This window comes from Platalea leucorodia, assembly GCF_965183815.1.
Source record: "Platalea leucorodia genome assembly, chromosome: 12".
Classification (NCBI taxonomy): Eukaryota; Metazoa; Chordata; class Aves; order Pelecaniformes; family Threskiornithidae; genus Platalea; species Platalea leucorodia.
Window position 1 is genome coordinate 7,000,196 of NC_138834.1, and position 1,087,723 is coordinate 8,087,918.

At 45.0% G+C, this 1,087,723-nt stretch overlaps 38 protein-coding genes and 1 long non-coding RNA gene across 95 annotated transcripts; 17 read left to right on the forward strand and 22 right to left on the reverse strand.

Moving 5' to 3' along the window:
• Positions 1–874: 874 nt before the first annotated feature.
• Positions 875–49,998, reverse strand: ATP2A2 (ATPase sarcoplasmic/endoplasmic reticulum Ca2+ transporting 2). 2 transcript variants are annotated; one of them, XM_082325471.1, is made up of 21 exons: positions 49,786–49,998; positions 48,676–48,693; positions 48,501–48,583; positions 40,250–40,354; positions 37,029–37,167; positions 24,878–24,958; positions 22,950–23,035; positions 21,512–21,976; positions 18,857–18,945; positions 15,374–15,476; positions 14,711–14,842; positions 14,489–14,611; positions 14,081–14,299; positions 12,498–12,833; positions 12,013–12,233; positions 10,736–10,938; positions 9,376–9,461; positions 8,836–8,969; positions 7,649–7,766; positions 7,411–7,531; positions 875–1,935 (listed from the first exon to the last, which is right to left on the reverse strand). In XM_082325471.1, the coding sequence occupies exons 1-21, from the start codon at positions 49,901–49,903 to the stop codon at positions 1,922–1,924; spliced, it is 2,994 nt and encodes a 997-aa protein (XP_082181597.1). In that variant the 5' UTR covers positions 49,904–49,998; the 3' UTR covers positions 875–1,921. The 2 variants fall into 2 exon arrangements, with proteins under 2 accessions (XP_082181597.1, XP_082181596.1); XM_082325470.1 differs by having other exon boundaries at positions 875–7,531.
• A 34,611-nt stretch (positions 49,999–84,609) lies between these two features.
• Positions 84,610–128,099, reverse strand: IFT81 (intraflagellar transport 81). 2 transcript variants are annotated; one of them, XM_082324691.1, is made up of 18 exons: positions 127,756–128,099; positions 126,702–126,805; positions 125,877–126,057; positions 122,850–122,939; positions 121,709–121,774; positions 121,280–121,390; positions 119,937–120,021; positions 111,509–111,672; positions 108,728–108,823; positions 106,588–106,734; positions 97,948–98,097; positions 95,860–95,988; positions 94,640–94,729; positions 93,529–93,615; positions 91,872–91,943; positions 91,693–91,778; positions 86,837–86,882; positions 84,610–85,905 (listed from the first exon to the last, which is right to left on the reverse strand). In XM_082324691.1, the coding sequence occupies exons 1-18, from the start codon at positions 127,897–127,899 to the stop codon at positions 85,723–85,725; spliced, it is 2,031 nt and encodes a 676-aa protein (XP_082180817.1). In that variant the 5' UTR covers positions 127,900–128,099; the 3' UTR covers positions 84,610–85,722. The 2 variants fall into 2 exon arrangements, with proteins under 2 accessions (XP_082180817.1, XP_082180818.1); XM_082324692.1 differs by lacking the exons at positions 119,937–120,021; positions 121,280–121,390; positions 121,709–121,774; ... (2 more) ...; positions 126,702–126,805; positions 127,756–128,099 and adding an exon at positions 112,184–112,296.
• Positions 128,100–150,761: 22,662 nt separating this feature from the next.
• P2RX4 (purinergic receptor P2X 4) lies at positions 150,762–157,538 on the forward strand (the record flags this gene model as incomplete). Of its 2 annotated transcripts, XM_082325122.1 has the most annotated exons (12): positions 150,762–150,892; positions 152,078–152,225; positions 153,241–153,312; positions 153,407–153,479; positions 153,967–154,063; positions 154,247–154,327; positions 154,434–154,575; positions 154,902–155,038; positions 156,342–156,435; positions 156,522–156,587; positions 156,678–156,773; positions 157,493–157,538. In XM_082325122.1, 12 exons carry the CDS (start codon positions 150,762–150,764, stop codon positions 157,523–157,525), a joined length of 1,170 nt encoding a protein of 389 aa, XP_082181248.1. The 2 variants fall into 2 exon arrangements, with proteins under 2 accessions (XP_082181248.1, XP_082181247.1); XM_082325121.1 differs by lacking the exon at positions 157,493–157,538 and having other exon boundaries at positions 156,678–156,839.
• A 1,590-nt stretch (positions 157,539–159,128) lies between these two features.
• On the reverse strand, positions 159,129–176,857 carry CAMKK2 (calcium/calmodulin dependent protein kinase kinase 2). 5 transcript variants are annotated; one of them, XM_082324939.1, is made up of 18 exons: positions 176,763–176,857; positions 172,188–172,314; positions 171,242–171,725; positions 170,434–170,481; positions 169,963–170,016; positions 169,746–169,797; positions 169,520–169,653; positions 168,858–168,894; positions 168,014–168,035; positions 167,664–167,752; positions 167,224–167,423; positions 167,082–167,135; positions 166,553–166,626; positions 165,897–165,984; positions 165,557–165,652; positions 164,873–165,001; positions 162,813–162,913; positions 159,129–162,426 (listed from the first exon to the last, which is right to left on the reverse strand). In XM_082324939.1, exons 3-18 carry the CDS (start codon positions 171,674–171,676, stop codon positions 162,354–162,356), a joined length of 1,686 nt encoding a protein of 561 aa, XP_082181065.1. In that variant the 5' UTR covers positions 171,677–171,725; positions 172,188–172,314; positions 176,763–176,857; the 3' UTR covers positions 159,129–162,353. The 5 variants fall into 5 exon arrangements, 4 of the variants coding, with proteins under 4 accessions (XP_082181065.1, XP_082181064.1, XP_082181067.1 ...); XM_082324938.1 differs by having other exon boundaries at positions 159,129–162,429; XM_082324941.1 differs by lacking the exon at positions 165,557–165,652.
• A 2,244-nt stretch (positions 176,858–179,101) lies between these two features.
• On the reverse strand, positions 179,102–194,376 carry ANAPC5 (anaphase promoting complex subunit 5). 3 transcript variants are annotated; one of them, XM_082325511.1, is made up of 17 exons: positions 194,140–194,376; positions 193,960–194,039; positions 193,016–193,125; positions 192,425–192,620; positions 191,119–191,185; positions 189,226–189,327; positions 187,864–188,054; positions 186,840–186,921; positions 186,012–186,101; positions 184,878–185,059; positions 184,264–184,399; positions 183,958–184,032; positions 183,049–183,170; positions 181,787–181,894; positions 181,113–181,260; positions 179,768–179,930; positions 179,102–179,365 (listed from the first exon to the last, which is right to left on the reverse strand). In XM_082325511.1, the coding sequence occupies exons 1-17, from the start codon at positions 194,341–194,343 to the stop codon at positions 179,151–179,153; spliced, it is 2,271 nt and encodes a 756-aa protein (XP_082181637.1). In that variant the 5' UTR covers positions 194,344–194,376; the 3' UTR covers positions 179,102–179,150. The 3 variants fall into 3 exon arrangements, with proteins under 3 accessions (XP_082181637.1, XP_082181639.1, XP_082181638.1); XM_082325513.1 differs by having other exon boundaries at positions 193,681–194,039; positions 194,140–194,205; XM_082325512.1 differs by lacking the exon at positions 186,012–186,101.
• A 3,774-nt stretch (positions 194,377–198,150) lies between these two features.
• Positions 198,151–208,157, forward strand: RNF34 (ring finger protein 34). 2 transcript variants are annotated; one of them, XM_082324670.1, is made up of 6 exons: positions 198,151–198,265; positions 201,964–202,182; positions 203,558–203,947; positions 204,264–204,320; positions 204,568–204,769; positions 206,209–208,156. In XM_082324670.1, the coding sequence occupies exons 1-6, from the start codon at positions 198,260–198,262 to the stop codon at positions 206,394–206,396; spliced, it is 1,062 nt and encodes a 353-aa protein (XP_082180796.1). In that variant the 5' UTR covers positions 198,151–198,259; the 3' UTR covers positions 206,397–208,156. The 2 variants fall into 2 exon arrangements, with proteins under 2 accessions (XP_082180796.1, XP_082180797.1); XM_082324671.1 differs by lacking the exon at positions 198,151–198,265 and adding an exon at positions 198,389–198,645 and having other exon boundaries at positions 206,209–208,157.
• A 1,307-nt stretch (positions 208,158–209,464) lies between these two features.
• KDM2B (lysine demethylase 2B) lies at positions 209,465–272,560 on the reverse strand. Its single transcript, XM_082325096.1, has 15 exons — positions 272,452–272,560; positions 265,914–266,040; positions 257,405–257,859; positions 249,196–249,282; positions 226,086–226,310; positions 222,300–222,443; positions 217,435–217,521; positions 216,627–216,887; positions 215,585–215,623; positions 213,237–213,910; positions 211,595–211,758; positions 210,963–211,124; positions 210,595–210,696; positions 210,052–210,270; positions 209,465–209,654 (listed from the first exon to the last, which is right to left on the reverse strand). The coding sequence occupies exons 1-15, from the start codon at positions 272,488–272,490 to the stop codon at positions 209,473–209,475; spliced, it is 2,967 nt and encodes a 988-aa protein (XP_082181222.1). The 5' UTR covers positions 272,491–272,560; the 3' UTR covers positions 209,465–209,472.
• A 62,518-nt stretch (positions 272,561–335,078) lies between these two features.
• LOC309596679 (calcium release-activated calcium channel protein 1) lies at positions 335,079–350,602 on the forward strand. Its single transcript, XM_082325227.1, has 2 exons — positions 335,079–335,314; positions 347,327–350,602. Exons 1-2 carry the CDS (start codon positions 335,201–335,203, stop codon positions 347,891–347,893), a joined length of 681 nt encoding a protein of 226 aa, XP_082181353.1. The 5' UTR covers positions 335,079–335,200; the 3' UTR covers positions 347,894–350,602.
• A 1,229-nt stretch (positions 350,603–351,831) lies between these two features.
• MORN3 (MORN repeat containing 3) lies at positions 351,832–360,863 on the reverse strand (the record flags this gene model as incomplete). The annotated part of the gene is made up of 6 exons (XM_082324690.1): positions 360,767–360,863; positions 360,385–360,540; positions 359,529–359,686; positions 357,247–357,406; positions 354,403–354,587; positions 351,832–351,900 (listed from the first exon to the last, which is right to left on the reverse strand). The coding sequence occupies exons 2-6, from the start codon at positions 360,527–360,529 to the stop codon at positions 351,832–351,834; spliced, it is 717 nt and encodes a 238-aa protein (XP_082180816.1). The 5' UTR covers positions 360,530–360,540; positions 360,767–360,863.
• An 11,623-nt stretch (positions 360,864–372,486) lies between these two features.
• On the forward strand, positions 372,487–386,195 carry TMEM120B (transmembrane protein 120B; the record flags this gene model as incomplete). 3 transcript variants are annotated; one of them, XM_082325224.1, is made up of 12 exons in its annotated part: positions 372,487–372,555; positions 376,875–376,993; positions 377,967–378,083; positions 378,852–378,911; positions 379,492–379,587; positions 380,644–380,733; positions 382,879–382,944; positions 383,908–383,969; positions 384,224–384,316; positions 384,716–384,780; positions 384,963–385,031; positions 386,016–386,195. In XM_082325224.1, the coding sequence occupies 12 exons, from the start codon at positions 372,487–372,489 to the stop codon at positions 386,127–386,129; spliced, it is 1,020 nt and encodes a 339-aa protein (XP_082181350.1). In that variant the 3' UTR covers positions 386,130–386,195. The 3 variants fall into 3 exon arrangements, with proteins under 3 accessions (XP_082181350.1, XP_082181351.1, XP_082181352.1); XM_082325225.1 differs by having other exon boundaries at positions 384,719–384,780; XM_082325226.1 differs by having other exon boundaries at positions 384,963–385,035; positions 386,016–386,124.
• Positions 386,196–388,045: 1,850 nt separating this feature from the next.
• Positions 388,046–399,683, reverse strand: RHOF (ras homolog family member F, filopodia associated). Its single transcript, XM_082325228.1, has 5 exons — positions 399,504–399,683; positions 399,283–399,370; positions 392,171–392,280; positions 391,288–391,422; positions 388,046–389,139 (listed from the first exon to the last, which is right to left on the reverse strand). Exons 1-5 carry the CDS (start codon positions 399,666–399,668, stop codon positions 388,975–388,977), a joined length of 663 nt encoding a protein of 220 aa, XP_082181354.1. The 5' UTR covers positions 399,669–399,683; the 3' UTR covers positions 388,046–388,974.
• Positions 399,684–417,674: 17,991 nt separating this feature from the next.
• On the forward strand, positions 417,675–472,792 carry SETD1B (SET domain containing 1B, histone lysine methyltransferase). Its single transcript, XM_082325140.1, has 18 exons — positions 417,675–418,002; positions 418,330–418,484; positions 418,924–419,022; positions 419,526–419,796; positions 422,965–423,077; positions 425,844–427,019; positions 449,446–450,216; positions 455,483–455,653; positions 456,619–456,706; positions 457,617–457,834; positions 458,084–458,228; positions 458,956–459,417; positions 461,232–462,788; positions 465,190–465,356; positions 465,642–465,773; positions 466,433–466,552; positions 466,930–467,067; positions 467,812–472,792. The coding sequence occupies exons 1-18, from the start codon at positions 417,930–417,932 to the stop codon at positions 467,983–467,985; spliced, it is 6,030 nt and encodes a 2,009-aa protein (XP_082181266.1). The 5' UTR covers positions 417,675–417,929; the 3' UTR covers positions 467,986–472,792.
• Positions 472,793–474,938: 2,146 nt separating this feature from the next.
• Positions 474,939–477,974, reverse strand: HPD (4-hydroxyphenylpyruvate dioxygenase; the record flags this gene model as incomplete). The annotated part of the gene is made up of 9 exons (XM_082325463.1): positions 477,729–477,974; positions 477,509–477,598; positions 477,278–477,381; positions 477,037–477,114; positions 476,709–476,871; positions 476,315–476,386; positions 475,469–475,591; positions 475,207–475,323; positions 474,939–475,049 (listed from the first exon to the last, which is right to left on the reverse strand). The coding sequence occupies exons 1-9, from the start codon at positions 477,807–477,809 to the stop codon at positions 474,939–474,941; spliced, it is 939 nt and encodes a 312-aa protein (XP_082181589.1). The 5' UTR covers positions 477,810–477,974.
• A 3,370-nt stretch (positions 477,975–481,344) lies between these two features.
• PSMD9 (proteasome 26S subunit, non-ATPase 9) lies at positions 481,345–485,153 on the forward strand. Its single transcript, XM_082325453.1, has 6 exons — positions 481,345–481,523; positions 481,619–481,721; positions 482,548–482,741; positions 483,227–483,328; positions 483,854–483,942; positions 484,299–485,153. The coding sequence occupies exons 1-6, from the start codon at positions 481,410–481,412 to the stop codon at positions 484,324–484,326; spliced, it is 630 nt and encodes a 209-aa protein (XP_082181579.1). The 5' UTR covers positions 481,345–481,409; the 3' UTR covers positions 484,327–485,153.
• A 4,376-nt stretch (positions 485,154–489,529) lies between these two features.
• On the forward strand, positions 489,530–507,805 carry CFAP251 (cilia and flagella associated protein 251; the record flags this gene model as incomplete). Its single annotated transcript, XM_082324783.1, has 19 exons — positions 489,530–490,033; positions 490,182–490,322; positions 490,785–490,894; positions 491,360–491,468; positions 492,465–492,542; positions 493,070–493,114; positions 493,456–493,673; positions 494,245–494,439; positions 496,282–496,529; positions 496,622–496,770; positions 497,562–497,735; positions 497,990–498,174; positions 498,691–498,805; positions 499,016–499,179; positions 502,046–502,136; positions 502,346–502,489; positions 505,182–505,410; positions 506,643–506,744; positions 507,684–507,805. The coding sequence occupies 19 exons, from the start codon at positions 489,530–489,532 to the stop codon at positions 507,803–507,805; spliced, it is 3,123 nt and encodes a 1,040-aa protein (XP_082180909.1).
• A 1,899-nt stretch (positions 507,806–509,704) lies between these two features.
• On the forward strand, positions 509,705–529,413 carry BCL7A (BAF chromatin remodeling complex subunit BCL7A). Of its 3 annotated transcripts, none has more exons than XM_082324944.1 (6): positions 509,705–509,884; positions 517,868–517,949; positions 521,379–521,475; positions 523,459–523,626; positions 526,603–526,724; positions 527,683–529,413. In XM_082324944.1, the coding sequence occupies exons 1-6, from the start codon at positions 509,793–509,795 to the stop codon at positions 527,752–527,754; spliced, it is 633 nt and encodes a 210-aa protein (XP_082181070.1). In that variant the 5' UTR covers positions 509,705–509,792; the 3' UTR covers positions 527,755–529,413. The 3 variants fall into 3 exon arrangements, with proteins under 3 accessions (XP_082181070.1, XP_082181068.1, XP_082181069.1); XM_082324943.1 differs by adding an exon at positions 514,135–514,243 and having other exon boundaries at positions 509,797–509,884; positions 526,603–529,413; XM_082324942.1 differs by having other exon boundaries at positions 526,603–529,413.
• A 5,851-nt stretch (positions 529,414–535,264) lies between these two features.
• MLXIP (MLX interacting protein) lies at positions 535,265–589,685 on the forward strand. 13 transcript variants are annotated; one of them, XR_014229548.1, is made up of 19 exons: positions 535,265–535,647; positions 562,704–562,810; positions 563,149–563,234; positions 564,527–564,616; positions 564,891–564,932; positions 565,484–565,561; positions 566,220–566,391; positions 567,383–567,472; positions 568,904–568,995; positions 569,146–569,809; positions 573,201–573,322; positions 574,044–574,230; positions 575,046–575,170; positions 577,140–577,238; positions 579,110–579,237; positions 580,321–580,444; positions 581,407–581,618; positions 582,543–582,891; positions 583,305–583,406. XR_014229548.1 is itself a non-coding variant. In XM_082324873.1 (18 exons), exons 1-18 carry the CDS (start codon positions 535,277–535,279, stop codon positions 584,255–584,257), a joined length of 2,829 nt encoding a protein of 942 aa, XP_082180999.1. In that variant the 5' UTR covers positions 535,265–535,276; the 3' UTR covers positions 584,258–589,685. The 13 variants fall into 13 exon arrangements, 8 of the variants coding, with proteins under 8 accessions (XP_082180999.1, XP_082181002.1, XP_082181004.1 ...); XR_014229547.1 differs by having other exon boundaries at positions 581,407–582,891; XM_082324873.1 differs by lacking the exons at positions 581,407–581,618; positions 582,543–582,891 and adding an exon at positions 584,136–589,685 and having other exon boundaries at positions 583,305–583,434.
• An 11,103-nt stretch (positions 589,686–600,788) lies between these two features.
• LRRC43 (leucine rich repeat containing 43) lies at positions 600,789–609,457 on the forward strand (the record flags this gene model as incomplete). The annotated part of the gene is made up of 13 exons (XM_082324784.1): positions 600,789–600,884; positions 600,966–601,241; positions 601,521–601,631; positions 601,770–601,909; positions 602,518–602,756; positions 603,527–603,705; positions 604,101–604,224; positions 604,444–604,583; positions 604,743–604,832; positions 605,121–605,327; positions 605,852–605,939; positions 608,221–608,399; positions 609,372–609,457. 12 exons carry the CDS (start codon positions 600,789–600,791, stop codon positions 608,379–608,381), a joined length of 1,851 nt encoding a protein of 616 aa, XP_082180910.1. The 3' UTR covers positions 608,382–608,399; positions 609,372–609,457.
• Positions 609,399–610,517, forward strand: B3GNT4 (UDP-GlcNAc:betaGal beta-1,3-N-acetylglucosaminyltransferase 4; the record flags this gene model as incomplete). Its single annotated transcript, XM_082324785.1, has 1 exon — positions 609,399–610,517. One exon carries the CDS (start codon positions 609,399–609,401, stop codon positions 610,515–610,517), a length of 1,119 nt encoding a protein of 372 aa, XP_082180911.1.
• Positions 610,518–614,068: 3,551 nt separating this feature from the next.
• DIABLO (diablo IAP-binding mitochondrial protein) lies at positions 614,069–618,402 on the reverse strand. Of its 3 annotated transcripts, none has more exons than XM_082324851.1 (6): positions 618,345–618,402; positions 617,287–617,407; positions 616,797–616,945; positions 615,960–616,070; positions 615,708–615,804; positions 614,069–614,722 (listed from the first exon to the last, which is right to left on the reverse strand). In XM_082324851.1, the coding sequence occupies exons 2-6, from the start codon at positions 617,345–617,347 to the stop codon at positions 614,508–614,510; spliced, it is 633 nt and encodes a 210-aa protein (XP_082180977.1). In that variant the 5' UTR covers positions 617,348–617,407; positions 618,345–618,402; the 3' UTR covers positions 614,069–614,507. The 3 variants fall into 3 exon arrangements, with proteins under 3 accessions (XP_082180977.1, XP_082180976.1, XP_082180978.1); XM_082324850.1 differs by having other exon boundaries at positions 616,797–616,928; positions 618,345–618,396; XM_082324852.1 differs by lacking the exon at positions 618,345–618,402 and adding an exon at positions 618,028–618,073.
• A 1,278-nt stretch (positions 618,403–619,680) lies between these two features.
• LOC309596610 (uncharacterized protein) lies at positions 619,681–619,918 on the reverse strand. The gene has a single exon (XM_082325045.1). It carries the CDS (start codon positions 619,892–619,894, stop codon positions 619,760–619,762), a length of 135 nt encoding a protein of 44 aa, XP_082181171.1. The 5' UTR covers positions 619,895–619,918; the 3' UTR covers positions 619,681–619,759.
• Positions 619,919–622,382: 2,464 nt separating this feature from the next.
• Positions 622,383–633,501, reverse strand: VPS33A (VPS33A core subunit of CORVET and HOPS complexes). Of its 2 annotated transcripts, none has more exons than XM_082325044.1 (13): positions 633,378–633,501; positions 633,231–633,296; positions 633,020–633,147; positions 632,282–632,471; positions 631,321–631,437; positions 630,451–630,625; positions 629,538–629,731; positions 627,596–627,722; positions 627,343–627,410; positions 626,599–626,736; positions 626,089–626,226; positions 625,755–625,923; positions 622,383–625,178 (listed from the first exon to the last, which is right to left on the reverse strand). In XM_082325044.1, exons 1-13 carry the CDS (start codon positions 633,477–633,479, stop codon positions 624,985–624,987), a joined length of 1,806 nt encoding a protein of 601 aa, XP_082181170.1. In that variant the 5' UTR covers positions 633,480–633,501; the 3' UTR covers positions 622,383–624,984. The 2 variants fall into 2 exon arrangements, 1 of the variants encoding a protein (XP_082181170.1); XR_014229570.1 differs by having other exon boundaries at positions 625,054–625,178; positions 625,755–625,970.
• Positions 633,502–633,848: 347 nt separating this feature from the next.
• On the reverse strand, positions 633,849–708,695 carry CLIP1 (CAP-Gly domain containing linker protein 1). Its single transcript, XM_082325069.1, has 28 exons — positions 708,643–708,695; positions 694,848–695,043; positions 693,800–694,371; positions 679,514–679,638; positions 678,199–678,415; positions 674,803–675,000; positions 674,318–674,421; positions 672,042–672,102; positions 670,840–670,872; positions 666,504–666,608; positions 664,046–664,990; positions 662,588–662,704; positions 661,519–661,576; positions 661,198–661,281; positions 660,014–660,170; positions 659,191–659,356; positions 658,884–659,099; positions 655,535–657,820; positions 654,139–654,276; positions 652,278–652,384; positions 648,987–649,107; positions 643,838–643,890; positions 641,297–641,317; positions 638,234–638,351; positions 637,824–637,983; positions 636,996–637,045; positions 635,448–635,572; positions 633,849–634,830 (listed from the first exon to the last, which is right to left on the reverse strand). Exons 2-28 carry the CDS (start codon positions 694,939–694,941, stop codon positions 634,608–634,610), a joined length of 6,654 nt encoding a protein of 2,217 aa, XP_082181195.1. The 5' UTR covers positions 694,942–695,043; positions 708,643–708,695; the 3' UTR covers positions 633,849–634,607.
• A 5,929-nt stretch (positions 708,696–714,624) lies between these two features.
• ZCCHC8 (zinc finger CCHC-type containing 8) lies at positions 714,625–730,928 on the reverse strand. Of its 4 annotated transcripts, XM_082325070.1 has the most exons (16): positions 730,657–730,928; positions 729,552–729,592; positions 728,857–728,931; positions 728,230–728,335; positions 727,395–727,472; positions 726,975–727,078; positions 725,128–725,193; positions 723,289–723,352; positions 722,678–722,820; positions 721,772–721,914; positions 720,876–720,991; positions 719,679–719,762; positions 718,728–718,842; positions 717,239–717,973; positions 715,637–715,754; positions 714,625–715,173 (listed from the first exon to the last, which is right to left on the reverse strand). In XM_082325070.1, the coding sequence occupies exons 1-16, from the start codon at positions 730,840–730,842 to the stop codon at positions 715,035–715,037; spliced, it is 2,313 nt and encodes a 770-aa protein (XP_082181196.1). In that variant the 5' UTR covers positions 730,843–730,928; the 3' UTR covers positions 714,625–715,034. The 4 variants fall into 4 exon arrangements, with proteins under 4 accessions (XP_082181196.1, XP_082181199.1, XP_082181198.1 ...); XM_082325073.1 differs by lacking the exon at positions 714,625–715,173 and having other exon boundaries at positions 715,648–715,754; positions 717,555–717,973; XM_082325072.1 differs by lacking the exons at positions 714,625–715,173; positions 715,637–715,754 and having other exon boundaries at positions 716,451–717,973; positions 723,289–723,349.
• Positions 730,929–731,683: 755 nt separating this feature from the next.
• RSRC2 (arginine and serine rich coiled-coil 2) lies at positions 731,684–747,809 on the reverse strand. 4 transcript variants are annotated; one of them, XM_082325436.1, is made up of 10 exons: positions 747,691–747,809; positions 744,442–744,598; positions 743,799–743,842; positions 740,965–741,155; positions 739,819–739,962; positions 735,945–736,067; positions 735,765–735,844; positions 734,779–735,008; positions 732,879–732,968; positions 731,684–732,329 (listed from the first exon to the last, which is right to left on the reverse strand). In XM_082325436.1, exons 1-10 carry the CDS (start codon positions 747,694–747,696, stop codon positions 732,150–732,152), a joined length of 1,245 nt encoding a protein of 414 aa, XP_082181562.1. In that variant the 5' UTR covers positions 747,697–747,809; the 3' UTR covers positions 731,684–732,149. The 4 variants fall into 4 exon arrangements, with proteins under 4 accessions (XP_082181562.1, XP_082181561.1, XP_082181563.1 ...); XM_082325435.1 differs by having other exon boundaries at positions 734,779–735,011; XM_082325437.1 differs by having other exon boundaries at positions 734,779–735,011; positions 740,965–741,177.
• Positions 747,810–747,877: 68 nt separating this feature from the next.
• KNTC1 (kinetochore associated 1) lies at positions 747,878–788,920 on the forward strand. 8 transcript variants are annotated; one of them, XM_082325392.1, is made up of 64 exons: positions 747,878–747,926; positions 748,394–748,531; positions 748,643–748,763; positions 749,175–749,290; positions 749,622–749,694; positions 750,315–750,392; positions 750,906–750,940; positions 751,155–751,265; positions 752,149–752,242; positions 752,594–752,646; positions 752,932–753,044; positions 753,757–753,811; positions 754,505–754,603; positions 755,718–755,761; positions 755,875–755,940; positions 756,041–756,116; positions 756,785–756,910; positions 757,003–757,092; positions 757,646–757,711; positions 758,164–758,225; positions 758,656–758,767; positions 759,521–759,664; positions 759,896–759,952; positions 760,035–760,136; positions 761,283–761,399; positions 761,872–762,015; positions 762,308–762,406; positions 762,855–762,958; positions 763,121–763,226; positions 763,910–764,044; positions 765,134–765,253; positions 766,045–766,114; positions 766,190–766,257; positions 766,636–766,928; positions 767,610–767,782; positions 767,976–768,073; positions 769,061–769,202; positions 770,137–770,193; positions 770,703–770,866; positions 771,404–771,508; positions 772,380–772,508; positions 773,243–773,359; positions 773,760–773,869; positions 774,121–774,331; positions 775,204–775,293; positions 775,637–775,808; positions 776,238–776,296; positions 776,437–776,653; positions 777,183–777,256; positions 778,187–778,397; positions 778,505–778,614; positions 779,283–779,332; positions 779,704–779,782; positions 780,461–780,579; positions 781,447–781,582; positions 782,448–782,543; positions 783,447–783,503; positions 783,972–784,026; positions 784,106–784,169; positions 785,248–785,377; positions 786,403–786,492; positions 787,088–787,233; positions 788,124–788,214; positions 788,477–788,920. In XM_082325392.1, the coding sequence occupies exons 2-64, from the start codon at positions 748,400–748,402 to the stop codon at positions 788,534–788,536; spliced, it is 6,693 nt and encodes a 2,230-aa protein (XP_082181518.1). In that variant the 5' UTR covers positions 747,878–747,926; positions 748,394–748,399; the 3' UTR covers positions 788,537–788,920. The 8 variants fall into 8 exon arrangements, 5 of the variants coding, with proteins under 5 accessions (XP_082181518.1, XP_082181515.1, XP_082181516.1 ...); XM_082325389.1 differs by having other exon boundaries at positions 747,899–748,049; XM_082325390.1 differs by having other exon boundaries at positions 747,899–748,023.
• Positions 788,921–789,919: 999 nt separating this feature from the next.
• On the reverse strand, positions 789,920–794,337 carry VPS29 (VPS29 retromer complex component). 2 transcript variants are annotated; one of them, XM_082324960.1, is made up of 4 exons: positions 794,239–794,337; positions 791,502–791,693; positions 790,779–791,014; positions 789,920–790,472 (listed from the first exon to the last, which is right to left on the reverse strand). In XM_082324960.1, the coding sequence occupies exons 1-4, from the start codon at positions 794,239–794,241 to the stop codon at positions 790,355–790,357; spliced, it is 549 nt and encodes a 182-aa protein (XP_082181086.1). In that variant the 5' UTR covers positions 794,242–794,337; the 3' UTR covers positions 789,920–790,354. The 2 variants fall into 2 exon arrangements, with proteins under 2 accessions (XP_082181086.1, XP_082181085.1); XM_082324959.1 differs by lacking the exon at positions 794,239–794,337 and adding an exon at positions 792,128–792,198.
• Positions 794,338–794,486: 149 nt separating this feature from the next.
• On the forward strand, positions 794,487–803,764 carry RAD9B (RAD9 checkpoint clamp component B; the record flags this gene model as incomplete). Its single annotated transcript, XM_082324786.1, has 11 exons — positions 794,487–794,520; positions 795,415–795,485; positions 796,416–796,565; positions 797,095–797,209; positions 798,176–798,275; positions 799,210–799,316; positions 801,285–801,391; positions 801,871–801,935; positions 802,507–802,629; positions 803,048–803,309; positions 803,633–803,764. The coding sequence occupies 11 exons, from the start codon at positions 794,487–794,489 to the stop codon at positions 803,762–803,764; spliced, it is 1,266 nt and encodes a 421-aa protein (XP_082180912.1).
• Positions 803,765–804,693: 929 nt separating this feature from the next.
• Positions 804,694–827,493, reverse strand: PPTC7 (protein phosphatase targeting COQ7). Of its 2 annotated transcripts, XR_014229617.1 has the most exons (7): positions 827,143–827,459; positions 817,179–817,358; positions 814,188–814,386; positions 811,738–811,861; positions 809,596–809,725; positions 807,802–808,211; positions 804,694–807,189 (listed from the first exon to the last, which is right to left on the reverse strand). XR_014229617.1 is itself a non-coding variant. In XM_082325288.1 (6 exons), exons 1-6 carry the CDS (start codon positions 827,342–827,344, stop codon positions 808,153–808,155), a joined length of 894 nt encoding a protein of 297 aa, XP_082181414.1. In that variant the 5' UTR covers positions 827,345–827,493; the 3' UTR covers positions 804,694–808,152. The 2 variants fall into 2 exon arrangements, 1 of the variants encoding a protein (XP_082181414.1); XM_082325288.1 differs by having other exon boundaries at positions 804,694–808,211; positions 827,143–827,493.
• Positions 827,494–834,356: 6,863 nt separating this feature from the next.
• On the reverse strand, positions 834,357–836,017 carry LOC309596417. The gene is made up of 3 exons (XR_014229511.1): positions 835,728–836,017; positions 835,317–835,380; positions 834,357–834,897 (listed from the first exon to the last, which is right to left on the reverse strand). It is a non-coding gene; the product is annotated as an uncharacterized lncRNA (long non-coding RNA).
• Positions 836,018–836,187: 170 nt separating this feature from the next.
• On the forward strand, positions 836,188–851,779 carry TCTN1 (tectonic family member 1; the record flags this gene model as incomplete). Its single annotated transcript, XM_082324787.1, has 15 exons — positions 836,188–836,338; positions 838,066–838,186; positions 840,236–840,366; positions 841,158–841,324; positions 841,725–841,812; positions 842,702–842,811; positions 845,775–845,795; positions 846,231–846,356; positions 847,364–847,489; positions 847,876–848,001; positions 848,323–848,447; positions 848,722–848,878; positions 849,933–850,058; positions 850,401–850,545; positions 851,443–851,779. 14 exons carry the CDS (start codon positions 836,188–836,190, stop codon positions 850,542–850,544), a joined length of 1,719 nt encoding a protein of 572 aa, XP_082180913.1. The 3' UTR covers position 850,545; positions 851,443–851,779.
• A 302-nt stretch (positions 851,780–852,081) lies between these two features.
• On the reverse strand, positions 852,082–858,212 carry HVCN1 (hydrogen voltage gated channel 1). Its single transcript, XM_082325465.1, has 6 exons — positions 858,187–858,212; positions 856,202–856,443; positions 855,535–855,639; positions 854,818–855,049; positions 852,597–852,709; positions 852,082–852,250 (listed from the first exon to the last, which is right to left on the reverse strand). Exons 2-6 carry the CDS (start codon positions 856,406–856,408, stop codon positions 852,185–852,187), a joined length of 723 nt encoding a protein of 240 aa, XP_082181591.1. The 5' UTR covers positions 856,409–856,443; positions 858,187–858,212; the 3' UTR covers positions 852,082–852,184.
• A 4,485-nt stretch (positions 858,213–862,697) lies between these two features.
• On the reverse strand, positions 862,698–879,221 carry PPP1CC (protein phosphatase 1 catalytic subunit gamma). The gene is made up of 7 exons (XM_082325519.1): positions 879,036–879,221; positions 869,413–869,544; positions 867,954–868,184; positions 866,251–866,355; positions 865,022–865,245; positions 864,399–864,533; positions 862,698–863,948 (listed from the first exon to the last, which is right to left on the reverse strand). Exons 1-7 carry the CDS (start codon positions 879,088–879,090, stop codon positions 863,859–863,861), a joined length of 972 nt encoding a protein of 323 aa, XP_082181645.1. The 5' UTR covers positions 879,091–879,221; the 3' UTR covers positions 862,698–863,858.
• A 20,227-nt stretch (positions 879,222–899,448) lies between these two features.
• Positions 899,449–905,920, forward strand: CCDC63 (coiled-coil domain containing 63; the record flags this gene model as incomplete). Its single annotated transcript, XM_082324788.1, has 10 exons — positions 899,449–899,469; positions 900,054–900,217; positions 900,370–900,559; positions 902,279–902,460; positions 903,000–903,181; positions 903,685–903,905; positions 904,370–904,444; positions 904,842–905,034; positions 905,416–905,613; positions 905,805–905,920. The coding sequence occupies 10 exons, from the start codon at positions 899,449–899,451 to the stop codon at positions 905,918–905,920; spliced, it is 1,542 nt and encodes a 513-aa protein (XP_082180914.1).
• Positions 905,921–906,747: 827 nt separating this feature from the next.
• MYL2 (myosin light chain 2) lies at positions 906,748–911,307 on the reverse strand (the record flags this gene model as incomplete). 2 transcript variants are annotated; one of them, XM_082324684.1, is made up of 7 exons in its annotated part: positions 906,748–906,846; positions 906,974–907,022; positions 907,104–907,179; positions 908,407–908,511; positions 909,423–909,498; positions 910,197–910,286; positions 911,194–911,307. In XM_082324684.1, 7 exons carry the CDS (start codon positions 911,305–911,307, stop codon positions 906,748–906,750), a joined length of 609 nt encoding a protein of 202 aa, XP_082180810.1. The 2 variants fall into 2 exon arrangements, with proteins under 2 accessions (XP_082180810.1, XP_082180811.1); XM_082324685.1 differs by lacking the exons at positions 909,423–909,498; positions 911,194–911,307 and having other exon boundaries at positions 908,407–908,546; positions 910,189–910,280.
• An 8,717-nt stretch (positions 911,308–920,024) lies between these two features.
• Positions 920,025–985,704, forward strand: CUX2 (cut like homeobox 2; the record flags this gene model as incomplete). Its single annotated transcript, XM_082324840.1, has 20 exons — positions 920,025–920,066; positions 969,169–969,247; positions 974,080–974,217; positions 974,401–974,527; positions 975,360–975,436; positions 975,517–975,583; positions 975,847–975,895; positions 976,664–976,768; positions 977,299–977,490; positions 977,599–977,657; positions 977,817–977,865; positions 977,974–978,073; positions 978,321–978,960; positions 979,913–980,010; positions 980,927–981,702; positions 982,165–982,324; positions 982,895–983,164; positions 983,400–983,588; positions 983,696–983,969; positions 985,044–985,704. The coding sequence occupies 20 exons, from the start codon at positions 920,025–920,027 to the stop codon at positions 985,702–985,704; spliced, it is 4,152 nt and encodes a 1,383-aa protein (XP_082180966.1).
• A 3,295-nt stretch (positions 985,705–988,999) lies between these two features.
• Positions 989,000–992,166, reverse strand: PHETA1 (PH domain containing endocytic trafficking adaptor 1). 2 transcript variants are annotated; one of them, XM_082325528.1, is made up of 3 exons: positions 992,133–992,166; positions 991,628–991,816; positions 989,000–991,106 (listed from the first exon to the last, which is right to left on the reverse strand). In XM_082325528.1, exon 3 carries the CDS (start codon positions 991,093–991,095, stop codon positions 990,316–990,318), a length of 780 nt encoding a protein of 259 aa, XP_082181654.1. In that variant the 5' UTR covers positions 991,096–991,106; positions 991,628–991,816; positions 992,133–992,166; the 3' UTR covers positions 989,000–990,315. The 2 variants fall into 2 exon arrangements, with proteins under 2 accessions (XP_082181654.1, XP_082181653.1); XM_082325527.1 differs by lacking the exon at positions 992,133–992,166 and having other exon boundaries at positions 991,628–992,027.
• A 3,366-nt stretch (positions 992,167–995,532) lies between these two features.
• Positions 995,533–1,020,932, forward strand: SH2B3 (SH2B adaptor protein 3). 5 transcript variants are annotated; one of them, XM_082325413.1, is made up of 8 exons: positions 995,533–995,659; positions 1,004,451–1,005,236; positions 1,018,490–1,018,591; positions 1,018,854–1,018,945; positions 1,019,063–1,019,148; positions 1,019,347–1,019,561; positions 1,019,904–1,020,075; positions 1,020,432–1,020,932. In XM_082325413.1, exons 2-8 carry the CDS (start codon positions 1,004,478–1,004,480, stop codon positions 1,020,725–1,020,727), a joined length of 1,722 nt encoding a protein of 573 aa, XP_082181539.1. In that variant the 5' UTR covers positions 995,533–995,659; positions 1,004,451–1,004,477; the 3' UTR covers positions 1,020,728–1,020,932. The 5 variants fall into 5 exon arrangements, with proteins under 5 accessions (XP_082181539.1, XP_082181540.1, XP_082181536.1 ...); XM_082325414.1 differs by lacking the exon at positions 995,533–995,659 and adding an exon at positions 996,297–996,413; XM_082325410.1 differs by lacking the exon at positions 995,533–995,659 and adding an exon at positions 997,432–997,567.
• Positions 1,020,933–1,023,614: 2,682 nt separating this feature from the next.
• Positions 1,023,615–1,078,525, reverse strand: ATXN2 (ataxin 2). 7 transcript variants are annotated; one of them, XM_082325402.1, is made up of 24 exons: positions 1,078,304–1,078,525; positions 1,071,298–1,071,334; positions 1,069,558–1,069,617; positions 1,068,753–1,068,824; positions 1,068,367–1,068,517; positions 1,060,405–1,060,529; positions 1,059,002–1,059,093; positions 1,056,025–1,056,222; positions 1,055,318–1,055,496; positions 1,053,587–1,053,796; positions 1,051,317–1,051,499; positions 1,049,596–1,049,784; positions 1,048,760–1,048,867; positions 1,047,714–1,047,784; positions 1,046,700–1,047,007; positions 1,046,147–1,046,210; positions 1,045,892–1,046,044; positions 1,045,155–1,045,215; positions 1,042,939–1,043,123; positions 1,042,192–1,042,324; positions 1,032,261–1,032,406; positions 1,031,142–1,031,369; positions 1,027,548–1,027,716; positions 1,023,615–1,026,657 (listed from the first exon to the last, which is right to left on the reverse strand). In XM_082325402.1, the coding sequence occupies exons 1-24, from the start codon at positions 1,078,426–1,078,428 to the stop codon at positions 1,026,629–1,026,631; spliced, it is 3,276 nt and encodes a 1,091-aa protein (XP_082181528.1). In that variant the 5' UTR covers positions 1,078,429–1,078,525; the 3' UTR covers positions 1,023,615–1,026,628. The 7 variants fall into 7 exon arrangements, with proteins under 7 accessions (XP_082181528.1, XP_082181526.1, XP_082181530.1 ...); XM_082325400.1 differs by having other exon boundaries at positions 1,045,149–1,045,215; XM_082325404.1 differs by having other exon boundaries at positions 1,023,615–1,027,716; positions 1,045,149–1,045,215; positions 1,051,440–1,051,499.
• Between the last annotated feature and the right edge of the window lie 9,198 nt (positions 1,078,526–1,087,723).

Genomic DNA, 1,087,723 nt, shown 5'->3' on the forward strand with positions numbered 1-1,087,723 from the left:
CTGGAAGAATTATTTTAATCATTTAGCTCAGGTGTCTGCATAAAAGGTTAACGGGGCACCTGCCGCTGCCTGCGGGTGTACTGGGGGCAGCGGAGCCGCTGGGAAGGTTCGTGGTGACAGTGCTGGTGGTGTCTGCTGAAGACAGGCTATAAATAAGGCGGTGGGAAGAGCTGCAGTGGCAGATAACGGAGTGCGGAGCGCGGTTCTGCCAGCCTCAGCCCAGCGGTGCCGAGCGGAGCTCAGCTCGCTCAGAACAACACTACCATAGTAGGAAGCAGGCAGGAGCTGTTCGGCCCTATGTATTAGTGCATCCTCCGCCATCTTACAGTTCAGCTGAACAATGGCATTCAACCCTCGTATTTTTAAACCTCACGCTGTTGCGTTTGAAGGGTCTCAGACATGTCACCTCATTTGGATAACACTGTTTGCTGGCAGCGTGCTGGTTATCGCGGGCTGGAGGTTAAGAAGCTTTACATTTCATTTAAAACACATTACTGAAGTTGGCTGAAGTTGCTCCCCCTCCTCTCCCTCCAAGCAAAATTTAGTTTATGGACTCCAGAGCATTACAGGACAGTTGGAGAATCCAGCTTTTACCCTTGGAGTGCTTTAGTCTGGCCTAATGCTTGACACAGCCTCCTCGTGGCAGAACAGCCCGTGTTTTGGGGAACGGGACAAGCCGTGACGGAGAGAAGCGCTGCCAGCAGGCTGCTCCTTTGTAGCCAACACCTTTGGCCGATCGTCCTTTTGCCTACGGGAAGAGACGAGCAGCTACTTCAGGCTGGGGCAATTTAGAAAATAGAAAAGGACAAAAAATAAAGATGTAGTTGGGAAAGAAATGTTTATTTTAAGTTTCTCAGAGGGATCTTACAAACAATGGAGCATTTTAAAAAAATTGAGTGATCAAAGTAGTTGACAGTGTCCCTTAAACACACACACAAGCCCCTGGACAGAGGAAATCACACCAGCGAGGAGGTCAATACTGCTGGAAGAGCAGCTGGCATCTGCATAGTTCTAGGAGGAAAGATTGCAATGGTGTTGGTGCTAGTAAGTGTCATCCTGGCATGAATGTAAGAGCGCGCTGAAGTATGTACGCATGTACCTGCAGAAAACAAAGTGCATAAAATAACACGCAAAGTACGTATTGTAGAATAAATTTATTTACCTGATACAAATGAAACTAGGTGTGATGCTTCTTACTGTCAGCATGTAAATAGACGACTGATCTTATTTACAACTCCTAGAGGTCATACATGCAGCTGTGGTAACTGGCTAAGTCGGCTGTTGTTTTTTCGATAAATGCATCACAAGATTTTGTATTGCACCAACATCTGTCTTACTGCCTTAGATTTAAATAAGTTACATTACAGTGCAAAATAGGTTGATTTGCACACATGATAAAAAATCCAAAGTTATGAACTGGAGGCTTACGGTTTAACATTCATCTGTTAATCTTTTCAATGAATTTTATAAATAGGATAGCATTGTACATAAGCTGTTATAGAGTAGTATGTTTGGATGATACAATACAGAGAAAGATTTGTCTACAACCGAAGGCATGCATTATTTTGATATTGTACATGGTATAAACTGACATTTTACATACAGAAATGTGGAAAATCGGCTGACAGCTCCACGCTTCTTGTTCAAGGATAAACAAACTCTTCTCCATGCAGCACAGAACCCAAACTTCTCTGGAGAGAGTTTCCAACTCGGTAAGCTATATTGCACGTTTGTACATCTGTATAATGAAGTCCTAATGGTACCACACATTTCTTCCACAGAGAACACAATGAGTTTTGTTTTAGGGAAAGCAAAGAATCTTTACACATGATACATGCAGAAGTTTTGGTAGATGTGTTGCTAAAAACACATGCACGCAACAAAACAACCTTACATTTCTGCAAAATTGTTTAGGAAGCGATTACTCCAGTATTGCTGAAAAGGAAAGAAAGAAAAGGCATCAGTTAATGAAAGGATGAATGCTAAGTACCATCATACAAGCAAGACTAAGATCAACAGTGACAGAAGAAAGAATGTTAAGTTTGGTAACTGGCTGCTCTGTCATTGAAGGGACACTCTCAGGTTACTTTGTCCTTAAAGCCTAGAACCTGCTGGATTGCGGCTCGGCTCCTCCGAAGGCGGCAGAGCTCCCTTAGCAGCAAAGCCAGCGCTTCCTACGGAAGACTGCAGTGACGAAGAATTAAGACACCTTTAGACAGCTTTTGCCTTTCTTGGATGACTCGTGGCCATAGAGAGGTCTCGCTCATTTGTAATTTTTACTTTCAAGTTCCATACTAAACAGTTTGAGCTCAAGTTTTTCAGAGCTTTAAGGGTTTTTTTCCTAATCAAGGCATTATATCGCAAGGTTGGCCCCGAAGTGACCTAACAATGTCCCTTTTCCAAGTTACGCAGCTTATTCTGGGAAGCAGTAGGAAAGCTTTGAAGAAGTCATTAAACTACACAGATTAACGCGTAGGCAAAGGGTAGAGTACAACGTAATAAAGCTACTACTGTACTTTACCCCTAAAATAGAGCGTAAGGTTAGCCTTGCGTCTAGGAGAGAAGAACAGTGTACTCAGATTCCCTAGAACTTGATGGCGGCTCTTCAAAACACTGCTTCAACACTATAAAATTTAGGCTCTCCTGCTAAGATTTGAAAATGCATTATTAATGTAATTAAGGATGTAATTAGCAGAGATTAGGGAAACAGTTAATGGTTAGAAGTGCAAAAAAGTAAACAAGACAGGTGCAAGAGACAGACAACTTTGTATCAGTTTTACCTCCCTTCATCTCAGCAAATTCAACCGTCTTTAAGCTGTTTACCATGTATATTCTGTGCATCAGCTGTGTTCTTGGAACAGTGACAGAGGACTGCTGTACTGCATTTTATCATCAGATTAAAAACTCATTTTCTTACCATTAGCCCTCTCCAAAAGAGCCTCCCTACAAACATAAGCCTCGTAGCATTTTGACAGACTGGTATATATTTTTCTGCAGCCTCTTTCATACTTATTTGTTTGCAATAATACTTTGGGAAACCAAATATGAACTATTTTTATTGCTTGGATGCCAGCAAAAAGGAGCAGCTCGTTGTGTAGCTCACAAACAGTACTTTGCATCACTCCCATTTGAAAGCAGAGGGCCCGAGGCACTATGAAGATAAAAGCCCCTGTCTCAATATTCGTCCTATGCCTGCAGCTGCCTCACCAGTTTCTTTGCTCTGCTTTGGGCCAGGCTAGAGAACACTGAATTCAGGAGGAGCTGCTCTCATACCAAACCCCACGGGTTTCCCAGCACAAGCCAATACCCTTCCTGGTGTTCCTGGCATAAGGTAGCATCAATCACCTGATCAATGCTGGTCTTACACACCTCTCTCGCACTAGAAAATAAGTAGCAATATGTGAGGACACTAAGGAATCCAGAAAACAGCAGAGATGAAAAAGCTCAGTGAACTGAGCGCAAAAGGAAACAAAAAAATATGAAGTTATTTTCTAAAAATGGGGTGGGAGATAAAGCCTGGGTAACTTTGAGTTATTTCTGCTTAAATAAGTGCTTCCATTTATATATTCACAGGGCTAACCCATCAAAACAGGAGTTACCTACATCTATCCCCAGATGACCCTAGTCCAGTGAGGAGCCTGGAGAGGAAATATGTAGGGAACAAAGAAATTAAGCAAGAGTTGCAACTCTGAGATGCTGGCAAGTCTGTTCTAAATCAAAGTCCTCCCTTCCCGGCTTCTCTAGATGAAAGGACTGACAGCTAAATAATGACAGGACCTACACAATGAAGGGTAGGCGTTTTAGTTAACGCATTTTCTTGCGATGCATTAATAACCTTGGACTGTGTTTCTGTAGTTTCTAGAATTGAAAAGCCAAGCCATCAGCTGCCTTACGCTGTTTAATGCCAGAAGCACTCCCGAGCAACCTCCCACAGCCTACTCAACTGGGAAGGGCTAAGACCAGGCCCACAGCACTCCAGCTCCAAGATCACAAGGAAGCTGGCAGCAGACAGCGATTTCGGGGCAGGGTGCTCCACTGCCTGGAAGGAAGCTCATGGTAGGTCTTAACATTGGGCCAGTCCAGGCCACGCAAGGTATCATTCACCAGGTAGCAGCAACGCTTGGAAAACAGAAGTACTGGAAGCATAGCAACAGCTGCCATTGAACCCGCGATAAGTAAGTGCTGATCTTAGGGAACCCTATTGCTTCATTTCTACAGGAAAATTTGGACAGCAAGACTGGGAGAAATAAAAGAAAAACACGGTAGATAAAGACCCCAAGCTATCTTAAGGTGCACCCTATAAAACCTGACTGTTCCCATAACCTCGGGAGCCTGTAGGGATGAGTGCCACTCCGTTTACCCACCAGTCATCCAGCTTTCAAAGGCAAAAACTCCAAGGAACACGAGGCCCTAATCCAAGTGTCCCCAAGACATGCAATTGAGTGAGCTCTCAGCTGTCACTATGGAAATCCGTGACACAAGCAGTAAGATTCATCTTCAACACAGACAGAGATCCAACAAAGAAGTTGTTGAAGACTGAATTCTACTTATCAACAGTCATTTTCCCCTTCAGCTTCTCAGAGACAGGGAAAAAGGGAGTGTGCAGCAGGATTATTTGGCATAAGACAGGAACAGGATTGTACAAGAAGCAGAATCGTTCATGCTGGCAGTTAGACATGTGGCTTTAAAAAGCCCACCACCATGGTGCTCTGGAGGTTCACACAGAACCAGTGTTCAGAGATTCAGTGGCGTTCCTGCCCTGGAAAGTGTCTGTCAATAACGCTGGGAGCGCACAGAACTAACTTGCTAGTATTTGTTGCCAACAAATACCATACTTGTATGTATTTTGATCTCAAGGAATCCTAGATCACATGACCTATTATTTTTCTCTTTCAAGAAAGAGGGACAAGTCTCATATTGCTCATTTATTATTGATACGGCAGATGGCCAGTGCTGGCCATTGGTTTTGTGGCACGCAAAACCTTTGTTTGGCAAAGACAGCTTCTTCCACACTAAAGAGGGCATTCAAGGGGATTTAAATGCTTACAGTTCGGCAACACACCTACTACATCAGCAGGTCCAGCTCCTCTGAGTCACTTCAGCATCAACTTAAACAAGTCAAAGTCTATACAAACAGTGAGTATTCACAATGCAGCAGTTTCAGATAGCGTCTGTGTATTTTGCGGTTAGCATCAATATTTGAAAGCTTGAAACCTAGAGAATTATCTGTGCTTGCTGGATTCCAGCTGGCACCAACAGAACATAGCTTTTAACTATCATTTTCCTCTATGAGGAATCAGAAAGCTGTTTGAATTTGGTTACTAAAGCAGACTGAGCCAGCAGAAGATAACACTATGTCTACAAAGACATAGTGACCCCAGTACACTTTTCAAAGACTATCCTGTTAAGCTGGGACTTGTTCTTTTTGTCTTTTCATATGACCACTGTACAAAGTGTTTCCGCTTACTGGAAGCGGCAAGCTGTTTTTGCAAAGAGGAGCACTGCAGATAGCAGAGACTCGGGAAGGGTGGTCAGCTCGGAGGGGCATCCCCTATTTCAGAGCAGGAAAAAGCTTTGGAGTAAACCAGCACCTGACCACAAGTACCAGAGTGTTTTGGACACTAAACATTCATGTGAACAGCTGTCACTGTCTTAAGTTACAGATTTGTCCAATTTTATCTCAAACTTAAGACCACAAGCTGTAAGATCTCGGGGCACTAAGGCTCCTGGGTGCTATAAAACAAGACCTAAAATACACTAAACCAAAAGCAAGTGCTTTGCCTTTGGAATCGGTAATTTGAGCTTCAGACCACAAAACAAAGAGTCTAAAGTGGTGATAATAATGTAGCACAGCAGAGTTTGACAAAACACAGCATGGGAATGAAGGTAATTACTATTTATTCTTCAACATGTATACAGCATATGCTATTTTACAGCAAGTCACCACTGGCATGGTGAAATGGAAGAGAAATACTCACTTTAGTCGATGAAAGTTGGAAGGCATTGGAGAAAAACACCACAGTTAGGACTGTTAATGACTTACACATTGTTGATACAGGACTGAATCTGAAAACATGCTTTAACATTTACCGTAGTAATGAAGGTGGTTAGTGCCACATTAAAATAAAAATAGTTCTATACAATATGTTCAATTTGGTCATGTGCTATTTACAGATTTTACATAAAACACACACGAGCTTGTTACTTCAAGTCAGGCTAACAACAGGCCAGCAGAGTAACTCCATGTATACAACTGGTCATTAGTGCCCTAGGTGTAGGAAATCCAATTTCTAGCTATGCAGTGCAAGTTATTTTTCCAGGTCTCATTACAAGTTTTGATCTTAAGGGGGGTGGGGTGAGGGAGGGAGGGGGAGAGAAGGGATCTGACACATGTAAATAAGGTATTAAAACCCAACTTAAACCCTCTTTTGAATTAAAACAGATTGTGTTTGTTAAAAAGGCTTGGTTTAGATTTAAGTAGACAGAAGTAGCTCTCCCTATCCCTGCATAATGGGCAACACTGGCAAAATAAGGTCTGTTACAATAAAATACAATAGACACTTAAATAAATAATCTTAAAAAAACAACCCTATATGTGTGTTGAGCGTATGGAAGAACCCCAGCAGGCTGCACCTGGAATGATATTTTCTGCACGAGCAAGATTAGGCATACCTCATACAGAAACTGGTGTAAACAAGGACAGTCAAGAACCAAGAGTGAGGGAACAGGAAGAGGGAAAACCAAGAAGAAATCCTGACGAGGTAGCAGTACTCTCTACCCAGTGCAGAAAGTTCTGCTTATGAATAAAACCTGACTTTATGACAAATTAAGTTTGGATGATCATGCAGAAGACAAACAGTTACATGCTTTTTTAGTTTTAGACGACACACATTCATTCCCTAAAATCTGCTGCCAATTTAGTTTGATAGTGTCCGCTGGCTCAAAAAAAATTTACTTTTTTTACATGATGAATAGACTATTGAACAGAACACTGTACATGCTTTTCATCTACAAAAAATATTTGCATAAAATAGTGTTAGTTCTCTGTACATGTCAATGGACACTTTAACTGTGTATAAAAGAGGAATATATTGCCCCCACTGAAGTCAGAAAAAGCAAAAAACCAAAATCTAGATTATGAAACCTCCATCACCGGCAAATACGTTCATGTGAAAATTCAGCAGAAATAGACAGTTGCTCTAAACAATAAAAAAATTAAGTTAAACTTTTTCTTTGAATGTAAAACTTGTCACCATGTCAGTCAAGACCAGAACATATCACTAAAGTTAGTGTCTGTGCTGTAAAGCCAGATAACCAAGGGCATAGTAATGAACACAAACGGCCAGGAAACTCCTTCGGTGCATGCTGACAAAGAACACGGTTTGGTGGCAGGCCGCACACTATCTTTACCAGGTTCCAGGTAGTTACGGGCCACATATTTAAGTGTTTCATCCAGCAGAATGACAGGTAGTGAGATTTTCAATACCATCAGCCATTGCGTCACATTCAAAGGCGTGATCTGGAAGATAATCTGAAAGAAAAGCCAAGCGTTACACCTTTTCTCCCCCTCCATCCCTTGCCTTAAGCTCCAGATAAGTTTTTGCTCTATCTCCAAGCTCAGGGATGGGTGTAAGATATGTGCACTTACTGGCAGCGGTTCCACATAAAGGATAAGGAAGTGGAGTGACATGGACAAGCAAATAGCGCCCACGAGCCAGATATTTTCCCACGGGGGCATCCTCATCAAGGATTGATTTTCTGATAGACTGCAATTGAAACATGGTACATATGTGTACATAAGACATGAATAGGAAATTCCATAAATCAGAAAACCAGCTAGAAAGAAAAGCAGCATGGCAAGTCACAATTATCCCAGCCATGAAGGAAAGGAAGACACCAAGATATGGTTTATTTATATTGCAACTTTAAACTACCTTGGAAATCTGCTTAGCAAGGCAGTCACAGTTCAGCCACACATTTATTTTTGAAAGCTTTTGTGTGTTCTGCTCCTTCCTGATCTAGTCTACCTTTTCTCTAAGACCCCAACATCCTCTCCATGGGAGGGGTACGCAAAAGATGGGCACGACAGCGTAAGACAGAATCCTCCCCAGTCTACTGTATGCCTGGGGACCTCGTGCACCCACTTCTTCTGAAGCTCATTTAATGACTGGGGGTTAAATACAGAGGGTCAAGTACTTGCACCTTCTTAATCTTTGTTCCTTAATTCTGCTCTTCAGATACAATCTGCACTTAGGCTATGCTGCAGAAGAGGCGGAGATCCAGAACATCAGATGTAGAGCAATATCTTACTATGTAGGACTACCGCAGTACACTTGTATTTAAAGTTTATTTGTTTTTAAATTAACTGACCTCTAAGCTATTTGAAGAAAAATACCCTTGACATTGTGCTATTTAGTGGTTTCCATTTATAATCTAATATTAATTGGCTAAACCCACATTCCCTTAGGGCAGGAAAAACTATTTTCCATATCTTCAGCATTCTTATTTTAGTTCTCCTTGATATCACTTTATACCAACATAGGAGAGATAATCTGATTGATTAAGCTTAGATTAGAAATAATGGAAAACATTTCAGTTGCTCATGCTTAGTAAAATACCAGAGTGAATTGGCAGACTTAAAAATATACCTTATGATAAGAGATCTCCAATGTTATCTAAGAGAGTCATTTTGTTTGCACTACCAGGATTCAGAAAGGAAATATGACTCATTCTTCATTAGCTGAGCTGTCCATACGCTAAGAATCAAACTGCACAAAAGGCAGGATTTTGGATAAGCTGTGCAGAAACTTTGCTTTCCCATCTGGACATACGAACCTGTTGAGAGCATTGCACATCTCTATGGTGACCAGTACAGAAAGAGCCATTGTCATTGGATATGGAGACTCAAAAACCACACAGTCGACACCAAAGAAGTCTGGATTGTCCTCTTTGCACTGCAGAAAATGGCTCTAGAACAGAACAATGTGAACTCACTTCCACAGCTTGTTAAACTTTTACAATATAAAATAGGCAATTAAGAAATAAGCAGTGAGTATTATGAAAGCAAAACTTTCTAATATGACTCCTATAAGCGCTGGTTTTAAACTTTTGCCAGCTTTAGAAAAATCCCCGTTAGTCTTTTACTTACAAGACAACAATCAGTCCTTCAAATTGTTTAGAAGCTCAGGTATCCCACCTTTGAGCTTTAGTATTAAGACTAATTAATCATGATCAAGTTTTACAGGAACAAGTCTGAAAACATCTCATTATGTAGATTCCTGTAACCTACTGTGTTTCGACAGTCATTTCAAGTAACAAGTAAGAAAGAAGCATGCACCTCCCTTCTCCCCCCAGAATATTAAACTGAGCAAATACCAGCTGATAAAAGGTAACTCTTGGACCACCATCAGCAGCGATAAACCACCAAGCAGCAGCACCCACTGTGGCAGCACCAACATAACCTTAAAGAAAACAAAGTGCTTTTTTCAGTGTTGTGAACTGTATGCAAGAGAAGATCTCACTTGCCACACTTGAACTTCTACCTCAAGACCTCCAGTACCGTAAAAAAAATAGATTGTAATTCCTCTATCTCCTGTGCAAGAAATCTGCTCCACCAGTTGTAACTTAAATAACCATTAAATACTTTACTAATAGCAGCTTATGGAAGCCGACAGCTAGAACTTAAGGCAAACAAGGATATCACTTGGAGTAATCAACCTGCAATTTTTCTTTTGTCCTCTCAGAACCCAATGTGTCTGTACTTACATGAACTAATACTGAGCTTTACTTACTCTAAGATCTAAGAAGTCAGTTAGGAAAATTAAGGTCACAACTTCTGGCATGAAGACAGTGTGCATTAAGTATCCACGTAGGTACTTACTCTAGCTTTACAGTACGACACCTATATTTAAGGTTTAAATCTACACCCATTGATTTCACAAATTGATACTCCTTTATTTTCCCAGATTACAGCCATGCCAGCAAACCTGGTGTGTTCTTCTACTTGAGCACAAAAGTGGTAGGTTTGTATCTAACCTACAGTTGTCATTTTCAGATTTAGAAGTAGTTCTGTGTATGACCTCAGTGGCTAAGGCAGGTGCATATTCACTAATTGCTGGTCTTGGTTCTTCAATCCCAATCCCACAACATGCTCATCTTCCTAAGCTTGTCCATGCAATAACGGTCAGCCTACAATCTGCTGTCTCAATGCTTTGAGCTAAAAGTCTTTTAGCCTGGAATGAGCCAAATGCGAAAAGGCAAGTAGGTGGCTGCTTGAGAACAGAAGCCAGACTTGGCCCCGAGTTCATCCATTCCTGAAGGGCTTCTTTCTTTACGAGGACTGTAACACCATCCACTATCAGACAATTTTGAAGGTCTAATCTAGTATGGCATTATATAAAATTTCTAATGGTTTCCTAGTTGTCAAAATCAAAATATTCTGATGAAGTGGTGAATGTTATGCTACTAAGGCTTTGGTTGCTACCAAGGGGGGGGGCGGGGGGGATCACAACTTTACTGTCCCGATCACAGCACTGCCTGCAAATGTGCAAAACAAAGTATGAATCTTGAAGCAAAATAAAAGGAAGAATACCAGTTCACATAACATCTATTGCTAGCTTTCAAGATTTCAGCATACAAGATTAGACAAACTGCTTTCAAGTGGATCTCAAAAAAACCCAATTTACCTGCCTAAGTTTAGTTAAAAAAAAAAAATAGAAAAGCTATTACTACTTACATCCAATAGCTAGGTAACGGAAGAAGAGCCATCCACTGATCAATGGCTCTTTAGGGTTGCGTGGTGGCTTATTCATGATATCAAGATCAGGAGGATTAAAGCCCAGAGCAGTAGCAGGGAGACCATCCGTCACAAGGTTTACCCATAACAGTTGGACAGGAATTAGAGCTTCAGGAAAACCCAGGGCAGCAGTCAAGAAGATACTACAAGAAAACCCACCAGTTATAAGCTTATTCTTGTGCATGTAAAGAAGTCCTTTTAATGCCTAAGCCTGTAACATCGCTTCCGTTCTCTTGTACGGAGTTACCCGTTCAGTATCACAAGCTGAATATTCATATTCAGAAAACTAAAAACATATCCAGTAGCAAACACTTCTAACCACTGGCATGTAAGTTCTGAAGCATTATCTTCTTCTGGTAACTTCAGGAATCAAACAGTTTCTGCTTTAGCCTTGTCCTACACTCTACTTGTCCATATAGGTATATATATACACATACATACACGCATAAAGGCTTGCAAGCCACTTTCTAAAAGACACTAAAACTTTTGCAGACATAATAGCATTTTAGCTCAAATGACTAAGCTTCATTTAGCGAGATTACTGCTAGTGCCCACAAAAATTTGATGAGCGTGTAGCTTTCATGGCTCCAAGCCTGTGTGAATAAAGAGAACAGAAACAGGGGCTGCAGCGAGAGCCATATGAAGGACAGCTTTAAAGTTTACAAGAAACAAGCAAGACAATTGCTGTCTTATATTCCACTCCGGGAGAAAGTATGCTTTGATATAAGCAACTGTTAGGAGATTAATATTTACATTCTGTTACCAGAAATGCATTCTGTGGCATTGGGTCACCATTCCTTCCAAAGACAGAGAAGACACATTCTTCTGTAACTTGAGGTTAAGCAAACATCTAACTTATATCTGTGGCTAAGTTATCTGAAATATCAGATCTTGTAATATTTGATTAAGGTTTTTATTTTCCTATTCTAGAGAATTATTCCAATCAGAAATAACTGTAAAGCTTTAGCCACCTACTGAGATAGAATGTTATATGCAATGTAAATCTTGTTGTGGTGTGCTGAAATTCTCCAGTAAAGACTAGGCTAGAAGTATGCAGACTTCCACACAATCACAATGATCAATTACCTGAGAACCTGTTTCTCTGGTTTTAGTGAGAAATACTGGAAGTAAATAAATAACCAAAAGACTCCATCATCACTGCTCTGGTTCAAAGGAAAAAAAAAAAAAAAACAAACCGAGCAAAACTTTAAACCTACCAAACAACTTCTCCAACATTGGAAGAGATCAAGTAGCGAATGAACTGTTTCATGTTGTTATAAATTGCACGTCCTTCTTCCACAGCAGCTACAATAGTTGAGAAATTATCATCTGCTAAAACCATTTCAGAAGCAGTTTTAGCCACTGCAGTACCAGAACCCATGGCAATTCCAATTTCTGCTTTCTTCAGTGCAGGGGCATCATTGACACCATCACCAGTCTAAAACAAGAATTTAAAGTCGGGGGGGGGGAAAAAAAAAAAATAATAAGCTGGGCACTTACATATAGGACTAGAAAGGAATTTTGCACTGGGTGTGGTTTTGAATCTTTAAAAATCACTTAAGTGCAGAACTATTCTGAGGCTTTGAGTTCAGGAAAACATGGAAGAAGCGTTTTCCAGAATGAGGCATTAGTCTGACAAGACATAGTTTGGGTGTAAACACAGAGTCTGCCTTTCAAACCAAGTAAAAGTCCAGTTACTCACCATAGCTGTAATCTCATCAAAAGACTGAAGAAACTCAACAATTTTAGATTTGTGGGAAGGCTCTACACGAGCAAAGCAACGGGCATGGTGGCAAGCATCTCTTTGGGCAGCGAGCGAGAGTTCATCAAATTCACGTCCAGTAAAGGCTTTTGTAGAAACATCTTCATCTTCCACAAAGATACCAATGCGACGGCAAATAGCTACTGCTGTGCCTTTGTTATCACCAGTAATCATAATAACTCTAATACCAGCTTGTTTGCACAACTTTATAGATGAAGCTACTTCAATTCTTGGGGGATCCAGCATACCCACGCAGCCGACAAAGGTCAAGTTGGTCTGAAACAAGACAGCACCACATTTTAGTGCAAGATCTGTAGACGTCTCATCTGACATTAGCGAAACAATCATTTTGCTTGCATGTAAACATCTCTCAGCATAGCAGCATTTGTTTTTACTCCTTGTCCACAATATTCTGTGGTTCTACATTGAGCAATTAAGACATTGAGGCCTATGTCATCCTGCCATTTGGTCAAAACCAGTATATTACGCATGACATACTTGCTCTTATGTCAGGTTTTTTTCCTGAAAGGGCTACTTCAGAGGTGTTGCCTGTTTCACCATACAAAGTCTTTACAGCACTAGCTCTGACACTGAATTCAGGCAGCTAGAGAAGAACTGGAAGGTCACAAATCTACACGCACATTAACAAGTAAGAGGAGGTAAATGAGAATTTTTAATGCTTTTGGAATCACAATGCTACATGGTATCATCTACATGATACGCATATGGGAGGACACAGTTAATTGCCAGAGCATGTCCATACTCTGAAATGGGATCCTACCTTTCCAAACATATCTTGCTTCAAATGCACTCATTTTATTAGTTAAGATGTGCTCTAGTTGTCAGCCTTGCAAATTCAACCTGCAAGCAGTCAAGTCTCTCTTTTTCATAATCAGTGCCAGGAGCACAGTGCACAAGCCAAACACGCTCACACAACTGCTGTCATTTCCCCACCTCTAAATCCTAGATCCAGATTTCACCGAAAAATTAGAGAGTAGCTAAGAGGATAATCATGGACAGAGCTTTTGCAGCTGACAGTATGGAAGAAGGGAAGTGAACTTGACCCTCGGAGCACAAAATGGCAGGTATGTTCCATCACAAAAATCCCCAAAGAGGTCTTGCAGTTGAGCAATGTCAAACTGAAAACCATTAAAGCTGAAACCACAATGCAATTTTCGGAATATTTTTCAGAGTCAGTCTCTGAGAACAGTTTAAGGTGCTATGATCCCGAGGACCTTATGTATCTATCTAAAATAATACAATTTGCAGGTGGCTGTTTAACCGATTTCTTCTCATGCTTTTAGCCAGGCAGCAGCATGTATACCAGCCATCAAGAACACAGTTTCTTCAAAGACACATATAGTCTCTTCTTAAACTGAGTGTTCCCTCCACACATGTGGCTATTGTGTCCGACATCAAAAATACCCAGAAAGAGAAAATTCTCAGATATAACTTCCTCAAGGAAGAAGCAAAACATAAGGAGTCACCATTCTCCAGTTTGGGAGATATTTTACTAAACTTACCTCATAGTTAATGAAATTTGAGGAGTCCTCAAGATTCATTTCCTCTTTTCTGGGTGGATTGTCATGGGTCGCCAGAGCCAAGCAACGCAATGTGTCTCTACCAGTTCCCCATTCTCTAATGACAGACATTATTTTCTGCTTGATTCCTGAGGTTAATGGTATTTTAGCATTTCCAACACGGACATGTGTACATCTGTCAATTACACCTTCAGGAGCACCCTGCCGAGGCAAAAAAAAAAAAAAAAAAAAAAGTAATTTAGCTTAATAAACCCCTTTTCATTACAACATTTGCTCAAATTACAAAGTCCTTTCTTCACCCTCAAGCTGCAGTCAGTTGTGCCGTAATTTAAGTATTGTGCTACTTTTGCAGCCATTCTATAACTACACTTTCTCAAGTGAGGAACTGACCTTAACAAACATCTTACTCATGGACGTGCGGCTTGGTTTGTTCGGTGTACAATAGACAGACATAGACTTTCTGTCTCTTGAGAATTCCAGAGTGAATTCTTTCTTCATGAGTTGTTTTATCACCTTATAAAAAAAAAAAAAGGCAATAGCACAGAAACGCATTTAGATAATACATACTACAAAACACACTCCCCAATGAATTCCAGATAAAAGAGTACTGACCGAGTTGCAAGCGTTTGCACGTTCAATTCTAGAAAGTCCTTTCAAGTCTGTATCAAATACATTCATCTTTTCAACCAGACAGGTAAGCGCCGTTTCGGTGGCTTCACCAACTTTTTCATATACTCCCTTAGCCTTTAGTTAACACAAAGCAAACAAAAACACAGGAGTTTACTTTAAACCTCACCTGGAACCTACCAGAGACAAAAGCTGAAGTTTCACAATGGAAAAAAGCTTAACAAGACTTACTATGGCTTATGAAACAAGCAAAACTATTTTTAAAAAGTAACTCTGAAGAATATGATTTGTAGGAAATTTCAAGACTTTATTCTCAAGACCAGCAGAGAAGGATGTCAGTACTTTATCATCAAGCATTTATGTCATTATGGGATGTAGCAACCTTAAGGAGGCGAGGCAAAGCAAGAAAGTAGCAGTGCATTCTACACACCAAGAGATCTCAAAGTTCCAGATTACACTTGCTGCCTGGCTTTAGTTTTCTCAGTGTTCAACAAACAAGTAATTCCCAGAATTAATACTTAAGAGGACGTAAATACTCTCCCCCTTGACTAGAAGGGGATTTAGCACTGAAAGGTATTACATAGACAGATGAGAACAAACATTTATCCTCATTTTCACACTCTCCTCTGTTCTAGGATATGTACTTACTTCATTGTAATCCAAAGAGGAATCATTACAGAGCGCACAGATCGTTGCAAGTTCCACAAGGCCATCATACTGGCTACATTTAATAAGTTTGTCATCTTTATGCCTTTCCAAAGGAAGAAAAGGGGGAGATTCAAGTTAAGTTAGTTATTTAGTATTAGCATCTCACCTTTTTCCCTTCTATAATCCCTTTACTGTATTTCCATTTAGTACAATGCTTATTAGTTATGGACTTGGAACTACAGAACCAGAAATTGTTGAGAACAGCAGGTTTGATGAAGGTGAGTTCTGAAGTTTAGATCAAACAGTAATGAACAGAATGACATGATTATCAATGAAATTACTACCTGAATTACAAAACCTCGTTTCCGCCAGTGACAGTCATACAGCAACACAGAAGAGAAGTAAAGAGCTCAGTGAAGAGGTATATGAAAGCAGCATTAGAGTATGCGCAGGACTTGGAGAGGAGTTCCAAGTAAGACGGGGATATTGTTGGATACCTTAGGAGCTTAGCTTCCTTAGTCTTACTGCATATTCTGCAGATTTACTGCCATGCATGAAATGCATGCACTGGGCAGGCATAAAAGCAGATTTGGCCTCACTAATTTATTAAAAATTAATCTGTACTATATGTGACCCTCCTAAACCAATGAAGAGCTAAGTCATTTCGCAATAGAAATTGCACTAGAAAAGAAATACTCTACTACACAAATTCCACCAGAAATACTCTTTTCTAGTAGTCGTATACACTTAATGATGAATATCTGAAGTCTTTAGAAAGAGGGAAGGTACATTTTCCTAGTGTAATGCACCATTTAGACATCACAAATAAGCAGCAACTTCTTTGCTTTCACGTTTGGAAATAGACAGTAAATGAATTATTTTTCTGGAACATTAGCATATTCCTAGAGTAAGCATAAAAGAACCAACACTGTTATCGCCCCTGTCCCCCCCAAATCGGCAAGACTTAACTCATATATAACATCTTTCATTAAAGCTCTCAAGGAGGAAAAAAAAAAGGTCTGGTGGTAGAAAGACATGGATCGCTACTCCATAAGAATTCATAACGGACTATGATATGTCTGATTATGTAAGCTTTTGTTCAGTCTCTTGTAGTACTGCAAACAAATTTCAGTGTTGTATAACACAGCATGTAAACAAAATGCATCTTAAAGAAAACAAGTATGTTTTTAAAGTTTCATTTTGCATATAATTCTACAGCCATAAGCAGTGGCTTTAAACTCTCAACTCTTTAAAGTTCCCGGCAGCTCTGTTTGTCACCTCATGTATCTCAGCTAATGCTGCCTGTTTTCACCTGCTCCGAACTTGAAGAAAACTAGTGTACTTGAATATCCATAACTTCTTATACCAGCATTTTTTTTTCCTCTTGCCTGTTTTTCCTTATCAACAATTTCTGAAGAAGGGCAAGTGCACACAGAGTCTAAATTGCTGGAATCAGCTCTGGATAAAGGTGGTTTGTTGTTTTTTTGTTTTGTTTTGTTTTTTGTTTTTTGTTTTTTTTTTCCCTCCTTAAAACTCCAGGCTTTTCGATTAGCTAAAGATGAACTCATTTGAAGGTCAAATGCAATCTGCTAGCTTTTGCCACAGTTCTTAATTGCTGTTAGTTTTATGCTCTCAGTTTGCAAGTGAGCATGCACATTGCGTGTGCCGAGACCTGACAAAGCTATTTCAAACTGTTTGACAATCTCCTAACATCCCTGGGAAATCAGTCAGTATGCAATTTTATTTTTCAGTAAGAAACATTTTTAATTTTATATTCTGAATGCATCTTACGGGAAAGTTATGTATTAAATACTTTAAGAGTAAGTGAAAAATTATCGATCTATTGCAAAAAATGCTTACTGGTTATTAAATAGAGTAGGCTGCCTATGCAGCTGTGGAAGACAATAGTATCTGAAGTTAAGTACAAAGAAACATCTGTCAGGAATGGTTCAGATCTAGAGCAGGTCCTGCTTTGGGGCAGTGCAATGGACTAGACTGCCTCTTAACGTCTCCATCAAACTTTGTTTTCAGTGACAGTTGTCAATCCAAGGTGAAGTCAGTCACCTTACTTTAAAGTCACCAATTTAAAAAAAAAAAAAATCCATAAATGCAGAAATAAATCAGCCCTAAAGGTTTGATAATTTAGCTATTTGTTTCCTTATGCTCCAATAACAGCCTTTCTGTGGTAATTTCCCTTTCACAGAATGTTCTTTATGTACGTGAATGCAGTGCGATTAACATGCTTATTCACATTTCCCCCATTTCAGCAAGTAAAAATAGAACATTAACATACATTGATGACTGCCTTATTATACTCGACATCTGTCACCACACTATATTTTATTATTTTGTTTATCTAGAGCTCTTGTGAGACCAGCTAAAGCATAATAGCTGGATGCTTTACAAGATAGAGAATGTCACCTTGCCTAAGTAAATGCCGTCTCCTGAAATGAAAGCATAAGCTTTTGACAGCAATTAGCTTCGAAACAAAAGAGAATTGGGGTATTAGGATTACCAGCTGCTGAGAACACTATGGTCTTAACTGCTATGAAAATTAAACAGAGATCGGTGAAGATTGCAGGGAGTCAGAGGCATGCAGATGAAACTCCACAAGGTTGAGATGTTTACAATAACTGAATCTCAATTCTACTTCATACATAGTAGAATTCTATTCTGCAAGTAAAACTGAAGTGGTAAGATTAAAAACACATGAAAGACCGGCCAAGTAAAAGGAGCTGTAACAACCCAGTAAGAAGAGGCTCTCCTTCTGGAAGCAGGACCCTAAGAATTCCTAAAGCCAGGATGAACTACCTAGACCACTAGTAGAGACTTGCAACTGATTAAAGTAAACGAAGCGTATCATTCCTTTCCTAAGGGAGTGGGTTTAACACTAGCTCAAATATCAAAGGCTGAGACAAAAACACATATCTATTCAAGTACAGATGCACCGAGTCCAATAAACTACTGAGGCTAGGGGACAGGAATCTACAGTAAATTTAAGAATTTAAGAATTAACTCCAACACATTCGTAAGATGCTTTAGAAAAAATCTCCTACCTTCTCTGAGGCAGGGGAATTGGAAACATTGAGTTCACAGATTAAGAGAGGCTCACCTCTTCAGATTTATGCTGTCTTTTAAAATAAAAAAGTACACCTCATTTTGAAGCACTGGGATAGCTAATCTTAGTCCAGTAAGATTTCAGTAAATTAAATCCTCTCAACCTAGCTCTAATTTATTTTTAGATTATCACAGGAACACCACAATACTGGAGACTGTATTAAGTTTCATGAAGGTTCACTTTTCTAGAATTTAACTTCCTTTTACTGTTCATTACTTTCCCCCCAGACCACCAGTTTGCATTCTCAACGGTTGAGCTTTCATTTATTAACAATCACTATTGAATATTACATGCATCACTTTTCAAGCCTAAAGTAATAGTCAATGCATGAACAGGCAAATATTTAACTTCAACAGAACACTTACACTTCTCCCATGGGAGCATATGTTGAACCAGTTACAGTAAATTCATTCAGAGAACAGCTATCTCCTTCTACTCTGTCCAGGACAAACATCTGAAATTAGAGTTAGAAGTGTTACTACCTTTGAACAATAATTAATGCAAGAGATTTAAACAGGCCTTAAGCAAGCAGGTATAAGAGGCAAGTTCAGGTCGAACAAACAAACGAGACAAAACCAGATATGATACTCTAAACTTCAATCCCATATATGTTTGAACAGCTCCCTATACTGAAGCATGAAGCACAGAAAACAGCACTTCTACTTAACAGATCTCATTTGAAAATTGAATTGGGGCACAAGCATATCAAAGAGTTGAAAAACACATAAACTACATACACTTAACTTCAGCTGTGAAGACTACTCATGCATCCACTCAACAATCCTGACTATATCCAAGCTCTTCCTAGGCTTCAGACTTGTGAAAGTGTTTCCTGTCCTGGTTTTCCAGTTATAAGTCACTTTGCCATCCAGTACACTGGTAGCTTAGAAACATTCAGACAGCTCAAGTGCCCTACTAGCACAGGCCAAAAATCTTATTTTCAAATAAAGACACCAATTGGAAGGGTGCAGTTGTACCCCGTAAGACACCTGCATCTCAGTCTTTCCTTAGTTTCTGTTTCCTTTCTAGGACAGCTGCGGGCAGCACCAAATTTGGGAAGATGGAGATAAAAACCATAGTGCCTGAAGCTGTCATACTCTTACCATGACTTGCTGGACTGGTAGCAAAGAAGAAAATTTCTCACTGACTGATAATATATCTTAATGAAATTTCTTACCCATTGGTTAGTACAAGCCATTTTGCCATACCACATTTTAGCAATGTCTTAATTTCCCCTCATTGTGCTGCTTTATGTTTTAGACAAGCATCTTCACAAAATACAGCCTAATAATTAGGTGTTCAGCAACTGATCTGCATCAATGTCTGGAGACCTTGTAATCTGCAAAGTGATTTTAAAGATCAAAAAGCCAGACAAGCTGATAAATTAAAAGCCCACAAAGCAGAGTAAGTGCATTCTCTGCAGGAGGACATCAAAACAATCCCTCAAGTCTCCTCCTAAATCAGTGTTTCATTTCTGAATGAAACATTTTAGTATAGGGTTCCTTTGGACACTCAGGAGTTACTACTTAACATGAAAACTAAAACTACAAATGGAATTACTGTTGTAAAGCCAGACTTCTTAAAAAGCTAAGCAATCTCTCTGCTTAGAGTGAAACCAAGAATAAGCGTATTGTTTACAGGTATTAGGATTTTGCTATGTTTTGCAAAGTCTTGCAATGAAGGTTATTCTGTAGCTGTCAGAGGTTAACAAGGAACCAAGTAAGTTGTACTGCACAAGATCTAAAACATTTATCCCTCTAAGTACAAGGAGTAGAGCATTTTGAGCTTTTAAATAAACACAACTTAAATGATGAGTTAACCAGGAAGCCTTCTGCTTTTGGCATCTGCATGATGAAAAAAATCCCTGCAAAGACTAGGGCAGTTATGCAACTCTACTGCAAGTAACCTCCTCTGGAATACTGATGAGCAGCTGCTTTGTGTCTCTTAGGTATAAATACTACAATACTTAAGGAAGTAGAACAAGTCAACCACCAATTAAAAAGAAAAAGCCATCAATCACATGAGAATAAAGTGCTTAAGGCTTATAAACTTTTGCCAAAAAATACTGGTGTGTAGTGCTCAGCATTTATACATTTGGAATTCTAACCCAATGAAATGAGCCTGAACATTTGATGTCATAGAGTTGCTATGCCACTGAACATCTACAATTATTAAACAGAAGACCTTAATGTTTTCTCCATAAAATTCCTACACAGAATTATCAAGTATACGGGAAGCACAAAGAACTGGCAACTGAACATGCATTATGTTAAGTGACTAGCTATAAAAGTCACAAATTAATCAACACCAGAAAGAATACTGGGGGGAGGGACGAGGGGCACATAACTTACACTAACCTAAAAACGCCCCACACATTGAAGACGACCCTGGCAATGCTGGTGACAGGGTCAACTGCACCTCCAAGTTGCCAGATTAGTCATACGATATTGCACGCTGAAAACACTACAGTGATCTACATCAGACCAATAGCAGCTATTGAAGATAAGGTAACCAAATAAAGGTGGAACCACTCAGTAGTGAAAATACCTTAGACTACCCAAGTTATTGTAATAAACCTTCCACCTTTTTCTCACTGCTAAGTTTCTCCACCGTCATCTTGCTAAATTAAAGATGTGTTTTACACTTACACACATTGTGTTTCTACAGTCTAACTATCCTACCTTTCTGAAACAGGGGATAAATGACACTAAATAATTACCAGTAGACTGAATGGCTTACAGACAAGTCAATGGAAAGCTGCTTGCAAACAACCTTCTCTTCCATCAAGTACGGGTACAGCTATTTTTGGCCATGACTAAATAAGGGAAGAGATAAAAGCCTTAAACACTACACAGTGGAAAACTGAATTAAAAGTGGAAGCTTATCTTAGGAAAATAAAGCATGATTTTGAGGATGTGAGAACCAAAAGACGTGCAATCAAAAGAATTCAAGCAACGCTGACTACTCAAACAGAGTGGCTGAGGAGAAAAAGAAAAATAGAAGAAGCTAGTTCAACATACCCTGCAGACTGACATCTGATTCGTGGTCAGAGTACCCGTCTTGTCAGAACAAATAACTGAGGTGCAACCCAAGGTTTCCACAGAGGGAAGACTTCTAACAATAGCGTTCTTCTTGGCCATTCTCCGGGTCCCAAGAGCCAAGCAGGTGGTAATGACAGCAGGCAGACCCTCAGGAATAGCAGCAACAGCAAGAGCAACAGCAATTTTAAAGTAATAGATAGCACCTCGAATCCAGGAGCCACCGTGAACTGGATCATTGAAGTGACCAATGTTTATTATCCAAACAGCGATGCAGATAAGCGAGATGACTTTAGACAGCTGCTCTCCAAACTCATCCAGTTTCTGTTGGAGCGGGGTTCTCTCTTGTTCAGTAGCCACCATCTCATCACGAATTTTGCCAATTTCAGTGTTTACTCCTGTTGCAATAACCACTCCCATAGCTTTACCAGCAGCAATATTAGTACCCTAATGTAAATAAGGAAAAGGGAAGATAAAACTTACAGTCAATCTATAAACATGTTTTGGTGGTGGGGTTTTTGTTTGAGTTTGTTGTGTTTTTAAAAAAAAAAAAAAAAAAAAAAGAAAAAAGCCAAAAAACCACAACACCTTATAGAAGCCCAGACTGTGTTTCCGCTAGGATATGGAAAAAGGTGAAGAGGAAGAGAATGACATTCCCCCAGTATCTGTAAGAGATTACTCCAGCGCAGAATGGGCACAAAATGGATCAGTATTGCTCTATTATAAACAGCAGAGTCAAACTCAGCTGCTGAGTAAGCAGTATGTATTTCAGCTGGAACCTTAAGTGTGTTTTTCCTTTCTTTTCTTATTAGGATTGTATTTTGCCAGATTTAACGTTATTTACTACAAGCAATAGATGTGTTCTGTGGGGCGCCCTGTGTGAACATACTTAACATGAGAAAGAACAGTTAGATTTTCTACAAGGAGCCTACCAGCAATAAGAGAATTGTTACTTTGTTATCTGAAAGGCATCTGATGCTTCCTTTAAACAAATTTGAATAAATGGTTTCATTCCTACATGGAAAGCGAGTTCTCAATTTTAGCCGCACAATACCACAATTTGTGTGGGCATTTTTATCAGTCTTAAGAATTATTACTTCAGAAAAGTAGTACAGAAGCACTTTAAAAGTGTGTGTGCTCCAGCCTTCAAGACTTTCTTGTGAAGGACAAAAATCAGTTTCCTCATATAAAATGGTTTCAACAAGCATCTTCCCTGAGGACAGCTTTTATTAAAAGCTACTTCTAATTTTTAATTCATTTAGTTAGGCGTACATGGAGACACACATACAGATGCATATAGAGAATACAGCAAAGAAGTCATACAGCTTTTAGGTGAAGATCTTAAGTTCTGCACATTTTTGTTTATCAGCTTCAGTATTATTTTATAAAAGTTTTGAAAGTTTCGAAACAAATAACTTACAGAAAAAAGCATGTTCTTCTTGTCTTGGTTTACAGCACGAGGATCAGGCACAGGGTCAGTGTGCTTAATAACAGACACAGATTCACCTAAAATAAAGATAATGGTCTTAAGAAGAGATTATACATATATCATCTTGAGTCCTGTAGGGAATCGAAGTTATAATCCTCAGTCCTAAAATTTAAGACGCCAAGCTTCTTTTCTCAAATGATCTTGCTTAAGTGAAACAGGAACTATTTCAGCTGGCCAAAAAAACTGAATGGCTGGGTTTTAATGAAAATAGGAAAGGATTTAAGTAAACATTTTATGTAGTTACATTTAAATGAAGCATACACCATGTCTTTTAAGAAACTTGAAGAGTGGTCAAATAAGCAGCTGGTACTGCACTCCCCCTTTTAATGTAGCAAGACCTACTGCATGAATTAGATATTTTGTGTGCTTCTCATGCAGTAACGAGCATTTCTGGTCTCTATGCACTCTAAGAGGTACGTTCTCATTTAAATAATTAGATGCTACCACAGTTATGTATCCGTGGTGATACACATCACAGTTATACTGGTAGACCTTAAAACAACAACAACAACAAAATTAAGTGTCATGCAGCCATCTGTTAGTTAACTCCTTTAGTTGGAAGTCTTCAGAGAACTCTTCCATAAAAACCTTAAAATATATCAATTTCTATAAACATGTCACACAGGTGTAGAAAGGTTTCTGTTCTATAAAACCAGATGTTAATTCCTACATCAGATTTCACATGGTGGTAACTCGGTGACTGAAGCTAAGAGCTCACTAGTTTTTCTAGCTCAAGAGAGCCAAAGCTTCCTACTTCTAAAAGCTTTGTTAAGTAGCATCTTAGACTACAGTCCTACTTTATTAGTTAGGAGACCAAAGCATCAACTTAAAATAGGCTGAAAATAAAAAAAGGTTTCCTTTAAAGAAATAAATCTGTTATTTAAACAAAGTCAAGGAATTATTCCCTTTATATAGACTTATGGTAGATTTCTTCTACTTTATTTCAGTTCTGATAGCTTGACAAACATGGAGTGCCTTCATTTTCTAATACTAAACTTAAGTAAGCTTGATCAGTTCTGTGCTATTCAGGATCTGTACTGAGAAACTTTGGGGCATGTTTCAAGACAGATTTGAGGATCGAGAATAGGTTTCTTATGAATACTTTACTGTTCTAAAATTCAGGGCTAGTTAACATTAATTTATGCTACCAAAACAGGCAGATAGATCTTCATGTTCCAGCTGAGAGAAAAACGTTACAGCATGCTTGGTTGATTCCTAGCTTCTTTCTTATATTCAGAAGTACTGCTACTTTGTTTTGTTTCCAACAAATCTGAGAAGTGCTCTAAATATAGCTCCTGCACTTGAGAGCCAGTACCAGAAAACACATGAATGTACATGCACAGAATTTCAGCAAACAAGGCTTTAGTATACTGAGTCTTTAGTAACAGCAGCTTAAAAGCTGCCTGTACTTAAAAAATTATTCTCTTGTGAGAGAAAATGGATAACTGTTAGAGAAGATGTTTAGCAAGATTTCCATACTTCCATGTTTGAGCAGTGACAAGATGTTCAAGCCTAGAAGACTGCATAAACTGGATTAGAAATCCTTTATTTTTTTATTTTAGTTTCCCACAAGTTACTAGTGTGTGTTGCTTGGGCGGGTGGGGGGAGAAAGACCAAAAATGCATGACAAGTCTCAGTAAGAATGTTTGTCCCACTAAAGCAAACATGTAAAGCCAATGATGAAGCAATGCATTCAGCCGCTCTAAGAGTTAAGTTACTAGATCAGAAATTTACTGCTCTTGAATGCAACATAGCACTTGAATAGCTACAGGCTTGTTTCTAATGAATTATTCTAAACACATGGTGAAGAGGCACTTTCAATTATGCACATAATTATCCAAAATTCACAGAAATTATACCTGTGAGAATTGACTGGTCTACCCTTAGAGTTGTAGATTTGATAGAAGTAATTCTTATATCAGCAGGAACCTTGTCTCCAACTACAAAGAAATGAACAAGACAAAGTTAGAATTTTGTTATTTGAGAGATTTCTAACCAAGCGTACTATTACCTCTATCAGCCAGGACAACGATTTTCCAGGAACTGTTCAGATGACTAAGATTACTAACAGCTTACTACTGCTTTTGTGGTTTGCAATACTCCAATTTTCTGAGTATCCAATATATTTTGGCAATTTAGATTTGCCTTCAAGATCTCTACCCCTGCCTAACCTCAAAGAAAGAAGTTGTAAATCACTGGATTGTTTTTCTCATCACATGACTACTACTTGACAGCAAAGGGAAAACATTCTCAAGAGAAAGGTATCAATTTCAGAATACGTATTTATAAACAACCAAAACACTTAGCTAAGGTGAATCAAGTTTTCTTTTCAGAACAACTGTCCTGGGAAGTCTTCTGGTTGTTTTCTCTACGCCCGAAGTCAGTCTTCTGTTCTCCAACGATCAGAATGTTATCCACATTTATTTATTTAGAAACTAAAAGAAGTTGTACTTTCCTTTTCTTTGGCACCAATTGTGAGAATAACATGCTTCTGCAAATCTGCTCTTTTGATGTTATACTTTGAATACTGCCAGATGTTTCAGAGCTGGAAGTTAATTTCAGATCATACACTAGCTTTGGTTTTCTGTAATGCTACTCTATTAAATATACCACAATCCATATTCCAGTTAAAGTTTTCACAGAACTCCACGCTATGTTTATCTTGTCATTCTACTTTGTGGAAGGCAACATGAGTAAAACAAAAAAACAACCCACAAACAAACCAAAACACCTCCACTAGCAAGTGTCTGAGACACCAAGGCAGCAGACAATAAAAGAAGTTAACAGCACACTCCTAAAGACAACAGAAAATAACGAAGTCGGGTGCCAGAGCTGTGTGGCCAGTTTTGCTCCAGCATCTCTATCATCACAGAATTAATTCTTCCACCTCCCTACTTTATCTAGCTTTTCTTAGTTTTTAAGAAAAGAATTAAAGCTCCATCATTTTTTGACTACTGCAAATAAATGGCTGCAAGCAAATTAACTTGCTAAAGCATATTAACGAGAGTCACGTTTCTGACTCTCATGGGGGGGGTTCTACATTCTACATGTCAATATTACTAATGAATGCAGATCAAACTTATTCGTAACGCAATTTAACACCGCAAGCATTCAAGCATCAACTTCCTTTTTAGTATAAAACAATGCAAAGAAACAAAGAAGGGAGAATAACCAGCTAAAAAGAGCTGATCTTCTCAGCAGATGGACTCTGTGTCCCTGCAGTAACATTAAAACAAGCTGCAATTCCTGCAGGAACTGCTTATGCAACTAACAGCAATAATGCACATTAACAAATAATACCATGAAAAACTCCGCAGTGGCGTTACAGCCTTACAACGTATAACCGCTCACACAGGAAAACTATGGAACCAAATGCTAAAGAGGAGAATGAAGTGCTACTTCAAACATTAAGTAAACTTGCACCATGTGACTTTTCGTAAGGTCAAAGAAATCCCAACCATTAAAACCAGCAAAAGATTGCGTAGTTTTGCTCGTAGACTTAGGAGTGTGTTTTTGTAAGCATATGTATGTGAAGGGAACCAATAAATAGCCACAAATTCCCTTTTTATAGCATTATAGCATGTGAAAACTAATTTAAGCCACAATGCCCTTGAGCAGCAAGAGAAAATAGCATTAGACAAACAGTGACCTAGGCCAAAAATGGCAAAACTATTCAATATGCTCTCCTGATGTCATGAGGAGGTTTATATGCAGACATGGAATAGCAGCTGGTTTTCAGATATCACTGAACAGCAGGCTAATACCTCAGTGCAATGTGGTATAACGCCTGTCAATCTGCATAACATTTTCGAAGTACTTAAAGCAGCTGGAAAACTACAGCCAACTCAAATACACTACCACATTTGATAACACTCTTAAAAGACTTAATCACTCCATAACACACAAAAAAGAAGCTGCTAAAAAAAAAAATCTTAAAACATTCAAGTAACTGGACAGAACATATGGCAAAGTTTACAAGTAATTTTCCAACCTACTTCTTCTGCACAGCTCTAAGTTATTCAAACTCCAACACAATATTCACAAGATCTGAAGTCCTAGGAGAGACCCCTGCTCTAGCAGACTATTGACATTCGAGCATCGGTATTTCCATGCAAACTACTACTATCATTATCAATTGCCCGAATCACCAGAACCGAAGTGTTAAATTTATTATGACACTGCAGCTTTCTAAGTTTATCTCAACAATTTAAGATAAGACACATTATTCACTCGCCATCTCCGTTTGAGAAGGCTGTAGTAAAATATTCAAGGCATTTCCAATAGGCATGAAAGCTGTACGTCAGGGTCAATTACAGAACTATTTTAAGCAGCTCCTTGCAAAATAACAGCTATGACACTAAGTAATTTATAGTCTTGAATATACTTTCATGAGCATAACTGAAACTGAATATAGATAGGAAATCATCCTATGATAGATAGGAACCCACAGGAAATTTTTAGTGAGCAGTCTAGTGCAGATCTCATCTACAAGTTTTTTTTTTTTTTTTTTTCCATATACTTTAACACAGAAAAGAAATTGGTTTTTTTTGTTGTTGTTGCCTTTTTGGGGGGCTTTTAAAATTCAATTACATTTCAGTCCACAGAACCAGTAAAAGTATTACCCAAGGCTTGGAATACAAGAAATTAGAAGGTGAATATGTATTTGTGTTGCTCAGTACAGAGCTGCTACAGTCTAAATGGATATAACCCCATAGTTTTAAGTCTAAAATAACAAGTCAGTTGCAGAAGTGTTTTCATCCATTATTTTAACCGAAGTTTTTAATCCTTAAATAGTCACTTGATTTCTACAACAGCTCTGAAGCAATCAAATAAGTTGCTTTCAAAACTGCCCAGATACATGTTCCTAAAGCATTGTTTAGCCAAATACTTAACTACTGATTAAAAGAGCCCTTCTAAGTATAAAATTGACTGCTTCTTGGAAGAGTGAGAGCAGGATTTGGTTCAAATCATTACGGCTTTATTCATAGAGTCCTTTTATTCATGCACAGAATATTAATTTAGAATTTTAATACTGAACTTCAGCACACAATAAAGGAATCTATTTAAAAACAACCTGGGCCCCTGTAAGGGGGGAGGGGGGGCGGAGATCAATTTTCTTCAGCTGTGCATGAGTCTATACCGAAGCAGACAATTTACAGTTTCCATTCCTTGATAGAAACTGGAATGACATTTAGTTGCGATAGAAATGTGAAGTTTATGTCAATTGTTTTAAACAAGCCATATGCCTTCACTGAAAATACAGACAATTTAACATCTGAAAATACCTGGGTTCTGCAGCTACCTGTAAGTAACTAGCAATGTTATCTTGCCAAGATTCCCACCGATTACACCTAACACTCTAGCCTTTCTCCTCAAGTTCAAAGCTCCACACATTTTATCTTACACCTCCCAGCGTTATGGCAACGTTATAGGTCAATTGCCACTCTCTGTGTACAGTCATTTACATATATGTTCGCCTTTAAGCTCAGTACAACCCTACTTATCAACAGAGCACGTCCAGTAACACAGGTGTGCATTGGCAGAAATGATTGCAGTTCCCCACAAAGGGGCTTCCTCATGAACAAAATTCTACAAGGGACAATCCAGCATGCAGACTGCCCCATTCAATTTGCAAAGTTACCTTGAAAGACAAGATGAATCAAGTCTCTAAATCGACTTCAAATATAGAGTATATTAAGCAATGCTAGTCCCAATGTAATACTTGGCGGCGAACAAGTCCTGGACTGAAATGATCAACTTATTATCTAGATATTTCATTTGCACACTGATATCCCTTTTACTTTACCAGTTTCCCCCCTTTCCTTTAGCAGTAATGCTAAACATTTATCTTCAGAATACAGCTTGAGACACTCACTGAGAGACCTCTGCAGCCAAAACGCACTATTAGCATGCTGTATGCTAGATCAGCCTGTGATTTAAGCAGCCTAGGAAGATGGGCAGAAGTGATGGGGCACATGTTCTACGAACAATGAAGCAGGAGGGAAAATAAACTACTAAAACTGTGTGGATTTCAGTCCCTGTTCTATTTTCAGATATACCTGGTTATCAATAAAGAACTTTAGACTGCAACAGGACTATACTTATCTATATCTCAAATGATATTCTAGATCATCTAATCAAAACTGCTGGTGAGAGCAGGCTCAGGAAGCAATATTAACTTTACCCCCAAAAAGCCACTGTGATATACAAGAGTCCTCAAACCAACTACTTTGAATGTGTACTTTGAACACCGTTATCAGCTCTGGTAACTGCCTCTGATCCCTCCCACAACTGAAGACTTGCTAAGAGGTTTACAGTCAGGTACATTATAAAAAATGAAAAGTTCTGCTTCCTTTGTATGTTAATGTAAGTGTTACAAGAACAATTCCTTTTCTTAGCAAAAAAAGTGATCTCTTTGCAAAAAGCCCATCTGAGTGATCACAGTAAATGAATGTAATTTTTCCTGTAGAAGTCAGAATGGTTTTTTCATATACAACATGTACCTAACACTTTCTTATTTATGTTTATCATTAACCAAAGCTAGTGTCAACCTATATCTGCTATCAGCTGGTTGGGGCTGGAACAGGACTTTTGCAATAAAGATTATCAGTACAGCTCTAAACCATTCTGCCACTGTAGTCCGATTTTGTAACATTTTTTTTTAGGCAAGTTCTGAAGAACTGGGATACTATTTCAACATATGGTTGAACAATTCGGGAACACAAACAACAGTTCTTAAAAGTGAGTAAACACATCCCCAAAACAACTTCCATAAAACACCAAATGAAGCGGGGGGGGAAGGCATAAAATTACATAATTTCCCCCCTTTTAAGTATCTTAATAGATTAAGATTAATTGTTGAAACATTCCATGTATTTTGATTTTTAGGACATTATGGTCTTTCTCCTGGTTTACTAGGATGCTCTTGATTTCATCAGGCTAGGGTAGAAATACTACCAAATTCAGCTTACCACACTGCTATTAAAACATCTCTGTAATAGTTAAAACTTACACCTGAACAGAATGGACTGCTTCTATTTAGAAGGATAGCTGTTGCAGCACAAATGTTTTTTATATTAAACACAAGCTCAGCTTAGCTCTTCTCCCCCCCCTTGCATGCATACAATCTAGTCTTCCTGTTGTGTTTGATTTCCTTAGACCATCAGAAACTTAATTTTTCTTCCATAATAACAGGTTTTAAGTATTTCACACTTCCTGTACAGGGTATAATAAAATGCTACCAAAAATCAGAAGCTCTACAAAACAGGAAGATTGAGTCCATCTACGCTTTCATACAAGGCCGAACGTCAAATTGTCAAGTTTAGAAGAGTGACTATGAAATATCTTTTAAGTCCGAGTTTCCACTCCAAGCCAGTAAGATAGATTTATTTTCCACTAAGGCAGAGATTATAATTGCACTGGTCCATACTAGTAAAACAGTATTTGCTTTTACTGCCAAGGTGACAGAACAAAACATTTGAATACATTCATCCTTTGCATTTAGGATGCATGCTACGAATTGGACAACGTTCATGAAATACGTTTCTCTATCATATGCCGTTCTGCATTCTGGACAGACAGAAAAATATTCATGAAGCTTACTGTGCAGTGTATGCACAAGTGTCATTATCCTAAGCTAAGAACTATTAGAGGTAGAAGTTAAAAAATTTTCAGACAAAACCCTTATACATATTGCATTCTTATCAATGAAACCCCAAAATAGAGAAAAAGCTTAGCTTTCTGGAAGCAAAGTATTTTAAGGTTGGAACTGAGGGTTATATTGAGAAAAAAATTATGTACTGTATTAAAAAGCACATAAGACTCAAATTATTCCTATTTCATTTCTTCTCGTTATGTAAAAACATACTTCTAAGTGTCACTCCCTCTGAAGAGGGCACCAGAACATTAAATAAGATGTGCCAATGGATAGGTACCCTGTCTATACATCTGCACTTATTTCTAATCTGAATTTGTCTAGCTTTAGCTTTTCATCAGTGCATCTATTTATATCACTATCTTCTAGATTGACAACTCTTGTGATCAGCCTATAAGAGTATCTACTAGCAGAAAGAACAAACTGGTAAGCTAAGCTTCAACTTTTGCCAGATCAGGTAGAGAACAACGACATCTTCACACCAACTTCTGTTTTCCAAGCTAGGCTGCATTTGGGTAACGCAGGAACAAACACTAAGAAATCTGCAAGTGCAGCATAACTCCAAGTGCAGGTTTTTCTTAGTCTTAAAAAATGCTTGCTTTGCCAGAGTGATATGATATTAACAGAATATTATCTTGATGTTCAAGCATTTTGTTCAGTACTATTTGTGCTTATAATAAAAGCTCACTGCAGTATCAGTTCTTATCAGAGTATAGAACATTGGGTATGTTCTGAATTCAAACAATTAGAATTAGTTTCACTATTTTTACTTAACAGTTTGGCAACTCTGGCGGAAAATGCAACAAGAATTGGGAAAAAATTGGAGATATGTTTCATAAAAGTTTTCAAATGTGTGCTGAATGTGACAGAAGTTTAGGCTGTGCCCTGACTTGAACCTCACATAACTCCAGACTTCAGTGGAGTATGGAATGGAATTTGGACTGTGTCCGGTTATCTCAAAACTGCCTCTGATGTGTTAAGAGTTTGACAGCCAAAATGCCCACTGAAGCCCACAGATTTCTGCACTACTCATATGTGTATTTATTAACCACTGATCTTACTTCCATATTTTTTCTGGTTCAAAAGCAGTACTTTATGGAAAAAGCAAAATACATGCTTAACCTTTAAAAACCAAACCTGACAACTTGCACGAGTGTCCTGCTTTCCGCTGGGATAGAGTTAATTTTCTTCCTAGTAGCTGGTATAGTGCTGTGTTTTGGATTTAGTATGAGAATAATGTTGATAACACACTGATGTTTTAGTTTGTTGCTAGGTAGTGTTTATACCGGTCAAGGACTTTTCAGCTTCCCGTGCTCTGCCCGGTGCACAAGAAGCTGGGAGGGGGCACAGCCAGGACAGCTGACCCAAACTGGCCAAAGGGCAGTTCCACACCATATGATGTCATGCCCAGTATATAAACTGGGGGAGTTGCCCAGGGGGCAGCAATCGCTGCTCGGGGACAGGATGGGAATTGGCCAGCAGGTGGTGAGCAACTGCATTGTGCATCACTTGTTTTGTATATTCTTTTATCATCATTATTATTTGTTTCTTCTGCTGCTGCCCTATTAAACTATCCTTATCTCAACCTGCGGGTTTTACTTTTTTTCCCCCCTGATTCTCCCCCCATCCCACAGGGGCAGGGGGAACAATCAGCTGCGTGGTGCTTAGTTGCCAACTGGGGTTAAACCAGAACAACTAGGTAAGAAAAAAAAAAATAGTTGCAGTCAACTTTTTTCCATATCAAGAGATGCTCTCAGCAGTTTCCTTTACGACAGTAGGTCAACATTCCGGACCTCAGTCTTACTCCATCCTTTTCATTTTTTTTTTTTCCCAATCTCAATACTTTTTCCAAAAAAAGTAAACCTGCATCTCTAGCACTGAGTCTGAAAATCACTTCTAGTTATTAGAAAAGTAACACAGGTGCAAGGACCCAGATGTTTTGGAGCAAGATCTGCAACATCAATGTTTGTTGCTTACACTATCAGGGAGAACCTGTAGCTCTTCATAACCACATTGGAGTGTGACATAATTCACCTTAAGAATCTTCCTTCCCAATCTCCTTCACCCCCAAATTTATCTTGCCTTAATTATGAGGCACCTATGCTTTAGGAAGAGTCTTAAAGTGCTCTGCAGTTAGCCTCAGAAAGTAGTTCTTGCATACTTTATGCCAGGTATAAACGGAAAACTAGGTCTTCTGGAATACACACTAATTTAATAAGCAACAGCTTCTGGGAACTCTGTATCTTTAAGCTGTTGAGTACTTACAAATATAATAACGGATGACAAAAACCATCTTTCAGCACTTCAGGGAAAAGAGGAACTACTGTGACCCCAGTTTGGTCACTTACAGATTGCAACAAATGAACATTCATTTATTAAATTACAGAAAGTCAGATATGCTGTATCTAAAATATAACATTTTAGACAGGAAAATACAACGGAAGTGAACAAAGCTCATCTCTGTTCCCAAATGTGCTTCTTTAAAAATAAATTATTTGCGACCAGTTTATCCAATTTGTCAGACTGGACTTCATACAACACTTCTAAGAACTAAGGCCATGCTGTTTCTCTTTAAAATGCCACTTTAACAAAGGCAAACAAAACCTGAACTAAAACAAAGGATATCTTTAATCTATTAAGATAGCCACTAGTTACCAATTTAGAGTGCATCCTTGAGTAAACTTAAGCTTTTATAGCAGCGCGATAATCCATTTTAAGACAGGCAAACTGAAAAGCCATTTGAGGACAGCATCTGGATTTTTTTCAGTTCATCAATTCTAAGAAACAAACAGTGCAGCTTAGTAACCCTTATACACTACAGTTCTGAGAAGCATGCCCACCTGCAAGCAAATTTAAGGCATACATCCCAAACCTGTAATCCCAACTTCATCCCAAAGAGTTCCTGTTGATTGTACAGTATCTTTTCCACCATCTCTGCTTAAGTGGACAGGGAAGGAAGTCTTCTTAACATATAGAGTTAAGAAATTCACATCTGCACAGTCTTGAGCAAGCTACAGTCTCTGCAAGTACACCTGCAAAATTTTAGTGTAGCATTTATGTTGCATTTGTTAGCTACGAGGCATAAGGACCAGTAATTGCTCATCAAGTGTTCTGCAGCATCTGTAGGCACACTGATCCCCAAGAGACACGTAAGACAGTAGGCTATCTACCGCTTGAGGGATAAGCTAATTCGGGTTACTCCCTATTTACTGCGAGGTGACAATGCAGACCTGAAGTTTCCCCCTATTACTTCAAGTCAAATCAACCAGCATCCGTTTCCCCTGTTGACAGATCAGTTAAAGAAAATATCTTTCAGGAGCTGTATTTTAGAAGGCTATGAGGCAGACTGAATAGTCTATATAATGAATGCAGTCAAACTCTACAAACAGCCTAAGGAGCCAGAATAAAAATTAATTAATATAAACCATTATTGCACTGTCTTTGGGTTACGCTAAGCCAACCAGGTTATCTTTAATGGGTTCAAAACTACTGAAAATACCAAATGATTTCGGAAATGGATTAATGCTACTTATTCTCAGGGAACTCTTGCAATGTAAAGAGGCAAATATATTCCCCCCGCTTCCCCTGAACTGCAATACCAATCTACCGATTCCTAAAACAAAGAGTTATCTCTGCATCAGACCCACATACAGCTACTTCAAATTAACAAAGCTGTTATAGCATTAAATACAAGTATTTTGTAATGGAAGCCCTGTAGAAAGTTGTTCAAAATCAGGTATCAGCATAGGGGAGAAACCTATCACCTGGTTATTTATGCCACTCGGTTGAAAGATATTTGCCTGGACACACAAATGTCATTGGCACTTTGCCTAGAATTCCATAGCCAGATATGTATCCTAGTATGAAGTGCTCTGTCACTTCCCTACATGGTCATCTTTTTGCAAACACCATGTCAAAGGCCATCGCAGTACTCTTACACTTGAGGCACAGGCATGCACACAGTCTCTCTCACCTCCAGGTCTTGACACTAACACTGGTACACAGTGTATTGCTCTTCTCTACTTGGTCAGTAGCTTTTCCGAGTTTGATTACAATTAAAATTTCATTATTGTCTACTGTTAGAATTTATTGTTTCAGTATCAGAGTTCATATTACACTGAAGCACTTATTTCTGTATTAAACATCCACATGACTTACACTTAGTTACCTTCACGTGAAGCTGCAGTTGATTATATTTGCCAATGTAAGAAAAATATGATGAGTGCTTAAGACTAGCTTGGGACTGTTTGACCCACCAGTTTAACTGAATATTTTAACTAGCATGAGCTTCTACAGTCAGTCAACAAGGTAGACCACCTGTCTTAAATGCAATAGTAACCCTATGAAAAATAGGATACTATGTTTAAGACCACCTAGTGTTATAGGCATGCTAGTCAGCAGTTTATTTCCAATTCATTTCTCGCCTTCAGACACAGGCCCCTTAAAGAGATGGCACAAGTAATTGATTTTATTGATACCAACAATATATAGCAAGGTAAGTACAAGCTCACACATCCCCAGCTGTTTCACATACAAATTTAGCTTTGTCTTTTTCTGTAAGATGAAAATGCAATCTCCACCTCTTCTGAAATAGCAAAGAATCAAGCAGAAATTTTCTGTGCTCTAGACACCTGGCAAAGCAGCGAACACCAGCATTTTTCCTTAGTGAGATATCCCAAACCAGTACAAAATACAGTCATCAACTTGCAATTCTACCAATACTACTTTGAAGTACCAAAAAACACAACCCCAATGTATTCCCATGATATAAACTGCTTCCAAAACTACCATTCTATTGCTGACACTTAAAAAGAGGATCAAGATTTGGACTAGACATCCACTGCAGAATCTGTAATTTATACAGTTCTGTTTGCCTCAAAAGGATGCAGAAAACCTCAGCTGCTTAAATGAAATCTCATTGCAGAACTCACGGATTTAACTGTACAGTGCAGTAACAGTGAGTCAAAACAGCAGAGTAAGTGACAAGGTATCACAATTCACCCTTTATTTCAGCTATCAGCACTTTGTATTTGCACTTGTTCTTCACCAACAGATGCTAAGAGGAAACTAGCTTCAGCCTTCATGAGATTCACACTCTGAATTACCCCAGCCAGGGCTGCTGCAGCTGAATCATCCTATGCACAAAACAGAGGCTCTAAACAGGGCTCAGCAAATGTTAAAGTTTCTCAAGGAATGAGAGCTGGGCAGACAGCCAACACCAACTTCATTTTGAGTGCATACTCTCTGCCTGCTAATTAAAATAGGAGGATAGTCAAATTTAAGGGTATATATTTATCTCCTCTTGAGACGGCTACCACCTCTAAAAGCAAAGTGACACTAGTGGAACAAAAAGTTTGATGTACACCCTAAATTGTTCCCAAAGGAACAAATCACTCAGTTAACAGTTGATAATGACCTAAAAATACGAGTATGCAATCACTCCTGACACTGAACAAGAACCACCTAGTTTTATCTGGGAAGGAATCAGAAACGATAAAGTCACTGACAAGCCCAGTTTAAAGAAGGTATTGGTATGGCATTATCACCAAAATGAAGGAGTTTTAGCTATAAGTATACGATACTTCTATTTTTGCACTCCTTCCAAATAAAGATACACCTTTTAGAGCAAATCTGAATTATTAGAAAGCTTGATGCAAAAGTCCAATCTTTTAAGACTGGTACTTCAAATGCTTACACCAGAGAAAAAGGAAGCTCTGCTTTGTATAGTTCTCTATTTGCGGTCTTATACGCATCAAAAGGCAAAAGAAGCAATAAAGATTTATGAAAGAAGAGAAACCAATGATGTCACATGCCAGTCATACTAGCTGAGAGGACAAAGGAAGACATTTGTGAAGAGAAGTTGAAAGGCACTGCTACTACAATTGTAAGTTGGAAAAAACCTTCAGATGAAGTTATCTTTCCTTAAGGAACAGAGTGTGACTAAAAAAAAAAAAAAAAATCTCTGCATTCCAGAACCTAAGGAAACTGAACCCATTTAAAAGCAAGGAAAAGAGAGTATTTTGTGATAGAAAACAGACAAGTTATAAGACACTCGGAAAACAGACTTTAGAAAATAAAATTTGAGAGTCCTGACAAGTGTTAAAACCTGTACTCCAATTAAGATGCTTTTAGACCTACCAATTAAACTAAGTGGCAATTTGAAAAACAATCCCCTCAGTGCAAATGCACATTTAAGATAATTACAGATGAACAGAAGCAAGATTGTTCGTAAGTGATGCATATACTTAGGCATCTTTGAAACTCCCCCCAGGGCCTCAAATCATTAAGATAAGGCCCCCACAACAACTTTATAATAGTGTGCTAATACATGTATGTACTACATAAATGAGTCTTACCTGCCACTTCTACAATATCACCTGGGACAATGTCTCTTGCTTTAATCCTCTGTACACTTTTTCGGTCTTGTCGATATACTTTGCCCATTTCTGGTTCATATTCTTTAAGAGCTTCAATAGCATTTTCAGCATTTCTTTCCTAAAAGACAGCAAAAAAATGTGTAACTTTAAAAGCCCTCAAGTAAAAAATACGTATGTCAGATCCGATTTTTCAAACGCATTATCATATGAATACTACTGACTCAGCTCAGCTACACTTATTAATACAGAAAATTATGTGACCCCTCCCCTTATGAGGTTGCTGACTGGAAATCATTACAACGTAATTCAGATATTAGTGGGCATTTAGAACCTAGAAGTTGTTTATTCAAACGCTGCAGTGTTCCCCATCAAGAATAGCCACTGTGTCTTGTTACAGGCAGGCCACACAGAGTTCTATGTAACATGGATGCTTTTTGACATAAAAAAAGGCACGAAGCAGAATTAAGACTCACGGATACAGTCTTAATTCTGTACCTTACCAGCTGGAGCAGCTTAGACTCAGACTGGAGTGGACTAGTGCTACTGAATTTCATTTACTAATAGAAATCAAGCGTGAAGTTAAGACAAAGCTCAAACAGCGTATTATCAACTTCGTTTCAGCAAATCAAGTCACACTAAAGTGAAATTAAAGCATACAGACTAGAAGCTTCCCCAGAGTCTCTTAACAGTTTACAAACTTAGATGAATCCCCACACATGACAACCTTTTTATTTCCACTAACACTAGCACAATAGCTTTCCTGTCTCAAGCACAGTTCTCTCAGCTAAGCACTACCAGAGATCGATATCAACATCGTGATGCCACCTAGATAAAGGACAACATAAGAAACCAACAGCTATCAGTACTCCTTCTCTAGCTCTTTGAGAAGTAACTTATTTTCCAGCCTATTGACGAGACAAACGTCATATAGTCCTGATTATTATAGATAATGTAAGGGCGCACATAGTTTTTAGAATGTCTGCACTTCAAATATATACCAGCCTTTCCAGGTAATAAAAACTTCCTCCTGCACGTGTCAGAGCAGAAACCTAATCGTTAGAAATTCAAAGACTGAGGTACTAGGTACTTCTACATAACAATGAAGCTGAAAACCAGCATTACCAAAACCATCTTGAAGGACTAATGTTTACATGGCACAGCTCAGTGTCAGGCAGCGCAGCAGCGATACCAGCGCAGACCTATAAAGCTATAATTAATACTAGCCTCATATTCCACCAGGTAAATTAATTCTGCTCCTCAGCACAATAATGCTGATATTGCTTTTCTGTGGATTAACCGAGTTAACATTAGGCAAAACCTCAAAGGTACAAAAGAAAGCCCCGCAACTGGAAGGTCAGTTAAACAGAACTTTTCCTTCAAAAAGGAGAAACAAGAAAGAATTAAACAAGACTCAGCTAGGACAGCCAGCTCAGTGTGTTGACTCTATCTTTTTGTTCCCAGTTTCCTTGAAGTTATGGTAGTTAGACTATCTTGCCAACCAATGAAGCACTAGCAGATGGCACTTTGGGAAAAGGGCACGTGAGAGGAAAGGTTGAGGAGGGCAGAGCTAAGGCAATGACTCAGTTGCTCACATCTAGTACCTGTAGAAACAGATACATTTATGGGTGGAGACTACGTACTGTGACTTATTTTCCATGCCCATTAAAACAAGGGAATGAGTCATTTGATCTGTACAGCCATTCTGTTTCACAATTAAGTTCACTGCACGTAGAGAGAGAGAGATAAGTATTCTTTGCACACTATCATGTCCGAAAAAAATTGGTTATTTCCTACAACAGGGTATACAACTACACAAGAAAATACCCGAACTATACAGATTGCTTTACATTTCATACTTACAATTACTACACGCAAAATTCTAACTCAAAGTTTCAAGTTAAAGATTAATTCTTGCGCAATTGTTTTATGCAGATTTAAATAGAAAATTACACTTAAGGGGGCAATGCCATCATCCCTTGATCGACATTACCTCTTTGCACCATACCGGCTCTAGCAGTTGCACAGCAAGCTGGATACTGCTAAAAACTGATTTTTTTGAGGGTTAGTCTTCAACCAGCTTATTTGCGCTAGCACAAAACAGAATGTGCAGCAATGCCACGCCTGGTGGCTTCCAGTGCATAGGCTCCTCTCTAATGTGTTTAATAGGGCTCCTCCTCTTAATTTTTCTTGTTATTTTGGACAGTTTTGGGGCTTGTGCTTCGGGTTTGTTTGGGTTTGGTTGGTTGGTTGGTTTTTTGTGTTTTTTGTTTGTTTTTTTTGTGTTTTTTGTTTGGTTGGTTTTTTTAGAAGCATGAAACCTGACTTGCTAAGATAGCAAGTAACTGTCACATTAACACCACCCCTTTAAAAAAAAAACAAAACAAAACAAAAAAACCCACTCAAAACCAACCTTACAAAGAACCTTAAGTTACCCTGAAAATCCTAGAATACTTTTTATCTGCAGAAAAACAATTCTAATAAAACATGCTGTCTGAAGTGATCAAATTAGTAAACTAAAGTTATATGAACAATTTTGTTTTGGCATCTCAAGAAGTCTTAGAACATGCTACTGCTGATACGATTTATAAAAAGCCATCTAATTAATCTCACAACTGATAATGTAGGAAAAATTTCATGGTATTTAGATGTTGTTTTCAGAAGAAACTTCTGCCTTTTGACAGACATGCAGTCTTTAGCTGTACACTTAATAGGTACTATAGTAATTGAATAGAAAGAATTAATACTGTATCAAACATATTAATAATAGCATTTGTCTCAAGAGGAAACAGACAAGAAACTAGATTACAAGCATTCCACCTTTGGTTCCTTAGTTGGGACAAACCCCTTTTTTTTGCAAGCCGATCCAATTAATTGTTTCTTAGCTTTGCAAGATTTGATTTATTTCCTGATTTCAGGCCTTCATTCCGGACTGCCTAGTTCACGTGTTCAACGGTGTGTGGCCAAACACACTGACGGGCACTTCGCCTTTTTGGCAATACTTCTGAAGCTTTCATTTTACCTTAAAGTCAACGCTTTCTGTCCAGAAGTTTTATGGTATGCTGACTCTCAGGAATCTAAAGTTAGCGACACATATTACTTACATTGTATTAAGGACCTGACGCTACACTGCACAGTCTTTCCTCTTAAGCCAAAAAAACCCAAAACATTTGTGATTTGATGTTGTAAAAATATCTGCATACCTGCCACACTCCCACAATTGCATTGGCTACTAATATAAGTAAGATTACAAAAGGCTCTACAAATGCTGTGATTGTTTCTTCACCTTCTTCAAACCAGGCCAGGACCTGTAAGACAAACATGATTCAAATTAGCGATTTACACAGACACCTCGCAAACTTACGACCCAGTAAATTTCAGCTTGAGGTTCGACTGCTTAGACTTGAGCAATTTTTGAAACCCCTCAATCTTCCAAGATGTAGTTTTGTAGTTCATGAATGAGTTGGCAATATGCAGTGAAAAAGGAGAAAAAGAATCCTTACTAAAGTAGTACGAAGTTCATTTCCAAGGCTGCTCTTCTTTTAAAGGAGCAAGCTATTTATTTGGGAAACCTATTGCTACTTTTGCTTCACAAATTAAAGCAGAAGTTGTGACAACAAGCTACGGCAATTAAAAGTTTCAAAAAATTTTTCATTACTGTCTAAAACAGGATGCAGACAGATTAGTTTGTCTACTTAGAACACTAAAATTTTGCCAGAATCTGAGTTTTAACCAAGTTAATTGTTCCTTACGAATAACTTAAGACACACAAATGGAAACAGCTTTACAAGTTTTCAGTAAGTAGAAATGAAAAATAAGCATCTACTTATTTAAATACAGGTAGTGTCTTATTGAAGCATCTAAGTGAATTGTATAGTTACATCTGAAGTTGAATTCTGAGCTGAGTAGCTGATAAAACTCAAATTAAAACTGGATTTTTAAAAGTAAAGCAGCTTGAGGACTTGCATAAAAGGCTCCACATAGACTTTAATTCATTTGCTTTAGAATTACTCTCTAGTTTTAGGCTTCTGCCATTCACTTGACTTGAATGGGTATATGTCAGGGGCTCTGCAGAGTTCTGTAGTTACCAAAGAAAAGTCAAGCTAACATGACCAGAGAGGAAGAGCTTTTTCGTCAACATGTTGAGCAACAGGAAGCCTGGAAAGCAACAGTAAATAGGAACAACGTGTTGAGATAATTAGGGCTAGTAGTCAGGCAACAGCACGCTGAATCACTAGAAGACTGCAGCGAGCAAACCGTTACTAAAGCAAGCGCCATAATTCCACCAACATGCTGCTCAGAGCTATTGCTCAATTGTGAAACACTCCAGGATGTTAAAAGGAAGGAGCAGCAGCATGAAAGCCTCAAGCAGAAAACAGACTGTCAAGCAAATTCAATACAACAACAAATTTTATTGCAAAAGGATGAACTTATAAGATCCAGGTTATGATTAGTAAGACTGAAACATTCCAACTGGCAACACAACATTTTGAGGGTCTGTGTAATCCCTCTGGAGAAGAGATTTAGTTAGGATCTCTTACGCTCTCTACATCTCAGTATTTCTTCGCTCCTCCCACACCACTAATCTCCAATCCCCAGTAACAACTTCTGCCATTTGACCTGCTAGAGCAGTCAACAGTCGACATCGTAGTCTTCGCTCCATGCATTACCCCTTATATCACGGACAGCTTCTATTCTGCACCAGCACTGCTGCCTCCAGTGGAGCTACAGAAATGGCTAACGGTACATTTCCAGTTTTCTTGGCATATACAAGGTCACACGCTGCCATCAGAAAAGCTGCTTAGTATCTGTTTCTTCCCTCCTTTTCTTTATTGGAATTCTGTAGAGCCCATTTTGTTTCCAACAAAGCAAGTAAATTCGATCATTTTATGATGTTCTGAACAGAGCAGGCACCTACAAGGTTAACTGGAATAAAACATCTGCTTTACACAATGCTAAACCATAATCTTTTCAGACTGAAGACCACGTGTGTTGTAAAATAACATTGAGAAAGCCTGCAACTTTAAGAGCTAAGGAAAGCAGCTACGAGGACAGCAAGATCCAAGTATGTCAAGGAGAACCAAAATTAAGTTTTCAAGGCATCTTTTCTTTCAATAAGCCATTATTTCAAAAAGAGCAGATGAACTCAGATTAGAGATCCTGACAGTACGGATCCAATTTTTAGATCTTCACTGGTTTTTGTTTTGCCAAAATTATCAATCTGTGACCAGATTAAAATTAAGTATCTAGTTAATCCTGGAAGCCAGCAACACACATTTCTCCCCCAAAAAGTTTCCACACAATTATGAACAGTGGAACAATCTAAGCTCTAGTTCTAGAATGTTTTAGTGAATATACAAATAACAGCATACATTGTGAGGTCTTGGTTCTGTTATAGCAGCCTACAGCTATATTAACACTCCCTTTAGGACACTTGTGATACACAACACATATTGCTGTAACAGATCATGTTTATTATTTCACAGTAGCCTGAAGTAAAAACAAACCCACAGTAAAAACCAAAGAGAAAGCAGAACAAGGGATACAAGTATTTAACTAGGTGTTTTTAGTAACATCGGATCATATGCTGAAGCCTGGTAGAGACCAGACAATTCTTGTCCAAGGCACTGAGTCCTTGTCATGAAGTTTCCACTAGCACACTTTTAAGACCCTGGAGAGGTTTACAATGAGAGATCTTTTATTTGACTACTACTCAGAAGGGCCCCACCATATTTCAGCCCTAATCACTTTAAGACTCACATGTAGAACAGATTAATTTCCAGGTCATTGATCTCCAATGTACTGTTCAGGCAATACAATCCGTAAGTAGCGTTACCGTGTATTTAAGAAGCTTAGAAGAGCAGGCAAAAGAGAGTAAGATAATTGCTCAAGAGAAATGCAAGTCTGAAAATATAAGGGAAATTAATAGCAAGACATAAAAGTCCCATATCAACAGCCGACGCAAGCAGCTTAAAGGACAACTTTCATTCAGCATATTTGCTTTAGGGCTGCTAGAGCCGTGGCTTGCAGAAGCCTGTTTCAATCAAAGCCTAATGGGGGGGACCTGCAGTACACTAAGCCAAAAAATACACAGTGATGGGCAAATAGCACTTAGTTTTCATGGATATTTGTGAAAAGGGGCAGAGGGACAATGCAGAAGTCAGCCAGCAATAAAGTGGCTACTGATGAAAACAGCTAGAAGAGCAGAAGTGTCCTTACAGCTTTTCGCATTTCTACAAGTTAAGTATCTCTGTATTGTAAGATAAGTTATGGAGGCAAGTTGTCTCAGCTGACTATTTATCATTAATTAACAAAACCAGAATTCGAGTAAAGAATGGTTCTTTCAAGATAGAATTCTGTTGCCCAGCAGGCTGTACCCGCTTACCACTAACAGAGGAAAAGCAAACAGTTTGTTGTCAGCAACCTAACAAGTTTTTTCGTTTGTTTTTCATTTTGACAATGGAAACTTAGAAGCAAGCTGGGACAGTAAGATCTCATCCTAACGAAAAGCCCTGGACTAATTGAAGCAGGTCATGTAAAACCATGGACTGCTTTTAAGAGAGCTTTCTTCTCACAGGATGCTGTGAATTAAGACTTAGTATATTTTGGACAGAGTACTAACGACAGCTCAGAAAACCCTCTTTTAGTGATTTTTCTTTTCAATACAAATTAGCTTAAAATTAAGCAGATGCAAACTATTTTTTTGTAGTCCTGATACTTGTTCCATGTCAGTTATACTGAACACCAGGAAATACTAAAGAAAAACCTCCCCATTTTAGTTCCATTATTCAGTAGAGATTTTTTTTTTTTTTATTTGCTACCCAAGGCGGGGGGGGGGGGCTTGACCACAAATATAAGTACAAAACTAAGAAATTTACTGGGTTAGCAGATTGTAAGCACCCATCAGATATGCTATTCCGTATTTCTGAAAATAAATACATTCCTGTGATCAGCGTAGCAATAAGGGAAAAAATAAAGATACATAGCACCCACAGTTTAATTTCTACAAAGTAAAACGGAATTGCAATTGCTTCTCACAGTTTATTCACCCTAACCATCAGTTGGTATCTCAGGTGCTATTGAGTAATCAGAGTTTAGCTAAAAGCGTGCCAGTGTAATGTACTACAGCAATCCTTATCTTATGCCACATACTCACTGCTACTGACCTTAACAGGTAGCTTTTGGGGTGATTTCAGGGCAAAGCCTGCAACATTTTTACTGACACATCTCACTCCAAGAGTAGCTTTGTTCACCTTTTAACGCAGGTTAGGCTGTACTCATGCTAATTTACAGGCTATAATAAGTTCTGGACTAAATCACGATATATTGTTTTAATCTAAACATGGATATCTGCTAGTAGAAAACATTCCCAGAACATTGACTTCTAAGTCAGCTTAGGAATCAAAGAAATAATCGGGGAAAAAAAAAAAAAACGAAAAGAAAAAAAGAGGAATGCTCTTCGGATGCTGTATTTAACCATCTTTTTAATACTTAATTTTTTGGTAGAGTTTATAGTCTACGCTGCATCTTGCAGAAGAAAATTCACTGTAAGTGTGATGCAAAGACAAGACTGCATGGTTAAGCATACATCACTGTTTAAAGCATATATATACTTTACCAAATAATTATTCTACATCAGATACACAGGTAACATCTTGCAACTTGTCATTTACACAGCAAAGAAAGCTGTTCTTTTATGTAAATACTGTAGATTTGAGTACATGCTCCAGAAGTAGCAAGAATTAAAAGCCATAGTGCATGGAAAATTAAACATCCCCTTACTTGCACCAAGAAAGTCAGGCTATGAAGGGCCTTGAACTGCTGAGATACACTCTACAGGTTTATTTCTGCATAGGCTTCACAGATTCGACACACCACCAAGATAAGGGCCAAGCCTATGCGTAGATCCATTTATTCACCACCAGAAATTATTTATATTGTTTCTCTTCAAAAGCCATACTTAAGGCCAATAAAAATACTAAAGAAACAATAGTGTAAGAATTTAAGCTGTTACTAACTAGGCACATCTGTAACAGCAATTCCAACTTGGAATGTAGGACATAGTATCTACAGCCAACAAACAGGCAGCATATGACCCCTACAATCAGCCAGGGTGACACAGATTCAGCTGTTAGTCTGATTTATTTTACTGACACATACCTGACAGGGGGTGTGGGAGTAGAGGACACAAAAGGCACTTTGAACACAGAAGTTTATACTGCATGTAAGAGAGGATGTTTTTGCACAAAAATCTAATGCCGATCTCAATGTTAAAGATGGCTGTTTCAGTGCAGTCAGTCATAATTGTAAGAATCTAATATGATTTATGATCACAACACAATTCCCAGAAAAGCTTCCGCAACACAAAACAATGATCTATATACCCTGAGATCCTCTCTCTCTCATACCTGAATCTTCAATGTTTTTTTTAATTGATGATGTACAGCTGGTGAAGAACACTGCTACATTCACTGCCCTACCAGCACCTATGCCTTTCCTGAAAGCACACGTAAATCTGCTGCCTCTACCACAAAGTACATACTCTATTCGATTGTCAGAAAAACCAAATTCAAATTAGACTAAGTTTTCAGTGACACACTTAAAAAAAAAACAACACCCTTAAAAAATGAAATGAAGTCGGTGCTGTATCTTCATGCCCAATTCCAACACCCAGCCCCCCCCCCCCCCCAGTAACTCAAAAGACTTGGGGGCTTTTGGGGTCATGTGTTCTTAAGTCCTTGGTAAGCCACCTTTTTCCATCCCTTGTCATTCAACGGAAACTACTTATTTGAGCATCTTGACAAAAAATCCCTTTGGGACATACACCAGGCCTTGAAGTCTTCAGTTGAAAGTTATTTCAAACAGGAGCCATTATCCAACCTTACTTCTGTTGGTACGCTCTACAATTTCCTACTTTCTACTCAAGTGCTACTGTTTACGGTCTATCAAACAATAAATCATAGTAAAAAGCAGTCATTGAAGTGAGAATCAGCACTTCACTAAGTTCTACAGTACGATTCTGTGGGATCTGACGCTGCCCCCAAGAAAGCCAGAAGTCTTGACTCATTAAAGAGCCGCTCTCAACAGTATTACTCAACATCCAAAACCAACGCAAATTTAACTGACTCCATTTTAAGTCTAATTATCCATTTCAAGATCTCTAAGGCACTGGGAGTTTTGCATGCCTTGCAACAGTACGAACGGAAAACCTGAATTTCTAAGGCTTGTAAAAGATAGCATAATAAACATGCTGAAGTTAATCTCTAGCATTAAGTTGTTCTATCAGAAGAATGACTTAGCATAATTTGTAATCTCAGCACTATGTATAAATCCAGTTTTTAATGTAATATTTTCAAGTGTTCTCATGGAACAATTACTGTTCACAAGCCTAACGCAGCTATGTACTCCATTCAAACATTTCCAGAACACCAGAATTCAGGTGATATTACATCCAATTTTTGCAGCAATACAGTCTTTATATCAACATTCTCAACAGTTCTTTACAGCTACTACAGAAGTCTCTAACATGCTTTCATCAAGAAAAAGTGTTAGAACCTAAGAAAAACAGACAACAGATGATCACCTTCTGAGCAAGGAGAAAGCCAGAAACAAACACAAAGGGGAAGTGCTTTTAAAGTACCAGAATTATAACAGATCTGTTTTTTTCTTTTACATTTCATCAAAAAGAGAAAATCTTTACTACTAATGTCAATTTAGAGTGGATATCTGTAACTCTTAAATAGGAGACAGAAAAGGCAGAGCAGTAGCCCAAGGTCACATACAATGCCAGTTACACAGAACCAGGGAACCCAGGTCTATCTGACATTCCATTAGACTACAGTCTCCTCTTTAATTAGATAGGAAAATTAAGCATACTGAAAAAAAACTGAATCCAGTTACTAATCGAATTTTCAAAGCAGGCTTGGCAGTGTATGTTGTATGACCTCTGTCAGTCTGGTACCATACTTACTCAGATTCATCAACGAAAGCTTAAACTTTGGTGAATTTGATTTTTCATTTACTTGGTTATAATAAAAACAAATGGTGTACCTTGGCATCAAAGGCTAACAAACTTCTGTACTGTCATCTCTCTCATGAGATGAGAAAAACATTCCTGACTTTTCAGGAACAAAAATGCATCCCCTTCTCACCCTCCGGGAGGGGAAAATGGGAAAGAAGAGAAAAAAAAAAAAATCTTTTGAATGACCTGTTTACTCAATTTTCTATAGCCGGTCTGGTTTCCTCACCAGGAAACAGAAGAATGAGTAAGGCACATTTGTCTCCATGGTCAAGATCAATGCCGCCAATCACTGCTCAGCTGGTAATGGTATATGCATACCAAAACCCAAAGCGCTTTGCAGGGGTGTCAGTGTGGGCACAGCCAAAGCCTCTCTTGGTGGAGGAGCAGCAGCACAACATATACTGCAGCACCCACAACAGGGCAACCCTTCCCCCATCAAACAGAACAGCTTCACAGTACATTCTCCTCTGCCCATCCTAATTAGCTTGCCCTTAGCTAAAGAGTCACCACAATTTCCACTCCCCCCAAGAGCTGCAGCATTTCTTTTTTTTTTTTTTTTTAAAGTAGTTAATTACAATTCCAGGGCAAAGTCTACTATAAACTTTTACTCCTACCTAAACAATTTAATATTCTGCACACTTTTCTTTCTATTGTCCAACTCCCCAAGACATACAGCCTTCATCTTTCTTCTATACTTAGCCTTTGCTCAGTTCGCCAGTTTTTCCAGCAAACGCATACCACCCTTTACACGTTATATAGAAAGATTGCCTAAACATGCTTTAAAAAAAAAAAAAGTTAAAAGTGTTCTTGTTCTTTTAATCCTGTATGCAAAGCAAGATGTCCATTTAATGACTGGACTATCCAAAGGTCAGTTACCAAATTTGGTCAACAATGGTGCCATCACAGCCGTCATCATTCTTGTCACTGTCAAAAGCAACAACTGTCACCTTGCTATTATCAGGAAGGGAAGGCAACTGGAATATTCGCCATGTAAATTCTATTTACAGTCTGCACTGCATCCAAAAATGTCTTCCAATGATTATACATTGAGCTTGATAACGATTAACTCAAAGGCAAGAAGAATGTCCAGTTAAACGCTTACTCAAGGTTAGTTTTCAAAGCCAACAAAAGCATTGGGAAATCCCACCTCAAATAAGCAAACTGGGTTGAATGAGAAGCACTTTTAAAAATACCTGCCTAGTGTAGTTACGTACTTATGACTCATGCAATAAAAGATTCCCTGAAATTTTCTTTTCCAGCATACAGAAGCCTCTTCGCAAGGCAACTAATTTAAGAGATAGCTGTTTACTTCACATCTTACACTTCTACCTTTTGAGAAAGAGAGTAACTTCACTATGTACAGTTCCTATACATCGGAACATCTGTCATTCTGCAATACGGAAGCCTACGAAATAAAAAAAATTCATACTTACAAAAGATATGCAAGCTGCCAGCAACAAAATTCTAACTAGTAAGTCTTCAAATTGTTCAATCACAAGCTCGAGTAAGGTTTTTCCTGCAATATGTAACAAAGCCATTTAGTTATGCCCATTAAAAAAAAATGATGACTTATCAAGAAGAATTAGCAGATTTCATGAACACGCTTACCTTCCTCAGCCGGTAACTCTGTCAGTGGAAGATTTTTCCAGGAAGCATGTCAAAGAAAAGAAATCATTGAAGAAACACATTAGAGCATTGTAAGGCATCCACCAGATACTGTTCCTGAATTGCACACTCAACTGGGTTGGATTTGACAGACATACTGAAAGCCCCATTAGGGTGGCTCTTTTCATTAGAGCATCTCAATGGGCCCGATAGTTTTGCATTTTAAGACACATACAGGTTAGCCGGAATGTGCTAAGGGTTATAATTCAGCCAAGTCATCACTCCAGCCAGCTGTGGGACTTCTGCTGTTGCTGCACACAAAGGGTCAAAGGCTCAAAATGCTTTTCAAACGCTTTCTGACAAAAGGTTTTCCTCCACATTCACTTAAAAAAAGGCAAGCCAACAAACTCGGTTCAAAATACTTCGAATTCTTTCCTCCATTTTAAGGATATTTTCTTATTTCTGCTCTCCCTTTTATCTCCCCGCAACTAGATTTAGTAATTCAAGAGGCACAAAAGCAGTGTTAAAGCTAAAAAAAAACCCCACCGTATAATCTTCTCATAGCTTTTCATTTTTACACAACGGCATAAGAGTTCAAAAGGGACTAGAGGAAGGCCAAGCAATAAGGATTAAAAAAAAGAAACACCTTATCGGCTGAATTCTGTGCCCCGACTCGAGAGAAGAATGTAAAATAAGGGACAGAAAGGCACTGAAAAGCAGGGAAAAATGAAGGTCAAGACGGACAAAAAAAAAAAACAAAAAAACCACAGCGCTTCATTTCAGAATGGAAGAAGATTTCCCACCGTTAAGGTGAAAGGAAACGGAGGTGACATCCTCCTTCCCAAAGCAGCCCTGTGAGCTTGGGGTATGAAAGAAACCCACGAGGTGGAGTTCAAGTCAGCCATCTTCTCTCCCTCGCTCCTATTCCGGGTCCTGTAAGAGATGCCGGCTTTGCAAATACACACACGATAGGCCTCGAAACAGGGCCCCGAGAAGGATGAGCGAAAAAGAGAAAGGGGTGGAAAAGGGAGCAGAGGGGGGAAAGACGACGAGTGCCAGCGACAGCATCCCCGCGGCGGAGGGAGGCGGGCGGCGTGGGGCCGGTTCACCTACCGTTGGAGCCCCATTTCTCCTTCAGCTTCTTGACTTGCTCCAGGCTGAGCCCGGTGCTTTCGTTGACGCCGAAATATGCCAAAACTTCCTCCACAGTCTTTGTGTGCGCGTTCTCCATGGCTGGGGCAGGGAGCAGCAAATGGTGCCTCGCCTCTTCTTCTTCTTCTTCCTCCTCCTCCTCAGCGGCGGCGGGCGCGGCGGCGAGCCCCCTCCTCAGCCCCTCGCTCTCTCCCCCACCGCCCCCGTCCTATCACCATAGACCCCCTCCCGCAACAGAGAGGGGCCCCCGAGCCCACCTCACGGCCTCACTCTTGCCGAAGGAGGCCGGAGGGGGAGGAAAAAAAAATTAAAAAAAAAAAAAAAGGAAAAAAAGGCAGGGAAAGCCGCCAGAAAAAAAAAGAAAAAAGCCCCCGCCCCCCTCCCGCCCCACACGCCCTCCGAGGGAGCCGAGCCGCCTCTCCGGCGGGGATGAGCGGGGCTTCAGGCGGCCCCCGGCCCCGGGCAGGCGGCTGAGGAGAGGGAGCAGAGAGGCGCGGGCCCCCGGGGCCGCTGTCGCCTCAGGGGCGCGGGAGGGCGTGCGGGGGGCTCGGCGGCTGCCTGCGCGGGGATGGGCCGCGTCCCGGTGGCCGAGCGGCCTCTCCGTTCGCTTGACTAGGCTCCGAGCCGCCCCCGCGGAGGGCGATAACGGCACGCCTCACCCCGCTCGCCTCCAGAGGTGAGGGGGGGAAGAAAAAGGCGCAGTTGCCCCGCTGCCCGCCTCGTCGGGAAGGGTCGGAATCGCCGCCCCCCGCCTCTAGCAGCCCGATCCTCCCCTCGCCGGCCCAGGCCGCTGTCGCCGTCACGGCTCGGGCTCGCTCGCCCGCCCCCCGCGCCCGGCCTCGGCGCTGTGCTCCCGCTCGCTCCGGTCGCGCACCGGCGGCGGCTGCTCTAATGTAACTTATGGGAGCTGGGCCGCCCGGGCCCCTCTCGCCGCCGCGGCATGTGGACGCCGCTCATTGGCGGGGCGCGCTGCGCGGGGCGGGGGGAAGGCGCGGCCCCGCCCGCGGCGCTGAGGCGGTGGCGGCGGCGCCTGGCGCGGCCCTGCGCAGCGCGGCCGCCCGCCCGCCCGCCCTCGGGAGGAGGCGGAGGCGGAGGCGGGTGATGCAGGCCTCATGCGGCGGCGGGAGCGCTTCCGCTCCGCCGTGGGAGAGGCCTGCAGGTGGGGTGGCCGCTTTCCCGCCCCCCTGCCCCGGCGTGACCCGCCGCGGCCGCCCTCTGTCCCGGCCTCAACCCGCGGCTGGTGGCTGAGGGGGAGCGGGGCTGCCCCGGCGGCAGCGCGCGGCGGCTGAGGGGAGCCGATAGGCGCCTCAGCGCGGAGGGTTGGCGCGGAGCTGCCCCGGCGCATATCGTGACAGGAGTGTCAGCCTGCCTGTGGGGGCTGCCCTCAATTCTGTCGTGACGGGAGCCTCATCCAGCCAAAGGGTGAGTGTGGGGCTGCCCCCACCTCTGTCGTGACAGGAGCGTCATCCAGCCGAGAGAGCGCCAGAGGTGAGAGACGGGCGGGCTGCGTGCCTCCATGCTGGCACTGAAGGGGTTCGTTCCCCCGCCGTCCTGCCCCCGCGCTGAGGCCTGCGCTGACACCGAGCAATGCCTTTTGCACAGCTTCCCTAATTCCCGTCGCAGCCATCGCAGGCTGCCCCGCCAGCCCAGCAGTGACACGCACGCTCAGCCCTGGCGTGCACAGAGATAACGTAAGGAGGTATAAACTGCACAGTGTGATTTCAGCAGCCTGTGTGGTGTGAGGTACCAGCTTTCCTCAGCACAGTGTCTTGATAACTGACACAGACTCACAAACCAATATAGAACACAGCAAACTGACTGATACAGCCATCCCACCCAATAATTCACAGAAACTTGAATGGAGACAATACAAACTGAGAGAGACCAGCACCGACTGACATTAATGACACCTGCAATACATACGGAGCACACAGCAAGCAATTCAGTACACAATATAAATACCTTCCCTTAAAATCACTTGGTGCCAAGCGATGTTCTTGTATATGCTTGTGCAAATATAAAAGCTGATCTCTACATGTGTGCTGGCTTACATAAATGCAGATCCTACATACAATCTGCATATCCATCACTGTTACAAACCACCCACAGTACCACGCTATGAGAAACTGTATGTCTGATCTGGAAGGAAAATATCTTCGTTTTACCTCTGTATTAGCAAAAGGAGAAAGGAGAGGGGACAGCCAATATGAAATTAGAATGTTCTAGGGTATGTGCGGCCCTATATTCTTTCTAGCAAAAGTACAACTGCCCTAAAAGATTCCTCTGTAACTAGCCAATGTCCAGATAAGGATAACTTGACAGCATGTCTACACTTGACAGGGCAGTTCTGAATAAAAATTCATGAGTTAGATCTGATGATGTAGTTCAGGTATGACAATTACTTGTTCATGCCTTGCCTGTATTAATTTTATCTTGCTTATCAGCAGGATTAATCAGCATGGCCAAATGTTGCTTGAATACAGTTACGTTGTTTCTTATACCACTACCTCACACTGCATGTATATAGACATACCCTAACTGTTACAAGGTAAAGAATGTCAACATGACAGTTTTATATAGTTCATATAGTTTACCGTACATTTCTTAGCTAGTTTTAATACTTTTCTTGATATTGTATGAACACATGATCCCATCATCCCCAAAACATAACTGAAGTCACAAGGTGCACATGCATCTGAAATTAATACTCTTACAAGACAATATGTCTTTGAAAATGGACACTCAGTGCCAACAAAGCTGCTGATCGATGCCTGTCACAGGCCCACCTAACCCACACCGGAGTTTTCAATATCCTCTAACACACAAGTATGTACATACGCACCTCTGTCTTCAGACACCTCTGCATGATAGACGCAATGTCAGTCCCCATATTATGTGCATATGCAACATTAAAAAATACATGATTTGTGCAATCATTATATACGGAATAACGCCAGCTACTTGAATTAACATATTTCACTGACTGACAGCACAGTACATCTATATGAGTAGTTTCTTCCCTTCTACCACGTTAACACAGCCTGCATTATATGTAAGCTTTTCATAAAAATACATTTACCACAGCAATGTTTTTACACAGAAGCATATTTTACTAGCCTTCATATACAAGAGCACCTGTAAAGGACTTGGAAGTCCTGCATTTCATTTTCTTACTATTTTTAAATATTACTTTTCAATGTTGTAAAAGAGCAATACAATTAAACGTCTGTAGCAATTTTCAAAACAAACAGGTATTAGATAGAAACCCGGGTCATATTTCATATTATTTCCCCCTGTGATATACTTTGTATGTCATTGTTGGTTTCCTCTTTGTGCCTGTTTCCAAAAAGGCTTATGGAAAATTATTTTAAGCATACCAGAACCATGGCATGTGCAGTTAGAGCTTGGCAGAGTGTATAATAAAGTAGATATGGTGTCCTTTCAGTCTTAACTTGTTAACAGGCGGAAATGCTGCTAGGAAAGCAAACAGAGTTTGCATTCTAGCGAATCCTGGGGAACTCTTGGCATTCTCTGGGATTCAGCTACAGTTTGACAACTCCACTTCCATTGTTTCTTTCTCATCCATTAAGAAGAGAGGACTTGATTCTTACCCTTTTCTTCCATCTTTTGAACATAGACTCTACATAAAATCTGGAAAGAACCTGAAAGCAGAGTCTCCTGCCTGCGTTTATTTCTGTCCCATGTTCTGTTATGGCTCAGTGAATTCTGAGAGACTGAATTAAGGACTGTTCTACAGGTCTTTCTCTTCCGGAGCAGAATAAACTCTGCATTTCCTTCACGATTGCTTCCCTATCCTTCTACAGATGCGCAAGACCAATGCTAGCTGACCAGTGAGACTTTCTTTGCAGGTCATACCCTCCAAATCGTTAAAGATCTTCTGACAGCTGCACATTTGAAAGACATTTGCAGATACAATGCTTGGTCTAGACAGCATAGTGCAGAATGAACTACAAATACCCATGTAGATACTGCAGCAGAAGCCGTACCTGCTAATTTTGGCATCACTTGGTATCATACAAATTTAGAATTGTGAATTGAAATCAGTGTTATTTCCTATCGCTAGGCAAGGATTCATAAAGTTTCCTATGAAATTTCTCTTGTCTCTTAAAGAAGATGGTTATCTTGGCCCAAATCAGAATGATGGCACCTCAGCTCTGCCTTAAGCAATGTGAGCCCATGAAAGCTTCCAGGCAATTAATACTTCCAGCAGGTGCAGATAGCTTTACATTCTGCATCTTTAAGGAAGAAGGAAACCTATTTATTTTGCTGCTGCAAAGTGAAGTTGCAGTTTGTTTTTAGAGTGGGACCCCTTGGAGTGGTATCTTGGAAAGAAACATGACAAAATGGGCCAGCTTTGGCTTTGATGAAATTCCATTCACATAATGGAAGTATACCATTCATACATTTGGCCTACTATCTTTTTTCACTGTAATATATTAGAAGAAGCAGCCAACACATCAGGCAGCAGCATTAAAATGGTTCCTGTAATGCTTACTAATTGAAGTAAATGGGAATTTGGCCTGAGAGAGGACTGCAGGATGCTTTCCTTCAAATTGCAATAACATTAAGTCACCTCTGTTGCTGCAAAGCAGATTCACAGTAGAGTTACTGGTCATGATGTGAATTGTCTCTTGCTGTACACAAAAACATATGTTTTGTAGCTCAATTTTCAAAGACAATTAATAGTTTTTACTGGAGCTAAACGCAGCACAGAAGGGCACTACACAAAATGCCAGTTTGTTGAGCCAATGTACCTGAATGCTGACCTGCAATAGCCTTCCTATTTCAGGCCTGGATCTCTTTCAGTGGACATAGACAAAGTTATGCTATTCTGCTTAACTGTGCCAAATTATGTCATGATTTTTGCAGACTGGCTAATTGCCTAATGGGGCTTAGGTTGAGACCACCGAGCTCATTGCTCTTATTACCCCAGCTGATTTCAAATACACGTCTTCATGAGTGACAAATGGGGGCATTGCTTCTTCCTCCTACGGTACTATTTTATTCCTCTTAAATTACGGTTATTAAAATGTTTCAGCCACTTGAAATCTACTAAGACATATTAAAATACTGCAAAAGTGCTGTATCAAAGTGGAAAGGTTTTAAAACTGCAGTTCTGTCATAGGATAATGCAGTTTAAATATAGTAACTGTTTTTTCCAGTCATCTTGCTCTTTGATTTCATGGTATTATGTCAAGGGTTTTTTTTTCCCCTCTCCCCCTTTAAGAAGCTTATAGCTTAAACAGCAAAATGCAAAAAATACTGAGATGAAACAGTTACACAAACCCAGTAGAGAAATCAGTGATAAAACATTTGAATTTTGATAATTAAGATAATCTGAGTTTATTCTCAATAATTCTTATTCCTAGGCAATGTATGTTCCTGTATCAGCAGCAGGTAGAATTTGACTTCCACTGAGACTGAGAGACTGTGAATACAAAGGATAGTGTTGCTGCTGGGAGATTTCTAGAACTGGATCACTGTTCCTGCACAAAGCAGCTGCTCGCTGCCTTGGTAGTGTAAAAGAGACAGGGAGGCAGATTCTGATCTCAGTGACAGTAACTATAAGAGATCACAGTTTGGTTTGGTAGATTTCTTCTTTTATTTCTGTATCGTATTGATAGTCGCTTGGTTTGTCACCGAAGGCTCCATCGGAGTATTTGCCACAGTAATCTCCATTTCCCTGTTTGGAAAAATCTTTATGTCTACCCCATGCTGACGTCAATAGGAGATCTAGAAGTATGGGAGAGAACAACATTATATCAGACCCAAGATCCAGCATGCATATCAAAAAAATAATTTATCCTTATTTGATGGCCAAGTAATTTCTCTTAAAGGGAAATCAGCTTGACTACTATCTTAAAAATGCACAACAACTTTAGAAATAAAGCACTGGTTGGTGCCCATGAGATTTGAATTCTTATCTCATCCTGACCTGAATTTTCCATCTAATTAAGGTCTAATTCTGATTAATTTGGCAGCTAGCTGCCATTTTTTCCTGTGTAAATATCCCTTGTGTGCTTCTGGATCTCAGTTTTGCTCTCTGCAGGGGCTAGGGATACCACCAAGCTTGTAGGGGGCTGTGTGGCCAGGCACAATAGTTATAAAATGGCAGAGTTCGTTGCTTGTGAGGTGTTATAAAATTGCCCTGCCTTTTTATATCTGTAAGAAGTTGATGGCTAATCGGGATGTCATAGCTGTGATCATACTAGTAGTTACCTGTAGAAATTAATAGTTGTCGTGGTTTAACCCCAGCTGGCAACTAAGCACCACACAGCCGCTCGCTCACTCCCCCCGCCCCAGTGGGATGGGGAGAGAATTGCAAGGGTGAAAGTCAGAAAACTCGTGGGTTGAGATGCAAACAGTTTAATAATTGAAGTAAAATGAAATAGAATAGTAGTAATAACAATAACAATAACATAATACAATAATAATATACAAAGCAAGTGCTAGACGATACAATTGCTCACCACCCACCAACCAATGCCCAGCCCATTCCCAAGCAGCAATCGCTGCCCCCCAGCCAACTCGCCCCAGTTTATATACTGGGCATGACATCATACGGTATGGAACAGCCCTTGGGCCAGTCGGCGTCAGCTGTCCTGGCTGTGCCCCCTCCCAGCGTCTTGTGCACCAGGCAGAGCATGGGAAGCTGAAAAGTCCGTGACTGGTGTAAGCACTGCTTAGCAACAACTAAAACATCAGTGTGTTATCAACGTTATTCTCATACTAAATCCAAAACACAGCACTATACCAGCTACTAGGAAGTAAAAATCAACTCTATCCCAGCTGAAACCAGGACATAGTGCAATGAAAGTTGAATTGCTTTGCTATAGGACATGGGCCACCACTTCCTGAGCAAAGAATTTGTTTCGGTTTTGAGGCTATCAGTCTATAGTCTCTGGCATTCAGGAGAACAGTAGCAATTCCAAGTTGGACACATAAACACACAACGCAGCCTCGTTTCTTACAGTGTTAAAACTTCGGTTAATTATTCTGGATGGTTTCTTTTTGTGATTCCTGAGCGTGTTAGAAACAGAAATGCTAACATGGAATTTGGAGTTTAGCTTGCACTCTCTTCAACATGTAATGCCCACTGTTTTATATTAGTCAGGTTCAAGTGAGCTAGCCTGGTACTTAGCAGGCTAATGACAAGTCCTAGAAACTACCAGCCACAAGGTAGGGCAATAATTACTGTAGATAAATAGTACCATTGCATCCATCTCTAGGGGCACTATAAATTCAGGTTCCTTTCCTGCTTCATAGATGTTTATGGGGACAGAAAGAAAGCCTTGTCCACTGAAAGCAAAACAGAGTGGAGAGTACTCATCCACAGTGCTTTGCATGATCCTGTCTGTGATAGAATGGATGAAGGACAAGATGTCCAAGAAAAGTATACAAACAGCTACACTTTTCATATGTTTGCATGAGTCTGTACATATCGATGTTTATATTCATCTGAGAGCAGCAATGACAACCAGAATGTAGCTCAGTCATGCCAGTTGTTCATCTTTTCACCTTCTGTTTACTCAGGCTTTGTACAGTAAGACTCTCTGATTAAAGAGAACCATCTGAATTACTTGGTTTTAAAACTTTTTTTTCTTTTTCATCTTTTGACCCCATCAGAAGCTGTAATCAATGTATAAACAGTATTTGGTATAAACAATATATGTTTCCTTTTTTTCAGTGTTATAGTACTGTACTATCAACAGTACCACCATGCAGCGAGTGGCTGTCATTTCATATATTTACTGAATCGCAAGGCAAAGTCGCACTCTCTCTGACTTTTCAAGACTGAAAGGAAGACATCAAGATGCACACCATGTAGGTGAGTAGCGATAATGTAAGATTGAAAAGCTTTCCTTAGTCATGGAGATTACTTCATTTTCAGCCATTGTTTGGGACTAATGGCACATGACTACCACTTTTATTAGACTTGTGACATTTTGTGAAGTTACTTTCTGTGTTTCTTGTGGAGGATTTCCTGCAAACTCATAGATAGTTATTAGTAACATAGTGAAGTAACACACTTCAGTATTCAGACATCAATAAAATTACCGTATACCGTAAAACAAGCTCTTTTGTTGGTTATGTGGTATATTAAATAGAATTTTAGAAATACTATTTAATATAAAATTCTTTTATGTTGAATTTTTTTCTCCCTCATGAAATAAGACAAAATGAGGGATTGAAACCAAATGCTCTGTTTGGTTTTCCAGTTAAATTCTTCCAGTCTGAACGATCAGAAATCTGTGTAACCCACAATCCGCATGGGTTTTGTTTTTTAAAAGGGAATATTTCTGTGGTAAGATTAATGGGTGCAGTTATACTGTGTCTGTCACCTTTCCCTACCTTTCTTAAGGTCTTCACACCTGCTTCCTAACATGGGCTGTTCAGGAGGAAAAAAGAAAATGCTAGACTGCCTTTATTCTCTGTTAATGTGACTCTAACCAAATCTGAACACATTTTTCATTAGTGGTATAAATGCTATATTGATCTTCCATGTTTCTGCTTCCTCACCTCATTTCTACCATTCAATACAATCTATATAGGTATTTCACAAAAATGATAGATTTTCAAAGGGGCTTTAATGTCCCAAATTACCCCTGGTAGTTTTTGGTCACTCACAGAACAAGAATTCTTACAATTAATCTGTCAGAGCTCAAGGCTTCCAGTATAAGATACCTGGTTTTCTCTGTTGTTTATGCATAGATTTCTTATATGTCAGTGGTGGTGCATGTGAACTCAAATTATCCTGACCTACAATACTTGTTCTATTTCAAGGTTCTGGGTTTCTAAAAGGTTGTTTGACTCCTGGGTGTTGTTTTTTTTTTCCCCCCCAGTTCTGCTAGAAAGAGAAAACCTCTCCTGAGTCATCTTTTAAAAATACTGTTAAGCTCTTAAAGCTGCTTCTGCTCTGATGTCAGAAAGCATTAGTGAAAAGATACTAATTTTTACCACCTACAATTGCTCAGATGGAGAACTTCAAGAATTCTTTTCCACTCTCATGTTGAAACTATGCTGGCAGCATTCTTGTTCCTAGAAGTGCACTACAATGATCTTCCTGCTATGTGCAGGTTGGGCTTTTTATGAGAACAATGCTATCGAGCTTATAATTTAGTATTAATAACATTAACAAACATTATTATTATTATTAACAGTAGTGCTGATACTGTGATTATTATTACTTGATTAATAATTTGCATTTGCAACTTCTTCTAATCAAGGATCTCAAGCATTTCATAAACCTTAATGAAAATTATATTATACAATATCCCTGAGAGAACATGAAATATTGTCATCCCCGTTTCACAAAAATGGGAGCTGAGGTTCAAAGTCATAGTCACACAGTCTATGGCAGAACTAGAAATAGAAATAGTCTCCTGGCTCCCAGTCCTGTTTCTTCTCCAGTCACCCTAAATAGTTTCTAGTGTAGTTTTGTAAGACATTTATCACATGATTTTCAAAAATCTTGTCCTCTTTGTTAAGGAAAACTAAAAAACTAAAAAATAAAAAAGTAATTTAAAAGTGATAAAAAAAGAGTACTACCTAATTTTTGAATGAGGTTGCTGAAATGATTCTAGCTGTTTCACGGGCAATGCCATCCAAGTTTCATGAGTTAATCCTGACCCTAAGTACACCTAAAATAGATATCTTTGCCTCCAGCTAATCAACAGGCTTACTAAGATTGCCTAAATAATTTATGTATAACCAACTAGTGGAAACTAGATCTTCTGTGATTTCCCTAGATACATATTCTGCATGTATCATGTATATCCTTGCCTATTTTGGATATTCATTTGAAATTCAGTTGGGACATTTCAGAACACTTTTGTACTCCAGCTGTATAGCTCTAAGAAAAAGCCAGCTGGAGACATAATACCGTATCTTTGAACTGGGCAAAAGAATGTTTTAAATCCAAGTGCATAGTAGATGAAGATTCTCAATTTTCTGTTAACGAAGAGTGGATTAGAATTAAAAAAACCACAGTTCTAACTCTAACGCTGGCCCATGTTGATAAGCATTTTCGCTCTCTGTGCCCTATTTGTACAATAAAAATAATGGCATTTAGCAACAACATTCAAAGACAATATAAAGACAGATAAATATGAGGCATGAGAGGATGATTAAATAAAACAAAAAATGAAATAATCGAATTTTCTTGTTTATAGCACAGAAAATGTGAAGAACATACAGTACCGAATTGTGCTTTTTGAACACATTTGTGTAATGTTGCCTTCAATGGAGTAGTGAAATGAAGCTTGGAATAAAACTTGCTGCACTGTGGAGAAAACAGATTTTCTTTTCCAGTGTCTGCAAACAGAAAGCAAAAGCATTAGCAGACACTGTCCTACCTTGTTCTGACTGCAAATTCAAGAATCTGTTTCACGTCTGTAGCTGAAATGGAAGGTACAGTACAAACTGTCTATCTGGAGTTCATAACTTTTATCCAGAATTCATAACATAAATATATTCTGTCTCTTTTGGATAGCAACTGCTAAAAGACAATTCTTGCTCATGTCTGCTCCACTGTGCCAGGAATGCTTTGGACTGTTTACTGTACTTGTTGAGACTAGCTGCAAAATTAGGGCCAGGTTGTAGCTTCAATCAGCCATGCAGGAGGTGCAGGAGGAGCACCAGGTACTCCAGGAATAATTTAGGTGTGACAGCCAGAAATTTTGCAGCAGTGTCTGGAAGAATACAGCAAACACTGTTGCTACCCCACATTGGCTCAGCTGTACTGGTTGGTGCTGCCTTCATCTGGGGAGTTTATGGCAGCACTGAACTAGAACAACGCTTGTGTAGCTCTTTATACCTGTGCAAAAGGAGTGTGAAGCACTATTGTTCCAAATCATATCATTTTACAGGCACCTCTACCTCCCCATGCTATTTTTATCAATCCATTAATGCCCACCTATTCTTACAGTTAGCAATGTTCCTCGTATTTCTGTCTTCACATATTCCATCTCTGCACAGTTGAAATTCCTTCAGGCCTAAGCCTCGGGGCAGTATGTTGAGTTCACGTACCATTCCCAAATGTGAACTTGATTACCTTGCACGTACAAGAGTTTTCACATTTCAAATGTCACAGAAAAGACCAAGAAGACAGACGAATGAAAATCTCATTGAGAATGGTAAAGACAGACATGAATTGTTTCTGGCCTGTATTCATATAGCACCTGTTTATGACAACTGTAGGAAGGGCTAAGCAGATTTGCTAATTCGTGTTTGCTGTGCAGAACTCCATGCTGCTCTGCAAAGCTGGAAGATCTCCACTGCTCAGACTGACCTTTAAAGCCAAGTACCACTTTTTTCCACACTCACCGAGCCACGGTAATCGGACAGGTATGCTCATCGTCCATAAGAAAACTTGGAGCATTCAATATCCCTGTATGTTGAGACAAGCTTAGAGTGGTTCTACATTGTGACAGCGGTTAAGGCCTCAAATTATTAAAACTGGTCATTTCATAACTATTTTGTGCTGAATACGATGTGCTGGAGCCATTATCTTCTTCTATTGCTCCTATGTTTTTTCTTTCTGTACAGACATCTTGCCTGATGAGAAAGACCTGTATCTTTCCACGTGGCTAGGGATGTATGCAACTCATCTCAACTGTTGCTAAGTGCTATGTCCAACTTTCTGATTAAAGCCCTTATCTCCTATACATTTACAATGTTTGCTTGGAAAGCTGTGGTCGCCACCTGAAACCATGACTTTCCAGTTAATCCTTTTGTTTGATCCTGGTTGACACAGACAAGATTGTAAATTGTTACTCTTCCTGTACATCTTAATTCCTCCTGAATCATCCAAAAAAGAGGGCTGAAGAGCATGGTAAACCAAAGCAGTACCAGTAGTTTACTTTTCTGTTGTTTTGGCTCAAAGAAGAATCAATTCAATTATTCTGATTAGGAAAGAGGCTCAGTTAAATTCATTCTCACTTCAGTTTGGTGAGAGGACATTCTTCCTTTCCTGAGTATGATGAAATAAAAAGCAGACATTGAAGGTTTTTTTTTATGAAGGGAATATAAAAATCTCAGGCTATAAATTCACCGTGACAGTAAAAATATGTATCAGATTTTTTGATGGCTTGGCTTTGTACCAGTCAGCAGTCTTTACGCTAGATCATGTGTTGTCTACATGAACCTTTTTTACTTTATGCTGCTATCATCTTTATGTGTCTGTCCTCTCACAAGCTGAATAAATGTCATGTAGTTCATTCTGTCACATTTGTCACAAGTGCTATTGTGTGTCTACCCTGGATCCATATTGGATTAGTATTGATGAGAGATCCCAGGTACTTTATACAAAGAGAGTATCAAGGAGGAGGTATAGAAAATACAGATACAAAAACAAAGCCCAAGTGCTCACTTTTAGAAGCAGCTGCATTAAAACAGTTTGCTGAAACGTATTTGGAAGGCCATTCTCTTATTTCAGAGTTGTTTGGGAGAGGTTTGACATTTTTGTTAGTAATTGTTTATTCTTTGAGGTGTAAACCAGCTGTTGTGGCTTTCACATGACTGAATATCTGAGATAAAACTTATAAGTAATATACTTTCAGAATATTCTAGAAAAAGCTGTACTATACATAGAAATGCCACAGTCTCAGATCCTCCCAGACCAAAAAGTAAATGATACCTAACTGGCAAGATAGGAATCTCCCTTTTCTGAAGCATAAAGTTTCCACTTTTAGCTCTGGAGTTTCCTGGCCTTCCACCTGCCACTGGGCCAGAATGATGACCATTTGTTGGCTTGCAGGGCAGTGTCATTTCAGAAAGAAATTCCACTTGAAATGGAGAAAGTGAACGTTTTTGTGAGGTACATATTCCGTTACTTACGTGACAGCTGTTTGAAGAAAGAAGCCAAGCACTTACAAGAATTATTTTAGATAGGCAGAAATTCTCAACAAGCCATTCAACTTTCTTCTAACTGGATGCATACAGAAACAGCAAATAATTAATTGAGGCCAAAATACATGTCATACCGAGTTTGCATTAGCTGGAGGGTTTGGAAATAATTAAGAGCAAAACTGTTAATACTCCATTTAAATAGCTGCTGCCTATCTGTCCAGTACGAAAGCTCAATCTGTTGTATTCAATCAGCTTTCAGCTGCTACTTGCCAGCAGCCTAATTCCCCAGTCTTGTCTCTGTGCTGTGCTTGTGCATTCCACTACCTGCTAAGTTAAACCCTGCTGTCCTGGTTCTGCATGGAGATTTCTAGTGCTATTCAAACTATCCGCCCTGGTTCAGAATATAGCCCCCAAATCTGAGGGCTGTGTTGAGTATCCATACAAACATGCCCGGTTTCAGTGGAGTACCGCATGGGTGAAAAGGGGAGTCAGCAGCTGTGTAGTTTAGCTCACAGGATTAGGACTGTGTTCATTCATACCATTCTCTGCATTTATGCAGTTTTGATAAGCTGTTGACCTGCAATATTTCCACCTTAGGTCCTCTTTTTTAAGTGATGCAATTGACAATGCAAAGTAAGTTGCGCATCCAAACTGCTATTAACCATGGCCACAGTTCAGATGATAGCGTATCTCAGTCTTCCTAAATCTCTTTGCATTTGTGTTTCATGTTCAATACATTGGCTAATCATTTATATTGCAAGAGGATTCAAAAAAATCAGTAACTCAACTCCTTATGTGCTTAGCTTGCGCTAGGTTCTGTGCAAATTGTGACGGAACACTACAGGGAAATCCTTGCTTAGGTCTGACAGTTGTAAAGCTGTATGGGTAGTGTTAGAAATACATTGCGATGAAAGGTGTTTTCAGGTTGAGAGGCACTCTAAGCCTCAAACCTGTACCACCAGTTCTTTGCTGAGAAACCTCTATTAGAAATGGCAAAGTTCATTGCACAGGCATTTGGAAGGAACTAAAGAGTAATTCACTGACCTTTGCAGATTAAGTAATGCATATTGTCATAAGGAAGTGATATTTGAGTAACAAACAGCAAATGTACACTATTATCTTTTATTAACCTCTCAATGGAGGCAATCAGGATTTCCTGATCCTAACCCATTTAGTGTTCTTGGCATCTTGAATATATGTTTTCTCTGGTCTGTGGACACATTAGTTCTCTAAGCATGTCAGAGGATGCTTAGTGCATTGCCTGCCTTTTTTTTTTCCTGAAAGTGTACATGTACAGGAAAGAAGGAAGAAGGCTAAGGAATGGGCGTGCAGATGGAATACTGAAGGCTCTGTGCTCTGCTCTCAGATTTAACAGAAGCCTCAATGCCTGACTCTCTGCGCCTGAGTTTTCACTGAATTAAATGGGACTGAAGTGGTTGCGTAATACACAGAGAAACTTAGTTCCACTTAAAGTGCTTTGAGATAATGAACAGTAACAGAGCAACAAAGAGCAGTTTCGCTGCTTTTGCAGAACATTTATATTACAGAAAGAGGACATGAAGGGAAGTGAACCATGTGTATAATTCAAAATTTGAATGCAATAAAAGTTAAATGTGTTGGTTTTTTTTTTATAATTTATTAACTCAAAGGATTTTTTAAAAATTTATGGGAAAAAAATTATAGGAAACTTTTTTTTGCTTTATTCTGGAGAACGAAATAATTGTTCAAGTGCAAATGAATATGTCACATTCTTACATGATTTGCAAGAAGATGAATTAGTGGGTCTCCTTCTCCAGTCTTTCTTCCACTTTTCTAATTCTACATGAAGATTATTTTCAGATTCACTGTGTTGTTTTTTCTTTATGTGGCTTGTTGCACACTGAAATAAATTGGCCACACTCTTGCTAAAGCAGTGTTTTTAAAACTACTTCTTTTATTTAGAAATTCTTGGTACAGTGTTACCCATTTTTGAAAAATTAAATTAGCGAAATAGAGAAAAAAATCCTGTTCATCAGTCTTAACACTTGAGCTCATAATTGTGTGGCAGATGAAGCAAAAAAAAAAAAAAATCAGAGCAATCCAGAGCCCCTGGACAAGAGAATCACTTTACCTCAGGACATTGAGATAATTTATCTGGGTGGCTTAGAAAAAATGCTAGATAAGACTGAAATTTGGAGAGGCTGAGCATGTCCAGGCTCGGCCTTTGGCTTATCAAGCAGCAAATAAATCCAGCAACTGGCATCTGAATATATTAATGCTGTAGATTCTAGCATGGAAACAGGAAACTGTATTTAAGAGGCACAAATATATCAGAGATTAATTCAGTTCTATATATAATATATACAATTTACATATACAAAATCTTTGCCAAAATATGAATAATTTGCAAGCACAGTGAAGTTAGAAAATGCCAGAAGAAAGGTTGCCTTTCCATGTATATGCCCTAAAGTAATCTCTAATTACATGATTCCTGGCTTCTTTTTCTAAGCCTGAAATTTTCTGATTTCAGTGGGTGCTTGATTTTGCAGTCTTAATACTTTCTCTTTTAAATAAAGACTTTTGGGATGTATTTCCCCAGGTTTTCAAAAAAGCATTTCAGAACGATGATATTCCATCCTACTAACATCCAGATGGGTCATCATCGGATTGTAACCTTTATCTGTCATCCTAGGAGAGTCCTGAGCGGCTATAACTGATGTTGGTGTGATGCTGAAGTCTGAGCAATGATGCCGTGTGTCTTCTGTCATGTGACATGAAGCTATAGGTGTCGGACAAGAGGACTGTAAGGTAAGGGAGCACCTGAACAGAGTTTTAAATAAGTTACTTATTATTACTCTCTCTCATCCTTTTCTATTCATTAATGCTGTGTTGTGCAACCATTAACAACCTTGCTTAGACAGCAGTCACGTAAACTTCATTGACCCGATTCTGTACTGCCTTGTACCATATGCACGGTCATTTCTACTCATGGAAAATGAATGTAAAATGTTGATTTCTGATTTGCTAACATTTTAAAACTACTTTGCACTTAGTTTATGCAGCTGTGAATGGTAGCACATAATGATACAGCATGCAAATCCAGGGCCCATATGCTGAGGAGGGTGACACTTTAAGCTGATTTTTTCACTGTGGTTGTAAGTCAGAGTAGTCACACTGACAGCACAGAAGTTGGATCCAGTGTGTAAATCATTATTCCTTGTCTACTTCTTTCTGTTGTGGATTGAAGAGTTTTGATCAATAGTGGCAGCATGCAAAGCCTCATAAAAAATGTTAGTTTCCTAAAATCTATTTCCATGCTGAGGCATTTAGTCTTTTGTATTGACAACTGAGAGGGTAATATTTCAAATCTCTCTCTGTGCACAACACAAATGCTCCAAAACTAGCATTCGCCTCTGCTGCACTGAAAAGACTCTGCAGTCCCAAATCCTCAATTGTCACAGAAGAGGTGCTTTCAGGACTCAGGAACCTGACTCTAATGAGATAGCTTAGAGGTAGAAAAAGATCGTACCCCGTGAAGACTCAGACAGGGTGTGAGAGGGTTAAGTACTTCCTGTGTGTTACTTTTTAGTTGATTAATTTAAGCCAGGACTATGCACCTGGTACTGAAACTGCAAACTGAAAGTTCTCTGTAAGATCTGGAAACAGCAACAGGTTGGCTTCCATAAATAATACTGGAAGTTAAACAGTGATTTCACAAGGTCCAGGACATAGTATAAATAAGAAAGCAGAAAAATCCAGGAAATCCTTAGTTAACAAATGTTTTGTTTTAAACATTATATGCTTTTCTTGATCTCTGAGAATCATCTTCACTGGAGACACTAAACTGAGTGAAGTAAAAAAAAAAAAATTTCTGACTTGAGCAAGATATTTTGACATACTGAAAGCATAGTTTGTTCTCAAGCTTTCCAGAGTTAATCCAAAAGCTCACAGACCTGGCAAAAAGTAAGAAACCAATGAAATACTCTATTAACAAGAGACCAAGCTTGTGTCAAAAAATCTAAAATGCCACATACTGACACCAAACGCTACAGCATTTGGCAACTACAGGACATTGGATTAGTGCAATATTTTGAATTGAACAATCCCAAAGGATGTTCTAGGCATGTTGGGCCAAATTCATCCAGGAGGTAACTGTATCGATTTTACTGGATTCATACACAGAGGAATTTGGTCCTTTTTGTTGTGGCCAAAATGCAACGCTCAGGTTAAATTGAGCAGCTGTACAAAAGTTGTGACTTCTTTTTTAAAGAGGTAATTTTAAAAGTCATCCAGTTATTTCAGGTAAGCACAGGTACTACTTCAGATAATTGATTCTGCTGTTTTCACCTTTGGCTTCTGGAGAAAACTGCGTTGCTGAAAAGTGAAAAGGAGGGAAATGGGAGCAATTTTGAGACAGTTTTTCCACTTATGGTGTACACTGATATTTGCTGTTTTTATGCCCCGATTATCCTCAGTCCAGCCCATTCTAGATTCAGGACCTGTTTAGGTCACAAGTGTTCCCGTTCTGTCTAAAGCATCATCTCTGTCTGGTATTTATTACATCGTCCAGTGAACTGAACGACCTGTGAGCGGGCCAAATGCCAGAGGAAAACATACGCAGGCTGGAGGCAGCCAAAAAGCTACTGGACAGTCATTGAGAAGCTATGAGGGATTTTGTCCTGTTTTGCTTTGTTTATGTTTTTTTGTATCTATGCGATTTTTGAAAACCACAAACTCTAGTCTGGAAAATACATATTTTGGCTTTGTACAGGTTTCTATATTCTGTTCAGCCCACTCAGTAGTATATTAACTTTTGTCATATGATTTGTTTTTTCTCTTACCGTCTCCATGGGAAAAAAGTGTTGGAACTGTAGTCCTTGTTGTGTGGTGTTTAGGTTTTTTATTTCTATGTTTGCATTACATGCAAATGAGGAACTGCATCTTGCTTTGGAGGGAAAGGGAGCCATTAGTTCCTGAGCAAGTTCAGGAAACCTGGTGCTTGTACATAGCTGATGGAAAAAGTGTGGCAGTGGGTAACCGTTCTGTATCAAAGGGAAGGATTTTCCTTATCCTGTCTCAGAGCAGTAGGGAGGCATTTCAGCAGCCATTACAATAATTTCTGTATCTCAGGAGGCACGGAGTTGCTGTAGCAACCTTTTGCTAGATAGGAATTTGGCTGGTGAAGCCCCACAGGAATCTGCTCCCACTCTCGACTAACCTCTCACATCACCGGTCTCAACTGCCAGGGAGAAACCCCAGCTGCGAATCGGGCGGGGTGAGGGACCTCTTTCCACAGGTTCCTCACAAAACCTTCCCCTAATAACCAGGATCAGATGCTTTTTGGCAGTTTTCCATGAAGACAGAGCTTTGCTATGTGTACAGAGTTCTCCCGCCTGAACCCAAATTGTAAAAATGGTCATAGTAAATTTTGTGCATACAAACAAGCCCTTATTCCTGCACTTGCAGATACAGAAACTGAACACGCAAAAGCAGGGAGTGCAGTTTTAGAGACCAGTGTGGGAAGTTTGACTGGGAGGCAGCAGTAGTTCTGGTGACACAAAAGAAGTATTATAAAGTCACTGAGGGGATCAGGCAGATGGGAACAGACTTGAGTAGGAAGGAATACAGACAAGATCCCCAAAGCCTGTTACTTAGATTTGGACAAAAAATGAAGTGTGAAGTTGGTCAGAGCGTGAGGGGATGCATCACTGCTAAACCAGTTCCTTCAAAAGTGTGAAGTAGTTTCTAGAGTAATGAAAGACAGTTTTTTGGCCTTCCAAGCTGCTGTATGGTTGAGAATAATATTTGGAAGATTTTTATTTATAGCTAATATTGCCTGATGGTTACAGAGAAAAGACAGTTGTTTTGGACTCCTGGCTTTTATTTCTAATTCTACAGATGACTGGCATTGTCAAACCACGAGATCCTGTATGTAAAGCCTAGAAAACAATAAGTAATATGATAATTAAACAAGACTTTGACATAATACATACCTCAACAAATAACTTAAGCTGCCCCAAATCTGGTCCTTCTGCCAAAAGAAGAAGTCGTGCTCCCACCTTAGACCTTGCTGCTGGTTTCCATCCCTGTATCCTCCCTCATTGTATGGGTACAGGCACTGGAAAGTTATCCAGGGAAGAAAAAGCTGATTTTAACCAGGTAGATTCAGTGTTCAGCCCTACAAGCAATTTTACCAGCACAGCTGACAGACAGGTCAGTCACACTGTGAACTGAATGCTGAACGAGGCTGGCTGAACTTTTTATCCCTGCGTTACTTTTCAGGTGAACAGCTCTGTGATGTGGCTTGCAGTTCCGCTGCATGAGCACTGGTGCCAACATGACTGAGGGATGGCTCAGCTGCGCAGGGGCAGCAGGAGCAGGGAAGTGACTGCAGTGCCTTAAGCCCAGACTGAGATTTCAGAACGCCAGCTAGAGCCTCAGTCTTCGGACGGTTCACTTAAGCGAGCATGCTCAGAGCTTATCTGACAGCTGTCAGATAAGACTGAGTCTTCCTAGGACTGTGTGCTGCCTTCTGTTGTAACTCTGTTGGAGGAGGAGATGGCATAACTATTGTTTTCCGTTTATATATTGCGTAGTGATTATTGCTTTGGAATCAGGACATGTAGGGCCAGTTCCTTCCCTGGTTTCAAGTTCCTACTCCCAGGTCTGCTTCTGTAATTCATTAATAGTCTGCTTACACTAAAATATCAAACAGTCACAGAGCAGGTACCAAAATCAGTGGTGGTTTGAATTAATATGCTAAACTTCAGAACTAAATGGCTGAGAAGCCAGCCCACACTAATTTTTCCCAACTGTGTTGTGAGGCAGCTGCTTCTGGCAAGCGGACAGCTAGGGAACTTAAATTTAAGTTGCCCAATGAGGATCACCAAAGCTTACCCTGAAGCACTCTGAGGCTCTTTCTAGACTAGAGATATACCAGCTTAACAAAATGGATTGTGAGTCTATGAGGTTAAACCAGGCCGAATCCTTAATGCTAATGCAAGATTTAACTCTTGCAGATATTATTTTAAGTTGTACAGACAGGTCACTAAATACAACAAACTGTGAAAAATATAGTTAAACAAATTTTGATTTGTGTATGGAATGATTTTCACTGGTTTAAAGCACAGGTAAAGCAGGGTGAATTCCAGAAGACAATCTCTGTGTTGTGGGTTTTTTTAAAACTAAATACCTTACAGTCCGAAGCACTTTTTAATCATGCAAGGAAGAAAACAATCTATACCGACAGGTTTCCTAGGCTGCAGACAGATGTTAGGTCTCAAACAGAAAGTGGGCCCATGTATGGTTACAGTCAGCTAAATGTGTCGCTGAGTGGCTGTAAGAAAGGCGAGTGGGCTTTGGAAAGCTGACTGATCTCTGTGCACTAGCAAAGTAATCAAAACTGAATATGGACTGTGCCCTAGTTAGGCTTATTCTAACTATTCAAAGCTGTGTGTCATTTCATGCAATTTGGGATACAGCCTGGGCTCTGTTTCGGGGGTGTGTGTGTGTATGTTTTTTACTGTATATTTTTAAAAAGAGCACCCAGTTCTGAGGAATCTATTCCCAGCTAAAGCACACAAGCTCTGGAAAGGTCAGAGAGAGGCATCTCTAGCTTTGGTAAATAAACAAATCTCTTCTCTGTGGCTGGGATGTTGTATTAATAGCAGTAGATTTGGTTTCGCATTGTGGAGCTCCTCCTGTTTCATTGCTATTGAAGATAAGAGAACACAAAATGTTCTGTCACCCTCCCCATGAGAAAACAAGCCAACAGGCAGAGACTATTATGTTTAAAGATATTACTGAGGCAAAGAGTTAGAGAACGCGAACACTCAGGTTTATATTCAGTAACTACTGGATACCATAGCTGGCACACCAGTAACTCGACATTATTTAATGTCTTACATGAAAGAGTTTGCATGACAAAATCACTACAGTAGAAATAACCTAAAAATAAGGGTTGAGCCTTAAGCAGACGGAAGTTGATTTTTTTCCTTTTGCATTTTTCTTAATGATTCAGTTGCAGCAAAAAGTAACAGGTCTTTTCTGCTTCTTAACCTATTCACCGGTCTGCTACAATCTGTTTTGCTTCAGTTTGCAACCTGGAGTTAGTCAGACCTTCATTACAGGATACTAGGATTGGAAAAGTTTCTCCAAACAGTTCCTGAAAGGAAAAGATTTCTTGTGAAATTGTAAAGTCCTCTAACTTGGCAGTAAGCATGTGTAAAATAAATTAACCAAACTGTACCCTAGAGCTTCTCTACATGAGTTATTTGGGAATAATGAATTCTGAAATTCCACATGTGGAATATCTTAGTTTGGAATATGTACTCCTGAGTGTAAGGCAGATTTAACCTAATGTTAGTTAGTGGATAAGAAGCGTGATGGGAAGAAATGAAGAATTTATCCTTAACTAGTTAACATATATGACACACACAATTGCCTTTACAACACTAGGCGCCTATTACATTAGCTAATACATGCTTAAGACATACCTCTTGTCCTTAGTAGCACCTCTGCTCCAGAGCGGGCATCAGTCCAAAAAGGAGACAGTCTTCTCTTCTAAGCATCTTCTGTTGGAGAGCAGATTGCTAGATATAAGTAAAAATAAACACGAACCAAATCAGATAATTCTCCTCTGAACAGTTGTTTTCCTTGCCCTGGAAATGTCATCAGCTAGACATTTATTTCTTTCCCCGATGCTCAGGTAGAGAATCTGTTCAGAGGGGCGTTCGTCCTGCATGCAGAAGGCATTTTGTAAAACTACACCTCTACATAGGATACATAAACAAACCAAATGACTCAACAGAAAAAAAGAGTTACATGCAGTGAGATCTTTTCCTCTAGGGATATTTTTACCACGAGAAATAAAAATATTGGCAGAAGACAAAGACAGTGAAATCACCGAAATTGTTCTCTCCCCAGTCCAAGTCTGACCAGTCTGGAATTTAATTTTTGGATGTGGTGCCTGATGCGGCCCTAGGGTAGCAGTCCACCTTTCTGTCTGTCATGGGAAAAAGAGAGTCTCAGCTGAGGTTAAGATGCTGCTTACATGTAAGTGTTTGTAAGTGTCACTTACACTTAGTATGTCACTTCCCATCTGCTATACTCATTGCATTTTACAAAAAAAAAAGATTAATTATTTCTTCTAGATCAGTACATATGCAAGTTCCTCTGAAAAATTCATAAGAAATTCTGGGCAGAGACAATGGACTTATTTGACGGCTACCGATGACTCTTTAAGAGGATATAAACGTTCAGAGAAAGTAGCAGTCTTTGTAGTTAGGAGTAAAAAAACCTGTAATTGTTCCATATTGTAGCTTCCTTACCATTTGAGAACAAACCCAAATTTAATTCTGCCATCACAGGAATTTTGGCTGAGTTAAATGTGAGAAAAGATTTCGAGCATGAAATTTCTTTTAACTGTGATTTCTGATACAACATATGCCATAGAAATGAGGAAAAAAACCCTGCAGTTAGTATGAGGGCCTTCTGATCTTTCTGAGGGATCCTATGTGCCTCAGTATGTCAGTGCTTGAAAGGATTTAATGTAGGTGTTTTTGGAAAGATATGTGCTTTATTTGTATGTGATACCAATAAGGTTTTCTTTTTCAAACAGATTTAATAGTCATCAGAGCTGTGCTGTGAGCAAGATATTCTAAATAAAAGTAAAATTTTTGCACATAACATTTTTAATTTAGTTACATCATAAGCTACTAAAATTGAAATATTTATTTTTACTTTAAGAGATATCATTATGAAATTTCAAAGCCATATGTAACCCACTAGATTTATGTACTGACCACTGGAAGAGTAGCGCTAGAAACAGAGTGTACCAATTAATTCCAAGAATATCATGTTCTTAAAAGGCAAGAGACATTAAATACCCAATACATGAAAATAATATGGAAATTCATTCTTTTATAACTTCAGTATTGATCCAGTTTTGGGGCTTTCTAAGAATGGATTTATGTAAAAAATGTCTTTGCAGCTGAACTTTTGTGCAGTGATTTTGGCAGATTGAACCTGATACTAAGAACTTAAATCTATTTAAACAGCCCCTGACTTTTCCCGCAAGGTATAATAAAAGGCAGAAAGCAGACCTCCAATTATATATGCAATAATATAATTGTTGTTCTACTTGACAAGGTCATAACCTGATTTCTGATTGTATATTAACATCAACAAATTAACGTACTTCCAAGAAGATGGATACCCAACATCATTATTTTAGTATTCCACGTGTCTTTTAAAAATTTCTCTTTTCTTTCAAGAATGAAGTGTGTTCTCTGAGTTGCAGCTCGAGAATGAGGGCAGCTCAGGCCACCCCAAATCTCAGGAGATCAATAGTGTTAGCAGTTGATGATCTAATTATGGATAATTTGGGTCGGACTCTTTTCTCCTAGCTAGGTGTGACTTGATTGACTCAAAAGAGGTTAGTTCATTCAGTTCATAGGGATTATAGCATGAGTGAATCATTCCCCTAGTAATTGCCATCGTATTAATCATAAGGAGAGTCTAACATCTCCTATAAGCAGACATTTTGATCTTACAAGACATTTTTTATGCGTATAAATGATATTGCACGAATTGCTGGCAGTTACGTATGTTATTATTACATTTGTATTAGTTACGTATACTTCTCATAAAGCTCAGGATGAAAGCATTTACTCAGAAAAATACTGTTACAAATGTTTCCTTTGCAACGTATCATCTCTCTTAATTTTGCAAAGGCACATATACAAAACAGGCTGTCATAGTGCGTAATCGTTCATGCACTCATACCTTAAGCCGACCATAAACAAGATACATGATGATGTAGGGTTTATTACATATTTTAAATTTTCATTGCTTAAGAGATTGAAAAATATTGTCTACTTGAATTACCTAATAACCCCTAACTGGATTCCAGTATTTTGGAGTTTGCCACAGTTTCTTGCATAAGCATTTTTATAATCTCCCTATTGTTGTGTTTTACCTCATATCAGCTATCATCAGCCTTACAGAACATGTACAATGTGTCTGGGCATTAATGGAGCACTCAATAAAACTCATTAAGTCCTGCATAAGGCAGGACGAGCAAGGCTCAATGTAAATGATGGGGTACACTAAATAGGGCAGTCTATTTTCTATTTGGTTGTTCCAAAATCCTGTTAAGGAAATCAGAAGGGATCTGTCCAAGGCATTACATCAGGAAAGCAGCTTAGGCTGATTTATATCATAATGTAGGCAGACAGATTTCCAGAACTTTATGTTCTAGTTTAATAGATGCATATGTTCTGTGAGGGGAGGACAATGAGTTTATGGAGGGAGAAGCATTCCCTGGAAAATCAAAAGTCCAGGTGATCATTTTGCAGCTTTGTATTTCATTTTTTGAGAATCACACAAAGGAGAGGAGCGTGACACCTCTGACAAAGCTAATCAGAAGTTATGAGTATTAATTTCCTGCCTTCCAACACTGACCGCCTGGTAAGCACTTCTCAAATGATAAAATGTTTCTGTCTTGTTTTTTGTTATTTAATTCTGCGATCATTCAACATCCCGTTAGGGGAGGAGGTTTTGATGAAGGGGAGATTTCACCTTTGCTTATGAGCTTTTTAATAAAACAGTTGTTATTTTTCTAATTTGTCTTCAGGCTGTCTTGAGCTGATCACTGAAGCACATCAAGGACAATAGGAACTGCAGACATAGGTGCACTTCTGCAAAACATTTTCCTTGATGGCGAAGGCAGTTTAGGAAGCTCCAGACCCTTGTTCTCTGTGTCCCTGCCCGCTCGCTCCCAGCTCCTTGCCTGCTGCTCTCTACCCCGTCAGTTGTGCTTTTACAATTATTTGTGGCTAGAAACTGAGTAACTGAGTTCATCATCATCATCTTTCACCAAGAGACTGTGATAAGCTTGACCGTGCAGCCCCACAAAGAGTTGTGCCAGCACAACTGAAAAAACATTTTCACAATAATCGCAAGCTGGTTTAGACTCCGGTCCCAGAGAGCAGGGCAGTCCCACCTCTTCTCTCAGGCTACCGGTTGGTTTTTCCTAACTATTCAGTAACATGTGTCACTGCATGCTCGTGTAATCCATCAATGAGTATACTAATGTAGAATTTTTTCAGTCATCTGGGCTAAGATTCTTTTGAATGCAAGGCTGCTGTCTTTCATAGGCTTTCTATCTGGGCAGTCTGGGTTTTCTTTACAGCTGTTTTGCTCCGCAGGTGCTGTAAGTGGGAGTGAGTGTGCTCTGCCCATGACCTACCTTCTTTCATGTTCTTTACCTAGCCCACTCATCTTAGCGTAGACCCTTCTAGCTTGTTGACAGCACTTAAAATAATAATTTATTTTTAAAAAATTATGCAAACAGTGCGAGCCTGCGTATAGGATCCTATAGATACTGCATTTGTGGACTTGTGTCCACGATGTGTGGCTGCAAACAGGCCTTGAAAAAGGCGTTTCGGATGGGTCGGTTCTCCAAAACTCTTAGCACACAGTCAGTCATACAAGCAGTTTGCTGATGAAGCACAAGGCGGTTACAACTGGAGGAACATGGGTGCGGGGAATGATTTTTTTTACCATTAGTGCAGTAATGGCTATGAAACAGCAGTCCTATGGGAAAATAAAATCTTCTATGTAGAACATGTTTTCTGATGGCTCTGCTTTGGGCAGGTTGGCTGGGATTACTGCTGGCTCTGGTCTAATGGCGGGAGGTGCTTGCGTGTGTGGAATGCATGTAGGTGCAGTTTCTCTTTTGAAACAGCATTTTGTGAATTTTGGTTTACTATTTGTGCCTTGTAAAGATAAATTGAACAGAATGTATTAGTATATACCAGATAATGATTTCAGTTAAAAGCAGAGTTCTCACTACTATTTTACTGGAGGGATTTTGGTTTTGAAGAAGCTTTGGCTTAAGTTCCATACAGTCTATGCAGCACCCTGCAATTTAAGAAGCTCCATCTAATTTTTTTTGGCCTTCTTTTAGATTATTTTTAGATTATTGCAAATTATTGCTGGATTTAATCTCCTGGAAACCTACATCCTCACTGTTTTCAGGGAGCAACCACAGTATGTGCAGTAAGAGGGCAGGCTTAATCCATGCTTACTTACTGTGTGCTTTATCTCCGGCCAATAATCACCCCCAACTTAATTAGCTAATGTTGTGTTTAGGTATTCAATATTTATGCATCAGTGAAGCAATAACATTGCAAACCACTCTATTTGTTCAATGCCCTTTTATAAAAACTGGATGTACCCGTATAGATTGTTTCAAACAAAGATAAATTGCACCAGCACTATGTATTTTGTAGGTAAAACTGGCTCTGATGCAGCTACTGTATCAAAGAAACATTCCCTTATTACCAGACTCCAGTACCCATGCCTTTCCGTGGAGAATATAATACTGTAAGCATTGCTGAGCCTGCTGTGAGGAGTTCATCTGATTCTAATGGAACTACACAGTAACAGGCTGTACATCTTGTAAGTAAGGAGAACATTTCCATCAAAGCTATTTGAGTTGGGTTTATTTTTTTGTATTGACTAAAGAACCTTTTTTTTGTCCTTTTCTTCAAAAAGTATAAGTTTTCTTTTGAAAGTCTTAACCTTGCATTAAAAAGTTGTGGGTTTTTTTAAACATGATTTTTCAGTTTTTTTCAAGAAATGATATGAACATTTAATTTTTTTGTTCTGTCGAGAATGAAATTTTTCATGGGGAAAATGGTTTTACTCCCCCGTGGTATATGCTTGCATCAACAAAAGTTCAGTTTTTGTTTAAGGCCAAATTTATCAGACTAAACAGGAGCTATCACCATTGACCGGGTTATTCATTAACTGAGGTTACCCTGGATTTGTTCTCACATATAAAAGCAAAATTTAGTGCTCCAGTGATACATCTGCTGCCTTTCTATTTGAGGTCTAATTCCAACCGATTCCATGCCAGTACACTGAGGAGTAGACCAGACAAGCAGAAGCTGCAGCTTTGACCACAGCTGCCTGGGGCAATAAACCAGAAGCCCAAAGTCTCTCATCCCCTACCATGTCCTAAGCCAGCCAGTTTTTCTCTTGTAGCACTTTCACATTCATGCATCTTCACATTTTTTGAAGACAATATTGAATAATATTCAAAATATCTTCATTTCCTCTAGATGTTTAAGAAAAAGTAGAATTTCCTGTTATTTCTGCACTAGGTTATATAATTAATGTTTCAGTTACAGCGCAAAGTAGACACTTGTAAAAAACTGAAAATGCGCACAGAATAGGCACACAAATAAAAAGTTGCCCCAGAGTGCTGTATACTGGTTTATAACTGAGAGAGCTGATCGTTGTTTGCATGCATGCACATGCACACACACGGTGTTTCTGTTGAGGACTGCTTCTGCTGATATTTATCTCTCTGGGATTAAAAAAAGATCTCAGGGTAAGAGAACACCTCACATTTAGTTTTGTTGACTCCATTAGCTCAATGAAGGTAGCTGTGATGCTTTTTATGTTTGAAATTCCTTGTTACGACTTAATTAAAAACTCCTTCAGGAAACGGCTTTACGTTTGTCCGTATCGTATTTGTTTATCTGTATCTGTTATGACTTTCCCCTTACACATCCCAATGAATTATCACATTGGAAATGTACAGACATTTTACTTCTGAATCCCTTTTTAGGGAGCGGCAGGGGTCAGATGAGGATACTCAAAGCTAGGACACTGACTACTGCACTGAGAAATTTTGTGATGTTTGCTGTATCATTCCTTTATGTTCAAATAAACCAAACCTCGGGCTAGGATGAGGGTTCTGAACAAGCATGCTCAGGACAAGACTCAGGAGGTTTCTCAGGGAGCTCAGGTTGGGAATTCTGGGCGTGCCCTGAGACCGCAGCCCAGAGACAAGGACTAGATTCCTAGTTTTGCTTCTGTTTCGTCCCAAACTGTGGTTTGTTCATCTAGAAAATAAATAAATAGCAGCAACTTCTTTATCTGGCTATACAGTCAACAGACTTTGCTAAGAGTTGTTTGTAAATTATTTTGAGATTCTGTGATGGAAGTTGCTACACCAAATAGTTTATTTTAATGTGACTTGTGCATATGCTAATGAAGTCATGCTCACATACGTACAGGTTCACAGGATCAGAGTTGCTTCTCTTAAGCTGTCCACAAATACTTTACATGACAATGCCATAAAATCAGGGAACTGGATATTCTAGAGTTAGAACTTGAGCCATCAGTCATAGTAAGTATATAATAGAGCTATAAAAATATGCATTGACACTAAGTGTGGTCACATAAATATAAACAATCTACTCCCAAGTAGTATATTTACATCTGCATTTGCATAGACCACTTAGGTCAGATAGATTCCCCTGGCATGTCTAGATTTAGTTTCCCTATTATACTTTGTGTTTGATCATTAGGTAACACCAGACAACATTATTATTGAAGAGAGTAAATATTGTACAGGATAAATGACAAGAATACTGTACTCTGTCCATTCTGGTTTTATTCACAGCAGTGAAACTGCATTATCATTGCAACAAACTAATTCCATTTTGTTACGGAGGGCAGTATGCCTATAACAGAGAGTAATACAAATGAATTAAAATATATTGATTATATAGAAAATTAAGTGATTAGATGTAATAAGATTTTACAGATACAATTGCACAGCTGGCAAACCAAAGTCAGAAGAAAACAATCACCCCACTCTAGATGTACGGGGAACCTGGCTCATAACCTTGGCTTTTAAACTTGAAGCTTGACAAACAATATTTCTCCTGTGATCGGGACAGGTGGCAGGCCCATCATAGAGCATTCGCCAGCATTACCACTCTCCTCATTTAGACTTTACATCAAGTCTGTGTGAGCTCTGGCTTGAAATCAGATTCTTCATGGCTATAAGCAAAGACAGAGGCTAACGCTTATTTATTAACACTAGTTCTAAAGAAGCAAAGGTACTACATAAAGGACCACTGTTCATTTAGATTACACAGTACATGTAAGGGACGTGTGTTACATCAGAGGACTATTTATACGTATGTCGGAAAGTAATTGTTGATTACCTAAAATAATTCTTACCCTAAACAGATCAACACTGCTAAGAAGGTGCAGAAAAACAATTCTACAAGAGCATAAAATAAAACTGTCTTGTTTGTGGGTACACAAAAGGATTATAGAGTATAATTTTACTCTCTTAGACCAAATGAAGTCCTAAATTGGAAAAGCAGCTCCATCCAAGGTCGCCTCTGTTGTTTCCAAAAATATCTTGAAACAAACGCAAGAGGGGCACTTTGTTGGGTGTTATCTAGACATATATAGTTTCAATCAAATTCTTCAAGAAGTGTCAGAATAAAAGTCGAACATTTGTTTGACACTGCCAAGTCACTAGCAAGTGAATCCCTTCAAACATTGAAAATAACTTTGATAACAGAATTAAGAATTATGGGATGTTTTCTTTACACTTAAGGAAAAAGCCACATTAATTTGGGATGGAATTGTAAACGCTTTTTAGACATTTCATAAAAGGAGCGTATAATTCTTTCCGCTACACGGGGTGAAGTGTTACAAGGTTGTGTTAATGATCCCAGGAAAATATTTATAGTGCTTTTTCCAGTATATGAGTTCTCTCTTTCCCTCTCATTGCATTTTACGATCAACCTTCACTTCATTCAATTAGATCAACGAGCAGAAAAAAACCTTCAGCGTATATAGATTTTAAAAAGTGATGCATTTCACATACGAATGGTTGAAGTACAGCGTAGTAAATAAAAAATCCAAAAGGAACAGTAAGCACAACAGTAACAACCCATTATGAAGTATGCCACTCCACCTCTTTGTTAGAAGAATTCAGATTGCTTTCTAGTTATTAGCTGTGGGAGACATTTTCCTAAGGACACTTAATTTCAAGATGATGTTGTCATTGCCCATGAAATAATAAATGCCCAGTTTTCATTACGGAACATTAACTAGATCTCTCACTGTTTCCTGGCTCACTCATGCAGATACCTGAGCAGTCTAATCAGCCTACGTAAAATGAAAATGAAGCAGAGAAATCCTTTAGGACAAAAGATGCAACACGAATGTAAAATATTAGTGGAACAGGTTGTCTGTGGGTGACTTTCAACGTTCTGATACAGCTCTGTTTTCTTTTTAATATGCTATAAAAACATGGCAAGCTTTAAAGCACGGAATAAGGGAGATGGGTACAATGTTTTATAAATACTTAAAAAAATTCAAACGTTTTTGAATGCTGCAGGCCACAGAATGCAGTCTTGGAGCAATGCATCATTTAACTAGCAGTTGATAAGCAAAATGCATCATTTTCATGTGATTTTTAATTTTTGAATTTTCAGCTTTTAGAATCCCAAATTAATCAGCCCTTTTTGCTTTCGGTAATGCTTCACTAATGGCTCTGAGATTTCTGTGATAACTGCAAAGAAATGCCTAAACACTAGTTTACTTGCCAGAAGATGCTGCAATAGTGTAAACTAAGTAAACTGCTGAATTATTCATATTTTATAACCTTAGAGTTTCAACTGCTATTTAAAAAACAGTAATCCAGTTTAAAAAAAAGCATTAAAACCCTACAAATTTTAATTGCAGAAAATCTTAAGAATTTTGTGGGTAGGGTTTTTTTTCCGTATGAACCAGTTGTAAAATTCATAAAGAAGAAACTCTGAGATTAATTCCTTCATTATTTCCCTTACATGGTTATTATTTGTACATGATGTATGCCTTTATGGTTTTGTTGTTGTTGCTCCCTAAGTGCCAGGCATATTTTCTATTCCATTCCAGGGAAAAGAAGTAGGGAGAAAGGAATTTATCTTTGACAATTGGTAAGATCCCATTTTCCATACTCCTATCAACTGCATTTTTTTCTGGTATTAGCAAAACGTGCAGGATTTGGCTTTATCCTATTTCAAGAGTAGACCTAATTAACTGCTTATTGTATAAATGAGTGGGTTTAAAACTTGAGCAGTTGCAATACAATTTAGAAGCTTGAAAATGACACGTTATTAGCTTGAGTAGATCCGTTTGCAGGAAAAGAACTCTACTTCTTGGCATTCAGCAAATGCTGGTTGTGTTTGCAAAAACATACTTTTTTTCAAAACTGTGAGAAATGGAAATGCAAAAAAAAGGTAAAAATATACTTTTTAAAAAATAATAAATATAAGTAATGCCTTTAAGTACAAGCTAATGCATAAAGTTGTATTTCAGTGATAAACACTATAAATACTCCAGCGCTACATTTGTGCGAGAGAGCCTCTCATAGATGCTGAATAAAAATTGAACCTTATTGCTAAGGACTTGTGTATTTTGATTGCTTGTGCTGAGAAAAAGTTCCACAAACATTTATTTTTTGTTATAAATTAGACTGCGTCTAATGGAGCATTGATTTGTGTTGGATGAAAGTTGTTATTTTAGATAATTACGGTTCTATTTTATTCTCTGTGTCTTCTAAATCTGATGCTGGCCCTTTAATTCCTGCTTGTTCTGTCAGGAGGAAGAATACAGCGCTAAATCCAGCAGACCTTATTTTGGCAAAACTCCCGCTGAAGTCAGTGAGGGTTTCGTGAAAGTAAGGACTGCGTGATTTGTCTCGCAGTTCCTGCTGATTATTTGGAGTATGTTTGCTCCCCCCCTCAAACAGCAGAGCTCCTCGTCGAGTTTAACATCACCACGGCGCAGTGGCTTACAGCGGTTTTTTGTCTGTAAACTAGAATCATGAAAATCAGTGTAATCCAATTGCGAAAAATACCCTTTTCATCCAATGACCTTGGAATAAAACGGATTGCCTTGGGAGTTCGGAGACTGCTACTATGGAACTAAGCTACAGAAACAGGGACACTGAGAATTTGGAGAACCCATTTTAAATTCATGCTGAGAATTTAAAGAACTCTTTAAACAAGCTGGAAATAGGTCAAATTCTGATTGTTAAAAAACAGCTACCCAATTGGGTGTTGCCCAGACAGGTGGTACTTTGTGATAAAATTGTTGATTCGTGTAATACTTCCTCACTGGAACACTGGCATGTCCATGAAAATTTCAATTCTGTTTCCATTACAGATTGCAGTAGAGAAAGGCAGCGGAAGAGTTAACAGCGTTCCTTCAGCAGGAAACCTACTGCTACAAACGATAACGCAGAGCACACGTTCGGATTCAGTTCTTTGGTTTTTTCACTTAAGTCTGGGCAAATACAGGGCCAACGAGAGAAACCAGATCTGCAAGCATCAGCGCTCTCCTCATCCACAGACAAGATGACGGAGTCACAGCTTCCCACACTCCGCTGTGTCAACGTGTCATGACCTTTCTCCCAAGGGGACACCTTTCGGGTGACAGCACTTCAGTCTCCGTGGTCTTTCAGTCATACATCTGTCTGCCTTCATGTGGAAGCTGGCTCCAGGCTGGCCAAACACTGCCAGAGTGGTGATTTAGGAATCGGACTGATACTGCCAAACGGCTCTCGCAGATCACTTGCTGAGGGCAGCCACCAGGTAGTTAGCAGTGAGCTTTCAGCCGCTGTTCATCTGGGCCAGACATGAAATAGTGATCTAAGGAGAAGCAGCTTTGTGCTTCATTTCCAGTTCCTGAACCAGCAAGTCACTCGGCGAACAGATTTTATATTGCTGATTGGGGACTCTACTATCCATGCTTATTAATCAGAACATCTCATTGTGAGGACATTTTCTAGGCACTGAACTGGTGCTAAATACTTCTGCCGTATTGTAGTTTGTAACAGTGAGCAGCATCGTACTGCTGCATCAAGAAAGCTCTGGAAATCAGTATATTTAAACATAATAAATACAATCGCAGGGCCTAACTTTTATGATTGTGGCCAACTATATGCATATGACTTCATTAGTAGTAATATCCGTGTGAGTAAAGATACACAAATAAGTAATCCTAGATTTGGGTTACTTAGGGAAGTCTAAGAACATTTCTTTTATCTATTGTAGTTCAAATGGAAGTAAAATGGTATCACTAATATAAACAAAATAATCTGATACCCAGATGGTAAAATGGCTGTCATATAACTCGGTAGATGTACTGTTTTCTCATGCCTATTTGTGATGCCTGTAACTATTTCATCTCTTAGGTCCATGTGGAACTTGCCTGTAGCTCTAAGGACAGCTGAAGTCAACATGACTAAATAATGCAAAACTGCAGAATACTATAGTAGATTTATAGCTGGAATACTTCCTCATCCAGTTCTGGGTAAAGATAAGGAGAAGCCTTTTGAAACAAAGTAAGCTGCTGCTCATGAGTGACTGCTCAGATCAGTGTTACAACTGGAAGAAATTTGGTAAGTGCTGGAGCCCCAAATTTAGCTATGCACGTTTTTGATTTATTTGGACCTTCACAAGGGAAAGGCAGGTATTTTTCCATATGGTTATGTTTAATCTTATTAGTTAACTGGCTAGACTGTTAATAATAACAAAGTAAAAAAATTACAAGTAAGCTTTTTGTTGCAAGTAAAGATAAAAACTGTGAAATTCAAAGATTTTTGAACACTCCCATCAAATCATGAACTAGGTGGAAAAGCCAGTGAACAGAATCCATTAAAGTTGCATTTATTAAATGTCCACTTATATAAAAAGCTAAAAATAGCATTTGAGTTTTTCCAGTTTTCTTTTCGCAACAGTTATGATTTTCTGCTTCATCTCAGAAAGTCATTTTGCTGCTGCTGTAGTGTATAATCTGTGTGCCCTTTCTTGGTGCAGTACAAATGACAGAACACTAATCAGATCAGAACAACAATCACGTCATCTTTGAGTAACTAGCAATAAACTGTTTTTACAAGGAAGAAAGATGAACTATTTTTAGGGTAACTCTGAACAGAAAAACAGAAAATGATTATACTCAATCTTACTCTACATCATTGCCCATGAATTTCAAAAGCATTGCTTTTTCCTGGGCAGCAGGCTAATCCCTGTAATACGTCTTTGCATAAATGGTCTCGTCAAATAGGGTTTTTCAGGTTTTGTTAAAAGCTTTGACTTGAAGTATATAAACTCCCCTTTCTCCCTGCCCTGTCTGGTGACTCTGAACCATAGGCTGATTCCTAAGTAACCTAAATGCCCATGTTTGGCGATTATCCTGTTTTCAGCATGTCTCGCATCTCGTTGTCTGTGTTATTTTACTATTGCTGGCAAGTATTCAGCAAAACCCTCCTTTAGAAGTCCGGGTATATGACTACCATGACTTTCTTCAGATCAACAGGCCCTACGGTGCAACGCAGGTGAAGTATGGCAACAACGGTACAGGGCTAGCAGGGAGAACATGTATAGGTGTCTGGAGATGGCTGTGCCCACACTATATAGACTGCATATGCCCTCCTCCTGAGCTTCTCCCTTCCCATCGGTATGGTCTCCCTTCAGTGCCTTACCAAAGCCCGCTCTCCTGCCGTGTAATCAGCTCGTGGAAGCAGTGGGTGGTGGCAGCGCCGCACATTCTCCCCACCCCGGCCAGCGCTACCTGTGCCTGTGTCCTACACAACCGCCTGCCTTCCACACTCACTGAAAATGTGCGTAGGGGAAAATGTGCTGCTTCTCCTTGCCCTGGGAAAGATCAGCGTGCAGCTGTTGAGAAAGACTATCTTCAGCTATTCAGCAGTGTGGGAGGGCTTACATGAGGATGTCCTGTGAATCTGGATCTGAGACCCACTCCTTACACACGCCCCGCAGTTTTGAACCCTTTGGGGGGCATCTGAAATAAATTTCATTAAATGACCCATTCAAACCTTTTTTGCCTGTGGCCCAGCAAGCTACTTCTCACTAACAATTTATCTTCTTTCAGCTAAGAAATGTAAAAAAAAAGAATACCATACAGTAAAAACTTAGTCATCAGATTTTATTTTAGTTCTGTTAACAAATATATTTAATGCAAAGGCAAACTAGGAACTATATAATTACCATACTCTCTCTTGATATACCAAACAGCAGAAGATCTCATAGTTATGTACCAGAGAAAGCGAAATTATTTTTTATGTCCTGAAAAGACATTTTACTTCAGGCAGGAAAAACTAAAAAAAAAACCAAACCCCACTCTCTAGATATTCAGTAAGCCAAGAGACTAAAGAAGAACAGCAGGAGTTCTGGTCCCGCAGACTTATCTCTCTGCTTCTGATCTTTGATTGTGGCTAAGAGGTGCTCATCCGAAACGATGAAGCGTGAAGGACAGTTTCAAGCCTCACCTACGTTCCTCTTACCCTGGGTCAGCTGTGGGTCTCATGATGCAATTTGAAGGCAGTGACAGTTGCCTATAGCTCACAGGTCAAAGCCAGAGTACATGGCAGCCTTGCCTATCAACCTGTTTTGCATACCCTAACACATGCAAGAGCCACTGTGCCATATTTACGTCCATCAGTAACCCTCCATCCCTGGGATGACCCTAAATAGAAGAAGAAAAAATACAACAAAAAACAACAACGGAAGATAATGGAAAAAACTCAGAATCCAAGTAATTGTTCTCAGAACCTACGCCTGACGCTGTAGCAATGAACTGTCTCCTGGAAGCACAATCGGTTTAATTCAACCGTGCAAGGAAAGTATGACTAGGAGTGTGCAGGCAAGGTCCGTGCAGCTCAGAGCGAAAATGGCTCCATTCTTGCCAGTCACACTAGATGAATAAAGACAATAGGGAAGGAGAGGGCCAAGCCAGGAGGGCCACAATTATACAATATCAAGTCCCAGGCCTTGCAAAAACGTAACCTAAGTGATAGAGAATAAGGAGCAGAGCAATTACGTAAGTTTTCTGTGACCCTGGAGAAGGATTTCTTTTACTTTGATCTCTCTGCAGATGCATGCCATTCCCAGCCTCATAAAACAAAGATTTACGATGAGGTTCACCCTAGCGCAGCTCTCATAACAGATCTTCCTAACCACGTTATGTTGTCACTTAAACAATGGAGGAAAAGCTTTGTAGAGCACTTAGTTGCTCTCTTTGTTTATCCACCACAACCAAATAATGTACAACAAATGTATGTAGAAGTGATGAAAGCAACAATATTTAGTAAGAGGTTACCTTCAGGAAGCCAACACACTGTCGTCCTCCTTTATGTTGGTATCAAGAAGGAAGAATTCATAATACAAGCCTATCTTTACCTCCTTCCTGAATGACTTGACCAATGGCCGTTTGATTTTGTTGTTTCAGAAAACATTCTCTCTTACATTCCATTAACTGCTGAAAATCCTGCCACATTTTAATTTGCTTCATATTTGGCCCGTGACTTTCCCGTACAACTTTCTGCTTCTCTCGTAATTTCTGTTAAAAATACAAAAATATTAGATTTTTGGAACAGTTCTATGCCACAAAAATTGCTCACATAGGCAGCCTGGAATGACAAAGATTTTTATATGCTACTGAAATATTATTTTGTTCAAGTTGATAACACTCCTTGCAAGTGATAAATGCATTAACACCTGGGGCTTGGGTATCGGCTTTGTACCGATTGACAATTATTCCAATGTTTTCAAACTGCCTAAATAATGGTCTGTTGTATTTGAGAAGTTATGCTAAAATTCTGAGCTCTTGCAGTATCAAGTTGCAAGCTGCAAAGGATTCATATCATGATATTATAAACATGAAATTAATGTTTTACAATGAAACCTGCTCCCAATTATTAATAGTGGGAGCCCAAACCTGTAGACATCACTCACAGACTTTCAGAAAAAGGAAACTAATAAAAGAAAGACGTTTAGTGTGAATTGGTAAGCCTAACCTCGTCCATGCTGATCTGAGCCTCATGCAAGATTAAAAATGGACAACTGCTTTTGTTTAACACTGCCGCGCTGATGATCCCCTGGCCTTTAATAACAGTGATAAGGCTGACAGGCTCAAAATTTATTGTCTTCAACAGGTTGCTTTATATACAACATAAAATTTGAGCTGGCACAGTTTGTTATGCCCATGTTTCAGTTTCTTATCCCAATGGTTTTCAGGGAATGTGCTGTCACGTTAAGCTGTTTGACTATCTTTTACAAGCGGCTCATGCTACACTCTGCAGGAAATCAAGCCCTGCAGAGTGAGCGTGATCTCTTTTCAGGGTATTAGTTACCAATGCCAGCAGTAATGGAATTTTCTTTGTAGGCTGCAATATGCTTTTTATAAAAGACTGACCACAGCCTTTGGTAATAAGCCCCACAAAAAAAATGAACTGTACAATGTTTTTACAAGGTAAAAACCTCATTCTTACCTTCCCAAGGTTTTCTTGTTCAAGGATCATTCGTGTATACTGTTCTCTAAAGGAAATATAAAATCATTTTATTACGATTTTATTTAGTTCTATGTAATAGGACAGAATAACGATGCAAGCATCGAAAATTATGAAAGGATTGGGAGGGTCATAAATGAGATAGAGGAGGAAGCATGAAGAAACCTTTTTGTCATTGGACAACGCATCCCTCGACATCAAGGATCAGATCTCTCTGATTCTCTCAGTTTTGCAGTTGGGAAAAGTGATACTGGATAAGATCTCTTACAATTTTGAAGCAGGCATGATTACCGCTCCTTCCAGCTTGAAGACAACAGCAAGATCACTTAGATAAGATATACTTGATCCCTTTTTAATAGTGCATTTATCCTGGTGATATTCTGAGGTTAGCCAGCGGCCTCACTTGTGCAAGCGTCAGAGGTTACAAACCCACAGCCCTTAACTGCTGTGAACGTAGCGTTAGAATGAGTGGGAAAATACAGGAATGAAGGGGAATAGTATTTCACCCCAGGTTCGACAAATCCAATGACTGCAATGGAACCGCTGTGCGTTCCTCGCTTTCAGAAAACAGCCGTCACATTTAGGTGCCTAAATATAGGCTTAGAAGCATAACTGTTGACATTCATTATTAAAAATCTTGGCTGTACACCTTTGTCTGTAACAAGTGGCTGGATCACTTTCTGACATATGCAAACTTGATACATGAAATCTGACAATATAATATGCAAACCGTAACAGCACGATTCAGATACATTACTGTCTACTTATTTTAAAATTTACTGAAATGTGACAATAAAAAAACGCTTCACTGATTCACTTGGAAAAAAAAAAAAAATCAATGATTCTATTCTGTGTGTAACAGGTACACTTAGAGGTTGAGAGTTTGCTCGTGGAATACAAAATAACCCGGCTCATCTAAAGAACTTCCCAAATCGCTCAGGGTAGAAGAACATCGCATAGAGAAATCCTAATTTCCAGAAAGAAATATCCGCCTTCATGATACCAGAGTGTGAAGGCTTGCTAGCGCGTGGTGAGCAGCCGTGTAGAACCAAGGCATTGCGTTTCTTATATTCCTTCCATTTCTAAGTACTCCAGGCTTTTGACTGGAGCACTTGGGGCCCCTGGCCACCTGGTCCTGCCTGCCACGCTCCCCGCAGAACGGACGTGCAAGGAATGAAGCGGGATCATTTTATGATCTCTCACTCTTGGACAATTCTAGCCCGAACAAATGAGAGCCGTCTTGAGGCTGCTCCAAGGGCTGCGCTGCACAGCTGATCCCTAGCAATCCTCACCAAATCAAAGAGATGGAAAGCCACGCTGAATCTTATTTCCACTGGCACACAGCATATGTTCACACACATTTGGCCTCAAGAACATAATTTCTTTTTTTAAGTAGAGTTTTCAAAGTAATCATCAGAAGATTAGATGTCTTTCCTACTAAGTTTTCCTTTACTATTTATAAGGATGACTGGAAAGAATGCAACTTAATAACTTCATTTAAAAACACCCAACTTTCTATTTTTAGAAAAGAAAATTAACTTTTCACATTCCTAAGAAGTGACTCCACGGAACAGAGAGTTTATATTCAATAAAGAGGGTCGGAATTAAGACATTTTTTGTTCAATACGTTGTTAGGAAAGTGCTGTTCTATTTATGGTTCATTTTTACTCCGTTTACATTCCAGTGCCTGCTGAAAAATACATTCACATTCTAAAAGGATGTCTAGAAAAAAATTTTACCGTCTCATTTTATATTTTGCAAAGATCTCTATATTGTACCTTGTTGTAATTCATTTAAATGCGACAGGTCTGCGACCTCTTACAGAAGGTCAAAAATGTGTATAGTCACGGCGAGCGGGATAATTTCCCTAGCTTCTGTGCCCACAGTTAGCAAGTGAAACAGGGACAGCGGAGAAAGTGGTAATGCTCCCTTCGCATTCTCCTCACCATACCCGGAATTACATAGTTGGACTCACGCTTAATTCCAGCATTTGGCTTTGATGGCTTGTCTGTGTGAATGCTCACATTGTGGATGTTCATTTCACAAGTGTTTCAGCTGGAGCATTTTTTGCTTAGCATCTGTGAATAAACTCAGACCCTCCCCTTCCCTGCGAGGCCATAAAAGGAGAGCGCCTGCTGTTTGACCCGCATTTCCTCTCAGCTGCTTGGCTGAGCTGTCTTGCCTTTCATACTAATGAATATTCACACGATCACTACGATTTTTCTCACAGCCACATCTCTTTTCAGCCTTCTGCTTAATTTTGCTGTTTCATCATCTTTCATTAGGCAAATCTTTTATTCCCTACAGCCTTCCATTATTTTGTGGGATGGAATAAGAAGCTTCTTACCCTCCACTCACATTCTATCTCCTCCTCCTTTTCTTCTCCCACCCTAACGTTCGTAATTTTGATTCTTTTCTTACTCTTATTTTTCCAACGTTGTTTGCTACCTAGTGCTTAAACATTTTCATGCCTCAGATCCTTGCAGAAGGTCTCTGTGATGGATATTCATCTAGCCCTTCATTTCCTAGTGACCTCTGCCTTGTGTTCTAGAACCGCAGGAGATGCGGCTCCACGGGTACCAGTGCAAGGTGCACCGGGACGGCTTCTGTCATGAAGGATCTGATAAAGGAAGAGGACCTCATCTCTCAGTGTCTCCTGAGGGGATCCCTGGAGTTTTCTCACTCAGTTTGACACGTCGCTATCCCTCTCAATGGCCCCATTCCAGAGCCCATAAAATCTTAGTGGGCAGCTACTGCCTTTTTTCACTCTATGAGCGAAGAAATTGCCTCTGGCGGTACTGAATGACATTTGATTACGTATGCTACCAACTAACGGTGCTTCCCTCGTTGCCACCACTACAACAGAAAGGTCCAGAAATTATTCCGAAAGGTAAAAAGTCCTAAGAGGACAGATATCTTGGGAAATTAATTTATTCTTCCACCTCCTTTGAGAAGTGACAGATAACTACTGTTTGTCTTTTCCCATTGTGATGTCAGCATGTTGGACGGTCTGAAGCTTTCAAATGGAATGTAGAATGATTATTAATTATCTAATTAAGCAGTTCTATCTTTGCTTTGCCACTCAGTCGTGTTCTTAAATTGTTTTGTGAATGGGACAATTCTGTGAAGCATTTTGGCACATTGTACAGAAGACTGTACGCGAAGCACAGCTCTGACATGACAGATTACACAGATCTCAAGCAACAATCTGTCCTGTCTCTGAAATACAAATGCAAAAACCTAAGAAAAGGCCTCGCATCAAGGAACTCTATTGCTGTGGCTTTTTAAAGCCTGAGCAATAAAGCAATCTGGAGGAATGCTGATTGATGCAGACTGTGAGATGGAGAGGTACAAGGCAGAGCTGATGCCCCCTCTGCTCTGACCTAAAATGATAAACTCTATGGAGATTCCTTGGTGCGGTAATGACTACACCTTTAAGGAGACCCAATCCTACTTTCAAAACATCAGAGTGTTTTTCACTCATTCCATTCACTAAAAAATTAAACAAAAAGACCCTTGATCAAACCCAGCAAACATGAATTTTAAAACTACTGTTCTGATAATTATTTTCATGACTGAGAAATACTATGGTGTGAAAGCCAAGGACCACTTTGTAAAACTAGTGACAACAGTTTAAGCTTGTTTATTTTGTTGACAGCTAGGATCTAAGAAATTTTTTGGGGGTCAAAGATAAAACTAGCTGGAAAACAGAATTTCTATGTCATGCAAAATTCTGGAATTTTGAAAAAGCAATTATGAAGAATAAAAAACAGAATAAATTTTTGACACTTTTACCAAATGAAAGTTATAAATGTTTTGGTTTGGATTTTCCTGATGTTTAATTTTGATGGAGCTGAACCTGCTTGTTGACTTTATTGCCTGAATTTTGTTTCGACTTTTATATTGCATTAAAAGATTGAACATAGCCAAAATTTTAAACTGAGTATTTAAAAAAAAAATATTTAGTATGCAGTAAAGTGCAAAAAAATCTATATGACATGGTAACGTTTAGACTTCTTAGCACAGATAACTAATTCAAAATATCTCGTTCTCAGAAAACATTTCAATCTTTGGCAGGACTGCATCATTTAAAATAGAAAACTACGCCAAAAAAAATCCTCAGCTCAATTCATAACCTTTTCTGCTTCTCTCCCTACCAGGCAAAGGCAAGGCGTCCTGAAAAAACTCCCAGGATGAAGCAACTTGTCTATATTTACATTCAATTAAATTGAATGTAAAGATGAAGGCTAGTGTGATGCTGCAGAACAGTATTCATTCTACCTCAAGTAAGAACGGCAAATAGGAGCAAACCAAAATCCATTTAGGATGAGTATATGCAGTCCCCTGTTCCTGTCCCAGTGATGGCGACCGCTATTATACCTGAAAGGAGGGTAGAAGATTTGCAAGAAATGGCCAGAATCCAAGGGCAGCATATGGTTGCTCTCTGAGAGGTGGTAGACCTTCTACTCCTGCACGCTGGAGTCTCAGGGGGAAACTTGGCAGCGGCATTATGTCTGGTAGAGCCACACTTCCTGCAGGACCCAGCTGAAGCACAGCTTCTCTGAGCTTGTGCCAACAGGGGCTGCAAGTTAAAACCGCTATCTGGGGCCTATAATCTCCAGCAGGAAGGGAAAATCTTTTGGTATGTCTGAGAGAACTCGTAGGTTTACAGCAGTATATACTGGAATTCGAGATGCTTATTTTTAGATTATTATAGTGTTTCTAAATTTATCAGGTGAACTCCTCCAGTTCAAATGCCACTGAGAAAATTCCTAACTTCAACCTCAGTTCATGAACATCCTCAAGTTAACACAAAGGAAACATGTTAATATACTTACCGAATTGCCTTTCGTCGCTCCTGTGGGTCTGGGGAGACGTATGCCTTCATTTCTTCTTTAGCACGCTGCAGCTGTATTTCTAGGTTCTATAAAGAAATACATAATTTTAAAATATATATATATATTATAATTCCTATTTCACTTCACAATGAACAATTTGGTCCCTCTTGCGATCTTACCTTTTTCATGCAGTTAATATAACGGTAGTTGCTTTCTTCCTGAGCACACTCCTCCAGAAGTCCTTTCACTTCCTGTAGTACAAGAATAAGATTTCAAAGGACATCGTAACCGAAAGTCCACAGGAGATGCCCTGTGTTGCTATATAACCCTATAAACCACGAGAGTCCGTAACAGAAACAAGCATAATACTGAATTGATATTTTCTTAAATGGTTATAAAAGGCTTCTGTAAAGCACAAATTATAAAGTGAAAGACAATGGACTTTTTTTAGATTTGCAGTTTCAGTCACAGTTAGAGATGCTAAATGATTGTTAATAGGTGTTTATTAACATGACTGACTTCTAACAGACGCTTTCCAAGTGCTGCCAAGACTCTTGTTCCTAAGCACATCTTAAGTGCGAAATACAGTTGTGAATAAGCATTTCCTGGAACACATCTGCAAAATGTACGTTAGAAGCTACAGACATGTTAATAGTATGTTAATTAGCAATCAATAATTACGTTGAGGAGTATGGAGATAGCAGGTTAGTCCCATCCCTAAATGGTCCATACCAAAAAACCCCTAATAATCCAAACGGAATTCATGTACTCCAGGTTGCACAGCAGTTGTCTACTCCAAAGCTCTGCCACTGTCTGATTTTGAGACCATCAGCTGGAAAGCTGAATTCTACTGTTCAGCTGCGAGAGTTTGCTGACAGCCATGTCCAGCTTAATCAGTGGATGTGATTGTCATCGTGTGTCAGAAAACGACTAAGATTTGTCTGCCAAGAAAAAAAAGCCTTGATTGCTATTGTAAAATAGTTCTTATGGAAGGTCTACTTCATAGTAGGTTCATCTGTGGATTCTTTTCTTTTGCTTGGATTAAGCCATACAAAGGTACTTTTAGTGCAGGAAAAGAATTATCTACATATTCACGCACACTTTAAATGTACGCCTTTTTTATTTTGAAATATATCCCTCGTGTGGGCAAGCCCTTGAAAAATCAAGTCCAGATAAAATTCACAGGAGGAGACCTAGCGAGACAAAGCAGATTCATATAAACATATTAATATTGGTGCGTCTGTCCCCACCTTAAAGGATCGCGGTGGTCCCTAGAAGTGCTATAGTTCAAGCAATGCATAAACTACATACACCCAGGCTCTTAGATATACCCATTTGGTTGTATTTTTAAAAAACTATTGTATGCAAGAATGCAAGACAGTCACATTTAATGAAGTATCTTTGCCATCAATTTCAGTACATTAATCATCCATTGGACTGGTTGCTAACTTAATGAATCTGCTAAATCCATATAAAGATTTGTCTCGATAAATTAATCCTTATTTTACGATCAAATTGTTTCCTAAGAGATGCTATCTAGGTCAGCAGGATTTCTGGCAGATGCATCTTCTTTTACGATATCCTTGCTAATCAAAGCTGGACGCCGGTGGATGGACCGATGTACCGGAGTTCATTTGTTGCTATTCGGAACAGGAGATGTGTGCGACTGTAGCTAGTCCACAGCAGCTTCAGGCATGATTTGCAGAGTTGTGGATCACCATTGCCTCATTTCCACCTGAAGTGGATTGGTACTTTCCATATCCAGAGGGAAGGCGGGGGAAATATTGTACCACAGTGAATAACACATTGCACCGCGTTTATTAACCACCATCTTACCTGTTCCAGCGCAGAGCGATTGCTCTCTAACCCCGCTGCACAACTGTCGTATTGGATTTTTTTTTCATCGCATTCTTGAGTTAATTCCTTATGTGAAAAGGGCAAAAGGGTGCATAAATGAAATCTTCAATTGACTGACATGTGACATTCAGGCAGACTGTGTTCCTGTCGGTCTCACACATCAACCTCAGCTATTGGCACGCTCACAGACACTTACATAAACCTAGCAGGCACATGGGTGTCATTACACACGGGGAAGCCACGAGCCTCCGCTCGCATACTGGAGGATCAGCTGCATACACCACAACACGGCATGCAAATTTCCTCTCCCAGCCACATCCATAGCTGTAATGCGGTAGGTTAGAAGGGCAGGGTTTGCAAGAAGAAAGGAAAAATAATTATAAAAATAGAGATTAGGAAAGGATTAATATACTTGCTACCTGTGAAAAGTCAGCTTTCTAGTTGTACACAACAAACACCTTAGCTGGATTTAATTTGCTGATGCTTTTAATAGAACCATTAAAAGTAAGTTTTCTGGAAATTCGGTTGATAGATCAATGGATAGCTCTATTTACTTCTGTGGCAATGAGCCAACTTAGAGCAGCTGTGGACCTGAATGACTTTTTTCCAGCTCTCTATAAAATTCTGAAAACAAATGGATAAATCTGTCATTCCTACAGACTAATACAGGACTTAGATCAATGTATTCAACTATTTGGATGAGACATTATTTGCAATCCACTTAAAAAGGAGAGCGTTAGTTGAGATCATTAGTGATGAGATGCAGAAAAAGTTTTGAAACCAATTTGAAAACTAACTTTCCTATGGTTTTGAACCATGATTTTTAAATTTTCCCCTGGTGTAGTAATTTTTTTAAATTGCTATAAAGGACAAAATTTTCAACCTGATTTTGTGCCTGCCCTGCCAGCTTTTATGAATTCCAGTCTTTTAACATGTTGCCTGTTGCAAATCACTGTTGACCCACTCTGCTATTTCCAGCTTTCCTTCAGTGTTGATTATGTCCTTATACAGCACTACAGAGATCTGAAAATTAGACTTATTTGTGATTCTGACTTTATTTACACAGAACGAGAGAAGTGTTTCTACTAACTTGGCACTTTTGACGCAACTGTCTCAGTTCTTTGATAACAGGAGCTAGGCTTGCCTTCTTCTCTGCCACCATAGCATTCAGTTTTTTTACCTGACGGAGGGACAAAACAATATACATTAACAACATGATACTAATAGTACATTTATATAATGAGGAATGTGAAAATGAAGAGAAGAAAACCGAAATATGGAGAGAAAAAATGTGCAATGAAGACTGAACTATATATAAAATAACATATGTTCAGGCCTAATTAACAAAGGGAAAGAGCCCATCTTGCAGCGGGGTCATTACCACAAATGAGACAAATTCTGCTCCAATTGTTTCAACTAAAAACACGAGAGAGAATTCAAGAAGACGCCCGTGTGCCAGACACCTAAAGAGCTCAAGGAGTAGGGGAGAATGAAGGAGTTGCATAGAGATGGACTGAGAGAAAGGAAGAAATCCTTATGAAAACAAGCACACAAAAAAACCTGCCTGCATAGGTTAAATAAAGTTTGAAAATGCTAAAACAGAGTCTCTTTAAAATATTTATACTGAAAATTCAAATTCAATCCAGCTTTCCATTTGGGAGTCGTTCTGTTTCAATTACACCACTTTATTTTAAAAGTGCCCTAATGATTTCAAAGAATGCTATTTTGCTTTTTGCTCTTATATAATATTTTCAAATTAGAAATTCAAGTTCTGTCTTGCTTCTAGGGCTATGTGGGAAGTTGAATTAAAACACGACAGATCTAAGGGCAATTGAAAATTAGCCTATAGAGAACAAGACATTTAGCTCTTTAGGCATATTAAGTGTTTTTTGAACAAATGCTTAACTCCAATGATTTACAAACATTTTAGAAAAATATTTTGTTACAGATTCAAACCATTCATCTCTTTCAAATAATGTGCAAATATGAAACCACTTCTGAAATCACAAAGAAGTCAAAAACCAAAGATGACAAGACTTGATATCCCTAATGTTTCTGAAGGGGAGGAAAGCAGGATTTTTTTTTTTTTTATAATTCTAAATTTCTTGTTCGTACATTAAAAGAAATGCACATTTTAGTAAACTTTTTCAAGATTACCTTTGTAGATGTATACTGTTTGAAAATATATTTTTATATATATAAATATAGATTAAAATAAAATTGAAAATCCAAACAAAAATATTAAACTTGGTTTTATATGCTGAGGAACCTGATATTCAAATAGAGGAAGTACTATAAGACAAAAATCACCATTTCTGACATGTTATCTAGTGTCCGGCCTTTCATTTCATCCATTTCACTCTTTACTGCAGATACTCTTTCCAGCTCCTCCTGGGTGTAACTGTATCCAGAAATACCTTTCTTGTCTTCAATAGCTTGCTGTAGGCACAAAAAGTAAATGCTGAACGTGAGTCCATTCATCAAGTAACACAGCAAATTCCTTCAGAGAGCCAAAATATTGTAAGAAAATGGAAAAGGTAAGTACTGTAATCAATTGATTTTAAAAGTGATTAATAATCTAGGTGCCTCAACAACTACCTTTTTGTCTAGTGCCTGCATAGTAGGATAATAACAACTTTCTGTAAATACACTGTTTGGTCATCCAGTGCCCAAGGAAATTAACAGAAAGTTTCCACAAAGTAAAGTGGGCTTTAGGTCAGGCTCTGAAGAAGTTCAATACGTAAAATCCAGATGCTTAATCTGAAGATGTAGCTAATTGTTTTTTAAACAACTGTCAAGCAAAACTACGTAAGTATTGTATTCATTATAGTGATTCTAATACCATCTTACCAAATCCTGGCATTGCATTACATAAACTTTACATTTAACTATATGTTGATGTAATGGTCTTTAGCAATGCTTGCTCCTGAAGTATGTAAGGAGGGTATTTTCTGTAATCTGAAAGCTAAGTGTTGATTAATGCATCCACAATTTGTTAAAAAGCAAAACATTCATTCTTAAAAGCGCCACGTATCTATGATCTCCAAGTCCGTTATCCTCAAAATCCTTTTGCAACCCTATGTTTAAGAAAAGACTTGCCTCTACCAGTGGCTACTGCTGCCATGACGGGAGCATTTTGCAGGCTGTAACAGCAGTGTGTTGTCTGACAGGGCTCGAAAAGCTACATTTGATTCTACGGGGAAAAAGTGTGCACCGGTCATCTGGTGGTAAGAGCTTCCTGAAGCCAAAGCTCTGTACTTTTACTATACGGTAGCTTAGAAAAGGTCAGACCTGCATGAGAATATACTGTTGACCATGTGTAGCCACTTCACGGAAAAACTAGTGCTTTGTCTCTGCTGTGGTTTTCCTGTGGGATGGCTAGCGTGCGATAGTTATCCTGCTGTGAAAAGTGAAAAGACGCATCCACACAGCTTCCTTCCAGCTGAGTAGCAATCACGAGAAAAAGCTCTGATCCGACTGCTTCGGTGCTGCTTTCTACCCAGGTAGCGGTTCTGGTTTTATTTTTAATTAAACCATGAATACCCTGTTGAGATAGTAGGACGCCATCCACTGCATCTATGTGAGTCTCTTTCCAAAGTCTATCCTATGTATTTTCATGCTTTCAATTTTCTTGTAAGACGGCAAATGCTTTTATGTTTAAAAATCCAAAATATGTACATATAACAAAACAGATGTAAGTACAAACAAAATATTCTGATAACAAAAATACTGGTATTAGAAGAAAATACTACAGCAGTAGATTTTTGAGAACTAAAAAGGGAACGTCTTTGCATTTGGGATGCGTGTATGTTCCTTGGACGCTTACAGTTATGCATAGCAGAAATCCTTCTCCTGCTATTCTGGCTTAGAAAAAGCATTCATCCAGTTTTAAATTTTTCACTTGCTGTGAAAGGCATTTTCTTCTAAATATTCCGGGGTTAGAATGTTTCTTTCCTGCTCCCTCTTTTTTTAAATACTATGCCTGTATATTTTGCAGCAGCAACTTGAAGCCTACTTGCCGTTGATAATTTTCAAAGCCCTTACTATCTATGTGGATACCAAAAACTAATTTAAGAATCCAGCCTTGCTCTGGCTGGAGTTAGTGAAGATTTACCATTGACTTTAAAAAGCAGGGTCAAGCCCCTCAGTCTAAAAAGAAACTGCAGAACAGGCATGACTGCCTGTAAGAAACAGTTGCTGAACAGAAAGTACAGCCGCTTAGCATAGTCAACAGACAAAAATAAATGTTATACCCTAATGACTCTTTCACTAACGACAGCAGGAGAGCTGAGGAGGATCTGCATTAAAAACTTAACAGAACAACATCCATCTTATGATATAGCTGTTATCAGGGAAGGAAGGGTGACGGGCTGCGGTAGCAGTAAATGCTTGTGTTACCAACTGCTGCTGAAGAGCCTCGTGGCGCTGTTTTAGAAGTTCTTCTGTCCTCTGGAGGATACCATACTCAGCTGTAATTTCTGCTATTTCCAGTCGCTTCTTTTTATAAAATGTGTTTTTGCTCCGGAGCTTATTAACATAGAGTTTAAACTGGAATGAGAGAGAATAGAAATACCATTTAACTTAAAGCAAAAAAGGGCCTTATCGCAGACTGTTGCTATATAAAATGTAATTATTCTATTTGGACTGCGTATTGAAGATTAAGTGTTTAGAACAGAGGACTGGAATTCAGGATTCCCAGGGCCTATTTATTTTCAGCTCTGCATTTGTTCACTGAGTGAGATCAAAAAAAGCAACTCTCGCTTTCAGTTCCAGCTCACTCATTTGTAATAGTGAGATCATTGGGTTCTGCTCACCACCATTTGACAGTCGGAAAAGTAATTACTCTTTGCAAAATGTTGTGAAAATCATGAATAATAAAACAGTTAATGTAATAGTAATTTGCACTTCTAACAAGCACCAGATCAGCAGTTCGTAGCCCCAAAGAGCTCTGCAGAGCAAGAAACATTATGAGAAAGTGCAGAAAAACTGGAAGGGAAGAGGGCATGGGAAAAGACTAGCTTTTTTTTTTTTCAATGCTAGTTCTCGATAGATAAAATTTGTTGTTCTGTTTCCTTGACTCTTGCAGACCTAAGTTTTTAAAAATAGGAAAATAAAAGCAGTGTCCTTGCGTAGAAGCAGAGAAATGCAATATATATTTCACTCAAAATCCAAAGTAATGGAGAATTTATATTTTAATTAAAGACTAAGCAAAATAACACATATCCTTACATATCAACAGCCTTAGCCAATTTACATCTGAATCTGTGCGTGCTCAATTTGTAACACACATGAAATACCAGGTGTTGAAACAAACATGTAATGTTTTTCTTTGCCTTAATGTTTTCCATCTGTCAAACAGGCTTAGCTCTTATTCTTATATTTAATGTGAGAGCTGTGAGGCAAATGCCAGTCGCAGCTCAAAAATGCATTCAGATCCAGAGACGGAAAGCAAATAAAATTTATCAGAGCAAATGATGTAAGAACAGGCTTCAGAATGATCCTTGGTGAGTAGGGGCTCAGCATGTGCAGAATGAGCATAAACCAGGCAGCCCCAAGGAGGAAACCAGAGTCCCGCTATCACTGATACAAGTTTAAAACTCAAACATAAAAGAACTTAGCTTTTGAAATTTACATTAGTTTTTTCTTTTTGCAGAATTATGCCTCTCCCTTCTAAAGAATACATCCAAAAAACCAATGTGACCACAGCCTAAGAGCCCCCAGAGTAACTGTATGTTCTATAAAAAGTGTCCTGGGCAAAATGCCCAAAATGAAATCAACCCTGTTCATCTGCCATCCTGTGCAATATCTAGGCCAAAGCTGCTTCTCTCTTGCTATGCTCCAGAACTATTTTTAAAGCCAAAAGCTATAAACGTTTTTGGTGAAAGAACAAACCCACAAATTACTCAATGTGCTCTATGCAGATTGGACTATGTGTGGCTTTGGGATACCATTTTACATTGTGCGTACTACCTAGGACAAGGATAGACAAGGTCACCTAAGCCACAGCACTGCGCAGCGGAGGCAGCTCTGTTACAGTCAAACTGTCTTTGTTATATTATTGGCACGCTTAATAGAGTGTTACCAGAATGAATTCTTTTTCATAGCAAATTCAAGTATATCCTCTTAGTTAATACAAAAGACTTTTTTTTATTGCTTAGACTATACCGAGTTTTCTGTGATTTTCAAGAGATTATAAAAGTATAAATACAATCTCTCCAACTAACTGAGGAAAACCTAAGGGAAGCAGAGTCATCTGTCTCGATCGAGTAGTTCCAGAGATATTTCATTTGACCAGTGGAATATAGTAAAGAATGATGTAAAGGATTAAACTTACTTAAACTTAATATGTGACCACATACAGCTATCAAATCTAAACGATTTTCTGTCAGTTTATGCCAGGATGAAAAGCAAACTATTATTCTCTTCACTTCTATAGCTACTTTTAAGGTCTCGAAAATAGCTCGAGTGGGAGGCAGAGTATTTGCATATTCAATATTCAACGCATAATGCATTTTACAATGGAAGTCAAAGGATCTTGTTGATTAAAGAACTGATTCCACCAGTGTTCTATTATTAGTTGATTAAGTTAGGACTGTATAATAAAAATTTCATCCAAAACGAGCTACAGTTGCTCACGTTGACAAGCGAAACCTATTCATTTTAGGAGATGGATGTCTATCTTTCATCGCAATCTCTGGCTTTTTAGAAGCAAACTTAACCTTTCACATAGCTTTTATTGCAGCAAACAAGGTAAAACAAGATATGAACCACGGTAGCAAAGTGATAATATCTGTAGAAAATCAATCAATAGTTTGGCAGAATTTTCAAAAGACTTCACCTACTCCCAACGCGGCAGAGATTACCCCCTCAAAATCTCACTAACTGAAGGCTTCTTTAGATCCAGGGCCAAATTCAGAGCTGGAGTTATTAGCTCTGAGTCCACGTAAATCAGCAGCTTGTAGGGATCTTATGGCAAAATTAGGTTTCCTCAGCCTAAAGGCTGAGAATCATTCCGTAGGTTTCCAAAAATTAAAAATAAGCTTCTTGTAAAATACCAGCGCTTTCATTTGTGTAAGCATTACTTCTGAAGCTTTACACATCTCATGCTCCCATCTATATGTAGATGAAAAATCAAGCCCTTAAAATGCTATAAAACATTGTATTTTACTGCGGTAAAAGGTCTTTTAAATAATTTGAATAGTTCACAAAAGAATAACATTGTCTAACCATATCACTTTCCAGTTAACCAACCAAAAGGAATCCATTTCTGAGCCGCAGCATTTTCCCATAGACCAGGTCAACTGCTCCCTGCGTAGACACTCAGCAGGCTCAACCTACAGAGTTCCCATGGATCTGTCTGCCCGCAGTGATGTGCCGTTCAAGGCTATGTCCACCAGTAAGCTTTTCTTTCTCAAGCAACTTAACACAAATAGTTATTTAAGCTTCAAAGATTAAATGACTGGACAAGAACCAAATGCTGGCACTGAGTTAGCAGTTAAAGTAAACAAGGCTGGAGACCCGTGTTTGCTAGCCGAGTCGGAGCCCCCTGAGGTATAAAAACTATCCAAACGAAAGCAAAGCAAGATTCTGCTTTTTCACTTGGCTATTTTTATGGGTGACTGTAACATAACAAGCGTGGAATCTAGATTATGAAACAGAGTGAATGAAAACTGGACTTTGATCTCTCATATCGCGTCCTGCAGCACGCAGGTATCTAGCATCCCTGGGCAGATCTCCTGTGTTACCTTCCATTGTTATTGAAAGAATCCGGCAATGCCAGTACTTTATGCTTCTCCACTTATTACAGGCTGAAAGCGATTGCTATCAACAGATTAAGTCTTACCACACTTTTGTGAAGTAATTGGGTATTACGCCAATTCTAAATATGACAAAATCGAATCACGGCTATTAAAATGGCTTCTCCCGGACCAGACAGAGTCTGGCAGGTTACCCCGCTCCAGGAAAGCGCATAAGCACATTGAGCACATGCTGCGGTGCGTTGCTGAATTGGGATCAAAGCCCAGCTCCTCTAATGCTTACTCGTACGCTTTCACTGTAAGCCCATCATTTCGTCTCCTTAAAACTAACGTTTGGCCCATGTGAAGTTTTCACAAGGTTCTTATTCCAAGATTAGCATTAAAGGAGAAAATGGATAAGTTTCTTTTCAGACAAGAACAAATCCCAGATTAATCCCTCGCTTTCAAGTCAAATCTTCAAAAATGGTATTTGCTGGATTACTGTATCCATTTGATTGCGTTATAGTAATCAAAATAGTCTTCGTACGAAAGTACTACAGAAAATAAAGTATTAATTGTAAAAAAAAAAAAAGATTTCTTTCTGAAATGCATAATCTAAAAAAGGTTCCAAATAAACAGTTTTGTTAATAAAATTATTTGCATAAGCTCAATAATTGCAGAAAATCTTGGCAATCTCTATTTTTATTAAGACTTGAGGAACAGATGTTTTAATTTTCTAACTAGACCAATTAACGGGACACAGACTGTCCAAAGTATTAAAATTCAGTTAGGAAAAGTTCCTGATCATGACAGATTTTCCGCGTTTTTTCCTAAGAGGCTCTAAATATAAGCTAGTACAGCCACTGTTGGATACAGTTAATACCTCATACATAGAAGGTCAAAATTCTAAATGATACGAGCAGTATTACTTCAATCTATTAAAATGAAAGTATCCTACAGCCTGCTCATTAGGCAGATCAATCGGGAAAATTCTTCATTAGCATTAAGAAGGATATCTCTTCTAGGACTGCTTGCTTCTGGTCAGGGAAGAAGTATTAAAGTAGCCACTACTAATAATTTGGATCAATCAGAGTGTTTTTAATGAAAAACCATTTTCAGTTATCACTGAAAATGCACAGATCAATAAAACTGATGATTTATTCATGCCAGTGGGTGCTGAAAGAGCATTCAGTTCAGTGCAGATTTGTCTGAATCACTGCATACATTTGGCTTAAATGACGGTTAACTTCTTACGGCAAAAAGCTTCTGGCTCCTGGAAGAATCCTACGGATTTGCCGCTTTTGTTCCCACAACTTGAGTACCAGCTACTCTCCCGTTTTCATGCGTAAGGAGCCTCTGACAGACAGGGACACCACTGTACCCAGAACCTTAGTGAAAAGTTAAGAGAAAGGCAGCAAACTGACAGGATGATATATCCCGGGTCCTGGCTTAAACCATTTCATGTTCGAGTTGTGATGCTCCTTTATAGCTACTCTCTTAAAAATCCCTCCACCTAGTTTGGACCTAGATCACTGTTTGTGGTGGATTATTCAGATGGACCGGACGGTGTTAGAGGAAAAGTGACAAGATCTCTGGCCCAAGACTGACCGTTCTCTCTGTTTGCAAGCTGAAACATTTTTTCTACTGTTTTACCGGGGGGCAGGTAGGCATGGACGAGCACTTGTATGAAAAAAATGAAAATCCTTGTGTAAATGAATATGCAAACCTCACATGTCTGTTAACAAACTGATAGGACTTTCTATGCCCCATTCTCAAAACCACATTCATTTCAACTACTGTAGCTAAGCACAGCTATGATACTATTCTATTCTGATACCCTGGGAAAGTCTGGGTTCTTGGGGCCTTATGCTGAACTCTGAAAAGTACGATGCGTTGTGTAAAGCGCTAAAAATATCACAGCTTCACCTAGGATCACTTGTAACTGAGCCATCCAGCCTTCTCTAAGCGTCAACATTTGATTCCCTAATTTTCAGGATCTGACAGCTGCAGCTAGGAGCCTGCCAACTTTGCCCCATGCTCATCGTACTTTGTTTGAAGTACTTAAAAAGATTTCATAATCCCTGAAGCAGACAATTTATTCCTACCTTTTTGTGTTTGATGTAAATGAATTGGCTGTTCCCTGCCGTTTCTTCTATCTAGCCGTACAACCTCGCCGACCAACTGGAATGCTGTAACATTCTTTTTTATGCTCACAGAAGAAAGCCAAACACTAGCACCTAAAAACATAAGCCAGGGTTGACCTTTTGGTGAATGAAGTGCTAAGAAGACCTCATCTGGAGGTCCAAATGCTGGTATGGGAGTGCAAGCTAGAAAGGTACCGATTCTTCGATTGCCAAGTCTTGTGAGTGCCGTGATATCAGAGGATACAGCAAAGTGAGACAAAGAGAAGATGAGAAATACTGGGTATAGGAGAAAAAGAATTCTTGGATTTAACTGTAGCATTTAGGTAGGTTAAACGTGGCAGGATTAAAAGCCTGTTTTAAACTTAAGGCAGCCAAACTATTTGTTAAAAAGCCCTCTTTCTTCCTTTTTGAAAATGGAGGCACTAAATGTAAAATGTGTGACTGCAACAAGAAAGCATAAGGAAGCTCTTGGCTGTCAGAGAGCGCAAAGTGAAGGGTGAACGCACCACCTTTCTGTGCCCACTGAATGTATGTATTGCAACAGTGACTCACCGCTCCTGCATTAATCAAGACTTCCTTCGGTACTGGCTCAAAGCTGGAGTAACAGAGCACTGAACCAGAAAATACAAATTTAAAAGCATAACGTATCAGAAACGAATCTAGAGCAAAAGGCTGTCTGGTGAGTGATGAACCGAGGCTTCTACTGATGAGAGATAACCTGCTCACTTCATTTTTGCTTCATCACCTCTTCCCTGCCAACTTACTTGTCTCATCTATCAGTCCTGTCTTCTCACAACCTAGACTGAAGCAGGACTATTTCTGTAACGTGTTTGCAGCGTACTTTAAGGAGATACGAAGTCTCGAGTACCAAGCTCCTATGCAGCGTTCCTGGCAGCAGACATTTACAAAAGAATTAAATGTCACTATCTCAGTTTCCCAGATGCGACCTTTGAAAAAGAAGCTATCAAAATCATCAAGAATTCAAATCCTTTCCTAGCTTTTAGCCAGAGGAAACACTCTTTTTACTGCTTAACCCTGGTGCCTGTGAGTACCGCCACGGTATACCTAATGAAGTAATAAACGAGAACAGGAGAGGGATTATCTCACACTGCCTTCCCTGGGCCAACGGGCAGAACGTATTTTACAAAAGAGGAAATGCTGCTTATGAAAAGACAAACACTTCTTGTGCTAAGCTGATGGTTTTGTCCAAAGTGCTCTGTCAATTATTCTTCACTCCTCAAAATGAAGACTTGAAAAGATTTTAAAAGTCAAAAGCAGACCATATTTTAACAAAAGGAATGCAAGTTATGTTCAAAACAGGTCTTGTCTTTTTTCTGTCTTGAGCTTCTTCCTTGTGTAACACAAGTAACTTGAATTTTTCATTATTAAGCCTCTTACGAGGTTCTGTAACCGTGTTTCCCTCCTACCGCGCTCTCCTTGAATTTCTATGGATCAGAGTATGTTGTCCCTCTCACAACATGAATTATATCTTACCTTACAGTGCACTTACAGATAATGTAAAACGTATGTTGCTGTCTTGGTAATGCATTCTTGTTGATTAATTAAACACTTCTTTCCCATCGCATGTCACGAAACACAGACTGTCTGCTTTCTGGTTTTATTTTTACTTAAAAAGTTGTCAAAGACTTTAGCAACATGCCCACTGGGGCTGAAAACCTTGTAGTGGAGAGAAATCTCCTGCAGGGGTCTTATTATGGCTGCCTGTGGACACCTATGGAAGGCGTGGAGTACGTCATGGTAAGAGAAAGCGGCATCTTAATACTTCAAAGTCTCCGGGCCTTTGCTTCCACCCATAGTTTGCATCTCGATTTACAGAAGGGGAGAAAGGCAAGAAGGCACAAGTGAAATACGCATGGATTCCATATTGCACAAGAAGCCTTTATGCATGCGTGTACACGTACGCGGTTCCATACTCGATTCACTCTTTAAAGCTCCTTCAAAAGAAAACTGACTTTTGTGGAGCAGGCATGTCCTATGGGATCAGGAAGGGAGTTCCTTCTACAAAGGGCGTTCCCTGGTTTGAGTAGTATGTAAAAAAAGCACAGAAACAGACAAAGACAAAGAAAGCGAAGAGTGTACTCTTGATAAATGATGGCAGTGCAAATGAAGACAATATATGAGGGAATGAAAAGATACATTAAGTCAGAGAATGATGCAGCTAAAATACTCTGCTTTAGTGATTCTGCCTTAGCAGGCTTTTTCCAAGCTGAAAAAAATCATTGTCTTAAGAAAAGTCAATTCATTTTGCTGACAAACCACTATGCAGCTGCAGCAGCCTTATTCTTTGCAAACTTTTGAAGACGAAAAAGCTGCTTTGATAAGTACAGCTTCAAATATAACTTTGCCTGAGCTCTGCTGATTGTGCCAGTCAAAGTCAGTATTGCAGATAAATTTCAGGAGGGTCTGGGAAAATTTTTTTAAGTAAAAAGTTTGTGGGTAATAAATACAACAGGACTAACTGCATTTCTGATAATTGCTGGTATTACGCTTTATGATCGTATATCATATAGAGAATGGATAGTAACGCAGCTTTTTATTATACATCAGATAACAAAATTAATCTACACGACTTATCACTTGAACTCCTAATCCTAAGACAACAAGAGGAATTCATTCGTCTTGTTGACTTCTGTAATTAGTTATTTACCATACCATTAGTTATTTACCATCATACCATTGTGATGATATTGACGTTCTTTTCACTCAGAGTCTGGAACGTTAAGACAGCCCAACATTAAGTCCTCATATACCTTTCAATCTATTAGGTACAATGTGAATAATTGAAATGAATAATTTGAAAATAGCTACAAATCAAGCACTGCTGCAGTATAAATATTGGAAAGCATTTGAAAGCACTGGGCACAGCATTGTACTATCTGCACATTAAAAAAAAAAAAAAAAAGTCTTCAAATATGTTAATTTTGGAATTTGATGACAAAAAACGTGCATTGAAAAAACCAGAGGCCGATCCGTTGCAATGCTGAGGCCATGGAGTTTGACAACATGCTATGACAATGGCTAAGATACTGTAGAAGCAGTTATTGCAATGTAAAGTTAAAAGGAAATTGTGAGTTAACAAAAATGGATCCATCTCTTACAGATTTCCTCTTCCTTATATCCACTGTTACATGGCATACCTCATCCCCTTTCAGAACTTCAGAGCCTTCTAACTCATGGGCCTGGTTGGTCTTCAGTAGCATCTGCCTCTCAGTGCTGGACATCTCTTCCTTAGCAGCCTGAAGTTCTTCTGCCTTGGCTTCCTTTTTCCGGGCAATTATAGACGCCTGCAGGATCATGAAAAATGCATATGGACAAGCAGAGTTAAAATTGCCTTGTTTAATCATTAGTAAAACGTAATCAATTACATTTCAGGCATTGCACCACTGAAACCCCATTTTAACTGTCAGAAACTGATTTTCACTAGGAAACGTGAGCACGACTCTTTGCAAAGAAGAAAGCATTGCTTACGCCTTACATACAGGGGGTTAAACCACGACCCCAGTGAAGCTGATTGCAGACTCCCAACTTCCTCCGTACGGCCGAGATTTCGAGCATACCCTTTTCTCCCGGATTCATGTTGATACATTTTACATTTACATTTCTTCACCTCATTTTTTCCTCTTCATTGAAGAAAAAGGCAGGCATTTTAGCTGCTCCATTTCTTCTACTTAGTCCCTTTTTGTGCATATGTAAGATACACCAACATGGCTTAACTGGAAAGTTATCCAAGCTTTCACAAATGTCATAATACAGATTTTTATAACTCCAACCTACTCCAACCTACAGAAATATGTTATACTCACAGCAGAACCGAGCCACTAAATCTTGGCAAATAGCTACAAGACGATGAATAAAGCAATACGGTACAGAAATAGTGTAGATTACAGGTTATTCTTTTTTTTTTTTTTTGAGTCTAGAAGATAAAGCATTTAAAAAATATTATTTCATACAAGGCAGAATATTTAAGAGTACCTAACATTTGACCAGAAGCTAACAGATTTGGGAACATAAGTATACATTAGTTCAGGGGGAAAAAAAAGCATTTTTATCTTGCCAAAGTGTGCTATTTAAAAATATTTTAAAATAACACAACACATTAATTTAGATGCATGCGCATGAATTTGGAGGCATGGCTGGTTTCTTCATATGAAAGGGAAAACTTAAGAAAAAATGAAGCAAAATACACACTGACTAGGTTAAAAGGACCAGCTTTATTTCTAAAAATATATCCAACAGAATTCTGCTGGGGTAGTATCTCAGCTCTTTGCTTCACGAGGTATCTGCAGTGACAAATTGTGGTACAATATATATGACGCTTTTGTGAAAGAGAAGCCAGTCCTGAACAGAACAAAGCAAAGACCACCACGTGCTTTCACCTCACAGCAGCAACCTCAGCTCCTGGAGTGGTTCCTCCACTGAACGTAATTATATCACAAGCAGTTGGTCTTTGGCACCAGCACGTCCTGTAGCGGGCTCTTCTTTCAGGAAGAAGAGCGTCTCTTACAAAACAAAATGGTGCATTTCATACTGCATTTGTGATTGAACTGCAGGATCCATTTTATCACAATTTTTTTTCCTCTCGCTGACACATTTTACTTAAGCCTTTTTATTTTTTAAACCGCCACCATAAGCATCATCATGAAAATCTTCAATAAAAGTAGCAGCGGTACAGGTTGCCTGGAAAAGAAATCACTTACATTTCTGCATAAGCTCTGAAAATCTCAGAGTTCATAAAACCTTTTTATAACTTGTGAATTTACTAAGACTAGACCAGACAGCCTGTTTTATAGAAAGACTGTTTTACAGCCTCAGGATGAAAAATCAAAGAATACCTTCTTAATAGATGTAACGGGAAAAATAGCATGTGGTCAAACACAAGCAAGGGACATAACTGAAAGCAAGCCTTGCATCCCGGCCTGACTGCAGCAGCCAGCCCCCATGCTGCCGTGTAAGAATCTGCCCACAGCTGGAGCCTTACCAAAATAGCTCCTCCAAAATGATCCTTCCAGAATTACTGTGATCCAGCTGAAGGGCAACACCTAAGAGCTTAAGGACAGCGGTCAATACAAACTCACTATCATGACTGAAAGCAATTGTCCGACTCAGCCCTAAGCATACCTATGTTCAACAGCTATTTATTTTCTTTTTGTCCTCCATCACTATGTCTTTCTACTGATTATTGCTAAATAAATTAAAGAAAAAACCCAGTATGTCAAAGAATCAGTGACTGAAATGGCTCTAGTGCTTCTGCTTAAAAAATGTTTTGTTCCTTCTTACCTGTTGGCGATACATGGAAAATTTACTATCAATTGGCTCATACTTCATCATTCTTTTCTCAATAAGCTGATTCATTTGTGCGTTTACTTCATTTATCTGCAAGACAGAGTAGAAAACTAAGGAAATGGAGATTTATTTCTCTGTCTTCTCCAAGAATTAAAAGCTTTGCAAACCAGATTTACAATCCAGTTAGTTCCATTTTTAAAACAGAGAAACAAACCCAAAAAACTCAATGAGTCATTAAGCGTTGGCCAGGAAGAGGCCATGGTTTTGGATTTCCAGTTCTGTGCCTTTATGATAAGGCAGAAGCATGACGTTGGCCCCGAAAATGAAGTAAACTGGTGTACGTGGAGAGCAAATGCATGTGAATTGGTACAGACAGAGAAACGACTGATGTTGTCACATACTAGGTGAAAAATGTAACTTTATCAATATTAACTAAAATTCCTTTTCACTCAACCATTTATCAGAAGTTTAAAGGGGAGCAAATAAAGACTCAGTGATATCAAATTCCATCGATACTTTGAAGAGTCACAGGCCATCACATTCCAGCTCTGTGGTACCTTCTTTCCACTGCCACAAAACGCACTTGTTTGTCCATAGTCTCAAATCGTTGGTCTTCATTCGAGCTGAAGCTTTAGAGCCTACTGCATCTGGAAACTCATAAACAGCTACGCCAGCGCACCGACTGCAGCTTTTCCAGTCCCGACTTAATGCGACACTGGGACTCTCATCAGCCATGGAAACCACAGCCCTAGCAACCTTCCTCTAATTCTCTGCTAACGAGATGAGTGCTGATAAGGAAGCAGTGTAAATATGTGCTGAAATCCAACGAAGTCAAAATGTAACGCAGGTACGGCGCTGGGCTTTACGCTAACATTTCTATGAGCAATATCTGTGTGCTTTGAAAGCTAAGTATTTAAAATAAAGTGCTCAATAGGACTAAAAATACTCCCAACACCTGAAAAACAAATCTCCTGTAAATTCTATTCCTTTACAAAAGGTGGAACAGGCCTGAATTTGAAGACAGCATAAGAATTCCCTTCTGTGAATACATTCCTGTTTTATATCTTATAAAATGCATGACAGTAGCATGCTTAGTGCAACTCAGCTCCTTTTTAAGACATAATAGGAGGCTGACTTTAAAAAAAAAAAAATGCTGTCTCAGGCCATGCTGTGATAACAGCCAAGTATATGACATGCTTTTATTATCTATTACGGAGAACATACTTCCAAAATATAACAAATTAAAAGGTTACCTCACGGAGAAAGAGGAAAAAAAAAACTTGAAGCTTTTTAAAATATTGCCAAAACCCCAACTCTTGGAAAAGAAAGGTGCAAAACAGGGCTTCAACTATGCTGAAAAGAAAGAACTGCAACCACAAATATCGTTTTGATCAGAAGAAATAAACTAGGAAAGCAGAGGCTGAATCACAGAGCTAGTTTAATATTTCAGACCTAATCTACAGTTTAATAACGCTGTCATCCTTAAAAGCGTAACGATCAGGACCCAAAATGGCATTGGGCTGTCACTGATTTTACTTTTACAAAAACTAGTCTTAACCTTCAAATAGAATGTATTCTTGATGACATTTGACTGCTGATTCTCGTCTGATCCAAAAAACCTGTAGGCATTTCTCTCTCACGTTACTTTGGCATGTTCTGTCTGTGAATGCGCAGGCTACTGCGATGCTGAGGTAGCTGCTGAACCTCCCTCTGCTTCAAGACCCAAGAAGAGTGGTGGATGGCAGCCCTCACGCCCACGGGTAAACCGTTCTCTGATCTACTACAAGTACTCTCTTTCCTCATTATCCATATTTCACAGCAAAGCCAGAGTTGGAGATCCTGGGAATATTAAAAACCTGATAAGAACTGATAAAAACTGATAAGAGAAGCCATTTAGACTGAAGAGCATACCTAGCAGTATGTAGGACCAGTCTTCCTACCATAGCTAACGCTGTAACTTTTCATCATCATCAACAGAAATACTAATAACTAGCATTCCTCTAAATTCTTCTAGAACATAATATTACATATCTAATCTTTCATTTAGGATTATGCAAATATGAAAGCTTCATTGAGTGAAATATATAAATGTACTTCCATGGCAACAAATCCCTCTGCATATTTTGGATACATAGTACAAATAAGGATTTTTGCTCATTCTAACACCATTTGCTTTTAACTTCTGAAAAAATCTGGAAAGGTAGATCAAGTATTTGATCCCCAAATTTCCTTTGGTCCTACCAACAAACGATACAGACCTATTCCAAACACTAAGGGGTTCTCAGCCACTGCACATTGATTAAGACAATTAATTAATATTGCTGGAGATGTTATCCGTCAGAGAATGCTGTTCACCACTCCATAAACACTCTCTATATGTTGGTATAAACTCCTTGATGTCAGCGAGAGTTTAAAACAAGGGAAAACTGAAGAGAGGAAAAATCAAACCTTTCGTACTAAATTAACATCTCTGCTCATAGCATTGCAAACTGCTAACACGATTTTCTAAATAGCATTTAAGGATAGGGTTGGGTTTGGGGTTTGGTTTGAGGTTTTTGGTTTGGTTTTGTTTGTTTTGTGGGTTTTTTTTAAACTTATCTGAGAGTTTGCATTTAGTGATTAACACATCTTCTTTTCTTTTACAACTGAAGGGATGTTCCTTTGGGAATGAAACATTTTCTCAAGGATATACAGTAGGGATAAGAAAACTACAGCGTACAAGAACCTTGGACTATGCTACGGAACACAAATTAAGTGTGACCTTGGTCAGCTTACCTTGATTTCAAGTACATTGAGATCAGATTGACTCATAGCTGGCTCTGCAAGCACCTTTTGTAAGAAATATGCTGAATTCTTCTTACTTTCAAGCTCTCTAGGTATTTTTTCAGTAACAAGATACGAACTGAAATTTATCTCCTCTTCTAGTTTCTTCATTAAACCTTAAAAACGAATCAAATCAGTGTGTGTCTATAAAAGTAATGTAGCGGATAATTAAGTTTGATTTCACCAACACGTTAAAGTATTTAGCAGCAGATTACAATAACAACAGCGTAACATTTGAGTCTTCTTTTCAACGCTCGAATAAACAGGTAGTTACTTGATTTAGGTTTTTAATCTGGGTGTTAAACAATATAATACGTATTATTATCCATCTGTATCTCTAACATACGACTATTAACTCCTTGACAGATTCTTTTCATCAATAAAAGAGTAAAACCCTTCTTATATGAAGCTGTAGCCGATTCAGATGCAAAATTCAACAGGCAGCTTTGATACAGAAAGCCATAAACCCTCTGTGTGCCTCACACACAGCAAGATATCGGATTCTACGTCACTTTTTTTGTGTTGTGAATTATATTCTTCTGAAATTTTAAAAGTTAAGAGCTGGACTTTGGTTGCTTATGCGCATGCAAGACGAGGGGCAGCAAAGCACGTCACAGCTATGCTGACCTGCTCAGAGCTTTTTCGAAGCTCGTGTCCCTTGGAACTCCCCTGGCTGGAGCAGGGGAGCATCCTGAAGTTGCTCCTACTCACAGATCGCGTCCGTCATTGTTTCGTGTGAATTACTTCGTCTATAGGCAGAAAATATCTCGGTGTGAATCCTTTATCTGTACCAAGATCATAATTTGGCCTAGCTCATGCATAGATTTGTTCCATCCTTGGAAATTCTCCCTTAAAAGAAAACTTTAATCTGGCACCTAAAAAGGCCTTAAAATGAAGCAGAATTTACTGTATGCCTACTTTAAGGGTCTTTTACATTGCTGGAACACTTATAAATTGCCTCTCTGTAAATAGCAGGCTATTTTTTCTTGCAAGAACAAGAGTTTCATCTCAGGACAGTACCTAGACTGAGAATGCTGAAAATAATAATAAAATAGAAAAACCAACAATGAATTCCTGAGTAATGTCAAAAATTCTGTTGAGAAAAGCAACCCCGTTTATAAGTTTTGCTCTACACGAGCCTGATGCACGCTGCACGTTACCATGCTTAGGATGACTTGGCTCTTGCTAGGGAGAGTGATTTAGCCTCCTTAACAGATAATTTATAAATAGACACAGGTACATAGAGATAAGAACAATACACAGCTAGCAAAATGAGACAGAATAAAATAAAGCATCTATTTAAATTACATTACACAGTCTTCCGCTGACAACAGGCAGTTTAGTGCAATTCCTCCTTCAAGACACCTGTGCCAAGGACTACAGTAAGATTTGGAAGTTATGTGTCAGATGAGAGTGGCAATCGGTATTTCAGAACCTTTTTCATGATCTCGATGACTAAAAGGTAAGTATCCTAGGTACTTTTGAGAACTACTTGCTAGAGTTGGTATTTTGGGGGGGGGTGGTGTATCCGTATTTGGGAGAATATGGAAATGCCATGAAATGCCAAGAAAAATAAGAAACTCACAACCTCCATCTCTTTCATCCACTGCACAAGCAGAGGAAAGCTTGAGTACACAGATACACTGGTTGGACTCGATGATCTTAAGGGTCTTTTCCAACCTTAACCATTCTATGATTCTGTGATTCTAGTACAGCTGATGTTGCTGAGAGATGGGAAAGGATGTAGGTGAAAGCAGAGCTTTTGTTTCTCAGGCTACAAAGCCTGCCGACCCTGCCACTACCTGACAAAAGGAGAAGGTCGGAACAAAGCGAAATACAAGCCTAGGGAAAGGGGCCCCCGCTATTCTGCCGCTATTTACCTCTAGAAACACCGTACTGATAGATCCTCCTCACCCGCGGCTCTCGGCTCAGACTGAAAGGAGAGCTGCTTGGTTTAGCTGCCAGAGGGAAATAAGCTCTTAGTTCTTGAGAAAGCCTCAAGAACGAGAAGAAGGAAGACAGGCCCTAGTTAGCGTTGCTAACTAAGTCAACACAAACTAAAAATGAGTGGGAATTCCTCTTTTCCAGCAGTTTCGTTTGTTGATTTCTGTGTTCATGAAAAGCAACACTACCACACCATCTTTTCCCCAAGACGTCATTTATCTTGTGCAAAACAAACAGCATTTAGATATTAGGAAAAATTTCTTCCCGGAGAGAGTGGTCAGGCCCTGGCCCACGCTGCCCAGGGCAGGGGTGCAATCACAGTCCCTGGAAGTGTTCAAAAACCGTGTGGATGTGGTGCTTAGGGACAGGGTTTAGAGGTGGCCTGGCAGTTAGGGTAACGGTTGGATTCGGTGATCTCAGAGGTCCTTTCCAGCCTTAACGATTCTATGACTCTAAGACTGGTTTCAGAAGGGTAAGCGGAGTTACTCCATGTGTGCAATAGCCATTATCTACTTGGCACTACAGCTACACCCTGAGAAACACGCTTGGACTTACTGAGAGAGAATTCCCACTGCTTTCTTCCAGAAAAACTTGATTCCAGTCTTCCTCAGCCCACGACAGAGCTGGGCAGGAGGGACCACATTTTAATGTCTCACTAGAAATCTACCACCTCTGCAAATGCAGCAAAGCCTCCCACGTACACCGTGAGCTGAATTATCATCTCAGAACTGACTAGGAACGCAACTCCCAATTTGATATTTATAACCAAGATCTTTGGTGTCGAAATCAAAGTGAGATCAATTAAATTATTCGGACATTAAATATTAATATTTTTATTTCATCAAACTAATTTCTAGTTTTCCTCTTAGCAGCAAAAAAATCTGCATATATACCCTATACTTTATTTTTTGTGCTACTCCAGTTTTATTATAAAAATGCACATGCCTAAATAATTTATTGTAGATATGAGACAAAACTCAGGAAATATCCATGCCTAAACAATTGCTTTCATAAGAGCGGGGACCTACTGACTTCACAGGGCACAACCTTGATCACGACCTCGATTTATTTCTCAGCTTAGCCGAGAGCAATTACCGACTGCTTCTAAACACCGCCTGCCTCTGCATCGTGCTCACTCTTGATGGCGCAACAAGCAATGAAGCAAGTTAAAACTTGACATCTCAATGGGGAAAGACATGATGATGTCAACATCCCTTATGACTAATGTAGTTCCTTTCCTAAATACTTTAGATATATTTTTCCTCCTGTACAATTCAACATATGGAGGAGTAACTACCTAAGAAGTATTTTTGCTCTTACCAGAACCTTAAAACCCAAAACATAGGGCAGCTCTTGTTTTAATTTTTTTTTCAGTGAAGAACATTCAAATTCCCAGGCTAGAGGAAAGAAAAGCAAGCATACTTTAAATCTTTCCATTACACATATAAAATCTGTTTTTAATGTTTTAACATTGACTTATGGTTACAAAATCTACATACGTAAGCTGCACAGAAAGCCTGGCTCTGTGCCCTAAGGTTATTTTAGCAAGGTTCTGCCAACCACATATTTACATGTGGAGAGCTATTAACAGCAACTCCTCATGTTTTCCATTCAAATTTTTTTATTATAATTATTATTACAAAGAGAGGGATGGGAGAAAGAGTTTCTTACTGCTTGCTCCGTCATGTAGGAAAGAGGCAAGTTTTCCTCCAGAATTCTGCTAATGGATCTAAAACTTGATTCACCTTGCGCTCGGATTCCTACTTCTTTTCCCTCTACAGGCTAGCAATTGTGCGCCCCATACCAAAACCATTTGCAACAATAACTGATTTTTTTTAAAAAGGGGAAAAAAAAAAAAGAAGGAAAAGAAAGAGGAGCGCTCATTTTATAGACTTATCTGCCAAGACTTGGTTTGATATCACCTAGGAAGGCCATGACAAAGGCAGGTCTAGAACAGACGTCCACATGGCATTCACTTACATCAAAGCCTCCACTTCCCTTTCTGCAATCATCCCCAATAAGAGCGTACTGAAATTATTCCATCCGCAGCTTCCAATGATAACACTTCCAATTTCCCTGTATTAAACAGAGGCCTGGGACATGCAAGCACTGACAGATTATGATCAAATCATCCTTTTGAGATCTCCCTGAAAAACTGAAAAGCTTCCCAAATTTGCCATTGTAAGTTACGCTTTCCATGTCTATCATTATTATCGATGCTCTTTGAAATCTCTCTGACCTTTCAACGTTCTTCTTGAATTCTGGTCAAAGGACACAGTGTTGCGATGATGGACATACCACAGCTAAAAAGAGAGGTAATACCACTCTCCTATTCCTTTTTCTTCCATAAATAAATGCATGGATAGCATCAAATCTTTGACACTGGGAGCTCCAGTTCTACCAGTTTTACACCATGACCCACAAGTCCTTTTCAGAGTCATTCCTTGGAGAGAGTCCCACATGCTATAACTCCATTGCGTATACGTTATCCCCAGAGGAATACCGTGGCATTTGGCTGTGCCTTAAAATATATACTGTTGGCATGGGCTTGGCTGCCTAAGTGATTAAGGTCACTTTGAATCAACAGTCTGCTCTCCGCATTCTTCAGTCATTTCCCCAATTCTTATTTCACCTGACAATTTCACCAGTGATCATTTGCTACCTTCTTTCAGGTATCTGATGTAAATACTGAACAAAAAAGAGCCAGACATTGATTTCTGCATGTCCCGATGAGAAACACATCCACTCGGTGATGATTCCCTGATTAATTTCCTCTCTAAAACTTTCAATAAACTCCTTTTAATCCTTTTAACACAGGTCACGTTGAATTTTTGCTGCCTTGTTTGTTCTTCAAAATAGGGTGCAAGTTAAGAGCCAACGGTCTTAAAAAAGTCAACCACAGCAGTACTATTAACCTTACCAACCAGATTTGTATTCGCAAAGATATCGAGTTATCTTAGAAGTGCTTTACCCCTGACCTTGCATCCATTGACAGTGACTTTATAATAAATAAAATCATTTAAAGATGGAAATAAAGTTCCACCTAAGCCATTCTCCTTTACCAAATACATCTATAGCTTTAATTGTAATGTCCTCTGCAGTGTTGGTGGAGATCATTTAAACTTGCAATTTTATGGAAAGACAGTTCTGTGGAAAGGAAAAATGTTAATGTTTTCATTGAAATGGAATATTTAAATAAGAGCATCCTAAATTTCTATTTTTCATCAACTGTTCAGAATGACATTAAATAGACATCTGTACAAAGCAATTCCTCTTTGACCGGTATCTTTGATGTTCTCAGTGCTCCAAATCTATTACGACATGAAGTATATAAATTACACATTTTACTGTTTATCAACAACAATCATCTTAACACATTCTTTTAATCAATATTTTCAAGCTAGTCATCCACTTCTTCATATTTCTGCCAATAAAGTGAACAATAATGTTCTGTAAAATGGACAGAGATCAAGAATTTCAGTAATTCAGTTCGCTTCTTGGCATTAACAATTTGCGTTTGTGCCAGCAGAGATATTCAAAGCAAAAAGATGGCAATCTTGCTGAGAAAGCATGAACTAGGTTATTCAAACTAGTGGTCAGTGTTAATATAAAAACTATTCATATCTGGAAAAACAACAGCAACAAAATCCCAGAAACTGGAAATTCATGTTACTTAGTGCTACCAGCAGCAACGGCCTCTCTGCAGTTAAACAACATACTGAGTAGTACTGAGGGTAATAAACGGGGAAGAACCGCACTGTGGAAACCAGTACGATCAATTTTAGTCTACAAAACATCTCATAACAATCAACTGGTTTTCATGATACAATACAAAGTCTTCTAAATAGTATATTTCTAAGAGTTAAAAACCCACTAACCATAAGCTGTATTTTCCTGGCGCAGCTAAAGCAGACTGATGCTAATTGCCTGTTAACGATACTCGTGAATACGTGCTGGTTGCATTCCTTGAAGAGTTCCTTTACATTTCTTTAAAGTACTTCATCTTAACTGAATTATAAGATGAAGTAATCACAGCAGCATGTGTCCGTAAGACAAAAAAGCTTCTACTCATTAACAACAACTTTTATCATTGTATCTTGCTTTGAAAGTAAAAACACCTGAAGTATTAAAAATGGAAGAAAATGATTTTAAAGGAAAGCATCTACCTTCCGGTGAAAATCCACACCTACCAACCAGCCGTTGAATTGCCAGCATACAAGCTATACTGATATGAGTAGGCACCTGAGGTACCAAACTGCAGCCAAAGGGAATTTTTGAAATAAAATAAATTGTGCTAACTGTAGACCAACAAAGCTTTTAAAATAAATGGAATCCTATTCAGCGCACTGTGGTCACCTAATTTCAATTATTTAAAAAACACAGTTGGCACTCTGTAATCGCTACTACAGGCAGTGTCTTTGTAACTACTGTGGGGGAAAGCACTTAGGAAGCTAAGTCCTGAAGTCTTTGTTTGGGCAAAATTTCAACACAAGTTTTCTTAAGTAATGACTCCAAGTTTTTCTTCAGAACATCTAAAGACTTTTTTTTGCCCTGCAAGCAGGACTCAAGATAAGGAAATTAAATATGTTAACTTTATCTTTATTTTCATCTCAATGATTAAATGACATATTTACTGGCTTTTTATTATGTTACCTTTGCTTCTGTGAACTGAACCCATCAAGTTTCCATTGGCCTTAAAAAAACCCAGGAACTGAAACAGAAATGTTGACACAGCTTTGCTGTATAAACTTTCTGATAGCTACTGCAAAAATGGAACAGTTACAAAATCCACTGCAGGTCCCTTTGAGTAAAGAAGATAGTTCAGATACTCTTTTAGTTCCATTTGTGGCTCAGTGGCTGATGAGCATCATAAAAAAATTAAAGTAAAATTACAAAGTAATAACAATGCAACGTGGTGGTCACTGAAAAAAAATCTCTAACTCCCAACAGCTGCCAAAGCAATTACGTGATGCAACTGGTATATTAAATGTACTTGAAAGAACAGGATAATGACTTACTTTACTAAGTTTAGATTAATAAAGAGTCAGATTCTATCATTTTGGAAGTAATTTATACATATAATAAAGCTTTCTATGGCATTTTTTTTTTACCGCAGCAACTTAGAATGCAACTGGAAAAGCCCTGTGAAAAGGACCACTCTGAGTCTTATACCTTCACACTACTTTACAGAAAGTATTTCCCCATAAATAACGCCAATGCCTGTATGAACAGCACGTAAAACCTCTGTCAGTCCCGTGATGTGTTCTTAATAACCAAGTGCAAGAGACAAACTGGAAAGGGTTAAGCGATCTGCCAGAGATCACGTACATCTGAAACACTGAACCCTAAACTGACTCCCAGTTCTGTTGTCAAACTGCCAGGTTAATCCTTGTTACGCTGCCTTCAGAGTGACTAAATCATCAGAAACCTAGAGGTTGTAAAATTGTAGCCTTTGGAGACAGTTAGTTATGCATTTATCTAGTAACTGCAATTCCTTCCCACCTGCTATTTTTATAAATCATCATAGACTACTAACTTACTCCACAAGTAGTATGATTTATTTTGCTGAGGTTATTTGCAGGCTGAGATATCACTGAAAATGAGGAGAAGCAATCGTGCTGTTAGTAATGTAATACTGCTGTATTGTAATAGTAATGTAATACTGCTGTAACATACAACTCAACCAGCTACAGTCGTATCACGAGAACAAAGTATTTTCATATGTAAACAAATATATTCATATATATATATATTTATAATCATATATAAGAGTGTGTGTGTGTATATATATATATATAATCCATGATCTATAAAAAACGCTTAATTAGGAAGTAGCTTTATTTTTGGTCCCATACAAAACTAGAACACAAAATTGCACTACAACAAGAAACAGGCCTTAAAGCTGTTCCAACAAATATTTTGTGGAAGGTAACTAGAACAACAAGTCTACACTGAATAAAACATAGTATTCAATGCATTTGTACATTCATTGAGAACATTTTTTAAGAAGCAGTATTTCACCAATGCCCAATTACAAACACAAAAAAGACATAAAACCTTACTAAACCAGAAGTTTGTCTTTTCTAAGAGCTTTCTGCTTTTTCCAACCCTTTGTAGTTCCAGCTGGTTTTTTTCTTGCAGAGTATTATGGTTAGTATTCAGTATTGAACTGTTTTAAGATTTTTAAAAAGTGGACCTCAAAAACATGACTGATACCATCTTCCCTTGTCCTTGTCTCCCTGGCTTTTTGTGGTAAGGCACATTCAGGCTTAGGATCTCCAGCATGTGCCTTCACAACACAAGTTATTTCTTTCTTTAGGTTCTCCTAAGTTCCTATATGCTTTTTGGCACTACCATATTACTGACAGCCATCCAGTTTTGATTTCGTTTCTATCCGAGAAGCGTAAACCCCCAGCCCTTACAGATTACTACTTACTTTCAGGTTTCGAATCCACTACTGCGTGATGCATCTCTTTCAGCTGGAGCTGTGCTCTTTGCAGTCTCTGCTCTGCATGGAACAACTTTTGAGAGAGAATTGGACATGCATAAGCTCGTTCCTTTGAAATGCATATTGAAACAACTAAAACAAAAGAGTATCAAAAAGAAGCCCAAATATAAAAAATGGTAGCTATAAGCATCTGGCGATTATCTGTTTCACGAGGGAACGTGCCAAAACAAATTTTCAACAATTGGCCTGGATTTATTTGATATTCTCAAGTGTTAATTAAGGAAAGTATTCTTGTACTCCCAAGTGATATTTTCTCTATGGCAGAAATTCATTAAACAATTTTCAACCAAAAATATGAGTGGCTTGAACATTAGAACAACAAAAAAAAAGACAGCGAGAATCAGGATTGCAGCAGGTAACTGTCCTTATACTGCAGTTCTTCAAGGCAGCTGAGTTGTCACAGCAATCCACTGTCCAACTCGAGAGCACACTGGAAAGCCCGTTGCCAAACACCACCCAGTCGATTAGCATTTTTGTGATTTAGAGAGATGTGTACTAAGAACTGGAATTAGCTAGACATCACATTCGTTTTACTTGTGATCTCACTCGGGTTTAAGCAAAGACCCAACAGCCTGAAAGCCTGCTGATTCAGATTGATTCCACACCCAGATGCAGACTGCAATACGAGAAATCCGGGGGGTTTTCCCCTTTTCATACAGTGTCGAAGTTCACGTTACAGAATTTGGTGAGATGATATAACAATATGGCACTGGATTTTATTAAAGTATCTTGTTTTGACAACATAGCTCAGGAATAAAAGCCACCCTTATATTCGGATGTCAACTTGCTTCCAGTGCTTCCTAGGACATCATCTTTGTCAAACTCGGGGGCCAAAATCCCAAGGTTGCTCCTGAATACATATTCCCCCCCCCCAGTGAAAAGCTGAGGTACTTGCTGTGCTACTCAGCCCCTGAAATCTTCATGCAGATGCACAGAGATACAAATCAAACTAAGGAAACGGTTGCTCACTACCATAAATACAAAGAATTCTCTTTGGGTGCTACAACAGTAAGTCATGGAACATTTCCTGGGACTGCTAAATGATGATGTCAGTGGCAGCTGAGGCAGCCGAGTACCTTGAACAAGGTGTTCAAAACTTGCAGGGTCAAGCCTCTTCCCTTAAAATGTACATAAATATCTCTATTTTAAATGGGATTTAATTTTCTGATGTTGGGAGAAACTCTGTACTGTTGTTCCTGATGTACTTTTTTAAATGCATGACCAAATGTCAACAACTATTTATTTTAATAGGTATGCTTTTATGTCAGTACCTGATTTTTTTGTTCTTGTTTCTGTTGAGCCAAAGATTCTTCTCTCTCTTTTTCTAAGCGAAGCTGTCTTGCTATTTCAAGCATTCGTTGATGATTTTGTACTGTCTCCACCTACAGCAAGTGGATAAATAGTGCATGTTACTGTCAGATAGTTGAGAAATACATTAAAGAGATCATATGTCTCACAAGCCCACTTAGCGCTTCCTTCCCATACATGTTACTACTCAGAAATGACAGCGAAGTACTGGACTCAAGATTCTTAAAAGCTCTGGACTAACGCCTAGGGAGATTCCCTGTGGGTCAATTAGTTATTCGATTCCTTCCTAGACATACAGTATGTTTATCTTAATCCTTGTTTGCATTCCAAAATCAGAGTTGCAAGCCAAGGATTATGACACTGAAATGTAACAGCGTTACTTCTCTTATTACCCTCTTCTTAAGACGCTCTACTCTTTTGATGAGTTGATCTTTCTCCTCTTCCATTGCACTGATGTCCTAAAAAGCAGAAAAAATAGATAAAGAAATGTTCATTTATTTACAATATCATATGGATCGGACTAAATTCTGTTCAAATTAATATGAAAATCAGAATTCTTCTCGGAATACACTGAAGCAGTTATAATTTTATTGATCTATGATCAGAACATCCAGGATTCCAATCTCTCTCTTCTCTTCTTACTTCCCCCCCAGCTCCTACTCTCTTTATGCTAACGTTCCTTCATCTGCATCCTTGAGTATTAGTGTGAACACTTAAAATAAAAGCAGGTGGGTTTCTCTAAAATAAAACCAAACAAACAGAAACAGCCAAGCAAAAATCAGCATGAATTCAACATCTGATGCAGTCAAACATGTTCTTAATGTTACCGTCATTACCCACTTCCTGGCAGACAATTTTGCATGAAGATGCATACGAGTGATGTTTGCTGCCACTTTTTGTATTAAAATTGTGTTAAAAGAAACACTTTCTAGTGCTAAAACATGTATCTGATTATTATTCTCCTTTAATCCTATCTTACAACAGCAGGATTCCAGAGATTGGTAGTAATGACAGAAAGGGAAATAAATTCTTCCAATTTAGGCCTTATCTCAACATTTGCTTAATTGTCCATGTGTCTTACTGGAAAGCTGTACCTCTGCTTAAATATTTTACTGAAACAGGGCACATAGCTTTACTTAACACCTTAGCCACACAGGATCATCATTTTTGTTGACTTAAGCTCTTCATTCATTCTTCACTCTCTGAAATTATTACCCTAAATCAGCAAAGCAAAAGGCTTTGTATCAGTTTGCATTCGCAGGAAAGGGAGTTCTAATATTTGAAAATCATGCTGAAGAGAGTCTTGGCAGCCTTGTTTCCCCATCTGCTTCAGAAAGCTCAGTTCTAAGCACGAGCGAGGACATTCTAATCTGTTTGCCAACAGAGAACAGTTTCAAAAAGGCAGCTGCAGTGTCTACCAGCTCTGACCTCTACAACTTATACGCTGCAGTGAGCCCACAGAACCAACAAAAACAGAACCAACATTCAAAAAAATCTAAACAAAAGTTGTGCGATTTTGTCAGATTTTTTTACCCTTCTTATTTCAGCAGTAGATAAACCAGATGTTTTGAGCTGCTCACACTCCTTATGCAGGTTTTTAAACGCTTCCATCAGTTCTTCATACTGTAAAATGAAATAAAAACCATGCAGAGTGAGCTCTGTGTCTAAGGATTTTCAGATCGACATGTTGCATTACTACTAAGACAGTAAATATAGAAATAGAAATATGGTGAGAACAAGAACTAAAGGCATTTTTTCATCACAAAACCTTGTCAACTTATAAAGCAAAAATGAAAAATCACAGTGAATTATCTTCCATTTGAAGGTACGCTCAGAAGTTTCACAATTTCTTCCGTATTTTCACCTCTTCCCTTGGAATACATGGTGTATTTTCCAAACAGGAAGATAAGATATTATCTGAAAGGGACAATGCTATGTTAACAAATTATTCTCTCTTACTATAAATCTGTTTATATCACATACCTAAATTTATCAGCCCAAAAAGGAAGAGCTTGATCTAACAACATGCTTGATCGAAGCAATGGGGCTTGAATTTATAGAGCACTGAGCTTCAATCCAGCAAAGCGGTCCAAGCGCACACCTGACTTATGTGAGAAACAGTTTTGACACATTGCATAATCATGCCCTCGGTATAATATAGAGATTGATATATGTAGTGTGGTAGTTAGAAAGAAGTAGACAGTGTGCTACTTCCACACCAGTACGTTGCCCACCAGTAATCTTAAACTGAGAGGCAGTGTGAAAGTCTGTGTGGGTAGAGAAATAACAGGGGACAGAAAGAGTTTAGAAATATGGATAGGAAATAAATTTAGATTCCACTTGGAGAAATGCAAGCTGAGATATAAGGAAAGATAATCTCCACAGAAACAGCCATTCAACAAGATGGAAAAATCTAAAAAGAGAATATCAAGTCATTTTTTATTTCCTGGAAAGAGCGATTGATATGAATGTTGAGCACAAAACGGCAACGGCAAAGGCCAGTTCAAACAAAGGCGTCGTATCCCTGAGCAGTGAAGCAGCAATTCCATTCTATAAAACCCTGGGGAACCAGCATCTAGAATGCTCTGTTCGTTTCTGGTTGTTCCAATATCAGGCACACACTGACAAGCTGGAATGAATTCAAAAAAAAAGCAATAAAATGGCTACTGAGAAAAAGATAAAGTAATAGCGAAAATTCTTGATTAAATGGCAAATAAAGGTATGATAAGGCGTGCACATGCTGGACGATGAAGAACAAGTTACAGAAAAGTAGGAGTAAAACCACAACTGGCCTGCATTATATCACTTATGCATTATAGAAGTACTTTAACAAATCATGAGATAGCAGGTAGTCTGTGAGCAACTCTATTCACGATGCTGATGTCCAACAGCTTTCCCTTCTGTGGATTCTCTACCTCTTTTCAAAGGGGCGTTTAGTAAGGCTTTTCCTTATTGGGACACAAAATTTCAAGACTAATGGTGAGATTCAAACAAAGGCATAGCACAGTTTGCCAGCTCATAACGAAGGGAAGGTTTCTCACTTTCACCGAATAAAAGCTGCAGCTACCCCACGTGCACCCAAAGTAAGTGACACGCTCAAGTGACCGAAGAACACCCAGGCTCCTACAGCGGAAAGAAAGATTCCTGGCACCTGAGAGCGACTCACCAAAGACCGGGCACCTAGATTTATGCCTGAAGTTGCTTACTTTTTAAATTCTACACCGCAGCCAATCTGATGTCCAAATCACTACACAGTTGGGAAGGTAGCAAGTACTCTATCTTGTTTAAATAACTTACAAAAGGACACTTGAGCTTGATTCTATACACCCATAAAACTGGACCATGTTCTAAGATTTCCAGGCTCTCATGTTTGAAATGTTTCTCTTAAAAGACACTATTGCAAGCCTGTCTATCTAAATACTTTAGCCTAAATTCTTTAATCCATTAGTATCTAAATATTTGCACGGTAATGTTAAATTACATGAAGGCACTGTATTACCCCAGCTTCTGTTTTGAATTAATCAGCAGGGCATTAGTTTAATAAGATGGTTATATTACTGTAATCCCAAAAAAGAACACATCTTACGTAATGGAAATAATGGCGTTGGATATTTATACATATTAAGACTGTGACATACTGAAAAAACATACAATCTGTATTCCTTTCTCTCTTTGCTACTTCTGCTTAGTTATTCCAAGTTATAAATCCAATATTGTTAGTGGTAACAAAAAAATAAAACGCTTAGTCCAGTCAGACCATACAGCTTTGCTGGTGCAGAGTTAATAAATCGAGTTACCTGATACAAACATTCAAAACCACTGTGATTTTGCAAGTCACTATACATAACAAAAGGCACACAAAACTGGATAAAAATGAGGTAAATATGTACCGCAGATAATACAGATCTCGAAACATAACTTTGGTTCACTTTAAGCTTTACATTTCAAACCCACCCACTCTGACGATCTAAAACCAACACTTAATGCTCACAAAAGAAGTGGGAACATAATGAGTAGGAACGTCAGCCCGGGAAAAAGATATTTTTTACTTATTCACAAAAAAATAAATGGTTGAAGCAGAAGTGGGATAAGGCTAATACAAATATTAGGCGCTAAATACTATACAATAAGTTAACAATTAGGAGACATTGGCTTTTGGTCATAACATTTTCTGGACTAGTTTGAAGTGGTAATTTATATAGTTAAAAATACCCATGTCGTAGTTCATAGGAAAAAAAAAAAGTGTTTAAAAATTAAGAAATAAAAATCTGTCTTGGCCAACACGGGTCTGAACATTATTTAGTACCCAGTACTTAATGGGCTTAAAACCTTTTAATTCAATGCTACCTATTAATATACAATTTCGGGGTTATTGGAAGAAAGCTGGTCAAGACACGTATTTCTTCTTATGAACCTTTGCTCACCCTAGATTCCAACATGCTCTCAACACAACTCACTTGAACACGTATCTCAACAGTAACTCCCCGATTCATTTATCCCTCCTCCCATGGGCCCTTTACTTAATTAACGTAAAACGTTGGCATTCATGAAAAATGGTACCTGTTTGTTGATGTCAGCCACAGTATCATCCTGTAGGAACTCCGCTGGCACTTCCAATTTTACTAAGAAACGTGCCAGGTAAGCTCTTTTCTTGAGTTCATTGGTCCTCTGAAGAAGCCAATGTAAGACAGGATGAATTACAGGTTTGCTTCCAGTAACTAACCCTTGGCGAAATGCACTCCTATACAAAAACAACAAAAGGAAAATACCAATAAATCTCAAACTAAAGAACACTGGCTTGGAACAAACAATTTGCAGTATTTTGACATTCCCTCTCCACTTGCCTAATGATTTTCTTAATGCTGTTAAAAGAGAAAACACTCATGATGCCAGTTTGCTATTTATGATCCCGATTCTGCTACCTTGAGACAGATAAAAACCCCATAACACATCAAAAGGCTAAAGCCAGCCACAGCGACTCTTCCTTTGCTGCGATGTTCTTCGGGAATAAAGGCAATGTGGGAAGAGTGTGGGTTTTCTAGGTCATAACCTGGCGCAGGAGGGTGCAATCCAGCCTCGGGCGGCTGCTCTGAAAGGGATGGGGAAGGGACTGACCCTGCCAGTCATGCGGCACCCTCTCCTGGCTGACTCCGCAATAGCAGCCGCTGCAGCAGGGCCGAGGGGCAGCCGACACCGGCGGGAGCCTTCTGCGGGCATCCCCTACCCCATACCCTATAGCGACAAGGGAGGAGCTGTCTTCCAGGCGTTACACACACCCACTGGGATAGTCGAGGTCAAAAATACACACAACTACTGAATTAAAGGTCGTTACCGTATAAGCTGTAAAACAGTTTTACCGTGATTTGTAGACAAAAAGATACTTACAAGTCTGATATACTTCCTGGAGGTTTGTATTTAAGGATACTGAGAAGACTCAACATTCTTTTAGCTGTTTGTTCTGGCAGCTCCTCTCTAATGTCAACAGCATGCTAAATAGTAAAAAAAAAAAATTAATTATCCACTGTTTGTCCAAGTCACGTTAATTAACTAGCAATGCTAAAAGAACTGGCCAGGTTGGGTGGGGCTTTGAGCAGCCTGGTCTAGTGCAAGGTGTCCCTGCCCATGGCAGGGGGGTTGGAACCAGATGATCTTTAAGGTCCCTTCCAACCCAAACCGCTCTATGATTCCATGAAGAATTGACTTTATCCATTTATCACATGATATGTCAATGAAGTGAGATGTTCCATACAGAACATCCTTTTTATCACCAAGCTTCAATTCTCTTCTAATGGATTTTTCTCCAACACGCGTATTCACATAAATTTATTCTAGGTATACATTTTCCCTGCTCATGGGCCCTCATCTATGCAGACAAACTGATTACTTCCCCTAAGGAAGTCAGATATCCCAGCACACCAAGGCACATGTATCTGCGCCCCAGATGCATGAATAATCCCTTCTGATCTTACACACGCTTCTGGTAGCCTCAGAGGAGAGGGATTCAGCATCTATTGCAACAGCTAAGTCACGAGGTTCAGTTCTTGATCAGTTCCTGCCCTGTGTATGCGTGCAAGACACAGCCTGACTTTTGACTTAAGAACACGGTGGTTGTCAAGATCTGTGTCCCAAGAAAAAAACATACAGTCATCAGTCTCTGGAGGACAGGGATCCAGTATCCCTGGCCCAAGAAACATTTGCTGGTTTGCCAAAAGCACACAGATGTATAGACAGAAAGGATTCTTGCCAGGCACATTTATTTCCAGGAAGACTCATATAAGCTCTTTTGGTACACCAAACACACCACAAGATTATACAGAGCCAGACCTAAATAAAAGCAAATTTCTGTGTCAAGCCCATTTAAGATGTTCGCCATGTCCAACCTTAACGATTCTATGATTCTAATTACGCAGGTCTGAGCACCTCTGCTTGCCTTCCTTACCTTTGGGTCAATCTCCCCCAGAACATCATTGAGCAGCTGCAACAGCTGCATTGACTCTAAGGAGTCAAACGTGATTAAATTGTAGTTCTTCCTGAAGGGCTCCTGATTGAGCTTCTCAACAATGAACTGGATTTGATCACTCATACTCGTGTCCTGGAAAAAACTCTGCAGAAAAGACAGAAGAGATGTCAGGAGGCCTCGGCGGGGAGAGGGAGCCGGGGGCTGCCGGGAAGGCACCACCTCGGCGGGGCCCTCGGCAGCCCGGAGGCGGTGAGCTGGCCCCGGGCTCGGCGGGGCCCAGCCCGGCCGCCCCCTCAGCCCCGCGGCCTGCGAAGGAAGGTCCGGCCCCTCACAGAGACCGCGGGGGGAGGCAGCCGGGCCCGCACCGCCAGCGGCAGCGCCCTGAGGCGGCGGGGCGGCCTCGGCCTCTCCCGCCCCGGCCCTCCCGCGCGCGCCTCCTGGTTACCCCGGTGACGGTTGCCAGGCCGGGGCGATGGCGTCACTTCCGCGCTTCTGCCAACGCGCCGGAGCGGCTGGAAACGGGCGGGGGGGGGGGGGGCGGCCGCGCGTGCGCAGAGCGGCGGCGGGGGGGCGGGGGGGGGCACGGCCGCCCCGGCGGGGCGGGACGGGACGGGACGGGACGGACGGAGGGGTTCTCCCGGCGGAGGGCGGATCCCCGCCCGCTCCTCGCTTGTTTCGCTGCCCTCGCAGCCGGCAGCGGCCTGAGGGAAGGCAAGGCGGAGCAGGCCGCAGCGGGAGACCTCCCGGCGGCGTCGCGGCCCGCCGCGGGCAGCCCTTCCCGCCGCGCCGGTGGGGCTGTGGGAACCTCAGTCTCCCCCCTTTCTGCCCCGAATCGGGCAGGAATTGGGATTTTTATCCCCAGCCCCTGAGCACCCCGCGCCGTGAGGCAGCCGGGGTGGGCACGGCGTCATGGCCAGACGTCAGACGGGCGCAGCGGCGGGGCAGGGCCGACGCGGCCCGGCTGTGTGGGAAGCGGGGCCGCGGTCGCTGGAGGTGATGCTGGGGCGGGCGCCCTCCGTAGGCCGAGTCTGCTGGGGCTTCTTCACAGCGCAAGTGCTCTTGATGCGAGGAACGGCAGAAATAGGTTTGAGAGTCACCCTGTGGAGTATATACTTAGCTCTGCGGCTTCTTAAGAGGGAGGCTGTTGCCGCATGTGTAGGAGATGTACAAACAGATTGATGCAGTTCCCCAATTAAGATTTCTGGCAGTCTTTGACAGCATCAAGAGATGTCAAGTGTGGCTGAGGTACGCAGCGGGTGAATGGTTACTTAATTTCTTTGAAATGGAAAAAGGGCACAGGGGGATCCTTGTGAAACGGGAATGCCAGTCCTGTGCCCAGGCTTCATCAGGGGCAAATGGCAAATTTCTGTCCTCAGGGTTGAACGTGAGTTGCCAGCGTGCCTCAGAGTAGCAATAAATACGTAGTGCTAGCTGTGCTAGATCTGAAACAAGGACAGGGGCTTCAAAAATACCAAACAATCAAAAATAGACTAAATAGTGAAGTGAAACTCGTTCATGAAATGGGTATCTCTCGATCTGCAAGTTTTTTTGTTGCAGATCCTTAAAAAAAAACGCGTTTAGACCTTAAATAGGTGGATTTTGGATCCTCTGCTATTGCAATTAGCTTCTTGGATAGTCTTAGAATCCCATGTGAGTCCACAGATGATGGATTAAAATATGCAGTGAGTCATATTAAATTGGTGCCAATTGAAACGCACAGGTTGTAAATCACTGCAGAATTTGACTCAGTAAATAGCAATCATAAATGTAATACTTTGCAATTCTAAGCACTGCGTCTATCTTAGATTAGCTCCTTTCTTCTTTCTGAGGAACAGAAAACTCTTCATAAAATACTAATTTACTGATCTTCACGGGAAGCCTGAAAAGTGACACTGCATTGGTGTCCTAGCTTTTAACTGGCTAAACTAAGTTACAGAGGGGATGGATGGGTTGCTTGTGATTGTGCATGAAAGCTGTGGTAGAGCCAGGAACATAATCCAAGTCTCCTGACTCCTGGATTTGAACTTTAAAACCAGATCATGTTTCCTTTGTGCTTTCAGTCTGTATACTGACCTTTAGGAATCGTATTTACCTACAAGTTCCCAGAAGAGATCTACTTTCCCTTGACATGCTTTCCTGGTATCAATTACGCTTTTCTTCTGATGAGTATTTTGAGCATAAAGAATACACAGAGAGAGCAAATGGAAACGGTATCTCCTGTGGAGGTGCTGGGGGCCCGGTCTGCTCCCTGTAGACCGCATTAATAGGTAATAGAAAGTGGTGGATGTGGGTCCACCACTTAATGCTAGAGAGACACTGTTTCTATAAATACTGATACACATCCTTTCTTCAGGCCTTGGTGCAGAAGAGAGAGCTATTGTGCCCACAGTGCTGAGGATGGAGAGGGATCTGTGCGGGGTACAGTGGGAGGGCGCTGCTCTGAGAGTCTCCTTTACATCAGACTATTTCAGTTCCTGCACCTTCCAAGAAGCAAAGGACTGTTGCCCTCTTCTCGTCTCTCTGTAACATTAAAGAGGCAACAGATAAAGAAGAGGAAGGATGTCTGAAAACTTTAGAAAATGCCAAGATAAGAAGTAAAAAAGATGGTGAGATTGTTTCACTCTGTCGTGGTTGCAAGCCATGAAATCTGATTGTTCTGGCTCTTGGGGAAGGAGACCTCCATGACCAGACGTCGTTAGAACTGGACTGGCTGAGCTCCAGCTTGCTGGCCTGTTTGAAAGCTCAATTGATTGAAGGCAGGAGCAAAATCATACATCGGAGCCCAGTTCTGTGGGACTCCCCAACTTGGGGAAAGCGTGGGGGATCCTGTGTCGTCCTTAAAGTTGTATGTTTTCAGATCATGATCCTTTCTTCTAGCAGTTTTGTGCTATTTGTACATGCAGCCCAAAGTAGCCATGCTGCTACCCCAAGCTGCCCGCCTGCTGCTGGATATTAACAGTCTGTAGTGGCGTCTGAATTTTCAAACTTACTGCTTAAAAAAAGTTAAGGTTTAGCTCAGTGCCTTGACCTCTGTATCACAACAGAATCTTCACAGACATAAAAGAGATGATAGCTTTCAGTGCAGCCTTGGGTAAATATTACAGGAAGCAGCTGAGATATTTCTTTGACGCTTAACTTGTCTTAAGTTATCTAAGTCGGGGTGATGTGGTATCTGGATCAAGTCTTACAGAATCAAAGGCCAGTGTTTCTATATATTTGTTGTATAATTCTGGGGGCATTTTCCAAATTCCCGAGTTAGTTTGCATGGAGAGTGATACAGGGTTTCAAGCGAAGTTTCCTAATGACATGAGAGTTGTTAGAACAGTTCAGCCCTGTAGTTCCATCCAGGTCTCTGGGTAGGGCTTATGTTTTATATTGCTTGGGAAAGGCTTATGGAAGCTGCTTATTGAAAAGGCATCATGCAGAGGCAACGTGCGGAAGAAAGAGAATGGAGCCTGCAAATAAACTATCCAGAGCTCTTTAGATCTGCAGGCTCGGCTTCATTACTCCCTCCTGACTTTCTCCTCCCTTTATAGCTACTGCTGTGTGGATGACTGCCTTGCAAAACTGAGAGAGAGCTCGACCATAGAGGCCAGCAAATCAGAGTGGAACGAAACCTGAGCAAATCAAAATCGTGCTCCATGGGCGAAGAGAGATCACCTTATATGGGAACATCATGGGCAAGAAGATGAATACGTCTGGCTGAGCTGCTGAGGTCAGATCCCAAACAGATGGAAGACGTTAACATGAAAACAAGAGCATTTAGGAAGAGAAGACAACACTTGCTTCTGCTTTGCTTATGCAATCCGAGTCCTCCTGTTTGTCTCTTTTATTATAAATATTGTGTTATGTGTATGTACACATAGATCTGTCTGTGTTGTATTAAAAATCAATTTCTTTGTTGCTATTCTAGCACCTAAACAGGTCCCAGGTCTGTTTCTGGTTCCCTCTTGCAGCTTTTTCAGTTGTTATTAAGTAGCAGGATTTTGCTTGCTGAAATGTCACTAATACCAATGATAGCAGTCTGGAGTGTGGTCAGCAAAAGCCTAAGGAGTGATCACTGACGTCTCAAAAAATTAAGCCTGTTTGTGCAGAATGTAACTTGTTCCTGTGTGCTACAGCATTTAAGACAACACTGACAGCCAAGAAGCCTGTCTGGTTCTGAATGTTTTGTCATGACTACAGCCGGAGGTAGCATCCTAGGTGATTTAAAATACTAAAGGATTGGAAGAAAAACATTAGATCTGTGTTGTAGGGTTTGTATATTTTGTGCCTCTGTGTGGGTGTTATGTTGCAAGAGAGAGAGGACCCTGGTCCTTTTAATCTGGGTCTAATGGATTCCGATCCAAACTTCCCATCTTTCAGACTCTGAGCCTCAGATTTACAGGTCCCACCTTGACAGCTCCGTATCTTTACAGCTCCACCTCCTGTGCTGATGGTGTCGGATGGTGGCCTCGCACCGGCTCCTTGACCCCCTGGGCTGGATGCAAAGAGTCGGCTTGCAGCACACTGACCAGCTCTGGCTTGTGCCTGGTTCTGTGGAGTAGGAGAGGCTGCAGCCAAAGTATGTGCCACATTGGCTCTGCTGAGAGGAGTAGTGACTTTGTCACTCCCTTTTAATCCCATGACCTAATACAAAAAACAGTCTAAGACCAAATAGGATGGTGTCCCATGCAATGTGAAATAAGAAGCTGGAGATCTCTGTGGCCACTGATGACCCAAAAGCTTGCTTTACCATTGCCCTGTGCCTTGCATGGCCATTGCCACCCCTGCAAAGTGGGTGTTGCGTGCATCCGCCCGGTCCAGAAATGCACCACACCACCTTTGCGCTGGTGCGAAGTGTTGGGTGGTGGAGAGTCAGGCCCAGAAGGTCAGCGTGATGCTAGCTTCCATCCGTTTAGCCTCATCTCTACAGTTGTCCCAGCGTTACTTCGGACTGGCAAAGTCTGGTAGTACTGAGAAGAGATGGTGCCATCAGCAGAAGGTGACAAGAACGGTGCTGAGCAATCAGCTCTGGAGCTCCAGGGTGAAATTTGGTGCTTTTTCTGTGAACAAACCAAAGGACGTGGCTCTTCAGGCAGTTCTCGATTCCGTCAACTGCCGTTGCTTAAAAGGCCTGTGGTAGCATTCTCATACAGGTTTCTGACTGTGCCTTTATAGTGGGGTGGCCTGGGAAGGATGCAGGGGTGGAAGAAGACCACGTTGGGCAGCTGTGGTTTTCAAAACTGCTTTTTTCTGTCAGTTCTCAGAAAGTGCTCGCAATGAGTGTACATGGCTGGCTGGAGTGCCTGACTCAGTACGACTCTCCAAAATACATAGGCATTCAGAGTGTTACATCTGGATTTGTGAAGTGTTTCCTTTATATAACTGTTGCTCTGTCTGTTTGGTGACGGGATGCTGCGTTGTACGTGAGCAAATATTTCTTGTATTGGGGGTCGTCTGGTTGCAACTTGGCTTTCAGTGCTCTGAGTTTTGTGGCAGCAAACAAGATCATTGATCTGGCGTTGGACCATTCTTGGAGGATGGACGTGGTTGTGAGAACTTTGTGGTGGGAGAGTGGCATAGGATGTTATCTAACAAGGTGGAGTTGCTTGGACAGAGTTAACTAAACTTCCTCCAAAAAACACTTGCAATTTCATTTCTTGCCATGCTGTCTGGTTTTGTTTCTTGCCTGAAAAATCCAAAATAACTCCACCGAATAATCTCAGATTTACACCAGTGTTTCTGAGATTAGAGCCTGCTCCGTAGAGTCTCCTGTTCAGGGTCAGGTGAAATGGCGAGTCACCCCTTGCAGCAGATTTCAAGAACAATAAGATGTTTTAGGAATATGCAATAATTGATTGCCTCTAAAGGGCAGATTTTCCTCTTTGCTGCCAAACTAAGGCTGTTCTCGGTGATAAGTGTTTGCTGAACAAAGTCTGCCGAAGTTCATAAAGTTGGTTTCGTTCTCATGGGAGGGCAGCAAGCCAGGACATTGAGCACACTGATCCCAATCTCACAAAGAATCAAGTCTGCAGGAAATTCAAGTTGCCTTACTAAGGTACTGTACCCACCTACTGCTACTCAGAGCTGGGTTCCCACTGCCAGTTTCCAACAACATGGTTATCCCAAAGCACTGTTCTCCAGAAGGAAAAGGCTGAAATGCTCTTATAATAGATGCTACAAATAAAGGAACATTGATCGGTTGCTTTGTATTTCTGTTCTTCAGACACTATTTTATCCCTCCCCAGAACAGTCTGTTGTTAAACTGAAATGGTGCTAGCTCTTGTGGCTTGTTTTTCAAAGCGAACCTTTTATATCACTTTTATGTAGTGTAGAAAGTATCATCTTCTGAACATACAATAGTTTTTCAAAGTTGACGCTGCTTTTATGGGTTAGATGAGCTAGATGACTTTCCTGTCAGCTTAGAAACAGAGGTGTCCTTCCTCCTTTCATTAGCACATCCAGTTCATGAGAAAGTGAAAACATTAGGCCAAGGTTTTTGAAGCAACCAGCATGAGGCACAAAAATAGTCACTTTGGAAAGTTAAAGACTAAGTATTTTAAGCTCTCTTAAAAAAAAAAAAAGTAGAGAGGACACTACTGTTTGTGACAGAAAAAGTCAAAGTCTAGGTACATAGCAACGCAGCGTGGATGAAAGTTTTTGAATGACATCAAGCCCTGTTGCAGTTAATTGGTGTTTCACAAATGGCATCTGAAGGGCCAGGATGTCACCTCATGTTGCCTGTATCATTTAGGATGGGAAAATAGAAATTCTCTTACTTGCATATATCAGTTCATTTCTGACAAAGCCAAAAGTTGTGGAAGTGAAAGCAAGGCAGACTTTGGTCTGGCCGATGCATGTCTCTCATGCAAAAAGGCTCTCAATTACTTGAAAATGTCCATCTGACTTTTATCTTGCAGTGCATTTTGTCCAAGAATGATACAAAGAAGCTGACCCATTTTATTCTTATGGGCTTATTTGTCCTTTCTGTTTTATCTGGCCAGTTGTGTAGTTATCGCTTACAGACTCTGTCAGGAGACGGATGAAGTTAACAGCTCAGTTCGCACTAGTGTGAAGGGAGTGGCTTACACAAACGACAGGATCGGCGATACAGCAGAATACACTATATCAATGCAGGCAAGTCTTAATTTAATGTCGGTCCAGTATTCAACTTCCATTGATACATCTGGTTGCTTTCCTGACATGTCTCTATGCTACCATTCAATGTGATTGCTTTACATTGGAGACAGCAATGTTTAAAGCCAAATCTTCCCTTTCTCCCTTAATGTAAGGAAAAAAATTATTCTCTTTTATGAGATTTCTGTGGTGCTCTTTGTTACACAATTTTTACATAATCAATTTAGTATTTTGGTAATAGTAAACCTAGGAACAGATTCAATCCAGTATAGCTGTACTAAACAGAGTAGTGTTATTACCAATTAATGCTAGCATATCTTTTTCAGTTGTAATGCCAGTTTAAAAAAAATCAGTGCCTTCTTGCCTCTGGCTGCTCATTCCTGCCCTGATGATGTCCCTGGCTTTTCCTGTTTGAGCTGGGTAGAATCTGAATGTCTGTCAGGGGGAGGTGGAGCAAGAACAGCCTTGTTGTCCTTCTCAGTAACGTTCTGGAATGACTGAGGTCTGAATCAAGTATGCGAAATTTCAGTCAGATTCATATTCTTTCCTCCTTGTAGGTGATAAACTCTTTTTTTTGTGATGACCAACGTCATTAAGCCAGAGAATCAGCTTGAGCAGAGGTGCCCTGAGGTAAATATGTTTTGTGATTTATACCTAGGATGCATCAAATGCATGTTGATGTAAAAAAGTGGACTGTCCTTGGAGCAGTCCGGTACAAGCAAATACTGTTGCTTTTTATGTCTGTATCTCAGCAGATAACATGCAAGATCTAGTTTTAATTGTTTCTTTTCTTTCTCAGGGAATCAGCTGGCAGTTGTGACTTTGCCTTGCACCAACGACCTTGCAGCCAAACCTATCTGCATCACTTTCAGGAGCTGATGACATTCGGGCCAGTGATTGCTGTCCAGCTTCTCTGGCATTGCTGCTGCTCTTGAGGAAAACCTGAAGGAACGATGGAGCTACAGAATTGCTGTCAGCTTCTCTGCTAATCTGGTGCTCTTACTATTACTGTTGCTCATTCCTACGTGCCCCCTTCCTTCCTTTCTGTAGGTCAGACCTCATCGTCAGCTGCAGCTCTCCGCTTCATTTGGCCAGCCTAGAGGGGGGACTTTGCAGAGTAGTTCCCAAATACGAGTTTGCTTTCACTGGCAAAAGTATATGGGACTGCTAGTAAACAAAGAATTAAATAGTCCAGTATTAAATTTATTGTGCTTAGTAGTATACGAGAGAGTGTGAAAAACAGGAAAATACGTAAATAATAAAGGAAAATGTTATCGTAAGCAAGGAAAGGGATTTTTTCTGTTTTTGCAGCTAGCTCAGCCTTTATCTCCTATAAGCCAGATAATTAGTAAGGGTTATATCTGTTTTGCATTGTTATTGTCTCTTATTATTTTATATTTTTACATTGAAGCTGAGTAAGACTTTTTACATAGGTGTGGAGAGAGAGAGATTTATATTGCTCTTTTATGTAATTTTTTCTTCCAGTATCCCTTCACCAAAGCTATCTGCTCTTCAGACAAGTCCTGTGAAAAAGAGAGTGTAGATATCCACAGTCATGGTACGTAAACAGCATTTTCAGATCAAAATATTTTTTTGTGGGTGCTGTCTTCTGTTGCATTATGGACCAGTGCAGCATGTGCAAGATCCAGCTTGGAGAACTGCAGTAGAACAGTACAGAATCCTAAGAGAAATCTGAGAACATATTTTCAAAACCACAAAACTGAGTTCTTATCGGCTTGTGTGTGCCCTTACTAAAAGGAGAAACAGTGAGAGGGAGCAGAGGAAGGGGAGATGTGAAGAAAAGTACAGACTGGTGTGAATGAGGGCAGATTTCACAGTCACTCCCATTGAAGCCCGTGGCTGCTTAGCGTGTTTGAAGGGTCTGTAACACCCCTATGACGGTTAGGTAGTTCTCAGAATAAGTCAGGGGACTTGTGTCCTTTATTTGGGACCAGTTGTCGAGAAGGCATCATACTGTTTTCATCAGCTATGTGAGTTCTTCATAGTGCTGAGATTCCCTGAGTTTGGGCTGCTGGTTGGATTATCACTGTCCCTGGTAAAGACTAAATGCTCACAGAAAATGCCGACTTTCCAGGAGTGCAGAAAGAATTAAGGTTTTCTCCCCACCTTTATATCCTTGTTTAATTTGCTCATGTTGTTGAATTAAACTTCTGACTGAAACAGTTGGTTTCTCAATTTATCCCAAGACTCAGATATGTAACTGCATATAAAACTATGAAGGAAATTACTTCACCCTCAGCCCAAACAATGACAAGTACTGTTGACCCAAGCAAACGGCTAAATAAGGATTGATGAGGTGTGGCAGGACCATGGTTTGTGTAGTTCTTCCTACAGCTTCCTCCTATAGAAAGCTGCAACAATCTGAAATGTCAAGCTCCCTATCTTACATCTGAGGAGGAATCACTGACATGTTGAAACTAATTGGTGAAATTAGTTGGTCTCTAATTGGTGAAAAACGCTTGTCTTTTTGCTAAGTAAGAGCCTGTTTCTCTACAGGAATTCAAAGAGGAAGATGTGTGAATTATAATGCAACTGTTAAAACCTGTGAGGTCAGGGCATGGTGCCTTGTCGAATCCATGGAAAAAGACCCTGAGGAAGTGAAAGAGATATCTGCATTTTTTTTAATGTCAAAAGAAGGATTTACTTTGACAAAGTCATGAAATTTTAGGATAATCCCTTTGCCTAGGCACATATAGATCTCATGTATGTAAACCAGCTATTTCCTTCGTAGCCATACTGTTAACACTCATTATAATATCTAAATAACTTCTAACAACCTGTCCTGCTGTATGATTCTGCAGTGAAGTCATAGACTCCAGTTTGTATCATCATGCAGCTGCCATAGAAACAGTTTTAGATGTCACAGGCTCATCTTGAATTCACTAGAGGCATTTGGCTCATTAATTCAAATGTCAGGGAAAATGCATCAACATAAGATAGGTTTAATCAGTGACAGAAATAAAAAGTTTCCTAACTTGGGGTTTTCTTCTGCAAGGCTTAGGGCTCTGTGGTGTACAAGTTCTTTGTGGGTTCATTTATCACAGTGAGGTTGCTTCCACCTCCCAGAACAGTAGGGGTAGATTGGTTGTCTGTACATTGTGCTGCAAGCTAGTCTTTGGGGATCCGCCTCAGACTGAAGAACAGTCTCTCCATCCTTTCTAGGTAGATGGTGAAAACCTCCGTGGTGGCAATCTGTCATAGTGAGCTGAAGAAAACTCTAGGAAAAAGACTCCACGGAACAACGCTGCTGTGACCTAGAGAGTAGGATGGAGGGGCCTCGTAGCCATCTTTTTTTGTAACCCCGTGACTGTACAGTGTTGCAAGATGAAAATGGTCTATTTCTATTCTGTATCAGCCAAAGCATGAAAAAATTTTAGAAAAGATTTGTTTTCAACTGAAATGATGGAAATTAAATTCTAAGAGAGCAAATAATAATCAATTTTAGCTCCTCTCAACCAGCTTTGAAATGTATGTGTAAGAAACTAGGTCAATTATCACTTTTATTAACTCATTGCTTTTAGAAGATACAAGCCTGTTTCTATGTACATATCCCATCTTTTCCCTAATTCGGGGTTTTCTGCAGAGACTGAGCAATTTTTCCACTGCCAGGTCCGCTTCAGAGCCCACAATGCCTCCTACAGCTCCTTCTGCTGAGTTTTTTTCAGCTCTTTAAAGGAATTTCCATGCCCTTCTCCTGCGGACAAAGTTGTGATCTGAAAAAGGCTTTGTCCAACAACAGGAAGGCTGTAATTGTTCATACAGCATCCGGGAAAGATATGCATGAGCTTCCTGAGTTAATGAAATCCTAGGGGTTTTTTATAAAGTTTCAGTGACTGCCAGTCATTTTTAAATGTCACACTGCGTAGGCTCACTGCTGCATACGTTACAGAGGGAATTTTGCTTTTCATTACATCGCACAGTTGACACATTCTGTCTTGTTTCCTAACCTTCCTCTAAAGTGCCAGTAGTCGGTCACTACCAGGGACCAAAAATAATGGATGAGAGGTTTGATCCAAACCTCCGATGTATAAAGTTCCTTCACAACTTCCATTGGCAAAGAAAAAATGAGGAATCACTAAAAAGCAAAGCTGAGTGTTTTATTTTCTACCAGAACGATACATAAGACCAAGGTCAGAGCCCAGGAAGCTTTGCCATCTGGTTGAGATACTGAGGTAGCAATGTTGGGCTTTGGTTACACCCATGATTGTCTTTATTGTCCAAATTCCTTTGAAAGGTAAGTTTCATGAACTATACAGGAGGCCTCCTTTTCCTTCCCGTTAGTTATGGCAGGAGCTGAACAAAGCCCTTGCATGTTGGCAAGAAGATTCTTTTATTTTTGATTGTTCGTTTCTGCCTGAGGCAGGGCACAGTTGTCAGATTAGCTGGCTGAAGGACAGGTGTTTACACCACCTTTTTCAGAAGAACTTTGGAACAGATTCCAGGTGCTTCCCAGTGGATGAATTATGGAGTTTCACATTATAGGTTAATTCATTTTTAGTTCTTTAAAAACTAACATACATTATTAATGTCTTGACTGTTATACACTGAAACTCATCAGTGACTTTTGTGTCCAGGTAGCATCCACAAATATTAATTTGATTTGCAATGAAGTCTCATTTGTTGATTTGGTTTAGAAGACACTCATGAGAAGTCCCTCATGGAAGCTGCATGTCATCCAGCTAATGTGCTTCTCGTCATTACAGATCTCTGATGCAGAGGCATTGCTCAAAATACAATGATAGGAAAAATATTCCCTGCTTAGAAGCACTGTCCTTTATGTGGATGACTGCTTTGAAGACTGGGTTTCCCCCTTGGAATGGCTGTCATGATGGAAATTAAAATATTCCTGCCTCATTCTTAAAATGGAACAATGCCAATATTCCAGTTCAGCATAGTCCCTATGCTAGACAAACAATGCTAAAAATCGTATCTCTTACTTTCCTATAGCCCTGGCAAGTCCTGGGGTGTAGCAGAGGTTGTCTCCCGCAGTCCAGGCCAAGGTTACCCAGCTGGCAACTTGTCGGAAAATTCCTTCTTTCCTGCCACATTAGCTTCAGAGAAATCGCTCTTTTGAGGAAGGGTCAGACTGGCGGCCTGCTTTCCATTGTGGTTGCATTCCACCTACATATTTAGTGACACAACCACTGCAGGTTTGGTCCCCAAGGCAGTATCTGCTCGGAAGGCAGGACAACCTTTGGTGATGTGATTGACACCTGACTTCCAGAGACATCCTCTAGGATCGAGCGCACGACTCCTTCTTATACTCCTACTAGCCGTGCAGCTCTGGTGTAAAAGGCCACCTGTCTGTGGGGACCAGCAATGAAACTGCCAATTCATTGTGCAGAAATCATCAGCTGTCAAACAGTGTAATTCCTTACTACTATTCTATAGCAAGATTTATATGAGAAGTCCCCTGAGATCATATTTCAGCTGCATGTAGAGACTCCGGTTAGGCTTGGCCCCCACAAACAACTGCAATAGAGAGAGAACAATTTATACCTAAAACTAAGAAAACCACCTATATCTTTCTTGATCCCCTGAGCCACCTAACTCCCTGCATTTCACTCTGTTATTCTTAGCAACATATTCCTCCTACTGACAGCTTTCCAGGTAATAGTAAAGTAGCATAACATTAACTGATGTATTTAAGTAAAAGAAGTTAGTTAATTTGATGTTTCTTTTTTAGGCCTGCTGTTCTGTGGAGTTCTGAAGACTTCACTGTGCTAACAAAGAACAACATTCACTTCCCAAAATTTCATTACACCACGTAAGTGCAAACATTCCTCAATGCTTTCTGAAGAGTGAGTAGTTGTGCTCTGAAAAAAAGGTTGTATAAATTGGCACCTTCTCTACTCAAAAAGGCTGTGCATTCTGGGCTGTATCTGCCGGAGTGAAAAATACCAAGTTTCTGTAATTCTTTAGCCCTATTAATCCTTCAGGAACCAAGAGAAATAAGGAGAACTTGGAAACAGAGCCTCCCAGTATAATTCTATTTCTCTCATGCACTGGACAACAGAATTGTTCATTCAGATATACTGGTCTCTGTTAGGGTAAAATCACCAAAATAAAGCACAACAGACGTGCGATTCAAATTATAAGGTGAAAGTGTTTAGTTTACACAGGTAGAATTTTGCTGGTGATTATATCCAAAGAGTAAAGAATTCATCTGGATTCCCAGATCCCAGTTAGAGATACATAGAGCTGGTAGCTACAAAACCAAAAGCTCGTATACTTACAAACCGAGCACATTTAACACAGATTCTAGTAAGTGTGAGGTCCCTTACCTGTATCTGTAGCTGCTCCAGCTTGTTTTTAAATTTAAACAATTGTGTATGTTCTTCACAGACTAAATATTCCACCAAATTTAAATACTTCTTGCACATACAGCAAGATAACTTCCCTGCTCTGTCTAATTTTCCATCTGGGAGATATCCTTCAGGAAGCAAAAAAGAATTTTTCTGAAGCGGCAGTAAGGGTCTATGATATTTTTTTTTATGCTCAGTGTTAAAACATTTTCTTGATTCTCTTCCTGCATGTTTTGCTGTCTGCCATAGAATGGAATTGTTCTAGGCTTAGAAACTGATTGTGTGAGAAGCAAAGTAACCCCAACTTTCAAGAATTAAATGTGCTTAACATCTCCCGGGATGGGACCGATGTTGACAGAGTTGGTATTATTTTGTTAGTATTGTAGCAGGTAGAGGCCCTTTTACAAAGCACAGTGCATTTAAAGTGGTCCTATACAAGGCTGTCACTCATGGTCATCTTTTGATTCTACTCAAGCAGATCCCAAATCATGTTGCTGGGGGAATCATCCAAAAGTCAGACTGGCACAAATGGCAGCTTATATTCAGAGTCAAAAAGCACTTATTTTTGCCATTACCTTTTCACTCTGTTCTTTAGGGTATTGAGCCAAATGCCCTTGACACGGTATCCAGCCATACCTCTAGAAAGTAAATATTAACAGATGGGTAGAATAGAAGTAGAGACAAAGTGTCCTGCCCAGTCATCAACTGAGTCACATTTATTGATTCTCAGCCTGGCACAGTGCATTCAAGATGAAACATTTGGATTGGGTGCCTATAAAACTTAGGCTTGCACTCAGGCTTTTGGGTTGAGCCTCTACGTAGTTTAAAGCAACAAAACGACGGTCACAGTATATTGGCTACATCCACATTTGTGCTGCTAAGATGAAGAGACGTAGACAGAATGTAGGAAAGGCCTGACGGAATGGTAGCTTCTAGCTCACGTAACTAAGTCACTTCCATAGAAGACTGCTTGATTGGCAAATGTTGCTTATGAGTTAGCGTGTCTATAGAGATGTGTCCCTGCCAATGGCATCCCTCAAGTCTCCGCTGACTTTAACAGCAGTTTAGCACAGGCAGCAGTCACAGCGCTAGTCCCTGAGCTTACTGCTTCTGTTTCTAGGGAGGAATCATCGCCATTGAGATTAACTGGGACTGTAACTTGGACAGCTGGTTTTACGACTGCAGTCCAAAGTATGGTTCCCGCCGCCTTGATGACAAAAAAATAAAGCTGGATTCCACTTCAGGTAAAAAATGTTATATGAAGCAAGTAGCATGTTTTCTGCGTTGAAGCAAAGATGTGATGAGGTGTGGGGAATGATAACTTGGAGTGACAAGATGTTTGATTCTTCTTCTTCACTCTTGTAGTTATGTCCTTAACCTGCAGTTACTACAGTTGTATAGACGTATCATCATGGTCATCTTCCAAATGAGCACGCTTGTATTGCAGGAGATTTTATTTCTGCATCGTAAGGCCTAGAAATTTCCAAAGAGTATTCTGGGAGCTAACACAGAGAATAGTTTGGGCAGATTCCACCATATGGCAATTGAGGCTTGAAACTACCTAAACTTGTGAGATTCCCAAGGCAATTAACACAAATAAAATCACAAAGTGTTTTTCTTCCATCTGGGTAACCCCACAGTTCACTGAATCAAGATTTATTCAAGAGCAAATTAGAGCTTTTGATTCTGTGTGCATATAGCAGATTTATGAGAAGTTTTGACAAAAAATCTTGACATGACTCCAGTTCTAAATAGTTACACAAAGCATTTATCAAATGCTTATCAACATGTTTAAAACTAAAGTTGTCCCTCAGATGTAGGTCAAAACTCTTGTGCAACAACACTCTTTTTTTGACTCACGGCATGATTATTATTACATTATGGGTTTTCATACATTTCTGATGCTAACATGAGTGCTATAACTGTCTAGGAGCTGCCAGCGTATTCCAAAGCTGCATCGTGCCGGAGCTGTGCCAATAAAGGCCAACTAGGTGTTCCCTCTGACCCGGCAACCACGGACAGGAGGTGGGGGAGATCACAAGGAAAAAGCAAAACAGTGCTGTGAGGCTGAGGCCAGCAGCCTTTCTGTTGAATACATTTTTGTAGGCGAAGCAGTTTCTGAGAAGGCTTTTGGAAGAAGACGGTGGAGTAGTTTTGAGGATGCTTAGTGTCAGAATAACACCTGGGGTCAAAATGCCAAGAATGGGTTTGCCCAAAATTTATTATCTTTTAGGCATCAAAATACCAGTCTGTAGCAAAATTATTTTGCTGCAGTTCAGCTGAAATCTCTGCTGCAGGAAGCAAGCCTGGTCTGAGAACACAGGCTGCCGCGAGAGCGTGCATGATGCCAGACCACATCCTGGTGGCCTGACTCTCTTATCTGTTAATCAGGGGGTTTATTCACAAAGAAATGTCATTCTTTAATGTCTCCAAAATTAAAAAAGAGGAGCAGAGTGGTTCAGTGCAGCCATTTAAAAAGCAAAGACAGTGAAAGTTGAAGAGCAGTGAATAGATTGAGCATAATACTGTTTAAAACAAGCATGGATGTTTTGGCGAAGAACGTGCACAAACCCTGCCACACTGTTGAGCAAGCGTTTGCCAACTTGTACAAACAGAGCTGCTGGTTTCAGTAGAACTACCCATGGGAGTAAGGGGAGGGGAGAGATAGAAATGATCGTACAATTAATATATTTCAAGAAGACTTTTTTGACATCAGTGACATGTCATAAGAATGTAAAATATTACTATATCAGAGGTCCATCCAGCCCAGTGTCCTAAAGCTAACAAAGATCAATAGCAGGAGAAAATTTTGGGAAAGAGCATAAGAAACAGGGCGTGTATAGAATGCTGCTTCCCCTGCAGTCGAGCTGTCCTAGAAGTCAGCAAAGCTGCTTTCGGCAGCTTATAACCTCTGTCTGCATGGAGCCCTATTGATTTCATCTCAGTTCCAAAGGGAATTTTGTGACAGATTTAAATGGAAGCAGGCTTTAGCCTTCCAAAAGAAGAGAACTGCTTGAGGTGCAAGGGAGCAAAGCTTCAGCCAGTGATCAAGAAAGCTTTTAACAGGTCAGCTCTGAGCACAAAGGTGTTACAGAGGAGAAGGCTTCTATGCCGTCAAGAGTCAGATGTGAAATAACCTCTACCCTGAGGGCTAGACACAAGCTCTGATCCTGGAAAGAGCTAGGAAAACTTTCAAATAAAACCTAACTGACCTGCAGGCTTCAGAGGCTAAGAGCCGGCCAATAAAACATGTCTTGGCCACAGACTGTGGAACTGTTCAGCCCAGGAAAAAGCACGTTTCATGTCTGTGCAAGCAGGGAGAAAGCAGAACACATTACAGTGTCTTTTTCTGAGTGACTCACTGCCTTCAGAGAATACAAATCAGATCGTGGTGAATGGGAAGCAAATGATCGCATGATCTAGGGAACTCTGATTAAAAGCACTCTGAAAGTCTGCCAAACTTAGCTTGCAGTAGGATGTGCAGGAGAGAGGAATCAAGTAAAAGCTTGCTCTGGGCTGGTTTGTTAGCATCAAGATGGCAAAGCAGAGCAGCAGACTGAACCCAAAGAGAAAGGAAAGGAGGAAAATGTGGTTTTGTTTAGATGTCTCTATCATCTGAATGAGTACCTGGAGATGCTAGAAAGCAGAGGGCTGAGCTGATGGCATTTACACCAGACATATCCTCTTAAACAGCTTACTCTTTCAGTACTTGAACAGGCAACCAACTATAAACCAAAATTTGATTAGCAATGACAGTGATCTGTGAGCATCTGCCACCCCTGGAACTGACCTTCTGTCCCTTTGGCTAAGCAAATTCCCATTCAGATTATTTATCTAAATGAAGGAGATCACTCAAGTAAACCAGTCAAGAACAATACAGCACTTTGAGTCCTGAAAGCATATCTGAGGCAGAAGACATATGAGTGTTGTTATCAGAGGTCTGACATTAGTACCATTGTGTGTTTTAGTATGTCTTTCAGTTTAATGTAATGATTTTGTCTGTACTGCCAGCTTTTCATTGTCAGATTTAAAAAGATCTCTTTGTTCCATGCTCTGTGACTGCTTACTGATCCATAAGCTGATGTGAGCTGTGCATCAGGAGGGTCATGTTCTTGATAGAATAAGAAACTGCAAGTTAGTAAAGGCTCACATGATTTTTGCCACTCTCTACTGACCGAAGAATGGAAAATGGCTGCTATCCAGCATGCTGAAGTATGCTCAGGGGTTCAGAGTTGGTCTTGGATAACATGATATTAAAGCTTTCAGAGCATGGGCGCTCTTGTCATTGCCAGCTCCTCACATATCCTTGCTGGGGTTTTCTATCATCTGCTTTACCTGTGATTGAACTTCTTTCTGCAGCTTCAGGTTCCAATTTGAATTGAGACAGCAAAACACTTGTTGGACATAAGTTGGATTTTTAATTTGTGTGAATCTCTATATATGTATTAATTTAGTTTAGACTGCCAGGTCGGATGCTGGGCAAAATACTGTTCATCAAGCTGGCCTCAGCGGCTTCATTTCAGAAGGCTGAAAGGGCTGGAGGAAGGGAGAAGAAACTACGCCTCTTTTTGTGTTCTGCAGCCTCATGGCATTTTGTCCCCGGGGAAGCTGCACAGATCTTCGTTTACTCTCTTGCAGATACGCAAGGTACTACAAGCTACCACATGGGAAGGAGCAGAGAACCCTTTTCAAAGTCTATGGAATACGGTTTGATGTCCTTGTCTTTGGCATAGTAAATGCAATTATTTTTCCTTGTGGAGGGAGAAGAAAGCTTGCGATTTCCTTAGCCCCACTTCTGCCATATACCCCTCTCCTCTCTCCTGTCCACCATTCTGGGATGGAAGTCATGTCAGATGAGTAGATCTAAAGTGAGCTGGCAAGCATAGGAGAGCAAAGCTGAGGATGAAATGGCAGGGCGGGAATAAAGGCAGGATTGTTGTCGAAGACTGAGACAATAACAGGTACCATCATGATGTGATGTTATTGTCATGAACCCCGTGTGTCACCACTATTTCCCTCTCAAGTTGTTGATTCTCCCCTGCAAAGTGTCTGAGGTGGTCTGTGAAATTTTGGGATTGACTGAATTGTAAAGGGACAAAGGTACATTGTGAAGAGACAAAAAAAGAAAAGCCATTAAGCTGCATGAATGGTAACAGATCTTGCCTCCCAGTTATTCTTTTCTGCTTTCTTTAAGGTTAGAAAATATAATGGCATTGAACTCGTTAAAAACATTGGGTCCATGATTTCCTATTTTGGTTTGGTGAGAGACTTATTTTTTGTGTTGATAAAACCAGTTCTGGAGATACAGTCTCATTATGAAAGTGGAATCACTACTTGCTTTTTTTTCACGTGCAGGTTGTGAGTGCCATTGAAATTGCTATTTGTGTCGGTCATTGCTCCAGCTGCAGCAAATCACCACTCTACAAAATTTACAACAGGGAAAAGTATGAGACTGTGCTGAATCCAGGACAGGTAAAGAATGTAAATTCCTGCTCTGTGGGTACAAAAATGCAGCTGATCCAGGAAGCTTCCATGGAGCTGTGCACGGCGTGCACTGCGTGAGTGCAGTGTGCTCTACACACAACCTTGCATGGCAGAGTCACGCCAGCTCTATCAGGGAAACCTGCAGGGAATCCTTCAAAAGGATGATCCTTCAAAACAAAAAAAATCCTAGTGATCCTTCAAAACAGCAGAAGGATGTCATGAAAGGGTTGTCCATGAAGAGGGCATTGCTCAAAGCCTCTTCCCTGCCAACTTCAGTTGCCTCTTCCTCTTTTTCAAGATATTAATGGTTATTTCTTTAGGGTACCTCTACTAATCCCCCAGCATTTTAGACATGTATTTTTAAAGAAGAGTGAAGAAGAGAGTACCTAAAGGCCCTGCACAACCACACTCCTACAGTCAGTTCCATACCGTCTCTTCCTGTTGCCTCAGTCCCTGCAGCTCCCCATCTCCTTGCTATCCCGGATACTGGAAATAGGGGCCCTTGCAACATGCAGTTGCAGGGGATTGTTACTGGAGTACAGACGGCAGAACCCAAGCCCTGAGGTCAGATCTATGCTGTGTTTAGCCCCGGTTCTCCAACTACCCCAGCTGACAATGCTCATTTCTTCTGCTGCACAGGTGATGTATGTGTCCTATGTTGATGAGCCACGTGTTACCTTGATAAAGAAGCCTCTGAAAACAAGCTTGCTGCATGCTCAAGGCAGCATTGTTGAAGTAAAGACACGCTTCACCTTTGGGATCCTCCCTTCAGAAGGGAGAACTGAGGAATGTCATTCCAAACTGATTTGGCTTTCCGCCACCCTCCCCTCCCATATTTCCAGATTATATTCTGAGAGGCTAAAACTAGATCTATTGTCCGCTATTGTCTGCTTCGACTTAATAGGTCCTGTGACCAGAGGATGTATTTTCTAGAGTCAGCTAAAAATTGCTGCTTTCCTGTGGTGGGTATGTACCAGCGGGAGTACGTTGGTGTTGAAACAACTTGTGAGGTGTCGATTCGATTTCGCTAGGGTGGGCGTTGGCAACACAGAAAGACAATCCTCCTCCAGATCTGCTGATCTATCGTCATTATCCCTATTGTGCTGTGTCAAATGAAAAACCCAATGGTGAGGATCACTGTTGTAAATTCCCTCTGTGGTTGGATGAAGCAGCAAATGCTGTTTTCTTCTCTAATTTATGTTGGGATTGTTGTTGCAGAGCCACCCTGTGAAATTCTGTGATGTTGGCAGCTGCTGCACCAGCGAGTCCAACGAGAACATGATAATGAAGAATCTGAGCCGATGCGCACCAGTGAGTCCAACGAGAACCATGATACTGAAGAATCCGAGCTGGGGCAACCTGTCAGACAAGGGGCCTCTTCCCCAGACTGCCAAAAGTGGTGCAGCTGTGGCAAATGCCAGCCAACACAGAAGTACCATGTGCAGCTCTGCTGCCGAAGAAGAAAAGGGCAGTGCATCACAGCCTCCCATTGGTTTCAGCAGCTGGTGCTGTGCAGTCACACGCTGAAGAAAGCCCTTCTCTACAAAGACCCCTTTCTGGACTTGACGGATGGCAATGTCAACAACCAGCCCACCTTGCTTACAAGCGATACATTCGCTGGTGCTTTGGCTCTTCTGATCTCGAAGACAGAGCCATCATCCCAAGCTGCTGCAGGTGGAAAATTAGAGATGCTTATCCCAAAGCAGCCAACAATTTTACTGGTTTTAAGGTGGAATAAGGATGTAGCACAACTTGAGCTCACACCATGACTCACCTTGGACATTTAACCTTTGTTTTCTTTCACAGACCTTTTAAAAAAAAGAGAAGCGTATGACTTCCCAAAATCTTCTGTAATACAGCTGAATTCTTGTATACTGTCTTTGGAGAGGCACAGTTGCCTGCTGCTTAGCACAGAGGAACAGACACCTTGAATTAAAGTGCTTGCTTCTGCCTGTGCTTGTTTCTGTGAGTCACCCCACATGGCTTGGAAATGTAGGCTCTGGGGTGAATTCTTAGGGCTACATTTTAGTGGGAGCTTCCAGGCCTCCTGCCTTTGCATTGGTGCATGCCAGAATCCCAGCTGAGCCAGGAGACAACCAGCACCCTGAAAATAAGATGGAGCCAAGAGTCTTCTCCAGGCATGACCCCTGAAGGAATGAAGTCCAAAAGAGATATCACTTGAAAGTGTGGTCCTGAGCATTTTTCTCCCGCAGCCTCCTTTCCCTGGATCAAGAGGCTCCAGAAAGAGGCCACTGAGCGTGTAGTTTCATAACTCGCTGTTGAAGGCCTCACGGTCCGTCCAGATTAAACAGGCTTATTTTAGATTATTTCAGTGACACAGACAAAGCATTTTCTGAAAAGCCCAGCTGTTCTCTTTGTATTACTCCTTTTAGCTCGAACTCAGGAATTACAATGAAAAGTACTTTTACCGTCTTTGTGTAATATTTTCGGGCATTTCATTCATACTCATTGAAATTGTAATGTTGGACTTTGGCCTCCTGTTTGCTCTTAGCTTCAGACAGGCCTTGCTTCCTACACCTCCTACTGAACTTGGCACAGTGCAAGTTGCTTTGTGCTGTGATGCGTAAGGCCAGAGTACAGCTGAGGAGCAGCAAATTCAAGGTAGATTAATCCGTGTTCCAACACCCTTTCAGTTCTTTCTTGTTTTTATACCTGGACATGTTCTATTTTTGTAGAAACAAGGTGAGCAGGACTGTAACATGTATATTCTGCACTCCTTTCAACTAAACTTTGTTCTTTCTGAACTAACCGAGCAGTTCGCCATTTCAATTTCCCACATATATTTTAAGATATATTGCTAGCAGATTATGCCGGCTGTATTTATATCTTCAGTTGTAACACGCATTAATTGTATTAACATTCATATTGCGGCATCTTATATATTTAGAGTGGGAAAATATTACAGTTGGCATTAACGCATTCCTGTTCTGACACATGAACCGACTCACCTTTTGGAAAGAATTACACTGAATATTCACTTAAGACTGTGATTTTAATCTCCTTTCACATTTGTATATATGTTCTTCATTATCCTCTCCCCCCTTTTTTGGTCCTTTCAGTTTTTACTGTTTTTCTAATAAATAGAGCATTTTACTGATCTGTAGCTGACTCAAAGTCTCTTTAATAGTTTCGTACTATCTGAAATTGCCAGTTTGTCAGTTCATTTCATCTCTTTCTAATGATCTGCCTGCTATTATGAGGGTTACGGTGATGTTTCTGAAATGAGCACTGTGCTGGGCAGCTCAGCATCAGGTGGAAGGTGCGTGAATTAGGTGGTGCAGGTCTCTGCTTTTATAGCAAAGGTTAATTCTGCAAGAGGATAAATGAAGGATTTGTTCATTGTGGATGGGAGGGTGACAGTCTGATATATGCTTCTGCTGTCTTTTGCAGACAGGTTCTCTGTCCTTGCCCTGCGCTGGCTGCAAGTTACGTCTCGGTGTTAGGGTGGCCCTTGCCTGAGGCCATCTGTCCAGCTTCTTTGTGAGACTTAGCAGCCCAGACTCGGCATAGGACTGACAGCAGCAGACTTCCAGGTAACGGCTGACTCACATCTGGCCAGTATGGAGGTGAAAAACTCCCCGTAAACTTGCTAACAATGAGTAGCATGGAAACAAACCTCCCAGATTTAGCAACTAGGGTGAGAGCATCCTCCTGAGGATGACCCACCACCCGCGCCTCCCGTGTCCACGCACGGCAGAGCTACGGCCGCGGGAGGCCTCGGGGCAGAGCCCTGCCCTGCTGCCGAGCCCCGCGTTATCCCGGGCAGCCCCAAAGGGCGCAGGGCGGCGGTGAACCCCTCTTCCCTGCCGAGAGCAGCCCGGGAGAGGCTGCGGCGACTCCGGGCAGGGCCGGCAGCCGGCAGGCAGCCCGCAGCTGGCGGGGTGGGGGCCGGCAATCAGGAGCCGGAGCCGGTACAAGCCCCGGGGCTGCGGGAGCGCTCTCCGGGCTGCTCGGGGCGCTGTGGCTCCGCGGGGCTGCCGCAGCCGCGGTCCGGCGTGTGGCGGCTCCCACCCGCCCTTCCCGGCCGCCGCCAACATGGTGTCGTGTGGGGCTTTCCGCAGCTTCCTCTTCGAGTACGACACCCCCCGCATCGTGCTGATCCGGAGCCGCAAAGTGGGGCTCATCAACCGCGGGGTGCAGCTCGCCATCCTCGCCTACGTGATCGGGTGAGTCCCGCCGCCGGGCTGCGTCCCCTCCCCGCCGGGCTGCGCTGGGGGGGAAGCCCGCAGCCCCGCCGCGGCTGTAGCCGGGGAGGGGGGGCGGCTCTCGGGGCGGCTGCCGTGAGGGAAGAAGGGCAGCTTCTCGCTGGGAGCCCCCGGGGCCGTGGGGCTGAGGGGCAGGAGCCGGCCGCCTCCCTCAGGGTAGGCGGGGAGGCAGCTGCCGGGACCCCCTTTTCTGTCAGGGAGGCGCGGGCTGGGCTGGGGTGGCGGGAAGCGGCGGCCGCGGGGCTGAGGGGAGGCCGGAGCTCGCCCGCGGTAGCCGTCGTGGGTGCCAACACCAAGGGCTGATAGGCAGGTGGTGGGACGGCTTAACTGGGCGGCCTGAACTGGGATTGTAGGGCTGAGCTTAACTGGGCGGCCTGAACTGGGATTGTAGGGCTGAGTTTAACTGAGCGGCCTGAACTGGGATTGTAGGGCTGAGCTTAACTGGGCGGCCTGAACTGGGATTGTAGGGCTGAGCTTAACTGAGCGGCCTGAACTGGGATTGTAGGGCTGAGCTTAACTGAGCGGCCTGAACTGGGATTGTAGGGCTGAGCTTAACTGAGCGGCCTGAACTGGGATTGTAGGGCTGAGCAGCCTGAACTGGGATTGTAGGGCTGAGCTTAACTGAGCGGCCTAAACTGGGATTGTAGGGCTGAGCTTAACTGGGCGGCCTGAACTGGGATTGTAGGGTTGAGCTTAACTGAGCGGCCTGAACTGGGATTGTAGGGCTGAGCTTAACTGGGCGGCCTGAACTGGGATTGTAGGGCTGAGCTTAACTGAGCGGCCTGAACTGGGATTGTAGGGCTGAGCTTAACTGGGCGGCCTGAACTGGGATTGTAGGGCTGCTTAGAGGCAGCTGCAGACAGGAGAGGACCCCTCAGGAGCTGAGGCCGTCTCAGAGGGTGATGGTCATTCACCCGGCGGGGTGTGTGCATAAAAGCAATAATTACACCCTGCCAAACCACTCTGAAAAAATAAAATCAGAAGGGAGGTTGCTAGTCCTGTGACCCTTTTGTAGGGAAACGCTATGAAACTATCTGGACCGGCCCTTTCAGGTGACACATGAAAAAAGAATTTCCCACTACCTGTGCTGTTTCATGGTGTTTATCTGTTTTTTGTTGTTTCTTTCTTGCAATCCTTCTCTTCCAGCTGGGTCTTTTTGTGGGAGAAGGGCTACCAGGAAACAGACTCTGTGGTCAGTTCTGTAACCACAAAGGTGAAAGGAGTAACGCTGACAAACACATCCACCTTGGGAGCCAGGGTCTGGGATGTCGCTGACTATGTCGTCCCTCCTCAGGTATCAATCACTTTCACGTGCAGAGGGAGGGTTTTCTAACAAACAGCTACAGCTCTGCTGAAGTCCACTGAGGTCTGGAGCGGCTTCGGCTCCAGCATGGCCTTGATACGAGAGAATGAAGCAGCTTTGCTTTGTTGCAGATCATGCTGAGCACCTGCATCACTAGCCCTGGGGAAGCTTGTTTCAAGAAAAGTGTGTCTGTGTGTGTGTGCTTGTATAGGAGGGAGAATTTTGCAGGCTTCAGGGAAAAGTTGCAACAATAACCACGTCGTCTTACTGCTTTCTAAAGCAAACAACTCAAAGTTAACTTGTTGGCAGAAACCCTGGGAATAGCCAGCAAGTCACTTGATCCGGAACTGAACAGGAGGTATTGCTGGAGTTACTGATTGACTAGGTCTGTGCGAATCTGCGCTGTGTGGGCAATCTATGTCGGGGTTGGCAGGCATGGCCAAGCTGCTAGTCGTGGGTCACTCTGTCTGCATGAGATGTGGTGCAGAAAAAAGTGACAGATTTAGCCAGATTTTGGCTGAGTGATCATATTTACCTATCAGTGGAGCAGAGGCAAACAACAGATCCCGAATTGTACAGATCTGAAAATAATGTAAGTGGTGCTCCCTGGAGAAACAAACCAGGACTGGTCAAATTTCTAACAGACACATTGAAAAAAAGAAAGAGTGGGGGTTGTGCTCAGACTTGCAGCTGGAGCTTTATTTCTGCTCCCGCCTTGCGACTTCCCTGAGGAGCTGTGTGATCTCCGTTTTCATAATGTGAATGAGGAAATTTGGGCCAAGTGGGAGGACGGAAGGGGTTGCTAGTCCCACAGTCCTTCCTCTGCCTAAAGGCAGAGGCATCAGGCGATACATGTGGGAATCCGCTCCTTCAGTGCTACACCAGTGCTGTCCAAAGCCCCCTGCGGGGCCACCTGGGCTCTGTCAGCAAAGACATTTGGGGCGGTGCCTTGGATATTCTTTGCAGACTGTCAGTCTTAAATTTCCTTCTTGTTTTGCGTGTTCAGGAGGAGAACACTGTGTTTATCATGACCAATGTGATACTCACACTGAACCAGCGCCAAGGCCACTGCCCAGAGGTAGGTACAGGATCTGCTTTAATCCTGCCTTGTGTGGGTGGGAGTGCGGGGGAGAGAGTTTGTAGAGTTTAGTGTAATTATTGTTCCTCTCCAGCTTCCAGATGATAGAACAGTGTGCAAGGTGAAGAACAACTGTGTTCCAGGATATGTCAGCACCCACAGCAATGGTAAGAAGCCTGCTGCAAGGGCTCCTTTCAGTCTGTGTTGTGATACCTCTGTGCTGTGCCTTGCCTCCTGCGAAGGAAGCAGCATTTCACTTCAGTCTTTGTGTTCTCATTCTCTCACACCCAAGAGAACTGAAAGGGAAGCTCAGATTTTTCTTCTGGGGGAGAGCAGATGGGCTTAGACTGTTTTGGGTGGATGCTGGATAGATGTGTGCTTTGGTGAGTTAGCAAACAGCGTGAGGGCTTTTTCAAGACCTTGAGTCCATGAAGCACTGTTTCGCATAGATGAGGATTTGACTTGGAAAAAGGACCTGATGCTTCTTTCTCTGAAATTGCACTGCAAATTACAATGGAAGATAGTGGGGGTCGTCTTACTAGCACTTCACCTCTGAGCAGATTGCTTTCACCTTATGGAGTGAGGAGATATCACGGGGCAAATACTGCCTCTGTATTTTTGCTTGGTGGTACCTCCATTCACATGTCTTTCCAGGCATCCAGACTGGGGAGTGTGTACCGTACAACAGCAGCATTAAGACCTGTGAAGTCTTTGCATGGTGCCCTGTGGAGGATGACTATCATATACCCAAGTGAGTGCTCTGTCTTCCTACTCTGCGGTGGCCCTCCTGAGAGGAGACTAGCAGTATGCAGCTGATGTTTCTCCCTATGAGGTACTATTGGGAAAAGCTGAAGAGGTGATCACCAAGGACCCTGCAGAGTCCTGTTTGTGAAAATAGAACTGAAACTTATTTGCCTTTCCTATTGTTTTGTAGGCCAGCGTTCCTGCAAGAAGCTGAGAACTTCACCATTCTGGTGAAGAACAACATTTGGTACCCCAAGTTCAACTTCAGCAAGTAAATAGTGTGGGGGGCGTTGCGCTGTCTGGTCTCTTGGACAGTAAAGAGGAGCTGGAGGAGTGGAAGAAGATGCAACAGATCTTTTCTCTCTGTTCCCTTGTAGGCGAAACATCCTCCCCACAATCAACTCCACCTACCTCAAGAACTGCATCTATGACTCCCAGACAGATCCCTTCTGCCCTATCTTTCGCTTAGGGAAAATAGTTGAAGCTGCAGGACAGAACTTCCAGGAAATGGCTGTGGAGGTATTTGGCAGACCCTTCTCTCGGGCCTCAGCTGTGTAGAAGAGGAGCGGTAGGTGGTTGTCCCCCTCTGCCTTGTGGCATGAGCCATGGGACACAGAGTAGCTGCAGAATGGAGAGCTGCTCTGGCCAGAGGGACTGGAGTCAATTCTACTTAACAAATATTTGGCCTTGGCTTGTTTGGGTGGGGTTGCAAGGCCCTTCTGTAGCAGGGGGAAAGAGTGTTTGGGACAAGGGCCAGCAAATCAGGGTCCTGGTCAGCAGAGAGCCTAGCGCTGGGCTGGCCGGGCACTTGGGCTGCTCACCGTCTCCTCCCCTCCACTTGGCAGGGTGGAGTCATGGCGCTGCAGATCAACTGGGACTGCAACCTTGACAGAGCTGCTTCCCACTGCGTGCCAAAGTACTCCTTCCGGCGCCTCGACAACAAGGACTCTGCCCACACCGTCTCGCCTGGCTACAACTTCAGGTAACGTGGCTATGGAGGGCATCTGGTGTCCCTGCGGCTCAGTCTACCACTGGCACAGTGTTAGGGGCTGCCTGCGCTCCTCGGGCAGTTGCGGGTAGTCCTTAGCCTTCTGATGGTACTGTAAAACATAGAGCAGGTCGGATCCTCACTGGGTGCAAACCACAGCAGAGGGGGAAGGTCGGTGAAGGTCCGCTGATTCCGTCAGTGTCTGAGTCATATTTACATCAGCATTTGGAGACCGTTTGGGCCAGCCTCCCGTGGCATGGCAATGTGAGAACTGACTGTTTCAGGGTGTGCTGACAGGGCAGCGTTTGAAGGGGCTGGGGGGTGGGGATATGGTGCATTCTGGCCAGTACGGATGGGTCCAGCACCTCCAGTAAAACTCCCAGTGCAGATCCAGGTAGCTGGTTGTATCCAGGCTCAGAGCTACAATGATACGGATTGGCCACCTTGCCAAGATCCTTGCAGCAGTCCTGCTCGTGAGGAAACACGGCTCAGGGCTGTGCTTTTTTCTAGAGTCACAAACTCTCGCTTAGTGCAGGGGCTGTCTTGTGGTGGAACTTGCGTGAATTCACTGGGAAGCTGCTGTCATGCAGACAGGACAAGCGTGTGTGTGGGAGGTGCCAGGCCTGCAGGTATTGGGGTGTCAGGTGAGACCGGCTGGAGGATATCGCAGCCCGGCTGGTGCAGGTTCTGAAGTGCTCTTGCTAATTCCAGACCGTGGTGCAACCCCTTACCAATCCTTCTTCTCTTCCACCCTCTTCTCTGCTTCCTCCTGGTTTAGTCAACCACGTGGCGGAGTAAGTCTGATGTCATTTATTTGTTCTGTTTTCCCTATCATTTGCCTGCGAGTCACGTTGTGTGGGACAAGGAACAGCCTTTGTGTGCCAGGCTGAGCCGTGCTGCCTCCCTCCTGCCTGCTCCCAGCCCTGCCCTCTCGTGGCTGCCTGCACTCCTGCAGCCTCCTGCTTGCCTCTGGCTGAGGGGGCTGATTCTCATGTGTAGCTGAATTTCTTCCTGTCTGTCCTTCTGCTCCCCTACTAAAGCTAACTTCCTCCCCTTCCTATGCTTTGCAAGTTTCCTGATTTGGCTTGTGCTAACTGCTGTCTTAAATTCGCCTTTTCTGGGCTTTTCTCCTATATGTGCTTGCCTGCATGAAATCTCCCTCCATCATTTGGGGCATGTCTCTGGAAGTAGCAACGTTCAGCCCATCCTCTTGGGATGGGGGACACACATGGATGTTACATGATCACATAAGCAACCTCAAAACTTCCAGCTGAGCTCTGATCTATCTTTTCTCCAGGTTTGCAAAATACTACAAGGAGAGTAATGGCACTGAATCACGGACGCTTGTCAAAGCTTATGGCATCCGCTTTGATATCATAGTGTTCGGAAAGGTAGGGTGGCTTAATTCCTGGAGGTCTTGTGGCGAAGGCTTTCAGAGATGCTGAAAAACATCTTCACCTTTGTAACTGTCTTCTAGGCAGGAAAATTTGACGTAATTCCTACAATGATTAACATCGGCTCTGGCTTAGCGCTGTTTGGCGTGGTAAGTGACACTGTCTCCGCTTGGACTCAATGCTGGATTAGTGCCTCAGTTCTGAGGATCATTGTCTTAAACTCTTTCGATCTCCACTAGGCAACAGTGCTGTGTGACATTGTTGTTCTGTATTGCATGAAGAAGAAATACTACTATCGGGAGAAGAAATACAAATATGTGGAGGATTATGAACTGGTAAGCATCAGTGAAGGCAGGGTGAAGTCCAAGTTGCTTCCTCCTCTGACTCTGGAGAGATTCTGAAACAGGATTTAGAAAGTCCGCATCAAACAGGGATTTTTGAACCACAGCTCTGAGGAAACTTTGTCTTCCTCAGAGAAGCTCATTTTTACCTCAAAGCTGTTGCAGGGAGGAGCACTAGAAACAAATATTGTCATGTTTCCTGGGCAACCACTATTGGAGAGGGGAATGTATGTTCAAGAACTTGTCATGCTCCCACTGCACCTCTTTTTTGGGTTGCAGTCCTTGGCAGTTGCCTTCGGAGAGCTGCAGACGGCAGCTCTGTCCCCACCGAATCCTTCCTTCTTGGCTCTTGGGGGTTCCTGCTGCTGTGAACAAACCCATTCCATGGGTTGGTATTTTCTGAGACCAGATGCTGACAGCCACAGCTACGCCTCCCTTCAGGTTCCAAATGATCCGTTTGGCCAGGAGAAGGATTTAGTGGGGTAGTGGGGTTGCTTGACTGGTGCTGAGGGTGGAGCTCAGCCCTGCAGCCCTGTGCTTGGTGGGAAGTGTTGCTGCAGAGGGTGGATTTGTAAATCAAAAGACCTTGTGGCACTGGAAATGCAAAGTCTGAGTAGCGGAGAGTGGCTTGCCTGTGCAGAGGGTTTTATGTGAGAGGATGGGGGAGAAAGAAGAGTTTTCTGGCAGAGAACTGTAACCTCTGATCCTTGCAGGGAGTCAGTGAGACATACGGAACAAACTCCTGACCTCCTGCTGCTACAGCACCAACTGCTGCTGTGAATGTTCCTCTGACCCTGCCGTGAGACCCACCCCCTCTTCGTTGGAAGGAAGCGGGGAACAAACCTGAGAAAGGGACCTTCTTCACTACTCTTCACTACTTTTGCTGGCTGGAGCTAACCCCAGAGAGAAGAACTGGGTCTGCTCCTTGTCTTTCCAGGTTAATTGCGCTAAGCGCAGAGGGAGAACTGTGCTTTCATGCCGGGCCTCTGCACCAGGTAAGCCTGGGACAGGGACTGCTCCGACGTCATTTTGACAGTCCTCCTTTCCCTGAGCTCACCGCTAGCAGAGAGCACAGGGTAACCGGCGCAGATTCTTCCTTACAGTGACTGTGGCCCCTGCCAGGTGTTGCCTAACCTTGGGAGAGCAGCTCCTTGCTGTTCTCACATCGCTTTTCCTTGCCCTGAAGGACGGTGATGCTTAGCTGGGCCTGTGCCTACTGTTTAATCGTGTCTCCAAGCTCCAGTGGCCACAGACTGCGACAAAGCAGTGTCTTGTGCCATTGTGCTATGGTAAATGGCTTACTGGTTACAGAAATTTTTTTCTATTTTGTCTATTTTTTATGGTACTACTTTAAAATTTACTTTCTTTTTAATAAAATATTCTCTCTCTCAGCCCTCTTGGAGTCCTGCAAGCTGGGTTTTGCTGGTTTATTTTTCCCCAGGGCCTGTGAAGGTTAGGGTCACTGAACTGTCTTCATTTTACACAGATTGCAACTGTTACTGGAGAGCCAGCGCTGCTTTCTGCTTTGCCTCTGAATTCTCTCAGCAAGAGCGCTGCTGCAACTACAGCTTCTGCTCCACCTTGGGTCTTGTAACGCCTTGCCTGGGCCTGTTGCGTTAAAACTCTGTCCAAGGGAAAAGACTTGAAAGTTCGAGGCCAGGGTGTGTTAGCCTCGCATGGCCTTAGCCGAACGCCAGTACCAACCGGCCAGAAGAACAGAGCTTTTATTCCCTGGCACGCCTCCTGTGCTTTTCACCACCACCCCTGGGCTCCCTATCCGGGCTGCTGCCTTTAATGGGTTTACACAATTTAAGTGAATTTGTTGGCTTTTATCTTCACATGGCCTTGAGCATCTCTGGTGCTCACGCTGGCACGCAAGGTACAGCTCTTCCCTCTCTCTGAACCTTTTCTCGTGTTACAGAGCCCTGGGACCTATTCCCTACCTCCAGCATCCTGGGGGTAGGCTGGGGCTTTGCCGCCTTTCTCCAGCAGCGCGGGGGGGTTGCTGCAGCATTATTGTTTCATTTTATTCTTTATTTGCCGGCTGCTGAGCACTAAGCTGAGTGTCGCAACTGGAACGGTGCCTTTCCAACAGTCGGCGCTCTAGTCTGTGCGCGTGAGCGGCTCGATTTGGATTACGCAGGGGCCAGAGCCGCTGTGGTCTCATCCTAGCCCAAGATCCCCAGTCGTGGCTGAGCACCAGACTTCACTAACACAGGAAGGGGCTTTCAGCCTCCTCTTCCAACAAGCAAACTCTCATAGCTTGATAAAGAGCAGTCAAACAGGATCACGGTTCCACTTGATCAACTTACTCTGGGTTTGGTTGCATGTCATTTATTTCAACTTGTACAGAGAAGCTTGAACAGCTGTGTGGAAAAACACTTAGTTGGTTTTTTTTTTTCTTTCTTCTTAGGTAATATAATTTAAAAGTGGTAAATACACAGTATTTAAACTTGATACACCTGATAAAGTTAAATGCATAATAAAGGGGTAGGAATGAAACACAAGCCTCAGTCATTAAACAAACAGTATAAAAATCAGCAATAGTTCAGGACCTTAGAAAAGAAACAGATCAATCGCCTGATCGGTAAGAGGGGACCACCGAGAAAAACTACTCAAGACAAGAGGCCTGGTTTCCCCTTAGCACTTTCCTGTGTGCTTTCAGAGCCAAAAAGGCTTAGTACCCAGCATTAAACCGACAGTCAGCACTGGGCTTGCTTGAAAGGAAGGGAGTTGGGGAAATCAAGCTACAGCCCAGTTCCAAGGCACAAGCAAAATGTTTACTTCACTGTCAGAAAAAAAGCTAGCTCTACTACTAAGGAACAGCAGCGAGGGAACTGAGCGGATTTATATACACAGTACAGCTTCTCTAACAGGTCATGCATTTAGCTAGATCTTCCTCAGACAGCCACGCTTTGTGCTTTCGACAGAACTAACCAACAAGAAAAACCTACATCGAGTTTCTTTCAGCAATGTGCATTTGGCTGCAGCCCTACCGGAGCTGGCACCGAGAGACAATCGTTTTGGAGAGCGCCTTAGGGAGGCGCCGAGCTTTAGGCTGCTGACGAACCAAGCCTGCGCTAGCCGTAAGACGCTGATCTACGGTAACATCTGAGGCCCAGTAACTGTGGCTGGGCATCGAGCAACTGGTACAGCTTACGCTGTGCTGAAGCTGTGTTGCTCCTGGCAAGCCTGCTTGGTAAGTGTAAACTGTCTCGCTAGGCGCCTGACAAATCACACGCCAGAGATGATGGACAGGCAGCACAGAGCATCTCTACAGCTCACCTTTAACAAAACACACCGCACACATTGCTACGCACCAGCTATAAATAATCAGATCCCCCCCCCTTTTGTTTTTTTTTGGCAGAACAAGTCCACGTACAGGGTTACAGAACCAGGCTGCCCACTCACACGCTTTTCCGCAATGAAAAGCCCTGTTCAGAACGGGGGAGCAGGCAGCTGTAGTAGTGCTGGCACCCCGGTTACCTGTTTGGTTTTTCCCATAGCTGAAGCTGCAGGGCTTTGGCATAGCCTCGGACTAAAGTGGGAGGAAAACAGTGCATGTCTTATGGCTCCAAACTCCGTAGTACTGCTCCTAAACCACGAACCATCGTCCCTGGCTTTGGAGAGAGGCCAGCAGCACAATGTTTCAGTAATAAATTGCGATTTAGGGGGAGCATTGCTTCAAGTGATCAAAAGATGTAAGGGACAGTTTGCGTAGGCACCTGCGCACTTGCTAATGCTACAGCGGCTTTAACAAAGACCCGTCCTAACCAGGAATTACCGGGCCAGGTCTGACTGCAGCAGGGCCAAGGACCTCAGTGCTTTGCTGCTTGCAGTGCCCAAGATCAAGGAAGACAAGGGGCCAGTCACTTCCTAAAGGCAGGCACCAGGGTTAGCAGGCAGAGATCTTGCCGTTAACCAAAATACTTGGGTCTCTCCTGGTGCCTTCTTCCTCGGGGCAAAGGATTCGGCCTTAGCCGTCCCTTACATGCTGGGGACATTCGAATCCTCCCCCTCTTTCAGGCACACCAGCATTTTAAATGCCCTGTTCAAGGTCACACAACCACACCAGAGCGAGAAGAGAAGCCAGCCCTTTCCCCCGCAGCCCCACGCCGTACTTACCGTGACCCCTTTCCCCAAGCAAGCCCTGACTCTTCTCCAGCTCACCCGCGCTCCGCCATTCTCCAGCTTTGTCCGAGCATGGAGAACTCGGGAAAGTGAGTCTGGCCATCAGAATCTCTCCCACCACACGATAGATTCTTTTTTGTTTTTTGTTTTTTTTTTTTTTTTACAAGCACCACAAAATATTCAGAGTAATCTGACTGAAGGTGAAAGAGCTCTTCATAAGAAACAATCCATGAATTAGGTATACACTTAATTTACTAACAAGCCTCTGATCCACAGGCATTCACAAATTACTGGTAACGAACTTGCAAAAAATACATAGCATTGGCCCCAAAATCCAGATTAAGAGTTTGGAAAACAAAAGTTTCTTTGAAAATTACTAGCTAATCTAAGTATTTCATCAAGATCTTAAATTCTAAGCAAGCCCTAAGTCTATACTTAAAAAATAGCATAAGTTGTATTATTTTTAATTGTAGTAAACCATGTAATGTACATGGAAGTGAAGGATTTTACCCTGAATTTTATATTTAATTATATATGTACCTAGATCAAGTAAAAGATTTAGAAATAAAACTTGTTAGTGCTTCCTCTGCTGTTCAAAACAAACATTCGGCTAAACACCACCTTTCACTCATACGTCTGCAGCAAAAATAGTTCAGACTGAACTTAAGCCCTTAGATACCTTTTCCTTTCATACCCTGAATACTCAACTTACCAAGTCCTAGTCACACCAAGACCTTAGGAAAGGCGTTAATTACCTTTGGCGGTAATTAAGCTCACTTTCCGAACATCCCAAAGATGCTGTTTAATACAACGTGGCTCACAAAGGTAGGCATTCTTTAAAAAGCTGAAAAGGTGGGTTTTTGCTTTGTTCCCATGCAGTTAAAAAGGTGTCAATTAAAAACAAACCAGAACGACGAGAAATAGATGCAACAACATTTCCGGTAGGTCGTGAACTCTCAAAGTGCGCACGTGTAGTCGGACTGTCGTGGATGCCACTCGGCAAACGCTTCACCCTTCTCTGCGTGCCCACCAACTACGCGATGGGCATACAACACCCCTGGGACACTGCCGTTAGTCCCCGGAAATTATTTGGCATTAAAACCAGGTAAAAGCGGTTCCAAATGCATTTTTGTTTGACTGCCTTTTTTTTTTTTGCAAAGCACTGTTGCTGCTCAACACGATAGCTCACCTCTCTGCTATCAGCCAGCACCTTTCTCACAAGAAGTCAGCAGTCCAAGCGATCGGAGATGTTCAATGTTTATGACAAGCAGTCGGATGTCTTATAACATGCTGCTATGTAAGCTCTACATCCAGCATTATACTGAAATAGCGCCACGTCATGCTGTGTTTGGTGTAGGCTCTGTTAATGTCGCTCATCCTCAGCTGCACGCTTTAATAACGCGCCCCAGACCAAGTGGCTCAACAGAACCGTAAAGTCGATGTTCATGAAAGAAGTTCCTCCTCTCCCACGTTGGGCAAATCATTGCATTTCAGATTATCTTCACTGCCTTGTTTCCTGCTTTAAAAGGAAATAAAACAGTTGCTGAGCGACTCGGAAAAAGGCAAAGCAGACAATGAGACCCCAGCATCTGCCCCTTCCCCGCCACGGGACCTTTGGGCCCCTGAGCATGTGTCGTCTCCCCCCAGCTCCCTTGTAACAGGCTGGAAGCACCATAAAAAGATGCTTTTCAGCCCATCGGAGGGGCAGGATATGCCATGTCACAAAAATCATCCCACAAAGTGGTTATGGGTCAGACAGAGGGTGTGTGAACAGCCCAGTCGTGGCCCCACACGAAAGATTCAAAGCCCAACTCCTCAAATTCTCCTCCTGTGCTTTGCAGAGATTTCCAGAGCACAAAACAAGCTGCAAAAGTCCTGTCGGGCCGAGGCGGTGACACTTACGGCAGCAGGTTCCCGGGGGCAGACAATGACCGCTCCTCCCTCCTGCTCCCCTCGAACGGGTTCCCAAAGGATCGCTTCCGGATCATCGTTTTAACCAAGATCTGCAAGACCAGATTGGAGTTCGTCAGGGACGTTTTCCTTTCATTCAAGAGCAACAGGAACATCCAACCCTCATGCCCAAGTAATTAAGAAAACTAGTGAAAGTAAGTAAAAATTCTTAAAAAAAACCCAAAAAAAACAAAACAAACAAAAAAACCAGAGGAAGCATGTTTACAAGTCTCCAACTGCTTAAGACGTGGGCTGTATCCTCATCCGAAACCCACGGTGCAACAACTGAACATGCAGATGAGAGCCACGCTAGGAGTCAGAGGCTGAAAAGGAGAGCAAAGCCAAGTCTGGGAAGATTTTCTCCTCCTAAAAGCAGGTTTTATTGATTACTGCATCCAGTACCTGCAAATTCCCAGTTCCCCGTGACTACCTGGCAGAAGAATTCATTGGAAAGGGAGAGGGGAAGGAAGGAACCGGCACAATTTTGCCTTAACCTTTACCAAAACCTAGTCTAGCTTGGCTGCAAAACACAAAGTCACCCAGCATCAGCTGCAATCGGAGACTGCTGGGAACACAGCAAGTGTCGGGGTTCTTCCCAGGCATCCTCCAACTTCTTTTGCTGGTGGGAGCAGAGAACAACATGAGCAGCACAGGACCCTGCCTCAGCATGTGCATCCTGCTCTGGGAACCCCTGGCTTCATTCGATATTGCTTCTCGTCCCTCTGTGCCTTATTTATCTGCTCACCACGGTGCCCTCAGAGCCCCTACACCTCTGAAACACGTGTGCCAGCAGGGTCCCGCAGGGGAAGGCAGTTTATGAGAGAGTCAAAGCCACGTGAATCTCGTACTAGAATCTTGTACTCAAGCGTTAATGCCTGCAGTTGGATGCGCAGAGATCAGGCACCGGAGGGTAATTTTGAAGAACAAATGCAAATGGCAAAATACAAGATCTGCCTGGAGGCGGTGCGTTATTTAAGAGGCAAGAGTCAGAGTAAAAGCTCATTTGCCCTGAGCTGTGCTAAACACACCCGGATTTTCAACAGGGCCAGGAGCACTGAGCCATCCCCTGCTGCATCGCAGCAAGTCACCTCCGAACAGGAGAAAGGGGAAAACCCCCTCATCAATGGTGATCTCTTTAGAGCAAGATCCGCTTTTTCAGCTTGAGCAGCACAAGGCACATTTGCATATTAACGTACCTGCGGTTGCAGAGACTTCTGCAGGGTACCGAAGTGGGAGAGAGCTCCAGAAATGGAGCCAGATGTGGGCACAGCCACAAGATGGAAAAGGGGCTTCAAAGGGAGACCTGTACTTCAAAGAATCACAGCCTGGGTGTCTACAGGCAGATAACGTCACACCAGGGAACTGCGCATGGTCGCTCGCTGTTTCTCCTAGCATAAGGGCTAGCGGGCACCCAAAGAAATCATTAGGTTCAAAACCCAGAAGGATTTCACTTTCCACACAGGGCAGGGTTACGCTGTGGTTCTCACCACCACAGCGGGTTGCAGAGAATAAAAATATGAACTTGAAAAGAGATGAGATGAATTCACCGAGAATAGCTCCAGGCGGGGGCTGGCACACACCGTGGCCCAGATAAAATCTCCATCCTGGGAAGCTCCTGCAGCCCCTACGGCCGGACAGGCACAGCAGGGCAGGAGCTCCTCGTGTCTGGCCAAAACACCCACTCCCAGCTGCGGGCAGGTCCTGGACCAGATGCTTTTCTGCCCTGAGCAAATACAGCGATATTTAGGCAGCCAGCTGAAGCGTGGAGACTGGCAACCCACTGATGGGTCCCTTCGGGACCGCTGTGAACTATTCCCCTGCACCTCAGGGTACGGCCACCTCCAGTGAGATGCTAAGACCGCATCTTGCAGCACTTTTTTCCGAGGGAGGGAAGGTCTTTGCTCTAATCCTGCCCAACACTTTTGCAGCAACCTCCAGCTGCTTGGGACCGCCCCGGGAGGCAGCGTGGACGCCGGTGTGGGCCCGCAGACCATCGCCTCCCTCGTACTCACCACGGTGGCCAGGCTGGGGATGTGCTTGACCGAATTCTCCACCTCCTCCTCCGTCACCTCGACAAGGGTGCAGTTCTCATCCTCCGTGGGCAGCAGCTCCGCTCCGTTCTTGGTGACCCAAGGGTGCAACTTCAATTAATAACACAGCCTGTCAGGAACGATTTCCTCTTTTTCGTAACTCAAACAACACAAGCCTGGCAAACGCATCTCCTCGCCCAAGCTATGGGCCCTATGTGCTCCTGAAATACCAGGGAGCAGGGGAGAGATATGCCATCTCACTGCTGAGCCAGCTCACGCTGGAGCCACCAGGAATGGCTCAGCCCCGAGCAGAAAATGCCGCAGTGCGGCTCATCTGGAGCCAGCGCTGGCCCCATCTACGCAATTGAGCAATAACCTTGGTGACCTACAGCACTGGGCATCTCAGCGGATTTTAGGGAAGAAGACTTATTTTCACATTCATCTTATGGATGAGACAGCGCCAAGAGGCAGGAGCGATTTACTCCAGCCCATATGTATGAGCAGTAGTGACGGGGAGACCCGCCGAGCCCTAGTCTTGGACCTGAATTAATCCACGACAGAAGGCAGAAACCCCTCTTTCACCTTGCCCACACACTTGGTGTCTTGGATGGCTGCAGGAGGAGCACAACACGGTTCAGCAATTCCCCCGCAGTCCTTTCCCCCTACCTTAGTCTCCATTTTCTCAGCTTCTCGCCCCTTCCAGGCTCCCGCAGGGGCAGAGGACCAGAAATCTCCTGCGAAATGCTGTTGCACAGTACTTTCCTGGTAGCAGAGGAAATACTGTACTCAGGGGATTTCCTTTTGCCTGACTTCTGTAGGCACCAAAGGTCCCAAAGCTGAGCAGGTCCCGGAGCAGGGGAAGGAGCTGGGACTTACCTGCCCAGGGGCCCTGGGCACAGGGGGAGGACCTAGCCTGGCGCGATCAAACTGACTCCCAAAAAAAGCCGAGCAAGGAGAACCCAACAGAAGTGAAGCCACAGCCAACACCAAGGGGTTGGGTCAGTACCTTGATTTCTGGGACCGAAATCCTAGATTCAGGATTTTTATCCAGCATCCGTGTAATCAAGTCCTTCAAGAAGTCTGTAACTTCTGGCCTGGGGAAAGGAGAGGGGAGAGACGAGATGGGGAAGGGGATGGATGCTGCCTCCCTTCTTCACCCCCCCAGTGCCAGCCACTGTGGGCCTTCCCGGGCAGATTGGGGCTGGACCCCAGCCCTGGCAGGGATGCAGCTCCGGGTACTCATGCACCCAAGTGCCACACAGCCCCTCCTCTCCAAACCCCTCAGGGAAGCCAAATATCCCCTTTTTGGGCAATCTGAAGCATGATCCCACGTGTAGGGGGCTGGGAGAGCCCGACACCAACTCCACCCAGGCTAAAACCCAACAGGCAGCAACTGCAAGGGTTAATCCATTCCCTCAAACGCCTCTGCAACTTCAATCGCTCCTTCTTTGGCAACTGCAAACCAGGAGATGTTGCCTTCATGTTTAATGCAAAGGAAGTTTTCCAGGGCCAAGGGCCAAAAGAAGGGCTCAGAGCCCGAGTTTTGCAAAACCACAGCGGAGCAGGGCCAGCCCCACCCGGGCAGTGCCTGAGAAATGACTCAAACGAGCTTTAAAATAAAGGCTGAGGGTTGGTTTTGTTGGTTTTTTTTTGAGTACTTACTGGTCTGGAAACTCCAGCGTTTGGGTCTTGATTTTATTGTGTAAACTCAGGATCCTTTCATCCATAAAAGGGCACTACAGTGAAGAAAAAGAGCAATGAGAAAAGCAACAACCTCGGTTAAGAAGCGGCAGTGGGGCAGCCAGTCGAGTATTGGGATCTCATAGGGTTTGAAGGAGAGCAATTTATAGGAAAATACCAGAAGAGTTCCTATTATATCAATGTCTTCTTTTAAATGCAATGAAAATAACATTTGACTAAAAGAATGACTGAATTACTACAACAGCTCCTTTCCTAAAAAATCTGGCCAGGCACAGAATTTTTCCCCCAGGGAAAAAAGAGAAACACGGCCCATCCCACGGACAGGCAGAGATTTCCCATTTCCACCCACACATCCCCGTCTCCCCTCAGCAACACCCGACTGCTCAAGCGGGGGTGCAGGGTGCAAATCCCACCGCGTACCTGGCACATGGGAGGCACACGCCAAACCCTCCCCGGGCCACCAACAGCGCTGAAAAATCAATCTCGTTACCTGCCCAAACACGAAGCAGTACAGTGTGATCCCCATGGCCCAGACATCCAAAGCCTGCAGAGCAAAGAAAGCACAGTTAGATCTGCAACAGAGCGTGTACAACGAAGATTAGCTCAAAACTCCTCAAATGGCTATTAAATACCTTTCCAGAGAAGATTTTCCTGGTTTCTGAGAGCGTCTCCGGGGCCATGAAGGCGGGGGTGCCCACCGTGTTGGTTAAGAGGGCATCGGCTCCCTTGAACTCGTTGCTCACTCCGAAGTCAGCGATCTTGACGTGCCCGTCTTCCCCCACGAGGAGGTTGGAAGGTTTAATATCCCGGTGGATTATCTTTTGATAGTGCACTGCAGCCAATGGAAAAACACGCGATTCAGCAGCAGCACCGGTCTGCAGCAAAGGAGCCACGAAGCCCCTGCACGGCTGTAAGCCTTTTGCTAACACCACGACCAGCCCCAGCTTCAAAAACCCCTGCTCAGTAGCATGAGCCACCAGAAATGGCACCGTACACCAGCAGAAAGTCCAGCCCCAGGTGTTTAGAGAAAAATAAAAATAAGAAATCCCATCCGTTTTGCACAGACACTCACAGTATTCAATGCCCTTGATCAGATCCTGGAAGTAGAACCGAGCCTGGTCCTCGCTGAGAGGTTTCAGGGTTGGGATTTCCATCACGGGGCTGCAAAGGCAACAGAGAATGGAGCTCGTTCCCCATCCCGATGCACTGAAACAGGTCCCGGAGGCAACAGCACGCGGCCCCAAACACAGGCACAACTGTAACTGGGTTGGGGAGATGCTACCCAAACCCGCAGGGGACCCACCATGAACCTCCCCATCGCCTCTGCGTCCCGCACCCGCCTCAGGCGGCTGAGCTGTGGCACCCGCCAACCCGCCTCACGTTCATGCTTTAGTAGGTTGAAATCTGGAATTCAATACTCACCCTTGCTTCACCAGTTCAAACACTGAAACGCAAAAGAGAAGGTGATTAGGGATCACTTACAGGCTAGAGCTCCTGTGAGCACAGTCTCAGCACAAAAGCAACTATTTTAATAATAAAAATTCTAAAAATAATATATTTTTTTAAAAAGGGAGATGCCATCTTATGCAAGGCACGTGGCATTCTGGTTGCTTCCATTTTCAATTAAAGGAATGCTGCCAACTGCCTTCTCAGTGCTGCAGCTTCAGCATCATGAAGTGTCCTCCACATGGCACACCGAAACCCTCAGTTTGCCTGCAAAACCACGGCTGAGCCCACGCCCCGAGCAAACCTCTGCGCTGGGCCATGAAGGCATCGCACGCTCCTCCGCTAGCAGGCTGAACAGAAATGATGGAAAAGAAATGCCCCCTCCAAAAGTGTGTGTATTTACATCAAGCAAACCACTGCGGTCTGCAAGACAGGTTGGGAAGGAGCTCATTTGTACCACGGATAATTAACACGTGCCTCGTTCTCGAAGCCGAAGAAACAAAGCTCCTTTCTAGCAGCCCAGCTTCAGAGCTGAGAACATAAATGCTGGTACCTCTCATGGCAAAGCATGCCCTGATGTCGAATTAAAGCCTATAAAGTGCTATAAAGCACTCCTGTCCCCTTTCTGAACACAGAGTGGATCCCATTTGCTCCGACTGTTAGAGGGGATTTGCTCCTCCAGCACATCCAGGCCACAGCCGCTCCGAGGAGAGACCCAACCTCGCACTCAGCTGCCCCAAAACACGGGGGGGAACCCTTTGCCCCAGCAAACCCCAATCCCCTGACACCCCGCGAGCGCTGCAGAGCGGTGGGCAGTTACCCATGTACAGGTGGTCCTCGCTGGGGTCATCCAGGACCTGCCGAAAGAAGCAGAAAGGAAATTAAACAGCACCAAAAAACCTTGCAAATGAAACACTGTGATTTATTTAGAGGCCATCTCAATTCTGCACCATCTGCACCATTAGCATCGTCTGCTAATCACCAAGCTTCTACCCACAAGGCGTGGGGGAAAGAAAAAAAGAGGACAGAGATATAGCTGTACTTCAGGAAAGTAAATATTTAAAACACACAGGAAGCATCATCTGACTCATGAGCCAAATAAACTCCAGCCTGCACATCCTTAATTCTTGATTTTTGGACTATTTCATACAGTCAGTGGGCAGAGGGCAGGCCAGCTGCACCGCAGAACCCGCAGAAACACCGGTTCCTCCCCAAAACCCATCTGAGCCCTTGTTTCTTCCAAGGAAGCAACGTTTTTCTGCATTTCTCTTTCTCGGCAGGGAAGAAAAAAATCCTCTTTTGGAAGGTAGGAATAAAAAAACCTTTTAAACCAAGGAAAACATGAGTCTCCCATAGGCAGGACCTGCCACAGCCATCCCAGCCTCTCTGCGGTCACTCCCCTCCACCCAAGCCAACGTGTAGCCCATCCCCGCAGCATCCAGGCTCAGGGTGGGTTTCGGGAAGGGGCTGGCCGGCGCTCACCTCCACCAGCTTCACCACGTTGGGGTGGTCCAGCTTCTTCAGGATGGCGATCTCCTGGTAGACCTGTTCGATGGGCCCTTTGGGCTGCAGGCAGCCCTCGGAGGCAGCCTTGGCCCCGCGGGGCGGTGGGCGACCTGCGGGAAAGGCAAAGATGGGGTGTCCGGTTGGGAACGAGCCCCCGGTGTCCCCAGGTCATCTCCCACCCTAAAGCTTTTGCGCCACTTACGGGGGAAGCCCGCCTGTCTCATCAGCTTCTTTTTGGAGAGAACCTTCATTGCCTGCAAGAGGGGAAAAAAATGTGGGATTTAGGGCAAATCAAGGACAAAACAGGGCCAGCGGGAGAGGGCCGGCACGGAGCTGGGCAGGGAGTCAGCAGAGAGGATCCGTCCCCGTCCCCCATCCCACCCGCCCCACTGCGGGGTCTGGGGACGTGCGCTACTCACATAGTAGGTGTTATCGTCCTCGTTGTAGGCCAGCTTCACCACCCCGTAGGAGCCCTAGAGAGGGGCACAGCCACGGGGACCAGTTAGGGGCAGTCCAAAAAAAAACCCACAGCACCAAACCGGGCTCCGGGCTCCTCCGCAAACCCGGCCCCACTGGGATCACGGAGCTGGCGGGTGATGCCGGGGGTAGTGGGACGCATGGGCTGGCATCACACCGCTGGCAAAGAAAAGCTTCAAATGCCCCGTTTCGTGGGAGGGAGAGGAAATGGGGAAAATTAATAATAATTAAAAAAAAATATATACAATTCAATCGGCACCACCCAGAAGAGACCGGCTTCACAGCGAGGAGCTGGCTGAGTTGCCGTGGTGAGCAACTGAAATTGCCATCTCACCGGCTCGACAGCAAAAGCAAGCCCAGCACCTTCCCATCCCGAATTCCCCCGTCCCACCCCAAACCCGGCCAATATTCACCTTCCCGATCTCATCCTTCAGCTTGTACTGGTTGAGCTGCACACAGTCCTGCGAGGAGAGAGAGGGGGGGTCCAACACGAGCCACGAAACCGCTCGCGTTTGCTCTCCTCCTGTTAAATCTCCAGCAAAACTTTCTCTGCAAACTCACGCCCTGTCCTGCTCTGCCCGGGCACCCGCTCAGGGCTGGGCAGCTTTGATTCATGAGCCATAAACGCCAGCCGCCCAGCCACGCGTCGGCGTGTTTATAGACGGCTAATTGCAAATGTTAACGGCCGGGCAGGCAATATTGTCTGCTCGTGTGGAACAAGAGCGCACGACAGGCAGGCGGTGGTGGCGATCAGCAGCCGGGAGAGCCCCGGGGGGTTTAACACCGGCGACCTGGCGCCAAGCATTTTTATTCCTTATGGGCAAAGCAGCCCCTTGCTGCCTGTTTTCTGTCAGCGCTGGCAGGCTGGGGGCAGGCAGGGCCATTTTCTCTGTAGATCTCAGCAGATCTCTCTTTTTTTTTTTTTTTTAATTTTTAAGGGAGAGAAAAAGAAAATCACAGCATGTTGCCGGCTCCCCCAAAACGTAGCCATGAGAGCTGGCAGCATCTGCAAAAGGCACAAAACGCAGCGAGCTGCTGGGTCCCACCTCCCTGAGGGCTGTCCCCATGGCCCAGGGTGGCCCAGGACATCCCACTGTCTCCCATCTGCGGACATAGCCTGGGGTTTTATCCCGAGAAACCAAGTGAGGAGCAATGCCGCGGGGGGAAAACCACGAGGACAGAGGCAGGAGAGCCGCGGGAGCAGCTTTTGTCCCCGCTCACCTGCAGTCCCGTGATGGACACGCGGTTCGACTCCACCGTCGGCCGCCGTGGCAGCCGTGGGGAGGAATGCGGGGACGTCACCGGAGAGTAAGGGAGGGACGGGTAGATGAAGCGTTCGTTGGCGGCGTCGCTGCTCCCAGGCGAGCGAGCAGGCTGTGACCGCTCCTGCAGGGAGAGCTTTCGGCCGGAGAGGTGCAGCTTCGCCCTCGGCTCCCGGCCATCCCCAAAACCCTCGCCACCGGCTGCGTTCATCTCCTCCTCGCTCGCGCTCCCCGTCGCGTCGTACTCGGTCACCACGATGAGCGAGGCCATGCCGCGACGGCGGGGGCTCAGCGGCGGGGGGTCCCGCGGTGCCCCAGGCACTTGGCGGCCGCAGCCTCCGTCACGGCAGAGGGGCCACAGGGTGGGCGAGCTGCCGGGGACGCATGATGGCATGGTGCGGCCGATGGCCTCATCGCAGCCACGTTGCAACGGGGAGGCACACCTGAAAACACAGGGCGGCTCAGCCGGGCTCCCCTGCAAAGCTGGATTTCCTCCTGCCGGTCATTACTCTACAGATAATTTATTCATCCCATAGGGCATGGTAAAGCCAAGGGCAGGGGTGCAGGATGGCACCAGGACCATGCACCCGCCCTGCCACGCGGCGGACCCCAGGCAGGGGCCAGCCTCAGCTCCAGGCTGCTCCTTCCACCCCCTTTATTTAAACACCTCCAGGAAATACCAACCCCACCATCTCCACTACAGAAATACATGGAATTTTATGTATTTTACATGTATTTTATGTATTTTACATGTATTTTACAGGGGTAGGATCAGGCCCTGCACTATGCCGGCATAAACACCACTCGGTTCCTTGCTTTACTGCTTGGTCCCGTGGTCGGAGCAGGCAAATCTCTGCCAAACACCCCCCGAAGGAAGCAGTTCAAGGGCACAGGGCCCTGCTTACCAAGTGTGGGGTGCAGGATCAGCCCCCCTGGCTCACTGCCTCCTCCTGCAGCCCGTCATTGCCAGCGATTTCTCTTCCTCACCCCGGGTTCCCTACGGCCTTCTGTGCAAAAATCAGGTTCCTGAAGCTTGGGATAAATGAGAAAACAATTCTGTTAGCAACAAAGAATTAAAAAAATACATATATATATATATAAAATTAAATAATAATTTAAAAAGGGGAGAAAACGGTGTCATTCACACATGCCGGGTGCCCCGCAGCAGCCGGGGCAGTTCAATGGTTGGTTGTAAACCATCGCTCTTCCCTGCTGCGACGCTGGTGCTGTTTTTAATTTCTAGGTTAACGAGTTGCTGCAGAAGCAAGTGAAAAAAAATATCCAGAAACAAACAGCCCAGAAGCAGGAACAAGGTTTGAGGCGTTTTTCTGCCTGGTTCCCACACCTCAGCGAGGCGGACGGTTAAAATTAGCTCCGCTCATCTCCATTGAAGTTTCCGTGATGCACCCACAGCACAACCACTCTGAATCAGCCCAGCAGAAATTACGGGTCAAGTACAGAAATCAAATCGTCTCCCCCTTCCTCGAGGCTTCACAATGGCCTAATTGCTGTTTTCAACACCAATCTATAAACCGGAGCTTTTTTTGCCCGAGTGGGATCAGCCTGGAGCTAAAGCCGACCTGGTGCCGCTTGCTGCTTCAAGGCACAGAGAAACACAGGGGATGCGAAGGCTATAAATAAGCCGATGAACAGCAACAAGGACAAACTATTTCAGAAACTCTGCATTTCGCGGGGCTGAATCCACTCCCTGGATGGGGCTTCGCTGGGCAGGAGAGCCGGGAGCCGCCAGCCAAGCCAAGATGGGGCTCCACATCTCGGGCATCGTGGCTGCAAAATTCCCCCCCGGTGCTGCTGGCGGCCACGACAGCGTGTTTTAATACACTCCCAAAGTGGATTAAAATAAACAGGCAGCCCCCCCCCATTCATCCCGAACCCGCGGGGATGCATCTCAAGGCCGGTTGCCATTTGCCTGGCTTGCTTTGGGCACCCCGCCAGCAGGCACATATAAATAGCCAGAGCCGATCCCAAATGCCGTGCCCTCTACCCTCACTGTGCACCGCGGCCGCACCAAAAAAGGCAGCTCATCGGGGTGGCCCCGGGATGAAGCCACCCCAGGAGCATCGCCGCCTGCAGCACCGGTCCCCGGCAGTGGCACGGCACGGCCAGGCATCCCGTCCTGCCCCCAGAGCATCGCCTGCATCTGAATTTCCAAGGGTTCATGCTAAACTTTGATGGGCTAGAGCAAAATTGAATCATGCAGTCTTTGCCACACTTGAGAGCAGAGCGTGCCCTGGCCGGTGGGAGTTAATTGGCTTGACCAGGATAAACATATCAAGGCTGATTAATTCAAGCAGCCTTCCCCAGGCTCTGTAAACAGGCTAAAAGTCATCCAAGCACCATCGTAACATTGGCTAGTGTGGAAAATCGAAGGGGTTTTTCCCTCTGCGTCTGTGCAAAGGCACCAAGCACAGGGTTTTGCAGAAATGGCCCTTTGAGATGATACCTTCCCCGAGAGAAACCCAAAAGTGGGATCCCGCTGTTGAACACAGCCCCGCGGGACGTGGGACAACTGCTAACAACGGCGCAGCCAGTTCTCCTTAACAAGCACAGGGGGAGGCTGAGGAGGAAGAGGAGAACAGCCGTATTCCCAGCCAGAGGGAAAACTAAAATAGCTGGAATGGGGGGAATAAACCCAAAGGGAGAAATACAGCCTGGGGGCTTTGGCTTCACCAACCCACCCAAGTCCTTGCCCGGGGAAAAGCGGCACATTCTAGTATGAATTCCAGCAGATCCTTATGTAAAAGCGAGCAGCACATGCCCGCAAAATCCTCAGGAAATATAACAGCCTGGTGTATAGGAATGATTTATCGGCACGGCTTTTGGCTGCAATCCATATATAACCCATAGCGGCTGCGGCAGGATTATCGAAGCAATCAGTCTCGCATCTAATTCAGCAAGGAGAGGGATATTAAAATGAAAAGAGGTCTGTGAAACCCTGGCAGCAGCTCTCCCTCTTGCTCAGCGTCCACGTGGCTTTAGTGGAAACGAATGGGAGCGAAATCGGCCCCCGTGAGGGTGAAGTGATTTTTACAGCCCCCTCCTGCCGCCCCAGCTCTGCTGTGAGCGTGTGGGCCCTGCCTGGTCCCCGCTGGGATGCAGCCACCTCCGGATGGGAACACGCCGACCGATTTTGGGGGGCGCAGAGGATGCCACCTTGCAGCCAGCACTGGCTGCACAGATTTAAATTGGAGCATACGGACGCATCGGCCTGTCCTTCCCTCCCTGGAGCTCTTTCTCTACCCGGGCACAGGGCGGGCGATGGGACGGTGTCCCCAGCTCCCGCCGGCTTCCACGCGCTCGCCTTCCCCCCGCGCGCTTCCCTCCGGCAAGGCCAGACGCGGTGTCAGGGTCAGACCCTCCCAAGCGAGTGAGACTTGGTGGCAGCTCCGGCAGCGCCACCTCCATCCAACCTTCCATGGGGATCAGCTCGTGCACTGCAAAAAAAGCTGTTCATAACAAAATTGAACACAAACCACCTAAAACAAGGCTGATTTTACTCGCAGAGGATCCTCCCTCCCTGGAGCTCTTTCTCTACCCAGGCACAGGTACCGCCGAACGTCTGCAGTTAAAAGTTAACCAGGGCCAGTGCACGGGGCAGTTATGGGCTCTCGCTGGGCAGAGTCCAGTGGCTATTTTGCTTTCCCCGGTCACTGTCAGCGGTGGAAGCGGCAGTGCCAAGAGCGGTGTCATCTGCAGCAACGGGGGCATCAATCACAGTTTCCCTTCCTATGGGCGAGCGCAGACCTTGCCAGAAATATATTAGTCACTCTAGTATACAAAGACCATATGCATCCCCGCCTGACTTTCAATGGAAAAAAATCTCTCAGCAGCTTCTCTGGAAGTCAGAGGACACCCCAAATAACGAGATACTGGAAACAGGCACCCAGCCCCCATCTGCGTCAGGTCCCTGTGCCCGAGCAGCGAAGCTTTTCATCGCCCCTGGGGCGAACAGAAGAGCGTCCCGCGCTGCCTGGCCCATCCAACACAGGGTGGAAAGTATTGGGGAAAAAAATACAAAGCTGGGCTGGCAGCATCGTAACAGCACGAAACCCAGTGGCAGGTTTCAATAGGAATCCAAAAACATCTTTAACAGGATTTTTTTTATAATCTTGATGATACCACCTAATACTGCTTAAGCAATATATAATGAGCATCTCAAAACAAGAGTGTAACCTCCGGACCTGGCGTTGAGCATAGGCCGGGATGAGCTCAGGGCACCATCATCGCCTCGTCCAGCGCTGCCGAGCGGCTCCCGGCTCTCCTGGAAACAACAGCTCCAGCCCGCCATGCCCACAAGAGAGGAAACGAGAGCGGCTCTGCACTTTGTGAACACCACTTAAAAGACATTAGGGCTGAGATGAAAGCAAAGCCTCCTCTAAATTACTGCCCCAATCTGATAACAGCTGCCTTCCCCGGAATGGCGCTGGTGGATCAGACACCCCTCGCAGCGCTCTCAGGGATGGGCTCTTGGGTTTTCTTGGCTGTTTTTCCCAAAACAAAGTGCTCAGGGAGAGGGGCCAGGAGAAGGATGGGGCTCCTTCCCCTGGGCGAGGGGCTGCATCCCTGGTCAGCGGCCACGAAGGCAGCTCCAGCCACCACACATCCCCTCCCCAGCACGGTCCCTGGCCCTGAGGACAACCCGGTCCTGTCCCCAGAGATGGCTTCTGGTCCTGTAGCATCGCACAGCCGCACGCTCAGCCCACGGCTCCATCGCACCAGCTTCCTGCGCTCATCCCGCCGCTGCTTTTGGTCTTTACCATTACTTCATGCTCCTGATGCTCCGTGCTGTGCACGTGGCCGCCGGGCTGCGTCCCACCTCCTAACCACGCTCGGTCACTCGCAGCAACCCAACCTGTGGCTTCTCCTAATGAGACCTGTCCCCTCTACACCATCCTCCACCAGCTCCGTCCCCTCCATCTTCTCCTGGCCTCTCACTTGCCCCTTCACCTTAAAAATCCCCTCCGTTTCCCAGCCCCACGGCCTAACTCTGCCCAGTCCCCCCGCTCCGAGCCCTCGCCTCCCCGGGCAGGAGCCCCATGGGGTCCGCGGGACGCCTGCTGCCGCGGGGACGGCCACCACCCGGTCACATCCCCAAGCCTGGGATGCTGCCAGCCCATCGGCTACCACCGGCACGCGTCGGGGCCGGTGGGTGGCCGAAGGCGAGCGGGAGCGGGGTCCCTGCCGGGCCCGGGCGGCCACAGCGCCGCTCCCCGAGATGCAACGGGGAAATGACAGCCCCGATCCCCCACCGCCAAAATACCCGCCCGGGCCGGCTGCGAGCCCCGCGGGAAAGCCCCGTGTGACGGCGATGCCGGTTTCTGCTCGGAGGGCATCCCCGGCCCGGCCCCCGCCGCCGCCGCGGGTCCCTCCGGGCGCGGCTTTGTCTCCGCCGCCGCGGGGCGAATCCCCCGGCCGGGCCCGCCCGGCCTCGCTCCCCGCCCGCCCCCGCAGCCACCGACCTGGCGGGAGGGAGGCGCCGCTCCGCCGGGGGCAGGGCGCGGCCCCCGCGGCCCCCGCAGCCCCCGCAGCCGCCCGCGGGGCCGGAGCGCGGCCGCCCGGCGCCGCCTTCGCTTTCGGTTCCGCTCCGGCGGCGGCAGCGAGGGAAGGAGGGAGGGAGGGAGGGAAGGAGGGAGGGAGGCCCCGCTCCGCCCCGGGGAAGGGGAGGTTTTCCCCCGGGCAGCCGCATCCTCCCCGCCCACCCCTATAAGCCGTTCCTTGGAGTGGTTTTTTTTTTGGTTTGGTTTGGGTTTTTTAATATTTTATTTCCCCCTCCGGCCGCGGGGCTGCGCGGCCCCGCCTTACCTCGCAGCGCAGCCGCGGGATGCAGCCGGGGCGCCCCGGGCGGTGCCGCTCCCCCGCCGCGGGCACCCCGCGTCCCGCAGGGCCACGAACCGCGGCGGCCTCCCGCCGCTGCCCGCCCCGCCGCTCGGCCGCCGCCTCCTCCCCTCTGCCCTTGGGCGAACGCAGGGTTTCCAGCGTGAGCTCGACTGGGTCCAGATTGGGTCACCTGCATCGGCTCCCCCGCGCCTTCGCTAAGCGGTTGCCCAACGCTGCTGAAATCATCACCTAAAGGGGGTTTTAGAGACCAGGTGTTCGGAAATGTCACAGCGGCCACCGCCAGGCCATCGCCGCCACCGAGCACAGCTCCCGCTCGGGTTGCGGCTCTGCAGCGCCGGGACGGAGGCAACGCTGCGGCAAGGGCACAGCCTTTAACTCCCCGGCTGGCACCAGCCCTTTGTAAACATCCCCTTGCTTTGTCCGTGCTAGTTATTTGGGTTTTCTTATCGAGCCCATTCCCACCAAGCGCCATTCTTGTGCTGAGCTCACCTGCGGTTTTCTGATCAACTCTTCTTTTCGTGAAGCCAGACGTGAACACCTCGGCTGGCCCAAACCGTCTTCCTCATTTTGCTTTGAGACCCATTTGTGGGCACCGCCTCAACATTGTAAAGCCATGCTTCCATGCGAGCTTTATGGATAAACGCTGCTATTTTGACCAGGATCTTGAAAGCCACTCTAGAAATCAGGTTTACGCACTTACTGTAAAACAGTCGGTGCTCCGAATGTTTTCTGGGTTGAATTCCTCGCCGCTGATCCATGGAGGTCTGATAACGGAGCTGAGGGAGCGAGCCACCAAACCCAGCGCTCCCGTGAAGCCCAGGTGGGAACCTGGGTTACTTTGCGCTGTCGGAAATAGAGCTGTTGTTTTAAAGTTAGGCACTGATTATCTGCCAGCCGCCACGCTGCAACGCTAATTAACGAGACACGTAAACTAGCACTGGACTACCCTCCTTTCAACCGCATCTTGGAGCTTCTTTTTGCCTTACCTGGCAGGGCTCCGCCGAGCCAGGTTTAGGTCTGGTCTTGCTTTCTCGTCGCTAACAATGCCACAGCTTAATCTAGCGCTTCCTGGCAGGGTGTCTCCAAGGGTTTACACTGATGATGTTCAGGTTTATACAGTCACAAGGTGAAAGGACAGGCACCCCCGTCCCCAAGGGTCACCCACAAAAGGTTTACACTCACAAAAGTGGAACCCCATCTGCCCTGAAATCCCGCACTACATCTGAAATGAAATTTTCTTCCAAAACGAGGATCTCGTTGCTAGAGGTCAATGGCAGCATACCGGATATTGAGTTTGGTGTGGTCTTCATTTATTCACCCGTAAAACCAGAGCAGGTAAATTATATGCAGCACCTATGGGAGAACACGTACAATAAAAACATTTCAGCCGAGCTGGGGCTCTTGTTTAGCACTCTTTACTTCCCTCGGCCGCTCTTTGCACGCACAAGGACACATGGAACAACAATGCCGGGACTTTGCACCATTAGACCTCTCCAATTGAATCCTGTTTTTTTCCCTTCTGCCAGCACCATCTGTTTCTACAGAGTAAACAGCGATTGTAGACAGGTTAAACGCAAGGACATGTTTTAAATGAGACTCCCCGTTCTATACCACTTAAAATGAGCACAAAGGAGCTGCGCCTACATTTTCCACTATTTTTTGTACCCCAGCGTTCATAAAGCCAGCATTGATTCTGAAAATGTCACTACTAAGAACAGATATTCTTTCATCGTGCCTGTGCTACTCCCCTCAGTGTGTTTATAACGCAGTCAAGAGAGTCTTGTCTGTTTTTCCCCATTCAATACTTATTCTTAATTTCAAGTACAGAATAAAAGTGAAATGGGTGGAAACCTATGTTTTCCCTTAAGTCATTACAAACAAAACGCAAGTTTGTTCAATAGAAGACCATGATTTATTGGCAGTTATTTTGAAACACGGATGACTGAATATAATAAAAAGAAATTTGTAAAAAAAACCAGGAAAACAAACAAATCTCATGTTTAAATGCATCACTTGAAGGCATTGATTAAGGGGACACCATGTGCCGGCAGCTCCTGGTGCAACTGACGGAACAACATGGCACATTTGTTCCTTTCCTGGGTCTTGCCTAGGGTGTGGAACAGCCGGGCTTGGAAGTAGAGAACGTCTCTGAGCTGCTCTTTGCAGTCCACTTTGGCAAAGTAAGCCTTGGCTTCATTTAGATTCAAGATAGCAGATTCCAAAGCTGTGGAAAAAAAGGGGGACAGTCATATTTAAGATAGTATCACAATAACAACACCAAGCGATACAGCTCAATTCTAAGGAGCCCAATTACAAATTCCTCCGCTTTTCTAAACAATTTGTGTCTTAGCAACATGGTCTTTCAGCTAGTTTCTGGTTTTCAGCCTTTGCTGCAAAATACGGTTGTGAAAGTATGCAGATAAACAAGATTCCATTATAAACACTGCATCTGTGGAATAAGTAATTCCGAATTAGTTCTGCTATCCGATAACTAGGTAACACGCTGTGCTGTATCACTGAAACTTTTTTAACAGTGATCGTGTAGCAGGACTCCAATATACACACTGGTTTGCGCTTCTCAACTTCTGAGCGCGGTTTCAGTGAGGAGCGTTACTCTTCACACTACCTTCAGCCTTCTTCTGTGGAGTGTAGGAAGCTGCAGAAGCCACCTGACATTTGGCCACCAAGAACATGGCACAGCCTTTGTCCAGGACAGCTCCGTGGGCCAAGACAGGTTCTATGGCCATGTGCAGAATATTCAGGGCTTGTTCAGGAATGCCAAGGATCAGCTGAAAGAGAAATACTTGTTGGTCTAATACTGGAATCCACTGGTAAGAGCAGCTTCTTCAGAGAAGACCAACATAAGCCACATCTGTTTCTAATAACACAATGCACTACAGACAAGGATGTAAATTTTTTCCACATAATCTTCTTTTAAATCAAAACTTATTAGCAGAAATGAGCTACTATCTGAAATGATTAGGCATGGCTTCTCCACTGCAGTCGGTGCTGACAACCACGTCTCTGCCAGCTCAGAATAAACAACATAACTGAACTCCATTACAAGCTGTCGTGGTTTAACCCCAGCTGGCAACCCAGCACCTCACAGCCGCTCGCTCACACACCCCGCCACGGCGGGATGGGGAGAGAATCAGAAGGACAAAAGTAAGAAAACGCGTGAGTTAAGAACAGTTTAATAGTAGAAGTAAAATAAAATTATAATAATGATGATGATAATAATAATGAAAACAACAACAACAAAAAAAAGAGGAACAAAACCCAGGAAAAACAAGTGATGCAACTGCTCACCGCCCGCCGACCAACGCCCAGCCCGTCCCCGAGCAGCGATCGCTGCCCCCCCGGCCAGCTCCCCCCAGTTTATATATTGAGCATGACATCATACGGTATGGAACAGCCCTGGGGCCAGCCTGGGCCAGCTGTCCTGGCTGTGCCCCCTCCCAGCTTCTTGTGCACCGGGCAGAGCATGGGAAGCTGAAAAGTCCTTGACCAGTGTAAGCACTGCTTAGCAACAAGGAAAACATCAGTGCATTATCAACATTATTCTCATACTAAATCCAAAACACAGCACTATACCAGCTACTAGGAAGAAAATTAACTCTATCCCAGCTGAAACCAGGACACAAGCATTATTTTTAATTCAAACACATGCCAAACTGTGCTACTAGGAAGCCAAAATACTAGCAAAAGAAATAACCGAAGAAACAAAGGCAGGACCAATTTATGCTTTCCCGCTTAATTACATGCAGTAACTACACATCTTAGTGATACACATGAAACTCAACTTTTATTAACTTCCTCAAAAGGTTTTACATTTAGAACATACTTCTTCAGAATCAATAATTTAATTCCAACAAGGTTGCGTTCTTAAATCTCACAGGAGTAAAACCAGTATCCAGATCCCCAGAATAAACATTGCCCTACAGCCCTGTGACAACACAAATCAGACGCACCTGGGAGAAAGCCAAGTTCAGCACAGTTTCAGAAGCCAAGTACTGTAGGCTATATTCTCGAGAGAGGGCGAGAGCCTGCAGCAGGACCGGCAGCGCTATGGTATGACAGGAAGATCTCCAGTAGAGCTCTGCTATTGACAGCAGTACACTAACCAAAACAGGGGGAAAGAATTACAAACATTTTCTTTTGAGAAACGAGTGGACATTTTTCATCAAACAATTATTCCATCCATAATGGTATTGATTTTATCATGAATTACATTACTGCATATACAATAAACTTCAATTACACCCTTAAGAGGAGGTGCCACCGACATACAAAAGATTAAATAACACGGTAACTCCTCTGAAGGTTAGCACAAAGGTACAATTACACACATACGTTTCTGTCTCCTATTGATTTGGATGCAGCGTTCCCTTCTTCCCTAAGTCTTCATGGAGCTTTAAAATAAGTTTACTACCTTTTAGTTTACATATTAAAGACGACTAGGTTTCAATTCCACAATATTTTGAGGATTCCGTCATACCATGATTAATAAATGAAATTATTTTGTAATCTCCAAATCATAGTAGGTAATCTGAAGACTAGTGAAGTCTGAACACAGACAAATTGAAATGGCTGATTCTAATCACTGCAAAGTGGCTTTAATACTCTGAAAATGAAACATTCTTACCTAATCACCATCTCAGTGTTCTTGATTTTCTGGCAGTGGATCAACAATTTCTGCAAAAGTTTGTGCGCTTCTGACATTTGATTTTGGGCTTTCAATACAATGGCTTTTCTGCCGTGGTAGAAAGAAAACATCACTGATCATAATTTTGTATTTTAGATACAACTCTGCTCTTCAGAACACAGTAAAATAGGTCTCTGTTTTGTGACCTCTGTTTCTTTTAACTGCAGAATGGCATGCTGACAAAGTGTACGTATACTATACACACCGGCAGGGGGAAAAACAGATATCTCCGATTCCAACTGGACAACTCACAGGCAGAAAGGATCAAACTCATAAAACAGCTCTAGACAGAAAACAGTGATTGCCAAAAACAAAGGCCAAACAGGCAGCAGAAGAGGGAAGGCATGCAAGCTAGAAAGCACAAGTCATTATTTGCAAGAAAAACAGGTATGAGATAAAGTAGCTAAAATTGGCTTGAGCTAACAAGGATATGGAGCAATAGGGAAAGAGCAAGAAGAAGGAAATAAAACCCAAATACACAGCAGTAGGGGATGTGTACAAACTCCCTGAACCCAGACACTGAGTAGAATATTTAAAGCTCAGGGAAATCACACACAGTCCAATTCCAGAAGGACAAGCATCAGGTCCCACAGCTTGAACACTGATCTTCCGGCTTACTGGCACTGGCTATGTTTTTAGGTGTTCTGCCTCGTTGAAAAATCAACAAGAAATTGCTTTTAACAATAAGTTGCTTTTCATACTCACCAAATAACAAGTTTTAACCCTACGTATTTCTAACATGTCATTCTCGTTTAGAAACAAGAACCCATTAAGGTGAGAGAAAAATCATATTGTTCCATTTTGTAGATGTGGAAACCAGGACACAGATGAAGACACTCAAGCTCAGCCTAGGCCTGAGATCCCTAGCTATCCGACATAAAATTCTGCTTTGTGCTTAGGTTTGAGTATAGTTACCACTGCAGATTTTGAAGAAGTATTTTGTGTTCTCACAACAGATCTACAGACCTAGAATAACACCAACTTCAGCAGTGCGATTCCAGTTCTTAAAATGTCCAGAGAAACAACTAGAAATTATTATTGCAGGACACGCTCTAATGGAATAAGCACTACAGGTCAGACAACAGGACCGTAATTAGTTCTGGAAAGGGAAGAACATGTAACTGCCAGCAATCATTTTGCTACATTTCTCATTATCTTCATGGGACACACCTGCAAGTGTACGCAGATTCATGATTCCTTACCTGTATACGCCTTCAATGCTATTAAGTGCTGTAATTCCTGCTACAAGAGAATCTGCTACGTGATATCTGCCGTCATTCATGGCTCTCTCAAACTGTATTTTCTGATCGAACAGCATCCAAAGCTAAACAAAGAACATCCAGGAACAAGTTTTAGAAGCTGTGCTTGCTCATTTTCTAATCCCGAGTTAGAACTTACTTTTTATTTTCCCCTGTGGATATTTATGTCTAGACACAACTAACTCCACTGTCCAATTACTGGATTTACTCAATTACTGTCCTCAATGGAAATGCTCAGGTCTGGATTAATGTTTCAATACCAAAGCTCACCTATCTGACTGCATTTTAAGTAAAAAAGCTCTTTTAAATCAATACTAATGCTTTGAAACAGTAGACTTGTCCTGTAGTGAAAAGAGAAGGACCAAACTATATTTAATGGAATCTTGAACACTTCAATGTAAATACTATCTTATAGACTCACGTGTTAATGTGTTTCCCAGAGTCACAGAAAAACCGGCCTATTCTCTCAGTTATTTCTGGATTGTAGTATATCAAAATAAGTAGCACTAATTAAACAGAACTTTGAAGCTCCGAATCAATGCAGAGCATTTAATTCCTATATGTGCTCATGAAGGAGATGTATATTCCTCTGTCAACGACATTTCTGTTTAAACAGCTTTTTCTTAGGAGGCTATGGTGAGATAAATCTCACCAGTCTTAAAACAAGAGGCATCTTTTTCATGCTTTTGTAGAAAAGTTTATGCCACACAGCTTCCCGTGAGGTCAAGAGCCAAGCGAAATTAGCAAACGTATAGCCCAAGGCATACAGAGGAAAGAATTCAGACGCAATGGAATTCAGATCCTATTGTATAATAGTTACATAATTTACAGGTTAAATGATAAATATTCTACCTGTGCATGCTGACTGTTGGGAGGGAATCTTTCCTTTAGGTGTTTCAATATTTCAGAAGCAGCTGCAAAGTATCCCTGTAACACAGAAACAGCACTCTGGTTAACGTACACTGGGGCAAGTACCACTCCCCTCGATTTCAACGCGACCTTCATCGAAAGAACTTGCCAAACCCTGTATTTTCTTTGCCCCCAATGCAAACATTAAAGGCAGAACAAAACACGAGTTAAGTCTCGCACTCTCTGTCAGTAACACCCACACGTCCTCTCACCCAAACGACATTTTGTGCAACTAGCCATAAAACTCACCTGCTCTGCATGTAGCTCAGCCAGGTGACACAATACTACAGCAAAGGACTCTGTGTTATTCTGCTGAACGCCCACGTTCACAGCCTCCAGACTGTTCATGCTCAGCAATGTTTGGGCTTGTTGAAGTGCCATGGTGCTTGTGCAAGAGAAACGTCTTTTAGCTTTCAAGCAGCAAACAACCACCATTTTTAGTCTACGGTCTTGTTATGACAATAGTCTACATTTTCTAGTAAGCCAGGGGCCGGGGGGAGAATGAAAACCTATAAAACAACCGCTATCCAGGAACTCTGGACTATGCAGGCACATCAAGTACTACATACCAAAAGCTGTGCACAGTCTAAGCACAGATATCCGGAAAATGGGGGCACAGGAACAACTTGTGATCTGTTTGCCACTACTAAACGGAAACTCAATCTCTTCTCCAGTATGAGTTTTAAAGGAACACGAGAATGGAAATAATTGCACTCAGCCTGTACTGAATCACAGTCTGATTGTTTTATTTTTGTGCACTGGAGAGACACAGTCACTTGTTACACCTATATAAATAACGCAAAATGCATTATGTGCTAACAAGTACAGTGAGCTAACCCAAGAGTTCAAAAGAAACAAAATACCTGCGGCCATATAATCTCCAAATGGCAGTCTTCTGTGCTATACTAATATCAATAAGCTCTGACAAGCTGTGTTTCCAGTGCAACAGATCAGAATCTTTTAAGGCATCCATTAGTTTGTTGGCAGCCTTTCCTGCAAAAGCTCTTTGCTGAACCAAGGACTGTATTCCCAGGGAAGCAAGGTACTGGGAAGCAGAAAAAAAAAAATATGAACAGCATTGAAAGACAATAGACTACACTACGCTTGCAAATTACACCGGAGCAAGAGTTCTAAACTAAGAAAAAAATCCCAGAGAAAAAGAGGTGATGTTTTTCAGCACAGACAAAGGAACACTGCTCCAGGCATTTCTTTAAATACCCACTTATGCACACCCACACATATGTGAATGCCATTTTGTTAGATGTGAAAGGTAATTTCCACTCCCCCACACAGAAGTCTTAAAGAGGATGACAGGACTTGTACCTGGATTTCTCCAATGATGAAACAGCTGTGAAAACACAGAACCTTCCCTCCCCTTCCCCACCAAGCAGCCATGTCTGCTCTCATCTCCCAACATCAGCAGTTTAGTTCCTTTTAGAACAATTCTCTTAACAAAGAGATTGCAGATCTTGGGGAAGACAGAACTAAACATTCACAGCCAACAGATTCAGGGCACAGAACTATCTAAGGGGAGGGCTGCCTTGCAAAATTTCACAGCTGGGACAGAGCCATACAAGTAAACATGTGTTTAAAGCCCTGCCAGAGGCGTCAGCACTGAGTTTCAGGGGAGGTGGAGGCATAAGAACCTCCCCTGAGCACCAGCACATTGTGCTATGGGCCTACGGCTGAAATGGCGCGTGGGGCCAGGCTAGTAGCCACAGAGTGTTTTTCTGCCGGAAAAATAAACAAGTCAGAAGAAAAAACAGTGAGCCTTGCAATAACGCACCAGCATTAAAGCAACTGAACTCTGGTTTGTTAATATGAAGAGTAAAGACAATAGAAACAGCTAGATTTTGGAGTGTTAAAATAGATTTGTTTCAATTCAGTTACATATTTTGAACAGAGCAACCACAAAACCCAAAACCCTATCATGCATGCTCCCCTCACCACATGTGCTTGTCCTGGAATAAAGTTAAGGATAAATGAAATGGGCTCACCGGCAAACCAAAATGTAAAGATTTGTTTACAGAGTGCTCCAGCAGAACACAGCTATCAAATATCTTCTGCTCCAAGATGTACAACCAGCTCTAGCAAGGAAAAAAAGTTAAAATCTCATTGCAAATAGCTAATGGCTGCAGCACTGTTAACTCTTCTTGCTCTTTGCACAGAATGCACAAAAACTCACTGGAAAGACAAACCACTCTTCACAATTAATAGATACTAAGGAAGCTTCTATTAAATGCTGCACAGCAAAATATATCACAAGAGGCTGGGACACTGGCTTGACAGCAGTCAACGCTGGAGGTTCAGAGTAATGCACAGAACCCCCATTATACAGTTAACTGTGGAAAGCAGTATCTCAGGAGTTTGATGCCAATTCATTATAACAATAATGTTAATTACAGAACAAAATACAGAGAGATCTAACTCTTTCCCTCCTCCTTTTTGTTTGCTCAAGAGAAGGCTGATTACTAGCTTACAGACGGTAAGGAGGAAGTTGATGAAATACTTTGTCTCTTTAAAACATGTAAGACTAAACTTCGAGCTTAGTGCTGAGATCTTAGTACTCTGGGATCACAACTCCTGTTTAAGAAAGTAATCCTGAGTTGCAACACCACCATCCCATGATCTCCCTACAGTTTGTTGCTCTGGGTGACCCATCTACCAGAAGCAAGGTCACCCCACCGTTGGACAGTCACATTTAAATTGCTGATGCGTTTGAGGAGGTACTACTGCAAGAATAGTTCTGCAACGGTTCACTGAGCAAAGGCTCAGATAACACCGACAAAGGTGACTTAACCTCCATTTCAACACAGTTATCTTACCAGGCAGTGCTGCAAGCAAACATGGTCATTAGACTCCTGTGCGATTCGGATGGCTTCCTGAAGTGCAAGTTCAGCCTGTTGGCTATCCGCAAACAAAAAGGGAGAGCATATTAGTATTCCCACAGTGCTTAAAATACAGCATTACGATACAGAGGAATATTGATCTAAATTATGTATATCGCACTCAGAAGATAACTCTGATTTAATAGACTGCTGAGAAAGCCTCTATTTTTCTCCTAGCACTTCAGCAATATATTCTAGTCTTGCGGATAATAAGCAAGACGGCATCTGCAAGCCACTACAAAAATGCAACTGTAACCCCTAAGCGGGCTTTCAAAGCCTGTACATGCCAACGTGCCAGGTTATTGCTTGAAGAGGGGCAACGTTAAGTATCTGCCTGTGTAGAAAGAGTCGTTGCTCTCAATTTTGCAGATGTCCTTCCCATCGCCAGTCCTTTTACATGATGCATCCAGGCAGCAGTCAATAAATGCAAACCATACATGGAGATGGGTAAGCCAGCTTTATCAATAAAGTAACACCCACCCCTATGGCATTTTAAAATTAAAAAAGCTCAGATGGCTTTTTTTTTTTTTAAATTATTCTTTTTCCAGTTCATCAGCTCTATGTTGATTTGAATGTTAACAGAAAACCAACCACACTTTCTTGAGAATATAGCTGAAAAGAGGCATTCGTGTCCACTGACCTTTCTGAGGTCATGGAAATGTAGCAATTGAGAACTTAAAAACCTAGGAAACAGTTGCAACTGGACACAGATAAATGTCAACTCTTAGCCTACTGTAGAAGGCTCAGTTATTATGGAAACCAAATAAATGTCAAAATAAAAACAAACCAAAACAAGTCAAGATTCCAAGAAAATTCCAACCCAACCCAGGTTAATGTTATCACATTAGAGAAAGCCCCTTCTCCTGAACAGATTTTCAGAATGAACAAAAGATCTATCTATCAGCACTTACGAGATGCAACAAGATGAATTTTAGTTGTGTGGTCCAATATATTAACTTACTAATGGCCAAACCGACAGTGCAGTGCAGCTAGATTCAGAGCAGCGTATCTCAAACTCCGACCGTAACCTTCATCCCCGTTGCTTTTGCTTTCTGCTCCAGTGAGAATTAAACGGTCAAAATAATGAAGGAGGCTGTGTGTTGAACTGAAGACATCTTGCACTCTGAGACTATTTAAGTAGCTTAAATAATGCTAAAAATTGAAGCAAAATCAGCTTTAACTATATAGAACTATTATTTTTTTTTTTTATAATTACTACATATCTTCTCACTGAGAAAGGTTGCCTAACAAGTGCAACCCTGAAATACCACATGGCCAGGAAAGTGCTTGATCAGAAGTTGCAGTGATACTCATACTACCTGTGCAGAATTTCTGTAAATCTTAGGTAAAATTGGTTGTTTTCCCTAACAGGATCTTCCAAATGGTGTCCCATAGGCCAAGATCTGGCTGTCAGAATTATCCCACCCAGTCCAAGACCTCTACATAAGTAGAATCCCTGTATTTATGTGCTAAGTGAGAATGGGAATGAAGGCATGACTCCCACTGTGTCTGCACTCAGGAAGATAATCAGAAGCATGAGCACTGCTTCCAAATGCCATGCAGACAGAAAGCGAATGTATTTTCTTCTTGGCACCGAGACCTGGGCAGGATAACCCTTCATGTCGACAAACAGAACACTGGAGAGGACTTCTGGAGTTGTGAAGTCCAGCCCCTGTTATGGCAGCCCTTTTCAGGGATATGTCTCCAAATGGGAGCAAGGAAAATCCTGTCTGCCTCAGCCCAGGGCTGCTGGGAGGAAGAGCTAGAAAATAAGGCAGGAAACAGTTGACTGGGAACTCATGGAACTTGCTCAAGAATAAGTTGTCGAGGAACAAGGCAAATGGTTTCCATACAGCACAGGTGTGGAACCAGCTCTCAGTGTGAGTTGTCTATTGCTTTCAGTATAAATTGCTATTAAGCACCAGAAGTAAAGTGAACATCAGTAAGCAAAATCAACAGATATCGCACTTAATACTGATTTTTAAACTATGGGAGTATGAGGCCTGAAATTTCTTAGGAAAACATATGTAAAAAGAAATAAGTTTTAGGTTTAGTTCAACAAGAATGCACTCCCATAGTCCCACCAAAATTAAGAGGATTATATCTGTGCATAAAGCTAGACATGTGGTTAAGTACTTTGCTTAATTAAGGTTTCTGTACCTTCAGGGGTTTCAGTCTGAATTACTAAACATTTACATGCAACTTGCTCACATTTTTATCATCTGCTTATATTTCAATATAGAATAAATTACTCCCAAATAATCCCATCCTAGAGATAAGAAATCCCTTTACAACCATTTTGGATGAAGAAAAAGATACTTACTGCTTCAGCAAAGTCTGGATTAAATTTTAACAGGTTGTTCAATTCCTTTTGTAAAGACGCTGGAGTAAGAGCCTTTGTTTCATCATTCTTCAATAAAGAAGCCTGGGATAAAAAATTGAAAAGTAGAAGTAAGATACGTAACTCAAACTGGAGGGTTACAAATATATTTTGATACATGCTTGTCAGTTTGTTATCTGCTTGGAGAGAACATTAAAGAAGATTTTGTAACAGCTCTGTCTACTATGACACTGAAACGTCAGTGGCAGTTTTACTCTATACAATATTATAGCATTCACTTTCCAGAGATCAGAGAGACCAAGTAAAACAAAAGCGGATTCAAAGGACTGTTTAAAGGTACTTAAAGAATTCTGTTTAAGTTTCTCTTCGAAGAGTAATACAATGGATCGCTCGCTGGAATTACATGTATCTTCTCACAAAAAAATTCAGGAAACTAAATAAAAATAAATTCATGGTTTGCTTCGGCAAGTAGATCAATTAATAAAAAAATACAATAATCTAGTTACTAGAATAAGCATTACTGAGTACTGAATAATAAAAAGACTTCAAATTTCAGAACCCTCCTAAACATCCCGATTCCTCCCTAATACTCTAATTAGGAGGAAAAAAAAATGTATACACACCGGTAACAGATACCCCACATAAACCACACCTGCTAAAAAACACAGCGTAACAGAACGTCACTGCAGTTAAAATCCACACCTTGCGCCAGGTCACTGCAGTCTGTCTTGTCTTCTCATTAAACCCTGTTTCTAACTGTGCTCCTGGATAAGGGGTTCCCTATTGTGCATGCGTGTAGGGAGGCTGAAGTGCCAGCAACTGGAGCTAGATCACAGGGGTCGGCGTGCCTGCGGTGCCAGCAACGGGAGTGGGGACCACAGGTCGCAGAGGCCCGTGTGTCTGTGGTGCCCGCAACTGGAGCAAGTGAGAGTGTGCGTGTCAGTGGGTGACCGCTGGTGAACATCAAGCCGGACGAGGCAGAAAGTAGGATAAGCAGCTTGAGAGCCAAGTATTGAAACAGCCCCAAGACTGGGCCAGCTATGTTTCTCTGAACAAGACAACTGGAGGAAGTCCAGGCCAACCAGGAGGTCCCAAGCCAACTGATGGAGAGACTGCGGGGCCTTTGGGTCAACTGCGAGATGCATTTGTATGTGTGTCGTGTCTTTCTGCTGGAGATGAGACAATCCAGGGGCCAGTTACTTGATAAACTGAGAGTATAAGCCCAGTTACTGGTACAATCAAGAGAGAGCACGCAAGCGCACCCAAGAGCGTACATGTGTATGTATTTCACACTCATGGACCTTCACCCTCATCAGCCAGAGGGGAACAGGATAACAGACAGCATGCCCAGCCTCACCACTGGCTGCGCTGGGGGTCATGGAGTTGCAGGAGCCTTGCTGCAATCAAGCTACTGGATTCAACAACCCCTAACAGTAAAGATCCTAATGGGACTGAGAAGTTACTCTGACCTTTTAAAATGTATATGAAACATCACGTATTATACGTATTTTATTTTTTTAGCAAGCTATTATAAGCATGCAGCGCATTTACTGACATTTGTGCCCATGTGTATTTCTACTCCATTTTGTATTTACCAGCTGGAATAATCAACAAAACGGCACATTTAGCAGACATCAAATCTGAGGCAAGTAGTCAGAACGGAAGTGACCTTCTCAGAGTCAAATATCATCATATGGTGTAGATGTCTAGATAAAACACTTTCAGCCCCACGTGGTCATACTGAGCAACTACATGTAAGATAGCAACAAATCTTTAACAGATCTAAGAAAACATCATGTCTGACACTGTGGATGAAATTGAATGTGAAATTAATGTTATGGATCATTTACTCAGCTTTATTCAGAATTAACATACCTGCTGAGAAAGAAAATACTCTGCTTGTTTCTGGGAAAGAGGCCCACTGCAAGATATCTCTTCTTCCCTGAGAAGAAGCACTCTGGTTAGAAACAAGGGCAATGAAATAGAATACAAGGAAATACATTTTATCAGACACTCCACACCTCTGCTTTATAAAGTTTTATGAGATATTAGAGCTCAACAGCATGAAAGGAAACTAAAAGGAGAAAACTTAATAAAGAATAAAATCTACTACATCGAAGCTAGCAATCCAAATGATTTCACACAGTTTAGCTCTAATCTTCAACCTGCAGAGACCGTGGTCAACATGAATGTTACTCTAAATACACGTGAAAACCCAAAGAAAAACAGCAGATAGGAGATTTGGGGTTGACATATTCAAATGGCTTTGCTCTGTTTTTCCTTTCTCCTGAAGACAGTCACAATGAAATGAACTGGCACTTTGGCCACATACATCACTCCAGAAAACAGCTGTTCTGCAAGAGCAGACAGAAGTTTATTCCATTGAAAGACAGCAACTACAGCACACAGCCAGACCCCAAAAGCTGTTCCCTGACTCATGCTGTAGCAGAGCATGCGCAAGCACAAGTTTATATAAAGATAGTTTAGAAAGTACATTTCAAATATATGGATACACAAAATGCTTTTAGGATTATTCTTACAGTGGAGCACCTCTTTAGCGGGTGAAAAGTCTCAATATTTGTTTCTCATTTTTGACATAAATAGACGTGAGTTCTTTTATTTGGAGAAGGACGAGAAGAGAAACCAAAAACATTAAGCTTAACTTTTCCTTAGTGAGCAATCTTTCCTTGCTGGAAGAAGTGACCTCTCCAACAGCTTTATCACGTCACGCACTAGCACAACCAGAGAAGCCAGTCAGCAGCGGGCTGTACAGAAGGGAACTGTGGCCAGCATCTGGCCTTCAGCTTGCGATTCCCTAAGGGAGCATGAGAACGGGGTACCGCCATCTTCTATGAGACACGGAGCAGAACCGTTGCCATTTACAAGTGTTACCACATGGTGGCACCGAGGAAACGGAGAGGCCACCCAGCTCCGCCAGCGTGCGTGAGGCTTTAAAAAACCCACAGGACTACAGTACGCCACATCTCAATATCGCAGCTGAAGGCGCTAGTGACAGGACATGCACAGGGCCTAGAGGAGCATTTCTGGAGTTTGGAATGTTTAACAGGAGTAGCATCTTGGGCGGGACAAAGCTTCAGTTTACTCTGATGTGTACAGAGGTAACCTGAAATAAGACTAATTCTCTTAAGAAGTGGGAAAGACTGTAATATTAATGTATCACCTTAAAGGTACATCAAGTTCTTCCTTCTCCATTTTCCCCTCCAGTTCCTCTGTATTTGTCAGTTCCATATCACTCTCATCAATTCCATTCTTTTTCTCATCATTTTGGAAGTATTGTTGAAGTGCAGTGTAAAGTTTATAGACCTGACTAAAAGAAAGCTTATTGTATGCCAAGATCATATGGCGGAGAAACAGACCTGCAAAGGAAAACATCTGTTATGACAACTGTCTGTAAGGTTGCTGCTTCAGAGAGAAGACTAGAAATCATAATAACCAGAAGATTAAATTGCATTATTTAATTTTGCTTAAGTGTCTCAGCCTACCAATTGATAAAACTCAGTTTTGCAGGGTGTAAATCTGGTATTAATTTAGTGGCAAATCTCACAGACTATCTGATCACAGAAAAATTAAGATCAGTAAGAACTGCACAATATGCAAAATTATTGGTTAATATGAAACATCTGAGCAAGAGAAAAATCATATTATGCCATCTTTATACCTCCCCAAAAAGAAAACCAAAGCTGTATCCTGAGTGAATTACATCAATGATAGATATCACATCAAATGTAGCTTATGGATAACAATGAATTACCTACTACACTTGTTTTATGAACTTCTGGCTCTGTTCCTGTAAATGAATCTGAAAGGTCATCAAAAAATTGTTCCATATCTTTCAGTTCTCCTTCTGCCATAAGTTTTAACCTAAACAGGGAAAGACAACCACATTTTTTAGGGTATTAATAATATGTATCAAATAAAATATTCTTCTATTTCAGGTATAGATGAGTAAACACAAACAGAACCAAGTGGTAGCTAATTCATTAGGCTAAGAAGGTTTTTATACGCATAAGCCAAATCAAAACATACTAAATATTAATAATAAACCAAATAATAATCAGTTAGGGGTTTTTTTCCCTTTTTAAACAGTTCTTCTAATAAAGGGAACAATTAGAAAAAGATCGTTATTCTTCTAACAAAACACTTAGGAACCCAAAATAGACTGATTGTTAAAACTGTTGCTGTTAAGCGAGTTAGGTAATGTCAAAACAGATCTTCTGCATCATAGAAACTTTAAAAGAGATGGCTTCGATGTTTGGTTTGTGTGCCTGTCAGAACTTATTTATGAGAACTAAGAAAACTGGAGAAGTGCATTTTTGCTCCAAATGTATTTTAACTATACATTTACACCTCTCAGAGCACTTCTTAATAGATATCAGAGTAGATATAGATAATAGAGAGCACACGTAACGGCTTTACCAAGTTTCACAGAATTATTAATTGTAGCGGCAGTGTTTTCACGTTTCCAACACAACACGCAGGAACTACAAGAGGGAAGGAAGGAACCACCCAAGGCGAGCAGCTGCTTAGCCTCCAGCGGCAGGGAACCCTGGCTCGGAACAGCTTCGTGCCTCCCTCCGCCACGGGCGGCGGCGGGGGCCGGTGCCCGGCCCGCAGCAGCTCCCCCCCGATGGCAGGGACCCGGTTTAAGGCTTCCTGAAGGCGGGCGGGGAGGGGAGGCGCGGCCCCGGCGCCCACCTGATGTGCACGGAGCTGGCCAGCTGCGGGCAGGACTCCTCGATGGCCTTGCGCAGTCGCGACAGCGGCATGTCAGGGCCCTGGGGAGGAGAGGGACATGTCGCGACAGGTCACAACGCAAGCAGGCCCTTGGGGTCGCCCTCCCTCCCCCTGAGGGCCAGGCCCAGGCCCGTCCCTGACCTGCAGCAGCGGCAGCAGCAGCCGGTTGAGCCGCCGCCGCTCCAGCAGGCCGAGCTGCGCGCCGGCGCGGCCCAGCTCGCTCAGGAGCACCATCAGCGCCATCTTGTAGGGGGTGACCCAGTCCTTGATGCCGAAGACGTTGGCATGCACCACGCCGTTCGTCATCATCGGGTTGAAGTAGAGGCTCTCGTGCACGCTCGCCATGGCGGCACCCGGCCGCCACCGGCCGCCCGCCCCGTCGCCCGGGAAACCGGCCTCGCCCGCCGGCCAATCGCCGCCGCCGTCGGCATCACGCGGGTCGCGCCGCGGCCAATCAGAGGCGGAGCTGTGCGCCGCCACCGCGGGGCCGGCTGGCGGCCCGAGCCCAAGAGGAGACGTTCCGGGGAGAGAAGGACCCGCGCGGTGCCGCCGCGAGGGAAGCGGGCGAGCGGCGGGGGGAGCCGCGCAGCGCGGCCGGGCATCGCCCGGGGTCTCCTCCGAGCTGCCGCCGCGCCGCAGGCGTTCGGCCAGGCTGCGGACTGTGGCGAGCTACGGCCAGCGTCCGCGTGGGTTGGCCGCAGGCCGTTGTCACCCACAGCCCAGCAGCTGCTCACGTCTCCTCCGTTGACACGGGCCTCCATGGCGGGGCCTGCGGGGACCGGGGTGGGCAGCGCGGTGGGGCCAGCACCCGAACCACGGCCCCGTGAGGTCCTGGGGATCCTCACGGCCCTTCGTGGACGCGCCACCGCCCTCTGAGGAAGGCGAGGCGTGACCGCCACCCGCGTGTCCCGGCGAGGAGAGCCATGCCGGGGAGACCGTGCGGCCGTGGCTTGGCGAGGACACGGCGCTCCTCCACAGCCGGTCAGGGAAGAGGCCACGAGCAGATTCGCTGGGCCACGTGGGGAGACTGATCCCCATCCGAAGAACACCACGGAGTGAATTCGCTCCTGTTGGACTGGATTTCTTGCAGATTAACGGTGATGCAATAAAGATATTTCCACACATAAGTTTTTATTTTCTCAAACATTTGTTAAAGTACTTCATTAAGACATCATGTTCCGAAAGAAAATACTGCAATTATTATAATAGGTCTCATTTTTGTAAGCGAGAGCACAACAAAACTCAATGTTGTTATACATCTGCATGTCCCCGGGGATTTCAGTTGCGTTGCTCCTGATTCACGCCTGGGGGAGGTAAGAGGAGGAGGAGGCGAATCAAGCGTGGAGTAATTTTCTATAATACATTTACATGTAAGAAACTTAACGTTGTAGTTAGTTGTTGCTGGCATGATTAATGATAGCTTCCTAGACATCAATGAACTAATACTCACTGAGCTATATCTGAATATAAACCCCAGGAAATAACTACAGCTATTATGTTATAAAGGTCAATTTACTGACGTTTCCTGAAAATAAAGTACGACGGCTTGGGCGGAAACGCTGAAATGGTGGAGTGGCTTGGCAGGGAGGGGCGGGAGATGAGATAAAGGCCGGGCTGCAGCCAGCGCGTGCAGAACTTGGAGGAAAAAGGAAATGACACGCATCTGGTTCTGACATTTCTCTGCGATGCTCTGAAGCCAACGTGCGAACGCTGCTGACAATCCCTCAGCGTGTGGTGCAGAGAACATGCAGAATACGCTTTTTCAGCCTATTTAAATGAACTCGCACGCCTAAAAACCAGCCCTCCAAATAAGCAGCAAGAGATTATTTTGGTCGTATTACATTCAAGATTAGGTAACGCAATTGAAAAAGTCATCTTTTATCTTACCTAAAATAGGCTGGTGCCCCTCAGTAACGTGCCTGAGCTCATGAAGGATGAAATAGCCACCCTCTGGCTTTGGGGATATTTAGTGCAACGCCGAAGCTGTTGAACCAAGTCTCAGTAACCCCAAAACTTTATCAAAAGTTAATTCAAAAGTACTGTGTGTCTCTGGTATAAAAAGTGAATATTCTGATGATTCTTTCCATCGGTACTAATATCCAATCCGACATTCCCAAATAAAGCCCAGCGACTAACTTCTTTTTTAACTTTACTATAAAATTTGGCAAATTGTTCCATTAAAACCAAATGAATATTCCTGGTAAGAATCACTTCTCTACCTCGCTCTCTCGTGATGTGTAAAACCTTGGGGGATTACTGAGCTGCAGCGAGTCATCATCACTTGTTATTTCATGGCAGAAGTAAATGCGACATCGAGCATTAATAGATTTAAATCTTTTAATGCTTCTTTGGCACAATCCCGAAGGCTCAGTGAGGGCAAGTCTTTTATTAACAGAACCTCTGCAAATGCCACTTTTCAGCCACGGAGTAGCCGCTGGAGTTAAAGATCCTCATTTAAAAACAATCTACGTGGTTACAATTTAGACACGCTAATGCATTAAAAGTGATCTCAAATCACATGTTACGAAGATGATTCATCAAGATCTGCCCAAATTCAGGCGGGAATGGCAACTGCAGCTGCCAGCACAGTCACCAGATCTCAGCTCTGTCAGGCCCACGTTACTCCCTAAAACATCTGTGTTTGGGAGGATTTCTTGCTGGCAAGCCCTTAACAGAGCTAAAGGGAAAATTTTAGGTTTTGCTTGGTTTGGATCATGTGTGGGACAGAGTTTTTACCCCGCTTACAGCGACTGCATGAGGAGCTCTTATGTTTCAAAGTAAGATTATTAAAAAAAAAACTGTATAATTTGGTACTTCAGGGATGACTCTCTAAATTGACAGAATTTAGGTGACATAGAAGTTTTTAAAAACCAAACTGTACTGATATTTCTTAAGGTGTCTTAAAGCGGTCTCTTGCATGAGAAATCTGGGAAATGTGCCATTGCTTGTTCCAACACAAGGCTTTTCTACCAGCTTTTCAGTTGCTTTGGCTAAAATTGCAAGCTATTGGCGAAAAAAACCCCAAAACCTAATGTGACATTTTAAATTAAATTACGCGTAAAAGTTCATAGCGTATCAAAAGCTTGTCGAGGAGCATAAGCATTTCCAAAAAGAGCTGACCTGATTTTGAATTGAGATGTGGTGTCAGTGCAAATCCAGAAGTTGGACTGCACGAAGTATGGGCTCTTGATGCGAAAGCTGCCAAGACGGTGCCATTCTCGTGGCAATTACATACCGATTTTTTTTTTTTGACTCAGTTCTTGTATCTGACTTGCTCCAAAAATAGATCCAGCCTGCAGAAATTATTAAAGATTGCATGCAACCTTTTGTACAGGTACGTTTGATTTGTGGTCAAAACTTATTTCCAGCCACTTTTGTCTGTACCTCTTTTTGGCAAAGGCCTCCTTAGTTCTTGGCCCTGTGTGCTTTTATGTAAAGCTTTCCTGAAGACTTGGTTGGGTTTGTATTGTTGGGGTTTCTTTAATGTTATCTTCTGGTTAAAAGCTTTCAGTTCTTACAACTTATGATTATTATTTTTTATACGTATCCCATTCATAGCATAGGGAAAATAATAACGGCATCTAGAAGCTAGCTGGAAGTGGGTTTTTAAATAATAAACCTTCTTTTCTATTATTTAAAGATTACCACCAAAGGGCTTGGTAGAATAATCAGCACCTTGGCCTTTTTCCTACAGCACCGCGGCTTTTAATTCTATTTGTGACAATGTGTGGGACTGCCGGATTCCCCCCCGCCCAGCGCCGGGCCCCTCGCTCCCCACGCCCAGGAGGAGCTCGCTCGGCGGCTCACAGCCACCCTCACCCGGGAGGACAGGCAGCGTCCGTGTACACCTGCTCCAGGACACAGGAAAAAACCAAACCCACCCAAAACCATGAGGTAAAAGTTCCCTTTTATTTCAGTGACATCACTATTTACGCACTTACATCTGCCAGTGGCCTCTTTTTTCCGTGTTTGAGAGGTATTTTCGCGCCCCCCCCCCCCCCCCGCGCCCGCGGAACCTCCGCGCCCGCCCTCGCCAACACACAGGCGCTTCCTCTCCTCCCATTGGCTCCGCCCGCTCGCTGTCGGCGGCGGGGCAACCAATGGCGTGCGGCGCGGCTGGAAGGCCCGCCCTCCGTGAGGCGGCCCGCTGGAGCGCCGCGCAGGGCGGGGGCCCGCTCGCCGGGGGTCGCCGCGGCGGACGGCGCCCGGTTGAGGCGGCAGCGGACGGTGCTGGAGCGCGAGTGGCGGCGGTGGAGCGGCCATGAAGGTGACGGGGGGGGTTCCTCTGGCCGGGAGAGTGTCTTTTCCCCTCGCCGCGGGGAGGGAGGAGGGGGGCGAACCGGCGGGTGACGGGGCCGGGACCCTGGTGGGACGGGCCGTGCCGCCCCTCCCTCCTCGCCTCAGGCCGCCCCGCCCGGCCGCTGTCGCTCCCCGGGCCTGTCCCGTTACCGAGGGATGCCGGGGTGGGGGCCGCCTTGCCGAGGAGCCCCGGCGCCCTCCACTGACTCAGCAGCCGGGCAAGGCCTGGTGCCGCCGCCTGAGGCGAGCCCCCGCCCCCGTCTCCACACACCCTCCGCGGTCGATCCCCGCCGGCGGCGGCCGAAGGATTAGCGGGGCTGCGAACGGGACGGAGCCGGGCTCGGGGCGGTGCGTGGGGGCCGGGCCTGTGCGGGGGCGGCGGTGGGGAGCCAGCCGGTGTGCGGGGGGCACGGCGGGGAGGGCCGGCTCCGGCCGGCCGCGGGCTTCGCTCCCCAAAGGCGCTTCTCCGCGTCCGAGGTTGCCGTTGTGCCTTCAGGTCGGGGCTGAGGGTTGTGGTGAGCGGGGATCTCTCAGTTCGGCAGGTTCCGAGGGGTGCTCGATCCCTGGAAAAGCTTTGCTTGATCTCAGGGTGGGTGTTAAAGACGAAATTTCAGCTAAAAAAGAATAAAAATCCCTTCTGCTGCTCTGCTTTTCGTCTGCTGGCTTTGATCCTGCTCGCACAGATGCGTAAGAAGCAGCATGCAGCCTCCCAGCTTCTTGGGGTGGGTGTCTTTCTGAGGTGATATTCTCATCAGGTTACTAACTGCCCTTAAAGCCAAAAACAAGAGCAGGGAAGTTCAAACGCACTATTTTGCCCTTATAGGATGCACGTAAGGTATGGAGAGAGAAGATAGCTGATGGCAGCTTGTGAGAAGAGAATATGGAAGCAGTGACTGATGTAGTTGGAAAGGCTTTTGGTGCAGAAATTAGCAAAATTTTAACTAATTCTCAAGGGAAGGAGTTTTTGTTTTAGTGCGTGTCATTAGTGTCTTGTATTGGTGCTTTTCAGCATGGTCTAATTTCTTTTACAGAATAATATGAAGAGTCTAGACACTGTGTAATTCAATTATTGGTTAATGACACTAGTGCATAGAAGGAATCCACAGCTGACTTAGGTTAAGGAGAAGATGAATGATGCTCATGTTGCCTTACTTTTCACCTTAAATGGCTGAGTGCTTGGCCATAAACGTAAAGAGATTTTGTTTGACAACATTCGTGTATCAAAAATGGGTAACAAAAACTTCCTAAGTATATATTTATTTAGTGTCGACAGTGATGTCTGAGCAGTTGTTGCAGGCTCTTGAGTAAAATAAGTCGAAGAAGCAGGTGTTAAACTGTCAGGCAAGGGTTGTGGTAGCGACTATGTTATGTCCTTTTAGTCGTTGTGTGTCCTGCTGCTGCCGTGGCCCCCTGAAAAAGACCACAGTCATATAATGAAGCAAGTTGAATCCTGACAGACCCTTTTGGTTCATTGTTTTATTTTTCAGTTATTTGTGTGCCGCTGTTTTAAAATCTTTTAAATATAAAGCTAGCTCGTCAGTTTTTAAGACTACGTGAAGAATTAATGTTTCTGCAACTGACAACTTCCCCTTAAGACGAGAAAAAAAACTTTTTAAAAGCCCCAAGTTTTAAAACTTGGAGCTCTCTTGGATTAAGTCATTGGTTTTCAGAACGTATTTGTGAAAAGTTAATTAGTCTTGCCTAATAAACTAGGATAATTGTGCCTAACTTGTTTTGTACAGGAAAAATTAGTATTGATCTGTTTCCACTCTTTATTATTGAAAAGCAGAAATCAAGTCTTAGTGTGATGATAGCTTAATGATTGTCACGAAAGTCTGATGCCACTTCAGACAGGCTCCAAGTGCGCGGCGTATCCGCGAGCGCAGCCACGTGCTGAGGCTACCTGTGTCTTGGCTGGAGGTCAGGGAAGAGCCACTGGAGTTCATCCCCCTTGAACTCCGTTCGCAGGAAGCTTAGGAAGATTTTCTCCTATGCGTGGGGAGCCCACAGCATGGAGGTTTCTTGTTATGCCTAGGATGAATTTTGCTCTTGAAAGACCGGTAAAATTAGACTAGTGAATTTAATTTGTTGCATGTATATTTGATGTTATTACTGCACACAGTGTTATGTGTTGTACAGCTTAGAAGCAGAAGGACCGCCTGTGTTTGATATTTCGCTGTATTGCAACACTTTTAATGTCAGCTTACAACAGTAAAAGTGAAGTACCAGGTTTGTGTGGGTTGGAGAGATGCTTTTGATGTTCCATACTTAAGGCACTTACACAAAGGTGGTGTTGTAGAACATGTTTGGTCCTATGGCATTGTTTTTGTCAGCTTCTCTTTAAACCAGAGTGAGGACTCTTTTCTTCCCTTTTGTGCTCAGTGGTTTGAAAGATGTTCTGGTGTATCCCCAGTTATTGTGTTAAGTTCACATAAATGTAACAGGACTGTTCAGTTCAGGGGAAATGTGCAATTTAATATAGAAATTAGTCTAGTTACTAAAGGAATTAAAGCACCATCATTACTGAGCTGAAGTGCATGTTCTGGTTTTACAGCAAGAACTACAAGTCTCAAAAGCAATTATTTTATGTCTTCATTCTTTGGAAAAAAAAGATGCCACCCTGGAATGAAAAACAGAACAGCTCTGACCAGCATAGTTAAGAAAAAAAGTATGGGAAGAAAAAACAAACAAACAAACAAACCAACCAACCAACCAAAAATGTTTAAAGGAAGTTATACCACTCAGCTTCCTTTCAGAAAGAACCTGATGCGATTCTGTTTGCCTTTTTTTTTTTTTTTTTAGTAGGTTTCAGTGAGCCACATGACAGTGATTAAACATGTGACCCAAACAACTTGGAGTCCAAATTCCAGCGTTAAGTAGAATATGTACTTTCGATAAAGAATCTAGTGCGAAAGGCTTTCAAGGATAAAAAGTAGCAATTTATTTTTGCATTTAGAATTTTTTGTAGTGTTTTAAGATTAAATTGTATGACTCAAAACTGAAATTCAATCAATATAGAATAAGTTCATTTAGAGTTATTTTAATTTTTGTTAGACATTTTGTAAGACAACAAAGCAGCAAGTTCAGAGAGGTCTTGATAAACATTTCCCTCTCAGAGAAACTAGACCATAACTGGTTTCTAATGAAGATTGGTTTGTTACTTTGAAGATCCAGCAACATTTTTTACAGAGACTTTTATTGTGAGTCATATAAGAGCTGGATTAGTTCTGGAGAAGATCCTGCAGGGGACAGCTCTGCACTAATCATGATAAATTGTTGTGTTGCTGCATCATTTCGGGTTTTGCCCCTCACCTATGACTGGCTATTAGGCTCTTCCTTCTTTGCTCTGCTATTGCGTTACCTCCTCAAATTCCTTACCCTTTTCGTGTGGAACTCTGCTAGAAAAGGAGTTATGAAAGCGAGCTCCTTGTGCCTGCGTGAGCCTCTCGGAAGCAAATCTTGCCTACTTTGGTTTGCAGCTGGGAGGTGGAGATTATTGGGCTGTTATAGACGTTAGTGTGCTGAATTCCCGGTGCTCTGGGAATTCACACCACATGCTTTTGGGATGATGACAGATGGAGTGAAGTCGCTCTTCAGTAGTAAGTCGCATCTGATGTGGGCTTTCAGCTATTAATTTTCTTTTTTTTGCTTTGTGAATGTTTTCAGGCGGGAGCTACTTCCATGTGGGCTTCCTGCTGTGGATTGCTGAATGAAGTCATGGGTACTGGAGCTGTCCGTGGCCAGCAGGCTGGCTTTGGGGGAGGCGCTGGCCCATTCAGATTTGCACCAAATACAGACTTCTCGGCATATCCACCTCCAGCTGCGGCGGGTGCTAACATAGTTTGCAAAGCCTGTGGACTTTCCTTTTCAGTTTTTAGGAAAAAAGTGAGTATATTTCCTGTTACATAATATTTTTACTCGTATGAACTAATCTGTAGGCATACTGGGAGATGAACGTGTGTTTTGCCTTAGGTAAGGAAACCCGAGGCAGATAGCCAGGAAGGGAGTAAGTGCCTTATTCTGAGGTCACAGGAAATTAATGTCAGACAGGATTAGAAGTCAGGAGGTCTGATGTTCATTAATCGGTGACACATTGGATCTGGTCTGACCTAAAAATTAGTGGATTCTAATTTGTAAGATGTCTTTTAGCTTCAGAATCTTAAACACTAAACCACATCTAGTTTTGAAGATGATACCAAACATAGTGGTTGGGTACCGGAATGAACAAACTGGGTGATGGAAAAGCTAAAAACTCACAATTTAGTATAACAGCTACTTTCTGTGAAATACTCGTGTAATTCTGTTTGTTTTCTAACCACATTTAGTTCTGTTAAATGCTATTGCACTCCAACACCCTCTTCCTTCGTTTGGAGGCAGGCTGGTGGGTTAATGCAGATAAATGAAAATGAGACTGTTAGTATTATTTCTGTGTATCATGACTGTCCAGCATCATTATTTTGTCCACTCAGTGACCTAATTCTCTGCAGCTCTTTTAGATAAACATGAAGCCTCTTTCCTCAGTTTGTGTGTTCCGTTTCCCCTTCGGTTCCCCCTTCCTTGCATGGCAAACACTTCGTTGAATTAAGTGTTGTGTAGGGACGTTTCCTGAAGCTATATTAATTTACTAAAATCCTGAAAAAATCGAAGAGTTTGGATTTGTTCACAGCAGATGAGATGACCATTTAAAATCACTTTGCCTAAAGTCTTGCCTGTTCTAGCTTTTGTGTATTGTAGTGGGTCTTTTGAACAAAGCTCTCTTCAGAAATGACATCTGTGCATCTGGGGAGTATTTACCTACCATGTGATTCATCACATTTATGGCCTACTTTGAATTCTTTGAATCAATGGAGGAAGAAATATGTTCTGTAAAGTTTGGGGATCACACTGTTTTCACACATGTGGAAAGAGCCGTGACAGTATACTCAAAAGTATTTTAACATACCATAAAATTGACTGGCTTTCAAGTTCGTTTATTGTGTAAACTACAACTTGAGTACTTTATTGTTTATTCATAATGTTTTATTCATTGAAACCTCAAATCAGCTGACAGTAGTGCTACAAACGCAGCGGACTGCTTTGGAACACCTGCAAAACTATTTGACAGGGCAGTTTTCTAGACTTTCATCCTAAAAATGATGTATGTCAAAACTGACGATTAAGACACTAATAGTAGATTACGTAGCCTGGGGAAAGAGCGAGCGGGGTCTAGATCTGTGTTCTGTGACATACAGCTGAACGGTTATTTTCTCTTTCTACTCAGCATGTGTGTTGTGACTGCAAGAAGGATTTTTGCTCAGTTTGTTCGGTCTTACAAGAGAACCTCAGAAGATGTTCCACTTGTCACTTGCTGCAAGAAACAGCCTTTCAGCGACCTCAGCTAATGCGATTGAAAGTAAAGGATCTGCGTCAGTATCTGATTCTCCGAAACATACCAACGGATACTTGCAGAGAGAAAGAAGACTTGGTGGATCTTGTGCTGTGCCATCATGGATTAGGTTCGGAGGAGGATATGGACGCTAGTAGCTTGCATTCGTCACGGTCACAGACTTCGGGGTTTTTTGCTCATCCATTTTCTATGTCTGTATCGGTGTCGTCTCAAGGAGAACTTGCAAACAGAAGGGGAAGCACAGGAAATGGAACACCTTTACGGGTACAATAATTAACATGTGTTTTATGGTATAGCGTAGCTTTTTGTTTTTTAATAGTTATGCATCGCTTTAAAATAAAACGCCATTTGGTGCAGTTCAGGGTGGCAGGAAAAATGCCTTTTGTATCTCTCGCCTGAAAACAGAAGATTACTAGATAAGATTACGAGGTTAGATGGTAGAGGTGACTTAATTTGATAATGATTGGTAGCAATTGAAACTTCAACATGTCCTTGTCATCTGCGATCAGTTTGGTACAAAGGAAAATATTTTATAAGGGATAATGTGCTTTTATCCTGATTAGTTTCATTTTGTACACAGGGACAAACGGAAACATCTTCTATAACTAATGAAGAAGAAGAAAGTGCAGAAGAGCAGGTGAGATATGCACTATCCAAAAAAAGAATTTTTGGCACGTGACACCATAAAGCGTTGAGGTCTCTGTCAGCATTTACTGTCACACTCTAGTTCTTTCAGGGTTCGCTGTGTTTAGCAATGCATGTCTGCAAATACTTGTTTTAAAAAGAATACAACTTTAGCCAAGCTGCTGCAGCTTAATGTAGCACCAGATCTGGTGCTCTGAACTTACCGGGACAGTTAAAAACATACAATTGATGTGTTTCAGACCCCTGGATTGTCCAGAAAGCGAGCGAGGGCATCTTTGTCCGATATTTCAAGTCTGGAAGACATTGAAGGGTTGAGTGTTCGGCAGCTGAAGGAAATACTTGCGTGTAATTTTGTCAACTACTCAGGATGCTGTGAAAAATGGGAACTTGTGGAAAAAGTGAGCAGACTGTACAGAGAGAGTGAGGAAAACCACAAGACACGTAGGTTTACATTTAATTCTCACTTTCTTAAGACTCCTTATTATCTGATTTCCAGTAGCTGGTTCTGCCAACAGAAGGACCTGGTAGCGAACTTGGTCTGCTCAGCCGGAACAACTGGGAAGTGTGTTTTAACAACTCAGCTGCATCTAGAGTAGTTGAACATGGGTCTAGTGAGTAAATGAAGCTTTCCAGGATTGTGCTGGTTTTTTGAGACTGCTTTCCAAAGCTCAGAGAGCTCAGCTTTCAGGGTGAAGGTGAAATTGCACAACTGAGAACCGTGAAACTTGGCACCTCCGCGTCCTTTATTAGCTTTCCCAAGGTATGAGCCAGAGAGCTGCTCAGTAGCTGTCAACAGACCAAAGCAATTCAGGTCCTTCGCTGTGGTGGAGAATTGAAAGCTACCGTGGCAGAAGTCCAAGTTCAAGTGGTTTGGTCTCAGTCCGTGTTTTCATGACAAGGTGGTTCTGTGGCTGCAGCGCCGTGACGGGTGTTGTTCTGCCCTCTGTTACGTTCAACAATTGGAGTCTTTCATTTGTGTGATCGTAGTATATCCGCAGACCGATTCACAAAGCATAATCTGAGGAGCAACTTTTTGATGTCCTTGCTCGCCTGGCTCGTCATTCCTGCGTCCAGCAGTCAGTCAGGCTGTAAAGAACAGGGGGCTGCGGTGACTGGAAAACTTATTAGCCCTGGGCCACTTCACAGGCAGATTGTACCAGCACATAGGCTGCAGGGCCGGTGATAATCAGGTGTGAAATAGCCAGCTAATTGGGGTGGAGAAGGAGTGTGAAGGTGGGGGACTGTTAGTAAATGTCAGAACATGGCTTACGCGAGACCTGCAGTTCGGTCATAAACTAGAATTGAAAACCTGCCTGAAATCAAGCTTTAAACTCACAATTTTATTTTTTTTTCACCATGGTCTGATGGAACATTTGGTTATTGATAGGGGATGTTGTCTGTTTGCAATGAAACTTGACAGGTTCTGTTCAGTTCTGCCATCTTTACGGCCTACTTAAGGCTTCCACTTCCTACTCTGCTTTATTATTATTGTGTTTAATCTTCTGGGGAAAGTGTTCTGCCAAATGAAGTAAGCTCAGAGATGGAAAACCAACATGCTCTGAATTTTAATCCAGCACATTATTTCAGTGTCATTATGTTCTGCATTGAAAACGGTCTCTGAGTTTAAAGAACAAAGACAAATATTGGATGTTCACTTAGGGACTTTCTAGTTCTTGTTTCTTTGGTGGATTTTTTTTGTTTGTTTGTTTGTTTTTTTGAAGGAATATAGAGTAATTCTTAGCTGTGGGTTAGAAAAACTATTGTGAACAGGGAGCAGCACTACAAATTAGCTGTCTGTGTATTTTAGCGGTTGCCTGAGCTAAACTTAACTGGTTTTGCAGGGCCTGAGTGCCATGACCTCCCTCTCTGCTGTGTTTCAGAGGGCGAGAAGATGCAGCTGAACGACAACGACGATAACCTGTGTCGGATCTGCATGGACGCGGTGATCGACTGCGTCCTGCTGGAGTGCGGCCACATGGTCACTTGCACCAAGTGCGGCAAGAGGATGAGCGAGTGCCCCATCTGCCGCCAGTACGTTGTACGGGCTGTGCACGTGTTCAAATCTTAAACCAAGACCAAAAAACGGATTTTCTAGTCACCCTTCCAGCATTTCTGTGGGCGGGAGTGCCGAACCTTGGGGCGTATGTCAGCTTTTTAGTTCTTGATAAACGCAACATTTGGACCATCAGGATCTAGAAGTTTATGAAATGTTTTTCTACAGCATATGGAATCCTGCGGTTGGGCGGCACAACAGGATGCCTGCGCGTGCAGTAACAGCGCTGCCCGACTTACCTTAAACCCCACAAACTGTTCGAGTCAAACTGTTTACAGCAGTTCTTGCTCTCTTCTGAAGAATAGCACCTCTGACTAGCGCATCCAGTACTCAGCAAGCGGTACCTTCGCTCGACCGTATTAGCGTGTTACGTTGTCTAGTGCATTAGAAGCGAGGAATGTATCAGTTGAATATTCAGCTTTTACGTAATTGTAGAATGTAACTGTTCCGACGCTGCCCCTGCGACAGCGTTAACAGTAGAACATACGACTGTAGAAAGCGCTGCCATTAACCGTACCTGCACAGAAGCCCTTAAGCAATCTCTCTATGCCGATTGCTTCGTTCAGAATGTCTGCCATTACCCGTGTGCTGTCCTGGCCCTCCTCCGTCAACGTACAAAAAGCTCCGTCACTTCGCAGGGCTCAGTCGTTTCGCAGGGCTCTGCCACGTGGTATCCAAATACCGATGACTGAGTGTTTTCTAGTTTAGGAATAAAATATTTTTTTAAAAAGGGGTATAGTAAACCGTATTACTGGGGTCCTTAATCCACTCATGCCTATTGTAACTATTAATCTTACGTGTGATGATTGTACGCCGTGTGCCGACAGCCTGATGTTACTGTGAATACTAATCAGGGTCATGAAACTACTTGCTGCTAACATGTGGAATGTACAGCGTTGTTAACCTGAGACGGGGAGGGGTTTATTACGGATAAGGGAAAGGAAACATGGTATTTGCTTAAAACCTCATGCTCACAGACTTTTAGCCAAGGCCAAGTTGCTATTAGCCACGCTTCCCATTGGCTGCCAAGTGACCAGCACTGCTGTCAGCCCTTGGCCCGGTTTCTAGCTGGGCTCTGTGCCAGCGGCAGGGGTAAGGGTCCCCTGGGAGCACGAGTTCTTGTAGGGTATCTGTGACAGAGGACCTGGGGACACTAACGGCAAGAACAGCTCGTTCTGGGGACAGGCTGCCAGACCGAGTCTGGGTAAGAAAGGCGACTGTTAAAAAGGAGAGGCGAGGAAGGCCCTGGTCTCTCCCGGCTGTCAGCAGGGTTGATCAATGAAGCTGCAGCTTCTCCTTTTAATTTCCCATGCGCTCGCAAAGTAACAGAGAGCTCTTAGCTCTGCTACGCTGTCACGCCTGCTCTTGTCTTTTATGTAAAAAACTAATCTGGCTTGAGAAAGTAGCTCCTCCTCAAAATAAACCACACAGCTTCGAGACATGGCTGGTTATTTTTCAGAAGGGAGCAAACCTCTCAATGGCTTTATTTTTTAGAAGTAACTTTTTAATGATACTTAATTCCTGGAGTCTCTGCTCAGTGGGTAAGCTAACAAAGAACATACCTATATGTTATTTCCATGCTGATCATTAGCCACACAAAAATAATAAAGATTTGTGATGGGCTTTCTCAGCCTCGGTCTCTTTTCTTAACCAGCTCTGGGAGGGCCGGTGGCTGCTCAGCTCGGGCTTTGACGTTCTGCTTGAGCTGCCACAGTGTTCCTCCAGCTGGAGGAAGGCACCTGTGTGCATTTTATTCCTTCCTCAGGAAAAATGTACTGAACACGCCACCTGAAAGGCACAGGACGAAGACCAAGTCCCTGGAGCACGACAGGCAGAGGGGCTGCTGCCCTTCCTCCTGGCTTTCACAAGGCTGGAGGCCAGCCCTGCTCCGCGCTCCAGCCCAGCGGTAACCGCGGGGGCTCGCCGCGGTCGCTCCCCGAGCCCCGACAGCTTCCCGCCAAACCAACCCCGCGGTGGAACAGAAACCCGCGGAGCCAGCGCCTGTTTTTGTACAATTGTTTATACAAATTCAACAAAGGTAAAACTGCATCAGGAAGGTCTACGAAAACAACACCGTACAACAATGGCACTTATGAATGCAGAGTTTTACAATCAGGAAATAACCATGTTATAAACCTTAAATGAGAACTCAACTCACACTTCAAAGAAAGAGAGACTACGTTTGACCATTTATTCTACGGCTGGACTCACTGTATAAATTAATTTTATATTGAGTACAAGAGCTCATGCTACAGAGTGAAACCCTCCTATGTGCAAAAGCTGAAATTGGAATTTTTTAAAATTTTGAGAAAAAGGTGATTTCTATACAGATAAAACTTGGCAAAGTGTTTTACTTCAACTATAATTTACACCTTATTTCCACAACATGCTTATGTCACTTCTGAAGTATACAAAGCAGGATATAAACTTCCATTAAAACATGCTTGAAGTTGAAAGTATTAACCTACTTTTCCTGACCTGGGCACGTTTGTAGATAGATACTGTCTACGAAGTATAGGTTAAGTTCTCGCCTACCATAAGTAAAGATAAAAATTGGCAATCAAAACCAAAACACTGGTAATGCATTCAAACATTGCATAAATAATTTTTAAACAATTTTTGTACAAAAATAGTTCTGCATAATGTAAGATGTAACAAAACAAAACGTGTTAAGAAGGCAGAAATGCAGTGCGTGGTCCACTTTAATGACACCAACTTTTTGTTGTTGTTGTTGTTGTTTTAAGAAATGAAAAGCAGAAATCAAATTTACACTACCAAGCACATGCTGTGGTACTTTAAATAACAGTATTTCTTGGAGATCAGTCGTCTTCCGGGTGTGAGCAATTCTCGCCAATAACAGTCGCCTTATGAATTTGCATAAGAGCCAGTGCAGGACATCCCAGGTAGACTGAATTAGTGGCACGGGTTGAAATTCTTAACATGGGTAGTTTCACGTCGTTCTCTCCTCGACAAGAGTTGTAAAATCCAATCGCGGTATTTTTCCAATATTCCAAGTTCCCAATTGAAAATAAAATCCCTACGTGTTCTTAGTCCCTTCCCCCCCGCCCCAGTATTTACACGTGTCCTTTAACTAACTCAGTTTTTGCAGGAGTTTTTCTTCCACTTGCCCAAACTGAACACTTACGGACATTTCCGCTATGAACTGCTCGCAGCCTTCTTTTGTCACTTGCTTGCAGTACCTCAGGTCGATCTGGCAGATGTTTCCGCAACGTTTGAAGTAAGACAGGCACTGATCAGTCACCTTATTGCAGTCTGCCGGGGAGGAAAAAAGAAACACAAAGGGGGAGAAACTTAGCAGCGTGGCTCCGTTTGTTCTCCAGCGCGAGGACGGTTTATCCCGGCTGCGGTAGCGACAGCAAAAGGGCCCAGCCGGCCCCGTCGCCGCTCTCCGACCCCCGCGGCTCTGCCGTGTAACCGACGCGATCCAGCAAAGCGCGCCGGACGCGCGGAGTGGCGGCCCTTGGCAAATGCCCCGTGGGGGATGAGCGAGGTGCAACGCGCGGCTCGGAGGCGGCAGCCCCTCGGCTGTGGGGTGCCCGGAGCTGCGCGGAGCCGGGCAGAACCACCGCCACCGACGAGCGTTTCGCACAAGTCCAACGCCAACAGGCCGCTCCCGTCCTCCCCTCTCCCTTGCGCTTGCGTTGCTTACCTGATAAATTAATTTCCGTTAATGAATCCCGCGTGGTGGTTCCAACCGCGGTCAGCAGGTTAATAGACTGATCCGTCACATGATTACAGTAACTGAGATTGAGTTTGGAGAGCAGAGGCATGTGCCTTATGATCAGCCGCAAAGAAGCATCTGTAATATCCAGGCCAGCCAAACGCAGCTCGACTATGTTCCGTAGTTTGCTCCGGTTGTCGATCTGACCTGGAAAGCGGAGGCAGCAGGTCACTCCCAAAGCCTCACCCCGCGCTGCAAACAGCTGCAGATCTATATGAAATGCACTGTGACACACAACACTGCTGCCCTACGTCCACTTCAGACGCTTTTGCCTGTCTGGAGCTTTGGAGGGGACATCAGCAGGAACACTTGTCCGTTTTTGGAACAGGCACGTGGACAAAGCCACCTCCTGATTTCAAAACAAAAGGGATGAAAGTAACTGCAGGGGCCCAGCGGAATTACAAGTCGGGAATAAGCAGTAGGCTGTGCAGTGCATGCCAGAAAGCAGATCTGATTTGCTCAAAATTTCACCTGAGCTGATATCCGGGCGAATGTGGCATGACCCACAGAACTGCTCCTTCCCTGAACTGGAAGAAAGTGTTTCCATACTCTCTAAAGTACACCCGTTGCAGCCTGAAGAGAAGAAAGTCAGACAGAAAACCAGCACAGTGGCTCAGATGACTGTTCAGCAGCCAGAGAACATCACTCGTTACCCAGCGGCTTCCAGCGAGGAGGTGTTGCAAGTCACTACTTTGAACACCTCGCGCGTCAGCGAAGCCCAGAACCCCGCGGGTGCTAGCTGCGGGGGTTTCTGCCCGTTTCCTCCAAGGGGGACTAGCAGCAGAACGTGCCACAGAGCGGCTGGGACAGGTCTCCCGCGTGCTGCTCCCGCCTGTTACCTGGCCGGTTATCTGTGGGTGGCGACAAGAGGTCTCTCATTTGTGCGTCCTTCAGGCCTTCTGCCCACTGCACGTCCAGAGTTCGGAGCAAAGGACAACTGGAACTACAAAGTGCCGACACTGCTATCCATGAGCACCCTGATAACAGCAGGTCTCGAAGACCTGCAGATACAGAAGAAGTTGGAGCACGTGGCCTACCCAGAGAGACGCCCGCGGCCATCTCTGCTACCGTGCACGGGTCGGGTGAAGCCCAGGGCCGCTCTGACGAACGATCCCAGCACTCCAGGGCAAGCAGGGCCCCCGTAAGCCTTCTCCTGCCCAGCTCGCCATCTCTCCCACCATCTGGAACTCCGTTACTGCGGGTGAGAGCAGACCCCCCCCGCCCCCTCCGCTAATCACGTCAGCACAGGCGCTTTCCACAGCAACGTCACCTGTTGACGAAGACCTGCCTCAAATTAGTTTACCTAGCGTGTCAAGTAGTCACAACATAACCAGTTTGGGGCCTAGTTTAACCCGCCGATGCTTCATTCCTACGTATCCACTCCTCTCCTAGGATACCCTAGACATTCCTCAGAGATCGGATACAAACTGGTTTGCTAAATTCAGAGAAGTGGTCAAAAAACATCACTTACCTGGCAGTCTGTTGATAAGCCAACTCAGCTGCTTTTTAGATATATTTGTCCAGCTAAGATCAAGGGTTACAGGCTGTCTCCTAATAATGCCACTAAGCATAAGTGGAGTGATGGATTTACAATGGTTTAAATCTATTTTGGTCCATAATCTTTTGTCACAGCACCTACCCAAAAAGAAAGAAGCCAACAGCACTTAATTTGGCACTTGTTTTGATTTCTGCAAGATTTTAAAAAGTGTCATTAAGCAGTGGGGCAAACTACAGCATTGAACTGAAAACAGCAAAACCCAGGCTGAGTGATACTAAGGTAAGCACGCCACCGCACAACGTTACGTAGGTTTGAAGTTTCTCCATCAAATACCTCACGCAATAAAGCATGGAATTATTTCCACAGATTTACAAAAGTGTCAACAACTTTGGATCCCGTGCTAAGTCATCACAGCACTTACTAAAATCCATTTTCTAGCCTGACGACAAGCCACACCCTTCTTGCTTACCTTTTGAATATAAAGGCTGTTTTTATATATTACTGTCCCAATTTCCCCTGTGCTTTCCTTACTTAAAACCAGTGAATTTTGTAAAACAGATCCTCCCCTCTCCTGTTCTGTGTTTCTGTGTTATTCCTGTCTACGTGGCTCAGGCGTTTTTACACTCTCTTTGTGGTTCTTTAAGGGCAACAAGCAAGAAGTCCTAACGAGTGTGCAAGATTCTGCATTTTGTCATTTTTTCCATTAGAAAATACTGCACTTACGTGGAAAAGGCATTTACCAGCTTTCTGTGACAGCGAGGAGCCCACGGAGGAGGCACTCCACACACATCATCTCGCACCGAATTATCAACCTCTCAACCTTTCTGCCATTCACCCAGTTTGTTACTAGACTGTGCTAGAAAGGAGTCTCTGTTACAATTTGCCCATCTGTGTGCACATTGCAGCAGAATCCGAGATGACAGCCAACAAGAGACTTTACTACAAGTTCAGTGAAACGTATAAATCTGTCCACTAATGCTTCCCGCTGCCGTACAGTCACCGGCTGTGTTAACGTTCGCACTCCGGTACCCTGGGCACCGAACGGAGTAAATATGATCATGAAGGATTCCTCCATCAGCTCTGCCGGTACAGAACACAGCGAACGGGAGCGCTCTCCACACACCCTCTACAGGGAAACAATCCCCACGGACCTTCGGAGGAGAACACCGAGGGCTCTGGGAGATCTCCACTATATCTCAATAGATATTTAATAGCTGAACTGAACAAACAACTGCATTAGCAGTCAGCGAGTCCTGGGGGCAGAATGACACCAAGACTTAGCATGACCTAGACTGCCTGTTCCAGCAGGCAAGAACATTGTGGTGTCTGCTACAGAACAGGCTGCTCTGGAGCGTTGCGGCCCCGGCAGGCTGACGCCGATGCTGACACACACAATTCCCATCAGAAATGCTGGGAACTGCTGTTCCTGAGAAAGCACCAGCAGACATGCTACTTCTCTAGAGGCTGCTGGTCACCCCTTCTCCTTGGGCTCAACAGAGCTTCAGTGACCACCTGCACACCTCTTCTAGGAGCCATTAGTGCCTCCGTCACCCACTTCCCTTTCGAGTCCATCCCGCTACACATGAGACCTAGCTCGGCTTCCCGCCCTCCTTACCATCTGTTCCAGGTCTTGCAAACTCTCATACAGATGCACAAGTCTCTATGACTGAGGTAGCTAAAGACAGCCATCCAGACTTCCCTCTGCATCACGTGGGCTGCCCCGTCATCCAGGGGGAGCGAGTCCGGAGGGGGGCTGATGGGAGGTGGCCGGATAACGTGCCGTTCCATCTGAATGCATTTGGGAGGAGAGAGCGAAGGCGGTGGCCGGGTAATTCCCCGAGGTGTGCTTCGAAGGCTGGGGATGAGCTGGTGCCTCAGCTCCCGGGGAGTCCCGTTTAACCCTTTGCTGAACCTATGGAGTCTCTCGCTGTTGTTCAAAGCACGCTTAGGTTCCTCATTCTCACTCTCAGGTTCAGATTTGATGGGTTGGTGATTCTCATTGGCAAGGCTGTTCTCGGTTTTTTGGATCTCCTGGTTGAGCTCCTTGCTGAGCTCCTTGCTCAGTTCCTTATTGGGAAGCCGCCTTTTCCGCCTCATCTTGAACTTCTTCTTGTCCCTGGGCTCGGCACCCTCCGTGCTGGGACCTGCAGTGGGCGAGCTGGACCGTGACTGGTCACTATCCTTGGACCTGGGAGGTGCTTCTGGCAGGTCATCCTCTGGCTCCTGCTTGAGGCGCCGCAGGGGTTTGATCATGGCAGTTCGGTCATCTGGAGCCTTCCATGATCGCCGCTGAAAAGGAAGAGACAAGGGCTGACTATTCGAGCAAGAACGTACTCGGCAGTACTTCACATGCGGATGCTCTACACAGGCAGCCCTGCCCGGGGGGGTCGGGCTGCCTGCCAGCACTGGGCCCCACCCGTCCGAGCACAAGGGTACATTCACGGCCAAAGGTATCAAGTTCAAGCGCCATCATGGATGAGGAGTCCAGCTATTGGCTCTCCAGACTCCAAGAGAGTGAGAAATGCATTTATTCACCATGCATAATCCTGCAGATTTAAGGGCCTTACTCATTACGCAGCAGACAATTCACATACAGAAGATACGCAGCACACTATAGACAGCTTTTTCCCCAGCAGGCCAGAAGAAACCAGGCTTGGGACACATTCACTGGGCACCCACTTTAAACACTGGCCGACATGCGTTCGTGCCCAACGGCCAGAAGGTCGATTTCTGAAACCTCCTGAATGGCAATCACCAACTCGCACTGTGGCTGTGCTGTTCTGGCCCTTATTGCTGGATACTCACAGCCTCTTTTAATTACACTTAGCTGCTCCTTTCCATCCTGCTAAACTCTGCTCGCCTTCTCAAGCTTCCCCCACCTCCGGTGCATGCAGAACGGGGAATCTGACTGACGGGTCTGACACACTGTTAGCCTGCCAAGACCTCACGCTGACACGATCTCCAACGCAACGCAGGCTGACAGGGGTGAGCTGGCACCTTCTTCCCTGCCCCGGTCACTGTTCATAACAGCAAACGGCGCTGCACTTGCTCACATTAATCAAATCTCTCTTTGATGCACACCAGATAGAAACGTAAGAGACATACGAACTAGGACCAGGGACGACTTCAAGTCTAATTTGATCACTGCAAGCAAGAAAGAAGCCACCAACTGTTAAAATGAAATAGCTCTAATAAGAAGAGACCTGGACTGGCAAGAAAAGGTGAACTGCTGTGAACACACTTGTTATATCAGAAGGTCTACGCTTTCGCAACAAACTAATTGGATCAAGTCAGTGGATGTGCTCCTGTGCTTCAGACTGTGGCGCACAGCAGAGAAAGCTGATCACTCTGTCTTTAAATTAACATATTGTAAAGGGAGAGGTCACAGTAAGTTAATGACAGGTTAGAATAAAAAAAAAAAAAAATTACACCACCAGACTACTGTCAGCTTGCAGCATCCTTCACACAGGGTACTGACGAGTGCTTAGTTTAAAAGCATCGGACTTCTGTTACCGTGCCAGATTGTGAGATGTAATCAGTACCTGTGTGCCAGGTCGCCCCGGCTCCCTGGGGCGTCAGCGGGGGACTCCAGGGATGTGCTGTGGTACAGACTGCCGAGGGGCTGTGCGGCAGGGGCAAGATTGAACCACACAGGAAGAGCGAAACATCAGTATGGAAACAGAACTTTATTCCTTGGGTCATCAAAAAACAGCTTGCTGCTGTATTTTAATATGGGACAAGAGAACAGAAAATATAAACCCAGACACTACAGCTAAACTACCCTGGAGAGTAAAGGTTTCCATGAGAGAGATATTCTGCAACTTCAAGACGTAAATGCGATAATAAAAATGCCTGCAGTGACACAAGGACATGACTGATAGAGGAACCGGCTCACCATTCAGCTCACATGAAGAAAGGGGATTAAAAGGGATTGAGAACACATCTATTAAAAAAGCAAAGTACCTTCTTCCTGAAGAGTTTCTCTTCTTTTCCAAGTTTTAGCTGTTGGAAGAAAGAAAAGTAAAAACCCCAAAACATGACATTTGTTGTGCTGTCTGATGAAGGTTTGGTGATCCACGGTGCCTTCCTCACGCACTGGGGGGCTTCCATGGAGCAATTCAAGCCATCCATAAACACTGCAGTGAGTCCATAGGGATGGGAAAGGGAAAGCATGGCCAGAAAGCAGATATGCATAAACTGGTATCGTGAATTCTGCGCTCTCATTCTACCAAAGCAACCCCAATCCCTGCGTTTACTGTACTGTAGCGTTCCCGCCAGCAAGCCTCACGGGGTGGACTGACTGCCACTCCTCATGAACTACACATGCAATACAAAACCAGCCACTGATTCCGATTTTAAAGCCATCAGCCATTTACTCGTGAGATACGTTAAATCTAAGGCCTCGTTTTCTGCCTCCGCAAACCAGCATTTCTGTATATCCCAAGTACTGTATTTCGCAATCCACAAGACAATTCAGAGTGTCCCTGCCTGGCCCAAGAGCTCTGACTGTTCAATTCAGGGAAAAGCTGTCTACATCGCTGTCACAAGCAGTTCCTCCTCTCTGCAGGCTACAGAAGGTGTCATTTCTAAAGGTCCTCCGATGGGTTATGAGTATTGTTCATCCCTGAATCAGCCACAAAACAAGCTGCCATGCGCCACCAAGTGGAGAAAGATGAAAAAGTTGCCATTAAAAATTGATTTTCACCTTGTTCCTACTCCAAGCACCTTGTAAAAGCTTTTCAGTTAAAGTGGGCTTTCTAGTATTTTGAATAAAAAAACAGCCACAGCCCAGTGTTTTCGGCCTCTGAACGTCAACCCGAGTGTCGCTGTTTGGACTACTGTCCTGTCAGAGTAGCAGTTTTCAGAAAGGAAGGTAAAACATCGCAGTTTCTTTTGTAACAATCTGGGATTTCAAGATGAGCTATAAGCCAGAAGGCAAGAGACATCAGCCCCAACCAGCCCACGCGCATCTGTGTAAGTACATGAAAAGAGTGTTTTGTCATACCCGCTTTCTCATAGTGGGTTCCTGGGGTTTCTCAAATTTCCTTTTCCTCCACAGATGCACTTCGTCTGACTTTCTCCTCAGTATTGAGTCAACTTGAGTCTTTTTGGAATGTTCCTCCGATTTCCGCCTGGGAGTTTCTTCACAATCCCCTTTCCGTTTTGCAGCATCTGTTACTTCCTTATTGTCTCTATTCATTTTCTGTTCCTTCAGCAACGAGCCTGGGAGATTTGATGCGTATTTGAATCCTGGTCCGCGCTTTTGCTTGTACGCCAAAGAGACACAAAACACAAACAAACTTTATATCTTATGCCTTTCTCAGCTCTTTACCTAAGTCGCCTCCAAAACTGGTGGGTTGATCACTTTGTAACAGACAAAATGATTAGCAAGGACTCAGAGTAAAGTAGTTTCAACCTTCATAAAGTTATTTTTTTAACTACACACTTGCAGTGTCTGTCTCAGTTTGCAAAGAAATAATGTTTCACTAATTCCAACAAGACACTTCAGGTTTTGCATAACTGCTTCTGGATTTTTTTTTTTTTTTTTAAAGCATTTTCATCTTAGAAATTAACATGCAGCAGTGCACAGAACTAACCTACCTATTCCCCAGGTTTTGGGTGAAGTGTTGGTACGTGGAACGAGAATACATCGGTTACTAAAGAATAGAAAGCCATCAGCCTATTTCCTTCAACTCAACGGAATTAATCACAAAATCAAAAGCTGGTATTGGGCAAAATTATATCTACAAGCCAGAGGGAATGTTTGAGATTTTCTATGTCATTCCAGCACCACTTATTCCCATTAAACTCACTTTTCCAGTTTTCCCTGCATGGTTGCACTTTGGACACTCCCAGCAGTTCGGCAGCTCATCGTTAACCACACCATCCGATTCCTTCACCTGGTGGAAGAGAGGCACAACTCCATTCACAACTGTGCTGCAAAAAGCTGCAAAAGTCTACAGGTAGATCATTTACAGGCACTTTGTACAGCTCATAATTTTCTCTGATCAACTGCTGCCCTCCCGATGGCTGCAGAAAAGAAACCCGGATCACCGCAGGTGCCGCACCATCCTGCTGGTGCTGAGCAAGCCCTCGGTCCTGCACAATTACCCTGCTGCTGATGGCAACAGGGGAGGAAAGCATGCTGGCCAAATTGGTATTTGACAAAGGGTTCAGGTCTGGGCTTTTTATGAAGGTCAATGACAATCCCAAGTAACACAGGGCACATTCTGCTCTCGCAGAAAACCAAAACAACACAAAACACCCCAACAACCCAAACCAAAACCCCGGGACTGTAATCACTCCATCTCCAAGTGTCCTCCCACACCACTTATTTGAAAAGCTCAGTCCTGTCTCGTCCCCCCCTGCCCCCCGGAGTGAGGCACAGTCTGATCTTTTAATAGGAAGGGATTTTTTCCCATACACACATTCTCACATACATTAATACTGTTCGGCATTTTTAGAAGCAAAGCGCCCTGCACTGTAATCAAGTGTTCCTTAAAATATTTTTCTTTATGGATCAGAACTAGCAGTCCCATGCCTCGAGCCCATGTGCCAATAAAAATGATGGTTGCCAAGTCAGCTAGAGAACAGGCACTTTTATTCAGAAGACTGGACGCATGAAGGCATTTTTAAGGTTTCTCACACCCACAGTCACCCAGCTCGTCTAAGGAAGAGAAATGCTTCCTACTTCACCAGCTCTGAGAGACTGTGACATTTTGCTTTTTGAAAGAGAAGATGCACACTCAGTGTTGTTACACTGCAATAAAAGCACAGTCCTGCCCTACGCAGCTGAAAAGCTGCTGGTTTCTGAATTCCCATGCAGGAGCCCACATTACTTTCCAAACAGGAGATAGGTGTTTCTGAAAAGGCATTTCTGTGAATGAAACCGAGGATGAAAACTAGAGCTAAGGTAAAAAAAACTCCACACAAACACATACACTCACTGATGGCACGTTCACATTTAAGGATTTAGTTAGGTACTCCGAAATAAGCCTTGGGGAAAAAAAAAAAAGATTAATTTATTACTATTATAGACAACAAAAATATGCTACTCTCAAGACAAATAGCTAGGCATTGGCAGCAGCAGCACAGTAGCAGGAGACTGCTGCTGAAACAGGCAGGGGCAAAGATCTGCAGATTTTTCACGTTTCTGAAACATTTCCTCCTCTCCTCCCAGCTCAGCGAAAGCACGCTGGCTGTGCAGGATCAAGCCCTGGTTTTAGGGGATCTGCTTCCTCAAGTCCCTGAGCCAGACAGCAGCCATTCTAGTTTCACCATCTAGCGAGAGTGATGAGACGTCAGTCTCTCTCAGCAAGTCTTCTGGAGTTAATAAATGAGTAAATGAAGTGGGCAGAATTTAAATACTGGTTTTATCACAACTGTGTGCCTTTGAACCTTCTTTCCCATGGTAGGTGTAAGATACTCCAGGAGTTGTTGTATACATCTCTGCCTCAGGGGAACAATTCCTGGCCAAAGCCCAAGTTGGGAACAAGTTATTTCCCGCACTGAATATAGAACAAATACTACTGAAGGGAAAGCATTACAGCTCTGTCCCTTCTGTGAAGTTTAAGGAACTGAACAGATGTGAGGAACTGTAAGCAAACTAATTAGACACACACAAACCTGCCACTGAATCTGTCCCAAGCCTTTCAGGCTGGGTGGGAGCCAGTTCTGAGTGTTTGCTACAAACAGCAGGTGGGCGTCTGAGCCACAGCGTGAGGCATCTTCAGAAACGTACCTGCAGCATGAGCTCAGCAATTCAGAAAGCCTAAACATGAGACTACGCTACTGTGAAGTCTTCTTGTTAGGGAATATGGAGAGCCCAGGATGCTGATCTGACACCACGGAGTGAGAGCCATGAATTCTGGCAGTGCCAAGACTGAAACAACAGCGGCAGCGAGACGCACCTGGGCCGAACCCATGGCAGCAGTGCAGCTGTGCTGGAAGAGGTCTTTGTACTTCTGCTGCTCTGACAAGGCACCTAAATATTCACCTTTTTCATCATTATCACTATATCCACCTAAGATGAAACAGAACAGGCTCCTACTGGGGAAAACAAAGCCCTTCTTAAGGAAACAGCATCAGATACCGCACTCACTCACATGTGTAACCAGCATTACTAGCAATTTGACACGTAGCAAGAAAAATTCATCAGTATCAGTTCAACTCAAACACTCTGTAACAACGAAAGGCAATATTCCTCCAAAAATCTCACTAGCTCCCTCTGGAAACAACGCTGTGCTTGCAAAATGCTCACCAAGATTGTTTTCGTAAGAAACTCTTCAGCAAAACGAGCGTTTGTGTTGCTATTGTATTTTCAAGGAAAGAAGCATGGCAGAAACCTCCCGTGAGACTTCTCAGTACGTGCAACATCCTGGCTGTCCTTAGCGTGGTGTCAACGCAAGCACCTAACGTGCTCTGGTACCCAGGGCTCCCCCAGCAAGAGGCACCCACAGGAGTCCCTCAAGGCTGCAAGCGTGTCAGAGCGCAGATGCACCTGAGCTACCCTTCATCTCCTCAGAGGTCATCCTCCGATGCTATTTTTTCATGGAGAAAACGCACCACAAACATGTACAGCCAAATCGGGAAGCTGGAAGAGGACGGACTTCAAACCAGAACAACCTGCCCTGGAGTACAAATTAGCCAGGGCATGTCCCAGACTACTCCACAAGCTTTGGAGATGCGTCTTGGAGGGAATTCACTCCACATGGGAATAAGCCAGGAAAGGACGCTCCTCCCTTCGCTGATCCAGTTTATTCCAGTCTCCCCCAGAAGTACATTTGCCAGACATTTCGTTGGAGATGACCAACAGTTCACCTGTACTACTGCCTCTTTACCGAGCAGGACAGGAAGGGACTTGCTCTTGGGGGAGAGACAAGCAGCTGCCCTGGGGCTGCATCTGCATTCAAACGTGCTTCCCACAAGGACTATTTATGGGCTCCATCCTCTGGGCTTAAGCCCATGTCGAGGGCTCAAGCAACACGTAAACATGGCAACAGATTTTTGTTTCGCAGAAAATCATGGAACCTGGGCATAAAGAGCAAGGAGGGAACCAAGGAAGAGGCTCCATTTTCCTTTTGCTGTTCTCCGGTGCATAGTCTCATCTCGCCTTCCAAAACGATTCTGAAATCCTACCAGTGCCCTTTTATCTCAGTAAATAAACTGTACCAGTTATCCCACTATTCCAGCTCAACAGAAGCACTGAGCAATTAAAATACAAGACACACAAGGCACACTGTAAATCTCCCACTGCTTAATTTTCAGAAACACCCGAAGCAACATTGTTCCTAGTTACCAAAACAGCACTCAGAACACCACACATGCATAAAAGAACAAACAGCACTTGGTGATTTCACAGATCTGACCCACATCCTGTGCAACTAGTCCCAAACGTGGCATGGGGAGAGGAAACCGTACTTGAACTGCCACCAGATGACAACTGTGTCCTCTGGACGTGGCCATGAAGTGTCACTGACACTGCAAAGCGAGAGGTGGGGGAGCGCAGGGCACTTTCAGGAAGGACTGGAATAGCAAAGCAGCAGCTAGAAGCCAAAATTGAGGTACCTCTGCAAATGAGCAGCTCCCTCCCTTGCTTCATCAGCCCCCGAAGCCTTGTTTTAAGCAGAGCCAAGCAAGCAAAGCTCCCTTTCAGAGCCCATCTGTGGCAGGAGCTGCGAGCACCCATTTCATGAATCAGGGAGACAGCCACGGTTCTGGTTTGCCAGCTACCTACTTTCTGCTCTAATAAATGACATGCACATAGCTTGATGCAATACCATGTACAGCGCAAGAAAAATAAAAAGCCAGGAGAGCATCACCCCGGGCCTGCATAAGGAACATACCTCTCCTCCCAGAGATCCCAGAAGGGCCAAAAGCTGCTTTCTGGGGCATGGCGTGTCAGAATACATTTGCTTTGGCAAATCATTTTAACCATAAACAAATCAGCAACAGGAAACAGCCGATCAGCTGAAACAAACCAGCTCTGGAGAAAGGAGCCTTCTAAATGCTAATACACTAAGATATGCCCAAAATGACACTTTTGTTACCAGCAAAGAATATAGCTGCTCACAGGACTCAAGTCAGCCAAGGGTGAGCACTCCCGCAGCCTGAAACTTGCTCAGTTTGCTCTCTAGAGCTGCAGTCTTCCTACTGCAACATTTGCTCGTAACATCTTTAAAGCCAGCTGCCACTGAAAGCACATCTGTGCCGGGACAAACATGAACAGCAAACTACTCGTTTGTACTTTGTGGGGCACAGGAAGGAGCCACCAATACGGGGATTGTGATTAACTCATCCAAAAGTACAGGCAGATTTCTCTGTTCTCTTGAGCTTCCCATCCCAACTGAAACTCCTCACTTCCTTAAACAAGGGGTGAAAAAGAAAAACAAAACAAAAAAAAGCCCCAGAAGACATTTGCATGCACACGCATTTCGGAGGCGGTCCAAAGCAAGAGTCTCTGCTTACAGAGGATGCTGGTTACATGAGAGGATCCTCGCCTGCCAGTCAGGACTGCGTGTGCACGGCTGCCACCCTGCTTCTCACACCAACTCTTTGCTCACTTAAGTTTCCAAAGACAAAAATGTGAAAGCTTCCTAATTTCTGCACACTACCTTTATATTAAGGTAACAACTAATCCAGTTTTTGTTTCCAACGTGTCTCACATCTTTGTACTCACCTTAAGGCATCCTGGGTGTATTATTTCATTACAAATGGAGCATTCCATTAGCATGAGATTAAACTTGCTCTCCTCCTCTTCCACAGTGTCCTCTTTCCCAGCTTCTCCACACACCAGACACACGGCAGTATGAGGCAACACCGGCTGTTTACACATATCAGAAAGAAGTCTCGATCAGGACATGGAAGACGTATGGAAACAAGAACTCAACGTGCATTTACAGTATCCTCATTTCAAAGAGGAGATAAATAGGGATTAATTTTGCAAACTGCTGAAGGCTCCAGCCCAGCAGAGCAACAAAGGCAAGAAAAACTGGTAACAACTGGGGCTGGGTACCCAGAGCAAGCATCACAGGACGTGTTTCATGGAATTAAAGTGCTCTCCCTGTAGCAACAGATTCACGGGGCATCCCAGGGGTGGATGAAAATGCTTTTTTGGCGGGTCCCTCGAATCTGTGAGCTGACACAGACATTGGCATACAAGTCACTTCAGTAGTGTACAATGGGAGGGCAAAGAAGCAACCTAGAACATCACTATTCACATCCATTAAGCTTCACAATCTGACTAGCAATTTGGCAGCTCCCCTATTTTACAAGCAGGGCAGACAGATGTTATGGGACCCAATCCAGGTCTCACAGCAAGCCCACAACAGAACCAAGAACAGACCTTTTCCTGACTAAAAATCTATTATCTAGGGCCCTGCTCCCAACCTGAGTATTGCAAGAAGCACTACACAGACACTTAAAAGAGAATTCCTCTCCTGCAAGTGTCACGAGTGAGAAGCACACTGATTTTTTTTTTTTTTCCTGTCTTTTGCTGAGGCAGAAAGGCAACTGCAGCATCTCGCATATCTGTCACCCATGTCAAAGCACTGAATGCCAGTCTAATTAAAAAGCCACCTTTGTGCTAATGAGGAACAAACTTCTGGTTTGCAGCAATAAGGTATGAGCCTCATTACAAGAAAGAAAAGGAAGATCCTCATAAGAAGCTGGCTGTAATGTGAAATGCAATCGATTAGGTTGCAAATCCTTAACTATTAAGTAGCCAGAGATGTGGCTTTTCACTGTAAGGATTTCTCATAGATGGAGTGAACAAAATCCGTAAGCGGATACTTGCACACCTGAACCAAAGCTATGGAGCAACAGTGCATCCCTTCAGCAAGTTTCAGATAGGGAAAAACCTAGCTATGGTAAGCCATTACAGAGTACACCGTGCTGCCCCACACACCAACGTCTGATACATTAGCTACAGCAACACCTTCCTGCTTTCTCATGCCAGTACTTACCCACGCTCCATTTTAAAAGCATTTTTTTATTTTTTGTTATTTAATTCCCACCCTTCCTCGAGGCACAAAATAGGAATCCCCAGGATCCCGGTCCACTAGCAGGTAAACTAGACTAAAACTAAGTTGTCCAGAGCCATAAGAGCTCCGTCCACTTGTTTTGTCCTGTCTCCCACACAACAAGTATTTATAGCCACACACAAGAACAAACATCCCAGGAGGAGCACAATTCTTCTTGCTGGGAGCAGGGGTGTCTACGGGATCTCCTCTGTGCCCCAACTAGCCCTGTCCCACTGACGGGTTGGAACAGCGGCCATGCTGTCACAACTCGTCCTCCCACACTCCCTCCAGACCTGCTCAATGCAGCATGAAGTGTCCCAGGCACTCCTGTTTCCGTTCTTGATTGAACTAGCGATGCAGAGGAGCTTCCTGTTCTCTGAACAGCAGTACAGGCTCTCTTAAGGCTTTTGAGTTTAATGAAAGTCTGTGTCTAGTTAATATTGTCAATGTTATTAACCAGAGGAAAGCACAATCCCAGAACTGTAGGGATCATTACTTCCACAGAGCCTGGCTTCGGTGTTTTGGAGTTTTTTTGTTTGGCTGGAAGCTGTTGGATAGGTACCACAATATATTACTACTGCAATTGTTAGAGAACATAATGAACAAGAGTAAAGACAATAGTATTCCTTATAGAAATGTAAAGCACCATTAAAAGCTACAACAGTTCAAGTTGTTAATTATCTGTGCTTTTGCTGCTCTAAGAAAGTTTGTAATACTCCCCCTGCTATTCACACCAAAGGGAACCTACAAAGGGCAGAGAGGTCTTCTTCAGTGCATGCAAGGGTGGGACAAGGAATCAGAGTACACTGGCTACCAAGCCCTGTACTCTGACCACAGCACCTGGAAATAAAACTGCAGAGACCAAGAAGAAAAATACTTCTTGCATTAGAAGAAAGGGGATGAGAGGATGACTACACTCAGCCAGAAGAGAACCCAGTTCATCTCCAAAAGGCTCAGCCTGTGTATCAAGAGTGAAACAGCTTAGCATGAAAGCTTCCTTCATCAGTCAGGACAAGAAAGCACACTGCAGCCCTAATTTAATCCCTCCACTAAAAAGGCAGCACGATTTCACTATTTCTTGCCCCTGGAGAATAATAAATTCTTCATCCATGCTGTTCAATTCATGCCACACTCCAGGAAATCAAGTGTTCAAAGAAAAGACACTTGAGCTGCAAAAGCACTCTGTGGAAAGGTAGATATTCTATGTACTTTACTGACAGATCCAGCAGAGCTGAATCCAATCCTCTATGTCAAGAACAGCGCGTGGCTTAGAACAGGACATGGAGTGAGCTACCAGGAGCAACTACTGGAAACCTTAAGCGCTTATCAGTTTTTTATCTGTGTCAGACCAAGTCATTTAATGCCTCCACTTCAGTTTCCTCATCAGAATTAAAAGAAAAAAATGACCTAAGTGAAAGCAACTATAACAACAGTTATAGAGAAATCAGTATCGATGCGGTGATATTTCAGTTCTGAATAAACAACATTCCTTTCCTTAAAAAATATAATAGAAAACAACACCCTTAATCAAGACCTTCCAAAGAATTAAGAGAAAAGCTAAAGCTAATTTTTACCCTTGAATGGGGGCACTGTGGACATGAGACCTGAGGAGAAGCTTCGCCACAGTCAGTATGAAAGCAACAGATTTAAGAGGTGCTTGGACAACTTAATGGAAGATTAATCTGTCAATATTTGTTAAATACAAAGCTATCACTTATGATCCAGGAAGCTTCTAAGCAACGTATCACAGGAGCGCAGGAAACTGTCTGACTGCCTGCTTGCCCTGTTCTGATCCTCATCCCGTGACAGCCATTTCCAGTCCCTGAGGAAGACAAGTCCCTGGCTTGATGGCTCTTTGGCTCATCTGGATCAGATCCCTCCTATATGCCTAGGTAATAACAAAGAAATTGAAATTAAGGTCTCAAGTAGCCTGGGGCTGGGATCACCAACGGCAAAATCTTGGACAATGCCAGTCAAAGATTTCTCCATATCTTAAGTTGGTTAAGTAGTTAAGATGGTAGAGACAGTTGAAAGGCAGCTTTTCTCAGGAAATTCAGAGATCCAAACCAAACAGGCCTCTTTTCCCTTTGAATGAGAACTTCCTGCTCTTCCCCTTCTCCCCCAAATTCGAGAATTTCAGTGTGATTTGAGTGCCAATTTCTGGTGTACTGATAATCTCCACATCTACCTTCTATACTACTGAGAATGCAAGCCGTGCTATTAAGTTTTAGGAGCATTCTGGTTTAAGATTGGGGGTGGTGGCGGTGCAGGGGGTGAAAGGCGATGGGAAGAAGAGCTCTGAACTGAGAGGGCAGGGATTACGCTGTTTTGCCTGATAGGCTTTAGAGACTATTCAGAGCAGAGTTCTCAGTTCCACATCTTGTCACCAGGAGACAGATACAGAAAGAAATCTCCAAACAAGCTGTAGCAACAGGTACACTTACTGCAATACACTGCCTCATAATGCAGGACTGTTTCATCCTGCCAGGTCCCCCAAATTTCTTCATGTCTTTGCAGAAGTGACACTCGCCGCACTCTGTCCGCAGACACGCCTCGCACTTGCGGCATCGCGTCCTCCTCCGACGTGCTCCAGCAGTTGTCCGATTAGCTGCGAGCTTTACCGCAGAAGCAGTGCCCAGTTTCCCTTTGGGCCGTCCGACTGCCCTGTTCTGAAAGAGCCAGACACACAAGGTTAATCGCACATCCCACTGTACCATCTAAACTACAGAACTTCCTTGGACAGGAGCGGTATACATCTTGCATGTAAAACTGACAGCTGTATCAGAATTATACACAGATGGGTAATACTCAGCAGCTGCATACGATCACTCTTATAGCTAAAGGAGTTCCACCACCTTGTCAAGAAAAGATGCATTGTAAAAAGACAAAGAAACAAAGGCAAAAATGAAAGATCCCAAACCTAAATGAGAGATCCCAAACCTATAGCAAGCCCACTTCAACAGGAGGTCAGGGAGAATCAATTTGCGCACAGCTCAATACAGGACCAAGTCCCAGGTGATGTGCTTGGCTTAGGTCAAGAGATGATCTGTGCCATTGCTGAGCTCTGGGCTAGGGAGCTCTTAAGACTGTGCTCAGGTTAAGCCAGGAGGTCTACTTTCCTCCGCTGGAAGTGGAAGAATCCAAGGAGGCAGCAAAAGTAATTTTGAGGTTAGGTACAGCAGAGAAACACTCAGCAGCAATGGCTCAAGCCACAGCAATCTCCCTCAAAAAACAGGAGAGTATGAACTACTGCCAAGTGATAAAGTAGGAAATAAAACACAAATACTACAAAACCCTTCCAAAGTAGCTGCCCTCATATCCAATACCAGCAAGTGCTCAAAAATAGAACACTAACTGATGCTGTGCGAAGGCTGAAAAGGGCATCCCAGGTCTAGATTTCCATGACCTTTAAGACAGAAGCTAAAGGACCATGAAAGGATTTTTAAATGATTAGGTTAACTGCAACATATTCACTCTGGATATCTAAATTTCACGTTCTCATCAGAAACTCCCTGTTATACACAAGAACTTACAGCTCAAGCCAAACATCGCTAAATACCATGTAATTGTATGGGGCTAATTACGCAAGAATTGGCTTGGCTCATTCTTACCACTGACAGCTTTCTCCATAAAGATAATAATAGGACTGCAAAGCTCATCTGGTTTAGTATTTATACAATTTTTCCACTTTCTGCACATCTCGGCATATGCCCAACAGACCAGCCAGTTTCACTTTCTGTTCCTGCTGAATTCTGGGCAATCACCAAGGCACAGGCAGGTTGGCTATAGAAAGCCATGCAGAATTTCCACTGCAGTTTTTAAAAGAAAGGGTACGGAAACATTCTGTTTGGTACTACAAAAGCTTCCCTAAGCATCCTACTATACAGCCCTGAAGAAAAGCCACATTGCCAAGTATTTGAACTTCCTCCCAGCTGACTTAGCAAAGCTCCAGTGACTTCCTTAAGATGCAGAAGAGTTCTGGTATTTTAACAGTCTCCATCCCAGGAACCTCAGTGCTGGGAGAGCAAATAACCCGGGAGCTAGACCTCTTCGCTTTCTCTCCCACAGACCCACTATCGTAACTGAGATAGGAGAAAACATTGCTGAGTCGATGAGGCTACACAGATTTCAGCAAGTTTTTAATTATGCTCCTCCAGAACAGTTTTTGTTCTGCTTGCAGGTTGAATCGCACTGTGCTGTGTGAACACAGACAAGTGTAGCTTCCTTCCCATCGGCAACCACGCCAGACACCTGGATTTCAGATCAATTTCAGACACTCTAGAGAATAAATATTTACCTTTTAGACCAACTTTTCAGCCTCTCAAGGATAAAGTCAGCTCTGGCAGGACTGGCTTAGAAGCAACCTAGATAAGAGATAATTTCCTTCCTCAGCATGAATCACTCCTCCGTTCTCTCTATCAGAGTCTCTTTCCACTAGCAAGGGAAGCAAGAGACAAGGACCAAAGGCTAGATATCAGTGGGAACAAGTTAAACCAAAATACGTACAACAACCTGGGCACTTTTCCCCTCTGCCAACAGCACACGGAAGATTCTGCGTGAGCATCTGACTCCTTCCCACTAGGTTTGAACACGATTAAGTTTTTTAAGAACAGAAACAACAGTTGCGACACCATCAGAATGGTCTTTTTAAAATGCAATCTCTTTCAAGGAAAAAATCAAACTTGGTACTTTTCCAGCTGAAAGACAACTCCTGATTCTGCCACAGTAATATGAGACAAGTCCTAATTCTGAGGACAGTGTCTTAAGCACCAGGACACCGCAAAGATGCGAGCAGTAAAAAGGCATTGCTTGAACACAGAATTTGCGAATCCTTAAAAAAAAAAAAAAAAGAAAAAAAAGGCAGGAAGGTGAAGGTACAAGAACAAGTCTGAAGCCAGACCACAGCACGCAACTCAGATTTCCTTACAAATCACCACCGCGCAGCAGACGGCAGAGGTGCAGACCTCTGATCTCGCTGTATGTAACATTTTTTACCTACCCAGACCTCTTCACTGCTTGTTAGGAAATTCAAGCGATTGTACTAGCTGGGTTTGTACTAATTTACCAACTGACTCCTCAATCCAAGCCACGTTTTCACTCCAGGATGTCGCAGCCAGCAAGGCCAGAGAGGCCTTGCAGGAATTCCCACTAGTATCTAGTTTCAAGGGGCTCCAAAGTGGTCGCTTAAAAACCTCCACAGAAGAAAATCTGGCCTGTGGGTTGCTATCCCAGAAAGGGGCTGGGATTCAAGGGGGTAGAAGGAGCCTCCAACATGACTTGGGGTTTATTTAGCACATGGCAGACAGCCAGATAAATTCCAGGTCGATGTTAGTGAAGAGATGCTGCAGGATTTCCAGCTCAGAGTGCAGTTTTACAATGTACCTGCCCTGGTAGAGAAACTAGGCAAAGGTTTCCTTCCTGGCTCCTGCTCCCACCTCTGCACTGCAATTTGCCACCCTCCTCACAGCACAACTCCGTGGAGCTGTCTTGTAAATAGTGAGGAACTGGTAGGGAATGGCAGGATTCCTCAGCCTGGGTTTACCACGGTGGCCAGCAAACAGCAGCTCCGTGGCCTTAAGCTCAGGACTGGGTGACACTAAGCCCTAAACTAGGTTCTGGACCAATGTAGTCTCCCACCTGTGTAGCAGATCCTATCATCTCCTTTCCAAGGAGATGAGCCGAGACCCTCAGGCACAGCCTGTGTCTGCTGACTCTGTAGTCCCCAGCAGCCACCTCTGAGAACTGTCAAGGAAAGAAAGATTATACCAAACTTGAAGAGACTTTTTTCTTAAATCTTACAACAACGAGGGCGTTAAGACAGGGCCTGCCTGAAATACTGTCGCAAGCAATCCCCTATGTTCTCCAGCACCTCCACAGAAACTGCGCCCATACTTCTCTGGCCACAGCAAGAGTCTTCAAAAGAGAGGCAGGAGGATGCTGAAGTGATGACAACCACTCTCCCAAGCCCCTAACGAAGGCTGTGCAGGCAGCTGCTGAAACATATTAGGATTAATACACTAAATACCTACCTCTATTATACTGAAACCTAGAAAGCTGGCGGACTTGCATGGCCCTCTAAAACAAGACATGCTAACAGGACATCCTGCTAGTTTTCTCTCTCTCTCTTTTTTGTCGTATGTGCGTCCCCCTGACTACTGCTATGCAACACACAAAGGTAACCTACTCCTGCCCCTGAAGCAGACGCAGCATGGCCTCTACAGCACCTAGGTACTGGGAGCAAACTTAGGCCATCAAATGTAATACACTATGAACTACAAAGCCATTTACAAATCATGAATTGGGGATCACCCTCCCACGCCACAGTGGTTAAACACGTCCCCTCTTCAGACAGGAAAGGGCACGAATTTGCAAACTGATTTTCAGAAGTGCTCAGCTCCTACAAACCTCACCGAACTCAACAGCACTCCAGGTGGGCAACGGTTCGAGGACTGGGTGGGGTGGTCATCAGCAATTCAAGCCTCCCAACAGGGCTGCGTAGATCCGGGAATAAGCCCAGGTATGACACTTCCAACTCTAAACAAACCCCTCGGAAATGCTACCTGGAAGAGTCGCTACTCAGGACATTAGTTTATCTTGGCTACGGACAAACATTTGGCTGCTGGGAAGTTTTCACTGCTGGCTTACAGGTACCTTTAACACGCTTTCACCATCTGTCATTTCCCTGCTCTGCAGTCACCGAGATGCCACCCACCATCACCAGGGTCAGGAGCAGCAGAGGCACTAAGGGCCTCTGCCCTGAGCACAACTCTGACAACAACAGAAACACAACTTTGATGTTTACAGCAACAGATTTCTAACTTTCACAGTTGCAAAGAATAACTCAAAAGACCTCAGGTAAACAAAAATACCAAGAGCATCAAGCTTTGGAGACAACACTTCAAGAGCTATCAGCAGTTAAATGCATCACTAAGTAGGTGCTGATGTTCCCCAACTGCTATCCCAACACCAACGGGCTCTGTTGGAGTTGTCACCAGGCAACTTCACATACAAACTCCTCTGCTCTGGAGAGGAAGATCAGTTGACACTGCGACCTAGTCCAGGAGGAAGGAGGTCCTGGTCCTAAAAGCAAGTCTGACAAAGCCTGCAGCCTAGAAACAAGCTCTTCTGCAAGTGGCCTTTACCTGGGCATGGGTCTTATTCCACCACTCAGCTTCAGAGACCTGCTTAAAACTGCTGCCAGCGGCACCGTACCATTATTTCAGACTCAACATCTCCGAGAAAAAGCCAGGGACATGTGTGGTGCCCTTCTGAAGGGCTTATCACGTGGCCGGCTCAGCGAGACCCTGAAGCACTTCCTAACCAAGTACAATCTGAACAGCTTATGTATCCACTGCATAAATCTCTCCAAGACAAGACATCTTACATGCGTAGTGCTCATTGCTTCAAGGTGCTCTGCCACATAAATACATCCCTTCCATTTGCAAGACGGGGTGATTTCCTTCTGTAACACGTGGACAGATTCCGACTATTCTGATTTGCTGTAGTCTGACCAAGTCCACGCAACCATATCGGCACCAAAAGAAAGATGAGGACACAGGACTTCCCAGGTGCCAGTCCTGCGCTTAGACCTTTATGTGGCACTGCAGCCCAATACAATTGTTTTAACAGAATTAGAACAGACAAATTTAATTACCAGTTGTTTCCTTATAACATCTGATAAATAAACACTAGGGGAAAAAAAAAAGCCACACACATTAACCCACAATTCATAACTGTTGTCAGCTAAACCACCAGCCTAAACGTGCTGGGTCATGGACTGATAGTGGGCACTGGAGAAGCCCATGGGGTGCCACAGCAAAGGCTTCTGGTCCATTATTTCCTTGCCTCTTCTCGTAGCAGAGGTGGGCAGACGCAGAGGTGCTTTTTTCAGTTCAAACAGGGTGGAAGTTCTGGAGGACAAGGCTCCCTGCTTGCTGCCCAGGGCCAGCGAGCAGCACTGGCCTCTACTGCTCCAGTGACACGTCCCTCTCCTAGTCTCCTAGGCATGTAGTTTTGGCCTTCCTGCTATGAAAACCAGTCACACTGACAGTTACCAGCAGTGGTGTAGACCAGCAACACACATACCAATGCACTGGACTGAGATCCACCAAAGTCATTTTACCAGAGGTCTCTGAAACAGACCCTGTCATTAACTCTACGTTAACCCTGAAATACGGGGACTGGCATTAAACTGCCTGGCAGGCTGACAGCCCGTTACACACGCACTGGCTTGCGCCAGATAATCACAACCAAGTCAACAGTTCTTCAGCATTAAACCCTCACATCTCTTCAGCCATTAACAGAAGCCCTCGTCAAAGGAAGAACTTAGAGGAAGAAGGAAGAAAGGACAGGATGACGTGACTGCAGGAATTCAGCGGGGACGAGAAAGAAGCTAGTTTAAGACAGCAAAAATCAGACTGATGCCAATAACATCCTTAAAAGCTGTATTAACTGAAGAGCACAAGCCAACACCACAGATCTAACTTGTCTGACCAAAGTGTATCTGCCCAAAAGTCTACATGTGCGAACTCCCGGAGAGCTGTTTTCCTCTAGCAGCGACGGCTTACAAGAGTCGCATCACCCATCATCGGCATATGCCAGGGTGGAGGCGCCCTGCAAGACAAGTCCAAGGTCCCCCATGAAGCAAGCAGCATCAGGGGGAAGGGGGTGGAACTTTTTCAAGCCCAGCCACCCCCAAACAGGATTAATCCTCTCCACATGCTCACTGCCACCTTCTCCTCCAATTCATACCTGCCGACTTTCTCGTCCTCTCCTGCAAAAAGCAATGTAGCTCCTAGTGACCACTGCCAGGTGACCACACAGTGCTCCACTACTCAACAAACGGATCAATTCCCCACAAGTAAATAGAAAAGTTTATACCTCGCAGGTTCACCTGGGCATTACTGACACTCCAGCAGCTTTTCTACCAACACAGCTATGTTGTTTAGGGTGTGATAAACTGGCACGTCAGTGCCAATGCAAGTGCCCTCGTTTATTTTCCTCTGGTGGTGAGGAGGTAGAAGTTAGGCCTGGAGAACGGAATAAGATATATTGGCAAAAATATGCTTTTGTAGATAAGCTGCATCCAAAGCAGGAGGCCTTAACAAGAAAGACACCAGTAAGTTATACAGACTTGGGGCACCTTGTGCAAATGTAGCTTTTCTTCTTACCGCTACTTCAGGACAAATCCCCTTACCCTCACCCAGGCGCATTTTTCTCAGTCTGTTTACACACGCTGAAGTTAAGCGTCACAGTCAGAAATCGAATTTCTTCCTACTCCAAGCAACCAAGCAAGGCTGGTGGGCTGCAGCAGGGTGCTGCCCTGCCCACGGCCAGCACCGGGCAGGACACGTGCCCCGGCACCCACCCGCTTCCAAGCCCCCAGTGCTGACTGCAGCTACTACAAGTGCAGTAAATCCTATCTGTTCTCGTGCTGGGAAACCTGACAGTCTTTTTGCCTTCTTAGTTTAGGAAGAAGAAACTTCGAGTGACAAACACTCCTACCCAAGTGCCGAAGTTGTGCTGTTCAACTACACCTGTGGAGCTGAAGCCTTTCACCTGTTACATACCAGGGACTATCGCAGCAGAAAAAGCTACACGTCCCATGTAGAAAAATATAGTAACTACAGGTGTTAAAGCAAGCTTGTATGAAAATACAGTTGGATCCACGCAAGGCGTTTTACCACTGGAACGGTTTTGAACAAAAAGAAAAACACTCCACAGGCCTTTGCTACGTAGGTCACAGCGTTATACTTTAGGATCAGTCCAAGCCTTTTAAGAAATCCCACAAGAAAGGATCTCCACTTTCCTGCATTAATTTTTGTTTTAAGCTATTAAGATATAAAAACGCTATCAAGACCTCGGGTTTTAGAAGAGCTGAAGAATCCCAGAACGTAACCAACTTTCCAAATTCATCCAGCAAGAACTAGCACCTCCAGTAGCGGTTTCACAGCTGGTACAAATGCAGCTGAGGCCAATCTGCTCCCCTAACGATTAGCTCTTTTAAAAAAGCCTACAGTAATCACACCAAAACGGAGAAGCAATTGGCAAAGTCCTGGTGTGGGACAAAGTTTAAGAAAAGAAAGGGGGCCTGGACATTTTAACTACCAGCTCTGGGAGCTGAGCAGTGAATCGAGCAGCAGCACAGGCCTGCACGTTCACACAACCCACAGAACTAAGTAACGGCTTAATGAAGTTACTCGTCCCAGACCCGGCTTAGGTTCTCGGGACTGACACCACCCCAGGCCAGGGCAGCACATTAACATCTCTCTTAAGGTTTCCGCACCAGAACTGCCACCCCGGGGAGCACCCAAGGCAGACCACCACCGCCAGTCCAAACTCTTTCTCAGCCCTGCTTTCTTGGCTCAATTATGAACCAAAACACAGTAAAAGTTATTAGAAACGAGATGGGGTTTGGAGGATGGACTCAACACCTAGCCTATGTACAAACTCATCTCTAAAAGCAAATTATTAGGCCATTTTAAAGGGCAAAACACCTTGAGTTATTCACAAAGCTATCAAGTTTGTGTTTGAATTGCATACACATGTTTAAATTTATTCCTGGTGCATTTTTAATTGCTTAGGCAGTTCTTAGAGAGTAAAATATGCAATCTAGAACATATGTTCTGGATTATTTTTCACAGATTACTTCATAAATTTAAAAAGTTTATTCTCCTTCCCCCACAAGAAAAAAAAAAAACCAAACAAAATCAAACCTTCAGAGAATAAACCCTGGAAGTATTAATAAAAGTTCTCTTTTCATTTTTGCACACATCCTTCTCTTGATTCTACATCCCTCGACCCTGGGAAGGGAAAGGAGGTTTTGGCTGTAAATCAGCCCCAGACAAGGTAGCCAGGCTCAGCATCAGACTCCCTCCCGAAGTCCTGCAGCCCCCCTCAGCTATTTGAGGAATCCTACCAGAAAAAAAAAATAATAATAATTCCGGAGGCGGCAGGGAAACCCCCCGAGAGGAACAATCGCAGGCTCCAGGCGCATTCGCCCCCGAAGCGGCGCGGGGCCCTCGGCGGTGCCGAACTCCCGGTGCCCCCGGGCGCCCGCGGCGGGCGAGGCCGTGCGCCCCGGGCCGGCCCCCGCGGGAGGCTCCGCGCCCCGCTCCGCGGACACGCCCGCAGCCGCGGCGCCGGCGGGCGCAGCCCCGCGGCGGGCGGCGCTGCCCCGGGCCGGGCCGGGCCCGCTCCCGACCCCACATTGTTCCCCGTCCCCGCTGCCGGCGCGGCTCGGCTCGGCGCGGCGCGGCGCTGCCCGGCCCGGCCTCCTCCCCTCCCTTCCTGCTGCAAACTTCGCCGCCCGCCCCGGACCTGCTCCGGCCCCAGCTCGGGCCCCGGCCCCGGCTCGGGCTCCGGCTCCGACTCGTAGTCCTCCTCGTCGGCGCTCGCAGACATGGCCATGGCTCATGGTGGGCCCAGGCGGAGCCGAGCTGACATGGCTGGAGCGGCGCTGCTGGCGGAGCCCCGCTCCCCGCACACACACACACACATGCAGGAGGAGGAGGAGGAGGAGGAGGAAGGGGGGCCGTGCATATTCATGCCAGGCAGCCAGGAAGGGGCTGGCCCTGCCGGCACGGCCAATCGCGGCCCGCTTGCACAAAGCCGGCCTGCGGGGACAGCGGGGACAGCGCGGCCGCTCGGCCGGGGCAGCGCCGGCCGCCCCGCCGCAGCCGAGCCCGGCCGGGGCAGGCGGTGGTGGCGGGGGACTTTAACGCCCCGCTGGCAATTAGCCCCCTGCTGGTAATTAGCCCCGCCAGCTGCCGAGGGGGCCGGCGGGGGCGGGCCGACGCTGGGCCTGCCTGGGTGTGCCGAGCGGGGCTGGGAGGGGAGGGGATGCGCGGCGCCGGGATGCGCGGCCGCCCGCAGGGTGCACGGCGCTGCACGGGCTGCTGGAGACAAAGGAGAGGCGCGCAGACAGACAGACAGACGCACACACCCTCCTCTGCCTCGCTACCTGCCAGGATCGGGACGGGAGGAGGGAACCTCCATCCCTCGGGAGGAGGAAGGCGTCGAGCAAACTTCGGGATTTCAAGCGATGCCCCCGCCGCGGCAGAACCAGCGCTGGGATACGATGGGATACGATGGGATAGAAGGCGACCCGGCTGGCAGAGCTGCTCGCATCTGGCCTCACGCTGCTCCCCGTGCGGGCACCCCCCTTTTTTGCTTGCTCCTGAGGAACCATTTCCAGCCCTACTCTGAACGTCCTGACCCACTACTGGGGTTTTACAATAAAATATCCTCCCTGCAGTATGAAATGTTACACACCGGGGACCTGTTCTGGATCCGAAGGTCACAGTAGGGCCAGCACCTGAACACGGATGCTGCCTTCACCCTCGAGAGCTTACGGCTGAGGGTCAAGACACACAGGCCTGAATCTGAGCGCTGAGAATGAAATTTCCCCTTGGATTTATGGGCCTGCTTTCAGGGGAAATCCCGATTCCATTCAAGTTGTTAGGATTTCGCCTCTGGCTCCTACGCCCACAACACAGAATTAAACAGGAGATTAAATATTTGCATGTGCTGAGCAACCAAGAAGCCATAAAGAAGCACGTCTAATGGTCCTTGCATCAGGATTTTTGCCAAACAAGTTTCAGCTCCATTCCCTGGTCTGAATTACCACACGGCCACACAAACACTTTGGTAGCCCAGGCTCAGAGGCAGCAACAGGCAGGAGGTGGCACGGGAGCAAGCAGCAATGCTGCCTTACGCCCGCTCACAGCCCTTGTGACACCATAATCTACACAAAGCCTGGTCACTCAAGTTTAAGTAACAAAAATACAGTCAAACTTTAAACATATATTTATAGGCGACTGCTGATAAAGCCAAGTGAATCATGTAATTATGCCCCTTACTTATTCTGAATACCTTAAATATCCATTTCTTGTTTGTACTTCTGTCCTCTCACCAACTCAAGCTCAAATTATGGGTACGTGATGGTATTCTCCCAGTCCCGCTCATCCGCGATGCCAGGAGCGAAGCGCTTCCTTGCAGCGCACGATGGGGCTCTCCAGAAGACGACGGGGTAGTTCAGCCTGTCTCCTCAGGTTTCTCACTTCCCCCATTGTGTTCGTACACAACCGAGAGCAGGAGCAGATGAAAGCTGAGGCACGAAAGGCATGTGCCTAAGGCCTTGGCTTTCAGAATCACAAGGTAATATCAGAATCCAATGTTTTCTGGAGGAGAGAGGAAGGGGGGGATGCATTTCTCACTATAGGCCTACAAAGGAGAGCTTTCAACCACGAAGCAAGGATAGCTGACACGATTACAGCAGTGTTTGTGGTTCGATTATACAGCTGGCCTCTAGCAGAGGCAGGAGAACAAACGACAGCCCGAAGGAGACGCCTGGTCCCACACCTGCCCGTGGGCAGACCACGTCCCCGCTAGCCCGCGCCGATTCCACGCGAGGCTCCGCGTAACCTGGCTCGCGCTTGTTCACCCCTCCAGCCTTTTGGCTCCGTAATCCAGGCGGGAGAAAAAAATAACTTGTGACATCCCCCAAGGACAATCCACCAGTCACCCCACGGTGAAATGTCATTCACAGCAAATTAAATCATGACATAGATCACCCTACTCCTCTCATCTGCAACGCATACTAGCAACTCTTGATATTTACATTAACCTATCCAGGCTGCAGCAGGTCACCAAGCGTAACCCACATCAAACCTCGCTCCTCAGCCAGCCCTGCCACGGGAGAGCGTGTTCCAGTCTGCTGCTTACAACAGCAACACAATTGACAAATGAGCTCTAATTACGAGGCCTGCGTTAGGAGTGAAGACACACATGCCAAGAAGATCTCAGAATGATTTCCAAATGCTAGGTAAACTTTGCCGAGCTGGCATTTAAAAAAATAGGGTAGGATATGGTATAAAATAGCAAATTTGGAATCAGTGGGGGGAAAACAACACAATAAAATAAACTTTTCTGATTATAATTGCTCTCCAAAAATCTCATCTTGTACAAGAGCAGCTAACCGTTCAAGGAAATATTTAATACACAGAGAGAACTATTAAGAGAGCATTTTCCAGCTCAATTCTTTCCGCTTGTCTACACTAGAGAACACTAAATTACAACAAATAGTGAGCAACCCTTGTGTGAACAGCGTGTATCTGACTAGCCTGGTGCAGTTTACATCAGCTTAGAAAACCAAATAAGCAGCGCTGACCCTAGTCATGCCTGTACGGGCATAACTGTGTCCATACTTCAGCTTTGCATGATATAATATCAGTAATAAATAACATCCTTAATTAAACTGCTGAATGAGCCTTAGTGAAAACTGCATGAAAACAGACAGTACCTTCTATTCTGAACTGTCGCTTTGATTGCGCCTCACCTGAAGTCATATATATAAGTCTCATCAATATCATAATCTTCTCCACAGAAACCAATTATGTTGTCACAAACTGAGACAATAACCTCAAGCGAAGAATAAACAGCAGGAGCAGATGAGTGCCAAAGAACTAGATTTTATTCTCATGCAAATATCCTGAAGTAGTAAAATCAAGATGGGGGGCAGGGGGGGGGAAGACTACAACCCCTGTGCTGTACTCACTTGCTCCCAAGCATCTCCAGTACCAACAGATTTCAGCCGCTGCTACCAGTGCTAAACAGGATCCGTGTTTTCATATTAGACACCAAAGTTTATGATTCTGTGATTCTCAACATGAAGTGAAATAAAGATTTTAACGTGGCACCTTTGACTTAACCTTCCCTTGCAACTTTTTACACATTTTATAGAATATTATATTTAGCTGATACTAGAAAAAATATTTACATAGAAACAACTGGAAAAAACAACCCCAAACTGGTTTATATACAAGTCCCTGACAACAGATCTTGTGATTTGAGCTGCTACTGCTTTCTGGAGGCCAGCACATATGTTTTTGAAAAGGAAACCCACTGAGATGTTTATGAATCACAATTCTTGACCCGTATCAGAATAAGAGAGTTACCCAATAGCTTTCTAACGTTCATTGTTTTGGTGTAAGTGTCCATTCACGTGAAATATGATCTTAACTGTTGGGCCTGGGTGAATTTCATGACACTTTTCTCAAGAGTTCTAGCCAATATTTCAGTCATATTCTCAACACTAGCAGTGACATTCTGACAACCTAAATAGCCATCTAGCATCATGATCTTACTACTTCCTACTATCTATTTTATCTGAACTATGACATGAGTAGTCATCAGATGCACGGAGTATCCATCACAATCTCTTTAATAAACAGCCTGATTGATCAACCTTAGATCAAATAAAGTAACTCAAGACGAAATAATATATTGATCGCTCCCTCCATGTAATACCTACTGCACATGCTTTCCCTAACCAGTATCCAACACAGGAGAAGCAAAGGCACCAAGGGTTGTATGACTGTCTCTTGAAGGCTGACAACCATCGACTATTACCGTGCAGTAGAGGAGCAGCACACAAAACAGCAAGAGCCCAGACAGAACGTGCTGGTAGTAACTCACTCGCTCCATCTCTCTCATAAGCCTTAAAACCAAAACAAGCACCCCAAAACCCCCAACACCCTGTCATCTTAAAAATATAATAAATAAGACTGCAGAGTAGTGAAACATCAAGCTCATCTACCACACAAGACACGAGCACTGCATCTTGGGAACCTACTGATAAATAACAGGTCTTCTACCTTCACAGCCTCAGATTTGTGGAAACGGAGAGGTACCAACAAACGCAACAGTTCATGAGATCTGGATCTACAAGTTTACTTCTCTACAGGAGGAGCCGTGGCATGATTGGGACGATCCACTGGGAAATGAGGGAAATCCCACCATGCTTCCTTCTTCCACAGGTCCCTATGCCACAGAGTGCTTCCACAGCACAGTTTGTGTCTCCAAGAGCCACATTCTGTCAGTAAATGCAAAAAGTAGTGAAACAGGCTCCTAAGAACATAAGAAATGACTGCCACGCTGTGGAGGAACATGCAAATAGATGTGGCTGCTAGCTGAAAGAGTGGATTAACCAGAATATGTAACCTGCTTTCCTGTAACTCTTGACACACAGCACGGAATGCTCTATGACAGTCAGTTGTGTCCAACATGTGGGTAGCAGCTTTAAAATCTGGAGACCAAACCCAAACATTTAGAGGCAAACAAATGGTAAGCAAAGGAAAAGCTGAAGTACGGTTTGCCTCAGGAGAGCTCAGGTGTTCTGCTGTCACCCAAAACCTGACTTGGATTTGTAGGGAAACATCCAGGACATAAACAACCAAACCACGCCAGGCTAAGTCTCAAAGCGGCTTTGCTTTTATCAGAATTTATCCGTATCTTTTGTTGTATTTGCTAATTTTCAAAAAGAAGAGCACTTCTGTACCTCTACTAGTGCCTGCAGGAAAGTCATAAAGTTGAAACAAGACCTCATTTATATTCTCAGCAGACTTTAATTTCAATGTGCTATGGAACTAAAAGGAAGCCATCTTCTCAGGGACAGAACATACAATTCAATTTTGTTCTGAAAAGTGCACGCAGGATTAATGTCCATAATTGCACAGCACGTACTGTGGAATGACAAACGCCTTCCCCATTGCTCTGCCAATGTGCTTCGATCCAGAAACAAAACTATTAAATCTCAGATACGTAACTCAAAGCTTGAATAGTTTTAATGTCGGGGTGGGGGAGAGCACAAGGATGCTGGAATACAGGTTCAAAGCTTGGCTTTTCGTTTGGTTTTGTTGGCCAACTCAGCAATGAATGTAGTCAAGCTCCTGGTGATAAAATTTGAGACCTGTCAACTCATTTCACATATACTGTCTAAGAAAAAGGTCTTAAGACTAAAGTAGTTTTCATCAGCACTTTTACTGTCATGATATAAAGAGAAAGCTGCTGTCTTGAAAAATGGCAGTCAAGACGTAGCTGGGAAAAATTCATGTTACTGAATATTCATGCTTATGGTACAAGAATGACAATGGGGAAGAAAACATACATCTTCTCGTATGATACTTGGAGCACAACAGTTTTAAAATAGAGATGTCTGTTCATTTTTTCCAATCCATTCAAATTTCTACTCAGTCAAAACGGCTCTAATTTACCTGTTTGATGTATAAATCACATAAAGCTATTGGTCAGATTTCAAAGCAAGCGGCTGAGAGTTGATAAGAAGGGAAAATATTAAGTCAAAGATGGAAGATTAAGAAGGTGCTCATTCAAGTCCTTGCTATTTATAATTACTCCCTGAAGGGACACAATATTTCAAGTACAGCCTCTTGAGGTGAGAAATAATCTGTCAAGTCACCAGGCAAAGCTTTTAGAAAAATACTGAGGCAATACCCAGTGAAGCTCTTTGGGCATGTTATGTATGATACACGTACACCAAACCCTGAAACTCCTCTGGCCTGCATGGAGTTACCACAGAAATGAATTTGTCTTGAGGACTAATCTTTGTAAGAGACTGAAGTAGTGCTCAGAAAAATAAACAAGTCAGGCAAGGAGGTGCCTTCCTCAGCAATGCTGCCCCAGGAAAGCAGACGCTTGACAGAAACTCCCAGTAGCTTCAGCAGCTCTTACTCCTTTGCACAGTACCCAAAGAAGTCTCTGGTTCTGGCGCATCAGTTTTTTTTCCTGCTCCCCAGTTTAGTTAGCAGGGAAAGGGCTTAGTTTTGTACGCATACAGCTACTGTGGGAAGCCCCCTGGAAAAAAAAAAAAAAAAAAAAAAATCCCCCAAACCTCAACTACGTGGTTTTGTTTCTTAATAGATTTGTCAGGAGCCAGAACTGGGATATCTTTCTGAATAAATTTCAGCTCTCTCCTACCACATGGCATCTACTATCCTACAGTGTAAAAGAACAGAAATTATTCAAAATTATTTAAATCACTGATTCCAATCACAATTTAAATCAGTAAAGAGAAAAACAAGTTTAAATTGATTTTAATCCTCATTTTCTTTTGTATTTAAGTTATTTTCTGGAAGCGAAATTAATTATTAGCATCTGATAACTATCAAGAAATGTCTGATTTGCAGTAGATTATGGACTTTATAATCAGGACTTTTTATCAACAAAAAGGATTCACAATACACACATATTTGTATATGCAAATCTTCTTGCAGACTCTTGGCATTTAAAATTGTTGTTGACACCAAGCAGAGTTCAGGCAGTGTTATGCGAGATCACTTCAAACACCTTTAAGCTGGTGCCTGGCAAGGACAAAATGTGACAGTTTAAATCCTCTTCTTGCTGCTGCGCCACTTGGAATGACTGATGTAAAAACTTATTTGAATCTCAACCAGAAAAATACAACAATTTACACAGAATTCTTTTGCTGTCTTTCTGCCTTCCCCACCCCTTCCCAGTTATTTTCCTACACTAGGAGAACTCAATTTTTACTGTAATTCTTAAGTGCTTGTTTTTAATTGTTAGTATTTGCTTTCTAATACATCCATATCCCCGCAGGAAGCATCCTGAATAGATCTCCAAGGACTGGTCTGTCTTAGGGAATTTGGCAGAGTTTTCCCCCTGCTACTATGAGGAATGTTGCTTTCCTGGTGGTAGCCCCTGGGCAGGCTCCTGCAACTGATGCTGTTTTGATGTTGTGCCATTTATACGTGCTCAGATCTGTTTTAGACACCACTCTGGTTAAAACACTAATTGCGGTAACTAGTACCTCACTGCTCTTGCTTCTATGGGTGGAGCTGGCCTAGCGATAGCTATGGTAGGAATTCTTGGTAAGCAAGCAAGTAAAAACTGGAAGTATTTATTCAAAGGTTTTCAGGAATGTTCTTTGTCCATCTAGCACCTCTCCCCTTGAATTTAAAGAAAACCTGATGTAAAACAATGCTCAAAGCTTCTGAAAAATCACATTGGTTTCAAGTTGAAGTTTATCAAAACACTCGAATTTATGCTTTTACCCCGTAATTTCTGCATACAATCGAATTTATTGTGTCCACTGATTCTTAGTCATTTACTTACTCGATGATCTTAAAGGTCTTTTCCAACCTTGACAATTCTATGATTCTATTTCTTAAGTTTGATCAAACACATAATGTTGCATATATGTTCATAAAATTGGAGCCGTACATAAAGGAGCTCTGTTATTAAAAACTGGCAGATCTTCTTCCCTTCCCAACGTTTTTAATGTGAAATACCATTAAAAGGGAAACAGGTTCCTTGCTGGAAAATGGCAGCAGACACATGAATGTGCCCAAGGATGTCTATGGGCTCCAGATCTAGAGATGGTGACTAATACCACTGCCTTGTATTATGTAAAATACAAGTTATTTCTAAGAATCTAACACCCTTTTCACCACAGCTGTCTACTGTTTTTCTTGTTTGGTGTTTAGTTCAGACTACGAACAATGATCAGAAATCTTATTTCCAGCCTAAATCTATTTATGGTATGTTTATACTCCTATTTATGGTATGTTTATACTCACTTGTTCTCATGCCAACATTGCCCATTAGCTTAAATAACTCTTCTCCTCCCCTGGTGCTTATACTCCCTGAAGTACTTACAGAACAATCATCTCCTCCTTCAACTTTGTTGTGCCATGCTGAACAAGACATGTTCTTCTAGTCTCCACTCTTAAACATCAAATCTTGAATACTATATGTGGAGCCCCATATCCACCCTCATCTCAAAACTACCTATAGTGGAACTAGAGTAGAGTGAGAAAAATGATCAAACATATGGTACGGTTTGTGTACCAGAAAAGATTGAACTAGCGTTTTTAGCTTGGGGGTGGGGGAGACTAAGAAGCAGTAACAGGTACATTTAAAAAAAAAAAAAAAAAAAAATCATTGACAGCACAGAGAAGGTGAACAGAGACCTCATTCAAATTTCTCTAAATGCATGATACAGAGGGCATGAAGTGTATTTACGATATTAAGGGACAGATCTGAAACAACCTAAGGAAGTACTTATCTACGCAGAGCTTCATTAAACTGTGGGGGACACTGCCACGGGATGCTATGGAGATCGAAAAGATCAACAGGTTCCACAAATTATTAGGTAAATTCACAGAGGAAAAAAAATTCTACCAGGGGACACTAAACACAAAAGACGAAGATACAATCTTCTAGCTTAACTGGGAAGATAAGCAAAGGAAAGATCGCTGTATGTTTGCTTTGTTCTTACAACTCTTTTAATAGCTGTGACTGGGCACCATCAGAAACAGGACACCACGCTACGAGGACTGCCTGGTCTGATGAGGTAGGACTAGCTCAACCTTTCCTCAATCATACTCATCAGCCTTTTGCTCTGCCTCTCGCAGATTAGTTCTTACGAGTTAATCCTTCTTTTTTCAGATACATGGATGGATCTGCAGAATTTTGCAAAAAGATTTCTAGTAAAAATGATGGGATAAAAAATAAACTGCTGTGAGACAGAACTAACTCGCTAATGACTGGAATCAGATGCTGCCCATGGTAACAGGAGAGTCAAAACCCCAGAAGGTCCCTTTCAACCCAGTGCCCACCCACCACCAACCCACAAAAAAAAAAAAAAAAAAAGGCAAAAAAACCAGCCTGAGAGATGTCTTTCCTCCTTTTTTCTTTTTCTTTCCTTTTTTTGTTTTTTAAATTATCGCTTTTTCTTCCTGGTTCTCATGCACTGATATATAGCTATGAACATTATTTGCATTGCCAATTGCAGGGAAGGTTGTTTTTTGAAAAAAACATAATCCAATTAAAATTTCAGTTTGTGGCCTTTACTAATTAATAGTGCTCCTTTAAATAAGAACATCACCATTTCCTTATACTTCTCAAGTATCTTCTCTTAAAATCAGCAGGTAAAAATTACATGCAAAAAGCATACGAACGGGCATCAGAAAAACAGCCACTTATTGCAGCACTGTTAACCAGCTACTGAAAATTACAGCTTCATCTCCTGCTCACAGCCAGACCTAGATATATTTGGACACTTACTATCATTACAAATGCAGTGGCTTTAGGTTTGTGCCAGGTAAGAGAGATGAGAATCTGGCTCACAGTCTGCATTTCTAACTCTTCACAGAACAAGAGAGTCCAAACATATTTTAGTTCTTTATAGCTGCTCTTCATAGACAACTAAAGATCTTTATCACAATAAAAACAGAAGGCACTGCCATAGAGTGTAATTACATGCTACTATAGTTGACTGTTGTCTTCCAGATATAGGAAACTGTTTGAAAAATGCATGGTTTCTGCTTGGGCCATACTCCGAGTTCCTTAAATAAAATGCTACCCCTAATCCCTGTGCAGATAAAACGGGAACTCTGGTACTGCAGGGCCGAGCAAATCTTGAGAGCAGGCTTCAAGATTTGGCTTGACAGTAGCCAGCTTTCTGCACCAGTAATTAGCAATGTGTCGCCACAGTGGAAAATCAGGTTTAGGCCCCGCTCTCTTTTCACACCACCCAGAAGTTCATGTCCCAGGGATGGGGAAGGAGTTGGTTTGTTAGGATTATTTCTCACTCCTCTCCAGTCACTCAAGAACCCAGAATTTCAAGGCAGCATACCCTATGGAATTCTTCCTTTCAGACAGCAGACTACCATTGCAAAAACACCCACAGATAACACTCCGTCCCGCACCAAGCAAGGACAACTTACTGTTGCACACCCCACGGCAAAGGAACGGGGATGGGGTTTACATATCCACAGCTGCATCCGTGCTCAGCAGCCAGCTGGGAAAAATGTGCTGTCTAGTCTGAAGGTCCGTAAGCTGTCAGTCAGCCATCAGGACAAGTAGGTTTCAAATATCCACTCGGTCCCACATTCCTGATTCCTTGAAGAGGCCTAAATTAGGATTGTTGTACATATCCTAGGACCCCTGGCAAAGTCAAACATTTTGGTAAATGAATCATTATCAGCCAGAGACTTCTTTTGAAAGTGGACTGTTTTCTCTTACTCTATAGCTAAAAGAAAAAGGCAGGCTCTTGCTTCTTCTGAAAGAGTATTTGTAAAAAAAAAAAAAAAAAAAAAAAAAAAAAAAAAAAAAGTGCCTACTGGAGTGTAATTATTGTGCTACATAATTATAAATAAATTATAAAAAGTACAAAAGACTCAAAAAAGCTCCATAAAGATGAGTAAATATGATCTGGAAGAGGTGCCTATGAATCACACACCATTTCTCTATTACCATAAAATAATAACGGTTCATACATTTTACTACGAAATCTTCTGCTGAAGATGTCACAGATCTTTATAAACATTAATTTCACCTCACAACCTCCCAGGATGGGAAGCACCATCTCCACGTAATACAGAAAAGCTCAGGAAGCAGAAAAGTGCCATTCACCTCATGCAACACAAGGAGGCTGCAGCAGAGCTGGGAACAGAACACAGACCCTTGCCTCCCATTTTGTACACTAACCACAAGATCATCAAATGTCACCTATTTATTTTATCTCCTCACAAAAACATTTTTGATCATGACTTCTGTTTCTTTTCTCAGCAAGGAATTTTTTGGAGAGCGAGCTGCAGTAAAACTGACAGCCCCAAATGCTTTTAGAAAAGGTAGCCAGGAGCGATGCAGCACGAGGGGGCCACAACATACGGATGGGTCTTCCACGTACTTAGTTAAGCATCTTGTCCACTCCACCTTATCCACTGTGAACTGTGATTTAAGGTGACTGAGCACGTTTCTTCCCTAAACCCCAGAATTTCAGTCTTTGAGCAACTGTTCTGCAGTGCAGAACCGTGCACGCTGTTGGCACATCACACTAACAACACGTAAAAGGAACTGTGGCTCAATTTTAAAGGGAAATATTATTTGCTGCTTCGAAAATCATTCAGATTATTAAAGGTGTGTTCTTTCAAAGGCAAGTCAACATAAGCAAGCCCGCCCCTCCACAACTTGGGTTATTCACCTGGTTTAAGTAATTCCCTGTCCAGGGATCTTTGACTTTAGTACGAGTTCTCTCCCTCTGCTCTACATTTTCCCCACTCCATCCCTTTTCAGTACTTGCCTCTCATCCTGCTCTCTTGCTGTTTCTAGTCTCTTCCCCTCCTTTCTTTACAGTCATTTCCATTTTCTTTGAAATGTTTTGGCATTTAATGCTGGCTTTATTCTTCCTTCTCCATCTGCTGCTCTTGTCTTTCTAAATCCCTTCTAGAGCCTTCTCTTGGGAGAAAGCAAGAGCTACGTTTTCCATTTACTGCCTCCTCTTTCTGGATTTCAGTTTGCTTCTTTTACTTTAAGGACTTGGGATCAGACAATCCTCCCCTCCCTGGAAGCTGATACACCAGCTATGATGTCTTCTTACCAGCCCCACAATAGCCGGTACCATGCTGTATCCTATCTGCTGTTCCCTTTGAACACAAGTATCTCAGGAAAGACACTGTAAACATTTGGCATTTCTCCTATATGCTACAAGAGCGATACTATAGAAAGCAAAATTACTGGTAGGTTTTACTCTCCCGCCTTGTGCTCAAGATTTGTGGAATCTTCTGGCCATGCAGAATTGCTCCACCAGCTACCATCCCATTTTAAAGGGACTTTCCCCCCTCTCTAAGGGTTTTCTCTCTGTAGAATCTTCTATTTATATATCAGGACTTACAGGGAACAAAGGAGAAATAACCAAGCTTAACTACTAACACTGCCTTTATACAAATCTCCCCTATATTGTCTTTCCAACATATTTTAATTTGGGACTCCAAGGCTCAACTCTAAGACGTGTCTTCCTGGCCCCTTCACTTGGCCTCTGTTCCCAGACAGGGGCAATAGCTGTACCGTGTAAGACGATAGGGACATTTGCCAACCACAAGCGCAACAACAAACTCCTTTTGGGAAGCATTCAGCCATATCTGCATGCGTACCTTTTAACTAAAACAGAAGACATAATACAAACTGATCAGAGATTAAGCAAAGTAAATCTGAAGAGAATGGTGAAAGGATTTCTTCTGTTATAAATTTTTGTTTATTGCTAAACTTCAATCTAAAGCCCGACTTTCTGTGGAAGTTCTCCTCATATCTGTTACTAGCTGGTGTGTTTAATTGCTTGTTATTGTACCTTAGCACTGGGAATGATGTCTTCTAAAAGTTTTTGTTTTCAGAAAGGCTAAAGGAAAATAAGCACCCGAAAGTTTAAAAAACCCCTTGCAGCCAGCAAGATGGATTTTGCAAAGAGGAATGATTTAAGTCACAAAAAATACAAATCTTTTACAGTTATGTTGCCAGTATACAGAAATAAAATATAAGAAATGAACCATTTATCAAGGATTCCAAAATAAAATAAACAAGAATACTAGCGAACACCAAAGCTTATAAAAGCCTCAAAACATTAAGATCCTCACTTCTACCACAAGCTCAGAAGATACAGCACCAGAGTCAGTTGATTCTTAGTTTTGTTTTATACGCTTCACACGCCGGTTTTCCTCTGGTCACAGAGATTTTGCTTTATTCAATGCCTAGAATATACTTGACTGATGAATGAACAGCAGCTATCAAAGCAGTGGAGAATCCGACACCTATTCCTCTCAAGGTTTTCCCCTGTTGTTCTTAAACAAATCAATGTTTTAAACACAAAGCACATTCCCATGGGTTTATTACAATCTAAAAGGGAAATACGTATTTAACAAGATATAACTTATCTGAAGTGTGCTCAGCTAAAGCCCAAAAAGAAACCAAGAAGGAACATGATAGGCTCATTCTGCCCCCCTCTCCTCTGCCAGTTTGATGTTTATGGTCTCCTACTTCCCATCTGAAAACAGCAAATTCTCGTGGCTACGCGTGATTACATGCAAAGCCATGACAAGTGCACCAGCACAAAAAGTGAGAACAGGGAAAATAATTCACTCAGTTAATTATTTGAAAGTTATTTACAATGATAACGACAACAACAGATTTTCAGACAGAAGCCTGATTTAAGCTGACCGACCCTTTCAGCGTTTCTAAAGAAATTATTTATTATAAAACTAATTCAGTGAAAAATGAAAGCAAAAATAGAAGCGATGAGACATCTTCTAAATAAGCAAAGCTGCTTTTACAGCATGCTGAATAACTGGAGTGTGGTAAACATACCACTGTTATAAATAACATCCAGCCTTTTGACATTATTCTTCAGTTAATTATTTCAAATTCTTTATAAGCATTAATGAAGCAAGCCTCACGGTTCTCCTGCAAAGCGAATTACTCCTATATATAGGAGGAAAAATGAAGATACAGGGACAGAAAACAACCCTCCAAAGTTACAGTGGCACACTTGTACAGAGAATTCAGGAGGTCTGATAGTATAAGAGAAAAAGCATCCTCTCATCCAGATGAGAGCACTTACTAAGTGACCAGTTTGTAGGATTTACGCATCATTTAATTTTACACAAAATGTTGCATCAACATTTTTAAATTTAACCATGACTAGTAAATGACCAAGACACAAAGTTTTATACTGGTAAGTAAGGCGCAAACAAATTCTTTTAAAATGGAAACTCCAATTTCTCCCTACTGAGGCACTTCTATGTTCTGCGTCAACACCTAATCATAAAACCATTAAAAATAACATTTCATGTTAAAAATGCTAGCAGCTGCCAAAGTATCGTATACAGCACTTTGTCAGATTACAGAAAAATAAACACCAAGACCTAGCACAACAATGATTAGTAAGTAATTGTGTCTCATTACCTTTGTGGTCTTCTTGGGCCAGCTGACCACAGGGACACCCGAAATGGCAAGATTTTGGTCATCGTCAGCATGTTCCTTCAGTATGTTCTGTTGCAAATGAAAAGGCCTTTATTAAGCAGAGAAATATTTCTCCAGCTGAAGAGTGCAGAGACTTAGAGAAGACAATGCTCCACTCTGTTGAAAGATAGAGTGACAAGATCTCTACTGACTTGTTACATCTCTGCAAGTTACTTTTGCTTCCAAACTTCCAATTCACACTGAAGCTCTCACACCTGTCATTAAGATCCAAGATGTGAAGTTTCTTGCAAAACAGACAGCAAAATCAGCCATGAATCACCTCAAATATTATAGACTTCTTTAAAGTTGGCATGTCCAAAGAGACAGGTGTTTTTGCACTGGTACCAGTCTAATACCAGTATCACCTCTCCCTTTAAACTCCAGCTCGCTAAATCCCAAACGACCCCCACCAGTCACCACAACCAACACCTTCTCTCCTAATCAAGTCTACAAAGGACCCTGGAAGCATCACGGCTCTGCCACCATTATTTCTGCAGTCACAGGGCATCAAGCGTGTAGTTTAGAGCAATCCTCAGATGCCTGAACATACAGAAGCGTGCGTTGAAACTTTTCACCTTTACACACATGTCAATTCAAGAGCACCGTCATTTCCATTGGCCTTCCTTCCACACTGATGGGCAGGCCAGAGCTGCTGTACTCTAGTTCACTTTATGTGATCAAGGTAAGGCATTCAGGTTCTTGAGTGTTCACTAGGAAAGGATCTGACTCTGGATAGTACCATATTAAGGAAAAAGGTTGGTCTCCCCTCCCTTCCACCCCCACCAAATCCTTTTGCTTTGATGCACTGTCCTAGAAATCTCATGAGTGGGTTGTGCTGGCTTACACAGCTTCTACCGCTGTGAATCACTCCCATGACGGTATAACTCAACACAGAGGTGGGGAAGAACTCTTTCTAAGCGTACTCAATTGCCCAGTTGGGAATAGTCCATGCTCGCTTCCCTTCACTCTCTATGTACTTACTAACCTAGCTACAAAGCTCTTCATTGGGAGTTCAGGTAGCTGAAAAAGACAACAAATGAAAACAAAAAACGAGTCGGAAGGAGGATTCTGCTGCACTGCCGAAAACTGAAGCTCAAATAAACACTAACAGGTTAAGGAGGAAAAAATGCTCCCATAAAACAAACAAGAACTGCAGGTTGGAAATTACCTTGTAAGAGAATTTAGGAGATAACCCTAAACAATTAAGTTCAACAACGTTGCTCCCAAGTATACCGACTTCTTGAAAAAAGCTTAATTAGACAACAATAGGCACCAGGCTCTCTCAGTCCCCAGTGTAGAGCTTTAATAATTAGAAATTTCACACACTGTACAAAAAGAGCTTAAAATACAGTAATTGTTTTAATAGGAAGTGCACTTGGAATTCCTCTGTAATCATCCAGCTAAAGCTGGGAGTACGATGGCATGTTCCAGGCCCCAAGAGCCCGGGCAGGCAGGCTAGCATCTGAACTAGAGTTTGGACGAGCGTCCCTGGGGCTGGCTTTCTCTCCCTGGAGCTCAGGCAACCTGCCGGATTCAGCTCAATTCCCCAGCCTGTGCTTAAATGAGAGATGCTTTACTAATAGACACTACAGCACCAGCACAGCGCTGCTTTTTCAGATACGATCATACCAGTAAGGCTGTTCTTGATACTGGTTAGTCCGAAAGCAGCGCCAATGACCAAAATAAGCAATACCAGTACAAGCCCAGTTTCGTCAGCCTGGCACTGCGGCTGCACTCAGGAGCTTGCACAGGCACAGCCTGGCTGGTTAGGAGTAAAACCCAGCTTGCCCAAGCCTGACTCTGATGTGGAGCCTGTAGCATACCTTCCACTGAATACTCTCGAGTGAAACGGCTAACAGCTTTTACACACGGACTAGTCATTGGCAAATTAACTCTTGCCTGAGCTGAGGTTAAGCGAGCACCTCTTTTCTCACGTCCTTTTTATTTTGAAACAGTGATCACTGCATTAACCAAACTGGGACCACATTCTGAAAGTTAGTTTTCAATTCTAAAAATGGAGAGGTCATTTGTATTCCCATAGCAAAGCCAAAATTCTCCAGAACAAGGCGGCAGCTTGAGAGCCATATAAACAAAGAACAAATTAATCCCTCTTTACTTCGCTACTCTTAGATTTGAAAGCTTGTAAGACAGAAAACCTTAACATTTCCACTAATGACTGTCAGAGACTCCAAGTTCAATAGAAAGCAAAGTATATTCCAAGAACTTGGCAGGATAACGAAGGTTTCTTGTTATCATATGTATCACGTGAAAATATTACCCAAGAAGAAATTTAAAACTATGGCAGTTTATCCTCTCAGCCAGCTGAAAACAATGGATGTCTGAGCAGCAGAACCATAACCAAGCCAGATTTGCACTGACTAGGGTCAAATGTCAGCACACGACAGGCTGGAGGAGGCAGACTTTTGTTCACCTGCTAAAAAAAAAAAAAAAAAAAAAAGATAAAGAAAAGCCGTGGGGCTCCGGTTAGACAAACAACGCGATGCTCATCCAGCACAAGGCTGCCTGATTCATTACATTTGAAGGCTGTGGTGACAACAGCAGGTATGAAGGAAAGAAACTGATTAAGTATGTAAGAATTCAGCTTAGCCATTAATTTCAAAAGCACAGCAAGGAATGACTCCCCTGAAATGCATTCAGTAGAGGGAGGTTTTTTCCTGTCATCAAAATGAGAAGGGGGTAAGGTTTCTTGGCAAGGAAAAAGTAAGAACATATTTCTGTAGATATCATCTGTCTTGCACAAGAATCTTCTCCTGCTGCCAAGGAGTTGCGGATATTTGACAAACTCTCTTCTTCAAACTGATTTCTTCTGCCCTAATGGACTTCCACAGTCCCTCCTGAAGAACAACAGCATTTTTGCTTTGAAGTGGGGAAGGTCTGTGGCATTATTATGAAGCAGATCTCACAATCCTCTTTCCCCAACAGCAGCAAAGGAACTACCATCCTGCTGGTAACAGAACAGAAATGTTGTGTGCTGAAATCAGAGGCTGCATACAGGCAAGTATCACTGGCAGAGCGTTTAATGTGGGATGCAGACCGTCACAAAGGTCTGCTCAGCTTTACCTGTCCTGTGATGTGGGATGCAAACTACACCAAGGAGTAAGATGGTTACCTCTCTATTCTCTTCTTCATGCACAAGTCCACCCCAATCCTATCTTTAGTAGGCTGGCATACTATTTGGTAGCTAAATATGAAGTAGAGGAGCCACACAATGAAACTCTTCCAATCCCCAAGGCCACCATCTAAGAAAAATTACTTCTCAGTGATTTTTTTCCTCCTTTTCTTCCTCATCAGTGTAGATACTTTTCCAACAGTTCAGCTGCTACTTAGTTTTCAAATTGCTGGAGTTGTTGCACTGTTTCATATTCATCTCAGGGCACGCGTGTATGGAAAACAAGGTAGGACTGCAGGCTGCGTGTGCCTCCAACAGTAACACCAACAGCAAGGGTGTGGGGGCAACGGCTGCAGTGTCTGGCTGCTCACCCTGCCAACAGCTACACTGCCAAGCCTTCTGTCCTTCTGCAGCTCGGGTCAGCTGAGCGCTCTCAGGGAGGGTATGTTTATCTGTACAACAATTTCCCTTCACTTTTGCTGTACATACAGCTCTCGGAGCCCAGCCGCAGACATTTGGATACAGAGAGTATTCCATCTCCTTGGCCGACTGTTCAGATGCCATCTGCTATGGAGTGAACGCTGCTGTCAGTAATCGCTGTTTGGAGGCCTCCGAGAAGCTCCTTTGGTGGTGAACACAGGTCTCGTGTGATACCGTGTCCATACAGCAGAGCTGCAGCCGACAAGAATTTAATTCCTTGTTTGAGCCGAGGGAAGAACTAACCCGCTCCCCAAGCGAGGCCCATGTTATGCTCCGCAAATAAGCCTCCCTTGTGCTGCTGCACTCCATCGATCATGGTGATAAATGGGTTCTCAATCTGCAGAGGCATTAGCCTGGCAATTCTGGATTGCCATGTCCCCACTAGATAGTCGCAGTTAGTTAGGAGCTTAGATGACATGTAAGGAATTTACACAGGCTTAGTTTAGTTTTCAGTCTCCCTTCTCATAAGGAAAATAAATTACTTTACTTCAGAGAGTCTCACCTACCTGACATTAAATAGCTGTAGTTGTATTTACCACTCAGAGCGGTAATTCAGTCGCCCATCCTTTACTGTAGTCTTGCTCAGATGGGAAAGCACAGATTCTCTGCAAGTTAGCCAAATTTGTTCTGTGAAACTTCACATCACTAAATAACAGTTTCCTTTCTCCAGTTTTAACTACCCATATCCTGTTTTCTGAAAACATTAATTATCTTACTGAAGCACAAAGACAGACTTGAATGTCATACAGGAAAGTTCCTGAGTGTATTTCATTAAGAAATAAAACTGCTACAATAAACATGGTTTTATTTCCTTCAGGAAGAAACTTCTTTAAGACTTTCCAAGCAGAGGAAGAGCTTTCAGACTTTCTGTCAGAGCATGTTCTTGCTATGCATTTGTTAAAAAATAAAATTCAAATGGGTGCACTAAGAGGGTACTTTTTATAGGCTGTATTATTAAGACATCGCATGCCCCGAAGTCAGGTTGCCCATGAAATAAACCTTGTGAATATAGCCGAATACAGTCACAGCACATATGAGCTGCACAGCTGCTTCTGCAGGATTTCTGCCTCCATTCAGTCACACAGATGACTGGTGCTCTGGATATTCATCAGGGTGAGGTAAAGGTGCCAGGCTTCTGCTCACTCTACTGCTAACGCTATCAGCGAAATCCCCACATTATTTTCTGTACAAGCTGGAAAACTAGGAGCAAAGTAAGAAGGAATATGATTTAGTGGTCCAGGAGATAAATACCATTCTGGAAAAACAGACTGTATTTCTTCTTCTGCCATTATGTCTCTGTGTGACACAGGGCAAATTTTTTAAATCGAGTTTCCACAGGCAGTCCTGAATTGTATATTCCTACTCTTCCTCACACCTGGCTTGGGATCTGGATGCTAAAGGTCAGGACTTTTGCTCTGCAGGAATGTTAAGCATTGCAGTTTCAATACCATTAAAGTTATCTTTTGCACATATCATTCTTAAATAATGCTAACTTTTCTGACAATCGCATCCGTGGCATGTGAAATCAGTATCCAAAATTATGGTCACTTTTGTCTTAATCTGTTTGCACCTTAGCTCCCTACCTGTGAACCAGAGATAACAACAGCTCATCAACTACCGCTTGTGAAGCGCATGACTACGGTAGTGATGAGTATCACTGGGAGCCCCAAGGGAACGTTCCTATCACCGTGCCCAGCCAAGGTTCTGAACAGCACGACGTACCTAACACACACTGAGGAGCAAGGACGGAACAAAATACTGAACAGCTGCATTCTGCACACCAAGCAACACAGGGCTCCTGCAAGGACCATTATGCTAGATGTATGCTCAAGGGGCTGAAATCAGTCACTTGGCAACTTTTCCAGCAGCATGCTCTATTCTTTGAAGGCAGAAGCCCTAAACATTTACTGATATGCTCGTTTCTGATTTTTTTTTTTTTTTTTTTTTTTAAAGCCAAACTGAATAAAACAAACTTCATACTTTGGTACAACATGGGTTACAAGGAGATAGGATGCTTTGGCTCCACTGCTTCTACCATATCAACGAACACAGCATCAGAAAGGAGTAACGGGTTGTTGTCCAGCGTCCCAACGCTAGATGGGAATGGGATACCTCTGGTCAGTGGCTGCCTCAGACAAGTTGCTGATGGGCAAAGGGAAGGCCTGTGTTGGGAGTCCTGGGCTCCACTCCTGACTTGAGGGGGAAGCGTACTCAAGCAACCACTGATGTGAGCTCAACTCCCCCTAACTGCTCCGAGTCCTTCGGAGCACCTAGCAAGCAGATTATGCAACCGTAGGGAGTTACGGAGGAAGCAGACTATATGGGGTTTAATTAATTTACTATGCTGTACTCACTCCCATTCTCTGAAAATTGAGGGCTGCCTTATATGTGGGCCAATATCGTAAAAAAGATGAGTAAGAAAGTTCTTTAACAGTTCTTTAGACACTGTTCAAGAAAACGTTTGAGTTGACATCCTTTTAAAAGGTCTTACTCTGACTAATCAGTCACAGGCTCGCCAAACATACAGAGGTGATTCCAGAGAAAACAATTCGGCAGCATGCATGATGTTTAGATGTGGTCATGGGCTCTGTAACCAGCAGGGAACCATAAATATCCAGATGTTGGGCTACATCCTGATGGTTACAGTGTGTGCTGGCAAGGAGAGAAAGTTTAGAAGCAGGCAGTTATCAAAGGAGACGGAACATCAAGACTGCAACTCTGCAAGATGCACAAAATAAACTGGCTGATGCCCATTTAATACCAGTTAAAGCACACTATCACCAAAAAGGGCAGGACTTGGGCCTTTTTCTTAAACGTCCGTGTGCAGTTCTCCATCTCTGTAGCCAGTGAATCCACTCCTCTGAAGAGGAATAAGAAAGGATATACTCCTACATGGTGCTTTAAACCGGATTCACATATGGTATCTTACCGTGTTCCAGTAACATGTCTCACAGTGCACTGGAGTATGTCATCAAAAGAGCATGCATGATCATATTCTGAACATCTGCACCATTTATTACATGTTGTACCCCTTTCTGGGATTTCAAGAAGGGGCAGCTTATTCTTAAGGAAACTTAGTCTGTGCATCAAGCTCGGAAAAGTGACGCTACCATTCTCTCTCCTTCGCCACAAATTCAGCTCCTGGTCTTGAAGCTTCATTTTGATTTCTGATTAGAAGATGACCGATCACAAAGCAAGCCAGTGAATCTACAGCCATGACTTTGGGCACGTGCATCCACTTTCATATACAAAGTGCCTGATTTTGCAAGAAGAGACTTTCTGAGCTCTTGTGGTTTACCAAAATGAGTGCCGTGTATCACACTTCCAGGCTCCAAGATTGTGTAATATGGTTCCACTGCACACTGTGTATGTTCAGCCCTCTTTAACTGGCTTTGAAGCCTTTTCTAAGCAGCTGTTACAGCACTTGCACTAAAAGAGTACAGGCTCCCCTTCTACCATATAAACACGTATTTTTTTCCCTCGGATTATGGCTTACATAGCTCTTGTGTATAGAACATACGTAGCTGAAGAACCATACTGTACACAGAAACAGCACAAAACTAGCAGTCCAAACACAAGACCGAGAATCAATACTCATAATTCCAAATCAGGCCAGATTGCCATGGCACTGGATGTGCGGAGGACAGGCTGATAATTTTAGCCTTATTTGACAAGTCTCAGCAAAATTACAAGAGTATGCTGCTCTCAGCTTTGTTAAAAAAAAACAAAAAACCAAAAAAACCCAAACCAAAACAAAACAAAAACAACCAAAGAACGCCCAGCCTATTTTATCCAATGTGAAAACAAGACACAGAAAAGCTAACTACGTAGTCCAAAGGGATGCCACAGATCAGAGGCAGGGCTGGGACAAGAAGCAGCAAGGCCATGCTGGTCTTCAGGAGGAATTTATCCCCAAGTCAGATGGGGTACCACTTCCAGTATACTAAAAAACCTAAAGAGAAGTTCTGTCACTAGTGAGCATTCACTCCTCACACCATCTCCAAAAACAGTATATTGTACCAGTGGAGAATAATTATCAACCTATAGAGGGCAATGGAGGAAAAGAAAATGAAAAAGGTGAAAGAAAAAAAAGCAACTGAAAATGTCAGACAATATATCTTCTGAATTACAATAAAGTATTTACATGTTTTATGTCAGTTAATCAGATATACTCCAGAAAAACACTAGACAAAAAAGGGCAGATTAAGAGTATAAATATAAACAGAGTTTTTGAGGTATAATATTTACACATGGGACATAACAAGTGCTGAACTATGAGAGGATCTAAACTTTTGGCCGCTGCTGCGACAGTCAGAAAGGACTGCATCAATTAAATCGGACTGCAAACAGCCATCTCCCCAGAGCAGAGATGGCTTTTCTTAGAGGCATAATTTCCCTCTCTGCAGCATAGCAGGCTGATAGGAGCTGGTCACTACACACAAGCTGCCATCCCTCTGCTGCAGAACTTTGCTTTCTGATCTCCTGGTGTCTTCTATGCCCACAGAATACAGTTTGTGTGGATCAGCAAGCTATCACACCCACCTTCATGTCCTCTAGGAGAGCCTGCGGATCTTCGATGCCTTCTGGAACACACTTCTTGTTCTCAGGGAGAGATTCAAGCTTTTCCACCAAGGCTTTTAAACCCTTCAGTTCAAATTCTGTGAGGTGAGTCCATTTGGTTGAAACTTCTGTAGCTGGAGACCCCGTTGGTGTTTTGGGATAGTCCGTGGGGGTCGTTGACTTTACGCTGTCATCTGACTCATTAGACAAAGTTCTTTTTAGGTATCTCATTACTGTGGCTTTTTGTTTTCTTCCTGCACCCTCCTTCCCTTCTGAGTGTGTGCTGTTGGGTGAGGAAGAGCCATCCACCAAGGATTTGGAGTTCTTATCCAAGCTGTCATCCTTCTCCTCCTGGATATGGGCATCACAAGATTCTTCATCCATGTCTAACCACGAATCTGATGAATAGCTGTCTGTGCTGCGTTTTCTTTTTGCATCTGAAAGTTAGAAAAAGAATGCTGAAATTTTACCCGATGCAATTCGTAGCTTAAACACTTCTCTACCACTGGGGCTAGGCGTTGCCTATTTAGAAGGGCACTGGATAATGCCTAGTAAGTATGTGACAGGAATGGGCTCTATTCAGCTGATTTTTATTTTGGGGGGTGTATGTGTGTGTGTGTTTGTTTGTTTTAATGCTGGTTTTCATTAACGTCTACTCAGTTCAAATGACTGGGAAACATTTAGGGAAAAATTATGCTTTCTTCAAAGCTTCAGTCCTCTATGCCTTCAATTAAGAGTAGGCAGAGCTCTTAAGTCACACACAATTAATTTTCCCACAAATCCAAGAGAGCAGATTCAGCAGCCTTACAGCTTTAAGAGGAGAGTTAGCACAGAAAGAGGAGGGGGAAAATGATGGGAGAAAGCGTGTTAAAATGCTGTACATCATCAATCTTCTAGGAACTTTGCACAGCACAAAATCAACTTCTCAATACTTCTCTTTGCAAGCAACTGTTGGTAAAACAGGAACCCCCAGTTGTTACTGCATGAATACTCATTGCTCTTCTGAGACAGAGGATTACAATTATGCTTATTTTACAGACAAGAAGCCTAAACACACTGAGAAATGCAAGCACTGTCAGAGAGTTACACCACAGTGTTTTTCTTAATGCTGTCCCTGATACATTCTAGGTACTTCTCAGGAAAATTTAAAGGCAAGTTTCTGAGTCTAAAGAACTATTAATGTTAGTTTTATACTAAGTTTACTCCTAAAAATCCCAACTGTTACCCAACTCCATGCAATCAAGCAGTGAAAGCAATGTAGCAAACTAGTGGCCAAGGTTCCCTAAAGCACACATCTTTTCTTATTTATTAGACACAATTTCCTTTAAGTGAACAACATTGAATGCAGGCTAGCAACAGCAGGAATTTCTGTGGAAAATACAGTTAACACTGGCAACACCCAGTTAAGTCAATGTGAATTTTAATCATGGCTCAAACGGGTATGAGATCAAGCTGCAAACAAGAACACTCTGCAAAGGAAACAGAAGTCATACAGAAAAAGTGAGTGAACAATTAATGAAAAGTTCCTTTCACAGCTTTCATGCTTTGCAATGCAGTAGCTTTGGATTAGGACAATGTGAATCATGCTTAAGGAAGGATTAAATAGACATTAAAGAAAAAGCTCAACATGCAGTTGTTTAACAGCGAGACTCAAAACAAACGCCAAAGCTCAGTTCCAAGCTGGCAAATTCATCCTTATCACAGAGAAGCTCCTTGTCTCTTCCATCTCTATACCATCTTCTCGCAAAATATATGTGTTACTTGTCAGCTGGGTAACGAAGATGCAACAGGCAGTGGCAGAGCAGCTGTCCGAGGGCAGCTAGCCTAGCTGCTTCGCTTTGCAGTTTCAAATAAAAACTCTGTAAGGCCAGGTGCACCTCTGTGTGTTAGTGCCCAAGAGATAAGAGTTGGCCACTTTATACTGCTCAGGGCAAACGTGCTGTTGCTACAGTGTCTGCAAAAATCAAGCATCTCTGTCCAGTCTAATCCTTCAGTCATGTTTGCATTTTTCCTCAGAACCAAAATGGCCATAAAATTACTCCCGAAAGGCACGTTTAAGCTGAAATGCCTGTGAAAAGATGGCAGTCACAAAAACTACCAGCTCCCAGCAAGGCTGGTCACAGCCAAATCCAGCTCCGACCACAGCGCAGGCTAACTTCCTCCCTGCATCCCTCCAAAAAAGCTTCACCATGAAGAAGTACTGCACAGCTGATTTTGTGTGCTGAGGTGGTGGCATGCAACACTCCAAATCAGCTCCTCCTCTCTGGTCTGTGCTAATACACCCCCATGCTTCTCTTACAAAAATAAAGAGGATTAGAAAATATCTTAACCAGAACATTTAAAAACCACTAGGTTATCCAACTTTCATTCAACGCTGTTTTTTTCCTTTGTCCACCATAGCTAGCACACTTACCCACCTCAAAGGGCTATATAATCAGCTTATGTCATTCTCCCATTTTACAGCTGAGGAAAGAGATGCTTGGGAGAAAGCACGATTTGCGCATTGTCACACATCAAATCTAGGGCAAAACCAGGAATCAGAATCCAGGCTCTTGGATCCAGGGCTGGAGCCCCCTTCTCTAAGCCACACTGCCTTGGTGAGCTCTTTCACAATTGACTGAAGCACAAAAGCACAGTCTAGATGGGAGAAGATGCCAGTGACAAAACAGGAGGAGGTGAAAGCAGATACACATCCCTATGCTACCAGTACAGCATCATTAACAGAAATTGGTATAAATCCATACAAAGAAAATTATGTTTCTGTCTTCCTATGCCGTGGCTCTGCTGAACAGGAACTAATGGCTATAACTGAGGCAAATTGTGAGTGTAGATAAGGCCTAAAGAAAGAGAGGGAGATCACGTCATGGAGGTGTGAATAACTGACTCCAAGGAATGCTCTGGTGCTAAGAGAAAACAGCCTTCAAGGGAGATCTCCACTTTTTGTCTCTTGCTCTAATCTAGGGAAACAAAAGGCAAGCGAGGAGTGGAACACCACAGCATACTGGGGGCCTATTCCCGTCAGAGGCAAGCACACAGGGAGGGGGGCCAGCAACTCCATTCTGCCAGCTGCCACCGCATCCCTGCCACCGGCCGTCTGCGCAAGCCAGGCCCTGCTGTGCCAGCTACACCTGGGTCTGGACAGACAAAAAATAATCCAAATCCAACCTCAAAATGAACCATCACCAAACAAGCACCCTGTGGCCTGTTCTCTGCAAGCCTGGCAGTTACATGATGCCTTGCCTAACTTTACCTTTGGGGACAGGGCTTGCTATTAACCTGAAGTGCAGTAGTCTATTCTGGAGCGCTAGGGGATTACAGTACTGTTGCACCATCAGATTAAGAGTGAACTGCTTTCAAAAGCCAACAACTGCTGCTAATTAAAAAAAGCCAAAGGAATCAATAACGGAAGGAAAACTTCAATGTCAGGAGGGTTCAGTTTTGTGTTTTCAAGTGTTTTGTTGTAATGCAACATGCCGTGATTTTTATTTATTCATTCTAATGAAAATAGTATCTGAGTGAAAGTTGCTATGCTGGGAGCTGAGGCCCTACATAAGCATAATCTGCATTTACTTTGTCAAAAAGTGCATTTTAAGCGCTGTATTACCAGGGTTCCAATGACTTGGAGGTTTTGGGTTTATAAAGTCCCTCCACGGAAAAGGAGCGCCTGCTAAGTGCAATGATGGTTTCTTCTTCTGAGTCAATGCACCAGCCAACACCCGGTTAGATCTCCAGTTTCAGAATGGTTATCCAGTCTGGGCTCCCATACGACTTAGTGCAAAAAGACCTTCACCCCTCTCCATCTCAAAGCAAGTAAAACCAGCTTATACAAACCAGTCAGTGATATAACTCAGTGAAGAGGAGGAGCAGCACAGGCTTGACCACAGGACAGAGAGCTAGAAATACCTTTTTTTCTATAGTAGTTCACTTCCCTGTGGTTCTGGGCAAATCACTTAACTTTCCCCACAGTTATCCCCTTGTACAAGAAGGATAATTACACACAGTTTCTTTCCTTGCTGAAAGGCAACTTGCTGTATTACAGAATTTAAAAGAAAGGGAGAGGGGTGAGGTATAATTATGAAATATTTCTGAACTCTTTAGAACAGTCCAGCGTGTAGTATCTACCTTGCCATTCCCAGCTCCAAACCCTGACACTGTGACTTGGGAGCAGCAGTTCCTCTTGGTCTGCTAAAGACAGCAATGACATTTTCATTAGCAGAAAAAAACCTGAGCATACTGGAAGTGTATCACTGCATGGAGCACCCCACACAGAAATCACTCAATATAGTCCAGTACCTGTCTATCATAAGCTAATCTATCCTACCCCTGAAAAGGGGGAGGAAAAAAAGACACATGGCTCCTTCACCATGCCAGAGGGCATATTTTCTTCATCCATCAGGCTTAATATACAGTTAGAGCCACCCTGTTAAAATTTTAGCAACGGGAACCTTAAAAGCTGCAGGCTACAGAGAAAGTGCATTTTTGCTAGCCCAGTATCTTCTCCCAATTACTCTTTGTCAGCTCACTCTCAAGATCCATATCTCACTGAAGGTCAACTGTGGTTGAAAACATCCAGTACAGACTCATTCATTATAAGAGTAAAAATAATGAAGACATGTCCATCCCAAAACAGTACATGTTCAAATCTAGTAGGAAACCCAAATAGGAGTCCTTTCTGATTTCAGCCGGCAGGACAAATGTCACAGTTGAGAGGGACAAGGAAAAGAAAAAAGAGAGAGAAAGAGAGATTGCGTGCTTTTACAGCAGCCTGTGATTGCTGTCATGTCATCGTTCCCCTGAGTGTTTGCCCTTCTGCGGAAGAGATCTGAAAAAGAACAGTCTCACACACTAACTAGGAGGCAACTGCCTGAACACTCATCCTGGGCCTGAAGAATGAGAAAGGAAGCCACAGTCATTATCTTGCAACTCATTTAGAAGGGCAGACATTTTTATTTAGGGAGTGGGAGCACTCAAGGATTTAGCCTTGCCTACACTGAGGTTTTTTTTTCCTCCTGTCTGAAGTTTTGTGAGTCGAGACATTTAGAAAACAGAAATACAAAGAACAATATAAGTTGCTATACTAGCATACGACTATCGGGACAGAGGTATCACAACACAATCACAGCAATACATTTTCATGAGTAGGCAACGTCTTGAAAGAGTCACTCTGAATTTAGCAACCTTCATGTCAAAGCAAATAAATACTATGTAATGAAAACATAGTATGAAACATCTAAGATATCCTTAAAATACAATTGCTGATGAACTCGGTTTTCTGTGTTCTCTATCACCACAGTAATCCTCTCTTTTTCACACAGGAGAACAGGATCTCTAGCAATTCTATGAAAACTAGCAACTTGGGAATCCCAGAGACGATAGGCAGCATCCCACGCTCTCTCTGGGGGATGTTCTCCTCAACTCATAATCAACTGTTGCTTCTTAGCTTCTGAGGTCCAGTAAGACCACTGTATCAGAAGATATATAAGAAAAGAAAGCAGCACAACTCAAGGGTGAAGAACAGCAAGTTCTAGCACCCAAAAGGAAAGGTAGAAAGTAGACATTTAGAACAAATTATGTCAAGGAAATTATTAAAAAAAAAAACCAAAAAACCACACAACACAAAAAAACACAGGAGGAATATTAAGATTGTTCAAGAGAAATTCCTGAAAACGAATACAAGTATGTGAAGAATTTTTTCTTAAACCCAGAAGACAAATCTATCGAGGGGTCTGCAGAGAAGTTAAGTACTTTGTTTCATTACTCTTTAAGGAGAATAATGGGAAATTCTTCGTCAAGGGATACTCTCTCATGGGAAATCAAGAAATTGCTTGCAGATAAGAGAGTCTCTAAGGAAGAGAGAATTTAAGGACCTTAGCAGTTCTGAAGAAAAGCTTAAAAACAAAGTGGTGGGGTTTTGGAACACTGACCTCATTTGGATCTCCTATCCCACAGCAGGTGAATGATACTAAGATATAGACACCACAGGACAAGCAAGCATAATTCAAGGATTACAGTTCGTAGAGATTTATTTGAGTCAAGAGGCTGGACACTGAGACCAGTTAAAAGAAAAGACAAGCAAGTATTTGAAACAGTATTACTCGTGCAGAACAAAGCGGCACGGCTTTGTAAAGGTAAATAATGTACCTTTACTCCTTTGAATTTGACAAATGCCAAAGTGAAAGATCCAGTAGATATGAGCTTTTCTGATCTGGGCTTTTGAACCACAACCCCCAGTTAAATAATTATTTTAAGGTTAAGATTCTGCCAAGAAATAAAAAGCATGTTTCTGACAAAAAAAAGTACACATCTCTCTCTCCTGGAGAGAAAGGCCCTGGATGTCAATGTCAGAGATTTTATCAGCATGCTAATACTCTGAAGTCAAGAGATAGCAGGCAGGTGGATGAACTACATGCTGTCAGTAGATACCACTTCGGTAAGCTGAAAGTACCAATCCGTTCAAGAAAGTAACAACAACTCAACATCTGCCCAGCCAGACACTCCCAGCACCCACCTCGACTCAGCACCCGCAGCCATGCATCAGGGCTGCAAGTCAGATCAGCTCATCAATCCTACTGATAACAAATACATTCATTTTTTGGTAGGGATAATTTTCAGTCAGATCATTGAACTGATTCAGCTCACAGGGCAGCCACACAGGCTCTAGAGATCATGAAACAGAATAGTCTTGTGAGAGCAGCACATTTCTCACAGTAGCTTGAAATGGCCAAACAGCAGCAAAACAGTTTAATATTCACTTTCCAGTAGGCCAACAACAGAAGCCACCACAGGAGACAACAAGGCCCAGACAATGCTGCCACCAAACCATTTTCCAAATAGCCAGGCTCCTTTTCCTGATGCCTTTGCAGTTGGCACTCTTTGGGCATGCAAAACAATCCTTTTCCCTCTAGACAGTGGACATCTACGGTTACCAGCGAGCTTTTATATGATTCGAATATCTCTCAGCTAGTAACTGGACCAAGGCACGTTTCGTGGGGATCACCAAACCATTATCAGTAATTACTGAGCTGGGCTGGAATTCACACTGGCGATTTAGCTGAAAAAGGTCCCATCTCAATATCCTGAACCATCCACTCTCCACATCTAATTTGTTCTGAAATTACACCTCGGCGATCTGGCACCCCCACCCTGCCTGCAAGACAAGCCTCTTTCCATGCCAGTGGTTTAGACAACAGGAGGTTGTTCCTTATTTTCCAGGGAATGCAGTTATCAGAGTTTTGTCACTGCTTTTTCAAGAGCTGATCCAAGGGGCTAATTCATCCTTTCCTCTAGGATGATCTTATATAAAGAGAAAAATTCCTCCACATAGAGCTCCTACTTAACTAAGCCTTCTGATCAGCGCCTCACAGAGCAAAGAAGAGACACAAAATCTGAAGCAACCAAATTCCTAGGGATTCCAAGAAAATTCCCTTGTCTATCTACACAGACTATTAGCTCCCTCAAGTTATTCTTGGTCAGTAGAACTCACTGGAGAGTGATGTCTGCCCATAACTTCTTAAATTCCTTCTACTAAGAATTATGCTAGTAGGCGATCGTTTCCCTCCTCCTCTGTCCAGAACCCGGGGCAGTTCCAACCACACCAGGTTCACTCCAAGTGGCATCTCAGGGAGCAGAAGGCACAGAAATACCTCAGTTTTCCTCCACACTTCACACATATCAGTTAAGATTTAGCTGGTGCTTGTGATACCTTCACCCATTCTGTGCTTAAAAGCAGGGAGGCAATATGGCCCACCATCTCATTCCGTTAAAGGGAGGAAAAAGAGGGCAGTTCAGCAACTGGAATTGTCACACATTGATGTAAAGCTCACATCAGTGCCAAGGTAATGCCTTCCTGCTTCAGGCACATCTATCTGTCTCTGCTATGGCCCATTTTCAGCTATTGTTGTAAAGGTTTCTTTGACCTCCCTGCACTTAGGTTATAGATCATGTAGATTTGTGTAGGTGTTTTCTTGGTTTTGTTATTCTGCAGAACCAGAAGTCAGCCACCAAATAGAGAAAACTACAGTAGAGATTAAAGAAAAGAGAAGAGAAAGAAGCCAGGTTTAGTGACCATAACACATTCTATAGAAGAGACGCTCTATAAAAGGACTAAATATCCATCCTACCAGAGCACATTTGCAGTGCACACATTTCTGGCTACTAAGGTACTGTGCCAAACATGGCAGTAAATCCTCAACTGTTTGGCAGATCATCTCAACACAAACATTACTGAAACCAAGGAACAAACGCATCCAAAAATTATTTTTCTGGGATCCACTTGCTAAGGGAATGCTCAATAAATATAATTTGAAGTAGATCGGTACTTCATGCAAATGCTTAAGAGTCAAAATCTTCCCCACCCCAAAATAAAGAAATAGTTCATGAGAATTCCTACAGTTCTCAATTCAATTTATAATCTGCTTTGCAGAAACCAAAGCAGTAACTAGCCTAAGGTGGTAGCATCAGTTCTGAATATGCACTCAAAGGATTCACTCACCAATTAACATTGATTCTTTCTGGTACTCTTTGCTGAGGTGGCAGCGCTGGGTCACACAGGACACGTATCTCTCCAGAACATACCAGCACATTTCATAGTAGAAAGGATAACGGAATTTGGCATGCACCTGAAAGCAAGATCGAGACTGTCAGTCCACGGGGAAGGGAGAGAAGTTTGCAGCACAAGGGCCAGTCATCATTCTCATCATGTTATCAAGAGCACAAACAGTATGCAGGAGGGGGAGGGGAGAGAGGGTGGGAGCCAAGTGAGATGTATGCCTTCAGCATACCAAATGAGGAGACTGCCTGCCTGCCTGCCATGATAGCATCATTTCTTGGTTCACTAATTTGTATCCTCTTGGGGTGGTGGGAGAGGAAAGGGTTTGTGTTCTTGTGAAATCATGAAACTGATGGATGGCCCCTACAATATTATTTACCTACTGTATAAACATAGGGTGGTCACATACAGATGTTAGTCACTAAAATTCAAGTTAAAATAAAGGTGTTTTTTTTTTTTTAATTTCCTAAACACTATCACATCATTTTTATCAAAATGGCAGCACTACCTAAACGAGTCAAGCAGGAAATGTATCTTTTTCAATTATGGTCTTCACAACAATTTGATTAAACATATGATCACACAAATTCTTGATTACCAATAATTACACATTAAAAGTAAAAATCCCTTATGTGGTTTACACTTAATATTTTGGTAGCAAGTTAGCTTTTGCCACAAAAAGAAAAGCAAAGCAGGATTTTGACAAAAGATCCTGTCAAGCTGTGCACTTTTCCTTACATCTCAGACCTGTTGTTCTCACACAGAAAGCTTATTCTCCAACACTATGTATTTGTGAGATTATTTCAGATTCAAAAGAAAACAGAGTGGGTTTCCTTCCTTCCCAACATAAGTTTTTTATCTATGGGAGGTCACTGTACCAAGGAAGAATCTGGGAAGCTCCTAAAATGCAAGAACATATGTATATTTATTGCGATTTGTTAAACATGGATGCCATGCATCTTGCATGCACTTGTACTTACACTGTACACTTCTTTCTCCTGGTGGCACAGAAATTTGCATTTTGCGGGCTTGCATGCATGTATTGCACTGGGATTATAGGAACTGCTTTAAGATATTCTATGCATATTAACTGCTCACCTAGCCAAGAGGTGTCCACCCACCTTTAATGAAAAGCTGGACTGCACCAGAAAAGAGCATTATCTTAGAAAGCCCTTTTCAAAAAAAACAAAACCAAAACACCACCCCACCCCAGATCACCGAAAAAATAGTGAAGTCTAAACAGAACCACCAACCCAGCACCTGGAAACTCAGATTCAGCTCTGCAAAGCAGGCACTGTCAAAACATCTGCGTGGTGATAGCATTGAGCACACCAATGACTTACTAGAATGCCCATATTTGAAAACTGTCCCCAAGGTGGACAGTCAAAGAACTTGCCTCTGCTCCCAGGGCACAGGAAATGCAAACACTTTTAGCAGTAAACCAAAATGTAACGAAGGGAAAATATACTGTATTGTCCCACTAAATGTATCGCAGTGTAGGATTTAAATACTCTATGGCAATTCCCAAAAGTGAAGATCTCTTAAATTCAACACAAACGTAGCTGGCAAATCTGAACTGCACATTGCTACGGGTCATGCATCCAGCAATGCTGCACCTTTTCAAATGTTCCCTTCTGTTGTTTGTTACAAAGCATATGTACCAAAAAAAAGGAGGGGAAAAAAAAACCCCAAAAACCAGCAAAAACCAACCAACCAACATCCCCTTAAACGTGAGAACATTTAACCTCAGGGCCTTTTTACATGGGAGAATATTTTTCCTTTGGTTTAGTTATTTGTCATAAAGAAGAGATCAAGTCACTTATCACTATTATGGAACACAGGGGAAATTAGCCATGCTAAAATATATGCTAATAAAGGAACTCAAATTTTTCCAGGAGAGCACTGCAGGAAACAAAATTTGCAAAGAATTGACTTACAAACAGGAAGCCGCCTTCCACCCCTCAGCCTTCAAAAGGTTTTCAGCCACATGCCTGGGAATATTAAAGACATCATTGCTCAACATTTGTTGACAGATTCTGAGCGTCACCAAATTTAGTTGTTACCAATGTTAATTCAATGTGAAAGACAAGGCAGTAATGCATGCAGTGCTCCCATTATGTATATCAATCTTTAATATTCAATTTGAGTTCCTAATTGCCTCACTATCAATGTTCCAACCCACAGCAAATCCCTCCATGCCTCTGTAATTCACTGTTTGCCCAAGAAGGCTCGGCTTTTACAAACCTTCAGAAGTAAGAGCTACCATATGCAGCAAGAGATACTGTGCAAAGATCTACAGTGCCTTTTGCCAGTAAACCAAGTCTAACAGTGCTTTAAAAATCTTTTAAACTTTGCCTTATGGAGAAGTGTAGAGGAGTACGCTCTTTACGATATCCTTGGACATTTATTAATTATAACGGATGTGAACTGCATTATGTACATGTCCATACTTTTTCCATTGTACACTTACGGTCAAATGAACTCTTACAGGGAGGGGAGGAGGAATGAAAGAAAGAAAGAAAGAAATTAAAAAATGTTCTGTGATGAAAGTGTAATATCTGATACAGACACTGCCAGAGGACTAAAACCCCCACCAGCAGGGAAATGCACTAGATCATCTAATAGGCATTTCCAGCTCTAACTTCTGTGATTAATAATTTACAATCCACTGAATAAATTTTTTAATTATTCCTGTACAGTGAGAAAAATCCTCTCTGGAATATGATCCATTTCTTCAGTTCAAAGTGAAATTATTTGAGAGACTTCTATCCCCCTCCAAAAATAAAACAAAAAGCCCTAAACAAGTAAGGCACACATTTTCCTTTAGAAAGTATTCGTCTCTTCCACAATGTCCATTAAAATCATTGCAAACTCCACTTGTGTTTAATCAATCTAATCACAAAATTGAAAAACAATTTATGGTTATTTACAAAACAATTAATCTATCCACTTAAAACATTATCTTACATTCCAGAAAACAAAATCAGTAGCAAACACCATCATCTGTGAGTGACCACCTTACGTATATATTTTGAGTGCTTTTGTCCCTATCCATGTTCAAATATTTTAACGCAGTTAAATTTAGATGAGTTGGGAGTAAGTTTGACACATTCTTCCTCTTCAGTAATACAGAGCTGTAACACCCCTATGCCAAGATGATGAATCTCTGCATGGCAGCCTGCTTTGCAGTTATTCAAGCTGGTCTAGCAGAGAGCTAAACAGCTTGGCCTATTTGACTAGCTGTTAATTGGCCTCTAGGAAAGCCAGACTGCAAAATGAGAGTCTCTACAAACTGTAAGGCTAGAGAATATTTGTTTACCTCAATTGCACATTAGGAGCTGTTTCCAACAATAGACATGTTTTTTATTACTCCTTAAAACTATTTTTAAATGGCTATAACCCTCTTAAAAAGTCTCCCAGGGATATGAGAAATTAAGCTAGAATAAGCATGACAAGTATATAAACTAGGCAATTTTATCAGGCTGTAAATCAGCATTACCGTTTCAACCATGTATTTATTCTTGTCTTAGCTGCTAAAACAATAACAACTACACCTAGCATAAAAACGACTTTGAGTATCAGCAATCAAAGATGATTAAGCATTATATAGCAGGTTTAAACACAGTGAAACCTCCATAAAATTGCTCTGTGCAAAACGAAGAGGGGAAACACACCTGTATTACACTTTGATTTCAGTGTGGCAAATTACTTTGTCAATCACATCATGTAATTTACTTCTATGCTATACACAACGGAAAGATCAATACTGATGAGAAACTCATTTGCAGTATGTTCACACTGGCAAATTTGTGCGAACTACATACTGTACTGAGTCTGCTGTACTAGCCAGTGTATGAATAGAATTATTTGAACAAAGAAATTAAAAAATTTGATTGGCAAAGCAAATGAAGTCGTACACGCTAGAATCCTATTTTGAAAACATTTACCCCTTCAAGATTCCTGGATGATATTTTTAGGTTGGGGGGGTGTTATTATTTCTAAAGAACAGCATTGATTTTCCTGCCTTTTATCAAACTTCTGTATGCCTTAGTTACACGGCTTATATTTTGCTTCTGTCTAGAAATTCTTGCTATTCTTCAACTGTTCACACAGCTTTGTTATTATACGGCTGCCTACGAGCACAAGTTTGTGAACGCAGGTACAGGCTGTGCATAACACATTGCTAGCGCACAGCAACATACAAGCGCTGAAATTGTTTCTATGAAGTTGTGGAAATTCTGGGCTGTTGGCTTTCATTAGTCTTTTTTAAAGCACTTACGTATTTTTCGAGAGAAAATGATAAAAGAACTACACAGACTTTGAAGAAAATCTAAGCCAAAACTGAGAAGAGTAAAGGTCTGATTTGGGATTTCCAGATGTTGCAGTATCCCTTTCCAAAAAACTCTGACAGACATTTTCAAAGAGGCAGATATCCAACTCGCAGAACCTCCCCACAGGATCAAGGTGCTAGTGACTTTTCAAAGGCATTTCAGTGTAACTGGCTGGTAAGTTCCTAGAAGTTACCAAAATACTTGACTGTTATGGGGAAAACCTGCTTCCTGGTATAAAAGCCCAGGCGATCAAAGCTGCACCCAGCTTCCCAAGGAGAAGGGCCTGACGTGAAGCACTGCCGAGCACTTACAACCCAAGGTGTGTGATCTTGGGTTGCCCAAGTCCTGTGGGAACAAAATGGCAGCTCTTCTACTACTTCATGAAAAAGAGCGTTTGCTTCCCATCTTCCCCATAGACATCAACAGAAATAACTTGTTTCTGGCATTGATCCCTCCTCCCGGTCCTCACTTCATTCTCCATGCAAGCTGTGTGTGCTAGCATCCTTCCTGGCAACAACACACCCTCCTCTTGAGCACCTGCAACATATATATCCAGCATATATTGCTATTTTTTTATTTACAGTCACTCTGAAAACCTTCCTGTGCCTAGCACCTCTGTCTAGCTACAGTGAGCCCTTTCCTGCTTCTGCCATCGTAACTTTTTCCTATCCAAGTCCTTTTACTCTTTTTTAAGACACTTGACATTCTTGCCTTGGGACATCTATTCAAAAGCCAAGCTGAACTCCACTCTGGTCTCTATCTCCACTTCTGCTCTCTGCTACATTCCCTGTGTTCTAATTCCCCCGAATTTCAGCTTTTGTCTTCATCTCTCTTTCACTAAGAATTCATTTTTCTGCTTAATACTCCTTCTCTTCATTAACTTCACTCCAGGAAACCAACTGCTCCCACCACTGTTTTGCAATGTGAAGATTACCAGGCCTTGTACCCCCTGCAAAGTAAGGGAGCAGTCCTTTCCTAACACAACACTGGCAGCTAGAGGCCGGGGGGAGGACACCCTTCCTCTCGCCGAGTCAAAGATGCATTTCGAAACAATACGTATTTGCTTCAGGCCTATGCACTTTCACTGTAAAGAGAGCCATTTGGGGTAAAAGCCCACTTGGAGCCAGAATGGTGCCCTCTTGCAGAGGTGAACAACAGCGATCTGTACTGATGTCCAAGACATTTTAAGACTTTTTAGTGAAGAAGAATTGCAACTTCCTGCCATTTTGCCAGCCCCAATTGCTATTAACACCACAGCTGGCACCTGTGCCAGTGGTTTACCAGCACTGTTTCAGTGCAATGCCTCCAAAACAGTCAGCCACAAAAAGTCCCCATCTGAATTTGCACAGACCACTGGTCCATTTTTTGCATCAGAATGCTACAATTGCCTTGCACAGCTTATTTAATAGCCTACTGAAACAGTGGCATTTCCTTCAGATTCTGCTACTTTATGAAACTGCGAAGTATATGATGACTACGTGTCCTGTTTATTAATCAAGGATAAAATTTTCACTCCCAAAGAGGCCGCACAGTAACCTCCTCCAAGATGCAACACTCTTTCCATCAGGTAGATGCTACAGCCAGATGAGTATCACAATGTTCAGATTAACATCCCACCCCAGACTCTCTTTGTTCCAAGAAATCCTTGCATAGTATTGCCTCATTATAGAAGAAAATCCTGCAAAGTATAGAAGGCGTCGTTTCATACGCAACTTCTGTGCAGCTTTGTCAATTCAGCTGTGGACAGTAGAACCATCCTAGTCCCATTAGTTCTCCAGGGTCAGGTATCCATTCCAGGTGTGCACAGAGAGATGATAAGCAGGGGGTTACCAGAAGTACTGGTACAAAGGTCTGCAAAGCGCAATGTGTTTTTGTGCAAAAGGGAGGGTGTTTATGAAAGTTTAACAGGCAGACAAAAGACGCAGAAGGGACACGTCTGTGGGAAGTAGGGAAAAAACAGATGAGTAAATCCCACTAAAAATAGGCAACATTTGAAAGTCTCGTTACTTCACGTTTACCTCTTGTTTCAATGACTCTGACATGGAGATCCCGCCAGTTCTTGTTTGTCAGAAGGGAATAGGAGAGAGAGACTATGACAGATCATAGTCACAAAGAACTGTTTGGTTAAAAAGAGAATCAAGTATCCTTACCCTTGTTCTGTCCTCAATTTCATAGATGCGAAGCTGCATGGGAACATTAAAGCTATGCAGGATATTTCCACCAAACACCAGAGAATCTACTGGAGTATAAACCGCGTGTATCCACCCTAGAGAGGGAAAGCAAAGAACTGAGAATGCCTCATGCTATGTATTATTACAGAGCAATTTATAATCAAATTTTAACAACCCTGTGAACCCCATTCCAAAGGGGATGAGAGGTCAAAGCAGCGAAAGGTTAAATGGTATGCTCGTAGCCACACTTTAAGACTAGTCATAGCAGAAGAACAGCATCTTATGATGTACAGTCTTACAACCCTCTGTAAATTGGGTTCTTCTATTTATTCACAGAACAGTTACAGTGCTTACTGAGAACACACAAGCTTGTGACTCAACCACATCCATGACTAAGAAGTAAATTCAGTCTGTTCAATACACTTGGCTCTCGGATGTATCTACTGGCACCTCCAGTAGGGCTGCAAATCATGTTAGCAGTGGTGGTGGGCTAGGGCTGTGGAAGCGGACTGAGTCACATCAAACTTCTTTCACACCAACACCAGAGCATACATCATCAGATGTCAACAATTTCAAATTATTACCAGCCCTCCTTCAGAGGTGAAAGTTTCAGATCCTATTATCAACTTCCTGAAGCAACAGAAAAATCTTTTTCACTGCAAGCCCTAAGTCAAGGGATTGACCATTTCTAGTACTGGAGCTGATGAGACTGTTCTGACCCAATCCTGCAAGGGACTGAATTCATTTCACAGGCTCCGAAGCAAGGGAAAAATTTTCTATCACAACAAAAACCCAGGCATAGCAATTCAGGCAGCCACACACCAGCTCTCTGCTTCTGCATTGTTTGCTTGGTACGTCAGCAGCTGAAGGACTGACTATGCAAGACTGTAGCCTCTGATCTCTGCAGTGAAAAAGGAATTGATCCTGTTAATGATCAGGGACCCACAGAGACCTGACACTTTTTTTTTTTTTCCCCTTCTTTTTTAATGAAAAGCATTACAATTTATAAACCAGCAGACAGAAAACCAACACAGGGGGCAGTCAATTTTCTCCTAACTGTGCAGTACTTTCCATCAGCTAGCAGCCATGAAAACTCTCCTCCGCAACAATCTTTAGACCGTAAAGGCCTGCAAAGCTACGTCTGAGAAGTCCTTGAGCCACAGCAGATGGCAGAACTGGGGCTTTCATTTAAGGGCATACTGGTAGGAGAGAGACGGGAAGGAAAATAAATCAGCGCTAGAATTTTCTCCCTGGAAACACAAGCTCATCGCTCCGGATACATTTTTCTGAATTTCACAATCACAGAATGGTTGAGGTTGGAAGAGATCTCTGGAGGTCCAACTCCCCTGCTTGAGCAGGGCCAGCTAGACCCAGCTGCCCAAAACAATGTCCAGATGGCTTTTCAGTATCTCCTAGGATGGAGACTCCACAACCCCTCTGGGCAACCTGTTCCAGTGCTCAGTCAATTTACAGGTCTGATTCCACATGATAAATGTGACACACATAAAAAAAGCAGGTGGCTCATAGCTCTGGCAGCTCTCGGTATTATTGCATCTTTCCCGCTCCAGTTAGTATAATTTCAGTCACAGATTTGCTCACAATGATCCAGCCTGTTTATTACTTCCAAATCAAGAACAACCAACTAGAGAGGATTTTTTTCTTTTTTTTATGTAAGGGTAGCATGGCAACTACATACATCAATACTATAAAAACTCTTCACAGTTGAAGTAGTTCACCACCTCACATGAAATACATCAGTCTGTACTAAGAGCAAATGACGGGAAAAATAAGTGATCTTCCCGATCCTAGTCTTTGGGAAGGGAGAAAGATCCAAGGTCAGAGAAGTTGGGGCCGCTGCTTCCAATAGGTAAATCAAAGATTTACGTGGTTGAGGGAAAGAACGGAAACCACGTGCTGAAGCAAATCTGTTGCTGGGTCCCCAAAGCCAACTTATTAGATAGGTGCTGAAACACAGGGTCAATTTGCGTGACAATTCACCTTGTCAGTTTTAGAGATGAGTAAACTGAAGCTCAGAAGAGTGGAATGACTTGTCTGTGGCCACACACCTGAGTGGTGGCAGAAGACAGGTCAGAAACAGCCAATGATCAGCAGAACGCTGAAGAGTCCTCACTACTTCCCACTGCAGTTCTCCCAGCACAGATCAGTCAATGCACAAACATATTGGAGATGGCAGGCCCAACAAGTTGTTTTAATGGAATGATCAACATCATTCTAAATACAACGTTATCAAATATTTACAACTTAGGTAAAAGGAGTAACTGAGCTGAAACCTGGCTTTCTAGTCCTATATGAAAGGTAGAAAGGAGATATCCAAGGTAGAAAGGAGATATCCTTCATTTTATAAGAAATAAAATCAAATCACATCAATGCAGTTGTTCCTCAAGTGTATGCTTTTACTACAACCACGCAGTAGCTGCCTCCTAAAAATTATATTTCCTCAGTAAAAATTTCACACTGGAGTGCAGTTGGTTTCATTGTTTCTTGCTCTTTGGGTTTCAGTCTCATCACACCTTCCCTGACCTCTCGACTCTGTCCCCACTAGATGCCAAGGGTCTTTGTGTTAATAACCGCTGGACTTGCTCAGTAATATTTTTGGGAGAAATGCGAAAGGGTCTATCACTGGCTTGAGCCAATGCTCCAACAGATGGTGTCCCAGACATGACAAACCCTCAACAGAAAGATTAACGAACATGAATATAGTTTCGATCCTATATTGTTGAAGAGCTGGTAGAGGTGCAAACTGAAAGTCTTCCATGAAGTATCTGAGACAACCTCTGTTTCTGCAGATAATATATTTAATTCCGTACTTACATTTATAATCCAGGTCTAAACTCATCTTAAAAACAATTAGTACCTTCACCTCCTAACTCCTGAACTAACTAAACACTAGGTCCTTCAAGATGCACATATTTCTAATAACAAGACTGAAAATACCGCTTTTTATGACACAGTTCTCAATAACGAAACCCTGTAATAACGAAGCACTAAAATCCATCAGTGTTGGGAAAATAAAAATAAACAAGAGACCAAGCAACAAACAGAAAGTCATTAACTGTAAAGTCCTTGGAAGTAAAGTTCCTACCCCTAGCCAAAGGAAGGGATAGGATGATTTCCAGGTGTAGCTCAGAGATGGGCAAGGACGATGCCCGTGGGTACCATCCCTTCACTGTTGAACAGCGCTGAGCTAGGCACACAGCTCCGTCCTGGGGAATGCCCAGATCTCCAGCAGTTCATGTGCTCTCGCATGCAGGATCCAGCTCACAGCCCCTCTGCCAGCTACAGGACACAGCCCTGTCAGAGGAGCCACCTGCTCATAAGATAGAGTTGGCCACTCAGCTGTATAGTGATTTTCAGTCATACTGCATCCCAAAATAGTTTTGACTTGCCTGAGGAATGTACATGCAATATTGAAACTGCAGAGACACAAGCACCAAGAGGAGTATTCCAGGGACGTAGGACACTATGGGCAAGATTAGACAAAAAAAAGATGGATAATTGACAAGGTAGAAAAGCACAGGAAGATTGGCACAGGCATCACAAAGGAAAAAAAAAAAAAAAAAAATCTCCTGTTCTAATATTAACAAGGCTGTGTACGGAGAAAAACTGAAGAGGCCAGCACCAGAAAAGTAGAAGTAGGAAGAAACGGGGACAAGCAGAAAACAAGAAACAGTTTCCATGAGGGTAATATATTGTGGAAATGCGCTCTGAGAAGATAAGCTTGGATGGCACATTCAATTCATTCCCACAGCTTAGATACAAGCACCACTCAAATAAACTGAGGAGGACAAATGTTCATTGTGACCATTGCAAACAAGAACACCCATCTTCCATCTTCCAAGCTTCCCAATTAGAAAGGTTTTTACAGAGGAAGATAGACCTCCAGAACAGGAGCAAGCTGCACGTAAGCACAAGACAAGAAGGACGGCCAAGGGGATCGCTTTAATATCATCCACACCAATACATCCCGCCTGTCTCACCTTCAGCTATGCCGTTACTTTTCGGCAGATGAATTGACAGGTCTGTTGACATGTATGATCACGTCACTCTATGCTGGACAGCCTGTCGTGTCTGCTCATGTATGTCTGCATCTTTCAGCTCTCACAGCAAAAACTTGCCACACAGCCTCCGATACAGACACCTCTGAAGCGAGTGCCATCAATTCTCTCCTCAGTGACTGCTTTCTACTGTTTACAGAAACCCTGGTACTACTGCACAACCCTCTATGTTTCATGGGTTACTGCAAGCCAGGAGATAACATCTCTCCGCTTGGTAATACTCTCAAAAACTGTAATATTCTCAAAAAAAAAGGAAAGCAACACAGAATAAAATGCCACAAATCTAATTTTATCCTTAATGCTAAAAAAAGCACTGGAGTAATATCAGAACAAATGGATTAAGGACTGAAAAAGTCAAAAGTCAGTGGAATAAGATACTGTTCATTTTTTGGCTGAAAGACACGAACAAAAGCACCTGCTAAACATTATCTAAGGCTACAATTAAATCCTATAGATGAAAGACACAAACTGTGCGGCTTCAAGGATTAGTCATGAATTAGAAAACTCTTCCTTATGAGTGACCAGTTTCAAACCAGCCCGGGTTGACAGTGGCAACAACTGAGTGAGCGTGGAACCAGCCTGTCCTTCCTTCGCGGGCTGGTCCGACAGCTTGCGGCTGCTGCACGCTCTCCGTGGCGGAGCGGCTCCCGCACGGCCGCTGCACAGCCCTGCCCTGTCAGCAGAGCACTTCGGGCCACGCACCAGCCACGCCAGCGACGAGCTCAGCTAAATGGGGATAGGTGGCTTTGGGAGTACAGACGCCGCAGAGTCACCGTTCACAACCCTCATTTCAAGCCTTAGCAAGAAGGCTGTCCACTTACGGTTTTTCTGAAGTTGATCTTTTTTATTTCAGTTCTTGGTGATTAATGAGTATTTTTTCCTTCCCAAAACAATCCTAGTTTATGAAGCCAAGCCAACATTGAGCAGGAATTCTATTCAGGAGCCTCAGAAATACTCTCAGCTGATGTACAGTTACGAATTATTCCACCACTCCTAAGATACACTTGAACATTTAGATGTTATCACCTCTAGTAAATCAAGAAGGTAAAATCAACAGTAACAAAAGCTTTTCTCAACAGTTAAAAGATACGATCTCATTATCTTTTGAATTTTATAAAACAAGTATTATTAAACATTGCAAACTTGTTAGAAGATTTCAGAGGCCTGCAAATTCCTACTGTATCTTCAAGGATGCAATCATCCATCTGAGAATAATAAAAAAGAATATTAACTTATAAAGCTATAGGGCAAACAGACTACAAGCTCCAAGCCAAACCCATGGTGCATCTGTTTCCATTAGTAACTGAACAGATATTTTGCTTTGTAATATAGAGGGCATACATATTTTCCTGCAGTTCTACAGCAACTTTGGGTGGAAAAGATTAAATATGTCTCTCAAAAATAAAAAGTGACTAAGGAGATAACCTTACAGTGGGCATTGCTAGCAGATGAGACATTATTTCTCTCATCTCTAAAGAAGAATGATTGCATCATAATAGTGCCCGCAACCAAAATGATCAAGGAAACATCACGTTTACATTTCAAAAGTAAAAAAAGTAATAATTTTACCCCAGTAGTACAAGTAATACAGCAACTCTCAATCTTGCATCATTGGGTGAGAATCAGGTAAAGCACTGCAGAGGAACAGAACTAAAAATCCAACATTATGCTGTCACCCTCTATCTGAAAGCAGACACTCGAGGCAAAACCTCTCTTCTCTGATCCTCTCCACTGATCTTTGTCACTTGGTCCCTAAAGGTTCCAGGCAAGGAGCTTCCATTAATGTCAGTGGAAGCTCCTGAAATGGGAAAAGCAAACAGCAACCAAAAATAGCCAGGCAGCTATGCAGCCCTAGCACAACTCCCTGCAAAAAATTTACCAGTCAGATTTTAATAGCCTGTCATTCTCCTTGATATAAAGACTATATGCTACCCTCTGGCTCCATTACATAATAATTCATCAAATGCTGACTGGCATAGTGGAGGTGACCTAAGACCGCACACTTGTAATAGGCAGAATCCTATTGATAACCACTGATACAGTATTTGAAGCACTTTGAATCCTTGCAAATAGCTGCCTAGAGTCTAGCACAGAACATCCCTTTCCATCCACTTTCCTTCCCAAAAACATTAATCTGAGAAAAAAGTCATTATTTCTGCATTTGACTGGAAACAAGAACTTTGGAGCACTCTCATGTTACCATAATAATCACCACAGACCAACAAGAATATTTTGTTAAGACTATGACTCATTCTTCAGCTCTCAAAAAATTAAGAGAGATTATAATAGCATGTTTCCATGTCAAAGGCCCCAAAGTGCATTATAAAAAACATAAGAAAAATAAAGTAAAACAAACAGCTAACTCCTCAGTGGAACACCGCCAACTCCAAGGTGAAACAACTGGGGGTCGGTCTCTTCTCCCTAGTAACAAGTGATAGGATGAGAGGAAACGGCCTCAAGCTGCATCAGGGGAGGTTTAGGTTAGACATTAGGAAAAACTTCTTCACCAAAAGGGTGGTCAAGCATTGGCACAGGCTGCCCAGGGAAGTGGTTGAGTCTCCATCCCTGGAGGTATTTAAAGAACGGATAGATGTGGTGCTCGAGGACGTGGTATAGATGGACTTGGCAGTGATAGGTTAACGGTTGGACTCGATGATCTTAAGGGTCTTTTCCAACCTTGACAATTCTATGATTCTATTGCAAAATAGCATGCAGCAACACTTGTGAGAAGTTTGAAGAGGAATCAGAAAGGAACACCATGTCCAGTTGATAGTAAGTTAACCTGTCTGGATTTTGATCGTAGGAATGTCTAATAAATTGGCACTGCAAAAGTCTTCTACAATATCTAATGGTAGTCCATTATTCGATTTTCAGAAATAAAAAATGCACAGTAACTTCTTGGACCATTATTTTTTGGACCATGTAGTGGTATATTACTGGAACCATTACTGTCAGATTTAAAGAATAGACAAAAGTCACCCAAAATGGCCCGGCTGCTTGAGGATTTGTGCTCCCCCACAAACATAGCTCTCTAAACTACCAGTTCACACACATCACATCATCTCATCTCTTCAGTGTAGTCACATTAAAGCTACATATTTGGAAAGCCTACAGCAAGAACACCCATGCAGAGTCAACCCAAAAGCATACCTGCTCATGAGTCTACTGCCCCTGACCAGCAGCAGAGGCTCAGAAAGAGACTGTAAGAAAGAGGGTATGATTAGAGTAACCCTTGGTAGTATTAGCCATCTCCTCCCAAAGGAGCCAAAACCAGTAATTTTGCAGACTTCCATAAACCAATCACATTGCAAACCCTGGAATCAAACTGTATCCGCAGCAAGTGTGGCAACTTCCTTGGAAGACAATGAAACTGGTCTTGACAAAAAGAGAAGACAATCCAAGTTTATCCATATTCTGGCAGACTACATTATCAGTAACAATCCAGAACTGGCTCGAGTTCACCTGTTCAAGACACATAATGATTATACTCTTACTTCACAATATTAACAACAACAGAGACAAATACTGCAAGAAAAATTTTCCACAAGAGACTACTAGTTGGCCTGCTTTTGTATGTCCCAGTTTTGCACATGCAAACTCCCTTGAATTTCAAGTGCAAATGTCTACACCAAGCATATCTACACATGCATGGAAGAAAAGGTCATTTTTTTGAAAGAGAAGTCTGGCAGGAAATTGAGGAAAAAAAGCAAACAAGCTTAACATATTTCAAACTATTGCAAGATCTTGTTTGTAGAGGACAACACTGAAGGAGGGGAAGTACAATATCCATGTCAGAGCTCCGTCACTTACCATCAAAATGACATATTCAGCAAGACTAAAAGACTCAAAAGAGCGAGCGGATTGAAAAAGGATGAATTTTTCATTTTGTGTATGCTTAGTTTTGAGCTTGGGTTTAGGTAACAGCAGTGATGTTTAGGAGCACACAAGAGAAACTAATGTGGTGTTCAGAGAATCAAGACAGAAGGGAATTCGATGCATAACATGCCACTTGCAAAAAACAAGTGTAAGGATAGAAGTAAAAGATAGTTTACCGAGCATAAAGACTGGAGTGGCAGGTGAAGGGAGAGAGGAGGAGAGAGAAAAGGTTCCAGTGAAGTTATGCAGTGATGTAAAAGGAGAAAAATACTTAAAGGGAGAAGCACTAAAGATATTAAAAAGCCAGGTAACACATTGACATTAACTTACTGAGCAGTATTTCAAACAGGCTGTAGGGGAGCAATCAGGACGTAACAGAACAAGTGACTGTATACAAGCCAGAAACATGTGTCTACAGTAATCCTGAGCTGTAGAAATCTGAGGGATGCTGCCCAAACACTGGTTCTGCGTGTCCCTAGCACGGTGAGGAGAGATACCTAAACTGCTTCTCCGTAGCACCACCGCAACGGACTTCAAACACTTCACACATCATCCCTGCAAGTCATCACTGGACACACACATGGTACAAAAGAAAGCTACAGCACAAATAATACTAGACAAGCTCTAGATTTGATTGTGACTGATAAAATTTTGCTGTTTCCCTACAGAGACAATAACTGAGCACTGAGATTACGCTTTTCCTCTTCCAGATCATCAGTTTATACCTGAAAAGCAAAGCACACTCTATAAAGAATTTCCTTTCTATTTGGCAGGTGGGTCAGATATGCAGCATCCACTGTCCACTATACCAGAGGAAGATGTGTTACCTTGACCAAATTTCATGTGTTGAACACTTAACCATATGAAAGATTAAACATTGCTCATGGTAACACACACAGTGCAAACACCCTAGGGCTGTAGTATTCTCTACTAATGTCTTCCTGTATAAGGACAAGTTCTCTCCCATCCTGGGAAAACAGTCAGATTTCTACCAAAAAAATAATCATTCACTGACACTGGTAGTGACTATAGCTTCCTCCCCTCTTGAGCCTTCAGCTGTTTTAACATCTCAAATCTACATCTAGCCATTAACCTCAGCATGGCACAACGTGGTGTATTTCTCAATCAACAATTATGCTCGCATCAGTTTAGACAATTCTATTAAAGGAAAGGCCAGGTTCCTAGTTGATTTTATCACTTTACCACAGACTTTACCAGAGTTGATCATCCTTGACTCATCAGTGGGAACCGGTAAAGTGGGAGGTGAGAACTTGTAACGGTGCGTCGCTTGTTTGGAGAAGTCCTATGGGGTCATCAGGAGTACAGCTTGACTCCTACGCAAGGCCCCAGACACAGTATCCCTCAGAATCCCAGCTTTCTTCCTCCCACCCCGTACTTAGGAGGGACTCCTGAAATGCTGCAAGATGTACCTTGGCCCATAACAACTCACTATGCTGACAATACTTTGCTCAATTTCTCCTTGATACCACAGCTGTGATCGTGCCTCTCGCTGCTTTGCAGGGTTAGAAGCCCAGGTAGACATTAACTGGTTTAAACTTAATCCTGAAAGGATAACGGCAGTGATGGAGAGGAAAACACCCTGAGGCCCTGGTGAGCCCTATAATTATGCCTTCTGCAAGAATAATTCCCATTCTTGTCCAAGTGGTTTGTAATTTCAGGGATTTACTGGATCTACTGCTGATCCTAAATTCTCAGAGAAACCTTCCATCTCCCACAAGCCTATGATCTCACTCCCTCGTGTGTCTTGTTACAGCCTTCTCTACCTACTTCATCCTTACGCTGCTACAGTATAATAGCATTTCTAGGACCACCCCCAAAAATGACTTGAAAACAGGAGCAGAGCAGGATATTTGAAGGAAACGGTTCTTTGCCGAAATGTTCTCCATTCACAGCCCAGCTGAGCACTAGCTATATCACTCTATGCTTTCTGTGACCAGATCTGTAATTAAAAGGTATTTTCCTCATCGGTGTTGAGACTGGTCAAGAGTTTATCAGGCTCAGTTGAAAGTATGGGACACACTGGTTTTACAGGCATCCGTTATCAGACCCTAAACACCTATAAAGTACATAGAAAACACATTCAAATGTTAACTGATGCGATACGCACGCAAACCAGAGCAAAAAGGTTGTAGGAATTGACCTGTTTTTACACAGCTATGCTTAATTTGCTGACCTAGAACAGCCTTTAATTAGGCATCTCCATACTCTTAAAACAAACATAGAAATAATGCCCTTTCACATAAAAAAAAAGATTTGCAATTAAGTTCTCAGAACAGAATACAGCACAGCAAAAACCCTTGAATCCATGAGGTGCTTAGAGAGATACTATTCATATATGCCTTTCAAATATGGCATGGAGCCTAAAATGTCTGAGCTACTGGCATTTCTGTACTTTGGGCTTTCCTACAAAAACAGAAACTACAGTCAAAACCCACATTCGGAATCACTTCACTTCAGCCACCACGTTACAGTTGTGTCCTGTACAAGCTCCCACAACTTGCTGTACTCCAGCTGCTGAGCATGACTAAACTAACATACAGAAAGTCTTATTCGTAGGAGGCTGTTCACAGGGGAATGAAGATAAATACGAAGATGCAGTAACGGGATCTGAGCAAACAGCACAGGCACACTCAAAACCCCAGTTCAAACAGTAACAGCACATTCTCACCTGTTTCAAGGGAAGACCTAATTCCTTTAAAGGATTAACTCCTCCAGCCTCAAAGTCATTTTGCCTGTCACCTCCTAGGCCGGTTCTTACCAAATACTTACAAATGTGCAAATTTGTGGCCTTCAACTGATACTAATAATGCTCCCTAGCTGGCAAGAATATTGTTGCTGTCTTCACATGACCTGCATTCTCTCTGAATCCAGGATTAAAAAATAATAATCCTATCTCCACAGAGTAATTCTAGAGCTGAAGAACGACCAATCTGTCTTTCTGTCATGTAGAAAGGCTACCTGTATTTATTTCCCTGGTAAGATCCACTAGACAGAGGCAATGTGTTATATCATTATAAACAAACTTACGGTCCCACAATAGTCAAAGAGAGCAAAGCCTAACATCATCTTAAATGAGAAGTGCTACAGATTGCACCATCCTTAATCCAATTTAGGCAGGAGCAGAAAGGGCTGAAGTCACCAGCCTTCAAAGCAGCAACTATGCGGTTGCTTTGCAAGAGCAGCCTGAATCATGCGACGCAGCTACTGAGGTGGGCAGTAGTGTAAAAATTAACTGTGGCTGGGCTACTGGAAGATGTCCAGATTGAGCACAATCTCCATCAGCAGAAGTTCTGAAGAGTTATGACAATAAAATAAAGTTGTTTCCCCAAGAAGCAACCCTAAGGAAGCACAGCAACTGCCCTTCCACGTACTAGAATCTCCACCGAGCTCCATCAGGGAATCAAGACCCACCTCTGGCTACAGACAGAGGCAAAGAAGTAGGTTACTGAACTGCAGGTGAAACCTACCAGAAGAGATCATAAAACCAGAAAAGTATTTTTCCAGGAAAGCTAACAATAGCAGAAGTCAGTATGACTCTGGCAAGAAGTGGTAGACTAACAGCCCTAGAGACCCAAGTCCTCTCTCCTTTTCCCCAGTACAGCACAAGCAATCACTGCACACACTTCCTCACAGTACATTTTTCACGAGTCTGGATGGGACAATTTCTGGAAAATTAAGTGCATTCAGTCCCTACCCTTTACTTTGCCACAGCGAATAAAAAGGTCAATACTGGGTTTAGCTGTGAAGGACTGTTTTACAGAGAACTGTTAGTCAAACACAATTCCAGTGATCCCAAAAAGACTTAGTTAACAAGTGATACCTGAAGGAATGAAGAACGTATAGCCCTGTTTCAGTTCAATTCTTTGGCATCGTTCCACCCTGTCTCCCAGAAAGATATCACTTTGCTTTCCTGAAAGAACCCATTCTTCATAAAGTTCTAGATTCTGCAGAGTAGGCGGAATCAGCCAGAAGATCTAAAAATAAAACAAAGATTTAACTGTTACCAACAGTCAACAAAAATAAATAGCTGAGAAATTCCAACAAGGTTATCGTGTGTTAGACAAATGAACGTGCAACACCAAGCCTGCTTTCTGCATAAAGCACGTGTTTTCCAGGTGTTGTACACAGAGGCACACAGCAGCAGCAATTAGTCCATGTGCTGGAAGTGGCAAGATAACTGTCAGTTGTCATCTCTCTTCCATGAAACATCTTACTCAGAAGATGCCTGCACAGTCTACTTTCAGTTCAAAACAATGCGTCGGTATAGTACAACTTCATTGGACTATATAGATGTATCTGTACCACAGATGTTCAATCTGCTGTATTTATTTCAGTTCCCACCATACGCTGTCTATATTAGAATTGGGAAAAGCAACCTAAAACAGTAAAGATGTGAATGAAGCCATACATGCTGTATATTTTAAAGGTTCCGTATCCTGTAATATTCCCATTCAGGCATAGTGTGCATCTGCACGCTAAAGGAACAGGGAATCTCTAAAAGGAAACAGAAGCTCTAGCTACAGAAGGAGACTTGTGAGGGCACTCTGACCCAACAAGGGTACACACAGCCACGTACTCACTGCAGGACACTTCTAAAACCATGCAGCAATAACAAGCCTAAAAGCACTACCACCAACAAATAAAACATTTGATATTTCAAATAAATCACTCGTTTGGTTCATAAAGGTGAATGGTGTCCTTCTAGTTCAGCACACTGCGTACATCAACAAAGCTAGGTGAAATAGATTGATCACTGGCTAGCTGCCCCCCCCCCCCCCCCAAAGAGGGGGAAAAAAAAAAAAGAAAAATACATGAAAGCAACCCCTCCCCTCCATAAGAGGCACAGAGAAATAAAAACAAATATCAAACAACAAGGTTCACCTACCTTCCCCCCACGGAAAACGTGATACCACACTGAAGTGCCACCAAAATCAATATGAAAATCAGTGAAGCATCCTTTCACACTCATCAAACAGTACCTGTAAGCAGAGTGAAGGACAAAAATGAATCAGTCTGAAACAGTATTTTTCACATCTTAATTTGGAGAGGTTAACTGCATGTGCAATACTGTTTCCACCAATTAAATTTCCGCATTTATAGTAGGGTTTGTCTCATGAAGTAACAATAACTAGGTTTCTGCTGAAAAATGCGTTTCTCCAAAGCTGAGTTTGCTATTCATACAACTGGAACGAAAGCTTTCAGAGTTAAGGAATGAAAAAAGATTAGAAGTTATGCTGTTCAGAAATATTTCTTATGCCACTGCCAGTCCCCAGGGTGATCTGTTTAATGCTCTCCCTTCGCTGCTTGAGACGTAACCTTCTCCAAAAGTTGTACACAAATTGCTTCAAAGAGCAAAGTTTTGAAAAATCTAATTTGCTTATAAATCTTCCTCAATGTTCTTTACCTACTTGCCACTAATGCCATTTTTGCAAGGACTGGGGAACAGAAACCTCATTTGGCAAATTAACTCCTTTTTGTTCACGTTTCTAGGCATTTCTGCATCAAAATACATAAAGCAGCCAGCTGGCCGCATCGCTAAGTATCAAATCCACTATTTTATAATGCCGTCTTGATTCAGGTTTTCAAAGCAGTTTAAAGTCGGCATCACTGGAAAGAGATACAAGAGTTCTCATCTCGCTGCATGAATCTCAAGCCTCCAGCCACCATCTGTAACTAATGGCCGAATTACAGCCGCCCTTCTCACTATAGGCACCTTTGCAAACGCAGGAAACACACACCACTTAACCCACTAACCTCTTTTCCTTGTTCCGGTCTCCGTTTCATGCCCCCCCCCCCTTTTTTTTTTTTTTTTTTTTGAGGGGGATTATGGAAACAGTACCAGAATGGGATTTGTCAAAAAAAAGAAAAAAGGTTTCATTTAACTGTGTCTTTTTCTCATCACATTCAGGTAGAGAGAATCTCAGCAGTATGCAGAAGGCGTGCAAAAGTCCCTCTAGATGATAGGCTGGAAAGGACCTTACCATGTGTCTGCAGAAGGCTGGCAAATCAGAGAGACTATAGGTACATAAGAGCCCGCTGCCTAGCAACCACATCCCGAGCCGGAGTTCACAGAATGATACGCAATGCTGTCATGAAGACAGTCAATTTGTGGGCTTCAAAAAAGGTCCTACGCCTTCATCTCACAATTAAAACCTCTCCTTGTGCAATTACATGTCTCTCCTCTTGCCCACTCTGGAATTTTTTTTTTTTTTTTTTTTTTAATCCTTCAGAAGCAGGAAGAGAGCTTTTTCTGCCCCTGGGGTATTTCAGATGCTTCAAAAATCACAGCTAGCCAAGAAGCTGTCTAGACTCTCAATATGCTCCATTTCAAAATATGAGTCCTTCCCTCCCAAATACAATTTTTTTTTTTAATTTCTCCTTTTATGTTTTCTCTACCAAGATGTTGTTGATTACAAGTCAGATAGAATTTAAAAACAATAAAAGAAGCCCAGAAAGGAAGTTGCCTTTCTTCCAGCCAAACTGCAAAAAGTCACAGATTGAATAATTGCTCATAAAACAAAAAAAAAAAACCAAGATGGAAATTCTCAGTTTGTGGGCAGCGTTGAGTATTAGAGGTTCATGTTGTTTTAAAGCAAAAAATTCAAATCCTTACGAAATCAATTATTTTCAGTTTCCAAAAGGTCAGATGTAAAAATACATCACACTAACAAAAATTTTCTAAGACAGTGCTACCTACCAACAGTTACCTGTTCATATTAAGATATTCGGAAAGAACATAAATGGCCTAGGCATTAGCCAGTTTTATTTATTCCTCAGTAGCCAATAATCGAAACTTGAAGCTGTCTGTTTGTATTCAGAGAGGAAATAACAGGATTGAATTCTCTGTCAAATCAAAGTGCTTAAAATTTAGTTTTGGGAGAAAACACCAAGGCAGATATAACTGTGAACACACAACTCTTTTTCCCTTGTTTTTCCCCATTTTCCCTCTGCTTTCTTGAAACTCCTCTAAACACGACAATTTCCATTCCAGTAAAGGTGGTTTTAGTGAAAGAGCCACATATGGTGATTAATAAAAACCTACAAAGCATTTGGAAAAAAAACCCATTTTTTCTTTCCATCCACAAACGAGCCATTCCCTATTTAATTTCTGCTGTTAATCTTACAGGGCTGCTTTTGTCCAACCCGAAGAGCTACCGAAAGGCACAGGAGCCTGAAAAAGCGATCTTCCGCCATATAGCAATCTCCCTTGTTGCCAGAGTCTGGCACAATGCCTTTGCATTGACCTCTACAGCTTCCTCTTCCAATGTACACCGCAGTCACATGGTCCCAGCACAGCTCCATGCCACAGCTAATCTTATACACCGCTCGGCTCCAACCTCAGCAAGCGGCTTCTCATCACTAACAGCTGCTAATTTGGGGAACAACTCAACTTTTCAGGTTCTTCCATAACAAAACAAAACCAAAAAAAAGAGAGAGAGAGAGAGACAGGGGGAAAAAAGCCATAACACAGCATCCATGTTGAAAGAAATCTAGAAACTACATCCCACTACGTGCTCTGGTCGCAGCTCTCTGCCTTCAGCGCTCTGGGCCGGAGCAGGTAAAGTGGGTTACAGGAACACAATCCCACACAGGGCACGGGGAGACAATCTGACCAGTTACACCCTGAAAAAACAGGCGATGCAAAAGATGCCCCAACTTTAATTTTTTTCACAACTGCTACCACATCCAATCCCTGCATACTCCACTTTATCTCCCTGCACAGCCTCAGTTAGGGTTTTAAAACATGCAGCTGCTTGTAATCTGTTGTGGGGGAGCTTCCCTTCCCCACTGAAGAGTTTGTTTTATGCTCTCCACAAGGCTGAAATTGTTCAAGTTAATGTATTGTTATTTTGGAGGAAGGATTTGTGGTGCGGGGGAAAGGGGAACTTTCCCCCCAAAAATCTGGGGAAATTTGTTAGAGAAATGATGCGAAGAAACATGGAGTAACCTGCAAACTCACAGGGAAGAACAAACACAGAGATGCCCAAAAAAAAAAGAGAGGGAGACAATACAAACGAAGCTAAACCACTAAGCAAACACAGAGAGCTGGGAACACAGAAACAACACAGACACCGCTCCATAAGCCAGCGCAGATACCACACTCCCAGGCAAACCCACAATGCACTCGCCACGCATAGCTACGAACCCGCAAGCAAACAGAGAAACAAAGGCAGCGACAGACACGCCGGGATGCGAACGCACACAGGCGCGGGCACACGGAGACAGGCAGGGGAACGCAGAGGCGCAACGTACATGCACATGAACTCGGGGGAGACGCGCGAGCACACGCAGAGGCAGCATTACCCTGAGCTTAGCTCCTTTTCTCTCGCAATAGGTACAGCGCACCATACGGCTCTATTCCCTCTGGCATTGCAAGGGCTCCCCTGCCACTGAGCTCAGCCCATAAACCACTCCCAAACCCCAGCAGAGGCTTCTGTTTTTTGTTCGGGCCAATGAGAAAAGTATAGCTCACTCTTCCTTCCTCCCAGGAGCAGCGCCGGCTGGTTGAAATCCCTAAGCCTGAAACCGAATACCACAAACCCATGAGCCAACTGCAAGTGCCAAAGCGGGGAAAAGGAGCAGGCCCCGCTCCGTGCGTTCGCTCGCTCCTCTCCCCCAGGCGGGAGAGGTGCTCCCAGGCGTCGGAGGAGGGAGGCTGCGGCGGCCCCCGGCGGCATCCCGGGGTCCCCTTCTCCCAGGCCTCGCCTCACAGCATCTGGAAGCGGGAGATGGAGGGGAGACGGCGGGAAACAATAGCTACCTTTGGGCGACTCCTCACGCTAACGGCCTGACCCGCACTGAGCAACACTCCCACACTGGGGCCCTGTAACTGAAAGCCACAAATTACGCCGCAAGACAAAAGAAACCATTGTCACCCGGGAGACACGGGGCCAGCCAGCCCGCCCGGCCCGGCCGCCGCCCCACCCCCGCCGCAGCGGACCCCCGCCGGCGGCTCCCCGCAGGGAGAGGGCTTCTCCTCAGGGAGGGCCCGGCTCCCCCCGCGGGGAAGAGCCCGGGCTTCTCCTCAGGGAGGGCCCCGGCAGCACCCACCCCCGGCCGCCAGCCCTGCCCATGGAAGGGGCCCTGCGGAGCCCAGGCCGGGGTGGGATGGGTGCCCGCGGCCCCGCCGGGGAGCCACCAGCCCCGCAGCTTTCCCGCAGGCGCGAACGCACCGGGCCCCGTTCCCCCAGTCGGGAGCGGGGCAGCCCGGCTGTGGCAACCGGCGCTTCCAGGCTGAAGTGGAAGCGAACCACCACCTATCAAGGCCGAACAGTAACTAATCATTAAACACGGTGGGTGCACCAGGCACTTCAAAAGCACATGAAAGACCCGGTTCCTGCCCTGAGGGGGTTACGATCTGAGTCAGTCAGACAGAAACAACACCCGAGATAAGAGAAAGGCTATTTTCTGCGATGCACCTCAGTCTGCACCAGAGATTTTGTGAAGCGACCGCAAGTTACGCTCCCAGATCACGCTGGGACCAAAGTGGCGACACTTGAGGCGTCCCAGCCTTGCCCCAGTCCCACCCGAGGTGGGACACCCAGCTCCGGCGTGCGCGGGGTGGGTTCACACCCCAGCGTGCCGCTGCCGCCAGCGGGGACTTCGCAGGGAAAGCGTTATTTACCTTCCAGCCGTCGGATTTTGGCATGAACAGCCCGCGTAGAGGATCAGCAGAACGGCACCCAGCTCCCGCCTCGGGCTGCCTGCAAACCTCGTCGCTGCGGTGTATGTTCAGCTAGCGCTGGGAAGGCTACCTTTGAACTGTAAGAATGAAGAGGCCTTTTTTTTTTTTTCTTTTTAATTGGAAGTTTAAATTTCTGAGAAGGTGCCGGCCGCCGCAAGGAAATGAACCAAGCTGCCAATTCAGAGCGAGCCGGGCCCGTCTGCCCCGGAACGGTATTTTGGTATTGGTGAGAACACGGCTCATTTCTCCATCCGTGTGACATGGCTGTTCAGCTCCAGGCTCACCACAAACCATCTTAAACGCCGGTGCTTATTTCAGTTACGCAGGTGACGCTGCAAGTCCTCCGAGCTCTACACAAAGGAGGATTTGAGACCAACACACTGACCTGAAGACATAAAATTTTATTTACTTTGCTAGCTTGGAAAGTTTTAATGAGAACTTGCGCTTACTGGTCTAATTTTCTTGTACTTAATTCTATTTATAGAGCGGTTTCGTATCAAAAGCAATTCGCAAATGACATACAAAGTGCATATGAGTATCTCACATGCATAAAACAGTGCCAGGTTGCGTTGCGGGACCTGCGAGCTCGCTCAATTCAAAGGGCAGCCTCTGTCTCCAGAGGCACACCCTCGGCTTCTAATTAGACCACAGCTCAGCAGAGCATTTTAGCATCTGTTTAAATCCATCCCTACTTAGTAAAGGAATGAATAGAAAGGAATGGATGGCTGAATAACAGCCTAGGAGAGAGAAAATAGGGCTGACTGAGTACATGGTAACAGAGCAGCATCCTTTTGTGAACAGGTAGACGTTTCATACAAGATACCCCATCCTTAACTGAAGAATAACAGCAATATAAATACTATAGCAGTGCTTAGATATTTTAAGTAATAGGAAGAATTTTAAAGGCAAAAAGAGTGTTGTAATGACCGAGGCTTTCATTTTCATTTGTTCCACAGCACAAACTTGATAAAGTTGTTAGAAGTGCCTGTTACTATTTCTACTACAGCCACCATGTCCTGGCACACTTGCTATTTCACTGCCACTGTTTTGCAAATAGTCTTGCAAGGCTACAAACACAAAACCTAATAAACAGAGAGGATAATAATTTCAGCAGGGCTATCTGTTTTGATAAATGAGAAATCAAATTAGTACATTTTTTTGGTTTGGTTCAGGCTCAGCTGTATCCAGATGCTTCAGTCCTGGTTGAGTTTAAACAGAGAACTAAATCTGAGCTTGTTTTGAGCTACCCAAAAATGGTTATGGTGCACCATGACAAAAGGAAGCAGTTCTGAGCCCAGTTCGGTTTCCTTTTGTCACAGTTTCCTACCCTTAGGATTTGCAGTACCACAGACATCTGAGGCGATACAACAAGCTTCTGCCCCTAAAAGCTGATGTTACAACAGTGCTGCCTTTTCCTCCTGCCCTGGCTGCTGGTGGCACAGCACGCTGCCCTCCCGCAGTCAGGCTCCCGTCTTTGTGAGGCTCCTCGCAGGAATTTGCACCCAGGGATGTGAAAGAGGGGAGGCAGGAGCAGGCTTCCTCGGTAGCAACGAGCGGCTCGCTCTGCTCACCCCCTGCACCTTGCACGAAATGCAGAAAGGGTTTGTCGATGATCCCACTGCTGTGGTTTTTTTTCCCCACACTTCTTCACTACCCTTCAGCTGGCGCAAGCATTTATGCAGCCATGTGGTGGTTTGGATGGCCTGAAAAGTAACCAATTTTTCTTCTTTATTTCCGAGTCGGTTTTCCGCCAGACCAGTCCCCAGTCCAGTTTACTCTGCAGCTGCACAATGGCGTGTTCTAGCAATGAGGATGGGACAATGTGGGCATGGGACTGTTTTTTCAGGGGCAATGCCAACTTATATCAGTTTGAAGTTTGTCACACTACAATCTCAGTGAGCCATCCCCTTAATTTCTCATGTTATCTTACTGCTTAAGAGGTAGTACTTGGAAAGTTTTACGTATTTTTGACATAAACCACTTCCCCACTTAATTTAGTCCTGTAAGACTCCTATTAGGTAAGTAGTCATTTACTTACAGACAGAAAAATAACCTCATTACCCAGAATTTTTTAAAAAAGTTAATGGTGCAAGTCCAAGGGAAAGCCAGGGCGGTCTCCAGCGCGCGTAGTGCTCCTGGTAACCGAAGCAGCGCAGCAGATGGAGCGTTCTCTAACTTCACTCCCAGCACGGAACTTGACGTGCAGGAGCCAAGACAGACATTTGTGTCTGGTAATGCCATCTGTGTCTGCAAAACCGCAACGCTTTCGCTGGAGTGCTTTTTGTTTGTAGGGAACACGTTAATGGTGGGTATCGCATACTGCAAACTCTTAGTATTACGAGAATGCTACGAACAAGAATGAAATGAAACAATCCCATTTCTGAGCAACAACAGTCATTAATAAAGCATATCAATATTGACAATTCGCATAAAAGAATGGGCAGCATGAAACAAGCGACAGCACTGACATTTCGCTCCACAACTGAACATGATCTCTTTAATAATGGCTTATACCCTCTGGGTACTCGCTGCAATAGCTGGGACTAGTATCTGTACAGGAAAGGGTCAATCTGAATTTCCAAAGATGGAAAAAGCTAATCCCTTGAGGAGTTCATATTTAAAATGGACAAGGTCATGGAAGAGAAATCTCTTGAGAGTCACTAAGCACACAGAAACAACTTCCACCTCAGGACAGCCCCTGCCTGCACTGCAGACAGTGGAAGTTCAGAAGATTATTTTATGGGGCGGCATCATTTTATGCTCAGGCTGTTCCTGCACTCCTCCCAGGGCATTTATGACAGCAGCCAACAGCAGCCAGGTTACTGAACACCACGGATTTTTGTCCTGATCCAGCACAACTTCTCTTGTGCTCCTAGACTACCAATGTTTGTTATTGCTTTTATTTTTGTTGCTTCTTCAGACTGATGAGGGGTTTGTGCCAACAGTGCTGTAAATCAGCTTTCTCTAGTCTTCATGCTAGATGATGCTCACTAGCAACATCCTCATCACTCCAGCCACACCACCCTTGCCTTTAACTCTCGTGCATGGTAACTCCTTTTCCCCACCCTATTGTCACATTTCAAGTGCTTACAGTCTTTCACTGTTTAGCTTCCCTCTACCTATCACATCTCCTAGTTTATCAAGCTGTCAACCTCCACCTTCACTTTGCCAGTGACACCAACCTCAGTGGCTCTGTGTCTGCTCCTTCATCAGGCATCTCCTTCCTCTCTACCAGGCCATCCCCCACACATGGGAAAAGCTCCATGTCAAAATCTGTTGAATTGCTACTTCTCTAAAATCCCTCTTTGAAACCCACCATCTGGCATTTCATGATGCAAGTAGTGAACTGCAAGAATATACTCTGCGTTTTCTGCTAAATTCTGTTAGTCACGTTGCTACCTTATCCTTTAACCATCTCTGCCTTGTTTTGTTTACTTGCTAAGTTTTTTTTCCAGCATCTGGAGTGTGCCTGCTCTAGGAAAGGGATCCTTTTCTTAACTTCTTACCTTGTACAATCCATGAATCCTGAAGCCCTGAATCATGATTCAGTTTCTTAGCTGCAGCAGATTACAAATAATGTTATTTAGTAGACTAACCACTTGGGAAGCAAGTTGCCTGGGTTCTATTTTCTACTCTTGCCACTGGCTTATTGTGTGACCTTAGGCAAATCCCTTAGGACATTTCGAAATGCGTAGGTGAAATTTGGCACTCCTATCCATATCTACTTACCCTAACAAGCAGCTTACTCTTTTCAGAATGATAGAGTATCTTCAGCTTCCACTGAAATCAATGGTGCTGAAATCATAGGACCAGGCTTCCCCATGATGCCTGCCACAGAGGCTCTTCTATTACGGAGACCTTACTTTCCAAAATGTCTATTTTTACAGAATGAGAGTAAATGCTGCGTATCACTTTCTGACTGCACACTCCTTCATATATATTAGTACCAATCTATTTCAGACATTACAGTTTGGAAAGAGTTCTGAGCGATTTGCAAAACGCTAGAGGTCAGTTCAACAGCAGAGCCTGGGATGCTGCCAGCATTAGGTCTGGCCAATAGAAAATGCCTCTAAAACAGAAACAGCAGTGAAGGGCTTCCAGGTTTATATGGTGTTCATCAGCCATACAGGTCAATAAGCTATTATATCATTAACAGTAACACCTATTTCAGTTGTACTAATTCCTACAAAACTTACAGTGCACGTTTTCAGGCCCTCAAAGTAGTTTCTTTTTCCAATCATCACATAAAAACAGCTTCAAGGAAGACATTCAAACAGAAAAAAAACAGCGAGGTGAGGTTATACTATCACAACTTGCCCAAAAACTAGAGCCGAGAAAGGCAGAAGCAGGACAAACTGCTCTTCTGTTCAGTCTCAAACCTGCCCTGAGTGGGCCCTCTGAAACAAGAAACGCAGCCTATATCCTCAGTCCAATATTTGATCTTGCTGTTCAAGAAAAGTCAACAGAAAAGTGAACTGGCACAAAGGGCAGCGACAGACTTTTTGGGGAGACACACACCTATTAGAAACGGACTTCAAGCTCATTTCACAAAACACCTCTCATCTAATAACTTTTCAGCCATTAGTTTAGAACCTGGGAAGGATCTGAACCCGGCCTACAGAAGCACCTTGACCATACTGTGTGAACTGTACGACATATCTGTATCCTGGGAAGTGATTTCTTTGGGCGGCGCTTTTGGAGAATTTACTATTTAAGGTCAGTCTGCCATTTTCAAAACAGAGTTGCTCAAAACTGAAAAATAAAAATGCACTTTTCAAAGGGATTTGATTAAAGATTGTATTCAGCAAACTGTAGATTATTTCTCAATTAAAAATATTTAGAATGTGTTGAAAACATCTAAATATTAATATTTCGAACTGAATAATCCTCTCTTAAAGACTGTAACCACAGGCTTTAAGAACATGAGATATCCATAAAGTTCTCAAATACAAAATTGTTCTCCTTAAAAGCTGGTACAGTCCATCAGTAGGTATTACACAGCTCAAGCAGGTCAGCCACAGCAACCCCCCTTCCTGCTCACTGAAAAATAAGTAAATCATTATTTCCTCTGCCTACCAGCTTTGGAGTTCAAAAGGAATTAATCAAGGAGGTCAAGAGTAGAGCTTTTTAAAGACTTAAACAAACTTACTTTTTCACTTTGGGGTATTTCATCTCTGAAATAGCATTGGTAGCATCCGTCTGTTTCTCCTTCAAATGCTGCGGCCACATATTATCCACCCAGTCAACTAAGTCCACCTGAAAGCCCCACCAAAATCAACTGTTAGTTGTGAACACATGGAAGGATATACTCCTGTTGGCTCAAACTCTAACAATGACAGCAGCAGACCAACAGATGCTCACAGACAGCAAGAACCTTGCTGTTCAGCAAAAGTCCTCTGGACCCAACTCGTTAAGGTGCAGCCCTTCACCACCACAGTTCAGCCCTTTGCAACCCAGGGTAAGGAGAGCTTTGCAGTCAATTTAACTGAGTGCAAATTCTGACCTAAGGGCACCTGTGAGCACCTTCTCTTGCAGCATCACCTGCTGCCTGTATTCAAATGTATTTTTGCAGCCAATAGCCTAGAAATTACATTTATGAACATTAAGATACAAATGTATAAGAGATTATACTATTCCAGTACCTTACATTTCAAGGAACATTAACACCATTGTTCTGGCCAAATTCTGATTTGAGGAATTACATTATCGCCTACTGTGCATTTCCTTCATTGTTCCACTTGGGTATAAATTCACCAAAGTTCTTGTCCAAAAGCCAAACTTTTAGGAAGTGTGGGCAGGAGAAAACAGTGAAAGCTGAGCAATTGGAAACATACTGCCAGCAAGGTGAGGAAGAGAGAGAAACCGAAGATTGTTCAGGGACGTTGTAACACAGCTCCTGCGCTGGGTGCCAGAGCACGAACTGCAATCTGTCCATCACAGCCACAGCAAGGATGAGCCTGTGACTCATTCGTTGGTCTGTTTTAAGATGGAGCCTGTGCTAGATACCCAGAACACTCCCTTCTGGTTATGCAAGCGGCTCACATGTGCCAGGTTTCAAAACAGGGGAACACACCAGTCAACTTGGGAAGTCCAAGAAGGCGAGCTGTAGTGCTGCGTTTGGCCACAGCGTGGCTGTACATCCTGACCCAGCTCAAAAAATCGTGACGTGAATGAAGCTCCACTTTTGGGACCATAAGGAGTGCAAGGCCTATCCTAGGCGTTGGTGACACAGCTGTCCTCTGACTGTGTGCAGCAAGAACGGAGAAGTCCAATTCAGTCACGGGTAGCACCCCACTTAGCCTCCTGACTGCTAAATCTTTTTAAAGGCCCACCCAAGAATGTTATTTGTATGAGTCAACTCGACTGTATCCCCAGAGGATTTTCATAATATGGCAATTAGCACATGAAACTCTTGCAGACTGGGGCTGGCCCCTATCTATTTCTCCATCTGCACCAGGCACTGTTGATAACACACAGTACTTTGAGAAGAGGCAAAGGGAGATAATGCAGCCGGTAGAAATAGTACCAAATCCATGAATATCACAGTTGTATGTGAAAACAAAATTGATGGTTACTGCCCTGATTCTGAAATAATTCCCACATCCTGATACTGCAACCTACAGTCTTTACACAACAGGGAACATGAATCAAGTATTTCTGCCTTACGTGGGCTCAAAGAGCTCTGCAGAATTCAAGGGATCCACTTACACAAATATAGTATTCAACTAGTAACTGACTTCATGTACTGGACTTCCACTGAGCCCCCAGCACCTCCTCTTCTATTCCCAAATACCTAATGGGAATGCAAATCTCTCTTTCAGTGAGATCTAAATATTCCTGGTTTTACAAACAACCGAGCACTCAGGCCGTACTAAAGAGATATGAAGTATTCATTTATGTGTGGTAACAGGTACCTAATTGCATTTTTCAGTCCTGAGCACCCAGGAAATTTGTGCAGATGTTTTAAAAGCTCACCAAGCATGATGTGCTTGGGAAAACTGGCATCAACTGAACATCAGAAACTCCCCAGAGCACTTCCAAACTGCCCACAAGCGTCTGAATGACAGCAAAAACCTGCACAAAGATCTAAATATGTGCTTAATATTCAGTTTGTGGTATGTGCGTAACAGAACACAAAAGCCTACTTAAGAATTACTTCTACAAATCAGCAATGAGAGCTGCCATCTATTTTTGACCTCTTCGGGCCTAAGTGTGGTGTTTATATTCTCTACATAGGCAAGAGATGTCCCCAGTGAAAAAACTACTGGTATAACAAGAATAGCATGTACAAATGAGAAGGAGAAAAGTGTCTGAAAACAAAACATCACAGAGCTATGGTTTCACACCCAGCAGTGCCTTGAGCATCCAGTGCCACGAGCAGATAGAGAGGGAACAAGCAGCACACGCATTCTGCTTTGAGAAGTCCCTTTGTTCCCTGATCAACCAGGACCGATGCCCAAACTCTCTGCCGAGTGTCCTGAGGAGATGCTCTGATCTGAAACCTCCAATGCCATTTCCTCCATCCCTGCGTATTACTGAATTGATGCTCTAATCCTCACCCACACATGGCTACATTTTAGAGATAAATGAAATCATCTTTATTAACAAGGTCACAGTTTCACTGCTGGTGACTCCATGGGGAAACAAAATCACAAGAGCCCTCTACCTTTAAAAAATGTGCATAAATCTACCCCCTTCCTCTGACACTGCCAATTCTGACATAGCAGTAATTATGCTGATTTAATTATGTATAAATTTCTATATTTAATACACGTGTTGTCAACTTTTTTGCTTTGGAGCCCGCTGAACATTTTTTAGTTAATAGGATGGTTCATATATAAGCAATTTGAGCTTCCTGATAATAGCTTTAAATTTCCTCCTCCTTAGAGGAGGAAAAACAATAGACAGGTATTTAATTTTGGATGGAATGTCCCCTAAATACCTTGAGAGGAACTGGGTATCCATGCAAATTGCATGATTAAGAGCTCATCAGGTACCTAATTCCTGTAAATTAAGTTCCCTGTCAAGGAGGCCAGCTTTCTACTTGGGTAAAAATGAGATCCTAACACTAAATGGACAGGAGTTACAGGTACTCCATGTCACCTTGTTTAAACTCCTTGCTTTTTTTCTTACAAAGCAACCGATGACTGGGAAGAAGCTAAAAATAAACACCATCACCACAGGATCCCTTACCACATTGGGGCGCTTGACAATGTTCTCCAGCTTCGTGTGACTGAACTCCAGGCTGATGACATTGTAGAGTTTTTCACGCTGGGCCTCTGGTGTTTCATAGTATCTCACAAATTGAGACATGCTCATTTCAACACCTTTCTGCGTGTTCACATCCATCACGTCCACTATCCGTCGGCTTCCTGCAAACACACAGAGGCACTCTCAAAACATTTATCTTTGCTTTGGTTTTATATATATTTTTTTTAAATTATATATATATTATTTTATATATGTATAAATTCTCAACGACTGCAGGGAAACTGTTATTAGAGGATGAGGAACCAGCATCAGTCCCTCCACGGGTCCTGAGCAGCTCCAACAGTGAGCAGGGAACTATCTTGGAAGTGGACTTTGTGCCCAGTATGACAGTGAACAAGTCACTTGGTGTCTCTCCGCTTCAGAGGGATGGAGAGTTTCCTCCTCTACATCAATTGACATGAGCAGAAATACATTAAAAACTATGAAGAAGCGATATAATATGGTAGCAGGGGGCATGCAAGACAAATAGCTCTCCAAATCATACTCTGCAATTTTCTAAACATCCATATGCCTCTCAAGATGCTTTTACTCATGTACAGAAATTATCCATAAAGAGCAAACCGCCTTGCATCACCGGATGCTATAAACTGCTGAACACCTTACACAGATTGCTGAGCATTCTCAATTCCAGTCATCGCCAGTGGAGATGAAAGCACTAAATGCCATAGAAGAGTGAGCCCCCACTTTGGATCTCTCAACAAAAACTACAGGACATACTTTCAGCTTCTCGAGTGGCAGACATACAAGTCTCATTAGCACCAGAATGTTGAACAGCAGTTTTAGTCGAGCCTTCAGCTTTACACAGATTAATCCACAATCTTCTCTTCGGCCAACTGGAAGGTTTCACCTCGCCCAGCAATTTCATCATCCTAATTAGCAGTTCATTTGTGTGTGAGCGAACGGGAGCCCATGAGAGACATGCCTCATTTCCAGGAGAGAAGGATTCCAGCAAACAAACTCGCAACGCTTCCAAAAAATCACTCCAAAACCATTTTCACTGCCGAAGAAATAACTCGAAATAAATTGCATTAAAACAAAATGGACGGCCGATATATGCCATCAGAGGGAATTATTAATAATTACAGCACCTGGCCTATTGTGTGCTTGGGAGCAGTATTTCAGCAAGAATGATAGTTTGGATTGCATCACTCCATTAAAAACATCCTTAGCCACTGATAGCAATGACAATGACAGATGTGATAATGATTCTGGAAAGGAACTCAAGACTATAAAGCTTTGTAATCAAAAAGAAAAATTTATGCAGTGTAAGTCTGGAATAGTCGCGCTGGCCCGCGTCAGTCAAACTCTTCACTGCAAGGCCGGTGAACAGGTTTTCATCCTTAGTCTGAGCTCAGGACTGTACATAGTGTTGCCACCTTGAGGCAGGATGGGGAGAAAGTTTACTTATGTGTGAAAAAGCACGAGAGTCCTTAAATTTGGTATTTGCACGTTTGAAACAACATACATAAAATCTAGCTTTGGGTTGGGTTTTTTGTTGTTGTTTTTTGAACTGTTAACTTTACTATCTAGGGGGAATAGTCTTTTTTCAACTCCACAGGTTAGCAACTGGGGTGAAGTCCTGTTAAACAGCCCCTGGATAAAAGCCAGCCTGATTTCTGGCTTCCAGTGCCTGGGGATTAAAGCAGTGGCTACAGCCCAGAAGGGTTAAGTACACAGATACTGAAAAATTACATCCGAAGGATTGCGTGGCAGAGTCTGGGATCTGCCATATTATAGTCTAGGTTTGATCTTAGCTTTGCTGGAAGCGACCTTGTACAGCCTCTCAATTATCCTTTCTGAAAGAAAAATCAGCAGTTACCTGATGAATTAAAAATATGAGGCCCAGTTCAATAGCAGGTTTGTTAAATGTACACGATTATCAATTACGGGCAGAAGAGCTAAGATTTGAATTGATAGTCTCTTGACTTCCAAATTAAAGAGTAATTTGAGAGGCTGTTTTTCTCTTAAACCCCAGTACTATCAAATAAGCCTGTACATAATGATTCCTGGAGTACCGCTCGCAAAATTTGAGATATATAATTACAGGTTAACAGCCTCGTGCTTGCTGCCCACTTCCTAGCGGTTCTGGCTTTCTGCCAACTTTATCTCTTCTTTCCTGAAAAGATTCAGCTCTTTCTTCTATTTCCTGCCCCTAGGAGAAGGTTAAAAAATATCATCCAGAAGGGGAGACAGGTAAAGAACAAGGGAAAGCAGCACACAGAGGCTCCAAAAAGTGGTGACAGGCTGAGAGATCTCAGGTCAGGCTGGATTTCTGAACATCTCCGACATGCATTTTCCTTGAAGTACCATTTCTGTTAACCATTTCCTAGATATCCTCTTGTCCTGTCCCCTAAGAAGGGACCCCACTCAATCAAGCCCGATGGAGCGCACCGAGTCCCAGCAGAATCTCGGCGACCCTGGCAGCCTCTTGCCCACATGGACCATATCCCTCGCTTCAGCTCATCGCTCGCTGTGCGTGGATTAACATATACCTGGATCCCTAGCTGGCAAAGAGCATCTCTTACTGCTGACATGGGAAGCTGCAGTGCACTGTGCATCACCTCATCCTTGGCTTCCCAGGATTTTCTTCCAATATAACTCTAGACTGGACAATGCCTGGATGGTGCAGGATTAAGAGGCGTTGTTTCCTCTCCTGCAGCAGATGTGACTCAGAGGCAAAGTGGTGATGCTAGGGTTCACTGGAGGGGATTTTACAGCCTAAAGAAGAAATGTCTTCCTCCTCTACTGCTGCTTACTCATCAAGCACAAGCGAATCCCCAAAGGATCACAAAGACAGTAACTAAGAAACAAGCTAGCGCCATGTTTGACAAGAGGAACAGACAGAAGCAAGAAGGAGAGGGAAGAATCAGTTGCAGAGAGGTAAGCTGGAAAATCAAATCAATCAGGAAAAGCTACTTTAGAACTATGCTTCATTTGAAACCTTAAAAAAAAAAAATCAAGTTACTCCAGCCCAGATATTAGTAAAATCCACAGTAAAATTAAAGGGGGGCATAGCATACATAATATCCGTTCCTTTTATTTAGAGGCGTAGTGACCAAGTTGCTGTGAAGATTTTAACAGATTACATCCTACAGCATTGCTATATGCTGCAATATCATTATTTTTTACACAGAAATTAAAACCTGGAGGAAAAATGACTTCTGCAGAGTCCCTGCCTCCCGCTGCCCACCCTGTACATGTAGGTTTGGTATGGAGATTTGCTCCTCTCTCTTCTGGGCTTCTCAGCAACAATATTTTGAGAGCAACAGGGAGGCAAACCTTGTCCTCTAGACAGAAAGACAACTGCACTTCATGAAAGCAAGTGACACAGGCACCTTCCCTGCATCAGCAAACGCCTTCAGAAATCACAGCTTCACCAAGTCCACCCCAGAGAGAGACTTCAGGAGTGATGGGCTCCAGCTCCGAAGTCATTGAGCAAAGCTCTCATCGATCTCCCCTGCAGAATTTGCACCCACGCTTTGCTTCGCATATAGGATATTGTAACTATTTGCCAGAGAGGGAACAGTGAATGGGAAATTCTGGGACTATAATAATCTCCTCTGGGGTCCAACAGTTGCCATTTCCCATTTCTAAAAAGGTGAAGCACTGCCTTCCCCTGCCTTGACCTGAAACAGCTTCAGACTTGCATTATCCAGGCTACCCGACTCCAGTCTTCAGAATAGCCAGTCCTTTCCCCTGACATGGATTTAGCATTGATATTAGGAGCAGTGGAAGCAACAGGTGGTCCATAAGCAAAGCAAACATGAAGCACGCAGTAGAACATGAGAAATGCACAGGAGGTGTGAATCAGAGGTGAAAACTACACCAGTGTTTTCTAGGCTGCTGTCTCTTCCCCAGCGCACCACCGGCAGGAAAAGGTGCAACTCTCCCACCGCAGAGGAAAGATGAAATGCCCTTTCTGTAAGAATGGTTATCAAGCCCCATCCATTAAGAGGATAAAGCTACCGTGGGGAATTATTTTAACCCTTTGTGACTGAAGTAAGATCTGTGCCCAAGGTACAATATAGCATCCACAACCAGAAACCAACCTCAAATGCCAAGGGACAGGCCTGCTGGTCCTTTCTAATCTTTATGCTTCCTACTGGGAAAAAAATCCTTGGTTTGTAAAGCAGGATTTTTGGCAGAGCCTTAGGAAATCTGCTAGCTTCACTAGCAGGTTAATTGTACCTACAGACTGAGGCTTTGACTTGCATCCCGGTTAATCCCTCCGGAGCTCCTGGAGCTGGAGAGCACGTATTCTTCTGCTACCCACAGGAGACTATTATGGTATCCCATACTAACTGTGAGGGACATGAATCAGAGCAGAAAGTCCTTGCTCAAGTGGAGCTATTCACGACATTCCCTGCATTTCAGACTCAGGATAAGAAGAACTTAAGAGAGACATGTATCAATACCATCGCTCCCAGATCCACCAGAGGGCACAGAAGAACAAAGGGAAATAAGAGTCCAGCTCGGACACTTGCACACATCGCTCCCCCGTGCCTCCCAGTCAGTTTTCTTACCCAGCCTTTTCCCCAGCACAGCCTGGTCCACCATGAAACAAGCATCCCCAAGCCATCCAGCTCCCCCTTTGCAGCGCTCCCTGCCTTTCCTCTTTACGCTCCCTCGCCCAGGTATCTGCCCCCCGCCCCAGCTCACCCCACCTCCAGAGCAGGAGCCTTTTCAGTGGGGCTAAATTATTCCCTTCTTATGGAGATGTAAAGCTAGGAGGACCTGACACGTACCTTCCCCCTCCTTCCCCTCTTTGGTGTCTGCAGCTTTATCATTTGGTATAAAACTGCCAAATTGCAATAACCCGTGTTATTAGTTTTTTTCACGCAACAAAAGGTAAGGTATTTAGAGCATGTCCACAGGAAGAGCTTAAGCCAGCAAAAGTCTTAAGCCTTAATGCTACAGGACTAGATTAAAGAAAGAGGCTCATGGCAAATAATATGTTTTAGTGGCATTATATAGAATCAATTAGTATCCTTACATCTACCCAAAACATAAACTGTAATTTTCAGTGATTCTTTGAAACTTCAGCCAGTGAAAACCACATGGAAAAAAAAAAATCCATATACAAAGAAACATTTTACTTTTTATACAGTATCCAAATGCATTAACCTATAGTATAAGCATACTCCAGGTAGCTGAAAAGACAGAGCTAGCACACAAAGAACAATTACAGAAAGGAAAATACCACAAGTTCTAAGGAAAGCAGGAAGGGATATAACTTTGTTGAAATCTTATCTTTTATTTATCTACCGAATCTATTTTAAGACCATTGATTGTTTCCTAAAATGTCTCAACATAAAACATATTTAACAGTAACAGATAAAATATAGGAAAAATGTTATAAAAATTAAATAATTGCATATTAATAGCATTTTGTAGTATCATTGGATTCTACACTATCAAAGGCATCTTTGCGTACTAGGAATCCTACAGAAATGAAATTATTTCATTAAGTGACATGTTAATCTGGCAATAGCAGAGTTCTTTATTTTCTGAGAGACAAGTACAAAGGAGCATTGATTGGATCAGTGCAATCTATTCTCCTTTTATTTGTAGGAAAGCTGCCTCTGACGCAGAACCACACCCCAACAAGGAAAGGACAATTTCAGTTTTCATGGTCTTATTTACATTGTAAATTCCAACTACACTTTCTTGTGATCTGCTCCACCAGTAACATTAATGGTGGGAAGAAGAGCGTAGCTGTGCCCCAGGCATCTGGTAACCCTCCCAAAGCCCAGCCCGCAACTCAGCTTCCAGCTCGGAGGGGTGGAGCACGCCTCTCCATCAAGGAGAGGTTTTGGGAGACGGATGAGATGATTCACAAGCTCCCTGAGCCTTGAAGGTCTCACCTGTCCTGGCTGTGCAGCCCTGACCTTCTCTCCCTTTGACCCTGGCACTCTGCTGACTTTGGGGCAAGCAAATGGGAGATTACTGAAGTATCAGGAAAATATTTTCCTTTTCTGGTTTCCTAGTTTTCTGCTGATAGTGTGAACTGGATCAGCTCACTGAGGGGTTAGACGTGCACCAAAGCTGGACCAGGAGAAGGACCTTGGGATCAAGAGTCAGCACGGCACAAGCAGGGGTGGAACGGCCAGAATGGGGAGGGAAAGGCTGCCTCTTCCCTTAGATTGCGTTTTCTGCCTCCTGGAATCTCATCATCAGCCCATAATGAGACACATTATAGCCTTGATTTCCTGATACTTGGCAATTAGGAAATGGAAGAAGACCTTGCAGCTCTACTTTGGCCTAGATTGATATTTAAAGGTGTCCCGTCAAAGGGTTGGCAACAACACCACACGTCTAGTATCCACACTTCAGTGAGGACACCTTAAGATGTATATAGCTGTGATTACATCAGACTTCCAGAACATGCTGATATTAATATATGTATTTAGGTAAAGGCATAGCTACACTTGAAGGTCATTTTGGACTAAGGTAGATTATGACACTAAAGCATAACAACTACCATGAAATATTTAGGATTTCGGGTGCTATTCCTCCAGAATAAGACAGCTCTTTTCTAGTTTGGATGAGCTAAAGCAAAGGATGCTTATTGCGGAAGAACAGTGTGACTACGGAGAGTTATTCTAAAATAGCTATTCTGGTTAATTTTCCCCCATGGACAACTCATTTTTAAATCCACTTGTAGACAGAGGCTTTGAGATGACCGTGACCACATCAACACATCAGATCAATTTCACTTTCATGTTTTGACATCATGGAAATACATTCTTTTGAGAGGTTTTATTTTTATTATAATGTTCATTCAAAGTAGATTTACTGCTGTTTATATCCGGACATGAACATGACTGTTTTTAGCAAAACTGTCCCAGTTTAACTAAGATTTTTTTAAAGAGTTTGACTGTGTTAGGCCAAACTCAAAGAGAGCTCAAACAGGAAGCTCAGCTTTAAAAATAGAAATGGTTCTACTTCCAAAATGGCAAGTCAGCGGACATGCTAAACATAGGCAAGCAAGTGCTGTAATATTTCTAAGAGCCAAAAAAAAAAGCATAAAGAGGGAGCATCAACTACCTTCTTTTTATTTATTTTATCGCACAGAAGCCCTAATCGTGGATCAAGGCTCACTCATCAGGCACTCTTCTGATGCACAGCTCCCCAGTGGAAACTCACAACATCATGTCTTAGCCCAGCATTGGTTAGTGCTGAGAGCTTAACAAGCATTAAAAAAAAAAAAAAATATATATATATATATTTCTCCCCCTCTCTGCAAAGGAGGAAGACAGTGTGAGTTTTCTGCCAGTTCAACTTTCTGAACCACCTCACTGCAAGAAAGAGCAAAGCCCGTGCCAGCACACAGGACGGGGATAGGAGAGCAATGCCAGAAGTGGGGAGAGAAGGAAGAGAATGAGCAGGGCACCAATTTAGACTTGCTTAATTGGTATGGCAAAATACCAAGTTGTTGGATGCAGTGGGTAGCACAAAGAATAGAGACACTATACCAGGGCACATAATAGGCAGCAATAGTGAAAACTAGATGGCAGTTTAGATGACAAAAAGATGGTCTGGCATCAGAGCACGGTACTGGAATTAGAGGGACAAGTTTCTATTTCCAGTCTATCAGGAACACCGGGTAAGTTTTAATCTCTCTCTGCCCCAGGTCCTGGTTTCATGATACAAACTGTTCACCAGTACTCAAGAAACTGATGAGGCTTAAATAATTTTTTAAGCAGGGTCAGCTCCCTGCCTGCTTCACAGCACAGTGCCACAAACATCAGGGTAAGGGATGTGCATCGAGCACCAGCGCTGGCGGCTGCTGTGGGAAATCATACAGTGACACCGAACCATAGCCCCGGTAACCCTTCTGATATTACAGACTGGAGCTTTTCTTCTTAAACGATAAGCTATTTAAGAGGCACAAAACCAGTGCGTGTTAAACGAAGCAATGTCCTCTGAAAGTCTGCAATACGCCACTTTAATATAGAGAGATTTCCACTTTATACGTGCACTGCTCCACCTTAGTATCGGTGGATGCCAAAGTCCCAAAGGGTTGCTTCAGAGCTGCTACAAACCGCTTCAATTTTCAACAAATTAGGTAGAGTCCTCAGACTGTAGGAAAATCACTAATGTAACTTTCACTTGGAAAAAAAAAATCAGAAACTCTGAAGTCTAGTTTCTAATTTTAATTCTGCCCAGGAGAGAACACAGCGCAGCTCCACGACTTTGTAATTCTTCCTAGACCTGAGCAAACAGGGAGCAGAGAGAGGAACAGTTCAGAAATTGCATTACGTTGTCTGATCAACATACAGGACTGCTGGTGTCCCACAAGGAACTCATAGATCCCATGATAAACAAACAAAAACCCACCTGTCAAGTCCTACTGGTCCTGCTTACAGCAAAGTATGTTGATCTCTCTATCATTACTGGTTCATGGTTGGTACGAGTATCCTAATAGCACTTGCTCAAGCCTGGAAGGATTTATCTGTACTTCTTCACAAGCTACTATGAGATTAGGGGGTAAAATTAGTTCTGTACAGTACAGTAGCCTCATCGAAGAAAGAGGGATACAAAGAAAACAGGAGAGGTCGCTCAAGGGAAAAGAAAGAAAAAAAGACAAAGACAAAAGGATGAGCCAGTAAGTCTTCAGTGCTGTACTTGGAAAAGAAACCTGCTAGACAGAATTGGAATGGATTGCTTCAATAAAACAGCGCCTTTTTTTTTTTTTTTTTAATTGTCCAGCTGTTTCCTCTTTGTAGTTCTCACATTTAAAGAGAAATGGCTAGAAGCCTGGCCAGTTCACACCAACAGCACTTGTAAACCCCTTTGTTGATAGACCATTGGTTTGACTCCATCCTAGCTTACAGGCACTTGGAAGTTATCATTTTCAGCGGTAACATTTATTTGCTGATTTTAGTTGAGGTCTGACTTAGCAGATTTCCCAATTACAGAGAAGTTTCAGAGCATGAAGCACGTTGGCAGTCCCAACAGCATGACTGTGAGGACATTTGGAACTTGATTTTAAAAACAAAGTGTTTTTAAAAAATAGTGGGAGATTTTAAAACAAGTTTTGGCCACAAAACAATATGATGGAGGAACTGTTTCTTTTTATAAAGACTGGATCTCAAACATATGTTGCTGTAATACTGCAAATAGCCTTATAACATCTGAGACAAATCACTGGCCTTGACATACACTGCTTTCCAATTTTCCATTTTTTCCCCTTGAAAAAGTTTATAGCCAGGTACATAACTCAGCTCTCTTAAAGCACAGGTTTTGGGTTTGGATCCTCAGATCAAAGGGAATAGCACTGACATGCAATTATTTTACAGTCACTTGTGAGGAACATCCAAGCTCAGCCTCATCCTGCAAGGAGTCATCCTTATCTCCTGTCTTCAAAGTGCTCTTGGATCCCCCTGCTCCTCTCAGCTATCGGAGAGATGTACTGTCTCCTGTGGATCTGAGTCCCTTGATGAATTTAGGGTGTGACTTGCAGGACCCAGAGACTGAGGTACCCTCAATCTGAATCCTCACAGACTGAAGAGCATGTTCACAAGTTGTTTTTTTTATAAAACTACACAGACATTGGCCTTCCAAACCACGAGAACAATGAGGATGCTTTCATTAACTCAGTTTTGGTTAATCCTCCAACAGTCCCACTTACATGAAAAGGATAAAAGGAGAACCCAGAGAGCAAGCCAGGCACAGATCACACCATGGGGCACAAAAACCCCCCCATGAGCAACAAGAGGAGAAATCTTACACTGAATGGAAGTATTTCATACAAGTACCTCCCCTCCCATGAGATCAGTGTTGACTCCTCTCCCCTAGAAGAGCCTGGTCCACTGCGTTTTGAAAAATGCATGATTTGGACACCAGGAACAGAGCAAAGACCTCACTGCTTCCTCCTTATCCCTCCACACAAGACTCCTGGAGATACAGCAGCTAATGACTCCTGACTCAGCTCTTCTGCTCTTCCAAACGCGGCGCTCCCATTCACAGGACAAATCCCTGCACAGGGGGAGAACCATACATCTTAATCAAGACTTAGATGCAAGTCTGAGGGCAGACTTTTGCACTTCCTTTCAACAGCCCGTTTCATTTTGGGAAGCACTCCTTACAACAAAGTTTCTCTAACGAGCCTCCCTCCTAACTCCTCTCGGTCTCCAATTTCACAACTTCCTTGAAACAAATGGAGCGTTGCTCTGTAGAAAAAGCAGCACTAGGTCCCTATTCAGCAAAAATGATGGAAAGTTTTCTGAACTGCAGTGTGCGGCTGCTTTGTCCTTCTTTTGTATCTGCATGGCTAATTTTCTTTCACGGGATAGAGAACTGTACATTGATTAAGACAAAATTTCCCCTCCTTGCCTGCAGACCACACTACAAGCCTCTCGACTTGCTTTGTAGTTCAATGTGAATTCAACCATGATACAATTTTCAGAACAGATCAATTTGAGAGGGGGAGCAAACATGCAGGAGGAATGAACCAAAAAATCACTAGGAAGTAGTTACTCAGAGACAGTTATCTGGTTTGCTTTCAGCTTTTTTGAGTAGCTACTCACAAAAAGCTGAACACATTCGCACAGCCAACTTGGGAACTATTGTGCTAACGCACCAGAAGAAACGTATGCTAACGCAAAAGAAATGTTTTACGTGGTCTCTGCCCTCCCTCCTGCCTTTACCCACCTGATCTGCAGTCACCACAATTTTCTCTTCTGTGGAGACACCACTTATGATCCTCAATTGAGTACTGAATGAAATTTATACATATGTATATGTATTCATCTATAAATGTGTGTATGGTTTTTAACATATAGGTAAAAATCACATTTTATAAACCCAGAATAATCATTACCTACAATGGTTGCATCTCTTTCCATTCCCCTTTCATTATCACCTACTTCCAGAAGTATGGATTAGGGGGGTTCTTGTCTTTCTGTGAAGTACCTGGCATGTATATGCTCGTTTTAGCTGGAGTTCCTGGGGACTACAGCGGCATATGTATTTAACAGATACAGAGCCTCACATAGCTTATGGCTGTTACGTACACTTGACAGGCAGTAATCCTTTCTGTCCCAACTGTATTTAAATTATTTAAATCAGCCTGCTTACATTACCTAGTAAGGGAACTTGTTGCACCCCATCGCAGTCCCCTGCACAGAAGAGGCCGTGGCTCACCACATTCAGTACATCATTTACAGTTTACAGGAAAACTAGAAACTGAGACTTCCTAAATTCATTTTCCAGCACCGCACTGAACAGGCACCTGAGCAGATCATTTCATCTTTCAGCCCAGTTTCCACCCGGGAAAAAAAAGACCACACTATTTACTGTGCACCGTTACACCGTGGAATTGCAGTCACTCCTACAATAAGCAAAATGTTGCAATGCCAAACTTCAGAAAACTTACTGAGGTCTCTCCCCTGTGAAAAAACATTAACAGCCAGTGCAATACTCCACTGCAGGGTCCACTGATGTTAAAGAAAGCTCAGTTGCTCACTTCAGTGCAGTACGATGAAGTCCTTAACATCTTATTCAGTTAGTGAATAAACCATGAGCAGATGTATGACGGCACACAGCATCTCCTCCAGAACCAATACTTGTCAGCAGCACAAGGGAAGGCTGACCTGCACTTGCAGGGCCAAACCTCCTTATTTATAGGGCTTTTCCCTTGCAAATGTCTGGCATTTAATGATGTAATTTATTCTATTATCTTTCTCCACTGACACCATGATTATAAACTCAAAGTTGAGACAGAGACCTTCACACATATTTCTTTAAACACTCAATTTGCAGCTGAAATTTTTGGCTCAGCTCCTGTTCTTTTGGTGTTTCTAATGAGAAGGCAAACCCCAGCAATAATCAGGTATCTCTTCAGCTACTCCCAGCAAAGAAAGCAACAGCATATGTAGAGTCTTTGTTTTCCTTTCACCCTTTGTCTTGGAGATCAAAGCCTGCCACCAGGTCTTTAAAGATTTGACAGAATCACAGAAATCAAATATTGCAATGATCTATTAGGCCCCATCTTGTCCATCATCTCCTTGGGCCAGATGAAGATTGCTCTCTGCAACAGTTTTTGGAGCTTTGTCACGTTTGCTTTTTACTGCCATACCTCAATGCACAAATTTTATCACAATTAAAAGCTTTGCTGCTTTCAACTTTACTTGGATTCTTTATACAGACAAAACCACCAAAGCCTTTCAACACAGTTTGTGAACACAGCAACTAAATGAAGGGAACCAAACATTCTCTATCCATGTAAGCATTATGGCCTGGTCCAGTCGGCAGCATGAGATTTTAATAGCAAAATACACAACTGATGATACATTCTTCACTGCTCCTACACTTATTTTTTTAATTCTATAAATAAACTCACAGTGAGTTAGTTAAATAAAATCAATCAGTAAGTTGATGTCAGTTGTTAGACCACCCCATGAATAGTATAAGTCCTGTACTTGCACTGTTCCCACTGATACAATGCCTGGCTGGGCACGGTGAATTCCATACAACAATGCTGCTGATCCTACAGAAGTGACCGCTGTGGTCACAACTTTAACCTCTTCAGCCCAGGGATCACAATAACTGAAAGTCTCTTTTCTTTCTGACAATCCTCAGCATGTTTTGAAATCGCCCCTTTTGCCACTAGCCGGGATTGCAAGCTCGACATTGCGGGGGTGTAATGCATACCCTGGCACACAAAGCTACACCAGCCTGTAGAGTGAGGAGGCAATGCATGTTACAAACCCAGCAGCACCACTTACTTAGGTTTATTTAATGGTTTATTTAGTTTATTTGGGCATGTAAAAGCTGGGATTCAATGGCAATCGACCACTAGCCTGCGGCATGCAAACTAAAGAGAGGTCAGCTAAACATAAAAAATAAAAGCAAATACATCTAGACTAGACCTTACTGTTCAGATACAGACACGATGCTTGTGCAGGGACTCCACACCTACCCAGGGAGCTCCTGGGCAGCCTGTGGCAACCCAGGCAGACAAAGGCAGTGCAGACATCAATTACAAGTCAAAGGGTGAGACACTGCAGATGCCACAGAAAAGCAGATACTCTTTTAAACTCATCAGTGCTGACCCAAGCAAACCACTAAAGAAAGAAAAAAAAAAAGGTAATCAAAGAAAGAGAAAGGAGCTCAGATTGATGCATACATTCATGTATGCTTCCTCTTTCTCTCTTCTTTACGTGGTTCATAGCTTCCAAAACTACTCAGTGCTCTACTCTTCAGACTGTAGGATGTCCATGAAGAATAATATAAAGACAAAAATCAAACAAATGAAAAAATGGAACACTTTGGCTTTCTGACATCAAAGACTAAAGCAAATTATTGCATTCAGTTCTTGAATTCAGGAGTAGCAAAGGCTAGAGATGGTCAACAGTGACCACGGAAGCCCTGGCTTTCAAACAGCTTGCTGAATACCTTTCTCCTTGCCCAGTCTTAGGCTAATCTTGGCAAGAGTACTTCATTTGTTCTTCAGTGTAATTAGCATAAAGCAGTCACACAGGTATGTGTGTATGGAGATTCAAGCAGACACATCTGGGAAAACACACTTTGTCTTTTCTGCCCATCTATGGCAGACACCTCTCCACGCTGGGGCCCAGAAACACCACCGGGGGAAGAAGCCAACAGAAGAGGCCTGGAAAACATAAATTATTCTGTATAGCTGCCTCTTCCGGGCATGAATAATAGGTCACTCAGAATCGCGCAGTCTGAGGAAAAATTAATAATAGCTATTGTGCTGTCCCAACACTTACCACTTCACATACCTGTTACTCCCCATAATCAGTTCTTCAGCTAACTTGACACACCCCCCCTTTTTTTTTTCCTTTTTTTTGGTAAAGACACTTCTGGAGAGTTTCTAGAGAGCTTTTTGTGACTTACATTTACATGGCTAGCAGCCAGGGAAAAAGAACAGTGTCCGAGAGTCTCGCAGTAGCCCTGGCTGGGAGTATCCTTGAGATACACTGTTTACCGGCTGAAAGACTGACTCTAGTTACAGAGAAGAAATGGACAATGGGGATAAGTTCTCTGAACTTCTGGGAGCCCTTAAAACAAGGGAGTGGGAGAATATGAAAGAAAGAAAAAAGGACATAAACGAAGATACTATACAAATCTAAAGACAACAATTGCAAACGTGCAAAGTTTTGGAATAAAACCAAGCCCCAATACTTACTAGCTAATGCTGTGCAGTTGTTTTTTAAGTAGTCCATATGCACTTACTAACACCACCAATACACCAGCATGGCATGCCAAGAGTGAAAAATAAGGAGCCTGCAGAAATAACACTCATCAGACTTGTAGTGCAGAAGTGGCAGATGTTTGAGGAGATGTCAAGAGGGCCAATGACCCTCTTTGTCAAATTTTAAATCAACTTATGAAGAGATGACAGTGACATTCTGTCCTTCAGAATTAGCAATCAAATCTACCTTGGACAATGAAATTGCAAAGCTTAATAGTCATTAAATTACAGCAGAGTTTTTCTTCTTTCAAGAGTTGTCTCAAGTTCCTAAGCAGGCCAGTAATTCCTCTCCTCTCCTCCATTTGTATGCTTGGCTCACAGCCATTTCAGAGATCAGACAAATTCCAACTGCTGAAATTAATCCACTGTCTCAGGTTTAGAGAATCTCCAGGATAACTTTCATACGGAGGTAGGAGTCTAGTTATAACCGTTATTCCAACCATGCACTTTAAAGTGTTTGTTCTTTAAAGTAAAGCTACTGTATGGGAAGAGTGTTTCATCCACACACATTACACATAGGTGCACATTCATGCACACTAACGTTCAAGTCATAAACAATAGGTCATAAACATTACCAAACTAAATTACAGCTGGTATCTGCGTTTTGTAGACAATGAAAACAAAAAAATCCAACAAGCAATGGCAATGTTTCTTTGGAAGTCTGTTGAAATGTTAAAAAAAATAGACACGTAAGCCCAAGTAACCACAAAGGACGATCAAAAAACCCACCTTTTTTTTTCTCCTTATTATTGCCACAGACTGGAGTTTTCAAAGGGAAATTAAAAAAGCTAGGCTACCAATTGTTGTTATTTGCTTGTGACTTATAGGTACCCAAATACAGAGATGATACAACAATCACGTTAGAAACAGAAGGTAAGATTTCAGCACAATTTGAGACCAAAGGCTCAGTAACTTCCTATGGAATTTATGTGCTTTGGAAAAACCCAGCCCCATCTCTTTAAAATGTTCTGTAACAAATGTGTTTCCCCTGATTCAAAGAAGAAAAGAGAACAAATGATAGGTTTAAACAGCACCAGCATACTATAATGACGAGCACTTAAAAAACCAACAAGTTTACACAGAACACAACATTTTTCAAGCTATGTTCTCTATCAACTCCCACACACATTCAGGTGCAGAGAGTTATGATGATTCCATTTCACATTCGCAAAACATCATTCCCTTCTCAGGTTCAGCAAGGCATTGAATAAGTTTTGAAAACACTGCGCTTCAGAAACACAGATACTTGGAGGTTCAGGCAAGATCTGAGGAGTCTGCTAAAAAAATGCAGGGACAATCACGGGAGATATTAATAAAACAAGAATTTTTATCTGCTTTATTTGAACCTTAGATTGTGAGTGTAACATATATATTAAGCTAAAAATAGAAAAAATTATCAGCAATGATACGCAACATGAAAATTGCTCACCAGTTTCCTGAAGTCATTAGTAGATAATTTAGAAATTTGGCATGGAGACAGGAATTGCCCCCATGTGCTCTCAGAGTCAATGTGGCTGTTATATATGGCACAAATTCCACAGCGACAGAAACGATTTGCCATAAGAACCATGATTTTTCAGGTATAACTTACAGTCTGTTTCCCAAATATTTCAGATCTCGTGAATCAAAGTTTCCACCTGCGATGCCAGAAGTCATCAACCGTATTAAAAAAAGACAGCAGGTGACAATGTTCTTGACTGAATTACAGGTTCAGTACAACGACTCCAAAGGGAGTTTGTCCAAACACAATAAAAAAAAAGACCCATGACGTGCAGTATGGGGCCAACAGCATATACACGGATTGCTGAACCAGCTGTGAGAAACCGCACGCTTGTACATTAAAGTTAATCTCAACATTAACTATGATTGTTATTTCTGCTCCATTGTTTTATAAATCTAATCTTATTTATAAATATCCTCCTGCTTTCCTGGCCGTGTACACAGGAATCTCCACCCCCTAATACTTCAAGGGACATCAATCTTGAGGAAATGCAACTCCCACACTTTGACTGTTACACAGGAAAAACAATGTTGTTATGCAACACTACGCTGTTCCAAAACAGCCCAAAGTCAGACCCTCAGCTTCAGCACTTTCAGAGACAGAAATGGCAGTTTATCAGCTATGGCACAAACTCACAGAAAACTGCAAATAGGGTCCAGATAATTACAAAGTTTATGCACGAGGCTCCGCCGCAGCAAAAAGAGGTATTCCGTACCTACAAATGTGCACATGCAGGTATTTAGGAAGTCCATAAAATTTAGGACTTCCAAATACCCTCATATTATTTCCTAATTTAACTGCAGATTGACCAACAGAAATGCTACCAAATAGGACTTCCCACACCACTTATCTAACATTTTCTGCCAAAGAGGTTTGGGGCTTTTTTTCCCCCCAAACTTATAAATGGTCATAAATTAAGCAACATTGCCAAGTTTTGTTTGTGAAGGAAGGTTATCAGAGATAACCCCTCTCTCACAGATAACCCCAACTGAACAGAAATGAGGCACAAGTTCCTCTTCCTTGTTTTTCTTAACTACGTCTTTTCCAGAGTTGCTATTCCTATTGATTATTAAACTCAAGAGTAATTTTCAAATATTCGTCTTTCAAAATGCAGCAATTTGGCTAATTTAAAAGATTAACTCCTGCCACAACATAGGTAATTAAAACCAGTAAATTCTAAATAGCAAGAATGCAGTTAAACGTCTTCGTGAAGGACTGCAGCTAACACATCCAAAACTTAGCTAGCTCCACAGCAACGACTTCACAGAGTGCAGTATCACTATTCAGTAATAATTTCAGATAAACAATAAATAACACATCCATCCTCAGTAAAAGCGGATTTCAAAGAAACATACAGCATAATCTCCTACTCAAAACGTAGCTTTCCTTAGAGTTAAAAAAAATTCTTTTGCAAAAATTGCTAGGAAACATTTGATCATTACAGTCACCACTTCTCTGGTTTGTGTCTTATCAAAAAGACAGCTTGCAGAGCTTTGTGCTCAGTCTCTCTTAGCAACCTTCCTCAAAGCACTAACCTGGCCTGACACTGATAAAGACTGTGGGGAGAGCACAGGCAAAAGGTGATACGGCTCCATCATACCTTTTACAAACAGATACGCTACAACAGACTAAAAAAGAGTAGAACCTTGATCAATAGAGCTACAGCTTTCCAGGATCACAAAACTGTATGTAGGACACCTGTTAAGAGCAAAAGCATTCACTCTCTTTCAAATGGCCAATTATCCGGCATGAGATCAGAGTCCGGTCAGCACAGCTACTAATTAGGGTTCTCCCAGCCTTTTTAATTTACAAATTGCTGCTCCATGCCTTCTCCCAGATTCTGAGAGTTATCACAAATGTCTACAAACACAACCGGACAAGTATTTCAAAGCAATTCTGTTCTGTATAGAGTTAATCCAGTGCATTCAAAATAACTTACCCACTAATAGCTTCACATCTCTGACGGTGAAATCCGGGTCAGGCATCCTATAATTAGCAAAGAAAGCAACGTTAAATACTATCAAGATAAGTATGGGTACACTTTTGTTACCATAATAGAAGAGAAATACATGTATAGTGCTCTTTGTCCATAACGTAGTAGGTGGAATCGAGCAAGGCCCCTCTGAAGTGTGGACAGTGCAAGTTTTAATGACATCCCTAACATCTTTGCATTGGCAAGTGTACAAAAGTTTCTCTACTCGTAATGAAAGAGGAGAAGAGGTGTCTTTTCAAGCACTCTCTAGCAGCACTGGAGTGGGAGGGAAGGGGTTGGGGGTGATTTCAGTAAAATCCTAAACCTTTATAGCTCGTTCCTGCTAAGCAACTCGCAGCGCTTTGCAACTGGTGGTGCCTCTCATATATTCCCCGAGGTGAGCATTATCACATTTGCCAGTGGATACAAATCGAGGCATAGAGCAGTAAACCAATTTGTTCAAAGTCACATCATCATAGGCTGGATTCACTGCTTGGAAATAAAATATAAAAAATAATTAATTAAAGCCCTTTTCTCTTAATGACCATTCCAAACCTCCTTGTCTGGCAGAAGACAACCTGGCTGTGTTTCGTGGGTAGGGAAATTGTTGTTCAATTCAATTTGGGCTAATTCAGAGCTAAATTAAATGGTAGCATAATTGGTTCACCGATGTCGATGCATTTATACAACCACTTCTAACACAGGCAATGTTCTAGGGTCTAATGTAATTAGACAACAGCCTAGTACATCAAGTGCATGAGTTTTACGTGTCAGGAGAGAGTAAAATTCTGCAACATATAGACTGGACAGAAAAAGAAAACAAAAACAGTAGTGGGGTTTTAAAGCTGATTGACTTCACCTTAATGACAGTATTTCACACTTCACATCGCACAAAAACTGACTAAGGAATGGTAATGGAAACAGCCCTGTGGGACCTGCCAGCCAGGTGCTCTGTCCAATTTGTACTGCCCTGCGTTGAAGATAAACAGCTTATTTCTGGTCATAAAGGACTTTTGACAAAAAATTCAGATAGAAATCAGAACGATCCAGCCCATAGGCAAACTTTTAGAGCAATAGATTTTACTATTAAGAAAACACTGACAGGTAAAGTTAAAAAATGCATTTACTGTCATGCATGTATCTTGAGAACTATTTGCCAAACTCCGTTTGTCCACTTTATTTTACCCTTATCACCTTCCTCTGGTGGATGCGGAGGCTGGACAATATCTTTTGTTAGTTCTCCACCAACCCTCACATCTTTGCATTTAGCTGCGAGGGCCCCACAGCTTTGGAATTCACTCCCTCGCCCGAATGAAATGGCCTGAATTTACTGACCTTCAGGGTTCATTCAGAACTCATCTTTTTTTCCAAGCAATAGAAAGTCAGAAGTAGGGGAAGAAGGAACTATTTGTGGGTGACAAGAACATGGAAGGCTTATATTCAAATGCCACAGCTTGCCTGTATTTTATGTCAGACACATAGAACAATTAGATGGGCAATCTTTTTCACATTTGTATAAATGAAAATAAAAATCAACCACCAAGATAGGTAACAACCCTAACCCAGATGAATATAAGCAAATCCAGTCTTTCTGAGAGCTCTAGCAGCAGCCGACAATAAACATTACTCAAACTGGAAGAATACAATCCTCCCTAACAATAAAATTGCACGTTTAGCTCTTTGGAGAGCACACCTGGCATATCCTTGGGTTTTTCTCCGCAGTCTCGGGATGTATGATATATTAGAGAAACAGTACACTAAGGGAAGAATTTCAGGCTTGAACACAGCAGGTTTCAAGTACAGGAACCCATTTTGTAGTTGGGTTGCCTTGGGAGGTCCAGCTTTAATTCAAACCCGTTCTGCTGGCTGCTGAGACCATAAATGACTGCACTTCTTCTCCAGCCCCACCCAGCATAACTGCCACACTCGGCTCTTACACAATTAAGGCTGGTTTGCTACAGCACTATGATGGCCAAAAAAAAATACTGTTTTCTTGAATGTCTCCAGTCCTAAACTAATCAGTAAGCGTTGGTTCATTTGTTTTTCTGCATATAAATGCAGAACACCAACAATGCAAGAACTGAGCAGAGATTTTTTTTTCTTTTCCCCTCACTGTTATGCAATTTTCAGGCAAATGCATCTTGCATAAAAACACTATGAATACTTCCAAAGATTTCATATATCATAAAAAATAGGTGAATAGTATAGCGGGGTGACTTAACACCAAAATATGACAGACTACATTTGTTTGAGATGTTCAGCGTTCTGTTATATACAAATCATGTTGCCTCAAACAGAAAAGAAATGCAAACACCTTTGTGTGCACTGATGCAAACTTGCATTTTAGTAAATATTTAAAGATTTGCTAAAGAAGTCTCCTATTCGAGTCCTAACACGGATGAGCTCTGGCTAGCATACATATCTGATTAACCACAATACAATGCAAGACGACCGCTGTTCAGATAAAAAAGACAACATCTCTCCAAACAGCATTCTCTCTCCAAGTTACAATCCTGGAAACAGCCAAACAACCCTCGGAGGAAAACAGCTCCTCTTCTGCTAAGAGATCACAGGTGGACCTTCTAGTTTCTAGCCATAAAAGTAACAGCTCATGATGGTCAGAAATATACAGGAAAGCAATTTTCAAGGTTGCATTATAATAATTTTTCCTCATTCGTCTCATTCCTTGCCATTTCGGAGTACCTCCAAGCACAGTAACCAAACTGTTCAGCTATGCTTTGTACATCTGCCAGGCACAGACAGGCAAGCTGACTGCTTAACAGCAAACAGAAGCGGAAGCACGTATCATCAGTTACTCAAAATGCCAGAAGTCGAAAAATCATCTTATATCATATATTTTATAGACCACTGTATCTCCAAAGTCACCCTACATATATGCGGATCACCTAATCTACCATATCATGATACACACAGCCTCCTCTGGACAAGAGACAGTAGTGCTAGAAAAGACCCAGTAAAGCATAATTTCCTCCAGAGCCTGAACTGGAACGTAAGGTTCCCGAGTTTCATCAGCAAATGACTCGGATCCAAAGGCAAACTGTCCGGTCTCACTCTAGTGATGGAAGACGGCAGGCTATGACACTCACTATTTCAAGCAGTAAATGTCAGGATGATGAGACTAAAGGTTCTCAACGCTTCGCATCAGTTAGGCAGGTGTCAATACTACGTTGATCTTGCTGGAATACAATGCACGCAGCATCTATGTATCTACGCATCCACAAAACTCCTATATTGCATGCCAGCTACTTTTGATAGATACACGTAAGAAGTGGAAATGTAAATAAAATCAAATCATGTTATCCTGCAGAGCGCCAAATAGGAAAGTTTGCTCATGCATTTCACTTCTGTCTTTTAAGATACACATAAACAGTGTTTCCAACCTTCTCTCACTCTAGTGACATTTATGCCCAAGTGTGTACAACTCCTTTACAACATCATTTCAAACTAATAAGTCGTGCTCATTTAAATAAAAAATATTAGAATGCTGAATGTCCTATAAGAGATTACTGATCTACAAATTCTAGCATTTTAATCCCCCAGAGCAGTCAGTATTCAATGATTTAGCAGAGAATGGAAACATAAAAACAATTCACCCAACTAACTGTGAAATGGAGAATTCAGCTGATTCCGTGCAGGAACCATCCATAGCTCACATATCAGATTAAATTTGCTCTTACTTTTGTCAGCATACTAATTCATCAAAAATATGCTCAAAAGAAAAAAAAAAAAAAAGCTTCAGTATTTTTACTCTCTTCTCTGACAGTGAACTCCAGCTAGAGGAAGAAGTTGCACATGACGTGTGGATGGTTCACAAAAGGGAGAAAGGAAAACAGCCCTAGGAAGGAGGAAAGATGTCAGAACAGTATTAGAATGATACCGGCAGTCGGTAGGAAACTGAAAAGCTGGCTAGTCAACCCTCAGCTGGCTGCTGAGACTATTTTAATCTCATCACAGCAAACTGAAACACGTATTTCTCCTTCACTATCCAAAGCATTAGTGTATGACAGAGAGCTGAGTAAGTGACTCCAGAACTCTTGCTGTGGATTAGCATTTGCTCCTCTTCCACCTCTTCGCAATCCAGTTCAGAATTCAAAAGATGCATTATCCTAACTGCCAGAGCCACAGAACTCCAACTGAAAATGAAGGCATGCAGCATTCAGTCCCGCTACTTCTTCACTTCCAACGTATGTTCCAAACCTGCTATTTATTTGACTGCTTTGATAATGCTTACAAAGAAAGGTACCTGACTTTCAATGGTCTTCTTTGCGGCGTGGACATGCATATGTGGATTCACGCTGTGTACGTGTGCATACACATAAGCATTTGAGGCCAGGTCTTTTTTTTTGCCTCAGCAAAACACAGAGGTACATCTATGACCTGGCCTGTCTGTACACATAGCACATAACCATAGAAGGGGCAGGTACACGGCCAAAGCCTTCCCTTCTTCAAGGTCTTAACAAACATTACTGGTGGCTTCCAGGAAGGAAGAGGAATAGGAGGGCTGACTGCGAAAGCATCTGAAAACAACACATCTTGAAGAAAAACAAGCCAACACATGACACAGAAAACCAGATTACTCTTTAAATGATCCCATTAGCTTGGGGAGTCTCTGAACCCCTGAATCAAGAAAGACCGAAGACCACTCTCCAAACGCAATATCACACCAGGAGGCTTCAGTGAAAGCACACAGCTAACCGAAAGTGGAGGGGAGTGCCAGGTGGCAGCTCTCCAGATTTCGGGCACGGGAACAATAGGGAAGCCAAGGATGATCTGTGAGCTGAGATGTGAGTGTTGAAATGTCTACGGTGAAATTGCCTCATTACAGAATCCTGAATAATGAGCTACCAAGAAGAAACAGATATTACATCTTGTGGTTACGGACACCAAGAAACAAGGTATCTTTGTGAAGGATCTTGTGCAAGATCTACAGCACATCAGGCAGCCGGAGCTCTGGAGGCACCGCTGTCTGGTACAGGCAGCCATGGGAAACGCTGGTCCCAGGCTGGGGTACTCATCATCCATCTCTGGTAACGCCCTGCCATTTGCAGCTGGGGATCTGAAGCCCAGTCATGTTTGTGTCTGCGGGATGAGCTCTCACTTCTGCACTTCTCTGCTGATGGAGCCCTAGCTGAACAGGTACCCTTGGCACAGTAGGAGCTGAAACATCTCCCCAGTTTTCTTCTTGTACTGTGGGGAACTTGTGAGCTTCCTCATACACAGGAGGAAGATCTGGCTGCTAGGAAGGTGCAGTACTATCTCTGGCTCCTAAGCACTCCCCGGTTTCACAGAACAGTTAATGGCTTCTTCCAGAAGAAATTCTTGAAGCTTTTATCACTTGCCCTTTAGAAGTGGCAGTTTAAAACAAATGCATATGGAGAGAGCATTTCTCTCAGATGATTTTCCATTTTACACAGTAGATACATCCTTAACAGTTGACTCCTCCAAGGGAAGCATCTCTTGAAGAAATAAACTGAACAAAAAAGTAGCAACAACCTTCAACAAAAAAAAAAGCCTCCCTGCCAAGTTGAGCAGAGAAGCCAAAAGGAGGGTCAGAAAAACAGATGCTCTAATGCAGCAGGAAAAATCATTCTAGGAGGGAAAGTTCCTGTATTTGGAGGCTGAGAGGAAGCAGGGAACTGGGATGCCAGGTTGGGTGAGTACAGTGGAGAGCACAACCCTTAAGGGAGCAGGAATTTCCTGTAAATAATAAAGCTCCTGCTGAAGCAAAGATGATTCAGCTTCAGGTGATGGTTACATATGCACATACAGTGTAAATGTGCATTCGGACAGGCACTCAATGGGGATGTCATTGGCTCTCTGGGAACTAGGCTGGCCAACAGTGTCATGAGTGAATGTACAACAAACTTAAGTACTTAAGGAAACTCGGCTGAGAAGATAAAAAAGAAGATGATTCATCGGGAAAGATGATACTATAGTCATGTAATAAATAAGCTAAGATTAAGAGGTGGCTTCTGCAGGTGAAGCATAATTAAGCTATGAACATGGAAGACTTCTCTCTGCTTCTCAGGTTTTCATATGAAGGTTATAAGGAAGGCTGTAGACTTCAGGAATATCAGCACAGATGCTTTGGTATCCCCTCTTCTGCACAAACCTTAAGGATCAATGCTTTCCACCTGACCACACTTCTCTCAAATAATACAACAGAAAAATTAGGTTATTTTTCTGTGACACCAAATAGGAGCATAGAACTGTTTAGAAACTATAAGAAGTGACCAGCCTTTCTCACTTAATAGCTAGGTTTTCTACCTATTTTCTAAAACATTACAGAATACGTGCATGTTTTCATCAGAAAATTAGGATACAATCTAGGAAAGGCTTTGCACAAACAAATAAAATGATGGTATCTTGGCGTTTGCTTTTTTTTTTTTTAAACAAGAAACTAGACTGTGCATCCAGGGCTAAGTGGAGAAATAGCTGGGCTTAATAGCCAAATCAAGAAATATTCCAATACAACATAATGGCGCAACAAAATAAACACTACTGTAATTACTACTGAGTACCTCTTAAGCGCTTCTTGTTCAGAGTTCAACATATAAAACTATTTTACAACATCATGAGAAGCATCACAGCAGCTCCTATTCACTCTTATAGTAAAAGGACGTATGCTTGTCAAATACCCCAAACACTATTTCTTCTCTTTCTCTCCTTAAGTTATATTGCAGTGGCTTGATTTTTTTTAATTAAATAATTGGGACTCCTCAGTTCCCTAAACTTTGAGGTGATCCAGCTGAAACTGAGCAAAGTAATTATGCTTTCAGAAAATTAATTTTCGGTCTTTCAGATATAATCAGTTACACAGTCCTAATTTCCAAAAGTATCACGGAACATTTATCTAAACTATGGATTATGTGGCTGATAAAGTATATCATTTTAATATTTCTCTCTTAAACACTGTCACTCTTACAAAGAAACTTCCAGGATTCTCTTATTAAAATACCAAATCCTTTATGACTGGATATTAACTAAATGCAACCTCAAAAAGACTCTAATAATACCACATTTTGACTAGACATTATTAAATATTTACGAAGCTATAACATTCTGAAGAGATACAATTATAATGGAAAATGACAGGCATCATTACACATTCCACCTGTAACGCAGAAAACAATTGAGAAATCAAAAATTGAAGGGAGGTTGTTCTGTCGTGACAGCATGGATTGGATGCAAGAACCTTTGAATTTTATTCCTAACTTTCATCACTGACTTATTTTTGACTGCGTAGTACCATGCTGTATGCACTTAACTTTTATAGACCTCATTATCTGCTTGTTTATAAGTGGAAAATAATCATTCCTCTTCTCAAGGGTGCTGACGGTCTTGCTAATTGCAATACATTTTGAGATCATCAAAAGAAAGATCACATACAAGTGGAAAGCATAATGGTTATTTTATAAAAGCATTTATTAATCATCAAGATTTGGTTGTAACTTACTTAATTCCCAGTCCATCCTTATTTCTGAAGATAAGGGGAACTCTGAGAGCTTCTCTTTGCACATACTCAAAAGTAAAATCTGTTTGAATAATGAATAAAAAAAATCCAAAATCAATTACAATGGCATTAGCACCTCACATTACATTTTCTCAAAACGCTCCCATTTCCCTTTTCTCACCAAAGAACTCCACTATCACTTGAAGAAAAATAGAGAGAGAATGCATATTTTAGGTCCAAACCGGAAACCAAATGACAGACAATGCTCTCCCAGCTGCTCTCTATTTTTCCTGTTCACTGATGCACATAAAACAGAATCCAGTCAGAGTTTGTCAATTAAGGTCTGGGTTGAAACACCCAGGCTGTAATGAAGTACCAAATTAATAGTTAAAAGGTAATCCTAACTAAATTACTGCAAATCAGCCTAACACTTTTGGGGCAAATGTGTAGTTTAAACTGTATGTTTAAGTTTACAGATTTTAAGCTATACATTTCTACTTAGGAAAAAACGTGTTTTCCTGTGAGCATTATCTGAGTATAGCAGAGAAAGCCCTGATTCTGTGAACACATCATTTTCTTTTTATGTGAGGGTTACTTTTAATTTCAACAGAGTACTCTTTTTTTTTTTTTTTTAATTAATCAGAAACATAACTGCAGGAGCTGATAGACAGAAATCTTATACAGCTCCTGGCACTTAGGGAGATGATAGTGAAAAAGGAATAGTTTTTGCGTGGGAGTCACAGTATGACACACAAGCAAACTGAAAATTCAACCTAAGAAGTTTGTTATGTTAGCACTGACCAGTATCACCTTGTTGCTTCACTCTGAGGATTACGCAGAAGTGGCCTTCCCTGGGGATTTCTTTATGCAATGGTCTGGCACAATAGCAGTGATTTGGGGATTAGAGAGAAAGTTACAAGGCAGCGATTTGGGTGAGCTGTGCCTACAAAACTCTGGAGCCTTCTGCCACAGAGAGAAGAGGAATTCCTGCAGTGCCCACATACTGTTTCTATGGCTCTGCTATCCCCCCTTTCTTACAGGAAAAAAAAAAAAATTACTTCTATATAGCATCCATATGCTACCTTAAACTGTAAAACATTGTTTGACTCTTCAGCACTACAAAATACACTACACACTGCCAAATACACTGTACACTTTATGGATTATATTCAGGTACACGCAAGAGGTTTAACTTCTCCAAGATTCAGCCAGCAATGTACATGCTTCCTGGGAGAGCATGAGAACCTCAGACTCGAGCTGCTATCCGTGATGTTTCTCTGCCATAAAAACCCACACTGGAAGAAACAGGGGAGACAGAGGCTAAGCTCCCACGCCTGCAGATCTACCTCCCTCTATTTTTACAACTTTTTCCTTGCTGTAGTCAGTTAGTAATTATGACAAGTAGAGAGATAATATTCCTACTTGAAGTTACCAAATCAGAGCACAGTAATTACCCATTTACAAAAACATTATAATTACAGAAACTTTATTGCTACTAGTCTCAAAATAAGTGTAATAAATAGCCCAATTAACTAAGGTTACCAAATAAATATTTCTGTACTAGAGAAATCTTCCCTTCTCATAGGCATTCCCATTGAAACTGTTCTGGCTTTAGGTAAGCAAATAAATAAACCACCGGTATTTTTTTAATGACACTCTCACCCAAGACAAAAAGTCAACAAACATCAAGAATAATATCGGTGGGAGAAGCAGGGGCAGATCTATGGCCTAGCAGACTAGAGAACAAGTAGCTATGACAAACTGCATTCAAGCCCCAAATCACACCACTGCCTTGCAGCATCTCAAGGAAAACCTCCAACCCACATTCCTAGCCAAAAAAAAAAAAAAAATCAAAGTAGTTATCATTAAAAACAAGGACACGGGAAATAAAAATAAATATATCGCTCAACCAATTCCATGTGTTCCTATAAACTGACTTTTTTATTCTTACTAACCACTGTCATTGTTTTGCCTAGATTCAATTCAACTCTTGGATTTATAGAAAAAATAAACCAATAGTAAAAATAAAACCAGAGCAAATAGGAAGGCAGACCCTTTCTTCCTAATGCCCCAACAAAGCTTTAAATCCCTTATGGGGTTGAACAAAGCAGACGCAGACCACAACAAAATAACAAAAGACACTAATTTATTTTCAAGTTCCCTGGAAGGGGGAAAGCTACCCCAAGATTTTAGAGCTGCTGAGCTAGGGAAGCTGCGGATTGTGTTATAGTTAGCATGTAGCAATGGCAACCACTGGAGTATTTGGAAGATGAGGGTAGAATGCAATCATTTTCTGGAAAATTAATTAACATTTTCCAGCTAAAAAATAGGTGTTTGTGTTTTGTTTGGAGGAAGAGGGGTCAGGGTTGAGCTTATCTCCTAAACAAATACCTTCCTAAATAAGATAGGCATTTAATTTCTCCACCACATTAACTTTTCTAAAAGGAGCTTAAAATGCTCGTGCAAAACTAAGCCTAGGGGAGAAAAGGAAATTTTCTAAACTAGATTAGAGGCTTCATAGTTACAGCCATTTCAGGAGGATTACAGCCAAAACTACTCTTTCCTGAGAAAGCCGGCTTAGACGGGGACTCCCCGAAGAGGCCGGGTTTTGGTGATGGCTATCTGGGATTCAGGATCCGTTTCAACAATGCTGCAGTAAATAAAGGTGACTCGCAACCCCCCGGCCCGTCTGATTCCCGGGCAAACCTCTCCCATTTTCCTTCCTGCCGGGCTGGGCTGTCTGGCTTTGCTTACCACTTCGTAATTTAAGTCACCTAAGCAAACCAAATAACCACGGGGAGGGGAGCGTTGTAATTTAATACGTGATATAAACACAAAGAAGTTATTGACTTTAAAGTCTCCGACCCTGGCGAAGAGGCTCATCAATCGCATCCTTTTGCAACAGGGGTCCTGGATTCAACAGGGGGCGGAGGGGGAGCAGGAATCCCCTCCGGCTACGTGGGGGCTGGGGTTCCTGCCTCTCCTTCGCCGGGACCCCATTCCCGAACACCGCGCTCGGTGCGCTGGGGGCACGGCAGCGGAGCGCGGCGGGGGCCCCGCGCCGCCTCCCCGGCACCGGGCCGGGGCAAAGCCCTCCCTGCTGCTCCGGGGGGTTCGGGGCAGCCCCCCGCCGCCGTGCGGGCTGCAGGGCCCCGCCGCCGCCCCCCGCCGCCGCTCGGCCCGGCGGCGTCACCGGATCCCCGGGCAGGGGGACGCGGGCGCGAAATACGAACCGGGGCGCGGGGCTACACGTGGAGGCTGGGCAGCGGGGGGGGCCGGGCCGGGCCGGGCAGGCGGCCCCCGCCCCCGGCAGTTACCTTTCCCGTCCATGGCATGGACGAAATCCCCGTGATACATTTTACTCTTTAATTTCTCTTCCAAATTGAAACTCCTGATGCTGACAATTTCCTCCACGTCGGAGAGGTCCTCGTTCTCATCGTATCGCCTTCGGCCGATAGATCGCTAGAAAACAAAACAAAACAAACCACGTTGTCCGGGGGGGGAGGAAAAGAAAAAAATCGGGGTGGGTGGGGAGGAAAGCAGGGATTGTGCAGGACGGTTTGATAAACAGATTCTGGGGGAAATAATTGAGATGGCAAGACACGAGCTGAACAAAACCTGAACCCAAACAAGCTACGACACAGCTGCATGCACCACCTTTTCCATCCCGTGACACGGAACTAGGCGAGAATAACAGGTGCTTGGCTGCAGGAACGCTCAAACTTGGGCTGCTGTGCCCGAGCCGCCGCTTAAAGGCGAGCGGGAGCCGGCCGTAACTCGCCGAAAAGCCACGAGCTACAGCACCGATGCGCTTTGCAACCCGGTGAAAAGACGTGAACGGCGGCCAACGCTCGTTAGCAACCGGATCATTTTTATTATGATGATTATTTTTGCACGTGAATAGAAGATAATTCCCCGGGGAAGGGGAAGGGGGGGGGGAACCCCAGCCGGTGCCCAGCATCCAGGTCTCGGGATTTACATAATCCCAGTGTTTCCATAGCCACACCGGAAGCCGCGGTTTAAAAAACAGCTCGCTTTATGTAACGCCGCCAGGGATGCGCAGCCCCCGCCCCGGGAGCGCGGGGGTCCGGAAGGGGTTAAACCCGGGGGGGCGGGGGGGGAGGCCCGGGGGAGGCCGGCGCCGCTCCCCCGGGAGGCTGCGGAGCCCCGCGGTGCTGCCCGGCCGCAGGCCGCCGCGCACAAAGGTAGGTTCCGCCGGTGCGGGGCGGGGGGGGGGGACCCCGCTGCACCGGCCGCCTCCGGCCGCTCTGCCCCTCTCCCGGCAGATCGCTGCCCTGCAAAATCCGCCCCGGCAGCCGGCCCTGCACATACGCGCGGTGGATCAGCACAAACCCTTACCCACCGGAGAGGAAAAAAAAAATAAATTTTATATATATATATATTATCGTCCCACCCTCTCCTTCCCCTCGGTTAAATTCCACCCCCTTCCCCAGTGCCTAAGCTGCTCTCTTGCAAACTAAGTCGCTCTGCTGCCTACGTTTTACATGCATTTCTCCCTTTGCAAACAATTAAGCAACATCAATTAAAAGGCACAAATAGGAAATAGACAGAAGCCAGCTACACACCAATCTTCTTCCAGAGTCTTTCTCTGCCTCCATTTTTTTGGAGAGTTTCATCACTTAATTGTCAACAGTTCCTGTCCTGCATTTTTGGCCCAAATGGGGAGGAGGAAAAACCAAAGCCATCCAGGTCTCTCTAAAGTTTTGCAATTTTGCACCAGCACTTTTTTTTTGGGGGGGGGGGGTGGTGGTGGGAGGGGGAGGGAAGAGGAGGGGGGCGGCGGCGGCGATGCGTTTTGCAAAGTCCTAAGGAACCATTTCCAGGCACTGCGTGCGGAGCGGGGGCGCAGGCGTCGCGGTGCCCGGAACGTAAACAGTGCCGGGGGGGGGGGGGGGTGACCGGGGGTGGTTTGGGGGGGGGGCGGGGTGGCCGGGGGCAGGGGCACGGCACGGTACCGGCGCTGCGCCGGCCGCCGGCCCCGCCGCGGCGGTGGCGGGTCACGAGTGGCGGCGGGCGCGGCACGCAGGCGCTGAGCGGCGGCGGGGCAGCGCGGCGCCCCGCGGGGGGGGGGCAGCACAAAGGCGGGGGGTCCCTGCCCGAAAAGTTGAGCGGTTTCGCTTGGGGGGGGGTCGGGTTCAGCGGCGGCCGCCCCGCCGCGCGTTGTAAACCCGTCCCGGTGCCGCGGGGGGCTCCTGCGCAGCGCGGCGGGTTGGCGGAGCGGAGCCTGGGCAGCCGAGCCCCCCGCGGCACCGGGACGGGTTCAGTCCTGCGTGCGGCGGGGCGCCCCGCTTGGCCCAGCCCCGCCGGAGGCAAACGCGGGCCGGCGGGCGAAGCGCTGCAACGTTGGCACCTACGTTTGTCCTGGGAGAACGGGCTCTGCTATCTATTCGCTGTTAAATAAAGAAAAATCGCCTTTGTAACATGCGTGTACAACAGGTAGTTGGAAATCGCATGGAAAAGTAGGTAAAAATTAACATAAAGTAGCTGCTGATACAAAAAATCTTAAGTATAGAGATGCTGCGAAGACTATCGGAGGGTCTCGTTTCTAGAACACCAATGCACATCTACCCCAAACTGATGCCGAGCCAGTATCGGGACCATCTGATGGCAATGGCAGGGTCGGGGCGCGGGTTCTGAGCAGCCTCCGGGTCCCAAAGCGCGGCTCCTCTGGGAAGTGACCTCCTTTACCTCCCCTCCGCGCCCCCCAAGAAAGGGGACATCAGAGCCTACCTAAACCCGGGGGCTGATGGCTTTGACAGCGCTCCTCCCGTTTGCTTTTTGCAAATTTTTTGAGATGGACGTTGAGAATAAACGTGTTTCTGCCTTCAGTATGGTACTTGTTCGCTGCCGTCTCTCCTGGGCCAGCAAAAATCGGGAGTGCTCTGATCTAACCAGTACAAATCTCAGAAGTAAATCTCAAACTGTCTTTCTGTGGCTTTAATTCTCAGATCAGTTAAACGGAGACTGAAACTTTTCTTAAAATAGGGCATTTTTCTTTACTATTCCTGTCTGCTTCTACCAGCAGAAACATATTCCCATAGCATCCACTTACCCTTTGCACACCTGACCAATCACATTCCAGGGACTATAGGAAACATTAAATATTACGCAAAAGATAAAACACAGTAAAATTCAACTTTGCGGGCCTCACCGGTCATCCCTTTGGAGAGATCCCTATTTTAATGAATCATGACATGTGAATAAAGGCGGGAAGGGCTAGAGTTCTGACTTAGGATTTAAGGCAGTGAGCTGCTCCTTCTGCATCTGCCAGTAACTGTTTGCAGAATCCTGAAAAATCATGTAATCTTTCTCTAACATCTCCCTATTTGCAGATGATTGAACTTTATTATCATATAGAAGTGTTGTATGGGCTATATATTGAAGTATGGATTCCAGATGTCTTTTATAGCAAGTGCATTATTAATCCATAATCCTGAGAAGATGTATGCATATGTTGACCTTTCAGCCAAGATGATTACTCAATCTCAAAATTAAATGCATGTGTACATCTGTAGGATTGAGGCCAGAGTACCCGTACAAGATAAATGGATGTTACTAGAGAATCATCAGGCAAAAAACACATAATCCATCCATTCTACAAAAGTCCCCCAAAAAAGACAGAACAGAGACATAAAAGAAAATCAACTCATTTTTCTAAATTTTTTTTTCTTTTGGATGTGCGCAATCTGAGACTCTTGGTGACTCAAGCAAACCCACCAAAGACTATTAATCACATACACCTAGAAACACCAGAGCACGTTATTGAAGTATGGACGTAAATATGTTTCAGAAATATCACAGTTTTAATCTACAGATCTCCAAAAATAGAAAACACATTTTAACCTTGTTTTAAGACAGAAATTATTCTTACTGAACTACAGTTTTACCATTGAAATAATACTGTAATCTGTGTAGTAATAACAAAAACCCTGTCTCAAACTTGAAAGAATTGGGAAAAAAAAGAGGGGGCAGTAGGATGGGGATGATGAGAATATCCACAGCTGCGTTAGATAGGATAAAAACATTTAGAAGCGATATTAAATCTACGTGCCTCAGGACCCGGGTTAGGCGCTGGCAGATGAGGGTTAGGGCTCGTTTCCCCTCCGAGCGGGTCAGGCCACAGGTTTCCAGCAGTGGCCGGAGCTGGGCCCTGCCAGGCAGCGCTGGGGACCGGGCAGCCCAGGGCTGCCACAAGGCTGGCTTTCTTCGCAGTCAAAAATACGGGAAAAAACACTGCATGTATTAATACAGTGAAAAGGGAGCAGTGATAATTCAGAAAGGGGCTAGTCTGAACTGTACTTAAAAAAAAAAAAGCAAAACTTTTGCTGGATGCTAATGTAACTTAATTTAAGATCTAGTCATGACAATGTGCTGGATCCTGACCTTGTTAGCTTGAAACTAGGAGCTGTCATTTAATTAAACTTGTACGGCGGGGCTCATGCTAAAATAAGAACTATAGCACTGTGCTTGGGAAGGCTGTATGAAGAAATGGGTTCATTTCACCCCTACTGAGCTTTTATACATAGTTATTTCCCATTGGATAGAATAGACCGAAATAATCTTTTAAACATCTAAAAAAGTATCTTTCATCACATAAGACCTGTACATTACCTTGGGTTAAGATGAAAGGCTAGATATTTAACCATTTCATTGTTTTATGGAGGAAGCTAAAAATGATTATGTTTTTTCTAGACATGATGGATCAAAATCTTTCCTCTGTAGAAATTCCACCAACTAAACTTTAAGCTCTACTTTAGATGAGATTTGCAGAGATGCTTGCCTTAACCTCCTTGCTGCTTGGGACTGCTGACAAACCTTTATTTGCCTTTTGCAACTGCTACTTCTAATGTGTTGTTTTTAATGCAGATCGAACATAATTTCCATTTTGTGGTAACCTGATTTGGTTTTGGTACAATAACAGGAACAAATGGAAGCGATGATTTGCACGTGAAGCTGGAAATATGTTTAAGAAAAACTGCCATGCAGAGGGGAGCACCTTTGCATGCTCAGCACCGTATCACATTAATCATGTGGTACTCAGCAAGCCTATTCTTATTCAGTCCTCCTACAGAAAATACAGAAGTACATTTTTAGCAGAAAAAAAATATGAGTATCCTTGTGATGGAGTACAGATTTCTCAGGGCCTTCTGGAAAGAAACTTGGACTTTTGCCACCTGCTCCGATTGTGTTCATGCATAAATGATCCAGAGAATGGGTTGACATTACCTCTCATTAGGGGTAATAACAGCCTGCTGCTGAAAGAGCCAGTTCCCTTTCTCTTGCGTGTACGTCCCTCATTTCGCCTGCATTAGGGTGTAGTGCTCATGCAGCCACAGGGTAAGTCAGTTCAGTGACCGGATCCAGCAGAAAACTCACCCGTTAAAAAAAAAAAAAAGGTTATTTTTTTCACTAGGCCGATTCACTGAAGCTCTGTAGCCATTTGATGGGTGTAATCTACAGGCTGGAGAGGAGAGCGGGGTGAGATGAAGGAAGGGTGCAGGACTACACCCTTTTGGTGGCCTTCCGCAATTGCACTGATCAGAGGTAACACCAAACCACAGCTTTGAACTCCAGCACGATTTCAGAACAACTCCCTGAAGCATTTCTAAGAGTTAATTAGGCATGACTGACTTTTTTTGTTTCAGCTAACTCTAGAGTGGCAGTACAGAGGTGTGTAATAATGAGTAATTAGAGTTGGAAGTAAAATAATTTATCCTGTTTAGTTTGTACCTCAGAATGGAGCTGTAAAATGGAATGTAAAGGAGAAAAAGGGTACACTGCTACAGTCCTAATGTTTTCATGGCGGAAGAAGGCTTGGTCCTTAATTTATGTCTTCCTATTTAACAAACCGATTTTTTATTTCTGATAGGAAAGGAAATGATGCTTATTTCAAAGCTACAGTGGTGGCACTTGGAAGCTTCAAATTACACATGGGTTTGGTTTGGAAAAGTGGATGGGATGAGATGAGACTTCTGTACTGATTCAGCAGGTCCTTTTCTGTACTGCTTGCTTGAATGGAATATGAACTCAACAGTACATCAGTGTGTGATACTGTTATATCTTTCAAAGCCCTTCCCGATAAACAGGAATAGGAGTGAGGGACAGAAGAACAGAGAAACAGTGAGTTCAAAGAGTCTATTTTAATGCAATTATTTAGAAAGACACTTGGAAGTCCTTCTCAGCTGTGTGTCTCTTGCAGGTTTTTTTTTTTAGAGAAATCCGATTTTAGGGAACAGGTCGAGACCTAGGTGTTATTTGTGTGGTAGTACTCACCCATGATGTTACAATTCAACCGTAATTATGCGCAGAAATCAGAAGAAATAGTGAACAATCAATCCTGGTTACGTACGTGTACATGAACATTTTTCATAGCTTATGAGCAGCGATACAAAATATTTTTAAATGTATGATTCCACAGAAACTAAATGACAGAGATTTAAATGTTTGCTTGAGATGTGGAGGAGATTTTACATTACTGTTTTTTGATGGCTACCATTTCTCCCAAGTAAAATGTGGTAATGAAATCACAATATGGTTGTTACTCATTGCTTTGCAATGTGGTGCTCAGACTTAGCCTAAGGCATCAGTGGGAGACACAGCAAATGCTGATTGTGGCGATGAGGTCGTCTGGTTTTGGTTTGTTGGTTTTGTTTTGTTTTTTGTTTTGTTTTGTTGGTTTTTTTTAAGAATTATAGCACACTGAACAAAGAGTAGTATTTTATAATGCTAACTTATGCTGGACTTTCACTCAGATGGATCCTATACAGTAGTACTGTCACCCATAAAAGAGAAAGAAAGCAGCAAACGCTCCGTGGAGTCATTTATAGAACAGCAAAGGCTTTTTTGGAAAGACTGTAAGTCAAACTCATTCTTCTACAGAGGTGTTTTAATGCCCCTGGAGATAAAAATCTAACCAAAAGTTGTTTATAACAGGAAGAAGACTCCATTTATTTCCTGAGAAGGGAATGAGATCAAATCTAAGTGGTAAGAAACAGTAGTTTCAGTGAATGCCTCTGAAGACTTCAAGTCGTTAAGATTTTTTTTCTTAGATGCTTCAACTATGTCTTTTAAAAAGAATGCCATGCAAATGAAAAGCATTAAGTGACCGATGTTGGTATAGATTGTCATGACCTTTGCTGTGCATAAGTAAATGAACGACCTTGCAAATCAGAGAAAGGTGTGAAGAGAAGAACAAAGCCAAAACGTTAAAGACAATGTGCTGCATTTTTCCTACTTGTAAATAAGGTGGAAAATTCCAACAAATCACCAGTGCTTTTGATTTCTAATGGAACTAGCATTGCAGTGATTCAGCTTGTATGTGACCATCCATGGGACTGTAAATAGTAAAAGCATCCTTGTCCAGTATTACGTCTATTGTTAAAATCGTATTTTTCTTACTAGAAATCGATAGCAACAGGCTTACACGTCCCTTAATTCTCCAGACCCACAAGTTTGACGTGGCACAAGCACTGTATTAAGTCTCACCTTTTCAGAAATCATCTTCAGAACTGTGCCATGTATTTGCTATGGAGTTCTGCTATATGCCTCATTTTTCCCTCTGTAAAACACAGAAAAAATAAATTATCGTTTAAAGGGTAATAAAAAAAAAGTAATTAAAAAAAAATCTTTCAACACTGGCATACGTATCTGTTGAAATGTTCTGCTTAGGCAACTTTATCAACTGCTTGCTGATAAAAACCGACTTTATCAGGAGCTCTGGGCGTACAAAATGGTTATGAAAACTTTTAACTACGTGACAAACGGTGAGGCGTTATCAGTTTTAATTGGAAGCGAGGGTGGGTGCTCAGGCTGGGTTAGATCCACAGGACAGCTGTGGATTAAATGTTTAAGCTTTTTAGGAGGGGAGGCTGACGAAGGGAGTAGTTGAGGAACGGCTTTGTGGTTGTGTTTTGAGGGAAGGCAGCGAGGAGCGGGCACGGAGGAGGGGGACGCCTCATCCCTTTCTGCCCTGAGCGGAGGGGCACCCGCCGCCGGGCAGGGGCGTAGCGAAACTGACTGAGAAACTACGGATTCCCGTCAACTCCGCTCCAACCTGAGCCTCCTCGCCCGCCCCGCTGCCGCAGCCCCCCGGAGGCCGCGCCCCGGGCTCCAGCCGGGCCTTGCTGCGGGGCTCGGCCCTCCACAGACCCGCTGAGGGGGGCGGCGGGGCCGCGCCTCCCTCCGGGGCAGGCCCCGCTCACGGCTCCCGACCGGCGGCAGCGAGGAGGCCGCGCCCCCCTCAGCGCGCAGCTCCCCCTCACCACAGCGGCGGCGGCGGCGGCGGGAAGCGGCCTCTGGGGCGCGACGCCCGCCCGCCCTCGGGCTCCCTCGCGGGCTGCCGGGAAGCGGGCGGGGAGGAGCGGGGCCGGGGGCCGGGCCGGGCCGGGCCGGGCCGCCCAATGAGGCGGCGGCGGGGCGGTGCCCGGCGGGCGGCGGCGCGCAGGCTCGCAGCGCCGCGGCGGCAGGCGCGGCCCCAGCAGCGGCAGGAGCTGCCGCCGGGCGCCATGGGGTGTTAGCGCAGCTGGTGCCCTCGCTCTGCCGCCGGAAGGAGCCGCCGTTGCCGCCGTGTGCCTCTCGCTCCGCTCCGTTCCGTTCCTCCGCCCGGAGCCCATGAGCCTGAACGAGCACTCGATGCAGGCGCTGTCCTGGCGGAAGCTCTACCTGAGCCGCGCCAAGCTGAAAGCCTCCAGCCGCACCTCCGCGCTGCTCTCCGGCTTCGCCATGGTGAGCGGCCGGCCTCGCCCGGCGGGCAGGGGGCCCTGGCAGGCGGCCCGCGGCCTCCCCGGCAGCAGGGAGCCGGGTGCGGGGAGCCGCGCCGCCGCTTCTCCTTTTCCTGACGGGGGAACTCGCTGCCTCCCCTCGGGCTGGCGGCTGCAGCGGGACGGGGCGGGGGGGGGACGGGGACGGCGGGAAGCGGGGCGGGCCCTGGCGCCTCGTCCCCGGAGCGCCCCGGCCTCCAGCCCTCCGGGCAACCGGGGTCAGCGCACCCGGGCCGGAGGAGGAGGAGGCGGCGCGGGGGCCGGCCCGGGAGCAGCGGGACAGGGGCTGGTGGAGCCATCGGTAGCTCGTTTTCTGTGGAGAGCTGTCCCGCCACAAGTCAAAAGCCGCCTCACGGCTTTTATCTCCGCTCGGATACCTCGTGCGGGATTTTTCGTGCTCGTTTTTCCTGCGGAGGATGCTCAGCATGCCAAAAATCGCACCGGCGGGACGGTCCTGCCGCTGCTCCCCTAGGAAACACGGTTGCTCTTCCAGGGCTGCGGTACTTCGCGTCCCGCTCTGCTTCCAGACCGCAGCCGCACGCGTTGTGCCAACGGATGCAAACTTCAGCTATTTTTAGATAAATTAAGAAAAACAACTGATTAAGGTTGGCGGTGTCCCCCCGACTCATTACATCCACCATTCGTCATCTGTTGCGATGGTTCTAATTTTATTTTTTTTTTGAAATCTTGGGTGTTGCTTAGTTTGGAGTTTTGTGCATGTTTTAGAAACGTCTTTCTTGTTAGTATGTTTATTTTGCTTTCGGGTTTGATAGAGAAACGTAGTCCAGTAATCTTAATTTTCTCAAATGAAAGCTGTACACAAATTGAAATACGGTAATTTCCAGGCTTCGTCATATGTCCGGTCCTCTTAAGGTACTAAACTGCTGACTCTGCAGTTAACACAGAACCGAGTTAAATGTGCTTCGTAGTTGTAAATACCGAATTGTACAGCTCTGATTTGTTTTGCTTTGATTTTTGCCCCGCTTTTAACAAGGTATTTTCAGCCGTAAGATAGATTCCCCTTAAGAGCCATTTTTCTAATTAGAGGATGCCGTCTGAAAACATAGCAGCCGGTCTGCAGCAGCCTTCTGACGGTCAAATAAATGTCACTGTCCTCCTTCAATGGCTAAAAACAGACTACAACTCTTCAGGGGTGGTGGTGGACTGCTGTTCGTTTGACTGACAGGCGGCTGTGTTAGTGCAGCGGCATATTTGAGTTGGTTCTCCTTGGGTAACACGCATCAGGCTGGTAGCTCATGCTCCGCTGCTGCTAATGAGTTTTCCTTATTGCACGCCCGTTCTCCTGTGCCAGAGCAGTTTGTCGGGGTGGTTTCTTGAGTCGGGCTTTTATGCTGAGAGAGAGAACATGGGGAAAAAAAAATGTAGATTGTTGGGTTTTCCAAATTTTCATCGAAGGGAGGTTGCATCTGCATTAATGAAAATGCTATTATTTAAAAGTCATACTTAATCCCTTAAATCCCTTTGGCTTTTCCCTAAATATATGCTATGTGGACTCTGAAAATCCCATGGATGTATGAGGTGAGGCTTCTTCTATTTCTTTCTTGATTCTCTAGAAGAGTTCAGTGTCCTGCAGTTGAAAACTGCTGCTTTTGAATTTATGTTGTTTAGAGTGTTTCGGGGAAAAAGCCACTTTGTTCCAGTTAGCAAAATCTCTGGTTGCCAGGAATGTTAGATGTGAACATTCATTGTATTTTAATTTTCCAGAAGTTACCCCTCTCAGAAAATTCTGCTTTTTTTTCTTCCTTTAGCAAGATCACCCTGGGAATTGACTTGTAGCCTTGTTGGTTCTGCTCTGACAGGTAGTCTTCTAGCTGAGACTTCCTCATCTATTTTCAGAAGAGCTGACTTAACTTTCAAGTATTTTTAGATTTCTTTTGAATAACTTTGCCTATCTTTTAAAGTTGTCCTTCTGCCTTGAAAAGCAGGGCCTTCTTTCTGCTGTCACCCCTATGCACCGTTTACTAAATTCAGCAGATTCTTTGGCACCTGGTGTTTGAACAAAATGCTGGTAAAGTACAATCTAGTCTGGGATCTAAAGCTTACAACAGCAATTAAGCGTCATTGTTCCTCTGTTTTCCCTATCGGCACTAGGAAGAAAGAGCCTAAAAGACACATCCAGGACCACCTGGCAAATTGATGGGAATTGTCAGGAGCGGAATGTGCTCGTTTCCGTGCCAGCCCCATTGATCCTTGCTCTTTAATTAAACGGTACTTGCATCTCCTAGTATGAGCTAAGTTTATCCCCGCTAAACTGTTACTTTATTTTGGACTAATTTTGTGTATAAATGCAGCCATTTTGCAAAGGTTATTCCCTCGAGATGGGTTACACATACCCCGGTTAAATGATGCGTGCCAAAGTCGAGAGATTGCCTGGCTCACTGATGTGTAGAGTATGAAATGCTTAGCCGGGTTTCAAACTTAGAAGTGTTATGCTTCCACGGAGAAGACTGATTAAAAACCTGTTTTACAATTAGTTTTGTTTTAGAGCTCCACATCAGGGTTTGCCACTGTGTGTTAGCTTTGGCAACAGTTGCAGGGTCTGGTGGTTGCAAGCTGGTATTAAAGCTAAGCTCCCACCAGTAAACCTGAGCATTTACCTTGTGCGGTTTCCATGCGTGCTATCATCCAGTGCCATACCTCCAAGAGGAAATCTATGAAGCCTATAATCTTGCGTTTAGTACGCTTTTCCAATTTATGGGGCCAGCGAGTAATATCAATCCCCCAGATCGTTAAAGAAGGAAATTGTAGGTTGTAGGGGATGTGTAGTCCATGAGAGAACGGAGGGTTCCGTCCATGCACCAGGGGAGGCATCGAGTATTTTTCACTTCTGTATTATATCCCAGATATTGATGTATGATTTTTCCCCCCCCCCCCTCCACACCTGTCTGTCTTTCTTAATCCAGTTTATCTCCATGCTGGGAATATTTTGCAGATTGTATCCAATATTGCAAGCACCAGCTCATCCACACCTACAGTAGCAGTAAGAGCTCCAGTGTAGACAGGCTGCTGCTGGGTTATTTTTGTTTGAACAACTAAGTTGACTTCTTAGCATCATTTTGTCACCAGGGATGCATCATGCAGTAGTATGACAACGTCATGATACCGGAGTCGCAAATGTCATAGGGAAGTTGTTAGATCCCAACAGTCGTAAACTGGAAAACTCAAACATCGCCTCTCATCCACCGATTAACAGCTCTGTGAAAATACCTGAGCCTAAATTAGGGATTTAAGTTATACGACCACTGTCGTTGACTTAGTTATATGTAGGATTTGGAGGACATTAGTTACTAGACAGCACGCTTTTCTTGTAAATACCTCTGATATTTCAAGCTGGCTAGACTGTTGTCTAGATGGTAATATATACGCTTCAAATGTTGAATATCATCAAAGAACTGTCAACTCTTGCCTTTGAAATATAGCCAATACCGTCTTCTGAAGACAGCTTCAGTCATGTTCGGTAAAAGACTGACTGCACTGATAAATATTTATGGAACTGATTTCCATAATAACAGTTGATAGTGAAGTAACGCTAGGTAGGACTCGGACCCCGCTGCTGTCAGTGCTGTACAGATACTCTGGAGGTTGTTTTACCTGTATTTAACTGGATTGCTGGTAGAATAACAGCTGCATTTTGTAACCTGCAGCAAAGCGTTACAGGCCCAGTTTCATGGCTTCTGCCGCCACGTACCTTTTATATCGCCGTTGCACTTACAGGTTAGCCCTGTGCTCGGAAGAATCTCCCCCCATATAAAAGGTTTCTTCTGTTCCAGTCATGAAAGCAATGTTTTGTTGCTGCTTTGAGCATCTCTGTCTCAAGATTGTAGACGAGCAAGGCAGGCAGCGTGGAGTACTTGGGGCTCTTACCGTTCTCTGTCTTACAGCAGCTGCGAGTGGCTGCTGTGGTTTGGAGGATGGAAAGGTGATACTGAGCCGCTGTTTCTTCTCCCTGCTGTGCTGTCTAATCTGACCTTGTACTTATCAAATAGATTAATTGTAAGTAACACTGTGTAGAGATACTACCTTCTCATTTACTCCGAGTATAAGAGTATTGCCTACCTATGTTTACTAGCAAAATAAAATTAAATCCCGTATTTGTATTCTGGTGTTAGCTTTCACAAATATTCATGTGTTTCACCATTCTGCAACATACAATAATCCATGGAGTCAAGATTCTAGACTAACAGATAAACGATGCTTACATTCTCTTCTGTATAAAACCAGTAATAAGATCATTATTTTGACTTTTTTAATTTCCGGTGACTGATTCTGGCTCATACAGAGTCTTTCTGTGAGTTGTTTATAACTCTTAATGAATGGCGCCGACACTCTGTGAGAGCCTGGCTCTGCGCCTCTGTCTCTGGGAGTTAACAGTACTGTCAGGAAAACAGAGACCGACCGACTCGGGAGCTGAGGAGACAGCCAGAGGAGTGCTGATTTCCAGTGGTGCCATGACACCCATCTCGTTCTCGACTTCCCCCTGTGGTCCCACGCATAGACAAGCAATGGGGTGGAAGATGGAGTTTGTTATTCACATAACTTCGTGATGTGAACCTGAAGACTCGGAGAAACCACTTCTATGTGTGTGGAGTTTTCTTCCTGCTAAGAGCAGTGTGTGCTATGAAGAGTCACTTGCACGTGTAACTGTATGGCTAACTAGATGTAGTCAAGTCTAGTCCTAGCTGCAACAAGTGACGGTAAGAAAATATTTCTGCAGATAGGTGTTGACTAAAATATTTTAGTGATCACTGTGTGCAATTTTGCCTTGGTGTGTATTGGCCTAGCGAGGTGAAAGTGTTGTAGCACTGATACAGGTAAGATTTGCATCCTCCTCTCACCTTGCAGATGGACCCTTACAAAATGCAGCCGTGATGTTTGATCAAGACGGCTTTCTTTTAAGCCATTCCTGACATAGACTGTATAAAAATTGTCTGGGCCTTTTAATCAGTTTCTTATTCAGGAATGGTAGCTGTGGCCAGGGAAGAGGAGGTGAGAACAATCTTTTGAGGGTATACAGATAACTCTAGACTGGTGTTCGTTGAGAGGTGGTTGGTGTCTTTAGTAAGACTGATGCTTGAAGCTGACATTGTCCTTTCTGAAGGGGTTTTGCTCGTTACAGTCTGCAAGGCAGCTAACTGCATGAGCAGTAGACATAGTAAGAATGTGGTCATACCGAGAGCCAGCGCTTCTTGAAGTATTCCATTAAATGGGTCATTATGAGATTGTCCGTATTTAAACCTAGTAACTTTTAATAAGATTGGTTTCTTGCTCTGTGATTCTTGTCTGAATGTGTCAGATCCAAAGGACAGAAGAGCACTTGTGGCTGGAGCTCTAGGCTGGTCAGATAGCGTCTTGTGAGGTACAGGAGAGACATCTACAGCCATCCCATTGCAGGGCCGTCAGTAGTTGTTGACTGCAGCCCCTTGGTTACAGAAGGTATTTAGCTAAAATGGGGCATCTGGCGGAGAAGCGGCGAGGAGTTTGAATGAGTTGTGGCTCTGTCCATTTTGAAACTGTCTCTCCATGCCATGCTGATCTCAGTCGTGCCTCGCAGCTGTGTGTTAACGCTAGTATTCGATACCATGAGAGATAGTGTGGCAGTTACAGCGCAGGCTCCCAGCCCGTGTTATTTTCCTGCTGACCAGAGCTCAGAGTTGTCTTTGCGGGGAAGGGGAGGAGAGGAAATAATCTATAAATAGCTCATAGATAATACAGTTTTACTTGAGATAAGGCATTTTATATCCTTTTCTCTACAGCAGGGGCTACTGATTCTGAAAAAGGTGTAAACCTGTGATTAAGTCAGAAGGCTCTCAGATACTCTGCTCACTGCTGTTGCTATTACACATGGTAACAAAGAGCAGTTATCTTTTTTGCGTGTTAGAAGTCTTGAGTGTCAATATGACCTGCTGCATGGGTGGCTCTTACTACAGTAAGTTTTCCTTCTCATCGTTGTCTGTAATGTTTTATTTTCCCTGGATACTTATTTCAGAAACCCCTATCTTAAAGCAGGAATTGAATTTGAAGCTTGCATTATGCTGGACTTAAAGCCAACATACTTTCTCGTAGCTTATAAGACTGGAGAGCAATGCTAAAATTTGAAGTCATTAGTTTGTGTCCTGCTGCTGTGGTAAAAATGAACAAGTGACAAACCAGGACAGTTGCTTATCCTGCGTTTCAGTAGCAATATGAGCTTCATTTGCAGCTATGTAAGTGACTGGTTCTTTCTAGTAATTGTTATTGCTGGTGAAAATTGTTTTATTAGCTCACTTCTTGCAGAGTGGTGGAGTCAATATTAGTCAGAGGCACTGTGTAAGTGCTCTTGTATGGATAGAAACCTTCAGAGCATTCAGGATTTTCATTTTCATTTAAAGCAGGAGCTTCTCTTAAGCCACTCTGGTCTAATAAGACATGGAAGCATTATACGCAAGTAAGTGAAATGAACTTATTTCAGGATATTAAATGTTAAATAAAATTGAAATGTGATTCTTCTAGAGGGCAAGTTGTTAAATTTCTTGCAGGATGGTAGTATGCAGGCTGCTGTGACTCTGAAATCCAGAGCTGTCAGAAGCCTTAACGTGATTGTGTGCCCAAATTCAGTTGTCTTTGAAAGCATCTGAATGCCCACCTTCTTTAGGCTTATGAGAACTCCAGTCCTGCATCCTAACATCACGAGAGTCCTTTAATTTTGTCAAGAAGCTGTAGTTCAGATTTACAGCTTTGTCAAGGGCTGTAGTAAATCTGTCAGTCATATCTGTAGGATGATCTGAAGTTAAAGTTAGCTCTTCTTTGAGCCAGGGATTAGACCAGATGACCTCTTGAGGTGTCTTCCAACCTACGTTATTCTGTGATTATGCAGCAAGGCAGGACGCTTGCAGCTTGGTAGCTGCACAGTAGAAAATCATGCGGCAAGCGTGCAAAGAAGCTTTGAAAGTGGTGAAGGAGAAGGTGCTGAAACATGTTGCATTGGATACTGTGCAGGCTTCAATGACGGTTCCTGCCCTGAGGGGCCTGTCTTCTGAACCAGCGTAGAAACCTAATAGAGGACACAGGAAAACATCCTCCTGCGTGGAATGTCAGCACGTACCTCTGAGTTCAGGCGTTGTACGGATTTGGATCGTACCGGGTGAGCTCACCAGGGCCCTGTTTTTTCAAGTGTTACCTTACAAGAGCAGTTGTGGTCTGTGCATTTTGAAACCACAGCACAAGCAAAGGAGAGAAGAACTTCTGATGCTTTGCATCACTGTTTGAAAACAGGCACGGGGCCTCATAATGAAAAATGGAGCTTTTTGTTTTAGGTGCCTGGCTCAAGCTTGGCCCAGGAAGTAAAAAACAGAGACTTGCAGTTGAAAAGAGTTGGCAGTTTTTCTGCTAGTTTACAGTGAAAGGGTTCCCAAATTAGCTTCCTTGACAGTTCGAGGAGACAGAAAACATGAACTGATTTTTCACTTATGGGTCAAGCTGGAGTTACTCTGCCAGGCGTGAACACAAGGAGGCTTTGCTGTGTCCCCCTGCAGACTTTCCATCAACTTCAGTAGACTTTGAAATCCTTCAGGCATTCTACATCCCACAGCCTCCCCAAAAGTCTCCATTTGAAGTGAGTTCTGAAGTATCTGTTCATCCTGAATGAATGGGAAAGAGATGTGTTTTCTTGCTTCCTTCTCTCCTGCTTTTAGGGTGTTTCTAACACCAGTGTCAGTTACAACTGCAACTTAATGCATTTTCTCTTTGCTTACGGGTGTCTCTGTCCAGCTAGTTAGCTTCAGTATAATTTTTTCCTGTCCTGTCTGTGAACCCATGAAAAGCTCTCTTGTGTCTTTTGTTTCTTATGCACATACCCTCTAGCTTCTATCCCACTTCGTCACGGCTCGATTTTAGAAAAACATCAGGCTCCCTTGCTGGAGAACTTGTGGTCTGCAAAGAGTTGTAAGTGTGTTGTGGAGCTGCACCTACTGTGTCTGTCTTGTACGTATACCCTGAGTGTTTGAAGTGGTGGTCTCTTACACTCATCCTTTGGAGGGCTGTGATCTCTTCAGAATCAGAAGTATTTTTCCAGCCACTGTAGTCTCCCAGGCAGGTAAATTGCGATGCTTTCCCTCAAAGCAAGTGGATATTGTCTGCCCTTTAGCATTTCTGTTACTCACTTTGGTGTAGGATCTTTCCTGGCCCAGCAGTTGGTACAGCTAGTACTCTTCCCTTTGGTTCCAGCCATGGAGAGGAGGTCGTATTGCTTGTTGGCAGGATAGCCAAGTATGACTTAACTTCCAGTGTCGTTCCTAACGCCGGGCTCCCTTGGTGTTTAGCATCGGGGCTGTGCTGGCATGAAAACTACTGTGGGAGGGACTGAGTTGGAAGAAGATGCTGAAACTGGCCCAGGCATGCACTCCCCCGTGGGATGTCCTGGTCTTTTCTAGCAGCCTCCTTCGGGAGCTTGCCCTCTCCTTGGTGCTTTGCGGTACGTGGCCTCTCTCCAACAGCTTTCAGCCATGTGAAGATGTACACGAGGCTTCGAGGTTGGGATGGCCGACTGCCCTGCTTCTGCCATATTCACGCCTTGTTAGCATCCCAAACTGGGAATAATTGGCAGTGTGTATGGCTGCTCAGCTGCCAGCTTATTTTGCATGTGTTAGAAGACTAGTACTTAGGCTACTTTTCAAGTGATGTTGATGCTACCCACAATTATTCTTATAGAGAGAGTACACTTGGAATTACAGTAAGTAATTGCATGGTATGATTTGAGCCGAAGGAAGTTACACCCTTCCTGCTCATGGGGTAAGTTGTGACAAGTCTTAAGTAACAGCTAAAGCCTTGCTGGATTTCAGAAAATTTTTCTTCTGAGAGATGATTTGGGGCCTACCTACCCAACAAGCTTCCTGTGCAAAGCAGGTCTGGGTTAATGTGTTTGTCAGCCATATAAACTGAAGCCTTGCTAGCGTAGCTCAAACTTGGGTTTAAGCTGTCCCATCGGTGTATAATGGTTGTAGGTACTCCTGGGGTCACTTTTTTAGGCAAACACCCAGCAATGTTAAAATGAAGTCTTTTTAACCCAGGAAAATTTGGATTCCTGGTCTGGACGTCTCCTTTTAATAGTTAGTTGTGCCTATGATTCTGTCAGTGGTTATCATGGCGCAGAGCTATCTGAGTATCTGAATGCTGCTTAAATTAAGCTAGTTTCTTGCAAGATTTTGTTTTGATCATGCATATAATTATAGCCAAATCAGAAACAGGTACATTTAAATTAAATGTAGGGCTAGGCTAAGAAGAGGAAGAAAAGATTTCTTCTTGATGCTCTGTTGAAATGGGAAGAGTAGCTCCAGGACAGCTGGTGCATTGGAATTAAGAGAGTCTGACTGAACTTCAAAATCAAATGCTTGATCTCATTATTACATGGAGACATTGATTAATGGGAATATAAAATCTCTTCAGTGTTTGGTGAACTAAATACATCAGTTCTTAGAAGAAAATAAAGTCTTTGTCTTATGAAGCTCTTTAGCGTCATGGTTATGTTAACATAATAAGTACTAGGATGAAGGATTAAAATGTCTTGCCATGCTGGATGGTTTTGAGTCTAGACATACACCAGAAAATTTACAAGAAAAAACTTTAAGTATTAAAATGAATCCTTGGTGGTTAAGGATTGCAATTGTTCTGTGAAAAACACGGGAAGCCCAACATCCCACAAGTACATTGGGACTTAACAAGCAATTGTGCAGAAGAGAGACCTGACGACCAAATGTTATCCTCTCAAATGTGAAGTTTCCCACGGTTGAGAAATGGTATTTTTAAATCTTCAAGGAAGAATTGTGTATGCATTAATACAATTTCTGGTTGAGTTTCTTGTAACACTTGGAAACTGTGTGCTAGTTGGCTGGGTGGTTAGGCTTATGACGATAAAAGCTTTCAATAAAGGAATTAAAATATTGGCAAATGGCCTTGAATGCCTGTTGAAACATGTCTGAGCAAAACCCTTGGTTGGCTTAATGTATTTGTTGCATTAGCAGTTAAGAGTTCTGGTGTCTTGGAACATGCTGGTTCTGGGAGCGTAAGAAGATGGGATCCTGGACTAGGTGTAGCTTGGCTCAGGTCCTGCAAAATAGTGAGGTTTGAATGTTCTTACTGTTTTTGCAACTGTCTCTGGGTCCTAGTTTCTATGTCTCCCTGCATCCATGTTACCCATACTTCCTGAAATTTTCTTCATATCGGCATGATGAGAGTTGAAGTGTTTGAAATGTATGCTGCAGGCCGCGTACTGTCGAAACCATTAATAATGGCATGTGGTAATGGGCTGAACCTGTATTGGTGGGACTCAAAAGAGCTGATTTGTTTCAGGCACTGTTGTATGAACCAGTTTCGTGGTCTCTTTGAGGGCAAACTGGCATGTTACAGAAGAGCTAGGCTCATAGCTTAGAGCTAACCAAGAGCCTGAGGTCCTGGTACAAGTGCTTCCTCCTCAGTGACACGGGCCTGTGCCAGCTTCGTTGTTCATCGGAGGCATTGCAGAAACAGCGCAGCTCGCTAAGCTAGCAGAAGATCACCGCTTCTTAACCAGGTTAGCTTTTGCTGGGCTAGCAAGTTGAGTCATTTCCACGAAGGATCGAGAGTGGGCAGCCAAGGTGCAGAAAGGGCTGGTGTGGAGCAGTCTGAACTGTGCTGAATGGCAGCCTCTGCGTCTTCCTTATATGGCGTACATGTGTTTATATTTAAGATTCCCGTTAGATTTTTTTCTCTGCATTTTAAACATATTTTGTCTATTTAATGAGATCCTTTGAGAAAGAGCACTAAACAGAGACCTTGTTGCATTATTCCCTCTTTGGAACTGTGCTTTGTCTGAAAGGCAAATTTATCAGGAAAGATTATTTTTTGAGAGAGCTTCTGGGATTAATGTCACTCATCGATTGCACATGCATAAAACCACCTGACAGTTTTAAAAACTGTTAAAAGGCGTTCTAGTTCATTTTCTTTATAAAAAATATTGGAGCTGGGTTTATGAGTTTCCTAGTGCTGTCATTTAATGCTAATTTCTGCTCCTTAAGCACAGGCATACTTGGAGATCCAAGTTTATAAAAGGGCACGGCTGCATACGATAGTGGAGGACTGGACCTCGGAGCATTTTGTTGCGATAGCGCTGCTCGCCCAGAGATGAGGCTAGACCTAGCTTCCAGGGTAAGAGTAGCTGGTGATGTCTGGGAGCACTCTATTCTCTTTTCTGGGAGACTATTGCTTGTCTTTCCTCCAGCCTCTAACAGGCCTGCTTGGCTGCCATGGACATTGTGGAGACTTTAATGTTTTGAATCTGTGTTCTGGAGTCTGCTTAAATACTTGTTTTGAGTGAAAGAATATAGCTGAGAGCCCCATGGAAAGGTGATCTTTCTGATGAAAGGCTCCTGCTCTTCAGAACTTAAAAACAAATATCCAAGGAGAAAGGACCACCAAGATTGTGACGGGCAGTCCGCTGCCTTCGCAGGCTTTCATGTTATAGATGCTTACTTCAAAAGACTTCATACGGTATTCATTCTACGTATGTGTGGGACACACAACATTTCCTAATACCCAGCAAAATTTATGATCTATAGTGAAAGATCAAAAGCTGCCTCTACAATATAACACAGGAAAGAAGAAATGTTTCACTCTGAGTCCAAGTATGTTGATCACAAAGTTCAGCTGTTTTTCTGGGATGAGCTGGAGGTGGCAAGGTGGTTGTGCTGTTAATAGCTTTTGTACATACTGATGGTTTGTGCTGCAACAGAACGGTAAGTTTGAAAACGGTGGCCTTGGCTTGATAGCTCAGACCTAAATTTGGACCTGATGAAAAGGCTGCAGATTGACATGAAGAGAAACGTAAATGCAGGCTATTATTTTGTTTGGATCAGGTGATCTTCCGGAAACGTGATTTAAACTTAAAGTAATCTATGGTCAAATAATATGTAACGTAGGTAATTGCATCTCTCTGTTTCCTTTTCAGGTGGCTATGGTAGAAGTTCAGCTGGACTCGGAAAACGACTACCCTCAAGGTCTCTTGATAGCCTTCAGTGCCTGCACTACTGTCCTTGTTGCAGTTCACCTTTTTGCACTCATGATAAGTACCTGCATTCTTCCAAACATAGAGGCTGTTAGCAATGTGCATAATCTCAACTCTGTCAAGGAATCTCCTCATGAGCGTATGCATCGGCACATTGAGCTTGCGTGGGCATTTTCTACTGTCATTGGGACTTTGCTCTTTCTTGCAGAGGTGGTGCTACTGTGTTGGGTGAAGTTTCTTCCTTTAAAGAAGACATCTGATAATCCACTCCAGACCAACAGTTCTACCATCACATCTGGACAGGCAGCAGCCATTGCATCAACGTCTATTATGGTTCCCTTTGGATTGATTTTCATTGTGTTTGCAGTCCACTTCTACAGGTCACTGGTGAGCCATAAAACAGACAGGCAATTTCAAGAACTGAATGAACTTGCTGAATTTGCACGGCTCCAGGATCAGCTGGATCACAGAGGTGATACTATCTCCTCAGCTGTTACCCATTTTGCGTAAACCTGTACTTAGAAAATAAACCCACTATTCTGCTTCTGCCTTATGTTGACTCCCCTGTGGATGAACTGGTCAAACTGTTGATTACCGTTTAAAGAGAGATTATAAATGTTGTTCTAACCCTTTAGAAAGAAAAAAAATGTCGTTCCTTTCATAAAATTTTGTCTGAAAGAGTGGATGGTGGGGTATGCTTGCACTGCACGTGCATCCCTCCTCTTGTGCGCACTGTCTGGATTGCTTCTTGTTAACGCTGAACTGTGGCTGTATAAATAGATGGAAAATAACATTGTAAATTTGGGTGTTTGTTAGGGATGGATAGAGAAGCTTTTTTTTCTCCCTTTATTTGATGTTGGCATTTACTAGAAGATACTGCTTGTCCGATCCATATTGCATGGCGTGATACAAATTACTTGGGATATGCAGCAATTAGCACTTGGTTTCAGTGCTAGCGCTGTTCTCTCTAGAAAGCCTGACAGATGGTAGAAGCGAAAGCTTTCCCACCACTTTCCCCAGTATGTTTTGCTGCCAAGTAATTATTACTTTACTGATTTCTCCAGCGCCTTTTTCCCATGGCAGTTACACATTTTATAACTCGCTAAACACCCATGCCTAGTCTTACTGCGATGTGGTATGGCCACATGAGTAGGAATGAGACTCGACTCTACTCTTCTTTGGAAGAAAATAAAAGCAATAACTGTTTTAAAGTTCTCACGAGCCGGCAGATATTATCTGGAGAGATAGATTTGCCTGTTTCCCATTTAGGAATCTTTTTATAAAAAGAAGGAACTAGATGGAAATGATCACTGGATAATTTTTTTTGCTTGAAAATCAGAACCACTGCTGTGTTTTGTTTTTTTTTTTCCAAGCCAAAGTAGTAATTATTTTGTACTTTTATATTAAAAATATATTTTTAATAAATCCTCAGATATAAGCAGCAAAAGGTGCATTCTCTGCGTTGGATTCCCAAGTAATTAGCTATGCCTTGGTCTTCCTTGTTTAGAAAAAGTCTTCTCCTCGCTGAAGTGTTGTATTTAATAATTTGTTATACATTTTTTGCTTCCAAAGGATCTGGAAGAGTACTTTTCTCTATGTAGATTTATTTATGAAAGTAGATTATTTGTAATTAATATTGCTGCTTACTTTCAGACACACACGTCTGTCACAGTGAGGCTACTGTGTCATTTTTTTATTTCCTCTTTAAGCAAAAACTTCCGTTTGGTCTCTTAGATAAGAGGTTTGTCCCAGAAAGATTGCAGCAGTTGTCCTGGGCTGCTTCAGTAATTCTAGCTATGTCTAGAAGTGGAATTTTTCGGAATGCAGTTCTTCTGTGAGCAGCTTTGGGCTTTAATGGGTAAAAGCTGTTCTTTGAACACAAACCGAGACAGGTTTCAAGTCTAATGGAACAAAACTTGACCTCCCTACCGTAGCTAACACTGTGGAATAGAAACCTGGGATTTTGAAATTAGACAGGAGCGAACGTGACAATACAGTGGAGCTGCATCTGACTGAGCCTGAACGTGGCCTCTTACACGCAGCCTCCATCTCAGGGTGTCCCGACACATTTACAAACTGTGGGACGTGTCTGCAGAGTTAGGGTGGCAGAGCGCGGTTACTGCTGAAGCAGCCTCATGAAGCGGATGGGACCGATTTCGCATGTCAGCACGACCGCAGTGGAAAGTGTTGACGAGGTTACCCGTGGTGTGTTTGTATTGTGAAAAATAACCATAAAAAAACCTGCTGGGCTTTTTTTTTCAGCAGCATTCTTGGTTTACAAGCAGAAAACAGCTTTCCGCTTGCCATTTTCACAAGTCCTTCTGGCATACAGATGCCAAACTGGATTTTCTCTAGCTCTGCCATTACATTATGCTTCAAGTATATTCTATTACTGATGTAAATCTGCCGATGGTGCGAATTGCGACTACCGTCCCACAGGCCTTCGTTCATGGAGCACTGGAAGGATTCTGTTAGTAAAGGCATTCATGAAGCAGCATTCTGAAACACGAAATCTTGGTAGTAGGCACAAAATGTATTTTCCCATCCTTTATTGGAATACGAGTCCTGTCTTGGGGGAAAAAAAGGACTCTTTAAAACCCTTAGTAAAGGAAGAAAACCTGACTCAATATTCACACTAGAGCGAATGGTTGAAAGGGTGCTGTCAGGCTTAAAAATTGCACTTCTGTCGGTAAATTGCGTATTTAAAAGTTAAAATGTTATTTTAAAAGGAAGTCTAGAAAATATATTTTCCAAGTTTACTGTCCTGGATAAGTAGCTGAATTTCTCTTTATTTTGTGGATCTTTTACAAAGTGACAGAGAAGTGTGGATTTTTTTTTTTTTTTTTGTTTAAGAAATACAGAATTAGAAGGTAGTGGGACAATCTTATTTTTAACTTTCTCAAGCTAGTAGGTTCTGAGCTAACGGCACTGTTATTACAGCTGCTTTTCTGACTATTTTCTGCACTTTAAGCCATGATATTGAGTATGTTTCTCTCATTTTTCAGCTGTGGAAATGGTCGTGAAAGTTACACCTTGGGTACAGTCTCGTAACTGTGTGCCAGAGGCAGTAACCAGACCCAAACACATGGATCTAAACATTAAGAGTGCACTTAGAATTTGTTTTTTATCCCTTATTTATACTAACGGTATTACGCATTTACCTCAAGCATTTTAAACATTGGTTATTGTATATCACTTGTTTAGATATAAAATCCTTTAATGAAATAAAATATACTCGATTGTTGCTGATTATTTGTTATCTAGAGGCCTAAAATGTGCTTCTTTTCTCTATATCCCTTATCTCTTCAGCTATGTTGCGCTAATCCTAACTGCGTATTTCTGAGGATCTCTTAAACGTATTCAGTTACTCATTTCAGTCATAATACGAAGATAAGATTTCCTGTTCACGCAGGCTCCGTGAAGGCTATGCTTAAAGATAACGTAGTTGACATGCTTTTCCTCCTGTCAGCACTGCTTAAATCTTGGGACTGAGCATGTTGTATTGCTGTTATTCTCTCTGAGTGCTTAAATAGAAAAGTAGGTTATCTTTCAGCCTAGAAAACATGAAGAGTCGAGGGAGGAAGCACGGTATTAATCAGGTGAACTGATGACCCACTCTCCCACAGTTTGCTTTTCACCAGCCAGCTGCAGCGCTGCCTTCCTTCGGTCTTGTGGGTGACGCTCAGCAGCGCCTCGCGGATCAGAAGCGCCGCAGCTTTGTGTTGCTGCTGTGTGGCTCTTGCATCCGGTAGAGACGGAGCAGCCGGCGCAGTGCCGTTGAGTGCCGGGGGTCCGGCGCGTGGGCTGGCCGCGGAGCAGAGCCGGGGTGAGATCTGGTGCTCTGCATTCCCGGGGGTGAGGGAGCAGAACCAGCGTCACGTTACAGAACATGCACAGAGAGAGCAAGTAGAGTTGCATTAATAAAAATGGTAATTGAAACATGATCTGTTGTAACTTGAAAAGCCATCTTGGGTCACAGGTATGGATTGGGCTCAGTTTGGGGGGAGTGGGAGGGGACAATGATTTGACCGTACTTTTCCAGGGCTTTGCTTTTATAGCATATAATGGCAAACCTGCTGCTTCTCTAAGGCAATGTGAAAGACCTTGAAACCAACAGGAGTGCTATTTCTTTACAGGAGGAATAAGTCAGAGGAGCTGGGCAAAGAGTCAGTCTGCCTCTCTTCCTGCGTTTTGCTGCTTGTGGTTCTTTTTTTTTTTTTCTTCTTCTTTTTTTCCTTTCTTTTCCAAAATAATGGGGGGCGGGAGGAGGCTTCTGAGCAAAGCCACCTGCACAGCGAAGCATACATGGGCAGCCTTGGGGGAAAAGTGAGGCAGACCATGACACGATACACCAGTGTGGATTTGAGACTCAAATGAATAAGTAACCCAGGATCGTGTTCTTATCTTGCATCTTTTTTTTTTTTTTTTTTTTCTTCAGCATCCGGTTATTAATTTTGGCTGTCATCAAACATCGCCTGGGCCTCTGCTAAAACACCATCTGGATCAGCTAGTTCGATCTAAATAAAAAAGAATACAAATCAGTTACGCAGTGTAATTGAAGAAGCTTAAGGTTTTATAGATCTTGATTACTCGAGCATTAACGGAGAATCTCCCATGTCTCAGGACTTTAGCTTATATTGCAGCCTCTCAGTTACTGTGTCAGAAGTATTGCTACACTTCCCTAATTTTATCAGCACGTTGAACATCGCTTCACGTCCTTGAAATCACTGTGCGTGGAGCGGGCTGATTCTCCTTTAACAAAACACAGTCTTAGACAACACTGGCTTTGGTGTGTAGCCTGTTGGGTCTCACCTATAGTTTTAAAAGGTGAGTAATTGCAGAGTCACCCAAGCGAGCATCAAAGGTCACACAAAAGCAGGAGTCTGGAGTCACGTAACCTGCGTGCCACTGGATGCAGATCCTTGAGAGGGAAGCGCCCGAGCCCTGCCAGGAATTTGTCATCTCACTCTGCCCTGCTTTATGTCCCGATGCTTTCTGGGGCGTTCACATGTGTGGTGTTCTTCCAGGCAGAAGACGTCCAGTCTTTTTCTCATTTATTTTGTTACGCTTTCTGAAGCCTTGGCTTCAGCGATTATAACAGCAAAGTCCACCATGTTGTGTCTTTCCCCATCTCTGCAGTTATGTTCAAATTCTGCCTTGATGCAACCCCATCATCTACATACTGGATTCCTTCAAAGCGTGTAACAATCACTCACTAGTTTTCAGCCGTTTTCTGTCCTGTGCATCCCCACCGCTTATTCTTTTTACCTGCTAATGAAGACCCACAGTGATGCTTCTCCCGTGCAGAAGCTCAGATCCTCACTGTCAGCCTCTTGCCAAGCAAAAGCTGACTATTTAGTCCATCTCTGGTTTTGGCAGTTTCTAATGCTCAGCCGTCATCTACTTTTCTCTAACAGCTGCTTGCGACAGTACTTTGACAAATGGTTTATGAAAATCTGGAGTCAATTTTTCTCCCTTTATCTGTTCCTTCCTTCATATTCTGAGAGCAATAAATCTCTTCCAATGGAAAGCACAATAACAGCAGTGAAAGTTGATGCTTTTTGCTCATAGAGCAGAAGAAAATTGGGTCATAACGTGGTCTTCAGGGAGTTAAATAAACAGCCAGGCTTAAACATCCTGCCTTAGCGAAATGGCAGTTCATCCCAGGCTGCTGGGCTGGGTGGCTGAGGAGGCTGTTCTCAGGTGACCTTTGACAAGCCTTGTGAAGTAAATATTTTTGGCTACAGAAGTACTGCTCCTTTCACTCTTTTTGCGAAACCGAGATTGTTTTTCCCTGGTGAGTATTTGGTGTTTGTTATTCTGCACTGCCGTGGGTGTGCCTAGTACTTACAGGATTAACTGACTTGTCAAAAACGCTTGTGCTCAAAGGGCCCCTGCTATAGAAACCGGATTTGAAAAAACAAGGGAAGCAAAGATGTAACAGCTGTGAGCTTTGGTAGCTGCATGTGCCCAATATCATTTGCAACAACCTTGTCCCTGGAGCAGAGGAGCAAGGTAGGTAGGTTTACCTGCCAGCGGGCCGTGCTATTCCCTGCATTACTGGAATAAAGCCGTGTGCTCTGGTTACCCAGTGCGGTTCTGCCTGGCTCTAAGCAAAGGGGAGCTTCCCCACCTATATCAGGCAGTAACCCTCCCTTGGAAACGCGATGCCTTTGTATTTCATGTGTGGCATGCCGATCACGGGGATTCAAGCTGAGGCTCTTTTGGCTGGCTGTGTCACTTGGAGCCACGTCTGTTCCCCACTGCTCCCCGTGCCCTGTCCTTCTCCGAGGGCACGGAGCGGGGGACAAGCTCTCCCGTCCTCCAGCTCCCCCACCAAAGTGACATGCAAGGACCCGGCAGCTGCCAGGCTGATGGCCTGGGGTGTCCACGTGCCCCATCGTGCATCTCGCTGAGTCTTGGCGACGGGGACAGGGACAGGGACTGGCTCTTCCTCCGCAGCCTGTGTCAGTCATAAGGGAAAAGGGAAGCAGAGCACGTCAGCTCTCAGACACCCATCTGCCCGCCTCGGGGAAGCTACGCGCACCCCTCTGCCCGCAGGGCTGCTGGACATGGACGAGGCCCTGACTCGGGGTGCCCGCGTAGCGGAAATAGCTGATATCAGCGCTGCAGCTGCTCAGGTTTTGGTAAGGTCTAGTCAGCTTTAGCAGTGTGGCTTGGTGAAATCATTTGGTTTTGACGCAAATCCCACTATTGTCTCTGTCTCTATTGTCCCCGTTTCCTTTGTGCTGCTTCAGGTCTCTAAGCAGTTTTGGTGCATGATAACTGCATTTTTTCAGATGTAGGTGATTAGGAGGCTCCAGCGGTGGCTGGACAGGCCGTTTGTCCCTGTGGGGCCGTTAAGGACACTGCTGGCCAAAAGACTCTGAGCACACGCCCCACGAGCTGGAAGCCCCATGGGGGGAATCACTTGAAGAGTGAAATACTACCTGGAGAGCTGCCCCGAGCGCTGATGAATGCAAGCATCACTAGTAAAAATGAAATTTCCAAGCAATTACCTTTGGGATTGGATACTGGGTAGGGGCAGGAGCTTCGTCTCTGCCAAAGTCAATCAGAGTTCCACATTTTGGTATATCTGCTGCCCAGATACCTTCAAACAACTGTCCCTTATCCAAGTAGAAAAACTTCCCTGGGCCATGCTTCCTTCCATCTTTCCAACCTCCTTCGTACCGATTTTCATTAGCTGCAATTAAATACATGAACAGACCATGAAATTTGCACCATTTCATTAAGGGGCTACAAACGAAACCAATCAACACAGCAAAACAACAGAAGAGGAAATCATCTGTTTGGATCCTCCTAGTAATTTCAAGGGGGCTGAGGCACGGTGTGTCGTTCTGCTTTCGTGGTGCTCCGTTTGCTGTGCCACAGAGGGAGAAAAGGCTGCGGAAGAAGCCCACGTTTGCCTGCTTGGAACAAGAATTGCATTCACCTGCTTTGTTCTTCTCCCAGTGATATTCATTTTTTGCTGATATGCGGAGCGAGTGAGTTCAAGGTAAGGCTAGTTGCTGAGTCACTCTTCACAACATGAAAAGTTATAGGACAGAAGTTTCGGATTTGTCACTGCAACAATCACGCAGGATCTCTGGCTTGAAGAGGTTTGCCTGTCCGGGCAAGGAACAGCAGCACTGTCTGATTGTTGTCCAGTCAAAATAATCTTGATTTCAAATAATACTTGTAGTGATGTTTTTCCTCAATGAATTACAGAGCAAGAATTGCTGTGAGTGTCTGAACGGTTCAGGCAATCAGTTACAGACTGTTTTTCCAGCTGTACTGCATCTCTTGGCGTTTTTCTGCAAGTTGAGAGAGGTTTTTTTTGTCTCTGTGCTGCTCTCCAGGAATCCATCCATCCATCCATCACCACCAGGGAAAGCAGAGCTGCCAGGGGAAGAGGGCAGCCTTGTCCAGGGATGCTGGCTGAGAAGGGGCATCATACCCACGGTGATGCTGGGGCTGGGATACATCCCGGCCGCCCTGCTCTCACTAGGAGACTCCTCTGCTGTCCCCTTTTCCCAGATACAGTGTTTCTAAGCCAAAAACAACAGGAATTTCTGACCAAGTTACTTAGTGGGAATATCTTTGGGTCTCAGCTGAACTCCGCCATTCTTCGTGGCAAGAGGTGGCTGAAATACCAGGGCACCCAGCATGGTGCCGCAGAGGTAGCTGGGGATTGCTGGAACATTGTAAGGCAAGAGGGAAAAACCAAAAATGCTTCTGGAGAGCGTGGCTGCTGGGCTATTCAGGCACGTTCTGGTTTACAGGTTGGAGCTGTGGCGGTGGTTATCTTCAGCTTGCATCTGGTGGTGTGCTTATCTGCAGCACCGACCTGCCCTGCCCACTGGTGGGTGCAGCTCAGCTTCTGTTCTCCAGCCACCAACAACTCAGAAATCACTGAAATCACAGACCCAGCTGTGATGGAGGGGCCACTGAATGCCCTGGCTGCACTGCAGCACCCAGCTGCTCGCATCCGCTATCCTCCCAGAGCATCTCGGAGGCTGCGTTGCTCACAGCCGAGACCTCCTCTGCAGACATGCAATGCTCTGGTTTAAAAGCCATTCGGCAACGGGCTGTAGCAGAGGCGGCAAATGATCGCGGTGCTCCCAGCCAAGCTCACCCTCGCTGGGCGCACTGCCACTACAAGCAATTTAATCTTGAGCTGCGGCTCATCGTGACCTCCACTGAAGAACTCCTTTTCTTTCACCCTCGCAAAGCTGCCGGCACATGGGCACACTTCCAGCGGCTGAGCTGAATACATTAAGCTTGTGGGTATGAAATAATTGCTCTGGCTAATTTTAACCAAAAGGAATCCAGCTCACAATCGGTTGCAGGCTACACTGGAGGCAACCAGGCTCTGAAATGGTGCATCAGCCACAGCTCAGCCCCGAGGGGCCGTCAGTTTATAATGCTGAGGGTGACTTTGACGGGAGCGAAGCAGATCAGTGGAAGGAGTTACCCCTGGAAGCGGGTGCTGATTTCATCCGGATGAGCCACCAGTCCAAAGTGACTTTACAGTCATCAGAGAGAGGACAGTCGTGCATGTGATGTGCAGCGAAGGTCGTGCTCGTTCCTCCTAGCTGCTTTGCTTAGCTAATTACTAGCCTTCAGATTACTTTCAAGCAAAAAAAATAGAATAGATGAATAATAATACGGAGATAATATTTCTTCAAATGTTCCTGGAACACAGCGCTTTGTATTGCAAAGGATTGGGATTCTTGGCTTCAGGGAAAAATGTGTTAAACTCCAAGCAAAATAAGGGGAAAAAATTTTCCAAATTTCTATTTTTATGCTAAGATTGCCCCCAACATTCCCAATCTGTGATGTGCTTGGTGTTATTTCTGGGAAGGGATTGTGTACTAATGAAACCCCTGTGTTCACTCAATGTGAGCCAGTGTCGGAAGTAAGAGAGAGGATGGAGTGAACTCAAAAAGAAAACTTCTCTCTTTTTCTTTTTTCTGTGCTGGAAACTGGACTCCTCTTTGGTATGCAGCAGTTAGAAAGTATGTTTGGCAAAGTGCCTGGCTTGAAAAGAGAGATTTGCTCTTCTCTGACCCAACAGTATATTATCTCTAACCCTAACCATCCCAGTCATTTAAATGTAAATCACAGCAAAAATAAGCTTTCATGCGTGTGGGCTTGAGCAGCACAACGCCGGCCCTTGCACAGCCTGTGCTGCCTCCAGCCCCAAACCAGGACGGGAAGGATGACACAGGGGAGCAGCTGCAACCCTGACACAGGGCTGCAGCAGGAGATGCGATGTAGCATCCAGAAATCTGGATGGCAGAGGCACCTGGAGAGCAGCACGACACCAAATCCCTTGAAGGGGGCAGGTGGCCGGTACTTACGCAGCCGCAGCATCCCCTGCCCGCTAGGCCGATCCGCCAGCCACTGCCCCTCGTAGATGGATCCGTCCCGGTAGTACATCCGTCCCCAGCCGCTCCGCAGCCCACCGCTCCACTCGCCCTCGTAGCGCTCGTTGCTGGGGTAAAACGTCACCCCGTAGCCCTGGAGGGCAGCACAGAGATGGCCGGTTAGGAGCCTCTGTATCGAAAGGCATCAGTGTTCAATTTTGGGATATTACTTTTTTGATACGCTACTCCTTTGCTTAGTACTCTTAGACATGGCTGCTGGCAGCCCAGCTCAGCGGCCATTCTTGTGTTGAAGGAAACGAGAGGTGATGGTATGGGATTTTTTTTCTGGCAAATGATTTTATTCCCACAACAAAATCTCAGGTTTGTATCTCAGTGTGTTATCATTGGCAGGATCACTGCTAATATTTAGCTAAAAGCGGGTTTTACTAGTATATAAACCTGCCTGTGGATATGCAGCATAAAAAAGACCTGTCTCTCAATGCAGGGATTTTATGCCTTTCAATCCTGACGATGCTTCCTACAGCCCAGCGTGTCCCAGGCTGGGCAACTCCTTCCCTTGCCCCTGGGCAGACCAAAGGTCTCTAAGTGATGCTAACCATGGCAATGGTTTCGCTTTCTCCTCCATCCATACCCCCGAAGAGGTAATGTCCTAAACAGCCCCTTGCCTTGCTTCTTTCCTCCTTCACAAGAAACTAAAGGCAGCCCTGAAGGCTACCTGTGGTGAGACAGGCAGGCACAGGCAGCGACGCCACACGTGCCTCCCCGCAGCTGGGCGCCGGGCCAGGCTCCCGGGGCGGCAGGCGTCACCCCGGCGGGGCAGGCAAGCTCTGACGTTGAGCAGTCGCTGCTCTTTGCTTTCTCTCCTCAGGCTCGATGCCACTGGCAGGTTTGGTTGGTGAAGCTCTGAATTAAGACCACTGGGTGTGTGCAAGCTGGGGACCCCAGGAGATGTTTGTCTTACATGTTTGTTTGCCATGAAGAGAAATCCAGAGGTACTCCCTATACCAGGGAGTGATACCAGTAAGAAATATTTACATACTACTAATGAGTTTTCCCATAGGAATAAAGTGTTAATTTATCTCTGAACAAAAAATAAAATCAGTTCTGGAAATAACTGATTTTTCTGAGCATTAATTTTATCAAACTGCATGGATGTAAAGGGGAGGCTTTTGTAGAAGAAAAAAACAACCCTAGTGATATTTGGATGCCATTATAAATCTCTCACCAAAGCTCAATCATGCAAAATATATCCTCAAAGAACAGGAGAGGAAGCTCCCTCCAAGAGACTGGAGCCATAGAGCTGCACACCAATTAGAAGCATAAGAGGCTATTAATTTAATTTAAGAGCAGACACAAAGGCGAACACAAGGCTTCCATTGGTAGATCAGAAAAAGTTCCTACAAGGATTTTTGCACATGAGATTGCAGTCATTTTTACCAGATGACTTCCTCATTATGTTCCCTTTAGAAAAACCAGTGATTTATGTGACAGGCTTAATTTCCAAAGGAACTCATGTTATTTGTCTAATATGCTGTAAAACTCCCAGAAGAAGGTACATTTTCCTGCAGTGCTTATAATACAGGTTCCTCTGACTGCTTCAAGGATGAGAGGAATGAAAGGGATGAGGGGGGAGGATTAAGACATGAGATACAAAACCTCTCGTCCCGCTTGGCCGAGCTGCAGGTGAGTCCAAGCAGCGATCGCTGCTCTGTGGCAGCTGGTGGGAGGTCAGGGCTGTAGCCCGGTGACCAGTGGATGGGTGGGATGGGTCTGTCTCCAGAGGGGAGACGGTGGGCGACAGGGCACTCTTGGCCACGCTTGGCTTTTTATGAATGATGGAGTTCACTCTTGAAGCTTCCTGGGCTTTCTGCAGGTTCAGACTAATATTTAAAGAGAGCCCAAGCCTGCAGGAAGGTTTGTTCCTGTAGCTTCTGCCCAGAGTCATGCTGCTGCTTCCCTGTTGCTGGCTGTGGAAACACAGTGCAGCTCCTGATGTGGATGTGATGTGGAGAAGTGAGTAACGCCAGGAGCAGTGAGGCTGGGGAGGGCAGGGAGAGAGGGCTTAAATACCAGAGCTTTTGCTCCTGCTTTCATTTTCTTGTTCTACATATTCATTTCCCCAAAACCCTTCAATGCAGCTCAGTATTTGAAAATTCAGTATTTTAAGTGATCTTTTTGCATGTGTGCACCCAACTCTTCCCCGTGTTTTGGTGAACACTGTCTCGTTAATGGCAGGCGCAGGAAATCTCACTTACGCATTTTCGGTCGTTTTTCCACCAGCCTGTATACACCTTCTTGTATTCCTTGGTTATGGGGTCAGGAATGCTGTATGAGCCATAACCATCCCGCTTCCCAAACTTCCAGTCACCACTATAAATAGCTCCAGTGCGTTTCCATACCTGGATGCCTCTACCTGTTTAACAAACAAGAGGAATGACAGGGAGACCATCGCGGTTGTTAGGAGAAGGGATTACAGGGCTGCCTTCCTATAGCTCCATCCCAGGCAAGGCGGCGCTGCCTGCACCGAGGCAGGTTTATGTCTGGGATTCAGTTTACCTTCCCGAGTCGGATGCATCGTTAATCTTGATCAGGAGCTTCCTGTGTGGCCTTTGCTGAATGCACTTAAATCTTTCCAAACCTCAGTTTACTGCTTGTAAACAAGCCTGTCCTGCTCTGGCTGCTCAGGGCTCAGTCAGGGTCTCCTTCCCCTGCTCTATCTCCTGCAGCACCTGCCACGACTCGACGATAAATTAATATTCCTGAAGCCAAGTCAGGAGCCGAGAGAGCTCCAGAGACTGTGCAGCCAGGGCACATTCTGGCGTGTGGAGCTGACTGCAGTTTGCTCTGTTTGCAGAGGATTTTTAAACATCTATTATCTAGATATTTCGGGTAATTGCCCCAGAGTGCATGCAAAAGCTCTTCAAGTTACCTATTAGAAATATTTCTGAGTACATTTTTGCATGTCATATATTAAAGACATAGAGAGAGAGAGAGTCATACATGAATGAATGGTCTTCCAGGAGCATATACAACCGCGGATGGCTCCCTTCCCCTAGGAACTTTTGTAAAGACATCTAAATTGGTACTTTTTCTCAAAATGATCTGTCTTACCGTGTTTCAAGTTGTCCAGCCATTCTCCGGTGTACTGATCCCCATTTACAGCATAGACCGTGTGTCTTAATCCACATTTCTGTGCTTTCCCATCCCATTCACGCCAGAGAGGCTCTGTAGCCCTCGGGTATTTTACAATAGGCATATTGTTCGTGGCTGGAGAGGAAAACAAATGATTGTCGGCAATAAATTAGAGAGAAATTACTAAGGCAGGTACGGGCAGAACAGTCTATTTGTGAGCTATGTTTTAATATGCACCCGAGTCAGTAATTGATGTCTGGCTTTGGAGGGGTAAAATAGAGCTATAACAAACAGAAGGTATGTAAAAATACTGAAGTACAAACCAGCACTATCTGAAAACAGGCTCACAGCATAGCCTGACCTGTAAATAAGTCTCAGCAGGTTGGGTCTGTGGTGGGCATCGGTCTCTGTGCCTGCCAGAGGTCTTGGGGAGCACAGGGAAAGGCAGCCCCTTCTCCGTACAGCTGAAACCCTGCCAGGATCCTTCCCACAGCCACTTGGCTGCCAGCTCTGTGTGAGGCAGGAGCAGTCGTTTAAGCAAATTAGAAAAGTATTTGTTTGCTAGGAAATATCTCAGGACATTGGAAAACGTTCACAAGATGGAGCGGGTCAGGGAGTTGGCCGGTGTCCCTGAGGCCCACCAGGAGCTGGGACACTTCATACACCCAGGAGTAACATAGCTCAGGCTCCTTTACGGCTAAAAATATCAGTCCTGCAGGTGTCTGGTTAAAAGGGGTCGAAACCACAATGTTTCTATCTACCAGGAGGCTGTGGACTTGCCCCGGGCAGGACAAGTGCTCGTCAGTCAAGCAAGCTGCCAAGGAGGTGGCTTCTGAAGTGACGTGGGTTTTAAAGCATGAACAGCAGGCAGGAGATGATGGGCACGGCGGGGGGGTGATTCGGGTGTCAGAGGTCTGGAGGGAAAGGATCAGCGTGGGGGAGGAGACGGGAGAAGAGGCTGTTTTGGCCCGTCAATACAGAGAGGACAACAGCAGAGTATGGCGCGGTGGTGATTTCTGGGCATTGCCAGTGGAACAGCTTGCTGTTCAGTGCAGTGGGAATGCCGGCACGGACTCAGAGGTGAGAGTGATCTCCTATAAACCATAAATAAACGCCAAGAGGTGGCTGTAGAAACGAAAACCAAGTTTCTCTGAATGCTGTCAACATCCAGAGCTTGGCTGGAGCCCAGCAGTGTGGGATGCTCTCTGATTTTGTCTCCTGGGCTCCCCCTTCTGTCCTGATTCGCTGGACTGAGCCATATCTAGTGATTTTTCTGCACCTCTCCCTTCTTGGATGTGAGCAGAGCTTCCACTCCTGCTGCATCGCGGGTGCTGGGGAGCCCAGCATGGGGGAAAGCTTGGAGGAGAGGGGAAAGGACAGTGCTTCAGGTCATTGCTAGGGAATGAAAGCTAGAAATTATATGTAAGAAAATATAGCTAGCATTCATCCTCAGTTCTCCATGTAGCTGTGGGAAATGGCCATTCAACAGCTATTTGGGGGATATAATTGCTAAAAAAAAGTATTTCCGGGTCCATGATGAGCCTTCCTCCCCCAAACACAGCTGTGTTGGGTAGTGCATGTCCGCATGTCCCACATGGCCCCTTACCGTGGGGCTGGGGGGGGCACGGGCAGGGGTGGGGGAGTGCAGGCAGGGCCAGGGGAGCACAGGCAGGGCTGGGGGACCCGCCCAGGCACTGCATTGTGAGCTCGCACCCGGGGAGGGGTACGGGTTCCTGCCAGGCTGTGGCAATAGGAGAGGAGCCAGAGAATGGGTTCCTGGCTGGTCACTCCCCCTTCAGCTGTTGAACGCAGGTACCTCCTCCACCCACCTCAAGGAGAGGGGGGAAGGTGAAGACCACTATGTTGCAAAGCAGATATTTTGGGGACAGGGTTGCCTGTGATGGCAGAGGAGGATTTGGCCACCCCAGCTGGAGTCCCCTACCCATGCGACTCACCTGGGAGCGCCTTGCTTTGAGGACATCGAGGGCAGGATCCGTCCCTTGGTACGATGGAGTCACAGCCCGCTGCAGACGATGTTTTTTCTGCAATGCAAACACAAGATACACCACAGCTGTTAAGTTCCTCCCTCACCTTTGGGTGCCACAGCCCCTGGAAGGGGGGCTCTTGCTAACATTTGCCAAGGGCTGGCGGTTTGTGGGACGTAGAGCCGCACGTTGCTGGCTCACGTCTGTCCTCCCCTTGCTGGGGGAGCAGAAGAGCCGAGCTACAGCTATGTGCACCCACCCCAACACTGGCTATGACCTCCAAGCAGCTCACGGCCATGAGGAGAGGTCTCCTCACTGCCCCCGCCACATGGGAGCATCACCATCCCATTACCGCATCTGACCACTTCTTTAGCTCAAAGCTTGGGATTTAAAAACCCCAGGGACGATTCCCAGCTGTGGGGGCAGCCCCAGCACCCCGCTGTTTTCTTGCCATGCCCGCCGAGGCACAGCCCATGCGGAGCAACCAGGGTAACACAGGCTGCCGGGAGCCACCTTTATTTCCTGAATTCCCTTCCAAATTTACGACAGCAGTGCCAGGTTTGCGTAAGTGTTAATGTAGTTGGTAATCACCACCCTGGATGTTTTTAGCCACCTACTACAAGGGTGTAGGGAGGCTGGCAGCAAGAGGCAGGTGGTGCAGAGCTGCTCCGGCTGCAGCCTCCCAACAGCGGCTGCAGCTCTTGGCGCTCACGGCTAGAGGCTGCTGCTCCCATGCGTCTCTGCTGCTGTGTTTGGGGATGCGGATCTTACAGAGTCCCGCGTCCTCCTCCAGACGCTGCTCTGTGCTCTCACTTCGGAGCTTTGTCAGGTCTCTGGTAAAACGCAGCTTTAGTTTGCACGGCCCTACAGGAAGCCCAGTTTTTCCCCCTGGCCCTTCACTGGACTTCAGAGCAATGCAATTTAGCTACAACTACACTTTTTTTCAGTCTTACATCTTAATGAAGAGCACGGTGAAAAATACACCCAGCTGCAGAGAAGGGGCTGCTGGCTGTCCCTGGCAGCACCCTGCCTGCCACCGCACTGCATCCTGCTGTGTGACCTCTCTGCCTGTGCAGAAGCACCCTGCCTGACCGTCGCCCAGCCCCGAGGATGCCCTGGGTGAGTTCACCCCTTGCATTGACCCCCGCCCCACGGCACTGCCCTATGCTGGGGTCCCTTTGCCAGCACCCTCTGGAGGAGCTGAGCCGCCCCCCATCCTTCCTTGCCCCCATGGTGGTGCCTCTGAGCGAGAGGCTCGGAGTGCCTTTTGCTGCTCCTCCCCAGCAAGACCAGGGTGCCAGAGCAGCAATGGGAGCGGACGATGGGGAAAGCCCACGTGCTCGGTTTGCAAAGGACCCTCAAGTTTGGCCCACGCTCTCCTGCTGCCCCCCACCCCGAGAGCCACCCCACAGACACCAACCTGCGCTCGGTGCTGGCTGGGTGCCGCCGGCTGCATTGGCGGGGTCGTCATAGCAACTCTGCCAAACTCCTGCGCGAAGGGTCACGGGAGCGGCCGGGAGAGCAGCGGGAGAGCCGGAGGACCGAGCAGCTGCGGGCAGAGAGAGATGCTGGTAGGACACGGCCTGACCCTGCGTGCCCCACAGTGAGCACGAGGGATGGAGCCAGAGCCGCCGAGCACACACCACTTTGTGGAGCTACATGTCTTTGAGTTAAGGATTATCCAGCAGAACATAAAATGCTGATAAGCAATGAGCGTTTCACCTCTGGTTGTTTTTTTTATATGCACAGCAGCAGAAGGCTGGAAATGAAAGCACTGATTACAGTACCGATGGGTAACAAATAAATCAGCCTTGCAAATGTCAGAAGAAAAAGGAGAAACCCCCTGAAAATGCACATCAGAGGTCTTAAAAGAGAAATCTGAATAAACCTGACACTAATTCCCTCATCCATTACATTTATTCCACAGCCATGGTGAGCAGGGATTGCCATTATGGCCTTGTGGGCGTCTGTAATAATCTTCCCTAACAGGTACTTAACCATGCACATTTCAAGCATAAAAACAAAGTTCTCATATCAATCCCATGAGCCAAACACATTTGTTTATTCTCATCCTTTTACCACTTTTTTTGTGCGGAACACTGCAGGCTGAATGGTATAAATTTCAAGGTAGGTGGGGAACCTTGGGTTGAAACAAAGCGCCCACCTCTGCAGAGGCGAGATACAGCTCAGTCTTCCCTGTGTGTGCTCGTCTGCCATCTTCAATGTTGGTAGCATTGAAGGCAGCTTAAACGCTGTGTCCATGCTCGGGTAGGACAGAGGGTGCGCGGGAGGGGATGGTGACTATCGGGGTAATGTGCAATTTTTGACTGTGGGGAAGGATCTTTTAGGTTTGATGGTGAGTAACAGTGAGTAACAGGCAATATAGCGAATGGTGAAACCGTAAGGTTGTTTCACCCAGGACTGTCTCTGCTGCAGTCAGTATGGGCAGGGGAGGAAAAAACCCTCCGCCTTGGACTTATTCCAAGTGTGAGCACGACAGAAGGCCAATACTTCATTTCCCAGACACGCGTGAGTGTCACTGAGCGGGAGGAGACAACGCCGCTCCCTGGGAAATCAGATGGAGAAGGAAAATGAGCTGGAGGGAGGGAAATGGTGCTCCACATCCAACAGACGTGGAAATGATGGAGGGAGATCCGTGCCGTGGGAAAATACGAACATGGAGTTTCTGGTGCTGGATTAGATGAATTGGGAGGATGGCGGCTGCTGGTGAGCAGGTGCCAGCTAAACTAATTATTAAACTAATTATTAAACACTATTTCTAAAATATATTTAATTTATTTAATTATTATTATTATTATTAGTTATTATTGTTATTATTGTTATTGTTGTGTTGTTGTTGTTGTTGTTGTTGTTGTTGTTATTATTAAATAACAACTCCCTGGCTGCAGGGGATGTGCCAACACAGCTGGGTGGCTCTGCATCTCCCTAAATCCAGGGAGCCAGGAGAGGTGGATCTTACAGACTCTTCTTTAAGCAGGAAAACCAGACAGAAAACTATGGAAGTTGACCAGGTTAGGAAATACTTATGGAAGAGAAAATATTTCCTGTTATTAAAAATGAGATTAAGATGTTCAGGAAGGATTTATTCACACTCGTTCATGTAAACGCGTTCTGATTCTGGGCAGAGCCTAAGAATTGCAAAAAAAACAATCGTTCCTGTGTTTTACTGTGGCCAGTTGTACGGGGCTGGAGCGGGGGACAGGGGTTTGCGGAGGGAATGAGAGAAACCCCTGAGGGAGAAGAAAAAATGCTTACTGCAGCCCAAAAATTAAAGCCTTAAATTACAACCAGAAATAGCCCCTTCTGGAAAAGTATTCATTATTTTGAATATTTCAGCCCCTATATTGCACTGCACTTAACTGAGAATTTGTCAATTAAAATAATTAGCTAATCCAGACAATTTAACTTGTTTTTAAACAGCACAGGCCGTCCAAGGTTTTTGAATTGCAAATCCAAACTAGCTATCACCTAACCACAGCTTTTGCTAACCAGAAGTTATATACATATTTGAAACTCAATATATATTTGAAACCATTTTAGATGCAATAAAGACCTTAAAAGGACTAAAATAATTAAGCAACAAATTAAAATTCACAAATTGGGACCGAAAACTGCCTCTGTGAAAACGTCTATATCTGGATGCGATGGAGGGAAAGACTTGGTGATGCCTCCGTTTCTGGGTCGCTTATCTTAAATCCTTCTGCTCCCGGTCTCTGTGCATTTGTTATTTTACCTCTGTGGTCCCAGAGAGGGTTATCAGCACCGGCTGCCCACGCAGACCCTCCTGGCCCCACCATGGCCTCTTCCCAAATACATGCAGAGCCATTTATTTGGGAAGAGGCCGTGCGTGATTCCCATCTACAGTTTTCTTAGTCCAGGTACAAACATCTGAATTATACTTAATTATTTTGTTACTCGTTATTATCATTCTGTACCTTTTGGTACTCCAAGGGTACAGAGCAGATAAATGTACATGTACTCTTCTCACAAAAAAAGGTGAAATTAGACCATCTTGAAAAGAAGCTGGCAATATTTGCAGCTTTATCAGAAAGTTTTTTTGAGTTACTGAAATGTGACTTAAAAAATGTCATTCCATTATGAGAGAAGGAACACCGTTAATAAGTAAGCAGTGTGGAGAATTTTTGTAAAGGTTGTCAGATATGTAGAATACATATTTCAGCCAAAGTGTGAGATATAAACCCAAATTGACCCAGAAATGCCCTAACCAAATCCTCTTTCTCTCCCGAGAGCAGTCATTTCAAGGCACAACGCTGAGGCCACTATGAAAAGTAGGGTGAAAAGCCAGGTTACCATGGGCTAGGAGGAAAACTTGGTTTTCCCTTGATGCAATTCCCCTTGTTCTGGCCTTTCCAGCCAAAATTTGGCCCCAAATCTCCTTCTTGGTTGTTCTATTTTTTTAAATTGGTTTCTTGTTTTACTTTCACAGACATTGGTCACTGCCATCGAGGAGCACCAGCAAAGCCTCCTCCACCGGGGAGTGATGGGGCTTCACTTGTGTTGCTGTTCGTACCATTGTTGCTTCAGTTGTCTGGCATTTGATTAAACCTTACGTTTATTAAGACTGAAAGGAAGCTGTTAAATCAGTCAGCGTAAATTATCCTTTAATTCAGCCCATTATACTGCCAATACAATGGGTTGCAATGGACTTTTAGCTCTCCACTTTCTTCCAGTTTGGACACACTGAAGAGCAAACCAAGCAAGGGGAGGATGCGTGGGGAAAATGCCCAGAAACACGCCATTTGTGGAGCAAGGTCCCATGGCATATGATATGCCTTAATTTTTTTCAGTTTAAAGAGTAAGATTTTTTTTTTTTAATTAAATAAACCCAAAGGACCTCAGTATTCTTCATCTGAAACCGATCATTTTCGCAATGAAAGGAGACAGCTGCTCCGAGCTGAGTTTGCTCTCACAAAGCTTGGGGAATCACCCAAGTGAAATGCCCAAACCAACTGAAAACTGTCAGAATCAATAATTTAAGTCTATTCTGGGAACTTTGTAGAATAAATAGAGAAAAAATATTTAGAGAAACATATGTTGGAATTCTTTAAAGGTGAAGAATGTGACAACAACATACTGTGGAAGTAGGATGCTCAGATGTGTGTTTTATTGCTGCTACATTCAAAAGAAAAGCCACAGGAAGCGGTGGGAGGGTCTTGGACTCCAACCAAGCCTGTGTCAGGTTTAGCCGGATGAGCAGAGTGGGTGCAGCACTGAAGGAGCTTCTCCACCGCTCTGTTTTTAAGAATTATTATTAGCAGCATTTAGGAGGGATTGAAGTGAAAGGTTTGAGGCGTGAACTTCACTGGTTGACTTTCGCTTAAGAGGTGGCCTTGCAGGAAAGCATTTCTTTAAAACTCTTCCCTCCTTTTTGCGGGGAGCAGCTCTCTCAAGATAAACACCATGTTGGTTTTACATCAAAACAACCTAAAGTAAGAACCAGGCGTTATCTGAAATGTTCAAGCACTTACATATTCATGCAAGTGAAACGTTGAAGTTGTTGAAGCTGATGCTTATGAGTTACCCTCTCCCCATGAGTATCTTTTGCCACAGATTTACAGCCAGTTCTCTACTTAACTACGTGCAACAAGACTGCTCAAACGTAGGGTTGTGTTAATTAGTGAAGTTACCCAAAGCTGAGAATCATTTACTGCATAACTGTAGAGTGCTTTGCGGGACCCTCGATATTGTTTTAAAACAAGCAGATCACAGCAGGAAGATGGAGGCAGATAAATTTGGCCACACTTGAGCTAATGCCTCACTTCAAGTCCTTAACTGAGGAATTAATCCAGATTACAAGATGAATCTGCAGTACCAATTTCCAGTTGAACCATGTGCCGAGTGTTTTATTTATCACGGTTTATTGTCGCCTGATGTTAGAATGGGGACGTACCCACATTTATATTTTGTTCTTTCTAGTTTGCACTGTGCTGGAAAGAATTGGTATTTCTAGGACAGAGGAAAAGCATCTAAGGAAACAGCCTCAATTATCATAAAAGAAAAGAATGAATGGAATCTGTGTTCAGCAATAGTCTGGAGGGCGAAGGAAAGGTGCTCACGTGTGACTGTATATATATATAACTACATGTACTTGAGCAAAATTTAACACCAAAAGAACAAACAGTCACAATTTCGCTGTGATCCTTAACCTGATTTATTAATTTCTTTGATACGTTTTCTGGCAGTGAATGGTTGATGAATTGGGGATTAATTAAGGTAAAGGCAAAACAGAGATTTCGTATTTGTAGATTTGCTGTGCAAAGGCCTTAGATCATCTCTGGCAGCAAAAGCCAGCCATTCAAAAGCTGGAAGGTTAGATCTGCAAGGTACCTAAAAAAATGTTCTTGAGATATTCAAATTCAGAGGAAAGGCACCATTCATCATGTCTTGACACAAGTGGAAGATATTCTTTTATAGTCTTAAATCTAGAGCAGCTGTCTGCTCCAGAACTCCAGAGTGCTACAACGATGCTGGGAAACAGGGAAGGAGCCCTCCTCCAGGCCAGCCTTCTGCTCGGGCGCAGGATGGAGAAGACCAACTGACCAACGTCATGCTCAAAAGCAGATGAAGAAGGAAGAGCCTGTGCAACGCTCTTGGCCCAGGTAACACCGGTAAGACAGCGCGGTGCTGTTGCATGAAGGCACTGGTGTCTTTCTGGACATTTTAACTTTTTGGATAAGTTGTGTTTAAGGCACCTACTTCAAGGAAGCCATAAACCCTCTTTTAAGAAGCCTCTCATTGCTCAAACCTGCACAGTAGCATTTCTTGCCTCTGTAAAATGATAAACTGAATCAAAATCTCATCTAAGCTGTGGGAGCAGAGGGAGGGATGGGGACGGAGCCAGACAGGGCAAGTGCCCAGGCTTTGTTTGCTACGGCAGGTAGGGAAGCATCCTGGACATCGAATATGAAAACTGTACATGACCAGGTTAATTAGCTGTTGACTGAAGAGCATATGTGGTTTGTTTAGCAGCTGCAAGGAAAGATATGCAGAAAGAATGGAGGCTCTCCTGAAATAAGCCAGGCTCCAGAAAATAACACAGGGCTGTGACAGCCCCATCCCGGGGTATGCGCTCGGAGGAATTTACCCCGCACTCCAGCTGAGCTGCAGAACCTGCTCCTAGTGCAGGGCAGGACAGGCGAGGTGCAGGAAGCCAGGAGCGCCGGCTGCACAGAGCCCCTCTTGCCGCCTGGGGCCAAGGGGTGGGAAGCTGACAGGGCTCTTCTGGGCTCTTAAAATTCCCTCTCTAAATCCTTAATCCAGGATTAATCCTTCCCAGGGAGCAGGAAGATCTGACTTGGGTCTACAATTTTCCACAGGTATCACTGGGGAGGCTTTCTGGATTAGTGTACACCCTGTTATTTTTTGCAGAATCCGTATTAAGGAGGCCACCAATTTGAAAACTCAGGACAAAGTTAAATGGATGAACGTTTAGAAAGATTTTTGAGTCTCTTCCTTCAAGAAATCTAGTTTCGGAGCACGTTTTAGCTGTAGAAATAAAAATTGCAAAAAGCCTGAAAAGAGAAGTTGATAGTCAAATAAAACCAATGCCGAGAATGTGGATATGGAAACTTAAGTCACTCAGGACAATAAGACTGTGATATGTATTATGTGGTTTTTTAATTTTACGACTCCTAATTTAGAAATTTGAGTCCTTTTAAAATTGACAGATCTAATGAAAATCTGCAGTTTCCATTCTTAGCGAGTAAAATTATATACACTATAAAACCCAAATTCTCTAGTTCTAGTTAAAAAAAATCACTGTTATCCTACCTTGCTTTGGTTTTATTCACAAAGATGTGATTGAAATAATGAGATTATACAAACAGCCATCGTCTCCCAGGAGGTGGAAAGAGATTACAGGCAATTCTGAAATCTTTTGTAATGGCACAACATTAAATACTGTTTGAACCAGTTCTACGGCCAGCCGTGCTACACTCACACTATTTGTGTTTAATGAAATTCTTTTGTGTTTTCTGTTTTAAAGAAAATACAGACCTCTTGAATGAATATTAATAATTAGCATGTCTTAGTCTTTTAGACCTTGAAAGAAATCTTTTGAGGTTAAAATTATACACAGCTTCAATATGCATAAGAATTATTCCTTGTCAAGAGGTGTAGGGAAGAGGTAGAAAAGCTTTGAATAAAGGTCTGGTGATCCCTCGGTGCGAGGCTGTTCCAGGAGAGCTCCGGGGCCAGCATGGCTCCGACTGGGAAATGCACATTTCCTGCCTTTGAATGCACAGTGCCTGCAGAAACACAGACCATAGCCCTAACGAACATGTCATCAGGCTGCAGAACTACGGCCCAGGGCAAATATCCACGAGTGATATTAAGAGCTTTCTTCTGCTGAGACTTATATCTCAGGAGTGAAATGAACAGTTTTCAGGGTTATTTACAATTTACGATGTATTCTAAAAGTACCTCTTCTTGAATGTTAGGATTGACACAAGCAGTCCTACAGATGTTGAAGTGTCTTTACTTAAATGTTTTTACTTAAAGGAAATAAGGGGACATCCACAGAACCACCTGCTCTTAAACTGACCAGCTACAGTTACATCTTAGGAGTGGCTCTGTGATAAACTGAGCTGAGACAACAGAGTAACTGCAAAAGTGGAGGGCTTATTTTCATGTGGGAAGGGAAAATAATTTTGCTAGTAGGGAGTACTCCAACCTTGTGGTGAACTGGAAAGTTTCAGCACGTATCCAGTGCAGAATTAGAGCTGTGATCCGAGATGCGATTCTTGCTCTGTAATCCAAAATCCTGCAGGCTTCCTGTAACATAAGGTCCCGTTACACAGGACTGGGGACAAATGCTAGAATCTGGGGAAAATTTAATACAGACGTAACAAACTCCTGTGATGTTTATTAGTTTATTACTTCAAGATTATCGAGGCTTGCCACAACACATGTATCTGATCTCTGGACAATCATGGACCTCACTGGAGGAGCTGAAGGGACAATGCAACGTCCTTGTGGTTGGTGGCTGTTAAATCAGCAGAAATCCCCAACCACCGCAAGTTCTGAGCAGGTTTCTTTGGAAACCAAGCAGAGAGGCACACAGCAGGTCATTGACTGCATTTCAGGTGTCTACCCACACATGTATGAAAGGAACATACAAAAAGGGAATAAAACAGGCAGACAGCACTAGTTATAAACCTAGAAAAGGACCAGGGACAGCAAGCACACTGAGCAGGGTCTCTACACCACACGTTTTCAGTTGTTTGTGCCGAATCCAAGGAAATGGGATCCTACAGATACTCTGTGAAAAGACAGCACTGCACTCAAGTTTTTACTTTGGCTTCACACCCCGTCCCGTACCTTTTTTTTAATTGCTACTTTTCCCTTCCTTTTTCTTCCACTTTGCCTATTTCCACCCTTTTACAGCAACCCACCCTCCAAGAAGCGCGGTACCAACGTGAGGTTCACAGCCTTCGCACCTCCTGTGCATCACCCCCTGCCCCGTGCGCTGTGCCGCCGCCAGCTCCCTGGAGCAGGGCTGCGCGCTAGGGCACTTGTACGGCCCAGAGGCCACCAGGCCCCGCTCCCAGTTTGCCTGGCCTGCCGCCAAGCGGGTTATTATAACAATAAAAAAGATCAGGAATCGTCTCGTCATTTTCTCTTTCTGATATTAACGACCCGCTGCGCCCTGGCCCCAGGCAGACGCTCGGCTGGGCCGCCTCAGCCGAGCTGTGCGCTCACCTCAGGGAGCAGGTCCCTCTGAGGGGGCACGGCGGCTCCGCCAGCGCCACGCGGGGGCTCTACTTCCCCCCGCGGCCCCACGGAGCGCCTCAGGCTCTGCCACAGCACGAAGGGACCCGGGAGAGGCGGAGGTGACCGGTACCGGGCGGGCGGCGGCCGAGGGGAGCCCTCGCCTCAGGCGGGCGGGGAACGGGGCGGGGCGGGGGCTGGCGCGCGCCGCTACGCCGCCGCGCCCAGCCCCGCGCGATGACGTCAGGGGCGCACGTGGCCCGCGGGCCCGGCTGCGGGCTCGCGCCGCCGCCGCCGGCAGAGCTCGCGCCGCCGGGTTGCGCTGCAGCGCGCAGGCAACCGCGCCATGAGGGTGCAGCTGGAGCGGTGCCGGGGCGAGTGGCGGGAGCTGGAGGAGGAGTTCCGGCAGCTGCAGGTGAGGCGGGGGGCGGCGGGCTCCGCGCCGGTGCGGTGCAGCGCTCCGCGGCAGCGCCGTGCCTCGCCCGGCTTCGCCTTCAGCGCCGCGCTGCCCGGCTTCGCGTCCGCCGCTTCTCTCGCGCTGCCCTGCCCCGCATTGCGCTGCCTTCCCCGGCTTCGCTTCGCATCGCTTTGCGCCGCGCGGGGCGGCGCCGGGCTGGGAGGGGGTGCGCACCCCCGGGGGTCCCCACCGCTGGCCGCTTCCCCGTGGGGCGGCCTCAGCAAGGAGCTTGCAGGGGTGCGGAGGGGCTCAGCCCCTCCTGGCTGCGCCCGGCAGGGCCACGCGTGCGCGACGCCTTCGCCACAGGCCCGGGGTGCGTGCACGAAGCACAGTGTGTGCATGGGTGCACGTGCTTGCACAGCACCCCAGAAATACCGCTGTACCCCCAGGCAGGCGCTACGTGCGCACGGGACATCCCAGAGCAAACCACGGCCGTGCACCGGGTACCTCTGATGGGGCACCCGAGGGGCTGCGGTGCCGCGGTTCCCGCTGCTGGAGCCGGGCTGGAGAAGGGGGACCTGGCGTTTTCGTGCACCCGTAGCACGGCACAAGGAGCGACGCAAGTAACGCCTGTGCTGCGAGCAGCGCCTGGCCGGAGTTTAATTTCCTGTGGTGGGATATGAGGGGCTCAAGTGCTGCTTTTCCATCTCGTAAAAGTGCATTGAGGGACGGAAAGACCTCAGAGCAGGGGCTGAGAGCTGTTTCTGCAAAGTGCTTTTGCCTCCAGAAACCTTCCCTTCCCTGTATGTCATCAATGCTGCGCCTATCCACGTGCTTTAAATCTTTGAGCCAGTTTTAAAACATGACTGGCTGTTCTCTCCTGCGTGGCTGTTAGCCTCTTTTAGGCTGTTAAACAGAACGTGCACTGCAAAAAAAAAAAAAGTGCTATTTCCAGATTTAGCTCGTTGTCTTAATTAAAAGTCAGTTCAGGTTGTACGCTTGTTAACAGAAGGAAAGGTGGCGGTTGGGCGTTGGGGGGGAGCACCAGCTGGCATGGTTTTGTTGATCACTTGTTTGCTGTGTGCGCCGACCAGACTTCTGGCCGAGTGTGCTGCTTAAGTCTGACCTAAACCACAGCCAAAATGTCAATGACTTATCCCTGCCTCGGTTTCCCCAGCCGTAAGAGGAAAGTAGAAATGCTTCTAGATGGGCTGTCAGCTGCTGGTGGCATGAGGTATCATTGCCCAGTGGTTAGTACTGTAGAGGTGAAAAGTTGGAATAACATCCATTATCTGAGAGCTTCGGGGCTCACAAGTAGAGTTTATATCTGAAGGTGGCATTGCAGAAGAGCGGAACACGGCACTGTCTTGAGGACACGACTCTGCTCCAGCTCCATGAGATGCTGGTTGTGCTTCAGTGTGCTTTGGAGGAAGGCTCTGTGCTCCCCAGCTGGATTCGAGTCAAACCATGATGTGTTGGGGTAGAAAACCCAACTAACTCTTCAGTAAGAAAGTACTTCGATGTGGGTGTCTGCTCATGCTTACCTTGCACGTGGCTTTTTGGACACACTCGCAGCATCTCTTGCTCTTGAGGAGCTTGGTTTTCGCAGCAGCGGCTCGACCCTCCTTCATACCTGTATCACCCCCCCTTCAGTGCCCCTTTTGCCTGGCCTGACTCTTGTCTCCGGCTGGGAATGCTGGTCTGGGGCTGTGTGGGAGCTGCTCATGCTCGGAAGGAGCTCCCCGTTGGCATTTTCCAAGGTACTTTGGTCACTGCCACTAAAAGGTCTCTTGTGCAATGCCAGCAGGGAAAAAAATTGATGGTGGGCAGATCTTTTGTGTGTCGAGAGCAGTGCTGGCCCCATGGGGCAAAACAATCTCCGTTTCATTGCACTGCTGCCCTGTCTCACGTTTTGTAATTGCGTTCTAAGTTCTGGGTCAGGGGCTGCGTCTTCCTTCTGCAGAGGAGGACCTTGGACTCTGGTCGTAGCTCCTGCCCCTGACGTGCTGGGTGGCTGGCGCGGGGCACTTGGGGCTACGCGTGTTTTTGGGGAGCTCCAACTTGGGGGGCTTCAAAGGGGCTGATGCTGCTGCGCAGCAGCACCGAGCATCCCCTCAGGGCATCGGGAACAATCTGTGAGATGGAGCTGGGGGACGTCCAGGTTTGCAAAGCACTTCTAACCAGCCACATCTGCAGATTTTTGTTTGGGTAACAAAAAACCAATTTTTTGTTGGTTTTGTTAGGGCAGCGCCTGGTCTCTGGAGCAGCAGCCTGAGAAAGAGCTCAGGGCTGCGGGGCATTGCGGTTTTGGGGCAGGGACGTGGGAAAATGCAAGTTTCCCTGTGACAGCTTACTAATTTAAACCCTGCATATGAACATGTAAACCAGATTTTGATTAGGAAAAAGCCCTGCAAGTGTTCCCCATGAATGTTGTTTAAGTCCTGCAGATGAACAAGTGCTGACCACAAGCAGGGCTGTTGCAAGTGCAACGGAAAATAGACTTTGGGGTGCCTACAGAAAACATCAAGCAGTTGCAGTGTGGGGCCGCCGTATGCAACTGCTGCCTGCTCTTAGTCTGCGGGCAAATTGGGCAGCGTGATTTCCACTTGCAAACTGGGCAGTCACGGCCCCGGCACTGTAAAGCTTGTAAACTTGGGTGCAGAGACAACTCTGACATCTCTGCTGGGAGCTCTTCAGCTCAGGGCAAAAGTACTCCTCTCCCTGGTGCATGGGTCCTTTGGTTTTCGGCGCGTGTTGTTTCCTACATGGAGAGAGAGCTGTGGCCAAACCTGAGCCTCCGGGCAGGTATTTGGCCTGTGGGTTATATGTGGTAACGTAAAGGCAGCGCTGAGCTCCCTGGGCTGCCGGTGGGTCCTCTTTGTAAGCAATCGCCTTTCTTGATGAATACATAACTTCACTACTAGCAAATGTTATGTTCTTCTAAATACCAGTGTCATTTTGAAATCATTATCCTGATGTTTTTGGCTAGCAGTAGAATTTACCAGCTCTCAACTTGCCTGTTTGTGTTTCAAATAAATACTTTAACAGTTTTTTGGCAAAGAGCTTCTTGCACCCTTTGAACCAGCCTTTGAAAAGACGCTGTTGCGTGACATCTAGAGAAGCAGTAGGAGTTACTGTGCAATCCAGCGAGCCCCGAAGTCCTGCCTGTGCTAAGCAAAGCCAAACCAATGCTGAAATGATGAGAGCTGCGGTGCCTGGATGTAGTTAGTTTGGTTATTAAGGCTTTTAAATCAGACACCGGAGCTTGTTTTGCATTGCTCCTGTAAATAATGAATAGCTAACAGCCAGGTCCTAACAAGGAGGGGAGCAAAGATTTGGTTTGTGTGGTTTTACCACTATGTTTATGCTCTGGGAAAACCGGTGGTAATTTTCTGTGGTTGTTGATGTGCGGGTAGATAAAGCAGCCGTGCAAATAGCCATTTAACTCGCGCCTTCTCTTGGCGCAAACTGTTTTCTAAGTTATTATAGATCTTAAAATTTGCCCAGAGGGCGTTGCTTGGTGTCTGGTTAGCCCTTCCTGAGGTCTCCCTGCACTTGGGAAGGTGGTGAAATCATTGCAAAGGGCAGAAAAGGAGAGCATGTTTATTCCCGAGCAGAGAGAAGGGTGTGAGAGCAGAGGCACCTCTCAGTGGGCTTGCAGTTGGTTAGCACGTCCTTGTTACCACCAAACACTAATTCAGGGCTTCAGAAGATCAATGGGCTGTGATAAAGAAGTTCCTCTTGAGGAGCATCTAATGCCGCAGGGAGGGGACAGGTTAAGCTCTTAAACCGGAGTATGGGGCGGTAGGTTGCTTGAACATACATGGGGTCGAGATGGCAGTGGTGGCCAGGAGGCGTCTAAACCTCCAGGCGTGGATCTGTGGCTGGCTTTGTGTCTCCCCCCCCCCCCCCCCCCCCCCCGCCCCGGGTCCTCATCTTTGTTCTTTTTTCCCCAGATTTAGTCTGGCTGTGAAATCAGAGCTCCTGCTCTGTGATTTAGCTACCCGTTTGATGGGGACAGATTGGGATCAAGCAGAGGATTAGGGGCTTTGTTACAGGATGGGACGGGAACGAGGAGCTCCTGAGTGGGAAAGCTCCTTAGGAAGAGGAAATGAGATGAGCGTAGAGAGGATGCCCTTCCTTTTGCAGGAGTTTCATTAGTATCCATTCAAGCCGTGTTGGATCTGTGCTGGTTTGGCGTCGCCCCCTTGCTTGTTTGCAGGGGTGCCTGTTGACTCCCAAAAAACCAGGGTTTTGCTTCCTTCAGAAGTGAGGACCAAATGCAATGTGTAACCTAGAAGGGCTCTTCCTACCAATCATCTCCTCTTCTCCTGCAGGAAACACATAAAGTTTACAGGCAGAAACTGGAAGAAGTCACCAGCTTGCAGACAGCCTGCAGCAGCTCCATACACCGGCAGAAGAAGACACTAAGGGATCTGAAGCACAGCCTGCAACGGTAATGGGAGGGTGAAGGAGGCAGGGATGGGATGTTTCTCCGTCCCAAAGGGCTGAAATGTTTGGATTTTTAGCATTTTAATACACAATCTGTGTCGTGGCGCTAATTTTGCTCCATATTATTCTTGAGTCACCTCCATCTATCACAGCCAGGTAAAATGTTCGCAACCCCATGAGAGATGGAGTCCTGTAAATAAAGAAGATCTTTGAGGGAGCCTGTGTGGGTTTGCATCCTTGCAGTATGTGCTGTACGCTGCGGGACCGTACAGCTTTTGGTCCGCGTGTTTTGATAGGTGAGCAAGGCTTTGCTCCGTAAGCTGTGCTAGAAGAGCAGCATCAATCCTTGAACCTGAAGGTATAACTCGCTCCTGGGTGGATTTTCGGGAGGGAACTGTCTTTGGCTGCTCGGCTGATCTCAGGAGCCACGGGCTAAATTCCTTACATGCAGCTCTGAAAGCACCACCTCCAACACCACAGGTTGCTAACGCCGTTAGGCTCTGCTCTCTGTTTTACATTAATTGGTAAAACTGCAGTTTGTCAGTAAATCATCAGCTGTGAGTTTTGTTAGATCCTGAAATATTTCGTGCCTGAAGAGCTGCAGCCTCTGCAAGGGCAGTGCCTGAAACAGCGCATAAAGTTCCCAAAGTGGAAGGAGTTCCTGCAAAAAAGCACAATATTCCCTAAGTGCTCTGCTAGGGAGGAAGTATGGGATCCTGTCACTGAGCTAAGATAAAAAGAGAAGCTGATTTGTAAACCAGCTGGTTGAAATAACCTACAACAGCATAAACCAGGCAGTAAAATAACATCATGGTAAGCCAAATGGTGCTGCAGAAATACAGGAGCAAAGTGTGCAATGGCATCAGCTCACGCAGTTAGCTTTTTAACAGCATGGATTTTATGATAACATTATTTTCCTTTAAATAAAAAGGAGGTAAACACATGATCAGGAATATCTTGTTTCTGTGTTCTTTCAGGTGCAAGCCCCGAGCGAGTCCTGAAGAGTTTGCTCTCATTCAGGAGATCAGCACCCAGATCAAGGAGAGGCAAAATGCCTTCTTCGACATGGAAGCCTACTTGCCGAAGAAGAATGGGTACGTGCTTCACCAGGGAGGCAAGCGCTCCGGGAGAGCAGATTTTTTAAGTGTTCACAGCAGTGTTGTTCCCGAAGGATAATGTGCATGTTGAAGAAATACACGTAAAACTGGATTAGTCATAAATCTCTTGCTGAGCTGCTGTGTTAGTTGTACACAGAATTCATTAGCTGGAAGTGTATATAAATGTACTGCGTGTAGGCAGTGCAGGTTTTCTTGTTAAAATAAAAGTAACCCTGTATTGGCGAGAGATCGTGCAAGTCACTGTTTCACACTGATGTTTTCCTGTGCTAATTTTTTTAAGACTAAACCAGCACAAGAATTTTCTGTCTTTTTTTCTTGTTGTTTTTGAGCAACTTTAAATTTATACTTTGCTTCGAGGGGGGTTGCTAGGACAGATTTCTTTCAGTTGTCAAGGGCCATGCGATGCTGCAGCCCCTTGGAAGTTTTGATCAGAAACTTTTCTTCCAATTTCTCCTCGTTATTTTTGGTTTTGGACAGTGCACACTGCATATCTTGCCCTTAGACTGTGGTGCAGAAAAGGGAGCAGGAAAATAAACCTTTTCTCTAAATTCTTGGAAAGGCTGACCAATCTTTCCATGTTTAAATCCTCTTTTGTAGTCTCTCTCTCCAGTTTCCCTTAATTAAAAACCTACAGCAAACGTGGCTTTGGCAGATACACCGGTCTCTTCAGCTCTGATCTGGGTCATCCTGCGGTGTTTAAACAAAATGACTTACTTGGGTCTGCTCTTGATTTTTGTCTTCCAGCTTGTACTTAAATCTGGTGCTGGGAAATGTGAATGTAACTCTCCTGAGTAACCAAGCAAAGTGAGTGAGTGTTTCCACATGTGTGAATTTGGGTTTCTCTGGGGCCAGCTGTGGATATGGACTGAAGTCCAGAGACGGGAATGGGTTTCTCTTAGATCTGACAAAAGATGAAATGTTGAGGGTGGGCAAATCAGACCGTGACATGGGGCCAAGCTAATGCTTTGTGTAGCTGCAATGGATTCTGTCCTTCACTTGCTTTTAAGCCCAGCCCAGCCTTTTGCCTTAATTGTAAGTTGGGTTGTTTTTTTTTTTTCCAATGAAATATGGCATTGCGACTTCTAGGCATACAGTGCTCCAGAAAATGGAGATTTTTTTTTTTTTAAAGTCTTTTCATGCCAACCCAGAAACCAGCTCTTGTGGACTTAAGCTGTTGTCTTGCAGCGTAATGGCCGCGCAGCCTAGACAGACCCTGCAGGCAGAAGGCTGCCTTTCACCGCTGTCCGCTGGTTTTCTAAATGTTTCAAGCAAACCCTCTGTCTCTGGGCTTGGCATGTAGATTTGTATCTGGTTTGAAAAAAGTGAAGCCACGTTCTGGTAAAATACCCATTTGTCCCCGTAAAGAGCGGCTGTTCCCTTCCAGGTTTGCCTACAAGGACGAGTATGAGAAGTTCAAACTTTATCTGACGATAATCTTGTTACTCGGGGCCGTCGCCTGCAGGTTTATTCTCCACTATAGGTAAGCTGTGTTTTTACTTTTAATCAAGTCTTTTGAATAAAAATGTGCTGAGTTTGAACTAACTTATGTTCTGTTAAGGACAGTGAGATGGGCTTTGGCAGTGTTTAGGCTTTGAGCAGTTGGACAGCAGGACAGCTTCTGCACCTCTTCTTCATCACTGGCAGAACCTGTATTTTAGCTACTTGCTTTTCCTTGTTTAACTTTTTTTTTTTTTTTTGAGTCTCTTGTAACTGAGAGAAGTGCAACATTGTGTTTCCTGATCTGTTGTTTTTCTGGCATAGTGATGGGCTTGGGAACAAGCACTTGGTTTTGCTCACAAGTTGTCCCAGGCAGGGACCAGCACCGTGCTGCAGCTCTGGGCTTGCAAACACAACAAGAGAGGATTTGCATGAAATGATCAGACCTGAAACGTTATCTCTAGGTCGTGATAAAGTATCTGAGCACCAACAAGCTTCCACTATTCAGTTTTGATCAAAAAAACAGGAAGGTGTTGGAGCCAGGCACTTCCACTGAGGTCTCTCTTGGTCTGGGGTGAATGCAGGACCGTATCAAAGAAGGATGCTGCCATATACAGGGGCTGCCCCGAATCCCCTTGGCTTCAGGAGGGGTTTGCAAATGGCAAAATAAAGGCCCAGAGTGTAATGCTCTTCTGCTCTTTTAGTTGATTGGATTTATATAGATCTCATGGAATCTCCTCATTGAATTAGCCTGGAAATGCTTCTCTAAATTGGATCATCCGTTGCTTCCATGGTGCTTTCTCTCCTTCAGAAGGAATTAATGTCATCTCTGCGTACCTGCTTATCGGCTCAAGATCTGCAGTGTTATATCACGGGGCACTTCCCAGAGGAAAGGACTCTGAGCCCAGTGGTGCTGCCGATGCTTGCAGCTCTGCATATGGATTAGAGATGTTCAGGACTGGGGCTTTGTGTCCATGGCTCACTTGGGCAGGTTTTCATTTGCCCAAGGGGAGGGAGGAAAAATAGGGATTTTTTTGAATGTGTCTTTATAATGAACAGGATTTTTTTTTTTTTACTGTGTGTGTTTTCTGTTTAACAGGGTGACAGATGAAGTGTTTAACTTTCTGTTAGTATGGTATTACTGCACACTGACGATACGGGAAAGCATTCTCATTAGCAATGGATCAAGGTATCGTGCCACCTGCAAAAACTATTTAAAGCATGAAATGTCCTTAAAAGGAAAACAAGCAACAAAAGGGGATTCAGCTTCACACTGAAGCCCAGGAAATCCGAGATGCTGATGCATCTCTGCAGGGTCTGTTGTCTCTGTCCCCCTCCCTGGTCACTTCCAAGGGCAGGTGTGGCCACCCGAGGTTTGGGGAGGGAGAAGGTGCAGTTTGTAAAAGTCCATAAGCTCTTTGTCCAAAGTGTTGGATGTTCTTGGTAGCTGCAGGTTAGTCGTAGATGTGGTCTGGAGTCTAAGTGTGTGTGCGTTTTGGGCGAAAGGACCAACCCAAGGTACTGGCTCTACGCCCTGCGGTTAGCGTGGCCACCCTGCGGGTCACTGCCGCATCTCCTGAAGGGTTTGACTAAATTACAGTCGTGTCGAGGGAAAGTTGGCAGTTAGGAGATAATTGTATAAAGAGCTGGGAACACAAGTAAAACCCTGGGAGAAGTTAACTGAAGGATGATCCTTACTCCAAGCCCTTGTTTCTTTATGGCACCTTTAGTATCCTAAGGCAGGGTGGTGAGGTCCCGCTGGTGTTATCGCTCCTGGAGCATCTCCATTAGGTCTGGGTCAAGAATTTGCTCGAGTTTGCACTTGTGTAACTTAACCTGGAGTCTGGTGTTAGATCTTAGCAATAACCTGATGGTTGCATGTCCCCAGTTTTCATCATCCAGATAGGCTGGCACAGGGAAACTGCAGCAATTGCTATGTCTCTTCCCAGGCATGTCGGTTTGCGGCTGGGTCAGTGGCTGCTGCTGCTGCAATATTTGCAGCTCCCTGTTGCATTAATTAATTGGGCTTCTAATGTGTCTCGTTTGCCACCTTTCGTGCAGCCAGCATCGCATTAGCCCAGCTTCAGGCACTTATTCCTGCTCTGAACACTGCACAGAGAACTTGTATGCTCCCTTTTAGTGGTGCTTATACAGGGGTGGGCCAGCACTTGCATTAGTGGCAGGAGTCAGTGTTGCCCTGATTAAGGGGCAATGCATAATGATCAGCTGAGGGCAGCTCATGGCTCCTTGTTTCAGCCAGTCTCTTCCCTCTCTGAAGCCGGTTGCTTCCACGATCTCCTCAAAATGGAGATGGGCGGGAGCATTTCTGGGAGTCTTGTCTCGGCATTGTTGGGATGCTTGTGGTCCCCACTCCCGATGCAAGAAGAGTTTTGTGCCTGGGGGCAGACACGGGTGTGGCATGTGCGGTGGGAAAATCAGGGCCCTCCTGCTTTGCCTGGGGGCAAAATCTTAAAAATGTGCTGGTTTCTGGGAGCTGCTTGAGGGCACTGACTGTGGGCAGCAGGGATGAAGCAGTCTCTTCTGCAAGCATGGCTGTACCTAGGCCTGCTGCAGGTGGGATGTCTTGTTTTGAGGTGCTTTCCAGAGAGGGGAGGGATCGCTGTGGGGCCAGAGATGCAGAGGAAAAAAACAAGCACGGCAAGTAAAGTCATTTGCCCAAGGCCAGCAGAGAAACCTCTGAGCCTGGGCTCGCTGCATCTACATAGGTGGGTCACAGTGGCTCAGTGCTGTCTTGTGTTAGAGGTTGCACGGCTTTGGTTGGAAATGCCCCAAATTAACCCATTGTGTTGGCTTAGTTTCCAAAGCAGTGCCATCCCTGGGGCAGCTCTTCACTTCTTGATTCTACCTCACTATAGCCTTTGCTCACTTTACTGTAATTTTCTGAGCTTTCTGCAGCATTTGTGTCTGAAAGAAACAGCCACCTCATAGGAAGGACTTGGAAATGTCACTTATTTGCATGGCACGGGGGGAAAAAAAAGGATGTGTGGGCTGAAACTTGTGCATCATTAGTCACCGTGGTATCTCATGCTGTGGGCACCGCTGCTTCTGGCTGTGCTGGAGAGCTCGTGGGAGCACGCGAGATGTGCCCTGGTCCTCAGCCTCCCTCCAGCAGTCGTGGATTTGTGCCCCCAACTAAGCCGTATGGTCAGGACCGTGCTCCACAGCAGCCCTTTTGCTTGAGTTGGGCCATCTATTTTCTTCCCTGCCTCCCCTCCTCCCCCAAGTCAGGATCATTTGTTTTTTCCTTTAAAGCCAGACTTATAATGCTAAAATCCATGTTTCTCATCTAACTGCCATGTTTTTTTCTGTTCAGGATCAAAGGCTGGTGGGTGTCTCATCACTATGTCTCCACATTCCTGTCTGGAGTAATGTTAACGTGGTGAGTCCGCTCTTGCCTGCTAGAGGTGCTTCAAGCCTGTTGGAAAGTGTTTGCATCATCTAGGCGTTTAAATCCAGTGTGACCGTGAAGCTGTGGCCACACAGGCACATGGCAAAGCGTCAGACTTAATATTTGTCTGATGTTACAGATGTTTTCAATGATAAATACAACACTGCAAGTTCATATTTACATTGCTGATTAAAAAAAGAAGAAAAAAAACCCAAACCCTAAGCCATAGTTGTGCTGATGGTAGCAAAATATCTGCAAGTCTCCCGATTTCTGTCTCTGTGTAACTAAGCAAACAAGCAGCACTTTGCTTTAGAGGGAGGACACCACAAAATGAATCTGTGTGGTGCCTTTACAGAACCCAGATTACAAGCAGAGTATAAAGCCAAAAATGCAAGTTACCTTCCAGCGGGTGGTGGTGTTGGTCAAACAGTGCAGCAATGCACCCTGTGTACGGCCCCTGTGCAACCTGTCTCAACTTTGACATGAACTGATTAGTTAATAATTAAAAATTGGTTTAAAACAACAAATGTCTCTGCTCCTGAATCTGTAATGGGATGACACAGCAGCTGGAGCAGAAGGTCCCCTGTCCTCTGTCTATGCTGAACTACCCTTAGGATAAGGAGCACAGCCATTCCCTGCTCCACCGCTTGGATTCTTGATGCAGACGCTGCTGAATGGCTTCGATTGCTGTCTAGAGAAAACCGTGATAAGCAAATGAATAAGAGGGGGCAGCATTCATACACATTTGAGAGGGGAAACCTAATCAATTAGAGCATTTCCTACATGCCAGAGTTGTGATGTGTGGCTGTAGCACCCTCTCTGGGCTCCCCATGGGCTGGATACCAGCTGCTTGCTTCGTTTGCTAATGGGATCTGGCTTGGCGGAGAAGGGGAAGGGCACTGCATCGTATGCTTTTTATCAAACAAATAGACCTCCTTTGTATTTTGCTTTCAGGCCAGATGGACTCATGTATCAAATGTTTCGCAGTCAATTTTTAGCATTTTCAATATTTCAGAGTGAGTATACCTTACTTTACTAATTCACGGTATTAAAATAGTTTTGTATCTTGTGTGCTTAGAAGAAAACACTTTTGCTTGGTAAATACTGGAGTATTAAACTGTACAAATATAAACCATACCATGCCAATATACAATGTACAAATATAGAAAATAATTAAATGCCGTTGGATTAAACATTATTAAAATAGTTTGTTACGTTTATGATACTTCTGAAGAGCCAATGCAATGATGTTTTCTCTCTCCTTCTCCAGGTTGCGTTCAGTTCCTACAGTATTATTATCAAAGGGGCTGCCTTTATAGACTCCGTGCTTTGGGGGAGAGAAACCACTTGGACCTTACAGTAGGTGAGGTTTTCTGCAATACTTGGTTTGCAAAGTTTTTGCACAGGTTTTAGATGCAGTGATAGGGAGGGGGCTGTGTGGCCTTCCGAGAGCGAGCTTTGCAGAGCTGCCGCCCCCCTGCCCTGCTGCCCGTGTCCTGTGGCGGGAAGGGGAGCGAGGCTTTTATCCCTCTACTTGGGTCTTGTGGCTCGGGAGCACAGGGCTCTGATCTTGAGTGGGTTAAGATGGAGGTCTCGGTCACCCCTGTCTTTATCCTCCTCCCATTACCACACCTTCAAGTATATATTTTAAATGTGTTGGTTATTGCAAAGCCCTTACGGGGTGGTCTGGGTGGGGAGGGCTGCGACTCCGGTCCTGGCTCTTCTGTGCTCACTCTCTGCCTCTTCTGTTAACCTTTTCCAGAAGGATTTCAGTCCTGGATGTGGCGGGGGCTGACGTTTCTCCTTCCCTTCTTGTTCTTTGGGCACGTAAGTCAGGCAATCCCGTTCTTCCCTCTGTGGCGTGGGGCCTCGGGAGGGTCTGCTGCTGTGCTTGCAGCACTGTAAAAAGGTGCTTTGGATCACATGTACCCATGGCAAATGTTTCTAAGGTTGTGGGTTTTTTTTTTTTTTCCCTCGTAATGAAATTGCTTTTTTGTTTTTCTTTTTAGTTCTGGCAGCTATATAACGCAATCACGCTTTTTGGATTGTCAAGGCATAAGGAGTGCAAAGAATGGCAGGTGGGTGTTGGTTCTGCTCAGAAAAAGCACAGAGCAGGGGGAGAGGGGGTGTTTAACCACATCCTTGAAGATATTTGGGCATCTGACCCCCATCTAAATATCTCGGGATGATGTGGCACAGAGGCTGTACAAGAGAACTCGAAATAAATGTGAGTTACTGTGTAGGAACTTGCACCCACGGGTGACCACACAACCCAAAAGGCAGAGGGTGTAGGGGGAAGAAAATACACGTGGGTAAATCTCTCTCTGTACTGTTCATGTATACGGGCATGTAATAGCAATGGCTGCTGGGTTGCTGGTGGTTCTTTATGGCTGATCCATGGGTTACATATACAAAAATATGATGACAAAAAAACGATGGCAATGAATCACTTTAAGAACATATCTTCTGTATTGCCCCACTTTTAGGGATCCTTCCACTTGTTTTCTCAGTTGCCGTCGCCCATCAAACACGTCTATCCATTTTCCAGCTATGCAGTTGCTCCTGTAGATCCAGATTGGACCACGTCACGCACACGGTGGTGCAGATCATCTGATGGTCTTTATTTTGGTCAGACCTTGCTGTAGCTGGGGTGCTCACTTTGTTCACTGGCTTAACAGGAGGAGCACAGCTTCCCGCAGAAACGTGTCATTCCCCCGCACCTGTGCCACTGGTGTTGGATGAAAGTGCTTGTAGCATAATGTTAATCCATTAGATCGGACTTAATGATTTGATTTTACTGTCTGGTAGAGTCCAGCAATGTTGAATATAATCCATGTTGTAATATTAAAAAGCCGTAAATGCTACTTAAATAATCATGATAAAAATATATTTCTTGTTAACCCACACGTCTGGATGCATGGGTGTATATTTGGCTACAATCTTCTCTTGTGTGCCAACGGATCCCTGGACTTGCCAGCCGGGCCCCCTCAGAGCTCGCTTAAATGTGGCCAGAGCAGTACCCTCAGCTCTCACCTTTTTTTCTCCTTCTTCTCCCCTCTCAGGTTTTTGTGTTGGCGTTCACGTTTCTGCTGCTCTTTCTTGGGAACTTCCTCACTACTCTCAAAGTGGTGCACACTAAACTCCAGAAAAACAAAGACAAAATGAAGAAGCTGTGACCCCCCCCCGCCCCGGTGTGCTGGCTGCTGTCCCTCTGCAGGCGCTGGCTTTGGGACGGATCCTGCTATAAACCCCAGCTATGCCGTGGAGGGGCTTGGAAGGACTCCCCCATCCCCGTGTTTGGCGAAGAATACGGACTCTGCCAGCACAGACTCAGTATTATGCAAGCATGGCTCTCCAGTCTGCAGTCCTGCTATTTATGTCTATTTAATACAAGATGTGTTTGCTTTTGGGTTTTTTTTTCTGTATATACAGCAGCATGCACCTGCCCAGCGAAGCGCCAGCATTGGGAGAATGTGGGATCTACTGTAATTCCAATTCTGGAATGATATTTAACACTTTCCACTTTTTATTATTTAAATTCTGGGTTTTGGATTTGCAAAGGTTTATGAACACTCCAGGTTGATCAGTAATACAGACTGAATGCTGTTTTTTAAAGGCATTTGTTTAAGGCATATTTTCAGTGGCAATACTAACCTGTGTGTACTGTGAAAAAAAAATGCCCATCTTTGTACCATACTGCTGCTATATACACTTTTAAAAAGCTATTTAAAGAAGAGAAATCCTCTTTTGACAACAAAAACAAGCAAGCAAAACTAGTTGTTAAATGGCAGGGAAGTCTGCTAGCCCTCTTCCAGGGAGACCAGGTCATCTGTCCAGGCCTGGAAAAGACCTAAAATAAACTGTTCAATATGCAGCTGCTTCAGCCCCTTTTTAAGAACAACTACACTGCCCTTCGGGTCATTTTGTCGAGACACCGTTTTTCGTTAAAACAGCCTTGATCAGTGGCAATAAGTGCAGTGCACTTTGGTTTCTGTTTTCAGTATTTTTTGCTCTCGGTGCTGTTCTGGAAAGGCGAGGACAGGCTCAGCAGAAATATTAAATACGTTCTTTAGATGCTGCGCTTGTACCAATAATTAAGAGAATGTAAACACTAATTCAGGAGGACACAGAGGACAAATACTGACTGCCCTCCTGCTTAACTCCTTGTGCTGCCTGAACTTACACCTACTCATTCAAATAAGCTTGTTCTGGGTGCCGTAACATCTGTACCTCCTGAGGGCAGCTGCAGTTTTGTGAGCTGCTTTAGGCAGTGTCTTTCCCAAGGGTGAAGGCTTCCTTTGAGCTAGCCCAAAGCCCAAATTGGGCATACGCTTTGGCAGAGTGTGATCTGAAAATTATGCCCTTCTCACAGTAAGTGTGCTCATGAAAAAATATATATGCACTACAGACTTGAAATGGTTTCATCAGTTCTTCTGTTGCTGCGAGGCTACCAAAATTACCGTTACAGTGTCAGTGTCCTGTGGGCATGAACAATAAATTGCAGTTTGCATACTTTGAACAGCTTTCACACTAGCTGGGCTGCATCTTGCTACATTAACTTTTGACTTCTGCACACCCTGTGAGGTTGTATTTTTTTTATCCTTTGAACTCTCCATTTATGAAATTTAAACTGTTTTATTTTGAGAGCAATGCTGGAACCTGCTGGATCTGAGCAGCGGACCTGGTTCTCCAGGGGTGGGGAGCTCTGCACGTGGTGAGTAACTTGAGTTCTGCAGCATGAGAAACTCAGACTAAAAAAGCAAGAAAGATTCCTGCTGTGGAGCTGAGGGTGAACGTGGTAACTTCCTGCGCGTTGATGTTTCAGTTTCGTACTGGGTAAGGTGATGGGTGGTTCTGTCTTTTACTGACAAATGTCTTCTCGTGGAGAAAGGGCTGCACAAGTCTTCAAGATTTTTCTATAGTCAAAGATGTGCACAAACTTGTCTTTTTTTTTTTTTTTATCTTCCATTTTAAACTCGTAGGGATTCACAAACCTTAATAAAATCAAAACAAGTTAGGGGAAGAAAAGAAAAAATAGTAGTAAAATTTCAAGGATCAAGATCTCTTTACCCTGTATGTAAAATAATAACAATGGCTTGCTCCAAAACAGAAGTTTTTCACCAGCTGGTCATGTAACCGGCAGAGGATAAAGCTGCACGAACTCTCTGTGATGTACAGTTACCAGGCTCCATGTGCAATGTTTGTCTAATAGACTCCTGGCATGCACTGCTTTGACTTTTTGGTAAAAGGTTGTGTCTTGTTACCATTACGCAAGTCCTATGTATTCTCCCTTAGGATGGGCTGTAGTTTGCCTTATACAGAAAGCTTTCAGCAACACCTGTACTGCAGAAACCTTCCCCTTCAAGGGTCTGGTTTATGATGGCTACAAACCAGTGATTGCTCCTGGAATCAGATCTCACCACATGAGGACGTGCAGAAGAACTAGGAGACTTGAGGCACGCGCACTAGGTTGTGCAGTGGGAGCGTCCATCATCCTTAAACAGACAACTGACATCTTAATAACAAAAGGGGAAACTTTAATTTATAGCAGTAGAGATTATTTCATCAGTTAATGAATATGAGTTAAGTATTTCCCCTAGCATGCATCACTTCTAAAAGAGATGGCTTTTCTGCTTGAAAAAGACAGTAAATTGTAGCTAGAGCATGCCATAGTTATTTTGCAGAGGAAAAAAACCCTACTAATTAAGTCATATAGTAGCAGTCACTGTTCATTGCAATTTAAATAGTGAGTCCAAGACCTGACCGGTGGTCGTTTGCAGTTAGGAGCAAAAGCCAGATGGACAAAGGCACGCAGCATTGGTTCTTGATAAAGATCTTTGAAAATTTTGTGAGAGCAGTGCAACAAAAGTGCAAAAATACTAAAAATAATTAAAATTTGAAAACAAAAATTGTTCTAGGCATACAAACATGTAATGGAAAATAACGGTCTTTAAAGTTAGACTGTTTTTGAAATCTGAATCGCTTTGCTCTTGTGTAGTCAATGCTCTCTTGCAGTCCAGATCATAACACTGAGCACACTCTCCGTTTCTTTTGGCGCTTGGCTTTTTTCATGGCATTCAGTGCAATGGTTGTTGCTTCCTTAAAAACATTTTCTATGTTTTCACGACATTTTGCTGAGCACTCCAGATAAACTTCTGCATTAATCTGCTGACAAGCTGCTTCACCCTGGAAAGAACAAAAGGTAAGGAAAGATGTAAACCCGATGTATGAGAGAAGGAAGGTGAGATGGGAAAGGAAGGGAATTATTTTGTACGTCTTTGAATCTCAAGGTCAGGAAGAAAGAAGCTGCCTCTGAGTATAGTGCTAGAGCGTACGTGGCATTGTTAATAAACTGAGGCACTGTTAAATAATAGGTTTTTTTCTTCTATGCCTGGCCTAACAGTTCAGTGCATTACAGACTCTAAGATGCAGACTGCTGATAGCATAAAAATATTCTCGGTATTAACTTTGTTTAAAAGAAATGCTGAGGTAGATACTCAAGTGAGGATTACATGTCCACACGGGGATATTTTTTTCAGGCTTGACCTTAACTAGTATACGATATCACCTTTAGTATTGAATGTCACATGCAGGAGCAGAATCTGGACCAATGTCTTGTTGGTGCACATGCAGGAACCCGAACTTTTGCTTTGGAGCATCGCAATGGCTCAGCTGAAATCCTCGTATATACAAATGGATGTCTACGTTTCTCAGCCTCACCCAAATGCATGCAATGGGAACAGACTAGAATCTAAAACATTTGCATGCAATCCTGGTTGCGTGAAATCACTACAGACAAAACACAGTGATTTCTTACTTTGCTCGTGATCCTTTTACTGCCATTGCAGAGTCAGCCCCCAGCTCTGAATGCTTGTGAGCCCTGGAGTGTGAATTCCAGATCTGCAACCCACAGCTCACAAACTCTGCATTTATTCATTATAAGCCCTGGGAGTGGGGTCACTTGAGCGCTCGGGCTTCTAGAGGGGGATTTTTCTTCAGCATATTTAAGCGAGGTTTGTCTCCTTCCAGTTGTTTGCAAGCTGCAGTGCTGGCAGATATTGTTCAGCTCCTCTGTGCCTGGCATTGGAAGCATCACGTCGCATGACTCAAGATGCCATCAACTGTAAGAGACTCAGGTAGCGTATATTTAAGGGGAGAAAAAACAAGTGGGAGGGCCTAGGTAGGAGACAAAGTTTGTACATCATGCAGGCCCTGGAATTTAGTTGTGTGAGGCCTCAGCAAGCTTGCCAAAAGTGTCTGTTGCTTGCCCTGAACCTCCTGTGTGAGGGTGATGAAGGGAGTTATTAATGCAAATGAGGGACAATCTGCAGCTGTTCACAAAGCAACAGGACGGGCATCTCATCTCGTGCACAAGGAAGACAAGCTACAAGTCCCAGCGTGGTTTAGTGGTGATGCAGTTGTAGTTCCTTTTCATGCCGTTTAGAAAAAGGAGCGATTCACTTGAGGTCTTAGTGCACTTAACCTTGTTCACTGGACTTGTGTCTCAATTTGAAAGCTGCTGTTCTTGCTCGGAGATAAGAAGGATGGCTTTGTAGTTTAAGAAAAAGGAAGTGTGAGACCAGAGCAGAAAGGTCTCGTGCGACATGGGACAAGCTGTGGCACCACTGACTGTTTCTCCTGTACCTAGGACAGCTATGTTGGTGTTGTAACACTAGTTGTAAGTCTCACTGCTTTGTAATACTTAAACTGACAACATTTGATAATATGTAGATCTTTTTTAAGATTACTTTAGAGACTTCAAAGAAAAGTCTGTTATGTTAGAGAAGCCTTGCAGATGTTTTTGCTATTGTCCTTGAAAGGATTTATTTTTAAATAGGGTTTGCAAAACAATTTTTTCCAGAACAGTTAGTATTTTTAATCCTGTAACGTGTATCCTAGCATCTCCAGCCTTTGTCACAATGCTGATCAAAGTGTCAGTGATAGGATCAATGTATCCTGATAAAAATTATGAGGGGAGTCCAACAAACTTGTTAAGGCTTACAAATTTGTAACAGTGATAACCCAGCTGTGAAGGGAAACAAGAATGAGACGTAATGAGCCTAGACGATGTAGGTAGTAGTTTCCTTTCAGACACCTCAAGACAGGCAAAACACTCTTCAAATTTCTCTTTACTTTGGAACTAAGAATGGGTGGTGATTTGGCCACTTCCAAAAAGGACTTACAGAAACCTCTGTCAATAATTTCTTTATCTGGACACTGGCATCACCTACTTCTGGAGTATCTGCGATTGCACTTGTGAGCAATGATGCCATTGAAGTAAGCGTGCTTTATCTCTTGCAAAGAGGACACCACTTTAAATGCACTTGTATTTACCTGGTTGTAAGTAATGGGCTCCTGCTTAGAAGACCTGAGCTTGCGCAACTGTTCTTTGTCTTTCCGAAGGTCTGTCTTGCAGCCGATCAGTACGAGCGGGACACCTCGGCAGAAGTGATTCACTTCAGGATACCACTGATGGTAGAAAAACAAAACTTTTACATCTGGCTTTTTTTTTTTCCCTGAAATCAAAACAATAAAGCCAAGGAACAGAACCACCATTTAATATATCCTGCAATTTCAGCATTTTGAAAGTCATTAATGTAGTGGTAGGGGCCCAACACGCACTATTTACATACAGAAACATTTAAGTCCTACCCAAAGTCAGTTGCTTTATAACATCTGCCGCTATGCCAAAGCGCTTACTTAACATCTGTTTAAATTCGGAAGAGCTCCTCTAAAGACATATTTAAGAGCAGAATGTGGACCAAGTCTTGCTTTGTTTTGCTGGTGCTATGTACAGGATTGCTAACTTCTGCTTTGGAGCGTTACAGAAATCCTAGTACAGACAAGCAGCTGCTTACATGTTTCTCCCCTGTAGTTAAATACGCGTGTGATGGAAGTCAACTTGAATCTTAAATGCCTGTGTGCAGTCTTGGTCGTGTAACATCGCTACAGATAAAGCAGCAATTTCACTGCTGGTTTGTGATCTTTTTAGCGTGCTGCAGAGTCGACCCCAGTTCTGAGCACTTAGGAGCCGCAGAGAGGTGAGCTCCAGGTCTAAGGTCTGTGACCTGCAGCTCAGCGCATGAGTGATCTGTGCATCTACACACCCAGGCTACAGGACACTAAAAGCATTGACTTTTTTGAATCTGACATCCTGCCATATATCAGGCATATGTAATTCATTTAAAAGGTTGAAGCAATTATGAAAGCCTCTTACCTTAGCTGAGACATTATCATAGCTAGTGGGGTTCATGACATCGTAACAAATTAACACGACGTTTGTGTTCTGGTAAGAAAGTGGTCGTAGCCGATCGTAGTCCTCCTGCCCTGAAACACAGAGAATGTTTTGGATAAAAGAAATCTCTGTCTTTAACAAGCAGTATGATGGGAATATGTAAAGATACATACTTGAGATCAAGAGCAACACTACTATAATTGCATAGACTGAAAGTTTTCCATAATTGTAAAATTCCTTCCCTTAAATGCAGGAGATCCCTCTTCACTGACAAAACCCGACGCTTTAGAATATAAAACACTTCCTTGGCAAGTTTTAATAAAAAGCCTGTTTTGTCCGACTGCTAAGTACTTAGAAGCAGTTCTAATCGCTGATTGCCAAGTTGCTGCTCACAAGCAAAATCAGCAAGAGGAATTTGACAGTTATCGATTAAAACATTTGCAATTTGGCAGTGGTTCCATTCTCCCAAATACATTTGCACATGCAATGCTGTGAGGAGAAGAAACACAGTTATTTGCTAGATGCAAGTGCTGAAGTAAAAATCTTAGTGGCAAACTTGCTTTTCCCAGCCCAGCGAGCTGAGAAGAAGCAACGATTAGCACACCGCACCTTTAGCACCGCTGCTCACCGTAGCAGCACGCACATGATTTTACAAGACATGCTGCAACATGAGCCAGGCTTAAGTGGTCTTTGAAGCAGGACTACGCAGCAGATCTTAGGGATGCTGCTGAATTCTGGAAAAGCAGGGGATTTGTCATACTTCTGATTAGGGATGTTCTAGCATGTGATCTGACAAGAGGAAGCTAATTTGCTTCAGACCTGTACCTTCCCCTTGCTGTACATATGACTTAGCAATAATCACCGTGCTGGTGTCTGAAGGTGTCTTGCTTTGAGAGATGAAGTTCAAGAAAGCAGTAATTACCAGAAATAGTTGGCAGCTCAGGGGAAAAAAACCCTATCTTTTTCATTTGAGATTTTTTTCAGAGATTTAATAAGGAAGAAACCGTGATTGAAGCAGTCTGTAGAAGATCTATTTGCCACCTGAATGCTGCCCCTGGAATCAGGTACAACTCTGTGATGCACCGAATTTCCAAAACAAGAACTGGGAATGCCATTCCTTCCCATGATCGCCACAATGTACACACAGCCCGGAAACTGCCCTACAGGGAAGTTACACATCTCAAATCTTTGTATTGATATTTCAAATGAAAGGATGCTGAAAATTTCAGTGTGCCCTAACTTTATACCAGTTATTCCTGCCCTGGCACCTGGCTCAGTCCCAAGCCACATACTCATCACTCTAGCCAATATGCTTGTCTCCAGCTGCAATCTGAAGAATTGCAGGTACCAGAAGGCAAATAATTCTACAATACTTTGCCCCCCTCCTTAATTTAAACAATGTGTTGAGATACAGGTTATTAAAAGGCAATCCCTACTGGATAAGTCATTACTCAGTTTGTCCGAGATGTCTGTAAAATGGGAATCTTAGGTTTGGACCACTCTGTATTTGAGCTCCCGTGAGAGCAGCGTGCTCCGTTGGGTGAGGTGCAGAACAAAGAAGGATGGATCCCTCAATGTTTAATCCAGAAATAATAGACAATTGACAAAATTATGCATGTTGTATAAACGTTCAGAGCAAAGACTGTACTGTTTACCCCTTCTTATTCTCCCAAATCCACCTACTTGTTTGCAACCGATTTACTATTTTGTTGCTGAGATAATCCTCTAAATGCATTAAACACATCAGGTGCCAGACTTTCCTCCCCCCCGCTCTGAACTTCCTCTAGTGTTATGTGCTTTGTATGATTTCCCCTATTCAAGTTCACGCCTCTGAGCTTCTACCAACGTAGCTTGTAAAATCAAAAGGTCCTCCAAGTTATTGCTGGCAGTTTGTGAGGCAGACAGGACTGTCCCCTTGGAAGAAACACATTCATTTGCTTGCAATCGGAACATACAGCTAAAACCATACTCTCTTGGATGGGATAACAGAAGAGGCATCTTCAATGATGTGACACAAATATGCTGTATTGCAAGTCAAAAACTATAGATACGCCCTAGTGAACTGCACCTTCATCTTCAAAACCAGCTGTGCAGTTATGTTTTTTTAAGCAAACTGAGAAAATAGATGCATGAGAAAATGTTGCTGTATAAAATGCGGCTTCATGCAGGTTTGGAATTTCAAATAGAGAGCACAGAACGAGGTATATAGCGCAGAGACCACAGGGGGAAGGTTAGAAGGTAATTGCTTAACTTGTATTATGGTCAGATGATTGCAGCACTTACTTGGAGAGAGGAAGCTATTCTTTAAGAGCACAGACACAGTTCTTCAGTTGCTGAGGATGTAACAGACCCAGATCAAGCTGTGTCTAAACATCGACATCCCTCTCACTAGCAACAATCCCTTTCACCCCATCCTTAAGTGCTGCTGATGAAATGCAAGAAAGGGCCTGGGAGACTTTTTCTCTGTAAAGCTGCTCAGTCTGTGGTCAGAGCTAATCTGGCACAGATTTAGGTCTTCTAGTAGAAGAGTTTTAAAATGAAGGAACAGGGCTGAACGTAAGCAGTAACTGAATGTATATGCAAAGTCCTTGAGTGTGCTTCCTCAAGCACAGGTAGCTGTTTTCTTTCCCCAGTTAACAAAAAAATCATGCTGTGGAAGAATCGGTCAAATATACGCTTACGTGTGAACGTATCTGTGACTCTCCTCTGCCTTCCTCAATTCATTGTAGCATCAGAGATGCTGCTTGGTTGTTTTAAAGAAAAACTCCATCCAGCTGAATTCACCTAAAATGTGCTAATTCTCTGCAAAGATCACACTCCTGCATGCCTCTGTGACATGCTGCATAACCCACATCACTGCAGTCGGGCCCTACGATGGGGTGGGACCTCAGGTGGTGGTTGAGGGTGAACGGGGGAAGAAGTGAAACCACAGGGCTCGGTCTCGCATGCACGTTCACCTCTGTCTGCTCTTCCTCACCCATTCACCAATTCACCACCAAGGAAGTGCCGGCCTGTGCGGTGCTCAGTCCGTAAAGGAGCTCAGCACCCATTGACAGGAGAGGGTAAACGACAGAGTCAAGACTTGCCAGCCTAGGAGTCTACCAGGACGTGCTGTCCTAATGTACAGCAGCGCTGTCCATTGCCACCAACCGCCAGCGGGTAAGGAAGAATGTAATATCCTGCAACCCGGTCCAGACCAGCCGACCACTTCCTACGTACGGCCACGCGTTGTCTGTAATACTCCTCACTCGTGGTTTAGGATCAACATGGAACCGTGCGATGGCGAGCCCTCACAGGCACACAGAAATGCACCCAGTTCTCTTTGATTTGTTATTCTGCAGGCTCCAGGGGAACACCATGGTTATTAGTTTGCCAGCTATGTTTTTTCACTACTCAGTTTAAAAAAAATTGCTAGGAATAAAACCAGTAGAAGGGGACACGCTTCAATTAAAAAGTTGGGGGTTTTTTTGTCTTCCTCAGGCACGCCCTCCCTTTCAAAGTTATGAAAAATTATTCTTGCGTATACCAGCTTTTAAAATTTCTCTTAAGGCCTCAGACTGCTGTGCATCTCTCATTACAGACCTGAAAAACCCCGCTGGAGGCTTTGCGTGTGCTTCCTGCCAGTCAGAGCGGGCGCCCGCAATGATGAGGCATTACTTCCTCCCCAGCCTTCCCCAGCCCGGCACAGCTCTGCTCTTTGGTCTGAGAAAGTCCTGCGCTGAACAGCATCAGAAATTGAACCTTGTGTCTGAGCTGCAGCTAAAGCATCAACACTGCTCCCTTAGTATGTAAAAAAATCAGAGTTAATTTACCTCTCGATGCCTTTGCCTCTATCGAGCACAGCAAGAAATGGAAACTTTTAATTGAATAAGCAGCTGCAAAGCCTGTTTGCAGACGAGACAAGTGATATTACAAAGCCTTTATGCATTGCGTATGTATACCACCAACTTCCTGCAACAGCAAGAGGTGTTTCTGATGAGGAAGACAGAGTAGCATTGCACGAAAGTCACAAAAAATTGTTACTCTAGCATATTTTAGAATAACGCATTAACTTCATTACCAAAATTCTTGTCAGGAAAAAAAAAAAACAAAACACAACTTTTGTAGCTTGAAATGTTTGATTCTTAGGCACTTTGTTTGTGTCCTTCTCCTTCAGTAAGTAGGACAAGCTCAAAGTCTCAAGCTGCACAGGACTTGACAATACAAAGAATCCTTCTAACTTTAAACAGCCCACGGAGCTGAACCTGTCCTTTGCCTTCCCATGACGCTGAAGTACACGCAGCTCTATATAGTGTTGCTCTTAGCAAGATCCTAAAAATACCAAAGTCCTTGCTGCTTTGGGTGCATCATGAAGATCCAGCGACACTTTTCAGAAGAACAGCTTTGCCTCTCCTTCCCTACACTGCTACATGGCACTTAGCTGAAGCCCTTCACCTCAGAAATGGTTTTACATCCTTTTGAATCCATTGAAATGATTTTATGATAATCTGAATGATTTGGGAACCTTTCAGACTGAGAAGCAAATCACAAGCATAAAGCTGTCTTAGGATTTTGGAGAAAAGCAAGACCAACTCAAGCAGTTCAGTACGTCAGAAGATGATTCATAAAATACAGCCAATATGCTGTGCTGTACTTCCAGTAATAAGTTGTATGTTTAGACTCTTCTTTAAGCTGCAATTGCTGCTGTACACCCTCCCCAGAGCATCATCACCCAGCTGAGAGAGGAATTTAATGAGCTGCTGCTGCATGATACGACAGAAGCAAGTCAACATAGTGAAAAAACGGTTCCAAAACTGCATCTCCCGTGGTGCATCCACATGGCAAAGGGACAGGAGCCCTCTTGTCTCCTGAACTGGGCACTCCCCTTGCTCTTCTCTTACTGTGCTATTTGAACGTAGAGGACAGGATGCAACTCTTGGTCCTAGTCTAACCCTTAAGGAACCATCAGTTTTGTATTATTAAAAACAGGATGGGATTAAAATGTGTGCTCAAGTGAGTTCTTCCTCTAGCGTAACTTCCAGCTTCAGAAAGAGGATGAAAAGCTGCTTGAATTACAGAGTATGACACAGATCTGTAACATAAAACTGTGTAACCAGCTTCAAAACAGAACCAAAACTCAAGTCTTTCCCCCTCCCGAGCAAATGCTTTAACCAAGGCAGCAATGTCCCCCCTTTCTTTGCACCTCATAATCTGGATGTGTCTCATGCAAAGCAAAAGAAATTTAACAGGAAGGGAGGAGACAAGTGTCAGAAGCCTCTGGTAATTTGTAGCCTGGTGGTCATGACACTGTTTTGGGAGGTGAAACATGTTGGGTTTCAAGGTTTCCAGACGAGATATGGAAAGCAATTGCTCTTTCATGGCAAAGAGCTCTGCCAACTAGGCAACAATGGCATCTCCACTTCCCAAAGTGTCTTACGAGACATAAAATACGCCCCACTCTGTTCTTCAGGGGGGCACTGCTTTGGTCCAAGACAGTGTTTATAACTGTGAACTAAACGTGGAAAGGTAGACACTTTCTGCTAAAGTTACATGCCTGAACAAGGCAACAAGGTAAGAGAAGCCACCAGCACCGGGTTCAGCGAGCATCCTCCGGGCTGCTGGTGGCTGTAGGTCTTGCACAGAGCTGAACTCCCTCCATGACGCAAGGAGCTGGGCACTTATGTCAGGCTTGTGAGAGCTCAGTGCTGCAATACTGAACTTGCCCTGCCTACCACCGTTTCTGGATCCAGCCCGTGTTCCTTAAAGTCTGGAAGAGACTCCAAAGGCAAACGTTGGAAGCTGCAGCATGGTGATTTTAAATGAGAGCTGGCAAAGTATCAAGAACTGTGTGACAGGCAAAAATTCCACACTGACAGCAAACAAACATAAAAACTCGACAGGTTCGCTGTGGCAAGTTCTTTGTGCCAACACACAATATGAAGGAAAGCCCTCTTTGGATGCTCACACTAGACTTCAGTCCTTCTCTTTTCCTTTAAGACTTAAACACAAAAGCCTTGGCATTCAGTAGAAGCTACATTATCCAAATCACTGGACTCGAGAACAGTAACATCGACACACAAAGATGTCTTGGCAAATTGGGTGCTCAGGATCTTACTATACTGCAGTAACGATTAGCCATAAAATTAACTTTTAGATTAAAAACCTTTAAAATTATCTATTCAGATATCACGTACTGTATGCAAGAAGGTAAGTGTGTTTTATTACTATTAAAAAATGAATATAGACTGCATTCGGTTCTTATTTGTCTTAGTGTAAATTTGGAACAACTCCACAGGCTTGAACTGAAACAGATGATTTACACTGAGCTGAAACAGAGCACGTGTCAATTTTAGGGTTCATTTAGGAACGCAGCTGGATAACAGAGCCTGGGAACTTTGAATGAAGTTGAACACAAACCATTTCACAAGTTCCTGAAATGAACCCGAACAAACTACCAGCGTTTTCAAATAACTTTTACTGCTACGGCCTTTTCATTTTGAACACAAACCAGCCTTTTTCTCCTTCGCTATTTGATCACACATGGCAGGAGATTAAAATATTTTCCTGGTTGATTGTATTATGCTTTGCATCTGGGAACTGGGTTTTAATACCTTCAGATATGTTTGCTATTTGATGTGATTTTCTTAATAAACTGGGTTGTTAAGATAATGAACGAGTCCACGGCTAGAACTGCCATTAGGCAAGCGACCCTTTTTTTTTTCTGGAAGGCACATTTATGCATGCAACAGGTAACGGTTGTGGTTTTGTTTGTACTTTAATCTCTAGCAGTCTTAACTGTGATAATATGCTCGAAGTATGCTAGTAGAAAAGCAATTTGAAAATATGTCCAGCTTTACAGTCTTCAAGTATCAGTCTGGATACAAAAGCTGCTGGAACAGAAATACGGGCACGTCCACAGGAGCAGCATTTTACACCAGTAAAAGCAGTTTCTGCTTGTTTGTCTGAAATTACGAAAACCCGGGGGCTGGGTTTGGGCTCAGGCCCAGGCCGATGCCCCAGCGCGCTCCCATCCCAGCGGGCGCACGGAAACCGCCTCTCGCGGTTTTGGGATCGGGAAAAGGGAAAGTCTGCGTGGAAGAAAACCAAACCCTTACCTGCGGTATCGTACAAATTCAGGGTGACCTCCTTTTTGCCCACCGTAACGCTGGTAGTATATTTCTCGAAGACGGACGGCGCGTATTGCTGCAGAGGGAGGAGAAGCAGCGCTAGCCAAGGGACGCGCAGCTCGCAGCCCGCCCCGGCCGCTGTGCCGGGCGGTCCCCAGCCCCTCCGCGCCCCGGCCGGGCCGGGCCCGGCGGCGGGACAGCCCGCTCACCTCGGGGAAGGAGCCCTTGGCGTACACCATCAGCAGCGACGTCTTCCCGCAGCCGCCGTCCCCCACGATCACGACCTTCACCTCCTTCTTGCCCGACGGGGCGGCCGCGCTGCCGCGGGAGCCCCCCGCCGCGCCCTCGGGCAGGGCCCCGTTGGCCGCCTCCATGGAGCGGAGCGCGGCCGGGCAGGGAGCGAGGCCGGGCAGGGCGCAGCGCCGCCGGGACGCGGCTCCCCGCAGCCGCCGGCGCCCTCCCGGAGCCCCGGGGCGGGCAGGCACCGCCCGCGCCCCGCCGGGGATTGGCCGCGCCGCGGGCGCCGGCGCCTCAGGTACCTCAGGGCCCCGCCCGCGGCCGCGCCGCCGCCTCACGCCCGGGGCGGTGGCGGATGCCGTTCCCGACGCCCTGAGCCCCCGCGCGGGTCTGGGGCGCCCACGGCGTCGGCTCCTCACGGGCGTGCGGCTGCCCAGGGTCACCCGCGGGGCCCCAGCGCTGAGGTGGACGCAGCCCCGGTGGGCACCGCAGGAGGCCCCTCCGCACCCCGTCAGGCCTCCGCCCCCGAGCCCCGCAGGGGCTGCGCAGCCCTGTCCTCCTGCCGAGCCTCCAAGGCCTCCATCCACCTGGGGCCGTCGGGCCCTGTCCCCTTTGCCCTTCCCATCGACCCGCCATCTTACCCACGCTTGGGTGCTCGTCCCCGTCCAGCAACCGTGGCACCAGCGTCCTCCGCCCCAGGCCTCATTTATTCCTCCAGGGAGCCCCTCTGGACCTCAAGTGCCGTGTTGGTTTACCCCGCGTCGCCAGCAGCTGAGGGGATGTTTTCCAGTTCAACCTCAATGTCTGCAGCGGCGGATCCCGGTCCTGACGGCCGAGGGGAGAGCGTGCAGCGGGTGCAGTGCCAGCCAGGCTAGGGGGAAGCAGAGACCCCCTGAGGTACCCCCAAAACACGTCTTGTTGCTGGCACTGGGAGTGGCGGTGACTTGCTGCTTGTTTTCTGCTGTATTTATTGCTCAAGTTGGGACCGACAGCTATGCTCATTGCTTATTCACGCAGTCCCAGCCATCCAAGGTGAGCTGCGATGAAAATAAACCGGAATTCTACATTTTAATTGCAGAAACGTGGTGGCCCCAGCACCTACCTGGCATTGTTGTGTACCATGGAAGTCAGGGGATCACAACAGCCCGATACGTTTGGCTCCGCTACACAGGTCAGGGGAGTGACGCTGTGTTCATGACAGAGCCGCTCAGGTGCCAATCTACCACCATTCTGCGCAAAAAAATGGTGTCTTTCCTAGCAGGGATTAACAGCATGCTCCCTCTCAAATAAACCCCACCAGTTCTTAAGAAATCAAAATTGACTCTAAAAGTTTTGAAATACCACTTATGGGAATAGCAACAAACCCCCAAGGGCATGCTTGAGTGTAGCAAGATCATTTCATTCAACTAGGAAAAAAAATCAAAGAACTCAAACAGGGTTTTGCATTTTCTCCTGCACGGTTGTGTCACTAGATGGCCTTCCAGACCAAATACAAACACGACGGCACTCTGCATCTCTTACAAGGAAGACCCTGCGTTGTGCAGAGGGCAAACAAAAAGCTAGAAAAGGCTCTTTCGGCGATGGGGAGGAGGAGGGATGTGTAAAAACCCGACGAAGTGTCACATAATTCAGATTATTATATTATTATTATAAGCAGCAGCTAAATTCACACCTGTTTAAAGCTAACCTTTTTACTCAGGAAAAGGTTGATGCAAGCATGTAGAATACACAAGTTGTCAAAAAGATGCTTTGTGAACTACAATCTTATTTATCGTATCTGGGACAGGGTAAAAGCCATCAGCTCCTGTCAACTGTAACGGCTGAGGGCATTCCAGTATCGCACAGGAATGAATGGCCCAGGAAAGACTTGTTTTACCCTGAAGAGATTTATTTGGACCTGGCTCAAAACCAGCATCACACTATGTATGATATGATCAGCAGATTTAGTAGTCTTCCTGTAACTGAGTATTATAATTCAAGGGTTTTTTTCAAGTCAATTATTGCCATAAAAGTTTGGGGGGGGGATAAAAGTATCATTTTGTGGGTCATTGTTAGGTTAGGCTTTTTGCCTTTTTTTTTTTTTTTTTTTGCATGTCTCACAAAACAATCTTTGCATTTCTCACAGCTTTGTCTCCTTTTACATTTTATAGTTAAGGAAACTTTTTAGATTTGTACACCCTTAGATTCAGGACGAAACAATATAAAATGACTACAGTTTACAGTTTATATTTATATTTATTATAAAATCAACTGTAAACACTCCAAAACTTGTTTTTAAATAATGGATGTTCTATTTGTAGTGAGTTAACTTAGTATTGACAAAATATAGCATTTCGGTGTCTCAGTTGTTACTTATTTTTAATTAACAGGTATGCAGTGCTTTAGGCATATAACGTCCTATGCAAAAGCTAAGCATATTTTGCTGACTCCGAAAAAGTAAAATCTAATATGGAAATCTGCCATTGATTTAAATGGAAGAAGATTCAACCCTCTATTAGTAAAATTCAAATCTAATCATTATTAATTGCAAGTGTCCTTCCTCTACTTTTGTTTTGGCCTGTATGTTGATTTTGGCACGAGTTCTGTTTCATCAAAAGCTTACACATCTGCAGCTCAAGAGTCAATATGCGTATAGAGATTTACAGTGAGCGTACCGAAGTCAAGACTTTAATGGGGTATGGTAAATCTCTGTGTTCCAATCTTGTTACCAATTTGTCGCTTCACGATTGCCAAGGAAAATAATAGAAAGGAGTGAAAGGTTAGCACACTGCCTAGGAAAACTGCTGGAAGCATACGATTTTTAAAAGATGCTTTAACACTTTAGATGGTATTGATGGGTAATTCAGGTTAGTTATGAGGACACCCAAAAAAGACTCACAGATTAGGTTTAATATTGAAGCTATGACTTTTTTACAATACCGGGTGATGAGATAAGCTGACACTCCCATTTCTCAAAATACCAAGCCTGGGGAAAAGTGCTTGCAACCTCCTGGACAGTTCTGGTACGATGGAAGAACCTCAAGGCATATCCTTAGCCTAACCTCCTAAGGAAACAACACCAACGGGCTTGTGCTGCCTCTCTCTCTTTCCCTTGTGATATGCTTGGAAAAGACAAGGAAACTGAGATTTAATAATATTAAAAGCCCCTGAGTTTTGTGGCTATAGAGAGTCAAGTGGGGGAAGAGAGGCATAATTGTAATTTTTTCTGCTCAAAAAATACTGTTTTAAATAGTAAATATGTTAACAGATTTGACAGAATATTCTGGTTAGCTATGTTCTTCCATTTGGAGGAGCTCCGAATACTGTCAAAGTTTTACGTTTCCGATCACTTAAGCTCTATCATAGTGCGTGCCCTTAGGCTAATAAGCATGACTTGGAATAATATTTCTAATGGAAAATACAACTATTTTAGCTAACCAGCAAGGTCTCAGACTACTGGTACTTCCTTGTAGCCACAATTGCAGAGAGGAGTAACAGCAGACGCCATCTGCTGTATACTCATATTATGAGTTTATATGGTAATACAAACTAGACAAGAAAGGGGACATGTTCTTCCTAAATGTCTTCAGAACTACATTTTTGAAATACACTTAAGAATTTCCTTCTTGCTAATACAGATGCCAGCTTTACAAAGACTTAAACAGAAAATTAACAATAAAAACAAGTAGCCCCATTTATGTCAAAGGAAATATCCATAAACTTAGTTAAGAATGTGCATAACAAGACAGAGCCTTAAATATTTATTTTTGAACGTTACCAGTGGTATTAATTATTTGTGTTTTCAGCGATGAATTCCCACTACAGCATGTACATACAGAGTAAGAGACAACGCCCTGAAGAGTTTACAATAGGAAAGACAGACCCTAAAGAATGGGACTTATCATGTAAGTAGAGTGAATTTCTGATAAATTTCAGATGTTACACAAGGGCAACAATTGTTTGTCATGCGCACAGACCCTTACTGAAGAACAATCTCTGCCCCATGGAATTTCGCATGAACTGGCAGAGCAGACAGGGAAGGGGAAACTGTAATGTAGGAGAGCTGAACTGTACCGTGCACGCACAAAGAAGTTATGGGTGACAGTATCAGTGTAAGAGGAGAAGCCTATGACAAAGCTCGGTATATACTCAAGGTAATTCAATTTATTTACAGAACAACTGTACAATTTTCTTTTCACAGTTGTGTTTTTGCTCACAATCCCAAGCCTCGTTCGACCCGCGCTCAACCCTGCAAATATCTTTTTTCAAAATCAAAGCTCTGTCTCCTTGACTTTCAGCTGCTTCTCGGTATCCATTTCTGTAGTGTTTCTTGCTGTTTCTCTTGCACATGCAGAGCTCCACCATCTGGTCCTCATGGCCTGATATTTTACACACACGCCCCCACCCCGAAAAATCCCTTGGGCCACATGATTCACCATCTATTCAGACCTTGCCATGTGCCTGTTTTTTGTGTAGTAGCCCCTACTGATGTAAATCCCTTGTTTCATAAGGGCTCTCAATTGCCTTTTTCACTGAAGGCAAGGTGGCTGTGACACCTGCCAGTTTCTAAGACGTTTAACGCAACCTAAAACATTATTACATTGTTGTTTGGCTGAGTAGGAACCGTATTTTTTTTTTTCCCAGTGGGAAGTGCTGCCAGAAAGGTATTAACTTTCTAGACTATTAAGTAATGTGGAAAAATTATATTTCAATAAGAAAATTTCCTTTCTGCCTTTTCATGCCTTAGGAATATAGTTCCTGTTTCGCTTGGCTGAAGTAGCCCAGGCACTAAATCAGTGCAAAAATCTTTCAATAAACTCTATATAAAATCTGTCCAAATGCTACCATAGAGTTCAGAGGGCTATGAAAGAAAACAGGACAACGGTCTGCAACAGGAGGTGTTAGCGAAATTAGACACACAACTCAGCAATATCAGGCAGTGAATATTCAGGCACTTTGATGTAGTTTGGACAGATTTTGTTCATAAACCACACACTGACAGCTACCTAGAGAGCAGCTGTTTATAGGGAACACATACTGTTTCTTGGGTTATTTTCTCTGGTATGCTTTAAATCAGGGGTGCCAACTATGTGGGCCAAATATGGCCTACCTGCTATATGCATGGCCAACGTGCCGTATTTTGAATCTCACCTTTCATTAGAAACTGAGTTCTTGGCTTTGCAGTTGTGGGGGAAAAAACCCTCCACTTTTACAAATTTGAAGAGTGTGTAAATCAACGTGGTAGCGCCTCAGCCTGACACAGTAGGTGCTTAGGGGCAGTTTTAAGTTTCTGTTCCTCACTGAAGTGTGAATTCTCAAGCCAAGTTCTCTTGTAAAAAATGGGTAACACAAGGTTAAGATCATCCTATGCTTTTCTGGAACAACAAACACAATGACTGATCTCTGAAAAGCATGAAATGAACAAGCAAGCGCCTGCCAACATCACCATAACTCTGCCCCCGCGGATCTGGGCGATATGTGTGTCTCCCAGATGTGCTGGCACAGCTTCACTGAGCGATGGGGAGGAATTTGTCAACACAGGCTGGCAGAGCTATCCCACTGGTGCTGGATCTCATCCTCTACCTCTGTGCTCGACAGTGAATCTGGAGATTCGCCGGAGAGAGAGGGATGCAAAATGCCTCGTTTCAGGCGAGATCTGCAGGTTGTGTTTGTGTTGGTAGCTGAGGTTCGTTTTACCAGGGGAACAGTCAGAAGCAGTGAGTTCAGGAGTGATGCGCAGCGAGAGCTGAATGAGCGCACAGGGCTCTGCTACAGATCTGCATGAAATTCATCAGCATGAGATGCTTTTCTGCATCCAGATCTGCAGCAGAGAATAATCCCATCAGGAAGTAATTTTGGGAAATGCAGGGAAAGAGGCTGTAAATAGCTTTCCTTGCAACACAATGCGTCTTTACCCAATATCCAATGCCTCTCTCTAGTATACACCCCTAAAATCCCTCTGGCTTATGCCTTCCTGTGTTTCCATTACCCAACACTCCACCTGACCTAGCAGGCACCGAGATGTTATTTTTTTCAAAATCAGAGTGCCCTCTGCAGTATCTGCTTTCTTCAGCTTATTTTTCCCTTCTTCTCCCATTCCCAAAGTAGGTAATTCCTGGTAAATAGAGATTTTATTTTAATGTACTTGCTGGTTTAGAGACAAGGGAGGACTGAGACCAATAGGAGTGTATGTTAATTAGGATGACCGCAGCACCAGAGCAGGAGTTGCGTTCAGCTTCTTTAGTTTACGCAGCAGGGGTAAGGATGGAGTAGGTGAGGCCACTGTGGATGGCCAAATCTGGGTTACGGTCCCCAGAAGTTGGTTAGTAGATTCCATTAATCCTGAAATGTGTGGAGTTGTACTTTTTTGTGAGGCTTTGGAGAAGCTCAAGTTTAGATGATCCCAGGTTTGGCTTGCTAAATATGCTTTCCACGATGTGAGCTACAATGCAACCTAAAAAAGCATGTGTTTTTCAGAGCCATTAGAAGAGTCAGGCTTTGCATGGCTGCGTTGGCTATGCAATAGCCATCGCTCTTGCACCTGGCCCAGGCAGGAAGCTCTCAAACCTTTTGGACAAGAATGTGGGGAAAGTGGGAATATTCATAGGAGGAGAAAAAAGGATGGAAAAGTAGGCTCTAAGAGAAAGGACTGTGGATGAAATAGGGGCAGGCTTTTGCTGAGTAATGTATGGCACCGGCATTAAAGGGCAGTTAACGTGTGAAGGTCGCGTCTTCCCCTCCGATATTTATGCAAACTTCCTACAGGAAGGCAGCAACTGCAGACTGAAGAGATGATAAAATCCCCTGTTTATATACCTACGGGAGACACTGTAATTCCTGCCTGGGTTTTGTTGAGTGCTAGATGTACGGGGAGAGCTAAGCAGGAAGTACTTGCTCTGTCGTCGTCTGGCTGGGAAGAAGCTCATACATAGGGATGGAGGTTTGGCAGGAGCCAGAGAGGTTTGCGGCTTGTCGGAGCATCCCTAGACAAAGGACAGGCCCAGACTCAGTTTCTCTCAGACCTGAGAGTAGCCATTAACCTGGCCAGAGCAAACCCTGTGAAGAAACAGCGACGCTCAGAGCTGGCTAATTAATAACTTGAGGCTCTGGAAATAAACTCAATTGTAATTGTGTCATGTTTGCTCTAGAGCTGTGATTTTTGGCCTGTGCCACGCTTGTGGGAGCTGGACGAGTTGACAGTGCAGAGTGGCCTGGCTGGAGGTCCTCGCTGCGAGCCACCGGAGCGGGTCGGGAAGGTGTTTGAGCAATCGCGGTGGTGGCGTGGTCTGGTGTGCGCAGGCACGCAGAGGGCAGCAACCTGCCAGTGCTGCTCCAGCCCACGGGTCATCAAACGTGGACTGGCATGCTGCCCTGCGTGAGCTCGACACCGCTGTCCTTGATGGCATGTTTCCTGTGCGTTTCTCCCTTCCTACACACGTTTCACCCTTCCTGACTCTCGCTGTAACAACGGGCACACTGTCAAGTTCCCAGTTGCTTACTGGGATTAACATAGTAGCTCTCATTTCTTAAGGCGGAGAGATTTCCCGGTTAAAACCACTGTAATTAAACTTACATCTCTCATAATGCTAAAAATGCCCCTATGTGAAAGGCAGCTGCATCTGCTTGTAAAATACCAGCGCCCCTAGACCTTTAGTGGTCTTAGGAGTCTAACAATATTATAGACAGTGCCTGTTCAAAGATACAGGACTCCAGACAAATGGAAGAAGGAAGCAAATATAGCATCCCTCTGAATCAAGACATCTCAGACGAAAATCTTCGAAGTATGAAACACATCTGGCTGCGTATTTGTCAAGTTTTTTATTGGCTTGAAATACACACAGACACAGAGCCCATAGCAAGTCCCTTCCACTGTAGATCTGGGTGGGCACCTCCGTATTCCTTTTAGGACTCATTTTTGGACCTGGGGAGAAGTGTTCTCAGTCAACAGGCCTCCGAGCAAGCCGGAGCTGGCCATGGAGGAGGGCAACAGCTGCACGAGCTTTAATTCCTCTCCCCACCCTCCTGTGCAAATGTGCCCCTCAATCCTCTGTCTGGAGGAGCCGGAGAGAGGAACATATAGCTCCCCCGCTTCCCTGCCAGCTCTACTGGCATTTCCTATTACGCAGCCAATTGCCTGTTAGGTGCCGAGACCATAAAGTATTTTTTCATGGTGGTGATCCCTTTTGGTCACAACCCCCCACAGATGTTCGTGACACTTTTTTACCCCCCTTATGCACCACGTCAGACGTTTGTGATAATTTACTGCCACAGGAACCACTTTCTGCACGCCGGTAGCTGCAAGTCTTCCCGGACTGCTGGCAGGCATTGCGCAGGGAAAAGGAAAGACAATGTGCAGGGGAAGGTGTCAGAAGTAAAGGGAACCCTGTCCTCCATCAGCAGCTCCCAGAAGAGAGAAGGGGAGAAAAGCAGCGATGGCTTTGTGGATTTAGTGGAAACTAACTTCAGCTAGGAATCAGAATGGCCTGCCCTCTTGAAGGTTAAAACAATTGAAGTACCTGGAAAAGGTATTTTAAGACTTGACTTACCTTCAAAAAACAAAAAAGCTAAAGCAAGTACGAAAATAAATTAGAAACTAGGCAAAGATAAGAACAGAGCCTGCAGGAATCGAGTCTAAACAAAAGGCAGGGGCTATGCAGCGAGAAAACCACAAATGGCAGGGGTTGAAATGTAAAACCTACAGTTCACTGTGAAACATGAAAGATGCTGTTGTATTCCACACCTCCTCTTCCCGGGTGTAGCTGTCTCCACAAGGTGAAGGGCAGTAATGAATCAAGCTCCTTCCCTCTCTTCCTGTATTTTCTATTCAATTATTCGCAGGCTGTGCAAGTTCTGCTTTATTTCCCCTCTCCATATGCCGCACTCTCCTCCTGGGGTTTTTTTTATTCCGAACTGTGCATTTGGCCTCTCTCCCATTTCTTTCTCCTCGGTGCGTGCCCCCCGCTCTGCTAAGATCTGCCGTCTTTGTAACCTCCGCTGTGCACATATGCTGGCTCGCTCTCTCCCCTCCCCGCCACCCCCTGCTCCTGGGCCATCAAGCGTCCCTTCGCTTCACTCCAGCGTTTCTGCCAGGGGGCCCATCAGCCAGCCAGAAAAGGAACAATTTTGCTATGGCCACTGCTCCCGTTTTCATGCTGCCGGCTCCTCTCCACCGATCAAGGGGAACCCATGTTGCTCCCGTAGTACAGCTGATTGGTAGCGAAGGCAAAGACGGCTCTGCAGCTGCTTAGCAACTGGGAGCTGCTGTTATGCCGCAGCGCAGAAAGGCGATGGATGGCACAGCATTCGCTAATTCTGCGCGTTCTGGCCCACTCGGCTGAAAACCGTGGCTTAGTGGGCCAGCTGGGGCACTCCCAACTGTCCTGTCAAAAAATAAATCAAGATGGGGATCCTTAACTGCAGATTTGAGAGCAATGGTGACAATATCCAGGCCAGAACTGTCTTGGTCTTGTGTTGTATGTTGTCTGCATCACACCAGTTAGAAGAAACTGCTCCGATTTGTAAGCTAAACTCATTCCATTTGATCTTTGTCATCACTTTTCTGGCTGCAACATTTTATACTCCATCACTTATAATCAGAATGTTCCCTGTATGCACTGCATTCGTTAAAAAGGCTCACAGGTCTCCAGCTACCATCGCACCCAGACTGTTTAATGATAGGCGTCCAGATACACAAGTATTTTAATGCATAAATATCCCCCTAGGTTACTTATCTGAATCTTCATTTCCTTTTGATGCAAGGTCTGTGAGTGCCCGAATTCTTTAAATGGTACATTCTTTTCATTCTTTTTTTTTTTTTTTTTGGTAAAAGTCTACTGTTTAGGCCATGAAGCACTGAACTGAAATGCTCAGTAATTTGATGGTTTTAGAATGTTGATTAGAGTTGCCAACCTTCTTGATTTATTTCACGATTTTTGTAAGCTTGAAAGTATTCTAAAAAATAACTGTTTGCACATTCTGATGGGATCATAGCGTTTCAATAGCAGCTGCCTTTCAATAGGTAAGAAGCAACAGAGAACATTCTGCAAGTCAGGCGTTGAAACAGCTTCTTTATTCCTTTATCGCTCAAGAATGATTAGATCTCGGAAAGCACTCACTACCTATCTTACAGAGGTGGCTTTGTCATACTACTAGCAGAAATAAAATGAACAGATACAGTTTAAAAAGAAACCAAAAAACCCAGCCCTGGCAAATATCCAACATGTCCATCAAAAGTTATACGGCTCTTAAGCAAAATAAATGTTTGTTCCACTGCTGGGTATCACCATACATCTCTTTGCACCCAGGCAGCCAAACAACAGAGCAGACTAGTGATTCCCTGTCATTGTTCAATGCTTACATCCCATGCATCCTCAGAGCATGCTGCGACACGGGTGATATCTGTCAGGAGGTTGCTTATTTTGGCGGAGAAATTCCCTAGACAGATCATCTGCTGTTCTTAGGAAGAAATGAAAAATTTCATGGCAAAAAAAACTGAACGGGCAAATACCCTGTCCATATTCCTACTCAACATTCCTTTGATATTCTTAGCCTGGTTTCCTAAAAATAAGAGAGTCTAATGTGACCGTGTTGTTCTATGTCATTTTTCCTCTCCTTCCTCCAATCTCAATCAAATTCGGCACTGGGGAAGAAGTCCCAAACGTATTTAGGTCCCGAATGAACAGCTGAGTAGGGTAGGTAGTAGAGGCACCACCTCGGTCTCAGGGAAAAGCAGGCAGAACTCAGCCCTTGCCCACACCAAGGGGCAGCACCGCTGCCCGGCTGGCCCCGGGGGGCTCCCGGCCAGCACGTTACCCCTTGCTCAGCCACACAGGGCAAGCAAGTCCGGGAAAGAGCTGGAAGATTTGTCAGGGGGTATTTATGGACACAAATCCATGGGAGACAAAGCTTCATGAGTTTAGCTGCTGAGAGAGAAACTGCTTTAGGAAACTGCAAGGTTCGGTAGTAAATGGTAAGAGCACTAGTAGGAGGTTTCTGCAAGAGGGCTGATGTGCCATACTTCAACCCCTGTGAAGCATTTACGTGATTATGAGTAGGAGAATTAAGAGCAAGAAGGCATAATCAAATGGATTAGAATCTGTCTAGCAGGAAGGTCTCAAAATGCAGTTGTAACCACTGTGTCCTAGAGCTGTCACCCTTCTTTTATGGGTCGGGCAACTACCTGGTTTGGGCCCTACATTATTTAATGGCTATGTTATAGACACCAGGGCAGCAAATGCTGCAGTGTGCCTCCTGGCTCCCCTCCAGCTCCTGAACTGGGCTTTCTTCCCATGAAACTGGGGTGTGGCAAGAGGATGGTGTACATCCAGACCTCCTCCTGACACAATATTGACAGGACTGAGGTGTGCACACACCCGAAACCAGGAAACTCCTACAGTGGAGACAGAAGCAGTTGTTTATCTGGAAGAAAATGTAAAATCATTACCAATCAAGTTTGGAGGTGACAACAGTAGCAGGAGGGGGTATTAAAAAAGAAAAACCCATTGCAAGCAACAATGCTGTCTAAGGACTTCTCCTTTTCAAGAGGGCCAAGTGTAAAGCCATACACACAGAACAACGAGCACAAACCAACAGGACGGGATGCCGTCCCAAGAAGGAGCAGATCTGAGAGTATTTTAGGAGCCGTGCTGGGACACCAGCTGAACATGGGCTGGTGTAATCCCCGGATGCCTAACAGAGACATCGCAGCCAGGAGGGCTGCTGGCACGGGTACGATCACCGCTGATCGCTCTGTCCCCTTCTGCCCAGATCAAAATGGTGAAGAACTGGAGTGTTCACAGGGAACCGCGACAGGAACGGTTACAGGATCGTGAGATGGACCTGAGGGGGAGCTCTGCATGTCTGCAACGGGAGTGTTAAATGCTCAGTTGATCAGCCCGTACACAGCTACACGGGGATGGAAATCTGGTAATGGAGCATTCCTCCGTCAAGCGGACTGAGATACAGCAACATCCAGAAACTGAAAGCAGAAACTAGACAAGTTTAAAAAGGTATTTTGATTTCTAGTCTGTCAGGTAGAATTTGATGGAAACAATTTACTAACTCTTATTTTGCTCTCTCTCACAGCCCATTTTAAAATGAAAATCTGATGTTTTTCTAAGATGCAGGTATGCTGTAGTTAAATTCTTTCAAATGAGAAAAAGCAACAAAGTCACAAAAATCTTACCACCTGCATAATGCAGGAAGTTGAACCAGATGAACCCAGGTCTCTTTTGTCCTTTATAATCTATTAATCTAGTTTCCTTGCACAAGCAGTGAATTGTGACATGAAAACCTTCAATATAAAGGATTCTGTGTACAAGCCAGTCTAAAACAAAATGTTGTAAACAGTCACGATCATTGTTTGGCAGAACAGCTGCATATTTTTTATTTCACTTTGCCTCTCAATCTAATTTGCTCTTGTTGCAACACTTTGCCAAAGAAATTAAATCACTTCTTATTGATAACAGACAGTGAAATAATTAGCATGAGTTTTCCACTCAACAATGCAGGGGAGGGACGCTGTGGGCAAGAACAAACCCCTTTGCTTCAAGAATGTGTGTAGAGTCACCACAAGCTGTTCAAAGAAAAAAAAAAATCTTTTTTTTTCCCCCTTTCCCCTGAAAGATCTCTTTCTTTCTCTAAAGAGTCTCACGCAGTAAACCAGGGTCACTCTAACTGAAGTATGAAAGTCTGGTTTGACCTTTCTGGGATTTAAACACGCTGTACCAGAACATTTAGCTTTTCAGATACGAGGTTCAGCCATGAAACCACCCACTCTGGGAGTGCAACCGGTCTCAACTGCCTTGGTGACTTTTAAACTACATTGAACGCGATAGTCATTTAGAAACTCTAAAAACGGAAATAAATTTTCAGCTCAGACTTACAAAAACAATTTCCAGAAGTGCTGAGGACCCACAGCACTCGCTGGGTCCGCACGGCGGGCTCGCGGTACAACGCCTGCTGCCCCAGCAGTTTCTGGCCCTGGTTCGCACGTACGCGGCGCCAGGCGCACGCTTTAGGACCTCTCCCAGCTGGAGCAGTTCATGGATTCTGCCATCGGGAACGGCCGTCCTGAACAATGATTAACTGCAGACAAAGATCATAGTCCTGGAAAAATGCGCAGAGCGGTGCAAGTACGGACAAAGCTGCCTAAGCTCCCACAGTATTATGGTCTGGCTGAATCGTCTCAAAGCCTGTGTTAGGCAGAGCTGGCTTGCTTCAGGGTTAAACAGACCAACGTTAAGGTTTAAATGCAGAGATTACCAATATCCAAATATCTATTTAAACAGAGATTTTTAAATCCCAAGAAAGCTAATAGCCGATGCTGTTTAAATCTGCTCTTTTTTTTAATCACTTCACGTGCTGACTTAACTCATTCTGATGCGAGCTGCAGAAACGCTTTCATCACCGCTCAAACAACCCCTGCAAACCCAGAACAGATCTGCGCCGGACTTTGATCTCCACGTCGCCGGTTTCGGCCATTTCCAGGAAGCTAAAATGCTTTTCACCGAGACACAGCAGAGGAGCATTTTAATGGCGTTTAGCTAAGAATAACGTCACCGACTCTTCCAGGTTTATTAGCAGATTATTATTTAAAGCAGGGGCAGGCAGGCGGGCTGCCGGAGCAGCAGGGCCCGGCGCAGGAGGGTCTGGCCGGGCAAGGCGCGGCTCGCAGGGACCGAGCGGGGTCTGGCGGCCGCGCACCGCCGTGGCTCCAGGCGCCGCACGCAGCGCAGAGCCAGCGTTTTAAAGCCAGCCTGGCAGTGCGGAAAACGTTTTTGTTGGTTTTGGTTTTTTTTTTTTTTTTCTTCTTCTTCTTCCCCCCTCCCTCCATGGAAGCGTGTTCTGTTTTGTGCGGACGGTTTGTCGCTTGTTCTCGACAGAGCCTGACCCGGGGAGGACGGGGAGGGGGGGGACAAGGAATGAAGAGATGAGCCTCAGCCCTCGCGTCGTTGCGAAAGGCGCAGGCTGCGGTGCCTCCTTCGCGGCAGCAGCCTGCTCCCTCGCAGGAAAACACCCCTGAGCCTCGGCACATACCGCAGCACGGGTGTTACAAACCCACGGAGCGGCTGGTCCTGAGCCGCAGGAACGGGCGGGCAGGGCGCACCCTGCCCCGCACATGCCGCTCCCGCAGGCAGCCTCTGCCAAGCAGCCACTTACCTTCTCCCTCCCACAGGGTCCGCAGGGTCCTGCTCTAGCCTTACCAGGGAGGCCACCTCTCTACAAGTGTTTGCTTTTCCTCCCTGTCCTGCCCTCTGAAGTGGTTGCTCAAGCCAGGCTTTCCTAGCTCACCTAATGTGGGTCTGCAGGGGAGCCCAAGGTACAACTCCCCGCAGAGCACAGCGAGGCTTGTGAGGCGCCGAAATAACCCCCGCGCCTCCACCCAGAGCGAGCTGCAGGAAAATCTGCTCGGGGGAAAAAAAAAAATGAAAAAAGAAACCAAAAAAAAAAAAAAACCGGCACATGTAACACCTCAGACGGCCATGGCGGCTCGCACTGCAGCACGGCAGCCGGCTCCGCGCCAGCCCAGCCCCGGCTGCGGGCCCGGGGAGCTCGGCGCTGCAGGCCGGCCGGGCCGGGCCGGGCCGGGCCATCCCTCCCCGGCTGCGGGCGGGAGGAGGCAGGGCAGCGGCTGCCCCCGCCGAGCGGCCGGGCGATGGCGGAGGGGGGGAAAGCCCGGGAGGGGCAGGAGAAGGAAAACAACAAAGAGCCATGTGACGAGCGGCGGGGAGCGGCGGCCGCGCTCCCCCCGGCGCGTTGGCGGGGCGCAGCGCAGCCCGCTCCGGGCGGGGAGGCTGGCGACGCCGCCCTGCTCCTCCCGCGGCCAGCGCTGGCTGCTCATTTGCCTGGCGTCCCCCCCTCCATCCCCCACAACTGCCTGTTCGTTCTTTTTTTTTTTTTTGGGGGGGGGGGGAGGGCGTTGTTTGTTCCTCTTCATTTTTTTTCCCCTCTGCATTAGGCTACTTTCATCTTTTGGTATTTATAAAAGCAAGCGAGCGGGAGGCTGCGGCGGGGGGAAGGGAGGAAGGCGAGGGGCGGGCGGCGTTATTTATAGGCACCCAGGGCTTCGCCTCCATTATGCGAGCTGCCTTTGTCCTCCCCGCCTGGCCGGGCCTCCCCCCCCCGCCCCGGCCGGGCTGGAGCGCCGCCAGCCCCGCCGCCCGCAGCGCTGCCTCCCGCTGCTGCAGGGCGCTCCCCGGCGCGGCCATGTTGTGCGCGGCAGCCGCGGGGAGAAAAAGCCGCCAGGCGCCCAGCTCCCTCCTCGGCTTCGCCTTCCACAACCCCTCACAAAGCGGTGGGGGAAGGGGGGGGCGGGAAAGGGGAGAGGGAAAAAAAAAAAAAGACAAAAAAAGGCCATTTCCCTCCAGTGATCGGGACGCGAAGCGCCGCCAGGCAGTGGGGGAGAGCCCGCCTCGCCGCCGCCCCAGCCCTGAGGAGAACGCGGCGCCGAAGGAGAAGCCATGATGGCGGCTGCTTTCACACAACATGAAGCGCGACCGGGAGCGCCCTGCCCGCCGCCAGCCGCCCTTCCCGGCGCCCGGGACACGGTGCTTCCGCAGGCTTTCACATAATAAAACCACCAGACTTCGGCGGGGAGGCCGTTTCATGGGCTGGGTGGCTGCACTAAAGCACAACTGCTGTGAATATCAACTGCGTCACGGCTCTCCAACTGTAAAACTCAGGCTGCAAAGGGTCCCTCACTTGGAAGGAAACTCCCTCATTTTGGATTTACTTCCAGACCTCCTTTTTTCCCCCCTCTCTCCAAGTCACTGCCTCTCGGTATGAAGGATTTTACAGAGCTTTTTAGTGAGACATCCGCCATTAAGACTCACCGTCTTGAAAAACACCTCCCCCCCCCCATTTTGTTGCCTTTTTTTTTTCCGAGCTTCTGTAATTAGACGGATAAAACATGTAAGGGATCCCTACCACCACCACCACCGCCTTTTCGCCTTTTTTAAAATCAACCTCAGTAACATCTGACTGTTTGCAGGCAGATTTCTTTTTTTTTGTGTGTGTGTGTGTGTGTGTTCAATTTAACAGCCACGTAACGCCTGCAATGGATTCACGGCGTCTCTCCGCAGGAAAAAAAAAAACCAAACACACAGGGCTGCGGACGACCAAGCATTTTTGTGCAGAAAAAAAGAAATCCCTCCCTGAAAAATAGACGTTTCAGAGACGCTGTTAGATGTATCTGAGGAGAAGGAGATCGCCACCGCTCCTAGAGACGACCATTAGGATCTTGCCGCCCAGGACAATAACATTAGCCGCACAGGCCTGGTCTATATGTTTCTCTGCAAGGGCAAAAGGGTTTACTTACCCGCGCACCATAGTTGAATGCAGCTCTGAAGGTGAAGTTGTTACGCTTTTTTAAAATAACGGCTATAAATATATATGTTCTGGATCACCACTTCTCTCGTAAGTTTGCAAGTCAAAGCGGATCTTGTTAAGATAGTTACGGATCTTTGTATGGCAGTGGTCTAGCATCAAAAAAAAAAAACGGGGGGGGGGGGGGAAGCTATAGAAAAAGTTGTCCAGCTATGTTGACTGACCGTACGCAGCGAGGACTCCTACTCGAGGCTTAAATCTACCTTCCTGTGGCAGATTTACTCTGTACGTAAAAGGACATTCAGTGTTTTTCCACGGAGCACGCAGACACTAAAAATGTTCTCCTAAATAGTTTTAGGCTGTACATGTTAGTGTGAAAACACCTGGTTAACATTTACTGGTTGCAAACAACTTTTAAGCATCTCTTAGCCAGGTATTTTGCTTTATAAGTAAAATATTTCAAAAAGCATAAATTGGTTTAGATAAACAGACAAAAACATAAGACATGCAAATGAAGGCTTAGCAATAAGGACCACTTCAGTAATATTAACATGAAAACTACACTTAGCAAGGACAGAACGGATTGGGTACTTACAACGTAAGAGGAAAGAAAGAAAAAAAGCTTATCATAGTAAAATTGCCTCTTTTTTTTTTTGCCAGAATTCACTATTCCTATGCCTATATTTAAAACGTTACCTTACAAGCACCAAAGGAGTTAATAAAAATGGCCAGGAAGCAAGTGTTTAATAAAGGAAATACTCTCTAAAATTTATTGTTCAGTCATTAGAGAGCTCTGTAAAGCTTAAAAACCCCCAAAACAAGAACAACAAAAAATTAATGTATTTACTTTTGGCATTCGAAATTGTTAACTGCTGACATAGGGTGTGCCGTGACCTAGTTACACAAGACAAAGATGGATCCCGAATCATGAGGGAAAAAAAAAAAAAAAAAATCCGCATTTTTTTTTTAAGGTTTGGTTTTTGTTTGGTTTTTTTTTTTTTTTTTAAATCTTCCTTCTTCAGTGAGTCCTCTAGCACGGTGCCAGACATTGACACCACCCCGAGCGCTCCCCGCAAGCGGACGGTGTGGATTCACATGGCGGATCCCCCTTTTGGAACAAAGGAAAAGCCCAGTTGGCCATTTCGCTCCATTGCAGAAAAATGGCTGCCTGATCTGTTGGCCTCTCCTTAGCTGTCTGCTGAAGGATGTTTTTACACCGCCGTCTAATAACTCAAGCCCCATGGAAGCTGCTCGCCCATTGGCTGCGGCCGCCCCGCTGCCTTTAACCAGCCAATGGCCCGACCGCGGCCGAGCTGCCGCGGCCCCGCGGCCCCAGCGCAGCCGCGCCATGCGCCCGCCGCGCTCCGCCCGGCTCCGCGCCCCGGCGAGCGGCGGGGGGACCGCGCCGCCCGGCCTTTAATACCTAAAACAAAATGGAAGCTCCCCGCTGATTGGCTGCCGCCGGCCCCGGACCTTTAATAAGCAAAACTGCTCCCCTCCTCACCCCCCCCCCCGGCCGTGTGTCGCCGAACGGCGGCGTCCCCCGCCGCCGCCGCCCCCCTCGCCGCAGCAGGGCGGCGGGCTCCGCTCTCCGCCCGCCCGGTCCGGGCTCGCCGAAGTCTCCCACCCCCCCCCAAAAAAAAAAAAAAAAAGCCCAACCAAACTTGTCCCACCTATAGGTCCATCTTGTTTAGAAACAGTTTGCGCTAAGGTAAATGCAGCGGGCAGATTCCACTCGCCCCCCCGCATGCCGTTAACCCCGGGGCGGGGAGGAAAAAAAAATAAACCCACCCCGGCGGCGGCCCATGCGGCGGCGCTCGGCGGCGGCGGGGCGGCGGCGGGCGGCCGCGGGCCGGGGGCTGCGCGGCGCGGCCGCCGTGAATGTGCAGGCGGCGGAGGGCGGTTAGGCGTTCGCGGCGCTCGCAGCGGTGAATTGTGGGAGGCCGCCGCCGCCAGCAGCGAGCACACACAATATGTGGTGGCTCGCGAAAACGGGAGGCAGGAGCCTGGCGGCCAGCCCGCGCCGGTAACCGGCCCCATGTGAGACGGGAGCTCGCCTTTCGCCGCCCGGAGACGATCGGCCGCCGAGCGCGATGTCTTTCCGAGAGATCAAGGCGGGGGAAAAAGCCAAGCACCCTGAAGATCATGGCAAAAAGCAGAGTTCAAGTGAGATTGGGTCTTTTTTTTTTTTTTCCCCCTTTTTTTTTTTCCTCCTCCTCTCCTCCTCCTCCCTCTCTGCCTCTTGTCTGGCCGGGGTGGAGGGGGGACCCGGCTGGCAATTCCCCCATTTTAGGGCTCGCTTGGCGGTGGATTTCCTCCCTGCCTGGGTGTGTAGAGCGGGCGGCTCGTTTAAAAAAAAAAAAAAAAAAAAAAAAGAAGGGGTCTTTGTTGAATATTTTTTTAACTTCATGGTTTTCCGTGTGTGTTTTTTTTTTTTTTTTTCTTTTTCCCTTCCCCCTTCCTCTCACCCCCCCCCCCCCCCTCCCCGTCCAGGTTGGATCAACGGAATGGAGAACAGCACGCAAGCCAGCACTTCTGTCGAGAAAAGAAATCACCATTGGAGAAGTTACAAGTTGATTATTGACCCGGCTCTGAAAAAAGGACAGCACAAACTCTACCGTTACGATGGGCAACATTTCAGCATGCCTGTGAGTGGGGGGGTCGTGGGTTTCCCCCATTGTGTTGTGCCCCCCCCCCCCCCCCCCCCCCCGCCTCCGTCTTACCGGCGTTTTGGGGGCCGGGGGTCCCTCCGGGTCGTGGTAATCCCCGCCGTAGCACATGTGTGTGGGAGGGGGGTCCGGGGGGGACACGCACAGCCACCAAAGTTACCGCCACCTGACACTGTGTATTCAACTGTCAGGAGCCCAAACCTGCGGCTTTATTTCTGTGTTTCCAATCTGTGTGCATTTCCCAGCAGTATTGCAATTTGACACGTGTGTGTGTGTGTGTGTGTGTGTGTGCGCTTTCCCCTTCCCTTGAGACAGCCCGTGCTTCCTTGGGGTTTATTTTTTCTTTTATTTGAGTCTTAAATTTCAAGCCCTGTTATCGCTGGTTTTGTGCTTTTTCTCCTCCTCCTCCTCCTCACAGAACTCGGGAATCGCTCCTGTGGATTGTGTCAGGGATCCCAGAATAGGGCGAATATGGACCAAAACTAAGGAGTTGGAGCTGTCTGTCCCCAAATTCAAGGTACCGCCCCCGACTTTTGGGTTTAGCTCTGTATTCTTGTTTATCCGGGAGTGAAGCTTCAGTTCCGAATAGTTTAATGGACCGTTTAAATGACAGTCATATTCCTATTAACATTATTATTTGGCAAACTGTTTAACAATAATCGTCTTCTCTAAAGCTAACGAGAAATCAATGCATCTGTCTAACGAGATCACTTGAAGGTTTTGGAGCTGTGTCTTGGGGGCTCCTGGGGCGGGGGGCAGCGGAGGGGGCTCTCTGCTGACAGTACTGCTCAAAATACATATTTGAGCCCAGGAAGGAGCCGGTTTCCATGAGTGGCTGCAGCGGCAGAGGCTCTGCTCAGCTCCGGGGTTCATCCCACAGCCTTGGAGGCAGTTTTCTTTCCCCAAAGTTTGCAGGATGCTTTAACCCTCTCCCTCCCGTGCCATCCTGACGCCCTCCCCCACGCTCGTTAACGCTGACGATTATTTTTTATCGCCCCCCCACCTTGTGCCCGTTTCCAGATTGATGAATTTTACGTGGGGCCAGTGCCTCCCAAGCAGGTCACCTTTGCCAAGCTGAATGACAACATCCGTGAAAACTTTTTGACCGACATGTGCAAGAAATACGGCGAAGTGGAAGAGGTGGAGATTCTCTACAACCCCAAGAACAAGAAGCACCTGGGCATCGCCAAAGTGATCTTTGCCACTGTCAAGGGTGCCCGGGAGGCCGTCCAGCACCTTCACAACACCTCCGTCATGGGCAACATCATCCACGTGGAGCTGGATACGAAAGGTGAGGGGGCACATTTCGGCCTCACGCGTTTGTGGTTTGCAGTGCCCCTGCCCGTCCCTCTCCTAAAACGCCAGGCTTTTAAAAATACGGCGATTAAAAATACGAAGGGAGTGCTGCTGTCCCCCTGCGAGCGGGTCTGGTTTCTGGGGCCTTTGCAAGTCACGTGGAGCCAAATGTGTTGTCTGTTGCTAGGAGACAGCCCTGTAATTTGCAAAATGCTGCCGTCCTGCCCGTCCCCTGCCTGTACCCTGCCCGTCCCCTGCCCTCCGAGGCCTCCCGTGCCCCCCATCTCCCTGTCCCCGGCTGGCCCTGCTCGGCCACCTCCCGGGGCTGCCGGACCCCGTGGCACCTGGCTTTGGCAAACTTGGGATTTCGGAGCAAACCTTGGGGTTCCTGGGAGCCAAATCTCTGGATTCTGATGGCGGCAGCGGGGCTGGGTGCTCTCCTCTTCGTGCCTGGCATTTCATTGATACTTAGCAGCAAACTCGAGGTTGGCAGCAAAAGAGTGCACACGCAGCACTTGTCAGTGTGTGTGCGAGTGTGTAAGTGTGAGACTGTCTCTTAAAGCGACAGGAGCTCCGAGTCCTGGAGGTAACCGACTCTCAGCCCCAGAGCCCAGCCCTGGGGAGCCCAATAAAGTTTCTGGAAATATGAAAGCATTGCATTTCACTGCTTTGTCTTTTCTCTTTCCTCCGAGCGTGTTAGTGAAGGGCTTTGCTAAAATGTGCCCAGATTTTAGAAAATGTCTAAAGCTGAGGAGGTGTAGATCAGTTGCCGCTTGTACTTCTTCGTTGCAAACACGGCATTCCTAGTTTAAAACTGACTTACTGCACTCTTTCTTGGGAAGAGGACATTGCTAACACCATTTTCTTAAAAATGCTGTTATTTTTGTTCTGGGTTAAAGGGTTTCAACAATTTAGTGCGCAACGTATACTGCAGTCGGTGTGCCACATGTGGTAAAAGGGTATAGTAGGACGTTTACTGATATTACTGATCACCGTTAGAAGAAACATCACAGTAGTAGTAGTATATTTTCTATTGTGAGCTAAGCTTGACCTTACATATGTATACTTTGAAATTCTGGTATCATTAATTTCTACAGACAGGCTCCTTCCACTGCTTACTTTGAAATTTGAAGGTAAAAGTTACATTTAAAAACAACTTAACTATTTGTAGATTTAATAATGTAAGCTAAAGCAGGCTTGTAAGTGGTGAACATCTTAATGAGAGGCATTTTAAACAAGCTGATTGTACTGCATTCCTCCTTGTTCTTCTCCGTTTATAAACTACTCTGCAAGTCTTGAACAGACAGCTGTTCAAGAAAGTTAGCTGCGCGTCAGGGAAATGAGGGGGTTTTATGCCTCTGTTTCTTGGGAGAAAAGATTGAAGTCTTAGTTTCAAATTGCATTTTTGTTTTGTTTGCCAGCTGTATGCTTCTAAGGTATTTTTTTCCACAGTTGCATCTCTTTCATTCTAAAAGAGTAAGACTGTCAGTATGCCATAATCTGTCAGAATCAATTAAAAATGTTATTCCTAAAATAGCATTAGCAGGTTAGGACATTCTTAAAATATATATGTATCATTTTCAACATTTCCATCTAGTATTCAGCTTTGCAAGAGAATGAAAGGTTGGTTAACTTGATTTTCATAGTCTAGCAAAATAAATATTAGGAGCAAAAGTGTCGGTTTATCTGTCTGGCTAGAGCAGAGGCCTGGGAATCTGGAACTAATAAATCCAGTCTCCTCATGTAAGACAGGGTAGTTTAAAGCAACTTCTCTGCCTCAGTTTATCCATCTACAGAATGGACATGCTTAATAATTACCTGTCATTAGAGAAGTAGATAGGAATTGTTTCACATTCATAAACCTCTTTGAAAATGAAATTGTAACTTTTACTGCATTATATTGGGGATCTAGGAAGCATTATGAAACTTTCTAACAATTGCTTTGTATTTATTTAAAAGCAAGTTTTAAAGTAAGCCTAACACTTCCACATCCATGGTGTTGTAGTCTCATGGGGGGGCAACGTGTGTTAATATTTCAAGCATGTCTTCAAGCTCTTGTCTTGAAGGGTTCTATTTTATCATGACTTTAGTTGAACTAAAACAGTTTACATAGTTGAGGATGTGGCTCAAGACTTTGTGAAATGAGATTTGATAACCAAATAACCTCATCTGTAGCATTTATTCAAGATAAATGAGTTATTCCAGTATGCAGAATCGTGCTAAGGGATGCTTTGCTTTCAAATTGCACGGTGTGATTCCCAGGGAGTTTGGGGTTTGATTCTGCAGGACTTCCTCATGAAAGTAGTCCTGTTTCAGGGAAGATCTTGCCTGAATTAATTTCCTGGGCGCAGGTGCTGGGTCTGTCCATTTTTCTATGTACTCTTTATCTTTCAGAGCAAAATTCAGACAGTTTCGGGGTCTGATTCTGTTGCCTTTGAAGCTGATGACAGATTTCTTACAGACTGCAAAATAAGTAGGATGGGGTTTTTGTAGTAATGAAAAATCCAGTATTAAGAAGCTAGGTCTTTGTAGAATTTAGGAATGAAAAGGCTAAGGCTCAGTAACAATATATGGGACAGTTTGCTTCTCTGGCTTTTATTCTTCGAAGGATGCCACTGAGCACACCTTAAACCAAGGGGAAAAAAAAAGGCTTAGTCGGTGTCCTTTTGGAAAAGCAGCATTAACGGTTTTGTCCTTGGCATTCCCATGCATCATGTTTGCATTAATAACAGCCAGTTTCTACTAGCAAGGTGTGTTGGGAGAGCTTTCTGAAGTGGCTCTGGGTGTTGGCAGAGGCTTGTCCCTTGGGTGAGAGTTTCACTTCTCAAATCTGCAAGCTATTTGCTTGGCGCTTTGGAGAGAAGGGAAACTGCTGCTCTCCAGAAAGCATGGTAAAGAGCAGAGCTGCCAAGCCAGCTGGGAAGAGGAAGAAGGATTTAGAAACCTCCTTCTCTTGGCTGGAGAAGGGAGTGCCTGACTTCGCTTGCCCCGCAGATCATTTAAAAATGATCCCTACGAGCCTCAGAGGTGATACCTGCTCCTCTGTCGCACGGATGCAGCAGGCTGGGAGTGGTAGCAGGGTCATGCGGGTGTCAAGAATATGTATTTTTATATAGGCTATGTTATTTCTGTTTAATCAACTCTTCCATTGTGGTCTGCGCAGGTGAAACACGCATGCGATTCTATGAACTGCTCGTTAATGGTCTTTACACTCCTCAGACCCTTCCCGTAGGCACCGAACAGGATGTATCGCCAACTGTGAATGAAACTCTCCAGGTATGTTTGCTGGGCTTCTTTTTTTTAAGAATAACTTCTAGAAGATTCCAAACAAATGCATCATTAGTGTTATGAGTTTAGCTTTTCTTTTTTTTTTTGTCTTGCCATAGTTTCAATGGATGTTACTAATTCACATTTAAATATAACTTGCTCATAATTGCCGTAGCAAATGTAACTCTCTGTGAATGCAGTGCATGTGGCTAATCTGTATGCCAGTATCTGCATAGCGTGGTAAGTGCTTTTTGTCTTTCGGAATGAAAAATACCTACAGAACCGGCAGTATGTGCCCTATTAATGTTAGAAATTCCTGCAGTTAAGAGGACTGGATCAGATCTGTCCCTGAGATGAGATTATTCCCTTGAAGTCAGGGGGAATGATTTACAATGGTACATTTGGCCTAGCGTCTGCAGTATGTAATCCTTAGCGCATACGTTCTTCAGACTTGCTTAAAAGCTGAAAGAGGGAAGATGTCAAATCTTGAATAGTAGCATCAATTTTCTAGAATCTTGATTAGTCACCGGAATCAGTTGTTAATAAAAGCAGCGGACAGAATTTCAGAGGGCTTCCAGGGGTCCCTCGATATTTAGGGTATGATTCTGTAAATGGCCTTGTACAGTTACCTGCTCCCCTGCGAACCCCACTGGGATGAGAGGACGAGGGGGAAGTGAAGCCTGTTTGTGTGAAGTCATCGGCCCCCTTGGCTTGTCTAAACATACTTTGGCTCCTGATTGTGGCTTAGGAACCCACTTCAAGGCATCAAATTCGAAAAAGATTTGGAAGGGATTTTTTTTTTTTTTTTCTTCTCTCTACGTCTCTGCACTCTTATGACTTCTTAAAATGCCATATTTTCATTAATTCTGTGATCAGATGTTTTCAGGACAGGTAAGAGCTGTACATTGAATGTGAAAATCCCATTGATCTGGAAAAATAAAATTCTCCTCCCACCAACCACCTCAACAGCAACAACGCAAAACCCCAGTATCCTCGTAACAAAATCGTAACGAGGCTGATTCTTCCTTACCTCCCAGCAAGGCAATCGTAACGAGGCTGATTCTTCCTTACCTCCCAGCAAGGTGTTTTTAAAGGCGGGAGGGAGGCAAGTAATGATTTTGCTGGGAATCCGCTATAAGCAGGGCCTGGCTTTTAATTTCTGCTGGTTACAGCACATCTCAAATGGACAGATTTGTTCTTACTCCTTTTTCAGGGTTAACAGCAAAACACTTAATTGATGGTATCCCCCAAAGTAGTCCCTGCTGTAATTATCTTTAAGAGTGTTTCTCTAGATATTGTGTTCGTGTATTATATTATTATTCTGAATTGATTTTTTTCCCCAATTACCACGTAAGTTATTGCTTTGTGGGTAACTTTATCTGTTTGCATCATGTTCTTGTCACTAGAACCTGCCAACAAGCTTGTTTGCTGTTCTGGTTTAGTAAAATACTGACATTTGCTTTCCCCCTTATGGAGAACAGCAAAGACATGACAGTTCTGTGAGCCACAATCCCTGCCTCCAGGCCATATCCAAACCCCACCGAAAAACAATCCACATCACATCTACACCAAAGGCGCAGAGATGTGGATTTTAGCAGGAAGCACGTGGCTGGTTCCTGACCCTTTCTGTGGGTTTTAGAAAGGTTGAGGAAGAAACTTCCCTGATGTCCATGTGGTCATGGTCTCTAGGGGTCACACCAAGAGCGAGTCCACACTATTGAGTGGGTGAGCCGTGTGTGAGTGTAGCAGGCAGGTGAGAGCTCAGCCTGGCTTTGATGGTGCTGGCATGTTACAAACAGGTGGTTTTAAGTGTCTCTTTACCTACTTGTGCTTGGGAGAGTAGCAGCCAGCCTGTAGTCTCACCAGTTAGCTATCCCGGTGGGCTTTTGGGGAGTTGGAGCTCAGTCCTGCCTCTTTTGCTACCAGGGGGATTCTCACTGAGCTCTTGCTTTGCATTATGGAAAATTGATTCTGGCGCTGATGATTAGCGTGGCACTGTTATGACTCAGCAGAGTCTGAGTTGGAGCTGGGCTGCTCCTAGGAACCCCCTGAATGTGCCTGTGAAGCGAGTTGCAGAGCAATTACTTGGCTGCTCTGTAGGCTTGTAGCATTTCACTTTCAAATGCCATAATGAGTAGTGCTCTACCGCAGCATTTGTCTTTGGGAAGGGGTTTAAAATGTGTTTTTAGCAGTTGAGAACTTTTTGTGCTTTTTATACCTGTAGCCTTCTCCCTTGTTACAGGTGAATGGGTGGTAGAGAGGGTGGTGGGTCAGCTCCCTCAGCTGGACCAACACAAAGCCGCGCAGCATAGGTTTGGTTGCAGGCTGGCAGTTTGCCGATTTGTATGTTTTGATTTGTTCGCAAAAAAAGTTAAATTGGTAATTTCATATCTCAGAATTTTCTTAATTATCTTTCCTATTTGCAATTTAGACAAGCTTTACATAGTTGATAGAAACTGAAACTCTTGTAGCTAGAAGTATTGTGCAAGTTCCTGTTCACCTGATGCTCTTGGATGTAGCTTGTAAGGAATGCTGTTGTATCTGCTTTCTTCTTCCTCCTCTTATAAGCATGTTCCTCTTTGCTTGCCTTTCGCTTTTAAATCAAAGGGAACTGTTAGTAATGGATAATGGCTTGTGTTTTCAGGGATGCTGTAACCTATTTTCTTTTTTTTTGCCATTGAAATCAGTGCAAACTCCTCTGAAAACCAAACGGATTAGACAAATATCTTTTAAAAAGTGTGTGTTTAGGTGCTTTTCTCTCTTCTGTTTTCATAGTTGACGGATTCCCTGAAGCGCCTGAAAGACAGTAACCTTTCTTCTGCGGGATCATCTGTTACCCCAAACAGTAGCACGCCGTTTTCCCATGACACAGCCTATTCCAGCTGTCGGCAAGACACCCCAAACTCGTACAGCCAATTTACCCCACAGTCCCAAGGAACGCCTCACACCCCACGGTTAGGGACGCCGTTTTCCCAGGATTCCACCTATTCTAGTCGTCAGACAACGCCCGTGTACCATTTTGGGCAGGACAGTGGGTACAAACCCAGGAGACATGAAACAAAATTTACAGATGCCTACAACCGTCGACCGGGACATCACTATGTTCATAACTCGGCAGGTGTTTACCGAGGGACGGAGCATCAGTTTAGTACGTACAAATCCCATCAGCAGGAGCCAGTTCAGTTCTCTCACACTCCTCCCCTGAGCCACTCTAGTTCTTCGAGCTACAAATCTGCCTTCTCTCCCTACCAAGCACCAGCTGTATTTCCCCAATCCGATGAGCAGCAGTTTCCCCAAACTTCCAGGGAAACAGAGTACCGAAGACCTGCGCCACCTCCCACTGAGATGGTTGTGGAAAGCAGCGCTGCGGCTAACATCGATTTTGTCCCGGTGAAGGAGAAACAGGAGGAGCTTCCACCCTTGCCCGATTCAAACTCTGTTCCTGAACCGAGCACAACGTCCTTCTCTCAGACTCCAGAGAGGAGCGAGACCCCCGGCACCCCCACCATGGAGTCAGAAATGCAGCATAACAGTTTAGACTCAAGGATTGAGATGCTCTTAAAAGAGCAGAGAACAAAGTTACCCTTTCTTAACGAGCATGACTCGGATAATGAGGTCCGAATGGAAGGTAGCCCTATCTCCTCTTCTTCTTCCCAGCTCTCTCCCATCCCAATGTACGGTTCGAACTCTCAGCCCGGTTACAGAGGTCAGACGCCTTCCTCGCGCCCTTCCAGCACAGGCTTGGAGGACATTAGCCCAACGCCATTACCTGACTCTGACGATGACGAGCCCATCCCTGGGACGGCTTCTCTGAGTCAGAACTCCCGGGGGACGTCGGAGGCCAGCATGACTCCCATTGATCAGCTGAGCAGGACCTCCAAAATTGAGACCTCGGAGGCTAAAGAAATGGTGCCTGGTGACCAGACTCCAACGTCAGAAAAAATGGACGAGGTAAGTGAGCTGGAACTGAGTTATGAAGCTCCGTGCGTATCCCCAGAGCCAGACAGGGCAGGGAGTCACTCTTTTCTTTTAGTGTCATTGGAGCATAGGGTTTCTGGTGGCTTTTTCTTTTACTCAGGGCAGCTGGAAATGAGTTAGATGTGACACAAAGTGATGGTCTTAATCAACTTGCCAGTCTCCAGCTTTCCTTGTTTATAATAGCAGCCTGCTGCAATTTATAGCTTCAGGAGAGCTCAAGGACTGCACAAGCCCTGGAAGTTTGGCCAGTGCTCATGCTGTGTGAATGTCCTGAGTGTCGACAGACACTTAAGCCACTAGAGGAGTTAATCGAGCACTTTCTGCCATTGCTTTGGTCCCTGAGCGTGGGTGTGTATGTATGCACACACTTGCTTAACGGGGCTTTCATGTTACGCCGAAGTATTGAATGTATACTTTGTTTGATAGCTCTCCAGCTATTTATGCCATCTGGTTTGAACGGGAGACAGTTGCTGGGTTTTAGTACTCGCTTTGCTCAGTTGAAAGGGGGAGGTAGTAGGCTTGTGGGGGATGTGCTCCACTGAGTCTTCCAATAATAGAGCGGAGCTTGCTGCCTCTGCTGGGGCATTTGTGGCTGAAGGGACAGCGAGAGCTTAACGGTGTGGAATGGTGCCAGCAGACAGAGAAATTACGTTGCATGGCTTGCCTGTTTGGGAGGTCTGTTGCAACAAATGTGAGTATCGCTGCAGTGGACGTGTTGGTGCTATTCTGCTGTGTCAAAGAACGATGAAAATACAGATCTTTGCCAGACCCTTTCTCCTCCGTGTTTGTAATAGCCATGCAAGCAAATGAAACTGCTGTCCCTGGTGTGCGAGAACTCTGCAGTAAGGAGACCTCAACCATCCAAGAGGGCTGGTCTTGTGGAAATGTCCCGAGTGTGGTAGATTAATTTATTCATGAAAGTTTGCTGGGGTTAAGCTGGCAGAATGGATTTCCCTCCAGTGGTCTGCAGTTGTGAGGTTTCACCCAAGAAGTGGCTGCGTTTCAGGAGAGAGGGAGCTGCTCCTGTCGGCATAGGCTTTGCAGAGTGCTTAACTGGAGGAAGAGCGCTGCAGCAATAACATAGTGCAGGCCTCAGTGCTAAATAGAAAAAAAAATTGTAACTGTAGTGGATATTTTGTTTTTTTTCTACGTGCCTTTCCAAACCTGCTTGTCCTTGCAGTTGCCAGTTTAGCCTTTGAAACAATTCAGCTGCTTGAGGTCTCATTCATCATCTAGGCTGGCCCAGGCTCCCCTCTTGGGAGGGAAGTCCCTGGCCAGTGGGACCTGTTGATGTATTAATTGGGAATGGAGTTTTGATTCCTTGAGCTTGGTCTGGTAGGCTTAAGAGGGGACACTCTTAGTTTGTCTAAAAAAGTGAGGAAGGCATCCCTCATCTCCTTGCCATTCTGGGCTTGTGTCTGCTGTCCTTACTCTCGTGCAAGTGGGTTGCAGCCAATTCTGAGCATGTTTAGAAAGATGGATGAATGCCAGTGTGGTATGTGGGGTCAGGCACTTTCTGTAGCTGAGATCGGCGTTGGGGGACTGGCTGGGATGTTATATTTGTAGGTTGTGATATGGGGCAGTGGTGTGCTGACGTTGAAGCCCATGTTAAGTCTTTGTCTCCCCTTAATGAGATGCTGGTGTCAGAAGTTCACGTCGATGGTTCTGTGATACAAAATGATATAAACGCCTCGATCCTCTGCAGAAGTCAGAAAGGTGGTAGCAGGGTCTCCGTGCAGGTCATTGCTGCCTTAATTGTCTCCTTCCCCCAAAAAGGTTTGATGTTTGTTGTTGGAGCTGTTTATTCAACCCTCCTCTTGGTTACAAATTACACTAAGCTATTCTGGCATGTTTGAAAAGTTGCCTGCGCCTTTCATTGCTCCTTCTGATGCACAAAAAACGATCTCCATGTGTTTTTGCTTCCTTCCCCCGCCCTTCTCCCCCCTCAGTTTTTTGCTTTAGAAAAAGGCTCTCCTGGCTTCCCTCTCTTCTGCTGAAGGAGCAGAGCTGAACAGTGACTTAACATAGGCTGAAATTTGAGCTGCAGCTTTCCAACTGAGTTAGAGAGGGGCATTGAGTCTGTCTAAGGGCTGGAAAGCTGAACCTCAGGCTTCAGCCTATTGTGATACCACTATTCAACTTTCAGTCCTTCAGAGAATCCTCCAGCAAAACAGAGGGAAGGCAGACCCGAATATTTCTAGTGACTGTGTGGCGTGGGGAGCAGAGCAGAAATGATATATTAGCATAGGGAGGGCTCATTAAGTATCATAAGGAAGCAATAAAGGGCAGAGAGTTTGAACTTCTTATTTACTTCATATTTGGCTCTTCAAGGGTCGGAGCAGCCCCAGGCCAGCTCTCTTTGGGCGGGTGCTCCAGCTGGGAAAATCTCAGGATTCATAAGGATGCCAGCAAAGTTGCAGGGAAGTTTTTCCTGAGACAATAGGTGCTTTTCAAGGACCTACTCCTGTTTCTCATCAAAACAAGCACGAGTTTTGTCAACGATTGCTAATACGGTAACATTTGTTCTATAGGTGAAGCGCTGTCAAATCGTCAGGCAAGTTAGCCACCTCAGGCTTGCCATAAGTAAAGGAGGTACAGCCAAGCCCCAGCAATTGCTCTGATTTATCATGCAAGACCCCGGAGTTTGATTTCAAGATCCGGTATGATACTCCTAAGCCAGAGCTTGGCAAGGAGTTTGGGTGTGGGAGAGGAAGGGCTGTGCATCTGTCTGCAACACCTAACTCCAACTAATCTCAGAGCAGTGATTATGGTCTGCAGAGAAAGTCCTGCTAAGCTTAGCCAAGGGACAAGTGCTGAGAGGTGGAACAGAGTGGGATGTGGGCAGTACGAGGTAAGAGGAGAAAAGGGATCCTTTACAAACAGCACAACCTGCCAGCCAGGAAGACAAGGCAGAGAGGGCTTTTTCAAGAAACTAGAAGATGGCAAGGAAAGGAAACAGCCGAGCCGCATTGTTAATTCAGGAAAATTTTTGAGGGCAGCAATGTACAAACTTTCCTTCCTATGTTCCTGAGAGATAACAAGGAAAGAAGTGTAATAATTTCTTTTTCACAGGATCTTTGCTGTTTCAAAAGTGCAAAGGTTAAGTAAGTACAGTTTGACGTTTTGACATCCCATTTGAGCCAGGTCTTGTTTTTGCTTGGCTTGTTACAGGAAGAGGCCCTGCCTGTGTGCGCTGGGGAGGGTGACAGGATTACAACAAGTCACTTCGTTGTATATTGATGATGCCTTTCATGTTTCAGCTTATGAATGTATTAGTTTGTGTGCATAGCCAGCGTGTAATAGGAAGACCGTAGGACTGACAATGGTATTTTTCCAGATTTATAAATACAAAAGTACTTTTTAATTGAGGGATCAACAGACTCCTGTCTTCCTAGTAATTTGGCTAGGCATCTAGTTCCTGTGGTGGGAGGGGTGCCTTAAAAATGCCAAAGATAATCATAAAAATAAAGATCTTGAAACATGAATGAGATGAGAGCAGTTCTCGCGCTGCTTGCTGTGAATTTAAGCGAATGGTTTGGGGAGCAAACTGGAAGTCGCACAGTGCACAGCAGCCCTAGGACCCCGAAAGCCACTGCTGTCACCAGCACCCCTCAGTGTCTCACTCGGTTGTTGTGAATGTTTTTAAATGCCGTGCTGGATGCTGAGGTGCCTCTTACAGGACAGCATCGACATCCCTGTGGCAAGCCGTGCATATGCAGCAGATCCTCTTGCAGTTACCCGGGGAGAATTTCTGAGCTGCGCTTACACATAGATGAGGTGGGTCAGGCTCAGCCCTACAGCGAGCTCTGCTCAAGTCCCTGAGGTTACATCTGGGCTGAATTTGCACTTCTCATTGAAATATCTTCGGGTTCTTGTGTGGTCGCAGCCAGAACTGGAAGAAATTTACGTTGAAGTGTCACATTGTCCCTCCGGAGCCTTAGCAGGATGTGATGACATTCTCCACAAGACACTGCATCGTGTCTTGTGCCGCTCCACGCCGCTGCATCCCTATTCAGACCGGGCTGTGTTTCAGTAGCTGGTAAATGATTCCCCTTTTCTACCGAGCCAAGTTCAACCTTTAGTTGTCATGAGCACCTGTGAGAGAAAGCAGTGTCCTGATCTGTCCAGGCAGCAAGAGGAGCTGCAGGGGTTTCTCTGCCAGCAGCAGTACCTGCAGCGGTTGCCCCAGGAGCGGTCGATGCCCCTTGGAGCTGTGCTGTGCAGGAGCGAGTCAGTCTCTGCCTGCAGAAGGATGCTCTCTCCTCCTGTACCCTGCTCCCATCTGCGGGTTGTGCGGGGTCGGAGGCAGCACTGTGTTCCCGGGACGTTGATGGCGGGTTAGATGGAGCCTCCTAAAGATGAACCCAAATGCACTCTCCTAAGGGATGTTTCTGGGCTGGAGAGTGCAGAAGTGATTTACTCAAGGTAAATGCACATTAAGGTTGAGAAGGTAGGGTCTTAAGAGCCAGGAAATTTGATACCTTGGTTTCCACAGTAACTGTGCAAGAGCCCTTATGCCCATAAGTAGCTGTTATGTATCTATAATATATATGGGTACACCTGGGATCCAATTTACAGCTAGAGTGGGATTCATCATTTCTGGAGGGAGATGGGGGGAGTAGATGTGGGGAATGGTTGCTCTGAATGTATTTTTTTAATTGAAGAAGGGAGAAAAACCTGAGAGCTGTGATTTATGCCCAGTCTCATAAACACTTTTTCAAATTTTCCTGCCTCCTGAGCTCTTGCGAATGCGATCATGCCTGACAGAACTGGTTCCTAATGGAAACTCAAAAAATAGGTATATGTTATGACCATGAATTTCCAGATATGCAGCCAGCCAATGCCCAGGCAGCAAAGATTTGGATGACTGCTCTGGTTTTACATGTGAATTACACCAGCCATGCTAAACCTGTGAACTTAAAATGAGAGCGAGCTGCTTAGACTGTGGGTTCAGTTCTGCCCTCCCTGACCCATGCACGGCAGCAGTGAGAAGCCACAGGGACTTCAGGGGATCTTGCAGAGTTTAAGCTTGTTCAGAAAAGAAAGGTAGCACACAAATCCCTCGAAAGGTGATTTAAATATGGCACTACACTGGACCCTTTGGAGAGCTCAGAGATCTGTTCAGCCTCCGCGTCCAGAGGAGGGAGCACGCTGGGGCAGGACTGCAGCCCTCCATCCTCCTGGGGATGCTTGGGGCTGAGGGTCAGTTCCCATATAACATGGCCAAGGTAGGGATGTCCTGGGTCCCGAAGCAGTGGAAATGCAGGGTATTGTTATCTCTACGTTTTTTTTCGGAGCTGATATTCGAAGACCACAGGCAGGGACTGCTTCCTTGTACATCTGATTCATTTACCACATGACAACCTGCTGCTCCTACAAAAATTTATGTGAAGTAGAGAAGTCTCTTTGTGTTTCTAAGTTGTATTTCACTTTTGACTTTTTGTATTCGGCTCCGGTTTGATTCTTGGAGCGCTCGCAAGGCTCGTGGTTAGCAGAGCAGAGGGCTTGACCAGCCAAATGTGTTCCATATAGGAAGCAGCGAGAGGTAACAAGCCCCGTGTCAGTTTTTACAGTCACTTTTTCAGAGCAGAATTGCATAGGATTCACCTGGTGTTCCTGGTGATGCACCCTTTCATACGTGTATGCTCGTGGGGGGGGGGGGAACCTAAATGGAGAAATATTTGACTGTTTATGGTTTGGGTTTTTTGGATACCTAACAACTTCAGTAGAATGAGAGAACATGTCTCTTGTTGATAACAGAGCTAGAAATGGTGAAGTGCTCTGGAGTGTAACTGAAAAATAGAAAGCAGGCTGTGGTTGGGAGGCTGAGTGGTTCTTTCACTCTCTCGTACCGGGCCAAGACTTTGAGGCTTTTGCATTTTGCATACCTAATAGAAATGACATTGCCATCCCTTTTTATAAATCACTGTTGCTGATTATACTCTTGCCACTAGCTCGGTTCATTCTCTGTTTTGCCACCAGTGACTTTCTGTAAATTTTCAGTTCCTGGTGGACTGGGTATGTATAATTGAATTGCTTGTTAATAGGTAGAGCGCTGCTTATTTTGTGTTTATGTAATCTATAGATGCTCTGCTGCGCTGGAAGCTTAGATCCAAATGACAGTGTTTAACCATAGCATATAGCTTATGGCGGAATAATATTTGCAAGTCTGAGCTCTGCAGACCATTTAGAGAGCCCTTGGCCTCTTCCTTTTGCTGCTTACAGAGTTCTTCCTATTCTTTTCAACACTCACATTTTACCAGTGATGATATTGAATGTTCAGATGTTATAAACGCAGGCTGTGAAGCCTCACATTGAAGTGACACGTTTTCCTCGCAGTTTCTCCAACCCATTATCATTCTAGTTGCGTTTCGCATCTGATGGCTGTGAAAAGTGACCAAGGGAATGCAGGCAAGTTACTGGATGGCAGCGTGAGTTGCAACATGCAGTGACACTGAGAAAATGTGCCAGTGTGTTAGGTAATCAGTAGAAATATTGAGAAAATAATTGCTGTTAACATATTGTGCTGGCAGCCGCCAGAACAGCACTAATTTCTGGGTCTGATTTTGAAGAAGATGGAGCAGCCGCTGTGTTCTATATGTGTCTGTGTCTGACACAGAGCAGTGAACAGACGAGTGCTTATTCAAATTTCTGCTGGCTGTTGCCTTTCCTGGAGTCCTCTAAATAGATACAGTTCATCAGTAGAACGTTTTTTCCGTGTGCATCAGTTTTGAGTCCCATGACTTTGCCTCCCCCCTTCTATTAATTTTAGTTTTCAGCTTGGGGGACTTGTTTGTACCTAGTGAAGATGGGGCAAAACTCAAAATGAAACCCCTGAGTTCGTTAACTCCGCACATCACGTACCTGCCTACGAGGGCTCCTTTGACCCAGACGTTACTGCTGTCTCGGGCTTTATTATGAAAGTGCAGTGCTTGCTTTTGGAAATGCCTATTCATCATGAGAAAAAGGTGGTTCAAATTTTTCAGCTCCTAAAACCAAAGTATTTTAAAAAAAAAGTTTTAAAAAAAGTCTTTTAAAATGCATGGTATTTGCTTAGTGCTTAAATAAAGCCAGTGGCTGCTTTCACAAGGTTCCAGCGGTGCAGACAGGCCTGATGAGGTCAAGATGCGTATAAAATAGTAAGACGGCACGTTGGGGTTTCTAATTTCTCCCCAGGTTGGAATAGGTTCCCTCCTCCGGGCGTTGCAAAAGTGTTGCTTCAGGAGCAGTTTGAGTAAAGGAAGTTGTTCGTGGCTTGGGCTTCGGCAATCGCTCTTTGCATAGAGGGCACTGTGAGCGCCGCGCAGGCACGGCGCGGGGAGGAAACGAAACTGCTGCTTGAACTCGAAGCTGGCAGCAGTTCTTATGATTTGGAGGTTTGGTTGCAAAAGGGTCAGACAGCTGTAGCAGAACTTCCAGTTTTCTCTCATTGGGACTTGAGTGTTTTGACTTAGGCCCTTTTTAGTGGCATTTGGATTTGCTGGCTGCTCTGAACATGTGTGTTTTGTGGAGTATCTATTTATGTGGAGTTGATAACTGTGTACTAAGTGCAATTTATCATGCACCTTTGACCAGCGCAATTGCATTTTGCCCGGTATCTGTCTCTCCATATCAGGCAGTAAGTCAGGGAGATAGGAGAAAGGCTCTGGAAATGGTGGGGAGGGGAGGAAGAGGAGTAGCAAAGATGGTCTTGGTAGGATCCAGTCCTTCCCCTCTTTCCTCCTTGCCTGCACCTTCAAGCATTCAAGGTGGGATGTCCTCAGGCTCACTACTGCCCAAATTCCCTGTATCAATGAGTGCAATGGCATGGAGCCTTACAAAGGAGAGGGCTGTGGATGGTGCAGGTTGGGTGTCGTGAAGGAAGGACTGGGTTTTGTTTTTCCTGGGTTTGAAACAGCCCTTTGCTGGCCTGGTCAAGGAATCGGATGTCTGCTGCTTTCATGGATGGTGTGGAGCGAGAGTCACTTTCTTATATCCATTTTTTTTTTTTCCCAAAAAGAGCTGTGTTTCACAGTGAGCAGTGTAGTTTTGTGCTGATGTCCAAGTGGTGTGTCCTCCTCCTGCTGTACAGGATTAACATGCGTTGCACACGTCAGGGAGACGTTCCCTCTGGAACCTGGGGAGGGATCGCTGAAGTAGGCGGCTTCTTTCCAGGTTTCCCTTCTCCCAAAGGAGCTTGTTATTTCTGGTGCCTTGTGTGTCCCAGGCAAAACAAAATGTGTGTATATATATATATGTATATATATACTTCAGGTGATAGCAGTGTTATTGGGTGGAAGCAGGAGCTGGTTTAATGTTGGCGCATCGCTCTGGGGACAGTTTCCCAATCCAGTCCTGGTTGCTAAGCAGTTGCCAAACGTGGCATTTTGGTTAGCAGATGTGGCTGGGAGTTTTCAGTGCAGATAATTGAAATATTGTCTTTGAAGGATGCAGATAAATGTGAGCAACTGTTATCATGGTGCTACAAGCATTTTGGTATTGTCCAGGAAAAAAATTACTTGGAAAATATGAAAATCCTTAGTACTGCATAAAATTATTCAAATTACAGTAAAACATAAAGGGCAATCTACTGGTTGAATATATGCCATGGAGATGTGTGCAAAAGGATGTGTTTTGACAAGGGAATCTCAATGAATTTATTGCTTGTTAATACAATGACAGGTGGGACGTATCTCCCAAATTACACCAGAAAAGTGGTAACAGCAGATGGTTTTGCAAACCTGAGGCGTATTCCAGGTCAGTGAGAAGCAGGCAGGAAGGTGGTGAGGGTTTGGTGGTGAAGGGCCGCCCGGCCCCAGCAGAGCCCTGATGGAGGCCTGATGTTGGGATTGCTTTTAAATTCCCCGGGAGCTGGCATCACGCAGGGAGCATCCAGCCTGCCTGCAGGACACCAGAAGTAAGCTCTGATCCCTGCTGGGTTGGATGCTCAGGCTTCAGCTTGAGGAAATCTTGCATGACTTTGTCTTGGCTCGTTGCTGGGATGCACGTGCCACGAAAGGGCTGTGGCACAAGGCTGCAGTCAGGGAAGTGCCTTTTGGCATGGCTGCTGCAGGTGCACGGCCCTTTGTGGGGACCCTGGGCGGCTTTTGCAGCCCGGCTCAGCTGGCTGTGTATCGCTGTGGGGTTATGGAGATGGGGGAAGCAGACAAGGCAGACACAAGGGACTGCACAGGTGGGTTTGCACTGGTTTTTGGGGAGTCAACCATTGTGCAGTAGGTGTAGCTTCCACATGGCCTCCGTCTTTGCTCTGAAAAGGTTTGTGTGGATCTGCTTTCAGTGTCCAAGCTGAAAAAAACCCTGAGCTTTAGATAGTACCATGCCTTTAAAAAAAAATCAGAAGGTCAGCTCATAGTACTCTCTAGACTTCTGAACTGGGATGGAGATTGTGTTAGGACTAGATGTACAAACTGAGTTGTAAGAAGGATGAATGTTGGACCCTTGTTATGACCTAGTTTTTGCAGTGTTTTCATTATTTTAGCTTTGGTATCAAGAGTATTGCACAGTGTAACTCTGTTCTAGTGAGGCACGACGTTAGTATCACATCTAGTAAGTGAGATGTGCTGATTATGCTGTGTGGTACAAGAAGTACCATGCAGCTCTGGTGCTTCAAAAGGTGCTGAGGCTAAACCATCCTAAGTAAAAAAACTAGTATGTGCAAACCACCGAGCCAGCTGTTCCTGCACAACTGCTGGGGGGGAAAAAAAAAAAAAGATGCCTGTGCCTTCCAGCAGGTCACCTGAATCGGTGAGCAGTGCATGGAGTGCATGAGCACAGAGCCGTGTTCGGCTGTTTTTGTGCTTTTCTCACAACTGTTTCACATAGCTCTTTAAATGAGTAACCTGCCTTTGCAAGAGTTCATATGTAACTTCAAACTAATGAAGCAATCTAATGGGAAAGCTGCTTTAAAAAATAAAAATAAGAGCTGTGTGATTGACAGTGGTTTAGATAGGTCTGCTCAAGTATAGGCTGTAGAGATGCTGTACTACCTTGTGCTTCTGCAGGGCTTTGCACTCATCTTGATCATTTTAGCAAAGCTCTTTAAAGCAAATATTAAAGAAGTGAGTAAAATAAATGTCACCACATGGTGAGGCCTGAAAGAGCCTGAGGGCTGGGGTGGTCGGTCTGAGGAGCAGAGCATGGGTCGCCTGGCACTGGCTGCTGCTGAACAGCTCTGCACGTGTGCACGCAGCCCTTCCTCTGGAGCGGTCATCTGTGGTGGAGCTTGATTATGGCTTTGCTACAAGAGAGAACAGAAAGGAGACTTTGGACTTGCTGTGAGTAAGCAAGGAAAAGGCACGTCTTTACCTTTCCTTGGTTGTCTGTGTTGTTGGGGTTATTTCCTCTAGGTAACTGAAGGATCTTCAGTGGGAGGTCAGAGCAGTTCGTGTCATGCAAAAACCCCATCAGCAGCAGGGCTGTATGAGGTGGTGCTCCCCCGGGGTCCCTCTGCTACTCATGACCAGCAGATTAGGATGTGGTCTTGTTCAGTAGTTGCTGGTGGACCCATCTTCCACAAACATCTAATCCATTTATCCATCTGCACTTCTGAGTCTTTGCAGTATCCTGTGGCAGTGAGGTGCACAGCTGAATTTTGCTCTAGGTGAAAAGTGTTCCCATGTGTTTGTTTTAAACCTCCTACTTGCTAATTAGGGGACAGGTGAGGAAATGAGCATACTTCACCTCTTGTCTCTTTTTTGAATATTTTATGTCTGCACAAATGGTGGTGGGAATGCAGCCCAGCTGTGGGGTATTTCCACTCTGGTAATTTAGAACGGTTGCGGTTACACAATTTATTTTGCATATAGCGCGGATAGTTTAATAGTAAAAATTTGGTATCTTCTAGAAGGCCATGAGAAATGTCATGTCCTGCACAGAGATTATTTTTGTTAAGGGATCAGTCAAAAGTTGGCAGCCACAAGAGTTATGTTTCCGTCACCCAAGAGGAGTGGTATGGGGAAAAAGTTGCCTTTCCCTCACTGAGCAGGTTTTGGAGAGGGACAACTTGAAGTTATTTCTGGCTGGATATTGCTTTAGGCTTTGTTTTAGGATGAGGAAGATTTTTAATGTTCTAATTAATATGTTATGTACCTCAGCTGATGTGCTTGATTCTCTCCTCTCTGACTGCACTTAGTTAAATCAGTACAGCAAGAGAAGGAAAATCTAAGCAGGAAATAGAACAGTGAAAAATTCAAGATGCCTCCAGAGGGAAGAGCCGTAAGAGAAGAGAAATGTTACCAAAGGGGAACTGTTTCTTGCTGGCCTCACCCTTACTTTTGAGGAAGAACATCTCTACTCAGTCTCTTTAGCTGCTTGAAATAGGCTCCTTGGAGTGAAGCATCTCCTGCCATCTAGCTGGGTTTTAACGCGTCTACGGCACTTTGCTGGGAAAGACTTGGTAGCTTGTGTTGTAATGCTCAGAAAATGAGTGGAGCCTGCTAAGTTCATTAAGGGTGCCAGTCATCATTTGTGGTCACTGCTGCAAAGGGCTCGCAGCCTGGCCACAGCAAGTTAGAGAGTTTTTGTCTCGTGAGCCTCTCGTTCCCCAGGGTCGTTCTCTGCTGCGACGTTCCAGCAGGCCTGGAGCGCTTGTACCGCCTGCCGTGGGGGCTTCATCCAAAGTAGTTTTAAGTGCTTTTTGTCAAGATCAGGTGGACTGGCTGAACGGTCTTGTCTGCAGCAGTTTTGTTGGGAATTTCAGAAGCACAGCAGACGTCCTGTTTGTCCTGTCTTCGGATGATGGCAGTGGCTATCTCCAGAACAGAAGGCCGCAAGTTTTCTTATTTGAAACCATACTGTGTTCCCACTGACCGCGGTCAAGATGATAACAAGGTCCTAAAGACTTTATTAACAGTACATTCCCTCTTTCATGCTTTTATTTCTTCTCAAATAGTCAGTACTGGGTGAGAAGAGAGCTGCTGGGAGGAGAGTAGTGCTAAGTCTGTGTGACCTCCCAGGCCAGCAGTAGAGGGGTTCATGAAATCTCAGCAAAAGTGTTCAGGAAGGGGAAAGGTTCACATAAAAATCAGGCCTTTAACTCCTTCCCCTTGCTTGTTCCACAATTTTTGGAGAGTAAAGGCTGTACTTGTTTGGAAAGGGCTGTTCTGGGCTACCTCCATCAGCTGTGGATTCAGGCTCCTGGGTTTTCTTGCAGGTGCCAAAAACAGTTGGGCCTCTTTGCTTCCCAGCCACGTTAACAGATCAGGACTGCACCCTAGAAATTCAGGGCAAGACTAGCTCCAGCTCTTGGAGAGCAGAGGGAGAAGCCAGGCTCATCATTTGGGATGCCTCTTGAGAAGGAAGGCAAGTGTCTGAACTGCTGCCTCGGGATATACTTAATGGCACCTAGGTCTGAGAGCAGACGGCAGCGAGCAGAAGAGCATTAAAAGATGGTATTGATGAATGATCTAACAAAAGCTCCTCTTTTTTTTTTTTTCTTTTCTTTTTTTTTTTTCTTTTGCCCATTGTTCTTCAAGACCTCGGTTCCTTGGTTTCTGCCCTCCCTTCTGAGGAGACTCAACATTGCACAGGTTGCATTGCGGACGTCCAGGTCTTGCAAATGAAACTGCTGTTGCTATTAACACTGAAAATGCAAAGAGCACTGAGCAGAGCACTGAAAATGCTGCCATAACTGTAATAGCCACGTGATTTCAGATACTCGAGGGTATAGTAGTAGTACGTAAAAGAGGAAGAATATCAAACTGGCCTAGTTCTGCTGATTAGAACTTGTTTAAATACAGGATGTGTACAACCTATTCATCAGTAGGCTGGTATCAGCTGGGAAGCTAGACTGTTTGCCAAGCTTGCCTGCTTTCTTATTGCCCTCTTGGTAGCAAGATTTGAATTCATGGCTCCATTTGACCTAAGGTTTAAGTATGAGGGTAAGTTCAGGGGATGGCATGTGAACTCCTGCCTGGCACTGAACTGTAAGGTACCTGTGTACTCTACACATGCAGTTATTGCACCTTTCCTTTTTTTAACTTATAGGCGGACTCCCAATTCCTTTTACCTTTGATTGTAAAGTACCTTCTGTTCTCTAGAAATGTGGGTGCATTTCCGCACACCAGTGTGAGGAACAAAACGGAGCATTTCAGAATCATTTGGAAAATGAGTTCTCCGTATACCATGTGATTTCTGCTAAATTCCTTGCTTTTCTTTGCATCTTTAGAGAGGGAGATGCTGCCTCAAACGCTGCATCTTCTGTGTGTGGACAAACCTTAGAATAAAATCTACTGGTAATAGCTGAGATGGCAGAAAATGACAGAGAAGCCTATTGCATGCCTACCGCTGCCTTTCTCTTTTTCAGAGAGACTGTTTAGTTCATCTGTTGGATTTGGCAGGTTTGTTCCCAGGACTCTGCATCACTGAACCTGGTGTCTAAAAAGGGCTTTACCTGGGTAAAGCCAGTCTGGCTGTATGAAAGTCTTTGGGAGAAGCAGAGAACATTCCCTGACTAATTTATCTGTAGGGGGTATTTTCTTGCCACTCTACCATCCTTTTATGCATGACTTAGCTTCCCAGCCGACTAAAGCCTTTGAAGTTAGATTGCAAATAGCTCTTCAGCTATCCCTTCCCCCCATCTAAAATAGGGAAACCAGAACAACCATTGCTGTGGAAAGAGCCTGCCTTGTTACATGGCTCCCCAATGTTAACACCCCTCTCTCTTTTGCTCTTTCCTTTTCCCTACCTCCTCCTCCCCCCCATAAAGAAACCTTTTTTTCCCCTTAATAAGATCTACTTAAGACTTGAGGGAAAAGGCCATGGTTCCATGAGATGGTAAATCCAATTTTAGGGTGTTTCATATGTGATGAAAAACACTATGGCTGCATGACGCAGCCCCTGAATTGGCACACATTCGCCCTGCCAGTTCGGATTTGTTCATATAATGCAGAAGGGGCGACTGTCCAGGCAAGCTTCACATCGGGGCATGCACGGGCTGCCCAGGCGTCCTTGATCTCGGGCTGGGGGCCAGTGACTCCCCGTCTTGTACTGTCACTGTATTTTGTGATCTGCCTAGTTGTATGATCACGCTTATCTTGGCTCAAATCCGTGCAGTCAGGGGGTCTGGAAGCTTCCAGTCTCAGTGTTGGTGAATGTGGACCCAAAGGATGTTACGTTAACCTGCATTCTGCCTAGAGCTGTCCCTGCAGACACTGGAGAGTCTCTTGTGCACGCTGGAAGCCCAGGGGCAATGCCTGACTTCTCCAAATATCCCTTCTTCGGTGATCTTGCCAACAGGAATGATATAACCACATCATATGCTGTGAAGGTTGCAGTTCAGAGTCTCCTTTCCCTTATTGAAGGGAGAAAGACCTGAATTAAACAACCCCTTTTCTGGAAGGTAACGCACTCAACAGAGCAAACGCTTCGGCAAGTTATTGCCCTCTTTGCCAATTCATCTCTTTAGGCTTTCTGCCGAGGCAAATCTGGACCACTAATCACACTGCATTTGCTTCCCATCTCTGTCCTCTTTGCTTCACGTAGAGTTGTCTGTCCTTCCCTCGATCTCTTGTTAGATAAAAGAAGTTTTTAACATCATGGAGATGCTTAGAGGCTGCATAAATGGGTGTTTCTTCCTCCAGGATCCATCTCATCTTTTGGAAAAAAGAATCCATGCAGCTTCTACAGCCACTGGAGCTTCTATTTACAGTCAAGTAAAAATAGAATTAATCCCTCATGTTTGATTGTTGCATTTCTTTTCTCCTATTTTTCGTTTATTTTTGTGGACCACTGTTTCATGCCCTGTGTCACATCAGTAGTCCTTGGGCTTTGCTTTGGGAAATACTGACTTAAGCTACTGCTCCATTCCTTTCCTTGGAGGCATGGATGTTATTTCGCTGCGCTGTGGGGAGAAGGCAGAGGATAATCCCCTCGGGAGTCTGAAAAGGTGCCTCGAAGTGTTGAAGCCCATCTCAGATGCTTGAGCCATCATCCGACGGCCTGCAGGAGACCGGTGGTGCAGATTTGCATGAGTCTGGGATCCTCTCTTTGGCACGTCTGTCATTTTAGCTCATTTTATGATCTTAATTCACTAGATTTTCTAATGATGGCATGGACCAGTGGGCAGCCTTCCAGCTCTCTCGCTGTCCTTAAAACACAAGTCTATTTACTTATGTTTCTAGTGTCAGGAAACACTGGAAGTGAGTGAGGAGATGTTTTCCCTTTGTAAGCATTCGCTTCATGTGCTTTCCCTCCTTGAGAGCCCCTCCTGCCGTGCACTGAAAGCCCAGGTGAGCTCCTTCTTCGCATGCTTCCAAATCCCAACTTGTGGCATCTCCCCATGTGCAGGACAGTCTAATTAGGGACAGCACCTGAGGCAGCACATTGTGAGACACAAACAAGCACTGCGGTGGCTTTTCCTCACCCCCGTCCCCCTGTTCTGGGACCGACGGGGACTTCTGAGGAATTCTCCCTCTATCCTTCTGTGGTTTGAGGTATCATCTTAAAGTTCCCTCTTGGCATTAGAAGAAAAAAAGAAAGTGGCATAAGTTAGGCTGGTGTTTACAGTGCTGTTTGTTTACAATGAGCACTTGAATATTATTGTCACTTGTTTTACTCGTTGCGCAGCCCTGTAGGTGTGGGGAGGATAGTCTGTGCCAAAGAAGCGCTGCAAATACATACCAGACCAAAACACAAGCTGAGCCAAGACAGTGTATGTGTCAGGTAGGATATTGTCATCTCATAGAGCTTGAATTCTCTTTTTTCAAGTAGTGAGAGATACTTTTGCAAGCAATAATAAAGAAACCAAAACACCCAAGTAACTTCTCTCCTCCTGCAAGAAATCCCTGCTCTGTTGCGGCCTTTTTGGTGCCTGTTTTTTGTAGGACATGGTGATGAGTCCATAGCCCTGATCTGTCTGTGTTCTGCTCTGCTTCATTTGCAACCTTTGCCTGTGAGTTAGATCTGCAAAGTGCTGTATAAATATATAGCTATATAAAAATCTTGCAATCTTCTGTTCTTGAGATAGAAATACATATTGCTGAAGATATTTATAATCACTGATCTATAATGTGTTAATCTTGCCATTTGCCTGTTCCTGAGCTGGGCATTTTATTATAGTGCAAATACACCTGAAAGCTGTTTTTGTCCCAATTAAAAGCTGCTGTGATTGTAATCGCATGCTCTGACAGCAGCAGGAGGACGGGTGCTCTCTTAGGTGCCCAAAGGAGGTTGAAAGACGTGACTAACCAACCCAGGGCGTCCGGGGAGGAGGCAGTAAACAACCTTCAGTGTAGATCCAGGCTGCAGTGGTGGTATGCTGGCCGACGTGAGCCACCACGGGCGCTGGTGATGGCACAGTTCTCTGAACAGGGTGCAGGCAGCGGTTTGCTCTGTGTTTTTTTGCTGCTGTAGCTAAACTGCTGACAGATCATCTTGGGTAGCTCTGCCCTCCCGTGTTCCACTTCTGCAACACCAGCGAAGTACCACCCTTGTGTGTGTTCCTTCAGAGGCAGAGCTATAATTATAGTTAGCAAAGTAAAAAATATTTGTACCTATTGTAAATACGGTACCGAGTCTGCCTTGTTCACGCCTGACACCATGAGGTGTGAATGCTTAGCACGGTCCCTCTGCCATGTCATCGTGCCCGGGTGTTGCACTCCCAGTAAGCAAAGAGGGCAGTTCGGAGACACAGCTCCTCTTTACGTGCTTTGCCAAGAACGTGTGGAACCTGCAAGCTCTTCTCTAGCTAAAAGCAGATTAAAAATGAACAAAGCAATACTCTCTGAAGCCCTCACTGTGCTCCAGTATGCAGCAAGAGGTATTTCACTCTTAGCGAAGTGAATGGTGGGATTCTCTGGGCCAAACTTGAACGGGCTTGAAGGAGTTTTTCATTGAAATTGTGTCTTTGAGGAAGAGTTACAGGTGGCTGGTTTGCATCCTCCGGCTTCCCTTTTGTTCTGGACGATGTTGTAAGAAACGTGGCAGGTACGAAATGTCTTGTTCTCTTTAATGTGCTCTGCTGAAGGAGTCTGGGAAGAGAGAGTTGTGTGTCAGAGAACATGGGCTATTTCCACCCTGGGATTGCAGCATATCGCACTAGGGACGCTTCCCTTGTCAAAGGCAGAGCGTGAGCAGCGAGGAGCACGGCGTGAGCTCGGCGCGGGGAGGCAGCCAGAGCTGGGGAGTCGGCTGTCGGAGGCACCCGGAGTCCGTTCTGGAGTCCGTCAGCGACTTGCTGTGCAGCCTTGTTCGGTCTGTTGTCCTTTCCCCGTCACCTCTGGAGGTTTTTCTTTCCCCAGTTCTTCGTAAGGATAAAGGGTGAATTTTTTAGATGCTTGAGTGGACTTAATCCAAAACCAAGTGATGACTGGTTGACCAGGTTATGAAAACATTTTGCCCAAGAGCCACTTCTGATTTTAGTTCTAGCTTTATTGAAAAGCTTCTTCTTAGCGTTTTAAATGGCAAAGATTGTCAGTATTTAAATATGGAGTTTTCCAAGTTTTAGGGAGTGAATTTTTTTGTTCTGTTTGGTTTCTGTGAGAGCAAGTTGCAGCAGGCTTAAAGTTTTGCTATTTCTTGCAAGCATGGGATGCTTCTCTCCATTAAAGCTAATGACCTCACATTGTGCTGAATGCCATTGATCCTCTATTTCATTATTCTGATGCACCAGAGATCAGCCAGGCTATGTCAAGAGTAGTTGCTATGTTCAAAGATACAGGTTCCCTATATCAAATATAAGTAACTTGGTACCCAGCAGAATATTTAAATGAAATTAACTCTGAGCTGACGGTATTCAAAATGCATTCTGAAATTCTGAGTAAATTCTTTATCAGATGGCCTTTTTAAAAGGAAATGAAAGCATGTGAAGTTCCTCTGCCCATAGGAAAGGTACCGAATGGCACGTACGATGAAGCTCCCAACCGCTGCCGCAGTGTCAGTGCTCCTCTGGTTCGGGGAGAGAACAGCCTCTTCACATCTGGAAACTGCCAGTTCTGCATGCAAATATTAGGATGTAGTTTCTTTTTTCCGCAGGTATGAACATTTGCTTGCTAAATGCTGGGTATTGCTCTGAGGTAAGACCGATACCCTGCATTCAGTGGCTCTCTGCCCCGTCACTATTCAGGCTGATCCAGGAGTGAGATCTCAGGATGTTCCCTTCACTTAACTCAAGGCTCTGCCTGTGCTAAAACGCACTGTACCGATATTAAAGGCGGCAGTTAGCATTTTGGGTGAACAATGAATGAGGCCATTTATAACCAGTTACACTGACATGAATCTCTCCCAACAAATTTGCATCATTAAAACACCTGTGGTAAAATGTGTCATGCGTATAATTAAATACCTGTTTTGCTAACTCTTAATTAATGCAAAGTAAAGATGGCAACAGAAATTAATTTAGTTGGAAATGGCTTTTCTCTCAGTGGGCTGAAGGGAGGTTTTTTGGAGGCATTGTACCAGATGCCCTCAGAAATGTGCAGGTGAACTCCAGGACGGATTGACACAGTTTTTTGACAGTGATGGCCATGACATCCTCATAGCAGTACGTATGCCACATATCAGCTCACTTTTTTCCCCTCGTGAGAGGGAAGAGGGAGGCCAGCTAGAAGGCGGTTTGTTTGGGAGGACAGCGTAGCTACTTTTCAGCTCTACCCTTAGAGGTATTTGGTAGCAACCACAGTAAATCCAGGATCAGACAGGTTAATGAAAAGAAATTCATATAATGAAAGATCTTTCTATATCTCCCCTTGGTTTTTCCTTCTGTACCTTGATGTCTCTCACTCAGTTGGCACCCATGTTTTTCCCCCTTAGATACAACTTCCGTGTAACTGCTCATCCGCTTTAAATATTCATTCCTCTTAACTTTCTTTAAAGACTTCCTTGTAGATGATCCTCTTTTGTTTTGACCTCTTTCCTAACCTTGTGTATTCTTCCCTCCCACCCCCGCCTTTTAGATCTGTTTCTCCTTGATGCTTAATCTCTTTCTCTTTCCATCTTGCTTGGGATAAAACTGGAGCACAGACTGTGTTCACTGTGCAAGTGCAGGTGAGTTGTCAGCCCAGCATTTTAGGAAGCAGGGAGTCTGTTGTTGCTCCCTGCAGAACCATCCGAGGACCAAAAGAACCGAAAAAACAAACAATCTTTCAGTCTTCCAAAAATGCTAGTTATTGCTTTAGCAATTCTCATTTCAGCTTAAGTAAAAATAAACGCATGTATGAATGAAGAAAGCTGCTGTGCACTACAACTTGGAGTCTGACTCGTCCTGCCACCTCTCTGCAATTTCAGGATCGGCTTTTTCTATCTGATATTTCCTTCAAAAGGGAAAACCAACCTCATTTATCAGGCAGGATTCTTTAGTACTGAGACTGAGTAAAGGGCTGGTGCGGATAGGAGTGGGGTCTGGGTGATGGGCAGATGAGCACGTGGGTCTCCTACGGCAGGACCGGCTGAGATGGGCTGCTCTGCACTGGTGGTGCTCCAGGAAGGGAGGACGCGTTGGCTCGGGCAGGCTCTTTGGGACTGCTGGTGTGTGCTCAGCAGAGACTGATGTTGAGCGGTGACTCAGGCTGGTGTTGGGTGGCACGGGGAAGGTGCAGGATCCTGCAGGAGGGACTGGGGATCCAGGAGAATTTGTGGCTTGGAGCTTCCCGTGGCACTGTTTGGTGCTGGTGCTCCACTGGGGCTTTGTGGGGTGACTTTCCTCCATACCCCATCAGATGAGATGAATGCGAATATGAAGCTAATTTTGTCTGTAGCCTGAACCCTCCTGGCTTCCTATCCAACGCTGACCCTTAGCATCATCCAGCTTTTGCAATTGGAGCCAGTGCTTTTAACAGTGCCTTTTGTGTTTGCTTACGGAAAAACAGGGTCTGTTTTGCAGGAAACTTGTTTACACCTGCCACAGCCCTCATCTTTGCTCTTCCTTTGCCCCTTTCACTGGAGCTGCGGTAGTTGAAACTGCAGAACGTCCTTTCAATCCCCAGCATCCTCGATGTGGGATATGACTGCAGTAGAGCAGCTGGGAGGATGCAGGGTGTGAGACCCACTTAGAAATGTTCGCCAGATGTGGAGAGCTCAAGGAGGAGATGATACAATTTGGCTTTGGAAAGACTCAAGTGTAATGGGTTATTATTTCTACTTCTCCTTTTTTTAACTGTTCATTTTAGGGTTTACAAAACAGCCATCGGAGTACCTCCCTGCACGTACAGATGCACTAAAGCAACTCGGCGACTATGGGAGAGTCTCATCTCCGTTCATGCTAGCAGGGGATCAATAGCACTCGCTGCAGGGTTTGCCAGGCTCGTGCTTTCAGCCCTTCTGCAGGGGTAAATGGTGGTCTCCTTGTTGAGCTGAGGGGTTGGGCATTTTCAGACCACTAAAACTGTGAGTGGCTTTTTGGGGGTGACCCATGCGGTCCGTGAGCTGGTGGGTTCATGCTGCAGCAGAAGAATGCGGGGAAGCCAGGGCGAGGGGAGGTGCTAGGACAGGAGGATTTGCAAAGCTGCTGTTGCAAGCGTTGTGCTCAGCCTGCTCTCTGGTGGTAGCTGCTGTAGCAGAGATGACCTTTGATAAAACGTGAAGCATTTGGTTTGATTTGGATAGTTGTGGTTGCTCAGCTTCATATAGCTACAGTTCATAGCAGAGTTGTCAACTCAGCTGCTCTTGCTTTTGTTCCCTTGCCCCTGTGCAAAATTCACAGGTTAAAAATCAAATCACAGCAGCTTCAGGATGAGAACTGCCAACAAAGCCTGCTTCCCAGCAGCTCTCCCCAGCGCAGGTCTCCACTGTCTGATAAGGGCTGAGCTTTATTGCTCTTTTCTTTCAGACTGGGGAGACTCGTAAGGAGAGCAGACAGAAGAGGCACCTGCTGGCACAAAACGTGGAAGAAATAAACATCTTTGGGATCTTCAGTCAAATTTGGCTGAAAACAGCCAGCAGGTTCCAAAACTCTTGCCAGTATAGAGACACAGAGAGGCACTTAAAGACCACTTGATCGTGCTCCCTTACTGCCTCAGCCGGGCTAGAGCCCGCAGCATCCAGGGCAGGCAGGAGAGCTCCGGGCGAGGTGGGGCATCACTGCTGTGCTCTGCTCTGTGCTGGTGAACATGGGGATGCTCTTTATTTAGATCAGCTGGTGGCAACATGCAAACTGCTTGTCTGGCTTTTTTGTGTGAAGCTGTTTTGAGGAAGGAAGTGCGTGGTAAGTCATTGGAAGGAGGCAGGCTGGTCATGCCTGTAGAGAGCCTAGGAGAGAAGGTCGTGATGAGTGCTTCTGCTTTTCAATCCTGAAAATAGCTGAGGGGTGTTTGCTGTCACAAGAGTGGTGAGGTTTGATGATTTTGGCCGGAAAAAAAGGAAGAATGGGAGAAATAGTTTTGGAGAAGGTTGTTGGGACACTGTCCTGTCTTTGCTGACATCCCACTAGTAAAAGGTCAACTCCATTTGCGTTTCCTAGATCAGTGTGTTTCCTCGTCAGTGTGTTGGATGTGTCTTCCAGCAATATTTGGTTGCTGTATTTCTTATCAGGATTTGTTTTAACAATAGCTAAGGGATGTGACCGTCATACCCGTGGTTTCTTTGTGCTGGAGACACCTTCAGGACTGAAGTGACTGTAGGACATAGCGTGCAGGTGTGACCATTTGCTATTGAGGATAGAGCTAGCTCGTGAGGCTTGTTTGTTGTACCTAATCAGGCAGCTTTGAGACTGCAGAGCAAGCAGGCACCCTCTGTTTTAATCCAGTTTCCATCCCTTTGACAGTGGAGGTGGGACATTGTTTTAGCATTTTATGTAACTGTATTTCTTGTGGCTAGTAAAGTATTCATTTTGCCTAAGAACATGATATATGCTATGTCTGAATCCCAGCATTTATGAATCTGATGTTTAAAGGCAATTTAAGCAGATTTGGGGTTATTTTTTTCCATGTGAATTGCTGTGATCTAGTCAAGACAACTTTTAGTAGCAGCAACCATGTGGAAGTATTGTCTTCCCACAGTGAGAGGTTAAGAGTTTACAGGAAATGAACCAGGGATTATAATTAAAAAACAGACTAATTTTTGTACATGGTGAAAACTAAGGAATCAAAACTCATGGTGTAATGCACCTGTCAGATGCAAATAACAGATAATGTATTTTGCAGTGAAAGACATTTGGATTGTGTGTATTTCGCCGAGCACGGGAGCAATTCCTCCTATTCCATAGAAGCTGAGGTTTTTGTTCAGTTGGTACTGCTGCTCTTTTAGAAAGCTTTTACTTCTCTGCTTCCTGAGGTCTGACATGGAAGAGAAAAGCTTCAATAGGCACCAGCTGCTCAGTGGGCCCTGTCTCTTCAGAGCATCGCTTGCTTTTCTCCATTCCCAATTAAAACGTGTGTTAAACTTAGCTTTTGTTTGAAGCACCCAGTGCTGCGGTATTCAATGTAAAAGGAATGTGCTCCTCACCTTTTCTCTCTCTCTTTTGTCGCAGGGTCAGCATTCTTCAGGGGAGGACATGGAAATCTCTGACGACGAGACCAATCCTGCGCCCATCACCAGTGCAGAATGTGCCAAAACCATTGTGGTGAACTCCTCCGTCAGCAACACAGCTGTGATGGCCCCATCGATTCCCCCCATGCCACCACCGGGATTCCCTCCTCTTCCTCCTCCGCCGCCTCCACAGCCAGGCTTCCCGATGCCTCCGCCGCTACCTCCGCCACCTCCACCCACTCACCCTGCCGTCACCGTCCCCCCGCCTCCGCTCCCTGCCCCCCCTGGGGTCCCTCCGCCTCATATTTTGCCTCCACTTCCTCCGTTCCATCCTGGCATGTTCCCTGTCATGCAAGTGGATATGATAAGTGTCTTGGGCAACCAGTGGGGTGGCATGCCAATGTCCTTCCAGATGCAAACTCAGATGCTGAGCCGCATGATGCAGGCACAAAACACGTACCAGTATCCACCTTTCATGACGGGCCGGATGCAGTTTGTGAATCTTCCGCCCTACCGCCCTTTCTCGATGGGAGCAGCTCTTGGTCGTGGACAGCAGTGGCCACCACTGCCCAAGTTTGACCCCTCGGTTCCACCACCGGGTTATGAGCCGAAGAAGGAAGATCCCCACAAAGCCACTGTGGATGGAGTCCTCCTGGTCATAGTGAAGGAACTAAAGGCTATCATGAAAAGGGACCTGAACCGAAAGATGGTTGAAGTGGTAGCGTTTCGGGCATTTGATGACTGGTGGGACAAGAAGGAACGTCTGGCAAAGGTAGGCTTTCACATACTCTGTGCTGGGTCCCAGGGAGAGCTGTTTATAGTGCTTGTGGCCAGGGCATGGGTAAGCAGGGATCTGGAACTGACTTTAAAAAAAAACCCCACAACCCTAAAATTTTATGGTAACCAAAACAGAAGCAAAAAATAAAGCCGTGGAATAGCTTTGCTGTGAGAAACCACATTGCCTGAGGCTGCTGAAATTAAATGGGAGGCATGCATGTCCCTGTCCCTCACGTGCCTCCACATGGGGCTGGTCTTCATGCTGAGGCAGGTGGCAAGAGTGTGTCCTGGGAGCAGCAGACCTCAGCCCGCAAATATCTGGAAGGTGCTCCATCCCTGCAGGCACCTGCCTTGGGACAAGTTAGCACCTGGGTATTAAACCTGGCTTAGTTCCATGATGTCACTCCGTACATGCAGGCATTTCATGCTGTTTTGCCATCAGAACAAACATGGGCTGGGAATTTTAGTCCTTTCTAGTCATTGATGAAGGTACCCTGTGCAGAGTTATCTCTGAACATGTGTGGAGCCATAAGTGCTCACCTAGGAGTGAACTGCTGCGCTGCCTCACACCGTCCCGCTGATTCGAATGTGGGCCTGAAGAAGAAGTGTTTAGTTCTCAGTGTCATCCCTCTGCTTTGGGGTGGATCTCTTCTTTCTCATCCGCTCCAGCTTTGGGGCCACCTCAGGGCAGCCCTTTCTGTGCGAGGAACTAAGCGGAGCTCATGCCTTGTGAGGGTCTCGGACAGCACGTTCATCTTTGGCAGCGCGTTGCCCAAGCCAGCCTGCATGGCTGCTCCGCTTGTCTCAGCAGGATGCACCGGTCATGCTGGGGCATGATCCAGGAGGGATCTGCCCTCCGACTGTGTTTTGGAGGGCTGTAATGTCCTTACACAGGCGTCTCTGAGGAAAGGCATTGCTGCAGCTGCTGCTGCCCCAAGGCAGGGTCACAGACTAGGTGACCTCCTGAGTGTCACTGCAGCCCCGTGGTGCGTGTTTGCAGACTTTTCCTGCCAGGTGGGGCTTGCACGCTCCTATTAAAGCTGAAGTCCGATGAGCAGTAGTTATAGGACAAGGCTAGCTGCTCCTACAGACAGAGCACGTACACATGGGAAGGTCCTCTCCACTGTGCTCCTTTCGGGAAGGCTGTCAAGAACGCCCCAAAGTGCCTTACACCCCAAATGCCCAAGGTTATTCACTTCCCCTCCCCAGTCTCCTTTCCCTTTTCCCTCTCAGTGCAGTAGTTCCAGGACCTGAAATTTGAAGTTTAGCTGATTTTTTTTTTTTTTTTTTTTCCCTGATGGTCTGTGGCACTGCTGCCTCCAGGAAGGGGTTTGCAGGAGGAAATGACCCCAAGATCAGGAGACAAATGTGCAAGGGCTTCTCGCATCTAAGAGGAAGCTAACTTTAGCTACAAAAAACTAAAGTCAGATGCAACAGGAGTGTTTGAAACAACCAAGCCACTATTTTGTGTTCCCCACTTTGTGTGATGAGATCTGTGGGTATTTCCAGTTCTCCACACTCTGCCTGCCTCTCCAGTGCATGTATGCAACAGCAATTAACTCAAAAGCTGAACATTGGCCAAATACACAAGGAGTTCCAGGGATTAGTTAAGAAAAAAGCTTTGCATGAGTCGTCAGATCCTTTCTCAGCCAATTTAAAGTGTACCTCGGCCAGCAAGCAGCTCTGTGATCTAATATGTGGTGAATTTCTCTCTACTAAAGAAAAGCGAACACTATAGAAAGGTTCATGCAAACCTCAAAATTACTATTACAGTGAGTTATTGTAAAAAAAAAAAACCCAAAACAAAACCAACCAAAAAAGCCAAACCCAAAACACCAAAAAAAACCCCAACACCACAACCTGCAGCTACATCTTCTGTTTCAGATGCCAGTTTTCAGAGCAATATCGTCACCACCTGCTTTTGTAAGCCAGTTGCATGTTAACTCTAGCGCCTGGGAGAGCTCCTTGGCCTTCCAGAGAGATTGGTAGTGCTGCTGCTTAACAGCTGTTTTATGACAGTGTAATTTGCTCTGGCTTAGAGCTGGCTGGCGTGACGTGCGGCGAGAAATCCGGTCCCTCTCCTCCTGACTAATGCTCAGAGCTTCTGCCTCCTACCAGTGAGCGTGTGCTGACAATTTTGGAGAAGGCCCCTGAGTTTCCAGGGCAGTGAGAGAAACAGATCCAGCCAGCACTTGCAAAAGCAGCAACTGCAGTACCCAAGAAATTGTTTTAAACCAGACATCCACAGTGAAGTAGCAGAAGCAAGTCGAGGCAGGTCTTCAGCGGCTGCTTGGGCTCTTTTATATCCTGAACTATGGTTGGATTTAGCATGTTCCTCCCTCACCTGGAATTTGCAACCCACTTTGGGAAGGGAAGCTGACTGTACTGCAGCAGCTTGCCCCAGTCCTTGCCACAGGTTATGTTGGATGTGAGCAGTCTAATTGAAAATATGAAATTGCTGCATGGAAAAACACTTGTGCTTTCTGTCCAGGAACAGAAATGCCAGAACCATTGCTGCTTCAGGGCACCGCCTGGAGAAGTTTCTGCCAGGCCATGTGTTACTGTTGCGTGCAGAAAAATCACACAGAATTCAGAGCCTCCTTTCTGCTAGGCCTGGGCACCCCCTGACATTGGTGCAGGACAGGATTCCTTCTCAGTCATAAGCTGCCTGCTTTTGCCAAAGGAAAACAAAATACGAGTATTCAGCTTAAACTGTACCTTCCTATTGCTGTTGTCTTTTTGCACACGTGAGGATGGGCCATCTGGGCTCCTTGGTGGCAGCTGGATGTCAGTGTCCCACGTACTTTGCCATCACACTGGTTTTTCTAGAGTAGACCAAGACCTCCAGGCACTGTTTGAGCTGAAATGACCCTCCAAAACAGGCCCTGCATCCCCATTTCCTCCCTCCTAACGGTTTTAATTGGAGCTCCTCATATTTTTCTGTACTGATTGACAGTAGTGAAAGAAACTCTATTATTTTCAGAGGTTTGGAAGTATAAATAAGACAGCATATGTGCTTGTTTACATCTCTTTTTCTTTAGAAATAAAGGAGGCAGATTTGTAGGGAGAGATAATATCTTTTAATATCTCCTATCCTTGGACCATCAGCTGCAGCAGCCCTCCTGTTATTTCACAGGGGAGATCAAAGCTCATCTTGGAAGCGCATGAGCTCCACCGTATGCCAAGTGCTACAGTAGTTGTGTCCCTCTTTGGTCAGAGGCTTTGCGGGTCCGCTGTCTCCCTGACCTTACGCAAGTATAAAAGCAGGAAGCCTCGTAGGTTTCTTTTTTCCCCTGACTGACCGACAATGGTCAAGTTTAGTAGGACAGCAAATATCATGTACACAATGCTGCTGGCAGCCCCTGAACCTTAGAAGGCAACACACTTGACACCTGTGCCTCAGTTTCTCTCTTTTCTCTCTGTTTTTTGGCTGCTATATTCCATCAAAGGAGTCGACTTGGGCAGCTGATTGACTGCCAAGAAGTATCGTGCCATAGGTACAAGGTGGGAAAGCTCAAGGGTAAAGCTGGTGTCCTAGGTCAGGCGGGATGGAAAATGTATGGGGTGAAAGCTGCTAAGGAGCATGTTGCTAGAGAAGGCAGCACATATCATGGACTTTGTCCACCTGAGCTAGCAGAAAACTCTTCCCTGTTCCCGAATCTAGTGATGGGTGTAGGTTTGAAAGGCTGAGTAAGATGCGTTAAGCAGAGTGCCAGGAATAACCAGCCATCCCTGGCCACGGAGTGCTGCTGCCTGGATTCTCTGCTTGATATTCCCATTAGTCTTGTCCCTTATTAGCAGGAGAGCTGAGCTTACGCTTCCTCTTTGGTGATTACAGCCAGCTTCGGCAAATTAGCTCTGTTAATGTCTGTAAGAGAAACCAATCTTTAGACGGTGTTATGCCGCTGGCTGATGGGAGTGAACGTTACCTCCGGTGCCCTTTGCTCAAGAAGAGCGTGGCATGCCACCGTGCGTGACGCTTTCCCCTGCTCATCTGCCTCTCCACAGCTGCGGAGGTTTGAATTCCCGCTTTTCCTTCACACCTCAGCTCTGGCGAAAAGGGGTTTGTCGTGGCTGAGCAGAGATGAGGCTGCGTGCCTAGTTACCAAGTTTTGCAGACCCTTAGGTGTTTCACCTAAATATCTTGATTTTCCTGTTTCCCAGGACTGGAGTCTTCTGACAGTTTTTCTGGACTTGGGCTGTGGTTGCTAAGTGAACATGGGGCAGGGGGTGGGTGCGATTTTTGCCTGATTATACTGTGCCTTACACTAAAAAGAAGAAAAGTCTTCCCAACTAGAAGGTCTGAAGTTGCTTTCAGTTACGTGGGTTAGCAAATGAAGGTAGATAACACAGTGTTAGGCTAACTTGCCTAAAGCATGCTTGAGTTATTTGTAAGAGGTATATGTGCAGCTCTATTTCTCACGCAGCTGTGACCAGACCAGATAGGCTCCTGCGGTGTTTGAGAGTTCAGGGGTGGTGGTGTATGAGGATGGTGGTGTATCCCAGCTCCATAGCTTCCCTTCAGAGTTCAGGACACTTGTACAGTAGCTGCTCCTTAGCACTAGGTAGCTCCTGCCTGGATGGAGGAATGTGTTCCCTCAGACTTCGAGTCCTGGATTCGTGTTTGTGCCTTTTCTTCCCCTTTCATCTGTCCTTTTTACGGTCTTTGCTTTTAGCATCTGTGTTGGATTCTGGCTGTTCTGAAGGTGGTCACTGTGGTCCCCTCACCAGGACTGGGGAGACCTGAAATGAGCTATGGGGGCTAATGGGTCTATTAATTTCCCTTGTCCTCTCTTGTGAAGTACTTTGGCCCGTGTTAAGCTGCATGTGAAGGAAATTGAGATCATGTTTTGAAACACTCAGTGAAGAAAGCAAGAGTGTCTACTCTGCCACCTGACAGCGTGATGGCTCCAAATGCAACATCACTTGGTGTCCTATGCCAAGCCACTGCTCTGGGAGTCGCCAGCAGGTTCGTCTCCAGCAGTTTTAGTGCCCTGGGCAGAGTAAATAACTTCTTAAAATGCAAAGGGGAGAAGGCTTCTCAGAGATGGAAAGGTCTTGTTATCAAGAAGAGCTCCTGCACCTTCTCCCTTTCAAGTGTGTGTGGTCATATGGTTCGTCTTTAAATGCCCTTGCATTCAGAGAAACTGATGCCTGGGCAAGGCAGTGGTATTTCACAAACCTCAACTGTCTAAATGGTTTCCAGAGTTTGTGGGCTCCCCAGGAAACTCTCCCTCTCAAGTGTGCTTTCTCTGTTGCAGGCGTCTCTCACTCCAGTGAAGTCTGGAGGAGAACTGGAGGAAAAACCAAAGCCGAAGGATCGAATCACATCTTGTCTTTTGGAGAACTGGAACAAAGGAGAAGGCCTGGGATATGAGGGAATTGGCTTGGGCATTGGGTTACGAGGGGCCATCCGGCTGCCATCCTTCAAGGTAAAACCAAAGACCTTTCTTCATTATGCTAACATTCCCTAAAGGAGCATTAGGAGGACAGACCTCTCTAGGTTTGTGCCCCAAAGCCCTGCAGGCTGGTTAACCACGCTGTGTTCACTTACGGGGTTGCTTCAAACAGCATCACTTGTAACCCACCAGTACATTGTAAGAGCAAGGATCCTCTTTCCCAGCCGTAGCTTTTCATCTACCACTTGTGTGAATTGCCTGTAAAGGATCTCCCTGCTCTGCAAGGTAAATGGGACATTTGCCTGTGTTTAGGACACAGCGTTTCAGCATGATTGTAAAAATATATACTTATGCTCATAGTGCTTTACACAGTTATTTCTTTGCTTAGAATGTCTTGCAGTTTGGCAGCTGAGTCTCACCTGAAGTTTGGTTAAAAGTGTTCTCTGCCTCATGTGAGTTTACAGAATCAGACTTGCAAGCATAGAGTCACCTATTTTAAAGAGCATTTGCATAAAAAATGAAAAGTATCTTAAAAAAAATAGGGGGGGGTGTAGAGGACTTCCCTGAAATTAGGATTTTGAATGCACGGAAGGTACAAGTAAAGGTTTGGGATGAGAGATTCTGCAGTCTTCATTTAGAATAAAACTTACTTTGAGGTTCTTTAAGATGTCATAGGCTCGGGCTCGGGCTCTCTTTCTGTTCCTCTACGTCTCAGACACATGCCTTTGTCAAGAGTTTTCTCTGTCATCTTCAAAGTACCTGGTGATGACATGCACCATGCTGGTACCCAGAGTGTTTTGATGCAAACTGAAAGGATAGAATTTCATTCACAGTGAAATTCTGTTTGCAAGCAAATAAAGGGATCAAGAGCTGGGGAAGTGGCCCTTGGTTTCTGGGTGTAAGTCACCGTGGCAAAGTAAAGCAGTAGCAATTTGCTTAAGAAGTTGATTTCTGCTGTTTCTAAACGTTTAGAAATGCTAATTGTGTCTTTTGTTCAGGTGAAAAGAAAGGAGCCACCTGAAGCTGCCTCAGCAGGAGATCAGAAAAGAATCCGGCCTTCTACTTCTGTCGATGATGAAGATGAAGGTTTGCAAAGCACATTTGTTTGAAACACAAGAGCAGATGCAAACCACATGCAAGCTGAATTCTTTTAAACTTCGCAGCAGTGTGCTCACTTGCAGTTAGACACAGAGTCAAGGATCTGAGCCAAAACCCTGCTTCTCACAAAAGTCTGATCAGCTGGGAGATGTCTCCTCTGGATTCAGTTATCTTAAATTCACTGGTGGGAAATTTAAGACCCACATTTTATGAATAACTCATAACCTATTTTAGTTCTGCTGAAGCAGAGCTGGTCACCCAGTAGAGGGAGCTGAGATGAGTTCATGGACTGTTCCAGGGGCATGCTTGCAGCTCACTGGGTACGTTGTGGGAGAAAGCACGTAAGAGAGTTTGCCCTGCATTTGATTTAAAAAAACCCCCAAAGTTATTTGCCAGAAAAATCTATTTGAAAATATTTTAACATTTTGTCCTGGAAGCAGGGAAGAGTAGAGATAAGACAAAACTTTGAATACCATTTGTTTTCCATAAAAAAAGTGCATTCAGATTAGTTGTGCCATGAAGTTGATTCAGACTAACAACTGGTTTCGAAGCCGAAGTACAGAAGCAGGGTATCGTAAAGCACTTAAATAAAGCAAAAAGGCATTAAATTTGGCTTACCTCAGTCATGCCATGTCTCCTAGCTGCTCTACCTATAGCTTGTCAGCTTTGGCCACCCACATTTTGCCATCCTTGGCATTTCAACACTCTGTACCCAGTCTCGCCCTCACTTGCACTGTGAAATTAGTAAGCTCCTGTAAGCCCGGGGACTCACACACCACATGGGCACATTGCTCTTAACTTTGATCTTCCCAAAGAAAAGGTTTCCATTACGTAGTCAACTCTTTCCCTCCTTTGCAAGGTATTTGATGGCAATTTCCTTCTTGTTTTTGCTCACCAGAGTCGGAGAGGGACAGGGATGCTTCCGATACAACATCTGACCTATCAAAGAAGGACGCGGAAGCAGTGGGGCTGAGGCGGCGACCAGCACGGCCGCTGGAGCTCGACAGTGAGGGAGAAGAGGGAGATGAGACATCAGGGAAAGAGGAAGAGTCCTCCTCAGAGAAGGAAGAGGAGCCGGAAGAAGAGGGAGGCTTGGTGAAAGCAGCACCTGGCAAGGTGTGTTGGTTTGTGATTGCGGTTTTGAATGCTGTCATTAAAAGGGGGCCTAGTAATTCCAGATGCCAAAGTTACCTTCTCTAGAAGATGGATGCTCTTATTAGGGTCTGTCCTAAGAGAACCTCTGTAAGAGTATTCCCTCTTCAGGTTCTCTGATCAGCGTCCCTGAGAGTCGCTGGTGGTTACTATAGGGACAGCCAGGTCTCAGAGTCAGACACTGTTCATTTTTGGCAATGCTTTCTTGCAAAGGAGGAAGAGGAGGATGAGGAGGAGGATGAAGATGATGAGGAGGATGAAGATGAGGATGAAGACGATGATGAGGATGAAGATGATGAGGAAGAGGAGACAGGCATAGACACAAGTGATAAGGAGGAGGAGCAGGACTCCGAGGAGGGTAAGCAGTTCCAGTGAAAGCAGCAAGCATGGCTGTTGGGTCAGGTGCTGTCTCCCTTTTGCACTTGTGAGCTGATTTTTTTATTTGTGCACCTTCTTTCACTGAAGGGCGGTTTTATACAAGATAATGCATACAGGTATTTTTAATTGTTACCTGTGAGGCTTCCATGATCCCTCAGTCTGTGGGTCCCTTTGCAATAGCTCTCCAGCCCCTGAATGATCTCAGCCCAACTTGACAGAGGGGCAGAGGTCTTAAAGCCAGCTAAATTTGTGCTTGTTTTATGAAACGTGTGGCTGGGAGGAGAAGGGACCGCATTTCAAACAGGGGTAATTTAGCTGCTAATAACTTTCTGTCCTATCAGTCAGTTCCTGCTCAGGAAGGTGGTAGTTTCCCCATTTTAAAGCTGTGTGTGAAGGCAGCAGAAAATCTTAGTACAACTCCAGTAAAGAGTCAATCCACCAAGAGACCCACGTGAGCAGGGTGTCAGGCAGCGCTAGCTCTGCTGCTCACAGAACTGCCTGTTGCATGGTGATTGTTGTAAGCATCCAAATATGTGGTTTATAAGTCTGTGCAAAAATAAATAAATTGGGAGGCAACTCCTTCAGACCCTCACACTGCTGTTGATGCTGTTTCCACGCTGTAACAGTGTGGAAGTGATGTTTGCTTCTGTAGTAGACCCTGATCGTGTAATGAAGTCAGAACTAATGGTAATTTGTTCTTCTTGTAGATGTAGCAAGTCCCTCGTCTTCCAAGGCTGAAGTTGAATCATCTGATGAAAGTGAGGACTCCTCTGAATTCGAGTCGAGTTCAGACTCAGATGATGAAGATGAGGACGATGATGATGAAGATGAGGAGGAGGAGGAAGAGGAAGAGGAGGTGGCTGAAGATCAAGACAGAGAAGCCATGGTTGCTGAGACAGAGCATGAACCTGCTGGTCATGAGCTTCCTGACGATGAGAGGGAGACTATTTTGGAGCTGTATCCTGTGGATGACTACATGGATGCAACAGGCTTGGGACTCGCAGAGCCATCTTTGGTAGTGAAAGATGAAGGCATGGAAGAAATCAAGCCAGGGGAAAGTGAATGTGGTGAAGTCCCAGAGGCATCTATTGCTGCTGAAACACTGAAACACTTGGTTATGGAAAGAGACCAGGAGACAAAGCTTGCGCTGTCTCCCATCTGTAGGCCAGGTATGCCCTTCCATGTGGTTTGGCATTTTTTACCACACTTCCAAGTACAGTGTTCTCACAGCATCCGATATGTATGGGTTTTGTATTTTCCTTGTTTTCTTTCTTCCTCCAGTCTTGGCTCTAGGCTAGGGGTTATCTGTACAGGGAAAGAGGCCTGTGCTGAACTTTCCTTCCTAGCAAGGAGCTCTACACAAACTATCTGCTACTAAAAATACTGTGGTTATTGTATCCAGAATCTTATCCTGGGCCCATTTAGTTAGTGTCCTACAGGAACTGAACAGTTGTCATCGTCCGAGGGTGACTGATTGGATGGTGTGGTGGCTGAAGCTCAAGATAGAAAAGCCATGGCTGCTAAAACAGAACAGGAATCTGTGCTTAATGAGTCACTATTGGCTCTTTTTTGTTTTAATACCAAAGCAGTATGTGACTGGGAAGCTATATGGGGCATATGAATGGAGTCTCAGAATTATATCTGGTTCCTGATATTATTATTTGTGGGGTTTTTTTACTTAGTCTTTTCAAATGAGTGATACTCCCTGGTTTTCTGGAAGAAGGAAATTTTCTTCATTCAATACAGAGTTGTATTTAACCCAAGGAAATTAGAAACCTTTTACTAAAACAAGAGTGAGATGCTTAAAGGTTGACAAATTCTGCAGCTAGGGGGGAATTAAAAAGTTAAAAACTGGAGCCAGCAGGGAGAGCACATCTAGTGTGGCCTGCAGTGTGAGCCTTGGACTGGACTGGCGTCTGAGGACTGGGCAGTATTTTGCCACTTGGAGAGCTGGAAATCCAGTCCCTGCACAGGCTATCGCTCCTTGGCTGCCATAAAATCTGAAAGCTGTAAAGAGGCAATGTTAAACTGGGCAGGGCAAAGAAGAAACTGTTTTGCACAGATCCTTTCTAGAACAGGTTGGTGTCCAGAAAGGACATAAATCTGGGGAGACCTGCATTTGGGCACGTTGACATGTGGAATGAGATTTACAGGTAAACTGTGGGAACAAGCTCAAGCTGCAGTTTTCTTCTTGTGCAGCCCACCCTGGTTGTACAGGAGTTACAGGGATCAGAGCCTTCTCCAGTGACACTTCGGTTCATTCGGCACAAATGGGGAAGGCTTCCCTTCCAATTGTCCAGGCATTTTCACCTCCTTTTGCTCTCCCACTTGAAAATGTTATTTTGAGCTGCCTAACAAGATTCACTGTTGATTCCTTTTGGCCCTGGCCCTAAGGAGGTAAATAAACTCCAGACAAATGAGCCTGCTGCAGAGAGAGCAGCATATAAATTGCCTCATTGATACCATCTGAGTGCCTCCTCATTCATTACAAGGGCTTCCCGTTTCCTTCATGTGTTGTTCAAGAGTGTTACGCTCCTCCCTTCACGGCTCCTTCCTTGGAGAGCTGAGGGTGCTTCTTGGCCTTGCAATTAGTTTACCTTCCCACATTAGAAAAGCTGATAGCTCGGGGCTCTGACAGCTCTCCTCCAAAGCCCTCACCCCACAATCCACTACTTCTTTTTATGTCTTTACAAAAGGTGGTCAGGGGTTTTGAAGGCAGAAAACCTTCGTTCTGGCCTGTGTCGTAGCTAATCCTCAAATTAATAGTGCATTTTTTTAATGGTCCATTAGGGATGTCTGTGGGTAGCGTCTAATTACTCCACACTCTGTGCCTCCAAAACGTAAAGCATTGAAGTTTTTAAAGCCTCCCAGTGGAATTGTGCTGTTCTGTAATTGCGGCATCTTAAACATGCCTTTACTGGCAAGTGGCGAGTAACCGAGTGGAAGCAAAGCTCCTGATTCTCCTCTCTTTTCCCCCTTTCAGAAGAAGAGTCCGAATCCGCTGCCATGCTGGAGCCAGAGGTACAGGAAGGTCCAAAGCCTGAGTCTCAAAATGAGGAGGAGGCACTCTGTCTCTCGACTCCAGTGGGAGTTTTTGGAGAACCTCTGCCCAACAAAAGCAGCTTCTTTAGCAAGTCTGACGACAGCAGCTTAGAAGCTCGTCTTAAAACAAAACTGCCCTTGGCAGCAGAGGAGGACGACCGGCTGCCTCGCACACCTGGACGGGAGGTGATGATCCATTCAGAGACTGATACTCTTTTGCTTCCAGTCCACAAGGTGCCATCCTCCATCGTTCCCTTACCATCGACTCCTGGTAAAGAAGAATCTTTAGTCCCTCCAGAAAAGTTCCCCGAACAATTAATGGTGACCAAAACGTCCGTGGAAGAGGAGATTCCTAGGACTCCTGGGCGGGACATTTTGGCCAAGTCTTCACACCCCCTTGCGAAGTCACAGAGCACGGACACTGTTCCAGCCACGCCAGGAAGCGATGCTCCCCTTACGGGAAGCAGCTTGACCCTTAGTTCTCCTCAAGTCCCAGGGAGCCCCTTTTCCTACCCATCCCAGTCTCCTGGCATTAACAGTGGCATTCCTCGGACTCCTGGGAGAGATTTCAATTTCACACCTACTTTCCCAGAGGCTGGTGCTACCATTCCTTGCCTTCTGTCTGGCAAGAAACAGTCAGAGGATGAGCTAGATGAGAAACCTTTTAAAGAGCCTCTTGGTGCTTCCCTTATGATCAGTATGAACAGTGTTCCTTCCCCTATCCCCTTTGCCAGCCCCCCACAAGCAGATTTCCACACGGACATGGGTTTGCCACCTGATGAGCCAATACCTGTAGCAGCCCTGCCCTGCATGCATGGAGATGGAAGAATGCCCATTGAGGAATGCAAGGCAGAAGTAAAATCTCTTTTGCTCTCACCAGAAGTACCCACTGGTGCTTCTATTCTTCCTCCCCCACCACCACCTTCTGTTCTTCCCAAAAGGAGGCCAGGTCGGCCAAAACGGTCACCACCTTCTGTCCTCTCGTTGGATGTGTACTCGGGCAAAACCATAGAACCTCCTCCTGTGCCTGTGGCCTTGGTGGAAAGTGCTGTGGGCAAAGAGCTGTTGAGTGGACATCCTGATGCTTTCTATGGACTGAAAGACCCTGAAGCCGTCACCCTGGACTTCAGGAATGACGGTTTCCACGAGAAAATAGCAGCTGAGACAGTTGCAGAGAAACTGCCATTTAAGGAACTGGAGAACCAGTGGAATGAAGACTTCAAGGAAGAAGAAGCTCACGTGAAACCTAAAAGGCAGTGGAGAAGGCAGAAAAAGACACCTGAGGACCTCCCAGTGATTCCTTCCCCTGAGTATTCCCCACCCCGACCTCAGTTCAGGCCACGCTCCGAGTTTGAGGAGATGACCATTTTGTATGATATTTGGAATGGAGGCATAGATGAGGAAGATATCAAATTCATGTGTATCACATATGACCGCTTGTTACAGCAGGACAATGGTATGGACTGGCTCAATGACACCCTGTGGGTATTCCATCCTTATATCCTTTCTCACTGGCGCTCTGTGTTGCACAACACGTGCAAGATGCACTAGATGGTCATTGTGTAGGATGTAAAATGTAGAAGTCTAAGTTTGTTGGTGGAAAAAGCATTTGCTTACTAGAATAGTAATTGCTTATATCAGCAGGGAATTTTAGACTGTTTTATTCCCTGAAGCTGCAATACAAAAATACTGCAGAAGTGGCTGTTCTTGCTGCATTGTCAATCGAGGACTGCAGGGAAAATCTGTATGCACCTCTTCTGGGGAGATTTCCTTGCTAGTTTGAGAAGCTTCTGTCTGCATTTAAACCAGACTTTTTTTTCAGCTTGCCTGTAGAATTTCTAGTCTGCACATACAGAGCTTTAACTTGGGACTAAAACTTGCTGTAAAAATAATCTCACCATCTGTGCCCAAAATGATGAGTTAGGGTGCTAGCAGCTTTAACTTGCTTTGAGTTTGAAATACTAATAAAAGCAATGGTTTCTAAGCGGCACATCAGGGACAGACGCGGCCCCGGGCTGGATGGGGGAAGGTACGGCTAGTGCTGCAGCGAGGAGCGTGCCTAGCACTGGCTGGTGCTGGTGGGGCAGAGTCTGGCCCCATCCCCTCCCTCCCTGCCCGTGATCTGGTAGTCAGCAGCACAGGCTGTAGCTTTGAATCTTTGAGAGCATTTTTGGGACACACAACCTGTCTCAGAACAAGGCTCCATATGTGTACAGCCACCAGTAGTGATCTCCAGAACGGAGCCTAAAAGGCTCTTCTCATAACCTAAGAACTCTCTAGTAACGTTTTTGGGAAGGATATATGGATTTATGTGTTAAAGAAGACAAATGCACCACCTCATGTGTTGCTAGAGATTGTGTGGAGTTAAAATCTCATCCCTTACTCCCTGCAAGATATGAAAGTAAAAGCAAAAAAGCCCAAACCACTTAAAATAGTCAGTGACATGATACTAAGAAAAAGCAGGTGGAGCTCAGTGCTGAGCTGTGCATTTTTATCCTTTCTTTCTCTGCATCTCAAAGGGCAACGTGTAAGATTAAATTTACAATTTTCTACCTTTTCATACCAGCGCAATAGTCTTAAAATAGATTTATTTAATTGTTTAAAGGAAATATTCTAAAAGGATGATGAAATGCATCATCCCCAGTAATTCTCGGTCTGTGTCTGCCCCGTTTGGGGAAGCAGTTCCAAAACCAAACCAATTTCAAGGCAGGAGTAATTGGGCCCGCAGTGGTGAGGGACCACAGCCAGCGAAAGGCAGAACGGGATGGCTGAGGGTAGGGCTTGCCTGTGACCATGCGCTTAAATGTGTTTGCGTTTGGCAGTTTACATAGTGGAAGTATTTGAAATCTGTTTCCCTGTTGATAAGGATTATTGTAACAGCAAATTTACAGTCACTTTTTAAACCATTTAAAAATCATCTGCAGCCGCTTGGCCTTGTTCATCCTGTGCTACACTGCATGATGGGTGTGAAAGTACCTGCAGGGTTCACCTGCTTTGCAGCAAGCTCACACCTCAGCACTCTGATTTCAAGGCCATCACTTCTTGCTTTTTATGGTCCCTGTGCTTCAATTTTCTGGTGTTAAGGATATGTTATGACTCACGGAGAACATTTTTGGGTAGATCTCAATCGTCATAGGCTTCATGGCTGTGTTTTCGGGGTGACCTGCCAGTAGTACAGCTCCACTGTCCTTCCAGAAGCCAAAGACGTGAAGGTGCCTTCGCCTGCTCAATGCAGTGAGTCCTTGCCAGGCCAGCTGCAGGTTTTCTTGACTGATCAGGACAGTGGGGTTTGAAACATCTGCGCAGGGTCTTACCCTCCCCATCAGGGTCTGAAGGAGCTGATTTACCAAGGCTGATGAGAGCAGCGTCTCACTCCAAGCCCTTTGGGCTGAGGAGTGTCTCTTGCCCATCTGTGCTGCTTCTAGCCTTAGTCGGTGGGGATGATTGCTGCTGTGAGAGATCAGCGCGGTGTCTTCAGGGCTTGGGGTGGCTGCAGGGAGTTTCTGGAGGTAGAACAAAAGTGTGTCACTCAAAGCAGAGAAAATGGTACATCCAGATGGCTGGGCAGCTGCTGTCTGTGTATGTAGTGGGTGCTGTGGGGAAATCCTTTCTCAAACAGGTTTCTCTTGACAGCTTAACCTTTTTATGTTTAGATTTTCATCATCTCTTTACTTTAGTTTCCCAAAGCATGCAGCTAAGAAGGAAAGACCATGCTTGGTTTTCCTGTAGGCATGTGGGCTTCAGTGAAGGTTTTTTTATTTTTCAATACTATTGTTATTTTTTTCAACCCCCCCCAAACCTTCCTAATTTTCCAAGCTGCCGGTGTTAGCTCCATGTAGCAGTAGCAAGTTTTGTGTGATATCCACGGGTGGCTGTGTTTCTCCTTAACTTCTTTCCACCTACTAGCTTTTCTACCCCCAAGAAAAAGAAGCGGGATGATGGGATGCGGGAGCACGTGACAGGCTGTGCACGAAGTGAAGGCTATTACAAAATTGATAAGAAGGACAAACTTAAATACCTCAACAATAGCCGAGCTTTTGCGGAGGAGCCTCCAGCTGACACGCAGGTGAGGACGTGTCCTTTGCTGACTGCCAGGGTGTGAATGGGATTTGGTTTTCCACGGTGTCACGCACGGTGGATGCTTTCTGCCTTTTGGCAAGGAGGGAGGTGAAGCTGTTGCTATGCCTGTGTTGAGTTGGTCATCCAGGAGCTGCTAGGGGGGTGTTAGTGTTTGATGTGGGATGTTTTAGGAGGCCATGCATTTTGCGGTGATGTGTTGTAGCACAAGGGATTGCTCACAGGGAGGCTGCAGGGTGTTGGGTCAGCTTTGATCACCCATTTGTCCTCTCAGGGTATGAGCATCCCTGCCCAACCTCATGCTTCCACCCGGGCTGGCTCCGAGAGGCGGTCAGAGCAACGCAGGCTCCTCTCCTCCTTCACTGGTAGCTGTGACAGTGACCTGCTCAAGTTCAACCAGCTCAAGGTAGGTCACCCTGGGGATTGCTGCTTTGCATAGGGGCTGGTTGGGAGCAGGCTGAGGCCAGGACGGGGCCTTCTGCCAGTTTGGTCTCACCTTGGTGATGGCCATCTCAGCATTGGGCACCACTGTGTGTGCCAGAAGAATGGTACCTGGCTCTGCTGTACTTCCATGTAATCCAACTTGATACAACAGTACAACTTAATACAACGTGTAATACAAATAACTTACCTAAAGAAATAGGAATGGAGCAGTCACAGGGAAAAGATGACATTTAGTCCGCTGTGCTCGCTTGTGAGAAGTAGAGACATGAGCTGGCTGATAAATGGCTATAAATAAGTATATGGTGATTACAGAGCTTGAGCCCTAGTCAAAACCATCATCAGGTTTATGCACAACAGAGACCGATGGCCTCAGAGGGTCTGTTCTCCCCGGTGTGTGGTCAGTGGTAAAAACCCAAGTACTGCAACTCTGTGGGACCTCCCATGACCTCTGTCCTGCCTTTCCTGCCACCGCAAGACAGAAGGAAACTAAACGGGGTTAAAGTACCCCAGCACTGCTTGTGGCTTGGAGCATGCTGTGGATGCTGGACCCAGGGAAGGCCTTTCCCTCTCTGTGCTGTGGCTAATTTGGGGTTGGGGTTTTGGGGTGTTTTCTTCATGCAGTTCCGGAAGAAAAAACTAAAATTCTGTAAGAGCCACATTCATGACTGGGGCCTTTTTGCTATGGAGCCCATTGCAGCTGATGAGATGGTGATTGAATACGTGGGTCAGAACATCAGGCAGGTAAGCTGGGCTGTGGGTGAAATCTGAGCGGAAAACATCTCTGAAAGAAGTGCTCGAGTATGACAGCTGGGGTTGGAGTCCCTCCTGTAAGGCATTAACTACATGAGCTAGGCAGAGGTTGGCATATGGTTTGGAGGTACAAGGGTGGGATTTTCAACAACCCACAGAAACTAATCACTCAAATCGTTAGGAGATAAGCTCTCAAGAAGCCCATCCTGAACTTCTGTGTTTTCAGCTAGGTCTGTGTTCTCTGGGGGTGTTTGGGATCATATATCTGTTGAGTGGCACAAGCACAGCTCAGGTGAGCGTTGTGTAGATCTCTGCTCACAAATCACTTCTGTGGCATGTCCTGACACAACACATGGGGTTTTCTGTAGGTCATTGCTGACATGCGTGAAAAGCGATACGAGGATGAAGGCATTGGAAGCAGTTACATGTTCAGAGTCGATCATGACACCATCATCGATGCCACGAAATGCGGAAACTTTGCCAGGTTTATTAATCACAGCTGCAATGTAAGTATCATGTTTTTTGCATATAATTGTACTCTGACATACTGATAAACCCATTGAGTCCTTGCTAACTTTGATTGGGGCCGTGTTCAGAAGTAGCAGGGGGTCACAGGGTTATGATTAAACGTTAATGAGCTGCAGCAGATCAAAGCAGAGTCTAAACTAGCATAAAGAGATTTGAGAGACCTGAGAAATGAAACACGCAGCGAGACAGAGTGCACTCAGAATCCTCCTGACTGTGTTAGGGGACCCTGACGGACACTGTTCAAACATATCTAACAAATATTTCCTTAAACCAAATTTTAGCATTGTTATTCTGTGGGAACAGTCTCCTTCTAGTGTCCACATGGGAAAAGTATTCTCTGCCCCGGCAGGTAGAGAAGCTGCTTTCCCCTCTGCTCTGTGCTGCAGTCTACACTTAAAGACTTGGCTGCCTGACCAAATTATTATGCATTAGCTGAGCTGCTCTTAGCCTGTGACAAACTTGGTGGAGCATCACCCAGGCTCTTTTGCACCACAAATGACCAGAATGTGGATATTTTGGAGGAGCACAAGGAGGGCTGCTCTGTTTTCTGGCTTCACGCCGCCTTCTCTCAGCTTCCCCTGGGTCCAGGCTCTGGAAGCATGGCTGAGGCTATCTAGGGAAAGGTCTGCCCTGCTGTATTTTAGCTTGGAATAATTGTGTGGAGGCTGGGAAGCCATGGCCATCAGGAGCCTAAATCATTGCCTGTTCTGTCACCCTTGCAGCCAAATTGTTATGCTAAAGTGATCACGGTGGAGTCTCAAAAGAAGATCGTCATCTACTCCAAACAGCACATCAATGTGAATGAGGAAATTACCTATGACTACAAGTTTCCAATTGAGGATGTAAAAATCCCATGTCTATGTGGCTCTGAGAACTGCAGGGGAACCCTGAACTGAACTCGAGGTTTCTCGTCACACTTGCACCTTCGGCCATGTCAAAACTGTGGTAACCAGGTGTGGTTGCACTTTGCCAAAAAAAGAGGAAAAAAAAAAAAAAGGAAAAAAAAAGGAAGAAAAAAAATTTAAAAAGGAAAAAAAAATTTAAAAAAAAAAAGAGGGAAAAAAGAGAAGAAAAAAACCAAGCAAGTTTCGCACTTCTGCCAGGATCATGAATGAAAGCAAAAAGCGCACATGCTTACGAGGACTGTTCATGTTTCAGGTGCTCTTTCCTTTTCAGATCCAACACGCACACAAAAAGGTGACTACCGTTTTGTGGCATGGTCTATCCAAACACTAGCTTCTCTGTTCAGTCCCTACATTAATGCTCCGTAATGGGATAATGGTACCTTTTTTTAATTGTTGTTATAAACCTTCATCTTTTCATAAATGCTGCTACCTTTTTCTCATCAGTTTTGTTGGTTGAAAAAGACATTCAACGTTTAAATGTGAAGCAGAGACTGAAAATGCCATATAGGGTTTGTTGGGAGCTTGATTGGCTGAAATTGCACAGATTTCTCAGAGTAAGCTGTAAATAAATGTAAGGTTGATGTTACAGAGCAAGCCAGAGGCTTGAGGGTGTGTGAATGGGTGTGTGCGTGTGCTTGGGTGCGTGTATGTATGGAGATGTGTCTGCAACGAGACTATAGGTGAACTGTCCTGCCTTTTCGTTAGGGATGAGCCTGAACAAGTCCCTTAAGCCAGACACCCCGGGGAAGAGTCAGGTCAGCCACAGACCTCAACTTAGCGCCTTGGGCTCGTCTCTAATTTTCATATGCCATGCTGGTATATTGGGGGATCAAAACCTCTGCACCTGTACGTGAAAAATATTTGGATACCGCAATCACTAGTAAGAAGACGAGTCAGTTGTGTAGCTGTAGCATCGTGGCACAGTGTGCAGCCTTTGGGGATGCCCGTTTCTTGGAGATCGGTTTGTCTTGCATGCAAAAAAGGCTGAGGCTGAAATTAAGTGGACAATTCAGCCCATGTTTACGCTGTAGAAATCTTACCCTCCTTGTAAGCATACACTACAGCCCACGTTTATAACAGGATTTTCTTCCTGTAGATGGGAAACAGGCTGATGTGTGTCTTGTATTAATTTTTCTCATTTTCGTCTGCATTTCCCTGCCCTTCCGGCATTTTACGTGGAGTATTTGCTCTGTCCTGGAATGTGGGAGATGCTTTCTGTGATAGGAGCGAGCTGTGCCCTGCTGCTCTCCTCCCTCTGTTACTCAGTAACTTGCCCTGGGGTGGTCCCATCCCTCCAGTAACAACATGGTAAAAGCGTACCCGAGAGCAGGCTGCAGGAGCAATCCTGTCCTCACCCATCTACAGCATGAAAGTGAATGCTTCTTTAAATTTGGAAGGCATATTTTGAAATGATTTTTCGATATATTTTGTCCTTGTAGATGTGCTGAGGTGAAGGTTGCAGTTCTTCAAGAGGTTCCATTTAGAAATGGGGCAAAACACCAAAGAAATACTTCTTTGGATGTGATCTGGAAATGTTACATGACCGTTCAGGTATAGACAGGATCAGTTTTTCAACTTGCATTGAATTTCTCCTGCTTTGAAAGTAGAGATTAGTTGTACTAAAACCTTTTTAATTGGCTTATAAGGGGAAGTTGCAATGTCGTCATGAAATGGGAAGATTATCTGAATAACTAAACATCTCCCCACAGAGCAAATTGCACAGCTGTATTCTTGTAGCCTTTTAAAATCAGTGATAATTGCTGTGTGACCACAGCTCCATGATCAGAGGTTACAACCTTGCAAAAGAGTTTCCTGGAATTTTTCTTCAGCTGTTATGTGCAATTGCCAGGCCCGCACTGCGGAGTAGAGCTTGTAATGTAGGTTAGATCTCTGCATCTGAATTTCTTCTTCAGACAAAAGGCCTGAAAGAACAGGAACACACAGACTTGTACCTACAAGCTGCCTTAATACCGCCTGTATTTCTGTCTGAGGGCGAGGAAATCGTTGCTGAGATTGGACAGTCCATAGTCTCATCTCTGTTTTTGTTTTGTTTTTGTTTTGTTGTTTCCCCCCCTCTTTATAAATCGCTCCAGCAATTGGGTAATGGTGACCCAGAACCTAAAATTCTGAGAAGCACAACTAGTTTCTGTCATTGAACGCTGATTGTAACTGCAGCGATGGCAGGAGCATTTGGGAGTTAAACCAGCTGCTCAATTTATTTTATTTTTTTTAAAATAAGGTTCATCTTGTTGTGTTGACGCTCCAATTGGCACCTCTACAGCTTGGCCTTTTACTTTCAAATCTTTGGAAATGCACGGAAGTTTCCTGTGTCTCAGAACTGAAGCCCCTGCATGCGGCAGTTCTGCTGATGTCCTTGGCCTTCTTCCTCTCTGGTCCATCAAACCAGTGCATTAACGGTGGTTTTGTGGGGGTGAAGACACCCCAAATGGCCCAGCCCCTAAATACCTGCTGACAGCTTTGTATTTCCCAGTTTATCTGTGTGCTCTGGACAGGATTAGCCCCTGCAGTTTGCCTTAATCTTTGTTGAGGAGAGGTGGGGAGGCAGGTCATGGTCTGAAGTGAGACCTACAGGTTGGGTTCCTTCACGGCATTTTTAGTGGCACCAAAGGGATTTGGATGCCAAAGACCATGAGCACCTAAATCGCTTGGGTACTTCTGAAACTGCCCATAACCCACCCCTTTTTAGGATCCCAGACAAATAACGTGAGTTTTTGGAAGAGCTGAGCTCCCAGTAGCACCCCAGGAGGAAACAGAGCTGTTGGACCCGCAGCACTTCTGAAAAATAACGTTAGTCTGGTCTCAGAGCCAAACCTGAGGCTTCTCTTTTCTTCCCCATAAATCTTGGTTTTCAGAGTCCTCCCTGTGCAGCTGCTGTCTCAAGCTCCAGAACTGCCACGTCCCCCAGAACAGCACATTTTACGGTGAGGATTATAAGCCTGGTTTAGTGATTTCCATGAGCTGCTGCAGTTGCCTGTGGCTGCCCTGTCCCTGCAAGCCAGCGGGGTCTGATCGGGGCCGGAGAGCCCTGCAGCCACGGACGCGCTTTTGGAAGGCAGCCCCGTGGAGATGCCTTTGTAATCCCTCCCAGGTACTTTGGCTTGTACTTAAAGGGGTGAGATGAGAGGAGAAGGGCAGAAGGCGTGCGATTAACACGCCAGCCTGGATCGGACCCAGCGTTCGCCTCCTGTGGTCAGCACAGGCGCCCCGGCACCCCATGGAAATAGTGGCAAGGGCTAAAAAGAAACCTCACCAGTGCATGCTGCTTTACAGAGAAATTTACTGGAGTGTTTTTTGTTTGCTGAAAAGCCTGTCCCCAATTTATTTTCACTTAAATTGAAACCTAAGACAAAAAAAGAGAGAGACGTTAGACTGTGCTCCCTGCAAAATTGTATCTCGTGAGGTGAAATGACCCAAGAGAATAGTGCACAAGTTTTGGAAATATAACTTAAATCTTTAGTTTCCCAACATGAAGCCTGCTTGAGTTCAGGGTGCAGATGCCTCTGCGGTTGGGGTTTCTAGGAAGCACGCAAATCCCGCCTGCCGCTGCCCAACACCTTCATTTATCCGTTTGGTTCACACCCCTGTTTGCAATTCCAGGTTGGTCCCAATAAGTGGTCTGTGACTATCGGGGTCCGGGAGGGGAAGGGGCTCATCTCGCAGATATTTATATTGTATAGAGCAGCTTATTTCTACAAGAAAAAAAAAAAAAACAAAACATTTTTAAACTCCAAGGAAGTATACAGTAGTTTCAGTTCTGGTTTTTGTGACCTTTTTCAGGGATCATTTCAGTGCATTTCTGTATAAAATAAAAATTTAAGGAAAAAAGGATTTTGAAGTATAAAAAAAAATGCATCTTCTGTACATAGGCAAACTCAAGAATCTTCTCTTCGAACACTGTTTCTTGTAGAAACATGTTGAAATTTTTTTGCTGATTTCTTTGTACTTCAAGAGCATGTAAATAATTTATTAAAAGTGACTATTGTAATTTGGAGTTCTTTTTAAACAGATTCCAGCTCTAAATCATGTCGAGGAGATGGGGAGGAAGAAGGACTAAGTATAGCAAAGGAGCTGGTGACATTTACAGCTTGTGTCAAGCTTTGTATAATGTAAATTCTGTATAAATATGTTTTTTGTCAAATAAATAGATGGAATTAGAAGCATTAAGAAACTGAAGACAAAAAATTGCCAAGTCAAGGCTTCTTCTTTCCCCCCCCGCCCCCAGTCTGAAACCTAATGTGCAAAATCTATTTATTTCAAGCGAGGAAATGTGTACAGTCTAATAGACAACCTAAAATGTATTTATCGAGTTTGCAACTGGATTTTTTTTTTTTCAATTAATTATTTGTTTTGTTTTTATGAGTTTCCTCCTTAATTGCCACTGTAGTATTTGTCCAAGTGAAAAGAAACACATCATAACGGACACTCTAAAACAAATGGGCAGTTTTAAAAGCAAAATGGAAGAACACCCGGCTCCCAATCCTTGCAGTTTTCTGGTTCTATAAACAGGTTGTTTTAATTCACAGTGTGAAAATAAAGGGCCTCCTTTAAAAGGGGGCAGGTAAAATGGTTTGCAATAAATGGGAAAAAAAAAAAATTTTTTTTTTTTTTTTAAGTTCCTTAAAAAAACAACTCTGCTTTGAAGATTTAGGATTTCTGCTTTTTCTTTCGTTAAGCAAATTTATAAATTTAGGGATGTTTTGTGCATATAGAATCTGTCACCAGTATGTATCTTGTTTTGAAGAAAGTGTTTTTGTTGTGGATGTGTCATGCTGTATATATTTGTTCATATTTTTGTGAATTGAATACTATGTACCATTGTATTATAGTAACTTTTATAAAGCAAACCATAAATATACTGACTTTTCTTACAGAAAAATTATGTTGTGCTTAATGTATAGCCAGGGCAGCTTTTTGCTCTCAGAGCCGTGCTGGGAACCATGAGAGCTCAAAGAACCAGATCCAGAAAAAGAGCACTCCAAAGAACTGCTTTTCAGCAAAGTTTGCTGAAAATATTAATTCTGGTGAGCAGGAAATTACTTTAAGCAGCATTATATTGCATGAAAGAAATACGTGAGTGATTTAAGTTTATGAACTTCGAGAAAATTTTCTTCGTATTAAAAATCCTTCCACCCCTTAAGAGCTGAAGCACAGCCAGGCGCTGGCCCCTTGCCACCGCGGGGCCGGGTGTCCCTCACCCACCCGACCTCAGTGGTGCTGCTGGGGCAGGTGAGGTGTCCCTGCTTCGGCAGCCTCTGCCCTGGATTTTTCAGAGTTCACATCTTTTTTTTATTTTTATTTTTATTTTTATTAACTTTATGGAGGCGAAAGCCCTTAACCTACAAAGCAAGGTGTTAGCGTTGCTGGTTTGGGTGATGCTGTAAGGCTGTTGGGGCCAGAGGCCCTTTGGTTTCTTTTTTTTTTAATCATTTTATCCAAATGGGAAGTGAATTCTGTTACCTGCGCTTCACAGGAGCGGGGAGCCAGGATTGCTGCTGAGCATTGATGCAGATGAAAGCGCAGCCGGGAGCCGGCCCTGTGCCCCCCGCCCGCCCTCGCTGCGGGCTGCTGCTGCTGGGAATGCGGTGGTGGTCAAAGCGGCTTCTCTGAGCTTTAGAAAAAGAGATACCCGAGCAGAGGCGGATGGGGTGGCTGATGGAGGAGACAGGGGAGAGCCTGGGCTGTAGGTGACTTCCCAGCTCAGTTCTCGGCTTCTATAGCTGACCACGGCGGCTGAAGGGATGGGGGTGCAGGACGGCCAAACCTCGCAGGGCTGGTGTGGGGCAGAAGGCAGCAAGGCTCAGCCTGGAGGGTGGACGGATGGGGCAGGGGCTTGGGCTGGTGGAAGGACTCGTGTCCGAGGAGCCTGTCCTGAGCCGGGGGCTTGGCAGGGGCTTTGGCTGCTTGGGGTTTGAGCAGCTTCAATGCTGGGAAACTTGGGGAGCAGCGGTGGGTGCACCGGGGCTTTGGAGGGCAGATGTGCAACAGTGGGGAGACCTGGGGACACCAGAGACCCTGAGATTTTCTTCAGCAGTCGTGTACTGAGGTCTGCGGACTCCTCGGGATCGTTAGACCTGCAGCCACAGTGAACGTGGGGTAGAGGGGCTCCAGCCCTGACACGTTAACTTACCAGGCACTCAAGCTGTGACAGAAAAGGGTTTTATTGTGTTGGAGGGGAAAGTCCCCTTGCAAAGGACAGTGACAACACCAGAGCGATGCCCGGAGGGGACTTTGCGTGTGCAGCTGGGATCTGAGCCAAGGAATCGCTGCCAATGCCAGCAATTACTTCTTGAAGCACAGGAGAAACCCCAACCCTTGTCAATTCAGGAATTTACAGGTATGAGAGCAGACTGCATTGCCTTGGGAAGGCTGAAATAGGTAAATTCGATTAAGTCTCATTCCAAAATGTTGTAGCTACCCTAAAACCATGTGTTTAATCTCAGCAAATTCAAATTCAAGATTGAGTCTAAAAGCAATTAAAATAAAATCTTACAAAATGAGACGCACAGAGAGGCAAACGCCTCCGTGCTTTCCTCTCCCAGCCTCCTGCGTAGCTAAAATTAACAGAAAACTTTGGATAGGATAAATTTAAGCACTCCCAGTTGTTTCTTCTGTCTTCCTCCATAGCTGCGTGTCTTTGGCACATGCCTTAAATCTGCCCTTTGTTAAGAATTCGGTGGTTTGGATCAGATTAAACTGCTTTTTAAGAGCGTTTGCTATTTCCCACGCTCCCTCTCCCAGGAAGTCACTGGAGGGCAGCGCCGGGGCTGGGTCAGGGTAGGTGTTGAGTCCTTTTACATCTCCAACTTGGCAGCAGCTTCCCTGGGTTTATGACACTTAAGTCTGGGCTATTTACCAAAACATGGGCCGTTTCCCGGTTCGTGAATCAGCTCATTAGGGGCAAGGGTGGCATTTTCTGCCATCCTCTAGATGTGCTTGGTCTCCCCGTTGGGCTCCAGGACGGTCAGGTTTCCTCTCGCGTCTTGATCCATTTCTATTGCTTCAAACAGAGACTTGAAGTTCCCAGCGCCAAAGCCCTGCGGAGACAACAACGTTACAGACCACGGGGACAGGCAGCGGGTTCGTCAGCTCGGAAGCGGCTGGGAAAGAGCAGCACCGAGAGCGGGCTGGGTGACGGTACTTGATGGCCCTGAGGTCTCGAAGCCAAGATCATCGTGAAATCCTCAAACCAACCTGGTGGTTATGCCGCTGGATAACCTCCAGGAAGACTGTGGGTCTGTCTTGAACTGGTTTGGTGAAGATCTGGAGCAAGTAGCCTTTCTCATCAAAATCCACCAGGATTTTCAGTTCCTGGAGAAAAGAAACAGGGTGACAGCTTGAAAACCCACAGAGGAGCAAGGGGATCCCTCTGCATCACCCTCATCCCTGCAAAACACTTTGGGGAGCCGATCCAGCCCTGGGCAAACCTTTTCCCTCTCAGGCCGGTCTGACTTACCGCCAGCTTGTCGATGTTCTCCTTCACTTTGATTTTGGCAGTTTTCAGCCTCTCCCGCAGCATCTGGTAGTAGCTGGATGGCACATCCATGAACTGCGTGCCCCGCTGCTTCAGGTTGGTGATCTGCAAGGCGGGGGAGACCCTGGTGTGGGTTGGGCTTGGGGCTCGTTTGTGGAGTGGTTTGTGCCGAGAGGATGGCCCGGGACGGACGGTGTCGGGAGGCAGAGTGATACTTTCCCATGATATTGGCCAACATCGTGCACAGGAACCTGTCCCCCCATCTCGCTTTGAGCACCAGGAATGGGAGGGCCCAAGATGCCCTCTCCAGGCAATGCAGAGAGTTGGCCACCGTGCAAAGATGCTTCATCCCACCCTGACCCCCCAATACCTCTGGAGGCCCTTTGGTCCAGAGAGGAGCCCAAAACCAAGTGCTCAACAGCAGCTGGGCTCAATCCAGACCAGCATCTGCCCCAGGCAAAGGTGGGTGATGTGCCACGGTGGCTCAGCCCAGCAGCCCGGGCTGCCCGAGCTCCCCACCAGCCACCCTCCAAGGACAGCACGTGCCGTCAGGGTCCCTGCAGACACCAATTGCTTTAAGCTGGAGGGACAGGCATCTGCCAGCAGCTTGCAGGTGCAGGCAGGTCCCCTTCCAGTGACTTGCTGGGCAGTTAATCCTGGTTGTAAGACAACCACAGCACTAAGCCCGCTCAGCCTGCCCGTGTCCTCATACCCCGATGGGGGTCATAGTCCACCACCGCCCTGTGACGAGGAGCGGGCCGGGGCGGAGGCAGAGCGGTGGCAGGGCAGGACGGGCCGGGGCAGGGAGCTGCCCGGGGCTGCACTCACCGCCGAGATGATGTCGGAGGTGTTCAGTGCGATGTGCTGGACTCCAGCCCCTCCGTAGTAGTCGATATATTCCTACAGGGAAAAAAATGTCACCACGTGCAGTGCAAAAGGCTGGATGTGGGCTTAAAAACATGAAAGCAAAATCAGCTCAGAAACACATGAAAAAAAGACACTATCGGTGAGATCAGGGGTAAACAGGCGCTGTCCCAGCAGCTCCCCCAGGGTTTGGCAGCCCTTGGCAGACCCAAGCAGAGCCAGAGCTGCTTTCTAGCAGCCACCTTAGCACAGCACGGCTGCCGGCTCCCAATCACTGACCCCTTGGTCCCTTTTCCTTCAGCAAAGCCCCGCTCGAGGCAGCGGCAGCCTGATGGATCAGCCACTGGCGTCCACTCACCTGAATCTGGGATTTCTTCTTGCCGAGCGCCGGCTCGTTGATGGGCATCTTAATGGTTTCTTCGTAATTGGTGACCACAATGGAGCGCAGGGCGCTGAACTCGGTGTGCAGCTGCTTGTCATCCACCGACCAGAAGCGGTGGAAGAGCAGGTTCTTCTGGTACCTGCCCAGGCCACAAAGGGCATGATCAAGTCCCTCGCTCCATCCCCGCACTAACGAAGTTCTGCTCTGGCTTAATTAGCCTCAGCCACCACCACTGGAAACAGTGAGACCAGCAGAGCAGTGCTGCTACTCCATCCCACCTCCTGCCAGCCCTCCCCACTCTTACCAGTCCGCCACTGGGACCATCTGGAGGTCGGGCTGGTTCCCCACAACGTGGTCAATGAAGTTGAGTTTGGCGCTTGGTCTGTGGGGAGAAGCCGGGGGTGGCTCTCAGCTGGGCTCAGGGGCACCCCACAGCGCGAGGGGCTCCGGGGTGAGGCAGCGGGGACCTGTCGGGCTCCTCGGTGGGACATCCCACCGGCGCACGGTGGCAAAGAGCTGGGTGGGACCCTCTGGAAAGTACTCACAGCTTCGGCAGCAGGGGGTCCTTGAAGAGGGGCGGGTGGTACCCGGGCAGGAAGAGGCCCTTGTAGTTGAGCTTTTCTATCAAGGTGTGGGTGGTGTCACCATACTACAAGAGGGGGGGAAAGCGGTTGCATGGTGGCCCCATTTTTTCGGGGACCTCCCGGGTCCAGCCTACTCCCATGGACCCCGCTCCGGTGTGGGGGCTCAGCCTCCGCAGCTGCCCTGCCGCTTACCGTCTGGATCACCGCGAACTTCACCTTCCCGAATTTGTCCTCCTCCACCCAGGGCTCCTTCACCACCACAGCTCCACGCTCCTTGGCTTTCTGGGCAGAAGGAGAGAGACCCCCTCCTGCTGCAGCTCCCCCGGGCGGGAGGGAGACATTCCCAGACCCTTCCCCGCCTCCCCTTGCCATTTTGGGGTGCCGTGCAGGAGGGAGCAGAGGGGCTGCCTACCTGCACGATGAAGTCGCAATCCTCCACTTCGAAGGCGATGTCCTTCACCCCATCACCGTGCTTCACCAGGTGCTCCCCCATCTCTGCCCAGAGCAAGAGCAGCCGTGGGCACGAGCAGAGGTGCTTTGCTCTGCCACGGCCCTCTCCCACTCTGTCTCCTGCCACAGCCCCCCCTGGTACCTACCCTCATTCCCTGGGTTGAGAGCAGATGAGAGAACGAACACGATCTGGCGAGGAAGAGGAGGACAGGTGAGGGATGGAGATGTGGTGGTGCCCCCAGGCTGGGGCAGATGCACTGCAGGCGTGGGGTTTAATGGTGCAAACAGGTTTTGGCAGCACCCGCACGCCCGACACTGCCTCATCTCTCCCCAACCTCCACCTGGGCAGTAGCACCTCTGCAAGGCGCTTCAGCCCCCTTACCTTGTCCTGCTTGATGGCGTGTGAGACCACCTCCCTGCTGCCGGTCTCCAGCCCCCGGTACGCCAACTCCTCGAACCCCAGCTTGTTGCAGTAGTAGGATGCAGCCTGCGGGCACGCGAGAGCCGCCCCGGGTGAAGCTGCGGTGCCGGTGGCCCCCAGTCCCAGCGGGGCTCCCCCCAGCCAGGGCAGCACCAACAGCCCGTGGGGACCGGCCACTGCGGCGTGTGCAAGTCACACGTGTGTGTGAGTGTGCACACGCGTGTGTGTGCGCAGGGAGCAGCCGAGCTTGTCTGCTTCCTCCAGCAGCCCAGGAGGAGCAAGCAGAGGTGAGAAAGGTCCATATTGGGGAAAAAACCCCAAACTCAGTGGGAAGCGCTGCCTCCGGAGCCCTCCCGCACCCAATGCGGCCAGGGACAGGCAGGGCGCAGTGGGTGCAGGGTGGGTGCACGGCCGGGCAGCCCGAAGGGAGCCACCGCTGATGGGGGAAACATTTCTGCCCGTCTCCTGTTCATCTGCCAGGCTGTGCGAAAAGCAGACCAGGTTTGAAGCAGAGGGATTTTTAACACGCCAGCAGCCTTTTAGCAGTGAATGATGGAGAGCGGCTACCATGACGCCCTATCGCTCTGCAGGCTGGTGACCACGGCTCGAGCCATGCCACGTGTGCCGGTTTGCATTTTACGGGCCCTCCCGCGCACACCCCCGGGCAGCCGCCCCTCTCCTTGCGCAAGGGCCCCCAGGGCCGTCGGCCAAGGCCGTGGCAGTGGGCACAGGCACTGGGCCAGGGATGGGCTCAGGGGACGCTGGCACAGCCCCGACCCGGTGGGCTGCCGGGACAAACCGCCCCCCCAGCAGCCAATAACCAGAGCGGTCGCCCTGTCCCGGCACGGCGGGCGCCCACCCGGCTGGCCGCAGCCTCTCACCTGCTTGGCATTGCCGACCCAGAAGGTGATGGAATGGAAATGGATGAAGCGGCCTCGCAGGGGCTAAAGGGAAGGGGAAAACAGAGCTGAGAGCCACTGCCGCAACCTTTCCCACAGCGCTGCTCATCTCTGGAGCAGGGAGAAGCGGTGGCTGTGACCCTGCAAATGCCTCTCCTGCAACTGCATCCGAATGAACTGGGTGAAACCCCAGCTGCTGCCCTGAAACAGCGATTTTCCAAAGTGCTTTTACAGTCAGGTGCCACAGGATCCCACTCTGCGGGGTGGAAGGTGCAAAGCCCTGGCTCGCCTGGGGCCGCGTTGGTCCTGGTGTTCCCAGTGCTCCCCGCAAGCGGCCCCCCCCGGCGCTGGGGCTGCCCGGGCACCGCGGCCAGGGCACGACACCCACCCATGAACCTTGCTGCGTTAAAGATTAATTCTCCCCCCTCAAACACTCTTACACAACCTCCAGCGCCGGGACAAATCCCCCTTTGCTCCGTTCCCCACCGCCATCCTGCCGGGGCTGGCTGGAGCCAGGCACGATCCCGCCCAGCCTGCGGCACCGGGCGCCCGGCCACGATGTGCACCGGCAGCTTTGGGAGCACTTTATGGGGGAAAAAGGTGACGAATAGGTGCAGCAGTTGGAAATAAATGTGGCAGCAAATGAGGATTCTGTTTCGGCATCGAGGTTGGCTGGGAAACACCCATCGTCTCCCATTTGTCGCTCTCCTCCCAAACCAGAAAGAAAAAGGAAAAGAAAAAATTGCCATCATTAGTGGTGCTTTACAACAAGGAACCACGTCCTGTGTGGCCCAGCCAGAGAGCCGGTTTACTTCTGATTTTACCAGGTAATCAAGGAGTAAGGAATGAATATTATTTGCATTAACACAGCTGGTCTTTCACACCAGGCAATGGGGCAGGACCGTGGACACGAAACGGCTCTTACCTTTTCTCCCTTGTCTGTGTAAGACGTCTAAAAGAGAGAATCAGAAAAGAGAGATGTTAGCAGTTCAGGAAGGTACCTCGGCCCCCAGAGAGCTCGAGTCCAAAGGTCAGTGCATGAGGAACAGCTCTTCTGCACGACTTCCAGCACAGCCACTGAAAAGTCCGAATTCAAGCAGAGATTAAACCCAGTAAATGGGCAGCGCCAGGATGCTGAGATGTCCCATTTAATCCCGAGATGTCCCATGCCGTCGAGCCCCAGCCATTAATTTAATTCCCATCCGCTGCCCCTCACCATTTTTGTGACCTGGCGATGTGACAGCGGCAAAGAGAGCGGGAGTCCAGGAGGACATGTAATATAGTGGTGGGACGGGGGAAGCTCCTCCTCGGCTCCACCTTCTCCCACCCCCAACCCGAAGCGTTCACGACCCAGAGATGTGTTTGGTTTGGGCTGGGAACTGCCAGCATCGTCCCGTGGGTGGCTTTCCGCGGCCATGCCACGGGGTGCTTTGCAGCCCTGGCTGTGGCACAGCAGGGTTAAACGTGGAGGATGGTGAGCGTGCAGGCGTGCGAGGCTCGGTGGCGCGGGAGCCTGCTAACCCCACAGCAAACCCTCCCGGGCCCGTGCAGGGGCCGTGGCGGGGTGATGCAACCATGGCAGCACATTTTCCCCAGCCCTCCCGCCTGTCCCCGGGGACGTTCACCCCCTCGCGGGGATGTGTCCTGTCCCGGCCAACGTTGAGCCAGGACATTCTGGCTGCATGCAGAGTCCAGCCGTGCGTGCGGTGTCTGGGCCTGGGGCCAAGCGGTGCCGCCTTCAGCTCCGGTGAGCCCAGCGCCGCAGGGGTCCACGAAAAGTGGGAGCAGCAGGGGGAGGGGGCGGGAGGCAGCCCTGCCGCGGGGGACGCCGCTGCCCAAACACCCCGTGGGAGGACGAGCGCGGGGGGCTCGGGTGGGTGGCAGCGGCGCAGGGCTCTGGCGGTGGGGGTGTCCCCCCTGCTGCCGCGCACCCCGGGGACGCAGCGCGCTGCCGCCACTGCGCTGGGGCAGGGGCTGGAGCGGGGCCAGCAGCGGGGCCAGGGTCACCCCGTGGCGGCGTCACAGCTGCTCTGACCCTGCGGCAGTGACGCTGCCGTGCCACCACGTGTCACCGTCACGGCTGTGTCGCCCCACGTCATTGCCACCGCGCTGTCACCCCACGCCGGCGCTGTCCGCCTCGGCCCCGCCCCCGCGGCGCCGACCCCGCCCCCGCGGCGCTGACCCCGCCCCCGCGGCGCTGCCCCCGCCCAATCCCCGCCCTGTGGGCGGTGCTCCCGCCGCCGGCCCCGCCCCTCCGCCCGTGACGCCTTTTTGTCCGCCGCCGGCCCCGGTAGCGGCCGTGGCGGCGCGGCCGGTGGCGGCCATGGCGGAGCCCGGCGGGAGCCGCCCCGTCACCGTCAGCGACGTGCAGCAGCTGGTGAAGAGGAAGGACGAGATCGAGGCGCAGATCAAGGCCTGCTACGAGCTGCTGGAGGGCGTCAGTGCGGCGGGGCGGGCGGGCGGGGGGTGGCGGGGCGCGGGGCCGGCCCGCAGCGCCGGCTCGCAGCCCCACGGCCGCCTCTTCCCTCGCAGCAAAAGGGCGTCGGGATGAACGAGCCGCTGGTTGACGCCGAGGGCTTTCCCCGCGACGACATCGACCTCTACCAAGTGCGCAGCGCCCGGCACAACATCATCTGTGAGCGGGGCGGGCGGCGGGGCGGGCGGCGGGCGGGGGCCCCTCCGCTGGGCCGGGACCCTTCGCCCCCGGCGGGAAGGAACCGGCGCCGTCAGGGCCGCGCCGAGCCCCGCAGGCCGCTGCGGCTGGAGCAAGCGCCCCTGTCCGTCGCTGGGCGAGCTCTGAGTAACCCCAGCGCCGCATCGGTCTGCCCGTTCCTTGCAATTCTTCAAAAACTGAAAACCAGGGCTGCGCCGAGTTTGTCTTTCGGTTATTTTGCCCCGCTGATGCGGATCGGCTTCGTCAGTAAAACTCTTTTGTCTGCATGTTGTTGCAGCGGCATTGAAATTGTGCTTGGGCTGCGGAGCCATTTGGGACGCGTGAAATACAGCGAAGTGTTTTTGTGGTGTTTGTAGAACAAGCTTTGGGTAAAAAAAAACAGCTGGGCGTTTATTTCTTCCCAGGCTTACCCCCGGCCCTGTCCTTGGGGCGGGCTTTTGCTCTGTGCTAGTGACAGTCTGTGACTTGATGGAAAAAAGACTTCAGCCGCTCAGCGATTTCGAGGTGATCGTGGGCCTCAGCCCTGCCTCCTCGTGTTTACCAGCATTTGTAGGGTGGTTTTCTCTGTGTCTGACTTCTACCGATAAACATCTGCCAGGCTGTGTGAGCAGGGCTGGCACCAGGACCCAGCAGATACACCAGCAGAAGGTTATTGCTAGCCGCAGCTGGGATCCAGGACACCCAGAATACCAGTTTTTGCACGGTTGCAGAGGAGAGGGTGTGCCAAGAAAGAACCCTTAGATGTAACTCACTCCTGCTCCCTGTGCGCTAATGGTGTCACCCACAGGTTTGCAGAACGATCACAAGGCCCTGATGAAGCAGGTGGAGGAAGCTCTTCACCAGTTGCACGCCCGAGAGAAGGAGAAGCACGCCAAGGATGAGGCGGAGGCGTTGGCCGAGGCAATGAGCCAGAACCAGAGCCTGCCACAGGCTTTTGCCAAAGTGAACGCGGTGACTCCAGGATCTCCTGCAAGTATCTCGGTAAGGTGGTGGGGTCTGACAGCTTGTGGGGAAGGCTTCTTCTGGACCCAGAGAGAAAACATAGCAGATGCCTTTCTCTGTCTCTTGTTAATAAGTGGGAATAACTTGGGGGTTTGATTAGGTTTGTTTATTTTTTTTTTTTTTTTTTTTTGTCACACTGGGATGTCCTGTGAATAGACTAGTCACTGTACAGGAATGAGATGAGTACGTACTTCTCAGCTGTATTAATGCACCACATAGCTCATTCCAGGCCTCACTGACTATTCTAGCCTCAGTATCTCTCCTCCCATAAAGTCGGACTGAGGAATGAGTACTTACTCGTTTCTAAGGACGTGGAGAGGGTGTAATGCTGTTCAGTTGCCTGAATGGTGAGAGTAGTGCTGTGGCACATCTCTCTGCATATGGCTGGGTGAAGGGTGATGCTCCTGTGATATTACCTGTCTTTGGAGAAGGCAGATGCTCATTTCTCTTCTCTCTCTGGCCAGGGACTTCAGGTCGATGATGAGATTGTGGAGTTTGGTTCTGTCAACGTAAACAACTTCCAGAACCTGCAGAACATCGCCACAGTGGTGCAGCACAGCGAAGGGGTGAGCTCATTTCTGCTGTAACTGCATTCTCTTGCCTGTTTCTGTTAGCCACAGCTTTTTCTACAGAACTTAGATCTCTGGGATCATCATTTCCGTGTCAGAAACAGTGTCAGATTCAGTCTGTGCTGTTGCAGGCTTGTTCTCTCACAGCATTGGGCTAATTCCTGCTGGATAGAAGAGAGCTAAGCGGTGTGTGCTCTTTGCAGGGAGCATCATATCGTCTGTTCTCCCCTGGGGACTCCCTGCAGCAGCAGGCTGCATTGCTGTGCCACCCTTGTGGACTGGCCAAAGAAGCTGCCAGAGTCATCAAGCACTTTATTGTGGAAGCAACAGATCGCCTGGAGATGTCTCCCCACCAAATGCTCTCTTCTTTCACATCTAGCTGCAGGGATGGGAATGGGCACTGCTGAAGAAGAGCTCCCCTGGGCCTGATGTTCTTCGGGTGCTTCAGCACAAGAAGGAAGAAGAGGGTTGACTTGGTGATGGAAAGTTGCCATCTTTTTAATTTTTTCTTCTCCCTGTCAGAGACCCCTGAGTGTGACTGTGATCCGCAGCGGCAAGAAAGTGCACCTGGGGCTGACTCCGAAGCGCTGGGCTGGGAAGGGCCTCCTGGGGTAAGCTGCTATTTCGTTTGCTAGAAGGGGATGAGGCTTTCACCCAGCTCGGAGCACGTTTCCTGCAGCAGGGCCAGCTCTGTGCTTTGCTCTCGGTGTGTGTTGCTGCCTGCTCTGAGGGACTTCACCTGCAGGTACCAGCTGAGAGCTGGAGGCTGACAGTTTTGCACAGTGATATGGGGAGGGGAGTTGTATCAAAGATGAGGACAGGGAGGAAGATCTCAGTTGCTGGTTTGTCCGGTAGAGGAAACCAGTGGAGGAGGGTTGTGGTGGGTCTGATTCATGCCATGTCAGATCTTCCGTGCCTGCTTGAGAACTGAGACTTTAATGTTTCCTTTTACCCTCTTCTTTTTCAGCTGCAATATCATTCCCTTACAAAGATGACCGTTGCTTGGAAAACAATAAAGCTGAAGTTTGCGCCTGCTTTCTGGACTCTGATCTGGTTTGAAAACTTCCCTACGTGTTTTTGCTGAAACAAATGTTTCGGAGGCTGTGACCTGTCGGTGCCTGACTCGCAGTCTGAAGAGGTTCTGATAGAGCAGGGCCTGCCTGCAATTCAGAGTTTCAGAGTTGCACTGGCTCATCAGGAGTAGCTTGCAGAGCTGCAAGATGTGGCTTCTCATCTCTTACACCTTGTATCAGTTTGGAATGAGGCTATAGAGAGACCCAAACTTCACTTGATACAGGCTCTAAAGAGCATGAAATGCTCTTACTTGGTGATAACAGAGCATTCCTTTGTTTTGTTTTGTTTTGGTTTTTTTGGTTTTTTTTCCCCTCCTCCCCATAAAATTCCTCACTGAACATCTTGTAATATACGCTAAAAAGTCCCAGAGCACTTTTTGGTGTCTTTAATAGTAGATCACAGCCAAGAAATAATGCAAGTTTGGTACTTTATCTTTCCCATGTTACCACAACTTTTGAAGTCACTGAACATGATGAAAGAATCTTTGGAATGCTTAAATATTTTAAGTTAACGAGATAAGGAATAGGGGTTATAGTTCTACTTTGATTTACTTTTACTGATTTGTATAGTCATGATAAAAATATTCCTAATTTGGCTTCTTTTTTTTTAATTTGTTTATTTGCAGTAGTTGTTTTTAGGGTGTATAAACTCTTTGAGGGGATTTCGGGGATGATTGGTTTGTCGTAAGCTTGTTTCCAGTTGAACTTCAAAGTACTCTCCCAAAACAATAAAACTGAGTAACACCTCTCTCCGTTCTTGTAGAAGTTATTATTTTGGGCAATAATTGTGGGCCAAGTTGGGTGGGCTAAAGGCAGACCTGCACGGACACAAAAGCGTGACCCCCGGCCTTCCAGAGCCGAAGCCCAGGTAAGGCGCAAGTCTTCCATTAGCGCTTCGTAAGCAGGTTGTGGGCATAAGTAATGCATCACACCTAATGAGTGATTTTGAGATTATAAAGATTAATAACCAGACCTGAAACAGACTGAAAAAGTGGGCTAAAACCCTCGCTTTTAAATCATTCACCCAGGGCTCTGGGTTAAATTGAGTAAATTTATCCTTTTGACGTTTCAAGCATTTGTCTCTTGGCGTACAGTCCAACAGAGCAGATTCTCACTGAAATGGTAAAGCTTCAAAGCGAAGCTCCTTGCTCGGTGGTTCCTGCAGGCTTCGCAGCGCTACGGAGGAAGCGTTGCCGCAGCAGCCCATGGCAGCGTTCCTTGGATGAGATTGTATCTAGATAATCCCCATCAAACGCAGTCTCACCCTGGTCTTTCGAGGAATTTTAAAAGGGCTGAAACATGGCACTGTTGTGCTCCATCTCTTTTCTTGAATAACTGAGAAGGGGAGGTGTTTTGGGACCCTCTGTCGCATGTGCATCCTGCCTCGCTTTACCGGAGCAGTTCTGAGGCTGAGCCTGCGCTGCTGACCTTCACCAGGCGCTGTGACCCACAAAGGCCGCTCCATCTCCTAAATCCACTGTGAAATCCCACTGGACAGCAGGGTGAGGTCCCTCTCTGTAGTGACAAGGTAAGCACCCCTGGGGGGTTGTTCTGTAGGAGGGCTGGGGCTCTGCATAGGACCGCAGTGTCAAAAGGCTTGTGTAAAACGAGGATTTTTAAATACACATTGTATCAGGTTTGGGAGCCTTGTTTTTTGCAGAAGAGGGGTTTTTATATTTGTAGGTTCTGCTGCAGTTTCTAAACATGTGACTGTCCACAAGCTGCCCCAATCTTCTGTCCCTGTGAAATGGAAATGTAGGTGTAATATGTGGATAAATGGGGTATCAATTGGCAGCTGAAATGTCAGACTGTCAAGGGGCTGGCCTTGGCCCTGTGTACTTGGGATACGTGTATAGGTATCCCAGCTGTGGCTAGCTTTTACCCGAGCTGCAGATCAATCTGGGTCTAGATACCAATCCAGGAGAAGAAAAGCTCATGGGACGCATCCTTCCCAGCCTTCGCATTTGTGCCTCCCAGGATAAAATGATCTAGAAAATCCCAGCTTTCTGTACTGCTCTTGAAATAAGGTTAGGGGGTCGGTCCAGTCCCGCCAGCCAGGTAATCCCTGCTCGCGGGGAGCTCGTTTCCCTTGCAGCGTGGAGGGTCTGCGCACGCTTCAGAGGGCTCTCAGCTCTGCAAGGCTTTTGTAGAAGCGCATCCCCTAAGCCTGCGGCCTAACCCCTGCGTCCCTGGCCCCTTTGGTTTTGTGTGCTGACTACAGCGGGTTGAACGATCCCAGCAAGTGTAATTAACACAGATTATGTTGCAAAACCTGCTGTGGATAGGTAAGGTTTGAGCTTAGACCACACTCAAACCTCTGCTGTAGGACCAGAGCAGAAGAGGAGATGCTCTTAGTCGGAATACATAGGATTTTCATGCTGGAGAGCAGAGATGACTCCCTGTATCCTATCTGATCAGGGAACGTGGACTGGATGCTGCCGGGTGGGAAGAAAAGCACCGTGTCTGAACAAGGTTGATGCGCAGGTGCTGATGCACTGAACAAGGCTGCCTTGCACCTAGCAGAGATGGGGCTTAAGGACCAAATCCCCGCTCCTGAAGCCACAAAACTCCCCCCGTTTGAAACGGCGGGTTCTGCCACAGACGAGGAGCTGAGAGCAGCTGCCTTTTGATGACCGCCTCTGCGCGGCAGCCTCTTAGGTCGAGGAGATAATGTGAGCTGATAACAAAACTCCTTTCCTCTCCCAGCAGGGAACGAGGCTCTTGCTGGGCAGAAAGAAAAACAAATTAGATTTAGAAATTGTTATTATTTGAGCTTAACAGCGAGGCTGAAGGCAACAGTTGGGAGCACTTAGAGCTGATTATCTGTGGTGGTGAGGGCGATAGCTTGGAGTGATCCCTGGGAATGGGGTCCCCTGTGCAAGTGCCATCCTGGCAGAGAGCTGGGGACGGCGGGGGGACCTGCCAGTGGTTGGAGGCTGATTTTTCTCGCTTTGACTCTGCTTGTCCTGCTCAGGGGTGCCAAGGGAGCAGAAGCTGCCTACAACTCTCTGAGGGGGGGCATCTGGTAAAGATCCCTCGTCCCCTTCCCGGGGCAGGGCGAGGGTTTGGTGCCAAAGGGGTCTGGCGATGCCAAGAGGGGCTTTGTTACAGCCAGGAGCAGGATTTAGGTTTGGGCAGGGTGAAGGGCTGAACGTCCCCCTCGTGCCACCAGGTTCCCAATTTGGGCAGGGGGACAGCGCTGCCTCTCCATGGCAGCTGGTGGGGATGAGGAGGGTCCCCCCTTCTCTCCCCATACAGCCCCCCTCTCTCCCCTGGTGCTTTCTGGGCTGTCGCTGGTGGCGGCCGGTGCAGGCGTTGGTGCAGCCGGTGCAGCCGTTGCCTGGGAACGGCAGTCGGAGGCAAACAGAAGCAGGGACCGGTTGGATGGTGAGCGGTGGGGTCCCCAGGGGGGTCCCTTGGGGCAGTGGGAGTGTGGGGCAGCTGGGGAGGCCCCAAAACCTGGAGGGGGCTCAGGAACGGCTCTGCGGTGGCCCTGGTGAGACCTGTGGGGCCACAGCCATCCCCAAGCACCCGTTCTGCCTGTCAGGGCCAGAGGGAGGGTTTTTCCCGGGGCCCCCTTCCCACTCCTGTGAAAGCTTTCTGTGCACAAGGTTTTGGTGTTGGCTCAAATCCACACCCGTGGAGCCAGAGGTGAACCAGCTGCTGCCCAGCAGTAGCCCTGCTGCTTACGGGGACGGTGACAAAACCTCATCTGAGGGGAAATGTCCGTGCCCAGCATGGTGTGCAGGCAGACGGGGAGGGAGCCTGATCGCAGCTGGAGTAACCGGGGCTGTGCTGGGCTGGCTTGCGCTCGTCAGGAGTGTTACTGGAGCTGAAAATGGGCTCTGGGACCCGTTTCCCAGCTTCAGAGGTGCCCTTTCCTCAGGCTGTGCCAAATTCCAGGTCATTGTGCAGTGAAACCCGGGAGGGGGGTAGTATTTCAGGGCATCTCCACGCCCCAGCTCCCTGGAAGGAGGGTGAAGGTGAGGATGGATGGGTCATGTGAAGTTATACCAGAGGAGCCAACTGGGGGAAGAACAGGAGTAAGCAGCGAGCCCATGGAGATGTCCCAGGATGGACAGACAGGTCAGGAGATGGCCATGCTGCCCGAGCAGGTGAGGGCAGCCCCACCACAAGCTCTGCCTGACACAGGGTCTGTGGGCAGGTCCTGGTGGAAGCAGAGCCCCCAGGACCAGGGGGTAGTGTCTCCCAGACGTGGTTTCTCCCGAGATGTCCCCGGGAAGGCGAGCAGGGACCCCGCCAGTGAGGCTCGGCAGATGCAGCATCTCTGCATAGTCTTGGTCCAGCCATTAATATTTGCTGAGCACTTGAGCTGCCCGAGAGTTACATGAGCAGGAGGGAACCTGGCCTCAACCTGCGCTGAATGAAATGTTATCTTACCTCCCTCGGAAGCAGAAACAGTGTCTATACCTTGTATGAGAGCTTACTATAGGAAATCAAGTAGCCCCATGGGGAGAGGCAAAAGCTGATGTGGATCCCAAGAACAAGATTAAGTGGCCAGTGCTCAGACTGGGGAAAGCCTGTCTGAGGGCTGCTGTGAGCTCTGACACCCCGGGGCTATTTAATACGTTTATTAACAGGCTGATGAGGGGTGGTGGTGGGATTTTTACCTTCGCTTTCCATCTGCTTGCCAGGCAGCACGGTGAGAGGCACTAGTAGTAGAGCAGGGATTGCTGCAGAGCCCTTCACAGCCATCTCGGCCCCAGTCCCAGGACCCGATTCCCCTGTTTTTAACCTCAGTTTGCCACCGCTCCCTCTCCAGCCTGCGCCTATGTGCCCTGTTGTGGCAATCAATAATATGGGGGGAATAGTCAGGGGATGGACAGCAAAGAGGCCAGACTTTTTGCCTTCAGAGGACCTCTAGGTTAGTTCTGGAGCAGAAACTTGGGCATCTTAGCCCAGGTGATAGGAGCTGCCTGGAAGAGATGCTGGTGTGAGACACGGGATGCTGTGAAGGTGCAAAGAGGGCAAGACTAGATGTGCAGAAAGAGAAGAAGTGACTGGTGGGAAACTTTTCCCTGGTACAAATCCATAGGCAGTTTAGGAGCAGAGGAATATCCTGATATTGGAAGCTGTCCTGAAAGTGATGTAGGTTGGATCTGAGATGTGCTGGGGTGTGTTCCCACTAGCTGTGGACCAGCCCAGGAGCCAGCATGCACTGAAACCTCTCTCCCTTTCCAAGGACCCCCTTGCTGCTGCCAAGGAGAAGGAAGGAGCGCCGGAGGATGCTGCCAAGAAGGAAGGAGCACCGGAGGATGCTGGAGCAGACGCGCTGTTGGGTCCCCTGTGGTCTTCTTCAGGGATGGCAATCCGAGGCATCCTGCCCAGCACCTGGGCTGGGAGGCAAGACACGACTGCCTTGAGGACTGCCCTGGGAGAAGACACTGCTGGGACAACACACCCGGAGGGTGCCGGACCCCCTGGACCACCCGCAGCACTGCTTGAACCTAAGGGGGCCATTTCCAGCCCTCGCTCAGGCTGCAGGGAGCAGGAAACCCAGCAGAGGAGCGGGGAGGACGATGGGCGCGATGGCTCTGCCAGCGTGGTGTGGGAGGCCATGCCGGGGATGCTCTTCCAGGAGGACAAGCAGACCAAACTTCATCCCCTTGTGAGTATCAGCGGGTATGGTGCCACCGTGATGGCCCACACAGCAGCCAGCACTCCTGCCCAGCTCTCTCCCATCACCCCAGAGGCATTTTGTGGCTTTTTTGTCCCAGCCGCTAAGCGCCAGCGACAAAATTGCCTCTTCCCCACAGAGCCTGTCCTGGGTGTTGGGCTACAACAGCAGCCTGGCCGTGCACAGCCTGATGGACAGGGAGGACCGGCTGCTCCTGTACGTCTCCTCCCACACGGTGGTCATCCACGATGTCCTGGGGAACAAGCAGTACCACCTGCAGGTCTGGCACGCAGCCCGTGCGCCTTCCTCCCCTTCTGAACTCCCTCTCTCTGGCTCTTTTCCCGGTGCCCAGTGCTTAGGGGTCACCTGTAACTGCATCAAGGAGCAGACCGTGCAAAGGAGTGCGTCGTTTTGTTCGCACGCCTGTTGCAATTCCCAACACCTGTTGGTGGAAGGCGCTTTGTGTTGGATTGCAGTCGTGACTGCACGTGCAGCATGGCCCCCTCCTCGCCACTGCTTCTTGGCTCAGGGAGCCGCAGCCAGCGCAAGGCACGGGGATGGGGTGACAGGCTCAGAAGAGCCTGTGAAAAATGGGATGCAAAATTTGGGCTGGAAGGATGAGAGCAGAGGACCCTTGGGAGAGGAGACAAGGAGATCTCATCAGCAAAGCAGTTTAATGAGTGCTTTAAATAATCACCTAGTCTGGAGTCTCTGATGCACTTTGCTGCTTCTTTTACCCCAGGGACACACGAATGCCATTTCTTGCCTGTGTGTGAGTGAAGACAGGCGCTGGGTTGCAACTGCTGACCAAGGGCCAGATGCTCTGATCATCGTGTGGGACTCCTTCTCTGGGTAAGCTCCCGGGAACCTCCTCTTTAGAAACCTCCTGTGTCTATTAAATTGCTTAGGACTGACTCCAGCCTCAGCTGAGTGGAATGGGAGAAACATGGGGACGGGGTAAAGCAGCAAAGGAGCCAAAACCAAACCGAGAGCTTCATCGTCCTTGTATCACCCACACCCATGGGACACTGAGATGGGGCTGAGCTCCCCCAGATTAAGTGCATCATGTCTCCAAGCTGTAGTATTTTCTTAAAAGATCACTGGTGAGTTGTTTCCCAGAGCCATTTACTTGGGAGGAAGGGATGGAGGGGACGTTGAGCATCAGCCGTGGTGCTGGCTGCTGCCACGGCAGCACCGGTGTTTGCAGACTCCCTCCCCACCACGCAGAGCGGGGTGGGCTGTGCCACAGGCTTTGCCAAGCAAGTGCCTTGAACCCGCTGTGTTGCCGTGAACGACCACGAGGACTTTGCTTCGTAGGATACCAGTGCGCACCATCTTTGAGAGTCACCCAGAGGATGGGGTCAGTGCTATTGCTGTTTCCCAGGATGCGAAGTATTTGGCAACCATTAGTGCTGCTACAGTGCAGGTAAAGCAAATATCTCCTCTTCAGTAGTTTTGTGGGATAGGTCCCGCGAAGTTTTTCCCAGCGCAGCCAAGGGGGACGGGGAGAGCAGAAGAGAGGTGGAGCAGGTTTGCAGAGTGATGGCTTGTTTTTGCTGAGCCATTGGAAGACACACCTGGATTTCATTAAAGTGAACACTGTGAGGTTGAGAAAATGGATCTCAAGTTGGGATAAAAGCTTCTGACTCCAATGAGCTTTCATTGAAGAAATTTCTAGCATTGTTCCCTGAAATTAAGCTCTGCTGTCGGGCCATGCTGGGTTTATCCTGCTCCAGTGTTTTATGCCCCACTATCCCCTGCTGCTGGAGGGAATGGGGTTCATCAGGTTCCCCCAAGCTCCCAGAAAGCACAAATGTCCCTTGGTTTTCCCTCCTCTGCCAGAGAGTTTGTGTTTGGAATTGGACTTCGCCCACAGAGAAACCCATGTGCAGCACAGAGCTGAGGCCTGAGTTTGGGTATCAGGTGAGTGACCGTGGCCGAGGGGCGCAGAGAAGCGTGACTGGGCTGGACTGGGCAGCCCCGTCCTCACCTGCTCCCTCCTGCACTCTGTGCCCCCATCTGCTGCGGGGCTGCTGGTGGATGCTGGCTGGAGGTGGGAGGCAGGATCACAGCCCATCCCTGCTGCACCCCAATGCAGCGGAGCATCTCGGGGCCATTATCGCTGCTCCTCTGCTGTCTGACAGCCATGGGACGCGGAGGGGACCCTGGTGCGATGTCCTCCGCCGCAGCCCTGGCACCAGCCAGGGCTCATAGCAGGAAAAGCTGACGGCCCTGCCGATTTGTCCCCGCTCGCAGAGGAGAGAGCACAACTCTGGTGTTTCACCAGGAATTTGGCCTCTGTTTTCAGTTCAGTGCAGGTGGTGAAGTGGGTTTTGGATAAAAGCAGATGTTTTGCATGAAAGAATAAGCAGAAAGCGTTGCTCGGCTTGGTGTTTATGCGATTCTCGCCTTTTAATTTCAGGATTATGTCATTTTTAACCCTCAAAATCCCTATGAGTTTGTCAGCAACAGCAAAACCCAGGTGATATTTTACCTGTGGGTAAGTAGGGACATGGGAATTTGTATTTCTGGTGCCAGACCAGGTCGGGAGGCGGCGCTGGGGGCTGTACACTGGTGAGGCAGCATGGGCTGCGGGGCCAGATGTCTGCCCACGACTGGGGTCACGCTTTGCTTTGCAGATCTGCCCCTGCCCTCGCCGCCCTCGCCCCTCCCCACTCCCTGCCCTTGCTAGACACAAAGGTGGTCTGGGCAGAGCATCACTCTCTCTCTGCTCCTGTGCTGGGCTGGTCCCAGCTGTGGCAGCGATGCTCTCCATCTTTCCCACCCATACTTTCCTGTGGGCCCGGTTTGTTCCTCGTGCTGGTCAGCAGCTTTTGGGAGAGGAGCAGGTGGAGGGAGAGGGTGTTTTGTGCTCTCTGGAAGGTCTTGGAGCCCTTCTGCCCCAGGAGCCCTGCTTTGGTCACCACGGTGCAGGGTCAGTGGCCAGACGATGGGCAAGGGACACGCTGGCACTGCAGAGCACAGTTACAAAATGCTTGTCCTGGACATTTTTTCCACTTTTCCCAGGGCAATGCCGGTTTGCAGTATGGTGCGCCGCTCCTGAACAGCCAGGTGAGCATGGGGGGACCACAGCATGTCACCCTCTTGGCTTTCCTCCTGGCAGAAGCACTGTCCCTTCCCATCCCCTTAAGCAAAAACAGTGGCCATGTCCCCATCCTGGCCCCCTTGGTCTCCTGAAGGGACACGCCAGGATGGCCTGAGCTGAGGTCAAGAGGGGCTCTGTCTCCCAGAGATGCCCCACTGCATCTCCTCCTGGGGCTCTTGCCTCTGATGGCCCTGCCATGGGACAGGGAGGGAATGGCACATGGAGGGACCAAGCAGGAACATCTCTGCTTGGGGAGGGAAGAGCCAGCACCCAGGGTGAACGTACGGCCTCGCTGCTCTCTCTGCAGACCTTCAACAGCGTGGTGGGACACTTCAGCCAGTCGGTTTTTCATTTTAACAACTCGCAAGCTCTGACAGGCACCTCGGCCGGGAAGCTGGTGGTGTGGGACACGGTCAGTCCCCACACCCCCTCCAAGGAACTGCAGGTCAAGCCGCACAGCATGAAGGCCACCAAACTGGTGCCTATGCAGAAGGACAGCCTTACCGTGCTCATGGTATTTGAGAGGTAATGAGATGGCAGTTTTCAGTAGCCATAAGTACAGTCCTTAGACATTTCAGCCACAGAGCTAATGTTGATGAACTATGGCCAAGTGTTGCAGTTTTAAGTCACTTGGCAGCGTGCGAGGACCAGGCAAATTCATGCAGGAAAGTGCTGCTGATTTATGAGTCATTGCTCCGGCTTTTTCCAGGCTGGGGAATTTGGCTGGGGAAAAAAAAAGAGGTTGAAAACTCCTGGTAATGTGATTCCAGCTCTGCTGGGGTAGCTCAGATGCTGGGCTGCCATGGTCACAGGGGATCGTGGATGAGTCTTGCTCAACCTCCTGGCCTTTACCGGCAGAGGGAGCAGACAGCCACCAAACGCCTTGACAGCCTTGGGGACACGGCAGGGTCACAGCAGAACCTGGTGGGTGTCTGCACAGGCCTGGGCTTTCCCCCTGCACATCTGTATGGGGCTCTTCTCATGCACTTGTGCAGAGAAAAGGGGAAAGGATTTGCTTCTGCCCAAGGATGCTATCTGAGAAATATTTGGGAGTTCTCAATCAGCGTGTTGATTAAAAGCTTTCCCTTCCTTGCAGCTGCATAGTAACAGGTGATGTGAAAGGTGAGGTTAAATTCTACAATGGAGAGCTGCAGCTCCTCACCTGCTACAGCCACAGCAAAGTGGGTCCCATTCGGTCCATCTCCTTCTCCAAAACCCCTCCTGATCCTCTTGGTGCCTCCCCAGCCTGCTCCACCTCCTGCACCTCCAGCAGCCAGCCCTTTGTTGCCAGGTGAGTGCCCCTTTATAAACCCAGGTCCTCTCCTGAATTTGCCCTGCAGCTTGAAAGCTGGGGAGATGGTCAGCTGAAAGCTGCTCCACAGGCTTCTGCTTTGGCTGGAGCAGGTTTCAACCCTGTACCCAGCCTTCTGAGCAGGACAGGGACAGGGAGGCAATGTGCCCCTTTATTCCCCTTCTCCACAGACTTTCATCTTGGGTATTTGTCCTACCTGCCCACCAGAGAGGAGCAGGGGGGGGTGTCTCCTGGGCAGCCCCTCTCTGCCTACAGCCCCCAGGCATCTCCCAGGGGCTGCTAAAACCCAGGCGGGCTCCAGCCCATCCTAAATTTTGAATCTGATGTGATGCCTTGGCGCAGACAAGAGAAGCATTAACGCAGGCACAGAGATGATCAGCTGGTGCCGGGGTGCGCAGCATCTCTGTCACGTACCGGGCACACCAGGCAGTGCTAATGCCGAGCCTCCAGCTCCCGCTGGGCCCCTTAATCCCCTCCCTTAAACCCCTCCCGTGGATGCCTATTTCCAGTTAGATTTTATCGTGGCTGGGCAAGCTAATCGGGCCAGAGGCGGGGCAGAGACCGCCCCAGCATCGATGGCACCAGTGCTGGGTCGCACCACATGGACTCAGGAGCTTGGGACAGCCCCGGCCTGGTCGCCAGCCCCTCTCTGCCCCTCTGCGTGACGTAGCTGTGTCTGAGGATTTATAGAAAGCCTGCAGGCCAGATGAAGCTGTTCTGTGGCTCCATCCAGCCTGCAAACCATATGTCTGTCACTCCTGTTAAGGCTCTCCTGGCAATGTCTGTCCTTAGCCGCACGTGTTTTCCAAAGAGCCATATGGGACAGATTCCTCTCCAGCCTGGAGCAGCGCCCTGGGGAACGGTTTGGTTTTCCCTGTCGGTCTCAGTTGTCTTGTCCCTCTTTCTGGGTCGCTGCTGCAGCTCCTGCTGCTTGCAGCTGCTCTGGGCAGCACAAAAGGCAGAAAACCAAAAGGGAAGCCTTGAGCCTGCTCATCTCACCAGGCTGGTGGGATCAGGTATTGCTGAAGAGCCCAGCGAAGGCAAGCAAGAGGCACAGCATCCTTCAGTGCCCAGGCCAGATGTGCATAAACCGGTGCCTGTCATGGGCCAGATAGCAAAAGAGGCTGCCGTTTCCCCACTCATGCTGCCTGTGTGATGCAGCCATGCACATCTGTCTGTGCAGCTCTTGGATCTCTGTGTGGTCCCCTCTTGACCCTCTGCTCTCCGTCCAGACTCTGAGTCCTCAGGCGGATTGACGACTATACATATTTGTTCTGTAATGTCCATAATTATTCAGACGTCTGCTTTACACATCACCAATTATGCAGAGGGACCCTCTTTGCTGCGTTACGGTCGACGTGGCTGAGCGAACAGATAGGCAACCGCTCTGTCTGCGGCGCGGGTCTGAAACTGTCCTCTGACCTTGTCCGTGGTGGCGCGGTCAACATGGAGCTGCTGACAATGGTGGCGTGGAGACATGTGAAAAGACTATTCAGAGTATCTTCAATTGCTCATTTGTTCGTCTCACACACCAGTGACTTGCAAATGGCAAAAGCTACGCAGATGTCATTCATCTTCTGGCTTGCCTACCCAAGTAGAAAATGGAACCGGCTTCAGTGGTTTCCCGTGGAGATTTACCAGGTCATGAATATAAAGTGCCACCTGCCTTCCAGGTCAAGAAGTGTTTGCATGTTGCATATCGTAAAATATAAGTGATCATACAACTAAGTTGCCAAAAAGAGACTAATGTGTAATATAGCTTGGAGGGACATGAGCCAGCTAGTCTGATTCATCAAATTCTGTTTCTCTCACACTAAACAGGAACTTTATCCTTTCAACCTCTGATGCAACCGTGCTCCATGTTGCAACAGACAGCACAAACTTTGAAAAAGTCATGGAAGAGGCGAAGAAAGCTGTGAATGCCATTGCCTGTCACCCCCGGCAGGCACTCATTGCTGTGGGGAGTCACTGTGGGCTGCTGAAGGTGTGGGATTACCAGCAGACCAAGTACCTCGTTAGCAGGATATTCACGGAGGCCGGCATCCAGTGCTTGTCCTACGATACTGAAGGTATCCTGGTCTCATGACCTCTCCACGTGCCAAGCACTGGGCTTCCCGGGAGCAGCAATAGTGTCGTGAGCGTTTTTTGGCATGCTTTTCAGGTTATTTTCTGGCTGCTGGTTTTACTGATGGAAGCATTTACATCCTTGATGCTATTTCCCTTCAGTCCAGCTGCAAAGAGTTCAAGTTCTCACGTGGTCCTGTGACTCATATTAGCTTCTCTCATGATTTGGAGTACCTCGCAACTGCTGTAAGCTTGTTTTTTCCTCTCGGTGATTTACGTGCGCTGATTGTGGCACAGTTTTTGGTGGGACTGGGAATTGCCGGCCATCCTGCGAGGCACGGCAGAGCGAGCCGTGTGGAGGGCTGTCCCTCCCCAGGGGCTTCATGATTCTGAAATGCTTTTCCTGGCTTGAAGAGTCACTCTGTAAAAATGTCACCAGTCACAGCCGCTCCACAGACCTGCTGCTGGCAGCGTCCCATCGCTAACTTTAGTGACAAGCCTTAGCTCTGCATCCATCTGTAGAAAGGGCTGGAGCAGGGATTTCCTCCTGGCTGGTGCAGCACAAGGGGGGTTGCTCCCTTGGTCCCATGTCTCTGTGCAGAAGTGTTGAGGCAGCGTTTGAAACAGTTTGGCACAGAGGTTGTAGCAACTGGTGATGATCTGTACAAAGAAAAAGACTCCCCCTTCATGCACGGATGCCAGGGCACAGCAGTGGGAAGCATCTTCCTTCTGATTTCTGGGGAGTCACTGAACTCGATTTGCTGCCCCTCTGCTGTGAGAGCACAGCGGGGAATGCCCTCCACTGGGTAGGATTCTCCGGCCAGGCTGAGGACCGCTGCGGTTATACCCTTGGGAGCAGCTGCCCAAATCTGTCTGAGCCGGTGCTTCATCCTGGCTGTGACTCTCACCCTCCTGCTGGGACTCACAAAACTGAAAGGGCTGAGCTAAGCCCGGAGGGGGCATGCAGAGCTGCCCACTGCCAGCCAGGGGATGTGCATGGGGATCGTGGCTTATTGACCTTTGCGCTCTTGTTCCAGGATGAGAACTACTCGGTGACTGTTTACAAGAGAGTCCTGCAAAATGGGAGCAGATGCTGGGAACACCTAGCAGGGCTGTGCTCCCACTACAAACCCATCCGGAGCATCCTCTTTGGGGTCCAGTTAGACAGCAACAAGCCCAGGCTCCTGAGCCTTGGGGAGGACCGGCAGCTGGTAAGTCGATGTGAAAGTTTAAAGGGCGGCGGAGCTTTGCCGTTAAAGTGGAGGGCTGGACAAGAGCATCGAGGGAGGCTCAGTCTCTGGTTCTGCAGCTCCTAACCTCTCCCCGCCAGCTCTCTTCCAGGGGGTTGTTTGTCAGCCTGGTCTCAGGGCAGGTCTGCAACAGATGATAGATCTAGTTAATCCGCAAGGTCCATGGTGCTGGCAGACCACAGGGGAGTTGCTGTGTTTCCTTGTCTTCCCTCCAGGTTGAATATGACCTGAACAGCAGCAGCAAGGACCACCTGGTGGTCTTGCACAGGGACCAGGTAGAGCAGGTTGCTGTGCCCCTGTGCTTGGCCTGGTACCCACAGCTCAGCGCTGAGTCCTTTATCCTTACTGCCAACAACTGCTACAAAATGAAGCTCTACAACACAACGACCAAAATGTGCAGGTAGAGGAGAGATTCAGGCCCTACATTGCCTGGGAGCCCCATCCTGACTCTATGTTTTCCTCTGTCTAATGTCCACCCTACTCCCACCCATGAGCAAGTGTTTGCCCATCCATGATGCAGATCTTGGGATGACTTGAGGGCCCCCAGGTTGCTCCATCCTTGTGTCCACTCTGCTGTTCACTAATGTGTCATCTAGCTGTGGCTGCAGGTGGGTCTCAGTCTGCCCAGCATGTTGGCCTTGAGATGCAGTGGTTGGACATCAGGTAAAGAGACAGGAGCCCACACGAGCAAAGCATGAGGACTGAATGATCCTTGAGCACTAAATTCCTGTCTTAGCCCCAGTGTGGTCCCTTCTAGCCAGTGACCCTGTCCTATCCTGTCCTCTCAGCCAGTAGTACAAGACCTTGGCACCCACCACACCTCTCCATATCTACCCATCCTTCTGCACAGCAGCTGTTCAGAGAGGAAAAATGTTTTGTGAGCCCTAGAATGGATGAAAATGTTGTTTGCCTTTAGAAAGACCCTTCTGGGACCAACCTATGGCTCCCCATTGGAGAAGATACAAATCCTCCCAACAACAGACACTATGGACCCCCAGAAACGCTATCTGGCATACATTACAAAGGACAAGGTATGGAGCCCTATCCGCCCCAGCTGTACAAGAGCCCCCATGTGTAGAGGTGGTGGTCCTTGGGGGAATTTTGCTGCAGACAAAACCATGTGTAGGCTGGTCCTGCCAAAGAGCTTAGCGAGCTCCCGGGAGGAGGATGCAGCGCTGTCTCAGCATGCAGCCCTCCCGTAGGACCCCCAGCATTCCCAGACTGCCTCTTTCCTTATACAGGTGGGCTTACAGATTTTGCCTGTTGATGGCAACCCCCACAAGTCCTCAGCTTTCATTTGCCACCCAGATGGTGTCTCCGACCTTGCTAGCTCCTACGACGGACGCTACGTCTTTACAGCGGGGGGACAGGACTGCACTGTTATGAAATGGGAGGTCAACCTAAAGTGAGTACCACAGGAAGGAGAAAGGAGTCTTGTTACGGCTTTCCACAGCTGCTTGGCCAACACAGCTGAAGCAAATGTTCCTCAGCTTTTACACTGAGAATGGGGCTTTTGTCCTAAAAGGTCTCTGTTTGCATCCAGAGAAGTTAAAGCCAGGTCTCCCAGCTATTTCTGCACTTATCCCGGTGTAGAGAGTGGTGCTGCACCGATGGGGCAATGCAGCAGGGTGCTGCATGGGGAGCATTTCTTTGCAGGGCTCTCTTGAGCATGGGTCCTTTTGGGGCAGGTGACAAGCCCTGCAGCTTCACTCTCCTTCCACAACACCATACCTAAGACCAGGCCAACAAACGGCATCTGGCAAGGGGGTTCAGGGGGTGGAGGACAGGTCCCAGCACTTGTGCGAGCAGGAGACCCACCGCCTGCTACGGGAGTGTGAGTTGAGGCTGGTAGCATCTCTGGACACCTGGCCTGCGACCAGGTTTATTAATAGTGGAGCCTAACACCCTGCATTCACACCGGCTCTCCAAAAGCCCTAGCTCAGCACCTACAGACAGCTCAGCGTGGTGGGCACGTGCCACGCTGGGGATGGTGACATGGCAGTCGGGTCAGCCTAGATTGCAATGGCCTCTCAGGCCCCCAGTAGCTCTGTGGGGTGGCAGCTGAAACAGGAGGGACACTTTTGGGGGGGGCTTTGCTCCCCTCCACATGATGTAGCCATATAGTCCATATGGGGGACTAAACCAGCAAACCTTGAAGGCAGCAGCCATAGCATCTATCCAATACTCCAGTTTGGGAATCAGTACCCAAATGTAAGAAGTTGAGCAGAGGATCTTCTGGTCCTTGTGCGGGCCCGGCGGGTGTGATGGGGGATTGTCGGGGTTAGGCAGGGGATCAGAGGAGCGGCACTGGCTGCAGGAGGAGAATACGGGGCGGCTGCTGATACAGAAGTGTCCGCTCTCCAAATGGGATAGGCCAGCATTTGCTAGGAAATCCCCCCTGCATTTGAAGACTGGATTTAGGACAAGCCACCTTAATCCTATAAAGCTTTGCTTACATGAGTAAATGGACGGCAGTAAATGGGGTGGCTGGAGGAAGGAAGGCTGCTTTTGCAAACAAGGATTTCCAGGCTTTGGCCCGGAGCGCCAGTGATAAACTCTGCCAGGTTTCTTCTGCTTTCTCTGGAAGTGTGCAGTTCCCCTCTGCCAGCTCCCCAGGGCAGCTGTGCCAGACACGTGCTCCCATGCGGCAGGCGGGTAACGTGGCAAAGGCAGGATATATATTTTGGTTTCTTTGCGTGTCAGGGACCAAAGCTGCTCATTGCAATGCGCATGCAGGGCAGAGAGGGCTCTCCCCTCACGAGCGTGGCTGCAGATGCCTGGTAGATACACGTGTATATCAAAACTGAGCAGGCAGCTGCGAATGAGCTGAAAACTGCCAGGCCAGCGTGGAGCAACTTCACGCTTCAAGGACTGGAAAGGGAGCTTAGCCTGTGTGGGAGCTAGAGAAGATAGATAGCGCGGCATGTTCCCTGTCCGTCTGTGGCTGGATTTTTTTTATCCTGCATGTCACCCTACTAGCACAGAACACGTCTCCTGGTTCTGGTAAATCAACCCCACGGGAGCTGGCTTTTAGCCCTCGTTCCTATTTTTGTCTTTTGGAGTGCACCTGTGAAACACCGTTGCCCCTCACCTTCCTAGGACAAAGGCTTTGTGGTTAAGACACGTGCTGGCCCTGTGGAAAACATTTCTTGCAGGTATTGCTCGCTCAGAGGAAAGCCCAAAGGGTGCTGAGCCAGCTCACCTTCATGTGCCAGAACAAAGGAAACCTGGGTGGGAAAGCAATGGGCTTATTTATTTTCTTTTCCACTTTGTGTGGCTTAAGCAGTTGGGGGTCAGAACAAGCGACATTTTAAGGAAGGCAATAGAATATAAATGATCCTTCTTTATAATGGTTGGCCGGGGTCCAGCCAACATTGAATTTCTATGTAATTTGTTTTCAGAGCGAAGCTCTTGATGAGCTAATTATCATTTTATTGCTGCTTCTGGCATCTCGTGCATCTCCACTGTGTTTAATACCCAAATAACTTAATTATGAAAAAAGCACGAAGCTTGCAAAAAACCCAATGGAAGCAGCACTACAGAGGTGTGTATGAAAGCTGCAGCCTTGCTGCCAGGCGTGGGGTATTATGGGGCAATGCTACGCCGCGATTGCGCTACCAGGCTGGGTTTCCTTTTTCATCTGCACAAGCTGAACGGATTCTTTTGGCTCCAACTGCCTATGAAATTGAAACAAAGAGGTGGCACTCAGATGCTTTCAGTTTAATGTAGACTGCACCTGCGACACAGTCACCCGTTACAGCAGAGGAAGTAGCGTAATGGATTGCACTGAGTTACTGGGGAAGAATGTGTGAGATCAAGGAACAGGGAGCTTAGGTTTGTGTGGTTTATTGCAAACACCAAGCCCCAGCCCTCTCTGCATGTTCAAAATGCTGATCTAGCTAATTCATCTCCCTCAATGTCTCTATAAGGAAGCAGAAAAGCTAAATGCCAGACACCAAGCTCAAGTCCATGGAAAAGCTCCTGGCTCCCAGCCCTGTGCTCATTCCACTAGACAAGAGGACCATTCAGTAATAATTAATTCCCACACTGTGCTATTGTATGTAAAACCTGGGTATGAAATATGCTGTAAAAGTGCAGGCTGATGATAAAATAGTACACGGTTCAGGGCAATGCTTTCCTTTCCTGAATTCTGAGGCCTAGGGATTTTATTTATTTATTGAAAGTGTCTGTGAAGAATGACTAGAAAGGGAAACATGAAATCTCTCCTCACATGAACCCTTCCTGTACCTTCTTTTCTCTGTTTCTGCCAGTGCCTTGGATGCTGCTGCTTCCCTGGGTGGGAAGGACTTGATCCCATTCTACAATCTACTGGATGGCGGCAGAGAAGGCGAATTCTTCAGGGTAATTATGCTCACCGTGAACACTGTCTGGCAACATCTGGTTGGAGTTTAAGGTTCATTTATACAGGCCTGACATTTCTTTATTTTTTGTCCAGCTCGCCTTTAACAGCAATCTCATTGATATGCCTGTTAGTAAATCTTGAAAGAAGTCTTATCTTCCGTGCCTGTTGGTAACTGAACTTCACAGTATCTTGTTTGAATCCCTCGCAGGAACTGGAAGACTATTTTTACTACGCACAGCTGCACAGCCATGGTATCGATACACTGGAGACCAGACAGGTGTCAACGCATATTCCCTTGGAGGAAATTCCTTCTGTAATGAGAGCAATGGGATTTTATCCATCAGAGGAGGAGGTCAGTCAGTTGTTTTTATTGTTGTTGTTAAAAGAAAAAAAGGGCAAGACCGATCGCATTTACCAAGTGTCCCAAGGGCCAGATTCTGACCATTGTCATGCTGGATGGCTCCAGAGTATATTTGCTGGTTTTCAATGTATTTAACCTGGTCTGCATCAATATAGTAGTGGTCAGAATCTGGCAGCAAATTCCTCAAAAAGTCATGATTCCTCATGAGTGAGCTGGGCAACCGCAGGGGGAGGCTGAGCAAACCTGGAGTCTGATGGTTCAGAAGTGTTTGACAAAAGATGACCTCAGGGTCTTCTGGAGGTTGAGTGCTCTGCCACCACCGCAGAGGTGGCTTTCTTCACAAGGTGAACTGAGAAAGTTGAGGAATGAATCTTCCTTCGGCTCCCAAGGGCAGCAGCCTCCAACTTTCCAAAGTCTATGGGCTAAAGTACCTTGTGTGCAGGCAGCGATGTGCTTTGGTCTCTGTGACTTCTACTAGTGGCTGAGCTGCTTTACAGGCAGCATGTGGTTGGTGGGCCATGGGCTGAGTCCCTCCAGCTGAGACGGAGACTCAACCAGAGCATCCTATACGTGTCACCAGTGTGGGTGGGAATGTCCAGCTCCATGCAAGCACTCATTTGGACATTGACAGAGCCTCTTTTTCTTGTTTTGCCTGGGACTGATGAAAGAATGATTTTAGATGGAGACAGGAGCTTTTATTCTCACAGAACTTAAAGCTCTTTCATAACTGATAAACTCTGCAGAAGCTCTCTCTGAGCTTGCCTTTCAGGTTGCAGCAGCGGAGCTTCCTATCAAACATTTCTCAAGAGCCTTTTAGCTTTAAATTTTACAGCAGACAAAGACAACTGATTTAATAAGGGTGCTGCTTCTTCCCCTTTTGTGGCTGTTTCTACAAGGCAGTTTATATTGTATACAAACCCCATTTGTAATGTTGTAACCTGGCAAAAGGGTAATTAAAGCACATACTAAAAAAATTACTGTCTGATGCAAAGAGATTTAAATAACGACCTCTTTGCACCAGCTACAGCGCTTCAACGCAGGAGGGGTTCTCCCAAGGGAAGCAGTACATCGCTGTGCTCCCTTCATCTTTCTGCGGGGGAGGCTGCGTTCATCTCTGCCATTGCACAGGAACCCCACTGGCTGCTGAGATGGTGCTGTGAGTCAGTGCCACCCCATCTGCCCGGGCATACTCTCTGCCAGGAGAGCCAGCAGATGGGAAGCAGGACTTTTGTCACAGCCACCACCTAACAGACTTGCTTTGGAGCCCCCGCAACCAGCAAATGTTCGTCTGAGCCAGGACTGCTTTGCCCTTGTGTCAAGCTGTGGTGTTATCCCCTCGTACTTTGTTAGATCTTTTTCTTGGGTTATTACATTTTCCCCTCTTGGGGACAGAGCGAACATATTCCCCTGGGAAATGTCTCTGGAAGAATAACTGTTAACCCCCGCCCCCTTCCCCAAATCAAAATGAAAACAGCATTTCAGGCATGGAAACAGAGGTGCTAAGCTGTTGTGAAACCAGGCAACCTACAATCTGCTTCTCAAAGCAGGCAGGACAGTATTAAAATCCAGAGAGAAAGTTCACCTCTCTCTAGAGTGTTTTAATAAAGGAAAAGCAGAAGGGAGAAAAGGCAGCTTGGGCTGACTTTTGGGAATTGGTGTTTTTCTTTTGTAGTTCAGTGGGGCTGATATAAAACCTAATCCCAGATCAGCCAGAGCTGAGTGAAAATGACTGTTCTTGCCTGGTGTGACATTTGCTACAGGAAAAATATAAGGCTGAGATTTCCCTCTTGCCCGGGCTTTATTCAGTGGAAAAACTTGTGACACAAGGACAAAGGCCCAAGGCTGAATGCAAAGTCCTCCCCAGGGAGAGCTTGCATCAGCTTCCCTTCCCGGGGAGTAGCAGGCTTGGTACGTGTTGGCACGGGGAATTCTCCCGGCGTTTCTCTGCTGCCCGTGTATCTCCAAAGAGGCTGCCTCTTGGAGCACAAGTACAATGAAGGCATGGAGCAGATCGTGCCTTTCGGACACACATCTGCACAGCTGCCAACTGGGCTGACTCAGAGGACCAGACTTCAGGAAAACCACCAGTATCCAGCACGGCCAGCGCTTGCCCGTTTGCCTGAGAGAAGAGAGAGTGATCCAGCTGTGCAGGATGAGCAAATTTCAGATTTGGCTTGTGCAGTGGCAGAACTGCACCAGATGCATATCGGGGAGGGGGGAAGATGGCTGATGCCGGCCAGGGTGTGTATATACTGTGTGCAGCCTGGTTACGTTGGGACTTTTCATGCATGTACTTTTGTAGCGGGGTGGTATATTTACTGGTTTGTGGTTTGTTGTTTGCCTGCCCGCTGTCCCCAGAGTGGAGACACAGCTGTGGCAAAGGTACCAGTAACAGCTGCAAAGTCACCAAGCGCTTATCATAAGCAAACAGAGGAAATCCAAAATGACTATATATCTGCTACCCCTGTCTTTACCTAATATTGTCGTAACAACAAGCGCGTAACTGTTAGCCATGTCCGTCCTCAGCTGCTGAGCGCTAGCTTATCATTGAGACATGGTCATGGCATCTGTGGTACCAGTATGTGCGTGATTGTGGTACATATTGGCATTCATGAGATCGCAAACTGGCCCGATGCTCTTCAAAAAGAAAACATGTAACAATCTGTCTTGCCTTGATCTTTAGATTGAAGAAATGATAAATGAAGTAAAATTCAGCAAGTATGTGGATACTGGAGAAGAAGTGACAAAAATAAATTTAGGGGATTTTATCAAACTTTATATAAATCATCGACCTGTGTTTGGCTTGTCAATGAAAAAAATACAACGAGCGTTTCAGGTTCTTGGTTATGATAATGAGAATGGAGACAAAGTTATCGACAGAGGAGACTTACTGTTGCTGCTTCAGTGCAGAGGTGAGTTATTTCTTCTCTAATATTAGTTTTAGGCTTGCTAGTTCTGCCTTCAATTTCAGCACGTATTCACTGCAGCAAAAAATTAATCTGGAACTACAGCTTGGTAACCAGGGCAGGCGTGCGGAGCCACCTGTCTTAGGATTTTAAATTGAATAATCACATCTATTGTCTCAGCTGCACTTCTTTTACTGCTCTGGGAATCTCTGCTGGCCTGAAGTATCTTGTCTGTCAAATGATGAGTATGGAACTTGGCAAATTGTGTCCTTCCTCCAGTATACCCTTATCGGAATCATTGTTCTCTCTTCCAGTCACACAGTCTCCAGAAAGGTAGTATAAATCTGAAAAAGAGGGGGACAAGAAAGGAGGGATGAAATTGGTCAGTCCTGGACTGAATCTATGTGTGAAAGACTGGAAAGAAGGGATGGTTTAGTTCATCTGCATCAGAGGGAACTCTGTAAAGGCACGTATAAATACGCTTACGGCCAATGCTGTAGAGAGGTAAATAATGAACCTCTATTGCCTTGCTCCTGTTGTAAAAGCAGGGAGCATTTAGTGCAGCTAAGCATTAAAACAGGTAAAGGGAAATGCTGTTTTACTCAGTACATCACCTGGTAAAACTCCTTGCCACAAAGATCCTTGGAAACCAAGGATTTGACCAGTGTGAGAAAGGTTCGTTATTTATATGGATGGTGTGAACATCCATAAATAGACACATTGGATAGAACGGTTTCATAACAGATCCATAACCTTATGCTTCAGGGCATGAGCCAGCCACTAACTGGGAACAAGTGCTATGTCCAGGTTATTCCAGGAGACTAGATCAAGACTTTCCTGCACCTTCCTCTTCCTCCTCTGTGTGGAAATGGCTACAGCCATGGACACGGGGCAACATGGCCTGTGATCTGTCCTATGCCAGAAATTCTTCAGTGGGAATAGAAGCTCAAGCCCCTGCAAGTGGTAGCTGAACGAGCCACCTGCATTAGAATTTCTCCCTTTGATAAATATTTTTGCCCAAAATGCAATATGCAAGAATGATTTTCCTTAGGATCAACATTTTCCTGTGCTGGGATCACGTTTTGATTGGCGACGTGTATCTCTCTATCTCGGAAAAGCTGAATCCTCTTTCAAACTGTCCTGTTTCATTTGTACGCCATTCTTGTTCGAGTTGCCTTCGAGTCTTTGTGCTGACAACGCCGTAACCCAAGAGGTTGGTTTTGCTTTGTTGTGTACAGGAGAGCACATGACAGAGGACGAGCTGGCACGGTGTCTGACCACCCTGCTGGGCAAGCGTCCTGGGGGAGGAGGATCTGAACCGGACACCTACGATCCCTCAGGTACAGGATTAGCATTCCACACAGCACAGAAGCAGGATCGCTTCAATTCCCAAACAGAAGAATTTAAATTGAAAACCCATTACCCTGTTAGGCCGAGAGCTGTCAAAAATGCTCAGATGGGGTTGCAAAAATAGACATAGAGCCATAGATTGCCCTTCATCCATGCAGCAATTGCATGGGTGTATCTAAAAATAAATGAACAATGAAATATAACTGGGACCTGACAAGATTACATTGCTGTTTATCTGCTGGCTTGGAACTGAAATGAGAAACACACAGTGGAAGGTTTACACGCCAAAGTCCCCAGGCAAAAAGGAATCCTACAATATGCAAATTATAGTGTTGATTTCAACCAGACGGCAATGGCCATTGTAAGGGAGCTGTTGATAACTACTACATTTGTCTACAATTTATGTCCCAGTCTACACCAGTCTAGAACAGCAAATTACAGCGTCGATTTCAGCCAAGTGGCATTGCCCATTGTAATTGGAACTGCTGGTAAGTGCCACGTTTTTGTACAATTCATGTCCCAGTCCACACCAGTCCAGAACAGCATCTGGTTAGGGCCGTTGGCTGCATGCAGCGAAGGTGCAGCTCCTGAAGGGAACTGCCTAGCGCCGCAAAGCAACTTTGAAATCCTTGGATTCCTTGGGATCCTAAAATCACATCAAATCGCCGGAGTGGAAAAGTTGGCCCCTTGACCCTTCTGAGGCAGGGACCTATTGCAAGGTGAGACTCGCAGCCTCGTGGATTCGACAGATTCAATCCCTGATACGAACGCATCAAGTATGAAGCTACTAAACCAATACTTTTTCATGATTACTTTGACAATCTTTAAAAGCATTCCATCCACTTACTGCTGCTTATAAATTTTACTGATCTGGAAAGCCATTTTTACATTGCTATGGTGTGTTTTGTGTTGTTGTTACTGTTCTCCAGGTGCAGCAGCTTTGACTGAAGAAGAAATTCCAGAGGAAATCACAGCAGAGATATTCGCTGCTGACATTCTTGGCTTACCTATTGCTGAACCAGAAAAAAAGAACAGAAGAAAAAAGAGCTGAATCTTTGGTCTACGAAGACACAGCATGGCTGCCACAAAGTTTTCTACTCGTTCCTGCTTTCCAATCTCCTCTCCTCAAACATCTTCAAAATTTGTATTTTGTGTTTATTAAAAAGTAAAGATCGCATAGTTTTATATTCATCAGACTCTAGCACAACCCCCCAGTTTAGCACCTGCCACAAACTTATGGGATCAAACCTGTGTAGGGAAACACCGAGGTGGCTGTGAAGAGTGTAGTAGCTGCCGCGTTGTCTTCTTGCATTGACCACCCCTGCCCTTGGCTGGAACCTTCCTAGAATTCATTTCAGGTGGGTTTAGGCCAGATGCAGTCTATTTTCATTACGTTAAGACAGTATTTATTTGTAAAACCTGACAGCAAAAGAGCTATGTAAAAGTATTGTATTGATTAAATACATTGATAAATGTAGTGTACAAAATGCTTGGATAGGTTAGAATGGATTTGTAATTATGAATCCAATGGACCTCGGTAAAGAAAGGAATGCTGTGATATACATTAAAACCAGGTTTCCATTTTGGCCTTTAAAACTTACTTTTTCTTTCTGAAAGTAGTAGTTCCAATTAGTAGTGTAATACCAATGGGACGGCATCTGACTGTGTTGTATAAACAGCATAATGAGGCTGATATAAGTTGCTGTAAAAAGATCAGTGAAGTGCTGTTGAACACGCTTCCTTCTTTACATCATCCTCAGCATCAATTTGAATAATAATGTAGGCCCTTAAACAGCATTCCTTTCAGTGGCAATGTTTTTTAAACAGGGATCGCTGTTATGTACTCTGAAAGTATCTGTGATTGTACAATTAGTACAAGCAGCAAGGTATGCAGTAGATGCAAGTTAATGAAGGAGTCCAGCAGCACCAGGACCGGAGTACACCGGGTACGCGACAGGAGAAATTTTCTGCAGAGCATTGCTTTGCACGTAACTCTGCCCAATTACTGGTATGTTCATGTACTTCCATGAATCTGTGTCGGGGCAGTTCCTCTGCTACTTAAAACCAGCCCGATTCCACGGAAATTACTGGAATTATTTTAGGCGGCTAGAAACCTTATAAGCACTGCAAAAAAAAAAAAAAAATCTGCATATTATGGATTTATTAAGTATCCAGTTTAACAAGGCAGATGTTTTGCTTAACGGGAAGCATCGCAATCCCCACGCTCGAGGTGTGCAATCCTGTCACAGCGACTTGCACAAGGGCCGGACGGGGTTGTCACCCCTCCTGAGCCGGCTGCCCGGGAGCGGGGCTCTGCTCCGGCATCCCCGCGCCCAGCTCCGCGCCGAGGCCCAGCGGGTCGGACGTCCGTCACCGGCGGAGACCCCGGAGCTGCTCCGCGCCACGCAACGCCGGGGAGCCGGGCTCGCACAGCCCTGGCGGTGCCGGGGCGGGGGGCAAGAGGGAGCCGCGGGGCCTCTCGCTCCGGCAGCTCCCGCGGCGGCGGCGGCGGCTCCTCCACAGGCCGCCGCCGGTTTGTCCCGGCGGTTCCAGGGGCGGCTGAGGGGGCGCAGCGGCCCCTCAGCGCCGGGGACAGCCTCGGAGCCAGGCGTCCGGTTCCCCCCGCGCCCCGGTCCCTTTCTCAGCCTGTTCCTCTCCCCTGGCTCTACCCCCTCGACGCCGGCGACGGGACCCGGGCGCCCGGGCCGCCGCTGCCGCCCGCCGTCCCCTCGCGGCGCCCGCCGTCCCCTCACGGCGCCCGTCCCGCGCGCCGGCCCCTCCCCCCCCGGCCCCGCGCGCGCGGGCTGCCGGCGGCGGCGCGGGGCGCCTGCGCAGTGCGCGGGCCCCGGCGGGCGGGCGGAGCCGAAGCCGCGCCGAGCCCAGCCGAGCCGCGCCGCGCCGCGCCGAGCGCAGGGAGCATTGTGCGGGCGGGCGGGCGGGCTGAGGACGGACGGGCGGACCGACGGACGCACGCACGCCGCGAGCAGCGCCGAATTCCCCGCTGAGGCCGCCGCCGCCGCCCCCCCCCCCCAGCAGCTATGTCGGGCCGGTCGGTGCGGGCCGAGACCCGGAGCCGGGCGAAGGACGATATCAAACGGGTGATGGCGGCCATCGAGAAAGTGCGCAAATGGTGAGCGGGCCGCGCCGCGCCGGGACCCCGCGCCCACCGCCGCCCTCCCTCGCCCCCCCGCCGCCCCCCCGCCCTCCGCGCCGTCCCCTCACGGGGCCGGAGCCCGCCGGGCGGCCGCGGGGGGCGGGGAGCCGGCGGCACCCAGAAGCCATTTCGCTCCAGCGAGTCACATGAAGGCGGCGGCGGCGTGTGAGGACGGGAGGCGGCTCCATTGTGCGGCCGAGCCCCCTCCCCGCCGACCCCCGCCGCTCCCCGCCGTCCCCCGGCCCCCCGTACCGCGGATCCCGGGCGGCGACGGGGGCGGGCGGCGACGGGGGCGGGCGGCGGGTCGGGCCCGGCTCCTCCCGCCGCCGTCCCCTACAAAGGGCCCCGAGGAGCGGGCCTGGGGGGGCTGCGCCGCCGGGTCTGTGTAGAACTAGAACTCCAAGAAGTATTTAAAAAAAAAAAAAAAAAGCATTAAAAACACCCCTGTGAAGCGCCCAAGAGTTTATTTTTTTTTTATTATTACACACGTATTTATTCTACCTTTCAGGTTCCCGAGGTGTGCACGTAAGGGCAGCAAACCCGAGCGGGATCCTCTCCCACAAATGCTCCGGCGGGTGTAAATCCCGAGCCGAGCGGGAGAGAGCGCGTAATTGCCGCTGGAATTTGTTTTAAATTATATAATTAAAGGTTGTACCCCTAGCGAAATAATTCCCTTTTGTTAGGCCTTAAACGTGTTTTGGCATTCTCCCGCTTTTGTCTTTTTCTGCTTTTGTTAGGAAAATCAACGTGAGGTGTTTAAACAATACAGTAAAACAGTCACTGCAAGGTTCTGCGCGGTCGGTCCGGGGTTCTTGGGTGGGATAAAGAGCAGTGCCAGCGTGACTCGAGAGGGAATCTCTTTCTTCCAGCAAGTTGACTGACTGTTCAGTAGTCTTTGTGCATGTATCTTAAAATACTTCCTTTCTTTCAACGTTTGAAATCCATGGGGAAGTCCCTTGGGTTAGTATTAATCTGCATAACTCAGCTTTTTTGAACCTGGTAAAATAAGGGGGCACTTTTATTGCAGTCCACAGCTCACGCTTCGCTTTCGTTGAAAGAAAAGCGGACTACAGAATTAAACGTGTGTTATTCGGGTGAAACGGATTGTTGCGTTTTAAATGGCCTCGAGCAGATGAATGGGCCCGTTGGCTTGAGCCGGACAAAGAATCGGGACGTGTGTCCAATAACGCAGGGCACGAGATGGGGATTTCAAAGAATCCGGCCATTGTGTAGGGAGCCGGAGCAGCCCGAGCACCACAGTTCGGTTGGTTTCAGGAACTCTCTTCTACTCCGGTGGTGTTTTTAAGTGCTGTTTGCTGACTGGTGGGCCAGCTTTGAAGGGTCGGAACAATGTATAGCGATGTGACAGGACTTTTGTTTAAACAGGAGCCTTGTTGGATGTGTGGGACTATTTTGTCTGTAGGTATTTCATTCATGAGCACAGCATACTTCCTTTGAATCCTCGTTTGCAGATTTCATAGAGGAGTAGAGGCAGAAGCTTGGTCATTCAACAAAATGTCTAATTTTTTTTTTTTTCTTGGCAAGGGCTCTCTGCCATCATGTCAGTTGCTATGGCTTCCTCTATAAAACAGAAATCTTACAGTATAAATAGATTTTGTATGTTTTAACCCTCGTGAGAGACAACTTGCTTTAAAGTGTTCCTGTACAGGATCATGCAATGTTTCTTTTGATTATTGTCAGAAGTATTCATATGGCTTTTTGTGTGTGCATCTCACAAGTATTTACATAAACCATTTTTCTTGTTTGTAAAGGAATCACAATTTGAACATGAATCTCATGATTCCCCCCTACTTGCAGTCAAGTACAGTGGGAAATTAGCAAGAGAGATTCTGTGTTTTGTGGTCTAAATGTTTTGAGAAGACTTGGCTTGTTAAATTGAACTTTACACGCTAGCGATTCCTGCATCTTCAGAAGAGTCACATAGGCAATTTCCAAGTGTGCAGTTTCATTTGCATAATAGGAGCAATTTGTTGCCATCCACAGCTCTTCTGTGGAAATGCAGCCGCTGAAGATTAAAATACCTTGCATCCAACATTTCGTAGAACAGAGTTTTCTGAGACTCGTGTGCTCGGAGCGCTGCGTGCCGAGGAGGAGTAGAGAGGCAGACCGAGCTACGAACTCTTCTGAGCGGACAGTGGCTCTGGTGCGTGCTGACCAAAGCTTTATCGGTCTGGGAAGGTGTGCGGCAGCCTTGCTGTGCAATATTACCGAATGCCTGTACTGCCACGGCTGTGAACGTGCCTCTTGGAAAGCAGTTTCCATCAGTGCAGACTTTGTTCCTTAGAAAGTATGTGTTCTTTCTTAGACAGTGAGCCCTTTGATGCAGGTACCCTATCTTTATGTGTGTTTGTAGAGCGCCTAGCACTTCTGGTGTTACTGGAACTTAGTAGTAAACAGTGAAGTTGTTACGTTTTTATCTTGAGATTAATGTAACCGTACCTCCTTTGTTTAAACTGCTCTCATGAATGAGCATCTATTTTAGAAAACACATAGCACGTGTCTTACGGAATACATGGTTGTGTCGTATTTGTATGGCAAAAACGTTAAATTTCCATGGCTAAGAGGGTAGTTCTTTTTTTTAACAGTACTTAACATTTTTTCTTTCAGTCTATTTAAAAAAATGCTCTGAGATAAATTTATCTCAATGAATTGTGAAAGGTACAGGGTTGTTTTTTGTCTTTAAAGAGTGATGGGTATGTGTAGCTTCTAAATGGGTTCTCAAGGAGAGAGAGGCAAAAACTATTGTGCCCTCAATCGGCATTAGAAAAATAATGGAAACACTCTTCTTTTATAAAAGTTTGATTTATTAAGTGAAAGAAAATGCATCCATTTACTAAAAGACAAGTAATGGGCAGGAGGCGAGCATAAGTGGTAGGGCGTCTTGGGAGGCAGTGAAATAATTTGCACGGGTACGTAGCACCGCTGAGCTTTTGGACAACTCTGCGACTGTTTAAGGATGGAGCTATGGTGTGGTTGGCAGAGATGGGTACCCTGATTTAGAGAATGCCCCAGGAATGAGGAAATCCCATTGCGTTGCCTTGTCTTTGAATTGCAGTATCTTTGCAGAAGTCGTTTGACCTTTTTCTGACCCATCGAAGCTGCAATCAAAGAATAGTGATAGCACCTTACGAAGAAGAGGTGCTGAATATTTATTATGGCAGGGAATTGGCTGTAGAGCCAGACGTGACTTGGGATGTAGCTTAATACAAAGCACGCTGTGTAAAAGTGGAGGAGCAAAGTCACAACGGGCAGCGAGATCATGTTACCTGGTGCCGTTGGTGGGGATCGCTAGCTGTGGCTAGTTAGAGTAGGATTTCTAGACAACGCTGCTGTAGCTTTTCTGTTCACTGTCTCCATTCGGACTTGCTAAAATATTTTTGTGTGGTATGTAATGCTCTGAGATTGAGCTTCTACAGGTTTTGCTGCTCGTGCTTCCTTCTTAAAAGAGGCTTTCGCTCTGAAAAGTAGTTATGACATAGAACTACTTAACACGATGTCTTTGGAAAAGACTGTTTGCTACTACCAGATTGCCACCCTAGTTTAGTCTGGCTATGTTGGCTGTGTTTGGTTTCCTGCTAAGATTGTAGTTCATGTAGTGGCAGTTGAGGTAAAAATACCCCATGTATGTGCAGGAACTGTACTGAAGTACTGTAGTGGCTCAAACACGCTGTTATCATGCTTGAATTATGATACATTTTTTCTGGCTCATGATTATTTCTTTTTGAGCCAGGATATGCTCTCTGACTTCAGTGGAAGTTGGATGTATGCTAAAGGTAGAGTTTTGTCACGCATAAGCCATGCTTCCCTTTACTGTAAGAAGAGGTGCTTATTGCAACGCGGAACATAGCAGAACCTTCTGAAAAACATGCTGGCCTGTGTAAGTTAAAGGGGGCTCTTATAATGCACCATATTTAGATAAACTCGGAGAGAAGGTGTCCGTAACCATTAGTCTTTGTCCACTCATGCTGCGTGGTATTTTAGTGTATTTGCAGCGTGGTCAAGAAACACCATGTATATTTGGAGCTACTTCACCTTAGTCGCTAGGCAAATATCTACATAGCAATAGGCATGCTCTGACAAGCAAGCCTACGTTTAAAAACAAAAATCTTTTTTTTTTTTTTTTTTTGTGCATCTTACAGCACCTTTTGTGTATAATAATGGCATTTTCTTTCCCATTCCCCTCTCTCCTTTGCTTGATCCCACAGGGAGGTCATAATTCTGTGATTTTCACCAAACTCTGTTGCAATGCAAGTGAGTGTGATGTGATAAATTCAGCATTATGACGTCACTTCGTGATCATCAACAGAAGACGGGGTATGTGGGAGCAAATCCTTGTGTAAATACAGATCACTATGATAAATGATAGTCACAGTAAAAAGCCAAACAAGTGTGAAAGCCTTTTCTTGAATGATAATATATTGGCAGTAAAGGCTTTCTGCTTCTGTGCCATCAAATGTTTCTAGCACTCATTGCTGCTGCAGAAGCTGCCTTGACACTTTATGTATAAGTGTAATATACACTGTTGTGTTTGCTCACCGGTATATTACTTTTATACATGGAATTTGGTATTCATCTTTGGAGCTTTAGTGTTAATATACAAAATATAAATATATTTAAGAGTCTTGGGCTATTTAGAATGGGGAATTGAGTATATAATTATGTAAGTTCTAGGATATTAGTATGCCTCAGGCATAAGCACTAAAGAAGTGTTGATACCAATGCTTACCCTACGTATCCTTGACTGTCCTTTAAATGCTGTGCAGATACGGTTCAGAATTTAACAATGCTTCAACACAGTTTCAGATAAATGTGAGGGTTTGTTTCTGTTGCATTGATTAGTTTCTAAATTTACTATAGCTAAAATATTTTTCAGTGTGGAAGATTAAAAGAAAAAATATTATTGTATATATTTTAAGTTTTGCCATTTTCCAGTGCTGTTACTCCTGAGTCATTCATGGAGGAACAGGAGAGGTATGAAACCAGAAAAAATGGTTTTTTTGTAAAGCTATGGAGTTTGTCAGCTAGACATGGGCAAGTAAAGTTGATAATTGCCATATTTGTAGCCTGATAAACTCTCAGGTTGGTGGTGTTCCATCAACGACCTTTTCTAGTCCACCAGTCAGTATAGAGATCAACCTATATAGTATAACAGGGGACATAACAGTATAACATAATAAAAAATATGGCCTAGTGCTTAACAAAGGAGGAATAGTTATGGGGGTAGAATTCTGGTCAGGGTCTAAGGACGAGTGGGTTCAGCAGCAGATCCATTTTACAGACAGGAAAACAGGTGGAGAAACTACTTAAGGTTTCACAGTGGAATGGGCACAAGAGTTCATTAATTCCTTGTTCCTACCCAGGCATTTGGTCAGTGAGAATATTTTGTAGATTGTGCAGCACTTAGTAAGCTTATTGTTATGGGCAGCATCAGTAAATTGTCAATTCTAACTAAATGAAAAGGAAAGTCCCTGATCAGCAGGTTGGGATGGTTGGTGTCTTTGCACAAAAGATAAAAAGTGAGTTCAGAGTAGAGCTGGTTTTGGGGGTTTGGGGTTTTTTTTGTTTGGTTTGGTTTTTGGGTTTTGTTTTGAAATGGGAAGGCAGTAATTATTACAGATACTACTCAAAGCTTTATTTGCCATAAACATCTTAAATCCTGAAGTTATTTTGCCCTGTTGATCTTAAACGCCTGAAAGACATTACATTTCTTTGTTAACAAATTTGTGTTTATGCTGCCAATGATTTTATTAAGTTTTAGGGGAGGTTGTCTTCTTTTTTCTTATTAATATTTTTATGGTCTTAAACCTTCAATACTGTAAATGCTTACACATGTAAAATATTTGAATAATAGCAGTGTGATGTTGGGTTTTCTTTTTAGCCATAAGTGTTTGCAGGACTGGGATGTTGGTGTACTTCCATCACAAAATATCCTTATGCCCGTTGTTTGAATTATTGTGTATTGAATTCAGTAAAAAAATCCCTATAGCTGAGGGTTGTCAAAACTTAAAGTGGTACTTAAGAAGCTCAAAAGAATTAAAATGTCAGGGCTAACTTTAATACTAGAAGGAAAAAGTTACTAATATAGGTTTCCTCCTGTGTTCTACAGTCTGTCCAGTGAAGATGCTGTGTGAGGCTGCTTTGAGATGCTAACAGGTATCTTGAACTTTTGGTTTTCCAGTGCAGCATCTCTAAGTAATATTTTGCTGTAGGAAAAGACTAAAATCTTGGGGTTTTTTTTAAAGCATTTATTCACCTCTCCCTACACCCAAAACACAGCCCCAGCTGGTTTTATTCCCATAATTTCAAAGGTTTTCCTAAGTAGAAATAAGTTTAGTTTGTCTTGTATCCTTAAAAAAAAATATATATATATCATGATCATCTCTTCACAATTAAGTATGCTCTCATTATTGACATGACCTCATCTCCACTGTCATTTTTATCACATCTAGCAGTAGAGCTCCAAATTAGCGTAAAATTGGGTTTTGACATACTTTACCCATCTAACGTACCCAAATGGATGTATCTAAACACATTGAGGAAAAACTGTGCTCCAGGAAGAGCAGTGGGAAAGAAATGAATCTGGAATGTTTTTGTACTTTAATGAAAATATCCTTGTGGACTGATCTAAAATTTACCAAATTGTAATATATAGCTTTTTTTTTTTTTTTTTTTTTAAAAAAAACAGGAAAGTGTCTCCTCTAAAGGGAAAACAAATAAGATTGGCTTTAGTAGCTAAAACAAATAGTCAGGAGGATGTTTGTGGCATTTGTACAATGTGGCTGCTTTTGATTCTGGAAGCCCTTTCTAAAAATGGAGCTATCACATATATATTTGGAGTCACATCCAGCTTCTCCCATCCTGCAAAGAACATTTTAAAAAAATTTTTTAAATCTATAACTGGATCCCAAATCTATTACTTAAATGTGTTTTTTTAAAAAAAATGCTTGAGATCTCATGCCAAATTAATTTCAGATGTTCCTGAATATTTAATGGAATTGGTCTTTGTTGTTAACTTTTAATCGATCCATTTGCAGAGCTATATTACAAACCCAGGAACCAGCAGTGGTAATCTGTGACCTGAAAACTGATCACAGAAATGTGATGAAATTTCTCTGGCATTGTGGACCTTTAATATTCTGATGTAAAGAGCTCAAGGAATTCATCCCTTAACTAAGCGTTCAGCATCCTTCCCGTCTCCGCACTCTGTGGCTGCGTGACCCCCTAACGTAGTGATGCCCTCCAGCCAGATTTCCTTCACAATTTGTCAATGTCACGACTTCACGGCTGGCTGGCAGGGGTCTGCACAGAGTGCTGTAGGTTATGCTTTTTCCCTCTCCGATAGCCTTCTCAGCCTTCGCTGTCCAAGAGAGCTAGGCTCTCCAGAGTCTGAATTCTGCATCACAGCACATATTGCTACCAATAAGGCTGTTGGTTCTAAGGCTAGAATTTCAGAGCTGTCTGACAGGAGTGTTGAGTGAATGTTAAATTGCTAGCAGCAAATTTCTACCCAGAAATAAACCTCAGATGGTCAAAATGCATTTAGATTTCTAATACCATTAAACAGCTTCATGACAATCAAACCACACTGGTCGGTCTAAAACCTCTTCTGCTCTCTAGAAACTTAAGTGGAAATTGTAGGCATTAAATCTGCATTTTCAATAGCTGTTCTTCTTAGCCGTATCTTTAATCCAGATCTTATTACTGCTACTGCAGTTACTCACCTAGTCAAGTAACAGCCCTGAGAAATCTGGAGGGTAGCAGTGCTCTAACAAGTTTGCGAAATGCAAAGAACAATTTGCACAATGCAGTACTAAAGACGATGTAATAGAATCATCCTACTTAATAGCCTATTTAAATCCTTGACAACTTACAATAGTAGATCACTTTCTTTTGAATCCGAAGTTTAACTTTAACTTCTCCTGCATTGTAATTTTGTAGGGAGAAGAAGTGGGTGACAGTTGGCGACACATCCCTAAGGATTTACAAATGGGTACCAGTAACAGAGCCTAAAGTCGATGATGTAAGTATCCTGCAGATGTCTTGCTTTTTTCAACATGTAGACACTCATGTTTAGGGAAAGTCGAAAGAAATATGCTCGCTATTCTTTGAGCCTTTAAACTAAGACTGGTGTGGGTCTTGCAAGCATTTGAATAGAAGAGCTCTAGGGAAATGCAGATCTCTACAGAAAGTGATTTTGATGGTTCAGTGGGTGGCAGTCTTCCCGCAGTCAACTTGGATCAGTTCTCAGATAACTTAAACGTTCGGCTTGAAACTGATTTTTGAAACCTTTCTCTAACGTAATAATTGGGAGGTGGGGAGGGAAGGCTAAGACGTTGATTACTCTTCCCCTCTTTCTGCCTGATGCTTTAAAGGAGAGTAGCTGGTTTGGAACTGTGCGGAGAATGTATTCTATCTGTGCATCACTGCTGTTTTGCTCAAAAATAGGTGAAAAACACTGAAATAAGGGTAGGAAAATCCTGTGGAACTGAGATCACTTGTATTAAGATGTCCAGCCCAAGCAATACAGCAGACATGCTTCTCTTGTAATGTGTGTTTTCTCTTGATAAATGTTTTGTGCGTGCATCATGTTTATGTTCTTAGTGTGCGCTGTTCATGTGCCGTGATACAATCACGTGGCATAAAAATAAGTGTAAAAATCAAAGTTGATAGGGTTTACAAATTGCTTTTCAAAATTAACATTGCTCTCATTTTATAAATTGATATATTGTTATAGAGAGAAAACTAATCCATGGTACCACAGCAAATTAATGATACAATAGAATATATATCCTAAGTTTGGTGTTCCTTCCTTGGGCTGTCATGTGCTTTTACTTTATTTGAAATATGAGTTAAGACCTGTCTGGAAGAAAACTGTTAATAAATGTGTGAAATGATGATTTTTCAGACAAGACAGTGTCATGATTTTGTCTTAGTCAGGGTCCAAATTCAAGACCTATTTTTGATGAGCGTTGTTTTAACTGAGTTTGTTTCTTTCTGTACCTTTGGTTGTACCACAGATTTCTTTGACTCAGAGTTGTGGTAAGCCTCTTGCGTTCTTCCAGTGCTTGAGCAGCATCTCTGTGAAGTAACCCCTTGTGAACTGGGAAGCCTTTCCTGGTTTCTTTGCAGAATCTTGTTCATTCTTTCTAGTTGTCAAATGTTTGGTCTTGATTTTATTATTTGTAATACATAGGGGGGGAAAAGCTGTGCTAGCTCTGTGAGAGAGAGGGTGATTTAGGATATTTAGGCTCATGGCTTCTGAAGACTGTTTTCCCACAGTTAAGGTATGCCCGCATGATGGGTACCATGGAACTTTGAAACAGAATTTCTAGTGAGTTTCTGGATAAATTTTCAAGGTGACTGGTACCTGAAGTCAGATTCTCTGTTAAGAAGAACGAGTTTATATAACGGTCTCTATGCGCAGAATTTAATTGTATTTTTTGAGCCATCATCTTTACATTTAGGCTCCAGATTTGCTGAAATTGGGACACTTTTTCAAGACCAGTTACTTCAGTGTCCTACAGTCACGTTCTGTTCATTACAAGTAGAGGCCATTGTACAGCTGCAGTTGTTGCAGGCTTGATGTCATCAGGTTTCTGTCTTTTTGCTCTGGAAGTTCTCACAATTAAAACAAGTGCATATATTTAAAAAATAAATATCAGGTAGGAGTCATCTTAGATATTTAATTTTGTTGTGGACATCCTTTTATATCCGATTTCATCTACCTGTGAAGGAGCAGACAGTATACTTGCTTTTTACTAGAATAGAAGAACGGGATCTTTTTTACTGCTTTGTGTTTCAAAGGGAAGCTGTCTTTGATTTTAGTGAACACAGATTAGATTACTTCCCCCCCTCACATGTTGTTCCTAAGACACTTTGACATTTCTTTGAACTAGAATTAGCTAGGCTCTTTCCTCCTACTAGTTTTGGAAGGGTGTTATAGAACCTCACCGCCTTGATGGTTAAACCTTTTTAAAAAAATACTTTTCAGCCTAAATTGGTGGCAGTCATTTTTCAATATTTCCCTTGTGGCAAAAGTGTCCTTTTTACCTTGAAACAAACCAAACCAAACCAAACCTGAGAGAGATTATGTCCCCTCTGAACTTTCATTTTGCAAAGGTAAAGAAGTCCACGTGCTTTCACCTCTGTTTCACATATTAGGGAATAAAATCTGGCTTCTCTGAAGTAAAAATACAATTTAAAAATAAGCCTAATAATCTATTTAAAATAGAGGGAGAAGTCCTCCCAGATATCACTTGTTGAATTTCTTCTGCAGTCTTAGACAATATTTGATTGTGGTTTTAGTTCCTTCCCTCGTTGGAGGACACTGTCTTATCCGAATGGATGGGTTGCCGAGCATTCTTCCTAGAGTCAGGCTTTTAATTGTCTTCTCAGCAGGCACGCAGGATCCTCCAAAAGCAGTGCAGCTGGCTCTTTCTCCTATGAGACTGATTACGTCACCTCTTAATTGAAAATGCTGCATCCCTTAGCAGACGCAGATTTTCCACGTGATGGATGCCACTGTCTCTTCCTTTGTTTTAATGCTTGCAGTCCATACTGTTGTTCGGTCATGAGCATGTTGTGACCTATTGTTCATGTAGGACTGTCTTGCTTATGCTCTTTGTTTTAGGCCAATCTGATTTTTCTTAATCCATCTTTTAGTTTTAATGAAGAAACAGCATTAGTTGTAGAGAAGGAGGAGGTCTCTGCAGTGTTGGTCATTGAGAAAGAGGTAAAAAGCTGTCTCTTCAGTGTTAAAATTCTAGCTCTGTTATCATTCCTGTTCTGCATGCATGCATATTGTCTAGGTGTATTCTACAAGCTTTCTGATATGAAAGGGAGAATGTGCTGAGTTTTGTAGCAGTGTGTTGATATGCATAAACCATACCGTGAGCAGAGTTACGAGCTCAGGAATCAGGTGGTTTCATGAATCTTAGCCCTGCCTCTGATCAGCGATGTTCTTCCCTTTTGCTGGCGTAGCAGAGATTCTTTTGACCTTGCTTTTGTAGCTCTTTGGACAAAGTTAGCAGCCAGCACCTCCCAAGTTCTCCGACTCAGTTTCAGCAAGCCATTCGATCATTGTGCCTCAGATTCCCTGTTTGTAGAATGAGGGGTATTATTGAGAACTTTAGTACTTTTCACAAAAATTGTGCAGTTGATTGAAGATGGAAAACATGTTTAAGTCCTAACCTTTACTAGAATTTCTGGATAAAAACTTATATATCATAGTGTATTGTGTCATGAAGAATACAATTAGAAAAACAGCCCTGCGGTTATTGGGACTAATGTGTTATTGATAATGTCAGTTGTTATTACGTTGGCTTTATTTCTCAGTTGAAGTTAAGAGAGATGCTTGCAGAAGTAATGGGTGGGCAGGGGTTTATATTGCAACATGGATTTCTCTTCATGGTGATAGTCTCATTTGTTTGTGGTACCTTTTGTTTTTCAGAAAAATAAGAATAAGAAAAAAGGAAAAGATGAAAAATGTGGCTCTGAAGTGACCACTCCAGAGAACAGCTCCTCTCCAGGGATGATGGACATGCATGGTGAGTGGGAGAAGGTCAGCCCTAATCACCCTATTACGCTGCTATGAAAGTATAACCTAACAGTGTCAAATTCTCTGTTGCTCAGATGTATGCACAACATGATTGAGTCAAAGTGAAAACAGCATCAGATACTCATTTGGTACCTTGGACTTCTCTTCCGTGGATGTACTAACAGTTCTTTAAATGCCATTTTTATTTGGGCTGTGTGTGTGGGGAAAAAAAACTGTCAGTAGAGCTAAATATGAAAATAAAATAGAAATTGCTACCATTCAAAATACTACACTCGGGTGAAGTAGTAATTCTGTCGAGTTTGTTGCTTGAAGAACCAAAAGACCCCCGAAGCCTCAGTGGCACCTACTATAATATATGCAGGTTTTGTACTTTTTACCTTTATAGGCGAGCCAGGTCAAAAAGAATTCTGTAAGAGCCAGGAGAGCAAGCTCTTGTTCTGTGGTGTTTTCCTTCTGCTTCAGCCTGATGAAATTAACTGATGAAGAAAACTTTCTTTTTTTGCTTTCCAGTCAGGCACTATTAGGTCAATTTCTTTATTTATTTAGAAGTGTGAGCTCTTGAGTCTTAACCTGATATTTATTACAGAGGAGCTTGCACAGCTCAGCTCTGTTTCAATTTTTTACCTTGTAGGTGTTTGGAAAACAGTCATGGCTGAGAATGCAGCACTGATGAGCTGATAAGAGGGGATCACTTTTTAGTGGGTTGCAAATTTTTCATTTCAGTTTTATTTGCATTTGTATTGTCTCCTGGTTGGTTTTTGCAGTGTTCACAGTGAGTATGGTCTGGAAATTAAAGGATTGAGCAGGATTTTCATGGATCTGGATTAATTTTTCTTTTGTTTCAAGCTTCTTAGCTTTTGCCTTGGTCAGATCATTTAATTTTCTTAAGTCTTTTTTCTCTCATCCATGAGGTTAATATACTACTTGCTTTTTTATCATATATCACTTGTGTTTTTAAGCCATACTGTACAATTTCATGATAAACTTAATCTGATCTGACTTCAAGCTGCTCTGAAAAGAGATGGTCCCGTCACCAGCTATGTGTTTCTGAAGTCCTTTGGATGTTAGGATTGTACAGATGCAGAAGGAGGTGGATTGACTTAGCATGCTAGTAATTTAACTAATAATGTTTTGCTGGGTTAGTTTTCTTTAGGAAGCGGGAGCTTCCCTCTTGGTTACCCATGGTTGTTAGACTGGCTTAAAGATTACATGAACTTGCCCCCCACTGCTATCCACAAAGTATTAGCTGAGATACTTGAACGCTGTCATTGGTTTTCACAGGAAGAGGGTACAGGCAGAACATTTCCTGTTAACTACAGAGACACGATCTGTGCGCAGAAACTTCCTGTGATCCAAGTTTTTGGAGGCTAGAGAATATTCTGGACAATTATCACTTAGAAACTATTGATATTGGGACTGGATGTTACATTTTACCTTGATGGGGTTTTGTTGTTTTGGTTTGGTTTTGGTTTTTGGTTTTGTTTTTTAACCTTCAAGACACACTTCAAAAACTGTGTGTTCATCTGAACATTGTAGTGGTGGGTATTTGTAAATCTGCAGCATGAACACATAATTAGCCCTGTGTTAGATGAACTATAAAACGAGACTGTCACTGCAATTGATCTGTTTTACTCATATTACGAAATTGGGGGTTCTTTTGGAACAGATCTGAGTAAAACACTCTTGGTTTTATTGTATAATATTAGTTAGAGCACCTATTTTGAAGTTTTCTGATTTTTTAGTAACTGCTAGAAAACTCTTGTATTATAGCATAGGTTGGAAGAGCAAAAATTGTTGTGGTGTGGGAAAAAGTTAGATGTAGCATTAGTCTAAATGCTTGGACTTCATCCCAAACAAGCTAGACTATATCATGTGTTATCAGGGAATAATACAGGAAAAGTATGGAAAAATTAAGGTGTGCTTTTTATCTTGTCAAATTAGACTTTCTTGTTTTTAACTCTTTTGTTAACAGATGACAATAGCAACCAGAGTTCAATAGCTGATGCTTCTCCAATAAAACAAGAAAACAGTAGTAATTCAAGTCCAGCACCAGAACAGAACTTGGCAACACAAGCAGACGGCACTGAAGTAAAGTCTGATGAAACTCAGACAGAAGCAAAGGAGCAGCCTGGTTCAGAAGGTGAGCTGAAAAGACCATCTTCAAAGCCAAACAAAAAAATGTTACCCTTTAGTGTATCATTTATTTGCTTATCCATTTTAAGAACTGAATAATAACAATTTGAAAGAAATGGTTTCTGAATTATGTGAAAATGGGCCATAATCTCTCTGGCCTACCGGTCATCCTTCCATACAACTGGAAAGGTCAGATTGACATTCAGGGACTTTTCAGAGAGGAAACAAATTACTTGGTTTATTGTTCTCATAATCTCAGTCTTGAAAGAAGTAGTAATTTTAAATCATCTTTAAAATGGCTGCTACCATGTAATCACAGAAATCCTGGAAAGTATTACTTTTGTAGATCCGTGAAGGTTCGTTATCTAGTGTGAAAGTCACATAGAGGTGAGATGCTTTGAAATTATTTTTTTAATTGTGTAAACTTTAATGTAAGCTTTCTTTTTTCTTAACCCTGCTAGTTATCTGTTAAAAAGTTAGCTCTCAATTCTGTCCTAATTTTCTAAAAGGGTTACAATGTTGTACTGCAGTTGTGCACAGATTAAAAATACATGTGGGTTAAGAGATTGTTCTGAACCTCACGCTTTAAATGGTGTTTTGGGTAATTGAAACATGCTCTGTATTTATATTCGGAAGATAACTTTCTTCGTCCTATTATAACAGATAAAAGATGTCCTTAACACCATTCTAATGATTTGGTTGTGGAATTCTTCCCATAGCAAAGCAATTAAATTATGCCCTCCTGATATAGTTCTTAGCTCAGTAGATCCACTAACCAATTTAAATTTAGAGCTTTTATCTCGGTAATAGCAGAATGGTTAAGTATGTTAAATGTTGTCATTGTTAATTGGGGCTAAAATTTGACAACTGAACGGTCACCAAATTGAAATAAATCAGAAAGCCATATCCTTCAGAGAAAATGTCAACTGGCATATTTGGTCACAGTAAACGGTAAGGATTTACTCCTAGGTCTGATATTGTCTGAACCTGCTTGTGTGAAGTTGTTACATAGCATACATGCTCCTCTGACTAAATTTAGGTTCAGGGAAAATCATACCAAGTTCTCTGGAGTAGTTCCAGAGCTAGTTACTGTAAAATGAAAGGGAGAAGTAATGGCAAAAAATACCCGTTATTAATGTGGTTTTTTTCTATTGGTTATGTGCCGTGTTTAAAAATTTATTAAATAATGATTTATCTACTGAAGTGTTGTGATCACTCAAACACCTGGAATTGTGACATTATTCAACTGGATAGGGATAATGACCTTGTACGTCTATCTCATGCTACTACACTGAAATCAGGGAGGTTCCTTAAAGCTAGGGGACAGCTTGGGTGGTCAGAAATGCCTAATGTGGACTTCTCAAAGAGAGCAGGTGCATTCAAAACATTTTGCTGTGTAAACAAGTCATTGCAGGCATAGGAAGAGCTTGGAGCTTGGCAGTTTAAAAATACAGATTCCCTTGCCCAAAGTCCCGCAACAGCGTGAGTGATAGCTGTCAGTAGCAGCTGGAAGAGAACGCAGCAGCTATGAGCTGTCGGTTGTGGAACTTGCTCTTCGGTGTGTTTTTGTCACGGGGAGGTGCGCACATCACAGAGTGCTCCTTAGCTCGAGTTGCAGTGTATGCTCAGACACACACGACAGAAACTGAAATCCCTTCTGACCCCTGGGACTTGTTTCTTTATCAGTATGAACATGTTTTTCTGGTGAAACATGGAAAGGAAGATGATTCTGTCCAAGTTTGCTGAATATGATCTTTGAGACTGCTCATCATAGGCGTTACTTTATGTGGAGTTCAGTCAGAGAAACTTTCAGAAATGCTTGTGATGCTTTTTATACAGTACACCACAAAAATATCCATTACTCACTGGTTATGTCATCTTCGTTAACCAAAGTTGTCCAAAAAGTTTTTTGATCTTGCATTTCTCTTCATCTAGAATAAATGTATATGTTTCTTGGGTGAGGGACCTGTGGAGGGATCACTTCATAAAACTTGACTCCATGCATACTTCTGAGAATTCATTCAAGTCAAAAAGGATTTTTAAATGAGGTGAAGGAAAGAATGGGTTCCAGTCCTTACACTGTTCTTGATGTGGGTACTGAAAGAAATACAACTGAACTTCTGCAGTCAAAGGGGTTTGGTTTTGGTTTTTTGTTGTTCTTGTTGTTGAGTCTCTGCTTCTGGACATACTATGTTAAACTTCCAGGGATCTTTAACCTGTAAAGACATTTTAAGTGTCCCTGTCCCCTCTTCGAGTGAATAAGTGCTTTAACCCCGAGTCCTCTGTAAGTCTTGCTTTGAGAGAGAAGGGTTCAAAAAAAAAGAAAACAAAAACCAAACATGCAAATCGGAAGCAGGTAAGAGCTATAACAAGCTGGAAGACTTCTCCATAAGTATACACCAGAATTAAAAATTCTACAACCTTAGTGGTTAAGCTAGCTAGCTAGCTAGCTGAATTTCTAAATTTTATCTTAAAAGTCGTATCAAGCAAAAAAGTGGATTTTAAATATATGGCCGAATTTTGATTCAGATAACTTTATTCTCTATCCTTAGCTACACAGTTTTAGATCCATTAGTTATCACAATTCAGCCCTTTTTGTAGCTGCCTTTTGCTTCTGGTTTGAACCAAGTTTCCTTGCGGTCAGTCCCGTTGCAAAGTTTATGTTGAAACTTGTTTGTGAATAGCCTTGACATCGTCCTGTGTTAAAGGGTGTGCAGGAGCTTAGCTCCCTCTAGGGACTGATTCCAGCAATGGTGTACTGCCGGCAGCGTGAAGGCGAAGGTCTTCTGGCAGGAGCCAGTGGTTGTGGTCCTGGAGTTTGAGCTTAATTCATTATATTCATACAGTTGTTATGTATGTTATCATTAATGGTTACACCTGGGTGAAATTTATGCGTTTGTGATGCTGCTAATGAGAAGACATCCTAAAAGCTCCTGCTGAATGCTTTCATTTGTTTGTTTACAATTATTTCTTGAAATTTCAGATACCTCTGATGAACAGAATTCACAGTCTTCAATGGAAAATTCCATGAATAGTTCAGAGAAAGCAGAAATTCAGTCCTCTGGAGAAAATGATATAATTACAGAGGCATCTAAAAACTCTCAGGTAACTTTAAGTGCAGAAGCCCAATTACTTGGAATTTGGAAAAGAGTATTTTTACCAAAAAGCAAATGTAAGGAGGCCAGTTGTGTATTTCGACTAATTTCCAAAGGCGAGGACAGTCAAGCAGCTGTACAGTATTAAATGTATCTGGTTTTGTGGTTAATTTGATTGGCTTCTTGCATTTCACATAACCTGAACAGTAAGGCTAGATTGGTCTGATTTACTTTTCAGTTTCCTAAACCAGTCTGTGTTAGTTTTGTAAGGGAATATTAAAATTTAATGTTAATAAATTGCTCGGACCTAACCTACTGGACAGGCCCCTTTGAGGACCATCCAGAAGTAAAATAACTTCTATAAAAGTAAATGCATATAGCAGTAGGAAAGTTAATTTTTGTAGATTTCAGTGGACAGGATGTTTGGATTTTTACTCACTGGTATACTGAAAAATTCTGAGCGAGTGGGAGAAAGAAGTTACTCTTGCAGTTGTCCCCCTCACACCGAGGTCCTCAGGCCAAGCACTGCTCAGTCCATCGGTTTTCCTTGTGGGTGGTTGGCTTGTTTCAGTGCACACTTGGCGCTTTCCAAACCTCGCGTGTTCTGTCCCGTAGAGATTGCTCTGGCTACAGCAGGAGAAAATTCGTGTGCACTTGGTGTGGGTTGTGCTCGAGTGTGGAGCTGAGGGAAGTCTGGTTATAACCATGCGTCAAGGCTGTTGCCTGTGTTTTTTAGCCCGGAACGAGAATTTTGCCCTTTTTCAGTAGAAGCCAAGTGTAGAGATGTTTAGGTAAGATGTAAGTAGAGGAGTGATTTCAGGAAGCAAATGCGCTTGATCATGTCATTCTCATTTTTATTTTACAAATGAGACACCAGGGAATTTGTTCATGCTTTTTGTTTGATGTTTATGGCATCTGAAATTCAGTGCAATGATAACGTGGTTGTTTTTCTTTTTCCCCTCGTTAAGGACTCTGAAGGAGTGCCACCTTCTAAAAAGATGAAAGTAGAGGCTTCCCAACAAAATGTTGAAGAGATTTAGACTATAGATTTTTCTGGTCAGTTTTTATGTAAGGTACATCAGTGGGCTTAATTCTAGAACAACCTTACTTAAGCATCTTCTCTTGGATGAGGACAGAACTCCTAACTTTTCAAGTTACCAAGCAAAAATCCAAGAAAGCCTAACAAAGGTTTAACTTCTCAGACACTGAAAACTTTTTCCTGTGAAACAAACATTGAGAACTTTTAAGTTACTGTCTCTGAAATGGTTGGAGTAAACAACTCAGGAGGGGTCTACGCACTGTTTCTAAAGTCAAAATTACAATTATGTTGCTGCTGTATTTTTTTTTTTTTCATTTCTCTATTTAACATTGTAAGATATTTAAGGATGGTACAGGTCAGGTATTAGCTTTCATGTGAAGTTCATTGTTCTGGCGTGATGTCTGCTTTTGTTTTGTGCCTTGTGTTCTGAAAACAGTGCTAACTTTTAAAAGTTGGTTTGCAACTGTCTCCTTTGCAAAGTGGCCTATGTTTGTATAATGCCATGTAGTAAGGCTTTTTTTTTTTTTTTTTTCTCCTTCCAATTTTTTCTTCTTTTTTGTTTGGGGTTTTTGTTTTGTTACTGATTTTTAAATCCCTGGTGCTTAAATTTTTAACAAATACGGATCAGGAAGCCATTTTCACTCTTGGAGTCCAAGGAGAAAAAGGAGCTTGATATTTTATTTTAGCAGCTATAGTGGAGATCTTTTATTGAATGCATGGCATTCGCAACTGTAAATTTGGTCTTCTAAATACTTAACTTCATCAGAAGTTAACATGATCTGTCTACCATTTATAGTCCAGATCTGAATATATACTATAACACAGCAGTTAAAATACTTACGTATTAGGTCCAGATCTCTGTACTGGGTACAACTTGCTTTACAGAAAAGTTCCACTATGTACATAAATAGGATCAAAGGGATTGATGCACAGTGAATTTATTTTCGATTGGTCTTTTTTGATACCATGTTTTCACTGAACTGGATTTCATTGTACTGTTTCTTTATAAGATGTTTACTTCTCTGTTCCACGTTAATACTGTATTTGGGATTTCTTTTTCTCTTTCAGCAAGTCTTGTAAATAAGCCTTGTTGTTTCCGTAGTCCCTACGTCATCGTTAAAAATTTTCCTTCTTTTTCAATTATGTTGAAGTGTGCTTATGCTAAACTTGATTGAAAGGCACTAGGTAGGTGCAACTCCCTTCAAATTCGTGGCACGTAGAAGCGCAGAACCACCTGCATCAGGTCACAAGGGCCCGATCCCACAGCGGGCTTTGTACTTCCAGGGTGAGCTCCCAGTTACAACGACCTGGTGTCGGTGGGCACCGCTTGTTTCTCACTTCAGTACACACACGCGCGCGGGTACGTACGTATGTATGTACATACGTATGGCGGGGTCGGGCCCTTAGTCTGTCCTCACTTGGTGTGGGAGATAGAACTTGTAATTTAAAATATGATCTCACAGCTATGAAAATGGTTGCATATAGTTTGTAAGCTAAGAACTGTAAATACTTTTTTAAATGAAAAAAATTGCTTCCAGTTGATACATTTTCATAATTAGCTCTTCATTAAGCTTATTTATTTCTGAATTCTCCAATAGTGAAAATGGCTTGCACTTCGACTACTGCATTGCGTTCGCAATTACCACTTTATTATGAAAACCAGTGGGGAAGTGGGGGGAGGGAATAGAGGGAGGGCGGAGTGGGGAGCCAATACTGACCTTCCATAAGATGTTTGTAGGATTGAACTCCAAATACCATATGACACTCAGTTTCGGAACTTTTCCTTTATGTTGAAATAAAATTTTTTGGATTTTAACTGAATAAAATTTGATTGCAAATCATTCATTAAAACAGTGTGCTCCCTAATAAGTTTTTGGGATTTCTGGTCTGATCATGAAGTCCATTAACATTCTGAAAATAAGGAAATGAGGAGCCAAAAACTATATTTGCACAATATATGCAATGAAACGGTAGAATTCTCTCTTGAATTGTGTGTATGCCTAAAATGTGGATAACTGGTCAATGACGATTGATTTGTATGTATATTACATTCAGATTTAAGTGATATTTTGTGAGAAGTTCTATTGATATATTAAATGGGCAAATCTAGAAAGATTCAAACTTAAAAATATTTTTGATTTACTAACTTTTTGTTGTTTTTGATGCTAAAACAAAACAAATCTGATGCCACCTTTGACAAGTAGTCATGTTTACTAATCCCTATCTTCAGGTGCATCGCAGCAAGTTTTTAATTTTAATTTTGTAGACGTTTCCAAGGGAGTAAATAGACTTTTCGTTTAGAAACTAATTCCTGTACTTTAGGAAGAAATAAAATATATAAATAGCACTAAAAATACCTCAAATTTTTCATTAGATAGAAGCATTTATTGGCATTATTGACATCAACAGGTTTAATTATAAACTTCCTTTTCTCTCCTATGGCTTCTGCTCAGAACTGTTCATTGTTCTGTGGCTTACAAGACAAGGCATCATAACCATATTCCTAGAGGCTTTATTTCTAAAGTAGTAATGCTTTATTTACAGCTTATACAGAATACATTCAGAACTTTTTTTTTTAACCAGAGATTCTAGTGACAACAGACAACTGAACAAGCAGATAGATTTGGGTTCCTTAGACCTGTTATTGTCAGTCTCTGAGGGAAGAGACTTTGACATTATCTGGTATGAAGAAATCCAAAATAGTGTATAAGACTGTTATTAGTCTTTTTTTGAAGTGCCTGATAACATTTATGGGCCAACGGATGTGATTAAACACATTTTAATGCCAGAAAGTACAGATGGGACCAAACCAGAATATCGAATTCAAATCGACCTGAGGTTTGAAACCAGATCTAAATCCAGCTTTTTTTGGCTTGGACCTATCTCTACCAGAAACTTGTTTTATGAACTCACTGTAAAAGGGTTTATCGAAAGCATTGAGACGTGGAGCAGAAGGAGAGATGTAATTTTCTTCAAAATGACTGAAAGTTCTCATACAGCTAATGTTTTAGAAATAGTGCAAATATCAAGAAGTGCTTCCTTGCTACAATGCTGAATGTTGGAGCTTCAGTTACAAATAAATACAAAAAAAAGAAAGAAAAAAAAAAAAAGGAAAAAAAAGAAACTAGAAGCAAGCAAGTAAATTAGCTGAGTTTGTGGAACATGTGGGAAGGCCTTCCGAATAAGCGATTTACTCAGCCAAACATTTTATAGCAGAACTATTCCTTGGAATTTTTATGCTTGGGAAAGTAGTTGTTAAACATTCCAAAAAGTGCTGGCACTTACAAAACAACAAAAAATAATCAACAAGGCAGTATAAAATATTGGTTTTGGGTGGCTATCTTCATACATAAACATTGTCATGTTTTGGAATGTTCTTTATATCTAAGGGCCTGTTAGAAGGTGTAAAGAATTTTGTTTTCTTCAATACCTAATCGTTTTCCATCTTATGATTTGTGTGTGTGTGTGTTGTACAGCAGTATAATTTTTCACTTATTTATTCCATCGGTAGTTATGGTTTGTACAATGTACAATGGTTTCATTTCAAAAATAAAATAAAAAATCACAACATGAATGCTGTGTGAATAATTTTTATCAAGAAACTTAATCTCAGTTTGTTTTTTTTTAAATTACAATAAATTTCTGTTTTTATAAATGGTATTTTAAAATGTGCATTCTATGGTGTTGTCTCATTTGGTAACATGAAAAATGATTCACCTTTGAGCGGACCAAAGGTGTCTTCATATTGTAGCAGGACACTGGGCGGGGCGGGGGCAGTTTGTTGTTGTAACAACAACAAACAAATAAATATGGCCAATGTAATTACAGCAACCTGCGGAATAACTTGGTAATTTAAGGTGCTTACCGTTGGCTTGGTACTCGGCTAATGTGTTGTGGTAACTTAAATTGGAGGGAGGAGGACAGTGTGTGGAAACATGCTTCAGTTTGGAAACGTGCTCGAGTCGGATGCTAGCAAGGGTAAAACTCCTTAAGAGTTTTGGAAAGATTCTTTACGTTCAAGATGGATATAAAGTGTCCAGCTTATTTTTAGTGTTCTATGTGCTCTGTTCCAAAGTAGCCTGCCGTTTCACAGACAGCTGAACTGGTCTGCTGGCTCACTGCAACCAGAAGGGCGAGCCACAGCCAGCTCGCCTGCTCCCAGCTTGGTTTTGTTGCCTCCCTTGCATTTACTGGGGTGTTCATAGCCTCCTCTCATCAACCACTTAAATTCACTAATCTGGAAGAAAACTACCCGTTTTAGTTAGGTTTTTTTCCTTCTCTGGTTTAGTGAATGAAATCAGCACTTACATAAAGGTAGTATATATAGGGTGGAACTGGAGAGAGAGAAAAGAACAGGTAGAAACAAGGATGTAATTCAAGATGGGTCCCAGAAGGAAAGGCCTCCGAACAGGTAAGGCTCGTGCCGGTGAAGGGTGAAGGAGTGAGGCACAGCCTAGCCGAGAGGCAGGGTGCGGAGCTGGAGGTTGGCCCTGTGGTTTGCCTGGGAGCGGGACGGGCAGAGGAGCCAGCGGAGCGGTAACGGGATGGCTGGACTCCCGGCGCCTGCAGTCAGCCCCACAGTCAGGCTGTGAGTAAGATTCCTTGAGCTCTTGCGCCTCATCAAAATGGGAATGCTTATCTTCCTGTCTGTAGATTTAAGGGGATAATCTCTTAACCACTAAGTATTGTGGAGTACGCTGTGGGTATATTTTTAAACAGCTTGAATGTCTCTGTTCAGTGCGTATTACAGTTGAATTCTAAGTTGGTAAATGTCTGTCTCCTCCTGTGCTAAAAGCCTGCGCTGTTGAAGGCACATCATCAGAAGATGATGGTCTACGTTTCACCTTGCCCTGTGCTAAAAAGAAACAGTAAGAAAAAGCATACTCAAAAGAAGCTGCCCCTTAGTGTTCCCCTGTGCCTCCTGGAATTCCTTACTGCGGAGGAGGAGAGGATAACTGGGAGTCTTCACCTGTTACTGATCACCTAAATGCTGACCTTAAAAAGGCAAACCAAGAGACCTGTCTCCAAAATAACTGGATTTATTTTAAAGGATGCGTTTTTCCTTGCCTCTGTGATATTTACACCGAGGACAACTAGAGGAGAAAACTCTGAACTGCATCAAATGTTAGTCATAGCTTAAGACTGCTACCCCTATTTTAAATGATGGTTTGGTGTACTGCTAACTCTTCTTAGAAAATTACATTGCTACCCGGCAGCTTTAGTTTGACAAGTTACCCTTCCTTGCACACAGGGAGAAGCAAGTGTGGCTTGCTTATAAATTCGTGAGGTAAATGTATAGGCTGTTGTCATGGAAGTACTGTATGCAGTGCTGGTATTGATGGGTGGTTGTGGGTTTTAATTTTTGTTTAGTTCAGGTGCTCTTAACAAACTACATGTCAGACTTAAAATACACATTGTAAAACTATGAATGTTGTTTTGAAATGTTTACATTTTTTGCACTTGGAGTACTCCCAATCAGAATGCCTTGCTGGGAGATAGCATTGCTTTTTTCTTTAAAAAACCAAACAAACAAACTTTAAGGTAACAATAACCAGCTTTGAAGCCAAATTATGACTGTGGCCTTTTCTGAACAATTTTATTCATATGCGATGCTGACTAAGAGCTGAATGTTAACCCTGATTTTTAAAGATTTCTAACAGAGCCCTCACATGGTGTGATGATGCCTTACTGCTCCTTTCATGTGGGGAAGTATTTGACCCTACCATTCCTCCCCTAAACACTGAGCCGTCTTGATTTCATGCTCTCTAGTGGAGAATATTAGATCACTGCAAGGGCATAATTGCGATACTGCAGGAATGCCTCTTCCTTCCGTGCCCAAGACTTGCTCTCTCTGTCCCTTGAGTTTCCCTTGATCTTATTTCTGGTTTTACAAAGCAGAAAAAGTAGCATGTGGCAATTTAAGTTTTGATGGGTTTTTTTCCCCTCCTGAGGATGACTATGTAGAAGAGGCTGGTTTTTTTTTCTTTGGAGTACGAGGTCCTAGAACTGAGAGAATATAAGCAATTTAGTATAAATGCTTAGGAGTATGCCATCTAGAATACAATTGCTCTCCTGGTGATGGAGGTTTGCTCTATAGGGCAAGCTAGAGATCTTTTCTCTTGACTTTGTATATACATACATAGGTATATGGGTTTTTGTGCTGTAAGCTGCTGTTCTCTCCCCAGACTAGTACATCTACTGGCCCTACTGCTGTGCTTTCATCTTGACCTACAGGATCCATTGCTTCCTTTATGCTTTTGAGAAGGATGAAATCCGATCTTTACTTCCCCTGGAACAATTGTGCTTACTTTACAGCGCCGCTGAGCAGGGACGTGGGTTAGGTGCGAGCCACCAGGCTGGCAGCAGAAGCTCCATGTCCCGAGCTTTTCTCTGCCATTCCAGGCTGATCGCTCCAGCCGTGTTTGCAGCCTGTCTGCCGCAGGTCTCCAGCTACTTCTGTGGCTGCCCTGGCTTCTCGCAGACTGCTTCTGGAAAATAATACGCGATTTACTTTATTAAAGATAGTTTAAATCCATGGAATATTTCTAGCCCAATGACTCTCATCAGCATTCTTCAGCCAGTTCTGGGCTGTCGTCTGCATCTTCTCATGTTCGTAAGAGTCCCCTAAGCTCAGGGGTGTTTTTCTGAGGAAGTGTATTACCAAAGACATGCAGTTAGCTCCTTGTGATGGTTCTGTTCGAGTGGCCACAGCCTCCCCAGGCCTCTTCTCAGTCTCAAGGCTGGAGGTGGTTAGGTATTTTTGGTCGAGGCTTCCCCACGCACCACCTCACGCCCTACAACCTTGTCCTGCTGGGTGGAAGCGCCGTGCCGGATCGTTAAAACCGCTGCGGGAGGAGCGGGGACGGGACAGCAGTAGTGTGACACCACAGCCTTGCGGCAGCGATGCCTTCCGCCTTCTTGGTGAGGCTGGTGGTGATGCAGGGATGTTTCATCGTCGACAGTGGTGTAAGGGGAAGGGTAAAACATGGTGGGGGTGTGGGAGGAGGCGGGATGGTCCTGCCTTTTCCTCTGAAGGAGCTCTCTTCTTGTAACTAAAGGGCAGCGGGGTGAGGGAAAGCGGCCCCGGGGGCTGCCTTGAGGGAAAGCAGCCTCCAGGGCGATGGCGGGCTGCAGCGTTCACTGAGGGAAAACACCCCCTGGGGTGTTCTCCAGTGGCCTTCGGGGTGGCTGATGGCGGCCTGGGGCTCTCCCTGAGGGGACGTTGCCTCAGGGGCTGCCGAGGGAAAGCGGCCTCGGGGGTGGCCGTGGCGGGACGGGCCCTTTGCTGAGGGACGGGGGCCGAGGGGTGGCCGGGGGTCCGGCGGCCCGGGCTCGCTGCCGCCGGGGGCGGCGGTGAGGCGGGAGCGGGAGGGCGCAGGCCGCAGGGGAGGGGCGGCGGTGGGGGCGCTCCGGCTCCTTTAAGGGGGGCGGCGCGGCGCGGCGGGGCCGGCCCGGGGCGGAGCGGGGCGGTGGCGGCGCAGAGCGGGCGGCGGGCTCGGCCGGCGGCTGGCGGCAGCGGGGCCATGGCCGCCGACGTGTTCATGCGGCCGGCGCGGCTCCTCGGGGCGGCGGGGCCGCTGTCCCCCCGCACGGAGCCCGACGAGGACTCGTCGGACACGGACGATGGGGGCGCCTCGCCGGGCGGAGGGCGGCGGTGCGGGCCGCGGCGGGGGCAGCCCCCGGGCCCCCAGATCATCCACTCGGGCCACTTCATGGTCTCGTCGCCGCACAGCGAGCACCCGCCCAAGAAGGGCTACGACTTCGACACGGTCAACGAGCAGACCTGCCAGACCTACCAGTTCGGGGCGGCCCGCGGCGGCGGCGGGGCCGGCGGGCGCCTCAGCATCGACGCCTCCCTCACCAAGCTCTTCGAGTGCATGTCCCTGGCCTACAGGTACCGGCCGCCGCCCTTGGGCCGCGGGGCGGGGGCCGGGGGCGCGGGGCAGGGCGGGCCGGGGGCCGGCGGCGGCGCGGAGGGGCCGAGCGGCGCCCGGAGTGAGTCAGGGCCGCGGGGAAAGCCCCGGCCGGGCGAACCGGGCCGGGGACCCGAGGGCGCGGTGAGGGGCGGGGGCGAGGCCTGAGGCGATCGGCCGGGGCACCCCCGGGGGCCTGGGGACACCGAGCGTCGCCTTTCGGCGGTGATACCCTTCCCCCTCCCCCACGCGTGGGTGTTCGCGTCGCTTTTGTTTTCAATGAACTTTAGGATCCTTGCAGGCACTTTCCGTAGGCCTGAGGCCACGGCGGCAAAGCGTCGCCCCAGCCCTGGCCGCGGATGGTTTCGGGTGAGCCGAGAGGCTGTCATCGCCTTTTCAGCGGGGCCGGGAGGGGAGAAGGGAGCTGGGGCTGAGCCTGAGGCGAAGCGGGACCTGGTCCCCGGCGTGGGAGAGCGCGCTGCCTCTGCAGCCTCTTCGTGGCAACAGAAAATGCCCAGCATCTCACGGTCAGGCTGGAAGTTGGTGGAAACATCTAGTGCTGACGAGTCTCGGGAGAAATCCCTACAGGGCCAAGTAAACGTTTGTGCCCCGGTCTGTGTGAAAGCCGGCCAATTTTTCTTCTTCTTTTTTTTTTTTTTTTTCCCCCCCCTCCAATTTTATTTTTATAACAAATTCAAGAAAGTGGGATCTGTCATTGTTTCCTTTGTTCCGGTGGCTGCAGTTGGTGGTAGCACTTCCTGGGTTTATCTGCGCCTTTTGCTCAGGCTTCAGTTTTGCTTTTCATCTATTTAATAAGGCATTATATTCACATTTACTCCCTTTGTCTGTCATCCAAAATGGAGGCAGAGCTATGGAATAGAAGTGTTTTGAAAAGATGTATGCCTGCTCTTTTGTTCCATGTGATATAGCAGAAATTGGATCCAATCTGATGTTCTCTATTGAGCATATTTTGGAAGTTGATTAAAAGGAGTGATGGAAAACACGTCTGAGCATATCAATGGAAATATATATTTTCATTTATAGGAACCATACTAGCTTGCTAAAAGAAAATTAATTTTGCCCACCCCAAATTCCTCTATTGTAAGTATTGCTCAATGAAGAGGAAACAATAGAACTATCCGTTCTGTACAGTTAGCGAGAAAACATAATGCAAGTAATCTCATTTTGATAATTTTTACCAAGCAAGTTATTAGTTACTGGCAAGAGAGTGAATCTTAGATAAGGTGCATACAACAACGGACATAAATTCTTTGTGTTTACAAAAGAAATAAAATTTAAAACTTAACTAAAAATTAACTAGTCTGCCTTTATTGTACAAGCTGAGAGGAACGTGCAAAGGAACCACAAGTATTACGAGGGACAGAAGGAGACTTCTAATGTGTATCTTCTCGTTGTCCTCTATCAGCTTTATTTTATGTTGTGCTTCCACTAGTGTATCCTTGGGATTTTGAAACTGAGGATCACATCTAATGCCAAGGAATAATTCTGTGATACTAATTTGATAATACTGAACTCTGATGTAGATGCATAAATTGAGCACCAAATCTATTTTAGCAGAAATGATTTTATCCTGCTTGTTGGTGGTAATATGAGGCAAGGTGCAGAAAATATCATCTTAGAGGCTACCAAAGAAAAGCATATTCTTAATACTTCTGTACTTGGATACCTTAAGGTTTGCTTAGTTGCAACCATGAAGCATCCTGCCCAGATTCAGCCTGCTTACTCGATGGCTTTGTGATAAAGTTTTTAAATCTGCCTAACAAACCAATTGTAAACTTGGGTCTAAAACCGATTAAAATAATTTTGGAAAGTCTAATTTGGGGTGTTGAATGCAGGTATGAAATGAGGAATCATCGCTGTTTAACAAATGATTGATTAAGTATGTAGGTTGAACCTTTCTACCTTAGAAGCGGTCTCCCTGTCCATATCCTCCCGAGGGAACATACAACGCTTGGATAAACAGCAACTGCCTTTTGTGCTATGCTTCAAGTTTGATTTGAACTTGGTTGGCTCGTGGGGATGTTTTCATTGCTGTTGCCTCAGCTGTATCTTTCCCATTATTGTCTATCTGATTTAGCACTGACAAAACACGCAGATTCTGTGTTTATGCTTTTTATACTGCCTTTGCTGGATAGAAATTCACTCTAGAAAAGAACTGGGGGGGGGGGGCGTGGAAACCAACACCAAAAACTGTAAAACAAAAAGGTGAAGAAGTGTGGTTTTTGCTTTGTGGCTGTTGCAGAACCAGCAACGAGGGGCATGAGCTAAGTCATCGTGTTTCTAGAGCTGGGGTAATGCGGCTATGTTAAATACAAAAACAAGGAAGTTGCTGTAACAGAGCTCTGTGTGTAATATTTATTTACACTTGACACCCATTGCTAGTATTTCAGTGTTTAAAGTTTTAAAAAGAAGCACTAAACTGCGTGGTAGCCATTAGCTTTACCAATGAGCTAGAAAGCAAAGTTTTTCTAGATTACCTAGGTCATTACCTAGGATGGTTTATGTTTGAAAGTGACCCAATTTGTGCTGAATCATGTTCTCAATGGGATGCACAGTGTAGCCTCGGCTCTTTTAATTGTGCTGTGAAAAACGTTTTTTTAATATGGCTTTGTGCTGTTAACTGTCAAACTTTTTATGGTAAAAAAGCTATTTCTGAACGTGAGGGAAGTGATTCCCTCATGCCTTTGAGCAGTACAAGCTAACCTGATTTTTAATTTTCATCACAGCTGTTTCAGTCACGTATCCAGTTACGCAGATTGGAAAACCCTCATTTCAGATGAGCCATTTCACAGGGGAAAATATGGCCATAGCATACTCCCCTGTACAGTTAGGAGGTTAAAACAATCTTCTAAATCAATAAGTTACTTATAAACACTAGGGTTTACAACAGGTATCACGCGGGCTGTACTTTATCTAAATGTCACCCGGTTTTCTCATGAGATTGATTGTGGAAACTATGCCGCATTGACGAAGGTAAAAGAACCCTCGTTTTCCTCTTGTAGCCCCTTCATCTTAGCCCTTTAAAACAACGTGACCTTGTAGATCTTGATGTGTGTAGGTAGCTATAATTGACCTGTGGCAGGCAGGACGCTTTAAATGCAAAAAGATTTAAAAAAAAAAAATGTGCTTTCCAAAATGAAGTGACCTTTGATGCTGTTCATGGTTATGTGGCCTACAATGGTTATTAAGCAGAATTAAAGCTAATGGTACATAATCTTGACGTTTAATTTAGTAAAGCCCTTTAATGACTTTACAATTATCCAAATAATTATGTTACCCAAAAGTAACTTCCCAAAACTGAACTGTATTATGAATTGTTCTGACCACAGGATATCATGAAGTTTTTTTCCGAGATTGGGACACAGGAATTTTTTCTCTTCATTTTGGAGAGCTGTTGTCTTCAGCAGAAGACTCATGTTCAGCTCCTTGTAGAATGCAGGCTGAAGGCTTCTGTGAAGTCAAAAATTGTACTTTAAGAAAGGGTACTGTAAACCACTTATTGCCCTAACCGGCTGGAATATGGGGACGTTAGACTTCCCTGTGGAAAGCTCTGCTTTGGGAACAATGGCGTATAGTTTGTTTAAGGTCCAAAACCTGAAATATGCACTTGGAAATGCAGATCTGCATATACTGAACTCTGCATGAGGAGCTCTGAAAAACGTGCAGTAGGAATCAGTGGCATTGTGTTAGTTTATCTCTAGGGTCTTGATGCTGAGGTGGTAGAGAGGTAAATCATGCTGGAATAACTAATGTAATCATTGCAGGGAGTGGGAAATACAATATATTACTCCTGGAAAAAGTAGATTTAAGTTGATTCTTTAGTTACTTTCTCTAGGTGTAAAATGGATAAGTGACAGTGCAGACTTCTGTTAGTACTCGCCCAGCATGTCTTATCCGTGCCCTGTAAGGAAATAAGAGGTTGATGAGGCTCTGGGACCATGTAAGTCATTCATTTTCTTCGTGAAGGTTCCCTTCTTGCAGTGCTGGGGAGATCATCTCGGCAGTTGAGAGAACAGGCTACTAGTCAGTTGTGTGTGGTCACGTACATTATGTAAATAAAGCACAGGCTTTATTTTAGGAATTATTAAAGATACTACTCACACTCAGTGTAGGGGGTGGTCTTTTTAAACTTCTGTTACATATTACGGTGTCAGTTGATGGCCATCTTAGTTAGAGGCAGGGTATGATAGGGTAAATGAAGATGACTTTGTGGGCTCATTTATTATTAAGTAGCCTTAGAGTTCTCTCACCTTCTAATAAGAGCTTAAGGAACATGCCAGGTGTTGTACTTTAGGTAAGAGTGTTAACATTGGCATCAGATAGTTGTCTAAACCCTTCCGGATCCTGCTTGTTAAAGTTGCCCGGAACAGGCGAGTGGGGTCTGGGAACTGTGACGAAGGCCACCTTTTGAAAAACTTGCCAGGTCATTTCTGGATCTCATTTCTTCTCTTTAGCAATATGACCCCTTCACTTCATGTGGATGTAAGCCAAAAATATTCCCTTCATCGGTGGACTGACATTAGGGATCAGCTTGTTTCCAAAGCACCTTTGCCACATATTCTTTGTTAATGCAGCATGTGTTTTGGGAAGTTCTTAGCAATGGTGATAGCAGGTTTGAGATTAAAAGCTTCCAGCGTTTAGTTACATATTTTCTATGCTGCTTGTAGAAGTTACTCTGATAAAAACACCTATATTCATCCCGTGAATTGAGCCTAACTTGAGCAGAGTTGCTGTGTTGTAAGGACTCATGGTGAAGGGTCATTTCAAAGCAAGGACGCTATATTCGGAGCGCAATATGAATCAGGACATTGTTACTGAGCCTCTTACCTTGCTTATGTCAAATGCTTGATATAGTCACAAGCTTTTAAGCTCTATGTAAGATGCACTTTTAAATTCCACCTTGACAACCTTGAACCTCAGAAAGATTTGCAGAAAGATTGCTGAGCTGTTCTCATTTCAAAGATGCATTTCTTTTGCCAAAGTAAACATTTAATAGTGCTAGTGTGAAAAGGCCTTGGTTGAAATTAAGGTTTTGGTGTCTTCAGGGCTACACATGACTTACAGGAAGAAAAGACAAATTCTGTAGACAGAGATTTAGATACAGGGACAAATTTTTTTGTTTTGCTCTTGGCTATTTTGGTGGCTCTGCAGGTCGCAAGCTTTTAGTGGTTTCTGTGGACTTGGCTGTGTAGTGTGTTACTACAGAGGTGTGGTGCACAGTAGTCACATTTTCATAAAAAAAGCACATTGTTGATATCTTTTTAATTTACCATTGAATCTACATGTTTTGTTGTAGTTCTCTTGTGTTTTCACACAGTAAACAGATCTTATTTTCTGGCTTAAATACAACATGGATTTCGTAATCATAATTTTTGGTGGGTTGCTGAAATAGGGAAGAGGGAACTAGTTTGTCCTCAGATTGCCAGTTCTCAATAACTTTTGCGTGGTCTGAAGAAAGCTTGGCTGAACTGTGAGATTTGGAATTACTTCTAGTGAAGACTGTGTTGCGTGATTATGATGTGCTTTGAATGAAGTGGAGTTTGATGGCAACAGAAATTAACACATTGATTTCCAGTTCTCTCCCCCTTACCACGTTTCATTTCTTTCTGCTGCATGGCAAGAGGAATTAAAGCCAAGAAACCCGAAATTCAAGTCTTTGCTTTACTCATGTTTTTCCACATGCTCCTTTAGTAGGTCACTGAATCATTCTTATTTGTTACTCTCCCATGCGGGGGAAAAAAAAATTCCCTTCTTTTGGAAGACAGAGTTGATATACAGTCACTTCAGCAGCTGCTTATCTGTCTGTGTATCCTTAAGCTATGATTAGTCTTAATCAAACGAAGGGTTATCTAGTGGTGCAGCAAGCTGGAAAGTGGTGGGGAGGAATAAAGGGAGCTTTGTGGCCATACTGAGCTGATGGCTGGGCATTTCTGAGATGTCAGAGAGGCATTTTAAATTTCAAGCCTGTCAATTTCTGTGCAAGTACAGAGTGAACTCTCTGAGTTGTTGTGTGCGAGTGGAATTTTTCCCCTAATAACAGTACTCAGAGATGTGTTGCAAAGAAGGAAGAGTTGAGAGGGCCAAGAGTGAGGCCAGAAGCTCACTGAGATTTGGAGTAAAATTAAGAGGGTCTTTGAGGAATGCATTGAATGAATTAGAAGGGCCAAGATAAAGCCACGCAGTGGGGTGGATGGTGTTGATAGATCACAGGGATGGAAACAGGAAGGAAAAAAAAAAAGACACTGTAAAGTTCAAGTCAAACAAATGACCTTTCAAGTGACTGGGTGGGTTTGAGCCCGGGTTACAAATTCACTGAACATGTGAGAGCAAGGAAACAATCAGCAGCAGGGTTGGACGGAATGGCAGCAAGGAAAGGGAAGTCTCTGAGGATGATAGGGACGTTGTGGCGAAGAAAAGAGATTGGAGTTGTACTCGGAGGAGATGTGGTAAAAAGGACAAAGGTGAATGGATAATGATAAGTTGGGGAGAAAAGAGGATGACGGCATAGTGCTGTTCAGGGCAGGAGAAATAGGTACGAAAAGGAAAATGATACGGAAAGTAAGGGTAGCTGATTGAAGGTGTGGCTGGAGTCAGAGAAGTCCAGCCTTTCTTCCCTGTGCTTTGATCTGCGATGGGAGAGTTAGATAGGGAGCACTTCATGAGGGTGTGCCTGATAAAGGGAGAGAGTGAGCTAGATGGACCCAGATATGGGAGTCATGGATGATCATGCAGTAAAATGGGGGCAGGAGAGCTGGGGCTCCTGATTTGGCTCTTCTAATGCTGACTTGCTTCGTTTTTCTCCTAGAGAGAAAGGTTTGCCTTTTTAAAACAAACCAAAACAAAACAGCAACAACAACAAACCTTATCAGTTTAGAAACTTGGATCAGTTTGGGTTTAATCTGGTATTTCACTTTTAATTAACAGACTTCAGGCTATATGCTTGCTACTTCCTTTCCTTTGTATGCAGAAATTAATTGCATTTACAGTTTTCCTCATCTGTCCTTTGATATTTTAACATCACTGGCACAAGCAGTCTCTTTAAAGACAAAACTTCTAAGCTACTTCTGAGGAAAAAGACAAGCTTTCTAAACTCTTTGATGGCTATTGAAAGATTTTACAGCTTTCATACAATTTTCCTTTCACTCTGGGAAGGAAACCTTTAACGTGTCTATAAAACAGTTATGAAGACGATTAGGAAAAGTACTTGTTTCAGTTGCCTCCAAAGAAAATAGAGTTGGTTCTTTGTGTTTCAGACAGTGATGGAAAAACCTGAATCTGATTGTTTTTAGTGCAAGTTACAGTTACACTATTGTCACAGTTTCTGAAGCAGGAAGGCTTGAAAAATGGGGTTAGGAAAAGCTAGGTTTTCCAGAAATCGCTTCTAATAGTTTTACTACTAGAATAGAAATTCGAAACATGGTCTCTTCAAAATAATTTTTTGTTTGTTTGCTCAAATGGGAGCTGGAAGGTCATTTTTGGTTGTTTGTTTTGAACGTAAAACATGCTGTCTTGGTGCCATTCATAATATAATTAATATAGACATCTCTTTGTAAGTAAAGCTGTAATTGCCATCGGAAATGTTCTAGTGTGCGTTTGCCACAGCTTATTTACTTTGTGACACAAGCACAAAGCTTTTCACCAGCCCTTAGTTTCTTGGCTTGTTGATCTTAGATAAATCAGTTAACTGCTTTTTCCTCCCTTTCTCCCTTCTAAAAATGACCAAAACAGTCTCAACCCTTCCGAGACCCAGATGCGTGTACTAGTCTGTTTGAAAGGGGGAAACAAAGGCATGAAGTTTAGAAGTGAGCTAACACAGGAGTCTAAAAGGAAGCCGTATCAAAGATGACACTTCAGCTACAAACTTAGATAATAAAGGAAAGAAGACAAATGGAAGAAAGATTTAGGAGGCGAAGAGGAAGAAGATGTGCAGCTTACTGACACGTCTGTTAGAAAAGGTACTGGCTGTTGTAACTGATGAGGAACCCTACAGATGCAAATTACAGGGTAATAAAACCAGGCTGGTATTTTAATGGTAATCATAGTGCTTCTGGAAGGCAGTGTTCTGCTGACCACCTTTGGCGTTCACGGAACTGCCTGTGAAAAGCACCTGCTCCCTGCCGTGACTGGTAGCTGTGGTTCGGAGAGGCATCATCGCTCTCCTCATGAAAGGGCTGTGCTTCGCAGTCACCAAGGACGCTTGTGTATCTGGAGCATCAGGTCTGGATTCCTGGGTTTGTTGCCGATGATGGCCTTCTGGAGAATCTAGAAAACCCTCTTGCTTTTAGAACAATGGGAGCTGTATTTTTCATAGAGGAGTATGGATTTTTCACCTGTGTAGAGCTGTTTGATTGGGCTTGGAAGTCTAAATGGTGTGAGACTCCTTGAGCTGTCAAACAACTAATTGCCGTGTGAGGTATGACCCCTTCCTGCAAGAGAGATTTGTTCAGAAGGTGAAGGTGCCACTCCTGTTTGCCGAAGGACCCTGCTCTTAGGGAACCGTCTTTGCTCTGCAGGCACAAATGACGAGGGCTCCTTGTCTGCTTTCCTCCCTTGGCTTGATGTGCTGCAGTCACTGGACTCTGCATCGCTGTGTTAAATGCAGTGTTGGATGGAGCAGATGTTTGTCTATTTGAACTCCTGTGGGGATAGCGTTTATCTTGCTGTCATTCTCATACACGTGGTGATCTCTTACAGGTCTCTTACAGGCTTAACGCCTCTGAGGAAGGGGTGTTAAAGGAGAATCTGAATGACACCTTGGCTCTTCTGTTGCGGTGTGAATGATTGGGTGCAGGGTAGTCGCAATTCCCTCTCTGTTAAGTAGGTTCTGGTTTGTACCTTAAGGTGTTCAAACTTGGGGTGCTACTTAAGAGCAAGCTCAGCAGCAGTTACCTTTGTGAGACACTAGTATTTTTAAAGCTGGGCTGTCCAGCTGTGCCATCAGATGGATAATAGAAAGTGGGATTGGAGAGGACCATAGGAAGCCATCTAGGCCCACGGCACAGTGAAATGATTCCTTCCCTTGGCCAGTTATCTGGACCATGGCCACTTGGAAGGTACCTTAGAGGTACAAAGCCCAGGGTGTTAGGAGTGGCTCTCAGAGCTGCTTTGCCTCTCTGAGACTGTAAAACAAAAGGTGACAGGCCAGACGGGAAGGGCCTGCAGGCCACCACTTGGATTATCATATAGCAGGGTATTAGTGAAAGAATCTGATTCTCTTTAATTAGTGATACGTGTTTAGGCCAGACCACTGCTGACCTACAGATAACCTGCTTGACATGATACGTTTTGTGATGTGCCGTGATGCTAGGAGAAAAGGCTTCAATTGTTTAAGTAGCTGAGCATGCTGCTTAATGAATTGAACAGTTTTTCTGAAAAGCACAGAAAGGTTTTAATGACTTGTTAGACAGCTTTTTTGATCCTTGATTTTGTGTTCACAGCATAACATTATCTACAACAGTAATGCAAAGTTGGAGACTTTCTCATCTCTCTGCTTCTAGTTTAGCTGATGGCGTAGTGCAAGGAAGCAGTAGATGCAGTCCTTTTTGCTATATTTAATGCCTTTTCTTACTTGATTTTTTTTATATGTGGGAATGTCTTGCTTCATACAGAGAGAAAGAATTTTTTTTAATTTAGTGGGCAATTTCTGGATTTCCAGAGGTATTTTTATTGCTTGTTTATACCACACCGGAGCAAACAGAGGATATCTTTATGGGTAGGGTACATATGTGTTGTTTGTGCTTCTCTTTAATTGCAGTTTAACAGTATTTCCCTATGCATTTTCTGAGTGATTTGGGAAACAAAGGACAGAATTGGGGGGGGGACGGACAGTTCAGAGCAGAAGTAGAAGAGCTGAGGCTGCTTTCAGCTGAAGGAGCAAAGGAAGAAAGCTCGGGAGATCCACCCCCTTTAGTCCATAAAGAGTTGTCCTTATACAACTACAGGGATCTGATGCTGGCTACAGCTTTGTTTCTGCATGAGCATGGAAAGGCTTCTTCCATCTCAGTTGGGAGGTGAAAGAGTGGTCTTGTCTTTGCTGGTGTTAAGTGAGGTTTGCTTGTACTAGGGTTGGCTTGTGAATAAGAAAAGGAATTGAAGAGTTGAGCCTTAAGGGTGACCGAGGGGGTAAGGAGAAGATCTAAATAGCCTTGCTCTTGTGTAATAGGTTCACCCTTCTTGAGAAAGAGGATTGTCATTATTAGTTTTGAAAGTGAGACAGCAGCTGCGTTGTTTATACTTGGGTCTTGCAAATCTGGGGGGGAGGTGGCAGCTTGCAGGTCTGCCCCAGTCTGAACCCTCTGTGTGGTATACGTGTGGTGCTCTGCCCTGCTTGCCTCCTGTGCCCTATCTACCCTGGTATTCTTCCAAATGAGTACTGCTTATGTGCACGCTTCAGAGGTAACTGTGTCGAGAGCTTGTGTGAACACCAGAGCCTTACTGCCGTTAGAATAGTTGTGGTAGATACAGGAGCTTGGTCCTGGGGCTGTGCGCTGCCCGGCCGGGTGCAAGAGGCGTACAAGACTGTTCTGTCCTGAAGAGTTTGTGTTGCATCTTGTACTACTGCTTAGAACAGATCCTCGGGAGCATACATAAACAGGATGAGGCCTTTTCTTTTCACTGATCCATCCAACAGTGAAGCCTGTTAGTCCTCATATATCAGCGGTGTTGTTTTTTTTTTTTTTTTTATGTGATATGTCTGCGTAACAAGAGCCAAGCAAACACTGCAGAGGCACGATGGACGCTTTTGCTGCTGGGATCTGTCAAGTTCATTGTTTTCAGAACTCTCTAGCGTGGGATGTTTACTCGAAATCCTGGCCTCCATTTCCCTCTGCCACTTTGTTTACCCTCCCTTCCCTCAAGGTCCCATAGTAACGGGTGCTCTGCCTGCAGCAGTTCAAGAACACGTCAACTGAAGTGACCTTGGCCAGCATGGCTATGAGACCTCTAGCAGGGCTGCAGCAAACGCAGCGACTTCTCTGTCCAACAGCCAGGCCGCTTTCCCAGCCCACGTGAGCTAATTGTCCAAAACACTCCTCTTGTCCGTGTCACCCTGTCTGTGTCAGGGGCTTTGTCGCCTTGGCTGAATTCTTACCCAGTGAAATTCTAATGCAGGGCAAGGGTTAGACTCAGACCATCAAACCAGGAGTGATGATACAGAGCCCAGGCCCCTGTGATGGTGTTGCTGTGTCTTTAGAGCAGCTGGAAAGAAGTGACATCAGGGTTTCACAATAGACCTAAAAATAACTCGGGCCCACTGCATTTAGTTACCATCTAGCAACTCTATATTCGTGTGAATGTGCGTGTGAGCCATCACAGGCCGTTCTGCTGAATTGTGCTTGCTGCGTCTTGCATCCAGATTTCAGGCTGCTGTTAAATTTATTCACCGTTTGCCTTCACTGCTGACACCATTCCCAAAAGGACAGGGACCAAATGGAGCACGAACTGTGGAAGAGCTTCTCAGTTCTTTGTGAATCTTCTTTGAAGTCCATGACTGCTCTTCTTTATCTTCTTATGCAGACTTTTGCTTTTGGTGCTGTGGTATGAAACTTGATGTAGCCTGTGTTAGTTATTGAAAACTATTACTTTGCAGTGTGTCAGAGACAGAAGTGATCAACAAGGTAAAAAAGGAAAGGCATGCATGTAAAAAGGAAAATGGAAAAAAAAAAAAAAGGTAAAAAAGGAAATACCTGGGCTGTGGGCCTGGCAGCTGTCAGAGAAGAAGTGCCAAACAGAAGAGGACAATGGAAGATCTTATTGCGTTCCCGATCTGCCAGTCAATGGATATGGATATTATCAGCTGCCACATTTCTCAGAGCAAAGAATGATATAATTTGTTATTTTCTAGGATGGTTGGTCTCTGCTCGTTCTAATGAATTTCTGAATGTTTGTATAGAAGCTGTAGCAGTGTGAGTAAGCTTATCCATGGCAAGTCAAGCTCTGCTAATAATATTTACAGTGACAACTGCCTGCCTCAGGAGAACTCGCCATATTTGAGTGAGCGGCAGCATAATGAAGTCCTGGTTCTGCTAAGCTGCATGGTGGATTCAGGAATGGGCTCTGACATTTACTTGTCTATTAGCAGCACATAAAGGTCTGGATATTACATATCATACCTCTCATGTTAGCTCATTCTGTACAGTGTCCAGAGAAGGTATCAATGTTTCCCTGTATACATTCAAACTCCTGCATGTTGGTATCTGCACAGATACTTCACCTTAGTCCAGCTTTCTGTTTGCTTGGTAAACATCTGTCCCTGACAGGATGGAGGTTGAGAGAACTTGAATAGAAATGGTGGTGGCATGCCAGATGTGGGAAAGCATGAAGCAGTGAAAGGGAACAATCTACTTACTTTTGCTCTTTATAACACAGCTTTTGAGAAGGAAAATTGAGAGGAGGGGTTGTAGTGGGGGGAGCAGGTTAGTGACCTGGGAACACACACAAAAATGGCTTTTGTGGGCTTGAGGATATAGAACTTTTAAAAAGGAAGGACTAAGTTAAAGGATTTTGATATAGTTGTGAAATACTTAGATCTGCTACAGAGCTGGAGAGGTTCTTTGCATGTCGTCAGCTTATTTCAAAGGAACCTAGTGTTGGGATGGGAGAACTGACTTGATCAAAGATGCAGTTTCCTCCTTGAGGATATTTGTACTTATTTCAGGTAATTGGTAACCATGTTTGACACCTAAAACCTGTTGAAAATAGGAAGCAGAGATTTCAAAATAGCTGAGAGTCCAATCTGTCCAAAAGCTGGGGCATCTGAGTTATTGCAGTATTCACCAGAGTGGCCGTTCTCTATTAAAAATGTCATTATCCCTCCCTTTTCAAAGCAGAGACCTGCCAAATCAATACACATATTCAGCTCGCCCAGGTATGGGGGGGGGGAGGTGTCTATAAACACAGCAAAAGGAGAAATAATGTAGTTCTTTCAATTCACTTTTAGGGAGTAAGTTAATATAATAGTTCATGTCATTTTCCTTTACAGTTGAGAGGGGCTGTAGGGAGTGTCATACAAACATGCTCGACTCTTCCCCAAGCACCGGCTTGCGTCCACTGCTGGAGACGGAATACTGGGAAAGCTGGACCCTTGGCCCAAGCTGTATGGGCGTTCTTACAGCTATTGCTAAAGCAGGCGAGTTCTGGTGGCAGGTACTAGGGTGAGCTAGACAGCATTTTAGTATCAGCTGTGAAAAAATTCCAGGCAGAACTTTCACTGTTTGCTGACCTTTTTTCTTCTAAATAAGAGATTTGTCTTATACCTTATAAAAATTACAGCTTTAGAGTGCTCTCATTTTATAGCTTTTGCTTGGTACAGAAACGTGCGTTTTCTTCAGGGCAGCACAGGACAGTATATGTCATTTGGTCTCTGGAAGCTGCAGATAAGCCCGGTTTGTGTTGCTGTGTGGCTGCTTTCTGTGATACCAGCCTAGTTCTGTGCCGCTGCCTTCCCTAACCGGCTGCCTGAAGGTACTGGATATTCCGCTGTTTTGTGAAAGCAGCGAGCCAATATGTTTGTGACTTGAATGACTCTGAGATCTGAGTCATTCCTCATATGAGGGGTAGTCTGTAATCAAACTGCAAGGGAGCAAGAGGCATTCCTGTGTTCTGGTCCGTCTCTCTTGCTGTGTGAAATAGTTAACCCTTCATAGGAACCACGTGATTAGATTTCTCTCATTTACTTTATCAAATCAGCAAACATTATTGAAGAGCGCAGCTCAACTTAGAGACTCTGTGAGTAGATGCACAGAAATTTGCAATAAAAGCCAATTCATTACTGTTTCTAATAAAGTTTTGGTCTATGAAGGCTGTTGTTTAGGAGCCCAGCATGCATCCCATCTGTTTTCAGTATCCAGTCATACAAGTAGAACGCTCAAATCTCCAGTAAAAATCTTAGCGGAGCTTAAGGAGCCTAAAATTTTTATTAGCAGTTTTTATTAGCACATTAGTAGGCTTGGGGTCTGACCTCTCCATGTGGTGATTATAGGCTGTGTGGATGTAGCATGCTTTCTAAAATGGGGAGACAGATCCTAGGAAGTTTAGAGAGATTGCTTCTCTGTAGCAATAAATGTGCAAGAAATGTCATTTACCTTTCATTTGAGCGCTCTAAGGGACTCTACAAGGTGAAGGTTGATGCTGGTTTATTTTGATTTGATTTTGAACATGGAAAAAGCGTGGCTCAAAGAAGAGACTTGTGTGACTTTAGTGATGTGGGTTTTTTTGTTTTGTTTGTTGTAAGATTCAGGAAAGTGCTGATATTGTAATTTATTCTACTCGGGAAGTCACCTCTTGCGTTGGCACATAAAGCATCTCGGCCCATTTGAAAACGCGTTCTTGGTGAGGAAAGGGGATAAGTCAGTCCAGCTGTGACTTAGCTGGGGCATGGGTGAACGGTGTGAGAATTTCTGAACTGTTTTGCTGGTAGATATTTGAGCATGGTGGCTACTGTGAGCAAAGGAATGACTTCATAAGGTTATATTGCAATAAAACCAAGGTCTTTCTCTGACACTCACCACATATAGTGAGATTAAATATTGTTTTATAAAGTTAACTGCTATGAAGCATTTGTCAATGCCCTGTGCTGTGATGAGCATAACCACCATCATTATAAAGTAACAAACTCTACTCTTCAGCGTAACTGGAGCCACTTTCCTAAGAACAGGGCTGATCTTCTCTCCGTGTGTGTGTGGGAACCAGGCATCTCCCTTGGCCTGTCCAATCCTAAACGGGCAACGAGAGCCATCTGGGAAAAGCATGGTGAGGATTGTATGTCACAAGCATTAGTATCCTCCCCACCACGTCCTGGTTAATTAATGAAGGATCACTTGCACAGCCTTCCCCGCAGTGCTGCAGGCAAGTTTCCACAGCTCCTGTTTGAGCTGGTGACCCAGAGGTGGAGGTCTGTTTTCCTCTATTTGTTCTCTGAATGTTCAACCTTCCTAGGAGGCTGTAGTCTTTGAGTGGTGAATCCCAGGGAGTTTCACTGCTGCGCTTTGAGACACGGCTGCTCCTGTGGCAGGGGCAGGAGGAGCTGCCACTTCGCAGGTCCATGGGACGTTCACCTCTAATTGAAGGGCTGGTTTTGGGGAAGGCGTTGTCAAAGCATTTGTTTGCACTTAGATCCAACAAAGCTCCAAGTAGAGACTTTTCCTGTGAGGTGTGCATGGCCTTTTAGAGATGCTTTTATTTTATTTTATTTTTTTAAACTCCTTTTTTTCCCTCATTCCAGTCTGTTTTATGTTAATTCTGGAAGGGGTTTTGTCCCTACATTATCTTTCTGTGAGATTTTTTTTTTTTTATCTTTCAGTAGCCTCAGTAGTAACGCAATAGTGGCGTTACTCTACTTCTGTCTTTTGTGTAGTTTCTGGTTTAGCTTTTATGTAAACTTTGAATAAACTGTGTGCGCTGTTGCAGTCTTGAGTCTTTATTAACTGAATTTGGTAATAAGTCTGGTGTTTTTCATGCTGCAGGGAGTTGGTTGCAGACAGCTGGTATGAAAGCTTTGTTTCACAAGGGGAGAGGTGGGGGGGAGCGTCTCTGCTTTTAAATCACTTAAGTCTCTTTCAGAATAAGATCTCTGAAGTCTTGCAGTATATTTATAGGCTTGTAATGTTGTGCAGAGAATGTTACACTATCCTCTGTGGCAGAAGTGCCAGTTTCGGGTTTCTCTGCCTGTTGAGCATGGTAAACAGCTCTGGGTTCCTGTTGGTATGTGTGCTGCTCAGAGCTGTGCTGATCGGCCACGCTGATACGGTTTGTTTGGGTTTTTCAGAAGCTCTTCATGTGAAAAGTCTTTGGACCATAATTTAGGTGCTTAAAACAAGGTCTCGGATCATCACATCTTGATCAGTTTATTAATCTAGGCTAAGGCCTTAACATGACACGTTCATAGCTCTTTGTACAAGAGGGTCCTTGCCAACAGCCGTCCTTTTAAATGGGAAGGAAGGTGCACTGGACAGCCGTATCAGTTCTTGCTCATCTGTATCAGAAAACAGCTCTTCGTAATGAATATTCTGATTCTGAGAAAGTTGATGAAAAGCCGGTGGCAGAAATCAAGTTTTAGGAAGAAGTGGAAAATTTCAAGAGGCTGTGAAATAAGCGAGTAGGATCACTTCCCTTTATATTGAAGCAGCTCTAAAAATTACAGTTCTTACTTTTCACCATGCATGAGAGCGCGCAGGAAACACTTCAAAACCAAGGAAAATCAAATGTATTGATCTGATGCGAGTTACTTTGTTGATATGTTTATCAATACAATGTGTTGATCATCGTAACAGTTGGTAGCAGTAGTTCCTCTACCTCCTAGCAGAGATTTTGGTAAGAAAAGATCACGGTAGAACTTACCATGATATCCTTGTTACACCACCTGTGACATTGTTAGATATATAAAGTTTCCTTTGCCTCACCAAAATCTTCTAAACCTTGTTTGGGCAGCAGGGAGGCAAGATGGAGAGAAGGAAGTGATGGAGAGGGGAAGGGATGCCTCGAGTGCGGTGGCTGTTCTCTAAAAGGGCAGCATGCAGCGGGGAGGGAGCTGAAAAAAAGCTGTTGGTCAAGATGATGCAGCAAAGAAAATGTGGTAACTCTCACAGCCCTCACTGCCGCTGATCGCAGTGTTAGTTGCTGGCGCACCATTGCGTATTACGAAATCGCAAGGTATGTTAAAGCTGATGTTTGTCTTCTGCTCCTTTCAGGCAAAGAATAGAGCACGCGTTCCCTAAATGAAAGTTCTCAAGCTGGTTGTGTTAAAAATAGTTTTGACAACTTTGTGAATGATGCTGAATACTTATTTTCTGGTCGTTCTGGCCCAGGGCACAACACTGACTGAGCTACATGAACCTTGCAATCCTAGCACCAGAGAGAAGGGGAACTGGAGAGGGGGTTGGATTTGAAGTTTTGCATCTCTAGTAGCTTGACTTCAATACTTGGCCTGCAGCTTGCAGGTGGAGAACAGCTGTCTGCCATTCTGTGAGTGGGTTTCGTACTTACTGCTTTAAATACAGAGATAACATGATCATTTTGTTACAAGGGTGAGCCCTTTAAAACACGAGGCATTAAGCTACACTGCAGAAAACATTAAAAAGAATCTCTTTCCCACCCTCTTACCCAGCAATTGCTGTAGGCAACACTGGTAGCACCTCCTGTTCTTAAAGTTGCCCACTAATCCCTACTGTGTAACTGTACTTTTGGTTGTTTTAACTGTTTGATCTGAATTTTCCTATGTCTGAGCCTATGTTTTTTGGATGAGAAGTTGTTCAAAGTGGTTTAGTCCGTTCCAATAATAAAGCTGAAACAAAATGTATTGCCCAGATTTAAAAAAAGGAAAGGAAAACAAAGAAGTTCCAATCATTTTTCAAAGATTATATTACCCTAAGGATCGGAGCAGGGCCATGAAATGTGGTGAGGAGGTGGCCCGTGTTCAAGTGGAGTGCTCTGTCCTGTAAAACTGCTTTTAAATTTGGTGAATCATAATTTTCTAAGAAACTGGAGGTAGCAACTAGTCAAAGCAGTGACTGTAGAGGTGTCAGAGCGTTGGCTGGAGGTCTGTCTGGCATAGTGAGAGATCAGGAAAGGGAACTAGGTGCAGTTTTGCAAGCAAACGCAGGCATGTCATCTCACGTGCACCAGATCAGAGAAGTGGATAATGAAATGTTAATAGGTCCGTGCCTCAGTTTCCCACCTGCAAAACGAGGGTGAAAGCACCATAGAAAAGCTTGTGAGGAATTTATAAATCAAGGTATGAGCACTGAAAAGCAAACAGCATGAGAGGCCACCAATGAGAGTGCTAAATATTCAGGATGTGCTGCGTACCATCTATTCTGTACATGGAGGCTTAGGATATGGAGAGATTGCTTGTGATCCTATAATAAAGGCTTTTCGTAATAAGAAATGTGCAAAGATACCTACATATAAACTCAGATCCTTCCTGCCTTTTGTAGTGATTGTGTATGCTACCATAATTTTCCTTTTATGTAGGACTTAATTCAATATTAAACATGCATTGGCGTTCACTTCCAGCTGAGATTTGAACTCCCCTGCATAGAGTACATGCTACGTTTATACAGTGTAGACTCTAGTCCATGCTTAAACCACTAGTTCTTACCTCAAAGAAACTTTTTTTTTTTTTTTTAAACTGAATACTTAGGAATTGTGATAATCTTCACTTTGTATGCTTTCCACGTCTACATCTAATCTGCCAGGAAAATAAATGACAGATTGTCTCTTAAATGTTTTATACCAGAATAGAAACTTTGGGTTGCAGTGTTTATTTAAACAAAAATCAAAACATTTCCTGTGGAGTTTATTTTTTAAATAATAAGCCTGTCTTACTGCAAAAGTTTTGTAACTCTCTTAATTGTAAGATTTTTAACTACTGACCATGTTTACAATGATGTTTTCTTCCACAGGAAGGTTTGAGGAGACCTGACGTTTTTACCCGCGCTGATATCTGATCAACAGATGTGTTCCTAGCAGACTCCAGCAATAGTTCAGAAAATATGAATATTTTAATGTTTATTTGTAAAGAGAAAAAAATTTTGCCACAGAGATAAAGATGGATTCTGTGTTGTCTTGAATTCTCTAGCCAAGTGGGAGAAAAATTAAGACTACTTTCTTCTGTCTTTTTCATTGACCAAACACAAGTTGAGAAACAGCAATGCCAAATAAAATGATAATGCAGGTGCAGGTCAGCTTAGTTCTTACAGTGTTACTTTATACCGTTTCCCTACTGAGCATAGTAAAATATTTCATACATTATTCTGTCATGCTGGGAAGTTCACCAAGAGCTGGGGAACGTGTAAATTGAAATATGCAAATCTAATCCTTGCTAAAACTTACTGTTGCTAGCAGCATTTCTAGTATGGGGCGTGTGGCTGGGGCATGATCGGCTGGCGTTCTGTCCTCGCTGTGCCACCGATACACTTTGTGGCCATGGGCAGCTGCTCTCCATCCTGGTATTTCAGATTAGGACAAAGGAAAGTGGTGGTACTTGCCTCTGACCCTACATCTCAAACCATTGTCTAAGTTCTGTATGTCAGTGTCTTCTTTTTTCATGATGGTATTTCTGGTAGTTCTTTGAAGAAGGTCTTGATTTTTGACAGTTGAAGTATGTGACATTATTTTATAGAGTTTTAATGTTCATAAAGTTACGAAGTACATGACTTTTGTAGATGGGCAAACGTAAGTACAGCAGGGATCAAGGAGAGGATTTGCTCGAGAGCAGCAATAGGTGGTGATGGTGAGGCCCGTTTCTCAGCCTTTTGGCTGAAATATTAGTGATATTACTTATGAAGCTTTTTTGGTTTTCTTGCTGTTTCGGTTCTGTAGTAAAGTGAGTCAATGCTGGACAAATGTCTGAAAAGCAGGAACATTTGTAGAAATATCCTTTCATTTCTGACTGGAAATGAGAAACTGTCTAAATATTCTGAGTCTTTAAATAGACACTGGCTGAAGGACACTATAGCCTCCAAGTCTCCTTGATATTTGCAGTGTTCTTCATGTTCCCCTTCGCCCTGTGCTGTTGCAGCGCTCTTTTTATCCTTTCATAACTTGCATGAAACCTGCTTCTGTTGAAAGCATTTCTCCAGTGGTCCTTCCCAGCTGTCTGCAAGCCTTCCTCTTCATACAGCTGATCTTGGCCACGTTACGTTTGGCTAAAACTACACCATGAAACTCCTATCCTCGATTGATGTAATGATGGTATGAAAAGCTGTCAGCGTAGATGTGATAATACTCTCAAAACGTGAGTTTTTCAGCTCTTGATTTCTCTGAGGAGGCTGCAGTAGGTTGCCTCGGCAAAGCACAGGTCTGCTGGTATAAGCCAGGGTAGCGCTCGGCGTGCCACAACGCTTACCAGGTCCCTTCATCTGTTGCCAGCGTAGGCATGGTCTTTATCAGAGCAAGAGCCCAGACACTGCAAACCTTCATTTATGCAAATTAAGTTGAACTTCCAAACTTTGCTTAAAATAACATTCAATTTGTAAGATAAATAAATGAAGGTTTATAATGCATTCGTTGGGGCAGGAATGTTTGTTTCTGGTGTGTGACTGATCTTTTACTTTCTTGTTCCTTTTCAGGAGGTGCATACCTCAGCCTTCCTGGGTGAAATCAGTGTAGATAACATAGTTCTTGGCAGGTGTTGCAATTCCAGTTTGCCAGTGGATAACTTTGATTTTTGTTTTTTATTTTTCTAACACTTCTTAATACATAATGCTCATGATAGAGGAAAAATGTTTGTCCGTTCTAGTATCTCTGTCTTCAAGATTGAAGTATTATTTTTAAAAGGAGAGTAATCAAATAGTGGGGAGGGTTTGGTTGTTTTAAAATGTTTGATGTAACTCCAGCACAAAGCTCCCTACTGTTGTTTGTGGAGCGTGGGCAATGTAACATCCCTCCATAAACCTGGAGTTGGCTGCTGCGGGAGGATTTTGGGTAAGGAGGATGAATTAGGTAACCAAGAAAATGAGCTGTCCTAGTGCTCGCTTTTGAAACGAGCTCTGTCTGGGATTAGTATCCTAGAGCTGCAGCTGGGATTAACTTTGTAGGTACAAATAGTAAGATGCTAAAGCGTGGCCTCCTCACAAGTCCTACACACATTCACTCAGTGTAGGAATGTTTTTGTTTCACTTGCCTGCCTCTTTGCTGTGGCATACAATGCATATAATCTGATTCTCTGAATGAACCTTTGTTTGGGGAAATACTGTTAGTTTTGGCTCTTGGAGAGCTGAGCCGACAGGCCCAACTCCCCAACAAAACAGATCTGAGATTAAAAAACAAACTAAAGCCACGCCTTCAAAAAAAAATGCTGGGGAGAAGCCAAAGAGTTCCTTTTCTGGGTTGCTGAAAAAGCTAATCTATTTAGCTACTGTAATATAAAATCAGATTTTTTTTTTTTTTCCTGTTGCTTAAATTAAGAGCCTCATTACTGTCACCTGCAATAAACGGAAAAATCTTAAGTCTATCTCAAAAGATTGCATGATCATGTGCAGGAAGGAATTGGGGGGGAGGCACAGAGGAAGTGGGTTTTGAGGCAGGAGTTAACAAGGCAAAAAGGAACACAGTGCGTTTTTGTAGCTCGTTCCTGTAAGCTGAATTTACAAAATTCAGATTTGAAAACAAAATAATTTGCTTACAATTATATAGTACACAAGACCCCTATGGTCTGTATGAGAAGTGATTCCTGCAGCTCTGCAGTGGCTGCTTTTCAAGGTATCTTTGCTGTGTTTGCTGAGAATATATATTTGGGCAGCAGGGTCAGGCCTGTGGAATCTGAGCCGCGGCGCTCAGAGGTTTATGTTTAAATTCCATGTACGATAGATCTAGGCCAGGTGCTATCCGAGTGCAAAAGAAAAAAATAACTTCTCCTGAGCCAACTTTAGCCCTACATATCAAAACAAGTGAAAGATGAGGGTGGAAATGAAGGTTTTACATGCACAGTATGGCGGTATGTCCAAAAAAAAAGAAAATATATGTCCCACTTCTAGTGCTGTCACTCACACACTTCGTAGCCATGGGCATATATATGCGGCATTTAGTTCACTACAATCGCAAGATAGCTAGCCAGCTGAAATTCCTTGCTCAGCAACCTTTGTATGTCACGGTGTGGAGAAGGAACTTAATTTCTGAATGGGGGAAGGGGATTTTTCAGACTGGTATTTACAGCAAAGTCTTCCCTATTGTCTTCTATTAGAAAAGGATTTGAAACATAATGCTGTGGTACTGTTATGACCGTTTTTGAGGTAGATAAAAAATGGGGAACTGCAAGTTGAATCAGAAACAGCTTAATAAAGCATTTGAGCTGTATAAAAAACGTAAGTTCTGCCGTACCATACTATATAGTTTTCATTTAATCAACATGTATTCAAACCACCTATTAAATGGAGGTGATGTAGGCTGACCAGCCCAGCCTTCTGAGATTGTCTTGTTTTGGGTGGAATTTATCTTAATATTTAAAAGTCTCCTTCTCTGCACCTTCAGTGCTCTCTGTAGAAATCAGTGTTTCTCAATGCTAGTTAGTAATGAAAAAAACCCTAAACTGCCTCTGAGTTTGCACACAAATAAATGTACATTTCCGTCCAAATCCAGAGGGTGGTTGTGTCACGTGGTTTTATGCTGACCGAAGTCCATCTTAAAATCCTCTCATTTAAGGGAGGAGAACAGGGGATTCTTCTGTTGTGAGTCATCTTATATCAGAGCTTGATCATGCTTCTACTGATCTCTGAAGGAGTTTTTCCATTGAGTTTGTTGATTGCATGGTTTTTCAGTGTTCTAGAGAGCTACTGGTTTAAATTCAGTCATCCTAACAGCTGTGAATGGCATCTCACATGTCCCGTACCTGTTAAGGAAGAAGGTCACCCATTTGTCTTGACCCTACTGAGTCAAAAGCATCACTAAAATATCCTGTAAGATCATTCATTAACTGCTCTTCTAGATGATATTTGTTAGCCTACACTTAAAATGCTGTTCATTGCTAATCCCCAGTGGAAGGCAACCCTTTAACAACCAGTCTTTAAAAAAAAAAAAGAAATCTATGGAGACGAGAATGGAAGAACCCTCCATAGGTACTGTTTTACTGTGTGTGCCTGAAATGCTTTATTTTGGGTGTTATTAACAGAAGAACATTGTGAGATTCTCAGAGGCAAAACTTTGCACAAAAATGGACATTGCCAGGGTAAAATCTGTTTTGTACCATGTTAGAATACATACTTCTCCCTAATTACATTTCAGTTGATTGAAGAAAAATTTAAAAATCAAACCTGTTTAAGGGAATCGGGTCATGCTCTCACAATGGACGTCTGTTTCTTGTACTTTGCTGCAAATCTTGTGATGTTTGAAGGTTTGTAGTTGTTTTTAAAACACAGCTGCTTTCACTGGAATTTTAGAAATGGAGAGAGTTGTGTTACTCTGACAGATCTGTGCTGCGTTATCTGTCTGCCTGCTTGGTTCTCAGTTGCCTGAGGTAGTTCCTGAGCTGGGAAAAAGTATGCAAAAAAACTTGGGAATGGACTCCAGCCTCTCTTGGGATACCCAGGCCTCATAGTTGAAAGCAGCAGCATATGGAAGTCGCAGCCTCAATTATCTGCAGCTTCTCTTCTGAAAAAACCGTGACTCCTCCAATGCACGTCAGGGCCCCTGTGTCCAAGGGGAATTCCAGCTCTGTTGGCTGTTCAGCTGAAGCTTTTTTAGTTGGTTTACTATGATCAAATCACTTGAGGACTTTTGGTCTCAGGAGGTGGAGTTTTCTACATGGGAGACTGAACTGAGCTGCTGGAATGTATTGCACATTATCCACCAGATGGTTTTCAGCCACTTGGATTTGATCTGTGTTTGATAGTGATGAAGATATGAAAGTCGCATATTCCTCCAGCATTGCTTACGTGAGCCGGCCCATCCTGGGTAGCACAGGCTGTGCTTCTGGCAGCAACAGCCCCTGCAGAATGCAACCAAGAGCCTAGTTCCCTCTGCGCTCCTCTCCTTGGGCACCGTCTGTGCAGCACCAGCACCAGGTCATGCCAGTGGTGGTGTGGATGCAACTGTCCCAGCTTGTACCATGGAGTATTTGGTCCAAGCCTCCCTTGGGACGCTCTCCTCCTCCCCTCTTTGGAACCAGCACTCCTGCAGAGTTGCAGCAGCCATTGTAGAAAGAGCGAGGACCATGTGCGCGCTGATGTTTGATGCTCGCAGGTACCTTGTGACTGCCTAGCTGGTCGGCAAGTTGCCCTGCATTTCTTGTAGGAGTCAGCATGGTCTTAGGAGACAGGGAGCTGGCAGGAGCAGCAGCCAGTGGGTCTCTCCATTTGGTTTTTGTTGTTGTTGTTGTTACTTTGCTGCTTTAAAATCTGAAGATGGGTTTCAGTTAGGCAGCTGCTCTCAGTCACAGTGTTGTGCAAAGTAATTGACTTTCCATTGACTTTGGAATTTGGAATAGTGTCTAAATATTGTTGTCAGCTTCATGCTGATTCCTCTCCACTGAGGCTAAAGTCGTTCCACTTATGACCTCAAGCTGGACTTGTGCTTTGCTCCCATGGGAACTAAAAATAATAATTATTTTAAGAATAGGTTCTTAATCACTTCCTTCTTTTGATGCACTACTTTTTGTTTAGCATTTTGTAAGAATGTAATAGAAAATGTTTTAAACTATTTGTGTTTTAATTCCAGTTTTAATTAGCTCTTTCAAGATGCAAGGAGGGTACAAGAATTAATTACAGTTCCTTTCAGTTTTTTTGTAGAAAAGCATTTGTTGTTGTTATTCTGAGTGAAGATTATTAGAGTTTTGTTGCTTTGGCAAACTGTCGAGTCACACAGAGCTATGAAGAGATGAACATTAAGTTGACAGATTTCTTAGTCAGAGGCATGTGGGCATTTTGTCAGTGTTGGTGATGCATCAGCATGTTAATCTCCTGTCTCTGAACTGTTAATGTACATATGAGAAACAGGAAAAGATATGCTTTAATCTGGGTTTAGAAGGAATGATAAGACAAGATACACGATGATTTTGTGGCAGAGCTGGCTGTGCAGTGAACACTGCGAAGGTGATGAGATAGTTTGCAGAGATGGAGAAAACATTAAACAGATGGAGAGCCACAGTCTGCCCTGACCCGCAGCAGCTGGATAACAGTGAGATAAAATACTTAATTTGGAGATCTTTCCATAAACTGAAAGAGTCTTGACACTCAGAAGGGGGATTTTGGGAGATGTCTTTCAAAGAGTGGCATATGGGTGCTCTAGGAAAAAAGAGAGGAAAAAAAAAAAATCCAGAAGGGCTTTTCTAGACTTCAGTGAGCAAACAAAGTGTGCTTGTACCAAGTGTCTTAGAGCCCAGCTACAGAGAATAACGAAAGTACATTAATAATTGTTTTTCCTGTTCCTTGCTAATAGTTTACGTGGTTTACTATTACTTCCAGTCAGTGAAGTTGCTTGCTCCAGCAAGTCTACTTGCCTTAGAGGGAGCCAATGTCCCATTTTGTGTACCAAATTTTGCTTGCGCTTTCTCTCTTCTCAAGCACCAGAGTCCCAAAGGCTGCAGCGGAGCGTTATAGCATAGCCTAGAGGGCTCAGCATACAGCGTACACCCTGAAGGGGCAGCTGGGCATGGGCCGTGGTGAACAGAGGACCCACGGGCTTGTCACTTACCTGCTCGCTTGCTGCTGCCAATTGTCCTTTTAGTGCAGTTGATACCTGGCCTCTACATCCACTTCCCTGTGTGTATAAAAGCACGGCAGTTTATTTTTAAAGAGGATAAGGAGCACAAAAAATCTTTTTATTATTGGGCAACAGCTCACCTGATGGTGGTTTAACCTATTGCTACAACTGGCATTATACATAGTCGTCAAATTGAAAGAGCAGACCTGGCTTTTCTTGTCACTTGACCGAGGTCTGGCATTTGCTCATCTGTTACCATCCCGGTTGTGGGAATACCTGAGTGGTAACAGCAGTTGTGGTGCTAGCAAGGGAGAAAGGAAATGATGAGCCAGCTACTTGAAGAAAGTGGTGTTTTAATATCCTGCTGTTGACAGCTCTGGCATTCTGTCTTCTTTTGTGTAGGCCGCGAGGACTTTTTACTTGTTTATAGTATTACAAGTTTTATTGCAAGTTTTCTTTTAAAAGAGCTGCTCTGAGGAGGTTTCCCAGACCAAGTAGGAAATGGGGAATCAGCAGTTCTCCAGCTTCTGGCCTCCCTCTGCACGGCCTTGGGCAAGCCAAGGGAAGTGCCTGGCACTTCTGTAGGTTGTGCTTCCTATTCTCACAGTGATTTTGGAGCTTAAGTGTAAAATAGGGGTGTTGAAGGAAGAATAATTCAGCTCTTTGGGTTCATTTTTACTGAATATGTGATAGCAAATATACAGTGCCCTAGCGCAGGCCAGTTCTAGTACATCTCTCTCTAGTGCCACTGCAGTTCATGGTAGAAGTCATTCCCGATTAACCAGGTTCTTGGTGATCTTTTCTGAGAGGGCAAAGTGTTTGGAGGTGACGTTGCTCCTGTCACTCATTTGTGTACTCTTCACTACAGAAGACCTTAACCTCTTGACCTGATGCTGGTAATGTTTCAAGAGGAACCTGTTGCCTTTGCATGCATTGTCAGATTGATTGCAGCTTGTATTGCTGGTCCGCTTCTGTTGTAACAAGGATGCACAAACAGCATAAGGAGACATAAACTAGGAAGATGTATGGCTAAAACCACAACACATGAGAGGGAGAACCTGGGATAGGCATAATACCTATAATACCTATACTTCAATCTGTGGCTTGAAATTTACTACATTATTAATATTTCCTACTACTTCTGCTCCGTCAGTAGTGTGGATTAATGATTCATAAAGGTGTGTTTTAAAGGGCTGGGTAGTTTGTGTTTATACAGTGTTTATTGGAGTCCCTGTTGCTGCTTCTTTTTTCCTTCCCTCTCCCTCCCACCTGCCAAGATTGTTCATACATAAGCCATTTCTGTTTCCAGCCTTCCCTTTCCTTGGATAAAAGTTACTATCTCTAGTCTGTTGGTGATCCTGTGTGCCCAACTGTGTTTACCAGCACTGTAGAATTGGTGGGTGGTGGTTTTTCTTGGGCCAGAACTGGCACTTCATTCTTCCTTTCCAGTGTAACCAGCCTGGAAGATAGAATGGAACTGTAGAAATGAACCTCTAGGCCAGGTTTTGGGCTTAATTTTGAGCAATCTTGTTCTCAGTTGATGGAAGCTCATAGGCTGGCATTTGAGAAGGTGGGATACTGGCAAGGAGAAAAGTGAGTTTGGGTGAGATGAGTTGCAGTCCTGCTGAAGATACTTGTGAGACCAGTTGTGACAGTCGTTAGCAGGCAGATGAGAACATGAAGGAGTCTTGAAAACTGGACTCGTCTCTGGCACCTAGGTCAGTAAGCTATGGACAGCATATGGGAAAAGTTGTCACTGGCCAAGTGTGGCGTGTTGTACTTTTTTCTGTTGACGGTTTGGCAGCTTTAGAGGGATGCTTTGTCTTGAAAGGAGTGGCAAGAGAAAACGTGAAATCAGAATGATTTGCTGTCTGTTTTGTTTCAGTGGAAAGCTGGTTTCACCAAAATGGAAAAACTTTAAAGGCTTGAAACTTCAGTGGAGAGATAAAATCCGTCTCAATAACGCCATCTGGAGGGCATGGTACATGCAGTGTAAGTATCATGGCTTGCTATAAAAGATTTTCCAAGAGACGTATGTAAGAAGCAAGAAAGAACTGAAATTACTGTCTAATGAAAAGCTCAGAAATCTGCTGAAGGCCCATATGTCTCAGAAGCTGTCACGGCAGTGCCTTTGGATCAGTGCTTTCTTAGAGATGTCCACACAGAGGCTGTAGTGGGCGGTCCAAGCACAGCCTGAGATTTCCCCATTTGCTGTTGGCTATCTGGAAGGAGCCCTGGCTAGATCATTTTTTGCATCTTTCCATTGAAGTGACAGGGCTCTCTGCAGAGCCGGCATGTGCTGAGCACTCAGATTTTCATTCTTGTTTCAGACCTGGAGAAGCGCAAGAATCCAGTGTGCCATTTTGTGACCCCACTGGACGGCTCTGTTGATGTAGATGAACATCGTCGGCCAGAGGTATGTAAAACCTGAGGAACAGATTAATGAGCTCTAGAGTTTATAAAAAGATTTTCTTGTCTGCTAGATATGAAAGCAACACAGCAATTGTTTGCTCTGCTGTCTTTATTTAGAAGGAATCATTAATATAAGTCAAGTGTGCTGTTGAACCCATTTTTGTAAGTTTATCATATTAAGATGATCAAGGTGCAACCAGAAGGACATTTATTATCTATGTAACTTATGTCTATGTTCTAGTTTAGTGAAACATAAGGCATAGAAGTGCAACTTTAATAGCTAAGATTTTGACAACCATTGCTTTCTTCTGGCTGGAAATTGCTGAAGTCAGTGGGAAATCAGTTATGACTGTTTCCAGGATTGAATCTGAGTGACCCTGTGAGAGTTTTCTGTATCTTATGCAATTGATGAGGTGTGATTTCTAGACAACAAGCAATTTCTCTGTCAAGATAGCTTCACAAAAAGAGTGGTTATGAGTTCACTTACTTTCATTTTGTGCTCTTGTAAATGTAAATGAAAACTAACGTCTGCCCTCTGGCTCTGTGCAGAAAACCAGTGAGGCAATATGTGGCTCTCTCTATACTGCATAACTCTAGAATAATTTATAACTTGGAGGAGTTCCAGATGAGCTCGTACAACTGTCTCAGGTTTTTGAAAGAACAGTGTTGATGTTTGCATTGAAAGATGACCCTAGAACACAAGAAAGTTGTGTTAAGGCTCTCGTTGGTCTGCTCTTCCAACTTATGCACTGCTATCTGTGATGCATTAAAGACTCGCATTGTTCTGATCCTTTTGTTGCTATTAGTGTGTGGCCTGCGAGGTCATGCTTCTCCCAGAGCTGGACATCAGATTTCTATTGCTTTGTGTCATTCTTAACAGCTTTTGTGTATGTGTGTGCATCTTCATGTAACCTTGTGAAATTCCTTTTGCTTGTTTTCTGTAGAACAGTGTCGTATGCTTTACACGTTATATTTTAGTAAAGTAATTTTAAAGTTTGGGGTTTTTTTGCCATTTCTTAACTATTGGTTATGGTTGAGCTGATGTGGGAGATGCTGACAGTGCAGTCAGACATCATCTCTTGTTTGTTTATTGTGGGAAAGATGAAGTTAGTACTGTCAGATTTGCTCAGTGATAGCTGAACTCTGGGACAGTGTGGGCTGCTTTTACATGAGCTCAAATAGAATTAGTATGCTTTCTTTTGCATTTTTTCTGCCTGAATATTTGCTTGGAAATTTATTGAACGTTCAGCCGTTACGTAATTCCATGTAATTCATGGTATGTGTTTGTGTTCTCAGGCCATTGCAACAGAAGGGAAATACTGGAAACGAAGAATTGAAATAGTCATCAGGGAATACCACAAGTGGAGAACATACTTCAAGAAAAGGGTCTGTTGGTTTACACAGTGAAAGTAGCTTACTTGAACTTGGTCAGTATGTTGTTGCTTTTTGAGTTTTGATGTCACTTTTGCTAGCATGCAAGAATACTTAAAAAAGATGATAAGCAGGCATACTCATCTGATTAGTCCCACTGAACTAAAAATTATTGTACAGGGACTAATTGTGCATGATTGGGTCTTAAAAGTTTTGCAAAATGAGGTCGTCTCCTGGCATATACAGGACCTGTTCTGACTTTAACATCTGTTTTGTTCTCCTTTTGCAGTTACAGAAACATAAAGATGAAGATCTTTCAAGTTTGGTCAGGGTAAGTAATATCACTGATAAGTGGCAGCATTTATGCTGGTAGAAGCTGCAATAAGTAACAAAGCTGTAACAAGCAGTAGCTTGCATTGATTAAAATCTAAAGATGAGCATCTTGCCTAAGCCTTAATTAGGGTTAGACACCTTAATGTTTCTGTGCCTTAAAGAGCAATGTAAGACTTGTAGCTTAAATTGGATGGAGGAGAGGTTGAATGTAAAGTGCTGTGACAGAAGAAATGAGAATTAGTATTGGGTGCCCAGAAATACCAATCTCTTTGAGGGCTGGCGCATTGTTTCATCTTGTTACTGAGTCGTAGCTGGCGCTACTGCCTTGCTTGTGTAACTGGATCTGTGAAGATGTGTGTGCTACATGTTGCAGATCTTCCTGCTGCCCACAACATGGGCAAATAATGTGCCGGGATCCTAAAAAAGGCAAAATGTTTAAAGGAACAATGGTATTGCTATTTAGTATGCTCCCTAAAGCCCTGCAACCTACTTTGGACGTATAACTGATCCTCAGAAGCACTGTTCTGATTTTTTTTTTTCTTTTTGGAGCTACGCATAAATCTGTATCTGTTCCAGTTTCACAGAACTCTCAGCTGTTTTGGCCATGAGCTCCAATGCACCATCATGGTATGTTGGTGTAGTTGCAACTACATGTTGGCTCAGCCACAAAACCTGACTGTGTGTGCTTTTAGTCTGCAGCAAATGCAAGGCAATGCAATTTAGCTTAGCCTGTAGTGAAGGATGGGTAAGCCAAGTCACATTATGTTGTATTTTTCACGGGCTAAAAGTGGCCACAAGAATGTTAACATATCTTGTGCAAAGTCAGATTACAATTACACTTAACTACATTTCAGAGATTCAGATATGCTTCAAGATAGGAGTTGTTTGCTTTGAGTTTTTGCTGTGCATGTTATTTTAAAATCTTTATTCAAACCAAGGGATTGTTAAACTGCAAAAATATACGTGTAATCAATGAAACTAGAAAGTGGTGATGAAGTTACTTTGTCTTATGTCCTTCTAGTCAACATTCAGTTTTCGGGCAAAAACCTTTCCCAGAGTATTGTGGTATTTTACTGAAGTTTTCTGTTGTTGCTCAAATCAATGAGCTGAAGTTGTTGCTGTGTTGGAAGTACCACTCATCAGATGTTTCAGTCCATCTGAATGGCTCCTAAAGGAGAGTTTCTTTCTCTAAAAATGTGAAAAATGAAGACTGTTTTTATATATCTGCACTTGACTGCTTTAGCATTGTCTAGGCAGCCTGACTTTTCTTCCTTTCCTTTGGCAGGATGATGATGTGGTTCTCTGGCAAAAAAGAAGGTATGGCAGAGAGACCCCTGTCCCTATGGAGGAAGGCAGCCTCTTGGATGCAGATATGCTTATGTCCGAGTTCACCGACACGCTGTTCTCCACACTGTCTTCACATCAGCTGGTTTCCTGGCCAAATTCCAGGGACATAGGTATTTGTTGGCTGTTAGCTATGTTGATTTTACAATGGGAACCTCTGGGAGAAGTCTGGTTTGTTGCTTTGCTGCTTTTCTAGTCTAGCCTAAGACATTTTTCTTACTTTGCTGATACAGATAAAAATAGGTCAGAGAATGTAGCTGTCTAATGCTTTATAGGTTATGAAATCCTAGTTATTCATCTAAATTTAATTTCTCTCTTAGCTTCTTGCATGCTGCTCCTGGCATTGTCCTCTGTTGCTCTGAATAAATCTGTAATAAGCAGTATTTACCTTTATCAGTGATGAAGGCATTGTTATTTATCTCAAAGCATATATATGTGTGTATGTGTGTGTATTTTTAAGAGAATGCCTATGTATTTTTCTTTGTATATTTCCCTTAGAACAAGCGCAAGTCACATCTCCTGTAAAAACAATCCCAAGAACTACACAGTTCTGTCGAATGCTCTCTAACTGAAGGCACTGACTGTCTAATGGGACAGCAGATGTCCACTATGCATCATCCTTGCTGCATGGATGTCTAAACTGTCAGAGCAACTCCAGAGCAACTGTGGTTTACATGAAGTGTACTTGAGGCAAAATGAAATGGATAATGGTTTATTTTAAAATACTGTGCTATGAGCTGTGGTGGTTCAGGTTGTGCTTCCCAGAAAGTTTATGTATTGTGCAGCAGGGGCAGGACAGGAGGTTTGGGAGCAGCAGGCATCCAAGCTTGGCAATCCCCGGTTGTTAGTTAGAGCCTTCAGGTTTCACCTCTTCCATTTTACTAGTTGAAAGTTTCTTTCCCCAATGGTTTTGATTTCAGAACTGTGCTGTAGTTCTGAAGAAAAGCAGGTGCTCAGTTCATTTCAGCAGCAGTTTTTCTGTGAACATCCTGGCCAAGCCTGGCTGTCGAGTGTGTGTTGGTGTTTAGCCAAATGCTATATTCCTACTGCTGTTACTGTGTGAGTGATGTGAAGCTCATGTAATCTGTCTCTTGAATTTTCCAGCACACTTAGGAAATGCTGACATGATTCAACCAGGGCTTATTCCTCTCCAGCCAAATTTTGATTTTATGGATACTTTTGAGCCTTTTCAGGGTAAGAATCAGATATATAGTCAATTAATTTCTTTAAAATTGCAGTGATTTATGAACTAGTTTTTAACAGAAGATTAGACATTGCAGATATCTACTCTCTTTAGAAGGCAAGAGATTTGAATGAAAGGTGAAGAACACTTGATATATGTTTTAGTTGTTCATTATTTCAAGCAGATGCATACGTGGGTAGACTCCCTTGTTACTGTGACCCTGGTCCTTTACTTACCTGGGTTTGAGAGTCACTTTAGGATTGTTTATTCCAAGGTTTGAATTTGGTTGTTAATTTGCCTTTCAAAAGAAGAGCATTTAGACCTTAAGCCATTGAGTAATTAAAGATAGAACATCAGATGTGGACAGGAGAACTCACAGAATCACTAAGGCTTTCCCATGTAACACTCCTTAGTGATGAAGTGATTTAACACTTTGTTTGCCTTGGAACATTTTCTGGTACTCTCAAGAATTACATATGATATTAAACTACTACTGACAACTTTGATGATTACAGAAGTCAAACTGATGGTCATGGAAGTCAAAAGTCACATCTGCTTGCTGGGCCTGCATGCAGTCTGCATCAGATAACTGAATTTTGTGGGACTGCATTGAGAATCAGGTCTGGCTATCTGTGTGTAGGTGTTGTGGTTTAACCCCAGTCGGCAACTAAACACCACACAGCTGCTTGCTCACCCTCCCCCCGCCCCAGTGGGATGGGGGAGAGAACTGGGGAAAAAAAAAAGTAAAACCCATGGGTTGAGATAAAGACAGTTTATAGGACAGCAGAGGAAGAAAAAAAGAAAAAAAGAGAATATACATAGCAAGTGATGCACAATTACAGTTGCTCACCACCCACTGACTGATGCTCAGCCTGTCCCCGAGCAGCGACCACTGCCCCCTGGCCAACTCCCCCCAGTTTATATACTGGGCATGACATCATATGGTATGGAACTGCCCTGTGGCCAGTTTGGGTCAGCTGTCCTGGCTGTGCCCCCTCCCAGCTTCTTGTGCACTAGGCAGAGCACGGGAAGCTGAAAAGTCCTTGACCGGTATAAACACTACCTAGCAACAAACTAAAACATCAGTGTGTTATCAACATTATTCTCATACTAAATCCAAAACACAGCACTATACCAGCTACTAGGAAGAAAACTAACTCTATCCCAGCTGAAACCAGGACAGTAGGTGAACCTTAACGAGCAGACTGATTTTTGTATTGTCCTCAGCTTGCATGAAAGTTGAAGAAGACTCCCCTGAAGAGATCAGTTCCTCTGGAAGACAACAATTCATTGCTCAGTCAGCAGCAGTTGTATGAAGCAAAAATCTTGTGGTTTCATTATTTGCTAAATAATATTTATATTCCGTTGAATTTTAGTATCTAGCAATGCTGTACCTTGCGTATGAAAAGTAGAAAATTAATAGGTGACTTTTCATATTTCAGATTTATTCACACCTAGTCGTTCCAGTAATTATTTCCCTTCTGTGTCTGCTGTCAGCTCAGCTACAACAGACAGCAGCAGCCATTCTTCCCAGGTAAGAGAGGTTCTCAGTGTTTAAAACAGCCTCATCTCAGACATGTATGTGCTATGAAGACTCTCAGACATGAGCCATGTCCTTCTCTGAAGTTCAGACAAGAGTTTCAGGGGTCATGTCTGAATCTGTAATATTTTTCTTTTCTGTCAGTCTCCTGTCCTGCCGTCAGGTTCATTGCCCAACACACTTCCAGCAGGGAACATCAGTGATGGACTGATTGCTTCCTCAGTACCTGCTCCTGTCATTCCTGATGTTGGCACTGAACAGTGTTCCAGCATTAGAAGCGGGGGATCTTTCATCCAGCCAGCGGACTTCACTCCTGACTCGTCTCTCAGCGGGCCACAAACTTTTATGCCAATGTTTCAGACACCCTTGCCACTGCTTCAGCCTGCGACACAACAGCACCAGTCCCCGTTGCCTGCAGTGCCTCTGAATTCTAGCTTGAGCTCTCCACCAGCTGCGTTTGCTGCACCAGAAACCCAGAAGTTTGGCCTCTGTGAATCTACAGTTATCACCCACACAGCCTCTGCTACGTTGACCCACAACGCCCCTGCCACCACCTTCAGCCAGAGCCAGAACCTTGTCCTGGCAACGCAGCAGCCAGGTGCAGGAGTGCCTTGTAACCTGGCTTTCCAGACTACTGTCCTGCAGGGACAGCCCCGGCCCCAGCTGCAGTCCCAACTGACATTTGCACTCCCCAAAGCTGTTCCTTTGGCCAGTGCTGGGACAAGGCCCAAACAGTCACAAAAAGTAGTGCCTGCTCCGAAGCCTGAAACAGTGTCCTTATTGTTAAAGAATGCCTTCATCACCCCAGGTGAGAAGCAGTGGTGGGGCGATGTTTTTCTTTTCTGCGTGGGACTAGCAGGAGGGAGAGACCTTCTTCCTCTTTTGGGTTTACATCATAAGTAAAAATATAGCTTCCTGAGGGTGTCCAAGGGAGCCTGAACCCACCGGTGTGTGGCTACACTGTTCAATGGGATGCTCTGGACCGCTACGAGGATTGGAAGCGGTTTGGTTGTGAGCGTGAAAAGCCGACCTTCCAAAGGGGGTATCTCCTTGTAAAATCTGTGCTGGGCTGTATAGATGCACCAGCGCATGGGGTGAGTAGAGCTCTGTGCTCCTACCCCATTTGATGTTTAATGCTGTTCTGATTAACTCTGCCCCTCAGAGCATTCAACCACGGTAGAGCGGGAGATGGTAGGGAGATAGTGTGGGATGGAGAATGGCAGATCTGTCCCTGTCATTGACTCATCTGGTTGTGCTGTACAAGTCACTACGCCTACCTGTGCATCATCGCACTCTGTAATACCAGGGTACTGGTGTGCATCCTTTGGTAATACTTTGGATGTATGCTGAGGTTCGTCTTAGTGTGCCTGAAACTCTTTGAGACTAAGTACAGTGTTGGCTAGGGAGCAGCTGTTGAAATGGATCACAGCGTCGGTCCAGATGGAAGCATGGGAGTGTGCCTCTCATCTACCATCAGTGCTCCCTGGAAGGACCAGGGTGATGAGAATCACTCCTTCCAGTGAGGAAGGACTAAGAACAGGCAGGGGGAGCTGGAGATCTTTGTCTCAAGCAATCTACAGACTTGAGATGCTGTCAGGAGCACGTGGTTTTCAGCTCAGAGTGCCTAATCGATATGCTGGGACCTCCGCATTGGGTATGATTTGGAGCCGTTGACACTGCACAAGGCTAAGAATAGCAAGTGTGAGCAGAGAGAGTTTTGCTTTTGGTGGTTCTTGTGGGAAAGCTCAAGACTAGAGCAGGACAGGCGGGACACTTTTTCTTGGGATTATTGCGCACTGTTTTTAGACTTTTGCTGGCTGGGGGCCAAGTGACTTCAGCCACCTGAAATGTGCAACAATAATCCAAGAAAAACCCTGCCTGGAGGAGTATTCTTAAACAGGCTTTACTACGGAGTAGGTGTGTCTACCAGGGCCTGGCATTGTGGTTACCCAGCAAAAAAAAAAAAAAATATTGCTGTTCAGGAGTAGAACAGACTCAGGGATCTAATTCTAGCATGTCACTGGGAACAAGTTGGTCCATGATTAATAGCACTAGGGTGTTAATGGCAGTGTTTCTGTTTATAGCACGTTATAAAGCAAGAGGCCATGTACCTTCAGCAGTCAAGACACACACTTCTCACCAAGTAAAGCATTTTAGGCAGCTCTCATTTTCAGAAAGCCTTTGCTCCTAGCTTTCTTAGTGCTTCCTGGGTTCTTCCTCACCCCGTGTATCACTTTCCCAATGCTTCATAAGTTCCTTCTAGACCATCACAACAAATGGCTTTGTTTCTCATCGAGGTTTAAAGTTGTTGCTGTTTTTCATTCCTGGTAGTGGCATATGTTCAGGGATCACAGTGCTGCTAAACTACTGGGGCACCAAGCTCCCAGGTCCAATCCAAGATTTTGTGAAGACTGGAGCTTTATTTTTGGCAATAGAATAAACATTAGCACTGGTAACTGAGGCATTTATGCCTGTCATTTGTGTTCAGGACAAACAAATCATCTCATGACTATAAAGCAAATTGCAAAAAGAAACAGATGTATAACATTTACTGCCCTGTGATATAAGGACTCAAAAATCTCCACAGATTGTCTCATCAGGTACAAGACTTCACATGGGAAAGACTTCTGCTATCACCGCTTCAGGATAAATGTTCTGATTTTGAGAGGAAAGTCTACAAAAGATGCATGTATAGGATAGAAACATGAAAAATGTAAAGGGGCATCTAAATATGTGCTGATTGTTACAGTTACCCAAATGTGGAAGTCAGAAATACCAAGTTTGTGCAGCAGCATTAATGCAGTGGTAAGAGTAGGCTCTTTAGCTCAATAGAGATGTCATAAGTCTGGCTGAACATCAGTGAACAGTGGAAGGGCTGTGATTCCAGCTTTATACGTGGGAATGCTCAGACAAAGAATGAACTCTCTGTATCAGAGTGACAGTGCTCTCTGCCAGATATACCCATGCAAGGGCTGACACAAGATTTATGCAATCCACAGGCCTTTCTAAAACAGGCTATGCAGAAACTTTAGTTGATTCAAAACACAGTTGTTGGTCACAAACGACACAGTAGGGGAGAGGACATTAGATATCCTGCTCTGTCTCCCTCTTCTCTGTGTGTGTCCTTCAATATCCTGATGCTAAACTGCAGAGGGGTAGGTTGCCAGTGACTTGAGGTATTGTGACACTCTTCATACATCATGACTTTATTAGTACAAAGGAGAGCTGAAGCCAGTACAGGCTAGAATGAAACTGTAAGTTTGGGTTAGTTTTCTCAAAAAGCATATAGAAGCTGTGTCTTTGCATGATTCTTCCCTTAGTAATAATATAGGATGGCTAGTCATGTTCTCTCTAAAGTCTGGGCAAGAACAATGTCAGCATTAATGCCATGTCAATAACCATACATCTGCATTGGTTAAATTGAGACCTTAACAGATGTATGTTAGACTAGAATACTGTAGTGGTGAAAAAAAACTTTAGAGCAAGGATCCTGATTCTTGTCATGGGGGCAAGCCTCCTGTACAGACGTTTCTGAGAATTTTTTGTAACTTTCTCCGTGGAGACAATTGCTGCTATTCACAATTATCTCTAGCTGTCTAACACTGCAGAACTCCTGGTTCTTTAGCCTATTTTCTTGAATTTTGGTGCTGATTCCCAATCACATTTGTTTGTCTTGTGCTTGTGTGTCATGTAAAGCAACTGTAAAAGCAGATAGTGAAAGAAGCCAGTAGAATGAAGTGGTGAGGAAGAGAATTTAATATATATATACAAGGAAGCATGAAGTACTGAATGTGCATCCTTCAGTTGGTTTCTGGCATTGACCCTTTCTGGGTCAGCAGAGCAAGCCTGAGATCCAAGAATTGTGATGTGAGAGGAGAGGTGAAGATGATCCTCCTTCTGTGAAACCCAGCTCTGATAGAACGAAGACACTTTGCACCTCTCTGATTTAGTAGGTACCTCTGTAAGTTCACCTTGAAACAGTGACAGTGATGCTAGAAGCCTCAGAAATAACTGGTGTGTTAGAGTCCTTTGTACTGGATTCAGGGGATTGAGATTATCAGAAAACTGGTAGCACTTTGTATTGCAGTGAAATAGATGCCCATTAATCCATTCCCCTGTTCAATGACAAGTTATTTCATACAAAATAATCTCCAGCTTTTTTTTTTGTCTCATTAACTATTCTAACTTGTGTTCTTCAGCTGCCTTTCAGGGACAGTCCAGAGCTGTGATTGTAACTCCAGCACCTTTAAAAAGAGAGGGGATTTTGACGCCAGCCACGTCTCAGTCTAATGTTGCAATTGCACCAGCTGGAATTGTCAGAGTAAGGAGAAGAAAAAAAAAATATATTTGTTTTTTAGGCCTGTTATTTTAAGTAGTTAGAGCTCTAAATGTGCTCAGGAGGGTAACTAGTCCACTAAATCTCGCATGTTACCCAGCATATGCATTTGTGCATTCAGCATTATGTTTGCTTATTTTTCATTTAGCTACTTCTGTGGGCCTGGGAGCACTATCTAGTCTTCACAGACTGTCTTGCACAACAGTAAGATTACAAAGAGGCATGTATATACAGTACTATAATGGGGATGGTTTGTCCTTTTTATTAATTGTGCAGAAGCTAGAAGGAGCCCAGGATGCTCATCTTTCCATTTACATATTGGAAAGCATGCCTTGAGTATATGAGTGGGTTTCCCAATATGTTGTACGCAGGAAGATGGAAGTTGTTTTTAGTATATTATGCTGTTGATGTGTTATAATACTGCTTTAAGTTATGAAAGGATATTGGTCTCCTGCCAGAAGTCTGACTTCAGTGCCTGCCAATTTTTTGTATATTAGCCTTTGTTTCATGTCATCAGATTGTTGATCATGTATTAATTTGCTACTTATAGTGAAGGCAAGGTAACAAATCTCTCTTTCTTTCTCTCTCTCTCCCCCCCCCCTTCCTCCTTTCTCTCGTCCCTTCTCTCCCTCTGCCCCCATCCCCCCCTTCCTGCTCTCTTTCTTTCTCTCTGTTTTCCTCTGTGCTATTTCTATGCTATTCCCAGGCTCCCGGGGTGACGGAGTTCCGTAGTAACATTCTGGTTGGTCCAGCACAGCGAGCACCAAGTAGTCAACAAACTCAGTCCACAGTCTCACATCTCTTCTCTCCTAGTGTAGTCCAGGATGTGTTGGTGAAAGCAGAGCAAATCCCTTCCCACAGTAGCAGTTCACAAGTTCCCTCACCTACACCTAGTAAGTTAGAAAGCTGTAAGCATTCTCTCTCCCCCCTACACATGTAAGTGTGTTTCCCTTGGTTAGGCAGGGTGTAAATGGGCCTTGAGGATCCCTGAATAATTTTTTTGAAGGAAAAGCTTTTTAGGCCCTTCTACCCTGCAGTTCGGTTGCATCCAGTTGTTTGCAATTTTTGTCTCAAACTACTGTGCAGCATTCCCACAAAGTGCGATTTTGTGCTTCCTGTAAGTGGCTCCTTTCTAAAAGGATGTACTGTCATAGTCACCAAGAAATTAAACCCATTTGAAAGGCATCTGTGTAGAAAGTGCTGAATAGGTTTGTTGTTCAGTATCATAACTATAATTTTGATTGGAGGATCTCAGACACAATCCTTGTTAACAGTAGGTAAGTGCAAAGACTCCTTTTGCATGCGTGTTGATAGAGCAGTATCTGGGCCGGTTTTGGAGGCATACGCTGATTTTGCTGGTAAACGGCTTGTAAGTGTTACTGTCTTGTCCCAGGCCGCTAGAGCCTCAAATGGGGGAGTCTAGCAGGACAATGGAATTGCAGCCTACATGTTCAACATGCCTTTGCTGAAGTGTGTGTGTGTGAGGGGAGTATTACATATTGCTATTTGGGATGTATTACCCTTGTGCCGTGGAATACTAAGTCTTCCCAGCAATCTGGATGTTTTCTAGCATGTGGTTGCTGCATCAATGAATATAATTTGGTTGCCGACTGCATTTCAGTTCAATTCTGAATAGAAACTTCTCAGCAGTTACATTTGCTACAGAAAGTTGTTTGTTAATGTGACTTGTCTTTCTTCCTTTATGAAGGCCGAGACTGTCAGAATTCAGGCCAAGCTTCTCCCTGCACCTCTGAGCAGAGCCCCAGTCCACAGTCTCCCCAGAACAGCTGCTCAGGAAAACCTGCCACTGACCCTAATATGGCTGCATTAAAGGTGTGTGTCCTTTCCTTTGAGGTGCTTTTCTTCTTTGCCTTTGTAGCTACTTTTCTGCTCTGATGTCTGAGCATGGACTAGAGAGTAAGTTGTGCTTCCGCAACGGTGGAGTATTTGTGCCTTAAGCTTAGCTTGCACCGCATCTGTGCTGCTCTGTTCAGTTTAAAATGCCAGACTTCAATAATCTGCTCTGCTCCTCAGGGTTGTGTCACCAGAGGGGCCAGGCTTAACTGTACCTCTGCAGGTCCTTATGGTCATAACAGCAGTTCCTACTGTGGCTCACAGGAGTGTTATGACAGGTCTCAGTTTACTTGGTCAAAGGTTTCAGGCTTAGTTTTCTAAACCGTGGCTTTTTGCCATTGTTCTGTTGGGGATCTTCAGGTCTGCAGGGCTCTGGCCATCGCTGGAGGGGGAGTTCTTGACCTGCTGAGTTACTTACATGTCTCCAGTGATGCTATGCTGCTCCACAGAGAAGCAGCTCCACAGACTCTACAAGTTACAGCTGTAAAACACTTCGAGAATTACTGGGGTAAGAACTCGGCGGTCTAGCGATAGCATCTGAAAGCTGGCTGTACCTCATACACAAGCTGACCTTGTCAGAACACTTTCTGTGATGTTATGAGAAGCTTCTCTGCAAAAACAGCTGATGCAGGAAAATCAACTCTGACCTCCTCGTTCTGTTGTGAAAGGGAGTGTTACTTAACCATTTTGCAAGTGCCAGCCTCTTTTTAGCTTCTCTGTCTTTGTCTACCCTATGAGTTGATGTCAGCTTGATTACTCTCAGGGCAGAAGGGTAAGTTTAAACACTTGCAGGCTGTGATTGCACTCAGTTCTAGCTCTGTTGCAGAGGAGAATCAGAACTGCTGCTTGTTGAGCACGCTGCAAGTTACTCATAAAAGTCTGCAGTTCTTTGGCATAAATGCTCACGATCAGTAGTTGCAGCCTGTTCTTGCTGGTAGAGAGCAAGTTAACAAAGGAACAAATCATTAGGACTGGCCGATGGTGGAGAAGTGGCCACTAGATGGAGGAGTGTTCTTAAAAGTAAGGGCACTGCAAAGAGATAGGCTTTATAGCCATTTAAACTCACCTGCTTTGACAGGAATTGCTTGGTGTGTGTGCTGTCAGTAACTCTTTTGTAAGACAAGAGAGAAACAGTGATGTTTGCTCGTCTCTAGATGTATGTTCTTTTGCTCCTCTGCATTGTTAGTTAGACTAAACTCTGTATTGCTGGGTAACATTGTTTTTTCAGTTTGGCAAAGCATAGAAGATGCTGGAAATACCAGATCTGCTCTTGAACCTGCGTTTTCTGTGGTTTTGGGCAGCCGTTTCACTGCTTTATTACATTGTTTTCCTTCATTATAAAATGGGGTGATGGTGAGCTACGACCGGAAAGCCTAGCTCTGCCGAGAATGCGTTCTCAAAGTGCAAACTCCTTTTCTTTCAAGGGTTTTGGTGGAAACAACTTCTAAGTTTTTAGTGCTACAAATGAACATGTTAATTCCTGACAAAGCCTTTATCCTCAGGATAGGCCAGGGTTGTGGATTCTTTTTTTTTTTTTTTTAATTTTGCCAGGCTGCCTGTTTACATCAGTAGACATTATGTATGTATTAGGAATAAATAATATGGACTGTTTTAAACTTAAAGGCTTCAACAAGATCCTAATAAATTACATGCCTCAAAAATTGGAATTTGACTTCAGAAAAGGAAATTGTGTAACAGTCTTAAATAGGAATTTTTGCTTTAGGAAGAAAACCTTACAAGGTTTGGAATTGAATTTAATACACTGGACACTTCTTTTTAATAACTTAAATCATTGTTTGCAAATTTATAGTCATGTGGCTTTGACTGGGAAGACTATGAATGGCACAACTCAAGAAAAGTGACACTGTGAATTTGAATAGCTGAAATAGTCGTAGCAGTAGAACGGTAAAGGAGAACAGCGTAGACTGAGCTAATTTTATTTATGCAGAATCGAAGAATGAAGCATATTTCAGAACAAAAGCGAAGGTTTAATATCAAGATTGGTTTCAGTACTCTGAACAGCTTGGTTTCAGCCAACTCCAAGTCGGTAAGTAACTTGGCAGCACTAACAGTTTAATATGGAATATAAGAAACAGCCATTCTAAAAAGACTGTTAATAAATTTAATCTTTTCACTGTTGACCGAGAATGCCCGTCAGTCAGTGAAGATACTTGAACTGAGGGACTTGGGAAGGGAAGAGTGATAAATCCATGGCTTATAGTCAAAAGAGTGTGTGAAAGTGCTTAATCTTTTAGAGATTGTTCTTCTGATGCAGCTTCAAACGTTGAACAAGTCTTGTCTGATGAGATGCTGCAACTTTAAAGCCAACAGTCAAAGAAGAAAAACTGATCTTTGCAATCCTTGCTCTTGGGACTTCATTACTGAAGATTTTTGTCATGTTTGCAGCATAAGCTGACTTTGCATTTACTGTTATGTCACCTTTCTTCTGACATACTGGCTTTTCATACCCATTCTGGATGGGTTCTGGTCCCCATAGCTGGGCTTGAAAAAGCTATGGTCCAGCCAGTATTGAAAGCTTATTCTGTTTGAACTGTGAGCCAGCCAGAAGCCAGGTAGATGCTGTTGGTACGATGCTGGGCCTGGCTTAATATACCTTGACATTTGGCCTGAGCTGATATACCCATCTATGAGCACAGCTTGTTCGCTTAGGTTTCATGCCATGCTAACCACAGCTGTGCTGCGTTTGGTCAGCTGAGAGCGTGGCAGAGCAACCTTGTGTGCCTGCAAGTGCTGTTGAAACGTGTCAGTGAGCCAAAGGAAGAACAAAAAAGTCCAGTGAAATTTATAAAACTTCCTGCACGTCCCAGGTCTCTACCTCCCAGGAGGAGTCAGGAGCCTGGCCAGTTCAGATGGTTTTGAAAATCCCTCTAGGACTCTTTACATCTACTGTCACCCAGCTGCCTTTAAGAATTTGGCCCTGTGCCCACAGCCTTGCAAATATTCTCAGGGTTCCCCCCGGTCACCTGTCTTTTGTGCATAGATTTACAGAGAAAAAATTTCCCAGCTGACTTCTCATTGTCAAATGACTTTGTACAAATTAAGAACATATTCTGGCTACGCTAGTTAACTTAGTTCACTAAACTGAAATCAAAATGATTGAAACACAGACTTGTCTGCACAACAAAATTCTAAATGTCATTTAAATACCAGTACCTTTTGAAACATGGAAAATATGAAAGCTTATTGTGCAGCCTGTTGATTTGTTTACATAATTTTTATAGTTTTATACGTTTAGGTCATAAGCTGTCAGAATTTCACTTCCTGATTTGAATAGCCTATTTGAAAGATAATCAGTTTTGAAAACTCAGCTTTACTAAAATGTCTGATTATTTTATTTCTCAAGTACAGTTTTTTAATTCGTTCCTCAAAACCGAAGGGTATTTTAAAAAAGATCTGTGACATTGTTTCTGTCTCCTTTGGTGATAGCTAGGCTGTGATACCTTCCGTTTAAGAACTTCGGGTTTCCCAAACTAAATAATCTATATTGTTAACTTCAAACAATGCTTCTAACAGCACTATAAATCTGTCAGCAGATGTAGCATATCCTTCAGTACTTAAGAACTGTAAATATTTTTAAGAGGATAGGTAGTGAAATGAAACATTTTAAATTATTAAAATACTTCTTTCAACAAAGTAGCAAAAATGTAATTTGTGGAAGAAAACAACCACCGCAACCACATTTCTCTGTACTAGTGTGCAAACAGGAGTCAGAGAAATGAAGAGTTCAGTATTATCTTAAGTATTTCACTCTGCCTACCTGTGTGCTTTTGCACACAGTGAAGGAAACTAAAGAAAAGGTGCTGAAGTGCTTTTCTAGGTGTTACAGCAGGTTAGGGGCAAACTTTGTCTGTCTAGCTTTGTTCCAGAAAGTGAGCTCTATGTTTGTGTTTGGTCTAGATCAGCCATGCAATCACGCTCCAGAAAACAGTAGAATATATCGCTAAACTACAGCAGGAAAGAACACAGATGCAAGAGGAAACCAGGCGCCTTCGGGAAGAAATCGAGGAGCTAAACGCTACCATCATGTGAGATTTGGGGAGCTTTCTGTAATGAAGCAGAGCAGCTTGAATGTTGCTTTGGCTAACAACAGGGAATGTTTGCCTCAGATACCGTGCCAAACAACAGATGGGTATTGAACAAAAGTAGAGTTGCTACCAACTTCCGAACAAAAAGCATAGTTGCTGTGGGATGGGCATTGGTAGCATATCAATTGGTAGCATGCTCTGAGCATGAATGCACAACAGTGGCAGCATCAGAAAAGATGCATCACATCAGTTAGAATAATTCTGAGAAGAAGCCGGTGACGATGTTGTTTTTTTGTTTTTTTTTTTTTTTTTAAAGCTGTGCTCACTGGGTGATCAAACACTCTTACTCTTCATGATGGCTTTGCTGCAGTTTTCTTTCCAAATGCAGTCAATTTTTATATGAAAATATGGTTGAGTACATAAGCCACAGGACTTGGAATCAAGGAGCTTGCCACTGGCTGAACGTAACTCTGATAAGTCACTTCACCTTCCTGGTGCCTCAGTTTCCCCTGTGGGTTTACAATAGTTATGTACTATTGCAAAGCATGTCGAGAACCCCAGTGGTTTTTCTTCCATCTACAGAAGTGTTAGGCTTAGGCATTATGTTAGACTTATCAGAAAATCAAAATCTTTTTTTTTTATTTCTTTAAAAGTACAATGACGTCTGTTTGGTTTTATTTTATATTTTTCTGTTTCTTAAGAATCTCTGTAACATTTCCTTCTGTAACATTGCTCAGAAGTAACTCTGTAAATTTTTCCTTGACTCCTAATGTGCCTTTTTCTAATTGGATGCCAAAACCTACTTTGTTCTATGTTATACTTCTTACAAGCAACAAAACTGAAAACAAAAGAAGTGTGTAGCAGCTTGAGAAATCACTTTGCTGCGTGAATATAGACAAAATTGATGGGAAAACAGTATGTATTCCTGGCTATAACAATTACATTGGGGGGGGGGTGTCATGCACTGGGAAGCCACCTTGGTCAGGGATACTGGGGATACACACTGTTCTCCTGCTATAATTTAGTCTGGAAGAGAAGTGTGTCCTTCCTGGTGGGCATCCTGACCTCAGAACATCTTTTCAGTTCTTGTCAACAGCAGCTCCCTGCTACTGGGGTTCCCATAACATGGCAGAGATTTGACCACATGAGGAGGATGTTTGATGAGTATGTGAGAAGCAGGACCCTGCAGAACTGGAAGTTTTGGATTGTATCCTTTTGTATTAACCTGCTAAACTTGAAGTTTGGTACTGATATGTTTAGAGCTGAGAACTCTGGATTCTGATGCTGTGATTTTAAGCCAAGTTATTTAAATAACATATACCCTCAGTTTTCATTCACATCTGTATGTGGATATGAATCCTTGCCTTACGGGCTGTTGTGAGGCAGAACTTGTTCACCTTAAAGTATGGGAGGTAACTTGAAAGTAAAACGCAATACAAAGGAAAGGGTTTCTTGGTGGGTTATTATACTGCAAGAAATGTTTCATGGACTGCCTCTGTAACTGTAGCTCTTGTAGCCTTTTGGAAAAACTAAACAGAGAATAACAAAGATTTCAGGAAAAAAAATAATACAAACAATTACTGAAGCTGTTGCAATGGCAGTTTTAAAAACCTGCAAGTTTTTTTTTTGTCTTTTTTCTTTTTTTTTTTTGTTATTTTTCTGTTTGTCTTTTGTTACAATAGTGAATCAACTTAGTTTCTCTTTGTTTCTCCAATGCTAGCAGCTGTGCTTGTAAGCAAATGATAATGCAGGAGGTAGAAAGGCACAAACTAAATGAAACCAAGTTAGCTGCATTTGTGATGTGTTGTATAGACTTAACTAGTTTGGATCAAATATCATTAGCTTGAATCAGTTCAGGGATATTAGTAATTAGCAATGAGCAGCAGTGTTAACCTTCCCTTTTCCCATTAAACTTCATAGGTACATATAGCTATTTATATGCACTTTATATTTTGTATGTCTGTGTTCTGTGCTGGTTATTTCCCTCTACCTACCTGGATAATATGAGTATACATGTGCATGCTTGTGCACGCATGATGTACAGTATTTTTAATACTTTGATATGTGAAAATGCTTCCTCTGGTGTTTCCTGGTTTATGTTGGCCCTAGAAAGACATTCTTCCTTTTAGCATCCTTTTAGGAAACAATTCTTAGCAAGATCTCACACAGTCTCTGATAACGTAGAGCTGGCGGAACTGCGAAGCCTCTGGATTCTACAGCGTTATTAACTCTGGAACAATTTCAAGTGAATTATGAAAATAGATATCTTTAATATAACAATGAAAATAGTTATTTAAAGACAATCCCGCACATGTTTGCTGATTGGATAGTGTGTTTATTTTATGCTGCTCCAAGATGTTAAATAGCTCCAGAATTTGGAGGTGAGACACTTCTAGAAAATGGCAGAGGTTATCAGGGATGAAGATGCAATTTTGGGCAGCTGGGTTTTGTAGTATTTGGGAAAAGACAAAGGCTTTTGTAGTTGGTGAAAGAGAAGGTTGATAGGCAAAGTAATGTTCCCAAACTTCCCTTTACAAGTCAGGATGTAACTGTGACGGAACAGTTGTTCTAACAGCTGGATTAAATCCTTAATGCATGCTGCCGTATTTCAGAATGTCTTGCAGTAAAAGCTAACAAGGTCCAGGGGTGAGTGCTAGTAACAATAATAAAAAAATCTTCTCCTCATGAAATGACTGTAAGAGAGAGAAGGGCAGTTTCATTACAAATATGAAAATACCATAGTTTCTGTTGCATATAGGAGGGAAATGAGTAATCTGGTCTTGGGCTACTAGAGATAACCCAAGAATAGAATACTCTTGAATATTAGAATATCAATAGGATAGTACCCATGTTGTTCTTCCAGGAACTCAGTAAAAGTCTGTAAGGGCATGCAAATCCCCTCAAGTATTCCAGGCAATTGTTAGACCTATCTTGATTGTCAGTCACAGTGAGAAAGATGGGGGTGCATGACAATGCTGAGATTGGTTTGGGCACATTCTCACATGCTGCTGACTGTAGTCAGAAAATCCCATCTGGAGTAACATGGTAAAACCACATATTCTGAGCCTTCAGATTAGTTTTATCATCCAACCAGCTTCTGAAATAAATGTACCTGTAAGCTGGAATCTACTTGGTGAATTATCATGGCGATGTTACAACAAGCTGGTTTGAGTTCAAATATGGTGACCGTTCCAGCAAAGCTCATCTGAAAGCCTGGGAGCTGAGGCCAACTGAGGCTTGTGGTGGTGCTCTGTATGTTTTAGCACACTACAGGCTAAGAATTCTGTCTGCTCCTTTTCTGCCAGGAAGGTTATTGCCAATTCCAGGCCCATCCTTCCAAGCTGTGACGATAGAGAACCAAAAGAAAAGCCTGGCAGGCCTCAGCTTGCTACTGTTCTGGTCCACATAGATGCAGATCAGCAAGTCTGGTCCTTGGTGTGGGAATCCTTGCCATGCCATTGATCATCACTGAAAATATGCTTATGTACTTTGAGTTTTTTGTTTAGTTGCAGTAGCAGAGAACTTTAGTGTTTGCTGAAAAATCTGCCTGAGAAATTGGCTGAATACTTGCACTGTTGGCCTGTGCTGGACGCACTATTGCCAGGCAAAACTCGTCCACGGACCCCACCTCGAATGCATCTGTGGTGTGCTATGGTAAGTGGTGTGGTTACACTAAAGCTTGTATATCGTTCTGCTAGGAAAGTGTCAGTGTTACATGAAAAAGGTGGGAATGAAGAAATTGAATGAATTGCACGTATGTAGAAGTTCCAGATACTCATGCGCTTGCAACAGTGCCACAGCGTGCAGTTGGTTTGTAGATCAGGTGAGTTGTACGGGAATTTTGCAAAAAATAATGAGTATCACTAGGAACTGAGGTTCGATTTTTTTCCTTTGTCTTAGTGTTATAGATTTCAAAAAATATTTTTTGAAATGTTGCAATCCCTCTAGTAGTTGAAGTACATTTAGAAGTCCATTGTTTTGTCTGCAGACTGAGCTGTGGTAGCCTTTCCTGTAGAATGTTTTGAACTCCTCCTTTGTTGTCTCCCTTAACATTTGATGATTTGCAGTTCAGCATTATTATTAAGCCGTTGTTTGAGTCCTTCGATGGGATGGTTTCCACAACAAGCTTTAAGGATCTGAATCAAACTGCAATGGCCTGGTTGGATCAGCACTGTTCTCTTCCTGTTCTGAGGCCAAGTAAGTAAAGTTCTATCCAGCAGCTATTCCAGATCATAGGAAGTGAGACCGTATATAATACCATTTCTTGAAAGTCAGAGGATGACAAAGAAAGCACATGATGCTAAATATGACTTCCAGTTCTTTTTTATTATCTCAGTGGAAAAATAAGAACCTCTCTTGTCTGTGAAGATACTTGGTTGCTTACTTAACACTGAACAGAGGAAAAAACCCAAATTGCTGAATATAGATACCAGAATTTAAACAGCCTCAAGCTGCATTTAAATTTCAAACACTCCGCTCTAGTTGGAGTAAGATTAGTAGTATGATTTATCTCATTATGAAGGAAGACTTCTGAGATTTGTATTCAAGTTTTGGAATGACCTTCTGTTTGGGCGTGATTGCTTGATCCTTTCTCCCTTGCAATTTAGCAAGTATTTACGTTTACAGTTAAAATTGCCAAGTGGTAATCTCTTTGTAGAAGAAATAGGTGGTTTTTTTAAAAAGTCCTTGATCTCCATTCCTTGTTCCCTGGGCACAGTTCTTGCACATCTCTGTTTATTGCTGTTGCTATGTGTGGAGGTGTGCATGTTTTGCAGAAGTATTTCCATAATTCTGTCATGCATAACAAGCCTTGCATACCTGCACACTATGCTGATGGATCTGTTTGCAGTCAGACTAATGACTTTTGATACTTTTCTGACTTTTTTTTTTTTTTATAGTGGTGCTGAACACCCTCCGGCATCTAAGTACAACCACCTCAATTCTGTCGGATCCATCGTGCTTGCCAGAGCAAGCTGCTGAGGCAGTTAGCAAGATGAACAAAACAGCTGGCGAAACCTAACAACCAAAGACAATGAGTTGCTTATACAAGGGTGGAGAACCTGCCAGTCTAGCAGCCTGGCGAGCCTCCTTTCAGTTGGTGCACTTTAGAAAGAATTCTCTCCATCACCTGAGACGTTGTTCAGGGCATCTGGCTCTGCCATCAGAATATGTGGAAGTATGATGCAACGTTGTCATAACGTTTTGATTCCTCTTCAGTGCTGTGCTGTACTCCGTTAAGTGAGAAAACACCAAGCTCAGGTAAATTTAGCAGGTGTGAGTCCTGCAGGCAGCAATATATCTCCATCAATGCAGCATGCATCTATATGCAACAAACATATTTCTATGAAACAGCTTCAAGTACTAAGTTCTCTGAAGTGTAAATCTTGTACACCAAGGAATGTTCTCTTAAAGGGGAAACATACTTTTGATTTCATGAAACAAAATGTGCTTTTTATTTTGTTTTCTGGTATTCAGTTCCATTTGTGTTACTTGAATATTGAAAATTGTTGAACAGGATCATATTAAAAACCAAAGGAGAAGAAAAATCCGTCAATGATGACAACTCATGGCAAAAATACTAGAATTAAAATCTCAGGCTGTGTTTTGTGTATTTTTATTTTAATGAGTGTATCATTGCATATGATCGGTTTCAAGACATGCTTTATTTTCTAGCAAATAAAGTAGCTGACTTTTATTATTTTTCCTGATACAGCCATTGCAAGTGAGTAGCAGGCTGTGCAGTAAGTGCAAGAAAGCAGTTTTAGATTGCATAGATTCTGCAATTAGGACAGATACGTGAATTTCATACCCACTTAAGCTGTGAACTGTTTTCTTGCACCCTTCAGAGCTGAGCTGCCTTCCTCATAAAATGTGCGCATATAAAACACATCCATAGATAAATGTAGTAGCGCTTCAGAGACAAGAATTGAGTTTGTAGTGTTAAGAAATTGGCTTTTTTGTTATCTCAGAAACTATATCAAATCACATGGATTTGTAGTCAGTTCTTTGCTTCTTTGTCTTTTTTGCTGCTTCTTTTTGCCTTCTATCTGAAAAACCTGAAGGACTTAGCTAGATTTGGTCTGTATGGGAAGGTTATAGAATCATAGAATCATTTAGGTTGGAAAAGACCTTTAAGATCAAGTCTAACCATTATGTTCAACATGAACTGTAAAACATCTAAAAATATGTTTAAAACCCAAAATACTGCATAACTTTTTTCCGTGACAGTCTCAGCAAGTACTGTGCTCTGCTGCAGATAAATTTAGTCTCATTACGGCAGTGATAGTCTGTCCATCCTGAGACAGCACTGGGATATTCATTCTGGCTGATTTATTCCTAGTCTGGAATGATCCTATGACCCTTGGAATTCCACTCATTACTTGATTCTGATTCTTAAGAGCTATGCAAACTGTGGGTAAGGTTTCCCTTGTACCTCCCTTGAGTAGTTTTCTTCCAGTTTCAAAAGCATGCTGCCTGGAGGTGATGAGCAGGCTATCACAGTGCTAAAATGAGGAGCAGCTAAAACATTTGGGCATTGCACATGCTTAAATGGGGTCAGTAGGTTCTCCTTTTGGGGGGATGTAGTTTTTCTCTGCATTGTCCCCAGTCTTCTCCGCTTGATGGGCCAAAGTTTTTTTTTTTAAAAAGAAACAATAGGCTTGGGAAGTGGGACTACGCACAGGGAGTATTTTTCTTTCTTCTTTGTCCTGAGATTTTGCAGCTTTCATTGCAGAGTTCGCTTATTTGAGAGCAGGACCGTAGCAAGAAGAAAGCATGAAAGGTTAAGCCCAGGGCCCTCTCCCTGGGCAGAGTTACTGTGAGTTGAGGAATTGGGGACTGAAGGGGACTGCTGGGGGGAAAAGGAGATGAAGGGGAAGACAAAATGGCATGATCTAAATACCAACATGCCTTTCTATAGCTGTGCAGGCAAATGAGGAGATGCTCTTTTTTTGTGTGGGGGTTTTTTTTGGTTTTTTTACAGTAGCTCTGACATACCATTTGAAGTTTGTGGCACATGTGAAAACCTGTGTCCCTGTGACTGGTTTGCTGAAATCGTGTATAAAGGTTATCATAGTAATTAAATAGTGAGTAGGTTTTCTGGGGGGATCCGTATCTAGGTCTTGCGTACATAATGTTGTAATCAATTAAGCAGTATTCTTTGGGATGCATCAGAATAAAAAGTGTTGAATAAGTGTAAATTCTTTTTTAAATCAGTGCTTTAAATCCCCCCTATTTTTATCATCGATTGTGAACTTGATTCCAGTGAAGTCATTTAACACTGTGATTAGCTGGGGAGAGTCCCTCAAGTTTTCTTTACTGGGCTATCTCATTGAGATGCGTAGATATCTACATGCATAGTTGCATGTTAAAAATATGTATCCGGGTTTCTAGAAAGAACTCGGTAGGCAAATTGTCCAAGAACAGACCCACTTTTGTTTTTGCTGTACTTTTCAGATTAACAGATTCTGTAATGCCTCCCCTGCAGTGTGGTCTCCTGCTTGTCAGGCAGTGATTGTGCTTGATTTCTGCCATTACTAGTATCAGTGACATTAGTTTTGTCTCAATGAGCAAAGTGCACTACAAGCATACTTCAAAGCCCAGGGAAGTCTGACGACTTCTAAGCGTAAATCCTGACATCTCAGATCTCACTGAATGGATTGGAAGCTGAAAGGGACCTTAAAGGAATAGAAAGGGGTAATGCGATTGAACTGCTAAACATTTTGTCCATTAGCAGTTTTTATCTGGATGGAAAAACCATCATGCTCATTGCACTGTGAGCTGGTTACAATTGGAGGGAAAGTGCTTATTTTAATAACTTGCGGTGGAGAAACAAGCTCATGGCACTATTAAAAGACTGCAAATCTTAACATAATAAAGAGAAAAAAATTAAATCAAAGATTGCTTACTTAGGCAGGAGTGTAGGAGGGAGGGAAGGAAAAGTGAAAAGATACTTTCCATGTACTGCAATTACCAGAAATGATGTAGCTGCTCTTTGAAGCAGTGATTCAGTGTATTTTTGTCACCCTGTTATTGCAAATCAGAATTCTTTTATTTTATCAGTCGACCTTGTGAGTGGTGTGATTTCACTTCATTTGGAAACACAGGAGGAAAAAGCTGTATTGTGTCTCACATCTGCACAGTAAAAGTACTGAGGATTGGTATGAAAAAAAATTGACCACGTATGTATTAATTCCTGCATAGTTTTCTACTGTCGTTTATAGTTGCACTCCTTAGTCTGTCTGTCTTACCCCTTGAGGAGTCTAAATACTATATTTCTTTAAAAAAAAGTTTGTTAACACTTTCTCCCCTGATTTAAGCAGTCTAATTTCCTCAGTGTCACCAAAGTATACTTAAGCAAGCAAAACACACGGTGCCTATACTCTACACAGAATTACAGATGATGCACGTCCGTCTTCAGTGAATTGGTGCTAAACTTTTAAAGAATCCCCGTATAATTGAATGCAAGTCATTTTCAGTCAAATCCAACATACTTCACTCAATAAGGGAGTGGCTAGATAAAATATTTATGGCCTGTGATATGCACAAAGTCAAACTGAGATTGTCTAGTGGCTCCTTCTGACCTTGAATTCTCTTAATCAGTATATTGTAGATGGCCCCCAGTGCAAACACAAGTTCTGGAGAACTTGTGCATTGTCTGATGTAGTTATTAGGCTTGTATGATGCTCCCTGTTAGCAGGAGGAATAAGTGGTGAAAGCCCAGGAGCAAACTCCAGTTGAAGGAATTAATGAGTAGTAGCAACAGAGACAAGTGCATGCTTCATCTTGACAGTCTGATCTCTGCACAAAACCAAAGGATTCTTAATTAATACCATTTGACCTGATTGGCATGTTCTTCCATGCTTTTCTAGGCCCCTTGGGAAGCCTTCCTTGAAGGGAGGCTTACTAGAATGTTTCCATCTGTGCCTTAGATCTTGGCGTCCTGTATGCATTTGATTTATCTTAACTCGCGCGTTCTTCCCCCTAATACAGTGCGATGTGGAAAATTCAGTGAATTGACAAAGTGGGGCTTCCCTGGGTTTTAAGAGGATTTTATCTGTGTAGCATTACAGTGTCCCTTTGAAACTGAGGCTGTGAAAAATTGTGTGTACGTATGGAAAAAATTGCGTCTTTCCTGCTGACTTCACCGTCCTCCCCTCCCATGTACACAGGCACATACGCACACGTGTACATACTGTCATACCACAAGTTTGACAGAAACCCGGTAAATATGCAAATGCTTAAATTTCTAAATCTGGAGTGGCCTGAAAAGACAAAGGGCTGTCAAATTGCATTGGAAAATAATGTCCCTTTACTTTCTATCTTCAGGGGTTTTTTTTACATTCCCTTGGGTGCGTGTGCGTGTCTGTGTATGCGTGTGTGCTGCAGATGAGAGGGGCAGGTAAATTTTGTTTTGTTTGCTTTTAAAGCCCCAAAATCCTGAAGAGCAGTTTGAGAGCAGGAGAGAGAAGCTCACTGCAGAAACATTCACTAAGATAATGCTTCTGTGGTACAAATTATTTGAAAGGTAAACTTTCTTTGTTTCTGGAGTGGGTAATTCTTGCCTTGATGTTGCCAACTAGAAGATACTGCTGGAGATAGAATGGGTTGTTAACTATTTTGACCTCTTTCTTTCTTTCTTTGTTCCTTCCTTTCTTTCTTTCCACCTTTATTGCATGGAAAAACACCCAGAATGAAAAAGGCTGATGATACCTGGTTTAGGTGCTTTAGGGATTCAGTCATCCCAATCTTGGAGGAGTATGGACAGCTGTTGATGACTTTTAGGAGGTTTTTTGATTAAGTGAGACAACAGGAGTTTTCCTCTTACTCCTCCTCAATTTATATACTTGAGTTTCAGAGGAGATCATTTGTTTTGGGGCTTTTTCTTTTATAGGGCCCCAATGTTGTTCCCACAACATCAGTTAAGGCCTCAAGTTTCCTTTTGTTTCATTCTTGGTTGGATTTCATGCTCATTTACTGTGTTAGAGCAGAAGTGGTAGTACCAAACTGTAGATTGATCCGTAAAACTTGATTCAGTTACAAAGAAATACATCGTAGGTATATAATAGAATGACTTTCTAGCCATTGTCTGAACTGCTTTTATATCTGAACTTTTCCAACACAAATAAGGTTTTGAATCAAAATATATCAATGTTAGGAGCAAGCCTTTTAATTAACAATACAATGCTCTCTTTCTTCCTCTAACCTTGTATTTAAATGTGTTTTAAGTGAATGGAGTTCATTCTTGTTCAAAAAAAAAAAAAAAAGGGAAAAAAAAAAAAAGCTTGGAGGTGTGAGGACTTCAGGTTGTGCTCTTGCTTTGGCTAGGTTTCCTGTTCTGTTGCATGACACAGTTTCTGTTGTGCTGTTGATACGTAGCACTTTTCAGTAGGTCTGTTAAATTGTGCAATGCATTTTTTTTATATTTACAACCAAAACAATAAAGGTTATTTTTTGGAAGAAACTGGTTGTAATGCCTTTATTTTCTAACTGGACGTGGGGTAATGGTAAGTGGAATAACAGGACCTGCCATCCTTTTTGCAACTCTGAAAGGTGACAAGGGCTCATTTCCCCATTAGTAATGCTGAAGTTACCCCTTTGGGATCTGTGTTTGGCTTTCCCATTGCAAGGCTTATATCTTCTGTTGAGCTTCTGAAGCTTGGACTCCTTTGAAGAAACTCGGTGCCCCTTGGGCCCTTCTTGACTGAAAGAATCAGCTCACCCTGATGGGCTCACTCGGAGCCTACAAGTGATTTCCTTTACTCATGCGTTGGCCACCAGGCTGTATTTGCTCTGTGCTGGGTTGTTGCCTGGCTCACCAGAGTAAGTATTAGCCAGATTAGCAAAAATTGAAGATTACCCTCTGTAGTCAACTCTGCTCCCCTTCACTGAAGCAGGTTAGAGACTGGGAATGAACAGGAGGGCTAAAGTACCATCTCTACAAGTCCAGGCGTTGGCAGAGTGTGCATGTTTCTTCACCCTAAATAACCAGTGAGCCTGCTCTTTCACATTTTGTATAACATAATTTTCCAAATGTATTGACGTTCTGATGTGTTCCTGAAGCAATCAGACCCTTATTGTTGTTAAGTATATTAAGCATAGCAGTGAGAGCGAGCTCTTTTGACAAAGCTAAACAAACATCTATTTATTTCTGCACCTACTTTTAACAGGCTAGTAATTCAAAGGTAGCCCTGGTATTTCTCCAAGAAAGGTAAACTTCCTAAGCCTGTGGGGGCTGCACCAATGCCTCGAGCCCTGATGGTCTTATTTTCTTGCAGGCTTGGATTTGGGGCTCTTGGCTGACATACTGCCTGGCCAGTGGACTCCACAGAGCAGCACTGAGATTGGATAACACAGTATTCCCATGGAATTGATGTCAGTGCTAGGCATTGAGCTGCTTAATTCCATTTAAAAAAATGAAACAAATAACATTTCATTTTTGCCTTTAATGACTGATTTTTGTTTTTCCCTGGTAGGACACTTCAGCTCTCTGTGCTTCAGTTGTCGCCTCATTGGTATATTGGATTTTCTTGCCGAGTAGAAGCAGCATGAGGTGACTGAGGCTGTAGTTGAAGTGAAAGGTAATAGATGAGTGAAAAGAGGGATTTTATTTTAAAATCATTGCACAAGAATTGATGCTGGTTAATCTCATCCTTGTGATTGGTGGCTTTGACTTAATATAGCTTATGAGAACTTTTGATAAGAGTCAGGCCTGTGGTTCCAGGAGAAGGTATAGCAGTTTTCTGACTCTGTTTGCATTTAATTTTTTAAATATCTCTAGCTTGATCTCACATAAAGCATTTTGGTAGGAGAAGGCAGTGAATATCAGTGCTATTTAAACAGTGATAAAGCAACACTTCAGCCTGACTTCACACTCAACCAAGCATTACATATGCCAGTGTTACTGCAACGATCCTATCAAACGTCTCTGGGAGGAAGCTGTGGCTGCAGAGCAGTCTTTTCTTTACTACTGATTTTGTGGTGATTTCACTGAGGCTGGTATAACTGTAGCTGATGTGCCAAAAGCCAGTTATTGAAATGGCTTATTTTTGTGGCTGATGCCGCTAATCCTTGATCACTGCCAAAAATGGACCTGCATTTGCTCTATGGAAATTATGCCAAATGAAATCACTGCTGTAAGAGAATTGGCACTTCAGTGGGCAAACAGCTCAGGGTTCTCTTTATGTGTAAAAGAATGGAAAGCAATGCTCACTAGATCTTTAATTTTTTTTTTTTATTTTAACCTGTATTTACCCTCAGGAGCCCTTCTGTGCCTACTCTCATCCCTGAGGACTTCCTCCTCCTGAGCACGCACATCACCAGGAGGTGGGCAGACAGTGAATAGTTGGGCGTCGGGGAAGTTCCCTGGGTGCAGACACAGAAGAGTCCCCGTTGTCATCCAGAGAGATGTTTAACACGTTCCTATCTCGGAACAATGTGTTTGTGTTGCAAACCTCAATACCTTTCCATCACAAAATGGAAACAAAGCCACAAAAGATTAGACTCATCACGTCCCTAAGTCCTGCTGCGTCCTGCCCTTTTGACACTTCTGTGTCCTCCATCTCAACTGTTCATTCCTCGTAGGCCTTGAAAGTCAACAGCTTCATTTTCAATCAGGATAAATGGGGAACTGCTTGTCAAGAAAGCTTTCCCGGTCACCACCTCGTTATCACAGCAGAGGTGCACCATGTGGCACAGGCGTATCCCCCAACTTCCAGCCCTCCAGGGCTGAGGAGGATTTATCTGAGCCCTGGTGACCCTGCACCAGGAAGGCTACAGATCTGCAGATGTTCTCGCGCTGTTCTGTCTGGGACTGGCAGCCTTCTCCTCTTGGGAGTGACTTGTCTGAGCCTTCCTCTGTGAATGCTCAAGTCGTCTTTTGAGCATCTCTGGGCTTCAGCATGAGCTTTCGAGCACTCTGCCTTGGGCGTGGGCAGCAGACGTCCTGAGAATCTCTTGCAAAGGAAGCTCCACAACCACCTCTGCATTAGGGCTAGTGTTGGCTCTCACGTCTTCTCTTTACTGTGCAGGCCAAGCACAGTCATCCAACATGTGACTCTAACCTGTTTAATGTTCCTCCCTTTTCTGAGGCTGCCCCATCTTCTCGGAGAAGTGGGAAGAGCTTTTCAAAGAAGCAGCCTCTACGTCTGCCCACGGTTCGCAGGGAACCAACTGTATTGGGGTAGACGAAAGGGCAGTACCTGAGCACCCACACATCCATAGGCTGCCTACAGAACCTGAATAAACTCAGTCTCACAACATCAATGGCTGTTTGCTATATGAGCTTGCAGAAATGAGCATAATGCAGATGTTGGAAGTGCTTTAGTGATATAGTTGTGTCACTGTGCATCAGACTATCTGCAGTCGCTGTTTCTGTCTCGCTTACCTAGGCATGCACTTACACTCTCATTCTGACTTCTCAGTTTGGTGCTGGTCATCACTTCCTGACCTCAGCCCTTTGAAGTTTGATGTTCTGGTATCAGCCAGCCTATCTATCTGCCTTGCTGCATCCCAAACGCTTGTGGCAAAGCACCGCTCTCTTTCAAGCACATGTGAGGAGAACAGCGGCTTGCCACAGTTTTGCATAAGCTTGTGTCTCCCTACTTCAAGCATGCATCCCGTGTGCGCGAGCTCAGACTCTTGAGGTGAGCTGAGTCTGCAGGGCGGGCACTACAATTTCGTGCCCCTGGGGGGAAGAATTTTACTATTTTACTATAATTTTATGCCCCTTCTTCTTTTTGAGGTTGCTCTTCCCATGACGTGAATTGGGACAGACCATCTGACTCACTTTAACATCTTGTTCGAGCTTCTGAGGAAATCTGTCTCCCTTTCCAAGGAAAACTCTTTCATTTAGCTATTTACATATTTAGAAGGTGAAAAAAAAAGATGTGCATGAGAGGGGAAACCCTGGTTCAGCAAGGTTTAAGTGGTTTGTGTCAACCATTGGAAATGGTGATGTCGAAGCCCTGAGGATGTGAATGTCTTCCTGCTCGTAGGGGTTTGCTGACCCTATGTCATGGTTTAACCTGGCAGGCAACTAAGCACCACGCAGCCGCTGGCTCGCTCCCCCCTGGTGGGAAGGGGAGAGAATCGGAAGGGTAAAAGTGAGAAAACTCGTGGGTTGAGATAAAGACGGTTTAATAAGTAAAGCAAAAGCCGTGTGCACAAGCAAAGCAAAACAGGGAATTCATTCACTGCGTCCCGTCGGCAGGCAGGTGTTCAGCCATCTCCAGGAGAGCAGGGCTCCACCATGCGTAGCGGTGACTTAGGAAGACAAACGCCATCGCTCCGAACGTCCCCCCCTTCCTTCTTCTTCCCCCAGCTTCGTATGCTGGGCATGGAGTCCTGTGGTGTGGGATGGCCCTTGGGTCAGTCGGGGCCAGCTGTCCCGGCCGTGTCCCCTCCCAGCTCCTTGTGCCCCTCAGCCTCCTCGCTGGTGGCGTGGGGGGAGAGGCAGAAAAGGCCTTGACTCTGTGTCAGCCCTGCTCAGCAACAGCGAAACCATCCCTGTTCTATCAACACTGTTTCCAGCCCAGATCCAAAACACAGCCCCACGCTAGCTGCTCTGAAGAAAATTAACTCTACCCCCGCCAAAACCAGCACACCCTGCCTGATAAGGTCAGCAGATGTTGCTTCTGCCTTGGGGATAGGCACATCCCCAGTCAGTGATCCTTTTCCATTCCCTCTTCTTTCCCTATTAAAAATTAACGACGTGAGGTTGGAATTGCACCTTTTGGACCTTGGAAAAACTGGTAGACCTGGAATTAAGCAGAGTAATTTGAGAGAGTGCCCCAGCCACCAGTGTGTCTCTGCTTCTCATGGGGGTTAGCACTGAGACTTCCAGGACTGGCAGGTGCCTTTCTGATGCAGAAAACATCATGAGCAAATACCAACCTTTGGACTCGCCATGCTTGTATGAAGCTCTCACAGGTCAGAGAGGTGGTTTAGTAGAACATTCTTTGAACTCAAGGTGTGCCAGAGTGGCACTAACAAAGACAGAGCCATGCTACCTGTGCTAACATCAGAAACTGGGGTAACGGTCTCAGATCTGCCTGCATCCTTCTGCCTGTCACCACTATGTGACATCTCCATAGCGGTGTCTGAAATTGTTCCGTTTGGGAGAAATTCTTCCCCTGGCTCCAGCAAGGAGCTTGGATCTCTGTTCCTCTTGGGAAACCAGAATACTTTTCTAGGACCCACCCCCAAACTGGTGCTTTTTAGGGACTGGCAGAGACTCTGTTGATGTCAAGAAACCACTCTTCTGGAGAAGTCTGGGCAGAACGGGGCCAGTTCTCCAGCAACGGGAGGAAGAGGAGCTACAGCTGCATCGGCACTAATGGCACCATCTTGAAGAACCACCACAGCAGAAGGGTGAGTTGGGCACTGACGTATTTTGCGTTGAGAGGAGCTGAAAGGAGGATGGAGGAGATGATCTGGTACCAAAAGCCCTCGCTCCAGCTCCTCTTAGGCTTTTCACAGCCTCGCAGAGATGGGGCCCCGGTGCCACTGGGACACAGGGGCTCAATCCAGCTGCAATTCCCTGGGCTTGCAGAGCACAAATCTGAGGACTCTTGAGCAAAGTCAAGCCTGCACAGGGCTGTGTACTGGTATGGACCACCATCCGTGAACACAGGGGATGGCAGCAAAGAGGAATAATCCTTTACTTGTGTTTTAAGTGGGCATTTCAAGTCAAATGATTTTTTTTTTAATATAGATAAATAATGTTAATTTTTGGAACTGTTTTTTAAATAGATAATGTTAATTTCGGAACTGGTTCTAATGCTTAGACTGGCTTGAACTTTGTATGGTAATTTAGACTAAAATAATTGTATTATTATTACCCTTCCCGTTATTTGGGATAATCAGGAGTTGATATGAAATAAAGGAAAAACAAGTATATGACAAGTCCTATTGCTCCTAGACCATTTGAGCGTCCTTGCTCTGTTACCAGCTCCGGGAGCGGTAATTAGCTCAGCCCGTCGCGGTGCGGTGCTTGTGTCGGAGCTGACCCAGCGTGTTTCCAGCAGAGCTGGTGCTGGCCGCAAACCATGAAAACTTGTAAAGCTAAACCGCATTCTGGAGCTGTGTTGCAGAAGCCGCAATAATCCAGCCTTCAGAAGCAGGGGCTGATTAGAAAACAATTTACCCACTGGTGCATCCAAACAAGAAACCAGTTAGGAACTTAAGAAAAAAAACCTGCTTCGTGTCTATGAATAAAAATGGATGGGAAAGGATATATGCTGTTTCTAATATCTTTAATATGACAAGGACCAGAAACAGCTAGTTCAATTTGCTGTTTAATAAAACACTAGGTTTTCAGTGCAAAAAATATTGTAAAAAAGAATTACATGGTAAGAAGAGAATCCAGCACTATTAGTTGTATTTAATCTCATTTTAATTAAATTCCAGATTCTATCCAAATATAATGACATAAAATGAGTAAAACCATACACCAAAGTAGCAAATACATCCTTCATCCCTTTCAGTATTAAAATATAAAAGTTAAAAATCTGAATAAATATATAAACTATATAATTGCTTAAATAAATTTATAAAAACAGATGTATTATTATATAAATTCATAAATACAATTCACTAGCAGAGAGAGAAGTACAAAATCAGTCTACTGACAATCAACTCTTCTTTTGAAAAATAATTGCAAGATAAAAATATAAATAACATTAAAATTACTGAAATTATGCTTTCCTGTTTGCTTATTTATGTCGTGCTTGGTTAATTAAATCACCCCGACTTACATTAGTCCATCCTTTTTATATGCTGTTGCAAATAAAACAGTATAAATAGTTTTATAATAAATATGATCAATAACTTAAGACATTCATCCTTTAAATATTAAATTAAACTAGATTATATAGTTACAATATGTAGAATAGTAAGTACGTTATCAGTGTTGTTCCTGGCATCAAACTGATCACGTAACTACTGACAGGTCACATTTAGCCAAGCCTCCAGTATCTTAAAGTTATTTTTTCATCCTAGCATATTACTTTTTTGCTGAAGAGTACATTTTTGTTGTATCCTGCGTGAATTGTTCGTATTTCTGTAAAACCTGCCAGATATACGTCTTCTTCTCTGCTATTTTCATCCTCTGGACCTGGCTATGATCCAGCTGTGGAAGGTCCTCATTCTTGCAGGTGTAAAGCGCAGCTCGTTCACTCAATGTCACATGTAGCTGATTGATATTTGCATCGACAAACAGAGTTAAATTATTACCACAGATTAATTCTATATCGCCTCTCAGGTTTCGCAAAATGTTGTAAAAAATGTGGAAAATGCAGCAATCTGCGTCAAAAGCTGGGCATTTGGGTATTTTCTTCACCATGTCTTCGGACTGGGAGTCAGCAGTTAGCCAGCTCTTAGTTCTGGGCGTTACAGAGCTACACGTGTTCTGGAGGGGAGGAAGAGGAGAGAGAAGTTATTAATCTTTTGGTTTACATCTTTCCCGGTAGTCGCTGCATGTTTGAATGTCTAGGCGCATACACACCTGTCTTTCAGTTTGTGTGTGCCTGGGGGTTTTTGTTGTTGTTCAATAGCTGTGTTAACACCTACGCTCCTTTTATCGAGTAGGTATTGCACACTATCTGGGGCTGATTGTGCAGTACTTTCTATCTTAATAGCCTGCTTGGCTTTGTTTTCAGCTTTTCTAAGTCGTCTTTTTTTTCCTTTGCCATCTGGGCAAAATTTACTCATGCAAGAGATTGCTTTGTCCTGAGCATATTTTCATCTGTATCAGCAGAGATGGTTTTGATTTCAAGAATAAATTCAGGGGAAATGTTTACATTGATTTTTATCAATGTACTCTTGGGAACTGAAATTTGTCCGAACTATTGACACTTCGGTTCAGTGCACATTTTACCATCTCCAAGGAACGGAGGGGCTGGGCAGGATTTTTGGCAGAAGTGCTCCTGACTGCTCTAGTACTAGGATCAGACCAAAGAGTCAGGCGATTCTCTCCATGTTTCCAGTGATCTGACCAGTTTCATCCAAAAAGATGCCTGCTTCAAGCCTAGCGTGACTCGGGAGACCAAGAAAGAGCAATGCACTTAGTCTGGAAGATCGCAGCTAGCAGTTAGCTGAGGCGAAGTTGCCCAGGCTTTCCCCAGCTGTCCTAGACATTGCTCCAACTCTGCCCTAAAATAATGCAACGTAAATGCTTTCCTTCTTGTATGGAATGAAGAGAAAGGACTATTTTAGGTTCTAACCCAAATATTTCTTTTCTGATGGTGTTTCTAGTGTTTTATAATAATTCAAGAGATTTCTTTACAGACATAGACACAGCAAAATAGTACACTTACATAGTTTTTAAACAAGGTAGTCGCTTGCCTTGCTATCACTGATGCTAAGGGCTTTATTCTGGTAGTAAAATGCTTCTGTCTCTGTCCTATAGTAGATTTGCTTTCTTCTGAGGTGGCTGTTGGTGCCAAGGAGCCCAAAGGAACCAGGGAACAGAAGAGGAAGATTGCAAACCTGTTGATCTCTGCATTCAAATGAAGAGGGGAAAGAAAAAAAAAAAAAGAAAGAACACAATGATTAGTCTCAAGCCTCTACATCATTTTTGCAAAACTTCCTGGGTTTCTGCAGCGTGCTAAATTTCTAAAGCATATAGACATTAAGTGGCTGAGCTAGCAATGAACATCAGCCAGTGGAACCTTACAACGCGTAGCAAGGTTAAGTCGCACCCACCTACTCGGCGTTTCATGGCGGGCTTGGAGAGCAGCTGACTTGGCCGAAAGGTAGCTGGATGATGGTGTTCAAGCTGCTTGTTGCCTGGAGTGCTGTAGATGTGGACAGCCAAGCTGCATTTAAGTACCGTGGAGTTTTGCGTCAGTGGCTTCTCCATGGTTTGTTTTTTTTTTTTTTTTTTTGTGGGTGATAGTTTGGGGTTTTTTCTTTTTTGAAAGATTACATCAAAAATTGGTTCAAATGCGTCTTCGCTGATAGTGATCTAGATGCAGTTTCAGACTGACACAGATCGTGTCCTGCATAATCTATTTGACTAGGAGTTCAGGACGCTTGACTTAGACAGCCCATCTAAATCCTTGGGCTCTCCAAAATGTAGGATTTAGAATGTAAACTCCGTTGGTTTTTTTAAAAACACGGTTGGAGCATGCACGCACATCGTTGGTGCCCAAAGCCAGCAACCTTCTCCTGCAGGGTCTGTGTAAGAGTGGGCCAACGCTAGCAGTGAAAAAGCCATGAGGGGCTTATGTGCAAGCCAGGTCAGGCCTCCAGGTCAACATATCTATCCTTTTGCTGGATGCCTGTAAGACCCTGTCCCCGAGGTGTGACCCCCTCACGTAACCCAGCAGAGGATGTCCAGGATCCCACCTCCCCATCTGTCACCCTTCTCTCTAACTCCCCTGAGGCTATTTGCCATTTCCAGTAACGAAATGCAGGGAATTCTCATATGTGCCAAAACAGAAAAATTGTTCCTAGGATTTACAAGTATGAGGCTGTGATCAGAAGAGGACCTGCAGAGCTACGGAAACCCCTAGGAGCATACCTTTGTGAAAATGCAAAGTGGCACATGCACACTTGTGCTTCCCACCTCTGTGATAAAAGATGTGCCTGAAAGGTAGGGGTAGATTGAAAGGTGAGTGTTTGTCAAGTCACCAGAAAACTTTCAAGGAACAACATCTCGGTGTCAAAATAATTGGTTCTCTTTTCCACGTGAAATAATCTGTCTCTGAAAATGAAAAGTTTGGTGTGTGCATGAACTCCTCTGAAGTGCCTGGGGCTGGTGCAAGGACTGTTCTCCGGGCTGAACCGATTCCCAAGGATTGAAATGGGAATGGAGGTTTCCCCTGTACCATGCCGCACTCAGGTCCCACCAGCCTGTAACTTCAGGCCTCAGTTGTTCGCTTGAAGCCACAATAATGGAGGTTCACAAACTGAACGTGGTTCTGCCCCGTGCTGCGAGGGAGCCCCGGGCAGCCAAGCAGAGGGGTGCAGCCACCCACAGGGATGCGTTTCTTCTTGCACGACCCATGTTCCCAGGTGCTAAATAATGCAGAGAAAGAGAACGAGTTATCATGGCCTACGGCGTGAGGCAGCACACAGTACAGCAGAGTGCTGGAGAAGAGCCAGAAAAGGATAGTTCTGACAGACGCTTTTTTTTATTTGACATTTTTATTATTATTTGGGGGTAAAATGGAGAGAGAGAAGGATGTTTCTTTGTGCAGGGTGTTCTTTAGGAACATCCCTACAAAGACAATGATGGGTACAGATGGCTCCTTTCAGGCAGAAGGGTGATCCTGGAGGGCTGCTTGTTTGGAAGCACCAAAAAAGCAGAGAGGGGCAGCTGGTCAGTGCCCCACAGCGCGTTGCAAGATGCGTGGAAGGTGCGTGAGCTTGCACATACAAGAGACCATTGGGCATCGGGCACTGCCAGTCCCCTTCCAGCTGCCTCAGACGGGTGCAGCCAGGGAGGACAGACAGGAATCGCAGCCGGTCTTCCTCCGGGAGCAGGGAACGCCTCTTCGTGCAGCACCGATGGCAAGGAGGCCCGGTTTTTTGTAACAGTGATACGTGATACAAATAAGAGAAGCAGCGTTCTTACAGCTTGGCTTTTCCACGAAACACGATTCAACCACTGGTAATGCTTTTTCAAAGATTTTTAGAAGATTTGACTTGATTTTCTACTGAGCTGAGGATAGCAGTTTGCCTGGTTATTCTACTCCATGGCATGCCACTGTCTCTCAGCCTGTGCATGCTCTGCACATCCTTTCCTATCTGTACACAGCTGTGATAAGCTACTGAGCTGACAGGGGAGCAGATCGGCATCTGTCCTGTAAAACCCAACCCGAGTGGAAGTTCAGCTTTCCACCACGTAACCGCCAGATGCCGCAGAGCATCTGCAGTTCATTTGGTGAAGTTTTGCTGACACAGGCTGCTCTGTAGGCTCCCTAAAATGGAATTTGTAGCCATTGCCTCAACACCTATCGCTGGAAAAAGCAAATAAACCTCAGAGCGCAGAGACCTGAATCTGACCTGAGACAGAGCTGTGGCTTTTGTTCCTGGGGCTCATCTACTTTTTCCAAGTGTAGGAGCCGATATTTTTAGCTGTGAACTTTGTTTTCCGATGGCCTTGTGCTGCTGTGGTGGGAGTGCCCTCCACGCGAGTGAACAGCAACGCTTTTACAGCTAACTGAGAACCTGACTGCTTCCTCCCTGAAACTTGAGTGACACTCAGGATGTAGATAAGTGAAATGGCAAATGCCATGCCACAGGTCCTTGGCCAGGGGAGAGGGCTGACGCTGCACCCTGCAAACGCTGCACGAGGCCGCCCGCTCTTTCCCTGGTGGAGAGCAGCCCCCAGAGCCGAGGGGGAGATCTGGGAAAGTCAGGGATTTATTCCCAGCCTGAGGAGCTCGGTGCTGTCCCAGACTCGCTCCGCAGCCCCAAGTGCAGAGCCTGGTCCCCAGTCCCCAGGGCATCCGCGTCAGTCCCCAGGGCATCTGCGTCCCCACCATCTCCTAGCGACGGGGACGCGTGCCGCCGAGCCAGGGAATTCCCAGCCAGGCTGGGGCTGGATGGCAGGACCCAGCCGCTGCAGCGTCTCAGCTGCTTTTCGGGAGCACCTGCGGCGCCTGGGTCTGCAGGATTTCCCCTGCGGCCTTGGCAGCTGGGTAGGGAGGCAGGGGGGCACAGCCATAGGGGGTCTGTGGTCTGCAGGGCTGTCACTGCCTCTCCTCTCTCCCTCTCTGCAGAACAAGTCTTGCTTTGATGCACGCACAAGCCCCCGCGGAGGCCGGCTGGGGCTGGGGGCAGGCCCAGCTGGGCAGGAGGAGGCCGTGCCGCTGGGCGAGGAGAGCCCCGAGGCGCTGATGGAGCTGCTGAGCGACCGGCACAGCCCCTGGGCCCTGCCGCCGGACTGCAGCCCCCAGGACCAGCACCTGCGGGAAATGGCCGTGCTGAAGCCTCAGCTCGTCTGTGGCTCCAACGTCTTCCAGGTCTTTAGGTCCCTGCGGATCGTTGGCAAAGGAGTAAGTGTAGCTGCTGGGGCCCATAAAGCTACCCATCTCCAGGCATGGAAACCACGTGTTCCTGCTGAGAGGGAAAACATCCTGGGAAAAGGACACCTTCCCCCTTCCAGGGTCTTCCCAGATGCCACTGTTGCAGCTGGGGCAGAGCTGCTGGCCCCCCCACCCCGAACGTTTCACTAATCTGTGTTACATGTATGTCACATGGATCGACACTACATGGCCACGTCACCTTGGCCACGAGGTGGCTCAGGGACACGTTGGCCAAACCCAACTCTGCAGGTGGAGGAGGTCGACGAGGGTCTGCTGCAGTTACAGCAGCTGGAGGAGCTCATCCTCAGTGCCAACCAGATCAGCAGGATAACCTCGGCCAACCTGCCCCGGGCGCTGAAGGTGAGCGAGCGGTGCCTTGCGACGGCAGGACGGGGAGGGAGGTCCCATCTGGGAACACAGCACGAGCTGAGCAGCGCAAGGGAGTGCCAGGAACAGCTCGTTGCAAAAGGTGTTTGTTGTTCTCTCTGTCCTGGGCAGGTCCTGGAGCTCTGCTGCAACGCTGTGGCTGATCTGCAGGACCTGTGCACTCAGCCTCCTCCAGAGCTGCAGCACTTGGGGCTGGGATACAACCGGCTGTGCGGCCCTTCACAGGACAAGTACCTCACTGCGGACTTCTGGTAATGCCGCAGGCTGAACGTGGGCTCCTGAAAGGGGGTGGGCAGATGTGAACAGATGACCTCAAGCCATCAAGGTGGCCCATGTTAAGAAATTACAGCCCTTCAGCAGAGTTGTTTCTTTGCTCTCTGTCCAACACCCGTGCAGAGCGCTCTGTGTCTGTTCGCTGTCTTCTGTCTCGTGCTTAGAGGGTGTCTTGGTCTGTGGCTAAGGTGCGGAATGGGGAGATCACCTGGGGAACTGCCTTGACACCCTGCCCGCCGCAGTTCCCGTGTCCCTGGGCAGATCCCTTTCTCCATGCCCTTCCCAAAGCCCGTCCTGGGAGTCTGCCCTGGGAAGGATCTAAAGCTTAGGCTGTGTCACCGAATGATGCACTGCGGTGGTTACTGGGTGCTAAAGGAACATGGTGTTGAGGTGTGGGGCACACTGGCAATACGGCTCAGGAATTTGGAATTGGCCTCTTGAGATTGTACCATTGGATTCCCCAGTTTGACCCAGTTTTGTGCTGGGGAAACACAATTTTTGTTTATTTTTTTGACCCAGGGCAGTAGCTCTCTACCCTCAGATAGATGCTGTTTGCCTAACCTTCTTCTATGGGTTCTCTCCTTAGGCCAAATCTTGTCTCTCTTGACCTGAGCTTCAACAACTTCACGGATCTGCTGGGGCTGGTCTCCCAACTGTCCAGTCTGCAGAAGCTCCGTGTCCTGGTGCTCCAAGGGAACCCGCTGGCTCTCATTCCCACTTACAGAGGTCTCCTCGTGGACAGCCTGCCCAAGCTCTCCATCCTCGACGACATCCACATAGGGCCTGACGAGAGGCACCAGTTCCACGGTTTAGCGAGACAGCCAGGTGAGCCTTCACCTTTGAACCTGTCCGCGCTGATCCCATGATTCGGGAGGTGGTTTCATCGTGGTTGAGCTAGGAGTCCTCAGGGCAAACTCTGGATCCAGTATTGACTTCATTCTTGCCTCTCCTCAAATAGAGATCTTTCTCTGTGCCTTTTTACCCCACCAGGAAAAGTGGGGAGACAGGCAGAGGACCCTGCAGCAGTGTAATTGCAATCAAGGTAATTTTAGCCTTAATCAGGTCCAAAGATTGCAGGAACAACCTAATCGTAGCACTGCCTCGCTGTCATGGCCTGCCCCCACCTTTGCTTTCTAGGCACCGTCTGGTTTTAGACGGTCCGTTTCCCTCTCAGGCTGCTGAAAGAGGAACATCTTCACTGGGAGGATGCTCACGGGCATGCTGCACTGCCAGCACGAAGCGGTGCCACCTCTGCAGCGTGGCACATCCCCAGCTGGGATGAGGGCAGAGGCCTGGGGACGCCTGGGGGTGGGAAGCCCCTCTTGATGGCCCCTACTCAATGAATTTGTGTGCTGGATGTGGTCTTTGGAGTCTAAAATGTTAACCAAGGAGTCAAAGCAACCAACCCAGGAGATGTTTGCGTGGCTTTGGAGTGACCCCATGTGGCAGTGGCTTGTCACAGCGTGAGCAGAGGGTGGCAGGGAGGGACGCCAGGTGGTGGCACACGGTGTCCCGGAGGCTTCTGCTTGCTCTGCACCTTCCTCGCTCTGGAAGGAGCACGCTGCAGCTTCGTAGCAAGATTGTCTTCCTTTTAGAGCTGATCAGGAGCGAAGCACGAGTGGTTGTGAGCATTGGGGAAATCAAAGGAGTCCCTGATCCCAGCACTCATCAGCAGCTGGAGGTTGGCTCCGAGGCTCCGGTGATCACCTACAGCTACTGTGTGACGTACGAGTTTGCAGAGGGAGAGGAGATCGAGGACGGTAGCAGCACTGAGGTTTGTGCTTAACCGAGCTCCTGAAAGCAACAGACAGTGGCAGGGCACAGCAAGGGGGACTTCACCTCCAGGCTGTGGAGTGAGGCCGTTCATAATGGACCTGGCATGGGCAGCAGCAGTACGGGGGACAGAATTCACGCGTGGCCGCATCTGGCAGGATAAGTCCCTGCTGGCCACTTTCCCTGTCCGTCTCGGGGAGCCCAGCGCTGCTCTGCACACGGGAGTGCATTCACAGCCCCCCTCCCCCTGACTGCGGCAGACCCCTTCCCTGGTGCTGGTGCCCCTTCTTCCCATGATGAGGGTGGGTTGGGGAATGGGATTTTGGAGGCAGCTCTGCCCTCTGGTCCTGATGCAAACACAAACGTGCCCTGACAAGAGATCCCTCTCTGTTCCAGGTAACAAAAATCCATCAGCATCCCGTGGTGGCCACCCTGGATGTGGACAGCTCTGCTCGGGACTCAAGGGAAACAAAGGGCCAGCAGGAGCCTGCAGCCATGGAGAAGCCCCAGGCCCATTCCGGTAACGAGGAATTAGAAATCCCCTGCCCCACTGCTCAGGGCAGGTTTATGGCTCTTCCTGGCATGTGGTGGCATCGGGACATGCCTCACAGCGCTGGCTGCAGCAGGGCTGTTACTGAAACTGATGGATAATGAATTGGCACTGCTCGTGTCCCGGGGGTCCTTTCTGTCCTCGGGACGGAGAGGTCTCTCCTCAGAGGTTTTTTGTGTCCCTGCACAGCAAAGGTGTTTGTCACCCCTGGAAAGCCCTGGGCAGACACCATCGACTGCAGCTACAAGAAGGAGCACACCGCCAAGGACTTAGTGGGGCTGAAGTCCTACCTGGCATCTGGAACGATCGTCTCGGTCATAGAGGAGAAGGTGAATGCATGGCAGAGCTGGATGAACGGGGAAAATGCTGCTGGGCGGCCCAGCAGTGGCATTGTGTTCCCTCTGGGAGGCAGGCCGGGGTGGCCGTGACCCCGGAGCAGGGTCCTTGGGCATCCCAGCCCCTGCAGCACCAGCTCCTCTCTCCGGCAGGTGCTCTCATGGCCTGTTGATGCTGATCCAGAAGAAAATGCAGTCACGAAGGGGAAGGCAAGGCGGGGGCTGCAGAAGGACAGTGCCATGGTAGGATGCTGGGAGAGAACAATGTCCAAACACCATCTGAGCTGCAAAAATAACAATGGGGGAATGAGGGTCCTTCTTCTGGGCCAGTTTGGCGTGTCAGAGAATCTCCCCTCCATCCCAGACCTCCTGCCGAAGTCCCCCCTTGCTATGGGAGGAAGGCAGCAGTGGTTTTACACACATCTCAGTCTGGATGCAGTGGTGGGCAAGGGGCTGGTTGGGGTTGCTTGCTGTCTGATAAAGGGACGCCAGCCCTCTGCTGAGGCTTGTCCCCGTGCTGGTGCCCTGCAGGTTCCTGTGCCCAGGGACAAGCAGAAAAAGAAGAAGGAGGAGAAGCCATGTGAACTCCGCAGTGACCCTCCCATTCGGAGGACCCTGGGCACTGGGAGGGTGGCCCTGGAGACACTGCTGGCCACCGAGGACCTGGTGGCAACTGTGTGTGACTTTGGGATCCTGATCACTGAGCAGCCACTGCAGCTACCAAGTCTGGAGGAGAAGGTAAGGAGCGTGTCCCGGGGCAGGGCGGTGAGGCAGGGCTGCCAGGGACGGGCAGTGCTGCAGGCTGGGGTTCAGCACGTCCTGCCCTGCAGCTGGCCCAGGCATCCCTCCCGTCCATCCCTCAGTTCTCCTCTCCATAAAATGGGGCTGAAATAATCCTGCCTAGGCACCAGCCATCACTGCTGGTATTGGTATTTAATGTTGGTATTAGCAATGAATACTGCTACTTTTTATAGATCAAGATTAAGAAAATAGATGAGTTTATTTTTCCATCTGAGAATGTGAAAGCAACCACTCGTGCTTCCTCTGATGCGCTCTTTCTCTCGGCACGGCAACACGCACCAGCTGTACCGAGACTTTCTGTTTCCTGGATTCTCTTCTCTGAGCAGCCCCGCCACTGCGCTCCTGCTTCCCCTCACCCCTTTCCTTTGCCCTTTAAATCCCGGTGGCGACGGCTGTCACAGGACTGAATGCGGGCAGTGAATTTCAACGCAGCTTAACTTCGGAAACATCTCTCTCCGCAGGACAGGAAAAAAGGCAAAGACAAGAGCAAAAAACCAAAAGCAGAGAGAGAAAGTCAGGCCAGCCAGAAAACCACGGCGTCTGCCAAAGGTGACGGAGACCGGAGCTGGCGGGGCAGAGGTGGCGTGTGCGAGAGCAAACAGCAGCAGTGCCCGGCTGGGAGGCAGCCGCAGGTCCCCGCCACCCTGCCAGCTCTGCCGAGCAGGGCGCTTACTCACAGCCTGAGCTTCGGGCTGTGAATGCATCCATTGACTGCGGGGGCTGTAGGGTTAGACACGCGCCCGGACACCTTGTTGAATCAGTGTCTGAGCAAGCACTGAGGGTGGGCTGCCGGCTGTCCTGGGAGCGACACACACCTACCAGCTCTGTGTGCCAGGGGAGAAGGGCAAGGCAGATTTTTGGGTGAGAGATGTCCTGCCCGCTGTGTCGGCTGCCAAATGTGGCCAGTGGCGCGGGCCGGCGCGGGCAGCTGGGGGGAGCGCTGTCTGGGACGCATAATAAGGTCCTCATCCATTTCCAACTCACATCTCAAAGCGCTTTGCAGAGGGGATTATTGTTCTTTCTGGTTTAGAGATGAGATGCACGGAGAGCCCCAGGTGCTCCAGCCAGCCCATGGTGGGGCCGGGCACAGCCCCTGGTTTGCCGTCACCCATGAAGAGACCACCCTGACCCCTGACAATTGTCCCCTGCCTCCCCAGTGCACAGCTCACGGTCTGTTCAGCCAGCAGCTTTGCTTAAACTGCTGGAGACAAACCTCACCCTGCCTCTTGCAGGTTATTTTTCCAGCAATCTTGTTTTGACTACAAAAATAGCAGTGCCAGCACATCGGAGGGGTAACGCAAGAGCAGGAGGAAGTGGGGGAGGGAAGGGGTGCAGGGCGATGCCAAAAAGCTGCTCATGGGTCAAGGACAGCATGGAGCGGGGCAGGCCTCCGCCACGCTGCTCGGAGCCACCAAAGCAGCCTCATGTCCCCGCTCTGGCATCAGATTTAGTCGCTAATTTAAGAGATCAATTAACCCCCATCCCCAAGAGCTCCGGGACGCTTTTCCATGCCCTGTCACCCACGGCAAGGTCCCCGTCTTTGGGGAGGATCTCAGAGCCCTGCAGTCCTCGGCTGTGTCTGCACTCGAGGAATCCCAATGGCCTTCCCAGCTACTTGAAGAAAACACTCCTTGAATTATTGTTCCCCACAAGAAGATGTGTATTTGCAATATATGCTCAGACTGTTTCTCAAGCAGGGAGCTGCTGTCAAAGAACTGAAGCTGAGCAGTGGTGTTTTTTTACTTCCTTTCCACCCCAGTGCCTGTGGTCAGTGCATGTAGGAGGTCTTCTCTTCAGCTTGAGCAAGAACAAACCCTTTCTGCAGGGGGTTGCGTGGCCAGACATGGTGTTGGGTGCGCAGAAAGCCACTGCTGATGCAGGAAACCCAGAGTGATAAGAGAGACTTGTGCTTAATTTAGTGTCCCCCCGTTCCTGTGCAGGCGGAGGCTGGCCAGCTGCACAGCAAGGCCACTGAGTGCGTATTTCAACAAGATAGTGCCTAAAAATCAGCTGCCCCCACAGCTTGCTACACCCAGCGCTGGCAGTGTCCCATGGCTGTGGGCTCCGCTGTGACTCATGGCTCACAAGTACACCCCGACTGCAGCGGGGGTGGCAGACCCAGCCGGGGGGGCAGGCGGGCTGCTCAAGCACCGCTGCACCCCGTGCCTGCCACCCGGCTGCTCCATGAGTCACCAAGTCGCAGCGTGGCCGTTTGGCACTTGCTCATCACCTGGGTACCACGTACCACCTCGGAGCTGCGGCAGTGGCCGTGCTCCCACGCGCAGGGGACGGCTCCCAGCCCTCGCTCCGCTGCTGCCATGCGTCCGGCGAGGCTGCACAGGGACCGGCACTCTCACAGCCAGGAGCTGAGGCTGATTTGCATCCCTCAGTCGGCAAATGCACACAAATAATAAGTCCTCTCAGAGGAATTGGGATCCCTTCCAGGCGGCTCAAAGAGGAAAGGCAGCAAGCTTTGTCTCGAGCAAACAATTTGCCCAGACATTGAAGGATGTCTTCGGAAGTAGTCTCACGTAGGTCTCATTTTACCCTACACTTGATTTTCCAGGATCCTCGAAATGATTTATTTCTGCACCTTTCTTTTTCCCTAGGAATTATAGAAGAGTTTAACAACAAAAGGCAAAATTGCACCCAGATTGATTGCCTGCTGAAAGATGCTTTTTGGGCCTCTTACCCAAAGTCATATTCAAATAGATGTTCCCTCAGGGCCCGGAAGTCAGTGCTAGCGCGGTGGGCATTTCCCTCCTGTGCGCTGCTGCTTTTAGGGTGATTTACTCTGTGGAGGTAGCGACAGATCTACTTCTTTCCACAGGAAAAAGAAAAAACAAAGACTCTGCTGAACTGGAGGAGGGTCGCGGGCTCCAGCCGGTGCCGCTGTCGGTTCAATTCCAGATGCAGCTGCTTCGGTGGCCCTCGGCAGCCGGTACCCAGAGCCGGGAGAGCGTGGCCATGGCAGTGGGGAAGACTCAGTAACGCGTCCTTAGCAAAAGAGTGAGTGGGAAATAAAACCCACGGGGAACGCTGCCTGGATTCTGGGTCAGCTGAATCGCCAGAGCGGGGAGATGCCACGGGGCTCGTGATTGCCCGGGGCTGCTGCTGAGCTTCTGCAGGAGCTGCTGTGTGGTGTGCAGGGTCGGGCGTGCAACGCGCGGCGTGCAGCGTGGGGTGTGCGATGTGCGGCGTGAAGGGTTGGGTGTGCAACGCGTGGCGTGCGGGGTCGCGTACGCAATGTGCGGCGTGCAGGGTGGGAGTGTGCAATGATGTGTGGTGTGCAAGGTGGGGTGTGCAACGCGCGGTGTGCAGGGTTGGGTGTGCAGCCCGCGGTGCTCGTCTGCGGCGTGCAGGGTTGGGGGTGCAGGCTGCAGGCTGCAGCGCCCGGCGTGCGGTGCCCGGGGCCGGGGTGCAGCGGCCGGGACGCGCTGCCCCGGTGCGCGGCGCCCGCCGCTCGGTGCAAGCCCCCCCCCGGCGGGGCGGGGCGGGGCGGGGCCGCGCTGCCCGGGCGGCGCGTGGCGGCGGCGGCGGCGGCTCGCGCTCCCGGTGAGTCTCGGCGGCGGCTCTGCAAAGCGCGGTCGGGGCGGGGCGGGGGGGGGGGGGGGGGGGGTTGCACCGGGCCGGGCCGGGGAGCACCGGGGAGCGGCGGGCTCCGAGCCCGGACTGCGCGCCCGGGGCCGGGCGGGCTCTCCCCTCGCCGGGGCCGGGGGCGGCGCGGCTCGCCGCGGGCTGCCGAGCCCTCCCCGGGGGCGAGCGGCCGCCGCTCCCGTCCCCGCCGGCAGCACCTGGCCGTGGTGGGACCCAAGAAACAACGGCGAGGGGAAGGGCCGAGGGCGTCCCGGCGGCTCCGCGGGTGCGTGCGCTCCGTCCCTGCGTGACTGCGGGCGTGGGAGCGCTGCGAGCGGCGGCGGGAAGCGTGCGGGTCCGATCGTCCCTGCGTGACTGTGGGCTTGCCTGTCTCTGACCCCACAGGGCCTGGGTTCCGCACCGGAGGCTGCCATGTATCCCAGGATTAAAAACCTCGCGCTTTACGCCTTTTCCATCACGCTGCTGGCGTGGGTTTTTTACATGAAGAGAGAGGCAAAGTTGGCAGCGTCGTCAGCAGCCCAGAAAGTGGATGTGGTAAATCACAAACCGAAGCCTTTGGTTCTGGACAATGCTGAACGCAGCAAGTGTTTGCCGAACTTGACCCTTGCTAATTCTTCTCTCACCCTCCCGGAGCTTCACCGTGTCTTCTTAACATACAAGCACTGCCGGAACTTCTCGGTCCTGCTGAAGCCTTCCAGGTGTAGCAAAGAGACGTTCCTCTTGCTGGTGATCAAGTCTTCCCCCATCAACATAGACCGGCGGGTGGCAATCAGGAACACGTGGGGGAAGGAGGTCTCCATCGGTGGCAAGCGCATCAGGCTGGTATTCCTTCTAGGGCGCTCGGAGGCCAAAATCCAGGTACAGTCCCTGCACCAGCTCTTGGCTTACGAGAGCCAGGAGTTTGATGACATCTTGCAGTGGGATTTTGTTGACAACTTCTTCAACTTGACCCTCAAGGAGCTGCATTTCCTCCGCTGGTTCATGGAGGACTGCCTGCACGCCAGGTTCGTGCTGAAGGGCGATGATGATGTCTTTGTCAACACTTACAACATTGTTGAGTTCCTCCAAGAACTGGACCCTGAACAGGATCTCTTTGTTGGGGATGTGATCGCCAACGCCCGGCCCATCAGGAACACCAAGGTCAAATACTTTATTCCAGAGTCCATGTACAGAGCCTCCTTCTATCCTCTCTATGCGGGTGGAGGGGGCTATGTGATGTCTAGAGAGACAGTCCGCCGCCTCCAGAGCACCGCAGAGGACACGGAGCTCTTCCCAATAGATGATGTCTTTGTGGGAATGTGTCTGGCAAAGATGGCAGTGACCCCAAAGAACCACGCTGGCTTTAAGACTTTCGGGATCCAGAGACCTTTTGATCCTTTTGATCCGTGCTTGTACAAAGAGCTGATGATTGTGCACAAACTAAACCCAACCGAGATGTGGATCATGTGGACGCTGGTAAAGGATGACAGCATTAGGTGTGCGGTGTCAGTGACGCACAGCTACGGAAGGGGTTGGAAAAGAAGCTACTGATGAGCACGGCGGGATTGTGACTGGTAACAGATACAGGGTACTTAAACTAAAAACCAGGTTGTGGTAGAAACGTGTCATCTACTAACAGACTGTACTTGAGCCATAGGGTTTTGTTTTGCAGCAAGTCTTTTTCTATCGGTGGGTTACTGAAGCGGTTGGATTGTCACGGGGTGGGGATGGGGCCGGGAGCTCCTGGGACACGGCACCGGGGACTCAGCTCGATTCCTCCCAGCCAGACTGGAGCCAGGGGAAGTCACAACTGCCACAGGGATGTGAGCGAGGTGCCACCTGCTACGGCGGCCCCGCGATGCCGAGGCTGGTGTCTGACCACCAGCCAAATTCAGTCTCATGTAGGACAGCAAATGATGACTAATGAGTGACACAGCACTTGAAATTACTTGAAGGGGTGGAAGAAAGGCCAGTGTGTGCTGCTGGGTCCACTGCAGCGCAACTCTGCTGTCCTAGGTCAGCAATCCTTCAGGTCCTACTGGACAGCAGGAGAAAGGGAGTGGAGTGGGAAAAAAAAAGTGTCAAAAATGTATTCCTTAACACGGCATGATGATCCAAGGGACTGGGCTCTGACTCGAGCCCTTTGGATTTTACAGAAATGTATTACAGGTTTATTTGCACTGGAAGCTTTTGCACAAACACTTTCTGATTGGGTTTGAGAGGAGGAATATGTCTTGAATAATCATGGTGGTAGTTGCAGTGGCTGTAGCTTTTCATGTTGTGTGGGTGGTGTTTGGATTTTTGTTGTTGTTGTTGTAATGTTGGGTATAAATAAAATACAGTTTTGAAGAGTGTTTTCACAGGAGTATTCTTAGGTCTCCTGAAAGCTAAGAGAACAAAAAGCCAGAGAAGGCTGAGATCTGGTGCTGGGCATTTGCACTAAGGAGTCGTCGATGTTAAAGAGGATAAGGTTATGTGGCAATGGAAACTTGCTGCTTCCTTTGCTGTGAGCGGCTGCCATTCTCTGCCCATGTGCGGACAAGATGTATTGATACAGAAGTGATTAACCTATGAGTGCGCTGGAGTCGCTAATTTGAGGAAAGCTCAAATGTGAAACTAAGATTTGGTGATACTTTTACAAAGCTTATCAGCTTCAGGGTGCCTTGCTGCCAGATCAGCCGCTGCTGTGCTGTGCGTGAGCAGGAAGCAGCCTGGAAGCTTTAGAAAAAAGTATCGGGTGGAGAGGAAGTGTGTGATTACAGAAATCGGAGCAATTTGTGTTGTGCTGTTGTCGTTGCTGTCTAGTGCCAGCTGCCCAGCGTTCACCGCCCACCAGATGCGAGCCAGAGCTTTCCGAGGTGCCCGGGAAGTGCTTTCAGGAGGTCCTCGCTTGTACTCCTTAGGCAGAGAGACCGAGGGCGTCCCGAGACCCGCGGTGCAGCGAGCTCCCTGGGGAGGCTGGCTGCCCTGCCTGCCAGCGGGGCGGTGCGGTGCTGTGCCGCCTCCGGCTGAGGGGCGCCTGGCGGTACCGCTGGGCCTTGCGTGGGCCCTTGCTGCCGTGGCTTTCTAAAGCACCGGGTGTAGTTCTAGCTTAGCCCCTACAGCGTGACCCAGACTCTTACGGCAGGAGTTGCCACTTTCACGCGAGCTGTTTCTGTGCCAGATGCGAGTAGGTGTTTGTCTGAAAAAATTGCTCTTCCAAGGGGTGAGCTTGTGTGTGTGTGTGTGTGTCCATCCTCAGTGTGGGCTTGTACCAGCTGCGTCTTCTCGCTGCAGCCCTGAAAGGGATTAATTAGCTGTATTAGCTCTGCCTGAGACATTGCCTACACGTAGTTTCAGATACGTTGGCTTTGTAAACAAGGCTGAGTGTCAGCCGCAAAACCTAGTTTCTAGGCACTGTTCTCTGGGCACTGCTGCTTGTTCTAGAGAAGAGAGCGGACAGAGCGGGTACCATGGTACCCTGTGAACTGCTGTGGCAGCATTTTTCTGATCCACTAGATGATTCCAAATGCAAACTCAGTAACATAATGTAGAGCATGATGTCATGTCTGTTGTGGGCTCAGGTGTACGGGCTAAGCCCTGATAGGCAGCCATCGCTTCCTAATAAAGGTTATATATAATAAAATAATAAAGGGGCTCTTTCCCACCCCGTTTTGGAGGCAATATAGAGCCACTCATGCTCCTCGCTCCCATTTTGACTCGACTGAACATAGTTGGTTCCTGTCACGTCTCAAGGTTAGATGTGTGTGAGCCTGTGTCTTGGCAAGTAAGAGCGGGGTGCACAGTGAAACAAGAAGTGGGGCAACAAGCGGGCTGGGAGCAGGCTCTGAAAGGGGAAGAAGGAACTGCTTTGCAGACTCCTGTAGCAGTGCTCATACATATCTCTGCCACGCAAGCATCCGAGTAGAGTTATTGTGGCATCCTGAAAGGAACACAGCCCGTACGTGCTTTTGGGTCACTGGCTTGGCAGAAGTTCTTAAACTGCAGCTTGTAACGAACCAGAGCAGTTGTGGTTAGAGGCTGACCTGAAGTTGCATTTGGCTCTTGAGGGCGTGGTTGTGCCACTGCTGCAAAGAATCCTCTCGTGATAGTGAGGTTTTTAATAATGCTCCGGCCCAAGGCTGTGCTTGGGCCCTGCTGGCTACTGGCACAGCAGACACGGGCATCTTCCTGTGAGCTTTAATTCCGGGCTGTGCTATCCTCCTTGGATACAGCAGCAGCCAGCGAGGAGCAGGAGCAAGGAAAGGTGGTTTGTTCAGTTCTTTACTGTTTCATCTATAAATGTACAGAGCTGTGCAGCCGAGATTGCGTTTGCTCAAAGGGCAGGCAAAACGAGACACAGAAAGGCTTATGCTACAGCTGAAAAAATTCCTAGTCAAGCACAACTCAACTTAGTAGCAGCAACCTCGACACAGATGTAGTGCATTGGATGCTAATTTGTGGTGAAAAACCTATTATTAATGTGTGTTTTCTTACAGAACCTCATGAATGGGGATTAACTGACTTAAATCAGCAGTGACAAAGTTCTAGTGGATGCTGCTCTACAAAGGAATCTCGCTTAAGTTTACATTGTCTATACAGTTAATATTGCAAATTTCACGTTAAGCTGGCAAGTTAGAAAATGAACGCAGTGAAAGATACCTGTGTTTTTGAAGCCTGCAGTAAAACATTAAGCTTGCAGAAAGAGAGAGTTAAGATTATTTTCGTGAAACTTGTGCTGGAAAGCATTCAAATACGTCAAACTCGCTTTTGCTCACTGCTCTGTAAAGAAGTACACAGCAGTTGCCACAACAACTTTGTTTATAACCACAGTGTCTTGAAAATCAACTCTCCCTTTGCTTCCTGGGGAAGGCAGATGTGCTACAGGCGGTGGCTCTCGGGTGAAAGAGGTTGCTGTACTGAACTGCAAAACTTCACCAAGAGCCTGGGTAACTCCATAGAAAGTTTTCAGCTCTACAGCAAATGTTTCCCCTGATTGCAATTAAGTGTAATTTGATGCAGCTGTCACTCAGCTCTGTTACAAACTTTTAAGTTCAAAGAGAAAACAGCGCTTAATCTCTTATCCGAATGGGCACACTCACAACGAGACGCTTTTGCACAGTTTAATAAAGGTTCTCCTAACAGACATGATTTACTTCACAGGTTAAAAATAATTACTTTTAAATACACTTCTTTGGCTGATACCTAGTTATCCTGTAAGTGAAGAGAGCTCTCACAAACACATCAAACGAGCAGTAGGACCCTCCCAGCAGAGAGACAATTAACAATAAGCTATCCTTGATAGCAATTTTCACATTTGCATAGTTAAACATTTAAATAATTGAATCCCTAAGTATTACAAACATGGTAAGTTACAAACAAGATCAAGGCCTTTCAGATAGTTGCTTTACAAATCAAGTCAATTCCAATCCTGTTTGGGGGAAAAAAAACCGGAATCATAGGCTTATTTCAGCAGTTTCCCACTATCCCACACTTAAAAGTTGGGGACCCTTCACTTTGCGATTGATTCTCACGTATCCTGTGGTGACACTTGAGCTCTTTTCAGTCCTCCCGAAGGTAAGGGTCCTCACCTGCATCTGTACTTCCTAAAATACCCTGTGGCAGTGAAGATTCCTCTCCTTGAGCTTTTATGAGCTCTTCTGTTTGAGCTTCAGCTAACTTGGTCTCTGCTTTCTGGGACAGCTGTCGCACTTCTTGCACCTGGGATTTCACTAGCTGAATGTGGCTGCGGGCTGTCACTGAGGCTTGGTCTGCACCTGAAAAGTAATAATTTAAATACATCAGGTTAGGGGAGCACTCGGCAAACCTTCAATTAAGGAAGCGACTGTCTGTATCATCTGCTTTGCTAATTGTTTTGATGGCTCTTCGGCTATATTAATGCTAAATGCATTTACTGTTCATTTATCTTAAACAACAATATGCCTACTTTAAGATTTTTTTGCCCCCTTGAATTCTTCCCACCCAAGTGGGTTACAGCCAGCGTCTGATCAGAGCGATCAGCTTGTGCTACTGGGTTTGGAAACTAAACCCAGCCCAGTCATCGTGTGCCAGGAACTTCCAGTCCTTGTCCTGTCCTGGCACCTCCCAGCAGCAGGAATGTCTGCGGCACTACTGAACCCTGAATCCCTTCTGCTCTCAGGCTCCTACAGATTCTGTGTCTTTTTCAGGCACTTACAGAGTTAGGGTGTCCCTGTGTATTCATTGCTTTCCTCCCCTTCTCCACTCCAGTAACTGCTGATGTACCATAAGTCAGCCCATAACTCAATCTCAGAGCTATCAAGTCTCTACACTTTTTGTGACAGTGTGTATACAGGGAGAAAAGACCAAAATTAATATTTTTCCTGAGTGAAAGGCAAATATTCTCACTCTTTAATATAAGTAAATCCAGCTCAAAAGACCTGCTGGACCCCCTAGGTAGCCTTATTTCTGTGGCTCCCAGAACTGTGTTTGACACTGCATTTAAAAATGAGTAAACACTTCCCTCAAACATTTTGTGACGTGGTTGGTCTTGATTCTAAACTGCATGTGAAGTTTCCAGGCCTAGTTCTCAGAACGCTTCTACTAGACCTGTAGCCAATAAAAGAATGTAAGTTCTCAGCATCTCTAAAAACCGGGCACTAGTTGTAAGTTAGTATGTTCACTGAAGGTACGTTCTGCGTCTCTCTCAACTCTGTTCTTGTTCAATAAATACTGCCTAAATGCTAAGGGAAAGAAGCTCTCAGTATTTCTGTTTGTGCTTACCTGACTGATACGCAGCTTCTGCTGCCATCTCTGAAAGACGTAACGCTGTCATCCAGCTGGATTCCAGCCTTAGGTATTCCTGCTGTTTTGTTGTCATCTAGGAGTAAAACAAAGTATTACTTAACGAGATGTAACAGTATCTGGATGCTCTTCCAAACAGTGCCTTTGTGAAAAGGTGAGCAAGCGAGACGAGAACTTCCCGAGCAGAGTTTTAAGAAGCAGATTGCTGACTGAAGGGAAACGATTGCTTACATCAACTCTGGCTCCTATTACCACCTGCCAGACTGCATCCACCTCTTCTGAATTCATTTTCCCAAGAAGATTTGTGTATTGCTTGTAGAGAGACACCAGTGTATAAACTGCCTGCAAAGGAATCATTTCACACAATTACGTGACAATCTGTACATCTCTGATGTTGTCTCAGTGTTAACTGGTGTTAATTAGCAAAATTGCTGAATGGTTCCAAAGGTGCTTTGTTCTCAAGTTCACTGCAATTTTGGAGGCACTGACAGCATTTGCTGTCTGCCTACAGTAGCGCTGTGGTTAGCATCTCTTTATGTACTTGCCGTACTAATAAGGAAGTAAACAGGAATGCAAATACTTTACTCAAATCGGCACTTATTTACAAAATTAAAACTCTATCTTGCTGTTTCAGACCTAAATATGGCTCACTGCATTCTTCTGATGAAACTCAAGTTCATGGCCTTAGAAATGGGCACAGAAGGTAAATAAAATACCTAAGAATACAGGGTGGCGTATCCTACTTAGTCAGTACACAGGTATCCAATAACTGGTACGAGTTTCTTTAGCCCCAGTGCTGAGACACGGGTCATTTCGGCTTAAGTTCAAGCTCAAAGCAACAATCTAACAAAGCTAAAAATAACTTCTGCATTTGCTGTAGTAGAACAGTCAGCCCTACCCCACGGTTTCCCAGGGAGCTGCCACCTTCAATCCCCTACACCTCTTTTATTAAAATTCATAAAAAAGCAAAGTCCATTTTAAGTATGGTCTAACAGATGTAGTTAGTGCCAAATAATTTAGCGTTTCCAGTACTGACTTGCTAGCAGAGTGTGTAATCTCTCAGCTTACCTTTGTATACTCTGTCAATGCTTCAATCAACGCGTATGTTGTTTGAGAGAGGAGTGTAGAAGTACTGTCTGTAACCAAGGAAACTGCTCTTTTAATCAAGGCATCGTTACTGAGAGAAATGGAGTTCTGTTTCTGAAAGATAAAGACATCTGCGTGATCTTTACCCTGACTTTCATATGGATGTTACTAGTAACAAATAACGGTAAGAGAAAGCACGGCGGTTAGTTACAAGGTTGGACAGCCTAATTCTCACTGCTCTTTTGCCATTGTAAAACAAGGCAACTGCTTTTGCAAGGTGTTACTGAAAGTAGACATTGTCTTTCTCATTTCTCTTCCTTAACAACTACGTGGCGTAAGCACCTGTGCTCCCCAAGAAGGAATACAATTCCGAGGGTAAGTACTAGTTTGTAAAATGCCAAGCAAGTGTTTTTGAATATTAAGCTGTTTCTAACGAGCAGGCGCTGTATGTATCTCGCTCCTGATACGTTACCTCCACGACTGGGACCGCACACAGGGCCGCTCCCAGCCCCACGCCCACCATTTGGTGCCATCGTCCATTCGTGCCTGAGAGGCAGCGTCTCCTAATATTGGCCAGAACAGGGAAGCTTTGTCTGGAAATGCAAGGAACAAAGTTAAGCGCAAGAAATAACCAGTGTGTGGTGGGAAATAGGTATCAAAGAGGAAAAGAACACCTAGAAGCTGTTCTAGGGGACCTGGTCTCTACCAAGCTTCTGTAATGCAGCTGCGTAATAGTGAATGAGTAAGTTTGTTTTAAATTCTGTTATATTACTTAATTATAAGTGCAAGAAAAGAAGACAAGCCCAGTAACTAGTGCATTATTAATCCTTTGGGAGAGGAAATATATCTTATCTGGTACCAACAAACTGCTAATATTAAATAATACTGAAAAACAAACTAAAAAGCATGCTTAAAGGTGGTATATGGTACATGAGGTGAGCAGTATGACTGGTCATAGTTTGCCGCAATCCAGTGACACTTGGGGCCTCCTGTAGTCAGTTTTATTTACATCCAGTGTTGTGTAAGGGTCCGCGGGGTCAGGGCCTATCACTGAAATACTCAAGCAGAAGAACTGCAGCCCTCTGTCATGAGAAATTTTTTGTTGTACAGCAATTTTCTGAAAATCACTGGTCAGTTTTCCTTCCTTTATGCTGTGTGCTCTTAAACTACAGACCACCAGTGGCAAGCGCTGTACGGGTACCACAGCTCCTACTGCTTGTGCTAATCCCGCTGTGCTGTGGCATCTGGAGACAGGAGGTGCGTTACGGCCGCTTCTGTGGCACAGGCCGCCGCTCCAGCCGCAGCTGGCTTGAGCGTATCGGGCAAACAAAGCGGGTACGGAGTCACAACGGGCGGTCAGCGGCAGGGAACCGAGCCGGGAGGCTGACTCCAGCCCTGTCCGTCGCGCCCGCCCCGCCCCGGCCCGGTAAACAGCCGCCTGGGCGATACCGCGGCCGGGCGCGGCTCCAGTGAAAACGCCCCCGCCCCGCCGCGCCCTCGGGACCCGGAGCGGCGGGGCCGCCGCGGTACCTGAGGAGGGAGCAGCAGCTCCGGAGCCACCGGCTGCCCGCAGCCATCTTGGGACTGGCGGGCACGCAGGAAGTGACGTCAGCGCGTCCCCCGGGGGGGGTCCGGGCGGGGCGGGGGTTGAAGGCGGGAACGGCGCGCGGCGTGCTGTGAGGGTGACTGAGGCGGGCGGCTGTCCGTCCGTCCGTCCGTCCGTCCGTCCGTCCCCCAGTCCCTCCCTCCCTCCGTCCGTCCGTCCCCCCCGCCCGCGGGGCCGGCTTCTCCCGCCGCCCCGGGCTGCCCTAGCGGCTGCTCTGCCCTTCAGGTAACGGTACTTGTCTCGGGACGCTCCATCCCGGGCCTTTGAAGCAGAACCAGCTGTCAGCTCGGGCCGGGCTTGGGCAGTTCCTCTGCGTTCCTCTGCTCGGAGACACCGGGCAGGCCGGGCCGGCTCAGCAGAGAACAGCCCTCAGCCGTGTGTCGGGCCGTCAGCAGAAGCGTTGGCTGAGACCACACTGACTGCTGCACCTTCTGCCCCCCCCCCCCCCCCCCCAGTATAATTCATCTTCATTTTTCAAGAGTCTACGATGCTGCTTAGCTTTTGGCTAGTCGTAATCCCCAGCTTCTCCAGCAAAGGTTTTCTGTATAGTTCTACATGAAAGGCCTTGTTCAATTAAATCTGTTCTTTTTGTATATACCAGAAATTCCTATCTGTGAGACTCGGTTTACTCAGCGTGGTTTGGTTTTAGCAAGGCAGTGCTGTATCACAGGCACATCTTTCAGCTAATTCCGTGGTTGAAGCATTTGTTGAAAAGCATTGCGCACTTGAGAGTGCCAAATAACAGACCTGTAAATAACGCGGTGTTGGTGCCCCCGACCCATGCGGTGTACCTCAAAACTGTAGGAAGAGGGAAACCTTGTGCTGATGTGAAATGTCTTTTCCCAGAACTTCTAAAAAAAATTACAAGTAATTTCTGTATCTCTGCCTTCACACCCTTAATGAGGCAGAGTTAGACAAGGCAGGACTTGTTAGCTGAGATGTTGGTCGTGTTTGAACCGCGCTGCATCCCTCCGCCGTGCTCGGCAGGCTGCTGTGCTCTCGAGGCGGGGCGTGGGGTGGGAATCTCGGGAGAAAACGACTGGGAGGCTTTTAAATATTTCAGGGAAGAGGGGCAAATGTCTAGGAGTCACAAAGAATCTGCAACAGCCACAAAGATCAGTAAAGTGCATGCATGTAGATACTTATTTTTTTCATCTTTATTCTTTTTACATAAGAAAATAAGATTGTCGTTAGGCAGTAACAAAACGAAACGCTTGCGGAGTTGGCGCAGGAGGAAGGGACCGCCGTCCTGCGTGGGGAGCAGACGCGCCGGACGAGCTGCACGGCGGAGCCTGTTGCCTCTGGCCAGCCCGTGGCTGCCGGAGCAGAAGAGGAGCACTCATTTAAGCACCAAGAAGTACGTCGTCCAGCCGGCGAGCAGCAGCGCCCCGACCAGCACGGTGTAACTGAACAGCACGAAGGCCAGCAGCTCCTTCAGCACCTTGAGGAAGTGGACGGTGAAGGAGTCCGGCATGGTTCTCCCCGGCACTGCGGCAGGTAGGGTCTCTGGGGCCGGCCGCTGCCCTGCTCCTCCCTGCTCTGTAAGCAAAGGGACAGGATGAGTCTTTCCGAGCAGGGAGACTGCAGAGCCGGCGGGGTGGCTCTGCCGTGGGGAGAAATGGCTGTGTTCAGGAGGGTTAATGGCCACCCGTCCCTCTCAGAAGGTTGTTAGCGTCAGGTTGGACTTGCATGTGCTTGTTCAGAGTCCTGTACAGCGTTGCCGAGCTGCGCAGTGTTGAAAAAGAGTTTGGGATCTGATCAAAGTCTCCAAATCAGGACTGGTAACTAAGGAAATTAAAATACAGACACAGAGGCAGTGGACGCTGCCGTGTCGGTAAGGGCCAGAGGCCCGTACAGAGTCCAGCTGGCTCCTGGTATCTTCCCCCCTGTGCCAGTGGCTGTGCATCCAGGAAGCTTCAGGTTCAGAGCGGTCGCTGATGGTGCATTACCAACAGTGCGTTCTGATCAAAGTGGTCAATTCCTCCAAGGAAGCCACCATTAATATTTAATGATATAATTGCATCTAATGGAGATACTGGCACAAACTGAGCCTTTTGTTTAAGAATGACGAAAACCGGGACTTAAATACAAGTTTGCACAGGCAAATATTTATATCTCACGTTAAAAATAACCTTTACATGGGAGACATGGAATAAGATGCTTCAGAATTCATCTTTTAGCTGGATTTTAAAGTCATACTTACACATCACTTTAGAAGTGATTTCTCATTTGTTAGTTTAATATAAAATCTGAACTCTTTCTTTCACAGAAGTTGTTGGCTCCTTAGACTTAAAGCTGTGAAGACCCATCTAAAAAATTCTACCGTCTCTCCAGTTTACATGTTCTTTTTAATTTTGATCATAACTGTGCCTGATCAAAAATATCCACACTCTTAGTCAAGCACATAAAGGGAATTTAAAACCAGATTTAAGATAAAGCTAACCTAAAAGGATCATTTCTCTTCTAAACAGTCTAAAGCCAGCCAAAGTAAACTGAATTCCCATCCTGCCACTTAGAATATTTTTTAAAGAGCTCTTGTGATAAAGAGTTCACTTTTTGGTCTTACGAAGAGTTCAGTCATTTCATTCTAAGCTCAGGCACATGTATATGTTATAGGAGCTATTGCATTTTAAAACCAGCCATGGTTTCCCTGTTGTTCTAAGCACTGACGTTTTCTATCTATAGGCTTTACGTGATTTCTGATTATCTAAAAAGATGTTGATAAAGAAATAAACTGCTTACCCAGGTAGATGATGGGCTCTACTTCGTAAAGTTCCTATTTCTCTCTAGTTTTGTTCTGCAGCTGTCCCTTGAATTTCTGGCTTCTAAACTGTTTGTGCTGTAGTTTGATCCCCTTCTGATCTGCTCGTCCGGGAGCCAGAGTAATGAGGTTGTGTTTGCAGCCCACACGAGGGCTAATGCACTAGGTGTGGTCAGGAGCAGTTATTATGTGACATAGCGCCTTTGCGCTCTGTGCAGCGCGGCAGTACAGAGCATGGCAAACAGCTCCCCTTCCCCAGAGTGCTTTTGTCAACAGGATTTCATGAGTTTAAGCGCCATGGCTTAGTGTTACCAGGTCAAAACCTGCATTTGTTTAAATGTGGGTTGTGTTTTTTTTTTTTTTTAATTTCCTCTAACAAAGCGTTGTGTTGTCTTACGCTTTTTATTCTGCAGTTATCTGGAAGGCTGTTGTGCCTCTCGCTCCATTCTCTGAGGGCCCTGTGCTTCTGTGGGCCACTTGGGGAGGAGGATGCTCACATGCAGCTGGGGAGGTCCCAGACCAGCAGCACATTATGGGATGGAGCTGTGCGGGCTGAGTCGGGCTTTTTTATCAAAAGAGAGCGAGTGCTGAAGACAGCCTGATGACTGCGCTGTCACTAGGTCGCTGCGCTAGCTTCACCCTTGCGCACCCAGGAAGTCATCCCTGCCTTTCAGCGAGTGAGGGCTACAACTCTTCTGCAGCGAGGGGGGGAGGAAGGAGCCAAGCTATATGTTTATTTTTAGCAAAACTGCTTTCCGATAATGTTATATGAAAAGTGAAAGTCTTTTGGGGTGGAGGTTGGGTCATGTTTTCTTTTTTTTTTTGCTTGTAAACCAGACAAATGCAGACAGCAGAGAGAAGGAAGAGTACATACTGCAAATCAAATCTCTTACCTACAAAGCTATTATGATGTAGAAAATGGGCCCTTAATTTAATTAGGCTCTCTTGTTATCAAATTATTACCCGCATGGTCAGCAAGGCCTTAGACAGAAGCAGAACATAATCAAGCTGCTCAGGAAGCCTGTTAAGTAGTAATTGCTCCTCCAGAGAATCGATCAACGTCAAGATGGCTTTTATTTTTTGTTGTCGTTGTTGAATAGTTCCAGGAAGAGACTTCGTCTAGTTTGAGTGTCCACATGGCTCTAGCTTGGTGGTGGGTGGTGCAGGCTACAGGCTGCAAAAAAATATGCAGCAGCGTTGTTGATGAATTAGAGTTTCCCAAGAGTCCGGCATAAACTATTTTTGAAATAAGTTTTGCCTCTAGTGTTACTAACAAAAACACATTCGCTGGTCCAAGTGGAAAAGTAAGCAAGCTGTGGAATTGGCGCTTTGCGTCGTTTCCTTTATTCACTTGTGATGTAGCTTTTACACGTCATGACCTTAGTTCACAAACTAGCCTGATTAGGGCTAGTCATTTCCTTGTGATTAGTTCAGTTTTTTAAGATTTAAAAAAAAAAAAATATCTGGAAATTGTGATAGTACCAAGACCCTCAAGGCCAAGCCAAGGACACTCTGTGAGGATTGCACTGAATCACATTGTTTCTTGTTTTTCTCTGCACATAACATCTAATTTTTGATCCAAAGCAATTTCAATTTTCTTTTTAAATACTGTGAAATTACCTACTTTTCAGCAGAACTGCGGAAATAGTGCAGAGCAGGGCAATCCACGTTTGCTCCTCGCATCATTGTCAAAGTTGCAGCGTGTTTTGCTTTTGTAAGACAAGCCTGCAAGTTGCCTACCCGCCTGAAGTAAGAAGTCTCGAATGATTAAAAATGTATTTTTCTTTAAAAGTCCAGAAATCCCATCAATATTTCTGATGCAGTATGTTAAGTGGCAGAACAGAATGTAATTGGTGCAGAAGCTTAAAGAAAAAACATCTAGATGTTAGAAAAATAGTTTCAAGTAACTCAGTTATCCTGGGGCAGGGGGGGGAAGGATAAAGCTACTACAGTGCAGGGGTTTATTTTATTTATTTTTGTATTCCAGAGAGAGAGAGTGAGCAAACGCTTTCAAAAAAAGGACCAAATACATTTTTTAAATTTTATTCTAATAAGCCAACGGGAGTTAAACAGACAGAGGGGCTCTGTGAAGGGGCTGATTTGGCAGAACATAATCTTACAGAACAAAAGAGCAGACCGAAACCCACAGTCGTAACTGGAACAACTAGGAAAAATGAAGGGGTTTTTTGGGACATATTATGCATTATGCAGGATAACTAAGAGCAGAAACGTTTGCTAAGAGAATGATTTAAGGTGTGGGTTTTTTTTTTAGTTGTTGTTAACTAGTTAAGTGCAGTTTGAAACAGAGTCCCCAGGGGTGGCTATTGAAGCGCGTGAGTATAGCGACAGTCCCCAGGGAAAGGCTGAGGCGCAGCAGCGCAGGCTCTGGCCGTGGTCAGCGGCACAGGCACGAGCAACAGCCCCGGCTCTGCCTTCCCAGCCCCTAGCAATTAGCAGGGCTGAGTCGTCTGGAGCCAAAGCTGCCTCTTGCACACATTGGCGCAGCAACACCAAGGGCCCAGCCGCCAAGACCATGGAAAATTCCGTTTTATAATTTTGAGCTCTACAACAGCCTGTGGCAACAAGTACCGCAATTTATAAATTGAATGGTGGGGGGGCTAGGGGGTGTGAAAAAAGTGTCTATTTTAAACCTGCTGTTTACTGCTATTTTTGGCCTGAGTCCCACGCAGGGAGTGTCTGTGCACCTTCAATCACAAGCTCTTGACACACTGATGCAATTCATACTCTAGAGTAGCTTTCCAGCCTCAGGTGGGTGTACCCAGGACAAACAAGCCACCTCACCCCGATCCCTTCAGAGAGCCATTGAAGTAAAAGGCTCAGGCACCTCCCTCCTCACTTGGGTGCAGCTGGTTGTATCCGCAGTCAGTGCTGTCGACATGCCTGTGGATAGTTCAAGGTTTAGCTGTTGCTGCAGGAAACCCAGGGCTGCAGGACAGTGGACCTGAGTGTGGCCTACAGGCAATTAACTGTAACAGCCAGCTTGCCACAGTACAGCGCAGGCTAAGCAGGGCCTGCAGGTGCATTATTCTGGATGCCCCAAAGCCATGAAGTTTCTAAACCTATGCAATAAAAAAGTTACTGCTTCCCCCTTACAGCGGCTCTCTTTCCATTGTACAGTCAGCTTCCAAAGGTGTGAGAAAGTTTAGCTACTGGCGCCTGGCCCTTGCTGCTGCCTGTTGATGTGAATGTGCTGAAGCTGGGGGAAGCAAAAGTTCCTTGGCTTTCATCAGAAAGAGGAGCAGGAAACTGAACTCTGGGTACAGCAGAGGCACAGCTGAGTGCAGCGCTCTGACCGAATCAGATCCAGTGCGTTGATGGAATACATCAGGCACCAGAGAGTGAAAGACAGACTGGGAATATTGGTATAAAATCAGCAACAGAAAACATCCTGCCTCCTCAGCATCTTAGGAAGGTAAATCACATCTCCCATTAAAACGAAACTGAAAGAAAAAAAAGCAATTCACCAAATAGAAGGACCAGGGCAAATCCCCGCTCCCCCAGCACTTGTTTGCCGATTCAGACCACAAGCAGGGATCTCTCTCTCCCCCGTTGTTTATTCCATTGTTAGTGCTTCAGCAGTGCTTGTCTCCTAGGAAGCTCCACAAACAGTAGGAACCCAAGTGCAGAGAGGGATGAGGGGAACAGCATCATGAGCTGGTCTCAGGAGAGCTTCTTTCACTGTCCTGTTTCTCTGACGTTCAAGTGGCCATGCCAGAAGACCAGAAGCTGACGTGCCTGCGTCGCACAGGGCCTCTCGCTTTTCCTGTCTCTCACCATAGATGCTAGAAAGGGGCAGGCTCCAGTTTTTCCATCAAGGATTTGATCCAGCTTGTTCCATTGATCAGTTTTGTAGTGGCAATGACGTACTCTGTGCCCCCATCTTCCATTTGGGACAGAAATCTCAGTGCAGCTATTTCTGCGTATGTCACACCTCCCAGGAAGAACACCAGAGTGACTCGGTTCTCACCGTGTTGACCTGTGTATTCAGAGAAATTTACAGGTTGTCTTAGTTTTATTTTTACGTCTCCTATCCATCAACTGTCAGTCAAACTCAAAATGACCTAAAACTAAAATAAATATAGCAGCTGAATTAGACACCTCTTGGGCAGAATACCAGACTGGGGCCCCGAAACGCAGACTCTGCTCCCAGCTCTGGAGTCCCTTTACAGGATGTGCTTCTGCCCGCCCGGGCTTTAATACCAGGAGCGCGATGCTGACCTCCTTTGTAAAGTCATGTTCCTTATTAAAGTCACAGCGTAAGGGTAGGGTTTATTTTAGTACTCCGATGAGAAGTTAAACAAATGCACAGCTCTATAGTATCTTCAGCGCACGTGGTGCTGTGCATTAATAGCAGGCTGAATATGCGACTGGATGTTTTAAAGAGGCCAGAAAGCCTTCTGTCAAAAACAGGCTAGGCTGACCTAATACTGCAGTGGGACAGGGAGACGAGAGAGATGCCTGGACTCTGCCAGCCCTGATTTCAGTTTCCCTCATTCCGGCCTCACAGAGACGCATCTCCCTTTAAGAAACAGGAAAACAAAGCAAAACTTACGCTTTTTCTGAAGGCCCGTAGGTAACTGCTGCCTCTCCTCAAAATGGGGACCCGGCAGCATCTTTAAAACCTCCTCTATGCTGCGCCACCCTGGCCGAGCCAGTAGCTGTGCCAGGCGTACGCTCAGCGGAGCGTAGCCGCTGTACACGTAGGAGATGTCGTTGGGGTTCTGCAGGAGAGAGCAGAGCGTGAGCAGCAGGTGAGCGCTACTTCATGCTGCAAAACAGCACCGTAGAAATAAAAAAAAAAAAATAAATAAAAAGATGAAGGTTTTCCTGCTGCACATAATTCTGTCTTGTTAGATGCAATGTTCATTGCTGAGGCGCCTGTTTACCTGTTCGTTAACATCATCCATCCATAAGCGCAGGGTTTTCCTGATCGTTGGGTAGTTATTCCTACCACTTGTCTGAGGTTTCAGGAGTCCAGCCTTTTCTAAGTTGTTTAAGGTCAATATATGTTCATAGCCGTAAGTCTGCAATATAAAGAATTCACCTTTAATGCCATGTCAATAGTCCATGACCACAATGTTTTTAAAAAAAAAGAAAAAAAAAGGCAAAGACGTTAGTTTAAAAAATATTTTTGTTTAAGCTCTCTCTAGAGTGTTTACATCATGATAGAAAAAAGGGCAATGATATAAACCTCTCTGTATCTACATGTTGTACAACACATATAAGCACGTCCCGAGTCACTGCGATCAGCCCCAAGAGAAGCCTCAGCCTGTACACACTGCACGTCAACACCACCCATGTGTAAGATGCGTCTGTCTAGAATGCAAGTGTTGTAGAGCCGAGGCTTTAATGTGGTTTTTCTCAGAAATTTATCAATCCAAAAGTTACAGCCCAACCTGCAGAATCTCTCTTTTGTAATGGTCCAGAACCTTCTGCTTCAGTCCACTATTGCATACAGATTGCAAGCAAACGAGACGTAAGATCTTGATTAATGGATGTTTTTGAGCTATGCAGTCTTCGATATAATTGTTAACCTATTAAAAAAAAAAAAAAAACATACGCTGTTATTTAAAGACCTGTTGAAGCGCCTAGGAGACCTGGAAAGAAAGATCTAGTTTTGCCTCGTATCTCCAAAACAGCAAGAAAGAGGGTGCGGCTGCTCTCCAGGCAGCTCCAGACCGTCTGTAAAACAGTGATCCAGCAGTGGTTCCACCTGCCATCTTTCTAAAGCGTGCCGACTCCGCAGGCAGTAGCCAGACTTTGTCTGATGCACTGAAAAGGTTCTGATTAACCATCTTGAATCTTTCGCTGATCCCTCACAGCACTCGGTGCCCCTGTATGAGTTGAAGCACCCCAGCTGTATACACCTGCGTTACAGGCAACGAGAGGTAACCGGAGCCCGGCAAAGCACGCGGTGCAGCACCGTCTCCAAGTACGTGCAGCGACGCATGTCGCTTGGAAAAAACTGGACATGTGCAAGGAGGTGCAAATGAGAGCTCACAACCTTGACACTGGAAGGAGACAGACATCATCTAGATCAGATGTTTCCTCTCTCAAAAACCCCAAATGGAAAAAACCCAGAGAAATACGTTGGGGTTTTCTGAAGATGTAAGAGTCACTAATTGTCATTACCTACTTACCTTGTCTGTGTCTATTCCAGACATGAACTCTTGTTCCACTGTTAAATTATCAAAGAAATCTTCAGATGCTTTGGGAAAAGAACAAAAATCAATACAACAGCAACTGACAGCTTATTGTCTACATTTAACATTTCAGCAGAGATGCACTGGATGGAGCAAAGCCAATTTTTGCCAAGCTGAATGATGTCCATCGAGTTGTATTGCATCTCGCTGTATCTAAATCAGTCAGACAGACTATTCAACGAATACTCACTGGTGATGTCTTTGATGAGTTCTGCAATGGAGGTGTGGTTTGCTAGAGAGCTTCTGGCTGCCTGCATGTGCGGCAACTGTGAGACAAACTGCTTAATCTCTCCAACGGTTTTCGCGTGGTGTCTTTCCTAAAGAAATCAGTCGCTTAAGTTAGGTCTTGTTCAGAGTAACTGGCCACACACCAACGAGGTAATTTTATCATGAAAAGGTTTTTTACTGTACTCACTGCCACAGCAGATACTGTTAGAGATATGCAACCTTTTAGACAAAATACTTTAAATGCTTCAACTAAAGTTATAGCATTACCTGTAACAGCACTTTGATCGTTAGAAGAGGCAGGACGTAATAAAACAGGCTCATTAGACTGTTTTTTTTTTTTTTTTTTTCATTACAGCAGCATTGGCAATCGCTTTTCTCCACACCTTTGTCTGACTTCAGCCATCACGGCCTGCTCCTCAGTACCAGCAAAACCACCTTTTTCACGCAAAGATGAATTGCTTTGCTAGCTGCCAGTAAACACGGAGCTCCAGGCAAATGCAGTCAGAGACGGGGGACATTTCCCCTCAAAGCAGTAGCGAAAGGTGCTGAGGAACTGGGCTGGAACTGGGCTGGAACTGGGCTGGAACTGGGCTGGCAGGGTCTGCGTCCCTCTCAAACAGAAGCCTGCCAGTCGCTGTACCTGGCTGTAACAACGTCCCAGGTTTTGAGCAAGGATCTGATGAAGCACAATGCAGACTTCAGCTCTCAGAGCAGTCCAGAGGTCTGTATTTCGTTTGGGCTACTTGCCTCTTGCTGCAACTTGGAATAAAAATAATAATAATTTGACTCATATGTGAAGGATTTAAATGGGCAAGTGCAGGCAGGAGGGCGATAATGATGAAGCCTGCAATTTAAGAAGTCCTCTGCTGCCAATATGCTGCTGTTTCATTATCACCTATTACCTCTGACAATTTCTTAAGTTTCTTTTTTTTAACAACCATATGAATAATCCATCTTTAGCACCTTCAGCACTAATATTGCAGTAACAGACATTTACTAGGAGATGAGACTGAGCACACAGCATTTCAGTTAAGGTACCGCTACCTTCTCTTAAATGTGGCAGAAGTGAAGAGGTAACGAAAAAAACCCAAGGAAATGTAATCAAAGTGTTACAAGTTCTCTTGAGAATCACCATGAAGTCTGAAAGCAGAGATGCGGGATCTCGGTTTCTTTATGAATCATCAACAGGATGTTTTCTAACAAAACCACAAACACACCCCACAGCACTCTCCAGCTTTGTCTAAGGTGCCACATAGGCATGAATTTACAGGTCAAACCTCCTGTAAGACAACAGTCTTTTCAACGTTCCTATTATTTTCTGCCAGCCATAATGCTCTATGAACGTACAGTCTGGAGTTTTACTTCTTAAAGCCTTTCCTCTGCATCCTCAGGGAATGCCAAGGGAAAAGGACCGTTCACTTAACAGGTAACAACAGCAACAAAGTGGAATTGATCAGTATGCTAAAATTAACCTTTGGCCTCTTGCAGAGGGAAGCAGCACCTGACTGTTCTGCAGACTGAAGAAAGCAATTCCTGTTATGGGAACTACAGGCTCACACAGCAGAAATGTGGTTTAGGCTAGCTCTGAGACAGGCTTTTAACAGCGAGGACAGGAAAAGCCCCAAAACAGAGGTGTGGGGAGAAGAGAGGATCCGCATTACTGCAGGATTCTGAAGAGGAGATTTGACCAACACCTACTCAGGACAGTCGAAATGGAGCTGATCTTGTTCCAGGACAGGGGAACAGACTGGAAGTGCTTCTGAGGACTACCTGTTTTTTCTCTGGCTGGGGGATTACTCCATGGCAACAGCTCGAGCTGCCAGTCCCAGCCCTGCTGAATGCAGACTGCGACTTATCCGACGACAAGAATGCCCAAGGGAAGCACGGTCGGATACAGGCCTCACCTCAAAGGCTGCTGAGATGATCTTGGCTTTCTTGCTCAGCACCGACCCCACAGCATTGAAGTTCTTGTCTCGGATTTCAGCGTACAGCTCTTCAGCAGAGTTCAGCTGGAGCTTCTTGGGTTCTGTGGGGAGATCTTTCCCACCCTCACCCTGCTTCTTCGGGGCAAACTTCTCAGGGGGGAGTTTCACGTAAGCTACCAAATGCAGAGAAATAACCCTTATAAGGACTGGAACTTCACCACCAGAAGTTAAGCAGGCTGTGGAAACGCGTCCCCTGAGCTGGAAACAGTTCTGAGCAGCAAAGCTAATATAAACGCCCAGACGACTCGGTGCCTATGTGTTAATTAAGGAGACTCTCCCTGTACTCGCCCAGGGACCACAGACCTATACACGCATACACGAGCAGAAGCCCAGTGCTAGCTACCCTGCTACCGAGAGGTTTGGAGGCAGCCTTCCAGCCAATCTCCAGTACAGCAGGAGGGATTAAAACCCACAAATGCCTCTCTGGAGTTTTTCCTACTACGTCCTCAAGAGCAGGAGAACGCTCTCAGTGGCCTTGCGCAAACTGTTCCCGACCCCTCGGGGTGGCACAACGCGAGCCAGCCAGGCTGGAGGGCGAAGGCATACAGCGACACCTCTGCTCCCACGCTACGTGTTCTGTGTCACCCTGTCTGCACCCAGCCAACATCCAAAATATTCCTGTTCTGTAACACGCACTGTACTCAGCTCCCCTCCTAGGCAAAAAGAGAGCCAGAGCTGATCTTGATGGGCTCTAGCTCGGGACTGAACCATCCCCGCACTAAGCTCAGGTGAGCTGCTCCCACGTTGCTGTCATTTAGCGAAGCAGAAACCCACCTGACACACCGCAATGCCCCAGCGATCGGAGACCTCCCCCTTACCCGGCAGTACTCACTGTTCTGAATTCCATAGATCTCATCTATCAGCCCTTCGTACGTCAGCTGCGTAGCTAACGGCGTCAGCAGATCAACGTTGCGGTCCAGCAACAAGAGGGTATCAAAGACGGGAAAGATGGAGTTCTGGCTTCCAGGGAACTCGCGCTTCATCCTGATCATCATATTAGCCACGTGCTGAAAATAAATTACACCGGTCTGGTTACGGCGCAGGCCACGACAGACGGATTTGACTTCCAGGCCCTACAAGCACAGGCTCATGCAAGTATGGGGAGCAGCCCTGTGCAAAGGAAGAGAATGGCAAGAGGTACAAACCTGCTGACTGACGGGGCAGGGCGAGACAAAGAAAACGGCGCCTTTCTCTGCTGCTCTCTGCAGCTTAGCAGGGCAGTGAGCGTGGCCGAAGGACTGGCTTCATCTCAAGCCACTCCCTCATTACAAAAGGTACCAATTAAACCATGGGTTGATCAGAGAGAGGGGAAAAAGGGTGAGGTATAGGGAGAGACGAAAAAGCTAAGGCATGAGCAGTAAGTTACACATTTCCCACTTTATTCAGCCCTTCTGATACCGACAGAGCGGCAAAGTGTTAAAACTCCACAGAAAGAAGAAGTGCTGAAAGCACAAAGGCAGCGTACCTGTGAGCAAAACATATGAAACCAGACAAATCCTCCCGACAGGAAGACTTGTGAAACAGCAAGGATTGTTGTTTGCCCAGAGATGACAAAGACCTGACGGCCATGATCCCGAAATTCCAATATGACAAGAAGGGTCCGTGACTGGATTCAAAAAACCCCCAGATGCTTTACCCGAACACTCCTGACGGCAGTTCCAAAGAACGAGATGCAGTTTTTAAGCAGCAACATTTGCCTTACCCGGGCACACTCGCCCTTCCCAAAAATCTGGGGGATGGTTCCGTAGAGAGCCTGCAGCGTCATCAGCCCCTTTGCCGCATGGTACAGACTGGTCTGGTCGCTCTCCAGGTAACATTCCTAAACAACAAGAAGGATTCCCGATGGAAGGTGTCGATCCAACACAGCTGCTTCCACAGCGGAACATGGTCCATGTGAACGGTTCAGAGGAGACACAGGCGGGGGAAAAACTATGGCTGTTGGCAAACATGGACCTGATCTGTGCTGTTACTTTGTCAAATCATTTAATCAAACCAGGCACCGTAACACTTTTGAACCCCACGCGCTGCTCCCAGTTTGATGGAGAGGAGTAAGAGCGCCAGAAAGTGACTGCAGAGAGCCTCTGCCTCTCACTAGGCCGATCTGAGAGCACAGCACCTCGTCACAGCTGCCGACGAGCAGCTGCAAGCCCCGACACGTCCTCTGGGCTACGCTTAACGAGGCCGCGATGGCCAAAGCAACTCTCAAACCTTTCCGTCCCCAGACGCAGCATTCTGAGAAAAGAGGGCACCCAGCTGCTATGCGAGAGCTGTTAATTCTCAGTGCAGCTTAGTGCGCAGTGTTAACCCTCGTACACGGCTCTTTGGCTGCGTGCTGACACAAACGCGGCTGGCTCTTTGTAACGACTAAGTATTTTAAGCTTCATGAATGCTCGATCTGTGAAAATAACGCCAGCAGTTAAAGCCGGAGGAAGTGGGGCGCAGCTGGGCGCAGTGATGGTTCTTGACCGTCACAGCGTTCAGTCAGACAACACACAGAGAAGCCCGGGCTCAGTTCAGCGCTCAGGATCAAGTCACGTTTGCTCTGCAAGGCCTTTCCCTGCTGTGCGGGTCACCGACAAACCCTCCGAGCGCCTCCGTACCAAACACCAAAGCCAACACAAAAACGCACGGCGTTTTTCCTCGAAGATGAGACGAGCGCTTACCTTAAATGCGCTCTCAGACTCCATGGAGAGCAGGTCTCCGTCGAAGGGTATCAAGTCCAGGCTGTACTGCTCTCGGTGGATGAAGGACCCCAGCACGCCCTGCTCCTTCAGCCACTGCTCGCAGAGCAGGCTGCGGCGCGGCACGAAGAGGATGTGGAAGTCCCTCTGGGGTGAACGGCCTCTGTCCTCCCTGCGGGAGCCACAGGCGGGAGCACGGCAGAGGGTAACTCAGCTGCGCAGGTAGCCAGCACCCACCGCGGGCTGGGGGCACCGAATTCAAAGGAAAGAGGGACGCCCCACTGAGTCGTTATTACCCGTTTCCGTTCCTAACTTTGTATTTCAGAGTATTTTTTGCCCAGCCGCACGCACCCCCGGCCACGGGTCTGACAGCAGGGCAAGGTGACTTTGCTTTTCCCGCAGTTCTCAAAAGGAGGCTCAATCAAAGCGTGGCTCGTTCCAGCTCACGCGAAGGAAGGTACGTCCTCTTAGCGAGGAGGGCACCCTCTGCATCGCCAGCCAAAGTGAGTCGTGTCCCCCCCAGGGCGTCCCGCACCCCGACGCGACCCCCGAGAGCGTCGGCGTCTGCGCGTAGTTCCCCATTCGGAGCCGCCTCCCCAGACCGGACAAACCACACGCGGCGGCTTCAGGCCAAACCCCAATCCTTCGGTGGGAGCCCCGGCCGGCTCCCAGGACGAGAACCCCGAGTCGACCCTCGCCGTCGCCGCCTTCCCCCGTCACCTGAGCACGTTGTCCGTAATGATGTCCATCAGCTCCAGCTTGGGCCTGACGAAGAAGATGACGTTCTTGACGTCGGCCGGCGGCAGGCGGCCCGGCTTGAGCGTGAACATCTTCTCCACCTCATGTTCCTGCGCGGAGGCAAGGGCGTCAGCGACCGGCGGGGAGCTCCGGCGCCAAGGCCCGGCAGCCGAGCGCCCGCCGCGGCGCTCACCTTCAGCAGCGAGTACTGCGCGATCAGCCCGAAGGGCCCGGTCAGGTACTCGTCCCACACGATGGCCTGCGGGAAGGGACGGAGGCGTCAGGCCCGGCCCCGGCCCGGCCCGGCCCGGCCCCCCCCCCCCCGCCCCCCGCCGCCCACCTTGGAGCCCGCGCACTTGTCGAGGAACTCGCGGAGCTCCCTGCGCCCCGCCTCGCGCAGCGCCGTCAGGTTGACGCGCCCCGAGCTGAGGTGCGCCGCCATCGCCCTCCCGCCGCTCCCCGCCGCTCACGTGACGCCGGCCGTCGCCACGTGACGGGGGAGGCGGAGCCGCGCGCAGCGAGGGGCGGCGGCGCGGCGGAACAGCGCCCCCTGGCGGCCTCCCCCGGCCCTCCCCGTTCCCCCTCTTCCCCCCCACAAACGATGACGCCAGCGACCTTCGTCTGACGTCACCGAACGCCTCCTGCGGCAGGGGTGACGTGCCGCCTTGGCGAAAACATGCCCCAGCGCTGCTAACGGTTGTCTTTCTATTTATTTACAGTGCAGCCACGGGGCGCGTCCGTCCCCGCGCAGAGCCCGCTGCCGTCCCGACAACCGAAAGATACAAAAGAAAAAACATCATCTTTTTTTTTTTCCAAAATATAACTTTAATATATATATGCATATATACACACACACACACCACGCACACGCTATATAGGAGCTGAAAGAATGCAAAAAAAAAAAAACCAAGTCCCACAAACTGTTTCAGGTGTGCACAGCGCACGGGCGTTACAAAACCCCACAGCAGCTCCGCTTCTTACCTGCTTCACGACTTCACGTTTTGTCAAACCGCAACCCCGAGCTCACGTTCACCGAGCGAAATCACAGTCACATGAGTAAATGAGGATAAAGATGAAACATTTCTCAACCCAGTCCAGTGTCAAAAAAAAAAAAAAGCTTAAAAATCTAAATGTACAAATTCAGCCTTAAAATGGTTTAGTGCAAATACGAAAATTAACAGCATAATTTTAAGGTATTTAAATAAGCTTTAATATAACTATAGGGCTTCGTTCCTATACATGTTTTCCCAACAATAGATGCAACAGCATGGGGGCATTTCTTGTTAAGAGTGGGAACAAACCCAGAACCTGGGAAGAAATAGCATAAAGTCATTTGTTAAATCATTTATTTATATTTCACTTAAGTTTATTAATGGGAGATAGGGTATTTATTAGCGGAGGAGCAAAATATTTATCAATGTACTGATTCTGGAGTGGATGGGGAGGGGGAATGGGAGCGAGGGGGTAAGAAACACCGTCCCTTTTCCTGACGTTCAGCGCACACAAATGCTGGTGGTGTAAATCGTCCGGTCAGGGCGCGCACAGTCCATCCTCCCGGCCGCGCGCTGCATTAGAAGGTCTCGTCGTCGTTGCAGTCGGCCGTCCAGTGCCCGAACATCTCGCAGGTATCGCAATAGGGGCGTTCCTCTCTCCTGCTGCCGTGGTAAGCCGAGTGGGGTGGCTCGTCCGGCATCTGCGCCTGGGTCGGGCAGTCTTCGGTGTCGTGGAGATCGAAGCAGCCGCAGATATCGCAGAAGAGACGAGGTTTCTTCTTCGACAGGCTTTCTTCCTCACTGCAAGATCAGCACCAGGGCAAGTCAAGCAGGGTACTTCTCCTTCATAAAGGAGAAAGGCCTGCTTCCATAGCCTGCCTCATAATTATTGAAACTAATGAAACACCACCGCAGTCAACAAAAACATAACAAAAATAAAATTACAAAACCCCTTCTGAAGATCTGACATCTTGACTACCTTGCAGTACCCCGTATTCCCTTATACGATAATATTTACTAAAGAAACTGCTCTGTTTGTGTAAATATTTGCACAAACACAGACATTAGTTAAAAACGAACACATGTAAACTAGTTTCTCTTCTCTTGCTAGCAGAGATCTGAAGTCACAAGCTATGAAATAGGTTTTAGTTCTATTTCTCTGGACGGGGTCTCCCCCCCTCAATGCAGCTACCGGCCTCTTGAGAGCAAAGACTCTCCTACTTAATCTGGAAAGGGCCAAACTCGACTAAGACAACAAATAGGTTATGATGCATCAGTGTTTGTGATCATTTTGCACCACCGGGTACGTCTGTCCTTCCCGACAGCTGATATCGGGCTGGTGCACTGTGCCACTGACAGAACTGACTGCTACCAACAGTTCCCAAAACACAAGCCAAGGTTTCCTTTAGGATTTCTACCTGTCATAGTTATTTATCTCCTCTTCGTTGCCGTTGAGGGCTGCTTCACACATTCTTTGTATTTTGGAGTTCAACTCTTCGTTTCTCCTTTGCAGATCTACTATCACTGAATTCAGGAAGTCGATCTGTGACGGTCAAGAACAAGGACGGTCAGCAGGCGGGGGACTGCGCTTCGGAGCAAGCGAGCAACAAAGGAACGGCCCTCAAACTGACACCTGCAGATCTGCATTAACTCTTACCGTTGGATCGCTGTATTACAAAGAGCACCCACGGACGCTGAGAGAACAAGGGACAGACCTTCCCAAAGGACCTCCGAGCCCCTCAGTATGATTTCTGTCCAGGGAGCTGGGTACTTCTGCCCAGCCAACACCTCTGACTGACACCGGTGGGTCTCAACCCACCACTGAGAGATCCAGTTCTTTTTCTAATGTTACATTTTGAACATAAATCCAGTTGTGGAATTCTGATCGGAACAGCGTCTCTGTTCCTCTGAACCTGCAGCCCTAGGGATACTCTCAGAGCTATCCCGGAGGGGCAGTGGGACAGCGGAGCGCACCCGTACGGCATCTCCCAAAGCTCGTTTGGGCCCCAGAGATCAGCAGGCCAGCACTGCAGCAGCACTGCTGAACGTCATCAAGTCATGCTTGGCCAATTAACATAGTGAATAAAATAAAGGAAGCCAAGAAGTGGAACAAACCTCGTGCTGATTGGAAGGAAGCGTTGCCATCAGCAGGTGAATTCAAGGAGGCAGAAAAACAGAAAAAGACTGCTGGTTAGTGTGTGTTACTTACGCTACTTCTGAGCTCTGTACAGACTAGGAAGGACATTTTTTAATGAACATGACTGACATCAGTGATCTAACAAGGACTTTTATAACGAGCAGAAGGTGCTTCTATTCTAGCCATGCTTCCTAGGCGTTTGTTGTCACAGGCTGCCTGTTGCATGGCAGCACTTCACATGTTCATTATGATTATCATACTCTCTGATAGGCACTTTTCCTGTTACCAAGCACACGCTGACAGAGCAACCTCCTTGCCCTCTTGCTGCCAACCCTCGTTCTGAGTAAAGTTCTGCAGTGAAGAAGCACCAAAGATCAACATTTTCAACTGCAGAGGCTTAGAAGCAGCATGGGAGGTCAGGCAGCCCCTTTCTCCAAGACGGCAAGCACCACAGGTTCAGGTGGGCCGCACCTTATTCCTTGTTCACATCCAAGAATCCTTTGGGAAGAACGGCAAGGAGCAGTTTATGAGAGTGCTCTGCTGGGCTGTACCTCACCAACAGGCCGCAGGTCAAAACTTGCCACCCCTGCTTTCCTGCTTGCTCCCTCATGTTCCAGTAACCTGAACTATTTCTCCAGTATCACTCATCACTTGATTCTTAATATTTCCTGTCATTAATATTTCCCTTCAGAAGCAGAAGGTTACAAGATAAATTTGCCCATTATAATCCTGATTTACAAAATCTGTTAGGAACTGTCTTTTGAAAAATATTTCACTCTGCCTATAGGCACACTGCTGTTTTAGCATGCTGATGTTTCAGATCAAATACCTGCTTCTCTTTTGCAATTTCATCTTGAAGTAGATTAGCAGCAATGTCACCTTTAAAGAAAAAAAACAACAAAACCAAACAAGGTGTAAGTATCCAGTAATCTAAATTATGACACATACAATGGCTTAGTCAGAGATGGAAATAACGTAACAGTCTCTAGTCTCCAAAACATCTTATTCTCGCTGCTTTCTCATCACTCAGTATAAGCTTCGGTAAGGGTGACTTTGGGGCATTTTTTTGACCACTGCATTACAGAAGCATATTCAATACTGCACGTTACTTATTGAAATACGAAAAATGTATGTATAGGTGACAGCTAACATTCACAGATCTGCACAGGAACGCTCCTCTGTTGAGAGGTGAGGCTGTAGCGGTACAAGGCTTAAGGAGCTCAGCATAAGGTAAGCGCGAGTGTCTAAAACGTGGGATTCCCAGTCCTGGGCTCAGGTAGGTGGTTTTGTTTTGACGCCTACACGTTGCTTTGCAGCTACAGCGAGCAAACCCAAAATCAGTCTAAGGGAGGCTCTCGCACAGAAGCCCCACCACAAACAGGATGAAGCTTTATGGTTTATGCACGTTTCATTTCAAGTCAAATTGTCCCCCGCCCCGGTGTAAGCGGGGTTAACTGGCAACGTCGGGAGCTTTTGTATTTTGCAGCTGGTCAGATTTCCTTCCTTCAAAGCTTACCTGTGTTCTACAACAGGTAAGCCACATGTCTCAGGAGGTTCAATTACTTAGACCTCCTTTTAATGATCTGGTTAAGAGTTGCAAAAATCTACGGGATTAAAGCTGGAGGCACAGAGAGAGTAGAGAGGCGCTCTCTTTTACCTGAGGCGCTAGTTACAGTTAAAGGCTGTTCGTTGTTTTCCTTGAGTTTTTGCTCCAAGTTCTTCACCTTTTCCTCAAGTTTCAATTTGTCAGACTCCAGTGACTTAACCACCGACTGCAAGGTTTTTGCAGAAGCGTTTTCTCCACGGAGCACCGTGATCTGTAAGAATGATTTAAGAATGCTTAGGCCTTCCCAGAATGAAGTAGTAAGGGCTAAATAGCCACCAAAAATAGATGCCAGCAGTCACCTAACTAGGCACAGATACCTAAAGATTTCATTCTACGGTTTAACTATGCTAAATTAATAAAGAAAAACAATTAGCCAACTCTGCAGTAGCAAGCATAAAGCCACGTGCTTCTAGCCATAACTTAATCTGAAATTAAGACTCACCCCACTGTTCCTCATTTACCTCATTTCTGAGCTTTTCCAGTTCCTCATCTTTTTGTGTGATCAAGGCACTAGTAACACTGATGGATTTTTGTAAAGATGCTCTCTCTTCATCAATTTCTTTTTTTAATGTTGATTCTCTAAAAGAAAACCAAATACAACCAGAAATCATCTAAAGAATAGATTATTGTAGTCGCCTAAAGAAGTTTAATTTAATTTCAAGTATTAGACTAGTGTAAGAAGTGGTTCTTAAAAAGCAAATTTCAGTTCTGTACTTGACTAAGGTTTTATATATGCATAAGCATTTCAGATGTTACAACTGTGGAAACAAAGCAAAAACTTTACCTAGGTAGTACATGCCAGAACCTGCATATCATCGTATCCATTTGAATTTAAAGAAGCAAGTTAATAGACTGGGGAGATACAGGATAAACAAACATGTTGCACAATGTTCCACAAAACCTAACTTCAGAGTTTTGTTACTTCTTGAAAATTATTAACAAGCAACAAAACATACATGCAAAGCTGATTATACAAGTTGTCATGCAAAGCACTGATGATGCTGGAAATATCAGCTGGTCCTCACTAATGTCCGTAACATCATTATTTCCTGAAACATGGACTTCGAGAGTTTCTGGGCCTTTAACAACTTCGGTTTCAGCACAAAACCACGTGGGATTTGTTTGACTTCATGGAAGAAGGGTTAAAAAGAAATCCTCCAGAGCAGGCACAACCCCCTTTCTGTGTGCCTATGTCCAGTTTTCCCAACCTTTTCAGCTGATCTAATAAGAGACGTGGCTTCTGCCTACAAATCCTGTCCTGCCAGTGATCTTAAGGCATCACAGCTATGACACCCTCACGCTGATGCCAATGAGTCTTCCTGATAGGTCACAGAATACACACAGATGCGTAATTGTCCTCTGATGTGAGGACTATTGCTACAAAAGTTCCTTACAAGCCAAAAGGTTTTTGTTTGTTTAAAATAATAATAATAATAATAATAATAATAATAATAATAATAATAATGAAGAAAAAAGATTGTTACTTGAAATTTTTGTTTATTTATGTAGAGGAGAAACTTGCTTTTCAGAGCACCAAGCAGTGCCCAGCAGCTAGCTGTCAACTCTCCGAGCTTCTGGAGGTGCAGCCAGTTTCCTATGCAATTCCATACATCTTGGTTTAGAGGATCATGGTCTCGCTGCCACAGCAGTGAGCTGCTTCTCTTCTTACTATCTTAGAGTGCTGAAGACAAACTAGGCTACCTGAATGCATACCCACTACACAAAAAGCACGAAGTAGCCAATACTTCAAAGATACCAAGTGACATAATGATTTCATTTAAGTAACTACACAAAACTATGCTCTCTTAGGACTGTTCAAGGGATCAAGAGCAGAACACGTCCTTGTGTGACGATACTCAGTAGGTAGGGGACAGCTATTAAGTTCAAATGGAAAAGTTTTCATACCCACGGTATCTACAGTTAGTGAGAGCCACGATACCCAGACCATGAAATACAATAAATCTCAAGAGAAATTGGAAACTCAACAATGAGAGCACAATTAATGCAATTCTTTCATTGTTAAGATCATACTCGGGAATGGAAGCAGCAAGTGGAGAATCTGGGGTTCAGAGAAGCTGATGCAGCTACCAAACAAGAACCGAAAGGTTGAGTTTGGTTTTGGTGTTTTTACAATGAGAGAATTAATATGAACAGAAACACAACAAATGGCAGACTGCATGGTCTTGCCTTCAAATACAAGTTATACCCTGTTAACAAAAAACAAAAGGGCAACAGCATTTAATAGCTCTCCTCGCCAACCCTGATTCAGCAAAGCACGAAAAGCAGGACAGCAATCTCTGTGTTCTTCAGCAGGATTACACACACGCTCTAGCCTAACCCGTGTTTTCAAATGCTTTGCTGAATTGGATCAAAAGCGCAGGGTGGTGGTGTGGGAAAGAAATGTGCCACCGATGCACGGGACGCTGCTGACGGAGCACAGCTGCCCTCTCCAATCCACTGAGCTGCAAATCCAGCGCTTGCTTAAGGCAAGGGAAAGGGGAAAGTGCATCTGGAAGTTGCTGCTCACAAGCTCTCCTGTACCTGAGACTTCACCCGGGCTTCCCTTTGCTCTGTACGCAGCTGTAGGAGGGCAGATGGAAACCCCAGTGACTCATCTCATGCTCAAGAGCTTGTCATTTAGCCAATGTTTCCTCTTTCTGGTCAGATCTTCATCTTGGAGATCAAGACCAAACATACGCTTTTTGTACAAATATGGTTAACTTGCCATTTATTAGGCTTGGTTTCAACCACCACAAGCATTTAGGTGGTTGAAAAAGGCAAACAGTTTGTGAGCATATAAATATATATTTACAAATTCAATATAGGAGTCTAGAATACTATAACGCAAGGGGAGAGAAACAAGAGAAGAAAAGAGAAGAGAAAACAAGAGGGGGGAAAAAGGTCCCTGCACTGTAGCACTGTTTTTTTCTTTTACAGGGCAGTCTCTCCAGCAACCATGCTTTACAGCTCCAGCTGGAGGCCCTCTAAAACGTTGGAACTGGAAAACCTACCAACATAGTAGGTGTATGTCACTACTTACTTACAAGTAAGTGTAGATCACAGTTCACTTCCAGCATCAGCTGAGAGTCTACCCCACTGATGCTCTCAGCTTCAGTATCGTTTGTAGTATGATTCATATCAGAGAGAGTAAACGTAAGGAGCATATGTTGAATGTGAAATAACTACATAGTGGTAACTTGCGAGAAGAATCTTGTGGGAAGCATTTATTTTATCGGGGGGGGGGGGGGGAGATTGATCTGGTGAACTTAAAACTTTTCCCCCGCCAATTCAAGTCCAAAATATCTGCTTGCCAGCAGGGCTTAAAGAAAAACAACAATAAAAATGACTTCGTCATTTCACACGCCATTTTAAAATTTCACTTTCTTGCAGAGGTTAAACTGTATTTTGAGCAGTGTGTGGAAGTCACGGGAGAGAGAGGTTTTTGTTTTGTTTTAACATAAAAAAAATCACCCAGATTCTTCCCTTACTACAAAAATAAGAAATTCTAAGAATGAAGCAAATACCTTAAAGTGTTACTGGGCAAGCTTTAAAAATGCAAGATAACAAGAACCACATGTTAGAAACATGGAGTAGAAATGCAGAATACTGTAAGGAAGAACTAAATCTGCACCAAGGGGCTTTTTTGTTTTGGTAAAAAATATAGACTATTTTTTTTATATATATATATATATATATATAGCTGAGTATTTTACAAAACAAAAGCAAGACACCAAGGGACAAAGGCAGCCAAAATATGTACAACAACTTTACTTAAAAAAAAAAAAAATTATTTATTGTAACGTGGATAGACTTTCTTGAGTCTTACCATTAAAGACACACAGATATAGCAAAGGAAGCAAGGGTAGGAAAGGGAAGAGAGAGGAATGAAATGAGTATCGATAAATAGCGCAAGCTCAAAGACAGTAAGACAGTTAGCAACCCACAATGAACCTAATGAGCTGAAGTAACATAGAACCCCCTTAGATTCATAAATCTCAAACTCCTGTTACTCCTAGCCGGACTGTTTCATAGAGGGAGTTGCTAAAATAGAGGAAGAGACTTCCTGTGGGTGGAATGAAGGCAGGAAAACTACTGCTAGCGATTTGACCTAATTGAAACAAAAAGATGTCTCTCTCTCAGTATCTCAAATTCTTAAGACAAAAGGAAGAAATCATCGCTCATCTCATCACCAACTTCAGTGCAATTCGGCCATTTAGAGAGAGATTCTTTTTTGTTTAATTAGCTCTTCATTCAGCCTAACTATTTTTGTTGCAAATAATGTCATACGCTGGCGTATTTTAACCTCTAGTGGCCTGCAGCCTGCTTCAGTGAGGCTGCCTGTTTCTGCTACTTGTTTTACCCTTTCTATTGGAGTTTATTCAACACTGTTGAGAAATGTCATTAAGCCAAACTTGGGCATCTCAGTGTAACCGACTGAAGGTGAAGTAATGTTAAAACTCACTTTAATGCTCTCACAATTATGTAGCTTATTTCAGGCAGCTCACACAGAGTAAAAAGAGGAGAAGGAAAATCAGAGCCACACACCTTGCTTTTTATAACTTACTACAGAATTTGTCTTTTAAACTGTATGCTATGAAACGGAATTGCTGGAAAGTACTGCACGAATCTTGGGTCCCCTATTCTCTCCTTCCTTTCCTCAAGTAACTTTCAGGTATTACACTATTTAAAGTAACTCTCAACTATGTAAAATACATGTTTTAGAACATGTTAAATAACAGGCCGTGAACAGCATCCTAAGCTGTCAGAAGCACTAATACCTTCCTTTTCCCTCCTGTTCTACACACCAAATATGCTGGAGATGATCCTCAGTTGGTGTACACACACTAATTATTGTGGGTGTCCAATGGTCTTTACACCAGCTAAAGGTTTCTTTCCTTATCTTCTCCTTCACCTCTTCTTAAAAAAACAACTTACACCTCCGCTACGCGATGCAGCTGAGGGCTGAGTGATCCAGTTCATGAGGCTGGTTAAAGCCGGAGGTTCAGCTGCTGACTTGCCTCTCTGTATGACAACTGATCCAACTCTTACATCCTCTGAGGAAGCTTTAGCTTGTGTAATACCCTACGTGCCTGCTGTCCCTCAGAACAGCGTGAGCTATAACAGAGTATGACCCACCTCCCAAAGAAGAGATTATTAGGGAATAAAAAAGGGATCAGTGTCTAATACCAAGTAGCTAAGGATGTGCATAAACACCAAAGTGCCACTCACTGTTCTTTGTTGCCACCATTATTAATGCAGGAAATTTAACAGGGGTTTGTTTGTTTTTCCTGGAACGCTCTTGGTGTCATGGAGAGCTGCATCTTTTTCTAAGGATTTATATAACCACTTTTGAAAAGCCCACATTTTCCTAAAGGCATTGTGGCACTTCGCCAACTAGCTTTCCATACATATATTGCAGAAAGACAGTAAATTTTCTAACTTGGGACCATGTATTGAACAGCACAGTTTACAAATGGATGCCCCAGTCACCCAGGACAAATCTCCTGGTATTTAAGAACAGTGCTGAATGAACTGCAATAACTGCTGCCACAGGGAACTCAATATCCCAAAGCTATGAGAACAAGGCTGAATAACTGCTGCTTTTCTTTCTTTCTTTTTTTTTTTTTTTTAAACAACAACCCCTAGCATGACTGTATTTTTCCATTATTCTTCGAGAACTTGACGGGTCACATCTGTATGCACGCATATTTATCAGACTGATGGACAATCCAATATTCCAGAGCAGACTAAAACCAAACACACTAAACTGGTTACTCAAAATGAAGAGAACTACTACAATGCAAGAGGTGCGTAACTAAAGAGGAAATGATAAATACCACTGCTTAACATGTTCTTATATTAATACAATTACATTTCCTTCTCACTATTAATAAAGAAAATGGGGAAGATATCATCTGTAAGCCAATCTCTGTAACAACCTCAGGACTTTTAACTGTGATACAATAGGAAAGAACCGCTTGTTTCTTAGCACTGTTTTTGTATTACTTTTCTGAAGTTTTGTGTAGGACTCTACAGTTAAACTCACATCAGAAAAAACAACTTACCTCTTTTTCATCTCTAATAACTGGTTATTGAGTACTGATCTCTCCTCTTCCAGCTAAAACACAAGTACAAAAAGACTACAGTTAATACACTAAGGATTGCTTCCTTAGTATAATATATCTGAGCATCATTATCGTCATAAAACAAACGCGGGAGAGGCTACAGAGCCTACAAATCCTCAAAGTAAATCCTCAGTTTTCTACTAGGGCAACACACGCACACAAACACAAATTGTTCGGTGACCAAGAACATGAGCTAGTGAGGGGCTGTTACTGCTTTATATAGTATTTTCACATCCTGTGCACACACGAGAGGTGTGAGGCTAGTATTGCTATTGATATAGTATTGAGATATATACATAGATAGATATATAGTATATACAGTATTGTCAGGCCCCATGCACACCAAAGAGAACCGTAAACCTTTGTGTGCCTGGCTATTAAGTTTAGCCCAGTATTAGTGAATTACTGGATTTGCTGTTGTTTTGACCTGGATAATTGTACTACTGATCCGTATTTGTTACTGTACTGTTATTTAGAGCTAAATTATTGATCCCTAAAGCTGTTGGTCTGGTGTCTGTTACTGTATCCTGAAGCTGTAACTCGGCAGGGCCACCTGAAGCCCTTACAACTAGTAAGGCCTTCAAGTGAAAATATTGTGGCTGCAGGTTCTTGGGGTCCAAACCGACAGGCGGCACACATAGGTTTAGGAAAAGCAAAACAAAACAACCAACCATAATTTGTACAACAATAAAACTGTAAAGCTGCACCACAGAAACACTGGGGTAACTGAACTTCTGATAAGGTTAAGAAATTAAGTATTTTTCAGGCCAATTAATTATTTTTCACCATCTCCTCCTTGCTTCTTACTCAAGGGCCAAGGTCAGCACTGCTGCCCTACAGAACTGCTTATAGTAGCAACTACCAGTGCCTTGACTTGAACACAATCTCTGTTTAGATTTCACAGGCTTTCAGGGTTCATCCACAAGGTCAGCAATACATACACCTATCATGGAAACCCCAGAGCCCTGGGAACAGCAGCAAATAATCTCTTATTGACTAAATACTTTCAGCACTTTGCAGACATTCAAGTTTGGCACAGAAAGTGTTAAGCAAGTTCCAATGGAAAGGAAGGCTATCCGCCAGCCTCCAAGACTAGGCTAAACGCAGCTCCCCTAGATCAACTGTCTCCTCCATATCTTCCGACAGCTTACCTTCTCCTTTCATGTACTGCAGTGCCGTTAAGCCTTCCAGGTTTAAGACTGATTGGTATCATTTTGCTGGGGCTTAAGCAGACAACTTTATTGATACAAAAAATCAGATACTAGAAGGGTGTAGAGAGACTTATATTAAGAAGTCTTAAAGAAAATCAAAATGTCTCTCTCAAGGGAAGTGCCCACAGTAAGACCATGAGCAGCCATAGTACTATGGGGGTACGGCCAAGTTTTTCCTGCAGGCAAGTCAAAACCAGCAATTTCACTAGCAGCACAAAGTATACCCCCTGTTTCCTAGAATTTTTGTCTGCTTCCTACACAGAGGCAGCCTATATGAACTCCTTACATCTGTACAGACTGATGACAAAAAAAGAGAAGGAAAAAAGAATATGAAAACTCGGAGAAATGTTTCACTTGTAAATCCCGGTGAGCTGCACCTCTCCAGAACCCCCCAACATCTAGTTTATATGGCCCCTCCCTCAGACTCACATTGCAATCTCTTGTGCATCGCACTTTTCCAGCCGGTTTTTTGGACTACTTTTCCTCCACCAGCACTAGCGTTTCTCTGCTGTGCAGCATCAACCTGGCCACATTCCACAAACAAATCGCTTCGTTTCACCCTAGGCCAGCTTAACTTTCTGCTGTTCATGCTCTTGACTCGCAATTGGAAAAACCTCCTACTGACGTTATTCACCCTTTGCTCCCCAGAGGCCATGTCCACAGAGCTCCATGACGCTCTCCCCACCCTGCCACCCCAAACACACCCCACTGTTTTAACAGTTTCTTTTAGGAAAAGATTGCGGTGCCTGTTTAACTCGGAAAATCCTTCAACATTTGTGGAATGCTCCAAGACTGTGCGCATAAACCCTGCACCTCTCCTCCCTTTTAGTTCCCTGGTCGGCTGTGGAGAGATGAGTGATTTTTGTACAGACCAAGACAGAAGTGGATTTAAAAGAGAGAAAAGTAAAGGACACGATGTTAGGGGAGTTGCAGCTGGATCCGGTCACGGATCGAGCCTTGAGCAGCTTCGTGGTAGAAGGGGAGAAAGGACACCCCTTCCCTCATCAACATTTCTCCAGCAATTCGCTCACTCTCTTGTTGGCCTCAGAGCAGACTTCTCGCATACCGTTAATAAAAGACGGACCAGCGGAGCTAGTGGGTATTTCTACACTTTTTCCAATGAAGTTAAAATGCCTGGGCAGGTCTGAGGCTCCCAAAACCCCACAACAAATAATTTGAAGCCAGAAAAGTTCCCCGAGCTCAGCATCTGAATGTGAATCTTTAACTAATTACAAACAGCTAATTATTTATGGATCAATACAGAAAAGCACCCCTCAGCATCTTTAGTATATGACACTTTAACCTTTAGATGTCAGGATAAATCATTCATGAAAGCGTATTCATTAATTTTGCAAAGTGTGTCACATGCAGCCACAGATTCACTAACCCAATTGACTAACACGCTTGCTAGAATTTATATAGTTACCATAGCGACTGCTCAAAATACTTAAAACATAGGCTTGCTACCTTTCTTACTGCATTTTAACGGGCACGTGCACAGAAACTCACACAGACTGAAGCACTGCCACATTCTGTGCCTTCCTCCCTGCTGTCCAATGTTTCAGTAAGCACTGCATGAAGGGCAGCTCCGTGAGCAACCCTGCTCTGTGTGAGACCTCTTCATTGCCACCACGGACACTTGTTCTCTAAAATCCAATCGAGCAATTCTTCATCATGACATTTTTTTCACTCCCAACAGACAGCCTGAACCAAGGAAGCCCAAAACATGCTGCGACTTGGTGCCTAAACATGGGGTGCATTCACCCAAGTGACAGCAAAGTAGAAGTGGTGGTGGGGGTCAGTGAGGCTGCGCTAGCTCAAGACTGCGAGACTCCTCAAGGCCAGCTGGTTTTGTTGCCATTTCATTAAGAGAACTCAGCAGAGTCGGAGGTAGAACGAGGGGACCGTAAGTTCAGGTTCTGCAGGAAACATGACAAAAGTCCTGTTCCTCAGGATACCAGCAGGTTTCTATCAGAATGAAAAGGATGGTTAGTACTTTACATGCTCCAGATGAGACAGGGGACGCTTTTTAGGAGAACAGCTGCCTCCACTCCCAAGTTACCAGGAAATACGACAGTTCTGGGCAGGCAGACCACACGTTTCACCTGAGACCTGAACAATACTGAACTGAGAAGAGACGCACGCATTAGTTATGTGACACTCGGAAGGAAACCTGCATTTTAAATGACACCATTTTGCCGTTCTTCCTTTTGCTACAACAGAGCTCCCAGAGCTCTAGCAGATCTTCCAGATCTCCGATCTTGGAGCCATCTACTCACTGGCAGAAAAGGCTATGGTGCAAGTGAACTGAGAATGTTCCAGTTTGCAAGACGATCGACTAATCCCTGTGCTTCCCCAGTTACAGCTGTCTATCCTGGCAATGAGAGAGGGATCCCCGCTGACAGATCCACAGCAGGCAGGATGCAGACAGCGGGACTCTTTCGCACGGTCACCTGGAAACAACGGAGGCCACGGACTGAGATTGCAGTGACCGCTGCCAGCCTGCGCCTTGTGGGCTGAAGGGTCCCTTCCCTCAGGGACTTTCTCTATATCAACTCTGGCTACATACGACAGGCAGAAAGATTTGACCAATGTTGCCGAATACTTTTCAAGTTACAACTCTTTCTGAAAATAATAGGTTGCCTCAAAGATTCTGAAATAATTTAAGAAAACATGTGGGAGTGGGGAGCAGAGCTCCCACTGGCTGTTTGGGATGACAGCGTTCTCTTACCACACCACTACTCAGATGCAGCATGAGTCAGTGGTTGAGCCCACACGTCTGGGACTCTTGTTAATCATCTCCAAAGCTCTTCAGGATGAAGGAGCTCGTGCATTACTCCTGTCAGCAGCCAAAAGGATTTAGAAACTGGCCAGATCTGTAGTCACCCATCCTCGGTATTTCCAAGCAGGACCCTTGGGGGAAAAGTCAGCCTCTTGGCTTTAAAAATATTAGGTTTTGTTGCAGGGTGTAAGAGATCTGTCCCACTGTCGCTGGGAACAGGCATACCCCTCTTCTGCACAAGTGCTATCTCAGAAAGGCAATATATAAACACATGTCTTCTACGTTCTTGCTTTTGGACAAGATCTTCCAAAGATGTCTTCGTGGTGTGGCTGTCACCGGAACTGCTCCGCAAGAACTAACCCCACCATATTTAATGGCTTTACATCTAATTTATCTTTTAGCAAGTACCAGTGTTACAAGCTGTGTAATTAAGCCTATACTTTAAGATTCCAACAACATGTTCAAATGTAATAGTAAAAAATAGAAAATAAAATTTAAGAGAGTCTTTGTCTCCCCTATAAACTACCGCCAGAAAAACATCTTACATCGATTCCAGTCCTCCAATACCCACTACCTGGCTGCAGCACTGTTCATGTACATGCACAGCATGAAGTTCAAGCAAGCGTACACGTGCATAGCGCTTTTTAAAGACAGAGTCCAACCAAGTAGTTTTAAACACTATTCTGAAATACATCCTAAGTACTCCTTTTTTTTTTTTTAGTGGGAAGGGAGAGCAGGAATAAGGAGAATTAAATAGCTAGATTTCCTTAGTACTGGGTAGATGGAGATTTCCACAGTTGTATAACAAAATTACTCCTGACAGAAATAGCAAGTGTCTGTTAATGCATTTGGCTAAAGCATATTTAATTTATGCTTATTCCTAAGCCTCCTAAGTATCCTTCACGGCTTACGTAACCTTCTGTTAGCCTGCAGTTCTAACCTCCCAATGCAGGTGGCTTCCAAATTTATTTTAAAACATTCTCAGAACAACTCATCTTTCAAGCACAAACATGCAGTGCAACGTCAGCCAGGCATCAGCGGAAACAGCACGCGCAGCACTTTCACCATAGATGAGGAAACGTTCCAGCCACTCTACCTTCTGATGACTTGTGACTTCGTCCCTGCTCCTGCCCAGCTCCTCGGCAAGTTTCACGTTCTCCTCTTGCAAAGCTGCAAGCTGCTGGGACTTCTGAGCTGCTGCCAGCTTCAGCGCTTCGCTGCGAGGACAGAGAGTGCATCGTTACCATAGGAACGAGAGAGGCAAGAAAAAACTGTGGGAGAGATTCAGCTTCACAGCTCGGAAAAACACATCTAGGTCACGTGTCTAATGGGATCTATAATAAAGGTGACAATCTATACCTCAGATGCACAGGGATAGGTTTAACCCTGAAAAGCAGTAGCAGCACAAAGCTCCTTTTCCTTTAAACGTATCAGATACTCAAAGAAATGGAAGGTAAGTTCAGACTGCTAGTTCTGCATGCTTCCGATGGGTAGCAAATGCTTGGATTTAGAAATACAGGGTAGGGTTTGATGAGAGTGTTGGTGAGGTTTATAGCCTAGACTTTCTCAGAAGTGAACTTTGTAGCCAGAGGCAAAACATGAGAATTGTTTGAAGAAAAAAGAAAAAAAAAAAAAAAAGACAAAGAAAAAAAGGCAAAAAAAAGGAAAATAAAAAAAGAAAAAGAAAGAAAAAAAAAAGCTTACAGTTCCACTTATTTAAATACTCCCTACAAGGTCTGACATCCAAACATACAAGAATGTGCAAGATCACAGGAGGCTAAACAGGAAAGTATCTAATCTACTCCCTTATTTTAAAAGATACAAAGACAAAAGCTGAAGAAAAGAAATGGATTTGCAGCTTTCATTAGCCTGTGTTGCTACTAGTATGTGTGGTTTCTTTACGGTAAGTTTATTTTCAACAAATTTTTGAAAAAAATATTTTGCATGCCTGCCTGTAACACAAGTGACTAACACAAGTTTTTGTAGGATTTGACAATATCTTTCAAAAATGAAAAAAGACACGCTTCATTTCATTAAACAGTAATTTTTATGACTGTGTTTTGTTTTCATGAAAAGGAATCTCAGCACTCCTATGTGCCAATATTACACAGAGTTAAACCCTGACTGGAATATTAAAAATACTTGTATGACACTGGGAGGTAGAAGAACCCATAAGTCAGAAACTTACTCAAGCACTTCAAAATACAAGGACTCTCTGGTCTATTGTTGGGCACACTTAAACAAAAGGAAGCCTGATTTACTTTGAGCGCAGCATGTAATATGACTAAGATTTTCCAACCATTTCTTCTATCTGGTCTCACCTTGACCGATTTCCAATCCAGTCCACCTAGACTGGATTAAACAGGCTAGCTCACATCACTGAACATCGATTCAAATTATCTTGGTATGAATCTACTTGCTGATGCAGGAACATGCCTATTTTTAACCACGATTGTTTGCTGAACTGCAGTACTAACGAGTTCTCCTCTTTCAGCTTTTGGTGTTAAAGTGTAGGTTAAAGGTGTTGTAAAAAAAGCACACAAAATATAAAAAAAGCACACAAGATACTGGGGTCAATTTGTGTGAAATGCTCCCCTGTGTTTAGCGCCAAGGAACTTTAAACTGAGAGCTGCAAGTGCACTTGACAGTATGCAGTGCTAAATGAATACACAACATCCAGCCGGTATTTCTGCTTTTCTTCATCCTCGTTTTACAGAGAGGGCTTTTTACAAAGCCAGCGACCAGTGTCACTGTAACCGCCTCCCACCTCCACAAGGCACTGCTCTAGAGGCAGCAGCATGGCCCCACCTACAGTCACAGCTCCCGCGGGCAAAATTTCCCCACTACTCTCCTTCGCAAAGGCAAGGGCACTGCCTTCATCGACTGACCTCTCAAAGGTCTTTTCTCTACCCCCATTACTGCTGATCAAGAAATGCCGATTATCAAGCAAATTCCTTACTGTAATTAAAACAAGGCAACACACAAAATAATTATGACAACAAAGATCAATTAAAAAACAACTAGACAAGCTTCCACTTATCCACAATGTCTCATACCACTGATGATTAGAGACCACATCAGGCAATAATCTATGACTAAGATTAAACTTAAGGAAAAACAAAACAAAACCTACAAAGTGATCAGGATCATGAGAAGACTTTTCAGTGCTGAAGATTTTCAAGGCAGTATCTTCTATAAGTAAGTTCTGCTTGAGAAATTACAGTCTAACACATTTTGTCTTTCCATGATACCAGAGGCTGCTAGCCCCTTGCTATTCTACCATTAGAGCAACTAGCCTGGAAATAATTATTTTGCTTTGGCATTTCCCACGAGTGCTGAGGCAGGTAGGAACTGCTCACGGAATGAAATCCCGTCTTTCTCCAGGGAGGCTGCTGTCCATACAAGCATGCAGGTTTTTAAAAGCCAGCAGTAAAAACTGTCAGTCAGACAGAAACTTAGTATTAATTCTGTGTGCTGATTTCCTTTGTGTCATGTCTTCACCTCAGAGCAGTGGTTAAGAACTGTCACAAAATGACTTATGGAACTAATAATAATTAGCCAAAGCTGCTACCAGTCCAGATTTCAGCTCTCACTCCATGACTCAAGAAATTCTTCTCGGAGTGCACGCGGGAACAGAGATTTGTGATCTGATGCATTACATCTCTGAAAGCTGGGGGACATGCAGCTACTGCAGGGTAGCAGTAACTAGGATTTTTAGTCAGGGTGACACACCAAAAGCATTTTGACACAATGAGACTCCACAGGGCAAATTACTTTTTATCAGATGCTTTGCAGCTAATTTGTTTGTGTACAATGTTACACATCATTAGTTTGTAGTACATAGAAGGTAGTTTCTCAAATGAAGCATCTCAAATGATAAGCAATTAACTCTAGTTTGACATACTATACATAGCATTTGTATTGTACCAGTTAGAAAAATAAATGCATAGTGGGGCAGCAGGAATAAACTGGATAAAGCCGTCAATGAAAAATAAAAGCAAAACCAGACTTTCTGTAAACAGAGCCACTTAAAACTACTTAACACTCCAAGTGTACTTGTAATTAAATCCAAACAGAATTTCTTTATAATAAAGCTTTTAAAATAATCTAGTGCCCTCAGGTGGCAGAACACTGTACTTCCTCCAACAAACAAATTATTTCAAACAATGCTTGGAGTGAAGGATTTGCTTCAATACCCTTCAGCAATTCAGGAGCAACATTCTGATTTCAAGTTTTACACATGTCAAACTAATATTTAATTTTGACCTAACGTCTGCTTCATAAGCGAGGATACCAGAGAGGTACTGAAAGACAATTTTTCAAAAAAGTGAAAGGTAAGTGTAACTACAAAGGAATAGTTTAACAGATTTAACAGTGAAATACTTACAATTCTTTTTTAAGTTCTTCCACTTTCTTGTTCTCCAGATTTAGAAGCTCTTTTGATTTATTAAGTTCCTCTTCATTTTTCAGGTTGTTTTGTTTAAGCATGTCCAACTTAAAGAGGAAAAAAACCAAACCTCGTTACACTAATGAAACTATACAGTTTTTAGGCGTAGCACTTGGAAAAGATATTCAGCAAAATGGGGGCCTGAGCTGAGCTGTTCCACTTTTTCATCTTTAGTCCTTAAATTAATTCAGTCTGTTTGTACTGAGAAGCATTTGTCGAACAAAAAAATGTTATGAGACTTTCTGCATTCAAGTTGAGCAGCACAAAGAATTCAAAGTCCACTGAAGAGCAGCTTGCAGTAATCTGAGGTATATACCCTGATATAAAAGGTAAAGCTCCAAAGCACCTCCATTTTAAATGCTATACGACTCAAGGCACCTTTTTTTTTTTTTTAAATTCAACATTTTTTGCTAAAATTAGCTGTTCCCTTGATCTTTATTCCTCCAAGATAACTGATAACAAGTTCTGCTTTACCATACCTTAATTTCTGAGAAACAGTAGGCTGAATGCTGTGCTTGCAACCCTAAGAAACGAATTCCTTTCAGAGATCTTGTGGCATGGGACAAATTGCTGTGTATCTATTTACTGAGCTTGCATCTATCACACAAACACCACAAGCTCGCGAGCCTTATTTGTTCGCATTCAGCAGCACATTATATTACATAACAGATAATCTTCAGCCATTCTCACGGCATTACAGGACCCTGTGGATATTTTTTTTTTTTTTAATCTAGAAAGTGAACTCCTGCCATTATTAACGTCACCGCTTTTAATTCTCGTGTCATCAGATCTCGTTGGAAATAATTACTGTTTCAGCACAAGCTGTGGCTTTTAGGTTAGCCCAGCTGTTCACTCCCATTATTATGGGAGCTGCAAAAGATAAAAGAGCCATGAAAAAGAGGCCGGCAGATCTCAAGATCTGCAGAAAAGATGCCAGTACAACGTTAGACTAGATACTCTGGGGCGAAAGAGTGTGAAAAAGATTAGTGAGGACATTTTTCCCTCCTTCAAACCCTGAAGTATCACAAAGTGGTGGGAGGACATAGACTGAAAAGGGGTCCCTAGAGGAACTGCTGTACATGTTGGACTGTGAAGTTCTCTGGGACCACTGTGCTCATGTATTTGTATAGTGCATAGCTCAGCAGAATTTGTACCTTGTCAGACCACAATTCTGATTAACAGAAAAGTGGAAAAAAGAAGAAATGATAACATTACACATCAGGATCACAAAGAGGATGCACAGAGCAAGGAGTGCATTATAGGCGAGTACTAGAGTGAGAACTTTTGTGGATTAGGAGTGCTGTTACTCAGGGCTCCGCAGCACTTCATTGGAGCATGAAGTCGCACCCCACACTTACAACCAGGGAACTGAAGCAGAGAGTGGTCACATCTAAGCCACTTATCCAAAGCTATACAGCAAGACTGATTAAGCCTCAAGTCAAACCCCTGTCTCTTGATTCTGCGATCTGCAAAAGCTGCTCTAGCATCCAGAACTCCATTACATAAGATAATTTTTTTTGTTGCTGCACCAAGATTTAAGGGATATGACCTTATATGCTGTATGGTATGTGAAACCACATGCAAAACAAAAAAGAACATAGGTCATACGGCTATATAAAGCACCTAGATTTTCCATCAATATGCACTCATCGAGCAAGTTTTCACAAGCCAGTCAAGACTGAGTATTGTGGTGGAAAAATGACAAAATCCACTCTGACCTAATCTAATTCCCTGTAATTCAATAGCTGTTCCCTACAAATTAGGTCAAACTTTTCATATAAAAGCATTTAAATGTGATTACTTCATTCTGTAGCTTCTCATTTGTCTGTCTAGAGTTCTCCAAAGAGGCCAAAGTTTCAATCTTTTCTTTGTGAATGGCGTCCTTCTCTTTGGTCACCTTCTCCACAGTCTGGAAAACATCTTCTGCCATTTTGGCAGCCTATATAGAAAGGAGGGTGGGGAGGGGGGGAAAAAAAAAAAAAAAAAGGGAAAAAAAAGTATTACCAAAGGGACCTCTGAAAGCAAAAGATGAACCACAATACTTTATGCACAGCTCCACAGTTTGCCAGCCGCTTTCCAATTAAATAAGGACTTCAGCTGGGAATTTATTTGCATTTTGAAGCTGCATAAAGCATAAAAATAAATGGACATGAGAAGATTCAATTCCATGCAGAAATAGATTGTAACCCCATGCATGTGTCACCACTGAGGAAGCCCATTTCTTCTTTTTTAATTCCTGGATTTCTAATTACCACCACTGTGATTGCTCTTAGACTTGTAACCACTTTAGACAGTAGTAGTTCAACAGATATTCACTTCCAACAGACTGCTCTGTTTTCAGAAAAATGTGGAATTATAAAAAGCTGTTAAAAATTTGAAAAAGAATTAAAAATTAAATAGGAAATAAAGCCAATTATTGCATTATTTCAGTGTTGTTCATTATGCCCTCATCAAAGGAAATACTTCACAAGAATATTAAAATACCTAAGTAGGCATAATACATTCCTGTAGGATATCTTGATTCCAATTTGTATTCCAAGTGATTTTATGGGCTTCAAGCCACACAAACTGAAATTCAAAATACTTTACAGAATTTGTTGGTGGTGAATACAAAATACTTCTGTGAATAAAAAGAACACCAGAATTGTCAATGTCTTTAACAGACTGAAAGTCCTATAATGTAAATTTAAATGGTTCTCTTACACTGCTTTTTATCCAATTACATTTACAGGAGCAGTACATTGTTTTTTTGTTTTTTTGAGTAACTCAAATTTGTACTTTGTTGTAATTTAAAATTCAACATAAAATTGCACAAAGATCTAATCTAAAACCTTATCTATTACTACTTTAGCTTTTAAGCTGCAGAGTACTTCAACAGAAGGAGCCGCTCAATTTCTCCTACCAGATTCAGGAAACAAAACTTCCTTTTATTCACAGTTTACGTTGTTTTCTTGCAACATTCAGCGACAACATAGGCTTTTATATTTATAACTGTTTTTTAAAAAAATATTAAAGTGTCTTTCAGACTCACAACTTGAAAAAAACCCAAAGTAATATATTGAGAGAGACCGTAATTCCAGCCTGTTTATACCGAGATGAAGTGCTGATTGTGCAATGAAGTGCAGAGAGGAAACCATTGGGTTAGTGCTCAGTATTAGTATAACCGTACTTGATTGTTTAACTATGTGTTTCAATACCTCAATTTTTTGCGCTACTGTTTGGGCCTGGAGAGTCTCAATTTCTTTTAGTTTCAAAGCCAGATTGTTCATCTCCTCCTGCAGCATCTGATTTTTGCCCTGAGAGACCAGCAGTTTGCCTGAGAGGTCACTATTAGTTTGTTCTAGAAGTGCTACTTCCTCGTGCAGTTTATAATAATCCTTGGAGAATTTCTCCTTCTCTTTCAGTATTTCTTCCTTAATGATGACCAGACTCTTCTGTTCAGCAAGTAGGCTGTCATTTTCCTGAAGCAACTGTATTCTCTCCTTCTCCATCACCTCATGCCTCTGTCGAAGATCCTCTAGCCTCTGAGAGACAGAGCTGTGCAAGTCCTGGAGCTCTGCTTTTGATTTAGACAAGGAAACAAAGTCATTCTGCAGTCGTTCGATACTGGAAGCGAGCTGCTCTGTCTCTGCACAGAGGGTTTCTTTTTCTTTAATTATTTCCGCCAGTTTAGTTTCAGATTTTTCCTTCCCCTGAACTAAAAGTTCTTTCTCAGTCAGCAATTCTTTATTTTTCGCTCTCAGCTCTTCTGTCTCCTTCTCTAAGAAGCTGATGTTGCTTTCAAGTTCCATACGTTCCAACGAAAATGATTCCTTGTCCAGTTTTCTAGCTTCCTGTTCTGTGGTTAAGTTTCCTTTCATAATCTCAACCTCTCCCTTTAATTTCTGACACTTATCTTGCAATTCAGTCCTCTCTCTGGTCAGCATCTCCCTATCAGAGGAACAGGTCTTGAATGAAGATGACATGACCTGTTGGGCACGTGACACAGCAGCCAGTTCATTTTCTAACGTTCTTTTGGCATCCTGGGCCTCTTTCAGAAGACCTGAAAGGTCACATTTACAGGCTATTAGCTCTTGATTTTCTAGAGTTTTCTTACTTAGTTCTTTCTTGAGGGCTTCAATGGAATCTTGGAGCATGGTATTCTCTTGGGCCAGGGCTCGCTTGGCTGAGACATCCAGTTCATGTTCTCTCTTCATATCAGAAATTTCATTTACAAAAGACCTGTTTTCATCAAGAAGCTCTGAGTATTTGTTCTCCAATTCATTCTTCTCTTGAAGAAGAGCTTCATTGTGCTTTTCAAATTGCAACGACTTACTGAAAACAGATTCCTTTTCTAAGTTCAGTTTGGTTATTTTCTCAGTAAAGACTTTCTCAGCAAGTATAGCATCTGCTGTGGCTTTAGAAAGCTTTTCAGCAATTGCCTTATTTTCATTTAAAAGTTCCTCCTTTTCAGCCAAAAGCCTTCGTTCTGTTGAAGAAAGAGCCTCTTTCTCTTGAAGTAACTGAATACATTCAGAATTTGATATCTCTCTTGAGGCTTTAATTTCCTCAAGAAGATGAGAGAGACTAGCAAGGGAATCCTTCAACTCCAGATTGCTTTTCATTGCTTTTTTAAGTTCTTTGTGTTCAGTCTCGAGTTCTGTTTGCATCTCTTCTGTTCTCACTTTTAATGCTTGGTTTTCACTAACCGTATTGTCTAAACTCTCATGCAGCTCTTCTATGCTTTTAAGAAGCATCTCCTTCTCGGACTGCAGACTCTGATTTGTCTGCAATAGACTGTCCATTTCATTTTTTAAGGCTGTATGTGTATTTTTAAGATCTGAGTGTTTACCTAGGACTGAATCTCTCTCTGCAGTCAGAGTTGACACTTCTTGCAGTAGCTCTCTTTGATCTCTGGCCAGGGCCTCACAAGAACTTTCCAGCTTCTGAATAACATCATCTTTTTCTTTAACAACTGCATCTTTCTCTTCCAAAAGTTTCTTCTGATAATGCTCCAGTTCTTCCCGTTCTTTGATATGTTTCTGACATACCACATCCATGGCATCTTTGTTGGCCTGAAGTTCTTTCAACTGTTGGAGCAAGGTTGACTCTGAAGACCGAAGAGCATCATTTTCTTGAGCTATCTTCAGAAGGTCTGCCCGTGCTGCCTCTATTTCAGAGAGTAATTTGTTTTTCTCAGAAATCAGTGCTACATTTTCTGTGCTTTCCTGCTGGCTTTTGGCCTCAGCCTCTTCCTTCTGCTTTAGGATTTTTTTATTTTCTGAATTAAGTTCTTCATTTTTTGTCCAAAGTTCTTCTTGGTCTTGTTGCATTAACGAAATCTTTGATTCCAGTTCTAGAAGTTTTGATAACAAGGAACCTCTCTCTACTTTTAAAGTATTCCCCTCCTGTGCCAGAGTCTCTTTTTCTGATATCAAACCCCTCATCTTGTCTGACATTAGTTCAACCTCTTTTCTGGCTGATGCTAACACAGAGCTTAAGGACTAAAGAAATAAAGTCAGGGAGAAGGGAAAACAAAAATGAAGTCAAGCAGACAAATGAGAAATGTGGTTTAAGGGCAAACAGAGCTATTGTAATTTAAGTTTTAAACAAGTATATACACTGGCACACAGTCCCTATGTGAATTCAACTGCTGACATTTCTGATGTCAGAACCACTGATATTTCATTATAAAACACCCACCATCCGCAGGAAAACTTCAGTGGTTAAATAAAAAAAAAAAAAAAAAAATGGTTTGAAGGTTCCTCCGTACAGGACTTCATCTTGTTTTTAAAACTACTCTCAAGAAATTTTCTGAATGTAAATTACTCAGAAAAGAGCCACAGAATGATTTCATGAGAATCTAAGTGAATTAAAATGCAGGGAGTTATATTAGATGCTGACTTCCAATCCTCAAATTCACCTTCTATAGCTAATTGCCCTCATGATTCTGTCCAAAACACATTGTCACAACCCGTTTAATGCAAAACACCACATCAGCATTGTATTCAAAAGTAACTTGTGTGCCAATTTATACACTAAATATTTTGCTAAAGCATAAAACAAAGATTATAGCAAATAACTAATGAGGGATGAAAGCAAGCAGCAATGTCAAAGAAACGGGAGAAAAAAAAAAGCCAATTACTGAAGTCAAGCTACATACTAAGTAGCTGCGCATAATACGGAATCATACTACAGAACAAAATTTTAGGTGTGTAACACTTCTAAATGAAATAGTTGACAACATATTTTATTCAAAATTCATGCATTTAAAAAGCAGAAAATAACATTTGGCTCCAACTGATTGTGCTGAGCTAGATAACTATGAACATAAAATGTTATCAAAGAACCTTATTTCATGGATTCTTGTGTGATCTAGAGAAGACAACCAGTTAGTCATGTATACTTCTCTTCCCTAACCGATATTAATTTACCCTGGAAAAGTTCAGAAAAGAAACACTGCAAAAATCCTACTATGAAATGATGAAGCCAGGCAAAAAACAGTGATTCACTGAAACAGAAAGATTTAAACTTTAAATTACTTGCAGAGTAACAAAGTATACATACTTTGGCCTGTTCTGCTTGCTTTTTCAGCTCCTCAGCTTGTGTTTCTAACTCATCGTTTTTCTTCTGTGCAATTTTCAGTGCCTCTTCTGCATCCAGCAAGTTCTGCTTAAACCCTTTGATATCTGCATCATGTTTAGCAATCATCTCAGAAGTTTCTTTTTCATATTTTGCCTGAAGATCCTTATACTGATTTTGGCTAGTCTCAATTTGCTTTTTCTGATAGAAGATAAAACAATTGGAACACAGTTAAAGAAGCAGTGGTACTATATTCTGCACATAGTTAGCTAGTGCTTTTTAAAGTTCTTACCATGTCTGTGAGTTGATCCTGCATATTTTTCAGTTCTGCTTGATGAATCTTGAGAGTTTCTTGCTGACTCTCTTCAGCTTTCTGTGTTGTCTGCTCCACATTTTTCTGAAGCTCAACAGCCTTTTCATTTGCTTTTGTAAGCTCAAGTTGTATTTGCTCCAACTGCCTAGAAAGACCAAATAAAAGAACGTTACTTTTTGCTGACAGCATGACAAGCACGGAGATGAAAGACTCTAAATAATGCTGAAGTTCTATGTTCTGTCCAAGCATTTAGAAAGAGATTTAATTATTTAACATATAGAGAACGTTCTGCTAAATTAAATATACACAAGTGAGACTGAGCACTTGCCCGTGTGAAGAGCAACACAGCTGCCAGTTACCTTACCCCAGTCTGGGGTTTTGTAAAGGTAAATAAAAATTGTATGTAGAATAGTTGTTATTTGAAACAAAACACTTTTTCTCTTGCTAGTCAAAAACGTGACCCAAGTCTTTTATATATCCAAACAAACCAAGCTTATCAGGTAATCAAATAATTATTGAGAAGCACAATCCCAAAACAGTCTAGATTATTAAAATGTTCATTTACTCTGGACAATGAGAAGCATGTTACATAAGAATTTTAGAATTATAAATGTTAGATGCTCTTCAAATCACTCTGAGGAGACTGTTTTGATTAATTTAGTTTGATAGAGTAAGTTCACTTGTCATATCGATGTGACACTCAGGAGCACCTTGTTCAGATATTTACAAAAAGATAAAATGAGAAGCAGGGAGTGCTGGAGTAAAGAATTAATGTGAAAATGTTCTGACAATGATGGAATACCTTTCTTTTAACCGGAGCTCATCATTCATTTTCGTAAGCTGGGCAGAGCTGTCTCCTGAAGACTTCATGATCTCTGCAATATCATTTTCAAGTTTGGCTTTAGCTTCAATCAGTTGCTGTTCTCTCTCTTCTCGCTCCTTCAATTTCTTCTCCATCACTGAACAAGACAAAGGTTAGCAGTCCAGTAAATTTAAGAGAAAGGGTATGCACTGACTAGCTAGAAGATAGTAAAGAGCAGTACTGATGCTATGGAGCTTGCAAGTTACCCCTTTAAAATTTAAAATTACGGTTGTTTGACCTTTGGACTGTTAACTGTAGCAGAAGGTTAAGAACTCTTCAGAAATAGTAAAAAAGCAACTAGTAAAGAAATCTTTCTTTCAGAAGTGATTCACTTAACTTCAGGCCATGAGAAGTGCATACGATTTCTACCCGTATCAGAGGGTAATCAAGCAATATCATAAGAGAGGAATGCACATCTTACAGGTGAGACAACTCACCAGATATTTAGTAGAGCAGCAGAAAACAAACAATGCAAGCAACATGAAGCTACAGTGAAGAAATTACTCATTACAGGCACTGCCACCAAGGGCAAGAGCAGCCCTTGGGGTGACTTCTACAGTCCCAACAATGCCTTGAAAGGCTTGCTTACAGGGTACATAATCATTGTTAATTTCTTTCTACGATGGTTTTAAAATGAGATGTACAACTGGAAAGATACAGCAAGACTCCCTCCTATGAGATAAGAAGTAGGCAACCAGATTAATGTACAGTTTTTTTGATGTCCTTAAAAAGAAAACACTACTTATGGACAAGGCTTTGTGAATTAACTATCTCATGTTTGTTATGCTTCAGTCTGGTCCCCAAGCTTTTCACTGGTATCTGACCATCACCACAGCATGCTTTTGTTGCAAAGTCAAACAAGAATGTATTTATTGATTTGGAATACACTCAGCCAGGAAATCTTCTGCCTTACTGCACTATTTCCTTAACACCACCATCGCCTTGCTGTGTCACCATACACAGTGCTACAAAAGCTGTTTTCTGCTTAGAAAAAAGGCTTTCTCTTGAAGGCATACGCATTTGTGAAAGCATTACATACTATGATGTGGCAAGCTGAGCAGGAGGCATACGAAAGCGCAAAGCTGATGCATTTTTCAAAACATTCCATTTTATTACTTCCTTACCAGTCAAACTAGACTTCAGCTGTTCCAGTTCTGAAGACATGAGTGCAAACTGCTCTTCTTTTTGGTTTAGTTTTTTTATTGTTTCTATGTAAGTAAAATTTTGAAAACAAAGTTAGTAACTACTGAGATATAGACAATTCCACCTACTTGCAAGGTACATTACTCTTAAGAGAGAGTGCGAGTAATCCTGTGCTTGCCATAGCTGCTGAAACTGCTGTACCGCCAGGTGTAAATTTGAAAGTGCATGGAAAAAAAACCCTTTATTTTGCAGCATTTATTTTCTGCAGCTTTTTAGTTTGTTTAGTTTAGCAGCACACATACCTTGCATAGTTTGTTGAACGTTTTCTGCTTCATCAGCTGCACTAGTAAACTTTTCTTTCTGAAAAATGGATAGAAATCTAAGGTAAGGTTTGGTGACAGCAGTATAATTCAACCACTGAATTTATATTAGGTATTTTTCAAGTACAAAATAGAAAGTCTTCAGTCCTATCATAAATAGATCTGAAGTTTTTGAATTACAGTTTAGCACCGATATATTCAGCAACATAGAGCAAGATTTTCCCTTGTCTTGGTTGCAAGCAAGTCCCTAAACTTTCAAAGTAACTTCTCCATCATCTAGCATAGCAACAGAATTGCAGCCGTAGTCTCCTGCGTAGAAGATGCAATTTCTGGGCTTCTCAACGCAAGAAGCTATCCATGCTGCTCATAGGCTGCACAGTGGACATCTGCAACCCTGTGATCCATCTCACACCAGTGTTTTCCAGCTTTACCAGCATGAAGAGGTGCTAGACTGAAGGAAACAGAGGATACTGGGGAAGATAAGAAGCAAGACTCTTCCCCCAACTTCAACTATTTACTATGGCCATGGAAAGATTTTATGACAGGGACAGTAAAACCTAAACACATGTCTTTTTATTACTAATTCTGGTGTACTTTCTCAGGAAAATCCCACCCAACTACAGAATACTTGCAATTTTAATTAAATTTGCAAAGTGAGAAATCAGATGAAAAAAATCTTCAAAAACATTTGTAAGATGTGTATTGCAAGCATTAATTCGTACAACAGTTATAATAAAGGGCCATGTGTTCCTTAATGAGTAGTCTAAATTTAAACTACATGCTGCTTTTGATTTGGTTTAATATTTTACCTGAAATCCATGAACAGATGAGTTCTATTTAGACAAAACACCTGATAACACAGAACTCGGGTGAAATGCTCTTTTCATTCTGACATGGATCCTATTAGTCATGAACCCTGGCCTTCTTTTCATGGGTAAAATAGCTTTGAAAAACTTGGCTCAGTCAGAGTTGATCCTCAGATTTCAATTACATTCTCACCATGAAAACCAAAACCCAAAGGATAAAGTCAAAATTTTTGGGTATTACTCACCAAAACTTGAAGTTCCTTTTCCAAACAATCTTTAACTTGATTTACTGCACTCAAGTTTTTCTCAAGGTCAAGAAGCTTTTGCTCTTTGCCCTGCAGTTCTTTGGCCAGATTACTAGCCTAACGAAGATGATGAAATGGAGTAAAATAAAATTACAAACATGAATGAAAAATAGGAAAATTAAAAGTTGAATCTGAAAGAAATAACTATGTTATTAAAATCCCTGTAAGATGAAAAACAAAAGAAACTGAAGAAAAAAAGTGTGATGTGTTAACTGAGCAAAGGTGATTACCACTGATGACTACACCACAGTACTAATTGCATCTTAGAATATATTTTAAATCATTAAAATTTAGTTCTCTTGGAATTAATGGTGAAAACATTATTTAATGGCAAACATTTTTGAGTACGTTCAAAATTTCCCAACAAAATTAAAGCATCAGTTGAATTGGTAGTTTTGGTTCTTTATTATTTTAACTTTTTTTCCTGACAAATTTAGCATTTATGTTTCAAGTGGCTATTGAGACAAATACACATTGGGGGATGTAATTTTTCAAAAGGCTCTGCACCACACCCAGGGGTAGTGCAGAAACCCGGTGCAACCTCAAAAATAGCATCAAAGGTCCGTAGAAACCTAGTATCTTGGAACCATCTGTGAAGGGTTTAGGAAAGCTACTTCCAGTTACTGTCCCACTACTCTTGCAATTAGAGCTCTACCTGGTCAGGTCACACATAGATTGGGGACATGGAGGAACCCCTAAAATGAAATGATATCTTAGCACTTTTATTCCTAGCTGCAGTGGCAGAACAACTTTCAAGTACTGAATGACTTGCTATCAACTTTGAAGAAACATTTAATCCAAACCCAAGAAAAATCTTGGTAAGACGTAACATACTGCAGTCTGTGCTTCAAAAATGCTGTGAAACAGTGCCTAACAACATCACTGCATACCCTGGTCTTAAAGAAAAGTTCCACCAGGATCTTTTTTGCTTTCTTTTGTTTTTAATAGCCTCTTCCGTCATCTTGTTTGATGAGAAACAAGGCAGTGAAGGTACAGAGGAAACATTTCCCCACTGAGCCCCAAGTCACCTTATCTGAATACCTCTATCACCAAAGGTTAAAAATTTTTGCTAGATTGTTTGTGTGGATTCTTCTCCCAAATAAGCCAACAAACTAACTCTTCCATAACATGAAGCTTTCAGCAGAGGCATGCCGAAGCCTGCAGCAAGAAAGTGCAGAACGAATTTTTTTTCTTTTTCTTAGTGGTGCAGACTGAGTACTAGAAACCTGTTGAGACATGACCCAGTTAACACTTTCTCTAAACCTCCTCAGATGGTACTAAAATACGCATTCAATAAAACTCGTTTTTTTCTGTGATGTATTTGCTATAGCAGATCAGAACTGTACAAATGTAAAATAAAAACAAAGTAAAAATAAAAGGATGGATGTTGATACAAACCTTGCTACTTCCATCAACCTTTTCAGCCTCTAAATTCTGAATTTGTTTCTCAGCTGCCTCAAGCTGCTTGCTAAGTTTCTGGATTTCCAATTTACCTTCAGAATTGGCTTTCTGAAGTGCAGCAAGGTCCAAAAGCTTTTCTTCAGCAGCTTTGATCTGTGGTGTAAGACTATCAATAACTTTGGTTTGTTCATTGTACTTGGCTTGCAGTACCTCTAGCTCCTTTACCTTTATTTCAGCTTCCTGTAATTTGTTTAAAGTGTCTTCCATTTCTACTAGATGCTGATCTTCCACACTTTCCAGTTTGGTCTTCAGGCTTTCCAGGGTTTGCTCTTTCTCCTCTGTGACTGCCAACAGTTTTGCTTTCAGTGATTCAATCTCTTTTAAATGATGAGATTTTTCATTTTCCTGCTTCTGTTTTAAATTTGACATTTCATTTTCATAGTCTAATTTAATCTTCTCAATCTGGGTCTTTAACTCTGCAAATTCTGCTGTCTGAGCCCCTACACCCTTGCTGAAAGAAACTTTTAGCTCTTCCATTGCTTGTTGATGGGAGGCAATTGCAGATTCCAGCTTCGATTTCCACAGCTCTATTACATCTGAATTCTCCTTGTTGGCATGATCAAGCTTAGTTTTCAAGGATTCATTTTCTTTTGCCATTCTCTCATTTGAAGCTGAAAGTGATTTGATCTCTTTCTGCAATGCTTCTTCGCTAATTCCAAACTTCTCTTTCAGTGAATTCATCTCATTCTGATGTTCTTTGCTAACTGCTGCCATTCTTTCTTGTAAAGAACTTATTTCTTGTAACAACGAAAGAGAAGTGTCCACATCATCAATGTGTTTACTGGACTCTAATCTCCCTCGAAGCTCAGCTACTTCCTTCACCCGCAATGCTAGATCTCTTTCTAGTTCCATGATGCGAGATTTTTCTGATACCGTGGCCACCTATGATTAACAGCATTTTAAGAAAAGAAGAAAGAATTATAAAAGATATGTTTAATACAAAGACACTTAGGCCTCACTGAAAAGAAACCACTGAGTGTTGCAAGCTAACATCATTAGTGTATTCTTACCAGCATTTTGGATTAGAACGCCTTTGAGTTTCATTGTCAACTCCTATTTCTATGGAAATTCTAAAGAAACCTTAAGTAAAAGCAAATGCTGCTTTTACATGGTAGGCTGTGAAACAAGACCAACTGTTGTTTCATTTAGGTATGAATTATTGCTTTAAAAAAAGGAAATATGTCCACGTCTTTGTATTACATGCATACTATATTCTTTCTAAAGGTGGATTTTATTGAAATTCATTTTTCTGAAGTTATCTAGAAATAACAACTTGCTAAACAACTTAAAAACTATGCTTATGGATATTATCAATGTTTAACAAAATCTTTCTCAGAACCATTTCAAAGCAGATTGAAAAAGAAAGGAGAACCTGAGATCTTTATTTATTGAAATAATTGCTTCCAAATTCATCTATGCCAACTATGAGACTGTCAGAGAAAAGTACAAACACATTTTTAGCCTACAAATCCTTTGAAACTCCCCCTATATCCACTCCGCTGTTCTCTCTGAAAAAGTGTCCTCACATTATCTGAGCTTTTCACTGACTGTTGAAGCAGCTTGTGGTATGGAAAAGCATGCAAAACTACCACAATTATTTCTAATTAGGAAGTTACTGTTTCACCCTCCTTATTATCCCACCATCCTGAGAAAGATATTACTTACCTGCAAGTGCTTTTTAAAAGTACTTATTACAGAGTACATTCTTGGTTTTATAATATTCATCCCTACCCCAGCTTCAATAAAAGCCACATAGTGAGCATGAATATACATCTCTCTCTCCCTCTCTTCTTAAGAATCAACACCTGCTGAACCTGGGACAAAGTACGTCCAGTAATATTTTGACAGGCAACAGTATTACTAATGCTACTGGGATATCCATGAGAAGATTATGTCATGGGTGGAAAAAAAGAACTAAAAAGCCACTGCAAACCATGATTTAGCTAAGCAAGTAGTACAACAACTATTTAAGACCTCAGAAACCAAGCTCCAAATAATAAGTTTGTGCTAAAAGCAATGGCAAAGTCGATCTTGCTTCTTTTGGATTTAATGAACTCTGCTACTTCTAAAAATGAACCACTGAACATTCCTTTATGTCAATTCAGTCCCATTTTCCACTTTTGACTTGGACTCAACTATTAATTTTGCAGTTTTAAGATATCTTACCTGAATTCTTCTGAGGAAATGAGTATACATATATGGGCATACACGCACACAACACTGAAGCTCAAAATTAAAGCTAGTTTTTAAAGTGTTCCAGCTACATCTACAGCAGGTACTGATCATGGCAGGAGCAAGGATATGTTTCAGCATGTGTTACACCCAGCAGACTGTGTCATCAGAAATCTTCCACAACACAAATCAGTCTTGTTATTTAAATAGTGAAAACCATTACCCTAGTGTCTTCTAACTCCCTCTGGAGTTTGTCAGCTTTGGTCTTTTCAAAGAGCAGGCTCTGTTCAAGCTCCTTAATGCGGGCATGCTCCAGTTTGGTCTGCGTCTGTTAGTAAAAAGGGAAAGGAAGAGAACACAACGGTGCCACCATCACATGCCAGCACAAGAGGAGGGAGCCACATGCAGGCCGTGCTGCCAGAATCTTCTACCAATGATGAGCAGAGAAGATGCAGTGGATAAAATGAACAGGGAAATGCTATGGATGAGAAAGATGGACTGAAAGTGTAAATGGACTGACGTGTAACAAAAATAAAAAATGTAAAAAAAAAAAACCACAAACGAAGAAATATGAACAAAAAAGTATCATGCAGCCGAGTAGAAGTTATTTATCAGTACATGAAGTTTTCAGCACAAATTAGAGTAGTTATGTAAAAAATATATATGTGTATATATATCTATATCTGTTCTAACAGGATGGTAAGTCCCTTTCCTTGTCATCCCACTAACTTTTTTCTTAGATGTGTTGGGCTTATTTTGTAAATGATTTAGCTATTAACTAGGGGACAAAAATTCACCACTGAAGTTCATGTGGCAAATCAAAAACTTTTTTTTTTTTTTTTCCCTAAATAGTAGCTGTATCTCAAGTCTCAGCCATAAAAATCCTTTTGGCCAAGACCTGGGAACATTAAGGTTCCTTTGTCACTATGGTATGAATTATTTGAATAGAAATAAAAAGAAAATGGTTGTCTATAACTGCAGAATCCTCCTAGATTTTCCCCCTCCTCCTCTTTCAGGAAGGAAGCAAGCAACAAGTAAGATTCTCCAAAACCAGGTAAAAACGTGAATCAGTCTGGTTGCTCTATAGTTACTGTAGTCTAAATACACTGAACAAGATGTGGAAGTGGGGGGGAGATCTTTGTAATTCTAAATCGGTTCCTAAAGAGAAGCAGGAAGCAGATGAAACTATGTGAGCAGGTACCTTCGCCTTTTGCTTACAAAGAGGTACAAGTTTTCGCAAGAACACAGAATATTGGATATTCCAGCTTGATACCCAGATGCTCCCAGAGGCCCGCAAGAGAGCTTGAAGTTTGAGAGATGCAGGTAAAGTCCAGCAGCTAGTTCAAAGCTGACCTGCACCTCTGAAGTTGGGAAAAGGGGCAGGGGGAGAAAAAAGAACTATAAAGAGGTCAGAACCAGGTGCCATGCTTATTTCTGAAGTGCCGAGATTCAAGTATTGCGTCAATCTTGACAAGTCACTGTTAGTTCAAATTTACTAAACAATCCAAATTGAAAGGATTATGAAAGTCTATGGTTGCTTCACAGTGTCTTTTCCAAAAAGAGCAGCTTTTCAGGGCTTGCCCACATTGAAAGTAAGGTGGATGTCCAGAAGAGCACTGAATGAAGTTCTGCCTGGGTCGGCTAAGATGTGTTTATTAACTGAGGAAGTTGCATCCATCAGTCTTGATGAAAGTTCTCCACCCAGCTTAACTACTGCAGTTAATTTACTGCAGAACAAAGTAACACAGTAACCCCCAAACCCTGTGAACTGCTATTAACAGAAGAGAGCCCTGCAACCTGAACAGCCACCCACTGAACACTGGATTGAAAGAATCCGAAAAGGCAGGGAGACGCATGAGTAATTCCCAAGCCACGCTGCTGCCAAAGCCACAGTGCAGCAGTGTGCGCGCAGCTGGCAGGCCGCTGCTACTTCTCCGATCTTTGTAATATGATATTTAAAAATCCCTACAGAACTGTGTTATTTATAGAGTGACAAGCTGATTAGAACTGCCTCCAAATCAGCCGCAGCAGTTAAAGATCTTATGTAGTCTCTGCAGAGCAAGTGGGATGGGGATGAGCCTCTTGGTTTGCTTCAGGCGTGTTCTCCTCCCAACACAGTATGCCTTCTGACAGCACCAAGTTGTCTTCTTTCCCAAAAGCATGCACGCATCTGGTGGTTTAATTTTTTAAACATTTTTCCAGCTGAAAACAGTTGGCTGTTTTACTATGTAGTTACTAGGTCGAAAATACTAAAATCCACAAATGCTAGAAGTTGCTTCTTAGATTTGTCTATTTTTTGAAATTCCATAGCAGATTTGTTTCTCTATCAGTGGAAGATCTTCAGTCTATATGGGGAAAAAACCCCCACAAGAACACGGATTACTGTTTTTGCTTCCCACAGCCTTTGAAAATGAAACTAACTATTCTAAGGGAAATAACAATATTTTGTAAGTGGCTATAATTCAGTCCCCTCTCCGAGACAGGTCAGTATTAGTTCTGATCCACAATGGAACTGTAATACTGAAAAGTAATGTATTTTTAAAAATTGAATATTCATACTTTCCTTGCTTTAACACACCAAAGGGATCTATTAAAAACCAAGAAACCCCAAACCTGATAGTTGCAGAATTCTCCCTGCATGACTTTGCAAAATATGCTATCTTAAGTTTTTCTATGCTACATAAATTCCAAAACACTTTGATCATTAATTTTATAGACACTGCTTTACTACTGCAAAGATCAGATATACCATCACTGATTACTGGGGGTTTTAATCCCATCTCTTACATATTACAAAGGGAAACAAGTTAAAATCCTACCAAAATAGAAATAAAAGATTAAAAAAAAAAAAAAAAAAAAACTCCAGAGGTCTTTGCTGGGCACCTTTTCCCCCATTTAGGGCATGAGGGATTATCCTTTAAAGAAGTCTGATTTCCAAGGGACAGGCTCCAGTTTCCCTGAGGTAAAAATCACAGCAAAATTTTGAATCACTCAAATTTCTCTCCTGATCATCTAGAGAGAATTTCTCTCCTGATCATCTAGAGAGAATTTCTCTCCTGATCATCTAGAGAGAAATGTCTAAATGATTGTGTTTCTCTTTGAGGAAACGCAGAGCACAGTAAACTGAGAAGAGCAGAGTACTACAAAAAGAAGAAAAGAATATGATTGTAAACCTTAACTTGGATGAAAAATAGAAAAAAAAAAACAACCCCAACCAACAAAGGAAGCATCTTCACCTTCTCCAAAGCTTCACAGTTAGATTAAGAGTGATAGGGAAATGGGACGAGCCTTACTCTGCCTTGAACCTTAAAGAACTCCACTCAAATAAAATTCAGAGACCAGTCATCAGCTATTTTCAGCACTTGTGTATTCTAGCTACTCTTTCACTTCAAAATAAACCTTACTGTTAAGTTCTCCATCTCTAGGTCAAACCGTGAAATTGTGCTGATGCCATAAATGCTGATAATCAGTTCTAGGATAGGGGCAAGATGACCTTCAGTCCCTTCGTGCTGGGATAACAACCACAGACCACGACTGAGATTATGAAGCATTAGCCTAGAAACTAAGTGATCACCCACTTCTCTCCTTTAGAGAGTGAAGATGTCCATTTTTATGGAAAAATTAGAATAGGGAAATCAGGAGTAAAGATAGGATTAAACAAGGAGTGCACAAAACAAGAGAAAGGAAGGGCACATGCAGATTTACTTCTAACACACCGTGAGCCTGATTGGAAGAATAGAGGAGACCCAGATCGCTGAAGTAGCTTCGCAAAAGGAACACCTAAGAACGCACAGCAGGAAACCAGTTTTAGTCTTGAGAACTTCCTATCTCGGCTGGGGATGCAGCCTGCGATAAATTTTCCTGAGTCAAATCAAAGGGAGGGCTTTTAAATTCCACTATTCTGAGCTATGGAAGCAAGAGGGCTGCTTAAACGTCTCGTAAGGCAGTTTCTGTTATCCAGTAACATGTATTTTTCCTACATAATTCAAAGAGAAGCTACATGAAGATACAGTAAAATCAGACAGCTTTGCAGACTAATTCTTCAGATATTTTTAATCGTCTCTCCCCTTTGCATTTCATGCCGAAAAAAAAGAAACAAATAAGGAGAGGTGGGGAACATACTGATTTTTTTTTCCTCAGAAAAATTAATTGGCTACTTGCATACTGCATCTGTTGAACAGCAGCAGGAGCTCATAGGAAAGCATGCAGGATTTTGTGAAGAAAGCAACTAAAATCCTACATTTAAATGAAACACTTTTCAAGATCCTGGACAGTCATTTTCTACAAGCTCCTACACTCTTCAATTAGTTGCAAAGTTTTTGACCCTACAGAATTCTAATGACACATTTGCCCTCTCTTCAGTTAATGGGGATTACAACGTTTAGTCATTACACACATTCTTTTCAATAAATGTTGTAATTGCTCTGAAAGCAACATGCACACAAATACTAGAGGCAATGTTTCAATAACAGATTATGCAGTTAGTGAATAAGTATAAGCATTTTCTGCACACAATCTGTTAACATGGGATGTCTCTGCACATTCAAGTGCCCTCTTACATTTTCTGGGTCTTCCGAAATCTGCCTCTTTCGCTATCAGTAAAATTAAAAAACAAACAAACAAAAATATTTCACCTGCATACTTAGCACTATCATTCCAACACAAACAACAGGATACATTTCATTATCTTGAATTCAGTTTAAACTCTTGAAGTTATACAGCTTGACAAACCAGAGTCTTTAAGATGGTTTGCCATGACTATCGACTGATTTAACAAAAAATAAAAAATTAAAATTTTCCATGGACTAAACAATAAAAGGAGCATTCTATGAAGAGTCTAGATAGGTATCTTAAAATGAATGGAAGACTAAAATAAAAGAAATGTTATATGAAATGAATAATTTTCATAAGGCTAGCACTTTAATCATAAATGGTTTACAGGAACACAAGTTAATTAAGTTTGTACTTTAAGCTGTGCAAGAAGTTCCAATATTTTTCTGATTAGACAACAACAAAGTAGAACAAGTAAAAAGTATCTTGCTTCTTAATTTGAAATTTGGGATAAAAATTGGCAGTGTTCAAATATCTGAGAGTAATCCTTCATTAAATGTTTCCTATTCTGGTTGTGTAATAACATACTGTGTTTTAGCCCAATGTTATAGTTATACAAACAGTAGAAAGATAAAAATTGCACACATTAATTGCTGCTTAGATTTTGTGTACAATAACTCTCAGGACAAAACATTCTTTGTTAATCAATCTTCCCTAAGGAAAGCACAGGGATTATTCAAAAAATTGATCGAAGACAAACAGGACTAGTCTTCAATATTAATTTTCAAAGGCGTAAATATTAACTTGTAATTTCATAAACGATTTTTTGCTGGTGGTTACTTTTAGAGGAATTTCAGAAACATTGCTAAGATATAGTATCAAATAATGTAAAATATCAAAAGGTAGAGTTTTCTATGAATTAATTTAATTACTCCAAACAACTACAGCCATTCCACAGCGCAAGCCTTGCTAAAGTGTGTAACTGAATTAAGGGTGCAATCCTGTAGTTTCAGGATGGTTAGCTTGCTCAAGGACTGCAGAACTGGGAATCACTTTCATGTGCTTTGCATATGCTTGGACCAATATTGTATCTATTAATCATTCCTGCCTTCCTCTGCTAGGTAACTTAATCTGAATAACACTTAATCTGAACTGATTGCATTTCTGTGTCCTACTTTATATCCTGTTTACGAAGCTGGAGATGTTTTACCTCTAGGTCTCCTTTGGTAATGGATTCTTCTTCCACACGGAACTGAAGGTCTTCAACTTTCCTGTGGGGAGAATTCATTAAAATTCAGATAACTTTGAAAGAAAATGCTTTCAAAGCTCACTGTTCAGTGGAAATCAGAACTACAGTGACATCATTCTGATTGTACCAGCAAACTGCCAGAAACATTAAGGAGAAATCTCTCACAGGAAGCATCAGAAAGAAGGAAAGCAGCTGCCTTTAAAACACAAGCACTGACAAAGTATGGCATCAGTCTTCCTGCAGCTCTGTAAAAAAAGTATTTTGTTGCATTTTCTGACGAGTTAAAAAGAAAAGCTTTAAGTCATCATTGATTCTCTCATTCTTTCACCCTTCTACACATCCTCAAAAGAGGTGACCTAAATGAACAGTATGATCTCACATTTTGTATATTCTACCATTCACCTAAGAAACAGAAAGTTAGGACACATCCAAGATACCCATGCGCCTTCTAGAAGTGCGCCGGTCAACTTGCATCAAAACTCTAGCATGGACAAATATATGTCAGGTGTCAAGATGAACTGCAAGATGCAGAATGGGAGCGCAAGCAAGAACATTGACTTGCCTTGCCCATACAGGAGTCTTAGAATGAGAAGACAGAGGTGAGAAGCTAATATCTGACTTAAAATAAAATGTGTAAAAAGTTATTTCTTCTCTCCCCTGACTCTGGTATACCCCAATGAACAGGGGGCCAGATCTCCTCCTTTTCCCCTTGATCCTTTCAATACTGTAAGATGTTGCAAAGCAAGAGACAAGCATGTCTTCTTTCCTTTGAATTACACACATTGCTGGTGCCCGCAGCTTGCCTGACAGCTGTAGAAATCATTGCATCAAAGAGAGTTACAAGTGATGGATGTCTAAAAGAAAAGGACAATAACAACTTATTACTGGAAGTAGGTCTCACCAATGTGCTTTGGGAAACAGGATTAAAGATTATTTGACTTCGAGTCACTGCTGAGACTGACTTGAATACATATTACAGAGAACTTTCAAAGTAAATAAGCCTAGAGCAGTTGGGAGGAAGGAGAAATATTACACTGCCGAAGCTGTGAATGTTTTCCTGGCTGCAGGACGTCACTTTGGTGAATGGGTAGCAGGCGCACAGCGGCACTGTCACGCTGCCTAGCAACATGCTGAAGGTGAGCTCAAGGCCATGGAGAATTGCGGTAAAACAGACCCCCACTGACCTGGCACTCAGCAAAACTAGGTCCACAGCCAGGCTACCGGAGGTACTGCAAAGCTGTTGTGTTTGGTTTTGTTTTGGTTTTTTGTTGTTGTTGTTGTTGTTGTTGTTTTTTTTAAATTTAAAAACCCACTGCATTATTTCATAGAGAATATACAAATAATTCTAACTTTACTGCTTGTTTTGAAAATTCAGTTAGAGTGGGTCCCATAAAAAGGCAGCATGAAAATTGTAAAGGAATTGCCCAGGGTTTACCATTGTGTTTTCTCATCTGTGATTTCTAGTTTTCGGCAGGCCTTACAGAGAGATTGACATCTGACTGATTTCAGGGGCACACACAAGCCTACAGGGCAGACTCACAAGGGGTTTCTAAATAGACTCTTGCTCAAAAACATTCCAAATCCACTAAAACAATTTATCAGATTATTTCCTCACCTAACCTTGACTCAACAATTTATCAGGTAATTTCCTTTCCTAACCTCACCTTACCTATTTGGTAATCTCAGTTCCTTTCCTCAAAAGGTTATGAAAGGGAATTAGAAAGGCATTAAAATTAACGGCTTTGATGATTTTCCTGTAAAAGACAGACCCCACCCAGAAGCATACGACTAATAGTAACAAATTATTCACAAGAGAACTAAACTGTAAATTCCTAATCCAGCACTGTCAGGAAAGGAGATTATCAAAATTTTCATTTGGAAGTGGAAGAAGAGTGTTTCAAGAAGATCAGGTATGATCCATTAATTTCATATGAGTGGGAATAAAATCCTTCATAACAGAAAGCAATACTAAAAGGAATGAGTTGCATGAAATTCAGCTATAAGCAATAGTTACAGCCTGTAAGCACATCCACTTTCTTTGGCTTTTCCTCCCCAAATTTAAGAGCACGGTGTTTTTAGTATTAATTTTAAGAAACGGCAATAAGATTTTATAGAATAATTGCCCATATCTGCATTATTCAAAATTTGTTTCATATTTGAAAGTCACCACAGCATTTGCTTTTAATGCAAAGTTTGTTTTTAACAGAGTTATACTAATGAAGACAGTTTTGGGTTACCTTTTCTCTTCCTCAAGCTGATTGAGAAGCTCCACTTTCTCCCTGTCCGCAGCCTCCACCATAGCTCGTAGCTGGTCCATTTTTGCTTCCATCTCCAGTACATGCTAATTAGCAGGAGGAATAAGAACAAAATCTATTAAGTTGGGCAATACATGAATTTTTTCCAAGTTACGTATCTATACCTCAGGAATCACAATTTGGTAAAGTGATGGGCCAAGGGACAGGAACGTCACCATACTCAAATATGTATATAATAAAAGATTATAGGGATGTGTAGAGAAGTTCAACAAAAATTAGTTAAATGAAGTAGATTTGGTATCTCATCAAGCCAAAGCTCCCACAAGGAAGATCCCACAGGTATGGACTACTTTAGTTTTAGAACACCACCTCTTACTCCCAGACCTTTTCAATAAGAAAACACAATTTTGGAAATTAAGTCAATTGTATTAAAGCCTCTATTTTAAGAACAGCAACACCACTCTTACCCGATCATGTCCATCGCGAACAAGTGCTAATTCCTGCTCGATTTCCCCTACGTGACTGGTTGCTTTTGCAACTTCTGCCCTCTCCAGGTCCCTTTCTGCCAGGAGCTGTTCAATGTGTTGCTGCTTCTCCTTCAGTGCCTCCTGTAGGGCTGTGGTACCAGAAATTTTTCTTGCATATCGGGAGGATGTTTCTGTCAACTTCACAAGGTAAAGACGTTAAAAATCATTCTGTATCAAGTGAAAACAAGGGATATCTCCAGACTCTACGAACACTGAGTTAGTAAAGCAAATGCTTTCTGTAACCTACTGTACCTTCTCCTTTTACATTTACGTTACTTCATTTTCTAGAATTTAACAACGGCCATACATGTGTAGTAAGACTGCTTTGTAGCAATCAGCAGCTAGTGTGCAGGAGACAGAAGGGTTGAAGTGAAAACAAAAGGCTGGCCTCCATCGAAGGCGTGCTTAGTAGACTCACACAAATGAGACTCACTCATTATGTTTCTAAGCATCTTTTTGCATTAAAAAAAGAAAGGCAGCCTTTCAGCAAGTTAAAAACATCGTGCCTCTAGTTATCTAGTCATCATCTTGGGCCACCAACAACAGGGTAACATTTCCAAATGCTCTAGCAAAAGCTTTTGGAACTCCAACTAGCATTTGGCACCTCTATATAATGACAATTAAACATCCAGGATGAAAAGCATTTACCTTGACCTAAAAAGCCAGCCTTACAGCTAAAACCTTGTGAAGAACAACAATTGGTATCTGGTTAAAACATATGCTTTGATCACTTGGAATGAAATCACTTCTGGAAAACAAATCTGAAAGATTAAACTTAAAGAGATAAAAATTAATCAATCTGGAGAACTACAGCTAAAATGAACCTTAGGGTTTTCCTTGACCTTGCATGATCTCTGCTCCACTGAATGGAACCAGTGTCAGTGAAAATTCAGCATGGCCCTGTCTTCTACTTCCTCAAGAGTTTTTGAGCTAGAAGGGAAAGTAAATAAACTGAAATTACGTAGTAAGAGTGAGCAATAGTCGTGAAAACAGCAAAAACGGAACCAAAAAAATCCCATACAGCTTATAAAAACTGACTTTAAGCTTAACAGCTCAGAAATTTGTCCAAGTATGAAATGAGAACGACATCTCAGTTAAAGCCTTATTTAAAACAAAAACCAATACACAAAGACTTGCTCTTCTGTGGTGTTAACCTTTAGCTCTGTCTAATAGTATTGCCCAAGAATAGGAGCATGTTTCTTCCTTGATCCTTTCAGAGATCAAAATGTTGAAGAATAGTTGCCATATACAGCCTGGAATGCTGGCATTGGACAACATCCCCAACAGAAAGCATAACACGGACGTATTCTCCTGTCGTCACAAAACCACACTTCCCCTTCTGTTACCATGACTGCTACACAATCTCTCCAACTTGTCTACTCATAGCCTTGAATGATGTCTACCATCCATTGCAAATGCTCTATCAAGTGACTGAAAAGGTACAAGATAGAATAAACCATCTTCTACTTTGATGCTTAGATTAGTTGTTTCAGATCCTCTCAGTTTCTAGAAGATATCTCATTCCGGAATGAGAATGCTTTTTAACAATTCCAGCTCTTCAAATCAAACTTGACTTAATTCCCAATTCCAAAAGAAATCCAGATTTCACAGAAACATTAGCTTCCTTCAGACTTGGAAATAAATACAAATTGCATCAGACAGCCCTCTTAAATCATTAGATCACCTACTTTGACAGTTGCTTTTCTTATACAGGAAGAAGAAAACAGCAACAGCCCTGAATAAGTGAGAAGACTATGTAAGGGTCCAGCAATTTCCAGATAAATTATAATTTTCCTAGGAATTGAACCACGAAAAGTCTGCTGTGTCAAAACTGATTTCAGGAAATCTTGTTTCTTCAGCAGCTTAACTTTTTCTTTAAAAGTGTCAGAATTATGTTGACAGTCCTTTTAACCTGGATGGTAACCAAATGTTCATGTTGCCTGAGAAGAAGAGTTGGAAGAAAACTGGAATTTTAATTCCAGAAATAATGGATTACAGAAGCTTTATATTTTATGGCCCAAAACATGCAAAAGCCCTGGGGCACAACACAGAAGCAAAATAAGAAAATATATTGTAGACATTTACAACACGTAACTGTACTCTCTTGTTGCTTAGAGTATCACAGCACATGGAATAAAATGCAGAGGTCCCTATTAATGCTTCATCATCAGCTCATGAAGTCTGCCCTGAAGCTGAGGTAGCACCATGTGCTAGTGCACTCATTTCAAACTAGGGGGCTCTCTGCAGCTAGAAGTGCAACTTCCAGAATGGATTAAGTAATAAAGTCCCACTGTTTGTGCCAAATAAAAATCCCTTACGCTTTTTGTGATAAGGTATTAACCCTGTTGCCCTGACCAACTCTTGACCTCCGTTCGCTTGTAATCTGCTTCAGGTTTGAAGGACTACGGCAAGTCACCTCTCTGTTCCGCACCTGCTGGTCAGTGGGACAGTATGCCAGCTAACCAGTTCCACATCAGTGGGAGTGATCTCTTTCTAATTAGACGTATTTATGTACTTTGGTTTAAAAAAGGAAGTATCTGGGGTGACTGTGGAAAAAAACAATTACTTCTATGCTTTTAATTGCCTTAGAGAGACTTTTTAAAATTCAGCTTTCCCAGAAGACTTTTGTTTTACTGCTGCAACCCAAGATTAGGACATTTATGTAACAGAGCAACTTTAAAAGAATCCATAGTAAGTGTATTAGGTGGAATTAGTACTGTGTTAGAATTCACCTGAGCCACTGTACTTTGCAACATTTAGCCTTTATGAATTCATAGGATTAAAACCAAATCTAAAAGAAAAGAAAGAGGCTTCTTGTCAGCAAAGACTTGACAATTGCTACTTCCGTATTTCTCAGCTGACTCATCTCTTTAACAGTAGAAGAAAACCGTTTATATTTTAGACAATTTGAAGCTTCCTGCTTAATAAAACAAGTTTGATCTATGGAAGCTTTAGTGCATACCAGATCCTCAAACACAAACCCCTTATGACAGAGGTAGTGCTAGGAAAATGAACAACTAAATGGAGATTCCAGTCAAAGAACACTGATGCCTTTTCAGTTTGTTGGCATCACAAGCCCCTTTCTTATTGCAATAACTCAGTTAGCCTGAATTAACTGTGTAAGCTTAAATATTCAAATATTCAGCTACTCTTCAGGGCTAGCTAAGATTTCCTTCCTTCATGCATGCTTTGAATGAAAAAGAGAGCACAATTAAATGTATATTGTGCTCTGCCCAAGATCTGTTCTATTCTCAATTTATGCAAGTAGACCACAGGCAAGTGCCACGTGGATTCCTGCTTGGGAACGTAAAGCATGCAATAGAAAAAGAAGCTTACTAGTCCTGTACGGCTTGGCTTGCTGCTTACTGAAGATGCCACAGAACTGAGAGAGCTCAGGGAAGATGCACTTGGACTACGTTTCAGGGCTGTGGGAGTTGCAACCACTTTTCGCACAGTTGTCTTTGCTTTCGCTGGTGTAGTTGACGGGAATCCAATCTTCGTAACTTTGTGGACTGGAGCAAACAAACCGTATTTTGGCTGACACTGAAAATACCTTTAAAAAAGCAAAGCAGACAGGTGAGAGTACTAAATTAACTTCTGTCTTTTCAGATACATGGTCTGGCTTCACAAAGAATTCTAGATAAATAGTCTAAACGTATTAAAGGACAGGGTAACAGCTGGTGACAATCTAATCTATATTAGATTGCCTTTTTTTTTTAAGCACTAGATTTGGAAAGGGGGCTTTGAGAGGCTGAAACAGCATGATTACATCAGACTTCAGAAATTCAACAGAGTAAACTCTTGAGCTAGGCTCTGTTTCCTAAAAATTCCATTCAGATTCAAAGTTTAACATGCATAGCTTTCCTCTTCGATACATTCCTCTGAGCTGCCCACAACAAATGTGATAGCAGAGAGTTAAAAATAAAAATCAGATTTTAATTAAATCAAATAGTTTTATATTTTATTACATACATACCTATACATGTATGTATATTTGATTATACAGAACATATATCTTTGGTTATATATAAACAAAAGCCACTTAAAATTTTAATTTGTAATCACCTATGTTAAGGTGGCATAATCCTTGTAAAACCTCTTTTTAATGAGTTAAAGGACTGTTCCGTATACCGAATGAGAAAGAAAGCTAAATTGTGATGTGAATTAATGCTTTCTAAGTGTGACTTATTGGAGGAAGCAGCTATACTGTTCCCAGTCTTTACAATGAGGCAACTATTGGTATAGGAGCTTTCAGTTCCTGCGGTGCAGGAAGATTTCCCTTAAGTTCAGCTATTAGACATCCAGAGGTATTCTCTTAACTGAGCATTCATTACAAGCTGAGAAACCAAGCAGACGTTCAAAAAGCAGGAAATTGTGTTTTCCATTACCAGTCTATGAATAAAACTCACATGGGAGTAGGGGAGATGAACTAATCCCACGAATGTGGGGTTGATGCAGACTTTCAGAGATGTGTAGGCGTCATGAAATCCAAATCAGTGTCTAACGACCCCCCCCCCCATCAGCAGTCAGTCAGGTTTACAGCCTAACTACTTCCCTTGATATAAAGTTTCATGTAAGATATTAATAAAACCAAAACAGAATATAGAGATGCAAAATCTTTAAGGCAGCTGCTATCAGATGATAGACGAACCTTGTTCCAGCAACAGCTCCATCATTCTTTCCCAGAGGTTCATCCAGTTCTACTCCACACCATTCTCCTTTAGCAAAGTCAGTTTCTCCCAAGAAACGCACAACTCCAGCTTTTGTTCCACCAACCTGAAGCAATAAGACACACAACTACATTTAATACATTTCTAAACTAAAATACCAAATAGAGCGTAAAAACCTTTCTGTATAATCATGTTCACAAAGCACATTAATGATGTGACCAGTTCTTGTTCCAAGCTGCATATTCTTCTGCCTATGAGTTTGTTTTAATATGTTGAATAGATCTTCACAACCAAATTGTTTACAGAGGGAAAAAAAAAAACCAACCCACAATTCCCTAGCATTTAGTTCTGTCCAATTTGGTATTCAGGAAGTTTGTCACGATTGAAGTCCACAATTCTATTAGGTGACTTGATATGGCTGTAAGATTAAAAATACATCTAACAAGACTCAGTATAACCAGTGTACTGAATGCAATAGATTTGTACTGTAGTTTCTCACAAATTTCTATCAGCAAATAAGGATTTCTAGGAACTGCTTATTTCTTATTCTAATTCTGTGAGGAAAAGTAAAATAAATGAAACGAGAAGTCTTTCGTATTTTCTCTAAGGAATAGTTCAGATAAACTACATAGTACAACCCTCTTGCATTTAAAAGAACTGATATAAAGCATAATGGTGTGCACCTTCCAAAATTTTAGATGCAAACAGCTATTTGAATTCTCAGGGGGGGAAGAATAATTTTCTTTATCTTTTCTTCACTTTTTAAAAACAAAACCAAAACCAAACAAACACTCCTAAATGGAAGATTAAAAAAACAATTGTTTTCAAAGTTAAAATATTAAAGCTTTACAGCCATTCCAATTACTTACAATGTCTGCAAGATATAGTTTTTCATAATACCCAGGGGAGGGAAGAATTAAATTAAGCAAAGAAGCAAAAGGTGTTCAGTGTGACTGACGCTTGCCAAGAAGGGCCACAAGCCAGAACTGCAGGATTCTTGCAGGTCAGAATGACAATATGTTGTGCCCTATTTGTGTGAAAATCTGTTCAGCCTGCACCTAGCATTATGAAAACAAGCAAATGTTAATGACAACCTCTTCAAGAGATTCACTGGATTCAACACAGACATTTTCAAGGCCAGTGCTTTTTTTCACTTGTATTTTCCAGCAGGCATTATACAATGAGGAATATTTTGTAGCCTTAGCAGAGAGTTTGGATGTAACCTGCTAACACAAAGATTAATTTTGCTTTTTATGTACTAAAAAGTCTATTAGAATTTCATATAATTTTCACCCTAGATATTCTATTTCTTGGGGGGAACTTCCCAGGATAACTAGAGAACAAGCAGCTTCTTGTGCCATAAATTAAGGTGCACGATCACAGTACACTAGATAATTCATATTAATACATTTGGGAAGCGTTCACACAAGAGGTTAACTGTGAGGAATCTAGGAATAGAGGACGTTATCTTGCATGAAAGCACTAAGTGTCCACAAAGTACTAAGTTAGTGCACAGTAGATGCCACACACATTTGTGCCCTAGCTACTGGCTCATCAACTTCCCAGAGCCGACAGCTCTGTTAGCAACTCAAGGCTTTGGCTGATGAGAAAAAAAAAAATCCTAATCTACACTAACTGCAGAAAACCAGGGAGGAATAATTAACCCTTTTTGATATTACTAAAACGAGAAAGCTGACAGAGACATCTTTCGTGCATATTTAAGGTGGAAGTCCCCTTAACACCGTTTAACCTGCAGATCACCTTTGTATCTTGCTTTAAGTGGCACTGTAGCAAATTATTACTCTTCATGGAATACAAATACACAAAGTTTATGGTTACCATGACTCAGTCCAATACAGTAACTAGCAGAACGTTTGGTATTCGGTGTTCTTGGCAGAGAACAGACAAACTTCCCCTCTCAAAAAACAAGCACGAGTACTGTCTTGGAAACAAAGAACCGTAAGGGGCCAAAACAGTCACAGGGAATCCAGCTCTCCTCTGCGGCATTGGGGTGAGGAGGGAATACGTAACAGCGTTTGTGAAAGTATTTCCTGGGAAGAACTATTCCTTAAGTATTTACCTTCATACATAACCTACTTTTTCTAGTAGTTTTTCATTAACATAAGTACAAACATCAAAATAAAATTTAACTGAGCAGTGTGAGAGAAAAACATGCACACGTCTGCGTTATCAGCCCATATTAGGTCTTGCAAGTTGTCCTTCTCTTTAGTCCTCTTCTAGCAAGTTTGGCAGGGTTTTTTTTGTTTTTTTCCTTTAATGATAAATTTGGAAGACATGTTTAGGTGAAAAGACTGATTAGTTCTCTGAGCACTGGTTCCCTACTCAATTTTGTACTGTTGTCTGCCTCAATAAACAGAGTTAAATCAAAAGAAGCTGTAAAAAACCCATTAAAGAAATTAGACAGGAAAGCTAGAACAATAGCCTAGATAAGGAGCATCCCTTCAAAGACAATAGTCAGGTCTGCGGTTGCACAGCGGGATTCCTCAGCTCCTTTTACAGAACTGTTTAACCATGCCAAGGAATTTTATTGCAGTTTTGTGGAGGGGTGGGGGCTTTGGAGGGTTTTTATTTTGTTTTTTAAAATATACAACATAAGTCAATTACCAAAACACAGACATATGCACAAAAGACCTTTCCACAGTAGGTAAATGAGGTACGCAAGATAAGAGCCATCTGAAGCATGGTAGTGGAAAAGGATAACTAGATGCGCAGACTCCCAGAGACAGGAAAAACTGTTGCAATCTGTTCCCTCCAACTCAAGCTGTAAATAAACCTCTAGGTAAGGAACGCTAGCTCCAGGATAATACAGATTAAACTTGGGTGCAGAATATTCATTCCTTTTTTGTTTCATACCTTGGCCCTGCTCATCTTCCATATTTAGGTAAAAAATGTATGGCACTGCACCCAAATCACAAACCGGGAGACATAATTCAGAAGAAAAGCTTTGGCAATGACCAGTGCCCGTTGGACCTGCTACAGCAATCACAGTGGATGTGCATGGGACTGCAACCCAAGGCCCAGGGGGAGTGAGCAAACGGAGGAATTCATATCCCGAGAACATATGGGGATGCACAACATGAGATCCCCAGGAGAAACAGCAATGTGACTAGTCTTGTAACCATGGTACCAGGGTTATTTTAAAACAAGATGCAAGGAAGAATGCCAAATAATTTTTGTTTTTTCAAAACCTCGTCAGGCTTCTTTGAATAACCAGCTACTACATTTCTGCTTTCTGCAAGTATTGAAATGTGTATCCTCACCAATAGTAGGAATTGGAGCCCACTGTGGCAGTAAAGTGCTCACAGCATCAATGAAGGTCTAGATATGCAGTTTTGCTCAGTTTCAAGCAAAAGCCTTCTAAGTCTTCAGCTTTAAAGACACGGTCAGCATTGCTCTATAAAGCCTGAATCTATTGAAGACTTTCAGTCATTCACAGACATCTGCCTCAAACAATATATTTATCTCCAGCTGCAATTAAGTACTCTGCATGTGACAACACACCCACCTTGAAAGCATTTAAGAAAATAATCATTTATTCCCTCGGTAGTACAATGTGAGGTGCTACTGTGCAACACAGTATGGTAAAGGCTTTTCTATGCATAAAAGTTGCTGTACATATACGGACTTACACTTAGTGCTCTAAAGGGGGAAAAAAGATTAAGATGTGATTACACTAAGCTGTATATACCATTATGAAAACGAATTGTACTTACATAATTATAGCATTTATTGCAGAATTATAGAAAAAGTATTAAAAATTTTAATTATAAGAATTATAGCAAAAAATGTAAAAAAAAAAAAAAAAGAACCAAACCTCCCCAAAATAGTTGCATTTTCCAGCAGATCTACTTCCCAGTAGTGCTAAAGAAGTAGAACTTCCCAGTAGAACTAAACCCCCCCCCACCAGTTTCTAAAAGAAACAGGGAAAAAAGTTTATTAAAAGGTTTCTAAAAGTTATATGGAAAAATGGGGCATCACTACCATGAAGACAATTTTCCATAACCTTCATTCATGCTAAGGCAGGTCACTAAATAATAGATCAGAGAAAAGAACTGCCAGACCTTTTTTTAGTCCGCTATCACACTTGATATAGTCAAGCTGTAAAATATAAGGCAATACTACGCCAGAAAATCTAGGTTAGGCTACGGGTCATTGTGGGGTGAGGGAATTTGCTTGGAATTAACTACTGTTATGTCAAACACATGGGAAAAGTCCTTTCAAGTCCAGCCATTAACCCAGCACTGCCAAGCCCACCACTAAACCATGTCCCTAAGCACCACATCTACCTGGCTTTTAAATACCTCCAGGGACGGGGACTCAACCACTCCCTGGGCAGCCTGTGCAAGGGCCTGACAGCCCTTTCGGTGAGGAAATTTTTCCTAATATCCAACCTAAACCTGCCCTGGTGCAGCTTGAGGCTGTTTCCTCTTGTCCTATCACTTGTTACTTGGGAGAAGAGACCGACCCCCACCTCGCTACAGCCTTCTTTCAGGGAGTTGTGGAGAGTGATAAGGTCTCCCCTCAGCCTCCTCTTCTCCAGGCTAAACAACCCCAGCTCCCTCAGCCGCTCCTCACAAGACTTGTGCTCCAGACCCTGCCCCAGCCTCGCTGCCCTGCTCTGGCCACGCTCCAGCACCTCGATGTCCTTCTTGGAGTGAGGGGCCCAACACTGAACACAGGATTCGAGGTGCGGCCTCACCAGTGCCGAGTACAGGGGAATGATCACTTTCCTAGTCCTGCTGGCCACACTAGTCCTGATACAAGCCAGGATGCTATTGGCCTTCTTGGCCACCTGGGCACACTGCTGGCTCATGTTCAGCCAGCTGCTGACCAACACCCCCAGGTCCTTTTCCACCAGGCAGCTCTCCAGCCACTCCTCCCCACGCCTGCAGCGGTGCCTGGGGTTGGTGTGACCCAAGTGCAGCACCCAGCACTGAGCCTTGTTGAACCTCATACAATTGGCCTTGGCCCATCGATCCAGCCTGGCCAAATTATAACTAAGCTTACATTAATTTGCTGTAATGTAAAGTGAAGTAGCAAAATGGGCTTGTGAACCTGAAGCAGCTAAAAACTTCCTGATGAAAGCACGTGGGATGAGCACGTCAAACTTTGTGAGAACCTTTGTAGAGCTGCATTTCCAAAGATAAGTAGAAGGAGGAAACAAATAAACCAGTGTAATCCAGGAAAAAAAAGAGATAGTCTAAAAAATGAGCCTGCTCTTTAAACAGTATTCATTGAAAAATACAGATCTCAGAAAAGAGGATAGCCACTGTCTGCAACTTTGTCAGTATAACAGTATCACTTACTCAGACCAGCTGAGCAGAGTTAAAAGGTGAATAATAATTTCTCTGTCTCCCCTTCTGCCTGAGCACGCTCTTATGGTGACTCCTGAAAAGCATCACTTGGATGTTTCTGTGTTTGTCACATAGGCCGGGCATTTTCAGAACCATTCAAAGCACAGCATCCGTAATACAGGACACTTGAAAAAGCAAAACATATTCAGACAAACAAACACTGCCTTTGAAAAGCCTGGGATCTACTAATCAGAATCTTCTTTCTCGTTTCTCAAAATTTAGAGGAACCATTTCCCGCTGGCAAAAGCAATTGTATTTGATTTGTTCACCTATTCAAGGCCAGAGGGAACCATCAGATCATCTCCTCTGGCTCTCCTGAAACAGGTCTTTCACCCAGTTACATCTGTAATTAACCCTGTAACTGTACTGAGCTAAGCTGTATGCGTTAATGTTTTTAGATCAGAGCTGATATCCATCAGAAAACATGCTTCCACTGACAGTCTATTTTCATAGTTAATCGCTCCATTGTTAGAAACGTATTTAAATTTGAAATAAAACAAATTTGACTGTGGCTTCTAGCCACTGACTCTCATTATGCTTTTATTTGGAAGATTATAGAGCTCTTCAGCAACTGGCATTCACCATGCAAGAACACACATGTTTTAAGCAAGACACCTCAATTCTTCCCTTCGTAAATTAAACAAGATTGAGTTCTTCAAATATTTTATTGCAGGATACTTTCTCTTGCTTGAGTCATTTTGCAGCTGTGTTCTGAATTCTTGCCAATGTTTCCAATAGGCCTTTCGAATAACTACGGACGTAACTATATGGAGTATTTGAGTACTGACCAAAAGCATGCTTAGCACGGCTTAGAGCACCGTGTATTTTCATTGGTCTTTCTGCCACATCAACCCACGAACTCCTCTTCAGCACCTTTAGCTCCTGGATCTTCAGTCACTGGTCTCTCCAGCAGACAGCTGCCCACGGCTGTTATGCAGCTTATGCTCTTAGGCTTATAAGCTCTACCATTGAACGCAAAATGGAACCAACAACTTGGCCCACTGGAGATGAAATGAAAAGTCCCTCTGGGCTGCTCCATGTCATTCACCCCTCTGACTGTCTGGAGATTTCACCAGCAATGATTTACAATTACTTCCAGAGCATGGATCAAAGCGCTGAATAGTATTAGCGCCACATTAGCTCAAAGAAAACCATGCTAGTGACCATACCCAATGGTGGTACCGAGCACCCCCCCCCCCCGCCTTTTTTTTTGGGAGGGGAGGAGGGTGTAGGGTGGGCGTTTGCCATCCATTGCCCAGTTCTTAAATATATCAATAAAGGTCAATGCTAATTTGGAAGTTAGACTGTATTAAAAAATTAAAAAAAAAAAAAAAAAATCCCACTACACAACAGAGTTTTCTTCATTAAACCTACAGTTTCAAAGAAGGAAGTAAAACGTGTTTGACAAAACTGCCATGTTTTAGTTTGTCAACATTTGGTTCCTCTGCCAGGTTTTGCCCTTTTTTTTTTTTCCTTAATATTAGTCAGTCTAACTTCAGATTATCCTGTTTCCTTTTAGAAACATCTGTATAACAACTGACACTTGATGAAGGCATGACTGGAAGAGTGCTAGAGTATCCACTAAACTTTAAACCGGCCTCCCTAATTCAGATTTTTCAAACCAGCAATTCTGTGAATAGCAGGATTAATGATGTCAGTTTTCCTGGGGCACTGGATATTATGGTCTAGTGACTTTGCCATCTAAAAATGCCAGAGTGACTACAGCGATTTCTATGGATGGGAACAATATCTAGACAAGATCTTGATCATGTGGATTCTTTGACGTGCAAAAATCTGTGAAGGCAAATCGCAGCTTTTCCAAAATTGGTGGTTAGATTCTCTACCTTCTATTGGGCTGTTTCCATGAAACTTGTAAGAACTTATCTTTGATACCTCTACATTTCTACCCAATTTGGTTGCAGTTGACTAGCAAGTTCAAAAGCAAGGCCAAAGTGGGCAAAAGAGGTAATGTGCAATAAGACACTCACACAGACACAGCACTATCACACAACCCTTCACTTCCAGAAGAAAACAGTTTAATCATTTTAAATGATCTGCTATTGAGGTTCAATTCATTCAACCAACTCATTCAGTCACAAAGGAAGCAATACAAAAAACTAATGGCAATTCCATACTACAGAAGCCACATGTGAATTTGCCACCACAAAAAAAGCTAAGGCGAAGACTAAAATTAGTAAATAAATAAACAGTTCTTTCTCCCATCCTGTGTTGAAGTGAGCAAGGACAACATGTTCCTGGATATCACTCCCCTTGGGAAGGCAGGGGGAGGGGAAGCAAGACAGGGAGTCCACACACACACACACACAAAAAAAAAAAAAAAAAAAAAGTCTTGCTTGAACCACCTATTAACAAAGCACGTAGAGAAGTCACCCATTGCTGCCATTATACCCCATTAACTCCCATGCAATTTTAAGTTAAATAAGGAGTTGCCAAAACAAAATGACTCACAATTAGACACAACTCACACCTTGCTGCAATAAGATAAATTTAACATCTTATTTATCGGTGAGCAGATAGGTAACAGTATGTTCTGAAAAAGCCTTAAATGTAACACTAACAGAAAGCCACAGTTTGCACACAGAAAATCACCAAGATCATGAATTACAGACAAAGCCCTTGGATACCCTCTATCCTTCAGTTATACTCTCATACATGTATTTCATCCTGTGGCAACCACTTCACAAACTAATCTACATTATACTTTACAATATCCAAAATACTATATCTAAATATACATCCATAAATATAAGAATTACTTTCATCCTTAACTTAACATGACAAAGCCATCAAAATACCTTACAGTCAATTCAGCTTAAGGATAAAGCAAAAGCACGACTGAGCAGTTAAGCACTGAGATACATTTGCAGTCACAACAAACGAGGCTCAGGACAGCCCCAGTAGAGCACACAACAACTGCATGTTCTCAACTTCCAAATTTTTCTTCCTTTTCTATCCTCATATGCATTGTGGCAAGACATTGTTACATTGCTTTAACTGTAACAATGCCAATGAATATTTGTTTTTCTAACAGTTAAATATTTACTATTATAGATTTTAAATAGACTAAACTCAGAAGTGCATTTTCTATTCATAATGTTATAGAAACTAGAAAATGGAAAACTTAAAAATACCATACGGACAATTACTTCTAAAGGGAGAAACTTCTCTCTACATGTGAAGTTTCTTTTCCCCTTCGTTGCTTTTAAAAGTCCTAGAATGTAATCGGTTGACAGACGTGCGTCATGTTTACTTGAACATAGGTTCCACGGGTAGAAACAAATCTGACAATAATCTCCTATCAGTCTCTGCCTATTACACCACTAAAGAACTTACTAAGAAATAATGAAGCAAGAAATAACTTACAGTGAGCAGTGTAAAACAGACAGTAAGAAGAAATTAGATGTTACTCATGCATAGAGAATAACTTTCCAAAAAGGCCACGCCAGCATATGCCTGTAAATCTAGTTTGCAACCTTTTGTGAGCATATGGACAGAGGCCCAAGTCACAGCTTTACAGCTCAGCTCAGCTCCAGAAGCATTTGACAGACCACGATGGAGCTGTAACTGGTTAAATGAATGAAAGCACTTTAATCCCTTGAGAAGGCTAAGGCCCCTTAGGTTGATAAGATTTTTATTTATTTATTTAAAATATAGCATCTGGTCCCTCCAGGAAAAAGCCTAAGATGCTCTCAAAGCTGCTTGAACCTTTGGTAGGTGCCACAGTTGTCACACAAAGCAGGTTTTCCCCTTTTATTTCAACAAGCTGGGTTTGTTAGGTTGGTTAGTTCAGGGGGTTTTGTTTGTTTGTTTTTTGAATCAACTTTGCATTGGGCTCTTAAGAAATCATAAGTGTCTGCAATACCAGGGCAAACAGGTTCTCTGGCTGCAACCCAAACAGGAAACAGAAACTGGCTTAGCCTGAAAGTCATTTGTTTTCTGAATTAGTTTTCAGCTATTCTTTCCCCATCTGGTTTAGCACCTAGCGACAACACTTCCACTGGCACAAGAAGGGATCACTGTTTGCATAGGAATTCTTATTCATACCAGGTTCAAAATGCTGAAGCTATAGCCTCATTTTCAGCAGGCAAATCAACTACGGTTGTGTAAAGACCTTGCACTCTGTCATTAACCCCAGTCAAGGCGGGACGAGCGCAATGAAGGAAATGCAGATTTCCACATCAACACTTCCTACTTCACGGCAATCCCCAAAAATGAGAGATCAGGCTGCCCAGAGTTAACGTCCTCTCTCTAACAACTAAATCACATCCAGATTCCAGAACACACTTCAGATGTTAAGAATGGAAATTATGGCTAATACAGAGCTATTTTAATTACTCTTTGCATTAATAACTTGTTCTTCGGTTTAGCTATATTATTTTTTTCCAGTAGAAGTTATACATCAATGCAACAAATGAAAAGCTGAATAGTAAGGAGTTACATATCAGAAACCACAGCTCTTTTAAATATGTACTTTATTTCCCTATATTTTCAACATTTCTACATATTAACATGAAGTATTTCCAAATACTTGTTAGTGAAAGGAAAATTACTGCTCAGCTTCAAGTCAACTAGGCAATTAAGTACAGGCTTCCTGAATATGGCTCACTTATACCAGGATTTGAGGGAGACAGACTTCTTATCAGAGATTTCCAAGACAGCAGAGGGCTTGCATGCTGTTTTAACCTAATCTTTGAGAAGGAGTAAACTACAAAAATGTAAAGGACCTCTCCTTTTGCACTGGAACATCCGTTTTGGGGTATAATACTTCAGCTCATATATTCACTTCACTTTATTCGATTTGCCTTTGATTTGCTTTGACTCCTCCAGAATGTCAAAGAAGATAACTCCTAGGAAAACAGGACAATGTGATTTTCTCCACAATTATTACATTTCCCTTCTGGATACTGATGTCTACCACAAGCTATTTTTTTGATGTTTACATCTTGATTTAACAGCCTGGAACATGTCTTCTTCAAATTGGGGGGAGGGGGGGAAAGGAAAAAGTTGTAGCTGACTGTTGCAGCAAGATACTACAACTATTTTTTTCTGCAGGCATCCACAGGAACACAACTCAGCTGACATATCGCGTACCTTGAAGCACTGTCTGTCTGTTCTGATGTTAATGAAATTTTTTTTTATATATATATATATATATATATATACAAGGTCTTTTGGAAAAAGATGTCTTCTGCCCCCTGAAAAAAAGCAAGCCTGCTTGCTTTTGCATCTTTCCACCTCCACATCTATTGCATTGTTCAGCACAACCTAACATGAGTCACTCTAAGCAAGGCTGCATTTCAGAATATATAGGTGATCACCTCACAACTCTACTTGTTTTTTGCAGTAGAATTTCTTTTCTCTGATAAGCATCTGAATGAGTGTCCCAAACGCTTAGTTTGTGTGTAACCACTATTCTTCCTAATGTTATCTGAATTAAGGGAAGATCCTGTAGGGCACCTGTTGTCATAGTCTAAGTGCACAGAAGACTGGTGAAACAACTAGAGAGCAAAGGAGTAAGAAAATAACCTTAAGATATTTCTTCTATCCACACAAAACAGTACAGACCATGCTCTACAGCTTTAAACATCTCTTCAAGATTTCTTTGCACATACAGCCTTTAACCAAACTACCTCATCCCAACACCACTGGCTACGAACATCTGATGCTGTAGTTTGCTGCGACAGAATGCAGAAGCAACTGTGAAGAGTTTACAGCTTCTTTTCATGTAGAGGAATAGCACGAACATCGCAGTGGGAACTGAAAAATGTTCCAACAAAGCTTAGCTGTTGGGAAACGTCAGTTTGCCAAGCCTGAAATGCTTTGAACCCGACATTCCAGGTTCAACAAACTTCTTGAAAATTTACATTTATGTAATGCAGAAAAGAAGCTGAGGTGAGATGTAAATTGGTAAATGCATTTCTCTGGCATTTAAATATTTGTCAGAATGGCCTCTTGGTTCTTGATAACCCAGACTGGGCAGAAGAAAAGCTGTATGATTTTGCCTTTTTTGTTGAAGGTATCATCCAAACCCAGCCAGTTGCCAACAACATCAAACAAAACAAAAGAAACAAACAAAAATTGAACAGATCAATTCAAACTAACTGCTATTAAGTACATTTTAAAATCAGAGTTAGAGGAAAAAAATTAACAGATTGAAATACTCCAGTGTAACACTCCACACCCTAAGATCACACACAAAGATCAACAAAGTTGAGTCACATCTGAAGTCCATTCTGGAATGTAATCTTAGCTGAGGAGCTGTGTCTTACCCATCTATGAATTTGCCCTTAAGGACATACTTTTCCAGTTAAGTATTTTCATAAGACTCCCAAATGAGCTTTTCTCTATCATGAATTCATTGTTCTGCTGAACTGCAATTCTACACTGCTGGAGGCTCACCGTTTTCGAGACGCAATTCTCATCAGTTTTTTTCCCCATATATCCATGATCATCACAACACTGCTATTACTAAGAACCTTCACAAAGTATTCAACAGCTCTCAGTCCCAACTGCAAGAACTGATTAATGTGGGCAGCATTTAGTCACTGGAGCTCTGCAATGGTATGGTGAGACCGGAGCGTACCTCAGGCCTATGATGCTACACTGACACTTAGAGGGAAAATTCTGTGCTGAGGTGGGACTTACAAATTCCATCAAGCCTCTCATCCTCTGGGGTAACATATTACCGAAAAGTTACTGCTGCCAGTATAAATGACATGGAGCAGCCCAGTTGCATTTGTACCTTTGATGGAGATGGAATGGCCAAGCAAGCTACAGTAAGTGACAGGCAGGTCTTTCACAACAACTGGTGCTAGCTGTAGGCTCTGAGGACAGTTTCCAGCAATTACTCAGTAACGGCTCGATTCTACAGTCCATAGTGCTGGACAGGAGTTCAGTGGCAGAGAAAAAAAGAATATTAACAGATGAATGGATTATTCAGCCAAGTTTACTATTATTTGCACTAACCTGGCAATTTAAGATATTTACATCTGAATTACTATTAGACATGATATCAGCAGAGTCTGGGATCTACTACAAAAAATTAGCATGGGACCCAAAAGGGTTAAAAACCAGCAGACAAGAATCCTTCCATTTAACATTCATATTCCTGTGTGTACACTGTCTTATACTGGCATATAAATTACAGATATGCATCACTGACACGCTGTGCTAGGAATTGCCCCAAAACCTCAAACTACAATTTGATGATTCAACAGGAAGACTTAAGGCAAACAGAGGAAGGAGGGAGGATGAAATACTAAGTTTAACCTGTTCTACTTAACAAACAGAATTTGGGACCTTATTACTATCAAACTGTGGCACTTAGGATATGCTTCTTCTGTCATTTGCACTAATAAGATACAGGAAAGTTTGAGCAATGCCTTCATAGGCATCAGAGAGTTTTCCCACCCAAAAAGGACATCCCAGAAGATCTCACAAAGATCCTTGAGAAAAAGGCAAACAAGTGGTTAAAAAACGATGCTGACTGGAAGAGGACAGGGCTCTAGTCCCTGACAGAAATAGCTAGGGATAAACGGTAAATCTTTGTTTCCATCGCCACTCCAAGAAAACACATCTCAGCCCAACCCTAGCTGTCAGCCAAACCCTGCCCTCACTTCACCCTAGTCTCCTTCACACTTTCAACTTGGCCCTATGTTTTAAGCTCTCTTTACACAGAAAGAGGAGCCAAATTCTTCCTTAAAAAAATAATTAAAAAAAACCCCAACAACCAAAGTATCAATCCACCTTCACTGCAGAATCATTATCTGGTGGGGTAGTGAGGGACAAACAATAAAATCCATGAGATTTTTTTCTACACAAAGTTCTTACAGTAACCCCAGAAATACTTTCTATGCCAGGGCATTTGCTCCTGTCCTTGTTTTTACCTAATGGAAATTTTTAAAATTATATTGTAAATAAAAAGATATTGTATCAAAATAACATTAAGACAATTCTTCAGCTTAATGACGCACGCGAGTAATTCAAACCTAAAATCAGATCTCTGTTACAGTGACCATAGATCTGCTGGACACGCAAATATCATTCTGGTTATATTTGAAAGATACATACATAGCCTTGAAATAAAGAATACAACATGAACAATGTATCACCAGCTTTCTACCATCTTTTCAAGTGAAGGCTAGTGTTTCAAGGCAAAGTTTCCCACTTTTCTTAGTGGGTGTATGTCAAATCAGTTATCAAAAATGACCCGTGCTATATCACATTGATCCAAATATAAAAGGTATACAACATAATTACTTTAAAAAAAAAAATGTTTAAACTAGCAAAACTTAACTCCCTTTTAAAAGAGCGAAATGATCCATCAGCAGAAGCATTTCTGGTTCTGAGTTTAGGAAGGGCAGCCAAGTAACATGGCACATCACCAACAGAACACGTAATTCCTGGGTGATCAGTGGCATTATGTGACTACTTCTGTTGCTGCCTATCACTACTCAATTATTGAACTGTTCGCTTTCTAAAGACAAGGCCCTGAACAGAGGGCAAAAGAGCTGCATGGAAATCTCTCAAGCTCATTTTTTATTTAGCACAACTGTAGTTCTTGAAGGTATGGAAAGATAAGCTACAAATATGTTGTTAAAGACCAAATGTTTTTTTTTTTAAACACTGGCAAAACATAATAGATTAAAAACTGCCAAATTAACCATTTTATCTTGGTACTGCAAAGATCTTCCTATGGTAAGCAAAACTGCATGCGAACAGCTTGTCTACAGAAGACACTCAATGAAAAGAAAGCTAGAGCATAAATTTACATTACCTTGACCAAGGAAATAGCAGAAAAGTTTTGAGTATTAGCAGAAGTCACAATTCATCAATCAAAAAGCAGACACAGAGGCTGCAGAGGAATCTTACCAGAACTCGATCGCCAATTTTGAGCTCCCTTTCTCCTTTCTTTAGTGATCCAGCTTCAGAAAGATTCGATATAGATTCACTTGCAGTTTTTGAAAGATTGCTAATCTGAGAAGGAGTTGAATGTTCCTTAGCAGCAAGTGGTGAAGTTTTTTGTGGAATTCCTGACGGGGGAAGTGCAGCAGCGGATGAAGACACCACACTAGCAGCTGATGTGGAAGTTGGTGATGTAGCTCTAGAAGCATGAGCTGTCTGTGTACCGTTGGCTTCATCTTCTGTCAGCACTTTTCTTGTCAATTTTGATGGTCTTGTAAATATTCCCCTCAAGGGTTCACACTGGAAATAGCGAACTCCAGCCACAGAGCCATCATTCTTACCAATTGGTTCATCTAGAACAATCCCTGCCCACTGTCCTGGAGCAAACTGTGTTTCACCAAGGAACTGAATAAAGCCAGGTTTATTTCCATTGACCCAAACACGCTCACCAACTCTGAAATCATCCACAAACTCTTCATGTGCATCTGCAGCGGTTGTGCTTGAGGCCTTTTCACTGGAAGCTGCTTTTTCTGGTGGAGCTGGAATCAAGCACAATGAGAAATCACATACACTAATATTCCAGAGAGCATCATTACTTAGTTTCAACATAATGAGCATTTGGAAAAGCATGATTTCTAAAAGACAGAGCACAATTCCAAATTTTCTTACTCATGGAAACACTGTAATCTCTGGGATACAATAATCCAAAATCTAAGGACAGAGACATTGAATGCATTTAATATAGGTTTTGGTAAAAATCTTGTGAACATTACAAGTCTTACCTCAAAACCTACCCAATCATTTTTATCATGACAAGGTTTCTTCAAGGAAAACTGCTCAATCACATCCAATTAGTAACTTCAGATTTTTTGCATGTTGTACACATCATTTTTTTTTAGATCAGAAATACAAGCAAAAATACCTTGGTCTAAATGGTAAAAATAGTGTATACTCATAGCTTCCAAGGTACTTTTTGTTAGAAGATGAATAAGGGAAAAGTTAAGATATTCCTTACCAGCTGCAACAGGTGCAGGTGTTTTCAGCAATGTACTCCCATGCTTGATGGTCTTTGAAGGAGCCTTAAGTCCACTTGGTTTTAACATACTCATCTTTTTGCAATACCAGTGTTAATCCTCTTCGTCTGTAGCAACTATCTTTTTCCAAACATGGATAAAATATATTACTCGAGTTTTTCCAACTCTGGAATAAACCTGTATATAAAAATATTAGACATGAAACAAAAATCAGTATTTTAACTCCTGCAGAAGAAATTTCTATATATACACATAGTCTATGTACAAAATGCGTGATAAAAGAGGCTTCACAATAACAACTAGAAGCATTTCCCAGGATAGCATTTCCAACTCCTCATCTTTTGAAGGCCATTTCCTATCAAAAGACACCAAGTCTGAACCTAAAATATCAAAATAACTCGCTTCACCGAATGCTGCTGTATTCATCTTGAGCTTTAAAATAAAAGGCTATTTTAAGAAAGAAAAACAAAGCCCTTAACAGCATTACTAACATTACGCATACATATAACCACTCTGCGCACCCTACTGTTTTCAGTCACATTTTTCAAGTGTTGCAATATCCCAGCAAAAACAACTTGAGACTAGAGAACTAACTGCAAGAGAAATCAAGAGAACCAGGAATTTCAGGATAAAAGGAATAAAGTTTTTAAGAGAGACTGGAACTGAAAAACTAAAACAGATCAACAGAGTTCGATGATGACAACCAAAAAGTAAACATCGACCTCAGCTGTATGTGATCTTTTAGATCACAAGATACACTGGCTCGCAGTCCCCAACACAGTGCCCCAGCTACGCTCCTCTGGAAAGAGGAGGGACTCTTCCCTACGTTGCTAGGATAGAGCGCTGCTCTGACTTGGAAGCCAGCTATCCGCTTTTCAGGGAACTATGTCATGAGGGTTTCGCCACAGAAGGCATCTTCCTTCTGATTACAAAAACTTCAGAAAGGCTCTTTCATCTATAATGAAAAAATCTATTTTTTTCCTATAATGTGAATTCAAAGCCAAACTGTAAGGTGACTGGTCTCCGCACCATCTTCAAAAGCATAAACTGTTCTGCATGAACACAGCTTGAATATTTGCTAAGCTTTATCTATAAAGGCACTGACAGAACAACTATGCCCACTTAAAAAAAAAAAAAAAAACAACAAAAAAACAAACAAAAAACTAGGACAGATCTAAACCAACACCTGAAAAAAAAAAAAAAAAAGAAACATAGACATGTACAATAAGTCTGTTTGCTCAGAACATGACAAACAAGAACTGTAAAGCAGGTCTCAGTCCTGCTGTTTACTCAGCATTTGGGCACCGATCCGTACACATGTGCAGGCAGAAAGCCGGCCAACTGCAGGCTTCCCCAAACCATTATTAGCAGCGCCCAGGTGCGCATACTGGGCGCACGGTATGGTTAAAGGCAAAACAAACACCAGTGAAGGAGAGGCTGCTACGCTGCGGGAAGGAAGACTGAAGAGACAAGCCAACAGTGCCTTTTACCTACCAGTGTAAGTTTTACCCCCCATGTATTATTAATAGCAAGCACATTAGTGCTCCTAAAAATCAATTCACTGGGGGGGGAGAAGGAATATATCAGGCACACTGCTTTGTGAACCTAAATAACAAAGTGAAACATTTCTTCTGCTATTTCAAGACTGGCCACGCCAAACTCAAGCCATTTTCTAAGAAGTCTGCAAAAATGTTATACTTTAAAAAGCATTAATTACCACCTTGGCTGTATGGTGTTTGTCTACAATTTCAGTTATGCTCCATGAAAACTCTGAAGTAGCGCTGTGCAGATTGCTGAGCATTTTTTCTAGCATTGCCAGAAGTATGTCACCCACCCATCTGCAGAGTTATGACTACTGAAGAGAAAAATTTCTGCATTGTTTTTGCAAGATGTATGCCAGTTTACTATTAATGTTTAAGTGGGAGCTTTCATGTTCATGAACATGAAAGCAGAGTTAGCTCTCTAAAATCAAAGCAGAAGGATAGGCATGAAATATGACTAAGCCGTGAAAGAACCGAGAGGCATACAGTTACACAGAACAACAACTAGAGGATCACATAAGATGTCATTTTGGACACAGCAGGAACACTGGGGGTTTTTTTTCCCCTCCTACTACATACTTGCCCTCCCTGCCAAATCCGAGTGCATCATATTTCTTCGTATTTTGTTTCAGAAATCTTCTAAAACTGCACTTCACTCTTACATGCCAAGGACTTGTAAAGCCTTCCTGTTCTCTCTAGTACACACGCTACCTACCTGTTCTTCCTCACGCTGCAGGCCCTATTCCCTCCAATGCCAGGATCTCCATGCATGCCTCCATTACGTTCCTCAACCCATCAAAATCCATGAAACAGAAAAACTGTACATAATAAAGAAGGATTTGGTACAAACACAGAAATGCGAGAAGTATCGAGGTCAGTTCTTTTTAGCTCACAGTCTTCTCTGTCAGTGCCAACCACCACATTTATGGAAATTCAACAACCTCATTTAGGCTAAAGGCAAGCCCCCCTTAAGAAAGGCTGCCTCCTAAAACCAGGAAGCTAGAAGCTGTCTTACGGTATTCCACCATTCTTTTCCATATACTACCTCTTTTTTTGCCCCCAAAGAGCACCATACAGGTAGTAACCATCTATATTGTGCAAGGATAGGGATATTAAAAGAAAACAAATACTAAATTATCCCCCAAAATTACATGTTACCAGTTTCAAATAATTATTTCTTAATAGATGTTTAACAAACCGCTGCTCAACAGAAAGTCAGAATGTTCTAATATTGCATTTCTTGGCTCAGGGTACTCATTCATATTTTAATTTTGCTCTCCACAGTCATGGGTTATATATTTGCTGTGTCACTTGCTTTTCTCAATATACAGGCCTTCAACCAGGCCAGAAGTAACACAATCCCTTGTGCCCTGGTTTCAGAGCTACTGAAATTGCAGCTTAATTCAAAAAAACTGCTAAAATATAGGCCACACATTTTGGTAAATTCCTGCCTTATCACAATAGTGAAAATGCAACTTTTGGTCTTAGAAAGAGACAGGACCTTCGTAGTAGCATTTCCTGACTGAATTCATAGAGCACCGAAAGCACATAAATTTGCATCAAGTGATTTTAAGCATTACACACCCCAGCATTTCCTAACAGGCTCCAGATGTCAATTACCTCATTTTAGTTCTCATGAGAGAGCACAGCTAGCTACTTGTCTCGATTTGTTCTCTTTCCTTCCTTGAATCTGTCTCAGCTCTCCTGAAAAACAGTATTTATAACCAATAGGCAATAACATTAACTCTCTGTTTCTCAAAAGATCGTAACAGGAACCTAAGGAAATGCCCAGAAAGAGTCTGATAATACATACTACTTAGGTGTTCAGAAAGTCACAAGTTCTCATAAAAAAAAAAATTATTTTAAACACAAGCTTTACACTTGTGCCATTACTGGGAAATACACTTTTTCATACAATAAGAAAATGGGTTACATTCTTGAATGAATTGCAATTTGTTTGTGTGTGTTGACTACTAAAAATTTGCAAATGCAGAAAGGAATCCTTGCATTGGCCCTCTTAGCTGATTAATAATATCCTTATTCTTCTTATTTACCTTTTACAGACCTCAAAGTAGTCCATGGATTGAAGCAATCCATGAGCAACAAGTTGAGAACCATTGGTTTAAGAAAATAAATCCTAGTAATCTGATAATAGATATGAATTCTGTTGGCAAGCTGAGATTAAAAATAAATAAAATGTAACCACATAACCCTGAATTAAAAAAGCAGAATATTTCCCAACTGTCAAAAAAGGAATTCTATAATAAAAAGAAAACAGCTGTCCACCATTGTTGCTTTCAAGACCATATTTTCAACAACTAGTACTCCAAAAAGAACTAAAACACCATTAAATAAGAAAACAGGGAAAAAAGTTAAAGCCTCAGCTCACTCCACTTAAGAACCCTGCAGTCACGACAAGAATATGACAGTACCAATAGTTCTTTAAGCTTAGTTGATATCTGACAAGCACGCTGCCACCACCACACTCTCCTTCCTCAGGACAGGTAGTGCCGACATTGAAAGTAAAATGTCTCATCTGATAAAACAGTTGAAACCATGACTTGACAATTTAAGGAAGAAACATTTGCTAACATCACTACTCACGACTACCATGGAACAGATGCAGTGTTTCCATGGAGAAAAGCAAGTCGTCTGTCCATTCCGTAGGGAAACAAAGAGGACATTCCAGAATAGAGTAGCATAATGTTTGAATTGACTCAAAACAGACTGCATAATCTCCGTCTTCTGCAGGCAGACACATGCAGTCTGACTCTGTGCAGTGTACTTTGAGGCTGGAACGCTACTCTCGTGGTTTATTTGTATAATAAAGTGAAACAATTATTTTCATTGATGATCATCTGCTATCGGTCATGCACGAGTTCTTCAAAACATTTTGAATTAAAAAGATTAACATTAAACTTAGTTAACACCGTTAAGAGACTAAATACTGTTGGAAAATGCCTTTCAATGCCAACACATTTCTAAGCTCAAAAAAGAGATCCCTTCAATTTGTTAATTCTGCTATGCATACCAGTGCTTTGCAAAATACATATAAACATTAGCAGATACAGAGTAAATATTCTAAAAGGACTGCATAGAATAGATAACTCTGCTGAAAATCTCACCGGGATCTGTAATCAGAGATCACATGCAGTCCCTGTGGCAGTCAACTAGTAGGTATCTAGAAAACAAATTCTGACCATACCCTTAAGAAAATGTAACATGTACAAAATAAATCAGAAAATCCCTTCTGTAGAAAAGTGATATGGAAAATATATTTCAAAGACCACCACAATCCAGTAACTTCACTTTCCTGAGAGAGAAACAAACTCACCACATGAAGCATTACGTTTGAAATAACAGCCTGAACAGCATTTCTTAAATATCTGTTTCATACTCTTGATGTTCATAACACTACTGCCAAGCTTTCAGAAGCTCATGAATCATTCCTCAAATATCCTCACAATGGTTTAGAGAAAGTAACTTGGAATTTTGAACCTGGAAAATTTTCTCTTCTGGTCCATGAGTTACTCCAAGAGCTCAGAGCCTGCAGTTACAAACGCTTACAATTCCTAGAATTACTGCAATCTTAAAACTTTAAAGTGTATAAGCATCTTCTGTATGATTCAGCTCTAATTCTTATTAAAGCTCTAAAACTTGTATTTGTGGTCTCCTGGGCTGGTATTACATTTCTGTAAAAAGTGCGTATATGTATTTCCAAAAGCACTTAACACAATGCTTTTACCTGAATTTATAGGCTTTTGAAATTCATACACAATTTAAAAATACAACCACACTTCGGCTTTGAGTAAAATAAATGCCTTCGCATTGCACTGCTGTTTGCTTCTTGTGATGTCTTTAAGAGTATTTCTCTCTGTGCAAGAATGTGCCAGATCACAGAGACCAACTTCTGGAAGGTTCAGATAGGAATGAGATGAATTCATCCACAGCAGGTCTGCAAACTGACCAGACTGGGACATGCCCACCAACATCCTTACTGAAACAATTCCGGATGAGGTAGACATACAAGAGGGATAAACTGCAGAAAGCAGACAGCCTCACATCCCCTCCCTAAACACCATTTCCTATTGCCACCATCGTGTTTTGTTTCCACGGAGGAATACAAGTATAGTCCCCCACTACCACATGTTATGCAGCCAGATTTCTCATGTTTTGGAAAACTGCGATGTCAACACACCCAGAGTGTGAGACATGAGCCACATCCTGGAACATAGTCCTCCTGATCACGATGCCTCCTCTGCCACGTTCTGGGTCTACTGGAGATACTTCATATTGGGCAACCAAAAAGACTGAATCACCATTTTGCAAGCGTTGGATTACATTTACAATGAAATAATTCCACAGCACACAATATCCATTGTAAATGTCACACTAAGCTTCAAAGTAATTTCTGTAACAATTACAATTAGTTAAACCAAAAAGATGGATTTGGAAGCCTTCATGCATTAACTTTTCAGAATTTCTCTTGTAATGATGCAGCACCCTTTGTATTCCTAGCCATATACTACTGTGCTGGTTTTGGCGGGGGTAGAGTTAATTTTCTTCAGAGCAGCTAGCGTGGGGCTGTGTTTTGGATCTGGGCTGGAAACAGTGTTGATAGAACAGGGATGGTTTCGCTGTTGCTGAGCAGTGCTGACACAGAGTCAAGGCCTTTTCTGCCTCTCCCCCCACCCCACCAGCGAGGAGGCTGAGGGGCACAAGGAGCTGGGAGGGCACACGGCCGGGACAGCTGGCCCCGACTGACCCAAGGGCTGTTCCACACCACAGGACGCCATGCCCAGCATATGAAGCTGGGGGAAGAAGAAGGAAGGGGGGACGTTCGGAGCGATGGCGTTTGTCTTCCCAAGGCACCGCTACGCGTGGTGGAGCCCTGCTCTCCTGGAGATGGCTGAACACCTGCCTGCCGACGGGACGCAGTGAATGAATTCCCTGTTTTGCTTTGCTTGTGCACATGGCTTTTGCTTTACTTATTAAACCGTCTTTATCTCAACCCACGAGTTTTCTCACTTTTACCCTTCCGATTCTCTCCCCTTCCCACCAGGGGGGAGCAAGCCAGCGGCTGCGTGGTGCTTAGTTGCTGGCTGGAGTTAAACCACGACAACTGCTTCAATACAACCATTTTGGAGCTATGAATTCACATCAAGGTAGCTTTGCATTTAGCCACTGAAGTCAATTACCAGAATGGTAAGTGAACTTCTCTCTGAACCTAATGCTCATGACTTAGTGCAAATTCAGCACATTTTGTCAGCTCCAAAGCATTTATTGGATGAGCAGCAAGTTCAGACTGAAACAAGCCAGGAAGCACTGGAGGCATTTGATAACAAAGCAAGTCACAAACAGCAAATTATTATGGTACTGATGCAACAGCCTCTGCAGTAGTCACTATTAAACCAAACTGATTTTCTGAATGTTGCTCAAGAATTTAACTGTACTGTTCCATGATTAGACTGTGGGATTACAGAAGCATCTTCAGGTATCATTTAAGTTGAAATGAACAGAATTTAAGGAAGAATTTATATATAAAATAGAACTAAGAATTTAAGATTTCAACAGAATAAGGGTTGGCATTTGGGAGTCTACATTTGATTACTCATTCAACACATAGCAATTAGAAGAAAGTGAGCATTTAAAAACACGACTTCAGTTTTATTTTGTCTCCCAGAAACCATGGATTTTGATGTCAATTAATCAAGTAATCTGATCTGAATATATTCTTCAGGTACATCACTACCATAAGAAAAGACACCAAAATAATAAGCATCATTTAATTCAGCATTTATCATGCTAAGTGCCATCAGATCATGTTTATTTGGCTTACTAGATGCTCTGCTTACTGCCAGCATCAAAATATATGGGCTGGTATGTGCCTATCAAACCAGTGTTTTGTACCTCACTTTTAAAGGTAGAAAAAAATTTCTGCATTTAAAACTCAGCTGATCAGGTGGAAAAAAAATAAAAGGAATCCAGACCTTTCTCTCAGATCTGTTGTTTGCAGATACTGGTAGAGAAAAAAAAAAATTAGTAAGAAAATAAGCAAGAACACCTCTCAGTTTATACAGGATCATTCTTCTTACGACATTCTACTTCAGCTCATTCTGGCCTAATCCAATATAACCATCATATGAATTCTAGAGAGGTATACCCTTTACAAAGGCAAACACTCATCCTATGTGAAGCACAAAGCCTCGGTTTCTCATACCGTGTTCTTAACATAAATATGAATTTTATAAGGGACAGATTCTTGAAGAAGTGCATCTCTGCTTATTTTGACTATGCATAACTATTAAATTAACAGAATGAAAGCAATCCTTTGCTCTTTTGAAGTGCCTTCAAAGTCGCTGCCAGGATTACTCCAGGAAATTACTGTTGCACGCAAGTTTTAGTATGTCTTTAGTCTAACTGAAAATACAGTTTACTTTAGCTATCATAAAAATACAAAACCAAAAGCTTGTAGTAAGTTGGGAAGTATGCCCACTGGTATGACACAGCTCTTTTGACAGTGTCATTGATTTGATGAACATAACTTGAAATGAAGAGTGGCTGACAAATTACTTGAACTGAATCATATTTATACGATGACTTAGCAGAGGTCCTGAAAAATCTTTCAACAATATTTTAGAGGGCAATTGTTTAGATAAACATTAATTACTCTGAAGCAACTAGTATATTTGGTGAAACAAAGACATCCAGAGGATATTCAAAACAGTCCCAACACTATAACGCAAACACTATGCCTTGTCATCACTCGTCCCACTATCAAGCACCATCACACCACAGTGTAAGGACATCCCCATAAATAGCTACTGGTTTTCTGTAACTTCAAAGAGTGAATCTCCGTTTCCTTCAGAACGCAGAAGACACTCCTACTTTCTTGCACGCTTAGAGGGACTGGGGAAGAAAAAAATCTGTTGTTTGGGAATCAATCCAAACGCCCCCCAATGCTGTCCCTCATTACGGACATGCTAATGTAGAGCTCAAGCAGCAACTTTAGATTTGTTTCTTAACTGAGATAGATGGTAGACGCTGTATTTCTATATCATGGAGATGACTTGCACCGTTTTCCATGTGAGTTCACAGATCCATAGCATATTCAGGACCAAAGACTTTTAGATAGATTATCTTTCAACATCAGGGCTTTTACGGCAGCCAGGCCTACATACAAATCTGTATTTCTCCTTTGATTTTGAACCTGCTGGGTAATTTCAAGTAAATAAAATAAAAGACAGGAGATTTCTATAAACAAATATTAGCTTCTTACAAGTTTCACAGAAGTGGGCCATCCGGTAGGAGGGAGACTTGCGTTCAAATAGTCTTGAGTTTCTCCCAATGACTTTAGATCAGACCAACTAATTTCTGAAGCAAAATGGGAAAACCAAAGTATTGCCATCAATACACTTGGTAGCAGCAGGTTATCAGTATGCTTAGAGATAATATAAAATTTGAATATAAGATAGTTAGGAAGGCAGCCATTTTGAGATGCAAATCCACTGAAAATTAGAGGGTTTTAGCGGCTACGTTGGTAAATAAGACACATGGCTGGTTTTCTGCCTTGGAAAGTGCAGGATATTCGCAGCAAACTGGATAAACAGGATTCTCTCTGCATATGCTTGGGAAAGGGAAAAGGCAGGGTAAATTCTTATAACTAAGAAACTGTTCTAAGAACAAGATGAATCAGATCAAAGATTGTAAGAGGCTTAGGACCTCAAACCATCAGTCTGATATTACAGCAATGCTATGAGAAAGATAATTCATTAAAGCCATTGCTCTGCTTATGGATTCTGCATCAAAGACATTTTAAGTCACCTCATCTTACCATTCTATAACTTGCTATGCTCGTTCAGATTCCTAAATGCCTTGAGATTCTCACTAAAAAAAAAAATACCACCAAAACACAAAGAATTAGACTACTCAATACGAAGCACAAATAAGAGAGGATGTCTGTAACAGTAAAAAATAATTTTGGGGTAGCAATATTGTGAATATTTTTTTTTCTCAATCTATGTTGCTATTCTAAACACAGTCTGTTCAATTTTTTAAAAAGATTTCCATCTTCAATTAATAAGGAAGAGTTGATAACTGTTAAAAGGATTAAAAAAAAATTCACAGAAAATATGATGCAAACTAACACTTCAAGTTGCCACTGTACACATGCATTATAAAAATGTCACTGTGATAGTCTATTAAAAGATCAGAAAGCACATGATCCTCCTAAGCACACATCATTCTGTACAGAATGAGTCAAGGGTTGAGAAGTAAAGTTTTCACCCGAGAAAGTAAATAATTGCCACCTCTTCTGGTAAGTCCACTATCAATACTTACTACTTTTCCTACATTTTCCCAAGGAAATTCTTGCCTTTCCCAAAAGCCCTCCATTTTGATAACAAGAAGAGTAATTTGTTTGACTGTTCGCACTGACTTCTTCTGATGATGATAATGCACTTCAACCATCTCAGTAAGTGCATTCAGTCCACAATAACAATTATGATTTTGGAACAGTAGAGCATCAAGTTTAAGTTATTGGGGATCTAAAGTTTAAATGAAAGTTTGAGAAGGAAAATATCATCTCCCGTCAGCCTCAAAACCAAACGCATATAAACAAAGGCACAGGGCTAATACAATTACAACTGAAGCAGCCGAAACAAAGATGCTGCTTTTTATAGTAAGAATTTAATTTTGATAGACTTGGATGAAACTCTAATTGTTTCACACTCTTTGAAAACATCAAGTCAGCAACCCCTTTTTAGCTCTCCATGTTCTTAGCCTTTTAAATTAGCACCATGACTGCTATACGGCTGGCATATAATGAACTAGAAGTACAAATACAGAACTTAGATAAATATTGCTGTGATTGAGTGGATGCCGCTGCCAAGCAGAGAAGCAGAATGAGAGTGTCAGATAAACTAACTCTATCAAATACCGAGCTTCTCTCTTTGCCTTGCAATTTCCCCTCAAAATAAGCTAAAAATATAGACAGTAAGATTATAAAGATCAGGGAAACTGAGCAGCTTTTAATTTGTCCTTGACACCGTAGAGTGAAGACATGTCTTATAAATTAAACAAATGTATGGTACTATTCACCCAAGAGTCTTCTGTCTGAGTTTGTACAAACAATGGATGAGACATTCCAGGTGGAGAACAGTTAGGCGGGTGCTAAGGTAGAAACTCGTACAGTCTGTTCTTAGATACATCTTCTAAATTCTTTCCAGCCTTTCAGATATCAAATACCAGATTTGTGGATATTTCTAAGGGTCAGTTGTACCACTACAAGTCATGCGAGTGCAACATCACTCTGCAAAAATAAATGCATGTAGAGGACAGACACCTGGACAAGCACAGACATATTAGTAGATGTTTGAAATCATCAGGGACCGTGCTGCTGACAGAGCTGGCTTCAGTTCTGCTGGTCAAGAAGGAAATGGTTGCTCCAGCAGAAACTGGCATCTAGCTGAGGGCAGCTGAGATTACAGCTAATGTGGTATATAATTGCCTTTCATTAAATAACAAAACACCATCCATCTGAGGCATTTCTAAACATGCCGGTCCAATAAGGATTCCAGTGCGTTACTTTTTATACATGCCAGCAGAGCCAGGAGTCCCGAAGGAATGCCAAAAGATTAAACAAGAGCTGCATTCATTCATGATCATCATGTTCAAACATCAGAAAACTTGCATTCAACATACAGAGCTAACATTTGACCTGAATGCTTCAGAGAGAGAAAGAAAAGCAGTTTTGAAAAATCATATTGGCAACACAGATTGCTCTATTTCTTTTGAAGGAAGATCTATTTTGAAACGTTTTCAGTCACTCCCAAGAAAAACTTTAACAGGGCTAAAAGGATAAAGGGAGGAACACTAAAAGAATTATCCAATCTGCCCAAGCTAAGCAAATAAAGGCTGGATATTCACATTCAGAAGATAATAAACAGATACAGCCTATAGCTCAGGCAGGAAATCTACAGGAGCTCTAGAAAGTCACAGCAATCAGCATACGGGAGCACTGTTCCTTCCTACAGTATAATCCCATGAGGAAAGAGGTTGTTTATGTCCTACAGTGTACCTCCGAGATGAGGACACAAGACAGCTGTTTTTCTGACCCCCACTAGAAAGTCGAGATCTTCTCTTTAAAAGGAATCATACAAATGATATAAAACTAATTTTTTTGCCAAATAAAATCTCCCTCTTGATCCCTAAAGATACGGACATTTGGGGTTACATTGCCAAGCTTTTCTGCTTCAGCCAACACATCCCACTCCCTTCACTACACACAAAGCTTTAGTGCACTTCAGCACAGCCAGAAAATCTTCTAGCACGGGTAAGGACTGGACAGGAAGAGAACCCTGAAATCTCGCAATTTTAAACCAAGAACTAATAATCCTCTGCAGACTTTTCAGTCATTCTACATTCAGTAAGTAAATGAAGACATTTGTCAGTACCTGAACAGTTATACATTCCTCGGACTAACATATGCTGCTGTTAAGGGGCAGGGGAGTTATTTATTTTTCCTCTGCAGTATCTAATTTGCTGTCTTGTTACATGTTGTAGCAGGTGCACACAGACACACACTTAAGAAAAATCACTCTCCAACATTGCTAGTTTCAGAATTATACACATACTTCTGTTCTTTAAATAAAATTCTTCACAAAGCAGCAGGCATGAAGGCATTTCCTCTTTTGCACCTCTATTCTGTCTTCTTCCTACATATTACTACAGATATCACGCACGTTAAAATCTTTCTGCTCAAAGATCTCAAAGCAACCTGTGAACTTCCATAAAACCCTACCCACTCAGCACACTGGGTAAGTGAAGGGGTGGGGAAGAGGCTTCATTTCACGGTCATGTTTTTTATCATGAACACATACAGTCACAGACTAAGTTTTCCTCTCCATGCTATGTTTTGGAAGAGATTTTTTTGTGGTGTTGACTTTTGTTTGTCTTTTTATTATTATTTAAAACACATATACAAAGATGTTATAATGAAAGGGGAAAATAACTCCTGATTTTAATGCAGCAGGAGCCGCATTAACGTGTGAGTAACAGCAACAATTACCTTGTGCCCCGTGACAGCTGAGGCACAGAAAAAGAGAACACTGAATCGCCTTAGGTAGCAGCACTAGTGATATAGCGGAAAGCAGGAGGGGCCTGGAGCATAGCCTTTGCCTGGGAATCCCACAGGTCTAACGTTGGCTATAAACACGGCAGTAAACTCCGGCTGAGCCATGAGGAGCCGTGGGGCAAAATACGAGCAGCTCATCTGCAAATCAGTAGCTTTGAAAACAACACAGGCATGGGGAGCAAACATAAAGCAAAAGAAAGCCAAGGTAAATTATAAGCCAAATCATTAATAGGTAAAATATCAGTATGTAAGTGTGGGATGCTGAGAACTGCAGGTCAGCATTTACCATGAAATACTCGGACGCCTTCCCCCAGAACGATCCGCTCAAGCCACCGGCGCTAAGCACAGGGTAAGGCTCCAGCAGAGAGTGCAGTCAAGACCCTCACGTCCCTACCTGCTCCTCACGAACCGCGAAGAGGCCCAAGGGCTCCTGGCTCGGTGGGAGACGAGCCCCGGGAGGCCCCCAGCCCGCCCGCGACGCCGCGCCCCGCACCCTGCCGCCTGACGGGGTGCAGCTGCCCCGGGGGCACGGCGGGCAGCCGGCCCCGTCCAACGGGGGGCACGGCGGCGGCGGGAGAGGGGGGGAAGCCACACCAGAGGGGAATGAGCCCGGCAAGCCCCAGCACAGGGCTCGGGAACCAGCCAAACCGGCTGCTGTCACGGCGGCGCTGGCAGGCCGGCGGGGAAGCGCGGGCACGTGTGGCGGAGGATAACAGCTCCCCGGGCGGGAGGACGCCCGCCCCGGCTCCCGGGGCCTCGCCCCACCCCGCCCGGCATCGCCCCTCCGGCGCTGCCCACCGCCCAGGGCCCGCCGGCCCCACACGGGTCCCTCAGGGCGAGGTCCTCCAGCGCCCCACAGCCACCGCCGCCCCCCGTCCCCTGACAGCGCCTCACCGCCGGCCGCGCCGCCCCCGCTCCGCCTCGCTTCCTCACCGCCGGCCGCCTCCGCCCCGCAGCCCGGCGCGGGCACAGCGCGGCGCCCGCCGAGGCGCCCGGACGGGAAGCGGAGGCCCCAAGGCGGGAGGCGGCCGGCGGCTCCCCCCCGGCCCTCAGACGGCACCGGCACCGCCCTCCCCGCCCGGGCCCCAACGGCGGCCTCACCGCTGCCGCCTTCGGCTCCGCGCCGCCGCCTTCCCCGGCCGCCGCCAGCGCCGGGCGCAGCTCCTGCCGCCGCCGCCGCCTCCTCCCCCTCTGCAGCGGCGCCTCCCCGGCTCGCAGGGGGCGGGGCGGGCGGACAACGTCTGCGCCCGGCCGGGCACCGCGAGGCGGAGACTGCAGCAAGCGGGAACCGCGCCTCCCTCCGCGCCCCTTCCCCGCTCCCGCTCCCCCGCGTCCTCCCTTCGCCCCCTCCTCGCCTCCTTTTCCCTTTGTCTCCCCCGGCTTTGTTCCCCCCGGGGCAGCCCGCGGGGGTGCCCGCCGCCGCCGGGCTGAGGGGGACGGAGCGGCTCCCCTCGGCCCTCGGTCTCACCCTGCCTCCCGGGCGGCCGGCAGCCGGCGCGGCGCGGCGGGCTGGCCCCGGGGAGGGCCGGCCCCGGGGAGCCTGCGGGGAGCCGGCCTGGCTCGGTGCGGAGGCTCGGCCTCGTCCCACAGCGGGGAGGGGGCCCGAGCACCGGCAGCGCTGACCCCGCTGCGGCAGCGGGCAGGGGGGGTGGGGGAAGGCAGCGCGGTGTGGAGCACATAGCTCTGACTGGATTTGTAACTTTATCTCTGCTTTTCTCCATTTTCCTTTTGTCCTGATGCCCAGAAATTTATCCTTCTTTCTCTAAAGTACTGAATATTTTCATTTTCATTGTATTTATGACGCAATACAGTAGAATCTGGCATTTTCCCATTGCTAAAGTTTAAACAGGTGTAGCAGCAGCTCCAACACCATCAACGATTTAATACTGATTTTCAAGGCTGAATCAAACGGCTCCGCTTCACTTCTTTACCTCCGACAAATAGGCAACAGAGCCCAGCCAGAGCTGGCCCGTAACTGCTGAATTCATCACAAAGCAAACCTCAGTCTGCAGTCTCATAGATCATTTAGTTTCTGCATGATGCTATTCGAACAAAAGGGTGATGAGAAAGCAGTTCCATTGCTGGAGACTGATTGCAATTTGCGTTTCATTTTGGCTTCATTCTTTGGCATTAATCCAGCATGGTAAAGCACAAAATGGTGTGACGCAGTCCCCCAAATAATAGGTTTCAACTAGATCAGCATTTAGCAATGTTTGTTAGAATTTCACTTCCTAAATGTTAAATAGAATCTCTTACCACGGCCATTAGATGTTGAAACAGATACTCGAATCCACGTACAGCCACCCTTCTTTCCCCCTGCAAAATTTGATAAAAGTTTTGCTGAATAAGGACTTCAGGATTTAAATAGTAAATTGTATTTAGAAGCGCAGAGCCAGCAAATGATCACGTAAAGCAAAAAATGGACCCTGCAGCCCCGGCTATGGAAATAATCCTTAACACAAAAATTGCAAGTAGGGTCAAAACTAGAGAGTCAGTCTAACTTGACAGAACGTTTGCCCAAAATATCTGTTGGCTTGAGAGCTACAGTTGTGAACCTTTGTGCTTGCTTCTGGTATCATAGATTTGAGCTTTCTGTATTGATCTGATGCTGAATACAGAATGTGTTTTCCTCAAGGGTATCATTTTCCTTCATTAATTTGACTTTTTCGTTTCACAGTTAATTTGTTACCATGTAGGCAGATTTCAAGAGTATGCAGCTGAATGCACATTGAAAGTTTTCGTGAGCAATATTAGACTGATGTATCTAGTAGAGCACAGCAACTAGAAGTTGGCTTACTCTTGAAGACAGAAACCGAGTTGCAGCTTTACGCTGTTCTTGTAGAACTTGTAAAGAAGTGCAAGCAGCAAGCAACAGTGGTGAAATAATAGACGAATACGATTCAAATGTGTAAGTAGCTTTCTTTACTCCCTTGTGCAGCTAAGCTAAAAATGTCCTGTTACTAAATCAAGAATTGAGAATGATGTCACGTAGATCAAAAGCTTCTACCTATAAAGCGAATGTGCCGTTGGTTTTCCATGTAATTTCCTAGCGAACAGAATCATAGCTTCAAGATCAAAGTAATCTTGTAGGAAACAAGGGAGCGAGTTAGCCATAATTCAACCAGTATCAGCCTTCAAACCATGAAAAAGTAGCTTAGAGCAACTGTAACTTAAGTTCATCCCAATTAGAAATGCTTGACTTAGCTTCTGTGTACCAGTCTACACTTACATGGAGATACAGGCAGACTGTGACCACAACATCTAGTATGTTCACATCCAATTTGTAGCAATCATCATAAAAAAAAGAAAAAAAAAAAAAGATGCTGGTAGTATAAATCACAGTACTATAAAGGACTAAATATGATTGAAAGCCAGAATATCTTTGATTCCAGTACTAGTGGCTCTCTTTTCTGAATTGCCTGATCAGATCAGTCAACATGTAATATATAGACATTTTCATAACTCTACGAAAACATGAATTGCTGGATGCTCCAGGGAAATTCAGGATGCTGACATAACTGCTGGCATCCTGGCCACAAGCAGACGGACTACTTGAGAATTAAAATTGTTCTCTTCAATAATGTGGGAACACCAGTTGAAATTGTTTCTGCCCTTTTTCAGATTTGTGAAGGGTTCAAAGTTACTGAAGCTTTCAGAATAGCTAAAATGTTGTTCTTCAAGAACTGCATTTAAGGATATCCTGACTTAGGAGACCCATTTTTATATTCAATGGGACATATCCATGCAAGTATGAAGATTTTGAGTATACGATTTTTATTCCTCTGAATGAGCTCTTCAATATGTATATTTGGCAATTCCTATACAGAACTGATGGTCACACCTGCTTCAGAAAAAAACCAACTAATTGCCTTTTTTTTCTTTTTTAAAAATCATGAAAGTGCTGCTTCAGAAATCCCAGCACAGAAACTTGCACCATGATTTTCTGTAGTTGTTTCTGGTCTTGCAAAAACACAACAGGATTCCCCCCTCCCCTTTTAACCCGAGTGGTACATTTTGCTCATCTGTTTGCAGCTATATTGATCCTAAAGAGATTTAATGTCCTAAAGCCTCATGCTTACTCTTTATTATTTTTGGCTTTAAATTTATGTCACTAAAGCTAACAGCCTTTGACTGATAGGTTACGGTAGATGAAAAACTGCCCTTTTTAGCCTTAATTACCACGTATGCAACAGTTCCAAAAAATACTGCAGACTTGGTAGTTACTTTCACAACTTAGTGGATTGAAAGGCTGCAAGAAGTCTTTCCATTCTTAACGTACTTACTGTTGTCCCTCCCTAGGTCAGCCGCAGTACCCAGCAGCAGGACAAAAAAGCTCTGCAAGTCCACATTCTTTGTTGGTGTCCTACACAAGACAAACTTTCATCCAATTTTACATTATTTGTTCTACCCAACATGGGTAAAACAACAGAGAACAGTTTTTCAACAGATGGTATTTAAAGAATCCTTTCTGCATGCTTGTTTAAACAAGCTACTTAATTTAACAACAATGTTCATCTCGATTATGAGTGTTTCATTTCACAGATAACTGAGAAACCATCATCTATTAAAAAAGACGGACTATGCAAATTGTTCTACCACTGATGTAAATACCAACAGAAGCTGAATTCTCACCTATAGAGGAGCAAAGCAGAAGTTTTTTTGTTCCTATTGAGAGTGCTGAGTTCTAAAGAAAGGGTAAATAAATTTTTATTTATAAAAATTTATAGATTTGTATTCAGTCATTGGATGACAGCTAAATATATGTTGTAAAAATCTTACGTCAAATCTTTGTTGCTTGCGGTTAACTAAAGTTTAGGAAGTGTCCAACTGTCACACATTAATTACTATGTTATTAAATCCATCCTGTTTGTACGCTTCTCCAAGGATTGAGATCAATTCCTACCTCTGATTCATCCCCTCCCACCCCCCAAAATGTAAGTATGACTCTACAGCATATTCTTAGAACAGCGGCAATCTTCAATGGCATTTACTTACCAGAGGCAATACAGCTGCGTTACAAAATGAGGGTACTACAGAGTCCCGTGGCAACTACCAGTGCATCTGAAACATTTTATTTGAGCTTTTTCCTCCTCTCCGTTTTTTTTTTTTTCCCACCCGCCTTACAGAGTTTGCAGAAAATAATAATAATTCTTAGCAGCTAACACATCTTTCATGTGTCTTCTAGAATCTCAGCTATTTCTCTTTTCATGACATTTTAAACAGTGAATTGGGTTATAAAAATGTAAGCTAGAAATTCAAATCTTTTTAAGAGACAAGTAGCCACCTGACTGATACCCTAAATATTTTGCACCAATTAGATATTTTTAGATGTGGATAAGCATTTTTAAATACTTTTGCTGTCCCAAATGCTGTAAACAAACATGAGTACGATGCCAATAGGAATCTGTGGGAAAATCTGAGTGATGCCTGTTCACACTATACCCACCTCATTACAAATTTTATTACTCATTCATTTTAGTAAGCTCTAATCTAGGTTATTATGCCACACCCATCACCATGGGAATGTGACTTAAAAGTACCAGAAATACTTTGCTCTTCAGCTTTTTCTCAGACCTTGTAGTGTGATCTGATTGCAGTTTCAATATACAAAAACCATTTGAGTAGTTACACCTGACAGATTCAAGAAATTCAGTAATTAGAAGCATCTTCAGTGCAGCAACAATATACAGCACTTGATAGGAAAAGTGAAGTATAGATAAATAGAGAGAATAAAAAGATTAATTCATTCCTAACCTTGAGAGAAAAATCAGGGATAACTCCCCATTCCTAATTAACTGTATGTCTTACAGCAGAGGTAAATACTAAGAGTTTTACTCATTGGTTCCGCTTGATCTTCTCAGAGCATTATCCATACTGACCACCGCTGCCATGGAGAGGACAATTTAAAAGAACAATTTAAAAGATACCTCTGAGTGCCCAGTATTTTGTATGATTACTCTCATTTCAAATCAATTACTAAAAGTTAAAAGCAAAAATTATACAGTTCCTGCCACAGGCTATCCACTTTTCTGCGATCAAAACATCTATATTACAAAAATCTTATTTTAAGAAAAAAGAAGTATTACAGGAACTTTTGTAAGTGTTCTTTACAATTTGAAAGGCAAAAGAATAACAAATTCTATTCCCAGCTATGTTTTGCTTTACCAGGTAAGTAAAGAAATTTTTAGGCTAAGAGGGGATAAGTTTTTTGTTTTAATATACGGGTTATACAGATCATTAGTGAAAAAGAATCTGAATTTTGGCAGCCTCAGACTTGAAACTAAACATCTACAGATGTTTAAGATGGATAGAATAAGAAAAAAAAATGAAGAAGAGTTCTCAAAATATGGTATAGGTGGTCTATGTCTAATAGTTCACGCTTTTAATTCCGATCAGGATTCAGGGATAGCCTCTAAACGCCATATCCAGACAGCCCAAATGCCAGGCAAGGCCTGGTAACCCAATGCTTTCCACTGACGAGCTCCAAGCAGCCTCCGGCTCAGCGTTTTCTTGGTCCCCTGCTAGCAGCCAACTGAAGCGCCTACTTTTGCCTATCAGTCACCAACTTGTCCTACAGATTTTTGACTATACAGAAAAACATTTACACCACCTATTCATTAATTATATTGATATCATTAGAAAAGAATGAGCACTGGTATCAAGCGATACTTGACTTAGCCCCAAAAACATATTCAAGACAGACAGGGATAATACCAAGACTAAAAGGAGCAAGTCTAAACATCTGCTAAGAGTTTTGCAAAAGAAGCACAAAAGCAATATAAAAAATAATTCTGAGCACAAACAACCCAGTATTTACAAAAGCCTAGAGTCTTTCGTTATGTTAAAAACCAAGATTGTTAAATGGGAGCAATTCCAGTTGTGGGAATCTTAACTCAAGTGTGCATGCAAGTGCGACAGCATGGGCCGCATCCTTCCAATTGTAGCAGACTAGAGGTGAAGGACAAAAACATTTGCTGACTTGAGCAACTAGTCAGTCCAGTCACTTTGGACTAAAATTCCAGTGGATATAAAATGTGGACCCGAACAGTCCCTCCCTGCCCTCCCCAATAATATTTGCTTTAGAAACAGAAGACATCATCTTTGGATGACATCATCATTGGAAACATTCAAGGCCAGGCTGGACGGGGCTCTGAGCAACCTGATCTGGTTGAAGATGTCCCTGCCCATTGCAGGGGGGTTGGACTGGATGGCCTTTAAAGGTGTCTTCCATCCCAAAGCATTCTGTGATCTTCCAAAAATGAAAAAGATCCGTATCTCCAAGTAGTTTGTGTGCAGCAAATACAGGAGTGGCCAAAGTGAAAAAACGCTGAACAATTTAAAACTCAAAGCCTTATAAAATTATGCATTTAACATATTTACACTAGAATTTACCATTACATTAAACGCCATATTGCTGAAATGACTTCACTTTACCCTTACTCTAATACCTTCCGTATAAATCTTGGAAGCAATAAAATTAACAGCTACTTTAGTCATAAGTCTGGGAATTTGTACATAGACTTACCTATTCTGATCAAGTAGGTAGAAGGGTGATTTGTTATGAATTTATTGTGAACACACAGAGCGCTAAAGGGTACTAAGCATATAAAGATGATTTTCATCTTGCGGTTTCTGTAAGCAAGGCAGAAGTACACAAGTAAAGTTTAGGCCACACGTCCTACTAAAGAAGCAGCATTTCACAAAAGCTATTAAAAAAACATCTTCTAAGGTGTGGAAAGACAACCACATGTTTAAAAGATGAGCACCTCAACACACCCAAAAGGTGTGTACACTTGAAATCATTACCTCATTCCCTGCATCACATTGTCATCCACATGTGAATGATGAAGCACACAGCACATAATGGCTTGTGTAAACTGTCATTACTAGCTTTTAACTCCATCGGAGGACGAGGTGTGGAGAAAGTACAAGATATGCTTCCCAATAGAGCATTCTTTGCGAAATGTGTAGAAGCTGGAAGCAACATATTATTTTGTTATCCATTCCTGTTACAGAAAGTAATACTATTTCTCCTATAAAAGATGAAAAAAAAAAAAAAAAGCCTTTCATTTTAGCACATATGACGAACATTTACCTTGACCACGGCTTTCCAAATGCAACCAGATAAACTGAACTGGTATGTGCTGCAAAAATTTTTTTCAGCCTCTCAGAAGACAAGCAGTTCATAATAAAGACAATTTGGTTTTCCGTTCCTGTAAAGTTTAAAGAAAAAAAAGGAAATAAATATAAAAGCTTAAACTACAAAAAGCCTGGGGTTCTCTTAAGCATTCAAAGGCAGAGCGTACTAATATCATTCATTATAAGGATCTTTGGGAAATATGTAATACCTGTAAAGCCAAAAATTCTAAAGAGTAAGTTCAGTCTCTGAAGTTATCTTATCAAAACCACCTTTGAACATCCCCCCTTCACAAGTCTTTTCTTAGATACTTGAAAATACTTTGTTTTACTACACATCTCACTTGGCTAGGGAGACTCTTTTCCTGCATTTATCTAAGGACAAACAAATGCTTTAGAAGCTCCAGCGAATACTGCTAAGTCAATGTAGTACTCCCTCTGTTGGCAATGCAAATAACGTACAGTCATTGCACCTACGGGTCCCTCTGAAAACAATAAAGGGAAAAAAAGTGGTAGAACAATTAATTAGCAGAATTATAACACTTCTAAGCTTTTGGAAGTGGGCAATTCTTCAGATTATGAAAACTAAACGGTATGGCAAGGTTCTATTTAAGTAGCTAAAATAATTTTAACGGCTTATTGATTATGAAAACCTGAACCCAGTAGGGGTGACCCTTCCTCAAATTTAACTTTTTTCATCCTCATTTGAATCAGCTTGTTTTTCTAATTATCTTCAGCAGCTAATTTTCAAAAATCAGCAGTTTGATGGTATAGGACTCAAATTAAAAACCTTTATATAAAAGCTTATTTATTAAACCTCTGTACACAACAATGAACATGTATGTACAGCAAGTTTACATGAAGGATGATGTTACAAAAGATACAGTGGTAATTAAAACTGACCCACATAAATAATTTATAAAAATATTTGAAATGGTGAAGATAATGCTGGTCATCCCTGATTATTTTCATCCAATTGCCAGGATTTTGATGTGGGAAATCTTAATGTCAGACCTTTTTAAAAACATTCTGAATATATTAAACTTATCTACAGGATAATTAGCAAAATGTATAAAGTATAGATTATTGTACAAAGGACAGATATTTTAAAAAATCACCAATCCGCCTGAAACTCAAGGACAATATAAATCTTAGCCAAAGTAATGAACAGCAAACCACAAAATCCTCTTTTTAGAGTTTCATGTATTGGCAAGTAAATCGCTCTTAACAAATCAACAGTCCTGTTATTCCTTAGCGGAAGGATGCAATTTGGGAAAACGCTTCTATATTTTCTGGCTGCGTTGGTGGTCCTGATCAATACGGAAGCCCTGCAGTGACTTCAGTCCCAAGGAAGAACGGGGCAGAGCTGTATTTGTCAAGATTTTCTCCTTCCCACAAAAGGATGAGGAAGGCTATCGAGTTTGTAAAACTGGAGGAGGGGAGAGAAGGAAGCAGGGATTTGGACAAGTGAAACAAAGGAAGACCAGTTAAAATGAAGTCTTTTTCTTTTGCTGGTTTCTTGGGGAATTTTTTAACACGCTTCTTATTCGTAGATAAACACCTGTTGACTCTGCCATATTTTCAAATTCAAATGGTGTTATGCCTGCAGCGAACTTGCTCATATCGGGAACAAGACTGGAGTTTTTTGCAGATGATTCAATGCTTGTGACCACTTTACCACCACCTGTGTTTTCACCATCTTCAACCTCACGGTTGGGAGCAGGCATGGTGTTATCCAGCAAGCCTTCAGAATCCGTATTACCAGGATTTTCCTTTAAGTTAAGTAAACTATCTCCTGGATTAGGACTAGTTATAGAAGGTTCATTTTCTGGTACCTGTTCACTGATGTCGGAAAACCTAGTTTCCACTGTAATCACCTTATCAGATGATCTTACTTCTGCAACAAGATCTACTTCGTTCCTAGATGGTGACGATGTAACAGAATTTCCAGTTAAAGGTGTATCAACAGGAATATCAGAGTCACTGTTTGTGCTTTCTGCCTGCTCTAGTGCTGCCCAGATTAATCGCTGCTGTTCCTCTAGCTCTTCCAAGGTCAGAGTATCCTCATCCATGATTGAGTCCACTATTTTTGGCTGAGGAGTATCACTGGAAGGATTCAATGGTGGAGTAGTCCTAGGAAGAGGAGGGTGGGTGGGTGTTGAAGGCTGAGTTGATGTAAGATGTAGCGGCGGTGTTCCTCGTGGTAAAGGAGGAGTTGACGATGGACGTCCAGGTGGCAGCGGAGGTTGGAACTGAAAACTGTTATGAGTTTGAGATCTTTGTGACACTTCCATATCTAGAAACAGATTGAAAGACATCTATTAGAATCTGAAATCTGACTAGGACAAGATTCAAAGTGCCAATGCTCTGATTAACTAGCACACTTAGGTCTTCTCACCCTTGGTTTTCAGCTTATATAGAACAAACTTCTTGAAGGCTTTAATATCCACTGAAACTATGTTTTTGGGGATTTTAACTCTGCTAGCCATTCAAGAAAAAAGAAATACTCTCGAATTTATTGAGAACAAACTTATTCCACACCAAGACACACTGAAGGATTTCCTCGTAGGAAATCCAAAAGGAAAGCCAGGAGTTTAAATCTAAGAATAGCTGGTGAAACAACACTTTAAGTCCTCCTTTGAGTTGGACTAATTTTTAAGAAGTTGTGAGCTTGTAACTTCCTCCATTATTTCATCCAAATATTTAAGGACTTGGAGGTCTTCGTAACAGAAGTTTCTTTAGGATACACCTCAAGTAAAGAGATTGGAATTTGTAACCTAACATTCCAATTGCTCTGAGCACACTTGAAACCTCCTGCTTGGTACGAGAAGATACGACAATCACAGCAACAGAGAATGCTTATTGTAGAGAGGCCCAAATGCAACTATAGTAGGACACTGCTAGCATATGTTAGCAGTTACATTAATTACCACCATAACGAATACTAACACATTGGTTTCTCTTTATGAACGCTGACATTTCAATTCAGAGCAAGTTATTTTGAAAATAAAAATTGAAACTAGGAAAAAAAAATTGCAGAATAACAATACCAGAATCTAGGTCCATGTCAGCTGCTGCTACCTCCAAATTGTCTTCTTTTGGTCGTTTTGAATGATGAGAGCTTGACTGAGATGCAGCCCTTTTATTGCTAGATTTTGGACTTGGCTGAAGAGAAATTATCCAGGAAAACAAAAGAAATTAGTATTAAGTTGTACAAGGCAACATTTCCAGCTATAAGGACATATTTAAAGCAATTTCATAACTATACAATCATTTGGCGACCCAACGTGTAAACCAGACATTGACGTTTGAGAGATTTAACGCAACTGAACACAACTTCCGGTTTAAGTGGCAAAAGAAAAGACCGTCTGCATTCCTAACACAGGATTACAACCAAGTTTCCACCTGGACACCCAGATCTTATGAGACCATCACAATGCAAGTATTGCACATCCCTTCCTGGCAGGCTTAGAATTTACCATTTAATTCCATACAGCGTTACAGTTTGGGGCTGAGAGCAGAGCGCACGTCTTCCACCCTTAACTGCAAGTATTCTGCAGTAGGTAACACTAGGCTAGAGTCACATTAGAGAAGACCCGAGAATGATACAGGTCAGGACTACCATGTGTTTCTCAAGTTACTACAATAAGATTACTTCAAATCATGACTATGGCAAGTAAGCTTTTCACTTATTAGGGAAGTCTGGAACTAAGACCATTTTTAGGCTGTAAAAGTTTATAGCAACCTTTTTCCACAACTGTTCATAAGATACTGCACAATTGGGATCTGCTTGTATTAACTGAAATAATGGAATTTGTTCTAAGCATGAAGCTCCTTTTTGTTAGAACAGATAAGCCAAGCATCAGCATTTCACACCTGATAGTGTCAATATGAAAGTCTATCCCCTCTTGCAAAAAAGAAGACATAAACAAGAGATCATCATTGGCTACACTAACTACAAGACAACTTTTTTTTTGCGAATAATAATGAGGTATATTCACCGCATGAAAATTAGCAAGGTAGTTAGCAAAAACATCCTTCTGTTGAGATGGCTGCATGGGGATGGAACCAAATATCTGCCATTCCTACAGGAAAAAAAAAAAAAAAAAAAGGTTGGCTAATAACATGACAGAGAAACACTAAGATTAACAAGCCAAGATGAATTCAAGTTCTCATCAAAAGCTTCATTTATCAGAGTAAATACATCTTTAGTAGGAACTTCTGGCAAACCAAAGTACTCTCACCTGTGAACACAAACAACTGATGCAATGCACTATGACTGGGTAGTAGGAACAATAATAATAAAAAAAAAAAATCATCACCTTTACGAAATGTTGTTAACCATTTCATAGCAACTACTCTTCAACATTTGTAACAAAACTACAAACTTCCCCTTGAAATAACCGTTCAGACGAAAAAGGCTTACTTTGAAAAACTGTTAATTTTTAGTGAAAACTGAACAAAATTTGAGGCCAGAACTTTGGTTAAGAACACTGAATGAAAAAACCCCACATTTGGAGGCCACTAAATGGGCAAACGTAAAGTTGCAAAAGAAAACGTACAAGTACTTCTTTTTAACACACAGGCAATAACATCAGTGATGAAGTTCACTGCTAACAGCAGGTTAAAATGCTTTTGAAAATAAAAGTTCAGCAGCAGTAGCCACAGGAGATTCCTTGCGCACTCTGTGTTTAAGAGGGCACCCACTATGTGGGTCTTCGGATATGACTTGTTTTGTTTAGCTGTTACAAAGCTTCCCAGAGACTGTGCACTGGTCTGATGTAGTCTGAAATTATAAGTTGAAATTGTATTTATAACACCCACAGTAATTTTCATATTCCAAGAACATTCAGAAAATTTAGATATACGGAAGGAACAGGCATTTGTGTGTGAAGTTTTGTGTTTAAGGGGGAAAAAAAAAAAAAATCAAACTGCCCTTTGAGGCTCCTGTTGGTCTCATAATGGAAATAATCGCCACATAAGCACTGTCAGACCATACCCACAAGAGCTGTGATAGATATCAGACAGATGGATAACACGTCAATTACCTCAACAGCCCCCAGCCCCAAACCGGGTGCTTACAAATAAGAGCCTGTTGAAAGAAAATTGTCAGATGCAGAATACAAAACATTAAACTTGACTAAAAGCAATTAATGTTACTCAGCGTGTTGTTTAGAAGGCAGAGGACAGCCACTTACATCTGGGATCCCACTTGGAGTGGATATGTTAAAACCTGGGTAGTTTATCAACTTAGAGACATCATAAGTGACGCGTTTTGGTTGATGAGATCCTTCATCTTCTGTTCCCCCATCACCTATAATAAAATAAAATTATTATTCATGCCAATTAAGAATGTTACTGAAAAAATCCACAGGATTTGAGAACAGGGTTTTAGTTTTTGGAATGCAAGTATTGATAGAAGCCTTTGTAATCCACAAAGGCAATAACAGTGACCAAGTCTATCAGATACACACATGAAGCTTCCTCAGAAACCTAACTGCGCATTCACAATACTACTACTCTTTATGTACCATTACCAGCCTCAGAATTTGGCATCAGGACTGTTCTCTGAGATGCAGCATAAATATTGGTCATTAATAAAAAGCTGGTATATTACTTGATAAGTTGGGTTTCAAGAAATGTATTCTTTGCTTGCTGGTGGTCTTCTTACTCTTATTATATAAGTTATTGAACTTTAGAAAGTATTATGGTTTCTTTCATAAAACATAAGAGAAGCTTATTAAAAAAAACAGAAGAGGAAATTTGACAATAGGCTACTTGCGAGTCTTGCACAGTTTCACAGGAACTCCATGTTCTAATATCAAGGGTTGATTAGAAAGAAATCAAACTGACAAAGAGTCTTCATCAATGAAAACCAATCATTATAAAAGTTGTTTCATTGGTCGCAGCATAGCTAAACGAAAGGGAGTATTTTTACATGACTTCAGAAAAGAAAACTTGATTTACAACTTTCTCACTCTTCCATGAGAAAGATGAGGGTTTACAAACTAGGTCCTTTATTGTCTCCTGAATAGGGTGCAGCCAGTAAATAGCCTGCACGCTGAAAACTGCATTCCCGCAGCACACTCCTCACCTTTTCCATCATAAAGCGCGAGTCCCGAGTGCTCCATTTCAGCTTCCTTGAGCCAACCTGGAGGATAACCCAGCTGACGCATGCGATATATAAATGGAGGAAGACTCTTGTCTGTGACACCAAGTGCATCTTGAAGTTCCCCACTAAGTTAAGGAAACAAAACAGACAACAAAAAGTCCTCCAGTAAAATCCGTAACTGAGTTTTTTGTCAAAAGGAAGTTATGAACATTGTTGAATTTTAAACTATCAAGTTAAAATAACTTAGTTTTAGCTCAAATTATGTTGCCTGTCAATCCCAGATAAAACAATTTTAAGTCAAAACCAGCTCTGATGTTAAAAATAACTTTTAACACTTTCATTTCTCCATACAAGTGTACATTAATGCTTAAACATTTTATGAGAATTAACTCTATGCCGAGAACAACTTACTCGACTTGTTATTGGCCTTAACTGTAGCTATGACGACAGGAAGGGTGGAACTTACTGCAACACTAAATATACTGATGATTTCTTTGGAGACTGCTACAGATTTTTTAAAACATTTTGAATAGAGAGAAAAAGAGAGGAAGGGACACTCAAAGCTCAAAACTTTCCGAATCTTGCATGCATTTTTAGTTTATTAGGAACACAATGTATTTGCAATTTGAGTAGCCAAAGAGTAAAATTTGTCTCCCTACATTAGGGAAAGGGCCATGGGAAAGGGCAGGACTATTAAGCTAGCAATGAGTTTTCATTTGAAAAATATCTGTGCAATTTATTAAACAAAATTTTATTTAGCAAACGAATTCGACCATAATACACCTATAGTTAAGAGTAGCAGATGGACTGATAGAACTCTGGAAAGTAACATCTGGCACTCCAAGGGCAGAAAAGGTATTCCAGAAAAGCAGTGCAACGGCTTATTACCTAATTACTCCTGGTTTAAATTTTCCAAACCTCTCTTCTACTTCTTCTGCATGATAACGCTGCTGAAAATTCTGATTGCTCGCTTCACCACAAGCTTCCATAAACTCCTTTCTCTTCTCACTTATACGAGCTGCATTTCGTGGCTTAAAGATAACACAATTAGGAAGTTTAGATTTGGACAATTTACAATTTATGCACTCCTTCACCCAACATAAAACTGGTACTCCTTGCCCTCGGGATGCTTAATTGTTTATCACATGGCCATATGATAGAACCACAGTTGTAATGAAAACTACATAGCAAAATCCCAAGAGTATTTGCATTGGATCTAGCTGAGCTCTAAAACAGGAGGAAAGACTGTTCAGACTGAGAAACACCCCTCCATGAATTAAGGGAGACATTCAAACCATTATGCTACAAAATTAATTTACGTTCTGATTTAGTATGTTAGAATTTTTAAGCATGAACATTATAATCTAATCAACAGAGATGAATAACCATTTGTACATCCTGACCCCAATGCATCTAATTATTTTTTTTTTAAACGGTGCAGTAACACTGAAACATTTCTTGGAGAGCTGCAGTCTTTTGAATACTGATGTAGACTTTACCTTTGGACAGTCTTTCATTTGATGGTCTTCAGAACCACAATTGAAACAATGCGGTTTTGGCCTGCTTAAAAAATGCACAAGAAATTAAGCCTGAAAATAATTTTGCAATTTTAAATGCACTTAATTTTGTCAGATTTTTAGTTTTAGACTTAGAAAAGAAAAAAACGTAAGCATTGCTTGCTGATTTCATATGCTGTCTTCTGCTTCTCTTAAATTCACTGTGTAATATCAACCTTCAAAATAGAGTAACAGAATAGTTTTATTTCACAGTCCTAAGGAGAACAGAAGAAATGAGAAAGACACAGGCACAGCATTGGGGGGGGCGAAACATGACAGCATATGGAGAAGAAAGAAAGAAAGAGGACAACTAAAGTTGCAGTGGAAAAGTAGTACTACCAGGCAGAAATGGAGTTTTATATCCCGTATAAGAGAGATCTATTCCTTTAAGAGGGAATAGAACAGCCATAGAATTCAGGCTGGATCTCAGGAAATCTCTAATCCAGTCCCTTAATCAAAGCTGGGTCAGCTATGAGATCAGACCAGGTTGCTCAGGGCTTTATCCAGTTGGGTCCTGAATATCTCTCAGGATGGAGACTGCATAACGCCTCTGGGCAACCTGATCCAATAGTTCACTGTCCTAAAGGTGGAAAAGCTTTTCCTTGTATCATGCTGCAGACAGAAGAGTATTCACTGAAAGATTTCTGCTTCTGATTAAATATGTAAACATTTGCTTAGATAATGCCAATAAATGAAAAAAAAAAAACCTACATACTAAAGCTTATGCTATGTCCAGAGGAAGGAAAGTGAAGATGTTAAAACAGTACTTTTAACTCTAGAGTACAGATAAGGAACCCCTCAATTTAATATGCCTGTAGTACATTAATACCTCAGTTTGAAGAAGTTGTGCATACTGTGAAATTGTGCACTGAAAACCTGGAATGGAACTGCAGCTGCCTTTGTTTAATTTTCCTTGTACATTCATACCACGGCAGCATTTTCAACATTTTCAACAAAATCCCAATCTCTTACAAGATTTCAGAGAAAGATTTGTTTTCCAAACATTCGTTTTTACTGTATTAGAATGGGAACCAGAAGTGGAGACAAAAGGGTGACACAAGGATGAGTGTCCAGGGTAACCCCCACACAAGCACACACTCCAACCTCTTGAAGCCTCTGTGAAGCACATCTTCTGCTTCACCTTTACAGAGCATTCAGACAGAAACCTTCCGCGGTGATCCAAGTATTTTATCACCATCCCATATCAGGAGCACAACCCTTCAATCTGCTTTCCATTTAGATGGTAGTATTTCTAATCAAAACAGAGTTTAAATCAGCACGCTCCTTTATCTTTGAAATTCCAACAAAAAAGCTTGCCTGGTCTTCATCGCATCTGAAATCAGTGACTTTAGATGCTACGAAGACCACACAAGCTGTCAGCTGGAAACTCGATTCGCTTTACTTCTTATCTCCCATAAAAGCTATAGAATCAACTCTAAGATCAATCTGTCTTAAAAGTCTATAAAATAAGTCAGACAGGAGTTGTTCTACAAAACAGTAAGACTGATGATAGTACGCCAGTGCAAGGATGACAAAGCAATCACTAAAAAGGCAAGCAACAGAAGAACTGAGCATAAACTTCAGAAAGTTTTTACACATTGATTTTAGGCCCTTCCTAAAGAAAGCCAATAAATAAGAGAGACCCACTGACTGTAAAGCTCAGCACTGGTTTACTTAAACTCGTTGCTCAAGTATGTTCAAGGGTTTAGTATACTAGGGAATAATCACAGTGTACATCTGAACTTTTCAGCTCAAAACTTTATATTTAAGAATAATACAAACCTTTTTGGTTTTACTTGTATTTCTTGTCCATCTAGGGAGAGAATCTGGCTGAAAACTTGCTGATATCTTTAGATTTCAATAAGGAACTGCTACTGGATGAAGCAAAATTTCAATCTTGTTTAAAATATCAGTGAAAACCTAATAGTGCTTTGAATAGAATACTGACTCTTCTGGATTAAGTTACAGATGGGTCCTTGATATGAAGACCATAGTATAAACTGTAAAACTATATCTACTATAAACTATTTGCTAAGATGGGCTTACATTGTTTCCTCCTACCCAATTTCTATCCAGTAACCAATTTTGTTCTTTATCAGCACTTGCTAGAACTACAACCCTCTTGTTTACAGGCAGAAGTTTCAAGCTAGTAATTCTGATATGCTTCACAGCAATCTCATTAATAATATATTTTGGTAGAGTTTCAAAAACATAACTCGCTTCTGAAGTAGGCAGAGACAGGTCATATCATACTACTTGTGTTTGCGTTTGGACTTCTCTATGTCAGCTGCTCTGCCCATTTGTCTAAAAATGTACGAGACGACAAGAGGGCTGCAAGCAAACTGGCATGGTAAAGACCAAGAGGTTCAGTAGAGTCCAGAAGCACAGCAGTTTCCAGAATCTCACAGTTGCTTTTAAAAAGAAAAGCAGATGCCAGATACTAGTCGAACTGAAGTGTTAATTGGGTGCAGTACTTCAGTCACTTAGAAGCATGGTACCTGATATACAATTTCACTCAGAAGTAAGTGCTATTTTAAGCTTAATGTCATCTATGGGAGCTCTAAAGAAAGATGCAGTCAAGTACATTTAAAGAACCATATCAAAGCTAAGCTGGCAGACATAAGAGTTTAGCCACACTTAACTTTGCATTTTAGGTGAAATTCCCCTGCTAGGCATCTACTTCCTTCATCTGGAGGTTGGGAGATAGTACAAATATCATTTGGAGAATAGGATTGACTTAATGCACTACAACAGAGACAGCTTTCCAAATGTAAAATTACAGCACAGTGCATACATAGTCAAAGGCAGGCACAAGAAAACCCAGGTTAGCTGTCTTATAAATTTGCCATTTTTGTTCAGATATGAGTAATTTTTTAACACCAGGAAATGACCTTTATTATATGCTTGATAACCAGATATTGCAGAAATGAACTGTGAAACTGGTTCTTATCCTGATTCTTTCTGGGGCAGAAGCAATACCAGATAACTGGGCAGAAGAGATTACTTGAGAAATTTCTTGTCCAATTTCTTTTTGTCATGGAGGACTACAATATTAAAAAACACTTTTTCCAACATTTCCCTCAATCCCACTTTTCAAATACTGGCTTTAATAAACAGTGAAGAACCAACTTTAAAATGGATGCAAGTTAAGAGCATTCCATAATTAAATTGTATTAAAAGACTTTCCCTCTGGCTCCCACATTTGGAAAAAAAAAAAAACCACCTGAGAATGTATTTTAGTTTGCCAAGCCCTTTTCTTCTCCCGAACAGCAGATTTTATAGAGGGAGAATGCTTGTTCATATCTGGAACGAGCTGTCATTCCAAACCTGATTACAGACTGGCCCAGGAAATTCCTAAAGTCACAAGGTGCGTTCATGGCGATAAGGCATTCACTCTTCCCAAGCATAAGCCTTCTAACAATCACTGAGCCAATCATATCAAAAGACTTAGGTATGTTTTGAGTAAAAAAGCCACTAACAACTCATTAAAACGTTTCATCTGTAACGACTGATATGCTCTTGATAGAAATGTACAAGATACTGGACAGAATTTGAGTTCAATTTACCGACTGGCATTCTCTGGATTTGACAAACGGAAAAAAAACCCCTTGTTTTAGTAAACAGGATACTTAGGTATTTCCCATCCTTCTGTCAGCTGTGGATTCTCATTTAATATAGGCTGTCCCAGTTTATCGAGACAAAAATTGGTAAAATACAGAACACTTCCTACAACCTGTAGAAAAAAAGTCAGAAAATTGTCAGAAATGTGTCAGTATTTAGGTCAGATTGGTAGCATTGCTATAAATTCACACTGCTTGAAATACTTCCAGGTTTTTTTCCCCCATTCTGTAAGAATTTACAAATAATACACACCCACACCTGTACAAATAAGTATTTTTTCCACTGATGTAGCCAAAACATGCTGAACTTAACTGCTATTACACTGATAAATGAAATTTAACAAGATCTTATTTTAATGGCAGTGTATATTGAATATTTAGAATGAAGAATCAGACCTACCATTGAAGAGTATATAGTCAAAAACTTACACTAAAAGCTTCTTTAATTTTTTTAACAGAATTCGAGCTTGCTGTTTTACAGTCCTCTTCCAAAAGAACACTGGAGGGCTGACATGAAAAGCAAAAATGCAAATAATTAATTTAAAATAACATTAAAAAGAAAAGCTCCTAAGGTACTAAAGTACGTAAAAGGCACAGAACACGGGATACAGCTTCTATTCTTTCATGAAACAGTAGTTAAACAGGAGGATGGAGATGTCTTCAGTAGTCATAATGCTTTCCATAGTCCAAAGTATGATACAGCTCATTTCTAATGTTCTCTTTGATGCGAAATACGCTGCGTAAGAACATCTTTATTCTTACCGCAAAAGCTAAGAGAAAGATGGAGACAAAGGTGCCATTTCACCCTTTTATTCAAAGTGAATGCTAAAAAGTGAATGTTAAGTAAAACTCAAAATTCTAAACTAAGAAGAAAGTGGAAGTTTCCAGATTCTGTTGTTCATCTGTGCTTCCATATATACTCAAAGTTGGGCCAAATACCATCAGAAGAGAATACGTTCAGTTTGTACCTTACGGTCTTTTCTCGATTATTTAAACCAACTTATTACTATTATCATTTGCTTTTACACAAATTTCACTAGGAACTATTTTAAAGAAGCATTTTCATGAAAGGATATTTTCTTTGTCCTGGTCCTCTATTTTTGGAACAAATAGTTATACGGCATTTGTTTGATAGTTACTTGATTTGCAAGTAAACAGGACAAAACATCTAGAATTCAGCTATTTAGCAGTGTAGTATTTCAATATTCCCACTATAAAGATGCAAGAGAAGGAGCACCTAATAACAATTGGAGTTTTAAAGTACCTGTGGCTTAACATTGAAGTGTGTTTTTTCTTGTTCACCTCTCTTCTGCTCTTCATATTTCTGAACTAAATTAAAAACAAAATCTTCAATTTCTTGATGATACTGCCTGTAACAGAGTGAAGAAGTATACAGAGACGAAGACATGAGCAAGATTGAAACATATGCCAGATGTCTTTTTTTGAGCATTTACCATTTACTACTTCCTAAGAACTTAGAAAAGGGGCAGGCAACTTCTCTCCTGTCCTCCTCCCAACCCCCTCCAACATCAAAGCAATCTATGTTAGAGAGCACCCTTATATTAGCGTGGCAAAAAATCAACTCAGAGGCAGGGAAAATTTAATTTACTATATTTACCCACAACACTTAGAACCTCAAACTGCTATTCAGACTCACTCCAAGCTCCTGGAAGTCACACTTCACTTCATGATAAAACCACATATTGCTAATGAAAGCAACCAACCTTCTGTCATATTGCTCATTATCCTTTCTCCCCTTCAAGCTTAACAAGTTTATGTTATTGAATAAAATATATATCCATCCATCCTTTGGGCAAACATTAACATATCCAAACAACCAAACAAAGTGTCCCATTTCCTGTCAGCATTGCTTTTCTTGGTAACTACTTACTTAGAAATTACATTGTTCATAAATAAAATCTGTAACAGAGGCCCATCAAATTTGGAGTTGTCCACTGAAATGCCACTAGAAGAACAGAACAGAGACACAGGCAATAGTTACTGTATTAGCTTTACTGTAAATATTCCCTATCCGTTTTATCACAGCAAGGAGTCTGTAGTCCAGAGAGGAAGGTTTGGCTAGTACAAGTTCTGTTCTTTTAAGAAGTTCCTATTCACTTAAACAGAAATCATCCTCTTCCAAGCAAAGCAGGTTGCCTGGTGTGAGGCAGAAAGAAAAACAGAACACCACACTACAGAAGTTTTCTTCTAACTGCAGTAAACTGTTATAAGACCTTAAAAATAAGATCTATTTATTCAGCCATTTTAATGTACTTGTTCTCACTGCTGAACTTTACAAAAATCTGTTTCCCTAAAGGACACGTAAGTTTCATAAACAGACAGATACACACAAATAAATAAAGTTACAGCAATACAAACTAAGTTGTTGATATTCAAGTCCAAAAGACTTTTCAAGAACGACAATTGCATTTTAGAAGCCCAACATCTGAGAAGGGACAGGGACAAGAGATGAGGTTTTCAAAAGATGGGGCAGATGTTGTTACCTCAGGCAGGTGTTATCTCAGACAAACTCTATTTCAAACATATATAGGTCATACAAAGCATTTTAAGTGAGCATTAACATACCTAGGACGGGTCAGAATGTTCAGCTTCCTTTTAAGTTCCTGATGTTAATTTATTGTTAAGGAACATTACTTTCTTCAGAAGACACAGACTCACGCCTTAATTAATTAAAGGATCAAAACAAACGAGAAAACGCCTAACAAAAGTTCCACAGAATAACAAATGGGGTTTCAGACCTTCCTTTTCACTGCACAGAGGATTAGTTATAAATCTACCTGTTGCTGAAGAAACACAATAAAATGCAAAAAAAAAACAAAAACAAAAAAACCCCAAACCCAGACGAAAAAGAGGACTAGCTGTGACAATTTAAATAGTATAATTCATTGCATGCACTATGGCCGAATCGTCAGATTTATAGCGTTTTATTTTTAAAATACCTACAATCACCACAAAAAAAGTCAACAGTAAGACACGCATACTTGTAAATAGAAAATAAATTATAAAAAACATTTCAGATTCCACTCTGCTGCAGTATAAAACCCCAAAACCGTTTAGGGAACCAGTCACAATTTAACAGTTTGAAGTTATTTCTAGCTACGTTAAAAACGGATTTTCAAAGTGAACGTACAGCTCTTTCTTTTCCCTAGAAAGACAGAAAGGAGGAGTCCAGCATCAAGTGTTTTAACAGTCACCCCACCACTCGACTACCTCCTTTGCCAACCGAAGGGAAGCTGGCACGGACCTGGACGGTCCGAGGATAAAAGTTTTCACAGAAAACTTCCTCTTAAGGGACGGAAGCAGAAGCCAGGAAAAGCCAGCCGCCGCACCGAGAGGCGGGCTGGCCGCGGCCCGAGGAGGGGGGCCGCCGGGGGGAGGCTGCCCTCTCCCCGCCAAGATCAATTCTCATCGGCCTTCAGGACGCGCCGGGGCCCCCGCTGCCAGGCAGCGACCGACAGGGCCTTCCCTCACAAAGGCACAGGGCCCGGCCTCACCGAGGTTCCCCGGGAGGCGGGAAAAGCCGGAGCCCCTCACGGCGGGGGCGGCCGCCGGCCCGCGGAGGGCAGGCGCCAAGGCTGGCCCGGAAGGGAACCGGCGGCAGGAGCGGCGCCCCCCTTCCCCCGCCCCGCCGCGCCCTCCCCGGAGCAGGCCCTGCCTCTCCCGTCAGGATATTCTCCGCCCGGAGCCGCTGCACCGTCTCCTCGCGGTCCCGCAGCCGCGCGTACAGCTCCTCCAGCGCTTTCTCGGGTCCCTCCTCCTCCTCCTCGAAGCTGAGGGGAGGCGGTGGCGGCGGCCCGTCCTCTTCCTCGAGCTGCTCGAAGAGCTCGCGGTCCCCGAAATCCACCTCGGCCGCCATCTTAAGCTGCAGCAGGAAGGGAGGGGCTTGGGGGGGGGAGCTGCCGAGGGGCAAAGGGCAGAAGGAGCCGCCGCTCGCAGCGGGAAGCGCCGGGCGTGGTGAGGCCGGGGGACCACAACTCCCAGCATGCAATGGCCGCAGCCCGCCACGGCGGCGCCCGGCCTGGGGCGCTGTGCGCGCTGGGAGATGTAGTCCGCCCTCTGCGGAGGGGCGCGGTGCGTGCCGGGCGCAGGGCACGCCGGGAGCTGTAGTTCTGCGGATGCAGAGCGGCCCCGAAAGGGGAGGCCGGCAGCTCCCGGCCCATCTGCTGCACCGCTCCTTTTTTGTTGCTGTTTTTTTGGGGTTGTTTTTAGAAAAAAAAAACCACTCTTCTGAGGAGGGGTGAGGGGTGGAGAGAGAAAGAGGGCAGCAGCTGGGTGTAGGACAAGACAATTTTTAAGACAGGAGCCTGCCCCAGAGAAGAGCCGTGCGGCTGGGGAGGCGCTGCCCCCTGCACGCACCGTGCTCAGGTGCGAGCTGCTCTTGCAACAACGCCTGTACAATCAATCCACTACAAAGAGTTAACGCGCCTTCCCGTACTTTGGAGTACCGAAGTATTAGCAAGGGGCTCCAACATCCCAGCTTTCTCACCAAGGGTTTTGTTATCCCTCTCTCTTTACTAAAATTTGCGAGTATCAAATTAACAAAAGAGTTCAGCATTCATCTCCTTATTTTAGGAAAATCCTACTTCAAAATAAGCAAAGCAAAACACTCTACTTCTGACTTCTCAAGTCTTCCTGACATCTCCTAACTAGTCTCCTTAGAGTTTGGCCCAGAAGACAACTTAATTAACATAAAGACCTTAGAGAAAAAATGTCTTTATTATTAACCAGGTTTTTCGCACTGCATTATGTGCCTATTGGCCCAGACCGCTAAATAACATCTACACAATGTTTCTTCCATGTTTCAAGAATTGAAAATAACTGTACAAGGTTAAAGTACAAAAGTACACAAGACAGTGGACACGAAATATCCATGTATGAGTTTAACCCATCTGCTGCTTGGTTTGAAAAGTAGAACTTTAACTAAAAAATACTGTCCTTCTATAGTTCTGTCAAGTTTAATGGAAGTGGGTATAACCTGATTACAACACTAACACCAGGATCACTGATCTGATATTTACAAAAAAATTGTATTTTTCAATAAATTAAAGTCAATGCAACACCCATGCAAGCTAGAATGCTAGCTTTTTGGTGAACAAGGACCCAACATTTGAACAAGAACCTTCCATAGTCCCAAACTTTAAAACTGCTTTTTTTTTTTTTCTTTCAAACTGCATCCATTCCTCGCATTGAAGATGTAAACCCCAATCCCATTCCTCTTTGCGTATGAGTCTGTGATCTCGCCATTTCATACTGTGCATCTAGATTTCTGAAAACCTCTTCCTGTTGTTTCAGCGTTTTGTAACTCTCTTCATCAACTGAACTACAGCCAGCTTCATCCTCACTCTAGAAAAATAGACAGAAGGAGAAAAAAAAACCACATTAGCTGTGTAGGAAGTGGTGTTTTCATATGCCACCGGTGCCTTAAATGTAACAATTTTGCTTTGTTGTTTTCAAAAGCTAGTAAGAATTCAAGCATTTGGTTTCATTGCCGGAACATTCTGCGGTAGCTTTCCTCTCCCTGTCAAGAAACGTGCAGAGCCCTTCCCCCAGTTCCTTTTTCTAACTCATTCAAATAAACGGCTCCCATTAATTTATCTATACAAAGTAATACTGTTTATCCGATGATGAATATTGGTTGCAGTTACCACTGTTGTTAGAGATCCTAACAGTTGCCTTGTTAGCCAGAAACACAGTGAAATTCTAGAATTTGAACTGAATTCAGATTTAGATGCTGGTTGTGAACTTTTAAGGGGAAATACTTAAGAGTTCTTAACTACATCAGGTAGTATCAGGTTAACTTAACATCTTTACTGGTTAAGGTACACTTTAAAATAAAAAAATCACTATCCTACAATTAATAGTAAACTTAATTACACATTTATAACTCTTTACCTTAATGCCCATCAGTTTTCTGAATTTGACATTTTGGTCCTTGTTTCCAAAATTTAATTTTTCCCATATTTCTGCAGACTGCGATTTATCCTGTACAAGTTAAAAAAAAAAAAAAGTATCACCTTTTTACATAAGTTTCCATTAATAGCACAATACAGCAGCAAGCAAAAAGGCAGTATTAAAAATAAGCCCATTGCGTAGCGATGTGTGAGGCAAGTCTACTTAACCATAGGTTTCAAAACGGAGGTGTATTCTTTACTTGGGTAGACTGTACTCGTTTCCATAAAGTCTGGAAACCTTGTCAGAATGCATACTTAAAGTGAATTACGGAAAAACAAAATTTGCTTATTACAACGAAGCAATATACAGCTGTCCTGGTTTTGCCTGGGATAAGAGTTAATTTTCTTCCTAGTAGCTGGTACAGTGCTGTGTTTTGGATTTAGCATGAGAATAATGTTGACAACGCACTGATGTTGTAGTTCTTGCTAAGCAGTGCTTACACCAGTCAAGGACTTTTCAGCTTCCCATGCTCTGCCGACTGAGAAGGCTGGAGATGCACAAGCCGGGAGGGGGCACAGCCGGGACAGCTGACCCAAACTGGCCAAAGGGCTATTCCATACCATACGATGTCGTGCTTGGCATATAAACTAGGGGAAAGCTGGCCGGGGGGCCACTGCTCAGGGACAGGCTGGGCATCGGTTGGTGGTGAGCAATTCTTTTTCATTTGCATCACTTGTCTGTCTTGGGTTTTATTTCTCTTTTTGTTATTTTCCTTTTCATTACAATTTAACGGTTGGACTCGATGATCTTAAGGGTCTTTTCCAACCTTAATGATTCTATGATTCTATAATTTATTATTATATTATTTTCTTTTAAGTATTAAACTGTTCTTATCTCAACCCGCAAGTGTTCTCACTTTTACCCTTCCGATTCTCTCCCCCATCCCACCGTGGGGGAGGGAGCGAGCGGCTGCGTGGTGCTTAGTCGCCAGTTGGGGTTAAACCACGACAGCAGCACAATTCAGGAAGAACTGCTTAGACAGCATTCAGGTTTCTTCTTCCCTCCCTTTTGCCAATGCCACATGAACCAGTTTCAGTTTTTCACACCTTATGAAACAGTCTGTGAAAGGCTAAGTGAGCTTGTTAAATAGCAGACACGTGATGATAATTAATGTAACACACACTTCCACACTAGCATAGTGTTGAAAGACAACAATACAATATTAACGTGCCAATTTTTCCATAGTATCAACAGGCAAAACCTGTACTCAAATCCAGTGACTTTCTGAAAAAGCAACTGCCGCAGAAGCCTTTTTTATCTGGTGGCCTATACTTTGCTAATTGCAAGAATATTTATTTGACACAGCATGAAAGTCTGAAGGCTTGTTTGTATTTATAACTTTTGTTAGTGTTCGTAATGCATTACTCTACTCCTGTAAAGTTCCTAGCAAGGTTTGCGGACTTGTTTTTTGAAGTCTGGAATTGGACAGGATACAACAATCAAATGAAAAGTCTCTACAGTCACAGAAAAGAGTGGTCAATTATAGTTTCTATAGCTTAGCCATCACTTTTCAGTAAAGAGAGACCATCTGTAGTTGATATTTAGTTATAACTTGTAGGCAAACTGACAAAAGTAACATTAAGATCCAATTATACCTCTTAGGTTTTTATGACATTAGGGGTTTTCCTAAGGCTTGTGTCACAACCACTTGTCATTGAAGGTCTAGTTATCTTAGTCCTTTCACTCCTGAAGTTCTACCTTGGGCTGCTGTTAATAGGGAAACTTCGTAACACGTATGAAGGTAATTTTGCTGCAAATAACATTAATAAGCATCCTTAAACTTTTCGAGTGCAAGATGTTTCCAAACAAGTTTCATGAAAGTAAGAAAAGACAACATTACCCCTTCCTTTTTGCCTTGCCAAAGCATCTTCCGCTTCTTCTCCTGCTCAGCAAATTTCATTGGGTTCACTGCTGCTGGGTTATAATAGCTAGGCACAGCTATTCCAGTCTCCGCTAGTGCTTTTGCTTGTAGTGCTGCCATTTGAGCTGCCATTGCTATTTGAGGAGTTACTTGTGTTCCCGATGCCAGAAGAGCAGCAACATTAATAACGGAACCTCCAGTGGCTGCAGCTGCTGAAGAAGAAAGGTAACTTGCTATCAGACAATAAGTTCAGACTTTTTTTTGAAAAACAAACAAACCCAAAAAAAACCCAAAACAAACAAAAAACCCCCAAACCAAACAAACCACACAAGAAAAACAAAACACCCCAAAACCCCCAAACAAACAAAAAACAAAACAAAAATCCCAAACACTTTCCTTCATCAGAAATAAGATGAAAGTATCCGAATAACAAACACATGATAAAAAACATGTTATTTGTAAATTAAAAAACAAGTCTCCAGTAGTTCTCGTAAACCAGAACTAAAAGTGAAACTAATGTACCTTGTGCTTCTAAATACCCCTCAGCTGGTAATAGCTTTCAAACTCTTGCTTAACGATGCATAAAGAAAGGGTCCAATGACCATCATGAAATCATTTACCAGCTTAACATACAACATTTTTGTTGTGTATGTACTCAGTAAGTGATAAGAAATCCTGATAGTTTCTGTTGGGGTTTTATGTCTGTTATTTTTGTTTTGCTTTTTCAAACATTTCCCAGTTCTAATTATGGTTCTTATATATGGACCAAGTTAACAATTATACAAAGACAACCTGCACATCTGTTGGACAGGACTGTAACAGCAAAAAAGCCTACGCTATCTTCCACTCATACTATTGTTTTCCTAAGATATATTAATATAATAATCATATAATATATAAATCACAGAATTCATATAATAGTTAATTGATATAATTAATATATTAATATAATATACATGGACTACCTGCAGCCATTTCTTGTTGTTTCTGTTTTTCAACCATTTCTTTCTCTCTCTGTTCTTGCAGCTTCTTTGCTCTTTCCAGTCTAGAAGAAAGTACATGAGAACAAAAATATTTAGACATGCAAAATCGACAGCAGCAGCTTATTAATGTCACATATCATTAAAATTGTAATGATTTCTGACCTTCTGGCTAATGCTTCCTGTGCATCCATAGCTGTATTTCGTCCCCGAAAAGGTGGCGGACTTGGACTCCGGCTGTGACTCCTGCTGAACCTTCGGGGCTTTTCAATTCTTTTCTTTCGCTCTCTGTAACCAAATTTAACAGAGTTGCTAAAACAATGAAAGCACACATATACCTTAACATTTCATAAAGTATTTGATCACAACTCTGAAAAATTGCTTAATGATTAATTTGGAGAGCTCTCAAGAACAGCTTTTACAGAGATTATTCTAGAACAGTGTAACAGTCACACTTGCCTCGTAACAAGACAGAGCTAGAACTGAAGGCTTTCAACTGCAAGACGTAACAGAATGTGTAATTCTGGGTATTCATCTACCCTCTTGTAAGTATTTAGAACAAACAGATCTGCTCTACAGATTTTCTTTCTAAAACCTGACAAGAAAATACATCGTTTAACTTTCAGTAAAGTCAATTGCAAGAAAACTGTAAAACGGATCAAGCTACAAGAATGCTTTAAAACCATGAAAGACCTCACAGCACTATAATTATGTTAAAGATGAGCATTTTTGAAGAGGCCTGATTTAAAAACTGGAATAGTACTCAGGGAAATTACTATTTCTCTCCCCTCTGTATACTCTTCACTAAATGTGCTTTGGACAAGTGTTTGAGGGAGGCTATCAAGCTCAATGGGAGAGCTGGTTTAAACACACATGATTTGTCTTGGGACTGCTCTTGAGAAGGACAGCACCGTGCAGAGAACTACGAAGCATGCATTATCTGGAGCCTGACAAATCTGAAAAGAACCCAGTTAAAATATATTTTTAAGCAAAATACCAAAATATTCAGTTCACTACTCCTTTAGTAACCTTCTCCCCACCTCCCAAGTAGAAGTTGCTCTTACGACATATACATCTAGTCCTATCTAAGCAATAACTGCTCAAAATACACATATAAAGTACTATTAGCAGTATTTATCTTTGCCAGGATCATTAATGTCTACATTACAAGAGATGAGCGTTTATCCCTGTTTAAGCCTCTGACACTGATGTTTTAAACAAAGAAGTCACAGACACTGAAGGCGTCCAACAAAGCTTAAATTACAGTAGGTATCACTCACATTTTCCCCAGATTTGCCATAAACAGTAAGTTGAGATGCACAAAGATGTTTCTGCAATTTTATACTTAAATATTATCATCAACCATTTGAGATAATAGCTAACTTGACAACAGCCACTTTAAATAGCATTCAGATATTCTGTTTCTTCTGTGTGCAACTTGGGCAGCATCTACAAACATCATGAAACGTAGACTGAAGTTACAAAAAGAGATCCTTGTTTACATGACAAATCTGGTAGAATACAAAGGAGGCGAGACTTATCTTTTCATAGAAGATGACAAGATGCAGATTCAGGCACTGGGAAGTGACAGATCTGCATTCCTGAGATAAGATGTAATGCATGTTTCAAAGATACCTTCATTTTTCCCGTGCTGACTATTGTAGTTTGGTCTTGTCTTTGGTCTGATGCTTTATTGCACTGGTAAACATCAAGGAAATAAATATTTGAGCTTTTGTATTTAAGTATTTCCATTTGAAACAAGCAGATGGTGTCATGTTTTCCACCTAGCATTTAATCAGAGCAATGCCACAAAAGAACTGCCAGGACGGTCTACATGCTCACAGAACAAAAAGATTAGCTTAAATGCTAGTGAGGACAGATCACTTGAGAACATGAGCTTGAGATTATGCAAAGAACCATCAAGAGAAGATCAAGCTCTACTGTTTACAAACACTTCTGTCATAGCCTGTTAACGGTAACACAACAAATATTGCATTTCATGAATGAGGGAATTCGTTTCACAGTTGAGTTTTAACAGGGTAGGCTCCCACATCATGTTTATCTGGCTTGTGAAGGGTTTTCCGTGAGGCTTGCCCCATAATTCTCTTTCCAAAGGCTTCACCTGAGCCCAGAATTTGATGACGTGTTCTAGCTACTGTTAAAAAAAAGACTTATGCCTCACTTATTTTCCTTCTCTAGGATTTGCAAGACAAAAAACAGAACTTAAAAAGAAATGGATTCTTGCTGTATGTCCATCACTATCCAACAAGGCATGTTTCCAGTTGAAGAAATTCCTAAGTTATGACTTTCCCTTACTTCTTCCTTCCACATCTGCTGTTCAGGTAATTTGAATACCACTGAAGAAGCAAAAAACTATTCTGGGACGTAAAGTTTTCACAGAGTCATTAAACATGAAATGTTCAAAGTGACTTTTCAAAACAGTAAGTGCACATCATCTGTAATAACTGGAAACAATGGGGAACCGAAGCCTTACACATCATGCTGAAGGTGGCTTAAATACCATTAAATACAAGTAACGTGTATACCAATTGAAGACCCAGCTCTACTCACCCCAGCTGAATGTTTGGTAGAAAGTGCATGCCAAAATAAAGTATGACACAAACCATGTAATTCAACTAGTTCTTCAGAAAGATAAGTCTTCTTAACAGTTTCACAAGTGATGTTGTAGCATTACACGAGTGTGCTAGATTCTTAAGTCTCCAATGATCCACCGTAATGTTGAGTAGTCATAACCAACTTCTACACCCTTTAAATACGCAATTTAAAATACTCTAGTGAAAATACTGTAAGTGAACTGGAACACTGGCAACACTTTCTTGGGAGCTCTGAAGGGACACCAATTTGCATTCAAACTACTTGGTTTACTTTAAACAAGTAGGAGGGAAAACAACTGTCACAGTCATTAAGTCATATTTCAGCTTACTCATTCAGAAAATCCTACAGGGCATTAAGAATGCAAAGGGGACACATACAAATAGACTCGGAACTCTACACCGAAACACTGAATGATTCATCAGTACTGGAAAACATTAACTTCTATACAGTGATGAAAACCTCAACTCTAGCATATTCCAGGTAAGGCATGGATCTCAACTCTGCCAAACAGACCCAGGATAAACCAGTACGTGTCTAGCTAGAGGATTTCAATCTGTGCTTCTAGAATTTAAGTTTAAGGAAGAAACGGAAGCACCCAAGATAGGGAGAAAAGTTAACGTAACTATTCTCACCTTGACCTTGACAAAAAGGCGTTGGTAATCACTTACACAGAATAGTACACTCAGATGAGAAAGAGTCCGTCTGACTCAAAATTCACCTTGACATTAACTGTGCTAGCTCGCAGACAAGACAAATTTTTAAATAAACTTTGTGGAGCTGATCAGGATTAGCTTCTGACCAGTGTATCTGCTCTGACAGTCAGTGATTTCCAGTTAAACTTCCCTTTTATGATATATACACAAAGAAAAATAGATAAATACAATAGTATTTTTGAAGTTGTGCTTTGCCAACTACACTACTCTTGTATCAACACATGAAAGGGCTCGTTATACCTTATTCTTCAGACTTTCCCACTTAAATATAATTTAAATATCCTACATAAAATAGTAAATTCAGGTGTGGTATAAGAAACCAAAAAGAGCTTGAACTGTGGTAATCATTACTACTCAAAATATTAAGTTATTTACTTTCCTTCTACTTTATCGGCCAAAAGTTCTAAAATGGTGGTTTTGTAAGATACCCACAAAATAACTAGTTAAGCATTTCTACTTGCCAACATGAAATCATGCTATGAAAAGCCAAGAATCTGAGACACTTAAGCTAAGACAAATGTTTCTGTGTCTGTGAACTACCCAGTCCTTAACCCGCTCTATCAGTACAGCTGAGAAAAAGCCAAACACATTTAGTTACACTCAATAGCGATTAACTGGCAAACCCATCATTCTTCTATACAGCAGCCTGCCACAGAACGTTCAACCAAACACACCACCACCACCACGTGTATATTGAAGTTAACACTTACCTGCTTCTACTCCTAGTTCTGCTTTTACTTCTACTTCTATGTCTGTGTCTAGATCTTGATCTAGAACGAGATCTTATACGCCGTTTTCTCTCTCTGCTGCGAGATCGGGATTTTTTCCTATCACGACTTCTACTACGATGACGTCTGAAACACATGTCCCAAATTCTTACATATATTCTCATGTTTAAATTCAGCTTCTACTTAAGGACTTACATACAGGTTCGTCACCACAGGGCAAAATGCATCAGGCAGGGTGGGGAGACTGCAAACTACACACGGAAGAGTTCATGCCTGGAACAGTTTAAGTTGTAAAACTAGGAGATGAAATGGGAAAGGAACCAAACACTACCACCAACCACAACAGACAAGTGAGTTATGCAGAGTTTATATAAACAATCATACTCATCAATATAGTTATTTTTAGTTGTTCATTAAAGTGTACATCTCAAAACACATACACGGCCAAACTAATCTGATGCAGGAGTCTCAAATTCAAGGCAACAAAACTCTCCTCCTCCCCATGGTATTCCAATACCTTAGGGAAGAGATGCCCAAATTTCAGCCTGTGAGTCACACACAGTCCCTCAGCGTATTATTAGCTGAAGCTTGTTCCTTGCTATCATGTTTGCTACAGGTCCCTCAGCTATAAGCAGAGCTGGCTGGAAGTTCTGCTGGCAGCAACCTGTTTGTCCCAAGCAATTCTCCTACCATGAGTGTGCTAGGTGGCCTACTAGGCAAGAAGGCTTAGACAGCATTTTCTCTGGGCAAGTTCTTGATTTAGGAGGCAAAAAGCCACGACACTGCTACAGTGTACTTTCTTTCCTGTCACTGACAACAGGGAACATTTAATACACTCTGTTTAGAAACTTTTTATACTGTATATACTATTCATAAACATGAGACAGATCACCTATATAAAGCCTTAGAGGTATTTTGTACTTCTACTCAGAACCAATGTGAAAAAAAGCAAGTAGCAGCAAATGCACTACCCAATGAAAACTGAAACATGCAATATAAATTGATGCTTTAAATTAGTAATTACTCTTAATTTAGTAATGTAATTCAGCCGTAGTTCAGAAGTCTACACAAATTCCAAACACTGCTTTTGCAAATGCACTTAAAGAATAATCACGTAAAACAACTTACCTTTCACGAGACCTGGATCTTGAATGACTCCTCCCTCTCGATGATTTTCTCTCTTTGCGTTTATGTCTATCCTCACCATTTTCAGATGAATTTAGGCTATCTCTTCCTTTGTCAGAAGAATGTTCTTTGTCATTGTGGTCTTCAGATTTGTGCTTCTTTGAGGACTTCTCTTTGGATTCATGTCTTCTTGCCTGTTTTAAGAAGAAGTTGGTTCTTTCAGGAAAATAGTGCAACAAAGAGAGTTAGTATGGGTATCAGAAGATAAAAAATGATAAGTTGTGATGCAACATTAGTAACCTTAGGAGTGTGACTCAATCATGAGCAATGGCTATTTTACCTAATGCCACCAACTACCCAAAGTTGCAAATACAGGCTATAATTTCCCCCCCCCCCCTTTTCCCTCCTCCCCACTGTCTAAAGGATTTCTAAAGCATCCATCAAGGTATCTTTACAGTGTTTGCATATAAGAGTTCCCAGCATTGTAACAAAAACAACTGTCACTTTCAGTTACTGTCTCCATTCCAAACACATAATAAGCACCTATCTTTAAGTACCTGACAATTTATGAATATGCATATATACACACATACTCACATTTGTAGTCAATGTTTAATATTTGCCTGAGCCTACCACGTAGAAAGTTATTGAAATCCATACATAGTTGCAGACACATTCTATTTTGCTTTTAGAACTAAAACAATTTTCTATCCATCATTACATAATTAATTTTTAGAGCAAAACTCTCTTCAGTCAGTAACTTCCAACAGTTTTTAAAAAGTAAAAAGTTACATGGTTGACTTTTTTTTTTTTTTTTAAGTATTTAAAACTAACATGCATCACTCTCAGACCTCCCACAGTAGTTTTAAATTAAAGATATGCTGCTCCACTATACCGCAATTTCTTCCTGCAGTGCCTCTTAAAAAAAGATTCCTTTTTATAGCCACAATGCCAAAAATACTTAGCAAGGTCAGGCCTGATTTTTGCCAGTGTTTTCCTTAGAGACTAAGTCATGACATCAACACCTTTTCTTAATATATCCAGTTTATTTTGAAATCTTTCTAGCACAAAAGCATAGCCCGCTTAAGTCTTATGTTTAAATAATGCTTTGTTTCAAGTCACAATTTAAGCACGATACATTCATTTTAGACTACAACCCAAATCTTCAGGGTTTTTTTATCTAAAACTGTTAACTACTCATAAAACCTTTCCTATAATCATAACTCTCTCTCAAAAGAAAAAAGTCGAGAGAAGATGCTATAATTAGCTTATACCCACTTATCCAAGCCTTTCTAACTCCTTATTTATATATATCCATTTCTAAATCTATCTGATTATAGTTCTTCAAGTATACAATAATGCTAGACATTTTTCCTGCTTTTACAGTATTTTATTCTTAACTCCTTGAATAATCAGCTGTTACACAGAAACACGTCTGAAGTTTGAGATGTTACCTGTACATTAATTTTAAGTATGTATATACGTAAGTAGCTGTTCTGATAGACATATTAAAAAGAATTATTGATATGCAGTATTTAGTCTACAGACAAAGAGCTTAAGCTTGCATGAAAACAGTAAATCTACTGTAGGACATTATTCCTCATCTGTTCACTCTGTGAAACTTAGAAATTGCTAGAAAAATTGTGTAAGATTAGATCCAACAGCATGGCAAAACACTGGACGTAATTTTAAGCAAGGTCTTTTTTTTTTAAAACATTAAAAAGAGATTTATTTTTTTTTAAATCACATCTTCCAGGCACACACTTAGTAATAAACCACCATTATATCCCATAACGGATTTAAGATATTTTTAAGGGAAATATGAGTTTGAATGACTAATAGTTACCTTATCATGAAGTAGGCTTATAATTTTGCTATCTGAGTCTGCAGCGTCTTCAGTTCAGTCTCTTCGCGCATTAGCACGCTGAGTATGATTTATTATAGAAATGTTATCATGTGAGCTAAACAATATATTCAATTTCACAAAAACTCTCCTAGATTATTTTTCTTTTCCTCTTTTTTTTTTTTTCTCTCCTCCTTTTTTAAACAGAGCTTCCATTGGAATGGGGGAAGAAGTTCCTGACCCAAGGTAAAAGTTAAAAAGTCCCTCATCTGACCCAGCCTGCTATTGCCCCACATGGCTTAAGCTTCTTTGTGACTATTTCGATGCTCCTGGTTTGTTCGTCTCATCTCTTCTCTGGTGTGTAAGCCAGTTATTTTCAAGGTATTATTGATGCTGTCTCTTCTCACTCCCCTATATATATACACACACATATTTATTTATTTAAAAAAAGAGACAGCTCTCTGAAATTTTTGCTGCTACTGTCATATTTCCAGCTGACTCAGATTGTTTGTCAAGCTACGACAGTCTTTACAATTAAAGGATGCAATAAACAGAGCTCAGTCAGGTGGGGAATTATTTTTAATATACTTAAGTAGATGGGTATGTATCACTGAAAGTCCTGAACATTGGCCAGGAATAAAGCCACCCAAGGCTTTCTGTTAATGGAAGCTCTGTGAAAGGCATCAAGAACACCATTCTACTTCTCCACATGAATTCTCTCTTTTGGCTGTTTCCACAAAAAAAAAAAAAAAAAAAAGAAATTAAGTTACTAGTTTCTAAAAGCATTTTTCTATAAAACTATTACCTTGTCAACATGATGGCTGCAATCATGCTTCACTATGAAAGGATCTCCATATCCATTTTTAAGCTTAAAGTTTCCAATTTCTTGTACTTACCATAAAGTCATTTATATAGGTTTACACATATGTGCATTACTACAAGATACTTTAAGATGTATTGTACAATTACCTAAACGCTACAAAGTGTTAATTACCTCTTTGCTTCTGCTCCGGCTTCTGTGTTTTCTTCCTTCAGTATCTGGAGAAGGAAACATTCACTGTTATTTACCAAGTTAAAGAGAAGATCAGCTCGTTATAATCTTTCTAGTTCCTTTCAGTCATTCCACCCCCCAAAGTCAAGAATAGATATTTAGAAAACAAACAGCACTATTCTAATATCTACTGCAGAAAGCAAACTCCAGCTGTTATTCCCAGTTCTTTACATTTATTTAAGCTCTGACAGTGAAAAACTAGCCCTTATCATACTCCAGTCACATTCTTCACCCAGGTAACCTTGTTTTTGTTACAACCATGCAAAAGTATCCCAGTCTAAGCATATCTAATTAAAATGAAGACAAAGTAGTATGGTTTTCTGTTTGGTGTTGTTCCCCCCGCCCCCATCCCCTGAACATTGACAAGACCTTTTTCCTTAGCACTTCTATCATTAAAATTGGAAAGTTTAACTAGAACACATTTAAGATACAAACCCAAAATCAGTAGCTTCATTTTTTTCCCAATTGTAACAAGTTACTATAACTAAGTCTGTATATTTTTTCGAAAACAGCTTTAAAGAGATTTCAGTTCTACAGGCACACACTAGAACACTACTCAGCAACTTTGATTATATGAAGACCATACCTGACTTTCGTCTTCTTTCCCTTGACCGTGAGCGTGATCTTGAGTAATGATGCTTTGATGTTCTGGGAGAACTAGAGGCATCTGATTGTTCCTTTTTCTTCTCTCTTTCTGGAGAGGACTTTTCTGGGGCTACTCCATCTCGTTCTGTATCGCTACCCTACAAATGAAGACAGAATGCTTAAAAAACAAAAACTTAGGACTGAAAAGCAAGAAAAACTATTTACTTAGTACCCCCTCTGAAGATGCACTTAAAATTATTTTCTGTAAAAACAACCTCGTGAGTAGCCATCCCATTATTAGCTAGGCAACAGCTTGATAGACTTGCAGTGAAATGTGTAACTGCATACAGATTGATTTTTCAAGACTTTATTAAAGAGAACTAATATGTACTAACATTTTGATCTCCCGCTACCTCAGACTGCACTTTACTTTTTCCACGTGCTTTTGAGAATATCAGTAAGACTAAACTCTGATCCACTTTTTTTCTCAATGGTGGTGTTTGTAGGTCAATTACCTTTTAACACTGACACGACTGAGATTACTTAAGGTCAGTGCTGTCCCAAGAGATCTAAATAATCTCAAAAGTTAGAGCATTATTGAGGCATAGCACAAAATCCCCACAGTATTCTGAAGTACGGAATGAATTTTGAAGAGAAATGAAATTAGGTATATTATATTAGTGTTAGACAGCTAACTTTTGAATAAGGAAAAACCTCAAACAGAATCTCTATGCAAAAATGTGTATTTCTATGAGAGTACATATAGGTCACATCCACCTGTCCCACCAATTTCTGTACCACATTTTTCTTAGATGACAAAAACCAAGATGTTCCTTCCATTCCTTCTAAATCTTGACCTAGGAGGACTAAACCCAGAAACTTATCTTGTGTAGAGCAGTCAAGACTGCTTCGTGATTCAATGCTGGGAGTACATGCGTACAACTGGCACACAATGCAATGAAAGGAACAGAATGGAAAAAGTACACACTGAAAAGGTGCATGTGCTTTCATTAATGTCTTTACAGATTCATTGGTCTCTCTTGTTCTGATCACATAAATGGCAGTTCTAATCAAACCTTCTGAACATCGTGTGGCTGCAGAAGATTTCACTAAGGACATAATTTGGCCCAGAAATGCCATTCATGAAGATAATTTAGCATAGCAGAGGACTTGAACTTGCATGGTTTTCTACCAGCTGCAGTTTTTTTTGCAAACATAACAAGACATGTGAAAACCTCTCAAATGCCTATTTATACTCATTACTTTGAAAACAGCTAGTTTTTCTTAAACTACAACAGATATTCCAGATTGTCATTAACATATTGTGTATTAATGGTAGGCTTTCTTCATAACATGCTACAAGTAAATCTTTGGGTTTATATTTCAGCTACTACTGTTTAGTCTGCCCAATTCTTTAGTAATTTCCATCTGTACAGAGATACATCTATAGTAAAATCTGTCCTGAAGAGACAAAGCAGCTGTTCACTTCTCCATCTGCATGGTATACCGCTACCCAGTTCAAAACACACCAGGATATGGACAACAGCACTGACTGCTTAAGATTGCATCTGCAGCAGAGCTTTAACTTAGTCTCAGTGACACTTCTGAATACTACTGACACCCCACACACCATCCTGAAAACTTTAGGACATTAGATAAAGAGTAGGATCGGACTCCCCTATTTGCGATCTTAGCCATCACAATCCTTGGCATTCCACATCTATCAATCATCTGCTCATCTACACCTCCCCCCTTCTACTCAGTCCCTTCCTTCTTCATCTAAGGCTTCCAAAAGACTCAGCTATAAGTTGTTTCAAAGGAATTTTGAGATTTCTATAAATTTACATTTCAAAGTTACTTGAGAAGGATAAGGAGAACACCAGCTAACAGTCTAAGTTAACCGGGTTTTTAAACATAGTACCCAACTGAAATTGAGCCCACTACCACATTTTCCAAGGCTACCAGTCTCATTATTTATACACGTTGCTGCTCGTTAATGCTCTCGTGCATTGCACCTTAGAGACATCTCTCAGCTCTACAAAAACACAGACATAAAAAAAAAAGGCTGACAGGCTTCAATGAGACTATTCTCAGTTCTTAGGTAGGCCACAGGCTCACGGTTTCCTTGAACAAGCCCCTCACCTACTACTTTAGAGGAACCTCAAAGACAGTGCCCATAACCTAGCTGCAAAACTACAAGTCCATAATTCTTCAAGTCCTTTTACAGAAGAATTATCTTAACTGGTTAACTTATATAAGCCAAAAAAGCATGATAAAAAAAAAAAAAAAAAAAAGGGATTCATTTTCTCCAAAAGTTTATGGTCCTCTTGAAAGTTTGACCAGTGGTGAAACAGAGCAAGACAGAACTTTAAATACCAGGTTAAACACCATAAAGCACTTAAAGTCAACTTTAAAGAGTTTTATCACTTTCGAGTCCAGCTTGGGTTGTTTTTTAATTTTTTTCTCCACTCAAGACTATTTAATAACTTTTGAAAAAAATTAACCACATCGTGTTTGATAACTACTCTTATTGGTTCTTCAACTCAATTATGGGACAAACACCTTTATATGCTCCCAGGCTACACAAACAAACACCTTTATATGTTACCAAGCAACACAAATTTTAAAAAAGAATAAAGCTACACTCTTAGGCCGTGTATGACCGTAAAGGACAACGATAACTACAGCAAAGGCGTTTCCTATCGATATTAACCAAAAAAACAGGAGAATGGGGGCAAAAAATTAATCACCGACTGCAAAAAGACGCTGAAAATAGCAGGCCTGCGACCAAACACAAAGAAAAATAATAGGACCGAGAAAGCTACACGAATGAAAACTGAGCATGGCCCAACCACCAAATCGATCCCCTCTCTCCTCCCCTCCCAGGGAACCTGCACTCTACAGTCCCCCTGAGAAACGCCCGCTCCTATAGCCACAAGACTTCTCTCCCCAGCCAGGAAACGACAGGACCTCAATCACAAGGCCTCTTCGCTTCTCTCCAACCCCAGAGAAATGAAACAGAAACTTCTGGAAACAGGGAGAGAAGTAACGGTTGAAAAGCGGCCACCCCCTCCCCGAGGCCCATCATGGCGCCGGCAAGCGAAGGAGCGGCGGGCGCCATTTTGTCTCTCCGCGCACACGGCTTCCCGACCCAGCCCTCCCCATCTCACACGCTCTTCCCTCCCGCCCCGCGGCAGCCCCCTTCCCAATTCGTCTCCCTCCAACAATCCCGGCAGCGAACACCGCTTACCGCCATGACCGAGCGCCCGGGACGCCGCTCCCCCTCAACAACTCCTCACAAGCGGCTCAGCCTCCCTCACCAACCGCCGCCGTCGCGCTCGCGAACCGAGGCGACGCGACGCGCCCCGCCCTCCCTCTCCCTCCAGGCGCCCGGATGTAACCGTGGGGCGGGGGAAGGCGGCGGGGAGCGAGGCAGCCGCGGTGCATTCTGGGGGCGGGGAAGGATTCGGCGGTGTCTTAGCAACGGTGCCGTTCGCCTTTGGAGAAAGTTTGTCCCACGCTGCGCCCCGTAGCGTTAGCCAGGGCTCCCGCCAATTTGAAAGCCTGAGGGAGCGCGGTAGTGGTTTGTCACCGGTCTTTGGGGCCGCGGTGAGGGGATGAGGGGACAATTCGTGGTCTCTGTGGGCAGGGGTGTCCGCTGCGTGGCGGGGAGGGCTCTCTGGCACTGAATTTCCTTCACCCCCTGGCGCGAAACCTGTCCTTGCCAAGCTGAGTTCAGTCGGGCCCGCTGGGGACATCAGCTGGGCGCCACATTGCTCTTGCGACTTAGCTTTGTCTTTTCTAAACACGCAATTCGCCTTTAGGAGGCTTATTGTACTCCCTACACAGATGCAGAATCGCGATAGAATAATTAAATCAATAATTTTTGTGTGTGGTCATATAACTTTTAAAGCTCTCTGCTTTACAGCATATTCCTTAAATGTTTATTGTAGGTAAACATGTGGAATGATATTGAACTTCTTGCAAATGACGACACAGGGAGTGAGCAGCTCCCTGTAGGTTTAGGACACGAATGTGGAACTGCATTGTACCAAGTGGATACGCTACTGCAAATCACATCTTCAGAAAAGGTAGCGTTCATCAAAGCTATGCTTTTCTTTTTCTTAATAATTATCAGATCTTCTTTGTCCTATTTTCTAAAGTGTTTCAGTTATTATATATAATGACCTTTTTCTTCTTAGGTGTCCGTTAATCCGCAGTTGTATGCATGCAACTCAAGGGATGGCAGTATTATTGTTGTTGACAGATCGGTGGCACTTCTTGACAGTACTGGGCAGTCTCTTCAGATGCACATTCAGTTTGGTGAGTTCATTTCCTTTGGAACTCCACTGAAAACTAGGACTGACTTTTAAAATATATATGTTAGGCTTGTGTAGGAAAATATAGCAAATATCTTGCATATCTAACTGGTCTGTAAAAGGAAGTACTATAATAAATACCTACCTAATAAAAAGTGATTGCTGATTCTGTATACAATTAACTAAGTATTTCTGTACAATTTAATTAGAATGCTTGCTAACTTTTCACTGAAATAGGAATAATGGATACCAAAACCATTCCCTGTATGCCCTTTCCTGTACTTCGTTTAATAAAAATAAATCATCTTGAAGAAATCTGGGACATTGTAATGTCCAGTTCCTGTGTTTCAAATATGAATGTCTATTAATAAAAAACAAATCTTAATATTCGACATTTTGCCATGGAACTTTTCAGATACTAATGTGGATGTAGTTGGTATGTGTCAAGAAAAACAATTTCTTGTCGTCGGTGAGAGAAGTGGCAATTTCCATCTTATTCACATACCATCAAAACAAACCTTGCTAACAAAGGTACAGTAATTTTTCTATTCTAATTTTGCTGAAAACCTTTTGTTCTCAGAATTTCTTGTTGTTTTTTTCTTTCTTCCAAATATCAAAATGTAAACATTCTTGTGTTTTGAACATATCTTCTAGTTTGAATAAACACATTAAAGGGATACTTTTGTTCCCATAAGTAATGAATAAGCAAAATATATTTAGGAATGGCATGTATAAACAAGAACCAGTTCTTTATGAAAGAAAAAAGTTTAAAGTTTGAACTGATGATCAGTATTTCCAATTTTTTTTTCCAAATAAAATACAGAATAATATTCTGATAGTCTTTATGTTGATTCTATTTTAGATTTTGGTTGAAAAATCTTCAAGTGAAAAGACTTACTTAAATCTCTTTATTGAAAAAGATAAAGCAGATGCAGGTAAGAATTTGATTTTTTTTTTTTCCCCTTGTCTCAATTTTTGTGATTTTGTTACCCTTTAATATCTCTCAGGGAAAGAAACTACAAAATAAATAATCAGATACAGCTTTACTTTGCATTGTACACATTAAATGCACTTTTCCTAATGCTTTCCTGTAAAAGTACTTAACTCATTAATTATTCTATGAATGTCATAGAAAACAACAAACATTCAGAACTCAGTACTTCTTTCTTTTGAGACTGTGCTAAACACATGAAAATGCTCAAAAAGGAAGAATTCGTCTCTCTCCTTCTTCTATCAGACTTCAGATTTTAGTAGTTCCTGTTCTTCTATAAGCTCCCAGTCTTGTTTTGTCACAATATAATGTATTTAAATGTAGCTTTGTCATGAAAACAGAATTCGCATACAAAAATCATAATTTCAAACAAAACTCTAAGATGTACAAACTTATTCCACTCTTCATTGAAGGTGACAAAATTTTTGTTTAAAAGCAGTCTAATCTATTGGTCAGATTATTTTTTTTTGTCAGTTATTTCACTGTCCTATTCATAAGCGAGTAGTCTCTTCATGGCTACTGAATACTTAAGTTTGAAATATTTGTACTGGATTTTTTTTTTAGGTGTTTATCATATGTTTATTCTCACAAGCAATGGATTCTTCTGCATTATGTGTCTCCCACTTGCTAAAACACAGGAAGGTACGATGATCTACAAACCACTTGGGATTTCCATTTGAACAGGAAGAGCTGTCTTAAAAAAGCTTTTGCATGCATCTTTCTAATGGGAATAAGATATTGAGTTGGGATTTTCTATGTAATCTTTGTTTTTAAAGGGAAACTGATATACACCTAGTTCTGTAATAAAATTATTTTTGTATTTTTCTGATAATTCCTTTAGCTTATGTTTCTCTGAGTCACTGCTTTAGAGAGAGTACTGAATGCTATGGAAGCAGGATTTGAAGCTATAATCAGTCTTAAGTGTACTGAAGAATACTGGGAATAATTAAAATTTTTAATGCTGTGTAAGTGTAGTTATTAGTTAATTTTCTGTACCTCAGTACTGTAATCAATAGAAACAGACCCTGTCAAAGATCCTGGCTGAAGTGTTTTTCAGCCTAGTCAGGTTAGGATTAAACTGTCCTATATGATGTTTAGTGGCTTTTTTCAATCTGGAAAAGTTTATTTAACACTGATTTTTTTTTTTTAATGTAGCAATTGACAAGATGGATATGATTACGGCAAAGAAAGTAAGTAATATATGTGTTAAGTGCAAAGTTTGTAACAAAACTTTGCTCTCTACATTTTCATTGACTACTTACCAGTTTATTATTAGAACTCATAATTGTGACTATTACTTTTTCTGTACATGGAGAAGGGAGCAGTTCAAAGTTTTATCCACTGATGGTATAAACAACTTTTTTTCTTCTGCTTTTGTTTTCCCCTCATCTTCCACCCCACAAGTTACAAGGACAGATAAAGACAGCTTTCGTTTCCACGGAAGAGTATCACAGCCTCGGCTGTCAGAATTTTGTGATAAGTAACTCAGTGAACAAAATCCATTTGATAATTGGGGTAAGTATTAAGAATATGTTTGTAACAATTGTTATGTGATCAGTGATGACATTTTTTGATCTGCAACAAAATTTTTCTCTAGCTGGTTGAAAAAGAAGATAAGGCTTTTTGTCTTTCATTTCCTTCACTGTAAATTTAAAGGTTATCAGTTGTGCAGTCTGTCCATAGTTCTTCTCGTAAGAAAATAACTGTTGTCATTTCAGAACTTGCTCTGTTATGATGGATGGGGGAAAAATATTTTCACCCTGGTTGCATGACCTTAGTAAATCACTGTGCTTCCTAGCCTGTACAGGCTAGTCTACTTAAAGTCTCGTCCTTGAGCTCAGAGACAAAGCCAGAGTTGGCAGGAGTCTTCCAATCAGGTTCACATTCAACAAAGGCTTGCCAAAGTAACAGTTAAAGTCCCAATTGAACAAAGCCCTTAAGTATGAATTAATTACAGGAACTAATAAAAAAAAAAAATGTAGACATATTTTGAAATGTTATTTTGGACTAGAAACAAGTTTTCTGAGTTCATTGACTGAAGCCTGTTGAATTCAATGAAATTTGTCCCAGTAGGGTCAGTGTACGTTTCATTTAGGTTTTATGTTCTATGAGAATGGAAAGTGGAAGTTTTGAAATATGGCATGTTTTTAGAAGAGCCAAAAATGTTTGGGGATGGTGACTAACAATTACTGTAGTAAAGGCCAGTCTTGAAAGGAGAAAGGAAAAAGGCTAAATTAAAAATAAATAAATACATGTATTTTTCTGAACATGAACATTCACCAGGAATAGTTTAAGTTAGTTTTGCAGCTTTCCAAGTTAAAGATCAATTGCAGAAGCACACCTGTCAATGGCCAAATTTCTAATGTATAACCCCATTTTACTTTGCTTTTACTAATAGGGTAAAGGCGATTACGTACTCTCCAAATGGGAGATAGACACTACCAATAACCTGGTGTCCGTTCGAAGTTTTGCTGATTCAAGTCTGATTAAAGGTAAAGAAGAGGGTTTTTTTCTTTTTATAGACAAGTGTAGAATTCATATTTAACTGCAGAAAATACTAAGACATTTTCAGTTATTTCATTGGTTTTAGTAAATACACATATACCAAATGGAACGCTGCTTGTAAAGGTACAGCCAAAGTGTCTGCTTCAGAATTGTTGAGTTTAACTTAGTTACATAAATCACAATTCTGTTTAAACTAAACTTTTGACAGTCCTAGGAAGTTCCATGAGGTCAAACATCTGTAGGTTTCCTATGCTTGGTTGTACATTTTAATATCTTTTTGCTTCAAATACATTTCTCAAGAAAAATAATAAATTCATGTGATTATGGATATTTTTTAGATGCAGCAAAACTTGAGGTTCTTGACAATCTGCTGTTTGTTTTAGATACAGAGGTATGTGTAAAGATTTGGTTTAGTCTTTGTTTTACAATGTACTTGAACCAGCTTATAAAAATATTTTTTAAAGTAATAGCTTTAAAATATATTTCTATAAAGTAAAGATGCTTATGTTTATAGAGGATCTTGATCTTACTGTGTTTTCTTTTATTCTGCTAGTCATTGTTTAAGCTATGGAATATGTTAATATTCTGCTAAAAAAAGATAAAAAATGTCTTCTATGAAGAAAATAAAAAATCCATATCTGGTTGTGTTTTGGTTTGTTGTTTTTTTTTAATCTAGAATATCTTAAGCATGTGGAATGTTTATTCCCTTACTCTAATTTGGGATTGGCCTTTAATACATATTGAAGAATTTCTTCTAAGTACAGAGTCAGACTCTTCTCCAGTCATATGGTAAGTAACGAGTTATAGCACCAATTCTGAATAGTGAAGAGCTGCCTATTGTTACAGGAAAGGTGCCACAAACACTTTATTTTCTGTGGTAGTGAATTTTTAGAAATCTTTGTTGAAATCTTTCTAGTTAGTAGGACAAAATAATTGGACTGTAGGTATCCTTAACTCTGGGTTGTAGGAAAGAAAACCTTGGCACTTTCTGCTTTTTCTTGGTTTATCTGTTGTTACTGCTAAGGAATCTTGCATGTAACCTGTATCATTTAGGAAATGCTTGTCTAAAATAAGGTGTATAATATGGCTTACAAGTATGATGTTATAAAAAAGCTAGCCTGTCTTTCAGATAGATAAATAGTAAGATCTTCATTCTGCAGATGGAGAAGCCAAAATCTAGATGTGCGTGTATTGGTTAAAATACAAAAGGAATTAATGGGAATGCAGATTAGAAGACAAGACTTGGCTCTTTCCATTGCTCTGTGCCAGTTTAAAAAAATAAGAATCAGATCCATTTGAAAGGCTTAAAAATATCAGAAGTTAAATGTATGTCCTCTACATGCTAAAACAGTGTTACTTTTGGGTGCAGTATAGGCTTTTAAAATGTACCAGTTTCCATGGAAAGCTAAATTTTTTTAAAACTCAGAAGCAAGAATATTTCACAATTTTAACATAAGATTTATGCAGTGTATTTTGGTTTCTTTTTTCTCTTGTTCTGCAGGCAAGGGCTTGCCAATGTTAAACTGATAGTCATGACAATACCAGATAACAAGCAGGTATAATCTCTATCTGTGTTCTGTTCCTCAATTGTTATGCAGTCACTCACAGAAAAAAGGAGGGGGGGGGGGGGGGGGGGGGAGAAAAGTAAAGGAGATGGCTAAATATTTGGAGCAGACAGAATTCTCAAGAGCTCAAAGTCAAAACTGAAATGTGACCACCTATATATTAGGACATAGCGAGTGAGGGACTATTGTGATGTCTCACCATGGTGACCAGGGCAAGTTGCCCTGCTGTTTGGGTTTTTTATGTATTGTTTGGGGTTTGTTTGCTTTTTTTAATGGTAGGCAGATAGGGGAGAGCAGCAAAATTTACTATTTTCTTACATACCTTCACAGATTTCTTTAGAGCAGTATCTGCTCCACGTACAGTCAGTATCTACCTCCATGTACGGTCAGTGGAGTTAACTGAAGTAGAATGCCAGGATGAATACTATACAATTTTTTAAAATGAAACATGTCTAATTATATACAATAGGCCTATATATAGAGGCAACATCTAAAACTTCATTAAACTTTCTCAAATTGTAGAGATCTGCTTTTTCATAAAAGCTTATAAAAATAGTGTCTTCCATCTAACTCCATAAGAACCCAGAAATGATTCTGCAAACATCACTCTGTCCCCAGTGTATGAGAAAAAAAATTTCTGACTTGTTTGCGTGGTTTTTTTCCCCCCCCTTTTTTTTTTCATAGATGCGAAGTCTAATGGTTTTTGCATTGCCCACTATGCAACTGCTCTATTCTTTGGAAGTATCTATGGTTTCTTCGCTTGTTCAAAGTGGGATTGGCACAGTATGTTTAGATGATTTTTTTCATTGTTGTTGCTGTTCTTTGAATAAATACAGTTGTCTTAAAAGGTATAATTATTAAAGAGGGTACTGTGTTACTCTTGTTAGGTTAGAACCAATTTGTGCTAGAAGCTGTGCAGGAACTGTACAAAGAAAGATTAAATGGTGTCCCCAAAGGATGGAGAAAAAGATACAATATATAGCAAACCAAACAGTTTAATTCTAGGCTCAGGTCTATTGCAGTGTTTAATAGTACTGCCAGTTGTTCTTGCTGCTGTTACAGCTAAAAGCTGTATGAAATTTTAAGTTCTCTTAGCACAGAAAAATGCTCTGGATTTATTTGGGATTTATTTAAGTTTAGATGAGAGAACTACTTCTTTTACTGTTTAAACAACTTCCTTATAAAGACTTTAACAAAAGAAGGTCAAAAAAGACGGTGAGAACTTTTATGAATTAGGAATGTTGTAAAGACTGGTGAAGCGGACTGGGTATGTGAGAGGATACCAAGTCTGAAGTCAAAGCAGTGGCTCTTTATTGGAATCGTGAAAGTGAATGCAGTAAACTCTGGATCTGATACGCAATAAAATACAAAGCTGATGAAATTGCTTGCCTTGCGTGAAGCACTTGGCAGAAAAGATTATATATGCAGCTACATAGTGGACAAAATAATGGCTAATGTATCCCTTTTCTTTGATCTGAGATGATAAAGTCAAGGTGGGAAATGCCAAGGCATATATTGCCTTTGTGGAATGTAGCACAGAGATCAGATTCTAAAAGGTACAAAGATGGATACAGTGTGACCTGCTTAGGGCTTGGAGAAAATGGAAGACTGTAATTTTGAGAAGATGATTCACTCATGTGGAGGGTGTACTGATGGCAGTTGAACTGGGATAGCAGAGTGGTTTCAGTCTGAAGTGTCTGGTTACGGCCCTCAGAAATTTTAGATGGTGGAAACTACCCAGGAAATAACATGATAAGCATTTAAAAAAACCAACAAATTTTTATCTGAGAGAAAAGCAGTAGTTTGTTTCTAGATTAAGAAACACTGCATTACAATTGTGCTTTCTTATGACCGATTTCCCTTACCACCTAATGATTTCTGTTCTTGCATGCTACAGGACACAATATACTTCTTGGAAGGCATTCATGGAAAACATCAGTTGTAAGATAATGTTTTCTTTCTTACTAGATCATTATTGTATTAAAATGGCAGATTATTTCTACATGTAGTTGTTTCACAGTTGATAAACTGACATAGTTCCCTCTCATCCTCAGACCCTCTGAACACCCAGTTTCTATTGTTGTGATGAGAAGTTTAACTGAAGCCTTGCCAGAAAATAGGTACTAATTTCTGTGAAACGCTATTTTATTATTTTATTTTTTTATCTGTAGTTTGGCACTTAGATTGAAGTAAAGTATACTTTACTCATTTCACCCCTAGACTAAGTCGCTTACTTCACAAACACAAATTCACTGAAGCGGAGAATTTTGCTATTCAATTTGGACTAGATGTTGAGGTAAGTTGTCTGTTCTTGATAACTACATTTGGAGATTAATTAGTATAACTGAACTTACTCATAAGGTTCTTGCCCTATAGTCCGACAGAAAGTATTAAAAATATTACAAATATAGAGAAATGTTACCTTACAAAGCAACTCGCTGTACTTGAAAGCTGATTCATAATTAGACGACTACATGGTGAACTATGTTTTTATTTACAATAACTAACAAACCTTGCAATGAGAAGTGGTGCAGAAGTACATCTTCTGAACAACATAAGTGCTGCTGGGTCAGGAGAGGCACATTTGTCCCTTTAAGTAGCAGGAAACAGTGTTTCTAAAAAAAAAAAAAAAAAAAGAGAGAATTTTCACATGCGTTTATTAACACATAGTCTGGCTTCATTAACTGATTTAGTTAAAATAATGCCATCTGAATGTTCCCTCTGCTTTTTTGTTTTGGTTTTTTTTAAATGAAAAAACAGGCTTAGCTGGTGAGATAAAAAGATACCACAATTGTTAGGGACTAATTTATAATCCATTTCTGTAATTAAATCATTCAATGTACATGGACACACTTTATCTCAAAAACATTGTGAACAAAAGTGTAGCGTTTTCAGTTGAAGACTGTCTGCTTATAAACTTAATTGCATCAAACTGAAAACTGTTTCTTGGGTTTTTTTAAACAGCTTGTATACAAGGTGAAAGCAAACACTATTTTGGAGAAACTAGCTTCAGCCTCTGTTGGGAGTTATGGTCACGAAATCTGGCTGGATCTTGTGAATGAAGCCAAAGAAAATCTGCAAAAAATTCAGGTATGTTTTTATTTCTACCCTCTTTCTTAATAAACTAATTCAAATTATAAAGGAGCTTGGAATTAATTTCAGTTATTTTCTTATGCAAACAGGATAGCCAATTTGTTGTGGATTACTGCATAAATGCTCCATGGCCACTGTATGAAACCACTCAAGAAATGTTGAACTACGCTAAAGTCAGAGTAAGGGGTTTTATTTGTTTAAATTGCTTATACTCATCCATTCCTATTACATGTTTCTGTACAACTTGAGAGAGGGGACATCTTCAAACCAGTTACAGTCATTCAAAAAGTAAATGCATTATAAATTGTATGTTACCAAACATGAAGAAGAAGCAAGGCTTGTTCCGACCTTGTTCTTGCTATTGCTTAAGGGCAAAACAGAGCTTACAGTTTTATTGTCACATCAGAAAGCAGGTTTTAGTTTTGAGTAGTAGTCTTTTAAAATACCTTTTAAATATTAATTTCAGGACTAAAAGCTCAAAATACGTCACCTTTTTTGTTTTCATTATTTTAGTCTTTCCTGCCTTATCAAACAGAATCAGAGAGATACATATTATCTGTCTGATCCTGCATACATGTAGAAATCCAACCAGAGTCAAACATTGTAAAATAAAGACTCCAGTTTATGGAGGTACTATGTTTTTGCTCATGTCTTTATTAAATTCGTAGTACTCTTTGGCATGTTCTGCATGTACTGAGTTGTCAGCCAAACCATTTCATGTGTTTGTTTCAGATCTTGAAGAAAGACGATAGAACCATTGCTCCATCATCTGATGGGGCTCCTGTATCCATAACTGAGGTGAGGACAAACTTCTTGGCCCACAGTATCATATGATAAACAAGTACGATGTAGAGTTTTAAAAAGTGTACTACTGTTGAACTTTTTAAAAGTCTAAACAAGATTATATTTTATAGTATGAAAGAGAACCACAGTAATGACAGGTTTCGGAAATTTTCAGATGCTCCAGAAATTGAAGGAAGAAGCTGTCTTAAGTGCTTTTAGGTATTTAAGTTTGTTTCTTAGTTAGTCCTATTGTATACTGGACAGGCCTCATCCGCCTTCAAGGAGAATCAGTGTAAAGAGTTTACACAATTGAAATTTTGGATTAATACTTACATATGTAATTAACTAAAATTCTTGAAAAGTCTTTATTTTCCTCCATTCTTCCTCTTTGTGATGGTTATTCTAGCCATGTAATATCACTGTTTGGTAAGCCAGATATTGACCTTAAATTTCTTGTCTGCATTCAGGTATTGAGAGCTCAGGCAAGGCTTACAACTTTTTATGGAGCTTTTGGACTAGAGAAATTCAGGTTTGTTTCTGTTTGTTTGTTAAGATTTAAAGTAAATTTAATTGTAATGGTTAAGAATGTATGATTGAAATTAAGATTTTTTTTTTTTTTTTTTAAATTTGAGTTCATTAAACTTTAAACCCTTCCTTCTCTTCCTGAAGTTTCCCATCCTCACATCCCATGTGGAGAAAGGAGAATGCGGAGAGGTTGGGTCATCCTGTATGTTGAAAACATATATTATCTGTTGCACATGCACTATCTTGTATAGATTTTTTTTTTTTAATTATTTAACATATATAGGAGCGGGTGTGATTTTATGCACACACAATCTAACGCTACTGTTGTCTCTTACAGCATACAGTACTAGCTAGAAAAGGTTTGAGGTTCTCCCCCTCAACTCCTTTAATATTGACATATCAATAAGAGTTTCTTTTCCTTCTCTCACTTCTAGTGGTATTGCGTGGACAGAATTCTTGAATAATGAAGACATTTTCAAGAATATCCTTTTTCAGCTAGAAGAAGGAAATTTGTCTTGTGCACAGTACCTCTGGCTTAGGCATCAGGTGGGATGGCATAGACATCTCTTTGGTATTTATGGAGGATGTTAAGTCACTTAAATTTTCCAGCCTTATTTAGCAGAATCAGACCAATGTGGTTATGAAACAGCTCCTCAAAGAACCAAAGGTTTATGGCAGAATCTCATGTATTGTCACAATGATTACTTGTTCACCTAGCTCCTTAGAAGGCTGAACTTACTGATTTAAGAATAAACTGGTATTTCTGATGTCAGAACACATATTTCTAGATCTGAAGGATGACAATTCTTTCATTTATTCTGTGGTGGTTATAATCTTCCATTCACTTTCTTGCAAGCACAGCTCTCAGAATTTTTAAGTGGACATTTGCTGACTACCTTAAAATCCTTTAAAAATAATCACATAGACTCCTTACTCTGAATGATACATTCGTAATGGTGGCTATGGGCTATTATATTCTTTAGTGCAGGACTTTCGGGTCCGTGTCTATTGTTTTCTTAATAAGACATAACTATAGAGCAAGTCCTAAAGTAATAGGGCATGATCCTGCCACCATAATTTGCAAAGGAATTTCTTCAATTAGGTCTTGTTTAAGAAGACCAAGCTCTGGTTTTTCTGAACAGGGCTATATTTTTTTTTAGATGCCGGACTATGATCAGTGAGATTTTCTCTTTATATTTGTGAAATCTATTGCTGCTTCCTATTAGTGAAACAGCTTTACAAAGTATCAGATAAATGTATACACCATATATCTGTAATTGTTCTGGTTTAATATTTTAGGCAGATTTTGAAAGCAGCTTTGATGAGAAAATGCTGGAGAACTTGCTTAATGCCATCCATTTCACTGCTCCTTTGAAGGAACTATGTTTGTGGCTTAAAAATGTTGTGATCCCTTTCTTAAGAAGAGTTGTGCCAAAGGGACAGGTAAGACTGACTTACTAAATACAGAATGTCGTTTTCTCAGGCTAAGATAATTTTATAGTCAGACATACAGACTTTTATTTTTGAATGTCAGAACCTTGTTCCTCTATCTTTTAAAATAATTCTTTTCCCTACAGTTTATATTTTAAATTATTTCTTTTAAAACAAATTTCTAATGGCAAATTTTGCTTTGATAGATAGCATAGCTCTACTTATAACTATTTTTTTTTTCAGAAAACATTAGCAAAATGGCTGGAACAAGGTGCTCGAAACCTTGAATTAACTGATAAGGTAAGTCATACTGTAGAAACTTTGCGTGTCTTGTATTTCTATATGTATAATATAGTTTGCTAATATCAATTATTTTGGACAGGCAAATTGGCCAGAAAATGGACTCCAAATGGCAGAGGTTTTTTTTACAAGTAAAAATCAAGGTGAAATGGGACTGACAGCTTTTGGCCAGTGGACTCCTTTGGTAAGAAATGTAGGAAATATAAGGATTTGCTACTAAGAGACTTCAGAACATATGCTCTGTGCTAGAGTTAGAATGGATGATAATGAGGTCAGTATTGGTTTTGGTGAAGACTGACTTAATTCCATGAAAGGAAGGAACTGAGTTCCAATCTTCTTAGGTTTAAAGATTAAAAAAAAACAAAGTCAGTGCAACATTAATAACCCTTTACAAGATGTATTAATAGTCTACATATGAATAATATTCTTGAATATTCTGTAATACACAAATAAGCCTGAGTACTACAAAACACTTAAATTTCAGTAACGGTACTTCTTATGAACTTAAATTAAAAACATGTCTCATCTCTGTCAAAATTTTTGGAAATTAATTGCCATTAACTATCTGTTATGGCCTGGAGAAAACAGGTATTAAAAATCAGCTAGCTGTAAGGTTATTGAATACTGAATTTGTGCAAACACAAATAAATTGTATATTTTATATATCCTAGGTATACCAGCTTCCATAAAAGTGGTAGTATGAAAGTGGAGAAAGATAAAGCTTAAAGCTAACCAGCTGTGCATTTTAAAACTTGGAAACATTGACATTCTATGTTAGTTAGATCTGCGGTCTTAAACTTCTGAATCCCAATAATAATTTCCATTAATAATAATAATAGTAATGGAAAGAAGAGAAATTTAAGTCCCACTTTCAACATGTACTTGATTTTCCTTGTTGTATAGCGTATAAAGGTAACAGTTCAGCATGTATATTCATAAAATCTACAAGATTGCAAGGCATCAAAAATTGTTTGTGAGGTTTCTTGGGAAATTGCATGACAAATAGGGTTTGGACTCCAAAGAAAATGTCAGCTGCAGGTACACTGCTCCTAGCCATTTGTCTTACCTGTCATTAAGACTTTCAGCGACTGAAATGCTCATCCCTCTTCCCTGTGCAGGCTGTCCTAGGACATCACTGTCTTTATATTTAGAAAGAATCTTTTCCTAATATCTTACCAGAATCTTCCTTGCTGCATTGCAAGCCAACTGCCCTTGTCTTATACCAGAGATGTGGAGAATAATTTGTTTTCTTCCTGTTTATGACAGCCCTTTAATGGTCTTGAAGATTGTAGCAAGTCTTCTAATGCTTCACTTCTAAACACTGTTTCAGAGATGTGGTGACTGTGAAGAGGTGCATAGGTTAAAGAAGCTGGTAAATGATTTACAAGAACTGATAAATCTGTACAGAAAATACAACTGCAGGCTAGCACTCTGTGATTTTGAAAAGGTAATTCTGCAGACGCTTCAAAAAGTGCTTTTGAGTAGTGGATTGTTCTGAGAAGGAGAAAAATCTTGTAGCATGTGATTTAAAGTCAGATAAAAGAGGAACCCTGATGGATTGGTTGGTTAAACTTGTGTTCATAAGCTGCTAAGACTATTTGATATGTTGTATTTGTTATAAATTTTGTTTTAACTGTTCATATAAAGACAAGATACTATGAGAACATATGGCTTAAGCCCCACTATTTGCAGTTCATTACAGATTGTATATTGTGGAGCAAGCATTACAAGTACAACTGAACAATAAGGGGCTTTATAAAAGAAAGCTTTTATTTTGAGCTAAAGAGGGATGCTGGTTCTTGAAATCATTCAGTTGATTTCAATGAACACTGGATGTGGAATCATTTGTTAGAGATGCAAAGGATCACGTATTAATATGTGTGGTGTTCTAACATGGCATTGTTCTACTTGCTGCCCAGGAAAATGCAACTACGATTGTGTTTCGCATGTTTGATAAAATTTTGGCACCAGAGCTTGTCCCATCCATTTTGGAGAAGTTTATAAAACCCTACCTGTGTGAACATAATCTACAAAAGGATGAACTTCTTCTACAGTATATAAAGGTATCCATATTTTCTACTTTGTGAAGAAAGCTGTTTAAACATGAATAAACAGAAAACAAATCTGGTGACCATTTTCATTTACACTTGCGTTTTAGGACTAGCTTTCACATTAGCTTCCTTCTGTCAATGAACTTATTGATAGTTACTATTTCAGTAATAAAGCATTAGCAGATATAAAGAAAGATAGCCAAATCTGTCCCATAATGTCCAAAGAACTTTTAATTATTGTTTATATTATATTCCTATCTTTTCTGAATTCAAATACCCTAATAATCTTTATCAAAATATACAGGATTTGCTAGAACGTTGTCGTACACGGTCTACTTCAGTGTTTGAAACTGCATGGGAGGCAAAGGCAATAGCTGTCATCGGCTGTATCTCTGATACAGATGTAAGTACATTTTACGAAATAGGCATCACGTGGCTCTAACACATCAGTTCAGAATGAAACACGTAAGTTTATATAAGCATATGAGTACATTTTTACATGAGTGGTATGAGGAGGAACAAATCGTATGCTGTCTTTTTATTCTCAGTAATCTTATCCCATGTGATGTTCTTTCCTTGAGAATTTAATTGTAGTTTTGATGTCATCACATGGAAAATTCACCAACTTTAATATGTGTGAAACTCAAGCTCTACGGTGTTGTAAATTACTATAAGCATTTTTCTAATCTAACTTGACACATCACACTATGATAATGAATGCCCTTTATGCAAGTGGAGATTGGGCCAGGAAATAAAATGCTTGCCTAAATGAATCAATCACGTGAACAATACTTCAAGAGATTACCTTGTAACTTATTTTGAAAAGTAAGATTTTTATGTTCCTTTTATAGCTGAAATTTGATGCAGTTCTGCAGATAATGCATGGTGCTATGGTACCATGGAGTGCAGCAGTGGAGCAGCTGGTTAAACAGCATTTGGAAATGAATCATGTCAAGTAAGGCACCATCCACAGTCTACACCTCAGTTTTGTGTGTACTTTCAGTTAGAATTCTGGTTTGGGGAGGGGAGGAAATACTGTGTATCTGATGTAGTCTGATGATTAAATCGCACAGCTGTAGGTAGCAAATAAATTAATAGCGGTCTAATTTGTCCATAGAGTAAAATTACTGCAGGAAAGTTACCGACTGATGGAGATGAAGAAGCTTTTGCGAGCCTATGGGATAAGAGATACTAATCTTTTAAAGGACAAGCAGATGATAATGGTAAGTGATCAGCATTACTCTTATTTCTATTAAACAAAAATCCCTACACTTACCTATATGTATTTTCATGGGGCATTATAAGCCAGACTTTTCAAAAAAATCTTAGCAACTGGCAGCTCCTGCTTGTTACCAGTATCTGTTTTTCTTGTCTTGTTGGGACACATTTTTTTGCCTGAAAGCCCATTCTTTTTTTAAGCAGTAGCAGATTAGCTTAACCCAACCTGATTAGCACAGCACTGATAATATAGTCCTTTCTGTATGGTGGGGTGGGAAAGAAAAGAGGAAACTGACAAAATGGAAGGCTAAGTCCTCTCAAGACTTCAGCTCCGATTTCTCCTAAGGTCACAGTGAAAAATACTTGGTGATTTTTTTTTTTTTTTTTTTTAGCATCTCCCCTTTATTAGGGAGAAAACATGAGCATTTCTTGAAAAGTTCCTTGCCATCCTGTGGAGCCAGATGAGTCCCCTGAATTTTGAGAATTCCCAGGATAATTCTCTTCCCTAAGCCCAATCTTCTCCCAGTTATGCTTTAGTCAAGTTTTCTCTAGACAAAAGCTTTAAACTTCTAGGTAACTTGCTTGGTATTAGCTGACAATTACAAGGCAGAAGCAGTGTGTATAAATTACTTCCTTTGTTATCCTATACATCAACAAACTAAAGTCCCTATGTGTTTTCTTCTTACAGCGGCTAGTGAAATACATTCTTAAACAAGATACCCCTACTTCTTTGGAGGATGCTTTGAAAATTGTAGCAGCATATATGTTGCCCACTGTGGAAGTCTACATTCTGAGGATGATAGACCTGATTGACAAAGAAAAGGTACTAAAATACTTCATGTCATTTAAAGACACTGAGGCCTATTTTCAAAACAGAAGCAAGTTGTACTACTTGCTGAAATCTTACACACGGTTTATGTATCCCTTTTTTTTTTAATTATGGTTCTATTGATTTTACACATAACTGCCTATACTTAACATGGAAAATGAGACCTTTGTCAGAGTTTTAAACATCATGAGGCATCCTTCATTTCTGGCAAAAAAGGATTAAAATTATGACCCACAATATACAAGACAAGTTTGGAATTGAAGTCTCTACTTATTTTCACATACTGCTTTTGCTAGAGTTGTTTTTGGGCAAGCTGCTTTCTTGCCAACAAAAAAAAAAGATTCTTTCTTCTGAGAAATGCTTTCTTCTAATGCAGTGGTACCCCACATGAGTGCAGACCTGCCCCTTTAGTACTGAGAGCACCCGAATGTTTGTCTTTTGATACAGGGTGGTGAATGTTTATCTATTAGTATGGAGTTTTCTTCCAAGTTAATTTCAAGTTCCAGTGTAGCAAAAAAACCTGTTATCTTTAAATTACATTAATGTCCTAACTAGAAACATTTAACTTTGCTTGCTACCCTGTAGTAGGTGTGATAACCTTTATACCATGGGGTTATCCCTGGTTATGTTACGGGGATCTCTTTGACCTGAAGAAAAGGAGGCTCTTTGATTAAAGGAATCAAATTAACTCCTCTGCAAAATAGTGTTTCTCATGTTAACATTTGTTCTGCCTTATTAGCACATGGTATTCTTGATAATCATACTGTTTTAAAAACCTTGCATAATTGCCAATGAACAAAACTGCGTTTTAATATGCCTTTTATAACCCTTAGTGAATAAGTACATAGATTTTACTGAAAGCCTCATAGATTTAGTAAAAACTATTCAGGGAGTTTAAGGAAGTCATGTCACAGTAAATGTATTTTCTAAAGAGATTTGAAGTTCATCAGCACAAGATTAATCTTGCCCAGTTGGCCGTCATGCAACCATTGTATCAAAGCAAGGGATTACACATAACAGCTTTTCCAAAAGCAAATGCCCTTTTCTTTTGATTATTTCTGGTTTACTTTTTTTTTTCTTTAGGGAGAGGAATCTCTGATTTTGTTAAAATCTCTGACTCTTGCTGAAGCTGAGAAAGTTGCAGAGAGATTGACTGTATGGGGAACACTGGTATTGCAGAATAAAGCAGATAATTCCGAAGAGGTACCAAGTCATTTCACACTGTAAACTGTGTGCACAAATTATTCTAAATACTATTCTTACCCAGATGCTTAAAAAAAGGTAGGGGATGCAAATATAAAAACTGTGTCTTTATCAAAAAGGGGTGATGAACTGGTCTTGCTTTGAGCAAGAGGCTGGACTAGGTAACCTCTTGAAGCTCTTCCAACTTGAGTTTATTCTGATTCTGTATACTCTACAATTACTTTGTGTTATTTTTAAAGGCATGTCCACACAGGCATGGCAATCTGAATTCAATTAATAATTTATAAATCCTGCTGCATTATTATAGCTCTAGTCCTACGTATTTTCCAGTTCTTTCTTTAGTTGCTTAGAAAACATCTATTTAAAAACTGTAGGCATGGCTTTACCATGCACCAAAGTGGGTTGAAGTTGACAGTGCACATTACTGTCTTGCAACCACAGAAGAGAATTTTTGTTAACGGTTGTTTTAGGGAGTTATTCTGGGCAGGGGAAGGAAGAACAAAGGGAGAAGGGTGGATATTTTCAAAACTCTTGAGAGAGCTAATAGACTGTGTGGAGTACATACCTATTACAGCTATAAAATATTTGCTCTTTCTATGAAGGATGCATATTTACAATAACTTTTCTGTTCTCTTGCTTTTCAACTGGTTGTGTCTTGGATTTGAGAATTGTTGCTTAAGACTTTTGTAGAGCATTGCATAATATTTTAATAGAGTGGAAGCCTGAGGGTCACTGTCTGTTACTGCCAACATTTTGACCAAACAAAACATTAACCTCTTCCTTTCCTGCAGCACAAAACACAAATGTTTATGACCAAGACACTTGTGGAAATCCTTAAATTCCTGTTCAGCATTCAAAAAGGTAAGCTACAACTTTAAAATCTAACAGTTTGTTTGTAAATGGAGTCAGGAAGTAATTGTTTTTGTCCTCCAACAGACAATCCTCTGAAGAAAGACGAATGTGAAGCAAACCTAAAAATGTTTGAAACACTTGCTACCCTGCAGGTAGGTATCTTTATAGTTTTAAACTGCTTTTGATTTACCGTAGTTATTCCAATTGTTCTTACAACATGATGATATTAAAAATTAATTGTATTTACAACTTATGTGCATAGGTTGTTTTTATTATTGACTTCAAAGAGATTCTAAGGCTAATCTAGCAATTTAAATAGTGCCTGGGAAAGTTGCCAATTGCTGGAACTCGGTTGTCCATTTAAACCAAAAAATTAGATACTCCCCCAAAAGTCTTAATTGCTAACACTTCAAAGATTTCATAATAGAGTACTGTAATATGTTATTAAGGTCTTCTTATGGTTTGTAAACTTAAATTATTTAATACAGCATTTGAGCACACAAATATATAATCTTATTTTTTTGTTGCAGGAAGATTTTGATATCTTTCTTTCAGTCGAAGAATTTAGGAATCCTTCACTGATGTCTAGGCTTCTTGAGAAGCACATAAAAGCTTATGAAACTGTCAGATCTCTGTCAAAGCCTAGAAAAGTGCAAACAATGAATTGTAATTCAGAAGACAGTAAAACCAAGAACCGTTCTACTGAATCAAGCTTGTATAGACTGGCTTTGCTCCTGCAAAGGTCAGAGCAAGAACTGGGAGAAAAACTGGCCTTGAGAGCACTAGATGCTGGAAAAGTTGAAGATGCTATAAAAATATGCAGGTAAAACTGCAGAGGTTTTCAAGATTATAACTTTTAATGGGCGTTTCTGTACTATTTCTGATACAGAAAGAAGTAAGTAGATGTAGAGCGAAGGAAAGGGGTTGTTTGTTTGTTTGTTTTTTCTAAAAATGAGTGTTTAAGCAATATGCTTATATTGTTTGTATGTAATATTGAATGTAGAGTTAAGTTGTTGTCTCTGAAAATTGCCATTGGTTTTTGCCATAACATGATTACTGAGTAAAAAGATTCCCTACAGTTTTATAGTGAGAGTTAAGTAAAGCACAATATTAAATAACCATGATGAGAGCTTCTCAGCTTGCACAGACAGAAGAAAACTATTGTACAGTGACTACGCATACCACATCATGGTTTCTAGCTGGTCTCTGCCTCATGCTTAGGTTGTCAGATAATTTAAACTTACTACTACCTCCCCCCAAAAGAGACCAGATGAAAATGTTAAATATATTTCTTATTATTGACATGTTCTATGTGCTTTGGTATATATCTCTAAGGTAAGCTCCATTGTATTTTTTTACTTCAGTCACAGAGGTTTTAGTTGCAGTGAGTCATGTAGGTGAAATAAGTAAAGGAAAATTAAATAATTAGAACAGAATGTGGCCTTAAGTAAAAGCCCTAAGGACTAATTTTTTATTTTTAACGTCCTTTTTTTTTTTTTAATAGGGAGTTCTATGAAAATCATTGTAATGAAGAAACAGGGAAGCTGCTGTTCTCAGCATGTCAAAGGCTTTGTCATATGTTGGGAGCTGATGTTCCAATGATCACTCCTAAAGATATGAATCTTCCAGCAGTGATCTATGAAATGGCTTGCCAAGCAGCTACAGTATGTAGTCCAGGTGATTACTATTAGCATTTATTCGTGTTCATGTTGGGAATCCAACTTGCCAAACAATATTTAATAAATATGAAAACAAGATTAATTTCTATATATGGCTCTGTAAAAATAGGTGCTGCAAAAAATTGTTTCCTTTTAATTGGACATATGAACCTTCCATTCATAGTATGCTAATGATCTTAATATTGTTACAGATTTGCTATTAGATTCTCTGGAACTATGTAAATATACTTTTGCTGCCAAGGAAATTTACAGACAGTGCCAAATAGAAAACTATGGATTTACGGCAAAGGTATTTTCTGCTATCTTAAATATATATTTTTAATATATGTAATGTCTTGATTGACTGGATAGTGTTCACTGTACATACATTTTTTTCTTCTATTCCTCCAGCAATATTTAATCAGTTTGCTTAAAAAGCAAAAAACAACAAAATGCCACACAGCTCTACACATAAAAATTTCCCTGAACATGTGTGTACTTCAGCGTGAAGAGTACTAAAATTTGAGTATTGAGTAACTGAGGATTTGAGTACTAAAAGCTGTGCAGCTGTGGCACAAGCACAAATAGAATTCTCCACTTATGTTTCAGTATAATAAATTCTGCTAATGTCACTGAAAATTAGTGACTTTATTGAATAGCTGCTGCCAGGACTGCTAGAGAGTGTAGAGAGCTGACTTTAAAAAAGCTTTCTCGTTTTTTTGGTTTTTTGTTTTTTTTTTTTAAATAGGTAAAATATGTCAGGGAGGGTTTCATTTTGAAATGCACGTATTATGCGAAGGGATTCCCAACAGTTCTGTAAAACTTTAAGATGGATCAAGTTCTTGAATAGCATCTTTGTTTTTTGTTCAGGTCAAGCAGTGCTTTAGGCTACTTGAAATGAATGGGCTCTTACAGTTTGAGTGGAATAGATCTAAGTGGCTAGGCAAGCATATTTATGCACTGAATGCTATTTTTCTAAAAAAGGATCCATTTGAAAAATGTTTCCGTATAATATTTGGCCAAGAATGTTTACGAAAGCCTCCATTAAATTAATTAAGAATGCATTTTGGCTGTGCAACTAAATAACTGCAACATTAAAGAGAAATGTGGCCTTTCTGAGTAGGAAATGTGTTTAATGCTCCTGGCCATTTAGCAAAAAGTAGCATAGTGCTTTCAAATAGAAGACCGTGTTCTATTCCTGTATTCCAAAACTGGAATCTCTTGCAACACTTAGTTTGTTAGTAGACTTATTAGCTGTTCTTTTTTTGTGTGTACTTTTGACAATGTTCTTATTCAGACAACATCTTTTGGAGGAGATAAAGATCCTTATGAAGAGTGGACTTACGATGACTTCTTTAATGAAGATGGGATAGTTCTTGATCCACAGATAGCTCTTCCAGTTGCATATGAAACTATTTCTTCTCTTCTGCCTGTTCATGGTAAACTTGTTTTCCTGAACATTGAATCAATATGCAATCTATATTTCCTATTGATTTTTATCTAGGAATATAAATAATTCAGCCTGTGTATGGAAATTATCACCTCAAATCTCAATTAGACAAACTCATGGAAGAAATATCCATTGGGGGAGGGTACAGAATGTAAAGATGACGTTGGGTTTTGTTCTGGTTCAGGAAGAGTCTAAATGACAGTACCTGAAGACACGGAGAATGCTCTGGAGAAGTGTTTCTATAAACTTGCCCAGTTCTTGTGATCTTCTCTAGACATCTTCTGGTAGCCACTAATTGAGACAGGATTTTATCAAGATGAATTTCAGCTTATTCTAAAATGATTGTCCTTGTATTATATACACTATTGTAGACACACACAACTTTTTGAAAATTTCAAGTATTAGAAACAGAACGCTACAACGTTGTAGGTGCTGAAAAAAGACACTTTCAGCTCTCTAAAAGAAGCACTGAATATTTTAGAATTATTTTTAATACTTCTTGATGTAACGATGCTTTCTTTCCTAATGTGTCATTGACGTATTAAAAAGCGTATAACCACAAATACTGTTGCACAGTGCCAAATCTACCTATAAAGGATATGCTTATTTGATTGATTTGAATAGATTTACTACCTTCACAGATGAAGTGTTTATGTGGACTGTCTTATCAAGACAAAGGGATTTGCACACAAAGCAGTTACTGCAAACTGTTGGTTTGTATTCCTTTGTGCATTTGAAAAGATATTCCCTCCTATAAAATAACTTCTGATTAGGCACAGTAAAAAAATAGGAGTCCTGGCTCTTAGAGTTCACATGTCTTATGTACTGTCCCTGAAGTATATAGTATTTTTAAGGTACTTCCAGGCTTCATAGTGTTGCTGAGATCTTGGCACGCTGCTGATGTGTATTTGTCTGTCTTTCAGAGAACAAGCTGTATCCTTTGGACTCTACAAGCCTGGCAAACTGCGCGTTTATTAAAGGTATCGTGATGGCAGATTCACCACGCTAAAAGTATAAACCAGACCACTGAAAACGTGAGGTTTAAATTAAACCTACACAAGCATGACTAACTCATCATTTTTTAAATAGGGGCCTAGATGTTCCACTTAAAGCCATATTTTAGGAGGATAGCTTGGTTCAGCACAGTAGACACTGGTTTGGATGGTAATTGCTACCATTCAGCTGTGTGATTTTGGGCATGTTGTCAAAGCCTGTACTTCAGTACAGAAGTTCTGCCACTATGAACTAGGATCCATTAGAGCCTTTCCAAGATGATGATCAGCTTCTGGGTTTTGAACTAGAATGCGAGTCTGTATTAAATGAAAAGCTCTGAAAATTTAAGGTTTCAAAGGGAGCTAAGGCTGATCTCGTGTCATAAATTTAATGAAGAAAAAGAGAAACAGCTCTGATATTAAGTCCAAGAACAATATGCTTAATATAAATATACTAATTATTTTCTGGGGTTGTTTGTTTTCTAAATATATCACAGGACAGAACCTTCTGCTGCCAGCTAGAACTCCCATCTGTGCAGTGCTACAGAACCTCACGGAGAGCAGCCAGTGCGAGTTAGCTTTGCGGTTTATAGTCTGTTCATTTGGATCCTGTCTTCAGCATGGTGTATCAAATAACATGGATTTGTCCCTGAGTGAAAAGGTATGGCAAGGACGATGCTGAATTTTGCTGAGACTAAATCTTAGAAGTATACCAACTATTAGCAAGTTTAGCGCAGTTATATAAGAATTTGGTAGGTATGGGAGAGGCTATCACCGTGACCTTCTAAAAAGTACTACCACTTTATCAGACGTTGAGTCATTTTGTGAAAGGAGCTGGTAATGTCTTCCCTATTTTTCATGGTCCTCTGTTTCTCCTTGCAAAGTATGTTCAGAACTAAACTTCTGGTCTCTGCAGGGAGGCCAGGAATAAAAAGAATGTTAATAATGGTTTATTATGTTCTTTCATATTGTTTTATCATTGGTTAGTATGGGAAAAGTTGCAAGTGGAACATTCAAGAAACACTCCTCAGTTCAAAAGCACTGGGAAACAAATCCTAGAAGAGATCTTTATAAGACCTTAATTAAATCTGAAAATACAAGTACTATAGTACCTCCTATTATGCTATTAACGACAAGAGAAGTTGAAGGCTTAGAATTTATTTTTAGCTGTGTGCTGACTGTCTGTTTTTTATAATAGCTACATGATGGCAATATGATAGCTGAAACCAAAAGCTTTCTCATTGCTATGAAACAGAAGTGTACTTCCGTAATTATGACCACTATCCTGACCTTACTACACAAGGTAAGAATGCTGTGAAAAGGGCAAGAGTGAGCTCCTTTCTTCTGCTCTGTCAAGAAAGGGGCTACCCTTCCTATTGCCGAAGCCCATTCTAAAATTGTCCTGTGGCCAAATACCATGAAACCCACACCTTCTGGAAAAATCACACACTAGAAAATCGTAGAGAAGGTGAAGGGAAGTACTGACAGTATTGCAGTGGCGGGAAGGGATTGGGTTCCACAGGCTCATGTCCCAGTACCAGACTGGGGAAGGGTGGGCTGGATGGCCTGACAGCGTTGGCCTCTGCGGGCCCAGCTGCCTTGCTTCCTCGCACAGCTGAGCCTGTGTTTCTGAACAGCCTTTGAACAGACACCACCTTGCTGGCAGCCACATGTTGTAGCCCTTGCGTATTTGAGCCTCTTACGAACTATGGCTCTTTGATGGTACGCTAGCTGCTCTGCCTGAAAGGTTATGTACAGTGGGAGCTTCATCTTTGTGGGATCCTTTAAGGACTCCTAAATTACAATAATGGCCTTTATGATCTGTAGGTATTCTCTATCTCATTTTCAATCCTGGTTTCATTTTAGATTTATAGACAACTTCTAGTTGAGGGGAGTTTTTAAAAAAAGCTATCTGCAAAACCTGCAATATACCATCTTCTAAGGCAGTTTAGACCAAGGGAAGTTACTTTTAGACTGGCTTCAGTATGTTTAGATTTTAAGCTCTAAAACCTGAAATGCATTTTTATTCTTTCCCCCCCCCCTCTAATTTAAAGGCCGAATACACCTCTAAATTACAGAGTACTTTTTATGTGTTATACTTTATACAAAGAGACCTATTAAAATAAATTCCTAAAGTTATAACTTTTTTTTTTTTTTCTTCCCCTAAAACACAGGTGTTCAACTGTCGTCTCATAGACCAGAACCTGGCATTGGGTTATTGCACAATTTTGCCCAAGGAAGATATGTTCAATAAGTTGTGGGATGTCATAAACAATACATGGCAAAATTACAGAAAAGTTTTGGTAAATTCACAAGGCAATGTATTTCTTCAGCAAACAGAGAATGTTAAAGAGTTTCTTTAAAAAAGATGTCAGCAATATCATATGGAAGTGCAATAGTTTGCCATTATTAAGGGTATAGCTGTTTGAACAAGTTCCTCATTTAGGGCACCACTGAGAGAGAAGCTACCTCTCTTTACCACAGTGTGAGATTGTGCACAGGCAGTTGCTGTAAATAGTTAGCGTGATGTAAGTCCAAGTATTAGGTTACCTCATCATGACTTACTCCAAAGCTTAAAATTGTTTATTTCAGGTCCCACCATAATTTATACCTACATTGTATTTTGGAGAAATTGTTCTCTGACAGCAGTTGTCAAGAACGGAATGAATAAATAAATACGTCTATTAAAATATAAAGGCAGACGGGAAGTAAAGTATAACAAAGAAATGGGGAGGGAGAGTGACATAAATTTGGAGAAAAGATGATGTCTAAAAAATACCTTTTGTATTAGTTTCACTAGTACAATACTAACAAAATATTTTTGAGAAAGAAACTCAATTTTAAAGTAGCTTTGAACTGCCAACTCAGGGGGTGGGGTAATCCTGATACTACCTTCTGTGAGGTTTCTTTTCATTTTACACAGTTGTGTGATCATCTACAAATTGTTTTAAGTTCCTCTAAGGACTGAGACCTTAGGATTCCCAATTTTCAAATAATTTGTTATACTTATATTCACTTCCTTTCTCACTGCTTTTAGGCAGTAGCTCTGGTTGGAGCACAGCTTGCTAACCAATGTGGTGAAGCAGAGGAAAAAAAAAAATTCGAAGAATTGGTTACTGATGCAGAATGGGGTATCCAACTTGGTAAATTTGGTGTAAGTTTGATTTTTTCCTTTTTTAATTTATTTATTTTAGAATTTTATTAACTGATTAAATGTCAGTATATTCTGAGATACATTGTGATTTTTAGACAGATTTCCCATTCAAATGGAAGGAAAGTTGGGGTTTTGTTTTAATTTTTCAGTCTGCTTGTCTGCTTAAATCAACCCCAGAAACTGCGAAATGCAATAATTGAGGGTGCTATAAAAGAACTTTTAGGTGCTTAAGCGTTATTTGGCACAGGGCATAGTAAGCAAATGCACTGCTGTTTCCTGCTCTGAAAATCTCTAGATTGAACCTAAAGAAAACATAAAAGGCTAACTATATAAGGAATGAGTCTTGATATTTTCTAAAAGACTTCTTTGGGAAGCAGATAAAGTGTTTATTTATCTCTAGATTTCTTTCGAGACTGTATTCAGACAACCACCAATAAGGAAGAAGGAACTCATAAGAACGCTGGTACAAAATCCAAAAGTAGACACAGATCTCATATTGAACTACTGCAGGTAATAATTGAAGCAAATCAATTGTGTTTAATTGTTGCTATAATAATAACCATGCCTACTGAAATCTATTGTAGTTTCAATAGATCCTAATTAATGTAATATGCAAATTGTTTGGGTTTTGGTTTGTTGTTTTTTTTTTTTAAAGTATTAATCAGAATATATACTGGTCTCTGGTGAATTTACTCATAAGGAAATAAGCACCTTGGTGACACCAAAGGTCACAGACAAAATAATATTCTGTCCTCTTCTAGTACTTTCATGCTGGACAGTGATGCCGCACTGCAGCTTTGCATTGAAACACTTCTTCTCCAGAATGCTAACACAAATCATGTTGAAGATGACTCTGCAGAATACAGTGAGAAGCAACCTCATGCCACATTACTAGCTAGAGCACTAGAAATAATTCCTCTACTGAAAAGCACGAAAGACCTGGTCACTAGCCTCAGTGGAATATTGTACAAGGTAAAAAAAAAAAAAAAAAAAAAAAAAAAAGACAAAAAAAACCCCAACGCACCAAAACAAGTAAAAAGAATCCTTGAAATACGCATCTAGTCTCAAATGCTGCACAGCACTCGAATGGCAGATTAGTAATTACACAGAAATTTGACAAGGTTATTTTTTTCCAATTTTGCTAAAGAACATAAATGTTAAATTTCAGTTTTCTACTTCTCTAGAAAAAACAATAGAACAACATATCTAATTATCTTTAAAGACAGGTAGAGTATTTCTTCCCAACTTCCCTTAAAAAACAACCAGAAAATAATCAAACAAAAAAGTCACTTCTAAAAATCATAGCGCAGTGGAAATCTTTCAAAGTGCTACATTAAAAATAGATAGGGGCAAAAAGATTTATATCTTTGGGTTTTTGTTTGGTTGGGTTTTGGTTTTGTTTTTGGGTTTTGTTGAGTTTTTTGGTGTTTTTTTGGTGGTGGTTTTTCTTTTCTTTTTCTTTTTCTTTTCTTTTTCTTTTCTTTTTCTTTTCTTTTTCTTTTCTTTTTCTTTTCTTTTCTTTTCTTTTCTTTTTCTTTTCTTTTCTTTTCTTTTCTTTTCTTTTCTTTTCTTTTCTTTTCTTTTCTTTTCTTTTCTTTTCTTTTCTTTTCTTTTCTTTTCTTTTCTTTTCATCACTTCATGTCTGGTCTTTCTGCAATATCCTGACAATTTTTTTAGTATTTAGGACTATGAAGTTTTAGAAAATTGTGTAGTGATGCTTATACTGTTTCTTCAGTGTTATGTCAATATAGTTGGTATTAAAATTGGAAAAAGTTAACTCAGTTGTATGCTTTTATAAGACAAATCATACAAGATCTTATAAGATAGATTGTTATTTTGAACAGCTTGATCCTTATGACTATGAAACTATTGAAATTGTCCTGAAAGTGATACAAAATGCTGATGAAAAGAACACCAGTATCCATCTGAATCAGGTATGTCCAAATATACGGCTGTTACCTTGCTGATGGCATCTGTATTGTTTTGTCTGTTTATTGGTGTAGTTATTCAAGAGTCTGTTAAAATTAATTGAATTATTCTATCTACACAGCTTTCATTCAGAAAATAGCATTCAAGAAATAGTGATCTCTAGCTGTTTCTCAAGCAATGGCTTATAGCAGGGATAAAAACTCTACAGATATGTGCCAACTCTGACAAAAAACCCATATGTCTCCAGGACTTAAGCATGTTTACTGGGGAGGGGGGGGGATATAGTAGTCTTGTGGCTTTTTTGCTTTCTCCTTGCTTATTTTTTTTTAATTTTTTTTCCCCCCCTAGGCTTTGAGCCTCCTCAAACATCTGGAATCCTATAAAAGAATTTCTCCACCTGTAGACCTAGAACACCAGTATGTTTTAGAGCGTGTGATTACCTTATCTCCAGCTGCTCAAACCAGACTGCCCTTTCATCTGATATTCTTTAGAACTGCACAATGTTTCTGGAACATTATATGTACGTTCAGTGGTTTTTTTATGGCTAGATATATGTATGATTCCCTTTCTCTGCTATCTGTGAACTTTGGGGTTCTACAGTATATATTTTATGTTAATTGTATTTCTTTATTAATGCAGTTTTCATCCCAAGTACTTCTGAAAGCACTTGTGCTCCCAAATTGCTACTGGTGAGGTAACTGGCTTTCAGTAGAGCTAAGATGATATATACAATGCAGAATTCCGTCCTCAAATTCTTTTCTTAGGGCCTCTCAAAGAGCAAAGTAATCCACGTATCCCACTTCCCAGGCCAGTGTGGATAATTAAGATCATATTCTTTCTCTCCCAATGGAGGTCTGTGTCTAACAATAAACTGAAAGTGCTTTATTTCATAGAGAAAGCTGCAAGTGGACTGTGATACTATCACAGACAGCTGTCTTTTTCCTTTCAGCTGCAGAGCTCAGTGAGGAATCCTTCCCAACACTTCTGTTGATTTCCAAACTAATGAAGGTAAAGTAGCATCTTGAAAGGATTTATTTCAAAATTATTCTTTTTCCCCCACACAAAAAAACTTTCATCTTTCTTTTGCATGATTTTGGCCTCACTGTAGAGCTTTTGAGAACTCTTAATATACTTCAATGTTTTTCTAGGTTTCACTGGATACCTTACACATGTCAGCAGCTCGACATGTCTTTGAAAAAAAATTGAAACCAAAAATATTTGAAATGAGAAACACTGGGTATACATCAATTTTTAACAAGGAAACAACTAAAACTGTGCAGACGATTCAGTCATATCTGCTGTCTATAATTAATCCGGAGTGGGCTGTAGCTATTGCTCACAAGATTGCACAAGAATTTCCAACAGGTAAGGTGCATATGTGATGACTTTGAGGGGTGAGATAATGGGAGGAGGAGAATAGGTTTGAGAAAAGAAAAGCTAGCCTATAACCAAGCATTTTTTCAGTATTCTTGGATAAAACCTGGGGAAGTTTGAGAATAAAAATGCATTTGTCTCCTACATCCAATTTTGAACAGTAGGCTAGAACAACAGCCATTTTATAACACAGCATCACTATTCAATCCTTTTTTCTCTCTCTTTAAGCCATGTTGTCTTGCTTAAAGTTTCTGCATGTTCATACCATCTTCAGACAAGTTGTCCAGCAAAAGCAAATATTTCAGCCAAATTTAAGCTAGCTTCTCTATTATCTGAATCCCAATAGGTAATTTTTTTTTGCTCTTTAGGTACAAGAGCTTTCCTAATATTTAAAATAGCTTCTAAATTTTTTTAATACATTTTTTTAAATAAAATGGATATTATTCTGTATACTGTAGAAAGGATTCATGAAAACTTACTTTATTTACTTCCTTCCCTCCCTTTTTTTTCTTTCAAAAAGGTCCTGACCAGATTCAGGCATTGAAATTCTGTCTCTATCTAGCTGAGAAATGGCTAAAGAATACTACAGCTAAGGTAATGGTAAACTGCTTGCAAAACTGTTGTTTTACGGTCGGTTACTTATGTTAGTGTTTTGTCTTTTGGTGTTTTGGATAGTGGTGTGTAAATTGTGCCTTAACCAACCCTGATATGGGAAGTACTTTCTTTTGGGGAAGTGACTCTTTCAGCAATCCCTCAGAACCCTCTCTGTCCAGTAACATTCTGCTCACAACCTAGCAAAAATTAGGCTTACAATTCTTGGAGGTTGGACAAAAGATACACAGTTTTAAGGAAGAAAAATTTGTTCTTTCTCCTGTTGTGTGCATTTTTCTTGCTGCAGGAGAATAAGTTGGAATCTGTTCCAGCTGTTAGATCAATAGCATTATTAACTTTTGCTTTGAGTTCCAAGACTCTAGCTATTTGTAGTAGTATATATAAAGAAAGTCTGCTTTGACTTGATTCTCAGGCTCATTTTTAAATAGTTGGTAGGGAAAGGTGAATAAGAATCTTACCCTTGCTTATAAAGATCAAACTTGCTATGGAGTTGTTGAGACACAATGAACATTAGTTCTCTGATACTTAGTTACATCTTTGAATGGAATTGTGCCAAAATTAAGCTGTAATTCTAGCAGCCAAGGTTTAATATTAAATATTTTTTTTTTCTCCATCTTACCTCAAAATATCTTAATTTTACATACTGGTACATGTGGTACATATTTTATTTGGCTTTTTCACAGCATATCTTTGTTTAAAATTTTTTTCAAAAGATGTTGGCTTGCTAGAGCAGCACAGTTAATACTGTCTGTTTACAGAAGATAGTGTAGATACAGGTGGGGGGACACATCTGAAGAACAGATCTTGCTACCCAGTTCACTGTTTTAGACTATAGAAAGTTAAGATGATTTTTCTAGTGCTTCTGAGTAAAAGGAGGTTGTTTTTATATAAAACTGTGGTGTTTTACTAAAGGATGATTCACATCAAAAAGCAGAAGTCCTACAGAAGAAATTATATATGCAGTATAAGCGATCAGCAACAGAAAATGTTCTAATAACACATAACTTGAACACTGGAGAACATTTAAAGTCTATTGGGAAACCGGCAAATCTTATCATTTTACTATACGAACACCACAGTATAGACCAAAGAATCCAAAATCCAGCTGGCAGAGATTATCCAGGTGAGTATCCATAATCTAGTTTCAAAGGAACAAAAAGAAGTTCTTTAAAAAATGCGAAGCCAAGGAATACTAGTTTGTAAATATATTATCTCTACCTGTTTGTGTAGATATCCATATGGCAGCTAACGAGATAGCCGAAATTAACAATTTGGACATGAACAAAATTTGGGATAAACTGCTGGATAAATGGCTGTGTCCAAGTACACTGCCCTCAGAAGTAAGTCATCACTAAAGATTTGGTTTTGGAGAAAGATGGCCAATTACATAAAATATGTATATTTTTATCACTTGTTCAAAAGACTAAGGCTCTGTTGCACAATTTACCTTTAGTACTCATGAATCTATTTAAGATGCATCTGAATTCAGACTACTAACAATTTCAATACCTTTCTAATATTGTTGCACAACGCTGTGTGTAGTGAGAATGATTTGAAATGCTTTCCCTTCTCTCTGTATAGAGATTAAAATCTTATCTTTGGTGCTACAGTAAGGTTGTGTAGCCAGCCTAAAGGAGTAAAGGAGCTGTAAATACATTAGCCTCATCAACACTGATTCTAGAATCAGAAAGAGAATGAATCCTCTCCTGTTGCAACTTGGCTAACAGGGAGTTAATTGCTGTTTGCGCAGCATACAGCTGGATGAGAAAGGGCAGGGAGTAGGCATTGCCTCGGCTTCAAAATGCCAGTTAGCAGGCTGAGGAATGGTGTTGACTGCCAAGCATAGAGTTAAATAAAGAAAGGACTGATAAAACCAGAATTCCTTTCCTTGGCAGCATTAGCAGGGGTGCCCAGCTTTTAAGGCAGGGTTTAAGCAAGGATATGACCCAGCTATTTATCCAAACAATTTAGAAAACTCTCACAACTAGATTTTCATGTCTTTTTAAAGAAAACTCAAGAAATCTTTAGAGATGTACAGGAAGATGAAGAACTCCGAAGGTATGTGTGTTGTCTTACATATAATATGGCAAATTATTGTTACCTTGCAAGTTGAACTATATCTGGCTTTTTCAAGAAACCTAGCAAAGTGTGTGATTAAGAACTCACAGTAGTGTTCTTATTTTTACTTTCTGGTGACCTCAGTTTTGCATTGTCAGATACTTATTTATGCAATGAAATGCCATTTGCAGTAACTTACAGATGTAAGTAAGCGCTTAAGAGTAGCTATTTGGAGGTTTTCCCCTCATTTTCTGTATTCTTGGAATCTCTAATCTCTTTTTGACAGTGAAATATATTTACATTTGAATATAGATACATTGTATTTCAGTAACTATGCTATACTTGTATTAAAAACAAATGCATTTTTTCAGAGTTATATATCTGCTTCAGTCACGCCCAATGGATTACAGTTCAAGAATGCTTTTTGCAGTTACAACATCTGCCACATCTGTAAGTTTCTAAATTCTTGTTTTAGCTTGCTACTTATGAAATTTCTACCTCTTATTGAAATCAAGTGTTGTCTGCTTAACTGTATGGTTTTCAACCTAAGGCCTTTGTATTTGGGGTTTGGATAGTTTATATATCTACATGAGCTCTGTTTCTCCTCCCCTACCTTTGGAGTAAAACTGTGGTGTTCCTTGGATTTTGCTGTTGACTGTCAAGAGCAGCCCTTGAACTATGGGTTTTCTAAATTTATTGTTGGTATTATCTGAAAATAACTTCATTAAACATATTCTAGAATGTGCTTTAAGCTGGTGTGATACATTGGCTCACTTTGGGTGGAATTAAAGCATAATGGTAAAATTATTTTAGCAGAACCTTAACCTTCAGTCTTTCACACTTACTAAATGTATTTGTGACACTATATATCACAAATATTTTTCTTGCCTGCATTAATAGTCTTAAATCTAGAAAACCACCTGGTTAAGCAGTGTTCTTTGAAGTTCACAAATATTTCAACTGGTTAGTATAAAAGCTGAGCATGACCCAGTCTGTTACTTAGCATATATTTCCACTAAATGAATCAAAAAATCTTAGAAAGGATCATATTAGACATATATAACCCTCCTTCTAGCTGTTCAGCCAATTATGACTCTTCACTGTGTTGGTTTTTTTCCCCCCTCTCAGCCGATTGGTGTTACTCAGTTGACGTTTGCTCACAGGAGCAGAGCACTTAAGTGTCTACTCTACTTGGCAGATACCAACACTGTGGAATCACTCTTCAAGAAACCCATTGAGAAAGTAAAGTAAGATGATTTTTCCTTAAGGTGTTCCTTAACAATGATGGTTTCTTGGTCTCTAACAGCCATTGGGAAGAAATATGTATATTTGGAGAACTATTTTTTACTAACCTGTTTTTTTAGCTTTTAAAATCTATTTCTGAAGAGCATAACTAGATCTTTTAACTTCACTGTAACGCAGTCCAGTACATCACAGTTCTAATTTGTAAACCTGAAAGTAATATGACATTACATGGAAAATATTTTGTTCCATTTTGCATAGATTGCAGTTACTTCTCTAGTAACTGAAGCACTTTCTCCTACCCATATATATAGTATTGTGTTCATCAGAGTTCGGAACTGGTCATCTTGCAGAGACATAGTCCTCTGCAAAAGTAAGGAACCAAAATCACAGCAGAATAATGTTGTTTCTCTGAAAATATCTGTAGAACTAACTTCCTTAGAAAAAATATAGAATAGAATTTCTATGCTGGTAATCTGGAATTAGGGCCTTTTTAATGGAGAGTGACATTTTCAGAGTACATCATGCCAAATAGCTACATACAGGTTTCTGTAAATATGCAATCTCTGTGCATAAATGAAATTTTAGTTTTAAGAATCATAGTAACTGGTTTATCTTTAGCAATGATCCAAGCCATCCGTTGCTGAGGTGAATGAGGTTTTCCTGAGCAATTCCCAAAAAGTTTTTTACTTCATTAAGATCTCCTTCATAAATACAAATACAGTCTACGTTATTTTTTCCAATTTTTTTTAAGCAACAGAAGAACACTTCTCCAATATTATCCTGAGCTTGATTTTGTGAGTTGTAATATAATAATCACTGTAAATATCATTAACTCCTGGTTTGGTTTTTTTTTTTTGTGTTTTTTACAGGTATTTTCTAAAATGCTGCATTTATCTGTCAGAGTTTGAAATCTTGAATATTCCATATACTTATGAATCATTTCATAAGAGTCCTAAGGAAGGAATGATTAAAGGGCTATGGAAGAATCACAGCCATGAACCCACAGTATGATTTTTAAATCCTTTGTAATATTTCGTTTGTTTGTTACACATTGTGTGAAACAGCCACCTTTCTACACAGCACATGCATTTCTAAACAGATGTTGTTCCAAAGTAGTCTGTCCTATTCATACACTACTCATAATTCTATTTAAAAATACCAGTGAATATGCAGTTACCCCAAAGACTCGTCCCTTTTAGAGTGACCAAACAAAAAAAAAACCAACAACCCTGTTGATGTGCTGACTACAGTCCATCACATAATGATTCCCTAGTACTTGCCCACCTTTGTGTACCCATACCTTGTCTGGGAAGCAAGATCTTTGGTGCAGAAGCTTAGTTACTTACCTAATATGCCAGGGATAGGTTTTAAGTTATGCTCTAGTTAGGAATTTAACTTTGACAATTACTTTGTGTTACAAAGCATGTTTTGTAAACAGCTAACTTAACACTGAAGAGAAGGGCAGGTAAATGAGACTTCCAGGTAGACAACGGCGTATGACAAAAAAGGTATACTGGTCTATTAAGGCTTCAACAGTAATACTTCTGATTTATAGTCATAAAATGGAAGTGATCTGTTCTTTCATTGAAATATACACATGCTAGTCTAAAATTTGAAAACGACAGATAAAAAAAGCTTTAGCCTTCCTACAATTAGAAAATAAAGTGATACCACGTATAGGTGGGTTTTTTAGTTTTCTTTTAATTCTCCTCACATGTGTAAAATAATTTTGAAAGTGGCTTGGTTGTGGCCTTTCAGGAGTTAAAAGTCCTGGTAATGCTGTAAAAATCTAAAATTACGCTGGCAAGCAGTAAAGGTTTGAAGATCATGAATGTATATTAAAATAGAGTGTGTCCTTGCTCTCCTTTAGGCTGTTAGACTGGTGACAGAACTTAGTCTGGAATACAAAGTATATGACTCCCAACTGTGGAATGGCCTACTGCAGAAACTCCTTGGTTTCAACATGGTAAGGAATTTTTAAGCATGAAGTTCTGCACCGAGGTGAGAAAAAGGCTTTTTTATCCACTGATTTCTAAAGAATGTGATAGATACATGAACTATAAATTTACTGTGAACAATTATTCGTAATTTACATGGTTACTTCGGGTTCTTAAATGCTGAACTGATGAAGCTTTGAGGAATTTGTGTTAGCAGTACTGCTTGAGAATTTTGATCTGAAATTTTTCTAGTTATATTTTTTTAAAGGCACAAAGCCTTTCAAATGGCAAAAGTAAATCCTATTATAATAGAAAAATTTCTTCATATTATTATAATTTTACAACATAATATGCATATTTTTGTGTGCAAATACGTACACACATATGCACAAACTGTGCCTATATGTATATACATGTGTATACATATATACACACACAAAAATTTTACCCCTAAAATGTATTTATTATGATATTAATCCTGATTTTTATCATTCAGAATCTTAATTACCTCTGATGATTGTCAAACTTCATGTAATGTTGCTACAGCTTAAGCAGGTAACAGATGTACCTGGCAATGTGGCTTTATCAGGAGCAGATATTGAAGCTGGTTTTAATCTAATGAGATTTAAGTACTAATAGCAAAGAAGTTGGGATCATAAACTTTACAGCACCCATTAAGACTACTGGAAATCTTGGGTATTTACTGAGACAACATGTGCCACTACTGCTTGTGATAATTTAATTTACTAAACTATAAATCGTATTTCCACGTACATCAGTTACTCCTCCCAAAGGAACAGAGGTACCTTGAGGAACCGTAAGTTTGCATCCTGCAGACAAGGCAACAAGCATAATGCAGTTCTGTAGATCATCTTCAAAACAAAATCTTCAAAAACACTGTAGCATTTTATAATGAAATATTTTTTTTTCAGATTCAATATCTAAGAAGAGTTTTGGTAGCAATTACTGGGATTCATTCATTATGGGAGGTAAGCAAATATTCTGTGACTCCTAATCTTTTTCTTCACTTAACAGGAGTTTAGCATCCTATTTGTGTATAGGTGTGTGTGAGTGGCAGCCATCTATGCCATGAAGTGTTATGCGTGAAAAGATTTTTTTTGAATTATTATTTTTATGACAATGCAATATGCAGATGAATATCGTTATTAATCACTGAAATAGCATATTTTGCATTTGTGGTTCCTTCAGTAAACACTTACTTGGAGGGTTTTGAAAGTTGGACAGAATAATTTTACCATCAGTCAAAATATGGCTAAATCTTAGACTATGACATGAGGAAAGAAATGTTAGGGAATAATTCATCCAGGATAAAAAGAAAAGAAAAATGACGGGCTTCTTCCACCTACAGTGAGTCGGGATATCTGTCTGTCTGTGTTCACAAGTACACTTAGTTACAACTGTGTTTGGCTATTACTTTAAAACTTTGTTGTCAACAGATTCCCAACTTCAGTCGAGCGTGGCGAAGTGTAGTTCTGTCACCATTTCTCACAGGTAGGGTTGTTACTAGCTATCATGCTTGTGTAGTAACTTGGTTATATATTTACTTTATCATGTTTTCTTTATTTCTTAGCTTCGTGTCCACCGAGTCCTAAACAGTTAGAGGAATGTTGTGAGTGTTTTGTGATTCTGCTCAAGTAAGTAGATAGCACATCCCACACTTGTATTAGTTTGAGTGTGAATGCCCATTTGTAGCTTCTCATCCAACAGCCTGCCCTGGAACTTGCAAAGGAGCTCTGAAAACTGGGGAACCTGAGGCATAAGGAAGAACCCTTTGCCTCTTGTGGGAAGGACAGGATCAGGGCACGTACCCAAACAGAAATTCTGTGCTTGCCCGGAGACTGTTGACAACATGTGCTGTAACTCGGTACCTTGGCTGTTTAAACTGTGCTGGGAACTGCTTGCTAAATTGGGACTCAGAATCAGCAGCGCAGACTGCTGAAAACCAATTTATCTGCCCAGTCGCTGCCCCCATGAGGGATATCTGCTCCTGTCCTGACACTTTTAAAGGAGTCACGGTCAACCCTAGAAGTCCAGTTAATATCTTTCTTAGCCCAAAATATAGCACATTTCCTAAAACATTAACACAGAGTATAGAAGAGAAAGAATTCCTTTTCCTACAAAGAATAAACCTGACATGACAAAAATCTAATAGCTGCACATCTATAAATGTGGTTAACCTATGGTATTAATGTTCCAAAACATTCTGTACATAAACCAGATTTGCATTGCCTTTACAATCTAAAAAAGCACAATAAATCATGATCTTATCCACCATAATGCTCTGACTTGCTCAAGAGAAGAACCAGAGCTCAGAGAGCCTGACCTGAACCAAAAGTTAGCTAGGAAATACTGGAAAGGGATCCAGCTGAAGAACACACCCACACTACTGTGCAGATACACATGTACCAAAGCATTACACTGGGCAGTTGGCCAACACTTCCCCTCAAAATAGGGCCTTGGGTGTTTAGAAAGAGAAACTAGTCTTGGGTGGGGTTTTTTTTCAAGCTAGAAAATTGTCATGCATTTGTATTCTGTGGAACTTCAACTCACATAGCTTGGCCGTTTCTGAAAGTAAGATGAGGTAAAAATGTATTGTTCTATCTGGCTTAAAAATCTCAGTGCCGTTTTGTTGACAGTCCTAAACCATCCATATCTATCTATCTATCTATATATATCATAGTTGAGAACTTCACACCTAATCTTCTTCTGAAGGTGTCCTGTTCTGGCTGACTTGGATGTCATTGGAATAGCTAAACAATATGCACAGTTGGACCTTCCGGCTTTTGCTTTGGGCTGCCTGTTGCTGATTCCTCAGCCTGAGAAGCGAGAGCAGCAAATTCAGGTAAATAATAATTTTTGTGTTCTATCTATGCAAGGGAAATGCCTTTAAGCATGTTATCTTCCACAGAGACCGTCAAAGATGGTAACTTATAATCCCATTTTATTTAACTATGTCACTGCTGACAGCTGCTTGGCAGCTCCCACCCACAAAGGCTATTGCCCTGAATTTGTCCTTCTGAAAGGGATCATGTGAACACTTCTGCTTTTTTTTTTTTTTTTTTAAAATAAGCAAAACCAGCTAGCTTCAAGTCCTCCTCAGCAGCTTTGTCATATGACTTTGCCTTTTGAGGATTTGAGGATATTTTATGGGATCCCACCCATGAAACTCATGCCAAAAAACCCAACAAAACCCAAGCCATAGCCATAAACCTGCTAGAGCAGTGTGAAGTCATGATCACATATATAATTGCTGAGAAGCTACCAGTGGGCTAGTTTCACAGCAGATTGTAAGAAAAGTACCGAATCCTACTTCAGAAAAGTGTTGAGTTGAAAGCTCCTGACTTCTTAGAAAGATGCTTGATATGCACCACGAGTTCTGATGGAAGCTTTTTGCCTTAGAGCCACGTCCTCGCTATTCATGTATCTTGACAGTTTCCTTTCTCTTCTCATTTGTTTCCAGTAATTTATGCTCTGCATTGTTCTCCCAGATGAAGCATTATGGGCTGTTCCCATATTTGTCACGAGCAAAGTGGCACTCGTAAAGGCATCTTAAATTCTTAGAATGCCAGTCATTAAAGCTCAGAAAGATTTTCCCAACTTACAGCATTAGTGTTAAGACATTTAGATTTTTTTGACTAATTGCGAGCAGACTGTAGCAGCTACAGCAAAATACCCTTTGAGAGTTAAAAGCAATGAGTACTACTCTTTCAGTCAAACTGCACAGATCCTGGTTTGATAATTTCATGTTTATACCTAGAATTTCAAAACATTAATTTTTCCTGAGTAAATCAAATGCTTGCTTTGAAGGGGGAGTTTCTACTTCAATGATTCACAGAGTATCGATGTTTTGTAACTTATTTTTGCAAGGGTTTCTTATCAACATGTAACACAGAAACTGTGCTGCAACAAATAGATGAACACATGAACACTGGAGAAGTAGTGGCATTTGCTTCTCAGGTAAATACATAAAATTTACTTCACTTCCCTTTGACTTAGAGGCTTTTTTTGATAGATAAGTGTACGTAGAACCTTTTTTTTCTCCTCTCTCTGATCTTGCCAAGCATTAGTTGACATAATGCACACTTCCAAAATATAGCAACATTTGCAGGGATTTTTGTATTTTTATTAATGTTGTGCAACTGAAAACCTTCTTGTATATATACACAATCCTGTGTTACAGGCTGCCCCTGTTTGTAGGACAGCAATGTTTGCAGCAATGCTACTATAGTTTTCTAAAAAAAAAAAAACGTTTTAAGTAAAAAGGCCAAAAGGCTGATGAAACTGCACTCCCTCCTGCCTAGCCTTGGGCTGCCTTCCTAAGGGTGAGTTTCTTAACTCATTCCCCTACCTGAATCTGAGATCAGTCCTCATAAAATCTGCCATTTCACAGCACTAAAAAAAAAAAAAAAAAAAAAAAAAAAAATTAAAATCCTGCTCTATGGGGGTCCAATAAGAAAAGTCTGAGCTCTTTTCATTCAAAAGTAATTTTTTTATGTTTAAAATATTAATACTTTTCCATTACTTTTTCCATTACTAAAACTTAAATCTACAGATTAGATCTTTGGTTTTGGACAGTATCATAAATGAGAAGCTATATGAAAAATTCTTGAAAACTAAGTATTTTCCACTGTTGAAGCAACAACTGATGAATACTCACCGAATGAAAGAACTGGTGGATTACTTTGCCAAAAAGAACTGGTAAGTTAATAAAATAGATGATGCATGACTGATAGCAATTACAGAAATTTATTATCTCCTTTATTTTGTTTTCATTTATTTGAAGTCATTGACATTTATCTATACTTAGTCTCCAAGAATTTTTAAAGTATTTCTAAGTTAAATAAAGAAATAAAATAACAATCTCACCTCACTACTTGGCATGCTTAGGGTAGAGTTTTACAGTGTCATTCAAGCCAGAGTAACAGCTTAGTGAGCCTGGCCTGGCCGGCAGGTCAAATGTGGTTAAAATAGCAGAAGTAACCTGACTGAAAAAGCCAACGCTTTTGCTTTGAATCACTTCACCATACCTTCAGATGAATTCAGCTTAGCGGCATCACAGAGTCACAGCTTCGGCAATAAGAACACTCTGAAAAAAACTAAATTAACTGCCTGTACTTAAGACTTAGGCATTAGTGGTTTTGCTGCTAAGTTTTTCCAAGAGTTAGAAATACTTCTTACGTTCCACTTAAATAAAACAAAAAGGGCCTTGCCACTGGACCCACCACAGGGCGGTTCTCAATCAGCAATTTATCAGTGACTCACAGCACTTGGGCTCATTGTGCACAGCTGCAAACTTTCACTGTAAGACCCCAAATACTCAGTATTGCAAGTCACTTTGTTACCAGTTACCCTGCAGTCAAAATGGGACAGGAACCAATAAATAACCGTTTAAATTCTAGTATATATTGGTTTTATTACCAGCCACAGGTTAAATGCTAGACTTGTCACGGCTTGCTTTCCTCTACTGGGAAATGATGGGACTTACCTGACTTCAAAATTATGGGGTCATATCTTCAGTGTATACAGTCTAAATTCTTGGCTTTTTAGAGAACTTGTTGACACGGTGGGTAAACTTTTGCCTCCTACAGCATTGATGATGCAACAGCCCTAATTCAAGAATATCAAGAGAAATGTGGAAATCCTGCTGTGGTAGACATACCATCAGCTGAGCTTCTGAAGGTAAAACCAACCACCTTTATACCCCCTGCAGTATTTTCTCCTTTTTTTCCTAAACTAAAAGACTTTCACTCAACTTCTAGCAAAAATACTTGTTAGCTGATTGATTTTAGTAAAATATATTGTATATAATAAAATATCCCTTTATATTTTACTTGAACCAAATCTGTGCCATGCTAAGCCTTATGCTCTCAAGTACTTCCACAGGTCTTAGATTATACGCTGCTTTCCTAAGCCCTGTTACCATTGTTCTTTTACCTTCCAGATGTATCTGAACGGACCAGAGGAGACGTGTGTACGAGAACTGTCATCGAGAAGATTTTGATTTACCCTTTTCTGTTCTCCCTCTACTGGCAAGATGAGGGCCACGCACTGAGAATGCGCATACTGGTCAGGTGAACGTTAAACTAAAACCTCAATGCTCTTTTACCAAAAGCTACCTCAAGCTTTCCACACTTACTTTAACTGTTCTAGGCTGTTTCATCTCCATACTCTATCCCTATTGAAACAATTCAGATTTACAGCAGAATTTCCTGTTTCTATTCGGCAATAACGTTCATATTCAGCACTTTGATATTAGGAAGGATTAAAGTTTATTTCCTTTACTTCTCTATTTCTCCATGTTTAAGTCTACTGTCAGGATCACTCTAAGATTTCATTTACGCAGACATAACCTTGCATAATTGTGATGATAAACTTTTTTTAAAACTGTAAGTGATGTACTTCATGTAAAATACGCTTTGTAGACAAATTGTAATTTTAATTACAGTGAGCATGAATAAACAGACTTACGTATCAATTTTGGCCTTACAGTATTCTATAAACCTTTTTTAATTATGAAGTTGTCAGTAAATTGATGTTCCACTCGGTCACTAACCTTCCTTGAATAATGATGTGCGCCAAGGCTTTCTTTTCAGCTGTGTTCTTGCTGTGCCTGCAGCAGGGTAAAGCAACAGGCACGTGTTTCGCTGCATGAAATAGCAGTTAGCCAAAGATTCCCGAGATACCAGGCTGAAATGCTTGGCCTTTTTCTAAGGTAAAGCACACTTATTTTGAATAGAAATAAGTTATTTAGTCAGCTTATGACACAGAAGTAAGGGTTCTAGCTGATCCCTTAGGTTCTGTGAAAACCATTAGTTTGACTCAAACCCTCGTAACAAATACCCCACAGCTTTTTGCATAGATACAGCACCAAAAAAAGTCATAATACAAAGGCCAACATCTGCAAAGGAAACAGGCCACCATTCTAAATGTTCTTCTGTAGAAGACAAAAGGTAAAACTCTCTTTTTATTGGAAAGTTAGCACTCATGAGAAAGGGGAGCTGTTAAAATACATTCAGTTCCCTGCAGTCATGAGAATAGGACAGCCAAAAGGTCCAGGCTTCTTGAACAACCAGTTTTTAGTCTTCAGTAGTAGTACAAGTGCCCTATGGAATGAAATTATTTAAAACCTTTGTACATGGAGCAAAGTGCATATACATGTAGTGTCACATATAAGCCATAAATAAAGGAAAGCCTCTCTTCGCTGTTCATAGATTTGAGACCATCATTCATTAAAGCACAGTGGTATTTGAAACTGCTTTGGTTATAAAAAGACTAAAGTGAGACTTTCTACAGTGAAATTACAACTGTAAGTTACAAGTTAATTGTAACATTTTCAGAATCTATCACTCCATTTTATTCTTTTAACTTAACTGGGAATGTTACATCGAGAAAATCAAATATCAGCTGGATTCTGAAGCAAACGTAACATGGCCCCAGAGCCCTCAATCTTTTTGTTCAAGCCCTTTACAAGTATCCTTTAGAAGTAAGTCACCAAACCAGAGCATCAGGCATTTTAAAAGCAACTACAACTGCTGCATTTTTTTCCCCAACAACAGTTCAAAATGCTTAGTTTTTCTATGAAGTGGAGTTTATTACAACATTAAGGAACAGTATTTAAACAGTTATTTTAATGGAATATTTTACAAATCAATTCAATACAGAGAAAAGCAAACACAATGTTGTTTTACAGTTACTACCAATAAGCTACATTGTTAAGCTGTTAGCGAGTAAGTGTAGTACTGTAAACTAGCAATCAAGTATTGTAGTAACTTGCAGTTCAGAATGAGATGGTAAAAATACCAGACAAGCAAATACATTTTTAAGACTTTTTGTACTCAATTCTTTCTACTTTCACATCATCTCCAATTAGTTGATAGACATATGTAACTACTGTAGAAGCCTGGATATCCATCAGCACAAATGAAGGAATGATGTTGCTGGAAAGAGAGGAAAAAAATTCATATTAACTGTCTGTATATAATCGCCTTAGCAGTGTTTCACCACTAGTTAACAGAAATCAGTCTAAGAAAAATGGATATGAAATTTGTAAGCACAGCACATCGGATCTGAAGCCTCACATATTTCATTCTCCTCTGTTTCAGTCAAGGAGATTTAGCAAGTACCATCAACCCTTCCTCTCCCCGCCATTCAGAATGTCAACGTTAACCTTCATAATCAGTCTTGTAGTTCAGTTTTGATACCAAACAGAAATGCCCCACAGGTATTCCTAGTACTTCACTTACTTCTCTAAGGCATGGTAAGCTCCTGTAGCTGATCCTGGATTGATATAGAACTTGTTTTCATGTTCAAATGCCTCAAATTTGTGTGTATGTCCCGAAATTAGGATGTCCACATCAAACTGCCTTTGTAGCAGTGCCAGGCTGGCCATATCACCCCAAGGAATAACCTGATGGCCATGAATCAGCCCGATTTTGAACTGTCCAACAGTTACAACTTTCTGTTCAGGATAATTCAGGTTCTAAAAATTAAAAAAAAAAAAAAAGAAAGAAGAAAACAACAAACACAGATTAGATGTACAGATTTATATTTAAAAATATCTATGCAACACCAAGAAGAGAAGGGGAAAGCTTATGGAAATATTCAATGTAATTGGGCCCTAGGGCTATAAAATGAGAGCTACAAAGCTGCTTTTACGAACGCCGTGGTGAATGTGGTAGGATGCAAGGAACGGCAAAGATCTGACAACAGCAGGTCCTGTTTGCTGGAGTCCTAGACATAGCCAAGTACGCAAATTACTTCTGTTCATACTGATGACAGATGAGAACTTACTGTGCAAGTCACATTATTGATTTTAACCCCAACTCTTTTGCCCCGTTTTCTTTTCACATGCTCTTAGCACTACGTAACCTCACTTTGCCCACTTCTCCTTGAATTACAAATAACCCAAATGTTGCCTATATGTAAACGATGCACAAAACCATGGCATTATCAATAGAGGACACTACCTCATCAAAGTCCCCTCTGACAACGTGAACATCCCCGGCCAGAGTCTTGAGGTAGTCATAAGTGTCCTTGGTGCAGAGGTTTCCTGTGCAGAGGATGTGTTGGATCTTCCCTGGAACCAGCAGTTTTTTGAATTTGGCTGGGAGGCTGTTGCATCGATGTGGAATGTGAAGATCTCCTAATACTAACACCAACTTATCAGGTGCCACGACAGGAAAGAAAGAGCATTACAGATACTTATTAAGACAAAAGTCACTGGCAAACAGAAGGCATTGCAATGTTTTCTTCAGTTTCATAACTTCGCATTTTGATGTAAAAACTACTAAAATAAGAATGAAATGGTGATGGAATATTGCTATATTGAAGGAAGATAAGGGCCCTTACTAATGCAGAACATTATCCAGAGGGGGGCCTTAAAAACACAACGGTCTACACAATTATTTTTTTTTTTATTTTGTTGCTGAAAGCCATTGCAAGGTATAACAACAACAGAAATTTGTTACTACTTGATGTATTTTACACAAATTTGGAAACTACCATAAACTATCCCACTTCTTTTTTTCTCCTTAAACATCCAAAAAAAAAATAAAACCCAGGACATCTCTAGTACATGTTCTCAAGCACAGACCTGCCTAAACTGTGGCCACTTCCCTTTAAAACTCTTCATCCACGTTTCTTTCTACTTTAATTAACTTCTGTTTTCTTCCTTATCAAAAAAAAAAAAAAAAAAGCAGCAAATTTGCAACATGTGTTAATAGCTGCCCAGAACAGCTGACACGTTCAGAGGCCGGACTGTAGGAACCCCTGAACAACAAGATAAGACTAACAGTTTTAAAAAAAAAACAAAACAGAAAAAAACCCCAGGGCACTGCAGAGAAGAGAAGCCAGCCTACTGCACACAGTGGTTCTCTTGCCAGTTCTGTATATTCATAGTTTCACTACAATAGATGCAAGGAGAATACAAATTTAATGGGGACTTCGAAATTAAGGATTCAGATGAAGTAAGACCATAGTTTAATATCACAGGCTTTAAATCTGCGAATAAAGAAATAATTAATGCGAGCAACAGAGCAATAAATTAATTATGCAAAAAGGGCATAAAAAGCTCTATGAAGCACGGGGTGTTACGGCACTACACTGTAAAAACACTGGATCTAGAGACAGTCATCCCTGTTAACTTGATAAATAGCTCCATATTAAAAGAGAGTTTATCTTCCAACCATAATGCTTTGTTAGCAAGACAGTTCCTAAGAGGACAGCCATCAAGTGTGCTTGTAAAAGATACAGCCCAGATAGATATATGTACATAAGCAGTAGTAACTATGCTAAGAAATTTTTTTAATATTTGCTGTTCAAATTTTTAGGCCATGCAGCTATCTTCATGCTAACAGTCATCAAAAAAGGCAGAGGGAACTTGGGTGGGTTTTTTGTTTGGGTTTTGTTTTTTTTTCAGATTAAGAATCTCAGTGCCATCATCAAAGCCATGCATCTTTGGAGAATAGATGGTTGAAATTATCGGTAAAGCAATACAAGAGTTTTTTAATGAATGAGCTATTAATTTAAAACTAACCCGGGGGGGAGAAGACACATTTTTGATGGTCCTTCAAGCGTTCCCAGTGAAAAATACCCTCACTAGCATCAGTCTAGAGATGATATATTTGAATGCAAGTAAAAAATGAATAACAAGTGATTTTGATTATTAAAGTGGCAATAGATAGATTCTCTTCATGATGCTTAAGGGACTTAGACATGCAATACCAGCTATGTATTTACTGTTTAATAAAATTATTCTGCCACTCAAAGTCAGCAGTTCGTGCATTCAACAAAGACCACTTCCTTTGCTGATGAACTGGCAGGCCCCGTATTTTCCCCCAAATCACGTCTGAGCTCCTATTAATTAAAGAAAAGCTTGGCAAGCTACAATCACGAGAACAAATTAAAAGCATTGAAGTATGTTTAATAATCACAGGTATCTGCGACATAAAATAGCGGCAAATAATGCTGCAACATCTGGGTTTAACTAGGAATTTAGGTGCGCGCTTGAGCGTGGTTTGAGCAGTAGCCCCTAATTCATGTGTACCATCTGACAGTCACATCATCTAGCAACATTAACAAGCCCTTACCACCGGTGTTAGCAACAGCCAAGAGGAGTAAACTTACTCTGTGCCCAGCCTTATTGGAATGAAGAAGTTGATTGCAGACAGGGGGGAATGAAAAACAGGGTGAAACATGTTCAATGTTAAACAAAAGAAAGCAACAGAAAAGAAAATATAGCCAAATGAATAGGCAAATAATAATTAATGAATTGTTGATGTTATGAAAGAAGCGTTAAAAAAAAATAAATAAGTAAAATTAAAAATCGGCTCCTGCGCGCAGCCCCCGGCCGCTCTGCCGCCGGCGGCAGCCCCTCGGCACGGCCTCCTCACCACCGGCGGGCCCTCAGCGCCTTCACCTCCTCTCAGCGCCCCCCTCCCGCCCCTCCATCCACCTCAGCTCGGCATTAGGCGGATTTTTGGGCGGCGACCGACAGAAAACCTTCCCCGAGCTCACGTTCGGCACAGCCGCTCCGCGGCCGCCAGTGGGGCCCGCCCGCCCGCCGCGCCGCTGACCCAGGCCCGCCCGGCCGCGGCCGGAGGAGGCGAGCCTAGCCCCCCCCCCCCCCCGGCCCCGGCGCGGCGGGGCGAGCCCCGGCGGGGAGAGGGCCCCGGGGGTGGGGGACGGGGCGTCCCCGCCGCTCACCATCCTGCTCGGCGCCGCGCTGCCTCACACCAGCCGCTGCGGCTCCTCCCGGAAGCCAGGCCGGCGCCAACCACCCGCTACGGCGCCTCCGAAGGGCCAAGGCAGCCCGAAACGCGTTTCTCCGCAGCCACGCCTGTGGCTACATCCGGGTCTCTGAAGAGCGCTAAGCCCCGCCCCTCGCCTGCGGGGTGGGGTGTTTCCCGCCTTTTCTGCAGCCGTCGTGCGAGGGGGGGGCTGCGCAGCCGGCCATGAAGGGTGTCATTGGGGGGGCTCACCTCAGAGGTACCTGCGGCCCCAGAGGAGGCGGTGTGCCTGGGGCAGAGGGGTGCATGTGGGAGAAACAGGCACCCCAGAGCGGGGCCGCCTCAGGGCGGCACACCTCAGTGGGGCCGGCGGCCGTGGGAAGGTGTGACTGGCCGCTGGCGCGCTGGGGTCCCCGGCACTGCCCTCAGTGGGCTTCCCCGTGGGGGCTTTCAGAGGGTGCGAGGTGGGAGCTGCGGCCAGCTCTGCCACGGTCACAGCAGAGCTGAGGAGCTGCTTCTCCCTTATCCCCCGGAGGAAAAAGGCATTTTTGCCGGGCAACACGCGGCCTCTGAAAGTTGTTCAGATTAGAGAGCAGAGGGATGGATTTGTGGTACTTTCAGGTGGAGAAGCCATTGCTTAGCTGGGCGCCTCCCTGCGCAGGCCGTTCCCCTTCCAGAGGCCCAGCTAAACCTGCGCGCAGCGTTTCGCGCAGCATGCCGCTCTGCCGGTGCCAGGCTGGGCAGAGGCAAATTCTGAGACCCACTGCTGGTTTCTTCTGTGTTTTCTAGGACCGCATCTTTACAGATGTCCAGCTGCTTACCGCTTGCTCAAACTTGTTGCCATTTAAAAAATGTAATTTCTAACTTAAGTGGTGTGTTGTCCAATTAGATTGAGTTAATTTGTGGTGACATCAGGTCACGCCAGTTGCTGCAAAGGGACAGATGACATTTGAGGTGGGCCTCGTCAGAGGCAGCTTTCAAAAACATCAAGGTGTTAGTGCTATTAAAAAGTAATGTTTTCCACCATGTCATTGATTTTCTTTGAAACGTGTAGGAAATCTGTAATGTTTCCTCTTAAATTATTCTGGAGAAAATGCATTATAACTGTTTTTTAACTTAGAATGCATATTGCCCTGTTTTCTTTTCCTGCTAGTGTTTGGAAGAGCAATACATGCCATAGCACGTATTAGTGATGAATTTTGGTTTGACCCCATAGAAAAAGGTGTAAGTCAATTTGGTTTATTGTAATTTAAAAATCTTTCTTGGAAGCATAGTATTGATGTTGTTGGATATCGTGTTGTTTTCTTACAGGTGCCCTTTGGTCTGAGTTCCATTCTCTCTCAGCTTCCTCCACTTTCAATATGGACAAATGCCATTATTTTCTGTAATTGCAATTATGCAGATTACATCGTGGAAGGTTCATTCCTACTCTGCCCCTAGTTTTCTTCAATTTTTGTCTTCCAAGCTGAATCTTGTCCAGGACATCCGGATTAATACCAAGGGTTTTATTTCTGTTGTCATGGGTCAAAAGGTTTATGTTTTGTACCCCATCAGAAGCTGCCTCTAAACAATATGGTTTTGTACCAGTATGACTCACCAGGAAGAATGCATCCGTTAATATGCCTCTGATTAATCAAACACCATTTCCAGCAGACTTAGAGTTTTCTCTAGAGGTTTTTTAGTTAAAAGTGATCAACTCTCCTTAACTTGCTGGGAGGCTGGAAAATCAGAAGTGGAGATAATTTCTTTTTATACCTGAAGAATTTTTGAGGTGCTAGTAGTGTCTTTGCTCATTTGTACGTATCACGTGGATGGGCGTATGGGAAGATTGTTTTAGAATAAACTCCGGTCCTTCAAATGCCTTAAACGCAAGCTGAGCTTTAAGTGCTTAAGTAACTCACACTTGAGGGCCACTTAAATTTCCATAGATTGGATTCCTATGCCTCTATTATACCAGTGACTTCTGACCAGTAATAATGAAGGTGATAAGTTTGAACATGATTGTATGCATGATGCATCTCTATTTATTTTGAGATGTACACATTTAAAGGTTTTGTGGCTTAGGTATGGTACCAAAGCACAGAGATGGCTTTTTTGTTAAAGGTTCGATATGAAATATTTTGAGTTAATAAATTATTTTACTTATATTTTCAGCTTGCCTTAAGATCAGTGAATTCTTCAAGGTCAGCATATGCATATGTCTTCTTCTCATCAATGTTTTTTCAACATTACTGCTGGACAGCTGTGTCTCAACCATGTCAGAAGGAAAAACAGTTATCCCTCCCATGTAAATTGATAATTAAGGTACATTTTAGTAGATTGTTATGCACAGCTTTGTAAGCAGCAAATTAGCCCAATTTCCAATTGAAATTATAGGGGGAAGCTCACAGAGGCATATAGATGGCTCTAAACTCAAGCACTTCCGAGCAATTCTGCAAAAGAGAGCGTTGGTCTTTAATTATATTTAGAAGTTGTACCTCCTGAGCTGTGCCCTGCGGTTCCCGAAGTCTGAACCAGCTTAGTCTTGGGGTGAAGGAATATCACATTTCTGCCTCTGGAGCATTTCTCCTGTAGCCTTCAAAACCAGTACGAGGCAGGAGAGCTTTGACCACTTGTTTAGCAAACAGATCTGTTGGCCACATATTGGAATAGTGGGTGAGGATGGTGAGGATCAGTATTGGCTGCCTCTGCTTACAAAGCAGTTTGGGGAAGCCATAAAAGCAGGACCGTGAGGTAAACTGTACGAAACTAGGGACATAATATTGCAAAATTGCCTGGTGAGTAACCTCTGCACTGATTTTTTGTGTTTTTTTGTTTGGGTTTTTTTTTACAGTCAGTTCTTCCTGTATTTAGATACGTAAATGTGCTGGAAAGGAATGTAGAGAAATGCAGCATTTATACAAATATTAATGATCATCACATAACTTTTCAGCTCCTCTGCAAACATGGTAGGTTGCACATAAAGTGACTTTACAGAAACAGAAGCAGTTTTAAACAGCAGGGCAACACAGTATTTAGTGTAATTATTAACTGAATGTTATTGATGGAAGATTATGCCAAGCACTTCCAGCCTCTTCACATCGTAATTTATACTTCACGTGCATCACCTTGTTAAAATGAAGTTACAACAGGCTTTATCAGATGAACGTTCTTCAGTTCAGTAGTTAATGCATGCTATGTATTAATTGTCAGCCTACTGCTTACAATTTAGAGTAAATTCTGAAAAAACACACATTATGGAAAGGGAGGGAAATCCTGTTTTGGCAGGTGTTTGAACTAGAGGATTTACTGGGTCTTCCCACTTGTAATACTTAGAGTTCTTCAACATGGTGACAGGTCTGACATCCTCAGTCCAGCAGAACACAAGTATGTCCATCGGCATTAGTCTTTGCAAAACTCATGAAGAACCATCGTCTATCAACGCAGCTTGCTGAGCTGTGCTGCGGAATAGACACTGGTTTACATTATTAAAAATATAGCTTGTATTACTAATAATGAGAGAATATATTGAATTAGGTCTCAAGACAATTAAGCTCACTTAGCTCATGCTTATCTAGAACTACGTAGAGATCTGTAGGCTTTGCCTTTTTGTATTCCACCACCATTTATATTATACCAGTTAAATATTGAAGCCTTTTTTCCCCCTGCATTTGTTGCACTTGTTGCTGTTCACTTATTTCTTGTGAATTCTTAAAAAACTCAGATGCTGGAGGGGCATAACTAATAGGATGAAGGAAGTCTTAGATGGAAGGTTAATTCAGTTTTCTATTTGTGGGTGAGTTATTTCCACATAGCTAGAGTAACTCGCTTGGTTGCTTTCTCTGTTGAGATTTCCCAAAAGAACAAATAGTACTGAAAAAACATTTGAAATTACAGACTCAGCATTGAGTTTTGTTCATATCCTTTATACTCAGGTGTTGTAAAAACATATAATCTGATGTTTCAAGAATGTGATCCGTTGCAGGCTGTTTTTGCAAAGCACATGTGTCCAAACATACTTAAAGTCCACTCCAGGTAATGAAAACAAAAATATTTTTTCTGAAAAAAAAAAATCATACAGGAGACAATACTGCTCTCATAGTCATTAACGTAATCAAAATCTGATTAGGGCATAGTCAAAAATGGCAAATTCCTAAATCCTGTATCCTAGTGCTTGATTTTTCACATTACAGCTTAAGAAATTGGGATCATTCTGCCATTAATCGTACTCAGTCGAACCTTGAGAAGCGTGTAATGTATAATTTGAATTCACACCTTTGAGCAACTTCCACCTATGACAAATAAAGTAGCGCTTTAGTTTTATAGGCAAAGAATCCAGTGGTAAAAGTGCAATTTTTTTAATGCAATAAAGGAAAGTTCTGCTTTGAAAAGCAGCTCCTGGAAGAATCCAAGATTTGGCACGGCATTGCAAGCGAAGGCAAAGAACAGTTAGACTGTGCTTTTCCTGACAGCATGTCTATTAAAAGTGTTTCTTGTGCACAGGAGCTCTTGTCACGTAATCAACCATTAAAGCATTAAACGTGTATAAAGACACCTCTGTGTAGATAGTATGGACTGTGTTTATAAAAAGATTATGCAACTTTTAAAACTGCAAGCTTTTGAATGAAGAGCATAAGATGCCGAGGTTTGCTCAAAATTGTGATATATGCATATAGAAAGGTAGCAGCAATATATATATATGTAAGACTGATTTGGCAGCATACACAGGTATTAAATATAAACAAATTTGCTTTCGTAGTTACTAGTTGTATTTTTAGATTTCTTATGTACCTATTGCTATATAAATCAATTAAAAAGATACAGCGCGCTTTTAAGGGGTGGACATTTCAAAGGCAGTTTCTCCAACAGTATTGCCAAGTAACAATTTTAATTTCTAATACGAATAACAAACGCTAGCTAGTTATTTGTGGCATGTAAAATTATTTTCATGTTGAATGAAATTTTATAGGCTGCTGGCTGATATAATGATTCACTTTCCAACCAGTCAAGAAGAAGTAACCTTATCAGTTACTCCAATGAAAGTTTGTTTCAAGAGTTACACTGAGGAAGACACTGGTAAGGAAATCCAAAATATGAAACAATATCGGGACTTTAAAATAGGTGAACTAAAGGAGTAACAACTATGGCAACATAAACAGAGAATGCGTTTTATGGCTGAATGAGATTTTTAAGAGAGGGAACATATGGGGAGAGATTTTAAGTCATGCTGCCACCCTCTGGTTTCAATATATTTTAAGAAAGTATGTTTTTAATAACATTTTCCTGGTATCAGTGGCAGATATCAGACTGAGCAACCAATTGAAATAAATTATGCCGCTTGCTGTAGGCTGGAACAGAGGTAATTACTGTGCTGCAAGAGCAGAAGCATGGCAACAGACAGGAAAAAGGAGATAATTTTATGTTTTAAAAAGAACTATTTAAATCTGAATACCATAATTATAGAATTGATATCATTAGGGAGTATATTTTAGCGTAAGGGCAATGCAGTGTGTTAGCTGGCCTAACACCGGTACGCTGCGCGCTGCCATTTTCAGATCTCCATCAGGGATGGAGAACAATCTAGATTCTTGGTGTGTGACTCAAACTAATTTTAAAGATATAATTGTGGTTTTGAAGTATAGGTTCTTGTATATCATATAATAAAGGGATGCTTTTCATATTTGCTTATGACCAAAGCTGAGGATAATAACCTAGAAAAAGATGACTGCCTAGAGCGTAGGAGTGGGGATTGTGCTGAGAACAGGCTAGAGCAGTGGAGAGCAAGAAGGATTAAGTGGTGGAAACTGACTGGAGTGAAACGGGGAAGAAATAACTGAAAAGAAGAAGACACTAAAAAGATTACATTTTGAATGACAAATTTTGTTCTTTTAGAAACATACAAGGGTTATTGTAAGAGAGTGGAAAAAAAATAGTAGGTAAAAATTTAATGAGATACCAAAAAAACAAACAGTCAAGGAGAAAAAGGAGGAATTACAAGCATTGTTCTTGTTGCGCAGCATGTGATGCAACATACTGCCCGCAGCAAATGTTCTGTACGCACTGAAAGAAAACGTGTCCTTTGAACGTATCATCTGGCGATGGCTTGGGTTTTTCCACATGCAGGTTTAATTTTCAAAGAAAGACATTACACCTTCTGCCTAGACTTGTTTTCATTTGCATGTGGCAGGCCCTGCCTTGCAGAAGCTGGCCCGTGTTAGAAGCGTATATTTCTACAGTTTTAAGGAACTTTACAAGATTATATTTGAACACACAACGGGGCCTTGTTGAAGGCTGAGATTAAAAAAAAAACTACCTCTCTTGAGCAGAGAAACACAAGACTGGGAACAGTTTGTAATGCTTTGTTAGCAGCCTGGCTTTGGGGGAGAACTGGACAGGCGTGTCCTGTTCAAACTGCTGTAAAATTTTTCTGAATGCCTCTGAGACCGTAACGCAGCAGGGAAGTACCCTCGTACTTTCTTCGCACACACCTAATAACAACTACGCACTAATCTAGTGATAACAAACAACAATTGAATACCTGAAACTGAAGAGCTTATTTCCTGTTGCCACTTACGTATCCGGAAGAGATTATAATTTAAAACAAAGAACCTAAGTCCACCTTCATTGTCCTCCGATGATTGCCAGCAATTATGATTAATCTGTTAAAGTCATGCTGCATTTTGGTCTTCCCATCTATGCGACAATAAGCAGCCGGTAATACCGTTTGTGATGAATGCCTGTCGACAAAGCAGATTTGCAAGAACGACAGCGGGTATCAGGTTAGATCACGCAGTGGAACATCAAATAGGTTCTGTTAAAAGCCGTTTAAATCTACACGATGTACTGTAAATAAATGGAGGATTTTATTTTACTTAATTATGAAATAAATGTAGAGAAGTAAACATTTATTACTGTTAGTCACTATAAAAATACAATTATTTGTTCAAACGATGCTGATGTAAAAACCTTATGGTTATAATCGTAGTTGTGTTGAGTTCACACTTCACTCCTTTGAGTCCTTGGCTTTCTTGTTATTTTAAACAGATTTTTCAAAGACAATGCTTACTGAAATACAACTAAATCCAGATGAATTTGACTACTTTCAAGTTGGAGTAGATTCTGAAGTGACATTTTGCCTTAAAGAATTGAGGGTAAAGTAAGAATTTCTCTTGAAAATAAAACATTTCCCATTAATTTGCCGGACTTGACCAGGACAACGCAGCATGGTCCCCGCAGAACGGCGGAGGCAGTGGGCCGCCGGACCAGCAGCGGTATTTCACCAGCTGGCTGAGGATTAGCTTTAAAAACCCCCAGGATGTTCAGGACACTGGGGAGTCCCTCTCGGTAGCCTTTGAAAGGCAGGTGAAACATCTGTAACACAACAGAACACTAGTTTAGGTGCTGGGTAGCCGCACCATAACCGTACTGGAGAAAGCATCGTGGCCACAGAAGTTCCACACGCAGGAGCTTCTTTGGCAACGCTCCGGGCAGGGCAGGCAAGAAATGTACTCCAGAAGCAGTAGACTTTTACCCCTTTTTTGCCAGTAAACAACAGCCAGCATAAACTTACATTCCAACATTGATCTTCTGTTTTTAAAACCATGCTTAACCACCCACCCCTTCTTTTCAGGGACTGCTGGCATTTTCAGAGGCTACCAGTGTTCCTGTCTCCATCCATTTTGACAGATCTGGAAAGTACGTTTTGGAACACACCTGACTAGAACTACTGCAGTTACAACTCCGCAGTCGATTTTTGTCTGCAGGTTACTCAATGAGTATTTAACTGGAACAATAAAATAGATTTTCATTTCGTACCAAAAGCTGTATTTCTAATCTGCGATACAGGGTTAAGTAGTTTGTTATTATGCATAAAGCATTTACCACAGGCATCAGCATTACTAAGCTCGCCGTGCTGACTAACGGGCGCCTATATATGTTACCTGGACGCTTCAGGCTCTCAGTCTAATGCATGCAAGGATTTTATTTAGTAGTCTAAAGAAACAACGCATTTTCTGTTTAAAATATAATTTTAAGGTACATATTTAAAACTATAATTTGACCAAGTATAATATTGTATAGGATTTGCTCGTTGGTGCATTTAAATCTGTAACAGGAAGCCATCTCCTCTTCCTCAGCAGCAAATACATTTGATTTTCAGTGTTTGAGAGGGGGCGCTTTTTAACCTTTACGTATAGAATTGCAGAGCTGTGTTTCCTCCCCCAACACGTGTAATTGTGCATGTTTAACCCTGAACATTTGTGTTTAGACCAATCGCTTTCAGCATTGAAGATACGGTGCTGGAAGCCAGCTTTATTTTGGCTACCTTGTCTGACATCGAGAAGGAGCCAGCTTCCCAGCAGCCTCCCTGCTTTTCACAGCGGCAGGAAAGGTATCGGGGGGCTTCGGGGGCGGGCGAGGGAGGCAGACTGCCTGAAGAGGATGGAAAACAGAAGTTTAGTTTTCCAGCCAAGTCAGGTTTAAGACGGAAAGGAAGCGATCTGCTCGTTCTTGCAGGGTGTTGGTAAGCATCGTACGGATCCTGGAGTCTTTGTTCATAGGAAAGCTGTGAACTAGACGGGTTCAGGAACGTCTTGGCGTCATGCAGAGCGATAAAGCTCAGCACAAGAGAGAGCACTCTGTGCTAGCTTCTGCTTTCCTTTCTCTCCACGGGGCTCTGCCGCAGTAGGAGGGGAAGATACTTGTTGAGAATCTAAAGCCATAATGCTGTTTGTTAACAGAAAATAAAGACATTCTAACAAAACCACGTGAAAGCCAGTTACTAACCTGACCTCCTCTCTCCAAGCCAGCTCGAAGACACGTACGGGTAAATCTGAAAACACCTCCATGGATAAAGACAGCAATGCAGCAGCAGTTGCTTCCAAAAAGCCACAGTGGAATGGAAATGCACCGAACACAGAGGCAGCGAGACCTGCGAGTCCTTTGGCAAAACAAGAGGGGACAAGTATTCCCAGAGTGACAAAGCGAGGAAGGACAGGCGGGGAAGGACCAGCCGAGGCCGAGGCCCCCGCAGCGCTGGAAGAGGAGGCAGCAGGGTCTCGTTATCAGAGGGTAAGGAGGCTCCCGGCCGTACTTACAGCGGGATACCCGAGCCGCTATCGAGCTGAACGCTGCCTGTGGCCTGGGGCTACTGCGCTGCCGCTCGGTTCTCCCCGGGGCGGTTCAGTGGGACCGGCTTTCACAGCAGCACAGCTGACAAACACCACCACTACCACGTTTAACTGTAATGCTGGAATAGTCACGGGTGGCAGCTGCGTTTCACTGGGAAACACTGTAGACTGATAAAGATTTTAAAGCAGCAAAAGCTTCAGAAATAACCTCCAAATTCTCTATCACGTGCCGTTTCTCACTTCTATAAATATTGCATTTTCCAGTTTCATTCCTTATTTTTTGGAGCCGTTTCTTGTAAGGAGAAGGATGCCATCAGTCACACCTGCCATAGTTTAGCAACAGCGAGCGACACCGAAGAGGATTTTGGCAATGTGCAGAGCTCCCCAGTTCTCTAGGAACGCAAAGCGTTCGAATGCAAGTGAAGACTATCGGGGATTGCCTTGAAAGATAAAAGTATGTTTGACATGATAATTGCGGAGCTGTTTCTAATTTTAGAAAGAAGTTTAATTGCAGTTCTTCAAGTTAGACCTCGATGGAAACTATTTGTGTTCTGAGCTGGTGCGGTGCACTGCGTTTCACAAATACCTACTCGGCCTGGAAAGCGGGAATCCTGCTCAAACAGTGCCCGTCTCTTTTTTTCGCAAGACAGATAAAAGAGGACAAAACCCAGTACCGACTACTTTATCGTTTCCTGCTCTGTCGGTACAGGTTAAGGGTTTATTCGCTGTTTGTGTTAACCACCAGCACGGGTCCCTAAAACCCTTAGAGCTGTCATAACGCGATATAAATCCAGGTCACGCTGGACTAGATGGAGGTTCCTGCGCTCTGTAGGTACCGGCTCTGGATGCTCAGCTCCCCAGTACGCTCTCACTAGAGACTTCAAACTGCGTTACCACTTCAGGCAAATGAAGCTGCTGTTGTAAAATTAAGAGCGCTGGAAAAATAAACCCGTCCACTCTGGCACCGCCAAACAGGTTATCGCTACAGAACAGCCGGTATTTTTACAGAAACTTTGTGGAGCTAGCGTTTAACTGAATAGCCAAAGTTGTCATAGAAACACATTTGAAAAAATAAAAGTGATGTTTGAAAGCATGCGTTTCAGAGGCATTTGTGTTTCAGACCTGCGTCAGCCTTTCCCCGCTCCCTGCCTGCTGGCTCCAGCGCGGGCTGGAGAACGCCGCACGAAGGTCGGAGCGGGAGCCCGACACCCCAGGTGTCTCTGCGCCACCACTGACATCACCGCGTTAACAAACACAGGTTTGCTGTCAACTTTAAAAAAAAAAAAAAAACACACAACACATTTTAGTATAAATACTATATTTATTAAATATCTTTACAAGTAATTTAAATGTATTTACAGAACTATTCCTGCATAAGTTATACCTCAGACATGAAATTCACATAATTGCCTCTTAGGTAAGCATAGATGATAGTCTCATTTTAACAACAACAAAAAAGCATCCTCATTAGATACAGCCTCAGATTTGCTTCATTATTTCAGCTATCTTTGTAAGAAACCACTTCATACAGTCCGTCTCTACACGCACAACCCGTTTATTCCCCTGGAGAAAGGCTGTCTGTTACCCAGACGGAGATCCCACCACACAACCCCTCACATCTTTGCCAGACCTTCGCCTCTCCCCTCTCCTCGACTCGGTCAGAACTCCCTGGTCCCAAAACCTGATTGTTTTGGGTTTTTCGGCCATACCCTTTTCACAAACACACAGTACGTGCACGTAGAGGGAAGCTGTATGCTGCAGCTCTCCCAAAGATAGCTGGAAAAGTAGCAAGGAACCACAGAGTTTTTCCAATTCACCACACCTTAGCCCTGTTTTACCCAACCGCCTAGTGACGCTGCTGCGGAGATGCCAGCTCCCGCCAGCCCCGTTACCTTACGGGGTCGCTGGTGGGTAAAACTCCTCCTTCGGGTCACCCGAAGCGCCAGCTCCCGCCGACATCCCCCTCCGCAGCAGCTGCACGCCAGCCCGCGCTCCGCTCACGCACGCTTCCGCTCCACGGAACACCTTTCTTGTACGCTCCTCTCGTGAACAGTCACGAGAATCTAATTCCTAGGAAGTGTTACTGCTTCATGCATCGTTTAAGATTATTTTGATAGTATGGGCCCTGTCGTTTCCTTTTCCAAAAATTTGTTGTGCGCAGACAGCTTAAGTTCATAGGAAGAAATTAGGTTTGATATGTTTAGAGTGCACATCTTAAAAAAAAAAAAACAATCAAGCATGTGATAAAAATATCAATTCTTTATAATACAGTATTGCTTTATAAACAGATGGAAAAGCTATAAGCTTTACTGGTCTTTGGTGTGTCCGGTGAGGGATAAACTCATGATTTGTAAATCAAAATCCAAATTTGTTCTTTGTTTTTAAAAAAAAAAAAAAATCACGATGTGATATGAGGCAAATGGCTTTGTAGGTACTGCTCAGCTAAGAACGGCTTTAAGGCGGAGAGCGAGGCAGCACGGCTCCGCTTGGGAGCGGGCGGCCCAGTCTCCGCTCGGGGATTCCGGACGCCGGCCCGGCGGCGGCAGCGCGCCCAACGCCTGGGCGGGGTAAGCGCCTTCGCCACGCTCGTCCCTCCCGTCCGCGTACAGAAATAACGAGGGCTGGGGACGAGGGGTCAGAGTGCAACGCAGCCCGGGTCCGCGGGGGCGTCGTTTTAAGGTAAGTCCAAGGGAAAGAAGAATTGATCAAATCTGCTCTAATCAAGAAGCGTGATAGTAAATACTGGAGAATAAAACGCAAAGACACCCAGATTTGAGAGGGACCCCCCCTCCCAAATGCTAGAAACAAAGCCCTGTGCCGCAGCGTGAATACATTCCTCCTAACGAGACAGCTAGGTACAGCTTGTTCACTTTTAAAAAACAACAAAGACCGACAATTTGTGCAAAGTTATCCACCGCTCACTGTTCCACGGATCGCAAAACTAATTAATTTTTCTTCATTAATATAATCCTCCCCATACCCTCACCAAAATAATATTTTGGTCAAGTTAGGGTAGTTAAGGCATTTTGACAAGTAATTACAAGGTGATTTAAAATAGATAGCTAACATTATGCCAATTGAGGAATAGCAGATAAATTACCGAAGAGCTTCCAAATTAATCACTTATTCTTATTACAAATGAAATGCCTGTTACAAGCATGATGCATTGAAATATAGTAAAATGACATGTACATGGTACATGTTAAATGATCTTAAATAAAAGCTTGACATAGTTACGCAAATATACAGTACGAGTCCACAGAAATTCTTTAAACAAGTTGAGGTAACCTCAAACTTAAACAGTTTTAATACAATAAACCAGGTAGTAAAAATCTCCTTTTGAGAGCAGGTAAGATTACTTACTGACCAAGTTTAACTGCACTCACCTAAACAGCAACATTACCCGACTTTTTATATATAAAAACATGGCTTTAATTTATTTCTACATACTTTTCTACCAGCAAAAAAGTTAATGAAAAACTGACCAAAAATATATATATCTTTACAGCTATCAGCTTTTTGTATGAACCTCGGGAAAGGCAAAGGAAAGCTTGCTGGAAGAGGGGGAACAAACGTGAGCTACTGCAATTCAAAAGGAAATGTCATATTGCAAAGTGGCTGTTAGAGAACTGTAAACATCATTAAGGTTCATTCCGAAACCCCTAAACTTTAGTTACTGAAATGTAAGTTTTGCTGATTATTCATTAATAGTTTCCATTTACGTACTTACTGCTGCCGCCACAGCGTAAGCGAGAGGTGCTTGTTTGAGAGTCAGAAAGATAAGGATCAACGGGACTTCAACCGGTGCAGCGTATTCTGGTCTACACAAGCGAGAATGGCAATTATTAACACAAATTATGTTTCGTTAACAACGGAATTATCTACCAAAAGCGAAGACGTTCGGAGTTGAGGATGATCTGTTCTTTGTGCGACCTCCCGCTGTAGCATTTATGCCGTATCATCCCGTGCTGCCGAGATGGGTTAAAATGCTGAAAGGACCTCAACTTTGGCCAGCTCGGCTTTTTGAGACTGAGTTTAGATTTTTGTTTAAAAAAAAAAAAAAAAGAAAATAATTATCCACAGCCAAAACATCCAGATACCAGGCCCATTATGGACGAATGATCTGCAGAACTTTTAAGATCACAGTTAAGCACCTGAAATCACAAAACACATTTGCATCCATATAACTTGATCTAAGTATGTTTTTTGAAATTTCGTACTAGAAAAGGCTCCTAGGCTGACACCATGTATGGCAAGAGCAGAATGTTTACAGCAGTTATAAATCTCCTGAAAACTGGAGCTTAGAAACACGAAACCTCAGCTATCACTGTAACGAGACTATGCTTATGAAACGCTGTTCTGTAACATACCCTTTAATGAATAGCGAACGTTCCTAGTAAATAGAGTAATATGCCCTCTTGCAGGGGTTTTACCTATTGAATCTAGTTCGAAAGATGATAAACCAATTCTATTCCTTTGAAAGTAAGTCACATTTCAAACGCGGGGATTGAGCCTCCCCCTTTTAAGGACAACGACTAAGCTCTGAAAGACATGCTTCAAGCCTTGAGCTTCTTCATTTCTTGCTGGCAGACCAAGACCAGTGTACTACGAGAGTGGTTCTTAACAAGGACTTCAGTTGTGTCTCAAGACAGGCAACGAGCTCGAGAACCGGCCGCTGAGATCAGCTGCGAAGGAAGAAAGCAATCCTGCCAGCAGGAAACCGTACGGGTGAAGCTAGGAGCTCGGGGACAAGGAAAACGTCAGAAGCTGACACTCCGGGCAGATCAGTCTGTGTACTCGGCTACGATAGAAAGAAGGACGGTGATGTCATCTGGTTTTCCCCCTGTAATATAAGAAAAATAAAACTATTTCATCAAACCACAGTGGGTCGTCTTATAATCTCTGGCATTCCCCCAAGGAAAGCTCTTTAAAAGCATAGTTAAAATATTCAAACACCGGTTTGTGTAGATGCAAGAACTCTGCTTCCTCTGCCTCCTTTCCAAAATGCAACTGAGGGTAGCAATGACATCTAACACCGCAAAAAAAACGCTCTCCTTTTAAGCTATAGCGAGATCACCACAAACTATTAAAAGGAGTACAGAGCCTTGAACATGGTTGTTAGCCAGCAGAGCAGAAAGCCTGTTTTCTATCAGACAATTTAATTTTGTGCTTTGTTTTCAATAAATGTACAAAAAACCTGCCATTGCTTTGTCACAAGCAAGCTGCAATGCAAAAGTATCTTCTCAGGAATTTACTGTAAATCAAACACCTCTATAGCATCTTCTGCAGCACTGTATTACTGCATATCTTTCTAAAAACTACTAACGGTTTTAATAGGCACTTTTCCAACCTCAGCAGCGAGAGCAATACCCTCAAATCCTAGAGGGCCAGCTCAGAGAAGAGGCATTTTGTTACGCAGGAAGCCAAACCAGTCCTTTGGACTCGGGAGAGCGCGGTTTCATTACTGAATGACTGAGCTTTGTAGCAACGTGGAGCCCAAGCTTTACAGCTGCTGTCTCCACCCTTAGGGAAGACGCTTAAGGGTCTTGCAGGAAATCCTGCCCTCCTGATACAGAGCTAATGAAGACATCTTTACTAGCAGAATCGTGTTTATTTATTTAAAAAAAAAAAAGGAAAGGAAAAAAATGTGTTTGACAGGACTCTGAACTCCACCAGGCGTTAGTATCTTTCGAGAGCATAGGAAATAGAACCAGCAGAGAGATCAGGACGGGGATGCTAATGGGACAAGGGTCAGAAATTTGAACCAAAACATGCCCCCACCAAAGAGTGGCCAGAATCTTGACTGAAAAGCATCAATAATAGAAGACCTTAAAAAAAAAAAAACCCAAACAACAAACCCCCACCCCCCACCCAAACCCAAGGAAGAAGTCAAGTAGAGTTTCCCTAAGAGCCTGGAAAACTTTTATCAGGCAGGATTCCTGGGGCAGGAGCGTACATATTAGGTAAGAAAGGAAAAAAAAATCCATGCACTGCGTTCTTTGCGTTCCAGCTGCTTCCCCACAGGAGGCTTCTGATCAGCCAGAGCCTGAGATGACCCGCGTCAGGAGCTGGGGTCCTCGCCAAGCCCAGCGCGCTAGCTTGGCGCTCTACCACCAACCACATTTCTTAACGTCTGTTTTCCTATCAGATTTTGGAAGAACAGAAGTTCACTTTGCTTAAGACTTCTCAAAGATAGCAGGAGTGGGAGGAGGGGGGGGAAATCTTACCTCTCACATTCAACCCGTTGTCACATGCAAACTGTGCAAACGGTGACATGTAAGTGGGATCATATGCCAGCTCGTGAGCTTGCTCAGCAATGCTTCTTGCAGTCTGCTGTATACTCTCATAGTTGGAGTTCTAAATTAATAAGGAAAAAAGTTTATTCTTACAAGAAAGTCTACCAGTAGTTGTTTTGCCGATGCGTGTCAGCTTTATAGCTCCCTGACTGCCGGACCTCTCCCTCGCAGATTAGGGCGCTACTTACCACCTTCTCTTCCAAGTGGAACCCTCACCATCTTTTAGGCTTTATAAATTCAGGTTAGAACTTCACAAAGTCCGATCTTCACAACTGAAGTCCAGACCTCTATTCCCTACCAGCAGCTACAAGACTTGCTTTTGGAGGATCTGTAGAATTTAGAAACTCAGACGACTAATACTCAAAACAGACTGAACGGTCTCACCTGGGGCAAACAGGAGATTTGGTAGCTATACTAGCCGATCTCACTGGAAGAGCCATCCGTCCCGCACAAAGTAGGCTCTGTTGAAGTAATCATGTTCTACCTTGAACTGAAAGTCTTACTTCTCTGACCCTCTTACCCGCATCGACAAGAGCACACTTGGGGCAAAGGGGCACTTTAAAAGTTAGATGAGAAAAAATTTATTGAGCACACAAACTTTCTACGGACTGCATTTTAAGTGCCTTTTTTTTTTCCCCCGTTTCAGTAAGTCTGCCGCTTTACTCCAAGACTTTTCTTACTCAAGCCAACATGACACGACAGCCACCGCTCTTTTTGTTTGTAACTATTTTAAAACGCCTTGTCATTTCAAGAGCCTTCCCCGCAGTTTGGGGAATTCGCAGGCATTTACGTGATTAACTTTTGGCTGAACCTCACGGGGGACTTCAGTGCCTTTCCCAAACAAGCCAAGAGGTGGAGCTCAACTTTCTTCCACAAGGGAATTCCATCTCCAGGCCAACCTTACATCTGCGCAGCAAAAGCGAGGTGGGAGTGCAGCAGACAGAGGTATGATCTCACTATAGCCTAACAGCCACGCAGGTTGGTGACAGCCCACCAGGCCCTTCCAAACCACGACAGCATGCTGATGCATCTTCGGTGCTGTCACTGCCTTTGCTAACCGGATTAAAGCCTCTGTGACAGCTTGCGCTCGCGCTTTCCATTTCCCAGCACAGCTTCTCAATTTCAGACCCGAATACCGCAGCAAGGGGAGGGGAGAGCGATAGAGAGGGGGAACACGAGAGCCTCCCTGACGGGCAGAGGCCTCTCGCATTTTGTCTGTAAGGACCCATTCTCTGTCTGACACCACCTTTCAGTTATGTAGCTGCAGGATAAGAGCAGGTAAATTTTTTTTATAACCGCACTATAATTCTACATGTTAACCTGATTTGCATTTCATAACAAAATACTTTCCTCAGGGAGGTTATACATATTGATATCTCCTAAGTATACTTTCCTTTCTGTAAGTAAATAGCCTTAAGCTAAATGTTCTCATCCAAATTAAAATATTTTAACGTATTTTTACTATTTAAAAAGAACACTTGTGGTCACTAACCTGGAAGAGTTGCCAGGAAATTTTTTTTTACAGAACGTTACAGATTTTCAAGCAGAAGCAACCCACAATTCAGACAGCCCATACTACTTTAGAATTACTGGTTTATAACCCTTCAGAAAAGCTTCAAATTATTTTTAAGTATACAGCTCACCCCCTCAAATAACCCATGAGAGAACGCTGTATTTTCATGTATATCATCTGCAGCCTGCAAGTACGGATAAAATACAATGTGTGAGCAGCTGGCCAAGGGCAGTGCCTCCTATTGAACATCTCCCCCTTTCCCTCCCATCAGTAGTGGGTGACACGGGACCAGCTGCTCCTCAGGAAATTTATGCCCAAGCTGCTGCTTCTGGATTCAGCCTGGCTGCAGATCCAAGAGACAGCGCTTCGGGGTCAGCGTCCCTTTCTCACACGTGGTATTAACTGAAAAGTCTCTAAACAACAGAAGTCTCTCAATAATAGCACTTTGTGGTGGGTCTTTTATATAAAATACAGAAGTCGCGTGCATAAAAAGTAATGGTAGTAACTATGAGGGATAACCAGTGCAAAAGATATGAGAGATTCAGAATATACACACTTACCTTCAGCTTTTTTAACTCCTGCAGAATCATGTAGTCAGGCATGTTGTCAAACAGTCCGTCTGTTGCAGTCAAAATAATGTCTCCAAGTTGGACATCAAAAGAAGTACTATCAGCAGCATCAGGGCTGTGAAGATGACAGATATGTTACAGAAAAGGACTCCAGCTTTCACCAAGACACCAAGCAACGTCAAACTAGCACATCAACAGCTTTTGTAATTCACTACTGTTATGTGTTTTTCTGCAAAAGAGAGAAATAATCACTAACTGTGGAGCTTTTGCACCAGGATGGCTTGTCAAGAAAGCTACAACAGAAGAACTGTGCTTGCAAACAGGTAATGTTCCAGCTATTATACAAAGGATTTGCATTTAAAATTCCCAGATGAACAATCCTGCAAACTAATCCGCTTCACAAGCGTATCTCCGTGGAAACCATTAAGTGGAATGGCAGCTCAGGGCTTCCTTCTCGCTCCTCTTACATATGTAAGAGAGCCATACTTGAAAGGACGATTTATAACAGGAACGGTCAAAACACCGAAGGATTCTGAATCGCTTTCTAATGCAATGGAATATGAAACATACCTGGAAATCGCTACCAGGAGACCACAGCCAGTTGGTCTACTTATGTCTACCACGGTACACAATACCAAGAGGAGAAAATATCTATTTTGGCCATCAATATTGCTTCAAAATCTGAGTCTCAGAAGCAGCATCATGACAAACCCTTCCTTTTTAAAGATTCTTCAGGGGTCTTTAAAAGGGAGAAACTGCTGCATCTCATGCCATTTGGCTATGCCAAAAAGCAGAAGAGCTGCTTTGCTCAACTGATCTGTAGCTTCAGGAAGGTTAATAGGGTTAAGATTGCCTGCTTATTCCCATATATAGCCAAATTTAACATTTAACTGGGACAACAAATAAAAAAAAAAGTACTGGAGAAGCATTTAGACAACACGCATGAGTACTAATTAACGTCAAGAACAGTGCAGAAACTAGCCAGAAAGCTATAATCATGATTCAGAATTGAAGTGTGGGAGCTCATTTATCTTGCACTTTCCTTATTACGTGATGACTCAGATTACTTTGCTTTCCTGACTTCCACTGGACATTATCAATTATCCTTGTGCTTTTCGGTTTTCATCTTCCCACGGATGACAAGAGTCTCAGAAAAATTAAGATTTTTACAGCTCTGGAATTTCCAACAATCACTTAATTTTAGTCTAATAAAGAGGTTAGGTTATTTAAGGGTTCTAATTTCAGAGTTCTACCCTAGCTTCCTCTCTGCAGTCTTATGACGTAAGAAAACCACAGGCAAGAATGGTCAGCAGTTTCAACAACTTAACCAACATTTTCAAAAAGAGCTATTTTGGCATTAAAGTCATAACTCTTACCGCATCAGCCTTGATATTTCATGGAATCACCAAATCATTTAGGTTGGAAAAGACCCTTAAGATCATCGAGTCCAAACCTTTTATCAAACACTTATCATGCCTTTTGCATTCCCTGCATGCTATGGTCACTCTCTGAAGATCCCTTTATCATCTTCCTGTATTCAGGAGAGGGATATCACTTTAATGCGTGTATAACCATTGATTTGAGAGCTGTATTTTAATACATATTTGAAAGCTGATTGGGTTTTTTTGTTTTGGTTTTCTTGGGGGTTGGTTTTTTCTTTTTTGTTGGTTTGTTTTGTTTGTTTTTTTTTTTTTTTTAAATTTATATTACTGGTGAGACTTTGCACAGAGTCAGAGGATGGATCAGCCTGACATTCGTAGGGGAAGACACAAGTACAAGTCTGCCTTTGAAACAACTCATTTCTGTGAACAGATTGTCCTCTCCTAATACTCTTATTTCCCAGCTTGGTGTTCCGCCAAACAGGTTTTTTTGCTCGTTTTGGTCAAATACAATATGCTGCGGGAAACACAGCTATTTGGAAACACAAGTTACAGTCACATGTCCCTCTGCTCTATTCTTCAAGTACTTGCTACCTCACTGCCAAGATATCTAAATTAGTGTACTCCAAACCAGTCTCAAGAGAGTACAGACAGGGACTGGGAACGAAAGCTACTGGTAAGACAAGCCACTCATGCAGGATGACCGGTGCATACACCAGCTGCAGTCTTATTACAGCAGCTTTATTGAGCAACGTCTTTCCATGGATCAGAACATGCCTAGTGCACACCATAGACCGTGGGAATATGCCATCACGAACGAATAATTAGCCCAATAAATTCAGACTGTGCAAGAGCGTACAAAGTTTGCTAAGTACAAGGTGAGAAATGTTCATGTTACCTAAAGGGGGGTGGAGGGCAGGTGTAAGACCCTTTGACTGGATACATGCTTAAATCCCACGCGCTACGCTGCACTATACGAAGAGCACCATAGCAGCAAAACTGCAACCTTTGGGAGCTGATCACATACACAGATTAAAAATTTAAGATCCTCTCCCATCTCACCTGTCACTTAAGACAACTCCTTCTGCTTCTGGTGGAGCTATTGACAGTTGGAACGGAGTGTTGAAGTAATGCTGCTGCTCATCAGATCGATGTACTACTTCTCCTCCTCTGACTACTAAAAATCCAGAGTCTCCCAAGTTGGCGGTATGTAAACGATGACTTGTTCTGTCCAGAACTACTATACAAGCTGTACTGCTTCCTGGAAACAGAATACGGTAATTGGAGTTAGCCTTACAGAAACTGTTTACTCTTTCACTGATTTGATTCATAGTCCAATTATTCAAATATTTATCAAAGCTTATAAATCAGAAGAAATGCAAATACTCAATAATGCCGAAATTAATATACACTAAAAATAGCAAAATGCTAGAAATCTTTGCAAGACAAGCTATGATTTTTGTCTAGAACTTACTTCTCCTGCTTTGATTTTGGTAAACACATTATGCTGACAAATACTTGTTTTGTTCCACTTTATTTACAGTTTTCCATCCCAACATATGTCAGCACATTCTGCTATAGGGCTGGATTTACAAAAGTCACATAAAATACTGAAATTCCGAAATCATTGAGATAATAGAATTCTAGTAGCATCCATACAATGCTAGGTGCTCTCCACACAGTTTCACTCATCAGCTGTAAATAAGCCACACGAAGTAAAGAACTGCTTGCAATTAAGTATTAGGTACTGTTGCATTACTCTTGTCAGAACATTAAAATGCTTTTCTTCATAGTATGGCTCGGTAGAGCTATCTTCATGTTTAAAAAAATAATAATCCTGTCACATCTTCAGGATACTGACTTTGTAAGTTTAAGGAAAACGTGTTTCAGAGACAAATACCATTCCAGATTAAAGTCAGACAGGACGGAAACATATCCACTTGTCAACCATGCTCAGAACGATCCCAGCCATGCCTGAGGGCACAGTGGAATTCTTGATTCATTCACTGGGAAGCAGCCACCAACCGTGTTTGGTTGCAAGCCACACAAATAACTGTACTGCAAAGATACCCAGCCACTAAGTCCTTCACAGCAAACAGCAATCGCTTAACTTCTGCAAGTAGGACAGCACATGCACCAAAGGAACTTTCATTCCTGAAGAGGGTGAAATACAGCCAAAGCATTTCTTCTTGACTTCTGCCTCCAACATAAGTCCCCGTATCACCAGCTGGTGAACAGTCCTCATCTTCTGTCCTAACATTCTTCCAGCAGAAGTTTCCAAGCACAGCTACACGTTGGACAGACCACAAGCTTGCAATGAGCTAAACTTACAACCAGGCTTGCTAGCGCAGAAGTCCAGCTGGCTCTAGGTATCACCCCTTCCAGATGTTTCCCTTTCTAACGCAGGGAGCTCCCTGCAATACACTTGCACTTAATTTGTTCTTTAGTGAATATATAGGACCTTCGCCACTCCTAGTGAATGGCAAGTCAGAGCAGTATCTTAAGAAAAAATCAGATTTTATATGTGACAGAGTCCAAGATTGTTCTTCAGGACAAGAATAGTGTTTAAATAAATGGCACAGTGTGCTCCCACTTCAGTTTTATTTTAAAATATTTGCTAGATTCAATTCTGATGAACAAAGTATCAAGACTTAAAGCACAACAGCAAGGAAAAGTTATTGCCTAATGAATCCTGCTTAATGAAGTCCTCTCCCTTCAGTTTATTTTAAATACAACTCTAAATACTCACTGCTGTGGTAATTCCAGGGTTTTATTCCTACTTCTAAAAATACTGTTCTCGGTTAAAGGAGAAACACTAAGGATCATTAGTTTCAAATTCTAACTCTATTAGCAGAGTGTAACTAGGAGGCCATGTGTGGAATGCAGATCTTGTGACTCAGCATATGCTGCTTTTCAGAATTCGAAAGGTCAAGCCAAGCAGGGCTGCCTCCGTCTACAAAGCCGTTGTGAGAGCTCTCACCAGTGGCCCACTTTGTAGATCGCTTACAGCTATATCTGCTTTGTACAAATAAGTGCTATTAAACACACAAAATCCTAATGTAATTACCGACCACTGCTATTTTAGTGATAGTTAAGATCACTTCTGAGGTTCAAACCTATTCTTTAGGCATATAATGTGAGAACATCTGCTCTGACGCTCAGCAGACAAGTTAAATATAGCTTACACAGCACTCTTCTGGCACAGAAGTTTAAGGTCAGGTGAGAAGCATGCATATCATGCAGGGTAACACTTTCTTGGTGCATAAGAGGTCACATGCCCTTTAGAAATGTATTCTGTATTCAAGGTTGTCAGCTGAGGCCAAACGTTGCCTCTCTATCTGCTCACCATTCCCAAGGCAGCTGGATGCCCTGTCTAAAATCAACTTTGACACAGAACATGCTAAGCATCTACCTTAGTTTGCTGTCAAAAATACTGTAATGAATCCCCCCCAAAGAATTATAAAAATAATACACGGTACCAGTGATTGTATGATATAAACACCTTAAGTCAACTAATTAGGTTTAAAGTTTGTTGGACATAAAAGGCCACGGGAACAGTAAGGCAAGGAATGAGAACCGCATTCAGTTATCGTCAGGAAATATTTTTGCCTGCATAGCTTAAGCAAAAAGCCACAACCAACCATTAAGAGTTTTCAACGGAGAACAGTTATTTATACATACGTAACAGAGAGAATGAGTGCACACGCCATAGCGTATTCTGCTGCTGAACTTGTTTTGCAAACTCTCTGCAAGCACTGGTGAATTACTGCCCTTCACACACACAAGGGCAGTTAGTCCTCTTTTTTTTTTTTTTAATACACACACACACACAAACATTCCCTGCATTACTGAATAGGCCAAGACAGTTTTTAAACATACAAGAGAAAGTAAGGATGCCACCAAGACAACTACATTTCTACATTTTTTTGGTTAATTAAAAGATAACTGCCCGCAAATTTGTTGTAGAAGCTAACAGATTTAAGCAACCTTGACTAAGTATATGTCTAGGTAACATACAACACAGATCCAATTTATATATTTTTGCTCTCTTACCAAGCAAAGGTACTTTGTTCTGCAGCAGCTCACAATAACCTGCGGTGAGAATCCCAACAGGATTACTTGGTACAAACCGTCCTTCTTTTACTAAACGTTCACATGTTCGCATTAGAGTCCCTGAGAACTGAGAAGGGTCAACCCCATAGTCTCTCCAGCCACCTACACCATCTGCTACCCCTGGAAGAAAAGAGAAAACAAGAGTTACATGAACAGAAACGGTTTCCAAAACAAGGTTTTAAATTTTTGACATCACTTATGATACTCAGTAACTAAAAAGCCCCTGCTTGAAAAACATTTTTGATCAAGAAAAAGATTTATGAGCATTTATAAGATAACTTCTGACATCAGCTCCTAAACAAATCTCTAAATATAATCTGAATTGCTGAAGAGAAGGTACAAGTCTAATGCTGAGAACTCTGCGAGAAGGATGACTTCAGTAGAGAACAACGAATGGGTAATTTGGGGAGAAGGATCAATCACGCTAACCTTTGATTAGCCCATTAAAAAGAAAGAAGAGTTTTTATCAGTTTTAAATATGAAGGTGGTTAAATTTTTAAATAGGATAGAAATTATAAAGAAACTCTTCCCCACTATTCAGCAGCCGAAAGTTTTTTCTCAAGCTACTTGCTCATACGAGGGATACTACTTTCTATTTGATAATATCAATTTCTGCAGAAACTAAACTTCCACTTTAAAAGTGCGCTCAAAAGAACCATGTAACCAACACAATGCTGGGACCTACCCCTGCAAGGCCAGTTTGTTGCTTACAGCTTCAGCCAAGCCAGAGAATGAAAACTGACTGTGATCCAGTCAATTTTCATTCAGTTATTCAAAACAACCTAGATAGGAGAAAATTAGACCAATTCTGCCAAAGGTTGGGAAGCTTCTGAGCAACTGCAGAGTCAAATAGCGAAGATGCGCACAGAAAAGGGGGTGGTTAGAGGGAGATTAGCAACAGATATGATATTCTGCTGCCCATTCTCGCTAAAGTATTTTGAACTTTCTCAATTGGCTTTAACAATAAAAGTAAAATACTGTCTGAAGGTATTATTTATGAGATTAGAAATACTTCTACTTGGAAATTTTTCCAAAAATCTTTTTGATCCTCAGCATGTAAGGGACTAACCATTTCAAGCACAGGTTTCCGTAACATAATAAAGCTACAATACTATATTCCTGATAAAAGCACGAAGAGCCCATTTCAGAGCTCAGATTGTGCTGAAGAACAAGAGCCTCCTCAGAAAGAAATGCCACTATTAGCAAAGGCATGAAAATTTGACTGAGAAGGTAAAACTAAGTTTGCTTCATCTACAAATGCCCTTCACATGGGACACCATCTGAAACTGAGACGGAAGGTTTAGAGCCGACCTTGGCACGAACTATAATCTGACAGGAGGTTATAGCCAGATTCTGAACAGCCTATCAACATTAATCAGATTTCTCCCAAAAATAGTGCACAACCTTTTAGACACCTGCTTTGTCCGTTTGCTTTCTTAGAAGAACGCTATAGGAAGGCAGATCCCTGTATTCACCTCTTCAGACCAGATCCTGGGAAGAAGCTCATGCAAAAGCAACCCCGGCATTCTCAGAAATACCTTTTCTGGTTTCTCCAAGAACAAACTAATCCTCTCTTTACAGGTCCCACAACTTCAGGTTAATACTGGATTAACCCTTCGCTTTCTGCTGCCACACAGACAAGTCTAGAATAAGAGATTATTAAGAACAAGTTCTAGATCTAGAACTTGAAATAGAAACTAAGCTTCAGTCCGGACGACGATGCTTGCTTTACATGAAGTTACCAGATAAGTGGCTTTTTTCCTTTTAAGATGAACACAATCCAGATGTATTTTTGCTGGCTGAATACAGCATTGCTTCACTGACAGCAGGGTTAACGCAATGAAAGGCTGATGTTTGACAAGCACTGTCCAAAGCTTTTGGCTCCAAAGGTGGTTACAAAACAAGCTCATCACAACTTACGGAGTTCCCGCAAGCGATCAGTAAACCATTTTTGCATTAGTCTTCTTGGGAAATATTTAAACAGAAACACTACAGCATTAGTATACCATACAAGAAAGCCATCACAGCAAGCACCTGATAAGGTTAATTATCAAAACCTGTTTCAATTTTTAAAGCAAAAATAAGAGCATGCCACCTGATTTTCTTTGCTCGCTTCTTACTCCAGGCAGGAAATCTGAATCCGTAATCACGGCAGCACACTTATACTCTATCTTGAGCCATGTAATGGCTTTGTCTGCCTTCCTGTCTGCTTTTTGCAAGCTATAAACAGCTTTAAGTACATTCTGCCAGTGCCTTCCAAAACAATCATCCTCTGGATGGTGCACAAGTAGGTCCTCTGCCTTAGCTTTGTACCATACTTAAGAGAACAGATTGTCTGCTTAAGACTCAACAAGACAGTTGTGCGTTCCTTCTCCGTGGCTGGCACGGAAGCCAAGGGGACCATGGCGCTCATGAGCAGGCCCCAGAGCAGGCTCTCACTGCAACACCTCCACACCTCATGTACCACCCTTGGCATCTAGTTCTTGCCCTTGCCCAAAACGGACAACATGGGTTTTTTGCAAAGGTTTCGGGTTCCTCCCCCCCACCCCCTTTTTTTTTTTTCAACTGTATCTCTTAAGATGATAGGCCAGTTCATTTAATTTAAGCTAAATGACCTTGTTGGCTCCCAAAGCACGGTTCATGAACGCTGCCAGAGCAGTCAAATGCTTCCTCCTGCTCCGGCACAGAGCCAGGAATTACTGCTGCCATCGAGATCAATGGCAGTACATAGGCAAAGCACGTTCAAGCAGCCCTATACCACACAGTGCCACCTCGAAAACATCCACCTTTATTGCTTTTGCCTTAAAAGAAGATTTTTAGATTCCTTAAGATCTTTAGCCATCCCGTCCTACCTTCAGCATGGTTTTAAAACAAAACCAGTATCCTTAGATTCTACATTCTCAACATAAACTAAACAGCTTTATGGCAAAGGAATATGAGATTTTAAACAGACTGAATAAACTGCTACCAAAATAGATGAAATGTAAATGAGTATAAAGTTTAAGAAAACTTTGTGATTTGATATACAGCAAACGAGGAGCAAAACTATTTGTGAGATCTTTCAAACTCCAGAACTAGCAAGAACTGAAAACTCAACTCAAAAATAGACTCGTTTTTATGTAATAGCTCGTTTTCCCTCTGTCACCAAAGGAAAATTCAAAGGTACTGCTATTGGCAGTACCACTGCCAAGGAATAATGCCAAGCTCTATTCATTTAGATTATCTTTGTTTTCATCTAAGACAAAAAAACCTGTAAATATTCAAAATAACTACTGTTTTAACAAGTGAAAAACATTACTCAGGTTTTCATTTTCTTACATTTCACCATAAAACATTAAATATTGTCTTCCAGTATCCACCATTTAACTTAAAATAACCATCTTACAAAATAGGAGTCACAGGACATTTAAGACAAACTGCATGGCTGAGAAGAATTGCTGAAATTGAACGGCACACAATCCTTGATTTTTTTCTAAGCTATTCAGTAAAAACAAAAATTTTATAGAAAGAATACTTATTTGGATAGTCCCTGTTCAAGCCTATGCAGAAATTACACAGATTTCCATGTGACAAAGTGAAATGCCTGTGGCCAGATGAACAACCACTGTAAATAAAGCAACTGCAAATTTCATAATAAATTACTTCAAAAGAATAAACGCTTCTTAAGTATTTAACTGTATTATGGAGACCTTTCAGAACCTTTGAGAGTTAACGCTCCACTACATTGCCTTCTGCTGGAAAATACACAAATACTACTGCCAGATTAAATACTCGCTGCATGTGTCAGTCGAAAACCTGGCTCTTTCCAACTTCGTAAAGATTCAGCGTATCAAGCCCTCTCGGAGAGAGACAGTTGGAATGAAGTTTCAAGACAAAGCACAAGTGACTGATGCTGCAACACTGAAACCGAGCACATGAAGATACTGGCACTGAAACCTGTTAAAATTTATTTCAAAATGCTAAAAGCACCTGGGAAGAAATACCAGTTTAAATGCAAATGTAAAGTCGTTTTGACTGCCAACACATAAGCTTAACTGCAGAAGCCCAGGGAACAGCCAGCCACTGCTGAGACTAGTAATATGTGCTTTTCACCATGGGCTTTTTTATCTATAATATACAGCAATATATTTTATAGCAAATATAAACTAAACAGGCTTAAAGTTCAGAACAAAACCACAATACCAATCAAACCCTGTTTAATATAAATAGCATTATGAGTGGAGGTCCTGGCTAGCGGGCAAACTAACCTGCCCATGGTCAGAGTCCAAAAGTATCACCCTGTCCTAAAAATCTCTTGAAAAATGGATACTTTCAAACGTTGCATCAGCTACAAATAATCATCCCACACAGAAGCACCAGGCAGGCACAAGCGTGCCAGCGGGAATTGCTTTTGCGTGCAACCACAATTAACTTTGTGAGAGACTCCACGCATCCCATTGAGCTTTCAATTTCTTGAGATCCTTACCTGAATTAGCAATGAATCACTGATGAAAGAACATCGAAAGGATATCTTTGTGACTGAATTTATTTTGCATCAAATACAGAAGAAATGCTAAAATGGTAACAAAGTGCAATCTGTCACACTACACAAGTTTGAAATACAGCACCTAATACTTGTCAACATATCAGAATTGGGATAAACTGATGAGATTTCCCGTTTTATCAGCAATGAGATAAATCACACACCTAGATAGGGGCTCCATCCAAAGCAAGTCACCGGCTCAAAGCCAGCACTAACTCTCCCAGCAGCTTCCCTGGCAGCCTGTATGGGATCACAATGTTACAGCCAAGTGGTGCACCCTCATCCTCCCCGCCCCAGGTTTTGACAAAGAAAAACCTGGTTAAATACAAACCCCTGAAGGCAGATTGCGTGTGACTGATAACTAGTTACAAAAGGAAAGGTTACTTATTCAAAATATGCATTTTAGAAGTTACAGTAGACCTTAAACTACCCTTGCATTAAATAGAAAGGTACTGGAAGAACAACTGGCTAAAGCATAATGAGGAACAAAAAGCAAGAGGCAAAGCGAGAGATGATGTTGAACAGACTGAAGAAGAAACAGGGAACTGAAAACATTATCTTGTGCATCTACTTCCAGGAAAAAGCAGCAGTTCCTTATACGTTTTGGGTTGTTTGGTTTTTTGTTTTTGTTTTTTTGTTTGTTTGTTTGGTTGGGTTTTTTTTTCCCCCTGCTACAATACACTGTTGCTCTTGAAACAGGTTTTTACAGGTAAGATCTCTTAACCTATTTTATTCAAGCCTGAGAAATTGCTCAGTGCATTTTGGAAGTTACAGGAGAACACTAAACTATTATCTCTGAAAGTTTTTACAAAACTTCCCTACGTAGTTAAAGTACTTAATCTCTCCAGGTGTTGAGCCACCCTGGAACCTATTTTCACAGCTGAACTGCTACCGGTGGTTGGCGCTTAAATGCCGAAAAGGGACAGGTACTGTAGAACAGACACCAGCCAAGCTGCACTGAAATTACTTATAGCCTGCACAATCTCATGCTCACAATATTAATAGTGCGGATGAAGCAAAGTAAGCAGTGGCAGATTTCTGCAATGTTTCCTGCAACACAGGTATGATTAATGCCTCACCGACTGTATTGTCTTCAGCTTTGCTTATTTCCTTCTGCGATTTCTGACAGAACCTGCTTTTCATTCAAGCTAAGATCTGCATATGAATGGAAAATTGTCCACCATCAACAAGTATCAACAGCACTTACAATTAAGCGTTCAATTGCAAATTATGATCAGAATACGTTGCGTGCCATGCCCTTCCAGAAACCGTGGTAAAGAATAACCAGATTTTAGTTTCATTCTCAGAAAGAGAGCTACCACATTTCTAAGAGGTTACATTCAATGCTCCTTAAGAATAGCTCTGCTGACATTTGGATTAGCTGTATTGACAAGGATGTCAGCGAATATGACTGTTAATGGGGATGTTTCTCAATAAGCTGTAGTTTCTCTACAAATGACAGTACTTATGCTCCCATGTTAAAAAGAAAATTTCATTTGGTCTACGATGAACTAAGACATACACAATTTTTTTTTTTTCAAATCGCTGATTACTCCCTCTAAGATGTCCTGAGTTCTCCCAACAGAGCAGGTAAAAGGCTACTCTGAAGCAAACAGACAACTTGCCTCCTTTAGTGTGATAAGTTGTGATAAGGCAGCAATCTCTTTAATAGGTACAGTACCAAATAAACCACTTAACCTAGTCTTATATGACCTTCAGGCATCAAAGTAAGAATCCCTTCCTCCTCTACAGTTGCCAGAACAACCTTGACATTTCATCTACGAATCCCTTCACGTTTTTTAGTTTACTTTTCTTGATGACAGCAAGACTAACAATATTCCAGGGCCTTTGTCACTCTAGAGTTTTACATACCTCCTATGCAGGCTGCTGACAAACTTAATTTTCAAGTAAAGTGCAATTCCTTTCAGTTTAGAGTAGCTGCCCTACAATACCACCCCACCCACCCCCCCCAAAAAAAATTAAAATCAAGATTTGCAGCAGATAGAACAGTTGCAAATTTTAACTTTGCAGTGGACAAACAGTACCCTGCTGCCAGACAGTTTTTTCCTACTACTGCTGGGGGACAGAAATAGTTTGGAAGACTAGTCAAGTCACACTGGCTACACCCAAACTGCTACCCAGCACAGACATTGTATAAGTGATGCTGTCACGGGATGTGCATTGGTTGCTGTAATGTTTCAATAATGAGTCACACAACAGCTTGGAAAATCCATAAAAAACTAGCAAAGACATCAGGAGCCTGATAAGGCAGGAATAAGCAAGAAAAGGCAGATCCTAACAAAAGAGAAAATGATCACCAGCATGAGACTTCTCAAAATTTATAAATAAGCTTCAATGTTTAGCTTTGTTAAATAAGTGAAACATTTATATAAAGTGTTTAAGTTCATTTTTTAGATTTGTGTTTTGCTTCTTATGCACCAAAAATTCTACTCCGATACTAATTAGAAAAAAACAAAGGTGTCAGTTTCTGAAGAGTTTTGTTTTTCAGCTTTAAAAAACATTTCTGTCCTTTCAAGTTACAAAGGCATGCACAAAGGGGTACATAAATGTCGACCAAGTCTCAAGAAGATAGTCGAATATTCTGAGGATCTGGACAACCAAGACACTGACACTGAATACACCAAAAGTTAGAATATGGTACAAGCACTGGTAAAAAGGAAACATGGGCCTGAATCATAAAGCTCTAGAGATGAATATTAGTAGTAAAGCCATTTCCTTTTCTCAGAGTGATCCCAAAGGGAACACTCTGGTTTTGAGTTTCTCGTTTCTCCCTGTGCTCAGAATAGGAAGAAAACATGCCAATTTAAGAGGTACGTACCAGACAGAAGTAAAAATAAGAGGCAAAACCTCCAAGGATTCAAGTACACCAGTAACAGGCCTTATCAGGCCTTTAACAACTATGGGAGTGTCGGAAATAACATGAATCTTCATGAGCTTTCTGTTGATCTTACTATGAAAGGATAAAGCACGGACTAGAAGACACTGCTAAATTTTTAGCCTTAAGACTATACAGCATACATACAACAAAAGAAGCATTTAGCATTTTTCTATCTGCTATAAACACACCGCCTAGTCAACTTTTGTTTGACCTAAGAAAATGAATCCCCAAGCACTCGTGCCAAACGGCTGGGAGTAGCTCTTTCACTATTACACCACACCCATATCCATCCCACACAGGCATGCTTCCCATACGTTGGTTCTAGAAAAGACTGGCACGGAAGAATTTTAAATTAATTATCTGGCATGGCTTTGTCACTGATGACTACTAGGGCAGACTAAGAAGTGATACACTTGAAATTTACTGTTCTCTAAAAGCACTCTTACTGTGTCTAGTGTTCACTTTGGCTAAAACCACATGAGCCTCTTCATTAAACTAATACTGAAAAATGAAGCTTGAAAAGCAACAGCTCAGCTCAGCCAGTTTTGTCGAGGTGCAGAGTTAGGCAGGTATTGATTCAGCATAAAATGTATGAGTGTCTTTAAAAATTAGGTACAGAACCTCAGATTTGTGATGAGAGTAAGAGGAATTGAGGGCAGGAAAACGCTGGTGCTGAAACGCTTTTTGCAGCAGTGTAGAAGAGCCGGTTGAGAAAGGGAGAGCAAAGAGATGATCACAGTAGCAGAAACAAGGAGAAAACTACTATGTAAACTTAAGAACTATAGACGAAGAAAAAGCATCAATTTAGATTCCATCAAAACCCATCCTGAGCATTACTGTTTGCAGAATGTACAGTGATCCTGGGTTTTTGGTACGTATATTAGAAAAGCAATAAAGAACTAACAGGAAAATAGCTTTACAGGGAGAAAAAAAAAACACAATAGCTTTTCTATTTAAATTATTTTCCTCTTGGTACTTAAGACATCCTGGTCTGAAGCCTTCTTTGCTGTTTAATCCTTAAGTGGAGTTACAATTCTGTTTGTTTTCAAGTTGCCATGAAAATTAATGCAAAGATCAACTTCGAAATGCAATTCTCTGTTGATTCCAGCAGGAAGGCAAGACAAGCTGTAGGTCCACATATGGTAATTACCAAATATGGCCAAAAATGCCTTAACATCATCAAATGGGTCTAAACCCACCCGCTTCCCCATGCAAAGAGTCCACCTAAGTAAAGCAGGTTCTGCGTTTCTCTTATGGGCAGATACCAATTGCTCAGTTATTTATCAGTGCTGGCCTAGTATGAACTTTAAAGGCAGCCAGCCTTAGTCACATGTTAAAGTAAGGCTGTCCAACAGCTCATTCTAATAGAAAAAAGTTTCCCTGGAACAGGCACAACAGAAAAGATGCAGAGGATCTAAAATGCACTGACCACTTCTCCACATCTCCTTGAAAGCTGCAGCATCACCCTCAGAGTAGCAGCTCCCTTGAGAATAATCAGCAATACTGTTACCTAGCACCGAGTTACAGCTTCCTGAAAAAATGTCTCAGCTCTATTAAAACAGCAACCAAGTTACAGTGACAGCACCAAATTGTGAAGAATCACCAAGCACTGTCACATCACGAGGCACTGCAGTACAATCTCACCAGTTTTAGATTAAAAAAAAAAAAAACAAAACAAACAACAAAAAACAAAAAACCAAACAACCAACAACAAAACCAAAACCAACAAAAAACAGGGGTGAGGGAAGAAGCTTTTTTTTCTTTTAATGTCAGAGTTTTGGTGAAAATTTACTTCTGTCAGTCGCTCAAAAACTAACTTTTGCGGAGCGTCAGTTCGCCAAATTCAACCTTGACTACACAGGAGAAAGGTCAAGCGCTGTCAAAAGCAACGCTGCTCATAAACTGAAGATTGCATCGATTATCTGCAATTATTCACCGCTTCTAAAATGTGAACCCTTAAGATTCACTTCGCACGTGACTCCCAACCAGAGAGCGTCATCAGGACAGAACAAATACCGAAATTGAAGTTTGACATTTGAAACCCGTCTCAATGTCACTTTGCCCGTCGCTTGACAAGGGCACGGCACGCGCTAAAACCGGGAAGCGTCCCCTGCCATGAGCCTTCATGCGGCACGGCAACGCGCGGGGACGGGGCTCGCTTCGGTTCTCAAGGCGGATGGAAAGGTTAACGCACCCCAAGTTGTTTCTCCGGCCTTGGGAGCCGCTAGGCCTTACAGGCACCTACGGGTGAGAGGCCAAGGCTGGGCCCCGAGGCCCGGCACCCACGCCCCCCCATCCCAGAGGCGGGTGGCCCGCAGCACCCAGACAGCCCTCTTTTGAAATTAAAAACGAGAACTCGCGCTGACATTTACAGGCGGAACCGGCTGCTTTGTCCGCGCCCGAGGGCTGAGCCGCTTCGCCATGTGCGGCCCGGGGAGGGGAGGTCGGGACGCCGAGGCCGCGGCCCGCCCGCCGGCACTCACCCAGCACATCTGCCGACCGGTGCCGGGCCACGAAGCAGGCGTCATCCCCGTAGCACATGCCTTTCTTGAGGATGCCCTTGCGGAAATCTTTGCCAAAGCCACAGCTGGCCGTCACCAAGCTGTAGTCACGGGAGTCCGTCTGCGAGAGGCCGCCCAGGACTGCCCGGGCCACCAGCCTGCCATAGGAGAGCACCGAGAACATGGCGTGGGGCGCCCAGCAGCCGAGAGCCAGGAACGCGGGGAGCCACCGGCGCAGCCGCCTCCTGACCTGCGAGCGCCCGCCGCAGGGAGCCAGCCTTCCCCTGCCCGCCGGCCGGCTCGCCTCAGCCCCCGCCGGCCCGCGCTGCCCCTCCTCGGCCCGGCCCCTCGCCCTCCCCGCCCCGCGGGCCGCCTCGCCCCTCCGGGCCGGCTCCCGCTCCCGCCCTCGCTGCCCCTCACGCCGGCCCCTCGCGGCCGGGTTGCCGGCAGCGCCCCCGCCTTCCGCGCCGCCCGCCCCCCCCCCCCCCCCGAGGGGGGCTCTGCCTCCTCCCCCGCCGGCGGGCGCTGCCCCGCGAAGGCCTCCGGGCGCCCTCCCGCCGCGCCGCGGGCTGGCCCGGTCAGAGCCGGCGGTGCCCGCTGCGCCGCCCCCGCACCCCGCCGGCCGCGGCCGCCATCTTCGCCGCGCGTGCTGAGGCCCCGGCGCTCGGCGAGCCAGCGGGCGGCGAGGTCAGCCCCGCCCCGCCCCGCCGCGCTTGCGCAGCAGCCGGCGGCCGGCCCCCATTGGCTCCCCGCCGCGCCTCATTTGCATGTTGCGGGACAATAACAGCGGGCGGCTCCCGGCAGCCCCCGCGGCGGCGGCGGCGCGGCGGGGCCCGGCGCGGCCTCCCCCCCCCCCCCCCCCCCCCCCCCCCCCCCCCCCGAGCGGCCCGCGGCCCCCGGACGGGGCGGTCGGGGGCAGGCGGCTCCCGGCGGCTCCCCGCGGCTCCCCGCGGCTCCCCGGCTGGCTCCGCTTTTACCTGCCAGTATTCCAATTGCGTTTTCAACAGCGGGGCGAGCGAGGTGCGCTTAGCCCAGATACTTGCCCTCCACGCCCATATCAGGCCGCGTGTCTCGCGTGCCCCAAATAACTCGACGGGACTGGGTGGCCGTTTGTACTTTCTGGCTATTAAGGACGGCCCTGTGAGTCACGCCACGCAAAAATTTGTTTTTAAAGGACAACTCCTGTTTTTCCCCGGCGGGGTGCAGTTAGGGAGAGAGCCAGCTCACTGCGGCGCGTGATGTTGGTGTGGTTTCTGTGGAAATGGATGAAAGTGCGGAGCGCTGAGCTATTTCGGGCAAGGGACGCGAGCTGCCAAACAAAACCCTCATGAAAAGGCCGTAGCGTGCAGTCACCACGCAAAACCCACTAGAATTCCTTTAATCGCAGGTGAGCGTGATACAAAGGCAGCGAGCCAGCTTTCAGGTGTCCCCCTGGACAACTTCAAAGACATCAACAACTTCAAGGCATCCAGACTTTACAGACCCACCGTGTTCAAAAAGGCCCGATGATTCCTTGTCTTCTGCAGCTCGGTTTTCCGCGCTGCTTGTGGGCGTGCAAAATGGATTTTCCTAGCAGGTAGCTCTGCACAACGCGTGCAAATTCATTTAATGCCTCCGCGTACACACACGTAAGAGAGGCGCTGCTGCGCTATATAACCCGAGATGTAAATAACAAAACAATAGATGGGTGTAAATAAAGCAGGGGTAGGTGTGAAACCAGAACCCCAAGCTGACTCCAGTGAAAGGAAGAGCCGTGCGGCATATCCACGGACCCAACCCACGGGGAACATTATTAAAGCACGTCATTATAGCAGCATTAAGAGACGGTAGGCATTTTGCTTGCTGTGTATCTTGACGGAGACGATATTCCTCCCCTTTAAATTGCTAAAGGCTTAAGCAATGCATGAAAATTTTCCGCTTAAAGCTGAAATTGTATCCAAACTTATTAAAAAATTAATCTGTCCCTTAGAATGGAGAGAAGGAAAGCGCAGGGAACACAAAGAGCAGCCCAGGCCCAGCCCTGGTGAATTAGGAAACTGCCACATAGCCGAATTCACCAACACGCTGGAGATCAGGGTGTGTGAGATGACAAACAGTATTTGCGGGGTAGCTCTCCCCAGCAGCAAACGTTGCTGCCTCACCCCCTCCTGTATCTCCAGCAGGAAAGGGAAGCACATATTTTCAGAGTTTCCCTCATAGAGTCATTCTTTCCCTCCCCTCATTCTTCCTCCTTCTTGTTCAGGTCCCTTCCAGGGTGAGTCCGGCCTGGCCTAACCCCTTTTCTTTAACGCAGCAGATTTCAATACTGCCTGCAGAGCCAGGGTGCCCTGAGGCAGCTCTGGCTAGTGCAAGGTGATCTGTCCTGCAGCATCTGGGTGCGCCTTGCTTCTCAACCTGTGATCGCCCACCGCGCTTCCAACTACACCCGAGTTCTCCATGCCTCATCACAACGTGTCTCCCAGAGCTGGACGGGACGTTCTCCGTACCGCTTTGCCAATCAGCCATGGCTCACAGATTGAGAAACTCGGTATGAGCCCGCCGCTGTCAAACACACTTGGCAGAGCACGGCCCCGTGTTTCGGTAAGGGCTCCCAAGCCAAGGCATACCGTGAGCAGTTTGTGCTCCTCCATCCCTCGTCTGCCCAGGCAGCCAAGGAAGACTACAGCGTTGACGTGATTACTAGTAACCTTTGCTGAACTCCTTCGCTCCTGCACGATGACGCTGTACCCAGATGAAAAATTGCTGTTGGTTTTCATTCAGAGGATCGCTCAGCTCCCGTGAGACACACAACATTTTCAATGAAACGGCGCAGAACTGGTTTTCCCCACTGTTCGGTATCAGTCCTGATAGATCTCCCTGTAAATCCCTCCCAGTACATGCCCTGCTGTCTTACTCAGTATTGTTCTTGTAGCCTGAGGGTCGATATCCTGCCAAGTGATATTTGTTTGAAATTCTCGAATGCACAAATTTGGCACAAAAACTGGGGCAAAGGGCATCCCCCTGGTTACTGCAGCTGGGTGGAATCTTCCCACCTCAAAGTCCAAGATCCATTTACATCAGTACATTTAAGCTGCAAAACAAAATGAACTCTTCCTGCTAGGCTTGCTCAGACAGACTAATAAATGCAACGGGGAGCGCTAAGCAGAAGTGCTCTACAACGTAATCAACTGTTGAAGGCACAAGCAGTTTTTCAGCTTGTATTAAGACTGATTCACTTGTAGCTGACGTCAATCCTCCCTCCCTACTATCTTAGCCTTGGGATTGGAGTATGATAAATATTACCTGTAATGCCATCTGCTGTACAGAGACAGCCCAGGCTTCTCACTGTTTATTTAAGGGCTAATGTTGTGCTAGACCAGAATGCAGTTTATTTCAGCCTTATTTGACTTTGTTTTGACTCTAAATGCCTGTCACTTGAATTTTTAAAGTGATCTGTCAGAGAGCAAAACCAATGTTTGCCTTGAAAAGAGGAAGTTCAGACAGCATAGTTAGCATCAAACAGAAAACTAACCTGAAAAGGACAACAATACCAGACTTCTCCACGTGGAAGAGTCAAGAGAAGGTGCAGAGTCAGAAGATCACCATCTCAGGATGGGGAACTAGGACCTCCCAAATCTTAGCTGTCCGAAATCCTGGGGAGCCGGTTTATTTTGTGTATCCCTCAATTTGTTCTCCCTCAATTTCTTTAGAACCTCACCCAAGTCATCCAGCTTCTCTATAAAATACAAAATATTGTAATTTAATGGTGACTCTGACTTTAGGTCAGTGGTAAAATTGTTCTGAATGGCATCAAGCTGAAAATACATATTTAGATCAAGTAATGCACATACAAAACTGTTTCCTTTTAGGATTTTTCTCCTCATTTTAAAAGCTTAAAGTAACAGGAATTATGCCACTTCCTAGAAAAGCTCTTTCATGATAGTAACTCTGCTGAGCATTTTTTATTACTACAAACTTCCTAACACTAAAACCTGAGTCAGTTAAAAGCTTTGTATATGGTGCGTTCAGAACGAGCAGCACACATTCAGCCAACAAATACCTTGAACGCCTCCTCTATCATCATTTATGAAGACCACGGTTAAGCTAATTCTACTCCGAGTTAGTTTAAATGTCCAAAAATAAAATTAAACTGTTTAATCAAAAGGATATGTGTCCATGGGCAGAATTTCTGTCATTGACCCGCTGCAGAGAAACCTGTTGACTTTACCAGTTTACTCACTTAGATTTGCATATTCGTAGCTATGTTCGGGACAGGTATTGGAGCAGTATTCTGAACACTCTAGTGTCTTTTGTTCTGAGGAACAGCAATAATTTTGTATGTGTAAAAGTAATAAAATTATTTAAATCTCAAGTAATTTTCAAAGGGAAGGGCTATGGTGAAAGTTATAGAGTTCAAAATTTAACTGAATTATTAAAACATGCTTGGATGAGAGAAACTGAAATGTAAGTGCTTTTTGCTTAGTCTTAGCATTTCATAAAAGACATCTGTGTTACTTTTATTTGTGTTTATAATCAGTTACTTCCCCTGGTTTTACTGTACTTGATGGGACTTAATCCTGCAGTGTCTGGATTGCAAATGCCACACTGTAATGCTTAAATGCACATCAAAATCTTGCTGCTTAAAATATAATTAAAATAGTAATACAGTTAATACCTTAACATATTTTTAATAGACAGCAATCTACTGCATCTTAAACTGCTTGAATTTTCATTTTATAGGATTTCCCACATGAGGATCACAGTGCCCTTTTTAATTATTAATTAACTCATGTTGATAGGATAAATTAAAATCTCTGTGATGAAGAACATCTATTATTTATTAATGTCCTGATCTTGTCCTACACACTGTGGAGTTTGTCCTTTGGAACCTGCTTCAGAAGTCTAACACAAGGGTGTTTTTTGTGGTGGTGGGATTTTTCAAATGGTTTTTCTTATTGCTTTTCTTTTCTTCTTCTTCTTCTTCTTAAGGCTTTTGTCTTACCTTTCTTCTCTGTATGACAAAGGTGGTTTTTTTTCTATTTTCTTTGTTTCTTTCTGCAGGGACTTTACTTACTGTATTCTGTTTGTGTGTACATATTGCTGGAGAGGCATCAAGACTAGTGAACTATCACATCCTACAGTTAAGGAGTTCAGAGTTAGTCACTTAAACATTAATAAAGAGGAAACTGAAGTGACACAACAGTTATGTTCGTCCTATTCTTCTTTTCCAGCAAGTATTGGAGATGGGTTTAGGTGAACTGTTGGCCTGAGTAAAGCCCTAACTTACTTCTGAAAAAACAAAAAAGGTCGTAAGAAAAACAGATTCATTACATTATACTTTGCTATTCAACAGTTGCCCAGACCTATTCTATTTCAGTGGTAGATGCAGTAAGAAATACTACCTCCTTATTCATCCAGCTCCTGCCCACGTGCATTCAGGGTGCAATCTGTGCTTGGGAATAGCTCGCAGATTTCAGTAAGGCTTGGTTTCCATCTAGGAGTCTGGCCCCCTGTGCACCATTGCAAAGTAGTTCTGGATGCAAAAAGAATGTATTAAATTATATTTTCCCTTGTGCCTTGTCAACAGCCCTTTTTACTGATTTTAAATCCATCAGAAATGTCTAAACTAATAAGTACGGGTGCTTCAATATTAATTCTCTCATCTCATGGCTCTGCAGTTGGACAAGTGATACAGAAGACAGAATACGACCAATGATGATAATAAACTAAGCACCACTCTCCCTCCAAACCTGCAAAATAAATTCCAAATTTCAAAATTTGCAGGTCTTCCAGGTAGGAGAAACATCTTCATCCTTGTTAACTGACCATATGTAGCGCATGGGAGATGAGTCAAGGAAGTTCAAGGGACTGTAAGCCCCTACGTCAGCTTCGCCCAGAGATGTCCGATCTCAAACACGTGGCAGCGAAGGAGAGAGCAGCCACGTGCTCAAACTGTTCCTTCCTGCAGGCTTGCCTCTCCCCGCTGCGACAAGCACCACAGCAATTAGAAGTAAAACTCCAAAATCCGTTTTACTTTCCCTCAAGCAAGAGGATGCGGAAACTTCACTCACTTAACAGCGACAAAAGTAAAGAGCTTCGCTTGCCTTTTAACAGGCAGGAAAACAAGCCTCCTTTACGTAGGGGACGGTTCCCTGCCTAAGGCCTCCTTCTTCTTGAAGCTGCAAGTCTTCTGACTCTGCTAGCTGCGAACAGGTCCTTGGCTGACTTCTACAACCTGTGCCTATCTGCTTTATTAAGCAGGGCCAAAGGCACTAGAGTTTTCAGAGTAGTGCACCAACATCTGTCCTGAACATAGCTACGAATATGCAAAGCTAAGTGAGTCAACTGGCAAAATCAACGTGTTTCTCTGCTGTGGGACATCATTGAACGCTACTGCTTTTTAAAGATTCCCATGATTTCCTCATATTCCACATATTCTCTTCTATGGCTGCAGCCAGTCCTGGCACAGCCTTAGTGAGAAGCAAAAAGGAGTCCTACGATGCCATTTTTACAGTCACTTTTCAAAATGGAAGTGTACTTGAAGTTACTGTTATTCTTCAAGCCTGAAAAAAAACCCAACACCACTAACATCATTTAGGAGACCTTATTGAAAGGAAATCCTTTGGCTGGGGCTGCACGGCTAGAAGGCGCGTCCCCTGGGTGGTGGATAGGGGATCCCTCTCTGGAGGGTGCACCGGATAAAATTGAAGAAGGTGCCGCGAACCAACGCGGCCTAAGGGAAGGCCACCCTGACAGAAAAACCACTGGCCCTCCAAGTCATGGGGGTTGGGCAGGAGGCCAACTACCTCCTCCCGGAAAAAAAAATAAAAAGTTGCAGAAATGACAAGCATCAACTTTCAAAAAAACGAAATGGTGGAGATGGAGAAAATCAGTAATGAAGTGAGGAGGAGGAGATAGAACTGGATCAGTCATGTCCTGAGAAAAAAAACAACATAAGACTGCGCTGTGGCCCTGACTCCAGAGCACGCAGCTGCAGACCGATCGAAGTGGAAGAACGATGTTCGCGCCTTGTGTGCCTCCTGGCACTGAGAGAATTCAGATCAGATTAAAAGGAAATGCGTGAATGCTTCCAACCAAATCAAAATAATCTCAGACAGCAAAGAAATAGAGACTGAACACATCAGTTCTTCTTCCCCAAGGAAGAAGCCAAAGACAGTAACTTTGGGTTATACTTGTTTTAACAGAAGGAATGCAGAAAGGAAACCCAGGTGAGACTGTTATTGCATGTAAGGCACACAGAGGCCTGAGGTACAATTAGAGTACACTGGATTCTCACCTTCATGTCACCATGTCCTTAGAAGAATGAGGTCTTTCCAAGGGGAAGGATGACTCCAGGATTTCGCCATGTGATATTTGCCACGAGCTTTTTCAAATCCATCCTAAGTTACCAGCTCTTTGATAATATCAAATGACCTTGGTAGCCTTGTACTGCGTGAGGCAGACAATAGTCTTGCGTAACTCAGCAACACCTTTGTGAGTAATTGGCTCTTGTGCAGCAGAGGACAGTGCGAAGAAGTAACAAAGACACCGTGCGAACTGTAGAATCATTTCCGTTTTCAATAGAAGAAGCTGAAATATCTTCAAAAGTACTAAATTTGCATGCCGGCACGAAGTTGTGCTGTTGAGATGTTGCGACTGGCACGGAGAGCAGTCAAACGTATTAAACGTACAAGAGAACATGCCTTCTTGTGGTCTTAAAGCTTTTGTTGGCTTCCCTTCAAGAAGATAGGAATGAACCTGGTCAGAAAAATAACAAACACTATGTAACTTTGATGCAGGAAGAAACGTAAAGTTGCTTTTGATCAAATAATGCAGAACACAGGCTTCAGCAAGTTTAATTTTAAGAAGTTGTCTCTTGGTTGGAACCGAAGCCTGGATGTTAACATTTGTAAGATAACCGTAAGAAGGGGAACAAGGCTCATGGAAGGTCTAGAGCACAAGTCTTATGAGGAGCAGCTGAGGGAGCTGCGGTTGTTTAGTCTGGAGAAAAGGAAGCTGAAGGGAGACCTTATTGCTCTCTACAACTGCCTGAAAGGAGGCTGTAGCGAGGTGGGGGTCGGTCTCTACTCCCAAGTAACAAGTGATAGGACAAGAGGAAAAAGCCTCAAGCTGCACCAGGGGAGGTTTAGGTTGGATATTAGGAAAAAATCCCTCACCAAAAGGGTGGTCAGGCACTGGAACCGGCTGCCCAGGGAGTGGTTGAGCATTGGACTTGATGATCTTAAAGGTCTTTTCCAACCTAAACAATTCAGTATTTGTATAAGGAACCTTGATCATTTAGTCACTCTGTAGCTCAAGTTTTCCAAATTAGTATAAAAATACCCGTATATATTGCATGATTACTAACAAGATTAATTAATGAGTACGCACACTGAGTATTAAGGACCCATGGCATTTTCAAAAGGAGGAAGAAATTGGTAAAACTTTAAAAACTGGTTTAAGAAAAGCAGATTAGTAAAAACAAAGCTGCAAAAATCTGCTAAAGACAGGATTGTATAGCTCACAAGGGGCCATTCCCCACATTCATTTTTTTGTGTATTGCCTTCCAAGAGCATTTTTGCCCAAACCGCGTACATGGCTTACGCTTGGGTTGCTACACCTGGCACCTTTTCCTATCGCCCTTGGCTTGGCGCCGAGGGGCCGCCGACACCCGGACGACCGCCACGCTGGGCTCTTTCTGAAGGGGCTGGGTGGCACCGGCGGGCACCTGAGACCACCACGATGGCAGCGGCGAGGCGAGGGGGGCGGCCTCACAGGCGGCCATGGCCAGCCAAAGGCCCGGGGGGTGGCCTCACCCCGAGTGTGGCGGGAGGGGGCAGCCAGACACGGCGGCAGCGCCGCCTCGCCATAGCGCGGCCTCCCCTCCCCGCCCGCCATACTGCACCGCCCCCTTCCCATCGCGCCCCGCGGCCGCAGGCCCTTTGTTTCCCGTGAGGCCCCGGGGAGGGGCGGGACACGCCCTTCCCGTGATGCTCCGCGTTCCCTGGTAACCGCGCCGTTGCTAGGGGCGGCCCGCGAGCGGCCGCCATGGCGGCGGCGCTGAGGCTCGGGGCCCTCCTCCTCCTCCTCCTGCCGCCGTTCCGGGCAGCAGAGCCGAGCGTGGAACCCGCGGCCGGTGCGGAGACCCGCGCTGCCGCCCGGGCGCGGCTCCGCAGCGGGCCGGCCCCGGTGACGGACGGTGGGTGCCCGGTGGGGCGCTGCGGGGCGGGGTCTGCGGGGCAGCGGCGGCTCTTCCCGGGCTCAGGGAAGCCCCGCTCACGGCCTCTCTCGGGCCTCCTGTTGTCGCTGGACCCTCGTCCCCCCTCCGGCTCCCGTTGCAGCCGCCCGGGGCCGGGACAAGCCTGCGCGGCAGCTGCCCGGCTTCTCCCTGGGCTGTGCTGCTCCGAGCACCCCTCTCCAGCAGCACCCCACTGCAGCCAAGGCTCGGATCCCCCTCGGAAGGGCAGGCTCAGCAAGCCCTACACAGCCTGCGGGCGCTGGGCACGCTGATCCCAGCAGGCGGAGTCTGCGAGCCGGCACTGAGGGAGGGCAGGGTCTTCTCCCCACCCCGCACCCTGCTCTGAGCCCACAGGACAGAGCTTGGCCTCGCAGAGGAGACCCACGTCCACCCTGGATGTGCTTGGAAATCTCCGCGTACACACCGAGCTCGATGCACACACAGTTTGCCCCGAGACTCTAATTCACCCCCAGCTCTGGGGATGTATAGTGGTGCAATGGCAATATAGATCAGAAATTTTTGTTACTGTGCTATCAGAAGGTGTTTCCCACTGTCTTCTAATTGGCAGGTATACTTTTATTTAATTTTTGATTCCCCAATGTCGTTGCCATCGGTTCAGCCTCCCTGGATTACCTGCCAAATTAAACATGTTGTCCCAGCGCGTGCCTCCTTAGTGAAAAGAGACTTAAATCCCTGATCTGAGAGACATAACTGCGCAATGTAATCATCCATGTTTAAACTTCTCTTGTTTACAAGCCAAGCTAAGGATTCCAGTGCTAAACTCAGCTAACGGAACAGTCAGAACTTCAGAGATTCCAGGAAATACCTGGATACTGTTCAGATGGTCAGAGAGCATCCAGGAGGCTGTAGAGAAATGGGCAACAGTCAGGTTGAAATAAAAGCAGTAGTTACAAAAATGAGCGTTCTTTGCCTGTCTTGCCTACGGAGCGCTGGTCTTCATTTTCTACATTCTGTGCTATTCTTAAGTTTAGATTTATTATAGAACAGCAACTCCCCTAAACAGTTCAGTAATGCCTGTCCTTTGAATTTATAAACTTGAAAACCTAAGAGTGTTTTAAGGAGTTGCCAAATGTATTTTATCGAGACAGTTTACAGTGTTGCTAGCAATTACTTTCTGTATTACAATATTTCACAGTATCTAAAGACAGAGAGAAAAAACAATTTCAAAGTAGTCACCTGTGGTTATGTTGGCACATCAGGAAAATATATTACTGGACCTTGGGACATGCTCAATACTTGTAAACATCGCACTGCTCTGTCAAGATGTTTTGGTTTGGTTGGTTGGTTGTTTTTTTTACCAATAAGATGAAATGAGTAGATAACCATACCTTGTTTGTATCTCTTTTTTTTTTTCCTCTGCAGAGCTGAGTATATTTTCATACCTTCAAAATTCCTATTAACTCAAGTTCCTTTTTTTGATTTCGCAGGGAACACACCATCAGATTTTAGTATGTCCTTGGTTTTGTTATTGTGTTCCAAATAGATTTGCTAAGTGGCAGAAAAGATGGCTTTAAAAAGGACTTAAAAAAAAAAAAAAAGCACGTGAATTTGGATATAGACTTCTGACCATTGTCAAAATTAAGGCGAGGTGAAAAATGAAAGTGCTAGGGAACATGGTGTAATGTGTAAAGTTCCAATTCTAATTCCAATTTAAATCTCTCCTCCAGTCGCCAAGCTGTGCATTTGTGATCTGTTGGTGGCACAGTGTGATGTAAATTGCTGCTGTGACCCTGATTGCAGTGCAGCAGATTTCAGTCTCTTCACTACATGCTCAGTTCCTATTGTCACGTAAGTGGATAAATAGCTGTATGAAATACAAAAATCCTGTTTTATTTGCTGCATGCATTTTAAGGGCTCTATCCTCTCCTCATACCAATTCCTAACCCCCCTCTCCCCGCCATCCTAACTCCTGCCTACCCTTTCACCAGTCCTTCCTGCACTAGGCCTGTAAACTTTTGGCCCTAACCAAGTAGAACAACAAATTGGCCTCCCACCCCAGTTTTTCATTCACTTTTTCCCTCTTTTCTAAACTCACGCTCCTTGCTTTTCTCCTCTTTCACTGTGCTACTGTCTATGGGCACTTAGGTGGTGATGCCTTCTGTTGGGGGAAGAATAATGCATCTTCAGACTTTCATCAATATAATGCAGTGTCTGGAAGTTAAGAAAGCTGATGCCAGGGGACCATCTGGCCGCCTCCGTAGGTCATCAGCAATTTATCAGTAACCTCTTTCATTACGGTTTACGATATCAGCTAGAAACTTGATCAATTCAGGGCTTAATGAAGTAGCATGAGCATCTTTCTGATCCTAGTTTTACAAGTCAGCATCCCCCACCTGCTGCCTCGCTGCCAGTCTGTCACTTTACAAACAGTAAAATGTAACCTTATATCAATAAAGTAATGCCGATAGTTGTTTCTTTGCTATTTACAGTTTATCTGAAAACACCTTCACCCAATTTCATCTTCTCAAAAAGGAGTTAAGAAAGCTCACTTCAAAATCGTAATGTAAAAATCTCTTGGTGACTTCTCAGAACACCGCGTACGCTCTTCAACCCACCCTCTGCATAAATTATGCCAATCTGAACACTGGGGTCTATTCTCGGTGCTTTGAAATTTGAATTAGCAGTCATCCCAGACTGCCTTTTCTTATTGTTCTTGCACACAGTGACTACTGCTACCCATTTATAGATATTTATATGTATCAGAAAGGTCTAATCAACGCCTTCCTGAGTGACAGTTTAATTGTCTCAGGTGACTATTCTGTCTTTGTCAACGGAAGTGCATAAAATGAAGTTGTGTTCTTTTCCCAAATTCTTTTGTGTAAAACGTTCGTTTTGCATGAAATCCCAGGAGATTTTCAATGACTGCAAGTATTGCAGATCTCATTATTTACATCTAGATTCATATACATTTGCATAATTGTGTTAGTTACCAAAAGGGTTTGACTGCTCACGGGTGAGAGGCTACGTGGTCTCTGAAGCAGAGGAAAAAGGGTGTTTGATTTATGACGTGATCCTACTAACAAATGGTTCACTCATGGAAAAGTTTAACTCCATGCTTAAAAAGTAATTTCTAAAAGTCATTTCACATCTTCCGTATCTGTCCTTGACTGCTTTAACTCTGCCTAGGTGCCAGTTTCACAAGGATCATCATCTTGTATTTCTAGCATGTAGGACACCCCAGTACTCTTCAGGGTACGAACTGGCACATTCGCTGTGCAGCCTACTGCAGTTCTGGGCTGTTGTTGATGAACCCACGGCACATCTACAAATACTTTTCCGAGACTGGATGGATTATTTCACCTCCCTGTTCCTCATTCTGCCATTTTTTTCATGTGCATCTCAAGTAGGAGTTCCCCCCCCCCAAAGGGAATATTATTCCAATAGTCATGAAACTGACCTTTTTTTCTGGTCTACATGCTATCATGTGTTGTATAAATAAAAATGCTTCCGAGCTGTGTGTAGCCTGTGGTGCGCCCTGCATTTGTGATGCCTCACACCATCTGGATCCCATCCAACTTGTCATCTGAGCTCTAATATTATTACTGTCAGGCTCATCCCTTCCCCCAGTCCGGCTCTTACCTTTCTTCATGTTCCGGCTCACACTGCTATCTCTGCCAGATAAAACATGTTGGAGAATTCTCTATTATTTATTACTAAGCACACAATACAAAACAATATAAACCTTCTAAGGAGGCACAATTGCTATCCAAATTGTGTTAAAAGGAGTAATCTCTTCCGTGATTTTTTTTGATGCTGCCTCAATACATGAAAAGAACTTTAAAATTTAGTCAATACTAACTTCTAGTGGACCATTGATTTTATTATTATTGTTTGCAGAGGTGACAGCCGTCTTTGTAGTCAGAAAGCTGCTATATATTCACTTGATGTTGAAGCAAATCCACCAGAAAGGATATTTAAAGTCATTGACCAAGTCAATCCCAGTGTTTTCTGCATTCACACTACAAACTGTAAGTAGTGTTGTTGCCAATATTAAGCATTGTGCTGTTATTTTTATAAGCTCTTCAGGTACCAGAAACAGACTAAAATTGAAAGTAACTAAACCTGTCAGGAAAGTGGTTATTCTGTATGCTCACAGTCCATATGTTGTAGTCTTTTCACTTGTGAAACTATGGAGTTAAAACATCTCATACTCTCTTAGTCATCTTTGTTGAAAAAAAAAAAAAAATTGGTTTTTGGTTTTTTTTGGTTTTTTGTTTGTTTGTTTGTTTTTTAAAGAATTTAGCATCCTCAATAAATCACATCTTAAGTTGTTTCATGGGAAACTGACTCCTTCCCAATCTGTTACTGTAACTGTGTGATAGTCACCAGTGGTACAAATCCTTTATGCCCAGCTTTGAAGTGACTTGCAGGGAAGTAAGAAGTGATCAGTACTACGTTCTCCTAATTTAATTATGACTGTGCAGTAGTTGTCTGAATACTTAGCATGGAAACTGCAGAGACTAATTGGCATGTCTTTGTTTTGGAGCATATGCTGTTAGAAAACATGATTTTGAAAGAAAGGGACTTACCTCTTTCCAAGTTTAAGTTTGTGCTTTCATGGATCTGGGTGAAATGATGAATTAAGATACCACCTAGCTTTTCTCTTAAAGAAAAGAAAAAGCTTTTCTTAAAGAAAAGTTGTGCAGGTGTTTTTCTGTAACTGAGTCTTTAACAACTCCAGAAGGAAAAAATGTTACTAAATACTGTTTCTGTATTCTTTATCCTAAAAGTTATCTCATTCTTTAAAATGTTTTGACAGACAAACAAGCACTCTCCTTCAGTTCCCCCGAAATGCCTACTTCTGAGAATTTTGATCAGTTGCTTAAACAGTTTGGAAGTGCTTCTTTCAGTGCTGAGCCTGACGGCTGGAATATGAACACAGGTGCTCAAAGTCTTTCTGATGCGAATGAAACTTACAGATACGAGGTAAATAATTATCTGATTCAATTAGTATGAGATTGTTCCATAAAAGAACAAGTGAGCATTGTTTGCATCTGCTTTTAAAAAAATGCAGTTGTTCTGGAAAAGAGAAACTTTATTTTGGTCTTTAAATATAGAAATGTAAAAATAAGAAGTGTATCATTTTGTGTTGGCTTACTTAAAAAATTAACTTTTTAAGATCTTTCAAAAATAAGTAGCTGTTTCGCTACTGTAAAAATAAAACTGTTAATGGCTTAAGAATTGATGCACAAAGTAATATACAGTATTGACATATAGTGGAAATAAGTACTTCTTTTGTTCAGATTTATTGTTAATACAAATGCTCTAAAACTTTGAATCGACTGAAACACACCTATATACTTGAATATGTTGTTTTATTTGGCAGTATGGTGTTCCTATACAGACAGTGGATGCATTTCTAAAACTCCCTAGTCCTGTTGTCTCCTCTTGGTGCTCTGACGCGAATCCTGCAGGTTAGAAAATGCATTTGAATTCCAGTTTATTTGCTTTAGAGTATTCTGCTCTGACTCAAGCTTAGTCAGTAGATTGGCACACACACAAATGTAACTTCAGATAAAGATTCATGAACAAACATGTTTTCAAATAGCTTCTTTTTTCTGGGGGTTTTTTAGACATAGATTGGAAGTTGCGTTTCATCTATATTAAACATTCTAAGTAAGGTATGTAAATCCTTGAGAGTCTTGTTAATGGGTTGTTTATCCAACAATAAAACGTCCTATTTGGCATAATTGGTTTAATACAATAGTACAAGGGTGACACCATGAGGGAAGAGGGTATTACACAAAGCAAGACCTAACTGGGCAACCTTTGTAAGATGTCCCTTTGGTACAATGAGGTTCCTTTCACAGCCTGAGTGCAAGTCAAGTCAGACTTGCAGGCTTGAGCCCTACATTTTAACCTTTCACACAGTTTCCTGAAAATCTGCAGAGGGGGAGGGGGGAAAAAAAAAAGCCACAACCAAAACCACACACCTACATTTTCCAAACCCCACTGTTGTTATTAAATATGGTATCATAACAGTCATGATAATGACCATAGGAAAACTGAAGTCTCTTGTGAAAGAAAAAAAAAAATCTTATGAGATCTCAAAAATGAAGTCGTAAATCTTCTAGCTTTTATTAAGCTTCTATTGTTAAGAAGTAATATTTTGTCTCCTAGCATTTCTGGAGAATCTAAGAAAGTATCATTCTTTATAGCTCACATAAAACCTTATCTGCAATAGAAATTACGTTTACCTTCACTTTTGCTTGTACTTGAGGTTCTTACATTGTTTTTTTATTTCTGCTTTTCATGATGACTCTTTAAATTTCCTTCAGCAATACTTTGTGACTTTTTTTCCAGGGTTTTTAGTAAGCCAGGCTACAAAATGCATTAGATCAGTAAGTGTGGAAAAATGTGGCAACATTCAAGCAGTTAGTATGCTGTTCTATACCAACTCCAGCATTTTAGCAGTAAGTATGATTTGAAACATATAGCCGACCATTGATATTACATATCTTTTTTGTGTCTCCCAAATTAAGTAACTTCTATTTACAAAAGGATATAGTGTTTTATTTGGATTTTTAAATTGTGGGTTGGGGAAAAAAAATCTCTCTATTCAACTGACTTTTGTACAGAAAGCCTTGGGAAATGTTTTTACTTTAAGCTTCGGTAACAGAAGCATTCACAGTTCTCTGCTTAGCCAACAAAAATAATGGTCTTGAAGAGACAAGCTCGTATCACTGGGTTAGCGCTTGCTGCAATGGCAGCAGTTTTATGCTTTTGTGCATGTTCAAGCTTTTCCAAGAAGCCTGTTACCAGGGTGCATAATTCTAAGAAGTCGGTTTTAAAGAGTTGGTAAACCTTTGTACTTAAAAAAGAACCTGGAAGGCTTAATCCTCTGCATATATACCTTTCTTACAAGCCTTGGTTTTTAATAGTGAGGTATTGCCCATGCTTGCTAAGCCTTCCTTATACTCCTCAAAGACCATAACCTTTTACCCCACTGAGAGCAAATCTGTTTGCATCCAGCCTACTACCAAATCTAATCTGTGGTTATTTTTCAAAGCTAAGCTTACTTTTTCATTCCTTTTTGAACTGGAGGATGATGTCTTATGTATAAATAAATTCCCTTTATGGATATTCAGGAAGACAAAGAAATCACATATGTAAAATTCAAACTGAAATACACAATACCTTAACCTGATAGCTCCTTCCAGAAGCTGAAGGTCATCAAGAAACAGTGTACTCTCCACCATTAACATGTTTTTAATTTATGTAATTATTTAAATTAATTTAATTAGTACTCCATAGTCACTTCTTAACGACCCCTTCCAGTCTCCTCACAGATTCCAAAGCCATCAACAGTAAAGGAAAGCCCACTAAGTAGTTCACATTCTCACAGGTGGGATCATTCTCCTGATCTTTGAGGACCTCACTGAAATCAGCAAAGGGTTGTTCACAAATGTTAGCTTTTAAACATAATGGCTGCCAAACCAGAAAATAAAAAGCACGTGTCAGGACAGGCTCTAAGCAGCTGAATGTTTTTGAATTAAAAGATGAATTCCCCTTCCTCACTAGAACAGTACATAACACGTTGCCCACGTGCTGTGTGCCAATTACAATGGCCCAGCTTAGGAGAGGTCAGACTTCTGTCCAAAGTACATTGGAGACTCAGGAAGGATCAGATGCAGGAACTGGAGAAGGCTGAGATGATCTGTAGGAAACTCCCCTTCCCAACGGGAGTTGAAGATGGGATGTGACAATAGAGAAGTGACTTGGTATTGGGGACAGGGTGGTCACAGGGCAGTGCAGTGCCAGCAGGTGGAGCTGCCGGAAAAAGAAATGGCAAACCACATCAACCCAGGAAGGCTGGCTGGGAGCCCCCGGTGAGAGGACTGGTACAGCAGTTCCTTCACAAAACCCCCTCGTTACCAGCCCATGCTCACTGCCAGGCTGCGCAACGTGAATGACAGGAAGGTCTGTAATTGTTGCAGTTCATCTCTGCTCCCTGCCCTGGCCTGTCCAGCAGAGCCAAGGGGCATTGGGGTGCTTGGAACCCTCAACCAAGATGGATACTCGTAACGTTGCGATGCTTCGTATTACGGTTAGCGTGTACTGTGCCGCTGCCAAAGCGACGCGCTGCTGCCTGCCCCTGCTTGCCTCCCTGGCTGGTGAGAAGATGAGTCAGTGGGAGGCAGCAGTGAGGCTGGAGTGCTGTCTGCCAGTGACCTACAGAAACATAATTCATCGCTCTAGTCACAGATAAATAGAATTTTAGGAGCGGCGATCATTCCCTCTACCCTAGTCAGAACCAGCATGCTTCCTTGAAGGATGACTCTAATCTTTACAAGCACTTTTATTCATACAGCTGGTTCTGATGGTTGAGCTGTACCTCAGGATGTTGATATAAATACGTGACACTGTGTGACAGACTTTACCTGCATCACCTTCAGGTCTCCAGCTCATAGGAATGTGTTCTCTGCCGTGATGTTAGATGAGCAGACCGGTTGCTGTGTCCTGTCATAACTCTGCAGAACTTGCTTCATGGTCCAAGTCCAGTTTTTAGTCCCTTCCCAAAGATGTGAATCAAACACTCATTGGGAAGTCACAAAAATAAAACTTCTGACAAAATGGTGCTCTATGTGAGTATTTTGCAGGTCTGTTGATGACCTTGGTCTGACATTTCTGCCTTTCCATGAAAATTTGGTGGAAATTTTCCAACGGGGCAACTGTGCATGTCCACATGGCATATAAGAGATACTTGCTTCTCATGTCTTTGTTTAGAGACCGTGAAACTATGGACTCATTACCGTCAGAATGGGACAACAAAAGCCTTTCATTTCTTTGGGTACGAACAGCCTGGCAGAGTTCCTAAACTGGCCGTCTATGAATAGTTGCACGTGTTTTTGCACAGATCTGCCATAGGAGCAATGTTCTCTGACGCCCTCAGTAGGTCAAACGACGTGATGCACAATAACAGTCACGCCAAAACGAGATGCCTTTCTTGGGTCACCTTTCTGATGCAAATAAACTTTTTCAGTGTTTCTTAGTTCTGAGTTGCAAATAGAGTGTCACTAGAAACACTGGATTCATCTACTACTTACTGAATGCACTGTGTATTTACTGGGAATGCGGTCAAAGCTGGGCCTGGTGGAAAACTGATGGAAGTCACTGAGAAATTTTCCAGTTACTGTTGGGGAAGAGAAGGCTTGGACTGTAAGATTTTGCCTACTAGCCACAAAGAACAGCAGTTATTTTCACACTGCCTGGGTACTGTAGTATATATCCAATCACTTCCACGATGTAAAAGTTGTTGTAATGATAGAGAGTTAAATAGGCAAAGCAGTTACGCCTTAACTGCTTCACTTAACTGCTACTTGTAATAGGTCAAACCTTTGCTATTGTTTGAATTTGTTCTTTTATTCTCCTCTAGGTACCCAAATCAAGTCAGATGGTAAGTATCCTTCTAACTTAGTTGGAACAGCTGGGGGCAAAATTCCTACTCAATTATAGTCAGTGAGAGTTTTTCACTGACTTCATCATAGCAGGGACTGTATCCTTCATCTTTAAATAATAACAAAAAAAATCTATCATTTGCTATCAGTAATGATACTTAGCAACTCCAAGATAATACGCTACCTGCAAACATTTAAGCCTGATGCATTCCCCTCATATAAAACTCTATCTTTTTAAGTAACTCTCTCTAGTTACTTAAAAATAGAACCTTTTGTTGAACTCCAGCAATACATGTAACACAGCAGTTGTTCAGAGGCTTATTGACTGCTGTCTGTGTGGAACAGAACCCGGAAGGGTCACAGATATAATAATACAGAAAAAGCCAAAAATAATTATACACAATATTCAGAAATGACATGAATTTGTTTTTCAGGTTAATATTACTGTCCAGTCCATAGTTGTCCAGTCTCTGAATGGAATGCGGACTTTACTTAATGGTAGTGATGTCCTCAGGCTCCCTATGATTTTGGATGAACTGTGCATAAATATAGTTCTTGGGGTAGGTATGACAGTTCTTTTCCTCCTCACGTTTGATGGAAAGCATGTATGCATCAAATAATTTCTGATTCACAAATTACAAAGATGTGAGAAAGGCCTTGCACAGTTTCCCTATATTGTGACATCTCCAAAGCAAATGTGACAGGAGAAACACTGACTTTGGGATAAAAGAGTGTTTTGCAACAAAATAATAACTATATACAACATAACACGGAGACAGGATGAAATCCTTTTCTATTATTACTGTGTGTATATGACATAACAGACAATAACATGAGTTTAGAATCTACATTATGCTTGGGTGAAGATGATTTCAGGCACAGTGGTGGCAGAGACAGGAATACCCAGTGCAAATCATCTCATCTTTTCATCTTAAACAGATGAACATTGGGCTTACACTTAGAAGAGGTTTATCAAGGAGTCAGTTTTTAAGAGGCTCCATTTCCGACCATTGTGAATTAGTGGCTTGGTTTGGTAACAATCCTGTCCTTTATATGTAAATCTGCTGACATGGCTACTTTGCAAATGTCATGTTTTTGTCTGTCAGTTCAGACCACAGCTTTTTTCTTGCTCTTCTTGAAACTCTCTCCCTTTGCAGCCAGGAAATAGGGGACAAACTAGAACAAACAGGCAGTGTTTCCAACCCACGTGTCTTAATTTGTAGGAGGAAGCTAGATCAGCATCTGGATGAAAAGTGTCTAATCCGTCCCTAAGTATCAGTGCTTATAAAAGCATATGCTACCTGGGATATAGAGGCAGGTCTTTGTGTTTTTAACATACAGTCATTGCAAACTGACTAGCCACCTACTGAGCAGTACTTCAGTTCCTCCTGTTTTCTAGGCCCATCCTTACTACCACTGAGGATATAATATATTTCTACCATGTAATTGAGTGTTTCTTAAGCAAAGAAGAAAGAGAACAATACTTACATAGTTTTAATTTTCTTTTTTCTAGTTTCATACTCTCATGTATTTGTTCTAATTAATATCTAAAATGTTTCATTTTCAGGTGAGTTATCACATTACGTACACAGACACAGGAGAAATAATAGAAGCAGCTGCTTCTTTTGTCTTGGGGGCAATTAACAAAGAGGCACTTTCAATACAGCAGAGCTTTGAAATCAGCTTTACGCAGGTAACTGCTAGAGATGTTACGGATGACTTGTTGAAAGACATTTAATTACAAAACTTATTAAACTTGAATCAGAACAATTGTTAGCAGCAAGGTAAAATGTAACTTGCCCTGGATACACAAATGAGGCAGCATTTCAGAACTGGGCAATAAAGGTCTCCAAAGTCTCTTTTTCACATTTAGAAGAGTCATCTTGTGACTCTGTATAACTGTATCCAGTGAAAGCAAAGCCTGCCCCAATGTTAGAGAACTGTTACGATCTTGCTGAGCAGTCTTACTGCTGTCATTGTTCAAGGCAGCTAATAATCCTAAAATAAGTGAAATATTTCTGTATTTTCCAACCACTTCAGTACAGGATAAGAACTAATACTGTAATGTTTGTATTGCAGGTAGATACAAAGCCAGTTCCTCTCAGTGGTAATCCTGGTTATATTGTTGGACTGCCTGTAAGAGCGGGCTTCCGACCACAAGGATATCCTTTCCCTGTTGAAATTTTGTTGGCAGCACTTGTTCTGGTCCATCTTCACAAACACTTTCTTGCATGGACATCTATAAAATGTATCTGTTCTTTAACAAAAGTAAAAGTGTGCTTTTCTGGCTATGTTTTAGAAGTAGCAAATGATTCAGTCCCGACCGCAATCTCCTGGGACTTTTTAGTGAGGTAAATTTAGACCTTCATTGTACACTCTAGTGCTTCTTCACAGTGTAAGAGGAGTCTCGAGCTATTATAGCATTTTCATATATATTTTAAGGATATGATTAGGGATTCTTTCATCATGATATACATCAAGCATTGAATTTCCCTTTAACTGTGTGTTACATCTGGCATCATTCAGAATACTAACAAATACGGTCAACTTACCATTCTGCAAAGTACATCCAACCAGGACTGTCTGGCAGTGCAAGGAGCCAGAACCCCAATATTATTTGGTTATAACATGATATCGGGCTGTAAGTTACGGTAAGAGGACTTTTTTTTTTTTTTTGATTTAGTGCTTTTAACCCTCTGACAACCCTTTCCGTCAGGATCTGTTCAGGTCCTGGGACATTTATACTGTTGTAGGATTCTTTAATTATAAAAAATGTCATTTAATTAACAATGGTCTTTCTCTTAAAAAGATTGTGTGCATTAGCAACTGTAGCCAGAAGGCTTGAACAGTACATGAGAGCAAGGAGAAATTATTACTGTGCCAAACCAATGGATTTTGCTTTAACTCGTCTTTTTTTTCTGGAAGAATTACTGCAGCTATGAAGTGCCAGCCTTTGACTCAGACCCTCCTAGATTTACTGAAGGGACAAAGCTTTCCTGAATACGTGGCCTCATTTGGAAATTCTCAAGCCCAGGATGTGCTCGACTGGGTGCCGATAACTCACCTCCACACCTCAGAACAGGTGAAAGTTACACCACTACCACCGCCCCCTTCACTCTTACTGTCCTCTCTCCTCAGATCTGTACCTGTACCGCAGCATCAGCTCAGGTTTTGCAGACCTGTAGGGAAAAAAAAAAGTGCAGAACCAAACTGGAGGAAAGTCCTCCTGGAATATTGACAAATGAGGAGTTTCACTCTTTCTGTAGAAGACAGGGTTTACTTTTAATCAAGCTGGTATCCGGGCACCTCGGTTCTGGATCAGGACAACAGGTTAGGTACAAAATGAGCTCTAGCCACAGTTTAGAGTCTGGCTCTTCAGATGGGATGAAGCACAAGAGGTGAGGTTGAAAGAGTAAAGTAACAGAATCAGTGTTTCTCCTTCGTGCTCTTATGCCAGGTTAGAGTAAGATAGCAAGAATCCTTTAAAGCACAGAAGCAGTATACTTGAGTGACCCAAATGCTACATTTATTCTTAACATCTGTACTAGCCCTTTCTTCCCGATGCAGTGCAGTCCCTGCTGTGGGTAGGAGGCAGTGCTGCTTGGCACGTGCTGAATGATGGCACCCCCTCGGTGACAGCTTGTGTAGGGGTTGCTTGCATGCTTTTGCAACTAAACAGTGAATGGCTTCTGTAACCAGAAACTTGATGGTTCAAGAAGAAATACGTAAAAATATTTAGGATTGTAGGCTTCAAAATTCTGCCCTGGCAGAGTTAAGGATTTTCTGCTGTCCCAGCGGTATTACTGAAATAAGTCTTCCTACTAAAAAGAGCCAGCTCAGCATTATCACTAAGAGCCAAAGTCCTGCCCCGCTCAGGTAGAACCGTCCTGCCTGAAGTGCAGTTACCGAGTCAGTTTGTCACCGATGGAGAAACCACCGGGACAGCCCGCAGCCAAGCTGCGAGCACCTGTGCTGCCTGCGCCGGCAGCGGTCCAGGGCGCAGGCATGGCGTAGTTGCTCTGGTAACCTCCCCGAGCGAGCTTTCTGGGGGCATTCTGCCAGTTTAATAAGATGAATAATTAATGTGGTTGCTTCTGTACAAGTCAGACAATGAGAGAATTTATAACACTTTTCAGAGCTCATGCCAAATACCAGTATCACTTGAAATAGAAGTGAAGTGGACTAAATATGGATCCCTTGTCAATCCACAAGCCAGAATAGTGAACGTTACAGCAACAATCACTACCACCACATTGAAGCAGGTATGTAATTAAATTACAGGATTTCAGATAAAAGGAATGGCTTGTTTTGCTTAGGTATCAGCTGCGTGACAGTGACCCAGTTAATCTCTTTATCTAAAAGTAGCACTTCATATTAGAGTATCTTACACCCAACAGTTTCTAATCCAGCTCAAACACAACCGTGTTTTGGCAAGCAGCCCGCACTTCCGTAAAAATCTATACGTCATTCATGAAAAGAAACATGGAACTGTATGTGAAAACAAAACTTTTTACAAATAACAGCTGAAAATATAACCCAATCCAAACAAAGCAGTCACACAAAGAGAAGACTGAAGCTAATGACCATTTGTATTTTCATTGCAGCTTCCCTCAGGAAGGGAAAGGACTATTCCTGTAACAAGTTCTGTTGTTTTCACGGATATTTCTTCACCTGCAGAGCCAGGCTATAAAGCTTGGCCCACCATTAATGCCAAGTTACCCTTTGATTTTTTCTTTCCCTTTGTCTAAGGTAAGTATGCATCAAAAAAAAAAGGCAGCCATATTTCTGCTTTTTCTGATTTTTAGTCCATTTCCTGAAGAAGCGAGGTTTATCCAGTCACTGTGATGGGCCATCAGTTTCTTCTAAATTGTAGGCACACTGGGTTAAAATTGGCCAAGAGAGAAAGCGTGAGCCCTTGTGAGGGCTTCTCAGAAGCTTTATGGCAGAAAAAAACCCCACATTAAGTGTAAAGTTCCCAATTATACCTCTGCCGAGAGGAAAAAAGGTTGCAGTATGAACTTGGTGGTGGCTGTAGCTGGCCAGTCAGCACATGTACAGCCACCAGCCTTCCAGCACATCGGATGCTCTGAAGCAGCGCTAGTCCGAGCTGCCTGCCCAGCAGCGTGGAGGCAGGAGGGGAAGGGAGGAGCACAGGGACACGATATGGCTCCAACGGAAAGTGGGCTTCATTATTCTGTGAACGGCAGAGCTAAATTGTTAATTAAAGTAATCATGCTATTAGATAAGGCCTCTCCTTTATCTCTTTTCATAGATGAATAGGTCACATATTTCTAGCTATTTTTCCCAAACCACTAATTAATTACCAAAAATCTGAACAGTTAAGTGATGCTTTCAGAAAAGCTCAATGACCCTTCCAGCAGACTGGCTGAAATCAATTGGAGACGCCTGCTACAGTCAACACCTTTCAAAATTCCTACTTATTGAATCTTACTCTTCAACTATAAAATAGTCTCACCACAGGGACCCTCCAGTACCTGAAAAAGTTCACGGTGTCTTCAAACACCAGCCTGGTCCTTTAGAATCTGCTTTCTAATGGCTTTTCTGGAGTCTTAACTGTTCCCAGCAGTCCACTCACCTACATCTGTTCTTACATATTCTAATTCTTTTAATGTGTTGATTTATGAGCTGTGGAAGCAGAAAGAACTTTGTAGCCCAGCGGGCCGCAAACGAACACTTAAAATGGAAGAAGAGATGAGAGAAGGCAGTATCAGACCTCAGATCTGCTGCTGAGAACAAGGCATTGTTTGACGTAAGATGGCTCATGTTTGCCTCTATTTTGGTGCTGATTTGATTGTCAACTAAAGGAGCAGTACGTTGGTATTTTTGAAATGAACGTTATATAAATAACAAAGCAGCACAAGCAGCAACAGAAATGAGGAAACTACCAACAATATGAAAAGAACGGTTGGCAAAGGAGAGACGTAGTAATGATGAACGGTCAGCTTCTAGAAAAGAAATGACCTTTTCAGCCTGGATTCTTATCACTGGTACTGCAAGTTTCTACAAGATGTTGCAAACAAAGAACATTATCACAGAAAAATTCAATTATTTAAAATAAGTGGTACTTTTGTGGATGTATAGCTTGTAAAGATGTGTCTTTATTAAATTATTTTGCAATTTTGACTGTACAACTGTACAAGAAAGGTCTTATGAAATCACTGTTTACAGGGAGTACGCGTGATTAATTTTCCAGCAAAATTATTTTTGCAATCCCAAGATCTAATCAAAATGTGGTCAAATAGAAAATGTTTATAGACAACACTATACAAGAGAAAGCAAAGGGACAGGAAAACCTTTCAGGTCAAACTGGTAGATTTCCACACTGCGCTCTCCAGGGCAGACTTCCCCACCTCGGAAAACTGGCCTCCTATTTTTGCTCGCTGATGAGCCCGTGCTGTTTTAATATCTTGTTAAGCCTCTCAATTTCTTGCTCCTGTTGGAGACAAAAGACAAATCGTTAATACAGCTCCTACACTTCAGCAGTGGGAAGATCTCTGGGAACCTGGGAAACTATTTTAAGGGATCTCGCTGTAGTAAAACAGGACAACCTGGCTAAAGTAAGTAGGACAGAGGTAGCCGTCATCCCTTTGCAACAGAAGCGGCAAAGGGAAGCGCGGGCAGGACAGGCGAGGCGGTGGTTCTTCAGCCCAGCTTACCCCACAACTTTCTGATGAAGAAACCAAGCTGACAGTGGCAATCTTGCAAAAGGATCCCAAGCCAGCTCGTCCCGGGGAGCAGCCAGCGGGTAAACCTTGTTTAAATTAAAAGTGTTTTCTCACCTTCTCTACACAGCTGCGTTCCAGTTGTTCAACCTTTGTTGCCAGTTTCAGGTTTACTTGCTTTAGCTTGGACACTTGTTGTTCAGAGCGGGTCTTTACCGATAAAATTATTCCTGTGAAACAATTCACAGTGGATTCATTTTACAATGTAAAACAGCGGCTAGCAGGAGGTTAACAGTACACAGGGTCTGTACTCAAGGAGTTAAACGTGTTCCTCTCGAGTTCTGGTTCTGTCATCTTCAAACCACCCTTCCCAAGTGCTTTTCTTAATGAGGAGGGTTTTAAACTAACCACCCCTGGGATTCAGACACCACGACTCTGCTGGGAAGAGGCAGTCTGGCCTCTGAGCTGAATTAATCAGTCAAACTGTCATTCAAATCCTGAATTTGAATTCGCTCCCTTGGCAGAGCCTGGGGGGGATGTAACCGGCAGCGTTCTTGTCACGGGGGGCTGCGTTTTAGCCCCTTTCATGTAGCGCGGAGCCTTGTCCCCGGGGCCGATCGCTCCTGCCTGGCCTAACAGGACATGGCACATCAGCGGGTTTGGCTTAAGGTTTCGGCTTCGCCTTGTGCGGCTGCAGTAAGGGCACGCAGTTTCTCATCACAGCGGAGGTGTCGCTTCTCTACTGAAACAGTTAGGTTATTGCATGTGAACTCAGCCCCCACAGCAAAGGCATTTTCTTCCCACCCTTTTCTGAGGGGGGGGAAAATAGCTCGGTAAGAGCATCGAGAACATCACGTTCCTGCGACCCGACAGAGCTCTCTTCCGGCTGTTGACAGAAGAACGTGCGCGAAGGCAGGCAGCGATGCGTGCCTGTGTTTCTAGTGCTACAGGCAGCGGGCTTGGGGTTTGTCTTCAGAGAAGTGAAGCCCCAAAGCAGCGGTGCTGCTTATTTGCATTGATAACATCAAACAGTCCCCACCTGCCTGTAACCCGGTCCCTGAAGGCAGCGAACCGTGCCTAGGCTTAGCCTAGGCTTAGACACAGGACACCCGACGCCTGGGGCAGATTCTGTTTATCCCCTCCGTTGCTCCACGCGGGCGGGCATGGCGAGAAACTTGAGGGGGAAAAGCAGAAGCACCCAAGGATAAGGAGATTTACTTGTAAATACAATACTGTTTTTCTGCTATAAAGTGGCGTGTTAAGAGCCGCCGAGGTTCCTATGGCTCACGCAGCTGCACACAAATCCAGTTTCTCTTTGACTTTCACTCCGAACTAAAAAAAGCCACGAGCTGCTCTCACATCTTCCCTTTTCCTGGCCACTGCAACCAACGGGGCATCTTCTCCCCATCCAAATGGCAGCTGGGGCTGCAGGTGACAGACGTGGCCCCGGCCATCCTTTCCTTTTATTCCAACTGACGAGACTTAGGGCTGCGTCAAGCACAGAGCACTCGCCAAAAGTGCACTCGTAGGCACAGGACAGCACTTGGGCCGAGGCTTCATGCAGGAATTGGGGATAATCTCATTGCCACGTTTTTCTGAATCTCAAAATTCCTTCCCCAAGAAGGAAGAAAATGTTTGCAGCTACACTTGGTTCAGAAGTGTCTGAATTTACATCTATTTGCAACAATTTACAATTACAACAGCGGAGTCAGTAAAGTCCAATTTGGGGACATTTTATATTTCTCTTTTTATGGTAAACCCTTTGAATCTAAGCAAGAAAGATCCAGGATGAGATCAGGATGTTCCCTGCAGCATCCCTGGAGGGGATGATGGGGTCACAGCAGAACATCAGAGCAGTAAAACCTACTCTGCTCTAGAAGTAGATTCAGGAAGGCAGGGTTTTACCCAGCTCCCCGTTAAAACATTGCCAAAAGGATCCTACAACGCAAACTTAAGACGTGAGCCATCCCCCTCCAGGAGGGAGGGATGCAAGAACAGATTACAGTTGTTTTTAGGGGAACGTGCCGACACTGCCCTGCTAGAGCTGGGCATCTCCGCTAGCCCGGGCCAGCTGCCATGGCCCCACCACCGAGGCATCGCATCAACACAAGCAGCAGATCGTTGCCGCTCCAAAGAAATTACAGCCTAATTAATGCCACACTCCAGCAATGAAAACCGTGCAGGCAAAACTCTGAGTTCGCTGGGAGAGCGAGACCCCGGGGTCTCGCAGGTGGCTTTGAGAAGGGAACAAAGACGTGAGCCCAGATAATTCAGGTAAGGTTGCCAAATCCAGCCCATGCCCCAGGGAAAGCTCCCGCCCGGCCGCGCACACACCTACCGTTGATAATCCTGGCCACGCGCCACAGCCGCAGGAGTATCAGGAGCCCGACGGCTTCAAACTCATGCTCCCGGAAGATGAGGACGACATCGAGGACAAATGACACGATGACGACGATCCCGTCCAGCACTTCGAACTTGTGGTGGAAGAACTCCCAGCGGTAGACGAAGACTTTAAACCCCACCTCAACCAGGAAGATGGTTAAAATGGAAAGGGAGAGGTAGTGGAAAACCTGGGAAAAGACAGCGCAAGTTTAAGGCCAGGAACCCCTCCTGCGTGCACGCAAGCGGGGCAGGCTGGAAAACCTCCACTGCTTCAGGGCACGGCTGATTCGGCTCTACGAGGAGAGCTGGGGACTTTTATTCTGCTCTAAGGGACAACCAGAGCAAGCACAGCTGGGCAGCCAGTGGCTTTGGGTAAGCCAGACCAGGAGGTGTGAAGATGACCGGGAGAAGAGTGGCAAGAGCAATTCAGCTCCGCTGCAGCCCAAGGAAACACGAAGGTGCTGCACAGACGGGTGCGAGCCGAGCCAGGTCGGCCCCGCACACTGCAGGGCCGTCACACGAGCCCCTGCGAAACCTTCGTCCGTGTGCCTGCGACTGCCGGCTCTGCAAGGCTGAAGGTCGAGGTCCTGCTGCCTGGTTGTCCCGTCTAGTGGGCTTTGAACACCAAAGAGAGGGAAATCATGGTTCATGTTGACACTTCCCTGCATTTTACCTTTGGGGTTATATTATATTTGTCAGGATGGATGATTTTCAAGTCCATAAGCAATTCCCCGAGGACTAACAAGGCATCCAGGATGACCAAGCAGACAACCACGATCTGTCAGAGGAGAAGAACCGACGTGAACCCTCTCCCAGCACAGACAGATCAGCAAGAGGAGCCGATGCGGCCTTCAGCTAAACATGCCCCAGTGCCCTGCATCCCTGATTCGGCTGGTTTTATTTCGCAGAGCTTTCTGTCGCTCGCACCCAGGACTCCCCCTCCCGCAGGCCCTGGTGGGTGGGTTATTCCTGCAAAGTCTCACCCGTACAAAACCACTCGGCTCCCCACCAAACCCAGCCGTTTCCCACCGCTTGGCGTGGGGGGGTCTCAGGGGGCTCGAGCCGGGGGAGAGCACGTGTCTCTGCCGGCGCCGTGACGAGCGTGCACCGAGGCTTGTCGCCGCTCAGGAAACATCTGCACCGCTGCAGAGCGGCTCGTTTCTGACGGGACGGCCCAGCTCGGGGGCAGCAGCCGCCCTAGCAGGCGCCGCGAGTGCTCACGAGCTCAGTGCTGCTCCCAGCCCGCCTCGAGCTCTATCCCACATCGCCTCTGCTGTCGCGGCTGCCTTTGGCCAAATCTCGCCCTCATCTCCCTTTGGCCTGGGTTTCTTCTGCCTCACCTGAAACCTGCGGGAGCTGAAGAGCTTTTTCATCATGCTCTGGAAGGAGACACGGCTCCTGGTGGGCTCCAGCTTGATCTCTGAATCCGGCTGCTTCTCCCCATTCTCCCCAGCCTCGTCCTCCTCCTCCTCCCATTTCTGATAGTCGTTGCTCCACTGCACGGGGTCGTCGCCCACCACCGTGAAGTGCTTCAGGTACCTGGACATGGCTCTGGATCAAGCTGGCATCACCCTGACACCGTCTGAGGGACAAGAGCAGGGTGTCACCTCCCCACTGGGGGCTGACCAAGGATGCCAAATCTCCCTCGTTTCACCACAGCGAGCGTGACAAGAGCGTGATGCTTCGTTCAGACGCGGCTGGCCAGGCAGCGTGGACGGGCCCCGCTGACGGGAAATTGCTTAACGGTGGTGGCGCTTGTTTTGCATCACCTCCCACGCCACGCGAAGCCCTCGCCACCGTCCCTGGTGCTGTTTGCGACCCTACAACAAGGAACTTCCTTGCGAGATATTTCCAAACATCTCAAAACAAAGCATTGATTACAGGAGAAAAAAAAAACAAAAAACAAAAAACGCCAGCCCTTATCTCGCATCTTGTGATGCGAGAGGAGGCAGCTGCCGATCTCCTCTTGGAAAGAGCCATTGTGTTTCTATTAGACACTGATCGATGGAGGTTATCGGTCAGAAGCTGGAAGCCAGCGATTTCCTCCCCTTCACTTGCTCTCCCATGCCCTACGCGCCGGAGCAGGCTGCTGTTAGCATGGGGTCCAAGACGAACCTTGCACTGCGCTCCCAGAGCTGCCCTCGTCCTTCAGCTGGCTGCGGATGCAGCCCAGCTGCCCCGGGCTAACCAGGACGTCCTCACCCTCCAGCCACACCACCAGGCTGAAGAACAGCCATAATTCCCCTTCATTAACATCAGGAGCCTCCATTATTTCAGCCTTTGCAGGCAAAATAAGCAAGCGATCCCCGCATTTCAGCCTGGCCGGTGGGCGATGCTGTCCTCCCCCATCTCCTCTCCCTGCATCCTCCAGAGCCGACCTTGCCCCCCAGCATCCCGGCTTCACCCCGTCCTCTGGGCACCCAGCAAGGGGCCGGACCAACCCCAAACCTGCAGATGATCCCGGTTGCAGCCTGGCGCAGAGAAGGGCTGCAGGAGAGGCTCTGTCCGCGCCCGCTCTTGTGTTCCCCCGTCACCCGCTCTTGTGTTCCCCCGTCGCAGCCCTTCCTCTTTGGGCAGCCCGGCGAGACTGCCTGGCCCGCAAACCCTGCCGAGAACTGCTCCTGCCGCCAGCAGACAACCACATCCCCAAGCCTGGCGGGGTTCTCTGTGCATCCATCCTTGGCCAAAGCCGGCCGGGGAGCTGGGCACAAGCTGCTCTTGGCCCACTGGAGCTGCCATGGGTCCGCCCATGCCCGCGCGCCGCTCTCCCTCCCCTCGGTTCCCTGCAAGCGGGGGTCTCGGGGGGTCCCGGTGGGATCCCTCACAGCGGCGGTGGCTGTTGGAGGGCACACGGGCTCCGGGCCACCTCATCACCCGCTGTAGGGGACAGAGATGTCCCCACGCTGCCATCACGGTGGCAGCACCTTCATTCCCAGCCGCCGGCTGCCGAGCGGAGCCCCCCGGGGAGCTGCCCCGGGCGCCGAGCCCCCCGGCCGGTTGCAGCACGGCCTCCGGGCTCGCTCGGGCCGCGGGGCCTGGAGCCGCCGCCGGCGGCTGGAGCAACCGGGACCCGGGCTGTGGCCGCGGCTCCCCGACCTCCCCGCGTCCGCAACGCCGGCCCGGAGCCACCCTGCCGGCTCCCCGCTCCCGCGGCGGGACGGAGCCCCGGGCCCCGGCGGGACCCCCGAGGGGAAGGACGTGGCGGCCCCGGGGGGGCCCCGCCGCAAACCCCCCGCCGCGGGCGGGCACTCACCGCGCCAAGCCCCGGGACCGCCCCGGCCGCCGCCGCCCCCCGGCCCCGCTCCGCTCCCCCGGGCCCCGGTACCGTGCGCGTCCCGGCTGCGCCCGCCGCCTCCCCCGGCGCTGCGGGGCCTCCCCCGGCCCGGCCCCGCCTCCCCCGCCCGGGGGCGGCCCCGCCGGGTCCCTCCCCAAAAGGCTCCAAGCGGCTCCCGGAGCCCCCGAGCGGGGTCCCCATCCCCGCGGTCCCCACTCCGACATTTGCCGGTTTTGCAGCTTTTTCCCTCCCAGGCTCGCTGCGATGCGTCCCGGAGCGGGAGCTGCGGGGCGGGACGCGCCGGATGGAGTTTAAACTTTCTTGTTGTTGTTGTTTTTAAACTGTTTTTAACCGGGCCCCCTCCCAGCCCAGGCGGCAAACCGAGCGGACGTCCAGGATGGGCGTGAAACGAAATGGGGAGCCTCTGCCGCGATGAGAGCTCGGCTGCTGCCACGGATGAGTCCCACGAAGTAGGTGGAGGACCAGGGATCAGAAGGATTACAAAAGCGTAAACCCTAGAAATTAGGCCCGGATTAACCTGCCTCCATTTACAGGCTCACACTTTATCAAAAGGCCTCTTCTTATTTGGGTTCCCCTCCGTCTTTCAAACACGAGCTGGTTTTGGAAGGGCCCTCAGCAAGCTCAGCTGCAGAAAGGATGAAGGACGCATCTCTGGGGCACCTCTGCCACGACAAGCCTGAAATATTTCTAATTCTTCCCTAATGAAGAGCTGTCTCTCCATTTTCACACTTCTAAAGACTTTTTTTTTCTTGGAAAGGGTTTCCTCTTGGAGAGCACCTAAAACTTTCCCTGGAACCTGAACATTTTCTAGCGCCTCATCCCAAAGCACCCAGGCCCGGCCCCGTCCTCCTCCCCGGGGAGGAGGCAGCGCCCTCCCAGGGCTCTGAAACCCCCGTCCCTCCGCCGTCCCCCCAAACCCCCGTCCCCCCAAACCACCTACTTGCAGAGACCAGCGGAGCAGCCGGGAGCGTCGCACAGCCAAGGCACGACCCCGGAGCAGTGGCAGGGACGAGTTTTATCCTGGGAGTTTCCAGCTAATTTAGGTATTTTGGTCTCAGCTGACTCCAGTAAACATCAGCTGATGGGGGAAGGCACCAGCTCAGGACTGGAACCGCAGCTGACAGGTCTCCGGAGAGCTCAACAGACCCGACCCCCTTTTCAGTAAGGAGTGCAGGCTGTAAGGAGAAAACAGCCAGCTTCTGCTCCCCCGTGAGCTGAGTCCTCTTCGCAGCACGGACCAGCACGGCCTCGCCTGGCCCCCGAGCACAGCTGCTGAGCGGAGCTGCCAGGCTGATCGCAAACGTGCAGCCTCATCCCCAGAACTGAGAGAAAATCCCCTTCACCAGCGCGTGCACGCAGAGCTCCGAGGGGCCGCACGGTAACCGCGTCCGCAAGGTGCCTCGGCGGCGTGGCGGGAGGAGACGCTGCCAGCAGGGCTGCGAAGCTCTTGGTGAGGAGCCGGCTGGGGTGCGATTTGAGGGTGAATCCAGCGCTACGGGGCTGGAGCGGGGGGGGCTCGGCTGCCTCGCCCCAGGGCCTCACCTTAAACCCCTTCCCAGCCTGCCGGCGGGTTAAACTCCCGCTTTCTACACTTGTTTTTCATGGTAATAGCACACTTTTCCACAAGCCAAGTCTGGTAATCTCAGCCTGAGCTCTCTTCTCGGGGACGACGGGGGTCAGGACCCCGTGCCTGAGCTGCAGAGGGTGAAGCCCACGGAGTCCCCAAAGCACCGGGGCAGAGCCCGGAGCCCAGTGCCACCCTCAGCACCGCCGCCACCCCCGGGACCACCAGCGGCGGCCATGCCCCCGGGGCAGGACGTCAGAACCAGCCTTGGGGCGGCGCTGGCCCCCGGCAGCCAGATTCCAGTGTAGGAGGGACTGATGCTGCTGGGCGCCAGCGCCGGAGGGGAACAGGGACAGAAGATGGCCAGGGGAACAAAGAAGGGATCGGACTGCATCTCACAAAGAAAAAGAGCTTTTTTTAACTTAAACACGAAGGCCATGGCAACAAGAGACCAGAAAGACGTTTTCTAACACTGAAAGCCCTGAGGCTCAAGCCCGTCTTTTCAACAGAAGTGGGAAGGGTAGAAAACCCTTGTAGAGTTGCTCTCTGCAACTCCCTGAAAGGAGGTTATAGCAAGGTGGGGGTCGGTCTCTTCTCCCCAGTAACAAGCGATGGGACGAGAGGAAACGGCCTCAATTTGCACCAGGGGAGGTTTAGGTTGGATATTAGGAAAAACTTCTTCACCGAAAGGGCAGTCAGGGACTGGAACCAGGGCAGGGGTTGAGTCCCCATCCCTGGAGGTGTTTAAAAGCCGGGTAGATGTGGTGCTTGATGACATGGTTTAGTGGTGGGCTTGGCAGTGCTGGGTTAACGGTTGGACTCGATGACCTTAAGGGTCTTTTCCAACCTTAACGATTCTGTGATTCTATGAAAACCCGACTGCTTGGGAAGAGCTCGACCTCAGGAACTCCACAGCTGCCTAAGATCCCCGAGGAGAGCCCGGCTGTGTGGTACCTTGCGAGCCGCAGCTTTGAACAGGAACGGCTTCGCGGGGCAGCGCTCGGGGAGCTCAGCCCACCTCGAGCTCCCCGCGTCGGCCCCTCGCCCCTCCAACGCCCCGGTGCTCTGGCTGCGGGGGTCCTGATGCTGCTGCACCCCAAAATGTTCTTTTCTAGATCCAGTTCTCACTCCACAATTCGTATTGTTCAGAGGTTAAACTTGGGTCTAAAGTACGTCGTACACATCAGGGACTCGTGCGCCTGAAACTGCTGTATCCTCCCATGGAGACCCGAGCACCGCTGGGGATCAGGTCCTCAGGCTGCAGGCAAAATTGATGTGTTGTTGGTTTTAAAGTACCACAGCTTCACTTAACAGCTCAGGACTGAAAGCCACAACAGCACTGACACATCCCAAAGCAAACCAGGAACAACCAGAGGCGACCTGTGCTGAAAAACAGCCTTTTGACAGCGAGATGACAAAGAGGACTCAATTTAATTTCAGAGAAATTAAAGAGAAACACACCGCTATCTAGAGAAACGCCAAATCGATAGACAGCGCCTCAGACCTTGCCGCTCTTCTGCGGAGCAACGCGGTCAAGTTCGGCTGTGGTGCGCTGCAAAAGCCGCAAGAGGAGGACTGGAGAACCTGGCTTTATCACGACTTTCCTGCTACCGTTTGCGGGGAACCTCAGCCAAGTCCTCCCCGCTGCAGCCTGCCCTTCGCTGGAGGGAGCTGCAGGGAAGCGGCCCTCCGGAGGCGCGCGTCCTCGTCTGCCCGTCCCGGGTCTGCACTAGGTGTTCCGACAAGTACCGCTACGGAAAAACAACGGGAAATCGGCATCTGCTGCTCCTTCTCTCCCTCCGCTGACCGAAAAACCCGACCCCGACAAACCGGCACAAAACGTGCCTCTCGGCTTTCGATCACGACCCGCAGCGAGATCCGGTCTCCTTTCCTTCCTGCCGCGGCGGTGGAACGGGAACCTTTCCACCTCCACCACGGTGCGGCGGGACTTCCCTCACCCCGCGCAGCTGGGGAGGCCGGGGTACGTGAGCCACCCCAGGGGAATGCGGCCGAGCAGAGAACGCGGCCCACAACAGGCACGCGTGTCACCAGAACCGCGTTTGAGGGGAGAAACAATAAGTCACGGAGGAAAAAGGCGTGACACGGTGACAGGCAGAATGGTCGGCGAGCTCACGGCTGCCCACAGTTTACTGCATTCCTTTAGATACAAGTCAAATAAAAACGGGTTCTGTGTGCGCTCTGCTGTGCGCTGGATCAATGAAAGACACGCAGGTGACTGTTTTACAAGGTGGGAGAAAAATTGTAGAGCTGTAAAGAAAACCACAACCGTGATTTAAAGGGTGAAAGTTAAGTTTGCGAGAAAGCCTGTAACAGGCAATCTCTGACACCCAATCGCACGAGCTCATCAGGAGTCACCAAGAGGGGGTTGATTAATTAGCTTCAGAGGCCTTCAGGTGGCAAAAAGGCGCTTTGATTTGGCAGAGACATACATTAAAAACCAAAATCACCGGCGGGGCCTGCCCAGACGATGCGTTCTGATCAAAAATGCGGCCAGCTGGCTCCAAAGCGAAGGGGAACCCATCCGCTAAGCGGGGCGCCACAACAGGGCGGGGGGCTCATCCCCCTCCATAAGCAGGCTCCGCCGAGCGGCGGTTCCTCGCTGCAGCCGCCTCAAAGGGAACGAGCCACCTCGCTCCACTTCCGAAAACCCCGCGGTATTTTCCACGAGGCACGCGCGAGGCGGCGGCAGGCCACGGGATACGGACCAACGGCGCGCTCCGGTCGAGGGCCAGAGCGCCGACTGCCCGGCGCTGCCGTCACACCTCGCCCGTCACCATCAGCACAGCCTGTGCTGGCGGCTGTACACCGCCCCCGCTGGCGGGTGCCTGTATTTAAGGGCCATATGCGCACTACAGCTCCAGAACCAGGTCCGAAGCCAACGGCCCTGTTTAAAAACGTACCTGCAGCGCTGGCAGCTCAGACAAATCCAAACCACGAATCTGTGGGGTTCCAGAACAGTTTATTTATCTAAGTCAGGTCCTCCGATAGCAGTAGTGTATACGTTGTGATAAACTGACACCGAGAAGATTTAACAATTTCTTCATTTAATAAGTGATTTTCACTACATGGTATTGTACACTGTTATCTGTTCAAAAAAGATTAACAGTTTTTAAAAAACAAGATTCTGTGAGAGATTTATATAAACCGGTGATCGAGATCAACACCTCTGGTTGGCTCATCCAGCTGTTTTCTAGGCTGCTTTGTAGAACAAAGTCCTTCGGCTAAAACGCACAAACTCACGGGGGCAGATCTAGAACCATTCCGGCAACGTCCAGCCTCCCGACAGCGGCGCCGCTGCAGAGCGGTCCGCTTGCGCGAACAGACGGAAACGGTACAAACCGTGTTTGCTCTGACCGTGAGCAGAACAACCAGCACAGCATTTCTACGCGCTATTTCCAGTCAGGACTTCCTTTTCTCTCCACGAGGAAGGCGCGAATGGCAAGCCCTGCCAACTCAGCGTGGTGGGTCGGGTACAAACAGTTTTCTAAGCGAACTTTGGCTTCAGGAAAAAGACACAAACACTTAAAATAATGGCTTTAATCGTCATTTGAAGTATACGGAGAGGGATGTGTGTCTGAATTAAATATACATCATACCAGCGATGCTGGCAAGGTTGAAGGTTATGTCTAGTTGACAGCAATAAAACTAATGTGTACATGACAAGACATTAAAAGAAATGCAATCCCTTTAAAACAAATTTTAACGTAAAAAAAAAGTTCACAGTGGTTTGTATAAACAGTATGTAATTTCCGACAGTAACAAACTACTCTCGCAGCACACTAGTGCCCTCCTTAGACCCTAAAGAAGAAAACAAGCATTTACACTACTCATTGTACGGATTGAGAAAGTCAGTTGTACAATTACCCATAATGACGGGATAAGCTGCTGCGGAGTGTACGGCCGTAACACCAACGAAAGGGAAGTTTAAAACTCTTTTCCTGGGAGGGAGGAAAGTCTTTCATTCGCTGTTACAACCAGCAAATGCCATTCATCAAATCAAAAGGAAAACCACAAACACATTACCTATTTTTGAGCAAGCTGAACAGTACACATTACAGTTTTAAAAATGGAGGTTATATTCTATAATACAAGTCCCAACAAGGCAGCGCCAAAGTGACTATTTCTTCGCTTGTTTTGTGATCATACCCCTGGGAGGCGTTACGGGTCTGCTGGAATTGGGCTTCTTTTTCTCCGCAGGTTTCAAAATCTGAAAAGATAGTTCAGTCATTTAGCAAAAAGTTTTACCGTTCTTACAATCAAGTAATTCACTAGTGAAGGCACCGTACAGGTTATCTGGACTAGCCCTAAACGTGCCAAGGAATGGATGTGTTAAGAAATAACAGTGTTTCCTACGCAGAGCCAGGGCAGGGCTCCGAGCAGCCGACGGGAGAGCCCCTGCCAACGGAAGCAGGCTGAGAGCCGAGAGCTTTGCTTGGATGATCCAGTTCCAGGGTACAACAGCTCGGCTGCTCCCAGCAGCAAGGGCTTATCACCTTTTTGAAGACATGAGTGCAAACACAGCCCTGTCTGCATGCGGTGTCTGTAAAGATCCGCTTGAAACAAGCGTTACGGTTTAACAGTAAAGCTTCAATTCAAAATAGAGCAAATTTAAAGTGTGACTACACTAACTAGGAGGTGAAACCTTCAGACACCGTACCTGAAAAGAGCACATTAGAGTTTCATCCACACTCATCATGGCACCCGCATTATCAAATTCTCCACAGTAATTCGGGGCAGAAAAGAGAGTTACCAATTGCCTTTTTGCAAAAAACTCATATCCGTCTTCGACAACCTTTAGAGAGAAAAGCAGAAATATTAGACTGGACAACTTCTTCCTGCCAAGGTACAAAGCAGCTTAAGCAGCGCCAGAGGCTGAATGACTGGCTGCATCTAAGGAGCACGAGTTCCAAACTCTCACACCAAAGCGGGAAAACCATTGCAGGGCCCAGTTCAGCAACAGAGTCCATTAGCAATGAGGAAATCGGGATTCTGCTAGGTTCAAGACAATCTTGTTCAGGAATCAGAGCCACAGTTTATGTGTATTAAGAAACAAAATGCGTATTACAAGGGTTGTTAAACATTGGGACAAGTTGTTCAGAGACAGCGGAATCTCGATCCTTGCCAGTATTTAGAACTTGGCTGGACAAGATCCTCAGCAACTGGGCCTTACGCTGGTTTGTCCTGTGTTGAGTACACGTGTGTAGGGGCTGGACCAGACGACCACCTCAGGTCCCTCTGAACCTAAATTATTCTATGGTTTAATGTACAAAATTAAAATACCTGATGAGCTCTACATATGAGATCCAAATCATGTTTGTGGAGAAACTTAGCAACCACTTCAGCACCAAACGTGAAGGACACTCCTCGGTCATTTTCACCCCATCCCAAGACATCCTTGTCAGGGTCAGACCACAGGAGATCACAAAGCAGACCCTGATCGGGTACATCAGTGGGGCGCATAATTCGTCTTATCTGTTCCATTGACTGAAGGTCTGGTGACAAACCTGTTCAGAGTTAAGACACAGACAGTTCACGTTTTAGTCCAACTTTGCTCTGCAAGACTGAGGTATTAATTCAAGACAAAAATAACTTGTATTCAAACTGATTCACCGTTGCAGTTTTACGTAGTTCAATGGTAACGGTAACTGACATTTTTTTAATCCAGCATTTGTTTAAAAGCCTTTGTAACAGAAGACAAGTCACTTTCCAGAAGATTTACTGGAAGCAAGACAAGCGAAGCCATTTCCACATTTTACAGGATTACAATAATCTCACTGTAATATTTTGCAAGTGTCTGTTAGAAGAACTGTTAAGTAAAAGAGGCATTAATACTAGAAATCGCAGGGTATGTTTACTTTAACCATCAGGCCTAGTAAGTGAAATACAGTATCAAACAGACCTCATACCATGTTTCACTGATACGTCTCCCTGGGCAACTGTAATTACTTGCAAGTGATAGAACATTTAAGGTGCAATATGTATTTCATGACTTTGAAAAGTTGCAGGAAGCAGGTATCACATAGCATAACAGAGCCAATTTCTACAAATGAAACTCTGAACCCGTCAGGTTGGACGGGGCGTTGAGCAACCTGATCGAGTGCAAGATGTCCCTGCCCACGGCAGGGGGGATTCTACTAAATCATCTTTAAAGGCGCCTTCCAACCCAAAGCATTCTATGATGCTATGAAAACACATGTTTTCAGAATGTACATAAAACTCCTAGTCATGAGTCTAAAAAAACCTTCAAGGATTCTTCACTCAAAAGGAGGGGCCATTAAATACGCCTTTTGGTATAAAAGAAAAAGATCATTGTGTTTGAAGTTACAAAGCCACCAGCTCAATGATTCACAAAACTGACACTAATTAAGCTCAAGCCTACCTCATACATTAACCAAGGCAGAGAAAAATCCCTAAAGTTTTGAAGCTTCAGCAACATAAACATGAAATTGCCATGATGGATACTAGAGCATTACAGCTCCCCAAATATCAGCTAAGGAACTGTTACTTACCCCCATGACAGCAGAATATTTTCTCATCCACAATAGCTGCAATTGGTAAACAGTTAAAACAGTCTGTGAAGGTTTTCCACAGCTTAATATTGTATCTTCTCTTACCTACAAGACATTTTGGAGAAAAAACAGTCGATACGCTTTTCTAACACAACTACAACCAACCTAACACGGCTGCCTGAAGTTTACTAAGACTTGCAAAAAGTTAGCTTTAAAGCCTATACACAGTTTATCTTCTCCGATACCCGCTGACATACTTTATTGCTTATAAGAAAGTTTCAAAGGTCTCTCTCAGGGTGGCAGAGCCCTCTGAAGCAGCTTTGAGGATAGCACAAGTCTGTTCAACAGAACAACATTGCACTGCTGGCAGGCAGACTCTCCAGTCCCAACTCTGCTTTGGAAAATTATCCCTTGAAGAATGTGATCCATTTCAGAAAATCTTGCCATTTGCTGTTTTCTTCAGGAGAAGATAGCAATTCTTGGAAAGCAGATTTTCTTTAAACTTCTGCTAGTGCTTTACCACATAAAGTCTCTCTAAGCAAAGAAACAGGACTGAAAAATGAAACCGCTACAGTTTTACTTTCAAAGGGACTCTCCCAATATATGAACCCTGAACATATTTGCGATATATGACTAAGCCTCTGATTAATCTCTCAGGAGTCAATTCTGAAATACCACACATCTTTGTTTCCTCGTTGAGGGAGAACAAGACATGGAGAGTACATCTTGTAAGCTACAAGCCAAGTATGTCCCACAACACAAGTTGTGAGAATGCTTCAGTGCACAATTAATTTAGCAGTTTCATCTCCTCTACGTTATCTGGATTTATTAAGTCCCATCCCTTGAAACACAAACACACACTTCTACTTCACAGCAAAACTATTTGTTATGTTAGGGTAAGGTCTACGTATAGCCTCTGTCACAACAGACCTTAATGCACTCTGCAGTGACAGAGCTTGTACGTTAACGGCATGGCAACACGGCTCCTGTTCCAAAGGAGCACTTGTGATGCCAAAGAAACACGAGCACATTTCCTCATTAAAAGGCTGACGCACTGGTTCAAGTAACAACTTCTGCAGCTGAAGCCACCTACTGAGCAAGTATCTGGTGCTCAATCCAAGCACGCATCACACCGAAGGCTTCACACGCTCTGCCCCATTTAGGAGAAGAAATATTGGTTTTGGCCAAAGCAACAGCACACAATACAGCAGGACTGCATCCAGAGAAGGGCGAAGTCTTTTTTTTTTTTTTTTTTAACATTACAAAGTTACAGGTCTTAATATGAAGTAGATTGCAAGCACTGTAACATAACCACAGTGAAGAACAGCCCATTCTCCAAGTTATAACACAAGTATACACCATCATCCCTCAGATGAAAGAAACAGAGGTGAACTTTTGTAAAGCACATCAAGCAAAATTCTCTCATCTCTCATTAGATGACCTTAAGAACTTTAACAATATGTACCAGTGAGAACTGTTAGTTAACACAATGGCCAATAAATAAAATTACCCACTTGCATGCTGTGGATCAGACTCCAATAGGATCAGGGAAAGGACACATTTCCCTTCCTAAAATAGGCCAAGGACCCCCCCCCGAAGCGCACAAAGGGAAGGGCAAGCTAGGAGAGAATCATCTAACACTGCGACACTAGCACCTCCTACCCTGCTTTCCCAAGCCAGATGCACACATCTGTATTACTTACATTCATCATAAAACCCATAAATTCTATTGATGCTGGCACATTCATGGTTCCCTCTGAGGAGGAAAAAATTCTCTGGGTATTTAATTTTGTAGGCCAATAGAAGACAAATTGTTTCTAAAGACTGTTTTCCTCTGTCAACGTAATCACCGAGGAACAGGTAGTTGCTTTCTGGTGGAAAACCTCCATATTCAAAGAGTCGAAGCAAGTCATAGTACTGCCCATGGATGTCACCTGTAAAGAGTATTCAGAAATGACACGTAAGCGACCCTTTGCAACATTCTTTTGATTGACTTCAGAACGAAAAAAGCTTGCAGTTAGATACTGCCTACAACATGCTTAAAGATTACTGTTTATCTTAATGGATATAAAATCATGACATACTGACGTTTGATATCTATGTAATGCAATGGTTAACTGCACTAAGATGAAGTACGTAGCTACTTAAAAGTATTCACACCCGCGTAAAACAAAATCAAGATTCCAAGAAGCCAACTCCGTGTTCAAATGAAAATCTGACATCCAGTTAAATCCTTTACTTGACTAGCAGCTGTGAGATCAGGAACCTTTACCTCATTCTTAGTATTTCCACGCAGCATTAGGAATACTGACGGAAAACCGACCACTTGGGGAACTTGTTTTCCTCTGTACCATCTCTGGTGTTTTCTTGAAACACTCAGTAATTCAAATTCTAGCAGTGAAGTTGTATTGAAAATGAAATTGGTACTTCTGCCTTTGGTTTAAATCATGGTTTTGTTTCTGACAAGCAGAACACTAAACCATGGTTTTAGACTACCAATGTTACAAATATTGAACAAGCTACTTCAATTTGAAGTAAATCCTCAGTGTTAAGAGTAGGATAAAATACCGTTTGTTGGAAGCTTTTAAAACTGCATTTATTGATGCTTTTATTTGACATTTTTCATTCTTTTGGTATGACTAGACACGTACATGTGCGTGAAATGAGCACCACTGTGTACAAGTATGGTGAAACCAAACTAGAAAGTAATTCCAAGAAACAGTACAGAAATTTAAGTTTCCAGTGGGATTTCAAAATATTGTCAAACCACGGTTCAACCCTGAATAGCAGCTACAATAAACTACTAGTTCTCCTTTGTTTCCCCTTGTTCAGTCACCACTGGGCCAAACATTATTTCATTGATACAAGAGCTCCTTTCCAGAACTTCATGTGAACCCCTTCCCCAACAGACCTGGTGAAACTGGTCCCGTTTCTTTTTGGGTTTGGATTATTTTCATCCCTACTCCAACTCTCATGTTTGTTACCTTCTCCCCACTCCTCCGCCCTAAGCATCCAGCAGGGTTTTACTTTCCCTTTTGCTGAAATCATTTATTAGTTCTACTGTTGATAAGTGAAAGCAGCACCTGGCATTTGTTCTCTGCTTAAGGTCTGCATTTACCTGACAGCCCGCCCCAAGCATCAAATCAAAACCACAGCACTCACCACATATTTTCAGTGGAGCTTCAAGTTCTAGTAGAATAGGCTGACTCAGAAAGATTTCTCTGGATTTCAAGCACAGTCCTCTGATTTCATTCTCTTGAAGTTGGACATTTTTGCCTGGTTTTGATCCTCGCACTGTCGGAAGGAGTCAGAAGTCAGTTATCAAAATCAACAATATGCCTAGTGTTATTTTAAGAGCCTGACCAAATGCCACTGCAATACAGAATGAGAAGATAACAGGGTAGTATCAGTCTGCTGAGGTGAAACTGCACTGCTGTGTTACCAGAGAAAGGGTAGTGTGTTCTGTTTCAGTTGTATGTTACTTTCATTTAACAGAATTCATGGCTCAACACTTCCCCCGTTAAATGTCACATTTTAAATAGCATCAGTTTAGTTCTATTTAGTTATAAAATCCACCTTGGACAATGTGACTATATATATTTTTTTAAAATGAAGCAGTTATACACTTGTTCTCTGGAAAGCTGTCTGAACTTAAGAAAAGAAAGTCTCCCATTTAATCATCAAGATCGGAGCTCAAATGTGGAAGCTTCCCTAAACTTGCCCAAAAAACCTAAAACCTTGCCCAAGACAGTATCTAAACAAGACTACAGTACCAATAAATACTGTGCTGCCCCATTCTACACTGCAGTTAGCAAACACGGAAGAAAAATAAGCATACGATTCGAAGGTCACAACTATACGTAAGGAAACATTTGTGGATCACAAGGACAAAACAGCTCTCCTTATCGTTGCCTTTGAGCACAGTAAAAGACAAGCTAGCAGATCTATCTCCCAGCCTCAGACCACTTCCCTGCTCCCTCCCCGCCAATCCTTCACCCCCCTCCATTACCGCTTCAATCTCCCACACTGCAACAATTCACAAGAGTTGGTTCCCTTCAATATCCATCAAAGCTTTCCTTCCTAGTCTGGACAACAAGGACACCAGCTTGGCCTGAACGAGTTTCTACAGCCGCCAGCACAGCTTTCACTCCATTTATCTACCAGCTCCCCGCCATTTCTCTTGCCCAGAAATACAAAGGACATTTCTATGGCAGCAATGCTGTAACTATGGCTAAATTGCATGCAACAGAATTTATCAGGGTTAGGATAAGACTAAATAAAAAATTGTGACTATGCCATTACTGGTGAAGCTTATTATATTTTTATTTGGTGTCAAAACCAGTGACAACATGGAGCACTGATAAGGCTGAAGCAAAAAAAACCCAAAACAACCAACTGTAGCAAATTCCAGTAAGATTATGGAATAAAACCAGTCATCTACAACATAACACATTGCTTCAGCCGCATCAAAGCCGAATGACCTCGGAACTTTAGCCTCAGATGCCTGGAAACACTCTGACAACACCTCCAGAAACAAAATCACTACACTGGTAATACTGCCTACTTAAGCAACTTACTGTGTACAACTCATATGGCATTGAGACTGAAGAAATTATGCTCTCATCCAAAAAGGCTTGGTCTTTAGTTGAAAAAAAGCAAGCAACAAGCCCCAAACCCTTTCAAATACAAGAACCTATGCAATATCACCTTCCTGAATTCCTAAATAACCTTTTAGATACCATTTCAGTCTAATTACCCTGATACTGTTTAACGTCAGAGTACGAAAGCTGAAAGCTACAGATGACTCCAGTATCTGTACTGTCACTGTGGGCCTTGCACTATACGAAATCAAGAACTGAGAACTGCAGTAGGGAAGGCCGAGGGCAGGGGGCGTGTTTTAGGAAGAGTAAGAACAAAACCAGTTGTGCTCCAAAGGGATTACAATTTCTCATTAGCACAGAAGTTTCCTACTTTTGTGCAAGCCTCTGATCAAGAGAAGAAAACATTGTTCAGTCAGCATGCATTTTATCTAGACCAAAAGTGAAACAATGATTGTTTAATACCCATCCATAAAATCAAGTGTCATTGGACGCAACCTCTGCCTGCACTTAGAGTGTTACTACCAAAACAATTCTACCCTGCATACTGACTCCCAGAGACCCCAGTCATGGTGGCACGGGCTGCCCTACAGAATCACTGACAATACCCCAAAACACACCACCTTTCCTCAAACAAGCTTCAAAATTGAACCTTAGTTCAAATTACAACGTATACCGACAGTGACATTAAGTTAATTGTAGGTCAGAAGTCATGGCTTTAATAATGTTATCTTTCAAGCAATATATGCTCCTTTATTATGCACTGCCTATGTATTATCACTCAAAACTGACACTACATGGCAACACTGGAATTATCATTAAACTTCATGTCTTCCATTAAAATATTCGAAGTAATGAAGCATATAAGTTAAATCTTTGTCACAGCAGTTTATCACGCATGAGGCTTTTCATCCACACAGTAATTTTTTCATCCATACAGTAATTTTCCAAACACTCCTGAGCAATGAGCAAGCTGCTCAAAATGCAAAATATCTAGAAGCAATAAAGAAATTTATAGAATAGTGATCAGCTGTCTGAATTAGAAATGTTAAATTCTCCCCTACTCAAACTTTACAATTCACCTTTGTTTTTGAGATTATACAATACGCTTGTATTTAGTTTTTTGAGAAGCCAAAAAAAATCTAACTTTCCATGATTTCGTCTTGTTATAAATTGCTAAAACCAAACCCTGTATCTCACATCCATAAATTAAAAAGTATAAAATATTATACAGACTATGTAATGCACTGAGTCACTAAAGCTCATGAATAAAGCATACGCATTGATTTCTGCTGAAGATTAAATGAAAATCTGAAAACTGTTTCAGATACCAGTTTCCTACGTTTCTCCAATACATTTTCATTAAACTAGTATAATCTTCATGCAGTTTTAGTCATCTGCTTGCAGAAAACCTCGAGAAGATAACATAATGCTTTGTTGCAGTTCACAAACTCACTAGTACAGATACCAGAAGGATGAAAGAACAGGACAATTTGATTCAGTTCTGTAGCACACTGCCTGCCAATAACATTTTGACCACTTTCGTCCAACATGGAATCAGCACAGAAGAAACACAGTGTTCAATTTCTTCTAACGTTGACCTATATATCCTGAAAAGCTGGAAAAAAATATTTTTGGCTTCAGGAGAATCAAATATGCAGACGTGCATGTTGGTTTCAGAAATCTGCATTTTTAGTGCAAGGATTTTCTCATCCACAATGAAAGAGCTGGCAAGGAAACACAGGATGTTCAGTCTGAATGACTTCTTAAAAGGTTTCTCTGATTGAGTCTTCAAGTTACGTAGTCCCACTAAGAAAGGCAAAAATAATATACTGTGAAAAATGTTGTGTTTACAGTTTCTTTTCTCTGCTTTGAACCAAAACAAGACAGCTTGTAGAGATCAGACAGTACGATAATTGGCAGCTTGGTCATAAAGTCAAAAGAGCAGCTCGATAGTACTGTACATGCACATTTGTTCTTTCAGTGCATAAGAAATAACCTCTCTCAGAAATGACAGTCTGGAACTGACAGTGGAACAAGCTAAAGATTAATCAGTTGAGTAAAAAAAGTCAGCCCTTTTCAAATAATATTTTATTTATGTCTTGTCTCAACACACTGCTGCACTATTTCCAGACAGTAATCTATTCCCATCCTCTTCTAGGCAGAGATGCTCCTGTTCTTAAAAATCATTTTTCGAGAGCTTGAATTTCAGTGTCCAGTCTGGGCAGTCTTCTAACAAGTAAAAACTTCTCCACTGTACAAGTATGAGAAGTTTTAGAAAAATAAGCTCTCCACTGGATGGAAAAGACTACAGAAAAAAACCCCCTCCCTGGAGCCTAGATGATCTCTGCAGAGGTACTGACTTGAATACAGGTTCCAACTATTAAAATTAACGTGGCTTTCCAAGACAAGGAGGAAAACTGCTGGAAAACAACAACAGATACCAACTCTAAAATGAAGGTGTATTATAAACAGAGGTGAGTGCAGTACAACAGCCGCCCAGCAGAGGGGGAAAAGGAAGTAAAAGGAAGAAGAGCAAGAACTTAACGGCACCCCTGTCATTTTGGTGCAAGCAAACAGAGCTAGTACAAAGCACAGCTGCAGCTGCCAGGAGTTAAGACACCACCTGACATCCAGGATAACTTTTATACATTTCTTTGTGAAGGATAAAGGGGTCAAGAACTGTGGGGTCTAGAACGTACAACAGTCAGACGACCACATGCACGTTGAGTACAACAGACTTCTACACCACGTCCCATCGCTACCATTTTCCAATGTTCACCTTGGTGCCACACAATCCTTTAACAAAAGCAAATGCTATTATAGAACCGAGTATATTACCTCATTCAAGGTTAATATAAAAGGGACGGATACTTAGGAAAGTATTCAAAAATAGAATATTCAAAAATACTAGAAATGTCAGTGATCCAAACATCTCATTTTCCTTCAGTATTACATTAAAAGAAGCAGTTGAAATGCTGTCAACTAAAGTGCCAGAATCAAGTTCTTGTACAGAAAATGTTTTCAAGCAAATAGTCTATCAGCAGGTCAGTTCATTTTTTAGCTTATTAAACAAGTCTCAGTTTTACCACGTTTTACGTTAAAATGTCTGCAATCCTAGAGACATTTCCAAAAATACTGCACGTTGGTTTTAATCTTGTTTTTTTGCAGTTCCTGATGACAGTTTCACGTTCAGTTTTGCACCATAGGCACAAAGGGAATAAATAACTTGAAAGTGGTTGATGTAAAAAAGGTTTTACTTTACTGCAGGCACTACCAACTTTGATCAGAGCATTTCAAATTCAAAATTGAAACTGAAAAGCAACTCCTCAGTGCCCAAGCCTCTAAAAAGAAAAAGTTCTAGTCTACTTTTTAGTATGACAAAAGTTCACAGCAGCATTATCAAACAGAAGATTCTGCATGACTGCAAAATTTTCATCTTGTAACATACTTGTACACTGGAGAGAGCTACATAGCAACAGGTACTCACGCTGATCACAAACACTCAGAGATGACAAATTCCTCCACTTCACTGACTGGGCAACAAACACAGAATTTAACTGACTTATTTGAATTCACAGCAGTGATAGGAATCTAATCATCATCTTCCAAATGCAGAACTCCTATTTCTCGTTATTAGAAATTGCTGCAACAGAGCAAGAAGCAATTAACATTAAGCGACACAAACTATGAAAAATTATATGGTTTGAGGTCAACAAGTGCTGCTTGTCTATTAGAAACTTTATCACAGTATCCCAACTCATCAAGTGAAACCTGACCACATTTCAGATTAACATCTGTGAGAACCAGAGACTTATCGCAGTATATGAAGCTAAACAGCATGCAACACTTCAGACCCAATCAATGCTGTAGTTAGAAGAAAGGTGGGAAAAAAAAAAAATCAGAGAACTGCATTTGTAAGAAACAGTCTCCTCTGATGTCAGCAAAAGTTTATCCATACTTTTTGGCTCAACTATTTTTAACAACTGGATGATCCTCTTTCCCCATTTAAAGCAAATTAGAGAGAATATATCCTTGACAGCTATACAACAAGCTTTACTGGGAATAGAAATCTGTGGGTGTATAAACAAGAAAGTTTGAGGATTTAGAGTCTTTCTGATGATTTTAGTGCACTAACCAGGATTTCAGCTTTCAGAATGGATCCCAGCGTTCTAGCCTCACATGGCTTTATCCAAAGTAGCCTCCATTCATTAGTTTTCCCTTAATAGCATTTGCAGAGGCTGCAGCACAGATAAGATTTTCAGAAAAATATTTCAACTTGGGTTCCACTTATGTATGTTGAAATTGTGTTATTTTACCCTCTTATTTATCCTCAGACTATGGTCAGACTAGTACATTTCAATCTTGTTTTCTAGATACATTACTATGAGCTCCATTTTCAAACCAGACCCTACTTATCTGTGAAAAGCTGCCAACGCACTAGATGAAGGAAACAGATAAGGGGCTCAAGTTATAGGAACACCATCTGACATGACACAGAAAGGAAGGCATGCTCACACTCAGGGAATCTCGGGATTTGTCACTCATTCTTTACCAGGAGCTGAGCAGGAATTCTGCCATTTCCTGGAACCCCTTCCGTGACCATACAGATGCCACTGATTTTTCATCTTACACAGAGCTTTTCAAGCATCTTCTTGTCTACTGGCAGTTTTGACTTAGCAGACACATACAGCCGCAAGCTCAGAACTGTGAAGTTACTGCCTACAATACTCATCCTAGAAGGAGAGTAATTTGCTGTCATGTTTCCCCTTCTTCCTCAGTAAAGTGAGCTAGTTCCATAAATATTCGAGCCTTTATCCACTATGAAGGACACTGAGGAAAGATTTCAATACTCAGTGCAGGATACTGTAATTTACTACACTTCAGAAGCCTTATTCTTGTGAAAACTGTTGTTAGTACAGTTACTAAAAGGGACAAAATTAGACAACCTGTACTCATGAAATTGTTTCTAGCAGAACACAACCCTCATTAGTAAAGAGGGCAACAAATATAAATTCAATTACAGCAAAAAAAGATCGGTACATTCAATGTTTTCACTGAACGGCTTTCCAAGGTTGAGAATAATGTTACTGAAAAATGGTTTTTGTGACATTTCAATGCCAAATGGCTCTGTACTATAAACATTTGGAGCAAGAAAGACTCTTCAAATATTTACCTTAGAATGAGAAGCTAAATATATACTTCCAGGCCTTTTAAAGAACAAACTAATAATTTCCACTAACTAGCCTAATGCGGGTGGGAAAATATCAGCTATTTGGGGAAAAGGCAAGAATAATGTCATTTGATCAGAGAAGTCAGGATAGAAAGCAAGTAAACCCCACTTACAAATACATTATTAATATCTTATATTAAGAACAAAAGCAAGAGTAATTTATTATTCACCCTTTAATCCCTTCACTTTACCTCAACCATTAGACTAGATTCACTACTGGTGTAGCTCTCGATCTCTTCCAACAGTGCAATGCTAAGGCATATTGTACACCACAAATACTTGCTTAACTGTATTTTCTCACTGATTTGAAATATTTCATCAAGTATCTCCTGAATACTTGGGTTTGTTACCTTTAAAAAGGAAGGGATAATGCCCCCCCCGTTCATATCCTTTGTATTTTACTAGCAAAACCACCTCAAGTTAACTGTTATAAAAATATGTAAGTATACAGTTTGAAGACAGTTGTAATGAAATACAGAATTGCTCTAAAAATTAAAGCTTGCACAAGGATTTAGGCAACTCGGTTTGTAAGCTGATTATTAAAACAGATTTTGCAGTGTTTTCATGCTTGAGTATGATCTTAATCTGTGCGCAACCTTGCCTGAAAAGGCTATCGCTCGAAACAGAGTTCTGGTACAGGCACACCAGACTTTGTATAACTAACATTATACAGTTGTTCTACCAGAACCGCACTGAAAAAGAATTTCTCGTTTGCTCCAAGTTGAAATCGGATGAGAATCCTTACACGTACTTCAAATTTTTTTTTTTTTTCCCCTCCATTTAATACCATGCAGATCTCCACCTTGGAAGTTCAGCCCTGTCACCTACCTAGCCAGACCTTAATAATTTCAGGGAAAGGATAAGTCAAGGAAATTTTAAACAACCGAAGAGAATGTCATTTGCACAGTAATTCACACAATTTAGCACTCTCTCAAAAATGCAGTGCTTGCTAAAATGCAGTATCATTTTGCCCTTTCTGGAAAAAAAGTATAAAAATGACAGACTGCCACAAAGGTCAATCATTACTCTGTCTGGCAAAGATGTTTATAATAGACATTTAATAAGCAACAAAAAAAGCACCAGCATAGGTTACTAACATCGGTAATTGTTTTAAATATTGAAAGACAATCATTGCCTCAAGGAATCCAAAATCCCAGCTGAAATGTCAATAAAGGAAAAAATTTAATTTCAGTTCTGGCAGCTGATGCAACCTCAGGTAACATCTTTAGTTGCATGAACCATCTCTTAAAAGATCTTGTCAGTAAACCTTATGAGGCCTGATGTATGAAGTCTCATCTCCTCCAACCATGTAAGACTGATATAAGCTGCGTAAGAACATAACACATTGACATAGTACATTTTACTACTTTTTGAAACTTTAAACGAGAAATAATTCAAAATCATTCAGATCTCTTTCTAGGATTATCTTATTCCATGTTTTTGATATTAAGAACTTACACTTTGAGAAAATTGCACTAGTTACACTAGGGGAAATCAAGTAAGAATTGCAAGTAATACTTGCAGTAAAATTGAGCATCTATTAATATGTCACCAAACATACAACATACAGGACCTGACATCTACAAATCGTACTACTAATGTTTCAGGAAAATCCTGGTCTAAATTTATGAAGGGAAGCCTTTAAATAATTTAAACCAGGGCAGTTTAAATTGGTAACAGGCAAAACCCAAAACGGATCAGAGGAAAAGCCCTATTTACTTTTACTTATTCTAGTTCAATAATCCCATAATACATCTATAGGATTTTTAACTCTAAGTAATTTCTAGAGCAGCACTACTGTTCCCCTGCCTGACCTTTTGCTATCCAAGCCATTACACAAACAAAATCTTGTAAGAAGGAAAGGGTACAATATAGCTGAAAGACATTTCTTCACCATTTGCCTCGGCAACATCTCAGATGACTTCGTGCCAAATGGAAAAAAGTTAAATCCCCGACCAAGCTCTTCAAGCCTAAGTCCAGATGAGATGCCTGCCCTGACACACGTGAAATGAGGCTGGATCAGGCTAGCTTCCTTCTCTGAATAATTATGATTTTTCCTTGATGCCTGGAAGAAAATTTGTCACTGACTACTTCTCAGCCTTTTGCCCTAAGAAAGATTACCCAACAATTCTAGTCCGGTGCCGACCCCTGCAACCGAAGGGATGATGCTGAAGACCCCCCCTGCAACTTCTGGGTTTTCCTTTGATTTAGAAACTCCCATGCAACTCTCTTCAACCCAAAGCACTAACAATACAAGACAATAAGCCCTTCCACAGACTGTCTGAAACACCAAAACCCAACCCTCTATTCGCACCTAAAAAGCGACCATATGTTACGAATTAAGAGCCAAAGTGCTATGGTAGCATTAATGCAAGCAGCTAATCAAAGCTAAACCCACGATATCCTGAAACCCATGCAAGTCTCCTCCCGACTTTCTGAAAAGCTGCCTCAACTGACTCTTTAAACACGCTAGGTCTTTATTCCAGAGCCCCACGACTACGCAGCCCAGCACAGACCCCATGTGCACGTGTGGAAGGCAAGAGAAAACCCCAGGTTTTTTTAAATACTTTCCTAGAAAATAATACTAAATTAAGCATCTCCTCAGAGCTGCAGGGCAGAAGGGGGGCGGCCGGCTCGTCCCCACACTGCTCCGGGAGCGCAGAAGGGATCAGAGGGCAGGAACAGCTCGGAAACACGAGGGCTGAGGGAAAAGTTGGGGCCGAATGGCTGAGCCGCCCGGGGAGGCGGCGGAGGCGAGCCCGGGGCAGACAAAGCGCCTCGGCGCCCCTCCATTTTGGTCCCCCCGACCCCACCGGGCAGGCGGGACGCCGTGCATCACCCGCGGCGGTGGCTGAGGCGGGACCACGGAGGCGCCGCACGGGCGGGCTCCCGGGCACTGGCCCGGCCGCCACCCACCCCACGGCCACCCGCCCCGTGCCTTCCCCGACCCTCACCCTCCAGCAGCCGTTGGATGATGCTGTCGATGTTCAGCTTGTCTATATCCGCCATCGCCTCTCAGCGGCCGGGCGGACCCCTCCCCGCGGCTCCCCTCCCTCCGCTCGCTGCTTGGCCGGCCCGACTTCTCTCCTCGTTCTGTCTCGTTTTTCCCCTTCCTCCTCTTCTCCCCGCTCTCCTTCTTCCCTCTCTCTCTTCCCCCCCCGCCCCCCCCTCGACCGCCGGTCTCAGCAGAGACCCAGCACTGAACAAAATGGCCGCCGTCTCCTCAGCGAGCACGGCCGGCGCATGGATACTACGAGAGCGAGGCGGATCACCGGAAACCCTTTATAGGCCGGGCGGGAAGAGCGGGGCGGGGGAACGGTCGGCGGCCGTCCCGCTCTCGCGGAATCCTTCCGCTCAGGGGAGGTGAAATAGTGCGGCGGTGTCGGGGCCGTGGCAGGGCCCCGCCTCGGCCCGTCGAAACCTGGCCGTGAGCCGGACCAGGCGGCCGTCTGGTGGCTGCCGATGGCGGGGGGCCGCGGCTGGGGTCGGGCTTCTGTCAGTGCTGCGTCCTCATGGCACCGGCTCGGAAGCCGCGTTGCCTCAACCCGTGTGGTGGCAACTTGGCGTGAGGTGGCCGGCTTGAGGGGTGCCCTCCCCGTCTGTGTAATGGCGGCCGCCCCAGCCCCTGCCCTAAAACAGGGCGAACACCACCACAATCACACCTGCTGTCTGCCATCTCCCTCACAGGGCGCTGCGGCCTGCGGGGGGAAGGCCTGCGGGGCACGCGGGGCCATGCCGATGGCGGGGGGACCAGCTCTGAAATCCTTATGGATGGAGAAGTTAGCCTACTCTTTCAAGAGCAGCTTGATATTTTATTTCACACTTCTGCTATTATTCTATATGTAGCTATGGCTCGGCTACAAGCAATTAAATGAGGTTCTGCTCATAAATGGGATTGCATTTGCAAGGGAGATGGGCTGTGATGGCCTTTCCGACTGTTCAGTTTTCATCTCACATTGGATACTGTTTAATTGCTTTATTTACTCCTACTTTAATTCGCAGGGATGGCTGTGTCAACCTCTTTCCTCCTCCCCTCCATTCCCTGCGTGAATTGCTCCCACTATGCATGCCGGATTCCTCCTGCCGACAGTTACACAATATTCATAGCAGCTTATCACCGTGGTGGGACCAGAGCAGAGTTTGGGTTCGTGAGGGCGATGAAGCAAAGGACTTGCAGTCTCAGCACGCCTTAGATCTGGAGGGAGGAAGGAGATAAGAGCATGCAGACAGAGTCTACCCAAAACGCAGGTGCGTGGCCGTTGCAAAACACAGCTTCAACAACTTGACTTCCCTGAGCAAACACTTATCGTAACGAGCACGCCCAAGCCGATACGCTAATCTTGGTCACACTGGTGTAAGCCCAAAGGAACCCTGTTGGAGACAAGAGAGTTTACTTCAGATTTACTTCAATCTGACAGCATTTACAGATTTACATCTATTTTTGTGCTGCACCTTCCTGGGGAACGCCCCCCCCCCCCCCCCCCCCCCCCCGGCTCCTTGGCACAGAATGCTTGCTTTCTCTTTCAAATCCTTTCTAATTCTGCGGGGCAAGTTGTTCCTGTGGACTTTGCTGAATTATTTAAAAAGGGAAATTGGTCCTGTGTTTCCAGAGGAACCTTCCTGGCCCTGTTTTCCTTGCTGGAAATATCTGAGCTGGAAATATGAGTCCTGCAAGGATCTGAGCACCTTTGGTGGGGTGCTGAGTCCCTTTCACTCCTGTTAATGCTCTGGGAAACACGGTGGAGGGGGATAGCTTCCAGAGTGCGACTCAGGAGATGGACTTGGGGATTCACTGGAAACACCGTACTTCTGGAAAGAAGGATCTGGCCCTTCAAAAGAGACTGGTGAGGGCAAAGAATGTATCTCGCTTGCTGAACCATATCAGGCAAGGTCCAAAGCACTGTCAATTCTTGTTAAAAGAGGCGTAGCCAAGGGGAAGGGAGAGAAGTGACAGATAAAGGCGAATCTGTCGAGGCCCCGTCGTCACCTTGATAACTGACTCACATTGCTACAGCTCTGCGTCTCAACAGCAGCCGCCAATTCTTGGCGTCCTGTTCAGAGGGGGCTGTATTTTGGGCAGTCTTTCGCATTTACATTTTTGCTATGTGAGCATAAAAAATAAGGACCCTTACTTAACAGCAGTAAACTCTGTGACGAGCCAGAGATACTAAAATGCCAGTGCAAAATTATCTTTTTAATAAGCTAACTTTTCTCTGCGGGAAATAACAAGCCTCGCCCCACACCAGCTTCTCTGATTAGAGAAGGGACCCAGCCAAGGTGTTATAAATATCCTGAAACTATTTTGTTCTCCGGTGTTGCTCACAACAGTGATTTATTTCTAGAGGGGGAACAATCAGGGAAATCCCTTTGTCCTTAAACTCTGCACACAGGCTTGAACCATTCCATAATTTTGAAGCTTATGGTTCATACATTCCCCCCTTTCTTTCTATTTGTCTACAATTTGCGTTCTGGTTTGCTAAATACATGATGATGTACAGTTTATTTCGCTTGCAGCTCTGAGACCTTTGTGTCTTTTCCTCCTACCCCCCCCCCCCCCCCCGAAATTCCACAAATAAATCACTGCTTTGGTAACATTCCTTGGAAGCCGCCGTGTAAAATATCTTTCCCCACTGATTTGTCCTCACTATCTCATGCGCATGCCACTTCTGTTTATCGTACGATTGCTCATAATCTGGATATGTTTAAAAATATATATCTTCTATATATAATACCCACCTACATACAGGAGCAAAACAAGGAGCATTTCATTATTGTTCTGTACGTATATATACATAATATATGCACACACATACATACACAGCGTGTATAATATAATATGTATATACACTATATATACACACACGTACATGTATAGATATGCAGATAATAATGAAACGCTCCTTATTTTATCGCTGTATGTAGGTGGATCCTAAGAAATGCGAGTCACCCACACTTCCCCTTGCCTTAGATTACATATTTGCTAAGTCCGTGAAATTCAGCATGTTTGTTTACATTTCAAACAAAGATCTACACGGACTGTTCAAACACTGCAAAAACAAGAACGGGTGACTTGCGGGTCAAATGTTATTTTTCCTAACCGTGATACACGGTCACGATTTAAATGTTTTCCTAACTCCTGCTGTTTGCATCCAGATTTCCTTGTGTTACAATCAAGATAAACCTTTTATGCATGCCTCTTGCCTCTGATGTCTAAAATATTTTGCTGACCTCCAAATTACAGACGCTGCAGAGTTTTGGGGGTAGACGGTGCCAATTTGTCCGACAAAAGAAGAGCAGCTGGAACATGCCGCGAGGCTGATCTGAAGATGTAGGGGTCCGTGTCCTGTTCAGAAGGGAGCTGATGACGCACAGGCAGGTGTTTTCTTAGTGTCATATTTTATTTACAAAACATACAGTGCAATGATCTCCCTCCAGCAACCAAACCTGCAAACTGCAGGCAGGCGGCTGCACCGTGCGGGACCTGGCGAGGAGCTCGAGGCTGGCTGCTGCTCCAGAGCCTCTGGCTTTGCCTTGGGGCTTACCAAGGATTCAAACCACACACAGAAGCCAAACGAAGCCCCATCCCCAGACACCCAGCAGCAGGATGCCTGCCGGAGACTCTTTCTCTTCTCGCTGGTGTACACCAGAGCCAGGCCTTGATTTCCACTGAGCTGAATGTTTCCCAGTCTCAACAGCTGGTTTCCATCTGAAATCTCCCACCAACAGGAGCTGTCAACAATGATGACAAGTCCATCTCAAGTTTGTTAAAATCACATTTTTGATAAAAAATGTTAAAAAATTCTGCTTGGAAAATTTCGAGACAGGCTATTTTGACACGGGAGAAATGAGTTGCCATTCTTCCCCTCCTACTTTTTTTTTTTTTTTTGGTAAAAGTTGATGTGCTTCATCGGTTTCTGATGAAATATATTTTCGAATGGAAAAATTTCTATTGGTGAGTTTTGGAAGGTTCATACTGGCAAAAACACAACCAATAAAATCCTTCTCATATAAAAATGTCAGAAGTCGATTTTTTTCTAATATAGCAGTGACCACAATAGGCTTTTTCCTGCTATAGCTATTTGGATTAAGAAAACACAGCACATTCCATCCTCTTGGTGAATTTCTTATATGAACCCGACTTTTCAAGCAAGACCAGGCACTAGAGCCATTTTGATGTGTCCTGTCCGTGGTCGAGCATCCCTGGGCAAGCGTGGCGGTTGTCTGCTCCGGCGCTTAGAAAAAGAGGAGAATCAGCACTGAAGGAGGCTTTGTCCTACTTTAAGTGGAGAACAGCCGTAGCGGATCAGTTGACGCTGCTTTGGCAAGGAGTGGAGCCCCCGTCTTCCCCTCTTTGGTCAGGAATCTCTACGCTCCGCCAAAGCCTGAGTTTCATAACCGGCTAGAAAGCTCTTGTGGGTTTCCCCGAGCCTCAGCTGAGCCGTTCATAGAGGGGGAAAGGGAAAAACATACGCGGCAGCCACTGCCATACATCCAGCAAAGGGCTTTTCAGCCCTTCTTCAGCTGGTTTATGGAGGGGCAAGCATAATTTGCCTTTTCTCTTTGCTGTGCGAGGGGAGAGGCGGTGGGGAGCGGAGTGGCTCTCTGCACGGCTTGTCTTGGTCTGCCTGGGTGTGGTTACAGAGGGTTGTGAATTGTCCCATGGTGTGGAGCACAGCTTGCAAGATGGGGAGACGCAATTGCTTCTCAGAAAGATTAAATGGGACATTTTGTGTAGCTTCGGCTTCACGTGGCTTGAAGAAAGCACTTCGTGGATGTTCCTCATTGTGTTGGCCAGAAGTGCACGTTAGCAGCCTGGGACCTGCAAGTGGCTGGGCCAGCACATGGCTGATTTCTTTGCTTCCTCTGATTTTACCCCAGCATAACTCTGCTTCATGGATGAGCTGCTTCTCTAATTAAAACTGATGAAAAAGGAGGACCAGGAGGGCTGCCAGGGGAGTGGGAAAGTGGAAATAAGATGGAGGGCTGTTGGTTTGCTCTTGGTCAAACAGCTTCTGTGCCTCTGCGGATCCTGGTGGGAGACACATAACTGAACACGAGATGCAGGAGTGAGAAAGAGATCTTCCACGCACCCTGAGGATCCCTGACTCCACTGGGGGTTTTGAAATGGAGATAAAATACATGGGAAATCCCGTCTGCAGGTGCCCGCAGGCTTCCTGAAGGCTGGTGCACCAAAGCCTTCCTAGGCCTGGGACAGGTAACAAGTATTTAAGTATTTGGAGGGCAGTGGCTTTGCTGGTCCAGGTTTTATTTTCCCTTACACTCCTGAAAATCCAGAACAATCCCACTGACGGCTCTCAGACACCTGGAGTTTCTGCTTACATGCAGCGTTTGAAAACGTGGTCCGTTGTGGAGGTAGCTGCCACGTGTGCTTATTTATTTGTTTCTATTCTCACCTCCTCCTTGCTGCTCACTGCTCGCGAGCCTGGCAGATTTTCAGGAGCTGGGCTGCTCTTACATAACGTTGCGCCAAAATCGGTAGGAAAGGATTCGGAGGAATCCATGGCTGGAGCCACCTTTGATCCCTAGATTCCCTTCTGGTTTGCCCACACAGCTCGGGCACACCATTGTGAGCTGCTGCTTTGCCCTGGGGCATCCTCTGCCACCGGCATCCCTCGGGACCGGGCGTAACGTGGAGGACGAGGTCTCCAGCCGCGCCGCTCGGCGAGCGCTGCCTTTGCCGCAGCCGCCTTCAGCTGCCGCATGACGGCAGGTGCGGTCCCGCGCTGGCTCTCCTGGGCATGCAGCCGCTTACAAGAGCAGCATCTCCCAGGTCCCCGAGAGAGCGTGGCCAGAGTTCAAGCCTGTATAATTAATGGTAATTATCCAGTTGAGGGATTGGGTACGAAACGGATTTAACTCATCTGAAATCCTCAGCCTGAGTCACACTGAGCTGTGTTCTTGGCTCAACAGACCTGCACCCACATCCAGAGGATGCCTTCAGCGACTCGAGGAAACCCTCTTTCCCCTGGGACGGTCTCTCCTCCACGTCATGGGCAGCTTCAGCTGGCAAAGCCCCTGGCACCCCTTGGAAAGGATGCAAGGGCTCAGCCCAGCAGTGGAGAGGGAGACCTTGTAGATCTCCAGCATGCTGGAGAGCTTGCAAAACGCCACGGGGTGCACCCAATGGAAAGGTGGGCAGGGCTCACTGTAGCACCCACGGTGCTTTGGGTGCTGCTGGGAACTGGTTTAAAGCAAACATGACCTAGGTAGCTGCAATCCCGTCTGTGGGTCACAGCACAGACAGACCCAAAGCGATGGAGCCAGGCTCTCTCCCACGCCGGTCTCTAGCCGGGTGCCTTTGGTGATAAATCACGAGTGTTTCAGTTTGGATGTGGTGATAAATCTAAGGGCTGCGAATGACAGCATACACAATAGTGATTTTTAGCCAATAAATTGGGCTTTTACGTAAATGCTTCCATACACACGTATGCTGTCAGGCGGCAGGTGACACAGGAGAGTCAGAAACGTTAATCTGCAGAGAAAAGGGAGCCTTGGAAACTTGCCACTTTTGTTCCAGTCTCTGCTCTCCGGGAACTTGATTTTCCCCTTCTTTCCCTCCATGTTTTACTTCACGTGATTTCTTGCCTTTTAAAAATAGATGCCTTGTTTGCAGTAAGAACACCCTGCGCGTGTTTGCGCAGCGGGTGAGATTCAGCCCAATGCAAGACTGGGATCGGGCGAGACTTTAGCATCGCGTCGGCTCCGGGTCACCCAGCCGGACATGGGGCCTGACGTTAAACTTCTGCCTCAGAGCGAATGGCTGTGGGCACAGGCAGTCTGTTTCTTCCATTTAAAAAGAAAAAAAAAGATGAGAGGAAGTGTTCACCCTGCAGCCAGAACAGCTTTGATTATACAAGGATGCATTTAGGGTTCAAATGTATCGTTACATCTTATTACCGAATTCCCCTCCTGCCCTCCCATTCCCTTCCAGGGGATGCTCGCCACTGAGTTTGGTGGGTTTGGATTTATTATAAAGGGAGGTTGCAGAAATTAATGTGCTTTGCGGGAAAGGGAGAGGAGTACAAAGGCAAACTATGGGCAGAGAGTGAAACCTGAGTGTATGTTGCCTTGGACAATCACGGCACATACGAGAAGGGAACTAGCATTGTAAAATGGAGAGGACTGTACCGGTCCTTTCAGCTTGAGTACTCTGCGCTGTCGTGTTGGATCCAGCTGTGGCAGAGGGACGGGCATCGCGTTTCCATCTAGACGCACATCAGGCAGGACTCACGGCCAGCCGCCGGTAGCCACACTAGCTTGGCCCATCACTGCCGAGCCGGCACAAGGCAGGATGCGCCCGGTGATGGTAGCCATCGCATCAAAGCTGGAGTGGGGAAGAGATGCCCCACGCAAGGCTCTACAGACCTGGCAAGGATCAGATCGAACCTTCTCGTGGCATCTCCTGACACTCTCATTGATTCAGCACATGCAACTTGCCCAAACCTGCCACGGGGACAGGTCCCCTCCTGTTGCAAATGAGGAAGAAGAGCAGATCTTGAGGCCAAGAGGCAGTATTTTAGAAGGGAAGTAGTTTGTGAAAGTTTGTGCACACCTGAAGATTTGTCTGATGATAACTTGAACCATCAGAGCTTCTCCTTTGTACCTCCTTATGGGACACTCTTCCCACCACAATTGCCTCTTCCGAGGTAGTTCAGCCTGAAACACAAGCATCTGGAGATGAAGCAGGAACATCTCCAGAGATGGAGAAACCCCACTGGGGGTCAGAGAAGCCCCATGCACCCACACAGCCTGCTTCTCTGCAGCGTCCACCGAAGGCGAAAGCCTTGGTGGCCTCCAGCCCTTGGGCTCGACTTTCACTCCTTTTCCGATACCGTTGACTTCCCTGCAAAGAGTTCCCTCCGTGCTAAGCTTGCTGTGAATTTAACTTTTCTCACACAGGGTGAGGAAGGGACCAGCGAGAGCTGCTCCTGCGTAACTCCATGCACCGATGGATTTACACCACAAGCTCCCCAGCAGAAGGGGTTCGCTCTGGGCAGCGCCTGCTTGGGGGATGCTTCACCCCAGCTCCTGGCTCGGTGATCCCCCTCTGCCGAGCCATCCTACCTTTGCCACTTTTCCCAACTCAACCTCAAACAAGTGTTGGGCATTTTTTTCTCGGTAGCATGTAGGTCACTGGAGAGCCTCAGGGACCTGACAGCTGACATTCATCCTTGGTTTTGAATCCGTGCGTCAAGCTTTCTGGAGGCGATAGAAGTGCAGTTGCTGGTGAGACCGACTGCCTTTTGTGTGGCTTCAATTAAACGTCTTTCTCGGCGTGGGATAGTTGCCAGAGCTCTTTTTTTTTGTTGAAAGAAACGTTTTTATTTAGATATATATAGAAAAAGTCCCACCTGGCTTTTTGGAAGGGTTTCAGCTGGAATGTAACAGATCCCATATTCTTCTATAAAAAGGTGAGCCGTATTTTTCAGCTGAACTTTTCTCCCTTTTATAGCTGTGATTTGGCACACACGAGGCGTAAGCAGCAGCAAGGTCGCTGCCCTTCCCCAGCCGAGGAAGGAAAGCCGCGGCACGTGCCGAGGCCAGCGATACGGGGGCAGCTGCCGAGGACAAGCCCGCGGGAAACGCGAGCTGTGGGCTGACCCCCGAGACCTGCTCGCCTTTGGGGTCTGTGCGGGAGCCCTGGGGCAGCTCGGAGACCCCAGGAGACGTGTGTCCTGGCTGCTGCGGAGCCTGCCCTGCCGATGAGATGCCTTCGCAGCCGTGACCTCCGGAGAGGACCCATGGGGATGGTCGTGGCAGAGCACGTGCTTCTTCTCCCAGCCTTTATTTGCTTTGTCTTCACTGCTCTTTCAGCCCAGGCTAACACCAGCTCTCTCTATTTTAACAACAGTGTAAGCATGGGCAACGGGTTAAAACAAGGCCAGCAGTCACCATTGCCTCTGTTTTCTTTCTTCCTGCACCCTTTTAAATTTTCGTTGCTCAAATGACCTTTTCCAGACCTGGGTGTCCTCCTTCCTCGTGAGCCATGCTGCCTCGTGTCCCCTGCGCCGTGGCTGGGTGCTTCGGTCCCCACTGCCGTCTGCAGAGGAGGAGGTGGTACAGACCAGCAGCTCTTCACTGGGGTGTTAGGTTGCTCGGCCGCAGATGCATTTTAATGAATTTATTTAATTATTTTGTATCAGGGTTGCACTTATAATTATTATGCATTCACTTATTATCAAGGGTGCACATTGCAGTCTCTTCCCAGCTCCAGCTAGTGAAGCGACCTGCCCCGTCTCATCCAGACTCGCTCCTTCCAGCGGCAACAGGCGATTCCAGAAACTCTCCCAGGAGCTGCAGCACCTTGGCCCAGGCGTAACATTTGCATGAGAAAGCGGAGAGCAGTGAGGAAATAAAGTCCAAAGGTGAAGAGGTGTGAGTCACTAGGTGAAACTGGGATAGCACTGCTGAATTTCCTGGGGCTTAAAACCAGGCCGCAAGGAGAGACTGGAAATCCCAGGGGTGCAAGCAGCCAGGATGACGAGAACACACTCGATCCTTGTATGCCAGGAGCTCAGCCACGCCGATGAGCTCATTTCTGTTTGGTGTTTTATATTGTGCTCTGATTAATATGGAAATTGTCATATATACCCATGGTGGGTGACCACACATCCCCATGCTTTTACTGGTCCTGCTCTGGAAATGCCTTTTGGGCTGCGGGGTGTCCCCGGCTCCTCTGGGTTGCAGCGGGCGCACAAAGCGATGCTTTAAATCCTCCACTCGCTGCTCCCAGGTTCTCCCAAGCACAGCCTTTAAATGCTGTGCCATCAGCTGCTTGATTAATTAATGCTCTTCTGTTTCACTTGTTTGACAATGATATTCAGTGATGTGACTGAAACTCACCTCCCAGGGCGGAGACAGTCTCATGCACTGAAACAGGCTGGACGTGTATTTTTAGTAAAACAGTATTTTCAGCTCAGGATTTGAAGTTTCTGGTCATTTCCTTGTCCCTCTCTGAGTCACACGCCAAGTCCTTTCTGTTGTTTGTTGCAGATGTTGAAGGTTACAATAATCTGGGAGTTAAGTGCTTGGCTTTCGGAGGGAGAAGGAAGCGAGCAGCAGGATGAGCTCTCGCTGCTCATCGGCACCAGGCACCTGAGCTTATGGCAGAACTTCCAGGGAGCTCCAGTTTATATATTACTATAGAAATAATGTATTGGAAAAAGCACACGGCAGGATTTAAGGCCACTCCACGTGATTGCTTGGCTCAGCCAAAAGAGGCAAGAGATCAGCCCTGTTGTCCTGGCCTGGAGATGAGCACAGCAGGACTGTCTGTCTGTCTGTCTGTCTGCCCAGGGCTCCTGCTGGCTGCTCCCGGGCCCCAGAAGCAGCAGGCTCATGGCACCAGAGGGGCTGGGGGGCTGCAGCACTGGGTGGGTGAGCCAAGGTGCCCTCCTCTACCACCACTTCAGCAAATATTCCTTAATGTGGCTTCTCACCTCTGCCTGCAGGCAGGGATTTAAGCCAGAAACGCTGTCAGTCGGGTTTGTCCTGCCAGCCTCAGCTCACCTTGGAGGTGTCAGCCCTGCCACGGTGCTTAACCTGCGATGCATCTCCGCAGCCTCCCCAGCTGGATGCCGGCACCGATCAAGGCTGGATCCTAAAAGCTGGTACCCTGGTGTTCCCTCCTCGCCCTTACACCCCAGATTTCTAAGCTCTTCAGCTGTCAATAGACATTCAGAGCGTGGAGAAGCTTCAACACATGGATGGGGCAGGGGTCTGTGGGCTGCCGGCACTCTGGGCTTGTGCTGCAGTGTCAGAAGGGAGCAATGCGGTTGTGGTCTGGTATTTGCCTGCTCTGCTCTGTGCTGGGGCAGATCGGGTCCCCTGGCAGGACCGGCTGTGTCCGGGGAGGATGCTCGCTGCTGGAGCAGAGGAGCTGCTGGAAAATCTCTCTCCCAAGCCCAGGAGCAGCAGTTTGCTGCAGGCGGAGGAAGCAGGCTGAGCTCTTGCCATGAGGCAACATGCTCTTCTCGCTCCGGTGGGTCCATGCTTAACTCACCATCAGTCGAGAAAGAGGACACGTGCAGGGACATGCGGCAATGTGAGGCCTTCCCAAAGTGTCGGGCTCTTGCGCTGGGCTGGGACGGCAGATCCGGAGAGGACCAGACAGGCTGTCGGGAGCACTGAGCATCAAAGATGCTGTTTAGCCACTGGAGCTTTAGGGTTGGGTTTCTTCTCTGTGGGGGTGCATCCCAGGGCGTAAAGCCCCCATTTCTCATGCACGGGGGTCTGCAGCCCTCCTGGCGTGCCCAGGGGTGGGAGCGGCAGGGATACAGGGGCCGTATGGCAGCGGGGCCATCCCTGCACGGTGCTGACTGCCAGCTGCATCGCCTCACTTACCCCCAGCTTTGGGGACACCAGTTTTTGCCGGAGGGATGGGTGGGAATCCCTGCAGAGCCCAGCTGGGCAGGGGTGCCTGGGTGCTCTCCCTCCCCACCTCTTCCCAGGGATTTCAGAGCCCGTTTGACCATTTTGCAACCCAAAAGAGGATTGCCCACTGGCCAGGGCTGCACCTGCCCTCTGAGAGCCGCGCACCCAGCTACCTTCTTTCCTCCTCTTGCAGGAGGAAAAAATATGACAATGAAAATGGAGCCGATGACAGCGCTAATTGCTTAAGAGACGGGATGGTGGCTTGGGGCCGGGGGGATGGCATGCCGCGGGGTTTTAAAACCGCAGATGAGTGCCCAGTGGGATATTTTGCCAGCTCAGGAGGAGATGGGAGAGGGCTCAGCGCTGAGCCGGGGAATACACTGCACAGGCGGGTTTCTAGAAGCAGCACAAGTTGAGCTGGTAAATTATAAAATGCCACACTTGAGGTCTGTTATATAACCTCCTTTTACAGAACCTGGGAGCTAAATATAAAAGAGAGTTACATTTTGGGCTGGTGTAAAATGATGCTCCAGAACGGGTTTGTGTGGGAAGGAGCGCTCTGCAGCGCTGTGAGAAACGGAAAGGCTTTCGGGACCCTGGGTTCGCTCCCAGCCTCCATCGCTTGTTTTCTCTTCAACCTTGTGAAAAACATTTACTCCCTGGGTCTCAGTTTCCCTCTCTTTTAATCAGGAACAATAAAAGCTCCATTTCCTTGCAGCTGCGTTGTCAAGATTAATTCATGTTTGCAAAGTGACCTGAGAATCTATAGAAAGCCGAACAGTATATCATTATCCCGATCTAAACTTGGCATATAATATCAGCGGGCCAAATTCCCCACCCACACTGGAGGAGAAGGGGTTGTGTCAGCGTAGCCAAGAGGAAAATTCCAGCCTAACCAAAGTTCCTAACCAAAAAATCCAGAAGAGAGAAGCCTTTTTGGGCTGAGAGCATTTTGTTTTCCTTGAGGAAATTCCCTCCTTCATTAGCTCTGAGCAGAAGGATCGGCTCCCACACAAATCAGCTCATGCTGAAGTGCGGAGGGGGTTAATGGGAATTTTGGATGGCTCATCCTTCCCCTCCGGGGTGATACCGGGCTCCTGCAGGACCTGCTGCCATCGTCACTGGCTCCTGCCGCTCGCAGGTGACGAAGCTGGGAGCATCTCCTGTGGGAAATGCAAGCGGGAGTGGAGCGAAGTAGAAATGCAGGGAGATGCTGTGTGTGCCAGGATCCAGGCTGCTTGGCAGTGTTTGGGGGCCATTTTGCACTCCCTTGGCTCCTGCCCTTTTTCTCTTCAGCTGTATTTCCACCACCAAGCTCAGCGGGGCCCTCAGCGTCCTGCTCTGCTCGGATGATGCTCCTTCCTGTCCTTGTTCTCCATGAAATGCTGGGAGCCACCCTGGCCCGTCTCCCTTCCCCTTCCTCTCTGCAAGCCTGCAGGCGCTGGGCAGTCACAGAAGAGCTAGGTGGATTTTCAGGTCAGGTTTGACAGCTCAGTTTGGGGGTTCAGGGAAGGCAGGTACAGACTGAAGGATGGCTGAAGCATGGGACGTCAGAAGAAAGCCTGGCTGGGATGAGCAGGGGATGGTGCTGCCGCAGCCTTGCTCCTGCAGTGATGGAGGGATGCAAAGATTGAACTAGGATCAGCCTCGTTCAGCTTCTCTCTCAGCCTAGAGAGAGCAAGGGGCAGCTAACGGAGGGCCTGCTCTGGCCAGTGGGACCAGGGAGCAGCTCGCCTGGGCTCACATCGGCTGCTCATTTCCCCCCTGGGGGTGGCTCATGCCCCATTCATGGGGTGCCTGCAGATGGGAGAGGGGGAGACCACTGCATCCCCTGTCTTTTGCTAGGATGTGGATGATGCAGAGCATCATGGTCCCTGAGCAGAGGCCGAAGTGGGGATGTAGGAGCCCCGGGAAGCCTTGTCAGGAGCCGTGTTTCCCAGCCTGTGCCTGGCTGCATGGCCGGGTCCTGGCCAAAGTGGATGCGCAGCCCCTCCAGGTATAGTGTGTGGTTTCTTAGAACCACCTGATCAGCCAGACCTGATCCTGCGCCTGTGAAACCCATCCAAATCGCTGGAAAAAACGTTTTCTGACAGGATGGAGATTTGCAGGGGAGTTGCCAAGCAACTGGCGCAGCTCTGCCGCCTCCTGCTTCTCTCCTCCCTCTGAGCAGTGAGCAGGCAGGGGATGGCTGCATCCCTGCATCCCTCTGCCCCGGCCAGCCCAGCGCTCCCTGGCCGTGCTGCCCTGCCGCTGCCTGCCCGGGAAGGTACCACTGGGAAAGGCAGGGACCACTCGTGGCTAGTGGGACAGGATGCTCCTGGCCAGTGGGGATGACCACTCCTGCACACCCGACCCATGGCAAATCGCCATCAGTAGCAGGGTTAGAAATGGGCTGTCTCTTCCAACCCACCTCCAAGCTGTGCAGGTTCATTTTGAAGTAGTCTCAGAAATGTGTGCTAACACATGGAGCAAAACACCTGGGAAGGCTCATTATAACCCGGCTTGGCTTAGTGTCACCTCTGCATTTCCTTGGGAGTCGCTTCAGATTTACACTAAGAGAAATATGCAGTCCGAACCCTTGGGATTTTCTTTTTTAAAGCTTTAATTTAAATCAACTGTTGAGTAACAACCGCCTGTTGCAAAAATCAGCTGATGTCCCTCATAAAGCCTTGGACCTGCGATGAGGGGCATGAAGCAACGGCTGACTGGAGGGGAGGCAACTGATAGCTGCGATCTTGCAAAAGATCAGTTGCTGAGTGAGTGGCAATAAACAGCAAATCCAGCCAGCTTGTAGAAATGGCAAATGGACCAGACTGTTCAGAACAATCTGTTCCTTCTCCAGAGAAGGGCTGCGGTGCTGGTGGTAGGCTGGGAAAGCGGCTATTCTCGGCGTGAAGCTGGTCTGAAATTCTGCTTCAGAAAAGCGGCAGGGCCAAGACAGGGTAATTACTAGGAGACATGTCCTAAATCAAGTAAAAGGGCTGCAAGTGGCTTTGCTGGGCTGACTCTTCTCCAGGGAGGTTTGTGCTGAAGGAGCCCTGCTCTGCCTCGTCCCACGGACCTGCTCGCTGCTGGGTCCGTGGCTTTCTCCTGCGGCAGCGCAGCCGCCAGGCTGATGCTTGGGCAGAGAAACCCTGCTGATCCACCTCAGGTCATTCACCTGTGTTTGCCCGTGCGCTTTACTGTCTCATACCGTCACCTACTGAATCGGGCATTAACGCCACTGAGCCAGAAGGAGAGCAGTTGGTGCACTCAGTTTCTTGCCTGGTGCTGCGATTGCTGTTGGAAGGAGACACCCCAGAGTGCCCAAACTTCTCCCATAAAGCCAAAATTGGGGAGACAGAAAAGTCTGGGACTGTCCATATCGACACCATGCCTGGCTGGACCTGGGGCGCAATTCCTCCAGGCAGATTTATTTCAGTTGGCTGGCATTCCTTAGGGCTTGTGGGCTCCCCCAGGATACTTTCCTCCTGTGCCCAACCCAGAGATCAAGTGGCCTTCATTTCATTTGGAAAAGTAAAAGAAGATAAACTGCATGCAGATGGTGCAGAACACCCATACAGCAGTTTAATTAATTGCCTTTAAATGTTAATTCAAAATAGTTTCCCTGAGTGATCTTATATAGGCAAATCCTCAGTTGCCTTAAGCCACTTCCAGAGTGTGTTCAACTAATAAGGTATTCTTAGTTCTGATCAAGAGCATTGCACGGGATGGTAATCAGGAATGATTAATTGGAAATAGTTCTTCTAAAACAGGCTGTACCTGCTGCACTCTCCCGTGCTGCCCAGCTCTGCCCGGGGCTGACGGGGAGCCGGGGGGGTGCAGGGAAGGGAATCCCCCCGCGATGTGCTGCTTTCTCAGCCACAAAGCACCCTCCCACCCCTCTTCCCAGTGCTCTCCAGCTAAATCTGGCCCGGAGGGTTTCCAGCACGGCATCTAGATCTGCCAACAGACTTCCCTGGGGGAGAACGGGATCTGGGAGGTCACAGTAGGAATTTATTAGCTCGGCTTAGCCGTAGCCAAGCGCCCCATCAGACCTTCAGAGCTATTGCACCGCATATCCCGCTCTTGAGCAAGGCTGCCTCCTGCTTGGGTTTTATGCTGTAAAATGGCTCTGTCCCTCCAAAACTGCTGAGGGATCAGCAGCCCTGCTAAGAGCATTACTTTGTGCAGCTTTGCCTAAATCACAGGCAGAAAAAAATCTCCGCACAGAGAACCCCATTCCCAGTCAGGCAAGACCCCGTGCGACAGCAGCTTCTGCGATGGCTCTGTCCTTGAGTCCTCTGTTCTCGTCTCTTGCTTTGCCTAAAAACTTCCCGCAGCGTATAAGTGCTTGCTACGAGCCAGGTTTGACCTCAGGCCAGTGAAAATTTCGAAGGTCTTTTCTTGCTTTCAGATGGCAGCGCGTCCTTAGCTATTTTGCTTCTGCGTTTTCCCACCCGCAGCGGCAGTCTTTGAGCAGTAATTCAGCGCAGCGTACCTGCTGCAGCCAAAGGCGTCTGTAAGCTAACACAGAGGGATGAAGCAAATCCATGTTATTAGGCTCTGCCGGAGGGCCTGAGCCTGCAGTGGAAAGGAGTTTTGCTGTCCCAAAGTCAAGGCCTGGGGAACTTGCTCCTAAAATGACCCTTTAAAAAATACCAAGTAGTGCCACGAAGGAGTCAGTTCACTGCTGGAAATCACATTTTACTCAGTGTCAGCAATTCAGAAGAAACCCATCTGCAGGAAATTATGATGACAATTTCCTCTCGGAGTGAAGAGGAATTACAGCTGTAACCGAGGAGGCAGCGAACAGCCTCCTCTCCCCTTACTTAATACCAATTACTCCTAAAACTTGAAGCCGTGTGCCCGTACAGAGACATCTCTATCCCATCCTGCTACCCATTGCTGCTGCACTCGCAGGCTGTCAGGAAAAACATACCCAGAGGTGAAAACCAGCTACTTTTGTGCTATTTTGTTGTCTCTAATGATGGATATACACTTGTTATTTTTACACTGTAAATTTTCAGTGTGAGAAGGATGTCCTGCTGTATGCTTGTAGAGTGCCTGGTATATTTGGCTCTCATTTTGTTGAGATTTTAAGTGTTAAATAAGGAAAACAGTATCAGAAGTTTGCAGTCTTGTTTCAGATGCTGGGCATGAAAGCCTTCTCTCCTGGAAGGGTGCGTGCTGAGGAAGGGCAGGCAAGGAGGAGTGATATCGTGCAGGGAGAGAACAGCTCAGTGTTTGAGGACTAGACGGCGTGTATTTTGAAAGAAACCTTTTCTGTAAGAAACACGTGGAGCAAAACTCAGGCCAATTGCAAAAGGCTGCAGGTCTACAACTCTCAATGTGTTTACAGTGCTTTTAGGACCAAAACTGGTCTTGCCCATTGAAGGCTGGTGTGGTTCATGCACATAGGAAGATAACCATTCATCAGAGGAAAGAAATAAAAACCTGGGGAGAGAACGTGCTCATGGGAGGCCATTCCCAAGCAAAGTCTTGGTAAGGTGACACCATGAGGCCGAGGTATCATTCCAGGTCCACGGGACGACATTTCAGCAAAGATGGACCGAGCGCGTGTCTGAATTCAGGACCTCTTCTGTAAGGTTTTGCCATTGGGCTGCTGGCTGAGAAGATCTTTCCCCATCCCCAGCTGCCTTAGCAGTTGTCAGCACCTTCCTGCTCCTCCCAGTGCTGCTGCTGGAGCTGACGGGAGTTTGATTATGATTTAATCCAGGTTTTTAGAGGAGGGAAAAAAGAAAGTTTTGACAGTTCCATATATAGTCCTCTGACTCACAGATTTCATGTGTCAAACACCGAAGACGGGTTAAGTAGAATTAAGTTCTGGATTTGTTATAAATAGGCATTAAGTAACATGAATGTATTACATTTGCATGAAAATATGGGCCTGATTCTCTAGCTTACCCCAGAGATTTTCTTTGCTGTCGATGGGACGCTCCCAGGTAGGTGAGCTCAGATCAGAGCCAGCCCAGCTCTGACCATCCCCTGCAGCCACCATTTAACTGGACCCGGTGAAATGGGGAAATCATTGCTGAAATCAGGAAGGATTTACGCTGCTTGCACAGATCAGAATTTGGCCCTTAAAATAGGACAAGTAATTTTAATTAGACCCCAAATCTGCAGCTGAAGGAATACGTTCTCCATGTCAATCAGTGCTAAATGTACCTATTAAATCAGGGAAGATGGGTTAAGACGAAAATTGCATAGAAAGTCACTTTTCTTCTGTTTCTCCCAGAAGATGGAGAGTTGTTGGATTCAGATGTTACAGACGATTTCATCCTGCTCCGATTACCGTTCTGCTCAGCCACAGCTTAAAGGTCCATCCAGACAACGAAGTCACCCTCCCTCAGAGCAAGTCTGACAGTCGAGCATTGTTTGGGTGAAAACAGTCCCCTTTAGTAAAATAAGTGCTTCTGCAATGAGTGTGACAGACACAGACTCCACCAAATCACATCCCTCCTCAATAGTTTAATTTACTGACTTGTTTGTTGCTAAACAATTGAGAATTGGTCCATGGAGAAGGAACACAAAAAGGACAGACAATATGGGCTGTATTTTGAGGCTGGACTAGTCCAAGCCAAGGGAAACCAGGCTTTTGAGCCACCCAGTGGCATTATTTCTGGAAAAATAATGTCCACCTCTGCAGCTCTACCTTTATTCTCAACTGGAGGTTTGGCCCTGTTTCTGCTGAGGGTGAAGAGAGGCAAACCGGGGAGAAGGCATCTGCAGTATGACACAGCCAGGGCCACCGAGACAGAGTGACAACCTCATCCCTGGAGAGGCTGTCGTTATTATCCCACGGAGCTGTCGATCATGCAGGAACAGCATGAAAAGCTCCGGGAGCTTCCCCCAGCCCCGGCGGGACCCTCAGGCTCCGGTGCCTTCCCAGCATCGCTCTGCCCTTGGTTGCGATTTTTCTTATCTAACGCCACATTCTGCTTTCTGCCATGAAAATAATTTCCAATTAAATGCATCCTCAGAGCCTGTCTGGCTGTGAATTAGCCTGGAACTTGATGGCTGGCTCGTTAGCTCATCAAAGTCTCCAGGATAACGGCGAGGCGCAGCCTCAAGAGCAATGCGCTGCTTGGGGATTTTGCTCCTCGCCTTGAACTCGCTGCAGCCCTGCAAACTGGGACGCGGATGCCCTTTGCTCACCTTCAGTGCTTCTCTATTCCCCTTCATCCCAGAGCTGAGTAAGCAACACCAGGGCTACAAAACACAGCCCTGCTGCAGCCTCCAGCGCTGTCTCATGCTTCTGCCCTCCAGGGATCTCAGGGTTTGCTGAGTCCCTTGGGAAGGAGCCAGCCACGCGCTCCAGCTTATGGGGAAAGGATTATCATGGCTCTTGTGACTCAGCCCACGGCTCCCGCGTGCTTTCCTGCATGGAAAGGAGAGAAGCAGGTGTGAATCCCTATATTGGCCGTGCAAACAGTCTCTGTCCCCAGGGACCTTCCCCAGGTTGGCAGTGCCAACCATTGCTGCTGTCCTGATGGTGGGCACCACAAGGGTGTCTGGATGCCGAGGGCAATGGCAGTGATGTGATGATTGCTGCCTCTCCACGAGTAAAACAGATAGAAACCGGGTAGGAAGCGCAGGGAGCTGGCTGCGGGGCTGGCAAGGAAGGGGAGGGAACGGCAGCTCCGTGGCCCCGAAGCGCTGCTGGGGACGGCGAAGCCCTGGGTGCTGCTTTCCAGTTGGAGCAAAAGGCTTCAAAGTCCCAGGTTATGGGATGATTCAAACTATACAAAGGGAAGCAAGAACTGGTAAAATGAGGGTTTCTGCTTGCTGTGGACACACTGCCAGGGAGACATCAGAGCACATGCTTCAGGACTGGTTTTGGGGCATGGAAGCCCCTGTGGCCCATGTAGCGTGGGCTCCCAGCGCTCCCCATGGGGCGGGTGGGGCTGCCCCGGCCACCCCCTCCCTCCGTCCTCCTTGGTGACGGTCCCCATGGAGAACCGTCCACACTCCAGTGTGATGACGCTGTCGTGGCAACCAGGCCAGCGGCGGTTCCACAGAGCCTGGAGCAGTGCAGGGCACAGGACCGGACCAGGACCGGCTCCCTGCCGGGGCTCTCGTCTTTCCTGTGCTTCCCACTGGGAATAGGGGCTGTTCCTTGGGAATACCCAACTGTCGCCGTGGTCCTGTCCCCTGGCTGGAGAGGAACCGCGGCACCCTGCGGCGGGGTGAGCAGTGTTGGGGGGGAACAGGGAAGCCTGTGAGGCTGCAGCGGGGCTGGGGGGGACCAGCTTTGGGGGTGAGGGCTGCGGGGTCAGCCCCAGTGCCCTCCTTGGCTGCAGCGGGATGGGGGCCGAATCCAGGCGATAGCCCCCGCTCGCGCTCCCTGGGGCTCTGCCCGCCGGCACAGGGGGGGCCTGGCCTCGCCAGGATTTCTATGGAAACCCAGGTACCAAACAGGGTGGAATAGCTCAAACCATCTGTTCTTCCCCTACTTATAAACTCGATAAGAGGAGCGTGTTTCGCGATGACATCACTACAAATGCTCTCCTTTTATTCATCGCGCAGCCATCTGTGATGGTTTCCTCATGTGCCAAACACGCGAGCGGGTGCTGAGGGACGGGCAGGGGGACACAACCACCCCCTTACCTGGGTTTCATTTCTCCTCTTGGAAAGCAGGCCTGGCCCCGCAGAGGCTCCCTCGTCCCCTTCCTGAGGCGTCCGCAGAGCAACTGGCGGAGTTAGCTGGAAGAAATGAGGGGCTCGAAGGTAAAAACTGAAGCACAATCCAAAGCTGAACGTCTCCACAGGCACTACGGAGGATGTGCCGTGGGGATCTCACCTGCAGAAATAAATGCTGCCGTGCAGTGAGCCGGACAGGCAGCGGGGAGCCAGGCTTTCTGTTGCCAGCAAGGTGTTGGGTTGTGGTGGGGCTGATTCTGCCTGCCCTCCTGCGCTGGGGATGAGGCCGTGGCCCAAGATTTGGGTGTTGGGGAGGCAGGGTTGGGGAATATGGGTCAGCTGAGGACACAGGTAGTGGTGGATCTAACTGCCATAGCTTCAGTGCTTACCTGTTAGGCAGTTTCTCAGCTAGAAGTCACCTTCCCACAGCTGGGGATATGAGCACTCCTGCTCTGCTCCTGGGCAAAGTCTGCTGGGCTCGTACGCATCTGCAGCACGGGTGGGTTTGGTTCTGACTCATGGTCCTCGCAGGCATGCCAGGTGATAAAAGAGGTGACAACCTGCCGTCACCTGCCCTCCCAGAATCGAGGTGCTGGCGTGGCTCAGCTGCCGTGGTCCACAGGCACTGATTTTGGTCCCCGTTAACACTCCTTGCCCTGGGGAGTGGTGGTAGCATGGGGGTGGGTTACCCAAGAGCAAAGCACCCAGTAGACTTTGCTCTGAAGCAGATCAGAAGCACTCACGGAGTTGGTTTGTGTGGCTCAGAGTTTCGAGTGGTAACGAACATCTTAGGTGGCAGGGAAGAGCTGAAGGTGGTGACAAACAGCTGGAGGTGGTGATGCCATTAACCCGCTCGCTCCCCAGTGTCCAGCTCTGCTGTCTACTATTGCTGGTTGCGTTTGCCCAAGTGACCAAGCTCTCCCTCTCTCTGGCAGCGGGGAGGGCCCTCTTTGAGGCAGAAGCTGCCGGACTTCCCTGCGAAGGAGAAAGAAAAGCTGGCTGTGATCGAGATCAGGAGACTGCAGAAACAGTTTCGGATAGCAGTGGAGAAGAGGAAATCTTATGGTGCCAATGTGAAGCAGCAAATGCAGGCTCAGGAGTGAGTGCAGCTTTGCTCGGCTGCGTTGTGCTTGGAAGGTTCCTCCATGCTGAGATCTGGGGACCCCGGCACTGAGATGGGGAGGGGTGAGGACCTGCTCCGGCATTGCAGGTGGGATGTGCTAAATGTCATTTGTCGTTCCATTTTTGCAGAAAAGAAATAGAGTCGCTGACTCAAGAACACAAAGATGTGTCATTGACGCTGAGACAGATCACGTCCTTGAGAAATGCGATGCTGGACGACAGAAATTGTATGGAGCTCCAACGCCTTTTGCAGACCAAATATCAGTATGATTCTCTGGTTAGAGACAGAAAAGCCCTGGTAGCTGACCTGGACAAGCAGGTAAGAGCATCTGGACCGTTCCCTGGCTGAGCATGGTAGAGCAGAGCAGAGTCACAGAGTGAGCCCTATGGCTGAAACTCCTTGATGTAAAATGCGTTTAATTCAGGCCTTGGAATATAGTGCTGCCTCCTGGCAAAAGACACAATGACAAATGGCTAGAGCCAGGCTCCCATTCAAGTCAGCAGCACTGGCTAGAAAAGTAAGGTCTGACTCTCAACCTTGTTGTCCCACAGGTCTCTGCAGCTCCTCTTTGATGGCATACACCTGCCTGGGGTCACGCAACATCCCTCTGCTTTTCCTTTGACTCTTTTTTTCTCCTGAAAAAGAGGCAAAATTGGAACATTTAGTTGTGTTGCCCGAGACATGGCAAATAGAGGAGCAGCAACATCTGAGGGATGTCCCAGCATTTCTCCTGAGGACAGCCTGCTTGGATTTGGTCAACGGTGGGGTGGGAGGCCAAGGGAAACCCAGTGCTACAGAAGCGACAGGTCCCCACAGCTTTCTGCTCTAACAAGCCGCCCATGAGAGAAGTCAGGGAATGTGCTCAGGTAGTTCACCGTTCCTAGAGGTGCTGCAGAGCCTTCCACAACAGGGTTAGCTTTCAATCAGGGATCTCTTGGCTGAGTCATACCTCTCCCACCTGCCCCCCGCATCATTGTTCTCCAACTGCTTCATTCTTCTCGTGGATTTATTTCCTCCGGCAGCTCCCCGCTTCTGGCAAAAGTTTTCCTCCACTCATTCCCAGGGAGGACTGCACAGATCCCTCTCTGGCCAGCGCAATACCACTGCCAAAAACCCATCCTCATTGCCTCTTCCACTCTACACAGAGTGCCGCTGTGCCTTGTTCAACACCTGCTGAATTTCCCTCCAGAGACAGCTGCATTTCCTTCGTGACACGAAAATAAACCCATTCCTAGTTACAGTTTAAGTTTCTGCGTGTGCAGGAGGGGATCTTTTGGGATTAAAGCTGCTTCTATAACTGTGAGATCATTAATGACATGGTTGCTGTAGTTCAGGTCAACAGAGGGTATTTTCTTTGGCTAAGTGTCCTGACAAGAGTCCAGAATGCAGGGGTGGAGATTATACTTTCTTTTTTTTTTGTGTGTGTGTACAGATACTAGAGCAGGAAAAAAAGATTGTGAAGCAAAACCGGATAGCAGCGAAGGTGAAGCAAGCGAGCAGTAGCAAACAGCTGCAAAAGCAGATTGAGACACGGGAGATGCGTCTATACAATGTAAGCAAACATTTTGCAGACCTTTGGAGACCGTGTGCGGGGCCACACTGGGGCCTGCATGCAAAACGCTTTTTCGTCAGGGCAAAGGGTAATGGTGCAAATGCATTTGGTTGACACAAGCTGCATAAAGGACCTGGCTTGTTCCCCTGGCCTGATTGCTCCCAGAATATCTCAAAGGCTCCTTCAAGCTTGGTGACCCAAATGCAGCACTTGTGCCATGCCAAGAAGCCTGAAGGTCTGCACCTGTTTAGTGATAAAACCAAGCTGCCTGAAGCCACCTTGCCTTGGACAACGCCAGCTCCAGGTCTCTGCCGTGATCGGCCTGGCCTACTGTTGCCTCCCCTGTCTTGGGGAGGAGGATAGCACAGGGCCAACTTAAAATCTCTTGGGCTGTGTTTGTCCCAGCCCTGGCCAAGGTCTTTCTGCAGAGACCTGAGCCCCCCAGTCCCGCACCAGCTTCAAACCTTTCGATTCCCTCTCCCCAGGCCACTGTCCATTTCGATACCACCCTGACCAGAAATAAGAAGCTCCGAGAAGAGATTGAAAGCCTGCGAATCCAGAAAGCCGTTTTGAACAATTTCTACTTGAAGCTCTGTAAGAAGATGGATCAGCAGAGGAGAAGGATGAAAACTGCTGTTGAGCAATCCGCACTAGCCTCTGAGCAGCGGTACATGGCCTTGCAAACGCTCTGTGGCAAACTTGGCACCGGCGGGCAATGCCGGTGATGAATATCGATGTAAAAAGAGACCGATTGCAGCTTCAGAGAGAGGATTCACCGCTCTTGTCTAGAGCTGGGTGCTAAGGGTTAGGTGCTTGGTCAGTGCAGGCAGACTGGTACCTCCAGGGTGATTTACTCCACCTATTCCAGACATTTCTCGGGATGGGGTGAATTGCCCCATGGAGCGGTCTCTTTCCTCTGAGTCCCACCTGAGCCCGCATGTGGGGCTGCAGCAGACCTGGAGCAGGGGCCAGCCAGCTCTGGTCAAAGTGAGCCTGGCTGTCACAGTTGGGTGCTGTGTCTGAGTACAAAACCCCACCAAGAGCTATCTTAGCTTTCTGCTGGCCTTGGGCTAACACAGCTGCAGCTGGGTGAGAGCCGGGCAACTTGCACAGCGTCACGGGGGCTTTCCTAGGTCAGACAGAGCTGGCCAGGAATACAAATTCTTATACCTACACGTGGTGTAACCTGCTGCTCTCTGTGTGCAGGATGGAGGCTCTGGCAAGGATTTCAGCCATGAACGAAAGGCACAGCAAAGACACTGTCCAGTACCATGTCGAGCTGCAGGAGCGGGAGCGTGTCCTTGACCAGGAGACCAAACTGAAAACCTTCATTCTCGCCAAATTTACAGATCGCTCTGAATTGGAGGAACAGGCCAAAAAGAAAAAAGGTATCAGATGAGAGAAAATATGTGCAACTGGGACCGCAAACCAGGAGTCTGCAGGGTTGGCAAAGGGGCTGCTTATAGCGGTTTATAGCACTGCATCCCAAAGGCAGGGCCTCTCCCTGCCCGCAGGCTCCTTCACCCAACCTTCACCCTACAAGCAAAAAGGATGAACAGTGATGAACAGAGTGAGACCACCCAGCACCATGTGCCTTGGGGTGCCCTTGGGGCAGAGGGAGGGATGGTGAGGCAGGGAGCTGCCCCTGTGTGCAACTGTGGCTCCTTTTATCCCCCTGGGGAGGGATCCCACTATGTTTGCCCCATTCCCATGAGGACTGTGAGCTCCCTGCTTAGTTTCTGGGTGAAATAAAGACACTCTCTGCCCCTCCGGCACTGCTCCCTCCCTGCCCCGAGCACCACGCCAAATCCCACAGCGCCTGCAGGGGAAGGCTCAGCAAAGGGCAGCCTGCAGGGACACGCACAGCCCGGGTTCTCCATCTCTCCCTTAGCCTTGAAGGCAGCCCAGCGGGCGAAGCGGAGCCAAGGGGAGAGCTTCGAAAGCCGGGAGGTGGCTTACAAGCGCCTGCTGGAGCTGGCGGAGGATGGAGACATTGACCGGCTGTTGCATGGCTTCATCGAAAAGGAGGAGAAGAACTTTGCCTGCTTCAGCTACGCCACCGAGATGAACAACGAGATGGAGAAGATGCAGTGGAGGATCAAGGACCTCCAGGTCTGTTCCAGACTCTTTGTGTCTCCCCTTTCTCAGCTGATGCTTTTGGGCTGGGGTGGGTTTTTCCTCTCCCAGGTGTCCGGCATCACTGCGCACACCAGCGCCCAGCTCACGGCTGGGATTAGGGGAATGCAAAGGGGTAGCCAAAAATATAACTCCAATAGACAGAACTCTGCGTTCTCAGAGCTAAAAGTGTCTCAATGCTGCCACCGTGTACCCAGAAAAAATATTGCAGTGTGCAGGAGGGCCAGGAGCTGCCCCGGCCCTGTGTGGGGCTGGCTGCAGTGAGAAGTGCTGCCTGTTGTGGGGTCATCACCTGCCCTCCTGGCCTGGGGACAGTGGTCCCCAGAGGGGTCAAGTGGGGTGTCCCGGCTCCCAGGGTGGAGGGATGGTCCCCAGCCTCTGTTAGGCACCTCTGGTGGGCATTCAGCCAGTTCCCCCTCCGTGTGCTTGTGTTTACACAGAATGAAATTACAGTCCTCGTGACGGACCAGGAGTATGTAGAGAACAGCAGCCTTAACATCCTGCAGGAGCTGGAGGTATGGCAGCCCGGATTTCCCTCTGCGAAGGCAGCAGACCCCTGGCTGTCCTGGCACGTGTCCTAGGGAGTCTGGTCCTGTCAACGCTGCTCTGGCTAGTGGCTGGAGAGGCGTGAGCAGAAAAAGCCCCTGCATCGGCTTTGGCAGCCCTGTCTCCCAGTGCATGGTGAGGGGGTGACTGCAGGGCTCCTGCCAGCCCTGGTCCTCCAGTGCCTGGGGCCTCATCTGAGGCACGGGGAGCTTGGGATCCCCTTCATAGACCCTTTCTCCTGCAGGGATGGGAGCATCCCACAGCCTCTCCTGGGTTGTTTCCAGTGTCCAGACTGGAACTGGCCAGCACTGGGGTGGTGGAGGAGCAGGGGGCTGGTGTGACACCTAGCAAAATCTTTGCTGATAGGAAGAACTAATGGAAACCACTGAGGAAGCCAAATGGTACGAAGACAGATGCAAAGAGAGCAGCAAAGTCCTGGGCCAGCTCAAATCTCGCACGGAGGCTCTGTTCAAAGAAAGCAACTGCGATGCTACAAACATAATGAAGCAGCTTGGAGAAAACAGGCAGATCACGGATCTGAACCTGATGCAGTTTTTCGGTGGGTCAGGGCTGCCCATCTTCCCCTGCCTCATGGCCTGGACCTTGTATGTCCACCACCCCCTTGCACCATGTTTTAACTGAGCTTTTTTTCCCCCCGCCCCATCATGCATGGGTGTCCCTAATGTGAATTTGGGGTGCCAGATTCCCAGCAAATTCAGGGGCTAACCTGGCTACATAAACATCCCAGTGGACCCTCAAGCCCTCATCTTGCCTCTGGGTGTGGGACCCAGCCTCGGGCCCTTGCTCCTGGGGAGACAGGCTGCCCGATGGCACTGCCGCGGGGAAATCAGTGGATCCCCTGCTCAGCAAACAGCCGGGGGTGGATTTGGGCAGGGGCCTGGTGCAGGGGCCCTGCGGGACGGTGCTGCCTCCCACCCAGGTCTCGTGGACAAGAAGACCAACGAGCTCCTGCTGATGGAGTCCACCCTGCGCTACATGTTGGCTGACGGCTCGCACCCAGCCCAGCCCTTCGCCAACCCGCTGCTGGGCAGCACCGAGCTCCTCTGGGTGATGGATCGGGCCCGGCTCTGCCCGCTGTCCCCCGCCCTGGACGGCGCCGCCGACGCCGTCGATGCCTGTGAGTGTGGGAGGTGGGAGGGAGGGGCCATGGCCACGCAGCCAGCCAATCCACAATTCCCCCCGTCTGCCTGGCCAATCCCCCGCTGTCAGCTATCCTTCCCAGCCAATCCCAACCAGCCCGCCCCGCCCCACCGGGTATATAAAGCCCGTTGGTGGCGTGTGTGACGGGGTGGCCATTTTCTTAAGCAGTGGATGTGCCGCTGGACCACGACCAGCTGCGCCAGCTGGTTATCCAGAGCCGGGAGAAGGAGCGGAGCAACACCGCCGGCACGGGCAAGAAGGGGAGGAATGACGTCAAGGTGTGAAAGCCCTACGGGAATGAGTTAAATAAACAGTTTCACTTCTTGAGCTCCCCCTCTGCTTTGTCACGCTGGCTGTCGTTCCAGCTCCCTTCCCCTCTGGAAGGAGCCCAACACCTTCTGCAGGCTTCAAAAGCTCGCCGGGTGATATTTTGGCATGGCTTCGCCCACTGCTGACAGCAGCCGTGGCCGGGGGCGGGAGCAGCTGCTCTCCGGCGGGGTGCTGTCCCCGTTGCACAGCTCAGTGTGCTTCCCACAGCCGGGCTTCGCGTGGCTGCTAGGGAGGAGACGGGGACCGCGGTCCCGGTCCTGCGCCGTGCCTGCCCAAGGGGCCCGGGGAGGGCATGGGGGGATGCAGGGGGGCTGAGTGCTCTTGCTGAGTGTTCCCTGCTAAGCTGGGAGAAGCAGGCAGCTCTGTGCTGCCTAAAGTAAAGCCAAGCTCAGTGCTGGCCCTGGGCTCGTGGGACCAGATGGCTGCTAGCCACAGCCCAGTGCGAAATGGGCTGTTTGGGGCTGGGAGCTGGGCCAGGCTGGGAAACAGCGGGACAGAGGGACTCAAGGGCACACGAGGGTTGATGTGCTGTGGGGCCGGGAGGCTGAGGGCAGCGGGGTCTGGGATGGGACCGGGGGCTCCTGCTGGGCACAGACCCACCGTGCAGACACACCACGCAAGCCCAAGCACCATTCGCACCAGCGGCTGGATTTCCTCTCGCCAAAAGGCAGTTTAATGTGAATGCCATTCACGTGTTCCCCAGGGGGAGAGGCAAAGGGACCCCCCCGTGCGACCTAGAGAGAGGTGATCTCGTGGTGCCAGCCCCAGCACCGAGCGTGGGCTAGTCCTTCTCTTCACCGTGAGTAATGACATGGACAAGGTTTTTGTAATCCAGGTTGCCAGACACGTCTGGAGGGAAGGCTGCGAACATCTGATCGATCTGCCGGGAAAGAGCCAGGGTGAAAAGGTGGCACAGAAGGGTTTGGGGCTGAGGCTGGGAGGAGGGCTGGGGGTCTGTCGGGATGGAGGGCACGGGAGGCTGGCAGAGGGTGGGAAGGAGCTCGTACCTCTTCCTGGGAAAACCTCTCGCCCTGCGTCATCAGCATTTCTTTGATGCTGCAAACAAGAGAGAGTGGTGAGCACCAGGGGGCCTCGGTGGGGACGCCCGCCCTCCCCCCTGGACACCCCTGCACTCACTAGGCGGATTTCAGGCCCTTCCCCTCTGGATCGAACACCTTGAACGCATTCAGGATCGTCTCCTCTGGGTCAGCACCTGTGGGTGACGTGGCCACAGCCATTGGAGGCGGCAGAGGAGGAATCCAGCTGCAGCCTCCTGCTTTCCCCAGCCTTCAGGGGGAAGATGGGGGGCAGGCTGGGAAGCAGGGTCCCTGTGGGAACGCTGACCCCACAGCCCTCCCGTGCCAGCCGGGGCCTCAAGCGCGGGTGGTGACACGTAGAGGAGTAGACGTAGGGTTGCGGTGCGCCTACAAAGCAGGCTGTCTCGCCACCGCGCTGGCATCTGTCGTTTATCTAATCTTTTGGGTGTATTTATAGAGCTCTAGGCACAGGCCCTTGGGGCCGCGTAGCCTCCTGGAGATCTGCGAGGAGGCTGCATGCTTTGGGCTGCGTAAGTGATACAGGGTGCAGCCAGATGGGGCTGTTGGGTCAAAGTCATGCTGTAGCCAGTGCCCTTGCCAGGGTGGCCATCGGTGCCACCATTGGTGTTAGCAGACTCAGAGGCGCTGCAAGATCTCCTGTCCCCTCTTTCTATGGGGACAGCAGTATCATGGCCTGTTGTTTTTTCTTTTAATTGCCGGGGAAACTGAGGCACAGAGACCTACTCATAGCCCCCAACAGGTTGAGGAGACACGGGATGAGATCCAGGTCTCTGGATGGACAGCCCCAGCCCTGCCTTTGGGACTGTTGGTACTGCAAGTCTGCATGAGTTTTGGGGTGCAGGGTCCTCCCTGGGGACAGTTGCTCAGGCTACGTGACACTGATTTTGTCCTATCTGTGGTGTCTTGGGACGGGGAGGCAGGGAGAGCGCCCAAGTCCAGGATTTGGAGGACAAGGACTGGAGCTCTTGGGGAGAGGGGTTGTTGCCAGTGATGGTCCCACCAAAGCCTCTGTCCTTGGGGGGGTCCCTGTGCTGCCACCGGGAGAAGGTGGCACTAAGGGGTGTGGGAGGGATGGGTGAGGGAGATAATTTCACAGGTATCCCGTGGTCATCCCCAGGTGTCACGTCTTGGCTCTAGTGTGGGACGCATCGTTGCTCTGACCCCCTTCCCGGGCTCTGCACGCTGCAGTACGGCAGTCGGTGCCACCTGCCTTTCCTTTAGCAGCTCCCATCTGAGGCCTCCAAGGAGCCTCTGACGGGTCTCACCTGCAAGGGTGACGGAGGCTCCGGGAGTTGGGTGGCTTCCCCAAGTGGGACAGGATATCGGTGGTGGTGTGGGTGCCCACCAAGCCCCCCCCCCCAGCTCCCCAGGTGCCCTCTCACCCTTGAGTTTCTCCCCAAACATGGTGAGGAACACAGTGAAGTTGATTGGGCCCGGCGCCTCCTTTATCATCTCATCGATCTCCTCATTTTTCACATTCAGGCGCCCTAGGGGAGAGCAGCATTGGGTGAATCGCATGTCCCTGTCCGGCCGCAAATGCGTGCAGACCTCCGGGCTCTGCTCTGTGTGCCAGGGGCTAAAGGACGCACTGAGGGAGCCTTGCCCTGGAGGTTTTTCCCCCATCCAAGGGAAGTGGCACAGCCCTGGGGAGCCACCTCCAACAAGGAACGGCAATAGCAGAAGTGAGGAAGGGAGAATCACGCGCTGGCAGAGGATGGGTGTGCTGGACATCTCCAGCTCTGGTTTCTCAGGCTCCAGGATCACAGAAGAGAGGGCTGCAAAGGACTGAGCTGTGCTGCTTCCTTCCCTTGCCACACTGCCCCATGGATTAGCCTGCTTCAACCCCCCTCGGGAGATGTTTTGGGTCAAAACTACCAGCACCGTTGTTCCCCCTGGCCCCGGTGTCAGAAGTGAACAGGACTGAATGCCTACATCCTTTTACCTGAGACTGGGCTGTCTTTGGGACTCCTTGGACCCATTGCTGGTTCGTGCTGGCCTCTGTGATGAGAGAGCCAAGCTCACAACTTCACAGTTTCCCACAAATCCCGTAAATCCCCCTAATGCCCATACACCCAGGGGTGCCGTGAGATGGGCACAGCCAGGTGCTTCTTAGCATGCGAGAAGGCAGGGAGCATTTGGCTGGGTATAATCCAGGAGCTGGCTCTTCTCTAGTACCTACAGGATTAAACACCCACTGCTGCGGGAGCTGCTCTGAGCCACCCCGCACGGGATTTCACGGGCTAACAGAAGTGGTTTTGGATCAGGAGGTTTTCAGCAAAACAGGAGATCCAGTTAACTGCTGGGGCTTGGTTAAATGGGGGCTCACAGCCGGTTTCTCACTTAATAGGTCTAATGTCATCAAAGCTGTTGGGGAGGGGAGGGTCCTAAAGGGGCTCACCGAGCGCAGCAAATGTATCTCTCAGATCCGCCTTGTCGATGAAGCCGTCCCGGTTCTGATCCATGATGGTGAATGCCTAGAAGCACAGGAGGAGGGCAGGGAGCACAGGGAGAGCTGGTGGCCATTGCAAAAGCTTTAGAACCCTCCTTCTCCTCCTCCCATGGAACGGGATGGGAGCAGAGCCCTTCAAGCCCCGCACAGGATGGGGCTCTGGGGGTCCTCACCCAGTGAGGACGCAACAACCATCACCCTGGATGATGCACCCAGGAGCAATCCTGGCCCCTGCGCTCTTGGGCAATGTGGGGTGATGGCTTCCTACAGCAGCTCAAACCTTCCTGCTGTATAGACCCTCTCCTTGGCCAAAGCCCGGGATGAGACCAACCGGGGAGGACACCCTGAGCCATCAGCTCCCCCAACTGGGACCAGTTATCCCTGTAACTGGGATCTACACAGGACCACGTGCCAGCTGTGCAGGGGGTAAGTCGTGAAGAGCTCCTGGCACGGCAGGTGGGAGCTGGCTGGGAGGACGTGCCCCTGCTCTCCTGGATGCTGCCGGCTCCTCTGTGGGGTGCAGGCTCCTAGGAAGCTTTGGGGCGATGCCGTATTTAACAGTGTCACCGAGTTGTTATTCGCACTTTTAAAATAAAATGACTCAAAACCAGGCATGCTGCCTCTTGTTGCAAATCAGCTATCACCAATCTGAAAGCGCTGAGGAAAGAGCTGAAGGTCACATTGCATCAAGGACCCTCGGTCGTTTCTAGCAAACCCACCTACCTCTTTGAATTCCTGGATCTGGGCCTGCTCGAACATGGAGAAGACATTGGAATTAGCACCTTCAATCCTCTTCTTGGCTTTCTTGGGTGCCTGCAGGGGTTCAAGTATGTATCACTAACTCACTGGCTTTTTATGGCGTGGAATAAAAGCATGAAACTACCCTATTCTTAGTCGTGAGTCCTTCACGGTAGCTCTGGGCGGGTGCTGCCGCTGCACTTGGGTGCTTGGTGGTTTCCCTGTGTGTTGCTCAGCAGATCTGGACACATGCGACCCTCCAAGATACTGAGGGGCGTTAAGATTCCTGCTTAAATTACAGCTCCGTCTTTGCTTTCCTGATGAATTTAGCCAAATAGGTCTGAGAAAGATGAGTTGGGAAATTGCTTCCCCACCAAAGGCTACGGCAGGTAAAAGGATCGGCACTGGGGTGAGATCTCCCTGGGTGGAAACCCGGGTTTGGGAGCACGCTGCTGAGGTTGCACGCAAGGGCTGCAGTCGTTAGGTGCTTCCTTACCCCACTGTGCCTCTCACTAAGAACAAAGCGCTCATCAAAACGTTTGCTTATTAAAAAATCTGTCTCCTCCTGCACCAAGGCTTGAAATAACCAGAAATGGCTCGATGCATCTTTTAAACAGGAGCGGAGGACAGAGCCGCTCACCGTCCCACCCTGCCCATCGTCCCTTGTTTCAGCAGGGTTTTGGGGGACACAGCTGCTCTTCCTCTGGCTGCATGGAGGAAGGGAAAGCAGAAAGATGGCATTTGGACCCCAAAGAGGTCTACCCCAGCTGGAAAGCTCTGCTAGCATGGGAGACACTTCCCTGTTCCCCACGGGATGCTGCCAATGCTCCCTGGCTTGCTCACCCCCTTTCCAGGGCAGGAGGGACCTTTGGCTATCAGATCCCTGTTGCCTCCACCGCTCCCTGCCCGTTAAAGCTATCCTGGTGAAAAAGCTAATGAATTTTGCCTCTTCCCGCTGGAGCTTTGGGCTCTCGATACTCACCATGGCTTCGCACAGCTGCCGATGTTGCTGCGAGAGGCGTCTCGGAGGCAGTCCCTCCCTTCCCCTGGCCTGAAACAATAAATACATCCCACTCCGGGTTAAAAATAACCCCATGCCCACTTTTGGCTGTAATAGGTAAGTTAGCCACCCCCAATCCTGTTGTCTCTGACTTTCTCTGTCCCTCTCTCTCTAATCTGGAATAGCAGCTTGTTGTTGTCAGCGGCTGACGTGACATGTGAGCCAGAGAGGGTTTCAAGGTTAACGAAGTGCCAGGCGGCCCCGCAGCTCCCACACTGGAGATGCTGACCCGCGGCAGGGACTGCACAGGAGCAATCCCACCTGCGTTTGTCACTCGGGCTGGGGCCGGGCTTTTCCCCTCCGCTGGGACATGCAGGGAGGTCTTGGCCCGGGGGGACCCCGGCTACAGTCCCCCAAGCCTTGGGACATGGATGTTTCACCTCGGTCCTGCCAGGTATCTTTGGGAGCCTTGATGCCCCATCGCAGCGCTGGCATGGCAAATCTGGGTGCTGCTCGGCTGCTGGAGGCGGAGGAGCCCCGCTGTCCTGGATGCAACGGGGTCCCATCGCTTGTGATGCTCGAAGAGCAGAAGTCTGGCCACCCCGTCTCTGGCCAAAGGGACCGTCCCTGCCGCAGTGCCAGCTCAGATGCAGCGCCCCATCCGAGAGCGCTGGGAGGAGGCCGGAGGCGGATGCTGAGCTCCCACAAAGCTGGGCAGGAATGCAGGGCTCCTCTCTCATGTGTCACCCCCCACCGAGGCACCTGTCACCCAGTTAAGCCAGACACTTGCCCTGGTCCTGGTGAGACGCACACCATTAACTCTCCCCATCCCAGGCTCCGGCAGCCCGTGCGGGGCCAAGTCCTGCAGCACTGGGAGCACTGGCACTCATGCTGCCCAGCTGCCCTGGGCAGAGGCTGCATTTCTGCAGTGGAAGACACTGAACCGGCAGGCAGCAATCCTGCAAAACCTCTGCCAGGGTCTGCTGCCCTCGTGGGGCAGAACTACTGGCTATTGGGACTGGGCCGCTTGGGCGTTCTGTTTTGTCTTCAGTATTTTTAGTCTGTTAATTTTATCTCCCCTCCCTCTCACCTTACCCTGGTGGCGTGGGCGTGCTGGGGTGGGAATGGTGCTGGCAGCCCAAGGATGCCTGTCAGCCACCGCTGCAGCCCCCCAAGCTCTGCCATGCCTGGCATGGCCCTGACCCGGTGGCTGGGGCGCAGGGGGCTGCCAGCCTCGCTGCCCGCACCGCTGCCCGGCATCGTCCCCTCTGCGTGCTGAGGAGGCTGGTGGGCGAGCGGGGAGGGCTGCGACAGGGCTGGGAACAAAAGGCAGTGTGAAATGGAATCCTTGGAGCTCCGGGCTTTGCCCAGACGCTGCCCTCGTTCCCCCAGAGGACACAAATATCGTGTTTAATCCCTGGCACTCGCCGCTCGCTTGCACCTCGATGCCCAGCTGCCGTGGCCAAGCCAGTGAGGATGGCATTACAGGGAGGATTTAAGCAGGCAGCAGGGAAATGCGTAGGGGAAAGTGCCCGGAGACGAGAAAACTCCTGATCCAGGAATGACCGCCTCATCTGGATGAAGCTGCAGCTGAGGGAAGGGATTTCAGGGCAGGTTTTGGAGTGCGTCTGAGCAAAAGGGCAGGCGAGAGAGCCAAGGGGCAGCGCTGGGGTAAGGACCAGCCCTGGGCACGTGGGCACAGCTGGGGATAAGTGGGATCAATCTCGGCACGGACGCTCCCTCCTCCTGCCAAGTTCAGCTGGATTCATCGGCCAGCCGAGCCCAATTACCTTAATTTGTGGCATTAAGGAAAAATCCATAAGCATCAGGGAAGTGATGTGTAGCAGTTTAACGGGACTGGTCAGCCATGGAGCCGCCGGCACCGCCTGGGTGCAGCCCATCCCTGGCTCCAGTTCCATGCTGGGGCATGGCTGGTGGCATGATGGAGATTTCCCAGATGATGGTGGAGATTTCCCAGAATTTTTTTTTTGGGGGGGGAGAAAGCACCATTTCTGCCTGCCCAGCCTGGAAGAGATCAGGCCTCAGTCTCTCCCCGGTGTTGCCCATGTTGCGGTTGGGGGTGAGCTGAGAGGTGGGGGCTTTGAGGGGCTGGCTGCGCCGAGAGCGGCACAGAAATCCTGGCCAGGGATGGGGTGCAGATGGCTGCCTGTGTTTCTGCTGTAATTTGTAAGACGGTGCATCTGCTCCGCTGCTCACTTCTTGCTGTCAGACGTAACCCTCTGCACTGCACGGGCCGGATCCTGCCCCCCCAGTGAGGACCCTGGTCCAGCCTGGGGATGGAGGTGGCTCCAAGCCCATCTTTTCCTTCTCCTGCTGTGGATATTGGGGAACTTACTGGCATCTAGGAAAAAAATGAATGCTTTAAATATGTATGTATGTACATATATACCTATAGAGCTCTGTAGTGAACAAAAGAGCTGTTGGAAAGTGGCTGCAGCCAGTGAATGGATGTCAGGGAATAACACACGTATCTGTGCCATGGCAAAATCAAGCATCGTCCCTTCTTATCTGCAAAAGAGCCTGTGTTTTACATGAAAAAGCCTTTCTAATTAATAGGACAGCCCCTCTTGAGCTCGATAAAAATGGAGTCAAAAGGATTTGATTAACCCCCGCTCTTTTCAAGGCGCGTGCTCTGCCTGAGCGAGACACGTGCCTGCGCCCGAGCCAAGTCCTGCCCGTGGCCGATAACGGGCTCCCTTCGTCCCAGGGAGCCCAGCGGCATCGTGCCAACTGGTAGCCACGAGTCTGGACATCGACAGAGCCGGTTTGGGGGTGTCTGGGCCCCGGGGCTGGCCGAGCGCGGCCGTGTCGGCGTGCCGGGATGCTCCAGAGCCAGTCCGTACAGCCGCTCGCTCCACGCCGTTGTGGTTTCCTTATGAATATCTTTTGCTCCAACCGATATTTTTTTCTGCGATCAGATACATTTGACTAAACTAATACATATGTATACATGCCCGTACATTCCCATTCAAACCAATGTAAATTACCTTTGACCAATACATTTTCCTGGGAAATCAATGCATTTTAACACTGGATAATATTTATGAAATTGAATTTTTTATTGAAGCTAATGCAATTCTCTTCTATTTTATGCATTTTTATTAAACTAATGCATTTTAAATTAAACTGTTGTATATTAACTACAATGGCTGTTGGTACTTACAGTAAAATAATATATGTTTGCTGAAATCAATACATATTCCAAACCTAGGAATTTCCAGTTAACAAGGCTATATCAAGTATAACAAATGCATGTAGCTACTTAATTTGATGCTTATATACACTGGCTGGTATATTTGTTTATTGGTAATGATTATTTTTAAAGGGAGAAAGCTTATTAAAGGTAGAAAGATGGATTGCTATGCAGCTCAGAGCTGCAGTTTGAAGCTGGCAGTGGTGGCCACCCCGTCCCCAGTGCTCACACCAAGGGGGGCCGTGGGGGTGGCCGACGTGTCCCAGTGCTGGCTGGTGGCTGAAGCTTATCTCCGCTGCCGCAGACGGCCTTTGCGCCCTCGGCCACATCCCTGCGCCTCGGTTCCCACTGCGTGGGGGTCTGGGGGCATCCTTCCCTTTCCTTGGGCTCGCCCTTGCTCGGCATGCTCCCCCTCGCGTCCCCTTTCTGCTGGCAGCGTCTTCAGGAGCTTTTAAAGGGTTTTATCCGTCTCCCCTTGGTGTTCAGAAGGTTTTAATGTTTAACAGCTTATTCCAGACAGACTTAATTTAGCAGCTTTGCCTGATTCAGCTCCATTTTCACTCGGAAGGATATATCACCGCAGTAACGTTCAGGAAGATTTGCCCAGCTCAGGGGTCTGGGGAAGAGCTGCTGCCCACAAAACAGAGCCGGGGGCTGGCTGGCCTGAGGGCAGGGCAGGCGATGGGGATGAGCACGGACAATACCCCCTCCCCTGAGCCGCTGGCCTGTCCCGGGGATGTGCCCTGCACTGCGCGCAGGATGCGGCCCCAGGAGGAGGTGGCCGTCCAAGCTGTGGCATTGACGGGGGAAAGCCATAAATAGCAGCATTATCTGCCGTGCGCACGCCGAATGGCGCCATAGTTGAGATAATTTCGGCGAAGCAATAAAAGACGAAAATTAATTAAAAAGCATGTGCTAATTGTAGGAGGAATGTGCCTGGAAATAAGTAGCCTTGGCAGAAATGCGGCCGGTGGAGAGATCTGAGCACCCGCCCCGTGCGTCCTGGGGCACCCAGGGGGCCCCGAGGGCTGAGTCCGGGCACAGCTCAGTGCACGCTCTGCGGGAGCCGCCGTGGGCACCGAGAGGCGATGGCGGGGTGCCGTGCCCCCCCCGCCCCGTGTCTCACCCTGCACTCCTGGGCCCTCCATGTCCCCCCCGTGTCCCTTAGTGTCCCCCTCGGGGTGTCCCCCGGCCGTGGCCAGCCCTGCCCCCCCGCCAGCTCCCCGGTGTCCCCCGCTGCCCCCCGTGCGCCCCCGGCCCGCCCCGGCGGGACGCGCTGCAGCCACCGCGGCGGCCGCCAGGTGGCGCCATTGTAGCGGGCGCGGTGCGGGCGCTGCCCGGTCCCCGGCGGGGCGGGGGGAGAGGGAGGGGGGAGAGGGGCAGGGAGAGGGGCAGGGGGGAGAGGGGCAGGGAGAGGGGCAGGAGGGAGAGGGGCAGGAGGGAGAGGAGCAGGAGGGAAAGGGGCAGGGAGAGGGGCAGGAGGGAGAAGGGCAGGGAGAGGGGCAGGAGGGAGAGGAGCAGGAGGGAGAGGGGCAGGAGGGAGAGGGGCCAGAGGGAGAGGGCAGGCTGCAGGGAGAGGGAAGGTGGCCATGAAGCTACATCACCTGCGGTAATGGGCTTCCCCGCTATCAAACATTTTAAATCATTTGTGAAAATATGGGAAAGAGACTGGAAGGGCCCCGTACCCCGCTGCGGGGGTGGCTCCTGCTTCCCTGGGCTGGTGGAGGCCAGGCAGAGCCAGGCATCGCTGGGATGGCCCTGGCCTCTCCCGCTGGAGGGGGCAGAGACCCTGGAATGGGGGACATGGGAGAGGCAGTGGGACCCCTGCCAGGGCTTCCCGGACCCCAGGACCCAGCTCTGCTTGGTGACAGCTGACAGGGGCTGTGCTGCCTTCCCCTGCACGGGATGGGGACGGAGCTCCAGGAGCAGCCGTCTGGGTCTCCACGAGGGTCTTTCTGCGCTGTGTCCAGGGCTGAAGCTGGGCCCGAGCTCCTGGCCAGCCCCAGGGGCTGGCTTGTCTCTGCTCACCCCGATGGCACTGCTGTCCCTCGGTGTGGCTCCTGGCATCCCCCTGCCCGTCCTCGGGACAAGGTGGCCCAGCGAGCTCACCATCGCTGCTGGCGCTGCCAACATTGCCTAATGAGGCCGGATCCCCGCACAAAGGCCTTATCATGTGGATCACAAACGGCAGGAAGGCGAGAATAAATTAACGCCTGAAATGGGAGTGTGCTGAAATCTAACTATTTTTTTTTTTATTTAAGTACACAGAAAAGCCCCTTCCATATTTTAATTAAAAGCCTTTCAGAAGAGGAGGCAAGGGGCTGCCATTTACAACGGGCTATTGTCAGGCACACAAAGCAAACTGTTCTGGAGACAAACTGATTTATTAACCTGCGCCTTGCAGCGCTCCCCGGGGCGGGTGAGCCCTGGGCGGTGGGGAGGCGGCAGCCGGGCTCCCCTTGCTCTCCCCAGGGTGCCCCGGGGCCAGCGGGGCAGTGCCCGAGGGGACACAGGGAGAGCAGGGATGGAGCGGGCCGCCCCGCAGCTCTCCGTCCCGCTGTGCGGCACCGGGCGCAGCCCCTCTCCTCTTCCTTACGGCTCCCATTGATTTATTAATGATTTGGCCAAACAGAAACATTCCTCCAAAGCCCACAATTTAATTTGCTCACCAAAGATGCCAAGTTAGTTTTATTTCTGATTTATGAGCAGGCTCTTGTGTTCCCTCGGCGGCAGAGCGGGGCAGTGATTTATGGGTGTGAGATCAGCTTTGTGGGCGCAGGGAGAAGGTCCCCTTGCTGGGACCTGTTTCTGATGGTGTCCAACAGCAGATGCCTGGAGCATCTTGGTCACGAACAGACTGAGCCATCCCCACCGCCAGCACGGAGAGGACACAGCAGAAACCAGCTCCCACCCCAGCAAAGACCAACCATCCCACCTGGGTTTATGGACCCATCCTGTAAACAAACCTCACCCTGTGCACAGCCCTGAGAGAGGGATGGCAATGAACTCCGGCGGGGGGATCGCCCCTCGCACAGCCTGTGCTCTCACCCCCGGCTAATTACAGCCTCATTAAGCCAAAGGAGAAGCACTTGCCTGGCACCACCAGCAGACCCAATCTCACTACAAATCTCAGTGTTTTGGGCTCTCTGATTTTTGTGGTTGTGGGGTTAAGAGAGAATCTATTTATAGCACTTGGGTTCCCAGAGCAAACTTGGGTGCACCTAAGCAGGGGCAGTGCAGAGGCATCGATGGCTGGGGTCTCAGGGCATCTGTGGAGTTTGCGGTTGATGCCAATGGGGTTGAGATTACAGGCTGGCATTCGCAATTGCATCTGGGGTTCACTGGTTCCAGGCAGGTGCTTTTGTTGCAGCACCAGGAGAAGGATCTGCTGTGGGAGCCCCCTTCTCCAGCCAGCTCTGGAGGTGGGGGACGGGACTGGGGAGAGGCTGGAGCAGGGCTTGCAGGAGCATCCAGGCTCTCCCTAACACCAACCGCCTTGGCTCCTGCGAATCCTTTCTTTGAACTTTGATTTTCTCTTCACTTGTTCTTCTGCCTGAGGCATTTTGCAATTGTGGGATTGTGAGCAGCTCTGAGTTTCTCTGAGTGGAAGAGATGAGAAGGACAAGATCATTTCCTAGCTGTTTATGCTACAGCGCGGTGCCGAGGTCACTTTGGGTGCGTGCCTTATCCTTTTGGACAGTTTTCCTGGCTGAGGTGAACTTCAGACAGCAAGAAGGGAAGGAGCAGACCTGTCCCTGTGACAGAGCAGCGTGCAGTTTGAAGGATATTTCTTTTCTTCTGTGTCTTCTAAACTCAAATCGTTGCTTTTTAGTGGAATCTCAAGAGCCCTGCAAAGTGCAGGTAACGGCAGCAGGACAGTGCCCGGGCTGCCAGGTGGGGCCAAGCCCCGGGATGGCCGAGGGGCCGCGGGAGGCTCCAGTGCTGCAAGATCTGCTGCAGCGAGAGGAGCTGAGAGCTTTGGAGCTGGGACGGTGAAGGACTACGAGCGACAGCTGCAGGAGCACTGGTCCTGGGTTCGCTGGTGTCCATGCATGTGGGTGGCGGAGGCTGCCGGGACGGCTGACCATCTCCCTCCAGCCCGTCCGAGCACGGGGGTCTCCGCAGCGGCGAATGGTGACAGGTAAGATGGGGACAGGGGACCAATGCACCAGTGAACGAGGGGGCTGCTGCCTTTGTCCTCTTTGCAGTTTCAGAGGCAAAGCAGCGTCCGTGGCTTGTGAGCCCGGGGCAACGCTTCGGTACCGGCCCCCGCTCCGTGGGGCGGCAGTGGCCCCAGCTTGCCCCACGCTGGGTCTCGGGGAGGGGAGCTGGGACGTGGGTTTGTGTCACAGCCGGGCAGGAGCCCCCGGCTCTTCCACGCGCAGAGGCGTGCACGCGTCTGCAGGACAGCTTGGGCCGTTACCTGTTCCTTAGCAGGAATATCAAAATGCTGCACTCGCTTGGGCGGCAAATACCCGCCTGCAAAATGCACCCCAAGGGGCGGCTCAGCCTTTCTGCGCCCAAAAGCGAGCCACGGCCAGCAGCGCTGGGGTCCCCCCACTGCAAACGCGGCGTGGCTCTGCTGGGAGGTCACCCCTTTCCCCTGGGCAAAGGGAATTAATGCTCGAAGCCCTTTGGACGTTGGTGGGGTTGGTACGACAGGATATGGGGTAGCTTGGGGCAGAAATCATAAAACTCTTCAATTATTTTGGTAGGAAAGCAAAGGGGGTATTTCTGGACAGGTTTTGTTACTGCCCAAGTGCTACTGGCTCTGCCCCATTCTTCTGTTTAAGTTGTTTGAATTCTTCAGAGACCAACCACGTTAAGTCATTGAAAAATATAGTCCTAAAGCAGTCTGAATTTGGGGATTTTTCGGGCCGTGGCGTGCTGTGAGCACGTTTGCTGTGGCAATTCCCACCAGGGTCAAAGGTGTCGCGTTAGGGAAAAAAACCCCACAAACTGAAAAAGTTTAACGGGCGGCTTGCGGACGGCGATTTTCCACCTTCCCGGGCGGCTGAGTGCCCTCAAAACCCCGATTTGTGTGAAAAAAGCGATCGCACCCCGGCTCTGCGCCCCCTCCCCGGCGGCGGCCTGCGAGGGGCTGCTCCGCAGGCGGCGCGGGGGGGTCCCACGACCCGCGTGGGGCCGGTGCCCGCGGGCGGACCCCCGGGGGGGGGGGCGCCCCCTTCCCTCCCCGCGGGGCGCGGGCGGGGCGAGGCGGCGGCGGGGCCGCCCCCGGCGCTGGAGGCGGGCGGTCGCCTCCGCTCCCCTCCGCGCCGCTCCGCGCCCCTCCGCGCCGCCGGTCTCCCCCAAGATGGCCGCCGACGTGGGATCGATGTTTCGATACCGGACGCGGTTTGATGTCCGCCGGCTCCAGGTTGGTGGCGGCGGCGGCGGCCGCGGGGCTGGCGGCGGGAGGACGGGGGGGGGGGGGGGGGGGGGGGATCCGGGCGGCCGCCCCCATCCCTCCCTCTCCCCCCCGCTCCCTCCCGCCCTCCCTCCGCCCGCCCTTCCCCATCGATAGGTATCAGAAATTGATCCCCGCCGCCGCCGCTCTTTGTTCGGCGCCGCCCGGGAGCATGGAGCAGCGCTAGCGGCAATGGAGCCGCGCCGCCCCGGCCCCCGCCCCGCCGCCCCCGAGGTGACAGCGGGGCCGGGGGGCGGCCGCCGCTCCGCCCCGGCGGGAGGGGAGGGAGGGAGGCAGAGGAGGGAGGGAAGTTGCGCGGGATGAAGTTGCGGGGAGCGCGGCCCCCCGCGCCGCTCCGCCAAGTTTCTTGCGGTCGCCGCCCGCGGAGCGGAGCCGCAGGTGCCCGCGGGCTGCAAAGTGTCCCCGGTGTCCGTGCCCCCCCTCCCCCGGTAGCGGCTCTGTCGCTGCACCCCCTGCCCGTCCCCGGCGCCGGGCGCTGGGAGAGCGGCGGCTCTTTCTGGAGGTGATGGATGCGCGGTAGCCCGGGGGATGGCGGAGCGGGGCTGCCCGGAGCCCCGCCGCGCTCCCATTGTTATTCAGGGCCGGGGGTTTGCGGCGCCGGTGCGGGGGCTCGGTCAGCCCTGAACGGCGGGGAAAGGCGACCGGCGGCAGCCGGCCGGGGGTCCTGCGGGCCGGCTCGGGGAAGGGCCGGGTGCCGGCGCTCGGGACTTGCGATGGATGCGGCGGGAGAGAGATCCTTTGTGGCTCTGGGCAGGTCACGGATGCCGTATCCCGCCGTCGTGCCCTCGCTCTGTGAAATTCACGGTAAGTCCTTTGTTACCGGGTGCGAGGGAAGGTTTGGCAGGGGATGCTGCCAGTCTGTGACCTTAAATAGGCACCTAGGTAGCGGGGAGGCGGATAATTAAAACAATAGCTCTCCCAACATAATGGGATGAAACCCAACCTGGATCTACTACAAAAGCCGAAACGCTCATTTACATGGCTATTAAAGGGGTTTATCCCTGTAGGATATTACCGAGTTTAAAATGCAGCATGCTTCATAGGGGAGTAAACAAATTGAAATGCGATTTACGGGGCTTCGGTACTGTATCAACAGTTCCAGCATTTAATACATTTTGGCTTTTAAGCAGATTACGTGCTACATCTGCGATACGCAACCCTAAAAGTAATGCAGGTACCGCGGCCGGTCGGCTTGCCATGACTGCTCATTTATGGCATTGTGGTCGGAAAGGGATTACGGGTCTAAGCGCTTCGGATACAAAAGCGTTCCTCGGTACATCACGCTAATGACTTTTTCTGGGTGCGCACAGACCTTTATTTAAAGATAAATATTGTCAGCTACTTTTTCTGTGGGTTTGTTGGGGGAGGACTTTGCCGGAGGGAGAGGTGGGCCGGGAGGTGGGCAGCTCCGCTTCCCCGCCGTTCTGCTTGACCGGGTGGCCGTGGCCGGGTGCGGAGCTGGAGAGGGAGCGGTGGGGATTGACTTCTGTCCAGGCAGCAGTCCTGCCGCCTCGCCGGGATCGCGGTGGGAAAGGTGACCTTGTGCCAGCTTGGCCTAATGCCCTCTATTAAAAAAAAAAAGAAAAAGGAAAACGAACAAAAAAAAAGGAAGGGAAACAATCCATTTATTATTCTTGCAAGAGCTTTTCCCTTTTTTTTTTTTTTTTTTCTCCTTCCTTTTTAATGCGTGTGTCTGAGCAGCTCTGCTGGCCTGGGGCTGGCCGGGAATGGCAGAGTTTGAGCAACCCTGATGAATGGTGGGCATATGTAAAACATGTAGATAATGTGCTACTCGGCAGCACTTTGATCAAAACGGCATTGAGCCTTTTTACAGCAAATAGTCTCGGAAATGAGAAGAGATAAAATTCTATCAAAGATAATACCAGACATATTTCACTGGGTTATGAGATTGTTTTATTGTGTACATTACTAATGCAGTATTTTTTTACAGCTTTCTTGTGTATAATAGTCATAGCGGGATTCATACCTTTATGGGTTTTTTGTGTTTTAATTTGCTCTCGGTTTATTATGTTCCGGTTAGCATTGTATGGATTACACGCTCCGCGTGCCAGATGCCGATTTAATCTAACCCGTTCTGTGTTAAAACGGCAAAAAATGGGAAGAGTTGCGAGCTGCTGATTTGGGATAATAAATACAACCGTGAGTGAGGGGAGAGAGACCGATTATAGCCATTTTTTATAAATGTCTTCACATCTCATTATGCAGATGAGCTCTGGCTATACAGCTCCAGTGTTTGGTTCATCAAATAAAATGCTCTTCATCTTATTTCCCGTAATGCAAATGCTCTCCGCGTGCCGGAGCGGAGTTGGGCAGAAACTTTGGTGGCGGCTCCGCCGGATGGCGGTGTGCCGGGAGCCTCGGAGCGCGGTGTGGTTGATGGAATGTTTTTGCTGTTCAAAGTTTAGGGGAGAAAAAAAAAAACAACTGTGGATGTGATTAAAATATTATAACCTTATGATATTCTGAAGTGCATAAATTTTACATATCAGCTACAGAGGGAGTTTAGACATCCATTAAATGATATGACAGCTTGACTTATCTAAATGTGCTATCATTTAACAATGTGTCAAAATTCTTCTTTATATAGACGACAGCAGTAAATAAGCTATCAGTCCTCTTGGCTGAAGCTTAATTCCTGGAGCTTGGACTAATAAACTTAACTGCACTCTTGTGGAGCAGCCCGTGGGCAGGATAACCTCGGGGGGAGGCCAAGGCGCTTTTGGGGCTGCTTTCACCTCTGTAAATTCCCTGCATCCCGTGTGTTTTCTAGGGCTCTTATGGAGAGACCAGTGGGACCTTCCAGTTTCCTCGAGCATCTCCAGCGCCCAACACTATCCGTTCCCACCCCTGCTTTGCAGAGGTGGGGGGTGGGATGGTGCCCATGGTCGTCATGCCCAAGGGGAAGAGGGGGAGCCCGAGGGGGCTCTGGGTGCCCCTATCTCAGGGGGATTTTGTCTTTCCAAGCTGAAATCTCAGGATTTATGCATGTGCAGCCCGTGCCCGGAGCTGGCTGAGGAGCGTTGCGGGGTTGTGAACGTGGTTTGTGCTTTCCAGTGGCTCCAGCTGCTCCCCGTGCGTCGGGGCGTGGGGGAGCGTGGGCTGCAGAATCGTCCCGTTTAAACAATTAATATGAATTTAGGAGCAGTGGCAGTAACGAAGCCTGGTTCTCTGCAGATGTCTGTCTGGTGATTGGGTTATCTGTTGTCTGATAGTTGTGTGCTCCTCTTGAGAGGTTCCCACTGTCCAGGGTGTTTGTGATGGTGCTCTTCATGTGGATTCTCCGCTGTCTGCTATTGCGGCTGTGCTCTGTAGCCTGTCTCTTGGCAGGGACACTAGTGACATTTCTTTCCTTCACTTGGGAGCCCTGTTTTCTTAGAGACCTAGGGCTATGGCAGCTAGAAATGCTTGTCCTTTCCATGTGCCGCCAAGGAGGTTCAGCTGAACTGGCCATCAAAGCATAGCTGATGCTTCAGCATGGCCCATTAAAACCTGGGTGACTGGAGGACTTGTGTGTCTCTGGATGTCACCATCATCCACACCTCCACCACAGGTCCCTCCTTGGGACAGGCCGGGGTGCAGCATCCATCCCGCATCCCACTGCTCCCCCCAAATCCTTCATTAGAAGCAAATACTTCATATCTCTAATATTTCCAATTTATATGGGAAGGGGAGAACGAGACAGGCCGTGTTCCTGGTCCCACCTGCTGTTGGGTCTGTGTTGTGCATCAGCAGAAAGTCGGACCGTGAAGTTCCTGAAGTGAAATGTGTTCTTTTTTTTTTTTTCTTTTTTTCCTGTGGCTGAATAATTGAGATGCTGCCAGACAAGAAGGGAGCTGCAGAAAATGAGAGTTTATCTTTAGCTCTGCAGCTCTCACTTTAGAAACTGGTGACCCCAATTCCAGCCCGAAGAGTGACTTCTTCCCTAATTAATAAATCCATTAATTAATTGTGTGCGTGCTGCAGCCCATTAGAGATGTACACGCTGGCCTCCTGATCCAGTTTAGTGGATTGTCTCTGTGGCCTTGGAGGGGAGGGGGGGAAAAAAAGGGGTTGTGACCAAGAGGCAAATAGGGGACAGGGATGGAAATACGATTTGATTTTGTGGGAGTGGAGGGAAGGGTATCGCCTCCTGGTGGGTTATCCAGCTTGGAGGTGGGCATGGGGCCAGCAAGCGGAGCGCTTGGGATTGCTGTGCCCACTGAAATGGGGGAGAGCATGGAGGGGGGTTGATGGGGTGGAGGCAGCTGCCTGCTGCCCCCAACTCAGGCCAGCCCAGGCGGCGGAGGAGCCTCTTGCATCAATGCCCTGCGTGGCTTGGTGGCGAGAGGGGAGCCATTTCGCTGGGGTCCCTGGGCTGCGTCGTCGTCTCCCGCTGCCTCACAGGCAGCGAGTTTGGCAGGGCTCAGCAGGGCTTTTGTGCTGCAGGTGGAGCTGAATGTTAAAATGTTCGGTGATCCAAATTATTATTTATGACCAGATTAAGCAAACAGTACACTCCCAGCCTGCGAGTCCTTTAGGAGGTACTTGCTTAACTAGATAACCTCAGCGGAGCATGCAGAACTCGCTATTCATCTCCCTCCATATGTTGGCACAGGAGCTGCTCCCTTCAGTTAATTTTTCTTGCTGTCTGCAGAGACTCCAAATAAAAATGCAGGCATAATTGTTGTGCGCGCCGGTCCCATAGCTACTGTTTTCTCCGCTGAACGGAAAGTTAACTGTTGGCAAAAGAAGCACCATCTTTAAATGCAGAAGGCTTTGCTTGTCTATGGATTTGAGGGCTGGAGTGCTCGTCTGCTCCCCAGTTTTCCCCTCCTTTTTTTGCTGGTTGGAGAAAAGCGGTGTATTTGGGTTCCCAGGGACAGCTGCGTCTCCTGTGGGGCGGCGGCGATGCTGCTCCCCTCCTCCCTTGGGTACTGGCGCAATCATGGTGCTGTACATCTCCGGCTGCGGGAATTCCCACATCTTGAATTTCAGGGAATTATCCCCGGAGCTGCCGACACAACATGGCAAATTGAAAATGCGGGGCCATTGTTTGCAGGGAGGGAGGGTGATGGCGAGCTGCAGCATCCTGCTCCTACAACAGCTTGCCTTGAAATGAAATTAATTTAGGGTTCAAAAGCTACGGTGTGTGCTCCCCCCTCGCCAGACCTCGAGATAGACACCGCACCGCAGCTCGCTCGCTGTATTAATGGTGTAGCAGGTTCCCTCTCGGATTGGAAAAGGCACATTAGAGGCATCCATTCCCCCCAAAAAGGCTGCGTGAAGTTTCTCAGAACATTTTGTACCATCCTGCTCCTATTACCGAAAGATGTAATTCCCCAACTTGGGAGATAATAAGCAGGTATTGACTTCTGCTGGGGTCATTATCAAGATTTATTCAGTCAATATGGCTTCTCGGGTCAATAAATCTTGAGGTTGATAAAGGAGGAATATATACTTGCAGACTTTATTAAAAAGTTTTCCCTTTTCGTAACACTTTCTCGTGCGTGTTGCATTAGGATCTATGACTGAGTTTTCTTTAATTACCTTTTTTTTTTTTTTTTGTGGTGCACGCTTTCCTGCAGCTTTTGGTGTGTCTTGCTGAGGCAGCAAAACCTGGGAAGGGGAATTCGGCCCCGCCCTGGGTCTGGCTCACTCGGGATCGCTGCCTTGCTGAGATTCCCCTCTCCTGGGTTGGCTTTGGCGATGGGGTGGGGGGAGCAGGGTCTGTGGGTGCCTCGCCCTGGCATCTCGGGGCTCAGTGTGTGGGGAGGACGAGGCTGAGCGTGGGGTGTTGTGATTTTCTGCTGGAGGGTTAAAACTCAGGATTCCTGTTCCCAGCCCGCTGTAAAATAACGGGATTGTGCCCCTTTCCCCATCGCAGGCTGAGGAATCTCTGCGATTCAGGATGGAGTGAAGCAGTTCCAGCGCTGGGTCGGGCTCTGTCCCAGCACCCGCTTGCTTCCTTGGGCAACGGCTTTGTGCCTCAGTTTCCCTGCTCCTGGGATGGAGTATTCTTGCAAACCAGCATCTCAGGGCAAATCACCCCAAAAAGGGGCCTGGCAGCATCGTGGTGGTTGTGCCCATGCCCTGGGTACATGGCTGTGCTCTTGTCCATCGTCTTCTGCAGAGAAGGGCCCTTGGAAGGGTTGTGTGTGCTGTTTCGGTTGCCCATGCACAGGATCTCGGCGGGCATCGTTGCAAAGAGGTCCAGGATGTATCAGCGCAATGAAAAACGAGCTCTCGAAGCCAGCAAGATGCCAGCCACAGGGCGTCATCAGTAAAATCTAACCAAAAGGCTTAGATAGCCTGGAAAGCTGAAGTGCTCGTTATTTACCGCAGTGCTTGTTAATGAGCAGGGGCGCAGCAGCATCCGCCCCTTCCCAGGCCAGTGCTGCCGTATCCCAGCTCAGGTCCGGGGTGCGGTGGGGGGGGTCCAGGGGGCAATAGCTGCTCACCCCGGGCTCGCAGGCAGGAGCCCTGTCAGAAGGGCAGCGTGCGATGACGGGCTGCTTCAACTTCATCTGTGTATTTAATATGATTTATTTTGGCCGTGTCTGCCGAAGAGCTGCTTTGCAGTATCCCCACCATTGGTAGTTTTTCTTTTAAGTTGAGCTTTGTGATTTCACACAGCTGAACACGCTGACGACTCCTTCCAAAATGGTTTCAGTGCTTTTTTTTTTTTTTTTCATATGGCCTTGCTGTGTAATTATTTTTTTGACTACTTTGGTGTAGCACTTAATGATTTCCCCAAAGCTGCAACAGGACCCCAGAGTATTGATTTAGCTGCAGTTTAAGCGACTTGCCGCTAACGCGTGGCCGTTTTAATATTAATTGCTTGGCATGTGCGTGCTAGCTAGTTCTTCTGCAACACGGATTTCTAAAAAAGTAAATAACCAATTTGAACCCCGTGTAAATACTCCTCTGGTGGGAGCTGTGCCGTGCGTCAGCCGCTCTGAGCACACTACCGTTGCCTTTGGTAACGCTCCTGCAGTTTTACACCGAAGTCAGGACCTCAGGCATCCTTTGTTTTCTTCCGTCGGGATAACATAATAAAGTATTACCTGGCGCTGGCAGCGGGTCTTGTAATGTGCGGTGTAAGCACAGCCGCTCATTGGCGCCGGAGCCGGTGTGTTATTGCTTAGCCTGGCTGCAGAGGACATTTATTCTTTATTAATCACGCCGACGGGGAGAGCTGCCGTTGTCTGCGGCTCTCGGAGCGGTTTGCAAACATTGCTTCATCCCTGGGAGCTGGGTAATTATTACCCGCCTCGTCCCCCAGGTTTCTCGGTGGAGGGGGCAGTGATGGGGTCCCACAGTGCAGCCGGGGGGCGGTGGGATCTCTCCCTGCGGGGACAGAGTTTGGGGGAGCAGCCTTGCTAAACCCCCCCCATGATGCCCACATGCGGTGCAGCGGCGTGTGGCAGGTGGGACGGGGTGATGGGGAGGACGGTGCCCTTCAGGAGGAAGGCTCGTGGGGACCCTGATGCTGCACCTGCCCGTACCCCCCAGGATGGCGGCTCACCACCCTCCCTGGCGGGGCAGAGCATCGCGCTGGGTCCCATGAGGTCCCCTCAGCAGCACCTTTAGGCCCCAAATTCAGCACCCAAATTGCCGGTGGAGGCTCCTCCGTGGGGTCTGTCCCCTGTGAGCATTTGCTGATGCCACATTCGTTGCACCGGAGCGCGAGCGGGATGCCCTGGCTGTGCCGCTCCGGTTCCCTTCCTCTGGCACCGGTGATGGGCTGCGCTCTGCTGATCCCAGCCACCTCCTAACTCCCCCTAACCCCTGCCCTGGCAGAGCCGAGGGCTGGCTGGGGCCGGCGGGTGCCTGAGGCCAGCGGGATCCAGCCCGGAGCACGGCTCCGGCACGTGTCCCGGCATCCAGGACACCGACAGCCACCCAGGGCCAGCAGCTTTGCCCGTTCCATTCTCTGCTCGGCACACGCCGCAGAGGTAACGTCTCCTGCCACTGCACTTTTCTTTCAAATAAAAGCAGCTAATTAACATTATTCTTTAATTATTGCCTTTATCAACAAGGGGTCTGGTTTATACCAGCAGGATAGTCGCTTTCCCTTCCACTACCCAAGCGAATGCTTCAATTCCTGTTGCTTTTGAAATGAATTTGATGTCATCTGCCCATTGTCACTTAATGGGGACACTTGGGTAATGATTGCGCGCTCCAGCCCTGTTAGCAGCACTGCGAGCGTGTAATTTAGCCCCTTAGGCAACGGTACTTTTGAAATCTCTGGATAGTTTTGAACTCTCTGTTCTTAATTAAATATGCAATTTTTCACGGTAACCAGGTTAATTCTTTTGTGTTGTGTTGTAATACTGTTAGGAATTTTCATAGTTCTTATTAAACATTATTCAGGCATTGTGAATTCCATAATTAAAAAAAATGAAAAGAACAAAGCTTGATTCACTTCTTTCTTTTCCCTGGTTAATTTATCAAATGAATTTTGCAAATTTTTCTTTTTCTCCCCAGACGGCGTGCCAAGTGTTTTAAAGGGGAAGGATTTAATTGCTCTGTAGGGATTGGTTGGTTATGAAGGATTTGGCTGTTTGATTAGTAAACCCTATTGGGAATGGTTTAATGCTCCATGATCTTAAAAATTGTCTGATTGTTAGGCTCTCCAAGGATGTTTTCTCTTTTCCTTATGTACGGCAACAGCTTCGCACAAGTGTGATTATTAGATAGCGAGGAGGGAGCGGAGGGGTAGATGGCTGGTGCTGGGTGAGCCTGCCTGCCCTGGCAGCGCCGAGGGAGCCGCTGCGGCCTCTGGAGTGGTGATGATGATGACGATGGCGAGACAAACCAGCGGTTGTTTACGTGCATCCGTGCAGATCGCGGGAATAGATCGCTGGCTGGGCCGGGATGGCGCTGCTCCCAGGCCAGATCCTGCACTCAGTTTCTCTTTCAAGACCCCAAATCCCATAAGGATGCTAAAGCGCATGGGGAGGTCTCGCCAGGGGCATCCGTAGCCCTGGAGCCGGGTGGGCAGGACCGTGCACGAGGAGGGATGTGGGGTGCAGCCTGCTGGGGTTTAATCCAGGTACCCCATAGCGGGGGGATTTGTAGAGCCCCAGTCTGGGAGTTATGTGGGCAATCTACCTGCTCCGACTGTGGAGCCTGGGGATGTCCAGCCAGAAGCCTTTAACTGGCGAGGCTTTAAAAAAGGGGAAAACAACACAAAAATGCTCTGCTTGCGGTTTTTTGCTGGTGGCGATGGTACCCACTGCCCAGTTGCTGCTGCTTTTTTATTTCTCCCACCCCTGTGGAAGAGGGGGCTGTGCCCTGCCCTCACACCCGCAGCCCCGACGCCTTCAACTGAGTTTTGGATCCAAAATCGATGGAGGTGGCGGCTGCGCGCTGACGTCGGGGCTGCGGGGACGGGCTGTGACTCCAGCCCCTCCAGCGTGCCGGGGAGAGCCGATCTCTCCAAAATCCCCGCTGGGGAGCAGCCCGGGCTTCGCTTCCAGGGCAGCTGGGGAGCATCCCTGTGGGCACTGCCGCTGCCAACGGCTCTATGCGTTGTTTTTAAAGCACTGTTAGACTTAATATAGGACAAAAAAATAGTCAATATCTAGTGTTTCTAGCTGTACCTTGCCATTTGGGATCCCCTGGGTCCCCCTGAGGTTGTGGGGTGAAGGATGGTGGTGGGCTCGCTATTAAATAACTGAAAAGCTCTGGTGTGGTGCTGGCACCCAGCGGGTTTTTCGGGGGGAGGCAGGAGGGGTTTTGCCTCCGACCCACTGCATGGAGCATCCCCGGAGGTGCCGCTCGCTGGGAGGTGGAGCCCAGCCAGGATCGATAGCGGCCGGTCTGAGGGGGCTCCCCAGGGGTTATTTGGGCTTTAAGGAGAGGTCAGAGAGTCATTAAACTTATAAATATATTACGATTTAAGAGAAGAGCTGTCATTATCTTTGAGCTTGGTTTATGCGGCGCCAATTTTTTTCCCCATTCTGGTTCAAGCCTCTTATACCGGGTGGATCAACCAGCGGGGAGGTGCTGTCTGCAGCTGGGGCAGAAAATAAAATGTTCAACAGTGTTGGGCAGGGCTTTTTTGCCCCGAAAAGCATCAAAACCTGCACTTAAAACTGCTACTTCACCCCCGCCCGAAACTTGGAGAAAGGTGTTGATTTGAGGTTTGGGGAGCCGAGCGATGCTGCTGTGGCTCAGTCGGTGGCGATCCTGGCTCGCTCCAGGTGCTGGCAGCGGTGCTGGGTCAGAGCCTGCGGCGAGGCTGGGGCTTGTCTGTGTCCTGGGTGCTTTTCGGTGAACGAGGTTTTTTTGGGGAGGTGCGAGTCAGCGGTATGCAGGTGCCCAGGCTCAGCACTGGGACCCCGGCAGAGCCGAGCCTGGTCCGCACCAGCCGGGTGTCCCCTTGGCACGGTGTGACCGCGGAGAAATGTCACCAGTCCATAAAGCAATATCCAAGAGGCAACCTACAGGGTAATATTGCAGAGGCGGCATCAACCCATTGCGATGTCTCCATCATCATGTTGAGCAGCGTGGGTGAGGAATGCAAGCGGGGCTTAAAAATAATGATTAAAATTTTTAAAAAATCCCAGTTACTCCCCCAGTTTCCCTGTCGCTCCATGGCTGATTTGGCAGTGCTGGGCTATGGTTAAAGCAGGGGTGCAAACTGTTTGCTCTATGAAATTTGCTCAACGGTGACAACCAAAGGCTTGAGCAGAGACCGGCCGTGCCTGCGGGGCTGCCTGGGCTCCGCTGCACTGCCGGCGTGGGGCTGCTCCCTACGGTGCCGTGCTGAATCCAGAAAGTCATTTAAAAAACAAAAAAAAAAGGACTAGACATTTGCAAGGCGAAGCTGAGCAGATGCTGGTAATGTATTCCCAGGCATGACACAGAGTGGCAGCGTGTCGTGAACCGCGTCCCTGGGGACCCCCGGGTCTGTGATATTGGCTTTAACCCCCACCGCCTCTGGTCGGGGCGTAAATTCATCAGGCTTACGGGTATTGCTCTTGGACTACTGAATAATTTACAGTTGCAGAGCCCAGCCAGGTTCAGGTCATCGGGGTTCATGGGTTAATAACAGGTTTGGTTTTTGTTGTCAGCAGCTGCCTTGATAACATATGAAAGAATCCTATTCTGTTGATTAGATTTTGAAATGGATCAATTTTTAATCAGCAGAACATCTGACTCACTCAATAAGAGTAGCGTGGTGGAGACAGGACGAGGGTCTCGTTATTTACAGGATTGTTTGTTTTTACTAATACGCAAATCCCCGGCAGGGCTGGAGCCTGCCCCCCGCCTTCCCTCGCCCCGGCTCCCCCAAAATAAATCGTCGGGATTATCTGCAGCCTCGCACCAGGTATTTGATTCATCTACTGATTCGGGAGGAAATCCATGATGCTGTTTAAGAGCTCCGAGGGCACGCTGAAGCTTTGATTTAGCTATCTGTTGTTATCGATGGAAAAACATTTACTTACCAATGACCAGATCTGATATATAAAAGCACTTTGGGGGTGCTTGGCTCACCCCTTCCTGAGCATCCCTGCAAGGAGCTCCCCTCCCCGAGGGCCACCAAGAAGCACCTTCAAGATGAGCTCGTGGGTGCTGGGAGAGCAGGGGACAAACCCTGGTGGGATGCAGAAAGGTCCTGGCCAAATTCAAAGTTTCAGAGGGATTAACTCTGATTTCATCATTAATACTAAAAGAGCTGGATTCCCATTAAAAGTTTAATACTGGGGGGGGACCTGGGCAGATTTTTTTTTTCTTTTTTTTTATTACTTCGGGCATAAAACGCATCCCAAACTTGACCTATTGCACTGCATCTTGAAAACCGCATGCATTTCTTTTGCTAAAGTCATGCATAAAATACGGTTTTTTTTCCAAAGTGGAATTTGCTGGGTCAAAATTTTGCCTTGAAGCAAGTGTTAACAACCGCGATAACAGGACTCCCTGAAAACTAAACTCTGTTTTTTAGTAACATAAAAGGTAAGAGTCTCCTAAATATAACGCTGGGAAGAGTGTCACTAGAGTACAGATGACTCTCTGGTTGCTGGCTGGGCGCTGGTGGCTGGCTGGGGATGGGCTATTGCTGGCAGATATTGATATAGATAAGAACTCAGTCGTGATGGTAATTTGCATGGTTTTGCCCTGGGTGCTTTGGGATTTTACTTTTAAAACTTGTGCCTTCTGGCAGTCTCCTTAACCTAAATATATATTTTCCCTCTTGCCACGGATCAATTAAGATCATGGCTGTGTGGGCACTTGCTCCTGGCAGGTTTTTTTTCTCCATTTTTTTTTTTTCTTGAAAGAGTTGCCTCTGATTTAAAAGTATGTGTATATATGAATTTATATATGTAGTTTTTTGGTGATTATGAATTTATAGAGAGAGATATATAGGGGTTTTTGTTGATTTGATGAGCTAGTGATTTAAGCATCAGGAGAAGGGTGCTGAAGCCCCTGGCCGGCGATGGGGATGCTGGCAAGCGTGGGATGAGCTCCCTGGTCCCGCTGGGTGCCGTGGCCTATTCCAGCCCCACGTGGGCACCCACATCCCCCCCGTGTTTGCTGACCTTTGGCCACAACCAGCCACGCTCCAAGGTCTCCTTCGGGGCTTTGCGGTGCCTGGTGTTATTACAGTACCATAAGCCCAATGGCTCATTTCTGTAACCTGGAAATAATGCTGCAGGTAATAGGTGTTTGCAAATAGCCACAGCAATAGCTTATGGGCTGTCACGCCTGTCAGTGGGCATGGTGATATATCAGTTTCTGCTAAAAACATTAGCAACATCAGAAGGTTAAATATGCATATTATATCATCCCTGGCGGTTTTATTTTCAGGAGAGCAATGGGTGTCACAAGTTCATGACTTCAAAATTAAGTTTGTTTTAGTGATGGAAAATGTGCTTCTCTTTTGAGCACCTGCTGGTTATTTTCTGAGATGAGTTGAAAGAAAAACATTTTTGCAAAGAGTAGAAGGGCAGCTGACCTGTTTTTTATTAAATAACGGGTCCTTAGAAAGCATCAATGGAGATGATCAGTCTTTAGCGTCTGGTGTTGGGCAATGGACCAGTTTTGGTGCTTGAGAAAGGCAGCAGCTTCTCTGGTAACTTATTAACTCTCAAAATTGCCCTTGTGTTTAGCAACTGAGTAAATGAATCGCTGATGGCTCCCTGGGTCTTTAGTGTCATTGCTCCGGACAGGATTGACCCAAAACGGCTCCGGGGCCGGTTCTGCCCGCCCCGCGGGTGCAGCGCGGTGGGAGCCGGGTCCTGCGCGTGGTGGGAGCAAACCGCACCGGCGGGGTTGGAGACGGTGCTTTGCTGCTTCGTTTGCGATTTGAGGGCGTGCGAGGGGGTTGCTCCTTTGCAGCTCAGGGTTCACTTTGGGTCTATGAATTTGTACTCCTGACAGTCCCAAGGCTGGCAGGTACAACTCCGTATGTTGCTCGAAAGCTGTGCTGATTTGATCTGGAGTTACCGAGACCAGCACAGTCCTGTCCTCCTTCCTCCTTGATTTTTAAGCCGCTTAGCTAGGTATGAAGCTCCAAGGATTTTGGGCACCGCAGGGTATTTGGGTTCATTAGGTCTTGCTATGAGGGACATGCGGATTGCCTTTGGCAGCAGTCGTCTTCTCCTTACCCATCCCTTGATCTCTTATTGAAGAACCTCCCTTCCTGACCTGAGTCTGGAAGGGTTTCTGTGTTTTGGTCTTTTTTTAGGCTAATAATTAAATGATAACAGAGCCCAGCATCTCTTTATTTAAAGAGCAGATGGAGCATCCTGAGTCTTAGCACGGTCCTGGCTCCGACAGCGCCAGCGAGTCCTGAAGCTCGGGGTTTGGATGTGCCCCCCAAGGACCGCGTTATTGGGCAGGCAGCGGGCAGCAGCCCCGCAGGCAGCAGCCCCGTGGGACGCCGCTCGGCAGCGGTGCTGGCTCTGCCGCTCAAAATGGGAAGGGCATCATTAGATAGAGGTGAGCCAAGATGCTTTTCCTGCCCTTCCTTCCCATCTCGTGGCTGAATCCTGGCGAGCCACTTCAAAAAGTGCTTTTGGGCCCCAGTGGGTCGTAACTCCTTCCCACAGTCTGAGTCGGCAAAATACGGCGTGCCACGGCTGCCGTGGGCTCAGCCGGGTGCCGGACGGCTCTCCCTCCATCCCGCCTCTGTGAGCAGCTTGCGAGTGATCCGAGGAGCTGCGACTTTTATGGTTATAACCGGCGTGGGGTTTTTTGGTGACAAATACTTTATAATGGATAATCCCAGTCTGCTACTTTAAAAAGCTATAAAAGAAAATAGCGCAAGCGCTGGCTGCTGAGCTTGCCTGAAGCTGGTCGCTCCCTCCTTACCATCGCCGATGCGGAGCCGCAGCGATGTGTTCAGGGCCACAGACACCATCGCAGAGGGTCCAGATCAATCACCAGCAAAATCCCTGTCTTTTCCCATTTTGTCTCTAACCAGCATCACCATCTAGCAACTGTGTTGTTTACCTCCCACACTGATTTCTCATTGAAATGCCCTATTTTTATTTTTTTCTTAAGCAGCTACAATTGATAATTTAGCTCTGGATAAAGCAACCTTAGAGCTTTTTATTTCTCAGAGGCCAAACATTGATGTTGTGTGAAATGGGAGCTTTGAGGAGGCTTTGTATGGAACTTAGCTTCCTGAAAAATTTATTTACTGCGACTGTGATCTGCAGGAGCGAATTGATGTTTATCTATAGTAGTTCTTGCCAGAAAAAAAAATGCATAACTGCACTTTCTTGGGAAGCCTTGAAAGGCCTTTTAAATAAGTGTCTAATAGTAGGCTCTCAATAGCAAACAGCCAGCTTGATAGCAGTATACAGTATATTATTAACTATAAGCAGGCTTAATCTTTTTCTCATGTTTTAGGGAATGCTTTATAACCTTGTGGCCAAAGAATTCATGATCGCCAGGTATTTGAAGCTAAGCAAAATTATACTGGCTGTTACTGCTGGGAGATCGATACTGCTGGGAAGCGCGCGGGGCCGCGAGCTCCTGCTTGCAGCTGGCGAGCCCCTGCTCGCAGCCCGTGTCCTGGCATCGGCTGCTCCCGGGCGGTCCTGGCTGCGGGGCTCGGGTTTAGGCGATGCGTGATCCCTGGAGAAGGATGCTAGCAGGGGAGGGGTGTATTTATTTATTCTCTTTTGCAATTGCCACATGGGAGCTGGGGGTCCCGGCATCATGCTGGAGCCGTGCGCAGGTCCCAGCTTGGCGATGCAACCACATCAGAGGGCAGGATTTGGCCCTGGTGGGATGGAGCTGGCTCACCTGCATCTTTCCTCTGCTGGATGTGGCAAAAGAATAGCAGAAGTTTTCTGTCCAGCAGTGCTTGCCCCAAGATGAGGGCGCTGAAGTCCCCAGTGAGCCTCTGAGCACCACCTTTGCTTGCAACCAGGGGCCTTTGCTTTTGCTGGGGTGATCTCAGCTGTGTGCTTTAGTGCCCTCATTTGCAGTCGTGTTTTTCTGCTTTTCCTGCCTGTGCTGTATTGGATCCTGGGAGCTCTGGCCAGGAATCAGAGAATCGATAGATGGTTAAGGTGATAAGTGGCTTTGCTAAAAACCAATTTTGCAAGAGGAGTTTGCAAAGAGGTTAGCGGAGAGGATCTGCATCCACGTCCCAAATGGCTCGCTCCGGCCAGGAGCTCGCCTCCGACCTGAATTAACCCAGGAAGCATCCTCGGTCTGGGTTGCGGCCACTCTTCTCCTGCTTCTGTAAATCCCTGTGGATCCTATGGGAGGATGAGCCTGAGGAGTAAGTCTCCTTCCTCCAGAGAGAGTGTTTGGGGACAGTCGGAGAGGTGAACGTGCCTGAAGGCAATATAAAATTAAACAAGCAGAATTTGCTCAGCTGATAACTTCTAGCCAGTCTCGGAGCCGGCAGCTCTGCCAGCATTACAGTGGCAGTATTTACATAGGGATGAAGTGTTCCTGTACGGCTCCTCCGGCATGGCCACGTCTAAGCAGGCTTTTCACTGATCTCCACCATGGCTGGCTGCTGCTTCCATCTCTCATTTTCCCTTGAACAAACATATTCATTGCACCCACCGTCAAGAAGATCCCACGGCCCGTTAGTGGTGTGATCCCTGCTTTTGGCAGGGCTGGGGGGGATGGTGCCATGCGGGGACACCGTGCTGCCTCCTGGCATCAAGCACAAGTGTCCCCTGGTCTCGTGTCACCAGGTAGCCCCCGACCACGTGTGGCTGCAGGAGATGGATTTGGGAGGAACAGGCAGAAACAGGGAGCAGCGCATCTCAAGGGTGCTTCACCAAAGCAGTTTTGACCACCAACAGCTACTATCTGGTCTTTTCGGAGGAGATGAAGCTGATGGCACCCAAGATCTTCCTTTCTAACTAAATTTTGCAACTAATTTCTGTCCGTTCCAAGTGCAAAAGGACTCTGTGCATGTGATGAATTCCTTAAGCCACGATCCAACTTGCTGCCGTCTCCTGTGCTATATCCCAAGGGGTCCCAGCTCCCTCCTGGGGCCTTGCTGACCTGGTCCTGGTTTCACAGGTGGCTCCTTGTCTTTGTGGGAGTCCCTAAGCCCTCCCTGCTCCTCGGGGCTGCCTGGTTGGGGTGTTTTTGGAGGTGCCCTGCAGAAGAAGTCGGCTTGGGCTGCGGTTCATCGGGCTGGTGTTTTATTCGAGGGCGTTGTAACGTTCCTCTGGTTCATCCCATCCCTCGTGCATCCTCGTCTCTGCTGCGCCCGGGCTGCGAGGTGACAAATGTGTGGGCTTTTCCACCTACGTGTTTTATTTTCTGTGGGCAGAGAGATGGGTTGTTTTTAGGCTTTCTGGCATTTCTCAGGCTTGACTCATCTTTTCCCACCTGCGATGCCAGGGATATCCCCCAAACTCCTGCCTCAAAGCTGGGGCACCAGGGCTGATGGCAGCAGCATCCCCCTCCCCTCGGGCGGTAGTTCTTTATTTTACCTGTTTTCCCATTTATCAAGTGGGATTTCCCCTTGGCCAGTGACCCCCAGAAGGAGCATCGTGGGATGCTCATGTGTTGCTGTTAGGCTTTGCTTTTGTGCTGTTATTTATTACTACGTTGCTTCATTACGCATCCGCATTTCTTGTGCTCTGCATCAGAAACCGCTGCTGTGGCTGAAACCACCTTGTTTCGTTTTTTTATTTTTTTAATCATCGTGGGGAAGCTGTTTCTGGATGCTGATTGATGGAAACATCTTATCTCCTCTAGTCAAAGTGTCTCCGCTTTGCGTGGTAATGAAATAGTTTGACACTTTGACATGAGTGTCAAACACTTTTCAGACGATGCAAACAGCGGAGACTTTGATCTAGGTGCAAACTGGTTTCATTACAACAAACAGACCCCCCCCTTTCATCCAGAGAAGAAGATAAGGGGTTTCTATCGGTGCTAACTAGCAGCTGCTCGTAATGATTTTAAAAATAAGAAGAAGTATAATAATAGAATAGTTAAGCTATTATGTCATGTTATAAACTAGCCTTAGTGCTGTGGAGTGAAATAAGGTAGGCGTAATACCAACAGTATGAACGATAAACATGAGAGAATCCTCCTAAAATAAAACAACAGAAATCTTCTCTTTTGGGAGATGTTCAGACTTGTTTTTCCCAGTATTTCAAGCGAGAACATCTTCAGAAATGCCTTTTCTGGAGAAAATGCATCTTGTTTTTCAAAAAAGTGGCATTTTCCATGAAAAAGAACCACTTCTACTATTAGCTTTCTTTTTAATCTCCCCCCTCGATTTTCTCCTGGCCAAGCCTGGAGATATTTTAAGTCCTGGTGGGAGGGTTGGAGGGAGAATCCCGAACGTACCCCCAAGCTGACAAAATTCTGCTCGGTCATGAGCTTTTCTTTTTCAATAGGCAATCTTGAGTAGAAATGGGTAAAATTCCTCCCTGGTGTAACTATGTTGGCATTAGGCTGTACTGTGCCTGGATTTGGCCCAAGCATGTCCAATTAAACGCAGCAGCACCTTTTTTCTATTTGGAGTGTCGGGTTTGCGCACAAATGCCTTATGAGCAGCTGAAGAGAATTTACGTGACGTATGGAAATGATTAGGTTACAGCAAACCCTGAGATTTACGTGAAGGTTTTCTCTTCCCTCTTCGCTGTATGGACACAAGCGGCGTCAGCCCGGATGCTGTCTTCAGTCTTCTCGCTTTGGGAGTTTTGCTTTTAACCGTTTTCTTAGAAATCTTTTGCCTTTGAACATCTTGGGCTAGGTGATCATGTAGGTCCCTTCCAACTGAACTGCCCTGTGTCCTACCCCGCGTCCTGCTGTGATGCCCGGCGCTGATGGTCCCAGCACTGGGTTTGCCCCCGTGCCCTGCTCTGCCCTTGGGCATTGCCCCCCAAGATGTCTCTGCCCAGAGCCATGGGCCGAGGGAGCACGGAGGTGGCCATGCCTGAGCAGAAGTGCTTAATTTAGTGCCTCCTTAATTAGCGCAGCAATTCCTGCTCCTTGCCCTTGTCCCGGCCCTCTCCATGCCAGGGGCTGGCGCACAATGAAATCCTCCCCGGCAGATGCTGTATTCAGAAATGACAGGGGATTTGGGGCTTAATTTTAGCCAGAACATGTGGCTTGTTTTTAGATGCTTCTCAAGTCAAGTCGCGGTGGCTTTGTTATAGTTGAGGAAAGAAAAAAAATCCCCGAAAAACTAGAGAGGCGATGCGGTTTAGATGGTATCTCTCCACAGACGGAGTTATGGAATTTAATACAAGGAAGCTTTTGCGAGTTGCCCAGTCTGTGTCGGAGCGTAGAGAGCCTGCATTTGAGATTAAAACTCACATTTCATTTTTATACACTGTGCTTAATCCAATAATGATTCCGTGTTACAAACGGCAATAATATCTTTCAGCATAGTTAATCAGAAGAGACTTAATGCTGTCACTATTTATTAACCTTTGTTGAAAAGCAAGAAGTTTTCTTACTAATCTGTGATTGTTGTTCTTGTCAGGCTCTATCAAGTGCAAACCAGATTTGGCATTTGTTACAGCGGGGAGGATGCTGCCGCGTTCCCTGCCGTCTGCTGCATCCGACCCCTGTGTAGGGACGTGGTCCCGTGCAGTGCAGGGGGGGTTTGGGTGCCGGGGGGGCCAGGCTGGCTCGTTCCCTGTCTCCCGTCCCCATACCTGCAGCTCCCGGGTGGGTTACAGCCTCACCTGCTTCTCCAGCCGCACGGACCCCGGTGCTGGGGTAAAGAGGCAGCTTTACCCCTCTCGGGGTTATTTTTTGCCTGCCTGACCCATGTTCCTGTGTCCAGGTTCCCCCCCGGGGGGGCTGTTTGAGGCAGCAGGCTCCTGGCGTGGGGAGATGCTCTCCTGGCTGGGTGGCACTGGGGCAGCAGCGTTGATCTCCGATGGTTTGCAGGAAATTGTGACTTCCAGTGGCTTCCCCAAAAGCTCAGGGGATCCCCCCATGCCGCTGCCTGCATCCATGCCGGGGGGAAGGGGGTGCCACTGGGCAGACCGAGGGGTTAAGGGGGTTTTGCAAGGATGCGGTGGCAGGGGCTGAGCCAAAGCACATGGAGGTGGCTTGTCCCTTGCATCTGAAAAGACATCCTTGCATCCAAGCATCCAGTCCCTGGCAGAGGCAGGCAGGAGGCTTCAGGCAGTGCTGCCCTTGAAATCATGGCCCTGTGTTGGCATTCCCAGGACGGTGGCTCACGTGGCTTTGCAACGTTGGTAGCTGAAATGTGGATTTTGGGGAGGGGAGCGGCTGAGGGTGCATGTTTTTGAAGCTTCGTGGTGATAAAAGGTCAGTGCGTGAAGGAATTTCAGCCTTCGATATTCTCCCGTTTGTCTCCTGTTGCAGGGAGGCCGGTGCTGGAATTGGCTTGGAGGAGCACCTGGAATTAATGAGCCAGCTTGGTGCCGTACAGAAATCGATGCTTCCTGCATTAATTGTGCTGTGTTCGAGCTTCGGCTTTTTATTCTGAGTTATGTAGTTACAGGGAGAGATGTCTCTCTTCGGCACAGCCTTTGGTCCCAGGGGAAAAGGATCCTTCTCCCTGCACCCATCCTGCCTGGGTGTGGGTGGCACGTCCCACGTCGCTGCCGGCCGTGGGATGGGGATGCCTGGCGCTGGCCGGAGCAGAAAAAACAAAAACCACAACAAAAATAAACCCTAAGTCTCTGCTACCTGCCCCTGTAATCGGCCAAAGGAAGAGACCGCTGGTGATGGCCGGGCTGGGTGTCCATCTCAAGGTGGAAAAACCACTGGCACCCAGCTCTGGTTGGCAATGGGAGGTGGATGGGCAGGAGCAGGGGAGGTCTCTACAGAAGGCTGGTGTCTTCTTGCGAGTGGGTTTGCAGCAGCTTTTGCATTTATTTGCAAATTATTTGTGATTTTTGTAACCCAGCATCCATGTGGATGGAGAGCAAAGTCCCGCAGACCCTTGGGGCTTCAGGAGCTGTTTTGGAAGAGCAGCCGTTGCTGTTATTTCTTATTTTTAGGGTGGACTAGCATTAAGCGCTATTCTGATCTCAGCTTGGGCACTCGAACAGGTGCAGTTATTTTACATACAGCCACAAAGAATCCCACTTTGCTAATATCGTTAAAGCCTAAACATGGTATTTATATTTTTAGCAAATTGTTCTTTATGGTATTGATTTACATGTAATGTAGTCCTTGCATGAATAACTACCATAAATCTGGAAGCATTTATCATCCGAAATAGCTGTGAACTCAGTCAAATCCTTTATTTGTTAGACACGATTAAGGAGCTTAAACTGCAAGGTAGAGAGTAAAATGTAAACTGTATTTTTTGTGACCAGCTCGGAGTTTCTGCCAGCCAGCCCATTGATCTGTGATAAGAGGTAAGGGTTAAGATAATTTGGTGAAATGAAAAAGTAGGGAATAAATTACAATAAATGGGGTCTTTGATCTGACCCGTCGATATTGGAGATGGTGCCTGCCTCTGCCTTCCCTGCTTAGCCGGAGAAATTAACTTTTGAACTCAATGGCTCAAGTCTTTTTCTCCTGACTTTCATCCTTCATGCTGGTGGGCAGCAGGGATGGGCACTTATTTGTTATCCTATTGATACCGAGCCCAGGAACGCCAGGCTTTGTGGACCCAGGGCTTACACAAATAGTTTAAATCTTGTTTGGTATTTGTGAAACAGCGATCATATAAAAAACTCAACTCCCGAGCCCTCGCTGGTGCCGTGTGCCAGACGCAGAGGGCTGGAGTTTGGAGGGCGGGAGGGTTTCTTGTTCTAAATTTAGCCATTTAAAAGAAGATTATGGACTATCCACTTGGGACTTTTAAAAAGGCTTTCACAATAACTCTTGAAAGCCTGATGCCTTTAATCCTGAACTTTAATTTAAAATAAAGAAATCTTTTCAACTCGCCTCTTTCCCCTCCTCCATCCCACTATGCCAGGCTGAGGTTCTTTCCAACTTGCTTACGGAGCGAAGATTTGCTAAGCTTTTTTAATTTCTTATGAAGATATTTATTTTTTAATAGAAAGAAAATCAAGTCAACACTTGAGAGTATACACAGCAGTTTACCGCGATAGGAGGAATTAATCAGTCTATAAAGTTCAAAATGTACAAAGAGGGAAGAAAAAAAAACCCCGACTGATCAAACATGAGGCTCTTCTCTGAGATGTGAAGATAAAAGCCTTTTCCTCTGCGAGCTTCTCCACTATTGGCAGCCAGTGGGGTCAAGATTTTTTTTTTGTTATGGAAAGCTCCAGATAATTAATGTTGTTGAAAGAGGACCGTTGGGTTGGCGTCTAGCAGGCTAGCCCCCGAGTCTGGCATCTTGTGAAGCAGCAGTGAGTTGCGGGGGGGAAAAGTTCCCCACTGAGGGAACTGCCAATTTAGCAGAGCAATAAATAATATTGAGAGATAAAAAAGAGCATTTAAAAAGGGATGCAGTGCTGCTGTTGCTGGTTGAGCCTCCGTTCCCCAGCTCAGCATCGTGTATGGGTGTTTACGAGGACAGCTCCAGTTTGGGATCTTGGAACAGGCTTCCTAGAGAGGTGGTCGATGCCCCAAGCCTGGCAGTGTTTAAGAGGCATTTGGACAATGCCCTTAATAATTTGCTTTAACTTTTGGTCATCCCTGAAACAGTCAGGCAGTTGGACTAGATGATCATTGTAGGTCCCTTCCAACTGAAAATATCCTATTCTATTCTAGCATCTGCCTAGCGTTACGCCTCCGGATGCTTCTGCAGGGCCAAATACCTGCAAACTCCTCCTGGATGCTGAGAATTATCAGACGAGGCTGTGTAGACCTGCTTACTGCATGCTTGATCTCTCTCATCTCCTAAAGCTCGTTTAGATGTGTCCTGTTACGGTGTTCATGTTAAATCTGCCTGCACTAATAATCAATAGACGTATGGTCACCCAGGCTGTTTATGTATCTCTTCTATCAAAGCCCTGACAACACGAGATCAAGATGCGAGCAGGCAGGCTCATACATCGAACGCTATTTAAAAAGCAGGATGAATTAATTACCGCCATTAATGACTGGGGAGAGACTTTAGGAAGCTTCAGCTGATGGTTTGGAGCCTCAAGCATGAGACAAACCAAGTAGGTGGTGTCTTATGGTGCTTCGTCGCTGATGTTTCAGCTGACGTCTGGGATGCTGTCATCCTGTCCATGGTCCCCGTCCGCATCCTTTCAGCTGGTGGTTGTGAGACTGACCAAAATTTGTAGGGTGTGATGAGTCCCTGCAGATCTGAGAGGGAAGGGACCTGGGGAAAAGATACATCTAAATGCCCTCGTTCCTAGCGGACTCTAGGAACGAGGGCATTTAGATATATCTTTTCCCCAATCCCTTGGGTCCTGCATCAGCAAACCTCCCTCCAACACCTCTGGCCGAGCATCCTCATGGGATGATGCATGACCAACGGGCTGTGACGGTCCCCAAATGTCCCACCAGTGCACCAGGGCTGCATCAACATCATTGCAGCGGAGCAGTCGTGGCTGGATTTGCCCAATCTGGCTGTTTGCTCAAGATTGTGTTAATTATGATTATTTTTTAATTGCTTTGGGGGTATTTCTGTCCTTTCCCAGCCCCCTTTGAAGGAGCCGAGATGGCACAGCTGATTGTCCCATCCTCCGCTGCCTTTTCTATTCCAGTTATTTATTACGCAGCATAACCAGAATTGCTCTCAGACAGGACTTGTCAGCTATAAAAGACACTGGCAGATTTTATTAGTTGACAGAAGGGTTTTTTTTTTCTTCCTGAAAATATTAAAAAGTCATTTTAGTTTAGAAACCTAATTTTAATTTAGTTAGGTTTTAATTTAATTTAGTTTTTAAATTCATTTTCCGGCAGAACTCAATTTTTCAAGTGTAATTTGATGCCGTCAGTGGCTATAATGTTTAATGTCCTACCTATAAATTGCGAGGATGGCTTTGAGGTGATTTACAGGATTCAGGGGGATAAAGCAGTCTCCTGGCCCTGCATGTGGGAGAGGCTGGAGAGAAAATAGTTTTATTGTGGCAGCCGCAGTGGCCAGTGCTGTTACCTATGGAAAGATGGGAAAAGCCTTAATTTTCTTCCCAGCTCAGGGCTGAGTGGGGATGTACGGAAAAGGGATGGGGTCTGTGGTGGGTAGGGATGCTCCATGGATATTCCTGGGTATTTGTGCTCTGCCTGTGTCTGTGCTGGGATGAGAGGGGACCCCAATGGAGGCAAAGGGGCTTGGGATGGTGGCATTACCGTACAAACCCATCCATTTTCCAAAAAGCGAGCTGAGCCCTTTCTGGGCGCGAGATGCGGGCAACAGCTGACTGCTTGGCGGGGGCGAAATCAGGGCAGACCCTTGGAAAATACAGCGTAATTGCGTAAAATGCCGTCCCAATTTCATCCATCTAAGCATTGCATCTAATTACTGGGTTAGAGAAGTCTTCAGACCATGTATTGAACATTATAAATGGGGATAAGATGATTCTGGTAATGGCTTAATAAAACAGGGGAGGTAGTTGAGGCTGTCTGCATACGGCTTTGGGTCAGGGCCAGATCAATTTGGCAGAGGAGGAGAAACCCCTCGGTGCTTTGGAGAGCGTGGCCATGGGGAGGGTTTGATTTTCCTCTTGGTTTTGGCTTCTGAGTAGCAGCGATTGGCTCCTTCTGTTATCTGGGGGATGTGCCAGCCCCTGGGAATTCTTGCCTGGTGGAATATGTCTAATTTTTTGGAAAGAAACGGCCAGGCTTGTGCGTTCCTGGGTGGGAAGGGAGCATCTGGGGGCGGCTCCCAGAGTGGGGTTTGGGGAGCCCGGCAGCGGCTGTGCCTGCCCAGGTGTCACCGGGGGGGCAGGTGGTTTTGGCTGTGCATCGGTGCAGCCGTATCTCATCTCGCCACCAACTTTGAGGCAGTTGGGGTTTTGACCTGGTGGGACCTGAGATGTGTGGTTGCTTCCAAATCAGTGCTCAGGGAGCAAATGTGATCCCGGCTGACGCTGCAGATGCTGCTGACGGCTTCATACCCACCACGGGCTGTGGAAACTCTTGGAAGTTGCCGTGTCCTCCCAGAGGTGGTCAGTGGGAAGCAGAGGAGGGGTCTGTGTTGGCTGTTCAGACCCCAAATCCATCAGCTCTTGCCAAGCATGCATTTCTCTAAACATACGAGTCCTTGCCCTGAAGCCGTGTGCTCTGAGGTCGCTGTGCTGGGCAAGCGCCTCCATCCTGGAGGATGCAGATGGAAGGAAAAAGCTCATCCACATGGGAGAGGTGCAGCCTTGGACCAGAGAGATGCTGGGACCTCCATCCTTGGAGGTCTTCAGAGCTGACCAGGACATGACCCCAAGCAGCGGGTTGGCCTGGAGCCCTCCAGCCGTCCCTCCTGACCGGCGCTTGTGTGGAGTGGGATGTGCTGCTGGCTCCCCAGCTGTCAGAGCACCACCGGCCTGTTGTGCATCCAACCGGCGAGCTCCGTGGCCTTCCACCCCACCGGCCCACGCCACGTGCCGTCAGGCAGGGAGCCCTGTCCCCCCCGTGCCTGGCTTCCTGCAGGGCTGAAGCTTGTCCTTGGTGTCCATTCCCCTCAGTAATGCTGGATTCCTTTGGTTAATTTTAACCCAATTATTGGAGGTGTAAGTATTTTAACAGATATTTCACAGATATTCTGAAAACTTTCATGAAAATGGGCTGTTACGCTGCCAGAGAAAAACACCTTGAATGATTGTCCTCCGTGGAGAGAGGGGCTGTGAGCACAGGCGTCATATTAGACACTGGAGAATCCACATGGGAGCTGTCTGCTGTAGCCTGGGCTGTGCCACCATCCTCTACGGCTTCTCCTGGTGTCCCCACGCTGACTTGGGGCTCCTGCATGGTCCGGATGCTGCACACAGGGATCTTGCCATGCGAACACCCCCCACGTTCAATCCCAAGGCTGACGTGCTGGTGCCAAAGGTGAAATCCCAGGGCTCCGCCGGGGTGCCCGTCTCTCCCGGCGACATGCCATCGCTGCCTGGCGTCCCCCGGGTTGTCATGGTTACTGACGCATGGGACCCCAGAGACCCGGCTGGGAATTAATGGCAGCCCGGGATAAAGGATTCCTGTCTCGGCCAAGTTGATGGATTACATTGATGTGCCATTTGTCATACCGTAATTGTTCTGGCAAATGTAATACCCACTAGTATAAACATTGTGCTGCTTTGCTAATAAAACTGAAAATAGGAAGAGAAAGGATGATGCAGTGTTATGGTCAGTTAAAGAGACACCGCCTCCACTCCGTGCTGGCACCAGGGGCTTCTGCCTGGAAATCCGCCCCATCCTGCCCTCTTCGTCCATGGAAAACTGGCAAAGTGAGTGGCGAGATCCTCGTGGGATGTATATCGTCGCTGCAGTGCTGGATGTGCCTTTGTTTGGGGGTCTGGACACCTTCCTTGCTCCCCAAAAAGGGCAGGTGGGGAGCTGGGGACCCCGAGGGTGTCGGTGCTGGGGCTGAGCCTGGCCCTCCCCCTGCCTTGCACAGACTTTAATTGCCTTACAAGAGAGAAATGAGGGCTACGGCACATTGGCATCCGAGGGGGCTGCTCTCACCTTGACAGGGCTTTATAAACAGGGGGATTTATGGCACGGCGGGTGCCTGTCCCTGGGTGTTGCCCCGTCCTCTTTTTCGGGGTCAGCAGGATCTCCCCTGCCCCACCAGCTGACAGCGCCAGGAGCAGCTGGTGCCCGAATTCCCAGGTAGTTTTGCTTTCTGACTAATCAGCCCATGGATTAGGAGCCCAGTGGGGATTTCAGCCAGGGCAGAATTGCTCATCCTCCTGCGAGCGGGTCCTAGCATTGGCTCCATGGCAGAGGTGATGGAGAGAGGTTGGAGATCCCCTCCAGCTGCCACCGGTCCTCGCCAGTGGGACCCTCCGTGACCGTGGGGTGATCTGGTGCATCGTCCCTGTGGCCGCGGCTCGGCTGGGCATTGTAAGGCCATGCCCGTGTTTCGGAGGAGAGGACCACCTCATCCCTGTCTTCTCCTTTTTTTCTGGCATGAAAAGCTATTGGGAGGAGGAGGAGGAGGAGGAGGAAGAACAACCCCCCTCGGTGCAGCCTCCGCGACCCCCTCCTAAATCCTGGGGTAGTTCAGAGGCGTTGTGGTTTATACAATCGTATCTCAAAATGTTTTTAAAGTTTCTGGTTGACCTGATTCATAGGGAAAAAAAAGATAAACACCCTTTCTGTGTTTGCAGTCATATGTAATTTTTATCTCTTGACCTTTAAACGTAAGCAGCAGTAAAATGAAGAACTATGGCAGTCATTTAACACCCTGCCTGTACTAACTGGTTTCTGCCTGTGAGCCGTGGTTTTAAATTGGCTAATGCAGAATACTTGCAGAGCTAATAATAATTCAGATTACTCCTGTCAGCTATTCCGGTTTCATGGGTAATTTAGTAGTTGAATAAATTTTTAAAAAAATTCATTCGTTCCCATGCACTGTTATGAATCAGTAGATGGTTTACCATTGGCAGCAGTAACTGTAAGAAGATTTAAATTGCTACTGAAAAGGATTTGAGTGAAGGTAATGTTTTATAATGTTCTAAGCCATATGCACTACTTTCAGGCCTCATCAGTTTTACATTGATTCCTAGTGAAGTGTTTAATTGCATCATGAATGCAATATAATTCAGTTCTTTTGGCTAATATGGTATATATCTCAAAGTGATATACAGCACTGACAGTGAAGACTCAGGATTTTCTTAGGATTTGAAAATATGCATCTGTGTGTGTGTTTGCACGCACGTGTACACATCTGTGCATGGCCAGGAGCTTTTTTCTTGGGGTAACCTCTGGGCTCCGGGTTGGGTGCTTGGTGCTGAGAGCTGCCGGCTCTCCTGGGATGTCTGCATGGCATCAGCAGGTAGGGGATTTATATCTCTCTCTCTCTCTCTATAAAAATATATATAAAATGTGCAGATCTTACAACATGACTGCTATGATCTTGACCGATGCGCGAGGGGCAGCTCTGCTCCGGCCCCGGTGCTGTTTCGGTCCTTCCCGGCACTGCTCACACCCGCAGTGGGCGATGGCATCTCGGTCCGAGGCGCAGGCACGATGCTATCAGAGCCTCGCGGGCAGCGGATTAAAAGAAACACGCTTTCACGTTAACGCGAAGACAATTTATTTGAGTCCATAAAAGAGCTAATTAGGGATGCGGCAGATCGCTAACCGTTACTCGGCCGCTCTACACCAGCAGCAGGGAGATGTGTGCTGGTGATGCAGCTCGGGAGCCGCTCGTCCTGACATAAAGGCCATTCCTGTCCCGCTGCCAAACGCGCTGAGCTGGGCGGGATTGGCTCCGGAGCTGCCGGTCTGTGCCCGCCGGCAGCTCTGTGTGCTGGCCTTGGCCCCCTTCCCTCCTTGCCCGATCCCTTTGCGCTCCTCAGGGCAGAGACCTTCCCTGTCCCCCTCCCTGTCTCCCTCTCGCTGCTTGGGCTCCTTGCAACTTCGTCAGGTAACTGAGGAGCAGGGTGCGTATCCGCGCCGGGGTCTGTGGGTGCCCTGCAGAGCCCTCTGTCATCCTGATGGGGAAACTGAGGCAGGCTCGGTGCTGGCTGGGGTTTTCCCATGGGAGGATGCCAGCTCTCAGCTGCAGCAGAGCGTGCATCCCCCAGCCCTGCTGTAACCCCAGTCTACTGGCTGCATCCCGCTGGCTGCTTGACTTTTAATTCCCAGATTGCCATGGCTTTGCAGGGAGAGGAGCGGAGGGCCGGGAGTGGGTGCCCGGTGCATCCCCAGGGGCTGGGTGCCGTTAGGCTGCTGCTGTGTGGCTACAGCTTTCACGTTTGGGAGTCTTCTATTTTAGATGAAGGGGTGATTCGTTCAGGATGCGGCACCCTTTATTTTGGTTCACATCTCGCCATCGGGAGCGGAGAAATCCTGTCCTGGCTGTGCCCTCGGCGGGGACCTCAGCTCGGCACCGCGGGGCTGGGGAAGTTCTGGGGGAGGTCGGTGGGAGCAGGATCCGGCCCCACGTTTGGAGTATTCCCGCTGGAGGCTCCTCCTCAGCCGTGGTGCTCCCCACCCGGCACTGCTGGGGCCGGGATGCATGCCGGTGGTAGAGCCTAATGCGATATCAAAGTCACTAACATGATTATGCTTATATATCATATTAGGGAAAATGAATACTAATTCAATACAAACTACTAATTCAGTAGAACAGAAAATTGCTGAGAGAATAGAAAATTGCTGAGCGTGCCGAAGCTGGGCATTGCTCGAAGGAGATACGCTGCCTGCCTCTCTCCGTGCTGGAGCTATTTTCTGCAGTGGTTGGTGGCACAGTTGGCCAGGGCAGCGTGGAGCATCCCTGGATGCGTGCCGATGCCCAGCCGGGGAGTGGCTCCGGAGACGGCTTCGTCAAGGAGCTGGGGCGAGAAACCCCGCTTTGCTTTCGAGCCCGAAGCTCGCAGCCAGGGGCAGGGAGATGTTAGGTGGGACTTGTGGCAGAACTGAAGCAGAAGAGCAGGAAAATGGCTGCAGGTGTTGGAGGCAAGGGGGGAATAAAGCTGGTGTGGGAGGGTGAGCCTCCCTGCCCGGGCCGTCTGCCCCAGCCAGAGGAGGCTGCCTGGCAGAGCTGGTGTTTTAAGATTGTTGCTTTTTCTAATGCATGTATCATATCCCATTCCTGAGCTGGTGCTGAGCGTGAACTCCCCGAGGTCCGGGGGAGCATCCCTGTCTTGGGGACCGGGACACCGGCTGGGACCTCCCACGGTCTGGCCTTCCTCCTCAGCATAAGCTCTGGATTTCCTCCTCCTCCTTGTGGCATTTCTGCCTGGGGATGTTCCCCCTTTGTCATCTGGGATGTGATCCCCACGCCGGTGTCTGCTGCCAACTGGCTGTGGAGTCTCCTACTCCCCGGGACGGTCCCCGGCTCTGCGGTTGCTCCCGCCGGCGCTGCCACGAGTTTGTGCTGGGGAGGATCGGGGTCTTGGTGAGAGGCAGCTGCTAATGCCGAAACTACACAACAAGATATTTGGTTTAATTTAATTCCTCTTTTGAATTATTATTACTTGTACGAGTTTTCAGGCCACGATGTTTCCCAGAGCCGTGGGGTGTCCCCGGGTCATGGCGGCTGGCTTGGCTCTCCATCCACCGCCACGGCCGGGGGACCCTGTCCCAGTGAGCCAGTTGCACGGCAGAGGGGGACCTGAATTTCACTAATTTACTTACGAATAAGGAATTTTCATTGCAATTTAATGCATCCACTGCAGGTCATGGGCACGGCAGGGTCCTCAGTGCCTGACCCTGCACATCGCCCCGTCCCACGCATGCACCTTCAGACACGATGAACGTAGCTGGATTTGGAAATGCCGGGTATTGACCCGGTTCAGAGAGAGCTGTAACTGGGACACACAATGTTTCTGTACTAATATGGTAGGAGAGTCTTATTGTATTAGCAATTTCCCATCAGATCATGTCATATTAGTATTGTATTGTATTTGTTTTCACTAATGTGATGTGAAAGTTGCTAATATGATAAGACTCCTGCATTGTATTAGTGAAAACAAATATTAATATGATAGGATGGAAAATAGCTAATAAGAAACTAAGTTGCTAATCTGACATGATGGATCTCCTAGAAGAATTGGTTGTAGCTTTCCTGTACTTTTCCAGAACCACCTTCAACCCCGCTCGGGGGGAGACGGGAAGGTAGCAGCAGTGACGTGCGGCGCTGGTGGGTTTTAAAGGGATGAATCCACCCGGAAAGCGAGAGCATCTCTTTTGGACTTAAACCCAGGCTTTCACTGGGCAGGGGGAAAAAAATCCTATGCTTGTGGGAAAGTCCTTGTGTGCCGGGAGCCCTTCCCAAGGGTCCTGGGGCAAGCTGGTACCTGGAAAACTGGAGCAAATCTGAATTTAGGGGGAACAGAGCTGTTCCTCCAGTGGGCTGGAGGCTGCTCCAAACTGCAGTTACGGCATGGTCTAACTATGACAAGACGTAACCAACAGTTTCCTAATTTTTTTTTTTTTTTTCCCCCAGCCACCAGAGCAAAATATCAATTTCTGACATGGAGAGCCAGGGTAGGTGAACCAGAGCTAAATAAAAATAAACATTAAACAATTATTGGAATTTAGGTTTATTTAAAAAATCAGCAGGGTTGAGGAAACGAGCCACCTATTAGCGAGGAAAAAGCTATTGGGCTTTTTAACAACATGCTGTTTCTTGGCGGAGGCTGGGATTTGGGCTGTGTGCACGGTGGCAGCCCTGGATGTTATTGATTAAAGATGATGTAGCAGCAGCGCAATTATATCACAGTTTGCGCTCGCCGCGGTGGTACTATTGGCCTCTCATTTGTCTGTTGGAGATTGGTTTGTTTGCCTTGCCCTTCCCGGGTGTCGCTTGCCGCTCCGATGGGTCAGGTCCCCCGGCACCGGCAGAGGATGCTCAGGGCGGACGAGGACTTGGCTTGGTCTTGGTGTTGAAAATGTTTTTAATTGCTTCTCGTCCCCTGTTGTTTTTGTATTTAATGGTAATTCCAGATTCAGCGCTATCAACCGCATTAATACAAATAATAGGGGAATATTGTGTTTTGGGAGGAATCGAGCTGCCCGGGGCGGATCTGCGGTGGCACTCGCCCTGCGCCGGGGGATCCAGTGGTTCCCCGAGATTGGGGCGGATCCAGCCTTGCGCTGCTGCAGCCGATGCTCAGGATGCCATTGCGGGCAAAACCACAGGGAAGGGTGGTTTTAAAGCATTTCCAGAAAATTCTGCGCAGGTATTGAGGCCGACATAGAGGCGATGGGAACAGGCTGCGCAGCGCGCAGGAGTGAGCAGATAGCTTGCGGGGAGCGTGCATCTTCGAATCAGTCTATAATGCAATCAATTCTGTATATCCCTAGTGAAACAGCAACATTTATTTAACGTCTTTTATAGAGCAGCTGAGTTTTATCACAAATCACATTCCATTTCTATTCATCGGGGACCCCTTGAAGGCTAAAACGCACTTACTTTCCTCTGAGGAAGTTTACCAATTCTTCAATAAAGCCCCATTTGCCTCCGTATGTAAAATTGACACATTTATTGAATATTAAACATTTGCTGGTTGCTTGTGCGCTTCTTTCGACTTTATCCGCTGCCCTTAAAAGTCGTTAAGGGAAGGATATATCAAAGTCGCAATAAAGGCGTGTTTATGGATGGAAAGGGGATGCTTGAATCCGCCGGAGAGGCTGGTTTGTCCCATTTGGTGGCTCTGTCCTAGGAGCAGCCCTTTCCTCCGCTCTCTCTTGGCAATAACCATTTGGCAGCGGTTTTTCCCTGATTATTATAAAGGATTTTCCATGCATAAGAGCTGTTGCGTGTCGGGTGCTGGTCAGGGTTGTGCTGGGTTGCAAGGGATGTGCTTTTCTAACCCGGAGTCAGTTGAGCTAATTAGCAGGAGGTCCAATAAAACAAGTTTTTCTTTTATCACTGTTACTAAGTGCTGTTGTAAATCAATTAAAATGTATTCTAGTAATTCTATTTTTCCTTGGCAACTCTGTCTAAAGAAATACCGAGCCATTAACAGTATTTTGGATATGTTTGTGTGTGTGTTTATGGGAGAATATCGAACTGTTGCAGTCAAGTTCGGCGCTCGCTGATGAGCGCGGGAGCGTGCCATGCCCTGCCGCCTTCCCGCAAGCCATGCGAGTCTCTGCCTGTTTATTTGGAGACAGGTGCAGGTTTTTTGAAGGAAATAAGGAGAGAATCTCCTTTTCTTTGAAATGTGGTTATTCATTCCAGTGGCCGTCCTGATTATGAATTGCTAAAGGTGTAGCTGCATCCTTTGAGTGTGTTCCTGGAGGTGGTTTTTGGGGAGTATTAACTCAGGAGGGTGCGAGAGCGATGTGTGGTCGTCCAGCGGTAAAGGGACCTTTAGGTCCATTCCCTAAAGGCATCACAGCCTCTGTGCAGTGGGAAAAACTTCGGTACTTGCAGGAAAAAATTTGCCAGGAGCAAAAAATTGGGGATTCAACCCCTTTCTGCGAGCCATCGTGTCTCTCTCTCTCGTTCCCTACCTTTTCTCTTATTTAATTCACATTATTTTAAGTAGAATTTACAAACGTGGGCCAGCTTGCCCGGCTGTATGGATAATTTCTCCCAGGCCGCTGGCTAATTGAGGACACGCCGTTAGATGGGGAGGTGGCTGCCGGGTGGGTTCACTGACTCTTGAATATCAGCAGAGCACAAACAGCCGTGTAATGATGGCCGGTTCGCTGTCTCAAATAAAGACCTACCTGCTCCGTCAGCCCAGAGGGACAAAGGGGCTGCTAAATCCCGTACGGAGACGAACATCTTCCCTGCAGTGGGTTAAATCTTTAGCTCCATCCAGGATTTGTTTTGGCAGCAGTGTGACCCGTGCCAGTGACTTTGTGTAGGAGAAAGGTCCCCAACCCACCCTGGTCCGTCGGCCGTGCTTACGAAGAAGGAACTTGTTAAATGAAAACTTTGCAGAGCACCAGGATGGGACCGAACTGTCAGTGGTTTTGGTTTGGTTTTGTTGGTTTTGTTGTTTTTTTTTTTCCTAATGTGGGAAGTTACCAGCAGGAATAAGGAGCATTAAGTTTGAGATTTAGGGGTTGGTTGGTCGTTTTTAAGGATTTAATTTTGCCCTTCCTTTGGAGCAAGGCAACTCTTGCATGCCGCAGGGATGCAGTTGGCTGCAGGCTGGGGTCTGGCTCCCGCTTTGCCATGATTGCGGCTCCATCTCTGGGTGCTGAATTATAGTGCTAGGTGGGAAAATTAAGCTCTCAGGGCTGAGACACCCCAAATTGTCTCAAATGGAAGAGCAAATGACTGTGCAGAGGAGCCAGCCCGTCTTCACAGCGGAGGCGAATTTTCGGGGCACTTGTCCATATTAATTTATAAAAGAAGCTGGCGTAATAAATGTCACCTAAACAGAGCTCCAATAAACATAGCTCATCTTGAGTGTATAATAAAAATAATGTACAGCTGCCTCTCGGCAGCTCCCGTCTCACTGCCGGCTGGGAGGAGAAGCCCCTTTGCCGGGCATCCCGCTGCCGGCACGACCCTCATCCCCAGCAAGAAATACCTGAAAGCGGCTCCCGGCACAAATAACCTTTCCAGTGCACCGAGAGGCTCTTCTTTATGGGTGAGGGAAAGTGCTTAAAATGCTTAGAGGGAATAAACAGCTTTTAATGAAGTTACATTGCCACATAATGGGTATCATAAAATTGCCTTCATAGTACAGGGTCCCAGGATGGCTTTTATTATCGACTGAGCAGGAATCCTGTCTGTAAAGCTCCGGCAGCTGCAGAGAGGAGAATGCAAAGTCTTCTTAAATTACCTGATTGAAATAACCGGCAAATATTCTGCTTTGCTGCTTTGTTGAAGGCAAAGCTGCCTTTGGGGTGGTCTGTCAGACCTGGTTTGCAGCTTCTGAAGAACACAGGAGTTTCATTGCAGCAAAACAGATGTTCATCTTGTTTCTCTATCGGCTGTTTGATGAGAAATTTATTGCTCTTCTGCTGGGCTGGAGCTCCTCTGCTGCGGAGTCTATTAGGCAGCCCAGGAGCTGGCGGGGAGCCAGGGAAGCCGCGTTTTGATGAAACCCATGAAAAAGCCTCAGCTTCGAAGGCGCCAGTAATAATGCATCGGCTAGACTCTTCGGATCGGGCAATTGATTGCCGTGATTTGATTTATTGATCAATACCCTCAAATTTGGCGTCTGAGAAGCTGAACTAATCTTTAACTGCTGTGAACATCTCTGCCTGGTGGAGAATTAGAGCTGATAAGGAATGTATGAAAGGAATCTGAGCTTATCTTAATCACACAGTGCCCCGGCGCTGCCTGCGCCGAGCAGGAGTGGATGTGTGCAGAACACAATCACCAGGCAGAACAGAGCAGATCTATAAATTGATGGAATTCAAAGCCTCCAGCATCGATTACCATTATAACAAACAGTGGCGCGCTGAATGTCTGATTATTTTTAGACAAAGATTCTGTGCTCTCAGCAGCAATTTTGCTGATGCTGTCACTGTGTCAGATGTCTGTTGTTGATTGCAATTAGATGCGATACAAAAAAAAAAATTTAAAACTATCTCTGCCTATAGTTTTATTTCCACTTATTAAATCTCCTCCTTTGTTTGCCTCCTCCTAATGTCTGCAGCTGGATGAAATATTGCATTACCAGAAGAGATCTCTTATATTCAGTTGGGTATAATCACTTTACAGATCATTGGATTATATCTGATATGGTTCAGATAATCCTGAGGAAATGTGGGACATTTACTCTGCCTTGCTTAAATGCGCCCTGGTTTAGGGTTTTCAGTGCAAATCTGCATAACATTTGGGTTTCTGAAACAGGTCTGCAACCCTCCCAATGATCTAATTCTATTAAAACACTAATCAATTCCCCATGACGTCAGTCTGCTTTCCTGCCAGTGCCGAGTGTCAGGTCCAACATGGGTTTATCCTGTCCTTTTTAAACGGCTTTTGTAACTGCCACAGCATCAGCTTTAATGGTTTAAGGAATGAATACCCTGGAGCGGTGATGGGGCGTGGGCAGTGGGGAGCACGGCACACCGGGCGCTGCGGTTTGGTTTGCCGGTTCCGTGTGCCGGGATCCTTCTATTGCCAAGTGCATCCATCGGTTTGATGCTTTCCAGTTTCTCTCCAGGTCGGTGCGTGGCTGAGCAGCTGCATTTGGGACTGATGGTGGGCTGCTGGGGGAAGGTGGCTGGCAAAGGGCAGTGTCTGAGATGGCTTTTCCCGATGGGGAAAGCTCTCTGCGAACTCTCCTTGAAGCACAAATCCATGCTGGGGACTGTGGGTCCATGCAGGGATGCAAAGGCATTGGGATTGGGGGGTCCCCTGTTGGACCCCGCTGGGTTTGTCCAGCTGGGCACTGGGCTGTCTCTCCGCAGCCCACGGTAATGCCGGTACAAGATATTTGGAAATTTCACATCTTGATTCAAGCCAAGTGGGGTGATGTGGGCTTTGCCGTGTGGCAAAGCGGTGGCCGTGGCCCTGGCCCTGACCTGGCCGCTGGGGGAGCGGGAGGTCTCCTCTTGAACGTGACCTCATCTTGCGCAGACACGCGCGGCTCCGGGGCTTGATGGAAAAATGCACCGCGGCGGAGGAGTTATGTGCTGCTGGCAGCTGGTGTTTTCTTTCTTTGGGAAATCTAATATATTGATTAGCTTTCTTCAGAACAGCATCAATAAAGCGTATAATGGCATGGCTGGTGCCTGCGGCGTCTCCTCCCCTGGTCTGAGTCCCCCTGGAGCCAGGAAGGACCTCGGCTGCTCCGCGCCAGGCTCCGCGTCCCGCCAGCTGCTCCTCCCTTTCCTGGCAGCCGTGGGCCTTGCTCTGCCCAGCGAACGTGCTTGGCCGGACACCCTGGTCCTCTGCAGGGAGGTTATCCCAGGCAGCCTTCCTCCTCCTCCTCCTCCTATGCTGTGCCTCCGCGGTACAGCTGCCTCTGGTGGCTTTGCCTCAATCGACTCCATCACGGAGCTGGTGCCTGGAGGCACTCAGCCAAACCCCAGCAAATATCTCCGGGGTCCGGCTACGCCATGGGGCGTGGCTGTGATGTGCTCCTGCCCCGGCTGTCCCCATCCCCAGGCAGCAAACATCACCAGTGGAGCCACCATCACCCAAGGTGGTGGCACTGGTGGTGGCAGACTGGCACCGTGCCAGGGGGGGCTCGTTGTCCCCCACTTGGATCTTGGATCCCTTCCAGGTGCACATGGATGCTCTGCCCATGTCCTTGCGGTCCCCAGCGTGGTACAGACCTTCCCAGCTGCAGCCTGGCCCACGGAGCATGGATTGCGGCTCCAGCCCTGCGGTCACGGCTGGGGAAGATGGAAGGAGACACCTTTTCCATTAAAGTGTCTAAGAGAGTTTAGAGGGTGGTTTATTGTTGTTTTTGCGGTTGTTTTTTTTTTTTTTTTTTTTTTTTTTAAGCTGATTGATTGCAATAATGAATGGAGCCTAGAAATCGGCTGGAGCGGCAGCTCGAGGCCGGACGCTGGATTTAAAGTCCCGCTTGGCTTTGAACCCTCTCAACTAGTTCAGCTTCCGTCTGTAAAATACACGGAAAGCAAGCGGGATCTTATTTAGGGCTCTCCCAAACCCAGATCTGCCCTCGGGTGCCAGTGTCTGTAGAAGCGGGTGCCTTGCACTTCTCAAGAGCTGTATTACATCCTGCTGGTTTATTTATTTCTTCGTGGTTCGCTGGAGAGCGAATCCACCTGGGGGGATGGCCCGTTCTACCATGCGGCACCTTGGCATCGTGTAGTGGGTGAAGGCAGCACCATCCAGGATTGATCCGACTTACGGATGCTTTTATTTTTCTTTCAAGTCTGGTCCACTTATAAAAGGGCTGGGAGAGCATCCCAGTCCCCCACCGCCCCGGGAAGGAGGTGGCCGGGCTGCATCCCACCGGCCAGGAGCCAGGAAGGGTTTTCTCTGCTTCCCAAGCATCTTGCTATAAGCTCATTTCAGAGAGAAATTTTCAGGGCAAATTGACAGCTGATGACTATGGGAAGATGTTTTCAAAAGGAGAAACAATTTACAATAATTAGAAATTTATAAAATGTCTTTAAACATGGTGGTAATAGGGATAAGAAAACACTTGCTGCAATGTAATCAGTTATTAGCAGCTGATCATTTATCTCGATGGATAGTTGCTGCTGGTACATGAGACACGTAATAAAAGGACTCTTGATTAACTAATTTGAATATCTTTTGAGAACAAATTCTGAGTTCTCTTTTTTCTCCATTGTAACGGATCCGTACATCTGCGAGATAAACACTGAATGAATATGGTAATGAATATTATTCTGGAAGTGTAGCCCTCGAATGCTACCGTCGCCGTCCCAGCCCTGGCCTTGGGAAGCCGCTGTAATAGACATAATAAGGAAAGGGCCTTAACGACGCTGGCCAGGAGGAGCCGAGGCTGCGGGATGCAGAAGTGTGGCGGGGGGTTTGCAGGGATGCGGGGGGCAGGAGCAGGCTGGCCCCCTCCATCAGCCCCTCCTTGGCCTCCGGTAAGGAGCAGGATGGCAAAACACCGGGGCGGTGGAGCCGCCCGCGAGCAGCCACCAATACAACACATTAGATAGCATCCCTTGATATATGGGTTTTTTGAAAAACACAGCGTTTTCCTATCTCCCTGGGAATGGAAATCTGATGCGCGTCTCAAATCTCTGCCCTCTGCGAGATCCCATTACGGCTCTTTTGATAACGCGCTGTAAACCCCGATTCCATTTTAGATGCCGAGACCTCGTGGCTCAGCGTCTGCGCTGCAGGACCACGGACCATTGGTGGCCCTAGGGTGACCGCTGGCAGCAGCAGGACTGATCCCTGCTCCCTCCTGGCTGCTGTGCCCGCTTGCTTTGTACCCACCTGTGCCAGCGGTTAAAGGATGCGGCCACGTGTGCAAGCGTGGCACGGTGGAAGCAGCTGGGAAAGCAGGACAAACTTGTATTTCTCCTTCCTGGCACAGTGGGCAAAGGGAGGAGGCGGCTGCTGGGTGGGCTAAGTGAGGTCCGGTCCCAGCCCCGGCTGGTTTCTCCGGCAGCTCCCGGCCCGTCGTGCCAGCCATCCGTGACCTCGCTGGCAGCTCGGGAGCAGTTCCTGCTGCCTGCAAGTTATTCATTGTCCTCAGCTGCTAATGGACTCCATTCAAATACTTCTCCCTCGTTCCCCCATCCCGAATGTTATGATTCACATCGTGGCTGAAAGCAGATCCCTTTTGGCAGCAAGAGCCCCAGATATTTTATATTTACACGTCATTTTCTTCCCAGGATCCCAATTTTCTCCTTCTCTCGTCTATCCCTTCTCCATCCCTGGTCGGGTCACGCCATGGCTCCATCTCCATCACCCGCCGTCCCCTCCCCGCATGGCCGGTGATGCTGCTGCGGGACGGGGGGGCTGGATACGGCCGCTCCTGCGGGGATGGCAAGGCGATGCTCAGAGATGTTGGCACTGCTCCTCCTCGGTTGTATTTACTGTGGTGAGGAGCAAAGTCCACATAGCTGTGGATGCAGTTTACAGGTAATTAAACTCAGCTTGGTGAGGATTTAAACATTAATATTGATGCTAAAGTTTTTAATAAAATATAGGTAGAGAGAGAGAGAAAGAGGTATTGATTCCTATAGGCTTTTTTTTTTTTTTCTCCCTCTTTTATTGTCGCAGGGAAGGGTTGATATATTGGTGAGCATGAAATAAGGATGCCCTGTGCTGGCATGGGGGTCTGCAGATAAGGACAGATACAATCCCAAAAGGACAAGGTGGGGAAAACTGTTAGGAAAATGCATTTGGGATTGATCTGTATGGCGAGGCCCAACCCTCCCCTCCTGGGCATCCTCTGCAGTGGACGCAGCCTCAGCCCTGTGCTTGGGGGCAGCGTCCGCTTTTTGGGAATGGTGCTGAGCCTCCAAGATTTCCCCGTCTGCTTCTGCATCCCACGTGTTGCTCTCTGTCGCGGTCGGATCAAAACACAACCTGTTGGACCATGCCGCCGTCCGTGTGTCCAGGCTGTGCCGACGGCATCGCTCCCATTCCTGGCGTAGCCCCCTGGGTCCGGGACGGCGGTCCCCCGGGTCCCCCGGTCTCGCTGCCCCAAACCTCCTTCGCAACCCATGTTCCCATACTGCACCAAAGGCCGTTAAAAAGATGCTGACGGCCGTTTTTCACTCCCTGCTTCTCTGTATACACACAGGACTCGGGTTTATCTGCTTTCTCACCAATATTTTTTTATATAACAGTGAAATATTTATATTGTCCAATAAAAGGCAGTAAGCTTGCAATCTCGTGCAAATTCATTTGAGACCAGGAGCTTCGTTGTCTGAATTTTACACCCAGCAGTGACCCCTGGTAATTGGCTCCATACATCTTTAGCATCGCGGATTTACATAAGGCGGAGGGGGTGATGGATGGCTGGGGTCACCCCGCCTGCCCCATGGCCCATCTAGCAGGGGAGGGTGGTGGCCGCCCTGCACCATGTCTCCTCCTGTCCCACTGCGGCATGGCCACGAGGGTTTTTGGTGATGCTGGTGGGAAGGGGAGGAAGGGCTCGGTCCCCCACCGTTTGGGCAGTCGTGGCTTAAATCTCTGCAGCGCCGGGGGGCAAGGTTGCCTCTGTGCCGAGCATGGTGGTCGTGGTCCTGAGGTTTTGGTGGGATGTGAGGACGGAGCAAACTGCAGGTGACGGAGCAAACCGCAGGTCCTGCAGCCGGGACCAGCTGCTGATCCTGGCAGTGGCGGCTCCTTCCGTTGCAAACCCAATTTGTCCCAAAAGTGCCTGTTTTGGGAGCTGGGCGGGGATGCTCGGGGCGGGCTTGTTGGGGACGGGATGTGCATCGCCGACGGCCGGAGCTCGGAGCGCAGCCGAGCCCCACGCAGGCACCTCCAGACCTCTGCCACCCAATTTATCAAAAAGCAATTAATAGCGCCCCCCCCCCCCCCCCCGGTTTTACGGTTTCTGTCTCTTCCCGCCAACTGCAGGGCAGTAATTAGAGTCTGTCTAATGAGGTTTTCATGGCAGGGATATGGTCTCTCACCGTATCTCCCCATCAGACAAAGGCTTTGCCACGGTTTATGGTGCTGGCATAAATTTTTTCTGGCTGTTTTCACTGCGATACAAGTCGGATAGGGACCGGGACATCCCCCGGCACAGCCGGGCTGCGGGATTTACTGGGGAGCACCTGAGAGGTTGCTTCGCGTTGCATCAACCCCATCATTTTCTTTTTTTTTTTGCATTCCACCAAAATTAAAAAGCTATCTATATCTTAAAAACCTTATTTATGAACACTTAAGCGTAAGTAAGTCATCGTTGGACGGCTTCCCTCCCTGCTGATGGATGTAATCTGGCACCGGGGTGGACCGGGAGGGAAATCTGGCAATACAATATGCTGTGCTTGACTATTTTGACACTCGGAGTGCGATGTTTTTTTTACAGTTACTGATGAGCTTATGGCACTGCTCCTTTTGGAGAAGCGAGAAGGAGGCTGGGGCTGAGAATATTGATTAGCGAGCTCCTGATTATCTCAACAACCCTCTCGGCTTGCCTTTTCTTTTGCGGGGAATACAGAATTTCTTCAATTATTCATATAAACCTCCTTGTCGATATTGCCAACGCGCCGTGGCTGTGCGACGCAGAGCAAAATCAGTCTGAGGGAATTATATTCCTGCAATCTTAAAACCCAATGCTCCTAAACCACCTTTATTTTATTTTTTTCCTCTCTTTTTTTTTCCCCCTCCTTTTGTTTTTGTTTTGTTCCAGAAGGAGCTTAATTCTGTTGCTTCGGTGCTGGCAGCGCGGCGGGGGGAAAGCGCACAGTCTCATAAACATTTAATTGAACTCAGCTGGGAATTTAAGAAAAATGTACCTGAGGTACAAGAGATTTGCTGTTAGAGAATTAACTCGGCAGGACGGTGGATTTCCCTCCCCAACAACTAGATTTTTGAGAACAGTAGATATAAGTGACTAACAAGAAGGGAAGCTAATTAGCCACAAAGACAAATTACAGCCCCTAACCTTGGGGTATGGGGATTTCTTGCTCTTGCCGCCTCCGGTAGCTCCTTTGGATGGGCAGAGCTGGGTCCTGGGAGGGGGACGGGGGCTTTGCAGGGAGACGCAGCATCTGCCTGGATGCATCCCGGCAGCGCGGGAGGAAACTTTGGGTTTCGAGGCGTTTATAAAAAGCAAGCGTTGAGCATTCGGTGCTGAGATGCTGGCACCCAGCTCGCAGCCCAGATGGGGGGAGATATGTTGTTTTTTTAAAAAAAGACGAGAAGGGGAAAAAAAAAGAGCAACTCTAAAATAGCTTTCCTCGGAGGCTGTGCGGGGTGGGGTGTTTTCTGCCTGCCTGGGTGGGAGGAAAAACTGGCAGCGTTATAGGGGGATGCTTGAAGGAGAGGTGGGCAGGGGAGTGGGCAGGACCTGCCCTCGCCCCCCCATGATCCCAGCCCCTTCCCACGCCGTCGGCTCTTAGGGGTTGAAACGGGAAGGGGAGAGCCCTGGGAGGGACAGACTGGACCTGGCTTGGTGTGGCCAAGGCACAGGGTCACTGTCCTCAACCCCTGAGGGGTTTCTTCAGCTGATAAAATCCATCTACTTTGCCTCCCTGGCCAATACCGGGTGCTCCTTGTGCCACACGTGGGCAGGGGTACAGGCAGGGTGGGCATGGCCCTGCTGCTGGCGAGATCCCTGCTGTCCCCTGCAGGACACCAGGGACGGTGGCCCTGCCTGGAGAGCTTCCAGGCAGAGACGGAGCCATCGTCGCTGGGAAGTGCCGTGGTGTGGCCAGGAGGTGCCGTGGTGTGGCCAGGAGATGCCACGATGTGACAAGGAAGTGCCGCGGCGTGGCCAGGAGGTGCCACACCATGGCCAGGAGATGGCATGGTGTGGCCGGGATGCACCAGATGAGGTTGCAATGGGCAACCTGAGGAGAAGCTGAGCACCCGGATGGGATGAAGTGGTCCCAGCCCACCACGTTGCTGCAGAAGGCATCTCACTTCTCCATCCTCCAGCCTGACCCAGGTGCTCCCCAGCCCTGTGCCCGTACCGCATTCCCGGATGCTCCATGGATGCCTTGGCTTTGGTCCCCAACGCCAGCAAGAGATGCATTGCACTTCAGGATACCTCTTCTTCTCCCTGGCTTTTTAATGCTCTCTCTTTGGGGGCTGCTTTCTCTGCTCCTCTAATGTGCTTCGATGGAAACCCCTGGAGAGCTGCCGGTACTCTGAGCTTGCCAGCAGCGACACATTAGGATCTGTCATCTGCTGAGCATTACCTGATTTTAAATCTGTCTCTTTGGAGCTACGGAACTGCATAAGAAAATATTAAAGTAAACAATAAGTGGATTTACACAAATGCGACTGATTTCCATATTTTTCATCACTTCATTTTATTACTGGGTTTACTGATATGCTCATTTATTTATAGGGCAATCCAGTATTGATTCATTCCGATGCACTATGCATAAACACATAAAAGAGAGTGATAACAATAGGAATACATTTTCAGTCTTTTAAATACTGCATTTTTTCCAATAGTCTTCATTAGATCCGCTACGAGAATGTGAGCTATGTCCTTCAGGGAGCCCCAGCCAGTCCCCCTGCCCAAGTGGCTCTGGATTTACGGGGGTGTAAGGGAGCTCAGGATGCGATTCCTGGCTCGGCGGCAGCTGCTTCCCCGGCTCTGCTGCCTTCCTGCCCCCCAGGGTGGTTTTTTCCACAGGAGGTTTGGGGGGATTTTATCCCAAAAGGTGGATTCTGCTCCCCTGAGGTCAGGTTTCTGGGCTGTTCCAGTGCCAGGCAGTGCGGGATGGACACCAGAGTGCTGCTGCTTCTCCCAGGGAGGCTCCTGGGGGCCCTGGGGACTCTTCCCCCCCCCCCCCCTTTTTCCCCTCCCTCTTTTTCCTCCCCTCTTCCCCCCGCCCCTTTTCCCCCCTTTCTTTTCCCTCTTTTTTTTCTCTTTTCCCCCCTCTTTTTCAAATTTTAAAAATACTTCTTTAATATATTTTTCCCCGCAAAGCACACTTTTCAGCACTCCCCATGAATATTAACCAGGGAGAGCAGAGCGCTACATCATCTGCGTCACGGGAAGGAGCCCATAAAAGCGCGGTGATGAATGGCGAGCGTTCCCCCTCCGCTCCTTCTTGTAAATGGGAAGGAAAAAAAAATCATTTTGAAATATTAACCCGGGTGGGGGCAGATGGGCTTTTTGGTCCATTTCTCTCTGCCATTCCCAAATATGTCTCATATACATTTAGGCTCCTGTATCCTTCCTATATAATTTTTTCTTCATGGATAGGAGAACAGGGCCAAGAGAATAAATTGTACCTGCAGAGAATAAACCCAGCTTTTATTCCCCCCCCACCCCCCGATTAGCGAAAGGGCAGTTTCTTTCTCTTCACCAAAAGCTGCCCGCGACGACAGTTTAATGGCAACAGCTTGAGACGGACAAAGTTTGAATATCCTTGCGACGGAGAAAAGAGCAAAGCGAAAGCCCTGCTAATTACAAAAGTTGCTTTATGAAAGATAATTCAAAGCAATAATTTAGCAAACATAATCAAGTAGCGCAGATGGGGATTTTGATGAATAGTTTGCAACATGCAATTAGCAGCTCTTGCAGTTACATATCATTAACCCTCAGAGCACAAAAATTATTTTCTCATTATTAGATGAAAAGGTAAAATTAAGCTGACTAGACAGTAAAGGAACAAACTACAATTAATTACCTTCATTTATTACAGTCATTATTTTAAACTTATTTTTTTTTTACTCTGATAGATAGATGAAAACATCTAAATTAAAAGTTTTGTTCTGCTAAATGGGAGGTGAAACTTTGCGATGCTCGGGGTGCGCCCGCATGCTGGGGCCAGCCCAGCTCCATCCCGGCTCCATCCCGGCTCCATCCCGAACTCGGGGACCAGTGGGAACCCCCTCATCACCCTACTTCATCCGTGCTGGGGATGCAGAGCCCTGCGCATCCCTGCCCATCTCCTCCGCCAACCTGGACTGCTGCCACCAGCCACCCGGGGAGTTTTGCATAATTTTTGCAGGAGAAAAATTTTGCAGGAAAATAATTTTTCAGGAAAGTATTTTTGCAGGAAAATAATTTTGTGGGCTTGCAAGAAATCAAGTCCCGCTGGGAATTAACCCGTCCGGCTGACCCCTTCTCACACCGACCATCGGAAATCAGGCTGCTCCTTCGAGCCGCGTTGGGTTCGATGCTGAAGCTTTTCATTTCGGCCTGTGCATCGGTAGCAGATGGTTTGGAGTTGCCAACTGTCAGCAAATGCACTAAAAAAATAAATTAAGGAAAAAAAAAATAAGAAAAAAAACCAACTAAACCAGCCAGTGGGAAAAAAGTGCATTAAATTGTGTTGGTGAGGGTGGTAAAATAAGCTTGAAATATTTTCCCCGCTTGCTGCGTCGTGACTGGAGGCTGTAGCTCACCTGGGGCCGGGCGTCGGGAGGAGGCAGGAGGATGCTCCTGCCCGGCAGCAGGCAGGGGCTGGCAGGGCCGGCGCCGATTCAGGGGCTCAGCCCAGAAATCCTGCGGTGCAGAGACAGGGAAGAGTGTGGCCACCTTCTCCCAGAGCCGGCCGGGCCAGGATGCTGCGGAAAAAGGAGGGGGGGCAAATAACCTAATGAGCTGAACGTCCTCCGACTCTGCTCTCAGGAACTTTGCCAAAGCATCATTGAACTTGTCAGGAAGTATTACAACAAAATTAAGAACCAGCAGCAATTTTCTTGCATTTGGGATCCTATGCTTTATAAAGTAAATTATTAATGCATTTTTTTTCTCCGTTAAGCAGTTATTTGCAGCAGTCTTGGTATATTTCTCATTAGAAATAACATCATCTGAAGAACTTATATTGATTTTTTTTTTTTTTTAATCTCCGAATCATGAACGTGAACAACATATTTCTATGACGTTCCCTTTAACTAGAATTCTCAGGCTTTATTTTTATATCATTGATCTTTTTGACATGAATTGCTTTTTGGCCTTGTGAAAACGTTGTGAGCTGCTTCTGCCTTTGGAGGAACGGGCTGGGGGGGGCGGCGGTGGAAGGAGTGGGAAGGGGAGGGTGGGTGTGCGACGGGGCTGTGGGTGTGCGATGGGTGTGGGTGGGTGTGCGATGGGTTTGTGGGTGCCTGCGATGGGTTTGCGGGTGAGTGCAATAGGTTTATGTGGGCGTGCAATGGGTTGGTGGGTGTGCGATGGGTCTGTGCACGTGTGCGATGGGTCTGTGCGAGTGTGTGATGGGTTCGTGGGTGTGCACCGTGGAGTTGTGTGGGCGTACGATGGGTTTGTGCGTGTGTGCGATGGGTTTGTACATGTGCGATGGGTTTATACGCGTGCAACGGGTTTGTCTGCGCGATGCGTTTGTGTGTGCGTGCGATGGGTCTGTGGGTGCGTGCATGATGGGTTTGTGGGTGTGTGCGATGGGTCTGTGGGTGTGCAATGGGTCTGTGGGTGTGTGATGGGTTCCTGTGGGTGTACGATGGGTTTGTGGGTGCGCAACGGGTCTGTGCACGTGTGCAATGGGTCTGTGTGGTGTGCGATGGGTTTGTATGTGTGTGCAGTGGGTTTGTGTGGTAAGTTTGTGGGTGTGCGATGGGGCTGTGGGTGTCTGCAGTTGGTTTGCATGCGCGTGCGATGGATCTGCGCGTGCGTGCGATGAGCTTGTCCATGTGCAATGGGTCCCTGCGCGTGCACGATGGGGCTGTGGGTGCGCAATGGATTTGTGCACGTGTGTGGTGGGTTTAGGAGTCGGTCGGACGCGGGGCACCGGGAAGGCAGCTAAGGACCCCGGCACGAGGTGGGGGCTCCCCAGCACATGGCCGGTGCTGCACGGGGCGTCCAGCCCCCATCACCCAGAGCTCTCCCCCGGGACAGCGGCTCCCTCCCAGGCTCTCCCCCCTCGCCCCTCCGCAGCCCTCCCACTCTCCCCAACTTCTTTACACATCAGCAAAAAAAAGCGAGGAAAATAGCGAAGGCTTGAATGTATTTTTTCATCAGTTTTCTTCAACATTTGGGGTCTCTGTTGCCGCTTTCTCCCCTGACAGCTGTTCCTCTCCGCTGAAAAAGAGCTCATTTGTGGTTTACTGCCACCAGTATTTAGATGGAAATAACCCACTACTTATCCTGCACTTGATCTCATGGATATAAGAATAAACTCACCGCCGGTGCGATGCAAATCCCGCGCCTTTGGAGAGGAGATGCTCAGACAGTCGGTCCTTGCCGCTGTACCGGGAGGAGGACCGGCTGTGCTGGGGGAGTTTTACCATTTTGTCAGTCAATTATAATAATATTTCTGCTTCCAAATGTTTAAAAAGTTGGCTTCGGAAGGTATAATCATGGCACAGAGGCCAGCCTGACAATAGTAATTAATTAGGCTATTACGCATTCTACAGTGATAATTGCTTTGCTGGAAAGTCACCAGCCATGAAAAGGACCCGGCGCGTAAATGTAATTCATCATGCGACGGCAATCCCGCGCCGCTGCCGTGCCTCACCTTGAGCCCGTGGATGCTATGGAGGGAGACGGGGGGGCGGTGGGAATAGAAATTAATAGTACATCGATACATAAAGCGGAGGCAGAGCTCGCCGCTGGCCGCCGAGGGCTTTGCGGGCGAGGGGAGAGCGGTTGGCAGATGGTTTACTGTTGCCGATGGACATCACCGTGATGAGGGAAGTGGGGATGACACCATCCCAACCCCATCGAGCTGGGGCTACTTGCGGGGATGTTCAGCTCCCCCATTTTTAGCAATTTTCTCCTCTTTTTAGCAGGACATGGGTGACATCACCATCTCAGATGGGGACACAGGGTTTGACCCAGCTTCTGCCCTGCAGGAGCAAACATCTAGGGTTTTTTCCTACAAAACCTTGATTTTAGGGCTGATGCGGGCTTTCTCTGGGTGTTTATTCAGCTCTATGTGAGCAATAACAGCGGTTTCAGGGTTGGGGTGAGCTGTGCTTGTGCAGCACGTGAAGCTACTCTGGCAGGAATGACCCCTGGCATTTTGGTGAATTATCCCCATCTGGAAAAGGTCGCTGAAAATTTTAAGTATCTTTTTTTCACTGACATTTCCTTGAAGTTTAGTGGGACTCCGAAAGAGCAGAGCGGACGCCTGGCTCACCGTCCTGCCGGTCGGCTGTGCTGGTGATGCCCCAGTGCTGACATGGGCTGAATGTGCCGGTACCGAGCCAGAGCCCAGAGTGGGGGTACGGGGCAGGAGCCGAGGCTGGTGAAAGGGCCCCCAAATGCCTTCTCTCTGGAAAACTGCGGGTCCTGCGGCTTCAGTTAAGATGCTGATGGTAGTTAATGGGTGGAAAGGTGTTACACCATGTCGGTGGGTGCTCCATGGGAGGGTGGGCTGAGCGGCGGGTCGACCCCTCAGATGAACCAGGAGGAAACCTGGATCCGTCCCCAGTGAGCCCATGGCCGGTGGCCGTGGAGAGGTGAGGTCCCCGGGACCATGGCACAGGGATTCTGCAGGCTCCTGCCCACCCCAGAGCCACAACGTTCCCTGTGGGGGATGCTCGGATCTCCACTGGGATTGCCAAGGAGAGGGAAAGGCTTCAAAGTTTTCCCTTGAAAAACGCTTTGTCTCTATGATGTGACTTCAGGAATAAAATTCAGCAGAAACAGCCTGATTCAGAGGTCTGGGCCGGCTCCTCCCTGCTGGCACAGGTTAGGGATGTGGGGGGGGACAGGCACGGGTGATGGAGAGGTGATGGAGACCACGTTTGGGCTGGCTCTTTGCTCTGCACCCTTTGGTCGACGCTGTCTCAGGGGAGATGAAGCTCTTCAGAGCAGTTTGAGCAGGTCCAGGCATCCCCGTCGCCCTGCGGCAGAGCTGTGCCCACGGGCTGTGCCCGCTCCCGCTCCTCTCCTGGGCAAAGTCCAAAGGGTGCGGGAGCCGGGGGTTCACGCAGGGCTGGCACCGTGGAGCACCCCAGCACCGCTGTGTCTCTGCATCCTTACGGACCCCCCGGCAGGGCTCTCTGCACCACCCCAATGCCGCGTGCCGCCGGCAAATTCAGCAGGCGCGATGCTGTCCTGCTGCGATACGCAGGCGGTGCTGCTCACCGCCTGCTTACTGCCTCCCTCTCTCTTCCCCGCTTTATTATTATTATTTTAAAGCACCCTGAAGCCAAGCATTTTTGCAGAACGCTGAAGAAAAGCCCCCAAATTCCTCGTCTGCTGGAAACGCGGCGCCGAGAAAGTAGGTTTGTGTACGAGACGCTATAAAAAGCCTGGCTTATACAATTTTAACAATAGAAAAATGATCTTTGTGCTCCAGTGCCTGCGAGCGTGGAAGGAGAAGGCGGTTTGCTCAGGTGGCTGCTGGATTACAAATGAGCGGTTTGCTTTGGGTTTGAATGACAAGCAATCGCAATCCGGGCTGGCGGGGTGAGGAGGAGGGAAAAGATGCTCTGGTGTGGGAGCTGCCATGGGGCTGAGGCACGAAGTTCAGGCTTCATTTGATAATTAGCCCATCGGTGGCTGAAGAGTGGTTTAACTGCCTAGTCTGCTGTTGGTAACAGTGTGTCTGCCAGCACTGAATGCCAGGTGGGCGGCTCTTCCTCCATCACCAGCTGGCACAGGTGCCCAGTTTGGATCAAACTGGGCATTTTCTGGCTGGGAATGGGTCACCTCCATCCCTGGCTCCTGCGCCCAGAGCGACAGGGACACAGAGGTCCATGTGTCCCACTGGCACCCCATCCCATCCGCTGCAGGTGGGGCTGGATGTGCAGGGGTAGCAAGGGGACACTCGGCAAACAAAATGTGCCAGAGCCTGGTGGGCAGCAGCCCCCACCCTGAGGTGTCGTTGCGCCTTGAAAAATTAAGGGGAGTAAATGATTCATGCTCATAAATGTTGGATGGGAGTGTACGGCAGATTAATATGTTGTTCAGTTATTAGTGACGCAGCGTGCCGTCTCCCCGCTGCCCAGCCGGCGCGAGTGTCACCAGCACCCCAGCAGCCGAGGAGGACGGGGGCACGATGTCCCCATCCCGCTGCACGGGGCCGGCGCGAGCATTGCTCCTGCCCACGGCATCGTCCCAGCCATGCAGTATTGGGGAGGGTTGCCGGGGAGGGCTGTGTGCCGAATCCGGCCCAGCAAGCACAACAACGGGCAGGCTTCTTTATTTCTTATTTAAGCGCTGACATTAAATTATAATTTTCATTTACTCAGAGCACATCAATGATTTAGGACGACGTGACATGGCAGCAGCACGAGGAGTTTAGCCAAAGGCAGCGAGCGGCTGCATGGGGCACGGAGAGGGCACAGAGCCGTGCGGTGGGGGACCCGTGTGCCGATCAAGGGTGGCACTGGTCCCAGTGGCCTGGCAGAGCCGGTTCCCTCCTCCAAGCCCATCTCTCACCCCCTTTTTCCATCTCTCTGCAGGTGATTGCACTTAGTAAGAGAAGTAAGGAGGCTGAGACGGCTTTCCTGAGCGTTTACAAGCAATTAATCGAAGCTCCAGGTAAGCAACGCGGTGGCGACCTGGCTGCCTAACGAGTCGCGTGCCGGCGCCGGTGCCGAGAGGAGCCAGTGAGGACCACGGCAGCGCTGCCGGCCCCGTCCCCGGCACGGCTGGCATCGCCGACCTCCGCTTGCGCATGGTGCTCTGGAAATACCAGCCGAAGAGAGGAGTGGAAACAGCTTTTGCCATCGCTGTGTTTCAGCCCCTGAGCCAAATGCATCTTGACATTAGGAAAGGAATACATTTGCTCAGCCCTTGTAATAACACTGCGGCTATCCCCAGTTGTCTTTTTGACGGTAAGTTAACCGAAACGACCGAGCGCCAGCTCGCAGCACGGCTCCTGGCACCGGCCGCGGCTCGGGGACAGCTTTCCCCGTTTCACCGCTGTGTCGGGGTGTACCCCCCAACTGGGGTGCCGCTTGAAGCCTCGGGAGGGGGAAACTGAGGCACAGGCAGCCCTGAGGCTTGTGTTGGCAGAGTCGGTGCTAGGGCCGGATGAGGGGCTAGGACCCCCCCTTCCCAGCCGCTCCCCACTCCCCGCTGTGGGCTCTGCTGCGCTCTGAACCGGGGGTGCCGTCTGTGCCGGGCACGGCGGCACGAAGCATCCCCCGGCACGGCGAGGACGGAGAGCTGCAAATGGCTGAAGATGCGCAGAAGGGCTCCTGCAGGGCCACTAATTCATTTTCCAGACATTTAGGAATAACAAAATGTTTTAATGATTTCTTAGGGGAATTAGGGAGACATATTTTTGTCCTCATTAAATTTTCTCCTGTGCTACAAGAACCAAATGTCAGCTTGGTTTCCAGAACCCAGTTATCTTCCCTTCCCAACTTTCCCGCGCTCACCCGCCGTGCTCCTCCTGCATGCACATGCATGCACAGGGATGCACATACATGCACGCACATATACATACGTGCATGCAGATGCACACACATGCACACCCCAAAACTGCTCCCCTGTAATCTCTGCACCCCCCTCCTCCTCCTCCCCTCTCTCTGCTCTCCCGCAGCATCTGTCTCTTGTTCCCCTCTCCCCTCCAGCTCCCCAAATCCTCCCATCCGTCGTTTTGTCCCCGTCTGTTACATGTCCGTGTGTCTCTCGACAGGCGAACTCTTTGTGGAATACTTTACAAGCGCCACATAAGTCCTGATTCGACATTTTTTGCTTTGAATGGCTGCTGTCAACACAAATCTCTGGCAGAGACTGTAACGGAGCCTGATTGCTCAGCAAGTATTTTGATAAGTGAGCTGGCTGTGTGTCTGTAATTACGGGAGAAAACCGTAAATCTTTTGGATATTGTTCACACAGATGTGGCGTGAAGGGAAGGGGGGAAGCAGTAAAATGTGTTAAAAGCATAATTAATGTCATTGTTGTTGGGGATGATTTGATTTAAGGCTGACTTTGACTCGTGGAGGGATTCGTAGGGCGCCGGTGGATGTGTTTGAGCAGGTTGGGATGGGGTGGCGGAGGAGGTGCCACCCCGGTGGGAGAGGTGATGGCACTGCGGATGTGCCGTGGAGGCACCGTGGATGCACCGTTCGTGCACATGGATGCACTGTGGATGCACCGTGCATGCACCGTGCTCCTCTTAGAGCCGGACAGCAGTGTAAGGCAGACGTCATCCTTCAGCCTGTGGCACAGAGGCCTCTGCCAAAGGCCGGGCCAAGCGGCCAGGCCCTGGCACAGGGATGGGCTGCCGGTCCCCGGGGGAGATGGGTGCTCCCTGGAGCTGTGCATGCTCAGGGGAGGTGATGAGCACCCAGGACACCTTGTTCCCCATCCCGCCATCACATGGTGCCTCGAGCTGCGCTGGTGGCCGTGCGGTGCTGTGGTGGAGGTGTCCAGGAGCAGGTCTGCTGGTGGCCCAGATCCCCTCCAGCACGGGGAAAGGCCCCCAGCCCCACTTCCCTGTGCTGGGGCTGGGGACACCAGGAGGGACCCCTGTCCACCGCCCCATCCCTGCTGCAGCACTGCTGGTGCCACTAAAGGACAGCCAATAACGCCAGCTAGTGGCAGCACTTATTATATATATTTATATACATGTATATGTATGTGTATATATATAGTGGGTGAGCATATGGAGCGATAGGTAAGCACGCCTGGGCAGCAGGTTCTGCTTTGTGGCAGGGACTTGCTGGCCCATGGGTCAGCACGAGCCGGCTGTGCCGTCAGTGGGCGATGCCACGCCGTGGCCCCTGGGCGTGCGGGAGCTGCCATGGGTGGACACAGCACTGGAGCATGCAGCACTCTGTGGTCCTGTTTTGGCACGTGCCTTCGCATCACCGTCACCCGGCTGCGCTGCCGGTGAGTCACCGCCACGGCGGGGCTCGCAGCTGCACGGCTGCTTGGCTGCAGCATCAGCGCCGTCTCCTCCAACCTGTCCCGATGGGGACTGTGACCCACACAGGGTGGAGCATCCCCTGCGCCGTGGGCAGTGTCCCGCACCCTCCCTCGTGGCTCAGAGTGCAATGGCACGTGGCATCCGCGGTGCCTTGGCATGAGCAGGCAACGTGCTTCGTTTCAAGTGCATCCTCTCTCCAACCCTGCAGCAGGAGGGTTTGTTCCCTGGCAGCACAAGCATGGCATGAGCTTGGCGCAAGCATGACATGAGCATGGTGCAAGCATGGTGCGAGCTTGGTGCAAGCACGGCATTGAGCACGGTGCAAGCGTGGCGCGAGCTTGGTGCGCAGTCACAGCAGCGCCTTGCTGCATCTGGACACCTCGCATGCGGTGGCGGGGCCGGCCCCGCAGCCGAGGACAGCGCTTTCCCAGTGGATGGACAGCGTGGTATTAGCACGATGTAGTTAATCCATCTGGGCGTTTTGCATCAGCGCTGCCCCAGCTGACGTAGGGAGCGGAGCTGAAGCGCTGCTTGCTCTTTTCCATTCTAAAAGCTCCGCTCCCGACCACATCATCCCGGGATGTCAGCTCCGAACGGGGAGCAGCGTGCTGGGGGATTGCGCCGGCTGTATTTCAGTGACGGGGCTGCGGCTTGCAGGAGGGAAAATGCTGACGTGGGGAAAATCCCCAGAGCTTTATCGCTCGGGCCAGTTCCTCCTGTATTATTTCTCATCACGGAGGTGAGAGGAGTTGCTGGTGCGGATCGGACAGGGCCTGCCCTGGCGTTTATCCCTGTGGAGGCGGCTCATGGGCTGGCACGGACCCCCCAGGGCCAGGGGAGTGTGCGGGTGACCCTCGGCCTCCGCAGCCTGTGAGCTGGGACCCTGAAGCGTGAGGTTTAATTAGCCGTATCGTTATCTCAGCTTGTGTACTTACGGGTGTTATTAATGGCTGTGAGAGCATCCAGTCCGGTTCGGGGCCAAACCGCATCGCCGCAGTCCCCTTTGATGGTACGCTTCTGCGTTCTTGGATGAGGAATCAGCCCGAAGGATGCTGAGCTGCAGCTCCGGCGCTGGCCAAACACCGCGAGCAGCCTGGGAGGGTCCCAGCCGGAGCCAAGTCCCCAGTTCAGTGCCAAAGCCGGCAGCGTGCTGGCAGGGCTCAGCACCTGACTCCAGCTGGGTCCCCGGTGGCTGAGTTCCGGGCACAAACCTTTTATCCTGGCCTGTCCATGGGGTCTCTGTGACATCCAGCAGAAAGAAGGGGGGGTGTTCCCCGTGGAGAAGGATGCTCCGAGGGCTTTCAGCGTTAGCGCGCGGGATTTGGCAGTTGCTGGTCCTGCGGGGAAGCCACGTGGTGGGTGCTGTGGTGAGGCCCTCCACCCTGCGGCCGTGATGCTGTGGGATGGGAGGGCAGTGGCGAGTCGGGGGGACCCCCAAACCCCATCTGGGGGGGGCACGTGTCTTGGCTTCACTCAAGGACCGTCCATGCTGGGCACTCGCAGTGAGGATCACAGGGCAAATCCTGTGTCTTTCGGGCAGGTTGACCCCAAAGACGCCCGGTGCTGTCGTTTGGTGGTGCCAGCGCAGCCCCAGACCAGCCCGAATCCCATGGCACAGCCACGGTGGCACTCGACCCCCTTCATCCCCCACTGCTGCTGTCTCAGCTGGGGATTCACCGAGCAGAAGACCTGCTCTGCATCCTGTTCAGATTTTTTTTCCATCACCGTTATTATTTTTCACCCTTGGATGTGTGCCATGCATCCGTGCTGTACAGTAGCGCACTCGGCTCCATCCCACTTTCCTGTTTGTCTAACTTTTTGACCCTGGAGAATTCAAATCTATTTTCTTCCTTCTCCTTTTCTAAAAAAAAAAAACCCAAACCTATATTAACCTGGCTCAATAGGAGGCATTTTCTTGAACTTATTAAAAAATCCAGACTTGTAAATTAATTTGTTCATGTTGTACAATGGCAGTGCAGATGGACTCATTAGCATGCACACAACAAATAATTATAGATGAATTTTTAGCTGGCCTGCTTAATGGGCTTGCTGGGTTAATTATGTCAATGTATAATTACATCAGCCCTGGGAGACATAATGGCACACCCTGCTGAGCAGACACTAGCTAATGATGGTGTAATGCTGACAGAGGGAAGACGGACGGCTCTGAATGCACCTGCTTACCTCGGCACAAACCGCCATTGTCTGCACCCAAACGGGCCGGCGCTGGCGGCACCGGGGCCACCGGTGCTGTGGGTGCCACCGGCTCACTCCGGCAGGTGATGCCCCCACGCAGCCCTGCCGGTCCCTCGGGGCTGGTGATGGAAAGCGTGGGACTGAGGGGTGCCCCGGGGCCAGTTTGAAGTGGGGTGCGGAGGGTGGCTGCCCTGGGGTGGGTGGTGAGGAGGGTGGGCAGCGGGTCCCCCAGGAGGCGGGAGAGGGCTGGTGGTGGGCATCCCTGCCGCTCACCACCCCATCCCGTGTCCCACAGACCCTGCTCCTGTGCTGGAGGCTGCCCGGAGCCTGGAGGACCGGCTGCAGCAGCTCCAGCGCCTCGAGCCTGAAACCACCCCCCTGAAGGACCTCAGCCACCCCTGGAAGAAGCACTCAGAGCTTGTTAGCACCAAAGGTACCACCCGGCACTGGCCGCCCCTTTGGACAAGGGTGGCAGCGGCAATCCCCAGTCGGGTCCCCCATGTGCCTCCGAGCATGCCCGGGGCACCGGGGGTCTCGGGGCCAGGACCCGTTCCCTGGCCTGTGGTCCCCAGCAGCCACCACTGCTGTCCCCTGTGTGAAACATGTTTCCCCACAGAGCACAGAGAGGGGACGTCACCGGTGGCCGGGCTCGCGGCAGCGGCCAAGCCCCCGCTCTCCAGCATCGACAGCAAAGCACTGTGCACAGAAACCTTGCTGCAGAGAAATGAGGCAGAAAAGCAAAAGTACGTGAGTACTGGGGATGGGGCTTCACACCCCGCAGCCGGGGTCGTTTTGGGGTGCTGGGGGGACACGTGGCTCTCTCCCCGCTCCTGCATGGGTGTGTCCATCTGTCCTTCTCTTTCCTCCTTCCCTTTGCACCTCCTTTGCTGTCCGGGTTGAGAGTGGGTGGATGCATCCACAGTCTTAGGCGCGCTCTGAGTGTCCGTCTGTCCCCTCTCCCAGGCTGTTTTTGGGCAGTGGCAGGCACAGGCAGAGCCAGGGCAGGTCCCTCCTGCCAGCCCCTCGTGCCGTCTCCCTGGCACGTGGCTTTGCTCAGACAAATGGGTTAAATCCAGGTTGGCGGATGAACCTCGTTAAATGGCCTTTTAATTTGGAGGCTCCCGGCTTTCCCGGTGCCTTCATTGTTATTCCTTAACACGCTGCACTGGGAAACAAATGAGGAATCTTTAAACCCTAAATTGCAGATCTCTGCGAGTAAGTTCCTGGCAAGTGCAGGCTATAAATAATGCAGAATAACTTTTCCTTGATTGCTTCCCCACCTCCAATTAACTACAGGCGGGGGTGGGCTGCCACCCCCCCATCGGAGGGGTTTCAACCACAGATATCAGGACTATTTTCAGCCCAAAGTGACTTTTTTACACCCGAGGCAATAAACCCCTTAACATCAGGGGGTAACACGGCTTGAACACATCCTAGCGTCCACCGACGGGTCTTTCCCCTGGCGTCACCGAGCAATGGGGACACAGCGAGGGGGTCTCCGTGCACCCTCGGGGGGCTGCAGGGTTGGCACGGCCGCGGTGCCGCCGGCACGTCGCTGATGCCCGTCTCTCGCAGGGGGCTGCAGGAAGCACAGGTCACTTTGGCCGCTCGGCTGGGGGAGGCAGAGGAGAAGATCAAAGTGCTCCACGCAGGTAGGGGGGCTGGGGCAGGGGTTGCCAGCTGTGGGGACCAGGCCCCACCCCATGGCTCACCCTCCTCTTCCTCTTCCCAGCGCTGAAGGCCACCCAGACAGAGCTGCTGGAGCTGCGGTGTAAATATGATGAGGAAGCCGCATCCAAGTAAGTCACTGGTGATGCCCAGTTGTGCCCAGAGGCCGTTGGCATGCCCAAGGCTGAGCCAAGATGCCCGCGGCAGCATGGCAGTGCTGGGACATCCCAGTGGTGCTGCTAAATGACTTGAGGAGCTGAGATACTTTAAGCGACTGCAGCAGCATCCCAAGTCACGGGGGCTCCCTAAACCTAAGGCAGGAGCCCTTGCCGGCTGCAGGGGGCTGTGTCCCTTGCCTCTGTGCCAGCTGACACCTCTTGCTTTCTTGTCGCAGGGCAGACGAAGTAGCCATGATCATGACGAACCTCGAAAAAGCCAACCAGGTGAGTTGGGAGGTGATTTTCCAGCCAGCGCAGGTCACGTACCCCACTCCACCTGTGCCATGCTCAGACACGGCCCCCCAGGGCTAACTGGCTTCACCCCGCAGAGCCTGGGCGCTGCATCCACCGCAGCACCCTAAGCATCCATGTGGCCTGGATGTCTGTCCCCAGAAATGGTATGGGGTGGCCAGGCTCCAGGACTAGGAAGCCCTATAAAGGGGAGCTCTGCTTTCCTTCACTCGGTGGCTCCTCCAAACCATCCCGGTGGGACCCCCTGTCCTGTGTTGGGGGTCACTGGTGTGTTTGGGCTCCCACTGGGCTCCGCTTCGGCTGCTGGAGCCAGCGTTTGTCACCTCCAGCCTCTCCCGGGTGTTTCAGGGCACAACCCACACCATCCTGGTGATGGTTTCTGGTGTAATTGCTTCTGGTCTTACCTATTCCTATTAATTAGTTTTATTTAATTCTGAAAATGTAGGTTCAAATAAATGTCCATGGGTAATAAAAGAGGCTTAAAGAGCAATTTGCATGTAAATACAGCCTTTTGGGTGGAAAAAGGCGGTGTCCTGGAGGTGGCCTGCTGGTGCCCAAGGACTGGGAACCAGTTAGGACATGGGAAGCCGAAATACATAGCAGGGCTTATGGTGACGGTGGTAGGAGCAGGATGCTCGGGAGAGGCGCGAGTGGGTGCAGATCCTGGAGCCCTGCTCTGCCCTGTGTAGGGTGGGATGAGCCGCGGGTGCCCGACCTGACATGCTTTCCGCTCTCTTGCAGCGAGCGGAGGCGGCGCAGAGGGAGGTGGAGAGCTTGCGGGAGCAGCTGGCGGCCGTGAACAGCTCCCTGCGCCTGGCCTGCTGCTCCCCGCCGGGCGCTGCCGGGGTGAGGGCACCCCATTGGGGCCGGCAGCACCCCATCATGGCTGGGAGCATCTGTCACAGCCAGGAGCATCCCATTGCACTTGGGACCATCCTGTCATAGCTAGGAGCAGCCCATAGCAGCCAGGAGCACACTAGCATGTTCAGGAGCATCCTGTTGTGCTCCCGTTGTGTTTGGGAGCACCCTTTTGCATTTGGGAGCACCCACCATGTTTGGGAGCAAGCCTGAAATGCCCATGACCGAGGCTTTTTTCCACCATGGAGTGGTAGCGTTGGCCATGCCCTACCTGCAGTCCCAGCCTCCTATGGGGAGGGGGCACGTGCACCCCCATAGCACCGAGCAGATGTACCTGGGAGCCCTGTAAGGGCAGAGGAAAGGTCTGTCACTGCCCACGGCTGCATCACCCTGGGTCCCCGTCCCGCACGGCTGAGTTCTGGCTCACCTGCTCCCCCTGGGGACACGTCTGATGGGGAGGGTGGCCCTTGTCCCCGCGCTGGGCAGCCAGGAGCTGATGGTGTCCCCTCTCCCGGCAGGACAAAGTGAACTATTCCATGTGCTCAGGGTCGAGGCTGGAGGCGGCTCTGGCTGCCAAGGACCGGGAGATCCTACGGCTCCTGAAGGACGTCCAGCACCTCCAGAGCTCGCTGCAGGAGCTAGAGGAGTCCTCTGCCAACCAGATCGCCGAACTGGAGGGCCAGCTGGCTGCCAAGAACGAAGCCATCGAGGTGCGCCCATGGGGACTGGGGGCTTGCCGGGGAGGGGGGGTGTGGGTCCAGCCATGCCGGGTCTGTGCCAGGAGCCGGCTGCTAAGACTCCCCGCCTCTGCTCCACAGAAGCTGGAGGAGAAGCTGCAGGCGCAGGCGGACTACGAGGAGATCAAAACAGAGCTGAGGTATGGCTCGACCGGTATCCATGCCTGCTGCCTGCCTGTACCCCGGCCAGCCAGGTGCCACCAGCACCCATGCACACTTCCAGCAGCCATAACACTTGGCAGCTTGACAGCAGCGAAAAGCTGTGCCTGCCGAGTCACCTCTCCTTGTCTCCCTCCCAGCATCCTGAAGGCGATGAAGGTGGCCTCCGCCAGCTGCAGCCTTCCCCAGGCAAGTGCCGCGGTGCGTGCCGACATGCTGGGCAGGCTGGGGCCTGCGTGCCAGCCCTGCCGCCAGTGGCTCCACTGCCCTTTCCCATCTCGGCTTGGCTCCTTGCAGAGCATATCGAAGGCAGAGGAGGCCCTGCTGCTGGGGAAGGAGGCTTTCTACCCCTCCCAGAAGTACCTGCTGGAGAAGCCCAGCCTGCTGGCCAGCACTGGTAGGGTCCCTGGGTCCCACAGCATCCCCGGTCCCACCGGGAGCATCCCTGGGAATGTGGGCGACAGGGCCGGGTCCTGCCCCAGCTGTGGGAAGGAGCCCAGAGCCAGCAGCGGGGCGGGGGGATGGACAAAGGGTGGAATGTCAACTGGGGAAACTGAGGCAGGAGATGCTTTGCTGCGAGACCATGCCAGGGCTGCCGGCTGGGGGGACTCTAGTGCGTCTCCTTCTCTCTCGTTCATCTCTAGAGGAGGATCACTCTGAAGACGAGTCGGGGAAGGATTCGCTGGGCATGGAGCAGCCGTACCCGTCCCCCCAACACGCCCCGGCAGACGAACCCGCCTCCCCCACTCCCCTCCCGCCTCTGCCTGGCCCTGGCCTGGCCCCCGACGGCCCCCGGACTTTCTCACTATCCCCCTTCCCAGGGGGCGAGCGACTTTCGGGGGACCCCAAGACCCCCCACCTCCCGCCACCTGCCCACAAGAGCGAGAACAGTGGGGGGGGGCCGTCCTTCCCCTCCGCCTTCTTCGGGGCCAAAACCAGTGCCATGCCTCCCAGCACCGTGCCGGCCGCCAGCGCCGCCAGCCCGCCCAGCGAGCCGTCCGAGGGTAGCGCCAGCAGCTCTGCCGAGGAGGAGCAGCTGGACACGGCCGAAATCGCCTTCCAGGTGAAGGAGCAGCTGCTGAAGCACAACATCGGGCAGAGGGTCTTCGGGCATTACGTGCTGGGGCTGTCGCAGGGCTCCGTCAGCGAGATCCTGGCCCGGCCCAAGCCCTGGCGCAAGCTGACGGTGAAGGGCAAGGAGCCATTCATCAAGATGAAGCAGTTCCTCTCCGATGAGCAGAACGTGCTGGCCCTGAGGACTATCCAGGTGCGCCAGAGAGGTGAGTGGTTGGGGTGGCCCTGGCTGACGGGTCCTGCCCTGGGATGCTGCAAGCGGTGCCGTGGGATCCCCTCCCGACGCACCCCGGCAGCACCCCGGGGTGCCCCGTGCCGTGGCGGGGATGCCCACCAGCCCGTGATGTGCCGGCAAGACAGGCAGTGATGCCACACAGAGTCACCGGTGGTACTCGGGGATTGTCCCTGGCAGTCTCCCCGCTCACCCTGGGGTGGGATGGAGCCCCAACAAATGGCAGCGATTAACAACAACCCGTCGTGGAAGCTGCATCCCCGGACGTGCTTTACTCATTTATTCTGACAAGTGCCATTTAATTATTCATTAGGCTGTTTTGTGGCATATGAATCAATGTGCTCGAGAATGTTTCATTAAAATAATGAAGTCTTAATGCTGCGGGACCTTGGTGCAGTGTCGGCCGCCTGCATGCATGGCTCTGGGGACAGCAGCTCCTGACCCTGTCTCAGCAGTGGCAGCAGTGGTGGCTGGTCACTCGTGTCCCTGTGGTGGCACTGGGATGGACGGGGCAGTGCTGGTCCATGCATCTGCTGGCATTTCAACCCGGAGGGCTCCCATTTATCCCCTGGATCCAATTCAGCATTAACCCTTCACCTGCGGGAGGGCACGGTGCTAGGGATGGGGGACGTGGTCCCCATGCCCGTGTCTCTGCTCAGCAACCTATATGCTGGTGGGGAGCGGGTGTCCTTGGATGGGGCAAGCAAGGTGGCCGGGAGATGCCATGCTGGAGGCGAGAGCTAGCAGCCAGGGCTACCGGGGCTCCCCGCACTCCAGCTCGCGACTAATCAGGAGTGACATTTGTCTTAAAACCAGCAGCCCTAAAAATAACTGAACATGAGGAACAGTAAATACTTCCTGACATACAAGTGGAGCTTGTAAAACCAGCGCCGGTGACAAAGCTGTTATCCTGCCTCTTTGATCAGGTAGCATCACGCCGCGGATCAGGACGCCAGAGACCGGCTCTGACGACGCCATCAAAAGCATCCTGGAGCAGGCGAAGAAGGAGATCGAGTCGCAGAAGGGAAGTAGGTGCTGGCATGGGGGTTGCCCTGGGGGTGACCAAGCCCCGGCTCTGTCCCCGTGGGAGCAGCACCCACAGGGGTGCTGGTGGCTGGGTGCCACGTGGCTGCAGGTCCCATGGCACACCGAAACACCCGCAAAACCGACAGCGTCCGGCGCAGGAGTCTCTGCCTCCCCTAGGAAACATTAGCCGGCCCCTGCCAAGCCTGGCACTTACAGCGCAGTCCTGGGCAGGGTGGCCCTGGGCGAACCCTGCGGCTGGCCAGGAGCTGGCACCTGGGATGGACCAGCCCTGGCAGGCCCAAAATGGGCTTTATTTGGCATTTCTCCCACTGACATCCGTAGAGATTTGGGGCACGGTGGGAAGAAATGCTGGGAAATACTGTTAGGAACAGAAGACTCTCCATGCAGCAGAATTTGTACCTGGCCTTTCGGAAACTTTGAATCTACCCTTTCCTCCCCTCCCTGCCCCAAAACAGATGATTAAATGAGGATGCACGATCCATCTGGCGTGAGGAATCATTAAAGCAGCTGCACTCGCAGTCAATTACAAGAAATGAAATACATTAAAACAGGTAGTCTGCTGAGAAAGCAGAATCCCAGAGAATTAAATTAGACAGGTACAGTGGAAAAACAGACAGGGAAAACAAACATGTTTGTCTATTGCCATCGTTGGTAATGGGATTTATTTTGCAATCGTCAAAAAAGAAGCTTGTTTAGAGCTGGGGGTGTCGCAGCTTTTGCTTTGCGGGTGCTGCTGGTCCTTCTGATCTGCACTCACGCAGGGCATCCGCCTGATGGAGAGTGCTCCGAACCGGATTGGGCTAAAAACTCCATTTTTTTCTGCATTTTGAATTATGGCCACGTAGTAAAACGGTGCATGCTGCACCTCAGAGCTCCCCTCACCCCTTCTCTTTGCAGGTGAACCCAAAACGCCATTGGCGTCGCAGGCAGTGGCCAATGGGGCAGGCGGCAGCAGCTCGGAGGATGCCATCAAGAGCATCCTGGAGCAGGCGCGGCGGGAGATGCAGGCGCAGCAGCAGGCGCTGCTGGAGATGGAGTCGGGGGGCAGCGGGCGCCCTGGGGACACACCGCCCACCGAGCGCTCCACGCTGGCCGCTGTCAACCAGAACATTGTCCCGACCTATGTCAAGCAGGAGGAGGGAAGCGGGGCCAGCCCCGGCCCCCCGCAGACACCCCTGGCTGTCCTCTCACCCGCTGCCTTCGTCCAGAGCATCATCCGGAAGGTGAAGTCAGAGATCGGTGATGCTGGCTCCTACTTCGACCAGCACTGGGCATCGGAGCGGAGCCTGCTCAGCCGACCCTACACCTCCGTCTCGCCTTCGCTCTCCTCCTCCTCCTCGAGCTACTCCAGCATGGCCAACGGCCGGGGTTGGCCGCGGGGCGAGCCTGGCGAGGGCAGCACCAATGAGGACGAGCTGCCGCCGGCAGACGATGAGCCCCACCGGCTGACGGAGATGAAGGCGGAGGGAGCCGGCGTGGAGCCGGCAGCTGGAGGTCGTCTCTCCTACTACCCCGCCTACGTGCCACGGACCCTGAAGCCCACCGTGCCGCCGCTGACACCAGAGCAGTATGAGATGTACATGTACAGGGAGGTGGACACGCTGGAGCTGACCCGGCAGGTCAAGGAGAAGTTGGCCAAGAACGGCATCTGCCAGAGGATCTTCGGAGAGAAGGTACCAGCCTGGAGAAGGGGGGTCTGGTGTCCCCTCTGCTCCACAACCCAGAGCCCAGGGCTCATCAGTGGCCTCCGCCAGCTCCTTCCAGGGTCCCCGCTCTCCCTGGTGGGTTTCCCCTTGGAGGATGCTGAGTCCTCAGGGTCTGACCTAACCCCAAGCGGTCTCCCATTGGCCACCACCAACTGGTTGGTGGCACTTCCCACCAGGAACGCCCTGTTCCCTGCAGAGAGCCCTGCAGGGACCATCCTCCCAGCCCACTGAGTATCCCAGGGGGACCCACCATGGTCCCAGCACCTGTGGCTGGGGCCAAGGGGTCCGGACGTGCTGTGCGGCCGTGAATGTGGCAGCAGGCAGCAGCCTGCTTCCCCTCCCTCGATGTGGGGACGGAGGGCAGGCAGCAGCCTGGTGCTGGGGTGAGCATGCCCCGGCCCCGGTGGGTGACGCCTGCACGGTGCCTAGGTGCTGGGGCTGTCCCAGGGCAGCGTGAGTGACATGCTGTCGCGGCCCAAGCCATGGAGCAAGCTGACGCAAAAGGGTCGGGAGCCCTTCATCCGCATGCAGCTCTGGCTGACCGACCAGCTGGGCCAAGGCATCAGCCAGCAGCCGACCCTCTCCCAGGGTAAGTGCCACCGCCATCCCTGCGGTCCCTGTGGTCCCCATGTGCCATCAGTGTCCCCAGCACTTCTGTATCTGCCCCACGCATCCTACCCTCGCCCCCCTACCCGCACCCTGATCCTGGGAAGCCTCTTTCATCCCCCTCTCCCCTGACTCATCTCCCTCTCATCTAACTCAACTCTCCCTCTCATCTAACTCATTTGACCCCCCTTAATTAGTCACTTAGACAATTTAGGGCTGTTATACAGATCCTCAAAAGTTATTTTGTCAGAAATGGGTTTTGAAAGTCATCTAGTTTAAAAAAAAAAAAAAGGAAAACCACAACAAAAATCCCTGGCTTTGTGCCTGGCATGAAGAATTAATTGGGGTTTTTATATTAGCGGTGTTTTCTCTCTAACTATTCCACCAGCTCCTCCCACTTTGCCATAGCTGCCAGTAAAACTCGGCTGGCATTCCCCTTTTCTGGAGGGCAGAGCCATGGGTATCCCCAAAATAACCTTCCCGTTCCTGCCAGGTCCCTGCCGCTCTCCCCTCCCGCTGTCCCCGCTGACCCCTCTCCCCCGGTGTCACACAGCCAGCCCGGCGGAGCCCCAGCCATCCCCCTCGCCGCCCCCCAGCCCTGCCGAGCACGAGAAGGGCTGCCAGGAGCCCCTCACCCTGGCCTTGGAGAGCAGCAAAGAAAACCAGCAGCCCGAGAGCCGCTCGACACCTGCACTGGGTGGGAAGACGTACCCCAACAGCCAGGGACCCATGGGCATCCAGGAGATCGTCGCCATGTCCCCCGAGCTGGACACATATTCCATCACCAAGAAGGTCAAGGAGGTCTTGACGGACAACAATTTAGGTGCGGACCCTCTCCCCACCCAGGTTTTCAGGAGCTTCTGGTGAGGCTGCATGGATGCATCCCCAGTTCCCGTAGCCGCAGACCCACTCTGGTTCACTGCAAGTGCTCCGGGGGATCCCGGCACGCTGGGGAGAATGCTGGCTGGGAAACGGGGTGCACCCGCTCCGTGGGGGGACTGTAGCGCCTGCCCTGCTGCTCTGCCCCGCTCTAACCACCTCTGCTTCTCCTCCGCCAGGCCAGCGGCTGTTCGGGGAGAGCATCCTGGGCCTGACGCAGGGCTCGGTGTCCGATCTCCTCTCCAGGCCCAAGCCGTGGCACAAGCTGAGCCTGAAGGGGAGGGAGCCCTTCGTCCGCATGCAGCTCTGGCTCAACGACCCCCACAACGTGGAGAAGCTGCGTGACATGAAGAAGCTGGAGAAGAAAGGTGAGGGTTAGGGAGATGCAGCCCCCCCAGATATGGGGTGCTGGCCAAGCGGGGGGCTCCCCGGGCCGGGGGGTGAGCGGTGTGCAGCTGGGTCTCCTCTCCTGCAGCCTACCTGAAACGTCGGTATGGGCTGATGAGCGCCGGCTCGGACAGCGAGTCCCCCAGCGCCCGCTCTGAGTGCGCCAGCCCCAGCCTGCAGCCACAGGACCTCAGCCTCCTGCAGATCAAGAAGCCACGGGTGGTGCTGGCCCCAGAGGAGAAGGAAGCTCTGAAGAAAGCCTACCAGCTGGAGCCCTACCCCTCCCAGCAGACCATCGAGCTGCTCTCCTTCCAGCTCAACCTCAAGACCAACACCGTCATCAACTGGTTCCACAACTACAGGTATATGCACTCCCGGACTTCAGGCATCTGATGGTGCTGTGCCATGAAGGTGGCATTGCTGCTTCTCTTCCAGCCCTCCCTGTCCCTCTCACCTAGATGGGGAGGTACAGACCCACGTGTGGTCACTGGAGGTCCCCAGGTGCAGGATTGCAGCCGAAACGCTGCATGTGCCCTGGCTGGTCAAGAGGTGTTGACCACCTTGACCAAGTCATGTTGAGCATCTAAAGAGATTACCATGCTCACGTCCACCTGCTCACTGGTGCAGGACACCACTCACCACTGAGCAGGAGCTCCGTGATGGGTGGGGGAAAGCCTCATGGAGGCTCCTGGAGCACAGGATCCATCCCCACAGCAGCCCAGCCCTGGGGAGCAGCATGGGTTTCATCCTTGGGCAGTATTGCAGGTGGACACGTGGCTCATGAATCCTCCCCAGACCCACACCAAGAGCCGCCCACTCTCTGTGTCAACAGCCCAGGTGATGGGTTGTGCCCCCTCCTGCTACATAAACCAGTATAAAAAGACATATAAGCACTTCTGTCAAGCCTGCAGAGCCTCTGGCTCCCCCGGGGCAGCATAAAGTAGATGGTCAATATTTATGGGAGCCGGCTGAGGTTTCTTGCACGAAGCCATCAGGTGGGGAGTGTGGGGGAGAGCTTGAAAAATCAGGCTTTTTGGTGACACATTGACTAACATGGCTTTTAAACCCGCAACCTTTTCCCTCATGTGGTTCCAGGAAAGCTCCTCTTGCTCTTGGTAAACACAACCACCCGAAAATAAACCTTTGAAAAATGTTATGTACTAAACAACAAAAAAAAAAACGTAGTGGAAAACACTTGCAAAACTGGGTCAGTTTGGCTGGAAACAGCCCAAAGTGTTGCAAAATCCATTCCCTGTGTTCAAGTGGCAGTGATTTTCCCCCCAAAAAATGTTTTAAAGGCCAACAAGGTGGGATTTTACATCTCAAGCAATGTCATTGCATTTTTCTGGCTGAAGATGCTTTTTCAAGATGCGCGGTGCCCACCACACAGGGCGACGGGTGGCAGTCACCGACCCTCTGTGGTTGTGTCCCGGCAGGTCGCGGATGCGCCGGGAGATGCTGGTGGAGGGCGCGCAGGACAACGACACGGACCCGGAGCAGAGCGGTGGGGCGGCCATCCCTGGGCGCCGGGCCCCCCACAGCCCGGACTCGGATGCCGAGGACCGTAAACCCGTGTTCGGGGGCGGCGAGCACCCCTGCGCCACCGTGCCCGTGAAGGTGAAAGAGGAGCAGGGGGAGGCGGGCAGTTGGGGCCACCGGCGGGACTCAGGCAGCCCGGCCGGGGCGGCCGAGGGGACCGGACCTCCCCAGGAGGAGCAGGGGGCAGCCCCCCATGCCGCCGCCCCCAGTGCTGGCAGCCTCCCGCGGCGGGGGGGCCGCGCCGGTGCCGCTGGGGGACCCCCACCACCACCGCCGCCGCACCCCGACAGCTCCCAGTCCTCCGCGGGGTCATCCCGTTGCAGCTTGGAGGTCTCCCCGACATCACCCTCAGCAGCCTCCTCGCCCGGCCTCGCCGGCTCGGCCTCACCAGGGCCATCCTCCGCCGGGCCAGTTTCACCGGCACTGCCGCCAGCTCCCGGCCCCCGGCTCAGCACCAGCGTTCAGCGGCGCCACGAGAAGATGGCCAACCTCAACAACATCATCCACCGCCTGGAGCGGGCCGCCAACCGCGAGGAGGCCCTCGAGTGGGAGTTCTGAGTCCCCCCCGCCGCCCTAAATATATATATACACACCCACATATATATATATATTTTGTTAAATGCAGCGTGCACCGAGAGGCGACAGGCAGCCGGCGTGACGGAGGGGAGCGCCCGTGGAAAGGGGGGGCCCCCGCTACGAAGCTGCCCCCCTGCTTTGTTTTAAATGTGAAAAACTGGGAACAATTTTAGAAAAGAAAAGAAAAAACAAAAAATATTTATAGACCTCTTTTAGATATTTTAATAAAAGGATACTTTGGAATTTATTAACAGCTTAAGCTGCTTTGATATTAAAGATAGCTATAAAATCAAGATGATGTAGCAGTCGTGTCATTAAATGTACACTGAAGTCTTGTAGTTTGCCACTGGATGAGATTAAAAAAAAACAAAAAAAAAAACCCACAGAAAAGACTTATTGAGCAAAGCCATCAAGAAGCACTATGAGACTGACCAAATTTAATAAACTTTTGCCGAGCGGTTTCCACCTCTGTCTGTAAGACACTGCATCGCTTCTGCCCCAGCCAGAGACTGCGTCATAGTCCCTGAAGACTCTAAAGCGAAAACCTTGATGCCATCGAGTATGTATTTAGTTCTGGTGGTTTATGTTTTTTGAAACCTTTGTAACACAGAGTGTCCCGTGCGGTTGTATATGTTGTAGAAATGTCTGCAATAGCCTTCTGGAACAAGATGTAGCATGGTCCGAACGCCGTCCCTCGCGCTTCCTCCAGCCAGCAACCGGTGGCAGCCCCGATACGGCACAGTGCAGCTCCTGCCAGCTCCCAAAGGAAGAGAAAAAATAATGCAAAAGCAAAGAAAGCAACCTGTGCTTGCGATTTTGGGAGCAAGATGGGAAGAGGCAGCCAGGTGTGATGCTTGGGGACGGCTCCGGCTCACTGGGGATGGACATCCATGGGAGCCCCGTGCTCTGCCGTCATCCATTTGGGAAAGAAAAAGAGATGGAGCCTCCGAGCTTTGCCCCTGGGGCACCAGTGCTTGGGGACGAGTACCCAAAAATCCTGAGCCGCCTGCTTGCAGGGGGCCAACCCCTGCTTGGGGCTGCTCCCAGCATCACAGCCAGCTCTTGCGGCTGAAGCACTTTTTTTTTAGGGAGAGGGCCCAGGCAGGAGGAGCATCCCCTCACCGTGGCCATGTCCCCAGGCGGTGGCTGCCGGTGAAGCCGGGATGAGCCCCAGGGTGTAGCGCCAGGCTCCTGCCTGAATTGAGCAAGCTCAGACCTGAGTTGGGCAAAGCACCATCGAGCTTTGGCTTTCCAGGGCTGACCCCATGCAAAGGCACAGGAGCTCAGCGGTGGCACCATCCCGGCGTGCTCCCTGCCACCTCTGCGACCCCACCGCCGCCAGCCAGCCTCTGCTAACGAAATGCCTTTAAACGATGCGGGCTGGCCCGTGCTGGGCTGCTCTGCCCTGTCCCCTGCCCACGGCATCAGCCATCACCCACCAAGGCCACCGCTGTCGGGAGGGCTCCCCTGCCAGGCTCTGAGGCTATGCATTGACTAATTTTCCACTGTATACATTTTTATCAGAATAGAAGGTATTTTTATATTTGGGTGGTAGTCGATGAGCGATGCTAAAAGCGGCTCTGCAAAGGCACGGCTCTCCTTGCCCGCCTACCCTGCCCCAGTGAGCCCCAGCTTGCCCATGGCCGCTCTTTTCCCTGCCACCGTGCTGCAGAAGGTCGAGGCGCGACCATTGACTGCTCTTCTCCGTCGTGTGCTAGCGGGAGCTTTAGTGGAATGGGATTCGAGGAAGCACTTAGGATAGTCTTGAACACGGCAATCCTGTTATATTAAAGCTAGCGGGACATACCGGTCACGTTTTTGTTAGGCTCATGTACTGTACTTCAAAAGTTTCTATGAGATCGACGAACTTTGTTTAACAATTTTGGAAGGAACAAGTTCTGTAAAGAGCCACTAAATACAGAAGTTGGATACGACTCTGGCCTTGGGGTGTGTTTTGTCCGGAGGCAGCTGGGATGGGAGCTCCTCTCGCCATCGCCTGACGCCTGGGTTGATGTTGGCTCCCTTGGAAGTCACAGCCTTGCTTTGGGTTTATGGCAAGAGCTCTCACTGCCATAAATGCCTCCCGGTGATTTGGGGAAAAAAGAGGGTGTTAAGTGGGGTTAGTCCAGCTCAGGGTGTAATCCTGCTCTGTGAAAGTCCTGTGCTCATCCCTGGTGCAGGTTTGCTCCTGCCCCTGGGGTAACGGCATCCTCTGGCGTGAGGTTTGGCTCGGCATTGCCCGATGGCACTGCACCCTGGCATGGCTCTTCTTCAGAGCTGGCCATCACCGGGCAAGTTTGCAGCTTCTGACACAAGGCGGGGGCGTTTGCGTTTGATGAATTAATAAATCCATATGTTGCGTATCTGTTTAAGCTTGTTTGTCGGCTAACATGTTGGGAAGGATTTATTTTTAATGAATATCTGAACGTCTGGAGAAGCTGGGCCAGCTGCCATGGAAACCAGAATCTTCCTCTGCAGCCGACTGATGGGGCCGCGTTAACCATCTGGATGCTGTGGGTGTAGCTGCACCCTGGCTGCCCTCGGCGGCATCGCTCCAAATGCCAAAACATGTAGCGGGGTGCCGTGCCTGGCCAGGAGCAGGGCTCCACGCTCTACACTGCTCTTGGCGAGCGAGTGACCCTGACTGGCTTCGTGCCTCAGTTTCCCCAAGAGGTGTCCCCCCCCAACCTGCTGCAAGACTCCCGTGTTAGCAAGAAGCTGGAGATGTTCATGCAGGTGGGATGTCGCAGGCAAGGACGTGGGGACATGTTGGTCACTTCCACAAGGGCAGGGTCCCCAGTCCCTGTGTAGCACCGACACTGGCCCCAACAAAGGGACAGGTATTTTGTCCCTGGCTAAGGCCCCTTGGCAGAGGGCTGGGGACATCCCACCGAGGGCGCAGGGCTACCTGACCAGGGGCACCCAAACCTGGGTGGCATCACACGGTGCTGCTTGTAACCCGGGGTTTGGAAGGATGGCTGTAACATCCCAGTGAGCCTGTAATGCACCAGCAACTCAGGCCGGGGCACCCAGTGCCATTTCCACCAGTGAAACTGTGGGAGGGTTGTGCTCCCAATCAGTCTTCCAGCTCTTTTCCAGTGCCCAAACGCCTGTGTTGGTCACCTGTGCCTGGCTGTTCAAGCTGTCACGGAGGGAAGAATCATGCTGTCCCTGCTGTGGGACCAGGCTGGCACTGTGTCCTGATGTCCCCAGAGTGGCATCATCTCATCCCATCCCATCCCATCCCATCCCATCCCATCCCATCCCATCCCTGTGGGCAGATGTGGGACTCCAGGGCACTGTGAGACCCTGGCGTTGGCCCTGTCCCATTCAGGTGACACAGTCCTTGCCCAGCCCCACAGACATGGCGGGGACAGGAGGGGGATTAAAATGGAGGATTAATTCCCACCTGGGCCCCCCTCGTCAGGGGCTTAAAGGTGCAAGCGAGAACTGGGGCCAGGAGGGAATTTCTGAAACAACTTTTATTGCAGCAAAATCTTGTGCCTGTCCCAAGGGGGCAAAGGGAGCCGGAGCCACCCGGCCCAAACCCGGGGCACCCCAGCTGCCCCTCCCAGACCTGGGACAGGTCACCCCACCTCCAGGCCAGCAGCTTTAGTGTCGATATAAACCATTGGGGAAATAAAAGAGAAAAACTGGCATGAGACAGTGGCTTCGCTCTGGTTAGGCACATGAATCATTCGGCACCCTGCACCGCTGACACATACATTCCCATTCACCACCGCGAGTGATGCTTCCCCTTAGCGAGCTGGCACGGGGATGATGTCCTGCCCCGAAATATCTGCCCAGCAAGGCGGTGCCCACAGCCGCTGCGTTCCTCTCGGGTCTGCCACCGCCACGGGTTCACCGGCCAGGCTGCAATCAGCAATCGCCCTGCACGAAATGCCCAGGGCCGGCTGTCACCAGCTGCCATTAAGGAAGGGCTGCACTTGCTGATATTTTCATTTTCAAACCACATCCTGCTGGAGCAGAGGGATCCGGCAGAGCTCGGCAGAGCTCGGCCAGCTTCAGCCTGTTGCTTCTGCCAAGCAACAACCAAGGCGGTAGCAGGCTCCCTGGCTGTGAAACACCCACGCAGGGGCTCAGGTGGGTGAGATCCCATCAAAATCCTCCTCCAAAAGCATTCTTGGTGCATAGAGAGGCCCCACCAGACCCAGTGCAGTGGTCGATTCCCAGGAGGCATCAGCCATCAAGTGGTTCGTAGCTTGCTTGCACTGGGTGGACCACCCGGCACCCACGCCTGGTCACAGCTGGAGGGGTGCACCCCTGCGGGGAGCACCCGCTGCCCAGCACAAGATGCCTGAGAGTCTGGCAGCCCGGAGAGCCCGGGGGTTTCATGCCTGGTTGGTGGCATGCTGAGCCCAGCTGCTGTCAGTGCCGGGCTGGTGTTTTGCCATCACAAGCAGCACTGGTGTCCCTTGGCGCCAGGCCCTTGGTGGCACCATCAGCAGGCGTCCATCACCGCCACGGACAGGGCTGCACATCCCGGGGTGAGGAGGGGACCGAGGCGGCACCAAGGATGATCACTTCCTCCCTGCCACAGGTCCTGGTGGGTCCCCAGGGCTCGGATACCTCTCAGAGCCGGAGCCCACGCCGCCTCTCCAGCCAGTCCTGCTGCAGCCGGGCCACCTCCCGGCCATACTGCTCGTGGAGCTGGCAGAACGTGGACAGGCTCTCCGCCGCGGCCGCCCCGGCACTGCCTGCCTCACTGCTCGCTGCCCGCCTGCGTGGTGGCAGTGGTGGTGGCCGCGGGTTCCCCTCACCGTCATGCCCGCTGCAGCTGGAGGCGTTGGGCAGCTGGTCTGCTCCTGGCACATTGTTCCACACCGCACAGCCATTCTCCTTCGGCAGGACGGCAGGCAGAGCCGGCAGCCGCTCTGGGGACCACTCTGGCCCCGAGGGCTTCGGCTTCCAGGAGCCAGGTGGCTGCCGGCAGCCTCCGCATCCACCAGCAGGCCCCCAGCGCATCTCCTCCAGCTGCTTCTCCAGCTCCCGCACCACCAGGCGCATGTAGTCGAAGCTGGCTCGCGAGAGCGACTTCACCCACGACTCCATGGCGGCCTGGCTCTCGGCCGCCAGCACGTAGGTGCGAGACTTGGTGCCGCCAAAGCGGATGGCGAAGGTGAATTCCTCAGCTGAATCGCAGAGCTCCACGGTGCCACCCTCCAGCACGATGACGCCCACCGGCTCCCGGCTCTCCCGCTCCTCAAAGTAGAAGAGCATGTTGCCCTTCAGCACGAACCAGCGGCGATGGTACGCCGTGTGCCGCTCACCGCGCTTGTAGAGGAAGCCGGCGTTGTCGGCCGGGGAGTCGCAGGTGGCATAAAAGGCCAGGCTCCGCTCGTTCAGCTTCATGGCTCCGTGCCCTGCAGGAACAGAGGGTTCTCAGCTGCCCGCTGGCACGTGGAGGATGGGCGCGTCTTAATTGCACAGTAATAAGACATTGACTTTTTGTTCCCGGTGGCACTGGCCCTGGCGCCCAGGAAATGGAGCCGGTGAATAAACAGCCCCGTGATTGCAGCCGGGATAACCCCGCTCCCAGCCAAGGTGCTGTGTCCAGCGGGTGCCAAAAGGGTCGGGGCTCCCCGGGGCTCCCTGAGGAGGGGGCTTCCCCCCAGCTGAACGTTTCCCCACAGAGGAGCTTCGGACAGGGCTCATCCTGCTGCCCCACGCCACCCACGCGCAGGTGACCTTAACGCCGACGCCGTGTTTGCCCTGAGTCGCAGCGCTCCTCCCCGCAGCACGCAGGGAGGGTTTATGGCCTGTGCCGCAGATCCGGCTGCCGCTCCGGGGAGCCACGGCCATGGACTGTGTCACCCAGGCAAGGCCACCTCTCCCCTTGTCCCCTAATCACCAGTGGCCTCACCGTGCCAGGCTTTCTGCCTACCTGGACTCTGCCTCTAGCTCCGGTCTCCGGTGGCCACCAGCAACGCACAAGTGGCCGTGGCGGCCGTGGGAGCGCTGGATCCGGGGTCGGATGGTGTAAGGGGGTTGTGGGGACCGGCACCCCAGTGTCCCCGCTCCGGCCGCTGGCTCTGGCTCCGAAACGCCTGCGAGTTTCACACGTCACCCCAGCCTGCGGAGCAGAAGGCGGACGTGCGCCAGGATTATTATTTTCCTATTAAGCCACATCGCAGGGTTCAAGGAGATGAGACGGGGGCTCTCGGGGTGCCGGGGGGCAGCGGGGACCCCTTTCCCCCAGGCAGCTCGGGGACCTCTTTGGGGGTCCCCAAAGTCTTGGGGCCGTTTGGGAGCGGGGGAGCCGTCCTCCTCCGGCCCCGGGCGGCCCCGCTCCGGGTCGCTTCCCGCCCGCTCCGCCCCGCTCCGCTCCGCTGCGGCTCCGGCCCGCCCCGGCCCCGCTCCCGGCCCCGCTCCCGGTCCCGCACGGCCACCTTTGTCCTCGGCTCCCCGCCGCCGCGGCTCGGCTCGGCCCGGCCCCCGCGGGCGGAGCGCTGCTCCCGCCCGGCTCCTCCTCTGCCACCGCCCCTCACCGCCGCTCGGGGCGGCCCGGCGGGACGGGGGGGGACCCTTCGCCCGGCTGTGACACGGCTCCGGAGCTCGGCCCCGGTGCTGGGAGGTCCTGGCTCGGCGGGTCAAACCTCCGGGCAGCGGTGCCGAGCTCCGGGCAGCGCCGGGGAGAGACGGGAGCACAGATCCGGGGGGCGCAGGGGGAGATGTGCGTGTCCATGGACGTACACGTGGATGCACGTGGGGATATATGCATGGATGTATGTATGGATGTACGCACGGATGTATGCGTGGATGTACGCACGGATGTACGCACGGATGTGTGCGTGGATGTCTGCACGGATGTACACATGGATGTATGCGTGGATGTCTGCACGGATGCATGTATGACTGTATCCATGGATGTACATGGGGATGTACGCACGGATGTACTCATGGGTGGGAAACATGGGAGCTTAGTGCTGAAAATGGCTGTACAACACTGGTTTTGGGGCAGAGAGAGGGTGCCCAGGAGTGCCTGGCAGGGAATGGGCAGAGGTCGATGGATGGGGTGGACGAAAAAAGAAGGAGCTGAGGCAGGAGCCGAGTGGGCTGGCTGGGCGTCCGGGGGAAGGTGACAGCTGGTGCAAGGAGCAGAAAAGCAGGAGGTGACGAGCCATTAGCCAGGCGCCGGAGCTGCCGGGCATTGTGCAACCGTGTGGGCAGGGATCGCGGCCCCCTCGTGCCTTCCTGACCGTGGAAGCCGCACAGCACTTGAGCCGCTGATACGCTCTCAGACGGGTGGCAAGCATTTGCCCCATCCGGGCCAGGGGTGAGCAGGTCCAGCGATGCCGAGCACTGCCTGGGGCCGGGGCTGGATTTCCCGCTGCCGCTATCCACGTCCCAGGGCAACCATAAACATTTTGGCTGGGAGAAGCCTCCAGGCTGACTTCTGCTCCTGGTTGGCCTTCCACGCTGAAAGCGTCACCAGCCCGAGGACCACCTCGGCAGTGCTGCCATCCTCACCATGTCCCAATAAATACCAGTGTCAAGGATTTGCTCTCCTTATCGCTGTCCCTTTCCTCCAGTTTCTTCGTTCCCCTGCTTGGCTGCATGGCAATGTCTATATTTTAGCAAACAAGGCATTGGCACTCATTTTGCAGGCCCTCAACTAAGAAATCCTGCCATCAGTGACCCCCCGCCACGACTGTCACGGCCCGCAGGCCGTGGTCCTCACCGCTCCCCCCATAGATGCCCCCACCACCCTACACGGCGCTTGGGGCTTTGCAATCTGCTGCTCGTGGCAGCAGTTTTCAGTTTGCCAAGGGTTTTCCCTATCACTTGCAGACTTTCTCTTTCAGACTATAAAAAAAGGAATTTAAACCAGCACTAAAACCTTTGGGGCTTTATCTTCCCTCCTGAGCGGAGCGGCTCTGTTCAAGGACGCTGGTGGGAAGTCTCGGGTCTCTGCATGGCTTATCTCCCTGCTGTGCTGAGAGATGCCCTTTCACATGGCAAGATTAGGAGCTGGAAGGACCGTGGGGAGAAGCAATATCTTTATTAGACCAGCTGGGGTAATTGAAAAAAGACGGCCGCGCTCCTGGCTCTGCCTGCCTTTGCTGGGACTCCAAAACCCCAGTTGCTTCTTGCAGCCTCATCAGCTGCTTTAGCAGAGCTTCATTCTCCACTGTAGCCGCTTCCCGGGGAGCCCTTCAGAAGCCACTTCGAAGAATCACCCCAATTCCTCAAAAACCACCAGCAAAATTCCCCCATGGGTTTTTGCTTCCCGTTGGGTCTCCCATGGGACGGTTGTGTGTCGCTGCACAGGCTCCAGCACTTCCCCTTCTGAGCAGCCCCGTGATATTTTCCCTGTTGTCCCCGCCAGCGAGGAGCCCAGAGCCCATGCCTCAGTTTCCCCAGCTAGGTCTTGCTGGGGAAGACGGGAAAATGAATTCCCGCACTGTGCTTGACTGACAACAGGGAAAAGGGAGAAGAAAAGGCTCTGAAAGGAGGCGAGGGGCTGCCGGGCACCATTTAGGACGTGGGCTGCCCTTGGCCTCCACTTCCTGCTGCTCCCATGACCGGTGACTTGGCGGCACGGTTACGCAGCGGCGGGTGCTCGGCGGCCCAGCGAGGTGAGCCAGGCAGCTTTGAGTCACCGCCGGTGCTGGCTCAGCGGGGGCCGCTCCTGGGAATCTGGGGGGTGCTGGGGGGGCACCGAGGGGCTGCTGGACGCCCAGCGCTGTGCGTGTCCCCAGCCAGTACATGGAGGAGAAGGGGTGAGGGTCTCTGTCGTGACCAGCAGCGAATGGTCCCCAGGGACCCCCAAATGGACCCAGAGGCTGGTCAAGGCGAACAAGCTGTGACCGCCACAGCATCCCCAGTGCGGGCTTGGCGCGACCCTCCACGGTGCATTTTGGGGTGCGGGCACCCCTATCCCGCTCCGGCCCCACGCGAGATTCACCGTCCCACGCAGGTCTCCGGCCTGGGACCCGGGGGTCGGGCACCGGGGCGGGGGGGCCGCGCTGCCGGCGGGAGGGGCGGGCGGGCAGCGGGGCGCAGCCGGGCTGGGGAGGGCCGGGGGCGGCGTGCAGTGCGGCGGGTGCCCGGGAGAGGGCAGCTGGAGCCCAGGGACGGGGCTCGGCGGGCTGCGGGGGACAGCCAGCCCGTGGGGCACCCCCTCCGTCCCCCCCCGCCCACCACCACCCTGCCCGCCACCACCCTGCCCATCCCCACCCTGCCCATCGCCCGCCCTGCCCTCTGAAGGGGTGCATAAAAGCCCGGCTGAGATTTTGGGGGGAGCATTGCCAGCTCAGCGCAGACCCCCATAGCCAAGCATTTCCAAATGTCACCCCCAGACCCTCTCCGGGCAAGAAAAGGGGGGGACCCTCATCTCACTGTGGGATGGCAGAGGTCACCCGCAGCCGATCACATCCCACCCCGGGAAATGCCAACGCGCCACTTCCAAACCACCCCACTCATCCTGAAAACGAAGCGGGCCAGAGGGTGGGAGTTAAAGAGAGAAGTGGGAAGGACAGTTGGAAGCTGGTTAAGGCTTTTACAGGAGAAGAAAGCAGCAATGGTTAAAAGCTGAACGCAAGGCAGAGCGGAAGGGAAGCAGCGGCGTGTGTGTGCGTGTACAAGGGCATCTGCGCAGCTCTGCTTAAACAAACAGAAAAAGCAGAAGTCGGTGGTAGTGAATTAGCAGTTAGGGACTGTAGAAAATCCATACAGGAAGCAAAACAAAAGAGAAATCTCAGGCCATGGGGGCTGAGGACGCTAAGAGGGCGCTTTTGAAATAGATGAAGCTCATAAAGAAAAGTGTGCAATAGCTGTGAGCTGGGACAGGCGCCCGTGGGAAGGAGGGCAGGCAGCAAGCTCTGCCGACCGCTCGTCCGTGCTCAGAAAAAAAGCCAGAAGGTGCAATTATGCATGAAGCAACGGCGGGAGGAATTAAAAAGCAGCTTTTAAGGTAAGATTTTATCACGTCAGCTGCTCCCAGCCACTTCCCTGTGGGGCTTGGGGAGGGCTGGATGGTTGCAGAGTCGCCCGGACCCTGGTGCAGGCGGTGCCCAGGGGAGCGTGGGGCTGTAGCCCTGCAGGAAAGCTCTGCTCTGCTCTGGGGGGGCTGAAGGGGGGCAGCGGGGCTGCATCTGCACCGGCAGCAGCCCAGGGATGTGGTCTGGGGATGGCCAGCCCCAGGGTACAGCACCAGCGGGGGGGTTCTGTTTCAGTCTTTTCCCCGTTGGAAGGGAAAGGATTGGGAATAGACGGGGTGAGCGACTGGGGTGTTTTAAAGCATCACTGAGGATAGAGCCTGCTGGTGGTGGCACACAGATGCCTGTTCACCAACAGCTCAGCGTGCCTCAGCCTGCTCTCCGAGGGCAAAATCCTGCAGCTTTCACCTTCCCAACACCCACAAATCAATTGCGTGGTGTCTGTAAAATCCCAGCTGCCACCTCCCTGGGTTTCCCCGGTTTGGTGTGCTGGATGAGCGCCAGCCCCCGGGCAGGGCTGCTCCGCCACAGCTCTTGCATGCCCGGCATGAGCAGCACCTGCGCGGGGGCTTGCGGGCCAGGGAGAGCCCCTCCGTCCCTGGTGCTGCTGCTGCCTGGGGAGGACGAGGCCCCGGAGGAGCTCTCGGGACAGCCAGTGATGCGGATGTGAGATGTCGATGGGCCAGATGTGATGGTACAGACCACAAACCATCCCTTTCCTGGAAAAAGGTGCAGTGAAAGTTTATTATCCTATCTCCTGAGGCTCCCAGGGTGGATGGCCGCAGCTCTGCCATGCCACCCCTGTTCCCCTGGGGTGGGATGGCACCAGTACAGCACTGGGACAGCCGAGCCTGGCCCGTGTGTTCCCACCCCAGTCCCCAGCCCTTCTCGGCACTGGAGGGACACTGCGGCGGCTCCGTTCGTCACGGCTGAAGCCCTCGCCCACAGTGCGGGACAACTGCGGGCCCTGTGACCTGATCCGCTGCCGCCGGGTGTGGGCAGTGCCCTGTGGTGCTTTTCATAAGCAAGATAATTTCCTCGACTGAAAGGCAGAGGAAAATGATGAGAAATGGGGTTTGAGACAGCGTCTCACCCACTGCCGCCACCGCAGAGGTCCCTTGGGTCGCAGGCCGCGGGGCCGTGGGAGGACGCGGCGGGGCAGGACCAGGAAAGCGGGGGGTTCGCCTGCACACACCCCTCCCGAGCCCCCCAACCGCCCCGCGCTCGGGCTCCCTCCCGACCCCCCAGGGGCAGCGACCAGGCTGGGGCCGGGGGGGGGCTGCGGTGCCCGGACACCCCCGAATCCACAGGGAAAAAAAATTGTAAAAGTCATAAAAACTAAAAAAAACCCAAACAAAACCGCAACAGCCCCCACGAGCGCAGCCGGGCTGTTTATGCCGCTGCCTCCGCGGGCGCGGATGAGATAAGATAAAGGCACGGCGGCGGGGAGGGGCGGCGCGGAGCGATGCGCACCCGCGGAGCTGCCGGCGGGACGGACGGACGGACGGAGGGACGGAGGGACAGCCAGACTGTGCGGCCCCTCCGCTCCGCCCCCGCGCAGCCTCCGCCCTCGGCCGCGCCGCTCCGCTTTACATAACCCGCCCGGGGCCGGGGTCCGCGCCCCGCGCCGCCGCGGCTCCGCTCGGCGGAAATGCGGAGCCGCCTGCCCCGGTTTCCTGCCTGAGCCGAGCCGTACGGAGCCGTGCCGAGCCGTACGGAGCCGTGCCGAGCCGTACGGAGCCGTGCCGAGCCGCACGGAGCCGCACGGAGCCGTGCCGAGCCGTGCGCCCCGTCCCGCCCCCGCCGTCCCGTCCCGTCCCGTCCCCGGGCGCTCCGCCGCGCTCCACCATGGGCGAGCGGCAGCCGGACGCCTTCTCCTGCAGGTAACCGCAGCGGGACCGAGCCGTGCCGGGGCTTTACCGGGCTGGGCTGGGCTGTACCGGGACGGGCGTCCCCGGGAAGCGGCCGCTGCAAAGCGAAAGTGGCGGCGGGGTCCGGGCGGGCGGGGGGAGGCGGCGCGGCCGCCCTCCTCCCGCGGAGCCCCAGCGCCGCCGCTGCGGGAGCGGGATCCCCCTTCTCTGGCAGCCCCGAGCCCTCCGACCTCTCCCCGCACCCCTTTCTGCGGGGGGGACACGCCAATCCCGGGCCTCATCCTCTGGTTCCCTCCGTCCGGCGGCCGTGGTCACCCTCGGGGACCCCCGTCCTCCCAGCGCTGCCCCCCCCGTGGGCACTTCCTATCCCAGGGGCCCTGCTCCCCTGTGGGGACCCCCAGTCCTGGGGACCCCCATCTTTCCAGCACCCCTTTATCCCAGAGCACCCCCCTTTTCTAGGATCCCTGCCCCCCTCAAGGTCCCCCATTTCCCAGCACCCCTATCCTGGGGACCCCTGGAGCCAGCCCTGCCCCTCTCCTCCGCCTGCCCCCGGACCCCTGCAGCCCTTTTGGAGGGCGCAGGACCCCGTGGGGTGATGCCCACCTGCCCCAGCTGCCGCTGCAGGGTGCTGCCCTGCCCGTGGGGGCCGTGCCCTGCCTGCCCACCCCACTGCCCCCTTCTCCTCTGCCCCCGTGCCCGCTGCGAGTGCCAAGCGGAGGTGCCAGCCAGCGCCTGCCAAGCGGCTCCTCTGGCTTTCTGCTCCCTGTGGACTTTGTTGGCTCGCAGGCGCTGCCCAGCTTGGCAGGCGCGGGGGGCTCGGAGCATGAGGACGATGCACCGGCAGGCAGCGTCCCGGTGGCCTCCCCATGCCCTGCCGGCGTGCCCAGTCCTGCTCATGCCAAGCCCTGGTGGGGTCACCCGCAAAGAGCCCGGACCCACTGGCTCCGGCAGCAGCAGTAACATGGTCATTGCTGCCCGCGCTGGGATTTACTGTCAAGGAAACCGGGACGAGTTGTCGAGCTGCGATTTCGATATTGTTGTTGCAAATTGATTCAAGATGTGCTGGAGTTGTGGGCTGGTGGCCCGGGGACTTTTCGGGTTGCTGCACTTAGGTAGGAAAAGCAGGCGGAGGAGGAGGTGGCCGGCGTGGGGACCTGGCGCTGCCTGCTCTCGCATGTCCCCGTCTGTCGTCGGGCTTTGCTGGCAGGTTACGGGATTGGAGTTTAAAGGCCTGTGAAATTACTGGCAGGTTTCGCTTTGACTTGTTTGGAACTAGATCAACGCCTCGGATTTCTTTGTAACTTGCTTTTGGTGCAGGAAAGCCTTGTCCCTGTGCATTCCCCCCGCCCCCAATACTGCTTTTATTTTCTCCTCTGCTTTTATGTCTTTATTGCCTCTAAAAAAATCCATTTTGGTTTCGCTGGAGGCCACAGGGCAGCGGGTCTGCCAGCCCCATGTATTGCACCGGAGAGATTTGGGTGCAAGTGCCGGTGGCTTTTGAGGGGTCTTATGTCCCCCTCACCCAGAGCAAACCCTCCCCACCCATGCGCCCGCACAGCCATGGGGCTGCCGGGACGGACCCTGGCACTATGAAGACGTCAGGACAAATCCCAGCGGGTGAGACGAAGTGAAAGTGCAAGAGCTTGGCACTGGTGGGGTTTGTGGTACTGCCAGCACTGCCACGGCTCGGCGAGGAGGAAGAGCCAGATCCAGCCCTGAGGGCACTGCTGTGGTGGGGAGGGAGAGCCAGGTTGGTGGGGAGCTGAGCTGCCGGCTGGTCCCCCCCTGTCCCCATGGGAGAAGCCGGGGACCCGCGGCTGGCCGCTCCCCCGGCAGCGCTCCCTGCACCCGGCTTCTCCCACGCCTACACTGCAGCGATTCATTTCATGCAACAAAACAAACCCTGTCGAAAGATGCCACCCCGCTGCTGGGCTTTTCCCCGCAGGCACTGGGTGTAGGAGAGCGTGATGATGTAAAGCAGGCTGCAGGGTGCCAGAAGCCATGGTGAGGGGCACTTGGGTCGACAGGAGCAGGCAGAGGGTCTTTGGGGAGCTGGGCTGGCCGCAGCGGCTTGTCCCAGTGAGTTCCTGCAGGCCAAGTGAGCCTGGAGCTTGCATTTGGCCCGAGGTGGGTTCGGGATGGGCTGTCTCCATCCTGTCTCTCCCAGGGGAGTGATCAGGGTGGATTTCCCCTGGATTTAAAGTGCCGTAACATCGGCTGCATCCCCAGAGGTCTGCAGCGCTGCTCAGCCCACGCAGAGCCATTGATTAAGGCCAGGTCTGGCCTTTAATATAGCAAGCTGTGTAGTGCCGGGTGGTCAAATAAGGGGTGTGTCCTGTGAGAAAGTGGGGATAGGAGAGTAAAATCAGCCGCCCCAAACCTCCCAGCTTTTAAGCTGATTTCCTAAGAAAACACAGCCTATGTGAGTGTGTGGTGGGGTCTCTCCGACCTACTCCTCTGTTGCTTTTGAGTTTGTTGATTTGGTTCAGCCAAAGGAGAGGGAAGGAAGGTCCTGAGACCCCCCTGAGGTCCTCTAGCTTTCGTGGAAACAGCCGGCAGGTCATAGGGAACGATGGCTCTCAGAGATGCGATTCTGTGCCATCACCCCCTACAAGACCCCAGAGAATCCACACCACCACAGGGGGCTGCTCCCACAGAAAAGAGCAGGATGGTGCCAGGCAGTGTCTGCTCTAGGTTGTGCTGGTCTGATGCACAAATGGCCTCAGCTGTTTTATAGTGATGCTGTAAATACGTGGGTGCTATTTTGGGGGGGTAACACGGGCCGTGTCACCCTCCCTGCCTCCCACAGAGTCCCCCCCTAGGGCTCTGCTGCCCTGGGTGCATGGGCTGGGGCTTTCTGTTCTGCTCAGGGTAAATCAGCAATATTTACCCACTGGTGAAAGCGGGCTGCTGGAAGGGAGAAGAGGCTCAGCTGAAGGGCAGCAATAAAACTTCATGGGGCTTTCTGTGAGCGTGGAGTCGGGGCTGCTTTCCATGGCTGTGCTCGCTCTGCAGCGAGCGTGCCCAGGGCAGGGACGTGCCGTGAACACGTCATGTTGTGACCCAGCTTGGAGGAGGGTGAAATTGGGATGCTGTCCTCCATTCCCTGCTTTATCCCGCATCAGGAGGCTGCAGCCGGACCCTTTCCCACCTCTCCCCCTGCACCAGACCTCCTGGCTCGCTGAGCAGCTGCATCCCAGTGCCCATCCCCAAATGGCTGCACCTCCCCGCTTGTCCCCCCTCTATGCTCTCAACCCAGGGTCGCATCCAGCCGGTCCTCCAGCGCCCGCTGCCCCAGTCCCCGGCGCATCGGGATGCAGAGAGAGGCTGCGGGGCTGCACCGGCACCATCCCAGGGGGATGCTCCACACCACCCAGCCCTTGCGAGCCCACCCCTGGCGGGCTGGCCCCCCGGGGACCCGCATCCCCCGAATCCCCCTGGGGACCCTCATCCCCCCCGAGCCCCCCACACCGGATGCTCTCCCATTGAAAAGTGCTGTTCATTGTAACCCAGCTTTTTATAGCCGCCTCGCGAGCGGGCTGCGGGGCCGTGCCAAGAAAGGCTGCTGCCAGCTCAGAATAGCTCTTTTCATGGAGGACATCCTGGGAAGGAACAATGTTCCTGCTCTTGGGATTGTGGGAACTTTGTATTTCTGCCACTCGGGATGCCGGGAGCTGTGGGGCTGGCGAGGGCGTCTCCCAGCCCCTCGCTTCGTTCCCTCCTGAAAATAGTCCTCAGGGTGAGTTTTGAATAGCGTTGTGCTTATAAAAGGGAGCTGAAAATGCCGCCGGCCACTTTTCCTCCGGTTGGGGAACAGTTGTCGCTGGGAGAGCTGGCACATAAATCCAATTTCCTATTTACATTGCTGGTGTGCGTTTTCCTGGCATGGAGAGTAGCGGCAAGGAGTCGAGGCTGGTTTCATTTTCAGATCGCGGCGCGCTGGCTGTGCTGCACATGCTCCAGGGCCGCCTGTGGACGCGTGCATGTGTGAGCACGCCTCACTCGGCGCCAGGCACGGCGACACGGTCTCTGCTCCGTAACGTTTCCCTTTGAGGCTGGATTTGCAGCGCTGGGTGCTGGAGGGTGCCCTTCCCGTGCAGCCGCAGCCCCCTGCGTGGCTGTTTTGCAGTGGGAAGGCAGCGGGCCGGATCCTGTAGCCCCTCCGTGTCAGGGCTGGCCAGCTGGCTCCGAACCTTTCGTCCTCCAGGAGCGGGTGGCAGAGCTGCGGCGCTGGCTCCTGGCATTGCCCTGGCACTGCTCGGTGCTGCGGGCTCCTCTGAGTACAATTAAACAACAAATGCATTTACTGGGATTTTTGCCACCATGAAGGCACGAATAACCCATTGCCGGATCCAAGCCATGGCCTCAGGTTACTGTCCCAGCCGGTGCCAGCACTCGCTGCCACAGCGACGCTCGCCAGGTTGGGCAAGAGTTTAATGAAATCTCCCGGGGGCGGCTTGGCTGCAGGGCTGGATCCTGCACAAGCTGGGGCTCGCCACCCCAGCCCACATCAAAGCCAGCTGGCGGCCGGTCCATCCCGTCCTGCTCTTCTTTGAGCTCCTGGCCCAGCACTCCAAAACAACCCCAGCACCCCAAAACAGCCCTGAGACAGGGTGGGCTGTGTGGCGTACAGCTCTTCCAGTGGCTGGGGGGGATGTTAGCCCCCCATCCCAACCAGCCCATGGTGTGTCCGAGGGTGGGCTGAATTCTCCATTTGGTGCAAATTAAAGCAATTAGCCATTGCGACAAGTCCTTCGGCTCGGCGTTGACCAGCAGGACGGCCAGGAGCCCCTCGTAGGAACGTATGGGGTATAAGGGATGCAGATGTAAAGTCTGCCTTAAAGCCACTGGCTGCTGAATTCCGGCATCGTGGAGCGCGATGGGCTGGAGCAGGGAGAATCCCACGCAGCAGCGGGCACTCGCATCCCTGTGCCATGTCCCTGCCAAAACCTGGGGCCAGGCGGAGGAGCGGGATGCTGCTGTAGTAGCTCAAGCGTGGATTCAGCCGGGATAGCCAGGATAGCCATTTCCACGTGAGAAGTGCCGGGCAGGAGCAGGGAGGACAGCATCGCGGTTTGTGCCGGTGCCGGCAGGAGGAAGTGCTGGGGGTGTATTTCCCATCATCATGCTGGTTGGAAAAAGCATGTTGCTACCGGAGACGGCCTTCGGCTGCTTCCCGCCGCGTGACGCAGGCGAAGCCTGGCTTTTCCCATGCCGCAAACTTCTCGTGAAGCCAGTGCAGAATGAGCCCGAAAACTTGGAAGGTGAATTCCCTGTCCTGGGAATCTCCCGCTCGCCTGAGGAGCCATCCACACGGGTGCCCCACTTCCCTCTGCATCTTGGGGGAGCATCCTGCCAAGCATGCCGGCAGTGCCGGCGGCTGCAGCGGCAATTCCCGGGCGCCCGGAGGAAGCGGGAGCGCAGCCGGAGGATGCTGAGTCATCGGCAGGCTGGCGGTGCTGATAGACGGCCGCACACGGGGGCCCCGCCGGGGGGTTCGGCCGGGCCGCAGGCAGGCGCACACCCAGCACCGCCGCAACGCCGGCCGACCCCGAGCCTCGGGTGGCTCTTCTGAGAAGCCGGGCCCCGGCGAGGCTGGCGGGGGGCAGATAACATCTCCCCTCGCCTAGAAACTTTGCAGGACGTACTAGGAAGGGCGGTGGGTGGGCAGAGATAGAGGTCCGCTTCCCGGCGTTATCGCCTCCCTGGCTGCAAACAAGATCTGCCGCGCTCTGCGTCGCCCCGCTCGCTTCCTCCCGGCCCCTCGTTTTTTTTTTTTTAATTTTTCCTCCCCCCGACATATGCAATCACTTTTCCTCCCCTCCAGCAGCAGGGGCCCTGCCACCGGGCGGCTGAAGTTTCGGGGAGGTGGCGGTGCCTGTGCCGGCACGTCAGGATCCGGGTGGGTTGGCCGATGTTTCCTGCCTAAGCGGAGTGCATGGCCCTGATAAGTGCCGCGGGCGAGCACGAGGTTCGGCGGTAAGCAGCGTGGTGCAGCCGGGCTGGCCGCGGGGAACGCTGCTGCTGGGCTCGGCCAGGCACGCTGGGGCAGCTGCATGCTGGCCATGGGTGCCCGTCAGATTGGCCTCGCGGCAAAATCTGCTTGGGGCAGAGATATGGCGTGGTTTGCCAGAGCCCAACAGCCCTTCAGTCCCACAGGCAGTGGAGCTTTCTCCCAGGGACACGTGCTCATCCCTGGCTGTGCCGGCAGCACAGCCGTGTCTCCCCAGGCCAGTGGGGCCGGGTGGATCTGGCAGGCGAGGCAGCTCCATCCCTGGATTTCTGCAGCTTTTCAAATTGTTTCCTCCCCTCCCGCCCCCACTCCAGTTTTATCAGCTCTGTTGAAATAGGTCCCTGGAGGGAAACCCATCGGCGCTGCGAAGCCTTGGCAGGAGGAGAGCGGATGCGGCCTGGCCGGGCGTCCCCGCAGGGCGGCGGGCAGCTGCAGGCAGCTGTGCTGGCAGGAAGCTGCGCAGACGCCCTGCTTGGGGACCTGCCTGCACCCCACCTCGCAGGTGGGGAAACTGAGGCACGGCCCTGCCAGGTGGGGATGGGGATGCGAGGCGCTGCGGCAGGGCTGGGCGCTTGGCGTCATGCATGGCCACTGCCTGTGATGGGTGGCGAGCCGTAGCAGTTGCTCACGCGGCTGTGCCACTCACCGGGGAGCCGGCCACCCCTGGGCCAGCTGCAGCGCCTGTCCCCGCGCTGTGCCCTGGTAAATGAAGCGGCTTTGACCAGGGACCAAGCTAACCACAGCGTGCCCTGGGCCACTGGCCCTGTGGGTACGCATCCAGAGCGGCATGCAGCCGCGCCAGCCAGGGGCTGCAGGGGTCGGGGGGGGAGGCGTCGGGGTGTTGGGGCCGCCCTGACGCCACCGGTGTGCTCTGTCTTGCAGCGCGGCCGCCTCGCTGGAGCCACGGCAATGAATGGGCACGCTCTGCCAGCCGGCACGCCAGCGTATCCCCGGGGCTGGCATGAGTTCTGCGAGCTGCACGCCATCAGCACCGCCAAGGAGCTGGCACGGCACTACCTGCGGTTCGCCACCGAGCACCCGCACCATGACCTCCTGGCCGCCGAGAACTTCTCGGTGCAGTTCACCGACCTCTTCCAGCAGTACTTCTGCCATGAGGTGAAGGAGGGCTTCGCCATGAACCAGCTCCGCATCCTGCCCGCTGGCCCGGCGCGGGATTACCGGGAGACGCACCGTCGGCACACGGACGCCTCCCTGGGCACGGTGGCGACCAAAGCCGAGGTGGAGCTGGACGCCCGCCCCGAGCAGCCCGGTCGAGCCCCCGAGGCCGCCCCAACGGGGCTGCGCAAGTCCTGGAGCTCGGAGGAGCTGGCGGGGCCGGCGCGGCGGCCCTTCTCGCTCAGCCAGCTGCGCAGGAGCTGGCGCAGCCTCTTCCGACGCCGTTCCTCGGACGCCCTCCCCGGGGATGGGGATGGGGAGGCGGCGGCGGAGGCAGCTCTCAAGCCGGGACTGGGCAAGCGCATCCTGCCATGGGGGCTGTCGCGGGAGCAGCCCCCGGAGGTGCGCAAGGAGGGGCTCCTCAAGTACGGGCTGCTGGATGAGACCTCCCTGGACAGTGGGACGCGCTGGCAGCGCTGCCGCCTGGTGCTGCGGCGAGCAGGGACGCCCGACGGCGAGGAGTATGTGCTGGAGCTCTTCGACCCACCCAAGGTAAGGACTTGCCAGCTCTTGCCGGTTTTGGCCAGGTGATGCTGTGGGTCCCTCGGCAGTGGGTTGGGGACGATGCCAGGGTGCCAGCATGTCCTGCGGGGAGGAGCGGGGCCACGGTGCATCCCTGATCGCAAGGGTTTCTCACCATGAGTGGTGTCTGGGCACAAGCCCAGGACCCAGACGGGTTTGCTCTGCCACTGCTCTCACTCCGCTGCAGCCACACAAAGCTGCACCCTGTTTATTTAAGACCTCTGAGAAGGAGAGCTGAGCTACTGCTGTGGGCTCGTGTTTGGGGAGTGAAAGATGCTGTGACCACGTGCCGAGGGCGACGTGCGTGCTAATTATTGCTATCGGTCGAGATGCAATTGCATTTCTCCCCGCTGGGACCCCAAAGCTGGGTTTCCCAGCTAGAAGCAGAGTGCCTGCCTCGCAAGCTGAGGATAGAGGCTGGTGGCCTTCATCCCCCTCATCCCCAGCCCCATGGACCCATCCCAGCAAGGCGGGAGGGACACGGCGTCTGGTGAACCCCAAATTCACCCTGTCTCTGCTGTGCTGTGGCTTCAGCAGTCAAGGCATCTGCTTGCCTGGGCAAGTTGGGAAAGGAAGGGGAAAATAGAAATTAGGCTCTGTGCCTTCCTCTGCGCCCCATGGGACCTGTAAGGGACTTTAAATTTATTTTTTGTAAGTACTTTTGTGGCTAGAAATTCAGATCTCTGCTACCCCGGGGAGCTCCCATGGTGCTTAGATGCCGGCTGGAGCGGAGATGATGCAGGATGTGAGTGAACGGGGAGCGATGCGGGGGGAGCCGTGGTGTTTAATCTTTAAAAAGACAGTTCCTCCACATGGCAGGTCTTACACAGGCCTGATGGGCTGGGTTTTCTTTCTTTTCCCTTTTTGTTTTTGTTTTTTTTTTTTTTTGTGCTTGTTTAACTTTGATGGCTAACTTGTGCTCCCGAAGGAGGAATGCTTGGGTAGAGCCGGAGCCTTGTCCCTGCCTTTGGACCGTGTTGGGCCAGGGAGCAGCCGGCTGAATTCCTGCTGTTTCTGTCAAGCGACTCCAATGTTAAATATTTAAAAAAAAAAAAAAAAAAAGAAACACCACCAAAATTGTGAAATCTGAAAGTAAAAGCCAGTTTTGCTCCATCGAGTCAGGGGTTGCGGTTATTTGCCCCTGTAGGACCATATGTCCCCATCCCAGAGCACGGGGAGGTCTGGCTCCAAACAGCATCACTTTGGGGCTCCTGGAGGGTGCTCCCAGCAGCCAGGCAGCACCACTGGGTGCCCGTGTGGTCTGGACCCCAGCTCACCCGGACAGCACTGGGCACATCGGACCCTGCCGCAGGGAACAGCCCGGACAGTGGGGAGGAAGCATTGGGCTGGTGCTATTTCAGGCACGGCTGCCAAATTTGCTACTGGCTTTGCTCCTCCTCATCCTCGCTGGCTGTTGCCCAGGCCTGCCCTCGGGGCTTTGCAAGAGCCAAAAATAAAAGCGAAGCGAGGGGATGCCCTCCCGGGGGTGGCTGTGCTCCTTGGCACGCAGGGGCTTCGGCAGTCGGGGCCAAGCCTGCCCCTCCATGGGCACCCACCCGTGCCCCCGCCACCCGGGCACCAAGCCCCTGCGCATTTTTTTTTTTCCCCTGTGCACATTATGGCTGTAGCAGATTTGGCTGCCTTTACACTGGGTAAAATCTCCAGTGACCCGGCACAGCCGTGGGGGAGAGCTGAGCCGTCCTTTCTGCTGAGCCTTTTCCCCAAAGGCTTTTGGGCGCCACGCAGGGAGCAGAGCCATCGCACCACTTGCGCACCAGAGCAGCACCCTTGTCCCACAGGACCAGCACCCAGTCAGACCCCCGCTGCGTCCCGCCTGCCCCCAGGACCTAGTGCTTGCAATCACTGCTTTTTCCCTTTTTATTTTAAACTTTTTTCTCTTTTTTTTCTTCCCGTCCTTCCCCTTGGGAAGCAAGCCCAGCACACAGCACATTCTTCTTCTCCCCGCAGCCCCTGACCGCCTTTGACCCATGGGTGGGAGGCATTTAAAATGAGACATTTAGCAAGTTCACCCAGCTCTCTTCAGCATTATTCCTTGCAGTTTGCAACAAATCTCCGGCCCACGGAGATTTGCCGGTGAGTCCCTGTCACTGCGAGGCCGGGGCCCCTGCGGTCCCCCGGGGCCCTGAGCAGCGGGGTTTCTCAGCCAGGTCTGCGGAAGGAGGGATGTTCCTTGCTGGATTTTGCAAGTCTCCGGAGTAAATTGTTTCCTGTGCAAATATTCTCCGGGCGGGTCCTTCCTTTCTCATTAACTGGGCCAAGGCCAGATCCTGTCTCCTTTACAGCAGAATCAATCCAGCCCCTTTCCCAGTAACTGCAGCTGGATTCTGGGGGCAGTGGAAAGCCCGCTATGGTGCTGGTCCCACTCCCCAAACCCAGCAAGGGGGCAAACTGTGGAGCAATGGGAACAGAACAGCTTGTTGGTGTTTTGTTTTTTTTTTTCCTTTAAAAATAACTAAATAATAAACAATAACTCCCTGGGGAAGGCTGCGGGGAGCCCCCTCCCCTCCGTCCTCTGGCCCTGGGATGCTCACAGGGCTTTGCCGCTGCCTTTCATCCATGTCGTGGATCTGTTCCTGATTTGAAGATGCTGTTGATCGTCATGGAAGATTAATGGTTTTAAATAAGCAACTGTAAAAACAGTCCTTGGGCGCTTTCATCTCCGGCTGGTCTCTGGACCGTTAGGTTTGGTCACCCTTGAGGTCTCCCCAGACATGTCCTCCTCTTCTCCCTTTCTACCTGTTAAATAATACGATGTAAATGGAAATTCAGCCCAGCCTCCCAGCTTTACAGCATCAAGCCAAGGCCCCAAATATTCAGCACCTTGCAATGACCTTGGAAAGGCAGGGTGTGTGGGGAAAGGAGGTGGCCCCATGAGTGCCCCACTGCAGCTCGGCCGTTGCTCCCTCGCTCTGCTTTTGGCAGCTTTTATCTTATTTTCCCCCCTACTTTCCCCCCGGTGCGCTCCAACGGGGCCTCTCAGCCTAATCCTGTAACGTGCCCGGCATCAGAGGGAGCAGGGCGATTTGGAGAGCCCTAATCCCATTTACTGCTTGGGTGGCTGCAGCCCGTGCTGCGCTGGGCTGGGTGAAGGGGTGAGTGCCGGCGAGTCGTGCCGGAGCCGCCGGCGGTCCCTGCGGCGGTGCCCAGCGTGGGCATCCCATCCCCCAGGGACGTGCTGGTCTCATGGGAGCTTCAGCCGGATGAGATGGGGCTTCCCATGCTTGCAGCCGCTGCTGGGTTGGTTTTGGCATCATTCCTTCCTCCCTCGAGCGCTGGAAAAAGGATGTTTTGCAAAGGAGGGATTTGGAGACGATTGGATCCGTTGCTGTCCTGGGAATGAGTCACAGCCAGGCCACAGGGCACTGGTGGGCTCAGGGCACCCAGCGCAGGGCAGGGGTTACCTGGACCCCCACCCTGGGGACATGCCAGAGGGTGCCGGTGTGCTGGGGAGAGGAGGGATGTGAGGGTGCCGTGCCACCGACCGGGACCGGGGTGAGGTGAGGATGCTCTGCAGCATGGGGCTGCTGGGGCCAGACCCAGCACCAGCGGGGCCATCGTGACATGCAGAGTGCCTGGAGCAGCGGGATATCGGGGTGCCATCTGTAATGCTTGTATGGGTATGGTCCTAAGCGTGCAGCCTAGGTGGATTCTCTGATGTCTAGCACGAGGGTGATGCTCACCAGTCCTCCCTGCTTTCCATGGAAGCACTAAGAACTTTCTCCTCTACCACACCATATATTCTCATGTAACTTGTAGGATCAGGTAGCTCTGAGGCCTCTCCACTGTCATAAATTTAAGCCAAAGCTGGCAAAACAGGTTTGCATGTTTTAGGGCAGCCTTGCAGGGTTTTGGGGCTGCCCTGCTCATCAGCTGAGCCCCAGCCCTGAGTGCCTTTTGTATAGCCAACTCCTGAACCCCATGAAAACTGTGATTTGCAACGGAAGTGTCCCGAGCCGGTTCTGTTGACCAGATGTTTTTACAGGAAGGGGAAGGGAAATGGGATTTGCATTTGTGCTGGTTTCTTTATAGCATTTTAATGAAATCCAGCGCATCCCGTAAATTGATGGCATGCCGAGACGAGCCGGGAAGACTCCTTCCGCTGAAAACCTGTGGTGCCTGTGTCACGGCTTGTATGTCTTCAGCTGTGGCCGCAGGAGGAGCAGTATTTTTATCTCTGCTCAGCGTGAGAGTGCTTTGACTTCCTTTTTTTCTTTCTTTTTCCCCTTCCTTTCACCTGAAGCTGGTTTCTGAGAACTACCACCTCCTGAGCAAGCAGGTCCTGTGCCCCTGGGCTCCAATTTTCGGCGCCTGGGGCTCTGCAAGGCAGCCAGCCAGGCACAGGGTGGGGGACATCCCGGTGTTGTGGTCCCCATCCCCATCCCAGTTCCTCCTGGAGCTGCTTTGTGCCTCCAGGAGCAGTTGGGGCTGCTCAAACATGGCCTTAAGTGACTCAACCAAGGATATATGGCGAGGCAGTGGTGGAGGGGGAGCTGCTGCCAGTTCCTGCCTGCAGGGATGGAGAGGCCACATTTTGGGAAGCCTTGACCCCAGCAGCAGCTGCGTTTGCATCCCTGTCCCAGGCAGGGACTTGAGCAAACCCCTTCTTTTGCAGCACAACGTTTTGCTTTAAATCCAGACCACCTTTCCTCTTCTTAGTGACCTATAAATATGCTTAAAAACTGGATGTGCCAAGTTGGATGCACAAATGCCCTTGTTGCCGCTGCGGCCCCGTGAGCTCCTCCATTCCTCTGTTCCTGCAAAAAACATGCAAAATCGTCTTTTCCTCCCAGGGCCACCATGAACGGGACGCCTGCTGCCCGCGGGCTCTGGTAAACCCCTCCAGGGTTTGCCGGAGCCTGAGGGCAATGGGTGCCCCGCAAGAAGTAGTTTGGCTGTGACGGGAGGCATCTCGATGTCCCATCAATGACTTGGCCTGGGGAAAGGCACATTTGTGTCAATCTGGATCCCATTTGGTGTCCTCCATCCTGCAAGCCAGCGTGGGCTGGACCACGTGTGCTCCTGCCCTCGTCCCCATGGTTCACCCAGGGGCGAGCTGGGTCGTGCTGCATTTTTTTCTCTCTTTGTTGCAATAAAAAATGTTAAACAATCCCAGGCTGGTGGGGGTTGCTGCCTTGATCCTCCAGCCAAGAGCAACCCTGTAGCATTGTCCCTTGGTGGCTGGACAGCACGTGGCCAGAGAGCTGCATCCCTTTCCTGGCATTCCCTGGGGTTGCATCCCTCTCCCTGCATCCCTAGGGACCACATCCCTCTCCTGGCATCCTTCTCCCGGCATCTCCAGGGACTGCATCCCTCTCCTGGCATCGCCAGGCACCGCATCCCTCTCCTGGCATCCGTCTCCCGGCATCTCCAGGGACCGCATCCCTCTGCCAGCATCCCTCTCCCGGCATCCCCAGGGCAGGAGTCGGGAAACCTGCCGTGGGGTAAGAGCCAGAGGGGTTTGGGTGTGCTGTGATTCCCTTGGGAGAGGTGAAACCGCACCCAGAGGCGCCCGGAGCCGCACTGAAACCCGCCTGCAGACTTTCACCACCGAGCAAGGCAGGCGGTGCATCCCCTCGCTGCTTTGCTTTGCGCGCTGCACCGCTCGCCGTTCTTCGAAGGCACCTAGGGCTAGGCGGTCTTTCAGCTTTTTGAGATTTTGGTGGTGACTTTTTCTATTTTTTTTTTTTCCCCCTCTTTTTTTTGGTATCGCAGGGTGAGGGCGCGGGGGGAGGGCAATGAGACAAAAGGTTATTTGTCATTTATTAACCACAACTTTTTCCATCCTTGGTCATGCACGGAAAAAAAACACTTTTAGCAGCATAACCACAGCCCCGGCGTTAATTGCTGAAGAGCAGAGTTTCTTATTTTGGAAACTGTGTTGCTGGGATGGAGCTTGCCGGGGCTAGATTGGGTTGTGAGGGGAAGGGTGCGGGACAGAGCCCCAGCCTGCTGCTTCCCCGGGCACTGGGGTTGTTGGGGTTTGCAGGAGAGGGGCTCGGAGGGTTTCCTTTCTTTTTAACACCGTCCTTTAAAATCCACCCTGCTGTCGTTGGGGGTGGGGTTGCCCCATCACTGTGACCCCTCTGCTCACGGCGGTGATGCTTCGCTGCCTGGCATGGCTGCTCACAGTCAGGGCTGTCTCCCTCGCACGGATGCTGCAGAGCTGCTCGGGTAGGAAAGCACCATGTGCGAGCTGAGAAGGGAGCAAAAAAAAAAAAAAGGGAGATATTAACTGAATCACAGGAAAAGGGACTGGGAAAGAGCTCAAGGACCGTGCCGCTTCCCCCCTGAGCCTCCTGCAGCTGGGGGTGCGAGGGGCCGCAGGGTGCCGGTGGGCGTGGGAGGGTGCTGGGTCCCACTCAGCCCTGGCAGCCAGTGTGAGGTGCCCGGTGGTGTTTTTTGGGTGGTTGTGTCTTTTCTTTTTTCTTTTTTTTTTTCTTTTTTTTTTTTACGGCCCAGGATGTGGTTGTTTCGAGGCTGAGTGCTGCTTCTTTCAAAGGTAAATATTTATGAGAGCCTGCACAGGCAGTGTGGGGTCTGGAAGGATTCATCCCGGCAGTGGGGGCTCAGCCAGGGCGGACCACGCTCCTCCCCGCCAGGCAGCCAGTCCCAGCTCCAACCGATGCCTGTGATGGGCATCATGATGTTCAATGTCATCTTGAGATTATGTTAAAAACAAAGCATTTGGGGCAAGATCTGCTTCCTTCAGCCAGGCAGGGCGCAGCACCAGGCAAGGGGCAGGTCCTGCTTTGGGACTGAAATACCCATCCGGGGGAGCGAATGCTCCTGCTTGGGCTCTTGAAGCTCTTGCATCGTCCTGGGTGATGCAAAACCCCAGGACGATGCAAAATCCCAGGACGATGCAAAATCCCAGGACATCCTGGGGACCACGGGGTCCCTATGGGGTCCATGCTGGACACCGCACATCCCCCAGCCCTCCGGGGCCAGGCTTTGGGGTGACTCAGTCCCCGGCTGCAGCCGGCTCCCGCTTGCACACAGACACCTTGTTTACTTTCCATGCTTGTTGTTTATTCCAGGAAATTATTAAAGCAGCCCACGCTGGAAGCAAGTTTGGCTTAAAATAAAAAAAAAAAAAAAAAAAAGGGGGCTGGCAAACGTTGCCTGTTTACAGATCCTGTTTATAGCCTCCGTCTTCCCAAACCCCACTGCGAAGATGAGCCGCTGGGCTCTCTGGTTTTGGGGTGATTTGCAGGGTTTTGGGAAGGGAGTGTTGTCTCATTCACGTGGATCCGGCGACTGCTGAGGTTTATCAATGCACAAAGAGGGCAGTCAGCCCTGAGGACAGGGTGGGGGTTTCTAGCCAGACCCCCCAAATCCATCCCCACGGGTATGGATTTACCTGGCGGCTCTTGGGGTTGTGTTTCACAGAGTCTTGGGTTTAATTTAATAAGAAATAGGGGCTCGGTGGGTCGGCGGGGGTCCAGGCTGTGTTTTCTTGCATCGCCGTTTGCCGGCACTCGGCAGCCACTCAGGATGGGAACAGAAGGTGCTTTGTGCCCCTGAGCCAGCGCTTCAGGCCAGCACAACGGTGCCTCTTGTCACCGCTGAGCCTGGTCCCCTCGGGGATGGCTCTGTCCCCTGCCGTGAGCTTTGGGGATGCTCAGAGACAGGGTGTCTTGGAAACTCCTTTGTCCCTCTGGTGTTGGTGGGTTGAGGGTGCTGGCCGGGGTTTGGGGTGGGCAGAGAGGGGGTTTTTGGGGAGGTGATGACCAGGGTCCGGGGGGCTTGAGCTCACATATCAGCCCTCAGCGAGGAATCACCTCATGTTTCTCTACTTAACAGAGGCAGGAAACCTCCTATGCCCAGTGCCCCAAGCCCAGAACAGAGAACCCTGTGATGGCACTCACTGCTGCTGTCAGTAGGTTTCAGAGTGAACAGCCTCTGCATGCAGGCAGAGAGGCCAAAGTGTGCCATTCTAGGGTCCTCCCCAGCAAGCTTTGATGGGGTGAGCTGGGCTGGGGGGGGCTGCAGTGGATGTGGGGTGCAGGAGGCACGTGAGAGGCCGGGGGTGTGCAGAGAAATGGCCCAAATCAGTGGGATCCCAGCTCCCGTCCCCAGCGCTGGCGTTGGCATGGGGCTGCCCAGGGTGGACCTGTCCCCTTGGGATCAGCCGTGGTGCAAATGCCCGAGGAGGAGCATTGGGATTAGTTGTGCTACCAACCCCCCGGCGCATTGGGATTAGCTGCTGGCGGACAGATGCTGGGATTAGCTGTGCTGCAAACCTGTGAGGCTGAGTGCTGGGATTAGCCGTGGTGCAAATCCCTGAAGATGAACAGTGGGATTAGCCGTGGTGCAGCCACCCAAGGACACGCGCTGGGATTATCTATGGTGCAAAGTCCCCGAGGACGAGCGTTGGGCTTAACCATGGTGTAAACTCCGAAGGATGAACACGGGGATTATCTGGGATGCAGAGTTCCCGAGGACGAACGTGGGGATTACCCATGGTGCAAACCCCCAGGGGCAATTGCCGGTGCAGCAGACTCCTTGCACCCTCGAGCGTGACCCTTGGTGCCCCCCGCCCCCGCCGGCCCCCCAGGACGCCCGTCGCTGCCCTGCTGCCCTGTGCCAGGGCAATGGGACGTGTTTCCCCTCTGGTTCACCCGGCATCCCCCGGGATGGGGCTGCACGTCTCCGTGCTCCTGGGAAACTTCACAAAACTCCCCAGGGCCGTGGGTGCGGGATGTGGTTTTACGCCGGCATAACCCAGTGCTTGCAGTGCTGCAGATCTCAGTGGCCTGCCTGTCCATCCGTCTGTCCGTCCACTGGCAGTCTGGCGGGGCTGAGCCATGCCTGGGCACGCTGCAGCTCCAGCTGAGGTTTGTCCCATGCGTAAGGGGTACACGGCGGGCTCTGTGATTTACAAGAAGCAACAAATCTCACCCGTATCTGTCGGGGACCTTGCACAAGGGCTCGCGGCGCTTCCCCGCCTCCCGTGGCGTGACTCAGAGTGGAAGCGAAAGAGCCGACGCAGGGAAATCCCCGGCGCGTGGAGGGTCTGGCGGCAGCGCCCGCCGCTCTCGAAGGATTTGCTCTCTGCTCTGCACAGTCTTGGCCAGCCGGCCCCACCGCCATGGTTGTGCCACCGCCGTCATTGTTGTGCCACAGCCGTCATTGCCATGCCGCTGTCATCATCGCCATGCCACCACTGTCATCCCCCTGCCACCACCGTCATTGCTGTGCCACCACTGTCAATCCCCTGCCACCACTGTCATTGCTGTGTGACCACCATCATCACCATGCCACTGCCATCATTGCTGTGCCACCACCGTCATCCCCGTGCCACCGCTGCCTTTGCCAGTGGGAGACTGGGGCACTGGCCAGATCCGCTGGGAAGGGTGGGTGGCTCCAGCTCCCTCCCACGCAAACCACTATTGTGGGTGGTGTCAGCATTTTGGGGACCCAGCAGAAATTGGCTGAGCCCAGGGGTGTCTGGGTGGATGGTGGGTGCCAGCACCCTGCTGGTGCGTGGGCAGTGCTGTTGCCGGTCAAACCTAGAGGCACCCGCAGCTCTCCTGGGAGTGGGCAGCATGGCAGTGTCATTTTGCTCTCGTTCTTGGAAAACTGGCTGCCTTCCTCTTCACCCAAGCAAAAAAAGCACGCCCAGCATCTGCAGTGTTCCCTGTGCATCCACGCAGGTCGTGCTCCTTACAGCAGCATCTCAGCATCACAGCGAGAGCTTTCCCAGCACATGTGGGCGGGCTGGGAGGAGTTTTGCATCAAAAAAAAAAAATAAATAAAAAATATCCTTGTGGTAGAGGTGAGGGGGGACCCGCCGTGCTGAGCCAGCCCTCCTGGGAGGTCGTTTCACCACCGCTCGCATGTGAAAGCCAGAAAAGCAAGTGGAAAGGTGTGCTGTGAAGGCTGCCGGAGGCAGGATCACCGGGAAAGGAGCCGGTGGCGCTCGTCGGTACGGGCAGCCTGCCGGCACCATGGCCGCCCGCACACTGGCCTCGCGTAAACACAAGTAGTAAATAAAGTGGCGGGCAAAGGCGCTGCGGTGAGAGCTGTTACCGAGGGTTTGCAAGGCGGAAACGCAGCAGCTCCGCTCCGCGCCTGCAACGCCCGAGCGCAGCTGTGACCTTGTCCTGACCTTCAGCTCGTGCTCCCGGCACGACCACAGCGCCGAGCTGGCGTCGGTCTCCTTCCTATATTTGGCAGATGCTGGCAAACCCCACTTTCTCCCGGCCGTCCTGCCCTCCCCAGGTGCACGGTGGCCACGGATGCCGTGCCGGCACTCCCCGTGCCATGCTGGTTCTCCCTGTGCTGCGCCCCACAGGGACCCCCCGTGCCACCCCACAGGGATCCCCCCGGGGGTCAGGGATGCAGGGACGTGGGACGGGGGTGCAATGGGGTGTCCCCCCTGGGTCAAGCCGTGGGCTCCAATGGGATGCTCTGAGCAGGAGGGAGTTTTGTCCTGGGGGTATTTTCCTCCATCTTCCAGTTTGCCCCGTGTCCCCTGACAGTGCGGACAGCTCAGGCCTGGCTGAAGCTTCCTATTTTTAAATTCTAGAAAAAATCCCCTGCAAAGAACAAAAATACAAATACTGGGGGGTCAGCAGACCACAGGTGGGTGGACACCACTCACAAGCACTAAATTTGAGTAGGTGCCGAGAGCTGGCGTGGCTCTTCCGTCCCCACCGACAGGACTGTCGTCCCCATCAGTGGCCCGATGTCCCCAGCAGTGTCCGGCTCCTGTCAGCCCCTGCAGGGAGAGGGAGTCCGGGGGAGCAGGGCTGGATCCTGCTGCTGTCAGCCCTGTGAGCCGGACATCACCCGTGTCGCGCCCCAGGACGGCCGGTTTTGCATGCTGGGTGTTGGGACCGGGGATGCTGCAGCGATGGCATGGTGGTGGCTGTGTTCTGGGGGCTTTGGAGCGCAGCTTTGTGGGGCATCCTGTCCCCGGGTGATTTTGGGGGGGAGCTCAACCTTCTGCTGGGGTTTCCCCCACGTGCACAGGATCTTCTGGGGAGCGGTGGGGTGAAGTCTCCGGGGTGGGAGCTGATGCTGGTTGGGCTGGGGGCTGAGCTGGGGCAACATCCCAAGCATCCTGAGCATCCCATCCCATCCTGAGCATCCCAAGCCCAGCCGGCAGCAGGGGGGGGTACCCAGCCCCATGCTGCTGCTGCGGCACCTCTCTTGCCGAGAAGCAGCCCATGGGCGCTGAGTGAACACACAGTGTGTTGAGTGAGCAGTTTTGGTTACCAAGAAATCCCTTTCTTGGTAGCGGCCACCATCGAGCAGGGCATCTTGCGGTCAGGTGCGGCAGTTCGGGGGGCGGGGGCACCGTGCCTGCGGTAGGCACTTCTCCGAAGCCAGACTAGTTTTTCGGGCACCGTATCTCTCTGCTGCATCATTTCCTTCTCCCTTCACGCTCCCCGTCTGCGCTCTCCCTGGGGAGGGACTCAGGGGGCTTCGACGAACTCCCTTTTCCTGGAATTTCCCACTTCCTAGGAAAGCGGGAGGCCGACCCCAACGCCGCGGTCGGGATGTGTGCCGATAACACCCGCTGTGCCGGCAAGCTCGGGGACGTGCTGGCTGTCACAACCCATGTGTGGGAAAGCAGCCAGGATGGGCAACCCCTTCACTTCGTCCCTGCAGGACTTTGCACAGGATGCAGTTATCTTCCAAGGATGGCAAAAAAATAAAACTCCTTTGGGATAAAGCACTGGCACCACCGCGGCAGCTCGCGGCACCCCCAGCGACAGTGATTGCAGCTGCAGCTGCAATCACTGTCGCCGGCGGGGCCGGGGGTGCCGCGAGCCGCCGTGGTAGCGCCAACCCCATTGCACGATGCCGTTCGGCAAATGACTTCTAAGAACTTTCTTTTCGGCGTAGCTCGGCACTGATAAGGGCTGATCCCTCTCGCGCTGTGTTTCCGGCCCCAAAGTACACCAAGTCCTCGGTTGAGAGTGTCGAGGGAGGGAGGAAGAGGGGGGGGGATGGAAAAAAGAAGCAACCAAACATGGTTTGGTTGGGTGACCAGCATGGTGTGGAGTGTGCCGTGTCCCCCAGCACCTTGTGGGGACCCCCCCCTGGGGTTGTGCAGCTGGTTAGGGACAGGGAGGGGGTGGCTTTGCCGCAAGCATCGCAAGCTCAGAGCAAAATTCAGGCACTTCGGTTGACGAAGCGCCTGCAGCCCGACATCGCGCGCGGGGACAGGGGCCGTGGATCGGAGGGGAGCACTGGGGCCGGTGCAGGGTGCGGTGACTCAGCCCGTGGGATGCTGAAGCTGCCGTGTGAATCACGGCCAGACAAAATTTTGTCCTACTGCGCTGGCAGCAAGCGTGGCCCGGGGGACAAGTGTGCCCGGCACACACTGGTACTGGTTGGGCTTTCCCAGGTTGCACAGGGCAGCTCGCTTGCAGAGCCGTGCGCTTGACTCTGGCCATGGGGATGAGCATGGAGGGGTTGGCTCCATCACCCAGCACCGGTGCAGGGGGGGTCCCTGGGGTGTTTCGCACCCAGAAGTGTCCCCATCGCCCTGGATGCAGCCCGGTCCCGGTGGCGGCTGGGTGGGTGCCACGTGCCGCAGCCTCGCGGTGGTCAGCGGCTCACTTGCCGGTGCACAGGGTGCGCTGGGCAGCAGGGGAACCGAAAGCTGCCTGGAGGGGTATTATTAGCCTTTCTGGAAGTGTTTGCTCAGCATTTTGTCATGTGCCTGTGTCAGCACCAAACTGGCCAGGCGGCTGCAGGGAGCTCTCGGCACGCCACTGCCAAGCGCATTGCTACCCCCCCCCCCCCCCCCCAAACCAGGGTGCTCCCTGCCTGCACCCCAATTTCCCCATCGGTGCACACAGTCTCCCCAGCACACACTGCCATGCTGGGAACCCCCTTCTCCCTCTTCTCCTCCACCCATCCCTCTGCTGCCGGGTCCTTGGGGGTCACCAAGATGGGTCCCCACTCTGGGCGCCACTCGGCCCCCCCGGGGTGCCCTGACAGCAGCCGGGCAGTGCCGGGCAGGGTATTTCCTTGCCACATGGGGTATTTCCTTGCCAGTGGGGTATTTCCCTGCAGAGCGGGGTTTTTCCCTGCAGAGCAGGGTATTTCCTTGCCAGCTGCCGTGCCTCGGGTGACTCCCAGCAGGCTCGACCCCCATCCCAGCAGAGCAGCAGGACATAGGGCGGCGTTTCGGGGTGTGGGGGTGTTGGGGCTCAGCTCAGCCTCCGTGCTCCCCTCCGCAGGGCTCCAAGCCGAAGCTGCATGCCGCCTGCTCCACCGTCCAGGAGGTGCGGAGGTGCACACGCCTCGAGATGCCCGATAACCTCCACACCTTCGTCCTCAAGGTAGGGCCTGGCCAAGGGGTTCCTCAGCTGGCCCCGAGGCCTTTCCCACCCTCCGGGGTGCACGTGGCTGCCGAAAGCTCCCATGCCAAATTTCAGTTCCTCTTCCCAGCCAGGGAGGGGGTGCACGGGAGGATGCGGCATTCGGGGTGGGGGATGCTCTGCTGTGGCTGGGGTCAGGGTCGGTCCCCAGGTGTGGGTGGGTGGGAGGGGGATGCACATCTCTCTCTCTGAAGCCCCTTTGTCCCTCTCCGATGTCCCCCAGGTCACCAACGCCACCGATGTTGTGTTCGAGGCAGGGGACGAGCAGCAGCTCAGCTCCTGGACGGCTGAGATCCGGGAGTGTGCGCGCAGGGGGTAAGCGCTCGGCGGGTGTCCCTGAGCCTGGGGACAGTGACAGCTGCTCCATGTCCCCCAGCACCGTGCCGGCCCCCCGCTGCCAGCGCTCAGCCTGGCTTCTCCCGTCCCCGGCAGGTCCGACATGGGCGACCCTGAGCTCCTGGCGTGCCGGCACACCGATCCCGCGGCCGCCAGCCCCACCACCAGCACCGACAACCAAGGTGAGCAGCAGGGACACCCAGTGGACCCCAGGGACAGGGGGGAGATCCCTCGCCGGGGAGGTCCCTGCATCCTGCCATGGCCAGCCATGCTGATCGGGCATCCCCAAATGGCATGGCAGGAGGGCAGAGACAGAGGGGAGGGGGGCAATGGGCAGGGGTCCCTGCTTCCCTGGGGTGCTCATCCCTGTGCCCTGGCAGGGGCGACACCGGGGGGCCCAGGGGAGGCGGCAGGGCCGAAGATGGAGCAGTTCCTCTCCTCCTGCCCCTGGTTCCACGGGCCCATCTCCCGCGTGAAGGCGGCTCAGCTGGTGCAGCTGCGGGGGCTGGAGGGCCATGGCGTCTTCCTGGTGCGGCAGAGTGAGACACGCCGCGGCGAGTATGTGCTCACCTTCAACTTCCAGGGCAGAGCAAAGGTACGGGCGGGAGAGGGGCTGGGGCAGGGTGGGGGAATCTCACAGGAGCCCCTCAGGCAGTGCGCAGCACAGCCCCTGTCCCATTGCATCCCACCCCAGGGAGATGCTCTCCTTGCCTGGTCCCTGCCCTGATGCTTGCAGCAGGCTGGCAGCTCCATCCCCACCCCTGGGGGGCAAAACCCCCTGCAGCAAGCAGGGCACCGCGGGCTGGGGATGCAGCACATCATGCTAAGGCTGTTTGTGTCCCCTGTTCTCCCCCCACAAATATCCCCATGTCCCCCCATCATCCACTCCAGCAAGGGAGCCAGTGGAAGGGTAACAGGTCCACGTTCCTCCCCACAGCACCTGCGGCTGGCGCTGACAGAGCGGGGCCAGTGCCGCGTCCAGCACCTCCGCTTCTCCTCCATCGTGGAGATGCTGCACCACTTCCATCGCTACCCCATCCCGCTGGAGTGTGGGACAGCCTGCGACGTCCGTCTGTCCAGCTACGTCGTCGTCCTGTCCCAGCCGCAAGGTACGCGGGCACGGAGGAATGGGGATGTTCCCATGGGGTGCAGGGATGGGGGACCCTGTCCTGGCGGGAGGGTCCCTGGGGTGGATGCAGATGCCTCAGGGCTGGGCAGAGCTGGGCCTCTTGGCTGCATGCCGGGGGGGAAAGCAGAAGCGTCCAGGCAGCGGTACAAAAGGTGACTCCCAAGCTCCCGGCTTCCTCTTTCGAGAAAGGAGAAGCTGCCCCAAACCGCCGGCTGCTCCCTGCTGCAGCTGGGGCGGGTGCGGGATGTGCCCCGCACCCCAACCCTGACACCTGCAGCAGGGGCGACGGATGCGGGAGCATCCCACCGACCTCCTATCTCTCCCTTCCACCCACAGCTCCTGGCTCTGGCAGCACGGTCCCTCTCCCCCTGCCCGTTCCCAGCTGGAGCCCCGAATTCAGCATCACCCCCGCCGGCTCCTCCTGCCCCCGAGGCCCCGACGAGACCCCCCCGGCCCCCCCGCCGGAGCAGATCTTCCACCTGGTGCCACCGCCGGCCGAGTTGGCGCAGAGCCTGCGCTTGAGCAGGGCGGCCACGGCCTCTGGCCCCCGGCACCGCGATTTGGACTACGAGGCGGAGGCGCCAGGCCGGGGCCACGTCCGCGCCATCGACAACCAGTACATACCGCTCTGACGGGTGCCACGTCGGCACGGGGATGCACTTTCGGGTGGAGAAATCCTAGAGACCTTCTGGGTATCCCATCGAAAGAACGAATGTACTTAGTTTCTTCCTTCTGGTTAGGAATGATAATTATATTTTTGCAAAGAAGGGGGTAATTTTTCACTCCAGTACGGGTGTGCTCCCGCTCTTCGGCCTGTTAAAGGGCCTTTTATTTTTATTTTTGTTGTTATTATCAAAGCTTTCTCATTACTGTTTACACACGCTGCTCTTGCCTGCGTCCCTGTGTGCCGAGCATTGCACTGTCGAGCTGTCTCCTGCCTGTCCCTGACACGACAGTGCCCAGCAAAGGAACCGGGATCTTGCGTTACACCCATATAATTGGAGAAAGGAAAAAAGAAGGTGTGGGGGGGAAGCGGATTATAAATTCATCAACCAGCTGCTGCTCCAGGCTGTGCGCAGGCAAAGATGAGCCCTGTCCTCCCGCCCTGGCACGTGCCGCCACTGCCAAACCCACCAGCAAAGCCCGACCTGCCGGAGCTGAGCTCCTGCGCCGGGTGAAGATGACGATCGCGATCAGAGTTTGGGTTTTAATTTTAGATAAGGCAAAAACTGGCTTTTCTTGCTCTTTTTTCTTTAACCTAGCACAGTTGCAGCACTCCCTGCGCCAGCCAGAGGAATGCTTATGCCATTAGCCTTGCTAATTAAGACATGAACACTAACTGCTCCATCATTAATAATGTCACTAGCTGAGAACTAACGCGGAGACTGACAGCAAACCACTCCTCCCGGTGATGGAGGTGTTTTATCCTGGTGATGGAGGCATTTTATCCTGGTAATGAAAACGTTTTAGGCACAAATCTAAAGTGAGTTTTTCCCCCAAACATTTTTTTACCTCGCCAGCGCAGGCAGCTGCCCACCCCACTCTCACTTGCCTTCCCCCTCCCCCAAAACACTGTGTAACCAAGAGTTTGGTGGTATTTAAAGCTATGCAACGGCCTCTCGCAGGCGAGGGGGTGCCATTGGTGTACGTCTCCTCGCCTGGCGGACAAGCTTCTGCCAGCCAGCCTCCCCAAGCCCGCAGAGGGGCCCCGACGTGCCTTAGGTTCGGCATCTCGACAGCCGTAATTACACACACCGCAGGCGCTTTAACTCAGTCGCCTGCGCGCCCCTCGCCCTAGGAGCGCTGGTTGCATGCGCGGCGAGGGGCGCGCTGAGCGAGACGTAACTCCCGGGGGAACCGCTGTGCATCCGTCACATCCCCGGGGCTCGATGTCCCCATCCCCAGCAAAGGCACCGGCACAAGGAGAGCAGCACCAGAGCCGGGAGCGCGGCCGTGCCCCAACCTCCGCTGCTGCCTTCAGGCTCTGCAGCCGTCGGTGCCGCCGAGCCTGGGGTGCCGTTTTACCTGGGGCAGCCGGTGTGGCGCGCCGAGAGAGGAACCGCTTCTTAGAAGCTGCCATTATTTTAAGAATAAGGAAGGGGCTGGAGCCGTTGCGACACGCGGGAGGGGATGTTCGCAGCATTCAACTTCCAGATTTCTCAGCACAGCCCGTGCGGCGCTCCCCGGGCATTTCGGATGCAAAACTTGCCTTGAAATTGCCTTACAGGGAAGCCTTTTTATGTCAGGTTTTTTCTTCCTTGAGGTGGAAGCCCTCAGGAGCATCAACATTTGGGAATTAATTTGAAAGCAAGCAAACAAAAAAGCCTCGTGGGGCCGAGTTAGGGAGTTTTGCAAAAATCCAGCTTCTAGGCAGGGCTTTGCCGTTAAGCCAGCGCGTGGTGAGCCTGGTTGGCAGTAAAGCCCAAGGAGCTAAATTCTGCTCAAGGTCAGGAATTGAAGGGCAAGGTCACGGCGCTGTTGTGCTGGGCTGGGCCAGAAAGGGCAGATGTAGCACAGGCAGGGGCCAGGACCAGGCAGGGCCAAAATAGCCAGGGCCAAACACGGGCCAGGGACTGTCTGTGAGAGCAAATCTGGTTTTCTAAGTAGTCGTCAAAGGATGAGGGCTGGGAGAAACTGGGTACCATCGACCTGAGAAACCACTTAGGATTTGCGTTTTGTGCCTCCCCATCTTTCCCCAGCCCTCTCCCGGGCTGTCTTTGTACATTCAGAGCAGGCAAGGCCTTTTTTTCCCCCTTCCTCTGTTTAAAGCAACTTGAAAATGGGCCCATGGGGAGCAATCCTGTATTTTCAGCAGGGATCAGCATTTCCCGGTGCTCAGCACACACCGTCGCACACTCACTCTTGAAACCGGAGCGTTAGGAGCAAATTGCACTGGCCGGTTGCACCTCCAGCGCTGCCAAACCCGGCAAGGCTGCCAGAGAAACAAAGGCAGCCCTGTCCTCAGCTGGAGCTTCCCGGCCATATCCGCATCCCATTTTCCTCCCTGGACCAGCACAAAGGCTGCACCCAACGGCAGGAGCGTATAGCCGGGGCTGGCTTGTGCCAGGCAAGTCAGCTCCCTTCATTGCTAATAAATAACTCCCCATGGTCTTGCATTTATAGGGATGAAGAAGGGAAGGGGAGGAAGCATAGCACAAGTTGTTGGCTCTTTTGCTTGCGTGGTGCATGGTTCCCGGAGCATGCATGCCTTGGAAACCACTTGCACATGCTAAATCTTGCAAAGGTTCAAAGAGCTGATTTTAGTCCTGCTGAGCTGCAGGCAGCCACGTTCAAAGGGGTCTTTCCCCAAAAGATGAAGTGGTCTCACCCGAATCACCCTGCGCTCGGAGCATCTGCAAGAAAGAACGGGCTGGGAAAAGGGATCGCTATTCACAGCCGGCACAGCCCCTGCCAGATCAATCAGATGCTGCTGGGATGGGTTGTTTTGGCGCGCCGGGGCTTATTGTTCGAGCGCCAACAACTAAACATGCATGTGCATGTGGTATTTTTAACCTGCAGTTTAATTGCGAGGGGTTTCTCTGTAGTTTAAATGGAAATTGCTGTGCTTGATTAGCAAAATATACGTTGAGGTCATTCTCGCCCCATCAGCCGCTTCCCCTGCGCAAACAAGCTCCGGTGGATGCGAACTCCCGTTTCTCCCCACTAGTGAGCAGTGGGAAAGTTGCTCTGATTATTTAATAGTTATTTTCCTTGAGCCCTACACGCAGCAGACATTAATCCAGCCCGTAAGGTACTCCTCTTCATTATAGCAGTGGGCAAAGATGCCATTATATGGCATATAAGCCAATTTTTATATTCTTCTAAACTTGGGAAAAGAGTGTAGGACTTAGCAGGTTTCGCTCCCCAGCCCATGTGCGCTTTTATCAGCCTTTATGAAGTATCAGCATTGAGTTTTGGGAGGAGGGGAAGCCAAGGGAAGAGCCCCGGCATGGCTGAGAGCTGAAATAAAGTCAGATGTGACCGCCGAGGTCTCGGCTTGCGCCTCGGCCCTGGAGATGGGTACGTGCCACGTGAGTTTGGATCCAATGCGACAAAGCCGCGACCCAACCGGCAGCGACTCTCGGTGCTTTTGGCTGGAGCCTTTGCCCGATGCCCACTCACGCAGCCCCCCGAGGAGAGGGCTGTTGCGGAGGGAAGCCCCATTTCAGCCAGCTGCTCAGGACAGTTGTTTTTGGCAATAAAGATGCAAAACAGGACCTGGCTTAGTGCACAACCTAAGACCTGGGTCCAGCCAGAACTTCCCCTCATCTCCATCTTACGCTTCGGAAACCACTTGCTGTTTGCTGACAGACCCTCCCCGTCGGTGGCTTTTGGGTGTCCTCATGGGCGACAGGTTCTGAAGAAGTTCATGACACGAAGCATTACTTAATCTCTTCATCCCTCCCTCCCTCCCGCGTCCCAGCAATCCAGAGCAGGTTACCAAACACTGACGCCCCCGCTGCCTCACCGATGGTTTTTGCATCGAAACCTTTGGGGCAAAGCTTATAGGAAGAGGTCCAGGTCCAGGGTGAGGCCAAAACTTCTCATTTCTTCCAGTCTCCAGACCACAGAACACTGCTGTCATCCAACCAATGCAGTTTTACTCTAACAAGCATACAAAGCCCTGAAATCTTGACTAAGAGGTTTGAGTATTCCAGATTTTAATTTAAGCTTGTTCAATGCAAACAGACCCAACCTTCACCAGCAACTACCAGAGGTGGGGGAGGCGGCTGTGCATTCCCTAACTCAGCCTTAAGCAAAATGATTAAAGCCAACAGTTTGTTGGATGAAAAGTGTAATAATCTGAAAATTCTCCTTTTCACCTGCACAGAAGAGTTGCTCTTGTAGAGTAGGTTTTTCTATATATTGTTTCTGTATGTACTGTACAAGTAACTTATTCTTGAATAATGCAATTTTACCATAATATAAAAAAATCTGCTCTTAATAAACTGTTTTTAGAACTTGTTTCTCACTTCTCGTCTTTAGCCTGATTCTCTCTAGGTGCCCGGATGCTATTTTAACAGATACTGAATTAATGGCTGCCAAAAGACAGAAACCCTCCCTTAGAAATGAAAAGCAAGCCGCCAGCCTATGGGACGAGCTGTTCCTTCGCAGAACTCATTCAAGGAGTCCTGCCCCAAGCCACCATCGCTGTGACGGTCTCATGCCCCCTGCTGCCCACCTGAACATGAATTCACTGCATTTTACTGCACTGCTGACCTGGAAGGATTAAGACAGAAGCTGCAGCGGTATTTGTGTTCCCCCGTGTTTTTCGCCAAGCCACAACGGGATGTAACTGCTGCCTGTGAAAGGTTGTACATACAACAGCTTGTCCTGCCTCTGAAGGGCAACTGCAGCATAACCCAGTTTAACCAGCATCGCCTTTTGGTTAGGTGCTGGCGTTGTAGGATATGGACCATACAGACCGGTTAGGACCACAGCTCTGTGTGAGCAATGCTAACTAGTCTGCGCATTACCGAAGGAGGCGATAGTCAATTTTCCCCATCTTTTACCAGTCATTTTGCCACGGAATGCTTACCCCGATTTCTTCCTCTCCTTCTCCAGCAGCACCACGTCTTGTGTAGTTTTATCGTCTTAAGCCTCAAGGCCCATTGTGCCACCAGCCCGAACGGCTACGGCATTAGGGAACAGACCTGAATGCAAGAAATTGTTTAAAACCTGTACCGAACTTCTGATCTTCAAACCTTTGACTTGTTTTTGCAATGGCCCTGCAAGTCAAATATGACTGATTCGGTTTCGGGGCGGGGGGAACCACGCGATAGGGCAGCAGCACGCAACAGAAACACACGGCAAAGCTTACCTGATGCTAAATAAAACATTCACGCCAACTTGGATCGAAAGCTGGAGAACACGTTAAGGAAAGATACTGGTAAAACAAGACACAAACACTAAGTAGGTCAGTTTTTAAAACTTTTTTTATTTTTTAATTTTTTTTTAAGTTTTTATTTTATATTATCTACAAAGTAAAAGTTTTCTTAACTTAAAAGTTACATCACTGTCTCACGATAGTGATTATCTCATCAAACGTGATTTATAAATAATAATTCATCAGTTTGACGATTAGAATTTTTTTTTTTTTACTGAACCTGTTTCAAGTTTAGTTAGAAGTAAAAGGGATCTCCAAGTCTTGATTTTTAGTGATAATAGCAGCAAGAATCACTCTTGTTACTTCTTTTGCTAGCTGATGAGTTCATAACTTTGAAGGGTCATTAAAAAATAAATAACTTCCAGTTTTCAGCAAGCAGAGTTGGGGCACTTGCAGGACTCAGATACAGTGCATGGAATTATGGAATAGCCCACAAGTTCCTAAATGCCTCTACTCAGTCCGAATCTCTCCCACTGCAAGATGAACTGTTAGCATTCCTAGTGGATGTTACAAGAAATCAATTTTTTTTTTTTAAACAAAATAAAATGAAATTCTAGTTTTCTGTGCTTCCAGTTGGCAGAAGCAGTAGAAGGAGGGTATTTGGCCTACAAAAGGTATCCAGCCTTTCAGTTATTCCAGATGAGCCTTACAACTGCTGTTGGTGGTGGGCTTGTACTGTAAAAAAAAAGTTCAAATGTAAATAATAAATTGGCAAGCCACACAACAGTTTGCTAGTAAAGTGGTCACAGGACAACTACTGAGCTGAACTTTTTCTTTTTTTTTTCTTTTTCTTTCTTTTTTTCTTTTTTTTTTTTTTTTAAATGAACAAAACAAAACCCTGCATATCAAGATGTCCTTTGGATGTTTTTTTCCCTACCTAAACCCTCAGAAAGCAGCCTTGTTCTGCTCACAAATTCCCCAAGAAACAAAATCAGGTATCTAGTTCACTACAAAAGTTTAGAGGCTGTTTGGAAACGAGTAACAATAAAGAAACCTAGGTAAGGTTAAATTTAAAGCGGAAAGAAGTCATACAGCACCTACTTTTGCCAAAAAGTAAAGCTGCAGAATGTTACTCTGAATTAAAGATTAGACTTCACTTGTCACTTTACTTCAGTCATTAGAAGTCTAACAGCCCTACCCCCAAGCAACATTTTCACTTCTATCCTCGAGACCGATCACTTTAAATTTAATAAAACCCCGATCATTATAAACAGGCTACACAGACAGTCCATCCCCCACGGCAAAACCACAGCAAAACCTGGAAGAACACAGTCCCGCAGTGCCAGTGTCTGCATAGTTATCCATTTCTCTGCTTCAGCTAGAGAGAAGCAAAGTCTTTGCTAAATTAGCTAAATCTCGTACGCTTATCTAGACTCGCATTCGGGCTGGCAAAGTATAAATGCGAAATGCAGAAACAGTCTGCCTGCAGCAGCCTGCTGCTCTACAAGGACATCTTAAGGTTTTTTTTTGTTGTTGTTCTTTTCCCCAAATCTGGTTCATAACAGTTCTCACTACCACGACCTGGCTCAGTTAAGGTGCAGGTCTCCCCGGCACACACTCCTCACCTGAAGGGTGCGTCATATAGGGGAAATGTGTTGTTGTCGAGACTGGAATGGGCTGTAGTGCACTTTGAGCGATGGCGGCTTGGGGACCACCAGGTGGCTGTGTCGTCATTAGCATCATTGGAGCATGGGCAGTTGGGTGAGAAGGAACCATTCCTGACTGTACATGAGCCTGAAACAAAGAGCTCTTTAGTATAATGGTCACAAGGAGGCATCACTCCTGGCCACATGACTATCAAGTTTTCTCCAGCTGTACCAGTAAATCCAGAGATTTACTCCATTTTAACTAGATTAACTATAGGGATTAAGTCAGAGATCTTAACACAAAAATAATAACTAAAAAAAAAAAAGGGGGGGGGGGCCTCAAATCCTTACTGCTGGCTCTGAGTCACATTCTCAATTTTAGCCATTTGGACAGTGAGCGCTGGGAGAAACTGCCAGCATTAAACAATTTAAAAAAAAAAACAAAAACAAACCTCAGCAACAAATCTTCAAAACATTACTGTTAGTAATTTAGATCAAAGCACTTCCTATGCAGAGAATGCACCGGGTACAGATACGAACTTCACACGCGCTGGGAGCCTGGCATCCCTTCCTCAGCTGCTCATTACACAACTCCACATTCTTTCGTGGCTCCCTGCCCTAGAAACCACTCTCTCCAGTGACCTGTGCCCACATTATCATTCATCTAAGCAGTCATCCTAAAATGAGTGATTTCATCCCTTTATACTGTTAGGTCAGCTTTGTTCTGTTTCCAGTTAAGCTCATCACAGTTAAGGTCCTTGTGTAATCTAAGCAATCATAGTTAAGTCTCAGCGGAAAAAAGAGATTGAACTTTATGATGGCTGATCACCTTCTGGCAAACAAGTTCAGTAACTTGTCAGTTGGCTCCTTTAGCTCAGAGCAGTTAATGACTCTAGAGGTCATCAATTTTTTGGTTTAAAAAACTAGTAAACACTAGTTTCTTAAAAGCACAAAACAATAAGGAACTCTTAAGAGCTCTCAGTGGGTTTCTCTTGGGGGGAAAAAAAAAAAAAAAAAGGCATTTGTATCTAAGGTTTGTTTTGTCCTACCACGTCCCATGAACAGAGCACTACAGTGCAATAATTGCAGCCTCACAAGTTTCACGTGCCAGTAAAGACAGATAGCAGGTAGTGGCTACAATTTTATTTCTTAAAGACAAAAGGGTTACTTGACTCGTCACAGACATTCCTCAAACTCGTTATCAGACTTGCACTGTATTAGTAGCACTCAAGAAGCCTTTAAAGGCAGGAACTGCAATTCAAATCTCACTCTTGCTCTAAAAAAGGCTTAGAAGATAAGGCTGTGAAACAGAAATACCTTTCAGGATCAGCACCATTTTTACTTTGACAAACATGCTATTATAGCAGCCATCATTATAAAGCAGCTATTCATATAGCAGCTGTATTCAATACACGCATTGGATAAAAATTTTCTGCTGGGGCTCAAACGCTTTGCAAATTGGCAGCTGACAGTACTCTGTAATGAATTTTAAAGTACTGTTTCTCAAGTGAGATATCTAACAGCTCAAGATTCATCTGACAACCTAAAGGGAAATTCAATTGATCCCCTGTGTTAGCCTAACTGAAATTCCTACTACATGGTATTTCAGAATTGTGTTCAGAAGTTGGAAATGAGGCTGCTAAGAAACTATTAAATCCAGTGATTAGTTTCCCCACAATGGAATAATTACACGCATTTAAAATTTCTTACAGAACTGTAGTTATTCCTTCATTAGAGATTTTTGAGGGAACTACTTCATTTTCAAAAGTCAGTTAGTTTGGTATAAATATCGTGGATTATAGATTGTAGTTTTCATCCAAAAAAAATTACAGCAGAAGAGACTGCAGAAGTCAAAAATCAAGGGTAAGGCAGGCTTTGCCTGTGATTGCTAAAACATCCTGACTGAGCAGTCAGTTCTGACTAAAAGTTGCATCCGATTTGCTTTAGCGAGGTTTGCTTATTTAAGTGCTTGGCACACAGAAAGGAAGGCAACGGTTGCATCCTATAGCGCAGGCTTGGGCCTGGCCGTGACGTGTACAGCACAATTCAGGTACAGTTTTACCTTTAAGCTGACCTTGAAACCAACACGTTTCATGTTTCAAGGCATGGCACTGAACATGCCACTAACCCAGGAGCTTGCAGCGAGACCCTTCTGAAGGCTTGTGTGCAAAGCACCTCGAGAAGCTCTACAACCTAGGCATTCACACCAGTGCTATCACACCAGAGCGGAGCAAATATCTTGTTTCTGGCAGAAACCAGAGCCTGGGAGGACATGGCAAGATGCCACAGCAGTAGTCAAGTTCGGACATCCTCTCCTTATCCTCCCACAGTACAAAAGCAGAGAAATGAAACGCCTAACGGAATTAAAAAGCTAAAAACTCAACATCAGTAAAACAACTCCTAAATAACTATTAATTCATTGGCTTAACTGACTGTCCCAGGGACCAAAGCAAAGATTTTATCAGAATTCTGCAAGGGACTGGACACCTGTTAGACTAACCTCCCTAATTACAGTTAGTCATGATATCCCAAGCTACTGTTAACCTGTATGAGAAGACATAAGCCAGACACCAAGTACTTGGTCTGCAGAAGAAATTGTGCAGGCAAATTACTGATTAATTGTCTGTTCCTTGACAAAGCACACTAAATCCATGAGATTTAGTAAACATCAGCAAATCTTTGCAATGCTGTCTTACGCAGAGCTCTTGATTAATCAACCACGTGCTTCCCTTCCCAAAATCCTTTTTTCAGTGAGTTGACCACAAGAGAGCAGTTAAGAGAAGTGGGTTTCTGATCCTGAAGTTAGGACTGTTCTTAAGTTGCCCAACAATCGTCGGGTATCTCCTGCATAAGCAGTTCATTTAGAACCACACACAGATGCATACACACACACACACACACACACACACGGTTTTCTTTCAGCAAGGATTGTCTTGCAGCCCATCTGAACTGAATCTCGCCTATCTCCCATTGCAGTGCTTTGCTACTCCCTAGTAATCCTGTGTAATATCCTTTATTGGATGCACTTGTATAAATTTGACTACAATGCAGAGCCTAAAACTGCCACCAAAAGCAGCAATTCAGCCTTCCTCGCTCAGCTCTCACCTCCAACCTTTCTGTATGCCAGCTCTTCCTGTGATCATGCAGTGAACCTGAGTAGTGAACCGATTTGACTGAGAAATAGCCTAAAATGGGGGTGAGGGGGCACACTTCAGTGGAATCATGTCCCCAGTCTGGTTTGCTGCATGGCCAAACAGTTCTGTGAGCAGAATGGTGGGGCAGGACAAGGATGGGAGCCGGGAACTGGGAAGAGAGCTCAATTTCTTTCAGTAGCAGTGCCACCTTAAGATGTCTTCATTAAACTACAGTTGTAGATGCACTGGGTGTTGGAAGCTGAGGTCCAAATATCTTGTAAAATTCTAAATAAAGGCAATGTACAGACAGAAACCTAAATAACACAACAGGTAGTCTGTGCTGAGAGGTGACAGAATGGAAATCACTTCAGCAGGCCCGACTGTCCTAACTTTGGGGCATTAAGACATTTAGTCTTGAAGGTTGTTAAACTGTGTTTACCTGGGGGACATGGGCCATGTGTGGCGGATTGGTATATGCAGGTTGAACATGGGAGGGATGAATGGTGAAGACTGTTTGTTGTGCTGTAGGAAAACTATTTTGTGGAGACTGCGTATTGGAGCCTGGCGTCATGGAAGGTGGGGTTGGAGCTAGACCTGCGTGGTAAATCGCCGACTGCTGTTGTGGGTTTGCCAGGTGGAGTGCCTGAGCAGCCTGGTGCTGATGATGCTGCAAAAGAAGACAGAAGATCATTTAGGTTATGGTCTAGAAGAGAGACACGTTTATTCTGTAAACTAGCGTAAGAAAGGTTTGCAAAACTGCTCTCGATAGTGAATCTTTTAAGTGGCAAATCTAAGGACCACCACACCTATGGTCATGAGGAAACTAATTTCAATTCCACCAGGCTCATTTTCTCCTTGCACTAGAAGTGATGTGAGCAGGAGCCTGGAAAATGGAACCTAGACTGACAGGTAAAAACAAGGAGACCCTGCAACTGTGGGGCTGGATATACTTCACAGTTGCACTTAGCAGCCCAAAGTTATTACCAGTAGGTAACTAAGGCATGCAGCACTATCACGAGGCCTATTTTGGTTTCAGCTGCTTGTCTTTGACAAAATACAATGAAACGCTTCTCAGCATTTATTTGCTATTTCCAGTTGTAACTCCGCTCATATTAAAGGTCTTACAAAATTACGATCCTTCCTTAATCGTAACATGGAAACAAGCTATACCTCATCCCCTGTGAAGAGGGAGAAATGAATGGTTGGACTCTGATACTGGTCCTTACTAAGGAAAAGGGACTGCCCCCAGTTTCCAGGCTAGCTTACCTAACAAACTATGTCATGAGCCTACCATCTTTGAGTCCTAGCCACTGCAAGCAGAGAAAAATTAACTTATATAGCTCTACTTCCTTCCTTCCTTCCAGAAAACAGAGGGGAACCTAGACAGCTCCCGTACAAGATCTGCCACATGCAGTTCGTTTGGGCAACTGCTCCATCTTACCATTTTTCCTCTCAAAGAAATCAATATATCGATGTCAAGCATCGGACTGATGCAGTACCTTCCGGTAGCGCGTGTTAAATACAACTTAAAGACATTCTCTCCCTTGAGTTCTGTTACCTGCACGGGGCTAGGAGCAGGGTGGCTTCCAGCATGTTGGTTTTGCTGCTGGCCAGTTGGTGTGGCAGAAGGCTGAGGATGCGGAGGATGCGGATGCAGGGTAGCATTAGGGTGGGCATACTGCTGAGCAAGTGAGCCAGTGGAAACTAGGATGAAAAAGAAGAATATTTAACAACAGCTACAGAACATGCATCTCATCAAGTCACCATCTGCACTTGAAGATTTCGCTATATCTCAAACATACTGTAAATATATTCCCTCCCCCTTCTAAAAAAAAATATTTATCTTGCAAATAGCTGAGTATCTTACCTTGCTTTTGTGTAGTTTGGTTTTGCAGGAAAGTCTATAAATAACCATAATTAGACAGTGCATCTTCCCTAGTTTGACAATGTAACAGATACTACATAGAAAAAAGCAGTATTTCATCTTTTGTTTTGTCAAACAGACCAGTTTAAAATATAAAATTTATCATTTTCATACAATTTAGTTTTTCCTGAAATATACTTTTCAAAGGTGTTACAAGCCATTTTTATTTCCACCATCCAAAAAATTCTTTGGCCTTATACCTGGCTAACCTCACCATGCTACTCTTCTGGAAATTGCTCACAGTACAGTCAGTGTAAAGTATATACACTGCATGTATGCTTAAGGGCTGTAGGGACACACAGGATATACATAACAGCTGAGAAAACTGAGGCTGCTTGAGCATCAAATTTTTGCTGAAGCCAGTATCTTGTACCAAAATAACTCATCTTTCCTCTCCCCTCAAGGCAGTCTTTTCTGGATCACCACCATTCTGTGAGCTTCTCAACATTGCCATGAAATTCTTAATTCCTTGAAACAGTAGCAAATAAGGTACAAAATTCCAAAAAAGGAAAACAAACTTAGCAACATAAAACTTTCACATCAGTGAAACCACATCTGTTGCTACAGCCACACCAGTCTCCAACAACAAATATTAACAAGTCCCTCCTTGAGGAGTCCTGCCCTGTTCTGCTTCGAAACGGGCCACACTACATTGGGGTTTTTTTTTCACTTCTGAGGGAATCTAGGGAAGTATGAAAAGCCATAACAATAGCAACTCTTCCTTTAAACACAAAGCATGCAACCAGAAAGCAAGACCCTAAGAAAATGAAGATGCTTTGCCTATTCCCCTCTATTGCTTTTTGATCTTGTGCAACAACCGGTCCACGGTTTGCAACTACACTTCTGCAGGTGACAACGCGCAGTACTCTCTCCAATATTACAGCTTGTCAAGGCTGAGGCTAGTTTTGCTGACAATAGTGCTAAGAGACAAACAGTCAAAGCAAACTCTCAACCTGCTCCTGAATCTGTTCCCTGCAACTGTTCCTTATTTGTTGTGCTACCTTTTTGTCATTCTGACAAGTTAATTACTGCTTACTATCAGCTTACAGCTTTTTTTAATGGGGTTTGTATTACATGAGAACTTGATGGCCCATGAAGTGCCTCTCTGCAGCATACCTTTAGAAGTGATGGGGTTTCTGGTGGTGTTTTCTTGCCCTAGTAAATAAACCTGAAAAGCAGGGCACAGGGAGAAACTTGGAGTGCAACTGTTCTGCCGCAACCACCTGCTCCGTGTATTCACGGCTAGCGAGATGCGTTATCTCATTTTTGCAAGTAACTGTTTGCTGCAGCTTCTGAAGAGTTTCAATGTGCTGGGCTCTAAGTTCATGAATACACAGAACTGCTTGAGTATATAAAGGATGAAAGACAAGATGGGTGGAGAAAACGGACAAAGATGTAGCTGCATCTGAAAGCACAATACTATTCAGCACAAGCAAGTCTCAAAAGGACAGCAACCCCACTGTGCTCTATTAACCAGCCCTGACACACCACTATCCTGTGCAAGTACTTGTTTTCCTCCAGTTTGGTTTGCTATAAAGCTTACAAATACTAGTTCTAAAATATTCAAACTCACTAGAATACATATATCACATTTAACTTAATCCCGCCCTGCCGTCTTGAAAGCTCTATGACTCTTCACTGAGCAAATGCTCCAACAGTGACGTGCACTACAGTTTCAGGCTATGAAGGCAGATCAACTTCATATACATTTGTAACCCTAAGTTGCAGTTTGAGTTGATCCTAACATACTTATGCATGAGCATGTAAGTGTACTTAAGCACAAGTGTACAAACATACTCATACACTATGAGCATTTCTGATTGAGAGGGGTTTTGAAAACACCTCGATATTTTCTATGCACACTGGCAAAACTACCAGTATCTTCTGCCATAGCGCTTTGTTACGCTTTCAAATGCAAGAAAAGTCTTTCTTTTCATATCGCTACTAAAATTTATTTTGCAGCAGCATCTCAACCATGCTCCTATTTGACTTTCAAACGCCACTCCTTCTTACAAGGACTACATGAAAATTATCAATGGAAACACTGATCATTTTTACAGTATGAAGTTTACGGTTTCCTACAGTAGGAAAACTTCTCAACCTCATTATTAAACAACACTCTGAAGAAGGCCAGAAGTTACTATCTCTGTCAAAGTAATAGAAATAAATGCATAGAGGGATTGACTTGTTTGCCGAAGGACATGCTGCCAGAGACCTTCCTCAGCTCTCACCCCACTGCTTCAGCCACAGAGCTCACACGCCTGACTACAAATTAACTTCAGCTCCATTCAAGAGGTATTAAAATGTATATGAAAATTAATTCCAAGTTCTAAGATATTCAAGGCTTCCCACATCCTGCCACATTACTTGTTAAGAGCCCCCGAAATAATGTGGTACTCCCTTAAACCATTTGTGCAATTCATCTTTCATTTCTTTATAGCCGAGAGAATAATAAACTAAGTTATTCTGAAGCACATACATTATACAATAAAACTTCACAATGAAGAATTACTCTCTTAAGAAACCAGTTAAACTGAGGAATAGTACCCTAAAGAACAGATACAGAAGCAGGAGGAGGATCAAGTTTTTGTCATAGTAGCAGCTCTTCCATAACCTTCTAATATCTTTTACCCACAGCTTTGCATTTAAAGTACCAGATTTTTTTATACTGAAGAATTTTTATTTGCCTCACTTGTCCTCTCCCCCATTTTGTCTTTAATAAATTACTCTAGTAAGCTCTACAAGTTTGGTTAAAACTAGTTCAGATGCTGCTGCAAACTATATTTTAATAGTAGTATTAGAAGTGTCTCACAAAAAATGTTATGTGGACACGTATCCGTGTACGTATCCTGTACAGATACTGCATACAAATCAGGAATGGTTCAGGACGAGTGGCAGCAAGTCCAAATTACGTGCACAGATCTTTGTTAGTTCAGACCCAGAGTTCAAACTTCAACTCTAGCAATGTAAAAGGTTTTCCATGTTTAGCTAGTGCAATTAATAGTTCCTGACAAACCAATGAAATCTATGAGACCAGCAAGCCTGTGAAGGAAGTCTTACAAAACAGTCACAAGAAATTCACCTGCTTAGCCATAACCAAAGCACTTTCACTGGGACTTTTTTCAAGAATTTTGGCCTGTTCATCAAAACAGCTCACGACACGTATCAAACAGCAAACAAGACAAGACAGGAGGTGGGAAAAAAGAAATATCACCCATCATCCAGCATTTTCCCCTACTGTCAGTACTTTGGAGATTTTCCAAATCGCCATCTAGTATCCAAGAAAGTGCTGAGAAAGCTCTAGGAAAGGACAAAACAGCTCTGCATATCTCCTTGCTGCAAGCAACCTCAGCTCATTCCAGCAGAAATGCAGTTTTCTCACCCTTTATGCCTTACGTTCCTCTCCCCAAGAAATACTCCCTGGGCTAACCCGCTCCACTTCAGCATCTTTTTCATCACATTGTTTCCTAACATGTAGTATTTACCTGCACTAACCTTGCAGGGACACACAGTGAAGATAAGTGATTCAGTAATGAAGTGAGCAAAAATATCAGATGGATTGAATTACTCAATTCAACTCTATAGAAGTGCAACCCATTTTTCTGAGAGGCAAACAAGTAGTAGTCAGCCACCAAACCCACAGAAGGAGCTGAAATCAAAAGAGGTCAGAGCAGCAGAAATCAAGCAGAACTCCCAGCTACAAGGGTATATGCAAAAACCATATAATGTAATTTCATATTTTCCCTGGTAGGAATTTCAGTGCTGCCAATGGTGGTCATCGTTGGTCATCATCCAAAGATGCACTGAAGAGCCTATTTTCAAGAACTGACCAGTGAACAAACTTCAAAACTATTGCCAGATCCAGTAAGATGGTGAGGATAACTACATTTAAAAGACCTGAATGGTAGGAAGCAAAGAAATAGCAAATATTTCTTTCATAATACAAACATTTAAAGAAGTCATTTTACACAGGTAGAGTGGACTTCACTTAAAAGATTATCCACGAAAGGAACGAGCTTATTAAAGTTATTTCAGTGCACCAAACCAAGACACATGAAAACAGGGCAGGTCAGCATCCTACAACACTAGTTCATGCAGAACCATTTCTACAGGAAACACAGGAAGTCTGTTCCAGAAGAGATTTTTGGAGAACAAGTGCTATTTCTCACATCCCTCTTGCATGAGCCAACTCAAAAAGCCCCAGAAGAGTTCCTGGCATAGGCTGCATGAACTTGCAGACAGACACAGCAACAAGTCTCACTGCAGGACAGGACCATGTTCGAAAATACCCTGAAATTGCTGTCCTCCTTTCCCATGTCTTGGGTGACAACTACAGCTCATCCTGCAACCACCCCACTTCCCCCCCAAACGAGCTTCCTCTAAGCGCTACGAACACCAACATACAAGGCAGTATTTTTTAGTTATCCGCCTTTCCCTGTACACGCACGCAACTGAAGTCTGTATGAGCTGTTGTGTACTCAGAGTACGGAGAACATCAGCCCATCGCCTATGCTGATGGAGGTCACCAGCTCGGGCAACACCACGTAGGAGCACCGGAGCCAGGTAACGTAACTGGTAACGTCCATCTGCCAAGGAGGAAGCATCCGATGCTATACACTGGCAAGGAGCCCCCATCTAGTCACTCTCTTTATAAAAATGACAACTGCACTCCTTCAGTGACACCGAAGTAACTCTACAGAAAGCTTCCTTCACCTCAGCTGCATCTCGAGTTATTTCCTCCCAGGGGCTCAGAAGTTGAGCCACAGCTTTTTAAAGAAATGAGGCACAAGACAGTTCTCCTTTTAGGAAGCAAATTAACTTGCCACGTTTTAAAATCCCATTTGGGCCATGAAAAGAAAGGGAGCAAGGCAGTTCACCTAGGTCTTAAGCAGAGGCTATCCACATGCAGCACGCACTTCTGGTTGCAGATGAAAAGACTGGGTAGTAAAGTTAGAGGTTATTCGGCATGCAAAATACATTTTAAAAGACTGAAATCAGCTTCCTGTCCTCATATAAATCTGTTCAACAGCTTCATTCCCCTGTCCATGGAAAGGAACCTTCCTGCGTTTTCCACATACTGGTTTGGTGCAAGGAAACTTGTTCCCTCAACACGTCCCATTCCTTTAACATCTGTTCTTTAGAAAGTGCTTTTCTGTACAATCAAAATTAGTACAAAAAACCCAACTCACTGGCAAAGTAGAAAGAAGGGCCTGTCTCCTTGCTGTATGGTATTTTGGGACATGCTGAATTTGGGAAATAGAAAGGTAAATTAGCCTCTTGCCACGTGCATACTTCCCGTCTTCTGGAAAGGTCAGCATCATTTTTTTTTTTTTTTAAGATTGTAGAACCATGCAGATATTTTTATTTACTTAGGTGCTATTAGAGCTGGATATTTAGTTTTACAAATGAGTGGAGATGAAACAACACAAGTCTCAGGTAAGCCTTCGTTCTAAACTGTGACACTGAGGTCTTCAGTTCTTAATTAACACAAAATTAAACTTTATGTCAATTAATGGTCTATTACAGTCCACTGTAATAAGAAGGTTAAAATGTAATTACATTAAAACAGAAATTGGCCCCTTGCTTTTTCAGCTATATCACTGTCATTCTTAACAGTTCCAAGACACCTTTGGTGACTGGTTCACTCTTAGTCCCTGGAGAATCCTCTGAAGTTTATATTATATCCACCATTGTACTATCAGGGTAATAGAATTTACTCTACTGCTGAGACAGAAACCAGATAAAGTTAGAGACAACACCAGACCAGTAAAACATATGCAGAAGGGGAAAAGGGAAGGGAGAATGGGGACAGGAATGAGAGCACAAAAAACAGGAAATGCATCTGTATAAAACCGAGGTCTGGTTTTACACAAGTTTGTTTTTAAACACAAAAGTAAAGTTTTTCAGAGAACCCCAGTTATCTGAAAACACAGGCAATTCAGCTACATGGTAAAACTAACACAAGTTCATTGTCACAGGAATCAATACATCCACCCTCTACTTAGACAACCACATTTTCTACTAACAGCACAAGACAAGTTTAGGTCTTTGTGCGACACAGACCAAGCACTCAAACTGCAAACCGTGGCCAGCAAACTCTACCAGCCCAACGATATTGGTATCGGGGACATCACACAGAGCCAACGCTTCCGAGACAGATGGTGGGTTCTGAAACCAACGTGCGGTTCAGCAGGGTAAGAGCGACAACTCTGCCTTCAGGTATTTGCGTGTGGCAGTTAAAGGTGCGTGTACTGCTCTGCTGCAGCAGTGCCTGCGTTTCAAACTTCCCTTGATAAGGACATCTAAGTGGCTCACGTCTCCAGAAGTTACGAGCTGAAGTGTGTAATAGACGTTTTTATCGTCTGGCTGGTAGACGGGAAGAAAAGAGAGTTGCTTGAACCTTTTCCTTCCCAATTGTGTTTTGAGGGGAAAAACGCAATGATTTAAACACTCCTCCGTCATATGTTTAGATGGGTCTACTGGTGACTGTGCAGCTCAGCTGCTCTGCTTCTCTTGAGCTCTTGTCAACACCGGGTTGGGAAACAGAAGCAGGACACTGTAACGACTAGCAAGGAAATCCCAGAAGTGCAGAAATATCCCATTAAACAGCATTAGACAAAAATACTTCTCATTAAAATGGAAGAGCACCTATCAACAAGTGTAGGTCACTGTATGCATTCTGGATTCAGCTATCTCTTCACGAGACAGGAAGGAACACAAAACCCAAACTTCTGGCAGTGAGGGTAGTTCACTTAATGGATCAACAGGCATTTCTCTTCGCTGGCAGGCAGTTACTACTTGCCACAGACTTTCAACTTGTCCCAAACCATTAGTGAAGATGGAGTTTCAGATCTCACCAGAAAACACTTCACACCAAGAATACTTCGTAAGCAGTGCCCCCCAACCCCCACGTCTCAGTGTGGTTGTCCTTGCAGACATCTTCTCTCTACCACATACGCAGGAAAAAAATTGAGTGCATTTTGCAAGAATTATCTCAAAGAAAGCACTGGTACCTTGAAGGATAAAAGGGCAATATAGCCCACTGAATCCTGATATCAAGGGGGGTGGTTTAAAAAAATTTTTTTTTTTTTAATCAGATAGTAATTTTAAAGAGCCCAAAGGAAATCTAAGAACTTGTTTGAGCAAGTGCTCCAGAAACCAAAAGCAGCAGTGGTTGTTGTTTCTCAGAAGTTGTTATTCTGTATGTTCAAATTAGTTTTAAGAGAGGACCAGAATCAAAGTGCATTGCTATATTTAGTTCAAAGATACTGTGGGTAAATTTAAGATTCCCAAAATACAGAACATAAGTTACGGATACTTTCTTATAGTCACTCAATCAGATGTGAATGATCCCAGCACGTTGTTCTTTAGCAATGTACTCCATAAACAGCTTATATTTATCACCTTAGGCATTTCTACATTTTTCCCAAGCGTTCCCATATCGATAAATGGAAGCTGAAGTGAATACAGTACAGATGGACACATTTTGAGGAAACACAATCCGTTTAGGCAAGGTCTTCAAGCAATCGGCACAGGGAAGACTTGCAAAAATCTGAATTGAGAGAGTGTTGCACTACATCAGAAGTCATTTCATGTGTAGCTAACTGGAAACTTTGCAGGTTAAGGGTACATTTGAGCCAATTCATGTTCACTAGGCAATAAACATGTCTGCACATGGCAAGAACATAACTCTTAAAAAAAGTGTCTCATGTGGAGTTCATGATCCAGCTGGGTTGAGTGGTTTCAATAACAAGAATTTCAAGCACTTGATCATTTACTGGGAAGGCAGGAGAATATTTAGAAGAGTCACCAAGTAGCTACTTGAAAGAACACAGGAGGACATGCAATTTCTGTTAAATCAGGTGCTCTTGGAAAAGTAATATTTAATTACATGGCAGGAAATACCAAAGAATTCTCAAGTTTGACCCAACTTAGTTGTCTGCACTGGTAGGTAGTCACACACCTACAACAGACAAGCTGCAAAACCAACACAAAATGAGATCTAACAGTTATAAGTTAGAATATCAGTGAAAAAACTATACAGACATCTGATCAAAGCCAACCAAGGGAATGGGCTGGTACTTCAAAGCTGTACAACCCACTGGTTACAGAAGATAAGGATGGTGCACAATGGGAAATCGCTAGGAAGTCACATGCAACCATTCTGAATCAAATCTCAGATTATCTCATGTTTGGTTTTATTTTAATTAGGATTCGAGAGGAGAGTTTTCACCAATAAAGGTCTGAAAGCCTTTGATCATTCACTTTATCGGAATTCTATTTAATCTAATGAAAAAGCAAACAGAAGATCTGTTTACATGGACACCTCAAGCACAAGAGTTGAAAAGATCAAAGTAATACAATTAGCAAGGACCTGTGAGAGAACGACTTAATCACTACAAGTAACTTCCATTTCAGCTTCAGCACAAATGAGCTGAAATGTTCTTCCTCCAAGTGTCAAAAAAGGTTTCTCTCTATTATTTTTGTTTCTTAGCTATGTTGCCATACCACTGCAGAGATCTGAAAGGATGTTTTCAGATGGGTAAGACACAGACTTTTTAAAATCAGAATTAATTTCACACTAAACTTCAGATTCTTAGCCTTGTAAGCTTTCATGACACATCACGGACTTCCATTACGTAGCAGTGTAAAACTAAGCACCGGAAAACATACAAAGATGTCTAAAGGTACAGAAAATCTTTTATTAGAATCTAAGTCAATAATATAAGTGACCCAATAAAAGTCTTCCTCAGATGCTATAACAAGTATTGAAATGCCACGTTTTCAAGAGACCACCTGCTGTTTTGACATTTTATGACAATTTCCAAGCCTTCTAGCAACCTTGATTCTACCTCTTTCAACAGCATGTTTTGCCGTGAGTTTTTTCCTCTGAATTGGGCATTGATTTATCATACATTTATAACGCTTTAGAAGTTCTTTCACATTTTACTTTGTAACAAGGTAACCCACATTTTCAGCACTTCACTGTTACGTGAAATATGCCCATCTGATAATGCTGGAGACTAATTGTCAAAGTCAGAGCAATACATGAGCTGTTTCATATACTTATTCCTGACTTACCAAAAAAGAAAGGTAAGCAACACATGTTTTATTTTGCTTAAACAGCAGTGTTCATACTGTTAATAATGCTAGTAGTATCATAAAGACAGCATTTCACTAGTTGTCAGAACTAAAGTCAAGTTTTGAAACTGAGGTCATAGCCTTGCAATAAAACAAGTCCTAATTATAATCAAGAAACAATCAAGGGATGTTGTGTCAAGAGCATCAAGAGAACTTGAACAAACTTCTTTCAGCAGATATTCTTTAGCAGCTCCCAGGTTGAAATTTCATCTTGGTCACTGGCATCCTACTGAAATCAGCATACTTGAGTTTTCATTTTAACCAGGTGGCTCAGTTTTCAATGCTCTGCTCATCATCTTATGAAATATAAACCACATCTACTGGTGTAATCTGAATGATACCCATGTTTGAAGCTTGAGATTAAATACATCCCTGCACAACATAAGAACTTAAAAAGTTACATATAACACAAAACGTTTCCTACCATACATAGCATGCGTCTGTTCATGCGCACCATACTGTGTTGCAGAAGAAGATACTAAACCAGGCTGTGCGTGTGTTGGTGGTGCCATCATTCTAGCGTTGCCCTGTATTACAGGGCTATAAACATGAGGATGCTGCATTCAACAGAAATAAGAAAACAGACAGTTAATTGGAGGACAGTTACAAAGAAACTAGTGTAATCTAAACAATAATTATGTATTTAGAAACAGTAATAGCTTGGCCTTACTAAAATGCAGAGCAAACTAAAGATTTCATACTATCACAATTATCCCAATTGTTTCTAAAAATTTACAGACGTTTTCTGCAGTGGGCTAGAAACTGACAAAAACCATTGGCATATCTAATTTTTGCCACTCTACTAATGTAGCAAGCTTCTGTATGTAATTATATACTTATCGAATTACATATGTATATTTAAAAGCCTTTGAAGTAAGAGGAGTACACCAAACAGTTTATTTTTAGAACACATAAATAGGAGATGTCCTGGCCGTGACCTGAAAGGAATTGTTCAAAGAGCTAAAAAGGTAGTATCACTAATAAATGCCAACTTCTAAATGGGTCTTAAAATTTGTTACAGGCTTTGAAGCACATTACACCACCACCAAGTACGCTCCAGAACACAGAAACTGTTCAGAGGGACTTCTCACGACTGGGGACAATAGGGTATTTAGGACTGAACCACTTAATTATTTCTGGTTTGACTTATCACATACGCTCGAACTCTTACCTGAGATTGGTAGTGTGGCACATGCTGCACAAGAGGCTGATTAGGAAACTGTTGGGGACTATATGCAACATATTGTGTTGAATAAGCAGGTGGCGTAGCTACAATTGGAGGGCCTGCTGCTGAGGCAGGGTGCATCATGGTGCTCTGATGATGTTGGTCTTGCCGTTGCTGTGGCATATTTGGTACTACAAAGCAAAGAGTGCCTCACGTTAGAAACACAGAATGAAGAATGACGATCTTCCTGAAAGGTTTTATGTTACAATGTCACTGTGACCAAGTGGAATATCCTCACCCCTCACCTTTAACCACATATTAGAGCTCTATCAAAAAGGAACAGCATGAAAAGGAGTTTCTCCAAGAAACATTTGATTTTCATCACTGCCTTTGAGCCATGTACATGGCCACAAACCCAGGCCTGCTCTTTTTGTGAAGGAAGGAAGGAAGGTGGAGGGAGAGAAAGACTGACAAGAATCAGTAACGGAAGAGAAAGGTTATATCAGGATACCTACATTAATCAAATTTGATCCTGTCCCCTTCAAAAGGCTTAATTCACCCGCTATGGGAACTACTGAGCAACTGTTCCACCAACTGGAAAGCTGAGTCTGTTAAAATTACTTGTGCTTATGGCTGAGGAGAGCAGAAAAAAGGTCTCCACAGAGCCGCAATTTGAGGTATTCACATCTTTTAAGCTTTGGGCTACCCCTCAGGATAGCAGAAAGCAACTTTTAGGTCACAGTCAACACTGAAGGGGACAAGTCAACCTATAAGATGAGGAGGAGTAGGAATAATTAGAGGGAAGAAAGATTAAGAGAGCAGAGCACTGTAGTGTGGGACTACCTGAGCTATCCTGGTAAGACGACCAACCGAACCACAGCAGCAAGGCACTCAGAACAAACTAATTCAGCCTACTAAGCAACAGGGCATGAGAGTTCAAGGTGAGCTCCAGCTTGCTGCAGTGAGACTGCAACTAATAACTAAGCTAACTCAAGCACCTGTAAACTCCACTGCAGTGTGCAATGTAGACAGACCCCTTAGAGAGAGGAAAGGAGGGAAATGTTGAAGATGTCAGTAAATTCACTCAATGATGATTGTATTTACACTGCAAATCAACAATAGAAAAAAGTAAATACAGGAGGCAACTTGAACAGCGTAAAGGCACTGAACTTTAACCCACGCAGCTCCTTCAGGACTATGCTGCACGCAGAATAGATATGCAGAAAATAATGAAACATAAAAAAGGAATTCAGAACAGGAGAGCAGCCTCACACAGCAAGTAAGTACAGGGCAATGTACTTCTGATTAAAACAATCAGTGTTACCAACCAAAAGATTTCATGGGTCAGGCCACAGTAAAGTTAGTGTGTTTTAAAATAGAAATACATTGCAGGTTTTTGTCTTCCCTACATTCATAAAGGCTACTTGTTTATTTCTAAACAGCAGAACTGCTCTTTTAAACAATTTCCTCCTCCAGTGACTGGAGCTGCAGCACTGGAACCTATCATCATGAACCACTGTATAAAACTGCAAGAAAGCATGCACTGTGTAGAATTAGAGCATTATCTGAAACATGACTATAAAAACAAGACCATCATTTTTCTGCTCCTTCGCTGCACTGCACAGAAGAGACTGCATCTTGCCACACATGTTCTCGTCTCCATAGCCACAGGTGTCACTTGTTAAAAACATGGTATTGTTAGTCCACTGTTCAGTTACTGTTGCAGAAGGAATGCAAAAGAACAAACTGGAACCAGCAGTAAGTTCTTTCCAGAAGAGCAGCATAGCATACTCTTTCTGAAGAAACAGCGATTTTGCTTGTTGACAGAAAACCCCTCTATTAAAGCACCATTCAGGGCTCTGCTGTAAACCAGTACAGAAAAACAGTACAGAAAGTTCCCTTTAAACAAACCTGTAACATTTATGAAATATAGGAGACGATCAGCTTACCCTAACGTTCCAAGTAACAGAGACGTTTTCCCATTTGTCAAATCAAATTCCAAACCAAGCAACTCCCCATTACTCAAACTTATCATGTTGTGGCTGAATTAGTTTATCTAGAAATGCATTCGTATTTCCACTTACTTCCCTTTATTAAAAATAGCATTTAAAATATCAGTCAAAAACAAATTAACATGGTTTAGAAAATACACAAACATTTGTAATTTATTCATGCTGCATGCAGACTAAGAACCAAACAGGCAGTATTATTCTCACCTTTACCTGCTCTATATGTCTTGGCTTGGTTCACTGGCATGGGCGTCATGGGAATAGGATACAAAGGCTGAAACAGAAGGAGGAGTTGAAGCTATGATATTCCTTTAAAAAGTAAGTGTGTGTCTGGGTGGGGGCCCCACTCAGCTTTGATGTGTTTTACTCTGTTATGTTACATGCTTTAGTGAACTCTGCCTATTCCCATTCCTATGGTATTTTCTTGGATCACTGTGATCAAGTCTGCACATACAAACAACTAAGACCACATGGTTTGCAACAACCAGTCAAGTAATGCTACTACTGCCACTTCAAGCAATGTACTAAATCAGACAGCTTTATAACAGAGTTAGACTTGAAATCCTAGTAATCCCTACAACCACCAGAAACTAGTGGGACACAGCTAGAAGCTAAGGACGAGGAAACAGTTGCTTAAAACTTAAAAAGAGCAAGACTATGCTTGGTGGACTGGGGACCTATGTCTGCACAGATTTAACAATACATGTGAGTAAGAGCTGCTGGAATTTACAAGTGTTTGAGACTATTAGAACATCTAGGTTGAGGGACTACTGGGAAAAGCCAGTATTTACAGAGCTAAAACGTAACAACAATATAATTGTGCCCATATTTACAAGAGTAATACAAGCTGTACCATTTCACTTTTTTAACTTAGAGCTCCTAAGTCTCCTCAACTTGCTGACAATCATCTGAAAAGTGTTAACAAGTCTGCAGCATACGCTGCACTTTACCTGCACGCCTGGACTCACTGGAACTGGGTACATCATATTTGGTGCGAAACAAACAGGCTGAGTGTACACTGGGGTTGGCTGCTGATGACCCACCATGGAGGGGCTAGGTTGAGCTTGCGGACGAGGGGAGGTTGGTGTAGTAGAAGGTTTCGGCTACAAACAGAGTTCAGCAATGCATACGCACGATTAGCTTGATTATCCTCCAAGTAAAAGGTGTGCTTAAAAGGCAACGTTAAACAGGATCAAATAACTTACTTGAGCAAAAGATCGAGGGTTGAACTCTTTTGCATTAGGATTAAGGGTTGATTTTCTAACTTGCCTAAAAATAAAGAACAAAAAAATGTGTTCAGCATTATTCTTTTACAAGTGTATCTGCAGAACTCCCTAACAATTAAAAATTTAAGAGATGAAATACCTCATTTCCATCTGTGAGTCAGATTTTTGAGAACTCAAACAACACATGGCATGCAAAATCCACTCTTACTGATGGTACTCTTACTATACTTGTTCATTAAAAAGTTTTCCTGCTGTTGATACCACAGCTCACGTGAGTCAGGAAAACATTTAAATAAGCGTTTAGATATAGATTAGGCATCAACAGGACCAGAGTTCTATATGCAGCTCTGCCACTGCCTCATGAGCTGACTTTCAGTACAGTCACTTCACCTATTGTTTTCTCTGTATACCAGAGAGAACTTATATCAGCCATATATAAACAGTAAGATATTACACAGTCATAATAGCTTTTTCTACAAATGGCTAAATGCTAATAACAGATGTGCTTATTCTAAAAGATGTAATTACTCACTCAGAAGTATCTTTCTTCTCCTCTTTATCCTCTTTATCTTGTTTACTTCCAGGCCCAGATGTCTGTACACCTTGTGAAGTTACCTCAGGCCCTCGCTTTTGCTCAGAACTATTACTTATCGAAGGAGAAATACTTGGACTATTAGGTTTGCTACTGCCACCGTTAGAGTTAGTATTACTGCCAGTTTCTATGATAGATTCTTTAGGGGTTGATTCTGTCTTTTCTTTAACTACATCTCTTGATTTTTCACCTTCTCGGGTTTTGTTTAGCAGCTGATCCACTGCATCTGAAGAGGAACTTGACTGTAACTGAAAAAAACCCCAAGGAATATATTCAGTAAATTGATATACAGAACTAGAGAGAGACAATCTCATGCTGTCACATACACAGAGTACAATACAGTCCCATAGGTCTCAATCATCTGGAAATGACCTTTTAAAACACACATTTCCATTTCTACTAAAAAAGAGATCTATGAACATTGACAATGTTTTAAGCCCACACTGTGAAAGAAGCTATTCAGCGACTCAACTGACCTATATGTTGATTAGGAAGTGACAGGAAAGCTTAAGACAACCCTCTGGACTCATCCCCCTGTGTGATTTAACAGTAACACTTGAAGAGCTAACCTGATTTAATAAACCATTATAACCAGGAAATAAGTAATAGGAATTCATCTTCAATTTTCCTCAGCAAAACCCTTTAATTTTGAAACAGCTCTTCCATATGGAGTGTAAATACGATAATTATTTGTACGTAACGATCAAACAGGTTTCAAGTATTATTTTCAGTGTACAGTCAATATGCACATTTACATGTATTAGGCAATTGTACTAGCAAGAGTCTGCATTGATTTTATAGTATCTAGCATGAATTCTTGTATTTTCATAAATTAAGCATGAGCAGTAAGGACCTGTTTTCCTGTTGACACATGCAGCGCATTCAATTCATTAAAATGATCTGGATGCACTTGAGAACTATGATACCATTAAGTTAACATACAGAGAAACTTACCCTAAAGTCATTCTTAAATTTCTTTAAATCATCAATCTGTTTTCTATGTTCTGAAACAATTGGAGATACACCTGCCAAATATAAGACCAACGTTGTCCAAGCATTTCTAATACAAGTTTTATATACAACCCCTACACAGTACTAAGTTTGAAAAAGGTAATGTTTGCATGTCTAAAAATGAAATACAGTGATATCATTTCATCTGTCATTTGGTATAATCCCATGAACTACCTGTATGAGCACACAAAAACACTCTGTGAAACCACAGCATTACGTAAGTGACATATCTATAGCTCTAACACATCACACCAAGACAGAAGGTCTTGCACCCTGAGGTGCAGGGACTGCAGAGCTCAGCTGAAGACAAAGAAGTATGCAACAAAACCCTCAAAACTTAACATGCCAGCGCTTCAAGACATAGCAAGCAAAGGTGAAACACTGATCAAGGTTAGCTTTACAGTTGGACTCGATGATCTTAAAGGTCTTTTCCAACCTAAATGATTCTATGATTCCAAGTTCAACACCATGAAAACATTGAGAACTGAATGAACAAACAATGCCACAGAGACAGCCAAATTTAAGGCATAACAGGAAGAAGTACAGTCACAAAAAACTATGCTGATCATGATGCTCAGAAGAATTGTGAGCATAGCTCTAAGTAGAAACACTCATTCAGTCCAAAGACAGCTAAAAATACAGCTTTGTGGGCAGGAAAAAGAAAGAAGAGGGAAAAAAAAAAACAAACAAACAAACAAACAAACACAAAAAAACAAGAGAAGAAAAAAAAGAAAAAAAACAGTGACAAGAAATCACACCATCCACATGAGCATCTCTACACTTTGTGTTGATGAAATGAGTCAAGAAAAACATTTAAAATTGTAAGCCTGCCACTTCATAACTGCATGACCAAATTTTTGCGGTAGAACACCCAAGCCAGATTGCCTCCTAGTCTTCCTTAAAATGCTAACTAAAGCAGTCAATATAGCAGGTTTAGTGCTTGGAATTCTTACATTACTCAAGTATATATGAAAGCTTTTGATACAAACCTTTGTTTTCAGGTTTAGGAAAACTAGGAGAAGTCTCACTTGGCTTTATATTCTCCTTGTTTCCAGTTGCAGAATTTTGCCTCTGGTCCTGAAGCCTAGTATCTTTAGCTAGAAAAGAAATTGCCGAAGTTATTCTCTTATACACAACTCAAACTGACCAAAGAGAGACGGCAAGATAGAAACAGAAGAGAGATTTAACCATGTGTAGCTTACAAAAGAAAACCCCTGAGTTACAGATTTTCTGCTACCTAGTTAGGGCCTGGAGGGTTATCCTCCCCCCTTCCCTACCCTACCCTCTTTAAGCCAAATGAGAAAGTCCCAGTCAAACACATCCCTCCCATCATACACAGAACCTTAACCAAGCTGAAAAACTGTAAGCCGAGAGCAAATTATTTTCAATAGTCCAAGCTCTTCATACAGAACACTACAAAGATTTGAGAGTTCTTAGACATTTGACTGTGTTCTTGAATGTTTCTTTTCCCCCTTCCTTTCACTATGTTCAAAATACCCTTTGAAACCAGTGGCCTACGTTTCTTTGAATTAGAAAACAGCCAGGCACTCAGTTTGAAAAAAATCCTCAATTAAGGCAAACACCCATAAGCCCGTACTCCTTAAAGGGCAAAAAAATTAAGCATACAGACAGACTTATCAAAAAGCCTCTCTCCAACCTTAGTTTAAAGCTAGCATCATGAGAAAAGGGGAACTCACTACACAGTAAAATTAAACGCATCAGAAGTTTTCCCATTATTTAGAAAGCAGCTTTGCTTTTGTATAGGCATATTCATTGTCAGGGATTAAGGAAAGGGAGGATTTGGAAGCTAGCAAGGGTAACGTACCTTCGCTGGAAGGGGTAACTGCTCTGTTGGATGCAGGGCTGGCAGGTGTAGGAGAGGCAGCTGGAACAGGCATGGCAACAGATTCAGTGGGAATAGCACCAGGCTGGGGAGAAGGCAGAGCTGGTCCCGTGGGAGTGCTGCTCTGCCTTGGAGACCTAGGCCTGTGTGTTTTAGGGGATAATCTCGGAACTAGAAACAAACAGGAAAAAATAGTTATAGGATAAGTTTCCTCATCTGCTCAGCAGTTTGCTTATTTTTAAAATGACTAAAAACATGCTTTAAAATACTTAGTGGAACATTAGATAGTAATTGAAAACCTGTTTACCTTTCAGGTACATCTCCTAGTTCTTTACAACGCAGCATTTCAGAAAAGTGGTGCAATTTTTCTGCAGATTGTCCCCTAATATATATTACTGCCCTGTAGTCCCACCATGAAACTGCAATATGCTCCCCAGCCCCCCAGTAGTACAACTACAACAGCTCACATTAACACAGTTTCAGGCAGAACAGAAAAGGTGGTCAGGTCTCCATACAAACAGATGTAAAACATTTTTAAAAGGGCTGAAAAAACACATCCGTTTTACAGCGTCCTCTTTTGGAGGTTTGCCAGCTGGAAAAAAAACAACATATCCTATTGAAAGAAGATTATTTGATGTATATTTTTGCCCCTGTGTTAAAGCAGCAAGGAAAGTTGTATATTCTTTAAATGGTAAGTTGTACCTCCTGCTTCCTGTTCATCCCACTGTGGCTAGTTAGGTGCTTTACATCACATATTAACTTCAAGTGAGCGAGGAGAAAGAAAGGTAAGTCGTTTAACAGTCCTACTTGCATGTTAATGATATATAAGTGCAGAGTGGGGAGGGAAGATGAATCAGATATAATGCCAGAAGAGTTTAAACCTTTTCCACAAGGCAACAGGTCTATGGGGGTCTAACTCACACCTTCTTTCTGAAAAATGTGTTCCCACTACACTCCTCTAGAATTCTAGCACTGCTAAAAAGTATCAGACTCTAAACTGTTGCTTACTTGCCCTTCGATTCAAGACAGCGCCCAGGTGCTGACAACTCACTAGAACACGGTCCCAACTACAAAAGCTCGAGACTAGGGCCTATGTCACAAGACTGAGCTTTAAATTTGAAGTCAAATATTAAAAAAGACATTAACTGATTCAAAAAAGAAGAGACACTGACTATTATCTGCTACTACAGTACTTAGACAAACACAAAATGACCACTTAAAACCTTCATCATATTTAAAGGAAAAATATAACCAACTTAACTTGAATATCGTTCCATCTTCTCTTTTAACACCAACCTTCCTTTATCCAAACACCTCCTTCATTTGTAAACCACAACCCAGTTACACTGCCATTAACCACATTCAGTGATGCAATGGAATGTATATAACTTTTCTTCTTTTCAATAACTTTCCTAAAAATTACTTCTTTCAACAACTAATTCCCACATTTTTCCTTCCTTTTCATACACCATCTGACTTTACCTCTCTGCAGTTAAGACAATATTGCACTCAAAGGACCAACTCACCAACTATTGTACTAAGCTACCTGGGAACATCCTTCTCCCACCTCATCTAAGCACACTAAGTTAGCAGACCAGTGTTTATTCAGAGCCTGAATTGTCTAGAAATGCAGTATTCTGCTTAGCATTCACACTCTAAAGTACCCCTGGCAAGCCATCTGCAATAAGCCAAGCTTTACCTACCCCCACTGACAACTGATGACCACGTCCCACCTGAAGGGCTGCCTCGTGCCACTGCAGTAGTAGATGCTTCCCCTGGTGCATTATGAGATACAAATTCTAAGCCACTTGAAATTGTACCCCTACCAGTAGAGACTCTGTGACCTCGAGGGTGCCGTTGTGCCTTAGGAGACATCCGTGGAGGCCCTGAGAAAAAGAAGACAACCCCACACAATAAGTACTTCACGTCCATCACTAAGAGTACCCAAACATACTATCTGTTTTTAAAACTGGATTTAATCTAAAAACTCTCAATAATGCAGTAATACAGTCAAGCAATTTACACTGACATCGACTAGAACCAGGGATCCACGAGACTCAAAAGGCCAAGCCATTGGTCCAGCCAGACTACCAACACACTCATCACCCTGCTAGGACAGCTCACGTTCATTGATATTTAGAAGCTTGATCAGAATTGAAACAGGTATGCAAGTCCTGGATTTAAAATATTTGAATCCAAGTATCCAATATTGCTTACTGCAAGACAAGCCGAAAAGGTTAGTGGCCCAGCTCCCTCTGGATAAGCACAGTTCCAGGCTATCACACATTTTCCAGAAAAGAAAAAATTTCCTTTGCTTTTGTCAGGTAGTTAGTGATACCAAACATTTATTTACAGAGTAGTCACCACTGGCTGACCAATGCTCTTGGGGAATTTCAGCAGAGCATTCTGCGCCGAGGCTAAATTGCCTGCAGCAGGTCACAATTCATTTACAAGTCAGCAAAATTGCAACTAAACAAGTTATTGTTATCCCAAGGTTCAAGTCATGCATGTTTAACACCAGAAGCTAAAGTCATAAGTGAACACAGTAATTCTGAACAGCTTATACGGCTGCCACAGAATAGTTACGCTCAAGTCTAAGCAGCAATAGTTTCTACATCCTAACGAACATTTTCTTTACAAGATCAGACTCAGATGTTGATACTTCAAAAGGAAAAACTGTGTATGAACAGAAGACAATCTGGCTGATTACAGTTCATCTTTAATGTAGGTCAATAATAGAGAAAAGTTCAGATAATGGCTTTCTGGTTTCAGATAAGGTTCTAAAATATCAAGTACGTTACGTAAATCTTTAAATGTCAGCCTCTATTTTAACCATGAATCTGAAGTACACTTCAATCCAAGTTATATATACAGGCAAGTATTTTAAAGAATACACACTTTCCAGCAATCCTCTTCTAGTAGCAGAAATTAAATGTTGCAGTAAGCAGCAGTCCACTGCATGCCTGACAAATCAATCGCTCGTGCTGAAAAATAACTGAATTTGCACGTGGATTCTCAGTATGTTACTACATTAAAAAAAGCTCACATGGATAAATTGACAGTAGCGTGCTGTACAGACGTGCTTACTACCATCCGCTTTCTGGTTCTGGACCACCTTGAGCATTTATCAGGCAAGCTGCAGAACCGCGTTACTGATTCAATCAGCGGGATGACTGTTCTCTCTCCCGTGGCTCCAGTGGAGCCAGCTACAGCAGAGACTGCAAGTTTCCAGTGAGTTTAGTATAACCAGTTTGCATTTTTCCAGGCTTGCTAGACCGTGCTGTGCAGGCTAGTTTTTAAGTGCACTTAAATAAAATAAAAATTTAAAAATGTGTTCCTTACTGTACCCTCAGAGGACAAACAAATTTAGTTCAGATACTTCTGCATACAGTTACCGAAAACTCATGGGTTAGCCTTTCTCTGCATATTATTGACCGCTAGGGAGCCGACTTATTGTTCTGCCTCAGTGCAAACAGATCTAAAGTTTTCTACAGATTCGCCTTTGAAGCAGCTTATCCTATCCCCTTCCACAGTGCACTTCTCTGAATACAGCATTTTTTTAATTATAATTATTAGTGTTTTTTTATAAAAGGTAATTCAATGACTTAGTTAAATTTGAAACTGCTTTTTGTGGAACAACTATATTAAAATATTTTATTTTTTATATAAATTTATATTCCTAAAAATGCCCTCTAAAGTTATCAGGTCCTGGCATGTTGCTATTGGTTAAGTTAAGACACTGAGCAGCGTTTACAAAGCTGAGCTGATTTCATACCAACTTGGGAAATGTCACAGCTTTATTTTGTTTTTGTAAAGTTCTTCAAATAAAAAGGTTAATAGAAATAGTCTGATAAACTAAAGTTAAACACAAATTATAGGTTAAGTAATGAAGAGGAAAAACAATTTTGTAATTAAACTCACAAAGGAGTTAAACAAAGACAAACAAAACCATGAACAAATCGTGGTATTGTACCTTCTGAAGACATGCGTTTAGGCATAGTAGAGACAGGAGCTGGAGAACCATGAGCAGAGGGGTGAGACGGGGGCCTGGAGGGCCGCGAGGGGGGCCTGGAGGGCGGCCGTGTAGGGGTGGCTGCCCGAGGTGGAAGAGAGTTGGGACCTGACTGGTAGCGAGAAGGTGGGCGAGAGGAAGGAGATGGGCAAGGCGATGGCCAGGGAACACCTGACAGAACAAATGATATGAAGGAAAGTATAAAAACTAAAGAAAAATTATGGGGAAAAAGGTCAACAGAAAAAAAAAGTAAAATATGACAAAATGATTTTTCATGTTTAACCCTTTGGGGATAGATTAGTTTATTTCTGCAACCAATACAATAGTCTCTGCAAGGTTATTTCCTCCACTTCAGGTCAAATTTAACATCTGAATGTCACAAATTCCCCAAAGGGTTAATTAGGATCTACAAATACTACTAAGGAATAGACAGTAAAGTTTGATCTGTTAGCCTATCATATATATGTTCTACAGTACGCATCACTCTTGACAAGGTCCTTAAATAGCTACCAGAGGTTCTCGAACAGCGGTTCACATATAGTATTGACTACACAAACTGCTACTTTCAAACCAAATGATGAGCAATATCAATTCTAGGAACTGTATCTTTACAAAAAACAGCGGTGTTCAGTGTCTGAATCCTGACATTTATGCCTTTATCAGTTATCTGAAGTATTAATGTATGATTTTAATCTAGGATATGGGGTTCATTGTTTCCAAAACAAAGAAATTGAATTCACAAGCCATTCTGAATATTTTAGGTATATGATGTTCATTCAGCGGAGTAACAGGATGACAGAAACCACAAATACTATGAACAAATTTCAAAATTAGCATTGTCTGGGCAAGACTCAGTTGTACATCCTTTATACAGCTGACTCTGTATTTGAAAAGGAAGTCTCACTTACCTTTAGATGTTTCTCAGACTTCCTCTCCAGATAGAGGCACTTGAGTATTATACATTTTTCATTTATTCACAGCAATCTCATATAATAGGATTTTTAACTTCTAAGAATAATGCCTCAAGGATAGGCTACTGCTGAAATCCATCTCCAAAAATGGTGTTTGGTTTATGAAACACCGATTCCTGCTATACAGTGCCCAGTGATGTCTGTTTATAAATATTACCCATGTGTATAGCAGAAAATACTCAAATAGCTATTTGGAGAGAAGGCTTTTGATTCCTTTTCCCCTAACACTTCTCTTACTTTCCCAACAATGATTTTCTCCCCCCGCATCATCATAAAGTCAGTGAGTTGCTTTATTCTTTTTAACGGGAAACAGAATTGATCCATGCACCAGAAAGTAAGAGTGATGCTTCCTCGGCTGCCACCTCCCTTTCACTAGGTGTCAGCATTGCTGCTCCTCCACACAGAGCTTAGCAGTAGTAATTCATACAGCAATTTTTAATCTTTAAATCCGCATACTGCACCATCATCTAAGACAAAGGTGTTTGAGAAAGAAAACAAGAGACATTTCTGCTCCGCAAAGCTGCATACGGTGCAGCCAAATGCATGTTCCATTATGAGGAAGTTAAACCCAAAGCAAAATCACAACCTCTGTGTTAAATGATGAATGCTAACCTAGCTTATGAAATACATACCCTAAGACCACACCACATGCAGTTTCAACATGATTAGATAATTGACTGCAATTTTACAAGGTACATTTGTTTAGACTTCAGATACTTGCCTCCGTTAACTACTCTTTGATCTGCTCCAGAGTTAGGAGTGAATTCTGAAGTATGGGATCCAGACCTTGAAATTGGTGGGCCTGATCCAGACTGGCCCATCCTTGGTGAGTTTTGTCTTCCACTTCCCCAGGACAGGACATCTCTGTTCCTCTGTCCAGGTGGAATGTATTTATTTTCTCTGAAACACAGTAAATTTCTATCAGTATTAAGACAGAACTGTTAAGACAGAACTGAAAGACAATGAAAAGTACCTGATCAAGTGCTCCGCTGATATCTTCTGCCTTTCTCAAATCAAGCTAAAGGAAAATTCTAAATACTATCAGATGTTGACCTAACATTCACCTCATGAATTGGCTTTTGGTACTGACCACACAGCCCACTTTCTACGAGCCCACAGAGACTGAATGACTTAGTACTAATGCCTGAAATTCTCCAGGACATACCAAAACCACAGCCCTTTCCTGTAAGTTGGTATGAATTCACCACGGTGACATATCAGAATGGGGAAGTCTGTTTCGCTACAGAGATAACACAGAGCCAGGCAGAGGTGTACAAGTTAGCATGAGTGCCAAAAACAGCACATGATTGTTTACCAGGTCCTAACCTAATAAGCCCTGCTGAAAAAACAGTTTCAAGGAGTAAATTGCTACTGTACCAAAATATATACATTTAAATAAAAATACTATTTCATAGTGTATGCAAGTACCTAGTGTTCACACCATGTCCTTCTCGTTCATTAGCATTTCTCTGAACAGCAGTATATTTTTCTTCTTCTGTTCTTTCATCATTTTCCAAGGCAACCCGAGCTTTGTATTGGGCACTTGATTCAATTTCCTCTGCTAATTGAGTTGCTCTGGCTTCCCGTTTTAAAAACTCTTCTGAATTATCTCTTTCTAACGGCACCCTAAAAGACAATGGAAAGGAAGAGCATCTCTGAAATGCATTCAAAAGCACAAAGGAGCTACAGAAATTACATAGCGTTAATTCTAACCAAGTCACAGTAAAAAAAAACAACTTGCTTTTAAGCCAGCAGACTTGCTGTCTTTTTTAGAAGAAGTTTGTCAATATTGGTGGACTGGTTTGATATTATGTGCAAATTCAGTGTCATTTACCTGCCTAGAGAGCTGAGGTCAGGGTGCAGAGCTTTTCCATATGACTTGCAAAATCCCCAGTCCCTAAAGCTATGCAAAGGCTCCAACTTTTAACACGGTTGAGTACATTAGCAATAAAAAGCTTTAGTCTGTTGTTTAGATAGGAAGCTGTCGTAAGAGACCGAATTTGAATTTCTTTAGCTATTTACACATTCCCAACAGACACAAGAGTCCTCAATCCTACTGAAATTAAAGAGTTACATGCTTAATCCTTTGATAATTCCAGCCATAGAATTTCAGCTCTTCCTGTTATGAGTAACTGCAGAAAAGATGAATGCAATACATTAGAGCACAGGACCAGAAACCCATGACTCATTTGCCATGTCCTAGGACCTCAAAACCATTCATGCCATATACCAATATTAGGTAATAGCATACGGCAAAAACCATACGTAGCTCTCTTAGGAAAGCCACCAAGTAAGAATTCAATACACGAGCAATGAAATACCAGAAGAGAGAGATGGACATCATAGCCGGCACTTCCTTCTGTCCACCCATGGTTTTGGTTTTTACCTCTTCTAATTTTTGTTAAAGTATCAGGTTTTATAAAACAACCTTGCGCTTTCTCCCTGATTCTAATTTTGAGTTCCAAAAGTTGTTTCATCTGACCTTCCTTTAGAATAAACTACATAAAAAAACAGACCACAGTTGCGGCTTGGACCATGCTATGCTGGGCATTATATAATCACTACTCCACATATTTTGAATAATATAAAAAAGAAGAACAAAGAAAGTAGGTGGAGATACAAGCCAAGTATGAAATAATATATGCAAGATTACTCAAGTGTTGGTGGCAGAACTAGGAAAACAAGTGGCTTTGCCAAATTCCAAGCCAGCAGTCAGCTACTGCATCACAGATTTCTCCACACACACACATTTTTGGCCAGTCAAGACAACTACTGGCCTTATCAATACTAACTGCAAGAGTATTAAAAAAAACCCCTTACCCTTCAGCATAAAGCTTTGGCTCAAATAAGATATGCATGAACACAATACATACAAACCTGAAATCACGGGCCTCCCTTACCCTGTATTAAGTATATACACAAGACCTTTCTTGTGTGTATACAAGGACACCCAATACATCCTCATTTATTTAAAGTGACTGAAAAAAAATGAAGGGATGTATGCAGTAGCACTGATGGCAACCTAAACAAGCAAAAGAATGATTTTACATTTTCTAACAGGGAAAAGGCCACTAAAGATGAAACAAAGGGGATGGGCAAGACAACATTGTTCAGAACCCTGGTGATGAGAGAAGCGTATACAGCAGCTGATCAACATGCCAAGGCAGTACACTTGCTAAAACACAAACTTATACCTTTATGCAGTTTGACAAACTCTACTTGCTAAGGCTTAGCTCTAGGAACAGAAAACGATCAAACAATAAATCCTTTGCAATCCTTCAGTTGCACATATAAGCATGTAGCTACACTGCTGCTCATCACATACTTGGAGAACCAGGAGAAGAGTTTCCCAGTTTAGCAGACTGATATGCAAAGCAAGCTGCCTGACTGGGAAACAATGGAATTTGTCTCTGGCAATTTAGAGCCACCTTCATGTTTTTAATCTGTTTCCATTAATATCCATAAAGCAGAAAGATGGAAGACTAAAGTTCAAAAGTACAAAAAGCACTTAGAGCAGTGAAGTATATGAAAGAACAGCTTCCCCAGGCTTCAAATGTAAGCCAATTAAGATACTTTGATTATCACCATGTTACAAGTCTATTTTAACAAAATAGTAAAAATAAAATTGTTGAACCAGAGACCTGTAGACACGTGCTTCTACATAAAAATCAAAACACTCACTGCAATTCCTTGACATTCAAAAATAAGTTTACACTTTGGGGGTTAAAAGAGTGGGAAAACATTAAAGACATTTCACAATGGCTGCTGAACATCTGCAATTGATTTGTTTTGCAGTTGCAGTTAACATTATAGCTGCAGACTACTGGGAACAGGTCCACGCTGCCAAAGTAGCCCGAGCAGGCTTTATATGACTTCTATATTGAAGTTGTTATTATATTGTAACTAGAACTTTAGTTTAGATCTGGACAAGTCTGCTAAACAAGCCATCCAAAGCACACAACCCCCCCTTAGTGATATGCAACATTTCAACATTCCAATATCTACCAGATCAATTGTCTCAATAAAATTAGGATTTCGTCAAACTGCTCTGCTAGGTTACACACAAACTATAGGTATAGGAGTTATGTAAAGACAGTTTTACAATTTCGTATTTTCCACCCCATTCATAGAAGTTTTTGTAAGAGATAAGCATTATTGCAAGCCTAAATTCAGACAATGTTGCAATGGGAAAGAACTGTGACCATTTAAGGGAATATATACGATTACTACATCTAACTATTCACAGAACGCTAGCAAGGTTTCTTAAGCACTACTCATTCATTGCTTTTTCAGTTATTCAATTCCACAACTTTAGAAAGTATGTAAAATTATCTTCAGAATAAAGTTTGTCAAACCAAGGAGAACATTAAATACAAATCTAATAACAAAATATTTTTGAACTTACGTATAAGAAGATAAACTGCTGTCATAAGTTGATATTACACCATAATTTTCTTCATTGTAACGAAACATGTCATTGGGATCCCATCCATTAGACTAGAAGAAAATGATGCTCATTTTTCAAAATGACACTGGAAACACATTCCCTTAAAACGAAGGGCTGATGGCAGAAGTTAAACCTTTTGCCCTTTTTCCTGGGCCTACGAATTCACTGTCCAGGTAACAAAGTTACTAAAGCCACAATTTATTTCAGGGAACTTTCTTCATCAGATGCACAGATCTTACTTTCAAAAGTCAGTTTTTTGTTTGTTGCATGTATTTGTGTTGTTTTTATGAGGTTGGTTTGTTTTTGTTTGTTTTTGTTTTTGTTTTTTTTTAAGTACCATGCCCACTCTGTACTAGAATATTACTGGCTAGCAAGAAATACATACATGAATGCCTTTTCCAAGAACTGAAAACTGACACTTCTGAACATTGCAAGTGTCCCTTGCTGTGGCAAGTGCTGAAACTTTTCAAATGCACTAGTAATGCAATAATCTGAGAGAGACACCCCACAGGCAGGATACCCCTGTTGGTCTGCACAACTTCCCCACTTTCGTAAAATTGCTATTACAGCGCTCAGGCACAACGATAAATGTTTTGAATGTTTTATAAAGGCACTGACAGTATTAAGTATTCTAATAAATCTCAGCTGTACAATATGTACACTAAAATTGACAGGATAACTGTTCCACCCAGACAAAGTTAATATGCTCCACAGTAACATGACTAGATTCTCCTCTAATTAGTAATATTATCTTCTTTCTTTAACATATTGCAGTCTGAATACCTTACTAAAAAGAATGCATGGTTGAGTAAAAGCTGACTGTTATGATATATAAAGAAACGTCATTTGAGACCATACTCTTCATCTAACGACTCATAATCTACTGAGATTGTATCTGTGCTTATTAAGTCATGGGTCAGACTTCCATCAATTGCCCTCATCTTAGCTCCGAGACAGTTAGCTAAGCACAATTGCGCCATAATTTCCAAATGCAATGATAGTCAGACAGGAATGCTCTGATTAAACATAAATCACTTCAGTGTATTGCTGAATTTGGAGTCTTTAATAAAAGCTCCTCTTTCAGCCAGTCCATGAGTCAAACACGTCCCTTACCACAGCAGCTGCCATTTGTCAATATTTGCCAAAAGTGGCATTTGAAATCCAGCTATTCTTATTCAAATTGTAAAAAAGCACTGTGGCAGCTGCTAGCAAAGACTGAAAATACACCCATACAATGTAGGCCAACAATTTTAGTCAGAAGTTCATTACTAGATTAAAATTAAGGAATTGTTGCAAGGCATGTCCAGAGAAATAGCTTATTTTCTACAGACTGTCATAGATGATAAAAAAGCATTACTTACAACATCTGTCTCTAATGCCTCAAGCTCCTCAGTAGCGGTGGTCTCTCCTCCATCCCATGGTTCAAGATCCTTTTCCTTGTGTTCACCATTTACTTTAGCACTGATGGCTGAATCAGTAAAAGCATCTACAACGGAGTGGGGAGGGATGGGGGTGAAATCAATTTGCTTAAATACAGGAAGATGTGTATACTAGTTTATTTGAGGAACAACCAAATACAGCTGAATTGCAGGCTCATTAAACATCATTCACCTTCTCCTGTAGTTGCTGTATTCAATAGGACTACATTAAAAAGGTGCCTACTTCTTACTTAGATTAACTATGGAACTACAGACTAACTTCTAATGTATCTGTTTACAGGGGTTTTTTGCAACTTAAAGTACAAGACAAGGCATCAAAGAGTAGCAGTGATTACCTTCAGTTATTTCAAAATATTTTACACAAACTACATATGTTCTTGCTACAAAAAAAAAAAAAAAAAGAAAAGAAAAGACTACCTGAGGATCCCCATTCCTCTAGAAAAGCTGAGACTTGTATAATATGCTTTTCCAAACAGCCCACACAACTGCACGCTAACATATTATGCAAGTATCAAAAAAGCATAAATGCAACCCAATCCCATTCCCCTAAATGGGCAGAATACAAGTTTCCCTTCAAATATCTGAGTTTCTCCTATTTTCACAACTCAACACGCCAGCAAGCACGCACACACTTTTTATCCCTTTGCAGTGTAACTCAATTACCCATTAGCTTGGTGCACCCCATTTACTGTGACACGAATGGAGATGTCCTCCTTCCCGTAACAGCTTTTCCAAGAAGCAGCTTACCCAAATCACACAGCAAGATTCAGAAACTCTATACCTCTTGTTCTCAACAACATATGAAAATAAATATACCATTAGGTGCACTAAGCAGTAAGGGTCTGCTATTGTTAATACAAATTATAAAAATGTATATAAAAAATAAAAGATCATGAGCTTTTATTTTCACTTGTTCATGTTTCATTCAAACCAGACTTAAGAAGGAGTAATACTAGAATATTAAAGTGCTGTAAAAAAAAAAATGTACAAAGCCATTCATCAAGGAAGCCAAGCTTTTATATTTGTAAGCAACTAAATCAACTAAATCTCAGAGCTGCCTGCAAATTCTTAAATTACTTAAACAGAAGGAACTTTAAAAAAATAAAGTAAGCTTGTTAAAAGCTTATAAATTAATAAATATGCCTAAAATAAATAAGCCTTCAATCTAGAATTTCCTATTATCATTCTACTGATAAAGTAAGGAGCAAACATTTCAGACCTTTAGAAAAGATGAGAACAAACCACCAGGCAATGCCAGATATGGAAGAACGTGGCTTAAATTGACTTTTGGCAAGATCTGAAATCTGGCTAAGAAAAATGAACGTTAAAGCCATCGTGAAAAGAATTCTCGGCATAGGAAGCAGGCCACTGATGTTACAGTGTTTAAACAATCACTGAAGATTTTTTAAAGAGAGACTGCAGCCGTAGTTTATTATTCCTGTTTTACCCAATTTCACAGTCAAGTTCTGTATGTATATTGGGATGATCTGTCATAAAAGTTAACTGTGCTTAGTCTGTCTAGTAACATCCCGCACTATCTCATGAAATGCTTGCTCGACTCATACACGAAGACCAAAGGAACTATGGATAAGCAATTAAGCATTGTTAATAAGCGTATATGAAATAAGATGTTATAGAAGATGTATGAAAAATAAGAGAAGTTTATTAGCTAAACATTCATTTCAAATACAAAAGAATCAGTAAAATAAGAGAAGAAAGCCAAATGAAAGGAAGACACCTAACCAGGCACACCACTGTTAGGGCTCATGTGAAATTGCAAAAACCTGCATCAATCACCTTGCGAGACGTCACAGTCTGCCAAAGTTGTGACAGTACCTACGCAGCTGGAGGTTAACACTTCCAAGTGAGATTATATTTTAGCTCATCACTAAATGCGATGCCTTTAGCAGGCCCGTTCTGGGATTACTTGCAAACTGTTCTGAAACAGAGTCATTGTATCGTTGTACTACCTACGTGCTGATGCAAAATTTCAATTGTTGCATTTTCAACTTTTCAGAATAGGTAAAAATCAAGGGTGAGAATAGAAGTCATCAGCTAACTGCAAGATACTCTAAATGATTCTGCGAAGTTACGCATGCATGTTTCATAGTGCCATAAATGTGCGAGCAAAGATATTAAGTTTTCGTTATATATTATGGTAACAAAAGCATTATGACAGGCAAGATGCAGAGACATAGAGTGACTGCCAAAAAAGTTACCTGTTTCTGAAGGAACTACAACAGATATGGAGAGAGAAAAAATTGGAAGACATCAGATATAAATACAGGTGGATTTTTTCACATTATATGGCTGAATTCAGGCAAAGCTAAACTCTTTCAGTCCCTCTCACAGACATATTCAAACTGATTATACATCTCCCACCTTGCAAAGATCATTTCCATAGTAAAACCTCAGCAATGTTCCCACCTATTAACAGCCCCATGTATTTCCCCATTTTGCTTCACAAAAAAAACCCCTACAAATAGCCTACAGATTTCTAAGGTATACCAACTTGAAAGAAAACATCTCTCAGTTTCCCTTCACATAAACAGCTTTTAAAACATACTAGAACAGAAGATACGTTTAAATGTCATCTGAAACTACAAAGTAACACAGCACTACCTCAATCCACAGTGAAGTAGTAACTAAAGAGCACATTTAACAGGGAGGCAAAAGTAAGGCACTTGTATTTGCAAACTCCGCGTTTACCTTATCAATACCCCGTAGCTAACACTGCCATAACCCAGAAAGACCAGTGCTACTTCTGTGCTGAACACCATTAATTCAATGTTTCATGTCTGATCCTCTCAGATTGGACATTTTACACCACATTAAAGTTGGAGGTTGCTTATGTCACTTAGGAAACTGTGAAATTTGCTTCTACATTACTTCACTGGGAGTAGAGGGAACTCTTCTCCAATGAGATGAGATAAATATGAGATAGGAGGACTGATGACAGCACCTGATGGAGGTAATCTTCTGTATTTCAGAAGGGTGTTTCCTTAATTTCTATTAGATTACTTCAAACTCCATATACAACTGTGCCATTTTGGATACTGTGAATAAAATACTAGCTTAACAAGACTCATCTACTCAACCCACTAATTTTCTTATTTAAAAAGCCACGTAAACATTCAGCAGAGTGCTGTTAAAAATTACAATGATACAGATGAACCGGGGGGGGGGACGGGACACAAGTCAAAACAAAAACTCCACTATCTAACAAATGCTACAGATCTGAGTAAGATGTGTACAGTCAATGCTACGTTTCCCAGTAGAATAATCCAGTATATCATGGGGCACAGGAAGCTTCACTGCTCTTACGTTTCTCTCTGACTTTAGAATTAAAAGCACAAGTGAGACTGCAACATCAGTTTAACTCTACAACTCAAAGAAAATCCAGAGTTAGAAGAAATTCAAGCTACAAAGGCAGACTTCTAGTCAGACAATACGGTCTCCTGAGCATCCAGGCAAAGTTTAAAGGTAGCAGAACGGTACCTCAAGGCACAGATCGCTATTTTCCTGGAACAAACAGCTAGGCAGGCAGACGGGACACCAAGATTAAAAACGTGGCAGGTCAAACAAGACTTTACCAAAATTAATGAGCAACAAAATTGAGAACATATGTAAAAAATAAATTCTACAAATAATTGTTTCCACAAAGAAAAACCCCTGCTCTTAAGATGATTAGTAAAGTAGAAGTTAAAACATGAAGTGCTGTTACAAGTGCCGACTGGCAGAGTAATAACAGACAAGATAGTGACTGCACAGGCTCAGCCTCCCCCTTATCTCTGAGCTGTTGAATGAGCAATTCACATGGCACCTTGACATGGCCAAATTTTTAATCAATTCCTTTTCTACATGGTAAAACCCAAGTTAAAGATCAAATGAAAACTGGTCAGACAAAGAGCTTGAGCTGTAACACTCAATTAGCCTCCACTGCCTCTGTACCTGCTTCACGTGACATCTCCTAAGCAAAGAAGTTTGGTATCAAAGACCTCGCTTCTTGTTTTAAAGCCTGCTAACCGGAAGAAAAAAAAAATCCCAAGGACAATTCTACACAACAGAAATTCACATTAAGTAAAGGCAAATTAAATGTACACATTCTGAGAAAAACTCAGCTTGGGCAAATTCTTCCAGTATGTGCTATTAAATGAGTTAAAGAAAAAATTGCCAGAATAAAGCAATTAAGAGTCCAGGTTTAATTAATTTCAGTGTTTAACATGCTTGTTTTTGCAAACATGTTGTGAGCTACTAATGGTGAAGAGCACAAATATGCAATTAAGTGCAACTCTGCAGTTCAAATGCTATTAAACCAATCGGCATTACGTGCCAAAGGTGTTCATGCTGCACGCTGCAAGCTTTGATCAAGTTTAGCATGGCCCAAAGTAAACTGAGGTTTCATCTTAAAGCTTTCAACAGTAAACTCTCATTTGTTTTGTAACTACTTACTACTGATTTGAAACATTAAAACCAGTTACCACCAGCTTTGCAGAGCCAACATTTCCTTCCTTTGTTCATAATATGCCTACTGCTATTCCCCTTGCAACACATTCTCTGGAAGGATGCCACTTTCAGTGCTAATTCAAGGAAAAACTTAAATAGCCAACTCTCTTCTGCCTTTTTTCATTGGATTTGTAATATTTTTCTCAGAGTGCAGTAACAGTGCCAAAAAACCAATACAAACATTGCAGAAGCCTTCCACTTCACCAGTAGTTATGATGTTGAATTGTCTTGTCTTTAAAGAGAAGCCAAGGCGGCAACTCTGAGGCCTTACTTAAATTTGAATCATATGCAAACCAGCACTGTTGACTGATCAGTGTTTAGGACTACAGGAAACATTGCTAGGAGCTTGTCCTGTAGAACATAGGAGCAATATACCCTCCTATTTCAATCACGCAGCCCAAGTAATCTAGCAACTACGAGACCTAGGCACTCCCCCTTCGCCTCAGAAGGTGAAGCAGAAAGACGTTACATGCTAACGTACAGCCAAAGATTTCAACTTGCACGTTAGAGCGGATTTTTAGCAGTCGATTTCCACCGCCACGTGCCGAAGACAGCGCCTGTCCCTCTTTAAATGCGGACAGAATAGTCTGAAAGGGGGATGATGGCTATAATACAATTTCACCTGAGTTTTCCAAAGCATGTTTCATTCATCAGCCTGCCTGTACTGCAGAGAGCCCTAATTCCACAGTGAGAGACTGTCAGGTGACTCCTTTCCATCTGTTTTGAAACCTAACAGGAATCTACAGGAGCACAAAGGTCTATGCAGACTGGCAGAGTTGGAAATAAGGGCCCAGGAAGTAAGGACAGATTTATTTTTAAACATGAACTGTTAGAATAATGTCCCTATCCATGCAGACCTATTACTTTTTCTCCCAACCCTTCCAATTTCCACAATCTGGGCAGGCACCACACTTTCTCCACTGGTGCGTCTAAAGGTGCCATGTCATGTTTGGCACAAGCAAATCTAAGACCGCTGCTTCCAAACGGGGTGGTTTCACCCACCCCAAGCCTATATGGTCGTTACCTCCCCTGCACTCGCACTACCGATGTAGCTGCAGGATGAATTATCAGCTCACTGCTCCAAAGCTGCACAAGTATGATAGCAATGAAAGGTGCCTGGCAGACCATTTCAGATGGTTCTTTCAGAGACAACTCTATTTTCCGCTCCTCTGAAAGGAGAATTCATCCCATTCCCTTTCTCCCCACCTGCTGCTCTTTTCCAGTACTCTTCCAGTCTCTTCTGTCTGACTTGGTCAGGCAGGCAGACAATGCAGCTAACACCTCTGCTATTCAAGTCTGAGGGTAAGGCAGAAGATCAAGATTCACAGAGTCAGGAGCACCATTTGTCCGTATTCCTCCAGCTCAGCAGAGAAGCAAATGCCAGAAAAAAAATCCATAGAACTCCAGATACTTATACTGAACCAAGAAACCAGAATGTGCTAAAATTTCCAGAACAGTATCTTTTGCAGAAATTAAGTTTACTTCAAGGCCTCCTCAAAAGTCTAGCAGTGTCCTATGGGGTAGGAGAAACGACATACACCCCAACAAACCCTACTCTAGGTAAGCCTCTCCTGTGGCAACGGAGTGCTTGTGAAGTGCTCTTTTGTTTGACTACATTTTTAAAGAAGTGAGAGCAAGCTGCCTTTCCAACCAAATATGTCCAAATTGTCTATTAACTTGTCTGTGAAAGCCAAAATACACTGAGGGCTAGGCAGTTTTAAAATATTTGTTCCTGGATTAAGTGCAACATTGTCAGACTTCTCTGGGCACCAAACAGTAACCATTCCCAATACAAATGCAGCAAGAAACACCATTTCCGTGCCTAGGAGTTCAGACTCAGTTTTTACTGAGTCACACGGGCTTATCCGACTCTGTACCACGAAGATTTGTGTTTATTTATAAGAACAAAAGGCTAGCAGTTCCCGCATGCATGTTCATACACTTCCATTCTTTTGAATCCTTGCTTATTTAATTTCCCAAGAAGCAGAAAGCCCTTCATTGCTCTAATTTGCAGGTGTGATCAGAGACTGACTTACACTTTCAAGTGTCGTTTCAAGATAATACATTTTTGAGACAAAATGGAAAGCAGATTAATTTACCCACTACGAGTTATCGAGTTTTGCAGCCTTCCAGTTTATCTTGCTCCAAGTCTCTACAGCTTTATTTCAGCTCTCCTCTCCAGCTACTTAAGAGATTTAGATTCAAAGACATTCTACCTAATAAAGCAAACTGAGCGACTGTTCAACCTGAAGCAGCAATTTTCTTCTAGAAAACTTCCATTGAGTAATTATTCCTAGAAGTAGTAGTATATTCTTCATTCCGTCTGCTCAAAATCTATAAAGATTGGGTAATGGAGAGCCCAGTCTGCATTTACGTTAAAGTGATGTTCATAGCAGACCCCTTATAAAACAGCTCTCGTGTAATTTAAATTCAAAGTCCTACCGAGAACCTGGAACTTATCTGCATTTCAATGCTACATTTGCTCTGACATTATGCATCTTCTTCTGGGAAAAGCAAATTCCTTGGAACAACAAGCCTCTCATTCTTCAGCTTTAAATCAGGCAAGAACATGTACACGTACGAACACAAGGTGAAAAGAGAAGATCTCATTAAATGTCCACGAGTCCCTACGCATCTCTAAATCACTGCTCCATGGGAATAAAGCATGTGCGTTACAACAACCACTTAGCTCCCCGTGACAGTTGTTGATCAACCTGAAAATGCACGCATACGCAATTTCACTCCATAGCATAGAAAGATACGTTTTTGCTTTTATTCCGTAGCCCAGCAAGTCAGGAACATAAGTATAAAAACCCTTGAGATTTGCTGCCCTCCCCAAATAAAAATATCTGCAAAGGAACTAGAGCTGTCTGACTTATGAGCCTCTTAGGTTCCGGAAAAATAATTAGGGTCTTGGAGGTCAGACATTAAAAGAAGTATGAAGACTGCCTGTAAAATTGTTTCACTCTGACAGTTTCAAGCCACGTCTTGAGATTTTAAGACCACTTGCCTGCCACCTCACTGGGTTCTTCTGTATTTTGGAGAACCTTAACTACAAGTAGTAAAGCAGAAATTAAAACCACAAATAGTGGATTTTCCTAAAGAAGTTTTAGCTCCATTTGCAGCAGTATTTTTAGAGTATTTATATGAATGCATGTTTAGAGACAAAAGTTACTTAACTAAATATAGACCAATATAAATATACACCAATTCTGAACAATAATCTTTTTATAAAGAATTTATGTATTGGGTTATTTATTATTATTTATGTATATGGATTCTCATATAACATTTAACAGAGTAATTTAGAAAGACGTTTACTGAAAAAAAAAACCACTTCTGATCTTAAGATACACACAACTTTAAAAACAAGTATACCTCTTCTCGCATAATTGGTATCCATGTCCTTAAAATGCACCATAACAAAATCTGAAGACTTGAACAAGATACTCTCTAGTATGTCTTCACGTTTTGGCCCCAAACTGGATTCTGCAGTTTTCCGATGAGCAGCATCAAGCACTAAATCACACTATTAGAGATATAAAAAGAATACACTAACTTAATGCACAATACGCTACTCGATACCATCACACGCTTACAAAAAACGCACATTTACAATAGTTTGCAAAAATTAATCTGCTTGTGTAAACCTAGACATAACAGTCAAAATAATTCATAATAAATACTCAAATTTTAATCAAATATTGATTATTCAGTATTAGGATCTTTTAAAATAGGGAAGAGTCAAAACAAAAACCAATTACCTTAGGACTGTAGGTTTTAAAAACTCCTTCATATATACCACCATTTTTCACCTGTACTTCACATTTGGATCCCTAGAATGCAAGAAAAATGAAAACACAGCTTTCTACCAGCCTGAAAAAAATTACATTTGAGTGATTTTCTCAAAGATGTATTTTTTTACGTAAGTACAATGTGTAAAAATACAGCTCAGTTTTTAGTCAAATCTGCTCATTCAACATTTGCCCATTTATAAATACGCCACTGTGTTCTGCAGATGCAAACAGCTGGGTGTGTACCAAAATTTGTTCTGAAGGGATTTAAAGATACTCACAGAAGCATATTTCGTACTCACAAGACTCTTGACCAGTTATGCACACAAACAAGTTTTTGTGCAACACGAAAATCTGTGCATATGTGTGGGTACAAATAAGGATGAAGGCTTATTCTGGACCCTAGCAGACGGGGGACAGTCTGCCTTACTTAATTTTGGCACGTCAGGACTTTCCTTAAAATTTGGGGAGAAAGGCTTCCATTCCCTGCACACAGACTCATTTTATTTATCCATAACCTCTCTAAAGACGGAAAATCAGAAATATGACCAATGCACCTAAGAAATTTGCTATACCTATGCAAATTGTATTTGAACCTTTCCAAGCCAAAAATACAGAATAGCTATTACTGTGGTTCTTTAAAGTTCAATCTTGGCAAAAGATGCCTACTATTAAAGTTTAATATTCGCTCTATTATATTAGAATTAGTGGGCTGGTTAACAATTCTATGTCACTATAGAAACTGTTTACCCTCCTTTCAAATATGAAGACTTACAACAACTGATGTAAGTATGTGAACCATTCTCATGTTTGCATAGATGCCATCGAAAGAAATCTGAAAAATAAAAGACGTTGTCATGAATACAGGAGAAATACTTGCAACAATTCAAAAAGCCAGTGCGCCAAAAATAACGCAGGCTTTCATTAGTACATACTAGTTCCTAGAAACACTGGTTGAAAACCTTATTCAGTCAATACACATAGAACTTAGGTCACATGTGATTTCCAGAGGACCCTTACCCCTTCCTCTGATTAATTAAAGATCTGAACATCCTTCCAAACATGATAAACATTACAGAGTGCCCCTAATGTCACTCAATAAGGAAATGCCTTTGCTGGTTGAATGAAGCTCATATGCACAGACTCCTAACTGAAAAAGCCCTGCTAACATCCCTCTCTGGTTTAACAGCCATCAACAGGATAAGGTACTTCAATTGCCACACAAATAAAAAGGTGCTTTCAGGGCCTGCTGAATTACATCTTTTTCATCTAACAGACTTGATTACATGCATTAACAGAAGTTAAAGTCATCAAATCATGGAGCGCCAAAGAGCTACAAAACCTATCGTAAAATTAGTCAAAAGTAATTCACTGCAGTATCAGAGTCTGCGATCCTGCACCAGGAGAGCTGACCAAGCATCGCCCAGGCTCCTAGATGACACGCTCACATAGGCATACATGAAGTGGCGAGGAAGCCTATGTTTTGTTGCAACATCTCCTATCTCTCCCTGTCAACTTCACGCTTGTGAAACAAGAGATGCTGAAACACACAAGGACCTCACCGTATTTTGAGCTTTTTAACTGACAACATATCTTTTAAACTGTCAGCTCCTTAATCCAGGTACTCCTGCATGTTAGCCACGCTTCCTGGTCTGGAAAGACACGTTTTAAGGACACTCCTATGCTCAACACTCAGTACAGAGGACGTAAAGACTAACAGTTTTATGATGTTTAGTGTTTGCATATGACCTTTTTCACCACTCTTCCTGAAAGCTTCTTTATTTTTACTGAAGGGTCTTGATATCTTCAGTAAACATTGATGTATGTAAACTATAGTCCTTTTAAACCTTCCTACTTCTGCCTCATTCCCCCAAAATTAGTCATCCTTGAAAACCAGGCCAATAACAAATTATCAAACATTTGATTAGTGCAGTTCAAAGATCCACTCTTTAAATCGGGATCCACATCTTTAACTTTGATAAAATTACATTCTACAAGTCAAGCCACGCCTATACTTCAACACTATATAGCCTCGACAATAACTAAAGCTACACATTCAGGTTACTGATAATGCTGGGTTATCTATTTTATAGCAAAGCTAAACAAAATTGTTATTTTTATTGAACTAAATGCTGTCTTACTGTCATCTGCTTAAGAAAGAAGCCAATGTTAGAGTCTTCAGAGAGGAACTAATTCAAAAGCATTGCCTTAAGTTAAATGTTATCTGTATCTACAACTATAATTGCAAGAAGACGCAGAAGATTTAAACTAGTGCGGTCAAGAGTTTAAGTGACCCTTCCCCCCTTCACCCTCCCAGGAGACTTAAATGAATGCAAGATGTTACATCTTTAGAAAAGCATATCTCAGTCTAAAATACTCATCAAGGCATCCAAAGGAAAAAATTGAGAGAATATTCCAGTATCTGCTATTCTTACGTTGATACTTGGGTTCACTGTACGTAAGTTGTTCCCTCATATCTAGGAAGTGGTACAATGAGGAAAAAACATATACTTACTGTAGGCTGAGGCGGTCCTTTGCCACTGCTGCGACCTCTGAAATGAAATACATATATGGGATATGATTAAAAGAAGAACTGCTGAAATTAACCCATTTCTTAACAAGGAAGAATTCAAAACCCCATCTTAATTTAGTGTTGGGAATGGGATCAGAGAAAAACAGCACTCCCCTAGGGCAGAACTCAACAACTACAGGGCCCACAGCATTATCCTCCAAACTACTGACCTACAAGCAAGTAACACTGGTTAATAGGCAAGAGGGTTACCTACAATAAATTAAAGGACAAAATGAAGAAAATACTAAGCCTATGTCATTATAAAAATCAAAAAAAATATTCTCTCTTAAGCAGAATCCTGTAACTAAAGCAAATTCCAAAACTTCCTGGCACACAAAACCAAAAACCGCTTTCAGGCCCAATCCCCACTTAACACAGAGTCGCCTCTCTAAGACTAGAGGCTCAGTACATCGTCACCGTCCCTCTGACGAAGGGCCACCCAAACAACCGACCCACGCTGCAAGCTACGGGCCGCCTTGATTGTAAGGCCCTACCTACAGAGCTTGCTTATCACTCCTATCACAAGCCAGCAAGCAAAACTAATTAAGTCTGTCCATCCCCTCAAAAACACTAACTACTTTTAACGCAGATCTGTCAATGTGTAGCACCTAGGACACTTCAAAAAGCTTTTAAATTAACATGTATGCTCCTAATATCTTGCAAACTGAGATGTAACAGTCTGTGCCCTCCACCTCCTGCAGCTAGCAAGTCCGCAAGACCAACAATTCTTCAACTTCACTGGTGTGCCTTATTTCAAAGTTACTTTCTTGTACCAAGAAGTCCTAGTTTCAAATATTTCTTATAGCGATTTAGATTTGTATCACAATGACTTCAGGAGTGCACACTGTAACATGAGGCAAAATGAAGTCTTCTGTTATTTAAAAAAAAAAAAAAAAAAAAAAGCAATTTTTTAAATAGACCCACCTCACAGATGCACAACCACTTAATTAAAGAGACTCAAAGAATCATGTCTACGTTTCAAAATATCCAAACGACACTGAAATCTAAATTCAACTGAATGCCAACTGCATTCAATTGCTTTTGAAACCACTATGCTGTGGCTAAATACAACCTTGCTCTCAAAACAAGATGCCCTTATAAACAGGGCTCATGAGTTAGTTAAGAAATCAAAGGAACTTCTCCACATCAACATAAATATCCCTCCAATAAATTCTGCAGAAATAAGCAAGTCCATCAGAGAACCATGGAAGGCCCCAATGAGGAAAAAATGAAAAACCACTAAATTATCACCTGACTCATTTAAGAAAACAAGCTTCCAAAACAGAAACGTAGTCTTATACAGCCTCACGCACACTGATGACATTTGCTGATTGGCAATAACTGCACATTTCAGATGTCTAGCTGGTATTTACAGGATACTGGCAGAGTACTTATCTCATGAAAAAAACCTAACGCAAATAGCCTTTATTTAATTACCTATCAGTCTTAACTTTCCATAAGGCAGCGTCACAACTTCAGGCTTGCTCTGGAGACCAGCACGTCTCACCATTTACTAAGTCTGCCATTTGCCAAATGGCTACCTATAGCACGGGGCTGAATTGAGCCCTCCATGAACCTGGAACATCATTTTTGCCTAACATTCAGATGAATGATCCTCTTCTTTCTGAAAGTCATTTCACCAGATGTGAAACACCCAAATAAAAGAGAGGTACAGTCCAGTCCTGATTTCTCCTTTTATTACAATCAAAAGCATCAACAACACGGTCTTTCAAAGAACGTGGCCTCAGTCAAACAATTTCACCAGTTCCCTCTGCTGGTCTCAAGGGTTTTAGAAGATACTCCTTCCTACGTCACCTACAGAAATGGTCAAAAGTGAAAGAGTTTGGTGTCTTTGAAACAGAAATCACTCCCATTTTTAGTGACAAGTATTCTTAGAACTTAAATAACTGGGTTGCTAGACTGGTCAGAAAGTCTGGAGCATTCCCTTTAAGTATCCACCTAAGTGTTCCAGATTTTCCATCTCTTACCACATTTCCAAAATGACTGTTCCTACCCACATTTCTTTAAGAAACAATCTGATTGTGTGCAGCCACAGTGGCAAGAGGTCCTAGCTTCTACATCAGACCAAGAGTTAAACTAATTGCAGAAATTCTATGTACTATTCTGACCTAACATCTCTTTACAGACCTGGCCTCTTTTTTTCCAGCTACAACTGTTAAACACAAACCCTTAGAAAAACGAAAGACATTCACCAATTCTGCCAATGCTACAGTTCCGTCAGAACTGTATGTATCTTCTGCTAAAACCAAGGCCATCAACTTGAGGTTTATATTCCAATAGGTGAAGACTCAAGTTCAAATTACCCTTTGACACATCTTTGATGCATCACATGAAAAAAACTAGCACCTTTACAAAAGCAGAAAGTAGATGGTCTTTGCCAGAAGTTTCCCAAAGTTTGAAACAGGAGAGTAACACTATGAAATGGAGGTGGGGGAAGCTAGAAGGGTCAGCAGCAATTGGGCACTGCTACCTAAAACCGCATCTTGATTACGGTAAGTATGGCAAATAAAAAGAAAACATTGTGTATTGCAGAAATGTGGCTAAAGGTAAGCCTGGGAGAAGGCACAGCAGCTTGGCAAATCCAACGTGCAAACCCTTTCCTTTGGGGTAGCAAAGTCACAAATTCAGAAAAAATGCTGCACCAAACAAAGTAATGACCAAACAATTAAACTTAGTAGCCAACTCATTGCAGGCCAGCAGTTATACCTTAAGAGTGAAGGTCTCCATAAGGGCTTAATCCCAAATGCCGAACAATAAACATTTTTACCCAGCAGCAACTTGCAAATTTTTTTTTCTATTTTTATGAGCATTTACTATCCTATTCCTCAGCATCCCTCACCTCCCACCCTAATGTTTACATGCCAAGTAGAGCATTTGTCTAAGCAACACAAGGTCACACATTTTTCCAGTTAAGTGAAAACTAATGCAAGGGGGACAAGTCTTTCCAGGATGTGAAAGAAAGTCTCGAGTTTTCTCTCCAGCGGCATCTTCACTTTGAGACTAAGAAACAAACGCAAGCATACTGCAATTAACGTCCAGAGCAGAAGTGCAACTACAAAGACTGTTGAATTTAACAGAGTGAATAGATGTTTTTGGAGCACTGGCTGACATTACTACAGCTTTCAAAACAAATTTGCAGGATACTCTAAAGAACTTTCATTACAAGGGCAGAGAGCTGGTAAAGCTTTCTTCTAAGGGAGAAATCAGAAGTACAAAGCTTTATTTAAGTGCAGTATTTGTCTATATAAGTCAAATGAATCGAAGTTGTCAAATTAAGATTGCACAAGAAGTCCTGCAGCATTGTTTTCTGTAATTTCTCTCCAATACTGACATTAATAATGTCAATTCCTGTCCCCTTACAAGATGCCAACTTCTGTAGCGTCTAAATACGTAAGGAACCTGACAAGTCTGACCCAGTGCACATCTGTAACCTGTTGACGGACTTAAGTCATTGAAGAACCTTCTTCATATACATTGCCATGAGTTAGTTGTTAAATTAAAACTTACTCAAAAGCAGGTATATAATATCGTACTAAAGTGCGCTAACAGCGATAAGGAGAGAGACCTGTAGGTTATCCGTTCATTTTGCTCAGCAGTTTAGCACGGTTGCATTAAAACCGACACACACAAAGATGTTAGAACACGCTAGAAAAACTCTGAATGGCACGTGCGATCGAGCCTCCAGAACAGTCACTTCCATCGTATCAGAGCACCTCAGCACTCAATATTCCAAATTACTTCTGTCTGAACAGAATAGGCACCTATCTTCTGCCTTTTACTTAAGCCTTTAATTAGGCTAATAAAAAAGGCTGTCAAGGAAAAAGGAAAATAGGAGTAGGCAAGAAGCATTAAGTCTCAAAAGCAAGCTACGCGGCATGGGATCATTTCAGTTTTAACTTTTTAATGGGCAAAGCCATTTATAAAAGACAGTAACTTACAGTATTCTTAAAGGACTTCCAAGTCCAGTTAGGCAAGAAAGTTACCAAATGAAAAGGGAAAAGACCTTCTGCCACAATTGTAACTAGACACATAACCATCCAAAACCTCAGTCTGAGATGTTTTCCCTTCAGACAAAATAACAATGGGGAAAAATTGATAACAAAAAAAGGACGCAGTGCTTGAAGGAATGCTGGGACAGATGCGACTTTCAATCACAGGATGGCTAACCCTCCTGTGCTCGTATAGCAGCAAAACTGAACTAAACCACAAAAAGTAGGCATTAGATAAGGTTTTGACTAGCACAGCAGAGCAGGTTTGTGTACAGGCCTACGTTTTTTCCAATTACAGTTCAACCTGCCATTGGCATCCACGCTACAGCCCGATTTCCCATCTGCCATATTGCACATGCAGTTGCTATTAAACAAACATAGCATTTCACTTAGTGCCTCCTTATAAAAAAAGATATTAATCCTTTTTGGTTTTTTTCTTGAACACCTTTAAAGATACCTTCATTTGTGATTTTTTCTCTTATATAAAAGAAATTAATAATATCATGAAAACAAATATTGGAACATCTTATTTGCTCACACAAGATTTAACTTTTCTACTATGAAATACATATATCCATCATTGTGAAACCATAGAAATAAACGTAGTGAGCAAAGCTGACCCTCCACTCACTATCAGATGTAGAAGGACCAGGTGCTCAGCCCAATTAAGTCTTACAGTAATAAACACATAGCAGAAAATTAGGTCCAGGACAGTTAACTATCAATGAGGTTTCTACCCAGACCTAAGCCTTTAAGAGCAACTTAGCCATGAAAAGTAACATTCTTTTGCGTCTCATGAAGATAAGAAAGAGAATGCCAGTGCTGCAAGGAAACGAGCTGCTAGGAAGAAAGTTTGGCATAAACTGGAGATGTTTTAAGTTTCTATTAAATAATATAATGCTTCAAATTGAAACCAAGAGGCAGGCCAGCTAAAGAACAATTCGATTTTTTGAACAGAAAAGCCACTTAGCTTTCCATTTACATGAACAGATTTGCAGCATGAACCATCTTTGAATTTATACTCCCCAAAAGATAAGACTTTTCTTTAGGACAACAATAGGAGAAGTTCTCCGAAGGTGTTCCACAGGGCTCCATCAGCCCAGGGACTGTGATTTTACAGACCCTTCTTTCACCAATAACTTGAAAAATTGATTAACAAAAAAGAGTGCGTGAACACCTCTGAGGGAACATGTCAGTTGTTCAGCAGCCCCACTAGAACTCCCTAAGGACTTCTGAGGTGGAATTTATCCAACAAAACTAGAAAGGCAACACTGGTAAGAGAAATCCAGTGGCTTTAATCTTAAAACTTGGTAGAGAAACTGAAGCTCGCATCCCCTAATCTACAGAGACAAGTGCTCACCATCATACTGAATTTTTTTTAAAAAAAAAGAGCTGTAGGTTTTGTTGCCCTTCATGTTAACCTCTACAGTGCCACTGTGTGTTGGCAGGGATAACTGTTTAGCAAAGCACAGTAAACATCATGTTCAACCTAAATGGCCATATATAAAAACTATTAAATCATTGCAATGAAGTACTAAGGTATTATTGTTATTATTTAAGTTTGTTTTGCCCTTTTCAACCCTATCAAAGCTTTTCCACTTCCAGTTCCACAGACTGGTAACAAAGTAAAACCCTATTTCCAGTGACATCCAACAATGGGACCACTGTAAATTCTGTTTTATTGCCAATGCACAAAACCGAGTAAAAGTCAAGTTAAAGAGCAAGATGAAGAAAACTTGAAATGAAACTGCTCTGAGCGACTATGACCTTCAAAACTGTTACTGTCCTGCTTTGACTGTTTGTTATGACCCCCACAGCACTGGAAAAATTCACACCACTAGAAAGTTTATTTTTTTTTTCCTTCCTCTCTCTCAAATGTGTGTGAATTTGTAACGTTAATGCTCTCTGAGCAGGAGCAATCTTCCAGAGGCAGTATGAGACAGCAGGGTCTCCGCAGCGTGCGTGGGGAGGGGGAGATAGGAGGAGGGGAATCTGAGCCTGCCGCAAAACCCTGATTCCTCCCCCCACCCCCCCCAAAAAAAAAAAAAAAAAAAAAAAAATCTGTGAAAAAGTCAAGTCGTGCTTGGAGCCACCATCCACCGCCGAGGCCAAGGAGTGCGCCTGCGGCCTCCCTTCCCGCAAGAATTTTATTGCGATTTAAATAAAAAAATTATATATATATATTAAAATAAATAAAAATAAACCCCGGGAAGCTGAAGGTGCTCCACCGCAGGCGGGCCGCCGCCGACTTCCACAGGGCAGGAACGCTGCCCCCCCCCGTCCCCCGCCCGGGAGAGCCCCGCCGCCCCCCGGCCCCGAGGCCGCCGCCATCGCGGCCGGCCCCTTCCCGCCGCCGCCGTCCCCCCGCGCACGTGCGGCCGCCGGCTACGGCGCCTCGCCCCCGCCGCCCCCCGCCTCCCCCCTCCGCCGCCTCCTCCTCCTCCTCCTCCTCAGCAGGCGGGTCACGTTGGCCCGGGGGAAGCGGCGCCCCTCGCCCCCGCCGCAGGCCCCGCCAGGCCGCGGGAGGTTTCGCCCGTCGCCCCGTGGCGAAAAAATGGAGGTGCCGCCGTGCCCTCCGCCGTCCCCGGCCGCCTGAAGGGCACCGGCCGCGGCCTGGCCTGGAGGCCTCGCCCCGGCGGCACTGCGGAACCGGCGGGCCCCTCGGCGGGCCTGCGTGCGCCCCGCCCGCCGCCATGCCGGCTCCCGCCCCGCCGGGCGGAGCCCCCCGCGCCGCGCCGGGCCGGGCCGCGTCCCCCGCCATGCAGCAGGCCCCGCTCCCCCTCCCGGCCGCGCCGCCGCCGCCCATGGAGGCCGGTGCAGGGGGGTGGCGGCGGGGGAGGGGGAGCGGCGCCCGCGCCGGGCTCTCCGCGGCGGGGCCGTGGCCGAGGCCGGGGCCGGGCCCGCCGGGGCCGGGCCCGGGCCCGCCGCCGCGCACCCACCTGCCCATGTTCTGCCTCCCGCCGCCCGCGGCTGACGGGAGGCCGGGGCCGCCGCCGCCGCCGCCGGGGGGCTTGCGGTTGTTGCCGGCGGCCTGCGCCGCCGCCGCCGCTTGCTTGAGGGACATGACGAGAGGGGAGAGGGCTGGGGGTGAGCGCCGGGGCTGGGCGAGGGCCGGTCCGCGGGGCCTCGCTGCGCTGGCGGGGCCGGGGCGCCGCTGGCTCGGCCGGTTGCTCCCAAACAGTGCGAGCGGGGCGGAGGGAGCGGAGCGCGGCGCGGAGGGATCCGCGGAGGGGGGGGAAGTGGGGGGGGAGGCCGGACCGGGCCGGCGGGTGAGGGGAACGGCGGGGCGGAGGGGCGCGGCGGTCGCCCCCGCCGCCTCTCGGTCACCCCCACGGCGGCAGCGGGGGGGCGGCGGGGCGGGGGGCGGTGAGGCGGCAGCGCCGGAGCGGGCGGCGGGCGCGGACTCTTTACGGGAAGTCGGAGGGCGCCGCGGCGGTGCTGCGGCGGGTGAAGGGGCGGAGGCGGGAGGCGGGGAGGGGAGGGGGACACGTGAGGCGGCCGCGCGGGACGGCGGCAGCTCCCGCCGCAGCCCCGGCCCCGCTGAGGGACGGGCCCGGCCCGGCCGTGCCGTGAGGCCCCCGCCGGCGCAGCCCCCCCTCCCCGTCCTCACAGCCCGCCCGCGCCTTCACGCCTCGCCCGCGGTAGCCGCATAGGGCGAAGCCCCGCCGGTGCCAGCCGGGCCGACACCCCCGGCGCGGCCGCTGCGGGCAGGCCGGGGTGGAGGGCGGCCCGCAGGCCCCGGCCCCTGAGGGGAGCCTTCTCCCTCGCCCGGCGGCGCAGGGCCCTGGGTTGCGGCCTCCTCTCCGGGCCGGCGCGCAGGCCGAGGCCTGGCAGGGGCAGGGGGGGCCGGCCCCGCCCGGGCCTGCCGCTGCCCGCCCGGCCCCGCTCGCCCCCCCGGGGCCGCCAGCGAGCAGGAGTTGGGGGGGAGGGCGGCGGGCTCGGCCCGGCAGCGCATCGTTGAAAAGAAGCCAGACATGGAGAGACACCAAAATTCAGAAAAAATGGCCGAGCCGCCGACTAGCTGTGAAAGGCGAAATGGAGAACCCCAGGCCCCCTGCGCTCGCTAGCAAAGCTGCAGACCGGCTCCTGCCTTTAACCACAGAGACGCCGAACTATCGCCAGCAAACACACACATCCCATTGCCCTCCTGCTGGAGCCAGCTGCAGGAAAGCAAGATGGGGCCGAAGGGATTGCCACATTCCTTGCTGACAACCCCTCAGTATTACAGATTTCTGCTGCGTTTTGTTTTTTTTTTTCCCCTCCTAAATCGCTGCAGTCCAAAGAAATTAAAATTCACATTGCACTGACAGAAACAGAGTATCTGAGCCCGAGATGCCAGTTCTCCCATCGCTCCATGTTGGTACCTATCCGCCATCACCAGGCTTCCTGCAGAAACCCAAGGTGCAGCGACTGTTCGGCTCTGCCGTGTTTGTGGTACCTGCTTTACGCAGAGCGGTGGTTTCACCAACTCATACCAATACATAAAAATAAAAGCCTGGTCTGTCCTGTTAAAAAAAAAAAAAAAATCTATGTACATATAGGATTAGTAGGAGCAGATGTAACTTGAAAACCAAGAGCTAAATTGATTTATAGCCATGGTTACTCAAAATGCTCAGAGTTTAATCTATTCATAGAAATGCTCTAGAAATCCCACAGGATTCAAATGTAATAAAAAGGAGCGGTGCTCTTAGGCAGGCATTATTTATACACCTTGCTTGTAAAGCAACAGCTTTCCCATGCGGTTGAAAGAGTTGTGGGTGGCAACACACAATGGTAAAAAGATAACAAATATTTAACAGCTTTCTTAAATTAGCATTTTCCCTACACTTTTGACTGTTAAACTGCTTGTTTTGTTTTACCTTACAGGCCCAAATAACCTTGTGGTTAACACATTATTAGTTAGATGACAGATACTAGCCGAAATAGGCTGGGCACAAAGAATTTTTCCACTGAAAATACTTGCCCTAAACAGAGCCAGCAGTTTTAAGGAAACTACGTCTTTCAATTGCTTTAATGAACTCGCAAGACACTTTGCTATTTCACAGCCCCGGAACCGAGAGGAAAGGCTATCAAGGATTTCTGCAGTCCAAGGCTTTCTGTAGGAGACTCTAGCACCTGCAGGGCTGAAGACAGCTCGCGCTACCACTGGCACAAATTTTGGGACCATTTACTGTAAAAGCAGAAGTCTGTTTCGGTGCACCTGATGGGATAACTAGCGGTACCTAAGAGAAGCTAAGAAAAGATCTTTTTTTTAAATATATACACACACACACACACGCATATATACAGACAATACATACACACACACACACACACATATATGCGTAAAATCCACTAGCATACAAACCCCTGCATTAAACCAGACTCTTCAGGGTACTGTTTATAAGGTCTTCTATATCTTTTGGCTGGTCCTACTGGATCTGAAGCGGAGGGCCTCCAAGTGCTACCACGATGGGAAACGCAGCAGGAGAGGAAGAGCCAAACTATGCCTTGAAACTAACTCAAGTAAGCTACAGCTACAAGGATGACTTACTCAATAGTGTGTTTTAATCAGCGTGCTTTGCATTTTAAATGAAAGCTTCCAAGAAAAAGCACAAGGAAGTCTGATAAGAGACTGAGCATAACGTATCCAGGTCACTTAATAGTTGGGTTTTTTAAAGGACATTACTTCAGTGCTTTTTCAGCTAAGAATGTTTACAGTGCACAGCAATTAGTCACTCTTTATGTGGCTAAAGGTTAAGAACGATTAAAGAGCCTGCAGTGTTTTGAAGTGGCAGCCATGCTGTGGGGTCCCGCTGGTAAAGATGGAGCCCTTGATATTCAAGGATGGCAAAAATACAGGAATAAGTTCCATGGGCAGAGCTGGTTTCTAAGACGTGATATGAACGTACTAAACTACATTTTGGGGTAACATTATGTGCTTGGAAAGCAGCGTATGAATAAGACCCGTGTTCACGTCTGCAGTAATGACTCAAGTGCAGTTGCAGTTTGACTTGTTTTCTCCTTCAATGTATTCTTTGTTTTGTTAAGCTCTGTTTGGCTTTCATTGTGCCCTCCCTTTTTTGTTTGTCAAGCATCTTCGTAAAAAACACATTAAAAGTAAATATAGAAGTGACCAAATTAAAACAGCTCCGGCAGTAACGACCACCAGCGAATCTGCAGGGTGGTTTCTGAATCCAGCAGCAGCCAGCTGCTTCAGTGACCGTCGGCGCAGACGCTGCTCCTCACCTTTCTGTTGTGGGCACGCGTCTCCAATGGACTCCCCAAACGTCCAGTGTAATGGGATTATACCGCCGTTACGGCACATCGTTCCCTTTACTTCTACCTGCATACGCTCTTCTTTGATAGCCCACCATTCCCAATATTCTGTATTTATTACTTTATGGTTTGGCTCTATCCATTTTTCCCTTTTTTGGCTATTCCTTACCATTTTAGCTGCTAGTGTGGTTGCCAATGAGGTTGTGACAGAGAAGAGACAACAGTCAGAAGCAGTGGTCAAGCTGTAGAAGTTCAGGATTCAAAGTCACCTGCTCCATGGCCAAGCAAGAAAAGCAGCTATTTCTGATGGAGAAACACATTCTGTTTTGCCTTTTCGGCCCATGTTCCAGGTTAGAGCTGCTCTTGTTCCCAGACTACTATTTTCATTCAGATTTGTGACTACATGTGCAGGCTGTATTTGCATACGAAGATGAATGAGTCTGATAATATCATTACTTACCAGGAAGTGCTACGTGATGTAACATTTCCTTGATCTAACCTGCTGTTAGGCGTTGTGCTCTCTTCCTTGAGCTACCCAGGCTGATCCTCAACAGCGTTCGACAAGACGAAACACGCGTGCCTCCGGAGGGATGACCGACATGGGCACTCGGCATTTATTTTAAGCAAAATCAGCTGTTAGAGAAGCTTACAGAACGGAGCATTTCTACATATGCATTTTCTCTTCCTCGAAGACTTCTGTTATTTAGTCCCATTATCCCTAACCCTCTCCTTGGAGGCTAAAGCTTCACAAACAGCACTATGGGCACAGGCATCTCACAACACTTGGAAAGACATTAGGAAAACAAATCGGGTCTTGTACCACACAAGCACTTCCCAGAGAGATACAATGTTAGCTCGTCAGCAAAGCTGCCATCAGTTTTAACTGGTGAACGCGCTACTGGCCGAACCAGAAAGAGGTACGTACACAACAACGAGCAAAACCGACGGCAAGCTCCAGACCCACCAGGCGGGACAACTGCTGCCGCCTTCTGCCTTTCTTCCCCACCCCAGTCACTGCGTAGTGTCTTCTCATTGCCTGCAGCCCCTCAAATTCACAGCTCGATTCCAAGCAGAGACCAGCTCCCATCAGACACAGTTTTTGATCCGTACTTGCGCTTTTATAGCTATTTCTTCCCAATTTCTCTCAGCCCACCAGCGTCCCCCCCCAGGTCAGTTCAGACAGGGCACGGATGACGGCCACGCCTGCTGAGCCACGCGTGCCAGCTGCTTCTCCTGCAACCAACAGGAGACGAAGGGAAACGCTAATGCCAACGGAGCTCAAGAGAGAGGTACGGAGGTGCCAGAGCTCATTTTACCTATAACCAACATTTTAATGAACCTTGCTCTCAATTTCCATTGGCCTCGGACACCAAACAAGGGCATTTCCTTCCTCAGGTGGCAAAGCTCCAGGACCTGTACAGCGATGCTGTAGCTCCGTAGCAATTGTTTCGGGACAGAGCTGCAAACTGGGGGACACCAACTCTGCCCAGCAAACTGCCAGGCAACCTTCAACCAAGCACTTTACGCTTTTAGATTTCACATTTTTGCAAAAGGGAGGGGGGAAACCCAGCCTAGCTCCTGCTAAGCGGCAGCAGCACACAAAGCAATCGTTATGCCAAGATTTAGCTCTTAAATCCCTCAAGATCTGGTGCTCACGGAGCATAAACAACCTTTGCCTCACAGCCTCATCGAGCTGTACCTCCACGTTTCCCAAGCGCGGCTACACAGACCCGCCAGTACCCATCTTCTCCCCGTCCCTTTGCTGAGACAGGCATGCCAACAAGAAAGCCAGTTGCCATGGCATTTTTTCCCCCTACAGACAGATGTCCATTAAAAACCAAGTCAGCCTCAGGTTTGCTTCACAGAGCAGCTTTCAGTTATTATTACCAGCCCGCGAGGAATTTCCACTGTGCCCCTTCACCTCAGATGTTTCAATGCACTTCAGTATTAATCCCTGGGGATTAGAAGGAAACTACTACAGAACAGGCACAGGTACATTCAGAGGACAAATTTAGGATTATGATCTTGTTTTATGTTTTTGGCAGACGACTACCACATGACCGCCTTCGGAAAGGCTTGAATTTGTTACCTCTGGCACTCTTTCTCATGTTCGCTAAGACTCCATGCTAAAATCATCAGGCAAATTGGAAGTGAGATGCGGAGCTTTTCCCCCCCTCCAACACATTACACCTGGGGCTCAGATCTGGAATTTTGGCTTCAGGGGGAATCTGCCTGCCCCAGCCAGGAGCATCATCAGAGCCTCCATCCATGGAGAAAGGACTCCCACCCCTCCGCGCAGGAGCCCCAGGCAGCCTCCGCGAGCAGGGCCAAGGGCTTCCAGCAAACGCACGTGTGTCAAGGAGTGATGTCTTCCTTCCTTGGTTACAAGGCCATGTTTTTATTTAAGATCGGAAAAACAGCTTAATGGATTCCATACTCCCCCTCAGCCCATCCTGCCTGCAGTGAGGGCCAAGGGCTCATCGGAGGTGTCCCTAGGGAAAAGCAGGGGAGGTTCCTACCGCAGCGCTGGCAGTGCATCGCCAGCATCTCTGCAGGGTTGAACTTCGGGTAGGAAATGGTCAGGTATTTTTATTTAGACCATAACAGCGCTAAATGCTTGAGAACTAGATGCTGAAACATAACTATACAGTGACATTAGTTTGCCCTGCTAAAGCACTGCAGTGCTAAGACAACTCTTAAAGAAATCCTCTTCGTGATGTCCAGGGAGGGATCTCTCCTCTCACATCTGGGTCTAAACCTGGCAGGGCTTCTAACGTGTTCTTCGTTTAGGCTGTGGCACTTGGGAGACATAGACCTTCTGTGTGGGAGCTGACATTTTGGAGGCATTATTGCAACTCAGAGCCCTGCATCCAGGCTGGCTCGCAGCGAGTTTTCCACAGGAGCCTGGGTCTTCAAGGGAGCGAAGCACCACTACTTCAGCTGTAGGAACGGCAGCTCCTCGTAGCTCTGTCAAACAGCAGGGGCTGAGCACGTGCCAGATGCAGGGTCCTGAGGGAACGCTCCCTTCCAGGCTCAGAGTCACTTCCCAAGATGAAGCATTTGGATTTCTCCTCTCAGTTACAGCTAGCGCAGCTGCAAATATGATCAAAAATATCTAATCCTCTTAACTGCTTCTGCAGTTTGACTCCGATCGCCGCAGAGGAAAACGCTGTGATTTCAGCGCGCTGCCTGCATTCCCACGCGGCTGCCTATAAACCTTGGCTTTTACACCATTGTTCATTCCTCCCCGTTGATTTCTTGGAAGGAGGAGTAGGTGTTTGGCTCCTTGCGATGAAGCTGCAGGGGTACGTTAGCCAGGGGTGGAGGCCAGGAGCATCCAGGTCCTGGGGCTGCGCTCAGCTCTTGGTGCTCCTTCACTGAGCAGGCAGGATCCAGTTGGGATTTCTTCTTCGCTCCAGTGAAGCCGGAGCACGTTTGAAAGCTGCCAAGGAGAATTGCTTGGAAAAAGCCCTCTTTGCTCCTCACGCAACCCCTGCAGTTGCAGAGGGAAACTCTTGGCACGGCTGTGCTTGGACGAGACCGGCCAGCCCCCCCTCCATTGGCACGGGGCCGCTGGCTGCAGCAGCATCCCTGTCTCCTGTGGGCAACACCAGCTCACCCATCTCGCTGGGCTGCATCTCCCGCTCGGCTCCTCCAGCCCTTGCAGAAGGTTTTCCAACTGGGACTCCACACAGACCATGGATTCAAGCCAACAGCACTAGGATTTTCTCCAGCCTACATTAATTCTGCTTGGGCCAAGATTACCAGTAGTGTAGAGGAATGGTTCTAGGAGATCTAGTCACATTTTATATGCTAAACAGATTTACTGTGGGTTTATTTTAGGTTTACAGAGCTCACACACGGAGACCATGAAGTTGCCCTGGAACCTCGCTCACACCTGTAGTGGGGGTCTCCCACAGCCCGGAGAGAAGGAGCCCACCAAGGTGGGCTTGCTTCAGGTGCTTAAAGCCCTCTGTTTTACAGGGCAAGAGCATACATTTCCTCACCTAACGGCATCACGCATCAATAGAGACTAATAAATATCACAAAGTCACGTATAGAGACATGAGGGAAGAAGGAGATTGGGAGGCAGAGGCACGTTAACAGGTGTCAAGAACATCATCTTTGCATCCAGAAAACCGAGGTACATCCTACAGTGACATTGTCCTCCAAGGCCGTTGCCACCACATAGGGACACTGATAATGGGCAAGAAAAACAGCTACGTTGCAGTCTATCTCCAGGAAAAGCCCTGCTTAAGTGCCTGAAGGCAGCCTGCCTGCTCGGCCTGGGGCAGCCAGGTGGGTTTTGTGTTTGCAGCCTCCACCGGCATCAGGTGGAGCCCCCATAGCTCCCTGCCCAGCACGCGCCCCCAAGCACAGACACGGGGGCTTTACAGCTCAACTTAAGCACTTTTGAGAGCACGACCACTTCAGCAGCATGCAGAAGAGAAGAGCTGCCACTGAAGTGCCACCTTCAGATGACAAGGAACATGAGCCCAGCACCAGAGACCGGCACGGCCCCAGGGATTGCAGGTTGGGAACAAGGCACACGCTTAACACAGCGCAAGCAAGCCAATAGCTCGTCCTCACCCCCCTGCTCTCAAGCCCACAAACCCGGATAACTTGCACAACCGCAAAATCATCACCTTACTAAACCGGCACGGAAGACCAAAATCTCAGTCTGCTGGTGAGCTCAGGCGTGTCCGCTCAGAGCGCAGCTCCCAGCAGCGAGCAGCAAAGCTTTCCGCTGCTTCCGAGCCTCAGTGCAGCTCAGGAAACCCTCAACAAAGAACCCCCACCTACCCCAGCACCAGCTCCAGCAAGGCAGCAACCCCTCCAGGTGCAGCAGCTTTATAGGAGCTCTTGGCCCTGAAGAAGGTTCAACGGGGACCAGTTTCCTAGTGGGGAAGTAAGCATTGCTCTCTCTGAGGTGTTTGATGTTTTTAACCAGCTTGGGATGGAAGGAGTTTGACTCTCCAGCTCCCCATGAGAAGGTGGAAGGAAACCATGGGAGTGTCTTGAGGTTTGTTGTCTAACTCAATTAACCAATTACTTCCAGGTCAAGAAGGGGCAAAGCTATAAATGCTGCTTGCTGCTATAAATAATGTTTGCTCAAGGGTGGTGCAGGAGCAGGAAGCGCTAGGTGTGGGGTTGTAACTTGAGCTTGAAACGAAAGCAAATATCACAAATTGCTTCCTGCTTCAAGCAAACCTGCCGCTATTTTGCTGTTGTGAACCAGTGCACAGAGCTGGCTCTTGCCTTGGGAAAGGCGTGGAGGAATTCAGGCTGAAGAATGAATGCGCAAACTCCCCTCCGGTGCTGCAAAACTCCCCTCCAAACACTGCTGACTGTCCTGGTGCAGGACCTGCTGTGGAGAGCTGGACCAGCGGGATGTGTCTGCCTTTAAAACACCGTCATTAGACCAAAATGCCCGTTTATGTAAAAAGGCGGGGGGAAGCCTCAGAGAAATTGATGTGAATTTCTCAGAGCTCAAACAAGAACAGACAAGTTGGCTGGTGCAGATCAAGGCAGGAATTTTCCACAGGGACTTAGGGAATTGGGCTCTGGTGAAAAGGGAAATGGAGCGGAGAGCGGGTGCTGGGAGGGCAGCGTGCCCCTTTGGAGGGGCCCGGGCTGGCTGCGGCACAGGCACAGGGAGCGCAGCGTGGCCACGGGGTGCTCCAGCTGCTCAGATGGACAGACAGACACCTGCAGACCTTTGCCTGCGGGGTGACTCCGTGTCCGCTCTGCTAGTGGCACCACGTGAGGTTTTCCTAGGGCACAAAGCAGAGGGACGTCGCCTCACCCGGGACCTCAGCTCCTCCAAGAGCAGAACCCATGTCATGGAGGGGATTAATTGGCGGTAAGGGACAGGTTCTTCCCAAGAGGCAGATTAGCCCACGGAAGAACTAACGAGTCCCTGGAACCGTGTGAAACAGAGTGATGCCAGCCGGGCATCTCACCCCAAACTGTGGTGCCCGTGGCCAGCCGGGCTGCACGGGGTGGGGGGCTGCTGCTGGGCTGGCCCCGAAAGGGCTCGTGGAGACCCATCAGCAGAGAGATCAGGGGGTGCCGGCGCTCGGTGACCGCAGGTGTCACGG

Excerpts from the sequence above, each read along its gene's own strand:
- ATP2A2 (XM_082325470.1), bottom strand. The coding sequence starts at position 49,903 with ATGGAGAACGCGCACACAAAGACTGTGGAGGAAGTTTTGGCATATTTC. Across the intron at positions 12,834-14,080 it reads CAAATTTCATTAACTATGAG|ACCAACTTGACCTTTGTCGG; the intron begins GTAAGTTTAGTA and ends GTCTTGTTTCAG. Across the intron at positions 12,234-12,497 it reads TTGATGAGATTACAGCTATG|ACTGGTGATGGTGTCAATGA; the intron begins GTGAGTAACTGG and ends TTCTTGTTTTAG.
- IFT81 (XM_082324691.1), bottom strand. The coding sequence starts at position 127,899 with ATGAGTGATCAAATCCAGTTCATTGTTGAGAAGCTCAATCAGGAGCCC. Across the intron at positions 122,940-125,876 it reads TGGCTGACATCAACAAACAG|TATGAAGAACTGATGGAAGC; the intron begins GTACCATTTTTC and ends TTCATTTTACAG. Across the intron at positions 108,824-111,508 it reads TCAATGTACTTGAAATCAAG|ATAAATGAAGTAAACGCACA; the intron begins GTAAGCTGACCA and ends TCTGTCTTGCAG.
- CAMKK2 (XM_082324938.1), bottom strand. The coding sequence starts at position 171,676 with ATGCCATCATGCGTCCCCGGCAGCTCGCCCACCCTGTGGCCCCTCTGC. Across the intron at positions 167,753-168,013 it reads TTTGAACTGGTGAAGCAAGG|CCCCGTGATGGAAATCCCAA; the intron begins GTGAGTATTGAA and ends TTGCCTTTGCAG. Across the intron at positions 166,627-167,081 it reads ACTGCTTCGTGTTTGGGCAG|TGCCCTTTTATGGATGAAAG; the intron begins GTAACGAGATTG and ends TCTTCACTGTAG.
- ANAPC5 (XM_082325511.1), bottom strand. The coding sequence starts at position 194,343 with ATGGCGAGCGTGCACGAGAGCCTCTACTTCAACCCGATGATGACGAAC. Across the intron at positions 193,126-193,959 it reads GCCAGCTCCGTGCACATCAG|GTTAAAACTTATGGCAGAAG; the intron begins GTGGGCGCCGGG and ends TTCCCTGTTTAG. Across the intron at positions 186,922-187,863 it reads CACTGTCGGTTTGGCCATTA|CCAACAGGCTGAACTTGCAC; the intron begins GTAAGTTAATAT and ends GTTTGCGGATAG.
- RNF34 (XM_082324670.1), top strand. Across the intron at positions 203,948-204,263 it reads GAAATGGAACACCTTTACGG|GGACAAACGGAAACATCTTC; the intron begins GTACAATAATTA and ends TTTTGTACACAG. Across the intron at positions 204,321-204,567 it reads AAGAAAGTGCAGAAGAGCAG|ACCCCTGGATTGTCCAGAAA; the intron begins GTGAGATATGCA and ends GATGTGTTTCAG.
- KDM2B (XM_082325096.1), bottom strand. The coding sequence starts at position 272,490 with ATGCAGCTTCGCATCTATGAAATTGAGGACAGAACAAGG. Across the intron at positions 215,624-216,626 it reads AACCCACTATGAGAAAGCGG|CTAAAACTTGGAAAAGAAGA; the intron begins GTATGACAAAAC and ends TTCTTCCAACAG. Across the intron at positions 211,759-213,236 it reads TGCAAGACCTGGAACAGATG|GTGCTGTGACAAAAGATTAT; the intron begins GTAAGGAGGGCG and ends CTTTTTGGGTAG.
- LOC309596679 (XM_082325227.1), top strand. The coding sequence starts at position 335,201 with ATGAGCCTGAACGAGCACTCGATGCAGGCGCTGTCCTGGCGGAAGCTC. Across the intron at positions 335,315-347,326 it reads TGCTCTCCGGCTTCGCCATG|GTGGCTATGGTAGAAGTTCA; the intron begins GTGAGCGGCCGG and ends TTTCCTTTTCAG.
- RHOF (XM_082325228.1), bottom strand. The coding sequence starts at position 399,668 with ATGGAGGCGGCCAACGGGGCCCTGCCCGAGGGCGCGGCGGGGGGCTCC. Across the intron at positions 392,281-399,282 it reads GAATTTGTACGATACCGCAG|GGCAGGAGGACTACGATCGG; the intron begins GTAAGGGTTTGG and ends TCTGTGTTTCAG. Across the intron at positions 391,423-392,170 it reads ATGATAATGTCTCAGCTAAG|TGGTATCCTGAAGTGAATCA; the intron begins GTAAGAGGCTTT and ends TTCTACCATCAG.
- SETD1B (XM_082325140.1), top strand. The coding sequence starts at position 417,930 with ATGTCTTTCCGAGAGATCAAGGCGGGGGAAAAAGCCAAGCACCCTGAA. Across the intron at positions 427,020-449,445 it reads CGTCAGAAAAAATGGACGAG|GGTCAGCATTCTTCAGGGGA; the intron begins GTAAGTGAGCTG and ends CTTTTGTCGCAG. Across the intron at positions 459,418-461,231 it reads GTCTCCCATCTGTAGGCCAG|AAGAAGAGTCCGAATCCGCT; the intron begins GTATGCCCTTCC and ends TCCCCCTTTCAG.
- PSMD9 (XM_082325453.1), top strand. The coding sequence starts at position 481,410 with ATGGCGGAGCCCGGCGGGAGCCGCCCCGTCACCGTCAGCGACGTGCAG. Across the intron at positions 481,524-481,618 it reads GCTACGAGCTGCTGGAGGGC|CAAAAGGGCGTCGGGATGAA; the intron begins GTCAGTGCGGCG and ends CTTCCCTCGCAG. Across the intron at positions 483,943-484,298 it reads GCTGGGAAGGGCCTCCTGGG|CTGCAATATCATTCCCTTAC; the intron begins GTAAGCTGCTAT and ends CTTCTTTTTCAG.
- BCL7A (XM_082324942.1), top strand. The coding sequence starts at position 509,793 with ATGTCGGGCCGGTCGGTGCGGGCCGAGACCCGGAGCCGGGCGAAGGAC. Across the intron at positions 509,885-517,867 it reads ATCGAGAAAGTGCGCAAATG|GGAGAAGAAGTGGGTGACAG; the intron begins GTGAGCGGGCCG and ends GTAATTTTGTAG. Across the intron at positions 517,950-521,378 it reads CAGAGCCTAAAGTCGATGAT|AAAAATAAGAATAAGAAAAA; the intron begins GTAAGTATCCTG and ends TTTGTTTTTCAG.
- MLXIP (XM_082324873.1), top strand. The coding sequence starts at position 535,277 with ATGGCCGCCGACGTGTTCATGCGGCCGGCGCGGCTCCTCGGGGCGGCG. Across the intron at positions 574,231-575,045 it reads AGTTCCCTCACCTACACCTA|GCCGAGACTGTCAGAATTCA; the intron begins GTAAGTTAGAAA and ends TCCTTTATGAAG. Across the intron at positions 579,238-580,320 it reads GAGCTAAACGCTACCATCAT|TTCTTGTCAACAGCAGCTCC; the intron begins GTGAGATTTGGG and ends ACATCTTTTCAG.
- DIABLO (XM_082324850.1), bottom strand. The coding sequence starts at position 618,391 with ATGGCTGCGGGCAGCCGGTGGCTCCGGAGCTGCTGCTCCCTCCTCAG. Across the intron at positions 617,408-618,344 it reads AGCTGCTGCTCCCTCCTCAG|ACAAAGCTTCCCTGTTCTGG; the intron begins GTACCGCGGCGG and ends TTGCATTTCCAG. Across the intron at positions 616,929-617,286 it reads GTGCGGTCCCAGTCGTGGAG|AAACAGAACTCCATTTCTCT; the intron begins GTAACGTATCAG and ends TTTATCTTTCAG.
- LOC309596610 (XM_082325045.1), bottom strand. The coding sequence starts at position 619,894 with ATGCCGGACTCCTTCACCGTCCACTTCCTCAAGGTGCTGAAGGAGCTG.
- VPS33A (XM_082325044.1), bottom strand. The coding sequence starts at position 633,479 with ATGGCGGCGCACCTCAGCTCGGGGCGCGTCAACCTGACGGCGCTGCGC. Across the intron at positions 633,148-633,230 it reads CGCAGTACTCGCTGCTGAAG|GAACATGAGGTGGAGAAGAT; the intron begins GTGAGCGCCGCG and ends GCCTCCGCGCAG. Across the intron at positions 626,737-627,342 it reads CTGGAATAGACACAGACAAG|GTTAACAATTATATCGAAGA; the intron begins GTAAGTAGGTAA and ends TTTTTTTAATAG.
- CLIP1 (XM_082325069.1), bottom strand. The coding sequence starts at position 694,941 with ATGAGTATGTTAAAACCAAGTGGACTTAAGGCTCCTTCAAAGACCATC. Across the intron at positions 666,609-670,839 it reads TTTCGGAAGACCCAGAAAAT|ACGCAGACCAAACTGGAGCA; the intron begins GTAAGAGGGCAC and ends TTTTACTAACAG. Across the intron at positions 654,277-655,534 it reads CAGTAGCGCAAAAAATTGAG|GCTGCCAAAATGGCAGAAGA; the intron begins GTATTGAAACAC and ends CTTTCTATATAG.
- ZCCHC8 (XM_082325070.1), bottom strand. The coding sequence starts at position 730,842 with ATGGCGGCCGAGGTGGATTTCGGGGACCGCGAGCTCTTCGAGCAGCTC. Across the intron at positions 723,353-725,127 it reads ATACAAGTAAAACCAAAAAG|CAGGCCAAAACCGCATTGTT; the intron begins GTTTGTATTATT and ends GCATTTTTTAAG. Across the intron at positions 718,843-719,678 it reads ACCTTGCTAATTTTCATGCG|CCAAGTCCAAAATCTAGCAA; the intron begins GTGAATATACCT and ends ATTTCTCTTCAG.
- RSRC2 (XM_082325435.1), bottom strand. Across the intron at positions 743,843-744,441 it reads GGAAAGAAGACGAAAGTCAG|ATACTGAAGGAAGAAAACAC; the intron begins GTATGGTCTTCA and ends TTCCTTCTCCAG. Across the intron at positions 741,156-743,798 it reads GCCGGAGCAGAAGCAAAGAG|GCAAGAAGACATGAATCCAA; the intron begins GTAATTAACACT and ends TTCTTAAAACAG.
- KNTC1 (XM_082325392.1), top strand. The coding sequence starts at position 748,400 with ATGTGGAATGATATTGAACTTCTTGCAAATGACGACACAGGGAGTGAG. Across the intron at positions 764,045-765,133 it reads ACCTGATTGACAAAGAAAAG|GGAGAGGAATCTCTGATTTT; the intron begins GTACTAAAATAC and ends TTTTTTCTTTAG. Across the intron at positions 775,809-776,237 it reads ATGTTTCTGGAACATTATAT|CTGCAGAGCTCAGTGAGGAA; the intron begins GTACGTTCAGTG and ends TTTTCCTTTCAG.
- VPS29 (XM_082324959.1), bottom strand. The coding sequence starts at position 792,166 with ATGAAGAGTTTTAAAGGGAAGTGGCCACAGTTTAGGCAG. Across the intron at positions 791,015-791,501 it reads TCAGAGGGGACTTTGATGAG|AACCTGAATTATCCTGAACA; the intron begins GTAGTGTCCTCT and ends TTTAATTTTTAG. Across the intron at positions 790,473-790,778 it reads GCTTACCATGCCTTAGAGAA|CAACATCATTCCTTCATTTG; the intron begins GTAAGTGAAGTA and ends CTCTCTTTCCAG.
- PPTC7 (XM_082325288.1), bottom strand. The coding sequence starts at position 827,344 with ATGTTCTCGGTGCTCTCCTATGGCAGGCTGGTGGCCCGGGCAGTCCTG. Across the intron at positions 817,359-827,142 it reads CCGGTCGGCAGATGTGCTGG|GGGTAGCAGATGGTGTAGGT; the intron begins GTGAGTGCCGGC and ends CTTTTCTTCCAG. Across the intron at positions 811,862-814,187 it reads GGAGTTGTCTTAAGTGACAG|CCCTGATGCTGCTGATAGTA; the intron begins GTGAGATGGGAG and ends TCATCTTCACAG.
- HVCN1 (XM_082325465.1), bottom strand. The coding sequence starts at position 856,408 with ATGTCCAGGTACCTGAAGCACTTCACGGTGGTGGGCGACGACCCCGTG. Across the intron at positions 855,640-856,201 it reads TCAGCTCCCGCAGGTTTCAG|ATCGTGGTTGTCTGCTTGGT; the intron begins GTGAGGCAGAAG and ends CTCCTCTGACAG. Across the intron at positions 852,710-854,817 it reads CGTGGCCAGGATTATCAACG|GAATAATTTTATCGGTAAAG; the intron begins GTAGGTGTGTGC and ends ATTGTTTCACAG.
- PPP1CC (XM_082325519.1), bottom strand. The coding sequence starts at position 879,090 with ATGGCGGATATAGACAAGCTGAACATCGACAGCATCATCCAACGGCTG. Across the intron at positions 868,185-869,412 it reads AGCTCCACTGAAAATATGTG|GTGACATCCATGGGCAGTAC; the intron begins GTGAGTGCTGTG and ends TACTCTTTACAG. Across the intron at positions 863,949-864,398 it reads CTCTAATGTGCTCTTTTCAG|ATTTTGAAACCTGCGGAGAA; the intron begins GTACGGTGTCTG and ends CTATCTTTTCAG.
- PHETA1 (XM_082325528.1), bottom strand. The coding sequence starts at position 991,095 with ATGAAGCTGAACGAGCGGAGCCTGGCCTTTTATGCCACCTGCGACTCC.
- SH2B3 (XM_082325413.1), top strand. The coding sequence starts at position 1,004,478 with ATGAATGGGCACGCTCTGCCAGCCGGCACGCCAGCGTATCCCCGGGGC. Across the intron at positions 1,019,149-1,019,346 it reads CACCAGCACCGACAACCAAG|GGGCGACACCGGGGGGCCCA; the intron begins GTGAGCAGCAGG and ends GTGCCCTGGCAG. Across the intron at positions 1,020,076-1,020,431 it reads CGTCCTGTCCCAGCCGCAAG|CTCCTGGCTCTGGCAGCACG; the intron begins GTACGCGGGCAC and ends TTCCACCCACAG.
- ATXN2 (XM_082325399.1), bottom strand. The coding sequence starts at position 1,078,428 with ATGTCCCTCAAGCAAGCGGCGGCGGCGGCGCAGGCCGCCGGCAACAAC. Across the intron at positions 1,051,500-1,053,586 it reads TAAACGCATGTCTTCAGAAG|GGCCTCCACGGATGTCTCCT; the intron begins GTACAATACCAC and ends TCTTTTTCTCAG. Across the intron at positions 1,046,211-1,046,699 it reads GAGAAGAAAGATACTTCTGA|GCAAGTTAGAAAATCAACCC; the intron begins GTGAGTAATTAC and ends CTTTATTTTTAG.